The sequence below is a fragment of the Aquila chrysaetos genome, chromosome 1 (assembly GCF_900496995.4).
Source record: "Aquila chrysaetos chrysaetos chromosome 1, bAquChr1.4, whole genome shotgun sequence".
NCBI lineage: Eukaryota > Metazoa > Chordata > Aves > Accipitriformes > Accipitridae > Aquila > Aquila chrysaetos.
Window position 1 is genome coordinate 18,469,775 of NC_044004.1, and position 1,153,433 is coordinate 19,623,207.

General features: G+C 37.8%; 4 protein-coding genes, 1 long non-coding RNA gene and 1 pseudogene across 45 annotated transcripts in view; 3 read left to right on the forward strand and 3 right to left on the reverse strand.

Annotated features, from left to right (window-relative positions):
* The first annotated feature begins 777 nt into the window (after window positions 1–777).
* On the forward strand, window positions 778–275,308 carry SLIT2 (slit guidance ligand 2). 21 transcript variants are annotated; one of them, XM_030013996.2, is made up of 42 exons: window positions 778–964; window positions 2,853–2,924; window positions 4,140–4,211; window positions 22,896–22,967; window positions 158,962–159,033; window positions 169,988–170,059; window positions 173,990–174,061; window positions 176,814–176,977; window positions 177,511–177,522; window positions 179,323–179,461; window positions 198,200–198,271; window positions 198,927–198,998; window positions 199,529–199,600; window positions 201,384–201,527; window positions 201,656–201,819; window positions 202,569–202,592; window positions 204,969–204,986; window positions 206,076–206,226; window positions 211,971–212,045; window positions 216,315–216,458; window positions 217,921–218,064; window positions 219,169–219,335; window positions 220,160–220,292; window positions 224,207–224,275; window positions 226,755–226,826; window positions 227,049–227,120; window positions 228,493–228,564; window positions 231,066–231,229; window positions 233,490–233,522; window positions 236,804–236,928; window positions 237,062–237,159; window positions 238,581–238,720; window positions 242,767–242,793; window positions 251,653–251,746; window positions 253,668–253,805; window positions 253,897–254,137; window positions 254,474–254,604; window positions 262,352–262,506; window positions 267,588–267,876; window positions 272,157–272,368; window positions 272,708–272,799; window positions 273,456–275,308. In XM_030013996.2, the coding sequence occupies exons 1-42, from the start codon at window positions 789–791 to the stop codon at window positions 273,546–273,548; spliced, it is 4,620 nt and encodes a 1,539-aa protein (XP_029869856.1). In that variant the 5' UTR covers window positions 778–788; the 3' UTR covers window positions 273,549–275,308. The 21 variants fall into 21 exon arrangements, with proteins under 21 accessions (XP_029869856.1, XP_029869861.1, XP_029869798.1 ...); XM_030014001.2 differs by having other exon boundaries at window positions 272,711–272,799; XM_030013938.2 differs by lacking the exon at window positions 272,708–272,799.
* Window positions 275,309–298,063: 22,755 nt separating this feature from the next.
* On the forward strand, window positions 298,064–309,337 carry PACRGL (parkin coregulated like). Of its 7 annotated transcripts, none has more exons than XM_030011781.2 (9): window positions 298,129–298,175; window positions 298,761–299,002; window positions 299,984–300,141; window positions 301,683–301,750; window positions 302,793–302,883; window positions 304,046–304,180; window positions 305,877–305,984; window positions 307,005–307,085; window positions 309,280–309,337. In XM_030011781.2, exons 2-9 carry the CDS (start codon window positions 298,951–298,953, stop codon window positions 309,334–309,336), a joined length of 750 nt encoding a protein of 249 aa, XP_029867641.1. In that variant the 5' UTR covers window positions 298,129–298,175; window positions 298,761–298,950; the 3' UTR covers window position 309,337. The 7 variants fall into 7 exon arrangements, with proteins under 7 accessions (XP_029867694.1, XP_029867641.1, XP_029867687.1 ...); XM_030011827.2 differs by having other exon boundaries at window positions 298,130–298,175; window positions 298,761–298,998; XM_030011807.2 differs by having other exon boundaries at window positions 298,156–298,175; window positions 298,900–299,002.
* A 2,862-nt stretch (window positions 309,338–312,199) lies between these two features.
* On the reverse strand, window positions 312,200–784,455 carry KCNIP4 (potassium voltage-gated channel interacting protein 4). 14 transcript variants are annotated; one of them, XM_030011680.2, is made up of 9 exons: window positions 784,298–784,454; window positions 378,304–378,405; window positions 373,033–373,157; window positions 342,662–342,731; window positions 336,832–336,902; window positions 320,018–320,125; window positions 318,827–318,931; window positions 318,441–318,503; window positions 312,200–312,357 (listed from the first exon to the last, which is right to left on the reverse strand). In XM_030011680.2, exons 1-9 carry the CDS (start codon window positions 784,356–784,358, stop codon window positions 312,310–312,312), a joined length of 753 nt encoding a protein of 250 aa, XP_029867540.1. In that variant the 5' UTR covers window positions 784,359–784,454; the 3' UTR covers window positions 312,200–312,309. The 14 variants fall into 14 exon arrangements, with proteins under 14 accessions (XP_029867540.1, XP_029867549.1, XP_029867519.1 ...); XM_030011689.2 differs by lacking the exons at window positions 378,304–378,405; window positions 784,298–784,454 and adding exons at window positions 740,713–740,861; window positions 741,642–741,735; XM_030011659.2 differs by lacking the exons at window positions 378,304–378,405; window positions 784,298–784,454 and adding exons at window positions 740,713–740,861; window positions 741,218–741,330.
* A 99,470-nt stretch (window positions 784,456–883,925) lies between these two features.
* Window positions 883,926–951,736, reverse strand: ADGRA3 (adhesion G protein-coupled receptor A3). Of its 2 annotated transcripts, XM_030018644.2 has the most exons (19): window positions 951,145–951,714; window positions 932,497–932,568; window positions 923,736–923,807; window positions 922,308–922,379; window positions 921,331–921,402; window positions 919,569–919,729; window positions 917,519–917,732; window positions 916,384–916,548; window positions 909,459–909,660; window positions 906,152–906,301; window positions 903,332–903,493; window positions 902,855–903,058; window positions 901,519–901,732; window positions 901,161–901,369; window positions 896,119–896,243; window positions 895,447–895,570; window positions 891,232–891,377; window positions 887,230–887,325; window positions 883,926–887,033 (listed from the first exon to the last, which is right to left on the reverse strand). In XM_030018644.2, exons 1-19 carry the CDS (start codon window positions 951,414–951,416, stop codon window positions 885,791–885,793), a joined length of 3,975 nt encoding a protein of 1,324 aa, XP_029874504.1. In that variant the 5' UTR covers window positions 951,417–951,714; the 3' UTR covers window positions 883,926–885,790. The 2 variants fall into 2 exon arrangements, with proteins under 2 accessions (XP_029874504.1, XP_040980279.1); XM_041124345.1 differs by lacking the exons at window positions 895,447–895,570; window positions 896,119–896,243 and having other exon boundaries at window positions 951,145–951,736.
* A 24,059-nt stretch (window positions 951,737–975,795) lies between these two features.
* LOC115339334 lies at window positions 975,796–991,778 on the forward strand (annotated as a pseudogene).
* A 156,556-nt stretch (window positions 991,779–1,148,334) lies between these two features.
* Window positions 1,148,335–1,153,433, reverse strand: part of LOC115348868 — a 6,588-nt gene continuing 1,489 nt past the window's right edge. The window contains exons 3-4 of the long non-coding RNA XR_003925956.1: window positions 1,150,055–1,150,175; window positions 1,148,335–1,148,533 (exon numbers count right to left, since the gene is read on the reverse strand). This is a non-coding gene — a long non-coding RNA (uncharacterized LOC115348868). The remainder of the gene's footprint in view (window positions 1,148,534–1,150,054; window positions 1,150,176–1,153,433) is intronic.

Below are 1,153,433 nucleotides of genomic sequence, written 5' to 3' on the forward strand. Positions count from 1 at the left end.
CACTTCTCGACTGCTTATTATTATCGTGCTCTAGGACCAGCCCTTTCCTGCTAAACTTGGCTTGGGAGCTTACAGCAGGAGGGGGCGCGGGGGGTGGAAAGCCAAGCCCAACATCATCTTGTGTGTTTGACTTTTTTTTTTTTTTTTTTTTTTTTGCCCCTCCCGCCTCCTTCCGTGAGACAGTTTGATGAATGCCTGCGAGAGGGGTATGATTTGCTGAGGCGCCTCTGGCAGGGCGGTGTGTGCGCGGTGTCAGCCCCGCCGCCGCCCCCCGTGGGGCTGTGAGCGGCCCGCGGCGGGGGACGCGCGTGGGAGCGGCTGCTGCGCTGCGCGGGCCGCCGCGGAGGAAGCGCGCCGCTTGGGCGGACGGGGCTCCGCGGCCTCTTGCCGGGGGCTCGGAGGGGAGTGACGGCTCGGAGGAAGATAAGGAGGTCGCCCAACTCCGCCGTACCCTGAGCCCGCGGGTTTGCTTCGCCTTGCCTTCGCGGGGAGCGTGTGAAGACGAGACCCAACTGCCGCCTCTCCCCGGCACCCGACGGGCTAGCGAGGGAGGGCCCGGGCCCGGCCCCCCTCCCAGCGAAGTTGCCTTCAGCCGCGGATCGGTGCCCACCCGCCTCACTTTGCCGCCGGGGTTGTTTTGTCGCCTTAGCTTTGGATAGAAAGGACTTCGCTTGCTCCGCACCCTGAAAGTTGCCCGAGCGCTCCCCGCGGCGAGGAGGAGGGCGGCGCGCCCCGCGCCTCCCCGGGGCCGAGGCCGGCGGGCCCCGGCCGGGCGGCAGCGGGCGGTGATGATGTGCGGCTGGGGGAAGCTCACCCTGTCCCTGGGGCTGCTGCTGGCGATGGCGGGCGAGGTGGCGCCGCAGCCGTGCCCGGCGCAGTGCTCCTGCTCGGGGAGCACCGTGGACTGTCACGGGCTGGCGCTGCGCGGCGTCCCGAGGAACATCCCCCGCAACACCGAGAGGCTGTAAGTAACCCGGCCGGGGCGGCGGCGAGCGCCCCGCGGCCCCCGGCTCCCGTCCGCGCTCCCGGGGCAGGGGTGGCCCGCGGAGCCGGCCCGCTTTGGGGTCCCGACGCCCTGGGCGGGGGGCGTGGGGTGTGTGTGTGGGGTGGGTCGCGTTCCCTTCCTCTGCTGCTGGCGGTGCCCGTTTCACCGCGATGCGCGGGGACACGGGAGAGGTGGACGCTGCTCCCAGCCGCTGCCTTTCATAGCGGGAAGCCGCGGCGAGGAGCGCGGTTCCCGCTGCCGCGGGGAGCGGGGGCGGCGGGGCGGGCACCACCGCGGCCTGGGGGGCGCCCCGAGGCGGTGGCGGAGCGGCCTCTCCGCCCCCCCCCCCCCCCCTTCCCCCGCCGGCGCCCATTTCCCGGCAAACTTCGCTATTGCGGCTTGCTTTCCCCGAGGCGGTGGGGAAGAGCCGGGCGCGGGCAGGCCGCGGGGCGGGCGGCGGAGCTCCGCGGGCGCGCAGCGCTCGCTCCCGCCCCGCCGGCCGCGGCGGCTCGGCGCGGGGAGGCGGGCGGGGGCGCGCTGCCGCCCGCTGCCCTGGCGCGAAGCGGGAGCCCGGCGGCTCTCTGCCCCGGCGCAAGCCCGCATCTATCTGCCTTTGGGCGAGGGCACGCTGGGGTGTTCCAGCCTCTTCGCCACTCACAGGGCGCGAAGTTGTGCCTTAACTGCGATCCCTCCCCCCATCCGCTTTTTGAGAGCGTTCGAGTACCCTCCGGCTAGGGTGTTTTCTAGTCTAGAGAGAGCGAGCAAGCATGTGGTCGGTTATTTATCGTATCGGGCTGCCTTTCGGAAGGGTCTAAGGAGTGGAAGAGGTGAGCACGTTAAATGACTTGCTGGAGAGTAAGAAGTAAATGCTGGGGTATGAACACACGTCTCGAGTGACGAATTTCACTGAGGAAGAGTATCAGGGACACATTTCTGCTGAGACTTGTGCGGTTTCTGTACAGTGGTGTTTTGGCCACATGTGGTATAAACAGCCAAAAAAAAAAAAAAAGTTGTTTTTTTTTTCCTAACTACGATGGGGATGAACTGTAATTGTTAGGGTAGTTCCCATATAATACCGCTTCCTAATGGCTTACCTCAGGAATTGCGAAGTCTGGTTTTATTTGTAGTGTTTGGAATTGAGGGAAGTTTATATCTTGACTCCAAAATGTTACGAAAAAGAGGGCATATAACTCCAGAAGAGAAAGCAGTGCTGAAGTCTGAACAAAAATGCTAGGGCCTAGAGTTTTCCATTGCTTCTGAGCAGGCTTTGCTTTCTGCAGTCAATATAGCTTCCTGTGCAGCGAGTGAAGTGTTTAGTTTTCATAAAACCGTGTTTCTCATCACTTACCCTCCAACAGTCTCATCCTTGTTTGAAAACTAACATTTGCTATAGGAAGTTAAGCCCTATTCTGCCTTTGTAGCAGTACTATTAAAGCTGAAAGTTGGTTAAAAATGGTGAAAATTGTCTTGATTTCAGCCACTTACTCAGTTTTTGTTAACAGTCAAACAAATACTGTAGCATATATATATAGTAGCTTTAGTGGTTTTCTAAGTGCAGTTCTAACCACGTTCAGACAGGTTTTGACTCTTCTATATTGTTAAGGATAAATATGAGCTTTACAATGGCAGGCAGAACTGAGTTTGTAAGGGTCTCATTACAAAGTTTGAAACTACTACTTTCAAGATAAACCTTCGTTCAGTCACTTGGAAATTAGGAACTCACACAGTCTTAGTTGTAGGAATGGTTTGTTGGGTTCATTTACATCTCCTAATTTCTGAAAATGCTGTGCCCATGAAAACAAACAAAATAATTTAAAAGTAACTTTTGAATGTTTTAATTTTGCTGCTTATAAATTATTCTTCTTAGGGATCTTAATGGAAATAACATCACAAGAATCACCAAGACCGACTTTGCTGGTCTAAGGCACCTTCGAGTTCTGTAAGTTTTCACTTTCTGTCAGTGATACCTTTTAGGACTGATGCTACAGTTTGTTATAAAAACCACTGAACTAGTTATCTTTCAGTTTATAAGCTGGATGGGTTATCACTTTTTAACTACTGTGCTACTGCATCTGAATTTACAGTCCCTCCCCCATGTGTTATAAACTCATATGAATAAGTTAGCAATTGCCTTAAATATAATCTAATATTTTTTAATCTCTCCTTAAGGCTATGAGATAACTTGAGGATTTAATTTGGCATGTAGCTTATGAGTTGCTAGAATTGGTTGAATAACTGTTAGAGTGACTTCAGTTTAAAATTAGGAAATTTATAGTTCACACTCAAAAAGGGTACTCTCAACCTGAAGGGAATTTTTTTAGAAAAAAAGTTATTCCTTTACTGAATTTAAAAGCAAGTCCCAGGTGATGATGATTGCTTTTCTACAGTTTCTGGGCAAAAAGGAAACACTTCAGTGGTGAATTTGAGGAAGTAATGATTTGGTTTGGAGGTTTTTTTTGTAAATGCTTTTGTTCCAAGCATTATGAAGCTTTCAGAATTCTGTGGGGTTTTGGTTTTTCTGGGCGGGGGGGGGGGGAATCTAACTAATACCAAGTTTAAAATACTGCAGAATTTACTTAGCTTATTTGTTAAGGCTATTTAATTTGAGCAAGTAGTCGTATAAAATCCTTTTCTGTTTCCCTTTGAAACAGAATATCATGTTGTAGAGTAATTTTTAACATTTTTACAAAACAAAACTACTGTTACAGTTACAGTCACTGTGCAATCTTTCAGATGTTTTTTCCCCAACACCACAGTTCAGTGTTTTTGTTTTGTTATTCTCATGTGAGACTAATATCGCCTTTGTATTGTTTAACTGGAGTCTTATAACTTGCCGAAAAGGAATGATGTATGTGTGTGTGTGCACACAGCATGTATGCATATGTGTAATTTTTTTAACTTGGGACTCTTAAAGTACATGAGGAAATGTAGTATCTATTCTTCTTTCTTTTACCCAGGATTATTGTTCCCCTTTTGGGTATATGAGCCTGTGTAAAGTGTTGGTGATGGGTCCGGAAGGTTACAGTGGATGTCATTCTAGAGTAACTGTTGTACTGTTTTAATGAATATGTGGTTGCCTTTAAGTGACTACTGTTAACGCAACAAGTTATATTGGAGCTATTAATACTTATGTATAAAAATTTCTATATTTCAGTCAGCTCATGGAAAACAAGATTAGTACTATTGAGAGAGGAGCATTCCAGGATTTAAAAGAACTGGAGCGACTGTAAGTATATTTAGAATTAAAAATACAATATTTTTTTTAATCAAATCAGTTGTGTGTTAGGGTACTAAGGCCTCTTTTTTTTTTTTTTTTTTTTTTTTTTTTTTTTTTAATTTTCTTGAACTTGGGACATCTATTCTTATTGAGACACAAGAGAAGTAAAATTCTCAAGCAGTATGTGTGGGACCCAGGCGGGGGGGGAGCTTTCACGAGCAGTCCAGATTTGGAGTGTAAACTGCAATTATCTTGTAGGAAATAGCTTGAATACTATCAAATATTTTCCCTTGAATACACAAGGACTTTTTCAAACATGAATACGCCTAAAAAAGCTTGTTCTCTGGGGTACAGTGTTAGATGTTAGTCTTGGAGATGTTGGATGTTTTGTACAATGTCTTATTGGAAGTAACTGCTAGTTATAAAGTGTTGTCTTGTTACATAGTATGAAAGCAGTAATTGAATTCTACTCTAGTTTTTATATGATAAACTTTTACAAAGGCTTAGAAAAAAATGTGAACTGTTAACTTTCAAAAATTAATTGGATTTGGACTTTAAAAAAAACAACTGAGTACTGTGGGGAGAGAGGATGGAGTGGGGATGAGAGGATCTTGTCTGGTGAATTGCAAACACCTGCTTGGTTGCAGTAGGACATAGAAAATGCGGGATTCCCAAACTGCTTTAGCTTTTTATAACAGTTGTTTATTTTTCAGTATGTGCCTTCTTATTTTGTTGCATTTCCTCAAATGAAAGTATTTTTTAAAATGTAGTGTACAACTTGGGACATCTGACTCATTAAAGGCAAGATGCTGATTGTTGGATGCAGTTTCAGTTTGGAGCTAGGAGAGTCTAAGAATGCCACTGTATTAATGTATGTTCATGTAGAACTTCAGAGTAGTGTCTTCATTATTACGCATCTTAGTTGCTGCATTTTCATTATATCACCTTTTCTTTAAGCATGCCTCTGAGGTCTTGTTTAGTTTTTCATTTGCTGCTGCTTTAGCTTCATAAAAGTATTTCTACTTTACTCCATTGAAGAGCAGCATTGGCCTAAACATTCTGTTTGTTTTATTATGGTTGTGCTCTGTATCCACAGCTGCTGTGTGTTTAAAACAAAAAAACCCACAAACCATTATGGTTTGGTTGGTCATATAGACTAAGCTATTCAAGAGACTTAGTAACCACCAGTGCAATTATGATATTTCTATAGTAGTTGAAATATCATGTACTTGGGTTAATTACCTCATTTTTTCAAATAAAACAAAGTAACTTTTTGACCTAAGAATTGAAACTGTTGTTATATAGTGCAACCTTTTTGAATAAATTTTAATGAGATTGATTGCTCTTAGAAATGCATAGTCAGATTTTTTCAAAGTCGTATTAAAACACTTAATGCAATGCTTTTTTACAATGTGTTTTAAACTTTGTACAAAGTATAGGGATTTAGTACAGCTTCTCCTGCTGAGGGATATATTGGAATAATATATACACATTCCTAAATTTGGTTTATAGGGCCTAGCTAAAAAATTAAACAGCAGTGTAGTTCATATTGCAAAAGTAAGTACGCATAGATGAAACATGAATAAACATTAAAAGATCCATGCTTTCACTGTGAATGTGGTTTGATGCTGAGATACCAAATACTTTCTAAGTTTTAAAACAGCATATAGTCAACTTTGTTTCTTGATTATATCGAAGCAAGACCCTGCTATGTGATTTGTTAACAATATTTCAGAAATTATTTTAACTTGTGTCATAATTTCGAGGCATTTAATGGTAAGATTTCTGAAGTATAGAATTGCAATACTAGAAAAAAAAAAAAAAGAACTTTAGCGGTTAACTAACTTGTCTGACGTGTTCGTATTTTGCCATTACATTTTCTGTTTTTTCTTTCTTTGGTTGTCTCTTGATAAATCTGTAAAATCTTTGGAAAACAATAGCTATTTTCCAGTCACGTAAGATACTAGTTTTGAGGAGAAATTCTGATAATTGTGGCTACTTTTGTGGGTTATTTTGTTCACCCTTCAGGAGGCAAACTATGACATTTGAAAGTTTAGTCATTTAGACCTGCAAAGTTAGATTCTGTTTTGTCTTCAGAGTTATTTTGTATCTGCTGCAGTAGTTGTCAGAGTTTCTTTAATTTGCTGGAATTCAGTCAGTGTTAGGTGTGTGGGTGACTTGTAATTTGAATATATATGCAGGATGTCTTTAAACCGCCCCAGCTGTTGGCTAAGAGCAAATATTTCATATTTGTGAGGAAAAGCTGAGAAAATTCCTCTTGTTTACAACTGCCAAGTCCATCTGATGAAGGCGCATTGTTATCTGACAGCCAATTCATCTCCCTGAGATTCTGAAATTCAAAACGATTTCTCAGGAAACTTGTGGATCCTTCCTTCAAGTATTTTCTTTTATACATTAAATAGCAAGCCCTTTAAAGCTTTTTAGTTTTTTTTCAATGTGTAAGTGTAGGATGTCACATTTCCACTGTAAGTGTAATGTGCCAAGCTACTGTCAAAGAATACCTGATGCAGTCCTTCTAGCATGCCAATGGAAGGTAATGAACTCAATTTGGTTTATAAGATTGTTTACATGTAATATTTCTTATGTTTTAATATCTTGTGGTAATGTATACAGGCTGAATTTTAAAATGTGTTTCCTGTGGTTCAGTACTCTCTTTAATGTGAAGAACAGACTTTCACAGTAGTTTCCGTTTGGGAAGAAAAATAAATCCATCCCTCTAGGTTAAGTGGTGCTTTTGGGTTTTTTGTTTTTGAACTGGAATTTCAGTTAGAAAATAATTTCTTCTTAGACCAGTTACTCTGATTTCCAAGGAATTGTTTGGTTGATCAGTAAGTTACTTGTCACGGATACTCATTTGTAGATCTGATCATGCAAAATGCTGAATATCCTCAACTCCCTCTAAGGGAAGCGAAGACCTGAAGCACTTTGCAAAATTAATCTCTGAAAGAAGAAACTCTCAACCGTCTCTTCAGAAGAGAGCTACTTAAGATATGATTTGATTAAATCTACGTATACCTTTCTCAGGTGGATAGAAATATTTCTCCTATAGTTTAGTAAAACAACAACAAATCTCTAGTACACTAGATACATGTAGTAGTATGTACACAAAGCTATTTAGACATAATGTGCTCCATAACAGGAATTTGTGTCATACCAGTGTAATTGTAGAATTGCAACGGAAACCAAAACCACAATGAATACTCCCATAGCTAGTGATTGTTACCACAGCAGCCCACCTGTAACTTTAAATTAAAAATGTTCAGTTAACAATAAGTGATCATGTAGTAGTGCCTACCACATAAGAACTGGGAGGGAAAACAAGATGGAAACTAGCAACTTAATCAGGTAAGTTTTAGGTTTGTAGAAACTTTAGTTGCTGGAGAGACCCTGGTAAAGCTGAAGGTGATTTTGCTATAAGCCTTTTAGTTGGATACTTCTCTGAAAAGTCTTCAGTCAAATGTTCACTTAGTTATAATCTCTGGCAGTCTTGTCTGAAGGCTCAGCTCTTAAGGGGGTACTAGCTCCAGTCCAAACCAATTTGGTACAACACTGCCTGAGCTAGGAAGTCTGCCGTGAATGTGGCTTTCTTCACAGCCTGTATCTTGAGTGGCTGAATCGCATGGTCTGTTGTGTTGTGTAGATGCTCCGTCTGCTGAAACAAACTCCTCTGAACTTCAATACGTACAGCCCGTTTTTCAATCAATGGGACAGCTTGTACCTTTGTGTACATCCTGAAGCAGTGTCAAAAACTCTTGGATTAATTATGATCTTGTCTGTCCTGTATTTAACATCTGCAAGACTTTCTATATTAACTAGTAACCTGTATGATGAGCCCATGTTTCTATGAGTAGAGCCTTTAAGGAGTATATGGCCATTCAGTACATGGCAGGTCCCATAAAGAAAGGATTGGGATTGTGACCCGTTATGTTGTCTGAACCTTTCTTATGTAGACCACACTTGTGTATCAGTGGTGGGTTTCAGTGTGTTTTATGGCAGGAAGGCACAAAGGGTCAAGGTATGGAGAATTTCCACAACATTTAAGAATTTCCAGAGACCACTGCTTATTATGGGAGACAAAACCTTTTGAAACGATTCCTTATGAGTATGTGAAATTAAACACTTGTTTCTTATTTCTTTATAAAGCTGTCATCCTGGGTGTGATGTTTATAATAGTTTGAAATAGCCTCTTAAGAAAACAGGATGAAGATAAAGTGAAAAGCTCCACTTTCTGAAAACTAACACTATTATTACACACAGCTTTAAAAATGACTTTTAAAAAGTGTGGTCAATTGTTATCCCCAAGGCCACCTTCTTCTGTGGTGTTGCAGCTACTGTTCAAAGTATCCCAGTGTTTTTACAAGCCATTGTCATCTGAAGGGAAGTATAAAATTTGAAGACAGCTGCTATAGACTGTTGAACCAGTTCTATTATAAGCTACTTAAGTCTAAAATTTCCTTACAGTTCTTCGTACTCCAGAAATACCATGTAGTCAGGTTTTGAGGGCTAAATATACTCTTCACTTATTTACATAGCAGAGCAGTTACCTTTTCATTTAGGAAAACATGTTTTTTGGCTGATAGGAACACTGTTTTTAATCATAAATTTTGCTAATAATTTTTCTATGTCTAGTAGTTGGGATGCCAGCTATGAACATTCTAAGATTATGCTAAACATCCAAAAGATGTCAGCATAGGAAGAGTTTACAGCAATCATTTGAAAACTACCCACATTTTTCTTCCTGTATTTGTGAATAATCCATTGAGGCAGCAGTATGCCCCTAAAATGCTAATTTGGAGTCTGATTCTGCTGACATTTACCACGTGAATAACTTGGTTTGCATGAGTAGTCCCACTGATTACTCTTGTGAGAGAGGTTACTTGTGTGGCCTAAAAAGTTTCCAGGCCAAGCCCCTACACTTTTGATACTTGAATTAATAGAATTTATTTCTAAAATGTCTGTTTAATATCTTAATAGTTCTAAAGAGCTCTCTGTGTAGACTTAAAAAACCAAACTAACAAAAAAACACCACAAACAAAAAAACCCCAAATCCCGCAAAACCTATTTCTGCTGAAAACTAGTGTGGAAGTAAAAATCTTACTCTCTCAGGCTCTAGAACAACTGCAACTTCTGAGTCAGTATCTGAGCTAAATATTTATGCTCCCCATACCTCCCCAGAAACCAGCCCCTCTGAGCTACATGGTGCAAATAAGATGAAATCCTGAGTTCAAGAAAAGAATGCTGTAAGGGTTGAATATCAAGTTGGTACTTGAAATGGCTTTTAAACTGAAAGCTATCTATGTTGTATTTTCATGTTTCTTACAATGTATTACTGAGTGATGGAGAAAGAAATATTTCAAGAATTAAATGTTTTGTTACAGTTCATGCATTTTTCTAAATTTTTACAACACAATTCTAAAATAACAAACTGAGGAATTGTCTGTGCTTGCTGTTTGTTGGGGCTCCATCTCCACAAGTACATTAAATAAGTTATTAAAACTTAAGATGAAGAGAGCATTTACTTAGGAGTGTTTGACTAAGTAGTAGTGAAAATTATTAAAGTTCTGTTCATGCTGTGGATGAACAATTTGAAACTTAAAGATGTGCCACAGCACAGAAGGAAAAGTATATTTCAGTTACATAGTTTCAAGGAAAAGTGGTTTGGTTTTTTTTTTTTTTTTTCCTGCTTAGCAAACACAGTGAAGTACTACTTGAATTTCTTTTCTGGATATAAATCTATATGTGAAACTGCTATGTTTGCAGCTTCTGCAACAAGGGCTTAATTATAACCTCAATATATAGGAGTCAATCTTGTTGAAGATATTAAACGGGATTCAGTATAATAAAGTTTTTTTTAGCTGTATTTCGCATATTACATGGTTAGAGTTAATCTGCTTGGGCTCTAACCTAGTCTGATAAATGCAGTAAACTATTAAGTTGTTTTAGCAGGTTTTGAAATTACAAAACCAAAACTCACTTATGAGTTACCGGGATCTCTGAACGTATGGTGTTTTACAGAGCATCTCATCTTACGAAGGCACGCATAGCAGGATGGACTAAGAAATAAAATGTTCCATCTAGGATAAAAACAAATACAGCTTGTCTTGGGCAGTACTGTCCACCAGGCCTGGGCAATTATCGAGGGAATTAGCAGCTGTTTCAAAATAGACTAGATAAACTAGTACTGTTCTTTTTGTCTAGTCTAGGAAAGGGCTACACTATATTATGTGTATGTTCTTTCTTAGGGTCCAGACTTCCTGTATCACTGATGGGATAAAACATGCTTTCCAGAGATTAAAATAAACCGATGTGCTAACTTTTTATTATGTATTGATGTGTGGCATGAGATTGCAGTTTTATTCCATTTATTTGATGAGCTCTATCCATAAAATGTAAATTCCAAGTAGGAAAATAGTAACTTTTAAAAGAGGAATAGCAGGATTTTCTATGATTCTTTAAATGTGAGCTGTGTCAATAAATTAATCCCAGATTAATTAGTTTTGGTCTGAACTTTTTCTTTCTGGGTTTTGAATCTCTGATAGAATATAGCTCTTTCAGTTGCAGAAAAGAAGTGTTAAAACCCGCAGACTTCACTTCCACAGAGCTACATGATCAAAGTTCAGGAGCAGGGACTTCTGGAAAAAATGCCAAATGTTGTCTGTTTTTATGATGCAGTTTTGCAGTTTTAGCTGAAGCAAAATCTGTTGGTTTTTTCCCCAATTTACAGAGGCTTAGAAGTGAAGTTTAAAGGTTAATATGGAATTTTAGGACCTGTGGTGAAAAATGCTATGTTAGCAGTGGAGTCACCAGTACTGCTCCAGGAATCATTTGTATCACTATCATAGCTAAAAGAACAGCAAATAACTGAATGATACTTCATCTTGTTGTGCTTGACCATACATAGTCTCAATGAAAGCAGCTTTTTTTGGTGGTAAGACCTTGTATTGCATAGTATGGAAGTTGTACTGAGCTCTTGGAATGAGTTCTTAGCTTTTTAGCTAGAAGTTAGTCTCCAGTTTCTTTTCTCACTGAATCTTGGTCTTTATTCTGGTGTGCAAATTCATTACTGAAGCCTGAGAATTAATTTTTCAGCTGGGGTACATTCTGAACAGTTTCTGACTCCTGCAGCCAGGAAGGTCTAGGTTGGACTGCCTACAACCTGAGGTGCTGATGCATGTGCTTTTTTTTTCAGGCTGCTTGATGTTTTGATTTTCTCCCCCTTAAAGCATTGATACTTAATCACCTGTCTGGCTTCAGTCAGCATATATGAGTGTTTGAAGGGTTAATACCTTCACGCATGTGTGATAGGTAGCAGAAGCATAATGAGTTCAGGTAGAGAATATGTTTTTGAACAGCCCTGAAGGGGGTGAACAGTTATTCCTTGTTAATCACTGATGTGAAAAACCCTTCTCTTAGCTAATCCTACATAGTTTAAGGGCAATGTATAGCGCATTCCTGATCTTAGAACAAGGAGGAGACCATGAAGCCTGCGGTGCTAATCACTTACCAAAGGAATGTGAGACCATCTTACACAAATTGTACTGGGGCACCTGTATTTATAGTTTAAAAATAATAAAAAATACTACAGTAATTATTCTGTATTAGTAGACTTTTGTCAAAGCAACTTCAAATACCTTCTCTAAAAATGTCTGTTAAATCAGAAAGAGACAAAGGCTGTCTTTGAATACAGTATTTGAAAAGATGTAGTGTTCTAGTGGAATTTTAAAAATCAAATTATAGCTACATTTTGATTGCAGAATACTACAAAGTGTTGATAAAACTTTAAGTCCAAGAGTGATGTTCTTCTTTTAAAAGTCTTGTAAATATTTGCTATTATTTTTAGTATATTTTATTCATCTGAGTGTCTTTTCTCATGGGACTCCTTTTATAGGTCTAGAAGTCAAATTGCAGTGAGAAGTCCTGTTTGCTCTTTGCAGATCTTTTTACAAATTCCAGGGCAGGAAGGCTGTTTATTTTTCCCACATCTGTTTTGTGCTCATCCTTTGTGACATTGTTTGCTGGATGCTCTTTTTTCTTGCTTCCTCTGAAATGGGTAATTTGCACTGTTGCAAAATGCTGAAACCAGATCTGGTTCTACAGAACTGTTGTGTCAATGTTTTTGTTTCAAATAGTGTTTTGTGTTCAGAAGCTATTTTAAATTGATGCTATAGAGCAGTGATATTAAACTTAAAGCTATACATTTTAGTTTTACTCTATAAAAATAATCTTTGTTGCAGACCCAGTTCAATATTTAAAAAAAAAAAAGGCAGATTTAATGTTAAATGGCCACAGGTGAAAATTGAGTTGTCATTACATTGTAATATAGCATATTTGAAAGATGCTCCTTATTTTAACTGCAGAAGCCACAGTTCTATCTGGAATTTTACAGTTAAACTCCAAAATGTATGAGGGATCTGGCTGCATGGCTGCCACTTCAGTGACTCATGCTGTTACATTACCTCATTTATTCTGAAGAATCTGGTTGAAACTTCATCAGAAGAAATGTTTTATTTTCCTTCATATTATGTAGTGCATTGTGCTGGCTTGTCTTTAATAATAGTCTAGACCGATAATCAAATACAATGTGGTAAAGTCTCCCTTAATTTTTTTTAAGACACACCAGCCTTTCTGAATTTAGTTTGGCAAGATGCCTGTACAGGTGCTACAGAAAAATACTTGAGTGAAGACTTAGTGTGGTAAGTCAGTGCCAGAAAGACAGTTACAAACCTATCTGGACTTTCTGCAGGCCCTTCTTGCCTTTCTAAACAATCTGTCCAAACTCTAGCTAAATTCCATCCAATAGATCAACTTCCCCTCCCCTCTTTCTTTGCCTCTTTTTTTTTTTTTTTTCTTGGAAGTAATCCCAAGTGTTGTCAAAGATCTTCCCTGCTTTGTCTGATACTTGATTCCATATTATTTTATGGAGGTTTTATAACTTCTTTTTCCTTCTTTGTGGTATACTTTATAGAATAAAATCCAATGAATTAGCCTCATAGGATTGTAGACGTTTGAAGGAGACTCTGTAGATTGTCTAGTCCCACGCCACTGATTAATGCAAGGTCGATCAGAGCAGGTGGCTGAGGGCTGTTTCCAGTTGGGTTTTGAATGTCTGCAACAGTGGAGAATCTACAGCCATTTGGGGCAACCTGTTCCAGTGTTTGACCACCCTCACATTCAAAGGTTTTTCTTACGTTTAAATATAATTTCCTGTATTTTGATTTGTGCCCATTGCCTCTTGTCCTTTCACTGTGCACCCCTGAGAAGAGTCTGGCTCAGTCTTCCTTACTTGGGAAGGAAGTGCATCACTTATTTATACACATGATATATTTATACACATTGAGATCCCTCTGAGCCTTCTCCTCCCCAGGCTGAACAGTCCCAGCTCTCAACTTCTCTTGCTCCGACAGGTGCTTCAATCTGTCTGCTTAATCATCTTCATGGCCCTTCTCTGGACTTGCTCCAGTATGTCCATGTCTCTCTTCTAGTGGGGAGTCCAGCACTGGGCAGAGTTCTCCAGATGTCTCACCAGTGCTGAGTAGAGTGGAAGGATTGCCCACCTTGACCTGCCGGCAACACTCTTCCTAGTACAGCTCAGGATGCTGTTGGCCTTTGCTGCAAGGGCACATTGCTGGCACCAGTTTAATTTCTTGTTTACCAGGACCCCAGGCCTTTCTCTGTAAAGCTGATTTCCAACTGGTTGTTCTCCAGTGTGTGCTGGTGCATGGGGTTCTTCCTCCCTGGGTGCAGGACTTTGCATTTCCCTTTTGTTGAGCTTCATGAGGTTCCTTTTTGACCAATTCTCCAGCCTGTCCAGGTTCCTCTGACTGGCAGTGCACACACCTGGTGCATCAGTCATTCACTTCCAGTTTTGTATCATCTGCAAACATGCTGAGGGTGCACTCTCTCCCATCTTCCAGGTTGTGGATGATGATGTTGAACAGTACTGGCTCCAGTACTGACCCCTGGGGTACACCACTAGTGACTGTTCTCCAGCTGGAGATTTGTGCCACTGATCACAGCTCTTTGAACTGGTCACTTAAGACAATTTTCAGTCCACCTCACCATCTGCTATTGTAGCCTGTACTTTATCAGTTTGTCTATGAAGACAACTGTTACGAGGACAGTGTCAGAAGCTTTACTGAAGTCAAGATAAACAACATCCACTGCCTTCCCCTCATCTGCCCAGCTCCTTATTCATTGTAGATTATCAGGCTGGTCAGACATGATTTTCCCAGCTGTAAATCCAGTTGCTGACTACTCCCAGTCATCATCTTGTCCTTACTGTGTCTAGAAATAGCTTCTGGTTTGCTCTATCACCTTCCCAGGCATCGAGGTGAGGCTGCCCAGCCTGTAGTTTCCTGGCTTTTGCTTTGTTTTTCACGCTCTTTTTGATGCCATAGGCAGAATTAATAGGAGTAATGACCAGCTATTTATAGAAATATCCTTTCTGTTGAAAAAGGAATACAGAAGCTTCCAGATAACAACAGTCTTAGTTTGTCTCTTTTCTTCTTAGCAAAAAAAAAAAAAAAAAAAAAGCCCAAGCACAACTAAACAAAGAGCTTGTCCTAGCTCTGCTTATATTGGAAAACCTCTTAAAAGAAGCAAAGTGAGTATAGACTCCTGATTCTCTGTGCAAAATAGTGTTCTGCATAATGTATGGAGAATTGATTGGGGTAGGGGAGAAATGTGATAATTTTGGACTTGACATCAGCCCCGTGTGGGAAGAAAATGAAGGACAGAAAATACGTTAGGGTTCAAGTAGTGTACACTAGTACAATGTAGTACTATAGTTTGCAAAGTAACTTTCACCACTTCCTATGCAAGTAAGAAACTGAGTTTGCAATAGTGTCTATGTCCTGCTTCCTTTCAGAAAATTTTTTTACTAAAACAAATGTCTAATTGGTATTTGATATATTAAATTGAGACTAACTTAGATGTCTGTCTTAGCTAGTCACTGTTTAGCCTGGAAAATGGAGCCCTGATTAAGTGGTTCTTGACCTGGGGAAGATTTTGACTTAGGCATCCAAATGCTGTAGGATCAGCCCTGAACTTCTCAGATTCCAATTTTTATTCATGTGGTCAGTAAACTTGATATTGCTAGGTTTAATGAGATTATGAGTAGTTTGACTAGAGATGCGAAGGTCTTTGCAGAGAATTCTTAATGGAAAACCTGGCACAATCTTTTGCTTAGCTCTTAGTTCTTGGGCCTTCTCACTTGATGACATGTTCATGCAAGTCACATTTACAGACAGCAGTTGCCAGATGTGTTGAAGTTCAGTAGATTGTGGCTTTGGACATGGATGCACAGATGTTCTCTGCCTCTGGCAGATATAGCAACACATTTTTTGTAGAAAAGTAGTAAGGCTTGACTTTCTTGCAGACGTAAGCCTAAGTCAAGCTCTATATGAAGTTCTCTGGTGAGGAAATAGGCATCATTATTCTGATGTCTATTATTCTGACCCTTTTGTGGTTTAACCCCAACTGGCAATGAAGAACCACGTAGCTGCTCACTCACCCGCCCCGCCCCGCCCCGGGATGGGGAGGAGAATCGGAAAAAAAGGTAAAACTTGTGGATTGGTATAAGAACAGTTTAATAATGAAGATAAAATATAATAACAATAGTAATTGCAATGACAAGGTAACAAAAAGAGAGAAATATAACCCTGTAGAGACAAGTGGTGCACAATGCAATTGCCCACCACCTGCTACACCGATGCCCAGCCAGTCCATGAGCAGGGATTGGCCCCTCCCAGCTGTTTTGGGTTTGTGTGGCCGGGTTCTGGTAGCAGGGGAGGGGCCACAGGGGTGGCTCCTGTGAGAAGCTGGAGCAGTCTGTGTCTGCAGATCAGCCTGCAGAAAGGATCCGTGCCAGGGAAGTTCATGAAGGACTGTCTCCTGTGGGAGGGACCCCACGCTGGAGCAGGGGAAGAGTGTGAGGAGTCCTGCCCCTGAGGAGGAAGCTGCGGTGGAGACAAGGTGTGTGATGAACTGACTGCAACCCCCATTCCCGTGCGCTGCTGGAGGGGAGCAGGTAGAGAAAATTGGGAGTGGAGTTGAGCCGGGAAGGAGGGAGGGGTGGGGGGAAGGTGTTTTAAGATTTGGTTTTACTTCTTATTATCCTTGTTTTGATTTGATTGGTAGTAAATTAAATTGATTTTGGCTTTTTTTCCCCCCCAAGTTGCATCTGGTTTTTTTTGCCCATGACCATAATTGGTGAGTGATCCCTCCCTGTCCTTGTCTCGACCCATGAGTGTTTCTTTGTATTTTCTCCTCCCCATCCCACCAGGGTGGGGAGGAGTGAGCGAGTGGCCTCATGGTGCTTTGTTGCCGGCTGGGCTTAAACCATGACACCAGCCAACTACCCCCAGTTTATATACTGAGTCCTATGGTATGGAATATCCCTTCGGTTAGTTCAGGTCAGCTGTCCTGGCCGTGCTCCCTCCCAGCTTCTTGTACCTGCTTGCTTGCAGAGCATGGGAAGCTGAAAAATCTTTGACTTAGGATAAGCATTATAAGGATGAGGATTAGCAACAACTAGAATATTAGTGTGTTGTCAAAATTATTCTCATACTAAATCCAAAATACAGCACTGTACCAGCTACTAGGAAGAAAATTAACTCTGTCCCAGCTGCAACCAGGACTCCCTATATATCTAGGGTGAGGTTTTTAGGACTTAATGGTTAAACCAGTCCATGGAGATGATTTGGGTGCTGTGCACTAGCTTTCAGCTTTAAGATACTTGGATAATTTTGTAGGTTGATTCAGTATTTCCTGAGCTCATAAAGCCTGAACTGGTATTAGACCTTCCCAGCAGATGCATATCCCTGTAACCTGTTGGAAGTGTTTGAGGAGCCTGGTGGGCTGTCATTGTGAGTAGAAAGTGCTGTTGCATGAACACTCAGGGGTTTGTGTACTGATATGTCCTTTCATTTAAAATTGAAACTTAATGAAAAAATGTTTGTATGCTTTTAAATTTTATGCATATTTTGCAAATGAGCTTCAGTGAAAAGATGTTACATGGTATTTTTAAATGGCTGTGGTAGTAATGTCCTCTGCTGACAAACAGTAGGTGTGGATGTGCTCCTTTGAAGAGTACAATTTCTAAGCTATACAGTACTGCGTGTTACTATGTGCAGATAGTATATTTACTTCTCTCAGCTAACTTTGAAGGAGGAATGAAAAATAATGGCTTCTGCTATCATTAACTTTGTGTGAGTTGGGAGCCTTCTATCCTTCTTCCTGAAGCAGTAGTAGTAGAATAAAATGCATCTGTGCCTTGTATTTAGAGTTTCAGAAGGCTCTCAGTCTCTGTGCACCCAATGGGATAGGCTGTTTCTAATTAAAGAGTACAGCTGATTTATAATTTACTTGGAACAGCTCTCTACTTCGGTCAGTTCTCAAGTTATTTTTGAAAGCTTTTGTTATTTTAGGGGGCCTATGGCTAGAATTGTGTCTACTTGAACTAAAACCCACTGGAAGATGACTTGTGGGGGATAAAATAGCAGCCTTCCAGTACCTCTGAGGTCATTATCAAAAAGCTCAAGTCAGGCTCATTGCTGTGATGAGACAACAAGCATAAATTGAAATGAGAGGTTATGACTGGGTATAAAGGCAAAACTTCTTCACTGTAAGGACAGTCAAGCACTGGAACAACTCTGTTGCTCAGAGAGGCTGTGCAGTCTCATACAGCTTCACTGGCTGTATGTAGTTGATTACAATGGGATCAGAAGAAAGTTACAGTGAAGGCTGTAACAAGTCTGGGAAAAAAATACAGAGCTGCTTGTAAATTATACCAATTGCAGGTGATTACATTGCAGACAGTGTAATATTTTTTTTTTTCTCTCCTTTCCTCCCCCATTCATGATTGATACTGGATCAGTTATTGTGGCATGAAAACTTGAGAGAGACATCAGAATGGATTGGTGGCATGGCCAGACTTCAGTGGGTTGGGATATGTGTCACGGGGAGTGTAATGTGCTCTCCCTGCAGTTTACTCTACCTTTAACTCTGTCATCCTCTGCATAATCCTCTGGCTGCATGCAGAAGACAAGTAAAACCCAGATACGCATCCATTTCTGCAAAGCTAGCCTGTTCTCTAGAACCAGTAACTCAAATCAAACTAATTTTTTTGCTTACCTTACTGTTGTCTGTTTCACAGTGTAACCTATTGCTTGTCTGTACCTACTTTTTATCTGCCTATTGGTATTGAGCTTCCCTTAAAGAGTATTTTCACCTGCCCATTTGTCAAAGATTTTCTTTCTTTGTCCTTAAATTGATCCTTCTGTATACTTCTTCCATCAGTTTGCTTTGAAGATGCTTTTCTAGTCTTTACTGTGTTTAAAAAAGACTGAGTTCTGGGAGCTTTAAACTGAAGTATTTAAAATACTTTGCGTACTTCAGGTAGTATGTGGACTTTACTTGAATTCATCATGAAGAGCTTAAAAATCTACCTGTGCCAGTCTGTCAATTTGCCTAATCTCTTCCTAAAGATGCGTTCAGTAACAGAAGAAAAAGAAGTTCTATATATTTTAATTGCAACTGTGCCTCTGTTTTGTTAAATTGAAAGAATTGTGTGATGTTGGACCCTTATCTGTTTATTTCTTGCCACTACGAAGGGAGTTTACAGTCCAATGTTAGAAGAGATTCTCCAGGACGTTTTCTGTTGCTTACACCACTAACACTTCATCTCTTCTGAGCTCTCTGCCTTTGCTTAAGAAATGCAACTTTTTCTAGCTCAGTTGGGAAACTGAATGGTAGCAGTATGGAATATCTCATCACTGTTTCTTCAGTGCTTCACGTTGAACTTCATGCCAGTTCTGGGAGAGCAGTTCAGTTGATGCAACTGAAATTCCTCTTCTCACGTTGTCCCAGGGGAAACGCTGCCTGCTAGCTAGCTGCGGTGAGGTCTCTGCCAACACACATTGAAAGAAAAGGTGGTGGAGTTTTTTCTGGTGGTTTCTACTCTGCAGTAGCTGTAGTTCTTTGCAATCTATAGTCATGGATTCTGTGATCCATCTGTGCTTACCTCAGGTTTCAGCTCCAGGGAGAAAGCAGATCATGCTTGTCTAACTCTTGTTCCATTATGTCTGTGTGTTCTGGATACGTGTTGCTTTTCAGATAAAATTAAGATGAGGTCACCTGAAAAAGTAGAAATATTGGAGAACCATGTATATTAGTGAACCGTTTTAAAATAGGAATCAGTTTTCTGGACTCCTCGTGTGGCTCTGTCTCAAAGAGTGAAAACTCTTCGTAGTGACTGTTGAACTGGAAGCTGTTGTGTACTGTGATACTAGTCTGTGTATTCCAGATTTGCTCTGCATCCTTCTTCACATTCACTTACGTGTAAATTTGTAGCATTTTTTCAAACAGAACTATCTATTATAGTTTTGAAAAATGCATTTGAGTGAAGTCCAGTTCAGAAAATCTCCTTGTAGGAAACTTAAGAACAGCAATTTGACCCCTTTGAAAGCATCTGTTTTAATTGTTAGAGGTAAAGAATAGCTAAAGCCTCTTTTGGAAGTATGGTAAAGGACATATTTCCCAATGTTGCCTTCATGAAAATTAGTAATGTTTGATATTCTTAGGCACAGACAATAAGGAATGGTCAGATTTTTGGTAGAGACAGCTTAGTTCTGAAAGAAACTCCAGTGAGTGGGTTGAAATTTTTTTGAAGTAGAAGCTACAAAATACAGGATTCCTTAAAGATCAGTAGTTTATTTAACTTGTGTATTCCCTCAACTCACTTAATGCTCAAAGAACAAACATTTTAATTTTGTGAAAGGCAAAGCAAAAATGTAGGTTGAAACACTAAGTGCCAAGCTCACTTGGTAGAAACTGTTGAGTTGTAAGGGTAGTGCTATTTATTGTTAGGTTCGTTCATGAACTAGATTTACTGTCTGTAACTTAGATTTAAAAGCCTGTACAGCAGCACATGCATCAGTATGTTCACAGTATAGTCAGTTGTGTTGGCTGTGTGAACTACACGTAATAACAGAAGCTACTGATCTAAGGTATTGACTGCTTGTGTAGAAAGTTATGTACTAGTACAAGTATTTCACCTGTGAAGTGTCCTCCTAAAGCAATGCTAAGTGTGTCCTTGTAAGACTGTTGTTGCATTTAGTGAAAGGCAGCCTGCCTGAAGAACTTCATCATCCGTTAATGTTACATCATTGTACTGTAGTGCCTCCTTTTGTTTTATATGGTACTTCTACAAAAGCACAGATACTAAATGGTTTCATTGCCTCTGCAGTTACACCTTGCCATTATTGTCTAGCATCTGAACCTAATAGAGTCCTTAAAAAATATCAACAGAAATTTTTGTCCTGAATAGCTTCTGATTAGAGACTAACTTCCCAAAGTCTTTACCCTGCATGTTTTCCCATGTACTTCTTGATCTGTAATCATGGACTTAGAGGTTTAAGTCTGAACTATCTATTTAGCAATGAGAAGGGATGAATGAATTTTATTTCTCTCTTTATTTAACCATTTGTTTAGGTTCAGTATCTAAGAATTCCATTTTCACATTATTCTTTTTTGATCACAAATGTAACTGTTACTTTGAAACAGTTTTCCTCCTACTACTTCAGTTTTGTGGTCTTAGTATATACTTTTATAAATAAATTTACTAAAGGTAGGAAAATATCTATTTTTAAATGACCTTATTTTGAAAATGCAGTAGATCCACAAACACTAAAATATATCACTCTTTTTTTTTATGTAGGTAAGGCTTTCTTTTTAAGCAGTGTTCAAACCAGAAGTCTTCCACTAGTCAAACTTATTTATAGCTTTATCTTTCCTTTATATTGAAAACTTTCCTTCTACTGATTTGGAAATAAAACTTGCAAGATCACAATTCTGTTTTTTTTGCTGCTGCTGGATTAAGCTTTTTTTCCTGTTTCTTACTAAACTGCATCTTCACTCATTTCACTTATCTTGCTACTGTAGTCCTTCCTTTTCAGGATCTCTTTCATTTACTCTAAATTATCTTTTAATCTTCTAAATGTGTGATTTAAATTTCTTCTGCTTAAAGAAATTAGGATTTCTGGTGCTTGACTAACAAAAAGGAACCTGACATTAAAACTGGAGAACTATGGATATCTAGATCTCAAAAAGCTCACTGCTTACTTATGGTTTGAAATGTGGGAGTGAACCTGTGGGTACGTAAGAATATTTTTCAGATTATTTTGCTCTCATCAGTAGCCACATTGAACTCCAAGGGAGCAATAACTAAGTGAACTAGACCATGGAGCTATGTAAAACTGGATATTGAGTGTGTGTGTGTATCTCTATGGGAATTTATAGAAAAACCTTTAAATTGGAAAGACCTTTAAATGGAGCAATGTTTATGAAAAATGAGCCCTTAGAGGCTAAACAGGCTTAACTGTTTGATTTCAGCCCCAGGACTAACAAACAAGAAATTCTGAAGCTTTATGAAATTCTAAGACTTAATTTTGCAAAACTGCTGTCCAATATCTTTATTTACCTTGTGGAATGTCTTGGTAGCAGTATGTTGACATATGTAATGTAACCACTGTAAGGATAAAATAAATATCAGATACTACCATGCAGTCTGGTGTCCAGGAATGCCTTGAATTATTGTATTGAGAAGCACTGTGCATTGCAAACTGAGCCTTGTGATGAGGTTGGTGGGACAAAACAGTTTTTTCAGTATGTTGCTTTGCTTGAATAGCAGGTGACATGTGTGGTGCATTGCTTAAAAACAACCAAAAACCTGTTTTGAGCTTGAATTCTTGACTGGTATGAGTGTATGCTTCAGGGCTGTCACTTAAACTCATTAGAATAATCTGCATTGTATGTTTAAAAAAAGATGATGAAGATAGAATATATTTGTCTTGGCTAGTGGTTTTTCTGTTGCCTATGGCTATAATACAGTGGGTTTTGAACTTGTCACTTCAAACTAAGTAGTTTTGACCCTGGTCAGCATGTTCATTGAGAAACGTCATAGACAAATGGGTATCTTCCAAAGTCTAGTTGTAGTTTTTCTTTTGTACTGTCTTATGTACAATTGATTATGGTGGGGTTTTTTTGATTTAACTTCCTTTGGTGTATCTTTACAGCTGGAGGAAAAAAACCTCTGTGTGCAAAAAACCCCCTGTAATGCCAAATACAAGCTGGGACTTTTTGATTTTTCTGACTTTTGCTTGATCAGGGTTTCTAGAACAGCTTCCTTTGCTTTTTTTATTTAAATTGGTTATATGGATCTTTAGATACATTGTCTGATTACATAACTAAGTGTATGCATTTGATACATGTTCCCTTGAATCTTTTAATGGTCACAAAATGTCTATCTGCTTCATTATACTAAGAGGAACACAGAGTTGGTGGGGAATTGGAAGTTACACTGCTGATTTTGTATTTTTAGTTTTCTGGTTGTTTATGCAGGACAGAGTCCTGACTTAGTGATTGATTCACACTACAGAGCTTCAAAATCTTTCGTAAAATAGGTAATATGGTCTGTTGGGGAAACCAGAAAATGTAATTAGTCCATGGTAAATTTACTGCTGGACCATGTCTCCACTAATGGACCAGCATTGCATAGCCTTTCTGGTCTTTAAAATCAGCTTGTTACAGCACTGAGATGCCTGCTCAAAGTGGTTGCATTGCATTGCTGTAGCATTTGTAATTTAACACAACTTTTTCTTTTTCTTTCTAAAGGCGCCTAAACAGAAATAACCTCCAGTTGCTTTCTGAACTGCTCTTTCTGGGGACGCCGAAGTTATACAGGCTGTAAGTAGGCACGACCCAATAACTTATTCTGGAAAATTTGGAATTGGTCTGGTATTCTGTCTTGCATTAGGTTTTTTGTCTTTTGCCTCAAACAGGCCTAAAATGCATCTAGGAACTTTGATGTTTTGTTTAAGCTGAGTACTTTCTTTGACTGCTTTGCAAAATTCTTTTTTTTTTCAATCTAGGTTATTTACTGATAGTTGTACGAGTCAAAATATTGTTTCATCCATTCCCACTTTGGCAATGAAGTTTTGCTGAAAGAATACTTTGGCTTTCCTTTTCTCCTGTTTGTTATTTGGTTTCTGTGTTAAAAGAAATAAAAAAAGCCTGTGGAGATTCTGACCCCGAGATATAGCACTGTATAAGCACTGCGGTTTGTGATGTTCTGTTTTTGTGGCTGTGCACGCTTGACCAGAAAAATCACAGCATTGGCAAATAGTAGGTCTGTGGAGAAGTCTCTCCTGTGTCCCCTCACAAAGAAAACAAAGGTAGTAACTTAAGCTCTGGGAATAAGAAACTGTGAAATGTTTTACCTTAAATAAAAACTATCAAATTGGGTAATGAGTTTTTGTTTTGATTGTATTCTTTGGTTTGATAATGTTTTACTGTTGGCAATATTTTTAAATTAATGTTTTGAACCATTGGCCCTTCTAAGAATCCACTTACTTCTGTTGCAGTAAAAACGTGGAATGAAGCTCAGATACTGATTTCTGTATTTATCTACATGATCAGTTGTTGTAAAAAAATAAATTTTAAGGTACCTTTCAGTTATAGTATGTTATATGGAAGGGATACAACATGACATGCTTAAGTAGGCTTTGCAAAGGTTGTACAAATTCAGCCCTGTTTTAATTAGATATGTATTTGACACATTTCTTTAGACTTCAGGTGAGATTTCTGCTTGTTGAAATTGCTCATTTTACAGAGCTTCACCCCTTGTGTGCTTGGGAAAAAAAAGACTGAAGGTAGAGGAGGGTGGGGTTCCTCTGATTTGTTTCCACTTTAGTATATAGAAATATTCTTGAGAACAAATGGTATAACGAAGCTTTTATTTTTTAGGAGTTGAATTCTGTTTTAATGTTGTGAAATAATAGTTCTTTTTTCCCCTCTTATAGTAATATGAAATGGTAAACTGAAAATGTCTCTATTATTAGTGTAAACATTTAGTTCTGTGTATTTTTGTTTCTTTCCTTTGCTTTGGATGTATGCTTTGTTTCTAGAACTTCCCTGTAGATGCAATGAGTTGTTAAATTACTAGGCCAGAAAGCTCCTGAAGGCTTTTGTTCTGACAAACAAAAGTATTTTACTCTGCTATAATATGATAATATATTCATATGTGCTTTTATATATTAACAATCGAGTCTTTTATAATTTCCATCAGCCATGATAAAGATATTACCTCCATAAGGAAGGAAAATGAAAGGGATTTATGATCATTTTATTATTCCACCTATAGTGCAATGGTTGTTACCTAAATTCATATAAAATAGAAATGAGCCATAATTTGCAGCCAAAAAATGGATGCACACTTCAGGCAAAATCACACTTGAATATATTTAATTCAGAATTGTGTATTTGATAGATGCTAGTTTTAAATCTATAATGTCCTTTGACATAAAACACACAACTGCTCATAGCGTATATGGTGGAAAGTAAGAGATCGCTGGCTTCACAGTATTAAATTTCCTCTGCCTAAGGGTTATTGTTGATCAGACCATGAAAGTGAATGTCTGGTTGTAATGCATTCATGTTTAAAAGCAAATATGAGCAATACTGAAAATCTACAGTCGCTTAACACTAAATTTGTAATTAAAAAAATGTCAGGCCAATGAAGGGATTGATGCTGGTTAAATGTTGTTCATCAGTTTTCAGATTATATGTAGCTTGATCACTATGAAGAGTATAAAATGATTTGGTTTTTTTACATGTATCACTGTATATGCTTACATGTATTGACATCCAAATAAATATATTTCTAAGCAGAATTAAAGTTCTCTAAACATGATCAATAAAATGTATAATATGCTTTGGTTTTAGTATTTATTTTTGGCATTTAACAGCTAATCAAACAGTGTGTGTACTGCGAGTTTTCAACATACTATTGAGCTTCTGTGAATAATAATTACCATTTGACCCTTGGCTGTAAATGAGATGCCAGGTGAAGAAGCACATATGCTTGTTGTGTAGCCTAAATGCAATATAAAAGAAAGAGGGTACACTGTATATGAATTATGATTAGACACAGTTGGTTGCCGCCAGCGGCCGGCTATGCTTTCCCTTTGCTGTCTGCTCCAATTTCTCTTTGGACGGGTTGAGAGAGCACTGCGTGTTCAGGTCAAGATGTTTGCCTAGAAATAGTAGTACAGTTGCAGCTGTGTTTGCTGGAGCAGGAGACTAGTTTAAATAGCATTACCATTTATCCAGTCCATTAACAGAACTCTGTAAAATAATACCAACTCTGCATAAACTACAGGACAGTGTAATAAAATTACAAGCACTTGTTGACAGATGGGAAGTGTAAGTAAAGGAAAGCGATAGGTTGAGAGTTTAAAAGAGACAGTGCATTATTTTCTGTGTCTAAAGACACTTGATTTTTCAAAGGTAGTCAAACGAATTATTTTTTCAGGTTACTTTCTTCCACATTTAGCACCCTTCCAAGAAATCTCCTGGAACTAGTTAAAATGGATAATTTTAGTCAAAGCAGAAACTGATTTTCCCATTACTAGTTATCTGCAAAGGTGTTTTGACAAAAATATTTCAGTAGGAAGTAGTTAATGCTAAAAATAGGATGAATAATGCTGTAGGGTATATTAATCTTACCTTGCAAGGTATCTCTCAAAGCACAATGTACATGAACCTCTGTTTTGATCCAGTAAAGGTGCTGTTGTAAATCCCCTGAGGTAATATTAGTCCATGTTCAACAAGTACTTTTCCTGCAAGAAGGGGATGCATTGTTTTCAGTGACCCATGTGCCCACTCACGCTAACTTGTCTAGCATCGGCGATGGTACGTTAGTACAGAGCACTCCTCCAGCCTAGTGAGTGCTTATCTGAGACAAATAGATTTTGACTGCTTACTTTGGCTGGTTAGATCACAGTTCATTGATTGCCGTTTGCTGCAGGATACCAAGTGCTGGACCCAAAGCTGTTTGAAAATTCAGTTTTAAAAGATACCTTTATTAATCAGGAGCATGTAAAGGTTATTGAATTCCATGTACAACGCTTGTCCCTTTTGATTTACATTTCTTGTGCTTGGAATGAGGTTAGGTTTCCTTACTGACCAATATTTGCTGTAAAAGTTAAGCAGTACTGGCTTTGAAAAAACAATCTTTCTAGTGGATGTGCTCTGATACTAGATATGTTTTCCTTCTAATACCTACTTGAGAAGATGCATACTGTGAATAAGATGTTTCTCCTCTAGAGGAAAAAAAAATCTTAGTATAGTCTGATTAATAAACACTCAGTTTTGAGATGTCTGTTAGTCACTTTAAAAAAAATTCCTCACAGCTAATAATTAAAGGAAAAACATACTAAACATCAAGAAAACCTTTTAAAAAAAAAAATCTTAGGGCAGAACAACAACAACAACAGCAGCAGCAGCAACAACAACAAAACATGCTGCATGGGGGGCCCTTGCAAAAATTCCTCCTGAATTAATTTCTGCCAGCTATGATTAAAGTGTGTGGTACTAGATGTGTCAGACACCATAGTTCTCTGCTTCATTTTACTCTTGGCCTCTTTGGCCCCTGCCACAATAAATCCCACAATGGTTAGGCAGGAATTGCAGGTTACAGTTGCCAGGGTTACCGTTGTCCGGTCGGACCGACATCATTACTCATCCAGCCCGCTAGCCCGAGCGCCGCTGCCCGCTCCCGGTGCGGGGAGGAAGGCTGCGGGCGGCTGGCGCAGAGCGGAGGAAAGTTCTCCGATCGTGTCTGGTTTTCGAGCTGGTGCGGGAGAACCTGTGATTTGCATAATTTGCTGACTGTTGTTTTGTTTTTACCTTTGCCAAGAGGAAAAAAAAAAAAAAAAAAAACAAAAACCAAAACATCAGATAGGAACAAAAAAAAGATAAAAGGGCGGTGTATGTAAGTTGCTAAAACAGCGACTTTTAAAATATTTAAGTGCTGGTCTCCTTATTGTTAAGGAGGCTGCATTTGTGGCTTAATTGATGTTTTTGTCATATCTCTTTTAACAGTAATCATGGCAAGTGAGACTATAGTCACAATTTTATAGAGAAGATATTTATCTTCGGTCTGGATCTGTTTTAACAACTCGATAGAGAAATCACTCATTAGAAAAATGCTTGTTATTCCAAAGCCTCTGAAATCTTATTCCAACTGCAGACAGGTGGCTCTGGATGTTAAATCCAATGAGAAGCAAGAGTGAGTTTCCCCTTTTCAGAAGGCAGTATCGATGAATCTCTCTCCTTTTGCAAGTAGATTGTTAAAGGAACTGCTGGTGGATAAGCATAATGGGTAGATTTCCACTGTTGTATGGGCTGCAATAACATTACAGTGTGTTCCACCTTACTGCAGAAGGGTGCTGGATGTGCAGCAATTAAACAGATTTATTGGAACATGAATTATGAAGCCTCCTTGTTGCTATATCCTTCCCAGGAAAGTGCATTTAGTTTTTTTAGTCATTTGTTTCAGTTTTTATGATTTATTACGGGGCATTTTAGCAACCTGTGTACAAGGCAACTTGTTGGTTTGTTGTTTTTTTTTTTTTTTTTTAATGATAGATTTGAATCTTATCCTTTTAGGGGTAAATAGAAACAAGTAAGTCTTCCATACATTGTGTCCATCCTGCTAGTGTTTTAACTTCTTGTGTTTTTTCTACCACAGTGGTTTAGTTCAAATACAAGAGTGTTTAAATTGTTTCATCTAAACAATTATTAGGTTAATGAACAAGTAAAGTTGGTAAGAACATATTAATACTGCATATAGCGTACGTATAAAATGAGTATGCAGTTTTGGCTTTGTGGTATTGTAAGCCAGTAATTAAAAAGAAATCTCTGATTTAATATATGAGTAATTACTACTTTTTCTTGCAGTGTGGAAGCACCATTATCATAGCTTTGGTATGTCGGTGCATTGTTACTAATACCAGGTCTTATTGCCCCAGTCTAGAATGTTTTCAGGGTGAATTTGGTCCCGTGTGCTGCAAGTCTACTGCTAGTAACAGTTATGAGAGTCTTATCTTTGCTATAATTGCAATCCATAGATAGACAGGACTATCTAAAAATAATAGAATTAATAGGTATTAAAAATATGCTTGTTAAGGTTCGTCACCCGTAAGAAGAAACTAAAGTAGCTAAAAACATGTTGCCTCTGTCCTAGGTTTGTAGTACCTCTTCTCTGGCATTCATTTCTGGTATGGAGGATCTAAGAGAGAAACTTTTGTAAGACATTATAAAGACTGATTGTTGCTTCTGTCACCTGCTCTTTTTTAATCCAGGGAGAAAAGTGAATTAGGAGCTTGAATACTTTATGCAACTTAGCTTCTATGTGCATCTTTTCTCTTGTCCTACCATCACTGCTTTCTACCTTCAGTTCTCTGTTCTCTACTATAAAGTTTCAAAATTGAAGACCAGGTCATCCTTTACAATGTAATGAGCAAAACAAATAACACTGTAGCTTTGCTTCAGACATAAGCCCTACTTATGTAGGGCTAGAGATGGCAAGATGACTTTTTAGAGGTTTTGGAAGTGCTGCAAAAACTTGTACACTTCATCAGGTGATTTATTTTTTGAGCACAGAAACAAGAATTATATATATGCATTTGGTGTACGACTTGCAGTAGTTATATCCTAGCAACAGCAAACATTCAGTCTTAGGTTTAGCTGAGTGGAAGTGTTGCTGAAACCAGAATGAACTTTTGAAATGTAGTCAGAAAAAAGAAAAGTAAAATGTATTATTGCTTTGTGCAATTATTGGACTTCAAACGTCACTACATTACTCTTCCTGCCCTTTCTTTTAGAATTTTTTAATCTGTAGGTTTTTCCTGAGCTACGCTTTCTTTTGTATTTTCACAGTACCTGCCATGATGCTGTGCGGGGAAAAAAAATGGTATACCAAATATACAGAAATCAGGTTAAATGTTGTTACTTGAAGTAATAGTATGGGATTTTTAAAATTGGAAGCAAACTTTTTTCTTGTGAAATGGCGCTCTCAAGATGGATGTTTCTATTTTTAATTTTGAGATAATTAGGAGGTGTCTGTAAATTGCAGTTAAATTTGCCTTTATTTCTTTAATTATAAACCCATAATTTCATGCATTTTTTACAAGCAATATTTCCTTTGCTATGGGGTAAAATGGCAAATTGGATGGACTTCTGGGTCTGTAAGCTAATTCTGCTACTGAGCAGATTACTAAATCTTTACGTAATCTACATTACCAAGTGATATTGTTGACTAATTTCAGCGAAAGACGCTTGTAGGGATACTTATAACTATTGATTTTTCATTAGAACAGACACTCCAAGACTGTTTATTGTTTCTTTTAACCTTAATTGGAAAATCATGTTAAACACCAAGCAAACAAAAATATGGCTTAAGGTGATTCTTCTGGACGAACATAAATATCTGTGGTATTCAAAAATTTTTATGCTATTAACTGTTGATATTTAAATATGTCTAATGTGAAAGCATGAATCGTATTAATAATTACTCAAGCCATAGCTCTTTTAAAATAATGTGGTGGTATTCAGAATAATCAAGGGATCTACTTTAGCTATTATGGCTTTGTTATCTTGACCTGTTCGGCCCCAAGCATAAATAATGATCTTCCATATTTTTGTTGACATGATAGCGGTAAAAGCAGAGAACTAAGATAATTGCCTTTTAATACGAAAATTAAAGTAGCTGGTTTTGGGTCACCTGTAACCATATTCATGTCCAGTCTGAATCAGTCCCTGGGTTGTTCCTGGAGGGTTAACCTTGAAAGCTTTGGTAAATTGTGATATAGGAAACCTTTCAGGCAGGAGTTAAGTAGGAAACTGAATCTCGGTGAAGGAAGCAATGAAAAGTAAAAAGGCATGTCAGAGGAAATGCCATTATTATGTGGTACAGAAACATGGTGTGAAATGTTATAAAGAGGACATCTGTGAGTCTCGCCTTGCACAGAGTGGACATTTAAGTGCAGCCGTGTCATCTTGATTAAAAAAAGAACAGAAAAGAGGAATAAATCAGGCCAAGTGAAAATGTGAAAGTACAGAGGCTTGTCCCTATGATGGTAGGTTTCTTCTGCGAGTGGAAGATTAAAGCCTGAAGTAACTGAATAGCTGAGAAAAGTCCAAAGAAAGGTTGATTGCTTCCCCTCCAACAGTTCCAATTGATTGAAAAAAGCCTAATTTAAAGTTCTGTTTGTTCTGTGTCTTAAACCATCAGAATTTTCTTTTAGAACTGGGGGAATTCTCTGGAAGAGAAAGAATCCAAGGATAAAAAGTCATTGCAGGCCAACAATTGTTCCTAATCCTCACAAAATGCTGGAGAAATTAAATTTATTCTTTATTGCTCAAAGTGTTACCTAGGTCACTGGGCGATGGGAAAATTGAACTGGAAGTCGAGTAGGCACAATCTTTGTTTTGTGTCTAGATGCTTAACCTTAGACACGACAAGGCATCTTAGTGTGTTGTGGGAACTTGGTTCAGAGTATTAACACCAGGACGTTTATTACCCTGGATTTATAATAGGCTGTGCTGTCACTAGATGAAAATGTTGTGTTTACATTTCAGTGTTAAATGATCATTTAATTAACACCTAAGGAAAAAAAAACCTTGTGAAATTCTTAGCAGCTTTTATTGTTGGTTTCCTTGGAGGTTTTAATATCCAAGTTACGCTGCAGTTGCTTCTATAAGTACAGCTAGAAAAGACATTTATGAATGTAGTCAAGAAGGACAGACAGTTTAACCCCTGTTGACCCTTCATCCTGAATGTTGATTTATATAGCATTTTGAATGCATTGAATTTGTTTTAAAGCTTCTCTAAAGTTACTCACACAGCATTCAAACAACACATGTATTTTTCCTTTTAAAAATATTTCGCAAAGTCTGCTTTCTTACAAAGACCATAGTCTTTTCCTAGAAAATTACTAATATATGGAGAAGGTATCAACAAAAAATTTACTGTAGTAGAAAAAAATTAAAGATTGTTGTTTTGCCAGATTTGTCTGTCTGTTTTTGGTAAGAATATACAAGCTTTTATAAGAAAAAAAAGGAGGTTTGAAACAGACAACATATCGTGCACTGGTTGTAGTAGCTCCTGTCTGAATTCTTCAAAAGGAATAGGAAATTGGCAAGGGAAACAACATTACTACAAAAATGCATATCCACTTTAGCCAGCACGGATCTACTTTCATATGTTCCATTGTATCAAAGAAAGTCAAGGCTATCTAAAAAGCTTTAATTTGCCCTTGGTCCTTCATAATGCTTTTTGTTGTAACGTTGATCTACAAATGCTTTTTGCAATAATGTTGCCCTACAAAGCATGTTTGAATAGTTTTTTGCATCCTAGAGCTAAAGCGAGATGAAATGCTCTTTGTTAAAGAGCAGCTGCTCTTCAACTGATGTGTTTTTATAAACACGCTGTAGTGAAAACTGAAATTACAGCTAGGTTTAGAGATTGGGGTTTGTTGTTGTTTTTCTTTTTTTAGGGGTGCATTTTTAATCAGTCTCTGCTTAGGGGATAAAACCCCCAACTTTAAAGCATGTTAATAGATTAATAATAAAAAAGCCCAGCACAGCTTAACTCAATTATTGACGACCCACAAATTTTTTGGTATACTTTTTGTTTTTACTGATGATCATATCCTTTACACATGTCAATAACTGAGCTGGAAAACTTAGGAATCTGCTGATACAGTAAAATGTTCCTTTTCTCCACACGAATGACATAAACCATCCAACACTTGATGAAATATTACAGCTGCAGTGAGAGTCCTATCTGCCAATGGGATCTCAATGTTTTTCAAACTTCTCTGAATATATTTATTAAGTTGAAATTTAATATTCAGATGGAGACTTGTCAGAGGTACTCGCATTTGCTTTTGTCTGAAATATTTGACCATTTACAGTTAAAGCAGTGTATCACAATTTGAGTACATTTGTTAGTGTTTTTAATTGAAAAAAATTTCTGCAATATCCATTTCTTGAATTGACATGTCAGATGGAGTACTTAGGACATGCTTAGGATAGATAAGAGAGGCTTACCCTGTACCACGCTTAGATTACTCTCTTCACTTTGCAGTCCTGGTAGAGATTTTAGGTTTGCTGAACTGGCGAGTGATTAAGACGAGCAGTGCGTGCAGGAAGACATAGGCTAAACTTCCCACACGCAGACCGATAGACTTCAGCTGAAACTATGTTGAACGGTGTGGGACTCAGAGTCCTGGTAGGCAGGTCACATCAATTATCTAAGTACCAATTAAAGGGGGCTCTCATTACGGTAAGGAAAAGTGCCAATATATGAAGTGCAATATTGGGTCTCAGAGGAGAGCTGAAGCGAGGGCCGCAGCGATGAACAGCCCAGACTGTTGTCCTGATCCTTGTAGCTGTTGTAAGGATACCGGAGCCAGGGCTGGCGGTTTTATTTGGGAAAGGCTGCTTATGAATACTGAGCGGAGTTTATTCTCTCCCTCAGACACTCGAGGGGCCTGCTCTGCTAATGGCTGTTCAGACCCACCTCATGGGGAATAAAGCTGGGACTTGCTGAACTCTTTTCATCTTTACAGCCAAGCCCAGGTGCAGGCCCTCCCTGGCTCAAGGGTGTTTAAAGGACCATGCTCTGAAGGCTTCTTTCCATGGCCCTTAATCTTTAGGGGGAAGAAAAAAGGGGCTGAAATGGGGGGGTAAATCTTTTGGTTAAGTACTCCTTGAGGATTTGCAGGGTAATACGTACAAGAGACAAAATCCTTGCCTCTTTCTTTTCATTTCCCCTTCTGTCCAGACAGTTCAATGACATTTTTATTTTTACTGTGAATGTGTATTCCATACAGTTGTAAGGAAGGGCTGCTCATGCTTTATAAGGTAGCATGTATGAGGTGAGGTTTGACGGTGGCTGTTCAGTGCTTTTAGTACTTTTAATACAGGGGAGATAGAAGAAACATCCACTCTTTTTTCCCCTTCTGTGGATTTTTGTAGGAGTGGTGGATAGCTGGAAGGGATTTAGATAGTTGATTGACCTCAAAACTGAAAAGGTTGCATCTCAAGTTTGATAAGGCCCACAGGGAAGGGTTGCAAAGATAGGATAACAGCTAATGTAATGAAGGGGTATTTGTAGTAGCTGCTTCTCAGAGTATAAAGATATGGAAGGCTAAATGGAGAGAAAGAGTGTAAATGTGCATCTTAAAGTGGGAGGAAGAAAAAAATCTGAAAAGCTTAGCCAAACTAAAGAAAATCATTTACGTGAACTAAAAAAAAGAGACACTCAAACACATACACATACATACACTGCAGGAAAGCAGGGATCATTTCTGAGACTGGAGAAAATTCCTGTCTGGTCCTTACTACTTCTGCTTTAGTGTTAAATCTAGTCCATGATTAATTGGTTCTGTCATACTCTGGTTTTTTAATGAGTTGTGCATTCTTTGTAAAAGGCAAGAGACTGACTTCCCTCCTTGATTTTAGTAATGTGTCCGTAGATTCAATAGAGAAAATACTTTTGTGTAACTCTCCTAATGGTACTTCCCTCATCATTTATGCCCCTACAACACAAGAACAAAATAAAAGTGCCACTCAAAAAAAAAAAATCTCATTTTTTAGATCAGAGTGTTTTTTTAAAAGTGAAAAACCAGAACTACGAAGTGGAGAAATACCACACCTAAAGAGGACTGCTTTGCTGCTTGATCTCCAGTACAGCATTCACCCAGAGGTGCAGAAGCCAAAACTTCTAATTTGACACAGGGTGCAGAGATGTTGTCTTGGGGCTAGGTTTTAGTTTTGTATGTAGGTTTGGCAGATGTCAATTTAAATTTCATCTAGAAAAAAGAATCATAACTGTAGTCTTGCTCTTCCTTTGGCTCACCAATGAGGGTAGCCAGACATGTTCAGATTTGAGGGTCTAACTGGCAAAGCAAGTCATCTTCACTGTTCTGGCTGATAACAGTGGCTTTATCTGTGCAAAAGAAGAGAATCTTTCACCATGTTATAAGACTTCTCGGGCTAGGAAATAATTAGAAAATTCTACAGCTGTTTTAGAATCTAAAACTAGGAAGAAAATTAACTCTATCCCAGCTGAAACAGGACAATCACTGTTAGCAAAGCTTGTTCAGCTAGCATGCCATATTAAGATGAAAGAATTTTACAATATCCAGTGTACAGCTACCTTTACTTTGAAACCTCACACACATACAAATTTAGGTTCAAAGCTGCTGGGGTATGGCCCGTTGTGCCACATACTGTTAAAGTTTTAGATAAGGCACTGGGGTGAAGTATTTATTATTGGTCCATTGTTTTGTAGCCTGTTGATTACTGATCTAAACTGTGTAAACAGCACACCAGTAAATTTTGTTAGAGGAAATAATACTAAGGGATTTAAATAAAAAATAAAGTATGCCAGAATTGTTTTTTCCTGTGGATATGGACTGGAGAACGTCGGAAATGCAAAATACTTATGGCAAATTCAAGATTGTGATCACTGGGGAGAAAACTGTTGTAAGGGACTTAATAGCCATAAATGTACAGTGCAGCATGGAACAATAAGATCATGCAATTTTGTGCGTATGTATCAAAGACACTGCAGGAAATGGAAAAGAAAATATTTTTAACTACACTGCCGTTTTGCAAAACCACTGGCAAGGTGGGTTGCTGTTCTAGCTAATGTTGTGGGATGTTTACTTCAAATGCATTTTTCCCATTTTGTTGCAACATTAAAAACATTTCACTAGGATTTTGACTAAACTGAGGTTTTTTTGTCTGTTCTTGTAATCAGGTTGCAAAATGTATTGTGGTTTTTTTTTTTTTTCCTCAGTCAAATGACAGAAAACTGAACTGGATTTGAGTTACAGGGAAGGCTTTAAAATGAGTATGTGCTGTTAGCTTAGTTGTGTAAGAGTGAAATTGCAAAAGAATGGCAGTATTGTGGGTGTGCATATACGGGGGGGGGGAACAAAGAGCAAAACTGGGAGAAATGTAATTGAATTAAGAGGTTGATTGGTCAAGAAAAGATTCTTGCAGCAAGTTGCAAGTCTTTGAGATGGGTGACCTGAGAATGATCATTTGGCATCTATTCAGTACTCTAGTTAAAATACTAATAATGCTTCCAGATATATGAATTCTTATTAAAAAAATGGAACTTGACAGTCTGCTGGAATTATAAATTCACAAGATTTAATATTTAGGAGTAACAGTGGATGTTGGATTTTCACTGTAGTAGCAGAAAATCAAAGCCTTTTCTGCCATTAATTTTATTCACTGCTGGTCTCCTAACCACTCCGTTACAAGCTGTCTTCATAGTGATTTTATCTACAAAGGTGCCAAGTGGGGGAGAACAGCCTAATTCTGTTTTGCAGTATGACAGCTTGCACTATTGTGTTACATGTAATTTATTTGACTAGGATGGTGAAATGGAGGCAGATGAAGCAAGCATTGCTGACAAGCGATAGTTCTCATACCTAGATAGACCCTAGACAGTGAGTTGGTAATAGGGAGAAAATTCAGAAATATGAAAAACCTAACATTTACCTGGAAGTGGCAAATACTGTATTAGGAATCTGCTGATTGCTGATTTGTCTTTTCCTCCAGGGAACACTTATTTGTCTTACAAGAGCTCCAGATCACCATGATCGTTTGTAATGTAGAATTCAGTCTAGAAAGCCTTTCAGCACTGGCAGAAAAGTGTTGAAGTGTTATCAGTGTATTATTTCACAGGCTAACTCTAAAGAAATTTAGATTAAGGTGCACAAGGATTGTTGCACATTTTAATAAACAAAAGTAGAAAGCATTTTGTATTGAAAAAAAACATACGGTTATGTTACTGTTGCTGTAAAAGACTTCAAAGTTTGTTTCCTGAAGGAAAGCACTGTTAGCGTAACTACTCAGTTTTGTGTATTCCCTGGAATGGGAATTTGAGTCTTCCTAACTCTGCCTTTCATGCATACAGCAAGGCCTTAGTGTGTGATGTGTGGGTATGCAAATGCATTAGCACTGGTAATTCTTTGGGCCTTCATTATTGATGTTTAAGATGTTAACATATTAAAACAAATGAACAAAAAACCTAACCCCCCAAACCAAAAAGAAACCCCAGTCTTTGAGAAGTAGTCAAAGGGAAAATGCAATAAAGCTGGCTATGCCTGTCTTTGAGTTTGTCCAAAAGAAAGTAGTTAGAAAAATATTATCTGTATCCATGAAATGTTGCATTATTATTTGATGAATTAGCGGTATGCATTTGGAACTTAATATCTTCATATAGAGAGTAAGAATGTGATGCTATAGTTCCAGTTTATGGTTCCATAGAAATGTAAAGCTATTTGACTACATACTTTGTTGAAAATGGAACTTAAACTAGATTCCTGTAACAGTATTCAGTGCCTCCTTTTTTGCATGATCTAGCTGTGGGTGGGATTGTTTTGTAAGACAGTCTGCTGTTACTAATCTGTCTTTTTTGTTCACTTTACTTGTATTTTTTAATTATGGTTGTATGACTGTATTTGTCCATTGTGTTTTATTTTGGCTTCTGAACTCGGGATGACTTTCTAATTTGGTTGCTAAATGTGAATGTTGCAGAAAACTCTTTTTAATGGTGTAACATCTCGTTCTGCACAATAATAGTGCAGGTCCCATGTGAATTTGGCAAGTATTTAAACAAAAAGGGAGAGTAGTTTTGGTACGCCCAAAGGAAGATACAGACAGAAGATAATCAATGTTATCCATACTGCTACAGTGTTTGCTCATCATCATTTTGGTATGCCATGGTTAATGAATTTACCTGGATCTGCTAGGAATCTCTTTCCTTCTAAATCAAGATATGGAAAACCCTGGGTCTATTTTTTGTGAATATAGATAAGAGAAGAAACAGCATACACAGAAAGCTATGACCAGCAATTTAAAAAAAAAAAAAAAAAAGGAAAAAACTTGGAAAATGTTTCAGTTTAAGTTGGGTGGTCCAGAAGAAGATTGAAAGGATGTTCTGAATTTGGTTTCAGTTCCTTACCAGAGGAAAACATTGTATAACCAGAAATCACATTCTAATTGATGCTTTGTTTTGCTTTATCCTTAATTACAATATCCTGCTGGGTGTAGTTTTATCAGTAGTGCTTTTGAGATTGTGTAATGTTTAGAGAGGATTACGCTACGTAAAACTTTCCAAATATGAGACTTCTTTTAAAAAATGAAATGTGGTGTGAATTAACTGTAGTTTTGAAAAGGAACACAGTCAGCTTTTGGGGGGGGTTAAATCATGTATGATAAATATGGGGTTTTGGCCCATTTTATGCTTTTTGTTTTGTTCTTGGATGTTGGGTTGGAGATGTGAATCTGCAGAAACTGCTCCAGAAGGTATGAACTGTAAAGGGAAAGTAAGGAAATATCTATTTGTGCTGAAGTTTTATGTAGAATTGATACTCTGAAATAAGCCTAGGTAGTGTTTGAACACATGAGAATTTCTTAAAATAAACACAGCCATGAAGGGAAAATGTGATAATGACTTGATGATGATGAGTGTCTGCTGTTACGGGTCCAGTGAGATGCAAGTGCCAACACCCCAGCCTCTACACCATGATCCAAATTGTAACGAAGGAATTTGGCAGCTCCGATGCCTTTATGTGAATGTATTACCATGGCTATGAAGATAAATAGTTCCAAAGTGGAAATACTAACAAATATTTAGTCATTTCCAAGCAGATTAGAAGTGAAAATAGGCATGCTATAGGAACCAAGATAAATAGGAAATATATCTTCTGAGTACGTGTGTTCCATTCCTTTTTCCCTAGGCTGGTTCTTCCTTTTAAAAATCAGTGTATTTAGACAGATTGTATGTATTCCCTTTGTAAAGGTCACATCCCAGTTTCTAAATTTCTTTCAACTTCCTTCCTGCTCTTCCTTTCCTGTGACTCTCCTCTTATGCAAACATCAGCCCTGATTAAAGCCTAAAGCTTGCTGAAAATTTTCTGTACTGAATTGTAAACTGGTGGGCTGTCCGATAACCATAAACTGTCTAATGAAGTGCAAGAGTTCATATTTATTCTCAAGGGCAGGCTCCCCCTTGTGGGTGCTGAGACTGTTACTTCCCAGCTTTCCATGAGCTTCCTAGCACTGCGCTAACTTCACCTATAATTCCACACTTTTTAGTTAATATCTGTATATGATTCCAAAGTAATTTTTTGTATCCTCAAGTAGTTTTCAAGCCAGACTGGCCTGAAAACTCTTAACTCAGAAAGCAGATTTGTAGAGTGGAAAAAATATCGCCAGAACACAAAGGTCTTAACTATTTTGCTGTTCCTGTTTTTGATGCAACCCCATCTGCTGCTTTTGGATATAAACAATTCCCATATAAACTTGATATATCAGCTTTTCTAAATGTACTGCTTAGCTTCTCTGCTAAATAAGTTCATGTCCTGTAGTAGATGTCTACCATATGGTACAGATACCTGTAGTGAGTATCAGCACTGGTGGCTGGCAGATTATTTTCCATCAGTTTCCCCAGGTTCCTCTGCCAAAGATTAGGGAGAGCTGTATTGCTTGGGTGGAATGAGGGGTCTTTTGTTTTGAATGATGATGCAGGATTTTGCAATGGAATGTGGGCCTTGGCAGATTTTAGAATTTCAGAATTTAAAATTCACAATTTCAAGGTTAGAATTTCAAACTGTGGTAAAGACAATTTTTTTCTACTCTCTTCAGTTGGCTGACTGTTTCTTGCAAGGTGTTTAATGCAGCTCACTGAGTTGACTTATTTACACAGCCTTAAGAGGCTTTTCTCCTTGCTCGCTAGCCCAAGCTGAATGACTCATCTGAGATCAAGCTGTTGACAGAGGAGATGCTTTTGGAGCTGCAGATGGCACTGCCAGCATCTTAATGAAATCTGGTGCCAAGGGAAGCATATGAAAAATGTAGGAAACAATACTGTAAATTGCATGTGAATCTTGAAAAATAGCGATGTGTCTGTAGATGAAAGATGTTGTGCATTTTTCATAATGATGAGGAAATCAATCTTCCCCACTTTTCCACTTCCATCAGTGCCAGCTCTAGCCCTGAAGATTTCTTTATGGCCTACAATTAATTGGTCTGATAAATCGATCAGTGCGATGTCCTAGTATTTGGACATTGTCTCTGAAGTGAATGACAGTCTGGTGGTAATATGCTTACCTTTTGAAATTCAGAATCCTTCTGGTCCGTCCAGATTCCTTTTTTCCTATCACAGTACTAGCCAGTACTGTTATAATGTACATATATGGGATCCTGGCTGAGGGAGCTAATTGTTCTTTGTCCTCAGATTGTTTTCATTACCTAAGTTGTTGTTTGCTGTTTTCATGCATTTTTCAGTGTGAAATGGGTAAGATGACTCTTTAAGAAGGAAGCAGCAGACTATACCACCAAACAGTGTAGCCTGCATCGTGAACCAGGACCAAGAAATTTGGTGAATTATGTAACTTGCTTTGTTGTAGACGGTCACTTCAAAATGCAGATTATAATTGCCAGGAATGTTGTTTAGATATAAAATATTTGTAAAACATTCCAGAGATAAAGAATTCACCTTGCATGTCTGAATTATGATGGGTCTTACTTACAAAGTCATCATTGGATTTATAGTTGGACAAAGATGCTATGATTTCTCCTGTTTTCGTGGACAGATATTTTGTTTGGCCAGTTGTTAGAGTTGCAGGGGTTTTTGTTTCTTCAGGAAATGCAAGCTTGCCAAACCTGAGCCCAGAGTCACAGGACGGGGAATATTCCAGTACAGAAATTTGTATTTCCTCACCAATACAAACTCTGACTGCATATTGCAATCAAACCCATAATTTGACAGTGTTCCAGGTGAAGTTTCCTAGGCAGTCAAGAGGAACTTTATGCTAGTCAAATCCACTTTTTAATCGTCATGGATCAATGAAAGAAAAAATTGTGTGCAAAGAAATAGAGGATCATTTAATGGATAAGATAGCAGCAATAATTTCTGATGACACTTGTTCTTCTGGTATAACTTGTCAGAGCTCAGGGGATATCATGTTTAGTCATGCTTCTTCCATTCTTCAGTTATCAACTTCATCAAATTCTTGGGCACAGTGAAAGCTTTTTGTCTTCTCACATTATTCAGCATAATATTTTTCATCACTGTCATGAACTTTGGTGTGACCTTACTTGTTGGTGACTTTCACTGTGAGCTCAGCTGATAGACATTGTGATGTCTAGATTTCTGTCTTTTCTGGAGAAGATGACTTTATCTCCTGAACAATTCTCTTCTGCATTCTTAATGGAAAATCTGGTTAGTCCAGCTTTCTTTACCATAAAAGATTCCAAGATGCTTTGTGTAGAAGAAAGTATTATTTTTTCTAAGGGATGCATGCAGTGGTGGAGTAAAACAAAAATTACCTGCTGACTTTGAAGACACACACACATACGCTTATTAATACAACTTTTTTTTTTTTTTTAAACAAATGGAAATAATACCTGAAAAATAAACAAATATTTTAAATAACTATAGGAGATTTTTACATGTAACTTTCCTAATTGCAGAAAGGTAACCATGACATTACTTTTTGTTTCTTGTGCATGTTAGTGGCTTTAATTTAGTAGATTTGCTAAATGTGTCTATCATTGTGTTAAAAATTTTAATTACTGAGGTTTGTGAAACTGCTCCCAAATACAAGGGCTATTTGTAGAAAGCTGGATAGATTGACAAGTGATTGACAGGGTAAACAGTCCCACTGTGTTCTGATATCCCATGCTGTGGTGCAATGCTACAGATGCCACATAAGCCTCAGGAAGTAGCTGCAATCCAGTTTTTATTAAACTCTTACTGCCAATGTATGATGACGTTATTGTTAATTAGGAAACTAAATATACCACTGTTGTCTTTTTATTCCTTTCTTTAGAAAGCTTCACTGTTATGTTGCTTTCCTATAAGGCCTTAGTATGATATAACCTAATAGTGATATATTTGTTTGTATTAATAAAAGCAGTGTTGGCAAGAGGAAGTTCAGACATTGCACTTTCCCATATTTGTGTCTGATAACTTCATTCTCCTATTATTGTAATGTGAAAAATTGTTAAATGACAAAAGCCTTGTTTAGTTTAATAACTGTAGAGTAACACCTATTGTCCTAATCTACCTCCAAAACAAGACCCACCTAGAAAATAGCTATCAAGTCTATGTAGCTCTTAACGTTCCCTAACCAGAGCCAGGCACAGTTTAACCTTCCTCTCACCCTCTCCTTCTCCCTGCCTCTCCTCTTTGCCATACACAAACTAAAAAACAAACCAAAAAACCCTCTGGAAAGACAGATAGCTTCATTGGTTCAACCTTGAAGATCTTTGCTTTGTATCCTGAAGACAAGATTGGTAAATTCCAGGATCCAAGGATCATGATGACAAATACTTTGTTTTGCAGCTGAAGATGATTATTGACGCTTGAGTAAAGAAAGATAACTTGCATATTTTGAAGGCTTTGCAGCTTTAACTTAATACCTATATTTCTTCTAGGGAGCCAGAAGGCAGCTAGTGTAAATTTTGGGGCAATGCTGCAACTTAATCTTGAGGTGTCACATGAGGATCACATAGTCGCACATCTGTCACGTCGTTGACATCTCAGGTTAAGGGGGCTGGTGATGTTATCTTGCTAACTGGATCTTTTTCTGTGAACCAGGTTCATTATCTGTTCTTAAACAGGCTCTCATTTCAAACAAGTAGCCCTCTTTTCCATGATGCCTGGGGATTTCTTCCAGTTTGACAACTTACTTTCCTTTTCCAACTGAATCTGAACTGAATGGGCGATGGCCAACTGAGTTAAACTATGTTAAGACTATGATAAGAGGTATTGTAGTTGGGGTGGAAACTTCTCTTCACCTTTTTTTTAGTGCAGAGAAGTCCAAAATGTCAAGTGACTAGAACCTCCTCAGAGTGCTACTGTTTTTGAAAAAAAGCAATATCTTTAGGTTTTTACCCTTAAGCATCTGTCTGTTAAATATAATGAGTATTTTCACTTTGCTTCTTCATAAAATGTCAGTGTCCTGCTGTAACCTTGCCATACAACTTAAGGTATTTCCACCTGCATAGTGGACTTTGCCCTAAAAGTATAGCTTTTGTGACTGTGTTAAATGAACCAGCATAGACTGGGGAACTCTTGAGTATAGTGCAGAACTTATAGCCGCAAAACATGTTATGGCTGAGTTAAAGGGAAAATGGATTTTGGGAATGAAAAAAAATCTTTCTTTACACAGTATACACTACAATCTTCCATTGGAGCTGTCCGTTACCTTCCTGGTGTGCTCTTTGTCAAGTAGCAGCAATGCCTATAGATCTGGTCAGGCTCATTCTGCTGCCTTTTAGGAAACTGCTGAGCAACAATGGAGGTGTCTGGAGCTCTCTGGAGGATAGGGGACCCAAGTAGATGGTGAAAGAGGAGCACAGAAGCATTCAGGCCCTTTCCACTCCTGAAGAACCAAGGATGCTTCTGGTAATGGGTATGAGGAAGGCAAACTCTCCTCTATTCAATTACTTCCCTGCTGCAAATAGTTTACTAGCTCTTAAAGAGTTTTTAGAGAAGACCTTTCTAGAGACAGTTGAGGAGAAATACTAGCTCTCTTCCTGAAGGCCACTGTAGGGGAAAACTACCTTTTTCATTTGTATTGCCTTTTGGACATGTTGGGCCTTGTCTTCGAATGTTTCTGATCCACTGTTCGTACTTCCTCAGATACAAGGTTGTAGTAGTTGTAAACACCAAGAAGAGGGTGACTGAATAAATGAATTGATAATAGGGTAAGGGACTTTTCACAAGAGAGATAAAATAGAAGAGACCAATAAAACCGCGTCTAGGAATTACTAAATTGAGAATTGACTAACTTAGGTGTGGCAGTTAAGTTCTGGGTGTGTTTTTTATGCTTTGGCAAGAGTCTCAGCATCTTGAGTACTTTTTAATTTGGCAGTAGATAGGAGGAGAATTTTTATTCAAGCATTGTTTATTTGAATCTTTCATAACAGAACCCAAGTATTTTAATGACAAAAGTACTATGCTTCCTCTAATAACCTGACTTGCAAAGGTAAATGTTCCTTTTCCAGAATCTAAAAATCCCGCATTAAGAAAATTCCAAACTAAGAGGAAACTCCAGAAGCAGTTTTTTGTAACTTTTTCCAGCTTTATGTACGTTAGTGCCTCTGCCATCCAAACATGCAACTTAATATGAAAATAACTGAATTTTCAAAAGGTTTTAGGCCAAGTACTCAAAGTTGTCTGTAACTTGCAATAATAGGATATTAATATATATATATCAATAATAGGAACTAGCAACATTTTAAAAACTGTATGTGAATGCAGAAGATAGAATTAGTATGGGTAATTTCTTGCACTTCAGAACAATGCTGAAAATACTACTAATTCTTGACACCAGTTGATTCTGATTGCATTGGTTAAGTTGAGCATCTATCTAATTGGTAAATGAATTCAGAATTCACAAACTGGATGAAATTTAAAAATACTTTCAGAAACTGTTCTATTTGAGTTAGTAGAATCATGTTGCCTGATACATTGTCACCACAAGCTGTTTTCTGAGTGAAATAATTTACTTTATTTCTTTTAGATTACAGAATGTTTTAGCTCTAAAATTTGTAAGCTAAAAAGTGTTCTTGTAGTCTGTATTTTTGCCTGTGGAAAAGGTCTAATAGGTAGTAACTGGTGTTCTGTTCTAAAATAATTAAATTGTCCTACCGTATCACCAGTCCTGTTAATTGCATGCATTAATGTAAAATTATATTGTCTCTTAATGTTCAGGTAAATACCTTCCTGATTTCTAATGAAAGTATTTTTGTTGTGCAATAGTTATCTTAGGTGTTTTGTGGGAACGTAGCTGTAATTACAGTAGTATTTAATCTTCTGATGACTTTGTGCTGTAAAAATACTTTTAATAAAACATGACTTTAAAACCGCATTTTTTTTTTTTTTTTTTCCAGTGGAGCATTCTAAAAGTCATATGTAGGTCACAGGTTTGGGGAAAAAGGTCCTGAATTCTAAAGACAGGTGGATAATAAAGCAGATTATTGTAATTGCCACTGAAGGAATAGCTTGGGTCGAAGGGAAAAAAGGTAAAAGAACCCCCAACTCATTGCATCTGCTTCTGCCTTCAGGGTTCCCCATTTCCTCTTGCCTATTCCAGAGGCTAATATACCTGCCACCTTTCTGGAAGTCTAGGGGTTTCCTGGCAGCAAAATATCTCTTTGCAGGCCTCGCTCTAAATTTAGTTTCCCTCACCCCTGTCTCCTGATCCACTACTGGTATCTTCTGCCAGTCTGTGCTCTGAGTTAGCTAACTAACTTAAACTATTTTCTCTATGTATCTGTGAAATCTGGTCCTATCTGGGAGCAATCTGTTCTCAGAGATCCAGATGAAAAGGGCAAGGCTGGAAGGGTCATGTCATAAAAGCTTCTTTCTGCCTCCTTAAATGGATTTAAGGAGATGGAAGCAGAGACAAATGGGCTATCCCCTATGGTACATTACTTTGATCAAGCTGTCTTTGCCAGCATCTATCTAAATGATGGTGACATATTTTTAAAATAAATCGTGGAGCTCAAATACTTCAAGTGAATTTGGTAGCTCTAGTCCGTGAATGTTTATAGGTAAGTGTGCGTTTCTGCTTGAAGCTCAGTAGTGCAGTCAGGATGAGGGTAAGGCTGCTGAGAACATATGTTACTGCTAAGTTTTTCTCTCCAGTGAGATGCAGCGTAATGTTTTTCACATGTTTATGTCTTAATAGTGTAAGGCCATGTTGCACTCCGGTAATCTGATGTACAGTCATTGGCATCAGTAGTTTATGCCCTAGTTTTAAGTGTGTGTGTTGTGTGGGAATGGGACAGGGAAACTGGCCTTCTGGATAAAGGTAGGGCAATGGATGTGACCTATGTACCATTTGTTATTTGTTCTGTTTCCCATGGCATTCTCATAAATGATAAAAGGAAATAGGATTAGATAAATCATTATCAGCTATCTTCCTAGTTGAAACTTCTCTCTCGGGAACGTTATCAACCATTCATTGTTAGTCTGAGAGGGCAACTCAGGTGCAGTCCTAGATTCACTTATGTTTTAACTATGTGGGGGATGGAGTTAGCCTGCCTTTGTAACGTACAAGGGTGAGGCCATGTGGGTGGTGAGTGGATGCTACAAATACCTTGTTTGAAATTGGAGTTCATGATGTCTGTGGTATATCGGATAGATGATCCGAAATCAACTCGTAAAATACAGCAAGGACTAGTGTTGAGAAGGAGAAATGAAATGCAGAAAGTGTAGATAGGTACCATGGCAAAATACAACTTGTGAGTGGTCTGGGAGTCACAGGATAAATTGAGAGTCATAGTTCTGTTGCAAAAAAGTCATATACTGTCTATGACCTACTAAAGGGCCTGCTGTACATAAGACACTGGATGTGATTTATCCTCTTCTGTTTGGTGCTCATCTGTGTCTACTTTGGGGAACTGTTTTTAAGATTGTAGAAAAATGAGTTTTAAAAATACTATAAATGAGTACTACAATGTTTAGGAAAAGTAGCTTGTGAGGAAAATCTTGCAATAGTTGGGTTTGCTTATCCTAGAGGAGAGAAGACTGGACAGTAAGAGAAGGACATTACAGTTATTAGCAACTAATTGTTTTTTTCATTTCTTTCCAGCAACTTCATTTGGAGTGATGAATTTAGGTTGAAAACTAGGAAACGCTTTCTAATGTCTGAAGTAGTGAAAGGCTACCAGGGATCTTGGACAATATACTTCAGTGGGTATTTTAAAGAACAGGTTGATAAGCATCTAGTAGTGGATGGTTTAGCTATAAACTGATTCTGAGGCAGAGTGATGCCTTCCGAAGATGAGCATTAGGAGAGTTCTTTTCAATATATTTTTCTGTAATTGTAAGAAAACTGTAGTAATTTTAATAATTATTGATGATGTTACCATATTTAATATGAAATGATATTTAATCATACTTAATATGAAATACTTTCTTATAAAAACTTGGTTAATTCACAGATTAAATCTTTTAGATGATAAACAGTTTCTTCTTCTTTCTTTATAGCATCATCTTGCTAAGCCACAAACTAGGTTATAGAAAAAACTAAATTATTTATACTATTGTGACTTCATTCCTATTGCTCTTGTTAATAATGTAACAGAAGAACACAAATTTTTGTCTTGAGCTGTTAACAGGTCTTAACCAACCTTTTTTTTCCCCCTGAATGGACTATTCTTTTTTTGATCTGCATATAAGTTACAGCATCACTATATTGGGTGCTGTGATCTGTCATATTTTAATTCTGTTGTTGAATACATGAACTACTACCCTCCTGAAGTAGTAATTGGTTTAGTAGGTAGAACATTTCTTTCACTGAATATAACTATGAAAACCTGTAGAATGGCTTTTGACAAAGCTAAAGGTAGTGTTCTAGCAGCAACAGTGAAGTTATGTGGCCTTTCAACCCATTCATAAAGCTCCTGCTTTTGACAGAGAAAACATTATTAACAAAGAAGAATGGATTTTATTCAAAGTAGTGCAGAAATGCAAACCTTCTGAAATACTGTAATAGTGAAAAAGAGGGTGAAAGTGGAAAAAAAGGCTTTATTAATATTAAAAAATGGGTTGAATTTTTCCTGAAATTCCTCACCTATTCCTTATTTAAAAATTTCTACTAAAGTTTATATTTTTCTGTTATGCCTTTTACATTTTATTATGACTGGAAAAAAAGGGATCATTTAAATTGGCATTAGAACCATAAAAAAAAAGTATCCAGTTGTTTTCATATCTACTGGCCTCTTATTTTTAAAGTCTTACTCCCAAACAGTGCAGTGTGTGCCACTGAAGATTTTCAGATAGTTTTCAGGCTGTTTGTTAGCTTGAGGATCTGGCAGTTTCTGTAATGGGAAAAAAAAATCCTGAACCACAAAACCCAACACATCCCCCCCTGTTCATTTATGTCTAGAGCATTCTATTTCCATTCTTCATTATATTTTGTTGTGAGACATGCAAATGTATTATGTTCTTCCCCAAGTGGTTTTGAACTGTGATGTATTTCATATCACTGGTTATCTGTTTCAGATTACTTATGGATTAACATGTAGGACTATTTTCAGAAAAGCAGAGAACTCCATGTTCCCCCATTAATTTCTTCTGTTTTCTTACAAGTTCATTAATTTCCTTTTCTTTCTATAGCACTTTTACAACTTTTTTTTCTCTTTTCTGATTGCTTTCCTTGTCCAAGCCTTGATTTTAAGCTTCTTAGCATGTACCTGTCTCTTGGACTTCAAGTAACATCTTTTTTACAGCAACCATGGCATAACTCGAAGCTTTACTTGTGGAGGTTTTATTGCATTGTGATTCTGATATCTTCTCTACTATAATCCTGTTTTCAATTCTTATTAAATATTTTGTGTTATGATCTCATCTTTTCATTTAGTCGACAGAATACCTGAAAAGATAATCTCCCTGGCACCTTGTTTTAACAAGAATGTTTTTATTTTTTTGTGAGAGAGTTGTTATGATCGGAGGGATTATTTGTGTTTTAATCAAGTAATTGGCTGTTGCTTGAACATATTTACAGTATACTTCTGGGATTTTAATTCTATTTTTCTGAAGCATAGAGGTGAGGGAGAATTTGTGGTCATCTGTGATATGGAGTAAATAGACCAGAGGTGATGTAGCAGAACTGAAACAGAATACACTGATTTAGGATCAGGTGTTTCTAGTCTTAAATGGCAAAAGAGGAGGTCGCTGTTTACATGCTGCACTGTAGGATTTTCTTAGAAGTAGAGTATCTTCAGGTGTTTCCTAAGGCAAGGAGACTAAATGTTTCTTAACTTCTTGGAGCCTGTCTGTAACGGTCAAGATGCAGGGTTTTCTGAGATGTTTCACTACTTAAAGAATCTAAAGCAAATTGAGTCAAAGAATGTAACACAATGTTTTAGTGTGTAGTCTAAAAGACTGGGTCCGTGCTCCTCAGCTTTTTCAAGACTGGGATGCTTCTTGGCATGAATAAAGGCAGGAGTGTTGTTGCACAATATATTAAAGGTAGTGTGGTGCCTACAAAGTTGAAGTGCCAACTGAGAATGATTTAGGTTTGCAGTTCGCACTTACATGCCTAAATTTTTCTTGAAATCCTATATTTTTATGGATTTAACTTCTTGAAAGCCTTGAGTTGGTGCCCAGGTCTCTGTGTTTCTTAGGAACTTGCAAGCTGGCAGGGAGTGATTTAAGCAAAACAGTAGGAAATGCTGAGGGCAGCAGCATGGCTTAAGCTTTCTCCCTCCAAACCAACTGCATGACTCTCTCTTCTCTGCTTTCTTGCCAGTGTACTTTCTCTTGATGTTGGGATAGCCAGGCTTTTCTCACAAGAAACAAGAGAAAGCTAAACAAAAGTTATCTTAGCAGGAGAGATAGCTTCTTAGATTCACTCGCTAGACAAACAGGACATTCCCATTGAAGGCTTATCTTCAGATGCCCCTGAATCTTGAAGTATCCTGTGTGCCAGGATATGGTTCTACTCGCGTACTCAATGGTTTGGAACTAAGTTCTCTTAATGTTTGGTTTTGAAAAAGGTTCACTTCACAGCAAAAATGTAGCTGTGGCTGCAGCATGGTTTTAATCCTGCTTTCTACATTGCAATACCATCGGTAACTCCCCTCTCCTCCTCTTCTCCATTCTTCTCCTGAGTATTTGGTTGCTCTTGCAGAGTGAAGTAGTTTGTACAAGAGGACTGAAATTTAGCTCAGAAGCAGCCTGGTGGTTAGGGCAACCTCCTGGGATGAAGACCATCTAAGTTTAAATAACTTCTCGAAAATGGTGATGTGAGAATGACTGCATGGCCTCTCCAGATACTAAAATCAGCCTGGATACTGATCTGTTCCTTGAAACAGAGTGATCTTCTTCTGTCTAGCTATATTTTGCACAAAATTGATAGTTTGGGGAGGGAGTTGCTTCATTTTGTCAGGCATTATTATGGGTGCAAGTGTCTAAATGTTAGAACTTAGGTAGTCTTGTACATAAATGCCCTACTGTAGAAGTTTTAGTTGTGTAAAGGGTTAGGTTGCAGTTGAGCAGGAAATTTGAGGATATCAGTGACATCTGAATATTGGTACCTGGAACGAATTTTGTGGATTTAGCTCTAAGTGTTTCTTACTAATTAATGTTATTCTTTAAAGCCCAGCAGTTGAAGTCCTTTTGTACCTAGGAATCTTCATTATTAACATTAAAAGAGCTTTTGCAGTTTGTCATGTTAGAAGCTTTAAATGGCTAGTCTGAAAGATGATTCCATCTTAATATATCATAGCTTTAAGATACCCAGATTCCTGTCATACTCATGTTCATTTATTGAGATGGAATGGCATTGGTATCTATGGAGTTCATGACTTATTAAAATGTTATCATACGTTCATCAGCTCTTGGAAGAATATATTTAAAAAGAAAAATCTCATGATCTAATAATTTAGACCTAGATTTGTTGTACAGGAATAAGTTTTTTTTTTTTTCCCATATTTAATAAGAACATTTCTCAAAGAAAATACACAGAACTTATTTATAATAACAGTTCACTCTGCATTTTTAAACTACTAATAAAATGCTGGTATTTGACAGAGAGCTTTCAGGTGCTAGATTTATTAAGAGCTTTTTTCTTTTTTCTTTTTTTTTTTTTTTTTTTTTGAAGGCTAGTTTTGGAAGAAGGCCATCTTGAATTTTATGAGGAGAAATTTGTTACAGCTGAGCCAAGATGTAGTATCTGTGATGCAGTGTTAGAAATAGAACCACTAGCAAAAGTGTCTTAGAGTATTTTTTAGGAATTGAAAGGTTTTTTTAAAACCTATATTAGAAGTAACTTTAAGTTTTTGTATGAAATTAAGTGTCTGAAGTTTTTTATAATGTCTGAGAACTTACAGAAAAGGCAAAGGGTTTCCCTCCCTCCTTCCCCCATCACAACTTTTTAGTGCTTTTCAAATAGCATCACTAAAAAAGTCATTGGAAAAACAGGGACCTGTCCTGACACTTGATTTGTGCATTTCATAGGTAGCCTAACCTGGAGGGACTTCAAAAGTAGGCAGCAACTCCCATCCTCACTCAGCACCAACTATTTGCTTGGTGTAGCTTTCCATTAAGTTTTGTGTTTAAGTTGCAGTTCTTTCTGCTTATGTGAGTGAGGTGGTCCATATGTGAACACCTTCGTACATAAAAACTCTCTTTATTAATGCAAGCAGTCCTATTCAATGTTGTATCAATGTAATTTTTCTTCCCAAAATCGGAAATACCATTCTCTTGACAAAGGATAATGTTTCTGAATGTAAGTACTGTATCATGTCTGGAATTTTTATGGCAGTGTGGGATAACTGTGCAGAGCCAGTTAATCCAGAAATGGGTTGATATTCAAACGTTTCAAAGCAAAAGATAGCTTTTCAAAGCCCAAGGTAGATTTTACACTGAACAGTTAATTATGCTACTACTACTTTGGACTTATGCTGTGCCTTTCATCCTGGGATTTTCAAGCATAGAAGCAACATTAGCCTCACAGCATCCATGTCATTGATGTAGGTAACAGTAATTAATCACTTTGAGGCTTGGTTTACTTTTTTTGTAAAGTAGGTAAATGGACTTGTCCAAAGTATAAAGACTTAAGCATCTGATTAAACACTGCATACAGTCCTGATTCTCAGCTTCCATCTGTATAACTTCATGAAATATATGTTCTCAAAGAAAGATTTTGACACTTTCAGAGGCTGTCTGAATTGATCTCCTTTTATGTTCCCAGACAAACTTTGGGATATCTCTTCTTCTTAGATATTGAAAGTGCAGCTTCTAGCACTTCAGCTTGCAGCAGTGGGAAAACTGTATTAGACTACACACAGATGACTTGATTTTGTCTGCTTTTTTGTTAGTGGAAGTGTTTGTTAAAAAACAGCAACCAATTTAAGAAGTAAGCTAGTTGACATGTTGCCTGCTTAGACCACCAGAGTTGCCATGGTTAACAAGCAGTCCCAGTGGGTTCATGCCTGGAAAATGGATACATCTCTTAGCAGGACTTGACAAATGGTAGCTTGTCATAATATTGATTTTCTGGATTGGTCCCACTAAAAAGGAGGTTTCCTATGAATAGATGGTGGTTAGTGCCACACCTGAAAATTAAGAATTAATTTAGTTCAGTGATTTATTCAGCTTTCTAGGTTAAATTGCAGTTTTTTGCAGTAGATATTTCTGGACATGTTGCATTGACTTGAACTGAATGTATTTTGATATCTTAATAGGAATTTTTTAGGTGTTATATAAATAATGTGGGTGTATATTCTGGTACTATTTGGATATCCCTATGCCAGCAGAGATGTGATGTAAATGTCGCTTCTACTGACATCCCCCTCTCAGTGCCACTAGAATGTATGTTAGTTGTACATTTTAAGAGATTTGAGTTGATAAGAAGGTAGAGGACAGTGCCTTTTCAGCATTTTGCTGGTTCCAGGTAGGTAGGTATCTTAAGGTATTAGCTGATGATGTTTTCTTGTGAAGTTGTGGTAATTTGGCTTAAATAATGTGCTTGTTCTCTTTAGAATTGCATTGCAAATTCACCTTTTGCCAGAAAAAAAAAAAAAAAAAAAAAAGAAAAAAAAAAGGCAGGCAGTTTTTTCAGTAGCAACACACTGGAATGATATGACGATAGGATACTGTTATTTTGGTTTTTTCTCTGGAGCATAACATTAAAAAAGAGTTGTCCTCTGCAAGACTCCCCCTCAGAAAAAGTAACACAATACCCAGAGCATTTGGGGGCAAAATGAGTGGCTTAAGTGTAGAAGTACAGTAGGTGTGCTTGAAATCCAGTATCATGTACAAAGACAACCATATGAGAAAATGTCTCTGTCTGGTTCTAGTCAAAGATGAGTGTTTTCGGTCTGAAAGCTCGTCTGTCTTTCTCTTCCTACAAAACAATTAACTCAGAATTTTTAATCGATACTATTTACTTTATTCAAAAATGCTATCAAAATTATTTTCAGGTATTTGTAACTTTTCCACATTGACATGATGGAACCTAGTTTAAAGGTAGTATTGTAAGAGATGCATTTACTTTTCAGAGATCCCCTTCACTTGTATTTGCCAATGAAAAAACATACGTACTGGAGTCTTTGCTATAAAGTCTTGGTTTAGGTTAAGAAAAAATACATGGAAGTCTGAGAAATGAAAGAAATACTAACTTGCATAATACTTAGTAGTCTTAATATAACTACTTTCTTATAGCTAAATGTGTGTCCCCCTGTCAGATTATTTCAGATCGTTCAATTAGCAGGAAGCTGTGCAAGTAGATGAATATTTGTAGATCTCAGTGAATACTTGCCATTTCTTTGGCAGGGGAATCTTTGATCTGGATCTATTTCAGGATGAGCAAGATCAGTAATACCAAAGTCTAGAGGTTTGCTGAGGGCAGGTTAAATGTCTGGTCTGGCTTCTAGTCTTCTGTTCTGCTACATGCTAGAGATTCAGTATATCTCTCTGCAGAAATTTGCATGCTTTTTGCATTTTTAATTAAAAACTTTTTAGCAGTGCTGCCTTCAAATTATTTTGATTCAAAATCCTCACTTCAGTAGTGTTGTCGAGAGCACAATACAAATTAGGACATACATGAAGAGTAATATGAATTTTAAAAAGGTTTTAAGGGAATGGAAAAAGAAATTGTCATTCTGTCAATCTTATTCTTAAATTTTAGTTTTTTCCTGTTTTACGTGGGAATGCATTATTTCTGTGTGTCTGAGCACAGCTGTGGATGTTTTATCATTTTAGTGTTGAAACTTGTAAATGGATATGTATCTTTGTGCAGTGTAGATCTGTGTGTCAAATCAACGAGACTGTTGAAGTTCTTTAAAAAAAGAAAAAGGAAAAAATGTAAATACTGCCTAGATAAACATCATGTGATTCATGTCGTCTTTTATTCCAGTGTTTTTCTTCAACAGATTATTCCTGGGATTACAGTTACTTACAGTGGTTTTGATTGTATGGTCGTAAATATTGAAGATCTGTCTGGACACGAGGTACCCCAGACCAGAAGAAGGATGCCTTTCTCTGTATTCGTAACTGACAAATTCAGTTTATCTGGTGGAATTCTTGTGGAGTTGTAATGCAGAAATTTCCTTTTGACCATTTGTAGGCTGCACTAATTTGCATACACAGAACATGAACGCAGTTTGTCATTGGTGTATTCAGGGTCAGGTTCTTGCTGGATGTATGTGGCTTGAATCTTTCCTTTCGGTTCTGGCCGTTGTAGAATCATAGAATAATTTGGGTCGGAAGGCACCTTTAAAGGTCATCTAGTCCAATCCCCCTGCAATGAGCAGGGACATCTTCAACTAGATCAGGTTGCTCAGAGCCCCGTCCAGCCTGACCTTGAATGTTTCCAGGGATGGGGCATCTACCACCTCTCTGGGCAACCTGTTGCAGTGCCTCACCACCCTCATCGTAAAAAATTTCTTCCTTGGATCTAGTCTGAATCTGCTCTCTTTTAGTTTAGAACCATTACCCCGCAACAGACCCTACTAAAAAGTCTGTCCCCACCTTTCTTATAAGCCCCCTTTAAGTACTGAAAGGCTGTGATAAGGTCTCCCCGGAGCCTTCTCTTCTCCCGGCTGAACAGCCGAAACTCTCTCAGCCTGTCTTCATAGGAGAGGTGCTCCAGTCCGCTGGTCGTTTTTGTGGCCCTCCTTGGGACCCGCTCCAACAGGTCCACGTCTTTCCTGTGCTGAGGACCACATAGCTGAACGCAGTGCTGCAGGTGGGGTCTCACCAGAGTGGAGTAGAGGGGCAGAATCGCCTCCCTCGACCTTCTGGCCACGCTGCTTTTGATACAGCCCAGGATAGGGTTGGCTTTCTGGGCTGCGATTGCACATTGCTGGCTCATGTCCAGCTTTTCATCCACCAGTACCCCTAAGTCCTTCTCCGCAGGGCTGCTCGCAATCCTTTCATCCCTCAGCCTGTATTGATACTGAGGGTTTCCCTGACCCAGGTGCAGGACCTTGCGCTGTGTGCAGACCTGTACGCTCTGTGCATATGCAGATGCACTGGAAGATCAACAGATGTGTAGTAAATACTGTAACTTTGGGACAAGAATCTTTCTCTTGGCCTCTGTGGCCAGCAGCCAGGTAACGCTTTGACTCAGTCGTAGTGCATAATTACTTGGAAGAGTCAGATAATTTTTCTTACTAAGTTGAGAACTTAAAAGATAATTGTAGTGTTCATTGCATGACTAAAATCACTATTATAATCAAAATAATGCCTGCACAATTGTATGCATATATGTGTGTATATCCACACACAACATTCATTGTATTCCAGGAAACATAGCGTCTCTTAACAGCAAGTGTGTTTTTACGTGCCTTTTTCACATTAGAGTCAGTTCATGTGTGACCAAAATTTTCAGGAGTACTAGTCACTTGGATATATTGCGATAAGTCAATTTATATTCAGTCAATAAAGCATAAAACTGAAGAACATACAAATGGGAAGCAGGGAGTTTATGACAACAGGCTTCAAGTTCAGAGGCTAAGCAGCTCAAAAACAATTAGGGGGAAAAAAATAAAGGATGAGAAGAAAAGTAAAAAAATGGTTAATCCTACTATATACATACGAAAAAATTCACATTTTCAGTCTGATGTGAGCATTTTGGTTAAAATTGTCTAAGGAGTGCTCTAGAAACACATACTTGAAGGTGGTTTGGTCTTTTAAACACTATCAGATTTTTTTGGCAGATGCCTTCATTTGAAGTTCAGAGATTCTTTTATATTAAATAGTAGGTGCCTAATTAGAATGGTTTAGAATTGGAGGGGTTTCAGTGTAAGCAAAGAAGAAACTTTAAAACGTTAAGCTATTCATTTTACTTTGTGTAATGTCTTAAAGCAGTAAATGTTGAAGATGGAACAATTTCAATTTTTTATTGAATCGGTCCTAGCGCATGAACATGAAAATGGAAATCACTGAGAATGAAACGTGTGTGAATTCATGCACATTTATTTATAATGATTTACTTTCTTTTTTCCATTACATGATAAGCAATCTTGTTTTGTGATTAACTCATTATCTATTTTAATTAAATGTTTACCTTTTTATCAAGCTAAACCACATTTCATTTGTGGCTTATACAATGCTAATATAAAGTATGTTTGTAATAAAGACTTGCTTTATGAAGGCAGACTAACAAGCCGAGTAACTATTTCTTCACTGTCACTGCAGAGTGCTCCGAGTACCATTAGTTATTCAGACAAGAACCGTATTTCAGGAGTAATACTTTGCGTTACTTCAGTGGAAAATTGTTTTCTGTAAGTATTTTATCATTGAATGAAAGGAAATAAAACCTTATTTTGATATTATACCAATTTAGGAAGGAAGTAAACAGCATAATTAGAATAAAGATAGCATTTTAGTGAAGTAAATTGGAATTTACTCATTTCTTTTGTAATCAATTACATTTTTTTCTTTTCAATCTGTTTGTGCATAATCTCTGTATTATACATTGTGCTGCTCTTCAAAAAGAAGTTCCAAGTAATATTTAAGGCTAATAGCTGAATATAAAATCAAACCAAACCAAGCGAGTTCAGGTTTATTAACTGTTGTGTGAATCCTGCCTACAAGTGATAAAGTAATCACAGAATTTATAGGATAAACCAGGTGGGCTTTTAGCCCAAAGCAGAGCAAACACTGAATTTGGAGCAGGTTGCTCAGGGCTTTGTCCAGGCAGGCCCTGAGGACCTTCACAGCTGGCCATCCTGCAGCCTCCTGGGGCAGCCTGGGCCAGTGCTTCACCGGCCTCATCCCCAGAGGTTTTGCCTTAAAGAAACTACTTTTTCATTGAAAGTCATAGTGCATGAATGACATACCCTATTTAAGATTTACCCTAATTTCATCTGCCTAGCTATTAATGGCTGTGTTTCATTTCACTTCATAATAATTCAGTAAAATGAATTGCTACACCATGATCAGGGAACCTGCTTCCTCTCCTGCAGCAGCAGTACATCTCTATTCATGAATTTTACATTTATTGATCAATATATCACTCAGTTTGAAGTACTGTAGAGTTTAATAAACCTGAACTGAGGAGGATGAAATCAATTCCAAAATTTCTCTCCTGCTATTTTTCTCCTCCTTGGTATGGAACTATATGACTTGAGTCTTTTGTTCATTTAACACTTTGGACTGCTACTTGAGTCCTGATACAAAGTTCAAAGTTGTTAGGAACTGAGAAAACTTTGTATCTTTACTGTCATATTTTTCTTTGCTTTAAACTGCATATTGAAATAAAATCATTCAAATTTACCGCAGGCATGGCTGGATTCCTTATCAGTCATTAAATGTGCTGGCATTGCTTTTATTTTATTCATTTCTTCCTTGTCAATTGCATTTATTGCATCTTTTGCTATGGTGCATGTAAAACATTATTTCGACATGAGTGCACTATGAACCAAAATCCTAAACTCATGTGCGAGATGAGGCAGTAAGGAAAGCCTCTACTTTATAAATGCTGTCTTTAGATTTTTGGCCAGGACACACCAGCCAGCGTGGGGCTGGGGTCTTCATTTAACAAAATTTTTTGAGTGGAGAATTTCTCCTTTGACTTGGTGATGGCTTCCTGATTCCCCTTCATCCAAGAGGGCAGTGCATGTTCCTGCTCGTACTCGTGGTCAGGTGCCAGTTGGCATCAACAGGTCAAACTCCTCAGACTTTGGAATACTGTGGTTATTTCCATCTTATTCTTTCTACTACCAACTTGTCACTTTGCTTCGTGGGTACCAGGAAGAGTCATGCAGTAGTTGTTTCCATTCTGTATCTTTACTGAGCTAGTTTGGTGGCTTGTGCCAAGTGATATATCAGTGCTACAAGGATTTTTTTTCTCTTCTGCCCTGCAATGTGTCTTGACTGATTTGTGCCTTTTTTGTTTATTCTCTTCACAATTCAGTTTTTCACTTCAAAGACAGTTTTGTCATATAAAACTTCTTGTATTTCTCTATGCCAAGGCCTATGGAGGAGCTTGTTGTTCTTTCTCCTCTTGTCAGGAATAGATTATTGTGCTGAGCATTTAACAAAGCCCAGTAGGTTCCTTTTCATACTCTTGCCAGTTCAGTGGACAGAACTTTCTCCAGTTCCAAGAATTAATATCAGGTATTTGATAACTACCTAAATTAACAGGCAGTTACGTTATATGCATTTACCAACAGAAGCATCTTTCCTATATCTCTTTCTAGTATGTAAGTTCAGTGTACTCTCCCTCACCTCCTTCAGAGGTCAGCATACTAAAATGAGGGCACGGTTCCCTAAATGCTAACAAGAATAAAAGTTTAACTTTCCTTCCTCTTGCTATTGTTGAAAATGTTTTAGTTTTGGCCTTTCTTCTTGCCTTCTAAGCAATTAATGATTCTGTTGAGGTGCAAAAGAGGGGTTTGTACAACTGCTGCATCCCAGTTTTATTTCTGATTGAAGGAGATTGGGAAAGAGAAGTACTTTTATTGACACAAGTATTGAAGAAAATATTTTGAAAGGATGATAGGAACACTTGAAGGAAAAAATGCATCTTATTGTGTTTTGAAGTCAGATGAGTGAAAATTGCTCTAGTATAGAATTCCCTTTTTAATATTTACTTTTATTTTTAAACAACTTGATTTTTTTTTTTTCCTGTTAACAAATAACCAAATGATTAGTGAATACAATGGAATTGAGGCAAGGAGGTAGAGAGTTAGTAAATCTAAAGATAATTACAGAAATTTCCTAGAAAGACTTTTATCAGTTCATGTATTTTAGCCCTTTTCCTTGTTACTTTGAGAAAGTTAATATGCTGCTTAAAGACAAAAGAACAGGACTCCTTAGGTAGATTGAAGAGGAACAGTATAAAGGGGAATATCGATGAGGCAGGCAGTGTCTCTTTACAAAGCATTTCACTGTCTCTTACCATCAGTCCTGGCTCATTCTGTTCATAGGGACACTGCAGCAAAAGCCTGGGGATAGCTGAAGATCTCTGGGTGTAAGCTCGTAAGCCTCATAAGTTACCTGTGAAAAATGTTGTTGTTGTGGTAATTGTTGTTTATGAATATGTTAACTCTGAAAAATACAAAATAATTGTATTGTCTCTTATCTGTGATGCACGATTGTATCTAAAAGTGTCCTTGAAACCCAAGTTTAAGTGTTATCCTTTTAAAGCAATATTGCATTTCTGCTCCTCAGCTCCTACTTACTGGAATACAGTCACCTTATGATTTCTGTTTCCTTGTTACTCTTCTGAGTTGCTTGCCTGCAAAAACTAGCTCCACAACGGAGAGTGGGTCTGCAAGCAGAAAAATGAGGGTATTAGGTCAGTGCCAGTGACATATCTTGGCCTATTTATGTGTGTACTGCATATGAGATGTCAAAGAGGTCCACAGGGCAAAGAATTGATTACATGACAGAAAAAATGCTTTTGGCTACTGCAACCAGTTTGCTCTATTCTGATAAGCTTTTTAGAAAATGTAGCAAGAATAAAGGGAGGAGAATACAGTGTAAACAAAGTTTTTCATATTGTTTGTCAAAAACTTACTGGCTTTTAAGAAATGCCAATTTTTTCTCTTTTGAAAAAAAAAAAAGTTTTTTAATTTGTCTTCCATGTTGCTTAATTTATACTCGAAGTCCTAGCAAAAAATGTTCTGAGCCATGACATTTACGCCAATGAGATGAAGTCAAATCAAAGAGGTAATATTCTGACTTTCCAGTTTTCTTAAGTAGATTATTCTCACAGTTAATATTTATCTCATCAGTAGATGATAGGGTAGCCAAACATGTAATTTATTTGTCACATGTGGATGCAATTTTAAAGAAATTTAATTGCATATAATCTTTCTGCAAAACTTTTTTTTTTTTTACTGTTCTGATAAATACATTTTAAAAATAAGGGAAGAGCTAACATATTTTAAGAAAATACTGGAACATCCTTATGAGAAAAAGGTAGGCTTATAAATGCAATTGTATCCCTTCCCCTCCCTTAAGAAAGAAAAAAAACTCAGGCAGGATAAGGGGAAACGTTGTTATGTATCTTGGAAAAAAAAAAACCTTTAGAAACTTGTATCTGTTCTGACTTGCTAAAATGTATGAGTAGGGGGACAGTGTGGAAGGAGGTAACCTGTTCTGCCTTCTCCTATCCATCCTCCAGAGGATCCAAAGTCTGAGATGCAAAAAGGTCATCCTAACTTTAAAAGTTTCAGAATCAAAGTTGGTATAAAGATCTTCTACCCATGTTTTAATTAATTGCCCAGTTTGCAAAACTGCTGTGAGTTCTTACTATTCAGTCTGCGTCTTGCAAAACCAACCTCTAAAAACTAACAAAATTCACTGAATTCATTTTTCCTGTGCTAGGAAAATTACTGTTCCATGTGTGAACTTCATTACTTCTGCAGTCATAAAAAGCATCATTTAAATAATGATGCTCTTTTTAAAGTAAACACAGAAGACAAATGTCTTAAAGCCTGTTCCTGTTAACAGTTTAAAAATGCTTCAGAAAAACAGAACCTGTCTGCAGTAGTCTGCTTCAGCTATGATTAACGTTAACTCTTAGACTTGCACAACTTTTCAGTAGCTGATCCAATTTCAATTCATCAATACAGAATTAAAACAAAAGAAAGTTATATTTAGAAACCTGTATTGTAGAAGTGTTGAATGATGCTTTCCTGTCTAATTGCGTCTTTGTCTAGAAGCTTAGCATGGTGCTTAAAATAAGCTGGTTTGTGCTATTAACATAAAATAATCACTGCTGAAGAATAGGATTTCTGAAGAAGGTTAGGATGTTTTCTGTAATTTAGCTAGCATGTGCAGTGATTTACTCATGTGCAATGATTTACTCATGAGTTGGTACTAGATTGAATATGTTATATTAATTTATTTTCATAGCTCAGAATTTTCTACTGTGCCAAGTACTTTGTCAGAAAACTTGAACTTTTATATTTGCAACTGGAAAGAGTAATAAGCATTTTCATCTATAGGAGAGCGTTTGGGAAGAGGTACTTACAAACAATGTGTGATAGCATTCCAAATCACAAAGCATGCGCAGCCTGGGGTTTCTTCATTTATTTTTTTCATTTGTCGGTTTTTAATTTTCTACAAGATGACAAGTTTTAGTGATGGGTTCAGGGAGCATAAGAGGAAGTGTTGAAGCAATCCCAAAGGATTCTGTTAATATTGAATTAATGAGGTTTGAGTTCTGACTGGACAGATAAACGGATATGTGTTGAGAAACCTCAGATTCCACTGACTTCCATAGACATTTGCAGCATTTAGCGCCTTAGAACATCAAGCACTTCACTGAGGATATAAAACCCTAGCTATTTACAAGCATGTTTGATTCTTCCAGTCTTCATTCCTAAACTCAAGATAATTAAATTGTTTGTGTCTAGAATAAAAGACAAGACTTCCTTTATACAATTTGATCACTTACAGTTATCTGTTTTGTCCTTTTTTCCAAGTTTGCTGTTCTTGTCAGGAGTTCATGATGAGCTTTTTGGGGAGACTATTTGTCCATTTTCCTGTGTTCTGTATGGCTGAAAATGTGAGTCTGTATGAAAAGCATGTAGTGTTTGCCTTGTTCTTACATCAGAAGAATTTTTTCTTTTGTCCATTTTATGCTTGTTTCCAAAGGCTTAAAATGCAAGCTTTGTTTCTGCAATAATGGCTTAGTGTAGGCTTACATTGTTGATCCCCTCAGTAGATGCAATGTAATCCACTTTGGTAATGTGAATTTTTAAACAATCATCAGCCTTTACTATTAACCCTTCTATACTAATGGTAATACCCTCGAAGAACTACAAAGGAATTTGGTGCTCAAGCTTAGCATAAGACTTGAAGGACACTTAGCGGCATTTACATTCCTTAGTCTAGTCACAATGAATTGCAGAACTGATGTTGAACTTGATTGGTACTGTATTCAATATAAAATAGTTGATTGTGAAGTTGATGCTGAAATACAACTTTGCAGGGGATTTCTTTGGGAAAATATGAAAAATTCCTTGAAAGGTCTTTTGCAATTAAATGCTACTTGAGGACTCTTCTGTCCCTTGCTTTTGCTTGCTATTTAAGTAGGTCAGTAGTGTACTTTTCTCAGAATGCTTGTTTTTTCTTTAAACTAGATACAAATACCTGCTGAAAAAGGAGGTATTCAGTCATGTTTTTATTTGTCAAGCTATTTGACAACAATTTTTGTATAAAAATAGGAAAAATACTTCAGGCATTCTTTTTCCTTTTAATTAGTCCTGTTCCATCTTAGTAGCACATCAAACAATTTTTCTCAATGCCTAATAATGCGATTTTTTTAATGCCATTTCTCTCCTTTTTTTTTTTAATTATTTCTTTCCTTTTTTTTTAATTATTATTCTTACCTAGTGACTATTCTCCCTACCTACCTCTGTTCTTGTTTGAGAAAGCTGATCAGCCAAATAAAAACTGACTTGATTACAGTGTGTATGACCTTTACTATGAAAAGAACATGGATGATTGGATTTTGTGTCTCAGCAATCAGAAGTACTGTCCTGGGTATCAGTAGTCCCACTGCAAAGACTTATCAAAGTTAATCTGTGCTTACTGTCTCCCCTTAGAGTATTTTGGGTATCTCTTGTGATGCAGTAAAATAAAGAGCTCTCTTCTGTTTCAGTACAATGTGGGAAAACTACTCCATGTTTATTGAGACCCAGGTTTTATGAGGAATCACTGAAGGACTATTAACAGTGTTAGTAACTTAGTTAACATCCTCACTGCAAAATTAGTAGCTCAGTTTTGTGAGCTGAACTAACTCACAATCAAAAAAAGCCACCTGGCTTTGAACATCTCAGTTTAGTATGTTTTTTGTGTTTTGGAAGGTAAGAACAAGAGGTTAGGACCACTGTAAGAGGGAAGACTAATTCATCAAGAACCATAAACTCATGTAGTGCAGATTTTCACTATAGTCTTACAGTGTAGAGAGTAACTCAAAACAACATACACCTTCAAAGACTTTAAGAAAAAACATTATCATAGTGTTTTTAGAAATGAGCATAGATCCTTAGCAAGGACAATGCCAGCCCAAGCAGCTCCAGTCTTACAGTACCTGAAAACAGCTAGACAATTGAGAAGATACACAAGGTATGCTAGAAATAAAGCTGCTTCCTCCCCCTCGCCTCCAGACTGCACCAAAACGGACAGTCATCATGGGATAATCAAACAATCAAGGAGTCTGCAATAGAGTTAACTACTAGGCTTCATTTTACAGCCTATGTGAGGGGAATAGCTGAAGGCAGAAAGAGGGAGGTCTGTAAAACTGTACCTCGTAATACAGGAGTTCTCACCAGTTGGAGATTACTGCCTGGGTGACCAAGAAATTTTTGTCCTCCCATAACTATGTCTACATGAAGCAAGTTGATTATTTACTACTTTCAGTTATAGAAAACTCAAGTTCCCTTACTGTTTAGCCTTTAATAAAAAAACAAAACAAAACAAAAAAAACCCCACAGCTATCAGGAGAAAACACATAGTGGAAATTAGTTGGTTGCAAGTTCTGGTGGTGGTAGTTGGTCTACAGATAAGTTTGAGGACCAGTGTAAAATATTAATTCTAAAAGGAAATATTTTCTCCCCGAGTATATTGAATGGTTGGGGGCGGGGGGGGTTGGTTTTTTTTAGCCTTGCTTAAATGTTTCAAAATTTTTGGTTTATAGTGAGAAATTAAACATTGCAAAAGCATTTTGCCTCATAAATCCAAAGGTATCACATTGTTTAGGTCTTAGACCCTGTGAAAATGTTGTACACAATATTTAGTAATATACTGTCACTCAATTTCAGGAAATAATAAAATGGTGAGCTGAGGAATTCTCAAAACAAAAAATAGAATTAAGTGTAGGTACCAAAGCATAGGGTATTTTGAAAAGTTGTTCCCTACACTTCTATTATTTCATAATGAGTAATGTAATTTTTTCTAAACTGAAAAAGAAAAATGACTTCTTTAAAAGGCATAAATCAAAATACAAGAAATTCCATTTAGAGTTTTAAAAGTTCTTTACAATAAGGGTGATAAGCACTGGAACAGGTTACCCAGGGAAGTACTAGAGTCTCCATCCTTGGGCATATTCAATACCTCACTGGACCCAGTCCTAAGCAATCTGCTCTAGTTGACCCTGTTTTGAGGTGGGTTGACTAGATGATCTCCAGAGGTCCCTTCTAACTTCAGCCTCAATCCTGTGATCATAAACAAACACAAATACTTAAATTTGTAACTAAGCAAACAAGTAGGGTTCTATTTCAGCTCTAAGAAAAGGCACGATTGCATGTGCTGATTGCAGGCTGTTACGTGCGGATTGGTTTGAGGCAATCATTGAACTGCGGAATAAACATCATTGCAGTAACTGTCTCTTTCTGAAATGTGTTCATTTTGTCTGTTAGATTAGCAAGTACTTAGCTTTTTATTAATATAATCAAAATAAAAATAACTTCTGAAAAAAACAGCAAATGTTTTAGATTAAGGTACTAAAAGACCCTGATTACTAAGGTAGACTGTATAGGATTAATACAGCTGAGGGATCTTAGAGGAAATGTGCAATAATCAGCCAAGTGCACAATTAGCAATTACTGTCTGCTAACACATCCAGATGTTGGCTTCTGACTTCAGTGAGTAGGTTTTGGAAGGTATTGGAAGAATAGAGAATTATTTTGCAAAAAGAAGCAACAGTGGCCCATTGCTTTGGAGCAGCATCTTCAGAATCCAGTTGCGAAAGCAAAAACTGTCTGATAAATATATGCGTTACATTTAAACAGCTTTTAAAACTAGTTCCACAACATACTAAAACTTAAAACATGTCAAGATGGAATTCATGTCTCAGATACACAGGCAGGATAATTTTACAGCTACTGTCTTAAATTGTAGAAGCTGAAAAGCTATTAAAAAAAAAAAGTGCTTCTGTGTGTGCTTAACAAGGTTCTGCTGCATTAGATGGTTCTGTGTGGTGGTTATGCCCATGGCAAATGATTTTTAAAAAAATAAACATAATGGAAACCAATGAGGATTTAATGAAGGATTCCACCCCCTACTCCAAAGTCAGCTCTGTTTAGGACCACCACACTTGGGTGAAACTTGAGCACTCTGATGATTATGGAAAAGGAAGACTCTTTACAGTGTAAGTCTCGGTAAATAATTTTGTTTCTATTTATTCTTTAGAAGTTGTTAGTTCTAAGAAGACATATAAAACAGTCAAAGCAAGCATCACTGGATTAATTGTATGAGTTTTATGCTCTTAGCCAAATACAGTAATTAATGTTGACGGACAGCTCTGAGTTATTTGAATCTCATTATTTAACTTCAGAAAACAGAGTATTTTAAGCATTTTTCTAGTGTTCATTTTTTATGCTTTTTCATAAAAGGCTTATTTCTGAAAGGTGTAATTTTAATGCCAGTTAAGGTAAAAGGTGCTAAGCCTGTTTTACAATGCAAACTGAAAGGACATAGGTTATGGAAACCTGCTCAGGAGTTGGAAGTACTGAAGAACTTAGATCTGGGTGGCACTGGTCCGGAGCAGCTTCAATATGAGAAAGATTAAACCTTAGAATTTGTGGATCTGTGTGAATATGTATGATAGTATTTCTGATTTTACTGTCTCTCTAAATGTGGGTGTTGTGCATGTTTTGTCTCTTGATGATCCATCCTGTGTCTGAAGTCTGTATGAATTCTGTATAAAGATTTATGGAGTGCCTCTCCCAATGGATTTCAGTCCTGTAAAGTCTCACAAGCTGTTAGTACCTTTGGTGAAGGATGGAGATGATGGAGATGTTTCTGAAAATTATAGCCAAGGGCTAATAAGCTGTGAATTTTTTCTGGTTTTGTATGTATGTTTGTCAGAAACTCTGTGTGTAAGGGAGACTACAAAAGAATATGGTACTTTTCTGCTTTTTAATGTCCATTCTATACTGTAATTCCTAAGAGCAGTTATCCAGAGATAATAATAGAAATATTTAAAACTTTATGAGCTTAGTTACATGGATTCAGCATTGTATGATTTACTAGTTACTGCCTAGACAGATTACTCTGCTTAGTTGTGATCCCACAAAAACAAAGGCTTACCCATTAGAGAAAATCTGATTACCTGAAAGTGATGATCTGGGGTTGCATCATGTCAAAAATTATTGGAGGTTTTAAAAGAAAGGGATAATCGCTGGCTGTTTTAGGAGAAGAGGACAGAGAGGGAATCTAGGTGCAAGAGATCCTAAGTTTTGCGTTGAATCCAAGTATAGGAGGGGTAAAATAAGAAACAAAATTCTGGACTTTGGGAAATTCATCTCAAAGCGTCAAGAAAAGAGTGAGACTTGATAGGAGTCAGAGAACCACAAAATTGCTATGCTGCTTGGTAAAGACCTTTGTTTCTTCTGCTGCCTAAAATTCTTCAGGAGACAATACTTATGTACAAAATGATCTCATTAAACTGAAGCTATCAATAATGTTTACAAATGGAGGAAAAATACTATTAAGAAGTACATTGAATGAATAATGCTACGTTAAAGAGGGAGATGTTAAATACACTTAAAATAAGATATAATAGTCTATGCAGCAACAGTATCCAGGATATTAGCGTGTTGCTGGATATTTGCTCAGTATTCAGCCAGGATGTTATTTGGAGGTGCTTTTTTTTTTTCCTATAAATTGCATTTTAAGACTATAGCGTACAGTATGTGTGTTTCAGACATAGAGTAGACACAGTAGGCTGTTTATTCTGGTCAAGTTGATATTGGAGGGATCTCAATCAGACCGCTGTAGCAAGTTTCAGCGCACCTCTTGCAGAAAGATGTGGATGAATTAAAAGAGGGGTCTGGTCAAAAACACAATAAGTTGGAGGCTTAGTAAAAGCAGTGAATGAGGTAAATTTGAAAAAAATAGTTTAGTTTAGAAGAGAGAAGATTCAATGGTAATACAGCAGCTTTCAAACATGAAAGCTTGAGGGAATGCTGGTACTTGGATCAGGACAGGAAGCAGGAAGGATATTTGAGTTAAATATAAGAGCAAAGACAGTTGATTGCTGAGATAAGCTGCTTGCAAGGAGTGCCTACTCAAGACTACTGAAGGTGGACTCCTCTCAGTAGAGCCAAGCTTAGAAGAGAAATTAGGAAAACAGGAATTCTCTAGAATGAGTAAGATATACTGGGATGCTCTTGAGTTCTTTCCAAATCCTTTATTTGCATATTTTTTCATATTGTATTATAACTTAGAGTTATACAGCAGGATGCTGTTAGAGTAATGATTTCAGATTATGAATTTTAATTTTATGAATATATATTATGTGCCTGCATAGGAAAGAAGGAATTTTAAAGATATTACACAGGAAGAATATGAAAGTTTGTAGAGAAAATTGGAAAGAGGCCCTCTTACCTACCACTGAAGGAGAATTATAGTATTAGAAACATTTGCAAAGCTCTCCGCTACAGAACATATGGATTCAACGTGCCTAGTGTTTGTCCAGCTGGGAGCTTGGCATACTGTGAACTGTTCCTGCCTGCATGATCCAGAGGTCTACAGACTGATTGGAATTGACGGCTGATCCACAGTGCCCTTTTCTTTTTTGCTGAATGAAGCACTAGCAACAAGCAGCAGCGGAATACTGTCACCTTGAAGAATAGATAAAGTTCAAAAGATTGTGAGCCCATGTGATGATGTTGAATCTATTTGAGGGAATAGGAATCATGAGGACAAGTAGTGGGCTGGATGTTTCAGCCTTAGATTTAGAACTTTCTCATTCATTTTCCTCTCAAACTACATTTGTTCTCTTCAGTTTTTTAATCTTCCTCCTCTTCCTGTTGTTGCTTCAGTCTGTTTGGCTACAGTGAGATCCTATCTGCTATCATTGCTTCTTTTCAAGTTTTACTTTGGAGTACAGATGCTGTAAATTTAGTTAAATCCTGTGTATTCTGTGGTGCTACTCTGTTCGTTAACTAAGTATATTTTTTTCGTCACATGCCGTAGAAATCAATATTGCAGTAGAAAGCATAGAGAACTGTACAGTTCAAAATAGGTGCCCATCATAGTACACCATTGATAGGAATTTAGCTTGGTTGGGAGTATTGATGTGCCACTGGTATTGCATAGTATATCTACCATCTTCATACAGAGTTAAATAACAAATGGACCAGATATGATTGCATTAGATAAAAAAATACATAAAAATAAGCTACATAGCTTACTCAGTACTATATGGTCTTTGTCAAAAGCTGGCAAGTTCCCGTTTTGTTTCACTTGCCATTCTTTATCTTGGGGTAGGTTTGAGTGGCATGGAATGGACATGGGTGAGGTTGTTGATTTTTGGTAAGGCATTATAGTGAGAACTCCTGCTTATGGTCATCCTTAGCTTAGGTTGAAGAAAGTGTCAATACATTGAAGAGTCTTGTCTTTTTTGTGCACTTGGGTTTTTTATACACTGTACAGATTGTCAAAGCTTAAAAAAAATATATACTTTTCAGTGTATTTCCTGTGCTAAAGTATTGTGTGTTAGCAATATTAATACATTGAGACATGATAAATGTAATTAAATTGTTAAAATGGACTTCCCATACCTGTAAACCAGAAGCCTGTTAGGAAGGATGATCATCACTTCATATTTTCTGAATGAAAAGTATCACAGCAAACTTCTAGTAAAGTTGAAAAGGTCTTTTTTATGATAGCATGATAGAGTAGTTCCTTCAGGTGGCATAAACTCAACAGAGGAATATGGCATCTCACTGATTTATACTTTAAAATGTTAAATTAATTACTGCCCTTTCTTCTGGATCAGTGTGATTGTTTCCAGTAATGTCATGTGCCTACTCAACACTTCTTGTTTATTGGAAATTGAACAATTTTGGACAAGTCCCAAATTGTTTGGTATTCATTTTTCATCCAACAGGAACAGTTTTTGATCACTTCTCTAATCTCTGTCCAAACCAAACCAGCTAATTTTAGACAAAGAAGCAGTGCAGCTGATGAAGCAGTGGTCTAATATAGCAGAAACAGACAACGCGATGAATGACCATATCAGCACTAGTTATTCAGTCTATGAACACATAAAAGAGAGTTAAGTGTTCACTAAGAAATACAATACTATGAGAAATTCAGTATCAGATGATGTATGTTATGATTTTTCTTAAAGAAGAAATAAATACTAGTAAACTACAGAACAGCAATGTTACTACAGTTTCTCCTAGCATCCCCTATTAATTAATCATTTTCATGTCAGAAGTGTCAAGCAGATTTTCTGGGCACGCAAATTAGGAAAAGCCTTATCAGATGGGTGGCATATGTACCTCATACACAGTGACGAGACAGGCACAAGCATCAAAGGCCTGCCAAAGCTGACTTCCCTGTTAATGTTTTTAAACAGAAATTTGACTATGTCTACCAAAAATGTTTCAGAAAAATAGAAGAGAGAATGAATCTCTTAAATGTTCATGAGTAGTTGTATCTGCCAGGGATGAGAGTTCATTTACAGGGGTAATTCTATATGTGGGCCTGAAAAAGAACCATTATTTATTTAGGACATTTTGCTCTTTTAGAAATCTTAAAAAACACTGAAGCTACATTGTGACAGTTTATTAGAAAGTATAGACCTGTGAGAAAACCTGTTTAGTGTGCTTTATTCCTCTGATACAGTTCTCTGGTCTACATTTGTCAGTAAACATAACCATGAGATGAAAAAAGTGCTAAATAAAAAGTTTTCATAATACATTTTCAGAATAATGTTGTGATGTTCTTTTGATAATATAGGTCAGTTTGCTAGGAAGTTATTGCATATTTATATGAAATTCAGAAGAGTTTCAGCTATGAATTGCTGGAGAGTGTGTATAATCTTCACTTTTACACTCTACTTTCTCAAGAAGTAGGATTGAAACTGTAGAGCTGGTGACTTTTCACGCTAGCCAGCAGACTTCCCAAAGAAAGAAATTCAACTGTGACACCACCACAACTGTAATAGCTGGATGATTTGGACACCACCCAAAAATGTTTCTGTCTTAGTGGCATACCAGAAGAGACTATGTCTTGATGACTTGTATTTGCATGAGTACTGCTTTGTCAGATGTCATTTATCTGGAGATACTGGGAATAACTCTCTCTTGCATTGCAAGAATGCAATCCAGGGTTTTTCCCCCTCTTTAAAGCACAAGTCATTACTATACTATTTGTATTTTGCTAGAGATGCCAGTGGGTTTTCAGGGAAATCCACTTTTCTGAGCACTTGGCAAACATACAGCGACACAGTCCACGATCTCAAGAGTATGTATAGATGATACGGGAAGTAAGAGCCCAGGGAGACATGTTGATTTGTTCAGTGTCATGCCACTCATTCGTGCTGGTCAGAAGTACTCATGTTCTTCACGGTTTACTACCTTGACAGTCTACTGTGTTGTCAGAGTTTTCAGCTGAAAACAATTTATTTGAACTTAAATAATGCAGCTCTGCTGACATGATGAAACTTAAGGATCTGAAAAAAAAAAAGTGCAAATGGAAACAGTAAAGCTATATAGTTTAAATGTGTACATTTTGTAAAGTTGAAGGACTATATTCTCTTCAAGAAGGTGCCTTGGAGGTGGGAATTTGTAGTTTTTCAAGACCCCTGGATGGTATTGAGCTTATGCTCCATAGAGACTAAGATGCTTTCTAAGATTTTGTTGTTGTTGTTGTTGTTATAGTCGTAATTTTAATCTTTCTTTGGAAATGCAGCTTGGAATATGGCTGTGTTCTGAGGTTTTAATCTCTGTCCTGCATGCTTTGTGTTTTGACATGTTTTGTGAACCAGTAGTGACAGCAGCATCTGTTGGAGGTGGTCTTCATTGCACCTTGAAGAAAAGTCATTGACTTGCAGCAGATTGGTCAAGTTGGTCTGACATTTGTCAAAAATATATTTAGGACCATGTCTTCAGCTAACAGTAATAAAAATCTGGATGTAGCAAATATGTAGGTTAAGGAGAAATAAGTAAAGTAAAAGTAACGAGCCAAAACCACCCAGCTCAGTGGGACTTTCTAGATGTTTTGCATGCTTGAGATCATTGCGTTCTAATTGCACAATTTTATAGGGGCCTGATTTTAGGCTCCAACAACTGATAAAATCTCAGTGACTGAGTTTGTGGAGTGCAGATATTGTTAACACTAAGTACGTGTAATGAATTTACTTTTCTTTCCTTCTCTTTCCTTTGTGATCACAGGGTTTTTTTTTTTATCCCAGCTGTACAGGTTAGGGATGTGGCTCTGAATCCTCAACTCCATTATTATTTTTACTCTTTTTATTCTGATTCACTGGTCTCTTTTTCGTCATCTTTTCTTTTGTGATACATATTGGCCATCTACTCTTTCTTCTCTGTGTTAGTGCTTCTTTTCTTGTATGGAGGAAGGAAACTCCTTCCGATTTGCTGTCTTCTTCCTGATTATCTTCTTGGATCTAGCTCCTAGCAAATTTATTCAGGAAATAATTTAACCTAACCTAATCTCCCACTGTGCTTACTTTCAGGACAAAAAATTTTGCAGGATTTTCTGAGGAACTCGGGAACAGACCTGGTTATACCAGTGGTCTCATCAGTGCAAGAATTAGAATTACTATAATTCAATGTGTTACTGAAACAGTCATATTTTCCTGTCACTTAAAGCATGTTAGCCTTTAACAATCAATTAAGGCTAAAGTTCACATTGGCTATTACAAAAATGCAAGGAACTTTCGATTTACTTAGGTGAAATATGCTTTCAGTGCTACGGGTGGACTATCTTATTGCCTTAGATTTGTTTTTATAGGTCTTGATTGTGACAGGTATGTCAAAATTCCCTCAATTTAAAATCAGTGAAGCAACCAGGGCATGAATAAAGCTAGCCTATGTAAAACTATGCTTTCACTTTTAGAGCAGTAAGCATTTCATCTGGTACAAACCAGAGTTGTTTTTAACAAATACTTTGTAATTTATTAATTCTGAAAGTGAAGAAATTTCTTGACTATGTTTCTTTCCTTTTTGAAAGACAATTCATGAAACTTTCAATGTGTTACACAGATAAAGCCTCATGGTTACAACTGAGGTTTGGTATCTAATTTTTGAATTTTGACTAAACTCTGTATTTGGGTAATGTTTTTTCTAGCACATCCTTTTTCTTGAGAAAACATACTTGAACCGTGTACCTCTCGACAAGGCTTTTATATTTGATATGTTTGCTGTGAAGTTTCATGAAAAAACTGGTTGTAATCAGTGTTTATTACAAGAAGAAAAAAAATACATGTTGGAAAAAAGTCATGTTTTTTTCCAGTAAGGGAGTGTTAAATAAGCAGGCTTTGATTGAAAGGCACTATGTGGCAGAATTTACCCACTTTTAAATTATCAGATTAAAGAAAATTTATAATTGCCTTTTAAGTGATTTTGTATTCATCTCTGCAGTTAGCATTGCTGTGCTTAACGGATAGGTTTGCCATTCTTAATGGATCTAATCGTTTGCATTTTTTGAAGGATGAAAAATGGCTAGGAGGTGGAAGTAATAGTGAATGTATCTCAGGATTTGAATTATTTTTTAAGGTACCCTCTTCAAGTTGTTGTCCAGAGACAAACAAAAAACTTATCACTGCTGTTTAAATAAGTGCTAATAGTGGCATTACTGCTTTTAGACTGCTCTTGTTTAGGGAGCAACAAATCAAACTATAAATATTTTGTCTAGTCAATTGACAGTAATTGGTCAGAATGACCCAGCCAATGCTGTCTTCCTGCAGAATTTAGGGGATTTGGAGACTGCCAGCAGCAGGTGTTAAGTTTATAACTTTCCCTATGGCCTTCTTACTCTTAGCCAAACTGTGTCAATTTTGTACCCAGCTGGTTTTACTTGTTTTCTGTTAACAACCTTCATTTGCACTCTTACTTTATAATATCATCTAACTTGAAAGGGTGAGGTTCTCCTGGTGAGGTTAATATTTCTCTTGATTTGGTCTGCACTACATTAGGTTTTTTTCTTTGATGAAATGTTCCTTATTCTACCCCCATAATAGGGTAGAAAAACTTCTGACAACAAAACATTCAGGCACGGCCTTTTTCAATAAATCAATGTTTTTTTGCTTTTTTTTTTAGCAAAGTAAGTATCTTCTGGTAAATTGGCTTAGAGCCTTTGTATGACAGATCACAGAGGTGGTGCGCAAGTATCCTTGGTATTGGCCATGGGGCAAGGAATTAAATGATCTGTCTGAAAACTGGTGGCTACCCTCAGGTTTTCCATCATCATAGCCTATGGCTTAGAAAAGACGGCATGGAAAATGGGCAAAATTATTAGCTCATTCAGCTGAGCCAACAGACTCTTTTCTTGTATTGATCACACACTAATGCTTTCAGACATTCATCAGCTTCTGGCATGGCTGCCTAGTAGCCCAATTCAGAGGTTAGCAGAGCTATTTCTACAAGATGAGTCCTTGGGAATTGCATGGGGTAATTCTTTCTGGGGTTCCTGGTTCCAACACATTTTTACCTTATAAAGCAAATCTGTGCTTTTAAAATACAATTAAATCATAAAGGTATAAAACTGTGATAAATAAACAACATGAATAAATCTTAAACAATTGCATGTAGTGATTTGGTGGTGTACCTGGGATGAGAATAGCTGATTTTAGCATCTACGCCTACCTCACTAATTCTGAATGTTCTTGATTGATTGCTTTCAAAAGTTTCCATTTTCCAAACATTGGTGGATACCTTCTGAAAGGCTACCATCCAACTTATTCTCTCTGCTTTCTGTGGAAACTATTGACTTTTATAAGTTAATACTGCTGTGTTTTGGTTTCTCCAAAACCGTTGAAGTCCATAGGTGGACTTCAATGCTGTATTTCGTAGAACATTTGAAAAAAATGCATTCAGTGAAGGTTTTCTCTGTCAGCCAATTGTACTCACATAGCAGGTTCTAGCATCGCTGGTCTCGGAACTGTTGTAGTTTGATACTAACTCCTGTAGAGAAGTAGGACCTGAAGTAGATACCTACTATCAGTCTAGTTTGCCAGGTATAAATAATATAAAAGTTATAAATACAAATTTATATAGATAAATATTTATATAGGTATAAATAAAGGGTAAGGACACATCCATCTAAACCCTTCTCACCATCTCCCTACAAATAACATTATTTTAAAATTAATTTAAAATTAATTTTAATACCATATTTGTAGTTTATACTCATAAAGCAACACATTCAAAATCTGGGTAATAAATGTATCTTCATGGTTCATGATCTTGTATCTTTTTTCCTACTTCCAAGTCTTTAACTCGCCCCTATCCCCATCAATATATTACCAGCTAAAATTCATTATTCACCTTCAGATTTAACATTGTGAACTTTTGTCCAATTGATTATTACCGTTCCTTGTTTGGATTTCTTTGTATTTTAATGTACTTCTTTGTATGAGTTTGGAAAATAAGAAGTGGTCTCAGTATTTGTCATTCTTTATTTAGATAGGAATTGACTTCAGTAGAGTATGAAGTGGATAAAATGAGCTGTTTTCATCCAGCCGAAAGTTTAATCTAGCAGAACACTACTGATTGTATTAACTTGACAGGGTTACTAATTATATTTAGGGAAGGCATATTGTTTTTCTGCCATGCTGCCATAAGATAAAGGTTTGTTGACTGTTGTTGCAAAAATTGGGCCCTCTTTGTATTGTAATAGTCTAAAAATAAAAGTGAAGTTCCTAGTGGAATCTGGTACTCTCTGGGCAGCCATTATGGTTTATAGCAACTGATGTCACAGAGATTTCTGAAATTATGCCTGTGTGTTGAACACCCAGAATTTTCAGGCTTTTTTCCATTTTAATCAAAACCAACTGTGTCATTTTTCTGTTCTCTCTCCCTTTTCCAACCAATATTTGGTTTCTGTTGCATGATTTATGAGTACCTGTTGTAGTCTTTTGTGTTGATAATGTTTACCCATCTGGGCTGTCTTAATTTTAGCCCAGCATAATGTGTCTTTTGGCCGGTTCGCTCTGTGCTGTTGGTCTCTGTTTCCTGAAATCAAAATGCGCAAGGAATTTAGCACCTGTGAAGTGATTCCAGAAGGAGGTAACATCAGTGAATCCATTACTTAACTCTTGTTGTTGTTGCAATAAAGTAATGCTTAAGATCAAGAAAAAGCTCAAACCCAACAATTTAACAGTCAGTAGGAGTAATTTAAAAGAATCAGGATTCACTTCTTGTTTAACATACCTAAAGAAACAAAGCTCCTTTCTTCTCATGAAGTTAAAACCATTTTCTCTATACATTTTTGTATTTTCCTCTTTGTAGTCTATGAGGAAGAATATTTACATTGAAGGGTGTTTTTCTGTTCTGTGAAAGTTCTGACTATACTAGAAAATAGAAGAAATTTATACAAAGATGGGGTGCACTCTAGAATACAAAAGAAGCTTTTTGCACTGAGATGTGAGTTCAGTGAGCTAAATTGCATTTAGAAGAAAAGAGCTTTATATATATCCCTTAATTCACAAATTTATCACAGGCTCAAAAATCATAAGATAAAGCACCCCTTCTTCTGTTTGAGTGCCATTGTGCGTCAGAAGTAATCGCTGATGATCTGGTTAAATGATGATGGATAAGTACCATCTGGAATTGTTTCTCAGATGGCAATTTTGCCTGTCTATATTGGGTTTGCATGGCAAGGTTTTGGTAGCGGGCGGGCTACAGGGGTGGCTTCAGTGCGAAGCTGCCAGAAGCTGCCCCTATGTCCGACAGAGCCAATGCCAGCCGGCTCCAAGACGGACCCGCCGCTGGCCAAGGCTGAGCCAGTCGGCAACAGTGGTAGTGCCTCTGGGATAACAGATGTAAGAACAGAAAAAAAAAAGTTGCTGGGGCACAGAAACTGCAACAAGAGAGGAGTGAGAACATGTAAGAGAAACAACCCTGCAGACCCACAGGTCAGTGAAGCAGGAGGGGGAGAGGTGCTGCAGGCACCGGAGCAGAGATTCCCCTGCAGCCCGTGGTGAAGACCATGGTGAGGCAGGCTGTCCCCCTGCAGCCCAGGGAGGTCCACGGTGGAGCAGATATCCACCTGCAGCCCGTGGAGGACCTTGGAGCGGGTGGATGCCCCCAAAGGAGGCTGTGACCCCGTGGGAAGCTGGTCCTGCAGACCTGTGGAGAGAGGAGCCCACGCTGGAGCAGGTTTTCTGGCAGGACTTGTGACCCCATGGGGGACCCATGCTGGAGCAGTCTGTGCCTGAAGGACTGCAGCCTGTGTAAGGGACCCACGCTGGAGCAGTTTGTGAAGAACTGCAGCCCATGGGAAGGACCCAGGTTGGAGAAGTTCGTGGAGGACTGTATCCCATGGGGTGGACCCCATGCTGGAGCAGGGGAAGAGAGCAAGGAGGAAGGAGCAGCAGGGACAGCGTGTGATAAACTGACCGCAACGCCCATTCCTGATACCCCTGCGCTGCTCAGCAGAAAGAGGTAGAGAAAATCTGGAGTGAAGCTGTGCCTGGGAGGAAGGGAGGTGTGGGGGGAAGGTGTTTTAAGATTTGGTTTTATTTCTCGTTATCCTACTCTGATTTGATTGGTAATAAATGAAATTAATTTCCCCAAATTGAGTCTCTTTTGCCTGTGACTATAATTGCTGAGTGATCTCCCTGTCCTTATCTCGACCCACAAGCCCTTCGTTGTATTTTCTCTCCCCTGTCCAGCTGAGGAGGGAGAGTGATAGAGTGGCTTTGGTGGGCACCTGCCGTCCAGACAGGGTCAACCCACTATACTGCCTTTCCTAGACTGTAAGGATTTTCTTCCCCACATTTGAAAGCTTTGATAGATGAAAAATGTACCTATAAATAATGTGAATTAGATTACACTAAAAAGTTGTATAAATAAAGAAAACTTACATAAGCACTTCCTTTACTCTTTACCTGTCATTCAGTTTAAATATGTAGAGCAGACTGACAACGCAGTTAGTGGAGAGCAGACGACTCTTTCTGGGAGAAACTCGAGGGAATGTGTTTTTTCTCCAGAGTTGCCCCCAGGTGACATCTCTTCAGTGGCTGAGCAAGGAGCCTTGAATCCCTTTGCTTGGTGTTCTTGCCCAGTTTTTAAAAAATAAACCAACCTCTTTTTGTAAGCATTTTAATGCTTCTTTAAAAAAAATCCCTGTATAAATTTTACATACTCTACATGTTCATTATATGTATAAATGGGATGGAAATAGGAAATATCTACAGAACTTATTGTGAGAGGACTCTCAGTATCTCTTCATTTTATCAGAGAAACAAACAGTAAGTCTGTGCTAGCAACTTTTTTGTCATTGTACTGTGGAAAAGATCTAAGAATTTTTGAATCCTAAATTGCTTTCTTTGAGGAGTTGGTTGCAGTACATAGTACTTGGTGTGTTAGCATATTTGGACACTATGTTTGTTTTATTTCTGGATTCATATAGATTATAAGTATGCTTATCCTTATTTGCCTTGTCTAATTTTTTACATCTTTGCTGTCTTCTAATAGACATCTGTAGAAATATCTTCACACTGATACGTTGTTTGGTTTTTTATTTAAAATGCCTTCTATTTATATAAGGTTAGACAGCTGGAAGGGAGTGCTGCGTGTTACTGGGGCTAACATGACTGAGTGTTTTATTGTATACCTAAAGAAGCAGATAGGTTGTATGATGAAACTGGTGACTAAACAGATTTAAAAATATTCTTGCTGTAATGATCTGAACCTGATTGATGATATGAACCTGATTGTTGATCTGTGCCTTTCCCAGAGATTTATAAAAATTCTAATTATACCATTCATATGAAAATATTCCATTTAAGACTCATCGTCATTTATATCAGATGCGCATTATCAAAAGATAAACATCTAGGATTACTTCTTTTTCAAAGCCAACAGGATGCATTAGCAAAACGTTTGATCATTTCTGACACTAAGTATTTTTAAAAAATGTAGTTCAATATTATGCATTAATTATCTTAAATATTAAGATGTGTGCACTGTTTTGTGCTTTTATCATCTGCTTTCAGTGTATGAAGCAGTAATAGCTTAATCATATCATAGTTACAGTTTATTCTTAAGAAATTAAGCAAATAATTCAAAACCAACTGTTAAAGTTGAGAAATTCAATAATTTTACAGTAGAAGCATCTTGGTTTACCCAGGATATGCAGGTAGATTTCAAAAGTCAAATTATATTAGCATAAAGTACGGTAGGAACAGTACATGCCTCCCAGTCCACTGTTCAAGGAAATACTACAAATCTTCCTAAATTTTATCGAGTAATTCAAATTGAGTCCCCTCTCCCTGTACCCAGCAAGTGTGTCTTGAGGATTCAGTACATGTCTTTTTCTCTAAATTTCTTCACTGCTTTGTCTTTCTCTATTCAGGTCATGGAGGTTGTGGGCAGTGATCCTCTTTACTGCTGTTGGTACATGTTTGGGGAATGCACATTCCTTATGAGCATAGCATGTAGAAAGAACCTTCGTTAGTGTCGGTCCTAAACATGAAACGTGCTACTTCATCCTCTTGTATCTTCTAATTTTTGTACAAAATCACAAGGACATAACATCTGCTCTTGTTTGTTGAACGGTCTCCCAGATGCTACTGGCACAACATAGGCATATAGGAATGATATCTGTGTGAGATTTTTGTTTGCTTGTTCTCTATCAATTTCCTTCCAGCTTTTGGTGCTTGATTGAACCGGTGTGTCATAGTGATTGGTACTTAGTGTCAGTTCACAGATCTGAAAAATACATTGCTGTAGCTCATTTTGTTCTTGCTCTGCTGAACCTGTCCAGTTCCTGCTCAGAATGGAGCAGAAAGGTTTTTTTCATATTGCTTTTACTTTTTCAGTGGATTAAGGGTTATTTAATACATATTTCTTCTCTGATGACATTTTTAAACTTTCCTATAGATAGTCACAACTTTGCTAGGTAAAAGTTTAAAGAGGTTGTGTGATTTTGTTAGTATGTAGAATGAGTTGTAGCTATTGTGCCTAAAGATTATGGCTATACAAATGTGCCAAATTAGAAAATTTATTCTTCCTAAAATAAATTATTCCCATGAATGCTAAGCTTAGACCACTTCTGTGTTTTAATAATGTTTAAGAGCTTGCTGATAACATCTAATATCTTTACTGAATTCTGAGAAATGTGTCTTGTCACAGTACGTATTCAATTTCAGAAAGTAAATTTGTTTGAGGACAGATATGGGCAAGTATCAGTTAGTTCTCATTAAGTAATTCTGACTGGGCTCAACTACCCTCTGCCAACCCATGTCACATGCAGGTGCAAGAAGCACGGTAGCAGGAGAGTCATCACAACAAAAACTGTTTTCTCTTTTATAAACAATTAGGAGAAAATACATTTGGTACATTTGTAGAGCTTTAGATTTTGGAATGATTTTGATGACTTCGCGTGTCTTACTTCTCAGGTTGATTTGGCTGCCTAACGTTTGGTAGGTGGGTATAAGGCAAGGGAGTGAAGACTGCACTTCTTTCCTGAGGAAAGAATAAGGAATATAAATAAAACAGACTTTTGCAAGATAGGATTTAAAACTCAAAGTAAACCTCTGTTTTATTTATTTTGAAGGATCTGAGGATAGAGTTGTCGTCTTCCCGTATTCAGTTCAAAGAAAAGTATTGAAAACATTAGCCTGTTTTTTCTTGTGTTTTGAATTCAGCTGACATTTTCATATTTCTTACAACAAAACATTTTTCGGCTTTAATGATTAATTCAAATTCAGTTCTGAAGGTAGTACTTCCTTATGAGTAAATAAAATAATATAGTATGGACAAGAATGAAAATGTTGTGTTTTATTTTATAATGAAAACTGAACATGTCATGTATCTGTGAGGAAAGAAATCATGCTTTCTGCCCTACACAGCACATAACGACTGTTCAGCATGAAGTATCAGAAATGAATTTCAAGTAGTGCTTACAGCTTATGAAGCAAAAGCAGATACAAAATCGGTAAGACTCAGTTGTCATTATTTCTGAAATGAGAGTTATTTTCATCTAACTTTTGCTGTGGTACTTACAACCTCATGAATGTAAATACTGGAGATCAAGGATTCCACTTAGGAGAATAAAAGCTTAGATGACTAAATGAGCATACTGCAAATAGGTATACAATTTCGCTGAAATTTTGCTAAATAGATATATTAATAGCAAACAAGGGCACTCCATTGCAATTCCAAGTAATCCAGTGACACCTTGAGTAATCAACCCTAATGTTTAGCTAGTCAGTTCTGGAGTTGAACCAATACCATGGCATCTAAATGAGCAAACATGAAAGTGACCTTACAGAAAATGAATGGTCAAGGATGTTGACATACACTTTGTAAGCAGTAAAGCATTTACTTCTGAAAATGTTTGTTGGGTTTTTTTGTTTGTTTGGTTGGGGTTTTTTGTTTTTTTTTTCTTTTTTAGAAGTAACTTATTAGGCTGAAAAGGCAAAATTTGGACAGTGACTTGTTAACTGGAGAAAAGCTCTTCCAGTTCTGGTGATGACCATGGGAAGCTTTCCACTTCTGTTATGTGTTTTCACACTCGCTTAACTTTTAAACCATGAAATACTGTGCAGAGAAGAAGCAGGAACTAATGGCAGGAATGCCAGACATTTTGACAAGTATAGCGAAAGCGGAGCAAAAGTGCCTACAATACCTATTTCTTTCCTTATTTTTCTTAGTTTTTAAAATGGACGATTAACACTAAACACAGGTAAGCACTTCTAAGTGGTACATAGAATGTAAGTACAGCTGCAGATGCAGTTATTTAAAGAATGGGATGGAGCTGGCTTCCCAGTCTCGTCCATGCCAGATTAGGAAGTGGCCTTCCTTGGAGAAGAGAATTAGGAATGTATCTTCTAAAAGAGAAAGGAAAACTAAATCCAGATTTCTTTCTTATAGACAGCAAGAGCTTGCAGTGGGTGTAACCCCCCCCCCCCCCCCCCCCGCTCTGAAGTAAAAGCGATGAGCAAAGATGTAATGACATAGATTTTTATTCTTTGCCAGATTTTGACTTTCTACTAAAAGCTGTGGTAAAGCTGCCAGTATATTATTGTAATTTGATTAAGACAATATGAGCTCCCTGTTACTTAACATATATTTATGTCATTTTAGGTTTGTCCCAGTGATTTTTATGAGTATCTCTGAGTTACAAAGGAATAAAAAGTCTGGAGTAAAGAATCTATAATTTTCTCCAAACATGGAACATAACTTTAGGGTGTTTGACAAAGAACACAATATAATGGGTCTCTAGTCCAAACAAGATGTTTATGTATTGTAAAAATAATTACAAACACGTAGGTTGAGTTTTCATTGAAGTATTCTCAATATATTGCATTATGTGCTCTTCTGTGCCTGTGATCACAAAAATGAACTTACACATCTAATAAGTTTGAGTAGTTAGAGTGAAATCGTGAAGTTGTTCCTGATTTTGTTCATGATATCAAAAGTAGTTCTGTGGGTGTGTTTTGGTGTGTTTGAGTGGGAGGGGAGAAAATATTTAGCATTTTTCTTTCTGTCTTTTTTTTTCTCCTTACAAATAATTTGTGGTCAGTGGAACCCAGCAAGCAGTCTCTTTTTCCTCCAGATGGTTGTGACATTTGAGTAAACCTTGGAGGATTAAAGGCACTCTAGTGAGCACTCACTGTAAACTCCTGACGCAACATGACAGTCCTAATCTGGGTTCTGGGCTGATTAGATGGTAAGAGCTCAAAGGGTGGGGTGGGGGGTGGTGAGAGGAAATCCAACTGTGCAATAACCATTTATGCTGATGAAAGACACTAAAAAAAGCCCTGTATCCTAAATTTAGACTAAAGATTCAGTATAGGTACAAACTTATGCAAGCTAAGTTTTCAAGTATAATAATTAAATGACTGGCTGTAAAATAACTTCAGTTTGTGTAAAGCTTTTCTGTGTGTGCCTGAATGAGCACAGCTTGATGCAAATGTCTTTTCTGTATATTAAAGACGGTTTGCAAACAATCTAAATAGTTAAATGATGGTAGAAAATACAGAAATTGATCTGAATGAAACTCTTAAATCTGATCATGCTTCATCACCATCTGCTGTAATAGGATAATAGAAAGGTAGAGAAAGATGTATTCTACCTTTATTTGGAATAAAGCAAAAAAATGAATATTTTACATTTGTTATGCAAGGAGAACTTGTTTGCATAATGGGAAACTCATCAGAAATTATGCTCTTTATTGCTCAGTATGATTCTAAAGGGCTAAGACAAATATTTGATAAATTATTATTTTGATTTGATTAAAATAAGAAAATAGGGTTTAAAATTACTTGACTTTTTTTTTCCCTCCTGAAATTTTAAAAGAACTATATTGAACTTTGAAAAAATTGTATGGCAACAGGTGTAATTATTCAGCATTACACATGTCTTAATTTATTTGTTTTGGCTGAATAAATGTTAAATTGTCCTGCTCAACACCTCTCCTGGTACAAGAACAATGCTTCAACCGTGGCTTGTAAATTGGCCTCACTTATCTATAGATTATTTTTACTGCACGGCAACTGAGTAATTTGTTCCTTTATGCTTTTTCTAAGTCTATCAGAGCATGACAGACAGTCCAGTATTTTGTTTTCAAAGGGGAATCAGTGATATTTTTAGTTTTACAATCTCTACCTTTCCCAACTCTTTTTTTTTTTTTTTTTTTGTCTGTCGTCTTCTTCTTTCAAGGTATTTTAGCACTCTGGAAAAAGGTACCACAAAAATACCTGCTGAAAACAGGAAATATACTTGATGATTCATTCTTGCAAATGTAATTCCATTGGCATTGTAGAAAGTAAACTATGCTGTTTAATGCCAAGTATGAAACTAATGGTAGTACCAAACATATTGCAAATTTTCAGTTATTTGTTTGGTATTGCAATATTCTGTGTTCCTGCAAAGCTCAAAAAATCCTTAATTATGGTTGGGTATTTGCTAAAAAGGAAATCAGTTGTATAGAACCTGCGAGAGTTCAAAGGAAGTCAGGTCAGATTAATTTATTTAATGAAATCTTCTAAATTATTTCTCTACATACTGAATTCCTTTTACAAACTTTTCAATTAAAACATCAGGCTGCTTTTAGAAAGAAAGAAACAAGCTTTAAGGCTTATGCAAATTGATCATAAATGCTAACGGTAGAAAACTGTAGGATTTCCTATCAGGTTGCTCCACGTAACATAAACAATTTGAATGCAGTGTTTAAAAGGAAATGCTTTCTAGCAGTTTCGTTAAAAACATGACTGTAAGAAATAATAGTAATTTAAAAAAAATTCACCATACTCTTAATTCTTCTACCTATCTTGCAACTTCAGCACCACTGAGTAGCTGTCTGGCATCCAGGTTGCATCTCTTCAGAACCACCACCAATTCACACAGATGTGTGGGCTGTATTTCTTAGATTTTGAGAAATCCTCTGTAAGCATGAGATAAGAATGTGAAAAAGACCAAGCCTGACCTACCTTAAAATGTCCCAGCAAGGATCTAAATTAGAGCTTTAAGGGGTTGAACTGGTAATGCGTTGTGAGACTGGCAATTTCACAACACCTAGTTATCTTTGCTGTATGTCAGGGCTGCGCACAGATCAAAACTCCAAATGTATTAGAAATATTACAGTACGAAGTTTTGTGCTTTTAAGCAATGCTTTTTAATCCTTTTCCTATATTCTGCAAGAATTGGAGTTAAAACAGTGCCAAAAATTAGTCAATGTGCACAGCCCTCTGCTCACCCCATTCCCAGGTTTGTTTTTCTTTTATTTTTTATCCTATTTAACGTAGCCTGTATTTATAGCCGCTGGTGGTGGGAATACAATGGTGTTGCTGCAGGCTTCCCTTTAATGGATCCTTGCCAAAGATACCCATTGTTCTCCTTGCTTGAGGCTGCTCAACTGTGCAAGGTTGCTTGGAAACCCTCTACTGAGTAAAACCTTCCAGTCACTTTCCTTTACCTCCCAAGTCATACCAGTGCTTAGGGATTCAGAGGAGGATCACAGTCAATGTGGTTGCTTTTTATGACCTTTTTGATGCTAAACCAATGACCTCTTAAATGCAGCAGTGTAGCTGCATACTGTAGCTTGCACAACTACCTAGCTAAAAAACAAACACCGCACCAGCCAGGAGGTAGCGTCATCGCATGCCCACAAAGGCAGTTAGCTGATGATTTGAAAAATCCTGGAATAAGGAAGAAGCCTAACTAGAAGGTTCTGCTTTAGGTAATACCATTGGGAAAAGCGTTACCTTTAGGTTGTGCTGTGGTGGTTTGTCTTGCATGGTGTGTAATTAATACTAAAACAACATAGCCTGGCTCCAGTGCTCAATATACCTAGGTTTTCCCTAACATGCACTTCCTTTTATCTTGCTGTTTCCTTTTCTCACATTGCAGAAATCAATTGTATTTGATACAGCATTTCAGAGCGAATCAGTCATTATTATCTTGAGCAAGCTGGTCAACAGGACAAATCAAATCCCATGCTTATTTATAACATTTAATTTGACCCACCTTTCTAAATAAGTCATCCAAATAATCTCACTTGCTCTTTGTCTGTTATGTTAAACCAATGACTGTTTTCAGCAACTAGTACACTAAATCTTTTCAGTTGGTTTATAAGCATGTCATTTGTATACATGATAAATGCTGAGGCATGCCATCTGAGCATGGATGGCTTCTTGGTAGTAGGTATCCCCTTAATATGAAGAATACAAATAGTCTGTTGTAATATTATTAGGTGAAACATTGGCTGGTATTGTATTTTCTTGCTGGGGAATTGAATATTGCCATCGCTGTTCTCCAAGTCGCACGAGCTGAAGACCTGTAGAAAAAAAAGATTGCTGTTCCTACATGATAATTTAATCTGTTTTCTATTCTGATGGTTTTCAGTTCTCTCTCTGCCACTATTTTGAGTTAGTGATTTAAGTATTAGATTATAAATATACAAGTATACATTGTCCTGTGTATCAGGATGTCACTTCTGACTCGGCTCCATGAGGTTTCAGGAATAATTCCGTGCTGGCACAGAGCTCAGGATATTTCAGTTTCTTTGGAATCTATTTGCCCTGTGCCTTTCTCTTCTTCCTGACACCCAACCTTCTCCTTTCCTCTTAAGGCTAAACCTTTACTGATCTAAGTGGCAAATATATATTTGTTATGCATCCCTAATCTTAATATTTTAGGAACACTATATGATGCTGTGCCTTGAGTTCTGAAATTACAAAAAGATGAGTAACACTTGAAGGATTGCAACTAAAGGATAAATTACATGTATTGCCTCTTTTCACATGCACCCAACCTTTTAATTAGTTCACAGAAGCAAAGGGATTGCTCTAAGAAATTAAGTCCAGTTGTAAAGATACAATAGCAAGTTGGACTGAAACAGTAAGACTTCTCCAGGATCTGAAAGAAGAGAGAGCAGAGTGACTGAGACTTCCTAGCCTGGTTATAAGCACTGCATGAAATGAGAGAGATAACCAGACTTAGGATGTGCTTGTTTCTTTCCATCATCCCTAACAGAATAATGCTTGTGACTTGGGGTTGCTAACCCCCAAGTTTACACAGTTACATGTAAGGTCTAGTTATATGTAAGCCAATAACTATATAACAGAGAAACAAAAGATTTTTTAAAATGTTAGAATAAAAAAAAAGATACAGCATAGCTACCTGTCCAACTGCTCATCTGCTGGAAACTTTGTCCTGCAGTTCCTCTTTGATGCAATTTAATAAAATATATGGGGGTCCATAAGGAGAGCAGCTTCAGCCTTGCTACAGAATGAGATTCACAGCTGTTGTATCAAATACTTCTAACTTCTCAAATCAAAAGGCTGTCTTGTAAGAATATCTTTTGTGTCAGTAAGAATCCCAAAGTGATTTTGTTATCTACTGCCTGGGAGATTGCCTGGAGCATAGCTCCAGGTTACCAGGATAACCAGCAATTTCTGTAAATGTGTATGGATAAAATGCCATTCTCTGTTTTTTCTTCTTCTTCTTTTTTAATTCTGCTAAATTTGAATGTAGTTTTTAGTGTCATTAGTCTATAACTGTAGTAGCAGCTTAGTATTTTGTTTTGCTATAGATAAAACCATATTTACAAAATCTTTACACAAGTCCTTTAACTGTTCTTTTAGGCACTGTGAAAATAATAACTTATCATTGTAGTGTATTAGACAACTCTGTGAATAGAGCAGGTTGTTCTCAGCTGGAGCAACTATGACATTGTAAAACTTGGGTCCTCTTTGTTCTTATGTGGAGCCTGTTAGAGTCCTAAAAGGTCACCTATTTCTCTCTGCTTGTTTTGTATATTTATAGGATGTAACCCTGTTTAGTTCAATATCTAAATGAGCCTCTTAATAATTTTTTTTTTTTCCTGAATTAGTTGGATAATATGGAGTGCAGGAAAACAGTGTGAGCAAACTCAGTTTTGGATTTGGTCACTCCAGCTGCATGCACCCACAGATGCTAAATGCAGCTTAATACAGAAAATGTATAACTAGTTCTCGGACCCAGAAACCATCGTGGAGAAGCTGGGCTAAATGGGGCAAGATCCACTCTGTTACTGGAAATGAAGGGCTTACTCTTGCGGGGGAAAAAAGAAAACTACACCTGAAATGCAGACACAGCAGGGTTTATTGGGAGTGGGAAATATGAACTGCAGGCACCGTGTGGAAGCTCCATTTGCTGTACTTCTATTGCTGCTTTGGAGGCTGTGCAGAGAAGAACTGTAGTGAATACAGTATAGGACAAAGACTGTAGTATATTTCTATCAGTCCAATAGGATTAGTTGTTCAACAAAGTTATGGAGGTTGGACCATTAGTTGCCTTGAAAATAGAAAATTTAGTGGAGAATGGGCAAGGAATTTTGAAAGATTGTCAAGGAGCAGTGAGGTTAATGTATGTGTACTGTTTGCACTAGTTTGCACAAGGGAGATAATGCTGTTAACATAAATTACACAGAAGACATGAAATTAGGGGAAATAATTGTTGCAGAGGATTATATGATTCAACAAGGAAACTTGAAGAATTCTTGATCTCAAAACATAGCTAAATATGCCTCTAAATTTGAGGGAGTTAAGAAATATTTATGGAAAATCGGAAATAGAAAATAAATTTCTTGCAGTAGATAATTAAGGTGTTATAGATTATTGCTTTGCAAAACAGTTTTTTTTCTCAAAAAAGTATTCTTGCATTAAATCTACTTCTGTTAAAATGAAATTTGTTTTCACAAATATTTGTTGCCTTAATACCATTTTATTTAAAAGTCTTTGGAAAGCTAAATAAAAGAATATAGTTGCAGTTTTTTGCAGCAACTTTTTCTATCTTAGTGTTTGGTTGGCTTTTTAGCTTTTCTTAGTGTTTTTCCCACCCCCGAAAAACCAGTCTGTGAGAAGAGTTGAGCTGTACACCTGATTTTTCCCAAAAAACCTAACTTCCAGAATAAATACAATACAGGAAACTAGCTGTATTTGGACTTTTGTATAAACCCAACAATTGTGATATTCTGTATCAAAATGGCATATCTTCCTGCCAGAGTCACTCAAAACATTATAGACTATGTGCATACATAAAGTATCTTTGTTCAAGAGAATTCACTCTTAGAGACAAGCAAGAACTGAAAGAGGGGGAGAAGATGTCCAGACCTTTAATCAACCCGACCCATTGTATACGTTGTCAGTCTTGAACTAACTGTCAGGGTTCAGGATCTATTTTTGTTATTATGAATTACTAAAAGAGTATCTGGAAGGACTTGATAGTATAAGCAGCTTAGACTAATACATTCAGTATCAAAGACTTCACCCCAGAATTTAGTGATGCCCCATGTGAGAAGAGGAGAACGTTTCTTGTGCATCTACAAGAGAGGCGAGATGGTGCATTGAGACCAAGGTACAACTGAGAGAGGACTGGTACAGGAGGAAAGCTGAGAAGGACCTTTACATGTGAGAGTATAGGAGAACACAATGAAAGAAGTCTGAGAGTCAGAAAGAATGACAGTATATATAAGAGGAACAATATTAAGGAACTAGGGATTAGAAAAAGGAGGTAATAGAGCCAACCCCGTGAGTACTGGGAGGGGAAGTACTATTTTGTGTTGAGAGTTGAGTCACTCCTTGTGACTTCCAAAAAGGAAACTATAGTTTCCAATGCCCAGACTCACACTTTGAACATTGTTTCTCTTTATTGCTTTGTACGCATACGTGTAAACACATAAGAATAAAAGCAGCACGTCTGTGTAAAAATACAAGAAAATCTCTCTTCTTGCCCTGCTGTGTGGCATAGGAATGAAGGCCTGTTTACAAGATAAAACAGTATTTTAAGGTGGTCTTTTTCAGTCATAACTTAGTCATTACCCTAAAAATATCTTGGCATTGCGTGATTGTTTTCAGCTATGATCTCATACACCTTAGGTCTTTTATTTTAAAAACTTGCTTCTATAATTCTCATGGTAATGGGTAATATATTATATGATCACATATATGTGTTCCTGAGTTTCCTTAAGAATTTCCTGTCATAACGGTTTTTTAGTTCTCTGGCATTAGGTCTTAAATGACATATAGTCCCTAGATGAATTTACTTTTATTGTCAAATACAACCTTTAAGCAGTACTGTATATATTTATACAAGCCAACTTTGTTTCTGATTCTCTATCAAGACATAGTAGTTTTAACAATGTGCAAGGAGGCTTCAATCACACTTTATTAACACTTGTGAAATTCTCACATGGTATGTGCTTCATGGCATCCACAGACAAGCTCGGAGTCCAGCAGGAATAGGTATGTAATGATCTTCAGTTGAAGAAGTACAAGTAGACATGAGCAGATTTCAGTCCTTCAGCAAAGATTGGAACAAGCATCAGGGTCATTGCCCTGAGCACAGAGAGGTCTGTCAGTAGGAGTCTAATGTTTCAGTAAATGTCCTGTTGCACTGATGTTACACAAGGTCTTATTCCATTGACTCCAATGGGATTACCAGAGCGTGCCAAGGTATCACCCAGAACAAAAAAAAAGTAAAATCTGGCAACAATAAATACAGCAATACTTTGAACAAAACATTTAATAATTTTCTTACGTAGAGCAAAAAATCTGCCCAAAACAAATCCACTGTAGTTTTGTAAACAGAAGTGAAATCACTGATAGTTCATTCAAAAAAAAAAAAAATTGCTCATTTTTTTGTCAGTTAAGAAGGAAAAGCTGGAATATTTTAGCACTGAAAACAGAAAACTGCAGTTAGTGTATTTTTTTTCTTCCCATACACATATCCTTGCCAACATTAAGTAATTCCACCCAGTCTACCTCTGTTTTCCTTGCTGTTGAATTTACTAGTGAGCTTGACCTGCACTACTAGTTTGAATTCTAAATGGATACGTCTCACATCCTTGTGTGATAGAATAGGATTAGTATGAACGCTATGGGGGAAAAAAATGACATATGAAAGTATCAAACTATCACCAAAAAAAATCAGATGGAATAATGTATGGATTTCATTTCAGAAATACAGTCTTCTAAACCATAGGTTATTCATTATGAATTTGAAATCTTTGTGCAAAAAAAATGAGTCACTCTGCACCCAAAACCATAAGAGTTTCTAAACTGTTATGTGAGAAGAAGAGTTTAAAGGAAGGCAATAATAACTCTGTATAGTTATGAATTAAGTTACATTAAAGCTCTGTTTTTAAAATACAACTGCAGTTACAGAGTCATTGTGTGCCAAATTAAAAGGTTCATTTTTAACTGGAGTAATAGATGTCGAAGGCCAGATCAAAGAATTGTCATTAAGTATAACTGTATTCAGAGACCAGAATTTATGAAGTGATTCCTGAATTAAACTGTATTTTCTACTTAAGTGAGATAAAGCAGTAGAAATGGGCCAAGATAAGAGTTTTCGATTAGCCTCCTTGTCTTTTTGTCCAAACGAAGAGAAAAGCCAGTGTGTGCTTTTAGGGCTGGGAAGTAGTAGTTAAATGTGCACCACTCCTTGAAACTGTTTCTGCTCTCTAAGCCTCCATTGTCTGAAACAGTGGGAAGCAACATTCTCAGCAATCAAAAGATGCAAGGGGAAAAAAGTAATCTACATTAATATAGATTCCAAACGGCACTGAATAAAAACTGAGCTATGATTTTGCTCTTGGATTTAGCCTCCATTAGCTTGAGCCTATTTGGATTTTTTAATCTTGTACTTCTGTTTTTAATGTCAGCTTTGGTATGGTGTAGAAGCTTTCTGATGGAGATTTGTTGGAAAAAATGTCTTTAAATGCATGTGAATGTAAAACAACTAGACAATGGATATTATGAGCACTGAAATGAAGTGAAACTTTGTGGATAGCTGTTGCTCAGATGTCTCATATGAGTATGAAATGTTCCGCTTAAAAATAAAAGGAAATCTTTAGGATTAAGTTTTTTATTAAGTGTGAGAGAAATATTAGAGAACTATTAGCTGTACAGACTAAACAACTGTGATACTATAAAACAGAATCCAATATGTGTGGTAATTTTTTTATATTGTAAAACACTTGCATAATGTGTAACATACTCTGTAGGTTTAAAAAAAATGGAAAAAATATGTAATCTGCCAGTCTGCACAAAGAAAATGAGGAAAGAATTGGGGTCCTATATGTACCACCATTGCTTAGATTTTATGCTAGCAAAGAAAATAAACTTGGAAGAATTTGTGTCTGCTTTTCTTAATTTTGTTTTGTTTTTCTCTTGAGTTTTAGTTGTGTCCCAGAGTGATGAGTAAAATTGGGGCCACCTGTTTTCCACTGGGCCCTTTTTAGTTTCTGTAAGTTCGTAATACAACATGCAAGTATTCCTGTCAGAGTTATTTGGGAAAGCTGTTGTGAGTTAATAAAAATTAAATAAATGGAATAACAAACCGCTGTTCTTTCTAGGTGGCAAGGAACTACAAAAATGGCTGCTTTGTGGTGGAAACCAGTGGTGTTTCAGGAAGAAACTTGTTCAGTGGCATACAAAAGATTCAGGGTGTTTTAAAAATTCTATCAAAGTATGTTGTTTTACTGACCTGGATTCGTTTGCTCTTATGTTGCCAAGGGTGTAATGTGAAGTTCTCAGCCTCTGTAACTTGCTGCCGAAGCGTCAAGATTTGAGAATTAGGGTATTGCCTGGGGGGGAGGTTTGGAATCCCCCATCCAGAATCTCACACTGGGTGTTTGAGTGGCTGAAGACAATGGGGTATATTTTGGGGTGATGTCGGGGAGAAACAGTTGGCTGTTTGCGAATGCTGTTGGACTGGACAGATAACATTCAAAGGACTCCTGGTATGTCATGTGGCAGTTTGTGTTTCCTGGCTATTTGAGCTGCAAGTGGGTGCAGGAAAACGCTTTCCTTGGCACTCTGCGGCATGGGTTGTAGGCTTCTCCTGCTCGACCTAGTGAAGAAACAACTTTCTCATCTCCTGAAGCCTCCATAAAAAAGGCAGTCTACTACAAAATCACTCATGAAAAGGAAGAACTCGGTCTGCTTCCAGGAAGTTTAAATGACCTATGCAAGAATTCATGTAGGACCATATCTTTATTGAAAAATTAAGGGTATGTAAATCAAAATTGTTGAAAAGAGTTTTTGGTAGTCTGAAACACAAACCTTTCTCTTGAGGAAATAAAAAGGAGGAAGAGTCATGTGCATATAATGTTTATGTGAGGAACACCAAGTCAGCCGCATGCATGTCTTTTGCTTTACATTTTGCAGGGTATTTCTATTCCCTGGGCATCACTTTCAAATGAAAGAAAGAAACTCGAGTCAGGTAGTGCTACTCTGTCACAAACATGGGGAGGAGAGGGGAGGGGAAGAAGATTAAAGGTAGAAAAAAGATAACTTACTGTGAGTTGAGAGAATATATTTTTCCTAAAGTTACGAATAACATCACCATCAGTGGTATGATACAAAACTTTCCTGAAATTTCAATGAAAGTTTGAGTTACCCATTGTCATGGTTTAACCCCAGCCACCAACTAAGCACCACACAGCCGCTTGCTCACTTCTCCCCCACCCAGTGGGATGGGAGAGAGAATCAGAAGGAAAAAGGTAAAACTCGTTGGTTGAGATAAGAACAGTTTAATAGAACAGAAAGGAAGAATCTAATAATGATAATAACAACAATAATAAAATGACAATACTAATAAAAGGATTGGAATATACAAAACAAGTGGTGCACAGTGCAATTGGTCACCATTTGCTGACCTATGCCCAGTTAGTTCCCAAGTAGCGATCCCTGCCAGCCCCACTCCCCCCAGTTTATATACTAGACGTGATGTCACAATGTATGGAATATCCCTTTGGCCAGTTGGGGTCAGCTGCCCTGGCTGTGTCCCCTCATAACTTCTTGTGCCCGTCCAGCCTTCTTGCTGGCTGGGCATGAGAAGCTGAAAAATCCTTGACTTTAGTCTAAACATTACTTAGCAACAACTGAAAACATCAGTGTGTTATCAGCATTCTTCTCATACTGAATCCAAACCACAACATTATACCAGCTACTAGGAAGAAAATTAACTCTATCCCAGCCAAAACCAGGACACCCATCAAAACCACTCAAATATTATTTTAAATAAAGCTGGGTTTAGTTTAAAGTAATACTTTTGAAAATTATTTTTAAATTCAAACTTTACCTTATGGGGTTTCTTGCAGTTTTTGTTGCTATTCTGTCCTACAGTTGTCATTCCTTGGAGGATCATAGTTTCTGTAATGCTGTAGAATCACAGAATGGTTTGGGTTGGAAGGGACCTTTAAAGTTCATCTAGTCCAACCCCCCTGCCATGGGCAGGGACATCTTTCACTAGACCAGGTTGCTCAAAGGCCCATCCAACCTGACTTTGAATACTTCCAATGACAAGGCATCTGCAACTTCTCTGGGCAACCTGTTCCAGTGCCTCACCACGCTCCTCATAAAAAAATTTCTTCCTTATATCCAATCTAAATCTACCCTTTTTCAGTTTAAAACCGTTACCCCTTGTCCTGTCACTACAGGCCTTTGTAAAAAGTGTCTTCTCCATCTTTCTTATAAACCCCCTTTTGATTAGTCTTTGCATCAGATGAGATATGGGACATTGTGGCAGCTGCAGCCTAACTAATAGAAATTGCTGAGGTACCAGCTTCAGCCAGTTGGTGTATTTCACTCATTTCTGTTCATGACACCATTTTCTGTCCATGAGTAATGGCAAGTAGATAGTTGAAGGAAATTATCTTGGCCTCAGCATTGGATGTTGCAATTAGCCATTCATGAAAAAAATCACAGATTGGAAAGAAATTAATTTCTGCATGTTGAAATAAAGGACTTGGCAAATGTTCAATAACTGGGAACATTAGAATACTTCTGAAGCGTTTTCAGATTTTTTTCAATTCTGAAGTTCTACCTAAACATGAATGTGAAGATGTAAAAAGTGTTGAAATGTCAAAATTTTCTGTAACATGGAAAACTTCCATTTTGTTCTCTTTCGTACATCACTGTTCAATTTGCTTTTCTTTCAGGTACATTTTTGCACTTACAAATTACAGTGAAACATTTCAAAAAAGCCAATGGTCATCTTTAAAATTCATACTAATTCTCATTTTGGTGATAAATGGTATTTTAAAAATAGCATCTTCAGTTAATGCTAAAATATAAAAATCTGTTTTCATTGATACTTATGATCACACCCTATTTCACTGAAAATTTTGGTTCCATTTTTACTTAAGTTTTAATTAGGCATACAGGCTTTTTGTTGCCTTTTTTTTTTTTGATGGGGAGAAGAATTGGTCAACTAATGTTTTATTCAATGGATTAATCTGGGGATTGCAAGAAATATGACTAGCATTGGTGAAGAGTGATTTTTAGTTTCACAAATCCTTACAGACGTGTATCTATGTATGGCTGGTGACTAAAAATTCTTCGCTTTCTCAGTGAAGTATTGTCACTTCCCACAATTTTCCTCCCATCTTTTCTGGTGAATTTACAGAGGGGTTTTATGGAAGTAGCTGAGGTAACAGTTACAGGGTGAGATCCAGTTGCCTGTGCCATACTGTATTTAGACAATAAGACATCTTTATCTGCTGTTAGGCAGTAAGTAATTATTTGTACTGAAAGTTGTGCATGACAAGGGACATTGTACCTCCTGCGAAGGTAATAAGGGAAGTATCAGTTATACTTATTTATATGAGCTGAAGCTGACTTTAAGCAAGAAATTGCTTAGACTGTCTCCCTCTACTCTTGAAATCTTCCAAGCTTTTATATTTTTATATTTAAGTATTTGTGGTTTATTTTTTCATATTATAGATAATAGAAAACACCTCTTGAGAGAATTTTAGGGCACTTTTAAAATTTTCTGGTTCCTTCTCAAATTTGGCTGCTGCTAAATCAGCTGTGAGAATTCGTTGCATTAAGACCTAACTTTCTTTACTGATTTAAAAAAATAATAGCAATAAATATCCATGATCTTAAATGTGTTAAACTTATTACACAATTCAGTAGGATTAGTGCATCAGAACTCAAATATTTAAGGAAATGCTGTTCCTGCGGGTTATAAACAAGACCCTCTGGTCATTAATGCACTCTAGGTATATTCTTTCATCTGCCTTTAAAAGTAGATGTAAAACTTCTGTTTAGTCTAGATGAGCGGTAGGTAACACCTGATATAAAGGTGTGGTTGTTGGTTTTTTTTCTTCTTACCACTTTTCTCTAGTTGAATAGTACTGTCTTTGTTTCTATATGTGCAGGGCCCTGAACAGCTCTGGGAACCAGTAAAATTAGTGGTCTTCAAGTGTGGTTGCATGAAGACCCATAGATGTCAAAGTCCTAGTGAAATCAAATAAAAGTTTCATAACTAAGTGGTTTTGTACTTTGCAACCGAATTTAATTGCTGGATTGGAAAAGCAAGGTCCCATGAAGCCTAAGGAACAGAGTTGTTCTCTGCAATGAAGGTATCTGATTTAGAGCTATTGATGTAAGCTCCCTTTAAGTCAATTGAGAGAAAAAGGACTCAAAGATATACATGAGTAATGGGTATAATTTGTCTGATACTGAGAAAACCTGAAATTGTTTTGATCATTTGCATCCCATAAATTTTTGTTGCTCTCTGACTATAGAAGAAGCACAGATTAATTACCCTGTGGAAGTCCACATTACATACACTGGAAGCTCAGTGAGATACCTTTGCTGCTCCCTTGTTTTCATAACTAAACATCCTATTGAACTTAGATGTCATATTTCCCTCTATAAATATTTGTAGGAGTTTTTTTTCTGTTCTGACATGCAACTCAGTTTCTGTATAAACGTGATTTTTTTTGTTTGTTTTAAACTTTTCTCTTTGGAATGTATAAAAAGTGCACAGTCTTAATACTTCCTTGTTTTGCTTCCTGAAGAGAATAAAAACCACTTCAGAAAAAGAAGGTTTATAGATGAATCAGTATTGAGTGCAGAAAATTAGAGTCCACCTAGGAAGAGAAAAAGAGGGATGATACACAGTTGTTGATGTCATGGTAAAAATACCATCTAGTATAGCACACACAAAGAGCTCACTGGAGCATTCAGGTATAAAGAGCTAGTCTGAATGCCTGTTAGAGGACTAAGTACTGCTGCCTTTGGGATATTTAATACATGCCTTGCATTTTCTCATTTCAGCAGTTCATATGAGCTATATCTAACCCTTAGGGTTTAAAGAGGGGAGGTTCATTCTAACTATCAAGTTTGAAGATTAACAGTCTTTTGAATTAGTGGATATCCTGAATGCCTTTGCCTTTATATGAGGTGTTTTTATTGCTCCATAGTTAAAGTTCCACTTGGTTGCATAAGTGATTAATTTACTTAATCAGCTCTTAGTTCAGTGCTCTATACATTGTGCCAACAAAATCCAGTTTTCTTTAACCCTAATGTTTTTTCTGTTCCATTTCATGGCTATTGTATGTTAATTTTTCTTATTGATATTTTCCAAAACATTTTTTTTTTGTTAAGGGATTCATACCTGTTAACTAGCAAACGCCTTCGCCAGCAATTCTGAGAAGGGAGGAAGGTTTGGGAGTGGTGATTGACTTTTTGTTACATCTTTACCTAGTCATCATCGAGCTGCTCAACAGTGAGTGGGTCGATGCTGTTGATAAAGAGCTTACTGAGGCTAGACACATTCATTTCATCCTTTTGCGCTTCTGAACACTGTAATGGGGCCAGGAGGCTATTTCATGGGAGCTTGCTCTGCAAGAGGTTTAGGCTGCTTCTGCTTTTGAAGACTGGTTTCGGGAGAAACAAAAAGAGATAACTACTTTTTTTTTTTTTTTTTTTTTTCCTCGCATCCCAGCTCCTTTGTAAGTGATCTTTCTGTCCTGGCAAAACTTAATGCTCATGATTCACAGAGACCCAGAATAGAATCAGCAAAAGAGACAGCAAGTGGCCTTCTAAATCTAAAATGACATTGCATGTTTGCAATTCACAGACGGTTCAGAAGCAAATAATCTTAGAAGTATAATAACCTGTGCTTTAAACAGTTACAAGTCATATTAGACAGTGGTCAGTGGTGGGTACTACCTACCAAATCCTAGCTGAGAACGTCTTACCTTGTTCATTAAACACCAAAAAATCAGTGATGATCACAACCTGATTTTCATTTCATTGATAACTGAGGATGGTGATAAGCTACAGCTGCTAAAAATAGGCATTTTTACTCTGCAAGTACAGATTACTTGCATCTAAGGTTTTTAGTACTTTGCTGAGGAGCTGTGTTGCTTTTGGGTACATCATGAAACACTAGGGAATTGCAGTAAGCAAGCTAATTTTTAGAAGGATAAATGGATTTTCACTTAAAATCAAGATTGTAAGTGGCATTTCTCCTTAGGGTTATGCAGTTTGCAAGTAAATCCTGAGGATAGTGATGGAAAGGAGGGAGAGATGAGAACAGTGGTCCTTTTGGCTTTATACTCTGTGAGGCTGTGTTTCAGGATCATAGAACATGGAAGACTTGTTTTTTTTAATAAAGGTACTTAAACTAATTATTAACTTCTTTCATTCTGATGAAGAGTGAACAGGAGAATTAAAAAGGGTCTGATACCTGAAACTATCCTGCTAATAATTTGCAGATCTTTGCCCTATGGTTATCTCAAAGTCAATTTAATTTATTTAATAGTATTTCAAAGAATGCTTAATTGTCTGAGGGTTGTCTGATCTTCATCTCTGTGTGGATCTGGCAGCCTTACAAAACATTATAACAATGTGATGAAAAGTTTGGCAGAAGAGATAAGCTCTACCCCAAAAATATAATTTGGGGTTAAAAGCAGTTTTGTATCTGAAAACTCTTTCACCACAGGAAAAAAAGAAAAAAAAAAGGTCAATGAAAAAAACCCAGATCATTAGATTGGATGAATTGACATAGTTCCAGCAAAGTCTGAGATGAAGATAAGTCTTCTTATAGGACTTGAGCTTCTTGCCTGGCCTGAGGAAAAAAACCCAATGCATTTTCACCAGTGAAAATTTCATTATTTGCAATACTCCTAGAGAAGCATCAGTTAAATTGTTTAAAACATAATACAGGTCCTTTCACCAAGCATCTACTGCCTTTATGTTATCAGCAAACTGTATTGACAAAACATCCTCAAATATAATAACGTGCAGAATGCCTCAGATAGCCAAGAGGCCTCTTCAGCATCATAGTAACGTGAGATGCAATTTGGTTTTTTCCTGCTTTGTGCTTTGTTTTAGCTGTTCTCAGATCATCTACTCAGATCTTAAATACATCGTTTATGTATTCATGAATGCTTTGGAGCATTGTGAGACACCCATAAGCTACTTTATAAGTGTTCAAGGGAGATCTTGCAAAGAAATGAGGAAAAACTACTAATTTTTTCTACAAGACTGCTCCATTACATAAGTCACTTTGACGTCTATGACAATTTTCAAACCCATGACATCACAATTTCAGGAAAGAGGACAGAAGGAAAATAGAAATGCTTAATCAAAAGACCTTGCATTTATATAATTTAAGATAGTGTCGTGGTTTAACCCCAGCCAGCAGCTAAGCACCACGCAGCTGCTCACTCACTCTCCCCCTCCCAGTGGGATGGGAGAGAGAATCAGGAAAGAAAAAAGGAAAACTCATGGGTTGAGATAAGAACAGTTTAATAGGACAGAAAAGAAGAAAAAAAAATAATGATAATAATAACAATAATAATAATAAAAGGAATGGAATATTCAAAACAAGTGACGCACAATGCAGTTGCTCACCACTTGCTGACTGATGCCCAGTTAGTTCCCGAGCAGCGATCCACCCCCCCCAACCTACTCCCCCCCAGTTTATATACTAGACGTGATGTCACAATGTATGGAATATCCCTTTGGCCAGATGGGGTCAGCTGTCCTGGCTGCATCCCCTCCCAACTTCTTTTGCCCCTCCAGCCTTCTTGCTGGCTGGGCATGAGAAGCTGAAAAATCCTTGATTTAGTCTAAACATTACTTAGCAACAACTGAAAACATCAGCGTGTTTATCAACATTATTCTCATACTAAATCCAAAACAACACTGTACCAGCTACTAGGAAGAAAATTAACTCTATCCCAGCCAAAATGAGGACAGATGAGGTTTTTTGTCTTTTCTCCTGTCTTTTTCTCATGTGCTATATAAACAGATATACCACTTCTTGCCGAAGGTTTTTAAACCTGTACTAAATTCTCTGCTCTATGATAATGATACTTTTTTCTTCAAGAAAGCAATCTCCTTTTGGTCTCTAAAGAGGGTTCCTTTAGGTACAGTCATTCATGAGTCAGTCAGTAGGAGTCCCAGGCATATAATAGGCAGCTCATGTTTTACTCATCGTCTATCTATATCCTTTACTAGGAGAAGATTGCAGAGGGGAAGCATTTCAGTTAGCAAATTGAAAACTTTATTCAAATACATACTTCTAAATAAAATAATGCAATTTTTTCAATATGAAAGTGATTTCCAACCCCAAATTTAGGTATCTTTTAGTGATTTATTTTTTAAGCACTGAATTCTTGCTGCTGGCAGAGGAATTTGTTGGTGCTATGGGAAAAAAAACCCTCTAGCTGCTTATATTTAGACACCTATAAATATGCTGATGGGCATGCATAAAAAATCTTCCACCGCTATAAGCTAAATTTCCATATTAATAAAGGTAAAAGGTTAAGATACTAAAACAGGTTTTTGTGTAGCTTTCGGATTTGAATCAGAGACGGTTAATATAATCATGGCTAAGACAAGGCGAAGCATTTCTAATTTATGGCAACACATATAAAGAAAAAAACAGATTGTAATTATTAGACACTTTTGCATATTTACAAGAAGATACATTTTTTTTTGGCAATTTATGCCAAGTAAGTTATTTCACTACTTGCGTCTTGTTTCTCATGTCACGTCTTCTATGACTGCATTCATTGCACACACATACACAACACAACTCAGAGTCAAGTAGTATAGATGCAAAAATTTATGTTTACCGACATGCTCATTCTGGCTGTCTGTAAGTGTACTACAAACGCATTTATATGGTTGCTTAATACCCCACCCATGGGCATTTCGTATAAAAATGTCTCAGATCGCCAACTTTATATGTTTTTTCTGGGGATCTTGCATTTTCAGGGTATCAGCTTGCAGAGAAAACACTCACTCTTTGGAAATCAGAATCAATTGACTGCTTTTTCCATTCCACTTTTTGCTTAAAAAAGCAGTCAGGCAGAGCTTCTACAAATGCTGATGTGTCATCAGGACTCCAAAAGTATGTAGAAGGCAGAATCCTATGCTTCTGCTGCAAGCTGCTAGTCTCCAGCATAATAATGTTTAAGTACAAATTGCTCCTAAGTTGCTGTTGACAATGATGAAACCTGTTGTGTGTTAGTACAGCAGCGATCTCTTAATTTGGATGGAGATATTAGAAATTTTTTGACTTACATTTCAAAAAAATCAGAAAATGCAAAGGCTAGTAAAGCCATTGGGCATATCTACCTTTTTTTGCTCCAGCTTTCAAGTGGAGGCTTGAAAATACCATTTCCACTTGGATTAAATAAATGAAGAAATAAAAATTATTTGTAGAGTATGCTATATTCGTATTCCCTGTAGACTGAGCATTTGAACTCAGCTACCATTGTTATGATAGCTGTGTCCCTCATCTGATTTCTAAAGGTTAGTTTGTGTTATCTTTATCTCTGCAGAGATTTCCTAGGAAGGATCATGACATGGTTCAATGATCACAGTGGGGTTTTTCCTTCTACAATTTGTAATATTAAAAAATACCAGAAGATTACTGTATAGACTTTATCTAGGTCCTTTAGTAGGTACAAAGAATAGCACAATTGTGGTTGTGCATTGGTGTGCAGTGATATGAAACATGAGCAGGATTTGAAAAGGTAGCACTGCCACAAGGAATCTATAAAAAAAACGATGCATATGCATCAGATATAGTATTCTGGTAATGTCCTGTGGCACTAGTTTTCATCTCTGAATACAATGATTAATTAACAAATAACTGTGAAAAACTCCGTTAATAATTTCATTTTGTTTGTTCATTGTACTGGGACCTCAAATCATTGAAATACAGTTTGTTAAATCCTTACTTGAGTGATGATTACATTTGAGTACTGGGTATTTCCATTGTACCTCCTCAGGAGTTGAGATCTTTAAATGACAAAAATTGGTAATGATTGTTTAAACATATGGTCGAAATCAGAGAAGTAAGTATTGTGGTTTTTTTCTAATTCACCCGTCTTGTGTAGGTGTTGCATGCTTTGAAAGCTTAACTCTGGAGAAATTTTGTTAAAGTATACATGGACTGCAATGTCTTGATATTATGTTTATTTTTAGAATTGGGTTCTCCTTGAATAATTTATGATGTATGTTTAAATCCTGCAGAATATTTTCAATATGTAAGACTTCAATATTTTAAAAAATTCATAGGAAGATTATCATTGTTTGTATGCAGAAAGTTTATGGATCTTTTTAAAGACTTCTGAAGTGGAGTACAGCTTGAACAGTAGATGTATTTACATAGAAATTGTCCCTGAAAAATTAGTTTCTGTGGGGAGAAGGGCTTCTGGGATTAGTGGGCACCAGCTTTTCGCTTCAAGGAAAGCAACTGAGTTCTGATTTGGGTCAATGGTGACAGAAACTCTTACTGGGATCCCACCCTGAGCCCATTAAAATCGATGTTGCTGTAAGGATGAGGCCTCCGATGCAGCACTCCCGTGCCTCTGTGCTGGTAGGTTCTGACAGCTCATCATGGCTTTCCTTTTTTCAGCTCTGCAAGTGCAAAACAGACTAAGCTTGCTACAGTATGTGTTAACAAGCCTAACGTTTTTGGAGTTAGTTATTTCACTGCAATGTGATCCTCTATATTTAGAAGTCTTTAATGACTCTTACCATACTTGTGTATTTCTGTAATCAGAATAACTTGATAAGTTTTTGTGTCATTTCACAGATTTGTTGTGTGTGCGCGTTATATGAATAACGTTCATGACCTGTTTTTGAGAGGTAGGGCAGTAGCGGTAATGAAATTGTGTTTGTGTGTGCACATTGTCAGTGCCTTGGGTGTGGGCAGGGGTTAGAGCTGGGAGCAGCTCCGTTAAGAATAACGTGATGTGCAAGACAGAAAGCTTAAGGATTCCTGTTGAATTGGTTAAGAGGGGGAAAAGACGTTCTGCTCTTACGGGCTAACCTGCCTAGCTGAGGAATAGGACATGCTGGTTATTCCTTCAGCAGAACAGGCTGATCATGTTGCAGGTCATTGGATACTTGGTTACTATTCACCTGGTCTATCTTGGATTATTTTGAACAGCTATGTTTGTTCTGTAGCTAGCTGATGCGGAGCGCTAAGCACTTAGAGAAAGCTTGTTACGGCATCTCAGCTGGATACCAAAAATGAGACTTTGTGGATTTGTCTTCTACTCCGCTGGGAGCTCTGTTGAGAGGATGTGTTTTGGGTTTCCTTTTCCACTTTAGTTTTTCCTTTCTAGTAATTGGCATGGTTTTTAAATTGCTGTGTGCCCTCTGTTTTCTCCTCTGGAGGAGATGCTGTGTTGTCTTTTACTCCTTTATTGATTATTCCATAAAGTCTTTCCCGTGAGTGTACTGGCTTAAATCCAGACACTCAGGGGTCGAAGATAATGTAGTATTTTGTTTTAGCTTATTGATATTAACAGTTCACAACATACGTTGTAGGTACTCACGCAAAAACCCTAAAACCTGTTAGACGTTCTGACAGTAAGGCATAAGCAGGGTAAAAGCTGGATCAAGTTAGGCACTCACGGGAGAATTAGGTCTGCTAGTATTACCTGAATAATGTGGTTTATAGTTGATTTCAGAAAGGAGAGGATGTAAGTCTGTGTGGTCCTGAAGCACAGTGGATGACGTTGTTCCAATGTGTGTTTTTATGAATAGCATTTCAGTGGATAACATTATGAGCACAGTGTGCATTAGCACATCATTGTAGTTGATCCTGTGTTCATGTGATTTACTAGCACATATTCCTGTGGCCAGATTTGGTCTGCTGTTTGGTTCACTTTTGCTGGGGATATAATTTCCCATGGTGGTGAATCCGAAATAAAGGCATTTTGCTTCTAAAAGGTGCCGTTCCTCTCGTTTCTCGAGCCTGTGGCTGTGCTCCTGGTGCACAGAAGATGGCACACATTGAGCTGGATCTGCAGACAATCCAAAAGAAAACATGATTAGTTTTTCTCTGGATCAGCAGTCTGATCAGACTGACGACATATTTGCTAGATCTGATGCAGGGGAGATGGCTGTACGTAGTTGGGTGGGCACTGCAGGGAGCAGTCCACAGTGAGACTGGATTAAGCATAGCATGAAACTTTGCTCTCTGTTTGTTATTAAACAAAAGCTGCAAATAATTAGATCCAGGTGTAACAATTGCTATCTTCATTAGCATTCTGTAAACATGCAGATAAGCTATTGTTGTGCATCCATGTGTCTGTTTCTGCAGTTTTGCATTACTGATGTAAAACCTGAACTGATGGTGATTGTGGATATCTGTATGTAGAGCTGTACATACAGACTGCATACATCTCTATATACTTCTAATGATTTAGGTAAGAATAGAGTTTCAAGACATACTGGAAAAAATTGCATAGCTGTGAATTTCATCCAATGCAGAGAGCTCAAATAAGCATGACTTTTTAAATTTTTTTTTTTTTTTTTTTATTGTGCTATATAAATAAGACTGAAATGGATCTTCGGGTCTTTTGCGTTCTCTGAACAGAGGTTAATATTCTGTCAGTATTATTTTGCATACTCCCATTTCTATGGTAGGTGTATGTGCGTTTCTACAGTCTTTTGTGGCATAAAAGTGAAACACACAAATATTGAAAGATTGTTTGTCAACAACTTGCTTTTTATACTGAGAATTTTTATTGTGCCTGCTTCATTCTTCAGACTGCCTAAAGAGCAAGGTAAAGGATATTACACATTTGAAAGGAGATGATCCTGAGCCACTTCTAAATGGTTCTGAATTGCAGGTTAATTAGTGTTGCATATTTAGAGGTATTCAGTTGTTGTATCAGCAAAAAAGGGAGAGTGGGATACATAATTTTCCACCTCTAGTTTTACAACGTGTGTTTGAAGTATGTACCTGTGTGCTGCCTTTTGTGTTATTTTTTAAAATTTTTGTGGGTTGGTTTCAGAGCATATGTTACACAGTATGCCATAATACTTGAACTAAACAACTCCTTGTGGAATTACTCATCAGCATTGGTGTTAAGCTAGGGGGAGCTGTAAAGTGGACAGGCTGCTAACAATTAAGAAAAAAAATGTCCTGCTTCTGTCCCATTATAAATTGAAATTAACTACTCAAATTTCTGACTTAATCCTCCTTGAGCTTTTTTGCTAGACTAATGTACTTTTATACTTCAAGATACTTAATTGTCCAAACAGTCTTGCACACAACTTTCAATTTTGTATTTCTTCCTACACTTCCCTATAAGCCTGCAGAGTACTTTCTGCTAACGATAGTTAGATTTTTCTGTCTTAAGAATTGCATTAATCATGGTTTGCATTAGATTGTTCCATTTTCCTGTTCCATGATGCTTTGTAAGCCACAATGATCGCACACAGGTAAGAGAACTGGGAGGAGGCTTAATGATGGTTGGTTTTTGCATCTAATTACTCAGCCAGGCTCTGGACCAGGCTCTGGTCCTCATGGACCTGAAAGTATTATCTGTCAAGAAATCATTACTCTTACACCAAGTATGGCCTCCAAACTGCCTTCTGGCTTCGCAGCTCTTAAGAGCTGACTGCAGGCAAAAAAACTGTTGATAGCGGAAAGTGGATTTCTTTACGTGCTAGAAGTGGAGATTCCCCTATGTCAACCAAGTATACCTGCACCAACCTCAAGCCAGTTTTCATGAACACTTTGTCATTAGTCTAAAATGACAATGTATCTTACAGTGGTGGAAGAAAATACTTGGAGACAATTAGTGAACTTTGGCAAGAGGCAGAACTCGTATGGGCAATTGCCCAAAACAACAGAAGGCATGGTTGGCAGGTAAATGGGATTGAGCGGCGTATTTGCAGTTACAGGTGGAGGCTTTATTCTCTAGTCTGTGGTTTTTGTCTGTCTCCCTTGAAGCTACTTAATAGTAATAGTTCAAACCTGTTGATATGAAATGCAGTATTCAATTTAATCTTTGCAGTTTTACACATCTTGCCAAAAATGATACATTAACTCTGCACACATTAAGTAATAGATAATACCTGAATGTAATATATTTGATAAAAGTTTATTTGTATTAAAATGCAGACAACTAGCTTTTAAAAATTGTATTTATTAGTAGAATCTTTATGCTGGCTCTACAAAGAAAAATCAACATTAAAAAAAAAAAAAAAAGGTGTTTTATTCATAGTGGTTTGGATACTGAGTACTGTGTCCTGTCAGCTTTTAGAGCTAGTAAGTGCTATGCTCTAGCATCTCAAATTTATGCAGCTTTGGAAGTGAAGAAGCATTTTCTAGTTGTCCAGCTTTAGTTGAGCTGGTCATTGAACTAAATTACTTGAATAAATTAAAATGAAGGATTTTTATATCAACGGGTGAAACTGCAAAGACACAGTTGGCATACAGTGATATAGGGGTGCTTCAGTAAATTTTGATCCCAGGTGGTTAGCCCTAGTTTTCAGCAGTTAAAACTTCAAGTGCAAACACACAGGTATTATAGTGTATCTTCACTGAGAGCTGATTTCTAAGAAATTGAAGGAGCTGAGTTTACCTTTGTTGGAGAAAGACTTCCCAGAAAGCTGCCTGGTCTAGTTGCTGTTGCTTGTAGAGGTCCTGTATTCTGTACCACAGGTTGCAGTATTACGGAATTTACCCAGTTTTTCAGTTTCTTGAATCTGTGGAGGGTGACCAACAAGAAGCTTTACAACATGCACTGCCCTTGATGTGGCATCATGGAGCTCTCCCCAGTCCCCATTCCTATTTAGGTTGAACTTGAGGAGAGTAAGATATTTCTTGTATGAGATTTGATTGTTGTTTGTAACTAGATACTACAACCTATTACAAGTTGGTTGTAATAATTACTTTCTGTAACTTGATCAGTATCCAGTGATAGACCATAGAGACCAAGGTTTCCTTTAGTGACATTAATGTTTTAATGCCTGTAAATACACTTATTGGAAGCTCAGGTAACTACATGAACTCAAGAATAAAATACTAGACTACTTGATGTTTTTCTTTTAATAATTTAAATAAGGATACACTTAACCCTTAGTTAATAGTAACATGCTCTTAATGTATGTTGTAACCTGGTTTAGAGTAATTATAGATTTTGCTGATAAGTATATTCACTTTTGGATTTGGCTGAAATTTCTATTTGGGGATTCCCACTAAGGACAGGTTAGGCCTGTTCTTCTTTGGGTGTCAGGGCATCATCTCATGGGGAGTTCTGGTTTGGCTCTCGTACTGCCCTTCTGTGATTGTACGTAATGACCACCTGATTCAAATGAGTAATAGGATTTCTTCTCTTAAAGGAAGGGCACTGAGTTGCCATTTGCTACAAAGACTACTTCAGGTACAGAGAAAGAAAAGATCAAACTTTTTTTCTGTTTAAGAACAGACTATCTGAAACTAGAGGGCAGAGATGGTCTTCCAGCCACCTCCCATACTGGAGGAAAAGCAGTTTAGGATTTTTTCTCTCTCCCTTTTCCATTTCTTGATAGAAAGAAAGGCCGGACAGAGTTAGAGAATCTCCTGTAATTTCTGTACACAAATGCTGATGTCTGCTGGCACTTTCTCAATATATGACATAACTGAAGTAAATAAATATTTAACTTAGTCAAACTTCCCATAGTGTGGAAGTAGAAACCTGAGACGATTATTCTGTTTACCTACATGCACTGATTGTTTTAGAGTTAAACCAAACTTTACATCTCTTTTGGAAAAAGCATTATTAGACCAGTAGAAACAGAAAAGCCTGCTTTTCAAACCACTTTGATGAATTGAGTTAATGTTTTTCCTTGAAAAGCTTCAGTTAGTGAGACACTGCTATGTACATAAATGTAGTAAAATGCTACACCATTGCATTTGCAGTGTCACAAGATTTGGACCATGAATATGGAAATAGACATACATATGCACATAAATATAGAAACAGCCTGATCGCACAGTAAGAATATTAGGATGCATGCCACGCATTCTTTGATAACTGCTGGCACACAGCTTCAGCACATGAATCTGAGTTCCTAAAACCACCTGGTAGGTTGAGTTGAAAACCTTTTGAAAAATACATCAAAAAGTTGCTATGGCACTGCAGGGGATACTTATGCATAGAATAAAAGAACTAGTGTAGTGTTCTGTTCAGCAGTTCTTCACCCACAAACATTTCTGAATTCTAAAAGTATTTTGACACTTCTGTGTTAAAACACTACTTAGTATTAGTGCTTAGCATTTTGCTCTAACTCTTTTAAAGTAAAATCAAAGTCAAACACTTAGTATTAGGTTTCTTTCCTTTTTCTTCTGCATCTTTAAAAATATCTTGCAAAAAGTTTTGGATAAATGCACTGGTTCCTTTCCTGAAAGGCAGTGTGGGTGCCTCTGAAAAGTAGTAATCTTCTGCATTCTTTTAATAGAATTCTGATTATATTGAAGGGAAAAGGAAAATACAAGTAGGTGTATGAAAACCAAGGAGAAGGGTGGTTTTACCAATTCCATACCGTAAAACTATCTGGAGATGGCACGGGACCAAATTACATGGCTGTGTGTTTCTGTCATTGACTGCAGGTACACTGCGTAAATCCAGTTTGAGATGGGTATGAGGAAGACCTGTGAAATTTACCTGTGGCATATCCAGTGGCCCAGATTACTTGCATTGATATCATAAAAAGGACATCAGTTGTTACTCTGCTTCCTTGATAGGTGCAGAAAGTGTAGATGATACTGAGTTTTTACATTGTTTTTTGCTTCTTTTCTGCTTCTACTCTGACATACCTAATTTTGTGGAGGTACTTTTAGCTCAAAATTGGAAATACCATTATAAATTAAAAAAAAAAAATATTTCTAATTCTGGGTCTTCTGTTGAAATTTATTTTGCAAACGTAAGTAGGATGATAATCATGTAACAAAGGCAGACATTTTCTATATTATATTATGAAATCATATCTGTATTTCAAGCTGGTATTTATGTCAATGTTTCAGTGCTTTCTTAAGGAAAATCACTGTAATGTACTGACTCGTCTAAGAACCATCACAGTATTCTTGATGCATGAAATGACTTGCGTGAACAATAGCAACACTGTGTGATGTGGACATGTAGCAGACAGGAAAACAAGAGAAGACCTGAGACCACCAAGTGAAATCCCACTAGCCTCATTGCTCCAAAAATTAATAAACATGTCAAATAATACATTTTGGCATAATGCGTAGATTTTTTTGAAGAAGTTGATTGCATTTTTCATTATATGTCCACTGCTGGTTGTTTATACAAGGCAATTTTACTGGACATTTTAGGCAAGGAGCATAAAATCTCAGAATCAGCTAGTAGAGTGTTCTTAAGTACCTAAGTGCTTCTCAGAATGTTTTCAAAAGGGATGTTAAAAAGAAAATTTTATAAAAAGAGAAGCTTTGTTCATGTAAAGACTTCATGAAAAGCTGCTTTTTCCCCAGTAGGTTTTCCAATTTCTATTTATTGTTTACTGTTAAAAATGTACCTTGCTTTCTATGGGTTATCTATCTTCAGATTCTAATTATAGGATCTTCTTTTAAATTTTTCATAGTGTCAATTAACCTTCAAAACTTCTGCTGAGTACACAATTTGAACATCTGAAGTATTGTCATTACAGAGACTGCTTTCTAGATCTCATTTCATTTAGTTTTCTCTTTTCCATTTTTTCAACACAATATTTAGAAATGTTGGAACCAGAAATAGTGTATTTGCAGAAGAGTTTCTTTAATGCTGCAGGTCAAAGTAATATCACTGCCTGCATTTCACAGAGTTTACAGAAGTCTCTTGTATTAATGCTGTTATCTTTGTCAACTGATCTGATGAGTCCATCAGACAGGATGTTTTGACAAGAAGTTTTTTCCAGAGAAGCCCATTGATGGGGGCATTCATCATGTTTGCATTCTTTATACACAATTTCTCTGTATGTTAGACTGAATTTGAAGTCCACAATCAGGTGAAGTTGTGGTCATTGTTAAACAGCAGAGAATCTAGGACCTAAAGCATTTTCTAATTAAGTAGCCAACATCCTATGATTATCTCGTTATTTAGAGCAACTATCTACTTGCATGGTTTAACTGTCATTTAAAATGATGCCAAATGCAATTGAATGATGGTCTGAAATTTATGAGAGATGTTTTCAAACCATTGTTTAAGTCATTCTTAGACCAGGCTTTTGAGTGTGGAATCCATTGTAGATAGAAATAAAGTGATCATTTGAAGTCCGGTGAGCTAATAATTGTTAATAGGCACACAAATGTGATGACTATAGGGCAATAATTAGTGCCCCTGGCAGCTGTCATATGGAAGTATCATCAGTTGTAAAGGACACTTGCATGTTCTTACAAGGGCAGCAGCCTTTTTATAGTTTCTGGACTCTCTCCTTCTTCTCGTAAGAAAATTCAAGAGAATTACTATAGAAGAGAACTTGTGGTTTTGTGTACTGAATTTTTTTAGGTGAAGAGAAGAACTGGATTTATCAGGATGAATGTAATTGACCTAAGGTTACTACTCCACTTTCCGTCCTTTCTACTGCGGTATATGAAAAAAGATCAGATATCAATATTTACACATGTAAACAAAGCCATCATCTGATATGAATTATCGGTATAACCTGCTATTAGCAACATGTTTCACACAAATTTCTGTGGCATTATTTCTGCTTCTTTGCTGCCATCTGGAAAACTTCAGGACCGTGATTATGATGTTTGTATTATATTTACATACTCTCTGTTGATCCACATGAGGCACTCCAGGCTTGTATTCTTGGTCCCATCTGACACAGTCTCTTAGAGTCGACAGCAGAGCATTGTGCCTAGGAATGTAAAAGAAATTGTTACAGCATGTAAGTTTAGGAGCTAACCTTGTAGTCTAGCTCAGGTTTACCTTCTGCTCATCGTCTTGCATGCACTGTCACAGCAGTCCTCCTGCCAGAGCATCCTACAAAGGGATTGAAGTCAGCATCGTTTCCTCTTTGAAAGGTAAGAGTTGTTCTAAACAGCAAATGTCTTCACGGAGACTGGGTTTTCATGGAATATGATCATTAGCGGTTGCTCCCATTAGGTTATCTTATTTTCTAGTTTCAGTTTTGTATCAGAACAGCTGTATACTTGGCCAAATCTGTGTGGTGATATTCTGGTTGTGTTTGGATCAAAATACAGATTTCTGAGAGATCTGACATGAGAAAATGAGACAATTGTGTCCAAAGGTGCTGCTTTGTTATCTTCTATATGATGATCTTACCGGCAACAGCATTGCCATTAATACTGTAACTGCTAGTGCTAAGTTTAAGATGCATCATCTTCTGTGACTTTGCTTAAACATTCACATATATTTGCTCTGCAGAAACACTCAAATTTTTTCAAGATGCTGCGAGTAAATAATGGCTTTTAAAATTATAATAAGCTAATTAAGTAAAAGAGAAATTCTAAAACCTCTACAGGACTGATAAACAAAGTGTTATTTCTAGACAGACAGCACAAAGAGTCTTCACTTAAACATTTCAGTGCATGTTTTTAAATTAAAATTAACTTAAATCTATTCTTAACGTCATAAAATTAAATATAGTAACCTAAAGATAGTTTTCTGTGAATAGAAATCGTAGCGGTAATCATTCTTTTGAAAGAAGCAAGAATGCATTCTCTCATAAATAGGCTGTATTATTGTTCCATCCTATTTCAACCCACATGGCCAGAGAGAGAGAGTGCATGATCAGAGTTTCATAAAAAGGTAAAGCTTAAATTTTCTTCCGTCTCTCTCTTTTAGTGCTCTTCGGGACTGAATCCATTAGGAGCCAAACAAAGCACATCTGTGTTGTTGTCCCTACTGACTGTCAGCATACCATACATTCAAATATTGCAGCCAGAAGGCGTTTTACAAAAACAGCTTTCAAGATGTGCACTTGAAATGCGTTTGTGTACTCATTATGCAGCGCTATCTTTTGTCAGTGGGGAGTTCTGTAAATAAAGCATCAAGGTCTAATATTGCAGTAGCTGATAGCAATAAAGTAAACTAGAACTGAATAATCTGCTTTTCTTTACGCAACTTCCTTTTTTACAACTGTGACCAGTGTATAGGGAAGTATAAAAGTCATTTTTCTGTTATTTTTGCAAACCCTTGGAATATCTGAAGTTGCTTTGCAGGAGGAAATGCAGTAGTTGTTTATAAACATAATAGGATTGGCAACAATCTGCTACTTTAACTACTACATCATGTTTGACCTGTTAGAGTAAAACAACTATTTTGCATCAGTATATGCAGATGGAAAGAGTACAGCTGCCTGGAATTTATAGTCCTTTTTGTTCCCAAACTCAGAAGAATTGTTAATCCCAGAGTCCCACTGCGAGGTTGGTAAAAATGAGTTCTGTAATTCAGATTCTGTAGGTTAAGAAAACAAAATGGGTGCTTGAATATTTTGGGGGCATTCACAGGACTATAGGTGAAAGTTTGGTGTTTAAACAGCCTCTTAGACCATCTTTTCTTTTGAAACATACACTTCTGGCATCAAAACCAGTGCTTGCAATTTATAAAATTAGCATTGAAGTATCACGTTCTTATTCAAAATATAAAGGAAAAAAACTTAGCACAGGTGCATATATTTTCTCTAAGGGCTGCTTTAAAAAAGCAATTTAAATGCTGTCTGTTACATTACAGTATTATTGGATGGCATTGTAAGAAAAAAGTCCTGCTAATTATTTTTGCCACATATTTGTAAAACGATACTATGCAGTAAGCACAGAAGATGAACTAATACTAAGGCTTCAGAATATCGAAATGCTTTTAAAGAAAAAACCCAACAGGTGCAGCACTGCACTTCAACTTTCCGGAGAAATGCTTGCTTAAAGGTACTTACCTCTTCAATAACCGATTTAAGAAGGAAACATTTCGATGAGATGAACTTCTTTTGTACAAGGAACGTTCATTAGAGATCTTACAAAGGTGGACGGCTTCTGCTGCATTCACATGAATGAATCTAGCAGTACGGGAATATCCCCCTGGCTTTTCAGTACTGCTGCCCTATTTTTATACTCAGTAAATGTGCTTTTGCTGAACCTAACAATAATATCTACTGGAGACTGCCTTACAACTGGGCATTGAACTTCACTTTTTCAAACCTTTGTTGGTGGGACACTGGTTTCTGGATTGCTATTCTGTTAGCATGATGAACTAATTGACCTAGCAGGACTCCCCGCGGAATTGCAGCTTCTGCTTAGATCATCAGGAGTACAATTTGTTGTTTCATTTCCTCTTCGAGTCCCATCAGGGAAATTGAATTGTGAAAAGACTACCTACTGGGAGCATTCAGCCCTCATGACTGAATAAGTAACTTTATTTTTTTGGTACTGTCTTAATTAACAACAAAAAAGAGACTTTGTTATGAGGGAGTCTGCTGTGATTCTGATACAGATGACTAACCCCAGTTATAGGAGCACTTGATCCACATGGCCTCCTGGAGGCTGGGGGCCCCGTGCAGGTGCAAAGTTAACACAAAGCTTCAACAAGCTCTAAGTGCTGTATTCAGGGTAACTTGTCAAGTGTTACTAGACCATCACCGAGACTGAAGTCTGCAGGTATTAACTGTTTGGCAAAAACATTCCAGGGTGAGAGGGCTGGCTTGTCTAGACTTTTAATTAGTAACATTAATTAACGTTAATTGCTCGGAGCAGTTTGTGCTTATCTGTGAAAAGATACGGCCCTTAGAGTTTTCTGTGCTCTGACATCATCAGACAGTGATGTGATCTTATTGTTAAAAAGGCTGCCTGGTGCTTTTTATGAACAGGACACACGCATTTGCACATCTCATACTTTTCCTGGCCCTGAGCTATAGTCTCTTAAAACATGCTGAAAATAAACCTGTTTAAATTTTTATCTTTGCACCATTAGGCTTATTAGCCTATTAGTCTTTTCAAATTCACTTTTGTGTACAGGTGAAAAGAGTGATTTTGAAGCTGTTCACTAACAGGAAAAATCCCTAGGTTTTTCTTAAGGAAACAGGTGAATAAATTCTCCCTTTTGAAAGTTTAATGCTGTCAAGCCTTTTCAGGGTGCCAAGTTCCAAAGCAAAAAGCATAGGAAAAATAATAATGCAGAAGGCTATTTTGGTGTGGAGGCAGTTTCTCCAGCATAAATGTTCTGTGTATTCTCAGATGTGAAATTTAGCATTTTGAAGTAATAACAACTTCGAAATAGTAATAGCTGTAGATTTACTGTAGGAAGCTGAAGGCCAAGGAAAGATGGCATTAGAGAGACCATATCCATGATATACAAATCTGTCTTCATAATAAAATGAAACTCACAGGGAGGAATCAAATTTTATGTTAGTTTGACACAAGTTCATATTACTAAGCTTATGAAGTAAAAATAATCTACGACGTTGTGTGATTTTGACTTCAGTGCTGCTTTTTAGAGATACTGAGACTAGTATGAATAGCAAGATGTTCCCTGCAGCTCATTGAGGGAAGGCTTTGACGCCATGGAAGAGGGCAGATCCTGCCTCCATCAGTAGAAAGACACTAGCAGCCCTCTTAATTTTGTTTGCTCCTGTGCCTGAATTTGGTCTTTGCTAAGGTGATCTTGAGTTCCAAAGTGAAATAATGCTTTCCTTTTTCTCAGAAAACTATAAAACACAGCATCTCTGAATTCACCTTTCTTTTCCCGTTTATGCTCACTATGCTTTTTTGTAATCTTTCTACATTGTTTCTGAATGTTAGATGTGAACATACATGGAAAATACTGAAATGACTCCAGAGGGCACTTAACTGACTTGTCCATCACCATAAAGGTGATATGCAGAGTGCCAGCTGCTGTGCTGGGGGAAGGAGCAGGACAGTGGGGCTGGGAGGTGGGAAATGGGGCAATGCAGCAGGGTGCGTCCAGGAAGGCAAAAGGGAAGGAAGAGGTAGGATGGTGAGCAAGGCCAACCTCATCTTCGTGTCTGAAAGGATCGTATTTTTTGATTATTCCTGGAGAAGACAGCGCACGACTTTCTTCAAAGGCAAAGAATAAAGATAGGGGTTAGCTTCTGGAACACAACATTATTTTGCCATGCTTATTGGTCATGGCTCAAAAGCAAATGTGGTTTTTTGGCTGTTATAGCTTAAGGAGTACGATTTCCAGAAATTTGTAGATAGCCATTCTGTGGGTTTCATGTTCATTCTCTTTCCCTTGGATTCCTGGGTTGCATCCATAAAATATACAGATACTTCAAAGAGGGGGTATATCAGAAAAATTTCTTTGGTTGAAAAGGCTCGAAAACTGCCTGTAGTGCAGAAGATGGGATTAGAATTTTGTTGAGTGTAATTTAGTGATGGCTGTGGTGTATGGTGTTCGGTTTTTTTTCTTGTTTATTATTCCAAATGGACGTGTCTGTGCTGCTGAGTTTCAGTGCCTACCAAAAGACTCTGTATTTGGACCTTTTGGCTAAATATATTTTCATTACAATTTGTGGTGTATACAAAGATCCACAAATGAAACACACAGCAAACATTCTTTTCAAAGGAGACAAACACCTGAAGAAGGTAATCTTTGGCCACAGTGAAAGAGTTATTCCCTGCCTGAGTTACACAGAATTATATGTGGACCACTAATCATGTTCTTTACTTAGAAAAAATTTCCTATCATTTTCTTCAGGTTTGAACGGAAATTACATAAAATATGACATTTCTTTGGCTTCCTTGTGAGGAATAGGTGTTGCAGAAATGATGCATGTAGAAAATGACCTGATAAGTGCAATCTTACTGAAACCAGTGGATCTCTTGTAGGAGGACATTCACTTCAGTTTTGTAAATATTAGCAGGGGGTTTCACTCTTATAAATTGGTACCTTGTCATCATCCCCTTCTCATGCAGCTTCAAAACTGAGTAAGTCCCCTGTTTGATCAACTCATTGAATGTCTTTTAAGATTTTAATTTCAGGAAAGTTGAGCAAACGTGTCTAGAAACTTATTAAACAGATCTGTCCTAGACTGAGAATGCATTTATATCAGAGAATTCCCTTTTTAGGAAGGTTGGTAATCTAGACTTTTTGCAGAGGAGAACATATGTGTGTATCTCTGTGTGTGTGTATATACACATATATCTAAATATATATATATAAACACACATATAATGCACACCATTTTTACCATGTGGAGCAAGACTTTTTGCCTATATCAAGTTATTTATTAGTTTCATAAAAATCTTCATTATCTCTAGGTTTTGTGTTGCCAAATAAAACAAATTATCCCAGTTTGCAGGCAAATAGATTAGCAGTCCAAAACACCCCTTTGAGATCTGCAGATCCTTAGGCTTAGTCTGTGGGTGAACCGTTACACATTTGAATGAGGAATGATGTCTTTAAAACTTATTTACTTGTCCTTGATGGTGGATACTCAGAGGCATGACTGGTCTTGGTGAAAGTTAGGGAAGCCATTGTGTTCCTTAGCGTTACGTTGGCTGTGCTTCTGTCCCACGTAGTTGTATTCCTAATACATCTGTCTCTGTGTGCTGGAAAATCTTAAATGAGATTGAGAATCTGTCTAGCACTACTGCGCTGTTTCCAATTAAAATCTCGTACGTCACTTCTATGATACCCGGATTGAGCCACAGAGGCACTTTCCTTTTTGATAATTAGCTCGGTCTATATGCTGCATTCAGTATCGCTGGTTTATAGAGGTGCAAAATAAACATATGCTAAACAAGAAATCTCCATGTCAGGAGTTTTGAGAAGTACTAATATTGTTTGCATATGTGATGGAATTTTCCAAAGTGTCTCTTTTTGCTGCTGTTGTTGTTGCTTTTTGTTTTCCCTGGCTTGGAAGAAATCTGCAGTTGAAATTCTGATGTAATTGTGTTTTAATTTATGCCAGTAATTTTCGGGTGCCAGGATAAGAGGTGCTTAAAAAATTACAAAGGAAAAGTAAAGGCAAATACTTGCTATTGTATAAGAACAGACATTAATGTAAATAATGCTATTAAGAAATTCAATATGTTTATGCACACAGGAGGTTTTGTTGCCAAAGAATTTCATATTCAATTTTCATTTTCTTTTTCTCTTACATCAGATACTTTGATCAAAGCAGGCGGCTTGCCAAATAGCTTTTTATCTTGTAACAGAAAAAATAATGTAAAATATGAAGTAATTAAATTTGAAGCACCTCATAATGAGGTGAAGAACTGTATTCAAGAAGTGCTGTGAAACAATTAATTATTCATGTTCATGTATTGCCTTCTGTGGCAGGTATTTGTGTTCCTGTAAGGTCAATGTCAGTAATAGTAAAAGTTGCCAACCCCTTTGTGTTTCAGATGTTTAATGTTTTCTTTCTCTGTAACAGTATTGTTGAGGATTGGTACGCTGCTGGTTTGAAAAAGAGAAGTCAAATGGGAGAGGATCCTCTATAACGCATATAAAACTGTATTAAAATTGCAACTGCCTTTCTTATAAAGTCTTTTCAATATAATTTTACATTCCTCACCAACTCATCTGTAAAACAGGATTGTATTCCTGCTAAAAGAAAGCTATGATATAATTTTAAAAAAAAAATTAAATTTGTGTGAGTGGTAGTGTCTCTGAGAGGACTTTTAAGATGCTACATAACCATCTGTACAATGTAGTTGTCATTATTGGGCTCTGTTTTTTACAGCTTTCTGCCTCAGGAAATTCTTAAATATTTGCATAGAGAGCATTAATAGTAACTCACATCCTAATGCCATAGTTGTGTGATTCTGAAGTGAGCCATCTGTATGCAGAGCTAGCAGAGTTCCTATAATTGTTTCTTCCTGTATTTGATAGAGGAGATAAGAGAATCTTTCAAGCCAGGGGAATTCCCAAATAATTGCCCTTCCCTTATTAATTACAAGTTATTGCTCAGTTCAGAATTTCCTTTCCCTCTTCCACCTCAATCTTGTTTGGTTTTGTTTCCTTGAACCTTCCCTCCTGCCTCACTGGCCAAAGAAGATTAGCAACATTGTGATTAGTTTATATTTAATAAAACAACTGTGTTGTGAAGTTACACTACTTATGAGAGTTGTGAAGTTTTTTGAGACTGGTCAGAATAATTCCACCACAGCCATGTTGTCTCCATTCAGATACAGTCCTTCTGTAGTGTGACCATTTTTTTCCTTGAGGTGTTGTCACTGGCTCTGCTTGGAATGATTTGGACCCACAGAAGCAGCCTCACACCACAGTGGGCAATCTCCATAATCTACAGGTTCTTCTTTAATCTTACTTCATTGTCAAGTTGAGTGGACAGCTTTGAACCTTTAGGATGTAATGATCTGCTAATTTTTGTTCACTTCTATGAACACTGTAAGTATTTAGTCAAACCTCATATACCAGACCCCAAAGTTATTTATTGTGTTGTATTACCGCTTAGATGCTTAATGTACAGACATTTTGGCTAACCTTTCATAAACAAATAAAAACAAAGAATCTAAGTGGCATTATTGATGTAAAGATGATGAGAGAACAGTTTCTTACAGTAACAGTTTCTTAGAGTACTTATTCTTACATATTTAGTTATTTATATTAAGTTGGTTTCTATTGATTTTTGGCAGGTTTGAAAAAGAATAGCTTTAGAAGTGGAGGAGAGATACAAAGGCAAAAGCAGCTTAAATCCATGTTTTACGAAATTAGCAGCAGCTATTGGTTTAAATTGCTTTGTTGTAACTATAAATAGATATTACTGCTGTCATTACTTAAGAGGTTGTGGTGTGTAAGAAGGCATAGTGCTTAAGCAGAAAATATTCCTGAGTTCATGCAAAGTAGCCTGGACAATCTTTAAATTGTAGGAAAGAAATTTGTGACTCAGCGTGTGTGTTCTTTTGTTTGAGACTTTTTTTGTCGTGATTTTCTTGCATGTTTTGGCTTGAACTGAACACGTTTCTTTGCTGTCTCTTCCTTCAGCCTCCCTTAAACAACTCCTGTTTTCCTTCCGTTCTCTCACAGCTATTCAGTACTGAGAAGATCCTCCTTAGTTGATCTGCAGGAATATATTGCATGTCATGTGCAGTATCTCCTGTAGTGAGACCAAGTTCCTGCAGATACATACATCGTTCATACTGAAGTAGGTAGTGCCCACAGATTGTTCTGTCTTGTACTTTCTGTACTTTTGGTAGGTTGTTCTATACTTCTAGAACAGTGCTATCACTATTTCATTGATTAACTGGTATTTCAAGCTGTTTCAGATAAGCATTTTAACAAGATTTAATTTAAACGCCAAATTACATTTTCATACACCATTAAGTGCCAGTTGCTATGTGAAATAATTCTATGTTGGAGATTAATTTAAGAATGTGTTTAAGGGAGGTATTACAAGCATAATGCAGTGAAGTATATTTAATCTTAGACATAGCAATCTGTGCTACCTCTTTCTGTACTGATAGAATTTTGTTGGCTCCTTTGCATCTTTACCTGGATTTGCATTTTTTGCAGTTGTTGATAAAGTTCTTGCTGCCTGATTTTCGTTACACGTGTTAAACTGCACATACACTTCAGGCCAGCGCTAGAGAGTTATCCAGGCACAGCTTGGACAGAGACAACTGCATTTTGAACTTTTGCATGTTACCCTATAGAGAGCATCATCCTAGGTTGAAAGGAAAATTTGGAGAAGCATACATGCCAGTTGAGGGGCAAAGCTGTCTATTAAGCAGTGGTAGCAGCAATAGAAAGTAGGGTTGAATTCCTGACCGTCTTTGAGACTTCTGGCATGAACAACTTCAATTTTCTTTGTTCTTGCTTCCTCTTTACTTTTTTTCTCTCATCTACCTGAATCCCTTTCTTGCTGTGCATGTTAAGTGCTGCCAGACAGTTCTGCCTTCCTTTCAGTTGTGGCCTCCAGATACTACTGGATCCAGGTGAAAAAATACCAACATTATTTATAAATAGGAATATTGATTCTAAGTGGAAGTGAGCTACCTTAGGGTTACTTTTGAAATATACAGTATATGTATAGCTGCATTAGGAATCAAGACCAGCCAGTGCAGCAATTTTCAAATGCCAGTGATTGTCACTGGACCTCATTCAGCTAAGGGGGGGAAGGAGCTTTAAGGCAAGGCAAATGATTAGCAGAACACTAATTTGGCCTAAAACACATAATTGTAAAGCTGTAATGCAGTAGCCAAACCAGTATGTCTATCTGTCTACCAACTGACCTAACAGCAAAGGACTATAAACCATTAACGCATATTTTTACTAATCCAATTCCAGGTGCACACTGCATATTTTTATAGTAATAAATATTAAATAGTATATATTTTAAAAAGCAGTGTGTATCTTAGCATTCTTGGTAGGAAATAGGAACTCATAAATTTTAGTCCTGGCACTGATGTTGATTCACAGCATTGCTATGGGCAAGTCACTTAACTTCTGTCTGTGTTTCTTTAGCCATAAAATAGAAATAACAGTGCTTATTTTCTTGCTTCCCATAGGAATTGAAAAAAAATTTAACATTTGTGTAACTCTTCATAGAATGTTAATTTAATGTCCCTTTAAGCTTTTAGCTGTATCCAAGATAAACATATCCAATGTTTATTTTTAGAGAAATTATTTACAACACTTTTACAGATCTTTTCTCTTTGATATTTTACCCAAGTAACAATCTTTTCATGGTAATAGAACATGGTGTTTCCTTGTAAATAAGAAAGCTAATTAACTTGAGGGAAAAAATGAACATATTCATATTCTATGAAAAAAAATTACAAAAAATGAAAAATTCAAATTTTTGACATTTCAATATTTATATGCATCTACTCCTGTAAATTATAGTACTGTGATTTCAGAAGCTTGTGACCATGCAGATCATTATGTATGCAAGAAAGTGGAACACTACCAATGCATTTTAGAAATTTCTTTTCAGTTGTTCAGCTGAAAATAGATGAAAATAACATTCCTATTATTCATGCAGATTTTCAAAGGATTGCTTACTGCTTAATTCTTTCCTGAAACATATATTAGTAGTGAAGAGATTAATTTAACCTGCAGCTGGAGGTGGAGACAGGATCAGGAGGAAGAGTCTGGAAAGTTCATGTGGGTTTTGGCATATGTGAGTAGAGTAGCAGTTCGAGGTGTACGTACATATGTAGAGGGTAAAGGAAAGTATCAGTAAGATGTTGCAGATGGTTGTATTAGTAGAGTGAAAAATTTGGCCCTGGAAATGATACTGGATAGAATGAGAGCTGCAAACACTTGAGGGAACATGAAAGAATATGTTGAGCAAGCAAAGTTACATTTTGAGTGGGAAGCCCTCAGGATGATACCAAATGAGATTACCACAAATGTTGGCCCAAGAATAGCCCACCTGTGTCAAGATTAATAGCTTTATAATTAAAATAATACTTAGAGTCTGTATTCTGCAAGTCAAAAAGTTCAGTAGTGTTGCCCACTGACAGGTTGATTTAAGCATAAACTTGGTGAGATGATCTACAGTAACTTAAAGTTAGTTTTTAGTTCTGCATACTACTAAAATTTGAGAATGTGAGAATAGGAGAGTGTGGGTCTAGTAGCTGAAAATTGGCATTCCAAGAAATTGGCTAGGAGAATACTAACATAAGCTTATTAAATTTCAGGAAATAAAATTTTTGCAAATCTTAAAATATGCACTGAACAGCAGTCACTGGAGAGACTGAAAATCACCTTTGTAAAAGAAATACTTGCATTTTAATATTTACTAAGCTGAGCACATTAGCAAATATAGTTCTACGAGACAGTAACTTTATTCTGGGAGAAAAAAGGGAAAAGGTAGTCAACATGAGTTGACAAAAAAAGCTCAGTTGACTGCAAAGGCAATCTACTCCATTAGTTTTGAAAGCAAAAAGGGGGCGGGGGAAGGAAAAGTATTGTGTGCTTATGTTTTTATTTATTAGACCAGTTTCCAAACCCATAAGGATTAGAAAATTTAAATTAGGTTTCAAAAGAGAGGATGTAAATTTTCTTCTCTCATCCTTTCCTGTCATAGAGGTTTGGCAAGTCACGTCCTGTTACACCTGCACAGATCCAGTCACACAAGTATTGCTAAAAACAATTTATTTATGTGACTGAAACTAAACGAGCAACAGAATGAGGAAGCAAGAGAGTGAATGCTTTTTTCCCCTCATTCTGTTGCTGTTTTAAAAAAAAAAAAAAGTTTGAACAATTTTCTAGAAAATCTTGCATTAATAAATACTAATGAGTATATTGTTCTTGCAAAGTTATATGTAGATGCCTGAAATTAGCTGCAGTGATTAATCCAGTGTAGATGCTGTGAATCAGAGGATGAAATCTTGGTTCTATCAAATTCAGTAATAGAAGTCCTGTTGAGTGCATACAATTAAATGCTTCCAGGATTAGGACACTCAGAAAATATTTAGAAAATTTGAATAACTATCTGTAAGGTTTCATTTGATGACACACTTGTGGAATGTCAAAATTAGCATGTATTTGAATGTTTTACTGTACCAAGGTCTACTTCATCTGCTGTAGCTTATATTCAGCATAGTATCATAAGGAAGTTAACAACTTTCTGTAGCTCTGAGAGTTGCATATGGAAGTCACTGGTTTACTGGGCAAGGGTATAGGATGATGGGGGTGAGGGAGAGCAAAAAAGTAGCACTGCTAAAAAAACCAAGAGGGTGGTTGGCCAGAAGATGCTATGTATCATCTTATGTGTCTGTCATCTAGCTAACATTTTTAAAGCTACCAAACAATAAGGAGAAACGCCTGACCTGATTCTCAGAGCACTGAGCACTCACTGTTCCTATTGACTTCAGAGAAAGATGCAGGTCTCAGATTCTTAGTGAGTGATTGACTGCCATAAGTGGGCATCTGTATGTCCAGCAATCTTTAGAGTAAACATTTATAAAGAAGTAATCCAGTTAACAAAATCTAAATAGAGGTTAACATTTCTTTTTCCACAACACTTTTTCCCCCCCAAAAAAACCAAAATCCTTTTAACTACTGAAGATACTGGAGTTAAAAGAAACACTTTCATAATTTTCAACTTTATAATTTTCTGTAGAACTTCTACAGTACTTCATTGAAATCTTAGATGATGCTTGGACATCAGTGTTAAAACAATTCTGTTAAGAGCAGAAGCAAAGATTTTCCTATTTACCAAAGTTAAATGCAAACACATTGTCCTGGTTTCAGCTGGGATAGAGTTAACGGTCTTCCTAGTAGCTGGTAGGGTGCTATGTTTTGAGTTCAGTATGTGAAGAATGTTGATAACACTGATGTTTTCAGTTGTTGCTAAGTAGTGTTTAGACTAAAGTCAAGGATTTTTCAGCTTCTCATGCCCAGCCAGCGAGAAAGCTGGAGGGGCACAAGAAGTTGGCACAGGACACAGCCAGGGCACCTGACCCAAACTGGCCAACAGGGTATTCCATACCGTGTGACATCACATCTAGAGTGTAAGCTGGGGGGAGTGGGGGCGGGGGATCGCCGCTTGGGGAGTAGCTGGGTGTCACTTGGCGGGTGGTGAGCAATTGCACTGCTCATCATTTGTACATTCCAATCCTTTCATTATTGCTGTTGTCATTTTATTAGTGTTATCATTATCGTTATTAGTTTCTTCTTTTCTGTTCTGTTAAACTGTTCTTATCTCAACCCGTGGGTTTTGCTTCTTTTCCCGATTTTCTCCCCAATCCCACTGGGTGGGGGGGAGTGAGTGAGCGGCTGCGTGGTGTTTAGTTGCTGGCTGGGGTTAAACCACGACACGCATTTAAGTATCACATGGAAAATTTATCACTTTTCAGACAAGCCTAGCTGTAGGCAAGCAGATCTGGCTTCTTCACCAGTCTCTTTACCAGACCCACTGGAAACGCCTAGTTCTTCTCTTCTGCTCTTAGAAAAATTGTGTACTTTATACTGCTGCAAACAGGAAACATTTTGATCCAGCGACAATCGCCACTGAAGGTGGAAGGAGCTAATTGTTTTTAATTTATCCTTGTCTGGCCTAACTGAAGTTGTGTAAAACTTTTATGACCTTAAAAGTTAAGTCCTCATCAAGTTCCAGGTGCATGGGAGAAATGCATCATTTGGGGTGAAAGACATCTGAAAATCTGCAAAATTTGACAATTCTTGCTGAAAGTTCTTGGTGTAAATTCATGTAAAGTAATGTTGTCAAAGATCAGTCTTGATTTTCTTCAGGGGAGCACTAAAGAAAAGTGGAAATGTACTGAAAGGCCTTGCAAGTCCCACAAGCTTTCAGTTTTTCCATCTTGTTTCGTGTCTATATGCAGTTCTGAGAAGTTACTTCTGTTTAAGTTGACCCATGGTGAGTAATAGATAGAGGAAACAGTTTAAAAACAAATCCCAAAATGCACAAATAATGAGGCTTGAGCATTACTTTGTTCTTCTTTTAATGGGATGACAGTAATTTGTAATTGGTAATAAGTAATTTGTAATTAAATAAGTTTAATTTATTTTCTGTTAATATGTAAGCTGACTTCCAAGGAAGAGACAGCTCAGATGCGTTGCTTTCACTATTCACTTTAAAGTCAATTCATCACGGTTGTGAAACTGGATATAGCAAGGAAAAAAAAAAAAAAGGCAGAGAAATTCAAAATAGACCTGATTCTGCAATTTTTGTTCTTAGACAAAATAACAGGTTACATCAAGGGAAGTTTTGTATGTACCAGGATTAAAGATCATGTCCTAAGTCTGGGTGAGATAAAAGTGCATAGAAATGCTCTATCAGTCCTTTTTAGCTAACCTTTAATGTCTATCAGTGTTAATTTTGTAAAATCAAAAGAAAAATTAAAATCTGTTTAAATAACATTTTTTTTCACTCATAGAAAATGGAAAACAATTGCTCATAGATCTGTAATGGAACTTAGTTGTTCATGGTAACAGTACCACATATGAAAGACCCACGCAGAACATAATTTAAACTTGATTTTATGGATGCAGGAAACTGGCCTTTGAAGTGATCGCCATAGAGATTCTATTTGGCATTCATAGTATCTTGTGGAATGGTCGTCTTAAATGTCTTACTTATCTAGTACCTAAAAGATGTATAATGGGGATTTATTTAAATTTTGCCGGCATGTTACCATCCATAGCATTGTTTGGAACTGTATTCTTTATGACCATACATAATAGTTTATTGAAAGGTTATTATCAATATTTTATTTTTCTTTAGATTAATTTTGAATCTTTAAAATACTTAATTATGAAAATGCAATCTGAAAGATGATACAGGTTTTAAAAAAGTTTGTAGGATACTAATGCTGTCTTCCTTTTAGGGTATGTTTTAAAGCTGTACTTCAGTCAGCAGTCTTTTCAAATGTGTATTCTCAAATAATCCGAAAAACATGCCAGTTTTGGGCTGCTCATTAGAAAAAGATCACACTGCAGTGGTTGGAAGCTGGAGCGCAGGAGGCAGAGGGAACTGTGTCTATTTAGCCTGGAGAAGAGCAAGTGAAGGCAGACCTTATTGCTATCTGCAACAGCCTGATCAGAGGATGCAGAGAAGATGGAGCCATGCTCTTCTGAGAGGTGCGCAGGGATAGAACAAGAGGCAATAGAGAAGTTGAATATGTGCAATTCTGCTTATATATTAGGGGGCGAAAATTCACCGTGAAGGATGGCTGAACACTGGAGCAGGTGCCCAGACTGATTGTGGGATCTCTTTCCTTGGAGGAGTTGAAGACCCAGCTGGGTGTGGTCCTGAGCAACCTGATCTGGTTAGACCTGCTTTGAGCAGGGAGTTGGACTAGAGACCTCTGAATATGCCTTCCTGCCCAAATCGTTCATATTTCTGTAAGCTAAAATAATAGAAAACACCAGTGGAGAATATGTGTTAAGTCATCTAACTCATTTCGCTGCCAGGTGAGGACTTCTCTTTGCTGAAACTGATTTAAAATAACAAATTCTAGGGTAAAATATATTTATGTTATTTCAGGACTATTTTCTCTGTATGTCTCACAAGACACTTAGGTCATCAGTGTTTCCAAAACTCCTCTCTTTCTGTAGATAATTGCCAGAAACCCATATGGTCACATCCTTCCTGTGTTTTTCATTTTTAAAGGGATATTTTTCAGTGTCTTCAGAATATACAGATTCTGCATTTGTTATGACTTTGGCTGGTAAATCTTCTGCAGGATAACACTGACAGGCTATATAATGAAGAAAACATTATGTAGGTATTGCTTGACCATTTTCCCCCACACTCAAATACTTAAGCATCTTAGTCGCTTAAGATACAAATTACATACATTAAATAGCTTCCTAAAGATTACAAATGCTTTCAAAGTAGTTTCTGTATACAAACAAATTCTGCCTTCAGAGCCTCTGCTTTAACTCTTTTAGAGGATTCTTCAACTCTTCTTCCACAGAAATTGATTTTATAGACAGTTTTCTTTTATTCCTACCTAATTCAATCTGTGGGCAGTTGCAAAGGCTTTACTAAACCCCCTCTGTGCAACCGTGTTGATAGATAAGCAGTTATATGGATTACATAAATTATTTGTTATGTAGCACCTGAAGCCAAGAACAAGCTTGAAGAAAGTTGGAACAAATGGACTCATGGCTGAAGACTGACTTAGCAAGAACTGTAAAAGATTCATTTGATTAAATAATTCTTAAAGTACAATTCTGTCTGGGCAGATTTGAAATAGAAAACAGAAGAATAAGAACTGTAAATTTTCAAGTGTGTTTTCAGGAGGTTTTGGAGCAAGTTATCTTAGAGCTATTGCAAGCATATCCATTTGCTTTGACATGCTGAATACAAACGTACTAATGCATCTGCATATACAGCAAAATATTGTATATGATTAAGTGATATAGTTGGTCATGGGTCTACTTCTGCAGTCAGCAAGTGCAGCACTTCAGTCTTTTTCCTTCCACATTAACTTAGAAAGCCTGTGTGCTGCTTTGGGGAAAAACATACCATAATGATTCACGGTCTGTGAACTGTTGTCAGTATGGGCTATTGGGTATCTTATATAAAGTGTGAACTTTAAAACTGTATTTTACAGCTCAGAATAATTATTCTTAAATAATGAGTTTCTGGATTATTTGTTGTTTTGGGTTTTTTTTTCTCCAAAGTCACTTCCTTGTCTCCTGATACCACTTGGTCAATTTATGATAAGTGTCACCTCCTTGGAGCTTACAGCAATGCTCTTCCCTACATTAGCTCACACTAATTACGTATTCAGTGCCTCAGCAAGGAAGGGTCTTTGGAATCTCGTTGAATGACCATGGTTTGAGAAGTGCAAGTTTGTGTCTTAGAAACTGGTGAAGCTTATAGCAAAAGGAACATAATCTGGTTAAAATCTGTCAAAATATGTACTACTGGAATTAATATAGTGAGTCAATAGAGTAGGAGATGAGAGAGAAATTTTGAAACCAAAAGTGCAGGCTTCTTTCATTCAATGCAGTAATTGATATGGAAGCAAAAAGAAAATACACAGTCCAGGCATTAGAAAGTATTAAGAATTTTCTCTTTAGAAGTTGTTTACCTCATCTTTAATGGATAAGATGGAGAAGTTCATAGAATCATAGAATCATCTAGGTTGGAAAAGACCTTCAAGATCATCAAGTCCAACCATCAACCATGCCCACTAAACCATGTCCTGAAGTGCCTTGTCTACGCGCTTTTGAACACCTCCAGGGATGGTGACTCCACCACTTCCCTGGGCAGCCTGTTCCAATGCCTGACAACACTTTCAGTAAAGAAGTTTTTCCTAATATCCAACCTAAACCTCCCCTGCCGCAACTTGAGGCCATTTCCTCTCGTCCTATCTCCAGCCACCTGACAGAAGAGACCAGCACCCATCTCACTACAACCCCCCTTCAGGTAGTTGTAGAGAGTGATAAGGTCTCCCCTCAGCCTCCTTTTCTCTGGACTAAACAGCCCCAGTTCCCTCAGCCGCTCCTCATAAGACTTGTGCTCCAGGCCCCTCACCAGCTTTGTTGCCCTTCTCTGGACACGCTCCAGCACCTCATTGTCTTTCCTGTAGTGAGGGGCCCAAAACCGAACCCAGTGCTCGAGGTGTGGCCTCACCAGTGCCGAATACAAGGGAACTATGTTATTCCTTACTTCCAATAAATGCTCATGTGCCCACTCGCAAATTTAAATAACATAATGAGCACTACTCCAGTTAATTCACATATGTCTATAAGTGGTGTAAGTTTGCTGAGCCAGAGAAATAACTCCGCTGTAGCTTCCAGGGACTGGCAGTGAAATATTCGCTTTGAATACTTGGCAAACTACTATTTTCTGTTCTTTGAAGGCATAGCAATGCTCATGGTAACTGTGGTAATGCAAACCTTTTATAATCTGAGGATTCTCAGCCTTCTAGTTTTGGACATCCGGATTCAGATGATGAACGCTCTGACTCTGGAAGTGAAGGATGAAGGCTTATGTTACAAAGCCTGACCAGAGCTGCTGCTGAACCAAAGCCTCCCAAGCCCTGCTTGAAATCATTTATGTCCAGTTTCCAAGAAGTGCACTGAAAGCCAAATGTAAGATAACCTCCTAGATATTGACATTTTGGGGGGATAAGATAGCTGTTTATCTTCTTTTGGTGTATGCATTGGTAGACACAAAGACGGGAACATCTTCAAATACAAAATGACATCAAACCTCATGTGACCTTTTTTCTCAGGTAGCTGAAGGACTGAAGTCTTTACAGCTACTTAGAAATCTGTTTTTATAAGTAATACATGAAATATTTCACTAGAGTTGTCTAATGAGATGAGAATCCTGTCTTAACATATAGAAAAGATCTACAAATAGCATCTTAAAAGTGGATTTTTATTTATTTAGATCTCAAAGCATGTAAGTCACTGATGATAAAGGAGAGACAGCTCTTTTGTGAGTTCACCAATATATACATCCATAGGCAAAATTTTCTTCAGTCTAAGAGGAGCATGAATCCTGTCTCAGTTGGCATTTTAACTTCTGACAGTCCAGGGTTTTTTAAGAAATACTGTGTTCATCAATTCCAACTTTTCCAGTGTCTTCTACCTATGTAGATATCCCATGAGCAGTAATGCAAATTTTAAATATACTAATAATTTATAGAAAAGCCTTATTTAAATGCTGGGAAACTGTAATGCTTTTAATATTTAAAACCCTTTTCTAGTCTATATAATGCTTATATAAATAGACCATATATAATTAAACAATTTATGTAATCCCAAAGCATGTTTTTTCTGTCAAAAAGAGAGGGGTTTATTATCCTGTTCAAGGTCCCCTTTGTTAGTCAGCCATTTGGGGCAAGTTAAGTAGCTTTTGCACATAACTGGTATTTGTAAGAGGGGAGGAAGAGAACTTGCCGGTGTCTTAATAGCTTTAATTATAAAAACCACTAACCTGCGGCTTTATAATCACATTATGTTTTGTCTTCCTTCTCTTGCCTACTCTTTTTGCTTTAAATTCATCCATAAATTCTCTGAAATAGTGACCATATTCCTTTGATTGTTAGTTTTTGTGTGGTGTGTAACACAGTAGAAACAGCTTTGGTATAGGTTTATGAAGGGTTCGAAGTAGATAGAAATAGGAATAGGGTATAGTTTTATAATACCTGTGTCATATAAGTAATTTCTGGGTGCATACACAGTGTGCAATTTCAGTGTTCCAGGGTGACTTACTAATTCTTGTGAATTTGCTAATGATGGTTTCTCCACGGTATTGATAGACACTGTCCAGACAGATACAATGCAGTAGTGTGTGCCCAGAGAGCTCACATGAGGGAAATAAAATCAACAGGAAAATATTTCCAACATAGTAGAGCTTCTGTGAGGATAAAGTCATTAATGTTTTAAACACATTTGAGGATTATCAGATAAGGGGCACGATGTAAGTGTGAAGTAATAACATATGTATGTGTATTCATAATGTAAAATACATTAGTGCAGTTCTGTTTCCATTAACTATCTTATGTATGTTAAGTATTTTCCATGGGGAAATTAATCCTCATTTCCATTCTGCACTGGCATGAAATTTTTTAATTTTATTTAAGTTAAGGTAGGATCTGATGAGTATTCTCTTCCTGAATTAGAAACTTTGCTTTTAAATAGTAAAATAAATCCATGTGGAATATTATTTTTGGAGAATAACTGTGAAGACTGTTAATAATGGCCAAGAAAGGACTTTAAAAGTCTTACAGTTATTTTTAGGGACAACTCATTGTAAGAGGGAAAAGAATACTAAAAATGTTGTGTAATTTAGTATGGAAATTTATAGTTTGACTCAGTAGGAATTCGTTACAGATTTCCTTGCTACCTGCTTTCATTCCCACTTTGATATATGAGGAGGCATTCCGACATCTCGGAGAGCCACTCTGACAGCTACACTTAAGTGATTTCCATGGAAATTTTTGCAAGGGGATGCATGTCCTTTTCCCCATTTTCCTTTCTTCCTCATTCACCCTTGGGAAAGGGAGAAGGGAAATCTCAACAGCATGGTGAAATCTGACATTGTGGCTTGGTTTAGGGAACAATGTGAATTTGGTGAGACTTTCTTCACTTACAAGATCTTCAGCTTTTTGAAGAGACTGCTGAGGGCTTGTAAGCATCCTCCAAAGAGCTGTTACTTCTCAGGACCTAGTATCCATGGTCCTGGCATTTTCCATCTCTTGCCCAAGAAGTTCCCTGGGAGCTTAAACACTACAGTCCTGCTCAAAGACTCCTTTTTCTCTGTGTTTTGTGGTCCACAGCAGCCTCTCAGCGGCCCTTCCAGGATAAGTCTATGCCTGTCTCCCTTGGACACGTTTTGTTTGTGAATTTGTTTCCCGTGCTTCCCTTTTAGGTTCCTTTAAACAAATACAGGAAACGTGAATTTACTCTCAGTCAATTACTTTCAGTCAGGCACTTCCAGGAGATGTAATCTAGGCTTCAAGGAGAAAATACTGAAATGTGGTATGCTTGCCTCTTCCTAGCAATCTTTGGGCTCCTGGAGAAAATGTCAATGGATTCCTAATGCTCTGCTGAATTGGCATTTTGATGAATGACCTTGATTACATCCTCATAAAAATATTGGAGTTGGATTGTTTCAGGTTTATTGGGCAGTCATCTGATGTCTTGATGCTTTGAGTAACTCCTACGGGTTACTAGAAATACATCAGCATCTCCTAAGAGCTCAAGTTTGGACAGGTCTCTGTTTTATAGTTGATGCAAATAAGATGTGTAAGGTCCCTGCTGGTTACATGTGTAGGCAGTTTAACTATGGTCGCGTGTTGACACGTAATCATACTTTGTTCAGTGTTTTTCTCAGACTCTCCGAGCTGGTCAATAATTGTCTAATCTCTTTGCCATTTTGAGTGCCAGATTCAGGCACGGCTTAGTTTCAGTTCAACAGTGAGAGCCCATATGATCCTGATTTAGGTACTCAGTGCTTTCAAGAGTTATGTGGTGGCTGGCGGTTCAGATGTTTTCCATTCAAGATCATTTCCCAGGTAGAAGAGACTTTAACCACTAGAACTACTAGACTCGAAGGTTGGGGGACAGATCTGCTTCTAAATTTTTGGTAGGAGCAGGCTTTCATTAACAATACATGCTGAAAAGATAGTTCTCTTGAGTCTTCTGGTTTTCCTTCCAAGGTTTTTCCTCAGCCCTTTTTATAGCCTGTGAGAGGGAGGGGATCTCCCCTATTTGAGGCTTTATACAAGTTACTAAAACACTAAAAACTTTTGAAAACACTATTCAATTCTGTTTTCTTCTGCATCATCTTAATAGTTAGAGCTGGTAGACTATCTCATATTGATTTGAAATAACGTATTTTACAGTCTAACTTTGTATTTTCTGTCTCTGAGCCAGTTTTTATGAAATCGAGGAAAACAGTTCAGTCAATATTAAGCAAATCCATATACTGCCATAACCCATGATTATAATTCAAGCGAATAAGGGTACTACATAAGTAATTAGGCTAATTATCAATGCCTTTTCATGCAGTAGAAGTTTGGCTTGATTTTTTTTAAGTTATTGTTCAGTAAAATAGTACCTCATGTCTAGAAATCAAGGACAAAATTGTATGATGAAAAATTCCCATGTGACTCATACTCTCACCATGTTACACTTCAGAGACTCAAGAATTAAATTCTTGAATGGAAATTCCTTTTTCAGAGAAGCAGATACATGCTATTCCTTCCTCTCCTCCACCCTCAACTACAACTTCAAAACCTCCGTTTTTCTTGGTGTTATAGTGCTCTTTAAAATAGATTAGAGTCACAGGGTGAATTTTAACACTTCCCAAATTTGTGAAGTAGAGAAGCGTATCACAATCATCTGGAATATATTTGCATGGAATTTTTTAATAATATGTCATCTCATAATATTCTTTAAACTCTCTTTAAATAAATGAGAATAAAGCTGAGAGATCAGTTGCTGAAGCATTATATAGTTTTCTAGATTGCAAATATTTAAAGAGTTTTATATTAACGTTTGGAAACTACTTTTATTTAGTATTTCAAAAACTTTTCTTCTCTACATATGCTTACATGCTGTCCTTGGAATCACTATCAAACCTCAAACCTAACTTAAAGGTTTTTTCTTAATGTGTAGGAGTTTAAACTGTATTTAACTTATTACAAATTGAATCCTTTAGGTCAGTGCTGGCCAGGCTGGCTGCTGCTGCTCAACTCTGGACTAAATTTTAAGTTGAAAATGTTTTAGCAGAAATACTCTTGGGTTGAAGTATGTGGGAAACAGGGTTGTAACTGAGTAGATAGAAAGGTGAGATGAGAAACCTTGGTACTGATTACAGTTTGTCTCTAGGTCCCTGCATGTGAAAAGGTTATAATTAAGTTAATCTAAAGGAATGTTTGTGAATATACTCTTTGTTGGAAAGAGAGGTGCTGAGTACAGAAATAAGAAATATTCATTTTCAGTTTATCATTTAGCTTTCCATTTGTTTCAGGTTGTGTAATTTTTTCTGAAAATTTCAAAAATAAAAAGGATAGATTATTTTTTTCTATTTTGGACAGGAAGGAGAAAACCTGATTTAAGCTGGTAAGCATCTTGTGATTCAGTAATGCGGTATATCAAATCTGCCACTGACAAAAATTGATATGAAGTGATCTGAAATTCCCCTTGGCATAGTTTCCTCCTTCTTTTGCTGTTTTTGTAGAACTTGCACATGCCCTCATGGCATGTATGACACATCTTTGCTCTCATTTCAAAACTCATGACTGCTTTGCTTTTCAGATGCAGGACAGATCACTCTTATCAGAATCCAGCAGAAATTTTTAGTCTTTTGCTGCTGGCATCCCATCAAAGCTTGTGGCTGTCAAAGGAACATGTTAAAGGATAAAGTCAGAATTTAGAGTTTCATTATTTTCATTTGTGCATCTTTGTCATTTGTACTTCTCTGATGACTTCAGAATTATGACTTCTCTAAAAATTCTGTTGTTTTCCTCTAGAAATAACTCTGTGGACATACATGTTGAAATTAGACCTGTTTTATTATGAAGTAGAATATCCCTGACAGTTGTTGAAGGTGTTAGCATGACTGTGGTTGTTGCTTTCTTTTTTCCTTCTCTCTCATAAATAGTCAATCAACATGCTTCAGTATGGAGCTATGAAAACAAGTTTCAAGGAATAAGACATATGCACACTGTTGCCAACCTCTTGGGATAGAGCTCTGGTCACAAGGCAGAGCTCAGTTTAAACCATCACATGGCTTCTGATACTGCATTTGAAATGTGAGGGCAATTAGTTTAACATTGTGCAGATACAAGGGATAATTACGCCTTGCAGTACTGCTGAAATCTCCAAAGAGCTTTCATGCCAGGATCCCTGAAAAGTTGATTGCTAACATGTAATAAGTAACAAAAGAATTATATATAGGAAAACAATAATTATTTGAAAAAAAAACCCTTGTAAATTTTCTTAATGATATTTACTCATCACCTCTCTGTGAAATCACTTCCTATTGCTTGTTGGAACAGGAAATTGGGCTGCATTTACTCTGAAAAGCTGTTGGTTACCCATAAAGTATATTCGCACGATTGTTAGAATATCTGTGGCATGAAACATAATACTTGTGCAAGTGACCATGAAGACATGATTGTTGAATAACGGATTTTCAATCTTTGCTTAGTCAGTTGTGTGACACTGTACGATGCTATTGACATTCGGATAAATAGGCTAAGCCTGCATGGTGGTTAGCTGCATGAGATGGAATTAGCATCCCCCAGTAATGGAGGTGCCTGCTGTAATAGTTGCCCTGATTTCAGCCTAAGCCCAGGAAACAACACAGGGGAATAATCCATTAAAGAATGCCTGTTCTTTAAAGAACTATATTTTCTCCTCTCATTCAAGAATTGCTCATATTGGCAAATTTGTACTGATGTTAAATCATGCATGAATTAAAGAATTAAAGCGTTTTTCATATGTTCATTAGAAATGGTACTAGTACTTCAAAACATGAATGGAAAGGTAGTTTAAACAAATTGCCGTATGTTGACAGCCCTGTTGGTCCGAGGACATTTTGTTCATTATCTTTTTATTCAGCTTAATCAAGACTGATGCTTTCCAGGAGCTCGTGAATTGGGCCCTTCAACCAGATTATGAGAGTTAGTAGATACAGCCAAAATAACTTCTTAAAATGTAACATGCTTGCTTTTGTAAAGGTTACTGTATTTTAAGGTAATGGAATGGGTTCATTAAATTCATTGAATTTACAATAACTGGACTTCAACTTACTGTGGCTTTCACTGATGAAAACAGAGCTGTACCCAGGCCATGGTGTCTTTATTAACTTCTGATAAAACAAATGTTCCTCCTAAATCACATGTTTCTCCTATATTTAGTTCTGTTACTATTCAGATATGCATTTTACTGTCATATATAGGAAATATGTCATATTTCACATTGCAATAGAAAAGGTTTGTTCACTAAAGAAGCCGACTATTTGCTTATTGCATCTTACATTTGATGTACAGTGTAATTATTAAATGCTCTGTTTCATGCCAGCAAGGATGTTTAAGACCTAGAATACTTTTATCATTGAAACTTCCATTATAGAGTTAAAACTTACATTTAGTTAAAATAGCAAAATATTACAAAACTAGTCAAGATGTTGTTTCGCCCTTCTTTGGCTCTCCCACTCTCATTACTGGTGGCAAAATGCTTTGAATTTTAAGTAAAGAGTTGTGGCCTATTTTTACCAAGCTTAATTAAAATCCTTGGGTTACTTATACTGAAGAAATTGTAAAGGACTTACTGTAAATACTGACCACTTTTTATACTAGAATAATTGTGAGTCACTCAATGGTGTCACATAGAGAAACATATGAAGACAGTAGTATAGAAAGGAAATTTTTTTTTTTTTTGGCTTTTGTTAAAACAAAGGCCCCTATTCCAAAAGCGGTAAACATCCAATACCAATTAAGTGTTTAAGAAAAGTAAAGGGAGATAACTTACACCACGTACTACTGGCTAAATCCTCATAGTATATGGGGAGGGATGCCAATCAGAATGTCCATCCTATTTTTACTGATAATGTAGCCTGCATACATCAGTATGGGAGAGTAGATAAATTTTATTGGTTGGTTTAGTTGACTGATACTGCTTTTGGAAAAATGACATGAGATTTATTGAAAGGTTTGAAAAGTATCTTTTTTTCTGTTAGGGTCGCCTACACATGTTTGAAATACTTTTAATATTTTAAATACAAATGCATCTTTTTCTTTCTTGATTATGTGTTTTTAATTTTTAAATGGTCTGATGGTATATAGAACCAAAATAAGGGGAAAAGTGTGTTAAAAATAGAGTATTATCTAGTGGATGTTGTGGAAGTTCACTTCAGGACTTTTACACTAATGGATCTTCTTCTATCTTGTATTTTGAAAGATTTTAATTTATTTTTTGCTCAAAGGGAAAACATAAGCTAGAGGTTTTTAAATTACTCCTGGAAGGTCCCCCCTGAACATTTTTCCAAACTGCAAAAATTCCAACTTTTGTGTTTCACTTTTTGGCAGGAGAGCGGAGGCTCCCACGGCTGCCCCGCTCCCAGCAGGTTTCCTGGGCTGTGCCGGCGTGGCTGGGGCAGCCGGAGGCAGGGAGGGCTCCGGCGGAGCATCCCCAGAGCTGCCCGGGGCTGAGGCTGTCAGGCTCCGGGCTGTGTGCCAGGGAACGTAGCGTTCGCGGAGATGGAGCGCTTCCATGAACCTCCTGCGTTACGTCTCGGTGCGGTTAGTGGAGAGTGGGGATCCCTCCCTTCAAGGGGGTGCCTATGTGGTAAAGCCGTGTAATCCTGGAAGACATGGGCTGTCTAAGGATTTGTCCAAAAGCCAGATTAAAAGAACCCCACGACTAAACAAGCACAGAGAAGCAACCAAATGCCCCCCCCCGCCCCATATTTTTGTGCAATTTCATCAGAAGGAAATGTTGACAAATGCTGCAATATAATATAAATAGTAGATAACAGGATCTCTTTATTAAGAAGTCCTTTTGGCCAGCTTCAGGTCAAAGTTTACATGGACATTCAATAGCATTGCATTTCCTAAGTCTTAGCAATTTCTTCTCATACTATAAAAGGAATGTTTTTGAGCCTGAAGTGGTAAGCAGATTTGCAAGTTCAAGCGCTAACTGTTGATCCAGCTATTAATTTAAATGAAAAACTTGGCTGTATTGGTGACTAAAGAGCAGGTCTGAGTGGTAAATAGTATCAAATGCTACAGGATGCTAATCCAGCCACCTTTTGGGAAACGGGTAGGTCGTGTTGCTTGCATTTAACATTAAGATACATAGAGCTGGTTGTCGTTTAAAAGTTCTCAATTAAATCTCTTAGAGGAAGGGGGAATAAGACTTTGTGGTAATTGATGAGGCCTCTAGCTTTGAGCAGTTGTGGGTTTTCTAATACAGGCTGTCCTTCTGTCATATTTTAGAGCAGTTTGTGGAGTTCAGGAGACATCCATAGTTTGGTTAGAGAAGGGCAGAGTGCTGGTTTGTTTCCACTACTCAGAAAAATCCTGGCTAAACCAGCATCATTAGAGAATGCCATATCATAATGTCCAAATACTTAGGGAACTATCCTGGTATTTGGGAGACATCAGGTCAGTACCTGACTGACATGGGCTGCTTTCGTGACCTTGGCTAGGCAGTGTGCCAGGGTCAGTCTGTGTAGATTTCTAGCGTGACCTTCCTTAAATTGAAGTGCTGAGTCCACGCTCACTTTCAAAACTTCTTGTATTCTCAAATGCGGAGATAGAGACGAAGCTACCCTTCTTCTAAAGGTGCCTTCACCTTTCTGTAGACACCTAACTTAAGACTAGATTTCCAATTTTCAGCTGGCTGAAGACAGGTGAGATGACTCCCACTGTTAGCCCCTTGGCACAGATCCCTTTTTTCCCCATCTTAAAATAAAATTATTATACTGTATTTATGGACTTTACAGGATGAATGCTTATTTTATTTTTTTTTTATAAAAGTATTAAATATATATAGTATTTAGGCAACTTGATAATGGGATTCTGCAGGTACTCAAGATAGCAAATTATCCTTTAGTGGCTGCATTTCTTCTAGATCTACAGTTTGCTTGGGTGGGACAGAAATGCTGTATTTCTGCCTATCGATCTATATGTAATTCTCGGTAGCTCTAATAGTATTCCTAATGCAGATTCTGTTATCTGAGAAATGACATATCAGACACGCTGAGTATCCTTGGATTTTGGGAGAAGTGGCCTGGATTTAAATACATGAAGGTAAAGCTCATTATGGTAGAAGAGAAATTAAGTCTCCTGGGCTTTTCTCGTCATCCGCTAGAACAGTAGCTTGGATTTGTAAACATATTTCTGGTTTATTGTTGATCACTGCTTAGAATATTTGGCTACAACATGAATGGGAAAGCCGTCTTGCATAAGGTGGTTGATTACATGGTAATATTTTTTTAATCTACCAGTCTGGATAGGCATTTTAACCCACTGATAACTTCAACTTAAAAACTAAACTTCTGTTGACATTCAGTGGTATTCCTCCAGTAACTAAGGAAATCTGGACAGTAGCTATAGAATCTGAACTCTGTGAACTCAACTCTGATGTATGCTGAACTGAGACTCACTAAGATCTTCACTAAACACTGTTAAGGTGTTTTTAGAGAATCACGTGGGAATCTATAGAACACAGACATAAAAGAATTCGGCAAATAACTGGTTTGGGGTTTTTGTTTCATTTTGACAAGGTTAAAAATATTGAATATCCATTTCAGGCTATGTATGGTACAAGGACTGGTACAAGTTCTTCAATGAGTCAGAAAGGTTCTCTGGGCAGTGTTACTCGTGTGATGAGGCTGTGCTTGTCCAGAGAGCTAATATCTTTCAGTAAACCAGCTGATCTATCTGGAAAAAAGAGACAGGGAGTTGGGCATACAGATCCTCCTTCAGATCTGAACTGGGTCACATAATTGAAAACTAATGTAAAGTATATGCACGTAAGGCCAAAGTAAAGGTGTAATAAACAGTGCTAGCTTTAGCTTTCATTAAGGAGAGAATGCTTTTCTGTGCAATAGAAATGTTCTCGTGACACAGATTTTTATTGTTATTTAATGCTGGTTTTAAGAGTGTGGTGGTTTTTAATTTGTGTCCAGTAATAAAGCCTGTTGAGATCTTTACACCTATAACCAGTTGTTCCTTTCATTGAAATCAGCTCCTGCCTTTGGAACACTACAGTACCACTGTAAAAATGAAATACATATTTCATAATGGTAAGGCAGTATAAGATAGAAAGAAGTGTTGGTTTATGTGTAAATTGATTTGTATTTTTAAAGTAGTGAAAGGGGGTTTTGCTGCGCCTTTTTTTTTTTTTTTTTTTTTTTTTTGAGCCTTTACATTGTAGGTTAAAAAAGCTGAAAGCATATGGTAGCAATTTTTTAACCTCTCTACATGAGGTGCTTGTCAACGGAGGTCCATACGTCCAAAGCTAGTTAATAACAGCTGCAGGCCAAAGTTCCTTTAAGAGCTATTGCCGTGTTCCAAGATTCTCAAAGACTTTGAACAAGTGAAGTTGGCCACAAGGGAAAGCAGCAGGTCTGCATTCTGCTTGTTAAGTGAACCCTGTTTGAACAGAAAAAAATGTGGCAGAAAGTCAGAATTTTCATGCTATAAAACTTGACCATAAAATATCAGATAGGATTGGCTAGTAGGCTGCTGTAGTTTAGCCTAAATGAACCATTTGCTTCAATCTAACACTTTATTTTGCTGATTGCTTCAATGAACATACTTAAGGGTTTTTTTGAGGAAAATTTGCAAGACTAATTACACCAAGTACTTTTTTTGAAAGAATTCAGAGAATCCCAAAACATAGGAATACAGTTCTGTTTGTGTTTACATTTTGTATATATAAAATATGAAGTAGAAAAGGAAGAATATATGTGAAGAAGAAGAAATTGCAATTATCTTGACCTTGTGCTGCTTTCTCAGTTTTGTATTCATTTCCATTTTTGCCATGTTCTTTTCAAAGCTGTAGTGAATTATAATTAAGAGAATTCCCTCCAGACAGCTTTCCATGCAGTTTGTAGTTGCTTTGCAGTTTGGAAGAAGTCCAGACTTAAAATGTGAAATCACATTCTCAAAAGATACGGTCTGTGTATTTTTGCCTATTGGTTGAAAACCTTCATGGTATATTAAAGCTTTTATCAGAAAAAGCTCTTTAGAAGCATTTAGAGGGAACAAGGCTGTCTGGTTGGTTATCTGCCAGTAATAAAGTATCAATAAACAATACTCATCATTGTTGTTCTAGTAGAATATAAGGGAGGATGCTTGACAGAGAATATGTTTTGTGCTCTACACCAGAATGGTGCTGGATCAAAATCTGAGATTTGAAATACATTTCTAGGACTCTGAGTGCCCCTAGGTGGTCACAACTAAAAGTACAGCAGGAACAGTTTCCCCCTGCTCATCTCCTTCCTGCTGATGGACAGCTAACCTCTGCTGGGCACTGGGCGCTGCTCTCAGCCTCTGTGGCACATTTTTGGGAGGCGTTACTGTTAAAGAAGCGCTTCTCTTCCTTTGATAAGGCTCTGCTTTACAGAAGAGCGTTTGTGTGGTATTAATTTTAATGTGGAAATTGCTGACATACTGAAGTGGCAGTCTATCATTACTCCCACTTATGGCTCCAATTTAGCCCTTGTCATTGCAGTTGTCAGTATCAATTGGGGATTAGAGGGGGTTATGGCATGCAGAGCGGATGGTCCGTGGATCAGTACCACTTTTCATTCCTTTTTAACACAATCTTTTCATTATCAAGCCCATTGATACAATTTTGTTACGGCTTTTCAGTTTTTTATATACATAAAATGTGTGGGGGATAAATTGCTTCCGGGGTTATTTTTGGGTTCTTTGCATTCCATTTCTCTACTGTATTTGAAATATGCAAGTGGTACCACTTCTAAAATACGCATTTCTAAAGTCACACAGTCAGTTGGTTTGAAAATGCTCATTTATAATGCATTGATCCTTAGAAAAGATATGCATTTTAAGACTTATCCTTCTAACTTCAACACAAATGTGTCATTGATTTGCCATTGTAAGGGAAGCAAGCACTGTACAAATAATGGAAATATGATTTCCAAAGATTGTAGAGCCAATTCCAAACGCTAAGGTTTTGAAACTGAATAATGGAATGCTATGTAATAATACAATTTATTTTCATCTTCGTCAGATAAACAGTGTCTCAGATCTCTAAGTGCAGTGTGTGAGAAGACAAACTTTGTATTTTATCCTAAGAGTAGGTTTTCACTGACATAGACATTTCTGCAGGGAAGGAGGTGAAAAAAAGGTAAATCTTTCTCTTGCTCTCTGAGAATTCTGGTGAATTTGCTTCTATGGTAACCAATTAGCCAGAGCTTATTACTCATGTAAAACAGGAACCGATTGCAATTTTAAAACCTTCATTTGCAAAACAGCATGTCTAAATGATAAAGTTAAATTTCTTTCCCAAGACCACAAGTCTTCTTTGTAGGTGGAAACAACTAAGTTTACAGTTTAAAAAGCAAGGGAAAAGGCGCTCCTAGGCAGCAGCATCCATCCACGCTAAAAGCAAATATTTGTTTTTGGAGGAGAGAATGGCTGTCCCCGGAGCAGCCAGCTTAGCAAAAGCAGGAATGGAAGGGCAGAGCTCATCTTTTATGGAAGTCAGATAAATTTCATGCTCTTTAACATCGACTGTGACTGCAGGCTTTTCACTGAAGCCTGGCTCCTTCCCCAGTGCGAACAGAATAGGAAAAGTGATTAAAGTTCACTCAGTACTGGACAGCAGGAGGCAACCGCTCTGGTATCTTCAGCTGAGGGAGAGGGCGAGAGGGCTCTTTAATAAGACTTGTGAGGCTTCTTTGAAGAAAAGAAATGGGACTCGTAGGGCCTACGAATGCCTACACTAACATTCATTCATTTCCTGTACTTCATATGGCTTCTTTGACACATTGTAATATTGTCATCCCCTTCATTAAAATGTTCATTATGAAAGGGGAAAGAGAGAAAATGTAACTGTTAAGTGGAGTCAGGGGTCAGCAAGTTCTGCTGTGAGCAAAGGGCTCAGAGCTGCCTCAGATAATAGCGGCAGCTCTGGGGCAGATAAGACAGACGGACAGAAAATGGAAATATGGACCTTACAAACTGTCCCGTTTAGTGTCCCGTCTTGTGATGGACGGGAGTCTTGGGCGCCCTGACAAGTCGCGAAAGGCTGAAGTGGCTAGCAGATACTCCTAGATCCTGCCTTTTGGCTTTTTCCCTCTGTCTCTGTCTCTTTTTTTGTTTCTCCCTTTTTTAAGTTGTGCAATCAGTATTCACACATTCTTATAACTAATAGGATTAGAGGCGTTGCAAAGGGATTTGAACAAGATAATTAGTTTACTGCTTAGCCCACAATATAACAGGCAACCCCCCCCCTGAGAAAAGGCAGACAAAATGGGTCAGAAAATGTGTGGGAAATGAGGTGAGGCCTCTCAAACAGGGCCTCAATCAGCTATACCATTATGAAAGGGTCCTGGAGTATTCATTCATTACTGCAGACTGTTGACTTTTTTGGCTTGGCCACCAGAGGTGTCAAGGAAAGAGACTGAGCTGAGCAGTGGGAAGTGTTGCTGGACACCAAGGAGTCCGTTTCAAGCGCTTAAATGCAGTTTCATGTTCTTTGACACCACTCCACGTAGAGCAAGGCTGGTAAATCGAAGCACACAGCCTCAAGCACTTTACAAAGTGGAGGCTGTAAAAGCAAAGCTTCTTGTAAACCTTGGGCTGGATCGCATGCTCAGAAAGAGACAGGCGACTGAAGTAGCAAATCAGGAAACTTACTTTATGTTTAATACTGTGTTTGAACCTCTATCTAACAGAGTTATTTAAAACATAAATTTTCTAGCAGTGGGTTGAAGCATTCCATGTAAATATATATTTTCTTATGTTAAGATGTGCCACACAGAAAAAGCCCTCAAATCCAGTCCCCTACTGTCCCTCCTCAGTGATACCAGTATGGTGCTTGAATTACTAAGTGATGGTACTCGGTTTCCAAAGGAGCAGCAGGAAATGCTTCAAAGTTCCTGCCCCCCCCCTCCCCTTTTTTTACACCCCCCCCTCCGTGCAACTTGTATGAACCACCAGTCTGATCAAAGCTGCCAGAATTTGTTAGGAGACATGTTGACCCGGGCTTGCCTGTGTATGGTAACTTAGAGGTGCCTCCTCTTCGGTGGAAGAAACAGCAGGAGCTGCTCTAATGAACTGTCCAGCAGCTCCATCTTGCAGTGTATATACAACCAGAGGTGAGAAGAGGTTAATCCATAGGGGAACAAGTTAGGAAAGCAAAGCGAAAAATACCATGGAGTTGTATGACCAAAATTCAGCTTGAAGTCAAAGATGGTTGCTGACATTTTCTGGGGTTTTGTTAAATGAAACTCTCCTTTCAATCTGTTGCTTTTTGTGTCAGCTCGTGAGTTTTAAATACTTCAGCTGCAGTGCAGGAGTATGCGTGATGTACAATACAGAATGTCATGTTGCCTATAGCAAATTGACCTCCCATTCATTTTAAATACCTATATCTCATTTCTGATGGAGATTAGATTCCTAATCTTAAGATTAGGCTCGCTTTTATTTCAGCATAGGGATGTAGTACTGTAATCTTTGTCTGCTCATAAACGTAAAGAAGACAAAGACGTTCACTATTAGACATGTACATACCTGGTAGTAATATGAAATCCTTATAGTGTAATCCTAGCTGTTGCAATTTTCATCATTAAGCGCATTTACCCCAGAGTTTTATCGTGGTTTTATTTTTTAAAAAATCTGGCAGTTTCCCTTTATTATTTAAATGTTTTTTCTGCATTTCCCTGTTCAACTGCAAGCTGAGATGTCATCTCTGCCTCAGCTGGGAATCTCTGTTTTGCGTTCCTTATTATTGTATGTATGGAAAAGGGAATCATGAATATTGAAAATACTGTGGAAAACAGACCCTGTGAGATATTTGCTCGTTCTTCAGGTCAGGCATTGTACCATACATATGTTTACATACGTGGAGGGTAATTTCCCACTGGAAGTGAAGTGTGTCCCTAATTAAAAACAAAACAAAACAAAACAAGAAAACCCCACAGGCAGAAGTTGGTATAGGTATGCAGGAGAAGTCTATATAAGACTCTTCTTCCTATTCTATATAAAAAAAGGTGTTAATCAGTATTATAAATAATATGTATCTATAGTGAAATTTCAGCTAGGTTAAAGGAAAATGAAAGTTAAAACAAATTCAGGAGAATAAAATATATATCTTAAAATTTATCAAAGCATTTCTTTTTAAGCATAGACTTAACACCTGCATAAAATCAATATCACTGACACACAAACTTGCAGTTTATTTTGTATGGCCGTGCTGTTTTGAATGCTGGCTTTGAATCTGGTAAGTCCTTTTCCTTGGGGTACCAGGATTTTAAGTTCTATTTAGGACAGGGTTATCTCTTTTCAAGTCTGTATTTCTATATGATTGTTTATGTTTGGTTAAACTGTTCAATTAGTACAGCTCATCAAAACATTTCTGGACATATTTTCCCTTCAGATATCTGTGTAATACATGATATCAGTGAGGAAAATTTGGCTTGTTTTCATTATTTATAGATGTGGATGGGAAGATGGTTAACAGAGGGCAAAAGAGATATGGAAGATGAAACTGCAAAAAAAAAATTATTCTGCAGATCCAGGGCTTAATTAGACATTCTGTATCCCTACTGAATGCTCAATTTGATCTTTTCGTTTTCACAGATTGCAGACCTTTCGTTCTCACCCACGGTCTAGTTAAAATTGATACTAAGGGAAAATATTTGAATATTTTTATCCCTGTTTGGAGCAAACATTTGTATACATATCGTTATGACTCCCTGGTTCCTTTGGTGGTTTTAGTATATTTTTAGTTTGAATAGCTGAAACACCCAGTACCACTGCAGTCCAGCTCTCAGACTTACTCAGTTGTGAGTCAGGGATGAATCCTTATCTGCGTTTTCTGTAGCTCTTCCAGTGTATATTTTAACTGGTTTTGATTCTTCCCAGAAGACCTACCATCTACCATGCTGTCCATGGTAGTACAGTTCCTGTTATTCTGCAGGGATGCAGACCTGACACAAAATTTTGAAGTACAGTATTATCTTGAATGGTCAGTCCTCCTGAAATACTGACCTTCTGCCCCAAAGCTTTCCTCTACCTGGCCAGGAGCTGGAGGAGATTCCCCTTTCTGAGAAAAATCCTTTAAATGTTATCATAAGGAACGCTAGGGAGAAGCATGTCAGGACTTTGCAATTTCAAAATCAAAATCCCGATTTTTTTTATAGGGGGTAACTGAGAACTTGGCAAGACAACCCCCACCCCCCAAAGAAAACCCCAAAAGCAGCACCAAAACCCCGAGTTAAGTATGAAAGATAATTTTCTTAAGGACTCGTATATGGTCCAGTTGCCTTAAATATTATTTGTGGTGTCACAATGATAGTTCATTATGGGGTAATATAGAGTGATTACTGAAAAGAAAACATTTTCTTACTTTCTTGTTCTGTCTCTCCATCTGAGGAGGATATTGTCTTTGTTCATACATGCTTAAATTAGGAAGACCTATAATTAAAATGTATTTACTGCTGTTTTTCAGTAAGTAGTTTGTGATTCAAAGATATATTTGATCACATGTTTAACACTAAGCTTGTGAGTAGTTACAATGCATTCAATGGGATTTAAGCACATACTTTAAATTGTACATGCTTCAGTGCTTTCCTGAATTGGGATAAGATTATTTGTATGTTTGCGGTTTAATAACAGTTATGTTTAGCTGAGTTAGTGTAATTTTCCATCCTGCATCTCTGGTGCTGTACCATAACCTATACACTTAATGTTGTCACAATCCATCTTACGAGAGTGTAATAGATTTTCATTTAGTTGATAATTAAGAGCTTTGAAGAGTAATGCTTTTGTTTGTTTTCAGAATTGGTGGGGATGAGAAGCATTCCCTTAAATATACTCCATTCCTAACCTATCAAATTTAGGGCTATTTATTAGTTTAAAAACAAAATAAAACAAAATGAAAACCAAACCAAACCAAAATACGCTAGAAATTTTCATTAGGGAGTTTGGGATGGTTTGTTTTTTTTTTTAGTTTGAAGTTTGTTGTGTTTCTTTTAAGGTCAAAAACCAGTAGCACTGTTTAACTGCTCCCTGTTTTTGTGAGTGAGGAATGAGAGGTAAAGGATTGGCTCAGGCATGTCTGGGGGTGGGGGAGAAGATGTGCAATAAGTGGTTTTGCTCACACTGTTGGAACATGTGTTCACTGAAAACAATTTTTCACTCTGTAAGAGGCACAGCAGAAGCTGAACTCAAACTTTTCTGACTGCTTTCAAGACAGACACTTTCTGTCTTGAAAAAGTTTCTTCAAAGGAGGCATAAATAATGGTAAATAGTAGTTGTATATAGAAACTACTTACTATGTCCATCTCTCTTCCAAATCACCTTAAACATGTAGAATAGATAATTCAAACAAAGTTGTGACTGACCTGAATTTACTATAAACATCTTGGTTTTAAATTAGGCAAACCAAGTTGTGTGTTTCTCATGCACTGGTTAAGAATTAAAGCAGGAAATCATGCTAACAAATTAAGTGAAAGGGAATGGGAGTGGGATACAGAGTTACTCTGTGATTTAATACATTGTCCTAAATATGTTAGATGTGTAACTCTATAGAAATGTTAGCTCTTTACTGCCATAAAGCTGTGACTTTCTTAAGTGATATATCTTCAATAATTCTACACTATTTTGATTCATAAAAGTTGAGTAGATTGGAAGGGGCTTAAAAAATGCATTTCAGGAGGCCTTTTGACAGATGTGATTTAAAAGCTTAGAGAAAGCAATGCACCTGTCACTTTTAATTGCAGAAAGCTTTCCATCTATTAACTTTATTTTGCCAGAGCCTTCTAATGAAAAAGTTCCAGTATCTAATTTAATTTAATTTTCTTTGGGTTTGCCAGAAGAGCAATTAATTTTTAGAACTTCCAACTATTAAGTTGTGCTTCAGAAAGCAGTCTCTCTATCTTATATACCATTAAGTTTCATCATATGCTTGTCATACCTTAGGAACATCTTGATATCCTTGAAGAAATGTGGCACTGAAATGTAGACATATTGTCTGTAGCACTAGGTAGGGTTTACAAATACAAATGTTCATATGATTGGGTTATTCCTATCCATCATTAGATTGCATCTCTCTGGAGCTATAAGTACATCTGTGCCTGGCAGGCTTGTGTTATCACCAGTGCATATGGGGACCATGTGTCTGTCTTCCAACAAAGATATATAGCCATGTGTAGAAGCAGGATTGTGTATGCTTGTATTTCAGCCTCTAAATCAATTTCTGGGACCTTTGCTACAGATGTTGGAAGCTGCAGGTCTGTAAAACGGTATACTGTAATATGAACTGCAATAGAAGAATAAGCATGAGAGGGAATTAGCCATATGGCAATAGATAGCAAGTGCAGTGGAGCCTGTGTAGAAGCAAATCCTCACACCTTCTCAGCTATCTGTGTAAATATCATTTAAATTCAATCACCTCTGAGCTCTGAACTGGTCCCATTCTCAGAGGAGATCTGTTCTTACTCAGCTAAAAGAGTGAGTACACATACATGCACTTGCTGTTGTAAGATACATGTCCTAGGATTTCTGAGCTGGTGAAACTCTTACTGAATTCTTTAGAAGTATGAATGGATTTACACAGACTGTTTTAGCAGAAAGCCTGGCTGTGTAGTGCCGAGATGTTGGTTTTCCTCTTAATGACTATTATTGATATGAGTGCAATGTCATGTTTTCTTATATTTAGGCTTATTTCATAAATCCCAATTTTTTAAATGTATACTTTAAACAAAATGCAATCAGTTTAAGTCTTTAAATGTTTCATGGTATATTTCAGAATTAGTCCTCAAGCAATAGGGAAGCTTATGCATTGTTTGTTGGGGATTGGTTTTAGTACATTTAATAGCTCTTTCTTCCCGTTACTGTAACTGTCCTCAGTCTCTGTATGGTTACCTAGACTTCTCTGTCCTGAAGTCATCTGCTGACTTAGTACAAGAGTGTATAATAGCTTGTGAATGGAGACATCAGTGTCACCCTTATTCATCCTAGGTATGCTGCACTCCCATTCGGCTGCAATTACTTAACTGATATCCATCCCATCCACCTGCCTTTGTGCCCCCAAAGAGCAAACGAAAACAATCCTCCTCCTAAATTAAAAAAACCCTCATACAACAAAAAGATCCCACCACACCACAGACACAATCACTTTTAATCCTAATTGTTAGGGTTTCTCAGTAGGATTTTCTGGATATTTACTTGAGCAGAAGCTCCATCAGCTACTTAGAAGAGTCTGGAAAATGGCCGAAGGGAAAGAATTTTGCACGAAAGCAATTTGGAAAAAAGACTTGAAAACCTACAGATAGAGGAAAAAAGTCTGAAGGAAAGAGGGGAGATGAGTTTTTAAAGTGCAATTAAAAGCAGCCACTCTTTGATGGTGTCAGTGGAAAAGTGCACTTCTGGAACAGAAAATCTGAGATTTGTGGACTTGAAGCTTAAAAAATGTCTGAATGAAAATTATTACTAGTGCAAGCAGCTGAACTTTTTTGTAACTTTGAGGGGAAAAAAAAAAAGAGAAATATGGCAGAAGTAGAAACACAATTTAAGCTTTTCTTTAAATAATACTAAATTCAGGTTTGCATGGGGTATTTTATGGATGAGTTTCCGTAGAACATTTAAATGTAATTTGCGTACTGGTATTGTGGCAATAGCATACAGCCAGGGCTACAATACGCAATGGGATTTTGCACATTCTTACACTTGGGAGCACTCTGATCCAGGTTTTTGTCCTGGGTTGTTCTTTTTAGATTGCTATTAATGAGGAAATTGGTTGTGATCAGTTCATTCTGGAATTAGCAGTTTCCTTTTCATTGCTTATGTACGTTCTTGTTCTTACCATTTTTACAAGGGTTTTCAATTCTAAATGGCCCCTGTGTTCAGCTAGGGTACACCGTTCTTGTTTTATAGAACAACTGTAGTGCCTCTGCCATATTCTCAGCTCCTTTTGCAAAAGGAATCCATCTCTTGAAATTCTGATTCTTTGCATGGCATTGAGAGCAAATAGATTGTGGTGAAAGGAGTTTGGGGGCAGTGGCTTGAAAAGCCACAGAAAGAGGAGCCAGGTTCAAGAAGAAAGAGAAGCCTGGAGCCCTTGAACAGAAACCAGAATGCTGGGAGACTTCAGACTTCTGAGATGCTCAGCTCTAGAGTATTAAATTCATTTAATCCTGATCAATGAGAAGTTTTAGTTCCAGAATACTTGAATATTCATCTCAGTAATTGCCCTGAAGTTTCCCAACAATTTCTTCTCCCTTTTCTCCTAAGAACTTTTAATTGACTTTTATTGACCGTCACATATACAACACACAAGAAAGAATAAACAAAAAATCCAGTCCAAAAAACCTGTCCAGTTACTCAACCTAAATAACTGAGCTTGTTCTTACTATTTTCTATTTCATTATCAGAGAAGTGGAGGATGATACGAATACATGTGTTTCTGTCATCCTTTCCGTTATTAGTTTACTCATACAACAGCTGAAAGTCCTAGTTCTTTGGGACAGAAACCCAACGGTGGTAGGCACTGTACAAACACAAAGTGGGGAAAAAAAATCAACACAGCATAAAACAAAACAAAGAGTTTCTGTGAAAAATATTACAGTATAAGAAATGACAGATGGTTACAAGCAGATGGGTGAAGCCCAGGAAAACAATGATATAATATTGGTCATCTCGATAAGCAGTAATTAGGATGGTAGCTTAGCTGTTGTCAATTTTTTTTAATCATCCATGGTAATCCTTTTATAATTTGCTTTGGTTTCTTTCGCTGTTCTTAGTGCACTTTTTGGCACGGACTGGCAACAGCCTCAAAGCCTGAAGCGTCAGTGCTTCATATATTATGTGACTACACACATATTGTATAAAGCTAAGACTGTACAATAAATCTGTCTTGTTAAGCAATCAGCCCATCTCAAGAGACAATCCCCAAATTGCATCATTCAACTCAAGTGAAGGAAGAGTGAGCACAGTGCCATTCAACATTAATGATCTGCAAGATCATTTCTAGTTTACTCTCCAAATTTTGGCTGTCCCTTGACAAACTGTTCAAGGTTAGTTTCACTGTTAGGAAACACTTGGAGTACTCAGCTTATTATTAGACTAACAGTTTGGGCCTATACTTGATGAAAAATGTCTGTGTCCAGGGATCTAATTATTACTTGCCCATATTGGAATAGCAGCTATGCATAATGGGGCTGGATCAGGAATCCACTCTGCTCCATTTTGAACAAAGAGAGAAATTGCCATGGGTTGCTGAGTGATATTTCAGAAGTGAGTATACAGGGTTATAGACTGTGTAGTGAAACTAGACAACATACCAGACAACTTTTCAATCAGTTCCTAAAAGTGCTTACGGTTTCAATTCCAAAGCAGGTGAAACAATATTAAATATTAAAGACATGTTGACAGCTGCAAACTCCCGCTAAAAATGAAGTTTTGTTACAGGGAAAAGTAGCGATAGATTTTTCAGATACTGTTGAAGAGGTCTTTCGGAAAATTAAGTATGCCATCTCATCTATTCTTAATGTGAGCAGATCTCCAAATCAAGCCAAATGGATGTTTCAGCCATGCATATGCTGAGTGTGTAACGTACCAGAAGAAGTGAAAGTTACCTGGCAGCATCTTGCTTTATCCTTTTTAAGTCCTTAACTTGTAGTGCATTTTCAAGTCTATCAAGTGTAATAGTTGATTAAAAATTAATCACCAAATCACCTTTCAGGGACTGGTGGAATTAAAATAGCAGAATCTTCACTCTTTCCTTCCAAAGAAATGGTCTTTTGTGGCCTTGTATGAAATAATAACACATAATGGTTAAAGTTATTTTCTATTTTGCCTTCAATTCTAACCTGGTTAAATAAAAAGGAGGGGAAAATGCATGAACAAAAACCATATATGCTTTACAAGGTAATGGCTAGACTAAATTATCATTTTTGAAGCATTAAATGCAAGATATACATCCATATGGCTTAAAGTCAGCTCCCACTCTGCAAGCTCCAAGTAGGGTTGTAGGTCAGTGATACCCTCACACTTCACAGCTGTGCTGCTGTCTCGGGCACTGTTAGGGGAACGGTACTGCCATTAGAAATGCATGACAAGCAGTAGTCAGTAAATGTTGCTCAGTACCTTCCTTCAGCTTGACCAATTTGAGACTCTATGGAGGATAAAGAATTGGCGAGTTTTTCTTTGGGGGGGCATGGGTGTTCTTAAGAGCTTCAAGTTTTTCTTTCAAGGATCTCTTTCTATCAAAAGGATTACATTGAAGCCAAATTTGAAGTAGTATTGCAATTCTCTCTCTTTGAAATTGTGGGTGGTCCTTTCTTTAGAAGCTACAACGTGTAATTATTTCTTTTTTTTTTTTTTTAATAGTCCTAAACAAAAGAGAATTACATATTAATTTAGTGGAACAGACTAATAAAGACTGCTTTCTTTTTCAAAAATAATTTCTAAGACTCCAGTAAAATGCTTGTGTGGTCCTAATACTCCTATTTTATTTTACAATTAGCATTTGCCACACTAGGACACTCTAGCACAATAAAGAATAAATGGTGACTCCCCTTAAGCAATTATTTTCAACTGGTACCAGAGTGTACAAATTGACTTGAGTGCACTTTTGGAGACATTGTAGAGTAGAATTGATTTTGCAGCCCATGATGAACTTTCATGCCAAGACTGAGATTGGAGGTTTTGGCTTATTCCAAACCCAGAATGTGATCCTATTAAAAAGTAAGAAGGCCTAGTACTTGCACTCTGTGCTATTTGCATTCTGCAGAAATTACCAATTACTAATACTCAAATTTATAGACAAGTCAATATCATATTATACTGGATAGGTATGAGGAGTCAGGCTTTCTCAAACAAAAAAAGATTATCACTTATTGTCATCGTTTAAATATTTGATGACTTACCCTAAAGGTTAAGGTTGAAGGTACTGATAAACTCTGGAGATCACCAGGCTACCAGTACTCCTATTGTGTAGTGCATTCTGTATATGTTCTATACTGTATGCATAAATGATCTCCACTTCTGCTTTAATAAATAAATAAATAAATAAATAAAAATATCTGCTGCTTAAATAATACAAATACTAATATACCAAAAGCTATAGTAAGAAGTACATTTTGATTCAATTACAGATGTATAAATGGATAACATTTAAAAAACCTGAAGCATTAAGAATGAAAGAAAGTTCAGTGATATATCATTAGAAGTGGTATCATTAAAAAGTGAGAGATGAAAGTGAGCAAGGAACTTCAGTCTGAATGTTCTTAGAGAAGTGGAAGATTCATTCCTTAAAATAGAAATTGCTGTGACTCACATAAGTCTGTCCATATTGCAATGATGATTGCCCTATGTTGTGAAATATGAAATATTCACTTGGGCAATGTAGAACACCATGGCATAGGGAGTGATCCTGGTTTAGCATGAGAATAGATTATGTGTCTACTGAGCACAGCATCTGAATCTCTAGGGAGTCAACAGAGCAAATGGAAATTAGTGATGCAGAGGGAACCTGCAATTCTGTGATCTAAATTTTTCTCATCTGCTTTGTGCTCCTCAGCATGGTGCTGATACATACTACTACTGAGATACACTACCTTGGTTTCTCCATCTGTAAAAGGAGGCTAATAGTACCTTTCTCAGACATGAAATTTTATTCCTCTTATGGGAAGCAGGTTGGAATGATTGCATGACCAGCGATAATGATTTACAGAGCTAATTCTAGAATTTATAATTCATATTTTTGATCTTCACAAGGAGATAAATACGTTCCTAGAGACATATCGGCTACTGCTGATAGTGTTGGACTCCTTTTGTATCTTCATTATGAAGAGGAATAGCTGCATTGGATGTTTTACTGAAGAACAGAAAAAAAATCATTGAAATTAATAGGAGGCTAAATTGTTTATTTCATAGTTAAAGAATAACGGTACAGCAGAGTTCTTGGTTTTGTTTTGTTTGGGTTTTTTTTCCAGGACAAGAGTTTAGACTGAATTGTTAAGTATACATTTTTTAAAACATTTCCTTATTCTGTCTGTCTTAATTGATCTGTAGTCCTGCCAAAACGCTACGCTTTGCTAAAAGGACATGAGTAGCCATTTGGGTATAAGACTGTCTTCATAAATAAATGATGCAGTACTGTAACTTGTTATACAGTAACTCTATAAAGCCAAACATATGTCAGTATTGTAACAATTAACTGGCTAATCCTCATTTGACTGATGGGAAAGGTACTTACTTGTTTGTATATATTAATGTATTTGCTGAACCTGGGATAAAAACCTGTTGTGTTATAGATTAAAACATTCATGTTCGTTTAGTAAGCTCATGCTACAATATGATATATTTCTACCATGATGGAATTCCAAATATGCTTCAATAGGTTCAGTTCACCTGAACTATTAATTTTGGAGGAACTGTCTCTCCAGGATATTCTCCCTGCATTTACACCATAATGTAGTAGTTCAGTAACATCTGTATTCTTGAAGACTTTGTACTTTGTTTGGTTCTCGTTACATAGTTCTGAAAATAATTTTCATGCTTACATACCTTATCCTAATACAATAAAACTAGTGGTTGACAAAGTGTGCCTCTGTAGCATTCAGAAAAGGTCTTGGATTAAAATCCTAGTCATACTGGAACTTTGCATTTAAGAGTATGGTTGTGTGATGATAACTGAAGGTTCATGAGCAATAAAAAAAATCTGATCAAAAGTTTTCTGTGATAATGCAAACCACGTAATACAGAGTAGAAATACATATTTATTATTCAAATTTAGAAAGTGGAAAACTGGCATTTTAGGAGTGAAATCCAAATCAGAGATCCAGCGAAACACCAAAAAACCTACTTTGCCATTTCATTCTGTCCTCTGCGCGTTGGAAAGCCTGCTGCTGCAGAAGCTTTTGCAAATAGAGGCAGCTGCCAGTGTTAACGATAACATGAAATAATCGTTTTCCAACCTTCTCTCAATACATATCAAGACACAGCTGAAACGTGGGGCCATTGCGCACTTCTCTTACGCTGTCACGTCGCAGCATTTACTGCTGGTGTCTTCAGTGCCGCCCAGTGAGGCAGAGTACTTCATTTTCTGTAACACCAAAGCCAGGGGAATAAATAATAGCTCTTGCAAACCTGGGTCTTGCTCTGGAATAGGTTCGAGGTTTTAGATGGCATGCCTCATTAAGGTGACTGTGGCTGGAGAAGTGTCTCGGGCCATGCAGGACCTCACAGATATCTTAATGAAGTCCAGAATCTGGCGAGTATCCTGTGCCGGAGCACGTTTCGCAGGTTCTCTCTGCAAGGAGCTCCTTAATGAACAAATAGTGTTTGTCTTCTCCCTGCCACCTAAATTTCTGTACTTTTTAAGGCGTACTCAGATACAGATGTGTTGTAGGAACACTGAATAGTACTGAGGAAAAAGCAAATCATAGTGAAAACAGCAGAAAAGGAAAGGACCATTTGATATTCATAAATGAATTGTTTAGTTGTATTATTTTGGGATAAATATCTAATTAATACTCTACGTTCATAAAAAGAAGCTGTTACTTGTTCCACCAAAATCATCTGGTTGGACTAGATGATCATTGTAGGTCTCTTCCAACTGAACTATCCTATCCTATTCTAAAATATGTATATATTTTTTTCACCACCTTCATATTCCAAGTGAAAATCCCCATGTCCAAATTCATATATTTGATTTTCAGAGAAATTATTTAAAGAAATTCTCATTCTGTTTATTTTTTTGAATGCTCTGTGGTCTCATTATCTATGATAGTTTGCCACCTTATATGGGGATGGGGGATTTCATGCAGAATATAGTTAGCTAATGTTAAAACTATTTTTTTTCCAGTAAGAGACAAGTAATAAGCAAGGCTTACTTTATTCATGTCAGATATATTTAAATAATTATTAAGGTTGCTGATCATGGAATAGCTACCTTCTGAGCTGTTTTTATGAACTGGCGTAAATAAACTGGTAAGTAAGTATTCAGTACTTAGTTTGACTCAGTATTTCTGCTTTTTCCTTTAAAAATCAGGACACATTACTCATTCCCAGTACTCACTATTTTACAAAGTAGAGAATGGCAGTATAGATTTATGATATCGCTGGTCAGACACAGAGGGAGGTTAAACCATAGAGGAAAATAAAATTACAAGTAATTAAATTTACAAGCAGGTTTGCCATCTTCAAAAGATTTATTGTTTCAGAACGAACAATGGTTTTAGCCACACAAGAAAACTGTGATACAGCCTTAACAGCGTATGATATAGATATTATATGTGGTGTTTCAATTTATATAATTAAAAATTTAGCATTCCTTTTAAGGGTAAATGGGATATTCAACTGGGAACCATACATGGTGAGTAATAAAATAGCTGCAATGCAGTACTGTCTGCATTTTTTAAGAGCTGAAGCACTCTGTCAGGCTCATTAATATCAGGTTATCTGAGGGCTTTATCCTCAGATAAAAAAGCAACAGCATATATAAGTTTTTGAGGTTTTCTGTGGGAATAGGTTATTATATTCTATTGCTATGAATTTCAAATGTTAGCATGTTTCTAGGTTGGGTTTGGTTTTCCTGATACACTTCTATCTACTAACCAGTAAATACAATAAATAGAAATGTACCATTTCCATCCTGTTCTTAAGAAGGATTCAGTAGTAGCAAGGTTTTGGCAAGGTCTTTCTGCTATTTCCACAAAGCATAATGCACTATGATTACTAATGTATTCTGGAGCAAAAAAAATAATTAACTGAATACATAAAATGAAGCTGATTGGGGGGGGTGGGGAGGAGGTTTGATGTTTGGTTTTTGGTTTTGGTTTTTTTATTATTTTTATTTTTTTCCTATTTCATTGGTTTGTGAAATACAGAAATCTACATTCTTTCAGGCATAATTTCAAATTAGACAAGTTCTACTGTAGTGTCATTGAAAATATCAGAATTAAATCCTTAATCTTTGGAAATCGGTTTAAAAGCTGAGGCATAGGTGATTATCAGTATACATTGCATGTAAATTGCCTTGACCCGGTTTGTTTAAAAAGAAATTATATTTTATGTAAGCACAATAATTCCAGGACTTACTTGATCACAGATCTTAGAGAGGCTATAGTATTTCTCTGTTTTTATTGCGGAGCTTGAATACTTAGAGTATGTTAATTTAAAAAGAAAAGTTATTTAGGCGCAACATATTTAGTCTCTGATTTAGAAACACCTTCTGTGGGGGGGAAGAAAAAGTATGCAAGTTTTTCAAAGAATCACTATAGTTGGGCAAAAATTCAGAAATCTTTGTGCGTTCTCCTCTGTGTATCTTCATGTAGAGTGGGATTCGGCTTTGTTTGGTATATGGATTTGGTTTTCTTGTTTTGCTTTTGAGAAAATAGGGTTGCAGCCAGAATGTTACAACTGGGAAGAATGCTTCACATATACACAGCTTAAACATATCTGAAACAAACCACTGTAAACAGGATGGTGCAGTCGCATCTAGAGCAGCACAGGTGCTCATCTGGGCCTTCTCGGAGAAGAGCCTCTTCAGCTGCTGCCAGCCTAACTTGCCCAGATGGCTTTTTGTGTGCAAATGTGCTATTTAACCCCGCCTTTTGGCTTGAGGAAACGAGCCTGAGAGCTCTCCTTGAGGACATCTCACCCTATGAGAGACTGAAGTGATATATGGCAGTTCTGGCCCCGAGCACTGGTTAGGTCATGTATGAGCGGGGAGGTGCCAGCGGTAGAGGCTGGGTGGCTGGAGGTGCTCTGCTGGCCAGTGAATGAAATGAATGAAGCCCACAAAGTTGCACTAAGGAATTTTCTTGAAGGGTCAGTGTCTAAGGTACTCCACTTCAGACTTAGTAATTTGGAATATATCTCTCTAGGAATGATGTAATAGACTCAAGAACAATTTAGCTGGAAGAGGCCTGTAGGACAACTAGAATCTGCATAAAGATGAATTCATCAAGCCATCTTACTAGACTATTGTGCTTTATTTAAAAAATAAATGTGTAGGATAGCCTTGGTTTTTTTCACTCTAGCTGTATATAAAGCATTTTTTAATCAATTCTGCTGTTCCGGAGGTATGCTGGATTTTGATGTAAGGTCTTGGGCTGTAATAATGATGGAGAATAATTTGTTCCAATGAAAGTATCTCGGTGTGATCAGTTAACCCTGGCTGGATGCCAGGTACCCACCAAAGCCGTTCTATCACTCCCCCTCCTCAGCTGGACAGGGGAGAGAAAATATAACAAAGAGCTTGTGGGTCGAGATGAGGACAGGAGAGGGATCACTCACCAATTACCGTCACAGGCAAAACAGACTCAGCTTGGGGAAAATTAACTCAATTTATTACAAATCAACCAGAGTAGGGTAATGAGAAATAAAACCAAATCTCAGAACAACTTCCCTCTACCCCTCCCTTCTTCCCAGGCACAACTTCACTCCCGGATTCTCTACCAACCCCCGCAGCGGCACAGGGGGACGGGGAATGGGGTTTACGGTCAGTTCATCACACGTTATTTTCTGCTGCTTCATCCTCCTCAGGGGGAGGACTCATCACACTCTTCCCCTGCTCCAGTGTGGGGTCCCTCCCACGGGAGACAGTCCTCCACGAACTTCTCCAACATGGGTCCTTCCCATGGGCTGCAGTTCTTCACGAACTGCTCCAGCATGGGTCCTTTCCATGGTGTGCAGTCCTTCAGGAGCACACTGCTCCAGCGTGGGTCCCCCACGGGGTCACAAGTCCTGCCAGAAAATCTGCTCCGTGCGCTCCTCTCTCCACAGATCCGCAGGTCCTGCCAGGAGCCTGCTCCAGCGCGGGGTTCCCACGGCATCACAGCCTCCTTCAGGCACATCCACCTGCTCCAGCATGGGGTCCTCCACGGGCTGCAGGTGGATATCTGCTCCACCATGGACCTCCATGGACTGCAGGGGGACAGCCTGCCTCACCATGGTCTTCCCCACGGGCTGCAGGAGAATCTCTGTTCCGGCTCCTGGAGCACCTCTCCCCCTCCTTCTTCACTGACCTGTGGGTCTGCAGGGTTGTTTCTCTTACATGTTCTCACTCCTCTCTCCGGCTGCCGTTTCCGTCTGTCCCAACTTTTTTTCCTTCTTAAAAATGTTATCACAAAGGCGTTACCACTATTGCTGATTGGCTCGGCCTTGGCTGGCGGTGGGTCTGTTTTAGAGCCGGCTGGTATGGGCTCTCTCAAACACAGGGGAAGCTTCCAGCAACTTCTTACAGAAGCCACCCCTGTAACCCCCCCCGCTACCAAAACCTTGCCACACAAAGCCAATACACTCGGTCAGATTGCTGGTTTCAAATGTGAAGGCAGGTTCATGCCTTTTCTTTCAAAAATACAGATTTGTTCTTGTACAAGTAGGATGTTCTGTTGTTTAGTGGCTTAAATTTTATTGCAATGCTTAGAGCCTTTTTCATTTTAGGGGTACCAAGTGCTATCATAAATTACGCTCGGTATTCAAATGCTGCCTCTTTTTGAAATGGGAGGCGAAGTTCACATAGTTATTAGTGTAGGAAAACAATGACCATCAGGCTGAAAAGGAGGTTTGCACCTTTCTTCACTGCAGAATATAAGCTGCAAAATCAAATCAATGTAACATAATGGCCTGCAAAATTGTCTGGTTTTGTCTACAAAATAGATTTTTGCCCCATTTCCCCAGAAAGTCACAGTGCACCCTGTGCTGCTTATGACCTTTTTTGTAAGCAATCTAAGAATTGTAGTGGAATGACTTAAAACATCATAAAAAAAGACCACACAGCAACGTCTTACTGAGTCCTAGGTCTGCAGTGTGAAATGTAGGTGTAATTTATGCAAGAAGAAAAAGTTGAATGTTTGTTTAAGCCCCTCAAGGTTTTTATAAGGAAACCTTTTTAGACTGAGCAGATGAAAGCTTGAAGCAATCAATAAATAATTACTAAAAACTTTCCTGCTATAAGTAGGTATAAATTGTGCGTTGAAAATCATATTTTTTATAAGGTAGAATTTTGCAGTGAAGAAATGAATGAATAACTTACACTTTTGTTACACAGTTCCAAGAAAGTTTCACAAACCAGCAGATGCATTGCAAAATGACATTTGCCAACCTTACGTAGCTCTCCATATCTAGAGGGATGCTTTAAACAGTGCCTTGCACAGCAAGGTTGGGAACCTTTGCCATCAAGTAGTTTACATTTCAAATGTGCTAAAATGAGCAGGGAACACTGTACTTCAGTCTACATAAGCCTGTGCTACATGAAGTGGTGTTGAACATGTGGACCCAGCAGTAAGCCTAACATGCCATTAGTTAGTCTGCTGTCTTTTGCACATGCATACACACACATACACGTGCACACATACAGCCTCAGTGTATTGTTTATTGAGGAACCTGGCTGAATAGCTGTTACTTGTAAGTCCTTGCATTTGTGCTAAGATTTGCATTTAGTCAAGGAAAGAAAGATTTTGACCGTTGATATTTTTTATTAGATTTTAAAAAATAATTTACATATTGTCTCAATCTTGTTTGTCTTCCACTTTTTTTAATTATATAAAATGGTGAATGATGATACTCTATTAACTCTCATAAAAAGCTTAATGCACCATTACCCATTACTTCCTGCAGTATATATTTATGAATATGGCAGTGGTTTACATAGGTATTTACATGTATCTGTATTATAAACTAATCATTGATCACGATATAAATCACTACTGCTAACTTAACCACTTTATGCACAATTTTTATATAGGTAAAATGTATTAGTCAATTAAACAGAAGTGTAAATATAGATATTTGCTGTTTATACTTATAATGGAATTTTTTTTAAAGGAAGTAGGCTGTTAAATCATGTTACCGTAACAAATGCTGAAGGCTGCTTTTTCATTCATTGCCATTGAATTTATTGTCAGAGCAGTGCAGTCATATCCCATTTCAAGATTACTTAGGTGGCTTGAAAATTAAATCACAGCTCACAGATTCTCTTTTTTCACACACGGTTAATAATAGTAAAATTGAATCTAGTTTTAAATATGCTTTGCAAGATGTTGCAGTGCAGTTAGATGCACAAACTATGAAAGATTTAGTAAATAGAATCTGATTTTCCATAAATTAACAGTGAATTGGAAAAAACAAAGTTGCTGTCAATCCATGTAGAATTATCTTCAAAATAATAATATTGATGTAAATTTTGTTAAAGTCAGGCAGTGTGGCGTTTTATAAAGTCCTCATGTTATTTTTTTGAAGTTCATAAATCTGAAAGAAATCTTCAGGAGTGATTACTAATTACTGGAAATATGAGCTCATGCTAGGTTACGTTTTAGGGAAAGAATATCTCAAACATGACTGTTTATGTCTAATCAACTAAATTATTTTTGCTTATTCACTTCACCTGAGCTAGATCCCTTATTTCTATGCACCATTTTGCAATGTTTCTCCTAAAAGCTGTCTCTGAAAAGGTAATCTAACGATGTCTCTAAAAAGCAAGACACTGCAAAACTTTACTTCTCCTGTTAGGGGTTGGATTGCATTTGATGTGCGTTCAGAGTGAAGCTCCCAATTTGGTTTTAGCCAAATGAAATCTAGTTAGCCACAACAAAACTGCTTTGCAAACGGGCTGAAAATCCTGGTATAGAGACAGCCTGTATGTGTCTGATTTGCTTCTAAATTCTGTTCAGACGCTCGAGAAAGCCTATTCATGTAATTTCTTGTGTTCCCTATATTGTCTATAAATAGATACATCTCTGAAGGCCTCCAAAAGAAGGTCTAATTTCATAATTTTAAGCCACTGAGGTAGATGGGTCCCTTTGAAGGCCTTCAGGCGTTTGTGAACCACGTGTGTGGTAGGTATGTTTGGTGCAGAGTACCAAACTACTGTCTGAAGTGAAACCTCCAAACTGCACATGGTGTAGATGTAGCAATAACGACTTTAATATATTGTGGTGCGTTACATGTTATGTATGGTGTACATGTATGGCATATAGCATAAATAAAAAGCCCTGGATTTGTTTTCTTTTTTTTTTTTGCTGTCTACTCTGTTCCTGTCTTTACTTCAGTTCTCTAGATTTTATTTCCAATATGGAACTGTGAAGGCCAAAAATATTTCTAAATTTCAGAAAAAGGGCTGTTTGTTTATACTGGTAGCAAAAAATACTAGAATTTTGTAAGAATTTTAATAAAATTTCTCTTTTGGAAAAGATACTAGTTTCAGATAGTGAGGTACAGCTGGTCATGCAGGGATTTGGGGTAGGGGCATTAGATGTCTGCTGCAGGATGGTTTTTAACGCCTTCTTTTAAAATATATAGTGCTTGCCACTCTGATACAAAATTCAGAAATATTTTGATCTCAGACATTACACAGCTTGATAGTTGTTTCTCAACAGCTTGCTACTTGTTCTTTTTGCTGGTTTTCAGTCTTCGTTGCATAAGGCTGAACATACTATCAAACATTCGATGTCTTGGGTTTGGAATGAGTTGAAAAGTGAAATCACTCAGTTAAAAATAAAATCAGTTTGGCCTTCATTGTTAAATTATGTACTGCTTCTGCTTTTTATTTGTCATATATATTCTTGTTTTGTAAAGGAGCTACTTAGTGCAACACAGATAAACTAATTTGACTATTATTGCTGCTTCTTTTTCTTCAATTACAGCTCAGTTAAGGTAATAAAATAAGCTTCATTGAAAACATTGACTGAACTGTAATGGCTGAAATTATTTTCCTATATGTTCTTTTTGTTATACACAGAAAGAAATATATATGGCAGATTTTAAGTTTAATTTAATTTTTTTTTTTTCTTAGTGATCTTAGTGAAAATCAGATTCAAGCAATACCAAGGAAGGCATTCCGAGGAGCAGTAGATATAAAAAACCTGTAAGTATTTTCTTCCTTCATGTATATATTCTGATGATAATGCTTTGTCAATACAGTGTCCTTTTGTTGTATCTGGTATCTTTTTCCTAAGGACTTTTGTAGCTGCTTAAGGAATCTCTGGATAAAACCAACACTTACCATTTGTTTTGGCAAAATACTTTAATGTATCTTAAGCATCCTAAAATTGCCCTATATGAAATCTAAAACATTGAAATGGAGTTGAATACAAGGCATTATAACTATTTTTTTGTGGTACTCTGAGTTTAATATTTGAATGTCAGGCTATTTTAAACATTTCATTGTTTCATGTGAAAAAAATCATGTTGCCTTCGTTCTAAGAGTTTGCCTTTTGTTTGCTTGTATAAAAGAAAGAAAGAAAAATCACGCTGTTATGTAGTTTTGCTAGCATATATTTTTGTACTTGTGTGACTACTTTTCTTACACGGTTTTCTTCTGTGGTAAAATAAGGCTTTTCTTAAAGACAGATACTCACTTTCCTGGAGATAGTGACCCTGAAGTTCATGGGCAGGTTTTGAATTCTTATGGCTTCTAAATGTGGAAATATGTGAGTTTCAAGACAAACGAAAGCAGTGACTTTTCGACTTTCTGTTCAGAGTGGTAGATCAGCTTAGTGGACTGAAAGAGCTGAACGACCTGAAGACTGTGATGAACTTGTATAGTAGGAAATGTAAGGTCATGCACTGAAAAGCTATAACCCCTGCTGTAAGCTGAGGACTCATCACTTATAAACAACCAACAAAGACAGAGGACACACACTAGTGGGTTCCAGAAAGACTATGGAGCTGCCAGTGTGATGCAGCTGTGAAAAAATGTAATTGCTATCTTGTGTGGCATCAATAAAAATAGGGAAGTATTAGGCCATTATATGAGGTTTTCATGTAATTGCCATTGAAATACTTTTTATTAACTGAAGCTGCCAGTGTTAAAAGAAAGGTGAACTTTCTAGTTGTACTACTTTGAAAATGGAGTGCTCTGTGATTACAAAGGGGACAATGTGATGTTGTATCCCCAGTAAGAGGGGACTGGACAGGAAGCCCTTTGCATTTCTGTCTTCCTGTGATGGACTCCACTTCATTCTGCTGCCCACAACACTGCACACAAATCAGTTAGGACGACGTTTTTTCAAAGATTTAGCAGAATGCCCAAGAGTTTGGCCTACTTGATATGATATTTAGAAATTTTGTTTGGTTTTTTTTTTTATTTAACCATGTTTGCGATACTGTTCCTCCCTGCAATGAAATCCTGTTCAAACCTGTTATGTTCAAAAACATGCAAGCGCTTCTCAAAGTAGCTTTGTTACTTTGTTTAATTGATGTTTTATGAGTTTCCATTCAGAACTGGTCCCATCATTATTCATGGTCTAAAAGAGGCTTGGCTACAAGGAGAAGCCTGTATTTTTCTGCATGATCTTTCATGTTTGAAAATTGATACAGCTACAGAAAGGAACTTTGGTAGTAAAAATAACAACATCATTGTGAATTTTCTAGTGTCAGGGCAGTATTTTAGAATGTAATAATTATATATTGTGAGATAGCTCCAGTCAGAAACTGAATTAGGATGCTAATCTTTATCTAAGCTAATATTTATGTCTTGGTGTGTATTTTCAAGGTAAGGATCCTGAATTATGTCTAAAATGCATAAAATAGTAGATCCGCCCTTTAAAGCCTTTCTCTTTTGGGAGATAATAAAAAAAAAAAAAATCATAAAGGCCATAGCATTGCCACAAAGTCCAAATCATATCTGTGACATATAGTTTATTGTGATAGCATAAATACTACAGAGACCTCCTTTAGTGGTGGTCCCAGGGAAAAAAAACCCACCAACCCCTAATCTGAAATCCTTATGATCCCACTACAGTTGAAAGTACTGAAAAATACATTTCTCTGTCTTGTAAATGCTACCTACTTTCCTAGAAGGAAGAGCACTTTATATTGTGTGAGGTATATATGTGAGTATCAGAATGACAAGTGAGTTCGCAGGGTGAGTTGGGTGCATTCTAGCACAGCATTTATGTAACTAGATCAGGCCACTGTGCCTTTCCAGAAGCTTAGGCAAGAAGGAGATCGGAACCGTAGCCTTCCATCTAGCCTTGGACATTACACTTAGAGTAGGATGATGGCAAGAATTTTACCATTTTTATTTCATTGTTCAAGAAAATGAAGGAGGCAGTTGATAAGTGATAGGTATAGGAAGCATCACTTTGCAGACAAAAGAAACTATGAAGTGAAACACCTGAAAGGAGGTTGTAGTGAGGTGGGTGTCAGTCTCTTTTCCCAAGTAACAAGTGATAGGAAGAGAGGAAATGGCCTGAAGTTGCACCAGGGGAGGTTTAGGTTGGACATTAGGAAAAATTTCTTCACTGATGGGGTTGTCAAGCACTGGAACAGGCTGCCCAGGGAAGTGGTGGAGTCACCATCCCTGGAGGTATTTAAGACATGTAGATGTGGCACTTAGGGACATGGTTTAGTGGTGGACTTGGCAGTGTTACGTTTACGGTTGGACTCGATGATCTTAAACGTCTTTCCCAACTTAAATGATTCTATGATTCTATGAAGGAATTTAGCATCTATTGGGAGATTAGCCTAAGGTCCAGGAACCAAAAATTTGTATATACTTATGGAAAATTGTCATAAACAGAATTCAATATTTGTTCTAATTTCATCATTTTTTCTGTAATTGCCCAGTAATTGAGCATAATGTTAAAGATGTTAACCAAACTTATGGAAGAGATAGGTGAAGGTACAAAGAGTAAAGAAACCTGTATTAGAACATGTTGTAAATTCAAGATTTGCTTTGTGTAACAAGATTAATTACATCAATTTCAATATAAATTACAAAGACTTTTTTTTTTAAATGCAATGATTGATAACCATCCCATACAGTAGTTCTAGTAAGCTGTTTCAAAGGCAGTTAACAAATCTCACAGAACATGACCCGATTACATATTTTATGTTCCTGAATGGAGACTCACCATTCTCTCACTCGCCCTAAATACTTCCCTATCCGAGGAGGTGGAATATTTTGGAAAACATCTTATTGTATGTTCTTCTAGTCTTTGCAAAGCAAAGGGAATTAGATGTTACCTCAGATTATCTGAAGCAAATTGCTTCATTTAAGGTTGATGATACCACTGTGATCTTCTGATTTCCTGCTAATATGTTAGCTCTAGAGTCCTCTTGATGTTTCTGAGAAGAAACTCTCATTTCCATAAAATGTGGCTGTGATATTTCCTTTCTGGACATCTTCTTAATAACGTTCACAGCATAGATTCTGTAGTAGATGAAAGAAAATGGGCAAGGCATTATGAGAATTGACAACCCAGGCAACCTGCCACAACCTCATAGTAAAAAGAACAAAAAACCTGAAAAACCATCAGGCCCCACGAACCTACTTTATATCTAATTGGAATTTCCCATTTTCTAACTTGTTTGTTGCATCTGAACTTATAACTGAGAAGAGTCTCGCTCTGTCTATACACTCCCTTTAGGCAGTTGTAGGCAGCAATAAGATCCCCCCTTTGCCCTCTCTTCTGAAGGCTGAACAAACGCAGTTCTTGCAGACTCTCCCCAGATGTTACCTACTCCAGCCCTCCCATCTTGGTGGCCCTGGGTGGACTCAGCACAGCATGTCGGTGTCTGTCTTCTACTGGTGAGGCTGAAACTGGGTGCAGTACTCAGATGTCACCTCACAAATGCCAGACAGAGCATCCTGGCTTCACTCTCACCAACACAGCCCAATTGTCAGTGATGAATCAAGTTCTTCAGAAAAAGTGACAAAAAATGAGGGACGTGTACTTTGTACGGGTTCCCCATACTGGAAGCCCAGTATCCAGTATTTTGGCAGTTCAGGTGTAGGAGAAGAACTAGCTGCTCTGTCTCGAAGTCTTGATTTTCCTGTTCAAGGGCAATGACTTGAAGAATAATCCACTTTTAGTATAGCTGCTGATCTGGGACTTGACAGAAATTAGGGTGCAAATTCTGGAAATGTAGTTCTGAGAGTTACTCCTAACTTACTACTTTTTCAGGGAAAAAAAATACACACCAAGAAGTTAGCTTCTTTAGAGAACACTGTGGCAGCCACTGTTTTTTAAAAATAAATAGGAATTATCATATAAATTGGACATTAAACACAGATTTTTTAATATACATGTTAATGGTGGTTTCATAACCCTCCCTGGTGATACAGTACTCACACTGGATGTGAAAGATGTTTAAAATCTCCCCAACCTCAGGAATTTTATTTGTATTTAAGATGGTAAGAAAATGCTTTAGCTGCCCAGATTGTAAATTTGGATGGGTTGTTTTTTGAATCTGGTTATTAGGAAGAAAAATAACTGGGCTTGAAAAGCAAACAAATGTGAAACACCACTGAAAGAACAATAGTGCTATGCTCAGTTTTTGAGAATTAGATTTTGGCCCCGGTCTGATGATTTTAATAAAATTATATTGTGACATTTCCGTTTGAAGTAAAATTTTCTAAGATTCCAACTTTCTCTTCCGCTGTGTAATTGATATTTGGCAGAGGATGGCTAGGAATATACCAACATCATGGCAGAATTGTGATGCTAAACGTATGAAACATCAAATGATGCCAAAAATACTAAGGAACATTTTCATCATATGCCCTGCAATTATCTTATGCCCTGTTTTTCTTGTCACAGTCTAACCTTCTTTTGACTACTCTTTTCTTTGGTGCCTTTGTGTTCATTTGGCTCCATTTTTTCCCAGCAAGTGGGGGACACTGTAGCTGTCACCCCAAGGATAAAGGCTGCAGGGCAATGTAGTAGTTTCACAGATGAAATTGGCTGGGCAAATGGAGACATAGTAAAGAGAGAGGCAGACAGCAGCATCCAGTCGAAGTCCTTCCCATTACACTAACCTGTGTCCAAAACCTTGATTAATATTACTTGGTGTTGCCCTGATGCCTCTTTGTTGCTGATTGTGAAAGTTTTAAAACTGGCATTGTCACTAAAGGCATAGCTAAATTTTGTATTAATCTTTGTTGGCAATGATTGGACTTCTTTTTTGAAGTTCAATTTTATTAGCAGCTGAAAAACAGAGTCCTGCTGAAGATGTTCTAGTTACTGATTTCTTCTCGGATCATGCACAAAATTCCACTGCAGCTGGAAGTATATTTGTCTGCTCCTCTGCACAAGTGCTGATCCAAATGCATTGCTTGTCTAAGACATGCTTTAATAATTTAGAATTGGCGTATTTCTCATGCTTATTCTTACTGAGAATCTTAATTCAACTACTAGTCTGTTCAGCCACCTGCATTTCAGGTATACCTCAAGAGGTATTTTCACAGGGTATTAGTGAAACATATTCAGTGTATACTTAAGATTTTTATTAAAGTCAAAAATAGCTCTGAAGGAATGAAGAAAAGAATAGGTACACTTTTCTAGTGCCTCCTAAAACTCTTGTTGCCAAACAGATCAGTGACCTTGTGGCCTTCTGGAAGAAAAAGTTGTTCCTTCTGACTGTTTAAATAAATAGCATTTCAATACTATTTTTAAAGTTGTTATTTTCATTAAAGACTACTCTCCTAAAATTTGGCCTGATGAAAACAGTTTGTTTTTTTACCAACCAACTCATTTATGAAATGTTAAAGTCAATTATGTTTTTAAATCAAGCGGTGTATTTGGCTTTGAAGATGAGTTTCAAATCAGAAATCTCTGCATGTGAATTCAGAGCTTCCTTGCAAGTCTTTTTTTGGCACTTGAACCATTGGGGAAAAGTCTAAAAAAGGTAGAATGTAAAAATCTATCCAGAATAGGTATGTATTTGAGTGACAATAAATGTTAGGTGAATAAAACCTAGGCTGCTGAATTAGGTGTGGTTTCATCTGCTAAGTCAAGTGCCAATACTTATGCAAAATTTTACATGGTATCTGAATTTACCCTAATGAAAACTGTGGCCTATGCTTTTACTAGGAAAAGTACCGAATGTCGCTGTTTTATGCAGTTTCTTGTAGACTTTCCTGTGATAATACAGAGGAAATTGAGGTAGAAGATCATTTTGAACTGAGTTGATAAACTATTGCAGGAAGGCTTAGCTTCAATTTTATCTTTAAATTTTATTTGGCTATGTCAAGTACTGAGAATAATGCAAATCATTTTTGAGGATTTGAATTTTAAGGAAAATCACTTTATGCTTCTGTTCAGTGTTGAAGTCTTATGGAAAACTTACTTGGACTCTCAGAAGCCTTTAGGCCCTTTTGTATCTACACTACTTTGCAAAGTGAGAATGGGGAGACATAATGATGTCGTGAAGACTTGCAGGGAGGTTTGTTGATATGTAGAGTAACTAAGTAGAAGTGGTTCTACAGATAAATATTTTCTAATTAATATATAAATAAACCACTCTAACAGAACTTGCATGGGATATGTGCTTAATATGGCTTACATGCTAGAACAGGAATATATTTGCTCCCCACATTATAATAGTCTTGATACTGTTTGTCATCTAATTGCTAAATTGCTTTATTTCTGGGAATTCATACCGATGTGATAGTATCTTTGCATCACATAACTTGCAGATTGTTCATTCTGTGTTCATCCTCCTTTTCATGGCATTCTTCTGTTTAATTTTGATATTTTTTTTCTTTTTTTTTTATTTTGCTCCTGGAAGATACTTGTGGGTTTAGCTAGGTAGAGTGCTGGACAATTTTGAGGGTATGGAGCAATTGAACTATAGATCTGTTCTCCCTTTTCTTCTAGTTTATTCAGCAAGTATGCCTTACTTGGAAGTATTGCAAGTCTTGCTTTTTAATTTTAGGGTAAAAGAAAAAGGTTAATCATTTGCTGTATTATGTATACGAGGAAAAAAAATTAATTCAAAATGTTTTACAAGGAAAATTTAGCAAAGAACAAAATCAACTACATTAGCAAAATAAACAGCAAGTAGGAAAAAAGCACTTGACTTCAAAATGAAAGAAGAATCCCGATAAATAGTAACAGTCATGGGAAACAAGCAGTTATCTGAAGTTTGATAAAAACTTAGAATAAATTCTTACATGATTTTGTTACATATTTCTCAACTAATTCCTCTGAAGTTATTGATTCCCCTTGAAATTGAAATTGAGAAAGAATTGAGAAATAGGAAACGTAACTCAGTTCTGCTGTAAAAAATATAAGGAGACATTAAAAACAATGACTGTTTCCAAAAGTTGTGTTGCAGTGATAAATACTGGGCACTCTGTTCTTTTCCCAAGGAAAAATTTTAATCATATGAAATCCAGTGTACAATGTGCTAAAACTAGAAACATTTTCTAAATGTTTTAATGGGGAGGAAGCTACTGTAGGAATCTAGAAAGGCTTCTGACTTTTTCTGATGACTTCTTAAACAATGTTTACCATTAAACAATGTTTACCATTAAGTTGATACACAAAGGGAATGTAATCATTTCTGAACAAAGCAGAAGAAGGTAAAGCTGCATGGTACCTCTCTTGCATGGGACCACAAAGTGTCCTCAAGTCATGAAGAACAGGAGAGTAAAGCAGACATACCAACTGAAATAGTCCCGACTTTTAACACAGCCTCTAGGAATGAGTAAAGAAGGTTTTCTCTGTCAGAGTCAGATAACAGTTTTTTCTGTGTGAGGGTAGTAGTTTCAAATGTATGCAACATCTTCTGTTAGTCTTGTGGGATAACAAGGTTTATTTTTATATATTTATTTATCATTATCTGGTAGACAACATATGCTAAAAGGGAAGAAAATATAAGCAACATGTTTCTACAGTCTAAGTTGTATCAGCAAAAGCAATAAATAAAAAACATTTTAAAGCACACATTTTCTTATTAGTTGAATGCTTTTTATTTAGTTCTTACTAGTTCTTATATCTGAACTCACATAAACCTTAACATTTTAAATAGCAGTAGATCAGTAAATATATGAAATACCCAGGTAATGCTGCAGATAGGGGTGCAAAACCTAATTAATTCTCTGCGACAATGGAAAGATTTTGAATGTGACAGCTGTTGTTTCGCATTTTATGAGCTTCACAGGAATGGCACTGCTGAAGGTAATCAGCTGCTTTGTGGAAGTGGGGTCAGAAAGGAATAGCAACTTTCCAAAGGGATGGAGAGATCCCACATAGAAAAGACCCAACATGGAGATGGGACAGGGGGGAAGATGATGAAGAGAGACCGGGGGGAGGGCAAGGATGAGGATGGGCCAGAGTTGCTGGTCCATGTCTGATCAGCTTCCGTGCTCAGGGTGTTTTAATAATTCAAAAAGAAGAAAAGAAACTCTTAGGGGAAAAAAAGTTTTCTAAAATGGAGCTAGGATTATTGGTATGCTCAATAACTTAGTGGTGAGAAAAGTTTAATTATAGTATTGTAGATCTTTATGTGTGGTTTTGAAAGACATTATGCTAAAACCAAATTATAAAACATAACTTAAAATCAGAGAAATATGTGCTTTTTTCTCTAGTATTCTTGCTTGTGTCTTAAGCACTCACACAACTTGCTATCAGGAACTGGTTTTATCCAAAAAAATTCAGACTGCTTCAGTATATCCGTTAGAGGGACATCATAAGTTAATGACATACTGATTGTGATGTATTGTCTACTTTCTTTTTGGATTATATATGCGGTGGATATCTTTACCTTAACACAAATACGATAATTGGTATTCAAGCCAGGCACACAGTCTTCAAAGTCGTGTAACTTTCATAGCTTAAAAAATATATATCATGCCAATTGTTCTTCATGGTGTGTGTCTGATCATTTTATATCATGGTCATAACTGATGGAAGATCATCTAAAACATAAAGATGGTAGTATCTTTCAAAGGCAATAATTTATAAAACTAGGAAGTATTTCTCTGCTCCCATCTACAACATACCCTTCCCCCAAACCGAAACCAACTAATTAGTTCAGTGCAAACAAAGTAATCTTTCTGGTAAGAAGATTTGAATGAAAACAACTCACCCTTCACTAAGGTAGTGGTCATGGTGACTCATTAAAGGAAGAAGTCCAAAAGTTTTCGGGTGCACCACAACTGCTGCCAGTCTAGTGGAAGAAATCTGCCTTTCAGTTTGTGTAGGACAAGATTTGCTCAAGTGCTTTCTCTACTGTTAAAAGATTTTCCTTTGTGTATAATATGGATGATTTAGAAGAAGCTGTGTCAGCACTGATTTATACATTGACAGCTAAGGATAATAAGATATGGGCAAACATACAGCTCACCCTTTTACAGATTAACCTGCAGACTGCATTAGGCAAATTTGATGGCATTAAAAGATTTTTCCAATTTGTCTGGAAACAATTTCTCTTTTGTATTGTGTCAAGGGTAACATTTCATGCCATTGTACTAATTTAAATAGCTTTGATGAATTGTTCAAGAGGTTAGAGAATTGTACTGTGTATATATTTTACCTCTTTAAAATAAAAAGGCTATTAACTTAATTGTTAAATGAAATTCATTAGTAAAAATTGAAGGAGCCTGAGAAAGTAGGCTTAAATATTCCAACACTGCAGCACTGGTGCTGTAACATTGCACCAAAATGATTAAAGATCATATTCAGGAAATGATAGTTTGCATTTAGCGTTCAGTACACAGAAACACAGACACTGTTACAGTTATGAAAATATTTTATTCCTGGGTAGTAGTAATTCAGATGAAAAATATGGATGAAACTAGAAGAACTTTATAGAAGTTGGTACATTACATTCAACAGTGGGTGTGATGATTTACTGATAAAGTAAAACATTATCATAGATTCAGAAGAATCACGGAAAATGCTTTAGTAAAAGCCTCATTAGTCCTGCTAGCTAATACATAATTGAAGACGGAAGGGCAGAGTTCATTTGTATTTTGTTCATTTTCTTACTATTGTTCACACACATTTACTCATATATATTATCTGACACTGACAAGTTACCGGCTTGGAGAAGATCTTCTGGTTGTTTAAAGTGAGGTTGTATCATCTTTGCTTTGCAAGTCATGCCCTGAAATGCCTAAGACGTGTGGCAGTATTTATAGGAAAAGCTTTTATCAGCGGAGAAACCGTGACTTTGTATTTGCATGGTTGTTAATTTCAGCAGACTTTTTTAACTGGGCAGTATGTACTGTGTCAATGTTTTGAATTGAAAAGGTAATAATATCCTTCAGAGAAATGAATGTAAATTTTTCATAACTTAATACTCAACGATTAATAATGTATAGGATAGATTGCTGAGTTTTATGTCCAGAATTCAAGTGCTCCGTTACAACATCCTATCTGCATGTATTTGCAGAGAGCACAAAGTACGTAGAAAACCACACACTGAAGGTTACAGCAGAAATACTCGTTCCATTTGGAGCAGAGTTAAAGGAGATAAGTAACCAAGTATGTAAATACCTTGGACACTATTATTTCTACATACAGAAATATTCTAGAAGGTAATTATTCTAATTCCCCCCTGCACCCCCCACCCGGGCCAGGCGTGCACGCACGCAGAGAGACCCCTAAAAGCGGTGTCTCTCACCGGTCCCTGCCGCGGCGGCTGGAATTAACATGCAGCTGGGCTGCTCTGATAAATGGATTCTGTTAGGTCACCGAGGGGATGCGTGTGACATTAAGTGATTTACCGTCCTTTACCTTAATGAAATTGTTTCAGCAAGATGACGCTGAGAGCTTTTAATGGATAGCTTTTCTTGATGTAATGAAATTGCATTCCTTTGGCATTTAATATAAGGTGCAGTTATTATTTACTGGAGCTTTCCCAGCGCTGCTGTTTTGCGCAGACAGTTCAGAACAAAAAGGGATTTCTGTGGCAGCGTGCAGGCCAGCATGCTGTGTGACGGTCTCACGCGTACTGTTCGCGTATTCGCAAGAGCCTTTCAGTTAGCGCGGCCTAGCTCCGCCGGCCCTTCGGGAGGCTTCCTTTGCACCCAACGCTGCCAGCCCTCGTCTCCCTTACAAATACCTTCCTAATCTGTTTAACAGGCAACTGGATTACAACCAGATCAGCTGTATTGAAGATGGGGCATTTAGGGCTCTGCGCGACCTGGAAGTGCTGTAAGTATTCCTTGTATCTCTGACTTGTAGCAAGAGCTCAGTATCTGGGGAGTACTAATGTAAAAGCTTATCTACGAGCTGCAGCCTGGTGTCAGGATGGTCTAGAGAAAAGATGTCTTAAAATAATCCACTGCAATGTGCTATAAAATGGTAAAAAGATGTGGAGAGGCAGAGATAGTCCTTTACTCTGCAAGACAGCCATTAAACACAATTTAAAAAAAAAAAACAACAGTTGGCAGATACTGTAAGAAAATAATATATTTCCTTTTAAAATGGGGGGGGGAGTATTAATGAATGCAATTAATTGTGTAAATTATCCATCACTGCTGAAGTGCTGAACATTTTCAGGATTGCCTTTGTTGTATACTCTGACATCAATTTGATCTTTCAGACTCTGTTTAAGGAAAAATATACTACATATATTTGACAATCTGGATGTTTTTAAAGAGGCACTTTTCTATCAAACACTCCTGTTATGTGTTAAGGTGTTTAGCATGTCCATGTTAATTGCGGGGTTTTTTAACCTTTTAAATTTCATGTGTATAAATATATATATGTGTAGGAAAATATCTTTTTCATGTCACTGAAGGTTAGTATTGCAATACTCTTTTGAATACTTTTTCTCACTGTCTCAAAGTGGCCATCAGTGAGGTTAAAGGTAACAAAATTATCATCAGTGACCCCTGACCTGAAAATAGTTACTGTAATGAGCAAAGTGCCTCAGTTCCCAAAGAATCTGAGGCACAGGACACATTCCTGAAATATTTGCTCTGTCAGTCAAAATGTCACATTTTTTCTGGGCTTTCTGCATTAAGAGAAGTGAAAGACTGTGTATCAGTGAGTTACTTCATGTTAGTTTGAATTGCGCTTGGTAAATCACAACAACTTGAGGAGGGTGAGGGAGGGTTTTTTTGCTGTGGTGTTTGGTTTTTATTTTTTAAGATTCTGAAGTAAAGAAGCTTCTCTGGCAATAGATAGTGTCTATATGTCCAAGAAACTAAAGAATATGTGAGCTGCTCGTGGTAAAGTTTTTTATTATCGAGCAATAGTTGGTCTTACGAGTGAATGAATCTGACAGCTAATTTTTTTTTTTTTTTAACTTTGTAATCATAGAATAACAAGTCTATTGTTAACTTTCTGGTATAAAGCCATGTAAAATGTACTGTGGGTTCAATATTACATCTAATTGTGACGTTGATGAATTGTTGGTTGTCTGTCAGTAAACCCAATGTTGTGTAAGATTTTTATCTTTGGAACTCATATATATGACAGAATCACTTTTCCAGTAATGTCTTAATTTAGTTATTAAGTTTTTTAATACAAGCCTTTCTTTATAATTGGAAGTGTTAAATGTGTATTTTAAAAAACCAATCAACTATTTTCTGCATTTTTTAGTGCTTGCAATTTTTAGTGTTCTAAAAAGGTCATCCTTGCCAGTTGAAGTCAGTGGTAAAATTTTCACATCAATTTCAATGAATGCAAAAAAGAAAAAAAAACTCTTAAAATAATAGTCTGCTGAATAAGTAGGTAGGTAGAATTTTGTGAATGAATATACATAGAATATTAGGATTGTTCAAATATACAACTAAATGTTTACTATCTTGAATTATATCATAAGCAATGATGTAAAGATTAAGTTTTTTAAAAATTGACATAGATATTTCAAACACTACTGAAGATTTTGTATCTAATTCAGCTTCCTTTCCAATATGGCTTAAAGAATGAAAGATAGTAGATCAGACCATACTGTATATGCACTGAGGAGCGAATAAGACTACATATGTTGTTTCCATTTGGAGTTAATTATTCTATCTAAGCACAGAATGTGTGTATTAGTTCAAACTGCAAGTATACGATAAAGCTTTTAAATAGGTTGTAATCCTGTTCAGTGACAGTTTGAAATGTTTACAAAAGTAACAGGTCTTATATATTGGTTAAATAATTGCAGAATCTTACAGGCTGTTAGTGTTAAAGATACAAAATCAACCTGAAATCTGGACAATTCTGGAAGATGAAAACGATTATAGGTATAATCCTCCCTATGAATTTCTGTGAAATTTTATTTTTCCTTTTTCTATTTCTTTCTTTCTTTTTTTTTTTTTTTCAATAAGACAAAATCAGACTATGGGAAAATATATAGTGCTGTCATATTAAAAAAATTAAAGTATCTAAGAAATGAAAAAAATGTCTTTCAGTCATCATACTTTGCAATAGTATGTAACACTTAGGTAAAGGTATTGAGCCAACTTTTTTTTTAATTACATCTCTGTAATGAAATCAAGCATTTTCATCATTAGGTAGAAATAGTTATGAAAATTATTTAATTCCTTATGTGTGTATCCCTTACATCTACTCCTGATATTTTTCTTCACCCTTGCAAAAATAAATTAATAGCTCATGTATACAAAATAGCAAGGCAAACATCAAACATCTGAAATTGAAAATTAAAACATTTGTAGGTACACCTTCTTTAAACAGCTAACAGCTATGGAAATAAGTACTGATTTCCATTCCCTTCATTGAAAAGATACGATTTCAAAACCTTGTAAGAAGTTATGCAGGAAGAACTATGGGAGCTGGACATTGTAAGAAAATCCTGCTAAGATTTACTGGTTGTCATTTATTCATTAAGACACCTTTTCTGGATATACCCACTTGGCCATTTTTTGTTGTTTCATTTTTGTTCTGTTTTGAAAAGGGGCATGATTCTCCCTTTTTCTTCTTTTGATTATTCTCCTCTTTGTTTATGTAGCCCTAAGAGCACACAGGGGAGATTCCTTATGCACAGTGAAGTAAACATTTAGGACACGGAATGAGTAAGCACACAAAGGTAAAATGCAGCACATTGCACCAGTAATTAATTGCTTGGTTATTGTGGAGGTGTATAGCCTGATCCTGTTCAGGGTGCTGTGGATTTATCTTTCTGTGTTTAAGGATCAGAGAGGACTTAAAAATTTATTCAAAATGAGCACAAATTATACTTTGTGCTTTAAAAAAGAAAAAAGGAAAAAGTAAAACACTTTTTGTTTCAAAATGGCAAAAAGGTTTGGTTAGTGGAAATTATTATTTATTAGTGCCATAGTTATATGTTTAAAATCTCAGAGCACATTCTCCATTCTGCTCAAGTGAGTAATCTCTAAGTCAAAACTGTAAATTCTATCGCTTGTTTCCTTGTTCTGGAGTCAAGCTTGTTTGCATTTTATTTGCAGCCTAAAGACAATATTTAACTGCAGGATCGTTCATAAAGTTTCATTATCTTTACAAACTACACTTACCGAGTATGATGGCTCTGTGCTAGCCAATAATTGGCTAAGATTTTTCCTAGTTCCTATCTCAAGTTCCAGGCACCTTGTCTAAAATTTATTAGTTTGCTGAAGTATTAAAATTCCTGACTCCTTCCATTGTATAGCAGAAACTCCCCTTTTGTTCATGCAGCTCTGGATCATCTATAGCAACTCTGTTCCATATAAAAACTAATTGCAGCCCAGAGTTAATATTTTCCTAAAATTCTTGAAAAAACAGGCAGTTCTTGTATCCTCTGTCAAAAAATGTGGACTCTCAGAAGCTAGAAAGAGAAACCAGAATCCTAGAATCAAGGCATTTTCTCCAAGAACTCTCTTTTTTACATCAGGATGACAAGCTTAGCTTGAATGCCATAGATGTTCTCAACCTTGGTGGAAGCTCCATTTGAGTGAATCATAGGTTACTGGGACCTCAGATTACTTAGGACTATTAATGGAATTGTCAAACCATAGTGTTTTACCAGGGATTGAACAAGGAGGAAAAGTATATCTAAAGGCCTGCGTTTTTTTCCTGGTACCCATCCCTAAAAACAGTACACCATGATCTTCATTAGCTATGCCTTTTTAAAAAGTGTATTAAACGTGACATAACTGTAACATGTTAATATGCCTCTTCTTGACTTTGCAGCACTCTCAACAATAACAACATCACTCGACTGTCTGTGGCAAGTTTCAACCATATGCCCAAACTCAGAACATTGTAAGTAGTCCCACTGAAACTGGCTGCCATTTTTATCAGTCCAGTGTATCATTTTTACCTCTGCCAAGTTTTGTCAGTGGTCTATAAATACGTATACAGGCAAAGAAAGCATAAGCTCAATGAAGAAAAAGAGGTATCATGAGGTTGATGAGTGTGAAGTCTGTGTATGTGTGTATGGCAGCTAATTCTGAATGGTAAGGCTAACAGGTGACCCCAAAGCTGATACTTGGAGCTCAGGAGATAAAGAAGCAGTTGCTTCCTTTTCCGTCAGCTTTTTTAGGATGTGGGATGAGTAAGTCTATGAAAATGGTTTCATGGCCTTTTCCGAACTGGGTTTTCCATAGTGCAGTATTCAGTCACAGAAAAGCTTCACCTTCTAACAAAAAAGATGAGGGCAGGAGGGATTCTCTTTTACATGTTACAGCTGTGTAGAGAAAGAAATTGATGTTTTCTGAAAGTCAAAAATTTGTTTTACTTTGAGCTATTGAATGGGTCACTTTTCATTTAGGAACATGGAAGAATCTTTGATTGGCTGTCAGATTTGATAAATGGGAAATCTTTATGCTTTTATTACTGTACTGCTAGCAGACCTAATTAAACTAAACTGGCTCTCCAACATTTTTTGTAACATAAAATTATAGCATCATCCGGTAGTGCTATTATAATTAAAGTTGTGTCAGCATTTACAATAAGGTCCCCATTTTTAGAGGTTATGACTTTCACAGAAGAACACTTCAGGCTTCTAAAACAAAACACAGTGAAAAGAGTGTGTATGCAAGTAATACAATTTGGGGTTCTTTCTTTTGTATGTTTATACTGAACCAAGAATAAATGTATATATTGTGTTGAGTGGCAAAAGCAGAATATATCAAGGTTTAGTCCTGAGACTCTCTTTCAAACAGATTTTCCAGTGATGTGGGAATCAAAAATGAATGGGATGTTTCTATCAGAGTTCAAGAGTAGCTCTTACTGTTAAAGAACTACTTTTACAAAGAGCCTGTCCATTTTCTTTGTGCATGTTGGGTTGCACAACTGTTTTGAAATCAGTAGGGCTATTCACTGGAGTTAACATACCATTCGTAACTGAAGAAACTTCATGCAGGTGAGGAGTTCTGTTGATTTCATAACAGAATTGTAACTATTCTTGCTTGGACAAATACAAGAGTACTTAAATAGTGCTGACCATGGGCTTTTGGTGGCCTCAGTTATATTTTGAGGCTAGAATCTCATTCCATTCTTTCGGGTCTGAGACTTGAAAACATGAATGTCTGTACCTCTTTCAAATCCTCAAATACAGTTTATATTCTGAACCACAAATTACGGTGAACCAAATTAGCAACATTTACACTTTTTTGGTGGGATATTTCATCTTTTGAAAATTTATTTTAGAAACCAAAGAAAATGGACACACAGAGTCCTAGATTATAGCTGTAACATCCCATTTGCAGTCAGAATATGCTTGTATAACCATATTGATTTCAGCGGCATTAGTTCTGATTTGCAATGGTGTTCTTGCCTACAGCTGGCCACAGATTGTACTGAATGAGTGTGCTGTATTGTGAGCTATGTTTGCAAAGCACCCACCCAAGAATTAGTACAGAAAAACACATTGCCTTTAATTTCTAGTCATTTGGGAGGGGGCAAGTTAAAATCTTTTGTTTATGTTGGTTACACATTTCATGTTGCTTTACAGTTGTTGGGGTTTTTTTAATGGATTAATTAGTCCCCTTGTCTAAATTCTGATTTTCTTGCACTTCCTTTCCAGTTACTTAGTTAGGATTGAGCACATCAGCTAAAAAGGACCAAAATGACATTACTCTGTTATGGATGATTCTGAGTAACGATTTGATTTATAGCTGTGGGCATCCTTTTCTGTAGTTTGACAAAATGTAAGAGCCGGAGAAAAGTAAGAGCCAGAGAAAAGTAATTTACCTAATTTAGTGAATACATTTGTCTGATATTTTATCAATGGCAAAGTGCTTTTTGCCACTTGGCAAGGAGCCACGGTCTTACGTTGGACCCTGCCAACACAGGCGACTTACTTAATTCCATTGCTTGCTGCCATTTGGTCTTTTAATTTCAGGCATTGCTTAGAACGTAGGTCCCTAGGAGCCAAAAGCAGCTAATCCCCCTTTCTGTGATTAAACAAAAAGAGAGGAAATCAGAAAAGGGATGTGAAAGAAGGTGGTTTATATTGAGTTATTACTCTGTCTTGTTCAGCAGAAAATGAATATGACCTGTTAAAGAGATTTTGCAGGCTGTTTCTATAGAGACTAATAATGGCCAGACTTACAGATATATCTAATTGGAAACCAAATCTTTTATTAAGTCTTTTTTCTGACAGTATATTAGTACTATAGGGCAATTTACTTGAGACATTTTTGTCTTATTCACTATTTGTACAGATCTGGACTAAAGAGTCCCACGGCAGCTTTCAAGCTCTTGAATATTTACTTCTTTCTTTTAGACAATAGAAAAGAAACTACAGATAGGTTACTGTATTAGGAAGCCTTCTTTTTTCTTCCAATTAAATAGACCACAAATAAAAAGTAATTTTGCTGCTTGTATAGTTCTGTTTATTAGCATTTATCTCCCAGACTTCCAATGAAAGATGTGAAAAATTGATTCCTCATTAACAATTTTTATTAATAAATTGGCATAGTTGCTTGCTGAAGGTGGGGCTGAGCAAATTGGTTGCTTTTCTGTTTGTTCTTCCTAATTTAAAGGTATTGACATGTTTCTTTCCATGCAGTCGTCTTCACTCCAACAACCTCTACTGTGATTGCCACCTGGCCTGGCTGTCTGACTGGCTGCGGCAGCGGCCACGGGTCGGTCTCTACACCCAGTGCATGGGGCCGTCCCACCTCCGGGGACATAACGTAGCCGAGGTCCAAAAACGGGAATTTGTCTGCAGTGGTAAGGGAAACATTCGCTCACCGAGTCCTGTTTTAAAACGCACCTACTGACAGCTCAGCAGTGATTGCTAGGGCTGCATGTTGACTTTTGCTAGCTTTTGCATAATCCAAGCATTAATGTTTATTAAAAAATAAACTAATCATTTTTATTGCTGTTTGTTTCTTGTTTGTGGGTGCTTCTGTCCTTACAAATTTTGTGTAAATGCTGCATTCACATAGATTATATAGCCTTCTAAAAGTGTAATTATGGGGGAGAGATGCGGAAAATGAAATAAAAGGTGCACTGACTGAGAACATAAGGCCTTTAGTAATAAGGAATTATTCTTTTTTAACTAAACAGCTTGTTGCTTTTTCTTGTTGTTATTTTCTGCAGTTTAAATAATACTCTGAATCCCTAAGTAACTTTCTGAATGTAATTAGTGTGCTTTAGTACATCAGGTTATTTTCTGATATGAAATAATGAAATGACTAACAGTTCATTACTAATCACATTTTCTCTATTCAATTTTTTTTTCCTTTATTCATATCTTCTAGATGAGGAAGAAGGCAAGTTTATCTTTCTTATTTAAATATTTTTAGACTCAGATTGAAAATTTTCTGTAAACTTTGTCTACTGTTTCAAGTTTCCTCAAAAACATTAAAAACCAGCTGGAATAGAGCTATCTGTCTTTTCAGTGATTCAGCAGGGTTGTTTCTACTGGTTGATTTTCTGCAGACCCCCAGAAACCTATTGCCAAAAATGCCAAAATTTGCACAGATCTATGCTTTTAAAAGAGTTTTATGGAGAGCACAATGTTTTGTCCTTATTATACAGCCTCTGACATCAAAGCGTAAGGCACTGCCACCTTCGCATGGCAAATGCTAACAGTATTCTTACTATTAATTCTGCCTTTATGTACACTTAAAAGGGTTCCTAACAAGATCACTTCATGTATCTTATTTGTAAATGGTATGGATGCAGAGCCCAAGTGTCAAGACCAGTTTTATTACTTGGTTCTTATAATGCAGATTTTGAGGAAGGGGAATAACCATGTTTTGTTTAAAAAATGCAGGTGAAATATTTCCTGCCTGTTAGTATAAAAAGACTAGTATGTGTTACTAGTTTTGGCAGCTGCTTGTACTTTTGTAACATGTGCATAAATGTGAAATCAAATTATTATATTGTAAACTACTATCTCAAAAGACTAACCTTTTAGTAATTTAAAACTCAAGAAGTTGTTATTTGAAGTTGTAAGTAGGAACACCACTGGCTGCAACTTACATTATCAATGTACCCTTCCTATGTTAATATATGACATTAAATATAGTGAGAGAGATCTTAGATTAAGTTGTGGTTTCATAGTTAAGAAGGTTTTTTTCCCTGAGAATTTCAAAACAGTCTCTAGCTTTTTCTACCTTAATAAAAAAAGAAAGAAAAAGAGGGCTTCATGCCTTTCTCATCCCTTTGTGCCTTTCTGTATCATTACAAAACAGCAATTCTGTATCATTAAATCGATACAAGAATGAATGCATTAATATCTTATAAAATGTGCAATCTATCTATTTGCAGGAAAATATAATAAGTTGTTTACTTTCTAAAACATACCTAAATATGAAGTGATTATGTTTCAATGCAATTATAAATGCTGAGTTTAACATATAGCACAAGAATTTGGCGGGGAGAGGAGGGGGTTGGAAGTTATGTAAATTAGCCACCTGAGTTAGTAAGAATATTAGATTGTGGGAGGAAGAAGTCTGCTGAGCTAACACAAAGAGTGATAGTATGAGCTCTGAAGTCAAAGCTTTTATTTTAAATTTTTGAGTGACTGAATGAAAACATCATAACTCCAAAATTCTCTGTAAGCAATGTGTAACTGAAGGACTATACTCAAATAAGTATTTGCAGAACAGAACATAACTAGCAGGACACCTTCACTTTTTGTAACAAAGTTCATTCATTTCTGTTGACATGCATTTTTAATATTACACAAAATTCTGAAAACTGAATAAATCAGTAATTAGTTTTTTTAAACCACCGAATAAATAAAGTATACCTGAAGAATGGATCACACTTAGTCTTCTTTAACAAGATGATTTTGAATGTGAGTTGCTAAAGAAGTTGAAAAATGATGTGATGCCTACACAGTAGTTGAGCATTTGTCTTTCATCTCTCAGTATCGTATCAACTTGTTGCTATTAAGTGGGTATTTAAATTCAGGCAATTCAAAAGTATTGATAGGTTACAATGTTTATCTTTGAAGTTCTGCATTAATTGTTTCAAGAAAGTGTAAAATGTGATGTTGAGGTAAACTGGACTACTGTTTGACAGTATTGTGCAACTTTAGGAGAAACTCTTTTCCTTTGCAGGTCACCAATCCTTCATGGCTCCGTCCTGCAGTGTCTTGCATTGCCCTACTGCATGCACCTGTAGTAACAACATTGTGGACTGTCGTGGGAAAGGCCTTACTGAGATCCCAACGAACCTTCCAGAAACCATTACTGAAATGTGCGTAATCTGACTTTTTTTTGATGAACTTGCAGAAAACGTTTTTTTCCTATGTATTCATTTTTGTTATTTGTATAAATTCATGCATTATATAGGGTAGGAATTTTGGAATACACATTCAAATTCAGATCTAAAAGGAATATGCAGGTATATGAAAATATTGAAGACCTTTATGTTCTGAGTTAGCTTTGTATGTACTATTCACAATCTGTAGTTAAAAAACTGCATTCTGAGTTGGTTTTAAAGAGTTCAGGAATGTTGCTTTTCTGCAAGTGAGTGGCTTTTCACTGCAGGCTATAAACCTTGTTGCCTTCAGGGTTGCTCGCTGTGCTGGTTTTGGCTGGGATAGAATTAATTTTCTTCATAGTAGCTGGTATGGGACTATGTTTTGGATTTGTGCTGGAAACAGTGTTTGTCAACAGGGATGTTTTCCTTACTGCTGAGCAGTGCTCACACAGAGTCCAGGCCTTTTCTGCTTCTCACCCCACCCCACCAGGGAGCAGGCTGGGGGTGCACAAGGAGTTGGGAGGGGACACAGCCGGGACAGCTGAGCCCAACTGACCAAAGGGATATCCCACACCATATGACGTCATGCTCAGCAACAAAAAGCTGGGGGAAGAAGAAGGAAGGGGGGGGATGTTCATAGGTATGGTGTTTTGTCTTCCCAAGTCACCATTACGCGTGATGGAGTCCTGCTTTCCTGGACATGGCTGAACACCTGCCTGCTGATGGGAAGTAGTGATTGAATTCCTTGTTTTGCTTTGCTTGCGTGCATGGCTTTTGCTTTACCTATTAAACTAGCTTTATTTCACCCCAGGAGTTTTCTCACTTTTACTCTTCTGATTCTTTCCCCCATCCCTCTGTGTGGGGAGTGAGTGAGCGGCTGCGTGGGGCTGAGCTGCCTACAGGGGTTAAACCATGAAAGTTGCCTTCAGTCACTTAATTCATCAGACTCCCTATTAGAGAAGCATATCTTTGCATGACAAATCAGCAACCTATACCACCCATAATAAATATTCTGCTAAAGCAATATCCTTGGAGGGTAATCTGCAAAGGCAAAAGTAAGGTGGCTGAATGGAATCTGTGGTATGGTTGTCATGTGAATACCATATACCTGTGGATAAAAGAGCATGTATGCTGATAAGGTTGTGTGACAGGCCATATATAGCAGAAACATTTACAAAAAGTACAAGCATGTCCTGACCGTAGAGCAGAGTTGTAGCACAGGTGCTATAGGGCCTGCAGGCTTCAAGAGCGATGTGGCTGAGAAGTTGTGTGGGCCCAGAAAGAAAGTTACTGCTACATTATCTTCTGTGCAGGGGAAGAACAAAAGCAAAAGGTGAGCTTGCTGACAAGATGGGCAGGGACTCGGCAACATGAGCATCTTTCTACACTGGGGATGGCGAAGGCAGGGTTTTGGAAGGGAAGCTGGGAGTTCCCTTTAGGGAAATAGTGGGAAAGTAGCTGTGCCAGCAGCCTGGTAAGGATGGTCTGGCTAGAAGTGAGTTGGAAAGAGTATTCAGAATAAAAAGCTTGTAAGCACCTTGATGATATAAGATGATGTTAAGAATTTCAGATAAGGGAGGCGAGGGGAACAGCTGCTTGAAGTGAAAGGGAAGAGGTCTCCTGAACATACATCCTGTTGTACGTAAGATCTTCTTGAAAGTTTAAAAACAGGCCTCCACAATGACATTTTAAAAGGTAAAGTAGAATTTAACAATTTTAAGGCAATCTCATGGCTTGTTGATATCTGACCTGTGTTTTTGAACTCCACAGAATTGGAATTACTGTGGTTTCTTTTTAGGATGTGAATAATAATCACATCTGTCAGTTCATTATTACTGCTGTTAAGACTGACATGGCTGACCCTACCTGACCCAATTCAGTCATTCAGCTATATAATACAAACACTTCTTCTACCTTTCACCCCTCTCAGAAAAATTTCTTTGCTTGCAAGTAAAGTGGCTACTTCAGAAATTCCATGCACAGTGCCTGAGAAGGCTGCACAGACTGTTTTCATTATTTAATGAGTTGTATACTGGCTTTTTTACTTGCATATGTACAGCTGTGTGCGTAGAGAAAGAGGAAAAATATTGCAGGAAAGAAGTAGGGAATATGTCTCAAACATTCCCCACTATATTTCTGCTGCTAGCCACTGGAGCTAACCACTGAATGGTGATTACAGACACTGGACGACTGACTTTTTCATCACTGTCTGCTAGACCTACATAGGTTAGTGGGGGTATGTGATGTTAACATCTATACTTCCTTGAGAAATTCAGTACTAGAGATTGTAAGGGTGTTCCTGAATCTTTATTTTAAGTACCATCACTCCCAAAGAAATGACAGGATGTGGGAGCTACTAGTTGACTCTGAATCCACTGTTAAAAGAAATGAGCATAAGGTAAAAGCAAATGGGAATTTACAGAATGGAAAGGTGCTTTCCACTAATTTGTTCACTATACTTTCTATGTAAGAAATGCTGGTGAGTTTTAAGCATGGACTGGTATGATCTTCAGCAGTTTATTGGCCTGGAGAGTAAAAGCAACCGCATAACAACACCTCCAGCATTTGGCTAAGCATTTAACAGATTGCAGACTGAGGCTCAATGTTTCCTGCTAGGCTAGGCAGTGTTCAAATCCCGGAGTGCGGCCTTTTCACAATCCAAGATCCATAACCCATTGATGTAGATAAATATGTATGTGTGTGCTCAAATAAATATGTACGGTATATATACTATACTGTGCTATAGTGTTTATAATTTATAGTGATACAGTGTAAACTATCTGTTATCTCTCTGTATTGTATCTAGTTTGTAAGTGCTGGCTAAATAAAATGCAGATCACAGTATTTTGCATAGTTAAATAACACAATTCATGCCATAAGACGTGAACATACATTTATTCAAAAGCTGGTGCAAGAAGAGATAGAACATTAGAAAGCCAAACTTTAGTAATTATTTTATATTAAGCAGATACATACCAGTGAATGCCAGTGTGATGAGAAAACTGAACTTCAGTGATTGACTTAGATTTTGAGTAAAGCAGACAGAAGGAGTGAGATATGATTTGGGCCAGTGGTCGGCTGCGCTTACCGTACAGTGAGAACAAAACTTTCCAGTTGAGTGGAAGCTAAGGAGAGAAATGTACAGGAAAAGAAAGAAATAAAGTAAGACCCATGAAAGGCTCTGAAACTGAGGGATAAACTGAATGGAAGAATTAGAGTAGAGGATCTCATGAGTATTTGATGACAATCACATGATCTTTGCTGCTTCCTTGTCAATAAGTTGAAGAGAAGTTGGAATTTTGACAAATAAGTATATTTCAATGGTTGTATGGGGAAAGCTTTACATGATACTGGTTGCTTTAATGTGAGGAGAATAATTGGTGATAGTTCTTTTATGATTGTCATGGGTGGCAGTTATATTTACCATCTTAGCATTGAAGAGAATGGGAGAGAGAAAAGAGGTTGGAGAATGAGTGGTTTATAGACTAAAAAAGGTTTTATCGGTAATGAAGTGAGGGAATTCTACAAGACTGGGTCAAACCAGCACTCCACCCTGGCCAGTAGCCTGTATCAGCTGAAGAATGTTTTGGAAACAGCAATATACAGCTTCAGAAGTAAAACACCAATAGGACAAATATTTTCCTTGCTCCCAATGTGTGTTGGGATTCTTTTTCTGAAACTTGAAAAGGAAAACTTTCAGGAAAGAAAGGTTTTCTTTGAAACATCCAATCTGCTTTAAACCCTATTATGTTCTTAATCTTCATGTTATTTTAAGCCAATAAATTTGGGGGGAAGCGGTTGGACTAAAAATCTCCCAGTTTAAAATATAGTCTTTTAAAATTGCACTAATTTTCCTTTGTCCTTTTAGAGGGAGGGAAGATGCATTCAGGTTCATAATTTGTCCTGCCACCTTCTATTTTGCATGCCACCCTTATGCATCTCTTCTCTAAACTAACTGTTCCAAGTCTGTTCAATCTTTTTGGATGCCAAAACCTTCCATGTCTTAATCTCCTCCTTTTTCTCTGAACTCTTTGTTTTCCAAAATTTTTTGACCTGCAGTGACCAGAGTTGAATACAATATTCCAGATCATAGTGAACCATCACTTTATATTAATGGAATTCTAGTTTTCTTTCATTTGCCTTTTGCAACCTAATACTCGCTTGGTTTCTTTAACTGCCAGTACACATTGCACCATATTTTCCGTTGAACTACCCATGAAGAGTCCTAGGCCTTTTATCTTAGCTTTTACAGTTTTGTCAGGAACCAGAATTGTGTAGATGTAATCCTTTTATTCCATCCGCAAACATTTCTGAGCGTTGAATCCAGTTGTATGTTACTTTTTAAAGCTGATCTATGAAAGACTTCAGTCCTCTCTGCTTTTAAATAACTTCAACATGCAGAAGGATTGTGACATTCCTATATTGTTATCATACAATAAAAAGTGTTTTAAAGCTTCATTTTTAAAGAAGTACTTTGCAACTGTTGCTTATAGCAACTCCTTGAGATTAGATTAGAAAGAATGATTGTATCCCATAAAATAATCTTGTTTTTCATTTATTCTTTATGTGACAATGTTGTCAGTATGCCAAAATGGTAGCAGACAGCATTTGAAGAGAGGAGACCATGCTGTCAGAGTAGCGTTGAGAAAGCTGAGGAACTGCTGAACGCAAAGCAGAAGGGTATAGTGAGTACTGTATTTCCACCACCATTATACAGTTCACACACACACGGCTTTATTATCTTAATCACCATTTTAAGTACATGCTTTGGCAGGACCTCTCCAGTTCTTGGGGAGAAAGAGAAATGAGCTGGTTCCCTGTTGTTTTCGGAAGGATGTACAAGCTTTAACAGCCAAATTATTATTAATTCACTGATTTTTATAATACCACCATCACCAGATTCGCACACACACCACAAGAAAATTGGCATTATACTTCTATTTTACACATGCCAGATGTTGTCCAGTCTTTTCAGTAGTTTTTCATATTTGTCAATCTTTTTCTGCATTTTCAACTGAACATTGTCATCTGATTTTCTAAACATACTTCATTGCCAGGAACATTTGAAAAATCCATAATACTTCCAAATTCCCTTACTCTGGACAAATTTCTCTGCCCCACAATGTTGTCACCTGTTTGAAGGCTGTATTTGCAGAAGCCGGTGCTGTGTACTACCGACTTGTCATGTTATGCTTCAGCTGACTTCATGGTCCGCAAACACCTCTGGTGCTTACATCTTTCCTGCCTTTTGTCTTTGCTTTATTACATGTGATGTGAATAACCTTTTCCTGTGAGGCTGATACTAAACTTTGTCAGCTCTCCTTTATAGAGATGCTTAAAATTTGACAAATTATTTTTGTGACATTTCATTTTTCCATCTATTTCTGCCTCTTATGTCTTTGTTCTTATGTGTATAGCAGGTTACTCTTAATAAGAATATTTAGGTTTTTAAGGCCCATAATCCCATTATTTTTTTTCTTGAGGTTCTTGTGAAGTTTGCCTTCAACAGATGCTCATGGCTTTGTGATGTTTTGCTATGTTCTCTGTCCATTTCTTCCATCCTTTCTCTCAGTGGGAAGCTTGACCTCATTCAACTCCTCAGTACACTATGAAGCACTGATTTCTTCCTCTTTGCCCAACACAGACTTCCTTTAGATAAAAAGTTGTCTGATCTGTTTCTGCATGAAAATACTTTGTATTCGTTACATTGTCAGTCCATCTGGACAATGCTGCTTAAAATCTAAGTGGTGTTAATAATGTTGTTATTCTCTGTCCTTCTGGTGTATATCATTAAACTGCAGGTTTAAAGTGTACATTCCGTGTTGAAAATTATATGCTTTTTTTTTTCAGGGGGTTGATAAATTAACCTGTATCTAAATAATGTGCTAAAAAACCCTTTAAATGGAATATTGAATTTCTTAAGTATTAAACATTGGCAGTTTCAATTGAGTAAGATCTCGCATGATGAAGCTCTGAGTTAGCGCTTCCAGGAAAAGTAAAAGAAAAGGCTTTCTGTTTAGAGTCTAATGCTGATGTCATGACTTTGCATTGCCTTGATAGTTCTGCTGAACAACTGTTTTGGGATGACATTTTAAGACAGTAGGAGCTGTCAGCTCTGCTGATGGCTACTGCTTCTGTAGCAGAGCTGGCAAGGAGACTATATGCTTGCACTGCACTGCAGCCTCCCTGTCTCTGAGTTTGGTGTAATAGCCTAAACCACTGGGGAGAATGAGTTTGCATTGGAAGCTGAAGTGGTTAAGGAACGAGCAGGCGTTCTGTGATGGTGGGAGCAGGAGGAGGCAGAGCCAGTTGCCAAAATGCTGTTTCATTCCAGTACAGTTGGATTTACTGGCGAGCATCAGGGTATTGCTGAGAGGGTCTTGTCGTACTGCTCTGTCTGACTTCTCAATTGGTGCAGAAGTCAGTTGGATAAAACTAGCAATTCCTATTGTGTGAAGTCAATTAGTAGGCAATGCATTGTCTGCCAAGTGCCTCTTGGGAAGATGCCTTCAGTAACAGGACTGCTTATCTCCAAATAGCTGCCAGTGAAAATGGAAGGAGAATAAAGCCTGTGGTGGTCCTCTCTTTTTCCCTTCTGGCGTGATAAAGCTCAAAGCAAAATTAAGTAGTCAGCAGCTCAGTAAAGGTACTTCTTAATCTTTATTTACTTAGTACAATTGTATCTGTACTAGTTACACCCTTTCTGAAAAATTAATTCTCCTCTTTATTATCTAAATAAACTCACACACAGCTAAATAAGAATACCTAAGCTTTTCTTTTCAGGGTCTGTCTGATCAATGTGGTATTACTTGAGAAAAAAATACTTCATATATATTTTAAAAAACAAAGCGATTGGTTGAGCACCGAGACTCCCCCAGTTTTAGTGCACCTACTAATCCTGCAGGAAGCACAGAATTAAAAAGGTGCACAGATGCACCTTTGCCATTGGGCCAAATGAAAAGGTTTCATACAATGAGTGACCTGCAGGAAACATTTACTGGCTGGAAGAATGAGCCCAGAGGGTTGTGGTGAATGGAGTTAAATCCAGTTGGTGGCAGGTCACAAGTGGTGTTCCCCAGGGCTCAGTATTGGGGCCGGTTCTGTTTAATATCTTTATCAATGATCTGGATGAGGGGATCGAGTGCACCCTCAGCAAGTTTGCCGATGACACCAAGTTGGGAGGCAGGGTTGTTCCGCTCGAGGGTAGGAAGGCTCTACAAGAGGGGTCTGGTCAGGCTGGATCGATGGGCTGAGGCTAATTGTATGAAGTTCAACAAGGCCAAGTGCCGGGTCCTGCACTTGGGTCACAGCAACCCCATGCAGTGCTACAGGCTTGGGGAAGAGTGGCTGGAAAGCTGCCCGGCACAAAAAGACCTGGGGGTGCTGGTGGACAGCCGGCTGAATATGAGCCGGCAGTGTGCCCAGGTGGCCAAGGCGGCCAACGGCATCCTGGCCTGCATCAGAAATAGTGTGGCCAGCAGGAGCAGGGGGGTGGTTGTTCCCCTGTACTCGGGACTGGTGAGGCCGCACCTCGAGTACTGTGTTCAGTTTTGGGCCCCTCACTACAGGAAAGACATGGAGGTGCTGGACCATGTCCAGAGGAGGGCAGCAAAGCTGGTGAGGGGCCTGGAGCACAAGTCTTATGAGGAGCAGCTGAGGGAGCTGGGGCTGTTTAGCCTGGAGAAAAGGAGGCTGAGGGGAACAGGCTGCCCAGGGAAGTGGTTGAGTCACTATCCCTGGAGGTATTCAAAAAATGTGTAGACAAGGCACTTCAGGACATGGTTTAGTGGACTTGATGATCTTAAAGGTCTTTTCCAACCCAAATGATTCTATTATTCTATGATCTTGGGAACTTTAAAAAAATTCCCATATCCCTATTATTTTAATGCCTGTATTGCAAATGTTGTGAGGCAAAATACCTTGCCCATAAATGTTACATGCTAATAGTCTTCAAACTTTTGTTGTTTAGTGTGCCTTACTTTATCCTTTTTGCATTGGCTTAAGCAAAGCATGATACATTATTCATTCATTAGAAACATCATGATTCAAGTTGATTTAGATTTTGTTGTTTAAACCTCTCCCCTTTTCCAGAAATTTTTATGGGATGCTCTTTCATTGGCATGTTCAGTCTATTGAGCTTAACCAACTCCAGTAGTCTAATGCACCTAGCGCTCTCCTCCTTTGTCATACAGCTCATATATTAAAGGCGTTAAAGGTCATTCTTAAGTTTCAAAACTATTACTTTAATTGGTTTTAGAAAGTATAGCCTTTCTAATGGTGATAGCATTTATCAGCCTCTATGCAGGCATTCCTTCCACATTTTAGTTTTTCTGCACCGTTAATCTCTTTTCACTTGGTTGCATTTTAGAATTCACCTTCTGCGTGAAAATTCTTTGAATGATCGGCAGAAATAACTCTGGTTCCCTTCAAATAGAGACTTTTTGGCATGTGTTCAAACAGACTATCAGAAACCTTACAAACAGTGACCCAGCAGCAATTCTATTAATTGTACTGGTACCTTCTCTCAGAATGGTGCGAGTAAGTGACAGGCTCTTATTTCAAAAGAAGAGGCCAAGAAGCCATTAATGAGCTAGACTTCCTTGTGAAAATGCTGGTCTTACATTCTTCTGATTTTTCTCTTCTCTTCTATGTCTTGAATTACCAATCAAAGTGGTTCTAAAACCTCTTTCCTTACTGTAGTATTATGAATAAAAGAAAATAAATGCAATAAGTGTTTCGGGGGGGCAGAATTACCTGCTCTGATGACCACAGCTTTGTATAAATTATTATTTAAGCAAACAAGCATGGAATTAAGTTGATTTTTGTTTATATTAATACCATTTAAGTAATCAAAGCAAGGACTTAATTAAATTTGCTTCTTTTTTAGAAGGATAGCAGTCACTACAATGGTGTTTTGGTGAGGAGGAAGGTTTGCTGGAGGGGCAACAGTTGTATAAATAATTTTAGTCATTGTAAGGGGCAGAAAAGACCCTATACCCCACAATATATGAAATGAAAAAAACATATAGGAGTCAGGAATTTTAACAGTTCATCTTCATAATCCAGTGTAGTGAAAAGTCACTGACTTCCTAATTACTATGGCCTTCAATATAAAGTTGTCCTTTCTTATGAATGGAACTTTCTAATGTTTGATTGCCAAAACTAGAAGCTGTACAGTTGTTTCATGATAACTTTATTTACATTTCCCATGAGTTTCCTGATCTGTCTCCTCAGTATTGTCTCATCATACCTTCCTGATTTCTACTATTTTTCTTCATGTTTTCATCTTCCTCCATCTAATTCTCCCTTATACTTTGTTTTGATAAGTCTGTTGATTAATGATTGTGTCTTATGCCAAGCACTCAACTACATCTTTGTGAGCTGTGTGATACTAAGCAGGATTAAAAGCTCCTGAGATTGCTTCTCACAGTAACACTCAAATTATATTAAAGGAGAAGGGGGAAAAAAATGAAAGGGAAAGGAGAGAAAGGGGAAAAAGAAGAAGGAAAAGAGGGGAAAGGAAATGAGATCTGACAGAATTGAACTTGACAGATGGAATTAACCAAGACAGAGTGACGAGCGACCTGATCACACTGCAGACACTGGGGAAGTGCTCTGCGTAAATGCAGAATTCTGTTTGAGAACTGGGAGCTCTGTGTATGTATCATTTCCAAGCTAAGTTTGGCATGTGTACAGTTTCACCATTTTTGTTGTCTTTTAAAATTCATCCTTACGTAAAAGTCCAAAGTATAGCCTTAAATAAATAGCTATTGAACAGAGACACTCTTACATTGAGATGCAAAGATGCTTCTAAGGATCTTTTCTTTACAGAGAAAAGTCACTTGGAAAGGGTTTAGCCACATTTATTGAAGACAGTTCAAAGACTCACATAGAAGGAAAACTGAAACGTTGGAGATAAGGCAGCTTTCTCTATTTTTAGCAGCTCAAAGTGTGATTCAGCTATCTACAGTAGCCTGACAGAAATGAGAGCAAACCCTGCATCTTTGCAGCTTGAAAGGAATGGGTCCGAATGCTGAGGGGAGGATGCAATAGGTTACGAGACATTAAATCGATGATTGCTTTCCAGTGTCTGCATTTGTTTCAGCTTTCTAGTTTAACTCAAAACATTGGTCTTTTTAGGACTTATACAGAATGTTAGCTCATAAATATAATTTACTTCTGAAACAGTTATGCTGTCAGCTGGAAGTCTTGCACATCCAGTGAAGTTCTGGAAAGGTTTTGCTAAGTTGGTTTCTATATATACATATGTATACATAGTCATTGGTCTTGTTTCACTATGTATTGTTAAGATTTTTAGTAGGTTGCAAGAATCCTCTATAACAGTATCTGTCTTTTTCCAGAAAATATACTGACCTTCCAATGCTAAATAGATACATCTCTTTGGTCTCACTATAAAATGTTTCACAGTCATTTAATTATTCTTATGGCTCTTTTTGAAACTTTTCTGATTTATCAAAATCTTTTCTTAATTCCTGACGTAACAAATGCATACAATACTGCCAGTGTATGCAGGTATCAAGTGAAAAGATGATGTCTACTTATGGATAAAAAAATTAATTATTATAGTATTCAGTTGCTTCTGAATACTGATACTTACTTTGGTCAGTAGGAAGCCAGAAAAATGTGCCAGTTTTTGAATTTTCAGAAATTGCTAGATTGAGATAAATTGCATTAAAAGATACATAAGTACCTTGTGGAGACATTACTATCTTCTAAATGCCCCTTTGACAAAGTCACATGATCTGACTAACATGTTCTCAGCTCTTAATCTAACATTCTAAACTTTTGAGCGACTTCATATAGCTGCCAGGTTTTTAAAATGAACTTTTCTCATACTTGCTTCTCTTCAACTGTACTTCATGTGTACTTTTCTTCAAATCTTTTCTTATCTTCTTCCCTTCCCAAAGGTTTTTAAGACCAATGTGTTTTTAAGACCAATCCTGACTAATGGATTGGACTTGATATTCAAAATTTTACCACTGGACTGGGGAGGCGTTCAGATTTTTCAGTGAAATATAGCGCTTAGGCTTCTGTTTTGCTTAAAATTTACTGCATCTTAATGTCCAGAAGCTTATATCAAATAAGAGTACCTGATTTTTAGGTGCATTATTATTAGTTATAATGTATTAGTTATAAGCTTACCTTTTCCCTAGAAGTTTGTTCAAAAGAATTCACAGGAGTATGGCTTTACATATGGAGGAGGACCAAAAAAAGTTTCCTAATGAAATGGAAATATCTGGTGCAAAACATCTGACATGAAACTAAAATTTAATATCAATATACACTGTGACTGAATTTTTCCACATTCTGCAGCACCTAATTTTAAAGGCAATCCCTGGTCATGTTTAGGCTGTTAATACAAATATGGCTATTAAAATTATTTGAAAGTCTTTGCATGAAAATAAACGTAATACTACTCCACATTTTTACTAGAAAGGTTTTATGACTTGCCACTCCCTGTCATAAGTGACACTCGCTTTAGACTGTCATCTGTGGCACCAGTGATGTGAATACAGTTCTCTCTATATACTTTTCTTTGATTGTGGGAAGGTCATTATTTCTTAGCAAAACCAGTTTTTATGCCCATTGCAATATAAAACAAAATGGTTTGTTTGCTTTATCAAAAATGTAGAAATTGCTGAAGTCTTAACATCTTTCATATGATATATGCATGTAAGCACACAATAATTACATGTGAATAACGAAAAATGCATTGAATAAATGTGAATCAAATTATAATTGGGTAAAGGAATCTATTGAGGTATTAATTTCTTTACCTTAATATATTTAATTTGCCGATACAGATTTCACTGAATTACATTTAACTTATCTTGGGGATTCCTGCCTTAATATTTCTCAGGCAAAACTTAAAATATATTCCATTTGACTGCCTCAAAAATAGATGGTTTTACTAGTTTGATAGCTAATCCTGTCTGCTTAGCACACACGAGAGAAATGATTTGTCATGCTTTTACTCAAATATCTTCCTAATCTGAAAATTACTGGTAAATCATGTGGCTTTACGCTTTTAAAAAAAAAAAAACACAACAACTTTCTTATTTAGTTGTCAGACATTTTTGTAGTTATAATATTTAATCTGTTCTTTATTAGCATGTGTTCTATGCTGCCATTGTTCACATCTTTGACTTTCTTCATACCCTCGTGTCCTATCTTAAAAACTAATTAAATTCAGAGGGCAGAGGATAATTTCAACAGTCAAGAGGACATAGAGACACAAAACACAACTGATCAAGAAACATGTGAAAACGGTGCTGGTTTCCAGAGACACTGGAAGTGGGTGCTGGCCAGAATGAACACCATTCCACTTCTGGGGGTTTTGTGCAAGTTTCTGGTGGGTATTGAAGTAGAGGCGACACCTTGAGGCACCTCTCTGACTCTGCCAAGGGAAAGAAAATAACTCAAGAATGGAATAAATGAAAATTATGGGGACAAGCATGAAGGGAAGCTGGAGAAGGCCCATCTAGCTCTTCCAGAAAAACCCTCATAGATCTCTGACAGCTGTGCCACACTCCAAAGGTGTTGTTACTCTTAGATTTTATTTTCACATATGGCTCTTCACTACTGATAACTTTTTCTCAGCAATAATGTGTGACTTTACTGTAAAGAAACTATGGATCCTGACTTTTCACTATTTTGTGTTTCATCATCAATGGAATGCTTTCTTCATTATTTACATGTTGTTAAATACATAGTCCAGTAAGCAGCAACCACTTGTGAAAAGTATTCTCAGTTAAAAAACTTCATTTAGATTTTTATGGCAAGTTTATGGTCTAAGTCCGTGTATTGTTTAACAGGTAGCAAGGACTCCTGCCACACTGCCGGTCTTGCACAACACTGGGATGCTCAAGCTAGTGTTTCTGCTCAGTGAGAACAGGTTGACAAGTCACTGCTTGTGATAAGCCAAGAGTATAGCAGGATTACATCTATTTTTTTGTGAATTTAATACAGTTGCTCTGAACAGCTCAAGTAGTTTTTGTAGTATAACAACCCTCATCAAAAATGGGCTAATTAGAGTGGCTTTAACTTGACTCTAGGTAACTCGGGCTAATTGCACTGGTGCTGCACTCTGACAGATGCCAAAGTACTGAGCAAATAATTCTTTAAGCAGTGGTGCATTTTGCCTACACCCTGAATCTGTAATAATTAAGGAACGTAAAGCCTATCATCATTAATGGTGCTGTAAGGTTCAGAGCATGAGATGGCCCTTTCTGTGATGAAAAATTAAACAAATGCAGGTTTGGGACTTGCTTTTGAGTAAATGCGATGAATTGTTTAATAGCTTTAGAATGACAATTCTTCTTACTTTTTTGATGTAGTGCAGACTAAGGAGTCGTCTGTCATTTACAATCAATCCCCTGAGGAAATATTTGATAGAACAATTAGACTGGGTGTTAACAGTTTGGCAAGCTTTAGGGCAACATTGACAGTGATTCTTTATATGCAAATATTTAGGAAACTGTCAACCAGATTTATTAATACACAGAATCAGAGCCTGAAATTCTAAAGTGCAAGTAATACAGTTGTTCAAAATACATCTTTTGTTTTGTTAGACATGGATGATATCACAGATTTCAACAGAATTCTGCTGCCGAAGTTAGAAGCGACATTTAGTGGATATAAGCACTCTGGAGGTGCAATTGTTGAGAAAGAAAAAAAGGTACTTTGTTTAATAGCCTCAAGGATTCCTGTAGCAAAGGGAGACCATTACTGTTTCCTGATTTTAAAAACAAACAAACAAAAAAACCCAAACCTGGCAGATGTTGCATATGATGAGACATGTGTTGGCTGTGTATTGCAGTTCTTCAGATTCAGGAGCTGCGCTGAATCCCATCACTGAAATCTATTTTCTGTTTTCTGACAGCTGTTTTTGCCATTTACTTTAAAAGCAGATGGGGAAAATGCAAAGAAGAGCTGTCAATTTTATTACCATGTATAATCAGCATCTGTGCAATACATCAGACTCATTGCACAGCTTACACTTTCTTCTCTGTAGTAAAAATTCTTTGGGGATTTCTTGACAACCTTCTTGCAGACTTTTTGTAAATGAGTAGATGCTGGAATTGAAAGTATAGATTAATTAACTTCTAAAGCCACTATTGTATTGACCAAATTTACTTAATCAAGATGTTATGTTCTGATTGGTTTAATTATAAAATATATGGCTAATTTGCAGCTCCGTATTCAAATTCTTGTTTTCTTACTTTTTTTTAGATACATCTCTGACCCCTTAACATGCATTTAGGTGCAGCACATCTCTGTGCAGTATTTTTTACCTTTCTCTACTGAGCAGGCTTAGTATATTGTACCCCATCTGCATGATTTAAAATAAAAATGACTCTGTAGAGAACAGGGTGTTCTTCATTCCCACTCTGCCCTCTTTCCTGGTGCAGGAGTCTTTCATAGAAATGACTTTTTATAGTGGAAAAATAAGCTAGTTTAAAAGTGTCAGTATAAATAAGCATGTTGTCTGTCTCTGTAAGTGCGGAAGTAGTAATCAGTAATGGTGTGCTGCAGGCTTATAGTAGAGAACAGCATCCTCCTGGAAAGTGTCAAGTGATTTACATGTCACAGGGCTCTCTGGGGACCGGGTGGGAAGAATCTGTCTACTGGCTGGGGACCTACTTTGATTTGATTTCATTAGGTTGGAAGTCACAACTGCAGAAGCACCTTTGTTTCTTAGAATAGTAGATGGTTGTACACTACAGTGTCTGCAGTGATAAGCAGTGGGGAAAGATTTAGAAAAAGAAATGTTCACAGTACATTTCCGAGATAGGAGAGATTAGGGAACAGTCTTCAAAAAAGGTTTCAACCGGTTTGGCAGTGTTAAAAGACAGTAAAACACTTATGTATTGATGCAGGACTTCTTTGAAGTGAAACACTAAAAGGAGCAGGAGACTTAATACTAAGAGCATTAATTAGCGTTTATGTGGTGATGGGCAGAGCACTTCTTATACATGAGGCAGTGCAAGCTTTGATGAAGCATGTACTTAACTGTCTTCCTCCATTATCTTATCTTATTAAATATGCTACTAAAATTGACTGTGGCTTTTGAAAAAGAAACCACCAAGGCACTGTTTATGATACATAGATGATCATTTATAAAAAAGAATGACTTCTGGGATGACTTTGAAGGGAGATGTTGTGCACAAAATTTAATACAAGTTCCATGGAAAAATACTGATATTAGCTTTTTGTTCTTCTGTAATATAATGGTACTTCTGGCCATGTCATTTGCGAGCACCTAATAGCTGATTTTTTCAGTAATAGATAACTACAACCCGTCCTATTCCAGAATTAAAAATGTTTCATTTAATATGAGGAATTAATATAAAAGAGCTTTTAATTACTATGGGTTTTATCAGTAGAATGCAAATTTCCTTTAGATATTAGTCTATCTGTGCTTTGTGACCCTGGAATATATCTAATTAGATTTTCTCTGGAATAGTGGATGCAAATTTGCACTCTGTGAAATTCAGCTGATTCTGGGAAGATAAAGCAGAAGATTACAGGATAACAAAGCTTGAAAATGTGATTTTGATTTACTTTCTTTACAGACAAAGTGGGGTATAAAAGATTTGTCTTCTTTATTTATATAATCTTATTTTTCCTGATTTTATACTAATCTCATTTTCTAAAATGTGATGTGCTTTAGCGCATACACTTTGGCATGAGTTAAGAAAGCACATACATAGATGATCCTACTATAAAAAAATCCTTTATCTAGAAGAGCTTGTAAATTTATCCCAGCACTGCACTGTCTGTCTATTAGACTATAAATTTCTCACTAAAAGGAAATGTTAGGTAAACTTGATGTGGAGTTCATTTTATATATCCACCAGTGAATTGGTAGTTCGCTCTATTAGAACTGCTAGAAAATTAGCTTTCAGAAATATACTGTAGTAGGACTTCTTCAGGTTTTGGATCCATATAATTTGTAGACAAATTGGACAGCAGTAAAGTAAATCTGCTACTCTATCTTCTCATAAAGAATGACATACATGTATCCTGTAAGGTACTTCAGTTTATAGAACTAATATATATTTAAATTAAAAGAGGAAAATGGAAAATACTTTGTGTCTTAATTTAATGCTAAACCTTGTCTTTCTCAAGTTACATTCCATATTGTGTCTAGTTAAGAGCATTCTGTGTTTAAAGATAGGTGAGCGTAGACTGGAGCGCCTCCAGCCCTAGGTTACAAATCTCTACATCATGGGCTAATAGGCAGCATTTATATATGAGGCTTGTGGCAGCCTCATGTGGGAGCTTTGCCACTGCAATATCTGTCTTTCCCATACACACAGAGGCATTTTCACACAGAGGCATTTTCCCCCAGTCTCTCTCTCTCCAGCAATTCGAGTCTTCCTCTGTAATATGGCCTAATCCTTCCCTATCCTTTTTACCCTCCTCCCCTTTCCAGTCCTCTGCATATGCCCTATGTGTTTCCCTGTGCAAGATATTCTTTGGCTGGTTTTCAAAGCTACACATCTGATAAATGTCTGGTCATGCTATCCCTGGTGGTTAGGCAGTCGGTTGCTGCCAAATAGAGTGTGTAACAGGAATGGATGGATGGCTACCATTCCCATCATGGCTGGGTTAATTTGGTTTCTCATCTCCTTCCCATTGCTAAAATAAGGAAATTTTTAGAAATTTATTATCTGAAGGTTTTACCTCGCTTTGACCTAGCCAGCTGAGTAGAAAAGTATCTAGATGATAAGCATGCATAATCTTTATTTTCTGGGGAAACTAAGCTAAAAATGTAGTGTAAGAACAGAAAATACTTGGGTTTGGTTTAACTTGGTGTTGACCTTTAACTTAAGCAAGTTTTTACGTATTCGATGTTTGCCTTCTGCATCTACTCAAGTGTATTGGAGAAGAGTGACCTTGTTCCTTTATAGCCTAGTCAGTACTCCTTGTCTAATGCAAAATGTGTTTCATGGGTCCAAAAGGCTCAGCCAAGGTGAAGAAAGCGTGTGAAAGAATATCATGTTTATGGAAAAAGTTAACAGTCTTGTGCCATGGAATTCCCTGCAGTGTTTAAAATATACCTGAAAACTGTAGCAAGGTGGCAACATTTTCCTAGTTAAGGACTTTTTTAAAACATGGACCCTGTCTAACACAGCTCCAATGGAGATTTCTGTGTGTCAAGAAGATTTTTTTAAGGCTTTTTTTTTTCTTGGCTTCTTTATAAGCCATTCAAGAACAAATTCTGCTAAGGTAAAGCATAGTAAGACTTAAGAGATTTTGAGTATTAAATTTATAAATATCTTCATCTGAACAAAACTTCACAAAGGCAACAAAAAATCCTTCTTCAGTTCAGCTATACAGTGATCTCTGGAGAAACTTTACAAAAACAGGCAATTGTTGTAAGAATAGTTTCTTGGAAAGGCTTACTCAAAGTGAATATATGAGCTCATTAGTCACGTTGCACACACAGAGACTCATATGTCTCTTTATCAGAGTAAAAGTGAAACAGAAGAGAGTTAATAGGACAAGGGTAAAAGGGAAAAAATAGCTAATATTCCTGCATCTAGATTTAAGAAGGCTTTCTGACCTTAGATTCTGAATCAATGTCCAAGTAATTTAAAGTAGTGCAGTAAATTCTACAGAATTTTGATTCCTTATACAAAATAGATTTTTGGCATTGTCTTTACATACATAGATCATAGTAAGAGTTAATACCTGTGCTTGAAAGAGGGAAATAGAAAGCTTATTAGATAAGCATGGTATGTAGTTTGAATAATACTGCCTTTTCCTGTTGTACTTTTTAGTATAAATACTTTCATTCCTTATGTCTACCATAACCATGAAATACACTGGTGTGTGAAGAAGTAGTTTCTATTTTAAATGTGCTTATTGCTGAATCTGTTTTGGCTTGTTGGCAAGTGGGCCATAGGTCTTTATCAGCATAGATTTCCCATATGCAAAGCTCTGGAAGTTAAAAAAATTCTTGGAAAACGGTTTCCATCAGCAAATTCACACTTTGTAGTGTGGCAAGTTTCAGTCACAGTCACTGTACACACAAAGCAAATGTGGCCAGTAACATAAACGACAATTTTAGATTAAAATACTTGTTTAAAGAATTTAGAGGTGTAGCTGTGCAATCCTAGTATTATATCTTAAAGAAAATGTGTTATGTACTGTATCCAAAGAAATCATGTGTGCGTGTCTAAAAATCTGGTATTTACCTTACTGCAGGTAGCAACATATGTTATTTGTTCTGTAGGAACATTCCTCTCTCCTTTCCTATGGTTTGCATATTTCAGTGATTAACTCACAGAAGTCTTTAGACATTTCTAAATAAAATTTATTATAAAAATTGCTGTATGTGAATAATACATAGGGAGTCAATTAACACTAACTCAAGTTTGAATTTTTTAATGACAATTCTAGCTTAAATTTTACAAAAATCTTGTGTGCTCTGAAAATAAGTTTTCTTTAGATACAAAATCAAGATTGGGATTTAATTTCAACATTGTACTCTCTAGGTTAAAAGGTTTGGTTTTATAGACAAAAACTGATTTTTTTGTAATGAAAACTGAAATGACCTTGTTTCTCAAGATAAAAATTATACTGAAAAAGAAAGCAAAAGCAGCCTTCTTTGTTACAGTCTACCCCCTCTAGTTTGTTATGGCTTTAGATTGCCTTTTGGCTTGGGTTTTGTATTTTCATGTTGTTGCTATTCTTTTGCAGACGGTTAGAACAAAATTCAATCAAGGTCATACCTCCTGGAGCTTTCTCACCATATAAAAAGCTTCGAAGAATGTACGTACCCAATAATTTAGATATAATTTTTTATTTTCTCATATATATATACATACACATATACATATATATCTATATATAAAAATAAAAAACAAGTCAAGGTCATACAGAGGAACTGTAGTCGATGTGTGAGCATTTAAGAAAGTTTGACTGCTGGGAGATTAACTGATATGGTAGCCTGGTTATTAACACCATATAGCACCTTTGTCACATTAATAATAACTGTTTTTTACCAAGTATTGAAATTATTTAATATGGTTCTGCATAGAAGCAATATGTTACTGTAGTGAACATTCTATAAAAAAAATAAATTAATGGGGATAAGCCACTGTTATTTCAGAATATCTTTGACGCTGTATAGTCCTATGGCCATAGCAAACAGAGAATTCTTTATAAAATGTACTTAAGCAATTGGGAAAAGTAAATCTTTTTGTCATTTTTTTTCAAGCATTTGAAAGTTCTATTTTTAACCATGCATTTTGTTTCAGTGTACTGACAATTTTAGTGGTTTTATATTAAAATTCTTTGGCTACGTCTCACATAAATATTTTAATTTCTCTCTCCCTTCCATGCCTAATTCTAATTACTTATTATTTTAACGTTTGCTATTTTGAAAATAGCTTGAATTAATTGAATCAAATTTAATTTATTTCAGTGACCTGAGCAATAACCAGATCTCTGAAGCAGCTCCAGATGCTTTCCAGGGCTTACGTTCACTCAATTCACTGTAGGTATCTGTTTGACCTGTAAAAACAGAAGCAAATTTCTCATATTCTTATAGTGAAACTATTTTGGATTTTTGGCTCCCTCCAGAATTTTCATACAAATTCAATCAATTCTGAAAGTTGTAAAAATAATTTCAGAGTGTTAGAGTGATGATTGAATATTGTATCACAACTGGATATTAAAAATGTATGTCTTTTTTATAAATATGTTCATGGCAAAGAGTTGAACAAAATCAAACATTTCTTTTATTCCCCAGTTAGTTGTTCTTAGAAACAGCAAATTCACTTACCAAGGTCCCTTGGTAAGGCTGTTAACAGTGAGGTGCTGATTCTGCTGAGAGCTCTTTGGGCAACACACCTTTTGGGAAAATGTGTGATCCTGCTACCTCACAGGACCACAAGGATCTTGCAAGTATCAAGTTGCTGCTGTTAAATTCTCTTCAGGAAAATGGAAACTTCTTAAAAGTCAAAATCACATAGTATATGCCTTTCATAATGGCGGCTTTGTTTGCTTTATTATTTCCTGGTACAGTGTCCTCTATGGCAATAAAATTACAGAACTTCCAAAGGGCCTATTTGAAGGACTCTTTTCTCTGCAATTGCTGTGAGTATTTTTATAATATTTATTCTATTTTGGAGTAACTCAGAGGGTAAACATGATGAGAGATTTATGCCTGGAGAAGAACTGGCTGGAAATCCCATCTGTAAGATCAGAGTATAATGAAAATAAACTATGTTAAAGCCAAAGGAGTCAAGACTGTTGTAGGCCAGCTTGCCGTTCATCCACAAATTTGATCATATCTCAGCTAATGTCTCAGCCTAAAATGATTAAAATGAAACTATTCTGTTGTGTGGAATTTATAAAGATAAAACACATAAGATATGATACTGTCTTGCCCTGTAAACAGCATATAGTATATATGAAGTTGTGTGGAACCATAGAAGGGATATTTGTATGTTTTATAAAGAGAAAATATGTAGTGGAAATGCTATGTAATTTTATTTCTAGTTGTACCCATGGAAGAACAGAGTTGCAGTACAGTTTCATTGATGACTTTTAATGTTTTCTGACATGGTGATATGTTTATCAAATATTGTCCATATTTAGCATAAGAGGCTGTGCACTAGTTGTACTGTGTAAAAGAATTTTGTAAAATAGGCCATAAAACAACAGTGGTGATTTTGGAAGAAATTGTCCCAGAATAACTGACTTGATTTAAAGCTTCCTCTTAAAGAATTTAAAACTTCTTCCCACGTGATTAGAAGTATTTAATGTCCAGACTTCATAGTGTAGTGATTGGGAAAATGTCTATTGTTAAACAACTCATTGAAGAAAGTGAAACAGTAAGTAAAATCAAAGAAGATGCAAGTTCTAGCACCACCTAGAGGTTTACATTTTGATTTATTTTAGTCACAAACTAGTATAAGGGGGTGGGGGGTGCATTCCTATTTTCCCTTAAAGAGATAGTTATAAATAGTAGATAGTTTTAGTTATAAAAACATATTTCAGATTTTGTAAAAAAAAAGGAAGTGTCTTTTCTCTGAACTTCAGTTTATTCTGTATTAAAAATATGTCCATAGCTTGATATACTTTGCATAGACAATACATTTCAGTCTAAGTAAATTTCTACTTGTGTGGTGAAACTTTTTATCAGGGCGTTGGTTTTCAAATCCACCATTCCATTCCATTTCTGGCTGGAAATGGGAAAAAATAAAAACTTTCGTTATAAAAATGCATCTAGTTGAATGACGTTTTTATTTTTTTCTCTTCAAAAGCATGAAGAAGTTGGTTTAGATTGGCTTGTTTGCTTTAACTTTAGAAGTCTGGGTGGTACAGGGAAGAAAAGTTTCCCTTTGAAGATGGAGAGGAAAAAAGATCCAAGACAGATTTGGATATATTCCATGCCACCGGTTTTTACTACAACTCTGTTAATGCGGCAGCATGCTGATTAGTAACATATAATTAAAAGTGCCACTGCACATCTCTTCCAGCTAATGAACACAGTGTTCAGTTCCTTTTTTTGTTTGTTTATTTATTTGGCAAAAGGAACTGGTTTTCCTTGCAGATACTTGATTTTTTAAACTTGTTTCTTTGCACAGACAAATACCACACACACGTTCTACTAGCACATACAAGAAATGTGATTTTAGCTGAATAAACCCACACATTTCAACTCCAAGGTGCAAATATTTAGGAATGATTTCAGATCACCTAAATAAGATATTTCAAGTCACTGAAATGCCTTATGTCACTGTCAATTAATATTTGTTTCTACAGCTCTTGTTCAGATTACAAATGCACACAAAGAATTATCTGTGAAAAACACTGAAGCTGCAGTGACACTGAGCGAATTTTTTCAATTTTGTAATTGTCTTCTATTAAACAGATTATTGAATGCCAACAAGATCAATTGCCTGCGAGTTGATGCCTTTCAAGATCTGCACAACTTGAATCTTCTTTCTTTGTATGACAACAAGCTTCAGACCATTGCAAAAGGCACCTTCTCACCCCTACGTGCAATTCAGACCTTGTATGTATGCTCTTGTTTATGGTTGTCTTTAGTATGACTTCATATCCTACAGTGTACTAAAAATATCAGGAACTGCTGAGACCAAAGGGAAATAATGTGTGAAATTATCATTTTTTTCTTCATGAAAGGCATTTGGCTCAGAACCCATTTATCTGTGACTGCCATCTGAAGTGGCTGGCGGATTATCTTCATACAAACCCCATTGAGACCAGTGGTGCCCGTTGCACCAGCCCCCGCCGTCTGGCAAACAAAAGGATTGGCCAGATCAAAAGCAAGAAATTCCGCTGCTCAGGTAATTTTCTTAGTTCAGCTGCTATTTTTCTTTTGTTGGCAAAAACAGTGGTTATAGAAGTTCTAATGAAGGCAGCTGGCTCTAAGGAATTGCTAAACATTGCAGAATCTTTTTTAGTTCTTTGACTGAAGGGGGGGAAATCATGAAAGTCATAGACTATTGGATCACGGAACATTACTATAGTTAACACATTTGGCACTATTTCTGAGTAGCATTGAATCTAACAGAAGAAATGCAATATATAATACTTAAGAATGAAATGCTAAAGTTATTCACTACAAGTATCACCAACATAAATCATTTTGTAAAATTTCCACAAGGCTCTGGAGTATGTGAAAGATCTAAAAATTTCTAGCGAAATATGGAAACATGACATATTCATTCTATACAGGGAGCTTACCTCATACTGAAATTTACTGTTTTCTTTTTTCTAATCTTACTCCATTTCCTACTTACATTTCTCTAAAACCTAACTTTTGTCATATGGTATCCAGCTGTTCCAGGTGCATTTCACATTCTACAGTTTATTCAGTCTCAAGTGCAAATACCAGATGCGAACTGTTTGTTATCCATGTTCCGGCTACATTTATGACTATTCACACTTTGTTGTTTATCAGCTCTCGTTGTGAATACACATTTTTTTCACTTAATTATCTGTAGTTAACTGTAGTCCATACGTAATCTAATAAAACTCATTCTTTGCTTGCTGACATTCAGGTGCATCTTCTATTTTTTTTCTCTTTATTTAGCTAAAGAACAGTATTTCATTCCAGGTAGGTTTGGCTCTGCAGTAAGATTGACTAACTGCAGATACTCTCTCCCTTTCCCCCAAAAAGCAAAGTTTGTTAGAGCTTTTAGGAAACTGATGCATGTGTATTAACATTAGTCAATACCTGTAGCTAGACATAGTTTTCCTTTGTAGATTACTAGTAGTTCTGTTTTCTGAATATGAGAGCTTAGCATGCAGCTCCATTTACTTTTTTTTTGTCTCACAAATTTGCACACAACCTACCAAAATTATACCTCTACTTAAATTATTTAGAAGGTTGCACCTGCTAGTTCATATTTCAATTGACACCTTTACTTACCTCGTACGTTGCCTTTCTGCCACTACTGTTTTTAAAATGTAGCTCCTGAGCTGCTTTTAAACACAGGAAACCATACTACCATCAAAGAGCTAGTACAACTTTAAAAAAAATAAATGTTTTACAAATGAACATTTTCTTCCTTTGCTTTCATGCTCTACACTGGCTGCTGCTACTGCTTGCTCACCCTCCTTGAGTTTACAAAATCACAGTGGAATGCTTGGAAAAGAAAGCTGATATTCTTCATTAAAGGCATTCTGTGGTCACACACATACAATGAATCAGAAATGCTTTCCATTAAAGAAAATACAACTTTAGAGTTGGGGTGAAACAGCAATTTACACACTGCTTTAAGCTACAATACATCTATGATATTTTCACAAAAGAATTACTGATGTTGGCCCTAGCTCTTTGAAATACGTTTCTTTCTTTATTTTACCTTGCTTGTCAGGTGTGTGCACTGATTTCTTAATAGAAAAAAAAAATGATGCATTTGCATTATGTTCCTAACAGATTATAAATGATTGATTGGCACAATAAACAAGGGAATAACAAATCTATTGCTGAATTACAGTATGTGATTTGCAAGCAGGGTTTTCTACCATAGTTTATCACCTAGAAAAATATCTACAATAATTTATTATGACACCAGTGCACTTGTTCTTTCAAGTACTACAGGAATATTGTCATTCCGCAGTGATCTTAGTCTTTGTCTTTTAAGCTGATGTGTTTAACAGCTCTTCTCCTAATGCTGTGTGATGTATCACTTAAATTTGGAGCAATCATGTGAAGTTCTTCATGCCCTCATACTAATATGCTGGTTTGAATATGAAGAAAAGACAAAATGAAATACAAAATAAGGCAGCAATTTGTCAGCATTGGCAGCCGCAAAAATGTGTTTTAAAGCAGCATAAAACAGAGGGGGATTCAATTTCTCAAACCTGTAGTACCACTCAATTCCTTAATGAGTAGAACAGCTGTATTCCTGCCACAGAGTGACTTCTACTCAACCTTGCCAGCACAACTTTTGTCTCTGAGTTAGAAGTGTTTTCTTGCCAGCAAATGTCTTCACAGCCTGTTTATAATATGGCCACACATGCAGTTTAGGTTTGTTTATGTACCCTTAAAAAAATGCTATTCCTGGGAAAAAAAGAAGAAAAAGAATTAAATTAATCACAAAGTGCTACAGACTTGCTTCTTGAAATACAGCTTCTGTGCTTTCTCCTTCTGTCATGCTGCATAGAAGCTGAGAGATGCTGCATAAAATTATTTTAGCTGTTGAAGACCTTGTCCCTGAATAGTTTAGTTGTTTACGTTAAACTGCTAACAGTGATTTACCTGGATGCAGAAAAAAAAATAATGTATTTGTAGCCTTGCTTATTGGGTATTTAAAAGTGCTAAAACCACTTCTTTACACTTCAATAAATACTGTAAAAATGTTAACGTTTCTTTAAAAACTTAAACATTTTTATATTTAAATATGTCATTGGGAGATCTTGCTCTGCAGACACTAGGAAGTCTTAGTAGAATTTCATTATAGTCATTTGAAGACTAAAGGTTATAGAAGTATTAAATCATTACTCTGAAAAAATATCGTTTGTCTGCTAGCTTATAGAAATATTCCATGTAGTTATACCATACGTGTTACTTAGACATTTACAAACACTAGATAACATAATACATGATGACTGCTGGGGTTTTTTTTTTCCTCCCCTGAGAAAACTTTCTCCTATGTCTCTTTGGTTTATTAAGGTTTTAAGTGGCATAGCATGTATATATGTTCAAGGGAGCAACTTTTAAAGCATACTTTCAAAATAGTGAAGAATAATGCATGGGAGGCATTATCATCCCATATGAAATCTGTAACTAACCCCAATCTGTTCTTCATTCTTTAATGCCACTTAAAATGAATTATTCTTTCTCTCTGCTGAAGACAGTATCCCTTAGCAGCATCTTCTAATCAAACTAAAGTTGAGTAGAGAACATGAGAGCTTAGTTCATGTTTTTGTCTTAATTGGGATTACTCTGTCTTTCTTTCCTTCTTGGCTATCTTTACTTTTGCAGGAGTTCACCATTTTGGCTGTAAGTAAAGTTCAGTGTCTGAGCTAAATCACAATGTACCTCCCAGCCCTGATGCACCTTCTACTAGTCTCAGTCTTTTCACCTTTGTCCAAGAAGAACCCACAGGTCCTTTCAGCTTCTCTTTGTTTTCTTTGTCACCCACCCTTGGTTCCTTATTGGATGTTTTCTCCTGATATGTTTAGGACGTTTTCTTTGACTGCCTCTGGGAAATGGTGGACAAAACTTTCAATGTGGTTCATTTTTATTGTACTTTTTATTTAATCTGTGACAGTAATACTGTTACTGTGGCACTGGACATTCAGTAATAAGAATGCCATGTCATGTAAGCAAGTATTAAACTTCAAATGCTTCTGTAACTTATACCTACTCCTTCCTCTTTTCCCTTGCTCTTATCCTTGGCCTAATGGATGCAGTTTTGATAATGTAGCGAGATTTTCTGTTGTGCTTGATCTAACCATGTGGTTGTGAGGTATGAGTAAAACATGGTTCTGTCAAGCACCATGGAACGTCACGCAGCTTTCTACAGCATGGCAAGCTGCTGAGGCTTAAGTCAGGATCACACATATTTTAAATTAAAGCTGAAAACAGGGCTTTCAATCTTATGTGTTTGAGATGATGTGGAGTATCGAGACTATAAAAAAAAAAATCACAGAGGTTAATGAAGTCCAGTGAACAATACAAATTTGTAACAAGAGAAAGAGAAAAGGTGGCATTCAGGATCTATTTATTCTTGATATAGAGAAAGAAAATAAATTCTAAAAGAATCAGTGGCATTTGTGTGATTAGCTATAACAAGGCTAGATTGGCTGACAACATAATCAGCAGAAAGTACAGCTGTGAAAAGCTCAAGTTAATGTTATCCTGTTATGTGAAGTTGGTCACAGTTTCTTTTTCCAGCATATCTTAAGCCCCTATATTTAACCCTCTCTTGAAGTCCTTGTGTCTGTACAGTATCACAAAGTTTATCATACATTTCCCAAGTTGCCCACCCGTTATCTGCATCGCAGACATCTTTTCAACCTTCTCACAAGAAGCAAATCTTATACTTTATTGACTCAGTATCTGTCTTTTGACTTGACTCTTCCACAGGCACTGAAGATTACAGATCCAAATTAAGTGGAGACTGCTTTGCAGATTTGGCTTGCCCTGAGAAATGCCGCTGTGAAGGGACCACAGTGGACTGCTCCAATCAGAAACTCAACAAAATTCCTGATCACATCCCCCAGTACACAGCAGAGTTGTAAGTTGAACCAATAATAAAGCATTATTTTCGTATGGAAAAACTAACTAAAATTTTCAAATATAAACCCACAGCTTTACTTTTTTGAACAACAAAAATTAAATGTAACCTCTGTGGTGCACTTCAAAGGACGAGTTATTAATAAAAATTATTTATGCATCATTTTAGTACCATGTGGCCTTAAAAACTTACAATAAATAAATAAGGTAACTATTCTAGGTTTCTAGTTCTCCAGTACATGAGCTACCCACTTGGATATTTTTGAAAGGTAGTGGGGTTTATTTTGCTTTTATCTTAACTACAAGAGCAAGTAGGACATCCAGTAACCAGAGGTCTGTCTTAAAAAGTGCTACCTAGGTGTTTAATAAAACAGAGCTGATTCTTCTTATGCAAAGCACACATTATGTGTGTCAGGCAGGAGACCAGAGGAAGATAAAGCAGGCAAACAAGACAGACTTGGGTTAAGAAGATGAGATAATAATATAATGAACAGAGATGAGCAGAAAAGAAGTCACAGTTTATTACTTGCTTAATAAGTGCCATATGGGAATGATTTGTAGGTATTACAACTGAAGTGGTCTTCAAGGAGGGGTTGAAAGATAAAATTAAGACAGCTTTACAAGGTTTTCCCATGCGCAAAGCATAGTATGAAAGGGAATGCAGAGATGCTTGAAGGATCAGCAGAAAGGCAGGAGATGAAAGTGACCATCATTGGCAGAGCAAAGGCAGGAGGAAATAGCTGTTTTTCCTAGGAGATTCAGTTTAAAGAACAAGGCAGAATGCTGAGGGACAAAAGAGAGGGACTTTGATTTGATGTAGTAAAGCGGGGACAGAGATGTGGAGACAGAAGTACTGTGATCAAGTTGTGACCCACAGGGGCGAGATGAGCAACAGTATGGCACATCTCTTAAAAGATAATCAGTCCACAGCTGGCATCAAAGCAACAGTACAGCAGTGAAGGTATGAAATAATGAGACCATGGTTAAGAATTTTGAATATCTGCACAGGAAAAGGAATTTGAAACAGAAATATTGTGTAAATAGAGATGGAGATTTTTGTCTGTCTCTGAGCTGGGAGAAGGAGTTGAACTTATTGATGTTTTAATTACAAATCTGAGTGGTAATTCTAGTTGTGCCCAGAATGGTGGCAAACTTAACTGAAAAAGTAGCATATGTGGGAAAAGCAAAGCTCAGCTTTTGGCCATGTTTGCACTGTTGATGTATTGTTAATAAAGTAATGCCAGAGAAGGAAAAATTGATACACAGTCTTGGGTAAAGGGAGATAGATTTCAGTGGAGAAATGCATTTTATGTTATGCTATAATATCTTGAGATAAAATTACTTGACTTGAAGAATAAAAACTGATAGAATGGGTAACGGGTTAAAGTATAGGAGGAGATCATAAGGTAATGGTTGTAAAAATCATAGCTACTGAACCAAGAGATGAGAAATGGAGTTGTTGAAGTGACAAGCATGTATTGTCTTGATTCTTAGCAGGATTCATGTTTAATTCTCTTTGCTCTGAAGAAATAATAATTTAGTATTTTAATTGTTGTTTTTCATATTCATTTATTTACATGTGGAAGATAAACTGTCAAGTGTTTTCTTTCTATAATTATGATTCATACATATTAAATTCAGAAGAAACAATTAAATCATCAAGGCTCATCTGCTGTTTATCCTAAACTCTCAAATTTCAGTCAACAAAAAAATTGTTTGACGAAAACATAATTCATGTTTCGTTACAGCAATTCTTTCAGAAAACATCCAGTCTTGTTTGAAGATATCAGTGGACTAAAAATCTACCATTTCTCTGAGAGTATTACAAAAGTTAATGGATTATCTCCCTTCACTTCTGTTAAAATCTTTTAAAATGGGAACTTTTACTTCCAGATGGAATCTGCTTCTCTTCAGTTTCCATCATTGCTTCTTTTATATCTTTTGCCATTAAAGAACCCTTTTCTATCCAATACTTTATCCAAGTAAGATGGTCTTAAACTGTAGCAAAGTTGCTATTCAACCTTCTTCTTGATAAGCTGTACAGATTGTTCTTCAAGTCTTTTGATGTAATAAAAATTTCAACAGCATTGCAAGTATTCTAGAGGGGATAAAGGAATTATTTCTGCATTTTTTTTACTTCCTCTAAAAATCCAATTGCTGTAGCTAAATATGCTCTTCTGGTATTTGCCTCACTGATACAAAAGTTACAGCTCTTTCTCTAGATTCCTCCTGTTATTCCTGGTCTTTGATGCACTACCTTTGTTGTTCCTCTTGGGACTTCGCACTCTAGTTCTAGGGCCGCTCTGTAATTTCCAGTTCACAACGTTTACTGGCATATATGAGAAGAGCAGCTAGTTAGCCTTTCTTTTCTTTTACCCACCAAATTTGAGATAAGGATACTTGTTAGCATCAAATGACGCTGATGCTTCTGTAACAGTGATGAGGAAGGCTAGATTATTTTCTGCAGGGTGTTGTTTGGAGCTGAGACTCAGCTTGGAAACAAAGATCAAAAGTGAGGAAAAGAGTGTTGATTTTGTGGATTGCGCAGTAATAATATCACATCAAAAAACCTATTTCTTCAGAGTAGTTGTTTTTAAAAAATCTGAAAATAATAATACAGTTCAAGACAGATACTTAATTGTAAAAGGTGAAAAAATTTATAAATGAGCCAAGTGATGTTCTAAATGTTTCTATTTTGTCGCTTGCTCATGGTCTTCCAGAAAACCAGCAAAAGATCTGTCTAATCTGCCACTGAAGTATTTGAGATAAAGTACAAGCCTGTAAATGCACCCCAGAAATAAAATATTTTTCAGGTAGCATTCTAATATATAGGAAAATTCAGGAAGCATTTGATAAATCACTCAAACCAGAGTCCCCAGGAGGAACACTAAATAAAAATTATTTCAGTCTTGTATGTTCAATTTATGTGATGATTTGGCAATAGCTGATATAATACCAGATCCTAACAAGATAGTTTTTGAAAGCATGAATATCACTGCAGTACATAGCCTTCCAGGAAGGTTCAGCTATTGTACCAAAACATGCAAATATTTTACCCGTTGTGTTAATAAAACAGGAAAAAGCATCAAATAAAACAGAGAAATATTTAGACATCCTCATCAAATGCTTCTTTGTTTACTTTTTTGTTTGAAGAATGACATTTCAGTACTTTTCTTTGAATAAACCAGATACAAGTCTTTTTACAATAATTTTCATGATACAGTGATTGACTGATTGTCTTTACCAATAAAGAGCACTGGGCTCAAAAAATAATGATATTAAGATCCAGAAGGAAGATATCACCACATCTGTTAATTTTCCAGTCATCTTCAATAATTTTGATTCCTCTGTATGTGGTATCACATACCACGATAGTAGAATGACAACTTCTTGCACAAGTATTTAACAATTCAAAATCTAAAGCCAGCAATCTCCAGCCATAGAAATGCCATGTGATCCATGTGGTCATTCTTCTGACCACAAACCCATAATTTGTAACTCTTGATGTCCCTTTATTTGTGGATATACCCTCAGTGATGATGTATGATTTGTGATATCACCGTATACACAAAGTTGGAGAGAAGATATGACTTGTGCTACATTTTTAACCAAACATAGTACAGTGATTCAACCCATGCTTCTTTTGCATCACAGAGAAGTATGGAGAAACTTCTCAAACACTGAAAATCTTCAAAACACATGGAAAATTCTTAAAATTGTTCTGTAATATTGATAGTAGACTAAGACTAGTTTAAATAAAATAAAAATTCAAATTCTACATATGACATTAGGTAGAACTAATTTGTGGTAGCACCACAAATACAAGATTGAGGAATAACCAGCAAGTAGTTCAAGATAAAAGGCTATGGTGGTGTTACCATACATATTAAAGATGAAGGAGTGCCATTGGGCACTGCTACAAATTTCATTTTGGGATGTATGTATAGGAGTATAGTATGTAAGTTATATGAAATAATTGTTTTACTGTACATAACAATAGTAAAATATCAGCTGGAATACTGTGTCAAGGACTTCACTTTTCAAAATGGATATGGATCACTTGGAAAAAATTTCAAGGAGAACAAGAATCATCTAGAAAATAAGATTTCTGAGGAAAATCTGAAAAGTTTGGATGCATTTGTGTGAAAGAAACTTGAGGGAGAGACAAAGTAAATTATTTTTAATATGTAAAAGGTTGTTGCAACGACGGAAAGATCAAATTGTTTGCCTTTTTCAATGGGGGTAGAAATGTTTGCAGTAGAGCACAGCAAGGAAGTATTATTAGAATCAATAAATGTTTTCACAAACAAGTCATTCTACTAGATGATATAGCACTAGAAAATTATTTGAAAATGTCAGCATTTATAGAATGCTTGGTGCTTCTGTTGTTGATGGACAGGGGAAAAAAGGCTGTTTACAATGATGAAGTAACTTTGTATATTGACACTGTGCAAAAATTTGTTTGATAAGGTCCCACTAAAAATCACATTAAGTCATTCAGCTGATTTCAGAGGTGGTAATTTTTGAAATTCATGTTCCTTGTACTTCAGTGTGGTGTACAAATGTTCTGTGTATATCCAAAAAACTCTTCCTGTCTTCTCTCAGTTTGGTTCCATGCTGAAACCATTGTACAGCCATACCTTCAGATTTACAACCTTCATTTCCCTTCTGGCTATCATTGAGAATCAGCAGGAAGGAGGGATGAACGAGCAGCTTGCTTTTATTTTCTAGGGTTTTTTTTAATCTTGTCTTGCAATAAGGCAATTCTGAAGAGCGTTCTGGGTTTAGAATTATGCTGAATTTCATTTCACAGTGATGTTGTCAGTCATCTCTTTTCCTTCCTATTTAAGATCTCTAAATAAAAGCTGGACAGACTCCCTTTCTTAATAAGATGACCCCATTAAAACATATAAAGAATCTAAGACTCATAATTTCCATTTTCTTTTCAAGAGAGGAAATAGGGAATACTGGGTCAGTGCAGATATTTTTTGCAATATAGATGGTCCCCTAACCTAGCAGCTGCTAAAGGTATACTATGCTGGAACAGCCTTGATACCTGAGCAGGAAAGATCAGTATCCAACTAGTATTTGTTGCTTATCGTATACCTTCTTGTAGTGTTAGAAAGCAGCATTTAATGCTTCCTTACGCAATATACGTGTGTTAGGTGTAGTGGTCTGAAGATAAACCATGGTCAGAGAAGTGTTTTTAACGTCTTGGGAAGACCTATGCAGTGTGTTTCAGTCCCTATGCAAAAGAAGCATTGAGCATAAAGTAATTAGTTCATTCTGTAAATAGTGTTCTGTGAGCACCTCCAGATGTCTGGCAGACCCCACCTGATATTCTTTAAAGAACAGTAAACTAATCTTCAGTGGTTTATACATAATTCTTTAAGATTTTTATTTATAAGTTGCCATGGAATCCTTCCTTAGTTACATTTTTGTTTTTCTTCCCTTAATAGAAAAATCAAAAACTACTTCTTATATTTCTCTGCAGTTTTAGTTGTATGATGTTTTGTGATCTGGTTTTGATTATGTATGTCTTATGTATGTCTAAGTTTAACTAATGAGAATGTTCATTCACAGGAATTATCAGAATTACAAATGTCAATATATATGGAATTGTTCTTCAGCTACCAGTTAAACACCAGCTATTCAGTTAAACCACTCTGAAAGTTTCACTTAGTGTGGAATATTCTGTACCAATGCCCGAATATGTTTTTCTGAAATTGATGTCATTTCTTGTAGGCGACTAAATAACAATGAATTTTCAGTCCTGGAAGCTACTGGAATCTTTAAGAAACTTCCTCAGCTGCGTAAAATGTAAGTGCAACTTCAGTGACCTTGTCTATTCAGATAGCACGTTAGCTCCTTGCTGTGTTTCTCCATCTTTCTTAGTTCTTATCTATAAAAGATTCAGAATATTTTAATCAAAAATCAAGAATGGGTTTAAATTAGTAACTGATGTAGGTTAGATTTGGCAGCTCTTCTCTATGGGACTAGGCACTGCCAGGAACTTCTCATGGTGTGTAGCTCCAGCACCTTCACTGCAACGTCCAGCCAGCTGGTCTGTTATGCAGCCACAGCAGGGAGCTCACAGTATATGCTGCTCAAAAAAGGTTCCAGTAATGTTTTGTAACTTCCTGTACTACTCCCTAACCAGGCAATTTTGCCTCTTTCAGCACATTCAAGACATGCCTTTGATTCTGTGCTTCATTAAACTGTCATTAGACAAGGGGAATATCAAAATTAAATGACTGAAAAAAAAAATGGTTTGATAGCTCATCCATGTAAGTCCATGTTCATGTTCTAAGAGGAGTTTATAAACTTACCAGTTACAGTTGTTACTAAAAATAAATTATGACAAGCTTTCTTTCACTTATTTAAAAGATGTATTTGAGGGTAGATCATTTAGTTAGACTTAGTGACTCTGTGCTCAATCTTTTCAGGATTAAATCCAAACATAAATAGTAAGTGAAGAAAAATGCAAATAAAAATAGATCTGATTAATGAAAATGATGCACTGCTTTGTAGCCACCAAGTTACTACCATTTGTAAAAGATCAGTCTACATTACTGGTGACCAAAATCTCAAGGGGAGCAATAGTATTACTCAAACTGTTGTTAGCCTTATCCAGATCCTTGCTGGCAGCTGTCATGATCACAATTAGTTAAATACTTATTACTGATTTTTTTAGTTAGTAGACAAAGATTTAAAAAAAAAAAAAAAACCACAACCAAAAATCAACTTTGCTTTTGACCTATCCACTTGAGTACACCTTGCCACTTCAGATTGGGCTAAGAGAATGTAGGAATGTCTGGCAGAGCAGTGTTCTGGTGCTATACACTACATACCTAGTTTTCTTCATTCCTCAAGGAGGTTTTCTTCATTCCTCAAGGAAGCTTTTTCATTCCTCAAGGATCTCAGGTTAGCACCCTTTGCAACTACAGAGTGCCTTTGAAATAAATAAAATACTTGATATGGCATACTTACACATGCACACATATATCAGCTCTTCATATTTAAGAAAAATGGGGAAAACGGAATATACTGTCAGTAATTACATATTTTCAGCCTATAAAGGTAGCTTAGTAAACATTTTGTGTCATCTAAAGCTAGTTTGCTGCTTTTTAGTTAAGGAGGTGTTCAAGATGAAAGAAAGAAAAGGAAGACTATTCATCAGTTTCAGTGTAGCTGTCTACTGGAACTCCCAAGAGCTTTGAAATCTGGATAATTAAGGAGGGACAAAATTGAGAAAATGTTAATGAAAAGTTAAAATTTTTAATAATACTGCTCTGTAACTTCCTAATATGGTTATCAGTTGTTGCAGCATTCTTCAGTTCAGAGTGTAATACAGTGAGTGGTTAAGGGTGACCGGAAAGCAGTGAGGTAGTGATGTTATAGAGACACCCATATGAGTGAATTCTGTATTTTTATGGAGCTCATATTTCTTCTGGAGGTTCAAATAGGTGCAAAGGTCTTTCTGCACAGTTGACATTGAAAAATTGGGGCCTAAATGTTAAATTGATTTGATGGTTCATCAGTAATAAAGCATGTGTATGCCCCGCATCATTGATTAGCTATGCAACATTAATCCTTAACATATCCCTGTGAAGTGGGAGAAGTAGTATCCATGTTACACAAGGAACAAATAAGATATTAGGAAACTTAGGGCTTGACACGGATAAGCTAGCTAAGAGAAGAAATAATGAGTTTCTTGATTCCAGTCTTGAGCAGCACCTTACAGGAGGCTGAACAGCTCCACTGTGAAACTAAATGAAAGCAGTGATGGTGGATGTCTACCTACACTTTCGTAAAGCTTTTGACACCGTTTCACACAGCATTCTCCTGGAGAAACTGGCTGCTCATGGCTTGGACGGGTGTACGCTTCGCTGGGTAAAAAACTGGCTGGCTGGATGAGCCCAAAGAGTGGGGGAGAATGAAGTTAAATCCAGTCGGCAGCCTGTCACAAGTGGTGTTCCCCAGGGCTCTGTACTGGGGCCAGTTCTGTTTAATATCTTTATCAACAATCTGGACGAGGGGATCGAGTGCACCCTCAGTAAGTTTGTAGATGACACCAAGTTGGGAGGGAGCGTTGATCTGCTTGAAGGCAGAAAGGCTTTACAGAGGGATCTGGACAGGCTGGATCGATGGGCCGAGGCTAATTGTATGAAGTTCAACAAGGCCAAGTGCCGGGTCCTGCACTTGGGTCACAGCAACCCCATGCAGTGCTACAGGCTTGGGGAAGAGTGGCTGGAAAGCTGCCCAGCAGAGAAAGACCTAGGGGTGCTGGTGGACAGCCGACTGAATATGAGCCGGCAGTGTGCCCAGGTGGCCAAGGCGGCCAACGGCATCCTGGCCTGCATCAGAAATAGTGTGGCCAGCAGGAGCAGGGAGGTGGTTGTTCCCCTGTACTCGGGACTGGTGAGGCCGCACCTTGAGTACTGTGTTCAGTTTTGGGCCCCTCACTACAGGAAAGACATGGAGGTGCTGGAGCGTGTCCAGAGGAGGGCAGCAAAACTGGTGAGGGGCCTGGAGCACAAGTCTTATGAGGAGCAACTGAGGGAGCTGGGGCTGTTTAGCCTGGAGAAGAGGAGGCTGAGGGGAGATCTTATCGCTCTCTACAGCTACCTGAAAGGAGGTTGTAGTGAGGTGGGTGTTGGTCTCTTCTCCCAAGTAATGAGCGATAGGATGAGAGGGAACGGCCTCAAGTTGCACTGGGGGAGGTTTAGATTGGACATTAGGAAAAATTTCTTCACTGAAAGGGTTGTCAAGCACTGGAACAGGCTGCCCAGGGAAGTGGTGGAGTCACCATCCCTGGAGGTATTTAAGACATGTAGATGTGGCACTTAGGGACATGGTTTAGTGGTGGACTTGGCAGTGTTAGGTTAACGGCTGGACTCAGATGATCTTAAAGGTCCTTTCCAACCTAAATGATTCTATGATCCTATGATTGTATCCTTCACCACAGGCAAGGTGTACATTAAATTACAGCTAGGCTAGAGATGAGTAGTCAGCACTTAAGATTAAGCCACAACTCCTTGTTTTCTATGTCTTAGATAATGGCACCAGTTAATTCTGGCAAGTGTGTGAATTTTTGTTCTAACAAATAGTATTGTTCGTGATTTGAACAATTAAAATACTGTTCTAGAAATTGCATCAAATAAAGTTTGATTTTCTTCCCAACACCATTAATTCCATCAAATAAAAAGTTTTTAGCTTCAGTTCATTTTACGTTGTCTCAGAGCATTTTTAAGAGCTTTTTAAAAATCACTAGTGTATTATAACACTCTTTAGTGTGTAAATATGTACTTCTATAATATGTGTAAATAGTTATATGAAACAAAACAAAAGGAGGCAAGAATAACATGAAAAATCTTTAAGAAAATGTGTGTTGTTGAGTATGAATGCTTTTGTATATATAGTACAGATACTACCCATTTGGGATGTAATTTCCATATTTCAACTAAAAACCATAAACACTAAATATTTTGGCAGTATCTTAGGTCATTTTCCCACATCTTGATCTGCTTTGCATGCGAATTGCAGATAAATGAACTATCTTGCTTATAAGCCCTCCTTTTTAACTAATGTCATAAATGATTAACATTTCATGTACTGTTTACATTCACACATTTCATTTACATATGTTGCTGTTTATACTGTTTTCTTATATTTGTGTTTACCAAGATGAAATAAAGAAATCGGAGTGGTTAGTTGTGCTGGTACTCATACAGTATCATTCTGTTATTAATTCATCTAATAATGCTACAAGGACTGGAGACATGAAAAAATACAGTCACTGACAAGATTCAAAATTATGAAAAGATGTTGTTGTGTGGCAGCAGCATGGACTGGGTAATTGCCATTATTTAAGAACATCTTCCAAAGATTGCGTTAAAAATCCTTACTTCTTCAGTTAGCAGGGCATTGAATTATGCTTTTATTGGTTCAAAGTTGAACAATATATTCATTGCTTTTACACAATAACTCAGTATCTTGAAATCTATGCGGACTGCAGCATTTAACAGTTAACTTGGGGTATTTAAAAAAGAAAACATATTTTTCTCTGTTTCTTTTAATGTGTAATAGAAACCTGAGCAATAACAAGATTACAGATATTGAAGAAGGAGCATTTGACGGAGCCTCTGGTGTGAATGAGCTATTGCTCACTAGCAACCGCTTGGAAAGTGTTCGACACAAAATGTTTAAAGGACTAGAAAGTCTCAAAACACTGTAAGTGTAATTATTTGCATGTTTTCATTCTTCCTTTCTGCCAGGTACTTTTTAAAGTAATGTTCTATCTGTCCTAAAAAAATTGATTTTGGAGGATTAGCTCTGGATTATTCAAGCATATCTTGGTTTTTATTCCTATTTTACAAAAAGTTATCATACGTTATATGAATTCATTAATTACTAATTATGGATATAATGTAGCTGAAATTTTTTGTTGTGGTTACTTGACTACAGAAATTTTGAGTCCTCTGAAATGATGAAGCGGTTGAGAATGGGTAGACATCCAACTGCAGAAACGGAAATAGGGATAATCATCTGCTTCAAAGTAACAGAATTTTGCACGGGAATTACACATTTTACGTAATGGAGTCTGATTCAATTCAGCTCAACCATTACTGGGAATTTTGCTAGAGGAAAAAATGATTCTGGTGGATACTGAAATGTGGGAAATTATTCTCTCCTAAGTAATTTTAATGTCATTTCAACAGTGAAGGGAGGAATAAAAGCACTATAGCTTGAACTCATTTCATTCTTTCCATGAAGGCAGTTTAGCTCTTTCCACTTAAAAAAAGATGTTTATACAATCCACAGCTTCTTGGCCTTCTTCAGAGAGCCTGTCCTGATCAGCAGAGCAGAGCCAAGATTAAATGATCTCTGGAGCTTCAGCTGTCCATAGACCTTAGGTATTTTTAATAAATCAGGCCTTTCATTTCTAACTTTGCATTTAAAGCTGCTAAAATTGTTAGAAGCAGCTATTCTTAGACAAGAACATGGGGAAAAATAGTCATTTATTGATGGACAGATAGGAGAACAGCAAACTTCAAAGCTCATATGTTTTACAGAAATATGAGAGATTTTAGAATAGGTGTTTCTTGCTTAGTATTCTTAAATTTTTACTAAATATTAGAATAATGCTAAGGAGGACTCAGGGTAGCCTGATTTCATTTAATTGAAACGCTTAAGAATGAAGTAGAAGTGGTTTCTAGAATTTATCTTAAGAAAATGCAGGTCAAAGGGGCCTCAGGAAGACGTCAGCTGGTACTACCTTCTGCTCCATCTAAATAGCAGTTCTGGAGTCATTAGGCTTGGAAACATGAAGAGGGGGCTGCTGTGTGTCTCTGATTTGGGGAATTTCAATCAGTTTAATTTATAGTCATATAACACACTCATAATTACCGATTCCGGTATTGAAAGAAAAAAACCCACAGAAATGCTTAGGGGAAACACCCCTTGCCTCTGTGAAACCTACCCGCCCATCTTTCTGTTTTCCAGTCCCCTCAGAGCACACTGTCCTCTGTCCCTTCAGTGAGGTGACAGGCAGCACAGGGGTCACGGCGCTTGTGGTTCCTCCACTGGTAGCAGTCCCTTTGGAGTCACACCTCTTGGCCCTTGCTTGGGCCACCACTTCAGCTCTGGCCTCTGCTCGGGCTAAGCTAAGAAATGCTGATCCTTCCTTCCTCAGGATGCTGAGGAGCAACCGCGTGAGCTGTGTGGGAAACGACAGCTTCACGGGCCTGAGCTCAGTCCGCCTGCTCTCGCTGTATGACAACCAGATCACCACCGTGGCACCCGGCTCCTTCGATACGCTGCATTCGCTCTCTACGTTGTAAGTCACGTTTGTGTTTTACCTTACCCAAGTTTAAACATCTAATGTTTTGGGGACATTTCTGTTAATGGTTTACTGTATAATTCCACAGCGTGAGGTAAAGTTAAGGGAAAAAAAGAGTTCATAGAGGGATTTTGAGAAAGGTTATTTTCTGAACCGTCTTGGACACATGAAGAGTGCAGTGTTAGACTGGTTTCCAGAAGTGCCTGAGAAGGCAGGAAAAATGTACTGCTTGCCCCCCTCACTGATCCGAGCCCAGGTAGAGAGCCACATTTTGGGTAGGCATTGCACAGTCGCAGCTGTTCACATCACCGTGTTGTCTGTCTTTCTGCACTGTGCCATCCAATTATTATCTTAATTTCCTCGGCCTACTGAGCATCTTAATTCATATATGTTTTATAATGAAGCTTCAGTCTCATTTTCTATGAAAAAAAGCATCTCTTTTTTATTTAAATATGACGTAATTTAAGGGAGGGGAAAATGCTGAGCAAAGCTGCCACCCAGTTTACCGAAGAAATGCTTTTTGTAGGTAGCATCATTCAGGAAAGCACTTAATCCCCTTTTTACATAAAAAGTGACACTTTGCACCAAGTGACTAATTTGTGCCTATTAGGGATGACATGTTTATAAATAATGGAATTGTCAATAGGTTTGTGCTGAAGTAAGGAGATGCCAAAAGTACTGAGACTTCTAGAAGTAAATTCATTTTTATAACTGGCATGTAATCAACTTAGCTGTCACTTCAGATAGGAAACTTATTCTCTAGAGCAAATAAAAGATGGAAATCTTGAGATGACAAATTAATGGAATAGCTGTTGTCAGGTTAAAGCTAATAATGTAAAGTAATCAGCCTTCATCTCTGTATGAAATTACTGCATTATCAGTACAGAGTGGCTTGACAACAAGTCAGGTCTTTGACAGTTTTAAATTATTTCTAAATGAGTTATATCAAGATTCACCATACAGAGCCTAAATTGTAGCTTTCACCTATGGTTTGTACATAGTATTGTTTGAAGAACAGTATTTAAGCTTAGCTTTTTGAAAATAGAACACTTAGGATGAAAAAATGGTGTCATCCGAAGTAAACTTTCCTGTGGTTCTCAGAAACCTCTTGGCCAATCCCTTCAACTGCAACTGCCATCTTGCATGGCTTGGAGACTGGCTAAGGAAGAAACGCATTGTGACGGGGAACCCTCGTTGCCAAAAACCCTACTTCCTCAAAGAGATTCCCATCCAGGATGTAGCAATTCAGGATTTTACATGCGATGATGGTAAGAAAATTAATATTTGAACTTTTTATAATTACAGCTTTCATATGTATAGCTGCATGATTCCCATAGATCCCAAAGTGTTATGCTTTAAGTAACTTCATCTGCGCTTCATGCTCCATTTCTACATCAGTTTAAAAATCTTCCACCCATTTTTGGATGATCAGCAAGCACACGGCTATTGTATATATGCTTTCAAAAGTTCTTCTTGCCTATGTTCAGTACTGCAAATCATAATTTAGAGATAATATAAAAATTAAATAAATTGATCAAATGTAGTTCAGATGAGAATATTTTCAAATGCTGATGCTTGAATCAAGCACTCTTTCAGGTTACTTGATCAAATAACATGCCATTTTGCTTAGTTTGTGACTTCCTCAATGCTTAATAAAAAAAAAAGGCTGCTATCTTGCATCTCTCTCACACATGCTTCCATTTATTGCATTATTAGTTTGTCAATTTTAAAGGCTGTAACTTTTCTCTAAATAGATTCTGTTTATTTTTAATAATTTTTTAATTTTGAAAATCAACATATATTTTGTTTTATTATCTTTCATTTTAAGTTTTGTTCTTTCTTTAATGATCTTTCTCTCCATATAGTAGCATTTTTACCTAGTAAAACAGTATTGTACTAAATAAAGCATCACTTTAAATGTAAATTCTTGGAGCAATGGTTTACAGAGATGACTTAATGTTTTCCCTACCTAGAGATATCATAATGTAGAAATAACATGTTTGCTTATAGGAATTCCAGGTGCGATATTATTGCTAATACCAAAGTGACATTTCTATAGCAAGCTTAGCATTTGTTTGTTTTTATTAACCAGGAAATGATGACAATAGCTGCTCTCCACTGTCCCGCTGTCCTGCAGAATGTACTTGTCTAGACACAGTTGTTCGCTGCAGCAACAAAGGCCTAAAAGCTTTGCCTAAGGGCATCCCAAAAGATGTAACGGAACTGTAAGTGGCACACTTCCCTTTTATGAAAATCAATGTCAGATTTATATTGTCAGGTTCAAGAATGAGGGGAGGAGAAAATGAAGAATTGGATTCAGTAGATCAGCTGACATTTATTAATATACCACTTCATAGATATAAAGACTTGCACAGTATCTTGAGAAATTTGAGGTTAAGTTTGAATTAGCAAGGCTCTGTAAGTCCCAAAACACTCTAAGAACTATCTGTTACTGAAAAGCTTTAAAAATATATGTATATGAAATCGTAATCACTCTCAGAATTTATATCCTCAACACTGAACCGTCCCGTAACTGAACATGGATATCATGTTGCAATGGGTTAAATTATGGGCAACAGTGAATCTGATTAATCTATGGTCGCTGTTTAGAAAGGAATGAAGAAGTTCAATTACATGAAAAAGCAAAAAGAAAACAATCTATTAATGTGTTTGCATATTTTCATAATAAATGTGGTTTTGTGATATTTCAAAAAGACTGGTTTTAATAGAAAGTCTTACTTTTCGTATGGGCAGTCTTATACAATCTGGGATATTTTATTAATCTCTTGATAAATTTTTATATGAGAAAAATGGTTAAGATTGCATTTTATGAGAAAATATAATTTGAATATGCAGATGGACAGTAACATTGATATAAAAAAGAGCTTGCTACCTCACATATTGTTTGAAGGTAATAACTGAATAAGCTACTCGTAAGACTGGATGAGTCAATTTTTATGCATTATGAAGGGGAAAATATAAACCTAAAAATTGGGTTATTCATCTGTTTTGAATTTTGATCAGATAGGTCACAAGACTGAAAGAAATAGAAATTATTTACAAGAAAAAAAGTTGGGTTTGTGTTAGCTATGGCAAGTATTTAATATTAAATTACTAATGCTTCATAGTGACTGATTATTGTAGTGCTTTTTCAGAAGACATCATAACTGTGTATCTTAAGTCACTAAGACAGTGACTTTATTGTTTTACCATGTGGTATTATACAGAAGATTCTGAAATGTCCACCACTAGTTCGGTGCTTAATACCATCCAAAAGGCTTTAGTCATTAATGAAGAGAAATTGTTAAGAACTCAGACTAGCACACAGCTATATAAACCTATAACTTACTTCATTAGGTTTTGTTGTTGGTTTTTTCTCTTGAATAGAAGGTAACTTAATTAAATATAGTCTGGCCTAATAAATAAAATTTGACAATGTAAGGGCATCAATGTAATGTAAAATTAAGCAGCTAAAGAGAGATACTTTTGGAATTGCAAGTGGAACCCTGAGTGTGACTGAAAACTCATTTGTGCACAATTTTGTATGCTTTAATTAGTGTCTAAGCATGCAATTTAGCATATTTTTCAAAAGGATAATGGAGGTGTTTCCTGTTAGCAGTTGCATACTGATTGATTCTTCTTGTTCATTAGCATGCATAACCCTTCCAAGATGTACTCTTTATGTGTTTTATAAAATATCTTAATAGTTGCTTCATTTGAACAAGGAGGAATTTTTATCAGCCAAGTGGATATTTCTAGGACTTCAGTTCTGATGAAACTAAAGCAATATATTCTAATATATCACAGAATGATAGAATCATAGAATGGTTTGGGTTGGAGGTGACCTTAAAGATCACTTAGTTCCAATTCCCCTGCCATGGGCAGGGACACCTTCCACCAGACCAGGTTGCTCAAAGCCCCATCCAACCCGGCCTTGAACACTTCCAGGGATGAGGCATCCACAGCCTCTCTGGGCGACCTGTTCCAGTGCCTCACCACCCTCACAGGGAAGAACTTCTTCCTTACGTCTAATCTAAATCTACCCTCTTTCAGTTTAAAGCCATTACCCCTTGTCCTATCACTACATGCCCTTGTAAAAAGTCCCTCTCCAGCTTTCTTGTAGGCCCCCTTTAGGTGTACTGGAAGGCTGCTATAAGGTCTCCCTGAAGCCTTCTCTTCTCCAGGCTGAACAACCCCAACTCTCTCAGCCTGTCTTCATAGGAGAGGTGCTCCAGCTCTCTGATTATCTTCGTGGCCCTCCTCTGGACTCGCTCCAACAGGTCCATGTTGTTCTTATGTTGGGGGCCCCAGAGCTGAATGCAGTACTCCAGGTGGGGTCTCACCAGAGTGGAGTAGAGGGGGGCAATCACCTCCCTCAACCTGCTGGTCACGCTTCTTTTGATGCAGCCCAGGATATAGTTGGCTTTCTGGGCTGCAAACGCACATTGCTGGCTCATATTCAGTTTTTCATCCATTAATACCCTCAAGTCCTTCTCCTCAGGGCTGCTCTCAATCCACTCATCACCCAGCCTGTATTTGTACTTGGGATTGCCCCGACCCATGTGCAGGACCTTGCACTTGGACTTGGCCTTGTTGAACTCCACGAGGTTTGCATGGGCCCACCTCTCAAGCCTGTCAAGGTGACTCTGGATGACATTCTTTTATCTGTCAATAAAAGAATTTTCTCGGAATACTTAGTCCTTCAAAAAGTTTAAATGTTGTTCATTTCTTTCTTAGTAATTAAGTATATGAGCCCATGCTCCATTCGCCACCATTTATGTAATGCCATTAACATAGTGTAAGCTTAAAACTTGTTGAGACACGTATTTTGGATTTGGCAAGCAGCCCTAAGGAAGGCATAGTCCAAGGGAAAAAAAAAAAAAAAACGAAAGAAAAAGCTTTTTCATTAGATGTAGATAGTTATTTCATTAAGTTTAACTGTGTTTCAGCCCATCCTTTTAGTCAAGACAAAAGTTTCCAAAGATGCTGCAGCATACTTAAAGACATTAAGCTCAAAATTAATCTAAGAATGTCTCTATCAGAGGCTGCTCTTAATTCAAGTGTGTTCCAAGTATTTGGATGGCTAAAACATATTCTTTATGTAGGGATAATGAGGGTGTAGTTTTTACTTGGGTTCCAGGAGACACAAGTAATACCACCATCAGGAAGTCATTTGCCCCAGTTGAGAAACTAAAGATGTTTAATCTTCCTGCTACTGTCTGCTTCATTTCAGAGAATCAGGTAAATTCAGCACTTCTTATAATCTCTAAACTATTTGCCCTGGTTACATGAAGAGCCCCTCCACTTGCACTTTGTAATGACTGGCTGTACACTGGAAGCTTTTTAGGCAAGGCTTGTTACCTTCCTTTGCCTGTAACTCGGGTGCCGATACAGTTTGATGGCTCTGTACCTGTTAACTCTAAGGATGAACAAGTCTGTTTTCGAGAATTATGAGCATGGAAGAAGAGCAAGGAATATAATACAGGAGCTGTAACCCTACAAAGAGGAGAAAAAAAAAAAAATCTAACTTTCTAGTGAAGGATAATTGATTACTGTCTTTAGTCCCTAACATACTCCATAGGAACAGGCTTGTGGTATGTCATGCCTGATATATCATGAAATATACAGGGAGAAATTAGGGAAGGTGACCTGAACCGCCGGCATGACAAATGAATTTGCTGTTAGAGCTGGGACCAGCCCTTGCTGTTTCTACTGTAAAGGACTACCTCTGCAATGTCAGGGTCTGTTTCTATTTACAATAGCTCAAAATCCACACTTAATGCGAGTTGCAGAAGTCAGATTTACTTTTCACCTGTAGGTGTGTGTGAAATGGAGATGATAAAGACCTAATTTTGCAGAGTCTTTATGAAATAACAGAAAATACTATGTAAGAGTTGGTTGTTATTACTGTTACTTCATAATACTCATAATATCTGATACAATGGCATTTGGATCTTAGGCTACAGGTCCTCAGTTGTGTCTCTAAAAACCAAAATTTGTAGGCAAGTTTTTGTATGAAACGGAAATAGTATGTATTCATTTGTTATTAACTTTACTGTTGGATTCTAAGATTAGTAGATGAAGATGCTACTGTTTTAACAAAAACCATAATGCTCTATGTTTTATTTTTCTATTTTAGTTATTTGGATGGAAATCAGTTTACCCTTGTTCCAAAAGAGCTTTCCAACTACAAGCATTTAACACTTATGTAAGTAGTTTTAGAGCAACATCCTCTACTACAATGAAAAAATACAAACCAAAACAAAATACCCTACTACATTATACCTGGGTTTAGTTGTAAGAAAAAAACCATAAAATGTATCTTATCTTTTAGCAAATATGATGCGCAACCACTTTTTACAACAGAGGATATTTTGTTCGGCTTAACACATCCTACATATTATATACTCTGTCACATTTTATAAGCAGGGGTATTTCATTCCAGTGATTACACCACAAAGTAAATAAGCAGGAATTATAGGTAGCCTGAAAAGGGATGTAAAATCTTACAAAGTTAGGGTAATTAGGGTAAGGCGTTAGGGTAATACAGCATTTTGTTACGAAGCTCCATAAAGGCACTAGAATTATTTCATTTACAAAAGAAACATTCTGTCCTATGCTTCATTCTGTGGTATGCTTTGCATAGGAATAGCACATACTGCTGTTGTAACACTTGAGTGTAACCCCTTCTGTTTCTCCCACAAGATATGGTTTAATGACTCAAGAAGAGAGCTTGTCTAGAACGCCTTACTCCCGACTCTATTGCTGACTCACTCTCTGATTTGAGGCAAATCACTAGCTGCTCTAAAATTTATTACCTCTACTTCATGAATGATTTGAATGTGATTTCTGTACCTTGTAAGAGTACAGTGAGAGGAACAGGAAGACTGTCAATGTAAATGGCTGTAATTCCATGGCCTTTGTTAGGACTATAAAAATTTATACCAGCTGAGGTTGAACTGTGTAACATTCTGAAAGCAGTTTGTGGTTTCATTTTAATCAGAATAAAAAGTGGAGGGGAGTAACAAAATCCCTTAAATTTCTTTTTGACTGGGTTTAGAGCTTTGCTGCAAAAATTGAAAATGGTTTGACATTCAAAAACAAGAACTCGGTTTCCTTTATTTACCTCATGCTAGACAAAAGTGGTCACGGTCACAAATTTAGAAAAAAAAATGTTTCTAAAACTTTTTGTATTTTGCAAATAATGTCAGGAAAAAACTCTTGCAACATTCTCAGATGTATACAGCATAGAACCTATAGGAAATCTTTGTGGATTGTTTAGGGAAGTAATACAAGAACTAACTTGCAGCACACAGAAAATACAAACTTTAGAACCTCAGTACCAGAAGAAAGCGTATAGATTGGACTGTGTGCAGTAACAGTATCAGTGGAGACTGGATATATGGCTGGAGATGAGGTTAATTAGAGGCATAGTGACAAGGCTTCCATCACAGAGATTAATTACTTGTGGTGTATTTTTGACAAACACAGACAGAAATTGTATAACTTTACCTCCTAATCAGAAAATACACACAAACAATTTAGCAGACATGTAATACAATAAATTATAGTTGAACAGTAAATAAAATGCAAATAAGATGAGTATTAACAGTCTCTATTTATCAGACCTGTGGGGCACGTTACTGTAATCTTTTCTGAATATATCCTCATACTGCTGTTACGAAGTTGAGAATGTTCCTCAGCTGTGTTTGGAAAACCAAAACACTATGCTTAGTTCTTCTGTGGCCAAACAAGGAATTGCATACGAGTCTGCTGAGTTCCAGATTAACAAGGAAAATTGTTTATTTCTAACTTTTTCTTTCTCTTTTGAATAGATTGCTCTGTTATACTTGCCTAATATGTTTATTATTATGAGTCAGTTGTCTTACATGCTTTCATGAAATTTGAGACGGAGAAATATGCATATTGCATAGCTATTCAATGGTACTCAAGTTAAAATATCAAGGGCCCCTCAGAAACAAATGCTGTATTATTTCACCACAAAATACAGTAAACCATAGTGAAATAGTGAAAATAAAATGAAGACTGAAGCACAATATCAGAATAAAGAACAAGCAGTATTCACATTTAATACAGCTTCTTCAAAGCTTCTTTGAAGCTACCATCTTTGAAGCTACCAGCATACCACTCCAGCTTCCATCATACTTATGCTTAAGATTTTATTCATTAGAATATTGAACAACAAGAAAGATGTTAAGGCTTTCTCTATAAATCTTGGACAGTGTTCTTTATAATAATAGCTTTGGGCTTTGATGTCTTCAGTATGTAAGTGTTAAGTAGAGTATTAGATGATATTTACTCAGGTGTCATTAGGGACATGACTAGAATGATTTCCATTTAAAACATTCCTTTCATTTCTATACTTGGGTTCATGTGGGATTGCATTATTAACTCAGTAGCATGATGGACATTGCTGTTGTATAAGAATGCATTGCGCTGCTTTTTCATCTGTGTTGAAATGAAAATGCTTTTCATTGATCAAGCTAAACACTTGCTGGGCTTGTATATGGCATGTGAAAATAAAAATATGTGCTGCTTTAAATATTGATACCAATGATGATACTACTTCTACTAATAAAAATAATGTATCTGTCAGTTTAACTTACAGTGTTTCAGGACTGGGGCAGTCATTTTAAGGTCTGAATTTCTGAATTTATTTTTTATAGAGATTTAAGTAACAACAGAATCAGCACTCTTTCTAATCAGAGCTTCAGCAACATGACTCAGCTGCTCACCTTGTAAGTTTAAACATGTAACAGTGACTCTTTGGAAGCATTACAGTGTTGTTTTTGTCTTGGAAAGAAAGGACATTCAGTTGATATTAAAGCTTGCTTGTTGTGGAGGCTGTAAAATAACTTGTTTTCTAACTAGCTATGTGTGCAAAAGCTGGTTTTGCTCATGCTCTGCATTGTTTACTGAATGGCTGATATACTTGCTGACAGTATTTTATATATTTTCAGAATTCTTAGTTACAACCGCCTGAGGTGTATCCCTGCTCGGACTTTTGATGGGTTGAAATCACTTAGGTTGTTGTAAGTATTATTTTTTAACCATTGCTATTTTCCAGAATTTTTATTTGTGTACAGTAGATAGCAAATCTGTAGGAAGTTACTAGATTTTAAAACCTATCAAATATTTGAGAAGTGATAATTACATAGCCTTAAAAATCTAAGTGGCTTCATTCTGGGGAAGTATACTCTCAAAATGCTGCACAAGAAGTTATGTGACCCTGGATAACATTATATATACAGACATACACTTTTTACTTTTCTGCTTTTTAATCTTGGCTGTATTTCTTTTTTGTGTTAAGTTCTTCCTTGTTATAAGCATTAAAGTCTAACAAAAATGCCATATGCATAAATTCCTCAGTATATATGAGGGAGTTTTGCAGTTGAATTTTGAATATTTTTATTCCAACAATAAATTTATTTTTTCTTGTTTCATTTAATATGGGAATATTTCCGAACCCATTACATCATGGTTAACTATTGAAAATCAATAAAATTGGTTTTTGGTTCCAAGAAAACTTTCCATTTTACCACTAGGAAAAACATGGTTGAAAGGGAACATAAAGAGACAAAGGAAAATAAAGAACAGTCAGTCTAGTTTACAGCTTCAGTTTGTCATTAAAAAAAAACCTGCAAAAATTCTTTCTCAAAATTCCCCAGCAGAACAAGTAATTTTTGCCTCTATTTGGGTAGTTTATAACCATTTAATAGCCTAGTTGGATTAAACGTCTCAATCGTGGCATTATTTAAGTGTGCTCACATAGCTTCAATTATTTTATATAAATATGGATAATTTCAAGAACCATAATTCTATTTGTGTTAGATATATGTGTAACTGAATGAATTTATAGAAAAGGAGAGATATTTTTGTGCAGGTTTGCTACAGGAGACATAACACTGGTCCTGGTATTGATGCTTAATAAGGTCTTTAGTTCTTTAACTTTACTATCGAATTAGGGCAACAACCATAATACTTACACTAATGAACAGTCAATGCTTGTATTTTCTATGAATCCATGAAAGATTAAAAAAAAAATATGAACATAATTAATGGGAATTTCAGGGAATTGCTGAAAAAGTCAGAAATAAGAACTCTTCTCCTGTCCCTAAATCCAGTCAGTACTTTGCAGAAGTGTGCCTACTTTTACCAACCTTTATTCTTTCAGTTTTAATAGAATCATGTTATTAACATTTCGTATGAAATTCAGGATGAAAAAAATCAAATGACAAGTAGGCTGCCAGTTAGAGCTTAAAAAAAACTAAACAGCTGGAAACACTGAGGAACTGGAAGAAAAAAATTGTGAAAAGCTGAAAACTGTTTACAGAAGATGAAATTTGCAAAGTTAACCTGCTGATTTTTATGCATATATATTATTCTGTTTATTTTCTTTTTAAGGTCTTTACATGGCAATGATATTTCTGTTGTTCCTGAAGGAGCTTTTAATGATCTTTCAGCATTATCACACCTGTGAGTATTCAAATGATAACTGTATTTTTTATGTTACGTTTAGCAAATTTCATATAGTTGAACAAAGCCAAAATGCAAAGTCCTGCTCTGGAACAAACTCATGGCATCAGTACAGGCTGGGGACAGGCCAGAGAGCTAGCAGCTCAGCAGAAAAATCCTGGGCCTCCTGGTGGGCAGCAAATTGAAAGTCTGCCATGTGCCCTTATGGCAATGAAGGCTAAAGATGCTCCGGGCTGAACTAGAAAGCGAGCAGCCAGGTGACTGAGGATAGTGGCCACATCTGGAATATGTGTTCAGCTTCTCCGGTACAAAGCAGATGTGTATGAGCAAATCCAGGATAGGGGCAAGCAAACTGGGGAGGTGGCTGGATCGTAGGAGCTGTGAGGAGAGGCTAAAGGAACTGGGCTTACTTAGCCTGGAGGAGGAGATACCAAGGAGGGACCTAATAGTCTTTAAGCCGCTAAGGGGATTACAGCAATGAGGGAGACAGATTTTTCTCAGAGGTGCACAGTGAAGAGTAAGAGTCAACAGTCACAAGCTGCAACAAGGGAAGTTTGATCGAACATAATGAAAAAATCTTCACTGTGAGGATGATTCAGCTTTGGAACAGGTTGCCCAAAGAAGCAGAAGAATCTCCATCCCTGGAGATATTCAGAGCTCAGCTGGACACAACCCTGAGCAACCCTGCTCTGACTTTGAAGTGAGCCCTGCTTTGTGCGGGAGGTGAGACTAGATAACCGGCAGAGTGCCCTAAATTATTCTGTGATTCTGTGTCGGTGTCTGTTGACATAGAATACATGGCATCTGATGTCAGAACATAATTTGAGGCAATACTTTTCCTATTTTTAATTTTCAATGGGAAACTAGATTAGAACAATTTATCTATCTGTAAACCTTGTTGTGTTCATGGATAGTTATTAAATCTTTGCTTGCAGTTGAGGAGTGAGTTGACTAGTGCCTTTAGATATATCTGGGTTTTATGTTTCTGAACAGCTGCAGTTGTTAAAAACTTAATTATCTGTTTCTAGTTCAGTATTGGACATTTACATTTAATTTGCCATTTCTCAGAAATGTGATGATACTGATTAAGCTTTAAGTCATTGATAATTCATTCAAATGCTACTATTAAACTAGCTTATTTGCATGAAATATCAGTAAAACTTACATAGATTTGATTGTTGTTGCTGTTATTTTTTTCTTAATGGCTGCCAGTTATCCTTGCTAACATTCTGATTTTAGCAGAGCAATCGTGTTATCTCAGTTCAGGCTGACATTCACTCTTGCCAATATGGAGTGGACAAATTCTAGGTGTTTTTTCTTGCATGGGAGGTTCCCTATCACTAGGTATGATTTTTGTTACTGCTCTGACTTCAGCCTGACTGAACAAGTATATATATTTTTTCTTATGTTCAGCTGGAAGTATGTAGTAATAATTAAGAGAGGGCTTCCTGCTCAGTGTGGCAGAAAAGAGTGTTTCAGCAGTGGTAGTTTCTACTGCCTTTGCTTGCCAAAGATTTTCTTGTATCTCTAGAAGACCCACTGATGCAAAGTTGTGGAACAATCTGAAAAAAAGTACTGAAACATCTGGAGAAGTAGGATGTTCTAATACTGCCATTTGACAGTGTGTGCACATGTCAAGATTATCTGTTGAAAGTTCTATGATTATTGTATTCCTTAAAAGGAATATGAGTACATCTTTGTAGAATGGCATAATGCTTCTATCCTCCAAATTAACTACACAACATATCATTGTTCTCGGAGTTTGAAGAGTATTTATAGTTTCTAGCAGAGAAAATAGAGACTTAAAAAGCCCTTACAGAAATTAATTCTGAAAATCTTTAGCTGAATTATTTTTTAATTAAAAAAAAAAGATTTATTTAAAGAAATGGATTTGCTTTCATAACAAGGCAATTCTTATGTAGCTACCACAAAGCTAGGATAATGTAGTTTTATTTACTTATGCAGCAGAGACCTCTTACAGAATTCTGCACATAGCTGTGAGTTCAGTGGGAGAGCTCCAAAGAGGAAATAATTAAATCAAATTTGGAAGCTTAGAAACAGATGGTTTGTACCAGCCTGGGAGCCATAAACTGAAAAGGAAAAATATCAGGGTGGAACTCTCTGGGGTTGCCTTGGCTGCTTCGGAAGAAATACTTTATTCTTGCTAACTTAATTTTCCAGTATCAGTTTCATTCTGCTGATGCAGCTGATCTTGGCCATTACATAGCAACGGTGAAACAGAGCTAGCTAGTATTAGCTCTCCAAAGTTCACACATAATGCAGCTAAGAATAGCTAGGTTTCTGGACCAAGTTTACTGCTAAAACTATCACTTCTTGATTTAGAACCCAAATCCAGACACTTCATGTGCTTATGGTCAATTTGGTGGAGGGAGGGCAGGTTTGTGGTTTGAAGGTTTTTTTGCCAACCTGTTCTCTGGCTTGTCTTTTTAAAAGCAACCATTTAAAACTTTATTGCCTTTCTGTTTGTCTGCTTTCCATAGGGCTATTGGAGCAAATCCTCTTTATTGTGATTGTAACATGCAATGGCTATCTGACTGGGTAAAATCAGAATACAAAGAACCTGGTATTGCACGTTGTGCTGGTCCTGGAGAAATGGCAGATAAACTTCTTCTCACAACTCCTTCTAAAAAATTTACTTGCCAAGGTACTGGTTTTGTTTTTTTCTCTTTGAAGTGTCAATTTTGAATTTTTACAAATAGTTGAGCTATGAAATAGTCCTCTGTGCTCTAAATACATTTATTACAGCATCTTCACTCAGCCTTGTCATCATTCCTCTTCGTATTTAGGGATGTAGACATTGATTCCATTCAGGAACTGTATTTATTTTAAAAACTTCAATGCCTATTTCTTTTCAAATAGATGGAGGAGAAAAAAAGTCTTTGAACTTGCAGTACGGTATTCCTCAGTACATGGATGTACATAGGTACTTGGTACTTGTCTGAGTCATGAACTGCAGTTTAAACATCTACACTTCCCTTAGCCGAAGAACATCCTTTTCCTTCAGACTGTTTACTGTAAAATCTTTAAATACATCCATAAACCTTGCAGTCTGCAACTGTTTGCATCAATACATTCAGAATGCTTCCTCTGATATTTCAGAAGAAAGGAACCAAAAACCCCAAAACACATAGACAGAGAGATGTGATTACCTCTCTAGAGGTCTCATCCTAAAATGTTAACTGGGGAGGTTTCTCAGGGTTTGGACCAAGAGTGTTTATCTCTGTGTTGGTACCAATGTTGCTGGCATTTATATCACGACTTACATTATTGTCTGTTAATTCCTAGGTTCTTTTTCTGAACCTTACTATTTTTTTGGTTAGAAAAACATGGTTCTCTCACATGGAGAGAGAACATTGGTTTACTGTTCAATTGTCCTCTATTCCATCCATTTCTTGTTCTTAAATATTTTGAAAACATAGAAAACTTCTACCATAGCTTCATTTCTCATGGCCCTGATTTAGAAACATAGAAATTGCCAACTGAAAAAAAAAAAAAAAAAAAAAAAAAAATTTATGTGTGCTTATACTTGTAAGCCATTACTAAGCTTGTAGTTATTTCTAAGGCGTCAGATAAATACGATCTTTAGTCTTGTAGAAGTAACTTATTCTCACAGTCTAGGTAATCTTCAAGCTACTTTGATTTATTCATCTGTTAATGTATCTTCAAAGGTGAGCTTAATCGCTTTGTAATTTCTTCCTTAAAAAAGCAATGGGACTTTGTTGGAGTTTGTCTCATCCGAAGTTGTTCTTTACTGCATGTTCATCCTATTTAGTCTTCTCTCCTTCGGCTTTCTGTCAAAAAAACTTTTTTGTAAACAAAAACCACTGGAACCCATTTTGTTGCTTGCAATGCCAATGAATTGTCTCTCCCTACAAATTCTTCTTGCAGTTTTTCAACAGTACCTCTCTGAGGTCATGCCAGCGTTCATTGCATATGACATTCATCTGTTGCAAAGTCTCTTAGTCTGATTTTAGATAGGACATTTGCTGGCCAGTCTGATCATTTTCTCTACAAGTATCCACTGAACATTATTGCAGATATGCTCTTATTGCACACTGTTTTAGGGATGTAAGTGAAAGAATATTTGCATGGACATGAAGGACCTGTTTGGTTATTTTCCAGCTCTGTCAGTTTTAAAAACTGTATCACCCCTGCCTACAATCATTGTTATGTTTCTGTCAGACAATCCAGAAAGTATAACTTACACCCTCTTGCCCATCAGACAATATCCTTTATATTATTATGCAGGGTAAGAACTGTATTTGTTTCACTTCCAAGAGTGGAGATCTGGTATTATGGATACCTTTGAGAGAAAATAATTTTCCTGCCACTGTCCTGTGAAGATGCTCATAATTACAGATTGCAAATCAGCAGCTTTTCAATGACATGATGGCCCTGTAAGACATTATGTGTCTGTTACTCAAAGATAAGTAATTTTATCTTTTGCTTAAAAATGAACTGCTGAATAGAAATTAGGAAGATGCTATATTCCTATTAGAACCAAAATTTTAGGCTATGAATGAGAGGACTGTTTTCAAAATATTTGTTGGTAGTCTGCTGTTGTATATATACAGGAAGAGAGTAGTGTGTAATTCCCTCTTTTCAATATCTCTGGATTCAACTGAAAGTGAAATGGGTGCTTGAATTTTACTTACATAACAAATAGTTCCCAGTGAAAATGTGCATTTTAAATTGAAGTCCTATCTCAGTTGTAAAGCTCCATAAAATCACTGTACCTTACTCTAATTTTATGAATTCTTTTACTCCAGGAATCATCCCTTAGTATTTTCTTCTTTCAGTTGTTTTTTCTACGTTTATGGGTGTTTTTTTCTTTTTTTATGTGGCCTCTAACAGATTCTCAATCTTTTACTTTTACCCCTTTACCATCCATGCCCTGCTTCTAGAGATTCCAGGGCCTTGTGGTTTTCTGATACCAGGTAAGGGTTATAAGTAGATCTGAAATGGGTGATCTGATTAAGAATGGACCTTCTGACCTTCCTTTTGTGTACCTCAAGCATACTTCTTTCCTAAGACACGCATGTTTACTGTTTGTTTTCCCCTTTGATGAATTTAAAACTGACTCTTCATGATGTGTCATTCAACATATTGTATGAACAGTTCTATTATTTTAAAAGCCAGGGTTTCAGGTCTGAAAATTACCTAACTGAAACAATTGTTTCCACTGCATTGTACTAATATCAGTGATTTCATTAGCTGCTTTAGTGTAAGTGAATCAGTGTAGATACTGATTTTCAGACCATATGCAAGAGAGAATAGGAGTCATAAAATGACAGAGCTCAAAGTTTTTCTTGCAACAGGTTTCTCTAGAAGATGGTTTTGAGAGGGTATGTGTCATGTTTTTCTTTAAAATTGTTAGATAGCTACATGTGTGTGTCTATGTTTGTCAATAAAATACGGTTAGTTTTTCACTGTTTACAAAAGAATACTGCTTATTTTTTCTTTTATTTTAAGGATTTTTTCCAGTTAGGGCTTATTAAAGAATATGTATGTCTACAATATGAAAAACTAAACAATAGGTTATGAACCCAATTCTTTTTCATATACAAGTCTTTTGTGGGTGCTGGTCTCTTCTGTGTGGGTGTTGGTCTCTTCTCTTCTGTCAGGTGGCTGGAGATAGGACAAGAGGAAATGGCCTCAAGTTGAGGCAAGGGAGATTTAGGTTAGATATTAGGAAAAATTTTTTTACTGAGAGGTTTGTCAAACATTGGAACAGGCTGCCCAGGGAAGTGGTTGAGTCACCATCCCTGGAGGTATTAAAAAAGCGAGTGGACAGGGTACTTCAGGACATGGTTTAGTGGGCATGGTTGATGGTTGGACTCGATGATCTTGAAGGTCTTTTCCAACCTTAATGATTCTATGATTCTAAGCAGAAAGAGGAAGGCAACAGTATACTGGAAATGAAAATAGGTTCCAGAACTGCCTTTCCATTAGACTTCAGTAAAAATACCTGAAACATTTCCATTTTTTGATCTTACAACTGAAGAATGATAAATCAAAATGTTAATTTTTATTGGATACTACACATATAATAGTTAGAAATAAATGCTTACAGCACAAAATCAGATACAGTTTTGTTTACTATCTTGTTGAGACTTAGGTTCCATTTTCTGGCTCTGTTTTGGAAGTGAAATTTAGATTGCTAATCTGTTTGGGTAAATAACCTTGGTTACTGAATGTTTTTTAATTCATGCCAAATAATTAGCATTTTATTGCATGAGAAATAGAAAAGAGGATGTGATGTTCAGAATAAACAGTTGAGGCAAGGAAGCATAGACCTTGAGGCTACAGCACAGTGTTACAATTTTTATTTTTTTTTTCAGTATGTGCCTCTTGCACCTTACTTTTTTCACAGAACCTCTTAATGTACTCTAGCAATAATCAGCAGTAGTCTAGAGTACACAGGCAGGACTTTCTAGATGTTAATTCTATGGTTTTTGTTTCAACTCTTCTACCTCTGCTGTTTGCTGGTCTAAGAGAAACTTTCATCAGGTGTAGATTTCTCTTTCAAAGTAAGGTAATGAAGACAAGAATAGTCAATGATCCATATAGATTGTGGCTTTGGCAATAAGCGTCTTATCACAGATTACCGTGTTCATCCATTTGGATTTGCTTGCAAGCTGTGACACAGAAGGATACCAGGAACTGCAGATTTAAAAAAATAATTAAAAAAAAGTGTCAACCTCTTCTTGTCTAACACCCCCTACTGAATTCTTATAATCACACAGCTTCCTTCCAAGCCAGCTCCTTTACAGTGACTTACCTGAGACTAATTTTGCAAAGAAAAATAAGTAAAGAAAGTTAAGAAATTGAAGTTTAAAAAAAACCTAAAACCCCATATCTCAGTAAAAGTGCCCTGCTAGCTTGGAAAACTTTGCAGTCTGGCTCATTTTGAGTAAAACCTGTTATGGAGCAATCAGGCAGTTCCACCAGTAGGTCTTAGGAGTTTGGGGTTTGTGTCTAGTTAGAAGAAATCACTGGTTATTCCTTAAAATGTACGAATCACCTGTGGATAACTGAAGGGTTTTTTCATAGGTGAAATCTGAAATCAAGCTGGAGGCAGTAATGTCATCAGGCAATAGAGCTGGAGATAGTAGAGAATGTATGTTCATTCTCTTAATAGGCATTTGGCCAAGTCACCTGTTTTCTCTTACAGTAATCAAACTTTTTTCTACCACAAAGTGTATGAAAATGAATCATTATTTATACACAGGTGATTTCTAGTTTTTAACAAATAAGCAGTGATTTCTTCGATTGTTTGACAAAAAAAAAAAAAATTAAAAAATCGATGGTTCCTAACTTGAAAATTTACTGTGAAAAGGCTGTATTAAAATTGTAAAACAACAGAAAAATAAATAAATATCTAAAAAATATTTATATAATAGGGATAAGATTTATGTAGGACAAGGCTTTAAGCCTGGCTTCTGAAACTTAAGATTTTGTCAGTATTAATTTCTGAATTCTGTTGTTATAATCATTAATATAAGAAACTAGACTGCAAACATGGATTGAAGCCTTCATTTGCACATAGATTCATGGTACAGTTTGCATTATTTGTGGGCTTAACTAAGGCAGTAATGCACAGAACTGTGGCTGACTCCGTAAGGGAGCAAGGTGCAATATAGAGCTATTTACGATAAGATAGCTTGGATAATGCAATTTACATTACAGTTCACAGATATTCAACGATTTTACAAGTAATTTTACCAGTTCATTTTGCCATCTCTGTGATCCTGCAGATAAAAAAATAAATTAAAACAACAATACATTAAAAATACTTTTCTCAGTAACACCATCAAGGGAAGGATTGCAAACTGTGATAGCCCTTTTTCTCATAGGCAATTTTTACCCCCTAGAGAGACAAAAGCTGAAATTGTATTTTTCATTTTGTTAATACCAAGGGAAGGTAATTATCATGGATCAGAACTGTACAGATTTCAGAGAATAGGGATATGGGAATCACTTTGGCGTCAGCTTCTTTTTTAAAAAAAAAAGTGATAATTAAGCCAAAAATCCAACCCCAAATTTATTTGGTCATGTCAAAAGAATTAAAGACAGTCCAGCATTTCATTCATGTAGAAACACCACAAAGTCTAAAATACAAATTTCATTTTAAAATTTAAAGCAATGTGGCAGATATATCCTGTCAAATATAAATTAGTAGTTGTTTGTTTCTGACTATCCAATTTGTATTTTTAAGGGCCCGTGGATGTTAATATTCTTGCTAAGTGTAACCCCTGTTTATCAAATCCATGTAAAAATGATGGAACCTGCAACAATGATCCAGTTGACTTCTATAGATGTACTTGCCCATATGGTTTCAAGGTAGGTAATGAATGAAGAGGAAAAAGCTTATTGAAATGTAAGCTTCTCCTTAACAATCTTTAATTTTTATTTGGCTCCCTTCCACTACTGTCTGTATTTTCTTCTTAAATTATAATTGTTGTTCCCTGCATAGGGTCAAGACTGTGATATTCCCATTCATGCTTGCATTAGTAACCCATGCCACCATGGCGGAACTTGTCATTTGAAAGAAGGAGAAAAAGATGGTTTCTGGTAGGTTGTTTTTAATTGTAATAACAGGATGGAAAACTACTGAGTTTTATATGCTGAAATAATTTTGATGTTAATCTTGAGGTTCTCTGTGTTTGCTGGTAAGTGCACCACAAAGGCAGATTTTCAGTGCTTCTGAAATTTTCAGAACACGTCGCCATCCTTGGAAAGCTTCTAAAGCTTTGAAACTGTTAAAAACAATAACAAATGACTGTGATTAGTTGAGGCATATCAGGTCAAGACAACATAGTATTGACTCCATTATGCTAATTAATAGCTAGCTAGATCCCTGCTGAAAAAATCTCACAATTCATCTGTTGTCGTGTGTATTACTTCAACAGACAGCATGTAAATGATAAAATGTAAATCCCAGTGAAACAGAAAATTAATGATTCATTTGAAACTCACTATGCCAGCAGATAAACATGCTGTGAGCATTTTTAATCTTGAGTTATTTAATCACACAGTACAATTACTCCAGATGTACTTCATGAATTATGAAATAAAGTTCTTTAGCATTCTTATGTGAAATTATTAGTCATTTAATAATCTACACCTCAAGCTTGTTAGAAATGACACTTCAAAAAGATACAATTCATTATCTTGCAATTCATTATGACATTTTCTTATTTTTTAATCCAAATTCTGTCCAAAGATTAAATAGTTTTCTATTAAAAATTAAGCATATACATCTTAATACTATGCCTTTAGAATTTAGTGACAGTCATGTCTCAGAATTTGACCTTTTTCATTTATTTGTTTAAACACTACATATTTTGAAAATCAAAGCGATCTTATAATGAAAGCTGCAGAAATTATAGATAATGCGTATTACATGAAAATGTATTTGTAGTCATGTTTGAGTGATCTTTTACATTTACTGCATATTTTGATGTTTTGTATAAACATACTTAAAAGCAAAAAAAAATTACTGCTTTGAAGAGTTTATACAGGCTTTGTTTTTATATGTTAATGCTTGTATTGTGCATGGAATGTTAAACAGAGCTTTATATTGGTGCATTTAACTGAATGATAGTGGGATACTACATTACATACTAATCTCTGATTCCACTGTCCTTTCCATGTGTTTAACTTTAAAAAAACAAAAGGATCACTTTCCATAAGAAATATAATCTAATCATGTAATATAAAGGTAGCACACTTTTCAAAAAGAATGTTCAGTGATTTAATTTAAGAAGCTCCTAAAACTAAAGATTAGGGCACGAATTTAGAAGCCTTTTTTCTGTAATTTAAAAAATGAAAAATATTTTGGAAATGTTTATTGTATGGGTTTTTACATTATATCAACCATGCTCCTTTATGGGATAGTGATTATGAGTCATTGTACTTATTAATTACAGAACTTCTTGTCTGGTCTCCCTACCTAAATGTCCATGTAGTTAGTTTTGTTTTCTGTATCACAGGTGCACTTGCGCAGATGGATTTGAAGGTGAAAACTGTGAAGTAAATGTTGATGACTGTGAAGACAATGACTGTGAAAATAATTCTACTTGCGTGGATGGAATTAATAACTATACTTGCCTTTGTCCACCTGAATACACAGGTAAGAGTATAAGAGAAAGTACAGGTAATTCAAGAATTCCTAGCAGAACAGTAATATTTTGCAGTTTGTAGGTGAATTAGTAGTTACTCTACAATTGCCTTAAAGCCAGGTTTCCCTCCATATTTTCCTCCTATATGGTTTGTAGTCAAAAGTAGACTTAATGCCTGCTCATTAAATCCTTTGTTAGTTTTAAAATTACAGCATTTTGTTATTTAAAAGATCATTCAAAATGTGTCTCTCCCTACTGTTTACCTAACCCAGACACCCCAATGAAAAACCTCTGCAGCTGTAGAAATCTGAAAAATATTCTGCTTTTATCCTGTATACCTCATGTTACTAACAGGGCAGAAAAGGATCTGTCTGTGACAGTAGGGAACTGAATTTGGCATTCTTGGATGCTTCCACTCCATTAGAAACATTAACGCAGAGTGTGATGCTTTCTGTTCTAGCACAAAAGAAAAAAAAAAATCATTAGAGAGTTTCTAATTATTTGTTTCTGGCAGCTGGCAACAGGCCAAAGCATTCCCCTCTCTTTGAGACAGAGGGTCTCTTGGTTGCTGTCATCTTTGTGGGAATGGAGGAGAGTTAGAACAGCAGCACTGGAGAACAAGAAGTAGGATCTATTGTTTACATTGATCTGTTTTATAGTTTTTTCTAACTAGACGGATCTATTTTCGGTCAGCTAGTTGACCACTAGGAGAACACAGAGCTTAAAATCACAAAACCATGATTTGAAATGCATAAAAAAGAAATGTAAAATCCACCATAACTTGGGAATTAACTCTACTTGGTCATCCTATATCTTTACTTTAATCAATCAATCAAATTTGAGGTCTGGAAAACTGGGACGAGAGGTAAACTCCTGAATTAATTTAATTTATTGAAAACACAGCTAACTCCTTTTTAATCCAAGGTATTTCCATCATTATTCCTACAACCTATTGGATTGATCAGATGGTTTAGGGTATTCAGATTTAAAGTCAATATTTAAATCTTGGAAACCCACTGTGAGTGAAGATGATAGAACACAAGTATAAGAAATACAACTTCATAATCTAATATATGTATTCATTCAGTAGTTATGCTGGGTAAATGTTTGATAGAAATTTCCCCATACAGAATAAGCTACAATACCTACAGCAATACAGCTTAAAAGTATAAGTAGCCAGAATAAGGTATTTAATAATAAGTGGACGGCTCACATCTGAAAGAACAATCTTCTGCTTAGACAAAATACTGTTTTGCCAAGTACTGATACCTTAACACCTAAGAGCAATTTACAATTCAAGATTTAGAAACAAATAAGAGGTAACAGCATCAATAAGTATAGACAGGTGTTTGCTATTTCTCCTATAACTAATATTTCAGGTATAAGTGAGTCAAGCTTCAGCTCCCCTGGGATCAATTGCTATCTCCTTTAAAAATGGGATCAGATATTCTACTGAGTAGGCTGGAAGAAAGCAAACCAAAGTCATATCAGTTCAGTATACCTGTTCAGTGGCTTCATGCTAAGAGTTTTCATATATCTATTAGATAGTAGACAATTCATTTTGCAAGTGCATTCCTCCTCTGCAGCTTTGCAGGTGTTTTTACCTGTGGTGTTCATTCCTTCATTTTCAACATTGCTTGAGGTGCATTTAACTGCTAGAGTCAATCGCTTGGTGTACTCGCACTGTGCCATAGGAAGGACTGTTTTGTATTAAATCTCTATGGAGTGGATACAAAGGCTTGTTTATATGTGCTACCCTAAAACTTTGATTAAGTGTGCCTGTAGCACTTCTCTGGTATTGTAATTGAAAGATACGTTTTACATTTACAAAAAATGGCAATTGTAGCATTTCTCTATACATCTATGTGGTTAGAGCAAAAAGGAGAGCATAAACATTGGTATCATTTGTGATGTTTGTATTGCAGTTGTGCTTCTTTAGTCAAAATACAAGAAAGTGTATTTTTTAATTTGATCCATAATTGTGTATAATTCTAAAAGGAAAATACTATGAGTTTACATGGCAGGTGCTTTTGTTTGCTAACTGTAATTCTTTCAGAAAAGGGGATTTGCTTTCACGATGCAATGCCTACTTATAATTGCTACTGAAGTCAGTAGGTCATGTGAGTAGGTGAGAATCTTCCCACCAGCTCTAAAGTAAATCAGAACAATTTACTTGTAATTGTTAAGGTTAGATGTTCTGGTTTTTAAAAAAATGTTGAGAATTTACACTATGTCATCAGATTTTTTTCAACACCTTACCAAAAGCAAGACACCTGTATTTTTTTAAACATACAACACCAGAGCCTCAACTCATATTATAGTTAAGTTGGGCAAAAATTGTAGGAAAAGTTCAGGTTTTCCATTCCGCGGGATACGGTACAGAATTCTACAATATACTATCTATCTTACAAAGCATCTGAGGATAGGACACAATGTGTGAGACCCTAAGTCATTTTTGAGATTAATTTTAAGGAGAAAATATAAAACATTGAGCTACTCAAGGGGTCTTCACACCTGTCATCCTTGATCTTGCATAATAATTAAGTAACCTTCAGTGTTAAGAATTAGGCTGACAGTAGTCTGGACACGTGAGGATCTAGAAATGTTAGTGTTCAGAATATAAAGTAATCTTAAAATTGCCTCAAGTGTGTATGAGGTACCAAATTATTTATAGGATTTTTTTTTTTTAACTCTGGCCTGTAGCCTGATTTGAAAGATAAATAACAGAATCCCTGTCCACTATGGAGACAGTGATTTTCATGAGGAACTTTGTAAACATTTGGATTTGGTATCTGTTCTAACAGGTTAAAATCAGATATGCATATTGCTAATGTGGGTTTTTTATGAAAGGTATTTTTCGCTAAATGAATTCATGTACTAGCTGGGCAAAAGTAGGTTAACAATCAGGAAAACAGGCTATATATTCAGTAGGTTAAAAGATTTTGAAATTCAGAGATACTTACCTCTAGCTCAGAAAGTCCCTGAGCTGTAAGTTGCTGGAGTCTGGGACAGTATACATACCAGGAAAATACCACCATAGGCTTGTCCTGTTCTCTTTTAATTCTGTTGGCAATACTTCAAATTGTCTGTGTTCAAGATGTCACGGCATATATGTACTGAATGTGGAAGTGCACTAGCCCAGAATGTTTTTCTGGGTGAATGGTTATCTGCAAGTATGCTTGACATTTCAGTAGCACAGTACAAGGAAGAAGTCAGCTGAAATCTGCTGGTATGAAATGTAAATCATTCTTCTTTAAAGTTTTATTTTCATGTGGAGGGCTTGTTAGAATCTCAAGTTAACTGTGAAAATACATACAAAAACTACAAAAAATGTTGTAAAGAATGTTGCAGTGCAAAACCAAACAGTCACTTTTTGACTTTTCTAACAATCCCTTGAAAATTGATGTTTCTCAAGTATGCAGTGTCGATTTTAAAACAAACAATTAAAAAAGCTTATTATGTTGTTGCTTAAGAATAAGGAATCCATTTTTCTCTGCCTTAGTTAAGTTTTACACTTACCTCCACAGTTACAGGTGGAAAGACAAAGAATAGTATTTGGACTACACTATGAGCTTTCTTAAGATCACAGACTGTAACTGTGAAAAACAGTAAGCAAATGGAATCAGCAGACACTCAGTGTGTCTGATGAAACCTTGAGAAATAAAACATTTAAAATACCTTACTATGTCCTGCACTCTTTAACCTCACTATTCTCTTAACATTATCATCTCCTTTATTTTAACCTCAGTCTAGTAAACTTCAGGTCATTTTATGTACATTCTCTAGATTATAGGTGATCATTTCTCTTGCTCATTATCATCAGTCATTAGATCACAGATCTAATTGATCCAGAAGTAAAACCTTTCTTATGCCACCAGTGGCATGCACTTCTTACCTTTTCTGTTTGTTTTGCTCTGCTGTAGGTGAGACTCTGAAGCTTGCTTCATTTTGCTATATCAACCTCTCTGCTGCTATAGTTGTGCATTAGCTTAATGTGCTATGCTGTTGTATTACAATGTAAAAAGTCTCTTGTCTCTTCTGTCTTTGTCACTGCAAGCTGCTAATCTGAATGAAGTGGAAAAAGGTCAGTTGTCTTTTAAGCCTATTTTCACTTACTTTGGTTTCTCACTTTCCTTAAAGGTGCATGGATTTCAGTTCTTACAAATGATCAAATAAATCGTATATAATTTAGAAAGCTCATTGCAAATCCTCAAATTAGGCTCTTGGCTCTTGCTGTGAATACATATCAAAAGAATGTCACTGAAGATGCAGATCGCTGTGCAGGAGTACTTTAATACTACCTTCATTGTCTTTTTTTCAGATGTATTAAAACTAGGATTAACAAAAAAGTTTACATGGTGATCTTCTGAAATCTTTATTCTCATCACCTTAAAGACATACCTTGGGTCCATTCTAATGTATTCTCTGTTTTATAGCACTGTTTTGCTTTAATTTCTTCATTAGATTATGATACTAGAAAATATGCTGGAGTATAAAATGGCATCATTTCTGCTCATCAGTTCTTGCTCATCATTTCTGTGGCCTTTTTTTTGCTGTAAATATCTAAAGAAACTGAAATGCCCACATTAAGCTGAGGCTATGGCGTAAGAAAGGTAATAGTGGAGAGATTTATGACGCTAACTTTGGGTGTTTCTGATTTTTTTTTTTTTTTTTAAGTTTCTGCTTAACACCTATTTCTCTACCAGAGATAAAGCATCTTCTGTACAATCTTCATCTATACAATCTGAGAGCTAATACAATCAGTGACTACATATTTATGAAGTTACATATTTAGTTTTAAAAGCAAGTTAATCATCTTGTAGTGTATTGGCCATTAATTTAATTTGAGAAATATGTTGTGCAGTCTATGAAGCAATATAATATTTCACTAGTAATAAAAATATGTTCATTATCCATGAAGTGACATGTTGAGCAAGGCTGCAATCATACCATCTATGTTGATTAATTTAGACACCTGATGAATAGTTCTTACAACTTAAACTCAGAGCCTAAATTCTCTCTGTAACTGATGGAGAGAACAAGACATTTCCAGCAAGTGATTCCAACCACAGGTGTTCCATGCTTAAAGCTGTATTCCGTTCAGACATGTTGCCATATTTGCATTTTATTATTACTTATCTGGACAGCAAAGATAGCCTCCTGTTTTTCTTTTCCCCTTGTCACTTCCTAAGTTACTTTTTCTACATTGTTCTGTTGCTATCCCAGTATGAAAATGGTTCATTTTGTAAAAGAGTACTAGTCTCTAGAAAAACTAGGAAAAGTGCAAGCAAGTATAAATAAATATAAAAGTTGAGTTCTTTGTTATTCTTGTTTTTAATTAAAAAACACAAACAAACAAACAAACAAAACCAAGCAGGTTACAATAACTAGTTCGACATCTGTGATTCATGGATAAAATTTTGCTCTGTCACTGTTTTCCAGTAGTGTAAAATAAAGAATTTTAGGATTTACTCCCAGAAATTAAAAGAAAAACTTAATTTCTATGTTCATGAAAAATAGCTTTTCAAATAGAATGTAAAGGGAAGACGCTACTGTGAAGAGACCCAAGTCTCCATTTCAAGTTGAAGCAGCTGTTACCTGTGCATAATTAGTCTTACGGATAGTTTGAATGTCTTTAAATGTGATTAAAGGCAATGAATCCTAAACAGAACTGTAGTCACTGTAAATGTATTACACAAGTGTGAACTATAACATATTAAAATTACTGATTATATCAAGAACAAATTCCTCACAAAGAAATTATCAAACACCCAGGGGATATGAACTAAGTTCAGCACCAAAATTAAGCAGATGTGTATGTGATACATACTTGTATTAGCTTGCCAGCTGAACATGAAAGTTATTATGGTCTATAACTTGCTTGGAGGATCAGTCAGTTCTGTCATGCCAGACATCTTTTGAATTGTGACAGCAGTAAGACAAAAAAAAAGGAATAATTTAAAGTAATTATCTCAGTTTAGGCAAATCATAGACACATAGATATGTCTGTTTGTTTGTTTCAAAACTTCATTACATGGCCTCCTTGCTACTACAATAAAGGAGTTGAGTTAATACTTTCAATTCACTTGGTAATCAAATAAGTACCTGCCTAAAATTTAAGCATGCAGGTCATCAAATGCAAATCATGTCATATCAAACTTGATAAAAAGTTTAATTATTTCATTAAATCAGGATCATAATCCTCATTTTTTTAAGAACTACACATACGTGTTACAGCTTCTTAGAACAGATACCTTTGCTACTCTTCCTTTTCATCACTCATTGTAAAATTTTCTGTTTAATCTAGCTTAATATACTTCAAATGACTGTTTTGTATTAATAGCTCAAGTGTTAAAGTAATTTTACTGCATTTTCATAAAGGGGGAATATAAATTATATCCTTGGCAAGCTGAGCTACCTGCTGCTAGTTTGATCACTGTCATGAATGATTCTGGTCTATGATCCATCCTTTTGTTTTCCTTAGTTGTCTTACAGCTTACCTGCCTTAAAGTTACTTTTTCTTTGGTGTTGCCAAACAGCATATGTAAAACAACTAGAAATGTTAAATAAGCTCCATCTTACATTTTGATCCACAAGCATGGTGGATAGATGAACAGACCTAAGCAGTGGTGAAAGATAGGAACAATCCAGCAATGAATCAGATCTAGAATTTGACTTCAAAATTAAATTTCAACAAAATGTTCAGATTTGTGGTTACAAACTGCATCCTACTGTGACTGTGAACTTTTTTTAATTATAAGCAACTTTGTCCCTCATATAGTAGATATTTTTATTTGTCTTTTCTGAATAATGAGCTCAAGATTTGAAATAAATTATGTTGTCTACTGTTCATCAAACTCAAGACTTCATAAAAATGCAGCACTTTTCTTTATATAGTTTGTTAAATGGCACTGACATTTTCCAACCACTCTTACAATATATTGGCTATTTGAATCAGAAGTAATTAAAGAGCCCTCCAGTCAAAGACTCAGATAATAATACTTAAATGATAAAACATAAATACTGTAGAAGTTGACTCACAATATGTCACAACCAAGCTCAGAAGCTGGAATGGACATATATGTACACATAGAAAATCCTGCTATTCTAGCGATTACCAGTAAGACTGTAATATATATTTGTTATTTTAGCTTTGGGACAGCAAATAAGTCTTCTAGCAAAAACCTGATTTTGGTAATTAAAACTGACCATTCCTTCTTTTGCATTCTGTCTCTAGTTTGTATTCTAGTATCATACTCAGCTTTGCTAATACGGTAGTGATTTTAACCTTGTTTCTTCAGTAAGCTTGCCTGTAATTAGCAATGTGCTATTATATTCAGAAGCCCATGTCCATTTGTGTTAGAGCTCTCCTCTTCACTCAGAAATATAGTGGCTGACATTGCTTTATTTGACTGTATTTTTAATTTATTGCCCAATTATTCAAAATAACAATGATGTAAATCTTTTTTTACCTCAATTCATTGTTCCTCATTATTTGTTGTACTACATGTCTTTATATATTGGAAAATCCAGAGCTAAGGGTCTGTTCGGCCTTGAGAAAAGAAGGCTTAAGGGAAAACTTATCCCCATGTTCCAGTATTTAAAGGGTAGCTACAAAAAAGATGGAGACTCCTTTTTTACAAGGAGTGACATGGGAAAGACAAGGGGTAATGGGTACAAGTTACCCCTGGGGACATTCCAATTGGACACAAGAGGAAAATTTTTCACAATGAGAACAATCAGCCATTGGAATAGTCTCCCCAGGGAAGTGGTGGATTCCCCAACATTGGACACTTTTAAGATTCAGCTGGACAGGGTGCTGGGCCATCTCATCTAGACGGTGCTTTTGCTAAGAAAGGTTGGACCAGGTGATCCTTGAGCTCCCTTCCAACCTGGTATTCTATGATTCTATGATAAAGTTTTTCTGTGATTTATAACCTCATCAAGTCATAAGAGTGAATTAACATACACAGAGGAAACACAAACTGACGTGTGAATCTAGCAAACTTGTAATTTTGGTTAGTTAATCAAGGATGACATACAATTCATCATCCATATTTAATAGTGTTGTCTGGATGTTTAAGTCTGCATCATCCTCTATATCTAGCTGCAAAATCTCAGTAAATATTCCAGTCTTGACCTTGGAGGGTTGTGTTCATTTGGACTGTGCTGACCACAGAGTTCCACTGGTTGCAGTGCTACTCCATACCAGAATCCAGATTTCCTAGATTAATTAAGCAAGGTGTCTTGTGAAAAGAGTTACTGCTGGTTCTAATTAAACTTTGGAAGCTTTTCATAGGACTTTTGACACTTTATCCACTGCTTATTTTTAAACAAACTATTTGTTTCTTATTTTGCTACATACAGAAACGTTCCCATCTTTCAAAAACATAATTACTTAGCCAAGCTCCTACAAAAGCCTCAATTACAATACTATTAGATGAATAAAAGAATGTGCACACACATTGGTGTCAAGCTTCCTTGAATTGAGACACTGTTTCACAATCTTTTTCATTTTTTTGAAGTATGTTTTTTTTAAAACATTGTATTATGCTTCCCAAATCAGGGAACTCTAAGATTTCCTTCCAGTAAAGCCAAGGAACCTAACTTGGTAAATCAGATATTTCCTTCAATAAGTGTTTCACTTTCATCACTGTCTTTTGATTTCAACAAAATTACTTTCTCCCCTTCACCTTGTCTCAGTTAAATTCTGAATAACGCACTGGTTATTCAGTACACTAGAAGAGATGTTGCTTTACCAGGAAACTATTCTTCAGTGGTTCAGATTCCATGTCACATATTTTTACTTACCTTTTTTATTAACTTTTTCACAAACAGATATATTTTGGTTATGGGAACGCTCCATTCAGAATATAAGTCCGTTAACAGTACAAGTGAAGATCTCGCACTTGTGTTATTTTGGTTTGTTCTCCTGGTATTTATATTTTCATTCAGAAGTTCAGTATCTGATGTACATATTTTATTCCATTTTGAATTTTTCGTGTTTTTCTTTTTACTGGTCCTGTGTGCAAGTCTGTCATGAATGCTACTCTCTTCATAATGAAAGTTTGTACTTTATGTAAAACTGACTTTTTTGTTCATAGGGTTTTTTACATTATTATTTCTCTACATGGACCACCAAGTTTACCATGTCCTTTCCTTGATTCCTGTTTCCTTCCTTAGGCTAGTTGCTAATGGACTGTTTAACCGAAAGCTCCCTCCAGTAATACGATTCTGACTTATTTCACAGTGCATACAGTTTGCAAATGCAAGAGGAAACTTCCCTTCCTTTTATGCTGTCACAGCGCAAAAAGTCCTGTCTTTTAAAGACAAGTGGGTTTTTGAATCATTGTTTCTCTTCTTTTTCAGTCTGTGCACTTTTCTACAGAGTGCTTAGATCAAAGTCTGACCATAATCTCAAAAACACCTGATGATGTTTGCAAGCCATTTGGCTGCAGTAAGCCTGGTAGTGTAACATTGATCTTACGATTTGAAATGGACATTTTTCAAAACTGTAAGCCTGTTTCAAACTTAAACTTCCAGTTTGACCCTCAGTCTCTATGCAGGATTTACAGCTATGACTTGGGAATTAAGATTTTTCAAATGTCCCTGAGCTTTTCCTGAGGTGATTCAGCTTTCAGTGTAGTTCAGGGCCTTCAACTTATGACTCCTAAAATGCAGTGTACTCTAACTAAGAAATCATGTATTTTACAAGTACCTTGATGGGGGGAAAAAAATTAAAAATTAAAAAATAGACAGGCTTAGACACTACTCAATAAAGCTCTTTGCCACACAAGTAATTTTGTAGGTCTGTGCCAATAATAATCTAAGCCATGGCCCAATTACTATCCTGTAGCAAAATTGATGCCAGTTTAGTAAAATTGACAGCAATGGTGAGATTGCTTGCTCCTATTATGCCAGTCCTAATTTGCCTTTTTCTTGGTATTTTGAGGGGTTTCCACTGAACTTTTACTGTGAATCTATCTAGAGATAGCAAACCTTCAGCCCTGCTTGAAAGATAGGCTCAATATGTCACTTTCAGAAAGTGTCTGGTATACTGTTAGAATCTTGGGAATGTTTAGAGGTTTAGAGGTGGTTTTGTCCAAGTCTTGTAAGTACTGAACAGCCATATTTTCATTATTTGTAATTGCGGTGTCATATATTTTTCAGTTCTGCATGTAATCTAATATAGAATATATGCTATAATAAGATATTTGTATGGGGGTGTCTGTGTGCATATATATATATATGCATATATACACATATATGTAGGCCACAGGAATGTGTATAAACTAGGTTAAAAAACAAGTGGTTTTTTGCTTATTCTGCTCCATGTTCCTGAAAATCTGAATTCTCTGTTCCCATATTTATATCTCACTCTTAAATCTTGCCTGGCCTTTAAACAGATTTCAGCTATTACAACAGGTTCTGCAAATTGGCTAAATGCTATGTGAAGAAGTACTTCCTCTTATATATGTATCTGTTTGAACAAAACCCTTTGAAAAGAGAAAGGGAACTGGGTTTTGGTTGATATATCGTGGGATGCAAAGAATCCCTGGTATTTCAGGATTCTTTGTGCACTGACCTAGTCATAACAGTTGCACATTTCCAGACTAATAAGTCCATTGAGAGTTTGAAACGGCTTTGAGGATAGAATTAAAATCCTTTGTGTTAGTCATCTTCAGTGGCCTGCATTTGATCTTTATTCAGTTTCCTACATATATTGACTAAGTCACATTGTTACTGACAGTTTTCCTGAGGACTGTTAAGTAGCCTGTGCTTGAAGGCCATTTACTTGTGTTAACTCAAAGCTTTATTTGGTTTTTGTAGGGAAAATGCACTACTTGCAAATTGGTAATGTGCTATCAATTTTTTATTTTTTTTTTTTCTAAATCTTTGTGTAGAACCAGTCTGTATCTTTTGGATGGTTGCAAAGTACTTGTCTAGCTGGTTTTGGCTTCTCTCATTTTTGAAGATGTAGAGGTCCTGTGTCTTATCACACTTAGCATACATGTTTCAGATGTGGTTTTATCCAGCATAACCATCTTTGGCTCTGATTCAGTTTTGCCTTTTTCTCTATTCTTGCCTTTAACGTAGACTGTTCCTCAACTCTTTTAAGTTCTCATTTATTTGTCCATCAGTTGAAATAAGTTCTACATACCCTAAGAGATAAGTCCTGGAAATAAAGTTTCAAGTCCTGGGTAGTCAGTATTCATATTTATGATAAGCAGTTTTAAACACTAGTATGTAAGCACACTTGCTGTGGAAAGGACAAATTTCTCTGGAGGATCTATTGAACCTGTAAAAAAAAAAGGACAAATAGACCTTTAACCATCTACTGTTGCTTTCACTTTATTATGATGTGTGCTTCTACAATTCCAGAGAAGCCCATGTAAGCAAGAAGACAGCTTCTGTGTGGTGCTAGGTGCTTGGCAAGGAGCAGTGTAAAATGTCTGAAACCTTAGTGCTTAATGACAGTAGTAGCTGATGAACTGCTACACATACACACACATGCATATGTATTCTGGAAGATATCATCATTTGTATACTCTCTCCAAAATTTCCATTCCAATGTTATTATCCTATACCTTCCTCCCTTTTTCCAATCTACCTGTTCCTGATTCCACCCAAATTGTGTCCCTAAATGGTCTGTCCTTCTTTCCCCATACCATATTCATGGTGGTGCTGTGCTCATCCTCAGTACTGTGTTAGTTACAGGAAAGAGGTGAAGCCCTTATACGCAATTTTAATCTCAGGCTGCCCTCCAGCAGATACTGATTCTTCAGCTAACTACACTGCATGCCACTACCACACCCAGATAAGTAAAACTGAGGGACATTAAATATTGTGTGTCTTTGAAGGAAAGTTCAACTTGAGCAGTGAAAGTGTCTGCTCATCCACTGCTATCTTCTGCTCTTCCTCATTTTGGTGTCCAGTTCTACTTCTCTTTGCTCACTAGCTCATGTTTTATTACTTGACAAATGAAAAGGGCCAACCCTACTCCTTCCATAGTTTCAGGGCCTGATAGACCTGGGAGTCCCTGAATTCAGCAGGCACAGGGTTTATACCTGTTGATTATATGTATATTCTTCATATGGATGCTGGAGTATATCTATCTTACAAACCAGTGATAAATTTTTCGAGTGCACTATTCATGGTATCTTCTGATTAGTTAGTCAGGAAACAAGACATTGTTGATCTCTTTACACACCTGTAAGTGTTTCCTTGTCATAAAGTTGCAAATAAAATCATATTTTAACCATATTAAAGTATTTTCTAGATTATACAGCCCATGCTGGAAATTAGAGCCACTGCTTCTAGCAGCAGGGAAGGGTAGACATTTGACATAGATCTTTTTTTTCTTTTCTTTTCACAGAACAGATTCTAGATAATTATGGTACATTAACAAATGCAAAAATTGGAGTCATATTTAAGAAAAACTAGAAAGCAAGTTTTCATTTGGGGATAATTGGAATTGTATTGACATGCAGTGATATTAACAGGGGTTTTTCGGGTAATTACTTATAGTGCAAATCTGGGTATTTCTGTGTGTAATGTGCTTAGAAATAAGTAAGAGAAGAGCATATTGATGGCTTGCTTGTTCTAGAGAGAAGAGATTCAATCACTAGTGTTTTGCTATACAGCAGAGCTAGATAAATACTGTAAACGAAAAAATATTTATTTCACAAAATTATCATTTATATCCATGGCTAGAAGATTGACATTGAACTAATTTTTTTTTTAATAAAGAAGTTATCAGAAAGATTAGTATTTATCGTTATTATTTATTTATTAATATTTATTATAAAGGTAGTAGTTATTATGAAATATGCATTCTTCAGTGTCAATAAAGAAGTTGTAGCCGTTACTTTTAAAAAACAAACAGCTATTTTCAGGTCACTGTGATATTTTCACTGAATTGACAGCATACATTGTATTTCAGGTGAGCTCTGTGAGGAGAAACTAGATTTCTGTGCTCAAAACCTGAACCCTTGCCAGCATGACTCAAAGTGTATCTTGACACCCAAAGGATACAAGTAAGTCTAAAATATTGTCACAGTCCAATTGAATCTAAATTTCTTTTTTTTTTTATCCTGCTTAACTTATTTTCCTTTTCTTTTAGTGGAAGCAAGTTCTATTCTCAAAATACTAATTTCAGTTATTATCAAGCATTACAGCAGAATAGGCCATTATTTTCATTTAGATCTACATTATTATCTTAAATATGTTTTACTAAATTTTACTGATCCTTAACAGTTCTAATTCCAGTCAGATTTTAAATAGAAATGCAGAGTGGAGCAGTTAGTCTATGTGACAGTCTATACAAAACCCTTTCATTACTTTGGACAGTAGGAAAATAATTGCATTTAATTGAAGTGGAATAATTATACTGCTTTCTGAGAAGTAATTGTGAAAGAGATTATTAGGAAGGCACACTGGAAGGTATAAACTAAAGAAGTCCATCCCCAGGAAAACTAATCTTTAATTACACCATATCCTTATCATAATTAATTAGTATGCACAATTTAAAGTGTTTTTAATAGGCTTTAGGTTAATAAATACAGGAAACCTGCAGCTTTCAATTGTTGTCATAAGCACCTGTTTTATGCACAGTATGCTCTTGTGCTAAAAGCAGATTATTTATTATCATTCCTACTACTTATGAAATGACATTTTATTTAAAATATGGCAGAAAATATTCAAATATATTAAATATTCAAATGAACATGAAATTAAGTTGATAGTTTTCAACTGGAAAATAGAAAACTTGTTGGATTTCAATTGTTGTGTGTTATGTTTATTTTCTTCATGCCACTTCAGTAAACCTAGTTTGGTATCTTATACTTTGCTGCCTAGTTCATTAATCTTCCATGTTACCTTCTGAGATTTTAAATCAGAAAATAGCACATGCAGTAACTTCAAGAACGTATCTCACTTAGCTTTTTAATAACATGCTTTATAATGTTTTTTCACTTATTTGCATATGTTTAAATAAAAATTGAGACATATTTGATTGAAGTACTTAATTTAAAGTTACACAGCTATTTAAAATCACTCTTGCCACTTCAGAGCAAATTTTAGATACTAAAAGAAACACCACCAAGGAGGGAATCACAGGATCTAATGAAATCAGTTACATACATCTTAATTTAAAAAAAAAAAAAAAAAAGTAAAATCATGTGAATGCATGAATTTGTAATTTTTCCATTCATTTTTGACAGAGTTCTGGGCATTCACTCAGTCTAATATATGAGAATTCTCTGAAGAAATGACCCTAGCATTAACAATGACAGTTGCATGGGGAAAAAAGAAAAAACAAAACCAGAAAAGGGTTACATACTGTCTTGAGGATATGCTGTTTCTAGTTCAGTGGGGGCTCATGGAGGACGGAGGATGTATTTTGAGACTTCTGTTAGTTCACTAACCGTGGAGCTATTTGTAGTAAATCAGGCCGGTGGAACTTCAAGGGGAAAAAATTTATGCATAACCTCTAAACTGTATAAATGGACCATTGGTCCATTCATAGCTGTTCAGTTGACAAAGAAAATACCCATCCGTATAATACAAGCCTTGGATTATTTGTCTCAGTTGCAGCAACTAAGCATATTGATTATTTTTAGTGTTCGCAGCCACTTACAACATCCTGTAACGTTCTGCATTACTCATAAATCCCAAGAACTGTCAAAATGATTCATGAGAGCTCTCTAGATTTAAACCACAATTCTTCAATATAATGGCAGATGAGTAAGCATATGTAACTAGCAAACCTGTATTCATTACATATGTAGATTTCCCATATAACAACATGATTATGCTACATAGTCTTTACACGCAAAGTCACAGTAATGCATTCTTTTTCTTGAGTTTTAAACAATTCAGTAGTTCCTTAATTTTGCCATAAGCACACTGTATTGTTAAAAGGCACTGTGCTACCCCACTTTCTTTCCTGTTTCACAGATGTGATTGCACACCTGGATATGTAGGTGAGCATTGTGATATTGACTTTGATGACTGCCAGGACAACAAATGTAAAAATGGAGCACAGTGTACCGATGCAGTTAATGGATATACATGTATTTGCCCAGAAGGATACAGGTGAGAAAGATCTGAAGACAATACAAACATACATGTCTTCTGTCAAAGTTGCTTTTTATTGGAAATGCTAATTTTTTCTGTTTGTATTTAGCGGCTTGTTTTGTGAGTTTTCACCACCAATGGTTCTACCTCGCACCAGCCCTTGTGATAATTATGAATGTCAAAATGGAGCCCAGTGTATCATAAAAGAGAGTGAACCAATCTGTCAGTGTTTATCAGGCTACCAGGGTGAGAAATGTGAAAAGCTGATCAGTATAAATTTTGTCAACAAAGAATCCTATCTACAAATCCCTTCAGCTAAGATACGCCCCCAAACCAATATCACTCTACAGGTAAGATTGCTTGTGTTGTAGATTCTGATCTGGGAAAGAGTGTAAATGACTTTTTATGGTGTGGAAAATTAGCTAAAGTTGTCATTGGCTCACTTAAAGAGCTTTTCACAGTTTGAGCTAAAAATCTAGAAGAGTCACTAGAATAACTCTATATTCATATTGAAGTAGATGGCCTTACTGATAGGAAGAGAAGGAATTTTATCAGGTTGTCCTTCAAGGAAGAATTTTATAGTGAAGTAATAGACTATGGCAGTAAATTCAGAGATTCACTTAATACAGCATTTTGATTTAATATTTATTTTTAGTTCTTTCTAAGTGTTTCTTTCTTTTAACTAGATTGCTACAGATGAAGACAGTGGGATCCTGCTCTACAAAGGCGATAAAGATCATATAGCGGTAGAGCTGTACCGGGGTAGAGTGAGGGTCAGTTATGACACAGGATCTTATCCAGCCTCTGCTATTTACAGGTGAACCCAGATAAAACAAATTTCTAACTGACACAAAACATGTATTAATTCCTTATATCAAAGTAACATTTTTTAATAGATGCTTAAAAGAAATATATGCAAATGAATGTATTGTCAGACATGTAAAACCTATTGCCAAAAGACATGATTTGGCTTGGAAAATAATGCAGATACATCAGAAAGATAATATATTATTTGATGCATTAAAACTGAGTAAGGATTAGCTTTCAGCAGAATACTTATACCTTTGTGTAAAGCTCACATGTGGAAGTGGAGTTTTTTCCATGATGTTACTCCCAAATAATTTCCTAGTGTGCAGGTTAAAGTGCAGAACTATACTGAATAAGCAGAAATTAAATGGAAGTTTCTCTTCTCTTCTGTGTTAGGCAGTCATATAACGTGGGACTTTTCCCTGACAAGTTAAGAGAAAGCTAAAAACTTGGTTCTGAAAAAAGGCACTACCCTTGAAAAAGAAATGGGTTTTGCTTCCAAAGTCATTAAGAGACAGAATCCAAATCTGCTGCTGGAGCATAATTTTTCAGGTTTCTTTAAGTCAAACTTCTCTGGTTCTCTGAAAAATTACCACCTGAGCTTCCAGGGAGGTTTTATGTAACTTCTCAAGAATTTGCAGACAGACATTTCAAGAGTGAGCAAAAAGACAACAGGCATCACTTCTTGGCTTTGATTGCCCTATTGTTGCTAAAAAAACATTCAGAAATACAGGGGAAGTGTTAAATGAGTTTTCCTTGAATCTTCTTTTTGCTGTATTTACACCTTTTGTGTTGTAGAATTTTTTCTAGTGTATATTTATTTGCTGGAGTTTGTAGCAGCTGACATTGTTCTGCATTCTATTAGGGACATTTCATTGAAAAGAAATTATTTTTAGAAATGATTGTACTCAAATGGCAATATAAAATCAAAAGCTTAAGTTTATATAGCAGGGAAACAATGCTAAACTTTGTTAGGTAATAACACCAAGAGAACTGTGGTTTTAGTAGATTACTAAAAGCATTCCACAGAAAAAAAATCATTCCTATAAAATACAATATAAAGTTGTTTAGTAAAAACACAGCCTTTTACAATAAGCATCTTAAGGTTGCTTTTATTTTCTGATGCAATATGTATTTCATAAGGGTTTTATACAATTCCATGAAATGGTTAACATGTGGAAATAGTATATGTATTTTAATTGTATAAATTTTCATACACTAAAAATAGGATTTGACTTTACAGGAGATTGAAGTATATAACACAAATTTAAAATTGCACGAAACATTCACTTTTCTCAACGACTACAATTCAAAATAAGATTATTTTTCTTTTCTATCTGGGATAGTGCTAATGAAGAAGTTTAGATTGTTTTGTCAGGAGTTTAATTATTTTTGTTGATTTTTATTTTGATAGGTACAGCTGTCTGAGAATAGGAAGCAATAGAAATCAGGATCATATGTAACTTGAAGTTATTTTTGTTCCCATTTGTTTAATCTATCGAGAATACTTCTTCCCATTCAAAACATATATATTTCCTTCTTATCAATTTAACACTTTTTTCAGTATTATTGGAATGTAATAAACTCTGGTAATTCACACTTGTCCATTTTAGTTTTCTAGAAAAAGATTGGAAAACAGTACTTACACAGGTAAAATTAAAAACCATAAATGTAGAAGGGATTAATAACAAAGTAATCAATTAACAAACAGTCCCAATTAGGTTAGTCTTACAGAACAATTAGAAGCATCTCCCCTACATAGTTGATCAGGTCTTTTGAATTATGTGACAAGTGGAGAATGCAGGCACAGTGAAGAAAGGGATGGGAAATGTAGTGAAGTGTTACAGGGTGACATGGTTGTTTAGTGAAGGAGATACACACCTGTAGTATTATTACTATCATTATTATTATTATTATTATCCTCCCTTTCATTTCAAATTAGCATGATGGTGAGTTTCTAGAAGATATTTGAAAACGGTCATGCAGTGGTACTGAGATCAACTGTAATGAAGTCTTTTGCCCTTGAGGGAAGTGCATATGTTGGAAGCCACGTATACATTACCACATTTGTATATATATTTCTACATCTAGTGATCACTGTAACAAGTTAGATATTATTTCTTTTCTATTTCACGTTCTAGAAAGGAGTATGTTGTAGCACAGAGTCTTTTACACATTATACTCTAATCCCTTCATCCTTTCCAACCTATTACTATTTTTCTAACTTTTGTTTCCAGCCATCCCTGTTTCCAGTTCTTACTGTTTTACCTTCCTAGGATCTCTGTGACTTTTCCTGCCCTTTTTCAGCTCTTTACCTTCTTTTCACCCTTTCATTGCATGTTGTCTTTCTGTACCTTTGTTACCTATTAAAGCTGTCTCCTGTCATGTTTCCTGTCCTTCTTTCAGTCCCTCCCTTTGGTTTCTTTCCTCCCTTCCCTCCCTTCATTTTTTTCTAAGCCAGCTAGCTCTGATCGTCTTTGCTTAAAAACTGCTCACAGATATAATCTACATTAACCTACTGATTCACTTTTCCTCTTCTCTATTTCATCCTTCTCAGTCTCCTCCTTGACTGAATTTCCAGTCCTGTTTTTCTTACAATCCACTACCATCCATTACTCTGATTCTTGCTTTATTCTATTTCTTGCCCAGTCCTACCTCTTTCTCTTCTTTCTCTATAGGCCTAATTTTTGCTTCTTCTGAATGAGAACCACAGAGTTTCTTTGTCCTTGTAACCTTGATCTAGCTAAGGCAATACCTTCTCTTTGAATGGGTTGGCAGGCCCAGATCCAGCAAGTACTACCGCAGCCCAGCAGTACAGCTGGAGGGAGGGTGCTAGTCATGAAATATAGCCAGCATGAACAAAGAATTGGGGTTCTAGCCCTCCAGTTTCTGCAGACTTCGATGTTGTCAAGATTTTAACACCTTGCCTCAATGGATTTTCAGAAAGGTGACAAATGGATAGACATGATGCCAGCCCACTGCCAAATGTCATGACCTGCAAAGCAGGGTTAATAGAAGCATAAGAGGTAGGAGTGTGTTCCCTTCAGTTTGGGAAACTATATCTGGGTTGTTTAGGAAAAAAAAAATCTGTTTCAGGCACCATTCAGTATGGAAAATTTTAGAAGAAACAGTTTATAAAAGTTATAAATAGCTAAAGTAATATTATGAAATAGTGTTGTGCGTTCATCCTGGTAGGCAGCTAAGCACCACACAGCTGCTCACTCATCTCCCCTTTCACCCCCAGTGGGACAGGGAAAGAGAAAAGGAAGAGTAAAAGTCAGAAAAATCAAAGGTTGAGATAAAAATAGTTTAATAACCAAAGGAAAAGTGGAGGAGGAAAGAAAGAAAACAAGTACTGCAATTGCAGTCACTCACCATCTCCCATGGGTAGACCGATGCTTAGCCAGTTCCCAAGCAGAAGATGGCTAACCTACCTAAACCACCCCCTCCTCTCCATTTCACTGCTGAGCATGACATTATATGGCATGGAGTATCTCTTTGGTTAGTTCAGGTCATCTGCCTGGTTGAGTCCCTTCCTAACATCACGCGCACCCCTAATCTATTCACTGGGGAGCAGAGTGAGAAACAGAGAAGGCCTTGACACTGTCCAAACATTATTCAGAAATAGCTAAAACATCAGTGTGTTATCAGCATTGTTTCGGTCACAAATCTAAAACACAGCACCATATCGGCTATTATGAAGAATATTAACTCCATCCAGCCAGATTCAGTACCAATAGGTGATGAATTATAAAAGCAAAAAAGTTAATGTATTCTGTTTATCAGAGAGATATGAAGAAGACAAAAGAGCATTTTAACTCATAAAGTTTAAGAACGGTGAGGTTTAAGAACAATTTGGTAACAGGGTAGACAGTTTGCAAAGTAAGATGGTAAGTTGCCTACACTGAGAAGGACAGAAAGGAAATTACAAAAACTGAGAAGTTTATCAAAAGAGTTAACAGATTTCATTAAGGAAGTGAAGTTTCATGGATAGTATAGAAAAAAGAGTAAGACAAGTCGTACTCCACTGAACAATGATGAGATGCCTGAAACAGAGGCCAAAATAAAAACACAGCCAATAGAGCGATTGAAATGGAAGATTTATAATATAAATGGCAGTCAAGAAATTGTGTGTTGAAAAGGAGTCAAATGGGAGCTATAAAGCCTACAGAGGTGCTTGCAGTAGCAACAAAACAAAGTTACAAACAGATGATTTAATCATGATAAATATGGAGAATCAGCAATAACAGCAGTCTAGCTGTGTAGAATGAATGAGAACTACTTTACCAATGGGAATTGACTGCAGAAAGAGCCATCATCCCAAAAGTACTCATCAGTCAATCTGAGTAACAAGATGAGATATGGCAGTGCCAAGACCAATAAAGAAAATTAATTCATTGGAGGTGGTTATTTGGGAAAAGTTGATCCACTTGCATTTTGTTCTGTCTGGACGTCCATTTTTAAATGTTAAATGTTTTTTACACAAAAAAAACCCCAAAGTTTTCATTCTTTAAACTAGTTTTCATCATATATTTATTGGAAATATGGGAATATTTCTTCCCAAATCATTATTCTACAGAGTTCTAGAAGCTTTAAATCAGTTTTTCTTATAGCTTTTCATTAGGATCTATGCATTTGGCTCTCATTTCTCCAATGGGAAATGGGCTAGAAGTGCATTGGCAGGAAATATTGCACAGATATGCCTTGTGTTTATTTCCCCTTTAATTTAAACCACCCTTACCTAGGAGGGCTCCTCTTTCTGCAGTAAATTTTTACCAGTAAAACAGTTTGAACTAGAAGCTTTTAATAATCATTCTTAACAGAGACACATTCCCTTTACACATTATGTTTTATACATCCCTGGAATGACCTCTTGCTATAAAAATGCATGTTCTGTGTTGCTCTCATCCTTTTAAATACTATTGTGTGAAAGGTTGGTAAGCTGTAAAATAACATAAATTTCCTTGGAACAAGAACATTATATTAGGGTTTCTTGCTTATTTAAGAAGTCATATGCATTTTGATTTCTTAGCACAACTTTTTTCCTGGATTCATTGCCATGTGTTAAATAAATTAATCCTGGCACTTTGCTTACTGCTTGATCACAGCAAACAAACCTCAATACCTTGAATAGACCTCACTCTTTAGGAATGATGAACCCTGACCTTTTCCTTCCCCCCATGGAACCTGGCAGTCCCCCTCCTGCCCACTCCCAAAAAGTGTTTATTCTGCTAGTGTCTGCTCTGTTGTGTGTTTGCACTTTCACATAGAGCTGAGTTTATGTAAAGCATGCATGCTACCATGCAGATCTTTTATCCATATTGAGCTGAGCCAGTCCACAGAGTTAGAGTTGGTAATAAATCGCTAAGAAGCTATTTAATGTGTCACAGCTGTAAACGACCATGTGAGTGCTTCTGATCTGTTCCAGGACAAAAGCAGTTAGGTTAATTAAAACATCACTAAGGATGTTATAAGGTAATTTGGTTGATTTTTGCCTTGAGATTTAGGAAGCTAATCCCTTTCTGCTATACTGCTTTCCTAATGAGAAGAGCTAACTGACTGTGTGACTGTTCAGTCCATCTCAGGCTATCATACAATTGGTTCATTTAAATAACTTTTTTCAAAGGCTTAAGCTCACTTATTTGATGGTGCCCTGAAGCAAATAAAGGCTCTCATGGGAGTGGTTATAATGTCTGGTCTCTGGACTACAGCTCATTGTCATAACTCCCATGCAGCCATACAATCAGCTCTTAATTCTCCAGTGGAAAATGGGTTAAAGTAATGTAAGTGCAGTAATATATTCAGTCCCAGAATTGAGTAATAATATTCTTCCTTCTCTGATGTACTTAAACATTTGCTGTGTAGATATTGAGGCTGGTAAGCATAGGCAGCCATTTCTTGTACCTAGTAACATGTGTAGGCTTGTCCTTACACAGCATAAGCACCATGCTTGAAACAAGCCTTTTCTGCATGACAGCCTGTCCTGGTTTCAGCTGGGATAGAGTTAACTGTCTTCCTAGTAGCTGGTATGGTGCTATGTTTTGAGTTCAGTATGTGAAGAATGTTGATAACACTGATGTTTTCAGTTGTTGCTAAGTAATGTTTAGTCTAAAGTCAAGGATTTTTCAGCTTCTCATGCCCAGCCAGCGAGAAAGCTGGAGGGGCACAAGAAGTTGGCACAGGACACAGCCAGGGCACCTGACCCAAACTGGCCAACAGGGTATTCCATACCATGTGACGTCCCATTTAGTATAGGAACTGGGAAGTGGGGGTCGGGGAATCGCCGCTGGGGGACTAGCTGGGTGTCAGTCAGCAGGTGGTGAGCAATTGCACTGCACATCATTTGTACATTCCAATCCTTTCATTATTGCTGTTGTCATTCTATTAGTGTTATCATTATCATTATTAGTTTCTTCTTTTCTGTTCTATTAAACCGTTCTTATCTCAACCCACGAGTTTTACTTCTTTTCCTGATTTTCTCCCCCATCCCACTGGGTGGCGGGGAGTGAGTGAGTGGCTGCGTGGTGCTTAGTTGCTGGCTGGGGTTAAACCACGACACAGCCTTTGGGCATTCTCCTACTAGTGGAGAATATCATGTCTTCATATCAGGAGGAAATGGTATATGTAGGCAAGGAAAAAAAAAGAATACAGTATTCACTGCATTAGCTAGAAGCTGTACACACAGAAATAACCATGCCTAATAAAGAAAACAAATTACTTTATTGCTAGCATCAGTGGAGCTGTCTGGACCAGTGATGTGATTTTGTCTGGCAGGACTAAGGTTAGATGCAGTTCCGTATTCCCTGAAATAGTAGGTTTATATATCACTGGAGTCAACTAAGGCCTTCATACTTGCAAAATACATAAACCCAATACTATGCAACATGTAGGATACACACGCATGCACGCGCACAACTAAGATCTTGAAATAACATTCGATTCATGGAATGGTTTAGGTTGGAAGGGACCTTTAATGATGATCTAGTTCCACCCCCCTGCTGTGGGCAGGGACACCTTCCACTAAATCAGGTTGCTCAAAGCCCCATCCAACCTGGCCTTGAACACTTCCAGGGATGGGGCATCCACAGCTTCTCTGGCTACCTGTCCCAGTGTTTCACCACCCTCATATTAAAGAACTTCTTTATGTCATCTTCTTTTACTTTATAGATTCTATCTAATCTAAATCTACCCTCTTTTAGTTTAAAACAGTTACCTCTTGTCTGATCACTACAGGCCCAGGTAAAAAGTCTCTCTCCATCTTTCTTATGAGCCCCCTTTAAATATTGAAAGGCTGTCTCCCCGGAGCCTTCTCTTCTCCAGGGTAAACAACCCCAAGTGTCTCAGCCTGTCTTCATAGAAGAGGTGTTCCAGCCCTCTGATTATTGTTGCAGAAGAACTACAAATTTTTTTTGTGTTCAGCTTCCTGCCTAGCAAATGTATTTCAGCTAGTGTTTAGAATATCATCTATGATTACACAGTTCATCATTTGATGAGGACAGGAATAACTCTGAATGAAAAAGGGCTATTCATTTACAATATATATAATTAATAGAGTGTTATTGAAGGGTTATTGTATTATATTGTGTTAGCTCTTAAGCATACATACATGTCCTTGCTTAAAATCTAGTTTTCACAAGACTGCACTCCTGGAGAAGTTCTGTTCTGAAGCTGTATTAACTCTTAAAGGGGAAAAAGATCAAAAACTGTTCTAACCAGACCATCACTGTTTAAAATTAATATTAATGTTTATTTTGCAGTGTGGAAACTATTAATGATGGCAATTTCCACATTGTGGAGCTGCTAGCTATGGATCAGATTCTGTCTTTATCTATTGATGGAGGAAGCCCCAAGATAATTACCAATTTGTCCAAGCAATCCACTCTGAATTTTGATTCTCCACTGTATGTAGGAGGTAAGAGGATCTTACTGCTTCTTACTAACGGTATCCTAGTTAATTTACTCTGGTAACACGCATTAATAAACACATGGTAAGAGACTCATTCATTGAGATAACACCTTAAGATGAAACTTCAGCAGTTAATATCAATACTTTCAATTTTAACAGATGGTATGTCCTCAAACTGCACCTGTTGCTTTTTTATCACTATAGATATTTGATACCCACTGTAAAATTCTGTAATTTTCTACTGTTACGTAGCTTTTTGTTATACTGAAGAAGTGTGTTTAACATTGTTCAGCTACCTGAAGATTCAGTAATGCCTATTCAGAAAGCGTAGAATGGTAGCATCCTGTTTCGGTCATGTTTTACATTTTTATTCACTGTACAGGTATCTGCAGGAAATGATAGCAAGGTATAAAGCCATGAAGTATAATTTATGTCTGGAGATCTTATTGCTTAGGGCTTATAGGAGTTAGGACATTAGGTAAGAAGGGAACCAACTGGACAGTTGCCTCAGTATGTGGCAGGGTTTGTTGTTGTTTGGTTTTGTTTTGAGAAGAAAGAATTGTTTGTTTCAGTAAAACTGGTAGTAGGTGATTGTGGAGATAAACCATTTGAAACATTTTTGATCATTTGCCACAATTTACTCTGTAGAACTATGGATTTAAGCTCATTGTTTTAACCAGCAGTTTCTGTTGAATTTCTGATGAGCCTGCATAATCTAGGTAAAAGAGTCAGAAACTTCAGCCACCACTTTGTGCCTTCTTACTGTCCTCGGTAGCAAGTCTAAGTTCTTCATCATCAGAGATTCAGCATGGTTTTTAAATACTGATGATCTTCTACCAGTCTTCATCTTCTACTTAGTTTAACCTTACACTCTTATAGGAGACATGTAAGGAGTCTCCTTCTGATGTTCTTTCTGTAAAAAGAATACCTACTTTCTTTTTCATTTTGTCTAATTCTTAAGAACTGTTTTGTGACTGAGAATAAGATTTTAGACTTGAGCATCTTGCCTCCTTGCAAAAAATTATGCTACCAGTAGTACATTCATGAGATGCCTATTTTCTCTAGAAAAGGTGGTGTTTATCCTCTTTCTAAATATACTGAAAAGCTCAGAGTAGTTGCTTAGATTTCTGTCTAATGGAAGAGCAAAACAGGAAGCTGCTTTGATACCCATCAAGAGTAGTCTATTTCTCCTATAAAACTGGTATAACAAGTGCCTCAGTTACAAGTGGTGAGGGGAAGGTTGACTTTTGTCTCTGAAAATCCCCATTCTTCCCTTGAAACACTTCAGCTTTTTTGTCAAATCTTTTCAGATTTTATCATTGCCTCCTTCCATCTAAGATGGGAAGAAGTACAAGATAGAATTCAATATTAGTCATCGGTCCCCATACCATCAGAGAGAAGAATTAAAATTATCAAATGTATGAGCTGCCTTTAAAATTGCTTCATGTCATGAATCTTCAAAGGAGGATTGCCTTGTGGAAGCACATCTGCATTTTTTCATGTGTATCACTTCTGTTGTTTACATAGTGTCCTATGCCACATTTTTTGGAAGGAGAGATGGTCCTAGATTCTAGTAAGACACTGTGTGCTTGCTTACTTGTATTATCAACATCAGTTTGTTATTTAATGACTGCTAAGACCAATTTTACTACTTCTTGAAAACCAAGCTTAGTGCAGAATGGTCCCCCTGTCTGTTATGGGCACCTTTTGATAAAATGAGGCTAGGCTGCCAACTATAAACATTTATTCTGTGCAGTGCTAACACTTACTTGTTGATTTGTGACATATGGTTCTCCTTGCTTCTTCACCTTGCAGATCTGTGTCTCCACTAGAAGAATCATACTAATCTGCATCACCATTCTGAAGTATCAGAAGAAACAATTTTTGGAAATAATCTTTTCCTTCAGTGGTTTGATTCCTAAGAGAAGGAGTCTTTTTAATCTTAGTTACATATTCTTTAGAGAGGTCCTGTGTTCCTTCTATTTCTGTTCTTCACATTCAGGCTCCAAGCAGACAATTATTTCCACTGTCATAGAAAATGTTGGTCCAAAACAGAATGAAAACCATTACCAGAAGCACATTATTACAAAATAAAGCAAAAAAACCCTGTAGGTCGATATTCAGCTCTTAAACTTTTCTGTTCCTTATCTATGTTTATCTATTTATGATCTTTAAAATTCTTGAGACAGTTAACTTCCACTCTTGTATCTTTATATTACCCACCTTTTTGAGATTCATTCAATTTTTTCTTATCCAACTATATCTAGAATTTTTAGAGAATTTGATCACACATTTCCATCAGTTAAGAACTCAAATTCTCACTAGGATTTTATGCAGTATTTTTATCTTTGCCAAAGTCTTGGTTTGACACCTATATCATCATGTAGCTTACACTTACTCTTATCACCTTCCTGCTAAAATGGCATTTCTGGTAAGCATCACCTCAGCTGGCAGGATGAAATTCAGACTTGACAGCAAGCCCTTGTATGGTGTGTGCTCTCTCTCTCCCCCCCGCCTCTTTCTGCCCCCTCTTCCCCCCCTCTCATTTTCCCCTCCCCCCCTTTTTTTTTCACAAAGTTATTCTTAGGTCACAAAATTTGGGTTGGTTTGGAAGGGGTAATTTAACTTCATTTTTACAGAAACTGGGCTAACCAATTTATACTCTTTTTTTACCTTTTTCCAACTGTATGGCTGTCTTGTGTGGTCAGAATACACATGCTAGATATTTTTTGGTCTTTCTATAACAGATTTCAGTAAATCATATGGCTTTTTGTAAGAAATCTTAAGGGACAATCTGTTTCTTCTCAAAAACTCTTCAAAGGGGTCACAGACTTCACTGATACTTCACATTCTTCTCTCAGAAATTAGAGCGTATTTTACTAGTTGAGAGTGGCACCTTGTTTCACAGAAGTTCCTATTTCTGAGACAGGTAGGGCATCAGCTGCTTTTCACTTGTGCCTGCTCTGTTCTAGCAGGTTCTAGAATGAGATACTCCTTTTGACAGTGTAATTGTATGACTGTTATTTAATAGGCATTTTACCGTTTGCCTCCTCGAGCAGTAATTTGGTAATTTACCTGCAGTGATGTTCAGTGACCAAAACCTTCAAGGGGAGCCGGAACTGCTTCCTTACCTTTCTGAAAATCGAGGTGAAATACTTGTCTGCATCGTCTCTATGGCAGTTCTTTTCTAACTGATAAAGAACCTTTATCTAAAAATTATCTAAGAAATATTGCTAAAGATTATGACCAGCTTTTGCACACACTTTGGCCTTCTAACACTTGGTAACTTGCTAGAAGCAGCAAAACATGTATAGGCTAAAAGCTTGTGTATATGCTTGCATTGTGTTTCCAAATGTCTTCCAATCACATGTGACATACCTCAATTATCTGGTGTCATACATGCTTATATGGTTCCCAGAAATCATATCTAAATTTCCTGACACTTACAAGTTCAGTATTGCATTGGCTTACTTAGAATTATACAGCTTTTATTTTTATAATGCATAAATTCAGTGCATCTATCCTGTTATTAGATACCTCAAGCCATATGCCTAAGCATTTGCTGATTGCTGCTTTCAGGGGAGACATCAGGGTGAAGAGGGCTTGATGGCTCTGCCTTGTCCCTGGATTTTGAGAACATGGCAAATAGTTTTGAAGAAATGGAAACTAATGATTGTTTGCAGTCTGAGTCCTTTAATGTAATAGTCCCAAGCCTATTTTACTTAACTGATAAGATCAAAGAAGGTTGGGCTTTTCAGCAGTATGGATGCAATATTGTTTGTTTCTATAATCACTGAAGTTCAGCACAAATAACCTCTAAATGAAAGGCAGGTCTACTTCATTAGGTTGCATAGCACTTCTGCATTACTCTTTAACTGTTCAGAGTGACTGTATAAAACCATTAGGAGTATCAGTTTATATGGCTAAGGAGCAACTATGCAAAACATTACCTCTTTCTGTGGTTGTTATCTAACTAAGTACCAGAATGAAAATTGTTAATTTTGCCTAGGAGTAAACCTGTGCAGCTAATTAGCATATTTATTTTCAGGTAAACATACTTTTCTAATGCTCAGTACACTTTGATTTGCTTTACTTACCAGTCTCAGGAGGTGTTTAGGCATTTGTGTATTCATTATTTGAATGTAATATCTTAAGGACTAACTAATAGAGGCCAATATGTTGGAAATAAGTTTAAAAAAAAAAAAAGCAGGGAGTAGGAGTAAAAGAAACTTCATTTTTACAAGGAAACAATGTTTAATAGTAATGTTCCATCTGAATTAGTCTTAAACGATTAATTGATCACAACAGGATAAATGCATCATATACCTACTGCTCTAATTACACTTCTAACAATTATAGACTACAACAGAAGAATTGTTCTGAAAATGGTCAACATCAGGATCATTTGCATTATCTAGACATTGACACATAAGTATTTTGATGTTGAATTATTGTTATTACTTACTATCTTTGTTTTAAACTGTAATGGCAAACTATGAGTGGCTTTTTTATTAATCTGTTTTTCAGACAAGCTAAACAAAAATATTTTTGAAAGTAATGGAACCTCATCCTGTTGAGCTTTTCTTTCCAAGAATTTTCACTAGCAAAATTCCACATTTGAAATGTGTACGCCAGCTCCAAATTGATGAGCTGGTCCTACTAAACTCTTCTAGATTTGAGTGTCTTAGCAGCTTACAAAAAAATCATGTATCAGCTGCTAAATTTCAACAACTTTTGTTTTTCCAAGATTCAGAAACTATGTACTATTCTGGACTTAATTGCACTAGGTCAAAAACAGGCATGTATCTGAACCTTTTGACAGTTGTGAGCTTCTGGTATGAAGTCCTATACACATCTCTTCAGTTAGACCTAGAGACTTACAGGTTTGGAGCTGGCTTACATGCATGCTTGATAATTTCCAGGACAATTTCCAAATACTAGATCATTGCCCATGGTTTTAGGCTGAATACCTAAGAATAATTAATTAGGAAGAAATATTTCTTTTAAAATGTTTAAAAAATAGAGAAAGTTGTACAGAAAATTGTACCAAAGATTACATTGATTATTTGCTATTATTAATTTCCTAGGCATGCCTGTGAAAAACAACATAGCAGCTTTACGCCAGTCTCCAGGACAGAACGGCACCAGCTTCCATGGTTGCATCCGTAATCTATATATCAACAGCGAACTCCAGGACTTCAGAAATGTGCCACTGCAAGTGGGAATTCTGCCAGGTTGCGAGCCCTGTCATAAGAAAGTTTGTGTGCATGGAACATGCCATGCTACCAGCCAGTCAGGCTTTTCCTGTGAATGCGAAGGAGGATGGACTGGACCCCTCTGTGACCAACAAACTAATGACCCATGTCTTGGAAATAAGTATGTCCTTCCTCAAGACAGAACAGTAGTATAATATGCATATAAGTCTCCTGTCGTGTATTTTTTTCATAAAAGTTCACACTTTTTTCAGCAAGAAACAAAATACCCTGGGCATGTAAAAGTGAAAACAGTGTCCAGGTTATAGTATATTCTTTCTATAAACTTAATGAGGAAGAGTCCCCAGTTTAGGGGAGCAGAGACACACATCTCACTGAAGCGCTGCCTAAAACCTGGGAAGTGCTCTTACATACTTCTGTATGGGCTTCTTCTGTAATGAGTTACACTGATGCAAGTGTTAGTATGACACTTGGTACAAAAATCATTTAGAAGAAATTGCAAATGGAAAAAAAAGTCTATTTGCTTATTTATAATTGTACAGAATGAGGAAATACAATTATTTTAATTCTCTAATGTTTTTTAAAAACTTGATACAATAGATATATCTAATATTTTTATATTTTCACAGTAACCCAGGTTTTAGCAGGAAAAAAGATTTCTACCTTTATGGTAAACTTCTGTTTAAGTCCATGTGTGCTAATTCTTTTTGCTGATTTGACTAGAACATTTTAGGTTAGACATTTTGTGTATGTTTATAAAGAGGGTTGTGTATATACATGTGTAGCGGGTGAGCGAAAGATGTTTATATGTGTATATGAGAGTATTGATATCTATGCATATTCATCTTTTACATTTACTATAGAGACACATTCAATTTTTTGGCTCATGGTCTCCCAGCACAAGAAGATCAGAAACTTAAGAAGTTCAAAGTTCTTCAGGATTTATTGGTCATGGGCAACCAGATGTCATTCTGTTTGCCCTTACCACTGTCCTTACTACAGCTTCCCAAACATCTTTTTTCTTTTCTTTTCTTTTCTTTTCTTTTCTTTTTTTTTTTTAGAGTAAATTAAGCATACTTGGATCTTTTGGCTGCTACTTTTTCAGTGCTCTGGCCTATATAACTTTTGACTTTTGAGGACCAGTGGCCTTAGTTTGCTAAGAGATTCTAATAAGATGATTTTCCAACTCCCATATAAAATGATGTTTAAGTGATCTTTTCACATAGTGTGTGTGGCAAGTCTGACCCTTTAAAGCTTTACACACCAGTTAGCATGCTTTATAATGCAGTCAGCATTGTTTACATTGGTTATGGACTCTTTCAGTACTATTAAGTTTTGAACTCTTCCCAAAGCTACAGCAGTGAATTTTTGAGGCATATCATAGCATTTCATTGTTTATGGGTCTTTTTCTTACCCTGTCCTCTTTCACAGTAACTTAAGAGATAAAGAAAGGAAGTCACAGCAGGTTAAAAAACACAAATGTGATCTCTATCACATCCATTTTATACTTTAGGAGTCAAAAATAGCATGGAACTGTAACCACCAAGTTCTATAATAAGAAAAGCCAAAGAATTTCTTTCAACTGTCCTTGAAAAATTAGATTCTATATAGGTTCTTATAATTATACACATCAGCACCCAAACTGAGTGCTTTTTGCAGTAAATTACAAAACTTGGCAAGTATCAGATACAGGCAGCATCAAAGATAGAATTAAGTGAGCACAACATTAATATTTTGTTAGCTCTTGAAAGTATTTGTTTTGTTTCAGCTGTATACAGTGCTGTAAGCTTTTAGGAGAGAAAGCCAAACCAAAATTGTTTATTTGGAGTGAAGGAGGGGTTTGTTGTTCTTTAGTTCCTGGGGATTTTGATTCTGTATTTCTTGATTCATCTCTAAATCCTGTCTATTGAACAGATGCATTTTGTCCGTCTAATACAGTATAACATTCCACTTCATCTGAGAAACAGACTTGTCACTGTGATCTCTGTTTTGAAAATGTAGGGGATCTTTTAGAGAACCCTGCACACCATGAAAAGCCTTAAAGCTTAGATGTATTTTACCTAAATCTAGGCGCTTGACTTAGGAGCATAGTGACCGAAATTTGTTCTGTAGTCAGTAAAGGAATAACACATTTCTAAAGAGTAAATTAGACCTCAAGTGGTCTAATCACCTTCTGGATAAGCTTTTTTTTTCTCCATGACTGCAGAGCTTATGGCAATTACACATCTAACTTCAGTGTCTGACATAGGTACCTAAAATTAGATAAGATGAAACTGTGCCCAAGAGTTTGCACTTAGCTTGATGTTCCTTTCAGTACAGTCTGAAGATGAAATTTAGGGCTTCAAAGAACAGGTGGAAGCAAAAGTATGAGAGTTGGCATTAGCTAAGGTTTAATCATCTTCTAAGTCAAGCAGAACTTAACCAAAGATCCTGACACAGATTGCTTTGATATCTAAACCAGCCTGTATAGAATATGACATGATGTCAGCGTCACCTGAGTAACTTCATAGATCCGATGTCCTAAAAGTGGTTGTTTTGTAAATGGTGAACAGATCAAATGCTGAACATAATGAAAACTAAACAAAAGCTATCTGCCCTGTGATACTGTCTAAGCCTTCAATTTTGAGTTCCTTAATCTAACAGTCTTGGAATATCAGACTTCAACCACAGGAACAATTTGGAATTTTTTAGGGAACATAGTTGCTTCAAAAGTACAGACTCTTGCATAATAGGGAAGTTGGAGGTGCTTAAGCTATTAGTTAAGTTTTATATTTGCAGTATTTAATCCCAAACTGGGTATGTGAATGGAGGCTATGTGTTGTGCCTTCCATTTAAATATCCTGTGATGAGACTGACTTGCACAGAATCAATGGTACAGATGGAGAACTGTTATGTAGATTTCGTTGATGAGTGGAACTTGTTGATGTTTATAAACTGAAACAGTTTTAATAATTAATGCAAGTTTGTCAAAGTTAAAGTGTGTTGTGCATTCAATTTTACCAAATTTCTTACTGTACTGAAAGAGTAGAGTACAAAGCAAAAAGTTTCCAGAAATACACTGTTATCTAAAAAATTTCAAAATGAGATGTTGTTCTTAACAGAACTTTTCTTTTACTACAAAATGCAATTTTATATGAATTTTTGCCATCTTCAAATTGAAACAAAGGATTTTATTTTACATCGAATGGGATTTTTTTTTTTTTAATCTAAAACTTTTCATTTATTTATTTATATATTTATTTAGGTGGCTGCCACGACCTACTAAGGAGGTTGTGGCCTCAGGGATCTTGCAATACAGAGAGGAGAAACATTAGGGAGGGCGACTGTGACCTTGAATATCAGGATTGCATTCCTCCCTACAGAGGAATCTTCACTGTGGTCGCCCTAGGAAACAGTATGTAGATAGAAAACTTGTGTATCAAGACAACAGATAAAGAAAATAACTTTATTTATAGGTAGAAAGTTATTGACCCTGTGCCACCAAATGAACAAAAGAAGTGATTTTATTCCAAGTCATTGGTGATGTTTTCAGAAGATGAACTCCCCTAATCTTCAGCTTACACCTAGGAACAGGTAATTAAACATCCTCCTTTTGGGAAACACCACCTGTCTCTCAAGGGAAGACCAGCTATGTGTTCCCATACTACTCTGTATCGGAACTTAGTAGATGGAGCTTAACTCACAGCCTGTTTTTGTCTAACAACAAGATTTGAGCCTGCCACAAATGTTTACCAAAGCTCAACTGAGAGTAGCTAGTTTAATCACTTGGGTGAGATGTGATAATATGCAACCTCATCTGGTGTGAGTTTCTGTATGAGTACTAGATGAGTGCTATTGGCTTTCAGTGAAGTAAAGACCTGCCTCACACATTATATGACCACACTACTGGCAGTTGGCAATGCAGACTAATATATTTGAAAGGGGAGCACGTGTTCAGCTTTGAAACTGCCGCTGCTTGGGTCAGAAGAGATTCAGACAGGAAATGCCTGACCTATCTTTGTGCTGGGAGCCCCATAGTTCATGAGTGACAATGTGGTTTTTTTAAAATGATACAACAATCAGAATTTCAGGTAAGTATCCTTTTTCTCTACTTAATTCTAGTGGATTACATTTGGGCTTGATTTTGCTGTGTTCTTCTCAAAAGCATGCTGAAAATTTAGGTAGACAGGAAATGTTGGTTTTAATAACTGTGGCCTGTAAAAGTCTTCCATAACACATCTACAGTGGCTGTTTTCTGGTGAGATAGAGTTCTGTACTGCAGCTTGTTTCATGTAAACCTGCATACCAATTATAAACCACTTCACTGCATCTCACTGAAAAAGTCCATTAGAAACAAAAGCAATTTCTTCTGAGTACAGTCCAAAGTATTTGTAGTTAATGTTGCTTAGCCTGAACTTTGATGAATAATTTATTTTTATTCTCTTGGGCTTGTTTCCCCTGTAGATGTGTGCATGGTACCTGCTTGCCGATCAATGCGTTTTCATACAGTTGTAAATGCCTGCAGGGACATGGGGGAGTCCTCTGTGATGAAGACGAAATGCTGTTTAACCCCTGCCAATCCATCAGGTGTAAACATGGCAAATGCAGGCTTTCAGGACTTGGGAAACCATATTGCGAATGCAGCAGCGGATACACGGGGGACAGCTGTGATAAAGGTAAAAAAATTTAAAATCATGTTGATTTGGTCTTAGAAAAGAGGTTTTTTTATTAAAACATAAACAGCCAAAAACATTACCAACTTTTTTTTCCCACAATACACACATTTGTTGCCTTTTTTTTTTTTTTACCATACGAATTGATCTCGGTGAGAGAAAAATCAAACTTTTCCCATGAATTCGTTTACATTTTGAGGATTTTTTCATCAAATGTTTCTCTGTGAAAACATTTATCTTTTTTTGCCTTTATTCAGAAATACATTTTTACTATATTTAACTATTACCTTTTACCTGCTGTATCTTTCTGTATTTATTGTTTCTCTGCCTTCTGCAACTGAGAAGCCAAATCCAATGATTCTGCTCCTAGTTTTATCACAAACTCTACTTTTGACCTCTCAGCTTCAACTGATTTATCACAGCGAATTATGCAGGTGAGATGGATGAAAACAGGATGACTTTTCCCCCTACCTTTTTCTTTTTCCTTTGTCTATCAAAGCTCTCCCTCTCCCTCTCCTTCCCTTACCCCAGATGGCATTTATTTTGTATTGTACATAGATGTGAATAGAATAGAAGAATATGGTTGTAGAACTTTTAACAGATGTCTCATTTTTAGCTGGTTTTATACCTCAGTAATTTATGAAGTTAGTGGAATGTAACTTGTATTAAATAACAGTTTGAATAATATTAAACTCCAGGTCTAATAAATTAAATTGCATGCTCTCTGAAACATTTCCCTACGGTAAATAGAACCAGCTGCAAGCAATGTAGGAACAGAAGATGTGTATTTTTATAAAAGAGGAAAAGATTTAAGCTTCCAATTTTCTTGTCATTGTAATAGCTTTGTATTTATGGTTTACATACACATAATATAAGCTTTACTGAAAATAGGAGGTATAGGAAATAAAACTCAGCATTAATCAAATTATGTTTGGTAGAACCACTAGTTTCCAATATACAGTCTGGGTCAAACTTTAAAATACCAATCCCAACTGCAAGTAGAAACACAGCATCTTCCTTAGCAATGTCAACCATTCTTTGACCTGTGTTTCCAAAGTGTATCTCCTATTTTAAATGTTGTTTTCTACAGAAATCTCTTGTCGAGGGGAACGAATCCGAGATTACTACCAAAAGCAGCAAGGGTATGCTGCGTGCCAGACGACCAAGAAGGTATCGAGACTAGAATGTAAAGGAGGATGTTCAACCGGGCAGTGCTGTGGACCACTAAGGAGCAAGAGACGGAAATACTCTTTTGAATGCACTGACGGGTCGTCATTTGTGGACGAGGTTGAAAAAGTGGTGAAGTGTGGCTGTACAAATTGTCCCTCCTAAGTGTCCCTGTCACACTTGTCTTTTGAAAATGTTGTATACTTATTGACCGTGTCGGACTAATTAATGCTTCATAGTGGAAATATTTGAAATATATTGTAAAATACAGAACAGACTTATTTTTATTATGAGAATAAAGACTTTTTCTTCATTTGAAAAAAGATTCAAGTGCTTGAACTGAGACTTCTCATAACCAAGAGGAGCTTTGAAGAAAAAAAAAAAGACCTGGTAACATTGCAACAGAGATGGGAAACTTTAACTGCTTTTAACATGGATTCTTCTTTATAACACGCTGAAGATACACTGACAATATATACATGTGACTTTCTACTTAACAGCTCAGAGATGAAACATTGACCAGAACATGAGCCTTGTTTTTTTTCACTTTCGTATCAGTATATTTTATTGTCTTGACAGACCATACCAATCACTTACCTATGGATGAGGAAGCATTATGAGTGGAAAGAATCAGATTATACAGAAATAACAATTGTATGAAATACATTTTATCTTTTGGAATTATTAAGCATCTTGAGAAGATGGGGTCCCATTTAATGGATGGGAAATGGGAGATACGAGAATATACTATAATCCTGAAATCTCCTGATGATGTATACTTTTATGTCAGCATGTTAGCAAAAGAAGCATAAAAAAGTGTTTATCTGCCCTTTTCCAGTATTAATTTTTTGTAATATAAATGTTTTGGGGATGATAAAAATAGATTATTGATGGATAAATTAGTAATAATATGGATTTCTGTTTCTATGAGTTCTAAACAACTCTATACAGTATTCGGTTTCATTGAGAAATATTTATTGTATCAAAGTACATTGTACTTAACCCTTTTAGGCCATCCCTTTTACTGTTTTTCAATGCTTTAATATATATTAATTTATATTTGTCCCAGTATTTTTGTAATTTTTTTTTTTTAAAGGACTTAAAAATCAGGATTTTTTGCAATAGAACTAACGTAGCATGTCGTCTTGGGGTAAATGTTTTCAGTCTGTTTTTTCCTCTCCTTCCCCTTCCCTTTTTCTTTTCCTTAGAATCTGACCACTTGGTGTCACTGAATCTGAAAGTGATGACAATCTGCAGTTTTCACATACAGCAGATATTCAGGACACCTTCCAAGAACCCGTAATGTATGACAGAAAATGTCTTTACACTAGGTGGCAATTGTAGAGAAGTTAATTTTCCCTATATACAGTACTTACAGAAAATAAGATGGCGTGTAGAAAATGACATTAGAAGGTAGATCTTTATAAATTAATATTCCCATGGAGCTCTTTACCTTTTTTATAAAAAAGAAGAAAAGGCTGTGCTATCAAGAACTGTGACTTTCCCCAAATAATAAAACTACTTTACTGCCCTAATGTTCCCCATGTTAACATGTTGCTGCTAAATTATAATGTAGAATTGGTAATCAATAGTGGGTTGTGTTCTTTCAGTAAAACCCAGGGTACCCTGTAAAAATGCAGATGTTTTTCAATTTTATTTTATTATTTTTTTTACAAAAAAGTTAGATGTACATGTGTAATGCAGTGTGTTTTGTCTTATTTGGACTGATATCAGTAATGCTACTGATGTTTGTAAATTAAACAGATATTTACTTCATTAACAGCTTTTATTTGTATTCTTCTGAGAAGTTTAAATTGTCTGACAGCCTTTAATTAAGCATCTGTAGTTGCAAAGAATATTTGGTAAAAAACAGAATAAACCCCAACCCTAGATCTAGTGTATTCATTGCTGAAAATCTGAAGAAGGAATTAACTTGGGATTATTACACCTACAGGCAGTGACATCTGAAAATGTGGGTACATTACAAGCACAGCTGAACACATACCAAAATTAACAAAAGACTTCTAAATAAAGGACACTAGATGAAAAGGCAAATTGAGTCTATCCTAATATTTTAATGGTTATACAAATGGCAATTTGGCAGTTGTTTTAGCAAGTAATTTGGTTCTTCAGAGGGATTCATTTTCACTAATCTTGGACTAAATATTTTAAACTCAAGTAATTGGATGGGATGATACTTAACCAGGTTTCTCTTCTGTGATACAATTTTTACAGATACTTCTGTATTTATTTTACTTAGTCTACTTTAGAGTTTGTCTAAATATCCAATGAAACAGCCTTTGGCATGAGGCCTTCTTTGCAGTTTCTATGAGTTCTAAATAACCTTCTGTAAATAGGGGTAGCTTTGAGGAAAAAGAAGCCATTTTTGCATAACAGTACTTATATAGTATTCTTGGATAAACAGTATTATTTTTCTGTGTATGATCAAAATCCCTGTACCAAGTATCTGGAGTTGGACAGCTTTCTGTCCTCATACTGATAGAGAAAGAGGAACTTTGCACTGGTATGCAAGCAATGCTAGCAGCTACTGGTGATCCTGAGGCCATCAAGAGAGGGTCTTTTTGTGGTCTCTAAGCAGAACCAAACAAAACCTCAAGAATTAAAAAAAAAAACCCAACCAACAAACAACTTTGGCACCTACCCCTCTGGAGGAATATAAGGCACCTAACATCAAACAGTGACTCAGCTCACCTTGGAAACCCGAGCAGCCCTGTATTCTCACCACTGAAAGTCCTTAAGCATCGACAAGGTGTGCCGCTGTGCGTGACAAGAGATAACTTTCTCAGTGGGATGGGTCACCCTGACACCTTTCTCATGCCTAAATCAAGTTCCTTGTAATATTGCTACAATAGACTGCCTTGTAGCTGTATTCCCCGAAAGGGAAATGGGGGTCTGAGGGTACTGTAGCTTTAGGCATAGCTAACACAGTGGAGAATTTAGTTCAGTACAGAACACTCGGACACATAGGTTTTCATTCAAAAACATAAGTTATGCAGCTTTTAACACAGTGCTCAGGGATTAGTTTTCTCTCCTAGGGTCTGGTGCCTGCGGTAGTAATCGCTGTCATACAGTCTGCTTTTAATGCATTGAATAAAATGCATAAACAGCATTGGGTCTGAAGGATATGACTCAGTACGGTGACCAAGTTCCTACCTTTGAGTTAACACTGCATGCAATTCAAATTCTTTTTTCATTAGAAACCAAGAAAACTGAAAATTGCAGGTTCCATGTTTTTCTGCCAGTATTCTTAAAAGCTATAAAAGAGAAAGCACATGAATACTGCTTAATTTGTACTGGCTTATGCACAGCTCCTACTGTCATCTCACAGATGATAAAAATGTGAAAGAGCATTGAAAAAAGACCATTCTTCTTGAATGAAACAGTAACAAAAGTCATTGCTTTTTTGTTAACATTGAAAGTCAATTCAGAACAGGAACTATCACACATGGAACCAGATTCTGCAGCCTGTATTAAAGTTTCTGGGGAAGATGGATATGTGAGTGATAGAAATACTGTTCTAAGCAAACCAATGGTGGGCTTTAAGCTTTGAGAGATAGAGTTTGTTTTCTAAGCTCTGTTGTAACAACAATTTTGTCTTGTATTCAGAATGCTTTTTATTGCCATACGGGGATACCATGAGGCTTAGTATTACAAGAATCATCGTAATATGATGATGCTCTGTGTAGGTGCCAATATGATATGAATATGATGTTGTGAAGGCATTTGCCTGGAAAGACCAGAATGCAGAGGTTTTGTAGATAACAAATCTGGCAGACCTGATGATCCACAGTGTACTTGCAGGGATAGTAGCAAGGCAATAGAGAAAGTGGATGTCACCATGTTCGTTTTGATGAGATGAGTGATGATTAAGAGATGAGGGGGAGGGTGGTACCTTTTGGAAAGGAGCTTGTTGCTGGGAGGAAAATGCCCAGAAGTTTTGGAAAAGCGTCAGGAATGTTGGAGGCTGTTTGCATTGAAGCTCTGTATTTTGGGAGCTTTATCTGTTATTGCTTGAAACTTGGGTATTTAAAAGAAACCTCTTTACAGTTCTCAAAAATGCACACTTGATCTTTCTATCTTGAGTTAACCCTATTGTTTGAGGAAAAGTTTATCTTTTCGAAGCAATTCAAAATCCCATCTTTTGGTTCTTTTTCTTCTCCTTTAGAAGCAAGTGTTATTCTCACGGTAGCTCATTAGGCATGCAAGTGTCTGTGCTTCAGCTATCCCACCTTACAGTGGAGAGCCTGGCACATAATTTCAGTTCCCATAAAGTGCAATTCCCCAGCTGAGCCATTCAGGATTCTTGGCTTTTAGAAGAAATATTTATACACTGAGCTGGTATCTCCAATCTATTTAAGATTCCTGGAGTGGAAATCAGAAAATCGTTGGTAGTTGTGACTATGTAGGGGCTGTCAGGAGTAAAGTAAAACTGAAGTGTTTGCCTGCATGCCTGGAGAGCCTGGCTCATTCTGGAGAGCCTACTGTTTTACTGTGTTCTTTATGTATTGTGTTCCTGGGAGAGTGGGAAGTCGTCGTGCTCATCCTTACAGAAATGTCTGAGAGCAGGGGGATTTTGTGTCCTTTTGCAAATAAATTGTCTAGGCTGGAAATCATAGGCCTCTTTGGACCTCGGCCAGGTTAAACTGTGTATTGTATACCTTAACATCAACCACCATCTTGGACACCAACAGCTCCTGATGTTAAAAAAGTGAATAAATCTTGCTCTCAGTTTAATAAAACACAGATGGGAAAAGCAAACCAAACAGAGAGTTAACAGCTCTATTCACTAGTCTCCTGGGCTCCATGTGATTAAATCAGAGTTGGAGGGTATGTTCCTGCTGCTGCTGTTCTGGCCAGTGTCCGTAGGGGTGATGGCCAGCAAAGGAGAAGTATTCTGTCAGTGCTGCATGTCATTTGTCAAGCTGAGAAAAAACAGTCATCTCACTGAACAGCAAGACTTCTGGCTATCCACAATCCTAGCAAATATGCTCCAGCTCTACAGCATGACACCCATGCTGCAGGAATTTTGCTCAGCCATGGGAACAGACTTCAAAACTGCCTCCCAGATCCACAGCTTAATTTCAAAATGTTGATCTTAGTAACGCTTTCTGGTCTTTACACTCCATCCTTTTCCTTCACTCCAGTTCAGAGGTAAACTCCTTTAGTTCTAAACATCGAGCTTCAGTACTCTCAATAGCTGCCCTATACTACATACAGGAGATTAAGACTTGGGTTTTGTTCCTTTTTTAGGTATTCGTTAACATTTATAGAGGGATCAGAAGACCTGCCTTAAAGGAGGAGAGAGACAGGTTACACATCCAGCTACAGAGATCAGACATTTTCATGTCCTTTATAATTTGGAAAATATTACATTACCTCCTGTGGAACAGTCTGACATCCACAGACTGATATGAACTTACATATTTTATGGATTTATAGACCCAGACCAGGGGAATTGTTATCTGGTTTTGTCTGCTAGAACTTTTTTTTTAATTCCTTTTAAGATACTTCCCATATCACAAGAGACAAGTAAAGATAGAATTAATGTGCCTGGGTTGCTTACTCTGTCATTAAAGTTCCTTAAAAAGATCCAGTAGCCTTTTTCCACGACGTTTTTCTTCTTTCTCATAGTTTTTCACATTCTGGGCTTCAATCTGTTGTTTCTGTATGATGGCCCGTTTGTCCACTCTAGTTAATTTCCAGGACAGATTTAATCCTTCTAAAAAGAGGGAAGGGATACCTTTTTTTTCCTGCAGCTGTGCCTAAAATCTCTCCCAGCACATCTTTAGAAGTATGTTTTCTTTCAAAGTCCTCTGAGAATAGGTTAACTTGAGCTGTTTTTACTGCAAACTTGTTTTTTTGCTTCTGATTAGCTTTATTTATTTAATCACATTTCTCAGTTTCTGCTATGGTAACAGCAATTAAAGCTGTACCAGCTGACCTGTGCTTCAGAAGTTGCTTGCTGTTTTGAAATAGCAAGTTTAAAGAGTTTGAAGCTTGCCTGTTCTCTCTCCTTTTTTTTTTTTTTTTTTTTTTTGATTGGATCTCCTTCCTTATCAGTTCACCCATTTTTGTGCAGTTTTATGATTATTCTCTAGGGGACAGGTAAGGACATGAGTCAATGCCAACAGTAAGTAAAACTGACCACAGAAGACACATAGATCTACCAAAAAAAAAGTTGTTTCTAAACTCTCAGAAAAATCAGAAGTAATTATTCATTAGTTGTTGCCTTCTTTTTTGCTGAACAAACTTTTACATGATGAGCAAACAAAGCTGTTAAGCAGCCTCCAAGTACACCCCTAGAAATAATTAATGTGGTGTGCACAGGGCTAGAGAAGGAAGAAAAAGGGGCCTAACAGTTACCTAATTCTAGTACACCTTTTGTGGACAGGAAGGTTTGGGCGCGTTTCTGTCTCCGAATATCCACAGCAAGACCATGTGGCACTGCACAGACTCCACGGCAGAAAAAAGGTCACTGTTATCCTAAATAAAAAAAAAAAAGCAAACCTAATGCAAAACTCTGCAAAGCAGCTTAAAAATGAGAAGCAAAAGGGTCGTTAAGTCCCACTTGATCAAAACAGTGCTCATCATCCACTATCACAAACCACAGACCAGCCTTTGGCATCCACCCCGTCCCTCCAGCTCCAGGCACTCCAGACACTACCCACTTCCCCCGCTTCCCACCCACCCGGCTCCGGACCTGCCTGCCGTTCCCACAGCCCTCCCACATGAGACGCTTCTTCCTTCCCTTTGCCCTAAGTCACAGCACTCCCCTTCCTGCGTGTGCGTTCTCCAAGATAACTGGAGGCATCTGGTGGGGGCACACCACCACGCTGGTCATGGAAAGAATGCTCTGCCGCTAATTAATATTTAAGCATTTAAAAAAAAAAAAGTATTATTTATTAAGCTGTTACAGCAAAGTGCTTGCACCAATCGGCAGGAATGGCGGCTGACAAAATGTTTGAGTAATAAAATCCCCACTCTGTGTGTGATGGGGAGAATGAGGCCTCTTCCTTGTCATTCTGAAAAGCGTGCGTAGCTGCAAGTTAATTGAAAGGAAGGTAAAGACACTTAGCCCTAACTGAAAATCTGCTCAGCAATCGCATTCAAAAGCCAGAAACAAACAAACAAACAAAGATGCCCCAGTTTGTTGTTTGGGTATGTTTTTTACTAAAAGAACAAAGAATAAACAATCAAATAGGTAAGGTACGAGTGCCTGGGAGGTAAGAATGATAAAAATGAGCCAGCTCTGGCTATAACAAAATGCTGGGCAGTGAACACACAAGGGAAGTAACTGCTGCAATTCCTCATGGATAACAAATACAGCCGTATATTTTCAAAATTTTTTAGAAAGGACACTTACAGACCAGAAAGTAGTGACCAGCCACAGAAGTCATCCTACAGTTACTTCAAGCTGACATGAAAGAACTCTTTGGGAATAACTTCTTTTAGCAAAAGTGACCACAGTCTATTTGAATTTCACATGGTAATGAACAGGCTTGTAAAATGTAGAAAAATAACGGTATTAGCCCACAGAGAAAAAAATACTACAGATTTAAGGCATCTAGGGCCAGATTCACTGTAAGCTCAAGCTGCTTCATGCTGTTTCAGTGATGCAAAGCAGCTGTAAACCCAACTGAGCTGGCCTGGAGCCACTACAACTTCTATCTGCTAGAAAAAGGAGTTAATGGTTTCAGTGCCCAAAACCTGGGTTTGGAACTGTGGTCCGTCCTCCACCGTGTTGGCTAAAGGAGCTGTCACTTGTGTTACTTCAGAAAAACCTCTGTGCCCCTCTTGCTCAGCTCTGCCCCTCTTCCCCGTGTAAGCGCTGCCGAGGATTTGTGGGAAAGGAGCTCGCTTTTCAGTGCTGCTCTCCAAACTCCAGAGGAGCGAAGAGAATTGGCAATGCCTCTTCAGCAACAGCAATCAGAAATGAAAGACAGGAGGTCTTTAACCAAAAAAATAAAATGAAGTGAGTACTATTGTAGTAAAACTGCTTCTAGTGAAGTCATTTCTTTAATACTCGCTTTTAAAGACTCACTTAATTGTGGCTCCATAAGAAAGCATTATGGAAAACAGATTCTTCTTGTAAAATCTTTTCTTTAGTGTGTGTGTATATATATATACACACACACATATATAAGGGTAGAAAGTACATGCTGGGTTTTTTTGTTTTTCAGGATGTGAACTTATTTATGCTTTTTGAGTCCCCTGAGCCGCTCTGAACAACAGCAGGTATGATTAAGAATTCAAGGTAGCTGGCAGTGAGGAAGTTTGACCTAATCTATCTTGACTTTGCACTCCGTGCATTTAAATGCAGCATGTCTGTGTGGAACACGCTGTAGTTCACTGGGGTACAGCATATCTATTTTAGTCACATGCATGCTCTGAAATAGCTGTGTGCACATGGAGATCACGTCTTTTTTGTTGTTGTTTTTAGCCAAATTAGGGGATCAAAGCCATGTAAAACCTTTTGTAATGAAACTTGAAGCCACATGTAATGAAACCAGATAGTTTTTCCTTTCTGATCTAAAGTCTTTCCTGTTTTCAGGCATTACTATAAACCTACATCTTGGTCCAGTCTGTAACTTGGTCCAGCTTGGATTAGATTTGCAACAGTTTGATGAATCTGAGATGATTTATAGCTTGAGGTAGAAAGAAAACAAACAACAGAATCTAAAGTTTGGCCTGCTTTAGGCTCAAAATCAAGCGTAACCTCCTACTGACTCCTTTTGGATTTTTGTGTCTTTTCAAATCCCAAAAGGAAAGCACCCCACTGAATCCTAAATCCAGCACGAAAAAGATACTGCAGTGGTAAATGTAAAAGTTTCACAAATATCCTTTCCTTTTCTGGGAAATTTCCATTTAGACTTAAATGAGGAATTTGTACAGAGGGAGATTAGAGTAAATATTTCTTCCTTCGTACCAAGAGCTGAATGTACTCTGCTTTGTTCAGAAGACAAGAAGTTTATCTATCAAAGAGCACTTTATTCATGCCATCCACAAACTTCTTCATTCTCTTTTAATTCAGCTTAAAAGGAAGATGACAAACATCAGCAGGGAGCTGTTTAGCTAAAGGAAGTGTAACATTCAGAAAAATCAATACAGATTTGCAAAGAGAGCATGGCTTAAACTTAGCATGAAAATAATGTGAGTTATAGCAGCTCTAAGGGTTCCTATTTCCCATCTACTTTTAAGTATAGCAACTCTAGATACAAGATATGTCTACAGAGGGGATGTCTATGAAGAATATCCTATACCATCGTTTCACAAAGTGGATTCTTTCAAAAATGCTTCTTTACTGGTTTCAAGAAATCCATAGGGCCAGGTTTTTCTTCAGAAATTGTGCTGGTTCTTGGTATTTCTACCTGCTGCAAATGCACATGCACCAGGTGACACTCTTATCTGGGCCAGGCCATCTTTGCTTTCGGCATCAGCAAGCAGAAGGAGAACAAACCAATCCCACAAGAAAAAGCTGTGCAAAATACGCCCTAAGCAAAATCCGAGTGAGCAGATGCTTTGCTCCGTTGGACTGGTGTGGGTGACACACCGTCCCACTTACGGGACAAGCTCAAATGAGGAACTGATTGAAGGAAGCTGTTTGCGTATTCCAGTATTTGGCCAGAAGGAATGGAGTATATACTTTGAGACACCTTAATTCCCATATAACTAGAAAATAATTTTATCAACAATCATGTCAGATCTTTAATAGCATAATACCGAAGGTATCTCTGATTCTTGATAAAAAAAGCATTTTGTGCACACAAATAAGATCACAAAAGTGTGGCCCTACAAGCCTGAAACCACAACTCTTTCCATTATCAAAATTTAATTCCTGGGCTAAAAGGATTTCAATCCGTATCACATTACAATACATTCAATATTTAAATTCTTTTTCTTATTTAAAGGCACCCTAAACAAGAGATCAGTGTTTATGTTCCAACAGGTCATGTTTCCTATTGCTATCAATAATGGGTACTCTCAAAGGACAGAAGGACAGTTGAGGCTCAGTACCCTAGCCATGAAATCTATCCACACCTTGTGGAAGGTCAATCATGCACAAACCCATTTAGCCACCCTTTAAAATTCAATCTAGATCAAAATGTTGTTTTCTTCCATCTGAGGCATGAAAATGTATAAAACAGATTCAGAAAAATTCCACATAATTATCCTGGTTGGATGTGAAGTTTCCTTCGATCTTTGATCTATAATGTAGCAATGTGTCAGCTCGACCAAAGTAGTTTTATGTGCAGGAAATAAGACAAGCTGAGTAGCTTCATGGTTAATTGATTAAAAGGTTCTAAAGAAGGTGCAAGATCAAAGAGTAACTTAATGGTTTTATGTTACTCTAGAGAACTGTTGGTCCACTTGTCTGACAAGACTGACCTTGGGCAATGAAGTAACAGGCAATTAAAAAAAAATGCAAAACTAAAACACAGATCATATTTATCTAGTTCAGCATCCTTATTTCCTTTAGCAAGTAATAGGTGGCACACCCCAGCGCTCTAAGACAAGTTGCATTTTGTTAGCCTTTTACGCTATACAGCCTAAATATTGAGTACACAAAATTGGCTGTTGCCTATGCTTGCCCTGAAGAGGGGGAAAAAAAAAAAAAAAAAGGCACAGAAACTCAGAATCACGGGATGCCGTGCCATTGGTTAAAAACCTATGAAAGCAAACAAATGTCAAACTGTAGCTGAAGGACAGTTCCTTGTAGAGTCCTTGGTCTGTGGAATCACTGAGCTCCCTCGGCCATCTTCACTGGCATTAGGAAATGATGACACCTCGTAGCTTACAAGATTGGCTCATCTTGAGAACTATATTAGGAAATGGGAGCTGCTCTGAAGTAATATAACTGCTTGCAAGAAGGAAAGAAAAAAATACTAATGCATTGACTCTTAAAGAAAAATTTAATAGGCCCATTCTCTAAATGACACTTTAAAACACCAATACTTTCTGGTTAGGCTGCCATCACTAGGCTATTCAAGACTCTCATGAGCACAGTTTGGTTTATGTCTTCTGAATATGAGCATTATACTTACACAGAGGTAAAAGAGAAATACTGGGAGTATTAGGGAAAGGAAGGCAAGAACTGCACACAGTAAGTTTTCTGCAAGCTGCACCATGACCTGAATTCAAATTTTTCTGACTCCTGATCCAGTGTGGTATTTTGTACCCACAACAGGATAATATTTTTGCTTTACTTGAACAATTAGGACAATCAGTTAAGGCATCAACACTAACGACTGGAGTTAGACTCAGTCTGGCACTTGATTCTACCAATAACTCAGTCTTCAGTGCCTGGGCTTCTGGAAAACAGTATTCCAGGTGTTTACAAGTCAGATGCAGCCTGCCCTTTGTGCAGCAATGGCTTCACGCGTCAAATGCAGAGTTACATTACAAGAAAAACAAATCATGTTCTTCCTGTTCTGCATTAATCCTGTTCTCATCAAAACCGGGGGGGGGCGTTATATGTTTTTCCATGTACTTTCTAATGCTTATATAGATACTCTTACTCCTCGCCAGCAAATTCTCACCTCATTACTGTGAAGTAAGGCCCCTTCCTCAGGCAGTCCTGCCACTGTTTCCAGTTTAGCAAAGAAGAGCACTCTTTCTCTAGGTATTTATCTCCCCTCCAATATCATCAGGAGACCTTGGCCATGTGACAAGAGGTATCACAAGATGCTCATCACTTAGAGCGAAAATATGAAGGCATCATTGAGTCTGAGAACAACTTCCTTCGAAGGAAAGCTATTCTGTTAGAGGCATCTAGCAAATGACTTGAATAGTCTGAGCTATTGTAAACAGGGATAGATGGTCACAGAAAATGTCACAAGACACAGCAGCTTGGGAAGACTCCTCTCATCTGTTGATTATAAATTAATTAACACATCTGACCACTGTGTTAATGACACCGTAGTATGCTCTACCATTAATGTCTTCTATTTACACGAACAAGACTTTCAGGTCAAGGATGTAAAAGTTCCCTGTTGTTCTATTTACTTAAAATAAACAAACAAACCCCTACTACTGCTCCTGCTGGCCTGCTTCACTTCACAAAGAAGAATACCCCACTTGAGCTGACCAGCTGACAGCTCTGCTAAATGCCTGATAAGCTGCCTTTCCTGGGTCACCACTGAGTGGGAACTTCTGAGCTGTGTAATGGGATTAGCTTTCCCACACCATTCCCGGAGAGCCCATTGTCGAAGGAGGAATAGTTTTATTCATGGCAACAAGTCAAACACAAACCCTTGGCAAGTCAAATCAAGAAAAAATAAACAAACAAATGGAGTTTTGGCAGAATCTGGGATTTGCCCTATTGGCAGTTTCTTTGTAAGCTGATGGAGAAGTTGACTGATCTGGAATGGACCACTACATTTACAACAGAGCTCAAGAGTAACTCGTTAAAGACTCTTCTTTTGTTTTGATAAAAGATCTTTCATTCCCTCAAAGCCCTTTCCTTCACAAAGGTCCTAAAAAGACAATCCGGACCCAGCAGCACATCTTTGGGATAAGGGGGAAAAATACTAACAGTTAGACTTTCTTAGGAGGAGTCTTGAATTAGTCATTTTATAGTTTCACAAATACAAAAGCCAGGGAATTGTTGTGATTTAAGGATATAATAATTTTCAATGCGCAAAGTCCCTTTATTGGAGTATAAATGGTGCCTTGAAGGCACATAACAGCACTGAACTGGGCCTGGCAGAATCAGTTTTATTGTATTCTACAGTGCAGAAACAATTACTTTAGTACAAATTGTCATATGCCATTTTTTCAGCCTGATCAAGTTCAGTCTTATGATTGTAAATTACTCTGTAGTTGAGAGGTATGTCCAAACATCTGTGGTTAATACTGTCTCGAACCTTTTCTTTTACAATCTAAAGTTCTTCTCTTTTTGTTTTGCTTTATCTATGAACACTTTTGTTCCCATGTAAAATTTTACAGTCGTACTTCCGATCTGAGCACTTTTCACAATTCTTTGCTAAATCTCAATTCTAGTCTCCAAATGGTTCCGATTCAGTGCTTAACAGTACTTCAAAGAAACCCACTGGAACTGTTACTTCCTATTTTGTTTTTCTAAATCTTTGGTGGACCTGAAGTGTTTCCAATGTGTTATTATCAACAGACTGTCACTGAGGACTTGATTGTCACCTCTGCTTTTTGGTGCTTCTATTGTTCATAATGAACCTGTGGCCACATATATAGTTCAAATGCATATGCATTTGGACCTTAGGCTTCTTCAGCGTGGTGAACCTCTCACAATTTAGTTATCGATTATAATATCTTCATATATCACTTTTTTTTGTTTATGCATCCACCAAGCACCTGGGGAAATAGGGCATCATACAGTCTCACAAACTTCACAAACTAAGCACAACTGAGAGGCGGGGTGAATTGTGCTGGGGCAGGCTCACATAAATGCAGATGTACCGCTGCATGGATTAGCACAAAGCTCTCTGAAAGGAGCTAGGTTATGCTGTGTAGACATATCAGCTCAGCTGGAACTAATTTGGGAAACCCTCATCACTACATAGTGTGATTTTAAGTCTGAAATATCTCAGGGTCTTGCAAAAATAAGAATTTTCTCTTATTAAAATAACTATTGAGCTTTCAGATTGCAGAGAGGATTTCTCATACCTACAGCCACCACACCAGGAACTGGATAAATGCGGTGCTGAGCTGGAGTTAATAAGCCCAGTCAGACCTTGATGAGAGCTAATGAACTCTTATGGCTTCTTGCTGACCCTGTGGCACCATGCAGTTTTCTTGCCATCCTTTTCCTCATCATTTCAGGTCCAGGGGTGCAGTGTTGGGTAGGTGCTGGCATGAGTCCATAGGCTTGTTAACACCACAGCCCCTTTTCTGTGTGGTAGGCACACCATGCTTCTGGACCCACATTGGCTCTGGAAGCAGTACTATGTTTATACCTGTTCTACACCCAGTTTTACAGGCTCCCTGGCACAGCTGATGCTCAACATCCAGCTCCCAGGATCTGCTCTGTTTAGTAGTCAGGGAACAGCACTCCAGAAAATTGTATTTGTACCTGTAAAACTGAAAGGAAGAATAATATAAGCCAATTTTTAAAAGCACACACATCAAAACTAGAATACCTAGATATGTTTGGGTCTAACTATCGGATTCAGCTAAAGATGTTTGTCTCACCAATAAAATACCTGGAGCTTGTCAAAGCAGTGGACTAATCTTTTTGTTTTTCCTTTCAACAAGGTCCAGTGTCCGAAAGTACAAAGAAACAGAATATTCATTGCTGAGATGCGAAATGTTGCTGTAAGTAAAAGACCAGTTAAACAACAGAAATCAGAGTAGGTCAAAATGGTCATTGCCTCTTCAATTTAAGAACAAACTATTAAATAAATTCCTAACTACTACTGTCACTATTCAAAGTCATATCATAAAACCAACTGAGTGCAAATTTGCACTTTGGTGGAAAAGGATGGTGTAAATAATATTATTATTACTTATTTAGAGTCAAAGAAATAATGTAAATGATAAAAATCCACTCATGCAGCACTCCTTGACCTTGATGGATAATTGGTACTCAGCAAAAATCACAAAGCATTAAAATACTTATTTAAACACGAATATAGCTAGTCAGAATAAACAAAACCAAACAAACAAACAAACACAGCCCCCCCAACCAGTGACCTAACCTCCCCCTGCAACTCACTGCTTTTCTTCACTGCTTGGGAAGTGCGCACGATATCTGTCCTAACAGATGCAGTCCTTTTGTGACTGTGCAAGGACACCAGTGTATTTACTACTATTCATCCCCCATTGATTTCTTTAATTTCCACATGAATAGCAACACTATGAATTATTTGCTGAAGTCATCTTTAGAACACTGTACCTGTTTGCAAGACTGAATTCCACAGTATAACTTACAGGATCATTTTAGAACTGCATTCATGGTATATATGCTAAATAAAATGGATGGATGCACAGAACGGAATAATACTGCAGGACTGAGTCCACATTGCTCTCAAGAATATGTTTTACCAATATTTTCAGTGGGACACTGTGATTATTAGATTGGGCTTGTAATGAAAATGGTGCCATTTTCAGTTTTGTGAATAGAAATTTACACAAACAGTGGCTGATACAAACATGTGAGAGGTGAAGCTGGAACAGGGAACAGACTGGGGTGGCCTGTCCAAAAATTGTGTCTATTTCCAGAGTAGCAAAAGAAGTAAATAAGCAAAAGAAATAGCAAGGGAAGGATGATAACAGGAGAAAACACTTTGGGGTCTTTTGTGTGTAGTAAAATTTCTATATATAGTGTGAGCCATCTGACAGTTATGAAGCACACTCCGGCCCGTTACAGACTGAATTGCTTTACATTACTGATTAGGAAAACTGTCATAATTTAAACAAATTGTATTTTTACAGAATGTCTAGAAAAGTTAAAACCTAAAGAAGTTTGGGACTTTAGGAATGAAGAGATGGTGTTGAGATTCTGAGAAGTGACACCATATTTTTCATTATCCAGTCCAAAAAATAACTGCAGGATGACATCATAAACTTGTCCTACTCTTGCTTCAACCTCGAAAGAGCCTGAGCAGAACTATTTGATAAGAAATAAAGCCAGCGGGTAGCAAATTCACAACCCACATAAAAAGGTGAGGGTGAGCTGCCAGATTCCTTGTCACAGGCTACTGTGACTACTAATAGTCTCTTGGGGTTCAACAGGAGAAATCCATGAGAGCAATCCATTGAAGACCACTGAATATGCAGCAGCCATCCCTGGCTCAGGGTGTTCCTGAATGGCAGATGGCTGAAGGCTGGGAGAATACTCATGGGAAATGTTATGTACAGTTGCCCTGGTTCACATAGTCTTCCCTAGGCACCCTCTTTGGGTGTCTCAGATGGGACGCTCAATGACAGGACACTGTGATATATTAATCTTTGATCTGACCCAGTGTTCAACAAAATTCTTTCTGTTAGACAGAACTTGAAATTCTGTTAAAATTATTTTTTTGTGAGATGGCAAGTTCATAGAATTTTTTAAAAACATAGTTCTCTTGTGAACTGAATTACTTTTCAAAACTCAAAGCCGACAGCAAATGTTATACTGACCACTTGTCTGTACCTTGCCTCATGGTATATACCTGGTCCTGGCAGGCTCTCAGTTAAGTTTCCTCTTTTTTCATCTCCATACTGTATAACTATTAGTGTTTATCCTACAGACACTAGCAAGTTTCCAAGCTCTTGCATCTCCAGCCTTTCTGACACCACCATTCTTTTCAACCTACTTGAGAGACCTGCTTACAGTCTTAAGCCTTTGAGCTCCCTCTATTGCCAGAATCTGCTCAGCCCATGAGATTCGCCAGCCACCCAGAACGTGTATTCTTTATTTGAAATAGTACAATATGAGCATGTGTATTTTTGAGGAAGGAAAAGGAAAGGATGGGGAGAGTAAGGGTGGGGAATGCGTACCTCACTGCACTACCCAGCAGTACACATTCCCCACCTTTACTCTCCCCATCCTTTCCTTTTCCTTCCTCAAAAATACACATGGTCATATTGTACTATTTTTCAAAGAAAGAATACAGGAGTGTACTATGATGAGGAATATAGCAAAAGCTTGTCTCCCACATCTCATTCTCTGTGATTCACTATGTAGTTCCCCCTTCAAATCTTTCCCATCCTCTAGTTTCTCTTTCTAGGTCTCTTCTCATATCAGAAAGTAGAACTGTGGAAAAGCAAAATGATGTCTGAATTACAGGAGCTCCAATCCATGAATAGAGGAAGTCTAAAAGTCATGAACCTGCAGCCTTTGCTGTGCTCTGCTTGCGGTTCCTCTCCAATATCCTAATTTTTAATTTTTCCTTCCCTCTCGTCCACACCCATTCATGCATCCTTTCTCACTGCTTTCAGTTGGAACCCTGGTGCACTGCCCCCTCACCTCCCCCATCTCCCACCACCTTTGCTGGAAAGATCTTTTTTTTTTTTTTTTTTCTGTTTTGTTTAGTTGGGTTTTTTACAGAGGCTTTAATTCATCCTCCTCTAAAATCCAGTAGAGCAAGTAACAGCAGGGCAGCCTTACTCCCCCACTTGCTACTCCTGTGTGGGCAGGGACAGAGGGGCTGTGGGCTGTTGCTACACCACTTTCTGAAAAGAGAAAAGATTAAGAGAAAGCTATTACTATTACCACCACCTTTGATTCTATCATCTATATCATTTAATCATGACTTACCACAGCTCACATCCTCACCACCATCACTACAGCCAATACTCCTGGGCTGTTACTAGTTCTCAGCCACCAACTTGAATTGAGTCCTGCGGACCTTAAGTAAGTATTTCAAACTTTCTCTATATCATAAACAAAGAAATTGTTCTTATCATCCCTGGACTTGTTATCTCAAGTGCCAGCTGTGGTTGGTGTGTAGAAGACATTAAATGCTTTTGTGAAGCAGTACATCCAAGCTGTGTGTGCCTCGGAGCACAGCCCAATGCTCTTACTGCAGCTCTCCCCTATGTCTGATCCAGCAAAGGAACCTCATGGACTCAGGAAAAAGCTGAAAGCTCTGTTAATGTTAGGAAAGACAACGTTGTACCCAGCTACAGCTTCTGCAGACATATGGTTCCTTAGCCAGAGCAACAACACATCTGCCCCAGCACGTTCTCTGCAAACCAAGAAGTCCTAACCTAACTACATGGATTTATACCCATTGTTGGCAAAAAAAAAAAGTACAAATACTGTCATGATGTCTTGTGAATTTGTGGAGGACTTTTTCATATTTATTATTATTTAGCTCATTCTGTGCAGGGCTATAAAGTCTAGTAAACTTGCTCTTAATCAATGCTTTATATACCACTACCGATCTGTGCCCCACAGTGGGAAGAAAATTGGTAAAAGGTTTCCTAACAAAGAACACAATTTCTCTGACAACTGAACTATGAAATACTTCCATTTCTTCTTAACAATATCTCTTCTATTTTGCCACCTTTGATATTTGAAGTAACAGAAAAATTTTTGATTTTTTTTCCTTGTTTCCTTCCCCAAACCGAGAGAGGCTGCAGAATGCAGAGCAGCAGTTTTCTCGGAGAAGGCGCAGAAGTGGGAAGGAAAGACAGTGAATGATTGCCACCAAGAGGGAAAATACAAAAATGCAGCGTCTGCCTCTGAATTGGTTCTTTCCCTATGCAATCCTGCTAGGGAAAATGTCAGTCAGCTCTCACAGCAGCACCTAACAATCAGCTGCAAGTTTTCAACTTTTGCTTAATTACTTCCCTAAGCAGAATTTAAATTATATTTATCCTGCCTCAGAAAGTTATTAGTGTGTTTTGATTTTCAAATAATTATAGAGGAATCACTTGGTGAGCACAGTTAAAGCCTGTGCATGTCTGTCTGCCATTTAAAGAACATTACCCTGTGACAACTTTTTTGTATGTCTAAAAGGAAATTCCAACTCCACAGAAATTAGCAGGAAGAGAATAATGGCATTCTCTGCAGGAGAAAGAGAGAGGACAATCCCACTTCTCTTTTTTTATTTGCATGATGTGACATTCATGATATTATATAAAACAACTTGCAATATAAAATAGTGGGGAACATTTCTGAATGCACCCAAAGATGCGATAAAGTAGCCATCTTTTTGAATATCCTGTCTATTTTTTTTTTTAAAGGTAGATTCTGGTTTATAGAGAGAATGTGTTGTTTCTAGTTCTGGCACTATTTTCTGTGACACTGAGTACCACTTCATCTTTCAGGATCGCTATGCTTACAGATACATTCTCTCACTATGTTTCTACTTACAGGTACCTGCACCTGTTTGGTGAAAAGCAAAATTAATAAAAATTGGTAATATGGGACAGTTCAGAATATCATTGGGATATTCTGAAGCAGCTGAGAATAACACTTAGACATATCACCATGTGTTTGTCAGGTTTGAGAGGCTGGAGAGCCTGGGTTCAAGTCTATGCTCCAAATCAGGCAAAAGCACATTTTTTTAATCTGAATTTTCCATAACCCGGTGAGTCTTCTAGCACTGCTTCCAAAACCTTTTGCTAGCTTTGTACACTTTGAGTATTGTGAATTCTAGAAAAGAACTCACAGATATATACCCAACTCCCTCTTTTCTTTCCCACAAGTGTTTGGCACCTACTTTTCTCTGAAACCACATCTTTCTTTCTCATTAACATTTTCCATGAGCTAGTGCTGGCCACTGCCTGCTCAACCTTGGTACTTTCTCTGAATCTTGTTCTTAGGTGTTTAACAATTGACATGCTGTGGTAAGGACTCCTGACAAAAATTAGGAATGAAGATTCCAGTGAACAGCAGTGAGGCAGGAAATCAAGTATGACAAACCTCAGATTTAGGTCCAGTGACTCAAAGAAATATACGTTCCTAACTCTTACTTTTTTGACTGTACTAGTGGGTATGGATCTCTCTCCATAAATAAGCAAAGCATGTTTACAGACGCAGCTGTGATTGTGCCACCATCTGAGAGATGGCAATGGAATGAATTGTCCTTCCTGAGCAATTAGCATCACCAGAATAAAGAACAAATTCAAACTGCTATTATTGATGGCAATATGAAAATTCAGAAGAATCAGAAAAGAAAACCAAATCCTGACATCTCATTTGAATCCTAATTTCATTTTTGAGTTAGTATAGTTCACTGATGGGTGGGTATAACTGGTCTCTTTTGGCTCCTGCTAGTACTAACTAACTACAGGAGAGAGGAACATTGTTTTTGCATGGCCATGGGTACAAGATGAATACAAGTATAACCAAACCATGGTAGAGCTGCTCTAAACACTTCAATAAGTAATGAAAAGTGGAGCAGTGATGAGTTAGTATCTCTGTATCTGTTTTGGCATAACTTTCTCTGACTCACTCGGGTACTTGTGAAAAACCTGAATTTCCTATTTATTTCAGATCAGCAGGATATCCTTGAGAGCAATCAAAAAGCCTAGTGTGGAATTTAGCTGCAGTTGTCCATGCAACTACCTGATTTTGCTCTGCCTTGCACTTTAGTTCAAGAATCATACCCAAAGCACCATGTCTGCACACTAATGGTAGAGACCTATGTACTCCATGATACCCATTAAGAGTCTCAATCAGTTCCTAAATTTGATGTCATACCTGTATGCATTTTTGTTACTCTGCAACATCAAAACCTGAAAGTATTCCTGGGGGTCAGTCTGCTGCTTGTGAGTTTGCCTCTGAGTTTTACACAGGACTTTGATCTGCTAATCCAAAATCCTTACAGCAATTTAGCACTTAACAATAGGCAATCAAGTAATTTCTGGTGTATTACAGAAACAATTAAGCAATCCAGTAGTATCTATGGACCGTTATCTACAATTGTTCAGCTGAAATGGCACTGTTTCACACCAATTTTCACTGAAGATATGAGGGAATATTCACAGGTCCATCAACTTCTGACAGGCACTGAACTAATCATCTGATACAGCACTTGTCAATGAAAGCACCTGGAGCGTCTAAATCTTTGCAGAGGAACCCGAAAACTATAATTAGGTGTCTACAGTCTGTTCTGTAGCTCACACTTATTGCCAAACCCTGTAAATTAACTTCTCTTTTATGGAGTACTATTTATAAAGCATGTTGAATGGTTAAGTCAGGATAAAATCTCTGGGGAACAATATTTGAAGACCATCTAAGGAAAACGCTCCTAGAGACTACAGTTTTACATGTGCACTTTCTGAAAGACCAGTGAGAATTTCTAATTTTTCAGAGTTACTGGAGAAATAAAAAGAATTACCAAATATGTTGAGTTGAGAAAACACGTTTTGTCTTTTACTGTTCTTACTAGGTTTTATGAGTTGTTAGCCCCCAACTGGGGTTAAAATTGCACTTGGTTTAGAAACTTGTAAAATAATCTCAAACGAAAATATATCAGCTTGTATATTAGTAGATGAATATTAAAGAATATAGTAAGATGTAAGAGGAATCAATATTTAAGTCTGTTGGTAATCCCTTTCTTGTATTTAGCAAAATATAGCAAACAAATCAGTGTAAAACACCTGTTGTCTAACAAAAAGGCTGCTACAAATAGAGAGGGAAATGTTGACAATGTAAATTAATGAAATTATGACAAAAATTCAAGCACCAGCTCCCTTCCTTCCACATTCAAAGGTCTGTACTTGTGAAGAAATACTCTTCCCACCATTTCCCAACTGGCACTGGCCAAAAGACAAGCCTAAACCATACCAAACGAATTAGCGTAACAAAGGTATAAATATGGTCAGACAAAAAGATCTAACACGTGACTGTTTTATGTGATGTTCTTTTAATTAGCTGTATTCCAATAAGCCTCAGTTTTAATTTCATAACCCTCAGAATCCATTTCGCTTTGGTGAATTCTCCTCCCCGTCAGTAATTAACTATTTAACTGTGACTAATGAAAAAAGAAGTCAAATTGCATATTGGTTTTATCAGTAGTGAAAATTAATTAATCATTGGTTTTATTTAAATTGGTTGAGTATTGTTATTCTGAAAACATAAGTAATCAGTCCAGAATTAGCTTTCATTTTCAGATTTCTGTATGCTCTCCTAAACACGCTCACATACATATAAGTGACCGCATTTCTTTTCATGATAAAAACTCCCAGCAAATTATTCATATTTTTGTCTTTTAGTTATTTTCAAGCATTTAGAAAGGTTTATGGCAGTTAAATTAAAAAAAACCCTAAAAAAAAAATAATGGAGAAACTCATAACTGGAGCTAATGCTATACAAGTATACAGTAATAATAGTAGCTCATGACACCATATTTAAGACTACAAAGTCATAACATCACGATGGAGAAAAATGCTAAAATTTGTCATGTTTTGTTGATCTATACACAGTATAAATCTTACAGTATTTTTCCTTCTAAATTGTCCATCCACTAATATGTTTAAAATGTCACAGACTAGTTCCTATTACAACTATCAAAAATAGCAGGACACAGCATGAAAAGTATTTTGTTTTAAACAAACACATTTTATTACAAGTATTTTGACCCATATTCCCCATATCAATATTCAGCAAGATCTTAGAAAATCCAAGGCCATGTATAATAAAGAGGAAGCTACTCAAGGAGAAGGGGATCTGCAAATTCATAGGAAAAGTGTAACAAAAACCATTTTAACATTGTACTGTAGTAATCAGAAGGGACTGAACATGTGTTTAACCTTAGGACTTCTCTTTTCCTAACTCTTAAAATATCATGCAAGTTAGAAAAAGATATCTACAAGGGTATAGTTTCATCCTACCCTATTCTAGAAATTAAGGATGATTTTAATCTGTATTCCTCCCACAGGGGTGGGAGAGTCAAGCTCCCACATGAGAGGGTCGAGCCCACCCAAGACCGGCACGTTCCCAGCACTCAGATGCTTAAGCCTTGCAGCCGTGGGCGCAGGGCCAGGGTGTATCTCTGCATGCACGCAGTGATGCCTTGTGCTGAGTGCCCTCATATGGGGAGGGATGCACTGGTGCTGGGACTGCACCAAAGCCAGGCCAGCACACCTGGGTAGGACCTCATGGCTGAAAGAACCTTGCATGAAGGCAACTTCCTGAGAGCCATACGTAGAGATTTCTCTCAATTCAAGAGATGAAATGCCCCAAGACATGCAATGGAGGGACACACGTCTATCAGGCATCCACAATTCAGCGGGTATCTCTCAGACCCTGATTTCACACATCACATCTGACTGCAAGGCAAGCAGCGCAGTCCGTATAGTCAATGTTCAAAGTACAGCAGGACTCCTGTTGTACCATATACACCACCGTACCGTAACACTCTTTTATTTTGCATTTTTCAGGAAACTGATTGAACTCTGAACTAAGCCCTGCTCCTGCACAGAGACTGGAGTCTTACTTGTCCTTTTATAACCCAGTCGTTTCTGTGCCTCCAGGAACTCAGTGGGAGCTGCTGACTCCACAGAGCTGATCAGTGGTATTTTGCTTCATGCAATGCAGCAGTTCATACCTCCTACTGACTTAGGAATTGTACTACTACTTTCTTCCATGCCTGAATGTAGCTGTAGTCTGTTCTGTACTCACAAAGCAACTATAGCAGATATATGTATAAAATGATACTAAAACACTGAACTAAAAATAAACCTTGCTCAGAAAAGCAGTTCTTTTTTTCTCATTCTGGAGATGATCATGCTGGCTTGCATTTTGTAGTGTGGTTTTCAAAGACTTGCGTGGTCTGCTTTACAAATATTGGATTTTTCTGAGATCATTTACCAGCCTCTAAAATTTATGGATAAAAAGACATCCATTCCTCTATTGCCTTCAGTATTGTGGCACAGGAAAATAATTTTGTGAAAATACTCGTAATGTCTGTTGGGTTTAGTTAAAAACACTTAGAAATAAAACACAAATCTTCCCTTCTCCAGCATAATTTTTATCATTTTTTCCTTCTGTATTTCCAAAAGGTCTCTTGCACTAATGCATTTCAAAGGCATTCAGTTATGCAGCCCTATTTTAACTTTGCAAATGTCCTCACTTACAACCTCCCATTATTGGCAGATACAAACTATTTATCTTGGATAAAACTAATTATGAAATGCCAGCAAAAAATCTAATGGTAGTTTTCAAATAGTCGACAACTACTATTCAGCACAGTCAGTGCATTTTCCTGTGGTTTTTTGTTTGTTTGGTTGGTTGGTTGGGGTTTTTTTGTGGAAAACCAACAGAACAGTCTTTCTTGTCCACTTCTAAAGTCCCATTCAGTTCCTTGTTAAAAATTACAGAAGTGAGAAAGAATGCAACGGTGGAAAGATTGTATCCCACACAATTTAAGCAAACCAAAAAAACATCTTGCTTGGAGATTCATCGTTGAGTTCATGAAAGAATAAACACATCTCTTGAAGAAAGCACTCTCGTGATCAATAGAGTCCACAGAGGGGAAAAAAATGTAACCTCTTACCCAAAAGGTCGTTTACCATGTTCAGATATGATGGTGTATGAATAAATAGTGTACTTGTGACAGAGATTTCAGTATTGTGCGAGTGGGTTATCTGAAAAAAAGAGACTAAAAATTAACTTCCTATCATTGTATTTGAAACAAAAATGATCACAAATGGGAATGCGGCCCCGTCCCTGCAAGCCAAACTTTTGTCACAGAAAAAAATGAAAGCAAAATAAAGTGTTCCCCAAATCCTGTTTTCCCCGGGAAGCTCTTAAGAAAGTGGATGAAAATGAGCGGCAACGTCACCTGAAAGTTTACCACCTCCATTCTAATCGCAAACACACAGGTTGAGAAAAAATCAGCCTTTTAATCTCATTTTCGCTCTTTCTTCAGCAAGCACTGAACTCTGATTAGCTGAAGACGGTGCCTCAGCTCCGCGGCACTTCCCAGCGGCCAAGCCGGCCCGGCAGACCCGCCACCTCAGCTTCCAGCACGGCAGGACGATGCTGAGGAAAATCCCCACGGCCCCAGGCCGCGCGCGCAGCCACCTTACCGGCGCGGACACCGCTGCTGGGCGCCGCTGAGGGGCCCCGCGCCCCGCCCCCCGCTCCCTCCGCGCATGCTCCCCCCGCCTCGGGCTCGGCCTGCCGAAGAAGATTGGGCTCTCGGCGGCCCGTAGTTTCCCCGGCAACCGGCAGGAAGCGTCGCCGGGCGCGCAGCTGCCCGCCCGCCAGGTGAGGGGGTGCCGGCGCGGCCGGCCGGTAGCGCTGGGTCGGGTCGGGTCGGGCCGGGCCGGGCCCCGTGTGTCGCCGCCGGGCCCACTCCTGCAGCCCCGCGGGGAGCCCTCAGGGCACTGAGCGGCCGCCCTTCCCGAGGGGCCCGTAAGAAGGGGGATGCCGCTGCCCGCCGGCCCGGCGCTCCCCTCTGGCCGCCTTGAACTGGGCTTCCCCGCGAGAGAGTGGGAGCCGTGGGGAGGGGAGAGGGGCCCGAGGAGGGGCGCGCGTCTCCCTCCTCGTCGCCTCGCTGGGTCTTTTGACGTCCCACGGTGTTCGGCGGCTCTGTGGTAACTTGCCAGAGCTTTGCTGTTCGAGCCTCTTGGCGGTTACGGTGCTCGATGCCCCTCATCTCGTTCTTTCTCTGCCCTAGCTGCACTCCAGGGGAGTTGACACTCACCAGGGTAAGGGAGCAGCCTCGCCTTAAAAATCCTACTTACTTTCATTCCACCTTTCTTAAGTGACTTGTAGAACCCAAACTCCGGGCCGCACTTTTCCTCCTTTGAAAGATGTCTTTTAAAGGGGCTTTTTCTATTTCTATTTAAGGATTTCTGTCCTTTGCTTGAAGTCTGTCATCTGCCAGTAGGATGGTTCACTTCTGTACCAAACCTTGTATGTCACTTGTTTGATTCACAACTATACTTCTGCTGTCTGATCTCTCTACAAATGCGTGTGACTCTCCCAGCTCTTGACTACACAAGAACTTTCATCTCGCTCTGAAGCCTGAGACCTCCTTATGAAAAGTCCTTTTTCCACTCTCTGCCATCTCCTCCTCTGCCAACACGTAGGCATGTTATCTCAGTTGCATTTTTACAAAACTGTTATCACTGTCCTTTACGCCTATCTTTACTTTTGTCCCAAAGGGCTAACATGGTTCCTGCCTGTTGTCACACTTTTTATTGTTAACTTTCTCTGATGGTACAGCCCGTGACTTTTCAAATGCATCTAGATTTTGTTGTTAGTTAAAACCTTAGTAAAGTCCTTGGCATGTATCTTGATTACTTCTTGGAAAAGAAAATAATTTGAATACATCTGTGTTAACTTCTGAATATTTTTCCGAGAAAAATATTTATGTTGTTACATTTACGTTAGCAAGATGACTGTTCGCATTATGAGCAATTGTACATTTCAAAGGTTGACACTGATAGCACTATTTTGTGCTATATAATGCTAATGTCGAGAACTTATCTGGTGTTTTTATAGTATAAAACCATTTTGAGTCTTATTTTTCTGGTAGTTAAAAATGTGTTTTATAACTAATGTGATTAGAGTTTTGTGATAGTAAGCTGGCACTTACAAAATCAGTAAATTTACTTTCTATGTTATTGTTTGTCTTTTAGGGCTTCCAATTACTTCTGGTTTTAATGATTGGCATTTTACAAACAGAATAGTTCCCAAGTTACAGTGCTCAGCAGAGCAGCCCATAGTGAAATCTGAGCACTGTAATGCTGCTCAGATTTTTGTAGGCTACTCCAGAGGCAGACTGTAGCTAATTTCACTTTTGCTCAGGGTCTCAAAGTACAGAAGTAAAGGGGAGCAGTGCAGGATTAGGAAATGTGTGCATTTGAAAGGCGGAGTGACAAAACTGTCAAAATTATCCCATGCACTGTGTAGGATATATAAGAATAAGCATTTCTTTTCTGGTACACTTACTCAGATTTTCTTGATTGATTGTTCATGTCAGTCTTTGGACCTGGGGATTCTAACCCTTGATATTCTGCATATAGGAATGAAAATTATTTTATGTTTTTAATCTTTTTATATTCTAGGAAGCAATGTTCTAAAAATGTCATCAGGCATCCAAATAAAACCAAAGACTGCAGTACAGAAAAACAAGACATCTTCTCCTTTGTCGTGTTCTCCAGAACCTGCAATTAAACCACAGCGAAAGCCTAGTGACAAGCTGAATCCTAAAACTATTGATCCGGTATGTATAGGTGGTGGGTTTTCTGTTTGTTTCTTTAAAACAGGTCTCTTGTTGGAAGAAATTTCCTTACTTTATGAAATACATGCAGGGCATGCTTCTTCTAGTCCTGTTTTGTAAATTTAAACTTTTGTTATTAATCATACGTTCCCTAATTTCTAAGCTCAAATGCCTGAGGCGTAACATGTTTATTGCTTTTCTAAAAAAGGGGGTTTGGTACAATTGTGGCTTGGATGGTAACTTTTTTTATTTTCTATGTATTTTTGCCCTAAAAAGAGATCTAGAGTGAAGAGTTAAAAAGACTTGGGGGGGGGGGGGGTGTATAGTTATAAATTTTGGCACCTGCTGCTTTAGAGGAACTGATCTCAGTTATGCAATGAAACCAAGAATCAGGTAGCATCTTGAAGATCATCAAGACCTCATAAAATCTAGCAAGTTAATTGCTAGTGAGCATTACTTGAAACTCCCAAGTACTGTGAATATGTAATACTTTGGGAAGAATTCGGGCTCTCGGGAGAAGACTGATGAAAGGAGTTGTTTATTTCATGGAAGTCCTGTGCCTGGAGAACTAGCTTTGGGTGGGTGAATTATAGCTCACCACTGGGCCTTATCAGCCAAACAATTAGTAATGTCACAGCCTTTTTGGAAAATGAACTAAATGCGGGAGTACTTTGGTGAGGTACAAAGGCTGAATATTTTCACGTGGGCATTTTTTTCTTGAAACCTTTCTGCAAGTAGTACAATGACTAAGCCAAGAAGTCATCAAATCATGCACACAATTTTAACAATATTAATGTAGGGTCAAACACTCAAAAGATAAAAATTAAGATTTCATGGCATTTCCTGCTATATGCTTTGTGATAAGGTGTTTAATCTGGGAAGTATTATTGAATGGTCATGCTAATAAATAATATCATAGTTCGTATGTGTAAGAAGCATGTATATGATAAAAAACAACTTTGTGCAGGCTTTCCTCCTGTGAAGCTCCTAGTTTCCTTCTCCAGTGAGTCCTTCCTAGATTCTCACTCAGTATGAACCTCCCCGCTGATTTCCAGTGCCCTCATACCATTTGTCCAACATCTGGTGTTTCTCCCACATCTTGCCACCTTGTACTTTTGTCTGTACTCCGATCAAGATGGAATTGGAGTAAATCTGCCTTCTGTATGTTACTAGTAAAACAACAATAAGACCATCAAGAAAGTGAGAGGTCCTTAATCTGTTGAGGAGAGAACCCATAAGACTTCAGTGTTAAGATTTGCACGAGGAAATAGAAAAATTAGGGTATTCCATCAGGAGAGCATTGATTCTACATTATTTATTAATTTTCACAACTTCCTAGTCAGACAATTCCGAAAAGTAGTTTTCTGATAAATGTACCAAATACATGTTTTTCACCCCATAGCTGCAGTTCTTTTTTTGATTAGTTTTAGAATCATATGACTGAGTTCCTTTTTTGGTAACCTGCAGTTTTAACATATTCATAATAGTTATCAAACATTACTTTTATGAATAAATAATGTTTTGGGTTTTTTCTGTCCTCACAGTTTGGTGCTTATTCTCGACCACCTTCTGCATTTGCTGCTATATACGCTAAAGGTGGCATTCCATGCAGGTGTGTTGGTTTTGTTTATTTTTTTACTAAGTATATATTATGGTTAGGTAGAATTACACAGATTGAAATACATTTATCCATGTTTGATCTTTTAGTTAGGCTGTTTGATTCCATTCATTTCTGAAAAGATTTCTGATACTTAACTCTTTTCAAAGCAGAAAGCAATTCTACATGTTTTTGAAATTGTCTTATTTTGGTTCTTTTTTTATGGTGTGTTAATACTGAAGCTGCATTTTTAAAGAATAGCTAGATATTTGCAGATTTGGTTTGCTAAATCTCTTTCATGAAAGAAGTTGATTTCTTCAGGTAATGGTGTTTACTCCTCCCCACTAATAAGGGACAAAGATAATAAAATTAGTGCCATTTTAGTAAGTAGACATCTTGCAGTCTTTTTTTGTCTGATGTAAGTAGTATGGCGACATTTTCTTGAATATTCCAATTCTGTAGTTGTCAGCAATATCAGCTATTATCAAAACTACTTGTAAGTAATAATTTGTGGTATTTTAAGTTACTTTTGTCTATTATATATTTGCCTAGATAATAAGCACTTTAGTGTTTTGTCAAGTGAATGCAGAATTACTTAGCACAAATTTAAGTAATCATTATACATGCATATACATGTATAAAATAATCATTAATACATGGCCTTTATTTATATCTTAGGAGTAACTGATGAATTCCAGTATGATTTTCTTTCAGTTTCAACTGATTTCCCTTACCAATTGTTATTTGAGGAAAATGTTTCTTGATATTTATCAAAATAAGTAACTTTGCAAAGGGAGCATCTTCTGTGTTGGTATGAGAGGCATCTACAATTTTTATAACTTTTATTTTCTGATTTCTATGTGATTGGGAATTATAATAATTACACTGTTAAATACCATTAGACATTTCACTAAGGAGAGCGGTATGTATTGAGATTGTGTATATAATATCATAGTAATATTGCAAACCAATTGGTGATATATTTAAGGTTAATAGTGGTAGCAATAAATTATGTATTATTATATATTAATTTATTAAAACTTTATTCTTTATATAGGTTAGTGCATGGCTCAGTAAAGCACAGACTGCAATGGGAATGCCTTCCTGAAACTGTTCCTTTTGATCCTCTTCTTGTAACATTGGCAGAGGTAAACTCAATTTTCTTGCAAAGTTAAGAATACAGAATTTCCTAATTGCAAATGGTATTTTGTAACAAGCTAAGCTGCCTAACTTAGATTCACCTACTAGGGAAATATGAAAAAAACATTTGTGAGGATCTTGTAAGAATGAAGATGGTCAAGAACATTGCCATTTGTAGTTCTTTAGTTAGAGCATTCTGGGAGAGCTAGGTAGAGCTATTTAATCTTTGACATACTGGCCAAATACGAGACTGCATCTCAGATTCCCAGCTGTCAAATGAAATACTTAAACCATTTGTGGCTTTGCAGGTTCTTTTGTAAACAAAATTGTTTTGATTCTTTTTGTGTATAAAGCCTACCTATTGAAGTAAGAGTGCTCTCCTCAATAGACTGAGCTAATACAGTGGAAATAAGATCCTGTAAATAAGTGAAAGAAATACTATACATTATGTTCAGGCTTCTGTTTTCTCAGCATCATCTGTGACATTTATCACCAAATATGTTTCAGGAGTCTAAATAAATGTTGAATCCAGTGTGGTAGATGGAATAAAGTGCATAGTTTAGAGGTGGCCTTTTTTTTTTTTTTTTTTTTTTTTTTAAGATTGAACAAAGCTGTCATTTCCTAAAGTAACCTAGAGCTCCCATTAGGGAAAGAAGAAAGACTTCAGCCATAGGGCTTTAAATCTTCGAGTTCTGCCAGTCAGGTCTTCACTAGAAGTGCATATTTGTACCATCTACAAGTTTTTGGTGTTGCTGAGGGGCATGTGTGGTGGTGGGTGTATTTCCTTCCATAGTTCACCTTCTATTTTTATTTGTTTTTCCTTCAGGGTACAAAAGCCATTTACAGATATAGCCTATTCTTGTTCATGGTCTTGTTGAAAAATTATCTTGGGTAGTTAGATTAAAGGTAATGAAATACAAATATTGATTGAACTGGCAGTATTCATAATGCGAGTTTTAATATTCAATGTTCCAAAAGAAAAATAAATAAGAATATTCTGTGAGCAGAGTTGTACTCAATGACTCCACATGGTGGAGTTAGTGTATTTTATGTTTTGAACTAATGTAACAAAATCTAAACATTATCTTGCTGCTATGTGGAACTTTCTTAATGTGTTTCTGTTTAAAACAAGGCTCACTATTAAGCAAACACGTTTTACATTTGCAACAGGGTCTAAGAGAGACAAAACATCCCTATACATTTGTTTCAAAGGAGGGTTTTAAAGAATTACTTATGGTTGAAGGTGCTACTGAAAAAGCAATTCCCTTGTTGCCTCGTCTGGTTCCAGTGTTAAAGGCTGCATTGGTATGTCTTACTCTTCATGCAGAGATTTTAATGGGTTTGATTTTTTTTTTTTTTTCTTGTGCTGGTGAAGAATACGTGGAAAATATTGTGATAAATCTATTGCATGGGCTTTTGGTTTGGGGCTTGGGGGGTGGGAAGAGTTTCTTTTTCTCATGTTAACCCTGCCTTGGTTTTATTAGCTAAATATGTCTTTAACTGTAAATTCAGATGGGCAACTCCTTGTATAGCTGTATATGTCAGTAGCTATGGGCAAATTCTGTGGAAATATTCTATTAAAGATCTGAATATAAGCAGAAATAAATATATGTATTGGTGGTGGTTTTATGTATCCACATAATAACATGCAAAAAAAAAAAATTGAGGTGAAGTAAAATGGAGATGCGGGAATAAATGCTCATCTATTACATTTAAAAATTCAAAACATGCTACAAAGATAAAACAGAATATGCCAATGAGGGAAAGGGAAGAATACAGTTAAAATGTTTGAGGTCATATTCTTAATTTTTAAAATGTTTTTAACTTTTTTACTCCCTCAGAGAATAAAGTGAGGTAAAAGTATTGGCCTCAAATGTAATCTCTTTTGGATCTTTTTCATATCGTTCAGAGCCCTTTTCTGGTTCAGCTACTTGCTGTCCTTTAATCTAGCTGTGTTCCAGTTCTGGTTTTATACAGATGGCTGACAGTTTGAAAATTCTTTGTGATCTCAGATCAGAGGTGTAATAGAAGATCAGAATTGTGCATTATCAGTATCTTTGGTTTAGTTTGGAAGACAAAATTAGAAAAAATTATTGTTGTCTGTTCTTCCAATTACTGTTATTCATCTGATAATTTTTATTGTTGCACTATTTTGGTATAAAGTCTTGTGAAACCTACTACACAAGCAGTGGATGACTTCTAGTTAAAAAAAAAACCAAACAAAACAGTTCAGGGCCCAAACGTCAGAGTGCAAAAATAACTGTTTAAATAAAGGTCAGTATTAATACAAGAACAAAATTAATTGTTCTGAATCAATTTGTCTGCTAAAGCAAGAGTGAGATAACTAAACCATTAGAGAACTCAGGTATAGAAGAACCTTCCCATGGGGGTAATAAAGATGACAAAGCACCCTAGAAGCAGATAAGAGCCTGATAATTGCTGGCAGATGACAAAGCTGTAGTTGGCAGGGGACTAAATTAATTGAGTCAAAAAGTCATTGGCTCCTGTGTTTCTCCAACAATGACAATTATTGTTATGAATTACATAGAAATTACCCTGAATTCATTACATTTGTAACTAAAATGTTGTCTCCCAGTTTCAACATGTCCGCATTTGAAGGGTTCTTTCTAATATGCTGTGAAGCACTGAAATTGTTGGTGTAGTAAACTGTTTGTTTTGCGTGCCGAATTTTTTATTTAATCAATAATAAATTATTAGTTTCCTTGTCTCAGAAAAAATGCAAGAGTTTCACTGACATTTTGTGGATATTTTTGTTTTCTACTTTAAAAATATACTTCTGTTTTTAAATGTTACCTCTGGATACTAATATTCAGCCATATTGTACTTCTAAACTTGTAACATTATAACAATTAACAGTTGCACAGTGGTTTTAATTTTTAAAAATACTTTATACAATCATAGTGTAGAGATTGCCGTTTTGGAGAGCTTGTGCATTTATCTGAGTATTACTGACAGGATTTTCTTTTTTCCCTCTCTGAAGGCCCATTCAGATGATGAAGTATTCGGAAGGGGATTGGATGCTTTAGTTCAACTGAGTGCTGTTGTTGGCCCATCTCTTAATGATCATCTCAAGCATCTACTCACAAATGTAAGTTTTGAATGCTGTAGTAAAAAATCATCTGTATTTTTATGGTACTTCTGTTGAGATGTTTACTATAATATCTGCACAGATACAGTGGAGGACTCAGCAGTTCCATGAAAAGCATTACTTCATATATTCCTCTGTGTAAGTCCATCATTCTTTAATGATATGGTGACTTCCAAAGTTCTAGCAAGGTCCAAAAACTGTTGTTCATGTAAATTGGAGAATAATGGAAGTGTTGTCTCTACTATTTAAAAAAGATCTAGCTTCAAGCCTGAGGTGAAATAGATGCTATGTTTTGAAGGGAAGTTTATATTTATTGCAAAATGAGGTTTGCATTTTAAGTGTGAATATTTTAAAAAATCTGTGAAAGTTTCAATAAATTAACATAAGCAAATGTTTCCACTTCTTTCAGATGGGAATTCTTCACAAGGAAATTTTCATTAAATAAACTTAGAGTGGGATTATGGAAAGTGTTTTTATACTGGGTCCTTCTGTAGACATCCTTCCTCTGTTAGACCAGCTTTTCATGGTTTCGTTTAGCTGGCTTCCAACGTACAGGTTTAGAGCAAAATAAAAGGACATTTTAGACATACAATGCAGAAGAGAGAAATTGCAGTAGGTTTTTTTAAAAGTCTTTCCACTATAATAAATCTCTTTCAGTGCATGTGAAAAATGTGTTAACCTTTCATATGGACAACACTTTAAGAATGACTGTTTTTTAAGGTTGATACCTCTTTAAAATTTGTTTGCTAAAAGACAAAAAAAATTAAAATAAGTATTTTTTTGGCTAACAGTTGAGCTTTCTTTGAATTTATGTTTCTCAGCAGTTAACATTTTATTCATTTTGCCTTGACTGAGTTCCATACTTTGACATCAGTCACAAGCTATAAAGTGATGTTTCTTTTTGGCTTTAATTTTCCAAAGATAAGATCAAATAAACTAATAAAATAGAATTATATTGGCCTCTTTGCATATATTGTACTATATTGTGCAACAAACCTTTTTATTTTACTTTTCCAATAGCTTTCAAGGAGATTAATGGACAAGAAATTTAGAGAAAAAATTACCGTTGCTTTACAAAAGTTGGAACAATATGGTGGAAAGGTGAGTTGATCAGATGATTATTCTGTAATCTGCACATTTGAATGCAACTTTGCCAAAACAACTTCCATCTCTGGCTTTCAGATTAAGAACCCCATTGTGAAAACTGTTTATTTTTACGTGTCATAACTATTCATATTGCATAAAACATAGGATTTTGCACTGTGGCAATCAGCAGAGTTGTGTTCCAGTCCATAGTAAAATAGTTGGTTTAGTCTGTTTGATATATTGAGTGGTAATAGAAATGACATTAAATCCACTCTGGGTAATCCATATTCTGCCAGTTAGGTTTTGTTGTCTCCCATTTTTTTATCATCTCCCACTTTTCATTTGTATTCTCTATTGTTTTAATCTCTGAGCAGGAAATACAGGAGTATGTCTCAAGTAAAATATTGCAAGGGATCCATACCTGCATAAGAAGCTGCATGGATGGACTCTTACAGCACAGCACACCAAGCCCTGTTCAGGAGAACTCTTTTTGGGGAGCAAGTGTGCATCCTTGTGGTTCCCTGCCCTTGATATTTGCTTGGAACATTTTATTGTCCTTGGTGGGAAGCTTATGCAGACTTAGTGGTTAAATGAGATGCTGTTCTTGGAAATTCTCCATTTCTGTAGAAAGTCTAAATTTTTTTTCCGGGGTTTGAACTGGTGTGACAGATGGGTTACTTGCATGGGGTAGGATCCAGGATGCCTAACATAAGTCCTTACGTCAAGTTAGACGTTGCAGGAAAAGTAGATGCTTATGCTGAGTAAAGCTTGTGAGCTTCTTGTGCAAACCATAGGGTAGGCTAGATGCCTATGAAGAGTGATCCAGGAATTCACCACATGTCAACTAGTAAATAGCTTCTGGCCCCTTCTGGAGTATTGACACCTGACTCAGACTGAATATTTGTCTTGCTTCAATATGCCCGGGATGCAGGCTTTGTGTTCCTTTTTCTGAGCCTAAATACTTTTCTCAACAGGATTTACCCTTGCTAAAAGATACTTTTTGCTGTTATTGATGATGCCTGCCCATTCCCACTAATGGCTTATTAAGTTGCTTACTGAGGAAATCAGATATTCACATTCCAGCCCACCCTGTTAACACAGAGGTTAGATCTGCAATTGCTATAAATCAAAAACTGCTTTAAGTAATAGATGGCAGAGTATTCTTCTGCTGAACATTCTGTTGCTATTTTCTGTTGTGTTGTATATTGTGCAGAAAGGAGGAGAGAAGAAAAAGTGAGAGAGTATTGGCTTGGATATTCATCTAGAAGAGAAAATGTTTGCTTTCTTGACCCTATGAACACTTGCATGTATTATATTAAATGGTCATTGGTAAAGAATAGGAGTAACCTAAAGAGTAGGGACCATAAATATAGGTCTACCAGTTCTGAACTTGTGTGCCTTAATCAGTAGGCACCCAAGTAATCAGTAGACACCACTTCATTGTTTTTTGTGTGTCACTCATATTCATTTAAGGGCAGTAGCAGTGTTTGTAGTACAGACTTGAAAAACAACATGACAAATAAAGAAGCATGAGAGTTTTTTATTTATATGTAGCGAGACAAGAAAAGGAAAATTACTTTTCATGTCTTACTTGATGTTCTGAAAATTTCAGTCTAGATAATGTAACTAATCCAGTGAATCATTAACCTCTAATTCTTCTGTCTGTCCCCTGATTTCTTGTAGTCTTACCAGTTTTGTGAGTAGGTCTTTCTGTGTGTCTTTTAAAAATACTGTAATAAGATAAAGCAGAAAACTGGAAACAAACTCCTAAATTGTGATTACAAGCAATATTATATAATCCAACTAATGAATTTATCAAGTTTCTATTCTAAATGAGTTATAATGTATATGATTCTTACTTTTATTGGAAGTCCCTTCCAGAATATCACTCCTCTATCTAAAAATCATTATTTCATGTCTACATTTACACCCAGTTTTAGGTTTTAGTTATAGTTTACATATCTCTTGGATATTTACTCTCCAGCATTAGTTATCACACTGCTCCATTTTTTCAGTTCATTATTTTCAGCCCTTTTGACAGTAAATTTCTCAGCAAATACTAACTTTTTAGTTTTCTACTTTTTGATAATAACAAAGATAACTACATAAAAGTTGTGAATTATACAATCTATAGAGACTATATGAATACTCTCATATGTAGTGCTAGTGCTCCTTATTTTGTTTAAATTTGTTTTATTTTCGTCAACAGGCAACTGTGGCTATCATCAAATCTAAAATTCCAACCTATTGTTCTATCTCCTCTTGAACAAGAAAACTCTAGTGAATTGTACTGTAAGGTGAAGTTTGGAAAGAAACTGCCTGTGAACATCACTGACACTTATGTGGGGTATGATATATTCTCTTAAAATAATCACAATTCTTCAGTATGATGGAGAGTGGGAAAAGTCCTATCAGTTTGTGAATATGTAATTATGGAAGACTATTTAAAATAATTCTCTCTGTATTGGCTGCTATTTCCATACGCATTGTGCTTACAATGACATTGACTAACTGGCTATTATTTCAAAAGCAGAATAAATATTGATTCTTATGTTGTAAATTACAATTTTCTTTAATATATCTGCAGTGCTTAATGTGTTTTGTACATTTGTGTGATGCAAAATAATTTGGCTGTAATTACTTAAATAGTAACTAACTTGGTGTTAAATTACATATGTATACCCGCTTTTGAAACACACAACTTATTTTGTGCCACAGGCACAGATGGGTGCAGTTTGGGTTCATCAGGACTTAGTGGGTTAGACGTAGAACTATGAGAACTCATCTAGACTTCTTGACAGTCAGCTTTTAAATGTTTGAAGCTGAATGCACTAAACAGGTGGCATGTGGTGCAAAACTGAACTTGCTCAGTCCATTCTCAGCACATTGTTTTGAGAAGCTGGAGAGGCTCTGCAGAATACAGTGCAGAGACATCAGGTTGCTCCACAGAGCCACAGCCAAGGTTTTGCTCAACTAATTAGTTCCAGTTAGCTTTGGTCCTACTGAATGTGAGCTAGGTGGAAGAGGCAACTTTGGAGTATTTACACCATGCTCCCTTTGCATTGAGTTCTGTAATGCCACAGATATGCTTGGGACTAGCTTGTGAATTCAGCTCCAGGCAAGTTAATAAACATCTGAACACGGAAGCTATGAAAAAAATATGAGTTAATGACAATAAAAAGATTGCAGAAGCCAGCTTGTAGGGTACAGCATTTCTCCATGAACATATTTGAACGTCACTGCAAAATAATCCCTAACAGGTCTTGTAATAAATACTGTTCTGGGTTCATGTTGTTATGGGTATTTGTGTTACTCTGAGGGAGAGCTGACTGAAGTAACAAAATTTGCCATAGAACATTTTCCCCAGAGGAAAATTCAATTCTGGAATTTAAAGTTGTTGGAAGGGGTGGGTTTTTTTGTCATCAGAAGATGCGGTTGCATAGGGTATTAAAAAAATCTATGTGAAAGCAATATTAGAATTGTTTGAAAATTACCACTGCTTAGCTAAATTAAATTTACTTCAGGACTGTGCTAAGATCTCTGCTGAGATCAGAACTGTGCTAAGTCAAGATCTATGTATTTAAGCTTTTTAAAAAAAACACAATTTTGTTGGCAAAAATGTTTAACTTGAAGAAATACAAGTATTTGTTTAACAAAAAAAATTGATCATGCTCCTTGTTTTTCTTCATGTTTACTTTATTTTTTTTTTTTTTTTTTTTACAAAATGTGCACATTTAGTTTACACAAACACGCTACAGCAGATTTCAGGTGTACATGTATTGTACTACTCTTATCCTACACTGGTGATAGCAGAGCAGCCTTCAACATGCTTCTAACATCCCATCTCTACACCAGAATAGATACCTGATTTATTTTCGCAAAAGAATGCTTGCAACATACTTTCTACTTCATTAATCCCCTTTCTCAATTTCTGCAGCAATGTCACAATGAAGATTGGCCTATCTCTGAAAGCATTTCACCTAGTTTGAAGTATTGGCATAAACTCTGTGGACAATATACCTTAAAAATTACATGGATGGGGGGGCAGGGGGGGCAGTATTATATTGTAGGTACATACTTTTTTAGAAAAATCTTTCTAGGTTCAGAATTGATGTAGCTCCAATCTTAATGAAGAAATGATCCTAAAAAAAAGTAATGCATATCTCATATATAGATGATATTATATAGCTGAAGTTTCTAATTTTTTCCTGATTCTGTCTCATAATTAAAGATATTACAAAAAGCTGAAAGATGTTAACCTGTCTAGCAGTCACTATTAGTAGATGTTACTACGTAGTGATATTAATTGTGATCACTGAAGTGGGATGGAAGTTTCAAAACAAGTTCATGCCTTTTTCTTTATTAAAGGCAGAAAGACACTCATGAAAACAGCGTTAGGATCCAGTTAAGGTATCTTCATGAAAAATTGAAAGTCAGAAGATCCTTAATTTTAAGTACAGAACTTTGCAGACACATCCAAGAAGAATTAGAAATACAGTATGTAGGACTCCTGATATTAATGTCATGATACATTAAATGCAGATTTACTAGATAAGTGTGATTGATAGAAGCTTACTCATATTTGTTAGGGAGTAAATCTACCTATAAGCAATTCTTTTTTTGTTCTACAACAGTTCTTCCTCTCAAGTTATCTATTTTCTTAGGTTTGGGGATTTTTTTGAAGAGAAAAGCAAGTCAAAGGTGGAAGGCAATTGCAGCAAGATGTGCTTTGCACATTGATTATAGCACTTTAACTCAAAGTGTTACTCAAAAAATGAGGACTACACTGTACAAATGTGAAAAGAAAATACATGGTAATGCCTCTGTATAAATTAGAAGCTAAGATTTAAGAAATACACTTGAACACCTGGAGCTTAATCCAGTACAAATGAGTAGCAAAACTAAGAGTATTTAATCTCCTTGTGATAGTATCTATTTTATCTAGGGGTTGGAATGATAATAAAGCTGCATAATGTCAGGTCTTACTTTGGGTTTGGAGTAAAAACCTGACTTTTCAGAACAATCTTGTTAACTAAGTAGCCACTCTTGAAGTGCTAAATTATGTAATTTAGAAAGTTTTTTTTGTTGGGAAAAGTTTATAATAAAAAATTATTTGCATAATACATGTCTCAGTGTAAAGCTGAGTAATTTTATTTATGATAAAGTGGGAAATCCATCTTTTAGATAAAGTTGCAGAATAGCTCATATTTGTCCATTAGTTGTAGATCTAATGTCTTCATTAAATCACATTTTCAAAGAGCTGCATGGATCGCATTATATTCTCATCCTGTAAAAAACACAACAAAAAAACCAAAAATCATACACCATTACAAATGTAGCTGGCCAATATCTATAGTGAAACTGGGTAGAACTAACTGTATTTTAGTTAATGACAACATTGTTTTTCAGCTTGTTTGGAGAAATTGTTAGCAGAAAAAGGCTGTTAATGGATCTATGCTGAAATAGGTTTTTGTATATATTAATTAAATCAAAACTATTCTGTCAAGAATACAGTAGCATGTTAAGAAAATTAAATCTGCAATATTTTGGAGGTTATAAGTTTATATCCAGTACAACAAAATACATATAGACAATAAATACTCAAGGAATAGTTATTGTATCTGAAGTGTGAATCCGTACGTGAAATTGCTAGTCCTGTGTATCATACACAGGAGCTTTTTTGCAATTCTAGGGCATCCTTTGGCATAACTAGGGGTGACTCAAAACAGATTTAAGTGTGCATCTTTGCATGAACCGAAGAGTCTGTCAGTTCTGCAAATATCACTGCAACACTCTGACTCTTCCGCTCAGATTTTCTGTGTGTTCACACTGAAAAATGTTGACTGCTTTCCAGTGCTACTTCTGCTTTCTAATTCCTTTGCATTAGGTAGGTAACAAAGCCTTCAACTTCCAAGTTCTGCCTAATGTTTACTGATGCATCACTCTGTATTCCAGTTTTTATCAGTAAACAACTCTCAGCCCAGCAGTCAGGAAAAAATAATTTTTTTTGTAAAATTTACCTTTCAGTGTATTGAAGAAAGAGTTTACTTGTAGTGGCCTATATTTGGTGGCACTTCTGGATCAAAAGTTGCTTGCACAATACAATATATATACAATATAAGAGTATATTACATGCTCATTGAGCATTTGCTGGTCTCCACTGTAATGATCCTCTTTTTTAATCTGAATGCACATCCTTTAGTACTTTCTTGAGGGATAATCTAGCCATCTTTAATTCTAGTGAATAAAATGACTGCATTTGAGAGAATATTTTAGGAAGTTTCATGAAAGAGGTGCATAAAAACACCACTTCTTAGACAGGTTATCTCAGTATTCTCCACTACTGATGGGTATGTAGGCCTTCTGTACATTAATGTTCCAATAACACATGTTCAGTATCAATTTCCAGTTAAATTACTCACTGTTCAGACTACTGGGTGATTTGCTTTGTAGAAAATGACAAGTCTGAGTAACTTTCTTAATTTATGTTACAAAACACACACAGTGGGGTTTTTCATCTCTGATTCCGTATGTCATCTCAAGTGATGTTGCTGTAAAAAGTGATCTGCGCACTATTTTATGCTGATAAACTAACTTATGAAAGCAGTGATATTTAATTTCAAAAAAATGTTTAGATTAATGTTTAAAAGTTTGTTTAGGAAATTTACTATATTAAATTACTGGAAATTAAAATAAACTAGCTTTTTACCACTGCATTGTTTTGAAACATCAATATACTATTGAAGATCACAGATTAATGTAAGGTTAAAGTTTGGTTTAACTGGAATCATTTGTCATTTAATTATTTACAAATGTTTTTGTATATACATTGGCAACTAAGCTCAGCAAATGTGCAAAGCAAACAACATGCTCTTAATTTAGAAAGTGTTTTGACACTTGCTATGAATTTTATAATAAATATATCATCACTAATGAAACTAGTAGTTTTCTGAAATCAGCTGCATATTTCTGAAGTTTGCTGTTTCTATACAGAAGACTTCCAATGCCTCTCCTTTAGTCAGTCAAATGGGAAGAGTCTTCACAGAAAATATAGGCTTGTCATAATATTTGGAACATGGTGACTTTTAGTAGCTTTTTTTTTTTTCTTCCATCTTCAAAAAAAAGAAAGAAAAAAGCAGCTGCTTGCCTTAGAATTCTTTGGCAAGGGTGTCTTTCTCATTTGCCTCTTTTTTTCAGTACATTTTTCTAAACAATTTTTCGAGATAGATTTGGTTAATGATTCCTTACTCAAGACAGTAGGAGGTGTTAGTGCTATATGAAGCACAGTCTATATGAAGCACAAAACACGGATGAACAACCTTTGCCAGATCTGACCTAACTTCAAGCCCACTTTGACCTTTTTCTTACTGAAGTTTGAGATGGCTCCTTTGTTGTTTTCAGGCTAGCCCAGACCATCAGCACTGTGTATGGTCTGGGTTACTCCTCCAGAAAATATCTATCCATCCCAGAAGCCTTTTTATCATTATGAGAAGGACCTTTAGGGCCTTCACCCTGACATTCACCTATGCACCATGCATGCCTTAGTCCTTTGCCTCTGTTGGTGGTAGCACCTCTTCATGGTGCTGCTGTAGATAGGAAGCAATGCCCAAGTCAGACCATTTTCCACCAGCACCAAGCAGTGCAAGGAGGCAGGTGAGGAACTGGTTAGCACCTAGCCCTCGAGTTAGCCACACTACTGTTTCCCAAGACCTATCTCTGCTATTTGGTAACTTCTACGAAGCAGGACAGACAGCAGTCGCTTTCTGGGACTCAGTCCGGCATACCTAGGGCAGGATAGTCATGTGGGAGCAGGGAGAATCCTGAGTCTGGATGACAGACTGGCATTTCAGCACATGGGTATGTGGGGTAGGGAGGGCAGGGAAATCAGGTCATACACATTCCCTCTCCCAGACAGAGGGAGGATGAGGGGAAACACCTTTGCTGTCCTCACTTAAACGTGGGCAAAGATAGGTCCTTGTACCCAGTGACCAGAGAAGATCACACTCAAAGCCTGGATGCTCTGTAGTTCCCTGCATAACTGCTTAACACTTTGTGAACGGACAGGCCATTCTTTGCATTGGGACCATGAATTAAGAGTCTTGAACTTGCTGTCTACCTCAGGCTGTACAGTGCTACTGCATTGATAGGTGTGCCAAACCAGTAATCATCACAGAGAGGCGATTTTTAAAAAGGCCCACGTGTATATAATGAGTGTTTAAAAACACAGCAGAGGTTCTTGATGCTACAAAAAAATCTCAGGAACCCATCCCAGGAACCTGAAGTGGAGTCTCTATATTCAAGTATGCTCTGCTGTGTTCCTTCTTACTCTTAAAGTAAGCATGCCACGCTTTCCTTACTTACAAAACACCAGTGAAAGGTGTTTCTAAGACCCACTAATTTGGCTTCCAACTCAAAACAGAGGAATGACAGTTCTCAGAGGCTGGCAACTCTTGCCCGAGATCCTATTCAAATAAAAGGCTCCTGCAGCCTTTCCCTGGCAGAACAGGCTTCCAGTCCATTTTAAGATTCAGACTGGATGGGATCCGAGCTTTAGAGTTTGGTTGAGGGTTTCTTGTTGTGCTTGTCTCCTGGCACTGTTCTGACTCTAGTCCCACTGCTTGAGCTAGAACTGGCAAGCACATCCTCTGTATGCCTTTAGCATATTTTCACATGCACGAGATGCAGCTCTGGCTGCCATATTCATCAATGGGCATTCCCATTCCAAAGTCTGAGGTACAGTCATGCGTTAGGTAAACTGGCAGGGAAGGTTTTGAGCAGATGTGCTCTTAACATCAGTCTTCGTGCCAAAGGAGGAAGCCACCATAGCTGTCAAAGCCTAGGGAGCAGCAGGTGTGCTGTGCCCCTGTCCTGAACGTCCTGGTTTTGGTAAGCAAAAGGTAATAGTAGAACTAGCAGTGGTCTAGAGAGAGGGCCAAGTGTGATTAAAGGTCTGGACTGGTTTCCCTAGGAGGAAAAATTGAATAAATGAGTACTTTACAGCTTGGAAAAGAGATACTGAATGAAAGGCAATGACGATAACCACCGTTTTTCCATAACACCAGAACATATGGAAAACATAAAAATATTGCATGGCAGGTCTAAAACACAGGCAGATTTACTACAAGAGGGATCACAAGATCATTTAATTTTGCTTTTGGCATTGTTAAATGCTCATGAAAGATGACACACCTCGCTCCTGGAGTGGTGTGACTTGCTGCATGCTGAGGAAAGAGGAGCCTGAATGTTACCTTTTTAGATCAGTCTTGTACCTATTATGATATCAAAAAAAAGATTTTCCTAGAGCTTCCTAAAGGAAGCAGCCACTACTGTCCTTTGTGAAAAATGTAATCCTGAACAGGCTGAAGCCACGTTAACCCCTGAATCAATTTCTTGAAGGACTTGGATTGGATCCTTAACCCAAATCTCATTTGGGAAACCAACTCTTGATATAAACATGCATTACACACTTTGCAGCTTAGAGGAATAGAACAGGTCTTGGTAGGTAGAGAGACAAAAATTTAGGCAGCGAGATACCTTCTGTATCAAAAAACATTGCCACCTTTGAAGTTAAAAGCAAGTGAAGGTAAGTGGCATGATGAGAACAGTGTGTCTGTCATATAGCAGTTTAGAGAGCATCTCTCACATGTATTCTGAATATTCAGAAGAGGTAAATAAGAAATCTCCTAACAACAGATGTGAGAAACTGTGAATCACATTGGAAAAGGAGAGCAGGCAATTCCTTACTGAAGGCACTAATTTTCTTCATAAATGAATCACTCAGCCCATCACTATAATTGCTGTCATATCCAGATTAATCTGTCATTTAACTTCCAGAACTCTGCAGACCTCAGCTGGGAAATTAATCTCATGTCTGTTTCTGATGATCACTCAGCTTTAGCAGAGCAAATGCCTTTCATTTGCACTGAACAAGACTGATAAGCTAGAACCACGGTCAAAGCCATAGAGCGCTGCTGACAGATAAGACACTACCCAGTACCCATTGCTAAGGATATACAGAACAGGCAGTTAGAAGAGCTGTTGTCTGCCTTTCATCCCCCAAAATCAGCAGATTAAAATCAAAGAGAGAATCACTTACAAGGTAACTGTACTCATGAAAGCAACCCCAAGGAAAAACTACAGAGGCATATAAAAATAGACCAATTCTAGAGCATCTTTGCTATTTCCTGTTCAGCTTTCCCTGTTCCAAATGGTTAAAAATCTATCACTCACTAACTGCATTTATCTTGCTAGTCTTGTTCTCTCCTGTCTCTTGTCTACTGCTCTCTTCTTGGTATAGGAGATAAACAATACACACAGGCTATGTTGCAGGTCTGTGTCAGCTTCATCTGAATCAGAGACAGCCTGGACAAGGTATCAGTAGAACACCACTATGACTCCTTATGTTTCTCACTGTAACAAATAGCATTGGGTTTATTTGCCACATCAGTATGCATAATGTAATCAAGCCTATCTTAGCACTAGGTCTAATGTGACACTTTACAGTACATAACAACCTCTTACCACACCAAAGTCTTGTCATCATTATTTTGTACTCTATCATGTTTCTTTTTCTTGCATCTCTCAAGTGACAAATTAACAGTAGTTCCTTAAATTTCTGAAAATGCAACTTATCTTTCCTCATATCGTCTCCTGGTCCAAAAGCAAGCCAGTTGCTGAAGGGCAGAGGAGTGAAAATGGGCTGTAATTCCTGTTGCAGAAGTTTATTCTCATTCCTGGCTCTAGAGGCAACAAGCTGCTTTCAGCAGTTGAAGGAAATTAACAGCCACCTGGGTAGTGTAAACACTTGCAACTGATTATCACAATCAGTTCTCATTCCCTTGCCTTGAGAAAACTTGCCTGCTGTTAACTCCTGCCATCCAACACTTTGCAAGCTCCTTGCACTCTCCCTTTTTAAGGCCTCCAGCAGGTCATGATTCGTTGTTCGAGAAACACTCTGATAGGTGATATATTTTCAAGCAATATTATTATTATTGCTGTGACTATATGCCAATCGTAACAGGAATGTGTTCCCTAGCATGGGCAGAAAATAGAAATAAGTACGTAGCTGAATGTGAGGAAACTTTTTGCTATCAAGTACAAACAAAACACTGTTGAAGAGAGAAGGGATGTGGTCACAGTTGTCTAATAAGCGATGACAGCTTGTATATAACATCTCTTCTACGGATTCAGGTCACAAAATTATTTACATTGTTTAGTGTTTTTGTGTAATGGTGTACATGCATACTCTACCTTGGGAAAATACTGTCTCTGGTATTCGGATTACCATCACTATCACTCCAGAAGCCTGTGTAGCACTATGATAGCATTGGCCAACAGATTCAGGTTCCGTATTTATCACTGGGTACTTACTTTCTGGCAGCTCTCGATGAATTCATCAATGGTAACTACTCCATCTTTGTTTTTGTCCATTTTCTGTTCAGAAAGAATAAGAATATATGTTTATCCTCCTGAAATCCAGTGTAAAACAAGTCCTTTTTATTATTCATTTCAATTATATGTCAGCCTAGGAACAACCAGGCCAAAATGCTGTAAAGGTGTAGGAAGTGAATACGCTTAAGGAGCTTATTGTTGAAAAAGCACGGTGTAATGAGTAGATCTGAGAAACTTGGGATGGAACCACAGAAAAGAAAAAGGATTACAAAATTGGTAGGATATGCAAAACTGTTACAGCAATGAAAATCTTTCCATACCTGCTAACAGAGCAGTCTTTTTGGCTCCTATGTTACCAGACCCACCTGGAAAAATGTTTCCACATGTTGTCTAGGCGCATCCTCCTTGAGAACAGGATAGGTGCATTTTCCCATCATATCATATATTGCTTTCATGATATCAAGCATTTCCTGAGGAGGAAAAAATATGTCTGTGTAATGTAAGGTGTGTTGTAGACACTGCTTGAACGCAGAACACAGAAATTATTTTTAGGATTTACATTTTAGAATAAAATTCTGAGATCGTGGCTGTTATTTTATGACTGAACAGCTTCAAGAAAGAACTACTATGGTCCTAGAAATTCTAGCATGTTAGTTCAGCTTTCACAGATAAACTTTTTAAATAGATGCAGATGTATGGTTTTATTTTAAATAATTTAGAATATGTGCAAGTTCATGGATTGTGGGAAGAATCTCCTGAGGTCTTGTGAATAAAACTAAACAGGAAAAGAAGTTGTGTAACAGCAAGTGAATAGTCAAAGCACATCAGCTTCTTACAACTAAGTTTTCCATAGAGAAAATAGAAACACCCATGCACACAACTGCAGATAGGCAGAGTCCTTTTATATCAAAAGCTTTTAATTTTGTTAATAGAGTGACTTGTGAAAACTAAGAATTATAAAAACAAGTCATCTGCCAGTATGCTGAGAAATTATTCTGTAGATCACTCTTTTATAATAATCATGAAATGTTTTTTCTAAAGGCATAAAATTATAAGTGTAATATATATATATATATTTTTACATAAAGACCCGGTTTTGAAAAAAACTGTAATTTAAGTATGTGTTTGAATCCTTGCAGAATAAAAGATGTAGGAATCTTTTTATATAAATTCTGTTTCAAGTAAAAATTTTTAGAAGTAGATTCCTAAAATAAGTAACAATTTTGGCCCATGTACTTAACTCTTTTTTGTCCAGATATCCTACCAAACTACTTTTTATTTTAGTGGCTGTATGTGCAAATACATAGGCATAAGTTGAAGCCAAACATTTCTGTACCTGAAGAATTCTGACCTTTTACAATTTCTGTGAAGATTTTATCTTTCTAACTTTTATATATGCCTTTAAAATGAGAAAATTATTTTTAGCATATCTAGTTTCATAATATATGTTTATTTGTTAATATGTCTAATTTGACAATGAAGCCATTCTTCTTTGAAAGCAGGACTCACTTATACAACTTTTAGTTTCAGTGATTAGTGTAAAAAGTAAACCTTACCTCTTTAGTTATATATCCATCCTTATTTATATCATACAAATTGAAAGCCCAGTTCAGTTTCTCCTGTACTGTCCCTCGGAGTAAAATTGAGAGACCCATAACAAAATCCTAAATAGACAAAAGGTCTTGGTCATTTTGGAATTGAGCAGTTTTCCACAAACACTCAGAAATCCAGAATAATGCATTTGTCAGAAGCACAGAAGTCCGGAAAGATGTGTTGTTTCTATTTTTTTTGCTTCACAGTAAGTGTTAAGGATTGCTTTTTTTTAAAAAATAAGTAACAATCTAGGCACTGTTGCCAGACTTATAATTAATAAGTAAATTAAGTAATTTTCTATAAAATAAGCCATAATTTTCTGTTAGTGGATTTATCCTCTGAAATGCCTCACATAAGCAGTTCCTGTTGAGCTTAATACCACAGAAAAACAATCCCCATGGTTTAATGGTCCAAAAAAAAAGCTTAAGTGGGAGTTAGATTAATCTAAGCACAGGAGACCAATTTTGGAAGAACTATCTACTAAGGAACATTAAATTCTTGTTAAATCTATACCTTGTTGGAAGTGGAATATATGGTTCCCAGACCTCTTAGAACAATCTGCTGCAGTCAACATTTGAAACTTTGTGTATGCTCCAGTACACCTCAATACTTAAACCCCTTATTGGAAATATGATAGGGAATAATATTGTATGTCCATGTACCATCTTAATGCTTTTGTGACCCACCAATGTTCTATTGCTGTAGAGCTATTCCACAGAAATAAATCAGAAGACTTTTGAGATTATTTATATGTAGTATTTGGTTATAGAATTTTGTTTCATAATTAATACTCTTTTGACAGCAGAATCCCCATTTACATTTAGTGATCATCTTCCAGATTGAAGAAGATATCAACTGGGATGTGTCATCACCTGTCTTCTGTATTTCTTAGCATGATAACTTTGTTTAAACAATGGCTTTTTTTCCTAACCGTCTCCTCTACTTTTTTCTATTTGATATGCTTGTAAACCCATAAATCTGTGAAATTGTCTCCATAATAGGTTGAGCAGAATATGTCAAGAGCTTATATTTAAATGTGCATTTCTATGTCATTGGCAAAGACATACAGGACGTCTTAGAGTACCATTAAAGCAGAGACAATAAAAGCTGAAAAATTTCTTATCAGCACCAGCAAAGTTTATGCATTTCCTTAGAACAGGAACAGTGGAAAAGACTGCACTGCGGTTAGACATAAATCACAAAGGTCTGATGTACCACACAGTCTGTATTGGGTCTGGCTGAGATGGAGTTAATAGTCCCCATAGCAGCCCTCATAGAACTGTGCTCTGCATTAGTAGCTAGAGAGGTGTTGATAACACACCAGTGTTTTGGCTACTGCTGAGCAGCGCTGGCACAGCATCAAGGCTGTCTCCCCAACATTTTTGCCCCCCTCCCTCAATGGCAGGCTGGGGCAGGGCAAGATCTTGGGAGGGGACATAACCAGGACAGCTGACCTAAACTAACCAAACAGATATTCCATACCATATGACGTCAGCCCAGATATAAAAGCTAAGTAAAGGGAGGCGGAAGGGAAGGCATTTTTTGTCTTCCCGAGCAACCACCACGCGTACTGAAGCCCTGCTTCCCAGGAAGTGGCCAGACATCGCCTGCTGATGGGAAGTAGAGAATAATATCATTTGTTTTTCTTTGCTTTCGCGCGCGACCTTTGCTTTCATTTTATTAAACTGTCCTTATCTTGACCCATGAGCCTTTTGTTATATTTTCTCCCCCCTGTCCAGCTAAGAAGGGGGAGTGATAGAGCGGCTTTGGTGGGCACCTGGCACCCAGCCAGGGTCAACCCACCACAGTCCTTTTTGGCGCCCAACGTGGGGCAAGACAACGGCAGTTTTGCATTAAGCGTGCCTTAGCTAGTTATTAAGTGGCAAGCTCCTGTGCAGGTCACGGAGCTTGTTGGCTGCTTGCTTATCTCTATCTTGCTGAGTTTGGGAACATGGTAATGCAAATAATGGCTGTGTGCTTTGCCTTGGCACTGATGGTTTTTTTGTGCTGCGGGAGCTATCTTGTGGGGAGAATGAAGGAACTTGGGAACATGCTAATACAAATAATATCTATGTGCTTTGTCCTGGCACTGATGGCTTTGCTGTATTGTGGAAGCTATCTTGTGGAGGAGATGAGGGAACACATCTCCCTCTCCCTACCAGGCATTGATGTGAATGGTTTTATTATGCAGGCTCCTGAGGTCCTTGTTCACCCTTATGTGAGTTGTTCAATACTAATAATTAATACTGGTGGTGTATTATGGGTATTGTGGAATCTGGTCTCATCCTGGTATAAGAGAAGACAAGTTTCGGGTGAGGCAATACTGAAATGTGCCCTCAAGCGACCGGTCCCTGGGTGGCAGGGTATATGGAAGGATTTGGGCAGATTCCTAGGACGGTTATCACCTCCCATAATCTGGGACTTTACACCTGAACAGGCAAGTAACCCTGGCAAACTGGCGCGCCACCTGATAGAAGGGTGCCTTGCCTATCCCAATGAAAACCAGCAGCTTCTCGCACTGTACTGGGGCTTGGCCTATGCCTACCGAGCCATAGTTCAACACTCTCAGAGGACCATGGTTGAGGCAGGGACCCAGACTGCATCTGAGGACACCATGCTTGAGATAGGGACCCAAACAACAACAACCACCACAGTAATTGCCCCAGTAGTGAAAAGGAAACAATGGATAAGGAGATCAACAGGTCCATACCATCGATTAGTAAGGGAAGAAAAAGAAGAGGAAAGCCTTAATTTAGAACCTGGTCCTTCAATAAAGAAATTGGAGGAAGGAGTGAAGGAACTTAAACAGGAAGCGTAAACTACCCGGTCCCTGACATCCTCAGAACTTCGGTACTTGCGGAAAGACTACAGCCGCCAGCCAGGTGAGCGGATCCCTGCTTGGCTGCTCCGATGCTGGGATAATGGGGCCGACAGTCAGCTACTGGAAGGCAAGGAAGCCCAACAGCTGGGATCCCTCGCTAGAAACCAGGGAATTGAAAGAGGAATTGGAAAAGAAGGAGCAATTTGCAGTCTCTGGAGCCGGCTCCTCTCAAGTGTGAGGGCAAGATATCCATTCAAGGAAGATCTTGTGAATTCCTCAGAAAAGTGGACTACTGCAGATGAAGGCATCCAGTACCTGAGAGAGTTAGCAGTGGTGGAAGTCATCTACAGTGATCTAGATGATGAGGAAGTCTCAAAAGATCCAGAGGATGTCCTGTGCACACGGGCCATGTGGAGAAAGGTGATTCAAGGTGCCCCAGCATCGTATTCTAACAGCTTGGCAGCAATGTATTGCCCAGATATGGAAACACCAACTGTGGAGAAAGTGTCATCTTGGCTCCAAAACTTTGAAGAAAATCTCTGTGTCTCCTCATCCCTACAGGACAGTGCCTTGGCTGTTAGGGATGCTCCAAGAAATCAGTCCTCTCCTGCTCCGGTCAGAGGGAAAGGGAGCCCAGGGCGTATGCCACGTGGTATGCTCTGGTTCTTCCTGCGTGACCAAGGGGAGGACATGAGGAAGTGGGATGGTGAACCCACCTTTAAGTTGGAAGCCCGCGTACGTGAACTGAGAGGGAAGACAGCTGTTAAGAAGGGGTCACCCAAGAAGAAGGCTGTCAGTGTTGTTGCTGTAGAGGCCCAAGAAAGCAATCAGCGATCCTCCAGGCATAAAAGAACTGAAACCACCTCCCTTGATTCTGGTGAGGGGACTTCTGGTCTGGCACCGCAAGGGTCAGACAGTGAATACTCTGATGAGGAACAGCAATAGAGGGTCCCTGCCTTCGGCCAGGAGGAGGAAAGGGATGACCGGATATACTGGACTGTGTGGATTCGATGGCCTGGCACATCAGACCCACAGAAGTATAAGGCTTTGGTAGACACTGGTGCACAGTGTACGCTGGTGCCATCAGGGTACAGGGGCACAGAACCCATCTGGATCTCTGGAGTGACAGGGGGATGCCAAGAATTGACTGTATTGGAGGCTGAAGTGAGCTTGACAGGGGACAAGTGGGAAAAGCACCCCATTGTGACCGGCCCAGAGGCCCCTTGTATCCTTGGCATAGACTACCTCAAGAGAGGGTACTTCAAGGACCCAAAGGGGTACCGATGGGCTTTTGGTGTAGCCACTGTAAACACAGAGAAGATCAAACAGCTATCTACCCTGCCTGGCCTCTCGGAAGATCCCTTCATTGTGGGATTGCTGCGAGTTGAAGAACAGCAGGTGCCAATCGCTACCAGGACGGTGCACCGCCGGCAATATCGGACAAACCGAGACTCCCTGGCTCCCATCCATGAGCTGATTCATCAACTAGAGAGCCAAGGAGTCATCAGCAAGACTCATTCACCTTTTAATAGTCCTATATGGCCAGTGCAAAAGTCTGATGGAGGGTGGAGGTTAACAGTAGATTATCGCGGCCTGAATGAAGTGACACCGCCACTGAGTGCTGCTGTACCAGACATGTTAGAGCTCCAATATGAACTGGCATCAAAGGCAGCCACGTGGTATGCTACAATTGATATTGCCAATGCATTTTTCTCCATTCCTTTGGCAGCAGAGTGCAGGCCACAGTTTGCTTTCACGTGGAGAGGTGTCCAATACACCTGGAATCGACTGCCCCAGGGGTGGAAGCACAGCCCTACCATTTGTCACGGACTAATCCAAACGGCACTGGAACAAGGCGATGCCCCTGAACATTTACAATACATAGATGACATCATCGTGTGGGGCAACGAGGCAGAAGAAGTGTTTGAGAAGGGAAAAAGAATAATTCAGATTCTTCTGAAAGCTGGTTTCGCCATAAAGAAAAGCAAGGTCAAGGGACCTGCACAGGAGATTCAGTTCTTGGGAATAAAATGGCAGGATGGACGCCGTCATGTCCCTATGGATGTGGTCAACAAGATAGCAACTATGTCTCCACCAGCTAACAAGAAGGAAACACAAGCTTTCCTAGGCCTTGTGGGGTTCTGGAGAATGCATATTCCAGGTTATAGTCAGCTTGTGAGCCCTCTCTATCAAGTAACGCGGAAAAAGAACTATTTTGAATGGGGCCCTGAACAACAACAAGCCTTTGAGCATATCAGACAGGAAATAGCTCGTGCAGTAGCTCTTGGGCCTGTCCGGACAGGACCAGATGTACAAAATGTACTCTACACTGCAGCTGGGGAGCATGGTCTCAACTGGAGCCTCTGGCAGAAAACTCCAGGAGAAACCCGAGGTCGACCATTAGGGTTTTGGAGCCGGGGGTACCGAGGATCAGAAGCCCACTACACCCCGACTGAAAAAGAAATACTAGCAGCATACGAGGGGGTTCGAGCCGCTTCCGAAGTTGTTGGTACAGAAGCATATCTCCTCTTGGCACCACGATTGCCTGTGCTACACTGGATGTTCAAAGGAAACATCCCCTCTGCACATCATGCAACCAGCGCTACATGGAGTAAGTGGATAGCATTGATTACGCAACGGGCTCGACTGGGAAAATCTAACCGCCCAGGAATTCTGGAAGAGATCATGGACTGGCCAGAAGGCAGAGATTTTGGAGCAATGCCTGAGGAGGTACCTCGTGCCCAAGAGGCACCACCATATAATGAGTTATCAGAAAACGAAAGGCGTTATGCTTTGTTTACTGATGGATCCTGTCGTGTGGTAGGGAACCATCGAAAGTGGAAAGCTGCTGTGTGGAGTCCCACACGACAAGTCGTTGAGGCCACTGAAGGAGAAGGCGAGTCAAGTCAGTTTGCAGAAGTGAAAGCCATCCAACTAGCCCTAGACATTGCTGAACGAGAAAAGTGGCCAGTACTCTACCTCTATACCGACTCTTGGATGGTGGCTAATGCCCTATGGGGGTGGCTACAGCAATGGAAGAAGACCAATTGGCAATGCAGGGGTAAACCCATCTGGGCAGCAGCATTGTGGCAGGACATTGCTGCCCGTGTAGAACACATGACTTTAAAGGTACGTCATGTAGATGCTCACATGCCCAAAAGCCGTGCCACTGAAGAACATCGAAATAATGAACAGGTAGACAAGGCTGCCAAAATAGAAGTAGCTCAGGTGGACCTGGACTGGGAGCGTAAGGGTGAGCTATTTGTAGCTCGATGGGCCCATGAGACATCGGGACATCTAGGGAGAGATGCAACATATAGGTGGGCTCGTGATCGAGGGGTGGACCTGACCATGGAAGCCATCACACAGGTCACTCATGAATGTGAAACATGTGCTGCAATCAAACGAGCCACCAGAGTAAAGTCTCCCTGGAACAGAGGGCGCTGGCTGGGTTTTCGATATGGCGAGGCCTGGCAAATTGACTACATTGGACCACTGCCACGAACACGCCAAGGCAAGCGCTACATACTCACGATGGTGGAAGCAACTACTGGTTGGCTAGAAACGTACCCTGTAAACCATGCCACTGCCCGAAACACCATCTTAGACCTCGAAAGGCAAATTTTATGGCGACATGGTACCCCAGAAAGAATTGAATCAGACAATGGGACTCATTTCCGAAATAACCTCATAAGCTCCTGGGCAAAGAAACATGGCATTGAGTGGGTGTACCACATACCCTATCACCCGCAAGCATCTGGAAAAATTGAGAGATATAATGGACTGTTGAAGACTATGTTGAGAGCGCTAGGCAATGGGACATGGAAGCATTGGGATACAAATTTAGCAGAAGCCACTTGGCTAGTTAACACCAGAGGATCTGCTAACCATCCTGGTCCTGCCCAAACAAAACCCCTACATACTGTGGGAGGAGATAACGTCCCTGTAGTGCACATGGGGAAGTGGCTGGGGAAGGCAGTGTGGATTTCTCCTCCCATGGGAAAAGGCAAACCCATTCGTGGGATTGTCTTTGCTCATGGACCTGGGTGTACTTGGTGGGTAATGCGGAAGGATGGGGAGACCCAATGTGTGCCTCAAGGACATTTAACCTTGAGGGAAAAATAATCTGTGATGTGAGTTGTATGTTATAGGAAGTAATGTAGCAGGAATGACCTGAACTGCAAAGGAGTGAACTTCGCAAGGAACCAGACAAGTGCATCGGTGACCCAAACCAAGCCGGTGTTGGTGCCCAACGATCGAACATACTGCTTCTCCTGCCCTGACCACTCATCTTGATGGATGGGGCCCAAGTCATAACCTGTGTGTGAACATCTGGAGGAGTGGAAGATCTATCTCTTAAAGGACAGGGGATAGTAATTAATAAGAATGTATAAATCTGTATGTTGGGTATAAAAGTGGTTTAAGTATGTAGTTACAGTTGTAAGTGTTGGTAAGAAGGGATTTCAGTAATGAGAATTAAATACAATGGCATGGTTAGAAGACATCTGTATTAAATTATGTGGGACCTGAGCATGACGCAAATGGTATGGAATAAGGGGTGGAGATTGTATTGGGTCTGGCTGAGATGGAGTTAATAGTCCCCATAGCAGCCCTCATAGAACTGTGCTCTCCATTAGTAGCTAGAGAGGTGTTGATAACACACCAGTGTTTTGGCTACTGCTGAGCAGCACTGGCACAGCATCAAGGCTGTCTCCCCAACATTTTTGCCCCCTCCCTCAATGGCAGGCTGGGGCGGGGCAAGATCTCGGGAGGGGACATAACCAGGACAGCTGACCTAAACTAACCAAACAGATATTCCATACCATATGACATCAGCTCAGATATAAAAGCTAAGTAAAGGGAGGCGGAAGGGAAGGCATTTTTTGTCTTCCCGAGCAACCACCACGCGTACTGAAGCCCTGCTTCCCAGGAAGTGGCCAGACATTGCCTGCTGACGGGAAGTAGAGAATAATATCATTTGTTTTTCTTTGCTTTCGCGCGCGACCTTTGCTTTCATTTTATTAAACTGTCCTTATCTTGACCCACGAGCCTTTTGTTATATTTTCTCCCCCCTGTCCAGCTAAGAAGGGGGAGTGATAGAGCGGCTTTGGTGGGCACCTGGCACCCAGCCAGGGTCAACCCACCACACAGTCAAATAAGGATGCCCGATACAGTGAAGCATACACAGATATCATGGCCTCAGATGGTCTAGTAGGCACAGACAGCTCTTTTGACAGCTTCAGTCTTTTTAACTATTGAAGTGGTATGCTCTGCGTTTTCTTAGTCTGTCCTAAGTTTATGTCTTATTGGTATATGTGCCCTTTGGTGTAAATGGATCCATGAATCTTGAAAGAGTTTTGCTCAACTTGTCTTGTCTACATCTCAGTGACTAATTGAGGGGTCACAGGGTTAAATCTCCAAACAGCTCTTTAACAATGTACTATTAAGTATTAAAATGTTCAAGAAATTCAGAACAGATTTGATCACATTACAGCATTAGTAATTAACCTTTTTAATTCACTACCACGTCTTCAAATCTTTTCGACACTGTTTTACATTCTTGATGCAGCTTTTCCTGAAGTCCCTTGCAAAGGTCTCCAATAACCTTATTTTCTTGGAGCATTATATTTCAGAACTCTGAATTTATTTTTAATTTGGCACCAGCAACAGTTTTGCATTTATTCTATCTAAACCATATGTATTTTTCTTTTCCTGATTATTTCTCTTTCTTCCTTTCTGTGATGCACCACCTGTATCTTAGCTGGCTTCCTGGCATCATTTGTATCCCCATTTGCAAAGCTGCCCTTCTACCATGGGTTTTAAAAGCCATGCATAAGAAAAATTGACTTTATGCTGTTTTGCATGGGACTGAATGTCCTTATAAAAGCTGAGACAACTCAAAAACCTTTCAGGTGTATGCTCTAAACTTTGCAAGAGTGGATTATGTCCTTCCATATTGCATCCACATGTTTGGGAATCATACATAGTTCAGTTCAGGTGCATTGCCTTTGTCTGAGTGTTGTGCAGGAGTCCATCTCAGGAACAATAGAAAGGACTTTTAAGAGGAAGTTGTGATGAGCTGAAGAAGGACCAGTTAGGATGGGGTATCTTTTCTACATACTTAGTTTCATGCAACTGAAGAATACAGCAATAAAATCCTACAGAAATATAAAATGTGATTCAATGGACATAGGCTAAAACCACAGGGTATTTTGGGCTAGATCCTCAAAGAGAAAAATGCTCTGTATGGTGGAAGGCAATGTGTGTGTCAGAAGCAGGATAGCTATGCTAGCTGTTAAGCTAATAATCCAGTGCAGAATGCCATAGTAAAGCAACAGCACTGAGGGTAGCAGCTAAGCTCAGGGAGCATCTGTCTGTATGCTTGGTACCAACAACTCAGTGACAACACATGAATCAGGCACACCATTTAGCAAGGAGCATGAACCCAAGTCCCCATGATAGTATTAGAGTACCCAGATGTGTTTTTAGTCCTGGTTTAGACACCTGATTTCCGGGGAGAGAGGAATTCTACTTTTAGAGCCTATTTGTTTTTGAAGATTCACAGTACTGCTTGGACACTTACATCCCCACTGGCCACTGAGAGGGACGGTCCTGCTCAGCTGAGCACCTAATGAGGAGAGGTGCATCTGACTTAGGGTCACAAAGGAGCCTAACACTCCAGAGGAGATCTGGGCTGAGACACAACTCTAGGTCAGGTTTCTCTTCAGTCTGTGCCAGCGAAGTTAGAAGCACAGAAGTCTGTGCTTTGGTACTTGCCTTTACTCCTTTCCACAGTCTCCTATTTCTAACTTGCTAGCTTCCTGCTAAGCATGCTAATACCTGTGAAGATGTCCATTAAATGCCAAACTCTCCCATGCCTAACTTTGATTCTGCAAGAAAGGGGGATGTCTCACTGAAGGGTTGCAAAATGGAGCATCATTGCACCTGTATTGGAGCCTCTGTGCACTCAGTATCACAGCCTGCTCACATTTCAGTCCTGCACCACAGCTGTATAAAACCTCTGGTTGTGATCTGGGATTAACTTGCATTTGGGTTTTTTTCCAGCAGTGATTAATTATCTCTTAGCAAGGTTGTTGATGACTTTCTGATTGCTTTATCCCTCAGTAAATCTTTGGGGAGAACTAGTTCATTAATAAATTAATTAACAACCTTAATAGTGTGCTGTCTCAAATCCATAGGAAAGCTTAAAATTATTCTACCTGATCATGTGTTCCTATATGTCTTGTTCAAGGCCAGAATTAGGTAGACAGGCACCTAAATCCATTTTTGGATTTAGACCTTAGGATTTTGGAAAGGAATCAAGTGATGAATGTGAGTCACAGAAGTGGTGGAGCCTTGGTGCATATAAAACAGAGATCACCGAGGAGGAGCTGCTCTTAAGAGGAAATATATTTCTTTGTAGCTACTTTACACCAGCTGGTACTAAAATGCTTGAGAGATCACCACTGTCCTGAGAAAAATTAGCTCATTTCCTACATGATATGAACAAGGCTTTTTGTGTTGAACACTGAGATTCAGAACCCAAACCATTCTATGATTCTATGATTCATTAAACAGCTACCCTCATATTACTGCCTTGGAGACAATGACTGTTTGTCACTGTTATTATTAGAGAAATACCAAAGTTGTGTTTGATCTTAAGATCTAGACTCCTATGTAACTGAGTTAACATGCTTGTTAATTTATTAATTAATGAAAAATTCTCAGGTAACAATTGAGGAATAAAGCAATCAGGAAATCACCAATGGCTTTGCTAAGTATTATTAATCATTTTTTTGAGAAACAAATACAAGTTTGGTTTTGATTAAAAAAAAATCTTTAAACATCCCCATTGCATTTGGGCACAGCTTTGTACTCTAAGGCACTAAGAATTAGTGGGATTACTGAGTGACTTCCCTCTCGTTAAGATCACATTTAGAATAGCCTTAATCTGCATGTATAACAAACTCAGGATACTGATTTGGATATTTGCATGTGGGTGCAATGTGCTTTACTTTTGACTATAGGTCTGAAGTTAATTAGCCTCAATTTTCCTGGCTGTGTAAATACCCTTGAGGCCCAGATCTTCATTTTGGTTCATTTACAATATTCATGCAGCAAGTGGAAACCTTGCTTTCACATCTGTTTCTGTCTGATGGAAAAAAGAACTTCAGTTCACTAATATGCCAAAAGAGCCCTTCAATAGCTGGGTCACTAGGTTTTCTGAAAATCTGTTTGTTCCTCATGTTAAAGCAAAACTAGTTGGTGTAACTTATGAAATAAGTTAGTCTCAAAATTGATACAATCATGGGATAAGAAGAGGTAGGTTCAAGCAGCTAGTTTCATGAGTTTGTTTTTCATGCTACATAAAATGCTTCAGTTGGAGAGCCTGACTCCTATCAGAGAGTATACAGATTTAGGGCTGACCAAACTCTAAGGACATAGCAATCTCACCAAGCAACCTCATCCAATGAAGGTGTGCGTTTAAGTTGTGCTAAAGTCTAACACTTCATTTTTGATGGTTGAAAATTTGAGGAAAAAAGAGCAAAAAGCTAGGACAAATTCTCTTTCTTCTTCCCCACAACTCCAGCTACCACTGCTTCATTAGAAAAAGGGGAGTGCAACACAAAAAAATACCATTCTTACCTACATTCTTTCAGTACCATTTCAGATTTTCATATCCTTTTTACATAGAAGAGAGCCAAAGAGTGTTTTTCATCATAGGTCATTATATTAAATTGTATTTACTCCTACACTTCGATTTAGAAAGTAAACTGGGATGAATGATTATTTATTCTCCAAATTTTTGAAACACTCTGTTTTTCTCTATCTTTTGTACTGTTTGTTTGGGGTTTTTTTCTAATGGAAATTAGAAAACTAGAGTGCGTATTGGTATAGAAAGAATAGGGCACAGTTGCACCTAGGATAAGAAGGAGCAGGAAAAAAAATGACGTGATTGTATTTTTCACATTTCACAATATCTATTTTCACATTTTGCAGCTACTTTCACAGCATTAGAAAAAAAACTAAACATCTTTAACATAAGGAGGATGCTTTTAAAATGGCTATCATACAATTTGTAAGTATAATGCTGCTGCATGGTACAAGGACACAGAAGCAAGAGTCCTTTGACAGCAGTAGAGTTATGCTGAATTCAAAATTATTGCAAATAATATCAAAGTCTGGATCACTCTGAGTTAATATTGAACAAAAGTAAGCTGGAAATGTCTGTTTTGGCAATGAAAAAAAAAAAACACTGCTGCTTTTATTTTCGTGATTTATTTTATTCCAAAGCCTTTTTTATACACAGACCTGCACTTTGAGATATTAAAATCCCTTAAAAAGGGCTTCATATCTACTGCATTTCTTAAGGCTTTCTGTCTGAGATACAAATGTCAACAAATTGTCCAGGAAAGATACAAAAACTTCTTTTGTTCTCAGTATTCTTAATGCTAACAGCAGAAATACTTCTCAAATACTAATGCTAAAAAAGTTTTCTCTCATCGCCTCTGCTGTTGCTGATTTGACCAGAAGGATTCCTTGTAGAAATAGCCTATGTACAGAAGATGTGAATAAAACCTCCAATCCTACTTCTAGTTTCACATGGAGCCCATTGATTTCAGCTGCCTGGAAAAAGGTAGATGGGGTTAATGTTTTTTTAAATAAATGCAAATAATCACAGAATTATAGAATAATTTGTGTTGGAAGGGACCTTAAAGATCATCTAGTTCCAACCCCCCTGCCATGGGCAAGGACACCTTCCACTAGACCAGGTTGCTCAAAGCCCCATCCAACCTGGCCTTGAACACTTCCAGGGATGGGGCATCCACAAATTCTCTGGGCAACCTGTTCCAGTGCCTCACCACCCTCACAGTAAAGAACTTCTTCCTTACATCTAATCTAAATCTACTATCTTTCTGTTTAAAGCCATTAACCCTTGTCCTATCACTACATGCCCTTGTAGAAAGTCCCTCTCCAGCTTTCCTGCAGGCCTCCTTTAGGTGTACTGGAAGGCTGCTATAAGGTCTCCCTGGAGCCTTCTCTTCTCCAGGCTGAACAACCCCAACTCTCTCAGCCTGTCTTCATAGGAGAGGTGCTCCAGCCCTCTGATCATCTTTGTGGCCCTCCTCTGGACTCCAACAGGTCCATGTCGTTCTTATGTTGGGGGCCCCAGAGCTGAACGCAGTACTCCAGGTGGGGTCTCACGAGAGCAGAGTAGAGGGGGAGAATCACCTTCCTTGACCTGCTGGTCACGCTCCTTTTGATGCAGACCAGGATATGGTTGGCTTTCTGGGCTGCAAACACACATTGCCATGTCATGCTGAGCTTCTCATCAACCAACTCCCCCAAGTCCTTCTCCACAGGGCTGCTCTCAATCCACTCATTGCCCAGCCTGTATTTGTGCTTGGGATTGCCCAGACCCATGTGCAGGGCCTTGCACTTGGCCTTGTTGAACTTCATGAGGTTCGCACAGGCCCACCTCTCAAGCCTGTCAAGGTCCCTCTGGGTGGCATCCCTTCCCTCCAGCGTGTTGACCACACCACACAGCCTGGTGTCATCAGCAAACTTGCTGAGGGTGCACTCAATCCCATTCTCCATGTCACCGACAAAGATGTTAAACAGTGCCAGTCCCAATACCGACCCCTGAGGAACACCACTCATCACTGGTCTCCACTCGGATATCGAGCCGTTGACCACAACTCTTTGACTGCGACCATCCGGTCAATTCCTTATCTACCGAGTGGTCCATCCATCAAATCCATGTCTCTCCAATTCAGAGACAAGGATGTTGTGTGAGACAGTGTCAAATGCTTTGCACAAGTCCAGGTAGATGACATCTGTTGCTCTTCCCCTATTCACCAACTGTGTAACCCTGTCCTAGAAAGCCACCGGATTTGTCAGGCACGATTTGCCCTTATTGAAGCCATGTTGGCTGTAACCAATCACCTCCTTATTTTCCATGTGCCTTAGCATAGTTTCCAGGAGGATCTGCTCCATGATCTTGTCAGGTGCAGAGGTGAGACTGACTGGCCTGTAGTTCCCCAGGTCTTCCTTTTTTCCCTTTCTAAAAATGGGGGTTAAGTTTCCCCTTTGCCAGTCAGTGGGAACTTTCCCGGACTGCCACAACTTCTCAAATATGATGGATAGTGGCTTAGCCACTTCATTTGCCACATCTCTCAGGACCCACAGATGCGTCTCATCAGGTCCCATGGACTTGTGCACCTTCAGGTTCCTTAGATGGTCTCGAACCTGATCTTCTCCTACAGTGGGCAGTTCTGCATTCTCCCAGTCCCTGCCTTTGCCTTCTGCAATTTGGGTGTTGTGGCTGGAGCACTTGCCCGTGAAGGCTGAGGCAAAAAAGTTACTGAGTACCTCAGCATTCTCCATGTCCCAGGTGACCAGGTCTCCCATTTCCTTCTGGAGAAGGCCCACATTCTCTCTAGTCTTCCTTTTATCACCAATGTACCTATAGAAGCTTTTCTTGTTGCCCTTGACATCCCTGGCCATATTAAATTCTATCAATCAGGGCTCTAGCTTTCCTAACCTGATCCCTGGCTCCTCAGAGAATTCCACTGTATTCCTCCCAGGCTACCTGTCCTTGCTTCCACCCTCTGTAGGCTTCCTTTTTGTGTTTGAGTTTGTCCAGGAGCTCCTTGTTCATCCATGCAGGCCTCCTGGAGTTTTTGGCTGACTTCCTCTTTGTTGGGATGCATCGCTCCTGAGCTTGGGGGAGGTGATCCTTGAATATTAACCAGCTTTCTTGGGCCTCTCTTCCCTCCAGAGCTTTATCCCATGGTACTCTACCAAGCAGATCCCTCAAGAGGCCAAAGTCTGCTCTCCTGAAGTCCAGGGTAGTGAGCTTGCTGTGCGCCCTCCTTGCTTCCTTAAGGATCTTGAACTCCACCATTTCATGGTCACGGCAGCCAAGGCTGCCCTTGAGCTTCACATTCCCCACCAGTCCCTCCTTGTTGGCGAGAACAAAGTCCAGCATAGCACCTTTCCTCATTGGCTCCTCCATCAGTTGGGGGAATAAGTTGTCATCAATGCATTCCAGGAACCTCCCGGATTGCTTATGCCCTGCTGTGTTGTCCCTTGAACAGACATCGAGGTGGTTGAAGTTCCCCATGAGGACCAGGCCTTGTGAACGTGAGGCTGCTCCTAGCTGTCCGTACAGGGCCTCATCCTCCTGGTCTTCCTGGTCGAATGGCCTGTAGCAGACCTGCACTATAACGTCACCTGTCCCTGCTCTCCCTTTAATCCTGACCCATAAGCTCTGGGTCAGCTCCTCATCCATCCCCAGGCAGAGCTCCATGCACTCCAGCTGGTCATTGACATAGAGGGTGACACCCCCTCCTTGTCTCCCCTGCCTGTCCTTCCTAAAGAGCCTGTAACCTTCCATTCCAACACTCCAGTCACAGGAGCCATCCCACCACGTCTCCGTGATGCCAATAAGATCATAGCCCTGCAAGCGTGCACACGCCTCTAACTCCTCTTGTTTATTCCCCGTGCTACGTGCGTTTGCATAGAATCATTTAAACTGGGCCCCTGATGAAGCTGACTTACTGGCTGGAATTCCTCTGTGCTGCTCTTCAGGTGCTCTCCCGCTGACCTGTGACCCCTCTCCAGGCTCTGGGCATCTATTGCCGGCACTCGCATCCAACTGGTAGGATTGGGATGAACTGAGGTTCCCCACCCCCAGCAACTTTAGTTTAAAGCCCTCTTCACCAGCTTGGAAAGCCTATGACCAAAGATACTCTTCCCCTTCTCTGACAGATGAACCTGGTCAGCCCCCAGTAGACCAGGTTTCTCAAAGCGAGTCCTGTGGTCTAAGCAGCGGAACCCCTGGCTGGGCACCAGTCCTGTAACCATTTGTTTATTCACCAGACTCGACTGGCCCTTTCAAACCCCTTCCCTTTGACTGGGATGACTGATGAAAAAACTACCTGTGCTCCAGAGTCCCTTACCTTGCTAATCACTGATATCTGAACAAATCTGGTGATCTGGTTATAGTCCCAGTTGAGGTATAGATTTCTGATCACAGTGCACCTGCTTGGTGAGGCTTCTCCTTCCATATTACATCAATAATAAAGCAATGAAAATGCTTTCAAAAAAATTTCTGTCAGAACTCACAGCATCTTTCACTCAAGTAAATCATAAAAACATGTGTAGGACATTTAAACAAATTTAAAGTGGGTGTGTTTATCCCAGTCCAATCTCAAGTTGTAAGGATATCATTCATCCATTATAAACAAAAAAACCCAAAGCAAACATATCCTTTTGCAAATGAACTGAGAGATTATTTTTTTAATTTTATATCTTAAAATAACAGCTCCTTTGCAGTATTTTGTACACCCTGTTTTCATGTAAACTATTGAAGTGAATTGCCCTCTATACCATGTTATTGCATTGATGACATCAGCCTTTGCAAGTGATGACATCAGCCTTAGCAGGGAAAGGCAGAATTCTGAAAACAGATTGGGCAGTTAAATGGAGGAAGAATGAGTTTCAAACTGTTCTGCTTTGAAATACATTTGCTTTCAAGCCTTTTTTTGTGGAGCCTTCTCTTGGAAACTAATAGAGTGTGTGAGCAATCCTATTTTGGCTGAGTCATCCCCATAACATTAGCTGTAGTTCAGAGTCCTTCTCACCTTGCAGAGGCAGGGAGGAAGATAAGGATTATTTTATGTAACTTGCATATAAATTGAGTTACCTTTTAAATGAACAGATTTATAAAAATACTACCTAGCAGCACAGTCTGAGTTACCATTTTGGGATATGCAAGTGTAAAATAATAATAATTACTTTTGTTAATACATTGGAAGATATTGATACTTGAGTCACATAAGCTAAATTTCTCATAATGTGAGCCATATAATAAAAGCCACCAAACTGGACTTAATTACAAGGAATAGCAAAATATTCAATTGCAGTGAATGAAGTAACAGCATCACTTACCTCAAAACTTACAGATCCATTGTGATCAGTGTCAAATGCATTAAACAGAAAATGTGCATAAGTTGTGGAATCTACAATTTAAAACAGTAAAAATAATTCATAGTAAGCACACCTTATTTCATTTAATTTCATGAAAAAAATTGATACCAAGATACATTTTGATACCAAAATTTGACAGCAAGACTAAATTTTCAATTCAGTTTAAACTTCTTTTTTGGCAGGGGAGGAGGGATAAATTATAAGTGCAAGTATGTGGGTAGCTACACTGTTAGGAACAGAAAATCTAAAATTCTGGTCTAGAATATTAATTTTCATTTGCATTTCTGCTAATCACTGATATCTGAATGAATAGCAAAGAAGTCATGTTACTGTACTCTGAAACAACCTGTGTTAATGGGAATGCTACTTTATCAGTTAAATGACCACGATAGGGGATCTATCTCATATGTTAAAGAAGAAAAATGCATTCATTTGTTCACTTTACATGGGGGAAGCAGATAGTACCATCTGTGCATCTGGTATATCGTTTTTACTCTGAAGACAGGCCAGTTACCCAGGTTGAAGCTGAGCTTATCAGAAAGCTGCTGCTGTACTTGGGTCATGTGCTCATCCACAAGTGAGATAAAATCCTGTCCGGAGAAGCAGATTCTTAAAGCTGGGTTGCTGCTTTATTCCCATGAACATCGTATGAGGACTATGTGCTTAGAAACCTTGGAAAAACTGGTTGTGACTAACTGAAGTGGTCAATAAGACTCTGAAAGATGACAAATAAGTGATCCCTTTACTAATTGTGTGCTTTTCAAACCTACTGACTAGTGCATATCTACTCATTTTAGAAACACAATAAATATAAATCTGTCAAGCCTCTCAGTTTTTGTAAAGATCCATCTTTCCATTTCCACTGAATGCCTTCTGAGAGGCACAACCTGCTTCAGGAGTAATATATTGCGAAGAGAACTTCTCCAGAGACTGCCCTGTTGATGTGAGGTACAAGCTGCTGGCATTACAGGAAGTCAGTTTTCCTTGGTGTCTTTTCCCTCCCTCAAAATCATGCAAATTAATGTAGGCTCATGTTTACTTTTAATATTCATTGCTTTGCTCTTTCTACTTCATGTATTTACATTAATTTTAGGTTAATTAACATTAACCTTACAAACTTCTAGTAAAGTGAGAAGTGTTATGAAATCTGTGTCCCCCTTGCAGGACAAAATCCTTCCTATCATGGAAAAACCTTATCAGTGCTGAGATGTCTTTTTCCGATTTCTTGGCACTAAATCATTTTACCTTTCATATTAATCCTGAAAACCATTTTTTGTCATAGCCCAAAACATCGTTTTGAATTAAACTGAGTGATAGTCTTGGGTCACTCACCTGAAATGCCACCTTGACTCCAAGGAAACAAATATACCAAAACTCAAAATCTGTAGTTCACAGATTCAGACCTGATATTAGTAAGTGAAGTCTCTGGTCTTACTTCAATATGTTAATTTCATGTGATGTGAAATAATTGTAACAAGACAAAACTCTGCAACCTTTAAACCCTGTGTCTGTTAATGCATTTTCAGAGAATTAAAAAAAAAAAACAAACAACCACTATTGAGACATTCATTCATTCATCCATGTATCCAGTCATCAGCATAATTGCTTAAGCACAGCAGAGAAATTCCCACTTTAACTGAAAAATGTACATTTGTTGACTTCAGTTTATATTTAGGATTTTAATAGTCATATTTTCTATAATCTACTGAGACTTCTGTTGTGCAACAGAATATATTATGCAAACCATCTTCAGGGAAAAAATGTATTATAGAGGTATAATTACTGTAAACTGAATTTTAAACAGCTTCCCATTTTCTTGGCATTCATTTCTTAAAAACATGTGAAATATTCCTAATTATTTTCTGTAGATTTACAGAAAACACAAAGGTTAACACAAAGGTTTTTTATTGTTTGTTGCCCATACGTGATACAATATACTACTTTTTGTATGATGGGGTATGAAAAAAAATCTCTAGTTGAAGAATCTTTTCTTTCTAGTAACCGCTTCTGAAAAAAGAAAAAATTCAGAGGTCTTTTCCAGGGTTGCTTGTTCAGGCAATTCTGGCCTGAAATGTTGCCTTCAAAAACACGGAAGGATGAGGTACACTATTCTTTTAATTAGAGCTACTTAATGTGATTCCCCCCTGCCCCTGCCCCACCTAAATCTCGAACATTAATCCTGTTAGACAAACGCTTAACTTTTCAAATAAAACATGTTTTCTTTTCAGGGATCTGATATCATAACTAGTAGGCTAAATTGATATTTTGACAGGTTGAGACAGGAATAGATATTAAATCAGAATTCCTTTGAAATACACCATTAAAGCATTTTAAACATCAGAGACAAAAAATGGTAGTTATTATACATCCGAGAGTATGCCTTATCAAACCATGAACATAAGCTGTTCTGTTCATAATGGAGGAGGAGAGTAATAATTATTCAGTGTGTGGATTCTTATCTGACCTGCCCAGCTGAAGAACAAATCCCAAGTTATATTTCAGGCAATCCATTACATGAACACAGCGGGCCGATTCATTCACCTGTATGGCAGTGGTTTTCTAAAAAGAAGTTACTGGAGTGCCTTTTTGACATGGAAAGCTTTTTACAGAGCTACTTCTGCCTTTTAAAATACATTGCTTTTACTGCAATCCAGCGTTATCTCCTTTGTTACTCTTGCAGCCCCCTTGTCCTCTTTCTACTCCTCCTGTACCTTGTCCTGGATAGTCTTGAAAGTTGCTTGATGAAGTGACTTGCTGGATGACATTGGAAAATGACTTTCTGGTGATTGCTTGGTCACCCTGAAGCTTAAAATCTTACACAACATCATTCTGTTTGCTCGGATATGAATCGTTATGAAGATACATCATGTTGTATCTGGTTTTGCATTACATGGAAAGTTGGGGCACAGATCTACATCTATGACACACATTTTAATTTGGGGACAACTTTCAAACTTTTGTTTTCCTCTTTAATATTCAGCCATACATAAAACCAATATTTTAAGCACAACTGAAATTTAAAGGCCTTAGCTGCACACAATACTTTGGCAATACATTCAAAGATTTAAGTCTCCAGTCTGGCTGTTTAAATAGACACTTAAATATGATGATCTGACCCTGTTGTTAGCGTGCAGGGCTATGCAAATACAGACAACTAATTGGGCTTTGAAGATACCTTGGCTAATGTGAGGAGCAAAGAATAGACTTTGGCTCCCATATGTCTCAGAAAATGGCAAAAGTCAACACAGGCACCTACAAACCAGCACGAAACCTACACAAAACAGTTCAAGTCTCAGTGGGCCCACAGAAATTAAAGGATTAATGGTGTGAGCGGTTACTCTTTGAAGGAGATTCAGCTCTTCTGCCTTTTCCACTAAATATTTTTCCTGAAATTTTGACGAAACTACATAAAGCTTTCACATTTGTTTGTACTGTCTTTATGTACCACTACGGCTGCACGCCATTGCGTGGAGGCCACGGAGGATAGGGAGAGGAAAGGGATAGCTTCTGATGCTCACTTCTTGGTGCTCTTTGCCGAGAAGTCTGAAACAGCTTTATTAAGAAAGCTAAAAATGCTGTTACTAGTGCGCAACAACATCTGTTACTGTTGGGTGAATTATCTGGATTCAATACTTTTCTACCCTGCTAAAAATCTTTTTATTCTATTTTACTGAAGTTAAATGAAGCAAGAAGAAAAAGCATATTTTTTTTTTTCAGAAAAGTGTAGCTCCTTTGTTGCAGATAGAGTAATGGCATTGTTGGAATTGCAGCGAACAGTATAACCGTGTGCCCCAGTAATGCAGTATTGCCCCTGCTGATAAGAAGGCACAAGTGTTACAGGGAGCTCATCCAAGGACAGAGGCTCGTCAGCTTGCAGCTTTGTTTCCCAAGGTTTAGCTGTGACAGCAGTCTCTCAAATTGATCAGGTTTCTAAGGCTCACTGGTTTTACTTGTGTGGTGCAACTATAGCTTTATACAGGTAGCAAAACCAGGCAGTTATTCTATGTAGAAGTAGGTATTTACGACTCTAAAGTAATGATGCAGTGGAGAGAAGAACTTTCTGCCTCATACTGCAGCAGAGGCCTTAAGCAGCAGAGAGACGGGATGCGGTGCAGAGGAGAGCAGGTGTGGGATGAGAAGGGACAGGGCGCAGGCTGACACTGCTGTAAACAACTCACCCATGATCAGCTAAAGAAATTCAGGCATGGAGCTGGACAAAACTGGTTTTATGGGTAGCAAAGAGAACAAAGAAATAGTATCTAACACATATAAAAGTCACCACCTATAATAGATTTGGGTGTAATGTGGAGCTGCAAACCAATGAAGAAAAAGAAAGGTGTAAAAACTTGTTAGCAAACATGCAGAAAAGACCCCAGGTGAATCCTAGAGTGAGGAAAAAGGAAGCACCCACATGAACATCCTGATCCTCCCAGGGAAGGACTCCAGATGCCAACAGTCCACTGCAGTCCCCACGTCCTCCCCCAAATGATGCTACTGCCCTAAAGGCCCAGAGGACCAGCAGAAGGGTAAGCATTAGCACCAGGAAAAGGGGTAGAAACTGAGAATTGAATATATATCAATTTTAACTACATTAATCTTCTTTCCTTTCTGTAACAATTAGGTCTGGAATAATAAAGATAAGGCTTTTAAGGTTACATGTATTCTCACAACATATTTTAGCTTTACTTTTAGAAAAGGTATGCTTTCTCTTTGCCCACAAACAATTTTGAGTGTAGCAATACGAAATATAATTTTTTAAATTATTATTTTAAGTGTAGTAAAGGTGTAGTAAATCACAGGCAGAGAATTATTTTCACTAGCCAGGGCAACTAAAAAATATAGTATCTGAAACTGTAATTGTTAGCCTGGTTTAAAAGCTTAGATATAGAAATAATCAGTAGGCAGGTCAACTCTTTTAGCCTTTTGTTCTTCCCTATTGAGTGTGCCTACTTGTTAAGGATTTCAGTGATGGTAATCCACACTGAATGCTGCTCTTTACTTTCTAGGTCTTTATTCAAAATAAAACTGATTGAGAGACATTTTGTTCCTACCAATTAAGTGTGGGGTTTTTTTTAATACAAGTGAAAAGAAAGAGCTATGAACAGTCCCAGGGAAACATGCAAATCTCAAGAGCTGTGGGAGAAGATGAAGAGGCAGGATTGAATGGTAAAAGCAAAAGGAAGAAAAGAGAGGAAAACCAATTCAAATTAAAAGAAAATCCGAGGTTCAAGGCAAAAAACTGTTTTGTGTTATCTTCATTGCACTAACAGGTAATGAAGATAAATGAAATTTATGAATTAATGAAATTCATGAAACCCATGGAAATTAATTAATTGAAATTAAAGTTAGCAAAAAAAGCCCTCATTCAAGTAGAGAAAGCCCACAGAAGTCAAGGGGGTTCTGCCATCACTATTAGAGAGTACCTGTAGTGCCTCCTATGGTTTTCATTCCTACTGTGAAAGGTTTTGTGGAATAAAAGAGAATGGTGAAGACTATGTAGAAAGTTTAAAAAGAAATATCCTACTCAGAGAAACCTGGTTTTCAAAGGTACCCAAACACAGGTAGTAACTTCATAATAGAAGACTGATTTCTTGTAGGTATCATTGCAATTCATTCAGAAAGATATACTTTAAAATGTGTCCAGCCATCAAAGAAGTACCCATGAGTTCAGACAAGAGCTTGAGACAACAATCTCGTTCATTTGAACAACAGGCTCTTTTGTCAGACTTAGGAACTGACAAACATAACTCTTTGTTCACCATAGTACTAATTACATCTGCCCTGTACTCACCTCCCTGTGGAAAGAACTGAGAGTAAATCTCTTTAAAGGTTTCTTCATTGACAACGCCACTGGGGCATTCCTGAAAAAAAGTGAAAGACAAGAAATTAATACCATCCAATCTGGTCCACTCAAATTATCTGTTTATGAGACCATACAGAATATGTATTTGACTCTGAGAGCTTACCATGTCCGATTTTTCACTTTCAACCAAATATTAATGCATTAAATGTTTATCACGTTGAAGTACCTTCCTAAAGAGTTCCCATGGGACAAAAATTTCTTCTGTGCCATATATCTCAACTTCAGTCTTGAGACCTGAGTGACAGACGTGAGCAGCAACCACTGTGCTGCAGTGCGTGGAGCTACCGGTGTCGCTGTGGGCCATGGGTAGTTGGTCCCGCAGCTGCAAGCAGCATTTGTATGGTATGGAAACAAAGCAGGAACGTAAACTGCATTTGCAGTTAGGTATTACTGATATAACATGCAGAACATTCTACCGGAAGAGTTATATTCAATGAATCCGAAAGATCCTGCCACAGAAGATCTTATTCAAACCCTGCAGATCCTTCTGCCTCTTACAACTTTTTCATAAACTGAAATATGTAAGAAAGAAAGAGCAGAAAGTGTCAGAGCAGAGCAATTACAAAGAAAATAAAAGGAAGTGAAGGAGAAGAAAAAAGAGGATTAGAGCAGTGACTTCACAAAAAAATGACTTGGGTAAAGAGGTAGGAAAAGCAGAAGGAATACTGTATTGTTTACTAAGTCACACATAAACATCAAAGACCAGACAGCCAACTTCTAGTCCTGAATTTGTCAGACTGAGCAGATGACTTCAGGCAATGCACTTAATTTTTTTTTGCCTTAATTCCTTTTTGCCTTAATTCCTTCTTTAACACAGAGGGTGAAAAAAGCCTGGCAAGCTCTTTAAAAGGAAAGTATTTCTAGAAACAAAGGTAAGTAAGAAAAGACAAATTAAGTGTTAAGGTTCATACATTTATTTTTGTCTATTGCTATGCTATTTGGACTGATGGCCCAACCTGTGTGCTCCTAGTCCTAAACTGGGGAAAGGAAATAGCTTTAAATGAAGATAAAGAATAGTGTAACATCATTTACCAGTGTAATAACAGCTTTTCCTGTGACAGCAAATGATACTTCTATTAGATCAAATAAGGAACACTGAGATATTCATAGTTGTGACAATTTCTGCTAAGAAACAAATAGTGTAATCTTGCTAATTGAGAGATGAATGCACTGCCTGGAAAAAACATCAGATCTGTAGATCTAGGATTTTGATTTATGTCACTTATCCTCAGCCGAAATCAGCTCTTCACCATAACTAAGCATGTGCAAACACGTAGTAAGAAAAAATCCTGTTTGATCAGAACAGACAGACAAACAGCGGTCACGGAGACAGAAGTACAAAATTACTTGTTCCTGGTCACAGAGGCTGTCACTGATGGAGGCAGAACTAGAGCACAGTTCTCTGTAAGACCAGATAAGTACTGACTGCTGGGCCACACTGCTTTTCAAACCAAAGCCTTTGGGGAATGGGAGGAAGAGTGAAATGAATCTAGCATCTCTACCCTTCATCCAGTAAGGAGCAAACTGTTAATTGATGTGGCATCTCCTGTCACGTATTTGGGTGTGAAGGCATTCTAAAACAGCTCTCTCTGCTTTACCAGCTCCCAAAAAGACTGTAGTCAGATGGTCTCATGTCTCTGTGGTCCCTAGCAGGTTTACTACGCTGCCTGTCTTTTTATCTGAAGCCTTCTGGAGTTGTATAAGTGCATGCAAAAAAGCAGTATTTTTACTTGTATTTGAAGCACAATAAAGAAAACATCAGTGAAGTGTTCAGATACTCACTGATGTAACATTATAGTTATTCAATGTAGAAAATGTAACAAAGGCATTTCACAAGCTCCTCTTCCAAGCATACATCGGTATATACTCTACATCATTCCCAGACCTGCCCAAGGAGGAAGAGTGCAGCCTTCTCCCTGAAACGGATGGGAGTGTGAAAGGACAATGCAGTATTTTAGAATTCAGAAAAAGAAGCCGTGGCTTCTTTCTGTTTTGCGGGTAATTTCTTTTCAGACAAAAAGCTAGGCATATTTTGAGTGAACTAAAAAGAAAACGTGTCTATTTGAATTCATACAACTCTGATTTTGGTGGTTTTTTTTAATTTTTCTGAGACGCTTAATAAATAATGAGTGACTGAATGTGCATTTAAGTTCATCTAACTCTATAGCTTATTAACATGTAGTGATTCTCCTGCCTTTCCCTTGGATGAGAAAGACATTCACGCTATGCTCATTTTGCAAAGAGTGCTCTCCCCTTTTTTACAGGAAATGCCAGCAACTCCAACTGTGTCAGTCCTTAGTCTGAAGCTGCGAAGAGTACGACTCCCATTTCCTGACTCCATTTAAATGTCGTGATGTTAGAGGGGAATTAAAGGTACTCTGGAAAAAATTGTCTGATTTATGCTTTGCAAGTTCAAAATAAGTTAGCAGCCTGTTTTTAGAGAAATACATGATCTGAACACCTAATTTAAAGGTAATACCTTTTTCTATCACTTAATGAACTCCAGTTTCACCATACTGTTTGAAAGAAACATTGCTTGAAAAAGGCAACCTACTTTCACAGAATTACATATTAGAAGAGCCAGGAATGACCTCTTGAGTTTATCTAGATTGACCATCTGTATTTTCCTCTGCTCTTTACCACAGCATTTTTCCATCCTTGGTGGTCTGTAGTAATGGTATCTTAATGACATTAATTAAAAATCTGTAATGCTGGCCAATTACTCTTATCAGAAATATCAGTTCAAACTTTTCTTTCTTTAGCTTGGATCTTTCCTCTGAGACTCTACAAGACAGTGAACACTTCTGTTCTTAATAATTTTAGTCTAAATATATATGTAGTCAACATCATTTATCTCCAAGACTGCTCTTTTCTTGACTCATAAATCTGGATTTATTGTGTTTATCAGGAGATTTCTCTAGCTCAGTGAAAGAGATTTAATATTGTAATTGTTAAGTATGCCCCATGGCTTTACGTCAAGTTATTGCTGACTTCTTCCATTGTATCAACTATAATTAAAAAAATCTTTCTAACCTTTCATTAAACTCTTATAAAAGAGAGCAAAATAATTAAATAGTTTGAAAGAAAAATGTGAGGCTTATTTAAACCATTTCCTATATTCTTTTTTCCTCCAGCTGTATATAATTTATTTTGTTACAGAAAAATTCTGTTTGACAGTCTTTTAAAATTGCATTAATGATGTATTATATTTTCCTTCTGGAGAATAAAAGGAGGAAAAGTTAATCTTGAACGGTTTTTCCCGAGTCCAGTGCTCCCTCCTTTAAAGAGAAAATAATATAAACCGACAGAAAAATGAGGCAGGGAATAATAAATATGATTCTGCCTTTTGATGATCTCTCTTGCTTGCAATTTTACTGCTGGGAAATTACACCTCCAGCACATGGTCTTATGAACCACTCCAAAACTTGTAAATTATTTACAAGCTTCATGCTGTCTAAGCTGTCTTTTCTTCAGTATTTCTAAGAATACTGCAATAGGTGGGTTCTTCTTTACTACCTAATCAATGCCCCTTTTAGACAAGAGGCAAACCCCAAAAGACACAAAAAAGGAGAAATAGTGAAAAGTAGGAAAGGGAATGAAGGAGAAACAAACTCAAAGCTCAGACAGTTGTCTGCATAACAAACAATTTTGTATGATGGATAAAGCTGTATTAGGAGCTTTGGCAATTTTAAATATGTTTTAATTATAGGCTTTTGCATGACAGGTTCTCCATCCCATGCTTTATACGCTGTCAGTTTTCATTCTGCTTCAATTTAGATATATGTTCATGTCCATTGACTTAATTATCTCCAACTGACAATATTTTCTCTTTTTGCATGTACTTTTATTCTGACTGAAAATTTAAAATTTCCATAAACATAGAACTTAATAGAAGAACACATACATAATTTTGAAATAGCATGCATATACTTTAAAGCTAAGTCTACCAAAAATCCCACAAATTAAACCCACAGTGGCTTTTCATAGCCCAGTCCAGTTCCTAATTTTTCATTTGAGTATAATAGGGCTTTGATCAAAACAGTAGGAGAATTTAACAAATGGCCTTCATTTAATAACATAATCTAGGCCAGATTAATGATGAAATCTGGGCCAACAGACACCTCACGAAGCTCAACAAGAATTGCAATGTTCTGCATCTGGGAAGAAATCATCCCTTGTCCCAGTACCAGCTGGGAAGTGACTGGCTGAATTGCAGCACTGCTGAAAAGGGTGTGGGGTTACAGTGGATGTCAATCTGAGTATGAGCCAACAAAGAATTCTTACTGTGTATAAGATAAACCGCCTACTGGGCCAAGGCCAGCAAGCTAAGGGAGTTACTCTCTCTATCTACGCGGGACAGTCTTGGGGCCCTCCCAGGGATGTGGAGGAACTGACGAGGGTTCAGCAGAAGACCATGAAGACTGCTAGGGATGAGAGCACATGGCCAACAAGGAGAGCTGGGCTTGTTTAGTCTAGGCCATCGCTAAGGGATGAGCTAATGGCAGCCCACCTGAAGGGCAGTAACAGAGATAAAGGAACCAAACTCTTAGTAGGGGCAGACAATTTAACAAAGTTCAGTGGCCCCAGTTTGAGGTTTGTGAGCTCACATTAGACACTAGGAAAAACTTTTTCACTCTTCTTGGTACCCTGAAGTGTGGTGATGCTTGAGACAGCCCTTAATTTCAGTGAAAATTTGTGCTGTTGAAGAGCCTTGGAAAGTTGTCTGTGTATGTGGCAGAGCTTTTCTAAGGGATGAGAGGCTTTGTTTGGTAGGTGGACCTTGATAATTTGCCATTATGAACAGAAATGTACTGACCAGGACAGAAGGGTGCGGGTTACAGACTTGAGACAATAGGTTCTGAAGCTTGTGGTTTTTCAGTCTTTAATGCTTTTAAGGTTTATGAAAATTAACTTGTAATTTTTTGCACTCCCTTCTTCCAAAGCTGCATACCTAAGGTTGATTTAAATTTGCTATATCTAATGTTTGTTCTGATGTATGTGATTGAAACATAGGCCTTCTTATGACTTGCATATTTGCAGAAAACTAAGCCAAATGATAATTATGCAATTCACATGGTTTGCAATACCAAATTAATTTCTCCCACTACGAAGTAAAATTAGTGATTTTGGACTAAACATCTAGTTCTATTCAGAAAAAAACACATGTATTTGGTGTTTAATCAATGCACATTGATGTGTATTTAGCCTATATTGGCCTCCCATGGCAAGACATCAGTGGCTATGTAGTAAAAGTACTCAGTAAAATTATCAGCAAACCATTAGTCAATGTTTTATCAGATAGAAGCATTTTTTAGTGTGGCTACAGGAATGTATTATATCAGCAAAGTTTATACTTGAAATGTACAGTGTTTTTTCTAGGCTTATAGAAAATTTAACCACAAGGCAACTCAGGTGATCTGAAAATTCATTCATTAAGGTATTTAAGAACTATATAAATTATCTGGAACAAGCCCAGTGATACTCAGTTCACAAACTATTCCTATCTTGATCCTCCTCCAAAATAAAACGTGTCAAAAGTAGCGCCCATAAGAAACTGTGACAGACTGAAAGAGTTAATGTCTCAAACACTGTGGTGGGGCAAGTTCTGCGTAACAATGAACCCTGCATAACAATGAACTGTAGGTGAGAAGCCAATCAGCAACAGGACAGGGAGGCCTGTGCCGGAGGATGCACAGTTCCCTGTTCTGATATGCTGAGCAGGGCAGCTCACCATGCATGGCCAAAGATCAAACAATGGCCATGTCTGCAGGGAGGGAGAAGTTACTCCCCAAATGACCCCCAAGCCCACCAACCTTCATTTCCTGAAGGTTCTGAAAGCACAAACCGTGCATGGCACCTAATTAGCCTAATGAGTTCAAGTGCCCGCCTGAAGGAGGGGCAAGGAGATGATAAAAGAATTGAAGGCCCATGTGTGCACGCCCTCCAGAAGTGGACCTCTAGACTGGCTGTACCAATGCTGGACCCAGGACTGGTGAAATCTGTCTCTTTCCTTTTTCTCTTTCTCCTTTTTCATAATCCCTACACCTCATCCCTTTAGACATAAAACTGTTGATCAAGTCTGGGACTAGGAGTGGATCCAGCTGCCCCTGGGCCTTTCTCTGAGAAGGAGTCTAGGAAGCAAGGGGGTCTGCTCTGAACCTCATCACTCAACAGGAGGGCTCTCCTTATTCCCTAATTGATGTATATGGTCACCACGGGTTACATGGTTTACTGAGGTAGGTTCATGCCAATTCCTGTCATGAGAGACCCCACCACCTACTGTTACACCTTCCAAGTTCAGGCTGCTTCAGCAATGAATAAAACAATCAACTGATTTTTGGTGTCGTTTCATCTTAATTTAACCCAAGGGAATTCTGAACTCACCATGACTCCTCCATGGTCTGTCCAGCATGGGTTGTGACAGAAACTAAGGTACAAACAGTCTTTCTGAGGATAGAAAAGGTAAAGGCTTTGGTAAAACATGCCTAACATGATCTCACTATGCCTTGGAAGAAGGAGAAACACCAGATAAATCTCACTCTAAAAGGGCCCTTTTGTACCCTGACACAAGCTAACACGTTGACATCAGCATGACATCCACCCTGAAGACTTTTGCCGGAGCAGCGTTGATCAGGCATTGTACCACAGCAGCTGAGCCAATTAGATATTTGTTGTACAGATGCGACACTAGATCCAAAACCAACTAGATTTATAAATATTACCAACTGCCACTTTCAAAACCTAAATCTAGATCTCTGGCCCTCAATAGCCTCTACATGTTTTGCCAATTCACTTCGCATAACAGTGTTTAGCTTCCCAGTGGTGGTGTTCAGGCAATGGCTCTGTAGCCATAGGCTGATTGCAGCCAGGAGGGTAAGTAGTTACAAAAGCAGAAGGGTGTGGGTGGGAGGATCAGAGGCAAACAGAAAAAGTTCTCTCAAATAAGCAGTGTCACGTTAAAAGAATGGTTTGAGTTTGTTGAAATGACAAATATGATTCTAAGTGCTCTTATGATTAAGCTGCTGGGTCATTAAAAACGCATCTATCTCATGTTTAGATGGGATAATTGGCTGAACAGGGATGGTAAAGTTATACTGCACAAAGTTAAAGTTGCAAAATGAAAACAAAAAACGGAAGTGACATAAAAGCCGAAGAGCAACAATGGCGTGGCGATGGTAATTTCAATGTCAAGGTTTCTGAGGTGTTTAATTTTCCTTCCTACAGCTGCAAACCCGCAAAAGCTTCTTTCAAATGCCTCCTTTGAGTGCCTGCTGTTTAACATAATATCCCAGTTTGCCTCCAACACAGGGTAGCCCAAGCTCTTTTTCCCAGATCTGCCAATCCATTGGGCTCCTCCGGAGCTTCTTGGTTCTGCTGAAGGACGGATCTTGTTTACGGACATTTCTGTGCTCATTTCCGAGCTCATCTCCCTCCACTCCACAGGGAGAGCTCTCCCCAGAGCCTCTTCTCAGGTCCTCTGGCTACTGCCCTACTCCTGCTTGTCTCTTTTCTCTTTATCCTTGCAATAGGGCACCACGTCCTATTTCACATAGTCTCTGTTTCCTAGTTCTTGGAAGAACAGGTCTATCAACCCCACTCTGAATCCCCACATCTCAAAATCTTCTCTTTCCTTTCAGAGGCTCCTTCACAGATTACCTTTAATCAAGCTATCACCAAATATTACCCCATTTGTCAGACGTAACAGTCCAAGATCAAACCAAGAACGCATCAGATAGATGCAAATTTCCAGTCAGATCCAAAATCCCAGCTCACTTTTAAGAACTGGCACATTCTGTGAAAAGCGTGAAAGAATATCTTTCCTAATATTCTTATGCATTCTCACTTTGTGTCAGATCTTGCCTTGTGCTGTTTCTGGAGCATAAGCCAGAGAAAGGACGCAGAGAGAGAACCCTTTCCTGGAAAAAAAGCAGGTGCAATTCAGGATTGCCAGCATGAGGGAGCGTAAGCGATAGCATCATGTTACATCGATATGGTAAATTCTCCTGGCAAACAGGAAAATCCAGTGCTCTCTCAGCAACTGCACCACTTGTGGGCCATGAGAAAAGGGTGATCTTAATTTGGGATGCAGAAGCAATATTGAAAAATTACTTATTTGGACATTAAAGAAAACTATTCAAAGATGATATATGTAAGTTTGTATGCCATTGATGAACAGAAGTTTTATTTTGACTAGGTGTTTTATTTAATTGTAAATAATTAATCGTAGTGTATAATGTCCTGATGTGGACCTGCACATGCGAAATGTTAGTTAGGAGAAGTTTCTACACTAAATATGTCTAAAAACCTCATAGCCTGCAGACACAGGAAGAAGAGAATCCAATGGCTGCTGCACCTTATTCCTCTAGGGCCAATGCAGGAACTGGCTTTTTACAGTTTTACTATGCCTTACGGCTTTGGAATTCAGCTAATATCCAGCTGACACGGTATGAAACGATTTAGTCGTGTCTGCAGACCACTGAATGTACTTCAAGCAGAGTAGAAAACAAAACCACAAGCTAATACACTTCTAGACTAAACTTGTTTATATTTTATTTATACTTAATAAAATTGTTTATATTTTATAAGCATGCTGCTCCTGGCTGTATGCTAGATTTTGTTAGGTTATGTGGTAAAAGCTTGTCTGCCCACCCGCAGAGGAGCACAAAGAGACAATGGCAGGTTGGGGAGCCCAACTAATGCCCTGCCCTGGCTGCTCCCAGGACACCCCAGGAGCCATCAGCCCATCAAAGGCCCAGCTCCACAAGCCCAGAGGAGCACAGAGGCACAAAGGTACCCGGGAACCCCAATTAAGGACAGAGAGGGAGGGACACACTGTCCTGGCCCCTCCCGGGGCTGTCCCAGGAGAGCCTCAGCCCCATGTCAGGGCATCAAGATGAGAGAATGCTTGAACTGAAGGGGGTTGCCGCCCCAGGGTAGGGGACACATTACGGGATGCAGGGGAAGAGCATTTGGGAATTGCACAGGACTTATTATGGGACGTTTAGCGGGGAACCAAAGGTGGGGAAAGGGAGGGATTTAGGTGATTTGGGGAGGAACAAGTGTGGGAAAATAGCGGGGTGAGGGGATAAAAAGTCCCAGTCACATGTATATAGTTAGCTGGTCAGTTTGCTTGGCTGGCCATGCCCTGTGCCTGACCAGGGCAGTCTGTCTTGTCTTCTTAAGCTCCTTTCCAGCTCTTCCCTGGGTGATGGCTCTCCATTCTGTGTGTGCTCAGGTGTATACAGAGGCACGAGTGCTGCAGCTGGGGTCAGACGATGGGTTGGAGGGCCTGCGGCAGTGTGACTGAGTGTGTGAGTGCTCGCAAAGATCAAGCTGGATGAGCTGGTGAGCAGGTGACATGATCTGGGAGCCAGGATACGAGTGGGTCTCTACAGGTTAACACCATGGTGGGGTTGGCTAGTGGGGACCAAGGGAGTCCTGGCCAGCTGTGTGTGTGCATGAGATGGTCTGTACCAGCAACTGGAGTGGGGCTGCAGCCTTGAGGGGTCTCATGCCCAGGTGCCAGCAACTGGGGAAACTGGTATCCAGGAGCAGCTACTGGGCATCTGAGCCCAATGCCTGAGCCCAGCGTCTGAGCCCAGCTGCTGGAGGGATCCACACTGCACATATATGTGTGGGTATATACATACATATTCTCATTAGTGGACCTCCATCCTGCTCAGCCACAGAGGGGAGCAGGATAAGGCTGTTGGTGCTGTCTGTGAACTGTGTGGCTGACCATGTATATAGGTATATATGTGATGTATATGTGTGCTCTATGTGCGTATGCCTAGTGGGAATACATCTTCAGCCTCTCTGCTGGATGGATATGGGGACACGGCAACAGACTCTTCTCTCTCATGCTGTGAATCTGGCCTGATGTTTTCCCCTAAGAAATGTAATTATTTCATTTTTTTTACTTAATACATTTATATAATTCATACATTAATTCATCAGTATTGTATTGATTTTACTTGGGAATACCTTTAGCATTAAAGATGTATTTACCAAATACCAACAGGGCTAAGCTCAAGTTTTGACTAATCTTGGAGCTGCATGCTGAGAATAAATAAGTTTGTAATTTTGTAACTCATTTCTCTGTAGTAAATATAAACCTACTTGTCCTTGATATTTTCATCAGGAATAGATTTCATTGCCTATTTCTTTTGAAGTGAGTGCTAGTGTGATTAACTTTATGTCCTGAAAGTACTTCTAGAATACAGGGTTCTCTTCTGATATTGGGTTTTTTTTCAGTAAAAAAGCAGAACACATATCAGAAGTGATCTTCGTGAAAAAGGGCTCGGTGGCATTGCTGGAGTTCAGATCACATTATTGGCCAACGCAGGAGAAACACCAAAAGCAGGGAAAAAAACCTGCAGCAGCTAATAAAAGTGAAATTATTTTAGTGGGACTTCAAAGTAGATGATATAAACAAAATTAGGTTTCTGAGGGAAAGAAAGTTTCGATGTCATTAAAGGAAAAGCAAATGCAGTCTGAAAAATATCTCAAAAGATATGCTTAAAAGAGCCATGCACTAGACTGGGAAGCAGCCTCAAAAAACTAATTCAGAGAAACCCTCTCTCTTGAAATATTTGAAATGTGGCGGAATAAAGCTCTAGAAATTAAGACTGGAAAAACTAACCTGGGAATAGTTAGATAGTTCAAAAGATCTTTTTCTTTTCTCATTAATACAGATTTTTAAAAATCCCAGACAAACATATCTATGCTTCTTTTCTTTTTTCTTCTCCTTTGCTCTAAATACTTCTAGAAGAAGAAATAACAGAAGAAGATGTGGGGAGAGGAGAGCTGCTGTTTTCCTGCCAAAGTTAGATTCCTCCCAAGAGGGCAATGCATTCACAGAGATTAAACTATAAGCAAAGTATTATCCATTAGGTGTTGGTAAAATTTGAAGGGGTTGTTTCTCCTATGAATTATAAGAAAAAACCCCCATGTCTTTGTAATCTATTATAGACAGTCATTTCTCTGAACAGCTTCTTTGAACTGGCGTCTTCTGGACTGCTGCATTGTCAGTATTTGGGCTCCTGCTTTTTAACACCTCTTTTTGAAGCTAGATGAATGACAGAAACATTTAATTTCCTTTGTATAGATTTGTCATTCAACACCTCAAGACATCAAATGGGAGCTCTGAGGAAGTTTTTAGGAAATCGGTGCATGTATGAGATAATTGCAATGACTACAGAAGAGATGATACCTACTTTGGCTGTTTTGATCAGGCAATTACATTATTCCCCCACCTCTGTGTTCCTCTTGAGCTTTGCTGTTTGCCTACTATAAAAGCCAGTTTGTCAAAGGACTGGGAGGATGATTGGCAGGACAGTGTCTCAAACTCCTCATAAAGGATGACAATTGGTTTTATTCTATCTTTACACCTATCATTTTGGGGTCTGGCCAGGCCTACGATATAATAGCACAAGTCCAGACCTTACCTGCCTTTCTTCTGAAAAGCTGTTGAAGGAGCTGCTGCTAATTACCAAGAATGTGCAGAGATGGGAAGATAAGCAGGGGCAGGCTGCAGTGGAAGAGATGGGGAAAAGAAAGTTTTGAACACGTGTGCATTGGATGCCTGGTCATCAGTAGTGGCAACCAAAAGGTCTCAAAGGAAAAGTGTTTGTTCTGGGGGTGGTCTGTGCAGATGAAATCATGAAAGTGAGGCTTCATAACATCATAACATCTCACATTAAAAACATAAACCACACTCAGTATAAATAAGAAAGTGTCATTTCTTTCCCTCTGCTAGACAGGGGAGCTCCCTCCAGTTTTACAACCTTATATGCTGGCTTAGTAGCCAGGTTACCAGCTACTCTAGCCAACAAACAAAACTGCCTTCTTCTTCATGCTACTTACCCATTAATAGAATAGCAGTTAATTTTCTCAGAGAGAGAAGACAATTCTTCAAACAACTCAGAAACATGAATTTTTTACTCAAATCAATTTTCATATTCCCTTAAGTAATTGAAATCTTTTGCTAACTTTCCTAACATTTTAAAATTATATTCTGTATTTATTTTAATTAATTAATTATTAATGCTGTACTGATAAACAAAGAACTTTCAAGCTTATGTGGATCTGGGTATACCAGAGAAACCAGAAATGGGCTAAATCAGGGTTTTTTTTCTCTGTTTGAGCATAATTCATGCTCCATAATTATGCTATATCTATTTAAAGTAGAACACATACAAAGTATAGGACAAAGTGTACTTAAAACATAGTTATAGCTAAAAGAATTTAATATAAATTTTGTCCTAAAAAAGCTTCCTGGAGTAACAAGAAGATTAATTAGTACATTAGTGAAGCTTTTCTTACTTTGTAGGAGAGTTGAGAGTCCCAGTACATTAATATGTGTAAGACACATGAAGATACTCAGAGAGTAGGGATTTTAAAAGCTCAAAATACAAGGTGGTGTGGGTTTTTAAAATTTTTATTTATTACACTGCTTGAAATTACTCTTATGAAAAATTTAATTTTAAGGCCAGCATTAATATTCTTTTCATCTGTGGGATATTATCCCCACTATGTACAACAATATACATTATATATATGAATGAGTATGCTTATAATGACCTATTTCTAGCTTGATGGATTTTCACTCATTTTCTCTAATGAATAACCTGTGTTCAATTCAATTACATTGAAAACTGCTGGTGTTTTTAATTTCAATTATGATTTCTACTTTTTGTGCTATCAGGAAAGGGACAGCTATTAATTTAACCTCCTGTATTGAAACTGAATTAGTTCTCGGGGTTTTTTTTCTGATTTGGTTTCTCATCTTAGTTTTCTCAGGAGTAGGCTATAAAAAAAAAGCTTTCACAGCACCTTTTCTTTATTGAAACAGTTCTTGGTTTACATTTTTAAAAATAACTTCTGTGCATTCATATAGAAAGATGTTGTAACCAAACAGTGATGAATGATGAAATATGTTGATCACAGTTATAACTCAGATCAGACTTATCTGATGACTTCAAGAGGGCCAAAATTTCCTCCTAAACCATCTTGCTATTGGTTTCAATTATTGCAGAATTAAGCCTTATAGAACACAGGAGGCATCCCCAAATGGAGTGCACTAATTACTGGGTCTAAAGGGACATCTTCCTTTCGATCTTTCCTCCCTGATCTACAGTATAGTAGAATTACTTCAGTCAAAGGCTCACAGGGCAACATCTCAGGTTGTTGCATTATCATTTCTGTCACAGAAGCTGTTGACTCATTTTATAGCTCAGTGGCAACAGTCTACATTCCTAGGAACATCGTAGAAGTCAGTGGATTTGATAGGATCAGTCTCCATTGACATCCATTGGTGAAATACATGTAAAAACTCCTTTCAAGCCTTGTCTCATCACGTAAAAGACAAAACTTCTTGCTTCTATTTAGCCATGTGTAGAAGAGTTACAATAATACTGCCCAATGGCACAGCAAAGATGTACAAGACTTTGAGCCTCCCACTGGAAGATACTCTAATGAACAAAAGCCTCTTCCCACCCCCTACTTGCTATGGCAGTTTCAGAAGAAAACAAGCAGATATAAAGGAATTGGCTCACATCCAGCATGTGTGGCTTCACACAGTAAATAACAATCAACACTTTGGCTGCTTCCACGATGCAGCAGGCGAGATGCCAGAAACGCTTTTAATCAGCGACGTTCTTTGCTTAGCAATGCCCACTAACTAGTGTAATTTTTATTTTCCTATTATTAGCACTGGCAGTAAAACAACAGTAAACAACATGACTAAAGATTTGAACTTAAAAGCTCACCCCAAAGCTTGAAACACCAAACTTTATGAGTGAGTCCTTGGCATCTGAAAGGTAATTACTGTTTCTGCCCTTACTTGTCACTACAGGAGGGCATTTTACAATCCGGACTTCACAAATAGGCAGGAGCTATAATCAAACTAAATGTAGCAGAACCCATGCTTCAGATACTGAGTGGTGCAGTTTGCTGTAAATACTTTGGCAAAGACAAGGTATTCTGCTTCTTGGGAGAAGCTGTATTTAGGTGAGCATTTCTTTGCAACTTGCCCTTCACACGTTCCCATGTGAGTGCTTTTGATCAAGTCCCTTCAAATTGGCTGAAATCCTAGGTGAGAGGAGGAGGAATAGCTCCTTGCTGGCAAGTGCTGGTCGCTCAGGTGCACTCCCTTAGACCTGCTCAAGTGATTCACTTGAGCAAAATGAAGGACATCACCAGTCCCTAACAGCAATATTTGAGTATAGGTCAATTCGCTACTTCAAAACCATGGAGGCCTTTATTTTGTTTTTCTTACGCAAGGGAGTTAGAATTCAGAAGCTCAGTTGGGGCTTTTGTTTTCCCTAGAATCTCCTTGTACCTTTAAAGAGTGGATGGTTCACTAAGGAGGAAACTGTACCAACAACCTTCTGCTAAAGGTTAGCAGACTTACACCCTCATGATTACTAATATTTTATAGCCATATGTCGTGATTTAACCCCAGCCGGTAACTAAGCACCATGCAGCCACTCACCCAGTCCCCCCAACCCAGTGGGATGGGGGAGAGAATCAGGGAAAAAAAGAAAAACTTGTAGGTTGAGATAAGAATCGCTTAACAGAACAGAAAGGAAGAAAATAAGAATGATAATAACAATAATAAAATAACAATAATAATAAAAGGATTGGAATATACAAAACAAGTGGTGCACAATGCAATTGCTCACCACTCACCGACCAATGCCCAGTTAGTTCCTGAGGAGCGATTGCCCCCCTCAGGCCAACTCCCCCCAGTTTATATACTAGGCGTGACGTCACATGGTATGGAATATCCCTTTGGCCAGTTTGGGTCAGGTGCCCTGGCTGTGTCCTGTGCCAACTTCTTTGTGCCCCTCCAGCTTTCTTGCTGGCTGGGCATGAGAAGCTGAAAAATCCTTGACTTTAGACTAAACATTATTTAGCAACAACTGAAAATGTCGGTGTGTTATCAACATTCTTCTGATACTGAACCCAAAACATAACACTATATCAGCTACTAGAAAGAAAATTAACTCTGTCCCAGCTGAACCCAGGTCACCATATCTGAAAATGAGAAAGCCTGAATTCAGCACAATGTATTTATGAAGCAACCTCAGTGTCAGGGGTGAAAAAAAAGAACTATAGTCTATCTAAAATGCTCATCTGATTTTTTTGTGTTTGTCAGTCAACTGGATGCTGATACTAAGTACTGACACCAAATCAAATTTTCATTTTAATCATAAACTAAGAACACTGCGAGTTTTGCATTCCTGGGACACACATTTGCATGAAAAACACTCAGTCTTAAAGTGTTTCCTAACTCATGTTATTTCAGTATTTTTCAGAGTAGTTGTTCTTTGTTTCAAAGACGTGCAATGGTAAAGGCAGACAGATCAATATTTGGTTAGTGCTAACTACAATGAAAAGCACCGAGGAATTTCAGCTCCTAAAGAATCCTGTCAGCTCACAGAAATGGCGAAGAACATAAAAGTCAAAGGTGAGCAAGTCAGAAACTGGAAATCAAACATTGTACTCATTATTTATATTTTATGTAGTAATGCATTTATCCTTTAACAAACGTTTTTGCTTTCTCCACTACTAACAACACTTTCTTTGAGAAGGGCCCCAGCCCTGCAAACGTAAGAACAAAAGTGCTTACCTGCATAAATATTTATAAAACTGAGCCTGACGCTAGCATAAGTAGGACCTGATTCACCAAGTACAGTGGTGAAAATCAGAGGCAATTGAAGCAATGACGTATATGAAGCTGCTGTGAGTGAGAGCACAATGTGATTCATGGGAAGAAATGTTTCTTCCTGGTTCACAGAGTGAGGCCAACGTGCCTCATCTTGGAGGCTCTCTGGCATTCAATGTCTGTCACAGGCTCCCCTCCCTGTGTACCAAAACCTCACTGTCACATCTGCGCTTGTCCAGCCTGCCAGCCCAGCACACCAACGTCTCCTTTATTCTGTTGCCCAAAGGGCTCCACAGACCATGGGTCCACGATATGGAGAAGATACTTCACCACTAGAGCTCTACTGTTTATGGTGATCATGGAAGGGCCAGAGTGGGCTTCGTGGCAATACTTTGGGCCATAAATATAAATGCCTTTGAGAAGCAGGAATGAACGGTTCCATAAGACAGGGGAGGATGTACCATTGCTATTTACAAATGAGATATTGTTTCTATAATTCAGTAAAAGATGTGAGAAAAGCATCAGAACAGAATTTGAAGTTCAGTCAGGAAGATGAACTGATAACGTTTTTTAGCACAGCAAAAAATCTAAATAAACTGCATAAATCTCCTTTAGACTGTTCTGAAGCTTTCCTTGTCTCATACGTGGATACTCGATACATTGCCTTTAGCAGCATATCTAAAATTTGTAGCATAAGTCAAATCGTTGGAACTGAATACTGAGATAAACCTAAATAAATGGTGATTGGTATTTGCTGGCATATTTTTTGTGAAAACATGAACAGCATAGAGAAACAAAAAAGAAACAGAAGACATTTTCCAGTTAAAATGGAGAAGAAGAAGGGAAAAAGATAACTAGAGAATCAGACACATCTGAAAAAGAGTTATCTATCATAGAGGGTAGGCCTAAGAAAGAGATTTCATTTCTCATAGTTGTATCATTCCTTATGGAGATCCATTGAGGTTGAAATTGCTGGCCCCAAAAACATCTTGCAAAGCCTGCTAAGTTTATGGCACATAAAATTTGTCTTTGTTCCATAACTGCAGCTTCTGACAACAGAGTAAGAAAATAAGGCTGTTATAACTTGGGCTCCATTACAGGGGATGGTACTACATCTCTTGTTCAGTGAAGCATATGCTATATGACTTGATTTATTTATTTTCAACACTACTGGAAGTGAAGTGGATTTTTTGGAAATCAGATTCAGTGTGGTTATTTGATCAAGTCTGAGGGATGATGTGAGACCCAAATCTGGAGAATTATACTAGAGATAAGAAACAGAAAAATAATTGAACCCTGTGCATAAGCTTCTAGCCTGTTCATGGACTCTTTACTGTTGAGACAGTTACACTAATAGAAAAGGGATGGGCTTCAATCTTAGGATCCTAATTAGGTCTTCATTGGGAAATGAAGCAGAAAACTTCTTAGAGTGCCCTGAGATTTCCCAAAAGATGCTGCTCCCAGGAACTCTGAATGCAGAAGGCAACGACCAAATGGAGAAAGGCATTTTGTTTACAGAGCAAAACTTAGGACCTCGAGTTTCAGGTCCTCTGTTGAACAACTGAGAGCTCTGAAGAGGCCTTGCATGCTCCCAGTTGAATGGTGGGAATACCTTGACTGGGATGCATACTCTTTCATGGCTTATTAATGTAGGAGGAAAGAAAAAATATTCTGAAGAAACCAGAAAAAGGATCAGATTTTTCCAGCACAGGGCAACAGGGACAGGTACTTGCTTACCTACTGGTAAAAAAATAATAATTAGAATACATTTTGGTATTGCCTCATGGGAATATCTTCCTCTGGGACTGGACTGGAAGATTTTAGAGCCAATTACCATGAAATTACAGTTGTCTGACAGACTGAAGGAATGTGTGGTTCTTTTCATCACAGACAGTTAATGTGGTGGGGGACAAATCAGCTGAACTAAACTCTAATTGCCACGTTTCTATCCAGATCTCCAGAATCCTTGAGAAGCCATTCTTATAGTGAAAAACACATGAAGAGGGTCAAAAAATCTTCATGACATTTGGGCATGTTCCATTAAAATCAATGAAGTCCTGCAGCTGACTTTAAGAGATGCACGATTTTTAGCCTAGAAGAATAACAATATAAATTCAGGAGCTAAATGTTACAAGTATCCAGAATTGGTGAATCTGTAGTGGTAGTTAAAAACTGATAAACAAATTTTCCATTACTCTCTGGTGTCAAGTTGAATCTAATTTTGCATCTGCTTTCACATTCAAGTTCTCTGTTGTTTTATGTTGTGTCACTCTTCTTTCTCATCTTGCTCTGGAGGAAGGTAACAAACATTGCCTGTTTTAAAACTTTGTTAATAGTAATGAATCACCCATTGTACTGTGATTTTTACTGGGGACTCATTATTCAGAACATGGAGAAACACTGACAAAGAGCTTATGCCCTAAAAACTTAGAAAAGAGGTGAAAAAAGAATGTGAGATGAATTGGGCTGTTCAGCAGGACAATATGGCAGTTAGTTATTAAACCTGGATTTCCTGCCTATTAATCCAAATTTCATAGCCTGTACAATACGCTTCCTGTGCACCTAGATCCAGTGCTTAGTGCTGACATTTTTAATCACAAGCACAATCATGTGTCTGTTGCCCTGATGCCTATAATTGGTGGTAGATAGCATGCCAGAGACAAATAGTGCTATATGCAGCTACTGGGGGTTTACTTGTAAAAATTATTCTTGACACTTCTTTTTGTGAGGCCACAGTGAAGCCGGTCACAGTGTCAGAGATGTGTAAATGGAACAAGTAAATAATTGTTAGAAATACCACATAAAGTGCTTCCCAGATCAGTGTTTTCTGAGGCATGAGGTTACTGTCATTTCCCCTTGACTGATACGGAGCTTAGTCATTGAGGGGTAAACAGTCCAACTCAAATACATTGCTCACAGAACACACATTTCACTCATAACGCTGAGGAATTCAGCATTCATTTTTCTCTCCTGTAAGGATGAACTTTGCTATCTCCAGCTCCTGGGAAAGTTCAGTTTCCCACAGCCACCAGCCCCCCTACTGCTGCTCCCCACTTAGTTCCCAGAGCGTGTTGGAGGAGGCTTTGATCAAAGGCTGAGAAGCAATCTCTCAGATAGCCAGGGACACTCTAAAAGGTTTTGGCTGTCAGACCAGAGACATTAAATTAGGCAGTTGTCAATGTGGTAGCCTGTGCAGGCAGTGAAGCACTGGTATAATACTCTCTTGCAACCCAGAAGGCTTTTTAGTGTGATAGTTAAGGCTTTTAAAGGTGTATGGCAGTTAATAAGCCAGCCAGAGAGCCAAAAGGCTAGAGTCTTTAGGCTCCTAGTTTCATGCTGTGTTTACTGAATCATGCTGTCTTCTGAGTTACTGGCTCCTATTTCTTCTGTTATACTCACTGTATCTAAGGTCCTTTAAGTATATTTCCCAATGGAATTGATTGGGTTGAATAAATTCCCTTACTTGAAAGTTAACATGAGAATCATTCACATAATCAGAGTGAAGAGCAACTGCGCAAATGTCCACTGATCTAAAGAATATGGGCTCTGTTAGATACTGGATTTTAGACTTTCACTCAAAGGTAAACACAGGTTGGCCCAAGGCTTGTAATAAACATCCGTGACACTGAAAGACTTGACCTTGATGCTTTGTCACTTGTGATTTGCTGCTTTATTTGCAGATTTGCCAGTGTTTATTTTTAGCACATATCTAGATCTAAAGATATTTTTAATCAGAAATTAGTTTTGTTGAAATCAAGAACGGACCTTTGATGGTTACACTGCTTTCTGATAAAACCTACACATGGCTGATTTTGTTTAAATTGATCAGGAATTTAAACAAGAAAAAATTATAAAGATCCCAAATTACTTGGAAATTCCTGGGATCCAGAACAGATCCCTGAGTCCAGCAAAAATAAGATTTTGTCTTTAAAGTTTTGAAGTAATCAGGACCCAAATGGTTGAACTGCACCATCCAGAAGTATCACCAGAAGATGTATTTATTCCCTCTTCTCTCATTTTGCAGGCTTAGGATGCCCACCTGAAAATATGTGTGTCCACTTTGTGTCCCTGAATTGCAGTGTAACAGGGAGACAACTTAGTACAGGATTTAATATGGAATTATTCACCTCATGAAGAAAAGTGGACAGGTGGGAGAAAGAAGAATAAGAGGTGTCTAAAGGTCACTAAATTTTTAAATGACAACATCATCAGTGGTGCATTGCACCAAATTTTACTTCTGCAATGTTAGTGATTACCCAGAAACCAAAATCCAACAATTTCACATAGCTCAAGTACCAAGATTTGTAATGCTTAGTCCAGATGCAGCAAAAAAGTAACTGCAGTGAGCTGTAGCCAGACGGTCTTTTGCTGCTCATATTCTAGTACATAAACATTTATATTCCTCTGATATCACATACTGATGCACGTGAAAGCTCTGTGGTAGAAAACAGCTCTACTAGCAGATGAGTTACACTGAGCAGCTGGCTGGCAGGGCAGAAGGTATGTACCGTGCATCAAGTGTCAGGCTGGCATGACTGATGGCACGCCTTACCACGAGCCCCACGGAGAGCACACCAGAGCACAGGACAGGGTGCTGCCAGTTTCAGACAGGAGGGACTGACAAGCACACAGAGCAATGCAATTCCACCAAAATATAATACTGACTTTTTTAGAGTAAAGAACTCCAGAGGTATTTGGTGCTCTGCACTATTATTGATGCTGGGTGGTTAAAGTCACGCTCTTTTTATATACTGCTTAATTAGCAACTTAGCATATACATTTTTCAGAGATAATTCAGAAATAAGCAATCACTATTGTGAAGACAGTCCTTGGTATGTCAGATGACAGTTCTTCCCTAGTGAACACGACGTGAAGTATCCCCATGAACAGCAGTAAGTCATGAGATGAATAGAAGTGTAGGGACTGAGTTCATTATTAACTTTCAAAAAGAAGATTTCAATCTCTGCCAGCAGCTGTGAGACTAATTGAAACGAGTATCTCTGCTGAATGCATTAAGGTCTGTAAATTTGTGACGACTGACAACTATACACTAGGTCTGTCAAACTGTACCTCCAAATTATTTTTACTCTTATATTTGAAAAGGTTCAAGTTTCTTGACTCACTCCTGAAGGAAATACATAATGAATATAAGCATTATTTATTCCTCAGTTTGTTAAAAGATTTTCACATAGCCTTGTTTGAAATATGGAAAAGTTCTCTCTAAGTCCCTAGTAAATGAATGCCAGTGCTTTTGAAACATAATAACAAAATTCCGCCTTGGCAAGGTTGTTTTTTTTTTTTTTTAAGTTTTTCTTCAGTGATCTAAAATTGAGAAAACAATTGATCTGAAGCACAACTGGTAAATAATAACTCTATTTTAAAAAATGGAGGTTTGAGCTATGGGCATTACACACGTGTTCAGAAACTCTCTCTAGATAGAAAAAGATGATTTACAGAAATCTGTTGACAGCAGACATGATATCCAGCTTCTAGGTTTACTTGCTTGGAGTTTCATTATGCAGTTGTCTATTGTTTAGTTTATTAAGGCTAAGCAAGTCACAGGAGTCTTCTAACACGGGGAGATGTTAATTTCCAGTTTGAATTATTAATATCTGACTTTCTAGTAAGATTCAGAAAGTCCTTTATTTTTTTCTATTTTATTGGTGTTGCTATGGTACAAATTGAACAGGTTTATATGCATGAGGCACAACCTGTTCAGGTGTCATCACTGCGTCTATTTGAAAAGACAAGTTGTTGGTGCTTCTTTGTACCTACATCCTTTTCGTGTCCACAACACTGCTGTTCAGATACCGTTGGTGCAGAGGGTTCAGCCCCTCTGTAAAAACTTTCAGTACAATGGGCATGTTTCATGCACTGTTACCCAGTAGAACAACCCATCCCCTATTTGATATTCAGAGTCACAGAGGGATATAGGTCAAATGGTTTTAGTGTTGTTTCATGTTAACCAGGAGAACTAGGTGGGAACCTTTAACTGACCTATATTTTTCTTCCAGGCTCTCTTCTGTTTGGTCAGAAAGAACGTCTGCATCTGGAAAGATCCTGTTCTTGCTAAGATAACATGCTGTGTAACCCAAGGACTTCTACAGACAGTCGTCACATCTTGAGGGAAAAGCAACTGCACTGACTGCTAGTGAAATTAAATCTTCCTTGCTGTCCTAGGACTTGGGGCTGGGCGGGGCGGGTGAAAAGCATATTTAAGCTCTAAGCTACCTCATCTGCAAGAACAAGCTTTGGAGGACAGATGTGAAGGGCAAAATACTCTTGCACTAGTGCCATTGTCACTCGTGCTCAATTTTGGTTTTTTCTCTCTCTGCTGGTCTGTATTAATCTTGAATCTGCCTTTATTCGTTACAATACAAACACAGGGATTCAGCATAGAACTGAATGGGTCACAATGAACTGAAGACATCCTACTGATTCTGTGAGATGGGGGACACTGATGACTCAGAGATAGCCGGTCCAAGCTAAAGTGTTATTTCTCGTAGTGTGAAACCTTCTGTTTCATAATACATGGTGTTCCAGAGATACAACTAAGAGGATTATGTTGTCTTTGCCCCTTGTCATGCTTTAGAACAGGTGGGAAAAGTTAAGTAAGGAAGCAAACAAAATGGAACGGACTTTCAATATCTCTGTTTGGATCATCACAGAGGTATTCAAACTCTCTGCATCACCCACTTTTTAAATCTCTTTTATAGTCAAATGCCTATGTCCCTTGTCAGCTTTCAGTGTCTCACAAATAAAATGCAAGAAGACATGTTCTCCATTTGTACTAAATAAATTCCAATCAAGACATTGATTATCTTAGAAACTACATTTAAAAGACAGAGGTGAAAGACACAACTATACATCTCTATTAGTCATAGATCAGAGGCTGCGCAAACAGAATAGCCGTAAAGGTAAAAGTCATCCATGCGTAGGAAACTGAGATACATTTCTCATACCTCCTTTCTTACCAAGTAAGTTCCAATTACAACAAGCAAAACAAACGTATTTAGTGTTCCTAGAATATCATGCATACAAATATGTAAGAAAAGTTAAACCAGTCTGAAAACTTTAACTTCAGTACCCTCAAAATTACATTGAGATGTTTCAGGTTTTGCACAACATAGTGCATATACTGCAAAATGCACAGTATATACCTACCTTCATCTTCATCACTAAACAAAAAATCGTAGGAGTAGAGAAATGATTTATATAGTGAAAATTATTTTAATTCAGTGCACCAACTCAATTTTCCTCTCCTAAGTCCCAATTACTTTTATCCAATTTATAATTTTTCTTTCACTTTTTAAAACTCTCATTACATGGGAAAATGCTCTAACTACCAGGCTGTTATACCAAATGTGGATAAAGCTACCTTGTTCTTTCAGGCACCTGTTCTCAGCAGATCACTGTAGCTCATGAAGGTGCCTAATATTTAGACCCACAGGCTTTGGAGAGGGATATAAATTCAGATGAATATTTGTACCTGGTGTTTTATATTAGCCAGCCTGAGTGGCTTCCTTGCCATCCTGAAGGCTTGCAGTTTGTAGGCTCTATCTCTGAATAAACTGACTTAATGAGAGCTGGTGCTAAACTTAAGTTTGCTACATCATACCACTGGGTCTAGCACAGATAATTTTAGAGGACTTTTAATACATAATACGAGCATTTATCATATGAGGTCTAGAACTGGTGTTTGAAGATCAGCATCAAAACTTTGAATTTGACTTCCCTGTCAGCTAATGTTAACGACATAAGATTCTGTGTCTCTCTGATCCCAAATTCTTTTTTAATGTCAGAGTGCCAACATTACCTAGATACAAAGCCATACTGAACATCAACCTGGTTTCCACGATAAGTATTTATGCAGATTTTATTTATTTCTTGAGATTTTTTTACAGCTAAGAATGTGAAAATTCACACTGTAAGTATACTGAGGTTTTGAGGGGATTGGGCTGCTGTGCACAATACAGAAACAGCAATTAGTTTCAAACCATTAGCTAATCCTGTATATTAAATTACTTATCTAATCTGAATTGGGGGCAGTTCAGATCACAAACTGATGGAACTGTTCACTGGAAGAGACCTCTGGAGGTAATCTAGTCCAATTTATCAAAAATATCCTATGAATATTCTTACAGTTGGGCATGTAGGTATACCCTTAGACAAATAAACCCACGTGACATGAACCATATGTTTTTATTTCCCACTCATTAGATTGGAAATACAGTCAAATAGATAAAACAAGCACTTTCTCCTCACTTATCTTTTTCTGTAAGAGACTAGCAGGAGAACAAACAAAAGGGAATGAATTTTCCAGAAAAGAAAAATGAGAATAGTTGTATTTTATCATGCAAAACTTGAATGCTCTAGACAATCAATAAATGAGCTTTATAACCTATAAAATGAGCTTTCATTAAACTTTCTGTGAGACTCACAAATGCAACATACAGTAATACAATGCTTCCATCAAACCATAATTGAAATGGAAAAATTTGTGACTAAATTAGCATATTTTGAGTTATGCACTAACATATTCTTACATGGATGGGTAGTGTGATGGGGGAACCTATCTTTGAGCTGCAATATTATCAGTTATTATCTTACTGTCATTGTTTGTCTCATTTGCTGACAGCAATAGAGAAGAAAGGTATCTTAGAAATGTTATTTTCCCAATAAATGTCACAAGTATGGAGCTGCATATTTAAAGCTACAGTATGTATCCAGGGATATTTTTATGCATGCATGACTTCAATTTACAGTTTCTCTGATATACAGCTGGGTAAGATCAATATTCATCAAAAATCCTTTCACTTTTCCAGGAAAGTCTAGTAGTTTCCCAACACAGAGTTTGACGGAGTTTTTGATGAGAATAATCAACCAAAATTAAAAGATTATTAACATTTACGTTTAGCACAGGAGCGTCTTTAGTGCAGCAAAAGCATTATCTAAGTATTTTTAAAATGGAAATGTGCCATAGCTCAGGGACATTTTTAAAACTGTGAGAGACCTATCAATGGACAAAAGAGAAAGAAAGACCACATGTTGAGTGCATGCTTGATAGTCTGTGCAATTTATTGTGAAGTACCACTTGTACTAGGCCTGCCACAGAGCCATTGGCTTGAAAGGTTAATGACTGCAGCAATCACAATTTCAATTTACAAGAAACGGGATGACAGGAAGCCAAATACAAAATAGAGAGGTCCCACTGTGATGGCAGCTGAGCAACAATTCATCAACAAGAGCTCAGGAACACTGTAAAACCAGAGTGCTGTGGACAACCTTTTGAGCCTGGGGAGGGCTTAGGACTTCCATTAAGCTCATTTCTGAAGGATAGTACAGAAGCTTTAAAATGGCTAAATCAGCGAATATAGGCATAAGTTTTCCCTTGGTGCTTTTCCTTGTAATAATTGTTAGGTCATTTAAAGGTGCTTATCCCACCTCCTTATGTTTGCTTTAGTGTACCTCCTCTTGTATTTTAAATGTTGACCTTGCCTACTACCAAAACAGCCATTGCCAAGACAGGCGTTTCAGTACTCTTTGGGCCCTTCCTGCAGTTATCCTCTACTTCTTGCTTCCTAGAGCATCAGCTATACTACAGTGTGACCTGAGGCTCTCTGAAGCTTTCAGGTGTGTACATGCACATGAGACCCTATGCACCTTCTGCTTGAATTACTTTTTGCTGGATTTGGCGTGTAATTAGCCTACACTGGAAAATCAAGTTCATGAAAATATCTTTAAAGGTTTACCTTTTCATTTTGTATAAGTAAAAACCACATAATAAATCAAACTTTGTAATCACCAGCACTACAGAAATACAGGAGTATATACAGAAATACAGGACTTGCTGCTTTCTCATCTGAATTCAGTCACAACTATATGCAAGTAATTTGTAGTCATAAATAATAAAAAACTGGACATAAGCTGTGAGAAGTTCTGGTCATCTCTATCTCAGAACAGACATCCTAGAACTAGACAGGATTCAGGGGTATCATCAGGCTGGAGTGAGATTATATAGACAAAAACTCTTCAGTTAGGAAAAGAAAGGACTAAGTAGGAAATGTGTTAGAGGTGTGTAAAACAGTGAATATCTTAGAGAAGTAATGGTAATGTTTACTCATTTTCTCATAGCAGAAATACTATAGATACCTTATTAAAATAAAAGGCAGCAGGTTTGACACAGAAATGAATTATTTTTCACAGAAGGCATAAATAGGTATGGAGCTAATTTCCCACAGGATGCTGTAGATGTCAAAATACCCTCATAGGTTCAAAAAGCAATTACCACAGTTCATGGAAGAGACTTTGGTCAAAGTATGTAAAACACAAAGATGCAGTTACAACTTTCAGTGACAGAACAGTATGTTAGGGGAATTATCACTCTATATTCCCCTTATTCTTATGTTCTTCCCTTTATCTGGCCACTCTTGAAAACAGGATACTGAGGTAAAGGGACTGAGTATCGCTTTTCTTCTGTTTCATCATTTGTTTTTTCGTTATTATGTCTGGGACCTATTTCTTCCTGCCATGCTTGCACAAAGACAGAGGGGAAAATGTGCGTACTAGAAAGGTTGTTGAAAATATACAGAAAAAAATTCCACTTCACTTATTCATTACTTTCTGACACACCTAAAGCATTATTATAATATAGAGATATCCAAGTTCTTCAGAAAGAAATGTCACTTTTGAACTTATATCTACTATCACCATAGTAGGTATGAAGTCTTCTAAAGCTTAAAGTTTTGTGTTCATTAAGGTTATTAATACTTACACTATTACAGATATTTATCTTCTGGTAGTATTACAGTTTAACTATTTAAAATCTCCCATTTTTTTTAGGCTCTATATAAGGATAGAGTTGCTGTCTGTTCCTTCTGTGAAGAGATAGGCGATCTGTGGATTTATAGATGGGAAAACACTGCACGAAACCAACATTCACTCCTAGACTAGCAAGCAGTAACTAGTTTAACTGATATGGTTGAACTAGCTTAACTACTGCAAGTTGATTCCAAAAATCAAGTAATCACATAGCAATGGTTATTCTATAGTTCACTGGTGATACAAATACAGCAAAAATCCATGTATAAGGCATAATTCTGTTGAATTCACCAGAGCATATATAGTGACTATGACAGCTGACTATTGCCTTTAGGACCACAGTCTGCACTACAGCTCTTTTGAACTGCTGCCAGTGCACAGGGCAATGCTGATGCTACTGTACTGCGGGATGTTGTAAATTTAGTCTAACAGGAGCATAACGTCAGCAGAGCTACAGCAACTTAAATTCATGCCTTAACATATCTTGCTTCCTATAGTTAAATTGTTGAAGAGATAGTAAGACAGGCAAACATGTGAAAAGCATAAAGCACAGAGGTAGGATCTGCACAAGTTTTGATGGTGTCATATTAAAGATGTGTGCCTGTGTGTTTCATTAAATATTTTCAGTGGAGTTTCCTTCCTAGTGGAAAGATTAAACAGAATATGCCAGAATCACAGAATGGTTGAGGTTGGCAGGGACCTCTGGAGGTCATCGGGTCCCACAACCCCGCTCAAGCCAGGCCACCTAGACCAGGTTGCCCAGGACCATGTCCAGACAGCTTTTGGATATCTCCAAGGATGGAGACTCCACAACCGCCCTGGGCAACCTGTGCCAGTGTTCGGTCACCCTCACACTAAAGAAGTGTTTCCTGCTGTTCAGAGGGAACCTTCTGTGTTTCAGTTTGTGCCCACTGCCTCTGGTCCTGTCACTGGGCATCACTGTAAAGAGCCTGTCTCTGTGTTCTTTACACCCTCCCTTCAGGTATTGATATACACAGTAACATACACGTTGATGAAATCCCCCCTGAGCCTTCTCTTCTCCAGGCTGATCAGTTCCAGCTCTCTCAGCCTTCCCTCACAGAAGAGACGCTCCAGTCCCCTTAGTCATCTTTGTGACCCTTCATTGGACTCTCTCCACTATGTCCGTGTCCCTCCTGTACCGTGGAGCCCAGAACTGGACCCAGCACTCCAGGTGTGTCCTCACCAGTGCTGAGCAGAGGGGAAGGACCACCTCGCTTGACCTGCTGGCAATACTTTGCCTAATGCAGCCCAGGATACCGTTTGCCTTCTTTGTCGCAGAGCACATTGCTGCTCATGTTCAACTTGGTGTCCACCAGGACTCCCCAGGTCCTTTTCTGCAAACCTGCTGTCCAGCTGGGTGGCTCCCAATATATATATATATTGGCGCATGAAGCACACGCATGAAGCACACAGGCAGGATAGTATTAAGCCGGATCAGAAAGAAGGGGAGCGAGAAGGGAGGTGGCCTGTGGCAGATAGAAGCGGATGGCTGAGCACTGTCAGGGGGAGATCATCTAAGCGCAGACCATGGGAGGCACTTTAATGCCATCCTGTATCAGCACCCACCAACACCGCTCAAACTGTATTTGGTAAAAGGTAGCGATGTGACAGGAAAGATGAACTAATCCACATAGGCAAGCTACTCATAGAGCTGTAGAGCATTTTGCAGTAGAAACTGATAAATATGAGAAACAAAACAAAGCCCAACTCAATTGAAAGTTTTGAAATCCTTCATTTCTGAAGTCTAATGCTTGGGCTAAAGACTACTGCTTTAAATTGTTTTACTTTTATAACAGTCACCAGCCCTAGGCATGTATTACAGCATTTTTGAAAGTAATTGATAATTTTGCAATTATATTAAACACAAAACCCCTGAAGTTCATGCTCATTAGCTCTAAACATTCGAAGATATTTATACACGCATGTTTTGAATTGTACTTGCATGTAGTGATAGGGAAATGAAACACCTGAATAAAGATCTATTACCATGTATTACCATCGACGCTCCTTTGATGTAAGTAGAACTTACATCTTAGAACACAAAAGCATATGAAAAGCTGCAATTCCTCTTTTCAAAAAATGGTAAAACAGTAATCAATTAAAATACTTCCTTATAACCTATTCTCTTTTTCCATACCTCATTTTATGCAGAAAATTACCAAGGTCTTTAATTTCTGAGACTCTAAAAATAATCATTCTTAGAGAAAAAGACAGAAGGCTTATTTTATACACTATACTTTGTACCTTTTTGCCTTTAGATAATTAGGGACATTAGTTCATGATTTGCAATACCTAGGGAATACTGGCATTAGCAGGGGAATGTTCTCTGGTACCCTGAGGAAATGAAAAGCTTTTAAGAGCAATCACTTTTAATCACTAACATGCCAACATTATATGCCTTCTGGAACTGAGGATGATATATAGACAGGACACATTAAGTGACTCTGTATTTTACCTGCATTGTAGGCTTTTGATTAAAATGTAGTTTTAAAATATCCATTTGCATGGCTTGCTTTTATTACAAAATACATGATATCTAAGAATTCTGTAAGATTTACACTTCTTCTTGTACAAGCTATTGAAAATATTCTCTCTGATTCTGTAGTTGAGCTTCATTGTGCTTTTAGCATTATTATACTTTATTACACAATTTCACTCGAGTGGTAAATGCCAAGGGCAAGAAGAAGGCCCTTTTGTAAGGGTGAAAGAAAAACTAAATCAAAAGGTGAAAAATGTAATTAAATTTGTCTTTACCTCCAGCTCAGCAGGAGACTTAGCACCTGCACAACTGCAGTACTCACAACTGAGTACATAGATGAACAATACACATTCATGATTTGCAAGCAATTGCTATTATTCCAGTTTTTTTAATATGAAGTATTTTCAATCCAATGTTAATGGCATATAATATCCTATAGAAGTGTTAATCACATGAAAGATAGTAGAACAAAACAGAGAGAAAAAGAGCTATTTTTTTAAGAAAGCAGCTTTTTTTTTTTTTTTTTTTTTTTTTTTTTTGTACAGTATTAACAGAATCAGGGACAGCTCTTACTTTTGGTTTAGAGCCAGAATTTAATTATACTTAGTAAAATCTTTTTGTGTCTTATTTCTCTGCTGTACTAACCATGGATACCTTAGATGCCAGCACCAAGCCCAGCACCACAGGACAGCAAGTACACACTGGAAAAGGAGGTAGACTGCACTCATGCACTGGGGTCCTCAGTGGGGATCCCCGCCAACTAAAAACATTGGACCTGCCAATAGAACGCATATAACAGCAAAAAAAGATCACAAATAATGACCCCCAGTAAAGGAATCTGTCAAGTTTATATACTTGGCGAGCTAGGAAGGACTGAAGAAGTCATCTACTGCTGTCCACCTAACCAAAAATGCCTCTAGTGCAATTTATACCAATTACTTCTTGTGATAGCTAATGTGAACACAAAAATCAAAATCTTTCTTCTCACTGACCAAGTTCTTCAGGACTTACGTTCTCTCCCATTATTTCATCTTTAGACAAACAACTCCAACACAATTTTCAATCTGTCCTTGAACAAACTCCTACTATATTACGTAACAATTCTCTTCTGGATGTTTTCTAATTTGTCTGCATCTTTGGGTCTTTAAACAGCCCAACTGTTGCAGAGTGATTGTTTCATCACCTGACCAGACATGCTGTATTTAGCTACTGAATCCCATGAGCTTCATTGCCAGTCATTCTTATACTGCTGAGATTGCAGTGGCCTATCCTGTAAATGGATGATAAATTCAAAAAGGAAGTGCTTACGTTCTTGAAACCTCTATATAAGATCTGAAGTTCCTTCTTTGTGAATTTACTCTGTGCTTCCAGCAGTTCAAGAGCTTCAGGTCTGTGTCGTACTGTGGCCATTTCCATTTCATCTTCTACAGTGTCTGCAGAATATGAGAGACAGAGAAGCAAAGCTCAAAAAGAAGTATAGGATCTAGAAATATCTAACTCTTGCAGAAAAAAAAAGAAAGTTAAATGACATTCTTTTAAAGAACAGCTTTTGCAGCTTTAAAGACAAATAGTGTGTTCATTTTGAACTCCTAGGGAAAGGGTATCTGTCTGCTTCAGTGGCTGCACAGAACATGGAACAGCAGTGATGATCCAGCAGTCTGGATATTATCACATCAGTACAAATAGCAAAAAACTGGAAAGCCAACATTCTGCAAAGGCATGCATGACACATTCAGAACGACTTTTCTGTTTCTATGACTCTCTGGGCAAAGAAAACAATTTTATGAAACCTTAGTGGCTCCAGAATACTGGAAATTTTCCCCTAGTTAATGGATGTGAATTCACTATTATCAGACGGGATTCTCGGTGTTCTCCTTTTACCATGAAGTTGTGCTTTGGAAAGTGTGTGAGATTGATGTTGCATATTCAACAGTACACCTTACTTTGAGTACTGTATAACAAACCCTTCAGGGCAACATGATTATTCACGGTGAGCAGCCTAAGTGGGGAACATGAGTATTTTAGTGACCTCATCATTAGGTGAATAAGAATGTGGATATACACGTTCAAGGCTTACAGCTGAGTGCAGCCCTAAAAGAATGTGAGATAGCAAAGCATTTTTTTCCAGGTAGAGTTTTAAATGTAAAAGTTAAATAAAATAGCTAAAGAAACTTACAGTATGTATTTTTTATATGAGGTGCTAGCCATATACCTGATGAAAAATATGAATCTGTTTCAGGTACTGTTTTCAGGTACTCCCAGCATTAAACATAGCTTATGTAGTACTCCAGACTAATTTAATGAAATCACTGCCTTATTCTAGTTTAAGATTTATACCAGCTATGGAAATGTAACTTGAGAGAAAATAAACACGTATAATTGTCGCTTCTACAATGCTGAAGTTATATATTTTATTTCATCAGTGTGGGACTCTGCATTCTTAAAAAACAGTTTTATTCAGTTCAGTTTTCATAACAGCACAATATTAGAATACTCCATTAAAACCATATTATGCTTACATCTTCACATATTTTTTTTCTGGTACAATGCAGTAATAATAACTTTCAGCTGCTTGTAAGAAATCTGGCATCAGAAGATATAGTTCAGCTAAACAAAAAATGAACAATCTTTAAATAGATATAATCAAAATATGTAAACTATTTGGATAAATCTTCACAAAATTGTAGGTTTGTGAAAGAAAGGTTGCTGTTGGCACTTATCTCAGGAAGATGATCTCAGTGTCACCCACAGTCTTATCTCAGAAAGTCCATTGTGTGTTGGCTTGTGGACAAGCTATAACAAGTTTCTCTTTCATTTTTCTTTATAGGTTATCTCAGATGACTCATAGACCACTACCATCTTTGTGAAAACTTCCATTCTAAATGCTATTGACAAAAACCCCAACTGACAGAACTTTACATTGGATATTTGATAATAGTTTTAAAGGGCCAGTATCTGAACTCACAATATTATAAGAACATTTCAGTTCTCTTCTTAAAAAAGAGTTTCTGACATGCTGAGGTGCAAAGGGGGAGTCTTGAAAATCCTGCCCTTATAGATGAAACTGGAATAAAGCTGGTCCAGATTTAAGAGCTGTCTTCCTAATCTAGGGAAGGGGTAGCAAAGTTCTTGAGTCTCATTTTAATTCTGCATAAGAACATCCAGGGCTTATTTTGCAGGTTTCTTAAAGCCTTTCCATCATGTTTTAAGAGATTTATCTTTCATGTTCTTTATATAGTCATTAAAGTCCCTATAACAATGTTATGCTGTAGATATGCAGCTGAATGGTTTTTTGTCAACTGCAAGTCAACACTAGGTTCCTATACTAAATTGTCAAAAGAGTCAACCTGAGAATAGATATTTTTGAAAAGTCACTTGTGTTTTATATGCCAGGAGTTATATTGGATTTAAATGGGCTATTGTTTAGACAGAAAGGGACTCAACTGGAAATGAGCTCTCTAAGCATCTATTTGTGAAACATCTGGCTGCCTAGAGAGACATCCACAAGCTGTTCTAGAAGCTAAATTAATACACATAATAAATGTGAGGCTAGAGATAAAGGCCAGACAATGTTATGCTGAGCACAATGTTTGGTATATCCTTAGTAATAAACATTTTTATTGTGTTTTAATGATTTGGTGAGAATATAGAAGACTGCAGTGTGGTGATGTCTTTCTGTTAATGAAAAGTTTCAATATAACAATCTTTTCACACTCTATTTCTGTAGTCTTTTATAGATATAAATAATCCAAAAATAAGATCACCATAAACTTCCTTATAACGTGCCAACTATGCTGATTAAAATACTATAGCATTTGTGAGTCGCAGATTTTTAATTTTTTTCTTCACACTTATGGTTACCATTATCCAGGCTGGAAAAAACATCTATACTTTTAAAAATGTGTGAAAATATTTCTAAACATTAATTATTTCTATGGCATTAATGAAAAATCAGTTGTTTCAGTTCTCCAGTTTCTTCAGCCTAAGAAAGTTAAGTGTTCTTTTTTTTTTTCCATAAAAGGCTAACATATGTCAACTGAAAAACAGGAACGTGTTCATATTTACTCATTAATATATTAAACAAAATATTCTTATGGATTTCATTAATAAGTAGCTTTCTTCCAGGTAAATAGTAAAGACAGTTTTTAATGTATTTGCCACAGGAGTTACGCTTTGAACCTTTCATTGTTCATTAAAGAACAAAATGGTAAAAGCAATGCAAAAAGCAGACATACTGTTCAAATAATGGCAGTTGGAGAAGCATGTCCAAAGTTAGGGCTCAGTTGATATCTGTAAAAGTTATGCACATGCATTTGCCTGCACAAACCCCAAATTATAGCTCCCCTATCTATTTAATAACTGCATGCACACACACTTTTATTTTCCAAAACCATTCTGGAGTCTAGTCCTATCTCTAGCACATGCATTTAAAAATGTAGCTGAGGAAGGATGGATTTAAGTTTAGGCTTACTACGCTAAAGTACACAAATAAGAAAAAGCATTCTTTGACATGCTTTGTTGAATGGGAATGCTGAAATAATATTTTGTTTATTAAAGTAATCTTTTTCTGCATATATTCATAGAATTAAAGCACAGAAATGCAAATTAAGGCTAAGTATATTTCAACAAATTACTTGTTTTAAAAATATTCCCCTTAACATTTCTAAGGCATTCACATTATGTGGTTGTTATTGTAGGTAGCGCTGGCTTTGTTCCTAGCACATTACAATGTTGCTTCTTTCATGCTAGCATAAATCAAATAGCACATTATGTCAAAATGGGATAATAATAATATGCCTACAATGATATTCTTATTTAATATCATATTTTCATTTAATATAACATTCTTAAATTTCATTATTGACGAGAGTACAGGGAAAAATGCTGAATGCATCTTTTTTCACTACTTGGTTCTCAAATATGAAATATTTAATGCAAGTTTTATTTTTACTTCTTTTCTGGTTTATAAAACACTTTCAGCATGAAAATACAAGTTTTGCATGGTCAAGGTTATTAAGACTGACTCTAAATATTTTTTATTACCTGTGCAGACAAAAAGCTCCCACAGAAATGTGCAAGGGATAAGATTGTGTTGCTCTCTGACCAACTTCAAACAAACAGATCAAACCTATCCCTTCTATTTTATTTCCTTTTTCTATTTTATGCCCCATCCCTGGAATTGTTGAAGGCCAGGCTCGATGGGGCTTTGAGCAACCTGGTCTAGTGGAAGGTGTCCCTGCCCATGGCAGGGGGGTTGGACTAGATGATCTTTAAAGGTCCCTTTCAACCAAAACCGTTCTGTGATTCTGCGATTCCATGGTTCTATGATTCCTTTTATAGGCTAAGGCCATATTACTCAGGCCACGTAGCTGAAAGCAGCTTCTACATAACGAATTACTAGCAGGTGTCACGACAGTAACTGACCTTTTTAAGCTACCCTATTTTCAAGTAAAACACATCAGCTGAAGCAACCATGAAAGAGTCACTGTGCGTCCACATCTTTAGTGCTTTTCGTCTTTGAGATCTCAAATAGTTAGAAAGGAAACCAAGTACCACAGTCTTCTCTATAGAGGAGCATATGAAAGACAGTGAAGTGGGGTAGCAAAAAGAAAGCCTAGATCCATACCACTGAAGTCTAGGCACTTAACAGGGGTCTGTTTTTGTAGCCACATTGCCTCAGGACACAAGGAACTGCTCTTGGAGGTATTTTTTTTACCTCAGATTGATTGATATGCTTTATCAGAAGGGTATACAGGGACCGTCTGCTTGCAATTTTAGATGTTCAGGTTAGCGCCTAGAATTATGCCAAATTAATCTAGACTGAATTGGGTCCCCAGGGGTATTTTAAAAACAGTTATAGAAGCCAATTTATATAGGAAGACATTAGTGTTATTACTATAATTTATCTCTCTGTAGGTATATGTATATATATGTGTTTGTGTGTATCTATGTATGGATCTCCCCTCCCTCTCTCCCCCTATTTTTATCTGTTAGCTACCCTCGAGAGATTTTATTTTCTCACAGTATATCAAGACATCAAAGGTAGTATCAGTGTGCTTTTTCCTTTATCTCTACATTCCCACTTTGTTTTCAATTTCATTTTTATTTTTCTTTCAGGCACATACTTTAGATCTCGTTGCCTAAATAGTTTGATGTTACATAGTCAAAACCTGCAGAGCCAAGCCGTTCCTCCCAGACCAATGCTGCTGATACTATCCCGTCTATTGGATAGCAAGCACACACAGACACGTGCACACATGTACTCAAAAAGATACCGCTTTTCAAATACATTGAGAGCAGCTATTTAATTTAACCAGTGAATCTCAGGTAGCTTGTGGAGCATAAGTGCCAACCCAGCAGCTCCTATGCAGCAGACCCTGGTACTGGTATCTTGCCATCCTGCTCTGCCCAGACAAATCTGTTACCAGCCCACCAATCTCTTTGTCACTTCCTTTTAAACCTCAATAGAGCATACTGTTGCTTCAGTAGATACCTTGTCTCTCAAATGAGCAGTTAATGAAAGTATAACTTCTGATGCATGCAAACCTAAAACAAAATCAAATGAAAAATAAAACTTGCTTTGAGTAACAGGAGATGTCGTTTTGGCAGCCGAGCAGGGCAAGAGTTTCATAAGTCGCTCTTTAATGCTGCGTTTGGTACTGTTCTGAGCGTAGAGGAAACCTAAAAAATATATTATCAGGACTGTTAACATAGGCTTGAGAACAATTTCTGTACATGCTGCAGAGTTCATCATTATAGCAGAATCCTGATGGGAAAAGGCCAAACAGATGGCAACCATCCTGAATTGCAAAGGGCAACCAGAATTTTTGAAGAGGACAACAAAATCGTTTTGTCTTTGTATCTTTCCAAAAAAGGGGATTTTTCTGTATGGGTGCATCTCTTAAAAAGTTCTTATAACCCACTTAAGTTCTTGTAACCCACTTTAAAACATCTAACAGAGAAGTATCAGAATATTTATTTGAAACAACACAAGGTAAGAGTGTTTGTAAAATTTTAATGCTAAAATATTTTAAATACTTTTAAGTCTATTTGATTTCAAAGTTTAATATGGAAAACAAAACCAAACCCAAATAAAATCTCAAAGATATCTTTTGTTGTCCTTTCTGGCAGTCTTCTAGTTCCATGGCTGAGCTTTCCCATATAATTCATTCAGCAATAACCAACCTGGTACTTTTGCCTTTTCTGGATATTAAAATATCAACCATGATGTGTAGCCAGTCTCCCTTTTCTTTAATATTTGACATTCTACATATATATAAAAATAACTAATATTTATATTTTCATCTTTAAATACTGACATGGCTGAATGGTTAATGTTCATGTGCCATAAAGCAGGTGAACAGCATTATACCCTTATTTACAGTGAAGGAAAGTGTCAGAGTAACTGTCTTTGAGGTCTAACTAACCATTTTATACAAAATGGTGATACAAGCAAGCAACTCCTGGGTGGATATTTGCTGCAAATGACAGACTTAACATCCATAAAACAGTTGAGTAAATGATTTATGTTCCTGAGAAAGGTAGAGCTCAGTTTGGACATTATGCAACTCCTGCACTTTTCATCGTGACTGCGTGTGCTCATACACAAAGGCTGCTCTGGGATGGCTCCTGCTACAACAGCAAGAATGCAAAACAGATGGGGCAAGAAATGAAAGACATGACTGACAGTTCCTGTGCTAGCAGTACAGTCACCAGAATAATCCTGGGTTACCCCTGCTACTGCACTTGTGCTGAACACTGGTGTTAGTGACACGATGAAGAATAGTTTCCTCCCTGACACCAAACCAGAGTGGGAACCTCCCACTTGTAACACTAAATGGAGGTTCTAGGCAATCTTGAGAAAGTATGTACTTAAATTTGGGAACAGAAGGAGAAAGTGACAAAGCTTTAAGGATATTAAACTTTGTAAATGAAAGAAAAAATATTTCTCAGTTTGTATATGAGTAAAACATTGAAGGAAATAGAATTAAAGAAATGGGGAAAAACAGGAAAGACTCAACCACAGCCTTAAAAAAAATCAACCAACTATTACCAGGCAAATTCTGCCTCTGTGAGAACAGCAGCTCTGGTGAATGGACGAAACAATCCAGTTTCAGCACAAGGTCAGATGGACCTAAATGATCATCTCTGGAAATGTCAAAAGCTTTTAATACAAATAATAAGAATGAATACACTTATTATCTCTAGCACTTAACCATCAGCTCAACTCGGAAACACTGTGCAGATTAATGCATAAAATAAAAGACAATCTGTGATCTGATGGGAATCTCAAACTCCATATTTTTGAGTACAAAAACTGAGCCTTTAAATGGATACCTTGTGGTCTCAGCTGGCAGTGTCTGCAGTATCACACTATTCCTGTACTGTAAATATCTGAACACAAAGGAAATCTGTTTACCTTAAAGGTTTTTTTCTTTATTAGGAATTCCTCTAGCATAGATGTGATCTAGAAATATCTACTTCTAGCTTGTTAATTTGAGTTAAGGTTTGCAAAGGTTTACTGTCTATGTATTACCTACATTATTACATAGGTCCGCAACCTATGTAGTTACTGAAGAGGTATACAGTGCTTTGCAAAACCGAAAGGGACATATTCTTTCCAAAGGGTTTGAAGCCTAAAGCCTTGAGTAAGCAAACAATTTTGCTACTTTTACGCTCACAAAAAAGCTCATGGAATTCAATGTAAACCATATGGGCTTTACAGTGGTATGGTCAAGGTCAAAAATAAGATGAAATACATAGGAGAATGTAATATCAGAGGAGTAAGTTAGGAGGACAGTATAATTTTTGTACTCCTTTCTGGCAGCTAATTTAAAATACTGACACTTAAGATCAGGGCAGAGATGAAGGAATTGGTTTATCTTCTCACAGTATGAGGAAGCAGCACAGAAGGTTTTCGCTCTCGGTGGCTGCAGTCAGTTTATTCTGCAGCTATTGCAGTTCACTGTCATGACCTCCTGATCAGTACTACAGTTTTCAATGTGATTTTTCATGAGTAAAGGACTACTTAATACAGAGAAAACATGTTGCACACTGGGTCTATGCTGAGTCAGTGTTTAATACCCAATGAAACACTAGAAGTGTTAATTAAGATGAAATATTGTAATAATTTCTGTGAATTAAGTAGCTATTTGCCCAGTTTGAAACAGGTTGAGAAAAAAGATGTAGCCATTAAGAAGCTAATTAATCTAAGATAGATTAAAATTTATTTATTATATAGTAAGAGATTCTTATCATATTACCAGTCTTCAAAATGGCTGTTCATGAAAAGGTGAAGAGCCATGAAGCACCAACACACCGAGAATGATGGACTGATGCTGCTTCCTTCAAACTTCTAAATAATAATAACTCTTAGCCTTGTCGTGGTTTAAACCCAGCGGTCAACTAAGCACCACGCAGCTGCTCGCTCACTCCTCCCCTGCCCCGGTGGGATGGGGAAGGGAATTGGAAAAAAGTAAAACTCGTGGGCTGAGATAAGAACAGTTTAATAACCGAAATAAAATATAATAATAATAATAATAATAACAACAATAACAACAACAACAACAATAATAATAATAATAATGGAAGATAAAAAAAGGAGAGAGAAATAAAACCCAGTAAAGACAAGTGATGCACAATGCAATTGCTCACCACCTGCTGACTGACGCCCAGTCAGTCCCTGAGCAGCGATCCACCCCCCTGGTCAACTCCCCCGTTTATATACTCAGCATGACGTTGTATGGTATGGAATATCCCTTTGGCTGGTTCGGGTCAGCTGTCCTGGCCATGCTCCCTCCCAGTTTCTTGTGCACTTCCTTGCTGGCAGAGCATGGGAAACTGAAAAATCCTTGACTTAGGATAAGCACTACTTAGCAACACCTAAAACCTCAGTGTGTTATCAACATTATTCTCATACTAAATCCAAAACACAGCACTGTACCAGCTAGCAGGAAGAAAATAAACTACATCCCAGCTGAAACCAGGACAAGCCTGCAAAGAGATATTCAGAAGCAGCTGAATTTTCCAAACTTTTCTTGATTTTTTTTTTTTTAAATAATTGGTTGATTAGAGATTTCATAGCTGTTATTCCTAACCCAATCAGCCACAAACTCCTCTGGGCTAAGTGTGAAGGTTCTTCAAATTCAGGTTAGTTAACTGGTGCTGCTTGCTCTTGGTTTTGATAATTTGTTCCTCTGCAATGAAAATTAAACTGTGAGACACACTTTTCCACAGAATTCACTGTGGGGGTGTCCTAGAACTCATCTCCATACGACACCACCTGGAATTGTGGGCAATTTTCCCAAGAGGTGCTCACGCTTCACAAAACGCTCTGTAACTGGAGCATGGCTTACGTATTATCATATCTAGGTACTGCTGTACTGATACATATGCTGCATATAGCTGTTGGGCATACTAGACATCCTTTAGAAGTGACTGCTATTTAGCATGATTTATATCTGTAGTTGCAACTGATAAATGCACCAATGGCTTAAACCTCTGATTTACAGATATTTAAACTAGAGAACTGTAACTCTACAGTTTTATTAATAAAAGTTTAATATGGAGAGTACCATGCATACACGTGGTCAGAACAACTGTTTTCTGAATTGCTACTTCTAAAAATTGTATTTGGCCAAAAGCATCCAGATCATTGTTATGTGTGTGACCTAGTCACTCCAATATCACAATGTTCACAGGCTGATGTAGATCTGACACTGCTCTTACAAAAAAATACATAATGAAGCACAAAAATTTTTTCTCATTAAATAAAAAAAATAATATAGTCATAACAGACTTTAAAAGATAAGGAAAAAGGATGCATTAGAATATAAAAGTTATTATTTACAAATTACAAGTGACTTATAAATGACCATACATTCCTGATCATATACATCTATACCCAGACTATCTTAACTCTTTATGTATTTACTTTTTTCAGACATACGATTCCTGCTTTGGAAAGACAGTACATATATATTGCCCTGTTGTTACATAGGTAGGTGAGACTACCCCAGGTAAGGCTATCAAGGCAAGGGATTTTTGAAGGAGTTTTCAGAGGCAAAATATCCCTAAGTGTGATTGTTTTCTTTGCAAATTCTTTGTAGTCAGCATGAAAGTGAGGGCAGGTAGGCCACTTTTTGCTGGTGTAGGAGATAAATCAGATAGTCTGCCTTGCATCCCCACTAAGTGCATGAGATAGACTGTGCTGTGGCTGCTCTTCCCCCAAAGTCTTGCCTACCTTTCCTGCCTGCATCAAATGCCCTCTCTTCAAAGCAGCACTCTCCTGCCTTGCCTTCTGCCACATTGTTGCCTTTTTGTAATGGGATTTGGGTGATAAATGTCAAGGTAGATGGCAGAGTCATCTGAGTACTTGAAAGAGCTTTTGGGGCAGGTAATCATCCTATTCGATAGGAAGTTCAAAAACTAGAAACAATTCTCCCAACAAATTCTTCCTTTGCTGTCAGTGAAAGAGAAAAGTCACCTGTAAAACTACCTCTTTCCCCCCCACTCTTTTTCCCTCCATGTTTTTTTCTATTTTTGTTTAATTTTTTTTCTTTCTCAATGTCTCCGTCTATTTGGCAAAGACAGCAGATGAGCTTCCACTGTTTAAGCCTCACTCCACTTTTTAGTCAGCAGTATTTACAATCCACTGCCCACATCCAATGCCTTGGCAATACAGCTAAGCTCCCAGGAAGCAGTGCTGGAATTTGGATTTTGTTCACCTACAGGATCTTAAGTCTTCCATGAAAATGGGAAAAATGCCTAGGTTGTATTAGTTCTGACTGTGATCTTTTTGGAAGAGGGTTAGTATAAAACCTGAAAGCCAAGCTGCACAGGTCATTTTCCTAAACCTAAAATTTTGGTAGGAAGTGACAAAGATTCTGAAAACCAAAAAACGAAATGCATGAAGTGTTTTCTTGGCATAACGGTTTACGCTCAGTTTCAGCCGTACGATGGAATTTCTCCCAGGGCCTTAAGGGCTGGCAGCCCAACTAAACTGTTAATGGTTCCGCACAGATGGAGAGGCAAGGGAGACAAAATGAAGTGCCGATTTCATATTCACAGGTCAGGACTTGTGGAAGAGAGCCAAATCAGAGTACATATTCCTTCTGTGTAGTGAGTCTGGGAATGAAATAAAATGATGTACAACATAAATATTTATAAGTCTCAGCCTCAGTTCTTTGGAAACACCTGCCGAGGAACTGTGTGAGTCGTCAGTAGGCTACTCCACAGATCATCAGGATTTTTGCCAAGCCAGGAGAACATTCTTGCTAATCTCCTTTGTCTGTACGTATGTATTTTTAGTGACTGGCCCTAACTTTCTGTTTTTCATTGCAAAATATACGTATCAGCTTCATGGACTACTAAAGCCCTATAAACCACACCAGATCTGCTACAGGGAGAAGCCATGAAGCTACTGAGCTGAAAAAATGGATGGCAGCATTTAAGGAACTACCTTGAAACACTCATTCAAGAGTCAGATTGCTCTCCTTCACTTTAAATTCTCTTGTATCTACTGTTTTAAACCAGCCTCCCAATGGGAGATTCAAATTAGGAGCTGGTAGCCACACTTCTCTACCAATAAATTAGAGGTCAGAGTCAATCGGGAAGTCTGGAGGCCAAGGTACTTGAACATGGATTGAAAATGAAGGACAAAGAACAAGTGATCCTGTCAAAAACAGTAACTACAGTAGGGCATTTGTGGGATTGGCAAATGGAAAAGGATGAAAGAAGAGAGGAAAAAGCTAATATCAAAGGAGAGAAGAAATGGAGTAGAGAAGTGTCAAAATATAAAAAATATAAAACAGAGAAACGGCCACGCTTTTGTCCTTACAGTCTTCATTAAATTTCCCAAATACAGCTTTATTATTCAGACCATGCCTTCCCATGACATACATGCAGCTTTTCAACCTGAAAAACTACTTATGTTATGAACAGTTTCTATGCAAATGTTTAATGCAAACATTATTTAAAACTGTTATAAACATCTCCAGGAACATAAACACTGAAAATTACACAGAGTTTCTTCAGTGCAAAGCTTGAAAATGTACTAATTTTTCCACAGCACTTTGTTCATTTAATACCACTTAACAGACTTGCACACACACTCCCAGAGCATGTGTAAAACTAAGCTGGTCCCCTATGACAGGAAACATATTTATACCAGATCACTTGCTTGCTTTAGAAAAATCTCACTTGAAGTGGACCATGTGAGCAAATGAGAGAATGCACAATGAACCAGATTTGTTTGATTGCTACTCGGAACTATGCAGTTTCCTTCACCTTTTTGCCTTCTGTTGTTTATGAGTATAGAAGTTTTTAACTAACTGTAATATATACAAATGATCACACAATAAATCACATCAACAGAAAGTTAGTTACTTTGTGGGGATCTAGGAAGGAGACAGATTAGGAGGAATAGGTTTTTAATTTAGAGGAGAGAGCAGTGGAAAGGAAAATAATACTTGAAGAAGAATGTAGTAGATAGTGCAGAGAAATTAAAAAAAAATATATATATAAAAATCTGTCCAGCACAATAGTTTTAAGTCAGGCTCTCACTATCCTAAGCAATAAAACAGTTGTACATTTTTCTTAATGAAATTCCTAATTTACTATTGCTCAAAGGGATTTTAGAACTGAAATAAAAATGCTACACTACAGAATTTAACAGCTAACTGCTTTTGTATGTAATATTTTCTAACAGACTCAAGACCCAGTGTGTAAGTAGGAATCAAAAGAGATAAAAGAACTATTTTTTTTTTTTTTTCATTGGGCTTTGATTCAAACATGTTTGTATAGCTTTAATGGAATTACAGCTTCTTTCAAAGAAACAAGCAAACAAACTCTGGGCCAAAGAAAATCTCTATGTGGCTCAAGAATGCTTTATTTCATATTCAGGAAGGACACTCAACTTAGGAAAAGTCATACTGGCTATGTCTATTCACAAGCAATTTGGCGCAACAGAAATAGATTGGCAGATGAAAGTGAGTGATGCTGAGGAACCTGAGATCTTGCAGGTGGCTTATGGATACAGAGACTGAAGAATAAGTGTGCTTTATCACAGCCTAAGCAAGGTGGATACTTCAGTAGCAGTGAAATGGGCCCTAACACTGGGCAGACTAGTCTGGACATCTCAACAGTGGTGTCCCAGGTCAGTGAAGAGCCTGAAGGGCTGGCACCAGTGACGGGTGAGAGACCCTCTGAGCAGTCCCTCGCTTACAGGGCTGGTAGGCCCAGTGTGGCAGGCATGGCAGCATGAAGCTGTAAAGAAAACCTGTTTAAAGAGGTTGAATTACTAATTGTGATTGAATAGTGATAACAAACTGAGTTTATCTGGTTTGGCGGAGATTCACTGATTTTTGCAATGGAGGAAAACTAAATGATGCTTCAGTCAAAATGAAGGATCAGTTCTAACCAGGGGACTAAAAACCAGCGATATGCAGTACCTGTGCTGTGGAATATGAAAGCAGAGAGAGAAAAATACTGTTGTAAAAAGGCTAGAGAGAGCAACTGAAGACAAAAAGATGAGTCTATTAAAAGTGAGTGGCAGATGATGGAAAGAAATCAAATGAGTGATATGAGATGAGCTAGAATGAAAAAGAAGGGTTCAGCAGAGAAAGGAAAGAGAGAGCAAAAGTAAAAATGTTAAAGAGGAGTTAAGAATTAGAATGAAAAAGTAAATAGGGAGATACTAAAAATGTTGAGAGACCTTTCAAATATTTATTACCTCCATATTTAGCTCCTTAACGGTGTGTATGGTGTATGTGAACAGGTACAGTGGTGGACTCGGGTGTGCTTACGTTTGCCAAAGGGCCAGCAGCTGGAGTCAGACTAGGGGTGTGGGCACCCCTGGCCTGCGGAGTCAGCTACTGGAGCCACTGGGGTCTCTGTGCCACCCACTGGAGCAGGTGAGGGTCTCGGCTCCAGCCACTGGGCTGGGAATGGTGTGTGTCCTGAAAACCAGCTACTGGGGGGTCCAATGTGAGTGAGGGGCTCAGCGCTGGGGACTGGAGTGGGACCACAGGTCATAGCCCATGTGCCTGGTTCCGGCTGCTGGGGGGCGAGTGTCCGGGTCTGCCCCAAATCATGTGTGAGGGGTGTGTTATAACATCCTTTAACAAGCATGTCTGTACTTTATAGAGAAAAGTCTTTTCATACTCATTAGGACAATTAGAGAAGACCAGAAAGAGATGCTTTTAAGGAATAATTTGTGAAGTATACCTTCATAGTGTTCACACTATTATCCAATTATTCTGAGTGGAAATAATTAACCTGCAGTGCTCTAGGCTGTCACTGTAATGTGGTTTTTAAATTCTTTATACGAGTTTAGTTTTTAGGAGAGATGTCTCACTGAGAGCTCACAGAACTTTGACAAAACGGTGAAACGAAACCAGTGCACTTTTCAATTCTGCTGACGTAGCCCCTAGGGAGTCAGCTCTGACCTAGATCGTTCAGGAGTAGGTCACTTCCAAATCCACTTTCAAAGTCAACAGCAAATTTTCCAGAGTTCAGTAGGATTTGTCTGGAGCTTAAGTTCTATATTCCATACTTTGATTCCTAACATTTTTCTGCAAATTTTAGTCGTTTGCATAAAGCTCATTTTGATTTGGGGTGATGGTGACATTACACCACCTCTGTACAGAAGGCACCAAGTCTTTTTTAAATGCTGATGGTTTTCAGTTGTTAAGCTGCCAGTCTTGACATAAAGTACTCTACTTTCCATTGATAATCTGTATCCTGCTCCATAAAAATAACCTTTTTGAACAAGATGGAAAAGGGGCACAACAAAGTAATGAAGAATACACTTTTCTTTTTTGCAAAGAGATTTGAAGAAACAAAAAATAGTGCCATTCATTAAATGCTTCATTAAAAATATTATAAAGAAATAGAAGAAAAGAGTATCAGCCCTTCCTGTTGATCAACTACCCTTAAAACCAAGTGTAACATGATGTTTACATTTACATTTCCTCGGTGCAGAGTTGAGTTATTATAAATTACTTAATGTAGCTAGATGCAGTGCAGTATTCCTACTAACAAAGTAGTAAGAGTAGTGTTTTATTTCAAAAGTGTTCTGGTTTCCTTAAGAGTGATGCAGCTACTCTTGTAGCTTTTACAACTGTGTGTACAGTTCCAGCCTGAATGCCACTTCTAAGCACACAGCAGATGACAGTCTTAACAAGCACCAAGGTAATTAAAAATACATAGTATGTGCATATGATGAATTTTAGAGGCTGGGTAAGTGTGACGGATTTGCGATTAGGCTGGCTAGAAATAACAAATACATTCTTGTAAATCCCATCCTTTGTAAGGATCAGTGTGTAATTTGTTACACAAATTTTGTGCCAAAATGCAGAACTTCTACTCAATCTTCTAGTCCATCTTGACTACAGTTGCATTCTGAGACTATAATTAATCTCAGATAGGTTTAAGAATTAATGATCTGGATAGCACTGTTGAAATACTGTCAATTTTTCACTAGTGTTCTAAAAGTTACAATTAAAGAAGCCACTTTGAAGCAACAGATTCTCCTCAGCAGTGGTGAATATGAGAACTTAACTGATAAAAATTTCATGTACAGTTTAAAGGCTTATTAAAATTCAGGAATCACATGTTTGTAAATATGTAAAATACTAGGATACATTTGCACCATTTTGAAAGAATGTTTAAATGATTTATAAAGTACAAAAAATGCAAAATTTCTTCCTCTTAGTAAAACTAAGTCTGTGATTCAATGGCAGACCTCAGCTCCTTGTGCTGAGGGTCCCTGACCAGTCCTAGCTTCCGTGACACCAATTCTCATCACAGCATCATGCTGCTTAAGAACAAACAGCCCTTTCCTTTGCAAACCTGGTTCTATTTCCTGATGCAGCTGACAGCACATCTCTGCAAATAATTTTGTCTGCATGCCTGGAACAGTGATGTATTTGGGTGGGATGCGAATGAATGGTTAACCTGGGAAAGTGGGAGCTTCTTAGGCCTACGTTGCTGCTGAGGTACACATAGTGCTGAACCATGATCTTATTTTCTACATCACAGAGCTGGGGAGAAGGTGCAGAGTAATATTCAATATTGAAGGAAGACAAAAAATGTTTTCCTGCTAATCCTTGCAAAAGAAAGAAGTTGAGATATTCCAGGCTATTTTCTGAGATTATAAATGGCATTTATTGTCAGCTTTGCTCATGAGTGTTTTGAAAGCCATCTATTCTATTTCAGCTGAAGGATATCATGTATAGCAAACCCACGAAATTATTAACTAACAGCAGCCTGAAAAATGTTAGATGATTATACACTGTCATGAGACTTATCTAACACAAGCTATATGTATGAAAAAAAAAAATAATCCAAAAATCTATTTCTGATAGTTTTTCTATGAGTTACAACATTTAAAAGGCTGGTTAATTCACAGAGCATTATGAAGACAATTGGAGCAAAGTCCTTTTGTTTTCATCAGCCAAAAACCCCAATAAAATTAGTTGCTTGAACAAGGAGATAGGAAATCTGGCTCACAAAGGAACTTTGAAACCTTTGCACAAAAACATTAGGAAAAAGGTTTCAACCAATCACTGGCTTTCCATCCTGATGCTTTGCTAACTGTTGCAAAGGTCCTAAGGAAGGAATAACACTGAAACATTGAAGAAAGGTCACTTACTGAATAGGAGTTTAAACCTTTTTTTTTTGGTCAGATTTTTAAAGATGCTTTTCTCTATGAACCAACACTTGCACGCACAGGCACACACACAAACACTGACTGCAGCATGCTAATTACAAGTCTTCCCTGCGGCAATTCAGGCTGCAAGATAAAATAAATAAACTGCTGCAACAGGTGGAGATGTTTGATTACATCCTCCTGGTTTTGTAACTATTAAAACATGTAGTTTTCTGTGGTTGCAGGGCTTTTCAGTTGCTAGTGCTCAATTTCTTCTCTTTTGCCTGCAGCTTCCATTTCTCCTTATAACTGTCATATTACAGTTCTCACTCGCTGTACATTTATTATGTTCCTAATATAGTGAGTACTTCCTGCAGTCTGTTCAAAATCTGCAACTAAGATTTTCTTACCTTGACATAAATGTATCGCCCTGACATAAACTTATGGCTTGCTGCTCTGTAGCCTGTATAAACATCTCTCTTAAACGTCCCTCTCCATGTCCCTCTTCCAGCAGCAATATTCCCTTCTTGCCTTATGGAAACTCCACAATCGACGGTATCAAATTCATTTAGTCTAGTTACCTTAATATAAGGTTGATGTCTGTCTTTGTTCCCCTGGTGATCTCAGCTTCTCATCAGCCAGTTCTCTGAATTTCTAGCTAAGACTTTCACTCTTTCTACTCGTATCACCGCATGCACAAGGAAATGAGAACTGGACTATGTTCTTCTTTAGCCATCCCTTTAAACTCTTCTATTTGTCTACTGATCTACAACTAGATTGAATTTTTACATAGAAACATGGAGAACTGTGAATGGCATGAATAAAGGCATTTAAAGAATGCATTGCTTTGTATTTTATTTGTCTTTTATTTCTGCTTTCATCAGTGGCACCTCATCTATCTACTGGTCGCTTAGGTCCCACTATGTGTGGAAGGACAAAGACATTAATTTATCTTCACACAATACCTACTGCAATAAATCCAGACTGGCTCTGATCCTTAGGCAATAATCTCACACAGAATGTTTATAAATAACAAAATATATTTAAAAAACTCAAAACAATTACTTGAAAGAACAAATGAAAGACTAGTGGCAGCTACTGAACAGGAAGAAGTGCTTGATTTTAACTTCAGCCAAAGAGCCTTTGCAGTGCTCTGTCATGAGCTACATGGAGCAAACTCTTATATTGAGCCTGACAGAGCTTTCAACTGTGAAGGAAGAACATGTGCTGCGACCGGTCCTAATCCTTGTGCTTTGAGTCAGTTGTTTCCAAACAAGTCATAATTTGTTGAAGAGGATGCTGTATCTCATTTTTCTCCTGCTTACTTCGTGTCTATCAGAAGAAATACATCTGACTTTTGAACTTGAGAGACCCTGGTATAAATCAGTTGTAACTTATTTGCAATACAAAATCCCCAAGTCTTTTTCATTCCCTATTACTAAATGTTTTTCCATTTAGTATTGAAAATTTTGAGTTAAACCAGAGTAAAGTAACCATGTGCAATATAACACATATCAGCTTGTATTAAAAGGAGCAGCCAAAAGAACGCCAATTTACAAGTGAATAAATGTGGGGGAGAGAGAGTAGGTAGGAAGATTACTGGGTATTGTAATGCTAGCACACAGGAAACAACAAGAAACAAGCTTCCAGTAGAGAAACCCCCTGCCCTGAAAGGTCCTATCACTAATGTGTTGCAAACTCCTATTAGAGCAAGCGTTATTGATTTGGGAGTTCTTGCCAGGGCAAATCTGTTCAGTTCAGAGATTCCCCAAGGATCCTGACAAACCACACTCTTGCCATACTACAATAAATTGTCCTACTGGGTACTGGTTTTAGCAGGCCTAAAAGCAAGCAAATCCACTTGCTGTTTTCTTTTACAGAAGGCTCTGATAGGTTTTTTTTTTTTAGTTTTTGTTTCCAGACCACTTCCACTGTTGGCTGCAATTAAATAAAATACCTTGGACTTTTTTATTATTCTAGTTTGACTATTGTCCTCATGCTGCTCTATTCTCTTCTGATAGCCCATTCACACATGGATCTGGGGCACAGCTGGAAATGGTTGCCAAGGATAAACTGAAATTCCTTTTGAGTTCCTCAAGACTTCTTCAAATTCTTCGTTTCCCAGTGGAACACAAAGAAGCCACATTTTAAAGAAAGTAGTAATTTCAGGTTGTTTCTTCATAGTGCTCACAACATGTCACTTCAGACTAGAAGCCACAGTTAACTCTTTGAAGTGTGAAATATAGCGAGTCAGCAATAACTCCCAGACAATGTAAGTAAGGCAGACACAATAAAGTAGGGAAACAACAAAACTCATTATGGATTCTTACACATACATGCACAAACCCAAATAGCACATCTGCCTAATGTCAGCTGCTAGAGAGAGGAGCCTTATGGTCTAAAATGCTTTCTGCAAAACTAAATGGGTTTTGATGCTCAGTTTAAAACCAAATGAGCAGATAGAGATATAACCATAGTCATACATGGATAAATATATGTAGTTACATAAATTCTCATAAAAATACTTATGTTACACTAAAAAATCCAGAATGAATAAATTTATTTTTTATTTTTACATTTTTAAGCAGTAGACTTTCTAATTAAGACACAAATAAATATTATATTTAGATATGCAAATCTGTAGTAATTTCTTAAAAAGAACCAAATAAAAAGAAAAGTTTATACAGCCCTTGGAATATAATTCTCACTTTATGTTTGAATAAAGCACTCAATTCTTCTGGTCTAAAGTAAATCCAAGCAGGAGAAGTAGTACCGCGTTTCTTACTATGTCCCTTAGCTGTTCATGCACAAAATAAAAAGTAATTTATTTCTAAGAAGGTTACGAGATGCTTAATAGCTAGGTGGAGAAAACCTCCTGATTGTTGTTTAAAACTATGGAAGCAAGATGTGAGTAACAGTAAGCTGTTCAATTTGGAGTCCTTTTTGCTTGTGGAATTTAACTCCAAGAAATATCTGAACATAATAAATAGTTCATTGTAGGTCTTGTTTTACATAGAATATGGGATGATTTTAACTCAATGGAACAAATCCTTAATTCTGTTGAACAAAATCCACATTCAAGAAGATTTATACATGATTATAAGCCATTTGCTTTGGTGTTCTGTAGTGATAGACAGTCATCAAACTGATTAATTACTATTACTGTAGAGCGCGGAATATGTGAATGCCAATTCTTGTGTGAAAGTTCTGTAACTAGAAAAGCACATAAGCAAATGCTTAACAATCCAAAGCCAAATCAGTAATATAAGCTTTTCTACTTTGTGACCCAACACAGAAAACGATAAAATAACAGGTATTATGGATCTATGTAAAGTAAAATGGATGAGATGTGTTTTTTAGAAATGAGTTAAAAGAAAAAGCAATGGTTTGGCAAACAAGAGCACAGGAACTGTACTATGGATAGCGTATGTAGGTTCTGAAAAGATACAGAGACAGCTTTGGAAGAGAAACACTAGAGCTAGTGTCAATTGTTAAAGATTGGGAAGCAGAATTAAAGCAATAAGATAACAGAGTGGGAAATTATTTGCATAGAATGTATCTTTCATTTATAGTCTTGAACATGTATTGCCAAAATTATATAGATCAGAATTTTTAATACAGGGCACTACTGATACTTACATGAGGACCAATAATTCTCACTTTGTCTAATAGGAATTAAAAGAGTAATGATAGCAACTTGGTGACGTAGTATCTACTGAAAGAAGTAGTAGCAAGGGAAGGGTCCAATTTTAATTCCTTCTAAAAAGCCTATGCACATCCACTTAATTTAATTTTATTCACAGACAGTACAAATTTAAAAGAGAAATCCAGAATTAATCAGAAGTCCTTGCCACTAATATGGAAGAATGCTCTTGATTCAGCCAGTAATTTCCCAACTACAGCATTTCTGCAAAAGTTTCCATATCTTTTTGTAACAGGCTGCAACAGAACAGCTTTTCTATCTGGCTGGCTTTATTCACTTTTAAAGAAAAGAACCCTCCTAAGTATTTCTTTTGAATGAAAAAAAAAATTATATTAAAATGGGCATAAAAACACCAGCTGGTATTTTCTAAAGAATGCATAATTCAACAGTTTTCAAAGGTCTACTAGGAGACAGCGAACAAAGTGTTGCTGGTGACCTATAGAACTAGGACACAGGGGAAACTGACAGAAATTAGATTTGTTTTAAAAGGAGCAGGAATTGTCTCAGAGATTATTTCTGATACGCGTTTCTAATGATGATTTTTGTGATTTACATGTACTTTTATTAAGAAAAAAAATCATTTCTCCCCTGGTTCTGGTGTCCTCAGAAATAAGAAAAAAACAATAAAAATAGCAATACAAACCACAGAGTAAACATTCTGAAATAGTTAAAATATTATTTTCAACAAAACAAGCAGGACTTTTTATACATAAGTGTGATTTTTTAATTGATGCTGCTACTCTAAACGTAGGGTGTTACACCAGGAGTGTTTGCATGAAAGTCTGATCCTGTGAGTAGGACACAAACCTCCCAGAAAATGTCTGTTTTGCTGACTTGTGTCACAAGGAGGCTTATTACCCAGCTCAGAAAAGTAGAGTAGCACTCTCTTTCTTTCGTTTTTTCCCCAGATCACTTCAGATTAGGGAAAACACATTTGGGGGAATTGGCACTCTGGACAGTCAAACCCATTTGAGTGGCTGCACTCCACTGGACAAGTCAGGCTTGTATCATTCTGTCTGCAATTACCTGTAAAGGAAATCTGAGTCCTGAAAGTTCAGGAAATTACTGAGCTTCAGGAAGTGGGCCATCTGTAAGAATTTCCTTTGAGATACCTTCTCCTAATAAAAGAGCTTAAACTGACTGAGAAAAAAAGATACCTAATAAACATCTTATGGCAATCTTTTTGGTAGCTGTTTGGAATAAATAATTAATGATAGCTACATCAGTGATAGCTAATTAAGTTTTGGGTTTTTTTAAAATTCTGTAGATATTTGATATTACTTTCCCCTGAGTGATTTAACAAGGGTTTGGGTTTTTTTCAGTGCCACTCCTACTTAAAATTACTGATTTTTTTTTTTTTTTTTACACTCTTTAATCCTTGTAACTAAAAACTGTAATGCTTTTGCCATATATAGCACTAGTATTGGACAACTTCACATACTTGTGAGCTAAATTAAAAAAAAAAAAAAAAGGAGAGAACAGGATAAAGAGCATTGAGAAAGCAGCCTCATCACTGATCGGTCAGTGTTTCAGAATCAATAACCAATTTACTACAGCACTTTATTACGGTATAGATTAATGAGCTCTTGAGATCAAACCTGGTTATTTTTCAAGGTGCAATATACCCCAAATTAACATCTACTATTTTTCTTTCTTTCCTTGAGTAACCAGTGACACAGCCGTTACGGCAGTTAATTCAGAAATAAAATCTCATTACTCAAGGATATATATAAGGATATATATCCTTAGACATGTTAGCAAAATAATATTGAAACTGTTTACACTAATGTGGTTTATTATTGAGACTGAGCTAATAGATCTGGGAGGACAATAATCTCCCCAGAGTGACAAATGGCTGTGAGAAATCTGTGGATAATAATCTCTCCTGCTGGCAAAGCAGTAGCTGGAAGTGATTAAGCCTTTAGGGTCCTACTGATGTCAGGGTTGTTACAGTTTCTTTTGTCAGGCAGGAAAGCTATCTGATAAAATTAAAATAAATACGTAACATTAGCAGATGGAATACATGCACCAAAATAAACAAGTGTTTACATGTATATACAGAAAATTCATTCCTAATTGCTCTTCCATTCTGAGTCAGGCATTGTTTGAAACCACCCTGTTCAAAAGAGTTTTATCTCTTAATCATGGTTGCAGGGAAGACACATCCAAGAAAAGAAAGCATATTTTCAAACGAAACCTTTGTTCCTATGGTGTTTCTAAGTTGGAATGTTATTTTTCTGCATGTGATTTTTATTATATTCTTCAAAATATTATGAAGAATACACACCCAGGGAATTAATCATCACAGACTTGTCCAAACTTTATTTATTATTGTTGTTAAACATTCCTTACACAAATTTGTGGGACTAACATATTTCATTTGATATTTTCAGCTTGTCCCCTCAGACAATGATGCTACTAAACAAGATGCTGCACCACTTTTATCAAAACCCCTCCTAAACTGTCTTTAGCATACAGTACCCACTAAGTGAATTCATAATAATAGCAAAAGAAACATGTTATTTTCTTCCCTCAAATTCCTAGTTAATACCTTCTAGACTATGAGCTTTTTCAGATTTGCAGAAACTTTATCTTTCTGCCTTATATACTGCAGGGCACGTTAGAGCTGAATAAATGAAATCCTAACAACTGCTTAGTTAAAATGATCTTCACAGGAAAATGTGTGTTTAAAAGGGCTCCTCCATTCTTAAAGGGCTTCTTTAAGAGATGATTCCAACCGACAATATTGTATTTCAAAGCAATGTCAGTAATTCTTTCAAAACAATAATGTGAGAAAGAAAATTCTGTCCAAGCTTAGCCTAACGATCAGGATTACACCTCTTGGGTGACACATTTGAGACCTGTTACAGCAGAAGCCCAAGCTTCTTAAGATAATCTTCTGAAATATTGTTAGAATTTGTTGAAACCTCATCTAGTGTGAAGTTTGTAAGACTAGTTCAGCAATGTTCTGACCTTACCGAAGAACCATGCAAGAGTAAATCAAAGCCTGCAAGAAGCACACACAGCTCCTACCCCAACGATGTTCTCACACAAAAGCAGTAATTCCAGGAGCATAAAGCCAACAGCAACAACAGCAGGAGAACAAATAAAAGAATTCAGCAGTTACTGCCAATATGAAAAAAAGATAAACCAGGGAGTTCAGAGTTTCTCTTTAGCATTAGGGTTCTGCAGAGCACATTCACATTCTTCACAAAAATAGCCCAATATTCTTCTCCAGGTTGTTGTGATTCTACTCTATCAAAACAACTGGGCTGTCCTAGGACACTTCAGGATAAATCTGTTTGAAAAGTTCAGATTTGGACAGAACTGGGCCTAAGCAAGACAGAAAGTAAAGGAGCAGCAGCCTTATGCCTTCATGGAAGTGCCTTGAATTAAAAAAAATTCAGTTCCAAATTAAACCTTCTGAGGATGTTCATCATTTTGTGTACTAGAATTGTTTCACTGAGGAACGTTTCTGCAGATTAAATGGAACTAGCAATCTAATGATATTTTAAAAGTCAAAGAAGATGTGGCTTTATAGGCTAAAAGCTATGCTGAATTATTAGCTGGACCTTTCATGAAGAACTTAGGGAAATTAATTAACTTAGGGAAAATGATGTCAAGGATGCAGAGAATGGGATCATACTTTCTCCATCAAGAAGTAAACAAATCCTTGAATTTTATAAATTCAATCTTATACAAGACAGAATTATTATCTAGCGTGACTCCCTGCTACAATTATTAGTAGAAAGAGTGGCAATGTCAGAAGTTTACAACATGTTTAATTGCAAGCACAATGACATTCTCACAGCTAATATGCTGAATGACAAAAGCATGATTTATTTATAATGATAAAATCATATTATAAAGTCTGACCAAAGTAAGACTTTAAGGACTGTTAATTTACTGGGGTGGTGAGTATTCTGGGCATTAAATCACTAAAGCCTGGAAGGATATAGGTTTTGCTGGACTGGGGGCAGAATGCACATCCCCTTTCAGGATTAAGTCATGGGTTGATGATGAGATCTCACCTTCCTTTTGACCTTAAGAACAAAAAGTCATCAGGAAAAATATTCTGGAAACTTAGACCAGTTAGTCATTTTATTCTCTGCTCCTGATCAACTGAGCCTTACTCTTTATCTGTCCATGTTTCTACAGAAAGACAGTGAAATCCACTGCTAGAGATTCTGGTCTTATTCAAATTCTTATTTCTTTACTATATCTTAAATGTTAAAAACCCCAAACAGGTCAGAGGACCTGTTGTAAGAAATTCTGTCAGTTCTCATGAAAGAAATACAAGTAGCATAGTAGAGTAGCTACTAGAGCTGTTACTTGTTTCCAGATCCCGAATCCAGATGCAGATTTGTTGAGATATCTGGAAGGCTAGCCACCTCCTCATTTTTTGCTGGCTACTTGGAATATACACTGTGTTGTGATGACAGAGAAATTTCCAATCTAACTTCTCCCTTATGAAAGCTGCAGTCCAATATTCAAAACTGCCTGCAGCTGTGTTTTGTTCAGTAACACCTACTGTGCAAAAAGAAACACAGGAAGAAAAGTTTTTTACCTTTTTTTCACTTTACTAACAGTTACAGCCAAAAGCAAGAGAAGAAAAAACCTATACGCTGTATGATATATGCATACATTTGAAGCACTGGACTGCTTAAACTGGAAATACTCATGCACTCTTGGAAGATCTTCTGTGACTACCTAAAACACAGCTTCTTTGCACAGAGTGAATATCAAATTAGCCTAAATTATTTCATTAAAAATGTCAAAAATGGGATTCTAATAGACTTCGAATCCTCTATAAAAATTTTTGCCTTTTAGATCCCTGTTGGGTGTTTTCGATTACATTTCTTTCTGTACTCCAATAAGAATCACACTAATGATCTGAAATGAAAATGTGCCCCAGGGAACATTTGATTAAAAGGTATAATATTGAGGAACAATGACTCATTGGTAATCATAAATTTATAATACTGATGGCAGATGAAATTGTATCATTTTCGAGCAAGAAATATACTCTCCAAGATCAGGTGATTTTGAAGTCATTCCTAACATTGAATTATGTAGGCAGAAAGTATATTGAAGTGCACATGGAAGTGACCTTTAGTCTGATTGACTATCACATCCTATTACGCATAGGTGTTCATAGAGACTGAGGCATCTTCACTGAATTAATAGATTAACATCACTTGGGTATCACTATTGCATATCATTGTCTGTGTAACACAAATGAGTGGAATTACTCATAGCAATTAGAAGTTGCATATAATGTGAGAGGCATACACTGGGCAGATATAAACCACTGTAGTTACAATGAAGTCACTAAGGCTATGTAGGTTTGGATTTGGTTGCTAAAATGCAATTATATTACAGAACTGGACCTGTATTATAGCACTCGTGAGCAGGGGGTAAAAAGGGGAGTAAAAAGAACATTCCAAGATGCATAAAATAACATTTGCATATTAGAATTTGGCTTTAGCTGTTAAAATATGCAAACAAAAAAGATTTTTTTTGCAAGTCATTTAATATTACTTATAAGATAAAACATTTGCATTTTTGTGCAAATAATAATGCAGGCATTTTGTTTCAGTACTTCAGCTGAAAAATACTGATGGAGCAAAACTGCAAAAAAAAAGACAGATATTCACATCAAGTCATTAATATTGTAAATACTTTGAGCTGAGCTTAATGATGATATGAAAAGCAGGGAAAAAACCATGTAACTGCCTATATGGCATAAACGGCTGATCTTGCTATGATTAGAAGGCTTTGCTGCCCAAAACTTACATCTACTCCAGGTGACCACATCCCAACATGAGTAAGTTACATGAAATAACTGCACAGATAGTAAAACTAAAATAACTGTTCTAACAATTGTTTGGGAAGAACTGGAAGCACTGGAGACAGGATTAGAATACAAAGAGATTTGCACAAATCAGAAAAAATAACTTTAAACCCTCAAGAATACAATGCAGTCAAGACAAGTGCAAAGTGCTCCCTGAAGAAAGAATGACTTGGCAAAATTAGAAAAGCTTCAGATACAGGTTTATGTCAGTGTCAGGGAACCATTTTTCAAGGACACAGACCTGTAGAAGTGAGTTCACAGATGAGTATCAGGAAAAGTTCATGAAGTTCAATGAGTCCAAGTGCAAGGTCCTACACAAGGGTCTGGGCAATCCCAAGCACAAATACAGGCTGGGTGATGAGTGGATTGAGAGCAGCCCTGCGAAGAAGGACTGGGGGGTATTAATGGATGAAAAACTGAGTATGAGCCAGCAATGTGCACTCACAGCCCAGAAAGCCAACCATATCCTGGTCTACATCAAAAGGAGCGTGACCAGGAGCTCAAGGAAGGTGATTCTCCCCCTCTACTCTGCTCTCGTGAGACCCCACCTGGAGTACTGCGTTCAGCTCTGGGGCCCCCAACATAAGAACGACATGGACCTGTTGGAGCGAGTCCACAGGAGGGCCACGAAGATGATCAGAGGGCTGGAGCACCTCTCCTATGAAGACAGGCTGAGAGAGTTGGGGTTGTTCAGCCTGGAGAAGAGAAGGCTCCAGGGAGACCTTATAGCACCCTTCCAGTACACCTAAAGGAGGCCTGCAAGAAAGCTGGAGAGGGACTTTTTACAAGGGCATGCAGTGATAGGACAAGGGTTAATGGCTTTAAACAGAAAGATAGTAGATTTAGATTAGATGTAAGGAAGAAGTTCTTTACTGTGAGGGTGGTGAGGCACTGGAACAGCTTGCCCAGAGAAGCTGTGGATGCCCCATCCCTGGAAGTGTTCAAGGCCGGGTTGGATGGGGCTTTGAGCAACCTGGTCTGCTGGAAGGTGTCCCTGCCCATGGCAGGGGGGTTGGAACTAGATGATCTTTAAGGTCCCTTCCAACCCAAGCCATTCTACGATTCTAATGAAAAGGACTCTAACAGAAACAACTTCAAAAAGCAGGGGGGTTTGATCTAAGGAGGGTAAGACTGAAGGGAAACAATATGACAGTCTTCACTCACTGCAAAGTTGTCAAAAAAGGGGAAAAAAATCTTCTAATGTTTCTTGGGTAACAGAAAGTAATAAGCTTAAGTTTCAGAAAAGATTTATTATAAGGTGTTTTTTTTTAAATCATCCTAATATAATCACTCAGTTTTCATAGGCGTGTTGTGGGCTTATCATTGCTTTAGTTGTTTCAAAACATTTGTCAGAAACGGCTCAAGCCTTTGAGCTAGGCAACAGACTAAATGACAACCTTAACAGCTTTGTTTTTATGTTTCTGTGAAAAATGATAATGCCCTAAGAGGAGCAAATGACCCCTCAAAAATTATAAATCTCTTTCTCCAAGTACAGCCTATCAAGGATCTTCAGTTAGGTCAAATGTGGCTTTGGATTGTTAAATATTTCAGGCAGGCATTGTGCATCTACCTCAGTCTGTGACACATTAGCATAGCCGTTGATAAAAACAAACTAACAAATCATACCAGTAACCCTGGTTCTGAAGAGGCTGGTATAGTGCTGGTATAGTGCGAGTGAGCTCCCAACAAAACACGTACACAAGTTCCCGATGATGGGCTCTGTCCACCTTCTTCCCCTCCAGATATTTGGATAACGGGTGATTCTGACTATTTAGTACTCCAGTAAGTTTGTCATTAGTAAACATTTATCAAAAATATTTTATCAAGTGAAGAAAGGAATATAATGGTATATAACGTAGATTTAAAGAACATACCAAGATTTCTAATTTTACAAAGAAACAGAACTAATGAATCATGGCAACCTTCACCTACACCAGATACTTTATTACCTGAACCTAATCTGACTAACACTTGCTTAAAGATCCTGTCACTAACAGCTGCCTATGAAATCAAAGTCTTTCTGGTTTTCTTTGTCATATGGTGGTCTTTCTAACCAGCATCAGAAAAAAAAACCACTAATGACCCAAATAAAGACAAAAAAAGATGCATTTCAGTAAATATATTTTAAAAGTCTGTATACTGTTTTCTTCAATATGTATTTCTGTGTCTCTGTGAAGAATAACCACTTAGGAAACAGAAATGCCTTTAAGTCTAATGAAACGAAAGATCTGTATGCAAGATCAAGTGCACAGTTTCAATTATTAAAACAACATTCCTTCTGGCTTGTAGGAACATTAGTGCTGCCTCCTCCAGGGTAAAAGATGGAGAAAGCAGTTATTTACTGGTGTTTGAGTTTTGTAATGTTTCTCTTCAGCACTTAGAAAATCTAATTTCCTGTGAATGGGGCTTGTGTTATCATCCATCACAACCCTTTTGTGCTGGCTCCTTACTGATACTGCTCATAGCAGCTTGGACTGATAAGATGACGGTGGTCTTTTCCAAGTACAGATGCTTGGACCCAAATCAAAACAGATAGTAGTCAAACAATATGTGTTAGGGCAGTACCAGCAACACACAGCAAGCTTTCTCTTCTCAGTTCTTTAATGAAAGATCTTCTATATCTAATTTGTAGTGTTCCTGGAGTATAACCCTACTGCTGTCACCAGACTGTATTATTAGTAATTTAACAGAACTGAAAGCTGAATGAAAGCAGCTGTCAATCGAATTCTAAAATTACCCTGTTATTTGATTTTTTGGTGCCATATAGTGGGAAGCATGTACAAGTAATTTTGTGTATATAGGAGGGAGACATAGTATTTTTGCACGTCTTCCTATATATCTCTTGCAACTCAATACCATTTTTTTTGATACTGACATCTGTGCCCTGAATAATTAGTAGCACACAAGCAAAACTGAGATATATGAAAAGTTTAAGTACAAAATGTATGCAAACCCAGTCAATTCCGCTTAGTTTTGAAAGATGAGCCAAATTACACAGCAAGTTAATTGCATCAAAAAGCTATTCAAACAAATTTTAGGTACTGCTATTGCTTGTTTACAAGTTGGCAGAACAATACGCTGCTTTCAGAGAGCAGAAGATAATATGCAAGTTTGCTTTTGTTTTGGGTTTTTTTCGCAGCTCTTTGAAAACATTATTACAGTAAAAGTTACAAAATGCTTTTTAAGACCGATTAGGTACAAAATGCAAATCGTATTAGTAAAGAATTATTGATTGAAGTTTTCAGCAAGAGTCTCTGAAAGCTGGACAACTACCATGTTGTTAGCCAGAGAAGGTTTTTCAGAACCTGGGATAATTTTTTTTATACAGGTAAGAGACTTACATTCCTCAAACTGATGATCTTAGAGGTTTGAGTTCTGAGCAAAGAGCTACTTGGAGATGGCTAATAACAAAGCTCCCGGCAGGCTATTTGCATAGATACTTCTGGCTTGTCTGGAATATAAGTACTTTATGTCCCATTAAATCATTGGTATAATACACTTAATGTTCTTTGTACTTGAAAAGCAATCATTGTCATAGTAATTGATAGAAGACAATATGTTTGAGATGTTCAAAAGAAATAAGTTTATCAAGATTCTCAAGCACAAGACAAGGAGACAACCAGACTCGTGAGGGCAGAATACAATACTTCTCACTGCATTCAGCCTTCTGTGCGTTTAAGTCAGGCCCCTACCAACAGATTATAGATGGGGCTTCATATAATATCTGCAGTGATTTCAGCAAAGCTCTAGATCTGATTGCTGGGTCCTTAAAACTTTTGAAGTGTCTTCTTAGTCTTCTTTTATGCAGCTCACCTTTGCAAATGTTCATGTCAGCCTTGTGAGTGGCACTGGTTCCTTCTCAAATGTCTGAAGCAATAGTGGCTTCAGATGGCGAGATGGAGTGGTACAGAGGTCACACTCACAGAGGAAATTTTACTGTGGTATCAAAGTTAAGAAATTGAGCATGGGAATGGTATCAGGGAGGAAAACCTTAGCAAAGCTTATCCTGTCACAGAAAAATGGTATTTGCATATCTTCATTATCATAAGTTCCCTTATGCACTTTTACAGCAAAGATGATATCTAAATCCATTTATTATATTTAATTTCTTCAATTTATTATAATACTTATTATATATAACTGAAATCAAAATAGCCAGATATGCCACACTCTTTCCTACACCAGAAGTTTCCTTTTACTTAAAACATAATGTCATAAAATTGTCCCATCAAAGTGAAAAGCAAATATCTATTGTATTCTTCCATCTCAAGTTGACAAGGAAACAAAATTATTTTCTTCTCAGTCTGTCAAACTGTATAGCACAAATGTAATACAATGGGTGATCACCATTAGGTGTGCTTTCAAGCAATACAGCTGTATTCAAACCTTCTTTTTTTAACTCTGGGAAGAGCCAGAATTGCCTATCTTGTGTGATATATAGGCTTGCGCTGGTGGCTATTAACAGAAAATGGCATTTGTTCTAGTCTTCAGTGGCACTGTAAAAATTGATGTGAATTATAAAACAAGATGAATGGTTTAACAGAGGGCTAACTTTAGAGAAGATTCTTTCCATTTTATTGTTATTTTCTAGACTTTACTCCAGAATTTCATGTCTCTGGATGGATTCTCATACTCACAAAAAAGCCTGATGAACTGAAACCCAACAATGTTTATATAATTTCTTCCCAAAGATGACTTTCCAGGAGTCCTAACTGGTATCCTGTGGGAAGCTGTTGGCTGTTAAAATGAGGTATAGCATCAACCAATGTTGATTAGCAGGGACAGAGTTCAGAACAGAAATTTCTTATTCATAGAAATAAGTGGCTTGTACTCCCCTCATAATATAAAAGATTTGAAGACCTTGAAAATCTTTGATTCATGGTGTCCATGAACTGACTAATGTACCATTGTCAGAGTTGCAGGCAGCTTTTAAAACTAACGCAGATGAGTAGAAATACAATGGGAAAACAACACAGAAAATTAATTTATCTCTTTTCATTTTTGTCAACATATTTGTTGTATGTGTTTCATTTTCTGAGGAAAATATCTGGTAAATTACAAATTGACCAACAAAAGCAAACATAGTGAGAATTAAAAAATTCTTTAAAATTTGACTGTAGCATTTTTAGGGGGCTGCTTTCCAAGTAATGTTCACTTCTTTGTTCAGTTCAGTTTTTAGTATTTCACTTTTTTTCTTACTTTCACTTGATTTAAGCAACAAAATGCAGTTTCACAGGTGGGGAATATGTGAAGAAACCAGAAGTCCCCCAGAAACCATAAGCCTAAGCAGCACATTCCATTAAAGGCAGTAGGATTTGTGCTCTGAGGCAATCTGTCTCAAATTTGGGGTGACTAAGGAGAGAAGAACAATTCCCTGAAGTGGGGTGATGGCACATGTCTGTGGAGTAAGAAAGGAAAAAGAAATGAGAAATCCAAGGAAATTCTGATTTACTGGGGTAAGGAGGAAGGGGGTGCAATTCCTCCATGATGTATCAGAAAACATAGTATTAGACACTGGGGAGAGGGGTTGTAAAGCTCTGTTGTCGCTGCCAGGGTACGCCCAGCAGTACTGGTGTGTTGGATGTGTCAAGGCACCGGAGTTGTGCCAAAGGGACCCTCAGGAGCATCGTGCACAGCACAACACGGCAGCCTGCCACAGCCCCTCCCTTCCCACGCTAGTGAACCCCACTGCTCTGCAGACCTTTCCAAGGGCCTATTGATCATGGAGACCCCTTACAATTACTGAAAGTGGTTGCTGTGTTGAGAATATTTGTTTGTTCCTGCTCCCTTGATACTTGGGCTGAGGCTGGGGAGTCTCTGCCTTGTAAGACAACCTGTACTTCATTCTCCTGACAGAGCCGAAAGACAAACTGTCGTAGTAAAATAATAAAATAAAATAATAAAAAAGGACAACCACAATCTAAAACATTTGCAGACCAAGTTTGCTCCCTTCTCTCATCACTTAGAGTTAGAAAAATACCATTGGGGATGCTTGTGCTTTTCCCAAGAACCAGAAGATGTGCTTGTTAAAGGCATTTTCTTATCCCCAAGCGTATTCAGAATGTTTCTGATTATATACTCTCTGAAGGAGCTCTTCTGCTCTCTCTGCTACTTCTTTTGTACTGACTTTTGTATTCGTTTGATTATAATGACTGAGACTGATTATTTTGCTGAGTTACTGTTTAGCTAGATCAGTGAGCTGAACTTATCGTGAGCTCACACAATACCTACTTTCAACATGAGGAAGATAGAAAAATGCGTGGCAAGATACATGCTTGTGGTTGGACATCTTGATGGGATCTTTGCTTTGGTATATGTAGTTCAGTTAGATCAGATGTAGCATATTGTGAAATGGCACCCTAATGATCCTTTTAAAGGCATTAATGACCATTTAGTACTAAAGACAAAGTTACAGGCTATATTAGGTGTGAATAGTATGCTTATATTCATATTCTAGTGGTATCTATTCTACACTAGAACGAGACTGATTCTTCACCTTATTCTGCAGGACAGACTGTTCCCTACAATATCTAGCTGAGAATTAAAAGAAATAAAGGTATCTGAGCTAACACTACCAGAAGTCACATACCGAGATGAACATTATCATGGTGGGATAATCACTATTTCTGTTAATAAGTTCTTCTTAGTCGGTATATGTCAGACAGAGCCCTAAAGTGATAAATTTCTTGAATCAACATGTCTCTGCAACTTCAAGCTTTTCAGAGCTCTGAGATAATTACAACTCTCTGTTCCTTTAGAAGGAATAATATTTATTGAGAAAAAACTAATTTCACCCACAATGTGGCCCTTGCGATCTAAGAAATCGTAAATCATCTGGGCAGTAAATATGCAGAAACAAAGCAAAACAAAACAAACCAAAATATTGAAAACCAGCCTCTGTGGGAGCTGTATGATGTGCATTAAAATTTTACTATCAAAAATCACTCCTGGTGTGTTACACAAAATGGACACCCAAAGAAGATGAGGCATTCAGAATTGAAAAGCACTAAAACCATTCACCCCTAAGCCTCTGCTTTTCTGCATACAAAGCAAATTACTATACTTATCAACAACCAAAGCTGAAAATGCACAGGGCTTGAGCCATTTTCAGGCAGAGGTTACATAAATTATTGTCATCCTTATTTTACAATTTTGAGAACTAAACAACAGAAATTATAAATCTCAATTTTAAAGGAAAACTTAACTGAATGGAAGAAATTTGTGTATTTCATGAGTTTCATACTATATCCAGTCCATGAATTCTCGTAACTTTAAATAGCTAATAGACACATTGTTCAGGCATAGTCAGGTGCATTGAGATTTGGGTGGCAGCCCATGTATTTGCTTCGAATATCAAATCAATTGCATGGGTTTTTTCCAGCAGGCTAGAAAATACAAATAACTTAAGTGTTAATGAAAAAGCTACAGGTGCATGGATTTGGTCAACTAACAGTCCTAAGAAGTTCTGGCATAAAAAACACCTGCGGCACTGTCACTAATGGCTGTTGCCATGGAAACATGAAAAAGAAAGGGGAGCAAATTTGGAGGATAAAAATAGATGAAAGACATATATGTGACTGCCACGCTGTCGTTATCACCTTGGTAGTTTATAGCCACTTTTTTAACAATAACAACATGCCAGGATGTTTCTGAGATCTGCAGGTGGAAGCAATCCTCTCTTTCTTTGTTCTTAAGGTTGCTTTCTTGTCAGGCACGAAAGATGAACACATCAGTTTTACTGGAGCCCACAAAGGTCATCCAAGAAAAGAACAACTCGGTGTGTGAGGAAGGGGGTATGTGATGCTTTGCTTTATTTGTTTTTATTAGCAGTATTAAGACATTTAACCAGTAAAAAAATACTTCTTTACAGTTTACTTAGAAATACTGCACTCACTCAACAACTAGCTTATTCAACTGAGTTTCTCCAACTTCCTTCTTACCTAGAAATTATCACAGTTTAACAGAGAGCCCTGTCTATCAGGGATGTTTAGTTACATTTATTTCTCTTATCTGCCCATCACAAATTTTTGCTACAGTAATTCTTTCACCTCTTTTAATGGCCAAATTTCTCTCTTTCACAGATATTCACATCAGTACCAAATATTGCTACTGGTACAAGGTACCTTGTACCAAATATTAATACCAAAATAACATGGGTTTCATAGAAGACTTTGGCACAATAAGCAGGAATGGGCTCAATATCTTAGTAGCAGGAAAGGTGAACTGGACAAAGGATCTCCTTATTTTGAAATGACAGAGAAAGTAAAGATCCACATGTCTTATTTGAGTATACAATAGCCATCAACTACCAAACCAAAGTGGCCACGACAAAGATGCCTAAAATGGTTCAAAGAAAGTTTTTCCATTACTGTCAGGAAACACTGAGTCTTTGGCATTAGGGAGACACACTCAGTAATACCATGCAAGATTCTGCTCAATCATGTTTGTGAAAGATGAACTGAAGTTGGAATAGATGAAGACAAAAATTCCCAGGATGACTTGAAGCTTGTTTAGCTTAGTGAATACAATGCCAAGAAAGGATATGGCTCTTGCCTGCAAATATAACAAAAATGCAAACTTAAGAACTGGAAATAACACTATTTAATCCAAAGAATAATTTTGGCACAAATGGGTATGAAATGACTGCAAATACTGTTAAGCTGGAAACTAACATAAGATTTTCAGCTACCATGAACCTGGAGTCCTTCAATAGCACTAGTAGGGGCAAGAACATACCTAGCTTCAAGGCAATGCTTGATTAAACAGCAGAAAAGATTATATGGCTGTTACCTTTGAGTCTATGGGATTCAGTGACAAAGAATATATCCAGTTTTTTATTCCTACTTGTATTTGGTTTAAGTGGCAAGGTTTTTGTAGCAGCAGGGGGGCTGCAGGGCCCCCTCTGCAGTGCAGAGAACCCCACGCCAGAGCAGGAGGATATTTCCTTCAGTAAGCTGCAGCTGGTGGAGAGACCAAGCTGGAGCTGCAGATCATGGGAAGGACCCACGCTGGTGCAGGGCAAAAGTGTGAGGAGGAAGGAGCGACAAAATCTCTCATCTACTATCCCTCTCTGCAAAACACCAGATCAGAAAATACCTTTTACAACTTGCGTACATGTTCATCAGATGATGTCTGATACCTTTCTCAGATGATCAAAGATCACCTGTGGCAACACTCAAAATTGTTCAAAAATACTTTCATGTAAATAAGGATAATTGAAGCTTGACTGCCCTTTGTTAGCTCTTTTTCCAAAATGGAGGTAGAAAATGGAGTGGAAATGGAGTTTTCAGTCTGACACAGATACAAGTACAGAGTTTGTATTCTCAAAGTGAGCTCAGAAATTATACATAGGCATATTCCCTAAATCACCATGGTAATTATTGTGACCTAGAACAAGTACCTTCATTTTAAAATCATTTTAAATTATGAACTTTGGTGAATTGCAGTGGTTTGGGAGAGAAACTGGGGCAAGGCTTTACCATATCTCTGGTGCAATGCAGGTGCTCCAGAAGAGTTCTGGGAAGGAAGCCTCTGTGAGAATGTGTCAGGACTGAAGTCCTACTTCAGTCTTGGTTCCTTGGGGTTTATTGTCCAGTTAGCACCTCGCAACACTCACAAATCCTTTAGCACTTTTCAGTGAACTTCACTAGATTGCAGGGTTAGGTTATGGTTTGGCCAAAAAATACACTTTGGCAAAATAATCTACTAATTGTAAAAATCTTTAACTAAGAGTTTTATGGGTTAAAATACTCGTGTGAAGTGATACCATTTAAATATCTTTGCGGGTATATAGAGTTCTGAGGAAATACCAGAAAAAGTGAACAGCAAACAACAAATGATTTGAGCTTTTTTGTGACTGTTCTTATTTATATTTAATAAATTTGCATACCTTTTTTCCACTAGCTGTTTTTGACAGCTGTATGTACACTGCGGCTACATTTCAGTCAAAAATGCATATGCTATACTCAGCCTTTAGCCTTTTGATTGCTTGTTAGCTGAACTGACAGTTTAAGAGGAACTCTTCGGCTATTTCTTTGGACAGAAATTAGACTTTGAAGCTGTAGCTTTCCTGTTATAATTGACAATTTGTTCATCTAAACAGTTCTTCCTTTTAGCTAGGGAAAATACTTCAAATGCCTGTTAGGAGAAGGCATATGATGTAAACCTGTTGAAAAGATAATAAAGACTGTGTCCCTTACACACATCCCACATTATGTTTAACTAACATTGAGTTTATTTTTCTGCAATTAATATGAACAGTTTAGCTTAGTAGTTTTGTTAGTAATGAATGAACTCCTTAGTAAAAGGAGTCCTCAAGAGTTACAGTTCAGTTCTCACACTTTTTTGGAGTTCAGCACCCCACTCTATTTCTTGCATTAGCGGTAATATGAAGCATGTCTATCTACCAAAGACAGATGTGCTCCTATCTGTCCTTATTAGGGGAGGCTTTCTGTTCAAATCCTTACACTATTAAAAAAGAGATAACCATGTCATATTTCCTTGAACATATAATGTAGTAAAACATGCACATGCATATTTACCAAAGAACCAGTGACTCACAGTAACACATTACACATTACTCCTATGTCCCTAATCTCAGCTTCATACAGCAAGCATAAGATACTGCTTAATTACACAGCTCAACTTCCCAACCTCTCTTCCCATTGTCATTACTTCCTATTCCAGCTTGACATAGGTTTTCTCCCAGTTCTTATTGTACCATCTACTTTGATGTTTCAGAGATTCAGTGTGCTTCAGGCATTGACTGAAAAGCTTCTGTCCCAATAAACCATACACTCAGAGTAATTCTGCTCTTTACCAGTCAGATGTAAATGGAGCATGATACAAACTACAGGGAATCTGCTCTGCTCTGGCATCAGGACATAAGCCACGGAAACACGTAAAACAGACATAAAGAAAAATCTACAAAGCATAACAGATGTGCCAGAAATGACACTAATACAGAATACTCTTGATTGCTTCTGTGACCAGTAGGAACTGGTATCCCAAGCACTGGGAAATAAAGGTTAAATTCCTTACATTGTCATGGACTTTGAAAATGGTCCTGGTGAATCGTAACTTATTGTGTCTTATAATATATATACATAAGAATAATAAACCACACTCCATTTGTCTGCTGTACCTATCTTTTTAAAGCAAGGATTGCAGAGATGAACACATTGGAAAATCAAGTCAGTAGGCACCTGCCAGTCAATAGAAATACCAATAAAGCCAATGAGGATCTCAGAATGAAAGACAGCAGGAGGAGAAAAAAATATAAGCAAAGAAAACCTCCATAACTACATTTTACTGAGGAATGCAGTTAACTTGGTAGATGTATTTTAAAGTCCCAAATGGTGCACACAATTGCACGCACAGCTCAGTAAAGAAGTCAAGAGAGACAATATTTGCAATTTTCTTCTTGGAAGGAGGGTATAGAACTGGCAGTAGAAATCTGCCTCATGTTTTGTTCCTACCACACCCTAGAACCTGATGTATATCCTCAGCAGTTTAACAGGGTATTAGAATTTATGTGAGCCCTATCTATCTTTACCACTATACTAGCAGAAAAAATTCCCAAACAAAAAAAACCCCAAATCCCCCCCATCATCTAAAGCCAGTGAAAAACTAGAATATTGCTGATCTGACAGTAGACAACAAAGTTGGCATGAGATAAAGAAGAGAAATTCGAAATGACAATTCCTATTAGACTAAGATAGAACAAAAATGAAATTGCTCACAGACTTAAAATGAAATGACTGAGATAATTTAAAGCAAGAGTTCAGAGATGTCTGAAGAAATTAAAACACAGCTGCTGAAGGTTTCTCAGTGGCCACAGATAAAATCCTTATTAATACAGCAATATCTGAGAAGGCTGTCAATCTATAAAACTCTCCAACACAACTACCAGAGATCAAAAGAAGGACCAGTAACATGGACCACAGTTTCCACTGTATTGAGGGATGTCAAGAAGACTTCAGACACCTTCAAGTTTAAAAGAGATGACCTGAAGGAAGAGCCTTGGGAAAATATTTTTAGATGGAAACAGAAAGTTGAAGTTTATGGTAGAAGAGGGAAGGCATTTCTGTGCCAGAAATGGAGAACATACTAGGCTTTACCAATAACTTTATCTCTAATTTTAACTCACAGAGGTTCAGAGGGGGAGTAGAGTGTTCATCTCATGTTACAGAACAGGGGGAGAGAGGAAGCTTTATGTCAATGTTTTAGTACAAAGGTTTGTTTAAATTTATGGATAAATGTATGAATAAACAATAAAATCAGCCCAACAGGAAAAGTGACACAACCTATGCAAGTAGAGATGATAAATTCCATATTATTGCATCATTACATATGGTAGTATCAAGAAGTCCTGAACCTAACAGATATTAAGATTAATAGAATATTCTGTAATAAACTGTTAAAGAAACTGTGTTTTCCAGAGAACCAGGCAAAATATTGAAAATACTTTACATTGTCAGTTATTTTACTTTTAAATAGAACAAGAAATATAATTGATGCTCAGTGAAAGATAGATTGAACAAGTCTGAAAAGTAGATGTGACCTGGAAATCCTTATGGTGAACAATCTGAAATTTTGTGAGAATATAGTACCGTGATATCTCTGATAGGCAGCTGAACAGGGAGTATTGCAAAAGGCCAAGGCTACTAACTAAATACTGATATCAAAGCACATTTTTATGTTCTTAAAAATACATATTGCCATGTGGAAGAGGACCTGTGTAAATGATAGGAAACACATGATAAGATCTGATACAATTTTAGTAATGGCTTTTGGAATATGTAATCAATTTGCCAGAGTAATGGGATACAATTTTAGCATGTTGTGCTGAAAAATGGTAAAAAAAGAAGAAGAAAAAAAAGCTTAGGAATAAACACTAGATAGACTAGATTGTCTGTGATAAGTTTGGGATGGAATCTTAGGAAAAGACAGTTGTTCAGAGGAGTTTCCCATAAAAAAGTCAAGTGTATGTAAAATGCCAGCCAGCCTGGCACTTACAGCAGAGCTTTGTAGGGTTCTGCTTCCATTGCAGAAGGGTTATTTGTCTATCCAGAACACAAGTGCCTTTGTAGGAAAGAGAACCCCTTTCAGGGGTTTGAATGTAATCTTCAGATTTTCTAAATCTGAGAAACGATTATGTCATTCCCATATCTGTATTTTCTTCTTAAAAAAAATTTTAACAGAAGCAAATATCAATATAGTGACACAAAAATACAAAGCCATGGGGGATGACTAATTACAGCAAGTTTACATTTTCTTTGGGTGTTTTTTTTGCCTTTTATCTACAATTCAGAAAATAATGTTTCATTTATATACTCCTGCCTCATAAAATTCCAAGTTAATTTGGATTATTCCATTTTAATAATGAAATGAAAGGGGTTTTATCTGTGATTTGTAAAATTAAGGTTATAAGGAGTAGTTCATAAGATGAATAAAACAACAGAAGTAAAAAAGTGGGTGATTTACAATTTACACTATTAAAGGAAAAATTATTGGAAAGCTAAGCCTTCAAGCTGCCTATAGCAATTCTGATGCAATTAAAGGAAAAAAAAATAAAACCAAATGTGGTAAGACAGATTCATGTCCTTGAAGACTCGGTTGTTGAAGATTCCAGAGCTGCTTAAGGTTCTGCCAAATATGAGATTATCAGCATCTGATTCCAACAATTGTGCTTAGCTGCTGAGAACTAAGAAATGGTGTGCACATGGCCTTTCCCACTCCCACCAGATGGAACTGTGTTTAGTCAAGTTTTAAGAAAAAAGGATTTTTGGTCTGCCAAGAACATGAAATGGAGTAAAACCTTATCTAGACAGAGGGTCCCTTTGGCACAGACTGACGTGACGTTGTCACGAAGTTCTGAGGTTGTGAAAAGTGTTAGTGACAATACCACAAATACCAGAGTGATATTTTTGATAGAGTAGAATGAAAAATATCTATTATTTTCAGTGAACTTCCATTAAACTGGAATATATATATTTGTACACATTCTTTTATTTATCCCTGTATTTATGAAACCATGATTATTGTCATTAAGCCTTTTAGTGCAACCAAATGCTGCAAGTAATTTTTGTGGTGAGGGATTTCCAAGAACCTTCCAGAAGTAACAACTGGTTGCACTGAGAGGGAAAGTTTAGAAGCAGAAAAAAAGTACAGTAGAAGAAAATCTTCAGAGCTCATGACACAATAGCACTTCGGAAACATCTAGTAATTGCTCATGCCTTTTCCACAGGTGAAAATACTTCTTTCTAAGCACTTAGGCTATCAGAGCAGCTCACAAAACACCCAGGAACTACTCTGGAAGTATTTCTTCCTCTTCTCTCGAGCCCCACAGAACGCAGCTGTACAGGGCCTGAATATTTTAGTACATTCTCTAATAGGAGGAATCCTCTATGAGTTAGATACCATTTCTGTACCAGCAACAGCACAATACTAACTCACAATAATACCATTGCCTAATTTGATTTTTACTGTGGCAGAGCAACTCTGACTCTGCATATTAATATAGTACACTTTTAACACGGTTTGTTGGAGACTCATAAATTTCCAGAGCAATCCAGCCGCTACCTCATCTCTAGCACAGCCAAGTGCTCAGAGGTCTGCAGGATTTATCTGTATTTTCCAACTCAGCAACAGAATGTATGGTTTGCAGAGCAAAGGCTTTTGTGCGTCCATGAAACAACTGCAGTATCCACGTATCACTCTGTGGTAATTGTTGGGAAAGGTTGATTTTATAATGATGACTAATGTACATTTCTGGGTACACTGGAGGCAACATCAGACCTAGTTTAAATAAGAGGATTTTTTATAATTAAAGTGTCTTGCAATTTTCCCTAATTTTTTGTGCCATAATACAGTGACACTACATGCGAATAACAAGTCGTCTCCGAGTTGTTGATTTTCACTCTTCACTTTATATCTGTCATCTTTATCACTGATAGTTTTCAAGATAAACCCAAGACAACACCATAAATTAGGTCTAATGACTAACCATATATTTGACCCTGCTGAGCTCTAATTACTGTGATGCTATTCTAACTTTTTGTCTAAGTTTAAGCACAGTTCATTCAATGGATTTGTAAGTGTACAGACTTTAATGGAAATAATTGTCTTTCAATTTACACATTTCTGTAATTGTTTTCCCAGAGAGAAGAAATGTGTCTAGCACCCTGCAGCACCAAATTCTTTGTAAGTAATCTCTTTAGAAAGGTAAGGGTCAGCTGAAGAGTTTCAAGCCCCTACAAAGGGTCTAAGTCACATTTGAGGCATGTTATTACCAACACTTGCACCACAGGAAAGCCTGTGTTACAGTTTTGAGGACAAAGCTACAGTCTTATTTGGAAGTAAAAGTTCAAGCACAATATTTTTATTAATACTGATCAGAAAATCGCATGTATTTTCTTGTTTGGTTTACTGTGGTCTCAACTGAAAATGTCAGTCTGACATCCAGCCTTTCTCCCTGACCAACATTTTTTTACATAGACAGGAATAACGAAACTGGAAAATAAGGCAATATCTCTCTCTACATCCCTCTCTTTCTAACACTTTCTCAATGTTTAATGCCTGCCATTGAAACTGTAAAAGACATTTACAGAACAGACCGAGTTCACAAAGATAAGAGGTTAACATAAACCCTAGTCATGGTGATAATTCTCATTTAGACTGATTCCTGTAATGTATGGAAATATATTTAGAAATAACTAAGGTACAAATTTTTCACTGTAAGCAGGAACCTCATGAGCAGAAAAGTTAGAATTTACTGTCATTGGAAAGCTGGACAGAGGTGAACATCTACTTGTTTACCATAAAGGATCTAAATACAAGAAGTTATTATGGCCTTATACTCCAAAGCTTGATAAAAAGCTTTCAGTAAATTAAGTTTGGACCTTCAGCTGCAGGCAAATTCCAAAGTTTAGTTGACCCTGAGTGAGGGTAACTGATTTCTCTCTCAAACAGATGAGCCTTCTCTGGCTCACTGACAAATATTACTGATAAAATCTTCTTTTTGGAAAAGAACTGAAAGCCTGACAGTCAAGATAACTTCTACCTTGGCAGCTGTAGCTAGAGTAACCTCCAAGCTTGAAAAATGTAGTTGTAAACTGCTTCAGGAGAATAGTTCATATCCCTTTTCCTCTCAGCACTTTGTACAGCATTTTCACCATTTATCTTATAAAAAACCAGGAATTGATTCTAAAGAAAAAGTTTGCTTCTTGCTAAATCAATCCATTTTTTCTGGCCTTTCTCAAAGAGGAACTTGTAAAATATATTACTTTCTAATTTGTTGGTGTCTGTGTTATAAGTGTTCGTATAAAATAGCTTGTATAATATATTCAATTATCTGTGTTATTTATGGAGATGGTCAATGTGGCACCACATATAATCATCACAATATTGTAAATTTTCTTGAATAATTTTTTCAATAAGCAACACTTATAAATAAATTAGAAAATTTAGTTTTATCTTTCCCATTACCAGTACCTCCATCTCCATCAGTACTTAAATGAAGCTGGATATTTGTGCTTTGGACAGCAACTTTAATTATTCATTTTTCAAATGAGCACAAAGTCCAACGTGACCTTACAGTAGAAGACTGTGCAGTTTCCTAATAAAAAAATAAAGTATTGAATAAATTAAAAGGGTTACAGCTCAACAAACTCTTAGATAACCTTGAAAAACACATTTATATGTGCATTCAATGCAGCATACTTAAATCATTTCCTTTGGACAGTAGTACATGGGGAGGTTTGGAAACAGTGCTGTGACAAACAGTAGATAACAGTCCAAGTACTACATGAGGTCTCTTCCATGGGAAGGGTAGGAGATGGGTGAGAAAGGGAAAGAAGTCATTTTTCTGATATTGCCCCTGTGCACACAAGTTAGTTGTTGTGTTATACATAAAAGCAGACCAGTTAACTTGCACATTCATGTATGACAAAGCTACAGTTGTTATTATTCCCATTCTGATATCCTGGTTTTGGTTATGACTCTAATTTTACAAATCCAGAGGTGTTTGAACTAAGATTTTTCCATCATTTCCCCTGCTCTGTGGAGAAGCATTGCTGTTATTCCCATTGCTAGGAAAATACACTTTGTTCTCCTTTGTTCTCCTTAAAATGTTCCTGAAGACCTTTGTCAGGCTATGTCATCTTTGAAACCGCGACTTGAAATTTAGCAGGTAGTTGCCCATTACTTGAACGGACCTTTGGACTCCCCTTTAAAATCTACTAAAATTTGGCCACAATTGTAAATCTTTGAAACTGTAGTTCACAAAAACACAGTAGAAATTGTCACAATTTTATTGTTAAATTCCCTTTGTTCAAAGGTTTGGAATGCAAGGAAGCCAAGGATGCACAGGATTTTGTCAGCAGTAGGCTGCACACAGGCAACCGAACTGAGAGTAGGGAATAAAATCTAGGTAACATGAAGGAAAGTTCTTCCCAAATTAAATGCTCCAGGGACAAGAGCCGGACTGGTTGAAGTAGTAATTTGAGAATCTGAAGTTAGAAGACAATAGGAAGACATTGAAAAAATTAATCAACAGTGAAAAGAACCTGGATTAGAAAATGTTAAATAGAAACCCTGCAGGAAAGCTTAGAAATAGGTTTTTAAAATAGGATCTAAATTAGATTCCAGCTCCAGAACAGTTTTGGCCTGTGAACTGAAAAGAAATCCTGTGAAAATTGACTTTATGTCCTGATTATACCAATCATTCAAGTATTTCAGTCATTATATATTAAGCCAGGTTTTATGCATTTATGCTTATCTGTATCTCTGTTGAGAGAAGAAAAATTTTGGCTATGAAAAAAAATCTTCCTTCAAGTCCTTTAACACAAATAGGCTATATTGTGAGGTTGTACTGACTTCCTGATTCCAGATGGACTGAACAAAAAGGGAACTAAACTACACAGACTTTTCAGTCCCTAGTCCAGTATAAGTAAACAGTCAAAAGTACATAAGTAATAAATAATCAGTTTTAAATTAGATCTTACTTTTTTCTGTGGTAGGTTTCTTGTTCTTTGTATTAGGAAATATTACAGAGGATGTAAGAGCAATCTAATATTTCATATTCTACTCAAATAGTGAAAATTTGATGCGGACTAAATTTGTCAGAGAGCCAAACCTCATTTTTCACCATTGTTATCTGTATTCTCAGGCTGTTAGAAATCCCCAACAGAGACAACTCTGAATAACAGACCAGCTGACAGAACACTGCTTCCCTATGAGTGCTATATTCCATATAGAACACCTTCCTTCACAGAAAAAAGTTCACATTTTGCTTTTTTTTCATTTTTCAGCCACAGTAAGAAACATATATTTAAAATTTTAAATGTGGATCTAAATTTAAGAATTTAAAGAATTAACTTGCTTAGAGTATACCTGTCAAACCAAAATCTATGCAGAAGCACTAAGAAAAAAATTTAACATGAAAGAATTTACAAGTGCATGAAAAGTAAAACTGAAAATAGTTGCCCCTCCAAATCTTGCCCAAGTGATTATCCATTGCAAGTTCTTTTATTAATAAGTAGTTATTTACATTGAAAAAATATCTTTTTTTTTTTTTTTAAGGAAAGAGGTAGTTTGAAACTAATTTTTAAAGAATGGGTGGGGGTTTTTTTCCCCAATAAGGAAAAATAAGGAAAAATGATCCCACATCTGGCTTACTCTCTACTTGGTTTTGTAGATATTGTGGGATGTTCCCCACAACATGTAAAAAGACAAAAATGTGCATTTTTCCTTGAAGAGCTTGAGTTTCATGGCCTTTCAAGGGTTTTGGTCCATCAAACTGGGAATGTCAGGAGAAAGCTTAGCATCCCAAATGATCATTTGCTTGGCTGGAAGAATTCCACTGTTCCAGGGACAGGTGGGTTCCGTGGAGGTTTTGCCGTCCAGAGTTACTAACACTGGTTAATCTCATCATTTACTTTGGTAAACCAAAACCATAAAGATGGCTGGGCATTTAGCAGCAGGGCAGCAAATATAACAGCAGAGCAATTTTTGCTTAGCATTTGAACTACTACAGACTGAACGCATAGATGAAGAATTGTAGTCAGCAAACCCAGGGAACACAAATCAATAGTTAGAGTTACGACATGCAGAAATTTTTGGAGCCTTCTCCAAATAGCCTGGTGCTGTGTCATGCAGAAACTATAAGCAAATTCCTTCAAAAATGATTGATGCTGCTGAAGAGGAGCAGAAGTGCTTCACTTTCCTTATATGTTAACCTTCATGGAATATATCTTTGCTACACGCAATAACCAATTAATTTATACAACACATTAGTCAAGTATGAGAAACATCCATTTTGGGAGGACCACTGCAGAGAAATCAGCACAGCAAGAATTTACTTTTCTAAAAATCTGTAAAAGCGTAAGAGATCCAAAATGATTCCTGAAAGTCTTTACCTGATGTTTCTAGCATTTTTTTTTTTTTTTGCCTCTACACATATTTCAGACTATATTAAGGTTTAGCTCTCCAGTAGTCTGAAATGGGAACTGCTTTATACTGCCTTGCAGCGCTGCATTCAGTGGCACTTGACACTCACTTTCCACCTTTAGGCCTCATTTTTAAAAGTATGAAGCCAAGTGTGAAAATATTAACATTAATTAAGGTGCATTTTAGGGGGATGATGGAGAAGGAATTGTAAAAGTAGAAATTCTGTTTACATTACTGGAGACGACTGACAAGGGAATAGAAAACGATTAAAAGAGCTAAGCGGACAATGGGAGTCAAGTCAGTTGAAAGAGGTCAAATTTGTAACAAAGCCTGATGGAAAAATGAGTAATGTCTTCCACAGAGAGGCAGGGAGTAAGATTCAGTTATTTGCCAGACTGGCTGTCTGCTTCCAGGACACACGTAAGGCAGCTCTCCAGGCTATTCCTCCCCTGGGAATGGAACTGCAGAAGAGAGCGTCCCGCGGCGGGTGCGGTAGGGCTGTGCCCTCCCCAGGTGGCCCAGCTCTGACAGCCTGCCACTGTCTCCTGCGAAAGACCTAGAGCCGATTTGCTCACCTTGCTCTCTGCAAACTTTCACTCTGGCAATTTAGGGGGAGGATGATGTCCAACCTGTCCCCGTCAAGGGGAACTGACAGCTGTTGCTCTTGGACCGCGGCGCTCGGTGGCCCATACTCTGCATGGCCGACAGTCTGCGTGACAGCCTCCGTGTTCCAGCTGGCAGTCTAGCAAAACCAATTACCTTTGCTGAGCTATTTTTCTCTGCTAGCCTGTGACCCAGGAAAGATTAAAGGTTGCAGCAGAAGCCAAGAGGTGATTTTACTACAAATGAATTGCCCAGAAAGGTAGATTTCTTCACAGCTATTATAATAGTCAGCCACTGTGACACAGCAGTCTGCCTAAGGGATCTGCTTAAACCAAAGATGTCTTTCAATTACTATACATGTGCTAGTAAAAAACAAAACAAAATGAAAACCAAAATCAAAACCAAAAGGCAATTAATATTTTACAGCAATAAATGTCTCATTTTCAGAATCCAATTTTGTGCATCGTCTGAAAAGGAGACTGAAAATCCTTTGACATTTCATTTTTTTTTCTCCTCACAAAAAAGTTTTTCATTATTAATAGGTCTTATTAAACTAACAGTAGCAAGTGGACACTTTCACTCTGTAAAAAACTGACAGGTAGAAGCTGACCTTTATACTCTTTGAAAAACAGTCATTTATTCATATTATCTGAAGATTATTGTTTTGCTGATAACAAGAAGAAGGACTCATTCTGCATTTCTTCTATATTCTAAACTCCTGGTGACTTTAACAATGAAAATTATCATCAAAGGTTCTTCATGGGGAAATGGGAATTGGCAGAAAATGCAGGACAGGCCCCAAGTAGCTATACATCATGAATGTACGCTGTGAACTATCACAACTGTGCTTTTTTGTTGAAAATAGCTTTTACATGAAATAGCTATTCAGAAAAATAACTAGCATATGGTTCACTGCCTTCATTTGAATGTGACAGGTAAAATGTCTCAGTGTGTTTAACCTAATTTAAAATAATGTTGCAGAAGGAATAATAAGCGCTAGGTTTTTTAACCTAAAGTTCATTTTGATTACACTGAAAATATTATTCCTAACAGTCTGTGCTGTCTGAAATTTGCTTTGGTGCTGAAGTGTTACATGGCGTTGAATATATTTTATTTTAAATGCATATAGGAAAAGGGGAGTAAAGAGGTTATCTGTCTCCAGAGCAACATATCCCGCACACCTCCCAGGCACTGTTGTACCCCCAGGTCACTGGTCGGTGGCCTGGTTGGCTGTTTGTCATATGGAGCCAGTATTAGACTAAAGGTTAAAGTGTGGTAAGATACAGCTTAAAATGGGTACAAAGATGCCTTGCAGATCCAGCCAGTGTATAGCTGTAGGAAGATGAGCCAGCAGCACTCTGCAGTACCCAATGCTTAGAGAAAACAGAAACAACTAATCCAAAAAATATTGACAGAAGTTGTACCTTTTCCGTTAGCTTTGACAATGACCTTTATTCTTCAACTAATTAAATCAACTTAGTTCTGGAGATTAATAATTAGTCATAGTTTCCATTCTCCTTTTTATGTGATACTTTTTAATTAGAGTCCCTATTGGCATTTCAGGAATTTGTGGACAAATATTGCCTTGGTGGCTAACATTTACGTTACTTAGATCATTTTTGCTCCAGGAAGCATTTGTTATTCTTTATTACAATGTACAACAACAAAATAAATCACCATTAAAGGGTTCTGCAAGCAATCTTCAGATCGTTTCGACTCAACTTCTACATTTTAAATAGATCATTGAAGTACGGTCATAAACTATGGGACTGTCGTGTGATGTCTTTGACATACATGCACTTACTGAGTCCTGCTTTCCCCCCTTTAAGCCTATTACACTTTCACTGCATACCACACCTTCATACCTTCATAATCCAGTATCTTATCATATAGGCATAATAATTTTGAAGGAGAATCACTTCAGTTAATCCCAGCCGAGCCTTTCTCAAGAATCTGTCCCTTCCAGGAACAGTTGTAAATCACAAACCTTTGAATTCATTTTTGCTATTTATTTTTTAATGTCCTACTACTTTTAAGGAGAGTAAGGAAACACATTAAAATATGTAGCATCAGAAAATGCTACTTCTATTTATTGATTAAATTAAAACACCATCTTCTACCATGACATCAAGAAATGCATTTTTTTGAAATTAATTTCAGCTCTCACTTTAGTATAACAATGTAGCCTTTAATGTGTTGCTTTACATAGAGGACAAGAAATAAGTTATCACCAAGCTACTCAGAGGTTGTTCGCACCCGCCTCTTGTTTGCAATTGACTAACATGGCATTTCTGAGAATCGCAGGATGACAGCTGTAGTGACTGAAGAAAAATGTCTAAGCTTTCAATTCTAATTTAAAATAGCACTTTCAAAGATACTTTCTATCTTCTATCCTTCTGTTGAATGACAAACACCTGATTGGTGTCAAACATATAAAGAACTGACAGACATTAAATGGAATATAGTTATTGAGCATTTGCTGTCAGCTGATCCTCCACAAAACAAGCTAAAGCAGCTGATTGCTAGCTGAAACTATGATCACATACTAGCATTTTGGGGGGTAGCAGAAATTTGCAACTAAAATAAAACATTATCTTCAGAAATAGATAGCTTCTTAGAAAATCCCAACATCTATTGCAAGAACATAATCATAGTACTACAGAAAATAAATACGCAGTACATTTGCATTCTTCATTACTTATAGAATATGCCCCCCTTAATTTGTTAAAAATATCATGTTACATGATTCATTTCATGTACCTGATGGACATTTACACGTTTAAACATATGGTAATTCAAGGAATATTAATGAATTCCCCAAAGCATACCAGCCAGGAACTCATTTTAATTGTCATGAAATTACTATACATACAAATTACTCGGGTTGCTCTCTGTTGTCATCATAAAGCAATGTTTCAGAAATGGGAAGTTTATTCATTAGAAGAAAAATGTGTGAGGAGTCATACACATATAGAGCTATAGGAAAAATCAGAGTGCAATTCCGGTCTTTATAGAAGAACGTGAAGTTCAGGCACTACAGATATCTAATTTTTTATTTACTTTGAGGTCTTAAACAGTTATCTGTGGCTTAACTTCTGTACAAGCTTAGTATAATGATTTTCAAAGAGCTTTCCTCCCTACTATTATATTTAGGCAGACAGATATGGGTGAAAATTTCAGAAGAGGTGAGTTCTCACATAAATGTTCTCCATTAGGAACTGCCCACTATTGAGTTTTTTTGGAACGCAGCTTAAAGAGAGTTTGGTACTTCTGTCTGCTTTTAAGTGTCCGTAGTCTCGTCTTGAAAAGTGCTAACTACTTAGGATGACTAGAGGATAAATTTATATTAAAGGAATACATTTGGGATAGGAATCTAGAGATTTGAAATTAATTCCTTTCATTTCCTCCTTTTTTTTCTTCTGCTATTCTTGCAAGGTTTGAGAATGAAAAACATGATTTAAATATAAAGTATTTATCAAATATTAAAACAGATATTAAATAAGATAATCAGAAAACATTAAATATGGTGAAACTACCATATTCTGTCAATACACATTCCTACCACCTCCATGAATTCCTGAGTTTTAGTTCTGTGAAAAGCTTGCATTTTCAGTTTCTCTCCATAACTGCTAAAGAAAAATAAACAAAACCTCAGTTCTAACTTACTAACTTACTCTTCCTTTCTCCTTTTCATAATGAGCCAGAAAGACTTATAGCAAAAATCCTCTATATAATTTTTTTTAGGAACTAAGCTTTCAACTCAGGAAATATTTCGCAAGACCACCACAACTGCAAAGAAAGCGATAGAAAATATGAATGATATTATTTATCTTTTAAAATATCCAAGTAGAGACAACATGGGAGTTTTTTCCATTCATTTTTAGAATTAGACTCTCTTAACCATTCTCAAATGCATTCCACAGCAGAAGCAATGCTCTAATTTATGAATTCAATTATAATAGGATTAAAGTAATAAAACTACTATTAAGTTCATTTTTTCTCAGAAATGTGCAACTGTGTAGTACAGCAGTAATACATTGTGAATCACTTGGTGTTAAACAACGCTTCTTACTGCCTGCAGGGTAAGACTAGTCTTTATTGAAATAAAAATGAGGGAGATTATTCAAAAAACAAGTCTATAAAAAGTGTTTTCTCAGTGTGAAGTAGTTTAATGAACTTTCCAGGCAGCGTCCTGGCCATCCGAGCCTGCTGCACTGCACACCAAACCACCAAAACCTGGATAAATTAAGTACCAGGGCATGCTTTAGACCTGCCTGGATTCATCTCACTGAAGATACATACAACTTAGAAGTTCTAAAAACCATCAAAAAAGAAAAAGATTTTCTGCTGAGGGTAAATAGCATGTGAAGAACCACCAGTGCTTAAACCGCATTTTCAAATGAAGGCGTCTAAACTAAATATCTAGGAATTTGAATTGAGGTGGCCTGATTTGCAGAAAAGTTTCTTCTGTAATCTGCCACAATTCTCATAGCTCAACACTTCTAAAAACAAGAGCATCTTTCTTTATACTCCCGCACTGCCAACTATAGGCTGCTTTGTTTGAAAGCAGTTGTTTTCCAAATGTTCACTTATCATCCAATACAGTAAATTAGAGTAACTATAATTCTCTGGGAAAATGGCAACAACAGAAAATCCTAAATAGTTTAAATTTTTTTGGTGTTGTTCTGCTCCCCCCTGCCAAGTTCCTTCTGGTTTTTGTCTGCGTGGCCATATATACTTGTGCACAGGTACATATACAGACATTTAGTAGAAGAGCAAAAATGAACAAGAGCTACAGCTTGCTTGCCCTGAGCCAGTGAAGTCTGCTGTAATTTTCCTTCAATCTTATCTACTCTTAAAAGACTGCTAACATCATCAGGTCCTTAATAAACCCTGCTGTGATTCCTTCTTTGCAGTTCCTTAGGTGTTTAACTCTCTTAATAAATTAACCCATGATAGTTCTAAGTCCTCCTTAAACACTGCATTCAAAATGTGCTTCCATTGCAATGTCTCTGGGTCTGTCTGTGACCTATCTATATAGCACACACAAAATCTCCACTTGCCTTTGCATGTTGTTGCATGCAAATGTCAGGTCGTTTGCCACCTCCTCAACTCTGGAGAAGAGGTGGGGACCCACTCTGTCCTGCTTTCAATTCATGTAAGCATTGTGTTGAATCTCCTCTCTCTCTCTCCCATCAGATGTCCCTGATTAGGATGCCATGCAGAGTGAAGAAAAGGTGAGCTGCCATAAATATTGACCTACTGCTACTTGTTCCTTCACAGCAGCAGAGAACTGGAAATGAGATTGTTGCTCCCTGAGTCTTCTGAAGCAGTACAAATAGAAACAGTCCTTGAACTGTAAAGCCTTTGGGCAGAAACTCTCTTATTTTTAAAATAATAACAAATAGAATGGATGTGACTACTGTCTCTGGTTATACAAATAATAGAAAATTGCACAATTTAGTAAAATTCATAAAAGCAAGAATTTGTTACTAAGGATTTTACTTAATTATGACTTCTCAGATGCTTCTATTCAAGCATTTGTCCATGAGATATGTGTTTAACCTAGCACAGATAAGAGAGATCTGAATAAAAGCTTTTAATAACACTATTTTCAGCAATTTCATCTCCATTTGGAAAAAAGCTACAAGCACAAATTCATGGTAATACAGGGTACACAGTGAAGCAGCCATTTACTGGTATTACTTTGAAGTTCTCTACTTTTATCAAAACAGTCTATACTTTTGTGTTGATGGCTATGTTTGGAATGTGCTATTTTATGCACAGTATTCTGCTGAGAGAATAAAGTGATGGACACATATAACCTCTGTTATATAGTATAACCTCTGTATATAGTACAATGCATTAGACTTGTTCATCTGAGAAAAACAAGTAGAAAAGTTAGTTTTCTGATATACCTGAGGATCAGGGGCTGAATCCAATCCCAAAATAATTAATGTGAGTTAATTGAATGGGCTTCATTTAGTGACTTCAGTAATGAGGATGAAAAATTGCCCAGAGGGAGAAAGAACTGAAAACAATTTTTTTTTCCAGCAATGTAAATCATCTTACTTATTATTGAAATATAACAAAGAAACATTTATTTGCAGTGCATCATTATTGAAATATAACAAGGAGGAGTCTATCTGCAATGTTAAACTACAAAAAATTTCCTTTGAGTTATTATTTATAATTTATTTTACAAGTTTAAAAGAAAATGAATTATATTTCTTACGTTTGGGAAAACAGAATCCTCTAGAAAATCTCCACACTTTAATAACAAGATAGCATCTTGTGCTGAAATTAAAAGTGTATTCATATTACAAATATGTTGTATTAAAAGACTATTCATGTGAATAAGAGGTTGAGAAATAAGGCCTGTATTTTGAAATATTTCAAAGGAAATACAAATCAGCAAAGAATTTTTTTAATTTGCAGTCCGTGCAATACCATAAATCCATCTACTTGCACTTAGTACACCACAAATTGAAATCTAAAACTATTTTCCATATATATTTCATTGCGTATGTGTATATATGTATTCTATGTACTATATGTCTCACAAAGGAGTGTATGCCTCTCTATACATACATACATGAGTTCAAATATATAACATTGCTCATAATAAAGAAGAAACAGCAAGGTTTGTCTTAAAAAGACTAGGTAATATGAAGCATTTATAACTGAAGAAAGTATATAGGAGTACAGCAAAATATACTTGCTATGCTACAGTAAAAATCCTACTGTAATTCATTTTACAACAGCTTTTTATTGGAATCTGAGATGAGACTAGCTGCTTTCTCAACCAGAAAGTATATACTATTCGTAATAAAATATAAAGTCGTGAGTATTGACTGATGCCAACACATTTCTGGTTGGATTCAGAGCGCCTTTTTTGTTTAAAAAGTCTCAACAGGTTGAAGCTATTTATAACTCTATTGCTCACCATGATCAAGTTTTAAACTTGGGCTCCTAGTTTTGACAGTGAGATTAAGAGATCTGTCGATGTGTGTCTCGCAATACTCAAACGGCTTCACTACTCTAGCAGCTGATGCAACTTTTAATCTACTTACTCTCACAATAGCCAGTGAGTTAACTAGTACAATTTTCACTGTTTTCTAGATTTCCTAAGGTCACAAAGTAAAGGAATCATAATGAGGGTTCCTGAATGCCAACCCAGCTTTCCTACTATTTAACTGTGATTCTTTTAATTATGTAATTGTAGTTGCTGATAATTGGTACCCATCTGACATTGACAGAGAAATAATGAAGTACCTTATAAACAACTCAAACTACAGAAGAAATACAGGGAGAGGCTGAATGCAGGTTAGCTGATAGTCTAAAGATAATAATCACACATATTCTTGTAAAAAATAACTAACACTACGTATTTCAATGTAAACAATAGCACTGCTCTACTGCTTATTGAAGGTGATATCTTTCACCAGAAGTGGTATTTCACAATAAGTGGAATACTCTTCTGTTGCCATCTCAGAGGGAGGAATTCAGATTATTGCTTCCTAAGTATAACTTTGCAGGACAGATGCTGACCAACCCAGTTTGCCTTAGCTCAAATTTCATGATGATGTGTAGAATCTAGAACTCCATCTTTTATTGAGAAACAAAGGAATCTAAAGAATTTACAGTGCAAGAAGAATATAGATAAAACTGCTGGTACGTAAGTTAAACATTATGGCTGCATTTTTCAGATATAGCTAGGCTGAAACCAGTCCTTCTGTTACTGCGGGTATCTGGAGAATCACAACTCAGTAAGGTGTCCCACCTTCCCCATTAGATTACAGGGAAATATAATATTCTCTTTTTGAGCATGGAATGCTACATTTACTCTCCTTATGCAGAAGTACATGCTCAAATATAACGTGATTAACACAACGTATAAAAATCTAATTCACTGAAACTCATAAGCCTTTCTATTTACTTTTCTAATTATGCTATTTTATTTTGAAAAATTTTGAGGACCTCCTTACCTTGCTACTTATTCATTTGGTCATAGATCACTAAGCAAACTAGACTTCTTTTTCCCCATGCTTCTCAACCATCTCTCCCTCTAGTTCCTCTAATTTCACTTTCCCACTCCAAACCCAGCAGTTCTATCAGCAAGGAACAAACGACCTTTGGGAGTATCATGAAACAGTCAATGAACTGTTGCACTTCATCTTGGTTTGACTCATTCAGTGAACTTTGGTCGATATCCCTCCTTCTAACTTTCAAAAGCCCTGTTGTCTGAACAATTATTTGATTTATATGACCTAACTCATTCTTTCTTAAGTGATTAGTGGAAGGCTGAAAATGCACCCAAACTATGGACAGATATCTATCAGAAATATTCAAGGTCTGTTTATCTATGTACATATCCAAAAATGAGGTAAAATGCACATATGGAATCCATCCATCTACTTACAAGCAAATATAAAATAATTAAACTGCACAATAGCCTGCCATTTTAATATGGAAATACAGACTATTCAGCAGTAACATATTTTACAGACAAATAATGAATTGATCAGTAATGACAACTTTTTTTTTTAAACATTAAAAGTGACCTACTGGCCCCTATGTCAGGCCTTCCATTATACAGTTGTCCCCTTGGGATACCATAACCATTAAAAGTTACTTCGTTTTAAAATTTGGTACACAAATTCTTAATTTTAGATTATTTCTCTCTCTTAAACAAATGTACACACATGCATACACACATGCACTCAATCTACTGTTAGGCTTTTTCTAAAAGTTCATGGACTACATACTTTGGAAGGGTGTACTACATTTCTGTAAAAGGAACAGTCCGTTTTGTGCTTCTTTTTATACTGCTATAGTAACACGAAGCAGTTATACAGCATTAAGTGTCCAAATGAGACTGCAAAACTAGCTTTATGGCTGCTTTTGCAATTTTTCCCAAAGGTAATTACATAAGAATTTTTATTATGAGTTAAAATGCATACTAGACAATGAAATTATAGCATAATGTCTTTAAATTATGTTATTATCTTCACATTACATGGAACAGATTCAACTGCTTTGTAAGTCTTGATGTTCCATATAGGTCTGCATGTAATAAGATACATAAATCCCTACAAAATTCACTGTGTATCTCCCATGTCTCATTACTATCAAAGGTCAAAGAATTCTGCTCAAAAACTGCATCAACCATGGAACAAATAATTTAAGAAGTCGAGACCAAAGGTGACTATGTTATTTCTACATCAGTGCACTATTGTGGATAGGTTTATTCCATCATTGTGCATATTTAATCTTGTTCTATAATGTCACTTTAGGCAATGATTATTTATGTCTTTTCAAATATCATATTCTAACAGTAAAGCCTTCCAGATTATCACCCCTAGAGTACATTAATGATTAGGCAATGCTCTTCTCTCCTCACCTATACTCAGCTGACCAAGTGCAGTTATTTTTCAGAAGCACACTTTGTCATACCAAATCTCTGTCATCTTAGAATGAATTATTTTATGTGGAAGTACATTTTAAAAACAGCCTGAGCCTGAAGCAGTGGCAGAGTGCAGAAAGAAAACACTTAAGCAGGGTATTCTGTAGGAAGCTCCCGGTATCCACGTCCTGGGATGCACATTGGCTAGATGCAGGCTTTGCTACGGGTATCAAATATATGTTATCTACCTTTATTTTGGGTGGTTGTCTCCATATTCTGTGAGAAAATACCTCCCTCCCTTTCAAAAGATATGTAATTTTGGCCAGCAATGGCTGTTATGATTGAGTACTGACTGTTTTCTGTGTGATTTTTCCTTTATCTTCTGATCCCCTTTGTTGATAAAGAATCCATTCATTTTAGTATCCTGTAACAGTCAGATGGAGCGTTGGTCGCGGTTCATACATGTAGTACCTCCTGATAAAACCTAGTACTCTGTTTTTATTCTCTGAGTGCTAATTCAAATATATTTTACTCTGTTTGCTTTTCAAATGTGTTTGTAGTCAACACAGGTATTTATAATGTACTTGAACAATGACAATAAAATGATCCTGAGAAAGGGCCATCTGATCTAGTATGGAGGCAAAAGTGGTAAAAACCTAGATATCTTCAGATGAATGATCTGCTTAAGATGAATACTCACCATCTCTTGAAATTTCAAATGATGCTCAAAAGTAACTATATCTTTGCAAAGACGAATAGAAGGAGAAGCTACCCTACCTGCTTGCAAATAGTCAATCCCTCAGACTAAAATGACTATCACTAAGAACGTTTTCTTGGGGGGGGGGGGGGAATCAAGACTAGGAAGATAAAAGTCCAAGTGGAATATCCAATGACTAAAGGGAAGGGGTCTCTCAGAGGAACGTGGCCAAAAGGAGCCCTCCCCAAGATAGGATGCAAATATACGGTGTGATCCTGAGCCAGAGAGTAAAGTTTTAGTACAGTGGGTGAGTGCATACTAAAAGGAAATGTTTTATCTAAGCAGTCCAGAAAATTCATGCCTGATCCTTCTGTGAACTCTCAGGTGAAAAGACAGCACGAAAGTTGTCCTTACGGAAGTCATCCTGTTTCTATCAGTATTTTCAAATCTCTTAAATATTTCTCTCTACTTTTCACACAGCCAGGACTAAACTTTGAATTCAGACTGGTATGGATCTAAAATTACCTATTCCTCAGTGGTTCAGATGTTCTGGATGTTAAAAAACATCTGGAGAAGTCCACGGGAAGTAGTTGATGAAAAGATCTCAATAAATCAATAAGACCTTCCTTGAAACTTTTAAGTAAATTGTCCCATTTAATTCATAGTTTGGTAAAAGCAATTCTTTAGGCTGACGCATGATTTCCCTGATTTTGACATGAAAGAATGATTTTTGCTCTTCTTTATCGAGCACATTACTTTACACTTGTATGTCACTTGTGCATCTTATCATTAGGTCCAGGTAGGAAAGCCACTAAAGTAAAAAAGCAAACCAAAACAAAATCTTCAGTTTCAATAAAATTGTGTTAAGATTACAGTCTTCTTATGTAAGAAAGTTAGTCAAGATGGTGCTTCCCAAACAAAATCACGCTCCCAAGCCTGGAAGAGCCTAGTTTTTGAGGGAAGGTGAAGAGTAAATAGAACATCTTCAACAACCCTGAGCTAGATGCAACAGACAGTTACAAGTTTCAGCAAGTTTCAGCCTGTCTTGCACCCAACATAAGCATACAGAAAGATACACGTCCAAGAAGACAAATGCTTATAAATGAGCATATTGAAATTCACACCTCAATTTTTACATCAATCTGAGATTGGATTTCAAGCAGCAACTTGATGCAGTTTTGCATTTGGTCTGAAGTAACTGCTCTCTGTTGTGTAATCTATAGATGCTTCTATAGACCGACTTCCCTATAGTGACCTTGAGTCCAGAATGTCTGTCAAGATTTACAAAGAGAATTGGGGAAATGCCCAAAGAAAAATGGCAATTCACCTCTGAGGGGAAGAATTATGCTTCTGAAAAGGTAATGTTTGAACCTTTACACCTTTCATCTAGCCACATCCAGCAAATAAAGAGTCTATGTGCACAGCTGCTAATATATTTGATGCTGAAGGAATCATTGGTTGTCATTTCTGGTGTGAAAGATTCACTGATGATCATAGGAAGCCTAACACTACTATGTACCTTGATGCCATGAATTGGCACTGGGATATCAGCATCCATGAACAGAATTTTTTGAGGCAGGTGATATTGGCTTACTCAGAAGAAAGTACTTCCCTTGATCCTACAAGTGTCTCCAGAAAAGAAAAAAAGACAAGCAGAAAGTGGACATTTCACCACGTGAAAACTGAACAGCTTACTGATAGCAGATCCTAATCGGGTGCTATAAGCAGCTGCTGAGAAGAAGCAAGGGAACATGTACTGCTGTGTGGTATATTCCTTATCTTTCTGTTTATCGTGGAGTTATGCTACACTGCATCCCATTTGGTTGAGAGAGGTGATACAGGAGAGGGAGCACTACAGGAGAGTCTGCTGGAAGCTGGACTTGTAGCACAGCCACCAGTGCACAGGTAGGACATCCAAATTCAGGTAATTCTTATCAGCCACATGTAGACAAGGAGAAAACTCCCTTGCTTTTGGGGGTTCTTTTTCTCAGAAAAGTATGAAACAATAGAGAATTTGTCAGCATTTGTCTTTCCCCATATCATTCATTTTCTAAGAGGAAGACTCATACTGCACTTGAGGCAGTATTTTAAACCTTGCTGGTTTTGTTAAGCCGTAAGGGTAACTAACAACATGTTAATGCAGATGGCTGCAGACAGACCTAACCTTATCCTCTCTGTGCTTTTAAGTATCCGAGCTACAAAAAAGGCCACATTTTAGCATGTTAGCATGACAGAACAAATCAACTCAAATGCACTAACATGACTTCTGGACTGGAGGTGGCTTCTGCCCATCCAAATTAGGTTAGAAAGAAAAAAAAATGGTCTTTGTGTACCTGCACAGAGCAAATACATCCTGAGACAGAAAACTACCTCTATTTAAAGAAAATACCCCCCTTCCTCAATTTCCAAATTCTAGCTTGTCGTGGTTTAACCCCAGCCAGCAACTAAGCACCACGCAGCCGCTCACTCACTCCCCCCCCACCCAGTGGGATGGGGGAGAAAATCGGGAAAAAGAAGCAAAACCCACGGGTTGAGATAAGAACAGTTTAACAGAACAGAAAAGAAGAAACTAATAATGATAATGATAACACTAATAAAATGACAACAGCAATAATGAAAGGATTGTAATGTACAAATGATGCGCAGTGCAATTGCTCACCACCCGCTGATTGACACCCAGCTAGTCCCCGAGTGGTGATTCCCCGCCCCCACTCTCCCCAGTTCCTATACTAGATGTGACATCCCATGGTATGGAATACCCCATTGGCCAGTTTGGGTCAGCTGCCCTGGCTGTGTCCTGTGCCAACTTCTTGTGCCCCTCCAGCTTTCTCGCTGGCTGGGCATAAGAAGCTGAAAAATCCTTGACTTTAGTCTAAACACTACTTAGCAACAACTGAAAACATCAGTGTTATCAACATTCTTCACATACTGAACTCAAAACATAGCACCTTACCAGCTACTAGGAAGACAGTTAACTCTATCCCAGCTGAAACCAGGACATAGCTAAAGCAACAAATTACTCTATTTACTCTCAAGTCTGACTTTACAGCTAAATATGTTTATTGATAACTGTAAGTGAACTGCTCTTTGCTTTGCATCACGGTAAGAGAAATTAAGGACCAAATATTCCTACAATAGCCTTGATGGCCTATAGAGTTGAAAGACATGGAGGAACCAGTGGGTCCTACTAGCCAAAAGATTTTGAGTTTGTGGGACATTCACGTATCAGACATTAAATTTACATCTGAATAAGCATTTGAAAGGTAATAGCAAGTTCTTGAAACTATCAGAAATTAGTGGAAGGAAAAGGGGAGCAATAGGAGGGTCTAGAATAGGTTGCAACACTGGTTGATTATATTCACAAGCAAAAGAAAAACACTTCTGTATGAGATGTTATACTTCAAAACATAATCAATGCATGATGAAGGAAGAGGCACGAAGTTTGTCCTTTTAAAGACTTTGATTTATGCAAGTCCCCCGACGTTTACAAAATTGCTTACACATATTTACATAATGTCTCCATATAGCTACCACTTGACAGATGTTCTGGAGACACAAATGCAAAGTGTATCTTTAATTTCCCCAGTCTCTCCCCTCCAAGTTTCTGGTGGATGAATTCCCTCTAAGCCTGGTGTTGCTACTTTGCTGCTCTGATCCGTTGCTTCAGTTCTGATCACCCTCCTCTCCTCCCCTTCCAGCTGAGTAACAAAAGAAAAGCTTTGGAGAGAAGCTGTCCAGCAGCAAAAGTTTCAGGCAAGGAAGCTGGAGGGAAGATATTGATCAGCTTCAAACCACTTTCAAAGTAATGGAAGAGAGGGAAAGGAGACTTTCATTCTCTTCTAGTAAAAGTGGTATTGATTCAATTCTGTCCTTATAACTGAAATAGCTCGCTGGCTCCAGTGGAGCCAGCTTTCTCCTCGTTCTGGTCTCTCTTTCCTGCTTATTGGAAAATGGAGGATGGATGAAGTAGAAGAACGTAGCCCCTAGTCTGGGACACAGGATCAAATCACATTGTCTGTCCTGCCAAATGTTGAACACTGTAATAAAACTAAGCAGATTGCATGGATTCTCCTACTTTCCCATGGAGGAGTGAGGGCAAGTCAAGCTCTTCTTCACCGTAACTCCTTTGCTATGTAAAGTAAAGGAGGGCAGTTGTCCATCATAGCACAGTGACTCATCTTTTTGCTTGTTCAACTGAAAGTCCATTTTTGCACGAAAAATGACTGCGCGTGGCAAAAGAGCTGTACTGGGTAGAACACGTCCAGTAGGTAGGTTAAAGAAGAAATTTTTCTGTAAGTGTACTATTGTTTTATCTTTGTTCTTTTTAAAAATAATACTGAAAGTGCCTGGAATACAAGATACAGAGTATTTTATAGCTCATTATAAATAACTATAAAAATAAACAATAAACAAGCTGTTGCATTTTCACAGTACAAACAGATTAACGAGTAGTGAAGCTGAAGCTACCTCTACACTTCTCTGGACAGAGAGGAAAAGTGAACTGGAAGGATGGAAACACTCCAGTTACTCAGTCCATGATGCTTTTGTGGATCACTTTAATTCTGCCCCCATTATCTGCTGGTGACTCTTGGTTTGGGCTTAGACAAGTCACTCTGCTGACAGAAACTGCCATGGCGCATTGCCATAACCTCACTAAAATCAGTGGAGTTGTAACAAGTTTGCAACTGAGGATTTGTCATTTAGCTGTCTTCTCTGTCCTGTAATGGCAAACATCGGGACAAGCATGCTGCCTTATCTTTCAGTGATATTTTCAAAATAAGTCAATATATTGGGGATATTAAGACAAACATGTTACGGCATCAGAAAGCCTAATTACGGGAACAGATTTGTTTCAGCATATGACTCATGCCCTGCCTCCATGGGGTAGATGGGGAGGGTTGATTGCTCATTTTGGTTTCAGGATCAACACTGGCCATTCAAATATGGTCCTCCTTGTATATCAACAGAAAACCTGTCCTTGCATTCAGTAGGAGAACAAAAACCCATTAGTTCTGAATACCCTATAAAATATTCCTTAATCCTTTGGGGCAGAATTCTTGTTTAATAGTAATGGCAGTACCCAAACATGGAAGAGTTAAATAGCACAGATCAGCCTTAGGGGAACTGGAAATCCCCCAAGTCACTGGAGGTATTCACACTGCAGATGTTATAAACATAGCCACTATATTTTATAATGTTTAATCTTCTTACATTTAGAGATCAGTTTTATGTTGCTAGGTACTTTTGAGTGAATTATTACATTATCATGTAAGGAAATGCCATGGCACTAACAGGTGCATTGAAACAAAATATTACACTTCAACTGAAATATCGTCTTGAACTTATTATTTATATTAAAATCAGTATAATTTCTACCAGGGGGATTTTTTTTAAAAGGTGATTTAATATAGTTGAAATTATATGAAACATTTTCGCACAGATGTAATGGCAGTATCATACTGTGAGAAATCAAGAAAGGGATGTAACTGTACCTCTGTTAAAACACCAATATTGCATTTAAATCTTTTTTTTCTATCTGTTACCATGTGTTATAAAGTTGAAACTAACACATACCTATCTAGTAAGAGAATTTTTTAGATGTTAAAAATGCTACACCTCCAGAGCATAAAAAAAACCAAAAAGTGAGCACTGTTATGAGAGAAAAATTACTCATTTGTTTAGAATTCAAAAAGTAATTTTACAATTCCATAACCAATACATTATATAGTAACACGGCACATATTATACATTCTCACCACATACGGTTTTAAGGATGATGTATTTCAATAGTTCAGTAACTATAAAAGCGCTGTGTTAAAGATTTCACATTTTATCAGCTGAACAATTTTATGAGGTTACTATGTGAATCTGCCTCCATCAAAGATCCTATTCCATGACGAGAAGTTAATGTTTCAGAAAACTGGAGTGCTCTCCTTGGCTGTGTGATTCTGACTGAAAGCAGTTAGAGAGCAAAAAGCATTGGTTTGGGCTCACACGTACAAACATACTGACAAAAGCAATATTTTTTGAGCAAGGGCTTCAATGAGTGAATAGCTTTTGTTTACTACAGCACTCCACAGAAGACATTTTGTTAAAAAGTTGAAAAGTTGACAGCAAAAGATCTCGTTAATAATTGAAATAGCCTATTTCTATAAAATGTGAAAAAACCCCCTCACTTTGTATAGAAATAAAAATCCTATTAAAATTGATGTGAAGCCCTCTCAGAGTAGATGAAATGATATGACCCATATAGTAGACAGGACAGTAGAGCAGACAGGAATCTGAGCAAGCAAACAGGAATTTTAAAACATATATTCATTATATATATTTAAAATACCCACATTTAATGTTGGCATCTATGCCTTTTTTGAAAGGTGTCAAGCAAACTCGATCCTAAAGCTTATACCTGTAGTAACAGTGTTTTGCATTTATGTATGAAATGGATTTTTAACACGCAAATACTAATACAGAACAAAACTATAAATGCATCATATATCAGAAGAGCAAAGTGTGTTATGAACATGAACTGAACTAAGATCCACTTAATCTATCAAGTTTTGTAGCAGTGAACAGCTTTCAAAGGCAACTGACAGGTGTTATGTTCACAGTTTTCAGTCTTTCTAATAAACATCCACTCACAGACACTTGGCAATTCATTGTAAAATACAAATCTTATGCTAGCATCTACTTCTGTTTTCAATAACAAACTAAAACCAGCAGAAGCAAACTGGGATTTTTAGTCTGAATGTTATTTTCACTTTTCAAGCCTTTTCGTTTCACAGCTTTTATACCTGATGCTCTCTAAGTCTATTTTAGCAGATCAGACACCACACCTACAAACAGCGCAAAGTGCAAGTGACCACTTTACCTTCTGAAAAATCAATCAGTCCCAGCAAATGAAGCAGCTTCAGAGATGCAAATATAATCACAACAATACCCACTGTTTGCAGTCCCTCCGACTCCCACTCGAGAGTCAACATTCTTCCAACAGGCAAATCATTCCAGTCTTCACACCAGTTTGCAATCAGAGGGAAATTAGAGGATTTTACCAAGAGTTTGCTTTGAAGAAAGTTGCAGTGGTGTAAAGCAGTGCTGTACGGAGCTGTAGCGATTCACCAGCCACTCTGGCTGAGACAAAATATCAGACAAAGCCCTGCATCTTATGCTTCTTTAAGGATTCGATTTCATCAGTACCGAGTCCTCTTAGAAGGCTGAGGTGGACCATGAACCCCTGGGTATGACATTGTATCCGGTGATCAGCCTTACTTCAGAGCTGCTGGAGGAACATCTGTCTCGGAGCCGGAGACTTGGCTGTGTCAGTGCCAAGAAGAAACGCTCCCTGGAAACTTGCACGAGGGAGCACACTGCTGTCGGCACTCTGCGCTCCAGCCCTTCCAGACCCAGGCTTTGCGAATCTCCCCCAGCTTCGCAGCCCTTCCCCAGCTTCTCTTAGCGCAATTTTTGTTAAGTTTGATAAAAGACAGTTTGCTACAGCCAGACATCTGTTTTCACATGTGCTAAATGCTGCACATCAGAAAACTACTGCCCTCTGCATTAGAAAGAATAATGTTCAGAGAAACACTGTCCCTTCCTCTTCTTAAGCATCACCAGAATCTAATTAGAATCTTCAGTGGAAATGAGAATGGAAATTAAAGAAATACACATCAGCATGATCGGTGCCTCCAGCTAGCAAATTATAGGGCTGTCAAGGAGACATGCACTGCCCAAACCCCCGTTCCGTAGCCAGGAAGAATGTATTATTTATTGACTGAGAAACAAAACAGTGCTTTTCTGTCTAAGGATGTGAAGCTAGAAGTGCTGAACCCCAAACTCCGATATATATGAATGGGAATTAGGCATTTTCCACGGCTCCTGGGAAGATCTTGCCCAAGCTATGCATCAGGGGCAAAAAAAAAAAAAAAAAAAAAAAAAAGAGGCTTATGATCCCAGCTGATTTATTGGATAGTCTGTATAAACTAATTGGCCTGTGTTTATTAATGTGATTACCAAGAGGATACTCAGTGTGAAGAATAGGCTCTGAACAACATTTATGCAGCACATGCATAAATATTATAAGGTTAGGCCTAAATGCTTATTCTTGTGCCCATCCTAATAATTTAACTAAATCCTGTCCACTGGTATACAAGGCACTAGAACAAAGTGAGGTATCAGATAAATAATTTTAGACACCCTTATTACTAAAGAAACACATATGATCTAACACTAAAAACAATCTCATAAATGATGTCCGGTATCAACCACTCATCTTAGGTAGCTTAACTCTTTCCATTAGAAACAACTTTGACTAACTTTTGAGAAGCTCAGAAACTTTTAGTTTTGTTCAGAAAGCCGTTATAATTTTATATCAGCATAATATCAAATTGTAACGTTAACAATCTATTGTTTATGGACTGCCAGGTAGAGAAAGAAAAAAGGTAATCTCCATCTTACTATCAGCTTTTTTTGTTCTTCTTTGAATTGTATTCAGCCTGTATTGAATTAAAATAACTAATCGGAGTCACAGAGTTTTCCATATAGGCAGGACTCTAGAATCTGCATATTTTTGTTCATTTGAAAAATCACATGTATACTTCAGTTAGTTTTCACTATATCCAGGCAATAGATAAGCAACAATATTCTTTGATTTTGCTCTTCTGGGTATTTAATACTAGAATATCATGAGTTCTGTATTATTTATATATGCTCTCACTCTGATCAGTTCCTTTCCCTATTAACCTGTAGAGCTAAAATGGTGTTTAAGAGGAAAGCACAATGAAAATAAATCAAACCAAATCAAACCTTACAAAAGAAAATGCCATCCTTTACATGAAGCACTGAAACCAGGGGCCAACAGCTTGTAAGATACAAGCATTGCTCTGGCTCGTTGTCTTTCCCTAATTCCTGCTTTCATTTTTGACATTGCAATGCATTCAGGAGGTGATTTAGTAATGTATTTAAGTTTGGATAAACTTTCTTATGATTCTTCAGTAGGTTGCATGGGGAAAAAAAAGCGGCAGCATTGTTAGGAAGGTATCCCATCTAAACTGTGCACCTTCCACTGGCCATAAATTCCTCTCCACAAAGATGTGAAGCAGAACCTTTACTGTTTGCTGGAAACTCAGGTGCTATCATGCTGTGGGTTTGCTGAACCGTTAATTATGGGAGAGCATAACCACGTTAGTACTAAACCCCAATACAGAGCACTCCTGAATTAGCAATAAACATGCACACAAAAAAACAGCATTAGGCTGAACTGCCCCTCCGCAACGAAAGGGGAGTACATAGTGCATGCAGCACAAGGCTGCAGCGGGTGGGGATGCAAGGCAAGGCATGGCATTCCTCAAAGGATGGAGTGGAGGAGTTCACGGCCATGGACTTCTTCCTGCTAATTCCTTCCCCCTGGTGATTAGCTGTGCAAGCATAAAAAGAAGTACAAGTTTTTCTCTCCTAAGTAAACAGACAACAGAAACCTGTGTTGAAGTACTGTAGTAGATACATCTTATCTCTAGAAGCACAGATCCTAAGTGAGTTCTGAACTAGACAGAGCAGATATGCCAAAAATCAGAGGACTCTATAAGAACAAACCCACTCTGGAGTCCTTAATTTTTTCCACAAACAATCCCAAGTAATTACTGGCTACTCTAACCATTGTAAATAGAATGATTTATGTATGGAATGCAATTAATATAAAAAAAGACACCTTAAATACGACAGTGTATTATGTATAAAGTAAATATTAAGATCTGATTGCTGTATGCTTGTAGAATACCTACAATTTTCCCCTACTTCTTGGAAGAAGAAAAAAACACTCAGAAATATTATTTGTAAAGTTTAGATATGGGAAATTGAATTTTAATAATTTCAAAGTTGACTAAAAGCAGAGAAGATCTGTCATTTCAAACCAAACAATATTCCGCCTAATTTAACACATCACAAGTAGCAGCAAATACTTGAGAGTAACATGCAGGATGCTACGAATTGAACAATTAAGGAATAAACAGTTCTGAAATCCTAAAAATAGCTAAATAATAATTCTGTGATTAGTGTATTAGGATATAAAATTTCCCTATAATTTTATATGATTACACAGTTCTTTCAAAATTATCTGGTATTACCATACTTTTTATATACATTGGTAAACTAGTTTAATTCCAGTAAAATCTTAGTTTTTACCTATAACCTGTCACTGTAATTAGCACAATAAAATGAAGTATGTATCTTTCTTTTGCTTTGTTTTCATAAAGAATTTTTATTTTACTTATTTAATTTTTATTTTAATGCTTACAAGAAGTTTTCACTGTAATTTATAAACTCTTCCCCTTTTCAATTTCTTCTGACTTTTGTACATGAGAGTAGAGAAATATGAATGCCCACCTGATCCCAAATACATTGAAGTGTTTTATGTCTTTCCACTATATTTTGTTTTTACCATCTGCTTGTAAACAGTATCGGTCTTTTCAGGCTTTTCTCAAAGAGAAATCTCTTCATATTTATAATGATTTTCATTTCTCTTCTGTGCAGACGTTCTGGATTTGCTGTTGGCTAATGTGGAATGGGGCTGATGAAAATTGAACAGTTTTCAAGGCAAGGATGTATTATTATTCATTAATTGACTTGAATTATACTGCTTTCCTAAGTGATGAAATCTGCCCAGTGTTGTAACTAATTTATGGGGGGGGTGGGGGAGTCTTAATTGGCTAGAAGTAATCGTTCATTAGACTCTATTTGATATTTTCCCCCAATGTAGCTGAAAAGGGAAACTGCTGATGAGTTAGAAATAGAAACAAAATTTGGAAGTATTAATTAGCTGCCCTTCTTTCTGTACTCTCTTTTTCCAGAGGGAAATGCCAGTCAGCCAGAATAAAAAGACACTGTCAAACACACACAGAAAGGGCACGTATGTACAGGTCAGATGAACTACCAAGCTTCAGCTTCTTGTTCATGCCAGATCCAAGCTTATTAGAAAAGTTACCTGACGGATAATGAACTTAATTCTCCTATTAGTTAGCCAGTAAGAAATCTGTTCACAGGCAATAATCTACAGTTTTCTACACAGAAAAGTTTCTATCTTGGATCTGCAGAAGAAAACTATGTCCACTAGAAAGCATTTAGAGAACCAGGAGAAGCAATTAATTTTCACACATCCTTTCCAGAATTATTCTCAGGGTAGAAGAATTGTTATTTTCTGAATGCAACATCTCCTGTGTAGGTTGCTACAGCTAGCCACAGAACATCGTGTAATTTTCATGAAATGCTTAGAAAAATGATACTAACGTATCGAATCACTTTGTTCGTCTCGTCAGTGCTGCAGCTACTGAAGAGCACAATATTGCACTAGCAGATTTTTTATCCAACCGAAATTGCAGGGAAACTTTTGCTAGTGAGAAGAGCTAGGTAGAGTGTAATTACCCAAGATTAAATTTGTCAGGCTTCATATATCATCTTTAATATTTACACTAAGTGCCCTAGATCTTTAATGACTGTAAGTGAATATAGGCTGAAAAAGAAAAAATTCAATACCTGTACAGGCAAGGTAAGATTCACTGGTTTGTAATCAAGGGAGAAAATGTGATATCCAAGCTTCTGAAAGTTTGGTCTCAGAAGTAAATTACACTAAAATAATATTGTAGCTATAGCTGTATAAAGTTGGTTTCTTCATTTTAGTATTCTGGTTCTAGGCTATGGTATGGGGTTTTATTACTTTTTTTCCTCTTCATTTCACCTTCTGACTCTCACTTGCTCCTAAGGTGCTTTTGTTCTTGCTTTGATCTAAATCAAAGGACTGCTGCCATTACTGATCTGAAAACAAGAGTTGAAAAGAATCCCAGAAGACAACCATTACCAACGCCCCCCCATGACATAACAGCTACAGGTAGTTTCATTTTTCTATAAAATCAACTGATATAGCATGTTATACAATTAATTAATATAGCACGCTATACAATTATGCTTAAAATAGCTAGTGTGGAAGTGGATTGTAAATTAAATGGCATGGCCATGGGAGTAACAGTAGCATTTCAATTTATTTAGCTCTAGCAAAGCATTAGAGAGAGGCTATCTCTTTCCTAAACAATGTTATGTTACATTTAGTAATAGTAAGTAATCAAATTCTGGTTTGTTTTACTGCAAAGCCCACTGGCTTGTTTGACAAATGCGATTATCTCTAAATTATGTGACTATGTCTTCAGCCTACAGACTTGTTTTTCTTTTTGTATTAAATCATACTTGATCTTGCAGCAGCAGGAATTGCCACTACCAAGCCTATAAGCATAAACGTATGTCTATACAGGAGAAGTGCAGTATAATGGAACTACTAGGGGCCAATCAAACCCAACTACTTTATTAGCTCTAATACAGCTGTGTTATCATAAAGCTCAGACTGGGTTAACCGAAACAGCAGAGAATCATCAGTAGAAGTAAACTTGCCCCAAAAAAGCTTGCTGTAGATTGGTTCTAAAATTAAACGATTGTTGTTTCTCTGGCCATTGAACTACTTGAATGAGAGTATTTTTCAGAAAGCTCAAGCCCAAAGCATGCCTCACCTGTACATCTTTAATTCCCACCCCTTCTTTTGAAGTATAGTCTGAGTAAATCTTTGACCTACCTTCCTCTGACTAACATTACGAGACATGTTTTCCTGCTTATAACAAAACATAATTTTTTTCCTGCACGACCCTCCTCTTCTTCAGTCTTTTCACATTTCCAAAGAACACAGTAATAGCAGTGTCTGATCTGATTTTCTTCTTTCACTACTATTTTTTAATTATACATTGAAGCAAAAGGAAGCCCTTACCATTTTATTTATGCAAACAAGGAACTACTGGGAGGCCTACAGATCAAAATGGTAGAAATGATGGGACAGAGTAGCAGCATTCACAGTTCCACATTCAGTCATTTTCTGTTAGCCAAATTATGCATATAGCACCTTACGCTTGCCCATATATCTAGGAATCTATTTTTTTATGGACTGTGCAGTTAGATGACCTCAGATGAGTTCCTAGAGAAAGGGACGGGTGTTTTCTGCTGTGATGAATAAGAAAACAAACAAACTGTGTATGCTAGTAATAAAAGCTAACATTCTAGTAAACAACAGGAATATTCACCATCCCAACTCCAAACCAACCATCAATTTAAAATCCTCAACCTATCCTGTGCAACACCTCTGTTTCAAAAACTGGTGTGTCTGGCTCCCTATGGTTCAATGAATGGTTAGCAAGTAAACTAAAGAAAAAAAATGTATTATTAAACATGATCATAAGAACATCACCACCATGCAGCTCTTTTCTTGTGATGCACCTATCTTTCTCTGATATAAAATAACCCATGTACAATATTTCTTTCCTTGCTGCTTAGAAAGGTGAAGCACTGTCTTTTTCCATAGCAACAAGAAAATATTATAAATCAGTCTGAAGTGGCTGACATATTTCTACATTTGATGTACTTGTTAAAAGATGAGTATATCTGTCCTATAAAGATGAGCTACAATAAATTAACTTATATTACATGGCTGCAGCACATTCAAGAAAGATAACTAAAAAACCCCTGTAATCATGATCTTGTCCCTTAGGTGAATATAACAAGACTTCAACTATATATAACATATTCACAGATTTGACTACAGATCTGCAACATGTGGTTACCATTCAGAATTATGCAATATTCAGAATTAGTCCATAGCATCTGCTTATGTATTATTGTTTGATTTATTAACAGCTTTTGAAGCATGTCATTATTTTTTTTATCACTGACAAAAAAAGATGCTTCATCAGATGAGGCCACACCTGGATTACTGTGCCCAGTTCCCAGTACAAAGGAGACATGGGCATACTGGACAGAGTCCAGCAAAGGGCCCCAAAGATGTCTAAGGGACTGGAGCACCTCTCCTCTGAGGAAAGGCTGAGAGAGCTGGGACTGTTCAGCATGGAGAAGAGAAGGCTCAGGGGGGATTTCATCACTGTATATCAATACCTGAAGGGGAGTTGCAAAGAAGATGGAGCCAGGCTCTTTTCAGCGGTGCCCAGTGATAGGACCAGAGGCAGTGGGCACAAACTGAAACACAGAAGGTTCCCTCTGAACAGCAGGAAACACTTCTTTACTGTGAGGGTGACCGAACACTGGCACAGGTTGACCAGGGAGGCTGTGGAGTCTCCATCCTTGGAGATATTCAAAAGCCATCTGGACATAGTGCTGGGGAACTTGCTCTAGGCGGCCTGGCTTGAGCAGGGTTGTGGGACCCGATGACCTCCAGAGGTCCCTGCCACCTCAACCATTCTGTGATTCTAGGATTTACATGCCTTCCAATAATATTTTAGAACTTCCTCTCCTGAGCAGAACATTTTTCAGGTGATCTAGGTTTTTTGTATTATACAACTTGATTAATTTTTATGGGCAGTAATTTTGGGGCTAAACCTAATTCCAAGTACACTTGAAAATAAACTTTTAGGGCCAGATCTCTTCTTGCTTCTGGACACTGAAAACTGGTTTTTTTTTTTTTCTTTTTTTCTGTATAGGGCCTGAAATTCACTCAGGGTGAATGGGTTTACTGCTGAGAGTAGCAACAAAGGAGTAGGTAGGAGTAGCAATGAAAGAAAATGAACAAGGATACAGGGATATAAATGCATATAATCCCTACACTGAAAGGAAAAGGAGCTTTTTTCTCTTTTTGTTTTTTCTTTTTTTTTTTTTTTTTCTTCATTCAGAGCTTTCATTCTATTGGGAATCTAAGAGGCTTCTAAAGCCTTCTAATTCCACCATCAAAATTATAAGTTAGGTAGAGTACTAATAGTTCAGGAAATTTAAAGGTTTTGTGAGCTAGACTCCCATTCTTCCACAAAAGAAAGAGAGGGAAAAAAAATTATGGGGAAGGGATTGGAAGAAATAGCATAACTTGATGTTTCTCAGCTCCTAATGCAGTTTTCTTCTTGGCTTACAGCCCTATCCCAATCTAGGAACCTACAGTGATATTTGAGGATCCATGCAACACAATGAAAAATTTTCTGCTCCAGCAATTTTGCTGTTCTAGCACTCTGGAAAGCAGCAGCAGTGTAAAACCAAACCCTGAAGGGAGCAATGAGCTTACAATGCCTTATCACTTAAGTAAGTAAAAGCAAGGTTATAGCTCTTCCCTGAGGAAGCATTATAATGTCCAACTAACTGCAGCATCATGAGGCTCTTGTAGATGCTGAAATGAGGGAAGGAACAAAATACAGAAGCACACTATCTTGAAACTTCAACAAAACTTTAGATACCACTTTTGATTGTGTTATGCTACTGCAGAGATCAAATCTTTTCTTCTTTAGTAGCTTTGCAGGGTTTACCACAGCCTCTGTAGTATCCATGCTTAAAGCTTAGATAAGCAGATATTCCCTGAGGCACAGCAGGTTTGTGGGTCATGAGAAGGTCATTTTCACATGCTTCTTGACATACATATGGCCCATACCCAAATTCCATAAATGAGACACCTGCATGCCTTTCTCCTGTGAAGCAGGGAGCCGACTGGAGACGTGAGCCGAGTAACAACTGGACACCAATACGGTTAAGGTTGTTCTCCTCTTTAATTGTACAACACTCAGTTATATATTGTTTCTATTTCCTATCACGTATAAGCCATTTGTTCATTGGTTAGCATGTGTCATTCACGCGCCTAAACAATAATCTAATTGGATAAGTTCTTCTGATCACGCGAATGGTTCCTCCACTTGCATCTTGTTGCCAGTCATGTATACTCGACCTTGTTCTACTTTTTATGCTTGCTTTGCAGTTTCATTTCTTCCCCATGTCGTATTATCTTGAACAGTTTCGATTCCTCGCCTTGAACAGTTTTGGTGCAGTTTCGTTTTCCCATATTCTTTTCATCACTTAGAGTCTGTTCTCTGTTATCAGTCCTGGATTGCCCAAACCCTGCAGTATTTATTCCATGACTGTTTTCTGCAAGAAATTCCTCCACACTCCTGTTAAACCAACATGATTTGGAGCTGGCTAGGTTTTTAAGCCATTTTAAAGCCATTTTCAGCCATTTTTAAGACCAAGAATATTTTTGCTGCCATTTAGTACTTCAGGAATCATTTCCCCCCAATAATCTATGAATTTTAATTTCTCTAATCTTCTCAGAAGCAATTTCCCTAGCTTTCCAATCATGCTGCTCTTTTCTGAACTCGCTCTAATTAGGCAAAACAGTTATATGGAAAAAATTTAGTAACTAGTTTTTAGGTAGAGTTCAATTAGTCATGAGCAAGATTGTATGATGAGACAGCCAGTCATAGCCTTAGCATTTCATTAACATCCTCCTCTCATAAAAATAACATCAAATATTTAATAAAATTGTCTTGTTTATTACTCAAAAGCAAATAAATTTCAGCACCCCTTTCCCCCCAGCATTAGATGCCAATGTATGCCCTTAGTTTCTAGGAACTTGTATTTCAGCTGAGGTACCCCAAAAGTGTGCCAAGACTTCAGCTCATTCCCTCACTGCAACTGATGTTCGTTTTGCTAATGTGTTTTTTTTTTTTTAAACTTATTCTTAGAGATCTTTCTTTGCTAATACTGACAATAACACACGCTGTCTTTCACTGAAGCGAGTTTGTGGTACACTGGAGAATAATTAGGCTGTTCCAAGGATGCCTGAACAGGTCTGACAGTTTGTTGCTCTGTCCCTAGCATGTTGTCCTTTTGCGCTTGCTTTGGTGCTTGTCTGATACTGTGTAAGCTTTCACAGATTGCTAAGTCAGCCAAAAAAAATAATTTGACAAAAACAAAACAAACAAACAAAAACAAAAGTAGAGCCTTTGTCCTCAAGATACTTTGCAGACAGTGCGCATTTCACTTTAGAGTACTGAACCCATGCTTGTAGTCCAAGACTAGCAATCCTGTGCAGGCTCAGGAGAAGGACAAAAGCCAGACTCTAACGGTGAAAGAGCAGGCAAGCAAGGAAACAAATGCTGGGTGGGTTTTAACTGACATAGCCAGCACAAAGATATTGCAAGACAAAGTCAAAACTTGCTGTCATACCAGACGTATGCAAAGAAAAGCAGTAGCCAAGCAGCAACAGCAATCCTTACTGTGTGGGATTCAATGAGATATACAGCTCGTATGCTCGTGTGCAGTAGCAGAAAAACAGAGTTCAGTCCAACTATGTATTTTTACAATGTTTTATGATTAAACCTGATTTACACTTCTTAATGTAAGTATACAGGACACATTTATAGAACTAGCACCTCTGAAAGGTATTCCTTACATTTTCTGATTTGGATCCTGGCTGTAGGAAGAAGTTAAGTTTATATTACATGGTGTTCAGCCAGCTGGTAAATTCTCTTGGTAAATTCAAGACTAATACATTTTTTTCTTCCTAATGAATTACACTGTCTAGCATACCAAAAGAGACACATATGATATCTGTTCTGAGTCGCAAGTTAGCAGAACGCAGTGTCTGTCTTGTTCCTTCACTGCCAGAAGGTTGTTTTCTTTCACTTCTAATTGTTTGGGGGGAAAGGGAATGCAACTGCAGTAAAGGTTAAGCAATACCTGCTGCCTTATTTGTTGAACTGAGGTTCACATTTAGCAGAGTGAGGGAATTTCTGATCCCCAAAGAAGCTTCTCAGTGGTATTAATGAATGAATAACCATAAAGCTTTTTAGTGTAGATGGAGAAAAACGCAAAAATAGTTAAACAATTTGAACAAATATAATAATTTCTCCCCATCCCAAACCCCAGTACGTACTAGATTATTTGGAAAGACATTCTCTGTGGATCACTAAGTTTAAAAAACATGTATCTATCAAGATTTTTCTTAAAAATTTAATTTCTCAAAAAATAAATCATTCAAGATATTGTTTTTTTTCCAAGGTACTACTTACACAGGATGTCTCTGAAGGAGGTTAGGAATAAAAGGATGGGTTGACATAAAACTAAGGTGGTTTTATAACTCTTCAGAAACACATATCAGCAAAAGGCAAGTTTCAAAAAACTAGACACAAAAGTGAAGGAATAGTCTGAACAATCTCACCCTCTCTGCAACTGTCAATCTCCAGTGAAAACAAAATCAATATACTCTAGGCATGGAGGAGCAGCGTTCAGCTCACTTAGGGATTTCCAAGCTTTCTGGTGGTTAAATCAGTATTTTGCAGAGTATGCCCTGTGCTGTCAAGCAGTAAGGGTGAGTAGTTCTCAGACTGTATTTGACAAAAGGGGAAATTTTAGCCCACTATGGGAAGAAGAAAAACTTGGTGGACACCCTCGGAGTACCAGATCCAGATGCCAGACACCAGCTGCAGCCCTATCCACAGTCTTAATGATTCATTCAATGACCTGTGCAATACAGCTTTCCTGAAGCAAAAGAAGAAAAAGCAGGTACCACCACACACTACAGGGGATAATTGTCTCATGTTTTAGGGGTATCTGCAGCATTTTGAAATACATCAAGAGCTGGTTTGCAAAGACTAAAGAGATTGAAACTAGACACATGGTCCCAGGCATAGCTGCACATTGCTCTATGAAGCAATTTTGGCCAGTGACCCTAGTGATTTGGTACAGTATACTCTTTTGAGTTCAAAAGTGACTCACACTTTGAGTGAGAGTTTAGCTTTCACCTTATTCACCTTATCATTATTTTCATTTTGTGCCCTGAGCTAGCTACTGCCCAGCAGTAAAATAAATGCTGGAGATCATTTTTCAGCCAGAATCATGACCTGATGTACAAAAGGACATAAAACCAGCAGCGAGAACGATTAATACTAAGAAAAGCTTTTCAAGTTCGTGTGTTTTGGTTTTTTTTTTTTTTTTAAAGGAGACTTTGTCTGAGGAATTTCTTGGTTCAAATTTGGAGGTTCTTTATTGTTTATCCTTTTCTCACCCTGTACAACTCAAATAACATTTCTGGGCAAGTGTTTGAATTTTAACATGTAGAAAAGTCAATCTTTAAACAGACACTGCTCCTATACATAAATATAGCATGAAATATACTTCAGAAAACTCAGACACTGCATATACCAACATATATCAACATATATGAATCCCTATCCTATATAGTTCACTGGTAAAGTTGGTGATTTCTGTTAGAAGATACAGGATTTTAATATTTTTAAGACTTACTTTGTTAAAACCAGCATTTTGCCCTAGGGCAAAATTACTAATACCCTTAAATCATAACACTGTAATCTACTATTAGAATTCAGAAGTTTAAAGTTTGCAAACATCATTGTTAGGATGATGAAAGAGGGAAAGATTGTGTAGATTTTGGTTTTGTATAAGAAAAACAACAAAAAGTAACATATGTTAAAAGACTGCTAAGTCCATTAGACTCAAGACATAGAAAAAACCCAAACCATTAATGAATCATAAATTTTTACTCCTTTTAGACAAGGATGAATTGGATAACCTGTGTAGACCCTTTACACTTCTTTCTCTACTTCTGTACTTCAACCAAACCCCTCTAGGATATTTATAAGCAATACTTTATTTCACCAGTGGAAGTACACATTAAAGATGTAGACTGACAGTAAGTAAGTACGTATCTGGCATCTAAAGCCTACTTTTAGAGGCTCAGGAAGAGCATGTATAAAAAAATGCATCCACCTATACTGACGTACTTTTTAAAAAGTTGTAGAATAAACTGACTGGATCACAATATCATAGCAAACAGACAAACAGTTAGGAGACAAACCAGTTAGGAAAGCTAGAAAAAAAACATGTGTCAAGGTGAACACTTAAAAATTTGTGGAAGAAAACATCAGGTCCTTAACGTGGTACTTCTGATTCAAGGATACACATGTCAGAGTGCCTCCCCCAGCCCAGGAGTTTAGCTGCCCATGCTCAAGGCCAGCACCTTGGGGAGCAAGAGCTGCTTGAGGAGCTGCAGCTGGCCATGAAGCTGTTCGAGAAAGAGCTGGAAGAAATCACACTCCTTCTCTCAAGACCTGCATTTACATGGAAGCTGTTGCTCTTGCTCCCTTCCAAAGCTACGTTACAGTCATACCCCTAAGTAAAAAAAAAAATACATCTTCTACATCAGCAAAGTTTGCACATGGACTACAGATAAATTTAATAGGAGAGTCAAGGAAAATATTTTCTATTTCACAATAACCTTTAATATACAAGTAAATATGCTATGAATGCTTGAGAAAAGAGATCTAAGCCTTATTAACCAGCAACTATGCTTATAAGATGAACACAAAATACTTGTGCATCACTGGCAATCTGTTTGTGCACACTATAACAGAGAGAAGTTAATAAATTTTTGCTTTTTTGGAATGTTAGCCAATTGCAGAATAACTGCTAAAGAAGATTTATATTGTTATTGCACTGAAATATTTCAGGAACCTAGGTCCATAAAATATTATGCCACTTTCATCCATCTGCCATCTTTTATCTGTTGTTTTCATTTTCCTTGGGAACTAAGAGCAGCCTTTCTCACACAGCTGTAATCATTCTAGCTGTGCCTCCAGCACTCTATAAAAGACTGACTATCTACAACTGTTAAGTGTCTTTATCCCCCCCCAAGTTGCAAACCAATTTATAATAGCAAGTACCAATCTGCTTCTATAATTTAATAGAAGAGATATCTTCATTGTGCTTGCTGATCAGCTGCTTCTTGCTTCCACCACCACTGTATTTTTATCTGTTAGCAGATCATGATCCCCCCAGTTAAAGCCTTTTTCTGCTAACAGATAAAACCACTTCAGTTTCCAATTTTGTACATTTTTGGACACATCAGACTCACCAGATACCACTGCTGACATATCAACCGTTCTGCTTGTGCTTTGTTTAATTCTGTGGTCCACTTCTGTTGCTTAGCAAAGACAAACTAGTTATGCTTTACAAAACTGGACTGAAGGAAAGGAAAAGAAAAACAACGGAAGTGAGGTAGAAAACCAGATTCAAGCAGTTTATCTGTAAAAATCTCTGGAAGATTAGCTCAAACCAAGGAAGACCATACCACTTTATCCTATTTGGTGATCCTACCTTTATTTTTAAAAAGGCTGGTGGTGCTCACCCTTCTGGAATTACTAGGTACCACTGAAGTAAACCCCTCCCTTTCCAATAGTCACCGCTCCTTTGTCGGTAGCTGCAGTGATGGACAGTTGACTAAAATCTTGAAGTAAAAAACCAAAATTGAAATAGAAAGTCCTTGCTTCTAAGTTACCAAAGTTACTAAGTTTCTGCTCCACACAACTAGCTCACCAAGCCCCCAAATCTAATACTTAATCAGTCTAATTAAATTCCAGGTGTATATATGTGACCATATATACAGTCAACAATGAGTCAACCATGTTTACTAGCAGTGCAGATGTAGGGGCAAAGAAGCCCTTGGTGAAATTCAGGATCCACCTTTATAAGGAGAATTATCTCCATCCCCCACATCCCTCCCCCAGTAATGTGCTACCATTTTTCTTCTGAATAAACACTGACTCCAGAATGTACCATTTGCCAGTGAGGACAAGCACTGACCCTCCTATAACATTAAGTCTGTTTTTTTCTTAAGGTGTCTTTGCAACAAAGAACCACCAATCTCCCTAAAAAGACAGACAAAAATCTGTTACTCAGCCATATTTTATCTGTCACTGCTTTGGTTTGTGTCCATAGCTCTGTACGGAGGAGACAGCAGTACAGAGCTTGAAAATCTTACTTCAAATGGAAACATTCCTATATGAAATAGAAGAAAGCAAGGTTTTCTCTTTGCTTGGAAGCTGGAACATCTTTAATGAAGTTACAAAATTCTAAGAAGCTTTATCCTAGCCTAGTTTATTTCACATTAATAAAGCAAACTAAGCGAAACTAAAGCGCAGTTTTACATCTTATTCTGTACATGTTAATCTCTACTAAGGTAGCTGCAGTGCAGTTATGTCATAGTATTATGCCATTTCCATTTCGTATGTTCTGCTAGATAAGTACTGCAACTGTAAATTAGTTTTGATCAGTACTGCCACCTGCTAATAAGGAAAGCTACTTTTGCACGTAGCAAGCTGTTGTGCTGAATACTAGTGCTGAGAATGGTATTTCTGCTAATAATCACTAAGATAACTGATAGGAAAAAGAAATGCTTTTTTTTTTTTTTCTCTGTTATTCTTACATACAGAATATCATAATGAGGTTATATCCAATGGATCCTTTGAGGCTATCCTGTTTCAAGCATTAAATACAAATTAGGAAATACTAGCTTCAGGTTTGCAACTGTATTGCTAATATATGGGGAGTGAATCAGGCAGTCAGTAATAGATGACTGAAGGCATGTAGTTCAAAAATGCAAAAAATAAATGAGAAAAGAAAAAATGAGCTCATAGGAAGGAAAAGGGAAAATACAGCAGCAGTAAGAGCTATTATCTAGCTTCTGGCATGACTTGGGCATTTCAAACTTTTATTTAAATAGCATAAATAGAATATAAAAGTTAATTATTTCTCATTCAGTATAACAATTGAAGTATATGCCCTCAATAAAGGCAATAAACAATGTTATATGAATGAGCCAAGAGCAATGCATGGTAGAGGAAGATAGCACCAATGGATAGAACATTCACAGAGAGAAAACATTTGTAGCACTCCTGAATGTAAAGAAAGGCACCAAGTGATGTCTGGGGTCAAAGTCATTCATATTGGAATAACAAATCCAGGCTCATGTTCTAGTTACTATTCATAAAAATGAGCAAGTCCAATAGTGCTATAGCCTTGTTGAGTATTTTGAAACAGGTACTTTCTAATAATGTATTCAACCTATTCTCTCAAATGTTTTTTTTCTGTTTTCCAAGTGAATATGAAATATAATCCAAAATATATTAAGAAAACCTATGAAGAAATATATATGTAAAAATCTCTTTTGGTGATACATTGCACTTCCTACTTATAATTTTTGAAACTTTGTAGATTTAAATACCAAAGTAACAGATTTCTATTGATGCTAAAAGGGGCATCTATCCATAAGACTTTAATGTCTTTGTTAAGATTTTAAAAACTAGCACAAATTAGACTCATTCTAGATCAAGAACACTAAAAGGTACAATGACTCAGTCTCATGCACTGAAATTCACTTATGCTATCTCTGCCTTGAAGTAAATACTGAAATATAATTTATTGGAATGCCCTGACAGTAAATCAGGTAGGTAGAACATACTGATGCCTACCCATTTCTAGTGCTTTCCTCAATTCAAAGTGCTACATTGTATCAGCTAAAATAAGCAAATTTGCAGTTAATCCAAAAAATTGGAAAAAAAAATAAATTGCTGTGTGACAGAAGTTCCTCTACTTCTCATGCTAGGAAATATGTCTTTGGGTGTTTAATTTGTTTTAGGATTTTGATTTTTTTTTAGATATTATGTGACCAAACGACCATGGACTTTACTACTTCTGACAGTCCATTGTGTGATATTGCTGTGTCTTAATAGTAGAACTGCAAAGGCAAGTTGAACCACCACTGATTAATACGTACTCTACATAATCCTCGTCCCCACTGATTTACTATTATACTAGATAAATGGAATTACTGAGTATTTTAACACTACAAGAACCTAAAGATTCACATACTGGTTTTAAATTAGAGTATTTATATTCATCACTCTACTGATAATAATGAGACTAACTCTGCTTCAGGACATCATATTTAGCCAGGATAACACTGAAGCAGCATGTCCTCAAGATGTACTAAAGGCAGTGAAACTTGAACATATACATAAAATTACCAGAAGGAATTACATTTCTGTATTCGCTGCTTGCATAAGCAATGTGTGGCACTTCATTTTACAGAAGGAAGTAGAATTAAAGGGCATTACTAAATGTTTTGGAAAAGAGTTTCATCCCTCTGAAGTTCAAGAGCAGGGTTACTTTGAATCAAGTAAATCAACAGCAAGCCTCATCAGTGTGACATTAACTTGATAGATATTTTCTGCATATTTTAAGAATTGCATTGAAAGTTTTAAAGAGAAAAAAAAAAGTGGAAGAAAAGCCACATGCATTGGCGTAAGTGACATGACAAACAGACAAGAGCGGAACCTAAGCTGAGCTACATCCACTAGGAGATACTGCTAATAAAAAGAAAGAAGCTTCACACCCTGATAGGAATTCTGTTATTTGCAAATACTATTCTATTTAGATATATTAACAATAATAATTTCACATCAGTATTGAAAATAAGAATAGTTGAAGAATACTCCTATATTGACAGGTTGTAATGGCTGTGAACGTGGTACAAAATTAAAATGACACAGCCTCCTTATACGTGGGATAATGCCTTTATTTTGCTATGAACATTCCAAAATAAAGGATGTAAAGTACGGAAAGATAAATGTTGTAAAACTAGTTTCAAATGCTACATCCTTCTCTCCTTTGCAGCTTTTTTGACTTGGCCATGCTCAATCAGCAGTACACTGGGGATGACATGAGTATGCAAATATCTATGCATTTGAAGTAATATTTCCCACTTACAGAGATTTCACATGCAGTAAAAATCTGCAGTAAGTTCTTGTTCAAATGCTGCATGGTCCAGGAGTAAGAGCAGGAGCTCTTGTGCTACCTTCAGAAAACTAAACCCCACCTTTGCCAAAATACCATTACGGTGGTGGTGAACTGTTTCAGGGGTTGGTTTTTTTAGTTATCTTCTTTCTCTCACAAAAATACTCAATTGTAAGGCTTACTTTATTAATATTTGAAAAATTATTTCAGATCCTATTATGATAGCCATTGAAATGTGAGTTATTGTTATTTTGTCATCCCCATCACTACCTGCTAATGCTTACAGTTCCATCACCAACATCCAACACCATTTTTACTTTGAATTTTGCTTGTTGAGCTTTTTTTCATCTCCACTTATATTTTTGTCATCTTATTAGCTCAACCCATTGTTCTACGCAGAAATTAAACAAAAGGGTGAAAGGTATGCTACTTGTAAAAGATTTCATTCCATATGTTTAATCATATTAAATAGATTGTCAAGTTAGTGATTAAAGCAAGTGGAGAAAAATCTGTACAATAAAGAGATTTTTCTTTTTGTATAGTATTCATTCACAATAGAAAATGAATTTGTTTTACTTGTTACATAGCTGTTGAGGATAAAATTAAACATAAATAAATTTGTTCTATAAAATGAATGAAAAATATAATGAATGAATGTATTTAATATTTCTTAAACCCCTTATTGTTTAAAATATTGAGTAACACAATTATTCTACAACTTCATAACATGAAACTGTAATCAAACTATCACTTCATTATGTTACATTTATCATAGTTAAGACAAGCCAAATGCAGGTTTCCTACACTTGCTTAAATTTTGAGTTCCCTTGCCTGTGTTTCAGATCATCCTTATCCAGTTCATTTGAGTAATCTTAAACGGAAAATGTGTAGCAAGCACTAAAGAATAGCAGAAATGTCGGACTTCACACTACTGGCAAGTAACCTTTTTTTCTAGGCTACAGAATCAGGCTGCACTTGCTTATTCTTTCTGATCCCACAAGCCTGGCTTTTACTGCTAGGCTGCTGTGCAAAAAAAAAAATGTACCACTACCTCTTCTCTTCTGTTACAGATCACCCTTATAATGGAGATTAGTGTTTTGAATCCCAAATGGATGGACTACTTCTCAGAAGTCCTAAATCAGACATTTATTCAGATACGTCTTTGTGCCTACTAGAGAGCTGAGAAAACTCCCTTCTACTTGCATAGTGATAGGTCTACTGTGTTTCAGAAATAAATGGAGGGGAGGGTGGAGAACACAGGCAGAATGAAATAGTTTTCTCTGTAGGCTCTCTTGCCCAAAGGGGAGTTCCAGACAGTGATTTCATGGTTTCCTTGACATCTCTCTGTCCTCGTAGACCTGTTTCCCCTTCTCCTCCCTGACCACAACCACCCCTCACCTGCCACCACCCCAAACGCCCAGCCATTTGAGAGATGACAGTGATCTTCTCCTTGAGATTTTTCACTTTTCCAAGGTCATTCACTCATCCACTGGGAATGGGAATTGCTTTTCTCCCTCAAAAGGAGCAGTAGGAAATGAGGGGGGTCTGGACATGGGGCACTTTCACCCTCTCATCAGTTGTCTTTTTGGTGGGACACTGATTTCTTCCTGGCCCTCCCAGTAGGAAAAAAAATGCTTAAATTTACCAAGCTATTTCTGATTACATTAGTTATTAATATTGATATAGTCTCTACCTTTTACTCTGATTCAAATAAAGTTGGATTCAACTTTATACTAATGAAAGGCTGCTGACTTCCAACCGACAGCATTCTTGCAGAGGTCTGGGCACAGCTGCTAATAAATACAAAAGCACATTCAAGAGACAATTGTCTAATCAGCTGGAATTTTGAGTCATTAAGATTCAATCTCCAAGCACATTTAGTGTGCATCCTGGCATGTTTTATTAGCCTATTTTTTTTTTCTTTTCTCTAGTGCAGTTATTTAAGCACAGAATCCAGCGTGATCAATATAGTGGGAGAGATTATTTGCTGTAATGGTTTGGGGGCTTTTTTTCCAGCCCTTCCATGCATTCCAACAAGCATATTGCCAAACTGCCTTAAATTTCATGAAGCATTTAATCGAACAAATGTAGAACAGAAACTTGATCACAGTGTTGTGGAGAAAAATCCTTCCCTGACCACCCACTGTACAAATACGGAACTGACTTGGAACTGTGCAAAGTTTCAAATATTCTTTTCCATTTCTCTAGATTCTTACTACTATTATATTACAGTGCACATTCAAATGTTATTAACTCACATACATTACAGTGTAGTAACCCCAGCTGTTTTAGCAGCAGCATCTCCTTACATACACAATTGCAGGCTTTCCTGCTGCTGCATTGTATTAATGGTTTTCATAAATAATAATACACTTTTAAATAGCTTTCTTTCACTGTCTTATACAGTATAAAAAGCAGTTTAAGAAAGATGAATAAATATATTTTTAAGAATGTATTAGTTCCATACATTCCCATTGCATCTTCTATATCAAAAACAATTACTAATGAATGAAACATCCCTGAGAATAGATAAAACATTTTATCAAGAGAAAAATCACAGGGATTAATAAATTAAATTTGAAAACTTTTTGCAGCTGTTTCACTGCATTTTATCATTAAATTGCTATGTTACAAGAGAGTCGATTGGTATCTCACAGTAAGCTGAATGCACACATTCATAAATCTTTTCCATTCCCACCTCAGACACATCCTGCTTGTGTAGATCATCCTTGTTGTGCTAAGTTTCATGCTGGGTACTAAAGGCAAAGAAGCATGACCACTGTTAGCGGAGCTGTTTTGAAAGCAGGTATAGCAGGATTGCCACTCTGTTCTTTAGAACAATCAAAGTTTTCAAACATGGCTTTTTGCTCAAACACTGTTCCAGTGTTTTCATCATGAACACTTCATTTAGAGCCTTCATGACTCATCTGCTCAGATTCCTCAAAACTGAAGAGAGCACTAAGATATGTTTAGGATGATAAAAATTTCATTAAATGAGACAAGACAGAAAAGACTGAAAAGTTATTTTAACTTGAAGTGTAAAAAGGGTGAGTGATCCAACTCCGAGAGCATTTGTTTCCTTACTTCATTTTTCTGAATTATCTCAAAAATCTCAAAGTGGATGAATGCCTAGCCACAGAGACATCAGTGATAACTTTGCTATTGTTTCAACTAAATTCACATTCTCACCTGCTGCAGTTAAAGATTGTGCCCATCAACACATACCATAAAAACAAACAAACAAAATGTTTTTTATTGCATGCTTACATGGGCTGTGTGAATTAGCTTTTGATTATTAATGGGAGTTTGGTGTCTAATTTATTTAAATACTATGAATTTGTAAACCAATTTATATCTCCAGATATGGACAAACCTGAAATAAGTGATAATTACAGTACCATCTATATTAATACCTTCCAACATGGTATTAATGAATTAAATGACAATGCAGAAGTGCATCAGCTGTCTCTTGAATGATCTTTTACCTGTTACAATGTGGATAGTTAAATAGAGTTAATACTCTATTTAAAGAATATAAATTTTACTATTATTAATCAATTACATTATTTGTTAGTTCTACTTCCTAACTCAACTTTATTTTCACCCTGCAGTTTTGCTGTGCATGCTGTGGTATGCATCTTAAACACAGGTTTTCACGTTAAGTAAGAATAGTTTCTTCCTGGTGTAGTGCATAATTTATGTACTTAGTAAAAACAGTTATAAACAGAAATTACCTGGCTGACCAGAACATCTATAACAGATGTGGTGATATCTTAGTAGCAAGAAATACAAGATTTACGAAACACAGACAGAATTAGTAGAGAGGACTGTCAGCTTTGTAAAGAAGCGGAAGCTATCTTTCTCTCCACTAGAACAAGAGAAAAACCTGCACAAATCTCTGTTCTGGGCTATGATTTGGTTCAGCAATCAATTCAATTACAATGTTTCCTGATAGCACATCTTTGGTTATATATTACATAAGAGTTATGTGTGTAGTCATCTGAAACAGTAATTCTTATTTAAACAAAAAGATGAACTTTTTTTCATCAAAGAAAACATTTCTGAAATGCTGTCAAGATTCTCTTGTGATCCAGTAGCACACTCTCAGTGTTATCTTAGATGAGATGTATTTAATTTCATGCCAGCATTTTGCTGACAGATGGCTGGAAAAGAAAACTTTCTGTTGGAGAGGACTGCGGGCAGAGCACTGCAGCTTGGGACAGTGCTTTGTCACACAGGTTGGTGTGGTGGGAACGGTCCAAAAGGTCCATGGAGGAAAAAGCAATGTGCTGGTTTTGGCTAGGATAGAGTTAATTTTCTTCACAGTAGCTGGTATGGGGCTATGTTTTGGATTTGTGCTGAAAACAGTGTTGATGATAATACAGGGATGTTTTTGTTACTGCTGAGCAGTGCTTACACAGTCCAGGCCTTTTCTGCTTCTCACCCCACCCCACCAGGGAGCAGGCTGGGGGTGCACAAGGAGTTGGGAGGGGACACAGCCGGGACAGCTGACCCCAACTGACCAAAGGGATATTCCACACCATATGAAGTCATGCTCAGCATATACAGCTGGGGGAAGAAGGAGGGAAGTGGGGGGATGTTCAGAGTTATGGCGTTTTGTCTTCCCAAGTCACTGTTACACATGATGGAGCCCTGCTTTCCTGCAGATGGCTGAACACCTGCTTGCCCATAGGAAGTGGTGAGTGAATTCCTTATTTTGCTTTGCTTGCGTGCACAGCTTTTGCTTTACCTGTTAAACTGTCGTTATCTCAACCCACGAGTTTTCTCACTTTTACTCTTCTGATTCTTTCCCCGATCCCACCTGAGGAGGAGCGAGCAAATGGCTCTGTCGTGCTTAGCTGTCGGCTGGGGTTAAACCACATCAAGCAGTATCCAAAAAGATTATATGGTTTCCTCCAATTTTGATAAGTCAAAAAGAAAAAAAGTAGTGGTCAGTGATACCAAAAGTTGCAGATAAATATGAATTGATTAGTACACTTGAGTTTTATTACCTATATAAACTAATTTGACTTAAAGGAAGAGCATAACATATCAGGCTGAAACAAGAGTGGAAACGATTTTAAGAAATTGCAAGTGATGTGCTAGTTGCTGTCACAACTGACTTAATATTGTGTGAAGAGAAAGGAGACAGCTTTAGTGGTTGCCTCCTGTCAATAAGGTCTTATAACTGATGTGAAAGAAATACCTAACCTTTACCATGACAAGGTGTTAATGATGACAACAAATCTCTCTTGATCGTTATGACTTACCAGGAGACTCATAAATCCATGTCAAAACCCTAGACTGTCTCATCAGTGAACCTCAATGACAAGCCAGGTACTAAAAAAATAAAGTAATCCTCACAACTCCACTTCTGAGATTTACTGTGATAAAAAAAGGCAGTCAGGATCCAATTAGCTCTAATATATTTGCAAAATAATTGAAAAGAGTCAATTCTGAGAACTTTCTGGCAGGAAGAAGCCACACACTGTGTAAGAGTTATCCAGACACAGGCAATAGTTAAAGTATTGCTTCCATGACTGAAAATGTGGGTAGCAGCTTTGAGCCACTCTAATAATCCATAAGGTCTCAGGAGTATCTTTGTCTTCATAGAGAATATGGCTGTTGATAAGTATATTGCTATAAAGCTTCAGACAAAGAAACAATGCTTGGCTATACTGAATTCACTTTTCTCTTCAATAATCATTTCATGAAAACATGGAAATAAAAAATTACTCAAGCATATCCAGTGATAGAGGAGGCTGATTTCGAGATCATATTAGCAATATGGACTTAATCACTCTTTATGCTGACATTACAGATTCCAAAACATAGTACAGAACTTGATAATTTTCTTGCAGTTTTTCCCTTATAGAAAATACATAGAATAGAATAGAATTTTTCAGTTGAAAGAGATCTACAACAATCATCCAGTCCAACCACCTGACCACTTCAGGGCTGACCAAAAGCTAAAGCATGTTATTAAGGGCATTGTCCAAATACCTCTTAAACACTGACAGGCTTTGGGCATTGACCACCTCTCTAGGAAGCCTCTTCCAGTGTTTAACTACCCGCTTGGTAAAGAAATACTTCCTAATGTCAAGTCTGAACCTCACTTGGCACAGCTTTGAACTATTCCCATGTGTCCTGTCACTGGATCCCAGGGAGAAGAGCTCAGCACCTCCCTCTCCACTTCGCCTCCTCAGGAAGCTGTAGAGAGCAAGGAGGTCACCCCTCAGCCTCCTTTTCTCCAAACTAGACAAACCCAGAGTCCTCAGCCACTCCTCATAGGACATGCCGTCCAGGCCTTTCACCAGCTTTGTTGCCCTCCTCTGGACACATTCAGGGACCTGAACATCCTTCTTAAATTGTGGGGCCCAGAACTGCACACAGTACTCAAGGTGAGGCCGCACCAACGCTGAATACAGCAGGATCATCACCCCTCTTGACGAGCTGGTTGTACTGTGTTTGAGGCACCCCAGGGTGGGGTTTGCCCTCTGGGCTGCCAGAGCACACTGCTGACCTGTATTGAGCCGGCTGTCAACCACCACCCCCAGATCCCCTTCTGCAGGGCTGCTCTCCAGCCACTCCTCTCCAAATTTATACTGGTGCCTGGCATTACTCTGTCCAGGTCCAGAATCTGGCACTTGGACTCGTTAAATTTCATGCCACCGACGACTGCCCAATGCTCCCCCCTATCTAGATCCCTCTGCAGGGTCTCTCATCCCTCAAGAGAGTCAGCAGGACCTCCCAGTTTGGTATCATCATCAAACTTGCTAATGGTGCTTTCAACTCCTGCATCCAGATCATTGATAAAAACATTGAGCAGAACTGGCTGCAGGATTGAGCCCTGAGGAACACCGCTGGTGACTGGTTGCCAGCCAGATGTAGCCCCATTCACGACAATTCACTACTGAATTTTTAGGCGTTAAAAAATGTGTGCCCTTAGGAAAGAAGAATAATGAAGACAGGGCAGGCTTTAGTTACTTAATGAGGGGAGTGCTTAAAATGTGCTCAAAGACTCAGGCTCTTATCCACATTTGTGCTCCAGGATTTCTGGCTATCTTTGAGCAAGGTATTTCACTTTTTGCCTTAGTTTGCTGGTCTGTGTATCAAAGCTATGCTGCTTTACAGAAAAAGGTAACTTTCTGAAATGTAGTTTGATCACGAAATGAAAGAAGTTTGAATTACTGAGATTATTATCTTTCTCCCACTGATCTAACTTATGATCTCAGAGAGGTCACTTTATCCTCTTCAGTCTTCCACATTTATCACTGCAGGGCCTGAGGAAGACACAGTGAAGAAAAAAAAAAAAAAAAAAAAAAAAAAAAGAGAAAGTGGATTTTGATCAGATCTCAAAAGTACTTTTAGAAATGTTTACACAGCCTACTATAATAAAGCTTTCTTATTAGTACCCTTGTGTGTTAACAGGCAAAACAAAAACAACAAAATACCAATATATTAACTTTTGAATTATTACTAGACTGTCAGAAAAAGAACACACCTTGTTTTCCCACACTCAAATGTACACATCCAAAACATTACAGTGAAATTAGTGGAAATGTTGGCAATGAGGTAGTAATGATATCCTTAGGACCAAATATCTAGTTCTGGTAAATGACTGCAGGTTTTGTTCTACCAAGTTTGTATACAATTTTTCAAACACAATGGGTTATAGCTACGACAGCCATGAGTAAAACTCATATTGAAAAAATTCTGCATGAACTGTTTCATGCCAGCTTTTTTAATAAATCTCTTGAACAGTAAAGATGCAGAGGTCATAGCGAGACAGTATTCTGCAGATACAGATCTTTGGAAAAAGTAAATCAATAGAATTTTCCTTTTACTGGGTATCACAGTAGTCAAACAGTCTAGCTGAAAATGATGAAAATACACTATATATGTTGCTTAGAGTTTTTAAAAAGCATCTATTAACTAATCAATGAACAAAAAAAGTTGCTGGTGTAGTTTTAGACTTATTTTGTCTTAATCTCAAAGATTTTTTTTATTGCATTTCCCTTGGGAAAGGGAAAGTGCAATACACTTCTACTGGCATAACTTCATATATAGAAAAAACATGAAAAATGGGGTCTGACTGTACTCACAATAATTGTGGGACCTCTGAAAAACAGGAATACATTCCATTGGTAATATTCTGTACATAAGAAATTATGAATTGCACATCATGTTGTACAGCATGTTAAATATTGGCTTCTCTGTGAAAATCATCTTCCAAGTTTTCAATACTTGGATCTTAGGAGGCATTCACAGGATATTTCATAGCAGGTTTGAACATATATGGTCTGTTTACATTGTGTTTTCAGGTTATGGATTAAGTTAAGGACTGAGTTCAACCAGCAGAAAGTAGAAATGAGAGGTTACCCTGAAGCCTCAGAGTTATTGTGAGGCAGATACCATAGGTGTAAACACAGGCTCAGAAACATTTGGATCACAAAATCAAATAACAGGAAAGCCTTAAGTAGAGGCCAGATCTGCTTTCCATTCTTGGGTTTTAATCATAAATTTATTTTTGTGTTCCTAGTGACTTACTGGATTTCCAGAATAGTGAAGCATTTGCAGGACCCAGTTCATGAGAAAAAAGCAAGCAGTATTTAGGTGACTACTCAAGACTTTCTTCTTCCAGTAAATGAGGAGAAAATATTGCTCCTTTGGGGTTTTTTTCAGTGAAATCTCTCAGGTGAAGTCACTTTCAAAATGGGAACCATTTGAACGATTAATACCTTTTGTTCTTCTTCCTAAGTATTCCCACATCACAATGCACCAGGAGATTAATTTTTACTTAAATAAGTCAAGCTTTCAAAGTAGAAAGCAGCAGGTATTTTTCTACCTACATTTTCCAACACCAGCAAGAAAGAACTGACCCAAAAGAACCTATCTTTCTATAAAGGATTCTGTCCAACTAAAGCTGGGCAAGGCATAGGTTATAATGTTCATTTGACAACAAAGACTATGCAGGAAGGAAATTAATCTGAGAATTAACCCAAGTCTGTTTTTTTCATTAATTCTCTTGTTCAAGCCTCTACGATGTATTCTAAACCAGCTATCAGAGCCTGAAAAGCAAAACTGAACCAAAATTTGCTAAAATTTCATTTATTCATTGCATTAATAAATACACTAATATAGCACTGTATAATGTCACGTATTTAAAGACTTTTTAATCCTTACACACATCAAGCCAAGAGGAGGATGACTTAAGTTAGTGAGCAATCTAATGTGCAGATATATAACATTAAAAATGAAGTGCCTGATTTCAGAGCAGTTATCATGGATTATGTGCCTACATGCCACCATTCAGTGCAGAGTATTTAATGGGTCATAAATCTCCCTAGCTTGTCTGTGTTCATTTACAAGTGCAGCATAAGCAGTATATGCTGCTCACAAAGGGCCAGATAAAGCATTGTCAAGTGCCTCACCCGAGACAACGTCACAAGTCACAGGCTGAGCAGAACATCCCGGTTCCTCATCTGTACTCCTCCACCCAACATAACACAACTCGTACCAACACATTTCACGCAAACCAGGATGGATGTAGTATTTATACTGCCAAGGAAGTAGGCGGCTAGGAACTAATGAGAGATTTTTTTAGTTAATCTTTCAAAATAGTTTATTTTGAATTTACCCATTATACCTAATCTGGACTTGGAATTATTCTTAACATATTTTATTAGAAGTATTGACTACTACTGTTGCCTTTTTCCTCAAAAAAATAAACTGTGAGGTAATATTTACCAAAACCATTTAAAATTAACTTAAGAAACACACTTATTCTTTCCATCTGACACTGCAGACAAGAACATTTATTGAAACAAGAAAGTGGTTTTGACTAAACTTCACAAAGGGGAAGGTGTTCAATGCAGTTTTGAGGATCTATTTGAGAAAAGATTTTCAAGGAGTCTGAAACATGATTTCTTATTACTACAGGCTACCACAAATAATCACTGCTCTGTTATATTATACCACAATGCTTATCAAAGATTTATTCATTTTTGTAAATCTTTGTGAGTAAAAAGAAAGTGTTTTTGAAAAATCCTGAAAAATTGGTGTTACAGATTTTCAGAACTTTGATATGGTTCATTTACAGAATACTGTAAAGTACATATAAAACATAACAGAGAATAATGCCTAGAAGTACAGTACCACTGATGTGACAGGGACAGTGCATTAAAAACACACAAAAAACCCCACCCACAAGCGGGGAAACAAGTCAATGTGCATTGTCATAGATTTTTGTATGTCAAAACCATAGCTAATAAGTTAATTACAGCCAACAGAAAAAATGAAGAGAATCAGTGGTGATATACTGTTCCTGTTCTTATAAGAAAAGCCATATCCCCTGGATTATACAACACTGAGAAAAAAAAAATCTCTTGAGAAGCTTAGGAGAATAAACAAATTGCATTCTACAAATACTTTTCAAAGGACTGCTACCTAACTTAATAAAACATATTGCTGATTTGGCATTAAAATGCTCCTTTGACATTGCTTCACCAGTGTCCTTGCAAAAACAGAATTTGAAGAGAGTCCTTGAACATCCACCATTTTAAAAATGAATAGAAATAGAATAGAAATTAATAATGCTATAATCTCACAGATATCGAAGGGCAATTACTGGACTAAAAACTAATAACTGTAGCATTTTACATAGAAATTGGATTATTTTAAAATTCAGATTCCAGATGCTCATTTGCAACATTAATTGCAAATTTATTATCTTTTGAATAAGCTCCTTCACACTCACCTATAGACTATAATTTGATGCATCCTCCACACCCATTATTGCATCAAACCTACTACAAGATTCCTGTTTTCACATAGTTTTAATATAGTAGGAAAAAATACAAACCCACAGAATTCACCTCCACCCATAGTAGTGTCTTCAGAATAGTCCTGAATAATTATGCTTGTTGGGAAGCAGGAAGTTCTCTAGCTCTGATGAAATGTTACATTTTAGAAGCTCTTTTGAACCTGTTCCTTTGGGGTTCACGGGCCCACATTCCCACACCTGAAAGGTATTCCCATTTACCTCTGTGAAGCAGATGACAGCCATTTATACTTTTAATGGTATATGGAAAAATTAATGCTAATTCTCTGCGATCAAGTCAAAATGGAGCACAGCATGTTGGTTTCAGCGGGTGACAGAATCACTCACAGCTTAAAGCAGGCCTGCTCTGATGTTTTAAAAAAAGATAAAAACTTTGCAAGAAGCTTTTCACTTGCTAACATGACTTTAAATATGCTTTTGAATCTCTCTGCTCTGAGGTTACTCGGATTTCTTTTGCTTCAGTCCTTTCTGCAGCTATTTCTAGGTTTACTAGTTCTGTTAATGAGGGGTTACGTACCACCAAATCACATCTAATACGCTAATAGGGAGCTGAAAACATACAGCCAACTGTGCCTCTGAGGAAAAAAAAAAAATACAGCAAAGATGCTGAGAAAAAGAAAGGCCCTTGACAATTTACATACAATGTGAAGAGTTTCATCTGAGAAAAAACAGGGAGATTTTTCTTGAAAATTGCACGTGAGGAAGGAAAAGGTTAGGAAACACTACCAAGGCCCAGAAGTAGAAACTAGAGTGGGTGCAATTCCTCCTCTGATGCACACCTTGCTGAGAGACAATTTTTCTTTCGTTTTTAATTCAAGTCACAAATCTCTGTGGAAAAATTTAAAACAATGACTTAATCACCCAATGAAAACATCAGACACGATCAAGTGGAAACCTACCGAGACCATGGAGTAGCAGAACTCCTCAGCCAATTTTATTTGTTATTTGTAAATTCTACCTGATCTGCATTACAAGAACTAAGACACACTCAGCAAAGACATCAGTGGTTAGTGAAGCCACCACCAAAATCATTTACATATACATTTTCTACACAATGCAGGGGGGGACAGGACCAAACAAAAAAAAACCCAAACCAAATCTGTCATCCAAGAGAAGGTGTCATAGCAGAAATAAGATAACTACTAGTGGTGCAAAAATACTTAATTTTACTACATGTATCTGATGATTACTTGGTAGTTATTAATAGTCGTATTTGAAAGTTACTTACAAATGCAATTTCTCATGAACATTTGTTCCTTCCCAATAGAATTGAAAATTACCACAATATCCATCTCCAGAGAACAATTAAAATTTTTACTCTAACTTGTTTTAGAAGTAGTCACTTTTAGTCTAAGAATGTGCAATTCATACATGTTCAATTTTCCTTTTACATTAAGGGATGAGTAATTGTATCTTAGGATAGAGTTGGGAAATCACATCTTTTGTGAAGATGATGACCACAAGAATTGCAAATGTTTCCTCTAACAGTTCAGTTATTAAATAATTTGGTATCACCCAAGAGTAAGTTTCCACTTCTAAGAACTATGTTGTTTTAGTAACACAAACTTTTACTTCTGATATACCTGAATTCTTAATCATTGTGTATCTTGAACAACAAACACGGGATTGTTTTCTGCAGAGACATGCAAACTCTTACTTTTGTGATCTGCTTATCAATAAAACCAATTGACAATATTATGCTCCAGTTTGTTACTATTACATTTACCAGTAAGCAAATGTAACTGGTGAATCAACACATAAATGTCCATCAAAAACCTCCATTATACCTATACTTGTAATACAAGTTTTCCACATTAGTAGCATTTATTTCTACATTGGTTTTCTTTCACCAAGATTAAGGGCAAGTGCAGGGATGTCTTGCTGAGAAGCCAAGTCAAATTATCTAATGATCAAAATGTAAAATTCAGTTTGTAAAAGTACATTATACTCCTCTGTGTTCAATATTCGTTCATAAATAAAATAGCCTTAGTCTGAGTTACCTTAATGGAGCGCATCATGCCTTAATTTCTTCAAGGCAATGGCTGTGTTTGCTACGTATCCAGTTACTGAACCTTTCCACCGTATTGTAAACGAAAACAAGTCCTTCAAAACAAAAAAGTAACGTAATGATAGGGAGGGCTATAAGATAATTTTTTTGAAAGTCCAAGGTGGTTCTCTGAAATGATCCCAAGAGAAAAAACACTGCAGGCCAATTTATGGCCACCCTGTGTTGATGATCAGTTTTCTGCACCTAAGCATGCCCAATAAATTAAAATGACAATCAAAGTTCACACAAATGATATATTTAATTAAAAAATATCTTTTCCTGTCGCTAAGAATTATGACTAGCGTTCAAAAAGTTTTCAAACCTGCAGTCCGTGCTTTGGCCTTAGAAACTGCCCCGTTAACACGCGTTCCTTGTTGAACCTTATCGGGTCCCTTCAAAGGTGCAGCCGCGGGAGCCCCAGCAGGACAGGGGAGCATCGCCCACCTGAGGCCCCTCCTGCCAACCACCCCCGCCATTTGCTCAGGTAACGGTGTGAAACCGGCACCCTACAGAGCTCTGCGCGTACGGCACAGCGCGCCCAAAATTCCCAGTTTTACAAAAGTAAATAGCCCAAACACGTGAACTAATCGGGGTGATATTAACAGCACACAGGCAGGACCCTGAGCGCACTGTTAGGCCTTGATGGCCTTGAACAGCCTCACCTGGGATCTCCCACCCACCTCCTCTGTCCATGGGCCCAGGGGCTCCAGTTCAGCCCAGGCCGCCCTGCCTCAGCTCTGTCACGACGGTACCCATTTCCGGCCCCGTTTCCTTGGTGAGCATCGAACCTGCGTTAGAATTGTCTGCGGCTGTCTCCCCTCTGTTCCTGACTGGACTTTCTGGATTGACCTCCCAGACCTGACTTGTTACATCACATTCTCTGATGATGTCTGGATGGTTGACAGCGACTCTTTCCATCAGCACCCAGGCCCTGGCCCGGGAGGGCACTGCCTGTGCTGGGAACAGCATCAGCTCCTGGCTTATCTCCTTTATGGAAGCAGCCCCTCCCTTTTGATACCTGATGCTTGTTTCATCTTCCTTTTCCTCTTCATAATTCCACAACTTCCCCCCCCCCCCCTTTTTTTTAAGGGGGGGGGCAGTATCCACCTACAAAAAGACCCAGACCTCTCTGGCAAGCCAGTGGGCTCAAAACCAGAGAATGATGAAGCCTCAAAAACTTAAGGAAAGGCCATTAATGAAAAGAAGTAGTGCAAAGGCAATACTTCCTACAGTCATGAAGCAGTTAAGTAAACCTTTTTTTCTGTAGGGGATATGAGATATGGCGATACGTGCCCTGAAAATTTGCAGGAAAAAGGGAGGCTTAAAAGCACACCATGTAGTTTCTTGCTGTTATGATACAGAGCCGAGACACAGCAGCATTAATCCTACATCAAATCTCTTTATACTGTGATTTTATTTTAGGCCACAAAAAATTTACACTTGCATGGTCAGGATCATTAACTGCCCTCAGGAGATGCCATCTCATTTATAAATAGATGGCTGTCAGATAACACAATCCTTTCCTCTCTTCAGTTCACCGGTATTCTCTGCCACCCACACTCTACTCTTTCTGCTCAGGCAAAGCTGCGTCTGCCTATTCCTGCTCTCATACACAGCTCTTCAACTTGCACTCAATCAAACGAAAGCACATTAACAGCTGTGTACACTCAGGTTGCAGGAATACACATTCACATGCTTCGAAACAATGTACTACGTTGCCCGAGAGAAGGAAGGGGATTTTGAATATGGTTTCTGCACAATCTCTCTCCACACTAGGCTTTTGGCTATGAAAGACCCCTCAGTGCTGTGGGTGGTATGAAGACAGTGGGGCTGTTAAGAACAACTCTGATCTAGCTGAAGAAACATCTACTTTCTCCTAGCAGAGAGAATATAGGTAACATTAGGAAGTAATAGTAATGGTTGGAGGTCAGCTTCTGCTACAGAATTAATGGCAGTTTCCAGTGCTGTTGATGTTAGAAGCTCAAAAAGTAGCTGTTAAATGAGCTGCCAAACTGGTACAAGCATCAGATCAAACTTAAAACATAACCGCTCTAGTTGTTACTTTCCTACAGCCACAGAGAAAATAATCATCTAAACTAATAGAAGAGAATTAATTAATGATGGAATTAATTTTATCCAGTGAAAAGCAGAATCTTCTCTCATGTTTACAGCATAAATGTAATTAAGTTTAAACAGAACTTTCAAAATTAATTCTTATGAAACTAGACACTAAGAGTGATGTTGGCTGTTGTGAAGAACGGGGATATATGTGTTCCCGTTTTGTTCTAGCAAAATGAGTCTAGATTGTACCAGAAGTTTGCATGGCAAGTGCAAATATTAAGAAACAAAACATTCTCAGCAGTTGCATTTTATACTTTTGACAAAAGTCCCAGGATAAGTAAGGTTGTAAGGGACCTCAGGAATTGTCCAGTCCAACCTCCTGCTCAGAGCTGAGCCACCCATGAGATTAGGCCAGGGTGCTCAGGGATTGACCCACTCACGTTGTGAAAACCTCCAAAGATGGAGACTGCACTTCTCTGGGCAGCCAGTCCCACTGCTTGACTGTGTTTTCACAAAGTCAGAACCTCTCTTATTTCAATTTGTGACCATTATTTCTTGTCCTTCTGCCATGGAGCCCTACGAAGAGGCTGGCTGTCTTCTCCATGACCTCCTTTTAGGTGCTGGGGCGCTGCTGTTAAGCCCCCCTGAAGCTGTCTCTTCTCAAGTCTGAAGAAGCTCAGCTCCCTCAGCCCCTCGTCAGTGGGCACATGCTCCAGCCTCCACCAGTTTCAGGGTCTCCACTGAACTCACTTCTGTTTATCAGTACTTTGTATTAGAGGACCCAAAACTGGATGCAACACTCTAGATGCAGTCTAATGAGGGTAATAATCACTCTTCTCAAACTACTGGCTGTGATCCTTCGTTTTAATACAGCCTGGGATGCTCCTAGCCCAGCCTTGCTCAAGACAGCAACATGCCAGGCAGCACATTCAGCTTGCTGTCTACCAGGTCCCCCAGATGCCTTCCAGCAGAGCTGCTCCCCAGCACGTATTCCTTCCCAAGTGCGGGATTTGGCATTTGTCCTTACTGTATTTTATGAGATTCCTGCTGACCGTTCCTCCAATCTGTCTAGGTCTCGCTGACTAGTGGCTCAGCCAGTTTTGGCATCACCTGCAAACCTGTTGACAGCGCACTTCTTAGCACTTTCCAGGTCATTGATAAAGCTGTGAAACAGGACAGATCTCAGGCTAGATCCTTGTGGTACTCCACTTGTTATTAGCCTCCAGACAGAGTATGACCCACTATCCACTAAGCCTAGTCATCCAAACAGGGCTTTTGTTTGTTTTTTTTTTTTATCCACCTCATTGTCCACCAATCCAAAGTGTAATTTCCTCGGTATAATATTTCAAGTGCATGCACGCTTCCAGGTGCCTTTAACCATAGACAGAAAAGAACACAAGTACAGAGCTGCAGGCTGATTCCTATGCATGGCTGCATTGCTAGACCTTTCAGTGCAGCTTGAAGAATACAACAGAGATGTATTGCTGCCTGAACCAGAGAGCTGCAGGATCAAGGGTCTATCCAAATAATTTGACAGAATACTTCAGTCCAAAGCGTGGCCTTCTAAAGTTTCTAAGACCCATTCCCCATCTGCATTTCTGCAGTCTACAAAAGAGGATAGCTCATAGTCCAAGATGTACATTTTGTTAAAGAGAACTTCTAATTTTCAAAGAAAATCACAATCACTGTTTTGTTTTTATTACAGTGGTCTTATCAACATGTTTTACAATGATCTTTAGAGATCATCTAGATTACCGGACTATAACAGAGTATAGCAGGACCAAATGTTTGATTATATTTAAAGTACTTGTTGACGCTCAAGATGGACATGCAAGATAATTTTCATTCCAGAAAGTAGCAAGATGAAGTAATTTGTTGCTGAGTAAATTAAGTATGTGACTGAAAACCCCAAGTATTAAAAAGGAGTCCTGATCAAAACAGACCAGAATCAAAAGCACATATTCATGAGACATTTATATATTTGGAAACACTACAAAGGGTGCTAGCTAATTATGTTTATTACAAAATCTTAAAGTGAATTACAAAAGCAAAGAAGTTCTTTTCAATGCATGTAAAGATGACTCTCTAATTGCCACTCCCTCAAATCATCAATAGTTGACAGAAAAATAATTAAATCAAGGTTAGAAAATGAAAACAACTATAGGAAAGCATATATTTTTTACTTGTTAAAGGTACAAAACCTAAACTTAATTTTGTTGTTCTAACTTGTTTTGAACAGTGTTTGCCATCCAGTGGGGGGGAAAAAGGAAGAATGGGAGCTCTCCTGTTCACTACCTTCAAAGGCTCTGTTGGTACCTCATTGTGATGGGTTAACCCTGGCTGGTTGCCAGGTGCCCACCAAAGCCGTCCTATCACGCCCCCTCCGCCCTCCTCAGCTGGACAGGGGAGAGAAAATATAACAAAGAGCTTGTGGGTCGAGATAAGGACAGGAGAGAGATCATTCAACCAATTACCGTCACGGGCAAAACAGACTCAACTTGGGGAAAATTAACTCAATTTATTACAAATCAACCAGAGTAGGGTAATGAGAAAGAAAACCAAATCTCAGAACACCTTCCCTCCACCCCTCCCTTCTTCCCGGGCACAACTTCACTCCCGGATTCTCTACCTACCCCCCCCAGCGGCACAGGGGGACAGGGAATGGGGTTTACGGTCAGTTCATCACACGTTATTTTCTGCCGCTTCATCCTCCTCAGGGGGAGGACTCATCACACTCTTCCCCTGCTCCAGTGTGGGGTCCCACCCACGGGAGACAGTCCTCCACGAACTTCTCCAACGTGGGTCCTTCCCACAGGCTGCAGTTCTTCACGAACTGCTCCAGCATGGGTCCTTTCCATAGTGTGCAGTCCTTCAGGCGCACACTGCTCCAGCGTGGGTCCCCCACGGGGTCACAAGTCCTGCCAGAAAACCTGCTCCGTGGGCTCCTCTCACAGATCCGCAGTCCTGCCATGGGGGGGGGGGGGTGGGGGGGGGGGGGGGGGGGGGGGGGGGGGGGGGGGGGGGGGTGGTGGGGGGGGAGCCTGCTCCAGCGCGGGGTTCCCACAGGGTCACAGCCTCCTTCGGGAAACCCACCTGCTCTGGCGTGGGGTCCTCCACAGGCTGCAGGTGGATATCTGCTCCACCATGGACCTCCATGGACTGCAGGGGGACAGCCTGCCTCACCATGGTCTTCACCACAGGCTGCAGGGGAATCTCTGCTCCAGCGCCTGGAGCATCTCCTCCTCCTCCTTCTTCCCTGACCTGGGGGTCTGCAGGGTTGTTTCTCTTACATGTTCTCACTCCTCTCTCTGGCTGCTGTTTTCTGCCTGTCCCAACTTTTTCCTTCTTAAAAATGTTATCACAGAGGCGTTACCACTATCGCTGATTGGCTCGGCCTTGGCCGGCAGCGGGTCTGTCTTAGAGCCGGCTGGTATTGGCTCTCTCTCTCGAACACAGGGGAAGCTTCCAGCAGCTTCTTACAGAAGCCACCCCTGTAACCCCCCCCCCCGCTACCAAAACCTTGCCACACAAAACCAATACACTCATAGACTCTTGCTTTTGCCTCTCTAGTTTAATAAAAATAAAATTTAAAAAAGAGTCTGTTTCTTCCAGTTGTTTTCTCAATCTTAGTCCCTTCTCTGCACTCAAAAGTACTAACATACTCTATGTCTAAAATTTTTAACACAAGAATCTGCTTTTCTCCAGTAGCATTTCTTCTGTCTGCTCTTGCTTTGTTTGTTGACTCTTTTCAGAATCTCCAGAACAGTATGTTGAAGACCTATGGTCTTGGACTGGTAGCTTCCTGTTCCACTTCCCCCCCCGCAAATTTCCACATTATTTTTATATAGCCTGCTTAACACTATATTGCTTATCTATTAATCGCAGGATGTGTGAGTACATATGCCATTTCTAAACAGCAATGCAGAAGCACTTGTTTTTGCTATTGTTAAGCAAAAAGTAAGAGTACCATGCATGATAATTTACTCTGTATTAGGTTCCTCCAAAAACATGTGCCTTCAGAAAAATAATCAAGTCTACTTTTAGACTCTACCAGGGTTTCTGCCAAGATTGTCCCCTGGGAAAAAAAAACCAAAAAAACAAACAAAAAAAACCCCAAAAAACCCCCAAAACCTCCAAACATCTTAGTTGTGTTACTCTGAATTCTTAGTGCATTCGTAATGTCACATAAATAAGAAAAATGGACACACATTGTATAAAACTGATGAATTGAATAAATCAATCAAGTCCTTTATTGATACAGTAGATTTATTGATTTTCACTGTGTTAACCAAAAGAAGGATTGTGGATCAGTCTTTTCCTCATTCTTACCTTTTCTGATGAACACATAGCGAAACAGAGGCAAGCATGGGGTACAGACTCAAATTCAAAAGTATGATTTGCTTTTCTAAGTAGCTCAGCTGGTCATAGTTTTAGAAGCTATAAATAATACCACAAGAGGATCAAATCTATTGATCCCAGAAGGCCATTTACATGTGAGCATTACTCATACAATGGGACACTCACACTCTATTTAAGTGGCTTTTTTCCCTTAAGTCTGCAAGATATACGATGCAAGACTGCAATTAAGACTAAAAAAAGAAACAAAACCATTTTATATTTCAACATTGCAACATCTTAATGCAATTGATCTAAACTTTGATCTAAGAATAAAATTGCAGAAGACAAGACAAACACACATATATAAAAATTCTTTTCATCTTGCAATGGTTGAAGAGTTTTTAAATAGCAGTATCAGATAACTGCATTCCTCGCTTGCTTGTTTTACATTGCCAGTAAAAATAGACATTGTCTTACTCAAAAGATCATCCAAAGGACATAAGAATAGTAATATTTCGCATTCACTGTTTCAGAACATACTCCAGTACACTTCCATTCAGATCCATGGAATATTACCTATAGCATCTATTTTTAAAATCCTATTCCTAGCTCTACTACAAAAAAAGTGAGTTTTCCCTTAATGCCAGGAAACTTTTACTATTTACAGGCTTAGAAAAATAATATAGCTGATGCTGCAGCTTTATCATTTACCTCAAGTGCTGAATTAACTGTACAGTAAATAAATAGTAAGAAATACATCGAGGAAAACATGGTCCCAACTGACTCAAACCCCACAGTACACTGAAAAATGAATTCAAGTACAATCTTAGCCTTTCAACATAAAAGTCTCCAATTTCTTTATCAATTTATTTTAGCTAAAGCTAGGGTTCCACTTCAGTACATTGTTGGATCAGGAACAGATTATTTAGAAGCTTTCAGAATTAGATTCCAAGCTACTTTGTATTTATAAGCCCATGCATATGTCTAAAATTGTGTGTTCTTTATTCAGCTGTGTTGTGGTTTAACCCCAGCCAGCAACTAAGCCCCACGCAGCCACTTGCTCACTCCCCCTCCCCAGTGGGATGGGGGAAGAGAATCAGAAGAGTAAAAGTGAGAAAACTCACTGGGTTGAGATATAGACAGTTTAACAGGTAAAGCAAAAGCTGTGCACGGAAGCAAAGCAAAATAAGGAATTCATTCACTGCTTCCCATTGGCAGACAGGCATTCAGCCATCTCCAGGAAAGCAGGGCTCCATCACTCATAACAGTTACTTGGGAAGACAAAACGCCATAACTCTGAACATCCCCCCACTTCCCTCCTTCTTCCCCCAGCTGTATATGCTGAGCATGACTTCATATGGTGTGGAATATCCCTTTGGTCAGTTGGGGTCAGCTGTCCCGGCTGTGTCCCCTCCCAACTCCTTGTGCACCCCCAGCCTGCTCCCTGGTGGGGTGGGGTGAGAAGCAGAAAAGGCCTGGACTCTGTGTAAGCACTGCTCAGCAGTAACAAAAACATCCCTGTATTATCATCAACACTGTTTTCAGCACAAATCCAAAACATAGCCCCATATTAGCCACTATGAAGAAAATTAACTGTATCCCAGCCAAAACCAACACAACATGTAAAACTGGAAGTAGTTCATGATCAAACATTGTAAAATACACTTTTTTTTTAGGTTAGATCTTGTGTATAGAAAGAACAAGAAAAAGAACCTACAGAAAAAAAGGAAAAAACCATAAAGCACTTCACATATTGAGTTTGGAATGGAGGGGGTTTGTCTGTGTTTTTTGTCAAAAGTGTCCGTGAACTGAAAACTAGTTAAAGTATCAACTGACGAACTACTGACAAATTTCTCTATTCAAATACCACTGCAGGAAATAAGCTGTGGAAAAATCATTGACTTATATGATTGGATTTTATACCACGGCACAACAAATCACTACTGTCTCCTCTAAGATCCAAACTCCTTAAAAAAAGTGCCCGATCAAAAAAATAATCTCAGTCCCTCTGTAGCTGCCAAAGTTTTGACTTTCTTGGCCACCACAGTTCGGTCCAAGGATTGATTCATAATGATTAAGATGAAGGATCATTATTTTACAAATGAGTTAACTACGTAACACTTCACTCAGATTTCCTTCATTTCTGGAGCTAAAATAACACTAAAAAGACAGCTAATAATTCTTCCTTTTTCTACTTTATACATGAGAAAATGGAGGCAAGAATAAAGAGATCTTCTCATCTTCAGGTATGCAGACAATGGTCCCAGAGGACATGCCTAGAGACTGTAATCTGTTACTAGCTAGTCTTATATAAAATTGAACTTAAGGTTTGCAAACTATCAGACTACTAGGTTTTTTGCAAACAAGTAAGTCCTGAACTTAAGATTATTTTTTTTAAAAGACAGTAAAAATTAATTGAATCATCATACTGAGTATGAAGTTTATTAATACTGAAAATTAGATTGAATCCCACTCTTCAAGTGTCCTTGCTTTATTGTATCAGTGTTCAGAGAAACCAAGTTTACAGAGCCTAATAGCAGCCTGGGTGGCATCACACTACACCATGTGGGCTGCTGGAGCAGCACTGAAGGTAGTGAATACAATCTAACTACAGATTTTTAGCCCACAAATATCATCACACTGTTTAAACTCCCTTCTGTGGCCTCAAGGAAGTAGCATGTGGCACCACTAGAGTGCTGGTTGCCAACTTTTCCTGTGGTGCAACTTTTCCTTTTAATCATTGTTAGATTAACTTTTTTTCCAACTTAACAATATGATATGCACAAAGAAATAATTGTTTGAGCCAGGAGGCTTTTTTCTTATTCTATTAATTATCACATTTGTACATAGGCAGACAACCACTAAAGATCAACTTTATCTAAAGTAAAATCATTTAGTACTACTGTATATCCTCTTCACTTTGGACAACCAGAGAATAAAGAAGAGCATGCCTAAAGTAGGGGAGTTATAAAATTAAACGGAAAATTTCAAAGTATTCTGCAAAGCATTTCTTCTAAGAGAGAAGTGATGTTCAAACGAAAATGAAGAGATCATCAGAATGGGAGTCCTGGGCTCTCCATCAGGAAGGATTACTCGAGGAGCTAAATACCACTTTTATACTCTTAAATCCCCCAGCATCAAAAGATTCAAAGCTAGTTACAGAAAGACTGACTTCAGTTTTCACAGAAATACAGCACTAAAAGTAAGCATTGTTCATTACCACTGCGCATTCAACAATCCTTTTAATGATTTGATGAAACTCCTCCTTAAAACTTCAGGATATTTTTTTCCTCTTCCTGCTCCTGTTGGAAAGTTGTCTCAGAGCTTCATCAATTTCCAGCATAAGCTGACTCACAGAGAGTTTAACCTATTACTTGTGCCAAGTTAATCATTTACCTTGGATACAATTTTTTCTGCCCCTGGATCATATCTCACTCCTGCTTTCTGTTTTGATGTGCTAAATGAGTCAGCTTCTTTCATCTTCATCCCATAAGAGAGGTTCTCCATCTCCCTGGTTGGCTGAGTACATTCATTACACCTCTGCCACTTTGAATTAATCTCTCAACCTCTAACCTGACGAGCAGAGTGTCATAAACCAAAGCGAGCTGTCACAGGCTCTGATCCCTGTATGAAAGAGGCCGATTACCCAACAGTCACAGCCCCAGATCTAACGGGGCAGGAGCTATGTCCATCAGTCTTACAAATCCAGCAGGAACACCAATCCTTCAAAGCTTTCCTCATCCTTCACCTCAGCCACTCGCTTTAAGACTCGCCCCTGCGACAGCTCAGCCTCCGAGGGGAGCTGGCACAGGGCTTGCGCGGCCCCGAAGAGGAGGAGAAGCTGCAGTAACGTGCACAAGCCCACGTGCCGTGGCACACATCGGGCACCGGGGCTTCCTTCTCTCAGGATAGCAGGGAGAGGAGCAGCCGTGCTCCACGTGCCAGCGCTCGCTGCCGCACGGCCATCCGCACCGCAGCTACGCTGGCCACGTCACCAACGCGCTTCAGCCAAATTCGCCTCAATTTGAGTACTAAGTGTAAAACCAAACAATAATTGTACGTATTATATTTATTATTTAAGTGCCTCATGGTGCTTTTCAACTTTTGCAAAATAATCCATTCTCATAGAGTTTGTGGTGCTACATTTCTGAAACTAGGGTGGACCCTATCTCTCTCTTGTCTCTACCGCTGCAGCCTAAGATACTCACCTTGGAAGGAGAGACCTGCATCCGAACCCCTCCTATACTCAAGGCAAAGGAAAGATCTTTTTTAGAGCACCCACCACACTGACATACGAATTTTTAGGATGCCCGGTTGATGTTTGTCTTCCTTTCTGCACTTAAAAAAAATACTTAAAAATCCAAGGTACACAACCCCCCTCAAAATCTACTAGGTGAGAGAAAAAGAAAGTGTGAGCATAAATTCATAGGCACTAAGTTGCTCAAGTTATCATATGTCACTCTGGATTGGATGTGAAACTGAATTCTGTCCTGGACTGTGAACAAAGGTAATTTCAAAGGGGGTGGGTGGGAACCAAAAACAAAAACAAACCACATTTTGGAAACTGTTAAAGAAAAGCAAAATGATTTTGAGATGCCTGTCAGACACATACATAGAGTTTGGCAAACACAGGAGAACTAAAATGTTTTTGCCTTTTCAATCCAATGTTCAATTCAGTGTTTTTGAGCATGACTGCAATAGGCAGGATACATCTGCTCACTATCATCTGTAGTATTTCCTATTCATGGCAAGAACAGATGGAGCCTCAGTACTCCTCAGCAGTTCTTACTGAACTATGTTTTGGAATAACATCAAAACTGGAATACACAATATTTCATTGATGGATAAAACCTCAGTTACTGGCAAAAACGACAAACCACAAAAGAAGCCAGTGTTAAAAGAACTTCTTTTCTGTAGCAATTTATCCCACTGAGGTCTAAGATTTTATTGAAAGAACTTTTTTTTTTTTTTTATTATGAACAGTTATTTGAATTGAAGGTTTTGGTCCTCAGATGTTTTATGTTATAGCAGTAAAACAGGAGGGCAAGGAACTAACCACGTTTAGAGTATATTACTATTTTTAAACTGCTGGTTAACCAAAGCAGAGGATAATCACCTTTGGTATTTGTAGGTTTACGTATTTCAGTTTCTGTCACCTACTAGTGACATCAGCAAATAATTTTTTTCAAGCAGCTTAGCTATAAGGTACAACACACAGTTATCCCATTCAAAGAGCAGTTCAGGGAATGAAATGCAATCCAGCCTATCTGAACTCTTCTCTCTCCCTTCTTGGTCTTAGCACAAGGAATTTTGCTATGAGGCATGACTGGACACATCTGCCCAGCCTCCCCCCCCCTTTTTTTTTTTTAAATCACCTACTCCCAGCAGTTTCATCTCCTGCATAAAACAGCAATTTAATAATTTAATGAGCTGTGCAAACAAGAACCCACTTCTACCCTCAAGTCCTCTACACAGGTGCACCAGGTTGCCAACTTACCATCTGGCCCAATGCAAGTTCTATGTTTCCCAGGTAAGAGAAACATACAGCCTATGTGTGGCATTTAGACATAGAGCCTAGATAAATAAATTAGCATTCTGCCAGTGCATAATAGCAAACCTTCAAGCAGAGCTTACTGACTGTGTCTGATTACATGTTCCTAAGAGCCTTGTTACAGTCAATAAAAGGCATGTGAAGTATGATGACAGTGTTAGGTGAAGAACACATTTCCACAGAGAGAAACTTATAAATTACGGTCACTAAAATTTCAACATAGCATTTATGGTAATTTTTTAAGATAGTCTAGGATATCACTTTCCTATATAGCCACAAATCTGAAGGTAAGCACTTATACTAGATGAAGTATTTAAGCAAATCCCACTTCTTTTCAAGTTTTCTATTTTGTGAAGCTACATAGGATAAACAGCACATATTTTAAAAAGCATAAATTAGAATAACAGTTGTCATTTCTGGCTGCTGTTCTGTAACTGTTCCTGTTGCAGCAGACTAAATAACAAATATGGCTTGCCTATGGAAAACACCTTAGTGCAGCAATAAGGTCCTTAAAAAAGAAAGGGCTAAGAAGTAGTATCTTGAAAGGAGATTATCGCTTTAGAGAAGCATGAAAAAGAAACCTTTTCTTTTAGAATAGAGTTCATATTTTAAGATTCTGCACTCAGAGGAGTTCATGATTAGGTTTTTCATGTACAGTATAAACATGGATGTCATTTCACACGAATACAGAAGTACAGTCCAAGACTGTATTCCTTAGAGCTGAAAATTTTGGAAATCCAAAGCAAGAGTGGCTGTAATAGCTGCCCATCTCTTTTTATTCTTTACTGAAAGTGTTGGAGAGGCATATACTGACAGAATATCATCTATTTGCCCAAGGTTTTTCCCCAGTCCTTTACTTTATTCCTATTTCAAGGCTGAAAGATCTAAAGCTTGCAACATGTCTTACCCAATGTCCTGGTTTCAGCTAGGATAGAGTTAATTTTCTTTCTTTCTAGTAGCTGGTATAGCCTTATGTTTTGGGTTCAGTATGAGAAGAATGTTGACAACACACTGACATTTTCAGTTGTTGCTCAGTAGTGTTTATACCAAGGCAAGGATTTTTCAGCTTCTCATGCTCAGCCAGCAAGAAGGCTGGAGGGGCACAAGAAGGTGGGAGGGGACACAGCCAGGGCAGCTGACCCAAAGTGGCCAATGGGGTATTCCATACCATGTGACATCATGCCCAGTTTGTAAACTGGGGGGAGTTGGCCTGGGGGGTGCAGATCACTGCTCGGGAACCAACTGGGCATCAGTCGGCGAGTGGTAAGCAATTGCATTGTGCATCACCTGTTTTGTATATTCCAATTCTTTTATTATTAATATTGTCATTTTATTATGCTTCCTTTCTGTCCTATTAAACTGTCTTTATCTCAACCCATGAGTTTTACTTTTTTTCCCTGATTCTCTCCCCCATCCCACTGAGTGGGGGGGAAGTAAGTAAGCAGCTGCGTGCTGCTTAGCTGGCTGGGGTTAAACCACAACACCCTATAAAACTATCCTAAACAACTTAGAACCCTTTCTCTAAAAGTTGAGCAGGATTTGCTACCCATAGTGTTGTGTCCCCTTCAAGACAACCTCTCCCTTTTGTTCATGAGCAATCGTAACTGCATAGGTACTATGAATCTTCATCCAGTGCACTTCTCAAGTCTTCCTCCACTCCTCTATTTTGCTCACGTCCTGTTACTGGGTTTTGGGAAAACGTATTTAGTAATAGCAAGTAAGTTTAACAGCAAGAAACTGTTACAAGCATAAGAATTGTTGGTTGTAACCCAGTTAATACTTCCCATTTTATCACAAAACAATTAAAATGGATTTTGTAATTTTCAGAGTTCCCTGTCTGTTTGAATGCATAGAAACCATTTTAGCACTAGCCTTGGGTTGTACTAAATAACTTTTTATTAACTCATAAACCATGATAATTCCTTGAAAAGCTCGAGTACTATCAAGCTTCTCCTTTTGAGTCTTAAAGCAACTTCAAATATGGGAATAAGTTTACAGAAAAAGGTGTTAGCTAACTATTTAAGAAAATATTAGGCTCTGAAGTTTAAATGCAAGTTTTATTTTCAAAATGCTTACTGGTTGCTTCATGATATGTTCCAGTTTGATTCATCTTGGAGGACATGAACAAACACCACCACCAAATCAGGTATACATGCGGTATTCAGAATTATGACCATTTCTAGAAAGATTCTTGATGTACAGCGAGATGAGTCTTTCTAGTACTGCAGTAGCAGTAAGCTAAGAATTTAGCATTTAAGTAAACAATATCTGCAGGAATTTACACAGACTTTCAGACTACTGGACTAATCCAAGTAGCAACTAATAGGTACAGTTAGCAATAGTTGCTGTAACAACTGTTCACAGAAGCATGACAAATATCATTTTATAGAAATTTATTCAGAAAGCAAGAAGTGTATTTTGGTTTGCCACTGCCTTCATTATTATAAGACAACATAGCTTAACAATTATTACTCTCCAATGGCTTTTCAACAATCTTTGTGAAGCTAGCTGATCTAAGTCTAGTTATTAATTAACAAATAACCATCCAGTTTAAAAAAAAAAAAACACAAATCACTAATCAAATCAGAATTAATGAGTTTGGAGACTTAATTGCCACTTCATTCCAAACCCAGTCCAGGGTCTATTAAACTGACGAGTATCTCTCCTTTGTCCTCAACAGATTTTGAATCAGAACATCTATCATTGTTCCTTTGTATCATAGCTTGCCTGCTTTAGCAAGGTCTGAGAAAAGAAGCTTAGGCTGTTTGCTTCTGCTCTTCAATTTTTCAGAAAATGAACAGGTTTCAGTTCAATCTTATTCATGAGGATTTCCTCACAGGTAATGTGGAATATGTAAACACCCAGGACCCTTCCTTCCATTTTAGTGGCACGTTCACTAGACTAGAACCATGTCTTCGTTGATATTCTTTTTTCTTGTCTAGCGAGTCTGGCAATTTGGGCTGCACAGACCTACTGCTTTACTGGCAGCCCTTGACTTTAAAATTTCTCTCTAAGCTAGATTATACAGTTTTTAATTCTCTCAAATCAGGGATGGAATTACAGAGCTGCCAACATCTGTGGAATCCAGGAGACTTCACGGCATACACAGTACAACTGGGCAGTATATTATTTGTATGGATTTATCTATAACCTGAAATAATAAGAATGCCTGGTCTTAATTTGAACTGTCTCCTGTTTTTCAGCTGACACTCCAAAGCATCTGATGGGTAGCATTACAGATATAAAAATGACGTCCATGAACATTCTGCATGTCAACTTAAAAAAATAAAAAACAAAAAAAATTGTGTATGTGTGTGTCTGTGTGCTTATCCACATGTATCCGGTCTCCTTGTCTGAGAAGCCATGTAAAGCCCACACATAAGACATGTTTAGAAGTTGAGTTTTGCACAGACTAACCTGTATATGCCCAGGTCTCTTGTTGGATTAGAATTACTACTATCTTGTTATTTCCCCACCCCTACATTTTCAGTTAAGTTAGACAACTGTCTAAATACCACATCGTGTAGCTACAATTTTACAAAAAGAAATACCTAAAAGGAAAGTTATTATCATTAGCAAGCTCACTGAAATCTTTTGTAAGAGAGTATGAAATTAGAGAAAAGAAAATTAAGTATTTCTTACTTCAAGTGTCTAAGCTGCAATGAGAAATTAACCTTGTTTCTGCCAACATTCATTGTGCTTCTTTCACATACTGGCATTTGTTTAAAACCTGTGACTGTTGGGTATATCAACAGTGCAATCTGGTTTTTTAGAGCTATTCCTAAGCATATCCAGAAATCTCGTGGTTAGCATACAAAAGCACAAAATAATTACAGTAAATTCACTTAGAAAAAGATAGACTTCCTATCTCCCCCAAAGTCTACCATGTAGTACAGATTTGCACACTATTGTGATTTGAAACGTCATTTCTGGAAGTTATTTGGAGTCCCACAAATTTCTTCTTCTCCAGATATAAACAGCATTAAGGAGTTGGTTTTCAGAAGTGCTCAGCATTCAGGTCTGAACAATCAGACTTCTTTAAAAAGGATTCATGTTTAGAACAAGAAAAGACAAAGCACTTCCTTTTTTTGTTGCTAGGCCTTCATTTGCATGTGTGCAGAATACCTAGTATTCCTCATTAGTATCAGTTACAAGTCATGTGAGTCCATGAATATTCAGAGGACTTAAACAACAACAAAAGAATCACTCTGAGTTATCCAGAGAGCTCAGTATGAAATTAAAGACTGAACATCTTAAACCAACTTAAAATACACAATTACAAAGATGAAATTGCAATTTCCTCACTTTCAGTGCCATTTAGAAACCGAACATTGGCTTTGTCCAATAAGCATGCCCTTGCCTTATTTCTTTTTAACTTAAGAAAGAGCTTTAATAAAAAGATAAAACACTAAAGAAAATGTTTTAATTTAAAATTATGTTCAGTGGGGTGTCATACCGATTTAAAAAAAAAAAAAAAAATCCTCAGATGGCTAACTTAATATTTGGGAAACAATACCTACAGAAACTGAGTCCAGGCTTTCAGCTTAGAAGAGCTGAATGAAGGCATTTGCAGAAGTTGTTTGATTCCCCCCTACTACACTTTCAAGTGGACACTTTTTATTTTTTTGTTGGTTTTGTTTCTAATCCTAGAAAAGAAAAAGAATTCTGGATGGAAACCCAATTCCCCTCCCAGCCTTTAGCTCCTTCTTATTTTGCAACCGGAAAAATACAATTTTTCCACATTTTTTTGTTACCTCCCTCAAATGAAAAATGTGATGTTGGAGCCCTCCTGCCTCCCATTTCTCATCAGAATACTCCTCCTCTTTCCAGTTGGCTGTAGCATTCCCTGCAGTAGCCAGCATCTTCTATTGATAGCTATAAATTTTAACTGGAAATATTTAGTTCTAAACAAAGTCATATCAAATGGCTTTTGCATAATTAAACTTCTTAAGGCACACATCCAAATACGGAAATGGGAATAAGTCAAATCATTCAGTGTTCCCCAAACTGAAATAGAATCAACTTTTTCATAAACTGAAGTTATTACACCCCTCCCTGGATCTTAATGCAACAATATAAAATTTAATTTTAGTCATGTGCAATTGTTGCAAGTGTATATTATCTCTTTACTACTACAGAATGAATGAGATCCATTTAATCTTCATTGTTATAATCAGAAGTCATTAACCTAAACTAGGAAGCTGTGAAATTAATGTTGCAACAGCTTCAAACTTCTGCATGTTTGCTGAGGGATATTTTTTTAATTTTTTTAAAAGCAGCAGAGCATAGGTTAATTGCTTCAAGAGAGCTGAAGAATAATATATTTTCTCCAGATTACTCAACAATCTTTTAATTCATTGCTTTTAAACAAGGGTGTAATTTAATCCAGCTATTCAACTTTTGCCAGCAATTTCAGTTTAGCATAACATTTGCAATTTAATTAAATGCTAATAAAATACATCACTCATATCACCTGCAGACCAGGGTGTGGATAGCTCAATTACTTCGGTGTTTACAGCTCACTGAGTTGTGAAGGGCAAATGGAAACTTTTTTACATTACTAAACAGCAGTTATTTGAGAACTAGCACTGGAGGAAGTTATGAATATTTTGTCTCAGATTCCAAAAATAGAATAATAAACAGAGGTAGAATGGATGTATCAGTGTTCCCTTATGATAAAGGGAAAGAAAAAACAGAACAACTCAACTCTGATTAATAATTAGGTCATCTTTTTTAAAAGAGAGAGGTAACATTTCAAGAAAAAGGAAACCTGATTTTTGTTGTGCTATTAATCAGTCCATGTCTGTACAGATCTTAGTCTCCTATTTCTTCTGATTTTTATATATATTTGTAAGGTAACCTTTAGGTGGCTTGGTAGAATTATTAATCACTTATTTTTTCCCACCATGTTAATTATTGCCTCTTTTTTTTAGTCATTAAAATATACAATAGCTCATCACGGCCTGGTGAAGTTCACAGGTATCCTTGGCATTTTCCTCCAAGTTCTGAGCAGGTATGAGAAAAGTCTGTTCTACCCCAAAACATGTTTAGTGTCCACTAAGCTAAGGAAAAAAGCAGGAAAGCTTCAGTGCAAGGTTCACACTTTCCTATGTAATCTTCCTTCTCTTGGACTGACGCTAATATAGATACTATAGCGACAGATACCAAAATCCGCATTCAACTGTAGTCATTTGGGAAAATATTTCATTCAGTCCACGTTCATCATGCATATCCTGGGCATCACTTTTCTTTACTCTCCATCTCCTCCAAAAGACAACTACTTTTCTTAAACAGCTACCACTTCAGAAAACTGAGTTTAAGCATTCTTGTTCTCCAGCTGCAAGGACCAGATGTTGGCCATTGGTGTGGTAAGCACAGGGCAGCAGGACCCCACAGGAAGGGTCTGAGACTGCTGCCAGGCAGTCTCTGCTGTCCCGCTGCCCCTCTGACAGGGCACAAGCACAGCTGAAGGAGACCAAGAACACGAGGTGACTCAGCAGAAGATGACTGGCATCATCCTCATTCGCAGCTGCTATTCAAGCAGTCAACAGCGTGAAGTAACTTAAACAAGTATGCTTTGAAGAGTTATCCCTGCTTCCCTGGTACATAGGACGTGCTATAACAACAGGCAAGCTTAGTCCTTCGCACAGTGTCTAGAGAAGAGGAGGTCTCTGGGTTATTCGGAGGAGTCAATGGGTTGCGGGCAAATAGGCACCGGAACTGTGGGACAGTTTTGACAGGAATGATAGAAAATGCCCTAGCATACTGCTGATCGTCAACATGGGGCAGGGGAGCAGTTTCAGAGGAAGTTATGAATAAAGAAATCATAAACCAGAAAGACAACAATAACATTGTAGGTATTTCTGGATGTTCTTCCAAAGTGTTAGGACAACGTGGGGGGAAAACACTGATATGCTCATGTGGAAAAAAAAAACCAGAGAAGTAAAATGAGCATCACTCATTTGAAAAAACAAGCAAGCAAAACCCACTGATCTCTCTTCAAAAGGAAGAAAAAGATCTTTGTTTTCAAGTAAGCATAAGTGAGGTGTTATTTGTGTGTCTGTCTGATTTGCATCAAGCCTGGGACCCAAGATGTGACCAAAGTCAAAGTGGCTTAGCCTCCAGTTCTTTGTACCAGTGACCAGTGTACTTTAGTTCATGGTTGAAGAGCAGCTGTTGGCAAGCCTTCAGAACGGAGATTTGAGCTTTTATCTAGAAAAATCCTTAAACATCAGCTTCTTTGTGTACACTTTGGGATCTACCTAAAACTTATCAGTTACCTTCTGTTGTTGACTCGTTATCCAAGAAATTTGCACTTACTTGAAACAGTGCTGTCTATCACATAGTTAATGCTCTATCTAACAGTCTATCATCTCAGCTGCTATCTTCACTCAATTTTGAAGCCCATCTTGACCAATAAACCGCTTTTCTCTCTTTGGTATTTTTCTCCCTGCTACACTTTCTCCATCTATATATTCCCTACTTGAACAAACTCATCAACCTCTCTTCTGATAAAGGCCCATTCTCAAGACCCGCATCTATTGTAGTATCTATAACGAATTGACCAGTAGATCAGAATTGCACGTACCGGATTATGGCACAAGGAAATCCTAGGAAATAAAGCTATTATTTTTTCATTCTTAATATGGTAAGAGGTTAAAACTTCATCTGATCCGGATCCAATAATCTCAGTGGAATTAAATAATACTCTAAACTAAGCAAGAGGTGAAAATGAGAACTACAAAATTTTAGAACTGCATCTTCAGAATGGAAGTTTCTGAAACAATTAGGCAGAAAAAGACCCCACCCCATTGTTCTGGAAAGGAGCTCCTTTTTTGAAATTTTGCTACAATCTTTAGTTATAATGCATTTTTACCCAATAATGGGAAAAAAAAAAATCAACAAACCATCATTAGGTAAGGCAAAAAAATAACATATTTATGGATTTTTTTTTTTTTTTTTAAAGACAGTGATATAAAAATGACTGTTTAACAGTAATCAACCAACAAATATCACTTTGCAATATCTACTGCTCCTCCAACTGATCTGGGTGCTAAGTACTCTTCAGATTTATGGCAAAGCAACTAGTTAGATTTTCAGTATACGATGGCTCACAGAAGGCTTAAGTTAAAACTTTTTCCCCGAGAAAGAAAACAGTCCCGTATGTGAACATCAGTCAGATCATTGAAAGAAGAGACTAAGGAAATGGCCACTGAGAAATTTACACAAAAACAGGGAAAAAATATTTTATGTATGATCACAGCTTAAACCACATATGCTGGACAGAGAAAGAGCAAGCACTTTGATTAGCAGATTAAGCATTCAGAAACAGGAAGTGTTATATTAAGAGAATGGAGACTAGAACAGGACATTGTAGGCAAAGCATTAAAGGAGAAACATAGAAACAAAAGCAGAAGAAATACACTAAAGAGAGTAAACTAGCAAGATTTCATACAAGAAAATACAGAATAAATAGCTCTAAAACAAGTTCTAAATTTGTTCTCAAAACCTGATAGTATTGATTTTGATTTTATATTGTATTTTTACCTAGTCTAGTTAGTCATAAGCAGGTTGGGGTTTTTTTTTATTCTTTTCCTTTTCTATTCTTTCCCTTTCCCCTTGTTTTGTAATCAAACAAGTGCATGAACAAAATCTGATGTGGCTACATACTTTTAATTTTGTGGAAAATGAGGGGGAAAAAAAAAAAAAAGTATTTTCCTTACAGGTTTTCATATGATTTGTCAAAACTGGGAAGCATGGACTAGAAGAATCGGATCCATTGTTAATGGAGACTATCACTTTACACATAGAAAAGAAGAATCAGAAAACATATGTCATTATTAAAGGTTGAAGTATGGCATCACCCCCCCCCCCTTTTTTTTTTTTCACTGCATTTTTCAGCTTCCAGGTTAAACTGTATTTGGAGGCACTGTATTGTCATGCTGCACAAGTTTTGTCACCATACATACACAGTCTATGACATCCCATAATACAGATATTCATCCTACCATACTACATGAGAATGGATGACAAAGAATGGATGACAAAGGAGAAAGCCAAACATGTTGGAGGGTGATGCTTCCCACTCTGGAGCAAGTTCCAATAAGTAAACACATCAATCTGTAACAACTGCAACATTAGGAACAATGGATTGTGATAAACAGGTTGATTTTATTCCTTGCATCATTATTAATATAAACCACAATTCAGACAGCTTTTGAATAAATAGTTGTAAAATAAATTATTTTCAAGGGCTTAGCCTTCTAAGCTTTTTGGAATGATACAATCAGAATATCAATATTGCATGAGCTTGACAGTGACTCATAAGGTGCTCATACATATGTTTTCATTAGTTAATTGAGCTTATCACCACGGAGAAATTATTAAAATTTGGTAGAAACTACAGCATGGGAAAGTCAAGGAAGAGTAGAAAGTGTTATGGGTACCTATTCAAACGTTTTCAGAATGACTGGGTTTTTACCTACCAAAAAAAAAAAAAAAAAAAACCAAAACAAAAACCCAAAAAACCCAAAAAAACCCAAGGAAATGAAAAGCAATCTGTAAGCTTTAAAAAAATTAAGACAAGGAGAAATCTTTTACCTTGAGAAGTTCTTACTGTAGTAGAGTCAATAAGCCTGAAGATAAAGCATGCAAGACTTGCAAGGGAAATTTTATGGACTATGCTGTATAGAGGTAGGAAGACATAATAATCTCTGAATAAGGTCAAACCAGGATATTTCTGTGATGTAAAAAATTATGCCCCACTAATCTCTTGAATACTTCAAATGAGTCAATAAAACAGTGGCACAGGGACAGAAAAGAGACAATTAAACTAAAATCACAGCCTTAGGGAATCTTTAATATTTCAGATTAATCAGACAAGGATCAACTATTTAAATAATTGAGAAGAATTATTTATCAATTCCAAGATTTTCACATATAACATTACAGTACTTATGATTGGGAGTATATCTGATGTTACTATATCCTTAACATCAGTTAAGTTAAAATGTCCTATTTAGAAGTGGGAAGAGGCTAAAGTGAGACGTGGGGGATTTTTTCCCTTGTTAAAATCTCCAGGCACAAAGCCTTTTGAGGTCAATTAGAATTTTCTTGAATTTATTGTTTTAAATTTTTGAAGTTACTGACCTATTTTGCAATCAGCAATAATAAATCAGTTTTGTCTTAATGGATTTTCTGAAAATTAATGAGCAAGCAAATATCAACATTAAAAAAGCTACTATAAAAATTATTATAAACTAATTAAAATTGAATAATAAAGGTCACAATAGGAGAATTACTTGATAAATCAACGTATTAATAAAGTATTATTTTACATCCTAAATTAACACAACACATTATAAATCAATCTTGGGGTCGACAGACAAATTAATTACATAATGTTAATTCAGTATCAGAAAATTGAGGCACTGTTTTCCTTTAATCTAAAACCCCAGATGGTACTCTAGCCAGAACAGTAATCCTGACCTAAGTGGTAAAGAACCCAAATAGCCCTTCTGATTCTTTTGCTCAAGAGAGGTTTCCCAGAGCAAGCAGTGAAATCAATTTAGCTGGTCTTAAAGCACCAAAAATAGCTATTCCAGATCAGCACTTCAGCACTCTCTCCTCAAATATCTGCTCAGGAGTGAGTATTCTTGCTTCCCCTCGTACACTGCAACACTAAGCACGTGCAAGGACCTTGCCTGGGGTGACAAATAAACTACTCTTGCAGTCTAATATGTCAGATTCCAGTAATCCTTCTTTAACCTTGATGGCAATTAATGACTTCCCGATGTCAGTTTTGAGGTTTCGGAGAGGTATTCAAGGTGCAACATAAACTGTGTGCCTACATTTCCATAGTTGGTTGTAACACTGAAGACACTCTTGCCCATAAAAACAACCCCAAACCCTAAATGAACCAGGTGATACCCTTGATGGACCCCTGCCCTGACACACTCAAGTTATAGGAGTTCTGAAGTAACCTCAAGGGTTAACCAGGTAGCAGCACTATTTATTTCTTCTCAGTAGCTTCATGAATGTTGCAATAAATGCATGCAGTGGCTATTGAGGGCTGCCTTGGTTTTGTACAGAATTAAAAAAAAAAAATTAAAAAAGAATCCAGGGAAATAGCCACAGGACATCATCTACATTTAAGTTTGTTGTAACGTAAGACATATTATTCTGGGGTCTTGAATTCTACCATCCATTGCCAGTAAAAGTAGTATTTCACTAAGCAGACTGTGTTGTAAGATGCCATTTCCTTTGGTTCACGTTCTCAGCTTTTTCAGTAGGGATTCCTCGGTCTCACTAACATTAGTGGCAGCAGTAGGTAACTCAAAGGTTTACAGGGACTATTGAGGAAAAAAAAGTGTATGTTTAGGCAAGAAGAGGAAGGAGGGAGGTGGGCATGATTTCTGGTCCAAAGAGTTTACAATTTAGATGTTATACTTGACCTACCAAAACGGTTTCACTCATGCAGCTGTGCAATGCACAGCATGGACAAAGCGCTGCTAAACCAGCCGCAGCGGGGCAGTTGCAGTGCTTCAGTTCTGCTAGAATGGGCAATCCCAGTCACAGTTCACTTCCCAAGTGAAACAGCACAAAAACAATTTTTCCAGCATAACAGATTCCATGGTAACGACTTATGGCAGCACAGCTGTGTAGGTCAAACTCACCTACCTCTAACTTTGCCACACATAACCCTGGAAAATTCAGTCATGGTGAGAAATGTATGCAGATTAAAAAACTTGTAGAAAACAGAAGGAAACAGTGAAAGGATTATAAAAGCAGAATAATACAGTAGAGGTCACATTAGACTTGCTCCCCAGTCACTCAAACGTTATATGGTCATGACACAAAAGATAAGCCTTCCTTCCTGAAGGATAGCTCTGAAGATATTTTGCAGAGTGTCTTCAAAGCAGGAGTTGGAATATTCAGCAAAATAAAAAATACATAGGAAATCAACTCCTAGACTCTTTTACTTCAGTTTTCAATAAAAGTTGCAGTATATCTAGTTGTTTTAGCTATTGTGTGCTTGCACAGTCTGTAATGCTTCTGACTTTGCAAGAAAGCAAACAAAAACCACTCTAGACATTTCTCAGAACATGAAATAGATTCATTTCTTTCTGATCTAAAAAACATCTAAGCTATGGAAAACATTTGGAGACTCAAAAGGCAGTATTTGAAACCGTTAGCTTTTCCTTAAAATCTTGTTTGTTTGTTAAAAAGAAATAAAGAACTGTCAGAACAAAGACTTCTAAACACAGTTTTGAAGGTATAAGGTCTTTGGCAGTCTGCAACCCCCTAGTGAGCAAGCTTAGTTTTCAGTGTTAACAGATTGTTCATACATCTTTCAAAGGAGTAATATATGCCTAAAACTTAGATTTCATTATGGCGATTACAATACTTGTCAGACCCAAGAACCAGAGTTCTCAACAGAAATTGACAGTGGACTTACACTCCCGATGGTTGTAGAGAGAACGTTTTGTTAGAAAGTACTCATTAGCACAAGTTTGAAGTGTAGCGCTTCTAGGTATTTTCCATATGAACATCCTTCCCACTGGAAAAATGGGTTGAATTGGAAACTTAAGATTCACTGGCAGCAATATTTAGGTTTTTAAAACAAAAAAAAACAAATGAAAAGAGCAGTGAAGCCCATGAAACTGGTTATGAAGCTTTGTGTGCTAAACTGGTAAAAAGTTCAAAACAAACAGAACATTGTACTTCGTCACGCATTAGTTAGTTATGTTGTGGAACTCCTTGCCAAGAGACAGTCATACAGATAGAAAGTTACAAGACAAAGAACATAAGAAAAAAAAAAATCCCTGCAGACATATTAAATGCAGAGAGGTGATATCTTCTGACTTTAGAAGTCCCCAAGATACACATTGTTTGGGACTGGAATACTGGGTAAGTGCCAGTAACGTGATTTTTATGTTCTTTCACACCTTCCTTAAACATTGTCAAGGCCACTCACAAAGAGTGGATTCAAAGCAAGATGAATCTTTGACATTAACCCCTATAATAGCCCCTATATTCCTAAATCAAAACAAAGTTAAAACCAGGACTGAAAGACATATTTAATCATCCATTTCTACTAATTATGTGTTCAATGTTAAAGAAACAGAGGGGGGAAAATTGTGAAATTTCCTTTACTAACCTCGTAATGGGTTGCCCCAAGAAATAAGTGAGCATAACATTGAGAGATTATGTTCAATCGGAAATTTGAGAATTATTGACAGAAATTTGATCTATTCATCCTTCTGCTGAATATAGTAATAATGCACATTAAAAAGCCAATGCAGCTACTTTCAAAGTATAGACCCTTTTCGAATAGCTTAATAAAAGGTAGCACAAGAAGAAATAACTTGCATAATCTAGGTAAATCCTGAACTGCTGACAGACAATTTATTGAGATTATATTTTTTAGCTTTATTTGTTGTAAGTTATTTTCTTTGAAGTTTTCTCTCTCTACAAATTTATTACCTGTGCTAAATCGACAGAAATGAGGTGGCATCTCATTTATTGCTATGTGGGAACTCTTGATAATGTAAGCACTTTTATAACACCGCATTATGTATCATATAATAGGAGGCGAGAATGATTTTATTCATACTATCCTTAAATGAAAAAATAAGAAAGCAGTAAGAAACAGGTTTCTTTTGAAATCCTTATAATAAATAGCTTTTTTGTTCATGTTACTAGTACAGAATAATTCAAAAAAGTAATTTCAGAGATACTTGCAAGTCTAATTTCAAGAAGCAGAAAAGATACATTTTAGTTACCTGAGAAAACTAGCATCCACTTGTGGAAAAGACAGATAACACTCGCAGTTAGGCAATATTTATAATGTCAGTCTAACTTTTTTAACTATGTCCTTGTGCTTCCCCCCAAATTTGCGTATTTTTAGACAAACTCACTATTAGCTCCAAATTTCTTACAGAGCAGAACAGTGCGAAAACAGCCAGCTTCCACTTGGTTTATGACTTCATCTTTCTAATCTGATCTTCTCCTTTGGCATTGTCCTTTGAAAAAGCATTCTGAAGGTTTAAGCAATTTTCAAAATACAAAACCTCTCTCCTTATATTTGGAAATAGATGTGCCGAGTCAAAATTAAGACAGAATTAAAATACACTAGTGATCTGTAGGATAGTATTAAGACTGCCTAGCTTCATTGTCACAACAAATTTGACATCTAAATTCAAGATGCTAATTAGAGTCTCTACACTGCAAAAGTGCTGATTAAGTGGTTCAATGCTGCAAAAAGGGTAATACCATTCCTCCCCCTCTTCTCACTGTGTGACCCTGCCTGCTCTCCGTTATTAGCTCTAGTACTTGCCTGATTGCACAGTAAACTTATTCAACACAAAGCAGGGGGTGGGGGATAAAAAAAATCACTTTCTATGCTGAGGTAGTTTTCTGCAGGTTACTGAACTGGTTTAGCACATGAACAGATAAGGAATAGAACTAGCACAGAACAAGTGATGTGATTATACAGCCAGAAACAGAGAGAACAGTAGGGACTGCTGAATGGTGAGCTGACGGATTGGGCCCTTATCCATACATAGGGCCTGGATACGCTAGCTCCTTGCAGCACAAACAAAAAAACCAATTCTTGTGACGTTTAAGTCACTCTATGCATTTTATATATTGCAGCATAATAAAGATAACAGACTTATCTCTGCTAAAATAAGAAAGAGTTGATTATTAAAAAAAAAAATCTTACATTTTTGACTGTTTAAAAAGACTACATTGAAGAGTCTAGAGGACTTATTTTAGAGACGTTTGAGCAGTACATCTAGTAGAGAAGGCAAATTCTTCAGAGTTGCTTGAGTTCGGATCAGACGGCTTATATAAGCACATGACTGACAGAGAGAGGAGTTTTGGTATATATATAGTGAAATAAATCAGTACAGTCACTGAGAATACCTAAATAACCCCCTGAAAACAAGTGCAATAAAACCTATAAATTAAAGTATGCTATGATACATTGAAACATATTCTTACTTGAATTGCTTGCAAATACATATAACAGAATGACTATCAAAATAAGTGAAAATAAAAACTAACCATTAACTTATTAACTTGGTGGATTTATTGCTATTATTTGGGATGATCTTTTTCCTCAGAATATTTTTAGTATTGGCATGTAATGTTGATTCTTAGTTTTCTAACCTGTTTTTATTTTTACTTTTATAGCTATATCTATATCTATCTATCTATATATATAAAATGAAATGTTTAATAGTGTCTTGGAATGTTCCATAGTTTTGGAAACAAAAATATTCTTAAAAATCTGTTACTTCCCAGTCCTTAGTGTTTTACTGGAAGATCTTCTACAAGGCAGTTTTATACTTAACATATTAATTGAAGAGTGTCAATAAAAATCCTGCAAAACCAGATCACACATTTAGGGAAAAAAAGACTAGGAAATAAATGGCTGAGCAGCAGTACTGCAGATAAGGTTCTGATAACTAGATTGAACTATACATTGTACTAACTGTCCCTGCTCTCTTGACTGTGATGAGCTGCAGGAGAATCCTCCACTGGATTATGCTGACAAGTTTTAGCCAAATAAAGACACACATAGAATTAGACCAAGCTGAGAGTATAACAAGAAAATTAATAAGCTTAGAAACTCTGATCTGTGAGAAAGGGCTGGGTTTAGGGAGAGAAAAAGGGCAAAGGTATATGGAACAGTATTCAAATGTTTGAAATGATATTCCAAAAAGAATGAACAATTACAAGGTTTCCACGTCTAAGGCAGTATAAGAAGTAACTGGCTTACCTTTTATTAAAGGGGACTTGGCTTAGGTACTGAGAACCCACCCACAGTGTAAACTATTAAATTAATCTAGCATAACAAAACCCACGTAAACCAGGGAAAATGGTGAACTGTGAGCAAGGAAGACTCTGAAAAACAGATATTGTTCTTGATGCTCATCTGTGTAAGCACTGCCCATCAGCCTTGAAACTAAGCAAGAAAGGCATATAGGACTCTTAACACTGACTCCAGCCACACACTTCTGATGTTCCAAGGTCAAAGTATGGTTATACCAAAGAGTTATGGCAAGAAAGTTGAAAGAATTGGGAGGGGGAATCTCAGCTTTTTCATACAGAAAAATTTACATTATAAAAAGGAGAGAAGAATATAAAGTATATATTGCTCTCTACATGAAAGAAATCATATTCCTAGCTGAGTAGTCAAAGAGAAAGTCGAGATTCTTCTGGTCTCACATGGAATCTAAGCTTTGTCTCCAATATACTGGAGAGAAATATTTTGCAATATATTACATTTTCCAATATACATATCTTTGCTCTCTTAAAAGAGAATCAATGAGCCATAGCCATTTTAATTTATTCTTTATCATGCTGCTCTTCACAGGGACTGCTACTCTCCTCTTTTCAATTTCAGTGGCAAAGTAGACTTCAAGTTAAATTTGATGAAAAAAACCACAAAACTGTAACTTTACATATATTTGTTCATAATAATAAAATATGTATGTGTGTATATACATATTCTACGGTCATGCTGAGAACAAGTTTCAGCTATGAACTCTAACTTAAAATAGAGTAACAGTTTTAATGACAGATGATAAGCAGCAGCCTGTTTTCTCCAGAGATACACACACTTCTCACCCTGGGAGAGAATGAGGGGTCACAAAGTCAGTTCCTCCATCGTAGCCACAGGCTTTGCACTTGGGAATGATGAACGTAAGCAACAAGTGATTAGGTTAAATATTGGACAAAAAAGAAATCATGGCGGTAATAAACTCCCACTTCTAATGAACGTTTGCATCTTGTTATAGGTTTTGCATTATTTCTATAGAACTCAGTAAAAACTTTGTAGGACTCCATTTGTTTCACCCCGAGCCAATCTGTAATTCTTCATTAAAAGGTAAAATAAGAATTTAGTTTTAAAATCTCTGCAACTGTAACAACTACTTATTTTTACTCTTCTTTATTTACCCATTCTTAAAGTTTAAAACACTATTGTTTCTGTAGACATTAATTTTTAATAATGACGGATATGTGTGTATTTGACCAAAAAAAGTCAAATCTAAAGAGCAAGATTATTCTTAGCCCTCTGTGGCTGTCCAAGAAGATTAAGTGGATTTATTCAGAAGAAAGGCACAGCTGTAGCTCTGATACCAGCTGAACCAGGGGAAGACAGGGAGCCCAGAAGAAAGTGCACCATTGCCCTCATATAAGAGTCTACCAGTGGGTATGTGCCCTTCCAACTTCTGACATAACATCTGTCTTTTTCTAAGCCTTAGGTAGCAGGACTGCTATCTGATTTTTCCTAAGGGCACTATGTAGCTCCAAAACTAACATTAAGTTGTGATGTTGCACAATGTTTACTTCTCTATTAGGGGATTTTTATTACATGAAAGAAGAGTGAAACTTGCTCAAAATAGACAATGAACTAGTACAAATTAACATCCCAGCCTGAGTTGTCAAATCCTATATGATTTAGCATATTCCATAACACACTATCATTCTTCTTTCTTTTTGCTATGAATGTGCCACATCTCTGCAGGTTTTCAGAGAGCTAGATGCACTTTGCCACTAGGCAAGACCTTTTTATGGGATTCTAAAACTCCACATGCAATAAATAGCATAGCATGTGATGTGTGAGCACCGTCCCTGACATTCTCACTGCAAATAGTCTCTTTTTTTAAAATCTGAGCTAGAAGTCTTTTCTTTGTTCCTCACAATCCATACTTCTTCGTTAGCAAAAACTTTTCCATATATAATTAAACAGCCAAAATTAGGAATTCTGAAGCTACTTCTCTCTGTCAGATGGTGTCTATCTCAGAACCACTGCCAACTTTTTGGTACACTCTTGATAGTCAACCTTGCACATCTTCTTCACAAGAACAGAAAAAAAACATATACTTTCTTTTAGCCCTTTGATCTGATAACTCTTCTAGCAAAACAAGTTTTAACTCTTCATTTGACACAAGGTATAAGATCTCTAAGAACTTGTTCATTGTGTAAATCCAGCTTTGTATCCATGATTGAAACAGTTTTAACATAAATTATGTCAATGCCAGCACATGAGAAATTCTTAAAATCCAGTGTATAATGACTTCTCCCAGCTGACCAGTCACATATAGTACTTATGGAACTGATAATACCATTAGATGTATTTAAAACGCTTCTGAAACAACATCTTTACTTAATCTACTTTTTACTTGGCAATTACAATATAATGAGAGGATACACACTGCCAGATAACATCTCGGCTGAAAATGACAACTTAAAAAACCATAATCTGTTTATAGCTTAAGTATAAACTTATGTACTAACCAAAGCAATATAGCCAATTTAAACAGATATTAAAATGTCTGCAAAAGGCTTGCTCTACTCTAATTAAATCTTTTTTAAGCAGATTTAAATTTAATTATAGCAGCCTGAGCATGTAAACAAATTTTCTGACACTTTAACACATTGAAGCAGCACATTTAAGTTTGCGTATACCATTAGGAAGACTAGCGTTTTCACCCTCAGAACTAGTAAATAGTAGGACAAATTTCTTGCAAAAGTCAGGTAAAGACACAAATTCCTGAAGTATTTCTAGTTCACACATACACAGCTGCAGCACTGTAAATTATTCCTTCTCCCTCCCACAGCTCCATCATCAATACACTATACAGCCTTGTTTCTTAATCGCTAGCTTTGCTTCCTTTTCACCAAACAGTTTCTCTGCCACAATAACCCAATTTATTTCCCTAGATTAAGCTTCTGAGACTATTTCTTTTAAAGCCCGAGTCCCAAATCCCATGTTTCTCTTGTATTCAGCATCTGCTGCACTTTGAGACCAGGGGAAGTTTTTTAAACCTTTCTAAGGGAAATTCAGTTGCCTTTGCATCCACCAAGACACCTCACAGAGAATCACTGAACATTTAGATAGGTCCACTAAGCTGAGCCAGGGTTACCTGAACAGTCCAACATCAAGCACTGAAGAGAAAAATACTTCCAATCCTGCCTTTCCTCAGGGCTCAAGGCCCTAGAGGAATCCCATACTGATGGCTGCAGTCTCAACAGCTGAACCACATACAGGTAAACTTCTCTTTTAGAAGGTAACACAGAGATTACTTCTTTTCTTTCCCACAGGAGATTTAGTCTCTCCCAGTCTCATGTAATACATATTAGCTAAGCAACTAGATTTGAGAGACGTACAGTCTCATCTTTTCCTCTGTTAGTGAAAATTCAGGCCTATTTCACCCATTTTCCAGATAACTGACTGCTACCCATGCCACTCAGCCAGCCTCAGGTCCAGCCACCTCATCAGCTACAGCCTGAAAAATCCAGCAGTTTCACTCACCTCTGATACTGAAAGACTCTTTCCTTTCTTGTTTGAACAAATTTTCTGCTTCTGGATACCATTCTGCCTCGCTGAAGCCAACCTTTCCCCTGCAGAAAGGGCCAGGGTCACTGAAGACACTAAACCAAAACCCTGCAAGCTACAACCTGCAGGTCAGGTGCAGCTCAGAAGAAGCCTTAATTAATTAGGAAGCAGGTGCCCCTGATCTGTCCACTAATACACCTGTTGGCTCTCCACGCTGTCTGCTTTGTATAGCACAAAGGAAAATATTTTTTCAGAGCAACACTTGCATTTTTTCCTGTAAATTATCACCCATAAAATAAGAGTCATTAGATTGTAAGAGTAATAGAGGGAAAAAAATCTTTTCTTTCTTTCATTGTGTGGAAGTTTCTTGTAACATTGTTATTCTTAAATTTCTTTAAAATTGCTTTCAGCATTTTTTTCCCAGAAATATTCAACATTGGCCTAATGGATTCCCACTGATGTCTCTGACTTTAAGAAATAAATAGTTGGGCCAAGAATGTTTTTTTCTTAACTTATATGTGGTAAAGTTTAGCAAACTTAATTTTGGCTTACTCCCTCTTGGAAAACATATTCCTAGATACTTATACTAGAAATGTTTAAAAGCTTTTCAAAGACTTCTCTGAACTTTTCTGTATTCTTTCTTCCCATATCCTATCTTTAAGATAGAAATTGCTTTAAGAAGCATTATTGTTTTAAGGGTTTTTTTCACAGTTTTATAATCAAAAAGATCACTTATTCTGTGGTTTGTTTTAACACATAATACAGGCCACCTAATCGCATCCGATTCTTTTTTATTAAACTTTAAATTCCCATTCAGTTTTTCTAGAAAGGAATAAAATCTTGATTTAAAAAGTTAAATCTGGCAATGTTTCCCTTTTTGAAATTTAGTTAGAGCAACCAATAGGTTTCTTCTCATCTTGCTTGACACTGAAAGCTTCCCCATATTGCTAATAATTTCTGTTACCCTTCACTGACTTTTTATTTTCCTGCTATGAGCTCATAGTTTTACTATTTTTACCAGGTATCTTTTTGTAACATTCTAACAAAACCATATGAAAATGATGCCTGTACTCTGGGGAAGAAGTAACTTCAGATTCTCATTATTCTCCCTTCATCCAATATTTACCAGATGAAGAAGAAAGAAATTCTAAAATGAAATCCTACTACAATTTAGTTTCAATCACATTTTATTTGTAGAATTAAAGTTTATTAAATAAGCATAGATTTGCCTCTGCTTAAATTTGACCTTCAAGTGCAAGATTTAATAGGCTAAAGATTAAAGTAAATCAGGGTGGTTTGCTCATTCTTTTGCGTTATGAAGAGCTGCAAGGAGGAACTAAAACATGAAATAAAAACAGAAGTCACAGTTAGCTTGTGAAGGCAGATTAAGAAAAAGTATGAGCCTTAGAAAGAGTAAGTTATAAGCTATTCAAAAGGAAAATACTTATAGTATTCTTTTATATATTGCTCATCAGATATATGCAAAAGGTAATCTACAAAGAACAGTATTTATTTGTGGGCAATCCCATGGAGAGTACGAAAGTTCCAAACAGTTTACTTACAATATTATAGCTATATTTATTAACAAATATATAATTAATAACAAACATATAATCCACCATTAATTTTAGCTAACATAATTGCGTACAGGAAAAGGTAATATAGATATGAATTATAATAAGCAACTTGTTTCAGCAAGTAGATACATAATATTATCGTGGTTATTCTCAGTTCTCTTTCTATTAATGCCTTTGAAAAAGATGTTAATTAATATTAGAGAAACTCCGTTTGTAATGCACTGTCCCTGCACGGACAGTGAAGATACTGATGTTAATATCACTTTGAATAAAACAGAGACAAACCAACCAAGAATGTCTTTCAAAAAAAATCCAACTACAAAATGGCATATTGATCCTTGACCCAAAATAACAGAATTTCTGACTTTCAGGGCAGTCTTCATAGACTTCATTTATCAGAACCTAGATTTGGACATCACATATTTTTTTAAACCAAGCTCAAATATGTCTTCAGACCACAAGGACCTCTCAGGTCAGGGAAAAAAAAAGTTACGAGTAGAGTAGAGAAGTCTGCGAGATGTTTCAATTGCTTCAGAGTATCTGCAAGCAGAGACAAAGCACACACCTTCTTATTGTAGGCTGACATTTCTATTTCTGGCTAAACCTCAAAAGTGTCCAACTGGGTGAAAAAGCAAACAAACAAGTAAAAGATGGGGGTGTCCGTGGCAGTCAGGGCCTTGACACTGGCTGTGGAGAAGGTTCATTTTAGTCCTATACCATCTAGTATTTCATCCATACTGAGTAACGCACCGCATAAAGTGCTGAAGTAATCTCTGTTTATGCCCACTGATTTCTCCCTGCCTAACACCTCCTCATTTGGTCAAAATAATAATCAACAAAAATAATCAACAAAATTGCTCCATCTGAAAGGTGTGGGGGGGTTCAAAGCGGCTTGAAGAAGACACTGGTGAGGTCTCCACAAGACAGTTATCAGGTGGGGAACGTACAGGGTAGCAAGGTCTGTGTATGGAACCGGTCCAAGGCAGAGGTAGGAGCAGTCAACCCTGGTGCTCGGACATCCTGGCAAAGCAGAAACCAAAATGAAACAGGCAAAAGCCCTATTTGTTTAAACAATGCCTGAGAAACAAGATAATTGAGAAATAAGGTGAAAATGTGTGCTTTCATGTTTGATCCTCCCTTCATTTCTATTGTTATTTATATCACACTGGGTGTATGCATAAAAACATTTACATGCAGAATCTGGCACTAATGGCTGACTGTAGCAAACATGGAGATTTTAATTTAATCTTTCCTTCTAAGTGAAATTTATTTTTACACTCTGTATTAATGAATTTGAAATCAAATGTTAATCAAAGCTTGAAGGATCAAGAAAGTAATGCTGAAACCATACAGAAAGTTAAGTTTACAAAAGAGGCTGAAGAATAACCTCTTCCCTGTTAAATTAATTCTCTTTGTGTTTAGGGCTATCTGCTCCCATTCCTTCATTCATTCTCTGTCTGGTGGCCCACCATACTCTTCTCCCCTTATACAACATTTATTTTTCACATACTTGTTCAGGTTTTTTTCTTCTTTACATTCTATATAGCTGTCTTTCTGCACAAAACTCCACCTAGAAATACAATTACTTAAATAAAAGGAAATCCATAGTCAGAATCAACGTGACATTTGCACACACCCCATATTTTCATTTAGCCTCCATTTTAAATGTCTCCTTTTCTACAGTTTGCCCTTGCTACTTGTAAAGGCAGTAATCTCTCCCCACTCGGGACTGTATCTCATTCTATCAGTGTATTATACCTAGCAAAGTAAGAATCTAATATTGGTTCAATACAAATACTGCTGTGACAATAATTATGGAAATGACAGTTAGTTATAACTTTAATTTAATAAAATGATAAGATCAATTAACAACTGATACATGAAGTGGTTCTTGTAATTTTTTAAATAATCCTCCAAATAATTAAATCAAATTAAATAATTAAAGGGTGAGAATTATAATTTAATCAAAATTAAACCTGTTCCATTCCTAATTTGAGTTCATTCCAGTAAAGCAATTTGTTAAAAGAATATTACTCAGGTTACAGTATCATGCATTCATGTGATGAAACGCCAGAACTAAATTTCCCATAGAACTCTAAGCCAGGTGCTTTGGGCATACGAACACTGATATGATCTTTAATTACATGATTTCATTATTTTCCTTCAAGACCTTTTTTCACTATATTTACAGAAAGGATGGTACTCATTTAACGAAGAGCTATTTAATATTTTCTTTCCTCCTGTTTATCCACTCTGTGGTCTCACAACTAATTTGTTGCACACTATTCAAGACCTGCTCTGAAGGAAGAGAGTAATATTTTCCTCATCAGCTTTTTTACAGAGCTCATCATGATAGGGCCTAAATGTTTCATAAACATGACCGAATTTACTTTCATAAAATCTCTGTGACACAACTGCTCCTAGTTTGCAATAGAAACACCGAAGCAAAGGGAACTAAATACAAGTTAGGTTAACACTCAAAAAAGGGGAGAGCTAGTGCAATTCACATTGGATTCAGAATACGAGAAATTTGTAATGCTTGCTCTCCAGTACTGCCCAAACCTGGTGCAACCTAAATTCAAATAGCATTTCTGGTTTGGACCTCAGAGTTTCTGGCACACCAGTATTCAGGCAGTAACACAGAAGTGATGCGGTGTAAGCTAGCTGCCACGCAAGCTTTGACATTTGTAAGCATGAAGCAGCCTGAACTCCCTTACCCAGAGCGGCCTCGGCCTGGTGCAGTATGGGTGGATCTGAATGGCAGAATACTTGGTGCCAAGGGGATGTTGCTCCTACATACACCTATATTCATATGTTTCACAAGGTTTTTACTCTGTTGGAACATATATTCTAGTTTGTCACGGTTTAACCCCAGCCACCAACTAAGCACCATGCAGCTGCTCACTCACTCCCCCCCCACCCAGTGGGATGAGAGAGAGAATCGGAAGGAAAAAGGTAAAACTCGTGGGTTGAGATAAGAACAGTTTAATAGAACAGAAAAGGAAGAAACTAATAATGATAATAGTAACAATAATAAAATGACAATAATAATAAAAGGATTGTAGTATACAAGTGATGCACAATGCAATTGCGCACCACTCACTGACCGATGCCCAGTTAGCTCCCGAACAGCGATCCCCCCAGGCCAACTCCCCCCAGTTTATATACTGGACATGATGTCACATGGTATGGAATATCCCTTTGGCCACTTTGGGTCAGGTGCCCTGGCTGTGTCCTGTGCCAACTTCTTGTGCCCCTCCAGCCTTCTTGCTGGCTGGGCATCAGAAGCTGAAAAATCCTTGACTTAGTACGAACACTACTGAGCAACAACTGAAAACATCAGTGCGTTATCAACATTCTTCTCATACTGAATCCAAGACACAACACTATACCAGCTACTAGAAAGGAAATTATCTCTATCCCAGCCGAAAACAGGACATAGTTATATGTCCTCTGAAAGTAATACTGCTCTGAAAGTAAGAGTGCTCCATGTGGTAGCAGGAACAGAAGATTCACTCCTGAGCCACAGTCCTGATTTGAACTAAAATGCTAATATATTCACAATGTATAGACAACATTGGGTCAACCAACAGTAATCTCACTTTCTTTCCAGAAGTGACAGCACAGGGGATTGTTAATGCTGCTTCTTTGCTACTTTGCAAAATAGTCCCACTAGGAAGTGGGATGTAAAAGTGTACTTTTTTTTTTTTTTTTTTTTAATTTTCAAGGTTAGCCAAAAAACTTGAGAACAAAGAATGGCTGTCATCTATTCTAGAGTACCACTACATAACCAAGCATGCAAGAGCCACAGAGCCAGAACAGGGAATACAAATCTCTAGCGGCATTGTTAGGATACTATAGAACAGGAAAAACTGAGGTTCTCATCCTTCCTATGCAGAGCCTGTAAAACTGCACAAGTATCCTTGTGATCAGAGAGCAGGAAAACCAAAATAAGCACTGTTACAATTTTTTTAACCCTGTGTTATTAATCTTTTTATAATGAACTATTAATATATATGTCACAACAATGGTGAAATCCTGACTTCACGTAAGTCAGTGGAAAAAACTATTGACCTTTATGGGGCTAAAATCTTACTGTAAGAATTAAAATATAGACACTGTCCAACAAAAGCAGAGAAACTCCACAGCAAATTTTCAGATTAATGTGAACACAACCATCTAACTACTAAGAATAAGGGTGACTTAAAAATAGATCAGGCTAAGTAATAAATCTCTGTAACTTTCATATAGACAAAGAAGAAATTAAACAGAAAGTATTTTAGGTTAAAAGGTTCTATAAATGAATGCAATTAAAAGGGGTCATATTTTGCCAGTTGTTGATTTCATTTTAATAGAATTTTTCCCATAAATACTTGTTCATGATAATCATACACAGTATTATCCACCTCTTACGCCAGTTTAGAACTGAAATAGGATTTTGTGAGGGCAGACTCACAGTTAGGTCCTTATAAAGTATATCATTGCTGCTCTCTGCTGGTCAAAGGAATTATTCCTTTATTTAAAACCTTGTAGAGGAAATTCAGAAAATTTTGTAGGAAGCACAGTAAATATCACATGAATAGGAAGATCTTTTATGGCATTTAAATCACCATCTCAGTCATCACAATGATTTGGTTTCATTGGTATGTCTGTATTCCTGAGACCATCAAAATTAGTAACAAATACTGGAATTACACAAACAAAACTCCACCTTCACAGACCATGACATTCCAATTCATAGATGTATACATCTAAAATCACTTTTTCTTGAATACTCAAATTGTGAAATCACAAAGCAGAGCCTAAAATTCCTTAGAAATCAAAAACGATGAAAATGTAATGCTATGAGGTTCACCAGACATGATGGGACAGTGCAATGTTAGAACTGAAGAACATTTCACAGCTCAAAGACAATAATTTCCATCGCCATTTCACGGTATTCATCACAGTGAGCAGTGTGACAATATTAGTGTGTAGATCCTATTTTTTTAACTGTAATTTGTTAACAGAGGCTGCTGACTGAAATTATACTGGCATCAAAGAGGTTTTACTTCATTTTCATATTATTAAAACAACCATTACTAATTTTATTTTGGGATCCTATAGAGTTTCTGCTGTCAGAATTTGTGGTATACCTGACTTGTATTTCAGAGTGTTGCTTTTTTTTCCAGGTTGCCAAGTAGCACTGTAAAATTTTCTTTTCATTCTGTAATGTAATGTGGCCCAGTTCTAAACTCAGAACTGTAAAGGTCCAGAAATACAGAATTTAAAGTTGTAAGTCACAGTTCTGCAGAAGTGTTAAAAAACAGAGGACAACTGTCAGATTCATTCTTGATGGATAAACCATATGGCACAGAAGGAGTTAGAATGAGAGGAGAAAAGTGAGGTACCTAGTGCAGTTGTAGAGAAGCCTGACTAAGAAACAAGACATTTGCACTTAACAGAAGGCAAAGCAAGATAAATGCAATGGTGTAGAGGGTTTGTGGTGCAAGAGTCAAATGTAAAGAAAGAGAGTAAGGAAAACATTTAAGTAGTTAAAATGTAAAGCAACAGGGTTTCTGTTGTGCCATGATCTGACTTCAAGGAACGAAGATTTGCACAAGATTGAAATATCTACATTTTCTGAAATATAAAGGCGTTGTGTCCAGACTAGATCAACTACCTAGTTACTAAGGAGGATAGATACACAAAGGAAGCTACAACAATTATGAGTCAGAATCTGAACAAAACCTCCAATTGTATGGACTATCTGCAAAAGGGGTAGTTTTAGATAAAGTCATTAAGGAGCAAGAGCAAATTTTGGTTCAGTTCAGGTTTTCTAACTTCACCTTAAAGGATCTCATTGAATCTGTATATTAGTACTATGACAACCAGTACGAACTTTAATAGATCTCATTTACAACATTCCTAATGTTAGCATTCAGACCTTCGTAAGTATGAATTACCTGGCAAAAGTACCCTCTGAGCCAGAAAGATGGCTTATGTGTGAACATCCTTTTTTCCTCTACCTGTGTATACTTGTTACTCTTGGAAGTTCACGCACATCTAACAGAATATATTACCCAGCATGTACTTAAGACATGAGCAACTGTCTGATCAGTGTTATCTTGTGAAAACCTGCTTTGATTCTTTGCCTCACCTAACGTGGCAAAGAATTTTGCCAAAAAAGAACAAACAAATATAAGTTTCCTACCATTTCTAGTTTCAAGCATCTTTAAGATCTTACTGGACTGCTTAATTTCTATTTGAATTCTGATATAAATACAAGCCTCACTTTTGGAGCTCTGAGCCAGGCAGTCCTCAGTTAAGTGGTGGCACTGGGTAACTATTGCTCATTATGAATTGAGATTTCAAAAGCGGCTCCAAAATAAACAACATCAAATTACCATAGTGTGAAAATCATTTCCTCTTTTCATAGAGAAGTATTTTATGGTAGATTAAGCTAATTTTAAAATTTGCTCAACTATGAGATGAAAATTATACCAAATCAGTATATAAAAAAGTAAGACTCCTTCCACAAATCATATCAAATAATATAATATCTGTACCTAGCAAGAAACACAACTCAGTTTGTTCAGTTAATCAAACAATTTATTTAGCAAAGTACGGAAATATGAATAATTTATTTGTTTTGACTGCAAACTCATGTTTTTCTTAATGAAATATCTCAGCACTTGTACGTGGACACATTTAGCCATAGTCTGGGATTACAAAAATTGATTTGGCTTTGAGCATAGAACATTAAAAGAAATTGCTAGCTAAAGAATATATTCCCAAATGGCTTAGCTTTACTTGAGGTCAATGCACTTCACTTTATGACAACATAAATAAGATGCAGAAAAACATTTTGTGATCTCTGTGACTGTTTTCTAAAACTCTACTTTGGATTAAGTAGCTTACAAAACATACTGAAGCGATTGTCCAATATATTGCTACAGACAGAAATCTCCAGGCTTTCTTGTACAAATATATATCCATAACATATACACTTAATTATTCCAAAACCATCATTAATGGCGAAAAAAGTACATGATTAGAACAAACACAAAATTACATTTTACTTCCTTTTTTTCTTTATTTTCATTTTTATGTTGTCATTCCAAGTTATCAAGATATCGATTTCAAATTGTTCATTTTTAATTGTTAATATTAAAATTTAATCAAACATCCATATACCAACATTCTTTAATGACAACTGCGAGATTTCAAAATCTAAGCCTTGTAAGTATCTAAACTCTGCAGCCAATTTAATTTCCTAGTGCAAAGAGCTAGGACTTCAAATCCAAGCATGAAAAAGCATTAGACCATTCATTACCTTTATCAAAACCACAAAGATTTGTCATGTCCATCTCTATTAAGCAAGAATGGTTTTTAAACTGTTTCCCATGAAATTTCAGATAATTTTCGCTTGGCCCATGCAATGTAGCCAAAACCTTTTTTCACATCATCTGAGAAAAAAGAAGATAATTCGAAACCAAGTCAACATGTAAAGCTTGTTTGTCACTCAAGCCCTTTACCTCCCTTCTCGGAGAACAGCTTCTTATAAAGCCACTTTTTTTGGTGGTTTTGTGGTGGGTGATTGACATATTGTGATTGGGATCACAATCACTTGCTTCACCTCTCTCCCACTGTCTGAATAAAGTATGGATTTAGATTAAGAACTCAGGTTCAGTCTAGGGGAAATTCTGAGCAATTTAGGCTGTTACATGAAATTCAGAGAATTGTTCTTTCTGAATGCATCTCTTTACTGGATTCCCAAACACAGCAGTAGCAACTCTGCCTCAACTCTGCTTCACCACCTCTGCATCACTGTGGTCAATGAGATTGCACCTCCTCTCCACAGCTTTTTTGACTGTTGGTTTCTTTATCACCATGTGCTCATTCAAAGCAACAGCACAAGGGCAGGTGTCTGGATGTGGTAGAAGCAGTACACTATGGTATACTATAAAAAGTATATTACACATCTTACAATGTAATTTTTACCTGTTCGCCAGCAGAGAGTGAAGAAACCAAGACTTCCTAATGAAGTCTCTAAAGATATAAACAATCTGGGACCCACATCCAAAGAGATGGTAACCCTCTCTATAACCTCATGGCTAAAAGCAACCACAGATAGGTTAATTCAGCTACCTCTCTCACCATCTACCTATACATAAAGTTAACTTAACATCCAACTAATAAGCACATGAAAATATTGCCTTACCAAGCTTTTCTCCTCATGGCATTTACCATTTTACCTTTCACCTCAAGCTGATAAACCATTTTGTGTCACTGAAGTCTGAGCTCAGCATGAAACGGGAGGAGGCATGAATTGCACTGTGCTCTGTGTTAGACTCAGTGGTTTTAAATGAGTACCCCAGGAGACATAATGAAAGAACTCAAATGAATGCTTTTCCCATTATCATTTTCTGTAATGATTTTTGTCGTGACTGATAAGCTCCATCTTATTAAGAGATACGGTAACCATTTCAAATTTCTGTGTGGAGAGAATGAAAGTATGCTGAGACCAGAGAAATGTAACTAAAGGAAACTGAAAAAAGAAGAGAGAAAGCTTGCTGTCATACTGTTAAGTGTTATTTATCATATATGTTCAGGGTGTCTTTGGGATAAAAGCACAAACTTTACAGTGGAATTCAGTTCCTACAAACATAACAAAAACTTAAAACTTCCTGGGGGTCTGGGGGAAACAGTGAGGAGCTGAGGCTCCAGCAGGGATCCTAGACACCTTCAAGAACCTGCCTGCTCCTTCACACTTTGGCCAATGCTCAAGGGGAAAGCAAAGTGACACTGACTGACGATGGGCTTTTCTCAGGTCTTTCTAGGAGCCAAGCACTTGCCCAGGGTAATCATAGAATCACAGAATGGTTTGGGTTGGAAGGGACCTTAAAGATCATCTAGTTCCACCCCCACTGCCATGGGCAGGGACACCTTCCACCAGACCAGGTTGCTCAAAGCCCCATCCAAACTGGCATTGAACACTTCCAGGGATGGGGCATCCACAAATTGTCTGGGCAACATGTTCCAGTGCCTCACCATCCCCATAGTGGAGAACATCTGCCTTACATCTAATCTAAATCTACCCTCTTTCTGTTTAAAGCCATTACCCCTTGCCCTATCACTGCATGCCCTTGGAAAAAGTCCCTCTCCAGCTTTCTTGTAAGTCCCCTTTAGGTACTGGAAGGCTGCTATAAGGTCTTCCTGGAGCATTCTCTTCTCCAGGCTGAAAAACCCCAACTCTCTCAGCCTGTCTTCATAGGAGAGGTGCTCCAGCCCTCTGACCATCTTTGTGGCCCTCCTCTGGACTCGCTCCAAGAGGTCCATGTCCTTCTCATCTTAGGGGCCCTGGAGCTGAATGCAGTATTCCAGGTGGGGTCTCACGAGAGCAGAGTAGAGGGGGACAATCACCTCCCTCGATCTGCTGGTCACGCTTCTTTTGATGCAGCCCAGGATACGGTTGGCTTTCTGGGCTGCAAACACACATTGCCATGTCATGCTGATATTCTTGTCAACCAACTCCCCCAAGTCCTTCTCCACAGGGCTGCTCTCAATCCATTCTCAGCCCAGCCTGTATTTGTGCTTGGGATTGCCCAGACCCATGTGCAAGACCTTGCACTTGGCCTTGTTGAACTTCATGAGGTTCGCACAGGCCCACCTCTCAAGCCTGTCAAGGTCCCTCTGGGTGGCATCCCTTCCCTCCAGCGTGTTGACCGCACCACACAGCCTGGTGTCATCAGCAAACTTGCTGAGGGTGCACTCAATCCCATTGTCCATGTCACCGACAAAGATGTTAAACAGTGCCAGTCCCAATACCGACCCCTGAGGAACACCACTCATCACTGGTCTCCACTCGGATATCGAGCTGTTGACCACAACTCTTTGACTGTGACCATCCAGCCAATTCCTTATCTACCGAGTGGTCCATCCATCAAATCCATGTCTCTCCAATTCAGAGACAAGGATGTTGTGTGAGACAGTGTCAAATGCTTTGCACAAGTCCAGGTAGATGACATCTGTTGCTCTTCCCCTATTCACCAACTGTGTAACCCTGTCCTAGAAAGCCACCGGATTTGTCAGGCACGATTTGCCCTTATTGAAGCCATGTTGGCTGTAACCAATCACCTCCTTATTTTCCATGTGCCTTAGCATAGTTTCCAGGAGGATCTGCTCCATGATCTTGTCAGGTGCAGAGGTGAGACTGACTGGCCTGTAGTTCCCCAGGTCTTCCTTTTTTCCCTTTCTAAAAATGGGGGTTAAGTTTCCCCTTTGCCAGTCAGTGGGAACTTTCCCGGACTGCCACAACTTCTCAAATATGATGGATAGTGGCTTAGCCACTTCATTCGCTACATCTCTCAGGACCCACAGATGCATCTCATCAGGTCCCATGGACTTGTGCACCTTCAGGTTCCTTAGATGGTCTCGAACCTGATCTTCTCCTACAGTGGGCAGTTCTGCATTCTCCCAGTCCCTGCCTTTGCCTTCTGCAATTTGGGTGTTGTGGCTGGAGCACTTGCCTGTGAAGACTGAGGCAAAAAAGTTACTGAGTACCTCAGCATTCTCCATGTCCCAGGTAACCAGGTCTCCCGTTTCCTTCTGGAGAGGGCCCACATCTGCCCTAGTCTTTCTTTTATCACCAATGTACCTATAGAAGCTTTTCTTGTTGCCCTTGACATCCCTGGCCAGATTTAATTCTATCCAGGCTTTAGCTTTCCTAACCTGATCCCTGACTGCTCAGACAATTTCTCTGTATTCTTCCCAAGCAACCTGTCCTTGCTTCCACCTTCTGTAGGCTTCTTTTTTGTGTTTGATTTTGTCCAGGAGCTCCTTATTCATCCATGCAGGTCTTCTGGCGTTTTTGCCCAACATCCTTTGTTGGGATGCATCGCTCCTGAGCTTGGGGGAGGTGATCCTTGAATATTAACCAGCTTTCTTGGGCCTCTCTTCCCTCCAGGGCTTTATCCCATGGTACTCTACCAAGCAGATCCCTCAAGAGGCCAAAGTCTGCTCTCCTGAAGTCCAGGGTAGTGAGCTTGCTGTGCGCCCTCCTTGCTTCCTTAAGGATCTTGAACTCCACCATTTCATGGTCACGGCAGCCAAGGCTGCCCTTGAGCTTCACATTCCCCACCAGCCCCTCCTTGTTGGTGAGAACAAAGTCCAGCATAGCACCTTTCCTCATTGGCTCCTCCATCAGTTGGGGGAATAAGTTGTTATCAATGCATTCCAGGAACCTCCCGGATTGCTTATGCCCTGCTGTGTTGTCCCTTAAACAGACATCGAGGTGGTTGAAGATCCCCATGAGGACCAGGCCTTGTGAACGTGAGGCTGCTCCTAGCTGTCTGTAGAGGGCCTCATCCTCCTGGTCTTCCTGGTTGGGTGGCCTGTAGCAGACCTCCACTATAATGTATGTCACCTGTCCCTGCTCTCCCTTTAATCCTGACCCATAAGCTCTGGGTCAGCTCCTCATCCATCCCCAGGCAGAGCTCCATGCACTCCAGCTGGTCATTGACATAGAGGGTGACACCCCCTCCTTGTCTCCCCTGCCTGTCCTTCCTAAAGAGCCTGTAACCTTCCATTCCAACACTCCAGTCACAGGAGCCATCCCACCACGTCTCCGTGATGCCAATAAGATCATAGCCCTGCAAGCGTGCGCACGCCTCTAACTCCTCTTGTTTATTCCCCGTGCTACGTGCGTTTGCACAGAGGCAAGTTGGGCCCCTGATGAAGCTGACTTACTGGCTGGAATTCCTCTGTGTTGCTCTTGAGGTGCTCTCCTGCTGACCTGTGATCCCTCTCCGGTCTCTGGGCATCTATTGCTGGCACTGGCATCCAACTGGTAGGAGTAGGATGGACTGAGGTTTCCTTCCCCCAGCAACTTTAGTTTAAAGCCCTCTTCACCAGCTTGGAAAGCCTATGACCAAAGATGCTCTTCCCCTTCTCTGACAGATGGACCCGCTGTAACACTGCGTAAAGGGGACACCCTGGCATTTCCTATCCCTCAGCACCCACTAGTGATATAAGGCTCATTTTAGGTTTTGCACAAGTTTTGAAGGGCTCAGCAGACCACAGTGAGAGTCTGTGAACTTGTGGTCAGCTTATTAAATGTGTACTCATCATCTGTCATGAAGGAAACCACTGCCAGCAGCCATGGGCTCTGTGTAGATTGCCTCCTGACCAAGCATGAACATAAGTATCAAGGGCTTACAAGCACAATGATCTCACCAGTGCCTCTGACCCTTGGGCAGGAAAGCAGTTTCCTTGGAGGAAAGCAGGTAAGGTGCAAAAGTAATCAAACAGATTGTATACATGGCAATCCTGTGACTATGATAGATATTATGGATGTAAATTGCCTCTTACAACCTGTAAAAATATGAGCAAGAGCCATTCCATACCACTTGACCTCACTGGTGAGGCCATCAGGATGGTCTAGACACAGCCTGAAATTTCTGAACTGTTTTATTGTCTATTGCCATTATTGGCAAGATGTGCTACCTTGACTACCTTACCAGACTAACATTTTAGTAAGTTAAGTGTCAAGCGTTCTGCTTAAAGAAACTGAAGAGGAGAAAGTAGAAAAGCTCGCAATACATAATGTGAGCCTTATAATACGGTGGCAGGTAAAAAGCATCACGTCACTCAAGACACTCACAGGGTAAAGCTTACTTTATCTTACGCGCTGGCACTGCAAAGAAAAAAAATTAAATGCCATTTTATTCATGTCTGCATTTGTTCCTGGCTTCTTATCTGCAAGATAACAAACAGAACTGTGCAACCACTGCAGGTCTGGGCTGAAAAGCCTAGAAGTGCTCTAACACCCTGTAACTCCACAGCAAATTTTCTTTAACAGGTGTTATCAAAAGTGAAGAGATTACATGCTGCAAATTTGCTCTCCACCTCTGCCCTCACTACAACGCAGACATTAAGTTTTCTCTGACATCTCCCATCTTTCAACACTAGTTGGATTTAACACTTTCAAAAATTTTAACTAGGGAACACCTCGAGCTAAGAATGGGAGCTTTTCTCTGGTTTATCTTTGAAGACAAACCAGCAGGGTTCTTTGCTTAATATCCTGATAAACATGGATTACTACCATTACAGCTCAGAAAAAACATTTGGAAACAATGGCTCTTTCTACCACGGCATTATTTAAGCCAAGAAAGCAAATTACATATCATCTCTTCCATTAAGAAAAAAACCTTTGACAGTGGCCTCTAACAAAAGTTCCTCATTCTGCTGGTGATGAATGAACCACCAGAGAAGCCCTGAAGACTAAAGGGCAGGAAAGTGAATATCTGCTTCCTAGAGGGTGACAGAAAACTCTTTTCCCTTTGACAGAAAAAGGCCAAGAAACAAAAAGCAGACTAAGAAATTTAAGAGCTGTTGGATAAGTACATGGCAGTCAGTGGGTTACCCTGATGCACTAAAAGTTCACTGGAGGTGGGCTCAATTTCACCAAGAAAAGCAGTGCTCAGAAGCTGAAGTTAATGAGAATATTTTGCAACAGCTGTATGTATAATAACCTGAAAAGCTATCAAAATATATTCATGTAAAAGTCATGTAGAGATGGATTATACTAAGGTTAGTAACTACATAGTTCTTGAATTACATGCATTTATTCCGATACACAAACAGATGCTTAAACAAATTTGCCATTGAACTGACTACTTATTCATTTATTTATTAATGATGTTTTTTATAGTGGGCTTTTTAAGATTCAGTGAAGCAAGTGAAGCCTTTTTCCCTTATCTGTTCTCTGAGACTTCTTAGCATATCACAGATAATAAGGAGGTTATTTGTATTGTTTCTTGCTAGTATTACATGTACCTCAGTTTGTTTCCTTGATTTTAGCTTCTTTGATTGTGTAACATTAAAGCAAAAACATCACAGAGAAAAGAAACAAACAGAAAAACAAAGAATTAAGGAGATATCTGGATAAATAACTTGAAGGTTTTGGTACTACTGGCAGAGGTTGGGGCTTTTTGCAGCTCAGATATGATGGGATGAAGCTGTGCATTCGCACAACATTATGTGATGTAGGCCCCAGCTGGTGTTAATGGAAGAACTAAAGCTGCCTTATCCTTCTCTGGCTCAATAAATCAGTGCCTGAGTTAGACTAATAAGAAGGAAAAAGCTGTTTTCCAGGCAGCAGGCATAGTTGCACAGCAGGTTTGCCAAGTCTTCAAGTCTAAAAGGCGTAAACAATGAGGAACTCTTCCCCAGGAGCATTGGTTTTAAGCCTTTTTATCTGATTGTATAGCAATACAGCACTTAAAACACATTCAATCTGGTCCTTTTATTCCTCAGCATTCATGTCAGTGGACACACTTGTAAACTGAGCAAACTGTGTTTTAAGAAATACGGACTTCTGCGGTATATCAGATTCTCAAAATTCTGCTTAAAAAATAATAGTGTATTAAAACATGGATAATCACTTCCACACCACTCTCCAGTGCTCCACATGATTTGAAACCAAAAGAAAACCTGATGGCCCATCCATTTATAAACAGGCCTGCTTTTATATAATTAGGTGTGAATATCTATTGTTTTGGTTTGCGCATACGCTTTCAGCACCGATTACTTTTCATCTCTTTCTCTTTTAATTTTTTCAAGCAATAACCGTAGTAGTTTTCCTGTAAAAATGTTTAGCTGTACAGTAGTTTAGCTGTAAAAAATGGACACGCGAAACAAACATGATTCCTGAGAAATACTAAAATTATTACCTCAGAAAGAGAGTCCTGAGTTTATTTCACAGAACAGATAAAAATTAAGCTATTTCCTCAGACAGTGGTATACACAGAGTAACAGTAAAAGAGTTCTGCTTTCATCTCTATCCAGCTCTTGGCTTCTGTGCCGAAGATGACAAGATTTCTAGTTAGGGACGGGTGCCCATTTAAAGTTGGGCTGACAACGCCAACTACTTTCACACGGGCAATTGCAAGTGTTTCATGTACTTTTAGTCAAACACTTCTAAAATGAAGGCTTACAACTAATCAGCTCCCGTCGCAAGCCCTTCTGTCTTTCATTGCTGTTAGCATCACGATCTTGTGTATTTTGAGAGGCATTTAGCAGCTGAAGGCTGGAGATCAAGAGCTTGCTCTTGCTGTTCGCAGCTGCCTTGAGACAGACAGACGCGCCCCTCGGTGCCTGCAGGGGCTGTACCTGTGCTGGTTCCCAGCCTCCCCCCCGCCTGGGACGGGAGCCAGGCTGCGGGACAGCCCAGGACCCATGCACGCAGCCAGAGCTCAGGCAACCTTCTCTCCTCAGACCTAGGAGCTGGGAAGCATCCCTTCAGGTGGAAACAACGAGGTTGGTTTTACGCAAATCCTTTGTATTGCGTTCACCTGAGCAAAGCAAGAGCAGGATCAGATCCACTTGCTCTGCTGTAAAACGATTACCGAGAGCAGCGGTTCTCTCCCTCAAGCTTGGCGAGGGGCTCATTTTCATTCAAACCTTATGTGGTGCTTTAATTGTTCTTAAACTAACTGTGAAAGTCAGTAGAAAATGTGTACTATCGTAACTAAATATAAAATCTTTTCAAAATGAGCACCTACCAAACTACATATTGTAAGGTATATCACTTTCTGTAATATTCTTTGGCTCCATATGTTTAGCTTAGGGCAATATGAACATTTTCTTATGTTTCAGCTTCCTCTCTGCAAGATGGCAAAGAGTAACTCATTCATTTTTTTAAAGCTCCAAGGGATGGCTCTGCCAAGACCAATAAAAAGCATACTTACGGTTTATATGTTTGTTTCTATGTTATCTGTAAATGTTGTCTATATTACAGCATTTGCAGTGCCATAAATTAACGATTCTATATTAAAATCATGTTCTGCCAGATCTTGAAAGTTTCCTTTTAATTAGAAGAAAGGCAAATCTAAGAAAATCCTAAGACCTCTGACTCTGAACACATGGCTATACAGAGAAAACGGGCCCAATATTTGCTAGCTAACTTTTTCTTCCCTAAAGAAAAAGAATTAAAAATACAGTGTGACAAAATTGCCATGGTTACAAAGTCTTCACCCTACTGAAGAGTGATATGAATTAATATATAGCCTAAAGAATAAATATTTTACTGCTCTAATTGAACAGAAATGAGTAAGATTAATTTAAAAATGTGCTTTGAGGTTCCTTTAAGTCATCATCTCATAAAATGAACCTTAACACAAAACCAGAAATTTCAGTAACATCTTGCTCTCCATCAAAACACTGAAGTTGTATGAAAAGATGTAACAATTTATTATCATACAGTGCTTTCAAATTCAAGTCAACTTCAGGAAGGAAATACACTACAGAAAAGTTAGACTACAAAATCACCGGAGAGCTTAAAAGGATATGAAGAGTAATGTTCTAGAGAAATCACTCTTCAAGCTTTTTAATTGCTATGGAAAACCTACACTTATCCAAGGCCATTAACTTCAAGGTCAGTTTTAACTGAATTGTATCCCTGTCTTGAAATCAGTGATGAACTGTGTACCCTTTTCTTGCCATGAACTATTCCTTAGAACTGTTACAAAAGTGATACCTCATTCAGGTTACCTGTATGGATACTTAACATATTTATTATTCTGCTGTTCAGCAGCAGGGCTGAATATCAGAAGGACATTCCTCAGAAAGAATGGGCGCAATCTGGAAAGGCACATATCATTCTAGTACAATAGAAAAATATGTTGCCTCTAGGAAAGAGAAACCAAATAATTTCCTTTAGAATCTTTATTAAGGATGAATTTGGTATTTAAGGTTATTAAAATTTTTTATCATTCAAAGGTATTTTCTCATTATTTTGTTTGGCAACATTAGGCAGGTCCACATAGTGGACTCTGAAAATAAAACAGAGGAAGGAAACTTTTTTTATAAAGTGTGGATAAGCCTTTTAAGATCAGAAGCTCAACGGCTTTTAGCAAGGGAGATACTTATTTATGTTCTTTTCCACCCACACTAATTCTATGCAAATTAAAAATGTAATTATAGGGCTGTTTTTTCTACCAAATTCAGCTTCATTTGAAATTCATTATATAAGATCCGTGTAGGAAAAACTAAACATTTGGAAAGACAATGTTGGGGTTTTCTCACCAGAAAACCTTCCCTAGACAGAAAAAAGTTAAATATTGGTATATAAGAGAATTATTGTTTATGAATGTAACAAAATATACAGTCATTCAATCTTCAAAGATTGCCAATGCAAGTCATCCCTGCGTGCATTCCTTTCTTTGTCATTTAGTACACTCAGAAGCAAAACTGCTCTACAGGAAACATTACAAAACAAGTGGAAAGGCTTAATATAAAGAGAAATTTATGACACAGCGTGCTGATATGGGAGTAGAACATTGACGAGTTACTTATTCTTCAGCTTAATTTTAGGGGCTTGTGTCACTGTGACTTCAAATCAATTCTACCTGGCTTTGTAAGGCACAGGAACAACCGCTTTTTTTTTTTTAATTGAAATTTATTTTAAACATTCTGAATTGACAAACCTTTTATTCACTCCTCACTCAATCCCATCTATTCCTCAGCTTCAACAGAGATCACGGACAAATATATGACAGGAAAAGTGGGCCCTGTTAAAGATGGAGGTGGTTAGGATTAGGTACTTAAGATTTTACACCTGTGTAAAACACAGTGAGTGCAGTCAGACTTATGGTCTGACTGGACTTGTTTCCCTCTTATCTTATTTTTCTTGTCAGATGTCATTCAAGGAATGGCAGGTCACTGATGATGAACTTGGTATTTGATTTCAAGCATAGAAGTGTATGAACATCAGAAAGACAGTTCTTGATATTTAAAAGATTCCAGTTAATCGCCGCAGATGACTTGTGCTTCACAAGAAACATCTGATTCAAACACAAGAATGCAAATGTGGGTCTGGCACTTCAGGAATGTGGAAGGGTATGGAAAATACTCATAGCTACCACTTCATTCTCCTTTCTGACACAGTGCTCGGAGAAGGAAATCAGCTTAATAGATCAAGGTGGCAAATTCTTCATTTATTTTGACTCCATTGATCTTTTATTTAATGTCCCCACACATACTATTAACATGAAAAACAATTTTCAATACACTTCTTAATTACAGACTGTACACAATAAATGCTACAGTTACTGTGATACCCTTTGTGTAATCATGGTTAATGGAAGTACAAAATATGTTCACAGAATCATAGAAAATACAGCTGAAAGATAATTCGATGGGTCAGAAACCCTTTCCCTTAATGAAGGAAAAAAAATCAATTTATACTTTGGTAATTCCTGATAAATATTTGTCTCATTTTTTTTCTTTAAAATCCCCTATAAGCAGCAGGGTGGATTGTCTATGTTTAAGATACATGAATTGATCCTTCTATTAAGCTTGAATAAGGTTTTAGTTGGAAAGAAAGTTTATTCCAAGAAAGTTGTGGACAACTTGGAGAAAGATTGGAAGACAGCAAGAAGATTTAAGACTAGAAGAAGATTTAAGGTCTAGGAACCTTGACCTAGCAGGAAAGACTGAAAGTACTGGGGTTATTTAACCTAGAAAAGAGATTGAAGGGACAATGGGTGGGTATGATAAAAAATTTGCCATAGGAACCAGGGGCAATCTTTAAATCCATAGCACCAAGGAAAGGAAATACCTGCATTAAAACTGAAGGTATAAATGCTCAGTTTTCATATTAGGGAAATCTTTCTGTAGCCAGAGATAGTGAGGTACTAGGACTGTTGAATCTCTACCCAAAACATCTCCCTGGAAAGTGGCAAGAACAGTTGACTATTTTAGGGCAAACAGGACAGACTAAATGGCTTCTTGATGTTCTCTCCTATTCTGTTTTTCTAAGACTTTATCCTTCTGCTAAGAAGTTGCTTTTAATACCTAACTTACATCTATCTTTATCACATTTTCTACTCCATCCTGCCCTGGTGGCAATTAGAACAGTTTCTCTTTTTCCACATTTCAGCAACATTTCACTTGTTTGAAACTATAACTGTGTTTCTCCTCAGCCTGCCTGCTTTCAATTTTTCCTAATAACATCTAAACCTGAAAAAATATTATGTCTACTCCGCTGCTATTCCCTTTATTCTCACCCTTCCCTTTATTCTTTACTGTAACTTGTTCTGTTACATAATATTTAGTAGTACAATTGCAACTACAGCCACAGTTGTATTAAACTATTTACTAAGGAAATTCTGGTATTTTGCAGATACAGATGAACATGTAGTCAAATTTTCAAAAATTGTCAATAGAAGTCTGCAAAAGAAGGATGCTCGTGAAAAACTTGTATGCCCATACTTGCCTTAAAAAAAATTTCTAAGGCTGTCACTGTCATGGATCTTTAGATTAACAAATAGCAGATTTAGATGTTTATTCTAAAATGATACACTAGTGCAATCCAATTATTTTATAAATCCATTTGCTATTAGATAGTTTTAAAGATCTTCCCCCCCCCTTTTCTTTCTTTTTTTTTCTTTTTCTTTTTTTTTTTTTTTTAATGTAGTACAGCTGGAATCCTAAGCCAAGAAAGATTGCTCTGAAATTCCAAAACAATGTAATATGAAGTATCTAATGACCTTGTCAGCGGCATGATTTGAATGATGCTTTCTCTAAGTAATATTTATATGCAGCTAGATAAAGGCTACTAAAGAAGTCACAGAAGCCATCACAATTCCTGTAGATGATTACACTTTGACAGGTGTAATCATTCAATGTTGGTTGTTCCCTTCTCAGGCTAAGCTAATTACCACTGCATAGTTTTCCTGCTACCAGTATGCACGCAAAAATCCTCACACAACACTGTCCTGTGCATTGCAGGTACAATAGCGTGTTCAAAAGTATATTGGGTATCTTTAATACTGTGAAAAGTCTTATGATACTAAGTAGCACTTAAGGAAACCTGGGGGAGGAAAATGTTTAAATAGCTTCATGCTTTTTCCCCATGCTCTTTTTCCCACTTTAGATTCACATTGGTTTTGATAGCAGACATGTCAAAAAGAGAAGAAAAGCTCTACGTGCAATAACTGCTAAAGATTTGACTGGTAACACAAGATAGCTCTCTAAAATGTCAGGTTTTGCATAGTTTCACCTGTGTTATTGTATAGATAAGAGCTTCAGTCAGTGTAAAGAATCATAAAAATTTTAGTAAGCAACTCAGTAAGCAGCAATGCAACCTGAGCTTTGGATTTACTGGACATTTTTACTAATATCAACCAAGGTTTCATTGGTCCAAAGCATATTACCATAGTTCAGAGCATGCTGTTGAATAGCTGCATTACGTCTAGTTCGAGTAATTAACAGAAAACTGTTTAGAGCAGTGTATAACGAATGGTGTTGCAGAGTAATAACATAGGCAGGAGTAAGAAATAAAGACGCAGTGAGAAGGCCAGGTAGAATTGAGAAAGGCAGGGAAAAGAGATGCTTTCAAATCACAGATTAACTGTGAGACTGCAAATTTATTATTAGAGAATTTTGACATAGTCAGTGGGTCTGAAATAGCATTTATCAAAGAAATTTTTAAGTGGTGGTTAGGTTTGGAAACCGTCGTTTGGTCTGACAGCAGTAACGGAGAAATAGGTAACCTCCAACCTAAGAAAACAGCTGAGAAACAGGACAATGTGAACAGTCCTGGGGATTGCTAAGAACATTTATATCACAGTTTCTAACTAGTTTGTATGCAATAATTTGTACCAAGGTACAACTGTATTTCAAATAATGACCAGATTTTTGAAATGCCATTTTCTTTTGTGCCATCAGTGTCAGCATTTACCCTCAAAGTAGAAATTTCATGCCTGTGTAGTTCAAGATATTCATACCTGTGCATACAAATGTGTGATGTGCAGCTTAGTAAACATATAGTGGTGTGATTTCACACAGCAGATGCAACTTTGTAAACACATAGTAAAGTCACTCTTGAAAATCTCTCAGGTAACATTTTCCTACAAGATACAGACACATTAGAAGGCATCTTTAAGACAGGGGTTAAAGTATTTTTTAAATGGTTGGAAAATGGACTGTGTTCTGGGAAATATATTTAATCAAACAGAAAGATGTAAGCATTTCTTAACTGTCAAAATCACCTCTCTTCAGGATGTCTTTCTCATTTCTCCAATTATTTTTCTTGAACAATAGGAGCGTGCAAGATTTAAGAGAGACCCTTAATGCTGCAGATTGAACTTTGTAGAACCTGAACAACTTGTGACTACTCTTATTTTGTCCTGCTGAGCCTTTAGGCAAGGAACTGAAAATTCCAGTTCTCAGTGTCTTCCTCCCTGAGGCCAGTAGTTGACACACACGAAAAACTTTCCAGAAACACAAAGACAACAGATGCCAGACAATGGCAGAGCGGGGATCAAATGCTAGAGGATTTAGACATCATTACCTATCAGGAAACTATTCAATTATCCACTGTGACAATACCTGTTGCAGCTTGAGTTTTTACATGAATTATAATATCTGTAGAAAGAATGGGGTGCAAGTGAGATTAGGGAGTTTTGTCAAAAAGCATCAGTTCCTAAAACAATTCCTTTTGAAATAAAAATCCTCTTAAGTTTTGTGAGAGTCAGACTCTTAGGTGGCACAAATCAGCGCAGCTGTACGTTAGCAAAGCTATGGTAGAACAACTAACTGAGGACTTCCTGATATAGAAGAGTCCCCACAAATACAAATACGTTGAAAACATGACATTTAAGGCCAATGTTGTAAGGGGGAACTGATTATGCAGTGCAGGTTTACCCTTTCAACATTGGCTTTAACAAACCCATTTGCAAAATTCTGCTATTTGTGGGAACTCCCCTCTTTCTGCAGTGCAGATCTAAGTGAACAACGCTTGGGGGCAAATACACACAAAAATATGCTAGGTTTTTTACTGATGTCAGAATTCATAAATCTTCACGTTAGAAACAGATTTAAGTATTGATTCTTCCTCAAACTAAATGGAAATTTATTGATGAACACAACTGTTTATAAAATAAGAGGGCTGGCTTTCTAAATACTATCTTCATTTGGGGAACTTGATTCAAACTATTTCATTTCTCTGTGCTTTCTGTGTTCAGATCGAAGTCAATAATCCTGCTTCCACTTCACAAGAGTATTGTAAAGAATAATTAATGTCCATAAAGTAAATTGACAACATCTTTATCAATTTCTAACCATAAAATTGATCTTTGTGGTAAACCCGAAACCTTGTGAGATGATCCATATGACTGAAAACTTGCTGGCCTTTCCTTCCTATGGATGAACTTAGATGTCAGCAAGGAGAGCTGGAGAAGCATCACCTACCTCAAAGTTACTGGCAGCTTGGAAGGCAAAGACTTTGGATGCTCTGAACTAGTCTTCCGTAAGACATACAAGCACAGAGGGAGTCTTAGTCCGGTACAAACTACCATGACTTCTCATGTGTCACATGGAAGCAAAACACAAGCAAAGCTAGTAACATTTATCTTTCGTGCATTGAAGTGTCACAACCTCACAAAGCTGAAGGCAATAATGCTCCTAAACAGTTAGGAGAACTGAATTAAAAAGTGAAAATGATGCTGGGAACTGACAACACACATCTCAGCGCTGGAAAAGCCGCAGCTTCACAATTGTGAAAGGACACTACCGAAACAATTTGGATAAAGGCAAAGCCAAAACAACTCTACATACACAGCAGATGAAATATAAACTAGAAGATGAGGATGAAAGCTTCACTGGCGATATCAGTAACACAGCCTTGAAGCTATGCTAAGCAAGACCTGCATGCAGAATTTTTAAAGGAATCCCTGTCAAAGACCAAATTCCTATTTCCAACTGCAGTCCAAATTCTAAGCATCGAGTTGTCAGTTAGTAAACATGGAAGTGAAATAAATACAGGGTCAGTATTGTGAATTATGGCTGAACAGTACATCAGGCTGAAATGGTTCTAAGCTGGTTTTCTACTGTTTGGCCACTTCCACTCATTATAGGAGTGGAATAATTCATATTTGCTTCACTAGTTTTGGTCAAAAGGTAGTCCCAGTATATCCAAGGCTAAGAACTCATCCTGTCCCTCAGTACCTGTAAGAATCAGTGCCCAAAATGGATTGCTTGAGCCAAGTAGAAGGGATTTTTTTTAATCATTACTTGACTTACTAAAATAGTGCTACAAGTTTTACAAGAGTTAAGTCATAGTGTAAAGTGCCTCAAGGCTTTTTTGTTGTGCTCATAATGTGGAAAAAAAAGTAGTGGAACAAATTACCTTACCATAAATTCTTTTTTCACTCGCTACTTTAAAAATGTTTTCACTTTCTAGGAACAGTGCCCTGTCCCACAGGTTTTGTCCCTCTCCTTTTCCAAATCTGACTTCTTTTTCAGCTTTTCAGTTTTCTACAGCTGCTTTTTATTTTAACTTAAGAGCAACAAAAGCTTTCCCCGTGTTTCTTTGCTTTTTAGGGGTTTACATAAACATGTAAGTCTTCTCCCACAAAATTTTCTGGTTTTAAAAAACACTTTTTTCAAAGCCAAACTGCATTGCTTGGGACCTTACACAGACAGATACTTGTTCTTGGATCCATTCTGAGTACACAGAAAAAACAGCAGAACCCCTTGCCTCACTTCTTTGAGAGACACCACCGGTCTTTTTTAACCTGCTTTCCCCCTCCAGTGCTCTAAGAGGCAAAAGCACCTCCTTTCCAATCAACAGGAGGCCAGGATCATCAGCAGTACCCATTGCTCCTCACTCCCTACCTCAGCCCCTTGCTTTTCTTACATATTGCCATTAAAACAGCAGTTCACAAATTAAAAACCTGCTATGGTATAGCACAGGAGAGAGCTTAGGCATGAAATGGGGTGGGGAAATTAGTGACAAAGAACTTGGAAAGGCTGAGATACTCAATACCTTCTCTGTCTTGGTCTTTCCTGACCACATCTGCTCAATGGCCTCTCTGGTCCCTGGTGCCAGTGCCAAAGTGAAGTACAGCTCATGGCAGAAGATGGGTAGTCCTGTGGGCAGCTAGGGACGACTGAATGCAAACTGGACGTACACCAGTCCATGGAACTGGGTGGGATGTTTCCAAAGCTGAGCTACGGAGAAGCTGAGAGCACTGCTTTTTTTCAGCCCGAGGCGAAAAAGGTAAAAGAGAGTGTAACGGATGCCCTCCATCACCCATTGGGTGGCTGGCGAGAAGGTGAAGGCAGACTCTTCTTGGAAGCATGCAGAGAAAGGAGAAGAGACAACAGACAAGGTCCACACAGGAAATTCTGATCACATGTAAAAATTGTCCACTGTAAGGCTGGTCAGATGCTGAGACAGGCTGCCCAGAGGGGTTTGGAGATACTCAGACCTTCACTGAACAAGGCCCTGTTTAAGAAGTTGGCCCAGTTTTGAGCAGCAGGTTGGACAGTGATCTCCAGAGGCTCCTTCCATCCAAAATTGTACTATGATTCTCTGATTTTATGAAATGCGAGCCTAGCTACAGCCCCATTTTTCTGGGACAAAAGGTTATATAAAAATTCAGTAGTTTTTTCTATGATATATTGGTTTCAGTTGAATAACAGTTGTGCCTTCTGTGTAAAAATTCATATGCAAATTTTCAGTTTGTGAAGCTTTTAATTCATCTGGGAGAGAGCTTCTATTCTAAAGCTGTAGGTCAGGAAGTTCTGCTCCTGAAGCATTGCACATATGGCCAGCTGCTGCAACATTCGAAGAAATGTGATCTCTTTCAGCACATGTTTTTATTATTTGCACTGCCTTTACCCAGAGTATACATATATAAGTAAACAGAAGAAAACAAGGTCTGGTAGGGGCAAGCAAAAGATCTGATGAAAACAAGAAACAGTCAATAAATAAAAAAAATCTGAAAGAGCAAGCTGTCGCAATGCGCTCATTCATAATGGGAAGAGGAAAATAACATCTGGTAACTGTAGAGCATATCTAATTAAAGCCTTGGATAGTTCAGTTGGCAGCTGAAGTGGGCCCTGACATCTTAAGGACCAAAAAAAGGTGCAGCAGTGTAAATGGATCATGCGTGTAATTATCTCAAAGGGCTAAAATAATGCTGCAGTTCCATTACTTCAGAGGTGATCTCAAAGTCACTCATTTTTACATTCTGTTGAACTGACCATACCAGTTTGGCATCTCTGTGCTTTGGTAGGGACAGTCCTAAATTTATTTACTCTGAAACCTGTAGGAAATCAAACTAAATATCTATGGTTGTATTCTGATTAGTGGCACAAAAAGGGCACAAGGGCCTGGACTGTACTTCAATGTAAAAACCACACTGCCAAGCCTTTTGCTTTACTTCCTAAGGACAAAAGGAAAAGCTTTTAGTGACTGGTAATGAAACCATTTTAACACCATAAAGTTACCTTTACAGCTTCTTGGTGGAAGACATCTCTGGTTGTTTTTTCCACTCCCTGAGAACATAAAACATAAAACATCTTGAACTCGTTCTTCCATGTGCTATTTGCATGGTTCCCTTTTACTAGAGCTGCATATATTTGGGTTCCTCAAGATATTGTCTTTTTGCTCTGACTAGAATTTTTATCTTTGCACATATTTAGGATACTGTTCCTATGTTCTGGAAAGACTGGTGGGCCAGCTGGAGAAGGAAAAGTGGCTCTGACCATGCAGGACTGTTGGATACCTTACAGTCCTGCATACTGTCACTGTATGGGCTTGGGTCACCTTGGCAGACCACTCACAGCAGGTTCAGTGCTTTATAAAAATGCAGATGATACAGAAAATGCATGTAAAGTTCTTTCTGGAAGAGCTCAGAAAGAAATACAGACATTACAGCTTCACTTAGCTAGCAGTTTTCTACTTACTTTTTTTATGAGGTACTATATCAGGTCATATGACTAGCAAGAGGGTGGAAACATACTTTGAACTGATGAATCAATGTAATAATGAAAAGCATGAAAAACACGATAGAACTTAAAGAACTAGTTAGTAGCAATAAAATGATTGGGAATGGTCTGAAGAGGAAGCTGAATCAATCCAGGATGCTGTTTACAAAATTAAGTCCTGATCTCTTAGGTCAAATAATTACACCAAAGCTTAAGTACAAAGAAGCTCTGTGAAAGGAGAATGATACAGACTAACAGTATCTGATATAATTTAAAAATCTCTGGCTTCCTCATCCATGAGAAATTCCATCAGTAACTATGAATAATTTTAGCAAGAATATTAAAATCTAATTTCAGGCCTATTCTACTGATGTTGCACAAACAAGTCACAAATCAATCATTAATGGCAATACTATTAAAATAGCACTTCCCTTTTCGGTTTTAAAGTACTAACAACCACACATGTGTGTGAAAAGGGAATTAATCAATGCTCAGAAATACCTTCTTGGAGTTTGAACTGCAAAATAAAAGTGCCAGAACACCATAAAATCCCTTAAGGACTTTGCAATTAGTATATGCTGTTAGGGTTGGACATTATGGTGCCCCATTTGAACACTGTGAGGTGAGTACAATGTGAAGGGGTCTCAAAGCACTCAGATATTCCACTGGTGTCTACATACACTTCAGCTCAATAGATCATAAAAGTATATGTGTGTTTTTCACTTGTCCGTAGATGAATGGGACATTTTATCTCAAATCTACCAGAATCGAATGAATTCTTTAACAGTATAAAGAAGGATAAATGAATGTTAAGTTGTAACTAAGGTCCAGGAAACAAAAAATAAGACAAAGTACGTGTCAATGTCAGAATAGACAGAGCAATATCCTTGATTTAGACTCTTTATTGGAAAGACCCCCAGTCACAAATGACTTTAATTGATTAACAGTATTTCATCGAATGGAGGTCAGCCACCTAGCTAGCTAATTTTATTTATCTATTTTTGCCACTAAGATAAAGTGTTTACAACATCTAACATGCTTTAAGCGAAAGTCTGTGTATGCCAACTGTAAGACAATCTGGACAATTGAAAGGCCAAGTGATACAGATAAACTATTGTGGGTGGAGGGACTGTATGGAACGAAAATCTTACTGCAGTAAGACTAGACATTCTAAATGCTAGAGCTGGATATAAATAATGTGAATATAATAAATAAGACCAATGTGATATCCAGTTATACATAACAGGAGGGATTTAAAAGTTTGAACATTCACCTCTGAACTAAAGAAAATGCTTGGTGTGAAAACACTTGATGTTGCAAACACATGAGTGATTTTAAAGTTTGGAGAATGAAACAAAAGAAGTGGTGAGGAGTAACAGCAACGTAGAATAGAACAAATATAGGAAGAAATAAGACAAGTAAAGCAGGTAGCTGCAATATGAGTAGATGTTACAGAACAGAGAGATGACTTTAAGAGAACAAAGCAAAAAAATTTGATAATATCTGAAAAAGTCAAGTAAACTTCTTTTAAGAAGAGTACAAATAATAACTTCCTTAGAGTAACTGAGGAAAGACAGTTATCCATAGAGATGTCACAGCTAAAATTTCAAGAATGAAGTGAGGAACAAGAGAAACAAATCACATTGTTCTGTTTTCAGTTGTGTCCCAGAATACAGACACATTCAGGGATGGATTCCCATACTAATGCCTTCAGGGAAAGCAAGCTGTGGAAATAGTTCAGATGAAGCAGTAGAAACTCAGAGTTTCAGTTTATGATTTCTTGCTTCAGAATATACACATGAGAGGATGACACTTGCCATGGCAGTTAAACAACAGCACAAAACCCTGGTGCATTCAGCTAACCTGTCCCACCAAGACTACATCTCCTTTATTTATGTACAGTCAATTGATACTGCTCCATGTGATTTTCTTTCTTCTGACTGACTCATCAGAAGTGAGTCACACGCTTGTCAGGTGTGTGACTTTTCACCAGCTCTGAAGAGGCAGGCGAGTCTCCTGTGAGCACTGGTATATCTGCTTCTCCAATTTAATGATCAGTGTGTCTAGAGTTACTTACAGAAGGAAAGCCATGGGCAAGAAAACTACTCAGCCTTATATTCCTTACCTGGACCCACAAAATCCAGGGTATTTAACAAATAAATAAGGACCAGGGATGGGTCAAGGAAGGAAATTATATTCTTAACTCAAACACTTTTAGAAGTTTTACTATTTGTGCTTAATCCTCATCTTCAATTCAGTATCATGCTATATTGTAACTAAAGAATAAAAAAAAAAAAAAACAAACCACCAAAACTTCTATTAAAAACAATAACCAAGAAAATACTATGGACTTTCAATAGAATTATCTCCCTCTTACAAACTATATTAATGGAAGAAGTTTCACATTTAAACACATTTCACAATTAAAAACATGAGACTGCAGGATGGTAGAATTTGGCCCTATTCCTCGAGGCTTTCTGTGCTGCAATTTCTGACTTCAAAATGGAATACTGAGGTTGTCATGATTTACTAATAACTGGCTTTTGGTTGGCATGATCAGCCACAGAAAAAAATTACAAATTAATGGCTAATATGGGCCATGTGCCTACAGAGAAGGAGCAAAACGTTAAACACTAACTAAAACTTATGGGTCCTAACTCTTTGTAATGTCTCCCCCCCCAAAACTGATGCAATTATCAGTTTATAATCTCCACATTGATTTCTTGATTTTTTTATTCAGTATGCCTAACTGATATATTGAAAAACTACAGTGACCTAAAAATTACCTGTAAGGGTTTATGGTTTTGTTTCAATTCCATAAACTGTTAATCTACTTTAGTTATAAAATCTCCAGATTAGCTGGAATTAAGTTTAGGTTTTAAATGTCACATGGACTTCTGTCATACATTTTGGTATTTGACTCTTCAGCTTTAGTTCCTGTACACTGTAAGGCACACACTGTCTAAACATTAACTGCTGTGAGTGCCAAACCCCTTATATTTCAAAATCAAAGTAGAAGGTGAAGTGCAAGTCATGAATATGTGCATTTTTTATCTTCTTCCTGACAGTCAATAAGCACACTTCAAATATGTGCTTTAAGACAGCAGTCAGATGTTCATAAAGGATTTTGCACTTTGCTTGTTTTCTTCTTTTACTCATATGAGCTTCTTCAGCTGTTGCCCATGGAAACACATGCTGCACAGCTGACCACTTGTCTCAGTGCATGTGTCAGATCAACAGCTGGGAAGGCAGTATTATGTATTAATATATTCACCAGAATTAAAACTGTTTTAAAATTTAACTACACTAGCTCAAAATTAAGGCTTAGAGTTATAACCACATTTCTAAAAGCAGATCAAACCTCTGAATGTCCTCCTTACACTGACTAGGTAGAGCAAGTCCCAACAGAGGCAAATTTTCCTTAGCTTTGAGAAAGTTTGGCTCAGATCAAATCTGAATGACATGATGCCCTATAAGATACTGTGCATAGAAATAAATTGTTCACAGTGATGCAGATATAGCCTACATATTTCTTTAGAATTTAACCCAGATACACTAAAAAGTTATTAGGTACACAGCTGCAGAGACTGATCATTTCAGTTCCATGGATTTTCTGTAAAGAGACTTTCTGGCTAATAGATCTGTCTAATTAACCACTGCCAAATCTGCTATGGGTCAAGGACACAGTTGTAAAAACTTCCTAGGCTAGAACCATATGGATTCATCTATTCATTTATTCTAATGCACATTAGGTCAGTACCATTTTGTTAACATATTTAAAAATCATCTCTGAAACAAGTATAACCACAGGATGTGAAAAAGATTTAAACAGATGGTTAACGATGAATTTCTGGTCACCAAATGCAATAGCTTGACAGATGACAGATTGTATATGTCCTGCCAACTTGGCAATATTACCTGGACTGGTGCTGAAACTGTTCATGGCTCGGGATTTTTTATTTGTTTTGATTTGCTTTCTCCTTTCTTTTCACCTGGAAGCTGACTGAAATTATTGATGTAGACCAAACACAAGCACAAGTAAAATAGATATACAGCATATCTCCAGTGCAAAATCATTATACTGTCAACAATACTCTACCATTTACAAGAACTTTACAAAAAAAACTTTACAAAGTTCTTTTAGAGGAAACACATCATGAGGAATAGTTTCATGGTGAAAGATGATACAGTCTGAATTTAAGGGGTACATAAAACAAGAGCCACTAGTAAGTTAAGATACTGATTTCTGAAAATCAAAAAGAGTTTTCTCCTCTTTTTTTTCTGATTACTATTTTTTAATTTAGTTATTGATGTTAAAGAGCAGCAGGAAACATTATTTCAGTCTACTCTCCCAGAGAATATTTTTCTTGCACAGCTCTCAATTTGCTGTTCAACCTAGAAAAGTTTAGACTGCATTTCAGGTACATAGGCACAAAATATGGCTTTTCCAGTTACACACTGTTCGAATTTTGTTAGTGAAAACCACCACACAATACAGTGACAATTATCACTTTCACAATTACCACAGAAGTGAAATAAAAGTATATCTGCCTGTCAGTTTTAAGGGAAATTGGGTGAGATCCAGATTCAGTTTACAAAAGAGCAAAAGGAAATCCTATTCATCCACGCAATTTCTGCCAGATTTAGAAAGTAATCAGTTTTTCCATCACAGTACTGTATATTTGGCTACATTTTCCCCAATCTCATACTAGACACTTCATGGAGTCTGTTATGAGTAAAGATAAAAGAACAGAAAAATTAAAACCTAGCTGTTTGTTACTGACTGCAAAATGATGCTCTCTATAAACAGCAAAATCTCAATCCTGTACAAGCAAAAGTATTTTTCCAGTTCAGCTTTCTAGCAGCTCATCTCTGGAATTTCAATTCTACCTTAACGTTAACTGTCTCTGAACCTAAAAATAGCCCTTTTCACGTGCCATGTGATACTCAGGTTCAGGTTTATTTGAGCTGATTAACAGATAATCAACGTTTGGCACAAATGCTTGATTAAAACCCACATCCAAAGCTGGATGTGCAGAGCGGAATGTTCACTCCTGTCAACAGATTCCAGATAATACAAACCAAATACTGTGGTTCATAAATAACGCATACGTATGCACTTGATATTGTCTCTGTAAAATGAGTTCAACATTCAAATGAGAGGGGCTAGTGTAAAAACCTTTAATGGAAAAATGTGCATCAGAAATTAGTATACCATAGAAAAAACACACCAAAATAAACCTAAATAAGTCATGTGGAACATGCCATATCTATTGCTAAACTTAAAGAGAGACAAAACCTTACTGGTTCTCTTCCAAATCTTTCAAGAAATTCTCTCTCTTTCTTTCCCCCATGCATGTTATGATTTCACACACTTTTCAATGAGGAGGGAAAAAAAGATAAAGCAATACATCAATTTCTTAATAAACTGAATTCTAAACCATTTATAGTTAGGATGTTATTTTAAAGCCTTAATTATTAACCTATGCAGGAAACTGAACAGCATATGTTCTTCCTTCAATATCTCACTGCATTTTCTTTCTTTTCTATTACCCCCATTTTACGATATTAATGTAAAGTTGACTTCACCACTAAGTTAAAATCTTCAATTCCATACTTAAATCTTCAAAAAAAAAAAGAGCAAAAGCTAACAACAAATAATCATGCATTCTGCTAGTGCACTGTATTGCAGATCCCATATTTGGATGACTAGACCCAGATTTTATTAATAATAAAATTATCAAGTATTGACCTTTGGCCAGCTTGCTCTCATTTCTCTTTTCTCCAAAAACTAATCTAACTTAGAAGAAAACTCAGGAAAACATAATAAACATAATAAAACCTCACCTTCTGAGGGAATATTTAGTGTTCTCGGAACATTCTTGAAAATAGTTCAATAAGGGTTGTGTTTGTTGGGACCATCTACGTACATATTCATAGAGAGCTCCCTGCTAAACTAGCTAAAAATAGCAAAGCAGATAGCCTGTCAGCAAGGCATTATTAACTCTTGCTCACTTCTTTCTAAAATTTGTAACCTTTGAACTGAAAAGGACACAACAAAAATTGTGTTCCTGTAGTCACCGTTTCCTTTCCTCCTTTTCCCTCCATGTGAGTGTTGACATTCCTTTCTGAACCAGCAACTTCATTCAAATGAAAGAAGCAACTTCCTTCAATTTCTTTGCATGTTTCCAATTTTCAGTAATTTCCTTCAGCTTTATCCAAACCCATATGAAAGAAACACTGAGTTAAGCCTTAAGCTGCATTTTCTGAATTATTTCTGGAATAAATGTTGTATTCAATATCCCACATAAAAGACCCACGGAGAACTGCATAACAGCAATTAATGATACAGCTTTGTCTTGATGTGACTCAGCAGCCCCCGGGACTTAGTATTTTTTCTAGACTCAGTATAATAGTTTCTGCTTCAGACTACAGCTCCAAAATAGTAACCTGCATTATTTCAGTAATAAATCATGAAATGTCAAACTGACATGAACTATAATCATGCTTCACTCTGTCTTTTAATGAAATATATTTCATTTAGCAAATACAGACACTACAGTAGTAAATACACATCTTAAACATATTAGGAGTCAATGATGTATGAAGATCTCAGTTTGACAAGTACTTTGTTGAAGAGCTTTAACAGCCAGAAATATGCAGCTCCTACCAAATAACTGTTAAATGGCTATAATATTTAGAAAATAATTTTTTTTCTCATCTGAATATTGAAAAGCTTTGTAAACAAAGCTTTCTCTGAAGGAATTCTGTAGGGTCATAAGTAGAAATTGTTCTTCTATTTGCACTGAAATATATGTTATTCTGTAAGTCACTATTGAATGTGTAAGATTAAGAAACAAAAGGAAAATATTATCTATAACATCTAGAAATTTTGCTGTGCTGAAAAAAGTAACCTACTATGTAAAGAATTAACATGTATTCATTCAAACTATGGGACTGTTATATGTAATTTCTTTTATATGATCAGGTCTCTTTTTTCTAGCTTTCTTCTGTTCTGACAACACAGGTACAAACACTTATGCTTACCAATGCAAGACGTTCCTCAGTATGCATTTTGCCACTCCAGTGTATCATGTTGTCATGTTAAATCACATGCCTTTCTCCTTTCAGATTAGATCTCAAACTGCTTATATTGCTTTTTGTTTTAAACTTCGAGTCACTATTAAAGCACAGTAGGGAAATAATCGCAGGACATACTGAGTATCAGACTAAATTTACCAAAGGATTTTGCCTGACTTTGCTTTTTACTTTAGAAAATATGCACTTAGTCACAGAAAATTCAAGATGGTGAAATGTCTGCTTTTCTGCCTCCCAGTTTTTTCTTACTTTCCTCTTTCTATCCTGTCTTCTTTAAATATGCAAAGTAATTCCAGGTTGACAAGAACAAATACTGAAGGAATTCCCAATTTCAGAATGGTGCTATTACTGCTACTGAGAATCTAGAGACTTTTCCTATAGCCTAGAATGGAAACACTCAAGAAGGAAAAATGCTGTGCTTGTTTTAATTACATATAATAAGGCCAAAATATACATTTTATCTGAAGATACTAATTAATGTATTATTTAGAACCAAAATTGTGCTGCACTTCAGAAATCAATTTTGGAAGGGTCTGATCTGCATGATACATGCAACAGAAGAAACTTGCTAGAAAGCCAGAGATGTCTTTTCACAGTTACAATGACCATGAAAATAAAAGACAGATTACAACCTGTTTTGCTGTACAAGCTTGCTGAATCTTCATAAAGCTATATAAAAGAGAAAGATGCTAATTATCAGTTACACTAAGCTGCTGAAAAAAATTATATGTGCTTTAAGGTAGGAAACAGCCCAAAATGGGATTATGAGAACAAGAAATATAATGGTTGTGCCAAGAGAAGACAGAAGAAAATTACCAATTAAAAACCAAATGTGATTGTTGGGTAACAGAGGAGGACTGAAATATGCGGTCCAGAAATTGCATTTCAATTTCTGTAATGGATAATTACATGTTAGACTCTAATGTGGAGGAGATTCCTTTATAAAGCAATCCCTTTATCATGCATTATACATCACTTGCAAGGCATACCAGGAAAAAATTCTCCTTTTTCTTGCAAACACTGAACAATTACTTCTATATAGATATACTGGAAACAAAGTACTGCTGCGCACAGTGGAGCCCTTACAGGTTTTTATTGCAAAAAATCAACTTACTACGAATCTATGAAACCTTCATGAGCTTTACATAACAATCACATGTGTTGAGATTTTAATTAGAATGCTGCATTTTGGAGTCAAACTAGTAACTCCAAAGGTATAACTAGTTTCTGCGTAATTTTTGGTAGCCTTTTCATATTTTCAGCATACATTCCCTCTTCTAGAAATAGAACTGCCAGCAATAGAACATCAGTGGAGATCTTTTTGTTTGTCAGAAAGACTGACATTGAAATTATAGAGGAGGTCCTGGTTTTATCTTTTTATGGATGGTAGTAAATCAAAGCTGCTGGAGAGCCGCTGCTCTTAAGACCACTCTATTCCACAGACACTCTTCCTAGGATCTCCAGTTGTGCTCTATTCATTTGCTTAATGCAAAGCCCTGCTTTTGAGCACCTGTAAAGAAACTGCCTAACTAGCTAAAGGGTTGTAATCAGACAGAGGCATAAAAAGGAAGTTTTCTAAAGAGTGTGCTTACGTCTGTTACTTCCAAGAGCACCAGATCCTGTTACGGTGTGTAACAATTTATTGGGAAAACACAATGTCAGAATTTGCTCATACAAATTCCTCAGGGGACAAACCTACCATTATTTACTCCTGTCATAGAGAAAATGCTTCCTATCAGAAATAATTGACTATTGCAACTGGTTTAGTCCCACTGTCCCAGGTGATCTATTAAAGACCCCAAAAAGCCGGTATCAAAACTGCATACATTTCTACACCAGAAGAGAGTGGGCAGTTATAAATTCCTCTCAGATTCTGCTTTGGAGAATAGTTCTGAGCTGCTCCAACAAAAATTAATTAATCCCAGTGATTAATACTGAGAACAAACAACACTAGTGCTGCTGTTGTAAAATACTGTCCAAAAACATAACTAAAGAAGATCTAAAACAGAGATGGGAGTAAAAGATACTTGCTAGCCACGTGTAGGTGAACTGAATGTGGTATTGCAGCCTTGTTGCTGGACGGCGGAGGGTCATCTGTGAGAAATGGAAAGCGGAGACCCCATGGCATGGATTGACTTGTCAGGATGTTTGGTCTGCACTTTTGGTTTGCCAGATCAGCAGCCTTGCTTTCCTGGTATTACTACCTGTTCTTTGTTCTTTTCTCTATTCCTACTGTTGCTTTGTATAGATGGAAAAAACATTCCACACAGGACACATTTAAGAGAACATTATTACAAGGGGTTACAATAATTCAGAACAGAAGAGGTTAAGAAATATCCTATGCTGAAGTTTCTGCTTAAAAAGGATGCATCTGAGAGACTGCATACTCAAGGGAGGCACAGTCTGAATTCAGATGAAGCATCAGTAAAAAAGGTACTATTACAATACAATGAATGAGTAGTAGCAAGTTGTAGCAAGCAGGATTATATCCCTTTAGTTGGGGATATAGTGGGAACTCTAGTACAAAATTACAAAATCTATACTGTCTATAGCATGTTTCTTATGCCAGACAAATGGAAGGCAGCAAATGTAACACCAAGACTTAAGACGAGCCTGGAGAATTAGTAAGACTAGTATACACTGCTTCTCTGAATTCTGTACACCATTGTCAGAGACAGGCTCCCAGCCGAGATGGTCCTTTGCAGTGACCCAGATATCTATTAATTTTGAGTATAATTGTTTTGCTCATTGAAAGCGCAACCTAATACTTGCTTGGGGTAGCTTGAAAGTTATGTTTTCTCCAGTGAATTCTGATAAACAGTCTGTGGAAAGGAAACCCGTTCTGCCATGTACTCCATCGCTGGTTTGTGTTCTACACACATTTTCTCCCAGATGATGAACTGTGGGCTATATTCCTGTTGTTAAGCAATTATTGACAAATTGTTGGCAATTATTGCCCATAATAAATGTTATAGGTAAACACAAGGTGAATCAAACAAAAAGGCCATTACCTCTCTAAGATGTTTAGTGACCATATTCATGTGACTATGGCTGCAAAAGTACAGCAGATAATACCATCCGAGGTCATCTCAGAATAAAACTAATTAAACCCTGTATTAGAGAATGATTTGTGTTTTATCATATGTGGTGCTGCAAAAGGCTGTAGCCATTGTGAGTTGGACTGGGTCAGCTGCAGGATATGAAAACTGCTAAGTCAGGTTACAGAAGTGTTGTTGAAACTGGGCAGCCAGTACAGACGTGATGGAAGGTACAAACCATCAAGATTTATACTACAGCAAACACAAAGCTAGGATCTCAATGGAAAGCACAGGAAAAATATCAGCGCCCATAGATCTAAACAAAACAACTGCAAATTGAAGTAGATAAACCACAAAAGAGGCTCAGAGGAGACTGGATTTTGCAAAGGCATATCTCAACTCTAAGTTACTTAGTTACTCTAAGCAGTAAGTATACAAAGCCACTACACCAAATGTAACTATTTTGGACGTAGATAAAAGCATTCCCAAATGCATTATGGATGTCATTACCTATATTAATGTCTTTGCCACATCAAGCTGACAGCCATAGGCTAATGGATTAATGCTGGACAGTGATTTAGCAAGCTGTGTTCCCTAAATCCATCTACTTGTTACACTTTGGAAGATTTCTAGCTGAACCTCAATTACCCCTTCAGATGTCCGAGGGACAAAAATTTCTTACTTGCTTACTTGTACTTTCCATTTACTTGAACTTCCCACTCATGACCTCCCTGTTTGATATGAGTTCGACTGCCTAAGAACACACTTAAGGCTCCTGGAAGGTTAACACGTGAATGTCATATATCCAATATTCTCAAGACTGGTTGATTCCCAGACCTACAGAAGGGACCTCATACTTCCATGTTGTTGGTGCTACCTGACAGAAAATGAAGTTTACACATGCTGAAGTCCTGCAAAAAGTAGGCAGAATTTCTGAAGGGAATGCCAGATTAAGTTTCTTAGTCCAAAGAAAAGAGTGTAGGATTGGAAGTAAATGACTGAATTTGAAAGAAAATTGCCCCTCAAATCATTCCAAGTGCTGACATTCTGCCAGCGTATAAATTAAATAATAGATAAGTGGAGCAGTTATATGCAGACTCCCAAAATTTTTGTGATGCAACAAAGCTGGAGTCACAATTACATGCAGTGCACATAAAATACGGTGTAGAGCATAACCTTAGAATATGCTGCAGTACAAACCCATAAAGCTAGTTAAGCCATTACAACCTTGATACCCCTAGATGTTTCGGGATCTTTCAGCATTTGAAAACTGTCCCAAGACAGATGGGATCCCACTGTAGGAAAGTTCATGAAGCAATCTTACTAGTAATAGTAATGACGTAATCTTACTAGTAATATTGTACTAATAATAGTACAGAGAGCTCCTGTTACCTTGAGTTCTTTTTGCCCTTCACCTTTCCATATGAGTCATCCTACCAGGACACTGGTGAAGGTGCTTGAAGACATGCAAGACTCAAATGATAAGGCACTTCATAAACTGAAGATATTTCCTAAGCTTTATTATATTAAAAGGTATAGTATATGAGAAAAGAAGTTCATATATTAAAACCAGTTATTTCCTCAAGCAATGACTTGTAACTGTCAGTACCGTCATCTCAGACTTGAATTTCAAAATAAAAATATTGATCCTCTTTATGCCCAAGGTGGATCCTGTTTGTCACCTGTAAGTGTCTGCTGTTAATGTCCTTCCTCCTGAAGTGAGAGGGGATTTGGTTCCTAGGACCGGAATATTAACTACTTCCTGCTTGAGGAAGCATCCCTGGAGAGAGATATGATAAGTGGTGGAGAAGAAAAAGAAAAGAATAATCACATACACCCAAGGGCACAGATATTCATTTTCCTAGAGTCTGACATTATTCCCACCCTTTTGTACAGAGACATGAAAGCCAGCTGCCAAAAGGTGAGAGCATCCAATCTTTCTATTTCACAGATGTCTTCAATTTCCCAAAGAAATCGATCTTTAATAGAAAAAGAAAAAAAAAAGATTAAAAAGAAAAAAAAAAAACTGGTGGGTTTGTTTACTGGATAGTATCAATACAACCCTTTTCTGCTGCTCTTGAGACCAGTGGGTATCCGTACAGAGGTAGCAAAAATGAAATTCAGAGGACTTGACTCCTGAACGCAACTGCAAACGCATTTTCATTCTGAAATTCAAATGAGAATTACAGGTGGATGTAAAGTGGCCCTGGAGTCATTAGGGGTGCTCAAGATGTCAGGACACTGGGGGGGGGGGGGGGGGGGGGGGGGGAACCCAACAGAGAGAGGTTTGATTCTTGAGCATTAAGAGTGAAATGGACAAGAGCGGAAGGTAGGACTGAATCGATCTTTGCATTACCAATGTTAAGTGATGTCTGATGGTACAATCTTTATGAAGGCCTTTTTCAATTAGAGAGGAACACTCTCACAGCTTCTATTGAGTCAGGAAAATCCCATCATTTCTATAGATGCTGAAGAAGTTTGTGGGTATAACCAGCACTTAACTCCTAGTGGGTCACGGCATGAAGGAATGCCAAAGCATACGCTTTTATTTCTGTGGCACTATTGCACACGCTTCCCTTAACCTTAAAGCAAGATGTCACAGGACTAGAAAAGAAACGTGTTTCTTCCATGAGCATGAGGACTCAATAACACAATCTATCCTTAAGATTATGGCACTACAAAACACAGTTGCAAACCAGACTGATTCACCACCTGTTGAATTTTGCCATTCACTAGGATAGCCACTCACACCTATGTCCGCTGTCAAAAAATAGATATCTGAGAGTCCAAACCAGGTCAGGCTGAACCTGTGGTTGACTCAGAGAGAGGTAATCATTCCCTTCAGTGATTATTTGAGAAAAGACCTTGTACTGACAAGCTATCTGATGGATGAGAGGGGATGTTTTTCACCTTGTATCTGCCTGGCAAGGGCAGTGCTCGAGGTCTTGAATTACTTGCCAATTACAGCTCACTTCCAAGAAACAGGCTGAGGTCAAGGCTGTAATCAGCTTCAACTAGATCCAAATAAGCGTGTACTGGGTTACTGAGACCATCATATTTTAAACAATGGAAAACATTTAATACTATGATAACAAAAAGTTATAGTTTCACTACTGTTCTTCAATTATAATAGAAAAAGCTCCGCCCCCCCCCCCCCCGCAAGAAAAAAAGAAATCTGCTTTAATCTGAGTAGTGATACTGATCGCACAAAGTGTTAAACATGGTACTTGGAACTATACTTCTGTAATTCCTGATTCTATACATCCACATAAGACAGTGATGTCTAAAAATGTCAGTGAACATAGAAGATATACCAATATTGAATTTGTTACTTCACCACTGCAATAAATATTCACTACAGAACTTTAGAAAAATAAAAATCTGTGCATGAAAAGTTTACATTTTATATCTCTCTAAAAATTAAGAGTAGTGATACTGCAGGTTTATAATCAGGAGGAAAATTCCCAGAGTAAAAAATCTTTAAGAAGAAAAAAAAGGTAAAAATAGGAGGAATGGGGATCTTCCAAAGAGGAAAAAAATACATCCTTACACTCACCTATATTCATAAAGATAAATAACTGCAGATTAATTTTTTCTAAAAGTTAGTTTGATAACCGAGTAACAAATGGAACAGTTCTGAAGCAGCACTCCGAATTCAACATGTTATTTCATTCTTTATGGTAGGCTAATTTAAGACGAACAAAACCACAGGAAGTGGTACACTTGTTGTACTCCATATCAGGCCTCACAAGAGAAAGTCAGACCTTTAATATGGTTATTTCAAAGGAAAAAAATAAAATTACCAAAGATTTTCTAATAAGCTCTTCTAATGAAAAAGATAGGAATGCACCCTTGTCTTTAGTTCTGTGTAGAATCACTTATGTGAATATCTCTATTTTACATGAAAGTATAAGATGAGCTCATTATTGCTCACATGCATTAGTGGTAAATTATGAACTATGGGCAAGGCAGGTATATTACCTCTTGCCTCTGACCCATCTTGAGACCAGTTTTGAATCCTGTGTCCAGTTAGAATATCAGTCCCCTAAGAAGTTTATCAAAAACTAAAAAAGGTTCAGAAAAGAACCACAAAACTTATTTTGAATTTGGAAAGCAAATGTTACAAGTGCTAAAGCAGTTTTACTTAGTTTCTAAGAGAAAAAGGTGAAGAAGTTCCTAAACACAGATTAAAAAATAATCTACAAAGATTAAAGATATCTGATGCTACATAGTATTTTACATCTAGCAAAGAACAGGCAAAGGAATTACATAGGTAGATCTTGAGCTAAACAGCAACAAAAGCCAAAAGCAGATACACATTTCTAGCACTGAAAGTAATTAAATGCTGGGCCAGCTTGTCAAAACATGTCGTGATAAATCTTTAACTTGGGTTTTTACAGTAAGATTACTTTTTAAATAGGAATATTTTAGGTCTATTAATTATTGGCTCAGTCAACAAATTCTAACATTCAGAAAGCAACCGCTTCCTAAAATAATCCTGTAAAAGAATGGGAAGGAAGCAAAGAGAAGGGCAACCAAGTTGGTGAGGGGCCTGGAGCACAAGTCTTATGAGGAGCAGCTGAGGGAACTGGGGTTGTTTAGCCTGGAGGAGAGGAGGCTGAGGGGAGATCTTATCGCGCTCTACAACTCCCTGAAAGGAGGTTGTAGCGAGGTGGGTGCTGGTCTCTTCTGTCAGGTGGCTGGAGATCGGATGAGAGGAAATGGCCTCAAGTCGCACCAGGGGAGGTTTAGATTGGATATTAGGAAAAATTTCTTTACTGAAAGTGTTGTCAGGCATTGGAACAGGCTGCCCAGGGAAGTGGTTGAGTCACCATCCCTGGAGGTATTCAAAAAGTGCGTAGACAAGGCACTTCAGGACATGGTTTAGTGGGCATGGTTAATGGTTGGACTCGATGATCTTGAAGGTCTTTTCCAACCTAAATGATTCTACGATTCTATGAGAAAAATAAGTAACATTTAAAGTATGACTTAGCAGATTATTATGATTTTTGCAGTGATAATTCAAAGGTGATGTCTTCTCACTGAATGGATCAGCATCTGAGCTGATTGAGAATTCCTTCCTGTCTTAATGACATTTTTATTATTACTGAACTATTAAAGATATTTTGATTGTGGGTAAATGAAATACATTTCAATATATCTCAATAGCGAACTTGCTAAACAACAATTTCAGCAACATATTCTGCCTTCAGTTATACCTCTTTACTTCTGAAAACAATTACTCATGTTCTGGTAACCTGATTCATCTCAGATTACTTATCCAGCCTTAAAATTGGCCAGAATGTGAACTCTTGAGCTTTGTGATGATGACTAAGAGGGAGAGAGCTCTAACTTCTCTTCAAATACCAAATGGTTTTCAAGCATGGCATTTACATTGCCACAGTTGTGTAAGAGCAGGACTTTTATTTGTAGAATAAGCCTTAGAAGTCTTAAATTCAAAGTTAATTTAAGACAATCTAGATTGATGTTGTATAAAATATACATAATGAACACATTAAGGTAATTTTTGTTCAAATATATTAAAAATTTAGAAAACTCAAACTGTGTAAAATTCCTTTTATCACCAGCTGCAAGTTACAAATGAAGCAAGGCAGACTTCCAATGCACCTCCTATCCTTAGGATTTTGCTAGGTGTTCAGTGGCAAACATTTTTTTGAGGGTACAGGTACTTTTGCTGTCTTGCAAATATAAATTTAAATCTCAGACTTCAAAGGAGGTAACTCAGATGGCATGTTAATGTATTTTAAATATTTAACACGTATATCCTAAGGCTAAATAAAATTTGAGTCAGTGTGAAAAAAAGTTCTTTCTAATGAAAAAATAGTCAAGGACTTCACTCAGATGATAGATTACTTTCCAAGTGGACAGACTACACCCTCCTATAGCGGCAGAATATTGTCTCATCCTCCCACGGAAGAGTTACTGCACATGAGCATTATGGATTATCTGAACAAATCTGGGCTTTCCAGAAATACCAGGTTCACTATAGACGCACTACAAGACAAATCTCTGCCTGCGTTTTAGGCACAACAGATGAGCAGGGGCTGCCACCATCAGAGAAACTTATGCAGGCTGTGTCTTGTTTCTGTTGTTCCTGAAAAGCTCCTCAGAAACAGGCAAGGGATGGCTGTATATAGATGATTTTTCCACCAGGAGCGATTGACTTTCCTGGTGACCTACAGCCACCCCATCACTTGTCAGAGGCACAGTTAGAAAAAACGCTGATTGGGTATGAGCTTCTGCTACCAAAGGAACAGATCAACTTCTAGATGGCTTGTTTGCTGCATTTGAAATCCTCAACCAGGTATTTTCCAAGAAAATGGGTCAGGTAAGCAACAAATAACATGCGAGCTGCAAGATGACTGTCTGATCTTCTGAAAAGACTTTTTAAAACCAGGGTGGGAGGGGAGAATAGTTAATTTCTGGGCCTCACTGATGTGACATGCTGTCTCACCTTATCAGTCAAGGTGTTAAAGAAAGTTTTGGATAAAATTACTCCAATACTCCTTATGTATACAGCAGATATACACACATACTTGCATAATATTTTATCTTTAATACAAGAGAGGGCATAAGGTTTTCTAAATGGAGGTAACAGTAGCAATTAACCTTGAAATGTATTACATGAGCTTTGAAATATTTGTAAACTCGGTAATAAGCTTGTTTTAATATGCATCCTCATAATGCATTAGTGGACTCAGACTCTTTTTCAAGAAAATGCTAATCTTGGTAACAACAGGGTTTTGACGATACTGTAATATAGGCACAACATTAACCTATGGGTTGAAGTATTCAAAAGTATAGGTACTGCTTAAAACTACTTATGTATATTGGATAGCTTAGGTAGAAAAATGGCATTCTTGAGGACTCAGCTAGAAGAGTAGTTTCTACAAGACGAAGTCTCTTATCAGTTATTCATTTGTGCTAAGCCAGAGAGACAGTGAGTATGGATAATGTAAGGGGTCCAAAAGGCATCTCTTTTTATAGGTGTCCCAGCAAATATTCATGCAACTGTGAGGTGTGACACTCCTTACATACTGCACATAGCTCATCTTCTTCTTCACCCTGAAAGTAAGATATCTTACAGTTTTGGGTTGTAGGTCATTAGGACTTTCTCCAGAACTTTTTCTCTCCCCTCTCATCACATGCATGCACAGAAACTCATATCTTTATATTTGGACAATCCCATCAATGATTTCAACACAAGATTATATAACTTCTTAGCTGTGTATGTAATGCCATGATTGCCTTTGCAACAGCAAGCCATCACTGAACACAAAACGTTGTCAGCCTGACGGAAAAGGGTAATAGGGGGACCAAAAAAAACAGTGTCAGGTGGATTTCATGTAACTCAATCTGCTCCCCTCCAACAGGGATATTTAAATAAAGCTATTTATACAAAATGTAATTTGGAAACTAAGTTTGTCATAAAAGGTGAAACCAAATGAGATTTACTAAAGTATAGGGAAAGAGAAGGTGAATCAGGTCTGTGCCTCCCTGTCAAACCTTCCTGATGTAGGGGTAGACCCTGGGGTACAAGAGTCTATTCTGATGTACGTACAACATTTGCTGAGTGTTATGCATTACCAAAATGCATATGTCCAGTGAAGATATCTTCCTTCATGTCTTAAACAATTCACTTCTCTAATAACCCTTTCTGTTTTCTGTTTCAGGTGTACAGATTTACTTTGTTGGAGTTTTCTGTATTAGAATTTGTCGTTAGTAATGAGTGTTAAACTTACAATCATATTTCTTCTACATAAAAGTACACAGCATTTCCTACAATAACTTTGAAATAACTACTGGGAAATAAATATCTGATTAATAAGCAGGTATTCACCTGATTTAATCTCTTTTTCTTTCATTATCTCACATTATCAACAATGAGAAGATAGCTGTTGTAGCCTGCTTTGGATGATCCAAGATTTTCTGTGTTTGAAGAAGAATAATTTCTGGACTACTGATCCAAAAAAGAGAATGTGCCTGGAGAAGTGTATATATTAATGCTTCTGTAGTGTTATCCGAAAATGACAATAAGGGCTATCAGAAATAAAGATTGGACAACTACAATCAGAAATTACTTCTAGAGATACCACTGGTGAAAATGGCTGCAGAAAGTAAAAATAGAGATGTTGTATCAGATTAAATCATCTGCCTCACTAGATTTAGGCAGCATTCAGTCTGGCTGGACTGAATTTTCTACCACGTGCTGAACAATTCATCAATAGCTACCAGAGAAATAGATCAGACAACTAAAGGAAGAACTCTCCTATAAAAAAAACCAAAACCAAACAATAGCTAGAACACAAGACCTTCTTTAAAAACCAATAGCTAGAACATAAGATCTTCTTTATAACTTAAAGAAGATATACAATAATTTGTAACTGTATGTGAAGGAATTTGGGCAGAGAATTCAGGAAGGGGTCACAGGGCAACGTGAAAATACAAACTATAATACTAAATAATAAGGCCGTCTAGCACACTCAGTGATGCAGCTTAATCCTTCACCTTTGATACTAGAACACATAGGACTAAAATGATTTAGCAAATTTAACTGACCTAATCAGGCAACAGAAAAAAAAATGGAAAATTCAGCTAATTTTTCTTACTCCATGAGCAAGGGCATGAGAAGTAAAATAACTGGAAATAAGCCATTTTTAATGTGATTATTGTGATGTTGATCCACATGGGTCTACCTGAATCGGATCATGGAATCTTACAGTGGGATGCAGAAGATAGTATATTGGTCAGATATTAGCCAAAGCAACTAGCAGACTGAGTTAATCATAATGCAAAGCTCATAATCATGACAATGCAAGGACATACCAAAACCTAGCAAGGGTTTTCACAGGGATCGTATCAAACCACAGAATGCAATGATATATGTAATCTGTGATACTAGGGAGACACCAGCTTGAAACCACATGAAATAAAGTTCCTAAAGTTTGGAGTTACTATTTTCTAACAAAAGAGACCTTGAGCTAACTATTATATAAGTTATATGTTAAATATCCTTTAATATATCCTGTTATACATATTCTTTAATATACCCTGTTAAATATCCTAGAAAGGCATGAGCTCAAAAGTGGACTAGAAGTTAACATGGGGCATAAGGGCCAAAGCTGAGCATCTCTTTGCATTGTATGTGAGCAAAATAAATGCAGTCTGAACTCAAAGTGTGTGTATCTAATACATCTAAATCCATGTATCCTTGGTGTGTCAAAAAGCCTGACTTTCTGAAGCCGAGGAATATTTTGAGTGAAGGTGACTGATGGGAAAATCAGACAGCAAAATATAATAAAAAATAGGAATTCTATAGGAAGATGCATTAGATGATAGACAAAATGTTGCAATCCTGCAATAAAGAGAGAAACTTTGGTTAAAAACTCATTTTCCTTCTGTGGTATAGTACCTACATTAGTTATAAATGTGAGAGTAATAGTGAACACATGGAAAAAAGGGAAATAACAATCTGAATGAATTATGATGTATAGAAAACTTACATAGGAAACTAAAGACAAAGGAGAAAATCCATTACTGAATAAAGCTTTAGACTTTATATTTGGGTTGGTTATTTCTAAAATGCATGAGGAACGAAAGGAAGCATATCAACAAGGATAGCATCATAGATAATATAACAAGTGCAGTTGATCTTCCTGATTTCTGAGACATATACCAAATGACTGACACTGAGCTCATGGCCAGAAAACATATAGTGCCTACTTAAAAGGGAGAGTGAATCTGGGAGTGATGCAGAGAAACAAACATGACTCACTAGGTAAAGATAAGGGGAAAAAACTAGTTTTCAACAATAGCAAAAAGGAAGAAATTGTGAACTGAAGTGACCACTCTTTCTTCCCTTGTCATCTCCAGAACATGTCAAGGTTTTGGATTCACCCCACCTAACTTTAGAAAGCCTGTAACTCTCACAATTTGAGAATATCACTGACCTTAACAGATAGATCCCAAATAAAAAAGATCACTTATGCTCACTTGGTCTCTCCTTTCATCAAATGCATTTCATGGTTTAGTCAAAACATGCTATGGGGTTCATCAAAAAAGCCAATGGATGAAAGGTATTGCCCTGTGGCATACAGGACTTTAAAGCACATGATCTGACAACTCCTTTTTACTTCATGTATCAGCTTGAGAAACTTAGGACTCTCTGGCTTTGTTTCCCTGATATATTTGGATAGATCAGGAGATAATTCTATTTAGTAAAGCATTTTTAATTCTACAGAAGAAAAAAGTGCAGAAAGTATTCTTAGCACTAATATATTTCTAGACAGAATGGGTACACCTGATTTCACTATTCAGGTTATTTTCTTCTGCCTACCAAGTTCAGTACGCCATTTTTCCCCTAATCATTGACAAAACCATGTTCTTAGAAAATGTTTACTTTTCTACTTGGTAGAACATGAAACTAATTAGCTTTAAATATCTCGCTTAAAAAATCCATAACATCAATTTAAGTTTTATTGGGTTTTTGATGATTAAAAGACATAGTTTATTTTTTTGCTATTCCAGCCTTAAGTAAAGTAATAAATGTTCTCAAAACTTGGTAGAAATTGTGCGTATTTCAGTTTATACTACCCACATGTACTGATAGCTAAGATAATGAAAAAGTGAAAAAAGAGAGTGAATAAATGTAACTAGAGGACATTTATAGATTTGCATTAAAAGGGAATTCAGGCCTTGTGGAGAAGATGTAAAAGTAAAGGTATTTACAGTGATAGGCAAACACTGTGCAATATATAATTTTCCTTTGCTTATGGTGGCTCTTTGACAGTAGGAATGTAGCATGTACTTATTCCAAGTAAATAAATGAGATACTTTGAAAATATAAATTCTATCTTGAGTAGCCAGTAGTAAGTAGGGGAAGTAAATATCAGAAGTTGTCTCCTTGGGGGAGATGAAACAGACCAGAACCCCATCTCTTTCTCATACCCAGGTTATTCTCATAAAATCCTCTAGGTTATCACCTAAAATTACAAGAGTAAAACTGAGCAATAAGATTCTAGTATTCTTCCATTTCATAGTAGATGAGACAATTTCCTTTTATTCAAAGTCCCATTCTATATGTGATGCCTAATAACCAAACCGCAACAGGAAGGAGACCCTTGTGTTCATGAACTGCATCACTGCTATTCACCACAGAGGAAAGCTGAGAGTTCTCTGATCAACTCTCTGCTTACTCCGGTCTAATATTTTTGTTCTCCTTTCCAAAAAAGGTTAATTATAAACTAGTAAGTTTGCAAAAGGTATTGTATTGATAACTTGGAGTGTAGTGCTCTTTATCCATCTATTTCTTTGACATCTCTTCATTTGCAATTACAGTATTTACCACTTTGATCTCTGTGGATGTAAAGCACTAGACAAGCAGATTATCATCAGGAGTGACAATTAGTCTTGAGAAAAGAAGCTCTTCAGCAGACACTGACCTGGGAACACGAGAAGGTTTTTCAGCAACAATGGACCAGCCTTCAGAAGATGATTCAGAGATGTCAAGACTGCTTAAAGCAGGCAACTAAGGGCTGAAGGCACCTATTACAAATTCCCTTGGCTAGCAAGTTTCCTTTCTTACCTACCTATTTCTGTTTTTTAAAACTGTATACAGAACTTGAGGCTTCTAGGATGAAAAAAAACAGAAGGGGAAGAGTTTTCCTCTTATTTATTCTGCCCAGTAGTGGCTTGCCGACCAGTCATGCAGGATGCACAACCTGGTCAGGTGCTCACATGCGCACAGCTTCAAATCAACTACAATAACATGCTGCTGCCTACAAATGACTTGCTAGTGCTGTTAGAGCAGAAATATTTAATCAAGGAAAACTTCACTGGAGTTCTGTGTTAAAGATTTCTATCTACTGCTCACTCGCCTGAATACGAGTAGTTGTTTAAACAGCTGTTTTAATTCAATTTATCTTGTTATATATGAAGACATAATTGAACAAATTACTTCTAAGGAATGCCTGAAATTGCTAATATTAAAATTTCTATCATCTCTTTTTCTTTTGCACACTGTCAGCTCTGGCTAATCATTTCACATATGGGTCCATGATTGCTTTCGTACTTCATAATTCTGTGCATAACTCTCTTTGACATCAAGACTGATCTTAAGAAAAGAAAAATTGCAGAAAAGCCCCTATGTTTATTACAAGCTATATCTAGTATGAAGTGCTAGTGATTATGAATCCTCTGAAATGAATATTCCTCTGTTTCCATACACAAACACCACTGTGAAGAGGGACATCACTGTGGAAATGCAGAAATTCCCAGCAGATCGTAGCCTGGATGACAAAACAGCTTCAGTGGCTGCTCATTTCAGAGCAACCACAAGTAACTTCCACTGCGTTTTCAATCATATCCAGTCCTTCTCAAAAAAGGTTGTAAACATCACAAGCAACTCCCTATGTGCCTGTGGTTTTGCTCTGTTTTCTAGCTTATGAATGGAAAGTTGTCAATAGCCAGAATTATTAAAATGGGATTAGAAGCTGCTTTGACATTTTAGAGGAATCAAGTGTTCCAGTAATTTAACTCAATTATTACAATTTTAGATGTAAAGTTCTACTACTGCTACTCTCAGGGCTCCTAAACAAGGAGATTAGATACGATATCAATAACATAGAAACATGGAATCCACATTTCACAGTAACATATATGATTACTTCTATGCCTTCTTTTTTCTTCCTGCTAGTGGTACTAACTGCTGTAAGAGTATTTCCTAAAAAACAGGGTATTCTTATGTAAATCTTTTTGATCACTCACAACCTTCACAATTCTTCTCTGAACCTTATCCCTAATGGTGTAGGTTTCAATGCTTGCACTGATGAAGAGGAGTTTATTTTGCTGTTGGATTAATAAGTGATTTAGCTTTGGAAAATCAATCACAATCTTTTCAGAAAAGTACTAGAAGTATACTGAAATCATATAAACTGATATCCTGAATATTGCATAATCTTAAGATGCTAACATACTTACATTCAACGCGCTCAGTTCTTGTATCTCATTTCAATTGTGAATGACTTTTGGAAAAACTTGCCATACAAGAAGAAATATGATTGATTTTAAATTTATATCTAGATATATCTAGGAACAAGCTTTCCTGATTAGGTATCAATACACTACTCCTTACACCTTACATATTACCGTTTTAAAAAAATCAGTAAAGTTTATTTAAGAGGATATAACCCAATTTACGAAGAGTTAAATATTTAACCTAGAGACAAAGTCTGTGCAATCCACAACCCATGAGAGTGAATAAATCTGTTCTGCTACTTATCACTTCAGGAGCTGTCATACAGTATTAAAAACCTCTATTTGAAAATACTTTTATAACAACAGTAAACCCACTCAGCAGTTAAAGGCAACTAGGCAAAACCACAGAAAGCATACTGTGATCTAAGTGAGTGCAATACATCATAAAATAATATTTAACCTAGAGATAAAGTCTCTGCAACCCACAACCTACAAAAGTGTATAAATCTATGCTGCTACTTATCACTTCAAGAGCTGTCATACAATATTAAAAACATCTATTTGAAAATACTTCTCCTACAACAACAACAGAATCACTCAGCAGTTGAAGGCAACTGGGCAAAACCACAGAAAGCATACTTTTATCTAAGTGAGTGCAGTACATCATAAAATAAGTATAAGCAAGTATATACAATTTTAATTCTGAAAATATTTTATTATTTTCATCGATACTGAAAGTAATTGCATACTATTATTATTATACAGATAATTTGTATTGAAGAGTCTGAAGAAAGCAGAATTTTACTTACACTTATGATAGTTATTATGACACTGAAAAGAGGAAAATGAGATTTTGCTATTGATTTACATAAAATGCACCCGATTCTTCCGAATTAATGTGGAAATGGTTCACAAAGTTCAGAATCATGACAACCCAGTGTAGGAAGGAAGATACTTTAGCTTCAAGCTTTTGTTACCATGACAGGGACTAATTCTGAAACCTAGATCTCTACCAAAGCTTCAGTATGATTTAGAGAGTTCAGATTTATTGTCCTGTGTTGGGTGGACTGTGTTACAGATTATTACTGACTCTGTGGATGACTTCCTCATAGATGCAGGATGTGTTTTATATGCCATAACCTATTCATTTGTATGAAACACGCAAAAAGATTTCATTGGGACATATTAACCTTTGAGGAAAAAAAAAGAAAAAAGAAAGGATATAACCTATCCAAAACCAGAAAACTGCAAATGTCCTTGTAACGAACAACATTTTCAGAAAACTGCAACTGACTTCTTCACTGATTTTTGGAAAAGCACAGGGAGAGTCTGAGTACACTTCTAAAATTCATTTTTTCTTAACATTCTACCTAAAAACATCTCTAACATTTGCACAATTTTATAATGCGTGTACTTTTCATTCATGGGGGAAAATGAATAGCCTTGATGCTTATTAAAATCATGACAATTTCTTCAACTCCCTAGTAGAAGTGTATAAATCTTTTTTTGTATTGTCTGTCATCAGTTCAGATCTTTAATTCTCAAGTTTAAGAAAAAAATGGGGAATAAGGCTGCACTGTTCCTGAACTATGAGGAAACAAATTCATAAATCTGTGCAATTTAGCTAAGCCCCATTTTCATACATCATTGTTTGTATCTATTACTTGATTCCCACGTAACGTGCCTTTTATCTCATTCACATCAGTTGAACACCACAGAGGAATGGGGCATATATGTCTTCCTGTGGTTTCATCTAGCTGGCATGCTGGAAACCTGTCCTGCACTAGGTAAGAAGAAACTTCAAGACTCCGTGCACATGCAGACTCCCCGTTTTTTCACCAGTGAGGCAGACAAAACAGGCAGCTGCACGAGAAACTTATTTCTTACAGAAATCTTACAACCACTTACAGGCAGCTTCACTATATTTCTAACTGTCTTCCCATTATCAGCTTCCCCAGCCATAAAAACAAGTACAAAGTGCTAAATTTTGCCAGGGAACCTGACCAGACGCGGCAATCGGACTCGACAGAGCACACACCAACCTGCCAACCAACCTAAGAAGTAAATATGGCTTTTTTTTTCCCCAATCTCTGCAGCCTCTAATGCCGGAGATAACTTTTATCATAACGTTTCTCAAGTTGATTGACATTTCTATTTACAACTGAACACAAAAGAAAAAGAAAAGCAGAAGTTCATAGCTCTGAAGGGAATCTCTCCGTTGTCATTTAAAATCAATATAATGCACTCTAATGGATACATAAATTCTTTACAAAAATGCACTCGATAACACATTTTTATGAGTCCCTGCGGGGTTTTCAGATTCTGTAATCAATACTAGCAAGTCTACACAAGACAGCAACAGACAGAGAAACAGCTGAGTGAACTTCCTTATTTAAAATCACTTGAACAGAAGACTGCGTTTCTTGAAAGGGTTACATAAACAGGATTACTTTAGACCTTTTCATAGGAGCAAATTTTGCTTATATTCTTACTCGTTAACACAGGAAACCACAATCTCTCAGTCAACAAAGTTCCCCTTTTCACAGGCATAAGTTTATACACTGTATTCAAATGCTAGCTTACAGGAAGATTTGAGAATACAATATTTCTTCAATGTTTGAGAAACAGACTGTTTCAGTCTGAACCCTAATAAAACCCTGGGATGCAATAAATATCACTACATCATTACATCAACCATGCTGCAATCAGTGTTTTTTTAGACTAACTCCTCATATGGCAAGAATAACAGCGCTTTTAGAAATAAGGTAAAAACAATCTATATTCCACTAACTTTTACATACAAAAAGCACATTTTAAATAAAGTAAGCTTCTTATTTTTCACTTTTACTGCTTTATACAGAAGCAACATTGTTAAGAAGAAAGGAGATGATCTAAGATAAACAAAGCATCGAGCAATAAAACTTGCACTTGATTGCCCTAAGTGAATGTTAAAGTTGCTTATTTTGAATCCGAGTATTGTGGTTCTTCTTCCTCGAGCACATTTTAAAATCTTCACAGTAAATTAAACATTCAACAGGTTTTTAAACTGGATAAAAATATGTATCTTGGTATTATAACAAACCCAGTAGAGATGATGTTAACATGCATAGACTACAAAACAATTTTGAACAGATTACAAGACAATTTTAAGGCACTGCAACTGTATTTGCACGTTAACGTCCTGAAACCTGCTTTGACCCCTACTACTTTAAATTCACAGATTTAAAACAGGAGTAAGAGATTCAGACTTTAAGGCATTTATCTCTGCTTAACATCTAAGTTTACGCGTGCAGTATTCAGGATACGTTTGTTTTTCCTGCGAAAGAAAATCACCGCAACTTTAACGTCAACAACAGCCACCCACCGACGCGCACACCGCTCTGGAGGCGACTCGGGTAGCGTCTCACAGCCAGTTCACAGGTGTCCCCCGCCTCGCTGCGAGAGAGTAACCGGATCAGAAAAACGACAAGCCACTGAAAAGCACTCCCTTACCTTCTAAACCTGCTTCAATCAGCCCAAACTGTTCCAACACTTTAACGAAAAGCACAATCACGATCAAAACCGCTATCATTTCCAGCCCTTCCAAGTTCATGATGAGTTAGGTCATGGTCTGACCACCGCCACCGAGGAAAGCGCTCTTTGCAAAGCCATTAAACTAGGCGCAGAAGGCTCCTGCGAGGGAAGGGGGCGAGCGGGAGGGGAGCGGCGGGGAATACGTCCATCCCGTCTACCCGAGCGGAGGCCGGCAGCGGCAGGCGGATCGACTCCGGCCTGCCGCCACTACCCGGGGCTCCGCCGCAGCCAGGCAGCCATGCGGACAGCGAGGGGCCCCCCGCCCCCCGCCCCGAGGTGACCCGGGAACCGGCCCCGGCAAAAGGGCCGCGCCGGCGGCGGCGGCGGCACGGCTGGGCGCGAGCCGCTCCCGCTCCCCGGGAGGCAGCGTCGGTGCGGGGAGCCCGTTGCCGGGGAAACGCGGGGACCGGCACGCGCCCCGCGGGCACCGAGGGACAGCACACGGGCCCGGCCGCCACAGCGCGGGGGGGGGGGGACACGGGACGGGACGGGACGTGGGGGGACGTGGGCTGGTCAGCGGCCGGAGGAGGATCCGGGGTGAAACCGGTGCCCGGGGGGAGGAAGGTGTGCTCACAGGGGAGCCGCGGCGGGAGTCGCCCCTCGCCGCGCCTCGCCCTGGCTCTCCGCAACCGGGCCGGCCGTCAGGGGTTTGCCAGGGTGTGACTCGCCAACTTCTCGGTTCGTTTCTCCCGGCAAAAAAGCGGCCTCGGTACTGCGGGATACAGACCGTTGCGTGTGGCGCGTGCTTCGCGGCACTTTATACACCGCGGCGCGCTCAGAATCCTTCTTTTGGAATTGAAACAAAAACCCAACCGGGCCGTCTCAAGTTCTTATTCGGTACGCGGGCTTATTGGGAAAAGAACAATCGAAAAGAACAGATTGAGAAGGAGAAGGAGAAGCAAGCTCGTTAGTTTTGAGAGCTTCTCACTCCTGTAATATTTCATAAACAAAGTATTTTCCGTGGAAAACGCTCGCGGTGAAGGACGTGAATACTAACCACAGGACCAGACTGGTATCTTACACCAGTAACACCGGCCTATCTACAACAGTTTGCAACTCTGGCATTGTCACATGCAGCGCACAACGCTGTTCGTGGCTAAGGATTTGCTCTTTAAATCCCTTAATAATTTAGTATCTAAGAAGGAATTTACATTAGAAAAACAGCGCCTCTATTGCAGCAAAAATGAGCAGGGGAACAATTGCAATAAATTTAATCCTGTCTGGCAGAGTACTGTCCTCCACATAGTTGGAATCAATTACTACCAAGGGCTCGGTTTTCTTTCTTTCCTTGGATAAGATTAAAAAAAAATCATTGCATCATGTGAGAACTGGCAGCAACTTCTAAATCCCCCAGGTATACTTGCATTATGATGGGTGTTACCATTATTGAAAACAGTAGAATGAAGTGGGAGTAAAGGGGCTAACAGATACAATATAGGTACCCTTTTTTCTACAGTGGATAAATAAATCCATACAGCGTAATGTTCACATGTCGCTATTCTGTGCTTTTTTGCTCAGGGTTGGACTCCCTGAAGCTGCTTAGACTTTCTGTCAGAAAACCTAAGGTTTAACACTCCATCCTAAATACTGTATTTGTTTCATTTCTGCAGGCTGCTTTTCCTTGGGTATCTTTAAAGGCCTTTGTTTGCTGCAGACTTTCTTCTTACATTCTTCTTCTTTCTCTCATTTAATCTTTGTTCCAAACAAGGCTAAATATCTTTCTCCTCTAAGCCATCTTATCAATGGCTTTAAGGACAGTAGGTCCAGCTCTCTTTCGATGTGGGACTAAAATGGGCTAATTTATCAGCCGCAGCAACATAACCTCTGCAATCTGTATGCCTTTACGCAAAAGGTTGATAGAAGTTGTGTTTGGGTACATGCAACATTGCCACCTGAACTGGCATATTCATTTTCATTAATACCTTTCATTAATATTTGTCTGCTGAAAATGTTAACATGAAAAAGCTTTTTTAAAAGACCCAATATTTACTACTTTTGTGACAGTCGCACCTACTCAGAGCCGACAGCAGAAAGCGGGAAAGCAGAGCTTGTGGTGGCGGTGCTGCGAAGAAGGCGGCTGTCATTGCCCCCCCAAACCTGGACCCCACGGCTGGCAGTGACTAGACAAATAAGCACGTGGGAATCCACTGTCTGTGATCTGCCTCCTCAAGTACGGGCAAAGTAAACAGTTTTTCCCAGAGGTGTAGATCTACTGCACCTGTGGCTAATCCTGACCCTTTTTCCAAGGCACAGCAGGGAGGTACAGAAGAAAGGAAGGAATTAGTATTACTCCAGGTTTACAGATGGATGCCAAAGCACAGTAAGAATAATCATCTCCAGGGAAGGCAAGGACTTTGCAAGAAAGCTGTGACTAAACTCGGGTTTCTCAAGTGCTGTGAAACAGCCATGAGAGTTGTTTTTTTTTTTTTTTTCCCCCTCCTTTTGATATACATACAGGTAATCTAATATGTACTTAAATATACCTTCCCTCATTAGGTGATCACTCTTTAGCAAAACTTTATAAAACCTTACAAAAGATATTTCTTCTGTAGGAACGCAAAATAGCACAAACCTCTCTCTGATCCTCACACTCCTACCTGCTTAAAAATGGAGTTGACTCTATTGACAGGTAGGGTTACAAACTGCATAACATAAATATTTCTCTCCCCAAGTACCTTGCCAAAACCAGTGAAGTGGCCTGTGGGTTTCTTCTTTGCCTTCCATTAAGAAAAAAAAAAGTTATCTTCATTTACCTATACAGTTTTATCAAAACATGACAGGAAGAATGTAGCTAACATACTCGCAAATACTGAAACACTATTTTCTCTCTTGTCTAACTACCCAAGCCTTAATATATTGTGGAATTAAACTTGGAAAAGGTCTACAAGTAGGAAGGCAGGAAATAGGAATGGGAGGAAAGATATTAATGCATAAATTACCATGCCATATAGGTGTTTTATACACAACAGCACGTAGCTGTGTTTTTCTTATGTGTAACTGCAGATAAAAGGTTTCAGCCTAAAAAGTGTTATAGATGCTGTCTCCTTTTCATCAAAGCATTTTGCAGGTTCTTAGTTTTTATCGTGAGAGTAAATATATTAAACTGAAGTCACTGGTTATATTTTGAGCTAGGGACATATATAAATGGTCACTTCCCATCCTGTGATGGAGCTCTAAACCACAATACACTGACTCTATTTACATTCCTATGACTAAGATCCTTGATACCATTAATCTTACTGCTATTGCTCAATGCTATATATCATGAAATGTTAATGTTAAAAAAAGACCAAATCAATTTAGACTGAAAATTGATGAGTGGGTCTACAGATGGAGTCCCAGCAATGGTTATACTTCTTCCTTACACTTCCTTTTCTTATGCGTTCATATTCATCTGGATGCCATTAAGCCACTCTCAGGTTTTCATCATGGCATCCATGAGGATGATTACTATCCTCTGATATTCCTTACCACCTAGTGAAATAGTTTATGGGAGCCTGGCCTGCATAAGTCAAAATCAGTTGGATTTGTTTAAAAAGTTCAGATTAGTGATCTGAGCTAACATTGATGACTTTCCATAAAGCAAACCAGGATGCACACATGTACTGCTGCACTAACGGATTTTGGGGAAGGCAATCATTGGCAGGGGGGTGGTTAGTGGGAGAGCTAACTGGCAGAGCTGGGTGCAAACAGGACGTCTATGTACAGCAAGAGAAAGCTGAAATGGAATAGCACCAGTGGGAATCCCATGTCATAAAATCTGAGAACAGAACCTCTACTAGAAGCTACAATTTCTTGATTTTTGACTGAGAACAACCTAAATAATATTTTTAAGCATGCGTATGATGAGGGTAAAAATCATGCTGTAAAGCTAGAGCAATCTAATTGTTGCTTTACAAGTGATGGTCCTGCAACTTATTACAAAGATAAATAATATTTCTCCTATCTTTAATAAGAACAGCTTTGAATAAATATTCCAACATCCAATAAAATCATTACAATATTTATTCTGTGTAACTATTTAAAAGACATTTATATTTTTTAATCTTAAAAGGGTGTAAACCACTCTTTCTTTCTAAAGGAGAAAATGGGCCAGAAAATCTTGATGTATCATAAGTGCAAATACTTTATTATCTCAGCAGCTAACTGTTATTACACTTTAGTCTCCCTTTTTCTCTCTCTTAAATTTACTACTAGCATAAGAAATTAAGAGAATAAAATAAAACATTAATATATTTTTTTAATATAAAACCTAGTAAATCTTCTAGCTCATCGAATCACTGAGCAAAACCAGCAAAAAGATAGAAACTTTTCTCTTTTAGTTTTAATGTAACCGTCTTTCTTAGTAAATATTTAATGATCCAAAGAAAAGATACAAAATGCTATGATGCATTCAGCCATTATAAATGTTAAATCTTATAATGGCCCACACCTTGCAACTTTCCTCTAGGCACTGAGCCAACGTGGCTTGACTTTGGTAGGATCTTTCCCAGATTAAGCACTGGTAAAAAAACAAAGAATACAGCAATCTGACCTCACAGTGCCTTATTTCTACCTTTTCACAACTTTTATTTCAGTTTGCATCCTGAACTGGGTCCAATGTTTTTCACTTGTCACAACTGAAGGAGTTGCCACAGTTCAGACATGATGATGCTTAAGTCATGTCAGAAGAAGACTACTTCCCAGTCCCACCCAAAAGGCCATACTACTGATATGCGTGATAACTCCCTAAACAGGCATTCCAGCCCCATGTCAGCAGGCAGCAATAATTTTATGGGCTGCCATGGAGGTTGTATCTCACCCAAATTGACTCTGGTCGTGGAAGGGGGGGGGCAAGATGTCGTCATGAAGCAGAAGTTCTAGCCCTTCACACCTGGCATATATTTAGATGGCAATGCATAAATCCTGTGCTTTTACAGAACTGATTAAAATAGAAAATGTACTACAATATTCATAAGCAGGCTTTTCAAAGACTCTGACGTAAAACATCCTCACCAGCCAACTGAAACATAGTCCCAGTTGAAAAGTATACCTGAAGATCTGGATAATATCATAACATTGCTCTTCAGAAGTTTTGTGTTGCTATAAATGTCAGAAACAGCACAAAATCTGTCAATATGTCAGTTATTTTAAATAGTCTTCTGAATAGTACGTGGATATTCTGGAGCCCTTAAAATGGAATTATACATACAGTGAAAATATGGCTCCCTGAATCTGGTAGTGTGTATTTCTGGAAAGTGATGCAGTTATCATATTAACTGTGACCATGAACTATATGTCACTAGAAGACAGGAATTTTCTCATCACATGGAAAAACACCATTCAGATAACTCCATCTTTACTGGAGGTCCTTAAATATCATTAAAAAGAAAAAAATCTTCAAAAAAGTTCAATGTCTGAAAAATGTCAGACAACTATATTTTAAAACTCTCTATGGAAACTGAAGCTGAAAAATACTTGGCTGTTGTAATTCCACAGACTAAGCTCAACTGTTCCCATGATTTGTTTGAGCCACCTATTTATTAGCAAGGATTTCTCTCCTGAGAAAGTTAATGACTTTTCAAGTGTTTGCACTTGAGGGAACATATTGATCATTTTCCAAACTACAGAGAAAATCTGGTCACATAGTATTTCACGAGAGTTATTAACTGTCATTTGTAAAACTCCTATGCATCTTCAGCAATGAAGAGCTAATGCAGCAAGCTTCACTTCAAATTTTGAGATAGTCAGAATGTGTCAAGGGATGGTGTTTTATGATACTTGCTTTAATTTGCTCTGACGGACACATGGCCTCAAATAGTTCATGTCAATGCCTCACACAACTGTGGGATGCCACAGGTGGTACCACGTGTCCAGCAGCTTATCTCACAATGCCTCATCAGGCCTATTAGTACAATGTGACCCACACCTCCATGCAGTCAGTATTGGTCAAGAGAATGTGTTAGTCTGCCAAAGTGTAAGTAGGTGAGCTAATGTTTGGGGCACAAGTAGTTTCACTGAAACTTTCCTAGCCGTGTCAGTCCTGCAGCCCTTTAACCTGGATATCACCTCTTATTTATTTCTCCCATTATGCTCTCAAATCCAGGGTGGATCCAGTGCATTCAGTGCAACAGCTCTAAGAGTCAATGTTTTTTCCCTGTCAGACAACTACAGTTTTATTTTAGACTTCCATGGTTTTGCTCCTCAACTATCATGACCTTCTCTTTTCTGTCCTTGTCAAGTGCAATCTTGCTCCTCTTTTTATCCACTCAGGATACTGCTGCAAAGATCATCATTCTAGCTTACCACTCCAACTGTCTCAGCCCTCCTTTTACATTTATAATGAATCCACTTCATCATATGCAAAATATTTGCCATCACCTTCAAGGCCAGTCCTAACATACTACTGCCACACTTAGTCACTGCTGACTTTTAGAGAATATTGAGCTGTTAACCCACTCAAGAATAATGCTAGCTTTACTTATTCATAAATTAGACTTTATTCATAAGAAATGTTACTGGCTCCAATACAGCCTCTTAATATTCTGAAATATTACTACATCTGTTCTCTCTGTGCTACAAAGTTTCTGTGATACACAGCATGTGGATGCTGACATTCTGAACACATAGCTATGGACAGAGTGAGAATTTTATGACACAACGTGGTAAAATTTTCATCCAGATAGCAAAGGGAGAAGATATATCATTAATAATTAGAAATAACATTAATAATTAGAAATACAGTCTGGGTTTTGCTACATTTTTTGCTGCATATTATTGGAAAACTGTCAAGCTTCCTGCAGACTTTAGCTGTGAACATTGTATTAAGTAACTTTATCATAAATATGATTAGGAAACTTATCTACAGCCTCAAAATAAGAGAGTGACAGAAGAGTTCCTCCAGTTCAGCCGATGCAGCATGTGGATGTTCGCCAGACTTTCCCTCCTAATCCCTTGTTGGTTCATTAGTAGCTCACTGCAGACAACAAGAGACTGTTATGCCAATCAACAGTAAAAAGTCACGGGAAAGCCTAGCTCATATGCCTATGGAAAGCAGCTTGAAAGACTGGAGCAAGACAGCATCTTTCATAGCTCTGCTTAAATCAACCACAAAATAAAACAGAACCAAAAAGCTAGGGAAATCTGAAGCCAGTGTCTACTGAACCTTACAGTCTGACTTAAGCTCAAGTGTGCTGTTAGGGTGTGTTTCTAGTCCAAAGGGTGAGCTTCTACTTTGCCCATAAGTTTTTATTAAGACAAATGACAGAACAAAAGAGTGACAAGTTCAATGGTTTTTTTCAGACTGGTTATACAAAGCTAACCAACATATATGAAGGAAATAAAGCAAGCTGACAGATATACTCAGTTTCCAACTCTGCCCAATTAACCTTCTTGGAGCACTATGAAGGAGCCCAACAAGTTTCTTCGTAACAATTTGACAATGTCTCTTAATTTCTTTCCTACAGACCTCTACCATGTATGAACCCGAAACAAAGAAATCCATGTGCCTAAGCAAAGCTCTTTGTAGGTTCAAACATCAGCGTCTTAGTTTTGCTAGGAGTTTTGTTCTGGTAGGGTGATGCTAAGCTATCTTATTACAGAAACTGTAATGCACTGAAGGGTGCATTAAGGTGCCTGAAGATTCAAGGGGGATGGTACCATTTTGCTCATGGTGAAAAAACACCTTACAAATAACTTATACCATATATTCAATAGTAATATTTATCTCATTGATAGTCAATGATTGTTAATGGTTGTTTTAAACCAGCTGACAAGGACAGATGGCCCTTTTATGTGAACAACTGTACAGAAACAAACACTTGGGTTAGCAGTCTCGGCAGACAGTCCTAACTAGTTCAGTTGCATGTGTGGCCTTTACAGCATAGGTTTGAAGAACATGAGTGTAGTAACAGTCCAGAGAGACATAAAGCACTGACATTTGCTATTTAAATGAACAGAAGATTTCTGTGCGTTGAGCACCAAGACTTGGAGACTTTCAACATTGCTAAACTCAGCAGAGCTACTCTTATATTAACACACGGGAAATTCTTCTTGTTATCTAAATTCTCTCTCCCTCTCCTGTCTTTATGCAATATAAATGCCTGTATTACCACTTCTTTCCTCTATTATTACACTCTTTGGTGTCTGGTGAATATTTTTCTTTATAAAGTGGGCATTTGCATACCAAAAATATGACTTCTTTTTAAACAGATTAGTAATTCTATTGGTTCTTTAGTCCTCACCACTCTATGCTTTTTGAAAGCTGCTTTTATTTAAATTCAGTTTTGCTGCACTGGAAAGATCAGGTCTTGATTTATACCTTCTCCACTTGGGTCTGTAAGGTGAAAATGTTTCTGTGTGAGCTGGTAACCTTCCAAAATTGTGTGGAAATTTCAGGAGCAAAGGCAAACACAAAGAACAAACAAGACACTGAAATTCATTTACATATTAATCTTTAAATGTGTCAAAAGTGTTGCTCTTTCATTTTAATATCTTATAAGAATTTCTTCGAGAGGCCAGATAATATTTGCTTTGCTTTTATATTCACTGACAATATATGATGAAGAGAGCTCTGAATGTTCCAGGGAGTTCAGAAATGTAAACCAATATGAAATATGGCATTTAATGTACCTCACCTGTTGAAACAAACAAAAAAACAAGTGGGATGCCTGAAAAGCCTCACTACAGTTAGGTATTTGTTTATTTTGTGTTTCCTGTTGCTTTCTCTGAACACCTCGTCAGTTTTTTGATTGATGGTCAATCCCCACATTCTCTTCCACCACAAAAATGATACTAGGATCTGTGCAAATCCTTTACTTTATTGTGGATAAACTAGTCCAGGAGGCAACCATCGCTCTGTTTTGTGCAATTTACATGAGAAAGTAGAGTTAAGGGGCAGATGACTGTCAGAATGTGTCTGTTCCTCAGGAATAAAAAAGAACAAAGAATGAAAACACTACACTAGACTTACAGTAATTAAAAGGGAGACAGCAGTAAAAGAGAGCAGGCACCCATAGATACGGTATGGTCACTTCAGGGCTCTGAATGGCCCAGGTCTGCCAGGATTGAAGGATAGACTGTCATGAGACAAAGAAAGATCAAGCTTTTTCCATGAGACTTGTTGCTACCACTATTAGCACCTCTAGCTTCACAGATATAATCGAGTAAGAGAGCCCATATTTTCTCCTCATCTGTTGAAAACATAAAAGGGCCTACTCAAGTAGCAAGGTTGAGCACTGTAAGGACAGGCATCAGAGGATGCACATGGTGCATGATGGCCCAGTATAACTTTTTCACCCAGCTGTCTGTCAGTTTACATGACAGAGAAAGGATTAATTTCCACAGGCTGTCAGGTCATTAAAATATTCTGCAGAGTAAAACAAACAAAAAAAATTGAATGCTTCCTTTCACATGGAAGGACTTAAAAATATATTTGAAGCAAGTAGATTGTGTCTGTGCTCTGTCTAGAAAAGCACTAATGCTGGAATTGTGCTAGATAGGTTAAAAAGAAAGTCATTTAAAGAGCTCCAGACCAATATTTTGAGATTGCCTGCGAAAACAGTAAAGTCTAAGACTCAACAGAGCTAAAGACAGACCAGTATGGAAGAAGGAAAAGAGGTTCTGAAACACTTTCTTTTCCCCAAGCTGGGAACCAGATAGGGTTCACATGTCATCCTAAGACTGCTACCTAGAAATTAATTTTAGAATGTAATTTAGATTCAGCCATGAATATAGCCTTATCAGAGGACAGCAGAACTGTGAAATTAAAAATATACATACCTATATAGACAACATGGGAGTGGCTGGAGGTAACAGTGATTCACACCTTACATTCTTTAGCACTATCAATATGCTTCAAATGCAAAATTCCTCCTTTGTACCTTCAGCCATTCTTTGGGTTCTCTTCCCTCTGAGGAATATCCCTCTGACACATTTGCAGTGTTTTGCATCCAAAGAGAAAACCTGAGCTCCGTATGCAAAGTAAACAGCAGGGTCTAGCAGAAGGAGCCCACGGGAGCAGAGGTCATTGCCAGTAGAGAGCTCTTCCACAGAATTGTAATGCAGCAGTACGGATGGCTGGAGCAGAGTCCACCACGTCTTTTCAGTCTTGCTGTATATGAGGAAGGCAGCCCACAGGAAGATGACAAGATGAGTTTGCTTCTGTTTCCCAATATTCACCTTCTCCACAACATAGGCTCCACTGCTTCTGCAGTGAAAGGATCCTGCACAGCTGAGCTGTGGTACACATCCATCCAAACCCTACGTAGGATCACCACAGTATCCCATTGCATGTCTTCCACCTCCCAGCAATAGAAATAGGCTCAGGATTTTTTCCATGGTTATACCTCTAGAAACCCTACAAACCTAAAGCTGTGACTTTCTGATGCCTGTTTTGCAATCAGCCTGCCATGGCCTGTGGGCTGTGGAGTTTTGTGTGGCTTTAGTTTTGAAGCACTATTTTCATCTCATGCTTGCAGCACTTCTCAGTATAATTTTTCTTCATCTTCTCTGGCTGTTTTGTATCTTCGCACTATTTCCTGCTGACACTGCCAATCACTAACAGCATGTGTCGTTCTGTGGCGTCTTCTTTTGGATGAAGTTCTCATCTTTGTCCCCAGCGCTAATCACTTGAAATATGAACATCAAATTACAAGGAGAAAGTTTGCCTCTGCTTTTTCCAGGTCCTATTCTGAACTGTTATTGCAGTTGAGCCACAGAGTACTGTATTTTGACAATTTAGTTGTGTGTCAAGTGACAGTGATCTCAGACCAGTTCTTTATTGATATGACACATTAACCATCTCTTCCTATCCGGTATCTCACTGTCAAAGGGAAACATCAATGTGATCTCTTCTACGCTGCCAAGCAATGGGTGGATCAGAAATACTGGTACAGTAAGACAAAGCATCCTCCTTGAATTCATCAAAATACAGAAACATACGTTCACTCCTCAGTGAATAACATATTAGTATAAACTGCATGTGATGTTCTACCCATTCAGTATTAGGATTCTATTCCGTCTATGCTCAACTATGGCTGTGTGTACCATCTTCAATACATTATGAATGACGCCCCAACAAACATCTTTGCTGTGGCTTTTCACCATGATCTTTTTGATAGTTCTGTCATTTCTATATTGGGGGTTTCTCCCAATTTTCAAAAAAACACATCTGCAGATACAGTATGCTGATTTTGACTACAGGAAGAATGGAACTTCCATCACATGTTTTTTCAGAGATCCATTTATGTTGTATCCTTGCTAGGTGGTCTTACAACCTGTTAGTTAAGTAACACTCCAGTAAGCACAAGATAAAATGCTACAAAAGAAAGCCCAGGATATAGCTCTTTGGCTTATTAATAGATTTAACCAAAGTGCTAGCCTCTGTAAAAATAATGGAGTACCTTGTTCTGGTAAATATAGGGAAAATACCAAAGAACTATTTGATGCAATATTCAGGAAGTACCCAGAATGCCTTTTAAAACTATGCTACAGTCCCTGTAACTGGTAAGCTGTGAATCGTAGGAACAAAAGTCTATGGAATCCTGGAGTATGACGATAGGCTCCTAAGCTAAATATTTATGTGCTAGCTCTGACAATATTAAGTTTGTGATGTCAGAATAATGCTGATCCTTCTTCTCAATGAGACGTTAATTACTGTGCTTAGCAGTTGCTTAGTAATAACGGCTTTGAAAAGTCATCAATATTAGGCATTTCACAGCTTCTCATTAAAAAAAAATAAAATCAAGTGGACAGTAAAAGAACCAAACATTTGGCATACTACAGCCTGATAATTAACTAGGTATGAGAGCTTTTGAGGTATTCCTATAATCAAAGTTCTGCGCACAGGGAAGGTTAGCAGACAGTTTTTTTTCCTTTCACATGGGGACAATTTTCAATGATCCAGAATAAATTCAGAGACATTTTGAAAAACTGCACAATTTGCAGGGAGTCATTCCTCATTCTGATGACTTACATTGGCAAAACTTGTTCTGTGCATGAAGCTTTGACATCTGTCCTATTCCCAAATTACTACTTCATATTGTTGCAAAAGTAGCAGAAGTGTCAAGTTAAAAATTTAATATAATAATTATCTGAAACCAGAGCAATATTTTCGTGATAACCATCAGAGATGCACGTAGCTCTGCTGAGAGTTAAATACATATAGACCTTACGCTTCAAGTTTCAAAACCAGGTTCACTGAAGTTGAATGAACCCTTAGAAACATGGCCTATTCAAGACAACAATAACAAACCAAAAATGTTCCTTTGGGAAAGTAGACTTAAAATACAGCTTGCAAAAAATAGTGCTGAGAGAAGCATCAACTAAAAATATTTTTCAAAGAAGTCTGCAGACTCAGAATTACAAAGTTGTAGAATTTTAAGGGCTCTCAGGAATTCACCTGGTCCAGACTCTTGCACTGTACTTTCCTGACAGACATTAAAAAAAAACCATAAAAAGAATTAGAGCATAACCCCCCTAAGAACTCTAGTACTTTATCACTCTCTGGAAAAATTGATCCCTGACCCCAAATCTGTATTTCCCCCAGTCTCTTTTGCTGCTATTTGAGCCAATTTATTCTTGTCTTATTCATACATCTCTGTAAATCTGTCTCTCACAGACGCGGATCTGGTCTAAAAAATTTAAACTGAAGCTACTAGAATTCTTTGAAGCGGTCAATTAGTTTTCATATGTCCTTTCATATACATCCTACTTATGATCCTCTGGTGCATTTTTTTAAATCAGAAAACTGAATATCTAAAATGTTCTGGCTATTTTTAAAACACTTTTTCAAAAAAGGGAAAAAAGAAGTTTTGGGAAATGCATTTTTCCTAACATACAAATGTAGAAATTTCAGAATCATCCAGAATAGATTCTAAATTATTCCACAGCTGTGGAAAACATAACTCATATTAAAACTGACTACTGACTACTTTGCTTTTACATTGTACTCTTTCCTCCATCTTTCCTTGTTTTGGTTAAAAGCTTCCCTAGGCATTGACTGTGTTGTATACATTCAGAAAACCATCCCAGGTGTATCATAATCTAAATGATAAATGTTAATAAAATGAAGCAAAGCATCTAAGCTTTCTATTTAAGTGGAACATGACTGAACTGAAAAGTCTGGTGGGGATACGCTTTCTATTTTGTTTGGAAACCCCTGAATACCACTGTTTCCATAAGCTCATTTGGCCTCTCAAATTCAGATCAACTGCAGCCAGCAAAATTATCTGAGGTATACAGTGTTTAATGGAGGTCAGCATGTATCCCTGACTCATACGAGTATGTACTATGATCATGTTCACTGAAAAAAAAATCACATGGAGACTTGCAGTCTGTTTGTCCATTGCACTGGAAAAGAAAGTCCTGCCAGAAATCCTGCAAATACAGAGAATGTGTGTGCACAGTGATTTTGCATTTTGAGCACTGCATTATTTGAAAGACAAATGAAGTTAGGGGTAGTCATAGAGTTCCTGACTTGCTAAAGCAATTACATATATTGTTTACATTATTTATTCAAGAAAAGCCAGTGTCTGTTCTATGAAATAAATTTAGCATTGATATCGTAGTTTTGGCTGAAGAGACCACTTAATCTGAAATATATATTTAAGCCAGGACCCATTTCAGGGAATTTTGATCAGAAATACATATTTCTGACCTCATGAACTCTTTTGGAGGAATTCAGTATCCCAGCAGCAAAACTGCTTTTTACTGAGGGAGCTGCTGCCAAATATTCAATGTATAAATTATTGTATTCTTGAATGTGTTGATCTCTTGGCAGAGGTGAGCCCTAAATAACTATCTCATTGAATGTTAACAGTTTATGTGGCTGGATTTCAATTCCGTGTAATTTACTGAACACTAGAGAGCTTTATTACAAGGTTCAGGATAAATTAAATGAAAATCAAGTACAAATGAAGTATGGGTCATCCATGAGCAGAATTCAAAGAGATGCTGGAAAGCAGAACAGCATCTGTTACAGCATCCAAAAAGACAGATGGATTTCCAGTGCATTTGTTATCAGAAAATAAAATGGTTTGGCTGAGGTTGGACCGTGTCTTGTTAGACAAGAAGAAAGACGCCCAAAGAAATTGAGCTAAGAATCATCTGCACACACTTTTGCCTCTCCTTTAGCGTAGACCCAATCCCATTTTGAGTACAGAGAAAGAACAGCATGAGATTTCACAGAGATCAGGGGAATAATATGTGAGATAATGTCTCTCTTTCTTCTCCCAATTGAAGGAGCTCAGCTAAAAACAAACAAAAAACCAACCAAACAAACCCCCTATGCAAGGTGTAACACAACCTGTGAGCAACAAGACCTACATAAGCCAGTGGTTCCAAAGGTACCGGACTTAATTTGCTATTGGTTTGCAATACAAGGTCCTCTCCAAAAGTAGAAAATGGGTGCAAAATTTTACCAGTTTAAAATTATACATGTCAGCTATTTATCACTGGAGTACTAAATGGCATGCTGGCATGCTCTTATTTGGTATTTAATACAAGCATGCCAGCATGAGAAAGAAGATGACCAGGGTCAGCTGAAAACTGCAGAGCAAGACTTCTCTCTTGTTGAAGTTGATGCTTACAGTTTTAACCTCATGATTTATGTTTGACTTTACTAACTGAAAATGAAAAGGAAAAGACAGACTGAAGTATTCTATACTTTTTCTCTCCAGCTGTATTCTGGCCTTGCAGCATGTTGGCTGTGCTTTGGGGGAGCATATGGTCACAAGGAACTTTTTCCTGTGGAGCAGTCTTGTATTGCTGGAGCCTGAAGGCAGGGCACTGATCAGTCTTGTTACAACTACTACATATTCCTATGCAAATAGTTATTAACTTAGGCAGGGGACAGCTATGACTTCAAGTTTTCTCTCCCAGACAGGGCAAGAAGCAGTTATGTCACTACACACACCAAAGAGAACAGAGCTGTATGCAAGCTGGCACCACAAGGAACCTGGCAGGACCATGTCCTGCAGGGAGGGGATCTGCTCCTCCCGTGGGCAGCACCGCTGACTACCCCAGCTGTGGCTCATGGGTGTACACCGGAGTCCCTCATGCAGAATTACCAGAGCTGCATTGCCTTGCGACCAATATAATCATTCGCACTTGTATCAAATGCAAGTAAAATGCTGCTTGTCAGAATTCTCTGCTCATATGGACAGGTAGTCTCGTCTTTAATTTGGAGACCTGGGCCCGGCTTGTGCAATGAAGAGAGGAATAGGACCATTCCTCGCTGCTAGCACCTGCATGGGGCAGCCTCAAGCCTAATGGAAAGCCTGCTTGCCATAACTCATTTTTCTGCAGAGACAGAGAAGCAAGGGACATAAGCCTTTAGTCACTCTGAAAACAGTCACCTTGTATTTTGGATAACGGTAGTCAAATAAAAAGTTTATCTTATTAAAGTATGATTCAGTTCTTAAAAAAAAAAAAACAACCCAAACCACCCATCCTAAACCCCCTCCAAAAAACCCCGAAAAAACAACTTTGATTGAAACCCAGTGCCTTATTTAGGCTGGGCTTTTTAAATGTGGCAGATAATACCAAATAAAGGATATTCACAAACAGAATTCAGCTCTGTATTTCTGCTTGAACACAGGCTGATGGAGTGCCTTAGAGTGCCGTTACATTTTTAAAAATAGAAGGTACATGAATAGGCATGCACCTCTGTTTTTAAAAGAAATGAGTCACAGCTCTTCAATTATGTTTCTTTTCTTTGCTCCTTTATTTTAAATTTAAGAAAAGACCTTATTTGTACATCCTATTGCATCCTTATCAAAATCCTGTGAACATAGTTAATTCCAATTCATGTGATCAGGATAACAGCAATAATAACACTTTGAAAAGCAATAGACCTCATTGTTAATGTGGTTTATTGAAGCAGATAATGAGATCTGGTATTTTACCTTGAGAGGAATATTGACAAGTAGCACTTTACTGGGTAAATTTTCTTGTCTACAACTTGGATTCTATGCAAAGAAAAATTCAATTTCTGCTATGAATTCAACTTTAGCAACGTATTCTTAGTGTATTCTGGAAATTGCTTCATTTCTGCATATACCTACTCTTCACCTATTGTAACCAAATAGTACATAAGAGTTGACACCTACCCCAAAATCCTGAAAGTATTTCTCAAAAGTGTTTTGCAGAAGTATCTGTTGCTCACCTTTAGAAAGGGAAGCAAACTAAAAGGTAATGAGCTGCTTTTTATAACACAGTTATAGAGTCGACAGTATAACCTTCATATCCTGTTGTCCATCCTGGTATTCAGTTGGTCTGCTATAATAAAGCTTAAAGTATCTATGACAACACTCTAATTTTGTTGTTGCAATTTCTGTAATTGCTTTAAGTGTATTAGTCTGCTGTGAAAGATTGAAAAAGAGAAGGTAGAGTACAGCTCTTGCTGTGAAAAACATGTAATTTCAAAAAGGCAGAAGCAGACTTTTACTTTATAGAATAACAGCTGACTATGGGGTTAAGATTAAAGAGTCTCCAAAACTCTTCAAAATTTGTCATCTTAAACAGTTTCTTCATAAGGAGTCTCAACTATAATGGCTTAATCAACTGTTGAAACTCACAAACTGTTTAAAATCAAATGTGTGAAAAAACTCACTACATAGATTTACGATTGTGCATTTATTTCTACCTACTGTGTTCTCTAGCATAGGATCAATTAGGTAAAGAATTTAACATTTCATTTTTTTAAAAAAACAATTCTTCCCTGAATTCTTTTCAGTCTCAAAATGAGATCTTCACCCTCACTTGAATCCTTTCATATCAAATAAAAAGGACAGAAAAGAACAAAACATTCTTAAATTCCCAGTTCATGCTGAAGAACCATTCTCCCTTTTACATTAAAGGAAATATTCTGGCTGAAATGGCATAGGATAACATAAAGGCTTATGTCATAGGATGACATAAAGGCTTCTGGTAATCCTGCAGCTAAAAATAATCAAGAAGGCAAGAACTCAGCTTAGCACTGCCTTAGTTCCAGCCTATTTCCAAAGTGATATGAAGTCTTGATCCAAGCATTGTGAGGTACAACTGGAAGACATCCCAGAATGACGGAGCAGAATTCACTGTCTGATTGTTATTAACCATCTCTCCTCATTTTTGACTGCATTAGTTGGGCTAGATAAAGCATTGGAGTTGACAAACTTTAGATTTTAATATTCCGGGAATGAAAAATGGACATTTTAGTAAGACAATTTCTGAATTCATATTAACAGCAGAATCCAAAACTCTTAGTTCATAGCTCTCTGCTGTTGCTGGATGTGGGAAAGGAAAGCCTGGAAGCACTTCGAAATAACAGGCTGATAAGCTTTTGAAGTCATGTACACAATCTATAGCTAGGATGAGTTTTGATTGGAATCACATATGCTACTGGAACACCTTCTGGCAAATGCATAATATAAATGCGTATATTTAATATACTAATAAAACTAATAAAAACCTAATGGATTAGTTTAACTAATAAAAACTAATAAAAACCCCTGGATTTTGCCATCCCCTAACGCTGACCCATTACTACACATACAGTGAGACCAGTGAGCTGGGACAAGTCCTACCTGCCAGGCCTGTACAATCACATGGGGCCTAGTGAGGACCAGCTGCCAAAAAACTGACCTGAGCATGGTCTGGTGCCCATATATCCAGATGTCAGCTTGACTGGAGCTACATCTTTAAATGAGCTTTCTAATGCTTAGGAGGTTCCAACAAATTGCTGTATCCCTCTTTTTCCATCCTCGCTGAAACTGTCAGATTATCCATGGCACTCTGTCAAGTCTGGCAGCTCCAAACAAATCCCAGATTTGTGAAATTGTATTCAGGCAAGGACATACCCCTCAAGCCATGGAAGAAACAGATCTTGTGACAATGCATTCAACTCAGAGAAAGACAAGACCATTCTAGCTGGATCTGGTAGTCATATTTCAGTTAAAATTATGGTACTGCTTGCCCTGAGGGGCAGTTATAACCACTACAAATGTGAAACATTCAGACAGAATGCATATTTATTTTGTAGGTCCAAATCAAAATGGAGCAGATATTTCTGAGACTGAAGCTAGTGAAAAATTAAATACATTTGCTTTTCTCACCCTAAGCATTTACTTGAAAACCTCTAGTGATTGTGTGTGAGAGAGCAAGAGGCTGAAATATGGCAGAAGAAAATTCCAAGGCAGAGAGAGAGACTGTGATGGATTTATCTGTGTATTATCAGAGATGTCAAAGGGAATCTGACTGAAAGTTATTCGAGTTGTAGTCAACAGAAGTAAAGAGAAAAGGAATATTCCTTTGGGGCTTTAGTACTGAGAAAAGGAGGAAAATTATTTGTCCCAGAAATGAGACACTAAATACTGCCATTTACCTACCTGCTGATATGCAAAATTGTTTTTATCTTTAATCTGAAGCTAGTGGAGTAAAAGAACTGGAAAGAGGGCAGGCTCACTACAGTCCTTGTCAGACTTCTCTGTTACTCGGTTAAGAAAATAGGAAGTTAAAAAGGAAAAAGGTTCCTGTCACTACATCTACTCTGGGTATCAACAGGTGGGAAAGCGCAGTATTTTAAGGGAGTCTTAAAAGCCATTATTTCCTCCACACACTCTCTGTGAAGATGAAAAGACAGAACACAATGTTTGTGTTTGGATGAAATTGAGGAGTGGTTCGTGGAAGGACCTGTGGGATGCTTGCATTAAACAAGGAGGTACTTAAATTAAACAGTGTATGTGGCCGAGGGAGAAAAATATGTTGAAATGACAGAAAAGGAAAAAAAGTTCAGAGTTGTAAGGATACTATGAGGACAGGTTGAACTGAAGGGTGGGTGAGAAATGGAATGCTTATAGACCACAAAGAAACTGGCTGAAGAGATTTGAGTAAGAGATTTCACTTTTCCTTATTATCTCTGCCTTTACTTTTGCCTTCCTTTTTCCTTCCTCACTGGGGATCTTTTTGTTAAATTCTCAGTATGTAAATATATTTACATTTACACAAATGAGCATTTATTTACATTTCGACTTTGGACGCCTACTGCTTTTTTGCCTCAAATACCTTGGCAGAGGTACCTCCATTTTCCTATGAGAATTTACGGAATACACATAGCTACCTAAATCATGTCTGACAGCTTCAGTTAATGTGGGCAGGTAGATTTTACACTATGAAATACACTTCATCCATAACAATTAAAGTGTACTGCACAAGTTACGTGAGCAAGTGAGACGAACGGAGTGTAAAGCGTTAAAGCTTCCATGGTAACCTCGGCAGTGAGGATGCAATTGGCTCGCCCTGTCACATCTTGATTCCATGCCAACAAATCATGAACTGTCCATCATTTCACGTATCTATTTTTAGCGCATCCTCAGCTGCTTCCAATAAAATGATAAATGATACATGTTCACAGAGGGCTAATACTGGTCATAGAAAGGGCTGTTTCCATCTGAAATGCAAGCTGGAGCTTTGGAGCAAAACAACGTGACAAAGGTACTGACCTTCAGTAAAAGCAGATTAGAGGTTTCGGTCAAACTGCCCTTTTCTTTTCTTAGCAGCAACCTGTTCCTAACTAAAGGCAAACAAAATCTATGCCAAAAATGACCAAATATGCTGGGAGCTATTAAGGGAGTTGTTCCAAAGGGCTAGTATATCTGCAGAGCCACTCTCAAGTGAAAGACATTTAGGTATTGCCTCATCTATACTGCAGTAGCTCCTCTTTTGTGCTTTGAACAGGAAGATATGCTAAACACGTTTAAATAATGATATATGACCACTACAAACACGGAATCTTTAATAATGCATTTCTCTGGGAGACAGCTCTACTCATACAGGATGCCCAATGAATGCCCAAAACAATGAACAGAAATTGCTTATGTTGTACAAGCAATTCATAGCAGTGTCTGCACTACGACAAAAAAAGGCAAAATATATGTAGACGAATGGGGGAGACACACTTTGTGGAAGGAGAAACCTGAAAATAAGTCCTTGGGTTGTCAGATCTACACCAGCAGAAGTCATATCATACCATGGCACAGAAACTCAACACAAAACTTTCCACCTAAAGTGCCCTCAGTGCTTACAGATGATAATGCCTTAAAGAAGTCAGGCAATACCTCAGTGTCAGCACTCTTCGTAATTCTGCCTCTCTCTTTTTGTTTGACCTTTATCACTTTCGCCTTACTCTGAATGCCCTGCACTTAGTTTGCCTTGCTCCAGCATCACTTGCTAGACTTATAAAATATCTCCTAGACTTCCAAGCCAACTTTTATACACAAACTCAGCTTTCTGTATTATTTCATAATATATCCTGAAGACACACAGCTCCTTAATTCCTAAGCACAGAGTATTAACTCAATATTTTACAGGTTACAGATACTGATCAGCAAATACCTTTGAACTACTGTTTATTCCCATTAACTTTATATAATTTAAAATATGGACTGAAAGGTCTTTGGAGAAGAGACTGTAGATTCTTAAAACTGTAATCAGTCCCCAAACCACTGAAATTTCAGTCTTAAAGGTTTTTTCAAAATTAAGTTAATTTGCTTTTAGTATTCAAACATTTTTGTACACAATGCACTTCTTATTACCCCCAGGATAGCAAACTGCAGTTTTCAGACAGTTTTCGTGACAGATAGAATACATTCTGAAAAATGAGAACAGTAACATTATTTCAATTCCTCTATTTCATTTGCTAATCTGCCTGTTTATGTGACAGCTGAGAGCTTTTTCATACAAACAGGTAAATTCTTATTTTAATGCATTATATTTGCTTCAGAAGCAGAAAATCTCATTTCTAATATTCCCTTTTCTATATATTCCTTGTCTGAAAGCAATAAAAATATTGATAATTAAGGTATTATATACTTTTTAAATTACAGATTTTTTTTACAAAAGGATAGATGAAACTCTACAGTACTTATTTTGTCTGAAGTGCCAAAGAAAACTTTAGAAGTGTTGCTTCATCAATGTCACTCTCCTGTTCTTCTACAAAAGAAGAAGTCTTCCTCAGCTAGGAACAGGGCTCATTTTAGCATTTAATTAAAGATTTCTTTTTGTTTCCATGCTACTGGGAAGCGCTGGAATTAGACATGCTAGAGACTTTTCATTAGAATGGTTCACTTGCAGCTATCTTAATCAAGAGATGTTGCATGTACTTAGTAATGAAAATAATTTATAAACTTCTCATTAACTGTTTAAAAACAAATTAAAAAAAAAACAATTCCACAAAAAAAATCAGAGAATACCTTTCAAAAAACAGCCAAATGATTTATAAAATCAGCTTTGTTACAAAGCTAATTATAACTGTGTTCAAATGCAATATTCTGTTAGTTCATAAATGAGGAGAATTATGTCAAATTACTTTTCTCTCAGTCATTCCACATACTGTTTTGGCACCAGTAAGAATTAATTTTCAAAGCTCATTAAAAAGTTTGTATTTTATAAGTCTTGCAAAGCCACTCAGGCCCTTAGTATTAAGCTGACATAACGGCATAGCAAAATAAGCGTCCCGCTCATTTGTAAGATCAACAAGGACAGAGGCGCTTTCACTGTACTTATAAACACAAGGTTTATACATCAGAGAGTCACCTCCATTGGGGAAACCGCAGAACCCAGATAGGCATAAAAGGGCCATCTCCCGGGAAATGCCATGGCATGAGGCAGAAAAAAATGCACCCCTGTAACTCCTTGTTAGAGTATGTTGAATTACACTGAGTGGATGCTTTGATTGCATGACATCTTCCTTCACAAAATTTTAGTTAGCTGTTCTCACCGTCACTGCCAAAGCTATAAACAAAAACAAGTGAAATAAAGGAGGAAGGAGGAAAACAGAGAGTTGTCCTGCTGTTCACAGGTGTCGTGGTTTAAGCCCAGCCAGCAACTAAGCACCACGCAGCCACTCGTTCACTCCCCCGCTCCCAGTGGGATGGGGAGGAGAATTGAAAAAAAGAAGTAAAACTCGTGGGTTGAGATAAGAACAGTTTAATAACTAAAGTAAAATAAAACATAATAATAACAATAATAATAATAGAATATAATAATAATAGTAATTAAAAGGAATATAGCCAAAAAAAGAGAGAAAAATAAAACCCAAGAAAAGACAAGTGATGCACAATGCAATTGCTACCACCCGCTGACCGATGCCCAAGCAGCGATCCGCCCCTCCTGGCCAACTCCCCCCAGTTTATATACTGAGCATGACGTTGTATGGTATGGAATATCCCTTTGGCTAGCTCGGGCCATGCTCCCTCCCAGCTTCTTGTACACCTGCCTGCTGGCAGAGCGTGGAAAACTGAAAAATCCTTGACCTAGGATAAGCGCTACTCAGCAACAACTAAACTATCCGTGTGTTATCAACATTATTCTCACACTAAATCCAAAACACACTGTACCAGCTACTAAGAAGAAAATTAAGTCTATCCCAGCCAAACCCAGGACAACAGGTCAGGGAATAGTCATCTGGCTCTGCTCAGCTCTGTCTGCTTGCTCCTGCCCTCCACTCCTGTACCTCCTTCTCCAGGAGGAGGGGAAGGGCCTTCTGACCACTTTCCAGTCCCTCATGGATCACCAGTGAACACAGACACCACTGAAGGGAAATTAGCAGTCAGTCCTTAGAAAATAGATATTCTATAGATTTAGAAATTTTTTTTCTACTGTTTTCTCTGATACTCCTTTTTCATTCACTGCAAATAAAAGCGTTTGTGATTTTAAAAAAAATTAAATCCACTTAGTTGCATGCTGGCCATTCTGTCAGCACTGCTTATTTTGTGTGCCACTCCATAGTATTCTGTGAAAATACTGATGTAGCATTGATGGAAGCATTCATTCATGTATTATTGATACAGCCCATATGTATAATTTAAATTCACAGGCAGTAATTCTTTGCTCCTCAAAATAGCTAGATTTATTAACAGAATAAGTTTCTGTTCCATGTGAACAAGAGTGGCAAAATGAGGCTTTTAGAAAAATATTTTCTTGGAAAAAAATGGATAAACATGACCCTATTGACGCTATCATTAATAATTTGGAATATTTGCATAAATGTGAGCAAAGATGGATGACTTTAAACAACGGTCACTAATTAAGAGACCGAAAGAAACAAAAGACTAACAAAACCTTATAAACCAAGATAGGCATATTAGCATACTGTATCTCATATCATTGTGGTAATGTCAGAAACACAAATAATCCCGATTACACCTGAAGCAATACTATAACTAACGCAGTCAGTCACAGCAAGGGACTTTTGCTTGCTGTTCATTTCTTACATAAACTCTGATTTTTAGATTAGGTATGTTGCTGAAATGTGTGTATGTATGAAAATGAATAAAATTTGTTGCAATAACATGGAAGCTGAAGGATCTCCCTACAACTGAATTATTAGTTGCCATTTCCTAAAAGTAGCTAATCATTATGCAGACTTCAATCTAAGCCATATTGTTGGAAGAGACCAGCTAGAAAATACTATTTTTCAGATTTCTTGCCAGAAAAGCTGTTTGCTTTTTACACAACAACAAAATCTTTTATGACTGAACATTTGTGAGATTTTTTTTGAATTAGCCAAAGGCTGAAAAATTACTCACAAAGAAGTAATAAAAAGTCATTTAACTTCAGTTAGCACTGCTCGCTGCTACTCAATGTGTTACTATTTTGCATTACATACTTTGGGACATGTGCTTTGTTAAGTCCTGAAAACTAGCAGAGAGGCACAGGTGATACTTAAATAATTTTTCTTTGGATGAGCCTCTGAAAAGCAGTGGTCCCACTTTTCAAGGACTTCTCAAAACTAAGGCTCTGCATTCTTGTATATGATGTGAGCCAGCTGACAAGGTAACTGGGAACTGAGAAATTATTACCATATTTTCTACAGGGGATGAGACCTTTGAGGGGATGGATGTATTCTGACTCCTAACTTAACCCTGAAGTTAGTGAACAGCACTGTCACCACATTTCCCATGCACAAATGGAAGGGCAGTCCATCAATTAATAATGTCAGCTATTGTTATTAATAACAATCTACAATAACCTAGTCCCTTCTGAGCATGGTTCTTGTAGTACTTAAAGGATTAATTAATTTTGCTTTCCAGTAAAATATAAGCTTCAATGTTGTATCTCCTATACATAAATGGGCGTAAAGCAGGGGGGGAATGAGATCAGCATTCAAAAAAGTCTTTTCTTTCTGGATCTCTCAGTTTTTCAGCAGCCATTCAGGATACCTTTGTAAGTACCTTGGCGTTTTCTCTGTACATTCATACCCTTGTCCCAGGAATTTGGCTAGGCACTGAAAATCGCTGCAGCTTTGGTTCTGGTCTGCATGCAGTAAAACCAAACAAAAGTGCATACATTAATTGCTGCTGTCTCCTACCCAAGACAGAAGGTGGGGGCATCTATTATTTCTCAGGGTTTTTAGACTGTGCTTTGCCCAGACTCCTTGACCCATCTACTGACAGCACTCCTCTTTTTCCTTGTTGGGCAGAGAACATGATGATAGTTTTTCTGCAGCAAAGTGGTGTTAATCACAAATTGTTCCTTCCCTTATAGTTACATGGAAGTAAAAAAGACAAGTAAAGCTCTTAAGGTAAATTCTACTTAGAAATCTGGGGAAAATATGTGCCACTAATGTGACAATAAGACAGGAAGCCTTCAGGGACACTGTTTATTGTTATCTTGGACAATCTCAATACCGAAATTTAAGGCTACTCTGATTTCTTCCTACTTCTTCAAAACATTCTCTATCAAACAAATGTGACCTGTGCTGCATATTTAGGTAGGTAGGTTAATACTAGTGATAGCAGAAACCTAGTTATTGAATTCTTTGTACTATTATCTGTGGTTAGACAGATTTTTTTTTTTTTAATGAAAATTTTTAGAGTAGGTTAAACATGGAAGCATGACAATAATCAAATATGGAATAAGAAATTATTAATTTTCCTATGTGATAACAACTTAATTTCATACTGTTTCACTATGGAGAAAAAATATTAGTTTGATTTCAAGTTGAACCGTCAGTGACAGATTCAAGTTTCAAAATCAGTTGTTCCATTTTATGAGCCCGCTAGCTCCAAATTCAACGAGAAGCCATTGGAAGACAACACAGCATAATTTGTGTTTTTTGCAGGCCAGAGAAAAAGTGCTGTGTTTTGTGGGTGCTCAGTGAGAAATGCTCCCAGAATGACATCACAGGCTTATAACCTTGATGTGAGTGGAGATTTGCACTGCAGGTTCTGCCTGGAAAGTACAGAAATAAAAAACACTACCATTTCAGTTCTTAGTTTACCTGTCCGTAGCCATGAAAAGAAAAAAAAAAGAAAAAAAAGAAAGGAAAAAAAGAGAACAGAATAGTTAATACAGAGAGACCATAAGAAACCACCGCCTGGAAGGCCCAGGAATGTTCTCTTGCTTCTGAAAGACTGGCATTACACAGCTGTTAAGCTGTTCAGCAAAAAACTGGAGACAGGAGTTGAAGTCAATACATCACTACTGTTTCCTTGCACTGACTCTGGCTAGGAAAAAATGAACTGTAAATGACAGCTCCATCATATATTTGACAACAGTGACTAGCAGTGGCATCTGGCACATTTGCGGTGGTTCTGAGCAATACCAGCTCTCACTGAGTACGCTTATAGAAAGCAAGAACCAAACTGACTTTAAATCAAAGGAATTTTTGGCTAGCTGATAGACTCACAAAACAGAATTATCTCTGGGTGAGCTGCAATATCAGAATTCATACAGAGCATGATCACAACCAAGAAGAAATCACCTCCCTCTCAAGTATTTCTGTTCAGTCTCTGCACTTCAGCGCGAGAGCGTGCAATTACCCATGCTGCTAGCGCTCCCGGGGCTCTCCGCAGGCTTGTTAGCACCAGCATTTGGAAAAGCAGGGACCCGAGCGAAAAGCTGATCCTTTCCTCTCTCTTAGATCAAAGATTTGAAGGAAATTAGGAATTGAGTGCCCTGCTTCCTCTCCACTTTCTCCGTAGATGTAGTTACCACTATCTCTGACAGAAAAAATGATGTAGGGCTGCATCTCCTGCTGCCTTCTATTACTGTCTGAATTGAAAGAAGGAAAGAGCCCTTCAGCTCAGCATCCTGTTTCTTCACATCTATGTGGCTTGTGCTGTGCTGGGTAAAGAAAGGCTGATACTCTGTTCTCTTCCATTACTTTTTTAACAATTCCCATAGAAACAAATGTAGTAGAGAAAAAGTGTCCTGCTTCTAAGATGGTCTTCCTTCTCAAAAATGTAATTATAAAACTTGCTTCTTCACATATGGCGAGTGAAGTTCAAAGACGGCAAAGCCTTAGCTTTCCTCTCCAACACTGAAATCAGTTTAAACAAGAAAAAAGTCTGTGCCTGCTGTTTTGGGAGTAGGAAGGAAAACTCTTTTGAGAAAAGTCGTGATAATTAATCCATCCCTGCTTCGAATCAGTTTTCTTCTTCAGCCCTCTATCATTTCTGCCTCTGTTTCATCTTTGCTCTTTCTTCAGTTGTTGGCACTCTTTGCTTTCATCACTCCCAGGCCACATCAAAAGTCTAGGAAACTCTGGGAAGCTAAAGGTTTATTGGTTCAATAAACATTAATTGACAAACTCTAGTGTGGGCAATTGTGTTACGAGAAGATGGATACATGCTTTTTTTCTCCTTCAATACTGATCTGGTGCTTTGGTTTGGACTCCTCTTAGTTAGAGAGAGATAATTTTATTTTTACTATGTTAAACTGAGCAACTCTGTACAGAACAAAGATCAAAAAGGCTATCAATAACCAAAGAGTTATAACACTACTTTCAACCTCTTCTCTCTGACATTTGTATTTCAGCTAACTTTGTCCATAAAACATAGATAGCAGTTCTTTTTCTTTCAGGATCTCTCAGAATTTCAGCCATGATGTTCTTTTCTCTGAAGTGCTCTTCTCAGTCAAAAACCATTTCACTTTCCTTCTACAATGGCAGGGACTGTTTTAAACCAGGAAATTCAGACTGAGAACACTGTAAGCAACCTTGTAACTATCCATTAGGGACCAAAGAAAAACCGGAATGGCAGAAATAATGACACAGTAATCTTCCCAATTTACATGTAATAGTAGAAGTGAACTTCTTACGCAGTTTGCTATATTTCATAGATTTAAAGAGCAGTCCCTTAAATCCTATTCTGCAAGAGATACTTTCCACTAGAGGGTAGAAAATGTTCAAGTAACACCTGAGATAGTTAAGACACTACTGTACTCTTGCAGACCTGATAACTCATTATTGTTTTCTGACTTGTTCAATTTAATTGTCAGAAGCCGCTCTAGATTTTATTAGCTTTTTATGGATGAATTATTCCTGATTATGTCTGTTGTGGTTTAACCCCAGCCAGCAACTAAGCACCACGCAGCCGCTCACTCACTTCCCCCACCACCACCCAGTGGGATGGGGGAGAGAATCAGGAAAAGAAGAAAAACTTGTGGGTTGAGATAAGAACAGTTTAATAGAACAGAAAAGATGAAACCAATAATGATAATGATAACACTAATAAAATGACAATAGTAATAATAAAAGGATTTGAATATACAAGTGATGCACAATGCAATTGCTCACCACCCGTCAACCGACACCCAGCTACTCCCTGAGCGGCAAACCCCCACTCCCACTCCCCCCAGTTTATATACTATACATGACGTCACACAGTATGGAATACCCCGTTGGCCACTTTGGATCAGCTGCCCTGGCTCTGTCCTGTGCCAACTTCTTGTGCTCCTCCAGCCTTCTTGCTGGCTGGGCATGAGAAGCTGAAAAATCCTTGACTTTAGTCTAAACATTACTTAGCAACAAGTGAAAACATTAGCGTTACCAACATTCTTATACCTAGCTCAAAAACATAGCACTGTACCAGCTACTAGGAAGACAATTAACTCTATCCCAGCTGAAACCAGGACAATCTCATAAGTACTTAGAATTTAAGTTTCAACTGAAGCCTACAAGATTTATTAATGAATTAGCAATGCAGGTGAGATGCATTCAGATATTTTTTGCTTGCAAGTTGAATCTTAAGGTTGACAGCCATGCAAGAATAAATCTCCTCAGAGCATTTCCCAACCTCTATCTATAGCATATGCAAGATTAAGCATATATACAGAAATAATACAAAAGTCAGTGTTTTAAATGAATTACTAAAATCAACATATACAGAGTAAAATGATAGTAAGCACCATGAGTACTACAGTAAGAAAAGTGTATGAATTGCATGGTATTTCCTTTGGGACAAACCTCTTTTTTCATTTTATTTGCATAGGATTCTTAGCTGAGGACAGCAAAGTTGATGGAGCTGTGAGGCCTTTTCAAATTTTTAGTGATGATCAGCTAATAATACCGTACAAGGATTCTCAGAACATTCTAAATTTGTTTCCAATGATATTTCTGAAGATGAAGGGTTCAGGAGCTATGACAGTATACTTCCCATTAGAGAAAACGTGTAAAAGTAACACTTCTGCAAAAAATAGTGAAAGAAGAGATATTAGATGTGTTTACTGAATATGCAAGGAGAGTAAGTCCCAGGCAAGAAGGAAGTATAAACACCACGGAATGAGAAGCTACCAGGTTATCATATAAAAGCAAGTCCACATCTCTGGCTATCCAAGTCCAAGAAAAATTAACTTGAACTGGGTCAGAATAGGTGAAAAGAAGAGGACTTCACTCTTCTTTAAAATATCCTTCTCTTCCATGAAGAGACAGACATTGCAGACTTCCTTTGTGAGAGGTCAGGAAAGGTTGGCTTGCTTGTTATAGCAAAACAATGGGTAAAGATACTAACTGGCAATAGTCGAATGAAAAAGATAAATACAAGGAAGAGAGACAAGCTATTTAAAATGAAGGAAGCATCAGTGATTAAACTGCCTATGAACAAGTTTTGACAGGAAATCAGAAGATTTTCTTATGTTCCTGAAGACTCACAGTCTTAGCCATACTGCTTTTATTTTTTTGTGGTTCTTTTTGTCTGTTTTTCCCTTCAGTAGATTTGAGCCTGAACTCCAGTCTTTCTTGCAAGCTTCCTACCTTTGATTGATAGCTATTAAATTAGGTTTTACCCCTTTGGTTCTGTCCAGATTAAATACATTTGTAGCACAGCATGACACAATGAGACAAAGGAACAAGTGGCAATTACTTTTGTCTATTTTTGTCTCCTACATGGTTAACCAACATTTAAACACTGAAAAGGGGGTAAAGAGATCCGTGTGAGTTTGAAAAATAGCAAATTGAGAGAATAGGATCAGGCAACCTGACACTGTTTAATCTATAATAGTTTGCAAATTAACTTCTTAGAAAGGATTTTTTTTCTAAATCCCAGGGATGGTTTTTCAATGAAGAGCCGAAGAAAGAGGTACTAAACAAGACCTTGCCAAGCTAAAACATATTGATATCAAAAGAGTAATAAAGAGGATGAAAACAAATTGTTGTACATGACTTGCAGAATGTTTTTTATTTAAAGCACATGGGTTTAATACTGATAGGAGTTCACAGTTCCTTCATGTGGTAACAGAATAGTGAATAAACATAAAAATGGTTTAAATAACATTTCCACTGCCATGCTCCTGCAAAGCACAGAAATCTCTTCGCTCTTTGTTAGTAACAGTATCCCTTGTTGGCAAGTACCCAGTAGGACATATATGAGAAGACCACAAGACCTTTAGGCAGAAGTCTTTGGAGGACACAGCCAATTCCCATGCAGTAGATGTTTTCAGGAGCTTGTACAGAGGTTTTAATTAATGCACTTGCCAGATGACTGAAAGGGCATATGAAGAGACAGAGGAACATACATCTCTTTCCAGATGTAAAACCTAAACCACTGGACAGAAACCTTATGTCCACATCCATCCTGACAGAGTCATGGCACTCATACAAATAAGCCAAAAAGAGATATACAGGCTTTGAAAATATGGCAGTATATATACATGCTACTTTATGGTATTTGTGTTATAAAACCGATTAGATAAATGGAAAACCTAGCTTTTCTTCTCTCAGACAGCAGAAGGATGAATATATGTATGGACAGAAATGGTTATCTGAGGTGATGATGGGAAACATTTAAAAAGTACAACAGACCTGTAATCTCATTCCTTCCCTTGCTCTTCTGTTGGGATCTTCCCTCGCTCTTCTGTTGGGATCTTCCCTCTTGTGAAGAGATCCAAAGCCTCACTTTGTCAGAAAGTTTAAATGAGACGCTTTTATTAGTGTGATTTGTGGCACTAATGGTAGACTGTATGGAGCTAACTCTCTGACTTGTTTCTCTCTACTGAATGACATACACACACAAAAACTTCAAAAGCCATTTAAAATGCTTTCCTGATAATTGTCCCATGTACATTGTTAGACCCAGATTTGCTTGCATGGCAGTGCTTTTATGGATCTAGGACTTACTGTCAGTTAGTTAACTTTTTGACATAGGCACCAAGAGGGCATTCTTCTCTCACAATAAAGCTGTGGTGATTTTAGGTATTTGCTGTGGACAAGTCAGAATTGCTTTTATTTTCAATCCCGAAGACATTGTTCACTTGAGAGAAAAATCACAGGGCAAGTCAAATTTTGATAGGGAGCATGTCGTGAGTTGCTGTTGACAGTGTGTCACAAATACATCTCTACTCTGTAATTTTTAAGTTTGTTATTTTCCCACTAGTTCCACTGGCTTTCATAGTTAACTGCTTTTAACAACTAAGGCAGCTACTGAACAGCTGGGAGGCTATAGGAGTGTGCATTGAATCACAGCAGGGTGTTCAAGCAAATTGGTTATACGGGTGTTCGCTGAAAGTGGGAATCATCTCTTCAAAAGTTTAGGTGTGATGTGCATTATTTTGAGAGGAACCATCATAACAATGTGCAATTCCTACCTTAGTGGCACAAGAGATGATTTAAAGAAACAATGGGTGGTTTTTATTTCGCTGGGAGTTTTGCCAGTCTTCCTCCTGCCAGCTAAAATCACAGGCTGCTTGCTGAGGCTATCTGCCAGGCAATTTCACCCAAAAGAAAGGAGAAACATTTTACCTTATCCTGCACCTCGGTGTGCCACTGATATTGATGCCGGTGTCCACCACTCCTGTGCCTGTTAGGTCCATGTATTAGAAGGTGTGCTAAGTGGCCCAGAAACCATACCTATCCTCAGTTACCTCTACTTCATAGCTGAATTTCTCTGTGGTTGAAACCCTTTGGTAAGAAGCCAGGAGTGTGCACCCTCTGCAGGAGCTTTTAACTCTTTCTGTTATGTCCCAGCACTGAATGCCCTAGTGATGCTACAGAAGCAGGAGGAAGAACCTGAGGTTTAGCTCTCCAAATTTGAAAGTTACATTTTCTGCATGCCAGGCATACATATTGTAAGACCCCTTCAGCACTGAGCACAGACCTTCAGTCGTGCCTGATGGCATTCAGTACAAAATGCATTTGGTAAACAAGGCCAAAATAAAGACTCCCTGTCCCTTTTTTTAAAGCTGCTTTTAAACTCAAAATCTGACTTCTAATGAAAAATAATGAGACACATAGTGTACCACTTCCCTTTTTCTAATTCCTAAATTATTCCTAAACTATTGCTTTGAATGGCAATATTTCTGGTAGCTCACATGCAGGAAGAGAAAGCACATGCCAATAAGCCAGATTTTCAGGTAATATAAATAAGAAGTCCAGTAGGTTGACTATTAAACAAGAGTCAAGTTCCCCTGCAATACTCCCATTCAAAATGCAGTAGTTTAGAATTTGAGCTCCCTCCCATTTTTCTTCAGGTATATTTAGACAGATACATGAATCAATACATTAACGCTGAAACAATTTCAGAGTATCAAAAGCTGCTAATTGATAGTTAAATGTAAGCTTATTTTTCATGTGAAACCGCTGTACTATATTCATTGTTGAAATAATGGTAATCATTTTCTTTGTGACATTCTCTTGAGGAATTTTAAACAAAGCCTTCAGTAATTGCTTAGTTATTTCAGACCTGCCTGGTAATTTTCCACTGTATTAAAAGGCATTTGTTACTGAGAGTGATGGAAAAAATGTACATGTCTACTGGATGGAGCTTTTACTTATTTTCAGTCAACATAATTACCTTTTATTAACGCACCTGGTATCTGAACAATAGCCTACTTTTTATTTATTCAACTAATACTTTCCTAGGTTCATATCTGTAGGATTGCCTTAGTTTAACCCCAGCCAGCAACTGAGCACCACGCGGCCGCTCACTCACTCCCCCCCACCCAGTGGGATGGGGGAGAAAATCGGGAAAAGAAGCAAAACCCACGGGTTGAGATAAGAACGGTTTAATAGAACAGAAAAGAAGAAACTAATAATGATAACACTAATAAAATGACAACGGCAATAATAAAAGGGTTGGAATGTACAAATGATGCGCAGTGCAATTGCTCACCACCCGCCGATCAACACCCAGCTAGTCCCTGCACGGCGATTCCCCGCCCCCGCTTCCCAGTTCCTATACTAGATGTGACGTCCCATGGTATGGAATACCCTGTTGGCCAGTTTGGGTCAGCTGACCTGGCTGCGTCCTGTGCCAACTTCTTGTGCCCCTCCAGCTTTCTCGCTGGCTGGGCATGAGAAGCTGAAAAATTCTTGACATTAGTCTAAACACTACTTAGCAACAGCGGAAAACATCAGTGTTATCAACATTCTTCACATACTGAACTCAAAACATAGCACCGTACCAGCTACTAGGAAGACAGTTAACTCTATTCCAGCTGAAACTAGGACAAGGATATCTATACACTTCAAACTGTAATGAACAAACAAGATTGGTTATGTTTTCAGGTTTTTTGGAAAAAAAAAAGTTTAACTGTACTCACAATAAAACAATTTCGATTATATCCAGTTTTAGAGGAAAACCTAATCCAACAAACTGAACTTTCAAGCAACATTTAGAAGAACAAAAATAATAGTATTAGTACTAGAAAAGCAATTTTTATAGAATATGTATTATACTGTGGTGACTTTGTAAGGTAAACAATATTATGAAAGGTATTTACTATCCAGATATTTGAGTATTAAACAAGAGATATTATCTACCTAAAGGTCATCTAGATCACTAAATATTATGTGATGTAATTTATTCTGTTTATCAAACTGATTTTGTTACTAGATCCAACACTGCGCTGAAAAATAATACCCCTTCAATACTGTCAGTAACCTGCACCCCGTGTAGGAATTAGAGCGAGGTCCGACGGGAGACCTCAGAGCAGTGGCCGTGACCCAGGACCCCACCAGCGTAAGCTCTGACGAACGTAAAGCGGGCCCTTGTACTTTCAGCCACCCATGGCTTCGTTAAGTCTATAAAATAAGTCCTGTTCTGAGGCTTCACAACAGTAGAGAGCTTTTATTATTTGTGACCAGCTTTAAAAGCAGCTGCTATGCTGACATAGATCGAAGATGCCCCGAGCACCACATCCTCCTCCCTTCTGCCTCCAATACAGACCCGGGCCCACACCTACAAGAACACACTGTAGTGTTTCCTGCTTTTCTCTCTGCTTCTCATCTGCTTTTGTGCAATGGGATAAGCTTTGTTTGCAAAGGACTCAGGGTCTCCTGTAAGGCACCCATTCCCCCAACTGGGAGGAGTGCGTAAAGCTGCCAGACTGCCTGCTAGCAGGTATGTGGAGTAGGTGGTGGGTCTGTAAACATCTTCTTCAACAAGTTTTTAGGCATCGTAAGTATGAACACTACTCTCACATAGGTTTAGGTAAGAGCGTATATTCCAGCTCTAGCAGCCTAGCTCCAGCTGTTTCAACCTTACCACTGTTCCTTCAGCATCTTGCTGTGGTCTGGACCAAAAAACCAATCTTATCTCCCTCAGTCAGTGGATATGCTCTAGCTGGAACAATGTAAGGAGCAGAATGCCATTTAATTACATTTATTGAATGCTCAAACACTGTTCCCTTGACACATTACTTATTTAGGAATATTATAGCACATTTTAAAATTAGTTATTTAGGAACATTACAACACATTTTCAGATGACAAACAGTACTATTACAGCAGGAACATTAAAAAATGGATTCAAATTAATGTCAGATGATTTCTTTTTCTTGGTAATTTAACTGAAGAAAATACAGTCAGTCATTTTATTCCTGAATTTTAATGCAACCTATATAGGCTCATTTATCATTTTCCTCATAACTTTGGAGTTATAGATAACTTTGGTTTTTTATATTATTAAAAAAATATACAACAACAACAACAACAACAAAGAACTGAACCAACAGCGAACAAAGAGGATTTTTCAGTCAATATGACCAGAAGCAATTATTTACCATAGGGTGCATTTGTGTAATTGATGTGTGACACTTCTCATATTCAACATCTCATTTACAGTACATGCATTTTTTGAAGAGATGCAAAACATATTCCAGAAAAGTTGACTCCTTACTTCTCAACATAAATATCTTTTGTTCTCCACCTGTGAGTTCAAATTTTAGAATTCCCATGCTTTTTTACTTTGTACAAGAAAAACCTGAATTTGTGGTTGAAGACCAGAAGTTAGTGAACAGAATTCTAGTCTAGTCTAGTCTAGTCTAACTATTTTTGGGGTCAGTGTCTCTTCCTCTAGACTCTTTGTCTTTTTTCCTCCTTACTGTTATTTAATATGAACAAAAGTTTCCAGAAGCTGCACTGAAAAGTAAGGTCCCTTTTACTGTACAGCTATTCTAAAGAGAACAGCATCAAGACAGTTCATGGTACATGAGCAGCATCAGAAGAGAAAGCAGAGATAAATTTTCACCAAACATTAAAGTGTGGCCTAAAGTTGGAAATAGTTTAACAATTTTAGAAATAGTTAAAAAGTTTAAAAAAAAAAAATCTTTCAGGTGCTAATTTGCCACAGGTGTCTCTCAGTCAAATCAATGATAGTAAGTTGAATCTACTTGGTGACTTTAAGAATACATTCAATGGTTGAAGAAAGATAGAGCAAGAAGTTCTGAGCTACTGCGATAAAACACTGAAGCAAGGGTGTGTTGTTAAGGTTGGCGCCGAAGGAGATGGGAAGCAGAGGGAGCACTTCATTGAGCCAACTCAAGTCTGACAGGTTGCTCTCCTATGGTGCAGCATTTTATAGGGCTACGGTCTCTAAAGGCTCTTTCCTAATAGTAAAACAACATCTTAGAGTACCTTCTCTTGTTTTAAAATATACTAACATGTCAATCTTGGTAATCATAAAGTTTCATTCATCTACATTCTGGGCATGGCACAGATACCAGACAAACAAGCTTTCCTATATATAATTTTCACAGAGAAATATGTGGCCTAACTCTCTCCAGAGAGAGAGCTGTGTTCAAACCCTGCTTAGCCACAAATACTTCCACGACTCAGAGTCATACAGAGACTCATACTCAAAGTATCAAAATCCCAGTTTAGATAGGAGATGCTCCTGTTTCCAAAAAGCAATTTGATTGCCCCAGCCAAGAGGCACTTTAAACCCACTGGATTCCTCATTTGGGACCGCAGGGGACCCAGTGGGCTCAGCTGCGGTTCGGAGGGGTGTGGGGAAAGCCTCACCCACTTGTACTTGGGGACAGCATCCAGCACTGTACTCCACTTTCATTTCACTTTCCAAAAACAGGATGGAGGGAGAAGAAAAGGAGGCAGCGATCCAAGAAAAGACGGCGCTGAAAAACGTTTCCAGCTCGTAGCTCCTTTACCATGGGACCCTAATTGCCAGGCTAAGGATGGGACTGTGGCAGAGCACTCCTCACCCACCTGTTGAATCGGACCCCAATTTAGGACAGCAAGAGCCACCCTGTCAAAGAGCAGAGAGCATGATGTCCAAAAGAGCCGGGCAGACTTCCTGGGACTGGGGACTTGGGGGGTCAGGTCTCTCTTCACAGTATTACTTACACATTTTATTCAACGAAGTCTTCAGTGATGCTGCAAGCCGTATGATTTTTCATTCAGCATGACTATAAGGCAAACAGTATTATTTGACTGTATTCCAATAATCCTATTAGTGGTCATATAAATATGCAGCAGGAAGATGACTCTGGCTGTAGAAAAACAGATTTTCAGGAATGTTCTATCTATTAGCTTCACAATCATTATTTCTCAGTCACTTTATAATTTCAGTCTTTCCACTGAAAATGGTTATTAGTTTATATTTCTTTCCTAATAAAAGCATTTTTAGTTCTAGGAGCTTCTTTGCTGCCCTCTTAAGCACTTTGCTAGAACAGCAGAGCTGAATGAAAAAAAATTTATTATGTTCAGCAACAAGGTGTTTGAAGTAGTTTCTGCTTTGACTCTAACTACTTCCGATAACATAAATATTTTCTGATTTCATAACAAAAATACCCAACCAGAAGTTCCTTAGCTTTTCAAATCATATTGCAAATCAGTATTATATCAGTATTATATTAGATATCTATTATTATATATCAGTATTATAATCTTTCTAGTATTAACTATCACAAAGTACAATAGAGTTAGAAAATGAGGAAATTAATAATATGGACAAAAAGACAATTTTTTGTGGGCCTATTTTGTTATTTTTGTAATACCCTCTTCATATATATACCAAGATTGTGTGTCAATTTTAATTTTTGTCCTCTTTTTTAATTTCTTCCACATATTTCTCTCTTAATATGTCTTCCTGCAGTAAAACAGATTCACATAACTTTTTAAATCTCAGGAAAGACAAAAATTATGGATCCACTGATCTGCCATTTTTTAATGCCATGAAAACCTATACTTGCTCCTAGCACAGAGGAAAAGAATATTGTAAATACTGGCAAAAAGTGTAAAAGCTGGTTTTGTCCTAAAATTGAAAAAAATGTCAATTGATTCATATCCATTGTTTTTTATATTAACTAGACATTATTATTAATTTGCCATAACCTGAAGCCTTTTAGAAGAAAAAATAAAACTACTTATTTTAACATGCAACTTTCCTTGCTTGCTTTCAAATATTCACTTTGGATGACAAACCAAAGATCAATGGGAGAGGGAACAGAAAGGAAAATTCATATCTTCTTTTTCCTCATACCTCTTCCAGCTGAATACTGTCAGGTCTTATGACCAATGGTATACTTTCTGCCAAAATCGTTTATCACCCTAACCTCTTCTACAAGCAGTCTTTATTTACAGCTACACTTGTTGCTGCTGAGAAATCTTAAACTGCCCAGTGTACTTCACCATGCATGCAGGTAGAGGGAGATATCAAGGCAGATTTGTACAAATACAAATATCGCCTTAAACTGAGACAGCAAGTAAGTCACTGCAATCCAATTCTCCAAAGGCCTTATCTCTGGCACCCTGACTGCTGAAGAAATTACCCCTGAGGAAATTACCAGGGAGTGAAACAGTGGAGATATAATTCTTTATTCTTAAGTTATGCTTTCAAGCTATCTATCTCCCTGCAGGCAGAGAAACAGAAAAAGCAGGCGCTGAATAGCAGAGTAACACAATCAAGATCGTGGAGCAGCCCAGGCTTCTAATACCTGCTTTTGAGGTTTAGACTGAGAAAGCAGCAGCTGATGCACCAGGATGAAACCCACAACTTCTTGAATTGCTCCAGGCTAACTCACGGGACAAACACCACAACAGCAGGTCTGATCCATGTTTCCCTCAAAACATAAAACAAATGCATCCCAATACAAAGCAAGTTTAGCTTTCTCATCCCCCTTTTCACAGATATTGTATCATGGTGTAGGGAATTCCCAACACAAAAAAATAAGTTTTGTCACTTACTTACAAGTGTACTGTTGCACCCGAAATCTCTTTTTATTAAGAAAGTACATGCTATGCAGTTTAAAACTAAGATACAAAAAGTAATACAGGAATGCTTAATGAAGCTATGGAAGACTCTTATTTAAGAACAAATATTGCCCAAAACATCAGATGTTTCAGAATACTAGGTATTTTTGAAGGAAGTGTTTTATTCAATTCATATCTGTGCATCCAAAAGGCGGATACAATGGTATGTGATCATATCCAGTCTGAGGAGATTTCAAAATTCAGTTTCGAAAACCTAAAATCTTCTTGTTAACAGTGCATTTTTATTGATGCTAACTTTCTGTTTGGTGGCACAGGTACTATAGGATGCTAGGTAAATACGCCATGAGCCCATAGGATAATTCTGAATTTCACTTACCGTGTTTTGCTTGAATGACTGAATCAAGTAAGCATTGTGTATCAGCCAAAAGAAATCCACTTTGCATGATAGAATGTGTCTTTTGAAAAGTTAAACAGTTGACACATTAGAAAGTTAGAGAAACAAAAGGAAGAACTGTGTTTATACAATCAAAGGGATAGGAAAAGATGGGCCTTATTGACATGTCAGTAAGTCTATTACCATGGGGTAAACAGAATTCAATCTGGATCAAGGTAAGAAACACTAACGATCTGTTCTAGGAAGAGAAGCTAAAGCACATGTGCAAGGAGCATCAGCTGTGGAGGAAAGCCTGTTTCCTAGAGGGAATACAAATGAAGAATTTCAAATGTGAGTTGCCTTAAATGCTGCTGGTTTCCTTCATTATTGGAATGATTAATAGGAGAGTGATTGTTATCCCCTATCTCTGTAGACATAATTATTCACTGGAACATAAGGGATCTCCGTCACACTGATAGGAAAAAAAAGAAAAGCCCTTCAAGGAAAAGTTGTGTGGAAGTAAAGCTTTTAAAATGAGAACAGTGAAAGAGTGAGCATGATGTGGCCATCTTTCTGGACCTCTGGCAAAATTTCTGGAGATCCTAGTTACTAGTTAGAGCTTTCCTGAACAAGAGAAATGGAAAGTGGCAGTCTTAAGAGCACTCCTTTAGGGCCATCCGGAAACCCTGAAAATGTATGTTAGTTATATATTTAAGTCTAAATGGTAGTTGACTTTCTCTGCTATTCTACTATATAATCACTGTTTGTTATGATTTTATGCTTTTGGTGTTCAGTCAAAAATTTAAGAAAGAGATGGAACAAAACCTCCTGAAGTCACAGATGCAATGAATTTAATTTATCACTTACTAATTTTTATGAAACTCAGGGTAATTTATGATGCTTATACTTAATCAAAGCTTTAGTTATATATTTTTGGTGACACAGTAAGAGCAAAATCATAAAGATTCAGGAAGTCATATGTTTCAGAGAGTATAGTAGTTATGCTATAACAATGTGGTATATATTGGATTAATTTAAAGTAAATAAATTTAAAGTTCTTAATTAAAATACAGCAATTATTAAATAAACTGGAAAATAATAAACGTAAATTGATTATATCTTTAATGCTATACAATAGATTAAATCCAGTGTTTTAAAATCACATTAGAGAGGATGTGAAAATTATGTTCCCTTTTCCAGGCTTTAATATCCCTCACTTAAGCACTTTAATTAGAATGCAAATTCATCTATAGAGCAGATGTAAAGACAAAAGCTTTGGTGAATATGGAATATCTGAGAAATCATTAGCCAACATCATAGCACATTAGATTACTGCTACTGAATTGGAAATATAATGTTCACCGTGATGAAAAGATTATAAATTAAATCAGATGGCTGTACCACCTAGTGTTTTAATTTCCGCAGACTTCATTCTGAAACACTTTCTTCTCTGAATAATAACTTTAATCATCATCAAAGGACTATTAAATCCTTAGCTTAAAACACTGACTGCTCTTTGTATGATTTTTTCACCAAAAGAGACTTCCTTATGTCATGTGCTGTCATCTGGCAAGCAGTGTAATATAATGCAGTTGATGTGTTATACATATATGCTTATATAAATAAATTAACGACAGAAAAGTAAAACTACTTCCTGGGAATGTGAGAGCTCAGCGAGGGGACAAAGTGATGCACTCAGGGATGCATTGGCTTTCAACAGATTTCATTAACTGAATAGTTTGTAGCCATGAATAAGAGGTCCATACACCAAATGCATGCATGTTATTTCTGTACAGACATGCAGACAGATCAGCATCCATTGCTACCCACAGCTGCTGAAGCACCCGTAGCTGTGTTCACGCTGCTCAGACGGCACTCCTCAGCTGACAAGGTGCTGAGATGCTTACAGCGATTGGCACTTTGCCACATTGCTTTGTTTTGTTCTCTAAACAGGCACCTGAAACGTTAGTTAGATACGAATATTCCTGTGCTTTTCCCCATATTTGTGAAGCCAATGTAACCAGGTGACATGGCTGTGCTTCCACAGATGTCATCCACGTAACACCTCCTACCTCTCGCCCACCCACCTGTATCTGCCCACCAATACATCTCTCTCATTTATGCGTGTCCTAGTTTCAGCTGGGATAGAGTTAACTGTCTTCCTAGTAGCTGGTACGGTGCTATGTTTTGAGTTCAGTATGTGAAGAATGTTGATAACACTGATGTTTTCAGTTGTTGCTAAGTAGTGTTTAGACTAATGTCAAGAATTTTTCAGCTTCGAGAAAGCTGGAGGGCCACAAGAAGTTGGCACAGGACACAGCCAGGGCAGCTGACCCAAACTGGCCAACAGGGTATTCCATACCGTGTGACGTCCCATTTAGTATAGGAACTGGGAAGTGGGGGTGGGGAATCGCTCGCTGGGGCACTAGCTGGGTGTCTGTCGGTGGGTGGTGAGCAATTGCACTGCGCATGATTTGTACATTCCAATCCTTTCATTATTGCTGTTGTCATTTTATTAGTGTTATCATTATCATTATTAGTTTCTTCTTTTCTGTTCTATTAAACCGTTCTTATCTCAACCCGTGGGTTTTGCTTCTTTTTCCCGATTTTCTCCCCCATCCCACTGGGTGGGGGGGAAGTGAGTGAGTGGCTGCGTGGTGCTTATTTGCTGGCTGGGGTTAAACCACGACAGTGCAAGCACAGCTGCTTAGGAGCTGCAGTTAACCAAGCTGTGAACTGATCCAGCTTAAAATACAAACTGCTGTTCTGGGAAAAGTGAGGGGACAGCCCAGGCTGGAAGTCAAGGTGTGATTCCCGAGGCACCTGAGCCTGGTTAATAGTCCTCCCCATGGAGGGGGGGCACAAGGCTCACTCCCCCTCCAGTCTGTGGAACACCCCCTGCTGCTCATTTTGACTTTGAAGCTCCATGCAATAACAAGTGTAGCCAGACTTTCCAGGTTATTTGCAAAGCTTAGGCATTTTGCTGTGGAAATTCTTATTAATGCAGTATCAAAGCCTGTAATAACTTCGCTAAATGTGTGACCACAAGCACAGGCATGATTTTTTAGTGTTTGGGTCATGCTGAGTGTTGACTGCATTTAGTTCTTATTATCGAACTCTTGAGTGCTGAGTAATTCACAGCATCCTTTAGAGCTTAGCCATGCAACATAACACATGGTCTGGTGTAGGCAAACACAGACATGTGGTACATCCCACACATGGGATGTGCAATTTAAGTGTAAATGCCAAGATCCCCTGGGTTTCTTCTCACGAATGAGCATGCCAATCTCAATTAACCCCACAGTGCTTATTTAGAAAGTTGAGATCTTAATTCCTGATGGCAGCTTAGGATGTGAGCCACTTTCTTCAAATACAGACAACTGCAGTTCAAATTCCCTTATATCACTTTTCCAGACTCAAAACTGATAAGTGAAAATACATCTAAAGGGAGTGGTCCTAGTTCTCGTGGCCCACTCTGTCTTTGCTGACGAGGGCAGATCATGGCATCGTTTGTGACGATTCCAGCTGCGTACTGCAGTAGGATTTCAAAGGGTTCTCTTTAGTCATATTAAATGGTCTAATAAAATATTTGATACACTACTGACATCAGCTGGATGGAAGGAGACTTTATGCTTATAAACTATTGTAGAGTAGAATTAATTCCTTAATTCAACAGCCTAGGTTGTTGTCCCCACTATAATCTAAACACAGCTGCCATGCCCACACAAATTTGACCTATCCTAAAGCAATCAACCATCGCCTTTTTACTCCTAAAGCTCTACTGGTGTAAGCACCTTTTGATTCCCTACCTTCCTGTCCTGGATCTCTCCCCAGCCTTTCCTCCTCCCTGTCCACTCTGCTGGCACAACAGTTCATGCAGCTGGATGGCTCAGAGAGGGTCCAGATGAAAAACAACTTTTTTTTTTCCCCTTCCTTATTTTTCAGAAGGATTAGTTGTCTGATCTAGACCACCATGTGTGCTGCACAATCATCACTTTGCATGTGGTAGTGCAATAGAGTACGAGTGCAGAAAAGCTGGGGGCTTGCTGCTGTTGGAGAAATTGAAGAGCCTAGTCTGAAGTTCCTTTGGCTGTCTGGATTTCACCCCTTCAGCTCTAAAGCAGCCTGGGCTGCTGCGTACATATTCCCTCCCATCTGCTGTGCAGCAACAGTGGCTGCCGTGGCTGCATGATGAAGCAGAACAGAGGACTGATTCAGCCAAAAAAATAATGGCTGTGGAAAAGAGCTGTAAGAAACTTTGATATCTTTTATGGATGCAGTAAAGCCAACCACAGCCAGGTAAAACAAAGACTCAAAAGGAAAAAAAAAAAAAAGACATTAAAATTGTAGGAAAGCATCTTCTCTGCCATAAACATGGGTAACAAGACTACTACTTAGAAGCTTATCATTTTCTAAAAGAGACTCTGTGAAGAACCAAATATAGTATGTTAAATATATAAAAGGAATATAAAAGAATACAGTTACCAATGGAAAAAAAAGGATAGCTGCTTTATTTTCCAAGTAATTATCCTCTATTTGTACAGATAAGATTGGATTATTATCATTACCTTACAAAGAGAAAAGATGTTGAAAAACATCACCCTGCTATTGTGTACCAACAATGTTAAACAAAAAAGGAAAGAAAATCTTAAAAGCCTTAATTCATCCAAAATCTTTAGTGAAATGCTTAGAATTTTCTAACAGTGACTGAGCACTGACAATTATTTTACTGACTACTTGGATGATTTATACTTTGTTAATTCTTGTATGTCTGTTGTAAAGCAATTGTATATTGCAGTAAAGTCATGGACTCTATACCAGTTATTGACTTGGCTATGTAAAAATTCCCAGTTAAACGTGCTAAACTGTGTTCAGCTGGAATGTAAATAAATGTGTACTCATCAAGACAAATACAGCTCTACATACTTAGCAAAACATTAACAAATACGAGACTCTTGCTTGAGTTGCTATTTGCAGCTGTCTGGATGCTCCTAGGTGATATTTTATCGATCCTCTCTTTCTCACGGCTTTTCCCTCTGTAGAGCCATTAACAAGCTTCTTTCCTCTCCCAGTCATGAGTTTTCATGAAGCAGGGGGAAATGTAGTACCTTTGAGGAACCCACCCTCTGCCAAATCTGAAGGAAATTTGATTTTTTCAAATGCTATCAAGTCAAAGACAGGCCCCACACAATGCATGCACGCACCCAATTAAACACACAGCGTAATAATATTAGATACTTAATTTCCACAGGAAACAAAGTTAACTGGATTTCACTTAAAAGCTGGACCAGAGCTGGTGAGCACCATCACATAAGGTATGACCAGAACATGACAACTGCAAATTTCAAAATCACCTACCCCTTATTTTATTTTTTTTTCAATTTGAAGTGTGAAGCCTGTTAAAATTTCCCTTTGTGGGTGTGCTAACTATTCCAGGACATCTTTCTTTTCATTTGTGCACAGTCCCTGTGAACTTTGCTGAATTATTATGCCTTATAAACTTACTATTTCTCTCTAAACTGACAAGCAGATGATAGAAAACATACTGATGCTCCATATGGCTTGAAAGCTCATAAGAAATCTTGTTCCTAAAATTGGCATATTTCAATGCTTTTAGAGCTGTGAAAAGCTTTTATGTCTGCCAGTTTTCTATACCATTACTATAGTCCTGAAGCAGTGTTTATCACTGGAGGATACCACCTGGATCCAGGATCCTGTATGCTATTCTTCCACATTTCCCTCCATGGATCACCTGCCAATGAATCACCAAGGAAACTCATTACCAAAAGCACAAACTACGCTGAATGGTACAGCTGACTGCCAGCAGATAGTGTTATTCGCTGGACCACTCAAGCATGTTATTTCTTCAAATGCTGCACTTCTGTCATGTTGAATGGCTGTGCTATGCTGTTTCTCATTCTCATTTGTTACTTAATTTTAATCTCATCTGACTCACTGGTGTGGGTACAATGTCTGAGCTGCTGTCAGAAAGTCTGTGTGAGGCTATTTTAACAGCTATGAAAAGACAAAATGTGGTTCTAGTTCTTTTCATTTGTCATTTATATTGAAGAATTTGCTTTTTCATTAGCTCAGCTTAGGCATATCATGTTCTGGATGAATGAATAAGAAAGTGAATCCTTCTTTCCCACTGTTTGATGTTTACCTCCAGTTCATGTCAGGCTGCGATTTTCCTATTTCTGCACTGCCAGTCTCCAGAAAGGTTCAGGGACTACTACACATAAAACACAAAGATCGTGACTCATCTAGACCTCATTCTAAGGTTTAAGCTGTGACCTGAATGCTTCATACCCTTTTCAGCATGCCTGCCAACACCAGGTAAATATTTTCAGTGGCAGTTTGAAGACTACCAGAATACAACCTTTTAATGCTTGGGTCAACTTCTGCCTTTCCCACCTACTGTCTGTAAATTCCAGTTTTCAGTTCCTGTGTTTTGGACACCCATTTGTGTGGATTTTCCCAGGGACTCTGCTGGCACTGCAGCAGTTGGTCAGGTGTCCTGGCCAGCCATCTGCACTGTCCCACTGTGGCTCATTTCTTTTTATTTAACTTGAGGAATGAGGAATATCTCATTTGCTCCTGGACACCCACTCACAGATTTAAGGCAGAGGCTTCTTCTCATTAAAGGCACTGTACCCATTAGCCAGTGTTCCCTCACTCACCGCAGCTCACAGTTCATCAGTTCAAAGCTGATCCCACCAGATATTTTAAACCACCAAATGTCACTGCTCCCTAACTTTACTGAGCACAGAGTCCTCTACAGACAGCTTGGTTACCTTTCATCCTGATGAAGCTCCAAACGGTTTTATGAACTCTTTTCCTACTTAAGTGAATCTGTCATATTAGTGCAATAACTTAATACTGGTTACAGTTTCAAGATTCCAAAATCTAAATTAAAGAGATTTTCTTTTTTTGTTATAGCTACCTTTCTATTAGTCCAAACCCATCCACTACTTTTTATTTGAAAACCTCAGACTTAGATATTAATGGTACTTGCTATTTGTCACATTTTGCCTTTCTCCACTTCTACACTTATGTAGGGCAATTTACTACATCTTTGCTTAATGATGCCACTTTATCATTTTTTGCAAAAATCCAGCAGTTGTGGACAGTGATGGAAACAATTTAAATGACGATAAAATTGGAGTGAAAAATGGGGGCTAAAATGGCTCAGGGATACTTTGACTAATCTGAGATATTCACTGACCTGAAAAGCATGGCAGAGTTACAGAGAGAAAAATCTATTTAATCTATTGATAGATTAAAAACTTAGATGATAGTTCTCATCTAACCCAACACCACAGATTTTTAATAACTGTGAAGAAATGAAGGGTGATTTTAGATTATGATGACATTAAAAATAACAGTATTCCTATTTGGGGTGTGCATTGTATGCCAGCAGTAATCTTACAAGATACAGAGATTCTGATGAAAGTCATGTCACCATTTCAAAATGTCATCATTTTATTCAGAGACTGTCCTTGATGAATACTTAAATTCAGGATAAAATTAAACAACTGTTTGTTATTCTTCCTATTATTGATAATAAAAGTAGTTAAGAAGTGTATTTAAATCTATTGTGAATCAGGCATCACTATAACAATATGTAAGGCTTAGATTCTTTCCCAGTACAAGATTTGGTGGTAAATGTACTGCTTCCAGTAAAAAAAATGAGAAAATAGTTGTTTTCACTCTTTGATCAGGCACTGAGTTTAAGAAGTTGGGAAGAATGGTCCTTAGGACTAAGGTCTTAAGGATTGCTTAGGACATTCTGGCTGGTAAAGGATATAATAGGGCCTTATTAAAGCAAACCGCAAAACTTCTGCTGACTTCTCTGTAGCCACAGAGCTCACAAAATACTGCCTTCCCACACGTGTAGCCCCATTCATTTCTGTAGGTCTGTTTAGGTGTATAAATTTTGACTCGGCTGTCTGGTTAACAGAAATAATAATAATGACAAATGAGCAGTGTGGCAGTGTCCCTGCTGAAGGCCAGATCTAAAGCACTTATTTTGAGTGGAACATCCTCACAGGATTGAAAGTTTTAAATTGCATGTGAGAGGAGTAAGAATTGACACATGCTCAAGAAATAGACTGAAGTCCTGGCACAAATTGCTTGTTTGGAACAAAGAGGAAAACTATGATTATAAGGCTGGGAACTTCTTATGAGAGCTTACTTCAAGTTGGAGGAGTTTGGGAAAAATTTTGAATAGTTCGGAAGTATCATGAGTTACTTCAAAGATAATGAGTGTTGAGCAGAAGCAGCATTAACTTTTAATCTTTGCCATCTTTTTTTTTTTCCCTAGGGAAAAAAGATCCTTACACTTACCTTTTTTCCCAGTGATCTACTTTCCTTCCTCATAGATGTTTCAATGGGTTTTCATTGACTTGACTGTATTTTAAGACAATAAGACTGATGCAAAACATGGTATAATGTTGACAATCTCTTGACAATTCTCAAGACTGTCTCTCCTGATAATCCATTTTTTGAAAAAAAAGAAAAAAAGAAAAAGCTGGTGGATTGATTTTTACACTAACAGCTGTAATGTTGGATCGTATGCCCCCATCACTCTAGGGTTTCATCACAACTGACATTGTTCGTCCTCCCATGTAGCACAAAGGTGATTAAGAAAACAGTACCCATCTAAATCCAGATTGTGCCTCTGGCTAAACTGATAGTATGGTTATGAACCCAAGTTTGATCAAGATCAACCTGGAACTGCTGAGTAACGCAGGAGGGCTGATACTGCTATCATAGAACCATGCCTGTCAGCAGCTGAGCTTAGATGCCATTAAAGTCTTAAAAGTATAACATCCAAAATCCTTTGGAAGTTATATTTAATGTTGTAGTCACAGGCAAAGTTTAATTTTTAATACAAAGTTTGTATTGCTATATATTATAAAGCAAGGAAATGCTCCTTTCTTACCCTTTCTTCCCTTTTGCTTTTAGCCATGCATTTACAAGATGTGGTATTTACAGAGAATTGAATGTCGGCTATTTTAGGATTCATTCCTTCAGTGCCCATACCACTATTCAGTGAACATGTTCTCCTGTACTTCAATTATTTGAGCCAAAGCTGCCTGTATTTAATTATTATTAAGAAACCTAACTTAGATTCCTATTCATTTTAATGGGATTTATGTCACTGTGACAGCTTTCTGCTAACAAGTCATTAGTGATCATTTCTGAAACACCAAGCTCTAAACGGCAGCAATGTTGCTTAGACAAGAAAAGCGAACATTCTGACAGTTTGTCTTTCACTTAACCTAAATTTTCCAGGAGCGCATGATACTGAAACCTAATTTATCACATCACAACCTTCTCATCTCTTAAGTAAGAAATTCCCGAAATGCTTTAGTAGTTTTTGATCCACTTAGCTGCACAGTAGCAAAGATTTTAAATGCGAAAACAACTGTTAGAAGAAACAATACTGGGCTAAAAGTACTAACAAGGACAGAAATCTTTAAAGTCTTTCTACTTTGACAAAGACTCTGAGAGCAAGGGGAAGACAACACCTGCTCTCAGCAATCACTAGAAGGCACCAGAGGCATCTGAGCACCCTCTTCAATAGACTGGACACTATTGAAGGTGACCTTAATGCAGTTGTTGTTGCACATCTTTTGAAAACTAAGGTTTTATTTACTCTTTAAAAAATAAATGTCTTTTGGAAGGCGTGCCTTTGGGGGGAAAAGTCCTAAAGCACAACAGAGTCTTTCCTTTTACACACAGTAATTATTTTCTCATTCTGTGATAGCTGCTGAGCTACTTACTATAAATCAGAAAAATAACAAATGTACTACATACTCTCCTCACACTCTCTCAAGTTTTTCTTCCTGAATCATCCCCTCCTTGGCTGCATACATATATGCTCATGTACATCCACATTTACGTATATATCTATGAGATTCATGTACATCCACATTTGCATATATATCTATGAGATACACTTGGAAACATTTCAGTGTCTGGCCTGGAAAACTCTCTTGAATGACTTCATTTTAAAGTTTTCCTTTCTTCTTTGCTTTACCTTGTGTTTTTTTAATGAAAGCTTTGCCATCTTTCTGTGCTATTACAGTTAACATTTACTGCTGCTGGCATGATGAATAGTCCAACCCAAACTGCTGGTCATCAAGCACAGGATGTGACAAGGACATCTGATTGCCTGCAACCAGAGCCCTGGCAGCCGTGACTGTGCCTGTAATACCCTGCTAGAGTGTCCTTGCTGAAGTCAGTTTTGCTGTTATTTCCTATTAGTTATGACTTTATAAATGGTAAAGTCAAAACTGAAGAAATCTTTTTACTCAGTTAGAAACCCTAAACCCATAATCATAGCTTCCTAAAACTACAAGCAAAATCTAAACAGCATCATGGAGTTAACTTTCACTATGCTGGAACTTGACTGATAGGAGGAAAATTATTGTGAATAATTTACTTAAGATAATGGAGTCTTTTAGTCTAAGTAGCTGGCATTTCAATTTCCTCTGTAGATACTTAGTTCTTTTCCCATCCTCAAAAAAACCCACGATAAAACTGAAACAATAATTTCATTTAAAATAATGCTTAATACGGCTCATTCTATGTCACAGACAATTTCAAAGTCTAACTTGATTTAGAAATCACGTATTTACACACATGTACATATATTAAAATAATCAGCAGACTTGTAGACAATGCTTATATGCTTCCATATGTGAAGTGGAAACAGGTCAACACCACTACATCTTCCCTATTTTATAAACAAGAAAAAGTCATCATCGTAATACCCGCCTTCACCTTCTGTCCCACATCTCTATTTTGTGATGCTGATTTGCCGCATTTGGGATCCTCTAAGGCACAGTGTATGGAAAATGAGCTAGGATTGAGAAAACGAAAACAAAGAAGGTAACACTTGTTACCACCTGCCTTCTCATGAGCGTACATCTCTTTACAATCTAAGTATTAATACGCTTGGCTCTCCAGATTTTCTATCTTGATATTCACAGTCAGAAATCAGAGACACATTTTAGTGGGAGAGCTTGAATATGACACAATATAGCATCCTCGGTATCTGTATTAATTGACCTTCCTGCTGCTCATGCACCATTACAGTATTTAGTTGCATACCTCTTCAAATACGAGTTCAAGTGCTCCTAAGATATCAATAGAAAAAGTTTTTTATATTGTAGTAGCCTGGATAGAGTGTAGCACGTGGTAAAATTAAAGTACTGGACAGATAAATGTAGAATCAGTTTCTTCTTGTTAAAAGTTTCTAGGAAAAAAATAAAGTTTAAAAAAAGTAATATTTTCTAACCTTTACTCAGAAATTTTTCTGAATGTCATATGGGCCCACAAAGACTGATATTTCACCCAGATACGATCATCAAATCCTTGTCCTTTGATGCTTCTTAAAAAGAAAATCCAACAACTGTCAGATTTCTTTGCTGTAACCTCAGTGGGACTAAGCACTCATAACTCCCAGGAAAACTAACAGAGCTCCATCATTTCTAAGAAGTAAACCCATTAGAAATACTAAAACTTGATCAAATACTTAATAAAAGGAGTCAGCAGATGTTAAATCCACAGGTCCCATCACTGTTGCAGAAACAAATACTTTATCTCCAACTAGCCGAATTTGCTGTAGTTATCACTGATGTAGTGTGTTTTTTTCAGGTGAGTGTGAGAATCACAACAGAAGAATTAAGAAAAAAAAGTCAGAAAATTTCCTCATCAGGACCCTATTTTCAAATACAGTAGAGCAAGGCAAGGTCTAAGCATTTCTGGCTGTAATCTTTAATAGTATTACTCCATAATGCACATAATGGTTACAATTACTCCACAGAAAAATATTTCCACCCTCAAATCATAGACCAGAGGAGAGAAATGCTTGACGATTTCTAACTGCCTTAGAGCATCATAGAAAACCAGCTATTTTTACAACAAAATTAATTACACTCCACGACTTTGAAGCTGCACCTTTACCTTACTCCCAATGATTTTAAAGCTCTTGATTTAGAGGCAGAGAGTAGATCAACATGCTTGCTCCACAGAGCTGATGTACGAGTAGGCTTTGTATAACTCTTTGTTCTGCTGAAGAAACTTCAGTGTGAGGCTGGCCATGCATTGCAATTATATGAAATGCAAACAGAGGCATGGAGAAACAGCTGTTTTCCCAATATAGCAAATTCTTTTGGGAAATTTGTGCAGAAGGAAGCAATAAATGCATCAGCAACCACTGACACACTCTGATAATTACTGCAAAGCAAAAGAACATCTGCATGCAAGAAAGAGTAAAAACAACACTACAGCTAATGAAAAGAAAAATGAAAGAAAAAAAGAAAAACAACCCTATGATGGGGAGTAGAAGAAAAACATCCTCTTTTTCCTGAAGAGATCACTAGCATACTACTCAAGAACATAATTCTGACACATACTTTTGTTGCTTGATAGCTTGTGCTTTTTTTTTGACTGAAATAATTTGTGCTTCATTCAGAAACAGAAGCTTCCTTATTCCTTAAAAAAAAAACTATCCAGGACCTGAGAAAGCCAGCTGTGATACACAGTGGAGTTATTTACTACCCAGCACCCATTCTTGGGCAAGCCCACAGCATGTCAAATTCACCTTACTCTTTATTTAAATCAAATGAGCATTCTACATTCATCCTAAGACAGGACATGAAAATATTATGCAAAACAGCAAGTCAAGATATACTACCATGTCATATTATCTGCCTGCATAACTTCGCAAAAGTTCACAGGAGAAGGCAAAGCAGTATGTTAAAGTCCATGTTGGAAGGTTTGAATAAACCAGCTGGTTGGAAATCTTACAATGTTTTTCTGAGAACAATAATTAAACTTTCCAGTTGTAGGCTGGTTAAGGGAAAAAATGTCCAACTAACTTCTCTGATATGTTTCTGTTTTGTCTTTCCCAAAGAAAAGGGAGCCAAGGGACACAAAATGGATTATTCTGGATGTGAGCTTCTGTTGTGGCAACTCTCTGTTTTTTTCATCATATCCAACTGTCCTTAGCCACCCAACCCACCACAAAATAGTTATTCTTAGTTTTTCTAAGCTATTTCTACCTATATATTTTTTTTAAATCCATAAACAGGAATTAAGTACTTTTGGAGGAGGGTTGAAAATCATCAGTACTTTTTCATATTTTACGTCACTGTGAACTTTACAGAATCAGACTGTGCCTTGAACTCACCCTACATCTACTTTGGGCTTTCTAGGATTCTATTCCCTGCATATGTTTTTTTCCACTTTTAAAACAGTTGTAAAATCAAAATGTTATACTGGACATATTTTAGAAAGTAGATATAGCTAATGTTTATGATCCAGATAAAATTAACCATTACTACTAATCTGTGAAGTGAAGAAATAAGTCACACAATGAGAAAAAGAACAGAAAAAGAAGAAACAATCATGTTCATAGCTATAACATAAATTCCATGTTCTGCAAATCTGATTCAGAGTGAATGATAATGATAGTACTAATTTTACCAGTGAATTAAATGCTAATACTTCAGAAGTGTCACCCTCTATGTGCTGGTTTTGGCTGGGATAGAATTAATTTTCTTCACAGTAGCTGGTATGGGGCTGTGTTTTGGATTTGTGCTGAAAACAGTGTTGATGATAATACAGGGATGTTTTTGTTACTGCTGAGCAGTGCTCACACAGAGTCCAGGCCTTTTCTGCTTCTCACCCCACCCCACCAGGGAGCAGGCTGGGGGGGCACAAGGAGTTGGGAGGGGACACAGCCGGGACAGCTGACCCCAGCTGACCAAAGGGATATCCCACACCGTATGACGTCGTGCTCAGCAATAAAAGCTGGGCGAAGAAGAAGGAAGGGGGGAACGTTCGGAGTGATGGCGTTTGTCTTCCCAAGTCACCGTTACACGTGATGGAGTCCTGCTTTCCTGGAGATGGCTGAACACCTGCCTGCCGACGGCAAGTAAGGAATGAATTCCTTGTTTTGCTTTGCTTGCGTGCATGGCTTTTGCTTTACCTATTAAACTGTCATTATCTCAGCCCACAAGTTTTCTCACTTTTACCCTTCTGATTCTCTCCCCCATCCCACTGTGAGGGAGGTGAGTGAGCGGCTGCGTGGGGCTTAGTTGCCAGCTGGGGTTAAACCATGACACCCTCTATCTCAGTGACCAGCTGGAGTGCATGGAGCTCTGCCTGGGGATGGATGAGGAGCTGACCCAGAGCTTATGGGTCAGGATTAAAGGGAAGGCAGGGACAGGTGACATACATTATAGTGGAGGTCTGCTACAGGCCACCCAACCAGGAAGACCAGGAGGATGAGGCCCTCTACAGACAGCTAGGAGCAGCCTCACGTTCACAAGGCCTGGTCCTCATGGGGAACTTCAACCACCTCGATGTCTGTTCAAGGGACAACACAGCAGGGCATAAGCAATCCAGGAGGTTCCTGGAATGTGTTGATAACAACTTATTTCCCCGACTGATAGAGGAGCCAATGAGGAAAGGTGCTATGCTGGACTTTGTTCTCACCAACAAGGAGGGGCTGGTGGGGAATGTGAAGCTCAAGGGCAGCCTTGGCTGCCGTGACCATGAAATGGTGGAGTTCAAGATCCTTAAGGAAGCAAGGAGGGCGCACAGCAAGCTCACTACCCTGGACTTCAGGAGAGCAGACTTTGGCTGCGTCAGGGATCTGCTTGGAGGAGTACCATGGGATAAAGCCCTGGAGGGAAGAGGGGCCCAAGAAAGCTGGTTAATATTCAAGGATCACCTCCCCCAAGCTCAGGAGCGATGCATCCCAACAAAGGATGTTGGGCAAAAACGCCAGAAGACCTGCATGGATGAATAAGGAGCTCCTGGACAAAATCAAACACAAAAAAGAAGCCTACAGAGGGTGGAAGCAAGGACAGGTTGCTTGGGAAGAATACAGAGGAATTGTCTGAGCAGTCAGGGATCAGGTTAGGAAAGCTAAAGCCTGGATAGAATTAAATCTGGCCAGGGATGTCAAGGGCAACAAGAAAAGCTTCTATAGGTACACTGGTGATAAAAGAAAGACTAGGGCAGATGTGGGCCCTCTCCAGAAGGAAACAGGAGACCTGGTTACCTGGGACATAGAGAAGGCTGAGATACTCAATGACATTTTTGCCTCAGTCTTCACCAGCAAGTGCTCCAGCCACACTGCCTGTTGTGGTTTAACTCCAGCCATCAACTAAGCACCACACAGCCACTCGCACACTTCCCCCCCACCCAGTAGGATGGGGGAGAAAATAAAGAGCAAAACTCTTGGGTTGAGATAAGAACAGTTTAATAGCACAGAAAGGAAGAAAATAATAATAATGACGACAATACTACTAATAATAAAGGAATTGGAATACAAAACAAGTGATGCACAATGCAGTGGCTCACCACTCGCCGACCGATGCCCAGCCAGTCCCTGAGCAGTGATCTGTGCCCCCCGGCCAACTCCCCCCAGTTTATATACTAGACGTGACATCATAAGGTACAGAATATTCTTTCAGCCAGTTTGGGTCAGCTGTCCTGGCTGCGTCCCCTCCCAAATTCTTGTGCCCCTCCAGCCTTCTTGCTGGCTGGGCATGAGAAGCTGAAAAATCCTTGACTTGGTATAAATATTACTTAGCAACAACTGAAAACATCAGTGTGTTATCAACATTCTTCTCATACTGAATCCAAAACATAATATTATACCAGCTACTAGAAAGAAAATTAACTCTATCCCAGCTGAAACGAGGACACCACCCCAGTTGCAGAAGGCAAAGGCAGGGACTGGGAGAATGCAGAACTGCCCACTGTAGGAGAAGATCAGGTTCAAGACCATCTAGGGAACCTGAAGGTGCACAAGTCCATGGGGCCTGATGAGATACATCTGCGGGTCCTGAGGGAACTGGAGGATGAAGTGGCTAAGCCACTATCCATCATATTTGAGAAGTCGTAGCAGGCCGGGAAAGTTCCCACTGACTGGAAAAGGGGAAACATAACCCCTTTATTTGCAAAGGGAAAAAAGAAGACCTGGGGAACTACAGGCCAGTCAGTCTCACCTCTGTGCCTGGCAAGATCATGGAGCAGATCCTCCTGGAAACTATGCTAAGGCACATGGAAAATAAGGAGGTGATTGCTGATAGCCAACATGGCTTCAATAAGGGAAAATTGTGCCTGACAAATCTGGTGGCCTTCTAACAACAGGGTTACAGTGTTGGTGGATGAAGGAAGAGCAACAGACGTCATTGTCATGGTTTAACCCCAGCCAGCAACTAAGCACCACGCAGCCACTCACTCACTCCCCTCCCACCCAGTGGGATGGGGGAAAAAATCGGGAAAAAGAAGCAAAACCCACGGGTTGAGATAAGAACAGTTTAACAGAACAGAAAAGAAGAAACTAATAATGATAATGATAACACTAATAAAATGACAACAGCAATAATGAAAGGATTGGAATGTACAAACAATGCGCAGTGCAATTGCTCACCACCTGCCGATCGACACCCAGCTAGTGCCCCAGCGAGCGATTCCCCACCCCCACTTCCCAGTTCCTATACTAAATGGGACGTCACATGGTATGGAATACCCTGTTGGCCAGTTTGGGTCAGCTGACCTGGCTGTGTCCTGTGCCAACTTCTTGTGGCCCTCCAGCTTTCTCGCTGGCTGGGCATGAGAAGCTGAAAAATCCTTGACATTAGTCTAAACACTACTTAGCAACAACTGAAAACATCAGTGTTATCAACATTCTTCACATACTGAACTCAAAACATAGCACCGTACCAGCTACTAGGAAGACAATTAACTCTATCCCAGCTGAAACTAGGACAGTCATCTACCTGGACTTGTGCAAAGCATTTGACACTGTCCCACACAATGTCCTTGTCTCTAAATTGGACAGACATAGATTTGACAGATGGACCACTTGGTGGATAAGGAATTGGCTGGGTGGTTACACTCAAAGAGTTGCAGTCAAAGGCTCAATGTCCAAACAGAGAGCAGTGACAAGTGGTGTTCCTCAGGGGTTGGTATTGGGACTGGTGCTGTTTAAAATCTTTGTCAGTGACATGGACAGTGGGATTGAGTGCAGCCTCAGCAAGTTTACCAAGAACACCAAGCTGTGTGGTGCAGTCAACACGCTGGAGGGAAGGGATGGCATCCAGCGGGACGCTGACAGGCTTGAGAGGTGGGCCTGTGCGAACCTCATGAAGTTCAACAAGGCCAAGAGCAAGGTCCTGCACATGGGTCTGGGCAATCCCAAGCACAAATACAGGCTGGGCTGAGAATGGATTAAGAGCAGCCCTGTGGAGAAGGACTTGGGGGACTTGGTTGATGAGAAGCTCAACTTGACATGGCAATGTGCATTTGCAGCCCAGAAAACCAACCGTATCCTGGGCTGCATCAAAAGAAGCGTGACCAGCAGGTCAAGGGAGGTGATTCTGCCCCTCTACTCCATTCTCGTGAGACCCCACCTGGAGTACTCCATTCAGCTCTGGAGCCCCCAATGTAAGAATGACATGGACCTGTTGGAGTGAGTCCAGAGGAGGGCCACGAAGATATCAGAGGGCTGGAGCACCTCTCCTATGAAGACAGGCTGAGAGAGTTGGGGTTGTTCAGCCTGGAGAAGAGAAGGCTCTGGGGAGACCTTATAGCAGCCTTCCAGTACCTAAAGGGGACTTACAAGAAAGCTGGAGAGGGACTTTTTCCAAGGGCATGCAGTGATAGGACAAGGGGTAATGGCTTTAAACAGAAAGAGGGTAGATTTAGATTAGATGTAAGGCAGATGTTCTTCATTATGGGGATGGTGAGGCACTGGAACATGTTGCCCAGACAATTTGTGGATGCCCCATCCCTGGAAGTGTTCAATGCCAGTTTGGATGGGGCTTTGAGCAACCTGGTCTGGTGGAAGGTGTCCCTGCCCATGGCAGGGGGGGTGGAACTAGATGATCTTTAAGGTCCCTTCCAACCCAAACAATTCTATACTTCTATGACAAATGCTTTTTGTTTTAATCAGGGGGCATTTTCCTTCCTTGAGAAAAATATTATGCATAATTTTCATTTTAGGCTGCCCTTAGAATCTTACATGTTTAAGATTATTTGCACCTCTTTTACACAGACAACGCTGTCAGTTTGGAATTTTAATTTCCATGAGCCAGAGATGGGACAAAGATATCACCTCCAGAGCCCTGACAACAAAGGAAAAAACGTGACATTTTCTGCCAGCCAACTGATTGTTTTTCTTGTCTGCTTTGCATGTTTATATTGGTAGCTCTTCTACTGGTTTCTCTATACTTAGAGAGTACCTGCAAAAATGGAATCCTGATCTTACTTCCTAGGCACTGCTGAAAAAAGCATGGTTATCACTCTTGCAAACATCAACTCACTTCTTTTAAGCTGTAACAACTCAGCAACATGCTCCAGGATCACGAGTGCTAACACAGGTGATCATGCTGATCTTCACCTCATGACCCACAAATTTTCTTATCACACTACCTCATACAAATGCGTACAAGCTCAAGGAAAGACAAAGCTGCAATACTGATGGGGAAAGCAGTAGGAGGGAATGCATATGTTTTATAAAACATGCAAAAACATGTTAAGAAATTTGTCACTAATTTGCATGAGTGGGAAAGTTAAATTCTAATAAACGAACTAATGTGGATTTTTTTCCAATACAATTTTAGGATGAAGTTCTGTTTATTTCAATTTCCTTGGAACATTTTTTATCCACTGTTGAATTTTCATCCACTCTCCCATCCTTTTCACAGCCCCTTACTACTGTCCAGAAACTGCACCAACATTAAGTTTTTGAACAGAGAATTAAAGTGTACATGGCATTTTTGGTATTGTATGCATTTAATCATTTGTGTTAAATATGATTTGGTTTAATCAGTTCTTTAATGGCAATTTGTTTAATATACTCAGCACAGATTACTTTCAAGAAAGTGGAATGAGAAATTGAGCACTGTATTGATCATGTTGATTAATAGAGCTGGTGATTAATACCTTTTTTGCCACTCTGAAGGTCAGTCCAGATGTACCTCAGATGCAAATATTCTCAGTCAGGCTCTTCCACACAATTGACAACTTCGGCATTTTATTTGGTGGGGTGGGAATCAGTCAAGGAACTTTAAAAAAAAGCTGAACTAAGCAAAATGTACAGCTAAAATATGCAACCATACAAACACTCCCAGATAACCTGCATTGATTACTGGGATTATGTAGGCTGCTCTAAGTACTAAGAGCTTTAGGAAATGAAAACTAATCCTGTTCTTGAAATCGTTTTCAGACCAATGTGTTTGGACTGAAGGACAGAGCTTCTGCGGTGCTTCTTTTGTTTCTTATTTGTCCAATGTTAATTAGAGGGTCTCAGGGAGACTCTGTAACGGCATATTGCACAAACTGCTAATGGGGCCTTTGAGTGGGATTCCTGCTGAGAGGCTAAGTGATCTTCTCTCTACTTGTTCCACAATTGTACAAACATTTAAATAGCTGACTCTAGATGCTAGCATGGACAATACATGTATATTACACATATACACAGTGCACTTCCAAATAAAAAATGAATGCTCAGACAAGACACCTGCAACTTAGGAGGACCTTTTTTTTTATTATGTACTGTCATCTGAAATTGAAAATTATCAAAAGTTAAACCAGGAAAAAACACACATGTTGGACATGTATTTTTGAAAATTTAAAAGAGGTAACACAGAAAACAAGAGTAGAAAGTGAATTAGATTACTGGAGTATTTAAAGGACAGCAAGAGGAGGTGTTTCTACACAATCTCTTGGTGTTCTTTTCAGTGAAAGGATGCAATCCCAGATCCAAAAGCACCTGATGAGGCCCTGAAGCTAAGATCAAACCCCAGTGGAATAAGATAAATTATGTGCAGCAAACTGAACAAGTGCACAAGCAAGGAAACCAAGGGAAAGGAACTGAGGGAATACCCCTTGCTAGAAGAGAGTAGCAGAACATGATCTCATACAATCACAGAAACAGTGACTATCTCAATTCCATGATGCTTATTCTTCCAACAATAGACAACAGTTTATTTTACGGAATACCATCCTTTTTTTCACTAGCTAGGCAGCACATTTGTTTACTATATACCAAGACTTCATCAGAAAGTTACGTGAAGGTACATGAGAAAGCTTAAGAGCATTTTACCGTCTCACCTCAGTAGGGAATCTCCTTTAGTCCTGGACAAGTATCAAAGAGGTTCATTAGAAACATTCAGCAGAGATTTACCAAGATTTACCAACCATTCCTGACCCACTGGATTGCCAGATTACGATGACCCTAGCAAGGTTTTTCAGACAGTCTCCAACAGCATCCTACCAGCCAAACTGAAAAGGCTACAAGACGAGTGGAAACCCCAAGCAGTGGCACTGGCCAGGAGCCAGCTGGCTGCAGAAAGCAGCTTTGCAGGAAGGGACCCAGGGCCTGGCAGACGCTAAGCTGACCATGAGTCATTGTTGTTCTCTCACAGGGATGAAAGCTATCCAAACCTTCAGCTGCATCAGGGAGAGAGCAAGCAACAGGGAAGTGCTTCTTCCCCTCTTTTTGGTACCTGTGAAACCTCACACGGAGGACTATGTCCAGTTTGGGGCTCTGCAGTACAAGAAAGACTCACAGCCAAGGCCAGTGAGATCGTCAAGGGGCTGGATAATATAACATTGAGGAGCTGCTGAGAACGCTGGGATTTTTCAGACTGGAAGAAAGAATACTAAGGGTCTCCCTTGCTAGTGACCTAAGAGCTGCCTTCCACCACCTAAGGGTGCTTATAGAGAAGATGGAGCCAAATCTTTCTTGGATGCACACAGTGAAAGGACAAGAGGCAAAGAACAATCTACGGCAAGGAAAATTCTGAGTGGGCATGGGAAATTCCTTAGACATATAGTTTTAAATTAAAGTTCAGCATGAGAGAGGTTAAGCACTGGAGCAGTGTGCCCAGAGAGACTGTGAAAGTCCATCCTTGGGGATTTTCACAACTTTACTGGACAAGGTCCTCTGCAACTAGATCTAATTTCTTAGTTAGCTCTGATTTCAGCAGGAGCAGATGATCCGCAGAGTTCCCTTCCAACCTCGAATGTTTGATGATTCTGGTTCTAAGACTTGAAAGCGCTCAGAAGTTCAGCCTTAACAAGGCTGTTATTTATTTGTTTGGTAAAGAGGAAAACATGTAGATTCAGGACTGCTATCATTCCTTTCCGTAGTTCTGAGAAATTTCAGCAATTTTCATTACAGAAAGTGTACATTGGAGAAGGTTGGTGAAGAAGAACATTGTCATTGTTCTCATACTGGAGATTAATCCCAGACTGATTGCCTAAAATTCTTCTTAAGGTTTTGGAAATCACCTTGTACCCCCACATTACAGTATGTACATTACTATTTCTGGAATGAGATACTAAGACAACTAAAACAACAAATAAATACAATACATTCTAATTACAAGGTTACAATTTCTCCAACCATATACTTTTATTTTTATGATTTACTGCAGTAATGTTACCTAGTAATTGAGCAATTGATAATTTTTTCCTTCCATGGTATTAGAAAGAAGATTTGAATTCACGGAGGAAGGTTATGTTTTCCCAGAAAATCCCACCAGATTTCTAGTTGTTTTTTTCCATGTAAAATTTGTCTTGTTTCCAAAACTAATATTACCCATGTCTTTGCAGTTAGGACAATCTGTTTTTCTATACCTTACAACTATGATTACCATAGGAACTAGTCATGAGACAGAGAACCAGAAAATTTCATCAAAACACCAGCTGATTAACTGACAAATACCTTCTGCTGTAAACCTCTTTCCAAACAAATCTAACCTTGAGGGAAGTATGTGAAAAGTGCACTTATTGCATCCTACTGTCTCACACATGCTCACAATAAAGATTAATGTTATTTTTAGCTTTTTTAACTACAGAGAATTGAGTTGAATCCCTTTGGTAGCTAAATTACCAACGCTTTCATTTTTTTGCTTTTTGATTTTTAATGAGCATGCATACTGAGATACACAAATTACCTCTCCAAATGTTTCCCTTAGCTTTTGCCTTTCTCTTAAAAAATCTGCATTTAAAAATTTTTCTCCTGACCTTTTTCTCTATCCTTAACGTTATCACGTAACATTATACTAGATAGTAAAGTTGATTTTACGTTTAGTGATACAGTGAATAATTTTTCAGTATAATAAATTTTTCTTAAGTTCATTTCCATAAGGAGAGAGTTAAACATATTCTATTTTTAGACATGGATACCAAGGAGCTTTGTGAAAATTCTAGCTAAAAAAAAAAAAGAAAGAAAGAAAGAAAAATGAGGTAAGATGGATATTTTTACAAGCATCATTTTCAATAGCTGTGAGAATTTTGTTATTTAAGTGGTTAAATCTGGTTCTAATATTTCCAATTTTGGAAATAGATTACATTATTATTTAACGGTATGCAAACCCAGCTATTTTAATTGATTGGTTACCTGTTTCTATACTGAGGTGTTTACAACGTGCCTAGATTTACCAGGTTTGAGAAGCTAGAAATTTATTTCATTTTTTAGAATCCCCAAACACATCATAGTTTTGTGTTATTCTTCTGTGCTTTCATGTATTTAATGCCTTTATTAAGAACTCTTAGGGCAGGTAGATGCCAATGTCTTGAACGTGTTACAAATTAATACAACTCAACTGTGTCATCTTCAGCTTCACTTTCACCTGTTTATTGTGGCTCAGCCTATGATTAATGGAGCCAATCCTTGCCTGAAGGCTGAAAGCTACTCTTTATTAATTTCCACTTTCATGCCATGCACTGAAGAATTTCATATAGCCTGGAGTGCACTCCTCCTCTCCTCTTTAGCTTAGCCAGAAAGTTCAATTTAAAGAATAACTATAAAAGAAACTAGGAGAAGGACAGAAAATAAAATAGTAACTGTAGAAAGCAAAGAAATAACGACATCTGAAATGAAAGATGTGAGAAGGGTAACAAGAAAAATTGAGTATTTGGGTATTGAGAAAAATCTTTTTTCCTAAGTTTAAAGTCTAGTAGTTATTCATGGCAGGAGGTGCTGCACTGCCCGAGTCCTGTCACATAACTTTGCTTCATCAACGTCCCATGTAAGATGCAAATAATACTTTTAAATTAGGAACACAGAGAACATCTTACCGGCCCAGTAAGAAAGATTTAGTGCCTACGTTGCAGCTCCCAGGTGTAGGTGTGCTAGTGGGAGGACACTGCCCATGGAGAAGACAACGACCCCTCTGCCAGGTGCCCTGAGCGCGCACGGCGCAGGGCTGTGCCATCCCGCACTCAGCACGGGCCACAGCACAAACTCCACCAGCTCTTCATACCTGGGGAGCCCGCAGGCAGCTCCCACTTGGCACCAGCGATTACACAGCCTGGGTGTGCTTATCTTTTATCTCGATGTGAAGCAGCGTGTTCTCATATGAACATTTGCTTGGCAGTAGAACTGGTGCATAGAATTGCTCACTGCTAGGAAAATCCTATACGAGTGCTAAAGGTGGGATCTGCACAGTGTGTTTTGCCCATCAGTCCATCTGAAGGGTTGTAAGAATATCTACACTATGCTCCTTTCCCTTCTCGTGTTAGCGCCAATAAATGGTATTTTTGTTCAATACTTTACGGAGTCTGAGTGCCTTTTGTACTGAAATCCGTAACAAGCACTAGTCCTGGTGCATTGTACCAGGCTAGCATTCTGGTCATCGAACTAATGTTTTGAAAATGAAAACGAAAACGAAGAAAGTAAAACACAAAACAAAACAAATTAAAACAACAACAGAAAAAGGAAAAAAAGCATGGTGAATTCCTGCCTTTCAGACACAGCTTCCATTGCTCATACAGAAATCAGTGTCTTGGCTCCCTGAAAGCAGAAATCAATCTAGACTGAAAAAAAATGAAAATATGAATTCAAAAAAGTCATATCTGAAAATATCTTTTGGTTCTACTTTTTTTTTTTAAACTTATTTCCAATTTCTTCTTAATATCTGCAATGACAGTGCCTTTGGATATCGCTTCTATATAATTGTTTTCCTGGACCTGCCACTTATAAATAGAAGGAATCCAACTGATTTCTATCAGTCCTCTTAAAATCATGTTATTCATATTATTGCCATTATTTTCCTTCCTTAGGGTATATAACTAAGGTCAAAGCTGAAAATGAAACAAGATTGTTAGCTTTCCCAACATTGTATTTTTAGTTTACAGTTCTTTGGCTGTCTTTTTGAGGGTGGGATGGATGCTGCAGAGAGATAGGAACTGAGCTTGTGTGTTATTTAATAACAGTAGTTTAAATGGAATAAATATTTTTTTCCACAGTGTGGCAGCAAAGCCTTTTAAGAGGAAGAACTGACTCATATCAAGAACTTTTTGCTATGTCAGCTGAACATTCTGAATAGCTAAAATCAGAGTCCATAGACTCCTTGTCCCCAGTGAACTGGATTCTGTTCAGAAGACTAATTTTCTGCTCTAGAATTCCAAATCATTGCAGGGTCCTTTTTCTTACTTTACCACAGTTATTTATTTTTCAATGCTCCTTTTTTTCCATAAAAAAAGACTTGAAATACAAAACAGTTCACAAAAATGCTGAATGATGTTTTGCTGCGTTATACAACTATGCTGCAGACCCACAGGCAAAAATGTGAAAGAAACCTTCTTCTGTAATGCCTGATATAAAGAACTTAGGAACACGCAGGCAGGCAGTAAGTGTCCTGCAGTTCAGCAAATGAATAAGATACAGAAATGGCACAGAGCATTCAAAGGCAAATTATTTTGTTTTTTTTAATTCCCAATGTTTTGCGAGCCTGTGTGTGTGCAAATGAGCAAAAAAGAAGGCAAACGTGATCAAATCTAACTCCTGGAGAATTATATGAGACAAAAACATTTACAGCCCCACTCTGTAATCCTCCAGATTCAGAAACACTACTTAAAAAAGCAAAAATCATGACCACAGTTCTGCGACCTATGGCTAAATCCCTCCTGATTGCAGCAACGTTCCAGCCCAGTTTTCCACCTCATTTGAAACCAATTAAGGGACTGAGCACTTTTCATTCCTTCCACTCTCAACCCCTACTTACTAGGTACTACTTTTCTGCTAAGCAGCTTAAGGTTCTCTAATTTTGAACACAACATGTCCATTTTATCATCAGTTGACTTTTTACCTTCTCACAACACTATTTATTCCTTCATGCTCAAAGTCAAAGGGTGAAATTCTTTCTTAGACATAGTGATCTCAGTTTCTTAAAGGCTTAACAGAAAATTGTTGCTATTTTGGAAAAGGTAAGAATTATTTTTTCCAGGAAAATTAGTTTTTTGTTTCACTATGTTTCAAAGCAATCCATCAAGGAAAAGACTTTGTATAGTCATGAAAATAATAAAATATTTAATTATGGCTATACCAACTCAGCAAAGCTAAGCAGCATGGTTGATTTATTTTCAGCAACAGACAATAGAAAAATTACTACATTTTAGGAAATAATGTCTAATGTGAAAATGACTTAAAACATAGTAGTCTGCATTATAATCAGTTAATTAAAAGTACTATTTTAGATGTAGATTATTCTGTGTGACATCTAGGATATGGATTATTTAGGCATCTGGCTAAACCAATGTCTAAAGTGTACCTGAATAATGAAATTACTGGAGGATCTCTCTTAAAATCTGTGTGCTCATTATGAACACACATGTATGTACTTTCATATGCATCAGATGGTCTTCCTAAGTGTGACTCTAAATCTTATTATGCTAAATTTGGATTTATAGAAATTCAGAGAGGCCAAAATGGATATGATGTGTGACATTAAAGAGGTTCATTTCTCATCTGGGACTTGCTGACTCATGGTTAAAATATACAGTGATAAATTACTTCTGGGAAAGAGTCTAATGGTGTGTATCAAACAGAAGAAGCTATTAAATTCTAGTATTTAAAATTGTGAAAGGAAATAAATATTTGGCTACACTCAAAACAGTCTTGAAAAAATGGGGAGGATTTTTTTTTTAATTAAAAAAATAACAATTTCCTTCAACTTTTAATCTCAGCAATGCATGTAAACAGCAGATGACCCACAACATAAATCTTTTAGAAATTATTCTATTGTTATTGTCATATTCTGGTAAATCAATACTGACTTCCTGTCTTGTCACCCTCCTTTATCTTTGATAATGGAACAAGGTTGTTTTATCAGCATAAATTAAATTTATCCATGCTTTGCTATGGATGACTTTAAGTCCATTTACTATGAAACTCCTGCTACAAGGTCATCCATAATCAGCTCTTAACTTCAATATATTATAAAACATTTCAAATTAATTTCAGAAATGTTTAGTGAAGGTGGTTAAAGGAACAGAGCATGGTAGCTGCCTGTGTGCTGCCTGCAGCTATGATATGACCTGTTGATTTTAGAGCAAGGTATTACCTATGTTCAAAGGCTCATTATTAAATGTCAGAAGTTCACAGTCATTTGGCATAATCTGAAACAGACTTTTTAGCTAACACTTTTTAGGTTTAGTGTAGGTTAAATGCTCTACTCTATTAAATCTCTGAATTTAACAGGAATGAGGAAGAATATATAGCCAATGTTTTACAGGGATACCACTGATAGCTCCTACTGCTTACTGAAGAGAGTTGTAATGATGCATACAAACACACAAATATACCTGCTAGCTAGTTACATATATTTTACAAACAGAATCTGGATTGTCTGATTACTTCCCAAGCCTACTAAATCCCATTGCATTTTGCTGAATTAAAGGAGACTGTAATCTTTTTATGAACTCCTAGAAGTACAAGGAGTGCTCCTAAAAGTATGCAAAAGGAAACTTATAAGAGAAAATTTATTATTGTGATGCCTAAGTTCTCTATGCAGTTGTCTATTCCACTGCAAAAGATATCCACAGAAAGAAAAAAAACCCAAAATCACTGCTTCAGTAGGATTAACTAGCTCGGTCACTTGGCTGGTTATCAAGTAGTCACCACGTACGGCCACTGAAATAGAAACTGCTTGAACTTGATGAGAAGCTGGAATAGGCTGGAGTCAAAATTGGACTTCTGTTTGGCTTAAAACCATGTAACAGTATCTCTTCTTGCTACTGCTTTCAGCATCCACTCTCCAGCAAGGCAAACTAAAGCTAGGATTCAAATAAACCAAGGCAGGTACCCACAACAATGCAACCACATTAGGAAAGTGAGCTAATTTACATCATAGAGCTCCATGCTGCTGTGACTGGTTGAAGTTTAGCCAGCTATTTTTACACTGTAACGCAGTCATCAGGATAAACATTCATATCCCTGCATTGTCTTTAACCAACTTGTCCCTATCATGCTTCAAATGAGTACCAGTGAACCTGTCCACCACAACCAACTGCATGATCTGGTGAGTCCTTCCTTGTCACATTGTGAAACATCACCACAGCGTTCTCTTACGAGATTATCTTCACTTCAAAACCACTAACACTCATTTTAAAAATACACACACAAATATACGAATCAGGTTTGAGGATTTAAAGGAGGGCTAGATTTCTACTTTCCTTCCCATCCTCTCACAGTTTGGTGATTACTTAGCATCAGGATAGGGAAGGTCACTGAAAAAAAAATTATTTCAGTTTGAAATTTATAAATTAAGGTCACTTCATGAAAAATAGGTTTAGCTTGCATGAGTGTATTGAGTTGCATGGCAAGGTTTTGTTAGCGGGTGGGGTTACGGGGTGGCTTCAGTGAGAAGGAGCTGGAAGCTTCCCCTATGTCCGACAGAGCCAATGCCAGCCAGCTCTAAGATGGACCGGCCGCTGGCCAAGGCCGATCCCATCAGCAACAGTGGTAGCGCCTCTGTGATAACATATTTAAGAAGGGAAAAAAGTTTCGGCAGGCACAGAAACTGCAGCCCGAGAGAGGAGTGAGAACATGTAAGAGAAACAGCCCTGCAGACCCCCAGGTCAGTGAAGCAGGAGGGGGAGGAGATGCTCCAGGGGCCAGAGCAGAGATTCCCCTGCAGCCCATGGTGAAGACCATGGTGAGGCAGGCTGTCCCCCTGCAGTCCATGGAGGTGCACGGTGGAGTAGATATCCACCTGCAGCCCGGGGAGGACCCCACGCCAGAGCAGGTGGATGTGCCCAAAGGAGGCTGTGACCCCGTGGGAAGCCCGCGCTGGAGCAGGCTCCTGGCAGGACCTGTGGCCCCGTGGAGAGAGGAGCCCCCACTGGAGCAGGTTTTCTGGCAGGACTTGTGACCCCATGGGGCACCCACGCTGGAGCAGTGTGCTCCTGAAGGACTGCACACTATGGAAAGGACCCATGCTGGAGCAGTTTGTGAAAAACTGCAGCCCGTGGGAAGGACCCAGGTTGGAGAAGTTCATGGAGGACTGTCTCCCGTGGGAAGGACCCCACGCTGGAGCAGGGGAAGAGTGTGATGAGTCCTGCCCCTGAGGAAGATGAAGCAGCAGAGACAACGTGTGATGAACTGACCGCAACCCCCACTCCCCACCCCCCTGCGCTGCTGGGGGGGGTTGGTAGAGAATCCGGGAGTGAAGTTGTTCCAGGAAGAAGGGAGGGGTGGAGGGAAGGTGTTCTGAGATTTGGTTTTATTTCTCATCACCCTACTCTGGTTGATTGGTAATAAATTGAGTTAATTTTCCCCAAGTTGAGTCTGTTTTGCCCATGACGGTAATTGGTTGAATGATCTCTCCTGTCCTTATCTCGACCCATGAGCCCTTTGTTATATTTTCTCTCCCCTGTCCAGCTGAGGAGGGGGAGTGATAGAACAGCTTTGGTGGGCACCTGGCACCCAGTCAGGGTCAACCTACCACAATGAGAAAGAATTAAAGTCTACCTCAGAGAAAAGCAATTAACAGAATTCCAGGATCTTGGGAAAGACTATAATTCCTCTAGAGAGGAACAAATGTTCCACAAAGGGGATGTGTGGCTTAATGAAATGAAAATTCTTTTTTTATATACATGCATATATATAACTTGTGTGTGTGTTTGCACACAAACACAGAATACAATTTTCTTTTATTGGCTGATGCTGCCTCCACAAACAAGTATTCAATAAAACTACACAGCTATGATTTAGAGAGTTATTACAATTGTCTAACCAGTTTCACAACATGCAAAATAAACTAAAGAATGGCATAGAGAGAAAAAGAAAGACAAAACATTTTGAGAGAGAGTATTACAGACATTTTTAAACACAAAGCTAGAGTTCATTAGGTAATATTGCCCTATTAGTCTATGAATTTACATTATTATACATATATATATGCACTCTATATAGTTTAACATTACAATAATATTCGTATATTACGTGGGTTTAGAAGATACTGTGAAGCCATAATTTTGATTTCATAGGTAGTGTCTCTGCTTACTTGTCCCTAAGTGCATAGTTAGACCATCTTCACAAAAGGAATGAGGCCGTGTTATTTTAACAATATTTAGTTAGTCGTCCTTGCCTTATTTTCTATACACCCTCAAGGTATACAATGGATCCAAAACTGTCATTCCATGTGGCCTTTCTGACAGTTCTCCTCACCACCATGTTCAAGTGTTTCACAGACACTGCTGAACATATCTTTATACATTTAGCTCATGGAAGAAATGGTGACTTCCTCTGTCAATACAGTGTATCAGGGTTTAAAAACAAATTAGGCATCAGGATCTGTAAGTTATAAGAAGACTAAACGTGCATGAGTCAAACATTTAGCCATACTTAACCACAACTGAGGGAGCAGTGAGTAGTGAAACTTTTTTAAAAAATAAAATATTTTCTTTCTATTTCTCCGTAACTGAAGTAAGGGGAGGGTACTTTACTAGATTTTGCAAAACATTACTTGGAGTTTACCCCTGATCTCTTCAGTTTGCTAATTAAGTCATCCTCTTTAATTAATCCTGGTTTAGCATATTTTATATTAATTTACTCCAAAAGGACTGCAGCAAAAATACAAAAACCAATCAGGATCAGATGTGCAGAAAGAAAGGTATTTCTGGAGCCTAAACTTCCCCTTTGCCAGCCATGGTAAGGCAGTTGTTCTGAAGAAGCACCTTTTAAATTCAAAAGAAATAGGGGGTCCTGAAGAAAATAAAGGAAAGACGACTGAGCTGGCAGAGGCATTTGTAAGATCCAACATTTTTAGCTCCAGCTCCCTGCTCTGGGTGCTTCTGCTACCTGCCACTTTGGAAAAATAGGTCTAACAAGGCAAATCTGAGCATTACTTGACATGAAAATAGAGCATTTTTATGTGTGTTAATCGCATTTTATTCACTGAAAAGTTAAAAAGTTCTGGCTAAGTAATCACCCAGAATGAAGTAATTCAAAATTAGGAGACATTTTTAGAAATGCAGGGCCAAAAATGCACTTAAGCTTATACAGCAAAATTAATGCTATTACTCCTGAATAACAAAATATTTATGTACATCTGTAGTTACAGAGATGCTACTGTGTAGTAAACTAGAACATGACCTTCAAATGCATCAGTTTATTCATGGAAGCACCTTTTTCCTATGTGGTTAAAAACTTTCCACTTTCTTATGGATGTTTAAACTACTTCACATTTATCAAGGGGCTAAGAGCATACAAATGGGAAATTACTATGTTTACTAATTTTATGGTATCTTATCTCTTAGTAAAATCAAATAAGCCCTGCCTTTGTCTCTGCAACAGCAAATGAACAGCGAACACTTCAAAAAATGAAGGTGTATGTTCATCTTTAATTAATAGAACAATTAAGTTCATGGAAGCCAGGAATATGCATGGGTTTTCCAAATTTGGAGGGAAAGAAGATCCTACTAGTACACTGGAAAACAAAAGAATGAGTGCATGCCAAGCATTAGTGCCTTCATGCTCAAAGAGGAAATAAAGTATAGAAGAAATTAAGTAGCGTGCTACAGCTTTGCCAAGGCTTTTGAAGGATTCACAGGACCTCTGATGTTTGGAAAAAACGTCCAGTTTTGGCAGAAGACAATTTGGGGCTGAAATGTGATCCCTAGCTGAGGCGAAGTGATGCTTATCCCTTGGCACAGACGTGCCATGTGGCCAGGACGAACCACACAGGGCAGACACTACAATTTCTCCATGTCACGTTACAGGACAGTTACAGACTTCCAGGGTTTTATTATAAAACCGGTATTCATCCCAACGTGGGCTGTGACACACACACACCCACTGGGACATCACCATGACGAAAGTGCCTGTGTTTTGATCCCATGGCAGATGTGCCTCCAGCCACGTGAAGAAAGCCCCCGGAAAAAGGGCAGCTGGGAGGGATCTGCAGGTCATTAGAGTGACTCGTCCAGCCCTGTCCCTCGTCTCCGTCTTCTCCAATGCTGCGCAAACCTGACCTGGACAACCCCATCTGTCTCCTCTCAAGTGTAACAGGCAAGCTACTTTTATTCTGTGTTAAGAAAGAATACCAAAGGGGACGCATATTTATAAAGTATTTGCAGCTCCAATAACAGAAGTGTTTCACCAAAAGTGGCGTATTCACCTATTCCATTTTTTTTCTAGTTTAAGAGGGTTTAGCTCCCAGATACCTGTATTCCTTTATGAATACTACTGCATATTTGTGAAAATAACTAAGCAGCTGTTGTCCTTAAAATTTCTCTCTTGGAGAATCATGCTTTTTTTCTGCAGAAAATTATAGCTAACCCACATTTACTTTCTTCTTCCCAACTTCTTCTGACACTCAGAGCAGAAGACCATTTGACACAGGCTCCTGAAAGCACAGACCCAGTCACGCTGCCTTCGTTTGAGGCAAGGAGTGCAGAGCACTCCATTCCTTCACTGCGTTGTTGTCTACTGCTGTCTACAGATCACAGTGCTGTCAAAAAAGTGCTTTATTTATAGCAGGCTGCTGAGTCTGTCTGAAATTATTTGTATCTCACAAATTATGCTCCATGACTGGCTTTGTTATGGGAAAACACGTCTGCATAATTGATAGCAGAATACAGGAAAGTGCTAACAACTATCAATTTCTGTTGCCAAAAAGCAGCTGAGCCTGAAATGTCCTGCTTAATGTACTGGCAAGATTATCTGATACATATATAAAATTGTCTAAAATCCTATCATTTCGAACCAATTTTATACTTTTTTTTTCTTTTTAAAGTATGGAATAAAACCAAATCTACAATACATACCAGACTTACCCCCAAAGTTTCAGAATTTTATTCTAATTCTCTGTGTATTAAGAGGGAAGTTAAAAGACACTTCAAATGTAAAACATTTACCAAATAAAGGATAGAGTTAGAAATGCAATTCCCTATTATAGGTGGTAGAATAAATTAAAATAAAACTATTTGTTACTTTGCTCCAATGAAGGTTTAAATACTGGATATTTCAAAGTCAGTCTTTGACATACTGAAAACTTCTTTAATAGTAGGGACTAACCAGTCACTTCATCTTTTGCTGCAAAGACACAGGAAACTTCCTTTTTGAATTATTAAACACTCTTTGAATGCAGCTAGGGTTCACAAACCTGACAGTCTGATGAATATCATGACTATGTTGCATTACCAGAAGACTAAAGATCCTTGGCAGCTTGATAAAAAATGAATTGGTCTCTCTACCAAGCAGAAGGGTAAAATCTGGCAAAAATTAGATAAATTAGTATTTGTTAATGTTCCCATTTTTTCACATGGCTTTTTACTGTTTTGCAACAATTAGCAACCTCTAAAATCTAAGCTAAAATCTGGCTTTTCCTCTGGATTATCAATTTAGAACCTAATCCACATTAATAACTGTAAATTATCTCTAAACTCATATAAAAGAAAAGCATATGATAAAAAAGCCCTAATTTCATAATTCCAACAACTTAAAAAAATGTTTTGACAGTTAATACTAGAGAGGATTTTTCTGACAATTTTTACTGAGAGAATTACTGTTCTTCCCAAAATAACAATAATTTATTTTAGTGGAAGTATGGTAAATAGTTTCTACACTGCAGATAGACATGCTAGTATGGCTAGATACTGCTCAAAACATTCCGATGTGGAATTCGGAATTGTCCTTAAACGTGTACTTTCTCTGTTTTGAAATAAAATCCTGTTTAATGGGCTTAAGAAACTTCTGTGATATGTGTGTCTGTGACTGAAACAACATGTAGGTCTTTCTGTGATTACGTAGCATTGTCCAAGCCCCACTCACTATAATCTTGCCACCTATGGTACAAGGGGTTCTCTGGCAGAGGGCTCAGGCCTCATTTCTCCAGTCTCTTCAGGGTTTCTTTTCTGCTATGAGATGGAGAAGAGTTTCTGATTCCTCTGCCTCTCCATGCAGGATTGCAGTTGCTGCTGTTCACTTCATTTTTCACTTGCCAGGTAAAGTTTTTTATTTACCGGGAAAGTTCTTTGTTCATTTAGTTAATCTTAACAGAATAAAAAGCCTTATTTATCGAAACTAGGGTGCTTCAAGGGGCAAAGACAACATTATAGTGGATGATAAGTGGATCAGCAGCCCAGAAAAATATGGGCACTTGCCTCTTTTAAATTGGATGCGAGGACACAAGTCAGGGTAGTATAAGAGTCAATGACAGTATCATTGAAAAAAAAACTAAAGAAAAGAAAAAAAAGGAAAAAAAGTAAAATTAAAGAAACATAAAATCAAGAAAACTCAGTGTTTGAAATGCAGAGCTTACTGTCCAGGTTTTATTTGCATTGAGTATTGGACACATTTTTACCAATATGTGATAGAAGTTCATGGTATTAGTATCACACTAAATTTTTGGTCTTACCCAAAGCATGTACTCATTAGGAAAGGACAAAACAGCTGAGGAAACATTTGTAGATGCCTTATAGCTTTGGAAGGAGCTTTTGTACAGAGCTGAGGTGAAGGCACCCAACCATTTTACAGCTGACACTCCTAGAAACATTGCTGCCACCTTAAGGAAATACCAAAATAACTGAGAAGGTCAGGTGTTTACACGTGCAAGACACAGAAGAGAAGAAGAAAGGAAGAAAGAACACAAAAAAGAATAAACCAACCAGTCAACTGGCCATTTGGTCATGTAGAGACCCAAAAGATTTAAACAAGCAGATAAGAACTAAGAAATTTCTTCCTCTGCAAGGGGAAACCTTGTTGGGAGGACAGCTGAGGAACCGTGCCTGATGCATTAAAGGAGATCTGGCAGCTTTCTTTAGCTGAACAACATGTTTGTGTACATTTGATGTTCCCTTCGGGAGAGCATTTCTTCAGATTACCAGCTAGGTTCTATTCAGTTTTCAGACTGAAAATTTGCAGGAAACTGTAAGTTTTTGATAGATGAAAGGGTACAAAGATCTACAAAAATTACTTTTTGGTCTGGAAAGGAAAGTTGAAAAGCACAACCAGAGGCTGTGATCAGAAGGCCAGAGCTCTTGGGCTACAGCTAAATGCACACAATAACACATTGCATTCAAAAGAAAAAGCTACTCTGCGAAAAGTTAACCACGCACCCTATGGCCAAGTAACAGCTAGGCTGACACTACCACAGACAGGAATAGCAGAACAAAGATCCTAATTTAGCTAAGTTAGATGCCCCCACCTGTTACCTGACAGCAGTACAGGGATGTCCTAATGGCTGCAAAGGTTACTGAAGACTCAGAATTGGTCAAAGTTTTAAACCAGAACTAAGTTTCCTTGGGCATGCAGAAAGAATGGCATGACAGCCTGGTGAACATAAGAGAGGAAAAAAGCAAAAAGAATGAGACCTTAATTCACAAGTGAAGACATAACCACCATGGCAGAGCTTTGTGAGGCAAATCACAGGACTGGAATATTGGTGTGGAACAGTTCAAAAGCAAGCTCTCTCAATAGAAAAAAAGTGAAGATGTTGTCTTTAGTTTCAAAAACACATATAAATGCTATAAAATCGAGAAGCAGATTTAAAAAAAATGAGTTTGTTGGAAATCTTGGAGAGTGGGTGCAAAGAAAAAAAGGAAAAGAGCAGACATGTTAAACTGAGCCAGAAAGTGAGGACTACATCTTTATCTTTGGGGGCAGAGGGTGTTGGATTTTGTCAATGAGAAACTTTAAAAGCATCTAAAGGAGATGTGACAGAGACTTAGAATACTTAGGTACCACGTGCAAAAACTAAGGCTCAACTTGTCAGGACGCTACATTGGGAGGCAAATTGTCATTTCAGAGTAAGATGCTACCATGGGAGTGTTTTGTTTGTCTGTTTTGGTGCTATCTAATAGGAAAGAATGGATTAACAATATGAAGAGAGGTCTTGTGGGGAAAGCAGTCACAAACTGATTTGTTAGGAAAAATGAGATATGACAACTACAGAAATAAAACAGGAACACCCTCCCATTGCACCACGACCATCAAAACCAACAGATTTCAGGAAACTCTGGAAACTGGTTAAAGCTGTTTTTGAAAGATGACTTGAGGATAAACATGTGCAGGTATGCTGGCAGTTTATGCAGGAAGGTTACATTAAATGCACAAATTGTCCCCAAGAAAGGAAAGAATAGGCCATTGCACTTGGAAATCTTCAATGATTGGCTGTCAAAGAGTACCACACAAAAAAGGAAAGCAAGGTCATATAACAAAGGAAGAATATAAAGAAAAAGTACATACAACAGAAAAATCTGAAGTATAAAATGAGTTTCAAATTGCAAGAGACAAAAGCAACAAAAAGAAGAATTTTAAAATAACTGATAAATAAAAAAGAAAACAAGCAAGTCACTGGTAACAGAAAAGGAGAGAAAACAATGGAGGGAAGGGTGAAACTTAAAATACCTAATACCTCCTTCACTCCAGCCTTTGAAAATGGTAAATCTTGACAAGACATTTGAGACCACTTGACGAAAAAAACTGGATTGCAAGCCAAAGTATGCAAAGAATACATTAATGAATATTTAGATAAGATAGATATGTCCAAATTGGCTGGGCCTTATTAAATTCACCTTAGAGAAACTAGACAGTGATTTCTGAATCATTAACAATTATTTTTATGAGCTTCTGGAGGACAGGGGAGGTCCCAGAGGACTGGAGAAGGGCAAATACAGCATTTGTCTCTTAAGGAGGAGAAAAGAGAAGACTGATGGAATGACAGACCAATCAGCCTACTTTTGATTCCTGGAAAGATCCTGCAATAAACTACTAGACAAATCTTTTGCCAGCCAGCGTCCACATAATTTTCAGAATAGACCCCTCTTATTGCAAACTGTAATCCTAAAAAAGAAAAAAAAAATCCACACAAACCAGAAATACCCCAAACGTGTTTGTCTGTCAAACCACTACAAAAGAAAAAATTTTTTTTATAGGGCAGGTGGCCTGGTGGAGTACAGAAGGTATGGCAGCTCACAAAATACACAAGTAAAACAAGTATTTCTGGCATTTATGTGCCAAGAGAGATAAACAGGGTCAATATTCTTCAACAGGCAATAAATCCACAAGAATACAGTAATAACTTATGGGAAGCCACTTCTAAAACTGACCCAAGCAAATTACTGTAATTGCCAGGGAGAGGCAGAACTTACAGAATAACGGGGTTTTCCCCAATAATAAACAAAGTTTTGTAAACTGATTTCCAGTCAAAGAGTAATATGGCAATTGCATATTCTCTGCAGGCCATGCAGGACTAGATTACACAGGCTCAGGCACTCACACAGTTGTAAAGGTTGGACAGAAACCTTTGGAAACGAACTGGTCCAGCCTCCTGCTGGAAGCAGGGCCAACTTCAAAGATGGATCCATCTTCAAAGTTAGGTCAGGCTGCTCAGGGCTTGTCCTGCCAAGTTCTGAAAATCTCTCAGGATGGAGATTTCAATCTCTCTGGGCAACCTGCTCCAGCATTTGATCACCCTCAGAGCTGAGAAGTTTTCCTTATGATCACACAGAATTTCCCTTGCTGCAGCTTGGTCGCATGCGCAAGTCTTGCTCCATCTTCTCTATAACCAGCCCTTAGGTGGCGCAAGTTCCCCTTTAGCCTTCTCTTGGTCAGGCTGAAAAAGGCCAGCTCTCTCAGCTGCTCCTCAGTATCATATAATCCAGCCCCTTAAACATCTGGTTGGTCTCAGCTGGACTTGTTCCAGTTTGCCAACCTCCCTGTTGTACTGCAAAACCCAAAGCTGGGCACAGTCATCTGCAGCACTCGTCCTCTGCTCTCACAGAGCAGAGCGGAAGAAGCTCTGCTACAGGACAAAGAACCTCAAACACAGAAAAAGCCGAGTGCTTCTCTTATTAAACCTGACTGCAAGTGCTCTAGAGACGAACTTGCTTCTTACCCCATATTCACTGATAGGCTACAAGGCGGGAAATCACTCTTAGTCCTACTATAAGTTCCCCTGAGGGGAATTATAGCTGAAGGGCCAACATCACAAATGTTTATCAATTCAACAAATGTATTTTTAACTGGTGAAGGAAATCAATATGAGTTTTAATCACCTTATTGTCCCATATGTTTCTCTAGACGAGTATAGGAGAAGCCATCTCAGGTAAACTGCTGATTCTATTTTTTTTCCTCTTTTTCATGTTCAGAAAAATAAAAATAACTCAAAATAAAAATAGCCTCTCACTTGTACTGCCTCAAACAACGCTCAGACAAAACAGTGCAGAAAAAATCTAGGAAATTCCCAGGTCGGTGCAAAGAAGTCAAGCAAGACAAGTTCCACTTGCAAAGTTTCTCCCACAGTAGGTCTGCTGAGAGGCAATGAGCCTTCAGTTGCCAAAGGACAGAATTCACAGTAGCCTTTATACATATATGGTTGAAGTATTAAAGCTCACGGTGCATGACTAAAGAAAAACCAACTAGTCCTTATTTTTAGACTCTCTCTCAGAGGTTCTGTCTATATTCTTCCATCTACATTTTAAACTCTTTTGGCTCTAAAATGCATGATTTTTGGCACAGAAACAAGCCAAGGTGAAAACACTTCTAAACGTTAGCTAATCATGCATCTTCACAAGTCATGATCCATGTAAGCACTCCTAATACTGCACAAACCGTGGGCACAAGCTATTTGCAATCCCTTTGTAAAAGCCAAGAAAAAATGCAGGAAAAGCTGTAGGGATTTGGAACCTGCATGGTCTGAAAAATGCACAAAAAAAAAAAAAAAGCAGTCACCTCTGCCGATTCTCTAAAGTAGTTTCAAGCTGGAGCATTCAGCGCAATGGCATTTTATAGTGGAACAGAAAATTAGTTAAATTTTTGTGTTCACCTCCTAGCACAGACTGTAGGAGTTGTATTCAGGTTTATATCCAAAGTTTCTAAGGAGGATATTCCTCCTCCACTCACATGACTTCAGAGCCAGCACAGGCCAACTCCATAAGTTAAAAACTTTTTGTACTGGTGCAGGGCAAATACACCTTCAACTTAGTATCCTGTCTCCATCAGTAGCCAGTAGATGTGTGGAGAAGACTAGAAAAGTGGTATTTCCTTCAAGATATCCTTGACATTCTTGGCCACGGCTTTCTGAGCCAAAGGTAAATTTCCTGCATAGTTACCTTGTTGGATTTCTCTTCCATGAATTTATAAACTTGCTTTTTTGAATCCTTCTAAGCTTTGGCCAAAATCAGTATAATTTACAAGTTGACTACGTGCACTGTGATAGGTACCTCCCTGGTATGTTTTGAATCTGCCACCTGATAATTTCAATCCTCATACTTTAATTATGAGAAACAATGAACCTCTTTATGTCCCTTCATGCTGCTCACTTTTTATAACCTCCTATCTCATCTCCCACCTTCCCCCTCATTAATCATTTTTTTCAAGGCTGAAGTGCCCTGATCTACTTAGACATGTCCTTGTACTAAACCCCTTCCATACCTTTGATCATCTATGCTGCCTTTCTCTGTACTCCTTCTAGCTTTGTTTTGTCCTTTTTGAGACACCAGAACAAGATACAGGATTCAAGATAAAGGCAATAGATTCATACAGTGATATAATGATATTTGCTTTTGTTCTTTTTTCCTTTCCTAATAATTCTTAATGTCATATTTGCTTTTTTGATAGCTACTCAACACTGAGGTGACATTTTCAGAGCACAAGCTATTATAATTCACAGATCTCATTCTTGAGCGATAAAACCAAGAACACAGCACACCATTGTGGATGTAATGGGAGGACTGTTTTTAACATGTACATTACATTTATGAGTATTGACATTTTATCACCCATTCATTCCACATGCCTCTGCAATTCTTCAGTTTTGGCCTTTTGCTGAAGAGGAAGTTCTCCCTTCCCTGCTGTCCCCTTTTGCTGGGACTGTGATAGCAGCAATGAGGATGAGATTTAGATTTAAGGAGGCCACTGTGAAAAAAAAATAGTGCTTATAATCTTTATGTATAAAGCCTGGAAACTACTTTAGTGTTTTCTGGTAATGTAAGCTATTTTTCACCATTTGCAATTATGAATCAAAGGGTTAAAAACTAGTATTTTTTTTATTAAAAGCAAAAAGAAATCTCTGAAAAGGTAGATAAACAGGGTAACAGAGACATCTGTAAGTATAACTACAGCACAGGCTTTTCCTTTGAAGAGTCAATTCTATGCGAACTGTTTTCTACTATTGTAGAATATTTTAATCAATGTTTAAGTCATACTGGGTAGCAAAGCGCTTTAAAGATCATTTGATCCATTAGTTTAACTTTGTATGAGCTAGTCCCCTCTGCCTGCCACTCCTGTTAGCCCTACCTTGCACCTCTCCCTCCTCTAACAATTCCTCCTGCTAGTCATGTTTTGAGCTGTGATTTGCTTTGATAATCTCTTCCATTTAGTTAATTCCAGCACCTTTGCCAAGTGTTGCCATTTCAGTTCTTTGAATATAGTGTGTAATCTAAAGAATCAAAGTTTCTTATTTCACAGGAAGCATTAAGATGGTTTTACTGTTCTTCTGGAGAAGACTATGCTGCAGGTCTTCTTTTCAGCCTTTTCACTACCATGCTAGATGATACTGCCTAGGTTTAGGGAGACTTAAGGTGTATTGATATATTTTTTTCCATCCTATTTTAAGTACAAAATTTCCTGATGATATAACTTCATTTAAAAAAAACAAAAAACCAACCAAACCCATCTCTCTGTGTTGAGACTACATACACAATACAAAAGTGTTTGAGGCCTGTCATTAACAATCTCCATTTATTTTCTTTTTTACTTCAGAAAAATCAAATAATTTGAGGCATGATTTCCCCTTAGAAAAGCTCTGTAAACTCTGCTCAGTCATGTACCTACAGACCTAACAGTCTATCCACTTTACAAATTGTTATGATTCATATGATTGGTTTGTTCTTCTCCTTGCTCTGTAATTTGAAACATTATCTTCTAACACACAGCCTATAGTAAGAGTGTCCTTGAATGGGGAGATACCCTAAGCCTTTCCCTTGTGCTCCACATGAATGTGGAGACATGGATTCATTTAGTCTTTCCACTTACTCATATATAAGTACTCTGTGATTATCTATTGGTCCTGTAGACCCTCTGTAAGGCTTTCTGTTGTTTATACATGGTGAACAATATTTTTGATAGTTTTTTATGCCTTTAGCAAGTTATTTTTCAAGATTTTATTGGAATGTCATAATATTTGTATAGTTAAGCACAGTGTGTAGATTTTTCTAGTTTCCCTTCTCGGACCTCCTGAATATCAATTTCCTAGTTAGTAATTTCTATGACCCTTCTATTTAATGACACCTTTTATTTCCCCACTAAAATCTGTTTTGATATGGTAGTGTGGATTTTTACTGAGCCTCTAGTTTGATATTTTAAAATTAAAATTATCCCCATTACATCTGAATGTACTTTATCCTTGTGAACGGTCCTTTCAATTTCCTTTCAATGAGTTCCTCATTTTAACATAGATTTTTTTTTTTTAAGTTAGGCAGTAATATAATGAATTGTGCTGTTCCTGCCAGAATAGTGAATCTAATTACATTACAGTGACCTAAAGAACTGGAGAGTAGCTCTTTGACAGTAACATTTTGAACTGGATCCCGTGAACTCTCTCAGATCAACTCAAAAATTTCTTCTTTTCTTGTTGTTCCCTGAGTAGCTGTTACATGGGACAGTCATTTGTGGGTTTTAAAAATTTACATTTGGAATGACATTTAACCTATCTTCAAAAGGGATAATGGAATTTTTCCATTATAATTGTATTTTTTAAGTGGCATGTTCTATGGCATACTTCACTGAATACGTTTCTTAGATTCAAATACTGAATTCTTACATCTATGGCAGAATACTAAAAATAAAAAATGACCCTTAATTACTATTTAAAATTATTCTTCAATATGGAACATATCCCTCAAAAGTGGATGGAAGGGGGAAAAGGCATAATGAAACAGTAGCAACATGTTTTCCTTAAAGTTAAAAAAATCTCATTTGCAACTTTGACAGTACAGTTGTATGTTTTTACTCCTCCTATCTTTTCTTTCTTTGTCCCATTCTGTTTCTGCCTTTTTCAGCTGCCATTGTACTTTAAATTCTGTAGTTAGTCTTGAAGTTTGATTTTCATATTCCCATTGATTGAATCAGGAGTAAAGAAAGACAATTCATAGAAGTCCGAAGCACTAAGCAGCCTATATCCACAAACAGCTAGCACCACTAGGGGTGGCCGTAATGATTTACAAAAGAAATTCTATAAAAAGACTAAGTTTGAAAGATTTGAGTGATACACTGTAGTGGTCTGTTTAAGAATGTTCTTTGAGAGACTGCCACTTTCCTATAAAAAAAACATACCCAGAGGACAAAACTCAAATTTTTAAAAGAACACGGAGGACCTCTTTTCTCTTGCTTAGTTCTTCATCCTTCCTTAGGGCAAAAGTCATGATTTTACCCAAGTGGGTCATTATCCTATACATTGAGAGCCATGGCATCAGAAAAACATCTATACAAAATCATCCCAGAGTCTGATTCCTGTTTGTCACTTTTTATGCACACAGAAAGGGAAGTTTTGATTTAGCAATTACATTATTTATTAAAAATTATTTTATCTATATGAAAGACTTTAACGTTTAGTAACTTAAGAAATTTTTCATTAAAAGCCCCACGACACAAATTGTTTTGTAAACAAGGAAAGGTACAGAGTATTGAAAGTTATCTGAACACTGTTAAAATGTGGCAAACCGGAATACAATTTTGCTTAAAGTATGGTTTGCATACTTCAAGAACACAAAATCTCAAAAATTATTACAGAAAGGTAAAAATATTGACTCCTAGTTGTAGTGGTCTCATATTCTCGCATAAAATTTCATTCAAATAGTTTTATATAGGGTGGTGAATGAAGGGTTAGTTTTACCTGTCAGCGGGACTGGGTAATATACCCAGGGATAGGAGAAGTAGAAGTTCAGATCTCCATTCTCCTGAGATTTCAGCCCCTGCCATTCTGAGGCAAGTCGTTTCCACCTCCTGTTATGCAAGGGTTAAGAAACTGATGCCAGTGATTTGCAGTTAAATCTCTTTTGCAGATAAAAATAGTGAATGCACATTCCTCATTCTGGGATATGGTTCAGTCACTGTTGGGGAAAAATGACCCCAAAAGCAGCTCCTCATTCTCCAAAAGGTTTGTGAATTTAGGCCAGAGTTTTTACTGAATGTATAAAAGAGAAGCCTTGCTATTTGAACACACATACTCATTCCTTGAAAAGTCTAAAACATTTTTACTTTTGCTTGATTTGATTCAGTTGCTGACCAAACTAAAAATATACTTAAAAAAATATTATTTATATCCCCAAACTCTTTTATCACAGCAATGAAGACTGGAGATGTGGCTGTAAATGATGTAATGGATTTATATAACCTTAGAAGACTATTCTGTCAATGCTCACCTGGTATATTGATGACCAATGCCTTAAAAGAACAAAGCATAGTCCTTCATTAAACTCCAAAAAGCCATAGACCCATGTGCCTATGTGACCCCACAGGAAGGAAGAAGGCAAAAATAAACAAATACCATTTTAGTTTAATAAAAATGTTAAAATATTCAGTTTAATAAAAAAAGATTTAAAAGCTGTGTCTGTGGTCTTATGTGCATACCCTCAGAAAATATGTAAATAATCTCTATGGCAGCCAAAAACTACATAAAACATTACAGTTTAGCCCACAAAGGATAATAAATCTCAATTTTTTTGTGTGTCAGAGAACCCTTATGTGTAATGAAAATCTATACTTCTGTTCCATCTCAACATGTCTCTGAACATTTATTGAAAAGGTAAAACAGTCTAAGCTCATTCAAAATAAATAAATAGATCACACTGCTTAAATGCCTTCAAGGGATAAAGCATTCAATAACATCATTGAAGAGTCAACTAAACACTAAACCAAATCAAGTTACAAACAGGACTTATTCTTTACCCTTAATAATAACTGAAAAAAAGAGGAAATCTTTATGAAGATATCGGCTCTTCGGCACACCTTTTTCTTGCAAAAGATACCTATACTACACAAAAAATAAGAATATTTATTTTAAAAGTATAGAAGGAGAGTTTCAAATTCAAACAGCCATTTCTCTTTTACAACGGAAATGAGTTTGAGAAACGTAAAAACAGCTACGAAACAAATTTTTCAAAGGATGGTCCTAAGTTCCAGATATCCTGAAATAAGTAAAAAAAACCCAAGGCAAATCGTTTGTTCAGTTTCAATTTATAGCAGAAATATAAGAGGGACAGAGAAGGGCAAGGAGCATGATGAAAGGTAAGGAATGGACTTCTGTAAGAAATATGACAAAATATAAAAATAAAGAACGTTTGCTCAGTAGCTGAAAAACTAGATGACACCCCATGAAACTAGCAGCTGGAGAAATATCTTCACATACTGCACAGTTAAGGTACAAAACTCTTTTTCACAGAATGCTGCAGATTCTAAATAGACTAATCAAAAAACAGCTTTAAAAATTCATGGATTAAAAAAATGTCAAGAACTATTAAATACAGTGACATTATCTCCTGATCGGGAAGTCCCTGAATTATAAATTGCTGGGAATGAGAGAGCGTGCCTAGGACATCTCAATATGTTTTTCTTATTTTTTACCTTCTCTAAACATCTTGACCCTTGACAAAGCTAACATATAGAGCTAAATGAACTTCAGTCTGATCGACATGAGATTTTTGTATTCTCTATTGTAATTTATATGCCAAACTGGAATCTTATTTATATGCCTGTAAACCCTCATGAACTCTTAAAAGAGTATAATAACTCTCATTGCAGATAAAACAGCTATGTAAAGCTATATTGCCTAACAAAATTAATAATACTTGACAGGAAAAGTTTGGAACCAACTATAACCTACTTTAGGGTGAAGTTATGCACATTTATCATATTTTACAACCCGTACTGTGTCAATACCATGCAAGACTACACAGACGTGTATTACAATTTAATTTTAAGTATCTATATAACATATAATGTATTATGCATTATAAAAAGTTCACACTACTATGCACAATATTGATATCTCTGCAAACACAGCACAGGTTGACATGAAACTGGAAGAGGGCCTTACTGTTTCTGGAGGCATTTTCTATCAGCAACCAAGCAGGCAGCAGAAATAAAGAATCCTCTCACCTTCTTAGAGCTGCTGAATTGAAATGTTTATTTGACTAGTAAGTCACAGTGTAGACTGTGAAGCCCAACAAACAAATAAATTTAACACGGCCTCCCAGAGAAGGAGGTCACCTCATTTTCAAGGAAGTAATGTAAATAAAAGGAGAAACCACCTAAGATACAGATAGACATCCTTGCAATCTGGGTAAGAATAGAGGCTGAAAGACTGTGGATAACTCATAGTCTCTCTCCAACACTTATTGAAAATATCTTGTATAGTTTACAATTGGGTTGCTCTTGCTTGCTTGTAAAAAGAGTTTATGCATTCCACAGTACTCAATAATAAATTGTGGTGCAATTATCAACCTTATTTCTTTATCTACTGCTAGTAAGTTATGTCTTTAACACTTCTCACCCATGTTGCGTCTCAAATGTGCCAACACAGCAAGAGACAGTTCCTTTGTCACCGCCTCAGAGAGCTTATTCTCAAAAAGCATTCACCAGTGTTTGCTGGATTTGTTAAGAGAAACTTATTCAACACAGTAGAAAAATCCCTGTCATAATATAAGTAATCAATAAAATTAAAGCATTTTCATCCATTACTAACATACTGAGCACAAAAAGAAATGGTTATTCACAGTGATCTACTTGCATCCATTCAGAAGAGATTCAGAGGTCAGTTATCAGAAAGTATCATCACAGTGATTGACAGTAATAAAAAAGCAAATACAACATTAGGAATTGTTAGGAAAGGACAGAAAAAGAGAACAACATCATTGTGACTTTATATACTGCACTCATCTCTTGAATGTTGTGCACAGTGCTGATTTTCCAGTCTTTGAATATAAAGCAACAAGAAACTCTCAGAGGAAAGGACAGCAAGGACAGTCAGGTATGCAGAGTGATTTCTGTGTAACAACAGTTTATCCTGGAAAAGAGCTGTCTATGGAGAAATGGACCAAAACCATAGTACACTCCATGAAAATGTCAAGTAGCAAGTTTAAAACAAAGGGAAGAGAGTCCTTTTCCTACCTACCATATAACTAACTGTGCAATTCATAACCACAGGATGTTGTGAAGTCAAAAGTCTACTCGGGGGGGGGGATCATTAAAATGAAAAGTGCTGAAAAAGTTAGACAAAAGAATAGAATATTCACTGTGATTACTATTGTAAATTAAGAGAAAATCTACAGCTCGAGAAGTTCTTAAATGTCTGCTTGCTGAAGCCTAAAAAGCAATGCCAAGGAAGAATCGTATTAAATTTGCCCTCAGTTTCTCCTACACTTTCCATGACTAGTCAGTGTATGAATTTCACTGAACACTTAGTCTGACACAGTATAACTGTTGTTATGTTTTCATTTCATTATTTTATCACCATTATCTTTTTAAATATTTTTTTAATCCTTATCTTCATTGCCATATCATTATATTTATTCTGAAAGTTTGGCTGATGTCCTTAGTATATTCTCCTCTTGGCTAAACAGATTTTCTTTTTCCTGATTCAAAAAGCAAGAATCTCTAAAAAAACACACGACTACAAATGAGTATTTCTGAAATCCTGTTCTGACCTTCATCCCACTCACTGCAAGTCCTCCTTTTCTACTTAACACTTTTTCTCTGACAACCCTTCTTTCCTTGAAAATCATTGATCCACAAAATTTAAGTGACAGCTATCCTCCATTAGAAGATTAACTCTGCTTAAAAATTATTCTTTATTAAGAAGTACCATTTCACACTAGAATGAGATGCTTGGATTAACATTGCAAAATTTAGAAACATGATTATTGTATTATTATCATTTAATGATTTTCATTTTACAGCTAACTTTTTTGTAAGAAAGCCATTTCTCCATTTTACACTCACACTGTGCCTACTGACTTAGAACTATACATCTAACTACTGTGGAACAGAAATAGCATAAAAAAGAGTCTGCTCAGAAAGAGAAATTACCATATTCATGACTTTCTAGATCAACTTTTCAGAAAGCCATAGAAGATAGAATTTGAACCAGAAAAAGTTATTGTCGACTTTTCCTGATTAAACAGACAGCAAAACTTGTTAAAAAAATATAAAGGAACATATTTTTTTTTAAAGCAATAGAAACAAATTACAGATCCAATAGGTCTAAAGTCCACATACAAGAATATTAGATAATAGATAGATGTATTTTGTATGTTCAAATCTAATTCATTAAAACCTGTAAGAAAGGAATAAAAGATAAATATGTATATTAGAAAAGCAAAGTAGATAATGAAAAGCAATTTTCCAAAGACACAAACCTAATCATTAAAAAGATTATTTAAACACAAGTCTCTTGAAGTAACAGGGTATAAAGCAAGCAGCTGAGGAATACAGACTACCTGGTGTTTTGAAGCACCACCTCATTGCCCTTCTTTATGTATCTCTTTGAAAGTGTCTCTATCATAAGAGCTAAAGAAAAAAGTATCCTAGAGCTATGTCACAAGAGGCTGAGAAATTTAAATTTATTTTATGGTTTAAACATCTATTTAGAGTCTGAGCTACTAAGTTCCTGTACAGTGAGGTAATTGCAAGAACATCTTTGTGTATTCAGATCACATTTTCTAAAATCGCTTGGTCAATACCTTTCAGAAAAGAGGTTGAGTGAGAAAGCTTGTCCTTTTTTAGTCTGAAATCTTTTTCATAATGAAAGCAATCCAAGGAGTAAAAGCACAAAATAATCCTCTAATAACAATTACAGCAGAGATTTTAAAACCCATTGACAAAATTACTTTTATTTTAACAGCCTAAGTTGCATGATGCACATCTCCAGATTTGTTTAGCTAACTATGGATAAGAAACAGACTGAATAGAAAGTTTGTTTTCCTTGGGCTATAAGCACTGTTACCTATATGAAACAAAACAGCTTTGGTGATTAGGAGACAAAAGAAGGGGTCTGCACCAGAGCACTGTCAGTGTGGCACAGGTTCTCACCTGTGGGTACAAGAGCCTCATTTCCTCACAACAAACATCTGATGTTTGGGTGCATTTATTCCTGCCAGGCTGGCAACTCATGAGTGTTTCTCAACATCTTAAAAATTAAAACATTTCAGTATTATTTTCTTTTTGTTAAGTTTCTTGAACTCTCTTGATTCCCAGTTTATGTCTGCAGTCCAACGACTGAAAGAGGGAGTGTTTAGACATTTAAGATGGAACAGCATTTTTGAACAAAGACCCTCGTGCCTTCCTTCAGTATCTAATGGACCATGACTTACTTGCTTAACAGGGAAAGAAAAAAAGAATATGATCATCCCTATGGAATAAGATCAATTGAAACAGGACCAGGTAGACAGACAACTACGGAATAGACTATTTCTGGAAAGCCTGTGCTTATCCTTAAATCCTTACACAGCAGTTTGATGTACATGGGCAGCAGACCCTCATTACTTCAGTACAAAAGTGTCAGTGAACATTGCTTTACTTATCCATTCCACACTAGACTCGCTCTTTTTGCGACTGAGAACATCAACATCGAATGAACAGAAAAGTCAACTGCAACGTATCAGTGTCTCAATTTTGGTATTTTATAAAAACTGAAACTGATAAACCACCTTTTAAAAGGGTGCCAGTCATCTCAGAGAATGACTCAATTCACTGAACAAGGTTATTAGTTTAACAACTAAAGCTGACATTCTCCCAGGTTGAATTTATGTACTATGTCTACAATACATTTTCAATTTATTTTTTTATCTGGCACATTACACTCTGTCACCATACTTGCAGACATATAATATAGACCTATGGAGTGAATCAAGTTTTATAAATATCTTTTTCCAGGCCAGGATTCCAGGCAAAAACTGAAGCCTTTAAATAAAGTGGAAATATTTATTTTTGCAAAAACTTCACATTAGAATCTATTTCCTAAGCCAACATAGTTCCCTCAGATTTTCAGAATGTATGATTACATACATTGTCAGAATACTTCACTGCAACAATGTAATAACTGCTCTACCAGGCTTATGACCTCTCAAGATTCACAAGAAATAAATACGACTGTGGCTGTTGTCTTCACAGTATCACAGCTGAACCTAAAGACTGATAAATACCTTAATTATTTTCCTACTGGCACTATTTATTTTCCTCAGCAAACTCAGTAACTAGTGAAGCACACCTTAAACTAAAGGCAATATAAATATCAGAATGTCAAAAATCAGAATAACAGAAGTGAGTTTTAGCAACATAGAACTATTACTGGGACGCTGATGAGCTGCTGACAGAATCTAAATCCCTCTCCTTCCACAATTTGCAGCCATCTGTCCACAATATCTCATTCCTTCCTGTGGAGCCACTTGTGCAATGGTCTGGTGCCTTGAGGTATAAAAGTACTCAGACCTTCCTACGAAATCCTGTCTGTACACCTGGGAACAGAGATATCACCTGTCAAACAGTAGGGCATGTAACGTCAAAGATTTCCTGAACTAAGTGCATTAGCATCCTTTGACTGATAAGGGAGAAGGTTGGCGGGACTTGGGTGGAAAGACACTGACAGCTACCATATGGGAAAGTGTTCTACAGAAGCATAGGTACAGTACCTAACGGGGTATTCATGGCATACCCTAATAGAGTTATTAATTTTCTCTTCCCCTCAGCTTGTTCCAGAACACTGTAGTCACCCAAGGAACTGTCCTCAAACCTTCATACACCCTTGCAAAAATTTGCCCACATGTTAACCAATGACAGGAAAACCCATTTCACTTACATGAGCATTTACTATGAATTGTACTTGCTATTCAGAAGTGATCTTAAACATCTATAAATGATCATGCTGGCATTAAAAACCAATAAATATAGCATGCTTAGAGTAGAAAGTGTCCATACCATTAGCTAATTCTGTGCATCTTCCATGAAATAATACTTTCGGCTCTTGCATTTCCCTGGTTAAAGCCTGGGGAGGAAAGTGCAGGAAACAACTCCTAGTCAAATAAGATGACACTTTCAGAGGAATGTAAGTGAAACACTCTTCTAATTAAGAAAGGCCAGACTGTCTTCCACTATAGAGCAGTGAGAGGGGTTTCAGGGTGAAAAATAAAGCAAGCCTACAACAGCTGGGAACGGAGAGCAGCTACTCTCCTAACAGAGAAATGAAAATTCACACAAGGTCTAAAATAGAATTACACCTTGTCTTGAGAGAAGTAGCAAGTCATACGAACAAGGGCAACAGATACCTTGTTTGCTACAGCTGTAGTGCAATTTAAGCGTAGTTGTTCTGCTATACTCGTTTGTAACTGTGTTGTCTGCTCGTACTTTACCGCCAGTTGAAATAGCTCACTGTGGGTTTAACAAGTCCTACGTGTGTCTCTAACTGGGATTCTGTGGCACCTTTACAAATACTTCACTCCCAGCACATGCTGTGCAGCGACTGAAATGGTATCAGAGGGGGGTTTCATGAGAACAGCAGGCCAGGCAGAAAGCCACACAGTAGGAACAGGACAGGCAGGAGCATCACATTACTTTTGGGGGGTACTGTCATGCGGCAAGGTTTCCAGGTATGCATACAAACACCAAGACCACAGAGAAAATACCAGCAGTGTTTGTTAAGAATAAAAGATATTTAGTTGCTGTGAAACTTTTTCTTAGACTGTTATACAGTGAATACCGATAAAGAACCTACTTAACAACTGAGATGCAATACCAGGCAAATATTTACATGACCAGAATGTGAAAGATAGATAAAATCCTGCAGATTGGCTACTTTTGCATTATTCTAAGCTGTTAGGATATTTTTTCCTTGACATACTGAATTGGAAACTAAGAATCAGGCTAAGTATAGTTTAACCAATACATAATTACCAATGATGACTTGTTTGCACAGTGAGGTGATGGAAGTCTCTTTGGTTATAATAAAAAGTAAAATTTTTCATTGAAATTTTTAAGGAATATACTTAGTGGTTAGTGAATAGGACTTAGTAAAATATTACATGCATTCACTGATTTATCCTGCCTCATTTATTACTGGCTCCATTCAGAAGGAATCCTCTTTATTCTTTAATAATAACTGTTAACATAGTACTATACATTTTGAAATACTATATAAACACTTAAGACTGATTCCTTTGACGAAAGCCCCGAAGGGGGAGAAAAAGGGCTTTTCTTTCTGCTCTTTCATCTACATTTCAACATTTTCAAACATAAATATGCTAAACAAAAAGCCACGTGCAGAACTAGAAGAGCTGTGGTGGCAAATTTTTAAATGCATATAGTTTGTACAATGAACCTTACAGTAATTCAAGCTCTGCTGGCCTAAACAAAAAAAAAGTAGGCCTTTTCTGGTGTACATATATAGAAGATTTGTTTTAGTAGGCTTTTCTCAATACGTATTACCCTTCACTGCACACTCACTGGGGAGAGAACAGAAAAACAAACAACAGTTGACAGATGTTAGTCACACCGCCCAATGCACCAGCAGCAGGCAGGCAGATAAGGCAGCGCAGACATGAGCACAATACGACACCCTTTGTATACTAAAACACTGTGTTAATTCACTTACTTCTAAATATGGAGTTGGGTCACTCTTAAGTAATTATATACAATGACAACCTCACTGATGAAATATATTAGTTCTCCCCTGTTAGTTTGTATTCCCTCTCTATCATACCATAGGAGTCAGAAGAAGTACATTTATGCTAATAACTGCAATGTGCTTGGGAACGCCTCCGAGTACTGACACGCTAGCATGGAACAATTCATGGCTCTGTTAGCAAAATCTCTTATCCTCCAAGACAGCACAGCTGTGCGTAAACTGCCATTTGGGAATGATCTTTAAAAAGTTTTAACTCCTGAATGATGTCCAAGAATTGCTGGGGAGAAAACCAGATAGCAGGAAGCCAGAAGCTTCCCAGGGACCACAATACCAGTACAGATGATTAAGTCCCAGTGTCTGGGACATTCCTGGACAATGTGTAATATATTAATACAGTAGCAGAAAAGTAATAAAGGCGAAGCCTTGTACTTTGAAGCAGTCTTTTTATTTCATTGTGTCACAGTGCCTACACATTCTGCTTGGGCTATGTCCGTGCACCAAACCATGGCTTCTGGGAGGCGAGTGTCCTTCAGCCAGCGGAAACGTCTAAATGCTGGGAGCCACGTGAGAATCATTTCAGTGACAGCATTACAAAGCTGTGAAAGATGCTAGGAAGACCTTCTAAAATATAACCATCCTGGAACAAAAAAGCTGCAAGAACGCTAGTGGTGAGCGCCTGAGGTTGTGCACACCACTCTTTATTGCATATAATGGTGGAACAACAGTGAGCACTTCTGTCTATATTAATACTTATAAATCTAGGCGAGCAAACAACCTTTAGCTAGGATAATGTGAGCAAGGACATGTGAAAGATGGATGATTTATTATGTCAAACAGACGCAAGAGACTCACTACTAAAAGCAATAGGCCCAGTGAGGATAGACACTTAACAGCTGCAATTCATTGAGTACAGATCCAATAAAGGAAGCAATGTGACATTTTTATTCGTATCCCACTAATGCCAGATTCAAAAGGAGTAATTTAGTTTAAGCAACAGCTTTAGTTTAAGCAAATAATCTTTGTGGTAACTCAGTCACGAGCCTGGCAAGTTACATAGCACTTCAGCAGAAAAGGATGCTTCTTTGATACTATTCTTAACAACATCCTTTTTGGTATTCCAAGTTCTTTATTTCAGCCTGTAATCTGAAAGTAAAAGTTTCTCAGAATCTTCTGAAAATCAAAGCAATTGCCATCCACTGAGTTTCTCTTTGTCCCACCAGTGATACCTTCGAAGTATTACAGAAGCTTAGTTAGACATGACCTCCCTTGATTGAATTCATACATTTTCCTTGAAAAATCCTTTATTTCCATATGACTTAAATGACCATCAATTTCCAGTAATCATTACTAGCTCAAAACCAGCTCAATTGAACAGTAACATAAAATTGTTGTGATTTTAGATAGCTAATGGACCATTCTAATGTTGTTTGATGGTATCAGTCCAATTACTAATGGAGAGCAGAAAAATCAACACCATCCCTCTCCCTTTGACACCATGCATATCAGGCAACCAAGAAATAAAAAGGTGTGACATAATTAATCCAGCTTCTTAGTGTATATGTGATTGAAATAATGCCATTATTCATTCCTGTTTTCAAATCCACAGCCTCAAAGCTGTAGCAGATCATGGATTGGTATGGATTTGTACCTGCCTTGTGTATACTGATTTTTTCCCAGGAAATGTCATGTTTCTTTCTGGTACTGATCTTCAGTACCAGCTGATAAAGTCACTTAAATGAGATCTTCTGGTGCTAACCAATGTAAAGCATCTCCGAAGTTTTGGTGTAACCAGGAGATCTTAATCCATTTTATTGTGGTTCACATAAATGAAATTATTCTGCCTCTCACTCCCTTTTACAGCCTGCAATGTTGTTCAGGTAATCACAGGGTATCAACACTACCAAACTGCTAAACTTTCATACAAACTTTTTGGGCCTCATCTAATTTCACTGTATCCTGTAGAGCTGCATAAAATGTTATCTTGCATACAAAAACTAAGGACATTGAAACTATAAATACCTGCTTGTCAAAAAAACAGTGCAAAAGAACATGGTTATACTGCAGTTGCTAACACCTGTTTCTTTTTCACATTGTAAATAAGATCCAACATTAGCTTGTGTCTTGCAAATCTTGGTTCAGTTTAATATGTTTCAAAGTGCAAATAAAACAGTGTTATCTTCAAACCACACTTAGGTTCTTTCTAAAAATAGGAAAGTGCTGCAGGTCACTGTGTAGTGAAGGGAACACAGAGTAGAAGAGCATAAGTCATTTCAAAGGCTACTTGGAGTCTAGTCTTACCATTAAATTTGCTTCAGTTTAGTGATTTCCATCTGCTTCTTTGCCTCTGTCCTTTAAAACATTCTAAAGGATATTTGAGAAACTGAATCTGTTTAAGAAATAAGCCAAAACATTTTCTGAAGAGAAGGAGATTTATTAGTCCTTGTAAACAATTTTTACAAAGCAAAACTTTAAAATTATTTTTACAAAGCAGAACTGGCACTAGTGTTATGTTATACACATTGCTACACAAATCTGAAAGATCTGCAAGAAAATGGAGTGAGGAAAGAGGTACAGTGTATACACTATTAGGCTAAGTGAAAATGAATTACAGAGGTTTTATTATTTCCTTTTTATACATATACTTCAGTAAAAGTGGTAGAGCTCCTAGAGGAGAAAAAAATGAGGGCAGATTAATTGCGCCTAGACAACTACTACCCAACATTCACACACACACATTTTTCTCTCTGTAGAAAGGTACGTGCAAGGTCAGATCCACACCCATGGCCAATTTTGTCAGTGGGTTCTTGTCTTTACCATTGATTTACCATTCAGACCTTAATTAAATTGTATTCCTTCTCTTCAGTAAGTGCTATTATCTAATCCAGTTTGTCTGAATTGATTTTGTAAGTTGAAAATGTCAGTATGAATCACAGAACATTTGGCATGTTGGAAAATAAATATAATGAAAAATGAAACATTTGAAAACTAAAGAGCTGGCTGGTGGGTAAATACAAACCAAAGTAGGGTTATATTCATGACGCAGGCTTTTGCTCCTCAGAGGATGGTCCTTCTCTGAATGCAAGACGTTTGATATCCCTGAAGGACGTTACCCTCCAGTTTACTGCCGTCTGTTTTGTTAGAACGAATGTGCCTCTGGGGAAGCCATTCACTTGCATCTACATTTGGGGTGGTTTGCTGTTATGATAGCAGCTGGCTTAGAAAAGCTGACAAAGACTGCTGTGGCATGAGAAAATACGTCCTGGAGCATATAACATCCTCCAAAAGCCAAAACCAGGTCCGATTGCAAAATTATATCACAATTTTTGTAATTCATCATTTCTTACAACACACGATTAGTTTGCAAAAGTTGAGTAACTTCAATATGTTTAGCTCCTTTTTTCCTTTGCCTTAAGGAATTATGACTCTCCCACGGCAAAACATTTTCTCTTCATGATACTTTCGAACCATGAAGATTAATCTGGATTTAGAAACAAAAATTGAGGGGGGATGAGGCATGTTGTGAGGGGGTTGCACAGAAAGGAGTCTTAGGGGGAAAAAAAACCCCAAAATAAAATTACTCTAGTGGCAGCTAAAATCCAACACCTATGAAGTACGGAAGGTCCTATCTCCCCACCCACCCACTTCGTGTGATGCCAGGATTCTGAAATACCACCAGTACTACAAATAAAACTGCCTGGGTCCTGTGAAACGCACCCTGGGGGAACCAAAGTTATTCAGCTGGGAAGGTAGTATGTAATATCAAGATGGCATCACTGTGAATGGGGAGTTTGAGCAACTAAAACACTTTCCCTTACTTCTGAGTAAAATACTAGAGCCCTCCTACTCTCCTTACTTCCTGTAAGTGACTGGTGACTGCACTCTTCTTATTAAGCCATTTAGAGTCTCTCCACATTTCAACCCCTGCCTTCTCCTTCAGGAAATTCAGCCAATTCCACTGACTACGGAGCCCAAACCTGCACCCTTCACTTGCTATAACAGCAATGAATGAATTCCAGAACACTGCTAGATTCACTTTCACATCTAGACAGCTTCATAAACAATTTCAAATGGCAAGGTTATACTCTAGTTTCCATTTAGCATCATTGGCCTTGTAAACTAATTACTGATCTCTTTTTAAAGTGGCAAAATATAAATATGTCCTCGGAACTGTATTCTATTCTAGGTTAAGAGTCATGCTGAATTCATTGCTCACTAGTTTCAGTATTTGCTACAATCATTTCATTTAAGCTGTTCTGCTTTCATCAAGATAGTTATTTCTTATGTCAGACAAACAGTTATAAGCAGATACTTAGTAAAATACAGCCATCAGATTAAGTGCAGAGAATGAAATACATGACTGTATTCATGGAATCCCTCATGCAGTCAAAACAGGATTTTTGCATACAAAAGTCTCAGGTGGACCAAGGGTGTAGAATTACATTAAATTCAAATATACTTGGAAAGTTACAGATAAAAAACTAAATTCTCCCTCCATAACAAAGAGATATGATTGTATTGTGCTGTCCAAGAGCTAAACCCCACAAGGAAAAATAATCCAATGTTTTCACAAAGAAAGAACTTGAACTCATTCACTAGCCATGTAAATTCCTCTACTAGTACAAATCCCAACAGAATGAAAGAATAAAATAAAATCAAATCAGAATTATCCAACAAAATGTACTGTTGCCATTACTGTTTCTGAAGGTACTAGTGTGAACTATCCTAAATCCAGACCCATACTTTGTGTTTTGGTACCTGCAAACCATCAACTAATTGATCAACTTAATAAAAAACGCCATCTGACCAAACACACTAACATTTAAACCAAAATTACTTTGACAATCTGTAGATTTACTGTGGGAGCACCCCTAGGACTGTAACACACTGAAGGTATCAACTTCTAAGCAGTTAACACAGTATTTTGGAAACACATCCTTCAAGGGCATTCACTATCCTTTCTTAGACATCTTGGACACTGAAAAAGATTTTCTTCATCACATACAAAATATGAGATGCCTCCTACATGATTCGTATTGGCAGAAAGCATAACGTCTTTTAAAGTAGGACAATATATACACTGACATCTCCTATATCAATAAGAAAAGCTTAGTTTACCATAGTGAAAAGGCTGAACCAGATGCATTCAAAACGAAAGACTAGGACAATTATACAAAAATGTAATACAAACTGACAGATGAAGTGTTTCTAAATCTTGGTTGCAGATGATCTTGCTACCATAATTCTAAATGTGATCAAGACTTTCCCACAAAGGGAAAAATGAAAGAGAGGCATTTTTTTTGTGGTGGATCTAGGAATACTATTTTCTATCTACCTACATTCACAAGGTGCACGTCAGTGAGGAAACTGATCCTTGAAGTAAGATTCACTTACTTCTGAATCTCTAATAGCTTGAAATTGTGCACCAGCAGACACTGCTGTGTGATGAAACAGTTTATCAGTAGGAGAAACTATTTTTATCTCTAATCAAGCAGATGTAAGTGTATGTAATCTAATATTTCAACTCACACACATGCAACCCCCCCGCCAAAAGCCCATCCAAAGCACATTACCATAATTGCAAATTATTTTTCAACTTTGCAGGAAAAAAAAAAAAAAAACCCAAGAGCTTTTTCAATGCATCCTACATCTAACTCTAAGGCTTAAAAGGAAAAGCCTCATATTTTTATGCTTTAAAAAAATAAAAATGGATTAATCTCAACAGGCAGTTGTCTCCCATGGATTATTAGGTCTCTCAAGAAAGCTTATATAACCCACATAGGTCTTATGATTAGCTTCAAAACTCAAGGAGACATATTATCCTCTTAAAAGTAAAGGGCCATCTTTGCAACAGGGGTTTGAAGATAAAAGTTATTCCAAGTTTTTCTTATTTCAACATTGATTTTTACTTAAAAAAAATATTTTGACTTTTAACTCTAACATGTGCAGGAAGATATTAATGGGGGCACAGACAGCACACCCTGCAGTACTAGATAGAAGAGGCTGCTCTAACTGTGTAGGAAGTTCTGCTATGATAAGCCTTTACAGAAAAGTGAAAACCAGCGAAAATTTCAACTCATGAGCCCAGGTCAATTACCAAATAACTAATCTGTTCACCTGCACTACTTATTAAAATAGACATAATAGTTCAAATGGAAGAGACCATTCTTCAATATGAAGGGCCAAGTCTCTAAAAGTGTGGATTTCTGGGCACAGTCATACAACACCACCGAAAGCTTGAGATTTTTTTATCTGAAAAGACTGGATCCCCCTTTTCTACATTGTTTGCTTTCTCCACTTTTACTTCTTTCTACATTTTTTTTTTCTTGTATATTTTTGTCCTTACGAGTTTCAGCATCTGGTGCTGTTTTGCTGCTGTTGCTTTACCCATCTCTTTCCACCCCGAGCTGCTTTACACTTTGAAAGGTCTCTAACCCTCTCAACTTCTTCCATTGCTGGAAAATCAGCTCAGTTAAATCACCCATAACATATCTGACACTGGGAAGTATGTGTGGACCAGCTATATGTGAAGATGGAAGGGCATTCTAAAGATATATAGGAGATGCCAAGAACAGGAGAAACCAGGGGAATTTGAGTCTCCTTTCTCAGTACCCTCTGAGAAGTTGCCCTGAGTCCTACCAGATCTTCACAGGACACAGCAAATGCAGTAGGTGTCATGCTGAAATTACTAACTGCAGCAAAAAGGACATTTTCTGGTTTAGACCATGCTGATCACTAGATGGACAAGGAAGAAAAATGTCTTCAAGTCAAGATGGTGAACAAATGCTGTTTCAGCTAAGTAAGGAAAAGAAAAAAAAAACTAAGAGCAAAGCTGAGAGTCAAGTGGAGAGCAGCGAGGAGAGTATCCCCTGTGCTTGTAACACCAGGACAGAGCTGCGACAGCACACTTTCCGCCCCAGAGAGGCAGAGCGGCATCACTGGATCCTCCTCATTGCAGAATGGCATCGGGGCTGATTCCTTCCCAGTAGGCTGAATTGTTCTTTTGACCAGCTCAGCAGCAGTCTGTAGGTCTTGAATACTAGTTTGTGTCTGAGATAGCACCAAAACTTTCTATACAAAGACTACTCAAATTTATACCTGGAATGGAATAACCTAAAGCAACCAAGCAGCCTACTTTGCTGAATATTTTCAAGTGTTAACAGGACATACGTGTATCAAAAACTCCTGGATATCTCCAGCCTCCTAGATAGCAGGTATAAAGTTTGCCCCTTGTGTAAGTCACACGACATCAGTGGAGTGATTAGGGATGACACAGTTTTGAAATCTTGAGGGAAAGAGTATGCCCATAATGAAAAGAGATGCAAAGTGACCCATTTGTGGAAATCAACTCTCTCATTGGAGGTGAAAACTTGGCCACAGTGAAAACAGTGAAATTGCCTCATTCCTGTAGATGTAGCCTTTAATATTACTCAGAAGCATGCATTGCAAAGTCTATGAAATGTTAAATGCTCTTGAGAAGTGACTGAAATTATGAGAGGATTTAAAAATGTAATCATTAATACTATTATCTTAGACTTGCTAGACTTGGATAATCCTCAGTGACACTTGCAACTTCCATAAACAAAAAATATCCTTCTAGTTTGAAAAGTAAGTCCATTCATGCAAAACTAATCTATGTTTCCCAATCAAAATTGGCTCAAGGGGGTTCTGCAGTTTTCTTCTTCTGCAGGCATTCATCTAGCAGATGCTGTCATTTTAACTCCTGTGAAGTGATTCTTATCCTAACTTGGGTATTGCACATTGTTTCTGTTCCTCTTAACAGAGCTTTCTGGGAGTTCTAGTGAGGAAAAATCAGTATTGCTGCCAAACCAGCAGTTAAATGTGAGAAAACAATTCAGGAAGTCATTTCAAAGGATGTTTTCTATTACAGCATCTGTGCTTGATTATCTTACCAGCAAGTTTTACAGATGTAAAGTGTTCAATGTATAAAATCTTGTATCTGTCTGTATGGCTATAGATACACACACACACATTCCCTAGTGCAGCATGACTGAGATTCAGAAATAATGCTACTAAAGGATAAATAAGACAGAATTTTTTATATTAAGTCAGAGAAGAATAATGTGCTTTTTGAAAACTGACTGCTGAGTAATTAATAGACCCGATCTGTTAATAAAACCTAATCAGTTTATGCGAGGATTCACCATGGACAAAGTGGCTGCTAAAACAGGACTCAGGAAAAGTTATGTTACAAGTCACTGATATAAAAAAAAAAAATTGCGGCTTCTAAATTTTTAAGTCACATTTTCTGCTCCAAGGAACACAGTAATCTTACCTCAAAAGCTCCAAAGAGGAGATGAATTCTGTAGGTCTTTATCTGCTAAGCAACTAAACATCAGAAAGGCCAAAATATTGCCTCAGCTGATGCTCAAGTTTCTTCTTCCTTATCAATTAAAACAAACTTCCTAGAGGAGTGTCATGACTTAACCCCTGTCAGCAACTAAGCACCACGCAGCCACTCACTCAGTCACTCCCCCCTGCTCTAGTAGGATGGGGAAGAGAATCAAAAACAAGTGAAACTCATGGGTTGAGAGATAAGAACATTTAATAAATGAAATAAAAATATAATAATAGTAATAAAAAGGAAGATAACAAAAAGAGAATGAAATATAACCCAGGAAAGACATGTGATGCACAACGCAATTGCTCACCACTCACCGACCAATGCCTAGCCAGTCCTTGAGCAGCAATCCGCCCCTCCTGGCCAACTCCCCCCAGTTTATATACTGGACATGATGTCACATGGTATGGAATACCCCATTGGCCACTGTGGGTCAGCTGTCCTGGCTGTGTCCCCTCCCAACTTCTTGTGCCCCTCCAGCCTTCTTGCCAGCTGGGCATCAGAAGCTGAAAAATCCTTGAGTCAGTATGAACACTACTTAGCAACAACTGAAAATGTCAGTGTGTTATCAACATTCTTCTCATACTGAATCCAAACCACAACAGTATACCAGCTACTAGGAAGAAAATTAACTCAATCCCAGCCAAAACAAGGACAAGTAGAAAATGAGAAGGATAGTTCCTCATGATTTTCTAGGAAAAGTCTAGAAAGGACAAAGTGCTGCAGTGCCTTTTAAAAAAAAAAAAAAAAAAAAAAAAAAGTAAAAAACCCAAACCAACCAACCAAACCCTAACAGAAGGTTCCTTGGGTTAATGGAAATTATTGGTTTTGTGAGGCATGCTCTTCTGGAACTCTTTCTCCAATCTCAGCAGACCAAAGGTGGAAGGGAGTGCATTTATAAGAATTATATAGTCAGCAGTTAGCAGTTCAAACCATAATCGATTCAAGGGGAGAAAAAAAAAAAAAAAACATGAAAGCATAGAGCAGCATTTTTCAATACTTTTCAAACAGAGATCAAGAAAAATCTACTGAAATTGTTCTGGCCTTTTCTATAAGGAAAAAAAGGGTAGTTCGTCTTTTATAGACTCAAAATGCTCATATATATTCTTCTGAGATTTGTGTTAGTGTGTGTGTGCATATCCATCTGTATGTGTATTTTGGTCTTACATACTATGAGAGTAAAAAGCCTGCCATGACAAATCTGCTAGAACAACTGTTATGAACCACATAACTCCAGCCACAAAAGCACAAGCTGGCCACAAACTGTGAATCTGCCACCAATGTGCTGCAAGTTGATCACCCTCCTTTCTCAAGCAGAGAAAAGTAAAGTTGCCTACAGAACAACTGCATGTAAAAATGCAAAGCTGTTTCTAGTTTTCTTATGCCAAGCAGCAGCCATACACGCAAGGAAGAGAAAAAAATTTAAAAGGCCAGAATATACAGCCTCTGTTGCACTACTATACCTGATGCATGTAAGTTTGAAACAGATAGTTGAATTCAAGAGGAGAACAACACTTTAAATAATTCACTCCAAAAGAAATTGCTGGACAATATAAATATACATACTACCTGATATTTACATCCTATTATTTAACTTCTTTAAGTGTAAAGAAGTGAAGACAGTTACTTGACTGTACTGTGCCATATACTCATAGAGGGCAATACAAGGTCCAAGAAAATGAAAAGTTGAGCTGCTACTGTCTGACATTACTCCATTTCACCGCTAAAAGAGTAAAACTAGAATCCTTAAAGGGGAAAAAAAAACCAACCCAAAAAACCCTTAATTACAAAAATACCCTACATACAAGCTACAGCTATACAGAAATAGTCTAAATACAGATAAACTCGGCCTGACAATTACAGCAATTTCTGTAAAACCACTTTACAGTGCTTTGTATATCTATTACTTTAATAGCAGGGTGGCAGGGGGTGTCCTAAAAGGATCTTTGAGTTGCTCTGACAGGTTTATCTTCATGATATATGTTCCCCCTGCCCTATTTTGCATAGTACAAATGAGACTATAGAGGAAAATTTAAATGAGTGAAAATAGTATTATCCTGTATTACTGAGCCGTTCCTTCACTGTGCTTTATGGTATATATTTTAAAATAAAGGCTCTGCAGAGAAGAATGTAGGCACGTAAGAAGTAAAGTTAATTTTCCATTAAAGATTAATTAAGAGAAAATCAGATGAGGCTGAAAATTGAAGACTATATTTATATAACTGCAGTTAGAAAGAGTGAACCATGTTCTCCACATCCCTCATCAAAACAACCATGGGTAGTTATTAGGGGAAAGAAAACTCTGCAAGTAAAGCAACAGTCTTCTTTCAAGAAGCTTCTTTCCCCAGCACCTGAGGAGCACAGGATTTTAATCCAACTGAACTCAGCACTGAGGAGATCAACTAATAGCAGCAAGCATCTCCATGGAGGCTGGGTCTCTCTGAACCTGCTCTTATCTACAGGCTCCAGCAGAACTCACCCAGACTCCTGGCTGGCAACCAAAGCCATGCACCCATGCCCTAAGATCCCCTCCGGAAAGTTACTGCATAGATTCACATCCATCATAACTGTACCCTCTGCTGAAGGGGAAAAAAGAAACAGCAGTATATGGAGAGCGCCCTAGAGTATTCAAAGATTATGAACGCTGGAAAAGTAGATGATGTTGAGCAATTCTTGACTTTAAAAACAAACTTTACTTTTAAACCAACCTGGAATTGGGACATGGAGGTAAAATAATCTTCTACCCCTTACAGACCTGAGATCTGCCCCAGGAAACCTTGCCAGTTTTTGCAATTTCTCTCAGTATTTACTTGATTTTTCCTGTTCGTAGAGTCATGGCATTAATTGCTTACTGACTTCAACTAGGACGTATTAGGATGCTTAATTTATGAGGAAAGTTTAAATGCTCTATCTATTCTTCATACACAATATTTAATATGGGAAGGATACAGAGAGAAAATATGGGGAGGATACAGAGAGAAAATTTTTGCTTATGAAAATGCAAGTTAATATTTCACTCAGGAGCAATGAAGACGAATTATTTTGCTTGTTAATTAATAGTATATACAACACCCACGGAGCAGTCAGAACCTGGACAGAAACCTGAAAACACAGCAGTGCAAGCAGCAGTAACAAAACAGAACACCTGAGAATCTGTTCCTACGTGGTTTTTACATTCTCAGAGATCAGTTCACAAGCAATGGGGCTCACTGTAAATCATCTGCTGCAGCTGACCAAAGCAGTCTTTCAAAAAAGGAAAAAAAAAAAAAAAAAAAAAAAAAGCAATGCACAAGTTTGGCCATCCTTCAGTCCAAAGCCTTACTTAATATTCTTTTCTAGCCTGCAAAGTAACCTTCAACCACAGGGTTACAATTTGCTCCAGAAATTTATTAGCATTTAGTTCTTACTTCCCCATTCAACACAGCAAGCCTTTGCATGTACTTTCTGACTTCATTCTTGAATGGCCCTTTTCCTCAGATAAGATCCACTTATATAACTTCAGGGCAGGAACAAAATTTTCTGTTTTCCTTCATCTTAATAAAACCTTGTTCTCCTGGATGTTCCTTCAGTGCAGTCTAATGAAAATTCATAGGACATCCATTCATTCATAACTAGAACAACTTCTACCTTGGAATTTTCTTTCTGCTTAAAAAATAGTGCAACAAGCCCATTATATCTAGAGATTCTCCCAGGGATTATACTCAATCGTCCACTTGCTTCTGCTTTTTGCTATCAGACCTTATTAGCCTCATTTGTTTCCCACGCTTCTGAGAATCTGTTGCCCTTTTCGGTCTCTCCAAAACAAGCCATAGATTTTCCTTTCACAGTTCCCTGACATTTTTCAGGTCAACATGAAGAGCCATCTGTTCTCCTTGGCATATAATTCCTATTCTTTCACTTTAAAATTAATACTATTTACTTACGAGCCTTGAGCTTCAGGACCTTCTTCATATTTTTCCTTCAAACTTTTTTATGATGTCCCATTCATCATCTTTGTCAGACCTACAAGTTTTACCTTATGACATATTATAACTTACTTGGATTAGTCTTGTATTCACAGATTGTGGTTGAAATAATCTGTGATTCATTTTGTAATGTATGCTCAAACTGAATATTATTGTATAGGATACTCAAAAGTCTATTTCACAAAGAAAGCCTTTTTTTCTTTTCTTAAAATACATAAGAAATTGTGTTTTCTGGCTAGTTTCCAGACATTTTCCTGCCAGCCTTACTCTCTCTTTCTCTATATCTCAAGTGAGAAATAAGGAAACATCACTGGAAAACTTTTATGGGAAAAAAACCCCACGGGAATAAACAGGTAAGTTTACTGTCAAAAATAATCGTAACTTTTTTCAGCCCCTTCTTAAAGACACCTTAATATCCCTTACTAAGTAGTTCAACATTCCTGAGAAAAAGGGGAGAATGATAGTCACACTTTCAAGAAATGAAATAATACAGACTTGTATTTTTTCTGTACTAGCTAAACATGAAGTTACACTTGAACTGAGTACCACTAGCTGTCTCAAATCTTTATCCTATGCTTGTTTCTACACAACTGTGTTTTGATGGCCCAGACAGAACAAATTAATCCTGTGCCAATCCATTCAAAATATGCTATGTGGAAGTACCAAGCACGGGCTTTACAGCATCAATGGTCAAAGTTTGAGTTATCCTTAAACTATACTGTACAACCAGAACCAATGTCATCACTTTTAGATGCAATTAAGTTCCCTGGCAGCACTGTTGATTAATGTATATGTTAGCTCAGAAGGCTAAGCAGGCAAATAGCATAGGTCCAAAGGGCATAAGGGAAGCAAAGATTTAGGGGGGAAAAAGTATGTAAGTGAACCAAAAGTTATAAAAAGCAACAGTAACTTCAAAGTGAAAGGATATGCTAATTCAGGTTACTCTTATAATGACATATTGCTAGCATTTTGGGAACAGATGTACAGTTCACCATATAGAAATGACCACAACATCTACTCAATTAATTGAATGCCCTCATTAACCATAACATCCTCTGTGGACTTCATGGAGTGCGGAAGACACCTTGACAAATTAAGGCATCCGTTTTCTAAAAAATGTAAATTTGGGTTAAAGTAAGTAGCATTAGGACTACTTAAAGTTCTGATTTAGCAGAGATTGTGAAACATTGTGAAAAAAAAAAATTGAGAATTATTCTGGATTTTCCCCAGGATTTCCCTCATCCAGGAAGCTCTGTTTAAACACCAGGCAATTAGAAATTTTGTAGTTTATTGTAGATTTCTCATTTGGATTGTTTGCTCATTTAGATTTCAGATCTGTTAAAAGAAAATTCCATGCAAAAATTAGTATCTTAGTAATAATATGCTAATTACATACTGAGACAATTAATGAAATAGCACCATTAGACAGTACTAACCATGAGCAGGTCACACAAACTTCGGTAACTTTTCTGTGGATTTACTTACTCTGCCTTATTACACAAAATTGCTTGGAAATATTTTGTTCCCAGTTTTAATTTTTTCCCTTAAATCCCCCAGTCTTACATGTTTGTAAAACTACTATTGCCGAGTCCCATATTCAATTTTATATGACAATCATTGTCTTGATATGACATGATTCTGCATAGGGTTAGTTAATTTAAGAAAAGTGTATTTTCCTGATAAAATTATTGTATTAATACTGGGGATCTCAACAGCAAGGACACTAAGAGTCATCAAGACAGAAGAACCAGAATTTTCTTGTTGCTGAACTAAGCTACAGACAACAATTTCTTGACACAGGCAGGAGTAACTCTCAGAAGACAACCTGACACCTTTCCTGAGATGCTGTTAAACGTAAAAGGGTTTCTTTATACCCAGGAGCCTGTAGCAACACCCTGTCTACGAAGCTAGAAGCGCACTTCGTTTTCTAGAACAAAGGGTAGGCAGCATTTATTCTCTGAAATTTTCAAACAGAAATATGATGCCAAAAGAAGCTCCTGTTTCAGGTGGCAGCAGGAATGAGACTCCGTATTCTATTTTACTTACATTTACTTAAAACCTTCAGAGCTGTTTCCCATCCAGTATACTTTTTTATTCTCTTCTGCCTTCATGCCTTTCATGTAGATTTCCTTCCACACTTGCATGACAGGATGGCCACTGCCAAAGCACTTTTATCGACCCTTCTGCTTTGAAAGCTGCTAGAAGCCCTAATGCATTCTCTCTATCTTGCTTTTTATCATCAGAGAAGCAAGTTCCTTTACCCAAAACTCAGAGGAGTAATTGGTCTCAATTAAAAACTGGCAAAAAGCCCAAGCCTGTTGACTTTCAAAGCGTTCACAAAGAGACCAGTTGTTTACACCAGGCTTTTCAGAAAGGTAAATGAGGGTGGCTTGTAAATTAAGGGATAGAAAAAAGCAGGGCAACCAATCTTTGAGAAATTTGACCTAACCACCTGGAAGCATCTTCTACAGCGGTTCCAATCACCCAGTGCATATTACTCAAAAGGCAGAATAGAGGAGGCTATTGTAAGGCTGCTTGGCTCAGAATGATTTCCAAATAGCATTTAGTATCAAAAACAAAATTTATGAAGCAACAAAAATAATTCTCATAAATGAAATAATAAAGTGCAATTTCCATAGAGACAGGGAAGAGAGGTGCAGAGTGCTCAGAAACTTTTTTTTTCCCCCTACAAACACACAATGGGAACAAAGCAGCATACTGACAACAGCTGATCCCAAAACTACGTGGCTCCTATAGTGTCAAGTTAGCTTAGCACGAGAGGGCCATAAGATTTTATCAAAGAAAAGCGTATAAGAACTAAACAAGACCATAAATAACCAACTTGTCTATCTGTGCCTCTTCCAAGTTCAGAGTTAATTTCATAAAATTGAGGACTTAAATTCTGACGACAAACCAGACTGCGATTTAAGACAAAACAAAGACCAGTAGAAGACCCCAAATAAACTTTTGTAAAGGAAAAAGCATCCCTTAGCTCACAATCAAGCTGTCAGAATGAAAACGCTCTTTGTACTGAATATGAAAAAATAGAAACCACGTCCTGAAGCAGAAATGCATGCTTACCATTAACTCAAAAAGCCTGTAAGCCAAAACTCAACAGCAATAGGCAAAAAATAGCAATTTTTGCAACCCCTTTACAATAAAACACCATGCTTTCACCTAGCTAATGCTTCATACACACCATCTTTCATCACTGTTACGTCCAAATTACTACATTTAGAAGGATCATTCTGCAAGATTCTAACAAGAGGGTCACTGCATGATTGTCATTCCACCCCAGACTATTGAACAGTACTGCTTGGGACATCAACCTGAAAGCAAAGAAGATATTTTAAGTGGTCAGAGTTGTACAAGCCCATAGGAGCAAGAGAAAAGGTAAAAGCAGTGGAGTCAGGAGATTAAACTCATGGTTTGCAGGCACCAGCTAAGGAATATGTGAACTTAACATATGACTAATAACAAACTGGAAAGACACAAAAATAGCCATTGCTCTGTTACAAAGCAAAGCAAACCTTTTATTCAGTCAAGTAACTGCTTGCATTGCAGGGGCAAGAGAACAAAAGGCTAAGAAATGTGAAGAGCTTTTCAGGTAACAGAGCTCTCGAATACGGCAGAGAGCTGCTAAAGTTAAACCACCCAGAAGCAAAGGGCAGAAGGGTGAAGGACTGAATTCTTCATTTCTATTTGAACATCAAAAAACCCAACCAAACAAACAATGCAGAAACTGAACAGTCTCTTTAAGAAAAGATATTTTTGGGTGAAAGTAGATTAGTATCTTTCTACAATACTCAATACCTCAGCAGAGTCCTTCAAGTCCATTCTGAAAACAGGCTGCTTGTATACACTCTGAAACTTTTCTTGCAATTTTTTTTTTTTTTTAATTTCCTAGTTCAGTTCTATTTCTTAACTGAGTGGTAACCATGAACTGGAGATCTAGCACAGGGAAATAAGCTTTCAAGGATATAGATAGCACTACACAGGACCTGCAGAAATTAAATATATACTTAAGATATTTATTACATATTTATTAGATATCTCCAGAAAATAAAGAGCCAGCTACAAAATGCTTGCAATTTGAGTACAGGGAAATCCAAAGAGAGAGTACTTTGCATCTAATTTTTCTCCTGCCATTGACTTAGAGCAGTATTACACAAGAAAATCCAATATATACTGGAATAAAACCAAAAAGAATTTGAGAAATTGATGAGATACTCAAAGAAACCCCAGCCCTAGAGTTTCCTATCGGTAAATAACACAACAAATTCCATGGCCTATAACACGCTAGAGACATTTCTAATGCAATATTCTAAGTATGCCTTAAAATACAGTCTTTATTTTTTCTAGTCTGAACTTTATTAAACTCCTTGCATTTTTTCCTAATACAGATTTACCTAATAAAGGCAGAAATAAATTAGCACAGAAGAAAATAAACTTTTAATTCAGTAAGTTGAGAAAAAAATGAAAGCCAAGTTACACCATTAGCTATCGCTGAAGCATTTTTTTCTATAACATAAAGAAGCTGAGTTTCTGGGAGCAAACCCTTGTACATCATAGGAGATACCACACAGAAAAATGATCACCAGCTTTGACAGCTTAAATATCTTGTGTATTAGTAACTGACATCCATTTGGGGGCCTATTCTTTGGGTTTTGGAAACATTTCTCTTACTTGGTGCTTGCTAATTAGATGTTTGAGAGCAAGAGCAACCTGTCATCTTAATGTCATTCCATGGCTTGACACAGGAAAAAAAAAAAAACAAACAACAGAAACCAAGGCCATAATCATACATTCCTAAGAATGCCAAGAAATAAACAAAAAAAAGGGAATATATGGCCTTTGTGGGTAAATATATCCCCCTGGAATTTTTTCCCACTGCAGTTTTGTATGGCATATCTATAGAAATGGAAATGCCAAAATGCAGATCTTGAGTTAGGGCCCATACATTTCACCTTTTCCCCTGTACCTATAGTGTCAAAGCACCTTTGCCTTCTGGAATCCCAATCTGCAGTGTAACAGTTACAGCAATATGAAGCACATTTGTGACCCACTGAAAACCAAAGGAGCATGCACAGGCATTAGTGTGACAGGTAGATACCCTTTTGTCAGCAGCACTGTAAAATTGAAAAAAAACCAAACAAACCTTAGTTTACCGTCAGTTCTACAGTTGACTAGTTAAAGTCTTAAGGGAGGGGCAGAATTCTTCACACTTTCTTACATTTGAAAAATAAATTGCGAGAAAAGGTGATGCAGGATAATGGAATTGTTCAAAAGACAATTTTAAAAGAAAAATAGAAACCCCAGTAAAAATTATCATCTTCTAAAAACAATGACCTAAATGTAAGTTTAAAAAGAAAACTCACTTTTAGGACATATAATTCCTTTTTTTTTTAATAGTACAGAGTGAAACAAATTAAATTTTATAAGCATCCATCTGGGATTCAGAATGTTTGATTGCATTTTTACAACAGACTGAAATGAAAATAAGTAGTTTACTTTAGCAGTTGGTACAGTTCTATGCCTGGAAATTTATCATAGTTTGCCATGTAATTTAAGCACTTAATTTCCAATAGCTACTGCTCTCAGCCTAGGGAGGCAGTGAGGAGGAAAAAAAAAACAACCTACAACAAATTACACATGATGAATTTTTAGTAGCCTCAATATGGTTTTCTGTGTCATTAGGAGACAGGATACCGTGCAACAGACTGCCTGAAAGAAGAGAAGGTTAACAAACTGGGTAGTAAAAAGAAGAGGCTATGTGAAAGGTGACCTTCTGAGAAGAGGTATTCCAGCCTCTGGCTGGGATGAGGAAAGGCTTTGACTCCTACAGAATTATATTAAAAGTAGCTTATCATTCACTCTGAAAGAGAGTTGTCCTGGCAACTTTGCTTTGTATTGAGCCATGTGATATTGCACTTATGCATTTGTATGCCTTTGACATAGCTTCTTGATTGGACTTTTCAGGAATCCAGTGCTGGGATGCTAAGTCTTTAATCCTACATCATAAGACAGATACCAAGCTACTTAATTCTACCAGAATTACTTCTGCTCCAGGACTGCAAAGGATCAAAGCACAGGCAGCAGTTTTATCAGTGTTTTCTTGGACTTCAGCAGAATGTAGGCACCAGAGTCCCAATGTACTTACCCATGGGCTGAAATAACTTGTCCTTGTCGGGAACTGCTGGTGGAACAAAAATCTCAAACAATAGTTTTGCATTCTAGCTAGTCAACCGTGCCTTGTTTTAGAATGACAGATCTTTAGGATTGCCAGTAGCATCCGTGGAAGAATCTTTGCAAGACAATATTGTGTCTCCCAAAGCATTGGACCAAGAGTTTCATATTTTCCTCATACTGTGTTTAGAAGAAATTCACAGCAGCTTACATAAATATACTCTGCTTTTTTAATGTGTTTTAAATACCATGTTATTCCAGTAGAAAGCAAAAAGAAAATTTTAAAAATAGCATTAAATTCATTTAAACAAATGAGTGGCATGCAGCAGACTGGATGTAAGAACACTGATCTCTCGAGGCAGGTCTTGTGGCATCAGTTCCCTTCAGGATGTGTATGACCTCTTGATTTGGATACAGTACTTTAAGACAGCCAATCTTTAATATGTGCATTTCACTCTGCTCTCTCTTAGCTGCAACTCTTGACAAGGTAACAGCAAAACAAACAGATGACTTAAGTAGGATTTACAGATAGGTTAAAAAAAAAAAAAGGACAAAGGCAGGAAATGCAGTAGAAGTAAGTGATCATACATCACAGCAGAGGAAGGTTACAATGGAGTAGGCTTACGGGGTCAATGCTGAAGCTGCTCATGTTCAACACGTTCCTAAGTGTTCAGAAAAAGAGGACAAATAATGAAGCTATCAAAAGCTGTTTATGATATTCAGTGAAGGGTTAGTGCAAGAACTGCAGAAGTACCACATGCAACTGAGGGACTGAGGGATGAAGAGATGAAAGACAGCAGGTAGATGAAACCACGTAGCCAATTTAACATGAGGCAGGTAGGAAAACCAACTTTATTTCACACCACAGGGGGATGAACTCAGTACAGACTACAAGGACTGAAAAATGGAAACATATCCTCATAATTCATACTTCTAAGAAAACATTAGCTTAGCAGCACTTCAAAAAAACCCAACACACACAACGTCTGGAATGATTACAAAAATATTAAAGAATTGAAAAGCAAGCATAAACAACTGTTAAAACAGGGGTTTTGTACATTTTTAACTACTACAAGACACCCTAGATTCTCTAGGCTAAAAAGGAGTTGATAGAAAGTAGCAAAAGACAAAGCACTTAACTGTATGTAAACAGCTGCCTGCACCACCTGAAGAAAGCACTGTGAACTCCAAGAATATGAAATCTTAGTATATCAAACTTATCCCACTGGCAAGAGCCAAAAATAAGTGGTGCTTAAATGGATAGAGATAATACAGCCAATTCAGAAACTCTAAGCTGAGCACTACTTGGCTTCTTAACTACTGACCTTCAGGAGTGCTTCCTATACCACATTCAATCTGCAGGGAGCTGTAAGTGCAGTGAGGGTCTTCCATACTGCTTCAGCACGTAAGTGGGCAGAAGCATGAAACAGAATATATTAATGATATATTCCACCAGTCATCACCTTTCCCATGCCCTCTAGACACAATTATATGTGTTTGAAGGCTTTTTCCTTCAAATTCAGCTCCTCTACGGCCCAGCTTGCTAAGGCCCCAGCATTGCACATCCCCTCTCTCACAGCTCCCAGACCCATAGGCACTCCATGACCTGTATTTCATGTTTGTGATTCACTGTGGTGCAACCATTTCTGCCCCTTATCCTTTGCCCTGTCAGACTTTAAAGTTGGTCAGCGCACCTCCAGGTAGATAGACAGGTAGTTACAGTGTCCCAGTACCTTACTCAATCTATTTAAGTGTGGAATGCCTCATCTCCAGGTATACACTTTGGTGATATTTTTTAAGCAGTTGTGTTGCAATACTTTGCAATACTACTTTGGGACTCCAGATCTGGTATTTGATGCAGATTAACTAAATGTAAAAAGCTAGTAGTACAGAATATAAGCTAAAAGATTGCATTACTTGGAAAGGATAGTGTTGTAAAAAAAAAGTCTAGAACAAATTTATTTTTTGTTTGTACACTCATACATACAGTGAGACAGTACCTATTTATCTTCCAGGTAAGCTGTAATAGAAAGAAAATCTAAATTTCCTCAAGTGTAAATTTGCTCACTTTGATCAGTAGCAATACAGCTAAAATTGCATGCTTAAATACATGTATTTAAATAAATGTCCATCTTGTATTGAAGTAAACAGTCAACATAAAAGCACTGAAAATTTTAGATACTCTATTATCTGTTATTACATGGTATTTTCCTTCTCTCTTTACTGATGAGTTCTGCCTGGTAAGACAAGAGATACATTATTATTCATACTCTTAGAAAGAAAAGGAGGGGGGGGGGGGGGGACAGGCACATAGCAAAATGCCTATTTACAGTGTCAAGATGATAAAATTCTTCTAAACATTCACTTTTTGGCAGGCAGTTTTCTCCCTGATGAAAATTAACATATTTTGCTATATGGTATGACTTGATTGATAAAAACATTTCACCAGACTAGTCGTGAATGAACTGTCCTTATTTCTACACTGTCTCAACAGGATGACATTTCAATTACTGACACAGTATGATACTGTACAGACAAGAGGTAAGTAATTTAATAGATCGGTCCAGAACTTCCTGTAAGCAATACATACAATTCAATTAGTTTCTCACAATAGACTACAGCGGTTATTTGAGGAGCTTCAAGCACTTCATCTGGTAAGTCTTCACAGGGGCAGGAATGCCCTGCTGTTTCCATTCACATCTGTCACTCAGCATTAAAGTTTCAGAGCGCTGCGAACATGGACACAGGGTATGTAGCGGCACTTGGATTCACCTGTGTGCGGCAAGAGGGAGAGGGCCTGAATGACAATGAAATTTCCAAACCCAGCAGGCAGGGTAGCAGATGCGTGAAACTGAAGGGGAGCAGTGACTGTCAGCCACCGCCAGCATTTCAGTCTTCCCCGACCTGGATTTTAGTTACTGCTGTAACTCTGTGAACTGAAGAAACGGTCTGTTTTTGAAGGAATAAATATTTCTACACTGTATTTTAGAAAAATCACGAGTTTGATAATTTTGCCTTCAATCTTACAGCTTCAGAGGACTGAGAGTTAAGATATGACACTATGCTGTCCCCTATTTCTCTTGGTCCAAACTCTTCATTGGTACAGATTTGCCCGTGGCTTTATACCAAGGATGAATCTGGTACACAATAACGCAGATGTATCAGTGTCTGTGCATATAGGCACATATTTGTATACTACTGTCACTCGCACTCTTCCTTCCCCTCCATCTTCTCTCCTCACCCTCACTCTCCAGGGTATGTGCAACTGTTTTACTTTAGGTAGGTTTTTCTTAAAGTCTTATTTTATATTTTCCCTTCTCTTTGGCATTACTTTGCATCTGGTTTTCTTTGGTTGGTTGCATTTTTAGAAGCTATTAGCTGATTGAAGAAATTAAAAAACTTCTTGTCCTCACTAAAGAGTCCTGCTGCCTCTTCAGGGATCCTGAGGAGCTATGCACAGAGGCTACTCAGGAAAGTTAAATATTAATTAATAAGTAAGGTAGAATAGTTAAAATTAATTCAGTCTCTGTTGGGACCCTCTCATTCAGAATTAAAATAGACTTTGGTTTAATCTCCTTGAGAAATGAATTATGCTAAATTAAAATAAGGCCACTTCAGTTCTGATACTTCTGAAATGTAGTAGTTCTACTTGATTTGAATTAAAACTGCACATGAAGACAATTCTTTAGATTTGTCTTATGTTATAATTCCTTTCCTGAACTGATAATGGAAGTTTACAAAAGTTGTGTTAGGCTGCAGTACAGCAATTCAAGAGCAGCTTATCACCGGTGTTTAATACCTGTTTGTCTGGAAAAAAACTTATGGTATTTTGGGGTAACTGACTAAACGCATATAATCATTAGACTCACATTTACAGTAATTAAGTAATTTCATATGTATTTTCTACAGAAAGTTCTACAGATTTTACTGTCACGGATTCCAGAGGCATCATTGCTAGTGAATTAGATGGTTAGAGTACTAACCGTACCTGACATGAGATGCCTGAATATGAGCACATTTAAAACTTGTAAGTGAAAACAAAGAAAGATTGTTTAAAAGGGGGCCTGTTTAAAAATTAGTATACTTACACATTTTGAATACATATTTTTAGAAATGTAAAAATCATAACTTTTCCATAATCCCGTATAATCTAAATCTTCAACATTAGCAGTTACTATACATACTCTACTTGATTAAAAACAAACTTGAATTTTTTCGCTCCAAGCTGGACGCATCTGAGTGCGTGTGTTGGTATCACATCTGACCAGCAACTCTGCTCTCTCAAGTGCTGCAGAAACCAGAGCCCCCACCTCACATTATGTCCTCGTGCCAAGGGACTCATCTGAGGAGAAAATCTGACCTGGGATTTTTAAGAAATTCTTCTCCACCTAACGTAACGTAGTGTAGCCATTAGACTGAAAAATCTACAGACAAACTTTAGAGGAGCAAGTGACATAAAAGCCTGATTCCTATTTTCAGAGTTGACTAAGGAATCTATCTTCTGCTGACCTTTACAAATATTACGATAAATCAAATATAAATTATCACCTGCCACTTATTTTTCCTGAAATTAACTGAAGTTTACCATGGCTGTACACAGAAAGGGCTGCACATCACAAATGCTAAATGCTGTTTGATTTTAATCACATCCCTCACAAAAGGGACTTAAAAACCAACAAATCTGCCAATAAAAAGCAGACTAACAGAGACACAAAATTTAGTACCTTATTTCAGATTTATTCAATTTCCTAAATTAATGAAGTATGGGTGCTGATGAAACAGACTTCCCCCCCCCATCCCAGACTCTTTTAATTTATATTTAAATTTAATTACACTGCCTAGATGGGCACTCTATAAAAAGTTCAAGAGGGTAAATCAAATTATTACCAGTTTTAAAAGCTAAAGAGCCTATTTGACACCACCCTACCACCAATAATACTGTACATGCTTATTTTCAGATGACATAGTCTGAAGACACAGTAATGACAAAACTTCATTTGTAAAATTATGGTATCAATATTATTTGGAATAGAACTTCAATTGCAGAATTAATGACACGTTAGAGTTCAATACCAAAGGGTAGTAACAGGAACACAGGGTCCCTAAGAATATCTGCTGTAGCTTTAAAAAGATGTTTGGAAAATAAAATCTTTAATTTTTGCAGTATTTTGGTGAAGTGATCCCTGTATAAAGGTCAAAGTGTAAGCATACTTGCACCATGCTATGGACTTTAGTTAAAAATACAAAGATGTAAATTAGCACTCAAAAAACAGAATCTAAAGGTAACATCTTAGTCAATGTGTAGAGAACCAGCTGATCGAATTTGGACAGCTTTTTGCAGTGGAAAGTTCAGGTGTTCAATTCCAGAGCTCTTGGTTTGTTTATTTGGAAGTAATTTTTTAAAAAAAACAAGTATTTCAGTTTTGGAACTGAGAGAGATATTAAAGTGAATTGCGTGCTCTTCCCTGACAGACTGTCATTATGAAGACACAAGAGGCAAATTAAGAGTTCAGTGTCAAACTAAGTGTGTCACTCCAGTCAACATCTAAACAAATTCAGAGACACAAAAATCTGCAGGTTGAATTTAAATGAATCAGGCTATACATGGAAATGATAAATGTTAAAAATACATATAGTCTGAAAACACCTTAAAGCAAGTAAAGGCCACCACACCATACTGGGAAAGAGAATAGTGGTCTGTTGACAACCGGTGTCACTATGTTATTGCACATGAACAGGTGACTGCCAGTGTAATAGGGCATAAGGTTGGCTTTTGCCATGGCCACGAAGCGGTGTTAAGTTTTATCAGTTCTATCATTTCTACTGGCTGTATCAGAGCCAGTCACATAAAACAACCAGTTAAAGACTGAAGTGCTGTTAGCACATAGTTCAGTGCCCACATACTTCCAAGGCAACATATTACTGCCATTTTCCAGATTGTCCATTTACTTTATATCCAAACACAATATTGAATTGGCCATCACCTATCTCTAATGTTCTTAAAGAATTCAAAAAATAAACTATTAAATGGGCAAAATATTTTTTGTCAATGCAGGTTCACATTCAAGATAGCTCTTGCAGACTCTTTGTTAAATATGAACAAGTGGTTATCCCAGTTTTTGAAGAGACCACCATTCATTAAACTAAAAGTTAAATTACATACTATTACTGCAGTCATCTAAAAGCATATGCATATATTGTCATATTTGGGTGAATGAGATTGTCAGGGTTTCTCATTTTTATTCCTTGCTTGCATCTTTCACTTAACAGCCACAAATGAAACTATGAAGCAGATCCAAAAATACAGGGGTTTTCATTATATGTTTTAATACCTTCATTTGAAGGATCTTCTATTGACACTGCTACTGATAGGATGAGTTCATCTGCCCTAGTTATCCCTGTTTTAGCTGTTACATACTCATCTTCTTCCATCAGTAAGTTTCTAATCCCTTCTCAGGACATTAAAGAGTACAATTGCCTGAGGGGGTAGGAAAGTATTCAGACACAAGGCTAGTCTTGTGGATTTGCATTAGGTCTTCAAGCATAATCATTTGTATTCTCATTCATAGCCAACAGTATGACAACAGAACAATAGCATTATTTTCACTCCAGGGTAAAATATATGTATATATTAGGTCCTAGAACTTATGCTAAGGCTATTCCATATGCGAAGCCTAACAAACCCAAGATATTAAAAAAAGCACATGCAATGATTTTTATAATTAGGCTGTAAAACACTATCTGAAAAAAAAATGTTTCAGTTGACTTCATATTGGTTTATAACTCCATGCAAACTACCAGTTTTAAACTTCTGGTGATTGGAGGAAGGGACTCAGGAGAGATGATTTAGTTGAGAACACTTTTTAGGAAGAGGTAGGCATTAGAACTGTTAAACTGTGATACTCTACCACCTTTTGAAGCAGTGATATTATTCTAATTGCAGAGAAGTTTATTTCAACATAAAAACATAAGAATGATTGTATTGGTTCAGACTATGGATCCAACTAGCACAATATCCTGTCTTCAGCAGCAGCTATTAGTGTATGCCCAGAGAAGAGGAGAAGCAGGACAAGCATATTCAATATTTTCCCCTAACACTTTCCTAGCCACAGACTATTTTAATTTTGGGGGATTTCTTACATGTACTACAGTTAATCTAGTTAGTGGCTCCCAACAGATTCGTTTTTGAAGTGCTTTCCCAGCTTGTCCCTCTGAGCTCATGCATAACTTTTTGCACTTACAACACCCTTTAGTAAGGAGTTTCACATGTTTATCAGCCCCAGGGTTTCATTCCTGACTGGTAATGGTAAGGTCACCACCCATCCATTTAGACATAAAGCTTATTTTGCGCAGCATGCAACACTTCACGTTAATCTACATTGAATTTTATCCACCATTTTACTGTCTCAGAGAATCATTGCACAAAAACTGTCTACAATAGAAAGTCCCTGTAAAATGAACAAAAACTCAACAACAACAAAACAGCCTGTATACTCTAAGGTAGTACTTATTACCGTTTGCACCCAAATTTCTGCTCTAAGTATACTCTATTCCTTACTGCTTCTATACTCCCAAGTTACTCCGTACAATGGTTCAAGGAAAAGTACACACACAGTTAAGAACTGCATTATATCGCATAAGGCTGAGATAGTCTTAATGCTGCCATTTCCTAACATTTTGCGTGCATAATTTGGTAACTTTCTAAGAGTTCCTTTAAGAATATTTTTAAACATAATGTCAAGTGCTGTGTCCTATATACAGATGAAGTTTTAATATTAACTTTACAAATTATGTCAGTAGTTTGGACTCTTTCAAGAATGTTACAGAACGTAGGACTTCCAAAGGGAGATCATTAAGGATGGCTATGGGATGCTTTTCAATATGTCATTTGTAAGAGAAGCTGAACTGCATCTTTCATTATAATTAAGATTCAGATTCGGAATGAGAGAATAAAAACTCAAACAATCTTTTCAAAAGAAATGGTATGCAGCATGGTAACTTTATCTGTCCTTTTCCCATTAACATACCACAAGAAACCTTAAGACTTCAAAGAAGACTCTTTTGGAATGATCTAGAAAAAAAAAAAAACTGTTTGAAATAGCTGATATGATGAAGTTAATGTGTTAAAAATATGGGAGGTTTGAGTGAAATATTTAAACATATTCAGGAGAATATGTTTAAAGATTAGGGTATTGCATTTAGATCCCCTACTTCAAGATATCCTTCTACCCACAGAAATTTTTCACTACTGCTTCAGTCTTCTGTGATGTTCAGTCAATCTGCCATATGCAGGATTATAAAATGTGAAGTTGAAACATTTTGTACAACACTGAGTTTTGAAGATACTGCTTAAAGGAAGAGAGAGGTATGCAAATTGGGGGAAGCAAAGGCAGTCTATCTAGACCCTTTTCTGAAGAGGGGAAAATTTATAATCTGTGAGTGCTTAGCAGTGATTTATTAACATACATTTTCTAATTACTTACATTACTTAAAATCTGAGTGATCTTCTACAAAATCGCTAGAAGTTCACAGCAGGTCTGCAGCTGCAGCATATGAGAGGTATATAGCTAGGATTGATGTTTTTGGTGAACAAAAGATATTTATAATCTGCTCGAGCTTGAAGCAGAATGTAGCATAAGTGCACTAAGTTATGGCATTCTCAGCATTTCCCAAAATTTCTTTTAACCTAAATGCTGCTAATTTCAATACATCTTGCTCTTTTGTCTCAGAGTACTGTCTATAGTATAGCCTTCTTCTAAACAACAAGCCTGTAGGAGGGGTCCTATTTCTTTATGATTACATAAAAAAAAGGTGCTTTCAAAAGCCAGGTACTCAACCATGCAATAAACCAAAAATCCTAGCAACATTATAAGAGGACTCGGGCAAAATTCAACTCATATTTGCCAACAGGACTTAAAAAATAAATTTAAGTTGGGGGGGGGGGGGGGGGGGTGTTTGATTGGTTGGGTTTTTTAAGGTATTCTTCTCTCAGTATCTGATATTTTACATTTAGGTGTCTCAGTCAACTACTAGTACAAAACCTACTCAAAATCCAACTTTGTAACATTCCTGCATCCACCACACCCTTCCACAAAAGTGATTTCTCTGAGGTAGCCTAATAGCAAGACCACACTGGTGAATGTTATCAATGCTAATCAGGAAATTGAGAAAGCACAGAAGTACAACGCAGAACTTCAAATGAAATCTTGATTGGTTTCTTTGAAATTAATGAGGCTTCTTTCCCTAAACAGGACATGACAAACATGCACATTAGAACTTGTGCAATTTTATGTAAGAGAGCAAACGCTGCACCTCTGTATATGAAAAATATCTGAAACTGTAGAGGTTCAAACTACCTCACAGGCAACAGACAAGAGATGCAGACCTTAAACCTGGAATTCTTTTCAGTTTAAAAAAAAAAAAAGAAAAAGAAAGAAAAAAGCCTAATCAGGTTGAGGAACAATACTAATTTGGTATCAGAAGAACAATTTCTTCAGCGACACAAACCAAAAAAGCATTTGGAAACATATGAAGCCCATGTCTTCCCATGAATGTTGACATTTTAGCTTTTTCATGATTTCTTCAAGCTACAAGCTCCTTTTTAAATAATTTTTATGCAAATAGGATCTAAAATAAAAGGGGAACATCCTTTTCACGTGCTCTCTTTGCCTCATGTTGTTTAGGATTATTTTGATGTTTTGCATTATTGCTTTCTTTTAATTTCTATTTTTTTTACATGTATTTTCAATAGAAGTTAATGGAACATTATTAACCTGCATTCAGAAATGGTAATTCATCTTGGAATTACCTAGAAGCAGCCTTGGAAAGCATTCATAATAAACCGCTGTCTCAGACTCAGACTTTAGGCACTGGTAGGCAGGTGAACTACAACTGTTGTGAGCCCCTGGATGCCTCTGCGTTAGTGCCTCCCACACCTTCAGGTCTATGCTCAGATGGTATCTTCCTCTTGGCAGTAGGCTACAAAATATTTCTGTGCACAAACAGGCAAAATTTAAGACTAAGGACTACCTTCTGGTAATCTGGTTTCTCAAAGAAAGTGCCATCAGAAAGTACATCCTGCATTCACAAATAATTTTATTTTTTTTAAACTAAGAAAAATCTCGAGCCTGTGATCAGTGTTATTTTACACCAATGGCATCAATCTCTAGATTAAAATAATAATAATTAAAAAAAATTCAATCAATAGCTTAATCTACATAAGCCTGGAAGAGTGAGATTATTTCAGTTTGTTGGATAGAGTACAATTCCACAGCCAGAGCTGTTCTCCTCTTCCTTCTTTCCTTGTAAACACATATGCTAACTGGGAATTTGAATCTGTCCTGGAAAACCTAGCGTCCTTTATGGAATTTAATATGAATACTTGTGAAAATTTTCCACTGAAGTCAATGAAAGTTTTATTTCTATCATCTCTTTAATGCCCATACTTTATCAGTTGTGACAGTTAAGAAAAGTTTCCTAACCATTGCTCTGAAACTATGTTTTCTCCATTTTAAAATAATTTGCCATCTATTTCTTGATCTCGCAGTGATTTATCATGTTATTTGTAATATACAAATTCATGTTGCATCCAAAAACTGAAACATTCTCAAGGGCAGTGCTAAGTTCTTCACAACAACGTTTCAAAGACCAGGCCCTTCCAACACACCTCAAGAGGCAGCAGGCAATAAAGTAGGAATTGGTATGACATTTGAAAAATACTGTCTTCAAGTATTTGAGGAAGTCTGTTTCACTTGTGGAAACACATCAACTTAATATATAGCAGAAATTACGGAAAATGAAAAACTTTGTTTAAAAGACTATTTCTTTTCACTACATTTTGCTGTCAATCATACTAACTTGCTGTAAAAAAAAAAAAAAAAAGTGGAAGAGATCCGGATGTATTCAGGCAGAGATTGCCACTTAAAACCCATTGTAAAGATTTATGCAGCATTTACCTTCTTGCAAGGGGGTAGTTTCATTAATATTGGTTACAGCTTAGTTGAATATTTAGCACAAGTCCATGTTTATGTAATATCACAGACAGCTAGCTATAAGAGATAAAAATTATTTTAAATATTGAGATTCACCACAGAACAGGCCTCTAGTGCTGTAAATGATTATGAAATGCAAGCAGTAAAACCAATATCCAACAGAGACTTCTTACCTGGGCCTATAGCCAGCAAATCGTCTCCCTCCTAGCTCATTTTCTCTTGTTTTCTAAATCAGTGTAATCACACCAACTACAGCAGAGCGTGTACCAATCTATGCTGATGAATATATACTTAATCTACAACATGCCTACCCATATAGAAAGGAGGAATGGATTAGATTCAGTGCATATGCTTTCAACAATGTGTAGTTCCAACTTACTAAGTATAAATTAAACATTAAAGAACACCTGAAAAAGAAACAGGGCAAATCATATCAACAAGGAAGTTAAACTGTGTTCACTATTGTGCTCCTTAGTAAACATGTACATTTTGAAAATAATTGGTCACTTGAGTGAGCAGATTGCCTGCTTGTAACAAGCTAAATAAGCATACTTTTTTGTTTCTAGTAGCTATCCTACATTTTCTGAATGCTCAAGATAGAAACAGCAATACCTTTAATATACAAATTAAGGTATAAAACTTTCTAACACTTTCAACTAGGCTTCCTCATTCATCTTCGTAAATTATCAACTAATTATCAATATAATGAATTATGCATTAGATTTTGCAGGGGGAACAGTAACTGGTATTGCAACAGTTGAGGTTAATGAGTAGACTGGGCTATGCAAGAACTGAAGAGTGGAGCTCTACCTCTCTTAACAGTTCAATAATTATCACATTATATTGATCTCACTTGCTACATCATTTGAACACAACAAAGTCTATTAACCTAGTAATAGTAGTAAGATACTGTCCCCCGTACTGAAAACAAACTGAAAATTTCCTAGGAAGTGTCTCAGTTCTTAACAGTTCCCAAGAGCGGGGGTTTTTTCTTGCTTGTTTCCTTTAAGGAAACTGTTTCATACCACTCTACTTGGCTTTCCAGTAATTCAGCATTGAAAATCTGCTGCTTAATTATAAATTAAAGAACTTCTTTTAGTAGAAACAGAAGAATCAGCATCCACACCAATTCCTGAAAATAGTTTTGAATTGTGAGCTTAGAAAGCTTGCAGTACAAACGTCAGTCTGAAAAACAACGTAGTGTGCATCGTTTGCTAGATCGGAAGGGAAGAGCTTGGACGACTTTGTGAAAAAGGAGTATTGGTGTTCATTTCTAACATAGCTTGCTTCTTGCATTGTATGTTGTTTAATTTCCATAGCAACCCACAGGAGCAAGAAGCCAGCATTTTCAGAGAAATCTGAATTGATAAAATTCACAAAAGAGAAACCACGATAGACTAGGAATAGTACAGAAAATAAAGTCAGGGAAATTCTATGTCACCAGACACTTAAAGTTACTAAAAAGCTGTATCACATTTCCACAAGTTACAAGCATCCTGTGAAGTACTGATTGCCAATGTTTAGGCCATGATCTTTATAGCATTATAACCCCAAATCTGATAAATAGCACGCATCAATACTCTAAATGATTACTGAAAAGTCAACTTTGCTCTCAAATCTTTCCATCAGTACCTAAACCCGAGGAAAAAAAATAAACAAAACCCAAAAACCAACTCACCATCAGCAGAAACTTTCAGAATACTTGTAGTAAAATGAATGGCTTTTAATTCTCAATAATGATGTTAGCATAATTAGTTATTATCTGCTGATGCTGGACTTGCACCTCTGCTTGATGATTTTTCCAAGGGGGGGGGGGGGAATTAAGTCTAGAAAGAACGACAATTATATTTTATAAATACAGATGACATCACGTGAGCCATCATATTTGTCAGCTGTTGGGAACAGCCATAGAAAATGCTGATTTATGAGAAAAGTATATTTTCCAAAGTGCTAAGAAGGAAACTATACCATTTGTTCAGTCTGGCTTAGAAACCTTATCTGGTACTGTACAATTTGTCCAAGGTTACAGGAAAAAAAATTACCTAAATAAAGTTGACAGCCGTTTATGTTTCAAATTCTTTTAAGGGCAAAAACCACCAGTGTTACTTAAAGTTTGGAACAAGATGCTATAACATCATATTGACGGTTCGCGGCAGATTTACACCTTAAGCAAAAACAAGCCTCTGAGAAAAAGAACGTAGTCTCCTTGTCAAAGTAAATCACTTCTAGAAACACTGAAAATAAAAAGCGTGAGATGCATCCTTTATGACCACACGTGGATACTCCGCATTACCTTTGATGTGCACAGGTGGACAGGTGAAAGCACGTACACTCACAGCCCAGTTTGGATTCAGGTGCGTAAATGCTGTCTAAAAGCTGTACCAGAAAGCTATATACGCGGATTTTATTATGTTCAGCCACAAAACAGTTCACAGATGTCCCCTTTTTTTGCTATTACTCGCAAGATGAAAGGAATTACAATAAAAGCAATGCCATCACCACCTTAACCCTTCGGCAGTTTTCTCGTTATCACGCAGCACAGCTCGACTACGAAGAAAAAACCAGCCGTTACCTGTGTGAAGAGACCCCGTGATTAGCCTGAGAAGGTACTGGGCGAATTTCAGTATTTCACGCTTACACCGCTTCCTGCAGCCGCTCATCGTAGGCAGGACGGTATTGCTCCGAGAGGGGCCAGAAGACTTCGCCAATCCAGAGAGCGGGCTCCGCCAGCAAACTTCTGGGGCAGTTCGGAGCCTCCTGGCAGCCGAGCCAGCCCCCTCCGATCCACCCCGGCGCCGGGTCAGCGGCGCGGGGCGCGGGCGCAGCGGCGCGGGGCGCAGCCACACGGCGCAGCCACCGCCGCGGCCGGACCCGCCGGCAGGCGCTGCCCCGCGCGCGGCTCCGCGGGCGCGCAGCCGGCGGGTGGTGGGGTGGGGCGGGGCGGGGCCGCGCAGCCCGCCCCGCGCGGGCAGGCGCCGGCGCGCACCACGCGCGGGGGGCTCCGGCTCCGTCCTCCCCCGTGAATCAGCAGGCAAGCGGGGCGGGGGGGCGGGGCCGCCGGGGCGCAGCACCCCTCCATCTCCGCGTTACCGAGGGGAGCGGGCGGAAAAAACCCCCCACCGGACGGCAGAGGCCCGAGCCGTGAGGCAGCATCCCGGTGCCAGCCGTTGCACCAAGCTGCTCAAGGTCGGAGTAGGGGACTGCCTCGCCCGCGCCTCACCTGCGGGAATGACATCAGGCGCTGAGCTGGGCTGGGGGGGGGGGGGGGGTCCCCACCACCTTAACTTTGCCCGTCGGCCGCAGGACGCGTAGCCTGCTGAAGGTCAGGGACACCCCGGGCCGCTGCACAACTGCACAGAAGGAGTAGAGTAAGGGGACCCCGAGAGCTCGCCCTGCCCTCCAGCCCACGGACCTGGGACAGCCGGGAAGCTGGCTCCGGCACAGCTAACGTTGTGTGGGTAGGATCGCTCCAAGAAAGTCTCTTTAGGAAGCTACGTGCATTCCTCACTATTCGCTTACAAATTCATTATTTTCCATCTTGCGCGAGAAGTGTTTCTTATTAATAAAAAGGATCTGCTGAAGTCTTTATCCATGACCAAAGAACCCAAAGAGTCTGTTTTCATTTCCCTTGGAGTACTTCCCTGTACTACATAAACACAGAGAACAAATCTATTGCATTAGATGGTGATGCAATATGTAATGCCTAATACAGTTAAAAGAAGACAAAGAACCCATTAAGGAAAAGCTTAACAGAGGAAAATCACTGTCTGATCTAATTTTAATGACAGCATTGACCATAAAACATTTTGGTGAATGCCTTTAAAAAATTATAATAAACACAAATACACATCTTCAAGCTATGCTTTGTATTACACACTGAGTGGAGATAAACCCGTTACAGACACAATACATCAAAGCGTTACCAAAGTTGCAGTCAGATGACATGGTTTCTGGGTCTGCTATCTAAAACACAAGCATGCTGTCATATGCTTCCAGTGAGGCTACACAGTTAATGGAAAGAACCAAAATGAAATAGCTCCCAGAACCCCCCTGTTTAGCCCCGTGAAGGGTTTAGCCTGAGAAGGAACTGGGCAAGTTTCAGTATTTCATGTTTACATCCCTCCCTACAGCCACTCATCTTAAGCAGTAACTATTTTCTGTGTCTTTTCAGAAAAACTCTGGCAAGAAGAGTTTGACAAAAAAACCCACCACAACAAAATCATCAAGTTTTGAGGCATTAGAGATTGCAGTATGCCTTACCAGTTTCTAAACGCCTCTGGTCTCTGAAAAGGAAATTGCTTAAATAGCTGGTAGAGGTAAAGAGATACTGAAAACAGAAGTATGTATCTCTTCTTTATGAGAGGACAGAAGAGGCCAATGCAAATGGTTCTTAGCTGGAGTCCTTGACCTTCTTAATCTTTTGACACTTTTAATTGCTTTATACAAGTTTCACTAGCAGTGTTACTTCAAAATAAAGAACTGAAATGCTGGTTTTCTAAAGCCATACATAAGCATGTATCACTAATACCATGTTTTGTTGTTGGTTCCCCCCCCCCCAAGACAAAGCTACATCAGCTCTGACACTTGTTCCTAAACCTTTTACATTTCAACACAGCAATAACAGTTATTGCTACCTAAGAAAGAGTTCATGAAAGGTTTCTGACCATTTTCAATACATGGCTCTTAACAAACAGTGGAGTATTTGGATAGAATTGGATCTGAATCTAGCTCCCAATATTTCTCTGCTCAACAGAAAAGGCTGACTAATCTTTGGACTAAAGCTGCTTACCCCAAATCAAAAGAACAGATCAGGGAAAACAGGACAGGAAAATTAGAATGGAAAACTGTAATAAAACCATCATGGTTTTGTTGACAAATATATTATAGTGAAACAATACGAAGGACAGTTGGAGAGTATCAACTTCTATATAACAGTAATGTACATTTTGGGGGTTTTTTTTTAATTGATGGGACACACTGAAGTCCTCAGTCAGAACCAGTCTCTTTGCACTGAAGTATATAAATACTTTTTATATCTATAAGCTACGTCCACCCCTAATAATTCATAATCTATGAATTAAATCTGAACTAAAACCTATTAAAAAAAAAAAAAAAGAAAATTCTTATTAATGTCAGAGGGATCTGGATCAATTCCTGTAAGTTCTGACTTCGGAATCGGGTACTTAGAAATCAGGGTTTAAAAGCCACTATTTAAGTACAATGGAGAAGGAATAAAATGCACACACACAAAACAAAAGAGTTTTTCAGACATTAGGAAAAGTAAATGGAAGGAAAAGTAAACATTGTTTGTAAACTCCTGGATTTTCAAATTGTTTTACCCAGTCCGGCTGACAGGCTCCTAGAATAATATGAAGCACAAAATTATTTTGTTTTGAAGTACTTGGAAGGCATGAAATGACTGTGGAGGAAACATATGCTTTTTTTTAAAAAAGACTGTCCATAATAGCAGTCCAGTTTACATGCAAAATGGAAAAGCTTCCCTGAATGTACAAAGTGTACTATAGAGCTGTTAAGACAAATTAATTGATAATAATAAAATATTTTCTTCCTTTGAGGATTTCTAAACAAATCTACAAGAAAAATCTTAAAAATCTTTGTCACCATGGCAAGAAAACCATCAATTTATGAAATTCAGTTCTATTCCATCCATAGATGTAATTCCACATGCATTTTTAGAGCTTCAGTTAGGGTCTCAGCATCACTGGGCTATGCCCCAGGCCCATGTGTTGGCAACTGAAGCGCACCCTAACCATATACAGGAGGGGGGTATACACTGATGTAGCTTTAGTCTCACACTACAAAAGACAAAACTACACAAATCTTGTAGTTCAGAGCTGGTCAGTATTAGCAGGTATGTAATCAGTATTTCTTTTCTTGTTCCTGTGTAGGAATAGTATTTCACTATAAAACAAACCAAAACAATCAAAACCAAAGCAGAAATCGATTAACAGCAATATGAAAACATGTCTTAAAATAAGTAAAGAAAAAAAAAACCCTGAGTTTTATATTGCATAGGCTGCTGGGACAAGCTAGTCTAATCTTCCTTCAAAAAAAATCTTAAGCCCAAATGCACTGCCTGTCTCAGAACACAACATTGTGATAGCCTGTGTGAGAGACTGAAAGAGTTAATGTCCCAAACATTGTGTGGGGCAAGTTCTGCTTAAAGACAAACCCTGCACAGCAAGGAACCAAGGTGAAAAGCCCACCAGCTCAGACATCAGCAACAGGAGGGGGAGGGCGTGCTGGAGGGTGCGCAGCTCCCTGTTCTGATAAGCTCTTCTGATACAAAGATCAAACAATGGCCACGTCTGCAGGGAAGGAGAAGTTACTCCACAAAGGACCCCCAAGCCCAAAGGCTCACACACTGCTCATTAGCCTGATAAGTTTGGGTGCCCACCCAAAGGAGGGGCAAGGATGATAAAAGGGCACAAAACTGAAGCCCCAGGTGCGCAAGCCCACTGGAACTGGACCCCTCAGCTGACTGGACCAATGCTGGACCCAGGACCGGTGAGATCTTTCTCTCTTCCTTTTTCTCTCTCTGTCATCTTCTCTCTTCCTTTTCCACAATCCCTACACCTCATCTGTTTCAAGACATAAAGCGTTGACTGAGTCTGGGACTAGGAGTGGATCCAGCCACCCCTGGGGCCTTCTCTGAGGAGGAGTCTAGAAAGCAAGGGAACCTGAACCTGAACCTCATGACTCAATGGGAGGGATCTCCTTATTCCCTGAACTGATGTATATGGTTACCCTGGGTTACAGGGTTTACAGAAGTAGTCTCATGCCAACTCCTGTTGTGAGAAACCCTGCCACATACTATCACGCCTCCCCAGTTCAGTTTGCTTCTGTCATGAATAAAATCTTTAACTGATCATTTGGTGTCTTTTAGCCCGAGGGAATTCTGAATTAAACATGACTCTCTGGTCTGTCCAGCCCAGGTCGTGACAGCCTGGCATAAAATTATAAATAATAATGAATTAGCTAGCATTATAATTTCTTTCTGAGAGAGAAAGAGTTACTACATACAGTTTATATTTAATAACAAAACAAAGCAAAACCATCTCTTAAATACTCAAGAAGAAATTAAATTTGGCTGTCATCATATTAAGTAACAACAGCAAAGACTTAACTTGCAAAAAAGCACAGTATAACGGTTTAAGGAGAAAAAAGCCATCACAAATATTTGATGAGAAGAAGCAGCCCGTGCAATAAGGATGACAGTGCACGCCAGATATAAACTTGCTAGTCTGGTAACAAAAAAGCAACAGCGCAAGCTGAAGTGACATATACAGGGCACAAGTTGATTGGCTTCTTGGAGACGATTTGCCTTGTATACCTCTTTCATTTGCACTTGTTATTGAAGCTCTCTTCCAACTTCAAAGAGCAAAATTTCCTCCTGAACTAGCCTGCGCTGTTGACTAAGAGCAAATTGAAATCTTATAACAATTACAAAATCAACTCAATTAGATGCTTCAGCCTCATCAGAAAGGGTGACTGCAGGAAGTCAAGCAGGAGCACTGAAAACCTGTACACACAGTTTCCTCACTGTTGACTTCAGCAAGGGCTTTTGTTCTTAATGCAAATGCTGAATTCCACAACTGAACAATTTTATCAGAGGATTTCTAACCTCCTTATTTCAAAGAACAGAGATAACATTTACAACCTAAGCACATGGCAAGAAATAACAGATGGGTAGAAACAAACAGATGGGTGAACACAAGGTAACAGCGAGATGTTTACAATCAGCATAATAAACAGCTGCCACAAGTAGATGACCATCATCGGATCTCCTTTCAGTTGCTCCCTGTCTGTCATAAAAGTAAGGGTCTTCCTAAATCACAATCCCTAATGTGTTTATTTTAATAGCTCTTCTCTGGACTTTTACTTCTCGACTCGACAGTATTGTGTACCAAGGTGTCCAAAGCTGGCCACCATTACTCTAAAGCGGATGCAGCAGGATTAGAGTCCTTCATCATAGAAGTCACTGGAAACTACAGAACTAATCCCAAATTATTCACCACGTCTATGAAAATATCAGCCACCACTTTTAGCCATAGCCAGTGAATAGCAACAAAAATTCTCCTGCACCTCGTTTCCCAAATTTAGTCTTGGATATTAACACAAACCAGAGATGGTTATATGCTAGCATGTGAGCTGGGGAAGTAGAGATGCAGATATGTGTTCCCTTCCTAACTGATTAATAGTAACGTGCTAGCTAAATTTACTTAGTTCAAAATGGTTATTGCTCATTGCTGTCTGTCCTGAATGTTATAGCGACAACAAGGGACACAAAACTATTTCTGCTTCGTCCATTCCATATTAAAATGGATGCCTACCTGGGACATGGACGTGATCTTGTTCTGTCTTATGTGGGAATAGTAACCTCCCCAGAGCCCAGAACAGATAGTGAGGGGACTGCCAAGGTCCCTGGTTATGAAGACAGACTTTTTTTTTTTTTTTTTTTTTTAAACCCTTCGTAGCACAATTAAACACTTCCTAGTAGCCCAACTATTATTTATCCAAATGGCATGCAATGTTTCTTAATGTGGAACAAAAGATAATAAGAAATCTTTATCGTGGACTATGCCACTGAAAATTAGTACAGTCTTCCTGCTTTTGTCTATAGTTTTTAACTTCTCCTGAAAGCTTGCTAAGAATAATATCCTCAAAATCAAATAGTCCTATTGCTGTGCTTAAAATAGGACTACAGAGAAATGACTGCTACCTCATGCTGTTTGCATATTATCAACAATTTATACATGTGCTCCATTCTAATAGCTAATACCTGCATAAAATAAATTACTTTCATCGCTGTTACAGTTCCAGACTCCATAGGTTCTAACTTAATTTTCTATTGCATTTACGGAGCTTAATAAAACATGGTGGCTTAGCCCACCAGAACATAAAACCTTTGACCAGTGTAACAAAAACACTTAAAACATTTGTCTCTATTATTTCTAACTTCCCTGTAACTACCTGCTCTGTCAGAATGCCTTTTTTACCTACTCAGTGTCCTTGAAGCTTACCCCAAGGATTCATTTTCACATAACACTAAGATGATACTGCAGACGGTCAACTAGGAGCTACGGCTGCTTCAACCTCCCACACTTGCCTAATTAAATATTCATCACTCCAGAATGTTGCAGTGTCAAACAAGCAACTTCCCAGCCTGACCTTCCACAGCCAGCCTGCAGTTTGTGCTGGAGAATAAACAAGACTGGGACTTACCTGCTGAAACATAAAATGGGATAATGCAGTTTTCATGTTGCACATTAAGTTCTGTGCATGCACTGTAAAATTCTCACTGCAGAAGCTAGAGTACTATCTTTTAATGTTCAATATAAATTGAATATCTGTATGCAAAGCTAACTATAAAGCCTGCACGGGCAGTGTTATCAATAATCTTTCTACAGAACACTAAAATCTTTTCTTCCTTATTATACAGATGCTGTTTTGTATGTATGGTCATATCTTCCAACTTAAAAAACAAACCAATGCTGAGTATTCTCAAATAAATCAAAAAAGATTGAGGCATACTACTACCAACAAGTATGTGAGGGGTTTTTTTTGTGGCTTTGGACTCCTATCTTAGTTTCACATACCCCACTCAGAAGAAATTTGCATTTTGCCTCCAAGACAAAAGAATTTGTTAATTCCAAATCTCTCTCCTCTGTGGAAAGAATATATGGAGTTATTATAACTCATTTTAGTTGTACTAGATTCTGCACATATTTACATCTGTATTTAATGAAAGAGAAAGCTGAACTGAAAAAATCAGAAGGAATCAACTTCCCTGCTATAGAAACCATAGCTTTAATAGTGTATAGGTTCCATAGATCTTTCAAGATTTGATAAAACTAAAACATATCCATATGCAATAAGAATATTGAAAGCTTGCATTTTGACCCCAACTACATTAACCTGTTAAAGAAGAAAAATATATCAGAAATTGGGTGTAAACATCTTCTATTTATGCATACTAGGTGCGCAGTGTTCTTAAGACCATGAAATAATCATTGCACCAAATCTATGAGAATTCTGTAAGCATAGTAAATGTGTACATACAGCTTAGGCCAATAAGTAAAAATATTCATGAGAAGTATGCTTTTGCTACATATATATATGTAGTGACACATATGTATGTATATATATTTATATAAAATACACATATGGTTTAAAAAAGTGTGATTTCATAGCTTCAATAATTTACTCAGTCATCTGAGAGAACCTTTTTCCTTCTAGGTTTTCCCATAAATAGTCAAAAGTTACATTTCATCTTCTCAGTCAAGGGCTTCCTTACAGTTTTCAGTGATTTTCTTTCCCCTGGCATTGTTTGCTAGCCCAAAACAATTGTGGATGCTGTAGAGGTTGCAGATGTGTCTTGATGCCCTAATTAAACTAAAGATTTAAAGGTGCAAATCCTTAAGTCTTCACATCCTTAATCTGGCATGAATTGCAATGCATTTGGGTGAATATACTGCAGCTACTACATCAGGGAGGAGAAAGATAGAAGACAGATGCTACAGCCCAAACAGTCCTTCAGAGCCTACATCTTGGTTGAAGTGATTTTGAAACAGCTGTCCTTCATCCAAAATTTCTGTTAATTATTTCATATGAAGTACCACTGTTGAGAGCAAGTTAAATTACTACACTGCTAGGCCTGTAGTATCTGTCTTTTCCCTCTGAGCAGGGTCCTGCAGATACTGAGAAGAAAAACAGTCTGTCAGCATTCCTTTGGGATCCTTCAGTAAAACCCTTTGGGGAACACGAGCAGTTACTTGTCTGCTCCAGATTTTCCAGAACTGGTGTGATTGTAATACTGACCCATAGATCTTCCTCCCACATAATACAGGTGATTAGCTCTCCCAAAGTATGCAAAATTTAACTCTGACAAATAAGAAAGTAATTTTAAATAGACTTAGAATTGATCTTACATCTATGGTCTGATAAACCTGAGCTTAACCTTGCTCATGGGAAATAAGAAAGGTTTATACTTGCTCAAAACTCTACCACTGTAAACTAAATAACAAATTTTTTTTACTCTGCACACTTATTTTCATTCCAGGCAAATTAAAAACACATTCCAAAAATTATGTTATGATCATATCCGGTCAACTAGAAATTCATCTAGGTTTCACAGTACAGATAAAGCCTGAAGAAGCTACCCACTCTGTGCTTCAGATAGGAAACAGTGATCAAGGATATAAATCGGAGAGTAAGCATACCCCTTTAGCATTGCTGGCCCTGTAAAGGAAACATTTGAGTCTGCATTACGGTCTTCAAGTTGCATCTACATACAGCTGGTAGATCTTGATGGCCTTATTCAATACCTGTCCTGTGCAGTACCATCATTTGTCTTCCTACCTCTTACCACACATTCTTTTGCAACCATATATACCACCACTTCTCCAAGAAGTATGGCCACAAGTACTTGTGGCTGCAGGCAAGCCTCCCTCATCTGTCCTTCTAATGCTACTTTAAATCAGTCCCTAAGGACCAGAGATGGAAAGAGGCAGAATCAAAGTAAATCTTAAAGATTAAAAGCAGGGGAATGGAGCAACCAGGGAATTCAGTCTCACATGTGACTCACTGGCATTAGTGAAAGACAGAATTTTTGGTTCCCAGCTGGGAACACTCAATGGCATGGCAAGTACTTGGGACCACGTGCTTAAGACCTCAAGAAACTGTAGAAGTTGAGTATGAAATCACTGCAGTCTCTTAGTGACAACAGAGTCTAAGATCTGATCAAGGTCCTGAAGCATAAATCCAAATCATGTTCCAACTCATAGCCTGAGAAAGTGAAGTAGTTTTTATTATGAACTCTGCTGTTATAAAGTTACAAGTCAGTGATAATGATGATAACCTGTGTATGGTCTAGGCAAACAAAGGAAAATTTCATTAGTTGGCTGTAAATAAAATTCCAACTCTGAAGCCTAGAACAGGAAGTTAACTGCAAGGCTAGTAACGAGCATTTCTCTCATCTCTGTAGGTCAGTACAAAGAACAGTAATTTTTATATAATACACACACATTTTATATAATCAGCACTGCTGCTCAGGAACAGCAAGATACAGGGAAATACCACTACTTGTTTCTCTCATTGTGAGAAGAAGAAATACTACTAGAAGAAAACAACTCCTAAACACTAGAATAATGATGGTAAACTTTTAAGGTCTTATACAGGAAGGGGTGCATATGAATACTATTTCTATTTAAGCCCTGCAGAAATTTCTTGGTTCATACCAGCTGCTCTGTGTGCCTGGGTATAGAACTTCAGTCACCAAGTAGAAATCATGTTTTATATTACATAAATTATGATTTCAAACTTTTTCCCATCAGAACAGGGCAGCTACCTCTACTGCAGAAACTGTATTAAAAATGGAAGAGATAAGCTCTTCAGCAAAAAAAAAAAAAAAAAAAAAAAAATTGTATTAGAGTTATCTTATGTCCAAAGAACTAGATTGAAAAAAAAACAACCCACCCTCTACAATTTCCAATACACAGGTAACTTGTCAGGTATAAGCATCTTAATTGCAAAGATGCCCTTACCAGTTTTGGTCAATAAAGAATTTATGGCATGTTGTACAGTCTTCATTCTTGTCTCTTGATTGAACTAGGTAATTCCACTCTCCTTAACCAAGTTGCTTTTGATTCAGTAATCACATTTTATCCTACATTATTTTATATTATCATTAGCCAGATGCCCCCATATGATGTCTTTAGAGATGATTCAGGTTGGTCACATTTTAATAGCTTATCTCTTTTGTTTTCCACCCAAGGAAAGAGAAAAAAAAAAAAAGGAGGTGGAGATAAATGCATTACAGACGTTTTAACCAGTTGATTTTCTCTGAAGGCAAAATGTTTATTGGAAAACACCCTGTCCTAGTTTCAGCTGGGATAGAGTTAACTGTCTTCCTAGTAGCTGGTACGGTGCTATGTTTTGAGTTCAGTATGTGAAGAATGTTGATAACACTGATGTTTTCAGTTGTTGCTAAGTAGTGTTTAGACTAATGTCAAGGATTTTTCAGCTTCTCATGCCCAGCCAGCGAGAAAGCTGGAGGGCCACAAGAAGTTGGCACAGGACACAGCCAGGGCAGCTGACCCAAACTGGCCAACAGGGTATTCCATAACATGGGACGTCCCATTTAGTATAGGAACTGGGAAGGGGGGTCGGGGAATCGCCGCTCGGGGACTAGCTGGGTGTCGGTCGGCGGGTGGTGAGCAATTGCACTGCGCATTGTTTGTACATTCCAATCCTTTCATTATTGCTGTTGTCATTTTATTAGTGTTATCATTATTAGTTTCTTCTTTTCTATTCTATTAAACCGTTCTTATCTCAACCCGTGGGTTTTGCTTCTTCCCAATTTTCTCCCCTACCCCACTGGGTGGGGGGGGAGTGAGTGAGCGGCTGCGTGGTGCTTAGTTGCTGGCTGGGGTTAAACCACGACACACCCATATGATTTCCTCACTTTTTTAATATTAATTTTTCCAACTAAAATATTGCTTTGGCTTCCCCAGGAACTTTCCATCTTTTGAGACACAAACCAAGGGGGGGAAAAAAACCACAAAAAAACATAAAAGTGGTTTGTGTGGCGCTCTGCCTTGAAAATGATTTATGAAAGTAGAATAGTACCAATGGGAGAACACCTTATGTCAAAGCATCCTACAGTCTCAGGGAAGATTATGATACTATGTAGAGAAGGTTGATACCCAAGGAAAACTACTTCTGAAGGTCTCTAGTCAGGAATCTCTTGCTCTATGAGATCTCATATCAACACAAACTGTTAATATTGCGATTGGAGTAACAACTTTTTTGTATTCTATTTATACTATTAATATTTTTAATAAGCTAAAAATAAACTCATGGATCTGTAAATACATGGATCAGTTATAGATACATGGCATGTTACCCCTCTTGTCCGTAGCAAGATTTCATGTGGTAAGAGAAGGTGCTATGCAAGAAGGTGTTTGCAGTTTGCTTTCCTTCCAGTGGCTTTTTACAGATATGTGTCCTCATGGTCTAACCACTTTCATCATTTAGGGGCAGTGCCAATTTCTGAACTTGCTCAGCAGTATAAAAACAACTTCCCAGAACTGCACCCACTCTGAACTTGCAGTTCACACTGGTCACCAGAGTACACATACTTGCCCACAGACAACAAAGACTGCAAGAAGCGAATGAATTTTTACTTTAGATCATGCAAGACATTCCTACGTCTGAAGTAGTTAAGGTATCTGAATGATACCTTAAATGTCATGTTTCTACACGACCCCTTTGTTCTTTAAGGTAAATAGGGCTGGGCTCTTCCTCTGCCTCATCCTGAACCTCCTGCCCTGGTTTCTGTTCCAGAACACAGACTTTCAGAACCATTCCCACTCCTTGCAACACAGAGCTAGTTTACTTCAGTTGACATGTCCAGGCTTCATTTACTTTTCTGAAGAGAAGTTAAAAAAGAAAGCATCTTTATCTGGTCCTTTACTGGATAATCTATCACTTAATTATTACCATCCAATATTTAAACTAATAAAATCTGGTTTGCCAAGAGCAATTGTGTTTCCTTTTCCAGCAGTGCTTTATTTAAAAAGGTGATCAAATTTTAATGACCCTCTTTTGTTAGCTTAAGCCAAGTGCAAAAATTCCTCTTGTCACTTCCCTTGGTTTTGAAGGGTATCAGCAATGTTATCCATTTTAAATGGCACAAAGCTTTTGGTGGTGAAAATTAAGGTATTTTACTTTTAAAAGAGAAGATAAAAGTTGTAATAAAAATGCTACAGAAAGCAAAAGTATAAGCAATTAAATAATTAAGGCCAAGACATTTTTCCAACAAAAAAGTTAAGGACCCTTTGGAAAGCAACACTGAACCCTCGGTGTTTTCCTAGAGATTTTATCTTGTTCTATATGAGAAAAACTTACTCTAATCTGCATTTAAGGCTGGGGAGGAAGGTCAAAGCCTAGCCATTATTATTAGTTTTTGTAAACATGCGCAGAATCTGGGAACTCTAATTCTAACAAAAAACACTTTGTGAACCCCAGGATTGCATGAATAATCCACATTGCATAAAATGTTATTTTTAAAATGGCTGGGACTATATGTCTGAGGCTAGTAAAAGAACCTACCTTGAAATAATATGTACACTGTCTCAGCTATCAGAAAGCACACATCAGGATAATGCTTTAAAAATTCAATAAAACTACAGCTGATGTCCTTCGCGTAAAAGAAAACAACTTTTTTTCCTGAATGTCAGAGACAAAAGTTGCCAAAGTTGCCCTATACAATTTTTGCTTTCCAAAAATTCCTTGGCAAGACAAATTTTTATTGTCATTCTTGCAATTTGTGAAAGGCCCATCAAATCTGTAAAACTAAAATGCATATTTATTTATTTCCTTTATGCACGGTATAGCCAGATTTGCCTTCCGTTCTAGGTTTTAAATAGCTTCTCATCTTTTAAAATTATAACAACCTTAAAAAGATGCAATATAAGTACTGCTCTTACTGGTACTTTGAGAATTGGCTTCCTCTATCACTTTGAAGAAGAGACTGTAAGTTACCTCCTGCTTTTTTTTTTTTTTCTTTTTTGATAACTCAGTGGGCAAGTTTAATGGGAGAATGACATGCAAAAGGTAATCATTAAAAAAAAAAAAATGGTGTTACTCTATCTGTAGAGCTGCATATAGAAGCAAGTTATGGAACAAAAAAAAAAAAACTTGACAAGTTTTGGGGGGGGGTTCATGGTTTGGGTTTGTTTTGGGTTTTTTTCCCCCCTTTGCCTGTAGGAGACTGGAAGTGACATCCTACTAACCAGGAAACATGATGTGATAGGTTTCTAAATTTGAGGGCAAAGTGGCAGAGCTTCAGGATTACAGAGAACAGAAATGCCAACCAGAAAAGCATGGCTGGAACATTTAACAGAGCTTCATAAATGTCTGTTTTCTCTGGTAAAGGTTCTCATTGCCATCACAATACAATTCCTTTTCTGGTTGCCAATTATTAGTCTTTATTGTGTTATTTGCCATTAAAAACAGCATCCGCTCAATCTGAGCTTCTGGAGGTCTGAAGCCCTGTTTGTTTGCTGTTGATCTTGACTCAGTCACAAACCACTGCTTCCGTGGCCACTGGTTCCAAGGCATAGAACTGAAATGCTTGTCAACATCTCATACAGAAGCTTGTGGGGAAACAACAAACAAAACAACAAAAAAATCACCTTCTGCTCCTACTGTAACTAGAGAGAAGGGCCCAAACTTTAAGCCTATTACACCAAGAACATAGTTATTATTGAGATTATTTCCTCCAAAATCCCAACAATGATTAGACCATCGGCTCCACAATAATCTATAAACACAAGCAGAGACTGAAGCATTGAGTTGTAGAGATAGAAATCCTGGCATTTGAGTCCAGAAAAGTTAAATTAGAAACACAGGACTGGAAAGGACTGTCCGGGCTATACACTCTTGATTGTGCTGAAAATGACTTGGATCTCTTCAGCCAAACCATTTGGTGTAACTTGTTCCAGACCAATTTCCAATTACTGCCGTACAGTTGAGTCTTGCTCCTTGCTGCTGAATTTAGGTGGAGCACTCCCTACCTCTCTCCCAACCCTTCTTATCACTACCTCCAAGTTCAGCCCCAGACCTGTAGGGAAAAGGAGACAGGGGGAGACCATTCTCTTCTGCACCTCTCCTCCTCATCCAGGTTTTGACTGAAAGCCTGTGGCCAGAAGCAAAAGCACCTAGATCTGCAGCAGAGTACTTTATCCATGATACAGATATACAAGGCAAACATGTCAGCTTTTCTCCCTCCTCCCCCCCATTTATTTTTAAGAGGATTTCTAAGAAGAAAAATTGCACATTAAGAGCATGGAAGGGTCTGTAAGAGAGGAGTTGGTGTTTCCCATTACATGACAGTACGGTCGCAAGCTACTGGAGCAGAGTATCATAATTGACAATATATCATGAGTGATCCCAGAATTACTTCCCAAGTGTGTTACGCAAGAACTTATGCCAGCTTCAAAAGAACAGAATTGAAGTTCAGAGTAGACATCATTTATTGAAATTGCATAAAACAGATATGTAAAGATAACTGTGAAGCAGGGACAGGAGGGAGTGGGAACCAAAACAAAACAAAAAACCTCAGCAGTGATTACAAGACTGTGAGCAATACAGAAATGCAATTCCAAGTCTCGCGAGACAGCCATGGAGACATGGAAGTGCTCACTTCACCTATACTAGTTATAGCATTTAAAAATTGGGTGCAAAGGAGAGTAAGAATTCCATCAGATAAGACAAGACAGAGAGGACTGCTTTGAAAGGAACGACTTCATCTTATATCTTATTGTGCTTTATCTTGTTCTGTCTAGCCTGCGGAGAACGAAAGACACTTATGCTGTTCAAAGCATTCCGATTTTAGTTTCATTTTTCTAAACTGCAATAAATGCAATTTTATTTAAGCCTATAGTAGTCTAGCAAATCTTATATGTACTTCAAAAATTGAGGAGAACCTGAGAAATAAGCATGAATGCTGATGTGTAAACTTTGCAAAATTACATTCCAGCCTATGACGAACACAAGGAAGGAAACCAAGGAGTAGGAAGAAGGTGACAAGTGAAGACATACTGGACACACTCCGAAGCCAAGTCTCTGAACACAATGTTACAAGAAACAGCTGATGTAAAGAGAAGACGAGATAAAAATTCATGCAACTCAGTTTAACATTGCAGGTCCAAGACTTTTTTTCCTGAGCATTTTAAGTTAGAATCCCATTTCAGATTTCTTTTAAATGAATCTGTCATAGTTCACAATTTATATTAGCTCAATTAGATCATCCTATTCCCTCAGGATCCTATTCCTACTGAGAACAACAGATGCCTTCAATATTCAGCCTTGTTCTTTTATGTTTGTGTCTCTCATAGTGCAAATATTCCCATATTTTAGGGGAAGTATGTAAAGCGAGAAAATTAAATTATGTCTCAAGAGACATTCCAAGTATTAAACTATGCAGTTAATTCCAAATTAGAGTGAAACATTTTACAGCTGAAAGGAAAATTCCCATTTGGTAAAGCCTCAGGGACTTGCTACCTGTCCTTGATTTTACTGTTCCCCAGAGCTACTATGGGATGTGAAAAATGTTTATAATGATAACCTGTCAAAGTATTCTTTTTTTGGTCACCATAAGTAAAAATCAGTATCAACAGGTTCTTGAGAAACATTTGACAAAGTACCATATTCTGATATAACAATCCCCTCTACAATTTCCATATGTTCTTAGCGACAGATTGAATTGTTACTCATCATTCCACCCGAGTTTGATATTCCTTTCCACCTCTGTAACATAACACGGAAGAAACTTGCTGTAAGAGACATCTGGCAATCTGATTCATCCTGTCTACTTACCCAGATTTCCACTTATCACCAATTTAATCCAAAACTCCAGCCTTTCTTCAGCACTGCAGACTTTCCTCAGCTCCTCTGACCTCTCTCCAGCATATTGAACCTCACTGATTTTCAGTTCTCACCACCTAACCATTTCACTGCCTCTCCCCAAGCAATATTCAAAGCCTTTCCAGAACGTTTTCTTCTCAGATAAGTATCCCGATGCAGTCTATTACTCTTTAATACATGCATAGTTTTTTTTGGTAGTGACCAAAAAAATGTTGGTAATTTGATAATCTGCTTTGATCAATTTGTATAAAACACTAAAGAATACACACAATTTGTGGAGTAGCTAGAACAACCTCCTATACTTAAGGACATGGGCACAATTAAGAGATTGTTATCCTTGTATATTCCTGTATCTATAACACCTGTGTAGATCCCTTAAGCATATGGATGAAGGAAGCAGAAGGGTATGTCTGTAGGCTTCATTGGGACAGAGAATGATCAAAAAAGCATGTTCATGAAAAACTGAGTTTGTAATTAGAGACTCAAGCTAAGGCTAGAAAGTGAAGCTCACAGGGAAAACAAGTTTCAGTTCCTTCATAGACATAAAGAAATTCATTAGTGCAAGGAAAAACTAAGTAACTTAAATCAGATATAACCTTCCACAAACCTCAGCATGCATCAGATCTTAAAGATCAGTTCTTGAATCAGCATGAGTATCTACGCATTATCAGTGCTCTTTGCAAGGTTCTTACCCTCTGGGGAATTTTCTGGTAGAAATATTAAATTCAGAGATAATTTTTACCTCCATCCTTCCTTTGACATTTACAACACTTTAGGAATGCATTTGCTCTTCAAGGATATTTTCATCTATTAAAGAATATTTATGAGTGCTGCTTCAAAGAAAACCACTGGAATGAGAAGTCAAGCAAAAACAGAGACTGAAGATTTGCATTTGCAACTATTTATACATTAGCTCCTAGCAAGACAAAAAGCAACTAAAATGTATTAAAAACTTGAGTTAAAAAAAAAAAAATATATATATATCAGTTCATGAATTGTATTCTCTTACCTGTTCAGTGTTTCAAAGTTTGATACCAAAGTACACCTAGAGAACACATAAAAAGCTTAAGATACTACTACAATTTTAGTGGAAGTTAATTCACAAATCAATTAAATTGAAGGCAATTAAAAAGAGGTTAAAAAAAAAAAGAGTTACAAGTTAAAAAGCTTGGGTTTGTTCTGCTGAAATTCAGTGCTGTTCTGTGTAAATCTGTGACTAATGATTTTGAGAAGCAAAGATATTATGTGATTTCACAAAAGCCTCAGAACTAATTGAGAGGGTTTATAAATGTTGCCATTCATATGGATCACTAGCATACACCTCCAGAGTAGAACTGCCCTTTAAAATGCTAAATTCAAAAAAGGGTTCGTACTCTGGAAGTCAGGGCAGCATCTGAAGTTTCGGTTTAGAGGGCATTGCACAGTTGCATGCAGACCCCCAAGCCTCGGAAACCAGATGGATCGTCTGATGATAGTGTCCAAAAATTCTACTTCATTCACTCCAATTCTTGTCACAAAAGTTTGATATCCCTGTACCGTTGATAGGCTGACATTGGGGCTCTGAGGTGTTTGCCTCACCTGTTGGTCCCAGGCAAGTGAACATTAAGTACTAAAGAGACAGGTGGTGTTTTCAAGAAAGAATAGGGGAATTACTTTTATTTAAAACCCAAAGCCCAATCTTGCCATTGTTAGCAGTACCATACTGCACTTACTTTTTTTCCAAAAAAAATAATTGCACGAAAGAGAGCTGCTTTCCATGCAAGACTGCACTCGTTAAAAGTTTGGGCAGAAAAATCGGGCTTCTAAAAACACCATCTGTGCATATATGCACATACCTCCTTTGAAGACAATCAGAAATTTCAAATGTTCAGCTTTTTTTGGAAAGGGAGGGGAAATCAAGCAAATGCTTCTGTGCACTTGTAGATATTTATATAAGGGTTTAAGAGTTGAATACAAAGCACTCATTTTGAAAGCTTTCATGAAGAGTATCCTAGAGAGTAACAAGATAAATACATAAATTACTAAAATGGGAGTCACATTTATCTAACTATTTCTGGTGAAGCTTAGAAGCCAATGGGGATGAAAAGAGCATATTTGGCTTACTTAATTGACTTGGAAGATGGCAATATTTGTATCATGAAACTCAGCAGCTTTCTGAACAGTTGGTGCACTGACATTTTAATGCCAACCCTAAGAACACTGTTTCCAGCGATGACATTTCTAGGGAAATTGTTACAACTTCACACATTCAGAGGCAGGTACAGTCAGTTGTTCCCCAAGTACAGAATTCCCTTATAAAAACCAAATAAAATTGAAAAAGTGATATATTATAAAAGCCTTTGTCAAAAACCTCTAGTGAATGATTATTCATAGCAGTCTTTACTACAGCTCAGAAGGCAACACTATTTTCAGTCAACCTAGACTTTGACATCATCCGATTAAAACAGCATTATATATCACAAGTCTTCTTATTAATGATATCCTTTATTTATCAACAACATCAAAACTGCACTGTCCCCAAAGAAAGGTCTGTTCTCACTATTTTTATTTAGATAATATTTGCTTTGCTAAGATTTGAATTTAAGAAATTGCTGAAATGTCCTTAGTTTTTATAAAATGTGTTGTGCTTTTATTTTGATAAAAAGCATTTTTGGAATTTTGCAGTCATAAATCTGTAAGTATTCTAGGTACTTTTATGCAATAGGAAGCCTTTGATTTCCTTATCTAGCACAATTATTTTCTTTGTAGCAATCAGAAGTCCACTAAGTACTTTGCAAGTATAATGGCTTTTAACGAATCTCACAGAAATGAAAAAACATACAGAACTCAGGCACTGAAGACAAAGATGCATGAGGAGACTAATATATCTGTTTATTTTGTTGTATTTTTATTCAAGATGTAGTGGCTTACTTATATCTGAATCAATTTTCCAATATAGTCAAAATGATGTGGAAAGTCCTGCTAGTGCCAACTACAATGAGGATTTAACCCCGTTTATTACCAGGGGAGATTAAACAGTACATTTCAGGTTACAGATGGCAAGGACCTGAACAACTTCTGGCATCTTTGAGCAAACATCTATCAGTCTTATTAATTAGTTACATTTTCTGGAGGTAGTCTAGTGCACCGTGTATTTTTCAAACATAAAAACAAGGGGAGAATTACCCAGTCTGAAGAATTTATATTCTTGGAGTGTCAAAACAGACAAATTTGACTTAAGAGAAAGCAAATAAGCACATAAGACCAAGTGAATTTAGGTATTTTGTGTGATAAAATGAGGTCATGTGTATGGTATTGTAAAAGCAAAAGACCTTTGCTATCCCAGACAGCCAAGCAGCCAGTAGTCCCAAATTGCTATCATGCCATTACCTGTACCAATAATGACAGGTATTTGACCTATGAATCATTTTTAACAAGCATTATACTCTCTGCAGCATCACAAGACATTTTATAGAAAGCCAGATAAAGCCAAGGTAGAAAACACTTAGTAAAGCCACAGAAACACTCCTGTATTCTAGAAAGAGGGAACTACAGACAGAATCCAATCCAAAAGATATATATGAAAGATTGATGAGGAATAAAAATAAACAATTAGATCTCAGGGTAGTGCTATTGTCTGAATTTACAAAGAGAAAGGAGTTAACATGAAAAGTATTTTTGAGAATGTTTCAGCAAACTAAAGTTTTATGCCTCTAAAAATTTGTGTGTGTGAGAGTTTAAAAGATTTTACTCAAATACTAGTAATCTCTTAGTAAGCCAAAAAATCAAGAGTTCAAACAATATGGATGACATATTAGAAGATTTGGTTTCTTTGGGTGATATCCGTTCTTGAAATGTTTTTCATTTTCTTCTGCAAGACACAGGTATGACCAGACTGTTTTAAAGGTTAGATTTTGAATTCTTCTAGCTGTACCAGTCAGAGAGAATCAGGGAAAGTAATTTCATTAAAGAAATGAATTAGCTATAATTTACAATTTGCTCTCCATTTCTATGTTTCTATATTACACAATATTTGCATTTTAAAGGCCAAATCTCAAATTCTTAGGTCAGCAAAAATCCCAGTATTGATAGAGGTGATTTTAGTCCCATATGAGCTTCAGACAACATATGCATAGCTATAGAAGTTGTGTAGTTCTCGTGGAAATAATCCAGAATTAACTTCCCTTATGCCAGTAAAGTTAAATTACTGACAATTAAATTAATTGGTATCTCAGTATATAAATATTAGGAAACCAAATTTCTAACAACCACCTTAGTTTTTGAGAATATATTTTGAAGAAAATTCTTTGCCTGTAAAATTTTCTACTACTACTACTAAAAAAAAAATCAGTTTGATTTTACCACTGTACAATTCACTTAAAGGAGAAAGTATGATTTTAGACACAACCTCAGCAAAGCCACAGTTTTTAAGGAAATATGACTTTAGTAATAAGTGTCATCAACTATCAGAGGTAGACACTGTGACAAGCTCCAGGAAAGGGCACTGCTAAAGGCTTGTGTTACTTTTTATGTACCATCACCCAACTGTTGTTAAGGAAATTCAATTACAAATTGAAGGGTCATTTATCCAAATTATTCAGTGCTACAAAGGAAATCTGACACACAAACAATTTAGATAAGGAATCCTAGTGATCTAGTACCCCAAATTATCTGCAATTTGTCACTTGGATTCTACTTTTAAAGGTAAGCCTTCACTGCCCTTAGAAAAAATAATCCCATTCAATGCACACTAACAACTACAGTAGCTGATGAAAAACATATAAGTTTTTATATGTCTTGGTATCTGTCAGAATGCTTCCCCATGTAAATACTGTAAAAAAAATTTTTTTTGAAAGGTGAATACTGTACCTTGCACTAATACTATATATTGGGTGTTCGCTCATACTTTGACAAATACTCTTTCCACTGTAAGTACGTATATTTGTATATATAGTTCTCTCTATATACACACAGAGACACATAAAACCCCTCAACAGAGCACAAAGTCCCCTCAACAATTTTATGCCACCACAGGGATCACCCTGGGCAGGTTGGGCTCAGCAATAATCTCTCCAGAGGAAGGGAGCAGAGAAGGGCTAGCAAATGCTTTGAGCAGGCAAGTTAGAGGAGATGACACCAAACATACTTCCCAGCCTAAATTATGTGTTGGCTTTTGGATGCTGATGAAGTGATAACAGGGAACAACATCGGCTAATGACCCAAGCAGCACGTGGAAAGCTAAGTGCTGCACAGCATGTCATCTCTTGTCTTTTTTTTCCTACTAATTTCTGTTGTGTTATTAATGCAAACAATAATTAAGACATCAGTTTCCTGTGACCTTTATTTCCGTTGAGGGTCCTCACATGTTCACATTCAAGCATATTCTTAAGTGAACAGAAAAAAAATTCCAAGTCCTAAATCTGAGGAACTGACCATATTTGCAAGGAGGACCGTGTGGATTGTCCAGCTCACAATTAACAAACGAGTTTCACCGTGTCTAGTGCACCCAGGCGACTCATGGCGGGTTACAAGAGTGACCCAGGCTTGGATTGCCGTGAGGGCCCGTCTCTCTGCAGAGACGACTCATGGGGAGCTGTGTAGACAGCTTAGTCGCGGGTTGCCTGATAAACCCTAAACTAAACAGGGCGGTGGCTGCACCATGCAAAGAACCAAAACCTGAACTGAGCCTTGAAATCCCTTAACAAATAGTATGCCCTGAGTCTCAATCCAACCACTATTCAGTTGCCTGAGGAAGCAAGGTAAAAAAGAAACAAACGAACAAAAAAAAAAAGAACTGGAGGGTTTCAGCTTCAGTTTCAAATGACAACCTTGTGTATTCAAACAATCACAGACCAGCAAAGGAAAGATAAGGGGAAACTCCACGCAGATATACATAATCCATTTAGGCATACATCATAATCCACTCATAGTCATATGCACACCATTCCACAAGTCAGGGGATAAAAACCCTAAGATTCAGGTTGGAAATGGGGGAGTCACTTCTCCAACTATAGAGTTGGCTTGTGAAGGAGACCCTTCCCCTCCTTGATTGGGACGCCAGTCGAGGTAGCTTCCCTGGGATTGAGAGCCCTTACCTGGAGGGGTAAGTGAATATTGTTTATGCTTTAAGTTTGTAAACACGTGTGTGCTTGTGGTTGTCTCTGAATCGCTTGTGGTTGTAATAGTGTACTACTCTTGCTTTAAAAATTGCAATAGTGCATTCCTCCATTGTATCTGTAAAACCTGTAACAGTGGCATGTTAAGTCCGTAAGAGAAGTTCAAATAAATAATTTGCTTGAACCTTGCAGTTAAGTCTTTTTCTGCCACATTAAGGACATAATTTACTATGACAGTTTATTGGTGAAAATAAGCTGAATATCTAAAGAAAGTCAAGTTTAGTTTTCAAGAATACTTGAAGCCACTTTCACAGTAAAATAAGTATAAAGTACAGTTTTTCTTTTGCAAAAAACTTATATTATGAAAGCATTGAAAATAAAGAATGTTAAAGCATAAAATTTTAACTCTTAATTATGTAAGCTTAAGATACCCTGGGTATGCCATTACTTTTCAGGAGCAAATGGTGGAGAAAAACCATTAAGTAAAATCCAAATAATTTTAACAAAGCCTCATCTTGACTCACAAGTAGGATGTTTATTCATGGATTTTTTTTTTCTGGCATTTCTCAGTATTAGAACACAAATAAGAAATTATCAGTGGTCCTCAGGAGTCAAAAGAAACTGTAGGAAAGTGATAACCAGTCTTAAAAAGAACTATACTTAATAGTAAATTCTGAAGAGCAAATTTAGTAAGTTATAAAGAATCTGTATTTGCTTACATGTCACTGCTAGCATTCTAATTCAGAAATTAATAGATCTTGTAAGGGGAAATATTGTAATCTCAAAAAAGTATTGGCAAAACATTAGACAGAGATGGCTGCTTTCAGAAATAGGCATTTAATACTAAAATATGCAATGCTAAATACAGTTGCATATTTTAGTTATATTAATACCTAAAGATAAAAGCTTCTGCCAAGATGAGGAGAAAACCTGGGAGAGACTTCTTGTTCAAAAGTTATTTTCAATTTTATCAAAAAATGCATGTATGTGCAAAGAATTGCATGGATATCTACAGCACAGTGCTTGCAATGTATTTGCTAAGCTGAAGGACACAGAGGTTTCAGTTTGACAGGAGCTGTCTGCATGTTTGTGTTGAAAGGGTGAATTGGTTCAGCCAGAGAAAACACAGGGGATGAGGGACTGAAGAGTTGCGTATTACTACGACATTTGGAAAATGATGGTCAAACAAGTCTCACCGGTGCCAATTTCTCATGTTTTGTCAGTGAACTGACACGGTAGCTATGCCACTTTACTCAGGGTGGACACAGCAAACATTGATGGAGAAAAAGCTCAGCATCTCCACAGCCACTTCCTTACTATGTGAGCCAAAGCATATAGCCTACTAAAATTTATCTGTCTGTAACATAGGTATTAATTCAATCTTGTCTCACAGAGATGTTGTGAGTATTAGTCATCCCATAACATGTCTTAGGTCATTCCAGAAGGACCACTAGTTTAAAATTTTACAGGCAATTAGTAATCTTATACATCAGTAAGATGAAGAAGGGCAATGGATAGTCAAAACCTATTTAAACCACTTCCTTTATAATATCGAAATAAGTCTTTTCAGAAGAAAATAAGATCCATCTCTATTTCAAAATGTCACAGGAATTTATCCTTTCATTATAACAAACGACAAACTTAACTTCTTTTCCAATTTTAAATTGGAAAAGAAGATCACTGAACATCACTGTTTTGTAAATTTTTACATCTACACTCACAGCAATCTCTGCTTTTGACAACATAACGCATACAGAATTTGTTCTGGTAGCAAATACCTTATATCTTTAGTAGTTAAACTTACTTTATAGTATTCTATGGATAAAGATGGCTGAAGAACTTGTACTTTTTATTTTTTCTTTTCTAAATAGACTACATCCCTAGTCATTTATTCCTGCTTTCTAAAGACAACATAACATTGGTTTACATGTTGATTCATTCTATTCAATACCTTAAACTCATTCCTTCCTCCTTATGTTTTCTCTCTTTTTAGATACAAAGTGCTTTAAATTAAACCCAAATCCCACAGATGATTACACATAAGCATCTCTTATGGATTTTATTGTGGTTCCAGATAAATTCAGCATATATCAGCATCAAATGTCCTGTCCTGCATGTGATAGTATCATAAGCATCTCTTCTACACCACAGAATCTACGGCAGCTGTCTGAGTAGGTAAGAAGTCTGTTGGTCCAGGGTATGACCAGGGGCGACAGTGTCAGCATTCTGCACACCTCAACTTCTACTAGAAAACACAGCTTTTTTTCATCACTTTTATTGTATCACTTTAGTTTCACATGACACCAGCACACAAACCACTCTGGGGAAGATCTTTCAAAGTGATGGTCAATGACCAAAACAGCTATCATCAGCGTGGTGCCTCTGGAGAGCATGAGACAGGAGCATGTCTCTGCCTGCATATGGAAAACAGGGACCATGTTTGTTTTAGGAACATCCCAGAGAAAGCAATGCTGGAAGAGAATGATGCTTTTACTCTAGAAATGCACTTTTGAAAAATCTGAAGAAACTTGTAGAATTTCCTAGAAGCTGAGATCCAGTTGAGAGATTAATGATAAATCCATACAGCATAGTACATTATAAACAAAAATAATTAAATCGGGAACAGAAGTCGGGGGGGGGGGGGGGGGGGGGGGAAGTATGTGGCCTGTCAACTTTAAACAACAGCTTCTCATGGAGCTGGCAGAGAAGTAAAGAAAACCTACCACCTGATCTCAGAAGGACTAAGCTATATATCAAAAGACAAGAAGATGAGGACCATGAATTCTGTTTATTAGCACCTGACACCACAACCAAACAGAACAACAAACCAATGTAAACAGCAGCACAAGTCTTAGATGCACCTGAGAAAACAGTCTGCCGGGACATCAGTTCTGTAATAGTGGGATGCATTTTCCTGTTAAACCAAGGATGCATTAGCAGTATATTGCACAAACAAAGGAGACCACAGAGCTAATAACATCCTAAGAACAACAATTTCCTCATACATTTAAAAGGCATGGAATACTGACCCTTACATACCCATGTTTGCCATCTTTGCTCATTGTCTTATAAAAGGAGAAGGATGATGTGACAGGGGAGGGGCAACTGAAACAATCTTGAAGATATCCAAGAGTGCTATTGATTTGCTTTTTTATTCCAATGCATGCTCAATGAGAAAATTAGATTAAATCAGTCAGCTAAATATATTCTTGGAACTGAGTTGATGGTTTTAGCTAATAAAGTAATAGGAAGGGAAACAAAACAGAAAAAACAGGTTGCAGTTTAAAACATCATTCTTACTTCAGACAGTGCATGAAATCTAATTTTTACTTTAAAAGTAGTGAAGATCCACTGCTTTTGCAGTGAAGTTGTGTTGGTTTCATCTAATGTTATTGTAATAACATCGAAGATTGCTGGTTTTCATTAACCATAAAAAACAACCACAAAAAACAACAGAAAAATATACAAAAAAGCAAAAAGTAAAAATATATTTTGTTAAGGTAAATGATGGGATTATTTCCTGCAGACCATTAGAGAAAGTTGTCACTGATTAAGAAAATCTCTCAAGTTACCCGAGGATAGAACAATTCTACACTCAATTCATATGCAAATAGACAAGTACATTTCAGAAAGCAAATACAGAAAGCTAAAAAGCTGCTTGGTAATCAATGGTGACAGATATCACAAATTCCATTTAACTAGCCGTTACCCTATCCATAATCTCTCTTTTAAATGCAAAAGAGCAATGAGCAAAAAAGTAAACAAACCTCAAATCCTCCCCTATCTGTCTTGGTCTACAGGCCCTGGCACACTTGCAAATCAGATTCTGGAAAACCCATCTCACTTGCCTGTCCAGAATTTGGTGGATTACTACTTTGGCAACACTGAATACTTCTGAATGGGTTTAATATTCCAGCTGATGCTCATAAAACAGATTTTCTTTATCCTCTAATAAAAAAAAAAAAACTTTCTATGGAAGACTTTTTAGAAAGAATTCAAGGTGAAATCCTTCTGATTATGTAGGATATTCATTAAACTGAAACTTTTTTGCATGCATCTTAAATTTTTCTTTCATGATTTTTTTCAGGTCCCAAAGGATTCAATTAAAGTATGGTTCTAGTAGATTAGTAACAATACTTTTTCTTTTTTTACCTTTTTTTTTTTAAACTGTGAAACTTTTTTCCAATCAGAAAAAGCCAGTTCATTCAAACTCAGACATCTTGTAGAAAAATATACTCCTTTAGATGGAAATCTGCGTAACTACCTGCTTGTCTGACCAGCTCTCTAGAAGCTCACCCTGCAAACTTCTGTGCCTTTCCAGGGCTGTGTTTCCAAGCAGTTTGCAGGTTTCCCATGAGCAGCTCAGCACCTCCCAGGACTCGCGGGATGCCAGGATTCACTGCAGTTCCCATTGAACCCACCATCTTCTGGCCACCCAGAGCTGCCAGGGTGCAAGATTCTGGCTTCCACTGGCCCTCTCCACAGATGAGCAAAGCAGGCCCATTGCACACAGTTAGCACGGATTCCTTCACAGAACTCACAGCTCAGTACGCAACAGCCACAATATGACAGGATTCACTGTTGCTACATGGCTGCTTTTGACGCCTGTAAATCTGCGTTTGCAGGAGGCTTCTGCAGAGGGAGAAACACTGGCAAGTGCAAGCTGGTATACTTTCATCTCCCTGCAAATGCAACATAATTTCTCAGTACCTTGCCAAGGGTTTTGTCAAGTCTAATTTTAAGCCTTGCAAATAACCTGGCTTTTACCACTTCCTTTGGGAAATGAGTCAACAGCCTATTATGTTTCACTGACAGGCACCCAGCGTGAGGGTAGGACACTATCACACCCCAGAAGTCAGTCAGCTCAGAGAAGATGAAACCCAAGGACTTTCCTGAATAATTTCCCTATAGCAGATATGCAGTTTCCTCACCTCTCAAAGAAGCTGCAGGCTTCATCCATTTGCTCACCCCCTCCACACATGCACCCCATTTATGCCCAACCCTTCTGTGTGCCTCCAGCGTTGCGAGCTGTACTGCAACTACTATAGGTTGTATAGGAGATCTGCTTCCAGCCATGATTTCCCAGGCAACTTAACCCCAAGGATACTACAGCATCCTAAAAAAGTTGGCTCATTGCAAGTTTTGTATGCAGAAAAGGGCACTCGTATACTGAAGAGACTTGTGCTTTGCCGCTACATGTTTGGGGATGGGCAAGAATCCAAGTGAGCTGTGGCATCCAAATCCAAATGAACTGTTTCTCTCTGCTACATCCCAGTGGTCAGAGATGCAGAAAAAAAAGACTTCTGCAGAGTTTAAAGAAAGGACAGCCCTTCCTCTGTGCATGGAGCCATAAAACAGGTCATGTAACTGCACCACCATAAATGAATTTAATGTTGTTTGGCACAGATTTAGGAATCGTGGTACTGTAGATTTACAAGCTATTCCATTAGGAACAGACACTTAAATTCACAAACAACAGATGAACATTAAACATATTTACAATACTATATACAATGTCCCCTACAGGACAAAGCTGGAGAAACCACTGTAACTCGCCTCCATATTGGTATATCTTTCAGGGTACTTATATCATATGGATACAATTACATTTCCATATTGTTAACATAATGCAACTTCTTTTTTTTGGTGGGGAGAACACCCAGGTAAGAAAATTGCAGGTGTGTCTTACCAAAACATAAAAGCATTTCAGTGATACTCTGAACACAGACAAGATGTAGTTTTGTTTTGGGTTTTTTTTTTTTTGGTTTTGGTTTTTTTTCTGTTAAAGTTTTAGTAGAACTTGGAAACTCTACGATCAGCATTTTGGAAATTAACATTGGATCCCCTTCAGATAGCAGTAATGAGCCTTTTTTGTTATTTCATGGTTGGATTATTAAACTAGATTGGTGTTTTGCCAGATTTTTAGACTTTTACTTGAAGCTGCAAGGACATGCTTAATGGCTTCAAAACCAAAACTAAATAAGATACTGAGAAATATGCACAGTTTGTTGAGACAATGGAACCGAGTCTCAGATGACAGTCATGTTTGTTTTATAATTATTTCTGCAATTTATTATTATAAGCCTTGGGCAATGTATTAGTAAGTAAAAGTATTAATTATTTCCAAAATAAGTCAAGCATAATTTATCACCCTGGACTATGTTTTGAGACATTATGTTTTTCCTTGGAAATATAAAGAAGAGGTTTTAAAGACGGTAAGTAAGTTTCAAAATTACCTTTTTGAAATGCAAATGAGTATTTTGAGGAAACATTTAATGTTGGCTGATTTAAAGCATTAAAATACTGGTATGGAACAACATAATGACAATTTTTTATATTTATTAGGGCACAGTTTCAGAGGATCCTATTTACTGGCATGAACGAAGCAATTTCAAATATACTGTGCCAGTCTTCCACCACGGCCACTTAAAAATTCACTAAACTGTATTAGCATTTCTGAATGATCTCTGGGAGAGCAGCCAAGGCCTTTAGAAGACGAGCTCAACTTCTGGATCTGGTCAGCAAAAGCTGGCAATGTATTTCAAACAGGAAACAAAACACCACTTAATTGAATGATATTTATTTAGCTGAAAACGTTCAATGGGCAATACCACTTTTTCTTAGAGGATAGTGTCTGATGCAACCAGAAATGCTTCTGAAATTCAGCTCTGTACCTGTGCTCTTTTCCCTTTGGGGAAAACTCTGTTCAGAGGCATCTAAGAGGTCCCACAGCCTGGGCAGGTTATTCGCTTGGGGAGCCGCACCAGTGATGCGCACAGTCTCTGGAGAAGAGGGGCAGACGTGTCTGTGCCAGCACTTCTCTTACGCCCCACTGCAGCGACTAGACTGCAAAAAGCTTTCACCAGCAGTACTCTCCTCAACATCTCTGCTGCCCTGAGCACATAAACCTTGGTGCAAAAACAACTGTCTGTACTCCAGACAGTTATACACAGCATTGAGCAACAGCTGTTGTTTATGCTGCGGAAGCTGGCAGAGCGGGAAGGACAGTGTTATTCTGGCACCTGAATAATCATTGTACTTTTTCTGAACTCTAGCATTTGACGTTGAGGCACTATGCACAGCAGCAAAGTCGTGATGGCGTTATGACACATGAAACTGCACTGCATGACCTATACAAGGGTAATTTTCTAATGCAAGAACTTAAAATGCATCATTTATACCCAGTTGAGCACATTTGCACTGCAATGTGACATCTAAAAAACTAAAGATAGTCCCTGAATGCATAAGCAGGGAGGAATGGTGTGCATCTACCACAGCTCTGTAAACAGCTGTGCTAGCACAGAGTCCAGATAAGATATACAGAGTATGAAAGCACAGCCTGCATTTAACTTGAATATGTGTCGATTTATTAGCCAATATAAGAATCTGATATTTTGGTTAAATTATGTAAGGTATAAATGATAAAAAATTTGTTTGCAAAGACTTGCAAATACATAAAGCTCTAATCTGACTCTACTTCTCAATTCCTTTATTCCCAGGTAGAATTCTGTCCTCTGCACCTGTCTGCCTGTCTTTCTGCTTCTATCATCCTTTCTAAAATGGTGAAGGAAAAGCAAGAGAGATAAAAAGATTCAATAATGAACTTTAAGATGGAACAGGAGAGGGCGAGCAGAGCAATCTCCCTAGATAACAGTTCTGTTTTGAATATCTGCTTACTGGCTAGATTCTGGAATTGCCAATACCATGTACTAAAATGTTATGAATCAGACCTTAAAAGAAAGAATAAAAGAAGGTTCTGTATGCCTCCGTATACTTTAATCCTTAAGAATTCACAGTTTGTTTTTAATTTAGAGACGTTTTAGCAATTTAAAACAATAATAATAAAAAAAGAAAATCCTAGACTTACCAGAATTCAGTGGTTCATTTTAAAACTATAGTCTTATGTTGATAGGATCTTCTTTTGTTTTACCTAATTCAAGTCAGCTAGCAGAAGTTGAGACTAAGCTCAGTCTACCAAACAAGCTTCTAATTTATAAAGATCTAAATTAAAATTCCACACAAAGGCCAAAAGGAGCTGAAAGCAAGTTTAGGTGGTGCTGAGCAGCTCTTTTTCCTGCCCATCCCATTCTCCTTCAAGCACTTGCTTCCTACTTTCAGTATTATGATAGGTAGCAGTTAGAGAACATTTAACAGATAACGAGAGTTCTGAGTGGTCTGAATACTAAACCATACGAAAGCTCACAGAAATCAATAAAATCTGACAGCTTCTCTCCTGTGCTGCATTTCTCAAGGAAGGGTTAGAGAGAGGGATTTATACCGATTTTATTTTGGAATACCTTTCCCAGCATCATTCAATTTAACATAAAATGAGCAACTTGGGTAGTCTTAATTTTATCGTGTCACCTTCAGGTAGCATTTAGTTATATTTTTCTGATTCATAAAACTGCATGGTTTTTCACAGAGCTGTTTTGGCATGAATGCATTCAGTACATTTAATACCATTTCCCATACTCCTCTTATGTTAAAGTTAGATAAGCAATTAAAGTGGAGGGGAACTTTTCTACTTTCCTGTACCTTTTAAACATAGCAAAGCACTTCATAAGCAACGAACATTATTTCCATAGATTTTGTTCTTGCCTCAGTTTCTCCATCCTAATAGGAAGCAGGTGATTGACGTATCCTACCTTGAATTGTGACAAGCGAAGATAGAAAACTTTCATATGCTTTGTTGTAAAAAGCACAAAGAATTTTATCCCTAGTGGGTATACCCATGAAGATTATGAAATGGAGGACAGCCTTCAATTATATCCTTACAGGAAGGAAGGGGGGAAAGCTAGCAGCTGCCAGGACAACAGAAGTAGCCACTGTCAGAACGTCCCTGGTTCTGCTTGCTACTGCCAGGGAGGGCCTGGGGCTTAACCTGACTGCACTTCAGAAATACAGGTGGGGGGTGTGAGGTGGGATCAAGATGAGAGTTGCTGCCTTCAAAGCTGGGTGCAGGTACTCTGGCAGGGCTAGGAAGAGGGATCTTATGGCCTCCACAGGATGATGCGTTGGCCATACAGTCACCAAAAAGACACAAGCTAACTTTCTAAGTTGCACTTAAATGACAACCTTTGGAAACTAGCAAAGCTGTCTCTACCAGCTTCTCCTGTGCATTCTTTAAATAAGCATGGCACTTTAATGCCCAGTTATTCAAAACATACCATTTCTTAGGTTCAATACAGTTACTTCATGAATAGCTGACTGTTCTTTAAAAATTCCTTTTTCTAGTACCTGTTCTTAAAGAATCCTGTTTTCCAAAAGTTGCTTGAATAAAATAATCCTCCAAACCAACCCAAAAACTTCTAACAACATCTTGAACAAACACTAAATAAAAGTATAAAGCCCATGTCATAGAAGCCTTGAGATTTTTGACATTATGTACCTGCTAAACACTTCTGAATTAACCATGTATGCATTTAGGATAGCTACCTCTTTCTGTAAGATACGTGACATGAGACTAATGTATTTTCTCCTAGCTTTGCTGCAGAATAGGATGTCCATAATTAAATCACCTAGGCATCGTGGTATGTCAGTATTAGTACTCCTCTCTGGAAACAGCATGCAGTTAGGTGCATCATCCTGCAGTCATAGCAAAACATAACAAGCAAAGGACTATACTACAAGAAACTACTAGCCCTGCATTTATAGTAGCTATTTTTTTTTTTTTTTATATTCAGATAGCTAATGTCTCTTTACTTCATATGGTACCATAAAAATTTTAAGAACTTTGGGGTGTGGGGTGGGGAGAAGTCAGTGAGATGCACTGGGCTCATTTAGTACTATCCAAAAATGAGCCAGTATTCATTGCTCATTTTATGGACAGGCTAAATTTGGGGATGGGGAGTAATCTAACTTTTCTAATGGATTTCAAGGGAACTAAAATTATGTGTCAGCTAAGGGTTTGCTCAAGGTCAGTGAAAAGCTAGCTAGCATATATGCATCTATAACAAAATGCATGTTCTCTTAACAGTCTTTATAATCAAGGAATTAAAATGATTCTCAAGGTTCATGCAATAAAATGCCATTATGAATAACAGTTATAAGCGGGCCTAGTTATTTTGAGAGTGGCAATAAAGACTTCATTTTTAATATTGTATTTTGTATTCCAGTCTTCAGTTGCAGTAGAGCCTGAAAAGTCAGGCATCACCAAAAAAAAAAAAAAAAAAAAAAAAAAGAAAAAAATCACAACATGCCATCTTCTGATTATCATTTGAAAACATAGGGGCCTTCTGCAGGTCTTGTATCTTAAACCACTGAAGTCTTAAGATAAAAAGAAGTCAATATTTGCAAATAATGGGGTTTGGTTTGTTTGGTTTTTTTTATGGAAAAATAAAGAAAAGTTGTACCAAAAAGAGAAAGCTGGGAGGGGAAGAGGCCGGGAGCCATGGCTGCAGCTTTGGGCTGTGCTCCACAAGCTGCAGGGGCCCACAGGCACTCCCACCTGCCAGCCACAGGTGAGGTGCTTGGCTGTGTTAAAAGGAGTTTAAAACCAAATATTCAAACTCATGTCCTTTCTAGCAAGCTGTAGTCGCACCCATATTTATTTTAGTGCTCCATAAACCGATCAAAATCAGAACTGTCATACGGTAGCCGAAGTCAGTCATCTGATCTATTTTTTTCCCCTCTAGCGATTTTGGGCAGACAACGCTGGAGGAAGCAAAACTCAAAGCTGAGAAGTATCCTCAGGACAGGGAGCATCAAGAGCTTACAGAGTGTATGGCAATTCCTGCGTAATGCTGCCAAAACAGCAGAAAGCACTAATTTAGGCCAATGTCAGCAGAAATGTAAAATATACAGTTTGAGGCCCCATAGTTGCCAGCTACTCTACATGACAGGCTTTTGAGGACTTGATGAATATGGACATCCATCTGTGGAGACGCTGGTAAGATCACAACCCTTAACTCTGCAGCTAAATCTGTGGAAGGCTAGGTGCTATAATGATATTTTGGGGCCACGATCTCCAGCTGAGAGCAGATATCCAAACATATCTAGATATGCAACATGGAGGGGACCAAGAAACTGCAAGTTATTCAAGTGTATGGCTTGAGACCTTCAACTGGGACCCCTTTCCTAAACCTGGATGAATCAATAAGTAAACAGAAACCACAAACAAAAGCTCACATACAAGAGAGAAAGAGAGCAAGCACACCTATGATGAAAATATTAAGAATGATAGAAATTATGTACTTGATCAAAGATTTCCACGTAAGATTTCAAAAGAGAAATCAGGGCAAACAAAGAGCATTACTTCTCCTGTGTAGCATTCCATCATCAGTTATCTGTGGCTTAATGGTAAACAGGCTTTATCAAAACACTGTTTTCAATAGCGCTTAATGCATTTTTCTTACTTGAACTTGTCTAATGGCTTTTGAAGCTATTAATAAGTGGTTAGCAGAAGTGAACTCCCCTACTTAATTATGCATTGTGTGGAAAACTATTTATGTCTGGCACTTAATACTTTCACTAGGTATTCCCTGACTTGCCTATCATGAGGAAGACTGGACAATCTTCTCTATTGCTTTTCTTGCTCCATTTATATGCCAGTGTCCATTATCTTGACATTTGTTTTCCAAGCAGTGTTCTAAACTTTTTAAGTTCTCCTCACATGGAAGTAGTCCCATTCAAAAAAAAAAAAAAAAAAAAACCAAAAAAAAAACCACAAAACAAAAAACCCCACAAAGAAAAAAATCAATGTGCCCTTTCTCTTTCCCTTCTGATTTACCATGTCCTTTCTGAAATGAGTGGATATAGAATTTATGAAGAGCAACAGTGGTATTTTGTTACATGCTTCCTTTCCATCAAGGTTCCCAAGGGCATGCATGCTTCCAGAACTCAGAGTGCCTAATTCTGAATACATATATTCTCCATTTGCATAATCTACATTTATTAATGTTTTATTATTTTTCTTCCTACTTTTTCTTTTTTTTTTTTTTTTTAAACTGGCTAGTCATTAAGATTTTTAATCTTCTGCCAGTACCTCTACTGAGTTTTAGATTTAAGTATGCTAATTAACTTGGGGAACTTCCATGAATTTGTCATTTTACCATTTACCTTCTCTCCCAGATAATTTATTAATATGGAAAAGCATAAATCCCTTTCCATTAATTCTTATCCCTTTGGTTCTTATATTTAGTCTCTTACTAATCTAGAAGAGCACCTTCCCTGTTATCCCATTAAAAGTATTTGGTGAGAAAACTTATCTAGAAGTTTTTCAAATCCTTATCATACTTCAATCAGTTATATCAATTTTACCCAAAAGCCTACCCTAAATTCTACCCTAATTGATGCCCTAGTGTGCAATTTCTCTCTATAAAAGTAATATTTATTCTTCCCATTTGCAACATATTTCTACTAGTCTAATCACTTCCACTTTTTTTGTTCTATACATCAGATTTATTAGTCTGTAATTTCTGAAATGTTGTTAAAGGCCATTTTTACTTTCTCTCATCCTTCTGGTACTGGAGTCAGTTTAAGCAAGAAGTTATGCACCGTACTGAGCAGTTTGGCAACTTCACGTTTGAAATTGAAAAGCAACTGTGTGACTGGCAATTTGTTACTATTCATTTTACCAATTTGTCTTACATTCTTTAGTGATATTGCATTTTGATACAGGCATGCATTGGAAGAATTAAAGATTTGTGGGAACATCAAGGAGCAAAGAATACCAATGGCTATATGGAAAGTAGCCTTAAAACATCACTTCTCTGCCTCCTTTTGACAAACAATTTAATTCCACATTTCTTCCATGCAAGCAAAACCTCTAGCCATAAAGTTACCAGACTGGTTGGGAGAGTCATTTATTCTCTCCCATTCAAATAATTCCACTTTTCACAGTTAAATATTAGATTGGGGCTGAGCACAACAGAGATCAGTACTGATCTCAGAGTGGATGGATTATTGGTCTCCAATATACTAATCTCTGATATCCTGTGTACAAAAAGGGAAACCTGCTGGTACTTCCTTTAGAAATACTGATTAAAAGCACTCTAAACTTTTGGTATTTTATACATTTTAATATTTTAAGTGCAAGATAAGCAGCTCGATGCTATCAATTCAATTTTCTCTATTTAACATTTTTGTTTCCCATTTTTCTTAGAAAATAAGGTAGCAAAGTTACCTTGCTTTTATTTGTGTGCATTGTCACATTACAAACGCTACAACAAAAATAAGAATAAAATTAATGTAGCTCAACTCCACAAGCTTTCCACATTCCAGTTAGTGTTAGGCTGCATCTTTTGAAAGCTTTTGTTTTGCTCCAACATGCCTATGAACTTCTTGTGCGTTTGTTACATCTTACCTATGACTTAGGTTTCACATCATTTTTTAGTCTTACTGTACAGTTTTACATAAGGAAGAGATATGACTTCAGGATAAAATGAAAGCGGAACTACATCCACTTTTCTGTACTAAGACCATTATGACGCCTGTCAGTGACTATGGAGGGACTCCATTATACATGGATCATTAACACATTAAAGCATTAATGATTCCTTTGAAACTATTCCTATCCGACTTGTCGATTTCTACTGAAGAAGCCCATCATGCATATTAACAAGATGACCCAAATCGTTACATCTATGGAGGTATCATTACTCAGACTCTTGATTACACGAGTATATAATTTTTAAAAAAACTCCCAAAGTAATACTTCTGTAGTAAACTATGACTCTGCTGGATGGTAAATGTAGCAGTAGGTAAAAACCTCAATACGCAAATGCTCACAGGACATATTAATGCTCAAGATCCCTTTAAAGCACTGCTCATTCAGGCCAAATGAACAATAATGATACCGAGATCAAAGAGGTTGAGGCTCAATGTTATTGGTCTCATGGGTTGAGCAAGTAGTAAGGACAGAAGTTATGATTGCCTGGGACTAGTCCTGCCATATACCTATTCCTCCCTTGCCCCCATCTAATCTGAGTCATCTAACTCCCAAATCACGTCCCGTCAGTATGTGACATATGCAGCTTACCCCAGACCTTTCAAAATTCTCCCCAGAAGCAGGACAAGAAGCCAGTTTTTCACCCCAGAAAGTGAGGGACCCAAGCTCAGTCAGCATGACAGGAAGGGAGCCAAGGAGAAAGAGGAGGAAGTTTTGGGGACTTGCTTTGGTTCATGTGAATGAGGTTCTGGAGTAGGACACAGTTGGGAGGATAAGAGACTTCAGGATGAGTTGAGGAGAGGGGAAAAGACAGATTCCTTCAATTGAAATGGGCTGTACTCTACCTCCAAGGCTTTTTGAGCACTACTTGGATTGACTGCAGAAGACAAGGCTACAGAATCATTTATCAAAGTGTACATGCAATAAATTAATAGTAGGATAGTTTTGTTTGTCTGCACTGCACGTTTTAAAGCTCTAATTGGTGAATATACTCAGTCTGCAAGAGAGGTGTGAGGCTGAATCCTTCACTTGAGTACCCACTCAAGAAAATTATGATAAAAATATGCAGAAGGAAGTTTTTCCTCCTCAATTTGAAATGATGGGTTTCTCTGTTCTGGAAAAATGATGACTGCTTAATCAAACACGTCAGCCACTTAGCACCAGGTACTCGCAAGAGCACAGGACACTAGGTTCATATTTGGATGCCTCCTTGGAAGCCATCGCTTGCTGTTTGGATTGTACCATAAAACAGCTCTATGCCAATCAACTGATTTTTGGTGTCTTAAAAGGTACTATAAATGAGCCTTTGTTTTGGAATGGGAGGAGAACAACAGAAGAGTTCCCAGAGGGTGGGGAACCTTGGCAGTGGTTGGAATTTTGCAGTAGAAAAAACAAGCAAAACCAAAAAAACCCTCACAAAACAGAATAACAGCTAACTGCCAAACCATCCCACAACTGTTGAATAAAAATAACTTAAAGCCAAACAGCTGGTGAGGCATATAATGTCTGGTCTTGAGGCTTTTATTCAGAAATATCTGCTGTTGTGCATAGTTTAGTGTACATTAGTTTAAGCAAAAGGCAGGCTTATTTGGTTAGTACGTCACTGTCTCCAGCAAGACAGTGGAAGATACCATGAAAATAATAAAGCTTTATATATAAAGGACCTGTATCTGACTCTGATCCATTCTTCATGCTGCTGAATGGCAAGAGGCTAGCAATGAAAACAACACCTGAAAGCTTAGCAAAAACAAAACAAAACAAAAAAACAAACAAAAAAAACAACAAAAAGAAACACAGGCAAAATAAAAATAAATTCAGTATTGGATACTGAAGTCAACTTTATTGGGAAAAAATCAGAAAAAAATTAATATAAAAATAAGTGTGATTTGGGGCTCAAGGAACTACTGCAATCTCATGCAATCCTTTGACACTGCTTAGGAGTTAATATTATTATATAGCTTCATAAATTAAGTCATCATTATCCTTATAAGATTTACCTATGTTCTGAATAAAGATTGATTTTTTTTTTAATTTTTTCTTTTTAATCCACTCACAAAGGCAGTAAGGATAATATAAAAATGCAGTGTTTGCATGGTGCTGTATGAAGAATAACATTAAAGTCTCCATGCAAATTTAGAGAACAAAAGAATGTAGAGGTCAGAGACCAGTGGAATGCAACAAAATGAAAATAACTAAAACACTATGCAGCAGCTTTCACTTACTGCAATTACCTCAGATTTACTAAAGATGTCTTGTTGTTTCTTTAAGTAAATGCAACATAAGCTGCCTGGGTGTGAAGGATGCACTCGACCCCTTAACCAAACTCACAGTAGTTTGGTACAGGCTCCAAAGGAGGTAAAGGCCTGAGCCATAGCCAGGACAAGAAATCCTCTAGACAACCCACAAAGGAGCAGAGTGACCCAGTGAGCACCGAGGCGTATGAGCTTGGGTCACAGGTCACGTGATTAACTCATGAAAAGCAGGTGGTTTTTCCAAGACTCATTTATCATCAAGGAACAAAGGTAGTTGTGGGTACAAGGAGTCTCGTGCATACCTCTCCCACTGCATGCGATTAGACTACGAGCCAACCACTTTATCCCATAAATATGACAGCCTAAGTGAGCCTTCTCTGAGCTCTGCCTGCTAGGCAGTGTGGCTGCATGGCGGTGATCTCCCCTTGAGCTGGGACACCTCTGAAGCTTGCTCCTTGAAGCAGAGAGACATTTGACCAATGACAGATTGTTGGATGAGCCCAATTTGAGTTCTCCCTTAACCGCAACTGGACTGCATGCCAGGCAACTCTCCCCTTGAGCAGGGATGCCGCTCAAGGTTTGAGATTCCTTACCAGAAACTAAGAGATCCTTCTCTACCCAAGCTGGAGAGACCCCTTACTCGCAACAGATCCTCAGTAAGTGACTGATAGCATGCTGAATTAATACTAATGAAATCCATCTGATTCCATTAGACATAAACTGTTGACCAAGTCTGGGACTAAGTCTGGATCCAGCTGCACCTAGACCCCTCCCTGAGAAGGAGTTTAGAAAGCAAAGGGGTCCATTCTGAACCTCGTGACTCAACCGGAAGTTTTCCTTACTGTTTGTATTAGTTCCACTAGGCATAAACCATGGACCAAGTCTGAGACTAAGTTTGGATCTAGCCACACCCAAGCTCCATCAGGAGGTTAGAAAGCAAGGAAGTCCACTCTAAACCTCGTGACTCAATGGGATGGTCTCCCTTACCCTTTTGCGTCTCTGGTATCTGTGTGAATCATTCTAACTCAATATTCCTTTGTATGTTTCTTCCATGCAGTAATTAATAGAGTGAACCTTGCAATTCAACCTCATTAAGTCACACTTTTACATCATATTAAAATCACTTCTGCTAATGCCTTTGACAGTGATTCTTTAAGTGATCCAAATCACTCATCTGCAACACTGGGAAAGCTATCCTACTGGATATACAGAGCATTTTCATTTTTCTTGCTGTGGCAATGATTAAAGCAATATATGGCTATCTAGAAGAAAATGAGGTGGTATGTAAATTGCATCCCTAAGTTAGCAATTTTAATTTACTGCCAAATAATAATATTAAAGAACTACAGACAACTACAAAACTGTAGAGAGACAGTACTTCAGTTCTAAGCGCAAGACCCAGCAGTGTGGTTTTATCTACAGCTTTCTTCTGGGAAAGAAAGCTCAAACATTTTTTCACTTTAAAGTTCACACACATTTTCAGTTACATTGGTATATGATTGAGGTAAAACTGTTTCAAGTGAATATCTAGATGCAATTTTACTACATTAAATCCTATTCCAAAGTTATCTTCTAGTCAGATATACTTTTGATTGTTTTAAGACATTCTAGGAAACAACGATTATTTTCCTTGGATGGCCAAGGAAATCCATGTAGATTCCTTTAATAGAAGTCTTTCAGAGACATCTTAAGTGCTCTTACCTAGGCAAAATAATAATACCCCCCCCCCTAAGATCTCTAACTGATCACAGAATAAAATGATGCAAAGAAGTTTGTTGGGTTAGATCAGCTGTTGTTGCCACTTTGTTTACATTTAGGTTTTCTGAAAGGATTGAGATCTATCATCCTGCAACAGCAGAGAATAACTTCAGTTTTCCATTCTATACTGATACTTTCTGGAACAATAACTATCAACTACCATCCTCTCTTAATCAAACAATACCAAAAATCTAACAGAAAAAGGCATGCCTTACTATAAAGTAAACATTATTTTTAATTGAAAGCTTATGCTGCTGTATTTAACATTTGACTAATATTATCTTTTTCCATTGCTATCCAAGGTGAAAACTGCAATTCTGTCAAACATTCCATGCAGGTTGACAGATTATGCTGGAGTTTTACATTTCAGTATCAATTATTCTCCATAATCCTCTGCAGACAGGTACATTGTTATCATACATTGCCAAAAGTCCCATTATACTATTGCATTTTGCTTATCAGAAAATTAACAATAGGCTTTTAATCAATGCAATTTATTACATATTTCTGCACACACATTTACGTAGCCTGTTCCTGCAGACTACCATATTTTCTGGTGTTTATTGGAGGTTTTTTTGTTTTAAATATATGAGGGTTATATATCAGAACTATGTACCTATAAGGGCACATGCTATTAGGTCTCAAGTTGCTTATTTAGTTATCCCAACTCTGCATGGAGTCTAGTCAACAGACCCTAAAAAGGGATGACTGTGTACATTCCTAGTTCAGACGTTTTCCCAACAACACTCTGTATTTCAAAAGAAAGGTGTCACTCTAAACATTCACTGGCCCAAGACATCTCAACAATCTCTCCATTAAGAGCACTGTCTAAACTGTAAGAAATCTTAGCTTTCTTTTCAGGAAAATGCAACACCTGACAAGCACAGATGTATTAAAATAATTAGCTCCTTGAGGAGCAAAACTCCAGAGCGTTGAAAGCATCAAGAGCTCCAAGATAGGCCTTGTTAATGGTCACCAATGCAGAACATTTTGGGCTGGGTAGAATACTACTATAGCTTTCTTTGTCCTGAAAGACTCTGAAAATGCTTCTTTCTCACTCTTAATGCTTAACCTTTTCAAGGGATATTCTACCCTTCTACCAGTCGCACAAGTACCACTCTCAGACCCTGCTGACCTCAGAAAACCTTGTCCCAAGCTGGAGGTGGGTAGAGAGGGGGGATTGGTAGTAAAGTAAAATAAAACTGCAAGAATAATTTCTCATGGATAGGGTCTCAAAGTGCCAAGCATCTTTCAATAATAAGGCATTGTCTGGACAAAAATCAGACTAAGTTTGGGCTCAACAGATAACAACACAAAACGTCTCAACTTGATACCAGCAAACCCTTTTCTGTCAATAAGCCTGAAGTACTTTCATCCTATAGAAGGCTATTAAAAAAAAAAGTTTTAACTGCTTTGTACTCAAAATTTGGATTCAGTTTAAAAAACAAACACACTTTCTCTCTCTGTAGAAAGCAAGGCAATAGAGCAGACTGGGTTGTCCTCTCCCTCATAACAGCTCAGCAACACTAGAAATAAAAAGCATTGGAGAGAACATGATGCTTTCTAGGCAAAAGCTAGATTTGCTCTAGCAGTCTCAAGGATTCCTGCAGCTTGGATCTTGTTTCTCACACAGACTTGGGTAGACAGACCACACAGACAAAAGTTGTTATGAAAACTCATATAATCACTAAGAGTATCAAAAAATGAGAGCAGTAGGCCAGACAATTACCCTTACAGACAAATTTTCACTCAAGATATCAGATGAAATTATAGCAACTTCAAATAGAAGTACAGTTTACCAGATGGTACACAGTGCTAGGGGGTGCCACCTAAAGGGCTTTCATTTATTGTACACTGACCTAAATTTGTGCTCTGTTTCCAGAGCAAAGAACATTTACTTGCTCACAAATGTTTTGAGAAAGTATGTTCCTGTAAACAAATCTATTAATTAAAACAATAATTCTGAGAATTACCATTTAAGTCATGGGATGCTGTTTTAGTGTTTCATTCTCATCCTTTAAACCATAGTCCTTCCACTGAAAACTTGCAGTCTAGTAAAAATAGAACTGTTAAGCTCTCTCCCTTAGGACGCATAACGTTCAGTGACCAGAGCTCCCTGACTGTTATGTTTGATGGCATACAAGTGGGTGCAACTTTGACCAAGAACTTGGGGTACTGCCAGTACAATTTACAGTTTTATTAGCAATTATCATGTGTGGCCTGCTTAAATTCTTACGGTTTGCCACTTGCAAAGGACATATTAATTCATGCCAATGTGATGGAGAGAAGCCCTTCTACTTCACAGATCCTTCTATCATTCCATCAGGTACCTTTTCACTGTTATCAGTGCCATCAAGCAAACTGAGCCCAGGAAATACCAGTAAAGCTACCCCACTTTGCTCCCTGTTGGAAGTTACTGGAGCAGTTTTACAAACACACAACAGTATCTTCCCCAAAGCCTTGAGAGGAATCACAGAAGAGAAGAAAGAAAGATTAGGAGACTATAAAGTTGTGACAAACATGGTGGAATACAGCTGTTAGTTATACCTTTCTTCTATTACTTTGGTTAAAGAAACATGGAAAAATAGAAAAAGGATGCATTTAAGATGAACAAAGGAATTAAAGTGTGTAGTCAAGCACATGACAATGTTGAGGGAGGAAAATTAGGAGTAAGACCAACCTGTAGTATCAAAAAACCCAAACTGTAATGCAATGTTACCACTATCTGGATGCAAATGATAGTCAAAACTTTTCCAGAAATAAGAAAATATAAGTCCCTTCTTCCTGCCTTTCATACAATGCCAGGCCATCACTGGTACCTCCAGTAGACACCAACTTGTCTTGCCTTCATCTGCTACCTGCTGACTTTGTATATCAACATGTCTACTTCAGTCAGAGGGGGAATGCAGTGTAATGTATGTAACTGGTATGAGAAGCACCTATCAGGGTGAGACGCATAAGTCTATGTGCACAGTAAAGTGCTGAAAAACATTTTGCTAATTCTCCAAATTCCCACTTTGTAACATGACAGCAGCTAAAACTCTTAAAAGATGGAAAGTATCATAATTAATTCAATATATTAAGACATTAAAGAACAATGTATCATTTAAAACATTACAATCTCTTCAGACAAAATCAGTACTCTTCTAGGAATCAGTACTAGAAAAAAAATGAAAGCGAGAAGGGCAGAGATAAAGCTAGACCACATTATATCATTTTGCCTAAGCTAGCAGCCTACAACTTGATTTTGGTTGAAAAATGTCATTAGACAGTCACCAGAAATAATTTCAAACATAGCACAGCTTTTATCTTATCCTCATTTTTTTACTTTTCCGAAACACTACTAGATTTGATGAAACCATCACCTGAAGAATACGGGTAATGTTAAATTAAAAAAAAAACGTTTTGGTATTTGTCTTCCTCATTAAAACAAACAAAATTTTAATTTAGAAAAGGAGTCTCAGGTGTTTTGCATTGAAAACTTTAAGAGGTGTCCAACCAAGCAGCTACAGATTTATTCACACTACTGGTAAGTCTAAAATTCAGAGCAAAGTCAGAAGAGGAGAGTTATGAGAGGAAACCTTCCCTGAAAACATAGCCAGAAAGTGTTCAGTCTAACAAGGCAGCGAAACACCTAACACACAGAACCATTTGTGGTCAAAGAAAACAGCTTCTATGCATGGAATATAATTTTATGTTCACATTTATCAAAAAGATAACTAACTATTTCTACTTCAAGAAAGAAAGTTGCCATTTAATCTGAGGTACAGCACATAATTTTTTTGCGCTCAGTCTGTGCACTTGGACAATAATCTGTTCTTCTTCATGTTTCTTATTAGGCAATTTCATATTTACATAACAATTCTCAACAAAACTGAAACAAAGACAACAGACATGGATTTTTGTAAAGCAGTTATGTTTTTAGACTATAAGCAAGTTTAAAGCAACTAATGACTTTTAGCATCATTAATATTTTTCTAAAATAACTTATGAAAAGACATCAGACAGAGATCACATTCCTTTCTGGTTCATAGCAGCCATCCAAGTAATTAAGATAGTAAAAGAAAGCATAACTCTTTTTTCAGAAACAGTCACAGTGTACAGAAAGGGAAGATAAATTGTTCATGTTTTGGCAGGCACCACAAAGAAGCAGAAGCCCTTCCAAGAAGGCACCATGCACACCGTTTGAAGGACAGTGGAGACAAACAGGGTGGCCATAAGCATAGAAAAATTGTCAGTTGGTGCTACACTTTTGGTTTGCTCAGTTCACTAAGACAGTGCTGGAGAAGGCCACTTCTGGGCTGTGAAGTGGAAGGGGTTTTATCTTGCTTATTTTTTAGGCATGTTGGCTTGGCTCAGCGAAGTACCTTGTGAGACTTATCCAATAGCTCAGGTATGTCATTATGGTACAGTACAAAGCTATGTAGATGTAGTGGCTCAATAAACACATCAACATGGCTTTGAAACATGTTAATTTACCCTAAACTATGTAGGCTCAGATTCAAACAAAGACATGAAAGCCATCAGTCATATACACTTCTCTGTGTAGAACTACAGAAGATAACAGATGAACATATGTTCAAAAATTTCAAAAAACCAACCAAATTGTGTGCATGTTTCAGAACAAATTTTCAGAGAAGAGTTCTCAGGATCACTGACTTTAGCACCTACCTACTACTACAGAAAATCATGTCCTGTTTCTTCCATGTACATACCAAACTTCACCTCTGAAGTAATCACCCTTCTTGCCCTGTCACTAGTTAGATGCCCACTTCAGACACTTGTCTCCTTAATAGTCAGAAACCTGGATTTATTGACAGCTAGATTATTCTCAGGTAACTTTGCTCTTCAGCTCGATAACTTTTTCCATGTTACCCTTACAAGGCATTCAGAGGCAGTGTCCCATTATCTCTGCCCCACAACTCAGCTTCTCTAGGTTAGACTAGCTCAGTTCTTTTAGAGAGATCTTTCTTTTTTCCGCTACAGTTATCTCAAGCAAGAAATAATGAAAATAACTGTTTTGGATAGCATTAATGAGGATAACTATTCACATTAGAGGACTGAGAAAAGCCACACCCCAATAGTTGGCTTAATGGAGGTGTGCGCCACAGTCTCCATCCCAGCTGCAATGGGATGGGGGGAAGAATCTACACTGATTGCTCAAGAAGGTATAGAAATGGATGCAGGCAAAACACACACTTTCAAGATGGTGTCAAAATTCCAGGACTCCACCACCAGCCTACCTCCACTGATAAGCTAGTACATTGCTTACTGTCCATTCTACTGAAAGTGATTTTTATTAAAAAAAGTGTTTTTTATTAAAAACATACTATGAAATACATATATATATATCAAGCAATATATATATTCAAACAAGTCTGTACAGAGTAGGTATAAAGTGTAGTTAGCTGTATTTAATAATTTTCATTACAGAAGAAACCTCACCTTCTTTTAAACATCAAAGCTCCATTTACAAACAATCAACAAACAGGCAAGAACAGAAAACTGGTGCCCTCGGTAATTACATCTACAAGTAATATTTTTAAGAGAGAAATTATTAAATAAGTAACTACTCCTTAACAGGTTATCATACAATACAGAAAGAAGAGCCATTAAAAGATGAAGCTAGTAATAGATTACTACCACATTTATTAATTTTTGTTTCTAACAAATTTCATCAGTCCTATTGCTCCTCTGTATTCCACAACACCCTACAAAAGCACAATAGCTAACAAAGTACTCGAAAGAATCTCCATGTTTTTGTTATTGTTATAATTTCTGTTTTACCACTAGGTGGTGATAGCTCCACACAGATCGGCTTCTAGTCTGGTAAAATAAGTGTAAACTGAAACCGGACAGTACAGTTTTACATAAAATTTAAAGGTGCTCTCTGCACTAAAAAGATGAACAGTTAATCCTTTTAACTGTATAAGTCGCTGTAGCAAAGACTTACCTGCTCCAGTTGCATCCTTTCACTCTCTTCTCCATTAAAACACTCATAGCTGCCTTGAAAAAACCTTTTTGCAGATCATTGACTCAAAACAGCCTGTCACCTTGTTTCTGGCTGAGTCACACAGCCCTTGTATGCTCTATAGTCTTGTTGTAGTAGATGCTTCTAAAAGCTCGTGACAGCTCTATCTTTAAATCCTCTTTCCACAGCACTATTTGTAAGGCTGCTTCCACAAGTCTATTAAAGCCCTCAAAGGCGAGGCTGCCACTTTTTATTTGCCTCAAACTCCCCTCTAGATTCCTAGGGCAATTGAAATACATGGCTTTTAAATAATACCCACTTCACTGCACCTTTTATCAGAATAAACTGTCAAGTCACAAGTTTGCCCCAAGACAATTCAGCCACACAACCTAATCGTGAGTCCCACTATCCACAAGTAGCTAAGCAAAGTTCAGGTGGAGTCACGTCTATTGAAAGGCTTGCCGCCCCAGCAGGTACATTGGGCACACCTGTGCCCCATTCTCTTCCCTGGATGCAGCTGTAAAACGCTGCTTGGTTTGTGTGCAGATGGGATGTATTATCTAACTCTTACTGCAAAGAGACCTACCTGCAGGACTTTTCTATCCAGTTTTAAAAATCATCTTTTGCATTTTGGTTACAACAAACATTTTGCATTTGTGTGAAGCTGCTTTTGCTGTTAATATTCCTGCCTGGTACCTTGCTAGTGATGTCTGCACCCAATTCCTACAACACCCCGTGCATGGTGAGGCTACAACCCCATCTTCCAGTGTGCTCCCTGTAGCCCTAAAATGGATCATTTCCTTCAGTACCTGCACCTGTATAAGTCTACACCATACTTGCTCAGTACTAGGTATTTCATAAACCGCATTAGAAGTTGTATCTGGATGTAGTCCAGCTACTGAAACCATAAAAAGCTGAAAATATGGGAGAAAAAAGCATAGCTTCTCTATCTTCATATTGCTTACAACTGTATCCATAATAGATGATGCCTCTGAAATATGATTATGCTTTTTGTATGAGTAGGAACAAGTTACATTAATTTGTTTCTTAGCAGGTTTATACCTGAATAGCTGAAACTGGTTGGTTTTAATTACATTCCCAAATATAATACTATATATATTAAAGGAAAATGAGTAATACAACAAAACCATAAAAAATATAAATCAATATATCTATCTCCAGCATCATCATACTTTACTGCACCAGCGAGAATACTCAAAGCTTTATGAAGGTGAAAGAGCAATGCTAAGACTATCTGGTAGAATTTCGTACAGAAATTTATTAGTGGAGGGGAGTTGCATGGCAAGGGTAAAGACAAAAGAAATCACAGAAGATACATGATAGGGAAAACAAAGAAAAAGGACTGAATGAGTTCGTATTTCCTTTGTATTACATCAACCTTTGCTTGAATGTCTGCATGTAAGTTATTTGTTAACGTAACATCTTTTCTAGCAAACTTGTCTCTCACTCACACCCAATTGCTGCCCTGTAGTTTATAGCTCAGTGCACATAAACAGTTTGGAATGAACTGGGTAAGTATAATTTATGTCAAGGAAATGGGGAAGAAGGATATAACAGGTATATTAGCTAACAGCATGACTTAAATAGGTTTCAAACTGAAGCAGAGAAACTTCTACTTAAACCACAAGCAATCCAACATAAAAAAATCAATAGGAAATCAGAGTTACAAAGCAGTAAAATACATGGGCCATTCCCCAAAAGGGATAAGCTTTCTCACTAGACAGTGAAATATCCCATGCTGTTCTCAAGTCTGCATCAGACCATCACCCTAAAGAGCACATAAGAGAATGATAAACCCATGAAAAAAAAGAGAAAACAAACCCAAATCCTTGATTAAATAACTTCATCTCCTAAAAGCCCACTCTTTCTCAAGTAACCTGTAAAATCATCTGACAGTTCTTAACGCTTTGCTGTCTGTTCCACCTTGCCCCAGGGTCCAAGCTGGTGCCTATTCCATGATCCGAGCTACAGGGCATGAGTTGTACAGTACCAGTGTGCCACAACATGTTCAGCCTCTCAGCCTTTCCACCTGGCTTCAAAAATGGAACAGACATGGACTCTAAGCTAGCAGCAGCTCAAGACCTTGGCCCCAATTCTGTCCTGCAGCAAGGAATTCCATGGATTAATTATGGCTTGTATAAGAACAAAATAAAAAACCAACAGCAGTAAGAAAATCCAACCCACACGTCAGGCTTGTATTAAAAAAAAAAAAGGCACAAAGTCAAATCTGTGCTTAATCTGTTTCCTTTCAATTCACAGTTATTCTTCTTGGCCTTGTATTGGTCTAAAACCCACTAAGTTAATGCAACAAATATTGCTAGTGGCAAAGTTAAACTCTCTAAAGGAGTAAATAGAAACACTCAACACAGGTCTGCACCATTGAGCACCTGGTCCAGTCTCTAGTATCTCTTAGTAATCCTCAGTTGTAGAAGAGCTACTCGATAGTGTTGGGATTCCCAGGCAAGCTTTCCACACAGCTAACCATTTTCACTGGACATGTTTCTGCTGCATTTTTATAGGATCCTGTTTCAGGGAGGAAGTTTATGTTGCTGTCTTTTTTGTTACCACCTGCCATGCTCCCTCACTTCATTTCCAAAGAGAAATACGGGCCAAGTCTCATTCCTTCAGGCTGCAAGAAATATCACCTGGTTTTCTGAGCTGGTACGATACGGATTTTCTTCCACTGAATTAAACTCACAGTACTGTCACTTAGTGTGAATGAGGAGGCAAAAAGGGCATTTTAAAACATTCAAAGCACAAAATAAAGTAAATGTTTGAATAATATTCTCAAATGCTGTTTCAAAAAAAAACAAGACAGAAAATAACAATAACCTCAGGCACTGTCCTCAGTGAACTACAAAGTATAAATAGCTCAGCTGAAAGCAGAACAAAAGTTGGTTTGTGCTATCATGCAGCTGAGCCAAAAATAAAGCTTCTTTGGAATTGCTTTAGAGAATCTCATAATTCTTTCAAATCTTAATACCTTAATCTTTCCTTTAACCTTTCTCCAGCTAGATAAAAGGAACTAAAATAAAGCTTCTGATTCTGAGGAACAGAATGTTTGGTATCTATTGTTGATAAACAGAAGAATACTAAGCCTTTGAACATTGCTTGACCTGTCCCATTGTATCAATCTAAAGATAGCATTTTTGTAGGTATTACATAATTTCAGTTCTAAAGTAGAAAAGTTCTCTAATAAACATTTTCCTTGGGTCATTTTTCCACAGTAAGTCATCTAAAAAAGCCAAGGCTATGAAAGAAAAGATATACTTGAATATTTTAATATTTACTTTGAATTTCAGTGGCTAAACAAGCCAAGTCCAAACCACTCAAGTGACTTAAGACAGTCCCAACTAAAAAAGACTCAAAGAAAATAAAATTATATTCACTTTATTATGACCAACATCAATCATAGAAGTCCAATTTTTTCATGCCAATGAGACCGCAAAATGGCACGAAAGAAGAAACCAACTAGGAGCAGTCATCCCTGTCCATTATATAGCCTTCTTTCCATTTCCCTCAATTTGGGGAAAAAAAAAGTTGTATTCATTAAGTATAGTCTGAGCACTCCCCCACCCAGTGTAGCTTATTCTGAATACTTGTTGATGCTTCCAGAAGCAGAAAAAAAAAGTTTTTCTTTTTCTTCTGTTTCACATGATAAAACTAGAATTATATGGGATATTTAGACTACCTTTCCTTTTGATTCCAGGAATGGTGTGTCCTTTTACCTTAAAGAATACAGTGGGTCTTTTCATTCATTAGCCATGCCTACTTTTGTCTTTATCCTTTTCTGAAACCAGATAGAAGATTCTCACTAATATGATGCCAAGATATACAGGATGTTTGTGATAAAGAATCTGATGTCTCAGAGTAAGATTATGTTAGTCCATCAAGTGCTTCAAAAAGGCACAACCTGGTGGAACATCTGATTGATTCTTAAATCAGTCACTTCCTGAACAATGCAAGGTGGAATTTATTACCAATAACAAAGAACAGTTAAACAAGACTGTCTCCTAAAAAGTCGATGTACTCATTCCTCCTCCAGAAAATGCACAATGACTCAGCTTCAAACAGTGAGAAAAAGTTGATGTTCCTGAAAGGGAATTTTTAAGAGGGGCCAATTCTTATTGCATTTTCAGAGTTGAAAAGATTCTCCTTTACTAAACGGTGACTACTCCATCCTTGCTCAGAAGTAGCATGTGCAAGATTTCCATAAAAACCTCCATTTATCATCCTAAAGCTGTTGCTAAGAGATAAACAGATTGTTTTCTGTGGGAGATGATGACATTGGAGCCACAGAGGACACCACTTACTGACATCACCCAAGATAGACAGGGAGCCTGACCCAAATGACATGGAGAGAGCCTTTGAGGTGGTGGGACCTCCTATAATGACTTGTTGAGTTGTTATAGGCCAAAAAGCACAGTATTTCTTGTTGCATTTTCAGTTTGCAGCATGATTTTTTCCCAAGTGAATAACCTTGTCTATATGTTGTATATACTACTACTTGCTGATTTCATGGTGCTTTGAATATATGCACTGTGATGGTGCTGCTGTAAAAAGAAAAGCAGAATAAATAAGTTATTAATCATAATTTGTATCCATTAATTTCTCCCCAAAGTCTCTGACCAGCTGGAAATCATGCCAGGGCTTTTCTGAAGATGATAAATGAACTACAGCCCAGTAAAAAAAGGTATGGAAAAAGCAATATGTATCTAATTCATTAAGGGAGGCATTAACATCATGATAGACTCCAGTATGAAGGAGAAATATTTTTAATGATATCTTCTGAGCATGGGAGTTCTGGTACTCCCACCACCTACTCATTACAACTGCTCCAAAACAACTTCTAAGAATATTTTTCTCTATTAGAGAAACTGACTCACATATCTGGAAAACAAAAATTTATGCAGAACATTTTTCACCAGAAAATTATGATTTGGTTCAACTGAAAGATTTTGTGGCTCTGTGTTGAAATCAGTCAAGTTTTCTCACTGTAAAGAAACAAACCCAAGTTACTCTATTTAAAGCTTTTTTTCTTTTTAGCACACATTTTGTACCAAACACCAATTTTCCTAGCAGTTCAAACCTGAAAAAAAAAAAAACAACATTATCTTTGGGGTGCATTAAGCAGTTCTCTTAATCTCAAACCGTGCTTTTCCAGTAGTTGTGGAACAACCATCAAAACTAATAGCTGGCTGTTTGCAGAGCTCTACTCACTGGCACTAGCAATGCTGCTACTAATGTCTCAGTAATGGTAATTATATAAAAAAACGGAGAATTCCTTGGACAGTTGTTGTGGCATCTTCCTTCCAAAGCTGTAGGGAGCTAGCCAGTTTTAGAGATGACAGGAAAGAAAACGGCTTGCTCACACTCATTGAGCAAGTGGCAGCCTGGCAGATCTGCCACTGAGGCAGATCTCAGCAGTGATGAGCCTGAAACTCCGCGTGTCCCTCCGGGAGACCCAGCCCATAGGTGAAAGAAACTCAACGCCAGTTATCTCTCTTTTAAGTTCTTCAGTTGTTCGAAGCAGCCTTCCTCCCTCCCTGCGCCGGGGGGAGCTAGATGCATGCAGCTAGCTCTGAATAAGTGGTGAGGAGTTCATAATTCCCCAAAATAGCATTGTGTATAGGCAGTAGCTGTGTCTCAGAAGTAGCACAGCTCTGCTTATGTGGCATAATGCCTGCTATAGTTAGCATTGCTTAGTCAGCTAATTAGCCTAGTGAAGGTCCTACACTAGCACTTGCATATTATTTCCCACTGCAGATTTAGCTCAGCTGTGGTATCTCTGCATAGTACATCACTGTCCAGAAAAACAGCTGGATTCCTGGTATGTCTGTATGGTGATGATCAAGCAGATAAATAACTAATATATACATATATCTTTGTGGTTTGATCCGCATTTCTCTAAAAAAATGTTGCTCCTAAGCTGATCGAGTGAAGGAAGAAATTCTGCCTTTAGATTACATGTCTCAGGGTAACTTACATTTGGTGAATATTTTACCTTACATACATCAGAACATATACTTCTACACACACAAAAAAATAATTACTTATTACAGCTTCAGATAATAAACTGTCGCTTTTCAACATATTTTCATAGTTGAAAACCAAATACTGTGTTGTAAATCAGTCCTCACAGCAGAAGGTATAGCATATTTGAAAGAATATTTGTATTATATGACAGAAAAAAATTGAAGTGGAATGACTGAACCTTTCCAAAATATAATGATCTGATACCTTTAACGTACGTAATTAATTCAAATATGACTGCTTTATTACATGCTTTTGACACTTTATTCACTAAAATAGTAGATGATAATGATCCTAAAATATTACCTGGGGAAATTTCTCATTATCTTACCCATGTAAGTGGACATTTTTCTCCTCTAGCAATGACTACCTTATATGTAATAATTGTAACTAAAGAAACTTATGAACTCATACAGTATTTTGATTACAAATTTTTTACTTGGAAAAAAGACTAGAAACTGCCTAAAATGACAGCATTTATTAAATTAATGAAAAATAAAGATAGCCATCTAGTCACCTGGAACTTGAGAACAGTGATGATGAAATTAAGGTAACTAAAAAATTATTAAAAAAATTCACCCAGAGGATCTCATAAAGCCTTCCTAAGTGTTTAGAAAAGCTGATGGATTCAATGTCTATGAAATGCAGAAGGTCCATTTCTCCACAGTCTTATCCTTAGTGAAGTAATTTATTTCTGGCACAAATAGGGTTTTAAGTGTTATTTCTCATTTGCCAGATTTTTTAATCAATTTGTGGAAGCGCATCTTACTACGAAAAGTGAAAGGCAACAAAAAACTGAGCTCAAGCTCTGCTGCACAGCAGTGAGAGGCAAGAACAAAGGTATCTGCATTCCTCCAGGAAAGGTTAAGAGTATTTCTATAACTGACATTGAGCAAAAAGAATAAATCATTTCCTGTGCACCTCGCCAAGAGCTAATGCAGTGAAAGGCAGCTAACAATCAGACCTTCTGCTCAGACAACAGATGCTACATTCTATAGTTAACTGCAACTTATTTTATGAGCTACTGAAACACACTGATATATGTCCCTGTCATGTGAAAATTCAGTAAGTTTTCAATTGTATTTCTAGTTCAGTTCGAGTTGAAGAAGATCAAACCTAAAAACTATGAGTAAGTAGGATGCAAAAACTAAGTTTGAATTTAGCCTGAAATTGCTCAAAAAAATCCCATATATATCTTGCAATTAGAAACAGGACTATGGTATCCTGCTGCTTACTGTAAACAAAAACTTAACAACTCAGTTTGAGATCTCCTGCAGAAGATGACTCCTTCAGCAACTGCATGCAAGTCTATTGTGTGGACCAGTGGCTCAGAGGACAAAGCCTTGCATCAGTTTTATGTGCAGTTCCCAAATCTTCAGACTCTCCAATCCTGGTGTAAAGTAAACTGTATATTATGCAATCAATATCTGACAGCCAGGGAAAGTACAACTGTAGGACGCTTTTAACAGTCAGTATAGATATTGTGTGGAGAAGAAGCAAGACATATGTTTATCTGAAAAAATGACCCAGAAACCAAGAATTTAATTGCTGTTTAAAAATCAGCCTCTCACTGAACTGTAGTATCTCTCATAATTGTGAAGGAGGTTCATACAAGTTGAAATCATTTATATAATACCAGCTTTACAAAAACAGAAAGTTTATGATAATTTATTCTGAGACATTTAATAAGCTAAAGATTATCATTATTATTATTATTATTATTAAAAAATTACAAGACTGGAAGATAAAACAGCTGGCATTTCAAAAGTCTGATCAAAAACGGATCAATTGGCTTTATGATACTGAAGGAAGGCTCTTCTGAACTCTTTTCAAAGAGGAGATCATAATGCGTAGTTTCTGAGCAGAGAAAGAAAATAGACTAAAAAAAGTAGAAAACAGACAAGATAACTAATAAAATGTTTAAGTTAATCTTTCATTTCCTGTGAATGAAATGGAGAAATTTTACCAACTTTGAATCTACAGCACCCCAGTGAAAGTGAAAAGACAAGTGGCAAAATAATCACGTTATCTTTACTCTTACCCCAAATTCCTTCTTTCCTGTTTTTGCAAATGATAGTGTTGACTAAAGAGAACACTAGGGGAATGGATTGAGAGCAGCCCTGCGAAGAAAGACTTGGGGGCATTGGTTGCTGAGAAGCTCAACTTGACACGGCAATGTGCATTTGCAGCCCACAAAGCCAACTGCATCCTGGGCTGCATCAAAAGAAGCATGACCAGCAGATCGAGGGAGGTGATTCTCCCCCTCTACTCCTCTCTCACGAGACCCCACCTGCAGTACTGTGTTCAGCTCTGGGGCCCCCAACATAAGAAGGACATGGACCTGTTGGGAGTCCAGAGGAGGGCCACACAGATATCAGGGGGCTGGAGCACCTCTCCTATGAAGACAGGCTGAGAGTTGAGGTTGTTCAGCCTGGAGAAGAGAAGGCTCCAGAGAGACCTTATAGCACCCTTCCAGTACCTAAAGGGGGCCTGCAAGAAAGCCAGAGAGGGACTTTTTACAAGGGCATGCAGTGATAGGACAAGGGGTGGTGGCTTTAAACTGAAAGAGGGTAGATTTAGATTAGATGTAAGGAAGAATTTCTTCACTGTGAGGGTGGTGAGGCACTGGAACAGGTTGCCCAGAGAGGCTGTGGATGCCCCATCCCTGGAAGTGTTCAAGGCCAAGCTGGATGGGGCTTTGAGCAACCTGGTCTGGTGGAAACAAGTGCCAGTATGGTTTTGGCCTATCTCAAAGCACTTCAGCCCCTATACAAACAGTAGAGTCAGCAGGATCTTGCTCCTAAAAAAAATCAGAAATGCTGATGCTATTACAGAAACATGTCCTGTGTGGGTGGACCCACCAGAACCCACTAGAGAATGGTGGTTTAATGGGTAACTCCCATTAAACCCTGTCATTGCCAAGGTCCTTACAACTAACGTGGAAAAAGACATGGTAGCAAAACCAGGCTTTGTTTCACAATACATGACTAAAGGTAACTTGCTAACAGGCTATTTTGAAGCGGTTTAAACACATTTCTGAAATACAAATGAAAGTAGAGTTTTATCCCTCACGCTATACACAGAACAATAATAGCAGTTCTTGCAACTTAGTATTAATCATGTGTCATTTCATAATATGTTTGATTATGGAAAAAAGTAGTTGTCATAAAATGAGAGGGAACGGAACAGACACGCTAGCTACATGTGACTGGTACAGTATTTTCAGTAAAGATTTGATATCCTAAAATATTCGAAAACATCATTTACATTTCCTAAGTGTACAAGAAAGCTGGACACCTGTTGTACAATACACATGTTCCGCTGCCTTCTGTAGGACATACTTATTTCTGCTAAGCCATTTGCTTTTTGTGATTTATCAGCTCATTTATTGGATTCTGTCAACTTCTAGATAAAGAACTGATGGTTTGGCATTCCCAAGGCATAATCTCCTCTGTCTAATGTTCAAGGGTTTACTTCACTGCATAAACTCAATGGTCTCTAAGCCAGGATCCAGGACACAGTTTAGATATTGTCTTTATATACATTTACATCCAATGATAAAAGCACAATGGTATTAACAAGGGCAACGATCCTATCTACTTGATAGTTATACAAGGACTATATGACTCTTATGACCTTAAAGAACACAGAATTTCTAATTACAAGTGGGATAGTCACACTCAAAGAAAATAAAATACATAACTCTAGGGTGAAAAAAGCAATAAAATTCTCCTTTTCCATTGCAACTTTTAAGAACTTGTGAGAAGGGCATATTTTAGATATGTCTCCAGTCATGGCCATTCAGAGGAATGTTGCAGCTCCTGATCAGGAAACCAGCAGGGTTTGCCCTATCCTGAGCTGTTGTCTTCCTTCGCAAGTTTTCCCTTGGGGCATTAAGCTATACAGTTCTTCTTCTGAATGCAGCGACTTGTTATCCCAACCAAATACTTTTTGCTAGCTTTGTTTCAATATGTCCTGACAATCACCAGGCTCAGGATCTGCGTGAAATGAATTCCAAATCAAGGTTTCCATCACTAAGCAATCCTAACACCTTTAGTCACATTTCTGTATGATCTGGAAATGGCTGTAAATACTGGAGGAATGAGTCTTTGGGTATAACATTCTATTATATATGCTTAGCAATCTAAGTGTGTCGAACAAAAGCTTAGGTACCTTTGGAGGTTTTGTCTAACCTGAAAAGATAGGACAATCCATTTCTGATTAATAGAGCACTTCTGAATATCAAAGAATATAGAATCTGGGTGCAATTGGCTAGCTATTCAGCAAAGTCCCTGCTGGCAACTTTTGTCAGTGACAGATAGGTTTATTTCAGGCACCAGGGAAAAACCTAATCTTGTCAGCTTCGTGACTCAAAGCACCACTGTAGATATCTGGTCTATAGGATACACTGTAGATAGTTCTTAATGTCTTGTGCAATGTACACAAAATAGACAAGTGACAAAATAAAGTTCTGAATGGGGTACAAGTAAAAATCTTTTGAACTTAACACTATAGGATATCATATGTAAGAAAAGAAATTAAGTCCAGTAAAATCCACACTATCCTGTGAGGCCCCTCTACTACTGTCAAGAAATATCCAGCCACACTGTGGATCTTCAGAGAAAATAATTAGAATGATTTCCTGATCACTTATCATCAAGATTATTCATTACCAATGCTACTATCATACTTTTTGCCATATCTACACCAATATCAAAGTTCATGAGAATAAAACCTTTCTGAGGCATTCAGCTGTTTCCATAAATTTCTCTATTAATCCCCTTTAAAAATGTCAGGTAGACCATTTAAATAATATCAAACTTGCCTTGCAATTCTTTCCTTTAAACTGCAGCGTTAATGTGTTGTCGCCTACTATGGCATATGAGATTTGCCAGAACAAAGTAAGGTTATACTAATGTCACTGACTGCAAAGTATTGATCTTAGTATTTACTCAGATTTGTGGAATACAAATATATCAATTGTGTATCAATTAAAATTACACTGATTAGATAGTTTATAATGGGAAAGAAAAATCGCATGTTCATATACTCAACTCTCTTTGTGCCAACACATTATCTTTATGCCATTAAAGAGCCTTATGCCATCTGTACCATCTGTGATACCAGCTGGTACATTGGTCCAAAAATATCTCTTCAATTATAGTATACTGATTAGGTTTTAGTATAGAATCAATTGTAGCTTAACTGAATTATAAAAATAAATTGGTATTATATTTTTTCTAATTCCTGTGATTTGATTTTGGTAATGAAAATTCAAAAACTTTCTGTTCTTTTCCTAAGATTTGGAGATTTCATAATTTGCTTCACATAAAATGAAGTAAATAAAGAGTTAAAGTGAGGATATGGATTAAATAAGTTAGGTATTGGGACCTTGTTCAAAATGAGACACTAACCATTTCTAGCAAAAATCAAATAAGGAGCTCTTTTTCCCCCACATTCTCCAAAACAAATATGGCATACATTAAAATGTAACTTTACAAAGCCAACAGATGGGTGATATTTTGTTTTCCTACATAAAGATTTATCTTATTCAGTATAGAGTTATTTTTATAAAGCAAATTTAATTAAATTCCTGTCACGATGAAACTTATGGCAAGATTCTCATTCATTTCAGCAAGCTAAGATTTAACATCACACGATTAACTGAAAGGTGTACATCCTTCTGTACCCCTCACACCTCTCACACTTTGTATCTTGGGGCCTGATCCTTTGATCAATCACATTACCCCTACTTTTAAGCAGAACTACAAGCCAAGATCCGAGTTTTATGCTATAAATCCTTCACACTTGGAAATTTTGCTGTATATATTAATTACATAGGAAGCATACATCAGAAGAACTGTACTGTGATCATAAATACTAACAGCATTAGTTCAGCTGCTTTCTACATATGCATTATGGTGCAACCTTTTAATGACATGATCAAGTGCTATAGTTTGAACAGGAGTTTCTTTTGATAAGTTAATTTAATTCATGGATATTACCTATTTCGCAAATTCAAAACTTCACCCTTTCCACATTTTGTGCCCCCATAATTTACTTATCAAGCATTATTTAAAATCTGAGCTGAAAATACAATTTTCTATGATGTTCATCACTACAGTGTCTGAGTGCTTCACAAACATTACTATATTTATATTCACAACATCCCTGTGAGATGAGAGGGTATTATTATATCTACTTTATGCAGAACAGAAGCACAGTAAGATTAAGATCAAAGGTATTGACTAATTTGGGGACTTGGTAGGAAAATCATGGAAGCTCATTTTCACAATGCTTAATACACAGCCTTTCATATATGTTCAAAGCCAAGTTAGAAATGCTGCAAGTGCTCAATATTCTGCAAATCAAAGCCCAAGGATTCACTCAGAAAACAAGAAACACACAGTGTCAGTCCCTAAAGTTTATCTTAACTTGACTCCTCTAACATCACATAGGAACACTGTGGCAGAAGAAATCCAGTTCTCCAGTATAAATTAACCATACGGACCTCTTTTCTTTTCTGTATCCTGTTTTGTTGACTACTTTCTAAACTGTTCAGTCAACAGCTAAGGAATTGCGCTGTTGTCTTCCTTACAAGCATTTCTATAAATCTTTTTATCACTTCAGAGTTTCCACTCTGTTTACTAAAAAGTAGAGGTTTTTTTGGTTTCAGGCAAAATCGACAGCTAAGAAACTGATAGCTGCAGTAGGTTATTGTGCCCCCATATAATTCAAAGCTAGAGGGAGATGGAATAATTTCTGGGTTTACAGACATTTTCTCACAGCAGAAAATATTGAGATTCAGAAACACGAGGATCAATTTTAAGGTATTGTAGGGACATACTGTGATGTTTTCCCTCCTCCATCTAAGTTTGATTTTTCTCACTGGTCATTTTTCATCTCAGTTGCATCAGAAGTGGTATGAACTAAGGGAATTAGTTAAAGCAGTCAAACTATGACAGCTTGAGAAGGCAGCTCTTGTCAACTGAAGGGTCTTAAGTTAAAAAATTTAACTCTCAACCAGCAAAGATAAATACAAACCTGTGCAATGACAAACACAAACCTGTGCAAAAGTAAACACAAACCTGTGCAAAGATAAACATAGAGACATTTGTAACAGCTCAGCTGATAGATGCTACACTCAAAAGCTGTAGTATTTTTATGGTTTTAAATATACATAGACATGAGGTATAACAAGGAAGTCAGGTGAAGTGATGCTAGTTATAGTCAGAGGAACTTGGTGATGTGAATTGACAGAGGTTTAAATACTATGTATTCTTGCTGTCAGTCACTCTTGCTGCAACATTCAAGACAACCTTAACCTATGCATCTGCTTAGGGCAGAAGTAGGTAATGAAACCAGCTTCGCATTTCTGTTGCCCTAGACCTTGTGTTCTTGTGTTGTCAGAAATACGCGGTTTTTTACTGTTGGGAATGATGACCCCAGCTCGCCCAAGTATCTTGCTTTTGCACTCACAGAGCCAAAGAGATCACAAATTAAATGATGTATTAGAAAAGGATTTTTAGTATTATAGGTATCAAACTTTTTCAATTTGTTCACCTATTATAATTCTTCTTTTCCCAGCCTGTATAACAAAGAAATCAGGTTGGCCTCAAAGGTGGAAGGTTACAGAGAACAGTACAAAAAGTGCTTAGGTAGCTCAGTATTTCCAGCATCATTTTCTGTAACATATGTGAAATCAAGTATGCCTTCTGCTTTGCTACACAGTGCAGGTTTGTTGGCATTTGGTTGAGGCAATCCGCAAAATTCAGTTGCAGTGTTGCCACATATGACTAATACAGTCATTGTGCCCACTAAACATTTAGATGGCTCAGTGAAGAACTCCAGCTTCTTATGGACTTTTTCTTAGTCTCTTGCACACAGAAAGGATGAATAAGAAAATTAAAGAATAACTGAGAACACATCTCCTTGCCAAGAAGATAATGCTACTCGAAGGAACAGCAGGGAAGACCCAGCAGAATGGCATCATTGCAGCAATGAAGAGCATGAAGTCCTCCCACTTACCCCTTTTGGGCTGAAAGGAGGGCAAATCTATCCTGTCAGAACTGTCGCCTGCCCGAAGAACTGTCAAGACTACACTGCAGACTCCAATGGAAACAAGCACGCAAGAAAGGTGACAGCAGCAATAAATTAAATGCGGAAAAAAAGGCAAAAAAAGCAACATGTAATTTTGTTGTTCTAGTCATTCTGGTTTATTTGTTTCTTACTGTTTTTCCCTCCCTTCTTCTGCCCTAACTTTCCACTTCTAAAATATGTTGGTTTTCCTTTTAATTTGATCTTCGGTGAAAAGTTATCCAGTCATAATGCTTCACCATGCCAAAAAATAAAAAAAAGGAAAAAAGCTGGCTTCGCATAATTTAAAGAAGCTGTTTCTGACAGTTTACTTGATCTGCAGTAGAAGTGCTCCTTCTAGTTGCAGGATTTTTTCCAGGGACAGATGCTTGCAAACACAGTTGTGTTATACTGCACTAATATTCAGTACACTTCAGTAAACAAAATGCAGATATCGTTAACCACCACAACAAATTCAGTTCTTTATGGGCCATACCATTTATAAAAAGACATTCAGAGCTATCATTTAATCTGGAACACTCTCAATATATTTAGCCATTTAAATTGCTGGAATAATGCCCAGATGGAAAGTGGCAAGATATTTAAAGATTGATTCCATTTTCTAAGTATGCCATGAATATAAAAGTCCTTCCACTTAATCTAATACACTTCTTTGGCCTATTAGTTTTTGATTGATAGAATGTTTTGAAATAAAAAAGCAGCAGTTGGCAGACACAGCAGAAATCAAAGATACTGTAAGTACAGAGACTAAATAGAAGTATATATTGGTTTCATAAAGGATATATCTGAGTTTCCCAAAAGTGGTGATCCTCTACATTTATTATATTCCAAACCTTTGATTGTTAGAATTTGATTTTTAAGTAACAGGTTTTCAATAAATTAGCAACTGTGGTTTGTTTTTTTTTAATGAGGCACTGACCTTTGTACAACAATGAAGGAAAATTTTGGGAAACAAAATTAGACATTAGATTTTCAAATGGAGGGTCAGAACTTCACAGTTTGCTTTCACGTTCAGGGCATATAGTTTCTATATTGTATTGCAATGGATCATTTTTAAATATCTACATGGTATTGAAGCAGTAACTCCAAATCTACTAGAGATATAAGGAGAATTAGGGAAACAATTATATTTCTGTATAACTAGCTGATTAAAGAGCAGTTAATCAGCTATTCCTTTTATTCTTTGGCCAAATTCAAGAAGATGCTAGGATTGTTTTTCCTAACAGTTTAAACTGATTGAAGAATAAGGTGATCATTGGTAAGTAGGATTAACGATCTCAATGGAAAAATAAAATTTCATTATGCAGAGTCCAGAGTGACATCCCTGGAAAGGTTCCAGTCAGCCCGATGGTTCCTCATGCTTTTTATGTGAAAAGAAAACACACATTCACTATGATTAATCAAAAACTAAATGGTTAATAAAAAGGGTCTATTCAAATCTCTTAATTAGAGCTAGTTTAAAACTGTGCACTGTCTCTTAGGAAGCTTATGCAAACTGCTTGGTGCCAACACTGGTCAGTAGGAAAAGAAAGAGAAGAGAAGCAAAGAGCAAAAAAAGCTTGGGAGTTCAACATGCTCTTCTGTAAATGTAGAATTTTTAGGCAGCAATCTGGCATGAGTTAATGCTTCATCCTCCACTATCATGTCCCTCCTAGTAACTGCAACGCTGGGATTACAAAGGTGGCAATTGCAGGAGACCATAAAAATCCATTCTGACAAGAAGGAAACAAACCTCCAAGAGAAAAGGAGAAACACACCTTGTTGTGTAATGTTTATATAGCCAGGGAAGCATAAAGCAGAAACTCCATAAGGTCATACACTCATTTTTCTGGGCCATGTTTCTCAGGGGTTAACTGTGGAGCATATTTAATCCTTTGAATGTCAAACCCCGAGAAAATCTAATTCCCATGAAATATCCTTCTCCTTACAAGCACATTCACCCTAAGGAGAACTGACTTCATAATCTGCACTTTGCAACTTGCTATCTTTGTATTAAGCATCTTTAAAAACTCAGTTATGGATAATACTTTTATAGGCACGAATAACTGTTTCAAGGGCTCTGAAGAGGCAGGGATGAATTCTCCCCAAACTGTAAACTAGTGGTTATTGCAAGATTTGTGCAATTTTATTTTTAAATTTGGAAATGTTTAAAAACCTTATATGTACAGAGTAAAGCAGCAAGGTCTTTTGTCATGTCTGTGGTCTCTAAGTATTAATTCTAAAATTTTAAGTAGCATTAAAAGCTTCAGAAGATATATGCTCATATTTTTTTTCTAAGAGAAATATAGGAGAGTGATTATTAAACCTTCTCGAGCCAAAAATGATGCTAAATAATTTTAAACATACTTACAAAAGTGTGTGTTAGAGCCTCACATTTTCATTAGCTACATGCATTGCTCAATTTAGCAAGTCTGTACACAAATACACAGGAAAAGCCCTTTCCAAAACATTAATCACTCTGGAATAATCACTCTGGAATGATTCTAAGTTGCGAGAATCAATGTTTTTCCAATTCCCCTTTTAATGACGTGAAAGATAACAAACATTCCTGCATAATACACTTTCTTGTTAATTTGTGCCATTAACTATTACTGCTACCCTGAAGAGAGTATTAGAAGTCTTATTGAGATTAGATCACTCCGTGCTACAAATTTAAAAGAAAATTACATTCACCAGGGAGAGCCTCTAATTTTATTGCCATAATTTGTCTTTCAGAGTTAGCATTTCGCAAGAAGGAAACAAACTACAAGGTTCCCCCTTTTGCCAGGTCTCTTAATACAAACTCCTTTGTCTGAGATTATAATCGGTGAATAGGCTTTGGTGGAAAGCAAACAAAAAATATTAAAAATAGATAATTTTCCCTTACTTTTTTCCCTTTTCTTTTCACCATGTTTTATTAGCATTTTTTAAACAGTACCTTCATACCGAGTAAATATGTACAACTACATCTCTATTCTAATTTGGAGAACTATTTAGCTAAGAGTAGAGTCCTATATTGGTTTCAGGGAAAAAATCTGAAATAAATAAAAAAGCTTATTACTGCAACACTTTTACAAATAAATGGAATATATCCACATTTTCCATCTAGTTCAGTGACTTGAAAAGATAAGTATATACAATGTATGCAGTATGTGTTCAGAAGGTGAAATTTTTGTAACCTAAAATGGAACATTTGCACAGTGAGCCAGAAAGTATAAGGCACCACAAAACCTTGACGTATTAGAGACGAATAAGAAAACAGTGTAATTCCATTGTAATAAAAGAAATACCTAAAGCAATACTGAGCAATGTTCATCTTCTCTGAAAAATGTTATTAAAAGAAACAAAGTGAATAAGGTTTTAATCCCATAACTTTTCCTGGGTTTAGTAGCTAGCTTACTTAAGATTAACATGTACACCAAGAGCATCGTCATCAAATTGTAAAACATTTTCATAAATATTTCAAATAGATGAAATGGGCTAAACATTGTTCATTTTGAATTCCCAAGTAAATTTCTCTTCTTGTAGTTTTTACAAAATAAAGATTTCTGTGCTGCCTAAAACCATGAAAGGTTCAGTTTTTAAATGGATTTCTGTGTTTGTCTTCAGAGCATAGAATCTCAGATACGTTAATATGTGTAATAATAGGCTACAAAGCCTGCTTATTGAGCATTCAGGAAAGATTTCATAGTATATGGTATAATTATTTGCAGGTTGACCATCTAGAATGGAAAGGAGAAGGGGGTCTGGCAAGGGACACGGTCCTTGGTCTCTCTCTCTTTCTCCCACCTTTCCTTCCCTTCCTCCATCTCCCTCTCTCTTTTTTCTTCTCTTATAGGCTTTCAGACTCAAAATAGCAGTGTCATGTGAACTTCAGTTCTATGGACACATAAGACAAATTTTTCCTAGTGCCCATATGAAGTTCTGTGAAGTCCTCACATGATGTAAATTTGTAAATTCAATAGAAACCCAACATTGCTCAAAGCATCTGTGAGAAAACTGGGGGAAAAAAATCCTAGGAAAACTACATGAAGTAGTTTGACATGACATGAAGTAAAAAACGACACATCTGACAGGCCATAAAAATTCAATTACTGGACAAGTTAAGATCTGAACAGTATATCAGCAATCCTTTAAGAGAGGACTGTTAGTGAAGAGTAGCTACTGGGACAAGGGAATTAACACAGGAGGATATGCTATTCCTGACACTGAATATCTGTTATTTATTGTTGTTGTCTGTCATTTTTATCTACGCCATTTATTTCATGTTCTTCCTGTAGGGAAGGGTAACTAGGACCAGACAGATTTCAGTAACTGTCACTCCATGCACAAGCAAACAAAAATAAGATGCTTTTGCTTAAGTAATAAAGTTAGGAAACAACTCTTGTCTCCTAATTAGTAGTCATAATAGTTTCTAATTAAAGCAGTTGAGGGCTTTGATAGTGGATTACAAACCCCGTATGTAATCCTGCTGTCATCTCTGTCTACCTTTCAGGTTGTCTTTGCCTCATTGCTTCACTGCTGAATAGAAAAGGGGTACAAACAGGCACACAAGAATTAATGTTGAGAGACATTGGAAGAATGTTTCAGTCCAAAGGATCGGTGTTCAATATTAATAAATGTTCCTGTTAATTTTGAACAACTGGGAGGAAAATTTCTTTTCAGGGTCTGAGAAGTGACTGGATTTCAAAGTAATGCTCAACATATTTGCATAGGAGAAGAAAAGGCAAATGGACCACAGGGGACAAACTATTATCCTATTCACAAGAAGTCCATATTTTAAAAAACAGTACTGACAATCTCCAGCAGGAATTTTTTGAATTATCCAAGGTCTGAGAGTATATGAAGTACCTAGGGAGAGCAGAACGTTTAACAAGTTCTCAAATAACTTGGGTTATTTTTTCTTTAAATATTTTGTCAAATGTACTATTTGACAGGGAAATATACACACATTGATTGACAGCTTGGAATTATTCCTAAATTATTCATATCTCAACTCATAAATACATGGCTTAAGGAAATGCAAACAATGTACAAAGTTTATAAATAAACAGATCATAATCCATAATATTTTTAGCAGCATGTAATGCAGAGTCAGCAGCACATTTCCTCCAAATTTATCTTTGTGACAGACAACTTGTCCGCTTGGTGTCTCTCATTTGCATTTTATAAAATCTGCAGCAGAATGTATATTCATGGCATGGAATGGTCGGGAACAGCTCATAACTGCCCTAGGTTAACTGAGTAGGTTGCCAATTTAGTGAGGAGGTACTTCAGGGCTGCTCATTTTTGAAAGTGAAACCCTCCAGTTTTTCAACACATGCTTTGCACTTGGGTCCAGAGTTTATTGCAGTATCGAGCTCTCACTGTTGTATACCTGGCAATAGTGACAGTCTGTTCCTCTAGCCTTAGTTACAAGATATTTGCTCTCCGAAAATACTGTGTGAGGGAATTAGTCAATTACAGAGCCTTGAGCACTGGCTAAAATAGTGTCTTTAGTGTGGAATAATTTCCCATTGACAACTGTTATTCCATTTACTTTTCTTTGAAATACAATGAGGATTTTTTTTTTTTAATTCTCTTGTTCTTCCTTTGGAGCAATCAGTACTGCATTAAAGTCATGCTGTTTAAATACTGTATGGAAAAAGGTTTAGTGTAATTATCTTTCCAGTATGTATGCTATAACAATCTTCTTATTTCAATGAGAGATGTTGAAGTGGGAAGAACAGGAAGACATCCCCAATGACAAAACATTCTAAGATTTTATAATATGAGTGAAGATTATTCATTCTGAAAATAGAGTTAAATCACCTGAACATTGCAGTAAATCAAATATTTATTTCCCTGCTCCAAATTCATAAATGGAAAGTGTCTCTGAAAGTATAATTAATTCTATAAAGTTAAAACATGTTGACAAACTCAGTTTCAAGATCATACAAATAAACTAAAGTATGAAAAAAATTGTACAGAAATAATCTCTGTTTTAAAAGAAAGATCAAATATGCATTACTTTACAGTATTTACAGCTACAAACTGTTATAATGGCAGTGAATTACCAAATAATTCAGTATTTAGAGTTTTCATTATTTTTTAAAAATATGAACAAGAACATTTCAGTTGTTTTTTAAGTACTAAACTACAAGCTTTAACTGCCTTATGACTATTTTTATACCACTTTACTAGTATAAGGTAGCTTAAGACAACCAATGGGGAATATGATTTGTGTAGAAGAATACCTAAGTGGGAATAAGCCACCACAACATCATTTGCAAGCCCACCTTCATCCTGCCGATAGAAAACAGTAAGTATTGACCAAGTACCTCAGTAGTCAGGTGCTCTGTAGCTACCACAGCACTGCCATGGGTACTAGGAGGAAGGTTAAATTACAGCAGACTTAACTTATTCCAGAGAATGGATGAGCATCTCCATGGCCAAGCCTAGGGGGTTTCAGAAATGCCCCACTTGTTTAGATGTATGAAATCTTACCTAGCTGCAGCTCAGGAACTCAGTGGGATATGCCATATACAACTTGTGCTACAGATGTCAGTAGGCTCTAGTATTGAAGTCCAAGAAAACCTATTCGGCCAGTGAGGTCATCTTGGACAACAGAACAGTGCTGAAGAAAGTACGTCAGGACATCAGTCTTCTTGATCCTGATAAATATTCAAAGGTTCTTGTAAAGGTATCCCTATGGGAATATGCTTTCTATAATTTCGTACTAGATAAAGCAAAATTAATAGCTTCATTTTGAGTTAACTATGTGTTCAATTCTGATTTTGTCTCTGTTGGAGTAACCCAGAGTAACTGAGCCTGATTTTACTGTGATTCATATATCTGCTAATTCAATTTACCAAGACAAAATAAATCCTTAATTCTATCATGACTTATTGACTGTTTAAAGACCCTTTTCACAGGTGCAAATTATTAGCCAGTTTAAAGGTACTGAAGAATCAGACCTATTAACTTCAGTGCAAGTTGCTTTAGATTCACACACCATTTTTAGAGAGCTGATTCCTTAGGCCTACTGAGATGGCTGATAAATAACCCAATGAAAAAAAATTCTAAAATTCCCATGAACAAAAGGATGAAAGTTTTGAAAGGGTTACAGCAAATTCATTCTTGCTTCATTACCTCCAGTAACAATACAAAAAATAAATGAAAGTGCAGAGAATTACAGGTACAAACTTATACAGTAATCAGAAATCAAACATGTATTCAGCAAACCATAATATGTATGGTGATTAAAGCAGCCATTTGTTGGAAACATTACCCTAAAGCTTTAAAAATGAGTGGCCAAGAATAGCTAAATGATTATGTTTAGATTAAAAAGCATACCAAACACTTGTTTACTTGGATAATACAGGGATAAGGGCAGTTTAAAACCAGAGGTAGGTTGTATTTAATGAGCTCATTGTTTCTAAATGCTGAAACTAAGCTACTAGAGCATATCCTTTAAAGTAAATGTGTAAATAAAATAATATATCAGTCAGGATATGGTGACTTAGTTCTTCATGACAAAACAATGTCACGCATTTTCTTCATTCTGTTTGACACAAATTCAATATACTGAGGACCTGGGGTTTTTATTGTCATAAACTGTGTGCAAGGGGATGAAAAATGCTGCCAAAACACAGAAGGATTGTTTGGGGCAGTGTTTCTTGTTTTGTTTTCACATGATGTTGCAAAGTACAAATATGATGGTAAAAAGAGGAATCAGTGCTGAATAAAATCCTTAACTGTGTTTATGTTCCTGAGGAAAATAATGTGAAGCAGATTAACCATCACTTGCAGGATGGTTGTCGTTTAATTTATTATTCATAAAAGAGTTAGACTTTCAATGGGTGAGATATTTCACAGCCAACTTCCAATTTAAAAAGAAGCATTTCTTTCAGTATTTATTAATAAATACAGTACATAGCATCATTATGTATAAAAGTGACAGGATGTTACCTTTCTCCATTTCCTCAAAGACAAAGGGATTGATAATGTAATTTCCATGTAAATATACTCTGACAGTGATCAAAAGAGGTTTTACTCATCAAAACAGATTTTTGGGTTGGGCCCTGATAAATTGATATATTTAATTGCTGGGATTTTACATTTATTCATTTATCTTCTGATTGAAGGATTTATTTTTTTCTGCAGACCTTTCCTGCAGACCATGTATTTTGATGTGCTGCAAAATGAATGCTCATGCAGTACAATTATTTATATCACATTATGATAAAACACCTTCAATCAAAGCTGTACCATTTTTAATCTCTTTGCACAATAGACCCAAGACAGCAGAGACTTTTTGTACCTGTAACTTGACTGATGCTAAATTCAGTAATACCACTGTATCAGAATTCTTGGAAAGACAACAATTTCTCCTACACTAAAAATTTCAATAGGAAAGGTACCTTTAGTGCTCAAACTTTTCCAGGCAAAAATTCGCTTTATCAAGCAGCAATTCCTAAGCAATTTCTGGCAGCTTGCAGGCTTCTGATGATACTGTCGCAAATCTTCATTCTCTTCCTGTGTTTTCTTCTCAGGGGCTAACACTTCCATCCTAAACAAAAACTTAACCTTTAGTTTTCCTGAAGATATAGACACAACTTAAATCCATAGACTGGGTGTAAGGGAGATGGGGGGAGAAGGGAGAACATGGACTGGGGATAAAGGGAAAGGCTTTAGGATCTCATTAACCATTATTCTTAGCTCATACATTCTCGGTATTAATTAACGTAAATGGAATTACTGTATTCATATTCTTTTGAATTATTTATCTGGAACATTAATGTATTTGTAAAAAATACAGATGGGGAAAAATCATATTTTATCTACTATTTTAAAAAACTTTGATTTTACTTAAATGATACAAATTATATAACATCTTTAGATGGTAAATAAATATTTACCTCTTACCTTAGTCGGTTGTTTAGGTAAAGGAAATAATGTAATCCTCTATGCATGAACCTATTATCCTTCCTATCTTAGCTTGCCTTACATCAGTGTCATAGAGCAGAGCTGCATTCCTCTAGCTGTTATTGAAAGACAGCTGCTCTACCCAGAAAAGATGAATAGTTGGGTTTCTGTGCAGCCTTAATGCCACTGTCACTCAAATGCAGAAAAGCAGCTGAGCCACTTAAAGCCAGTTGTACACTGGGGGACCATTTCTCTACACTACCTTCTGATTCACACAGACAGACCAATAAGTTTCTGTATGACATTATTTTTCTTGATAGACTGCCACTTGGAAGGAGTGGGGGGCCATTAGCAACAGCCAACACCGACTAGGACGTAACCAAAGCCCTACTCAGGGGCCACAAACCCAAGAAAAGGCACCTACCCAGTGCTCCAGGACTTTCATGCTACTCCAAGGTCATGCAAGAGTCCTAAACAGCATTCCCGTTTGCTCTTCAGCGAGCTCCAGCCTGAGATGCCAAGGAGATGCTGCTGAGGACAGAACCAAACTGTAATCTGCAGCAGCCCTTTGACAACCAGCCATAGACTGCGCCAGGGGAGCTACTCTAAGTTACAAACAATAACTGCGCCCAGACAGGACCAGGAGACCAAAGTGGCCACTATTTCACTCCCCTGCTTTTCCCTCACGCTGTGCTCTCACCCACAATCTGAATCTAACAACATTAAACACAATTTGAGCTCTAAAGACAAAAGGTAGGAAAGAGTCAAAGAAAAAAAAAATAAATTGGCATTGGTCACAGTATACACCAGAGTTTGAGAAACAAAGCTGACTTTTCAATTGTAAACTTACTGCTTCCTAAAGAAAGCAAGCATGACGTAACACATGACCTCACTGTGTGCATTTGCATCAGGAGTTTCTATTGATTATGCAAAACAATCAAGGAACAAGTTTCCATTTCCTGAAACTTATTTTTTAAAAGATACTAGAACTCCAAGGTTTTTTTAATCAGGCAGCTTTCCTTCTAACTGAATTAATCTTATTGCCGACTATATAACTTTGCAAGTTTCATGTATGTGAAATTTCATACATACATTTGAACCATGGCTTAACTATCTTGCTTTGTGCAAAATGTTACACAAAAACCTACCTATAACAACTGGAGACATCTCAGATCTATCAGCACAGGCTAGGATGGAGTTTTTTAAGCACACTAATTCCACCTCTGGAAACAGCCTATCAATCAGCAGTGAATTCTGTTCATAACAGCAGAGAAGCATGGGCCTTAACAACCAATTTTTAGGCAGCCAAAGTAAAGGGGAGCACTTCCATTCAGATTCACATCAAGGGATATATTTCAGGCCCATCGCTATTTAGAATGGAACGCAGCTTGAATTTGCACTGTTGGAACAGTACTTGCTCGTATCAGGCCCTTAGAGTCCCACGGCATGACACAGCATTCCAGTCATGGCTGTATTCCCATCACAAGCCTCTACCAAAGTGAGCTGAATTTCAATCTGGTAACAGAGTTTCTGAAACTTCTGAAACTTCAGCAGAGAAACACCTTCCAGCTTAAGCATATTTCACAGCTCTCTTATCTTATATCTTTCAAAGGTGCCATTCTGAGAATAAATATTAGTTTTACATTGGCGTTTTACTGTGCTAAGAAATACATTTTCACCACAGAAGAATCAGTCTGGATTTCCAGATGACTCCTGGAACAGAATTTTGAGTTGCAAGAGCAAAGCATGAATGTTAGTTATTGCATAGAAATAATAGCTATTTTTAAAAGATAATGCTCTCAACTATTTCTACATTCCGTCTTCAAATGAAACTAATGTACTGTAGAAATTAGCTCAAATGCTAGTTCTCACAACATATTCTGTCACACCCCTCAGAGTGCCAGTTCAGAGCTCCCTCATCTCAGAGATTTGTTAATCCAAAGGTAGTGTGAATGGGGAAGTAGACACAGGAGCTGAAACAAGCACCTGGGGAAATTATGCCATGATGGGATAGTAAACAGGAGTGCATACTGCCTAGATGTGGAACAACTGTTCACAGGCAATTAGAGAGGGTTGCTGGATACGGCCCCATATTAGCATTTGAATAAGGTCTTCAGGAGGGACAAGAATACAGAGGAGCTTTGCCAGAGATGGGATATATGAAGGCACAAATTCAATGACGCTACTCAAGAGGATATGGAGAGGTAGAACCCCTGCTGAAATCTTTAGGATTTTCTTATGTGCAGCTGAAAACCGTGTCTTATTTGCCATGATGCAAATAGCTTCACTCGAGATTTAACTCTAGAAGGAAGTATTTTTTCTAAAAATGCTTCAGAAGATGTCAAAGGGTTCAGATTACACTGTATCTGCTTCCTTACTTCAAACCTTAATCAACTCCATTGCAATTTTCTTCTACAAAAGAAGTATACATGAATCAGATGTTCTTTGCGGCACTAATCGTTATGCTAGAATTTTGTAGTGAGTTTAAAATAAACTTAAGCTGTAGAATAGTAAAGTTCAAGGCACCATTGAATTTTTTCCAAGCCAATGATACTGGACCTCATATATCCATAATAATCTATAAAGGAATTAATGTCACTATTCTGAAGCAATGCACTTGATTTACCTCTTTCTCCTCTGCAAATCATGCGCTCTGAGAAAAGGAAGTGGATTGATACTGAATTCCACATTTACAAACCCAAGGACTATAAAAAATTCATTACATCTAATACTGGGAAAAACTGGTCATGTTGTAAGTAACATGAGAAAAGTATCATGTGTGGAAAGGATTTCAACCCAGGCTGCATGGGATCCTTCCTTTCCCTAAATACATTCAATCATTGAAGAATTTAGGCGAAATGAAAAAGGGACCTAAAGAGCACCCTGGGAGTACATTAACTGTGGGTGACCAGTGGAAGGCTGAACTCTTCAGCATGTTCAAATGAGCAGCCAGTTTCTGAAATTAAGGCATGTGTGTCACCTATATGGGACTGGTACCTAGAAGTTACTGAGCCTGAGCAACCTCAGGATCTGGGGATGGGGAGATCTTCCAACTGGGAGTAGTGAAACAGGTAAGAAAGAAAACAAACAGAACTATGTACTAGTGGGAATATCAACAACAAGACAAATGTGGAGAAATGATCTGCAAAACCCGTGGAATGTCTCTGCTCTGAACCCTTACTTGTTACCACGGAAGTAATGAGGAACCTGCACTCATCCTGACCATGTGCCTCACGTCAGGAAAGGCAAACTTTTTACTGCAGCAGTAACAGTGCATGGAGATGGGGACTGCCTAAAGAAAGCAGGTTTTCGTTATTTCACATTATCAGATTTCATCTGTAATCAGTTACATCTGAAAATAAAACTGGGTTTCTGTATAAAAAGTTGTTAATTTCCTACTGATTGTTAAATAACTGCTTTTATGAGTGATTTAAATCATGTCAGTTAAAAACTCCAGAAAGTCACAAGCTGATGAATCATATAAGTGCTATGTGATGCCACACAGCTACAGACATTTTGAGCAGTATTTATTGGAGCTACAAGGAAATGTCTTTTAACTGGGTGCACATGAACATGGCTGCAATAACAGCATGTATGCAAGTTGTCTCTTAATATTGCTTGATCAGATTTGAATTTTGGGAATACAGAACTGCACTTTCTGTGGACTTATTGAAAACTATACAATTCTTCACTTGATAATGAAATAACAGTTGGAAAGACCAGAGGCATCATTACAGAGTGAGAAATGGTTCAGGAATATTCCAGATGAAACAGTCAAAACTGACATGGCATCTATATGGGGTTTTTTGGGGGAATCTCTACAGAACTGATTAGTTGCATTAGTTGATTAACACAACTATTTCAAAAACCTTCACTGATGACTAGGTGGTCTTCTAAGAGTCTTGAAGGAAGAAATTGTTTAATGTCAAAGATGAAGCTAGGTTAAACAAGTGATGTCTGCTGAAAATTTTACACTACTAGAGATTGCAGCTATAAGTTAAGAAATGAATATTGAAAAATAGGGCAAGCTTACAGAATCCAGTCATGGATAAATGTGTGGGTGACTGCTGACATATTAGGGAATATTACAATGAGATGCTTCAGAGAAAAAGCAGGGTTTGGTTTGGTTTGGTTTGGTTTTTTCTCAGCAGAAGCAATTTTTCATAGTATTTTATGATATACAATTTTGGCAGATGAAGGAAAGGATTTGTGAGTGGAAAGGAAAATTTCATTCTCTTTCTGTAAAATGAAAGATGGAACAGAAAAAGATTGGAAGCAAAAATATATCAGCTATTTATTTATCCCCATTGTACAGTGCTCTCTAAGGTTTTGCTGTTGCATTAACTTGAGCTCCATTAACATCTTTTTATCCTTTTCAACATGTTTGTTTGCCTATTTATAGGCAAAAAATGGCAATTGGATAAATACCAGGAATCAAAAGCTTCCTGTACACTTCAATATCAATTAAAATTTTGGGTTCTGCTTTTGCCAACAGAAAGCAAACAAGCAAATCTTAACTTGAACATAGTGAAGAGTTGAGCAGTGCCAGTCACTCTGGAAAGTCTGTGGAAAGCATTTGAAAATATCCCACAAATATAGGGAGAACTGCTATCTTTGTTTTTACTCACCTCAAAAAGGTCATCCTCCTTGATGTATAAAATGTCTATAGGTCCTGCCTGTTCATGCATGGTGAATCTCTATATTGTAAATGAGGAGTGAAGAAAAGAAATAGGAATATTTGGGCAGCACTGCACTGGAATTCTTTGGCTTTTCTTTAGCTCTAGACACTTCGGTGGGACAGTGCAGGTTAATAATTGATTTCAGGTTGTATTCAGGTTGCCTGGATTAGAAAGAGAACATCTGTGTTCAGACATGTTATGTCACAGTGCTTGTGGGCAGTGCAGGTGACAGGAACACATTCTGACACCTTCAACAATTATTTGACTGCAGCAAGAACAATGAGCAACATAAGCAAGAGCAAGTATTTGTGGGTGGGAATTTCAGAGAGTTCCTTCGCTGTGCCAGAGGAATTTCACGTCGTAATGAGCCCTCTTGGGGTTATAGATATATTGGGATGAGCTCTCACTGGATGATTCAGTAGCTGAACTAAACCGAGAGAAAGGGTTTACCTCCTGCCAGATTATAGTGATAAGAGAGATGACAGTGACTCTGATATAGGCAGAAAGGATTTTAATGTTAATCCATAGTTAATGGTAGTTAAAACATTCCTGCTTGCTCTTAGTATTTGTCTGGGGTGCATCTATATATTCTACCCCAATTGGTTAAAGTGACAGGGGTTTCTAGATGTTCAGTGGTAATAAATACTTCTCAGCAAAAAGAAATATAGTCTATTTACTGGTGAAAAAAACAGAGTTTTATGGTTGCCAAGAAGCTTTCTTGTCAATACGTCAAAGGCTTAATTCTTACAGGATTTATAATAGGTACAGAGTAATCTTTCATTTTCCCAAATCACAGGAGAAAATTGGACTAATGAGAGGGGGGGGGAAAGGATATGCAAGCCCTAAAAACTTTTTAGTTAGTTCCAAAAGGTTTTTTTTTCCATAGGTAACTTTATATTAGCAAATTTGAACAATCACATATGATTGCTGTGAAAGGCACTACATCATTGATCCTTAGTAAATATTTTTTGAAAAACTACTCAGTAGTATCAGATAGATGAGAAGACTACCTTGGTTGGCTATTCCAAAATTGAAGACGACCATCCTCTGCCACTGAGATGGACACTGGCAGAGGGAGGTCAGAGGGATGGCTTGAGTAAGGCACACGTGCCAAGACTATACTAAGATGATCCATTTCATTTGTGTGAATGGTATGTTCTGATACTAAAAAAGGGTAGCAACATGCCTGGAAGTGTCATCAATGCCGTAGCTCATGAAGAATTAACAAGTGTATTCGACAGTTAACTTCCTAAAAAAAGAATTTTTATCTCATAGTCACAGGACGGATACACCGAAGTCTTAAATGTCTCCATACAAATAGGTACTGATTTGTACATTTGTATATCATCATGCTTTTACAAGAAAAAGACCTATTTAAAAAGTCTGAAAACTCAAACAGATGACAATAAAGGCTTATGAGACTAATTCTGGTAGATTTGTATACAAATTATGGCATGGTTTTGTGCATAATTTGTTAGAAATATTGGTAGATCAAGTTGCTACTTTAGAATTAACAGAATGTGAGACTGGTCCTAAACAGTGTGTGCAATCATGTTATCTGTTTGTATCAAAAGTAGTATCATGAGTCTATGACATTGGGGAGTGTCCTGGTTTCATCTGGGATAGAGTTAATTGTCTTCCTAGTAGCTGGTACGGTGCTATGTTTTGAGTTCAGTATGTGAAGAATGTTGATAACACTGATGTTTTCAGTTGTTGCTAAGTAGTGTTTAGACTAATGTCAAGGATTTTTCAGCTTCTCATGCCCAGCCAGCGAGAAAGCTGGAGGGGCACAAGAAGCTGGCACAGGACACAGCCAGGGCAGCTGATCCAAACTGGCCAACAGGGTATTCCATACCATGGGACGTCACATCTAGTATAGGAACTGGGGGGAGTGGGGGCGGAGAATCGCCACTCAGGGACTAGTGGGGTGTCGATCGGCGGGTGGTGAGCAATTGCACTGCTCATCATTTGTACATTCCAACCCTTTTATTATTGCTGTTGTCATTTTATTAGTGTTATCATTATTAGTTTCTTCTTTTCTTTTCTATTAAACTGTTCTTATCTCAACCCACGAGTTTTACTTCTTTTCCGATTTTCACCCCCATCCCACTGGGTGGGGGGGGCAGTGAGTGAGTGGCTGCGTGGTGCTTAGTTGCTGGCTGGGGTTAAACCATGACAGGGAGGATGAATAAAAAGTAGAGGAAATTAATATAGTGGATTATTTGATTAACTTCTGTAAACATATGGACATGCCAACAAATTCAGAAGAGAAAGTCCATCTACAATTTGCTGTTGGAAATTATCTGCTCTTGGTTTAAGTCATTATTTTTACAGGTAATCTTACTTATCAGTAACAGTATTAATTACATTCTGAGCTTTACAGCAATCAGAACATTGTAAACAATGTTCTGTATAATAAAAGCACATGTGTTTTGCTTCAGAACAGTGAGACATATTAATTTTTAAACTGGTCTTGAGTTTATTATATGGATTGGATACAATCCCTCCCTGCCACTATGACTTCTCTTATAGGCCCTACATATATTGTGCTCAAAAGCATTAACATAAACAGCAGAAGACTCCCAGTTAACTCATAACTATTGGAGCTCCATTTCAGATGATGATCACTACTTTGGAAAGTGCTATATTTTGCTTTTGCTCAGGCTCCTAATTAGCCTGATATTTGTCAAAATATCCCTAGAAGCTATCTGGAATTTCCTTTCTTTGTAGATCTTTATCAATTACATGTAATTTATAACTAAAGAACTATGAAACAAATTGTCGATCCTTGTTTTGTGGCAGGGAGTTTCCAAAATGTAAGAAGAATAAGTTTGGCTAGGACACGTAAACATTTTTTTTTTTCTCCGTACTTATAGATTACTAAGTATAGGGCAGAGAAAAGGTGTTCAGTTCTCACATATCCATTTAATTCACTTTTTACAATGCCACAGAATTAAGATCATACCCAGTAAACCTCATAGGGTCAGTGACTTATCTATGAATATCTAAGTAATCAAATGCATATTAAACTAGCTTGCAAAGCTTTCACAGACAAATTAAATACAAGAGAAATAAGGTACCTTTTCCGCACAATTGAAGGTTCCCTTCTTATCTACTGGATGTTACATCTTTCAGCCACCTTTAGGCAGCAATGAATAACATTTAGTGGTAGCATAGCATAGCACTGGTAACAGAAAGGGCAGACACCTCCAGCTCCAAAAAAACCTGCTTATCAGAGAGTGTGCTGCAGATGGGGCAGCACTAACACAAGTGAAGCTAACTGAACAATAACAAAACGTTTCCATGACCCCTTTTTTCCCCTGCTTGTTTTTATAAACAATTTATTACTAGTATCTGAAATGATTATTTCTAAGGCATGGTCTCCTTCGTCCATGGTATTTTCAGACATAAACAGCTTAGAGTAAGAAAATGCTACAATAAATCATCTACACAATGTGTTCTTAACTGCTACAAAGCAATCATCATTGCTGTCTTTTACTCACTGGAGAACAGGAACAAAATCTGAATGATTTCAGATGCTATCTTGTTGACAAATACAGTCCCTGAAATGGTTAAAAAAGAGGAATACAAAAAAAGAAAGGAAAAAGGGGTGCAGCTAAGCAATTAATTGAATAACTGAAATCAGAAGCTTCTAAAAATTGATTTGACCATGAGAAGTGCTTTTTATCTACAATATGGTTGTTGAAGAAGGAGCTTGAGGAGACAGAGGAATGTTACTGCACAATACGCTTGGGAAAGGAAGCAAAATATGTCTTATATTTCATTTTGGTTTCAAATAATATTGATTATGAACTAGTAGAAAAGAAGTTTTATGATTTCATATTTCAGTAGAACATAACTCATACATTTCCTCAAAAAGACACAGAAGTCTCATTTACCAGGAATATACACACTGCTTGGAGACAGTACACATGAATCAGTCTGAACACATTTGTCACTTGGATCCCTGATGAAGTATCAGCTGAACTCTTAAATGATCTTCCAAATTTTGGAGAAAACAATACAGATTGGATACAAGCTTGCATTTTTAGGCTGCCACATAATGTTGCACTAAATAAAATCATGTTGAAAATTATCGTCTCATTAAACTTCGTGCCTATTGCCTTATGCTCAGCAAAATAATTATAAACATCTCATGGACAATGGAATAGGAGATAAAAACAATAAAGATCTTTTCAGACAGACTTTAAAGCTGTGTGTTTATTTGGATACACATGCAAAGTGAACAAAGTTATAAAGTAGATGAAATAAAAGTAGTAGATATTTCTGAATTTTAATTCAGGCTTTCATACGTTGTTATAAAATTTTACTCTTATGAAACTGTTCTGAAATAATTTATGTTTTCCTAGATAAAAACAGCCTCAAAGATTGAACAGAGGTTGAGAGAATATAAATTCAGAATACAATCAACTGCACTACATTGCAGTCACATAAGAATTGAGGCTTGATTCTGTGATATGCTGGGCACTTCCAGCTCTTACTGTGGATAACAGAAGGATGTAGAGTTCAGCATTTTGCAAGAGCAGGCTCAGGTGATTATCATACACTGACAAATTATCATTTGAATCTATTTTAGCTTTTTTGCATGTATGATTTCTTCCTTAATGGTCCCGAAGTGAGACTAAAAACTATAGTAAGTGGAAGTTCACATTGTGGTAAGCTGGGAGGAACTCAGGAGGCAGAAACAATGCTGGCAAGCAAAAAAGTCATTTATTATTTAAATAGGTAATAGGAGGAGCGTTTTTGTGCAGCTTTGGAGTGACTGCATTTTACATACAGTTTTAATCACATTACTATTTAGTAAGTTCAATTAATAAGTGATGTGTTTTTTGCTGCCTCATGCAAATAAATTTACCAGAACTATTGGATCTGTTAACAGCCAGTTAAAATCGTCTTTTCAGAGACACGTAGCATTCTTACATAGTAGCTTTCTCTGTTTCTAGGGCTGTCCAGCAGTGGTTAGTCTTTACTAAATTAGACAACATGCACAGCAGTCAAAAATAGTTGCATGTGCCATGGATATTAAGAAAAGGGTTCAAGTTGTTTATAAATATCCAGAGGCTGAGCTGATCAATACTTGCAATTTAGGTTCAAGCTGAATCAGCATCTGGTAGGCTGAATGCCACGACCAGTAATCACTTGGGCCACGCATACAATTTAAAATGCTTACTTTACAAAGATTTAGTGTTTGTTGTGAATGTGCCTGACAGCAGCGGGAACAGAAATCTTCTGTTTTGTCACAGAACAGGGAAAACACAAGCACTGTACAAGAGCAATACCTTTAGTCTTCCACTAGAGCAGCTACATCTAATGACAGTGGTTTTTTCCTTCTTCTAAATTCTTGGCTTAATTGGAGAGACTAATAGGGCAGTTAGCAAAAGTGATAGTTTTGGTGTCTTTTGTGGCTGCAATTTCTCAGAGAAAATGAACAGAAAACACACAAAATGGGTTACCAAACAATCAACAACTACAGGTTTACTATCAAAAGAGACACCTTTCCTCAGTAATTAGCACACAGAATATCAGCAACCAAAGAAAAACCCTTTAATAGCCATGTTCTAGCTATTGATTTTCTATAATAGCCTAATGATCCTTATGCAGTACTAAAAGTGTGGATAAGAGTGCCATAGGAGTTAGGAGCTTCTCATCAATTTATTAATCCCTATCTCAGATTCAAACACACATAAGAATAATTATTTTGAAACTGAGGTACAAACCTACTGCCTTACACACTTCTATAAGTGTACACTTATGCAGTTATATAAGGGCACTTACACACTTGCGTAAGACTGTGTTTTCATACTTCTGTCCACCTAAAATTCCCTCTAGAGCATAGTGTAACCAAAGTGTACAGCATAGACTATCTGCAGTGGCCAACACTTTCCAGAATTCCCGTAACTGGAACACCTGGGAGCCTTTTCTTCCTCAAAATACTCTTGAAATATTAAAACAGAACTTTTCATTACAGAAAGAACTTCATTAGCATGGGCTTAATTTAGTGATGCATTTACATGAGATCATGTCAGGGAAAAGCTGATTATAGTCTTACTTGTGGGGAAAAAACATCTTTTTAAAGTGGTTTAGCAGGCCAGCACTATTTAAAACTGAAAGTTTGCAATTTGTGGATACTCAAGGTGTGGTTTTATGTTTGATTATGTACTGTCAACATATGTTAAATGCCTGTCCAGGCAGAGCAGTGACAGGGTATTTACAGTGTTACCGTGAAATCCTCAAAGGGAGCTGTGATACAGGGTACTCAGAAACTACAGAAACAGATTCCATCAACAGCATGCCTTATTCTAACACTTCACAATGACAGAAATCACTCTGCAAACTTCTAACTATTCCACCGCTACCTTCTGGAAAATCAAAGTTGTCACTTCCTAGTGAACAAGTAAGCTCTCAGAAATCTCCATATTGTGCTGTTGCTGCACGATAGCAGTGCAGGAAAGAAACAGAAAAGCTGTAATTTAGTAGTCTCACACTTTTGCAGTCCAGCAGATTTTATATCATTTAGAAGACGTACCTGACAGACAAACAAAAGTCTCATCTTTATCCATATTTATTAAATGAGACAAAACTCAGTTATTTCTCATTGTTAATGAATAAGAATAATAATTTCTCATTTTCCTTTTTGGGTACATACACACATAAAGAATAATTTTCTTTCAAAAAGTGAGACTGGAGTTAGACTGTGCTAATAAGGTAAAATTTTATTTATTTTTCTAGTGCTTATGAAGGCAGCATAGCTGGAGACTGTTCATCTTTGATGAATTATAATAAACTTTAGATTCAGTAACTGCATATTTTGACAGCTGAACAGCAAATAATTAGTTTGTTATGAACCCAAGGAGCCTGAAAAGATACCGGCAAATCACAACTGTTACCTGTCTTAGACATGGGTATTTTTATTTCCCTTTTCTATCAAGTGATATAAAGAGGTCTGACATAGCACCCTAGCTACATGCTCTGTTGTCACTAGTGTGATCATCTCCATCAGCTTTCATGTCTGTCTTTCAGCTATGTCTCTGTTCATTAAGTTTTAGTGTTTCATAGTTAGGATCCTATTAAACATGAATGGTAGGGGTCACTCATTAATGAAAGTACATCTATGAATGGAGAAAGGATTGGCTCTTGGTCCAACTCATCAATGATTTTATCACCAATTTAAAGAACACTGTTAATTCCTTATATGGACAAATGCAAAGGTTGATGGAATAAGTAATCAGGAGGACATTTTACTGTTACAGGATAAACTCAGAAATTTTTTTGCAGTTCAGCAGAATGCAAAACAAAATTTCTAAGAACAAAGACTCTATCTTTGTTCAAACAAACCAATCTAGGACTATACCAGAACAACATTCTGGTTTAGAGTCCACAGTTCCAAAGAGATGAGAAAACAGAGTAACTTCAAAGGATGACTACAAAGTAAAGGAAGTTAAGAGATACTACATCTCTTTGTGAAGATACTCATAAATGGAAAAGAGATCCGATTATGGAAAATTTTTGAGGCTGATGGACATGGACCAAGTATGATGCAAAAGGTGAAAACTGAAGCTAGACAAATAGGGAAAATAAGATGAAATTTTAGGGTAGTTAAATATTAGTGGTGATCTCTTTATTGGTTTGTTTTGTTAAAAACAATAATCATATCTGAAACATAAATTATGATCCAATCTCTGTGAAAAGAAGACCTCTGCCTGGAGAAGGTCAGCTTAGAAGATTACTGTGATCAGCTCTGGATTTAAAAAAATGCTATTTTTTGCAGATGGAAGGAAAGAGCACTATGTTGTTCTCCCCTCATTTCACAGGTTGTTTGCAAGGTTACCTTCATTGTCATCAAAGGTGGAAATATAACTGTAAAAACATGAATATAAAACACTGTTCTGTAGCAATTCTGTCAGATTTTCTGGCAAATTCCAGAGGTTCTAACAATGCTTCTAACACCACTTAAATTCTAGCAAATTAATTAAAGATTATTCAATTTTTCAAGATTAAGTCACTTGTCTGCATTTCCCTATGTTGTCCTTCAGCAAAGAGTGTCAAAGCTCCATACAAATCTGTATTTAATCAGATGATCATCATTTAACACTATGTTAAATGCCCAAGTGATTAAAACACCTGAATAATTGAAGGGATTCCTAATGGAATAATTACAATAATGTTCTTTAGTATATCCCTATTTTCATAGCTTTGGGCAATACCAAGTGGTTCAAATTAATAAACCATCGCATAGATCAGATGGCTTTCCAGCACCTACAGTTCAGTACTTGAAGCTATTGGTTAGGAAGGCAGTCATAAACACTGCAAATAATAATGAGATTTTTGACCTTCCAGTGTCATGTAAATTGATGTGTGCCTGACATAGGCAGACTTTGCTGCTAAATTCAAAAGCTTTCAGCTTTGTCATTGTCCCCATCTTGTAATTGGATGTGCTAACTCTAAAGGAGACTAAAATAGAGGAGTAAAACCAGAGAAGAGAGTTAGGAAGAAATGAATATTCCTTTTCAAAAATATACATATTTTTAGTTCTTGTAAAAGAAAAATGATTGTGATTTCTCAGTTAAATACTTTATCCCAAATGAGGTTGTATACCACATGCTGGCAATTAATGTATATAGATCTATAATAAAGCTTATTCTCCAGTGCCTAGCATTTCAGACTGTAAAAGTCAAGTCCAATTAATGAGAAGTAGGCATTTATACTACTCATTTGACTTTTTTTCCCATGCTTTGCTCCTGATATGCTGATTTTCTTTCTTTTTCATTCTGACTTCTATTCATTTTTCATTCATTTATGGCAGTTCCTAGTTCTGAGTAACTGGGGTCCACCAGCTGAAATATTGCGATTCTCACACTTTGGTATAGCCACTTTCTGTCATATACTGTATAATGGTCAAGCAAAACAATTCTATTTTGTGTTTTGCAATGATAACTGAGCAAATTTTAACTGCACAGTTTGGCAAGCTAAACAGAGTTGGTTAAACGCCATTATTATGCCATATTACAGATGGAAAAAATAAGAGACTAAATTAAGCGACTAGCTTAGAAAGATTCACAGATTGGAGGGACATCAGCAAGCAAAGAAAAATACTAAGTATGTGCATTGGTAGTAATAAAAAAGACCCAGATATTCAGGACAATATGCAGGTACTGTAAGGTGTGACCCATGCTCCTGATACAGAGCACAACAGCAGTACCCAGTGTGTTCATGACATGACACCCGGTGCTGTGACCAGAAGAACGATGCCACACACTGATACCAATAGACTACGTTGATACTGCTACATACTGCAGTACAATGAAGCAATATATCAACATCTGTATATATTAAACAATAACACAAAAATTATTTCGATAGACTTAAAGAAACTCCCAACTGTGATTCTGTAATGAGGGAGGGAGATTGAAACAGGGACAGGAGCAGGGAGACTGTGAAGGAAGGGGAAAGGAGAAGAAATGTTGCTGCAACTAGGATTCTCCCTACCATACCTTTCTTTTTTAATTGAAAATTCAATTTGTGATGCAAAATAAATACTGAGAATGAGCGCTAAAGATTGAGGACACGTGGCATTATCAAATTTCTTTTTTAATTCCCCTATATTAAAATATTCATAAGCGGAAACACTACCAGCCCATGTAATTAATACGACAGTTGTCCCACAGCTCCCCAAACTCTTCTGTCATTGTTGTTCGTCTAAAAAGAGAAATACGAAGAGTTCAGCCCATATTTTGAGAAAGTAACTCTTTGCAGAAGGATGAGAAAGTGATTTAGCATCCAGATACTTCTCCCAGACCTAATTCTGTACCATGTTAGCATAGCTAAGGATCCTCTGGGGTTCTGATAACTTACGGTAGTTAAGTACTGTGGCATTTACTACAACGACTAGGTCATTATCATGAACAAATTCTAATTTAGGCGACTGTATTTTGCTTTCCTACATTTCTTTGACAATTCATGGAAAACCATATTATAGCACTGCAAGAGGTTCTTTTCATATAACCATTACACATCCATGGGGACAGTTTGTTATTTAATAACTGTATAATGATCCCAGAAAGCAAGATTTTATGACGTATGAAGTTTTAGTACAAGGATGAAAAACACGGTAACTCAGTCCATCTTCATGAGACACCACATTAATTTTCACCTTACCACACTAATACATACTACTTTCTAATTCAAAATGGCCAAATCAATCTAAGAAGAGGAAACACTTGCACTACTGAATCATCTCCAACCTTGCTACACGCCTGTCAAAATACTTCATGTTCTCATTTCCATTTTAAGTGATATATTAAAATATGAGTATATACAGACTTTTACACCATGACAAATTACTTCTTTCCAGATACTAATTTTGGACAAAAAAAGTACTTATTGTATTAACAACTCTGTGTTAAAGGATCATGTCAGAAGATTTTCAGAGGGTGTTTTCCTGTAAAAAATATGAAGCTAAAAACATCACTACATACCCTAACTCATCTGCAGGCATTTATATATTGCACGGTTTTTCATAGTGGTAGCAAAATGAAGTTTTTGTGTTGGAAAGAAATACCCATCTGAATAAGATAAAAAAAATTCAAAAACTGCTGTGTTAGAGGGGAGTAAAGAGTAGAGAAGCCATCTGACTTCTAGCACTCAACTTCCATTGTTAAATTGAGTTGCGTAAATTCCCTCAATTAAATCTATAGTCGTGCAGAGAGATGTCCCATCAGAGGGTGATGCAGAATCCCTGCGTGTTCTGCCCTGAACTGCCCTCTCTTGGCTACATTTTTGACCTGATTAAGTGCTTAAAGTTAGGCAGTGTGAACACGTTTTGTTATGTCCATTCAATTTCTATCAAGACCTAGCACTCATAGGCACTGTGGGATCATGAAATGCAAAAGAGCCATAAAAGTGAAAGTTCTATTACTAGCAATGCAATGGAAGCCATTAAAAAGCCATTATCTATCAATAGTTGATGTATGCTAGTTACTTATAATGCCCTATTATAAGGTTGTTTGTGTGTGGAGAGGGCAGGCAGGGTGGGGGAACTCAAACAATAATACCTCAGGGTGGTAAGTACTGACAGTACTAACTCTTTATGACAACCACAATATGGTAACCAAACAATAACATTTATAAACTGCCAAAAAGACTAGGAGAAAGTTCTACACTATTTTGGGACTGGTCTGAAGTGGATTGCAAATCCATTTTGCAGAATGCACATTAAAAATGCTCCTGCCTAGAGGCTGTCATCCCTTACTGTATTATGGAAGTACCTAATGGCTTCAGCATATTAGGTACTATACAAACACATTTTAAGAAACGTTTCTTTTTCCTCTGAACCGCAATGTAAATAGGCAAGATGAAGGCCAGGCAGAAGGATGCATCCATTGTCTCCATTTGACAGATGGGGAATGGAAGCCCAGCGAGACCGAGTGATTTGCCTGAGGCGGCTGTGCAGCAGAGCCAGGAATTTGACCTAGACAGCTTGAGTTCCAGACCAGTGCCTTCTCTCATTAATACCTGCTTCTTTATGCATTTTTTTGCCATAATCTAGTAAGTAAAGGAGCGCTGCTTTGTCTCCGGTTTAATAGGATAACAGTCTTAAAATTATATACAGGAGTCAGTAACTTCAAAAAATCAGATGATAAATTTTAGGCTGTATTGATTTTAGTTTCTTCCCTCAGCTCCTACGTTCTTTAAAACATCTCCAGTAATTTGATTCCAGCTTTGGAAGGAAGTCCTTTGGGAGCACATGAAACAGCGTTTCAGTTAAACCTCTAATGTGATTTTTCATCAGTCAAATATTAAATACTTGAAGAGAAAATAAACTTGAACTATGAGAAATGCTTCTGATGCCAGTTCAGAAGATGCACATCTGTGCAGTTCTGCAAATCGACAATAGATTCACTTCTGTGTCGCAATACTGAGTGATTAGGTTTCGTGCCTCATACATCCATCTTCGGAAGTGTGAGAAATGAAAACAACTGTAAATATGGATAAAACAAAAGTGCTGTCTTATCTAAGATAGCTGGATTTGTACAAGAGATTTCTTTACCATTTGTTGCAAGGCAAAAATCACATATATAAACAGTAATGGCCAAATTTCAAAGAGTTCAGAGAATCATTACTTTCCTAAGTCCTAAGCCTATAAAATGTAATGAATTACATATCTGTGAGCTTTGTTTGATAGAAAGAGAGAGAGATTAAAAAAAAACAACTAAAAAAATCAATGTGCCAAATGTTCAGTTGATAGTAATCGGTAGAATTGGGAGAGTGAGGAAAAACTCCCTAAATAAACACTAGACTAGTTCATGATTTAACATTATGTAAAATGCACAAGAAATTAACGTTATGAGATGTACTAAAATGAGATTTATCCGGTTTTTGTTTTAAGAATAATATTGTTTCTCTGAGTCTTGGGAAATTCACAGTACACTCTGAAGTCCTACTTCTAGGCTAACTGCAAAATGATATCCACAAAAAGTAATGATGGAAGAAGCAGGGCAAATGAGGCTGCAAAAAATAGAGAGGTTACACAATCACCCAGGTGCCTATTGATTTTCATAAGCAAGTCCTCAAAATGTGATCCTATTTACTGCAAGTTAATTATCCACACTACTCAGTGTACAGAAAGGTAAATGATTACCATTGCAAAAGGAATCAAGACCCTTTGAAAAGAATATAATAAATGCAGGTTCTGCACATATACTACAAATGATGAGCAAATTTATACTGGAAATAAAAAATGTGAGAGAAAGCAACCTGATAATAAAACCCCCCAAATATGAGGAAAAAGTAATAATCCTCTGCCTTCTAATTTTATCACAGCCAAAAGAGGCCTTGTGGCAAAAAATGTCAATTCCAAAGCCATAGCTTTGTCACTCTGACATTTCTTAGAAAAACGAAAAATTAATTTTGAGGCTAGTTCATGCAACAGACTAGGGCACTTGAGTGAGAAACTGAATGAAAAGAAATGCTGGTACAATATTTGGTTCAAGTAATAGTTATCAAAACTTTTGGACAATTTGCAGAGAATAATTATCCATTAGTAAAAGTACCTCCTGCCTAAGCAGCTCAAAAATAGGAAAATAATTGCCATCAGAATATTATTCACTGCTTTGTTTGGGCTTTTTTCTTCTAACAATGAATGCATTAAGAACCATGCAACCTTCCAGGGAAAATGTAAGGAACTATCAGTCACTGGTGTGGGAGGAAATCAACATATATATTCCAGTCTCCTAAATAACTCTTATTGCTGTCATTCTTTTGACTTGCTTGAGAAGATTAGTTGTTTCCTGGTGTACTTGCATACTCAAAGTTAGGCAAACGAAACAGTTTCAGTTCTAGGCTTCCTGTATGGTTGGAGGGGAGTCTACACGAGTAGTTTGGAGTAAATAATTGATCCTTCCAGCCTAATAACAATAAGAACTCTTGGTTCTTTCTTCAAAATTGTGGGGCTTATAGTTGGAGACTTTTAAGCAGAGCACTAGTTGGTTCTGTGCTGGACAACCAGGTTCATATGTGCTTAAAGCAGCTGAGAGCCTACACTGACGTCAACGAGACCATGCAGAATCAAACCTTCTCTGCGCATCTAAGAAATGTACTTCAACCCAACCTAGACCTGTTTTCACTGTGAAACTCAAGGATTCTTAACCGTAGAGACTTTTTTTCTAGACAAATCTCAACTTTGTCTTAATTACATTGCAAAGCTTTCTTTTTACTAATAAGAAGGTCTCTCCCTCTCCATGCTTTATAAGGAAGACTGAACATTTCTCCCCTTCATAAAGACCTGTAAAGTTTCATCCTAACGCAATCAGGATTTAAGAAAGTTGTAAGTAGAAATGAAACATCTGCAGATAAGCATTATAGTTCATCAGTTGCAGCAGATATAGTTGATTACTGGAATTTGAAAATAGAAAATGTAATTGCAAAATTTTAGATTAAAGTAATTACACTGGAATAATTATATGGGACTGAGTTCATTATATTACAAGGTAGTTTTAACATCTGAACCATTTAAAAATATATGCTGACTAGTACTGAAGCTGAAGTCTTCCTCAGAAAAGCATATGAAACTAATATTCTGAAAGTATCCGTGAATACACAGTCTACTTTGTAATCTGGTTAAACACAAAGTTAACGCATAAGAAAAAAATAATGGTTTATTCTATTGCACTCATAAGGTCACAAAGAAATTTAAAGCAGAAAGTATTAAACAAATCAAAATACATTTAGGAAACTAATGACATTTTGGACTAACAGCAAAATGTTAAAGAATTATTACTTCAATTAACGGAAAAAGATAACAGTCTTTTCTTGTGTTATCAATTCTGACAACATGCAAGTTTAGTAACGATTATATTAGAAAGACATAACTTGTAGTACAAATGCTTTTGGAAGGTATTGAATTCAAGTGTTATACTCCTGTGAAGACTTCTGATTCTTAATATTTATTTAACTCAATCACCAGTTTGGAGCTGGGGAGGAGCAATCAGTTTTACACAACTGCTTAAATCTTGATGATGTCAACAACTTTTGAGATGTTGTATGTTTTGCACATTTTACAACAGTATGTAAAGAATGTTTAATCCTTGTCTGGTAAGTGTAAGACCATCCCAGAATCAGACCCAAATGAATCCTCTCCATCCTCTGGATCTTATAGCTGTTCCTCTCCTCCGAGGCTTCATGGGAAATCCTTCCACACCTTCACTGTTCAGAGGTTATAACGGCTTTGATTCAATAAAATACTTGTATGTAGAAAGCCCCCTTGATTCCAGGATTTAGCAAATACTTAATCCCCACAGAAGACAGTCTAACAGAAGCACTTTTCTAATTGCGACCCTAGGTAAAATGAAATGAAGAGTGAACATTCTCTTCGTGACTCTTCAACAGGTATTAAATAAAATGGGTTAATTTAAAAATTGATTGATTTGACGTACTTGAATGCTTGAGGAACTGCAGTCCTAAGGCACCTGGAAAACCTGTAAAGATGGGAACCAAGCAGGAGGACACTTTTTGGCTTTGTGTATAATCAGTTCTGATCACAGAAAATTTCTGAACTGTAATTAGCACTCAGTTAACTTTGTGCCAGCTGCCTGATGTTGGCACATAAAAATCTCTCCTTTTAAGTTACTGATAAAGGGACAGAGGTGGGTTTAATGCTGCAGAGCATTAGAATACTTATAAAAAGAAGAAAGTAAAGTTCAAAGAAAAATCATTTGTATAAGCTCCAGCAGTGCACATTATTAAAAGCTATTCATATACTGTGCACCGGACGGCTACTGAATTCTCTCGCTTAATTTGCACTCAAATTACCACAGCAGTGAGCCTCAAAATAAGAAGGTAGAAGATATATAGCAATCTATTGCTTTAAAACAATCCAGTACATTGATATGGCCAGATGGTAATAGGAAATCTAAGAACGAAGCAGCAAACTGAGACACAGCAGTCTCTTCATTTGTGGTCTGAAGTGGCTTTTCTGTTTTTTCAGAAGTCACCTGCAGCAGTTCTCCCACTGTCTTTAAATAGTTCTGAGAATCAGATCTTTGGTTCTAATGGAGCTCTGGAAACTAAATGTCTTTCAGCATTTAAAAGAATTTTTTCTCCTTTTGTTTGCATGGCATAACACCAGCCAAGTCTTCCTTCTTTTCTAAGAAAGTAAGCAGTTTTTGTTCTCCTTCATCTAGACCATATTTTACATTTTTGCCACATTTGCATGTAAAAGAACACAGATATTTTATTCTACATACATTGTAGAATGAAACAACCATTTCTGTGATAGTAAATTCCACAGTTTTGATTTTACTTGCACAGGAAATAAAAACACATTTCTTTATCCCAGGTATCAATTCAAATACCTATGTATTCAACGATATTTTTCCAATAATATTGGGGAAAAACTCCAATAATATTGGAAAAATTTCCAGTATTTGCATATTTGCTATGCCTATTTTTATTATAGTACATTAACCATCTATAAAAATAAACTGGACACAGTTCTGAATACAAGTACTTGCTCCATTTAAAAAGAGTGTATCTAGGGTGTCAAATCTAATTTGCTGCACATATTTGATCAACACTTCTTAGAATGAAAAAAGAGTGACGTTTGTGCAGCAACTATGTATTCATTTATTAGCTTGTTAATTCCCCAGATTATTAGAAAGTCTTTGAACTCTTTTAATATTTTGATCATAAAATTACCAAGATTTTTGTACGTCCATTTTAATTTCTGGGTTAACTAAAAAAATATATAGTTGGAAACAAATGCACAAATGCACCACTGTGTCTTCTGATGTTAGCAGTTCTGCTAAATTTAACAGCCATAAAATATGCAACACCAGATTTTTTATATGTGAAAACTATGTATTACCTTCTTTAACCAATCCTGAACTTCTTTCATAAACTCACCTGATATTTTAAATAATAAGCAGGATAAAAATACGCAAAACTATTAAATAAATTTCCAAGGCCCCCAAATCCACTAAAATCTCCATTAATAGATTTCCGATAAGCTGTTCAAGAAGGCATTCTCATCTATTGAAAGGAAGATAAGTCAGTAAATACTGGTGCTCTTCAAAAATCATTACTAAAAGACAGCACCAGGGTTATCACACTTTTCTAAACAATGGACATGTCCCAGAAGTGCCCAGATCCTTGCCAAAGCCACTTAATACAAAGAAATTACTGAAAAATCCAACAAAGGGGTTATTTCAGTCTTTTTGCAAGACATCTGGTACTACCCATTTATCACTTGGCTAGAAAAATGTAGAAGAAACTTCTCTTGAATTCAGCATTTTTGCTTCCTTGAGGCATCCATCTGATGAAAGCCAGAACAGGCAGGCACCAATGATAACAAGGTAATCACCTTTTTTAAAAACTGGAAGATTAAGATTGTTACCAATGCTCTCAGTGATATGAAACTGAGCACCGTAAAATATTCTTGGTCATCTGAGGAGGAACCGAGCTGCAGTTCTGGTGCTTTGCCATAGTTCCCCGCCCAGCCTTGGCATGAGGCTTGGGAATGGGAGAGGAGTGCAAGCAGCAGGTGACTGCATGTAGCAGCATGATTGCGGGGAAGGTCAGTGCTGTGCAAATCACCAGGGCCCTTGAGGGGTCCACAGCAGCTGGAATAAAATGGCTGCAGGTATGGCTGAATACCTGCTAAAGCTTTCGGTCCCCCGGGCTGCAGCTTTTAGCTTCCTCCCCACAGGCTCTCAGCCCTAAATTTTGCGTAAACTTTAAAGTGTATGCTTGACTGAAAAAAAGGTTCAGATGAATTCTGCTGTGAACAGTGAATTTCTTATTAGTATATTTAGCATCACTTCAAAAAACACTACATTGTCAGGGTTCGGTTAACACATTTACAGTTCTCTTAAGCTGTGGCGTTTCCCAGTGAACTGTATGAACTGGGCAGAATATTTTTTCTTTGTTGCATCCAAAAAGCATCCAAAGCAGAGGGAAAGCATCAGATTATTTTAGTATTTGAGCCAAACCAGTGTATTGCAGTTTAATCACAAAATGATGTCAATTATGGTCTTTCTTTAATTCTGTGAAATTTCAGCATAGACCTTTCTTGCTGTAAAGTACATATTTAATATTCTTCTCCTGAGTCTTCAAAAGAATCAGGCCAAGCAATGACAGTAGTTGCAGATATAGAGGTTGACATTACTAATAACTTTCTATTCCCCCCAAAAGTCAAAGCAAACCCCAGTTCCTTTACACAGAAGGCTGAACTTGCCATAACTATAAAAATAATACTGGGTCCAATACACATAAAACAATGCGTGTGAATGAATGGTTTTCAAATGGCCACAAGAGTTTCCTAAGAGGCAAAATGAGAAAGTAAGTGAAAGATTTTTTTCATTCCATTAAAAATAACCAGATGGGACTAGAGGTAAGTAAACTTGTCACAAAGCTATGATTTGACCAGTAAAAAAATGGTAATTCATTTCTTCCTTATTTTAAGTCTTTACCCAGTCTGAAAACCGTTAGTATTCATGGCAAAGAACAGACATTTCTCTGTTTGCCACACTTGCCAAAACCCTATATACTTGTATGAGGTACTGCTGAATGTCTGAAATCATCCAACAAAACATACTTCTGTTGCTTTTGCCAGGATGATCTTTACTTTATTTGAAATTCATCTTACAAAATAGTTAATAATCTCAGAATTTAGTCTCAATCTTCTTTTTATAGAGGGAAAACTTGCAGGAGAATTTAGGGCCCTGTAGTGCACTTTGAACAGTACAATTTTATTTTAGAACAACTGCTACTCTCTGCAGAACCCTTGAAATTTGATGTCAGCGAAAAAGAGTCATTATACTTGAAGATTTCCACAGAGAGAAGCAAAGGATTCGGAATACTACTCTCCCTACCAATGCCTACATTTTATTTCTTTTTGCTGTTTAAGTAAACTACTGACATTAAGAATAGGAAGAAAAATGTCTCTAAAAATGGAATTAATCATCAAGGGAAGTGCCGTAATGCTATTGAGAGTGAGTCAACCTTATCTAAGTTATCCCATTAGAGGTTTGCTGAACTGCATCTGGCTTTAGTAAGTCTAAGTTTGCAAGTCCTCAAGGGTGCAGAACTCTTATAGGAATCTATAAGAGCTCTATGAATAGAGAATGTGTGAGGGGAGGACCTAACATCAACATTTGATTGGTTTTGTTGAAGGTTGAATTATAATTTGAATAGAACAGCAATGCATCTGGGTTATTCCATCTAACATGCCACACAGCAGTGTTTATTATCTATATGATGCCCTAAACTTTGAGAAATAAAGATCTTGTGCTAACTGAGCAGAAGAACGAATCAGGCAGCTAGGTAACTATTACACATAGACTGTGCAGCATCAGACCTATTGTCTTTCTGCCTGGTTTCTCCTTTCCTGTTAAAGGGAGTTAAATGTACACCACAAATAAACCGATGGATCAACATTTTAAAGACTAAGTCACAAAGATATCTGGTCATGTAAGAAAGTACTTATGATCAAAAAGCAGTGGTGAAGACAGGAAGCTAGACAGGCTCTCTGCCTCTTTTTCTTCTCCACCATTCAATTATTTTTTTTCTATTTTCCCTTTTAAATAGAGATTTAGTAAGGCCTGGTGCAATGTATCTTCATATCAGACATATTTAAGTGTACAGAAAGGGAAAGAAAAGACATGAAAATTATCCCTTGTTTCAAAAGTTTAAAATATCAAATGTGCTTTAAGCAAGTGTTTATAGCACTCAAAAGATAGAAGAGCTATTATAAAATAATCACATAAAACCACAAGAAGTGGCTCTTCAGTAAAAACAATTTAAAACATAAGTGCTTCCCCTATTACTAGTTATCAGAATCCTTTCCTAGCTGAACTGCAAATTAATCACAGGATAGTATCCAAGCCTGCTGTCATCCACTTTAAAGTAATTTCTGGCTCATTAGCAAAAAACTTCAATTTTAATAAAGAAGACATTAAAAAAAAAAAAAAAAGAAAAAGAAAAAAGCATGCTATCAACTTTCAGTACAAATTATGTCCCAACCTGAAAAACTAGACTTGTTTGCAAGACAGAAGAAACAATATAAAAAGAATAAATTACTTCAATAGTTCTCTGCTCAAAACCACTGTCAGTTCACTACTTCTGGAGTTTTATAACTGCATTTAAGTGGTTTTAGTTCCTAAAGGTGATGCCCACATACAACACTTAGCACTAGCTTTAATTAAGGTTTCATGTATCCCCAGATTGCCCCAAGCTAGTATTAACAGTCATCTTATTTAACGAATGCAGAAACCATGGTCTTGAACAGGCTCTACATTAATTTGGTAAAAGGTAGAAAACTAATGTACCAGACTTTTTTGAATGTTCTTTTTCTTGCAGTCTGGAGAAAGGATTTCCATATTCAGTAGTGATGATCATGTCTTGGAGCTTGAAGGAGCTGAGCAAGGGTGCAGGCTCTCTCCTGATCAAAAATACCTTTAATTCCTGACTATTTTCAAGCATAAATTCAGACAGATTTTACGGCTTATGTCTTCTGTGGATGACTCTACATCTTCAAACAAAAGTATTAATAGCAAAGGGCTTCCAAAGGTCCGCATCTCCACTTTGAGATGTGTCAGTCAGTAGGATTTTCAGAAACAAATAATTATACACAACTTGGGTCTCTCTAATTCCATGTACACTGTTCTATGCAGTTATGACTTCATGAGTTTGAATATGACACCTGTCCCAGGCAATTGTATTACTCCCCACAATATCCTAACACCATTTCCTCCATCCCTGGCCATACATTGCTTGGGACTTTACCAAGCAGCACCACAGAGCTCTCTGTTGCAAATACAGCATGTTCCAACAAGCTGGGGCTTGTCAGCCTGGGGAGAAGCTATTTTTCTGATAGTCTGTTGTCCATGGGAGGTTTGGCCAGTAAATGCCAATTTCCTTTACTAGTGTGGAAGGGTATGAACATTCATAATATAGCTATACAGCTCTCACGATCAAAATAAGAAATCAGTGAAAAGGTTGAAGCATTCTGAGCATTGTTCATATCTACAAAAAAAAATGGATACTTATGGTGCTCAATTTACTTTAGCAGGTCTAGTACAGGTAGGTGGCATGTACTAAAAAGCTTAGCATAGTAGTTGCAATATTTCCCGAAACTCCTTTCTGTGGTTTTAATTCTTATAATATTTGGTAGTTTATTTGAGGCACAGCTGTAGCCATGTTTTATTAAATGGAAATCCTAATTTTCATTTTTGAAAATTAAGGATCTTGTTCTTATTTGCACTTTGAAAAACATGAATTTTTTTAATATGCAAACTGCTAATTGAAGTGACTGAATGTATATCTCCTCTCTACTAAAATAACTGGTATAGTATTGACAAGTTCTAACAGAACATTTTTTCAGCATGGAAAGATTCTTTGACCAAATGTCCCACTGAAGTCTTTAGTATAGGAATGGACGATCATCAGGACGATCTCAGAGTACTAAACTCTTTTTAAACTCCCATGACTTTGTAAAACCTAATGGATAATTTTCTAATGTGTGCTTTCAACACAAAATATAAATTGATAATCAAAATTTGAAATTTAAACTCTTTGGAAAGATTTAAGAGTTTGGGTTTTTGTGGGTTGGGGCTTTTTTCCCTAATTTTTAGCCATGTAACAAATGCTTGCAAACAAGGTTAAGTTGATACTATGTTTTAAGAATGAACAAGCCTCTATGCAATACTGTTCTTTACAAGAAAAGAGAGTTCTGAAAAGGACAAGTATTTCAGCTCATGCTCTTGCCTCAAATATTTTAATGTGTTTTTTATTAACACAGTAGTTTTTAGTAAGAAAATTTAAAAACTAAAGGTTCCCTTTTTCATCAGTATGAAAAAAGAAAAAGGAACAAAACCATAATTGTGATATCAGTATCCTATCTAGGATTAAAGCAAGCCCTATGAGAGACAGAACTTCAGGTTAGGTGAAAATTTCCCATATTTTCAAATAAAGATGAAGAGAAAAATGTACTACCATAAATCTAAAGTAATAGTTCTGGCTTATATTATGATACAATGACCAAATATTTTCCTTTAAAAAATAGGCTAATATTAACCTGAGCTCAGCTGTACAGCTCCCTGTGTTCAACTATTAACTGCAAAAGTCTTTGACTTGACTGGAGACATCTTCTCTATGCAAGTTAATACACAATCTTAAAGCCTCTGTTCTGACTGCCTTTCTTAAGTGGGTCATTATGTAATATCTAGAGGCTGCTGCTGTGGGCTGTAACACATTAAGAAACTTGCAAAATCACTTAAAATTGAAAAATGTGAAAGAGCTCCAGAACCCCTAATCTGGTTTACGTTTCCCTGGGAAAAGACGACAGCTTAGTACATATCCCAGACTCAGGTTTTGAAAACTTCTGTAAAACCCAGTATGAACAGATATGTTTATTTTACCCCACTTGACTTAGTTCCTTTAGAAATACTATAGAAGTACAACACAATCAAGTAAGTACCATACACACAGACACAGTGAAACAGGAAACAAAAATAATTTCATTTTCTTGCACACTATACATGCATATGCATACAGATCCAACATTTCCACACTGTGGCTCAAATCTCCAGCTATTGGTGCTCTCCTAGGGCACTGAAGGCTCTTCACAAAAACAGGAGACCAACAAGGTTGAACAGACAGATCAAGAGCTCTAGAGAAATGGCAAAAAGGACAGATGCCATTCTACAAGGGTTCTATATACAAAACTAATAACAGTCCTAACAGATAAGGAAATTATTCTCACACAAGAGTTTATTCTCAAATTTAGTTTCACATAGATCGTGGCAATAATATGTAATGCTTGACCGCCTTCATCTTTGAGTACCTATTAAACTGTTCTTCTTTGTTTGTCTATGCATTGCTCTAATTGAGAACTGAGTTACTTAACACTGAACACCTAAAATAATTCATTTCCAATCCATGAACTATTAGTTACATAGTGCACCTTACACTGCAGAAACACTCTTCCAATTTAATATGTAACTACGGTCTTCCCTGCCATTTGCTTAAAAATATTCATCCAGTTTTCTCTTCTCCTCAGTGAGGACCATCCCTGGAATAACTTCTAAATACAAAACTATGCATAGAAATGTAAACAAAGGTGAAAAATGCAATATTTGGGGGGCCACAAACCCATAAGTATCCCTAGAAATTTAATTACAATTAATGTACTACAGTCACAGCATCACAGAAGGGCTGAGGTAGGAGGGACCTCCAGAGGTCATCTGGTCCAACCCCCCCTGTTTAACCAGGGCTACCTACAGCAGGTTGCTCAGGACCATGTCAAGGTGGCTTTTTAATATCTCCAAGGAGGGAGATTGCACAACCTCCCTGGGCAACCTGTGCCAGTGCTCGGTCACCCTCACACTAAGAAAGTGTTTCCTGATGTTCAGAAGGAACCGCCTGTGTTTCAGTTTGTGCCCATTGCCTCTGGTCCTGTCACTGGGTACCCCTGAAAAGAGCCTGGCTCCGTCCTCTAAGCACTGTCCCTTCAGGTATTGATCTACATTGATGAGATCCCCCCTGAGCCTTCTCATCACCGGGTCAAACAGTCCCAGCTCTCTCAGCCTTTCCTCATAGGAGAGATGCTCCAGTCCATTCGTCATCTTCGTGGACCTTTGCTGGACTCTCTCTAGTATGTCCATGTCTCCTTTGTACTGGGGAGCCCAGAACTGGACACAGTACTCCCTCCAGGTGTGGCCTCACCAGTGCTGAGTAGAAACTTTCAGTCACTTTCAAGCTTCAAGAAAATACCATTAAGAATTTCCATTTTTAGCTTCCATAACGGAAGAGCTTTCTGCTTATACACTTCTGGGAGAAGCAAACCTGTGTGGTTTTCTTATTTTTAAGTTAACTGAAAGTGGGAGACAAGGAATGAAGTCTTCATATATTCAAGATTTTAAAACATTTTTCATAGTAGGCTGAGGTGGTACTTACATGAGCTAAGAATAAATCTGGTAGCTGTGTCATCTCTGAAATAATTGGATTTAGAAGCAATTTAGCAATGTTTAAAAGAAGTATAATCACTCTGAACATAAATTTGATTCTTTAACATAGAAAGACATTGCAAGGTGTAGTTTTTGAGCTTGAAAATATAACAAAGATGAAATAAGTTAATTTGGCTTCGTGGCCATTTCTATAGCAAGCAGAGGTAATATTAGACTTCATAGTCACAGTGTGCAAGGAAAACCCTGCCCAATTGCTATGGTCAAACTCTAAGCGTACTTACGAACTTTCTTGAAATATCCAGCGAGCTGTGCTTTGGCACAGTATTTTAAAAGTTCCAATTCTAGTGCCATAACAAACTAAAGTAATTTATAAAATTACTCAATCTTCACACAGATTTATACTCTTTGCAGTGCTATTGACTTAATTTTCTCTCTGGGTTTTTACTGACTTTGTATATTCTCTCTGGATAAGTAATTGCATCCTGAAACACAGAAATTAGAAAAAAGGTTACCAGGGTGTGTCTGCAGTATGCTGCAGAACGCAGTCTGTGATACAGCCAATCTAAGATGGTGTATTTACTGAGTCCAGCACTGAAATTCTAGCACACATGTATTCGACTTTTAAAACCTGTGATGTTTATTTTTGCCACAGATATACATTTTCCTATTCAAAAAGGCATTTAGCTGATGGGAGTTCTGCACTATGTTCTGTACATGTGTCATTCCACAGTCACAATTAAACCAGAAGCCTGAATACACACAATGAGAATTAATTGCAAATTGTCAATCAGGAAAGTGATAGCAGCTATCAAATAGTGAGGAACAGCTTCTGCTCAATGATGCTGATGCTTGGTGATGGTGATTAGATGTTAGGAAAATCTCTGACAGAAAATTTGGCTTTATCAAGACACAATGTTGGTGATATTAATATAGTAAATCCTAAACTACATAGGCCTAATTGTTAAGAAACATCCCTAAAATATTAGGACAGTCCCTAAGCATGCCTCCATAAATTCCCTGAACTAGGAAGGATCAGATTTGGATTCTGCAAGAGGTGAAACTGTAATTCAACAAACTCACCCAATTTCTGGGCCCCTGGAGAATGGGAAAGCTCCCACAGTGCTGTCTGATGTGGACATACTAGCATTTCCATTCAGATCAGGAATGTGCTTTCAGAAGTCACCTAATAGTCCCCAGTTACCATGTTTTAGTTCACATCACAGAATGCACTTGGAATGCACAAATTAGATTTTTTTAGATGAAATTAAGTGGGAAGATGTGCTCCAAAAGCTCACTTAATGCACTCCAACTATTAGCAGGCATTTAGTCAATCGAACTAGACTAGAGCTAGTCTGAAGTAAAACCCTGTAAAAATTCGTATTCATTATTACTCTACAACCCCATTTCACACTGCAAGTCTGAGCTACTATTTCCCAAATTTAGGCATAGCCCAAATGCCTAGACTGAGAAAGCCATGATCTTCCTACCAAGACTTCTCAATTTCTTTTCTCCATCACTTATGAATTATTCTTCAAGAATTCAGAAAGTGTCCAGTAATTTTATTTTAAGATGGTGAGAATTCTGATTAAAAAGCATTGTGAACCTACCATCCAAGAAGAATATAGTTCTCCTCCTCACAGTACTATCAAAGATACATGATTACTGGCTTAATAGCTTAATAAATGAATGGTATAAAGTCAGAGCGCCAGCTCTGTGCCTCTTGAGAACTGCCTGATAAAATCCTCTGCCTGGGCTCATTAAAATAGCTTTACCACATCTCACCACTGAATTCAAACACACAGTTTAATTTATTAACATCCACCCACAGACAAGCTATCACAGAACTCTCCTGGAACTACAAGCTTAAAGAACCATACGCCTAAACTATCAAACTATAAAAATGAATTTGCATGATGAATGAAACGGCAATGTGCATTTGCAGCCCACAAAGGCAACTGTGTCCTGAGCTGCATCAAAAGAAGTGTGACGAGCAGATCGAGGGAGGTGATTGTTCCCCTCTACTCAACTCTCACGAGACCCCACCTGGAGTACTGCGTTCAGCTCTGAGGCCCCCAACATAAGAAGGACATGGACCTGTTGGAGCGAGTCCAGAGGAGGGCCACGAAGATATCAGGGGGCTGGAGCACCTCTCCTATGAAGACAGGCTGAGAGAGTTGGGGTTGTTCAGCCTGGAGAAGAGAAGGCTCCAGGAAGACCTTATAGCAGCCTTCCAGTACACCTAAAGGAGGCCTGCAGGAAAGCTGGAGAGGGACTTTCTACAAGGGCATGTAGTGATAGGACAAGGGTTAATGGCTTTAAACAGAAAGATAGTAGATTTAGATTAGATGTAAGGAAGAAGTTCTTCCCTGTGAGTGTGGTGAGGCACTGGAACAGGTTGCCCAGAGAGGCTGTGGATGCCCCATCCCTGGAAGTGTTCAAGGCCAGGTTGGATGGGGCTTTGAGCAACCTGGTCTGGTGGAAGGTGTCCTTGCCCATGGCAGGGGGGTTGGAACTAGATGATCTTTAAGGTCCCTTCCAATCCAAACCATTCTATGATTCTATGAATTTGGAAAAGATAGATAATAAAACCTCTATGGTCATTTGTATGCAAATGCCATTCTAATGGTGGTTTTAATCAGGCACTGGACAAAAGTTAAGTATCTTTGGAGTACATACACCAAAAATTACAACTAGAAAGGCTTAAGCTGGTATAAAAGTTAAAATATATGACATCTTTCTTGATTAAAGCCTCCTAGATACATCAGCCTTAAAAAATGAGAGAGGAATGAGCACACCCTATTTTATCATAATAGCAGCATTTGGTAAATACACTCATATAAAGCAGAGGCACATCTTTTCAACTGTAAGATGGTACAGCACTGATAAAAATAATCTGAATAAGAAGTGTTTGAAACTTCAAAAGCTTCGCTATTGCCTGTGACATTGACTTTTCATGTTAAAAAATTGTTTAAAGTAACTGTCTTCAGTTTTTATTTATGGAAGAGAGAACTAAGATGTTCATGCTACATATCAAATGTTCAAGAGCTAAAATATCCTTAGAAAAGATAGAGTTCATAAAAAGGTCACTGACAAAGTTTCCTTTCTGAAGATCCAGATCCAATAGCTGGAAAGCTGTGCAAGTTGAAGCTGTACTTATCTATTGTATTTATTTGGAGTAACTGTTCAGATCATAAAAGAGGCAAGTTCTGGAGACCCTTGAGGATCCCTGCAGTCTTTCCATAGAAATGAGGTAAAATTGATGGTTGTTATTGCTTGTAAGACAATGACTCCTACCTCATCCCAAATTCTTGAGAGCTGCTTCATACAAAGGTAAAAGATTTGCTGCACTGCAAGGATATAACTTACTCTACAGTGATTGCTCCTCAGACCCAACAGGAACTGGGAGCTGCTGATCACACCTCCGTGGAAGCAATAACTCCTACAGAGCTCTTCTAGGATTGGAAGAATTACCATCAACAGGGGCAAGCTGGAATCTCTCTTTGTGCGAGGCAGAAAGTATTAACAAGACAAAAGTCTGTAAGATATGCCAAATAATGTTTTTGTCCTATTCAATACTGTAAAATCTTGGCTATGTATTTCATCCATTTTGTGTACCAGGTTTTAAATGTAAGAAGATTTACTTTAGAACTAGGAAAAAGTTTGTACCAGGAAAGATAAATTCTGGAGAAGATTACCTAGTGATGTTATGAAGCACCCAGTACTTTTTAAGTACATTAGACAAAAAGCTGTCTGAACTACCATATAAATATTTAATCCTGCCTTGGGCCATCAGGATAAATAATAAGACTTCTAAACTTCTCTTCCAAACCATTTCTCTGTGATTCCAAGTTTTTTATTGCTTTTATCTGAAAAGTACAAATGAAATCCAATGTAACAGAAATTGAGTTGGATTTTGCATCAGCCTTCTGCCCTGAGTAGGCTGTATGGATTACATACAGCTGTATGTAATCAGCCTGGTTAGTCACTGTCTGCCTAGCGTTCAGAGATAAATATAAACCTAGAAACTTGACTGAGTATATGCCTTTTTATTTTATCCTCAGCCAGAAAATCCACAACTTTGTCGTGGTGGTGGGATTTTTTTTCTCAAAATACAAGTTTCTCATGTCATGATATTACACAAAAATCTCAGCATTCCTTGAAGAAGTTTTGTTTCCCAGAAAGCAAATAATTAACTGACTCCTAAAAAGAAAATATTGCAAGTTTGGTGGTTTGAATTGGAAATACTCTCCAGTGTTCTGAGCAGGGAAACAGACTCTTTTTCAATATCTCTTTTTGTTTCTCATATTCTTTCACATTATATTAGCATTACAAGATTACATTAGCATTACAAGTTGTATTGTCAATGTAATTGGGTACCCTCTAAAGCCATAGCCTATATTTTTGGTTTACAAAATTACGGACAATGCAAGAAGAGAGAAAAGCTTTATTTCCTCCTTTCTCTCTAAGACGTTTCAGAATCTGAAGGACTAAAGACAACTGTTCAAACACTTATGACCAAGTATATTTCTTAAGTATAACAGGATGATTCTCAGTTGTAAATGCTGCACTATATTGCAACTGTTCTAAGATCAAGCCTTCCAATCATAATGAAACAGGCACTGATGGATCAAGAAGATCTATATTAATTGCTTCAGTGCAAGGTGCATTTAATCAATACGCACTCTTCTTGGAACACATACCATTATTTGTTTTAGTGTTACTGCAACAAGAAACTGTTATCAGTTTATCTAATTAACAGTGTGTTTACTATTGAATACACATTTGTTCTAACACTACACCTGCAAAATGGACAATATATTATCTACATGATCAGCGTTGTAAGTTGCCAGTTACCAAATAGTGGTTTGATAATGCCATCAACTTTTTCTTGTTTGTTTTCAATGAGGAATTAAGTCTTTTAACTGACAGTGTTTCTGTACATATTCGTTGTGATGCAGCATATGTGAAAACACACCATTAATGTTTTGGGTTCTTGAAAGGAAAAACACACACAAAAAAAGCCTACTTTCCTCTGAATTCATTGAAAATGTCCTAACAGATTGTCAGTCTAGTAGTAATTTAAAGTGCTGTTGATTAAAATGACTGTTGATAAAACACTGCTTAATAAGATGTTAGAAATTTACTGACACCTTTCAGATAGCTTTACATTCCATTTTGAACAGGTCAAAATGTTCCTGCTTTTGCATTTCTAAGTATAGGCAGTTGGTTTTGAACCCTGGTGAAGTAAAACATACAGTTAAATTGCGAGTAGAGTTGTTTTGTTTTTTTTTAATACAACATGGGGTTTTAGCTGAACACCCCCGCTATCTTCAGGAAGGAAAAAAGTTACTGATTCTCAAGAAGTCTGGGATGACTCAAATACTTTAGAAATTAGAAGTGATCTTTATAAGTCTACATTGAAATATAGGATTGCTTTATTCTAGTATCAGAAAATTAGCTGAATGCAAACAAAAGGTGCAACTGAAGCAAAGATTTTTATGAGTCTAAATAATGTCTAAATGCTGTACAACCCTGCAGGCTAAGTAATTAAGCAAGGTATTCAAGTATGAATCTGTGTAATTTTAAGTCCTGCTATCTCATATATTTAATAAAGATTTAAAGTACTAGGGGGAAACTTGACAGCAGGTGTGCCATGTAAAGAGCTGTATCACTGTATACCCTTAGTCATGTCTGTTCCCTTCTCACCTTAACCTCAACATACTATTTTTCCTCCAGGCTATTGGAATTCAGTTTTATAAAACATGAGTTAGGGACCCACCAGTTCCACTGGAAGCATCACACACTCGCCTCTCCTTTCACTGACAATCAACCGACCTAGAAAGAAGTGCATAACCTCAAAACAACATTGCTCTGAGGTAAAAGATTACACAACAAAGGTGAGAAAGTGCTCATTTATCTGCGGGGTTCATGTGCGCCTTCCAAGTGGCAAGTAGAGGCGGAAGAGGGGAGCCATTGCTTGAAAAAGTTGGAGGTTTCAACCTCCTCCTGCAAAGATGATCTTCACCACCATGTAATGGAAGGCAGAAAGGGCAAAGCCTATCACCTATTTACCAAACCCATCCTGCTATTTGACCTCCTCTTTCCCCTGTTTCCCAAGTAGGGAAACAAATACGTAGTCCCAGAGAGAGAGACTGAAAGCAATGACTTTGAAGCAGACAATTAAGCGGGTTGATAGGTCCCAGCCACAGAGGTAGTACTCTCATTTTCCCAATTCTGGACAGTAGGCTGGGAAGATGATTGCACAACGTGGCATATTCCAAAAAGCAAAAGAGGAAAACCCTACCTCATCACCAACACAAAGACTGAAGAATGACATAGTATATAAAGCAGACCTAGTTACTGAAACAATAGCATGAAATTCTCTGTATCTTAATCATACTGCACATTCACAACTTGCAGGTATATCTGCTTTGTTTTATTATATTTTTTCTTAGGCATCTTAGATTTGGTAGACTGCAGACCCTGGCTGTGCAGAGATCAGGGCAGCACCTAAGAGTCAGCGTGCGTATGTATTCAACTACAGCATCTTTTTAAAAATAAGAATGAACTTTATTTGTACTCGTTTCAGTTACCAGCAGGTGGATGCTGCCAGCACACAATGCTCTGGAGAAACAGTCTAGATTTATCTTTCTCTCTAGATAGCTTACAACATGTGATACATTTTTTAATGTTGCATCTCAAAACACAACAAAATAACCTCAAATGTTCATAAATCAACATGGAAAAGGATACATAGAAGAGAAAGAGTGAATCAATAGATTTGCAGGGTACCGTTCACTAACTAAGCAGTGGAATATAAGTCAGTAGTCAGAATGATTAAGGACATGTGGGTACCACCTGTTTAAAACCAGCTACATTGTCAAAACTCAAGACCAATGGTGATGTGAGGAAACACCTATCATACCGTCACCAGCATGCAATGAAGCAAAACATGATTCTATGGCTGGATCTTCTTGATATACATCTTTCATATGGCTTCAAAAGAGTATTTTTTAAGGATTTTTCTCCTACTTGTTTTAAGATAAACAGGATTCGTTTATCTCCAGCTAAAGTAAACAGAACAGCAGATCCCAGAGTCTGCTTACTCAAGTACCACTGAAGCCATACACACAGGAAGGCATTTCTTGACCTTTTCCCTCTCCTTTCTTTTAACTGCTCAGGCAGGGATTGCAATCCCACAGCCTACTTTTCCGACACCTATCCGCACTGGGAAACCGCATGCACGTACACAGCATGTCCCTCCCAGCGCTGGTGCTAACTGTGTGTGTGCGCGGGGCCTTTCCCTGGCCCACCTCAGCGCCCGGACGGGGAAGGGGCACCAGCTGCTGCAAAACACCCAGGAGTGGTTGGTACCACACGCTTTGGCACACTCTAAAACAAACTGTCGCAAAAAAAGGTCAGTCCTTGCTAGGGTGTTCTTTGAAACTATGAGCAGCAACTTTCATGCAAAAAAGCATTACAGTAGTACTGGTTCAGGTATTTTGAAAATGGGATCGTAGATTGTTAATTTGTGGTACTTAGCTTGTACATAGGTAATTCTACATACTACAAAATTCCAGATCTCCATGTTCAGTTCCTATAATGCTTGTATCTAGCATGTTATATAGAGTGTGACTTTCAGATCATCATTTCAAATTGCATCAGGTAAGCATGTTAAAATTAAAAAAAACCCCAAACCTGTTTTTGCCCGCATTCCAACTTACTGCATGCATTTAGGACATTCTCCATTTAGAATAGTTCCTTTCATCATATTATGTTTATCTTTTGTTTGGCACAATGTTATCTTTCAATATGTTTTTATTATAACATATGCTGTAATGTCCTTAAAAGTTCTAAGTCAAATAACTATATTTAATTTTAAAAGTGAGAATTATGTAAATTTTGTAAATTTTTTCATGGGTTCTTCAACACTGAGTAAACCACACTCTATTGATAAATATTTGTGATGTAGAATACAACGTAATTTCTTTGTTTAGATACCGTTACCTTAAATTAAAACACGAAGCAAATACGAGCAAATAAGAATATATACAGCAACTCGTAAGTAATTAAGGACTGTTTTGGAGCACAATCAACAAAATATATTTTTTAAAAAAATCAATATTTTGCTTTCTATACACAAACAGGAATATTTGTCAATATCACAGACTCCATGTCTGCAGTGACTCAATGATTTCATCTGAATCATGTTGTTTCTCCTCTATTTAATAAAACTGTTCAAAGATTTGGAAATAAATTGGTACAGATTACCAGAAACATTTGTGTGAGAGTGTACAGAAAGCAGAATTTCTTACCAAAAAACCTTTTAATTACTGCTAAGTATTTCCAGCACAGTGGTTTTCTTCCTTTACATGGAATCACATAAACTTGATCTGTGTTTCAGTTCCAGGTTTAGCGTTCTCCTGATTTTCACAAATACTAGGGCCCAAATCCTTATTCATTGCAATTATTCCCATAGGTATCAAAGGGCTTATAGGAATAGTCATGATAGTCAAATGACTCACTGTGAAGAAGTGCTGTTCTCGTTGTTCCCACTTTGGGCAAGGATTAAAAAAAATCTGCCCTGTGAAAAATCTGACCCATCATCACGTTTTACGGCTACTGCTTGCCTTTCTAACAAATCCTAAATGTTTCTTCTGGATTATTAACAAAAGTAAACTTTGATTCAAAAATAAGAAAAAGATTTGTTATACTAAAGCCTAATGACTATATTGATAGTCATAAAAATTTCCTCTGCTGGAAAGATAACTGAAAATTGTGAGAACAAGACAATGTATCCGTAAAATTGATCTTTTTTCCTATTATTAAAATAGCTAACCCTTTCTTACTGGGCTTACGCTTTATTTGGTGGAAATATCTGGCATATGAATGCAGATATTTGCTCCTATAATAAAATCCAAATGTTTAAACATGAATCATTGTTCTTATCAGGGCAAAATGTTTATATTTAAAAATTCCCTATTATCATGCCTTCCATCTGTAGTTTGTTCCTCCACTGGACACATAAGCATCTATGACTTTCATACCACTGTTTGTGTCACTGCAGCATAAATTATAAACATACAACAGGGGATCACAACTATAAACTGTACCTCTAAAGAAATCTGTTTCATAGGTGAAAAAGAATATCAGAGCAACACTATTTTCAGACCTTTGACAGAAAGCTCCTTTTAATATTATATTAAGTCTCTGCTAGGCTGCCAGGAATAAAACACAGTATGTGTTCAGATCTACAGCTTTTATTCTGTGTTTGGGTTTATTCTTAGAGGTGAATGGATTCAATATACTTTCAGTCCAACCACGTATTTTAAACTGCTGCCAGTTCACAGTTGTCTACAGACCTCCCAAATTCATAGCAGCAAGTCTAGAGACCAACCTCCTCTGCTGCTGCATCCATGAAGGTGATAATACAGAAATTATCTCTCTTGTAGAGTGTGAGAATGGAAAATGAAGAGAAAAAACCCAAACTATGATCTATATTATCCCAAGACTCCTGTAATATAATAACAAAATAATAATGAACCTCACAAAATAATTGGATTCCATGCTTTCCATAGTTCTATATACTCCAAAAAATATACTTTCCATACATTTTCACTTCTCTTCCACATTCCACCTGGTGTACTCCTTGGGGAATTTGGGCCAAATTCTGCCTAGCCATCAAAGCAATGGCAACCAGAGATCTTGCCAGAGAAAACAGGATTCTGAAAGGACAACTACTATCAAAAAACTAGTGTCTATGTAAACCTTTTGTCCATTTACTTTTGACACAACCACACATTACAGTTCAGGCCAAACATTATGGAGACAAACTAGCCCATTAACCTCGCTATTAACTATGTCCAGCTGTGCTGCCACACTGTGCTCCAAAGAAAGAAGATTTTTATATCTGTACTCCTTACACCCCAGAATGGGCCCAAGCCTATTAATTAAAGTGTGTGCTAATAAATAAGGGAATCCTACTTGGTTCAGATCACATTGACTATAACTACTGAAAAAATGATTTGCCTCCTGGACCAGTCCACAACCTTGTGCCAATGTTTTCTCTCTCATCTCAAGTAGGAGTAATGGCTTCTGCTAATAGGAGACAATAAATGGCCAGTGTTGGTTTGGCAAGCAAGATTTTGAATGCAGTCTATTGAAAGAATGAGAGGACAAGCAGAATTGTGGGGGAAAGGATAGTACGACAGCCTGGCAAGAACGCGCATATCTATGAAATAGTGAAGCAATCAGGCCTTGTTGTATTTTTAGATACTTTCTTTTTCAAGTGCCAAAGATTCCGAATAAATCACAATGGCAAACTGAGTGGCTGAGATGGGATAGATTACAGATGAATGCTGCACGGATCAAATATTCAGCTCCAACCCAAAGCATGAGTCCTAAGTGCTTATCTGATACACTGTAAAAGCTTTCCATGACACACGCTAGCTACTTCTCTTATGGCTACACTAACTGCTAGATACCATATCTGCCTCTATATACTTCATAATGTCTAAAAACACCTGGAAAAAGTGAGTCAATTCTCTAAGCCCAATATACTCGAAACTTGTCCAGATGTTCAGTTATTTATGTATCAACTCTCTAAGCATGGATAGCAACCTTGAAACACAGAATAATGAAAAAGAAAGCTGTATTTTGTGCAAATTGATATTTATATTTATATTGATATAAAATTGATATTAATGGAAAGCCAAGGCATATTTCAAATATGACTCTGTATACTAGAATTTTGCTTATAATTACTGCTTCACATGCACACTGAATACAGGAATTGGAGATGGAAGCAGAGATCACATTTTACACAGAGGCTTATGCCGCAGTCAGTTCTCTCAAAACGTCAATTATTTCCTCCATCCTGCAGGAGCAGGTTGTATATTTTACACTTAAAATATTTGCATCTATTTGTATGTGCATTATAAAGATACCTCCTTTATTAGTTCACAAGTCCATTTAATTTATCCCTTCCCTTGTGTATTTGCAGCTTTTGCAGAAACGTGGCATTTGGAAGCAGCATTTCTAGCTGACTGTAGCTCCTCAAGGAGAACATATCTGTGTTACAGAAGGCTCAAGGCAGAGATTGAGGATCCACTGGGACACAGGTGCGCAAGATAAAATGGCCAGAAGGTCTCTCATATCTAAGAAGACAGGAAGAGTGTTTAGGGACAACAGATCATTAGTAAAAAAAGTGACACTGACTCTTGACAGCATGTCCTATGGGTGGAGCTCCTAGACAAACCAAAGATTTCACACTGATAGGGGTATTGGTGGAAATCACTTGGGGAGTCACTGCCTGCTTTTCATCATGTCAGATGAATCCCAACTGGGTTATAAAGGAATTGGTCCAATACATACCACCAATACATAATAGGATTCCAGTATTCCTCAATAGGACACACTTTCATTTAGTATCAATTGTATCTCAAGGTGTGTAAGAAGCTCCTTCCTCATTTCCCTCCTCCCATCTCTTCTTTTTTCCTGCAATTGTTTTACAGTGCATTTTTTTCCTCACTTTCATAATTTTTCTTAGCATCCCTTTTCCTAAATTCCTATTTTCAGCTTTTCCCATATGTAGTTTCTTGTCCTCCTAGCACTGCTTCCTTTGTCTTCTAAGAATGCCTCAAGCTACAAGAGCAAGCCGTTCATTAAAAGCAAAAGTGAACACTGTTGCACAAGGATCTCTCAGAGGTATGGCAGAGAATACCAAACTCTCAGTAAACTTAAAGTTGGATAAGCACTTCTTAACAGTACTATTTGGTCCATCTTCTGCACATGACATAGAAATGACAGCCTCTTTCCTGACACGCAGAATTTGCAGCTGCCCTGTCTAGTCAGAGAAAATCTTCAAAACTTCAAAATTACTCCATGGCTTTTGTAAATATATCTATTGTTTGAATAAGGAAGAGTATACTGGTCAGCACAATCCCCATTCTGAATTCATTATACCCTAAAGCAAAGCAACCAGTTGCTGTGATAGTGTCTTACTCATATCAGTATTCCCAACAGCTTAAGTTTGTCCTAGATATTGAACCCACAGGACACATTGTGGTTACTTATTCTTACCCACACAAACTTTTTCTGATAATCTCCCTCTGCTCTTCTCATTTTGCCAAGATGCTTCATGCCTTTACCCAGTAGCAAATGAGTTTTGGCTATCACTAGCACAAATACAACTTCCTCACAGATAAGACATTGATAAAGACTGTTTCATGGGCAGAAGGATGAAACAGTTCATCCTTACAATGGCTCAATATTTAAGAGAGGAAGCATTCTGTTTCTTCGGTTTGACTCTCGGTGGTTCTCCAACTGACATTAACTTGAATGTAAAAGATGCTCTGCAAGTTGCAATAGAGTAAGAGGAAGAGCAGCTGAAGGGAGTCATTACTTGTTAAAATGTACAAAATGTTTCCTTTGTCAGTAATAATTTTCATAATTTAAGCTGCTTGTGTGTTACTTGGGCTTTATTTCACTTGGAAAAATGAAATGGAGGAACAGTGACACTTCCGTTGGTTTCATTTTCTGAGTCTCATGCACTAATCCCTGTAACAACTCTACTGCAGGCATTACCATTTAAAAATAACTAATGTTTTAAGCATTGTTTCTATTTGAGGAGAAATAATAAGAAAAAATCCACCGAATGCTTCCTCGTTAAGTAACCAACAGACAGGTACATTCAGAAATGCCGATGGCACTGAAAATGAGTTGAAAGTTTAGGAGCTAGAGAAAAGAAGGATGGAAAGGGAAGTTTAGATGAAAAAGGGCCAAAATCTGGGGAAGATGAACATACATTTGCTCTCTCACATAAGGAGGAAGCCCAGAGCACTGAAGCTAGACACTTGTTAGCTTCACATCATATCAAGCTAGTGACGAGATACAAGTTGAGAGGTGATCTAACATATGACGATCTCCAAAAGAAAGGAGTTATTTTCTTTTAGCTGTCATTTTTATCTTTCCATGTTCTGTTTCTGGCATAAGAACTTATTTTTGAGAAATGCTTTTCCTACAGTAACTCATGTTTCAGTTAGATTTTGATTTTTATTCTAAAACAGTGCAAAAGTGTATCTTACTACTTCTCACCATTACAAACTTAAAACAAATTAAAGCTGTCATTAATTTCTAAAAGCTACAAGGCATGCATATCATGAGAGCCAAAATGGAAAATACATCTAATATACAGTTCAACTGAAAACATTTTCTGTAAAAATATCATCTTGATATTTCGTATTATTTGCATAACATGGATTCAGATCGTATTTCCCCAGTTTTCGTATAGACACTTTTCTGTTACTGCTAACTATACCTATAGATAAAACATTAAGCTGCAAACTCTCTTTATGCTTCAACACCTACAGTAATGATCCAGGAACCAAATTATTCCTCAAGAGCACCTGTGCAAATCCACTGTGTCTAAATTATGACCTTAGTTTTGTTTAGCCCGAACAGTCCTACATGGTGGTTGCACAGGTGTAGCTAAGAGCCTGCCTGGTGTTTGTCACTGATGATGTATGTGTTACGGAAAAAACAGTGTGACTTTCAGGTCTCTAACAGACTAGAGCTGTAAGGCTGACAGTGGTATGTGGAGGGAAAAGTCTTAATTATAACTTGGAGGGGTTGGATCTGGAAAACAGTGAGAAGCATTACAACATCACTCCGGTGGCCGAGTCCCTTGTTGGACAACCATAATGACTAAGTATGCATTTTTCTTCTGAAGCTTTTAAGAAATGCAAAGATGGATTAACAATTGAGCTGACAGCCTAAAACTAATTGCACAGTCAATTACAAAAGTTCCCTATCACCAAAGCAAATGACCTAGTATCCTATCTGAAGGACTACAAGCCCTAACACATGAGAAAAGGTGGGACATTAAGAAAAGAGAAAAACCAAGTACAATCCAACAGAGGACATGTGGCCGTGAGCCTCTTCTAGCAAGCAAAAGACTATTCTGAAGCATCAGAAATCAAGCAAAGGGTGGAACTCCCCTGTGTCTTTCAAGCAACTTGATGGTTAGGCTGCTATTCTACACTGGCATCACACAGTTTATGAGAAATCTCGCAACACAGCAGGAAACACGAAATAATTTTCCATCTTTTCTCAGAAAACAAGTTTCCCCTGTTTTTGATTGGCTGTTTTGCAAAGTTTTTCATTAACTGTCCAACCATCCTCTGCTTAACCAGCCACCTCGAACTGGGCACCTTCCTCAGCAACATCATGTTACCCACTTTGCACCCAAGCAGCTTCATTTCTACATAACTCTGTTTCCTACCCATGCTAGGAAAAAACTCTAAGACTCCAGGAGTCACAGTCACCCTGGAGGACTGCAAAGCATGCTTTCCTCCTCCCTAAAATGCAAGTTATTTTGTAACCTTTCTCAGGTGAAAGAGCAACTGCAGTTTGCAATACAGAGAAAGAGAAGGGCACCAGATAGCCTTCGGCTTACCAGAAGCAGCTGGTCTCCATCGAATAGTTGTTTCTTAGGCATCAGGAAGGTACAAAGGAGACCAAAGCAGGGAGGTGTAAGTGGGACTGGTCAAAATTACCTCCTGGGAGCTGGTAACTAGAGAGGGTGTGCATGGTTCGCCCGGGAGGTTCGTACCCAGCCCCAGGTCATTTCAGCGAAGGCAAAAGTACCAGTTAGGTCACAGCAGGCATCTTACGGCGGGCTTCGCAAAGCCTTGAACGTTTCTTAGCGCGAGACCCCAGGCATTAAGCGCTTACTTGCTGTTCCCATAGACACACGCACATTTTTCCAAGACAGCACAGATGCGTTTACCCCATGCGAGCAGGCAGCTCCCCCCCTCCCCGCCCCACGCCAAGTTCCAAGACTTGCTGCTTGAAGGTGGGGGGCGAGACCCCATAATAACTAAGAAGAAAAACCTCGCGCCCCCACGCTGCTCGCGTCCTACCGCCTGTGGAGCTGGCCTCCTCCAGCTGCGCCGAGATGCTCTCCACCCTCCTCACATTCATGCTGGGAGGCGGGAGGCGCCCGGAGCCGCGGCGAGGCGGGACGCGGCGGGGGAGCGCGGCAGCACCGCCGCGCCGGGGCCGCGGGAGCCGGAGCGGGGCCGAAGCGGAACGGAACAGAGCGGAGCGGAGCGGAGCGGAGCGGGGCCAGGCGCGGCGCGGCGGAGCGGAGCGGAGCGGGGCCCCGCCTCGGCGGCGGCGGCGCCTCCCCCGCCACCCGCGGCGGCGCGGGGTGGGCCGCGGCGCGGGGCTCCGGGGCGCCCGCCGGCAGGGGCGCCACCTCGACCCCTTCCCCGCCGGGCGGGGGGGGGCTCAGCCCCGGCTCCCTGCCCTGCCGGCCGGCCGGCCGCCCGCAGCGGCGGGGCCGCCTGCCTCCGCGGGGCTGAGCCGGCACCCGCGCCCCGCGCCGACTTGGGAGCGGGGGCAGCCGCGGGGAAAGCCCCCAGCGGGAGCGCGGCAGGGCCGGGCCGTACTCCCCGCTCTGCTCTGCGGCTGCACACAGGTGGTTCCCGCATCACCTGTTAGCCAGCGGGCTGCCCGGGACACAGACCGTGAGTGAGCCCTTGCACAGGGGAGCTCCCATCTCGGCTGCGCTCCAGGAGCACCGCTGTCAGGTTAGCGCGGGCTGGGGAGCTGGGAGCGCTCCCAAAGCCCCGGGCTACTCTTCGGAATTGCTTGCCAGCCCTGCGAACACCAGCACCGACACGGCCAGCAGCTCAGGTCTGAAAGAACGAGCCGGTAGTGTATCAAACCCTTTCCTTTTAGTACAAAGCACTACATTTGACCAAATGATGGTAAATTGTACTGTAGGACGTGAAATTCTAGGAGCACAGAAATAATACCAGACAGAAATTACTTAGGCACTTTGAACAGCTCTGGAGGGAATTCCTATAATTCCACTGATACCAATGAGGTACCCTGTGACATCAGGACTGGTTTGGCCGTTGTGCTTAAAGAAAAAGGGAAAGGGCATTTTAAGACCACTTCGTAACTCCTCTAATTTATAAAGGCCTACTGTGACGTACCATTAGAAAATGCTTCCATTATGGCAGCTCTCCCAGTTCAATTTTATACAGATAACTTTTTATTCTTCTTTACTATTTCTTTTATTCCTACACGAATAATGACTTGTTTCAGAAATCCCAGTTATTATTCTCTTTGTGTACATCCCGCCAAAATGGTAGTAATTTTTTTTCAAGGCACATAAAGGTTATAGGCTTAGCTACCTAAAACCTTACATATTATTTTTGATGTCTTATTTCATATTAGTCCTTGAACCATGTATTGTAAAGATTCTTATGAGCTGAAAGATAAAGGAGTAATTCCTTCACCACACTGACAAGTAATGCTTTAGGAAAAGACTTCTGTCTTCTTCTATTCCATGGGACAAACCTATATCTGTTTTCACTCCAAAATGATGGAATGATTGACGACTTGAATGGGCAGAGATACTACAGTGTAGTATAACACTGGCCAAGAACAACTCAACGTTGACTAGCTTTTGCCAAGTGTTCTTTTTTGACAAAAATACATTCACTGCTGGAGGTTTAGGAAAGACTGTGAAGAGACAGGATTCAGAGAACTGTATTTGTTATAGGCCCTCAAAAGATTTCCCTTCTATAAGGTGAATCCTCAGGTAGCCAGGATATGGCTCTTCCTCATCAGAGAAATTCAAAGTAGTCAGAAGAGAGATCAGGATTTGGTTTCATTATCAGGATTTGAGCTTACCTATTATCAACAAGCTAACCTTACAGAAAACTGTAATTTATCACAGTTTTGCAGGAGTCCTTGTTGTCACACGTATATAGTTTTCAGAGTGAGGCAATTCTGATTTATGGCTGTCACTTCCCCTTGCTGTCTTTGCTCTACCACAACATTGTATCAGAACTCCGTGAGCTATGAAAACACTCTAAATATACGTGAGCAGCTGGTCATAACAGGGTGAGCTAAGGCAGGAATGGTAGTAATATATCAAAAATACCTTTGCAGTTGCCAGTTAAGCTAGACATTCATCTTGTGTCTTAGAAAGAATTACAGGTATGCAGCACAGCGCAGAACATAAGCTCCAGAACTGTCTACCAAGTTTGTACAGGTAAGGTAGCATGTGTCACCTCTATGATCAATTGTGTCTGAGGCAAAAAAAAAGAAAGTGACCCAAATAAACTGAACTGTCTCCATAAGTCTGCATGTTTCTCTCAAGCTCATCTTCTTTATTTTTCTGCTTGCTGTCTTTGTTTCCATCCACCTGCTGTTTGTCTCCTGTTCTTCTTGATGGGCCTTGCTTGAAATAATTTGATCAGTTCCCTCCACATACTCTTTCCATTTTGTTCTCTTGGGATTTAAATACTTGTCTTGGAAAAAGCCATAGTCTTTCCCAAACTTCCTTTTGAACTTTTCCATTTCCTGGCTGTTTAGACCTATTAGTTTTCTCTTACCTTGTAGATACTTATTTTCCTTTTTCACCACCACTGCCAGGGAGATCTAAATGTTAGATATTATTTACCATTCAGTTACACGTTAGGGGTGCAGTATGTAAAATGGAAGCCTATTTAAAAATCACTGGAAAAATGCTCAGTTAATACAGATATATATAATCTTCTGACTTCATAAGAACTATAGCAATAATAAAACTGTGCAGATTTTCGATCATTGAGCATCTGGTTTACTTTTATCTAACTCTAGATTATGACAATTATTGGCAGTAATTGACAGACATAAAGATTAAATATGTATCATTTTGATGCTCTGTGTAAAACAAAATATACGTCAGAATGTGGGGTTTTTCCAAATTTGCTTTAAAGGGCAAATTCCTTATTGTTTACCAAACCTGATTCAGTTTCCTCCAATTAGCATGTCAAGCCCATGTATCTGCTCTATATAACATTCACTAAAAATTGACATCAACTGTGATTTCATCCCTTCTATATAATTATATTTGAACATATAATTATATTTCTATGAATATAGAGTTTCATTCTAGTTTCTACTTTACAAAATATAGAACTCTTTCCTTTCTTCCTCATTTATTTCAAATATTTATTTTGGAGCTAAATGCTAACAATACCTTAAGCATATATTTAAAAGGTACATGTATGGCCGAAGATTTCTTCCAGTCGCCTGTGATAAAAGTTTAATTTCTTCTTCTTCAAATAGTTGATGTACTTTCCATCTGATTTCTTTAATTAGAATCTGAATCAGCATATTTCTGTTAGCCTCAAATGTAAACTAATTGGAAAGATTTAAAATAATTATGATTCAGTGTGTCCAAATCAAGCTCAGATTTCCACAGCTGTTTAAAATATATAATATATAAAATTGTTAAATTGTGAAGCTAGACTAATGATCAAGGATGCATTTTCATCCAAAAGAGAAAATCAAATCACCTTTGGTGAATAAAAAATATTCATCATGACTTCTAGTGGTAGCACCTTCCTATGAGGAAGGACCTGTTTTTTTCCTATTTGTGTGGATGAGAAAAGGCTTAGACACAGAAAGCATATAGCAATACCCAAAGATTCAGTCCTTCCAGTCTCTTCTGCTCCCCCACTGGTCTTGGGACATCTGCAAAGGGCTAAAACAGTAGTTCAGCTACCCAAATTGTATTTGCACTAAAGAACTGAATAATTTATAATTAAGCAGTTGAATAGAATAAATATAGGCCAAAAAGATTCAGCATTTCCATGTTACTTTCTAGGCCTCCAGAGAAGCCATTTATTTTTGCAGTGCTTCCTCTGCTGGAGAATGGCCCTCCAGGTGGGAGATGCTTGATTCCTGGAAGAATTTGTCATTAAGCTTATATTGCATGTCACTTACTTACAATGTTTTTCACATAGAAAAAAACCCAGCTAAATCAGTGTGTCACTTACTTCTAGGACAAATATTCTTCCTCCTCCAAAAAGTAATAAAATTCCATTTTGCTATTTTTTATTCAGGCATGAGGAAGAAACTGCTCTTCACGCTACAATACATTTCTAAGAGTATTTTTGTTCTCAGAATTGTGTTTTATTTATTTTTCTAAGTAAGTCATACTGCATAAGAATGTGTCCTAGAAAAACATTTTATGTGTACTCTAAATCACAAAACATTAACAGTAATTTGGCCGTACTCAAATATTTAGTGTCTGCGATAAAAGTACTTGATCTAAACGAGAAGTCTCCTATACATTTGAGAGTCCTCTGGCACGCTGTTGTAGGGTGTGCATTGGGTGTCAGTGACAAGGTATTGTTAGTGGGGTGGCTGCAGTGTGGCCTCTGTGAAGAGAGGCTGGAGTTGCCCTGTGCAGTCGGTTCCAGACAGCTCTGTAACAGACCCACGGCAGGGCACAGCTGAGGCCATGAGCCAACTTGGTGGCACTTCAAGGAGAACGTATTTAGGAAGGGCACAAAATGCTGAGGAGGGGGGAATGACAGAGGGAACACCAAGTTCAGAGGAGAGGGAGGTGCTCCATGGCAGAGCATGTACACTCTGAAAGGGACTGAGGCCCACAGAGGACCCATGCTGAAGGACGTACACCACAAAAGGACTGTGGCCTGTGAAGAAGTCCATGCCAGAACTGAGGAAACAAGTAAGAATGAAGGAGCAGCTCTAGAAAGGAGTGAGAAACAAGGAGCAGTAGAGAGAAACCACTAAGCACTGACCCCAACCACCTGCACTGCCCATCATCTCACTGAGTGTAACCTGCACTGTGCAAGAAGGCGAAAGAAGTGTCTGAAGTGAATTTGAGCCTGGAAAAGGGGGAGAAAATGTGCTTTTCTTAAGTGTTTAAATGTTTTCCTTCTTTATTTCCCAATACCCAAGTCAGTAATTAAATATTTATGTTGATTGTCAATAAATTAAGTTAAACCCTCCAAGTCTGTTTTGCCCGTGACAGTAACTGCTGAGTGATTCCTCTGTCTTTATTTTGACGCCCAAGTTTTCACCCTCTTGTTCTTCCCATTTTCTGCCTTGTCCCAGCGGGGTTGGGGGGTAAGCAAGCAGGTGTGTGGGTGCTTGGCTGCCAGCTGGGACCGACCCACCACAGGGTTGATATGGGAAAATTCAAAATACAAAATGAGATTGTAGGTGTCAGAAAGGTATCGCAGACTACTAACAAACTACATCTCCCTGAAACAGTGGAGCTCCAATATTCAAGATTTCCTGATAGCACACAAAGTTTTAGAGAGTATCAGTGCTTTCAGAAAGAGTAATCTTGAATATTCTGATTTTTGTGCCTATTAAACCTTAACCAGGACACTTCTTCAAAAGAACATTATGCACTGTGTATTCTTACCCTTGCACAGAAATAAATAGCAAGAAAAAATGATGGCCAGGCCTGGAACTTGGCAAAAATTGGTTGTTAGTACTACTATACCTTGTTACTAAAAAGGCGAAAGGAAAGGGTGAGAGCCTACTTTCCTTGAATCTCAATTTGTTATTTAAATTAGCATTTGGCAACTTGACCTACCATAAATAAGTAAACAAGTCAGAATTTATATGTGGTAACCAAAAAGAGAAGAGAAAACAATTATTTAACAACCTTCCAATTTAAATGTTGTCTCCAGATGTAAATCATCCAAGATATGGATTGGCTTCTTTGTTGGGGCTTTTAAAACAAAACTCGGGGAAGTAGGGGCTTACGCTTCACTCAGTGTCAATGGGAAATAAGTACTCAGTTCCTTCAGACCTAAAATCCAGCATGTTTTTTTCTGCTGTTGTATCTGTGTTTGTTGGCTTCACTTCAGTATGCTGCAGGTGACTGGAGTGGCTTGATTGTTGAGTGGCAGTATTTAGACATTTGAGTTTTGAGTTGTGAGAGTCTTGTGGTTTTATATCTCATTTTAACTGTGATTCATGGTTTATAATAGCCACACTGCAGATATTTTAGAAGAAAGTCATTACAAACTAATGCGAGGTTATATTTTTAAAAAACACATGGAATATTCAACACAACTTTGATGTGCTGCTTAGAGACTTCCTTGGCATAATCTGTATCACTTAATCTAAATTGCTGTTGAATTGTTTGTTGTCATTATTAGACTGCCACTGAAGTTATTCATTAGTAAATCTGAGTCAATATATGGTTTCATATTTACATAAACTTCATGTAAAATAATAACACTGTAGTTTTTAAGTACCTCATTCTTAGCCTGGCGATCACAAAACATTTTGAAAAAAAAGCATACTGGAAGCAAATTCACCTGCTGCTGAAATGTAGCCAACTTCAGAGGACACAGAGCTGAAAAACAGTGCATGAGACAGGTGTAGGTTGAAGAAAAATATTGGTTAATTATACTGTAGCTAACCTATGTTCTTGGGGGAAAAATCTATAGTTTTTTAATATAAAATAGATCATAGGCTCTAAGATCGTATGTGAAATACCTGCTCATAGTGATCTGTACTATGCTCACAAGAGACAGAAAAAAGAAAAACCTAAACAGAAAACAGCAACAAAAACCCCTGAGCTGGCCCTGGTGTAGGACAGTGCCCAGACTGAACCAGTTTATGGCAGCATGATTTCTCAACTCTTTTTCTGTCAGTTTTATATTCAGCTGTATGTTGGCTTCCCGTTGCTTTACATCCTCCATTCTCATCAGGTAATTCTGCACTCTGCTCCACTAAACCCTTGTCCCACTCTTCTTCTCTGTCTCCCTTCCCTCCATTTCCTTTTCCCTTTCCTATTTACCTCACACATCATTTCACATGAAAAACTGAATAACAGCGGAAAGGATAATAGCTTTTATGCTCAGCTAGTGGAGATCAGAGAGCAGTAGTGCTCTGTACAGCCAACGACAGGATGTAACTGAATGCAGTGCTTCATATTTTCCATTTTTAAATCCACATCCACAGAGTTGCCAGATGATAGGGTTTTAAGAATGAAAGTCTAGGGAGTCCTAGCTAACTCAAAAGCCAGTTCATAGTATATCAAACAATCATTAATATACAAAGTTAACAACTTTCAGAACGTTTTAAAGCATTTTGGTTTCTACGATATTTCCTCCAGGGAATAAGATTACTAGATTTATGGCGCTAATGATTCATTTAGGGAAATATGGAAAAACAGTAATCTCATCTTTTGTTTGTGCATCTAAATAGAGAGACATGAGGCCAAATTCTCTTTTCTATGTCAACAATACTCTTTTTTGAATGAGTCCGGTCTATATGGGGAGACTAAAAGACCTTGTTCATCCTCATATAAAAAAGTCTAAGAGGGGATATAGTTGCTATATAAATAGATCAGACAGGTAAAAAACAGTGAGAGAAAAAAAATCTATTTCAGCTAAAGGTCAATGCTGGCACCAGAACAAATGGTATAATCTATAAATTTAGGTTGTATATTAAACAAAAGTTGCTAAGTGTTAAAGAATTCAAGTACTGGAATGCCCTTCCAAAATGAATGGGAGGAAAGGCAAAATAAATGTTTTAAGGCAGAGCTTGATAACTCTGAATTATGTGAAATGATGTCTATGAAAACAGAGAGCTGTATGATCATAAATCATATATATTTTTTCTTTTCCTTAACAAGCAAAGCTCTTGAACATAATACCAAATTCACAATACAGCATGAGTCATAGGAAAAGGGCTACAATACTTACTGCAGCGATTACATAACATAGTATATATAATAACAAGAGCCTCTATAATAAACATTAATCCCTGTATATAATATCCTGAAAACTCACAGGTCATGATAACAGTCTTTCACATTTAAATGGTTGCTCCAAGGAAGACAGTAATCAATTGTTCTCCATGGTCAATGGCAGTGTCACAGGAGAAAGGGACTTAGGTTGCAGCAAAGAAGTAGTTAAAATTTAGGGGAAAATTTCTAACTTCTACAGTAGTCAAATATTAGAGCAGTTTTATGAAGAGGTTAGTGGAATCTGCATTGTTAAAGAGTTTAGTTTAGCTGCTATATAGATGACCTGCTGAAGACAGTCTAGAGCTTTTGATCTTGTCACAGCAGAGCATTACTATTAATCTTGAGTTATTTTCTGTCTATATATATCTTTATGGTTGTATGATTAAAAGAATAGTACTGATTTAAGTCAGAAGGGAATTTGGCCAGCAGTGGCCCTACTTTCTCAGCTCCCCATACCCATTTCTCCCACAGAGCTAGCGCTCCTAAATTGTACAATCAGGTTTTATTCTATGAAACAGGTGTATTTCCTGATTATTTTTTAAGATGCTTTGTTTCTTAATTTGCATACCTAAGTATTCTGTTGTCATGGAAATCTCTTCTCTGAAGCCCTTGAAGACCAGCTCTCTTGCTTCAATTCTGTTTCAAATTTTCTGCATCAACTAATTGTAATTCTTACTCCAAGTTTTCCATATATTGTCTTGCTACATCTAAGTGACACAGTCTTACCATCTCTTGAGCCAAAACCTTACCCTGCCCATCTGTAAGAATACAAGCTTCACTTCAAACAAGCGTACTAAGTCTAGTATAATGCAATTTGTTGACTAAAATGAATCCAGATTTTTAATTCTTTCACTGAAGGAGCATCCATGTTGATAGATGTTTAGCTGTCAGCAAACAAGCAAGAAATTATAAAAAAGGATATAGCTATAATGAAATTCAATGAGAATTGCTTGAATAATCACAGTATAAATGTCTTGTCTGTGCCTGTCTTTTTACATTGGTTGGAGGGAGTCTCACAGTCTGTCCTGAAAGCTGAAATACTTGATTAAGGACAAAAATTAAACACATCAGCTTTCCTTTCATGTAAAAACCTACCAGTCTCTTACTTTTCACCAGTTGCAGCCAAAGTAGGTTCAGGTGTCTTCAGTGATCACAGATAAAAGTATTGAAGAGATTAAGGAAGGTCAGGTTAGGACTTTCATGGTTGGTAACGACATTAGTCCATTGGATATTACTGGAAGCTTGGAAATAAATAGTATCTTTCACAAAAGAAACATATGCTTGATATGCCTATAGGAAAAAGACAACTGTGTGAAGAAGCAGGCCACCAAACTAACAAGCTTTAGTTTCTGGAGGGATTTTAGAACTTGATTCACGCTGAGTTCATCATATGGTCAATGAGAGTTCTACATCAAAAAGAAATAATCTTAGTTTCTGAGCATCAGACAAAAGGTGCACTTTCAGCTTAATGTTCAAGAAGCTGCTAAGGTGTCGTGGTTTAACTGCAGCCAGCAACTAAGCACCACGCAGCCACTCACTCCCCCCCCACCCAGTGGGATGGGGGAGAAAATCGGGAAAAGAAGCAAAACCCATGGGTTGAGATAAGAACAGTTTAATAGAACAGAAAAGAAGAAACTAATAATGATAATGATAACACTAATAAAATGACAACAGCAATAATGAAAGGATTGGAATGTACAAATGATGCGCAGTGCAATTGCTCACCACCCGCCGATCGACACTCAGCTAGTCCCTGAGTGGCGGCTCCCCCCCACACTTCCCAGTTCCTATACTAGATGTGACGTCCCATGGTATGGAATACCCCGTTGGCCAGTTTGGGTCAGCTGCCCTGGCTCTGTCCTGTGCCAACTTCTTGTGCCCCTCCAGCTTTCTCGCTGGCTGGGCATGAGAAGCTGAAAAATCCTTGACATTAGTCTGAACACTACTTAGCAACAACTGAAAACATCAGTGTTATCAACATTCTTCACATACTGAACTCAAAACACAGCACTGTACCAGCTACTAGGAAGACAGTTAACTCTATCCCAGCTGAAACTAGGACAAAAGGTCAACCTTACAGCCAATGACCTAAGTCATCTACGGGCAAATATACATTCTTGATGAAAGATTCAGGAATATATCTATCTTACTGTCCAGTTGTTTCAGCAGTTAGCTGACCCAATGTCATCTTGATTTTCAGCCAAATTGCATTTATTTGTGCCACAGCTCCCACAGAAAGAGAACAATGTAATCTTCTTTCATCAGGAGTTGGAAACACAGATATAATGCTGTGTGTTATCTGCATGCTGAAGCAGAACCTGCTTGCTTATTTTTTTCAACAGCCTCCCATATGTGCATATAACTTGATTAATTAATGACTGAAGTAGAGTATAAAGTAGTGTCACTGAGCATATTTTTATTTATTAGTAAATCTATAAGGCAGGCTTTGGTCTTTTAACTGCTGTCATAAGCTTTCCCATCCACCTGATTTGATCCACTAGACTAGGCTAAAAGCCAGAATTCTCTCTGTTAATTACTTTGTTCCTTTACTGTAGAATTCTAACTGCTGCAGATCAAGTCAATTCAATGGTAGTAGATATTTATTTTTGTTTCCATAATAAAAAAAAGTAATATCAGCACAGTGAAATTTGACTTAAGATTGTGTGTTCTAAAGTTGAAGTTATCATGACAAGACACTGTAGTGAATAAGTATAAATTATTGTACTTAGAAAGCTGTACTTCTTAGTCTTCCAGTTTTAAACACTTTACTCCTCTATTATATATATTACAGGTTATCATTGGTTTGCTTACCCTGTTGCATCAAATTCTTGTTCAAATTACCCTTTCTGGCTTTCAAATTTTATATATGCATTTTATTTTTACATCTTTCGGAAGAGTATTAGGATCTTAAAAATAAAAAGGTAAATTCTCAAATATGCCATTCCTGCCCTAATGTGCTCATTTATAAATGAATGCTGAATGTCAAGTAACTAATGCTATGCATTAAAAGCTTAGTACTAAGTATTGCCATGCTAACCAAACAAAACTATGAGGTTAATTCCTCCCTCCCATCAACAATGCGTGGCATTGTCTGAAATACTGTAAGCCTGAAACTCATTTTTGTTTCCACTTGCACATGCTTAGTGTACACAGAAACCACGTTTTCACACTTTTGTGCTCTTCTCAACAACTGTAACAGATAGAAACCTTCATTTTAACTAAGTTAAAGACAAAATTGATCTGAATCTCAAGGATGTTCCTGTAAGAAGAAAGGGTATCATGACCTGTATGATACAGTTTGTGAGAATACTAAATGTGGCCCTACTTGCTGCTTTTGAGATTTGAGAAATGCAGTTTGTTGGCATCTATGAATGTTTTTGTTTCCAAAAGAGATGGAAAAGAGAAGCAATTACCAGGTCACAGGCTAGATTAATATGTAGGGGCATCCTAGTTATTCTTCACACAACGTTGAGCTCGCTGAATTTAATGTACAAGGTACAGATAAAGGCAGTGCAGAAGAAAATGGATTTATTGTCAAGAGTTAGTCTGGAAGATCTAATAAAGGTAGACTTCCCTTGTTGCTTCTCATTTTGGGGGTTCACTAGGAAGAAGCTTCATAGGCACAATTCTCTATCAGTTAGATGATTTAGATCAGCTCCCCCAACTCCAGTTTCACTGCTCTTTTGACATAAGAATCAAACTTGATCCTAAATTGCCAGTTTTAACTCTTAGGCTTCCTTTGCTCTTGGAGGTACAAGGGCTTGATTATCTAAGATTCATGCCACTTCATATGAGGTCTGTCTTTACAGCAGTCACACAGAATAAATACATCTTCATTTTCCTACATGATAATATTGGGGTTGGGGGCAGATTGCACAGCAACGGGTTTGCTTTTGCAGATTTTATTTGCTCATTTGCTTACCTCTTCTATTTTCCTCCCCTTTCTGCAATACAATTCATATTTAATTATTATAGAGGCAGAGTTGTACAGTAAATGATTTTTGCGTTACTTGAGTGACCAAGTACTATCAGCTTAGGCTAGTTCCAGCAAAATAAAGGCTCATATAAACTCAAGAAATGCAAAGGATCCATATCAATAATTCCCAGAGGTGACACAGACCCCAGTAGGAGCAAGGGGCAGGAAGCCAGGAAACCATAGGAAAACTTTAGAAACCAGAGCTAGGAAGGGACTACAGCAATTTTTCAATTCCTGAAAGCATTTTTAAAGGATAAAATAGGTTATGTGAAGAATATAATTAACCAATAAGAATTATTCAAGAAGAATTAATTCTTTGCCACTTTGAACAGGTAGCACAAAAGAAGACAGCCTTAGCTACTGACAAGTTTCCAACATTTCTACACCACACTATTCCCAGCTTTAAAGGGAAGCTAACATGGAAAGGGAATCCCTACTTCCAGCTTCAGTCTGGCTTTGAGGTATGTCAGCAACAGAGGTGGACCACAAAGACCATTCATTTCTGTTGCGCTTCCCTCCCACTAAGGTTAAAACACTTTAGAAAGCATTTCAGGGCTTTCACATTCTTTACATTCAGAGGAACCAGCAAAAAAAAAAAAAAAAAAAAGCAAAACAGAAAGTGAGGGTCAAGAGGAAGTATGCAGAACCTTTTCCCAGCTTATACCAAGCAATCCTTAGTAGGATTTGATCCACACAGTTTGGGCTACTGTAGGGTATAGTGAAAATATTAACTGGTTTATTAGCATAAAAGTTAACATTGTTAACTTCCGTGTTATTCCTTTTTCATGTAAGCCTGAAGGCACATGATTAGTCACCACATTGCCTTGTCACATCAGGTACCTCCGCTCTGTCACAAAACAACAAGTCTCTAGCAAAAGGAATTATTTCTCCATAAAGTAGACTTTGGGGCTTGTTCTGAATACCACCTGACAAAGCCTGGTTTAGGAGTGAAAACTATGTAAAGAAAATACTGCCACTCACTCAATAGGGATGACCTGACCTAAACTACCTACTGCATGTAACTTTTTTTTTTTTTTAGTGGAGAGAGGTTATGACTGAACTGTTGAATCAGAAATGAAATTACAGGTTTGTATTCTTTAAAATCTGTTAGATCATTTCATCTTCTCAATCCTACTTTAACAGGAGAAAAAAAAGGACAGTTTATAGAATAAATTACTTTTTAAATGGCACATGTACACATTTAATACTATTAGAGCACAAATTGTCAGACAAAATGGCATCAGAAATGGAGATGGGAAGTTGCTACCATGGCCAGGGCAAGTAAGGTCAGGAAATGGGGAAGAAATTGATTCCACAAAGTCAAAGGTCTATGCAGCAAATATTGCCAGGAACTGTGCCAAAGTCTAGAAAAGCGAAGATTAGATGGGGAGATCAGAACAAGCACTAGGCAACAGAATTGAGCAAGCAGGACATAAATTTAGCTAGGAAACAAGTTTAATAAACAAAAGCAACCTATGCAATAGCCTTGAAAATCTGGCAAGTTTGTGGTAAACCAGCAATCAGGCTCACAAGCCCAGCTTCAGCTGCCAGGATTTATCAAGCCTTCATTCTCCTGTGGCACTGTCTGACTGGCAAAGATAAAAACGCTGTCTAGCCACATGGATCCTGATATATTGACAAAGATGATCAGCAAACCAGTAGAAGAAGAGACCACAAGCTCATGTTGGCTATATAGCACCACACCTTTTAAAATTAAAAGCCTACTCAAAGCATAACTTAAACTCTACTATGGTGCCTACCCTGCCACTGATACTTCAGCTGGCAATATGGCTATTGCAAGTCTTTCTGCATGGCACCATACTGTATCATATAAAGCTCAGACTATCATTTCTTGCATTCTGATTACTAAACCATTATAAAACATGTATTATAATGCTCAGAGGAAAACTAAGAATTTATGGATATGAGGAAATGTCTACTTAACTTAGACACCTAACAACAAAGACAACAATTTACGTAGTTAACTCCTATGTCAGGATTTATAATTCAAAATAGCCACTTTCTACCATAAATAATTGGAAGACTATATGGACTTTGTACATGTGATATGATGGAAGCAATATTTTATAAACTGTCATTATCATAAGTTCCTGATATTTTATTCTATAACCTTTGTTGTGTATTACAGTGTAAGTTCTTATGATTAACTATGTACAGTCTTCACATGGTAGTAACACCCTTGGTATTACTGGGCTTTTTATGATAGCTGAGTGATAGCTATGAAACTCTGCTAGTGACAGTAAAGAATTATAGAACATGCTGGAAGTTTGTTTTTTGTTTGGTTGGGGTTTTTTTACTCACATTCAGGAGACCTGTTCTCAGTAGACTTTCATGTTGTGATTACAACAGAGGAAACATGGAGCATCATCTGCCACAGTACTCTCATTAGACTAAAGTCACCAAACATGAAAATCACAGGGAAAATAGTCTAGACTAGACAATGCCAAAAATGCAATGGTTGAAAAGAAGTGTATTTGCTAATACCATTTCCTGAACATCAAACAGCAGTGAAGTAGTTAGTATAAATTCCAAGCTTTTTACCCGAGTAGAAAATAATGCATGCATTTTCTTGCTCAGGAAACTTCTCCTAGTCCTTCAGCTGCTTCCAACCAGTTGATGAACACTCATCTACTAATTAGCTGTCTTCCAATGCCCAGCTTTAGCCAAACATTTCATAATTCAACTGCATCTTAGGTGGCAGATTGTGGCTGTATTTCACTAATCACTACGAAATATAGTGATAACGTATTTCTTGAACAGAATTGATGACAAACTAGTAACTATACAAAAATAACCTTCTGGAGCAACCTGTCCAACATCAGGTAGCTGGATTCATGACCTTGAGAAACAGTTTAAAAAAATCAGAATGAACTCTAACTCAAAGTAATTCCATCTCCAAAAGACTGCCAACATTTCAAAAATGCATGAGACAGACAACAGATCTTGAGAAATAGCATGAAATTTGTTATTTGTTGTTTTGCAAGACTGTCAAACATAAAAGCACAGGTGTCAGAATACTGCTTGAGGGGGAAGTTTTGATGTAGCCTCCTGAAGGGAAGACCTAATAGTGTCCATCAATTACTGAGCCAGAGATCCACGCTACACTTTCTAGTCAGTTCAGAGAAGGCTATATGAACTCTTTGAAAACTTATTTAATGCTGAGAGCAGATTCAGCATTTGTTTCTTTAAGATACGCCACTGTACCACAGAAACATACAGCATTAGCTAAGTCCATGGACATAAATCCACTATCCAGCAAGAAAAATCCTCATTACCGTCGTATCTGATTACCTTCTGAGAGTTAAAACATGATCGGAAAATAAGTCATAAGCTCAATATGAAAGAAGACATTTCCTTTTAAACAGCTTATTGCTATGGGAATAAATTCTCTAACAGTTAATAGAGCTAATAAAAATAGAGGCATTATTGTTTCTATAGCATGAATGACATGCAGTGAAACTTGTAATCTTCATACTAATCTTACAGGCCCCAAGACTAACTACATCTGTTTTTTTTAAAAAGATATGCATGCAAATGTGGGGTTTTTTAGCTTTAAGTTGTATAGGACTGTCTCTGAAAAGGGAGCTAAAAAACCCTTTTGATTTCAGTGCTCAAATGCTCTTTCAGGCATTTTACATAGTAATAAGAAAAAGAAGCATAGGTATTAATCTCAACTCAGCTTCAGTGACAGGCAATGTGTTGCCATAACTGCCTGCAACATGCTGATTCAAACTGAGAACATCATTATAATTGTGCATTATCATGTATTTTTGAAGAAATTGAATTCTGGAATAGGTGTAAAATTTTAACAACCCACGAAGTCATGTATACAGTAACACATAACAGAGGATGCAGTAAAATCTCCATTTATGTCAGATGTACCAGTAACAGCTATTGGAATGACAAGTAATTTTTAGGTCTAAATACATTAGGAAATTACATCTCCAGAACAGTAATATCTAAATCACCAAAATTATTGCTTCTTTTCCCTCTGAATATTACTTTTCACCTGGATTACTCACTATCAAAATATTTTTTATTAATGTATCAGAAGTAAACAGATACCTTACTTATTATTTGCATACCTTACTAATTAAGTCTTCTGACTTACTAAAGGATCATCTAACAGTACTACAGTTTGAATCTGGACTCATTTAACCAGTTTTCTTAGTGAACCCTGACAAATCTTACCTCCTGTGTTTCCTTATCTGTAAAATGAAGCTAGTCTGAGTCTAAGCAGAAAAAGACCTCTAAATTCTTATTGGAACATTCCTGTTGGATATTTTTGAATATATAGAGAGCTACATAAGACAAAAAAGATTGTTAGGCTTCTGAAGCACAGCACAGAGGATACTGTAACAAAACGACAGCAAGACAAAGCCAGCTATATGGTTTTAAAATAAATTTAACACTGTTTTGTTATTCAAATCATGCAATAAGGACCAATTATTTGTTTCATATGAAAGGAGAAGTCCTTCTGATTCAAGTAGATGAATGGGCTTGCCTAAAGTCTGTAAGTTTTGACTCAGTATTGAGGAAAAAATTAAACCAAAATGAAGCCATCATTTTTACTTTTAGTACTCTGGCTCAGGCCAAACAAAAAGAAAATGAATGAAAGCAACTTGTCATACTGAAAACACATCTTGGATGGAAAACATGATCCAGCTGCTTATCACCATACAGAAAATTTTAAGGCATTTTTATTAACTTGAATGTTTTTTGAGCTAACCAGAAGATAATGCAAAAACCATCATAATAACTATGTATTCATTTGTTCCGGGTTTGGAGAAAGAATACTAAATTTATGTAATATCTCAAATTATGCAGGGGGGAGAAAAATAATTTTCCAGAGGGACCCTAAGGTGTAAATGACAATTTCCATCCACAAGGAACTTTGTAACAGTGGTGAGGAGAGTGGAAATTCTGAATTGTTGCAGTATGATTGACTGTGTTCCTGCATAGCAATACACAGGGAGTGAGATCAAAGATAAACAGCATAGACTGATGACTCTGTCACGGCATGGAATACTGTTCAATAAAGGAAAATCAGAATAAAAGCAGAGACTTCTGTACACACAAGGCAGCAATAACTAAGTTCCTTCTCCATGAATGAGCTAGAACTCTCTACCTAACTTCAGGTGTGACTGTCTGCCAAGATATATGCAAATTCCAAATGCAAGTACAGATACACCAGTTCCTTTTGCAGCTCTGCTCATGAAATAGGTGATTTGCTATTATGCCACTGCTTCAAGGACTTAGGCTATTTTTTTTAATACAACAAATACACTCTTTAAGGTTGCACAATAGTATTTAGAATGGACTGAAATTAAGATGTCAAACTGAATGTTCTATTCTATTAGCATATTAGTATAGGCTATTATGCATTAGTCAATGTATTTTTATTAGATTTATAAGGTATATACTGCTAAAACTGTAGTCCTAAATCAGGTTAAGTTACACATTTGCCTAGAAGTTTTGCTTGAGAAGGGACTGCACAACTGCCTATTCTTTCCCCTACTATGGTTTTGTAGAAGTGTCTTGGTCAGCAGTAGACTGTTTAAGGGTAATTCATATGTTCCACAGGCTGACTTTTATGATCACAGCATACTTACCCAAAATAGAAGCATTTTTTGTGTGAGTATAATATGGGAAAATGGATTACCTTTATCCAGATATCAGGTGAGAATTCAATAATTTTCAACTGCTGGCCTTGTGCAGTAGTTGTCTAGACATTTGTTGAGAATTTTAGCTAACCTGCCTATTAATATACAACAGGGAATTCCTGGGAAACACTGAAAATGGAGTAATGAATTAATTATTTAAAGCATGTGGAAAACTTTGAAGAGTAACCTCTATAGCATAATCTATAGCTATACAGAACATAATTTCTCAAGCATTTCATTCTTGTTTCTTCCTTTGCTGACACCAGTGGGATTTCTGTAGGTAATTGACAGTGTTTATATGACATCAGAATTCAAATCACTGTTCTCCATTAGAAGGAATCTTGGGGTAAAATGAAAATAAGGCTCATTTCACGTGACAGTACAGCAGAGCAGAGCTGTTGACCAACTAGGCTTTAATGTAATAGACATACATAGCAGTCAGCACTTGTTCTTCTTTCAGTTCTAGCAATTCAAAAGAAAATATTACTTGGAAACTATGTTTACCTAAATAGTATTGCTTCAGAAGAAAAATTTTAATCAGAACTTTATAATAAATTTGCTAAAAATCTAAATCTAGAACAAGATAATTGGAGAGATATCGCTCTGTCGCTTCTGCATGTCCCTCAAATGAGTTAGTCTGTTTGACACATTTTCCATGACAACATGTTGCAGATGGAGTGACGCATTTCACTCATAAGAGAGAAGTAGCAATATGTTTATTGATATAAAGCAGCAATTTAACAAAGTTTGATAATAAATGGGACAGTGGCTTAACAAGATTCAATCGCAATGTACACTTGATTATTTACTGCATAGAGAACAGGGTCAGACAAAACTGTCAAGGAGACCCTCCCTTTGAGTCATGAGGTTCAGAAAGGACCCCCTTGCGTTCTAAACTCCTTCTCAGAGGGGAGTTTAGGTGCAGCTGGATCCAGACTTAGTCCCAGACTTGGTCAATGGTTTATGTCTAAAGGATTATATGTGCGCAATCAATCCTTTATATCACTTAGCTAAGATTTCAAAGTTTAGCATGCTATTAATCACCGAGAATCTGTTGTGGCAAGAACTCTCTCAACCTCAAGAAGTAACCTTGAGAGGTGTCCCTGCTCAAGGGGAGATCCTGGCATGCAGCCCACTGCCGTGCAGGAGAGATCAACGGGCCCTGGGCTGTCCACTATTTATGGAGTAAGAGAATTGACTTGTATTTACATACCGACTACAGATGTTAGTTTCTTCCAAATTTGTCTTGAGTCAGACATTGACTAGCACTGTGGTTAGGTGGGCACATTGTTTAAATTAGCCCTTGGCTATTGTGTTGTTTGTTATCTGTCTCCCCTGAATCCACTCTGAGCTGGATGCAGCCATCAGGACCACATGTATCCACTACAACTGCCAGTGGTGGTTATTCACTTGAGCAGGGTTACAGGGAAATAAAGGTCAGGTTGGGGGCAGTGAAGGGGAGCACATCACCACACAACAGTGTCTCGAGAAGGTGACCTGTTTTGAATTCTTTAGGGTAATTTCCGATGTTTATCACACATTTATACATTTATCATCAAACCAAAAAATAACACTGATCATGATCCAAAATCAGCTTTTATTGAATGAGTTTTCAATGAGTATTCAACAGAAATTCATTCCACAAAGAGTTCAATTTCACAATAAAATTTGAGGAGCTTATACTGGAGCTCATGCAAAGGGTGTTACCTGAATTGTCTTTCTGTAAATCAGGAATTTTGCTTCTTTTTATTGAAAAAACTGAAACTATCTGAGAATAGCAGCAATTAGCATTTCCATACAGAATCTTTCTGGTCTTATTGGGGGGTTGTTGTTGGGTTTTTTTGCTTTGTTTCAATGAAAAGGGGCAAGATGATGACCTTGTACAATATATACTGAAGAATGAAACCCTGGGAACATTTTCAAGAGAGTATTTTAATATATTATCAAGTATGCGATAGGCATATAGAACTTGGCCATTTAATGAATGGCCATATTAACTCCACTATTTTTTCATTAAATTTGTAAATTAAAGATGATCAAAGCTGGACTGTTATTTGGAAGGGAATTCTATGCAGAAAGTCTCGTTTGGTGGAAACCCTGTTCATTCAGTAAGTCTCACTCTTTTCTAAGTGACTGCACGTCTGTCTTCTCAGGTTTCTTCTACTGTAGTTCCTTGGAAAACTGTCCAGTTTAGTACTTCAGGTGCAGATATCTCATCACTTTCATTTTAAATATTACCAAATAAAGATTCCCTATCACTAACACAAAGTAAGGTTAAGGAATAGAGAGGGGAAAAGTACTGTATTAATCTATTTGATTTTTATGATTAAGACATAAAAGCAAAGTCTGGTCTAATATGAAATCTAGTTTTCATACTACAGGCAGACAGTGGCACATAATATTTCAGTGTATTTAATTTTTATGTGTGCAAGTGGTGTAGTTCACAGAGGCAAATGTTGTTAATGTGCAAATGGACCTGTGTAAATGCCTATATATAGGCATAGATTCAGGCAAGACATTCATCACTAGATTTTATAAAATAAAAAATGCAAAATAAATTAACTGGCAGGAAAGCAAGTCTCACAGGGTAATGCTAAATGCAAACTTATTACAGCTTTTAATTTGCTGAAGCCTTAAAAATATGAAAATAATTTTAACTGTAGCAGATATAATAAAACCATGAACTTGTTCAGTGCTTTGCATCTGCATGGAAAACCTATTTTAAAACCTCTTTTTACAGGAACACTAAAATTGCTTTTCTCCTTTTCGAATCCATGTTTAGACTTTGCTTCTGGAAATATCTAGATTCCGGTTAGTCTCAACTGTAGTTTCAAGGACTGACCTGTGCAGTGACTGAGGTTTTCAAAGAAGTGCCTTGATATAGAGATTCACAAGAATCAGAAAATAAAGAATGATTTGCACGAGGTGTAGGAAATGATTTTGACATAGTGAATAGCTAGTGAGATTTTCCTAAACACAGGTGTTATATATCTGGAAAAAATCTTTATCTTAGGATCCTATTAATATCATTTCAGTGCAGATTCCTGAATCCTGAATTCCTTTCCCTTCTGAAAATGGCAATTAGGTTTTTATGTAAATATTACAATGACTTCAAGGAGGTTTCCAAAGCAGGCATACAACTCCATCAGAATCCCTCAAATACTCCCAAGATCTGCTTAGAGACTTAATTTCAGAGCTATCCTACACTTAAGAAAACAACACAATAAACTGAACTTTGTACTTTTTCTTGCAAAACTACTTTCATTGTTTCTAACCCTTTGCTCCAATAAAAAAAACAGCAGTTCACTTACTCCACTTGTGGGAAACAATCCATGTTACCATATTCTATTTGTGAGAAATAGATACTTAATGTGAAATTAGAATTATTTTAGAAAATTACGTGGGTTTTTTGGAAGCTCTGCAGCAACTACAGTACATTTACATGACTCAGGAAGCCTGTAATTAGTTTCACTAAGAAAGCATTGTTTTTTAGTGAGAAGGACAAAATATAACAGGTAAAGAGACAGTGTTGTCTCTTATTTTCAGCAAGACATCTTAGTGCTTCACTGTGCTACAAACTTTCTTGGGTGTGGACTGAAGTACTTGTTATGAAAGTGCTTCCTTTTTTTGCTGTCAACTATTTTTAGGTTATATATTACAGTAATTCACATTTGAAAAACAGGTTTTATGTCTGAAACCTCTTAAGAACAGAAAAAAAATTGTTCCAACTCTTCAGTCCCTCCCCAATCCCTATTCCCATTCTGTCTCACTTGTCTCAGTGTTGTCTGTGGAATAAAGGGTTAAAGTCTAATAGCCAGTGTAGCAGAATAACAAAAACTGCATGGGGGTGTAATGAGCTGCTTGACAGCTCAAAGTAATAATCTTCTTGTCAGTCTTGTACCAGCCAATATTTTTTTGCATGGTTTTAAGCAACAACACAGAAAAGAAACATTTCTGTGCCATGTATTTTTGAAAGAAAAACCTGAGATGAAGCACAGGTACTTCACCTTTGGCTGAGTCACAAAAGGTTTAGGCTGCTCTGCTACTCAGATGAAAAGCCCAGCATGCATACACTGCTTTAGCTGGCAGGCTGGGAAAGACAGGGAGGCATATTTGGATGACTGTGTCAGGCAGCTGCAAGGATGAGTCCACAGGTGTGCTTCACAAGGAGAAAAACTTTTAAAATCTCAGGTTTTTGATGGAACATTGAGGGGGAGCAGTTTCTAAAACAGAAGTAGAGCTCTTATCCAAAGGGGAAAGGGGAACCCCTGTGGAAGAGGGGTCATAGCTCTTTTTTATGCATAAAAACTCAGGAATGGATTGCAACGCTGTGGCTATGGCAACAGATAAAGTACAATAAACAAACAAAACCAACTAACACAGGGTAAAATTAAGATATTATTTTATGGTTAAACTTCCATTCTACCCTGCTTGTAAGTTTAGTGATCATCACCCCAGAGGAATTATGTTATAACCTTACTGTAAGCAGTTTTAAAGTACTCATTTTTATTTTGTTTAACGAACAAAGGCCTTAGTGTCAAAACAAATTGTCCTTTACCATAAATATCAAAAGTATTACAGGATTTTCTAAGAATGAGGATTGTGACACTAGAACACAATCAAAGGGTTCCACAACTGTGGACAGTGAATGTTTTTGTAGCCTTAGTGTTTTAAGTTTCCGTTAATTTACATTTTAATGGTGTCACTGACAGCGTCCATCTCTATCATCTCTAAGAAACTCAAAACAGAAAAATAGAGGACCAGATTAGGTTATTTTTATACCACTTTTATTACATCATGAGGATTTCTTTCCTTAAAAAGTTATGAAATTATGAAAATAAGAAATTAGCAATCAAGCTTTTTACAATCCTTGTTTCAGTTACATATTGCTCTAGTTGTCATAGCTGTAACAATTTACAACCAAGTTGTAATTCATTGATTTTCAGTAGGTTGGAGATGGGGGAAAGACTTCTTGGCCAATGCTAACAAGTTTCTTTCATACCATGAGGTCATGTTAAGAGACAATGTGATTTTGTAAAGCATAAATCCAAAAGATGAAGGTATATAGTATAATATCATTTAACCAAAACTCTCTTTTAGTAATATTTTAGGCCAGCTGTCAAAGCCAAGTTGCTTTGGTGTTCTTCCTGAAACCTAGATGAAGAATTACGAGACACTGCTTATCCCTAATGATTGTTATTATTAGAAACATAGTACCAAGAGTGTCTGTAAGACACCAAGAGTGTCATTAAAACCTTCTTTATCATAAGTACGTAGTAATACCATAGGCTTAAAATGTCTTTTTCCCTTTTCACATGTAGCTTAGGGTCTGGATATTTTTTCTTCCTGCATTTGCTTGGCATACAGTATTTTTTTGCTTGTTGTTTCCTCTTGGAGCTAGGGCTTCCCTAAACTTTTGTCTCTCTTCTTTTCTTTTTCTTCTGGGGGTTTGTAAGACTGCTCCTTGATTTGGTTTTAGGAAGCTGTATAGTTCTGACTTACGATTAATGTAAGGGTCTAGAGTCTTCCTAATTAGAATGTGACTTAGTAGACTCAGGTAGACACCTTTCACAAGACTCAGCTCAAACTCAAGGGAGCAGAGCAACTCAGTAAATCACCACTCAAAGGCATCCAGCAGCTCTTGCTGAGGCTTTATATGTATTTCAAAGTGGCTGAATGGAATCAGTCATGTGCAGAAAAAGAGCAGCACTTTTTTTTTTTTTTTTTTTTCATAAGAGAGAAAGAGGGCAACATGGGAATGGTCAAGAGTCTAGTCTTCCATTTAGTTGTAGTCCTTTTTGCAGGCATCCAAGGAGCATAGAGCAGAACAGTAAGAGTTAGGAAACTCCAAAGATAATTATGTACATTTAATTTAATTATTCTCATTAATTCAAAATACATATTTCTATTGCTTTGCAACAGAAAAGTGATATCATGACTACAGTCCACGACATGATATGTGCAAGGTTGTTCTTCCTGGAGGACTGTGGTATTTTGTATATAATATCTATATATGTAAATATATTTTATATATGCATACACATATATATGCCTATGCATATATGCATACATATGATACTGGAACTCTTGACAATGATTATAGGGGAAAAAACTGAGATAGATCTTGGACAAGCCTTTTCAGCACAGAGAAGTGGAAGAAATTGGATGTTACAAAAGAATGAGAGGAAAGATTAAGTAACTGAATGAAATTATTTAAGCAGTTCCATTGTTTAATAGAAAGTCTAATGCCAATCTTTGTATATTACACTAAACAGCAAACAGTGCAATACGGAAAGAGATATTATTGGGCATGTAATATATGTATACATGGCAAGCATGTATAAACCAGCTATATACTAATGCTATGTAATCATATATAAACAGTTTTGATAAAATAGTCTACAGAGAAATACAGAATTTAAAAGACCTTGAAAAGGCCAGACTGATTGGGACATCATCTAGGACAAAGAGAATGATTTGATATGGATCCTGTACATCACTGACAATAAGAATTCTGAAGATGGCTGCACATCTCTAACTCCCTTGGAGACACAAAAAATATCCTGAAATGGAATAAAATAGTGAACTATCAGGAAGGCAATCAGCAGATAATTAGAAACCACTTAGCAATATTAGCAGTGTAACTGAGTTGAAAGAACTTGATCTCTTGATATTGATAAATACAATAATGAAGTTAATGATAATGGTAAAAAATCTAATATGATAAAAAAGGAAAATAACAAAATAAATCCAAATAAATGCATGGACATTTAAATGCTTAAAGTTGTTGTGCGATTAGGTAATTTTGCATAACGGGTTTACTACTCACAGAAGAAAACTGATCATAAAATAAGGTTAGTTAATGAGCTAACAAAGAATCAGCAGTGGATTGCAGAAGCACAGTTTTGATACTGTCCTCTGTTAATCAACAGACTAATTGACTGGATTGAACAGTTAATGAAGAGCTATAGAAATTAAGAGCAAAAAGATCATTTCGTTCATCTTAGCTTTTAAGACAGCCTACAGTGATGTCTGCCAGGCACACCCACTTCAAACTGGTCCTAAAGTGTTCCAAAATACTGAGGAGAACCTGAAAATCATACTGGGAGCACTGCCTATATATTACACTCTGGTATCTGATTAGTCAAGGGTTTTGCCCCCAACCTGGGCAATTTAATACCAACCAAGAAGATGTCTGTCCTTCAACTCCAACATCTTTTTTTAAATTTCAGTCTATATACAGATGGATTCATCAGCCAACAAATAATACACATTTGAATAGGCACTTGTGACCTTTTCTGTATCAGAATACAGAATAAACAATTGTTACTTATTTTTAATACTGCTTTCAGAGGCTCCCATTGCCTTGAAGTCACAGATCCAAGCCTATATCTTGATCAGGATGGAATTATGGAAAACTAAGACCTGTCCCTCCAGTTAGATAGAAATTAAAGCCTTGGTTCCCTGTAATCACCATGATAGAAAAGTTAGTTTATACTGTTTCTTGAAGTGATTCCTACCTTATTCAAATTAATCTGAATTAATTCTTATTTGTGGAGGACCAGTCAAATAAGTGTTAAACAGTAAGGTTATAAGTTTCAGCCTTTTCTAAATTCAGGTTAGTGGATGAGATGAGAGGATGACCTACAGACTGAAAATCAAAGACAACTAAAAGCAAAACTATACCATAGAGAGAACCCAGAAAACTATGTAAGCAATAACTGAATTAGAGTAGCTGACAAAGTATCACTCTCAGGAAATGTAAGTACAAGGCAGCTAAGATAGTTCATTTGATATGCAAAAATTTCATTTGACTAAATGAAAGAGATGAGGAGAGGAAAGTTGATTAATTCAGTAGAAATCAAATAATGCTGGAAAAAAATAATTTTCATTAATTTACAAATGTTAAGTGGAAAAGAATAAAAACTTAAGAGCCCTAAGGTACTAAAAGAAATCTTCATGAAAAAAACAAACAATCCCTGGGATTAGCAACATGAAAGCACAGCTTGCAGCAGCTGCTACCAAAGTATTTCAATCACCCTGCAAAGATGAGCACCTTCTAAACCAGCAGGGCTCAGTTTTTATCCATGCGAGAGACAGAAAGCAATTCTGAAGTCTTGGCAGATGTAGTACTCTACTCATGCAAAAGGGGGCAAATTGTTATTACCTGCCAACTTTTTAGCCTGTCTTCACACAGCTCCATTATGATACATAAAGTTGACAGAAAATATGTAATATTTGTTTCAACTTGTAAATATTCAAGTTGGTATATAACTAAGAGAATAGTCCAAATCACTGAAAATGCATTACTTTTCTGAATTTGGATACCAGTAATGCAAACAATGCACAGTTACCAAAGTGTCAAAAGTTATTATTTTTTCCATGAATAGCTTAGGAGTGTTGCTGCAGAACTTAACCACAAATATATCTCACTCTTATTCAGCTCCAGCTACCTTCCTAATCACATTTTGTAGGTGCTTTAAATAACTCCTTTGGCGATTATGGCATGAAGTCTACTTCAGAACTGTAGCTTTAGTAATTGGGCCAGTGACATTTTGTATGAACTGAAACACATAATTGACAAATTCTTAGCAGCATCTGTGACAAAAGATAACTTTTGAACTGCTTCATACTATTTATAATGTTATAGGTTTTCCTATATTTAATGTACATATTAAACTCAACGCTCTTGAATATTCATCATTTTGTAATAGTTTACCAGTTGTGCACAAGTGGAAATAATATTGTAGAGAAAAAGAAACCATACTAGTAGAGAGTCTCTACTCATTACATCCTGTCCACCAAAAATAAGAAACTGTACTAACTTCCTAAAGAAAATTCAATATTTAGTACTTTCAGAAATTGTTAGGTCTGTGTAATATTGTTTCTGAAGAATTATATCATGAAAGTGGACAAAGACTCCAGCCATCCTTAACACTGGTGAAAAAACCCACACAGGATGAAAGTGCAAATTAATTCCCTTATTATTTTTCATATAAATAGGTCACAAGTTCTACCTCTTGAAGTCATAATACTTCTTAAAGAGTGACAAAATGTACATTGAATGGCTTTTCTTCAGCAATATTAAATCAGTGCAAGTTTAACCTCCCCCCCCCCCCCTTTTTTTTTAGTGAAAGAAGATGTGGGTAAGCCTTTATTTATCATATCTTTTTAGGAAAAAAATGCAGTTATGTCAAACTTTTTCACCCACTTGCCTGGGAAGACATCCTGCATGACACGGCCACTGCCATGTCACAGCACTGTTGCTGGGAATGGCAATACCTATCACATCTACCAGTTTTGCCAAAGTCCAGACTCTACAGACTACAGTTGGACATCTTTGCTATAAAAATCAGTGTGAATAGGTTACAGGCCTTTACTGTCAGAAAAAATTGATTGTGCTAAAGTAACAGATCTGCATGTATGTGAAAATTCAAGATGAGTATTGTCTGCTTTCAAAGTACACAAACATTTTCACTGACAGATATTATTAACATTCACTCAAATAAAAAATGTTTTTCCTCAATAGTTAACCCCCTCCCCCCAAAAATCTAAAAGAATAACAGCAGCTGTGGAAATGTTATTAGAGATTACTGTACTAGAGTCATAAGTGTAATATCTTTCTGCCAGCTAATAGCTTTGTTAAAGGAGACGAAGAAATGGATTGAAATGAAATTGCCCATATTATCCACTTTCTTGTTCTAGGGAATTTGAATTCCTACTGCAGAAAGTAATGACATTTTTGACACTTTTCTTGAGTAATATCTATATTTAGAGTGTTGAAACAGTATCTGGCAAAATCTAATAATCTAATTAGAGTTAGGATCACAGTAATTTTGGGCCCATTTTTCATTCTCCTCTTACATAATCTGTGCAATTTGGATTTTTTTTTTAGATTTTTTTCTTTTAATATAATAGTGCTTCTGTACTCTTATAATGTACTTCTTTACCATAGAAAATTGTCCATTATCTTTAATAATGAGTTGCATTCTGAAAGCTGAAGTTCTTACCAGTGTCTAGAAAATCACTCATTTGAGCACCAATTAATGGACAAAATTTGAAGCAGATTACAAGAACTACTAAATTAAAGTTATGTTAGAAAATGCTGTGAACAGATTTCTTTGGATAACTCAGTAGCTTCAGTCTTGGGCAGTGTTCTATTATCTACATTAAAAACCTCTATGTTTCCTCTATCTGTTTATCCAGTAAAGCAGCGTTCTACTTATTACTATTGCTTGTTTTAAACTGAATCCATAAATACAACTGAAGATTATTAAGGTGAATGACAAGGTAAAAATGGGTAGTTGTTTGAAATGCTTGGACTGAAATGGAATTATATGCTACCCATTTGTCCCGGAGATGGTAGTTGACTCTATACTTGTGTAATAATGATAAATCATAACTTACAAATATTTCTACTCCTTAATCTCATGACTGCTAATATAAATGTAAAAGCAATTCTGAGAGGATGGAGTGAAATCCTGGCCTCTCTTTTTGTAGACAAATGTTTACTAGCAGCTGTATAGAGACACCCAGTTCTTTGAACTCCATGCCTCTTGGCTTCTTGCTGTAGTATGCCTTGACTTTAGTGATAGGAGTGGAGAGTTTCTCATTACAATAGTCGTTTTATAGCTTGACCATATGTTATGAATTCCTGTGAATCCCCCTAAGCTGTTGGTGAGCTGAGTTGATTATCACAAGAACACTCACAGAAAACACATGGGTTTATGTCCTCTCAGGCAAGGAGGAAATGGAATTCAGTCCTGCTTCCTGAGTACGTGTTCTACCTGGTATGCAATTACTGAAAAGCTCACCTTCTCCTCCAACATTTTAAAATGAAGACTTAACACTGCTTAGGTGTTACAAGAATAGGTGTAGATACATATCCTCATGAAAAGATTGCAGATACCGCCCTTGCTTGGCTGGATCTAAATCCAAGGCTCAAATTTTGCCTTGGGCTCATTTATACACAGTTACTGTAGCTTAACTTGCAGAATCCTAAACTATTTATTAGCTGGAGGCTTTCCATGACTAGAGCAGTCATTTATAGTGACATATTTGTAAGATTCAAGAAGATGCATGATTTCAGAGGGGGTCAACCCATTGAATCAATAGCAAAACAGAGAGCCACATCTATGTGTTGGCACATAGCTCTCCCTGAAATAGTTGGGGTCTTTTGTGAGCCTACAGTTTTCAAATAAAGAGAGCAATGACTTAAACACATCTCAGTATGTATCTCATTAGTCTAATGTAGCATATTTTCTTGTCACTTTTACCTTCATGTTCCTCCTTTCCAGCTCATTACAGCTTGTTTCCATCACTTCAGCTCTGGTCATGATGCTGTTTCTGCAAAGACAGCACTTCTATATTACATTCTGTTGGTTTCAACAGATTTCTCATCAAGAGCAAAATGTTCACTTGTAGCATTACGACTCTAGTTTGTAGAACCTTTTCCTCTCCCATTATGCAGTAACTAAATTCAATAAAAGGATAGTCTCTTGTTCTCAGTTGTGGTTTCTTGATAATATTGCAATGAATATAAACAACGCCATTAACTACAGATCAGTTTAGGAAAAACACAAAACAAAGCTCAATTGACACGACAGTTGAAATATTAGATGAAAATGCATTGGTTCCTCCTCTGACGTTTTTTGACATTATTCATTCCTTACTTGAGTTTTAGATTAACTACCTTGTTCCCTATACTCTTCCCAGAGACAAATGTCAGGTTAGGGTGATGGTCATGTATGTAAGCAAGTTAAATTACTTTTATGTTTATTTAGTTATTGAAAGGACTGTATTACTATTAAACAGGAAAGAAATATCTACATCCTACAACCAAAATCACATAAAAAAATGGATGGAGACAATGCTGGCAATACTAGCTTTCGCTGATACAGGTTGAAGTTGTTAGAAGTTGTTAGAAACATCTTTTCAGCACATGAAACAATGCTGTCTCTTGTCAGATCACGGGAGTAAGGACTACAGCAAGATTTGCCTTTGCCTGTTTCCTGTTCCATCAGGCCACTGTGAATTGCAGCCTAGCAATGCCTGGCAACTTTCCCCAACAGAGCAGAAGACAAGCCCCAATACCAAGCTGCAAAACCATGAGATACAGCCCTATTTGTGAGGAAGTCAGTAGTGCAGCACTCAAGATCAGCGCATGAGGTTTGAGAGCTCTAACATTAATCCTAGCTTCTGTCTTGTTCTGCAGCTTTTCTGTGCTGCACTTCTGACCGCAAAAAAAGAGCCACACTGAATATATTTGGGGGAAAAGAACATGTCTTCTTGTTTAAAGAAAACATACCTGGAAAAATCTTCAATGCTTTTACTATGGTATAGCTAATATCTATTTGGGATAAGTCATAGCTACATATTCAGTTATATATGTGCTCTTCATCATGCAGAATATACTTTTTTGCCTCTTAGTCCCATGTGAGACACCTACCATATCACATTGAGTACCCACATTAATTAATTAATTAATGTGGATTTTTTTTTAGAGACTTCTAATTTATACTTTGTTGGCCTTTAAAATTTTGTTATGTTTGGATAGTTCATGCAGAAATTTATTTAATTTTATCTGCAACGTTAAAGAAAATTTTGAAATTTTACACTACTCGGTTCTTGTTTACACTATATGCCATGCATCTCGTCACTATCAATAAGAGATGGATTTCTAGAAATGAGCAGAAATACTTGTCACCTGAGTCTTGGGTGATAAGAATCAGAAAAAGCTCCTTTGGAGACCATTTAGCTGCACTAATACTAGTGCAGAATTTGATCGAAAAAGCCTTACTTAATTTTACTAAGAGATTTATTTACAAAAAAAATTAATGTATTTGTTGAATTTAGCCTACTTGCTGCAGCTACGATACTTTAATTTATTTTCTGGATTAATTTCATTTCTTATTTCTCAAGCAATACTTGGTGCTGAAAGACAACATGTAAGTAAAATTGATGAAACACTGTACTAATTCTTAATCTCCTGTTTCACTTTCTTCTCCCCAGTTGTTACTGTTTACAGACTCCCTGCTGCCTAAAACAAGATAACATTAGAAGTAATTCGCATCTGAAATTTCTAGTTTTAGCTAGAAGTTAAAGGAACTAGATAGCAAAAAGAAATTGGCATCATTTTGGCTAGCATACCTGAAGGTAATATAGCTTTACTGCTAGCGCAATCTATGATAAACATTCTATAATAAATATTTATGAATAAACATCACATCTCAGACATCAATATTTTACAGATAAATTTCTTTTACAGCTTTCTTTCAATAAAACTTAAGAAAACAAATAAATAGTTGTTTTAAGAGCTGCATGATTAGAAGAGCCTAGACTTCTACAGTGCCTCTCACATAAGCTGTTAAATATGCACTTAGTGCTACACAGGGTATGCAAAGTTATTCTGCTGTGACAGAAGGTTTAACTGCTATTCCATATCCTATCTGGAATTCCCAAAGCCAATAGATAGAAAAGTCTCTTTTTCAAACTCAGAAAGCCTACAGCTTTTGCTGTGCTTCTGTTTCAGTTCCCTTCCTCCTCTCTTTTAATTGCTTAGGGAGATTAGCAAAACTGGCCCAGAACCCATCCTGCAGCGTTTCAGAGTGCTCTCTGTTCTTAGTCATGTAGCTAAATTGATTTTATCAATAATGTCTACTTTTACATGTTCTGATCCTATATAGCCTCCAAATTTATGATTCAGTTTGACTTTATTTGGCTCCTGTTCTTAAAAGGATCATAAATTTGCCATTAATCTTTGATTGTATTCCATCTGCTCTCAAGGTGACTTCTATTGCTTCAGTACATACTATGGAACTACCTGCCAAACAATCTTTCTGCTGCAAGGCTATGTGTTGTTCCAGGAATAGTTTTATCAGGGTATTTCATTCTTGTTTCGTAAGCTGATTATCAGCAGCACTGGATCATAACATTCAATTCATTTGAAGCATTATGTTTCTGCTTTGGAAAGCACCTTTAACTTCCCATTTTCTTTCAGACTGACTTGACCCAGTATCCAACATTACTATCACTGAAGAAACTGTAAGTATTCCCCAGTGTAGTTGAACCTTAGCTTCCCGTTAGTGTAAGGTAAGAACATGTATATTGCATGGCACATTTAAAACCAAAGGCAATGCTTCTGGCACAGGAAACCTCTGAATCACAAATTTCTGGAGCTGAAAGAGTATTCTGGGAAAAGTCACTATAAACTTGCCCTGTTCTTATTCTCTTTCTTAGACAGTATTGTGTTGGCCAGCATAATTAACAGAAAAATAGATGAGATAGACTATGGGTTTAACCTGGCGTAGACATTTTCATGGGTTTGTGTTAGCTACTCCATAGTAACTGCCTCTCTGTGTGCTCATTCATACACCCCAGATAGCATGCTGAGGTGTGAGACCTTCAGTGAGACCATCTTCCTGCAGCTGTAATCTAAACCCTAACCTTAGCAACAGCATTCCACTCAGGCAAGCAACACAGTACCAACAGTGGAGGAAAAAGCACTGACACTGAGGGGTAACAGTTTCTGATTTGCTTATGGAGAATGAAATGAAATTCAGCACTTGGTAAACAGACTGCCTAGACCCTTCACATCCAAGTCTTTATTCTTCCATATGGGCTTTCATAGCCTTCCATATAAGCAAGATACTAATGGTTATCTAAAAACTGAAGATCATGTTCTCATACCACTTGGCAGCAATTTTTTGTTTGTTGGTTTGTTTGTTTTAAAGTATAAACTTAATTCAATACATTGGTCTGGAACACATACCTAATCCTAACTCTAGGCCTACTACTTCAGGTAAGCAAGGACATTGAAAATTGAGACGAAGCTTCTCCTGGAAACAGTTTTATAGTCATCACTGAATTTCTCTGAACAGATTCTATTAGCCTAACTTTCTGAAGCTTTACATGGAAAGAAACTTTGACATCAGTCACAATCTGAACTCCAGCTTTCTAGATAGGCAACGTTCTCAGGACTTCTGTGTCTTGAGAAGAGAAATGGCTCATATGAACCAGCTTTGATCCACCATTTACCTCCTTGAGCTTGACAGTTTTATAAGAGAATTTCTACATGGACCACATTCTCCGTAAACAAAACACTTATTACTAGACTCATCATTAGGAAAAGTTCTGTGAACACCTTGAAAATGGAGACTAAGGCTTTTGTTATTACCCTCTAACAACTCCCTATTCATATGCCTGGCATACTTAAACTCCTATCAAAATCACAGCTCTTAGTCTTCAGGACTTTAACCCCAACTATAACCCTAAATAATAGCTTTTAGGTAGGTAGGAAACCCACGACTACTAGAAAATTAATGGGAAGTGAGTCACAGCTGCAGGTAGCATCTCCCAAATTAATCATCCAGCCCATCTGAATTCATTAAATTCACTTTAGCAGCTACATTAGCTCTGCAGAAGCAATTCTCTGTAACTATATTCCAGCCATAACCCTATTCTTCAAAAGTAGAAAGCTGCCTTCAACTCCTTGAAATTTCAGAAGCAGCTGTTCACAATAACTAGTAATAACCCTGCTTTAAACTCTGTGCCCACATGTGGCTTTGCAGACCCTTTCTGAAACTCTTGGTTGTACTTCAGCAAGATACCCAACATGCTGCAGAGGTTGGGAAAGCAGTCTCATGTAACCTATTGCTTGCTTCTGGCATTATGGTTGTTTAACAACTGAGGTGGCTCTCTACCATAAACCTAGCCTTTCAGATAAGCATGTTAATCAGGAATGGGTGAAAACTTTGGAAAAGCAAATTCCCAGAGACTGAGAGCAGTTATGGGTGATGGATTAGTAATTAAATGGGATCAGAAGGAATCAAAATGGGACAGGATCAAAATCCTGCCCTTCACTTAAGCACAGGGTGTTAGCTGGGCTCAGAGATGCTGCAGGCTGCTACCAGTTCCTCTCATCAACCCTCTCCCAATTCTGAGTTTCAGGGCCTGAATTCATCTACAAAGTCTGTGCTCTCTTCCACACCAGAGGCTCAGGTGCCTGTGTTCAAGTCAGGTCAGGAAAACTAGCCACCATTTCACAGCTGTGTACTCAATCTGACATGCCCTGGTCCTCAAGCTGGGCTTTTGAGGTCCATGCAGTGCTACCTACAGCGGGGCCCAAGGCCTTCCTGAGGCTGCTGTGCCAAAGCTGCCTCACAACAGCAAGCTTTCTCTTCGGTGCTTTTTGCACATGCCTTTGTAGATACAACATTAGAAGAACAACTTACAATACCTTATGGAGAAACAGGGCAAGACTTCTGGGCACAGCACGCACTGCCCTGCCGTTCTCTGCTTGGCTGCTCCCTCCCCCTCAAAGACTGCATCGTCCTGGAGCTGTCCTGTCTGCGTCTGTGCTGGAGGTTAAATTCAGGCTCTTACTGTAATGAAGGGAAATCTTCCTTTTGCTCTCAGCTTAGGGGTTTTCAACTGGAATAGTGCAGGTCGAGTGAAGCAGGACAGGGATCAGGAACACCAAGCGAGGCAGCAGGGCAGGCCTGGAGACTGTGGCCGGGTCCGACCAGGAGCCTGGATCATCAGCAAGTCCTGTGGTGACAACAGGGCCAAGACCAGGCTGGGCTGCCAGCCTGTGGGTAGGGGTCAGGATCAGGCCTGGTGAGGAGAACCAGGGTCAGATACAGCCCTGGGCACTGGGCACCTCCCTGGGGAGGGGAACAGGCCAAGACTAGGCCAGGCCAGGGGCCTGCAGGTGGGCCTGGCTCAGCAGGGCCCACGGCCAGGCCCTGGCTGTGGGGAGCTGGAGACCGGCCCTGCTGAACATGTCACTGGGGCAGGGACTGACAGACCTGGGGGGGCTGGGGGGGGGGGCTGAACTGGGGTCCTGGGCCATGGGCAGGGTGGAGGAGCCCCGGAGGGGCTGGCACAGACAGTCATGGCTGGCTGGGCCCTCAGGGCCCAGACACACAGTTACCTAAGCACCAAATTAAGATAAGAGAATCATTATATTCACTTTTATATTTGCCATCAGGCAGCAGGATGCTCGTAAACATCACCCACATCCTCATTACAAAACTTCTAAATTCCTGACTGTGATCATAATGATCTTACCTTTAATCAGTGGATACTTGGAAGTCATTTGTGGACTGATAAGTCGCCTCCCCTTTCCTCCTCTCTTCTATAACCTCTCTAAACCTATATAAATGTAACCTATATAACGTATCTAAATTCAGCCATCTTTAGGGCAAATTGCATTACTTGCTCAAGTGTCTATTCCAAAGCCCATTTTCTTTAGTGGATAGATTCCCAGAGCTGGGCTCCCTCCATAAAGCAAACAGCTAATCCAAGCTATCACTTGGCCATTCCCTCAAAGGTAACTTTACAGGAAATGTCAGAGTCATTGATGGCTGTCAGTATTCAGAACATTAGTTTTAATTCCCTCCCAAAGGGCAGTACCTCCTACTGAAAACACTAACTATGCATAAATCCTCCTGGAAAGGTGTATGCAATGTAAATTTTTGTTGTGTTAAAATACAGAAATTAAGGTGGATAAGGATCACTTGCTGATTAAAACGTATGATTCCTTCCGAATAGAAGTTAGTTGTAAACACATTTGCCTATTTTCTTTTTATAGATAAGGTCTATGCCATACCCACAGATATAATAAAAGTGGTTTCCTTAGCAACCATCAGATTCTGAAGGAAAACATAAATTCAATATTTCTAAGTAACAATAACAGAGAAAACCAATTCCAGAATATTAATTTCCATCTATCCTAAAATTATTAGCAACTATTCCAAACTGAATTACAGTACACATTATTATCCTTTGGAGAATAAATCTCTCCAAATTAGTTTAGTAAATTTTCCAAATTAGTTTGGAAAATTAAATTAAAATCATTTGCATATAGGTGGTAGTAAACAACTTTCCACTTTCCATCTACCTATTGCAGCATTTTAAATTTCAGTTAGTATTTTAAACTTCATTAAAACCTATTAATGATAACCAAATCATTTGTGTATTGCTAAAACAGCATTTACCAGTGTTTTGCTCATAAAGCACTGAAGCAGACAACAAGCTGGTTTACAGCCTCAGTTTGCCTTTGCTGGATCCACTAATTTAAATTTACAAAAATTCAAAATAACACTGCTGACTCCCATCTATGTGAAGATAAACTTTCAAAAGGGAATTGAACGTGTCCTTTGTAATGAGATTTTCCTAAGTGTGCAAACAAACAGGATGAAAGAATAACTGCTCTAAACTTTCTCAATCCATCTTAACCCACTTCTGACTTTGAAGCCAAGAATAACAGATTGTGTTAACTCTTTAGCTACAGAAGAGTTTAGTAATTTGAGGAATCTACTAAATGTAGTAAACACTTATTCAGTTTCATATTAGCTAAAGGAAATTACAGAGATTTTGTTTACTCTGAGAAGTGCAGGGTGCAGACATTGGTATTCATTTTCTCAGCATTTTGACTTGCCTAATTTAGAAATTAAAAAAATGGCTCTGCTCTAAGTCTCCTGAGGAGACTAATCATGAACATCAAGAAAGGTTTTGCTGGTTTTTTATCATCCATAACCCTCATTTACCCTATTGCTTTTGTAATACCCTATAACTAATCCAACAGATTTTTCTCCACTCCTGTCATTGGAATCAAGTCATTATATCTCACCCTGCAATTTTCAGAAAAAAAAGATGCCAACCCTTAGCATGCACTAAGCTGGTGCCATGCTCAAGGTCTCAGCTTCTATGATCTTGGCCACACCTTTGAGAAACCAGGCCTGTTGACAGCTGATGGGGCTCAACTGACCAATTGGGGCAAGAGTGTCCTGGGCAACAAGCTGGCTATACTTATAAACAGACCTTTAAGCTAGATTTAACAGGGGGAAGAGGATGGAGTTCTAAGCACTTGAGAAGAGCCAGGGGCTGCTGAGGCATTAGGAAGCAACAGGGAAACACCTGTGAATTGCCTCAAGGGAATTAGGGTGAACTCCTCTAAAAGGGGATGTGGCCTATAGCTCAGCCAAAGAGCCTCTATACCAATGTATGCAGCATGGGAAACAAACAGGAGCCGGTAGACGCTGCCCAGATGGAAAACTACGACCTGATTGCTATCACAGAAACTTGGTGGGATGATCACATGACTGGAGTGCTGTGATTCATGGCTATAAATTATTCAGAAGGGACAGACAAGGAAGGAGAGGTGGGGGACTTGCCATCTATGCCAAAAATGGGATTGATTGTACAGAGCTATCTTTGAAGAACAGCAATGTGCAGGTTGAGAGCTTATGGGTGAAAATTAGAGACCAAGCCAACAAAGGAAACTTTGTGGTTGGTGTCTACTACAGGCCACCTGATCAAGAAAAAGAGGTTGATGAAGAGTTCTTTCTTCAACTGCAGGAAGCATCATGCTCACAGGCCCTGATCCTGATAGGGGATTTCAACTGCTTGGACATCCACTGGAAGAGTGGCACAGCGAACTGCAAGCAATCCAGGAAACTACTGGAGTGCATTGAGGACAGCTTCCTAATACAGGTGATGAAGAGCCTGACCAGTGGAGAGGCACTGCTGGACCTGATGATCACTAAAGCAAAAGAACTTCTTGGAGACGTCAAGACTGGAGGTAGCCTGGGCTGCAGTGATCATGCCCTGGTAGAATTCTCATTCTTGAGGGGTACAGAATGGTTAAAAAGTACAGTCAGGACTCTAAACCTCAGAAAGGAAAACTTTTGGCTGTTTAGGGTGCTAATGTGTGGGATCCCTTGGGAAACTGCCCTCAGAGATAAAGGAGCAAACAAGACCTGGGAGATATTTAAGACATTTTTCTTAGGGTGCAAGAGCTCTCAATCCTGACATGCAAGAAGTTGGGCAGGGGAGCCAGGAGGCCAGCTTGGCTAAGTCAGGATCTCTTAGCCAAACTAAAACACAAACGCATAGGCAGTGGAGACAGTGATACACGTTCTGGGGAGACAATAGGGATGTAGCCTGGGAGGGCATCAGGAAAGCCAAGGCACAGCTGGAGCTGAACTTGGCTGGGGATGTAAAAAAATACCAAGGGTTTCTTTCAGGTACATAGGACAACAAAGGAAGATGAGAGAAACTGTACCCTCCCAGTGAACAAAATGGGAGACCTTGTTCTAACCGACATGAAGAAGACTGAGGTACTCAGCTCTTTTGCCTCAGTCTTCACCGGCAAGTGCTCTAGCCATGCCACCCAATTCACAGAATACAGAGGCAGGGACTGGGAGAATAAAGTACTGCCCACTGTAGGAGAAGATCAGGTTCAAGACCATCTAAGGAACCTGAAGGTGCACAAGTCCATGGGACCTGATGAGATGCATCCGTGGGTCCTGAGGGAACTGGCAGATGAAGTGGTTAAGCCACTATCCATCATATTTGAGAAGTCGTGGCTGTCAGGGCAAGTTCCCACTAGCTGGAAAAGGGGAAACATAACCCCCATTTTCAAAAAGGGAAAAAAAGGAAGACCCAGGGAACTACAGGCCAGTCAGTCTCACCTCTGTGCCTGACAAGATCATGGAGCAGATCCTCCTGGAAACTATGCTAAGGTACATGGAAAACACACAGGGGCTCTCATGTAGGACTAGGTTTAATCTAAAATAATTTCCAGTCAGTGGTAATACTTGTTTCAATCCCCCTTGAGTTTCAGTAGGTGTCTTTGGATTTGAAACCTCTGATGCAAAAGCACTGAGATAGCATTCTGTCCCAAGAAACTGCACCAAGTTTGCAGGATTCTCATTTGTTAAATCTGAAACTTTGCTTCCCCCCAGCCCCCAATTCAAACACCAAACTCCGTTCTAAACCTGGACGTTTCCTACAAGAATTTGCTTCATAATTCATTAAAAACAAAATACATAGCTATGGTTTATATGACAGCTAGAGCTTGATGCTCTCAGTTGAAACGTAGCAACATGTTTCAGAACCTGACTTTTTCTATGAGTGAGAAAAACAAGTTTACATTATTTTGATGACAGCTGACAAATGCTGATTCTTCCCTCTGTCTCAAGTCTCAACTATGTGTGGGATGGAAGGAGTGGCCGTGAAACCTGTTGCACAGCCACCCAACTCAATTTTTATGAATTTAATACTGCAGATAAGGCCATACTTCTTGCAATAGCATAAGACATTTCATGAAATTCTTACTGATCGATGATGAAACAAAAGAGTTACTGTCCCATACATGTTTTGTTCAAAAAAACCCTTTCCTACCTTTACATTCAATTGGATATGGCCCATAAATTCAACTTCTGTCTGAAAGTTCATTTGTGTAAGAAGCAAGAAGAATTCGTATGTCTACACAAGAATAATTCTGCAATGACCTTCTCTGAATGTTTTAAGACCAGTTTGCACTGCTAGTAATCCAGCATGAGACCATACTTCACATATTCAGGTAAAGGCCAATGGCTTAGACAGATAATGTTACTTTGTACAAGCTCAGTTGTTGGAAAACTTCCATTTACTTCCTGTGTAGCAGATGATATCTTAGCAATGGAAATATTAGAAGCACCAAAAATTAAAGAAGTCTTAATTTTTGCAGGTATAGAAGTGAACAGTCTTTTCTCAATATAAATTCTGAACAGCTTACACAACAGGACAAGGATTTTTGGTATATGTAATTACAAGGTTTTTCAAACATTATAGAAAACTTCATTCTGACAATCACAGAGCACAGAGTGGGCAAAATGTAATTTATATTAGTACAAACCCCTGTAATTTCTAATCTCTTAACAAAAAGAAGATACCGGGAAAAAAAAGACAGAACTAGGTCACTCTTCACAATGGTGCAGTAAAATGTGATGATGTGGTATATGCTAACAGGTTTAGAATTGGGAAAAAAAAGTTAGTGGCTATTGTTTCCACACCTGGTTACATATGTTGTTTAATACATGTATAGTTCACAAAAAATGGTTATGTTTCTGGCATTAATAAAGGCATATAGCATTTTGAAATATTTTGTGTAAAATAATGGATTGAGCTGTTCACACTCCTGGGTGAGATATTTCAGTAGATCTGTACATTTTCCCCAAGGTACCAGGACTCTATGAAAGAACTAATGCAACAGCTGTAATTAATTTTCCTTTGTTCAAAACCAAATTAAAAACTACTTAATCAATGGATGCCAGAATATAGACCCTCAGAGAACTTTGATATGATACAAATACTTAAAAATTACATAGAAACAGGCAGAAAACTTTCTTTGTAGGATCAAAGTAAGTCAAATGAGTTATATGAGGATGGAAATTAAATTGATCCAATTATTAATTCCTGTCCCCACACATTTGCAAAGAGGTATCAAGTCAAATCTCTGTTCATCCTTTCAATTGAAGAAAAGTATTTTTGGAATCTCTCCTTTCTGGTGCCTTGATATTATTGACTACAGTTTGTCAGAAATCAGAAAGTTTTATTCAACAAAAATAATTTTGACACATTTTCTGCAGAAAATACCAATGCTTTACCTGTTTTTTTTATGAAAAAAGTGCAAGTTTTCAGGTTTTTTTTGTAAAATCTTGCCATTTTCCTGAGAAAGATACATTTTCCAAATAAAGTTCCTTTCTTTAAAATCAGCTCTGTTGTAATTACTGTTAAAGAGGAAAAAAGTTAAAGGATGAGCCATACCTCTATTGTTGTACAGTGTAGATGGCACAGTTTTCAGACCTACCAGAAAATCCAAATGCTCTGCTAATTACTTTGGACACTTTCTGTACTGGGTTTAATAGTCACAACATTCAAACTTTGTATAACTTGCTGCATTCCAAGCTGTGCACCTATTGAATGAATTCAGTCTGTTATTTATTGTGAGAACCAACAGTAGGTATCTCCTAGAACTGAGTAATACCTGTGAATGAGAAACATACATCTGTGTTTTGAGAGTTACCTTATTAACAGAAACAGTGTAGTAAAGTGAGAAAGGATAGACAAGAACAGGATATAAAGAGAAGAGTTGGGGAGAGACACTTGGCAACAACAGCAAGAATATATCCATTCACACCCACAAAAGCCAAATCTTCTCTTACATTTCTCAGAAAGGGACAAGGGATTCATCCTTTCTTGAAATTAAAATTTAAGAGTTAGAAGTAAAAAGCCCAGTAAAGTCAACATTGTACATTACCTATAACCCGGGAGAAGAAAACTCAACATTTTATATCAGCCATAACCTTTGTATGTTTGTGATTCTGAACAGGCACACTGAACTAGTTTCCTGAGCAGTTCAGCTAATGGAACCTGTTTTCCCATGGATCATGTCTCCTGTTTGATTGCAACACCCACCTGCTTTTTCCATAGATGAGGTATGTATAATGACATTTTCCCATGAAGACTCTCTAGTGGCTGATATGATTTGGTGGCTCATCAGTAGTTTTTTCCCTCACTCAAAGCCATTTGTGCGTCTCTTTTATGGACCAGAAAACTCTTTTTTTCATGAAATATGCAGCGTGTTTTAAGAATTTTAGGCCTCTGCCATGTTTGATTGAAATTGCTCAGCAGATTGAAAAGTTATTCAAGAAGGGATAGATAGACAATTAATGTGTAAGGTTTACTTCCTTAGACATCGGTAAAAAAATTTACTAGTCATTCTCTGACATAGTGGCTGTTTCTCAAGAACCCATAAACACACAGAACTCTCAAAGTACCCTTCAAGATCATTGTTACCTTCCAGAGCTACCAAACATGTAGGAAAAAGATGAAACTTTGTGTAAAACCCCTAAAAAATACTTCAGTAACAACCAGCCCTGAGTATTACTGATCATTCAAAGTAGTAAATCTGCTCAAGTTTATCAGGTCCAGTTTTAGCATAAGGATTGCATAAGCATTTACAGTTTCAAAGGTTCTATTGTTTGATTTTTAACTTATAATAAACAGGAAACAAAGGGAGATTAAAAAATTATCAGATTTTAAAACTATTTGTATAAAATCCCAAGCAAACTTACTAATTTTTCTGCAGTGTGTGAGAATGTAAGTAGCAAGTGACAACAAAACAGCAAGAATTAGGGACCCTAATGAAGGAAAACAAAAGGATCAGTGAAATACTATTGTTTTTACTGTGTTCACATCCCATTCATCCACTAGAATAAGAGTAGCATTTTGTTCATCTGCCTCCATTAAAGTTCCTGGTTTATAAGCAAAAGAAAACAGACATAGCAGTATAAAATGTAAACTTCTCATCCCACAGAAGTTCTGGCCTCCCAGCCAAAAGCTGTTCTTCAGGGTCATGGTATCTTAATTTTTTGAATGACTAATATGACAAATATGGGTCAAGAGGAGCTTAGAACATGCCTATGAAAGAGAATTGTCATTAGGTGTGCTTCTCAATACCTGCAACTGCAGCTACAGTAATTGAGTCTCTCAGGTACTTTGATGCTGAGCATAAAAGACTGGCAGACTCCTTTACATGTCTCCTATGTCTCCTTTACATAGTATTTAATAGCTGAAAGATGTATCAGCATTCTCACAAGATCGCTATCATTTTATTTTGCTTAATGAATGATAATATTTCACTCTTTTAAAATTTTCTTTCTTTTTCCCTTATTTTGCTGTATTGGAAAGATTACTTTAGAAGCAGAAGTTCTTTTGCTCTAGAATAAGCATAGCCGAAGACAGGACAGTTTATGGAAATATAGCATCTATTTTTTTCTGCATAAGTGCATAAGTGGGTCCTATTAGGCTGCCATGTTAAAATTACTTCCTGCAGTGCAGGGCAGAAGTTAATAATTTGCCTTAAGATGACTCATTCACAAAGAAAAAATGAAAAAGAATCAGAAATATACAATGCCAAAAAATTAGAAAGGTCTCATCTTTTTTTTTTTAAATTTGCTTACTGCAATAATGCATAAGGGCGAGAATGCTATTTACTGTACAAGCTGTGAATTCAGTCTTGTTTTCCTACAATACTTGATAACACTTTGAGAAAGATTCATTTTATCATGCTGCTTAAGTTAAGTACTAGAAAAGTAATAATTCATCAGCAGATAAAAGAACAAAGAAACAGTATTCATGAAAGTATACAGAAACTAAAAAGGAACTGTAGAAAAGTTTGCTAAGGGTTTAGGTAAGGTTAAAAAGAAATTTAGTATTTCTCTATAGCAAGCAGTTTTGGCAGTAGAATTTTAGAACCAGAGGTACTGATTAAGTATCACCCATGTACGGGTAACAGGACAGTGCTTATAACACAAGTCATGCCTGGAATGCAAGCATCAAAGGAGATATATTATTCAGAAAAGTAGAAAAATGTATGTAAAGGTGGTAATAGTGAAATAAAATGGTGTAAAACACCAGCAGAGGTTTATGGAAGAGACTATTTCAGGCTGCTTCTAAGGTTCTTAAATGTAATAAATGCTAAGGGATGTGATAAGTGGCTGCCTCCTCCAGCAGCGCGGGGCCCAGGGATTGCTCCTCCCAGCTGCTGGACCCTAGCCCAGCGTGCCCGGGGGTCTGTCTCCCAGGCCAAGGGATGCAGCTGCTGCTTTCCTGTTTGCATGTTCAATCAATTTGTATCCCAGAGGCACACATGCACACACACACACACACACACACAGAGGACACTGACACGGCCAGTCACACAGACAAGGTGCTGCCTTCAAGAGCACCTACATACAGGACTCAGATAAAACACAAGCTCAGACAGCCAAATCCCCTCCTCCTCTTTGGCCAGTAAGGGCTGACATCACTGGTGAAAGCACACACACACCACTGTCTAGGTTCAGAAGCACATGCTCATTCACAGATCCCTTGAATACTGGCACATTTGAAGTTACTGAGGTGAGTAATACGGATATTGGTGCAAAATTGTAACACGGATAATGAACTGGCGTTTCAACAGGTTGTGCCAAAAGACTTGTTCTAATACAAAGATGCAAGATACTGTTAAGCCATTATCTGAAACAGTGTGTATCACTCGAGTGACCTTCATACAGGAGAGATGAACAGAATGAAGGCTACTGTTGTATCTGTTGTCTACAAACTGTTTGGGGGATAAAAGTATGAAGCAAGGAGCTAAAGTTGACGTCAGGGATAAAGTGGCACAGGAACACATGGGTATGAACTACCCATTAGTAAATTGGTGGTGAAATAAGAAAGCACTGAAATTATCAAATTTGCTGAAAAACAAAATTTGCTGAAACAGAAATTTGCCGAAACAGGAATTTTGCCTTTTAATAGGCAAAGATCGTAAGCCATTTGAAGATGTACAGAATTATGGAATAAAGTTGCATGTGACAGCAAGTAGATGTGCAGAGCTAATTCCTTTCCCTTTTTACTGTCATCTTATGTACATATAATAAGCAGCTTCATTTTAATGATATCCATACACAAAAGCAGCATTGAATATCACTGCTCCATACTCTATTTCCAAATGGATTCAGTTTATTAACTTGTATTTATAAATATTTATCAGACATATAACATGACTGGCTTGACAGGAACAAAACAGATGGAGCATATCGAGTTGTAAATATAAATACTGAGACACTGAAATCATTAAACTCAACAGCACTTTGCCATTGAATTCAGGCTGAAGTGAGGACAAGGATCAGACTTCAAAGCATGGCAACAGTAGAAGAACTGCATATGTTTTTTAATAGTTCTCAACTGTTTTAAAAGCCCTATCAAGGTGCAGAAAAACAGAACAGTATTGCAATGCTTTCAAAGGTCTGGGGTTCTGCTGGCAATTGGCCAGATGCTATGATGCTGACAGAGCTACACTAAGTGCTGCCTTCTCAGCCTGATACACAGTCTTTCCTATCTGAAAGCCCCCCTGTGTCTAGTTTATTGCCAAGATTTTCTGAGGAATAACTCCTGTCTTTTCATATGGATAGGTGTACTGGGTCTGGGATGGAGTTAATTTTCTTCATAGCAGTGGTGTGGTGCTGTGTTATGGATTTGTAGCTAAACCAGTGTTGATAACACACCAGTGTTTTGGCTATTGCTGAGCAGTGCTTGCACAGCCTGGAGGTTTTCTCTTTTTCACATTCTGCCCCTGCTTCCAGGGAGTGAGCTGGGTTTGGGCAAGGAGCTGGGTGGTGACACAGCTGGGACAGCTGAGCTGAACTGAACAAAGGCATATTCCATACCATATGATGTCATGCTCTGCTATAAAAGCTCAGGGAAAGGAGGAGGAAGGGGGAACATTCGTGGTTGTGGCATTTGCCTTCCTAAGTAATCGTTGCGCATGCTGAGGCCCTGCTTGACAGGAGGTGGCTGGACATTTGCCTGCCTGTGGGAAGCAGTGAATAAATTCCTTATTTTGCTTTGCTTGTGCATGCAGCTTTTGCTTCAACTGTCACTATCTCAATCCATGAGTCTTCTCACCTTCCTCCTACTTTCTCCCCATGCTGCAGAAGACAGAGTAAGCGAGTGGCTGTGTGGGTGCTTGGCTGTTGGCCAACGTCAACCCACCACAGTGGAACACAGCTTATATAGTTGTTCAAGCTAGAACAACAGTAGTTGATGTCTGTGTCAGGGAATCCTCTATAAGGTTGAATGACTCTGCTAAATCACACTATGAATGCCTTACTCTACAGCAGTATACTGATTTCTTTTAAATATTTTTTACACCAAATGATGTGATTGTTCTCTTCAGTTCTGTGGTCCAGTTCCATACTCAGATACTTTCTACTAAAAGCTGCTTTGTAATTCTGCTGCAGGAAACAGAGAGTACTGTTCAAAAGATTACAAAAGGGGGTGCAAAGTGTGACTCATGCTACACGTCTGTGCAGGAGAGATGGTGAAGTAATATTCTACACTCTTGGATATCCTTATTCAAATAGGCCTTTCAAACACCTTTAGTGGGCCACACGTAACTTATCATTTTATTGATTTTATTATTAGATAACATGAAAGTGGCCACAGGTCATAATAACTGAAGTTGTGGGTCATCTCAGCTTCAATCAGACCACATGTTCCCCATCCCTGCACTCACCATTTTCCCCTGATACTTACCATAGGTTTCCAGAGCTGTGTGAATACCCAGCGGTCATGGATGCTTAAGCACAAAGGATGTTGAATAGTCTGGCCAATGCCTTCTTCTTGAGGCAAGTGGGAAGCACAGATATGGTTATCTAAGTCTGTGTGTTCCCTAGCAGTTTCTTCCAGTGTGCTACCCTGTTATTGCTCAGACCTGCCCTAGCTATGTATACAAATATTAAACTGTGTACATGTTCACACTCAGAGTATGCATTGTCATTCCATAGTATCCAAAAATTTGGAAATAAGGCTGAGAAGGATACCCCTCTGATAGACAGCCACAGTTATGAAGCAAACTATTGGATTAATTGCAGAGGTGTTAAAATAAAACTGTGTGATGACTGTGTGATATAGGAGGCTTCTGTCTGGCATTAGAGTCTGTGAGTTTGTGGCTACATGGCAGAAAGTCAGCAAAAGCATGTGTACATTTACTTCATAAAGTAAGGTAAATATCTGTTTAGGAAAAAAATTATTAAAATCTCCTGTAAGCATACACCCTATTCATAATGACCTTTACAGCCTTTTGATTTTAAGATTCATAGTGTCCACATTTTCTGCACTAACCTTACTAAACATATTTTTAATTCCATTAAAATCCTTAGCTTTGAGTTCTGCATAAAATATCAATATTATTGATTCATCCTTTTTCTCTCCTCAGGGCATGGTTTAATTTCACATCAATTTGTGTAATGAAAAAACGAGTGAATCTGCCAGAAATGAATGCTAAGAGAAAATGCTAAAAAATCAATTAAAACACATTATCAGCTACAAAGATAGTCATATACTTTTACTAAGGAAGGAAGATAGAGTGCAATATAGAAAAGCAGAGCTGATCTGATACCTGTTTCCACTAGCAGATTTTGTTCTTCAGTTGGCTACAATGGTTTTATGCTGATGTATTAGAATTTAATTTGCCCACTATCAATATTAAATTCATGGAAGATTAAGTAGACAATTAAGTCCAATGGAATGAAAACTAAATTGTCAAATTAAATAATCAAAAATATTTTTATCCCTTTGTATTTTGTTAGGTATTTATTTTTGTTTCATCAGCATAAACCATTTGTACTGTATGACTTCTACTCACAGCCAGGACAATCAAATATAAAAACAAGTGCATATGTTTTAGATACCCCAGAAGTCCATTTTAACAGTAGTAGATACTTTTTTCTCAGAATGAAATCTTGCTCTTGATTAATCATTGAAAGACTTACCACTGAATTCAGTGGTTACAGGAGTTTACACAATGAAGTATGCATAAAAATATATTCATCTTGTAGAATGCTAGAGATGTAGGCTGGAAGAAACATCTAGCCCAACTTTCCACCTGAAGTAGGACCACTTGTCTAGCCAAGTCTTGAAAACTTCCAAGGTTGAAGTTTTTATAGTCTCCCAGGGTAGCTGTTAGACTGCTGGTGGATCAAAGTGATGCTGTTTAAAGTCTGACCTTCAAAACCCTTAAGACTGGAAATTTACATGGAGTTAAGAGCATCAGGTGCTTAGCTATTCTCAAAATCAGATCCTTCTTCTCCTCAGAGAGTTAAATTCTAAATTTTTCAGTTGCAGTCTCTCTGTTTCTTTAACATGTGGTTTACTGTTATGATTGATTGGCACATATTTTATGATCATGAAGGTCATGCCAATCTTCTGGATAACATGGCCCGATTCCAGGACCCACTGGATTGCCAAATGCCAACACCATAAATGTAAACTAGTATTTCCTTAGGATCCAGGAAAGAGAATCAAAGTGTTAGCTAATATGCCTTCACCAACCTCTGTTACCTAGATGATGGGTAGCTGAGATCTGAAATGATATTCTGTTAGCTGGGACCTTGACAGAATGTTGTTATTAGGAATGAAGTGAAGCCTAATTAGGCTTTCCCTAATGGAAAGTTTTCAGTAGAATTCAAAAAGATAATTTTCATCTCATATAATGCAATGTGTTCTTAAGCTGTCATTGCATTTTACACCAGTGGTAGTTAAAATATAGTAAGTGGGAAAGGATCCCTAAGTATATGTGATGTTCTGATTGTTTGGCATGTTTTGTCTATGTAAGGCCAAGAACATTAATATTTCAGAATAATATGTGATTTTATTAAGTCAATAAACAAAGCCTTTGAGTACTTTTACTTTCTTTTAAAAATAAATGTTGAAGCTTTTGTTCCCTTCTACTGCAGCCTTTATGAACACTAACCCTCCAAATCTTTATTCTTTTAAATGTAAGATGCTAGTGTACCAAAGTGGAGGCCAATAGTGCACAAAAAGATAAGCTTTTACACTGGCAATTCCAGAATTCTATGAAGTAAAATTATTAAGGATTTTAAAATAAATGGGCAATTTATCTTAGGCTAGGATGGTTGTGCCAATTTCATTAAGCAAGAAATTTACTTGGTAGTCCATCCTTATAGGTGCCATAAAATGCTGCATTTTCAAAAGTGTTTTAAATGTTTGAAAGTGCAGATCATTTGCCTGTGATATTTTCAAAATCACTGTAACAGATTTGACATACAATGTTTTTGAAAATCCCAGTGGAAACTGCCTACAACTGTTGAATATCTCATCCCAACAGGCCATCCACCTAACAAACTACAGCAGTGAACTATCACTGAATAACAAAAGCATATGCATGCCTTTTGTCCCTTACTATGTCTTTCTACCTTCCTTTCATTCCCCAGGTGATCTACAACACAAACATCGTCCTAATTCCGAAGTTTATCAGTAAATCATGAATACAAATGAGTTTCAATGTAAGAAAGACAAATATGGAATTTAAAGGTAGATTTCTTTCTCTTTTTTAAATTTCTTTTCAAATTGATATAGCTTCTTCAAGTTTAAAATCAGAGGAAACTTCTACAAATATTTTTAGTGGCCTCTGTATAACACAGTCCATAGGACTTTCCTGTTTTATCCAAAGGTATCCCGAGGGAAGAAAGTAGTTTTCTGTCAAATGGTTGTGTCTTGGTTTTCCTCTTTGTTAAAGAGGAACCAATTTGTTCAAATCTGTCCTGGGGGTAATATTCAGAAATATAGCCAGTATAGAATACAGACACTAGTAAATCGGATTTATGGCCCTAAAAAGTTGGCTGTGAAGGCATGCAAGTTGAAGCTGAAGAATAGCCTAGAATAAAAAGAAATGGTAAGTTGTTTTTTTATGACGAGGTTATCTTCCTGCTTCTTATGTCATGGATGTTAATGTGATCCTCCTTCTCATGGGCATTTACAATTAGATAATGAAATCATAATTGTTACCTGTATTCAGGATGTTTGAACTCATAATGAGGATTGAAAAATCTATTTTGATCTCTGCATCTCTAAAGTCTGACAGTCAGTTAGAAACTGTATGTGATTATACCTTCTTCTGTCATATCTGTGCACACAGTTGGAATTATTTTGATAAGAATCTGAATGCATCTGATATATCTTTGACAAAGCAGTTCAAATGAGTTCACCAAGATGTTTTTATGGAACAGACCATGACAATCCTTATAAGACCCTATTTTTTTAAAAGGGCTTATTGAACTAGATCACATTCTTTGATTTTTCTTTAGGTTTCCCATTTTACAAACAAGACATCCCAAGCTAGGAAACAACATATTTACAAAATACTATATACTATACATTGCTCTTTTTTAATGCTTTTGACATAAAGCCAAGATTTTAAGCTCTTGCTTTTTTCAAGTTTTTTTGTCTAGTTTTGCTTTCAAAGCTTCCACTGAGGCAGGATAGACCTGATTTGTAAGTTATGAACCTGTATTTGCCAATGTGACAGCTTGAGACTACTGAAAAGCAGAATCATTGGGGTTAAAATCATGTGGAAAGAAGCCACTATGAAATAAGTTTCTAAAATGTCCAGAAAATATATTTAAGGTACACAAGTATGGAAGTCTAATTGCCATTTTTATATAAATTACATATGTTTCCAAACAGAAACTGCAAATTAATATGGGGGAGACTAAGCACAGAGCTGAGTTTGTTGTAAATTTACATGATTAAAACCAGCAGCAAACAAGTAAGATTGATAAGATGTTTCTACAAGAAGCTGTTGATTCAGCAAAGACTAAATGTCTTGGGGAAGGAGTCTAAATTTACAAAAACACCCCATCAGTTTTCTGGCAGAGATTCTGCTGATGTATCTGGTAGTATGTCAGAAACCAACCCGGCAGATGAAGGAAGGTCTCTGAGTTTCTAGGCTCCTTGACACCAAGACAGTTCACCATGCGGACAGTACCAGAGTCAGAGCTCCTCTTTCTTAGCATTTTGGCATTTTGGATAGAACAGAATAAGTTTTCCTGGTGCTGTTCTAACTGTTACATATTTAGCCAAAAATAAAGCTCAGGGATTCAAGTGGCAAAATCCTCTTGTGTATACTGAGTGTCTGAGTCCAAGTTGATGTGAATATTGACTGTTGCCTAAATAAAGATGGAAGACAGAAAATGATGGAAAAAAGGTGAAAGTGGTAAATAGTTTTATTAAAATTTATACAATACTAGAGTCACAATGAAGCTAAGTCTTTGTGAACACCATTTTAGGATTATATTCCGTATGTTCATTTTTAGGAATAGGTTTGAATGTTTTCATATCAAAAACACTAGCTAGGCCTAAAAGCATGCTGAAATTAAATCTATCCTGTGTTGGCTTGGCCCTGATTTCCATCAAAATGCTTGAGAAAAATAACACTAGTTTTAATGAAAGATAAACAAGAGTTATTTGTAATTTGTGCTGTTTGATGGTTTACAAGTATTTAATCAACTGGTGCTTTCACACCTTTTTGTTAAAAACAATATAACTAACTAAATATATTTATATTATAACTAAAATATTACATCATAAATGTTTACATTTTAAAATGAGGGTTTTAACCTGTGACAACACCAAGAGAGAATACAGAGGGCTACCCATAGATACCCATAGGATACCCACATGGCTGAGAGACAGAAACTCGGAAAGTGATAGAAAATGGGGCTTTTGTTCAGCATTCAAAATTTAAAAAAATCAACAAATTCAACTTACTTAGCAAGCACTTGCTTACAGTTAGCCAAAATCTCTCTAAAATCTCATCTTTTGCACAGTACATTCAACGTTGCAGAGAAATATATCTATCCAGTCAAGATCCAGATTCTGTAACCCGCATGTGTGCTGGCCACTTTCTTTGGAAAAGCAAAGAATAAGTTACTTTTTAAATGTAGGTTTGTACAGTAAACTAATACAGGAAGCACACATATTAAGGAAGTAGGAAGCTCATGTTTCCATCCTTTGCCTGAGGAGATTGAAAACCATGTCTTGTGTCCTGGAACAACTCAAACCATAGAGTTTTTCTGTTCTTTATACTGAAACTGTGCCAAAGGCAGGAAAACAAAAGATTCATTAAGCACAACTGAGAACCTTTTCGTACCATTAAGCTGCAGCATTTTTCACCTTGAAGAATAGATTCTCCTGTTCTGGTTTCTGAATGAAAAAGTTTGTGTAATTTAAAGCCAGCAGCTCTAACCACTAAACTATTAAGTAAAGGGCATTTTAAGGATTAGATGGCAGGTCAGTGGGGTTTTTTAGGACTTCAGGATTGAATTAAGGCAAAGTACAAAGTCTCCCTGCTTGTGTCTTCTGACAGGTGTGGCCACCAGCAGATACCTTTGAGGGTCTGTCATAATACAAATCAGTAAAATGACTAACAGTTCAGAGATGGTCCCTGTATTTTCTGATGCCACAACAATCTTTTAGTATATAAGAAGAGACCTATTGAGCTAGTTCCTTAGTAGGTATACATTAATTATATCTGAATTAATGGTTGTCTTATTTCATATTTTTGTAATGCAAACTGCAGTGATGTCACCATTTACTAGCAACTTTAATGGATGTACCTAATTAAATTACAATATATTTAATAGATACTTGAATATAGACAGAAGAAAATTACAAATACTGCCTGTTTTCTTCTTTATTAAAATATGGGATGTTTTTGGCATCACTTCCTTTCAATTTTAATTTTAATTGACCAAAGCTTAAGAAGTATTCTTCTGAAAGTGATGAAGGATGGAGGCTTGGGGCTTCTTACTGAATTAAATTGGGAGAGTTCCAAAGTCCTTTTCAGTACCCAGATTTCACTCCAAGATCAGTTGTTCTACAATAATATAACTTACAGACCTCTACTTCTTGCAACTGTCCGAAGTTTCTCTTGGTTTTGTCTTTCAGTTTCAGAAAGTAAAATGTCTTTCATTAATTTCAAGTCTTGCAAACTTCTTAATTAACCATTATAAATAAATAATTAATTCATGCTTTAAAACAAAGCATTTATTAATGCTTAAAAAGAAATTAATAAAAAAAACAAAAACAAACCACAAAACCACACACACTCCCCTCAAGAACAGATAAATCCTAACTCCTAAAAGCTCAGTTTTAGCAGCAGCTGATTTTTGGGTGTCTGACAGAGTGCAAGTTATAAGTCAGATATCTAGAGATAGAAAAAGATTAAATCAAATGTGCCTTCTTCCAGCAGTTGTGGTATTTAAAGTGCCACCATACCTTGAGAATTTTTGTTTAATTTAGATCCTTAAATTGCTGCCTTTTGGAGGTTTTCTGCTCAGAACAGTGGCTAATCCTCTCCTCTCCCTAATCCCTCCTGAAGTGCCTACAGGTCCTCTGTATTGTATAAGGAATTTGCATATGCTTAGGTCCATGAATTTTATTAAGCTTTCTCCCAAACACAGGGGAAGTTTTTAACTCAGTAAACACAATTCACAATGGACATTCAGCTACATGAGAAGTGACCCAAGCTAGCCAGCAGGAAAAAACTGGAAATGAAGACATCCACTAGAGTATTCATTGAAGCCAGTATCCCCTACTTCCAGATGGATATACTAACATTTACTTTCCCCTCTCCTTCTTGTCCAATATTTGATTCTGTATAAGTATCTTGTTTGTTTGTTACAGCATTCTTCTGAAACTTACACTTGTGTTACCACAGACAGAAAAGAAAGTTAAGCATTTATATTCCCACATTTTCTCCCTACCCTTTTGGTAAGAGGATAAAAGTCAGGGCTGAAAGACTGGGGAGAAGATACATCTTTTCTGGAGTTAGGCATACTTTGAAAATATATAACAAATGATGCTCTGCAAGCAAAAATGTGGGGAATGCAAGGCAATCCTGGCAGAGTTAAGTGTAGGCAATGTATTCAGTTTCTACCAAAATTTCCATGCTGCAGCAAAATCTCTTCATCAGTCATTTAGGTGTTATGGGAATTAATTTAGTGGAAGTGTAAGAGTCAAGAGACTTTAGATATCAATATACTGTCATTTCACAGTATGTATGTATTACTCACTAATATCTGGCTGTGTCTGCAGAGCATTTCCCAATGAGCAGTTGAAATGCTGTGTTGGTAACAGACATGACAGTATTTAAGAGATGAAAAATATGTATAAATACGAACCCAGTGATGTACTGATTGAAAGCAGTGAGGAAACTGCTCTCTGGGGTTTAGAAGATCTAAATTTGGAGACTTAAGCATACTGTATTCCTAATGGAATAGCTAGAGCATGCGTATAGTTCAGTGCAGGTTTGAGGTCCCAGAAAACTCATAGAACATTTAATAGATAATTAAATTTCATGCCTGAACATTTGCATTCTCTTTATGTAGTCCCAGCTACAGAAAAAAACCAGTAGAATTTAATAAACACATACTAAAAAATGGAAAAAATAGTTAATAAATATATTTTACTCTAATCAAAATAAGAAAATAAGATTACAGTAGCTTTCATGACATTCATTGATCTTATTTAAGAAAAATATTATGTCACTATAGCTTGTTTACCTCTTAATGGTTTTGACAAGTATAAAATATTCTGCAAGAGGCTAGATGATGGTCTAATTGCTACAAATCAGCCACACACCACTGAATTAATTAATTCAGCTGTATGGTGATATGTGTCTACTGAGGTTCTCACTCCCTAACGGTGTATTTCTCATATCTAAGGTTCCCAGTTTTGCAAAAATTAACTTTCGGTAAGAGGGATCCATAGTATAGCACAAATAAAGATCTCACTTGGGTCTGTGGGGTTTTGTGGTGTGTGAGCTATTTCTAGTTTGAGCTCTCAAAGAAATTTTTCTTTTTGTCTCATGTCACTGATAAGGCGCCAGTGATATATGGGTCAGTCGGTATCTGTTGAGCATTGCCAATCTATTACAAACAGGTTAAATTATGACTTTGGTATAGTGACGATTGTAAATTTTAGCTCAATAGAATTAATATCTCAGACAGAAAGAGCTAGTATCTGTCATTCTATTCTATTCTAAAATGAAAGCCCTAATTCCCATTAATATGAAACATTGTCCAGGTCAGCAAGAATCCCAGCAGAAGGTCCAACAAACCGTTCACTCACTCTGCTATATGGCAGGTTCCCAGCATATATTCATTGTCTGATATGTGTGACAAAGGCAGAAATTTCTGGTCCTTCTTCTTACAGCTCAAGGCAGAAGAGCCCTTTGAATGGTCCCATCCCCCCAAAACCAAAACTCCCCACCTTTCTCTACTAATGGAGCCTTTTCTACTTTGTCTCTGTTTCAAGTGATGACTTACTGTAACCAAACAAAACTGGTAGTATTTGTCAGTCCTCTTAACTCTCATACTGTCCATCAGTGTGAGACTTGAACCTTTTCTTTCCCCCACATCTTGCCCCAGCTACGGCCATACAGCACTTTCACAGTGAAGCAAAGTGGCTTGCCTCCCAGTATGAGCTGCACCCAGTGCATAGAGCCTGAGAACAGGGACAATGGGTGATGCTAAGATGCAGGCAGCACTGTACACCTCCCCGGGTCCGCATGTTCCCATGGGACTCTGGGAGAAACACACTTCCAGTCATTGCAGTCCTGCTATTATCTGTTGGCAAGGACACTCATCACCTAACCTCGGCAACCCAGGCAACCTCCCTCTTGCATGATCTAGCTCCCTGTCTGGATCCATTGAAATGCCTGTTGACAGTCACTTGTGCAGGAGGTAGGATGGCCTGGGGAGTGGCTTATGGACAAGTATGCTCTGGGAGGAACATTTTAGCCTCCTATCCAGATATATCCTGGCTTCCCCTTTAGCAACTAAACCCAGATAAACCTGTTATTCTTCACGTCATTTCCAAGGACTAAGAAGAGTATGTGATCTTAACTCTCGTCAGATTTTGTTAGACTTGGTGCTCCTGCAAAATATGCCAACAGTCTCTTTAACAAGATAATTAAACTAGCGGGGAAAAAAATGCTTAATGTGTTAGCTACTGCAGAAACTGTCCTATCACCCTGCTGCACAAATTTTACATTTTAAAAACCCTGACGTGGCTGTAAATCAATGAGCTATTTTTATTTGTTTACCTGTTCATAAGCTGGTGAAACTTTGAATATATTTATAAATGCTCATATCTCCTGTATTAAGAACGGCAAGTTCAATACGAAGCACACCTGAGCCCACTGAATTTTGTCAGATATTTATGTCATCTCATTATCCATCTCTTCAGACTACTTCACCTCAGTTTCAGTTTCTAAATAAAAAACAGTCATTTCTCCTCCTGGTTTGATTTAGTATCTTACTGAATTTCATAGCTGTTTATATGTGAGATAAATTCCCTGTTCTTCTACATCTCCTCTCTACTCTTTAGAATATTATTGTCAAAAAGCGTTATGCTACTTTTGCTGTCTATACAGCTGAATATTTTATCAAGTAATGGACCTGAACTAGGACATCAAGTTGATGCTTCCTTGTATTTTAAATACATGGAGATACAGTGCAAATTTAGATCAAAACTATGCAAAGTTAAGCATAAATTTTTGTAATGATTACTTAATTTTATGTTATTCTTTCCCTTAGATATAAGTGTAAGCAAAGTCAAAATAATCTATAGTCAAAAAAGTTATTACTGGGGAATCAGCATAGTTCTGATCATATTCTAAGTTCATTTTCAAGAGTGTAGTTGGTGTATAGGGACAATTTTATCCAAGCAGCCTCTCCACCATGAAGTTGTTCATTCTGGGGAAGATTTAAGCCTGGGAGAATGACCTGAACTAGACAACAGCTTCCCCTCGGCATAGCCCAAACCATTTGAGGTATTCAGTAAAGCAGGGAAGTGCTGAATTTCTTCAGCTGCTAGTTGCTGCTGGGAGATCACTTGGATACGAGGCAGGGTGGGCAGTTGCATATATCTGGTACAGAGGCTCCACGACACTTTGCAGTAAAATCCCTGTCTCTTTTGTTCTTTGGGGAAAGTTTAGCACAGGGTAAAGACAATTTGGAAGTAAGGCCCATCCACTCCTTTTCAAGATCTGTTTTTCAGGATCAGCTTCTGTTTTGTCCTGTTTGGTGGCATATACACGCATACTCTCTCCGAACACTGACATGCATGCACTTAAACATACACACAGGTTCATGTGACAGAACTTCCTAAAAGACGATGTTCAAACTGCAGCAAATCTAACTATAAAGGCTTGTAGGAGAGCAATTTTATTTCTTGATCTGGGTTAACTCACTGCCCAAAGCATTATTTTTATTATTTCTTTAAAAACCTGGGCTAGCTCCAAGCCCTGTGTCCCACAAGCTTTGAGGCTTTCCTCTATCTTACCTCAACTTCCTTCTATAAAAAGGGAACCTGCCAGCACCCAGCTACAGCATGTAAGCAGTTCTCAATTGCTCCTTCCGCAGGGTTCCTGCAGATCACAGCTTCTCTGTATCCTGCTCTGAACTCTATTCCAGCCAGCCCATGGTGCACCCAGCATGCCATAAGCTGTTGCAGCAGTCCTCCTGTTTCTCTGCTGTAAAACTTCTTCAACTTTTCTGCTTTCTGACAGTTTGCCCTTGCTATGATTCCTGCCTTCTCAGAGTACAATGTCATAGCCTGCCAAAGATGGTGTGCCAAGAAAGGGGAACACATCTGCTGGTACATCCTGGCTAGGTCAGAAGAAAGAGAATTGATTTACTGAAATTTATTTTTGGAGATTCTACCTTTCCTTCATCCAATATAATCAAATAAACTAGTGAAATAATTCCTAAACTGACTATTTTGTCTCCTGTGCTTGAACCCATAGCACACCTTCTCAGTTCTTCCTGATATATGTTAAAATCACACTAACTAAAAAAATCTAAGACACTTTGGAATTGAATTAGTTTTAACTCGAAATGGTTAACAAAATACAGTTGGATTTTCAAGAGCTAAGTTGGATCTTTAGTTAGGAATAAGACTTAACTAATCTATAGTCAGGAGCAAGACTCAGTGTTTGGAATGGAAAACTTCACCCAAGCAGACTTTTATTTCCACCAACAGTTAGATCAGGTCCTAATACTCTAGAAAATGCCACCCTTTGCCTTTGTAAAGCGTTAAAGACTTGGTGGTTTCTTTATATGGAGCTTATATCAGCTGAATAAGAGGCAGCTGGGGTTTGTATGGTAATAAGAGTTAGAATGCATTGCCAGGGATAGGAAAATGAATGCAATAAATTATAAAACCAAATAAAATTGTCAAGATGCATTTTTGAAAACTCAATGATTTTTCAGAAAGATTTTCTATAGCTTTCACAATGATTAGATGTGACTAAACAACTGGCAGAAAATGAAAGTGCTAATTGTGAGTGTCTGGGCAGCTACACAAATTAACAATAAATTTGTGTTCACTGAATGGGAAAGAAATACAAAGACTGTCTTGATGGGAGAATGAAGTCTCACTGCACAGTACAAAACTGTGGGTTAGGGAGCATGTTCCAAGAGTTAAAGGAAAAACCTTGCTTAAGCAGCAGTAGAGCAGAACCCCAGAAAACCATTGCCAAACTTTATGTCTGAGCCTCATATTTTAGCTAGTTTTTATTTTTATCACTTATTACTTTTTTAAGCACTATCTACAGTTATGCAAAGTGATCACTGTGTGGATAGAACTTTTACAGCCTGTTGTATCTCCAGTTTTGTTTTGAGTGATCCCATTGAGTCAGAAGACACACAGTGCTGCTATCGATTTATTTCTCCTGCATCTGTGCTCCTACAGCTTCTCAGCAAGGCTGGTTACACTGATTCTAGACATGTTCAGCCCCAGAGGCCTCTAAGATGACGTAAGCAGAGAATGTCCAAGAAATTGGTGCCTGGGTACACATCAGCAACAGGAGGGGGAGGGCATGCTGGAGGGTGCGCAGCTCCCTGTTCTGATAAGCTCTTCTGATACAAAGATCAAACAATGGCCACGTCTGCAGGGAAGGAGAAGTTACTCCACAAAGGACCCCCAAGCCCAAAGGCTCACACACTGCTCATTAGCCTGATGAGTTTGGGTGCCCACCCAAAGGAGGGGCAAGGATGATAAAAGGGCACAAACTGAAGCCCCAGGTGCGCAAGCCCACTGGAACTGGACCCCTCAGCTGACTGGACCAATGCTGGACCCAGGACCGGTGAAGTCTTTCTCTCTTCCTTTTTCTCTCTCTGTCTTCTTCTCTCTTCCTTTTCCACAATCCCTACACCTCATCCCTTTAAGACATAAAGCGTTGACCAAGTCTGAGACTAAGAGTGGATCCAGCCACCCCTGGGCCTTTCTCTGAGGAGGAGTCTAGAAAGCAAGGGGGTCTGCTCTGAACCTCATGACTCAACAGGAGGGATCTCCTTATTCCCTGAACTGATGTATATGGTTACCCTGGGTTACAGGGTTTACAGAAGTAGTCTCATGCCAACTCCTGTTGTGAGAAACCCTGCCACATACTATCACGCCTCCCCAGTTCAGTTTGCTTCTGTCATGAATAAAATCTTTAACTGATCGTTTGGTGTCATTTCACCTTAATTTAGCTCGAGGGAATTTCAAATTAAACATGACTCCCTGGTCTGTCCAGTCTGGGTCGTGACAACTATTTTGTAAATTAATGACTATTGTGTCTTAATTCACCTGATACCCAGTATCTTGACTATTGATAGCAATGAGATGAATGGCACCTCTTGAAATATGGCTCCAGGATAGTGAAAAATCATGTAAAATTTCTTAGGAATTATTTTCCACTGAGCTATCGCAGAGGGAGGATATAAGCGAGCATCTAACTAATGAGGGTTTTGTCACAGTGCTTGTGGAGATTCCTAACTACCTACCATTTTTTATTCTATTGTCTGAAGCAGTTACTGATTTCTCAACATATGATACTCAAGCATGTGGCCTTGCTGTATCTATTCCAATTGACTCTGTGACTGATCCCTCACCAAACAATTTTCAGAGGCAGAAACAAATTGACAGTGGAACTACTTACATGGAGTAACATTGCTTTGGGTACATTTTTGAGGATGAATTTTCGAATACATCCACTCCTTCGGATTTCTGCCAGGAAGGTTTAAGACAGCTTTAAGGTGGCCTCCAAGAAAGCAAGCATATAGATAGTTGAAATGGGTAGGATATACTATGTGTGGAATTGCAAGGTATATAAAAAAATGACCTATGCTGAAGGTGGTTATTCTAAAGTCCTTAGAGGGATGCTCTTATAGCTCATGGATGCACATATTCCATTGCCAGTTGATACACATATCTGAGAATCATTAAAATATCCCTTCATGAGTAAGCCAAGGACAAGGTTCATAGGCAAATTCATAAAACACAGACCAAAATTTTCCTAGTTATTTCTAGGAACTTAAATAGTTTTGTTAAGTTCAGATTTTGGTTGAAAGAGTCTCCTTTTCTAGTCAATGGAAACCACCTGAGAAAGATTTGGCTCATAGAAGGGCCAAATCATCTTCTGGAGATACTTGATTCACTTTTCACTGGAGGTGTCTTATTGTGTCAATTATAGAAGAAGTCCAGAGCAGCTAGGTTCCTGGGAACCTCAATTAAATACCTAAAATTTGTCAGAGTAAAATGGCTCCAGGAAAATGGTTCCAAAAACTTCAAATGCACCAGGCTTTGCTGTAATTCAGTTAACGGACTTTCAAATTAGTCAGAAAATGTGATCAAAGCATCACATTAAGGCACTATTAAGAGGAATACACTTTGATCATGACTAATGAGGTGCAAAAGCAGAAAAAAAGACAAAACTTCAGTGGAATAAAAAGATAATTAAATGCAAGGACTAATCTGCCTCCATACCGTCTTATTGACAGGGCAGAGGTTAATATTAGTGCATATTTAGGCAGACATTATTATCTAATTCTCTAACCAGTTCTTTTCTTAAAAGCCGAGGCTACTTTTCCTGAGAGTAAAAAAGATCTAACATCTTTTTTAGGTAGGTTATAAATGGATGGCTTAAATGTATTTTTTTTCCAAACCATTTCAGGACTCAAGTGTCAAGTCTAAATTCCAGGGTTTGGAAAAACTGGTGAGACTTTACTGATTCAAGAAAGGACTAGCACCAACAGAATACTGTACCCATTGATTAAGCTTTGCATCTTTCTGTGAGAGATGAAATAAGTGCCCCATTTATTGACAGAAAACCAGAAAAACATGGGTTAAATGCTTTTCCTTCTGAAAGAAATAATACTTTTAATTTTTAGGTCTATCATTCATTTGCCAGATAACACAGTGCCTCTGGTTTATTGATAAGAAATCTGATATTGGTGTGGTTTGTATTACAAAGGAGTATAGCCATGCTACCGGACATCAAAGATGAGGCCTCTGTGCTCTGATGAACTAGCGCAATAAATATGTGTGATAATAAAGTTAGATTTAAAGGGAATTTAAAAGCTGTTAATCTATCACCATTTATCTTCAGCTTTTATTGATCTGAAAAAGGCTGTGCTACCAAAAAAAACAAATGCCTTATAAATGATGCTGAATCAACAACTCTGAAGTATTGTCACAACTGTTGGTAGTATGAAAAATAATAACTATAACACAAATCATACTCAAGGCCTTAGGTGAAATTTCAGCCCAGCAGAACTTTACCGGCAGAAGCTGGTGGTGATACACATTTTTTGTAAGCAGTATAACAAATTTAGTACTCCATTTCCCTACCATCAGCTACATCTAGCAGCAACAATGATGTATAAATAATATATTATACAATAAATAGTATATAATTATGTAGTATAAGTATAGTATGTACTTGAGTAGGTATAGTATAGTATAGTACACTTTAGTATAATACAGTGTATAGTATAAATATACTATGTAATTATCCTATATTTATACTATATAAGTATACTTATACTATATAGTTATATAGTATATAATTTGTAGTATATACATTATTATATATTATTAATAAGATTTTATTATAACATGTATTATAAAAGCCAGATTCACTAATATTTATGTCACCTTTTAGTAATATGCATGTGGTAATCTAAATGATGTGGAGTCTGTAGCCTGAATATGATACAGGATTTTACTGACCACTTCTTTATTGAATAAGAATATTCATATTTTTAAAATCCAAAGATCTGGAGAAAACCTGTCCCTTTCATCTTGTGAGCATTAAAGCTATGAAAAAAATGTAAATTTTTCAAGTCTGTTGCATAGGTAGAATTCAGTTTATACGTTCTGAGAATGTCATCCATGGCATTATGTTTTTCTACCTTTTCTCATTGATGAATGGTGGATTGTACCATGAAATAAAAGATAACAATCCCGAACATGCTTAATAAATGGAAGCGCTTTTAAAGTGTGAATTAGAACTACCCTGTGGAACTTATTGCCAGAATATCACTGGTCCTAAAAGTTTACCAAGGATTATTTGGGGTTGGACAAGATGGCCTCCAGAGGTCCCTTCCAGCTTCAACCATTCTGTGATCCTGTGGTTTAAATGATTAATAGTTTAAATAGCAAGAAAGGTAGTACAGTCATAAATTCACAAGAATTTGTAAAAGATACACTGGAGGGGAAAAAACCCACCTGCATTAAGCAAATTTCCACAGAAAAAGTAGAAAGAAATATTCCCCAGAGAATTATTATTTTGTTAAGCTTGCACTTTAAATCTTTGTTCAAAGAACACCAAATCCCTGCTTTAATATATACACTAAAATGTATTAAGATAGTAGTCAGTTCTGGTAGGAATTTGCAGGACATAGACTCCAGCTACAGTGGAGAATTTACTTCTGAAATGTTACTGGGTTATGTATTAGATTATTTTAGCTAGGCATTTCCTTTCTTTTCAGTTACCTAGTTTTAATTTCCTATTTTTTTTAACTGTAAGATTTTTAAAATACTAGATATGATAGTGTGTTACTCTACCTCTTCTTGATATTAAATGAAGTTGATGGACTTTCTGATCCAGAAGTTTAATTTTAGTATAGTAAAAACTCAAGATCTATGCTATGTGTTCATTCATTACACCTGTATGTTATCTCATTCAAAGAAATGCCTTATTGTTAGAAACTCAAGGTCATCAAATGTAAAAAGAGGACGTGCTTGTAGATGTAAAGTGGGTACTTTGAAATGCCCAAATCAGTGAATTAAGAATATGGTGACAAGTTCCAAACCATTGAAAGACAGCATTTTTCTTTACTATATGTCCTCAGGGAAGTGTGCAAATTATGCAAATACTGAACAGGAAGGGGAACATTTGTAAAGAGCGAGCAAAGAGTCAGATCTCACTCAACTATCCAAAGTTTTTGCTTAGTGTTTATGTGAATGTATTTACAAGCATACCTATGTAATCGTAATTCTCCACCAGCACAGAAATATTTCAGAAAGAAAAACGGGGACAAAAGTTTGAAAATTTTTTGCTCCTTAACATTCTGACAAAGGAATCACTTCCTAAGTGTTTTGGTATACTTAAGAAGATGCAAGTATTTGATTATAAAGACTGCATTCAATATTTTAAAATTATGACGTACAAAAGCACAATTCAGTTAGTGGTAGGTAATTTTTTGTATCTATTTATATCTGTATGCCTTTAGCATACATTCTTCTCTGAGCATGAGAAAAATTAAAAATTTCCTTCAGAGGCAGCAAGTGTTGGGAAAGTATAAGTGATATTCATGGACAAAGAAATGGGTCCTGGAACACTACCTGTTCTGTGAACCTGAGCAATGTGTTAGTCTTATATAAACTCTTAAAACTAATATCTGGAAAATTTAAGAGTGTTGTAAGCTACTCTATGCTGTGATTAAATATTGATGTTTTGTATATACATGGGTCTTACGGCATAAATTGCAGAGCAGATGTTACTCTTTATACCAGGCAAATGACAGTTTTCAAGCTAAGAAAAGCTTTGGCTGGGAGATACTTTATTAAGCTGCATTTCATTGCCATATTTTAAGCAGAAGAGAAAGTAACAACAATCCAACTATGAGAAGATGATAATGGAAGATTTGATAGCTAGATGCTCCTGTAGGTAACTCTATGGAACCATTAGCATGCTTCTCGGTATTGAGAGAGGCCCATCACATCTTCCACTTCCCTTTTCTCCTGCATCGCAAAGAAAGGGTCATATACCCAGACTTGTGATGCTTTCTGGATTTTGTTAACAAAGAGGTTCTTCAGGCTGGAGGCTGATGGTACCCTTATATTTGTATTCACTCTCTTTGAAGGGTCTTTGTATGTACAGTTATTCTCACTTTTAAGCAGAGATTGGAAACTTTCTGAAATCTTAGTTGGACTATATCTTCTTTTGATTTACCTCTTAATTGCTTCTATACTATAGGAGTTGTATTAGCTTCTCTTCATTCCCCAATATTCCCTTTGGTTACCCTAGGTAGTAAGCTGTTCTCATCCTTTTATATGGGCTCCAGCAGCTTTTACAATTCTAAAATGTACACCTTTAGTCCTGAAACTGTCTCTGTTTTAAGCTGCTTTAATTATCAAATGGAAAAGAAAGATTATTTATTGAAATGCTGGGCTTTTTGGGGGCTTTTTGGTAAGGCAAGAAATAAAACATCAGCAATACTGAATTAAGTGACTAAAGCAGCAGCTTGTTCTTATGCCAAATTATCAATTAATTCCTTACTTCTTATTAAAATCTGTTGTGGAGCAGATTTTTTAAAAAAGCAAACAGGTAGAAATCAATGAATATTTGTTTATAATGCTGATCAACATGTCTAATAACCTTTTTTAGCATTTTCATGAGCAGCTGTGTTTTTCAGTATTTTTAAATTAATAAATTGATCTTTGGCCACAGAGTTTATGATTGACAGATGGTGGCTGTGCAACATATTTTGGAACAAATGCAGCTGACAGACTGTAGGTGGGTAGTACATGTAGCGGGCCAATCTCAGTGCTCTGTCCACATATGAATAGCACAGTGTATAAGGTAATTCATTTGTTTGTTTCCTATAATTGAAAATAAAGTTAAATACTCTCAGTGTGAGTACAGAATTTTTTAAAAGAGGACCAGTTCTTCAGATGGTGCAAACTGTGTTCACGTGACTGATCAATCACGGAGCTAATAGAAACATGTTCATTTAGATCAACTGAGGATGTGACCACTAGTCAGGAGTCACAGAAAGATATAAAGAAACTCCACTGCAATTTGTAAAGGTTTAGCATTTTGTCTTCTCCATACAGAATGAAAAAACTTTGCTATTTTCCATTGGTTTTATCCATCAGCTGGCAAAATGGTATCTCAGTCTCTGACTAGACTCTGCAAGATGCTCTCGTACCATGAATAAATAATCTGTATTTTATTGCAAGAGCACCAGCAGGCCATCAGAAAGGTAAAAATGTTCTGTACAGCATTTAAAGCTTTATTGAAAAGAAAAATAAAAATGGACGTGAAGAGAAGGTGTTTGGGCATAATAGTTATGAAAAGCCTATTGATAAAATCTTAGAGTTAGGTAAACATTACTTAATGAAATGCTTTAAATGGAGTGATTATAAGCACTGCACATCAGAACCTACAGTTAGTATTGTGTGTACTACACTTAGTAGTAGACAGACCTGTTTAATGAGGCTATGGGACAAAAGTTTTCTCCTGCAACAAAAGCAGAGATAAAAATGGCTCTGATGATTTTATTCCTCAGAACACCCAAAGGGTTGCCCCTGAGAGAAATCATTTTTTGGAACACTTCGGTTCTTTGAAAGGTCAAATATAAATCTTGCAAGATCTTAAAAACTTTGTGTCACGTTTAGTTCCAGGATGATGACATTTCATCTTATTAAGGGAATTGCTTTAAAAAAAGAAAATTCTTTGCCTAGAATACTTTCAGACTCTCAGACTTTTTCAGACTGAAAGCTTTCAGACTTTAACAAGACTTTTCTCTGCCTGTGGTCCTGTTTAGCAAAAAAAAAAAAAAAAAAAAAGAAAAAAGTTGCTGAGGACATACTGACAGAGCACCATGAAGAAAGATGCGTTGCCTCTAGCACTCATTGAAATAATTAGGAGAATTAGATGGTTTTCTGTCTACCTGCACAGGTCACAAACTTTTAAAATATTGACACTGTTGCTTGGGGAAACATGAATTTGACAGCTCGAACCAGAGATACTCAAACTAATTAACTATTTCTGTGTAAGAACTGCAAAGGGAGGTCTGTTACAAAACTCTATGTTATAATCATATTATATTTTACCTAATTAATGATTAAGTAGAAGCTCAGGGCCAATTTCGTTTATAGTTATTCATGTGTTTGCTTCTTGAGTTGAACTGCTGGTACTGTTGTATTCAAGGATTTCTCTAGGTATAACCAACAGGATACAGGGTATTCAGGCTAAGCCATTTTCTGTACAAGCAAGTTGTCCTGTTTTAACTCTGTCCAAAATACTACGAGTGTAAAGTGCCTTATAAGAGGAGGAGCTCAAAATTAAATCAGTTTTTAACCAGCTTACATTAAATTTGGATTTTATTTTTTTGTTTCTTTTCTTCCTCAGGTAGACAAGCCAATGTCCTTAACGCTCTCAGTTCACATGAGCATCAATGTTACTGGGAATAATATCTTTCCAAAGCAAGAAAGTTGTTGATCTTTTTTTAAACATATATTGGAGGACAAAAAAGTCCATGGATGCTTTTCCAGATGGCATAAAGTCAGGTGAGAAAATAAAGGTATGGTCCCAGGAATAGTTCCACTTGTAATATATATGTCTTCTTCCCCAGTGTAAGTACAAGAACCACACTAACATATTAACATGGAATTTTTTCCCATAATACACCCTATACTTACAGATCAATGCTCTTCAGCTATCCCTGGCTAGATCTCATCTCACTATCAATAGTGATGTCTACTGTTTGAGCTTGCTGGCTGCTTGCAGCTATTCTCTTTCCATCAGTAGTTAGTTTACAATAGATTACTGGGCAACATATTGGATACAATATCTGGACAAGGAACAGAGTTTCCTAACGGCTAGCAGCAAACAATATTCTGATGGAAGAATAAATTAAAATGTATTGACACTTAGGCAGATTTTTTAAAATTCTGAGAGTTTAGTAACAAAATCTACAGTTAAGAAATACTTGGTAAGACACCATAGTTCTGTTTTATTACATTCTATTGCACGTAACAAAGGGTTTTAAACAGGTTAGAATGAAACTGTTTTTCATGCATTTTCAGAATATATTGTGTGTGCTTTGGGGGGATTGTGAGTTATCTGTACATAAAGCATGTAAATGTAGAAAAGGTCACTCAAAGCTAAGCTAAAATTTATATTAGCAATATGGTGCTTTAAATCTTAGGTTAGCTTGAAAAAAAATGATATATTCAGTTCTGCTTCTGGGCAGGAGCCAAAACCAAAGTATTTTTTCACATATCCCAACAGAAGGCTTCATTGTACTCAAAGATGAGTAAAGTTTTAGAGAAAACAGGGACAGAATTTAAAGGGATTCTAATTTATACAAATTTGATTCCTTAGATACAAACACCAGAAATGTGCTTATTCCCTGATAATTCTCATCCTAATCAAATTACAGACTACCTGTCTGTAACAGGGTTGTCTGCCTCATAAGGTCCAAAAGCTCTAGGTTAATTAGCCCCGTTCAGCTGCCCCATCTAACTAGTGCATGATTTAAGAGGAAGAAGGTAGTTTGCTCCTGTAAGAAACTGGGTGAAATAAGGGCTGGCAGACTATGATTTGAAGATGGAACTGAGGCAGTTGTTTTGAATGCAATGATCAAATGAGTGGTAAATTGCTGAAGATGGTTTTGGTCTTGACTTACAATAGGTTTGGGGTTGTAGATGCTGAAGGGTCAGGGAAAGGTAGCAGCTATGAAGAGAAACTTTGTGAAGAGGTGTTTAAGAATAAGCAGAAGGAAAAATGCTGTTTGGAAGCTGCAAGCAGGAAATGGCTGTGAAAGGGAATGTGGTCACCAAGATACATGCAAGAAAATGTGGTGGATTGATAAGAATAATAGCCAGGCAGAAACTTTGCAGAATGCAGAAATCATAAAATTGGTGGTAACATCAGTGTCTTCAATATTGGGAAAGTGCTAAAAGCTGCTGGCAGAAGGGCAAAGGGCAGAAGAAACACACCTTTTCTAGCACTCAGAGCAGGGTAGGAAGCAGAAGTGGGAAGATGTCTGAGCACTTCTAAATCAGCATGTAGAGAAAATGAAGCAAGGGTGGAAGAGAAGGGTAACAAACTTTCCCTTCATTTAAGAAGTTCATTTTGAAAGCAGACTTGTGCAGTGTGACAGAAAATGCTTGACAGCAAAGGAAGAAATAAAAAAAAAGTCAGTCAGGAATTGGCAGGGAAAATGGGCTCTGAATTTGTAAAGACACCTTTCATGGGTGCCAACTCATTTAACTACAGAAAGAACTTGAGAGGTGTGTTTTGTAATTAACAGGGATGAGATGGAATTGGCTGCTGTAGATGAGAACTGAAGGGAGACCCCAAAGTAAGGTGCTAGCTGGAATTGTTCTTACTGTGCCGGGTGGGTACATTGATAGGTGACTGTTGTTAAACTCTGCCTCTGGTTAGCTGATGTGTGAGATGAACTCTGAGATACAGGCGAAATAAGGGAGCAGCTGAGGGGGCTGAAAACCATCTGGCAAGGAATGAGGGAAGAAATGTGTTTTGTATTACAGGACTTGGCTTTTTTTTGAAAAACACTTTAAGAGGGATGGGTATAATAGCTATCTGGATTCTCTGTGGGTTGTGAGGTCTCAAGACTAGCTGTTCAGTTAATTGTCTTACTTCACTACTGTGGTGAACTTGAGAGAGAGGAAACCAGGCAGTAAATGGCTTGTGGGTGGTTGGAGGAGGAGGATGAAAATCACTAGATGCATTTTGCATACAATCTGTCTGGAACTCATCATATGCCATGAGGTATACTTCTGCCGTATGGTGTTCTGAGAGATGTGGCTGCCCTACACAATGAAAAAATTGAAAAACGCCCCCATTTGAAATCATTTGTAGTGAACAATGTCTCAGTATGCATCTGTATAACCCGGAGCACAATCTAACAGCAGTAAGTAATGGCTACACTATTTACTGTGATGAAGATTAATGTCAACGTTTTATCTTTTTTCTCTAATAATTCATTCCAGATAAAAACTTGTGATTCACTTCTCCTTTGGTACAAATAGGTCAAGGCTATCATGTAATTGGCTGAGTTCATCAAGTTCACCACTTACATAAACCAAATTGGCATGATTTCTTCCTTCTTTCTGTCAAATACAAAATGTCCAAGAAATATGGCTGAAAGCAATTATATTAATGGCAAAATATGTTTAAAATTGCTTAGTTGTTCCAATTTTGAAGGTAATTCAATATTCTTTTAAAAGCACTGAAGTTTTAAAAGATGAAATAATCTTTGGCAAATATCTCTTGACTCTTGACTTGACCACCTGCAACGACCCCAGCATTCAAAAGAACCTTTGTGATGCAGCAGCAAAATATCATGATTGATCCTTTCCTTTGGAGATGTATTGAATAGAAACTAAGGCCTAGAGAACAAGCAGGACACAGCTTGTTTTTGTATTGAGCTTAAAAATGAAATTACCATGGCAATTCTCTGGGATATGATGCAGATAGATATGTGTGACTTGCTACCTTTACAGATATGTGAGCTTAGTTAGTTCTTGAGATGTCTCTCTGTAGAGGCAAGCATGGATGTATCTGTCTCAGTGAATTGGTGTTATGCAAATATTAAGTATTTTCAGTAATGGCTTATTTTGTCTCTAGATAGGATGCTGTTAGGAAGAGAAAAATATTGAGTGGGGCACTGAATGAAAAGGCTGTTATTTGAAAAAGTGCTTGCCTGAAAGTTGATAAAGCTAGAAAGGGGAGAAAAGCCAGGGGCTTGCTGTCACATACATAGATAGCGAGAGGTGAGAGAAGCTACCTGCAAACAGATGGGTCAGAAGAAACTAGAAGGATGAGGTTGGGAGTAATTACGAGCTCTATGATGAAGTTTTTTAAGCACAAATGGGGAAGGGACGCACACTTGCAGAACAGTAAACTACAATGTTGTAACTGTACCTGGTGGGAAGGAGACTGTATCTGTTCAGGAGGACTCAGGTGTTTTTTTTCTTAAAGGAAAGACAATCTTTTTGGACAGTTAAGCAAAGCAAGCCAACAATCATATTAGTTTTAACAATGTGTTTCTAAAAGTGTATGTATTTGAGAATAGCTTAATAGATGGCAATAGGTGAGGTGAATTGTTTGTGAGATTTTGGTAATAACATGCTTCATGTTGAGAAGGGGAGAGGAAATACAAGGGGTTTGGAGCATGTGAAGAAGTTATTAAAGTTCACTTTTATGCTAAAGAAAAAAAAAAGAGATTAAAAGTCTGTATCTAAAATTAATGGCTTTTCAGAGCCAAATCTCTAGCAGAGAACTAATGGTAGTTATACAGCTAGACATGAAAGGAAAGGGCTAGCATTTCACTGAAATATAGACGAAGACCACTGGCATCTGAGGAGTGGTAATTATCCTGAGTTCTGCTGGATAGAGTAGCTGTGGAATGAACCTCTGCTAATGAGTTGAAGTTACCCATTTTACCTGAATACTTCTTCTATGCAACTTTATGCCCTGTTTAGAAGTCTGCCCCTTCTCTATTACACTCCTATATATCTAATATTTGACTTGTAGTGCTATACCTTGGAGTCATCAATAAAGTGAGTAGATAAACAGCTAGCATTTGGAGTAAGGTCATTTATTTATTTTGACCAAATGACTTATGTGAGCTCCGTGCTCATTGTTGCTCTACAAATTCCAGCCCACATTTAGGGGTAAGCTGTTCTGTAACTGCCGATCTGCAGACTCAGCCTGGGATATGGCAATCATGCCATGACTGGTTATTTTCCTTCCCTTCTTCCTTACCAGCTAGCACAAAGAGTCTGCAGGGCAAACTGATCTTATGAATATCTATGCCTGAGGATAACTTGAAAAATATATCTGAAAAGTGTTTCAACAAAATTGATCATTATGAGAGAACTTGCCCTCGACTTGCACTTTTTTTTTACTATAATGACTTCAATGGGAAAAATGGTTGTTTAAAATGTCAAAGAAAAAAACCGTGACTGCACAAAGGGAAGGGGTTTGTTGGGTACAAAAGTACTACTTTACGAAGTTCTATTCAAAATGAAGTTGAATACTAAGGAATGCAAGGAAGATTATATAGAACAGAAGGATTTGGCACTTTGAATACTCACTAGACAACTTCTAAAGAAAAGCGACTTGACGGACAATTTTTAAAAAGAAGAAATAATGCTTGTGTATTAATGAGTAGCATATTAGAATATTTTCTTTCCACTAGAAAACAAGTAGCTGTGAAGTTGAGAAAGAAAACAGCTGGCATGGGAATCAGTAAACTTTTTATCTCAACATACAAATGCATGAAATAAGCATTTAACTAGAGTTCAGCTGGTTAATGGCTCCTTGTATAATGTGTGAATGAATATACCTAAAGGGTCACAGACCCCAGGAAATTCCCCAAATACTGAATAGTGAGAGGGAAAATCATGTCTGTTTTTCAAGAAAACCTGTTTTGTTGTTGTTTCTTAATGTTAGGAAAAGTTCTATCGTATGGGCTGAACAGCTTGGGTATGCTACTCCTGCTTCTGGTCCTGCCAATTGACTGAAGTTCACCATGGTGTCTCAAAAAGACTTTGAGATCAGGGATCCCTGTCCCTTAAATCTTTACAACTGAACATCCCTGTTGGATCCAATAAACAAATGGTAGGGATAAGATGATACTGATCATCAGAACAAGCAACAATGCAAATCATTACTAGTGCAATTTTACTACTTGTTTATCCAGCTAAGTACAAGCACTGGTTGATTGTCACTTACTTACTGTAATTGAATTAATATGACCCATGCAGTACTTTTATAGTTACTGAGTGTTTTCAGATGTGGACACCTCCACTTTTCTTGACAGTCTTTGGGAATTATTACTTCAATAAGAAGTATTGAAAAAGACTTTATGTTCTTGACAGCTATGTTACTGATCAAACGTTAACTGAAGTCTGTGGAAAGATTTCATTAACTTTATGATGTTTTGAACCAGCCCTGAGAGTATCCGTGCTATCCCTTCGCATGTTACTGACTTCTCAAACCAGGAGCCAAACAAGACATTTGTACTGCAGGTACCAACATGTCATGAATGGGCGTATCTGAAATAAATGCCTCCGGCATCACATAACTAAACAGTTAGCTTGATGATCATCTTCTGCTTTGCAGCTCAGCTACCTTTTACAGGTGACAGAGAAGACACCCTATTGGCATACTTAACAAGTGCCCAACTCCTCTCTGTGCTTTACTCCTCCCTGTTCATGATTATCCTTTCCTTAGATATCTTAGCTTGTGGACTGAGCATGAAATCTCAGTGCTAAACTTGACACTGACGCACGACCCTAGACACTGCAAAGGGTAATTACTTCTGAGAATTATCCCAAGTGCCTTGTACAGTGATCAAACAGGAATACTGTGCTAGTACTGTAAATTGAGCAAAGGCCTCCTGAGTCTGAGTCTTAACTGCAAGAATTTTTCTGTTGATGCAGGGAACTTTCTGCCCTTGAACATATAACTGATGGTTTTATGACATTTTTCACTTAATCAAAACCTATCTGTCACTGGAGTTTTTTAATCATAAAGATCAAAAGCTTTTCATATGCCTTCTATCATTATTGCAGGCTCTAACAGTGAATGTATTATTGAATATGTGTAGCTTACAGAATGAAATATGAACCAGAAATAATATTTGACTTAATTCTTTGTATGTTTCTGAATAAAACAACAAATTGTAGATCCGTTATAGAAGGACTACAGAGCAGCCCTAAACATAAAAGCCCCTGGAGAGAGACAAATTAGACAGAGAGAAAGAGGAGAGGGACAAATGCCCTGAAAATATACTCTGGCTCCATTATTAAAATGTTTGCATGTAATTACAGGATGTACTATAGATGCATTTTTACACCTCGTGAGCCAAAGTGGATGGCAGGTACTTAAAATATTTCAAATTAGACACAGGGCACTGTTCTCCCTTCCTTGTGATGTTTGAATGTGTTGACATGAGGTCTAAATTACAGTCTCTGTTCAGGGATGGCTACATTTGAAATATCATACTGGTTTATAAATCTCGAGGTGCAGTAACTTAATTAATCAACTTCTCTCTCTGCTGCTTACTCCTTTTCATCTTATTTTCCTTCTCTATTTATATCCATCTTATATAGCTGTTCTGGTTTGGTATTTGTGAAAACAAGAAGATAATCTGCCTTTTGGAAAATATGCTTAAGATGGGATATAATAGATCACATACCTGAAATGTTATTTTTCATTTCTTTGTGCATCAATGCATTTATTTTTTTATGACAGTAAATCACAGTACAAACTTTCATACAGTGATGCAAATTTTGAAGTAGACTGGAAGGACAGTAAATGAATGGTTTGCATGTTAAAGCACAGGCTCTGTAACATACCAGGAATGATGAAGACTCATACCTCTTAGTTGTGTATTTCCACAATAGGGTTGGGGGTTTGGCTACCTTGATTCAGTGGAGATGTTTCTCTCCTCTCTGCACCTGTAGACTCTCACCTCACATACTAAGCTAATTAGATGTATTACCCATAGTTTCAGAAAAGCTTGATTAGCTTTGGGAACACTGAAAAATGCCTCCCAATACCATCCACCTTGGTTCTGTTCACTGCTGCAGGTTTCTCTTCATGTACTCACAGTTCAGTTATTCAGAGCAGTGTCTGTTCACCATTCAAGAGGAGAGAATAGCTGCACCCCCATTTTCAATTGATTCACCAAGGAATGAAAGACAGAGATTACTGTGGTACTCTAAAGACAGCAGGTGTTTACCAATAGGATGGGAAATGCTGGATGATAGTCCAGGGCTATCATCAGGGTACCAGGGCTGCTGGGCTGGTCAGGGCTACTTTGGCTACCGGAGCTGCAAAATGAAATTTGGGTGAGAAAGCACAGCTTAGAAGAGGCACCAGCATGCCTTGGAAATGTCTCCAGTGTTAGCTGTAGTGTCTCTGCTAAGAGTCCTTTCAATGAAGAGCAGCATGTACAGCCTCCTTTCATGTAATAACCTAACAGATGGCAAATCAAAGACCTGTATGAAGGGGCAGATGGAGTTCTGGAGAGAAGAGGAGGGTCCCACAACACAAGAGATGTGGGAATGAACTGGGAGAAACCAGGCAAGCAGGCAAGTGTCCTCACTGTTAATGGAAATCCAGATTTCAAAGTGCAGTGGAATAGCCAATTTGGTTTAATCAACTGACTTACGTGCTGGGAGATGTGATGTTTTGCAGGCAAGAATGGGGAGCTGCTTTGGCAGATCTGGTTGGCTACTGAGAACCCTTCAACTCTTTGTGAGAACTGTGTGCTCTGGGTTGTGTTTCCAAATATTGTTTTTACCTCTTTGACTCTCTTTATGTACTATGTTACCATAGATGTCTAATTGAGTAGGGGGAGGGAAAGGGAGGGATGTAAGAGTTTGCTGGGCTCTTACGTGCTTTTGATCAAGCAGAACGTAACTTGCTTCTTTGGCAAGTGGTTCTTCTGCAGAATTGCAGATAAATACCAGATGGCTACTTAATTTTTTGGCTCACATTGGTTTTTTTGAAATGTGTTGAAACATTTTTCTGAGAAGGACATGGTGCCATCCAGAACTTCTGTCAGCCTTGCCTCATTGATTTGACTGGATATGTGCCTGCTTCAACATACCTTGGTTAGCTGTAGACTTACCCAGCACAATTTGTGGGTTTAACACCCATTTCTTTTTTCATTGAGAAAGTAAATAAGGAAGAAAATTCACCTTTTTAATGATCCAGGAAGGGCAATGGAAGTTAAGTAAACTGTTATGTAAACTGGAGGATGGAGTGCTGCTTCTTGCTCTTGATGCCATCACTTCATCACTTTTCTGAAGGGTGATAAAGATGTAGATATGGAAAATTGGTAGATGAGACTACTGCCTGAGTCTGAAAATGTCTCTTGGGGCTGTGGATACCTGGGTTAACTTAGGAAATTCTGAGCTTCCTGCTACATCATTACTACCAGAAATTGTCTGAACCATTCCTATTGTGGCTTGTCACAGAAAGTTTGATCAGATGTATAGTATTCTTCCTATACATCATCACAGATACTCAATTTATGCCTCCCTCTAACTATGCAAATCCTAAATTAACACATACAAAAATCATGGGTAAAGGCATCCAGATTAACCAGTTGTGTTTCCACAGTGTATTCCAGGCAAACTTAATGGTCCAGAAGGGATGGCTTCTGAGATAATGAAACTCACATGAGAACAGACTGTTGAAATGCAAAGTCCTTACCAGTGGGCCTTTCTCAAAGTTGTAATAGCTGGCTCTTCTCTTGAGTATCACTGCTGACCTTCCCAACACTGGGCGTGGTAATGGAATTCTGTGGCTTGGCTCATTGGCATTTCCTTAAGAAATTAGTAAATTAAATGCACAGCCAAGAATACTCAGCTATTGTTTGGTGTTTATTTTACAGTCCAGCCTGATCCCTCATCCAGTTTTTGCTTGTTTCCAGATCTATTGACCTTCTTCACCTGTTTTTAAATCACTTGCATTGTTTTCTGGGTGTGGAGGATACAAAAAGGAAGAGATTTTGGAGAAAAGTGGGAAAACAAGTGTAGGAATAAGAAACTTTCCATGTTGCTTCTGAATCCTTTTCTGTTCATTGAAGCTTTCTTGGTATGTTTTGGTCTTTAACACCACTTTTTGTTTTTCCATGCTAAAGGAGTTTGGTAAGTTAAAAAAAAAAAAATTACAACTTTGAGAAAGGTCCACTGATAAGGACTTTGCATTACATGAATCCATTCTTATGTGAGTTTCATTATATTAAAAAAACCCCTTTCCTTCTTCACTGTAGCTTTTCTAGAAACACTTTAGAAACTGGCTGAAAGTAACAATCTGCTCCTTTTGATGAGCTATTGGTCTTTTAAGTAAATGAGTCTTAAAGTAGCATACAGTCACTGTGCCCCATGTCTCTCCCTTCTCAGGCTACTCTCAGCACCTTTGTCAATAGGACATGATAATTAAGCATACTGAAGGAATGATTTTGGTCACTACAGCAATAACAGATTTCTCTGTGCACAAAAGCCTTCTCCCAGAGAGCTTGCAACAAAAACAGACAAGCAACAACAGACAACTGCTATACAGTTGGGCAGAGGATGGGCAAAAAAGATAGACAACTCCAAGCTTCAAGGAGCAAATTAGTAAATTTTGGCAACTTCTGATGTATGGAACTTGAAACGTAAACCTGTCTCTGATTTAGCTCATCAGTGTTTTTGATAGAAACTTGCCTGGAAGGTTTTAGGATGCATTTGCATGAGCCTCAGCTTTCCCACTTGTGACTTACGGGGCTGGGAGCTGGGTACTCCAACAAGAATCAGCTTTAGCCAGAATGTGTTTGTCTCTTTCCCCTTCTCTCCACCTTTCATATTTTAGGCTTTCAAACTCAGAACAGGACACCTAATATAACTTCACTTAAACTTTCAGAGATCCCATGTTCCTAAGCTGGAGTCCTGGGAGCAGTAGTTCCTCCAGAGCTTTGCACCTGGCTTCACCATGGGAAGCCAGTGTCAGATGCTTCCTGTAATTTCCTCAAATACAGATACTGCAAACAGTTTAACAAATGATACCTATTATCCACTAATGCATAACTCTTGGTGGTGTTAGACTCAAATAACAAGAAATCAGTTGCTTATGTCTTGTGCATTTTTCTTTTAGAGAGTTACATCTTTTGTCTTTGTTTCATTAAATGTCTGTATTATAGATGTAGTGTAAAACTGTTCTTTTCAAAACGTTGTTAATAATTCGATATATCTCTAATGTGCCAGCACTGTAAATCTTCTTTTGTCCAAAAATTTTGGAAAAATAGTAGTTTTGCATCAGTTTATAATGACATATTCTGACATCCTTAAGAGAAAATTATTAGTATTAAATTACTGGGGTTAAAGCAAATGTCTGCATCACAGCAAGTGAAATTGGCTTTAATTTTTTTGTTTTGCTTTTGTTTCTGCTACTTAGTGCAAGAGAGAATTGCTGCCCTTATAAGACTGACAAGTCCTATTGCAAAACTTGCTTAAGTAATTTTAATACCATATATCCTCTTATCTACCCAGTTCTTTTCTTGAAGTAGCAAGCTGGGAAATTAATAGGAAACAGCTGGTGTCAAAACCAGCTTAAGTTGTGTCTCTGCCCTCTGAAACTTGTGTCTCTACCCCTGCTGGCTCAAATTAATTACTTTTCCCAGATGACAGTCTCTATTAATGAAGTTTTTCCTCATGTGCAATGTATATGCTGAGCTAATTGCTTTCTAAAGAGGGGAAAATTCTTCTCTATTTTGTAATTGCTAAAATAAGCAATTGTGATCCCAGCCTAAGCCGTGTAGAGAGAGCTTAGTGAAAACTAAACAAAGGAGGGTAAAAGGGATACTCTTCAAGAATAGTGGTCTTCACGTATGGAACTGTTTGACAGTGACAGATATCACTGGAAGCAGTTGAAAAAGCAGGGCTGGATAAAGCACTGATTGCATTATCTGTGTGAAGAAGTGAAGTGTTCCTCATGGGGTTTGCACAGAGTGCATGGGAAGTCTGAGCTTTCTGCCTGTTCAGAAAGCTCCATAGGGAGAAACCGGCGTTGATCTGGGAATGAAGATATGATGTGTATGCTTTGTAAGTAAATAAAATGAACCAAAGAAATATCAGATCCCTATCAGACTAATCTGGTTGATGGAAATAACCTGGTGAAGACTCATCTACCTGTTAGCTCTTAAGGGGCGAAAGGAACAAGGTCTGTCTTCATCTAGATGGCAAAAGCAAAAGGCTTACCAATATAGAGTGAAACAATATTGTAAGGCAGAAATTACTTTTAAACAGAGTTAACATACCTAATTTCAAACATTCAGTTTGGGCGTTTGGATATTTAAGCTTGGCATATATAAGCCCCCAATACAAGTCCCGTCCCCCCCCATTAAAAAGAATTTACTGTAATCAAGACTTGCATCATTATACCTTAAATACCTATCTCACAGTGTACAGCTCTGAGTTGACTTCATGCTTTGCATAAAGTGAACAAATTATCTGAGGACAAGATTTACAACAATCAGCATGTAAAGCAAAAAAAAAAAAATCCACATGGACTATTGTTAAAAAAAACAGTAGCCACTGTTTTTATTGTGTTTGCTGAATCAGAAACTGAAACCTAGGGTACCTTCCCACGTGAAGACACGTTAGCCTTGAGAAAGCCACATCTTTTTTTTTCCTTTTTTCTTAATTTTAGTTTTGCTTTCCAAAGTTTAGTACATTCAGCAGAGGGGAGTTGAGGCACCTGTTAATCCAGTGCACCAGGAAATCAGGAGTTTTGCCTTGCGATGGGCATGAGGGAATGAAAGAGTTTTGCCACGTCTTGTTTTATACAGTCACTCACTGCACAAAAGGAGTCCTTTGTGACCAAGGTCAGTTTTTGAAGGGAAGGAACAGAGTCTGGTGGGATTTGTTCCAGTATGGTAGATTCACGTCTGGAGAATCCTGTAGGATGAGGTAGCTAAGATAGCATGGCAAAATGTCTCATCTAAGTGGATCCCAACAAGGCATGGGAATATCAATACTGAAAAAGGTTTAGGAGCTTTAGTTTTGTACTATATGCAGTGCTACAGCAGTTGCAGAAACTGAAACTGCATTGCTGACAGATTAATTGGTAGAAGTAGTAAAAGTTTCTTAAGTTTTCTTCAAGGAACTAAGTTTATTTTTGGAACTATATTATCAAATACTGCCTCTATAGAAGTGTTAAAAGAGACATATTAAGCAGCAAGCAGGATTAGTACTCATTTCTGCATGGACTTTATCCATTTATAGCTAGCTTACTTTAAATAACATTTCCTGCTCTAGTGTATTCTGCTGGCACATCCACTATAAATTGCAAATAGAGGAGGAATAATGTAGCTTATGGTATCTTTAATAAACTTTAATGGCTAACAAAAGATAATGTTGTAAAACAATCTCATCACTTTCCAAGTGAAACTGATTTTCCCATCCGTGATCTCTAAATAGTATTTGGAATCCATAAAAATGATATAATGTTTAATCAGGTTCCAGTACAGAAATCTCTTGACTCTCCTTTGAGACTTTTTAAAATTACAGCATGTGCTCTGTTAATCAAGCTCCTTGTTGCTGAGAACAGAAATCATTGTCCTCTCAGTAATGGATTTCTGTGCCCATTTAATGCAGGAAGTGACAATGTACACTAATCTTACTATACTGCTAGAGAGCATGTGACTTACTTAATGCTTTTACTGTCTTGAATTCAAATTTTCCAAAAGAAATTGACTGTGTTATTCAGGCTTGTGGAATTTCTGTGCGAGGAATGCGACCAAACCTGCAAATCAACATGATGGATGTCAAAAGCTCTAAAAGATACCTCAAGACTATTCGCTCTTTCAGCCATGGTGAAACTTTCTTCTTCCACTGCAAGCTCATTACATATAATTTAGAGCACCTCTCAAAGTACAGTAACAGTGAACAACGTCTAAAAACAGTTAGTTAGCAACAGTTTGAAAGAGTTTCCCAATTTCGACACAGTAGAGTGTTCAGTTTTCCTTCTGATATTCCAAAATGCATTAAACAGGAAAGATACCTTTCCTAGCCAGGTTATGACTGACTGACAATCACATAGACCCTAAAGCTGTCATCACTTAATTACACCAGCTGAAACATATTTAGGACCTGCCTTCTTATATCCTATTTCTTCTTCCCTCCTCCTCAGAATCCTGTGTCTGGCCACCATCTCGTCAGATTTGTGTGCTAATTGTTTTATACATCCAGCTGGAGAGCTGGTAATTACGAATAACAGGGAAAATACTACTTTTAATCTTTAGATGGAACAACCAATAGAATTTAAACTGTAACAAGAGAAACAGTTACTGAATAAAGGTTTTCTAATATTTCTCTTATTAGACCACATTATTAATAACAATGGCTCATTCCTTTTGTAGGAAAATAACAGTGGCAGGAAAGTGATGCTTTGAAATAAAGATGAAGTCCCATTGCTGCCTGACAGCAAAATAATATGTTTCTCTCCAGCACAGGTGATTTTAAATTTATGAATTATATCTGTGCTCCAACCTTACCATATTAGTATTAACACCTAGCTATAAGCACCACACACACAAATACTGGATACATTTCATCCTATATGAATAGACCACCAAATTTCAAAAGCAAATCTTGTCATGTTGTACGTGTTTGGAGCTGGGATAACAGTATGTGTCAGCCAGCAGGAGAGAAAGCTTTAATAAGTTTTGGAATTAAAACTGAAGCATACAATATAAATTCAGCATTCTGTTCAAGAAAACATTAACATTTTATAGGTCTTTGGTCTTGTTCTCCATTTTCTCAATTTAGGCTCCAAGCAGTTCAGGATGTTCAATTTATACCAATTACATGTGATTGTCTTGTGTACTTTGTAATGCTTGGAACAATCAGGGGATGTAATCATCTCTGTTTCTGAAGCAATAATGGGTTTCATTTCAAATGTGTTCATTATACAGCGTGTACTTCGAAAGCTAGATAAATCTGATTACTTTTTTTGTTTATATCCAACTTACACGCTAGGACATACCTTGCCTGTTAACACTCTGGCTGTGGATTTTTGGCAACATAAAAATCAAAGAAAAATAAAGCGCTGACAGATTTTTCTTTTTTAAACTAACAGAGATATAACCCAAGCAATAAAATACTCCATTTATCTGGGAGTGAATTGTGTTCATCCAACAAAAATCCAACATTAACAATTCTATAAGGATGGGCTACGCACCAGGCTAATGTTGCTTCAGTGCGTTTTCCTTGATTCAGTACGTTGCTGTATTAACCAACAGAGGCCAACAGTCTTTAAATAAGATCTGCCTTTATTGTTAATCTTCTTATTATAAATTAAGGATTTGTATTTTGCTTCTTTAACACCAAATCTGCTCTTGACTAGAGTTTCCTGAAACTGACTTTTTCTGCTCTGTGATAGGAAAAAGCAGGGGGATTTTGAGCTGAATTAGGGAGATCAGACTGCTGTTGCTGGTATCTGTGCCAGTCTTATTCCCACATGTGGTCTCAGAGCTACCCCAACTCAGTCATATTCCTTAAACTATTTCTCCTTCTTCACACTCTGTGCCCATGCACACACTTCCCCCTACTTATTCTGTAAAAAAAATAAAAGAAAAAAACCACGTCAACTCTGTCCTTCCCCTTACTAGTAACGGCTGGTGCATGTGATGGAAGATATGGACATGCCACCTAGCCCCGTGACTCCTCTGCATCGCAAAGCTTCTACAGCCAGAGCTGATAATGTTCACACCAACAAATGCAACACTACAGTGCTTGAACCCGAGCGTCTGGCCCTTGTGAAGACTCCAGGGGAAGTGAAAAGCACCTTGAAATAAGATCCCAAACAGTCAGCTTCTAGAGCTTCCAAAACAGGAAACATGAACCCAGCGATGGCTGAAACTCCTTCTTTTCTCAGAACTGAGGTGCTAGATACAGGTGTCCTGGGGGAGATCTCTGTCCTTGGAAATAATTGCTCCTAGAAACAAGTGAATGCTTGCTTATCTCAGAAAACCTTTCTGGGAGCATATGGAGGCAAGGAAAGGACAGCAGAAGGGAGTGCTTTCTTCTTTTATTATTTCTTAAAGTTTCCCAAGTGCTTCATCTGGTTGGGAGGCATGTGTTAATTTTCCAGGTCTGCGTGGGGGAAGCAGACTCTTGTCCTTCTCCTTCAACAGTGCTGGGAATGCCAGGCTTTGAGTGTGAGCCATTCTCCGCCTCTCTTACATCACTGCGGATTCCCACACTGGCAGAGTGTGTAAGAATGTGGAAGATGAGGCATGGAGACCCCCCTCTTGCTGCTCAGAGCATGCTCATGGAGCAGGGCTGAAGACACCAGCGAGGACTGCGTATGCACCTGACCTCTACAGAGGCCCTGGAAGCAGTAATGGTAGCAAAACCCAGGACGTCTCCTCTCCCGACCAGTATTGCAATTACAAATGCTTGCTATCGTATTGCTCCCTTGTTGCAATGCTATCGTATTGTTTGATCTTAGGTTCCTTTTTCTTCAGCCACAGAGAGGGAGAAAGCTCTTCTCTCCCTGAGCGCGGAAGCTTTCTCTCGCCAAGTGGTGTGGATTTGAACGCCTCAGCCTGAGAGTAGGGGCTGGACATAGCATTCCTGCTTCCTTACACTCTACTGTTAAACAGAACATTGCTGCTTCTATCCCAAATGTGACCGCCAGTACTGTTTTCTGTGTATAATCTGTCTGCTGTGTAAATATTATGCATAGTCTAAGAACACGTACTGTTTGATACCCAGCACAAAAACACCTACTATTTGGATCTTAATGAGTCTTAGGTATGGACTGGTAAAATAGCAAGGCACTTAAGGAACTTTCAAGTAGTGCCATTTGTTATTGAAGCAGTAGCTGAAAAGTAGAGGATCAGAGAAACAGAAGAAGAAGCTAGACTTTATGTGTACCCAAACCCTCGGACACTACAAGGGCAGACCATGGAGTACAGATTGGGGGGGCAGGCAGGGTGTGTGTTGGTGAATTTAAGAGAGCAGATCAGCCACTCGGCAACCTCCTGACTCCTTAATAACTTGAGGACTTGCTTTGGTACAAGGCTTATCATTAAACAAAATCCCCTTTTATCATTCATAACTCTAGGCAACCTGATTTGAAAATATTTAATTTTAACCTGGATCTTTTTTTCCCTTATCAGAGGTATAGGGCCTTTGGGACACATCCTCTTGTATATGACTACCAAGTTTACTCTCTGCGGGAACAAAGATGTTCTGAACAGAATTCACTTTAGGAATTATTAATAGCGACTCACACTCTCTCATAGTCTCAGAGAAAAGGAAATTGACTGAGTTAATGAATACTCAGCATAAGGGTTTACAAGAGCAGGGCCCAGGACAGCAGTCTTTGTCAGTTCACTTCCTTTCAGATAGTTACTTAGCAAAAGGTGCATGGAGACTCTGGCTTGTTTTTCAGAGATTAAGTTAAATACCTTTATGCAATTCATCAAGAGGAATTATCAGAGGTCAGTTGGCAGGTTGGAAAAAAAAGATCTAAATCTTTTTTCTGAGCTGAAAAATACTTCCGTCTAGCTAATCCATTAGTGACTTAAATTCTGCCTTTTGTGTTCCACAGCACTTAGTTGAATTTTATTCAGCCTGTCTTGCTCTTCTGGCCCTCTAAATCTCTGTAAATAGGAAAACAAATTATATTTTTATATAAAGGACAACTTAGTAATACAATCATTCAAATTTACTGAAGTTTATAGGTTCATGGTTCATGATGTTCCCCCTTCTCTTCTCGTTCCCCTCTGTTCCCACAAACCTATTCAATTTTACTTGATTTAAATAACCACTACCGTTTCATCTTAGTAATAAACAAGATTCCCAAAGACTAAATTATCCTTGTTGAAAATATTACAAGCAGGTTAACATCAAAATTTAGAACACTTAAAAGTCAAGTGCCCCAAATGGTGCCTTAGGTGTTGGTGACTGAGTGTCACCAACTTTCTCACACTGCAGATTGAAAGTGCCTGCTACTTCTCTCTGCCTTTCCTTGGTACCAGCTTCAGGTTTGTTTGCTTTTTAAAGTTGATTTCCATTGGCCATTCTCTGTACTGACTACACCACAGGGTTGGCAGTGGAAGGATATCTTCATACCTTCTGCAGGATTCATGTGTGGTGAGATGAATAGTGCTCTGTCACTGTTCCTCAACTATAATTGTGGCTAAGTGAGGCTGGTCTGGTCCTCTCTGATTCCTCTGGACGTGGCAGTTTCTGTTAATCCCATCATAAGTCAGGCGGTTAGGCAGTTGCTGTGGTAAAATAGATGGCATTAGCTTTCAATCTCTCCAGCTACTGATTATGAGGCAGTTCTTAAAGGCTACTCAATGACATATGCTAAAGATGACTTCTTCTCACATACCAAGAATTTATTGCGTAGGAGTCTTGTGAAAGTAATGAACAGAACAAGCACTCATTCCAGATCTTTTTCTGTATTTTTGACATTACATTTTCTGCATTTTTTCTGAAATTAACAGCTGGAGACTGCAGATTTAACCATTACTCAGTGGTTCATCATCATGACAAGTGTCTGAATTCAACAAAATTGACTTAAGGAGAAGTGTTGAAGTGAGTTGCACAACAGAATTTGACTTAGAAGCCTGTCTATCTAAAGCCTAAATTATGAGAAAGAGTTTTCAATACTGAAACATCTTTTTTTGTCTAAAAGTGCATCCTGAAGGTTTAAGCTTGGAGAACTCTGCATACTCAAATGGAGACTAGGAAAAGACAGAGAAAAAAAATGCACTGAATAAGGGAACAGAATATTTTAGTTCACTATATCTATGAAAATGCACTTGAAATCATTGCAGAGAATGATTTAAAGTCAACTTCCACTGAAACAAACCAGGAGAATGCTTGTGATCTGTTTTAGAGGCTCAGCAGAGGAGCGAGAGCACTCACTCGGTTCTGTAACTGCTCTCTCCAGCTCCGCAGTTTCACATCTGCCGGCTCAGTGGAACATCAGCTTTGGTGTGTCTCAGCCCAACTGCTTTGCCCAAAGCAGCAAATTTGTGACTCCTTTCTCCCTCTCTCCACTTCTTGCCAATACATTAGCTGTGGTCATCTTTTCTTCTTCCCTGTGATTTCATATACATTTAAATTAGACAAATGTGGGTGGTACAAGTCTCACTGGATTGTGCAGAAACATTTGCTGGCACAGTCAGTAAACTGTGGGATTTTCTAAGGGTGTATGGGGGAGGTGGTGTTTGGGGTTTTTTGTTTAACTTTGCTTGGAACAGAATTTTTTCACTCAGCTGATGACACTTGATGTATTTACAGTACTTCAACTATACTTCCCCCCCAACCAACCTGTTGGTCTCAATGGATGTTTGCCAGTTCATAAAAAACAAGTGCATGATACTACAGAGGTTTTGCTGTAATCTTGAAACCCAAATGGTTTTCTCAGCAGCAAAGCATAAACACTTCAGAGGCTTTGTGTCTCATTGGACATGTATTAGTCCAATTACAAAATGGAAGTTCTGAACAGGTTTTCAGGTTGTTAGGATACTTCTAGGTTTAGCTAGAGTGATAGAGTGTCCTCAGTATCTGCATTAAGTTGGCTGATTTTGTCTATACTCAGACAACACAAAAACTTACTGTCTCCTTAGATATTTATCCCTTTTTAAGTAGAGCTGAAACAGCCAAGAGTGTCAAGTTTTTGGAAAGGAGAAACACAATGCAATTTTGTAAGATACATTGCCCAAGGAAACCAGGCTAAAGATACCTTTACTTTGTTTTCTGTTGCTTTGTTTTAGGTCTGGCTTACCTATCAACCCAATTTCATTCTGAATTGAGGTCAGGCTTATCTGAAAGGCTCACAAACATTTACAACAAGCCTAGGCTGAAGGCTTCAAATATATAACAATCAGAATTTCATGAGCTTCTACTCAAATTCTGTTTTGCTGTGAATATCTTGCACAGGTCTATTCTCTCTCTTGATAATATGTGCTGTTTGTTCTGGATATGCTTTTAAGTGTGGTCTGCAATTGTTCGAGTGCCACAGATCTGCTTCTACTGAACTGCAGCACTATTGCCTCAAAGCATTCCATTCCTTCTAAAATTCAGCTGGCTTACTGAAACCCTGGCAGCAACCACTATATCCATGTGGGAGGTTTCAAAGTCATTGTGCATCTGCTCATTATTTTTGAGTGTTTTTCAGTTTGTCATCAAATTTTTCTGATGGACAATAGCCTACGGATCATCTACATTGCTGATTCAAGAAATTAAACCTCCTATTTTTAAAGTTACTTACAAGTCTCACTATATCTAGAAAGTGTTTGAGAAAGGTGAATTAAATTGATATAATGGAATATAACTTAACTGTATTTATCATCCAGAACAAAATAAACCCAAAGATTTTTTTTCTCTCTTACGGATTTGAGTCATATTAATTAATTTTTGTGTCCCCCTCAAATGCCTACCACAAATAACAGCACAGTTTATTTTGCCCCTCTCTTTTGTGTAAGGAGAATAAAAATAGACCCCCAAACTCACCAAAGCCAGTATCAGCATGTTGCAGCATTTTCCTCTGTCTCACCCCCTGCAGTTATATGTTGGTGGGAATGATTCCTGGTTTTGATCACCCTGGGAAACAGTTTGGTTCTAATCCACCCAGCTGGATATTTATACCTACGAAAGCATGAAAGTTACATTTGTGATCATTTGTTTATCTGCTCATGTAAATGTGTATGGGAAAACAAGCAAGCAAAAATTACTGTCATTAAATTTAATGCATTGACCTCCTACTTTTCTATGTAAGTGTGATGCAAAAGGAAGAATTGCTCAGTTGGCTCATATAATGGTGCAGACTGCAAAGAGAAGATAATTAGTGCAACCTTAGGGAATTATTGTCTGGTAAAAATGTGTGGGTGTTTTGCATACAAACTTGCCTGAGTATAAGATGAACTTGTCTAGCAAGCACTTGTGTGTGAAAACCTGAAATTACCAGGGTAAGTCAAGAGTGTTCCTTACAAACTGAAATAGGTGAAGGTAGATACTTAGCTGAAAGTAATGTGCCTCAAATGGATCTTTTTTTCTTCTGCTTTTCTAAAAAGATGGGAGGTTTATGATAGAAAAAATTATAAGGGGAGTATAACAGGCAGAAAGGATGAAGGCAGACTTTCTTTATCTCTCTGAATTGAAAAACTGCTTTGGAAGCTTGTATGCAATTTCCCTGATATGAAGGCTTACAGAATATCCACAGGTCATCTCCCTCAAACTACTTCCACACCTCCAGAAAAGGAGAATGCTTTCCCTGATGCTACCCGCTAACTGCAAGCATCATGCTTAGTTAAACACATTATGGCTTTTCTCTGGGCTTGTCAGGCACCTTTAGGAGGAAAGGGAGAAAGACAGAGATATTTTGCCATACCCACAATTAAAGTTCAATCGTTCCAGTGGTTGCAAATACACTTTTTGTGCCTGTTGTGACCCGGTAACCTCTCTGAACATACTACAGCTGACCCTTTGTCATGGAATATTTTGAAGTGCTTTATGAATTTGAGAGAGCTCAGAAAATCATCTAGAAATCTTAAAGTTGGTTTCAAAAGTCATTAACTCACTCTTTAATGAGACTTAGTCTTGAAAAGTGCCTGCCTAACTCAGGTCATTGAAGTAAAAGCATTGAATGTGATATTGCTGCAGGGTAGGACACTGCTAATTGTGGCAAAACAGGGCTGTGTTGGCGCTACTTGGTCTTGCTCAGAGGCAGGACTTGCCAACTCAAGACCAGCATCATGCTGATGTAGCCCTGCTGTGTTGTAGTCCCCAGATAGCATCTCTGTACAGTATCGCCCAGCACATATTATGCGGGTATACCATTGTGGCTGGAACTACCTTGGAAGCCTGACCACTATATCCTACTTTATGATGTGGATGTGCCCCATAAGCGTAACTCCTTGTCTCCCCTTCTTTAAAATGCTACTCCTTGAAGCAGCTGTCTTCTGAGTCAAATATTAGTTGGCAGAACCCATTTAAAATATTTACTAGGAACTTATGATCTACTTTTCTCTTTCATATCTTATCATTTACAGTTCACCACTATCATAAAAGGATGTTTTCATTTTGCAACATTGAAAAAAGTCTATAAAACTATTCAGTATTGCCATTTTTTTACCCTGTCCAGTTTTATGAGAACAGTGCAATTCCAAGTCTTTCCATTTATCTTCCAGACTTCTTCATGTTTCAGTAATTAAATGAAGATATTATATATCCAGCTGGCTTTACAAGACAAAGCCATAATTTTTATCACAAAATAGTTAAAATCACGTTTAGGTATGAGATCAACCCCAAAATATTCTCCTTAAAGTATCATTAAGTGTTAGTTCTGTGCATTTAGTCAGATGATTCATCATCAGCCTTACACTGTTTTGAAGGGGTCACGAAGATGACTTCCAGCAATACAAACCACATACCAAACTCAATCTTCATACATTAATTAGTATGCAATTCACACTTCTTTCTAAGGACACTTTTGGTTAACATTCCAGTGACTGGATTTGAAATGAATCTGACTCTCCCAAGTTTTGAAACAAGGAAAAACTAAAATTGCCTTTAATGCAACTATTTTCTTTAACGGTCCTCAGAAATAAAGAAGTACTAATAACCCAGCTTACAAAAGTAAAGCTGAAGGACAGGAAAATTAAAGGATCAGTGAGGAAAATATTCAATTCTCTGTTCTGGTGCTACTTCCAGAGTGCTACAGGGTCATTACAAGTCAATATCTAGTACAGAGTACGAAGTACTGTGCAACAGAAACCAGCAGGAAAAAGATCCTCACAGAACCAGACAAGGAACGCATGCGAAAAGTGCCAAATTTTGTGAGGATCTTCCTGCACAGACCACCAGTGAACCAGCTCTGCCTCCTGCTAAGGAGAGCTTGGGGAGCAAGGTGAGAGCATTGACAACGGCAGAGAAAGAGATGGAGTATCCTCCTGCTGCTACTCAAATGGGTCTTGTGGAGAGAAAACATGATTTTTATGAGGTGGTGATCTTAACTGTACAAAAGTATTGCTGAATTTCTGTAGAGGACAGTGGTAGTCCCTCTGTTCCAGCAAGCAGGTCCCAATCTCAATCGGATGAGAAGGCTTCAGTCACTACTCTCTAATGGGACAATATTATACCGAATTGGGCACTAGCTGCCTAGGGAGAGGCACCATTGTAACATGCCCATTGCAACAGACGATAGGGAAAATCTCTGAAGGTGTATCTGGTCCTATGTCAGTGTGCTGAACCTTCTCACGCAACTAATAGCCCATTGCCACGTGATTTACAGATAACAAAGAGGGGTTTAGAGTTGTAACTTACTGGTGAACTTGTTTGTGATAAGTTCTAAGAGCTCCTCCCTCAAACAGGAGGAGCATGATATTAATTTTCTTGGAGAATACACTAATCATTAGCCTAGATGCAAAATACTCCTTTTTTTTTTTTTTAATATTATTGCAGAGCAATAAGGTACAAATTCACATTCAAGGAATTTCATGCTGCTTCATATATTTGTAATGCAAACCATTACCACTCTGACTTCCACAACACAAAGTAAAGCTGCAGCAGTTTTAATGAACGAATCCATCACACAGTTTCTTTGAAAACAATTTTTATAATGGTAATAAATCCTAGAATTGCCATTGTCGTTCCTAGGAAAACTAAAATGAACAGGAAATTAAAATGAAAACCCCAGACCCATTAAGAAACCAACAAATTTGAGGCAAAGTTTTGGAAATAGTGAGTTAACTGTTGCTGGTTTACTTCAATTCATGTATTCTCTGACCTAGTATTGTGGTTCAGCTTGCTCAGCGCCAGCTCTTTTCTTGGAGCAATTCAATTTGAGACAATCACAGCATGAGACTGTATTTTTGTCTTCGTGGGCATGGGTTGGAGGTGGGAAAAAATTCAGTTTTGCTAAGGTAAATTAAGTTTCTCTCCTTCTTATTGCCACTTTTGCTTAGGCAAGTGATAGGATTTGCATTTTGTTAATTGTTTACGGATGAGAGGTATAAAAAGATTTTAATTTAACAAAGAATCTAATTTTGGATGGAACTTATCCCTTCTGTCATCAAGATTAATCTGAGGCTTTACAGTATTTTTAAGGATTAGCGCTGACTTGGGAGAGAGAACTCCTCTTTATACCACGTTACAAGTGGTGGGAAGACAAGCTAAGGAAGTGATTCGGGGGAGAGCAGAGCTCCCCTTGCCATGGAGGTTACCCACAAGTTATGCAAAGATTCACTGACTGTGGTTTCTGCAGTAAAGCTACTGGGGCAAAATAAAGAACTGTACTCTAGGAAATATTTGCATATTGGCTGCAAATTCCTCTAGCTCAGCTGCCTGCAATATATCACACATGAAAGGATTTTACACTGCAGTATAGAAAAATGTGCACCTTGCAATATAGCCTTCAGAGCCATCTTCTGGGGAAAAAATGGACATTTGCCAATGTAGTAAATTGTATTTTATAAAAAAGAAAAAAGCAGCAGCAGCAAATAAAACCTAAAACCATAGTGACTTCTTAAAAAAATCTGAAACACAAGAATGTGAGATGGGATTTTACAGTGTGCGTTTTGAGTCAAAGATCTCTGTGATGTCTGTGAAAGTAATTTCTTAGTTCCTAAATCACCTGGGAACTTCTGAAAATATCCGTAGGAAGTTTTACATTCTTTAATTAACTACCAGGGGATATTTGGAAGAGGGTGAAGCTGATGATACATTTTATATACCCACCCACGCACATACAGGCACGCGCACAACCCCTGTTTTGATTTGCAACGAATCCTAAGAAATTAGCAAAAAATCTAGAATGAGTAGAATTACCCAGAGAATTTGGGTTCATTTCTGACATCAACAAACATAGGCTTTTGTTAGACTGGACCCAAATTTCTGTTCTTTGTTCTTATCCTAAATAAAGCCTCTGTTTGGCAAACAACAAAACCAGCAAACATTTCTTTGATATAGGTGGCTGGTTTATTTTTTGCTCTTAGCACTGTGTTTCCTTGCTTATTTTCTATCTTCAGTTTCAGTGACTTTTAAGCATAGATGAATAAGCTTTCACCATTACCATGGGACCCAGGGAACCACTGGAGTCCATCACATGTACAAGTTTGCCGTGACTCACCTGACATGGGTATGGTGAACATATATGTAACTTTTGCATTCATGAGCTAATGTTGCAAAATTGCCGTTTGATGTTATTCATGCAATGAATACTTGAAACTCCTGTTTTCATGCTTTAGGCAACTTAGTACCATTTGCTAGTATATTTCTTGTATCTTGATAGTGAAAGAAGTTTATGTGGTAAAAGTTGCAGTAACTGTCTGACTGCATAGGTTTAGAGATAGCATTATTTGGTTTAACTAGTACCTTCATCAACAAATACTCCCATGAAAATTGGCAGGACAACTCAAGACCTAGGAGATTACTAAAAAGAATTTAAAATTGCCTCTTCTAGCTCATGCAAGATGTATGCATTTAGGTTAAATTTCACTGGTTTCCTGCTATTGTCTATGGAAAGTTTTGATTTCCTGGTGTTTCTTGGTACATTTATGACCATTTCTCTGCCATTTTAGACAAAGAGTCTTAACGAATGATACATTTACGTAAAAATGATCATGAAAAATCCAGAAGACCATGTTTGTTATGGCATGGATATTATGGCGAGGGTTTTGTTATTGTTGTGTCCGCATACTTCTCTTCTGAGATTGAAAGATGAATATTTCAGTACCGTACTCTTTCAGGAGTGCTGGGTTGCGCTGAGATGAGCGTATTCCTGTCCCTAGCTTTGAAACTATTTCAGAATCAGTATCATTATGCCATAGTTAATAACAGAAAAGAATGTCTATCATCTCCAAAAGCAATTTACAGCTTACAATATAAACTGGAACATAAGCTCTTCAGAAGGATCACTTTGTGCATTAACTTCTACTGCAGGTTACAAATCTATTTAGCCATGAGTGTCAAACTGCTTTGCTGAGCGGACATTAGAGCCTGCTGTTCTTTGATTAAACTTCGCACATAATTCAGTGAATGTTAGAATAGCTTCTTAATACAGGCATGGTATACCAAAATGAATTATGGACACTGTGATTTAGAGTGAAAGCTTTGATTTTTGTTACTATCTGATAATACAAAAACAGCGTATGAGGGGTAACTCTCCATTTTGATGGTATTAACATTGGAACCAAACTTAAGCTTTAATACCAAGGCCAGCCATTACCTGTTCCCCTACAGCTTTAACTTCAGTGTTTATGTACGTGTTTAGGGAATGTGGATTTTTATTGATTGTGAATCTCCTTAATTTATTTAATTCTCTGGCTCAATTCTTAACACATAAGATGCACACGCAAGAGCCAGACGTCACTTACCATGAATCAGGTTCCTTAATGCAATGGTTGTATTAGCCAGGGCTGGGCAAGCAAGGTTGTTTTCTGTGTCTGGGTTTCATAACTAGACCTTTTAAGTATTTCAAATTTATTGTTCACACACTTCATAGGAGATCAATGAAAGCATCAGAGCCATTTAATAGATTACGTACAAAATAATGCAATTATTGCTTTGGGAATACATGTACATTGTTGTTGTAATAGGATTTCTATAAAAACCCCAAAGCAAAAACTTCAGGGTTTTGGGTGGGGGACATTCTTTTTATCGAAGCCTTTTTTTTTTTTCCCTTCTATTGCATCAGGTTCAGAATAGGTGTTCAGGGGTTGGTAGTGCAGGATTTTGAAGAGCTTATAACAATATAAGGACCAGAAAATAATTATACACTTCTAATGCACTTTAGAAAAAGTAAATACAACAGAAGTATTTATTTATGAAAGCAGTATTACACGCCAGTTTTCTGCATTTCCCGTTTCTTATCACAGCTGCATTGTGCTCTTTGTTTTTCCTGCCACCACTCTAACTGAAGTAGGCTTTCATTTCTGGAGATGATCTTGAGTGTGGTCTTATTTGGGAACTTTTTCCATTTTAATGTGACTGCAGGCAACTTTAAAAGTCTTCTCTGTGTTGAAATCCATGGTAACGCTCTCTCTGTGACTGAAACTATCTATTGTGACAGGCTTGCACTGCCTTCTTACCATTCTGCTATTACTCACATTGTTACTTCAGATCATTTATTTAAAATTATGTCCCTTCTATATGTTTGTGATGAGTTCCCATTCCTTTAATTTTGCCCAAGACTAGTACAAGTGACATGGCACTAGCAACGCCGCAATATATTTATAACTTTGTCTCAACATTTTTTCTCCTCTGTTCTTTCTTCTAAAATCTTTCTGGGATCTTTCAGGCCCTTGAAGTTATTTCTGCAGTCGTAGCCTCTTAGGAGGCATGGGAGGACTGGAGGGCAGAAGCAGCAGGCAGTGGAGTTCAGGCCTATTAGCACCTACCAGCCCTCAGAGCACGGGCATAAACGTAAAGTCTTTCTATGAACTGCCTTTTCTTTCACATTTTCTTCTTCCATTACAATTCCCATTCTTGCTTCATCTATCCTTTTATGTGCCTTTGCTTCCTGCTCACTTTTGCATTAGTAAGTGGGGTACAGTTCTAGGGAACTTTCGTCTCCCCACCGTCAAATAGATTTGGTTGTAACGTCACTGAGAAGTGTACACATTATTTAAGTCTGAACAAAGGAAATGTCGCAAAACTTGTAAGTTGAAACACACCAACTTTAATTTTGTCCTTGAAGTGAAGAAGGGAATATTTGCATTATTAAAGGCTGGATTTTTTTTTTTTTTTTAATAGCAACCTTCCTTAAAACGAAGGCTGTAGATAGAGAAATAAACAATTTCCCAGTACTCTTGGTTCAATTCTTTGCTTTTCAAAAGTAATGCATGTAGAATAGCAGCTGTCCTGACTTCCTGTATTTTGAGTTGCCCTCCTAGGTCAGAGACTAGCTGTTGTCATTCAAAGCCCACAGAAATTTATGGAAAAAGTCAGTGTTGCTGGCTTCTTCCTTACCAGGCTGCTGGCAGTTCTCTTTGCACGCAGCCACTGAAGCTTATACTTCTGGATGAAAATAGGAGAGTTGAAACAGATGGAGTACAGTACTCTGCATCTTATGCTCACAGTACAAAAAAAAATGCATCAACAATTTTGTTATTGATATCAGATTTCCACTTTCTGTAACTCATTTGGTTGATATCTAACATGCACTGTTTCTTTTTCCTTATATTTATTGCCCACAGGTCAAATAATTTCAAATGAAATCTTTAATTCCTCTGTGGGCCGAGAGCTGCCAGGTGATGTGCTACAGTGACGGCTCTCCAAGGGACAGCCTTTCCAGAGTCAAACCCAGGCTTGTTACCTGCAACTGTCGTATGTGAGGCTGAGGGGGATCAGTGGTGCAGGTTAGGTTTTGTAAAGGAGCATCCATTTTCTTCCTGCCAAATTTTTATGTAGTACGGTATTCTGGGTGAGCAATAACTTACAGTTAGCAGGTAGCTCTGACTGCCAAGGCTGGATTTGACCATGGCTAGCATGAGAGTATCGATTCATTGAGATTCTACATCCATGGAAATGAGGAGTCAGGGCCTTATTATCACAAGGCACATGGTACCAGCAGCTCCCCTCCAAAATGCCCGCCTGACAGCACCCTGGCTTTGATTTCATCTGTACAGAACACGCAATGGAAATGGCAGAGATAGGGGACGACATGTGAGCATTAAGAGGCATTTGCTATAGCTTTGTGGTTCTGGACACCTATTCCGTAATAAATTGAAAAACTTGTCGTAATGTAAAAATACACCCTAACAGTAACTTGGATCTTTTCAGCAGGCAGAGTTTGAGAAGAAAAACTAATTTCCTTAAGGAGGTTTGTATGTGTCTGGTTTTTTTTAATAGAGCTATATTAAACAGCCTTTTTAAAGTTACATTGGCAAGTGGGCATAAATCTAGAATCTCTGTCATGTGCTTTCAGAAATAAAAGGGTTGGGCTTTTTATTTTCTTAAGCATTCTCCTGTGCATTAAGAATGATGATTTAGCATTCTCTTCAGAAGACAAGGCTAAGGTGATAGGTGTTGAAAAGCAGAAAACCTAAGGAAATTAACAGGAATAATACAGCAGCTCTTAGAAACACCTCCAGGCAACCTTTTGCATTTCTGATCCAGACTAATAACAACATCATGCGACCATAGGACTTATCATCTTTACATAGGTGAACAGTTATTGTCTCACAGAAGAAATCCTGTGGCCTTGCAGAAATTTATCGTCTCTGCTTTAATTTCAATAAAGCTTTAAAAAATGCTTCCCAGTTAAATAAAGCCACCCTGCAGCAGAAGCTAGTATTACTGGGGGAAAAGGGAAGGGTGTGCAGGGGCCTTGGGGTGGGCTTTTTGGAGTTGTGCTCATTACAGTACACATCTTTAGGAAAAAAAGTATTTTGGGAAATAAGAAAATTAGATGGATCCTCTTAGGAGAGGAAAGATACCTGACATGTGTTGGACAAGCTCAGCTACCAACTTGCTGAGTTAACAGCTGTTACCTGTTAACTTCATGGGAGGGAGGGAAAACAAACCCCAAACAGGTGCCTGTTTAAGTTGAGTATAAGCTGTTTGACAGCAGGGAGGAAATAATTTTACCCCAGTCCTAGGACTGTGGTAATTACACTGTTGTAAACCAAGACATTTTGGGAACACAGATGACCCCTCGGATAGCTTTGGCCATTAATTGCTGTGGTATTTCTAGCGTGTAACCTCACCACAAGTAATTTTTTCTTGATACTCCTGGGTCTGCCCGCCTGTTTTCAGAAAAAAGCTTCAAACACAGGCTGGAGGGGCTGAATTAGCACCATCAGATCTCAGCAATTAAACTCCAGCATTATCACCATGTCTAGACACTGGGCACTCGAAGGGCACCTCAGTGCAAGGAGCAGCTTCATCTTTACCACAGTGAACACATTTTTACCTATTAAGCAGTATTAAAATTTTGCTCTCATTCCTTTTGGGATCTGCATCAGAAATCTGTTCGGTTTCCTTGCCTGGGAAGGCTTTTTGGTTGTTTGCCAGTATGGGTTTGCTGTTGTTTGTTTGGGATTTTTTTCTCCCCACCCCCCCCCCCCCCCCCCCCAGCATTGGATTAAAACTCTTCCCATCTCCTTTATCAGAAATACTGGACAGGATTAGGAAGTTCTCCTCTGATTCCTCAAACTTTCCTTTAAACATGAGGTTACTTTCTTTCCTGTTCTTGAATCCAGGAACACTAAATATAAAGTGGCAAATATAACAGGGAAGGGGAAATCACACTGGTTGAGCTGGTACCTTTAATGAATGAAACTTGCCGGGTAGCTCAGTATTGAAAGATTTGATGAAAGAAACTTACATAGAAGAAAGACAAGAAAAATCTCCAAGTATAAAACAGTTTGTCAAAAAGATGGAGACAACAGCATTCGCTTCTCTGTTGGCTGCTGAAGGTGACAGGAAAGCTATTGAGCCACGTACTGGAGGGAACAGCTATTTACTCCACATGCAGTTACCACTGTGCAGCTGACTTCGTTTTAGATGGAAAGACGCATTTCTCTGAAACTGGTAACATAAAATTGTTCTAACCCTAGACTAGGCATTTTTAAAGCTCATTTGCACTGTCCACAAGGTTCAGAGAAAACTTCGGCTATGGGATAACCAGATGGCGTTACCACACAACATAGGATAATGTAAGTCATCGTCAGGGGTGTGTCGATATACTGGTGATGGCTCCCACATCCAGATCATCTTTCACTTGAGAGGTGCTGGCCAACTGCGTACATCACTCCAGCATGGTAGCATTTTAGGGCAATCTGCTGGGTTGTTCATCATCCACAGGTGGAAGGAACACGGTACTGCTGATTGCATCCATTTTTGTTTAGCAAATCTTGAGACTGTAATAGCCTGAGAATACGTATTTTTACAGCTGTATTTAATAGATGGCCTTTCAACTACCCTTTTCTGTTTCACACCAAACGCTTCCCCCCTGCAAGCATTATCTGCCTTGTAGATATCAAGCCATCATTAAACTCAAGTACAGTTTTACTTGAAAATTTGTAACAGTAGTACATCTTCAGCCCATCCGAGCTGAAGATTAAGCTGTGGTCTGATCTGCTTAAGTGTTCTGTGTCAACAGAATCGACAAGTTCATATATTACAGCTCCTGTGAGAGCCTGTGGAAGTTGCATGTCTATCACCTTTAGAGATAAGCCTGTTAATGATTAGATGCCCACTACATCTGAGTATTTATTCTGATTTTAAATATCTTGCTTAGCAGCTCTGGATATTACCTCCCCTAGGAGGAAACCTGTCCTTCCTACAAGTTTCCATTTCACCAGTTGCGTCCAACAGAAACATCATCAGCTACCAGATGAAATTACGTCTTTGCATACTGCATCTTTCTGCTGCTCAGATTTGGACTCTGTCTGATAAGAACTTACCCATTTGTGATTTAAAGGGAAATTGCTGCAAACAATTCAGGAAGCTGCTCTACAGCTTAACAATGCAGAAGGGCGTTGGGGACTGCAGCAGACAAATCTAACATTAATTTGTAGCTGCTAAGAGATTAGGGAAAAGGGTGCAGGAGGAACATTTGATGTTGAGAGAAACAAATAATCACAGTCAGCAAACAGAACTTCAAGTGGATGAAGTGAAAATGTCAGGAACGTATTAGAGACATGTCATCATACCAAGAATTAGATAGTGATTCTACAGAGCAGGCCCTTTAGGCCGCCACCACCTCCTCCTCCTCCAAGTGAAAACTGAAATTTAGACTTAGGATTTTCTTTTGCAGAAATGTTTTTGTCTTCTATGTCTTCACTCATTTTATGAAAAGTATGTTCTCTGAAACAATCTCTAGACACTTAAAAATTAATCTGTTTATGTTAACATTTAGTATTCTCTTTCATTCATGCAAGGTAACTATTGGATCTGAGGCTTTTCAGTGATGAGGAGTGGAAGAGGAGTATGAAACTTTTACTATACTCAGCACTTAAGTACCAAGTGCAAAATTTCAAGAATCTTCATCTAAAAATTCAATTTTTCAACTAAAAAGTTCCCCTCAAGATTTTCTCACTAATATCTTAAGTCTTGCCTCATCTATTTCACTACAGAGCTCGAAGAATGTAAGATTTATAAGCACTATCATACTGAGTAAATGCTGGCCAGAGAAAATGCTGTGTTCAGCTAAGCACTTCATTTATATACTTAAATTGTATATTTTGGGATTTAATTTTGATTAATTTTCAAGGACTTCCATCCTCATTTCAGATTGCTGCAGCAATTGCAGGTTGGTTGGTTTTTTTCAACTAAAGTCACATCAGACGTACTCAGCTGGCTGTGAAGCACACTTTGAGAAAGTCAGCAAGCCCCATCTTTGCACTTACCTTGTAGCTGCTGGCTTTCAACTGTGTAGAGCCATCCTCCACTTGATTCAAGATTTGGTCTATGATGACTATACATTGGTGAGCCACAACTGCAGTCAGCAGAGAAGCCTGGTCAGCAGCACCAGTTCTGCAAGGGCTTTAAGAAGTGGCCAGGTTAGTGAATACCAGGCATGCGGCTGCTTTCCTCACCTCTGTACCCAAGGACTGCTGTTTTCTAACTGCTTGCATGGAGGCGAGTTTCAGATGCGACCATGGTGTTGGTGGGCTAGTATTACAGAGGCAGAAGTTTGTCGTACTTATGATCTTACTAACCTAATAGTTTTCAGAAGTGAAGTCTTCCACATAAAACAAATTTTACATCTGTATACGTAGATACCACCACTTCATCTCCTCCTCCATCTCCCCAAATGTCCATATTCAACCAATCTTGCAACCAGAGAAGGTATACCAACCTAATTTAAACTAAAACCGAACTCCCACAAAACAATAGGTCCCCCTGTTTTTGAAAGTGGGGATTAAAAATTCATAGGGTCTTTAAATTAGAAGCTTTCTTCATGTTTTATATATTAATCTTGAACAATAAGGACAATAGTATTTCTCACAGATGTCTGTACTATTAATCTCTGTAAGATCTAGAAACTGTGACCCAAAAAACCCAACCAAAAAACCAAATAAAACTGATCCTTCAGTTTGCTCAGAGATGTGAAAAAGCAGCAATACAATATATAAGACAAACAGCTTCAGCAAGCAGCACAGTCTTAACACAGAACTGGTCAAAATGGAATAAAGTAAAAATAAAAGAACTTAACGAAAAGTAATTGTTTCTTCCTCCCAACACCTGAAGTATTTCTTAACCTACAGAAATGTAAAATAATTAACATTTAAGGTGTTCTGATAACATATTACCTAGGAGCAAATAGTAATATAGGGAGCTCCTTGTTCAGTAAACAGGAAAATACTTGCACCTTTAGGTCTTTATCATACATGCAAGCAATGACTGTTTGCATGTGTGAATTTTGTATGCAGATGTTCATCAAAAGAATGAAAGTTCCTTTTGAGAACTTATCTTTTTGGTTATGAAAGACACTTTCTTCAAAGGTGTCTGTCTAATCAAAAGTGACTTTTTTTTCTACGTTTTTTTAATGCATTCCCTGAGATTACAATTAACGGCACTCTGACACGATGCCCTTCTGCTAAAACCCTATATATGCTGGTATCACTTGTATTATACACCACGAGGGCGTCACAGTTGCTGGAGTTACTTTGCGCATCTGTTCCATTATAAATGCCTGGTTTAGCTCTCAACTTGAGAATTGTCGATCTGGCTGCAAAACTCTTAGTGACTTATCATGTATGCCTCATCTTGATCAACTCCTTCTTCTTACCAACACTTAACTTTTTTCCCACCTAAATCCCTATCCTTGGTATCACCACGAAAACTTTTTTAGCCATAAACCAAGGTGTGCTTATAGTCTTCTTCCTCCAAACCTGACACTTGCTTTTCAAAGTCTGCTTTTGTCACTATTACGAATGGACAAATATACTGACTTTTATCACAGTGACAACCAGCACTAACTACTGCTGTTTCTAGTCTCTCCTGGGTTTTTTTGGTAGATAACACAAACTCACCCCACTTTGTGTTATCTACTTTCCTTTATATATCTGATTAATGATTGCAGCTACTTTCTCACTGTTCCACAAATAGGCAACGATGATTTTTTTTGTGCGGTGTTTTTTTCCATTGGAGCGATTTAGGTGTTTTTTCATGCAAAGTTTAATTAGAACTCTGAAAATAAGCTTGCTTTCCACTATTAGGAAAGAACATATGAAAAAGCTTGAAGATTTTCTGTTTCCAACTTCCTTACAGGATACTACGCTCAGTAACTTCACTTTTTCAGAGTCTAATAACCTGCCTTCCACCTTTCAGTTACCTACATTCTTTAAGAATCTTCATGAGAAACACAGGAGATAAGTGCATTCTTCAGTATTTGTCAAGACTGTATCTAAGAATAATGTCTTAATTTGTCATCATCTGAGCAAAAGCACTTGTTAGATTAAAAGCAAATGTAGCTATGTACACAGCTGCAAGTGAAGTAAGCATGTTTATTAGTGTGATGATTTAAGAAATATTTTTATATTAACAACCCCTGTATGTACCAAGGCTATTCATGATTTATTAGGTACTTAGCAAAGAGTTTATTTTTTTAATCTCATCAAAACTAAAGGCAAGCTATCAATCTATGCAGAAGTATTACATACAGAATTAATTTTAAAGGCATTTTGAAGATCGGCTTCAAGAAAGACTAAACTTATGTTCAATTCCAAACCCGTGCAAAAGATGCCAAGTGCTAAAAGCAAAGGGCAAGCAGATTCTGAAGGATAACTGATCCTATCCCAAGTCTCTATCATACCTTGTTCAGATAATAAGAAATATTCTATGGACTGTTTTGACATTTGTCCATGTTATAAATGGATTATATTTTTCTAGATCTATAATTTTAAAGCAAAGTAGGCATAAATTATTTGCATTAGTACATATATTTGTTACTATTAGAAAACCCATCACAGTGTATATTCCTGATTATATTTAATCTAAAAGTATCTGGGTTTGGGGCTACAACCTATGTATGAAGGAACCCCAATGATTATATTTTTGCTAGTTGTGTAATACACAAATTCAGCTCAGAGAGATGAGTGCTTCTCTTAGCACATGACCTTACTCTTACTCTCTGCAATTCAGTTTTCATTCAATCCATTACTAAATCAAGAGAGACAGACCTGCAGCATTTGGAATGGAATAAGATCAAGTCACCAGTTTTGACGGTCCCAAATATATTTCTGCCACCAAAAGGAACCCCCCCCTACACCAAGTAACAGCCCACATACAGCTTTTTTTCCTGCAATCACAAAGCAGTGAATTGTCCAAGATGCTTAAATACCTTGTCAAATAGCTTAAAATGTAAATATTTTACACATTTGGACATTTAGTTTAAATTCTTTCCTTTAGTAATACCTATGAATTCCTTTTTTTTTTTTGAGCGCCTATCCATAGGGTAGTTGTAAGGTCAGTTACAAGCTAAAAGCTACCTCTCGAAGCCAGTAAAATAGAACAGCAATCACAACTGAGTCATGCACTTGTCAAAATGTTGCTTTAAGAGTTCTTAAATACCAACTACTCACAACAAGCAGCAAAAATAGAACCCAAATTCTAACAACACTGTCCAACTGGAGAGGCTTGTACAATGCATCCAAGATTATTTCAGACTATCAAACTGATTCATAGAAGGTGCAGTAAACATTGCAAGCAATAATTAAACATACCTGAATGAGTCCTCACATTATAAATTATTTAACACATCTGAGTACTGAGAATGTTAGACTTGTACCTGTATTCAACCGATACACTTAACTAAAATACCCGAGTGACAAGTCTGAATTAGGTAACCAAGTAGCCAAGTATGTACAATCTAATTCCATTTGTTGCTTAAATTTAAGTTGTGATATCAGTACTAGATTATACAGAAGCATTTTTTGCTATTTAATACACGTGGTTTTAGCAAAACAGGTATCAGTACTGGAAACTGGTAAAACCCCAAGCATTACTCTGCAACTACAACCTCAAATTTGTCACAGCAGCAGCCGTGACACAGCCCAAAATATGACCTTGTTTACATTGAGGTGTCAGCAGTTTAAGCATAAAAGCTATACTCATAAATGACAAATAATCTATTCCATAATATTTCATTTTACATACATACATTTTGATCTTGACACTAATTTTTGTAATTATATTGCAGTTAAATTTAAATTAGTTTACTTTATCTATAACTTTTATTTTTCAAGGTTTACATTACTGTAAAAGATTGCATGTTTTAGCTATATCTACTGCAAGAATTTACATGCTTTTTAAAATTGATAACCTTATTAATATAGTTCTGCTACTGAAACTTTTTTTTTTAAAAACACAAATGCTGTATAGTATTGGAGAAGATTATTCTGCAAATTGTCACATACGGGTAAGTAAAAGTGAACTTACAACTCCAAATGCTCTCTCAGGAGTCAGCTTGTACAGTGACATTGAACCTGAAGACCCCAATTTTGCATACTGATCATACTCTTAACAGATTATCCCATTACCACCTATCAAAACACCTGCGCTATTATTATTTCACGCTGTTACAACTGAATGAGTTTTCACTGGTATGTACTGATGAACTTTGCAAATTGGCACGCACTGTCTGTGAACATTCATAACCTTCTCAATTACAAATGATTAAAAAAAATTAAAACACCATCCCAGTCAGGTAATGCTGAGGGCAAAATAGAGTATTATCAAAAAACATTACCAAGTAAACTAAAACTCTGTGCAAGTGCATTAAAATAAGCCACAGACATCTAAAAATATAACTTATGCAGCAAGTACAAGACAATGATCTTGGAGTAAACAAGTTGCCTGTATACTAAAAATCTCATTACAATGTAGCTGCTTTATTTCAAAGAAATTATAGGCCTTATGCAATTAATTGAGCTATTTGCATTGTCTATTTTGGACACCAAATATTTTCTTTAGTAACTGAAACTCACAAGCTTCAGATACCAAAGTAGTAAAATCAAGATGACATTCAGTGCAGTAATCTTTAAAAAACCCAACAAATAAGTGCAACATTGGGCTGCTGGGGAAAATACTATTTATTATACATTTAAATACAAATTTGAAATGTGTTGTGGACACATCTGCAGGGTTACTGTTAAAAAATAAAAATGTACAGAGTTATGGTCTGCATTTCTCAAGACTGATGCTTCAAAAAAATTTTCACAAAATAGCAAGAGTTCATCTTTGTAAGAATAGCAAAGATAATAAGGCGTACAATCTTTTGCTTGGCAGATTATCTTTGTTCCCTCCCTGCATAAAGTACCTAGAGTTTGTAAACAGTCTTTAAAATTGTTAATAGCTTTAAGGAATGTGTAATCACAGTTCACGTGGATTCATCCAGCAATGAATTATAATGCTACACAGTAGTTTCGTGTTTCCATAACCCAGTTCTAATATTACCAGTACTGTCTGCAGTGAGCAAGGGTCCATCCTGTCCGCTGCTTTTAAGCGGTCCATTCTGAATGGCTAAATTTAAGCCGTAAGATTTTTGCTGGTTTTCAAGTTCAACTGCTATTGGTTTCCTTAGAATATCTTTTTTGTTGTTGGTAGCTACTGTTTTTTCAGTATTTCTGCTACTTTTTGGAAGCGTACTGCAAGCATCACTGCTGTCTTGTTGGGATTGGTTATACTGACGTTCTCTATATGCCAAATAGGCTCTTCGGCTCCTTGAATGCCCTTCGCTGTTGCTTTGTCGACTTTTAGGTAAGCCATTTTGCACACTTCCTTCCACACTTGTGGGAACATCATATGCATATTCCCTCAATACTGCAAGCCTGCTAGCACGATGTCCCTTGCTTCTGTTCTTATGATGCCGACTTGGGTGTCCGTTTGTCCGAAACTGTACCTCTAAGGGAGCTACATGCATTTTGATATCATTATCCACTGAATGTTCAGTGAGACTGTTATCAAGCTGAGGACCTGTGTTCAATGGCAGAGAGGTAGGGTGGCACTGAGCTGCTGCAGCTTGTAAATTAGTTAGTTTACAACCTTGAGAAGAATTTTTTAGGCTTGATGCACTTTTATTTGTGCATGAAGATTCCGCGCTACTGTTGGTGCACTTAGGGGTCTCTCCATTGGTTCCACTGGAACTGGAGGGCTGAACATTTACTTGCACTGAATATGTACTCCTTCCAGGGCAGCAAGTTGTTATCCAAGCATGCCTGACATCTTCCCTGTTAACGCAATGGTGCACCATAAGAAAGGCACTGAGGCTTAAACATGTTGCCCCAAAAAAACAGCTGAAGATCAGGTCCATGGGATAATACAGGGAAACTGATAGAGCTCCAAAGATCCACAGAGCAACATACAAAAGCAAAGTAAGGCCCACTCCCAGCAGCTGTGCTTGAAAACTGTGCTCGTTCTCCAAAGCAGATGTGGAAACCAGTGACACCGACAATGAATCTTGATGAGCCAGTTCCCCGTGTTCATTGGTGGCCAGACGCTGCTGTTCCTCAACAGGTTCCTTAAGTTCGTATTTACGTTCAGGGTGACGTTTTAGTTGTATGAATATGCTGAGAAAATACATACAGTTTATGAAAATTATAAAGCTAGCTGGTCCATAAAATGCTCCTAAGCTAGGTTCCCAAGTCATCCAGCAACTGGAAAAAAAAACAAACCAAAGAATCAAAATTAACATCTCACAAGTCACTTATGCTTTATCAGTTCATAATGATACTTCCAAATGATCTCGGCTATGTTACATTTTCTGGAAGAATAAGAATAAATTGCAATGAGTACTTAGAAAAGCAAATCCATGAAACCTTATGACAAAGCTCTAAGTTACGTGGTACTTACTAAGGAGCATTAGGTCTGCTGCCATAATTTCGGATGTTTGCTGCTGCTGTTATTCCACAAACTATGATAGGGATCCCTCCACCAATAAGGTAGAACCTAAAAAGTAAAGCCAGTATATCAGTGGTTGCTTAATGGCAATGGATTTTATTCAGTCACCATGAAGGAAATGCAAACTTTCCAGGATTTATTCAAGTTTTTTAAGAAAATAAATAGGGTGAATCAGGTTTGGGCTTTGGCAATATCATTTTTTTCTAAGTCTTCCTCGCTACCATTTCCCCCTCCCCTGTTGTAAACCACCTCTCTCTCACAGTGGCTCACCTCCCTCGCAGGCACTGAATGAAGGTATACACAGTTAGACGGAAGAAGCAAAAGCTGACAGTCAAAAGTTGTAAACTGCTGGAAGAGAATATGGAAACTTACTATTTTCCTTCTAAGTGGTATGTTTCTTGTTCCAGAGATGAGCTTGCCTAATATTATGGACACTGTGTTCAGAAGATCAGCCATAAGAACCCTTGTTACATGGGGGCTTTTTGTGTGGAGGGGTTTGGGGGCTGGTGTTGGTGGTGTTTTTATTTATTCATTTTTAATGGACTCTGTAACCTCATAGTATATACCTCCTGCTTCCCTGTGGTGGTGTTAATGAAAACTGCACGCCTTCACAAGGACAAGGGATATGTTGTTGGAATATCTAACTTTTCATTCCAAATTCTATGAATTCACATTGAATTCATATTGAATTCATTAGTGGCAGATCAATAATTACTGACAATTGTTCCAATTAATGGCACTCTGTCCTGCATCTTATGCTAGTCCAGTCCAAATTCAGATCAGAACACACAGTGAAAACTACTACTGTGACATACAGATGGGTAGTTATTGTCAACAGGAGACACCTATTCTGATGGTCCTGGACCTTTCCACTGCATTTCAGATTATTTACCAGAAGGTACTGCTGTCTCACTTGAGACACAAAACAACAGTCTCAAATAAATTCTTTCTTGGAAGTCTAGGTACACTAAATATATTACTTAGTTGCTGAATTCTACAAAGATCAAATTTGGTCATTGGTTTATTCTGTACATTTATGCAGCAATCAGGAACTGGCCAGACGAAACAGATCTTTGTGGCAGATTTTACTCTATTTATCTTTAACTACAAATTACTAAATCGCTGCCTCAAAGACGCACCACTACTCAAACATGAACAGATGGGTGAAGGTGGTTCTACACAAGGCAAATTGCTACTGGTGGCAGAGTGAAGCAATATGCATTGTTTGCAGCCATAGTTCACTTTGCTGTATTGAAGGAACATGTTTACAACTGGCCTTGAACGATACCAAGATATCAAGTACCAACACACACAAAAAAAAGCACGCACTTGGGTGTCGCTGTGTCTAAGTCTTCAGCGATTCCTAAGAATCAAAATTACAAACCAAAACTATCATGCAACAAGAAGCTGTATGAACAGAACAGTAACTAAAAAACATATACAAAGCATGCTGAAGGAGATGCAGTAATATTAAGATTTTGGGGCAGAATGCTGTACGAGCTAAAACTTTTCCAGAAGTTCGATCATAAAGAGAAAAACAAATCTAATGACATAGGTACGCAAGAGATGTTACAGTAGTAACAGAAAAAAATTTAAATAGTGAAATGTTGTGGTTTTAAGTAGAACATTCACTCAGTAGTTGTATTATAGAAATACAAATATTTGTATTTATTTTAAATAAAATTACAAGATACAAATATTTGTATTTTTATTTCATGGTTTACACGAAGTATCCCATTATTAAGGTATTCAGCAAGGTTCTTTGTAAAGCAGTTATTTTATGTAAAAAAAAAAAAATTGTCTTGTTTGGAGTCTGCTGAACAAAATACCATTTCTGCAAGACAAACTCCATTTCCTTGTTGTGATTGGCAGCTGAGGACCTCGGTTATTTTTACACTCTCTTGCCTGGCATGGCAATGCAATATACTTGGCATAAAGTTTTTCACAGTTAAGAAATTCCAACCAGTGCCAAGTGTTGCATTATCTTCTCAATATGGCTACTGTGAGCCACAGCAAACCTCCCCTCTAAAGTCTATAGCGGCCTTCTGAAGAACACCAGATCCATTTCAAAGTCTTTTTCCACCTTGTTCATGATTTGTGACACGGTCCCATTAACACACTAAATGAATATCATCATCACCAACAAAATTCTCTCACATGCACTGACTTTCCTAAAATAAAGAATAAAGCTTATCTACGGTAGAGGGGAAGGAAGCTTAACAGGTATGAAGTCCACCTCCAGAAAATACCTACAGGAACTGAAGATCAGCGTAAATGTCATGTCTACTTATCATCTGCAAGGTGGACTTCTTTAAACCCAAAGAACACAAAGCAGAATAATTTACATACGGCAAATAAGGAGAAAAATGAGTACCTACATACATTTATCAGGGCTTTTTTTTCTGTTGCAAAAGGCCCTTTTTAATTCTGAAAAGGCATATGGAGGAGGAATATAAACAGCATGGAGGCAAACAGAGAATGAATTGTTTTGTCTCTCTAAATTCAAGAAACAGGGAGCCTGATAACAGTAGATCACTTGTTCCAAACAAGCAAGAAACTCTTCTGTAAAACTCTTTGCCCTATGCCACTATGGGTAGTTCTGTTTTGAACATAAGTTTAAAAGACAAGTGAATTAAAAAAAAAAAAAAAAAAAAGTCCTTCTATGGCTGTTCCATGCAAAAACATCACACATCTATCTGACTGAGGAAATCCCTGATCTGCAAGAAGTTGGACACCGAGAAAATCTGAAAAATATGAAGCATGTTTCCTCTGTTCTGATACTTGTCTCCAGAGTTACTGCCATTGTCACAGATGAGGTGTCCAGGTTTGAAATGGCATGTACATGTTTATATCTATGCAGAGCTGAGCCTATGAGGCTGGTAATTTTACTGTAACATTTTCCAAAGCAAGTACTCTATGACAAATGTAAAGGAATAAAGAAAAAAGAAAAAAAAAAAAAAAAAAAAAAAAGAAAAATCACAATAGACGTTAAAAGGGCTATTCAGTACCCTGCTGGAAGGCACACAGGTGGTGATGGGTATGATATACTACAGTTAATACAACAGATTTACTTATTCTTAAAAGAAAAATAATGAAAGCTAAGGAAAGCAGAGACAGCCCTTAAGTGGTATAAATATTAACCTTCTACCTTACCAATTAAATATTTCTATATGCTTGTATGTAATACTGCAAATTTTAGTTGATGATATTCAGAAAAGCATTTCTGATTTTCTGCAGTCTCTGTATTTAAAAATCAAGCTTTCTAAATATTGGCCTATAACTAATCAAAGTTAATCAACTTCTGCCACCTTGTGGAGAATTTCAGCATAGCAGTTTTTAATTAATATTCAGAGGCTCAGTAAGCTACACGAACAATGTTACTGTTCTCTGTTAAAAATATTTCACATAGAGTGAATTTCACAGATAATTAGTTTGTCCCATTTCAGTGATTTAAGAAATAAAAATTCCAAGAGGAATGCTTCACAAAGAACGCTATTTTCCTTTCATAATGAAATGATACCTATTTTTCAAATTATTTGCAAGCAATCTTTGGAAAACATATTCAACTTTATTTACTTAAACTGCAGTGTTTTTTAATTGTGTGATAACACAGTTCTCCAAATTCTTTCTTCTATGATAACTTAATGGGAAGTGTTGCTATCTAAAGTCCTAATCAAAGCACCAGGGGCGATGCTGAAACACTACCAATTTCTTAATTTACAAATCAGGAACTGCAACAGTAAAATGCTAAGATCAATCGTCCTTCACCTCATCCTCCTTAACATAATGCTGAGGAACAGAAAAATCTGGAAGGAACTTTACAGACCTGGAAAGAAAATCTTGTATGAAAGGCACTTGCAAAAAACCAGCAGTGACCAGGTACATTTTTCTGGTCAGAATATAAGCATAGCAACCTGGGAAATAATGAGTTGCAGAAACAAACAATAGGCTCACCTCAGCATTGGTCTGGGTGGAGGAGGTGGCTCATCAGGATCTTGACATCTTTTTGCTTTTTTGGTTACTTGCTTGTAAATATTACGAGATGTCACCCCCAGCCACAGTACTGTCGCAAGAGTGGAATAATGGAGAATTATCCCAACCTTAAAAAAAAATTAAAAAAATGAACCCCCAAACATTTCCATTCTACCAAGTTAAAAAATTAATCATTTAACACGCAACTTGCATAAAGCCTGAATTTTCAAAACCTCTCTCCAAGAAAAGAAAAAACTCTCTTATTTTACTATGACAGCTCTAAATGCCAAGTCATTGTTGTTTTCAAAAAAGTGAAGTATATTATGCAAACCCATCTTCCCATCAGTTGAGTCTGGAAAGGCTACATAGCTGCAGTTGCCTCTGCTGGAAGGAAAACTCAATAATGGAGGAAGAACTTTGCTTTTAAGTTTACATATCAATGATACACTTCAGGAAACTCTGTATTTTGCAAAACACTTAACTCTTGAATATCTGTAATACAAGACATTTTAATTGAAACAAGTAAGGGAACAGCAAGCTAAACATTGTGGTAACTACACAGCAGCTAATATAGACAGCTAAGACTCATCAGTGATTTTAACACAATGGAAGGAAAAAAAAAAAAAAAAAAAGGAAGTGTCATACTTTAGATATTTAACCAGCCCAAACATTAATGCAAAGTCAGCCTCACAGACTGACTGGGCACTACTGTTAAGAAAATGGTTCTCTGTCAGATCCTTTTGCATCTGCACTATTTTATAAACTGAACATTGTTTTCTTAAAAGAAGTTCCAGGAATTCCCAAGTCCCTGGGGTTTTGTCAAGGAAAGGCATGATCTGGTTGTCCTGTATTTCCTTACTTATAAGCCAACACTGAGATGAAGTGACTGCAAGAAGTAGGTTTCATATATCCCTTAAATGACAGCACACGTGCATGGAAGAGGTGACACTTCAGTTTCTGTTAAGATGACTGGGGGTGGGTTTTTTGCAAGTTTCAATCACCAGTAAAAGCACAACTGTTAAACAATCCAACCATACCACAGAATTTCTCTTGGAGGATTGCTGTCTCCAAGGCAAGAAAAAAGATTACAGTTTCTTAAACTATCTCTTCATCTCCATATTGCATGTTTGTGTGTGCACATGCATATGCATGCACACAGACTAGCATTCTCTCTATATTTGTAGGAGAAAGATCAGGGACATATTTTATTGCAACACTTTGAGCCGTCAGCATAATAACTACTGTAAACCAACAATGAGGGGCTGGTGGGGAATGTGAAGCTCAAGGGCAGCCTTGGCTGCCGTGACCATGAAATGGTAGAGAGTTCAAGATCCTTAGGGCAGCAAGAAGGGTGCACCGCCAGCTCGCTACACTGAACTTCAGGGGAGCAGACTTTGGCTGCTTCAGGGATCTGCTTGGAAGAGTACCATGGGATAAAGCTCTGGAGGGAAGAGGGGCCCAAGAAAGCTGGTTAATATTCAAGGATCACCTTCCCCAAGCTCAGGAGCGATGCATCCCAACAAAGAGGAAGTCAGGCAAAAACTCCAGGAGCCCTGCATGGATGAACAAGGAGCTCCTGGACAAACTCAAACACAAAAAGGAAGCCTACAGAAGACAGAAGCAAAGACAGGTTGCCTGGGAAGAATACAGAGAAACTGTCTGAGCAGCCAGAGATCAGATTAGGAAACCTAAAGCCCTGAGAGAATTAAATCTGGCCAGGGACATCAAGGGCAACAAGAAAAGCTTCTATAGGTACGTCGGTGATAAAAGACAACTAGGGAAAATGTGGGCCCTCTGGAGAAGGAAACAGGAGACCTGGTTACCTGGGACATGGAGAAGGCTGAAGTACTGAATGACTTTTTTTGCCTCAGTCTTCACTGGCAAGTGCTCCAGCCACAACACTTAATTCCAAAAGCAGGGACTGGGAGAATGAAGAACTGCCCACTGTAGAAGAAGATCAGGTTCAAGACCATCTAAGGAATCTGAAGGTGCACAAGTCCATGGGGCCTGATGAGATACATCTGCGGGTCCTGAGGGAACTGGAGGATGAAGTGGCTAAGCCACTATCCATCATATTTGAGAAGTCATAGTAGTCCGGGAAAGTTCCCACTGACTGGAAAAGGGGAAACATACCCCCCATTTTTAAAAAGGGAAAAAAGGAAGACCTGGGTAACTACAGGCCAGTCAGTCTCACCTCTGTGCCCGGCGAGATCATGGAGCAGATCCTCCTGGAAACTACGCTAGGGCACATGGAGAAAAACAAGGTGATTGGTGACAGCCCTTCAGTAAGGGCAAATCATGCCTGACAAATTTGGTGGCCTTCTACAATGGCATTACAGTGTTGGTGGATAAGGGAAGAGCAATGGACATCATCTACCTGGACTTGTGCAAAGCATTTGACACTGTCCCGCACAACGTCCTTGCCTCTAAATTGGAGAGACATGGATTTGACAGATGGACCACTCGGTAGATAAGGAATTGGCTGGATGGTCACACTCAAAGAGTTGCGGTCAATGCCTCGATGTCCAAGTGGAGACCAGTGAGAAGTGGCATTCCTCGGGGGTCGGTATTGGGACTGGGTGCTGTTTAACATCTTTGCTGGTAACATGGACAGTGGGATTGAGTGCACCCTCAGCAAGTTTGCCGACAACACCAAACTGTGTGGTGCGGTCAACAACGCTGGAAGGAAAGGATGCCATCCAGAGGGACCTTTGCAGGCTTGAGAGGTGGGCCCATGCAAACCTCACAAAGTTCAACAAGGCTGAGTGGAAGGTCCTGCACATGGGTCGGGGCAACCCCAAGCACAAATACAGGCTGGGCTGAGAATGGATTGAGAGCAGCCCTGTGAAGAAGGACTTGGGGGAGTTGGTTGATGAGAATCTCAACATGACATGGCAGTGTGCATTTGCAGCCCACAAAGCCAACCATATCCTGGGCTGCATCAAAAGAAGCGTGATGAGCAGGTCGAGGGAGGTGATTGTTCCCCTCTACTCCGCTCTCACGAGACCCCACCTGCAGTACTGCATTCAGCTCTGGGGCCCCCAACATAAGGACATAGACCTGTTGGAGCGAGTCCAGAGGAGGGCCACAAAGATGATCAGGAACACCTCCCCTGTGAAGACAGGCTGAGAGAGTTGGGGTTGTTCAGCTTGGAGAAGAGAAGGCTCCAGGGAGACCTTATAGCAGCCTTCCAGTACCTAAAGGGGGCCTGCAGGAAAGCCAGGGAGGGAATTTTTCCAAGGGCATGTAGTGACAGGACAAGGGGTAATGGCTTTAAACTGAAAGAGGTTAGACTTAGATTAGATAAAAGGAAGAAGTTCTTCACTGTGAGAGTGGTGAGGCACTGGAACAGGTTGCCCAGAGAGGTGGTGGCTGGCCCATCCCTGGAAGTGTTCAAGGCCAGGTTAGATGTGGCTTTGAGCAACCTGGTCTGGTGGAAGGTGTCCCTGCCCATGGATGATGGGAACTAGATGATCTTTAAGGTCCCTTCAAACCCAAGCTACTCTATGATTCTACGTAAACTCAAACAAAAAGCATTATGGAATATTATGGTGAGGGATTAGAAACTATTATAAGTCACTGGATGAAAAAAGAAAACATCTAAAAAATTTCACTGATACTATTCCAAAGTGACAACTGTTATTATACTGAACCACTGCAACAGAATTAGAGATGGCCAAATCTTAGAAGAACAAATCGTTATAAAAGAGGAGTCTCAATAGTGATGTTTGTTTAGAGAAAGCATGGGTTTTTGACTTGAAACACTTCTCTCTCCTCCCTTTACATTATACTGAGCAAATGGAAAGAAATATTTTAATACCTGTGGAAATGAGTTCTCACACGGTCTGTAAAGGCCACATACAGCCTTATAAAACAATACAATAAGTCTCAAAAATAAAACAAACAGGTAAAACTTATTCTTTTGTGATAGCATTTTGGGCAAAAAAATTCGTTGCACTTCTGAAATACTTTTCCAATTTTCAAGTAATGAACTAGTTTTATCTTCATGGCTGGATGAAAACACAACAGAAATTTTTAAGGTAAAAAAAGAAAGATTGATTTTTTTGTCTAAATTTTACATTCTGATGAAAATGCCTGTACAGTACTACTGTTCTGTAGGAGGCAAGGGCAGCCTATACATATACAGGAGTATGAAACTGGTAACTGATTTTTTCAAGTGTTTGCATGCTTACTTACTGCTTGGCAAATGCTGGCATTCCTGGTCTGAGTTATGCCTCCAATAAACATCACACATGTCAGGAAAATATGAAAGCTCAGGTTAACTAGCATATGCCAGCTTTTTACACTGATCCTGATCACACTGTTAAAAGAAACAAATCAGACAACATAAAACACTGCTGCATTATTGTCTTTCAGAAACTAGCAAGATACACTTGTGATAAATGAGATACAATTACTGTTAATGATTGTTTGACTACCACGTACTTTGTAATCAAATATAATCTCTGGTCTTCATCACAAGAAATTAAAACACCCTCCTATTAACTAGCTTTACACAACTATTTGGGGCCTGATTCAAAAATTTTAGGCTTCAAGCTTTCACATCAATAGAAATGTAAAAGCCTGAACAGTTTGTTAAATTCTACCATCATCCTTGAGTGGTCTCTTCTTTCATCATGAAGCAAAAGTGAAGAATCAAAGAGATACGTGGTTATGAGAGCTAAGTTGTCATCCTCAAGAACAGATGAAATAGCTACTTGCTTAACTGTTAGTTTGCATCAACAAATTTTATAGAAAGAAAACCCCAAACCAAATGCAGATTACTATATCATGTTCCTATCAAAAAATAAAAAGTAGTCCTAAGCACTATGAAACTAATTTTTTTAGTCTAGTAATTTTGATTCATACCTGTGATGGTATATGTAACTGACTATGATCATCAACAGGCACATTAGCAAAACCATGGCAGTGGCATAAATTACTGGATGCAAAAGATCAGCTGGCTGTGTATATAATTCAGCTCCTGTCAAGTCCTGACAACAAAAACAAAATTAACATTAGTCCACCTTATGTCTTCATTTTGTGGGGGCAGGGGAAAGAGGAAACACGAAATAAAGAAGTAACAGCAACCTTCTGGAAAAAAAAAAAAAATCCCTTTCCCCCACCACAACCCCGACTCTCCAATTATTTATCTCATGTTCCAGGCTTTCTTCCACAATTACCTGCTATTCTAGCTCACCTTTATAAATGCAGTCACACATCTTATAGAACACTTAAACTTCATATATGCTGAATATACAGAGAAGTTAGCAGCTTATAGACACACACCATTTTCTTTTTCTTAAAATACTTATATAGCATGTAGAACAACTGTGTGTTTCAGTTATGATTATTATCTTCTGCAGCAACCCCTAGAACATTACAGAAAGTGGCCTCAGCAAGTTTGCAGATGATGCTATAGACTGAAGAAACTGATCAATAGATTGGAGGATATTCAGAGGGATGTTGGTGAGCTAGAGAAACGGGCTGATAAAACATCATGAAATTTAGCAAAGAAAACGTGAAAAGATCTGCATCTGGGATAGAACCACCCCATGTGTGCAACAATACAGGCTGGGCAAAGGACTGAATAGAAAGCAACCAAAGAACCCACTTGAGGGTACTGGTAGACAAAAGTTGACCACAAGTCAGCAGTGTAGCCTGCAGCCCAAGGCCACATTTTGCTGTACTAACAAAAACCACAGCAAGCAGGTGACCTGATTATTCCCTTCTGTTCAGCACTGTAAGACCACCTCTGCAGAAATGCCTTCAATTTGAGGCTCCCCAGTACAAGAAAGGCACTGACATACTGGATGAAGCAAGTCTAACAGATCACTGGGATGATTAGCAGGCTGAAGCACACACTGTCTGAGACTGAAAAAGCTGGGTTTGTTCATCTTTAAGAAGAAAAGGAAGATGGGAGAAATCTCATTATTATATTGAGCTATACCTTCTGGGACAGTATAAAGAAGACTGAGTCAAACTCTTCTTGGAGATAAGCCGTGAAATGATGAGAGGCAATGGACATTATCAGCAGCATGGAAAATTCTGGTTAGATACAGGAAAAAATTTCTGATGAAAGTGGTCACATACTGCCCAGAGAGACTGTGTAATCTTGGTCCTTGGAGATACTCAAAGCTTGACTGAGTATGACCTGGAGCAGTATGATCTGACTTGTGAGGCTGATCAAACTTCGAGCAGGTAGTTGGACCAAATGACACCCAGATGTTCCTACCAGACTGTTATTCTATGATTACTGCTTCACTGGAATAGATAGTTGATAACTCAAATAGAATTCAACAGCTCTTTAGCATCATTCTAGTTTTCTGAATCCACCCGTCAAAACGTTACTCAAGGAGTAAGCATGAAATAGAACCTTGGACTGTTAAAGCATGGCAGTATTTCAAATAACATCTGAGGAGCAACATTTTCATTTATTAATAAGAATAGCAAGAAAATGTAGTTCTGTTTGGATGCCGTTACAATTTACTAGGGTTCTATTTCCATAATGGTAACAAATGGAACTGCAAAAAAAAACCAACCAAAAACCAAAAAACCCCCACACTTCAGTACCTTCCAGCACAAAATAAAACAAATTTGCTTAACTAAGATTAGTTGAAAAATCTATTAAAAAGAATTTTTCAGAACAGACAAGATACAGAAAATTCTCTCACCTATGATTCTGAGTGAGAGTCACTCTTAAACCTCTAGAGTTGGCAAAGTTCCAAAGTGTGCTGGGAGAAAGGAGAACAAATTTGGCATTCACAAAGAACAGTAGAACATTAGGAGGGAGCTTCAGTTTGTTTTGAGAAAAATCACAGTGATATACAATCTGTTTTTAAGGTTAAGACGGGTAATCTGATTTCATGGACAGGAGAGAAGTTCTTGAATTGAGGCTTACAATTAAATTAGAGTCAGCAGTCTCTTCACTCCTTCAACTGTTCTTTCATCAGAATATAAATTTGTTATTCTGAACTAACTCACCAAGCTCATTTCAAACTAATTTAATCAGATTGCCAGTTTGATTTTTATGTATTTCGTTTTCTTTGGCACCTGGAAAAAATACTTTGAGAAAGATCATAAGATATTATGCCTCAGGCAGCCAGTGTCATCTGATTTCAACACTACCTGTGGCCTGGTTGATATCCAGCTGGAGATCCCTAGGAACTCATTGCTGTTACAAGCATAAGCAAATGTGTCGTCACACATATCCCGTGAGTATCAGAGAACAGAAACTGTAGGAAAATTCCTGTTGCTGCTTCCAGATTTGTGACAGGTAACAAGATGTTCTCTAAAGTTCACACCAATACATGCATGACAAGTGCTACAAAATCACAAGATTTACAATAAACTTCTAAGATATCTGAGAAAACTCAGCATGCCTAGCCTAGCTAGCAAAGGCCTTGACCCAATACCCACTAAGTCAATGGAATTCCTACCGATTGCACCAACATTTTTATCAGACCTACTAAAAGGAGTGAGGGGAGCTAATAATGTTATTTCTAAGCTAAACTAATCCTAAATGATAATTTAATAAAAAAGACTGACAGTAAAACAGCAGAGATGACATTAAGAACTACACTGGGGCATTTATAGCCAACTAGCAGAAGTCTGTTTCTTCTCAACTACCGTTGCTGGTTTTTTTCCCTTTGCTGTAGGCCTATAATAATGAGATTTCAGCTGAGTCTCCTGGTTATCTCTTCTATTATTAAACAGTGGTTAAAATGATTTCCAAATAAATACAAAGTTTTATAACTGTATCTTCCTAAATCACTAGATTAGAAAACTAGGCACTCAGTTTTGCGTTTCCTTATCAGAGGGGACTTTACATTACGTTCTGAAACATACAAAGACAGGTCAGTACATTACAACCTGATTTCTTCTACGCACATACGTACTAAAGTAGACTAAAGAGGAGTGAAGTAACTCTGGTTAAGTCATTCACGATCCAGCCAGGATGATGGAATATTGCATTCAGGTCCCTCCTGCCACTACTGTTCATGCACTGTTCATGTTAATGACAACTGCTGAATTAAAAGCCAAACATCTAAAACTGAACCCAAAATAATTTCCTGTGAGCCTGGGACCAGGAGCCAGACTTTCACAACACTATGACAGTCTACAAATGAAATAGGCTATTATGGCTTTTTTACTTAACATATGGATAGGCATTATGAAAACCTTTTCCAGCAGCTACTTGGACATCCAGAGCTTTTGCAGTGTATTAACTGCGTGCAAGGAACATCTAACAGATGTACATTACTCTGTTCTCCCCCACTTCTCCACTCCTCTGCAGTCCCTACAGCCTAACATTTCGGGAAGTACCTAAATACTTAAAGAATACCAGTTTTGAGCAAGCATAGAATGAGAGCCACTGGCAGAAAAGGAAGCAAGCTGCCCCTTCCTCAAACTTTTTTGATTGTCAACAGTTCTCTACATAACTCACAATAAGATATTGATATAATCTTACCATGTATTAATTTAGAAATAGTCATTTACAGCAGCAGATTGAATATGCTCTTCATTTTTCTTCCTCCAGATGGCAGAAATGTGACCAATTTAAGCATATTCTCTCTTTAAACCCATACTACACATACAAATGAATTAAAGAACGCTGTTATGTTTTAGGAAAGGATTATATATTTTTAAAATATCAAAGAAGGGAACTACAGGATTATAACAGTTTGAAGTAATTTAAAACAGTACCTTCAGAGGTAAAGTGAAAAGTTGCTCTCTTTCAGCTCTTTTAAGAAGCTTGGCATGTAAGTCTTAATTTTATTTATGTTTAGCTTTTCAGTATTCTACTATTTAATTCTCTTAAGAGAAAGATTTTTCAAAATTTGAGTTGCAAAACAAAAATTGCAACTTCTCATACACTGATCATCATAAAGGAATCCTCTTTCTTCCACATATGATTACATAAAATATATATTTAATTCTACGCAGATCACATTAAGTAGAACAAAACCCATACCAAATTTACACTTATGTTAATAATATTTCCTAAACCTCTTACAATTTCACTCAGCTTCCTACTAGCCTACCATTTTCATGTATCACATTTTATCATTTAGCATCTGTATTGATGACTGATGAGAAATGTAGCAGTCACCATCGGTAAAAAGGGAAGCCTCCCAGGCCAAACTTTGAAATGAAGAGCTCCGGGAACAGACAAAGAAGAAATCCTACTTCATAACTGTAGAGCACTAAAATAAGGTGTCTTGCTCCCTTCTTCAACTATCACTGTATTTTAGAACTGGTTAACCATTTTATTGACATTAATATGCTAAGACTAGAGTTCAGATACTATTCTTTAAGCAATATTTCAAAAATATTTTGGATAGTAACTGTTTGATTTTTTTTTTCCTTTTTCAATTGATATTTTCTGGTAACAGACCTACATATCAGAGAATGAATGAATAGCTAATTTGCAGTGAAATAACTATCTCTGGTTATGGATTTCAGTGAAAAAAAACCAACCTAGGAAAACACTCCTGTCAACAGACAAAGCTAACAAATTTAATCTAACACAGAAAAGATAGGTTTTTTCAACTGTTACCATTCATTATTTTAAACTGTCATTATTAGACTAAAGTTCATAAAAGCCCTTTTGATTAAGTAGCTCATTAAAATGGCTTCCTATAATATAGTACTTTTCATATGAAAATTCTTTTGTATCTAGTATATTCAGCAATTAATTCTGCTTTGACACATTTCCACTTAAACATCATCTTACATCAACATTTACATCAACACAAGCAAAAACTGAAGATTTATTTCATGTGTCTAGTTTTATGTGAAATGGAACACGGGAATGCTCATTTTATTTAATGCAAGAAAAAACCCCAACAGAATCGCATTCTGAATATTTTTAAGTTCCAGAAAGAGACATGTAATTCCAAGTGTCATACCATTAAAACGGCATAGTTGCTGAGGGTGTAGCACTGAATGGTAGTAATATTTTCATCAGACAGAAGAATACGACAGTCATCAGATTTCCATCCCCCTTGTCCGTTCAGGAGATCAAAGTCCCACTGAGCTGCAACAGCATCTGCTCCATGTGCAATGCGCCGCAGTGTCACATTTATAGGAACGTGGTGCCTGGCTAGGTTTAAACCATCTGTTACAAAAGAAATGTATTTGCACATAAATTTCTCAACATGTAACACATGAGATGTTAAAAACCTTTTATTAGATATACACTAGTCGAAACAAAGGAGTCAAAAATGTGTCTTAAAGATCATGAAAAAGTAATAATAAAAAACAAACCTATCTTCGCAAGAATAACTGGTGTTACAACTGTACGACGTTTCCCGTCATCAGCCAGATTTGTTGAATTTCCTGTTGCTGGAAAAAGCTTTCCATTGCGAAATGCAATAAGCTGAAGCTTGTAGACAGATTCATCTGCTGGTCTGATTTCTCTTTTTTGCTTTTGGGTGAAAAGGGAAGCTGGCAACTGGATAGAAGCCTCTACAATTGTGTTCTAGAAAGAAATAGATTTTTAAAGTTTTAAAGAGAAAATGAAATTCTTTACACAGATTAAATTAGCAACTCCTCCAACTGAACAGTGTCAGAGATGAATGCATTTAGCAGACTATGTATTGCAACAAACCTATTTGACAGTGTTTCCAAGTAATCCATGATAATATAGTTGAACTGGGTTACTAAAGCCTTAACAGTTTTTGAAAAAGAAAAAAGACAAAAAAAAGTTAAGATTCTGTAGTTACCTTACTTGTTACAGAGAGTAAAACTGAAGTTAGTATCAGTAAACTATTACAAGAGTTTTCCAGATTAGACTATTGGCAACTAGAAGCAGCAACCAAGACAAGCAGACAAAGAAATGTTGTAATTGTGCATTAGTACCATTCAAAAGGAAACGCTGTATACAAACAGGTTTTTATAACTTGTATATAAATTATACATGGGTAGGGAAGCATGCATGCAATTTCATAGAATTACATAAATATAATTTCAAATATACACCCTAAAGTAACGTTCAAGCACATTAAGGGATAAAAGCAAACTGGCATGTTGGGCAATGTATCTGAAAAAATACTTTTACAGAATATGAGAAAGTGTTTCCATTCTATACACAGCCACAAATATATATATCTATATGTGTGTATGTATGCCTGTGTACGGGCACACACGTACACAAATAAAATTAATCTTTCAGGTCTATTTTCTACTTCATGCTTAATTACAGTATCATTCTAAGCAGAATATTTCAGATATTTAAGGAGACTGTTAATATCTGATTTAGTATGTAATGAAGGTGAAAATACAGCAAAATAAAGCCAAGTATTATTATGAACTAGGGAGCATTTCGATTTCCATACTTATGAAAAGGTCTGAACACATCTTTCAACTTAAGATGTTTTAATGAAGAAAACCACACCTACTCATTAGAAACTGTGTCCATTAAGAAATTATTCTATAATCAAACTCTATTATCATTTGTCACTTTAATTATCTTGTCACAGTCATTCTGGATTACATAAAAATACTACGTTAACATTAGAAATAATAATATTAAGCATTTGGAGAGCAAGCTTATATTTAAGACACTATTACAAAGTCAGTAGGGAAACAATGAATATCTGACCTTTAAAGCCAGACTTGACAGTGTATTCGAAACATTGCACTTAAAGCTTAATTGTTTATCTAGATTTCCATCTGGATCTCTTCTCCCATAATCACTGAGTCCTGTACGGTCTGATGTAGCCACTTTCTGAAATACGGTGCACGTCATCCCAGTGAAACCAGCAGCCTTTATTACATAAGCCTCAAGAGCAATATTTGGAGAGTACTGTGATGACAAAAATCAAACATTAAATAATTTTACACACCACAGGAAGAATAATAAATAATCTTAAAGGGATTCTCTGCCATAACAGAAAAAAAACACACAGAAAACTGCTTCTGTTTATCTGGCAAGGATAAATCTGTTCAGATTATTTCTCTTCTCCCTACAGAAATAGTAGGCATTTCAGATAATGCCAATATCTATTAAGAAAAATAAAAAGCTATTGAAACTCAAGAGCCAGCAAAATGTCTTCTAAATAAATAAATTTATACTTACAGTAGAATAAACTTGAGCTCCATTAGCAAGCCGATACATAGCAATTTTCTGCAGACACTGTACAATTCTAGTGCAAGCCTTGGCTTCCCTTTGTGCCATCCACAAAACACGTTCATCTGCTAACATAATGTTACTTGCTATGTCCACCATCACGTCTCCAAGCTAACAGGGAAGAGAAATAAGACATTTTTTATCTTTGAAAGTGGTCATCAAGTAGGATCATTACCAGAAAATACAACGTGACTTGTCAGCACGAAAAGCAAAAGGAAATTCGTTGTTCCTATTTCAATCACTGCGTATCATGTTGCGATACTGAAATACTTTGACTCGGACATTTACCTCCATCCAAGAAAACTGTAGTGCCAATGTAATTTATCTGTTTACATTACACTTAGAAATTAAAAACATGAGAAATACAGGTATTTCATTAAAAGCAAAGAGTGTAATACTCCATGTTTTATTGTACTAATTATTTAAAAGGACTATTTATAATCAACTTCAAACCTAGAATCAATAAACTAAACTATAAATCAACAACAATACAGTTTGTGTATATGGGGGAAGATAATAAGAAAAGAGTAATACAAGCAAAAATTAGCATGCAGCCTTTCTGCTTCTCTTCCTTTTGCTATGTCTACCTTTTTCTTTGATGCTTTCCTTGCTTACCTTCAATTTTGCATGAACTGTTTTAGGTCGCAGGTTATACATGAGACAGCAACTACCCATAGGTACCAGAGCTGCTTTCAAATCACCAATTACATTGTTGTTAAGTTTAAGCTCACACTCCCTACCCTGTCTTCTGTATGACAGACAAATACAACTGTAAAGGGAATTCATTTATTTAGGCCACAACTCCGCCAAAATTAATGGACCAAAAGTGAAGGTGCATGTATTTTCTAGTTGAATTGACTGAACTCCAACTCACAGTGCCTAAATTTAGGGACGGGAATTTTCTGCTTAAATAGAGACAGGATGGGGTAGGGAAGACATCTCCTTTACCATCCAGGCTTCCCAATTTCTTTTCACAATATTACTAATACGGAGAGAACACAGTAGTTTGTTGTTCTTTTTTTAAATATTTAAAAATAAATGCAAGAATGGGAATATAAAAATATTAACTGTTTTAAGAACTATCACTTAGGGACAGAAGCCACAGCCAATAAACATTCTCAACAGCTAACAGAGCCTCAAGAAGCATTTGCAGGCTGTAGCCCTCTTCATTAAATTCTCAAGAACAAATGAAAGTTAAATTACTTAAGATGGTTATTATGACTTATTCCTACTTGAAAACTGGTAACGTTTTACACCTTAACAAATGGTGGTTTTACAATAAGGTATCAGTATTAAGATCCTGAAGTCACAGGACTGAAGTTGTTTCACGTTTCATACTTTTAAAAAATACTACACATTATTCTTTTGCCTGCTTATCAAGGTACGCACAAGTTTTTTCAACTGCATTCTAACTTAAGACAATCTGCTAAAAACTTTCTGAACATTTGTCTTCAGTTTGTTTCTTCTTCTGACATGAAAAAGCTATTACATGAAGCTTTTAATAATTTATAGTATTTATCTTTCAGAATAGCCACTGTAGCAAAAACTAAAGAACTGACAATAAGATGGTATAAGTGCATACAGTATCAAGAAGTTTGTCAAGTAATACCCTAATAAGAAATAACTAAGTCTTATTAATAGCGACTAAAAGTAATTAAATTGCAGTCCTGTTCCTTGAATATATAAGCAAATCAAAGGTTGACTTCAAATCAAACCAATTAAGATAAAAAAATACATTGCCTAAGACCAAAACTACCTATGAAATTAACTTAGATTTTTTCATATCATCTATTACCTTCAAACATGACAAAGTAAGGCCAGATTGTGTCACTCTACAGACAATAAAACACAGCTGAGAAAAGAATATCTTTATAATGTAACAAATCATGCAGCAATCTAAAACACAGTCCTACTTTTGTCTGGCTACAAAATCAGTCATTTAATGAACTGCTTGTATAATTCCAAAATACACCAAAAAACCCAAAAAACCCAAGCTGTGATTGTAAAAAGGAGATTTAGCCTGAAACTTCTCCAAGGCATTCTGCAAATTACAACCAGCATTTATGGTTTTCTGAGGGTGGATGGGGAAATTTGCCTTTTTTTTGCGCAAGGTTAAAATTGAGGCATTGTGGTCTCCAACTTCCCAACATGCACTGTACAGTGAGATCAATATAACCTCTGTTCAGCAGTGAAACAGAGAGTTCCTACCCACTGGTGGGACTATTCAACCACTTGCATTTTTCTCCCCTCTTAGAGCGTTCTCTAAGATTTTATTTTAATGTCTTATCTTATATCCTGCAAGATATAGGAATACAGAAAACCTTAGAGATACAGCTCAATACTGAATAAAGACAGCCTACCATGGTGGGAGGGGAGAAGATAAGTCTTGTTTTATTCATTATTGAGAGGATCTCTGAGGCTTTCATTATTTGTCTTTTTACATAAGAACATACCAATGAAAACCTGTGTGACCCACTCCATATTAAATAAAAACAGACTTACTGTACCTATCTCCCTGCTCCAGTGCTGACCAGAGGTGTTACTCACATTACAGGTCCAGTGAATGCTGGATCATCTCAGCGCGAATGCAAAGTCTGTGACCATGGGTCAGCACTTCAGGGACCTACTAAACAAACAAAAACATGGAATAGAATCTGATAATCCACTAACTCAGTGCCTGTATCTAATGCTGAGAAGGTTTCACCGCTCAGAATACTTAAGGACAAACACTTTGATTATCTTTAAAGTGATGGCAAATTATCCAGTTACCTCTTTATATTTTTCAGCAAATCTTCCAAATTTCTCTATCATTTCAGCCACAAAAATAACATCCATCTTATCAGAAAAATTTGCTGCTTCAACGGTGTAAGCCAAGAGCTGTCTTGCTGTTGCCACTGCATTAGTAAGGTTGAGCGGCATCTACATAGAGAAACATAAGCATTTTGAAGAAGTGAAAATTAAGTACAAGATACAGGAAACACTTCAGCAATTAACAAATAAGCATTTTGTCAAAGAGGATAGAAATCTCCATAGGGATCACAGTGTTTTAGGTAGCCAGGGACTACCAGCTTATCTGTTAGCAAAAACACTTCCTACAAGCCAGAGAACCAGCATTTGTACCTGCAGCCAGAAACTGGTTTTTGTCCTGTTGCCCTAGAAGGGAAAGAGGTGCTGCACCAAGAAGGGGGGGGGGGGGGGGGGAGAAGAAAGTACTGTCAAATGCCTGTTTTCCTTTGCACCAGAGCCTAGGCATGACAACACAAAGCTCCTAAAGTATGGTATTTTATAGCATGATAAGCCAAATAAATTCAAAACACACCACTGCTGTAGCATTCAGTCTTGATTCTGTAATTACAGAAAGCATTTGGAATGAAACACACACAAAAAACCCACCAAGATAGATCCTCTCTCTGACAAAGCTCATGATTTCATTCCTGAAACAAGTACCATGCTGAAAAATTCTTCACTAAACAGTATGCAAAATCAACATGCCTGAGCTAGCAGGGACCAAAAATGGGAAATTTCACTTAGTACAGTGGAACACTGTGCAAATGTTATCAGCTTATGTTCAGATGCTGTTTATCCATGATAATCCAAAATGTCCCATCTCTCCGGTTTTTGGTGTACAGATATCCAGTCTGCCCTACTGAATTTGCAATGTGCCACATAAGCACAACTACATGTTTGTCCCTGCTGCTCTTAGCACTTCTACACAGGTTTAAATGCAATTAATGGAAGATTTTTCTTCCCGAAACACTGGAAGTCATGTATTTAAAGTGTAAATAAAGTTCAAAGTCATAACACACACTGAACAAAGTCAACTTTCAAATTCAGATATTCTGTATAATTTCTTTAAACTTTTTCTTTAAACATGAATTCCTTTTCACCTAAAACTATACCTGTACTATACACAAACAAGAACAGTGAAATATAAATGTTCTTGTATAAACGTCACAAAAGTTTCACTCCATTTTAAACTTAGACCTCTACTTGATTTAAATTGCTTGGCACAGTTCTAATGTTCAAAACAGTTCTACTACCTTAGCATTCAAAGGCTCTAAAGATGCTTATAATATTATAACATTCAATATTAGTCTCAAAGAGACAATAAATTTCTGCGCAGAATACTGCTATAAATTCCAGACCTAATACACATAAAAAGAGGAAGGCTCTAATGAGTAAAAACAACTCCTAAAACAAAAACATGCCACTTCTCCCTTTAAAGAAAAAATAAATTTGAAACTTCTATTTCAGCATAGCATACCTGCGTGCGTGTATTTTTAAGCAGATAATTGCAAGTTATCTACTTCATACATGGAAATTATACTTCTGCTTTTCTGAAGATACTAATCTGACCCTCACATTTTAAACTTCCTAACACAAAGCTGGCAACATGATTCCACAACCTGGTAAACGTTGGCTAACTAAAAGCTATTCTAACAGGCTGAAGCAATCGAGGCTCCTGAGCAGTTGCAACTCTAAAGTTGGGCTACACTACATGGGCAGGAGTAGCATTGAGATGTTACAGGCCTTGCAGGAAAACATGAATTCCCAGGTGAGGAAAAAGCAAACCAGAGCATCAAAGCTCTCAATAAGCAATCAACCTTGCTGTGTCCCACAAAGGGACAACAAAGGGATCCCTGGCATCATCTCCCACCTGCTAACCAGTCATTAAGCACCACCAGCCCTCAAACATGCTTGTGACCAAGCCACAGCACGCACCTCTAGTGCTCAGAATGTAAAACAGCAGAACACAAATAGTTACGTTAACCGCTGAGTTCATCTTGGGCCAGAACAGGCAGTCCTTTCCCTTTCTGTCCCTCCCACTCTTTCCGCCTTTTTTTACACCAGTGCCCACTGGTCCTCAGGGAACCTGAGCAGCAAAATAAAAAGCTATGTCTGTATTAGTAAGTAATTGAACACAGAGGGAGCAAGTCAGCAATATGCAGTTCAGTGCTTTTGCCTCAAACTAGACTTAGCCCAAGCCACTGGACGTCAAGACTTCACTATGTATATAATCCGAGACATCCAAAGGGCAAAGATCACTTTAGATCCTGATTGTGCCAGTCAGGGGCTGTGGTGCTTCTGATACACAGTGTGAAGTTTCCTCTAAAATAATGTGAGCTTGCACATTGAAACACTCCAAACACAGGCAACACACAGTAATCCTACCCAGAGGTCAGACAAGCATCACGGCCCATGTTAAACATAGGTGGCACTACCAACATCAACTCAAGTGGCATTGCTGTATTATTGAAAAAAACAAACAAAAAACCCCCAAAACACTGACAACCCAAACCACTGCACCAAAAAAACATTCTCGTACCACCATAGTTTCACCTGTTGCATTGATGCTAGTGATCTGACAGTACATATTGGAAAACATCAAGCTTACACCAGAGGTTCAAAGCTTTATGGGGTATTTTACAATACAGTGCCTCTACATACGAGGTTGGGTACATCCCTGCAGAACAGTGTTTGTGAAAGTATGTGTTAATTAGAGATAAGACTCAAAAGGAGTTTGGAGCTGAAAAATTCTGTTTCATAGCTACATTTAAAATCTAGAATAATCTCTTGTATCCTGGTAAGTACTACCAGATTAGAGAAGCCTAGTTAATACTCACTACTTTCACTAGTTAACTCTCATTGGCCACATATCGGTCTATTAGAAGTTTACAGCAACAGAGGCAGAGCAGAGTTTGACTACTCTCTATTATTTTAATGGAAATAGCTGTTCTCCATTACAACTTCAGCCTGCCTTGTTTCTTTCTAGCATGTGGGCAGGACAGTGCACCCAGTTGACAAGAACTATCATGACAAGTACTGTTTTCTTACGCTTTACGCAAGTACACCAAAGAATTAAATATTCCTTACACTTTCAATCTGGGGGCACTCAAAATAGATATTAAACCAAACTCTTAACATAAACCTACAAGTTCTGTTGTTGTACTCAAGAGGCATGTGTTCATAATAATTCATCTAGACGACCAGTACTACCAGCTTAAAAAAACGGAGAAAGACTTTTGAGTTTTTATTTTCATTAAAGAATTTGATTTTATAGAAATGTACAACTTACCTGATTGAACATATAAAGAACTCGAGTGACATCATTTGCATATTGGCACCTGGAGTAGTCCTCTTCTGCCCAGTACCCTCCTCTGTCGCATCTGCGCCAGGCTCTTCTCTCATCTTGTGAGTTGCCAGGATATATCCCACTGCCAGCAGAGTAACGTGTACACAGCAGGTATGCTGTGATGCCTGCCAGTGTTCTAGGCCACCTGGGGAGTCAAAGGCAAAAAAAAAAAAAAATTAGACAAATTTACATGACAAGTAAATAAAAGGATTAAATGCTACAACATAAAATAAAGAGACACTCAAAACTAAGCATCTCTAAACTATTTCAAGGGCCACCTTGGCTCGCCTTCAGTATTTTCAAGCTGTTCATATTTGTGTACTATTAACAAAATGAGTTCCAATGCTAGCATGCTTTTTTTTGAATTCTTTCATGAGGTTGCAGGTAGAAAGAAAAAAGTGCTTATAAAATTACTAAAAATAGTTTACCTTTTTTTAATAAAAAAAACTTGCCTTCTTCATGAAAAATTCCATATTAACACTATAAAAAGTTAAATACATAGTAGAAAGCCCTGCAAGCTTTCTACTTGTCCATTCACATGCATCAATGTAACTTTCAAATGACTGCATACATATCAATACTAAACTGCAGATATGAACAGAAAACTACAGATACAGTAATTAAGAAACAGTAGCAGTAGTACAACCACTTTGACAGATTTTGCAACCAAACATAACATTAAATAGAAATTAATGGGAAAAGAAAGTGTTCATAAAGTTAAGTAGAAAAGAATTCCTTTCACTCAAGGTACATGGAACTAAGCACTTTTTAAGAAAACTTCTAACATTCTCTTAACTTCCTCCTCCATAATTTTAGTGCATATTTTGTCTGTATACACTTATACACAGATAAAAATGAAATAAAGAATAAATACATACAGAAAATTAAATTGCAATACACCTTTAGTGCACTGATCATTCATGAGATTCAAAGGAAACTTAAGAATAGAAAGAAACCACGCCTGAATTAAGCTGCAATGCCGAGAAGAGAGGAGGACAGGGACAAGAAATACTGGCCAGTGTGCCTGCCCCTGCTTCTGGCCCTCTCCCCTGTTAAGATATGTATAAGCAGTATTTTATCACTCAGAATACTAACACTTAAAGTTTAAAAGCAAAAAACTTACATACCTAAACTGCAGAATGCTAAGTATCTCAAATCCAATAACCCAACATGTAAGGTTTAACTAAAACTGAGAGCAAAAGAGAGCTTCATTTGATCATCCCAGGCTTTCTGTACCATAATTAAGTTAAGCTCCTTGAACAGCCTTAAGAGCTAATACACTTTCTCAGTTTTAAGTATTTCAAAAGGCCTTGCACTAAGCAGTTGTCTCCAAAAATCAAAATGGTCGAAGAAAAAATTCCGTTAGATTACACTGTGTTTGCTTTTACATCTGGACTGCATTTCAATAAGTGGCCATTTAGTCACTACTGTCATCTAAATTAAGAGATGCTCAGAACATATATATATTTGAAAAAAAAAAAAAAATTCTGTGTTTGCAGTGAACACCTTGAAGAATGTTCCATTTCAGGAAATTATAATTTAAGTAATATTGCCAAAACAGAGAAACTGAACAAGTCAACTGCATTCTTCTTCCTTATTCATCAGTTAAGTAACTTCTCTTACTGAAGACGCTGGGACTTATCACAGTTCTTTCGCAAAGAGAATAACTCCAGGGATGGACCAAGGCAAAAGGCTACACTTCTCAATTACATTAAATGATGCACAAAATTAACCTTTTGGTATACTGAAAGTCTTCTCCATCTCAAATTCCTATTTATTCCTAATCAGCTCCAACAGAACATATTCAGTAATGGAAGAAAGACTCTTACTTCAGGCCATTTTGACAAACATTACTTTGAGCTGCTTGTTGCCCAAACCTAAGATAGCTGCTGGTGGCATCCTTAAAATGCACAGGTCATGGCAACAACCATAAAAGAATTCAAAGTCAGTAAGGAATCTAATAGAAAAGACTAGATAATAATTACAACAAACCAAAATAGAAAATAAAGGCTTAAATTTTACTACCTTTTAGAACAGCTTTGGCATTACAAATCAGTTCTCCATGTTGTAGTGACTTCATTTAATTAAGAAATGGAGACTTATTATTATGAACATCACCATAGTATCTGAATACTAGAAGAGACTGAAGATTATTTAAGTATCATAGCAGAGCTTCATCCAGCCTAGAAAATGCATACACTTAAATTCAGAGCCTCAGCAGCCACTTCAAGAAATTAACAGAATTGTCACCATTCAACCTTTATCAGAAAGGAAAACTTATACCAGAATTGGTGGCAATGGAGGTAGTTAAAAGAAAGAAGAAAAAAAAAAATAAAATAATTAGCACAGTTTTTAAATGCCAGGAATTATATACAGGTATTTTAGAGAATGTAAATTAATTCAAAGAACAGGTATAGATTCTGCAATGGGAATGTAAATTATTTACCATCTTTTCTCCTGTATAGAAGAAAAGCCAGCAGAAAGGACAAAAATCTTCCTTAGAAAAATCACAGCAGCCTTTGTAAATTGCTGCAATCCCAGTAGTGACCTTAGTGCAATGTTACATGCACTCCAGCAAGCTAACAAAAACATCACTTTGGATCATGTCTTGCCAACTCTGACCATGGACGGCAAGTTATGGATCTGCTGGGAAGGGAGGAAGGGATAAGGGGATACAATAGATGTAAACTTATTTAAGTCTCTGAAATTTCTGGATGGACAAATTAAAATAAAGTCTAATCAACATGGACTGGAAAAACAAGTACGAAGATGAGCTACTTCTATGCTCCCACTTCTTATGGATACATAATGAGCCTTCAGAGAATGAAGCCAAAAAGTAAACAGGCAGATGAAGACAACTAATAAATCAACTAGTACAGCTGTTAGAAGACATACAGGCTCACAAACACCTTGCATAACACACCCAAACCTCAGCTTCCAGCATGCAGAGTCAGGTTTCTAGAAACACTGAAAACAGAGTGCCAAAACATCACTTCCAAAACAATTTTATCAGCACTGAAATTCTAGTATTAAGTTTCCACATCAAAGATACCACTTTGAAAGAGATATCTGTCTCTGTCTTTAGACTTTTATGAAAGTTGTGTTTTTCCAAAGCATTTTAAGTTAAAGCATGGTTGGCTCAGTTTTGACTGAATGTATCACCTTACAGACTTAGGATAATTTAAACTCTGCAGTCCTGACAGAAGTTGTATGACACAATCTCCAAGATAAGTACTTTCACTGAAAAATGGCATGTGCCATTCCTTTCCTCGCTATTTACACCTAGTGCTAAAGAATTAGAAAAAGAAAAACCAGAATGAGACACTAAGACTTAAACGAAAAGCAAGTTTTTCAAGAGAGCTTTAATTACTATATTTTTAAACAAGTATAATTTCTAAGCTATACGTATCTTCTGGAACTTCTGTAGCCATCAAATGGAAAAAAGTGAGAGTTCCAGTGTTTAACACTACTTGAAGGGTTATTAGATTATCACAAGATTATTTGCCTTCTCTCCCTGTTCTCTGCACTTCCCCTATTTTTTTAATCCATCTCTTTCCCTTTCGCTACTGTCCTTTTATTCCTACTACATTTACTTTTCATTCATCTCCCTACACAGCATTTTATCATCTTTTACCATGATCTTCTCAAAAGAATACTAGCAATGCCAGACAGTCATACAGTCTGTGCTACCTTTATAACAAATTTAGATATCTACAGAAACGTTTTACTAATAAAACTAATATATTATTCATCTAATGATTTAGAAAGGTTTCCACTAAACTAGACATAAAAGGTGAGCAATTTAAAACTCCCAGCTTTCTACCACAGTATTACACAAAAACAACACAAATGCGCAGCATCGCTAAGAGAAGTGCTTCATGGGGAACAGTGTCCCTTATCCTCTTTCCTCTCCTATTCACAATACCCGTTGTGTGGGTACAAGTTTCTTTGCAGCCCAGTGGCAAATGAGATAGGGGAACTAATTCCAGTTGTAACTACACTTCCCTTATTGCCTATTTTTGCTAAGCGAATGCTAACCTAGACCATTCTCAGCAATGAACAGTTTCTTCCCAATACCTGTATGAGATGAGCTGATGAGGCATTCTCCACTTTCCACGAAGCCAGAGAGGACATCCCTCCAGCAGGGCTCAAAAGGTGACTAATGACATGAAATTCTCATCATGCAAACAAAGGCTACATAAGTGTGGCTGCATTCTTAACTTCTTGTGAGCCTAAGCTTGAATATCTTTCACAGTTTACCCAACTGCTAGCAGAAGTGCAAATTTGGACTGTATTAACACTCTTATTTCATCACTGTTTATAATTAGGTGCTCAAAATTAATCACATATACATGAGAGTAGACAGCTGTGGGGGAAAAGATGGTTCATTTACATTTAAGTACTGTAATTTCATTTCAGGAAAAAAAGGCAGACCATGAGATTATAAAAGAATCCTTTCCTTCGTGCATATTAATTCTGTTTTGAAAGCATTTATTTCTTTAAACCAACAATAACTTTCAGTTACAGTAAGTTTTTATATCATAATTTCATTAGCTTACAGGTAGTCTAATATTTTTTTTCTTATTGCATCTTAGGTAATTCTCTAAATTCAGCATGACAGTTACAGTTTTAAGATTAATTACACCCAGTGAGTAATAGTTTTCAAAAGGATAATTCTTATATTTAAGAAAGAATTCTATCAACTACCAGCATAAAATTATTCTAAACACAACAGTTGAAGGATTTACTGAAGCAGAAGCACTAGGTTACATTTTAACATGTTAACTGTATTTTCAATTTAATCATGTATTGTAACATATTCAAGGATATTATCTGAGTAAGACTTAAAAGAATATCTAAATTAAAAAAAAAATAGATTTCATGATGAAGACAGTTTTTGCCTAATCTTTATAAACTCATGCTAAACTACTATTACTGAGCCAAAGACACTGAAGACAAAACATCCTCCTTCACTACGCTTTGCTATCCCATCTCTGAAGGGATAAAAATCTAGATGCCAGTTTTGAAACAGCTTCCAAGCTAAAATGACTAACCAGTTCCAACTAAAAGACTATAAAAACAAATTCACCTAGGATCATTTACAGCCATCTGCTCAGAACCATTTTCTCACTAGTCAAAGCCTTATTTCCATATGGTCTCAAAGGTGAAAAATTACTCTTTATTATTACTCTACCTAAACTACAAATGGAAGTCTGTTATAGTAAACCCAGACATAGTGAACTTTTTGATAAGCTGAACATTTCCTGAAATCTTATTTCTTTCTACTGAATTCCAGAGGGGGTAAATCCTATTACACTGAACAGCCACTGAACAGCACAGGTTAATTTAATGGAAAACACTTTGAAATAAGCCTTTACCATCTGTTTTCACCTCTAATGGCAAATCAAAGAAGAACGATTCACACTTGTATCATAAAAAAAAAAGCGTAAGTGATTTAAATAGATGTGTTCTTTGATGAATACAGCATGCATCTGTTTGACTTTCTTCACCTTTTATCTTAAGAAGGAAGTTCTCATTTTGTAATCTAACACTCATCCCTGCAGTTGAAACCACCACAGTGTAAAAAGAGGATATGCACAAAGTTTCTCATATAAATAATTCCTTACAATGTGAAAGTGAAGCTCTTCAGTAGTTCCAAATTGCCTCTGTGCAGCAAGTGATCTTAACACTACTTCCCTTACTAATATTTCCTCATAGTTGGGTACCCTTCTTCTCAAATTGTCCAACGGATGAACATAAAGATGAACTCAGAACAAATGCTCTCAGCCAGGACTTTACCTGAATTTTTGCTACAACTGGAGAAGGTCTTCTGTACTTGAAAGCTTGTTTTTTCTCCCCCAAAAAACTATGTCCCAGCAACATGTATTAACTTACTTTTCATTTCTTAAAATAAAAGATTTATGGTCTTAGATTTGCTGTATAGAAGGAAGATGACTTTAAAGAACTCTAATGTACACAGGGAAAGGAAGAAAAGTTTAGAAATGTAAACAAAAGATCAAGCAGAAGATCAACATAGCCAAGCAGCATAAGTGAAAATAAATGAGTGGGTAAAAGCAGTTATTACAACATTAAGAAACCCTACAAACCATAGTGAAAACATATGCTATGACATACACTAATTCTCAGTAGGAGCTACTGCAGGGAGGTACAACACAGAGTAGTTATAAAGGGAATTACCTTACATATAGAGAATCTATACAGAAGCTATCTGTTACAGCTGGCACCTCCAGGAGTAACGTGTTGTTAGAGTGAACCAGCAGCAGAAAGATCAGAAAAGGGAAAACAGGTGAAGAGGTAAGAACAAAAGATAAAATACTCTACAATACCCAACACAATGGAACATCAGAGCTACCACTACAGTCCCAACAGTCATTAAAAGGAAGCACCATTCATATTATTTACTCTAATACTCACAGGGGAAAAAAATGAACCTATATTACATATTTCTTATATAGTGATTTTGTCATACAGAAGCAGGAGGGTTTTGAAAAGAGAATGATAACCTGGTGGAACATCCCCCCCCCCAATCAGTATGCAATCCAACTCTAACTTACAGATCATCTAAAAAGTTTTACTCTATTCCAATAATTTCATTTATATAGTTCAAATATCATAGCTTAATTTCCATCTCCTCCAAAGATGTGAGTTAACAGGCTCAAACTTTAACACTTCATGGTATAGTTGTGCATACTTCTTTCAACACATACTAATTTAGAACAGTTAAAAATCTATTACACACCATTTACAAACAAACATCCACATAGGTGTCTTTAAAGCATAATACTGTAGTTAAATACAAAATTAAATGGACTTTTCTTTTCTCTGAAAAAAAATTGAAGTTACCAACCTGAAATCCCCTTTATTGTTCACAACCCTCTCTGGAGGGCAGTACTGTGCAGAACTTTCTAACACCACAATATCTACTGTCCTTGTGTTATTCCCACGTCTGGTTTGCACATGGCAACCCCAGTTTCCTGTGGAGCCAGCCTGAATGTTTGAGATTGTCAGTGCACTGGGAAGATAAAATAAAAAATAAAATAAACAAATAAAACTCAACAATCTTGCAATAAAATTTATATAAGCTTTTACCAAAAGATGAATAAAGTGGAGAAAGACAATGGAAGAAACAACCAATTACATACAACTGTGTGATCTTACAAAACCAGAGCTATCTATGAATCAGTGTACTGTAATTAACAGGGAAATATTTACTATTCTTTTAGCTCTCAATTTTGCCAGAGTAGGAAAGAAAAAGAACAGCCAAGGGAAAAAGTTCCTTGACTTCAGAGAGAAGAGATGAGAAATCCCAATTCCCCAAGTGTTATCATTGATCTTCAACACAAAATTTTTATAGTTTTTCCAGAAAGGCCAAACTAAAATAACTTCCCAAATGCATAATTTGTGATAAAGTTAGAAGCCCTAATTTACTAATACAATTACAGGATATATAACCACTCTGTAGATGCTGAATGAGTCAAAAATCTGCTGCAGGCAGAATAAATTATAGATGTCTGCTGGCAATCTTCAATATTACCAACTGTGGTGTGCTCAAAAGAAAGAGGAAAGAATCCATGAGTAGTTCACTTAAATGCCTTGGTTTTGCAATTTTAATGTTCCAGTAGAACAAATGCATCCTACCACAAACATATATTACATGAACTGCATTGGGTAATCCTTGGAGATAATTAAAACCCAACTGCAACAGTCCTGGACAACCTGCTCTAACTAACCCTGTTTTAAGCAGGTGGGTTTGACTCATCAAATTTCTAGACATACCTCCTCAACCTTGATAGTTAGCAACAGTGACCAAACCCAGGTAATTTAAGAGATGTGTGAAGTTACAGACTACTTCCCTAGTTGGGATGTTTCTGTCTATGTATGTTCACTCAGCGAGGATATGAGGGGGCCTTACTGATTATGGAAATAGTCACTAAATCAGAGCAGAAAATAAGAAGAAATACATTTTCTCTTCATGAATTCACCTTGCAATCAGTGAGCAGTTATGAATCATGTTTTTTTCAACAAAAATACCCTGGGACTCATCAGTTTCCACTATCTTTCCATCCTGATACCACAAGACTTGCATGTCTTGATCAATATACGAAGCCATGCATTGGAAGGGTAGACTATCTCCTTCAAAGACAACTTGACGGTGAGATGGAGTCATATAGAAAGATGGTAGTTCAAGTGGTGGTTCTAGAATTCAAGAAGTAAAAGCACAATTAACAGCAAGAATCTGCTATACAAATAATTTTCAAAAGAGGATAAAAATACACTGAGTATCAATTGTTGATAAAACTCCTTGTAAGCTGCATCTTGCAAGATTTATACAAAAACTACATTGGATGCATCAGATATTGAAAAATACAAATTCTCATCAAATTCTTTTTCAAAACGTGTATTCCTTTAACACATTTAAAAAATAATTTGCTAGCCCACTAAAAGAGTGAAAAATATAAACTTGAATGAAAAAATATATTTATGCATTTTATTTCTTCACAATTTCTCACTAGATTTCAAAATCACAAACAGATATGTTTTATTACTCTGTGAGATGGAATAACTCTAATACAACAAAAGTTAAGCAAGTTGTTCATGGTTTCATCACAACAAGAAGGCTAATCAACAAAAGAATCAACATGTAGGAAAGTAAGTCATAAAATGAAGGCCTTCAGAAATTTGGGCTTGGAATAATTTGCACATCTGAAGTCACATAGCTAGCCTTTGGAAAAAAATTGTCAGTTTCTGATTCCTCTTGTGAAGTTTAGGTAAAAATCTCTGAAAAACATGGATTAGCAGGAAAAAGTACTTTATCTCCAGAGAGCACATCTCACCCTTAGTTTCTACACACTAACATCCACAATCACCAATTTATTTATTATTTATTTCCAGAAGCAAACACCACCGAATCATGACTAAAGAACAGCCTTTGAAAAAGAATCATTATTGCCACTTGCACTGGGTTTGCACGGCAAGGTTTTGTTAGAGGGGGGAGTTACAGGGGTGGCTTCTGTGAGAAGCTGCTGGAAGCTTCCCCTATGTCCGACAGAGACAATACCAGCCAGCTCCAAAACGGACCCATTGCCAGCCAAGGCTGAGTCCATCAGCAACAATGGTGGTAGCGCCTCTGGGATAACGTATTTAAGAAGGGGGGGAAAAAAACTGTGTGGCAGCAGTCCGAAGAGGGGAGTGAGAATATGTGAAAGAAACAAGCCTGCAGACCCCCAGGTCAGTGAAGCAGGAGGGGGAGGAGGAGCTGCAGGCACCAGAGCAGAGATTCCCCTGCAGCCCGTGGAGGACCCCACACCAGAGCAGGCTCCTGGCAGGACTTGTGACCCCGTGGAGAGAGAAACCCACGCTGGAGCAGGCTTGCTGGCAGGACTTGTGACCCCGTGGGGGAGCCACGCTGGAGCAGTTCATGAAGAACTGTAGCCCACTGGAAAGAGTCACGTTGGAGAAGTTCATTGGAGGACTGTCTCCTGTGGGAAGGACCCCACGCTGGAGCAGGGGAAGAGAGTGAGGAGTCCTCCCCCTGAAGAGGAAGGAGCAGCAGAAACGTGTGATGAACCGACCACAACCCCCATTCCCTGTCCCTCTGCACTGCTGGGGGCAAGGAGGTAGAGAAAATCAGGAGTAAAGTTAAGCCCAGGAAGAAGGAGGGGTGGGGGGAAGGTCTTTTTAAGATTTGGTTTTATTTCTCATTATCCTACTCTGATCTGATTGGTAATAAATGAAATTAATTTCCCCAAGTTGAGTCTGTTTTGCCTGTGACGCTAATTGCTGAGTGATCTCTTCCTGTCCTTATCTCCACCCACAAGCCTTTTTGTTGTATTTTCTCTCCCTTGTCCAGCTGAGGAGGGGAGGGATAGAACGGCTTTGGTGGGTACCTGACATCCAGCCAGGGTCAACCCACCACTATCATGTATGTGCTGAATTTCAGGGAAACAAAACAAAGCAAACAAGTCTGTTCACTAATATTAACAGAATATGGAATGCATTAGAAAATAAGTATCAGTTGTCAGGAGAGCTTACCGCATGTTAGAAGTTCCTGCTTAACACCAGTCACTGTCTGTGACTGAAGTGACTTGGGATAGGCACATTTAGTTTCACGTACAGTTATATTTCTTTCTTTTAACCACTGATGCATCCACAGTATGTTGCAATCACAAAGAAGATAATCAGTTTGAAATTCTCTGCAACACAAAATAGGTATTCACAGTGATAAAAGGCAACACTCAAAGGTCTGAAAGCTTGACATCAACAGCTGTGCAATGCCTCTCATTGTCACAGACATACGGACAACAAGCAAACCCCAGAATACAGCAGAGTTGCCTACCACTACATATTGGAAGATACTCTAATCCTCTGCAGGCTGTGGTCTGAAAACAAAAGCATGCGCTCCCCGAGAAAAGGAATCCTCTCCATAAATATGGGGAATATTTAATACCTGCACATGAAAAAATTTCTAGTAATTTCCTTCATGGAGGGAGTTCACATTATTTAAGTGAGCAATAACAAGGAATTGCTTGAATATGCATCAGCATAACTTAAGAACACAACTGATTGCTTCATTTTAGCAATCAAATGCTTTAACAGTAATATCAACAGAAATATAAAAATAGCCTCTCACCTATTTCTCTTTTCAGAACCACTATTCACACAATTTTAGTGATAGTTTTATTCTGCTTTATATGAAAATCATATAAGGCTTTTCATTGATTCATAAAGTCTTCTTGGTATAATTTAATACTTTCTACTAAAAAGACATACCAAATCCCCCCATCGGTGTGTGTTGTATTCAGCTAAATTAAAAAGAGAACACAAATATTTTACCTGTTTAGAAGCAGTTAAAAAAAAAAGTATCAAAATGTATCACTGTGTCTACACTGTTTTTACCTCTAGTGCAAACATGTTTTGGTTTTTTTTTTTTTTTCTTTTTGCAAATGTCTAGAGGATAACACAGCATCACAGGCAGAACACTTCAAACACTAAATCAACATGCCTGTGAAATTCCATTTGGTCTTTGTTCACAGGAATTCCTCCAGACACACACATTTTTAATAGCAACGGTTATATGCAGGTTCTCTTGTCAGTCCTGTGATGTTCTTGGACAGCAACCTTTATGTACACAATTAAAATACTAGGAATAACAACTTATGAACAATTAAAAGAAGCCAGAGGAGGGAAAGAAACATTTGTCTTTATAAACAAGAAATTAACTCTGTGTCAAAGCCAGAGCTTTTGAGAAAGTCCCAGTACAGTAAGCCAACTGTCATGACTACCAGGGAAAAATGCAAGCTAGTCATCAGCACTGATAATTTTTTTCATTTGCTTTCTTCCTTACACAAGATTACAACTCTCATGAAATTTAAAGAGAGAAAAATAACATGAGGTTGAGATGTACCCACTGTTACATGTAACAAAACTATACTGTTCTTCAAGGACTAAAATCTTCCTTAAAAGTATTTGTTCCCTTTCTTAAAAAACGTTTAAAACACTATTTATTTAATATAAAGTAATAAATGATGCATACAGAATGAAACTTTCAGAAGCCCAGATGCCAGTATAGCTTTGTTCTCTGAGAACTATGTAACAAATACCAAGCATCTTTTGAAGGAGTTAAACACCCAAATATCTGTACACGTCCCATGCACTTATTCAGATAAAGAAACCACTGTTATGAGTTTTAAAACTAAAACCACAAGACTGTAGTACAAGCAAGCGTATACACAATTATTTTTGTTAAGAACACAAATGATGATGCAAATTAAGATTAGATGCAATAAATACTTACAGAGACTTTAGTGAACCAAGATGATCAAATGTTCCCTGTGTAAGTGTAGAAAACAGATTTCCAGAAAGATTCCTAACAAATAGAAATATCATGATTTGAACTCATGCTCAAGCAACTGACATTTGAAATAAAAAAATCCCTCTTCAAGATAACATTATTTTAAAACCTACAAGATACTATTATGACACTGTCATAGTTCACAAGACTGAAAGAAAAATAATCAGGTCTACCCCGCAAAAATCCCCAAATAAACTGTTCCCTAACACTTCTTTTTTAGCTGAAGAATTTTAAGATTGGCAACAAGGATTGAATGCAAATAGTTTAGTTTTATGTAAAGCAACAACTAGCATATGTTGAGCGCACATTTCAAGAAGTTTAAAATTAACTTTGTTGTTCACAGCGAACTGATGTGTTGCTATTAACATGCTATAAGAAGCATGTTAGATCTAGCAGAATATTTTTTTAAAAAAATTATACATCCCAGTTTCTCTGTATCAGTGAAAGCACTGCATAAGAAGCTAACAATCGGGACAAAGAAACATTCCATAATCTTACATGTTATTTTCTTAAAGTAAATGAAGAACTACAAAATATGCAAGAAAGCCAGCAAAACACAACCATGCTGATGCCGTGGTAAAAGGCAGGATATTAAAAGATTCTGTAACCCTGAAATATTTTTCTCAGGAAAATATTTTGTACAGTCTGCTACTCCCCCCCCCCCCCCCCCCGCAAGAAACTGGAAAGTGGTTGCAAAGTAGGCAGGGCACCCAGTACTGTAGTTCTGGTTGCCCCTGCTGCCCCCCCCCCCCCTTTTTTTTTTTTAAGCTTGCTACTGAGTAACAAACCACAATCATAGCCACACTGCATGTCTTTCAAGCACACACTTAAAACAAACTACTCCCATTGAAACAAATAATGTTAACTTATATAAGACTAAAACTTAAAAAGTGAAATTATATACAACAAATTATACTTACAATCTAATAAGATTTACAAGTCCTCTAAATATATCTGCATTCAGGCAGCCTATTCTGTTATTAGTTAAGTCTCTATAAATAGGAAAAAGCAAAAATCAGAATAAACTGGTTTATTTCCAAGTGACATACAGTCTGCAAACAAAAGTATTTCAACTAAAATTCATAAGTAACAGATTGCACCATATATACATTTAGTCTTTTTCAGCAAAACCCAAAGATACTGCTATATGGGTGGACACACATGCACGTAAGAGTCCTTATTCCATTTCTAGAGTAATAATGGTTTGCCCATATACTGCTAAATGAGCCTAGCCTTACCAGTAAATCCCCTTAGAACAGGCTTGGCTTATATCACTACAAAGTAAATTTTCATATTTGTACAGTATATTCATCACATGTGCTACATCACTTCATTTTCTGACGTGCCAGAGACCTATACTAGTGCATTTATTGTACATAAACAGGACCATTTCTATATTCATACTTACATAAATATTTAAATATTATATATTTTACAATGTAGGTCTTAAATTGAATTGCCAAAAATTCTTAAAAGAATAAAAATTAAGCTTGCAGTTAGTAATGGTCCAGAATTAGTCCTTCAGCTTTATTAAGGTTTTCAAAAGTGCAATTACCAACAAAATTTCCTTTTAAGTCAGCCAGATCATCTGATCAGTGAAAACAAACATATACACTACAAAAATTTAAGAAGGAAAGCTGTATGCTGACTAAGGGGGGGGGGGGGGGGGGGGGGGGGGGGTGCAGATGACATCACTACGACTTAAAAGCTGTCCCAGATATTCCAAAAATCTGAAGAGTGTTTTAAAAAAAGAAAAAGGAAAAAAGGGGGGGGGGGGGGGGGGGGGTAAAGAAAAAGGGGCCATCATGCTGAGGTCTTGTTTTTCAAGTTTGAGCTGGGACAGAATTTTTACAGCCAAGGTATAAATCCCCCAAAAATGTGTTAATGGGAATGCTGGCACAACCTTCAGCATTAACAGCGCTGTAACTTCAGTGTAGTATTAATAGCAAGGGACTCTTGTGTTCCACTATGACCTTCGTGGGGGGGAAATCATAAGGAGTTTAACATTTAAAGCCAGACTTGATGGCATCAAAGCTCTGAATGAATGTTCACGCAGTGATGTTTCAAGTCACTGAAATACAAAAAAGGAGGAATAATACAAGAGACTGTCAGTAAAAATAAGTGAGACTGCAAAGCCACAAGCAGTGGATGTTCTTCAGTCATAAAAGTGAAAGCAGACTTTGTTTTATACATATGTATGTGTGTGTATAAATTTAGACAGCATACACATATTCAACTTTTAATATATAATAGCTTTGCTGTCTAAATTTGCAGAACCTAAGACTTATCTACTCTCAGGGGTTTTTTGTTTGTTTTGTTTAAACTGACTAGATAGATATACTACTTACAGTCTTTTCAGAGATGAAAGCCCCAGAAAAGCTCCTGGATCTATAGTACTAATAAGGTTGTTCTTAAGGTCCCTGTAGAGAAAAATTAAGACATTACATTTGCCACAAACTACCCTTTAAAACAGATACACATGCATGAAGATACACTTGCCTCAACTTGTTCGAAAACTGCCCAAAAAAACCTATACAACACATTTCTGCTTTCTCTAACATAGTCTCTCTCAAAATTTGAAACTCTGCATTTTAAATAGAAAGAAGAATATAAAGCATGTGTATTCCTTTAAATATTCTATCAGTTCCTATCACATGAAAGGGTATAGAGTCAAAGATACTTTGCCACAGTGTCCAAATAGATTACAGCTGCTCAGGGTGTAACATTTGCTTATTATACCATACAATACTGTTTAGCACAGTGTTGTCTTCTTCAGCCTACTGAATTTTAAATACTTTAGTAGTGCCCAACACCTACCAAAAGAAGCAAAACAAGATCCTAAAAATACACCAAAGACACAACATGGAAAGTTTCCACCAATGTTACTGGCACAAAAGCAAAGCCCTGGCTGAGAATCCCAAATAAAGCTGGTGAAAAAACTCAAGAGCACATATTTTTAAATCTTAAGTTTCCAGAATAGGAGATTATAAGGAGAAATATAAAATAACTATGCCATTTAACTGCTTTATTAATTGTACAAGTGATATAGGAGTTTTAACTCCTAACTTGAGATATTTTGCAGATACAGCTTAATTCGAAAGGTCACAGAAAGCATCTGCCAGCATCTACACAGTTTTGAACAAACTTTATCACTGCATGAATGCTAAAATTATTTCTACCTCCTTATTCATCCAAGATTTTTACTATAATACTATCTGAAACTTCGCAGACACTTATTACTATGAGAAAAATTTGTCATTCCTTGGTAAGATGTGAACATTTTGCTTTTGAAAAGAAAATTGGTAATTTCAATTAAAAGCAATGTTTTAGTAAGCAAGGGTAAAAAAAAACATCCCCTAAATCTACCACAACATTAATAATTCTGCCTGAAAGAGAACAGTACAAGAGGATTACATCTACCATCACACAGATATGCATGAGCAAAAATATAAATTCATCCCAAGATTTCACAACAGCATTTCCTGCAGCCAGATTAACAAATCATGGTACAACAGACAGTATCATGGCACACGGATCACACTTCAATGCTGTACCTAATAAACATTTAAAATACTGTAAATACTTTAATTTTACCTTGCAGTAAAGTAATTTTCATTAAAACTATGACATATACACACTTCTCTTATCTCAATTTGAGTTTCTTGCCCTGTATGGTGGCAGGGACTGTCAACTACTTCCAAAGCAGTATCGGAAGCCTGAAGGACTGTAATGTTTTTAAGCCTCTTTCAGCAGGCTTATAAACTCAGTACCAAGACCATGACAAGCCTGAGAATACTAAATGTTATTCATCACTTATTTACCATCAGTCTTTGGGACAGGGAAGAAAAATTATATTTACTGTTCATATTTTAAATTTCAGTTTAAAATCACGTAACTCCCACTTGAACTTAAAATCTCACTGTGGAAAACACTCAGGGAAAAAAACCTTGACAGCATGCGTTGGAAATCCGCTAGTCTAGATTATCAGTGATCTTTAATTTCACTACTTAAATTCAAAGCGTACTCCCTGATACACCTCTTTCTTAAATCCACAGCTTCAGTGGAAAAAAAACAGTATAGTTTTAAAATTAAAAGCAAGAGTTTTACTACTTCCACAACCTATTTATACATTTTGTCAGATTATTTGATAAAAACTGACTAGTCTATTCTTTATGCAATTTTTTGCTTTTTTTCCTCCTCCACTTAGTAGGACTTAACACCAGTTCCAGAAGGATAATTACACTAGAATTAATAAAATCTTTTCAAAAAGAAATGCCAACAATTTTCATGTTTTCATAAAACTCTTTCAATGTATATTGTGTATTTAGTAAATAAGATACCAAAGCATTAATGAACCACTATACTAACGTAATTTTTAAAAAACACCCTTAATGCCCAAAGTGTTAGCATTTTCTCAATGTGCAACTACAACAGTTGGGGAGTGTCTGGGGGTTTTCCCCCCCCTCCCAGTGGCAGTCATTAGTAAGCACTAGCAATGTATTCATCTATCAAAAAGTATTAGCAGATGAAAACTGTGAAATATAAAGAGATATTTAAAGATCTCAAAATTAACACAGTGCTGACATGTCTGGCAGCTCTTCAGAAACAGTAAAAGATGTTGATACACAGGCTGCTGCAACTGCCAGGACTCCAGGATCTAGGACAGTTTCTAAATGAAGAAATGACAGTTGTGGTTAAACCAACAGACTGATAGGATTCTCACATAAAAGGGAGGTGCGGGAGACAATCTCATTAGAAAGTTGTGTTTGGCTTTAAAATTGCTGTTGTTTTTAACACTTATAAATACATTTATAAAAACTGCTGATTTTTAGCAACAGAAATTTGCTCATCTCAGCGGATGATTTTAATCATTTGTCCTTGGCAAAGCTCAACTGACAGAATATAGTTATAGATATTTATTTGTCCAAACAAAAGAAAATCTGTCCAAAAGAATCCATTAGAGGAGAGTTTCAGTTAGGGTAATATTACAACTTCCCCAAGCTCTAGCTTATCAATTCATCGTTTATCTTACAGTAACTGCATCTTTCATCTAGCAACTAAAAATACTGCTACAAAAAAACCCCACAATCCAGGCAGTGGAGCCATCTTACACTGAGAACCTATAAAAAAAAAATTCATTTTCTCTTAAATCTAAATAGCAGTGTGGATAAGCATGGCCCTGTATTTATCAGAGAAGGTGACTGAGATTAGGATCATAGAAAAACTTAGGTTTTAAGGCATGTGTTGAAGTCACATAGTCCAACTTCTGGCTCAAAGCATAACTAAAATCAGATCAACTGCCCTACTGCTATGTCCAGTGCAGTCCTGAAAACCACAAAGGACGTAGATTTCACCACCTCACCACCCAGCTCTCTGAGTGTTTAACCATTCTCATTATGAAGAATTTTCTTATGTCCAATTGGAACGCCCTTTTTCAAATCTGTGATTAAGTGGGCAAATAGCAACTTAGCAACAAGCAAAAATATTTTTAAGAGCCTGACAACCACACCTAATGCTATCTTGTTAAGATATTTTTCTTATCTTAATGAAAGAGTACTTAAATGTAACTATATTTTGCCACGTAAAAAACAAAATCCTTTCATTTCATTAGAATTTATAATGAAATGTTTCAGTGGCCAGTTGTCTATGACTTAAAAGTGCACATATACATACTTAAAAATTACTTATGTATAAATACATATTACTTATAATTTACTGCTTTCTGTCTCAGCACAGTAAAGATTGTCTTAATTATTACTAAGGCATCCTGCAGGCACAAACAAACAATGCATATATATACATACTGACATGTATAAATTATTTAGTCTTTTCTTCCTGAACAGAACTTGAAAATGAACATCCAACAAGAAACCCATTACCTACAATGGACTCTTACTATATGAAATGCCTTTTCAAAAAGGAAATGGGGGAAGAGGACAAAGAAATTACAAAAATAGGTTAAACATTACATAAAGTCAGCCTATCCCTCCCACAGCTCTATGGGGCGTAGATTTTTTTAGGCAGGCAGATCCAATAAATGCTTATGACTGATTAAACAATTTTTTTGTTTCCTCATCATTCACTGCGTATGACTTAAATTCTACCCTATACATACATAGGCTTTCTCCCTAAAATATAGCAGGCTATATTTATTTTGAGTTTTCACCATCAGTGTACCAAATCTTTAGAGTACCACCAAAACTGTTGGTAACTGAAAGCCCAATACTTTACTGCATGTGGGTCTCAGATGTAGAATTCGGCTTTCAGGTCAACATATTCAAATTTTATGTGAGGATCAAGTGCTGCTGGATCTGTTTCACCAGGTTCAAGCAACTCTCTCTAGGAAAGGTAAACTGGCTCAAATCTATCACTGATTTTGATGATATTAGAGTAATACAAGAATAGAAAGCAACTTGAGAGTCCAGGTTCGTAAGGAAGCACGAAAGAGACACTTCTGAGACTTGGACATTTTTCAAATGAAAATTAAAAAGTTGTTACTGAAAAACATTTTTTGACTTTTTGAAAAGTTCTGACATATCCTTTTGACATCCCCTTGCATCTAAAGAAATCGACAGCAACTTAGATCACTTTGTTTTTCTTACCCCATCACAATGATGAACTACAATAGTCAAAATTTCTTGAAGAATACAAAAGTTTAAAAAAAAAAAATGCTTGGGAATACCACACTTCTGCAAACTAAACAAAAGCTAGAACCTAGACCAGAAAACCTTTTTGCTTCCTTCAAGTAATTTCTGTACTTCCAACAGTTCAGGATACTCCATTCAATTTCACAGCACAGATTTTTCAGCAGAGATTAGAAGCACATTTCCCCCACCATTCATCTTTCAGAAATTACCTGAGAAGCAGGTTAGGATGGGGAAAACAAATATTTTGTTAGCCTAGCGCTCTCAGTCTTCTCCTGAAAGAGCCACAGCTAACAGAGAGATGGAGCTTCCAGAACCAAAACCAGAACTAAAGTTAGAGCAGAAAACAAGTTCCTGAATATTCATAAAACCATTTCTCTGCTCAGTAATATTCAAACAAGAAATACTGACACTTTCCAATCACTTTTAAAGACTTCAAAAAAAAAAGTTTAAAGTCTACCACTAGGAGAACTCAGGTCCATCTTTTCACATGCTCTGCTGCACTATCACAAGAATTAAAATCAGAAATTGTTACTGTCTGAAAAAGTATTAGAAGCTCCTATTTTTATTTCAGGCATCCATATACCTGTAGATTGGTGCTGTAAAAACAGGAGGAAAAAAAATTTAGACTGTCTACAAATAACACTCCCTTCACACTGCATATCTTCCCTTTTCAAAGGTATATCCAAAAAATACATTGGTAAACCCTTGTCACTATTTACAGTTCAATAAATATCAAACCCTTCTCTTGCTATCTAAATATCTTACTGAATTCTGTGCCTGTCTCTTCCTCCTCTCTCCCTCACGTACAATGAAAAATAGTACTTTATAAATACATAAAGTAATCTTCCTTATCCTCGCAAAAATCAACAGGCAGCATTAGCTAGCTTCCAGATGGAAGACAGCAGTTTGCTTCTAAGTTGCTGGACTTTGAACAATGCTATATAAAGTCAAGTATCTACTAGGTGAAAAATTATCCATCACAAATTAGTTGTGCAAGAAGTTACTTCAACATTTAAACTGCAAGAAACTCATAGCAAAACATAGCATTAACAAAGTCAGTGGAGATTAAAATATTTAACATCTTTTTGTACAGACACTTTAATTACCACTTATGGCAGTAAAAATCTTTTACCTGCTTACAGTTATTCAGCTATTATTTGCATGAATTTTTTCCTACGAGTAGATGTAGATATAGCATAGTCATTTTCTACTATAATTAACAAACATTTCACCCTCCAGCAAGACAAAACTCTTATTTTGGCAATCTTATCACCCTGTTTAGAAAATGATGCATTACCAAATTCTACATTTTCATAAATTAACATACATGCACAAAATTATTAACAAAGAAATTTTAAATTCCTATTTGGGCCAGCATTTTTAATGTACTTCCCCATAGTTTTGGGGCACACAAGCAACAAATAAAACAATCTCTCCCTTTCAGTAGTAACAGTGAAGAACTGTCAGATGGGGATGAGGTCAAGAGATAACATGTTTAGGCAAAATGATAACCTACAATGCAACAATTTGCCAGCTGCAGACACCATATGCCCAAGTTTATTTGACGAACTGAAAAAATAACAGAAACCATTTAAGTATGTAAATTTTCATTAAGATGTCCAAGAACTAACAGGAGAAAACAAGTTTAGTAAATTAATACATCAACTATGAAGTTGTGAATCTGTATTTCAGGGTTCAAAATATTGATTAAAATGCAATTAAAAACAATTATTATGCAGGTACATGTGTCTGACATATTAGTTGATTTTTTTTTTTTTTTTTTAAAAAGGCTGTGGTTAAATATATCTAAACTCTATCCAAAAACCATTAAGGAGAAATAGCAAAAATATTTGCTATGAAGTATAACATTACAAGGAATGAACAAAACAAGCATTAAATGTATACAGAATCTCTCCCTTGGTAAGCAGTAATGTTAAGTGACAATGCTAATGCCTGAATTAACTATTTAAATGCTGACTGAATGTATTTATCTCTGTTTCATCTCTTAAATTAAAGTGGGGAAAAGGGCGTGTCTACAAAGAAAGAAAACACTCATAAGGAAACAAGGGGGAGTATGAGTAGTAAGAGAAACTAAAAATAAGCAAGAAACTGTCAAAAATGTGCAATTTTAAAGCCATGCAAATTATCAAAGTGAACATTAAGGAATATAATTTGAAACTGCTGAAGATAATGTTAATGGTTAAAATAGTTTCCATGGCTTTCAAATTTTTTCCATTGACTATTCATTTAACTTTGAAAAAATATTTTACTTAGAAGAGTAGCTTCTGTCCAAGGTCACAAGAGCATCTAAAGTGGAGAAGTTTACTTTTGCTGTGGTTAAATAATTTTTTTTTTTGTCCCGGTTTCAGCTGGGATAGAGTTAATTGTCTTCCCAATAGCTGGTATAGTGCTGCGTTTTGGGTTCAGTATGAGAAGAAGGTTGATAACACACTGATGTTTTCAGTTGTTGCTAAGTAATGTTTAGACTAAGTCAAGGATTTTTCAGGTTCTGATGCCCAGCCAGCAAGAAAGCTGTAGGGGCACAAGAAGTTGGGAGGGGACACAGCCAGGGCAGCTGACCTCAACTGGCCAATGGGGTATTCCATACCATGTGATGTCATGCCCAGTATATAAACTGGGGGGAGTTGGCCTGGGGGGGGAAATCGCTGCTCAGGAACTAACTGGGCATTGGCTGGTGAGTGGTAAGCAATTGCACTGTGCATCACTTGTTTTGTATATTCCAATTTTTTAATTATTGTTATAGTAATTTTATTATTAATATTATCATCATTCTTGTTTTCTTCCTTTCTGTCCCATTAAACTGTTCTTATCTCAACCCACGAGTTTTACTTCCCCCCCCCCAATTCTCTCCCCCATCCCACTGGGCTGGGGGCAGAGTGAGCAAGCAGTGCTTAGTTGCTGGCTGGGGTTAAACCACGGCATTTTTTTAAATAAGTCTTGCACATACACACACACACAAAAAGAGAGATGGTCATTAATAACTAGTGTATCATGCTACTTATCCCTTCCTTTATGATGAAGACACCTGGCCATTAATAGTAATTTGTTGATATATTAACTCCTATACCAGTGCACATAAAGTGTGTTATCGCATTCAGATGAGACCACCATGCCATCTAAAATACTGCTATCCCAGATCACTTTAAACGCTCAAATGTGATGCCTTTCTTACTGCTTTCTTTCCATGAAAGAAGATACCAAAATAACCTAAAAAAAATCCTTAAAAGTGACAGGAGTTAAATGGAAGAAAGCTGGGTTCTTATTGTTTTAAAGAAAATTAAGATCTGGATTCATAGAGCAAATGTAAATGATCATCTCAAACTAATTAGAGTTTCAAGTATTTCCTGTCTGAAAATTGTAACGAGTTACAACAAATAACAACTGTCAGCAGATGCCTTTATTAGTTAAGCAAGGATGCCAAAATAATGTGTAAAAATCTAGAATGCCATCACTGCTGATAACCTTGCTTCTTTGGCACAATGGCTTATTTCTACAATAAAGCTCATCTGCCAGTGCAGAAGACAAATCTTTCTTCTGGCATGTGGGGGATGGAATGGTGGAAGTGTTTGAATTTATTTAGGCCAGGTGACCAGGATTGCAGCCTTCAAGTTTTAGAGGAAGAGTAAAATACTCTTAATCCCCTGAAGCCAAAAGTCATTTGGAACTCTTCCTAGATGTTGCGAGATGATTATGAAACTGGCTACTTTCCCAGTCAAATGGCCTAGAAAAATCCTTATCTCTAAAGTTTCTGCTTGCTCCCGAGTAGATCAACCTGCCAATCCTGACCTTCTACCAGCTGGAAAAAAGCTGACTGTAACAGAAGCTACAATGCTGCTTATTATCCCATAGGCAATAGATCATCTGAAAGGGAAAGTGAAAACAGGAAGCAAAAGGTGTCCAAGAAGTTATTCCCATCAGACTCACTCCCATTTTTCCCCCCTATACATTCAGTATGTACCGAAGTTACAAAGCAAGCAGCAAAACTGTTAAAATAAATGTCAACAACAAACTTACAATGAATCTAGCCTCTTTCAGAGGCTCCAATACATCCGCTTCCCCTACAAATATACTTTACAATTGTTTGATAAAGGTTTTGACACTTCATAAGAAATTAAAGAAATAATTTTCTTTACAACATGAGTTTTTGTATTATGAGACCAACAACAAAGCAAAACCAGTCATTACAGCATTCCAGTGAACTTCCCAATGAAGCTGCCCTAATCTCACCCACAAGTGAGATTATCCCTTTATGCTGTTACATGACATTCATATTCATGAAGAGAATGCCTAACTATTTTAACTCCTCAATCAAAAAAAACCTACATCAAAATAAAGTAAAACCACATCTCTTAAATAAGACACTGTTCTTAGAAATATTAAGGAAACAAACACTATATCACTTAATTTTTAAAGTCAAAATAGCTTTTTAAGAAGTGCTTACAATCTTTCAAGAAGGTGCAATCCAGAGAAGGAACCATTCTTCAACTCTGTTATTTTATTGTTACTCAGAATCCTGTAAACAAAACCAGACAAGAATAATATATTAAAAGTTTGGTAACAAAATTATTTGCTGCATCTTACACTTGAGGTATAAATCTTTTTAACAGCCTTTATATCAAACTACAATGCCTAGCTCATTGTCTGAGGCATATATAACAGCACTACTTAAATATTATGGAGAAAGGATTTTCTATGTTATGTGCCCTAAGTACCATGCAAGCTTACGTAATTAACATACGAAAGAAAGTACACCCATATAGGATTATCATAATAAACCCCAGAATTGACATAATAGAAAAATGAAGTATTAAACAACCAATCTACACATTCAACACTCTGTTCTTCCATACCCATTTTGGTTTTCAAAACCACGCAGCATATTGCCTGTTTCCCCATTTCCTCTGCTGCCACCCTCAGCCACTCACACACACTCACTTCTCCCATGTTGTGTCACCCTTCCCAGCCATCCTTCACACATTCATCCTTCTCCTCAATGCAATCTTTTTAAGACATCTGCACATAAACTCAGCAAGCACTCCTTTACTTCTATCTATCCTTTCTTCTCTTAAAGGACCATACAACCGCAAATTCCCTCTTCCACACAACTGGATCAGGCCCATCTAGCCAAGTACCCTATTCTCCAATCACAGCTGTCTGCAGATGCAAACTATCCTCAAGTTAGGAAATCACTTCTATCACTGGATGCTTCCTTAGAAAGACCTGCTTTCTATACATCTACACATTTCTCTGTCACAAAAAAGACTATTTTCCTTTTGAACCACATAACACAACCACAACACTCCTTACGAAAGGTTTTGCATTACAAAGCTCTGTTCCATAAAGAACCCCTTATTTCATTTGTTTTGAACACAGCTCCTGCTAGCTCCATTTGATGCTCCCCATTTCTTATACTGAAACAAGCAGTAATCCATGCCTGTCTATCCTCTTTACCACATGTAATGATGTAGAAACCTAGATGGTCTCTCGCCAGATGGAAGATTCATATTTTACTTAATTGCTCTTCACAAGGAAGTAATTTTGTGCCGCCTTAGTAATTCCTGAGCTCTTTCCAGCTTTATTACACTCAAAAAATTGTGAGATAAGACCACCAGAACTGAAATAGTATTCATCACACAGACAAGTCACAAATCTACATAGTGGGATAATGATGTTCTGTTTTGTTTCCTATTGTTTTCCCAGCAATTCCTAACATCTGATCTGCCTTTACTACTTGTACTAAGAATTGAAAGTTTCTGGTCAGCTCAGTGCCCATCATCTTGTATATGAAGACAGAATTGTTGTCATCCCCAGTACAATTTTCATTTTTCTACAACGTGCTGCTTCTGCCATTTTATTGCCCAGTTATTAGTTTCATAAACTTCTTCCAAAATTCTTCACTTTACCCTCATCCTTATTATATCAAGCAACTCACCAAACTCTGTCAACCCCCTGCTCACACCGTTTTACAAGTCATTAAGAAATACATTGTGCATTACAGGTCTCTAAGACTCCACTCCACTGCGAGGGCTAACTATTTACTTCCACATCCACTTATCCTTCAGCAGGTTAGCTGTTCATACAATGATTTTCCATTTTAGGCTGACATACTATTTTCATCAAATGCCTTTGGTGAGGGACTGAGGGATGCCTTTTGGAAAAGCATCTATGTCTCATTACATCAACTGGATCATCCTTGTAAATATTTTGCTGATTCTGAAGAACTCTAAAGGTTTGTAGTGAAGAGCTTCCCATTACAGGAGATGTAAATTTTCCAGAGTACATCTCTCTCTTTATCCAGGTATCCAAAGTATTTATTACAAATTCTACTGATTTGTTCAACTCAAACATCAGACTTGGAACCACGTAGTTCCCCTAAACTCCTGATGCACTTAAAAATCAGCATTTGCCATTCCTCCAGTCCTCAAAAATCAAGTTCATTCTAAATGAGACTTCAGACATTCATCATCTGACTTTTTCATCCCTAAGTTCTTCTAAAAGCTCTCCAGTGCACACCATCTTGTCCTGGAAATTTATTTACTCTGTCAGTTTGTTCCACAACTTCTGCTACAGTCACTTCAATTTCAGACAGGTCCTCTATCAAATGCATCCTGCAGATCCCAACATGTCTGTGCACTTCTTCAGTTACACCAATTACATCTTCAGGCTGCATAACTACTTCCGCACTTAAAACCGCCACTAGATTTCTTTCCAGTCTACTACATCTTTCAGATATCCTTTACAATAGCCATAAACCAAATACACACACACACACCCTCTTTCCTCTGATGCATAACATTTATTATCTAATGACAAGGATTAGTACTTCAAAACATCATGAATAAGATAAAACTAAAATACAGAAATACCAGTCTATGAAAACAGCATCATTTTGACACAACCATATATTTCATTAAGTAGTTTTCTTCTCCAGGTTTCTCAAAGATTGCCTCAAGCCTCTGTGGTTTAGACAAACACAGGGCAGGCAATTTTTTGTCTCAGAGCTCTGGCTTTGAGTCAATCTCTCTCTCTCTCTCAATCTCACACACACAGAATCAAGACAGCTGACCAAATTATTTTAAAATCTTTCCATTTCCAGTCTGACAGATGGAAGGTTTGAAAATTCTTAAGTTAAGATTAAATCATTCAATCAAGGTAACAGTTCTGATGCTAAAAAGAGGAGATCCCATTCCTTCTCCTCCCCTTACAGTCATACCATGTATTTATGCAGCTTATCTCAAGTAACCCCTGGTGCTCACTGCTCCACGAGCAACTAATGTTAAACTACACATTTACCCAAGGCATCTTCCAAGGGATTAATTCATATGTCAACCACAAAAGTGTGATAAACATAGTATGCTACAGAGTCAGCTAATCCCCGGTGAAGACTGATCACATGAATGGTGGAAAGGATGAGAAAAAAAATACTTAAAAGTATACTGAGAATTTGCTGTTATATGTGCCTATAATGCCTGTAACATCCACTAGAGTGTCAGCTAAGAAAAATTGCTCTTGTGAAAATACAGTTCTAGAGTCAAATACATTAAGGATTACAAGAAGGAAAGAAGTACAATTGCCCCTTGGCTGCAGCTGTGATAACCTAGATGACCAAACAAAGGAAACAGAGAGTATTCTTTAAAAACAGATGCACAAATCAAAGCAGCCCAGGTACTCTTCAGAAATCTACATGTATTTGAAGAAATCCTTGCATCAAGGAAGGCCCAACATGTAACAGAAAACCTGAATACACATTTGCACACTGCAAGTTTGGTGATAACAATAATAATAACAGCAACATACAACTTGGAATGCCTGCAAAACTAGTAAAATTTAACTGAAGCATTAAAATCACACATCCTAAAGTCTTTGAAATGACTTTCACTTCTACTCAAAGAAAAAAGGGTTTCAAGCTAAATAGTAAGTGTTATTTGTAGAAATGGTAGGTACAGGATTCATTCTGCAAACCAAATCTATTCAGAGCAAAGTACACCTTTATTTCAACATCTTTCCTGGTTTCAGAAATGTATGCGGGAAGAAAGATAATAATTTATAAAGAAATGAATGAAGGGGCTTATAAAAAACCTCATTAATAGTTAATGCAAACTGAAAATAATGCATAACAGCAGCAGCAAGAAAAAACACAGACCAATTTCAGACTTATGGATAAAATAAGAAGAAAAAAATGTGAGGTTCAGAAAACATCCAAGTCAACACAAGCAGGCAAGCGAACTACAATCTTTGGTAGCAAAGAAATAATTTGTATTTTAGCTATAATTGACTTCATCTTAAGATTTATTGATTTTACCTGTACTTTTTCCAGAAAAAAGAGCTATTCAAAATGGAGCAGAAACCACTTCAAAAGTAGCTATAACTGACTGAACTAAATTTAAATTAAATAAAAATTACAGTTCAGTAAAAAAACAACAAAAAACCCAACACCAACACCCCAAACACCCCCCCCCCCCCCCCCCCCCCCAGTTTTCTGACATTGCCTGTAAAATAATAGGCCTAAAGTAGAAGCCTTTGAATATCTGTGCACTAGGTAAATTTCTCTCTGGAGTGTGATGTACAAATTATAGTCAGGCTGATTTAGTATTTTCTCTGCAGAGGCTGTTAGTTGCTCAACCATAAAGGTTTAGTACAATAAATGATAGATTTTACAACACTCCATATAACCTAAGACATTTCATCACACTTAAAAATGTTGTAAGTGTAATCTTTAAAAAAAATGCAGTTTAGAACTTGCTATTAATATGTTTAGTCTATACATTATTAGAAGTGTTAAGGGATGTGGCATAAGAAGACAAAACACGATAAAGCATTCACCTCACAGTAGATGTTTTATAGTCACTTTCACAATTTCTGTGCATTAATGTACAGTGAAATGATGGACTATTATGTACCACTTAGACACAGAAAATTATTTGTGATCAATAATAATTCTAAGTTACCAGTTTAAGACCATAATTTTTCCTAAGAGGCAAGTAATGCTGAAAATACATGAACTTTTCTGTCATTATGAAGTTTAAAGGGAAAATAGTAGAGAGCTACAGATCTCCACTCATTCCCATCTTGTTCAACTCTTCTTTAACAAGTGACTTTGCAACATAAATCACATACCTGGAGATTTCATGAAGGCGTTTCCATAGCCTAACATCATTGCTGCTCCGTATGTCTTACAAGCTCCAGATCAGTTTGTTTGTTTGTTTTTTTTTAATGATCAACAATACCTGCTTGGAACAAAGGCATTTTGCTTGTCTAACCCTTACATAACTGAAAATAAAATGTGGAACTACCACATGCAAACACACAGCCACAGGAATTAACACAAAAAACTTGGAGGAAAAGGCAGCTGAAAAGTAGGTTCTAGAAAGCATTATGGACAATGTCTCAAGTCACCTTAAAGCAATGCATTTCCCTCTCCTTTGACTGAGCAGAATGGTTGTAGAGACAAAGAGGTGATCTGTAGCTCAAGAAAAAAAAAGATACCACCACCCCCCAAAAAAACCTAAAACCTACCCCAGCTGGGCTAAAACCCACCCAATGGGCTTCACCCATTCCAAGAACATTGCTGAAATGTTACTATGTTGAACATAATTTGGATCTGAAAGCCCTGTTTGCATTTTGCGCCATGAAGTGGCAGAAGAATTTGGCAAAACTCTGCAAAGAAACTCAACTCTGGCTCTAACTTATTGGCAAGCCCTTTAGCAATAGATGCCCAGTTGCTAGCATGCAAAACATAACTATGCAGTCAAACCCAAAGTCTGTCTTTTCCACTACAAAGAGTTTTAGCAACAGATTATAAAGGTGATGTAATCATCCTTTTCTTTTTGATACAGCGGGGGGGGTGGGGGGGGGGGAATGAAGGCTTGATTTCTTTTTACCATTAGAATAAGGTGATAAGCACCAAGTGAAAAAAGTTTTGTTCTATGAAACAATTTTGGTTTGTCAGCTATAAAACAACCATCACTAAGACAGCAGTCAACTAGACAGGAATTTAGAATGCATCTCCAAACTTCACAAATGAAACTTTTCATAGGATACTATTAAAACACACGCACATCCATTAACACTATTACAAAATAGTCAAAATGGCCTCCAGGAAGCCTGTGTAAAGACTGGGACACAGCGTAACTTCTAGGTGAATGCTGAAGTAGCTTCCAGAACATGTTTTAACAGACCCAAATAGAGAGCCAGGAAATAGAAAATAAATCAGATCATTTCATGATGATGGCAGTATACTCTAAGGACTGGGAAAGCGGCCACCAGCAAAAATTGGACTAAAATAACCATCTGTACAAGTAAGAAAAATGCTTTCTGCTGAAAGCCGTGAACATGCAAAAAAAAAAACCAAACCATTTTTTGAAGTTTATCTTGTAGAAGCTGTGATTTAACAAGGATATAAAACCCAGTATTTTTCAACAGTCAGTATTTTGCCTTCTAGTGAGTTACTGGTGTCAAAGGGAAAGAAGTAATGGACTGAGCAGAACATGAACAGTAGTACTTCCTTAAAAGTAACCCTGAAATGAAAACACTCCCCAAGCTATATAGAGAAAGAATTATGAATCTTTTCAAAGCCCCTAACAAAAGGAGACTATTTTCCAATTTAACAATAACATTATAATTGAGGAAGCTTAGCAATGAAACATTTGCAAAATATAAGTTTGCAACAGATAAAAGACTTCCTGTGCTATTTCATTATTATGCATATTAAACAATATTAAGACTGTAAACTAAAACACTCAGAAGTAATGAAATTACAGAATTAAAACTGTGTCTATATCACTTCATTTTTAACTGGGAATGTGCTAACTTCATATGCTATAATGACAGACTTTTGTTTCTATACAATCTCTGCAGCATTCAAGCAACAATGCTCACTTCGCGCACTGCTATTTAAAGATATTTTTTTTCTTTATATTCAGTATGTGGCCACATGCTTTATTTCTTGCCTTTCTTTAAGGATAAACTGTTCTTTAAGGACAGAAATTCTTTATTTCTAGTGAAATACAGTGCCAATCACTGAAGTACCTCAGTGAATTTCCTATGTAAAAGCACTAAATAAAAATCATCCCAGAAAAAGGACAGAACTGAGAGGCAAAACAGAATGCAAGAATGAGTAGCAATGCTGCTGAAAATGATACTACTATCAAAAGAAATTCTTGTGAAATTATGGCCTTACCAACCAAACCTCTCTTTCTAGCACCTATCCTGGGTTGGAAAGCCTACCTAAGAGAAAATTAAGAGGACACAGCAACATCCAATTTCTTCCAGCACTAACTCTGAGTTGCTGTTTCTAAAGCTAACCAAAAGCATTGGTAACCTAACCCTTCTGACCATTACATTCTGGGAAGCTTCCTCCAAGTTGTCTCTCCCCACCTCTTCCTATCTGTAGCATCTGCATTAGTTTAAGAGATGATGATTGACTTTTTCTGTAGTAACCCTCCTGTCTTCCTCCTCTTCCTTCTGCTCCCTCCTGAGTTTCCCACTTCTTATCCACCACATGTACACTTTTTAGGATTCTCACTGACTTGTGGTTCAGTCCAAGTTTACCCTACCCCTCCAACCTCCATACATACACATAAAAGAGTAACTCCCTTCACAAGAAATACTGCACACACACAGATGGCTAGCCAGACTCGCCTAACTTAAGCTGATATAGCCAATACATTCTATGTGTCATATCACAGTGGTATTAATTATAGTATATACTGCCACGCCCAGTCTCACATGTATTTATATTTCCTATCAGGTGTCTGTGCTCTCTAGAAAGTGCTTTGTCTAGACACGTTAGCAAGCACCTCCCGTCAACTGCTGGCACACGAAGATACATTTTCACAAAAATTTATAGCCTAATCCTACAGAAGTCAACAGTTTTTGGATAGTTTAGCTCCCTGAACTGACCAGGCACGAAGCCAGACAAATGCTAGTACAGCAGCAAGGGACAGGAAAAAACAGCTCCAATTCAGGGTACAGTTTTACAGGCAGCTGGATCTGGATGTAACTCTCAGCAGGGGAGATCTCCTCTCCCCTGCCCTTGCTCTTGATCATCCCTGTGTCAGAAGCACCGAGAGAGGGTGGAAGGGGATCTCCCTTCTCCAGCACAGAGCTGTAAGGTCAGCTCACTGCAACCTATGGAAACTAATGAGCCCATCAACACACAATTTTGAGAATTGGTTTAAATTCCTGTTAACACCAGAGGCTGTTATCATAAAACAACAGTTTGAGGTATTAGAATCAGTCATTTGGGATGTCTTACAGGATGCTTTTAGAAATCTGAGCATAACTTGCAAACTCTGCCTGATCCTAAGTTTCAAGGTAAAACCTATTCTATAACAACATGGGCTAATAACGAGTTCTTGTATCTGACAGAAAGAAGCCTGTATGTTCGTCTCCTCAGATGGAAATAGCACACCATGTGGACCGTACCAGAAGAGTCTTCACAGACTGTGTTACACCACTACCATTTCCTTGTATGATCCATCTTCTCCTACTGGCATCCGGTCACTAATCCTGCCTTTACTGATTTTGTGGGTAGCTGCTGAATTTCTGAGAATTCTTGCCCATCTCGCACTAAGCCAGTTACACTCACCCTTCAGCACCTTATCTGTGCTGCCTCCATTCCCTCTGAAGTCCTTCTGATCTCCCACCTCCGTAACAAACACATCCATTCAAAGAAACACACACTCCCATCTCAACTCCTCCCCGACTCCCAGTAGTAGTTTCTACCATTTAATCCATTCTCCCTGCCCTTCTTCACTCTGTGTCTAGACCCTAACCTCCCTCCCTCTACCTCAAAGACTCTTTTTTTCCCTAGATTGAACTGACCTAGCACAGCACACACATTGTACTCTTGGACAAAGCACCTGAAGATGGCACAGCCCACAGCCACCTAGAGCTGTAATGCTGGAGACTTGTCTGGATGAATCCTAGAATACACTGTCCAGTGCAGACAGAATTGTGGAATTAAGCTGCCTATTTCTTAAACATCTTTAATCAATCTGCATTTATTATGTTTGGTTTGTTTGGGTTTTTTCCCCCAAAAAAGCTCTTAGTTGGTCTGCCTTGCCAAAAAGGTCAAGGACAACTCTGCAGCCCTGCCAAAACTGGCTGACTAGCTTGGACCACACATACCACCAAGGCAACTATGCTACTTTGGGACCTAGCTGCTCTGTACTGCAGTGCACTGGCATCCCATTCACTCTAAGGCAGCTTGGAGATCTGCAGGACAGTACTGTACTGCACCACTGGACATGCCCTGTGTCATTACCAAAGGAGGAGTCACCACACAGTAATGCACATAAACTAATTAAAAGATACGATCTGTCCCACTGTAGTGTTCTAAAGGCAACAAGACATTGCAGTTTTCACTGCTAAACAGTCCAACAGTGAAATCCAAAGGTGCAAATAAAATTCTCACCTATTTACTGTGTTAAAAGACTAAAGATATTTAATAGAGTATTTAAGATTTTACAAATTAATATTTAAAATTCATTAATTATCTCACTGCAGAAAGGAAAACTCACTAAAACATAGTTATCTGAAGTTCTTAAATTTAAAACAATTTATTATTACTAATGAAAAGAAATGCTCAACTGTTTTGAATCTTAATGGATTAACTACTGGTACAAAGAAAGCATTTAAACTGTAGAGAGTCAAGAGTTATAGATACTATTACAGTGAAGATACAGACTAAAGGAAGTAATGACAAATGTTCATGGACCTGTGTGATGGGTTGATCCTGGCTGGATGCCAGGTGCCCACCAAAGCCGTTCTATCACTCCCCCTCCTCAGCTGGACAGGGGAGAGAAAATATAACAAAGAGCTTGTGGGTCAAGATAAGGACAGAAGAGATCACTCACCAATTACCGTCACGGGCAAAACAGACTCAGCTTGGGGAAAAATAACTCACTTTATTACAAATCAACCAGACCAGACTAATGAGAAATAAAACCAAATCTCAGAACACCTTCCCTCCACCCCTCCCTTCTTCCCGGGCACAACTTCACTCCTGGATTCTCTACCTACCCCCCGCAGCGGCACAGGGGGACGGGGATGGGGTTTACGGTCAGTTCATCACACATTATTTTCTGCCGCTTCATCCTCCTCAGGGGCAGGACTCATCACACTCTTCCCCTGCTCCAACGTGGGGTCCCACCCACGGGAGACAGTCCTCCACGAACTTCTCCAATGTGGGTCCTTCCCACGGGCTGCAGTTCTTCACGAACTGCTCCAGCATGGGTCCTTTCCACGGTGTGCAGTCCTTGGAGCACAGACTGCTCCAGCATGGGTCCCCCACGGGGTCACAAGTCCTGCCAGAAAACCTGCTCTGTGGGCTCCTCTCTCCACAGATCCGCAGGTCCTGCCAGGAGCCTGCTCCAGCGCAGGGTTCCTATGGGGTCACAGCCTCCTTCGGGAAACCCACCTGCTCTGGCATGGGGTCCTCCATGGGCTACAGGTGGATATCTGCTCCACCATGGACCTCCATGGACTGCAGGGGGACAGCCTGCCTCACCATGGTCTTCACCACAGGCTGCAGGGGAATCTCTGCTCCGGCGCCTGGAGCATCTCCTCCCCCTCCTTCTTCACTGACCTTGGTGTCCGCAGGGTTGTTTCTCTTACATGTTCTCACTCCTCTCTCCGGCTGCTGTTTTCTGCCTGTCCCAACTTTTTCCTTCTTAAAAATGTTATCACAGAGGCGTTACCACTATCGCTGATTGGCTCGGCCTTGGCCGGCAGCGGGTCTGTCTTAGAGCCGGCTGGTATTGGCTCTCTCTCTCGAACACAGGGGAAGCTTCCAGCAGCTTCTTACAGAAGCCACCCCTGTAACCCCCCCCCCACTACCAAAACCTTGCCACACAAAACCAATACAACCTGCAACATATCTGGCCCATGCAAAGTACATATGGGAACAATTAAATTCTGAAAAATCTAACCTTGCAGCTCCATACTTGTTTTAAATTACAAAAATAACCTCTGAAACATGAACAAACTGCAAGCAGAAATGAATGAGACACATGTAGTTACTCATTTTTCATCACTGCAACACAAATTCTAGTTCTATTTCTTTAACTCTTGGCATTAACTTTCAAATTTCAATACTTTGCTGGACTGAAACAAAAACAGGAGTACTACTGATCAATAAAAGACAACAATAGAAGAAAAAAGAATTAGTCCTGAAGATGAAAATCTCTCTTCTTAAGGCTACCTAAAGCATAACGCATTGAACATTTAATACTCGCTTAATGAACACATAAAGGGCACTGCTTATATGGATATCTTCATGGGAATAAAGGTATTGGGCAATTCTACATTAATATTGTGGCTCAGAGAATTACAAAAATTAATTTGTACTCATTATAAAAATTTTAATTTGCTCTCCAGAATTTTGCAGAACTTATTGCTGTCCTCCTCCCTTATTTTCAACTCAGCAGTAATCAATACATAGCTCTCATTCAAAATCTAAGCCCCAGGCTTGTAACAACTGCCTACAGTTTTATCTATGGTACAGAAGCCATATTTCTAATTACTTCATGTATTTAATCAAAACTACAATAATCTCATTGTGAAAGGCACCTAAAACAATTTAAAAAAATGCTTATATAGAAGAATAATCTTTAGGAAAAAAATCAGCATGCATTGATACAATCATTATTGCATGAAGGCTACTACCAATTACAACGCACCATGTATGTATGTTAAAGCCATTACTGCAACACGAAAAGAAACAAGAGAACACTATTCAAACCTGACTGGGTATCCCACTGGATACGCATTAACAACGTAACACGAGGTCTTCCAAAGCTGAATAGTTACTTGGGTAGTACAAAATACTGCAATTTAGAAGAAAACACTGTTCAAATTGTGACCTCAGAATTTTCTTGCAATACTCATATACACACAAAAGTGTACACAATCATAAAAGATGAATGTATGTATTCAATATGCTATAATAATAACCCCACAATAATGAATCAGTGTTGGAACAGGGCATACTGCAAAGCATGAATCTGATTTCGAGTGTGGATTGCTGTCTTCTCAACAAGGTAAAAGACGTGCACAAAATCTGACAGATTTATACTGAATAGGTCTACCAGAATAGAAGCCTATCAGAAAATGAAACTTCACTAATGATTTTAGGAGTCAGATGCCACTGGTAAAAAGGCATGTACAAATACTTGTGAATTACTAAATTGTGGATATGACAATTCTCAAGTACTGTCTCTGTACTGCCATGTGTTCATGAGTAAAATATATTTTGCATAGTCCATGTATCCACGACTGAAGAAAATTTTAAGGTAAGTTTTAATGGGAGTTATTAGCCCTTTGTGTCTTCAAAAAAATATTAACACTGCCCAAGTTATTAGTACTGAATACTTAAAATTGTCTATTTTAGACTGTTTTAACTAAAAAGGGATTAGCTGTCAAGAGCACCCTCCAGTTAATAATGGAAATGTACTTTAAAAGAAGAGGCAAATTTCCACAGAAGACATTTACTATGCCTATACTTTCTGTTTGTCAATGTTTTGGTAAACACTTTTTTCCAAACGTGTAATAAAGAAAGGCCCAACTAAATAAAACAAAGGTGTATTGGGTTTGCATGGCAAGGTTTTGGTAGCGGGGAGGCTACGGGGGTGGATTCTGTGCGAAGCTGCCAGAAGCTTCCCCTATGTCTGACAGAGCCAATACCAGCCGGCTCCAAGATGGACCCATCGCCGGCCAAGGCCAAGCCCATCAGTAACAGTGGTAGCGCCTCTGCGATAACATATGTAAGAATGGGGAATAAAAAGCCAAAACTGGCAACTTCAGCTGGACAGATAAGTGAGAATACATGAGAGAAACAAACCTGCAGACCCCCAGGTCAATGAAGAAGGAGGGGGAAGAGGTGCTCCAGGCGCTGGAGCAGAGATTCCCCTGCAGCCTGTGGGGAAGACCATGGTGAGGCAGGCTGTCCCCCTGCAGCCCATGGAGGTCCCCGGTGGAGCAGATATCCACCTGCAGCCCAGGGAGGACCCCACGCCAGAGCAGGTGGGTGCCCAAAGGAGGCTGTGACCCCGTGGGAAGCCCGTGCTGGAGCAGGCTCCTGGCAGGACTTGTGACCCCATGGGGGACCCATGCTGGAGCAGTCTGTGCCTGAAGGACTGCAGACCGTGGGAAGGACCCCACACTGGAACAGGGGAAAAGTGTGAGGAGTCCTCCCCCTGAGGAGGAAGGAATGGCAGAAACAACGTCTGATGTGACCACAACACCCATTCCCCATTCCCCTGGGCTGCTGCAGGGGAGGAGGTAGAGAAAACCAGGAGTAAAGTTAAGACCGGGAAGAAGGGAGGGGTGGGGGGAAGGTGTTTTGAGATTTGGTTTTATTTCTCATTACCCTACTCTGATTTGATTGGTAATAAATTAAACTAATTTTGCCAAGTTGAGTCTGTTTTGCCCGCGACACTAACTGCTGAGTGATCTCACCCAGTCCTTAACTCAACCCACAAGCCTTTTTGTTGTATTTTCTCTCCCCTGTCCAGTTGAGGAGAGGGAGTGATAAAGCAGCTTTGGTGGGCACCTGGCATCCAGACAGGGTCAGCCCACCAAAGGAAATGAAAAAAATTTAGCAAAGCATCAGATCACGCCTCAAAAAAAGAAAATAATATTAAAAATAAATCAATACATAAAATGAAAACAAATATTAAAACTTGAAGTCCTTTTTCTGTAAGAAGGAAAAAATTACTCATATAATTACGGTAATTACAATGTAATCACACATTGTAATACAAGTGACTACTTGTATTGAGTAGTCACTTGAGTGAGGTTTTGCTTTGAAACTTTTGGAATTTAGGAATTTGTGTTACAAACGGAGAGGCTGTGCAGGTATCTGGAAGGCCAAGTATGCCTTTCAGCTGCTTAGCTAAAACTACTGATGGACTACTCATGGATGTAGTTTGACATGATTATATTTAGAAGCTGGACAAAAACTGTGACATTTTAAGACGTTTCTCAACAGCAACCCAGTTAAGCATATCTTTGAACAGTTCTGAACACAAATCCAGGCTAATGCTCTGGCTTGTAAATTCTAACACTTGTAAGTGCAAACACTGATACTCATATGTTCCTATCAGGATATGTGGGTAAGCAAAGTTGTTTGCAGTAAGGCTCGTGATTCAGAAACATGATTCTTTACTGAGTATATATGCTTTTCCTCCATTTATTTAGATTCTTATTCCTATAGAATAACCTATGCGTAACGGGTAACCAAAATTTTCAATAAATAACAAGGACTACAACTTCACGGGATTGTCTTCAGTAGGATTACACATTATCTTCTGAAGAACGAAGTAATGGCTAATACCCACCAAGTTATGACATCATTTGAGCTTGCATCAAAGAAACACAACACCAATGGATATCTTATCTCAGACTTCTATTACAAGAGTATAGTGCATTCCTCACTTAAATGTAAATCGCGGCCACAGCTTCAGTATCTACTGAAATACAGAGCATGTCAGACAAAGCACCGAGTCACATTCACCCAGTAACGTTATCTTCACACCAAAAGCATCTCATCTGGCTGGTTAAACTACAAAGGTCAAAGCCATCTATGGTGTTCATGTAGATACATCCTTCATTTGTATCCCAATCAGGTTTTATTATATAAGGCTACAAAAAAGTCCCTTCCTTAGCTATAACTAAACTTGAATTCACCTTGGAATTTGACCTAACTGCTCAGTAAAGCACCAGCTAATGCCACCTGGATTCTAAAGGAATCTCAATTTACAGTACTGCCAGAAATCCCAAATATTACTTATTCTCCCATTAATAGTCCTCCTCCAGTGTTTGCTTCCTTCCTCAATCATGAAACAAACTTATTTTTTCTCTTATCAATTGAAATCAAGTTAGGATATTTTTTCTGAATTGTTACTAAAGGTTCTAAATACTACTGACCTAAATTACTAGGACAATAAAATGTTTTGTGGCAAAAACAGGCCAAGGCATTTTGTAAACTAAGTGACTTTCCCCAACCTATCAATATCATTGTTAACCACTAACTACAATTGTGTGCAAGAATGAAAGAACCTGGCCAGCATCCTCAGATGCTACTAGTTTATCCTAATTTCCACTATTTCCCTTATTTCCTCACTTGTTAGAGATTTTTGTCTTCAAAAGTATCTCATTGGGGAAAAAAAAATTGTAAATGCTAAGTGCACAGCAGCTGATCTACTGAAAGTCTAAGAGTTTAATCAATGATAAGGATGGAATCAGTATTTCTAAAATTGATATAATCACTTCATTCGAGTCATTCTTAGCTCCCTCAAAACCCCCAAAGTTATATAAAACTATATAGGTACTCATATTTAAAATCAGTTTGCGCAAAGAGTCAACATAAAAGAAAATTAACTGAATTAAAATGCAGCTGACCTACACAACAGTGATCTATATTCAGCTACTTATCTCTGCAGTGATCCACTAATCCACAAAGATATAACAGAACTAGTACTTATCTTAATAGAAGAATCCCACAAGAATCAAGATTCAAGATAACTCAGGGCAGTTTGACTCTAATCAGACAACCTTCCACTATCCACCAAGTGCTGCAATTCTATGTATCAGCTTGGAAAAGAAAGTAATTTTTGGCAAAAGATTAGATAACAATTAACCCAGCCACTACTAATCAACATGTTAATGAAGTGGCACTTGGCAACACACCCCATAAATCACCAAAAATTTCTAACCAGGTTAAAATGGATTCAAATTAAAAAAAAAAAAAAAAACAACCATAACACCACACACACACCCCCCCAAAAAAACCCCAACCACAAAACCAAACTGTCTCAGAGATATGAAAGTCATGCCTCAAGAGTCAAAAAACTTGAAAGATCCTGAACCACAACAGTTATTGTGCCCACTCTGTTAGAAAAAGCAGCATTGGTTTAATAATCTTTGCCTCATATTTAAGTAAAATTTCAAAGTGTGTGTTCATATTAATTGTATCAACACAGTTATGATAGTTACTACACGTAACAATGAAAAAAATCACATTGTTTCTTGCTACGTTTATTAAAAGGGAAAAACAAATGTTTCGGAAGTTATCATTAACTTCAAAGGCCAGTTAAAACTGAAAGCAACTGATTAGTGTATGTAGATATGCTCTAGATACACTCTAGATAATGAAGGAGTATGAAAACAAAGATGAAAGATGAACCATTCTTCCAAATTCTTCTGTCACTACAATTATGAACAAAGGTCCATTCACAGCAAGGCTGCTGTGTTTGATATCTGCTTGTCTTTCACAGCAGAGCTGTGACTCCAAGTTTTTTGAACTAAAAGACCCCCACAGTCAACTTCAGCGTATCAACTGTACTAACATCTACTTTTATCAAAATTTTAATGGATAATACTCTATTTTTAAGTTAATCAGCTGTAAAGCATTGGAGGCTAAAAAAAGACTAAAATGGATTTGTTGATCAAGCAGCAGTCACCTTCTACTTTTAGCTTTCTTTTCTACTTCAGAAACTTCACATATGAATATTTCTGGTCACTTCTCACAGGTAATTTAGAAATACTCTCTGAACCCTTGCAGACTGCCAAGCAAGAACAACTACTTTAGCCTTAATCACCTCCCTTTTTTTGGCTTTCCCTTTTCTCATAGGTCGACATCCATGTATCTGCTGCTGTCCGGGTCCACACCACACTAGGACTTCCTGAAGGAAGCCCTTCCTTGGTGTTTCAGTACTGTCAATGTTCGCAAAAGCAGCAGTCAGATTGTTGTTCTCATGACAGAACTATATACATTCTGTGCTTATTAAACTTGGATTATTGGTAGATCTTTCAAACCTGTGATTTCCAGTTAAGTAGATAAATATCTTAAGCTGGACCCCATAATTCAGTTTCTTTTAACCAATTTTCTTGCACACTACTTGGTTGCACTTGTGTCTTCCCATGGTAGCACAGGCACTTTAAGGGTCTCTGTATTGGTTTTGTTGGCAAGGTTTTGGTAGCGGGGGGGGGTTACAGGGGTGGCTTCTGTAAGAAGCTGCTAGAAGCTTCCCCTGTGTTCAAGAGAAAGCCAATACCAGCTCTGAGACGGACCCGCCGCCGGCCAAGGCCGAGCCAATTAGTGATAGCGGTAACGCCTCTGTGATAACATTTTTAAGAAGGAAAAAAAGTTGGGACAGGCAGATTCGGCAGCTGGAGAGAGGAGTGAGAACATGTAAGAGAAACAACTCTGCGGACACCAAGGTCAGTGAAGAAGGAGGGGGAGGAGATGCTCCAGGCGCCAGAGCAGAGATTCCCCTGCGGCCCGTGGTGAAGACCATGGTGAGGCAGGCTGTCCCCCTGCAGTCCATGGAGGTCCACGGTGGAGCAGATATCCACCTGTAGCCCGTGGAGGACCCCACGCCGGAGCAGGTGGGTTTCCCGAAGGAGGCTGTGACCCCGTGGGAACCCTGCGCTGGAGCAGGTTCCTGGCAGGACCTGCGGATCTGTGGAGAGAGGAGCCCACAGAGCAGGTTTTCTGGCAGGACTTGTGACCCCGTGGGGGACCCACGCTGGAGCAGTGTGCTCCTGAAGGACTGCACACCTTGGAAAGGACCCATGCTGGAGCAGTTCGTGAAGAACTGCAGCCCGTGGGAAGGGCCCACGTTGGAGAAGTTCGTGGAGGACTGTCTCCCGTGGGTGGGACCCCACGTTGGAGCAGGGAAGAGTGTGATGAGTCCTCCCCCTGAGGAGGATGAAGCGGCAGAAAACAACGTGTGATGAACTGACCGTAAACCCCATCCCCGTCCCCCTGTGCCGCTGCGGGGGGTAGGTAGAGAAGCCGGGAGTGAAGTTGAGCCCGGGAAGAAGGGAGGGGTGGAGGGAAGGTGTTCTGAGATTCGGGTTTTTTTTCTCATTACCCTACTCTGGTTGATTTGTAATAAAGCAAGTTAATTTCCCCAAGTTGAGTCTGTTTTGCCCGTGACGGTAAGTGATGAGTGATATCTCCCCTGTCCTTATCTTGACCCACAAGCTCTTTGTTATATTTTCTCTCCCCTGTCCAGCTGAGGAGGGGGAGTGATAGAACGGCTTTGGTGGGCACCTGGCAACCAGCCAGGGTCAACCCATCACAGTCTCTAAAGAGGGGACAGGTTTCCCCTTCTAGGGCCATCAACGGATGAAATCCAGTGCTGCAAACGTCCTTGCCCATGTCAGGGGGGTTGGACTAGGTGATCTTTAAAGCTCACTTCCAACCCAAACTATTCTACAAACTTCTTTGCTAGAGTGACCGATTAATGTCTCGGGAAGAAAAACAACTTGCAAATCTTTTCTTTACATGTGCACACTCACGTCTAAGTAAATAGCAACATATTTCTTACTTTAGAGTAAGTTGCACATCCTGTTTGAAACTTGTTATTCAAATAGATGAGCTAGGATTGCCTCCACTTAAAAAGAGCACGCCTACTGCTACATGGAAGTAAACTGACCTTTTTTCCAAAGAAGAAACAAAATAAATCCCTTTGGCTGGTTTTATCATGACCTGCAACAAACAACTTGCTGTTTGCTACCGCAAAACTTCAGGCCCACCTAGCATACTGCATGCTGAGCGGCTCACGCTCTCTATTTGCGTTTGGTTGTTAGAACTACCTCAAAGCGCGACACTCCAAAGCTGAGCTTCTCCTGAGATTAAAATAAATAAATTTAGGGAAGTTAAAACAAAACAACAAAAAAAAGCGGAATTACTTTTAATAAAGGAACACCTAAGCTTTCCGACCAGGGTGAACCCTTTGATGGAGAGCAGCCCCAAGGGGGAGGAAGGAGCAAGGGGAGGTGTGGGGATGCTGCTCCGTGGGGCGGGCGGCGGCGCGGGGGGGCTGCGCGGGCAGCCCGCCCCACCGGTGAGTAACGGGACCCCCGCCACCCCCCCCAAATCACCACCCCGGGAAGCTAAGGGAAAACATGAAAAGCACAGCCCCCCAAAAAATCCGCCTCTGGGGCCTCCCCCAGCAGCAGAGTCAACCACGCTTCCCCCCCCGCCCCTGACCCCATTTTACCTCAGGCCGGCGCTCCCCCCACCCCGTCCACGTCGCACCAAGGCCGCCCACCCCCCACCGGGTCCGGTACTCACAGGGTGACCGTCCGGTTAGGCAGCGCCTCGGGAGGCAGGACCTGAACGAGCTCCAGGTTGCTGCAAACTACCTTCACCTCCACCGGGCCGCCGGTGGCCGCCGACGCTTTGCCGGCGCTCTTGGGGCGACCGTCGTACTTACAGCCCGGGGGTAGCGCGGCGCCGCCGCCCCCCAGCGCCGTCAGGAGCAGGAGAGCGGGCAGGAGCCCCGCCGGCCGACGACGGCGGCGGCGCGGTGGGCGGCAGGCAGCGCGGCGGCCGGGGGACAGCATGGCGGGGCTGTGCAGGGCCCTGCTCCGCTCCTCCCGCAGACGGCGGGGACGGACGGGGCCGGGCGGGAGACGAACGAGCGGGGCCGGGGAGGGGAGGGGGGAAGGGGGCGCGGTTCGGCCCTGGCCTAGCTCCGCGGGGGCGGCGCCAGGCGCGGCCGCAGCGCTGCCGCCATGTGGTGCCGCGGGGGCGGTGGGCTGCGGGCGGGCAGGAGCCGCGGCCGTCCTCGTCTTTGTGTCGGGGCCGGGCGGGCTTCGCGCAGCGACGGCAGCAGCGCCGCCTTCCGCCGGTGCCGGAGCCCCGCGGCAGCGAGGGTGCCCGCCGGGCCTAGGCCCCACTGCGCAAGCGCCGCGGTGGCGGCGGCCGCCACCGCGCATGCGCGTCGCCCGGTGGGGGTCGCGGCGGGGAGGTGCTGCTCCCCGGCGAGGGGGGGGAAAGCGCCTTCCCGACGGGGAAACCCTGGCCCGTTCCGCCGCCGCGCCCTCGGCAAGGCCGTAGGCAGCGCTGGGCCTGCCCTCGGTCCTGCCGCTCCCCGCGGCGGCGGCACTGCGAGCGGTCGGGGCCTTCCTCCCGCGGCCTCCTCCAGCGGGCGCTCTTTGCCCGGGCCGTAGCCTGATCCCCGATGGCCGGTGTCTTTGCCCCCCCCCCCAGCATCCTGTAGAGCCGAGCGTCCCTTTGACACTTCGTGGGCCCTGTCCCCCTCGCAGTAGCAGGGTGGAGCGGTTTGGTTCCCGCTCCTCTACAAAAGTGCCTTTCCCCTTGCCCCCAGCTCCAAATCGTTGGTCGTGCAGGAGGGACTGTCGCCGTTCCCCTGCCTAGGTGCTGAGTGGGTTTCAGTACTCCTAACGCCAAGCATCTTGTGCCTGTAAGACATTTGCCCTCAAATCCTCCCTGTAAAATGAGGTAACCCTGTTATTCCCACTTGACAGCCAAAGAGCCAAAGGATGGTTAAAGTTATTTCAATAACCTCATATGTGAAAAAAAACCCATCTGCCTACAATGTGTCTTTTCATTGCATACTTGGGACTGCTTTTCTGGGTGTAGTTAGGTCATGTTCTCACATTTCTCTGCAGCCAGGACAGCCAGGCATAAATGCCTTTGTGCCAATGACAGCTGAAATTCTCGGTATGTTCTTTCCCTCTGGTAGGTGTAAGGATAATAAAATAACTCTTAGCCTAACTCGCAATCAAATTACAAGAACTGGCAGCACCTACTTTAAAAACGTTAAGAGAGACTTTGCAGAACCCATAGGAAGTTCTGATCCCTAACCAAGAATTCACAATGCCCCATCCTTACAGAAGAGCACTGGCAAATAACACCCTGCAAAATACCTGTTATTATGCAGAAATGCAATTTTAGGCATTGGCAAGAACAGCTGCCAAAATGAGTCTTACAAAGTCTTTAACCTAAGGAGTCCTTGAATAATGCTGAAGACTCAGGTTGCAACCCAGTTTTAAATGTAACCTAAGGAAAGATACAGGCAAACCATAGGAATTGTGGATTGGGGGAAATAGAACAAGGTTACAGTAATAACATCACAATTACCTGGGCATGTTGTAGATACCCTTTACCCACCATCATGTTTTCTCTCCTTGATTGTATGGCCTCTTACAAATGAAGATAGAACATGTCCCACTTATTGAAATTGTTGACAAGAATGCAAAGAGGACACAGGTCCTTGAACTTTAATATTAGGTTTGCATGCCACTGAGTCATTCAGCAGGACCAACCCGATCTGGGTGAGATGCAAGGCCACTATTACACTTGAACTAAATTAGGTCAGGACACAAAATACAAAGTTGACAATGCCTTTGTACTCTTACACTGCTGTTGTGCCAACTGTAAGAGAAGAGAGATCTAATTAGCATAAAACTCACTAGTGTAAAGTTAATTCTTCCGTTTTGGGCTTTGTTTGAAACAAATTCAAACTGCAGAGTGAATTTGTATTGGATCAGTGCTTTGTATCATGGAGCCCCATCATTTTTGATCTAGCACCAGGATTTTTAAAGCTGGATTGACTATATCAAACCAGGGCCCAAGATACTTTTTCCCTCAGAAGTAGTACTGGGTTAAACAGTTCTTCCCTTTGGCTACTTCCTTCCCATAACCTTCAGCTACGTCAATAACACATTCTGATTCACTGCACAGCTACATAAAAAGTTTGTGCTGTGTTAGGATCAACATGGAGATAGGGCATACAGCTGCCTCTTCTGGCAGGTCTTCCCTTCCCTTTACTGAAGGGAACATTCCCATGTTTTTTCTGAAGCTACTTGCTCCTCTCCCTTGTCTTGCATTTGTGACAATGCATATGTTTTGACCCCATTAGTCTCCAGTTGTATCAGTGAGATAACCCAGATGGTCACATAATCAAAAGATGATGATGGAAGTGGTGAACTGTTGCTTCTGGTGACTGTGATCACAGATCATCTTAACTCTCGATTTTCCCATAATCCTGGAGAGACAAATTTCTTGCCACTCCTTTTCATCTTAATGTCATACCCAATTCCTTTCCTTCGAATTTATAGATTCAAGCATGTTACTTGCCCTTGATGTTTCTGAACTATCATCTGCTCTGTTCTTTCCACGACACTGAGACCACCCCTACTAAGATCTCTAACTATGGATCCCAGTTGCAAAGCTCCTACAATTTTAAATGATGCCTCTGTTTAAACTGCTACTATTGAAACCTTGAAGTGTTGTTGTCTGTTGATTTATATTCTCTTAGTTTGTCTGCTTCTGCAGTGAATGTAGTTCCAGGGCGTATTGTTCCTCACCTGTTTTCAAAAAGCTTGAAGTCTCCAAGCAAAAGGCTCTTCTCAAAGGCCTCATCTCTCTTCTTTCATGCAAGTTACTGCAACTTTCATTCCATGCCAAAGATTTAAAAATGTATTTTCTTACATTGATTCAGGAAAGCTCTTAATCCAAAACATATGTCCCACAGGAGTCACTTAACAAATTTCATGTGTGTTTTTTTTGAACTGCGATATACCATTGTCAAGTTTATTAGATCACTACTTTTATTGTAGTTGTAGTGGTCTAAGGATATAAGGACAAAGTTACATTGTACATCTGCTTCAAAAACCAGAAAGTCCTGTTCCTCCTAGCTTTCCGACAACCGCTCTACCTTTAGGTTATATGCCCTTTCTCTTGCTTCACCTGTGGTAGTCACCTGATTGTTCAGTAAACCGATTCAACTCAACAACTAAGCTAACCTTTTTTTGAGTTTAGTTTTCTGCCAGGTTATTGAGTTGAATCAACTCAGGGAAGGGTTAAAAGAGTGCCAGATCTGGAGGAAGGCGAGGGCACTAGGGAAGAGAGTGGAACCTCCCACCAGGGCAGCAAAGTAAGCCATCCTATGTAATTTCAAGAAAGATAAGATTTGTAGAGGGAGGCAATATCTTTTATTATAGTAGATATAGCTGCAAAAAAGGGAGCAAGCTGTTCCCAAAACTTACTTGCTATAGCTGGGGTAGCAGCTACTGTAAATATTACCTCTTTCTGCAATTCTTCCTTCTTTTTCTGAATTGAAAAACAATGAACTTTCTTTCCCTCAATCCCCTCATTCTCCATCAGTGTTGGTAATCTTGTTGGTGCTGGTAATGCTTTACTTGAGGTGAGGCAGTAACTTGAACTTTATTGAATGCGCTTTGCTTCCAGATTGCAAACAATTATACTTTGTCCTTTTCTGTTGTTTCCCTTCCCTTCATAAAATTTGCTACTAGTACATTCAATTTTGAAAATTAATTTTTCTACTATTCTTTCTAGTCTACTCATTACTAACTTTTTGTGTCCGAGATATTAAGAAGAAGAGTGTGGGAAAGAGGGGAAGGCAAAGAAATTCTTATCAGTGTTTATGTGTAAACAAAGGTAGCTTTGGCAGCACTTCAAATCCTTCATTTGTCCTCAGGTCAGAGAGATAAATAGGAGCTTTTAAGCGATTTTTGTCTGTCTTTCATTCTGATTCTTTTCTTTGCTTACTCTTGTCCTTTGCTTTTGTCAGTTCAGGTTTCACATCTCTGCACATTCTTCTGGGCTATCATCACCTTCACTGAAATGATTGCTCCCTAATTCTGTCAAGGGACTCCCATGCTGCCACTACCTTTATATCTTCTCTTTTTTTCTTCTCACTGCCACGGAGTCTTCTACCTACCACATTTCATCTCCTTCCTTAATGGATTGGGACATCATCAGTTATGTTTTGTTTGCTATAGCAGTTGTCAAGGAAGAGGAAGCATTTGGTTGCCCTCAGCTATGTCTGCAATACTGTGGTTATTTGCCATTCCAAGTACAGGGAGGTGATGATAACTGCTGGCACATGCTGGCTTGCTGTTGGTAACCACTAAATCCAAGCAGGCACAGAGTCACCTTACTACAACAACACAGCTGCAGGTTGTAGTATTATATCCCTGCCTCTGTCAGACAGTTCATTGAGTTACCCCAAGCTCTGCTGTTGCGTGTGACAAACACAGGTATTCACAGATGCTTGGCTGATGTTTATCATGTTGGACATCCCCCATTTGTTCTCATACACAGAGATGTTCTCTGCAAGCCCCTCTCCCCAGTCTACTGCAGTCCAGGGTCAGAGCTCTTCAGTGTCAGTAGTATAACTGGGGAAAATACAGTTTGTAGACTCAGTTCGGAGTCTGAGGAGAAACACTATTTCCCTTTACCTGGTTGTTCCTTTAAGTAGACATACTTCAAGAATGCTTTGGCAGAATACCAAACATTAGTTAGCTTAGTTTGTATACCTATTATGGAAAACTTTTTGGAAGTGCTTAAAAGGAGAATGCTCTCAAAGCTCTTTATTTAGAAGTCTCTGGGTTTGGTTATCAATAAATCCCAAATTAAGCCAGAATTAGACACTGAAATTTTTTATATTAAAACTTGAAATATCACCAGTTGTACTTCTGCAGAAAGAACAGTCAGGCCCTGAAGATTTTCATGCTTGATTTTCATTATTTTCTTTGCCTTGAGTGAAGGAAAAAAAACCCCATACTGTGTGGATTTAGCAGACTCATACAGGGATCTCACTCCTCTTCTGCTCTTCTAGTATATAATTGCAGACGGAACACTGACTTTGAAATACACTCCCATCACTAAATTTTAGAAAGTAATGTAAGCAGCTCAAAAATATGTAAAATATGTTGTGCAAGGTTTCTTTTTGACATGTATTTCCATCACTACTTTTTCAGTGTTTGGCCTCCAAATAAATGTTTCATATAATTTTTAAACCTCTTGACTTTCTATATATCTGATGTCAGTTTTCAATAAAATAAAGGTAAAGCTATAGAAATATGTATTTGCATGGAAGTTTTCATACAACCTTGCATTAAAAATTTTGCTAAAATGTGTAACTGTCATTTCACCCCCCTTCTGAAAAGACTGTCATCAGTTAGGCGCATTACTCAGCATTAATAAGCTTACAGGCTTCAAAGCAATAATCTGCTAATAAAAATGAAAATAAAATAGTTTCCCTTCTACTCCTTGTTAAACGTTGTTAAATATTGAATAGATGCTATAATGTAAGTAGGATCCAAACCCACAGAGTTGTGGGGAAAAATTAGTAGGGAAAACAAAAGCTGAACTACTTCATTACTAACACATCAGTGCTTATGGCTGAAAAGAAGGCTATGGTACTCCAAGATGGTAGTGATTATGTCTAGCTAGATAGATGGGGATTTGCACTGTTGTGTGAACAATGCATATGAAAGAAAAGCTGTCTGATGCTTAAGCAATTCAAATGGTTCAGAAGTTAAACTTCCTTAACATGAATACTTTGAAGAATTTCCTTCACTCCCAAATCTTATCACCTTAGATTTTACAGAACATTAACTCTAGAAAAGTCCCAATTTTATTGGCTGCATAATGGCGCCTGAAGCAAGAGATTCTCTTTCTCTTCCCTGCGCAGTACCTCAAACTCAGGCAGAAAATTCAGAAGGAAAAACAGAAGGGAAAAGGCTAATGTGATAGTTAAAGAATATCAAAAAGCTACACTGGCCAGAGGCAAGCGGCAGCTGAGTCCCACAATGGCATGGGACTGTAGCTCAGCCAATATCCTACAGGACTGAGCCAAGCCTGGGCGATAGTCAAAAAAGCAAAAGGGGAGGATGACAAGAAGCACATCTGGGCTCAGAGGTGTACCTGCAGCTGATGAAGCAGGAATTACAGACACATTGATGACAACAAGTAACATGTTGCCCTTGAGACAGAGGCTGGGGTCCTTGCTGTCAAGTAACCAGGATGCATCTGCACCCTATATGGCTTAAAGGCACATGACACAGCCAGTAGCATGCAGAGATGCAAAAAAAGCAGTAAGTGGGTAGGAGAAGCGATGTGTCTTGCCGTGGTACGCCTTCCGAACTCAAACCCATACCTTTCAGCAGGTGGAGCCACAGCAGTAGGTTATAGCATGCCTATCTGGTTGCAGAGCTAGCACTCCTGTCGTTAGAGAAGTGATCTTTGTGGCACCCTCAATTACTAAATAGAAACACGGTCCAAACAATCTGCAGTAAGGCTCATACTGGTCTTTTCTCCAGTACATTTTATCCATAGGATTACTTTTAGTTCTGGTAAGCGACCACAAGCCATGAAAAATGAAGCAATAGGAAGCATGATAATAAATAGCAATTAATACATCATTATAGGTTTGCTTCACAAGGCGGAAGGAAATGGGGAAAACAATGCATTCTGATGTCAACATCAGCAAAATTTCTGGATCCTGCTTTTGGGTACTTAATCATCCTGACATCTAGGCATTTTCATGGGAGTTTCGGCAGTGAAACTATCCAGGGAAAACTTTTTGTTCAAGCAGGCCCCACAGACTACTCACTCTTTGTTTTTTTCAAAACAACGTGATTTTGTCTTGATAAACACAGCATGGTAAACATATTCCACATTGTGTTTTGTTCTTCCTAGACATTTTTTCAATTGAGATTTAAGTATTTAATTTAGACTTCATTAAACAGTTATATATTAAACAAATAGCAACTACATACCAAAGCATATTTGCAGAGTATTATGGCTATGCAATAGGTCCGTATCAATTTCACTGTTATGAATCTATTACATAACATTTAATCCTTGCTGAATGTTTAATAATCAGTATTCAAATAACATACATTAACTGTCCTATTAAATCTAAATTAATTGTGGCTCAGGGAACATTAATTTAAAAGGTTACCTATTTTCCCAGCAGATCTGATCTTTGTTTCGTATTTTTCCATTAAAATTAGTGTTAAAGACAGAGTAAATTTGTTTCATTTAGAATATAGTTACTAGGTACTCTGAAAACCTGTGAATCACGTTCTGCCAAGCTTCTCTGCTAATAGCGATATTAAAGATTGTCTCTCATTTTCTTGCAGTGTAATTAGCATTACCTGGAGATAATAAAATATCACATATTTGTTTAGGAAAGTAATCCCTATGGACTGAAGGAACTGACATTCAGCAGTTCATTAAAATCACTGAGTCAAAATTTGTCTGTGGATTTGCATATTCTGAGTTTACAAAATGACCAGCTCTCAGGAAGGGATGTAAGATTGAAAATTTTTGAAATACTTTCTTCTTTAAATGAATCAGGATCACCACAGAATTGATCTAAAAGTGACTGTATCCCTTGCAGTCCTCTGCATAACAAATGTGAGAAGCTGCAATAATGCTGGATTTAGACCTTAGAGCAATAACTGGCATCAGCATGTTTTGATCTGAGAACTGAGATGTTTCATTGGAGAAAGGGACAAGATTCCTTGAAATTAATGTCAGAAGAAACTGTTGAATCATATAGTCTAACATATACTATAAGAAGCCATCAAAAGCCAGTATTGACCTCAGTAAATTCTGATTCAGGCTCTCTAGAAAGATATTTCTGAGAACATTCAGAGCTAGAGAATTCATTGCTTCTTTTAGTAATCTATTCTGAATGACTGTTCACCTTCAGTTTTAAAAATAAATATACCATTTTGAACTTTTCTGCCTTCGGTTATGCTATTTTTAAAAGCTAGTATAAAGGCATTATTCAGCACCCTGTATCTAATTCTCAGTATTGTATCCATACACCCTCATCATATCACCTCTCAGTCTTTTAAAGCCAAACAATCTCTGTCATACAGAAGTCTTCTCTTCTGTGGATCTTTTCTTCACTCTTTCCAGTTTCTGAACACCCCTAAAAAATGCAGTCACCAGAACTGTATACAGTATTCTAGTATACTAGTCTCATCAATGCCATATAACTTCTTGGTTCCTACTTATCATTATTTCCAATGATTGTGTTTTGTTTTTCTGCCACTGCACATTGAGAATCAGTGTTCAGGAGCCCACTGAACAGTCTGTTGTTTAGTAGATCTACCTTGAGTTCTTTGTCCTATCTAGATACCATGCCTAGATATATCTGTGTATGTGGCAATATGAAGATGCATATAAAATTTTAAATACAAACAGTATAGCAGGCTGCTCCGTGTATTGCATGTTGTTTTTGCATGAAAGACTCCATGTTTCTGAAATCAAACCTTTGATGTTCTACTGATAGACCTATTACATTGATGCTATAATAACATCTAACATCCAAACCGCAAGCACAGCAGAACAGTGTTCCGGCTCTTTTTACCCAAACCATTCTCACTGAAACCTGCAATTTTCAAATTAGAATCATAGTGTAATTTAGATTGGAAGGGACTTCTTTATGTCATCTTGTTCAGCTCCAGCTCTGAGCAGGGCCAACTTCTATGTTAGATCAGCTTGCTCTGGGCCTTACCTAGTTCTGTAGAAGTTCTTATCCAAGTTCCATGCAATTTGCCATGCTACAATTCTAAGGGATCAGTATGATTACCCTGTACATATTATCCATCACTGTCATGTGGCATTATTTATTTCCAGAATTGAAATGAAAATGTTGGATAGTACCAGAACTGAGTCTCTCATGAGACACACTAGAAACCTCTCAGTGTAAGGAATCTTTAAATGTATTATTTATTGAAGGCTTAACCTGAAGAACATGTATCCTATTGTTAACATATAGCATGGATTTCTTTTAAACGTGAATGCTGTTTAGTATGGTGTTATAGCACTCAGAGAAATCATATCTATGAAGTTACCTCAATCATTCAAAGTTTGTGTCAAGAAAGAATGAGCTCAAATATATTTAAGAGATGTACTTAAAAAACTGACAAATATTAATTTATAATTTTTTCCTGTTGATCAGTTCAGTCCTGTGTTGACTTTTGCCATACTTTTCCAGATTGAAAGTTCACACAGGTCATTATGCTTTGAACACTGGAACAACAGTAATACTGCTTCTGTTCTCTGGAATTCATTCAGCTTTACAAGACATATTAAATTGAACATCTCTGAGTAAGAGAGATGCTTAGCAGACTCTCCTTGGAGTCTCAGCCACAAGCTAATTCAGCACTGAAAAAAAAAAGTATTCTTTATAGATGTTGTGTGACATTCTCCATGGCCACAGCAAAGAGACAAAATCAAATGTGTTATTTTTACAAGACAGAAGACTTCCAAATATGAAATATGTAGTTTTCAACTGTATTTTGTCCACTTCTGTGCAGACCTGTTAAGTTTGTCCAGTAGTTCCTATTTTGCAGCATCCTGCAGCTGGGCTTTTTTCGCATAAGTTTGCAATGCCATGTTGTAGTTTTTCTCCCACTCTATAGCACTGCATGCCAGATGTGTCAACTACCTACCTGTCACTGGCAGGCAAAGTCACAGAACAGGATGGAGGCTAGCGTGCTATGCCGCATCAGGTGAGTGGTCACAGGATTGCTGTTAAAAAGCACATTCCTGAAGTGCAGGCTAGCATTGAGCCTCTCTGGCTAGCTTTACATTAGGTGCATAGAATCTTATTAGAATTTGAGTCTCTATTTGCTGCAGAGATAAAACAGTGTTGGTGAGGACTCTTCCACAGCTCCTTCTAGGGTCTTGATCATCTGGTGCTCTCTCTCCCGTGAAGTTGAATATTGAGGGAGCTGATGGCACTAACTGCCATGAAAGAGAGCAAACCTCATAATCTTGTCCAGCGTGAGAAAATAGGGAGTGTTCAAAAAGAGTTAAGTTGTGTTAGCTAACAAAATAATATAGACAGATTTACTACCCTTTACATTGTTTAGCTGTTTGTGGCTGACCATTGAGTTTAAGGCCAAGATCCAAAAAGCTGATGAGATTTGAGTAATAAATGTCTTTGCGGGTTAGTTCTCAGCTGCTTAAGAACCAGATATTTTATGTTTCTCTCCACTTCTCAGATAGGGCTCATTTTCTTTGTCTTGATAGCACTCAGTTTCTGTTTCTCATATAGAGCCAGAGATTACATCATTTCTGGCTCTTGCCATCTATTTCTTACTGTAGTGCTTTAACACTGATGTTGTAGCCCTAGCTCTACTTTGACTGGAGCAGCGATCTTTAATCTCAGCTGATTCATGATCCAAAAATACTAAGCAAACAACAGTGCCACAGTTTTACTTTACTGTCCCTCTCACCCTGAAGAAATATGCACTTACGGAAAACAAGAAGTACAGGCAACAAGAGAGGGCATGGTCTTGTAAGCCAAAGATAGAAGCCACTTCTCTAGTCCGGTTTAAGCAGAACTTTGTTCTTTGCCCACAAAAGTAATTTGTTGATCAAACTAGATTTTATTAGTCAAGTGTTACTGTTTACTGCTTAGTTTAATATCCATCTCCATTTCTTTGCCTCTGGAAACCAAGGGGAGCCTAAAATTATATTACAAATTAAAAGAAGAGAATAAGTGAGGGTTGAGGAAAGATGAAGAAGAATTATAGGCCACTAAATTTAACTTCAATACCTGCCAAATAACTAGAACAATTAGTAAAGCAAGAGCAATCAGTATGTAAACACCTTGAAGAAAATGCAGTGATAAATCGGTAACACATTTGTAAAAAGCACAAATCAAGTGAAACCAAACTAATTGGTTTCTTTGGTGGAATAATGAATGCATAAAGCAAAAGTGGTAGACACAGAATTTCTTAATATTAGTAAGACACTGATACTGGTTGCACATGGCATTCTCAGAAATAAGCTAAATAAACTTGGATTAAATGAAACCAGCTTAAAATGAATACACAGGTAAATAAATCAAACACTGAGAAACTTTATGAACAGTTGAGCTGGTAGCTGGGAGGAGATCAAAAGCACTTTAGATGAGCAAACATCTTACATAGCTCAATTTAGACATGAAGGGGTTTTATTTATTTTATTTTTTTTAAAGACCAAAAACCACCATAAAACAGCGTCTAGTGTAAGACACACCTAAATAAAGAAACTGAGCAGACCAGCAAAAATGACAGCCATTTTGGTTGTATGCCAGCACCAGAATAGCTTACATCAGCATTGTTTTTCTGCTACACAGCTGAGTTTCTTTATTTAGATGTATTAAATAGTCCAAAGCATATCTAAATAGAGCTTTGATTACTGCAGGATTATCTCAAATTTATTTATTGACATTGCTTCTGTTGACTGATATTTCTGTCCATTCATCTAAAAGTCGCATGATTCATAAAATGTTTATGCCTTTTTGTTGTGACTGAGTGAGAAAAGATGTCTAGTGGCATCACATGTCTCTGGGAACTTTTGCTCTTTTTTTTCTATATAAAAGCTAATAAAGATCCTTATGATTATCTGTTTGTATTTGCCACCACAAATAGGCATGCTATTGACAGCTTTGGCCACCTATGCATTTTGACACCTAAGAGAATATTTTGGATTTTAAGAATACAAAACAAAAACTTATTCTTGTCCCAAAAGCTGATGTGACAAGAGACAACAGGTGATAGAGATATGAGAGCCCAAGATAACAATGAGAGGGTTTTTTGACAGCAATGGTAGGAAGAACATCAGCTGCCTCATCATTGTCAAGATTTTTCATAGCTATTAGAGGGAAGGAACATTTTTTAGAAGTCTTAAAGGAGGATTATCAGGTTAGTTTAGCAGATTCTTATGAGACAACCTTCCCAAGTAAGAAAGGCATCGCACACCTGAACACAGAGTGAGCTAATCAAATCTGACAATAAAACACAATAAATGTATTTTAGATATTAGAATAAAAATATAGTGTTGAAAGGAGACATCAGTTGTAGAAAAAGATTGAAATGCAGAGCACAGAGAATAAGCAGATGCAATTAACGAAGTGTTTTACACAAGAAAAAGCAAATACCATTATTTGTTAAACAGTTGATTTTGTCTGCCCATACAGAGTGCAGTAGTGTTTCTTTTAAAGTATAATGAAGAGAACCAGTAAGATATAGGTGACAAATAAAATCCTAGTCAGTAAAACTTTTGCCATAGTCATTTCTGCACCCTTAATATAATCCAGATTGCATTGAGTTGAAATAAATGCAAAATTGCTTCTGACTTCCCCAGGAATGGCTTTGCACTCATAAGCGGTGTGCCTACTAATTTCAGCCAAGTACCACATGACTTGAATAGTTAATTTTAAAAAGGGCAAGGATAAAATATCATTAGATAGTTTGGGGTTACAAAATTGGGAGTTTATATTTAAAATAATAAAAAAATACTACATTGAGTTTTTTCAGGGGAAGTATCATATGTAAAGATGCAAAGAATAAGAAGGTAACTGTTCTCCTCCATAACAAATGGTACCTCAAATGCGCATACTAGTACAATCACAATATTATCTTAAGATAAATTTAAGAGTTGAAAACATATAATAAAAATGAATGGACTTAGGTTCTTTCCCTTTGTGCTGGTTTTGGCTGGGATAGAGTTAATTTTCTTCACAGTAGCTGGTATAGAGCTATGTTCTGGATTTGTGCTGAAAACAGTGTTGATAACACAGGGATGTTTTCGTTACTGCTGAGCAGTGCTCACACAGAGTCCAGGCCTTTTCTGCTTCTCACCCCACCCCACCAGGGAGCAGGCTGGGGGGGGCACAAGGAGTTGGGAGGGGACACAGCCGGGACAGCTGACCCAAGCTGACCAAAGGGATTATTCCAGACCATATGACGTGATGCTCAGCATATACAGCTGGGGGAAGAAGAAGAAGGAAGGGGGGAACGTTCAGAGTGATGGCGTTTGTCTTCCCAAGTCACTGTTAGACGTGATGGAGCCCTGCTTTCCTGGAGATGGCTGAACACCTGCCTGCCGATGGGAAGTAGTGAATGAATTCCTTGTTTTGCTTTACTTGCATGTGTGGCTTTTGCTTTAGTTATTAAACTGTCTTTATTCCAACCCACGAGTGTTCTCTCTTTTTACTCTTCCAATTCTCTCCCCTATCCCACTGGGGAGGAGTGAGTGAGTGGCTGTATGGGGCCAAGCTGCTGGCTAGGGTTAAACCATGACACCCTTACAACTCAGGTTGTAGGTAGGCTTGCTCACTTCATAGAAAAGAATGACAGCAATGTTTAATAGCCTACAAATACAAATATATATTAGATTGCAAATACTGCTTGCAAAGAACAAAATAAAAGATACAGTCAAATTACAAAGGGGAAATTTTGTTTACAATGAGCAGACTAGATAGTAAATAAGAGTGACTGTGGAGTTGCTGCTACTGGAGACCAACATAGCTAGAATTGATGCTGCAGTGTCAAAACAGAAGACCTGAGATATGTTAAATTCGTCTCACCAAGCAGTAAGAGCATTGAAAAACTTCAACTTCCAATTCAGAGGTTACCACGATTTTTTAATATTCTGCCACTTAGGAAGTCCACATGCACCAGTACCTCTTTCTGAGGAAGTAATGTGCGAGGCACTTTTTACAAAAGTTGCTGGGAATAGTGCACCCTATCTAATGTCCCAATTTTTACATTCCAGCTAATTGCCAGCCTGTTTTAGACATTGGTGTTTTCAAGCAACATGGTGAAGAGTACAGAGCATTACATGGGCCCTAAAATTTACCATTCTTCCTTGTAAGTTATAATGGATTTAAACACTTAACTTTCTACTCAAGAACTAAAACCATTTGCTGTAGCATACCTAAACAGATTTGTTCATAAGTAACAATACTTTCACTTAAAAAAACACCTTACAACATCTGATTTAGAGAGGTCTGGTCAGAGCTTATAGCTCAAAATACCTTTTTAGGAATGTTTCCTAGAAGATACAGTGGGGTGCTTTTTTCCCTTTTTAATTGAGAAGCTGTAGCATAGACATGTATGCACAAACACACACAGATAAATAGTTCTCAAAGACTTTTAAAGTGTTTTTCAGATCTACCCCATAGAAATGCATTTGGGCACATGAACATAAGTAAGAATACAAAACAAGATAACAAATGTTAAGATAATTATACATGTGTCCTTTCCAAATGCCTCCACCAAAAAAAAGCAACTGCATAAGGCAATGGGGGTTGTGTGATACCCTGAAGGTGAAGAAATTTGAATTACAGCTGCATATGAAATTTCAGGCTCAAATGCTTATTGCTCATAATTACTATTCTCCAAGTGCCAGTCTACAATGACAAAGAGAAAAGCCAGAACTTGAAAGATTTCTAAGTGAACTATTAGCATAATTTATTTTCAAAGACATACCTCCCACAAATCTCTACCAACATTTTTTTCCGTCAAAGAGATACAGCTTCTGACATGTAGCAAAGAGTATCATGCAGTGGTCTACTATGCAATGGTCTAAACCAAGAATCAAAAACAATATCTGCATAAGACTAGGTGGCAGGAACAGGAAGATTTTAAACAGACAGAATTGTATTAGTGGATGACATTTAGTCAAGGGAAATAGTACAATATGTATTATCTCAGTTTCATTAAGTCTAGTCAATCTAATTGCCATTTGCAATCTGGAAGAAAGCAGTTCTAACATAGCCATGATTCAATCCTCTTGTGGGACATGTATCCAAGACATGCAAGGCTCTCAAGACATTTATGCTGCACTCAAAAAAAACCCCAGAAAACTATTTCTTGCAGATACTAGCTGTAGCAGAGACAACCTGTAACACAGCTGTGAATAGCCATATGGCCATTGCAGCACCAAGATCAGTGCAAGCTTGCTATCCAAATATTTATGCGAATCTTCAGTAGATTGCTAAGCAAAATTGCTAGCACAATAACAGTGCTAACAGCACTTAAACTAGTTAGCTAGAAGTCTAACCTCTGTAAGTGCACAGAGCTAATCACAACCTTCATTAGAGCATAAATTTACTGCTGGAAGGAAGAGCATCACTCCTGACTTGCTGTTGAGATTCCCTGTTTCCTTAAAGTGGCTTTTTGTTCAGTTACTGACTTTGCCTAGTTTTACACAGAGTGAACAGACCTAATTACATGCAATTGTCAGCTTTGGTCCACAGGGCCTAAGCCTTCTCCAACCATTAGTTTAGACTGAGAGAAAGTTCATTTGCTCCCTGGAGGTTCATGTGCCGCCTTCTACAGCATCTTGTGCTGATCACTGCCACACACAAAATACTCACATAGGTGGATGCACTGAATCCAATCCAGTATATCACCCCTTATGATCCTAGCTGATAAACAGGTTCCACTGAAAAAGTACTAGTATTGAAAATCCTAAGAGAAATGGGAAGTTGGGATGACCTTCTCAGGCCATGATAGCCAGCATAGGGAGGCAAATCTGCATGAACTACAATTAATTTATTCATGACACAGGAAAAAAATAGTATTGAAGCTGAAGACTTCAGCTTATGATAAATTAAATTATCCTATACTAGCATGCTAGGATCCAGACATACATTTTAACATAACATTACCTTGTTTGTATGAATAATAGCAGTGTGCTAACATAGGTACGCTCATCTGAATTTCTTTGGGGCCTCCAACTGCAATAACATCATTGTAAATCAAGTCTAACTTTACCAGGGTTACCCACTTTTCCCACTAGAAGCAGCCCTTTATAATCCACTATTGAATGATGACCATGGCTCTTAATTTTTGTAATGTAAAGGGTAGCTTCTCCCACAAGATTTTCACAGCCTTGTGAAAGCTGAGTTCACCAAATGCCCACCCTGTTGCTTTCTCCACACCTTACCCCACCAGTCTGAGATGCAGTCAGATTTTATCTGGCTCTCACTGGACAGGAAACTTAGTGTTCATATCATTTCGTTTTAACTCAGAGCATAACCGTATCTAATCCACTTCACATTGAATGATCTAATCCTTTGTGATTTTGGAGCTGGGTAAAAGAGCTGTTAAGTATTAGCAAGTTTATATTTCTGGCTTAAAATGCCTGGGGTGCTTGAGCTGACACTCTGTACGTCTGCCTTGCTTCGGTAGCATTTGTCAAGGAAAGACCCTCATCCTCAGCATTTGTGCCCAGATAGTCTGGCAAGTCATTGTGTTCATATCTTCAGAGTATGCTCCAATTTTCCTAGGCCCTTTTCTGAATAGGGTATGTACTGTCAGGAGAACGATTCTTGCTTCATAAACAATTCCCATGTTGATGACTGTATTGTTTATAAAACTCACCTGGTTTATAGTCAAGCAGTATATTATATAAACGTGAAAATAAAATGCTTATTTTAGGGTCTTAAAGATGCGCAGCTGAAGACCTCCTTCCTCTCCTAAATGTAAATGCTATTAAAATCACTTTTTCAGCAATTAAAGAGCATTAGGTAGACTCTCAGTTAAGATAAATTTACCTCAAAAATGTATTCATCACTCTCTTCAAAAGTAAAGCCCCAAAGCAAAATGCACATAGTTGCCAGCAGCTTTAGTTAAAGCTAAAATTAGCCATGCTGATTAAGTGGATTTTGCATAACCTTAACTATTAATCCTTCATATTGGTCTTCTTTTCTTTGAAAAATCTTGAAGTACCAATAACCTAAAGGTTTATAGAGTCACTTTTTAATACTACTTAGTTAAAATTTAATCCTTTGTATAATAGTTAACATTGGCACCATCTTTTAATAGCCCAAGATTTCTAACATGCACTTCCTGAACAAAACAGACATTTTCAATTCCAGGGAAATAATGGCAACACGCATAGAGCAGAAGAACTTTGATTTAAAGAATTAAAAAATGTACTTACAAGAGATAAAGTGGAACTAACAGTAAATTAATCTCTCAGTTTTCACCCTTTCTTTAAATAGTGTTCTTTTCACGCTTAATTCTCTCCCCTTCCATTTCCTTTAATTCAGGTCCGTATTTTCTAATGGCTAGATTGCCTCCCATCTTACCTGGCTAAGCAAGGCATAAATTACATTTTCCAGCGAGACCAATATGGAATTTGACTCCAAGTCTCTTTTCAAAAGCGGCCCTTGTTTTATAGATACTTCCTCTGAAAAGGCGCAGTACTACTGAGCCTTGGATCATTTCGTTTCTGTCAGAGGGAAATTAAATTGCCACCTTTAGAAGTTGAAATTGTTCCTATTCTCAGATCAGGACAAGGAGGAATGAGGTAGATTGTTCTTCACGAAGTGATGCGTCGCTGCAAACTTGGCTCTTGTTTAGGGCTGATCCTGCTAGCAGAGGGTGCTCTCCCTGAAGATTTATCTAACACATTTTGCTTCAGATTTGGTTGAGGCTAAGAGTGCAAATATTGTTAGTTACCCAAGCTCAGCCGACACCTGGAAGCTCATTAGTTTACCGTAATTCCTTTGTGTGCCCCTGCCCTGCCTCAGCATTTCATAGCATTTGCTCATCTGCCTTTTTTTACAAAAAGTAATCAACCTTCACATTTTGTAATAATTGGCATTTTCTGATATTTATTTTTTTAGCACCAATAATTTGAAGAGAGTTTGGCAGCCTCAGTGATCCTGCTTCTTTCACTTTAGAAATAATTAACTGAAATCCAAAAAATGAGCTATTATAGGTAGCTGGTAATTATAGTTCACACCTCTGTTTTGCCAGTCAAACAATTCAAAAAATCAATTATAAGGCAAATTATTAAATAATTGAGCACTAAGCATTTTTACGATTTCATATCAGTTAGGCTTTTTTCTTCTGTATTCAAGCATTATGTCATTAATTGTTTTAAACATCACTTCATCAGCGGTAAACTCAGAGCAGCTGACAGTTGTGTTTTGTTTATATATTTGATCAATACAAGCAGCTGAAAACTTTCAGATCATTGATCATGTCATGTTCTGCTGAGTAATTGGCCAGTTAAACTGGGTATTTGGAAACTGATGACTTAGTGGTTCAAGGGTCAGTCCAGTAAGAAACTGAAGCTGGCTAAAACAGACTTTCTTTTCCTCTTTGTCTTTTTTTTCAGTAGGTGGTCTTCTGGATGATCCATGATCTCATCTCCCGTCTTCATGATGTTTTTCCTCTTTATTAATGACAGATTGTTGTTCCATAGATCACCTTACTCTGCTGTCTGTACTGCATTGTAAAAGTACTAGCAATGGTATTCCAGATGGAGAGCATAGTGACATTTATAGTTTTCTTAATGCTTTCTTTCTGTCCTTTTCAGTTATTTATGATTTTGTCAAACTTTCACCTTCATAGCTGAATTTTCTCAGATATGATCACTGACCAAAGGTCAATTTTATCCTAGGTCACTTATTAAGTTTTAGGAAAAAAAAAAAAATCATCTAGCTTTGTGATCTTAAGTCTTGTAACATTTTGCTTTTTCTTACATGAAAGGTTATGGATATTTTCTTACAGAGCTTTAAACAACACTCATATCTGAAGACTTTGAAATTTATTTCGGAGAACACAGTATAGACATATTCTTTTCAGTGATCTATTACCAGTCTATTCCTATTTGATAGAATTATACATGTTATCCAAGCTATGTTTCTTTTTCAATGGTATGGGCCATGTGTGGAAAGAAACAGAACTTTAAGAAACAAATGAAGTTATGAGATTGCCAATAATTGGAATCTTGTATTATTTCTTCTCCTTTTGATGAGGTTCCTGTCTTAGAATAAGTGCACTCAAACTTTTATCTCACTAAATGATGCAGCGACTTCACATGGGAAACTAGCACCGAGGAGGGACTCCACAATAGTCAAAGAATCATAAAGAAATAGTGCCTGAAGAAGTGAGTGAGATGAATGAACTCATGGGAGGTTACAGGTATCAGATGCTGTGAGTAGGATAATTGCGTTACTCCATAGATTTCCCTGAATTAGGCTCAAATAGCCAAATAATTTTTTTGGCTATTTCCAGCTTTTAAAAAAACTTTCCTTCATTTATTATAGTGATGAATATCTACACTATATATACACAAACATAGTTTGAGAAGAGTTTGTATTTGAGCTTTAATGATTGCTAAGAGGATAAATTTTAAAGCGCTAGGTGAGCAATGACAGAGATAAACCACAATGGAAAAGCGTAGAGGTTTTTTGATGCTGTCCAATGAAAAAGCTATTGTTTGCAGATAGATTTGCCACATCTGTTAAAATTCTAGTCCTACAGTCAAATACTTATCCACCCTCTTAGTAGATTGTGATCACAACTCACTTCAAAGGCAGTTATAATTATGTCTTTTATAAAATCACCTCTTTCCCTTACAGATTCACAGGAGAAATTTGAATGATAAAAAGGTAATCTCTAATGTCATTACAGCTTTCGTATTTGAATTGGTTGTATACTGAACACAAGCCTTTAAGATTTCCTTCTCCACAGGAGCTGAGAGTCTGTAGTATTGACTTTAATAGGCAATCATTCAACTTTTAAACTTTTAAAATACAAAGTAAATTTAGTACAGAAAACTTGCTATTGTAAAGTTATGGATGAAAAGATACGTTTCAGCATCCACTCAGCAGTACATACAGGTTAATGCATACAAAATGTTCAGAAGGGCAGAGCTGGGATACGTGATTTTGAGTTTCAGGTCTTCTTTCTGACATTTTAACATTTGAGTTATAAAGCTCTGTTAATGTCAGTTTTTGAAGGAATATACAAAGTTTCATATTCTGTTGAGCATTCCTACAGACATGGTTTCCAGAACAAAGCAGCACTGCAAACTTAATTCCAGTATGTACATAAATATAAAAGACAATTAAAACTAACAAAAAGCTTCTAGCTTTCCATTTTTATAATTACATATTGTAAAGCAAAACATCTATCTGCATGTTTTCCTAACTCTTCAGAAATATGCTTAGTGCCAGATAATTCTACAGTATATGTGAGAAGGTACAGATAGGTATTGTCCTCTGAAAAGGACATTTGCTTGATGAAAGTTCTAAATGTTTTTCTAATCCTGATATTGATCTTTTGTATGGCTTTTGAGAAATCATTGCCCTTTTCTCTAGGGACTCTGTTCTCCTGTACAGTGTCTTTTCAGAGACAGAGAAAGATCTCTGCATAGCAGCACTGGAGTCTTTTTGCACTGGAATGCATACTGTACTGTGGCAGGAAACAATTGGTATCAGTTGATTTTTTTAAGGATTCTTTGTCTTTTGACAGTGTCATTTCCTACTTATTGTCTTCTCTTTCCATTGTTCCACCTGTGAACTCTTCTCATTTGAAAACTCAGCACATTCAACGGAAAAAAAAAATTTTAAAAAGTTCAAAAAATTATCATCACCTTTTTTTTTTAAACATGGGAGAGAATAAACCTATGCCTGGAGAAATTAATGTCTGTAAAATATTCCATGCAAATAAACAGGTATTGCCAGAAACAAGAGTTATACTAATCACAAGATCTTCTCTTAAGAAAATATTCCCAGTTAACTTCGTCATGCTGATATTCTCATTGAACTTTCCTAGGAGAACAAACGTTTTGTTTTGTTTAAACCTTCTCCTTGAATGGCAAAGGTATGCTTAAGGCACTAATCCAGCTGTTTAACAATTGCAAGCTTTATAACCAATAGCACATGACAGACCATGCTGAGAGATACACATCTTGGGTCTGTTCTAGGCACCAATCCAAGACTCTGTGCTGTAACTGCAAGAGAACTACAGAACCTGCAGTCTTTAGAAAACCCTTAGAAATTTTATATACACATATGTTAATGAGGAGTTGGCTAATCTTGATTGAGAGGGAGAGTGAAAGAAAAAAATCCCAATCCCTTTTGCAATTCCCATTTAACATCCCATTGCCATAGTGGAAGTTCAGCCATGTTGAAAGAAGACTGAGAAAATAGCTTTTAGACTATCAGTTACAGTTATATAAAAAAAGACATTTTGTCGGAGATAAAAATTTGGGTACCATTCATGTGTTATGTTTTCTTCTCCTTTTATTCATGTTGAGTAAATGGTTTATTTTGGTGAAAGCTGAGACCTGATCCAGCTTCCAATGACTTTAATGGAAAGCTTGTGTTGATTTTGTTTGTAGAGGCTGTGTCTATATAGAGTCCAAAATGGGAATCTTTTTGTATTCTACTTGTTGGAAGTGTGATAGAATTTGCATTTTTCCACTGCACCCTGAGGAATTTTGCACTAACATGTTTAAAAGGAAGAAAACAGTGAATATGGGAAGATGGGGTTTAAAAAGCAGAGATTATTATGACTTTTTTTCTTTTTTTACTGTTGAAAACTGACAGATCCGTTAGAACCAATATATTTTGTCAGAATGCAGCACTGTGATACGCTTTTTATCAATAAGACACCCAGAATGCCAAAAAAAGGAGAGGAATTTGTAAGTTCAGTGCAGGTTAGCCAATACGTGCTGCCTAGGACACTCACCTGGTTAGTGAGAAATGCACGTTCTAACCTGACTCAGGCAAAGTAAGAACCGGACTCTTCTCTTGCAAATATTTCAGCTAGCACCTCTAATAACTATTGCATCTATTCCTCATTGTTTTGGACCACAAGTCTGACTGTGTTTTTCTTTTCAGTCTCAAATTTGTCTTGGTATGGATCAGAGGTGTCTGAAACATGAGATTTTTGCAGGAAGAAAACAAGACAGCTTTAGCATCTCCAGGCACTGAAGGAGCAAATCAAAATTGGGACACCAATGAGACATGTTTCTCAGCATACCTCTCTTGCCCTATCTGTTAAGATTCATTAAAATTTGGACCCGGTATAAGCCTTGGAAGAAATAGACTTTACATAAACTTGGGGGAGAGCTTGTTAGGAGTTTAGTTGTGTAATCTGCCAAAGAGTCAGCCCACTTTGAGAATGCTTCAGCCCCTCTCAGCTTCTTTGCATTAACTGGATTGAGCTGTTCCTACAGAGATTGAGCAGGCTCCATGCTAGAGTTCAGAGGCCAAACAAAACTTTCCCTGCCATTTTCCTACTGCTGCCAAAGGTTGTTTTAAAAAAAACAACAGACGCTAAGATCAGGAATGCAGGCAAGAAGCAGAGTATAAAAATAATTGATAATCAGTAGAGCACACTCCACTGCAGAACTTGGAACTCAACATAAAGTTACTCAGTCTTTGGCAAGGAAACAAATAACTGAAACCAATGACAGGCTGTAGTAATAGTCCACATACGAGGTTACAGCTTTCTATTGCTACAACTTCTTGCCTTGGCTCAGACCGAGAGGAAAGTGTTGTGGGTAGCAGCACCACCAGTGGACAGTTTTTAAATACATTTAATAAGCCGCTATATGTATTCTGCTAAAATAATGGTAATTTACAAAATCTACTTTTCAAAGGCTAGAGAATAAAAGGTTGACTTTGTGTCCCCAGTCCCAATCTATGTCATAGATAGTGATGTAGTCTTTTAATAACATAAACACCCACTGTTCTTCTGCAGGCCTCCATGGGAATGTAAGGAACCAGTATGTTTGTTCACCCAGCCTTCACATCCTCACAGCTTTACCTATTGCCTCCTACTGGATATTGATCACTCAGCAGCCACAAGCTTTAATACAACAACCATTACTAGGTCTATTCACCGGTTTAGTTTGAAAGAGGCAATTAAGAGAGAGACATACAAAGGAGCTGGATCCAAAAATAGGCCTGCTTACCCATAAACTCCACTTTTTTTGTTGTGTGCTTATAAAATTCTTTAGTATTTCATCAGAAGGGGAAAAATGTGTATGGTTCCATCTACACTACGTGACTGTTCCGTTTTCTCTGTGCCAAGCTAAAACATGAGGAAAGGTCTGAAGAGCTTAAATTGAATGAGATACTGTATTCATCTGTGTGGCTTCTTTGTTAAGTAGACAACCTCTGTGATGATAAAAAGGTCAGTGCTGCACCGTTACACCTACCGTATCCTTTAATCTTTTTTTTATTTATGTGTTTAAATCAAGCAACAGAGAGCTATGTTAAACAGTTGTATTGATTTTTTTTCTTTTGATTCTATTAGTTAGCGTCAGGGTCAGGTCAGGTACGTGTTTTGTGATATTCCCAGAATAACGTAATCCTGAGACATCACTGCACATCTGTAATACTGTTTGGAAGACCAAAAATTTATATATAAAGCACAAGTTGTTTGAAAAATAACCTGTATTTACTGAATTCCAAATAGGTATTTGGATTACTTTGTCAAATTAAAGTACTGCTGTACTACTTATCTCGCTTTCCAGGTGCAAGCAGTAGTGTTCACTAATATTTTGCAGGATAAAAATGAAGAGTACAATGGATAGTATTTCTTGCAAAAGGAAAAAATATTTACAGCATAATGGCGTAGCACAAATCTTTTGAAAAGTAATATCAACTACTGTCTCTCATAGTGTGCTGCTGCTTAATAGTAGATAGTTCCATATTGCTGATATAGGGAAGTGAATTTTATGTAAATGCACTAATATAATGGGATTTCTTAATCCTGACTGGTGGAAGAAGCTTTTCAAGCATATTTGCTAAAGTCATAGTCAATGTCATTAGTCATAGTCAGTGACATTAGAAACAGCATTTCTGTAAGAAAAGAAAATGAAAGATACAGTTTCACTGCTATAAAAACTAGTCGCACTATGTCTACCTAATTCTGAAAACAAAATGTGGGACTTTACAGGACTTAATACATATTATAAATGTTTAAATTATTTGGTTTAGTCAATATATCCCCAGTATAAAATTGGTCTGAGCAGAATCCTTTCCTAGTTTATTCTATGTATGTATTAAAATAAAGAATAAAAAAAAACCTCGAAAGGAAAAAAAAAACCCCAGTAAAATGTGTTAAGAATTTTTCTAGGTTATTAGTGTTTTGGTGAGAAAACCTGCATAGAATTGAAAAAAAAAAAAGTGCTTCTATGATCATTCAGTTTTAAAACCAGATTTATCTGAGGGTTTTAATTTTTGCTTTTTTGTGGTTTTATGCATCTTGCTTGAAGCATTTCCTGTGGTATTGGCATCTGTAATGTGTCTCCTTTGAGTATATTCTCTGGTGCCTAATATTATAGTTGCACCTACTTTTCAGGCTTTCCATCAGTTGCAACACCAATATCAGTCTATCCATTTATTCAGCCGTGTTTTCTCACAAATGTTAGCTTTCTGTCAAATTTGGTTGGCACTGGCTAGTCATTTCCACTGATATTCATGGAGGGTTGATAGACTGAGGACAAAGCTTCATCATCCCTGCAAGCGTTCAAACTTCTCAACCATGATTTACCCCCTGTGTGATGTGACAGGAGCACACACCTCTGCCTCCTGGGAACGCGATGGCAGCAGGGGCTGCGGGTCGATGTGTGCATGGGGTGGGGGCTACACTCTCCGGAGGCTCTGCCCTGCTTTGGCTTCTTCTTGTTGATGGCATGTGGGGTCAGGAGCAAGTAAAAGAAAAAAAAAAAAAAAAAAGAGATCTGCGCTGTGCTGGGAAATATGTAAGTTTTGAGTGTTAGAGTAAGAGAATAATACAGACATCACATATATAATCTCCCAGGAATAAAACCCAAGTGATATGACATGTTTCTAAGGGTAAATATGATTTAGCTGTTAACAAGGGAGAAGTTTCAGAAGCATCAAAACAACCAGATACTGGGCCCCCATTTTCAGAAGAGTCAGATTTGACCTCTAGATTCATATGGACACTTAAATGGTGTTCCAGAGTGAGGTAACCCTTGGATAAGGTGCTGGGATTTTGAAGTGTACATAGTGTAAAAAAATGGGGCATACTGGTTTTAAAATAGAACTTGTTATGTGCAGCAAAGGTTATATGTACAAGGTTTTGAAAATTCAGCTGTGTAGTGAAATAGCCTACAGATTCATGACTTAAATAGGGAAACTGCTGCTTTCACACACATGTAAGACTTCTTTGCCTTCTATTTTAAAAATGTTAGCAAGTTTAGCTTAAAATCATTCAGATGTGTCATTCTAACCAGTTGCAGCCAATCTGATTAGGTACAGCAGATATTTTCCTGGCAAAATCACATCAAGCAAGTTTGCCATGAGGTAGCTCTACAAATGTCTCGAAACTCTCAATTTCTGGAAAATGTAGGCAGCTCTCCCTGAAACAGAGTGAAGGGTTGCTGTCTCAGCAAACAAGTTGCATTCACAAGGGACCAGGGGGTCTGTCTATGCTTCTGGTATTTTTTATGTTGTTTTTTCCTTTTTTTATGCTGACATTTTTGCACGGTGGCTCATTGTTTTTAAGCTCGTTCACCTAGAAGGTGAACAATCCAGAAGCGTGGAACGGCAGGATGTGCAGAGATACAAATGAATAGAGCATGGTTTTACATGAAAGGGCTTTTGCCAGGTTTTCTACTGAAGTGTGCAAATTTAAAGCTGTGGATCAACGCCCTGCTTTCTGCACACTCAGTGTTGGGTCACGACATAGTGACAGTGACAAACTCCTGAGCGGCCAAGCCCACTTAAAAATACCATTTGGAGGCACTCAGCAATAAAGGACGACGCCTTCAACAGCCAAGAACTACTAAGGACTTTTGAAGACTGATGACCAATCTGGAATATCACTTTACATATGTACTATGCATCCTAATGCTGTGCCATGCAGAATTGCCGAAACTGTCTCTGGTACAGGGAGTGATGTAACACTAGTTTGGCACTCCGCTGTAGCTTGTGTAGAGTTATTCGCAGCAAGATTAATTTGTGTGAGCTTCTCAACTGGAATTAACTTGCTCACAACTAGCTTTAGCTCTCCAAGATATTGTGCACATATATCTGGTATTGGAAAGCTCATAGCAGCTGGCATTACATCGGTAGTTTCCTCAGCAATATCAAAAAATTCAAGCTGCATGATGCAATTACCAGAAGCAGTGGGAGAATATTTTATTTGTTCAGTCTCATGCTCTTTTATGGTCTTTTAGCCAGTGGCTCACTGTTATGTCATTCACTTCATGAAGGACAACACTCTGTTAAATGGATGGCTTACTTTCAAGGTTTCTTCCAGGAAAAAATTCCATAGCTGCAAAATCTCTAACCATCTGACTGATAGTCTGTTTTTCCAGTGCCCAGACTAAATACAGAAGAGAGCTGATGGTTGTAGAGCTGCTTTAAGATAAGTCATTACTTCTTTGCTTATTCTATGATAGTTTTGCCCAAATTTCACTGTTTTTCTCTGCTGCTCAGTTACAGATTCTTGCCTAGTTTTCCTGATGTTCTTAATTTTAAATCTCTTCCAGCATTACAGCTCTCCAGATTTTTACCTGTTACCATCTGTTGATTTTTTTAACCCAAATATTATTCTTCTGTTTTCTAAACGGAATCTCATTGCAATATTCTGCCTGTTTCTAATCTTCCCGCGACCTCTTGTATTATTTCTCCATTTTCAGCAGTGTGCTCAGCTCCTCCTAGTTTAATAGATCTGCAGAGTTCATTAATGTACCATTTACTCCCTCTTCTAGCTCATTATTGAAGCTATTAAATGAGATCAGAAGTAATACTAATCTTTGTGTACTGCACTAAATGCCTCCCTTCAAAGTTATTGTTTATCATTACCCTTCATTGTTTGTCATCACCCTTCATTTCACTCAACATGATAGTTCATTTCCAATTTGATTTAAGTTTGGGAACAGAATTTTGACACATTGGAGATGGGAGAAGAAAGGCTAATCAACAATCCAGCAGAGGCTTCTAATTAAGGCTCAATTTAGAGGATCAAAGTTAGCAATCCTCTACTGTAGCCACAGTATAAAGTGGAAACTGCCTCCATAACTTAATTGAGAACACCTTAAGCTCAGTGCTAAAATATCCTAAAGAAAACAGTATACTGCTAAAATTCAGACATGTGACAGTATAGCTTCTGCTCTCTATTCATTAATATTGTATTACTATTAAAAAATCAAGTTTGTCTGGCAGACTTCAAAGTGTTTTAGTAAATTTGTTTTCTCAATAGCTCTTCCATTATGTTGCCAGGGAGGGAAGCTAAATTTATGAGTAGCAATTACAAAGACAACTCACAGAATATGTGAACTTCTATCTTTGGCTGTTTCAGAGACTTGCAGTCTTGCTTCCAAAGCAGCTATATCCTTCTGTTCCTGCACAGTGTAAAATTTCTGGAAAGAGATTTTAATTTTCACAACCCCTTCAAAGTTTAATTTCTAAATTCCGCAGTAAATACCATTAAACATATTTATAATGTGGCATTAGGAAACATCAATTCAGTCAGGAAAAACTCATTTTGACAAGACACAATTCCTCTGATAATAATTAATCCCACATGACTTAAGGGCCCAACACCAAAGCCCGTCCATCCTTCACCTTAATATAATACCTAGCATTTTATAGAGTTAGATTGCCAACCCTTAGCATCAGGGCCAATTACTCTTGGTCTTTATTGACTTGCCAAAAATATCTTTGTCCAAATACATTTGGATATCCAAGAACTGCTTGATTTTTCCTAGGAATATTTGGCTTACGCTCATTTAGTTACATATAGTCTGTGTCAGTGCAAATGTAAAAACCCTAAACCTAGTCTGGAAAAAATTTGCCTCTAGGTAGAACTGAGATCTCTTATAGTTTTGTACTTACATGTGTTGAACAAAACAATGGGACAGTGAAATACTGAAATTCAGGTTGGGGTCAAGTTACTTGTTAGATGTAGGGAAAATTATCAGAGTAAGAAGGCGGGTGCATCCTAGGGGCCATGACATGCAGTGGGTCTAATGGAAATATAATTGCAAGTCGCACTACTGCAAGAAGGAGCAGTTCATGAGTCCAGAAATACAACCAGAAGTGGGGTCACAAATCTAGAAATTGGGTTGCTGGAGGAGTTTGAGATTAGTTGCTATAAATGCAGCTTCTCTGAATTTTGAAGCTCTGCATCTTTCAGTATCTGCCTACTTATCTGGCATAGCCTGCTACCTCATTACTGTGAATCTGCCTTAACCTCTGAGGCAAATTTTGTTCACTCTTCCCCAGACTGCTTATGGAATATTTTCCTCCCACTCAATCTTTCCTAAAACCCATCTCTGTCTCTGTTGATTCCTGCTAGGGAATCAGCAGTGACACTTTTTAGCCTTGTTTTTATGGTTACACATTTTTAGAAAACTTTTTATTGGGTTTTTATTGCTACTATCTCCTGTCTGCCCCGCTTGCCCTATTATTGAGTTACATATTTATTATATCTCTTGTGAAATTGAATTGTATCATTTTCTGGGAAAAGATTTAATGTCACTTACATTTTCAAAGGTACCTACCAATAACATTTAATGATGTAAAAAATATGCATTATTACTCTGGTTCATTAATACCTATTAATCATTATTTAAGGTATCCCTGGTGAGTTTTACTGTTAACTGTCCAATGCTTACCTTCTTGCAAATGAAAGCCTGAGGAGGCTGCTTCAACCAGAGAACATTAACTAGTTCATTGCAGCAGTTTTTGGTCATCTGTATAAAACACGTAAAGGGTATGTATGTTTGCCTAGACCATGTGTCAGCTTGTGTTTTGGGAACAAGTTGGTATGTTGTGCCTCATTTCGCCCTTTGTTCCTTTGTATTCAAGGGGCTTTTACCTTTCTTTTGAAAGCCACTTGAGGAAATGCTTGCCTGCTGTGAAAGCCTGATTTATTTTGCATTGCATCTGCACTGTCTGGTTCTGCAATGTGCACTTTGGAATTAAATCAGCTTCTCTGCATCTCTACAAAGGATTTTTTCTCCTAAGAAGTTGACTCTTTCATTGTGTGTATTTCTGGCAAAACGATGTGCATTAACTGTTTTAGTGGCTCTTTGTGTATGTTAAGGTTTGTCTTATTTTTGTTATCAAAGAAAATATCACTTACATGTATAATGCTTTGCAGGAGTAGGTGCACCTCACCCAAAAAGATTTCAAAATCAAAGGGGTGCAAGAAGAGTAAAGAAGAAATAAAAATAGTAGTGGTCATCCGTTATTGTCTAGCAGTCCAATATGTGCAGATACTGACCTTGGCAAAAGCGGTGTGGATATACTATTATAATAAATGGGGAAAAAACTCCTGTAAGTCAAAAAAAAAAATTGCAGTGGTGCCATCTAGCGTGCCAGGTGTTGCAGTTTTCTGAGAAGGGACAGTAAACTACTTTCAGCCCATCCCACTTGTTACAGCCATACGTACCCTGACTCGTCCTCCTGCTGCTGCTCCCCTCTCAGCCTGCTGACAGGAGAGCAGTAACAACATTGACAGAAGGTAGAGGAAGAGACCTGAGGGCTGTTTTTGCAGATGCTGATTCTGGCAAACGTGCCATAAGGTTGTCATTGCTGCTCTAGAAAAAATGAGCATCCATGGGATTTTAAAGAAGGAGAAAGATAGCTGTTCTGTCTGTACTCCCATACAAATCTTCCTCTTCTACTCATTGCTTTCCACTGCTAAACATGCAATGGCTAAAACATCCTTTCTCACCTACTGCAGGCAAGTTGTTTTGGTGTTGGGAGAGAAAAAAATGTAAATTTGATGCCAGAAAAGAAGAGGTGCTGCTGGGTTTTGAAGCTGAAAGGAGTGGAAAGGACTTTTTGCCTGGTGACTAAAGGATTTTTGTTGAGTAGAGGGTCCACAAAGTCCTTTGCCTGGCAGGTGGGAGGTGAGAGGGAAGTGAGGGGAACAGGGATCTGTTCTGTGTACTAATGCTCTGTAGTAGGTGGAGTCCTTTTACCGTGACGACCCTAGGCTTTTCCACTGCTGCCTTTTCCACTTTCACTGTTAGCTGACTGAACCTCTCCGCTTTAATCCTGAGATATGCAAAGTGCGTGGCTTGCCCTTCAGTGTGTGAAGCTGCGCAGGGTTTATTTTTGTCTTCAATATAAAATCTGCTTGTAACAAGTGGAAGAGTGATCGAGCCAGAAACCGTTGTCTGCAAATGAAGCCGGCATCTCCATAGCATCGCATAATGCTGTGTATTCTCCTGTCCTCTGCAGCCGGTGCCAGAGGATATTGCTTTTCCAGTTGGATTTGCTTGGGGTGCAGCTACAGCAGTGTATCAAATTGAAGGTGTCAGTTTTTAGCTGCCAAAGTGTTAAGGAAGTTTTAAGTGAAGGAAAGTCTGGATCCGTGTAGGAGAGTTTGATCTTTGCCTTGTTATGTAGATGCTACATCTGATGCAAATCCATGTAGGACTTGTGGTTAAACACTTCTGGCCTGAGCAGTAAGAGGGTAAAAGATGTTTCAAATCTCAGAAATATGGAGGAGGAACCTTTCACTAGCTATTGAGAGTGGGTGAAGAAAAGGAGATGTAAGTAATTTTCCGACTAGTTCTTGAGTATTCCCTTTCTCTAGAGCTAATTTAAGTAGATTACTATCGACTATTCCAAGAGCAGATGGGAGAACTACCTCATCAGACATTGGTACTCACAAAGGGTCCTCAGTTAGGAATTCATCTCCAAAGAATATGAAAGACAGTGAACTGAGAGGTTAACAGTTGGACTTGTGGAGGCCCTCCCATGGGGACATGTATCATGTTACCAACTGAATGGAGGTGCTGATAAAGTGATTTGCCCAGCTTGATATGAAAATATGTGGCAGATTAGGGAATCTAAACCCATAAGGTACAGGGAGACCTACAACCATATCCCCCCCAAACTTTATCCTTTCATAAATGTGTGTTTAGAGACCTTTAAAATACATATAGATCTGATTTTCTCATATTATACCCTGCAGCATACAGGCACTTAACTCCCATTGATTTCAGTACCTAAATGGGAGTTGTAGATCTAAAATTGTCTTTGAGGATGTAGCCTTTAGTTCTTGGTTATTGCTGAAAGCGATAGTACTTGCCCATGCTTGGTACCTTTTAACGAGCTCAGTTAGCTTCACCTAATAGACTGAACAGCTCACTGTTCCTGGGGAATCAATATTCTGGGCCATATTCTAACTTGAGTCCTGCAATGCGCTTAGCTCTACTAACTAATTTTTAAAATGTGAATTGTGTGTGCATATAGAATGACATTATAATTTCCTGCCTTTTGAGTGGCTAGATGCGCAACTTTAATGTTCTCTTAATGTATTTTTAATGAGCTTTCCTAGAGGCTTCTGAGTGGGAGCAATGTTAAAAAAAAATAAATCTATAATGTGGTCTAGACACTACTCAAATGACCCTTTTCCCACAGAAGTAAGAAACTCAACAGGGAATTCCTCCTCCTGAAAGCTTTGGAAGCTGTGCAGCTTCCGACTTAGAGGCAGCATGATTGAAGCAATAGTTCTTGTAGAGTCCAAACTCAGTTGCTGCACATATCACAAGATACACAGTGGATGAGGCAAGGGCTGACAGGCTACTTTATTTTTCACTGTCAGCTATGTATTTATGCACAGCACAACCTTCTCCACTCTGTATATTTCAAAGTGCTAAAAAATCATACCAATTGTACTCTGCATGCTCAAAGTGCAGATTTCAAAGGTTCATGACTCAGTCAAATCAAAATCAATTTGCACCAGAACACTCAAAAGCACTTCTTCTTACTGAAGGGCATTTCTATGCTAAATTTCAACCCTCTGCTTGATTTTTTTTTTTTTTTTTGAGAGAGAGAGGGAAAAGTTGCAAAAAATTCTCGTAATGGTAAAAGTGGTTTTCTTCATTTCTTTCATATGCCAAATAGTCGAACTGCATTAATTCAAACAAAATTTCACCTTTTGGGCAGAGACCAGGCCGAGAAAATTTCGCTCCAAGAAGTGAAAGCATAGCTGAATTAGAAGAAAAGCTAAGTTGGAAAAGCACGTGAAAACTTAAATACTCTGATCACTAATATTCCTGCTTCAGTGGCTTCACTTGAATGGAAAAGCATTCTATCTTATTCCATTGTAATAATTACAGAGAATGGGGAACATGTATCACATTTCATGATAATTTATATTAATCATTTGATGACATGCTGTGTGATGATTTGGTAGCTAAGTCTCACCTATGTGTTTGAAATGTAAAATTAGTTCCTCATCACTGTTTTTTCCTGGCCCAAAGCTCACTAAAACTCAGAGTATGTCTACACTATGAAGTGCTGTGTAGCGTGGAGGTTTCTGAGCAAGCTTAGAGGTGCACGCTCGGTTCATTGAAGCAGAGCAGAGCTCTCTGCAGACTAATTGTGGCTCAGCAGGATATGTTAGTGTATGTGGAGCTTTCTGTTGCCTGGGCTAGATTGCTTCCTACACTTCATTTAGCTAGCTCAGATACTCTACACTGTACAGAGAGGCTCTTCGAACAGCATGAGGAATGCTTGAAAGTGGATCTGTTTGCTACAGCCCCAGTCAGGGCTTCATAGTGGCTAATGACCACTGGAGTAGTAGTGTCATACTCTGCTGAAAATCAAATGCTTCTCCTCCTCCCTCCCACCTCCTTTGCTGGAGGAAGGCAGGCAAAAAAGTAATCGTTCAGCATGTGCTCTAGCTGCTGATTCTTAAATGAAGGTGTGTTAGCTGCCCATTATGGCAGCTTTTGGCCTCCCTTCACTCCCACTGTAGTGAAAAAAGACCGATATCATATAGATATGGTGCAGGAAGCCTGCTCTTAAAGGCTTCTAAATTCTAGGTACCACCAAAGAATTACTGTTATTTGTTATTTGCTGCACTTATCCAAAATGTCTATTTATTTCAGCAGGCATATTTGAAATCAGAAGCAGGATATAGAAAAATTTTAGTACTGTATTTTTCCAAGGAGCATAGAGACAGAACACAAAGTCTGTGATAAAATCTGAGATTAAGAGAAATTCAGCTGTCTGGATCTAAAATTTGACCTACTTTGAAGGTTGTCCCATGTAAGAGTTTAATTTACTGACCAACCAAATGTAGATGTATCGGTGTTCGTGTGCTGCAATAAAATTCTGTAAAGAACATGAAATGTGACAATGATCTTTGAAAAGCTAGGTTAAGAAGTGATATTACAGATTTTAGTAATGCTTTAAATTAAGTGTCTTCAATATGCTTAACCTTGCATTAAACTTAGATTTAATAAGACAGATGTGTATTAAGTACTGAATATACTTAAGGGAGCAATCTTGTGTTGGCAGGGGATGGACTCAATGACCTCCTAATAGTTCTCCTCCATCTCTAATTTCTATGATACTAATTGATTATTAAAACACTTTTATTGAGGATTGATATGTAGCTATTATATAGTTATTAATCTTACAACCCAGCTGATATTTAATTTATACATGATTTTAACACGCAATGTCATTTTAGTTTTTAAAGAGTAACCCTGTAACAGTGCATTCACTGGGGCTCTGAAAAATCTTGCTGGTAAATGAGGTTGGCCATTTTGGAGTTATCTGAAATTTTATGATAAAATCACACTTTGCAGGGGTGTAAGTTTACAGAGCTCTCCACATTAAAAATGAATTTTTTGCCTCAGCTACAGCATTGCTCTGGAAAGACAAAGAAGCTTGTCATGAAAAAAGGTGCATTTATTTGTTTTAAATACTATGTGGTGTTAGTACTGTGTAATCTCAAAGAGCAGCTAAATTTTGAATATTTTAAAGGTAATCTGTCTACCTCAATTTTGGAATTGCAAAGAAATTTCCCAAAACTATGAAAGTGAAGAAAATGGTGTGGGGGTTTTGAGCACTCAAAATTCATTTCTGTGAACGTTTGGCTAAGCAAAAAGCAGAAGTTTTGCAGAGCTATGTTATTAATTCAGCTTGTATATGCCTAGGGCCATGGCTCATAATGGCATTCCTTTCTTTTTAACAGACTGTCAGGATTTTCAAAGGACATCCAGAAAGCCGTAAGTGCCTATTTGTTGGATGTATTTCTCATACCCTAAAGGCTTTCTTTGATATGGACTGATCTTTTACATTTATGGATGGAAGTTGCATTAGAAAATGGCCTTTGTGAAAACCTGTAATATCTCAAGAGTTGCAACATCTGATTTTTGGCTAAGGAAGTATGAAGAGTGTCAGAACTCTGAATTCTTTTTAAAACAGGATTTTCAAATAATTAGCAGTAAGCAAAAATATGAATAAATGCAAAACCTAATGCAAATACATACTAATGCTTGAAAGTTTCTAGTTACTTTAAATGATATGAGAAGCAGGGAGGGAATACTGCTTATTTTGCTTGTAGGATTTTGAGGGGTTTGTGCCTACCTTGTGATAAATATTTACATTCAACGTATGTCTTTTGATGTCAAAATTGTCACGACCAAGTTTTGTTTTTCAAGCAGAAGACTGGAATGCAGATGGAAAGGACCCTAATGTCTGGGACACATTCACCCATCAGGGAGGAGATCGAGTTTTCAAGAACCAGACTGGTGATGTAGCTTGTGGCAGCTACACTCTGTGGGAGGAAGATTTGAAATGTATCAAACAGCTTGGATTGACTCATTATCGCTTTTCTCTTTCCTGGTCACGTCTGTTACCTGATGGGACGACAGGTTTCATCAACCAGAAAGGCAATTGTTTCTTAAAAATAGAAGGTTGCAGCTTTAATTCAAGGTTATTGCTGCAGTCTGGCATAATTAATCCAGTATGTTATTCTGCAGTGTAGCTTTGAAATTGCAACTTTTTTCAGAGTAATTATGGGATGATTTTTTATAGGTTTGCAACAACTTACTAATTAATATTCTAGATCCCCTTGGATAGCACAATCTTTTGGGATAGGATTAGTATTATGTTTCCTATGTATCTTTTTGCTTACTCCAGTTTTTTTAGTTGTAACTCTAAATCATTTTGCTTCATCAGAATGTTTATACTTACAGGGATCCTAGCCATGAGGATATTTTTGGATGGCTTACAGTAGACAAGTATCTTATTTGGCAACTGCATTTAGATAGTTTATCAGTATACTCTGATGTACTGAACTTCACATCGACTGTTTTGCACTAAGAAGGACATACTTTTCCCAGATACTGTCTTTAGCAAATTAGAAAGGATTCTTCAGACTCAGCTAGGAACTGTGCTTAGTTCTGTGACAAACACAAGACAGTCCCTGCTCTGAAGAGAAGAGTTTTCACGGTCTCAGCAGACAGTGTAAAAGTGAAAAGGGGTACAGCACATAAACAAGCTGGTCAGATTGCTAGAAGTCACGTATAAAATTTGTTACGCTTCTGATTTGTTTATTTTAAGTCCATTGGTATGGACTGGGGGAGAGATTAAGGTCACTCACTAGGCAAAGATAGGAAATGGCACCTTCGCCTGCAGAAGGTAGGGAATGGGAGAAAGAAGAAATAAAGAGAATTGTGAAGAATAAAAGCAACTGAAGCTGAACCAGAAAGGATGGGAGAATCAAAGTAGTTGGCTGAGGTCTCTTGTATGCTGGCAGGAAAATGTTCCAAGGAGAAAAAAGCAAAGTAGATTTGGATGAACTTCTGAATCTCAGCTCTGCCTCCTACTCTTCTGAATCTCAGTTCTACCAAGAAGATATATATCTTTGTACTTCTGGGGCAGTGTTTGCCTTGGCAATTCTTTTCTTCCCCTGGTTTGAAGATTGCAAAGATGGAAGGCTACGAAGCGAAAGCATTTCTTAGAAAATGCTCTTCAGGTTATCCTTATCTGTACTAGGAAGATACCAGCAGAAGCAATATTTTTCTGCAGAATTTTGGTCATGTAGAGTTTGGCTGTTCAATAGGCAGCAGCCTGTCCTCTGCATCCTGCAGATTACGGTTTTCATCAGAGAGTGGAGGAGCCTTTGTTTCAAGAATTCAGAAAGGGGGGCTGGTGAATCTACTGTAAACAGACCAACCAGCCATTTTCCCCTGCAGAGCATGACTGCAAAAACCGTGCCAGCATCCCAGAGAGGCTTCAATGGGAGCCTTTCCTTTGCCACCAAAATTTACAATATGTGGCCCACTTTCACTGGCACAACTTGCATTTCCCTAGGAATGCTTTTTGTGGTCTGTTGAATTTAAATTTGGCTGAGTCCTTGTGGTTTCTTTCCTGTACTGATATTCCTTCAGCTGGGACTGCAGGCACTGTACAACCCCACAGAGCTGCCTACTGAATGGGCTTTGTTATATAGACGTCAGAGTAGGAGATAGCAAGCATTCTGAATGTACTTGGTAAGGAAAGCTAACATTTTGACAAAACTCAGCTGTAATTTCAGAAAATGTTCACTTGATCTCCAGTATAAGCAGTTGCCTGATTAATATTATGAACTTTACATTTAACGAAAGGGCATTGGAGGAACTCCAAGTAGGCCAGCTTTCATTAGGCAGGAGTTCACTTCTCTTGTGCAGTGATCTGTTGAAGCAATTGTAGCTGCATAGCATGGAAAGGCCATCATCTTCTATATAAACATTTTTACAAAGAGCATGTGAAGAATTAGAAAGCTTAGAGCAATGTCCTTTCAAATAAAATCATTCACACCAACTGATTCACTACCAATTTCACACCTAAGATGTAGGACATTTGAAAACCTTTAAAACCATTCTGTTTCTGACTCAGTGGGGGTAGGGTCTTTTAAAGCAGCGATGTTGTAGGTGTATTGTTCCTAAGATGTGTCAGGTTTTAGGTTAAAACTTACACCAAGTTTGTTTTTAAAGTATTTTCGTACAGTTATTTTTACCCTAGAAGGTGCCCTGAGCAGAACAAGTTAGCTGTTTAAACACTAGGTGTCAGTGTGGAGGGAGACAGAAGTAGTAGTCAGGGGAGTATTGAGTCTGGGAGAGTTTGGTGTTATGCCTCACTTCAGCATGAAGAGAGGGCATCAGGAAGGGGAGAGAAGATGACAGAAAGGAGAAAAGAACAGTCCTTCACCTTCCAGTGAGAAAATGCTCCTTAATGTCTCTAATCCCCAGATTTTGGGGTGTCTCCACAAAAGCCTTATATACACAGTTTCTTGGAAGAACGTTTTCTTCTGTATTTCTGCTTCTAGCTGACCCACAGACACAGCCATAGAACTAAATCAGGCTACTCTGGAAGGTATGAGACAATCTGGAAACTTGACTTGACATTTACATTTTTCAGGTATGCAGTTCTATTTCTCTTCATTTCCTAACACAAAGCATAAATCTTTTCCAGTATTGGTGTTTAATTGAGATGTAAAAAATGAATGATAGCTGGTTGCACTTAAATGTTATAAAGTGTACTAAGTAATTTATGATCTGAAAATTAGAATGAGAAATGCTAGTGTCTTCTAGGCAAGCATTACTCTCAATATGGTAGAACCGGATCCTGTACCAGCAAAGGATTTCTTTTTTCCCAGTTTAAGCTTAGATTAAGCTTGTAGTCCCACCAGCAAACAGTTAACGCACACCCAGTCCCACTGAAGTCAATAAAAGTAACAGTAACAAACTGTATTTGCTCCTAATTGCTCTTGCAAATTACAAGAATTTGCCTTTCAAAATTTAGAATTCTCGTGTATTCCTTCCTCTTTTATGTGGGCGCATTCTCAGGCACAGGCACGTATCTCCTCAGAATTTAATGTGTTTTTCTGGTGCTGCATTTGGAAGGAAAAGGAAACTACCTGTGAGATTTATTGTGAATTACTTTGTAAACAAACTTATTGAGTCTTGCTGTGCTAAAGGATGTGTATGCACCTGTTTGTTTAGGAGAAGGCACTGTCTAAATCTGGGGTTCATAATTGATTGCTGCAGTAAATGTTGTCTTAAAAGAGCCATTTGATGGAAATCCTTATGATCAGTCATCTGAAGTTAGGATAATTTGAAGTCTAATGCTGTCCTTTTAAGAAGGTGGCAGTATGGGGTTCTGTGTTGGCATTTTTAAATATCAATACAGAGTAAGCTGAACCTGAAAATACAGGGGAATACATAGTACAATATAGTACAGACATATTTACTAATGAACAAGTTTCCTGCTTTGGATTAAACAAAATCTCTGGTTCAGAAACTGTTAAGAGTAATAATCTAAACCATATGTAACGTCCTAAGCATACATTTTGTTAACCCTTGCAATTTAGTGTTGTTCCTCCTCCTTTCTGCTGTGTTTTCAACTTCTTTAGACCTTCCTCAGTTCTGGGTTTCAATACAGCAAGGCCTTGGGATAAACATTTCATAAGCACCTATGTCTTATTAGGATATGTGGTAGTCTAAGATCCACAAAATTTTTATGAATTTTAGGTTTCTAAGGTTCTTAAATACTTTGGTATATTTAGCCCAAGTCTCTGAAGCAAAGGCTGACTGATTTCTACATTCCACCAGCATGATGGAGACCTATTCCTGGCTGGAGCCTCTTAGCTTAACAAATAATAATTCAAGGCCACTCTTGGCCTTTTCCAATTACCTCACTAAACCAGACAGTTCAAGTAAAAGAGCAAGATAACTGATACTCTTTGAACCAGAGCTTATGATGTGTTTTGCAATATCTAGTGTTTTCAGGAGGCTTAAAAGCAATGTAGTTGTGTTTGGATGTAAGCAAAATTAAAAGAGCCTGTACGAGAGCTTAAGGTATCCTGATATTTAAACTTACAGTGACCTCTCAGCAGCATAAAAATAGTCCCTTAAGAAACATATTCATGTCAACCACTGCTAAATACGAACAGAAGGTGAATTCCTTTTAAGCCTGTAGAACTGCATCCCCAGTACTGCCCTGCTTTAACAACACATCCAGGAAATTAAAGTTGATCTCTGTCTTATCAAGGGGGGACAAGAAAGGTTGGAAGTCATGAGCTTTTAGAGAGGTGAGCTAATTCCTGCTTGCAGTTAGAGGGACTGAGCAGTCTGCAGCAGTGGCAGCATAAAAGGAAGAGAGTTGGTTTCTTGCATAAACTATTGCCAAGCCATTCAAGTTGGTGGCTAAAGAGACCAGTGCCCTAAACTCCATCTAAAATCTAGTAGACCCCAATGAAAAGCCTTAAATGTCATATAGATCTAATGAGGGAACCATTGAATTCACACCATTGCAAAATATTGAATGCATTGACAGTGTCTTCTTTGTCTTGATGCTGGCACAGACAGTGATGGAGAATGGAACGGTCTAGAGGAAACAGCTCACCCAGCTAACCAAGTTCAAATCATAAAAGATCAGCTTAGTTACCTTGCTAAGTGTGGCACTAAACTTTTTAAAAGACAGAGTTCTCAAGGAGAGAAATGCTTTCATTAGAATGAATCTACCTGTCAGGCTCTCGAGTGTCAGGATTTTTCCAACACGCTTGTGCCTTGTACATGAAGCCAGGCTGCCATTCAGGCATTTAAATGAAAGGATTATATTTTCATGTGACCAGCACCCATCAGAATTATGTTTCTCCTGGGGAGTTGCTGTCCACTGATCTATTTTGAAAATTTGCATCCTCATTTCGTTTTATGTGCCTGGTTGGAAGATTTTGTGTGCTGAGCATTTTTGCCAACTCTGGGGTCTTGTAACAGTAGTCAGCATGCAGTTGAGAGGAAATATTTGCATCTCATAACAGAGAAAATGTGCAGTTAGGTTTCCTCATGTGTTAAAATGTAAAAAAGTTATTAAGTTAACCCTTTTTTGTTTCTTTTAGTATTTTCAGGAGTCAATTATTACAGCAAAATCAGTAGTAACCCGGGAAATAGCATCCTGCTCTGTATCACTTTGGCTTACCTCAGTCCTTAGAAGATGAAGGTGGCTGGAGATCTGAAAAGATCATCAAGACCTTTGATATTCATGCAAGGTATTGCTTCAGAACATTTGGAGACTGAGTGATGACTATTAATGAGCCTTATGTTGTTGCTATAGGTGGTTGTGAAAAAGCTGTAGCCCCAGCATTGGTACCAGAGCTTACAAGGCAGCTTATAATGTGATAAAAGCTCATGCTAAAGCCTGACACAGTTGCGGTAAGGTATTTGAAGAAAACAACATGGACTTGTGCCTATAGCTCTTAACTCAGATTGGTAGAACCTCTGTGAATTCCGTAGCAGATCAAAAAGCAACTAAAGGGTACCTGTCCTTTACCTTAGATGGGTTTGTCAGGACCATATTTACTGCTGGTGAATATCCAGCCATCATGAAGTCCCGGATTTCTGCAATGCATTCAAAGCAAGGTTACTTATCGTCAAGGCTTCTGGAAATCACTAAAGAGGAAAAAATGATGATCATGGGTACTGCTGACTTCTTTGCTCTGAACTGTTAAACTTAAGACCAAGAAAATGCAGACTAAGTGTTTCAATGGACTGTGAAGCTGAGCAAATAATGGATCCTTCTTGGCCTGTTGCAACTGGGAGTTTATGACTGGCTGTAGTACCATGGAGTTTGCAGTGACTTCTGTGTTATATCAAGGAATGACCTGAGGGTCACAAGACAATTTTACCACTATTAGCTGGCCAATGAGGGGATCTGAGAATCCAATGAGTAATACTGGTGATTTGGGTTTTTTTGAGGAGCCCATCTGGATGGCATAAGACACTGTACAAGATATAAATAAACAAGTCACCTTGGGATTCTTAATTTGATTTTTGCATGCTATAAAGAGTAGAAGCCTTAGTGTTTTCCTGTTGCCTTTGTACTTGATAGCTATTTTACAGTTTGAAATGACACACCAGTGTTATATCATCTTTTGAACTCCAGAAATGATCTTTCTGATGCCAGCAGTAAGGCTTTCCTGGCATGCATCTACTCCTGGCAATGGGACGTGTGGTAACTGCCAGTACCAAGGGGTTAAGGAGCAGTGACAATAAGCAGATGCTAATGCTGGAAAGATATTTTAGTCTTCTCATTAAAATAAGTCATTTCACTGTCTTCATGGATATTTGCACAGTTTTGCTTTTCCATTGTTAGTCATAAAAGGTCAGCTCATGGAAAATTAAGTTAATAGGGTCAGTGCAATTTGATGAAAACTAGTTTTAGTTTGTAGCTCAGAAAAGATAGAGGGTAATGCATCTGATTTTATGGGCTTTCTTACATCTGTTCTGAATAAAACTTCTGCTCTCTTGTTCTAGGATACATATAATAACCCTATAATTTACATCACTGAGAATGGGTTTTCCCAAAGTGACCCTGCTCTACTTGATGACAGTCAACGATGGGAGTATTTCAGGCTGATTTTACAGGAAATTTTAAAAGGTACCATTTAAAATGATGAAAGATCAATTGTGCAAACTTAATATAATTTTACTTTGTGCTTATTTGCATTCAGCAATGACCAGTGATTCTTGAAGCTAAAACTCATGTAAATCAGAGTAAAGTGATGGGATTAGACAAAAAAAATGTTTAGCTGAAAGGAAAGCAAGTAGTTTTAATCCCACTCTCCCATCTTGGGGTGGAAACAGATGAAAAGGTTCTGCATAAATGCATTATTTCTAAACTCAGTTTTGTAGGGCCATAGTTCTTTGCTGAGCAAAGCAACCACATTGATCTTCAAAAGTGCTTATCATTCATACTTCTCATTGTGAAGGATGTGAAGTTGAGTGCACCTGAAAACCTGACCATTGCATCTCATAATATCCTTACAGAATACAACCTCCCATAAACAATGAGATCTGTGTAATAATTCATTCCTGTACCGGGCCATTAAGTCATTATAGCTCAGCTTCTGCCTTTAAATCAGGATGGCCCAAAGTGTTCAGCACTGGTAAAGCTCTTTTTTTTGAAACATGCTTTACCATTAGTTTTGATAGGAACAAAGTTGGTCCAATTTCCAATATTCTGGAAATTCCTTCCTTATCTTCCTTCTGTTGGTAGTATTCTCTGAGGTAATTTACAGGGAGTAGATCTTCTCACTATGTATCAAGTGAACTGTATTTTAAAATGCCGGTTCATTTAAATAACAGCTACTCTCCCTGTTATATTTGTCCAAAGTGATCACAATCATGAATGTCATATCATAGTTCAATGGTTTTTTGTAGCCATTTTTCCATCTTCATGCTTCTTTTTTACTTTTGCTGTTTATATTCTTTATTTTATCCTTACTTTCATTACAATGTTCATTTAAAAGCTACCTTTCTATCTTCTTCCTTTCCATTTGAAGTTGCAGTTTAGACTTGTCATCCATGCCAATTAACTTTTTTTCTTCAACTAAGTAGAAGATGCAGAGGACCATTTTCTGGCACTGAAACCAACTGGTAGGGCCTGCCTTTCTCTGAAGCCGGCAGACCGTCTTCTAGCTGCCTTTGGAGTGCACTTCCTGGGCCGTGCCATATCTGGTCCCAAGCCATGTCTGGAGAGTAATAGTTGACATTGGACAGCAGTTTTGGCAAGGAGTTTTGTTTACTTACAAGGTTGTAGACAGGATATCTGGAATTGACTTTCTCTGAAGATGTAAAGAAATGAATAAACATTAGCTTCTCACTGTTTGATGAAATGGGATTCATTTACCAAATCTAGTTGTCTTACAGTGTACAATGGCTTATGCTGAAGTAAATATTTAGGGTAGGTCTGATGAATCACACCTTAGTGCATTCATTGACACAGTTCTCTTCATGCATAATAAGGAAATTAAGTGGACTAGCTCTGAGGTAGATGCTTATATGGGAGACATCAGAGTTGGGTAAAATGAACCTTTTGCCATTTGTTCAGTCCAACAAAGCTTTTAAACATCTATGTGGTCTGACTGTAATCAGTGCAACCTTACACAGGTTTAGTTATAGGTGCAGTTTGATGTTAAGTTGCATTGATGTTTATCATTTTATCCAGTAAAAAGCATGGTGGAACACTGGTCGATACAGGTCCCTGTATGCAAAGATAATATAAATATTAAATCCATCAGCTGTAACGCACTGTATGAAGAAATGCCAGTACCATTATCTCCAGGTAACTTCTCTCCTGCTACTCTGAGTAAACAGTTTGTTAAGGCCACTCTGTATGTACTGACCCACAAATGAGCAACCCATTTCAAGTTTTCAGCTCAGATATCCTCCAAAGCAGGATATTTGAAGATGTTCACTTTTTTCAATGCTTAAATGCTTAACCATTTATTAAGTGCTATGTGAAGCAGAACAGTATAATTGCTCTGCATACAGTGTCCACTCTACAATAATTCCTTATCTTTTGAGCTAACTTTTGAAATCATTAGTACAGGCTCATTCATGCAATGAGCTCTGGGTCATGACAGGGACCTGTGTACATTCTGCTGTGGGATTTGGGCATGCCTACTTACTTTTTTGTTTAACCAAGAAATAAATGTGCTTGACTGCAAAGGAGAGTGTATCTATAGCCCATTACTGCACTTGTTAATAGAAATATTTTAATATGTTGTAATTGGATTGATAGTATCCTCATTTTATCTTTTTGCATTAAAAATCATCCTAGCTTTTAGAATATGCTTGCACTAATTATGTTAATTTTGTTAGCCAAAATTTTCAAAATAATGAGTTTCCCTTTTCAAGACCTCCTGTTTTAGAAAGAGCTGTGCTTTAGTACTCTGAAAATCAGATACCTTAATGACTCTCAAGCTACGTAGCAAGAATGCTGGTGTCCAAAATTCCTAAAATTTATACTATCATCGGGACTATTTAAATTACAAGGTTTTGGAGGGCAGGAGCAGTCCTGAGTTGGTACAGCAACCTTCACCCACTAAGACTGTGATCACGCAGTATGGATAAGTAATAAAACCACTATATGTTACCCCTATGCTTTATTTTTAGAAAAAGATTTTGATGCTGTCAGAGAAAATTGAGATTTTTATTTTTTGGGCAGTGTTAGTTAATAAGACCAGAAAGAGCAATGTAAATATGAACTAGGAAATAGAGAGTGAACAGCATGCAGCTACTATAAATATATCACATTATAGCTATTATAGATGGAAAATAGTTTTTAAATGGGTACAACTGCTGCCATGTTGCTTCTGCACTATATGAATAGATAAAAGCATCAATATTTTAATAAATGTGGATATACATATTTAGCATCTCTACAGAGCCATAAGCATGCATGGTGCTTTACAGATAAATGAAAATGATGTCTTCTTACCCCAAGGAAGTGAAAATCTAATTTAGATACAATGCATGAAGAGGCGACGAACAGAAAGCTGGATGAGACGTAAAAAGAGAACATGGATCAGAGTAGTGAAATACTTTTTACTACGGTTGCTTTTCCGTAATTTTATGTAATGTATGTTAAGGATGACACCTAGACCAAAGATCAAGGCTGCCAATAACAAGGTAATTGAAACCACTTAGTTTTAAAAAGTAGAACTTTCTAAAAGAGACAATAGAGTTTCATAAAGTCTATGGAGGAGAGCAGTGCAAATAATGGGTAAACTCTTGCCAGAGGCAGCTGATGGAGAAGAGCAATGAAGTTATTCCGTAATCTGGCTGGTAGAAGATTATTAATAATGCTGATGGGGAGGAAAGAATGAATTAAATGAATTTTAGGTTGCAGAGGGCTGCAAGATGTAGGCACTGGAAAGAGAGTTGAAGTTAGTACAAACAGAAAATAGGGTTGAGGATGATGTGATGTGATAGGGGCAGAGGCAAGTAAGAGGGAGATGAGCAAGAATAAATGTGAACAAGCAGGACTAGATTTGGGAGTAAATAGAAAACATATGAACATTGAATTTGGAGTCAGCTAGAAGGTCAACAGTAAAAAATGCAGGGCAAACAGAAGAAATTATTGTGAGGAGAAAGGGATGGATAAAGCTTAAGATCAGGTGGTGTTAATTTTCTCCTTAAATATGCTTGAATGAAGCAGAAGAGAAAATGAGATACAGAGAATGCTGACTGCAATGGGAAGTGCAGAGCAGAACTAAAACTGACAGTAAACAAGGGCTGCAGTTAAGAGGATTTTAAAAAAATGCACCTTAAGTTAAATGCAGTCCGTTCTGGACAGCTTTTTTTGTCCTTTTTTTTCCCTCAGACTTCTAAGAGTTGTTGTAAAACCTTTTATATATTGTCATCACTGTACACTTTGACCTTGCTCTTATGAACTAACCATTTAGTCTGTGTTGTAGATACGTACAAGCCTGCTTTTGCTGCATTCCCATGCACATAAAACAGTGAGGTTATAATGCAATTCTGTAGTCCATGAAAATATGATTTATTGTTAAATTAAATATGGATGTCATAATGTGAGCCCCTCGGGTCAACTATAAGCTTGAATGTTATTGAAAGAGCTGCAGCAGCAGCTCTGTTTCTTCATTGCCGCTGACAAAAATGCCTCTACAAATAGAATACAACAATGCAGACATATTAAAGAGTCTCTGAGATGTGCTGTCCCTGGCATAACATTGCCATGTGACATTTTCAAGAACTATAAATACATTGACTGCATTATAGTGTAAAAGTTAAGAAGCTTTGCAGTAGTCACTGCAGAAGTGTTAAAATCAAGATGAATTTGTTGCGAATACTATGAGAGATTCAAAGCTTTAAAAAAAACCCAACCCAACCAACAAAAAAACCTAGAAACCCCTAAAATCATGAAGATACAGCTAGCATAGAACAATGTCTTTATCGGATTTTTGATATAGTTTTAAAAGGTCCAAAATACATAAGTATGATTCCATAAAGTTCCAGTTAAATGTCAGTTTTATAACTTCACATTATGACAAGAACAGCCCCACATAATTTCTTAGGAAAGATGTCTGAGACCACCTTTCAATCGCTTTGTAGCAGTATTTTCTCGTTACTGAAAGTTCGTACCTCATTTTTTTTACATTAATCCTTTAATCTGAATGTTTTAATCTGCAAAAGTGACCACTTTTTTTTTTTTTCAACTCTTAACCAGCAGTATTCCAATGCAAAATTATGAAAGAACATTTTCTTTCTCCAAAATGCTCTGTAATCTGCCTTCAAAAGTATCTTCAGTGAAGGTAACAAAACACAGTTGTGTGCTTGTGTTGGGAAAATTTCTACGGGAACCAGGGTGATAGGAGCCTGGTCAGTACGCCAACAGAAGATGATCATGTCACTGAAACAAAGATATGTGAGTGGATTTCTTGCTTGCCAGTGTCTTGATTTTGATTGAAAAGATTAAATTAAAAGCAATGGCTGCTAGGTGTCTATGGGCCGATCAGATGGTCCCTGGGGAAAGGGCTGCAGAAGACACGGGAGCTTTATGTGCAGTGTTCGAAAGAGGGTAGCTAGACTGAGTGGTGCAGCAGTTTGTTCAAGTTGTTGGGAATCTGGATGTACCCAGTATTTCACATCCTCACGCAGTACCTGGGATGTGCTTTGATTCAAAAGTAACTAGACCCCAGCCCCCAGTGAACTGTTAGTTTTCAAAAGCGTTAGCGACTGCAGCACAAGAATAGTTCCTGCTCTGTAGAGAAGAGGTACTGTGGGGGAGTTTTTATGACTACTAGGTACCCCAGAGAGGATAACCTAAATATTTAGGCACTGTGGATGTTGGACTGTTGCTGGATAGCTACTAGAACCCCTTTGGGGTATTACTTTTGTACTTTTGACAGAGGATTTGCTTTGCTTAGATAGAAGTACTACGGCATTGTTAAAGCAAATTTCAGGAGTCTTCAGCTTTGCTGCTGGTTGCCTCAGTTGTGCAAGCAAAGATTGGGGATCTCAACAACTAACCAGTCTCTAATCTCCAAATCATACCTATGTGGCCAGACAGCTAGAGGCAACTATTACTCATCTGCACGTTAAAGATTTCCCTCAGCAATGATTTGTACATATACAACATAATCCCCACATCAGAAGTAGCTACTGTAGTTTTTTGATTCTGTTTTTTTATTGTCCAAGTTGAAAGATAATGGCAACTCCACTGAAAAAAAACCTCACAAATAAAAAGGAGGGATTTGGGCCTTTATGATGAATAAACAGACTTTTATGAAAATTGTGAGTTTAAATTAGTCAGATGTGGATTGCACGTAACATCACTGGGTTTGATATCAGTTCTAAGCCACATGCTTCATTTGGAGTTACCTTTCGGGAGAAAATGTACTGAATCCACAGAGGCACATCATAAAGAAATACTGTGCTAGTGTTGTGTCTTTGAGACAGTTTTTAATTTAAATCTCCCCTTTTTCAAGATAATTCAGTTTTAAATAACTCAGGCCCATTATGTGCATTCTAAGTGCCTTTCCTAGGATTATATACAGGATTGCTCATAACCGAAACTAAGTTAATATATCATACAGTTTGGCTAAGCTTTTCCACATGGGCATACATCTTTCCTGGAGTTGAGAGACAAGTCCAGTTTATTGGAATAAACATCTTTGTTTAGATACCTATCACTTCTTAGTCACAGATTTCTATTCTAGAAAATGAGATTTTGCATTTTTATACATACAACAGGAAACATATTTCTTCTTAGGGCAGAGCTTGTTACCAAAAATATTATGAAAATTTGTTCAAAAGGTATTAGAAAATTATTGAGAAAGCTATTAAATGTAGTAGTGCTGGTACAACTTTCATCTCAGGATGTTCGTAAGTGATGATTCCTGAGTATTTTCCATGGGATATATTCATGCCCTGCTTCTCATCTTTCTGTCTAAATAACTGCTGTTGACCATTTAAGTAGATGGATCTATGACATGACCGTCCTTATGTTCATTTGACAATTACTGAAAAATGGATCTTTTCCAAGACACATTTTTAGCAGTGCAAATAGGAGAATGAATGAGAAGAGAACCTTAGTTAAGGTCTACTATATTAAAAAAATAATAATAAAAAAAAAATCTGTGTTTTGAAGTGCTTGGATAGCTAATATATTGCATCCAGCTTCCAAACTAGTTATTTTTCATGATGTTTCTGGGGTAATAATAGCTGATCATTTGATTTCATGGGAGTTATTGTCATTCTAAAGGGCTGAAAACGATGTAAATGCAGCTGTACAGGGAATATTACAATGTCAAATGAAGCAGTGTCATTGCAGTTCTACGTATATGCTGCTACAATGTCAAAATAAAAGGAAAGAAACCATATTGATCAATAGAGCAGAGTATCAGAAATGATTGGATAAAATGCAAACAATGCATTATCTGTTATAAAGTCTTCTTAAATGAAAATGCAACTTTCAGGCTATAACAGTGCATTGAATTTGAACTCACATATGTCTGGGTGTTTAAAGCCACTGCAATTTTTACTAAGCAAGTATATGTTCCTTCAATGCATTAACACATACATTCAATATGACCTACTTTATAATTGCTGTGGGAGTTTGCCTTTGCATTTTTTTGATAGCTCTCTGTTCAGATTCTCAACCATAACATTGCGTTAGTTTATTTGCATTGAATCAATTTTGCTAAGGGATCTCCCATTTTTATATAAAGAAATACTTAGCTTCATTACACAGGGAGTGAGGTGTCTCGTTCTCAATTTTAAACTAGGGAAATTGAGGTAGCACAAGTTCAGTGTAATTTAGCTAAGGTCAAAAAGCAGATGGGGTAATAATAGGAATAGTACCTGGATTTTTCTGCTCTCCTGTTCTGACTCTGTATGTGCAATGTCACATTTCTGCTGCTAACAAACACATTTTGAAATAAACATTCATATCAGAGAATATGAATGGAATATGAATGGAATATGAAGCTATACATGAATGCATGGTATACATAGTAGCTGGAAATTAAATACAAAATGTTACTATTTCAAATATATTAAAGACACTTATCCTTAGTGAGGCAAGTCTGATGTTTGAACAGAAGATTTTTGAGGAGTTAATAATTCTATTACATGGTGGAATAGTTTGTGCAGAAAAAAAGGTGGACGATTGTATTTCTGGGAAGTGAAAAATCAAACCATCAAATGGTAAAATAAGTACAAGGCATTATTCCTCTATAAGAATGCTGCATCTATCTGGATACAACACAATTTAGAATACATACATTGGAAAAAAACCATTGCTTTTACTTCTTCATGCTAGAGTAAAAAAAGACCAGATACCTGAAGTTTTCTAAACTTCCCTAACAATTTATCTTCTGAAAGAAGTAAATGTAAGAAAATGCGGTTCTCAAAAGGAGAATTAATGTTATCATGTTCATGAATGCTTGAAAAGAATTTACTTTTGCATTTAATTTTCTTACAATAATGTAACAGTTAAATGTATTTTCCTTGTTATTCCCTGAGAGAAGGAACCCTCTATTGGTGTCACTGTTTTATTTTGGAAACTTAGCACCTGGAAGGAAAGACCTGCCTAATATTTATACCAATTTTGTGTGCTACTGTCAAATTGTGCATCCTGGCACATTTACACAGTGTAAAAGTGACTTGGGAGCATCAGAATATAGGGCTTTTTTAACCGTCTTGCATGGGCGATAAAATCTGGAGTGAATTGGACTTATATGACAAGTATTTGCTGCTGTTGAGCTCAAGGGGTTAATTGCCAATTAAAGGAAAGAAGAAAAAGCCCCTGCAATGGCTGTTTGCAAAACAAGGGAAGAATGTCTGGAAAATTTCCTTCTCCTGCATCCCACACCATATCTTCTCTGTGTTTCAGTTATCAAGAAGCCTTTGAGATACTTCCATGTGAGCCTTCCTTTGTTTGTATCCCCTTGGTAACACCAATGGGTTAGGCATAGCAAAGACTTTTGAATTCCTGTCTCCTCAGCTAAAGTGTAATTTTTGCTGTTGATGTTCTTTGTGTTGTCTAATTTATTGGAATTCAGGCAACGTTGGTATGGAATGGTAAAGTTTATATGGATATTAGCAGGGGCTATGGGAGCTTTAGTAAAGGGCTTAAGCAACAAAGAAAAGCTTCGATTTTTCAGAAAGGATCAACTGTAGTCCATATGTGCCTTAGGTATTTGAATGTTTCTAAAAAAAAAAGTCAGATGGTCAAAACCTAACAACAGTACTTCACACTGTCCTTTCTTGGAAGTGTAAAAAACTATATGAAGCAGAAGTTTACAAAGAGTGTTCAAAATCACATGTTTTTAAATACTGTGTGTCCTTTATAATGAATTCTTATTGATTACTTGGATGATTAAAAAAAAAGGCAAAACAATGCTCATGCTACTGTGAATACAGGGTCAGCACTTACTTACAGTGAAGAGCTCATGCAGTATATTTTCTGCTTGGGCTAATACCTTCACAGTAGTAAGTAGCCTCCTGCTGTAACAACTGAAGCTGCCATGCACTTTTCAAGTTTATTCCTCAGTCACCGTGCATTGTAGAAATCCAATCTAAAGATCATAAAGGAATGAATAAGCATGGCGTAATGCAGAGCCAGAGACAAATGCTTTAGTCCTTGCAGAAGGGGGGAAGAGAGTGCTTTTAGCTTCCACAGCTTCTGAAAGTCATTCGAAAGCTGTCTTGGACTTGCATGCCTTTTATATCTGCAACTCAGACTGTCGCCTCTGATCTCAGCAACCAGCTTTATGCTTGTCTGGCAGTCTTTTTCTCATGAGCTGCCCCAGCAGTTATGATCAGCTGGGTGCATAAGTAAACAGTTCCGAGGTTCTGCATCCTGCCCTTTACTTAATATCTTTATAAGCTTCTAAAAAAGGATCTTTCACTAAGAAATACAATTTGCAGAGCCAGAGTGGGGCAAAATCATCAGTGTCCTCTCTCAGGTGTTGGCTCTGCAGGGTGGGCATTGGCTTGAATACTGGACTTGCATCCTGAGACTTCAGTAATTCCATGTTTTTTCAATATAGGTTACAACATCAGTTAGGGTCATGAAATCCCCTTTCCATTTGTATTCTTTTGACTGTTGTGGATTTTTTCTTTTCTTATTTGACTATCACGACATTTCTCTTCTTTTTTATTCCCTGCATGCCTTACCCCCGTTAGTCCTGTGTTTTCCAGCAGGCAGATGCAGATTCTCCTCATCCATGTGTAATCCCAATGAAATTTTCATTTTCCATATTTTATAGTCTGCTGCTATTCACCTTTCTAAACACAGGCAATAGGAGTCCAAGGGAGAAGAATTCACTAACCTCCTGGGGAAACTAAAAATGATCATAGTCTAGCAAGTCAGTCTTTAAACGTCCTCTGCCCATTCCACCCTCCCCTCTGCTACTCTTTAAGTATTTAAATCTGCCCCCTACCAGTCAGACTTCCTCACCAGATGGTGCCTTCTGACTAGCTCTGCCTTTCTTCAGAGGATGAATAAGTACAGCGAAGAGCATAAGGAACTGGTGAGACAGCTACTGGAATATTTCATCAGTGCTAGTGTCCACTTTTTTAAAAGGACAGTGAAAAATGGGAGAGGGTTCAGGACAGAGCCGCAAAAATGATTTGAGGGCTGGAGAAAACGCCTTACTGTGGGACTCTAAAAGAGCTCAATCTGTCTAGCTTATCAAAGAGAAGATTGAGAGGTGACTTGATTACAGTGTACAGTTACCTTCATGGGGAAAATATACTAGGTACTAAAGGGCTCTTTAGTCTGGTGGAGAAAAGCATAAAAAGAGCCAATGGCTGGACGCCAGACAAATTCAGATGAGGAATCAGAGACATTTTTTAACAGTGGAAGCGATTAAATTTTGGCACAAATTATCAGAAGGACTGGATTCTGCACCTCCTGCCTTCATATCAGTGCTGAGTGTAGTTTGGAAGATATGCCTTAGCCAAACACGAGTTTCAGACACATTCCAGGGAAACTAGTGAAATTTAAGAACCTGTGATTCACTGAGGATAAATCTAGATGATCTTATGATCTCTCGGGTTTTAATTCTATAAATTTAAAAGTGCTGACTACAATAACTGTCCACACATCATGAAAAGCAAGCTGGTGTTAGGTGTACCCTTGGAATATTAGTCACTGCTTTTGTGGAAGTAGATCTATATAAATAATTATTTTATTGGCCTAAAGACAAATCTAAAACAAACAAACAAACAAAGGAATGGATCGGTCCAGAGTATATAATTTTAGTATTTAGAGTATTTTAAATTATTATCATTTTTGAAGTCAGGACAATTTGAAAATACATACCTCATTCTGTAAAGAAAAGTCAAGCTGTTTCTTCGGGGAGATTTTTAATTTGAATATTTATACTTTCCCCACTTTCATCTTTTCATACTGTTTTTTTTCTGGCTGAAAGAATTCTACCCTTCTCGCACCATAATTGCATTTACAGTATGCTTATTTTCAATGAGAAAACCACCCAAGATTTGTCCAGAAAAACAGGGAAACACGTTCCATACTAATGCTCATTGGTTGTTCTCACTTGTTCTCCTCTCAGAATCATTATCATTTATGCAGGCAGTGATAGGTTTTTAAATGATGTAATCATATATAGGTGTGAAATGGTAATGGCTTTATCTTTAAAGACAAAGATTTTTTTAAAAGGTTAATTATATTCCACAAATTGTTTTAAAAGTGGAATGTTAATGTTATTGGAAGACTCAGACTTGGAAAGCAATTCCCCTGTCTAATATATGTCATTTAATCCCAATATGCTTCCTTCTTTTCTTCCCATTATTGCTACTGTTTCCCAGTGCCCTGCTAGATAATGTCTTTCTTTTGTGTTTATTCATACAACTGTCGGTAACCGTGTTTCCTGTCCTCCAGCCATAGACATTACTTAGCCAGGCCATGCATATTTATCTTTTCTCTTGGTCTTAACTCGTAATTCATTTTTTCCCTCTCAATTGCTTTTGTTTTTCTTTCAGCTTCAGTCAATTTCTCACTGTCTCTCCAAACAAATCATACCCAGAACATGAGACCATACTAATAACAAGTGTTACACAGTTGTGATTGCTGATCTGACAGGCAATACATGTTTCAAGTAAACTCCAATGCAATTTCAGCCAAGGAAAAGACAAGGAGCAGTCTCAGGTCTAAGGCTGGGGAAGGGACAGAGGAAAAACATACCAGTCCTATGTGGAAAGCAAAGTTGTATGTAGCATGGCTTAGTGGCTGAAGCAGGAAGACAAAGGTCTCAGGAGTGTGGTCAAGGCAGGTTAGACAGAAAGGAGAGGTAAGGAGAAGGAGAGTGTGGCAGCAATTAACCTCGGCTACATAAAAGTTGTAAACTCTGCTCTAGCCATAATGAAATATTAGGTACAGGAGCTTTATGGGATTTTAGTCCCCTGGATCTCAGGAGATGAATTCTCACCCTTCTGCACGTTGTACTGGTATTATCTCATCTCTTTTCACCACCCATACAGTGGTAGCAGCAGCTATAGTCATCCTCTTTATCTCACCAGCTGCAACTCTGCCTCCTTGTTTTATATGTGTTTGGATAACACTTATCTCTTCACACTGGCAAAAAAGTGCCCCACATCAGTGCAGTCTTTCAGTCTAAACCACCACCTATATTTTGTGTGGGTCAGGGACCTATCCCCCAGAATTTTGTAAGTATTCAAGAAGTAGTTCATCCTAGACAACTAGACAGCAAGGACATACTGAAAATGGGAAGGTAGATTCCCTTTCCTTATACTGAATGTAAGCTGAGTAGGGAAAGCATTGAAGTTAGAGATTAGAGTCCTTAATTGAACAGTCCCTAGTCATAAGAACTTTGCTAACACGGCAGCATGCTGTTACTAGTGCGTGGGGAGTGATGGTTTATTTGTTTCTGTGGTATCAGGTTTTGTTATTATTTTTTTAAAAGACAGCTGTGATCAAAGGCTCAAATGTGTATGTGCCTCTTCACTGGCAGTCAGTTGGAGCCTGTTGCCAGAGCTCATGCCTGTTTTTCATTTACTCTGAGTAAATGTCTGAATAATATAGACAGTATATTCCGTGCATGATCTGTAACTGGAGGTGGCAGTGTTCTGCTACATCCTTTCCATAGTCAGTTTTAGTCATGGAAAAGTCCATATTAATTCTCTCAGTCTTAATCTATTGCTTTTAAATAAGAAAAGCGTGTGCGTGTGCACCTGTTCGAAAGTTGTAACAGAGAAGATTAATATGATATGAAAAATGTCTTTACTTAAACAAAAAGGTTTTCCACAACCTTAGTTTTATTAATTTATAAGCAATGTTTATAAATTACATACAAAATATACTGTAGGATAGCATCAGTTCTGCGTGCAACAAAGGCAAACCGTGTTCTAACACAGGAGACATCCCTCTTTGTCATGGATAGCTGGAAGTATGAATATGCTGCATGGTTGCTATAGTTATGTAAAAGATTTCAGAAAAGAAAGCAAGCTAGACATGGTGAAACCAAACCTTTTGCCCCCTACCAGTAATAACCACAGCCCTGGTCCAGAGGTGACCTTTTTTTCTTTCCAGGGGTAGGAAGTGGTTCACTTTGTGGAGCAGTGAACACTTTGCTAGTCCTGCAGAATTTGACGAACTGCAGGAGATTTTAGAGGAGCAGAGGACTGGCTGGAGATGAGCTGAGGGAGACTCTGCTACAGCATCCTGCTCCCTTGCACTGGTCCCAGCTGCAAAAATGACACTGTATCTGTGTATTGATTTTTTTACCAGCCAAACCACTGTGTGTACCTGAATCTGTAAAACAACAGAATATTGATCTATTAAAGAAAATGATCTATTTAAAGTATCTATTCTCTTTACTAGTCCAGGGTGCAGAGACATCTATTTGCTAGTGTGGCCTGGCATATCTGCACTGCAGCCACCAGTTTGCACCATCTGGGTGTAAATTTAGCCCACGCCTCCTCTTTAAAAATACCTAAATACTGGTTAAATCTTCTACTCTCAGTTTCCAGGTATGCTGAGTGGGTTGCGTGGAGCCATTTAAAACAGAAGAGCTATTAACAGGCAGAGTTGGCTTTTTTTCCTAGCTAGCAATTTGTTTAACAGGTTTCCACTGCAACTCCTAAATGATTTCACTTAAAAGGACACTGTGAATGTTAATTAAAAACATTCATTAGGGTTTTAATAATTCCTTAGAGGCTTTAAACACAAATCTGTTTCTGTACCAAAAATGTTTTTCTTCTTGTCTTCATCCATCTCTTCTGGGGAAGCCAGTGTGTGTTGCCGGACTGTTAACACTGCTTCTCCTCCTCCTGCCCCTACCTTGCTTTAAGAAAGAAAGTGTACGTTTGAGTGGTGATGAGGAAAGATCACACTCAAATTTAAATTGTTTCTTTTACAATGAGAAATTGGAAATAGGATCTGAAACCCAGCTTTTATGTCAGTTCAGACATACTTGATTAGAGTGTGGTTTGTGTAATGTCGGTTAGGTATGTAAGCATGATGTGGTAAGTCTGTCCTTCTGTTACACCAATACAACCTTGAAGTCTCCATTAGGATGGTATCAGTATAGCTGGGACAAGATTTTCTAATTTACCTGAGTGTGTATTGATCATTTTTGTGAGTAGTATTGTTAGGCATGAATTGTGGTCTGAAGATGTCTGAACATGCCACGTAGGTGAAATTCAGGATTCCAGAGTCAGTGGGAGGTTTGCTGTTAACATCAATGTGACCAAAATGTAATTATACATGAATATACACTCCATTTAGTAGGACGTCCTAAGTCCTTTCATCGTTCACCAAAGGGAATGGATATCTTTTGAATCGCCTTAGACGTACAGATTTTGAAATCTTCTTTAGGTATTTTTTGACAGTATTTCCTGATTCTTTCTGCATATTTCCATACAGAGAAACATAATTCAAATATTAAGAGTTCTGTAAAGTGTGACAATCGTGATGCCATATAGCTGTCTTTATGTCATACTTCTGTGCTAGCAACCCAGATTGTCACTTATATTGCTGGAATTTTTATTTCCTTTTTTGGTCTTTCTCTTGTGCTTTTTTAGTTTATGCTGTTGAAATCTAAGCCTCACTCTAATCTCATTCCATTGTTCAAGTCAATTTTTTTCCCTTTGTGTTTCTGTCACATTTGCTAACTCTGTCGAGGTATGAGGCATAGTAATACACATGGTATTAAATTAATGTTCTTTTTTATTCTCTTGATTATTAAACATCTATTGAAATCCATATATATAATTTACCTGTACATTTCATTTGCATCATTGAATGCTTTTCAGTAGTGAGACAGATTCTGCATACTGTAATATGTCAATTCCAGAACTTTTCAGAGATGTGTATTTCATAGTTTTCACTTTGTGGTCTATGAGGAATCTCATTTTTTGAATAAGTATTGATTGCATAGTACAAATGTACAAGTCTTCCTTTTATTCAGAAAAAATGAGCTTGGTTGATGATGAACAAGAGCATTCATGGCAATCCAATAGGAAAAAAATACCTTGACGCCTGCGACTTAGTAACTGTACTCACTGTAGAATTAGGTAAGTGCAAATGTTGATGTGCAATGACTTCTGTAAAATCAGTATGAAAAGCAAGACTCGACATTTTCATTTTATGTATAGGACACTGTCTATGGGTTTCTTGTTCTCACAAATCTGGGTGAAATAATCTGGTATTGCCAGCTGTATTGGTAAGGAATAGCCCATCTCTCCTTAAAAGGAGCCCAAAGGGACAAGAAGAGATTAGCAGTGAACAAACATTTTCATAGCAAATACCATATACTACCATTTTTGTTAGTATACTGAGGGCAGAGTAAGCAAGGGAGATATAACCATCTCTCAGATTAGATAGTTAATGCAGATGAACTCAGGTTGGGCTAGGTCCAATGTTTGTTAATAGTAGCATCTTAAAAAGCCAGGTGCATTTCTAAAGACACTCTAAGGCAGGGAGAGCAGAAGGTGCTTTATACAGAAAAATGACAGTCAGGTTGTCATGGAGGGACACAGTTCAACTTCCCCTATAAATTAGCACTCCATGCTGGTACTCATTGATGGAAATTTCAAGGTGTTTTTTCTTTTACAGTTGTAAGCTCTACTACGGATTCCTGCACAGTCAGAGCTTGAGGTCAGTCTCTTTATCCATGCCTGGACAAAGGGCTGCTACTCATCTCTTCTGAATATTCATGGTCCTGGCTGTCAGTAGCCATGCCTGGAACACTTTCCAGTTAAGACTCTAAGCAGATAAAACTGCAGAGTTGTAATAAACTGGTTCATTACATTACATCCAGGGTTTCCCCCTATTCTTTCTCTTATTAATATGCCAAGTAGTTCATCGATAATGTTTGCTTTGATACTTACAAATCTGCTTGTCCTGCAGACATTAGGTGCTATAAAGTTGTCATTCTCAGAACAACAATTTGAAAACGTTGTTCTCAGGAAATTTTCACTATTTCTCATTACCCCTCTTGACTGATCTTCAGTGTTTAACTTTGCAGTGCAGCTTGTAATATGAAAGCAAAACCAGAGGAAAGTGGAAAATACACAGCAGTACCACTGTTTAAAATCTCTGAGCAGTCACCGGTAGACTTTCAGTATTTCACACCTGCAAAGCAGGTCAGCTGGTTGCTGAATGAACTGCTAGGATGATGATTCAAATCCGACTCAATGTGCTTAAAATGACCTAACATTTACTCAGCATCACCAATTACAAAACTCCCTCTTACATGACTAGATGCCCTTGTTGTTTGTCAGATAAGTCATTTATTCAACTGTTTCCATTCCTGTGCAGCTATGTACTTGCATAAGAGAGGATTAAAAAGTTTTCTCTGCCTATCTTATGTCATGACTGTTGCCATTTGCAAAATAAAATGTTCCCCTATATCTACCATCACAGAGGCTGAAAGAGTAGTCAGATGTGGCCTATGAGAACATTTGTCTACAGTATGCGACACAGGTTCAAAATTCATCTCTGCTCTCTCATCAGTTTTGGGGGACTAAATAGAAGTATCAGCTTTGCTGAAACTTCAGACTGGAAGATGACATTCCCAAATTACTTGGTTGCTAGAGCTGTAAGTTCCAGATGAAAAGAATTAGAAATTACTGTAAAACACATTGCAGTAGAAAATCTGATATCATGTTCATGAAGATATGAACAGTACTATCACAGAGAAACAGTTTACCACCATGGTATAAAGGAAATATTTTTGGTAGTGTTACAAGTATTCATTGTGTCAAATGTTTTGACCATAACGGCTTAAAAGTATACTATATTCTGAACAAATAAACTCTTCTACATTTTTTCAGATTTAGTCTCAAAAGACTTTAGCATACACATTTGCTGATTTTGAAAGGAGATAAGGAATAGCCTTGATGAACAAGTTTTATAACAAATAGAACAGGAGGCAATGCCAAAGGAGAATAAAGTTCAGAGAAAGTTCAATTCAGTCCATTGAGAAAGAACTTGGGTAAAATTTAGGCAGAGGAATGGGAGAACAGTGATGGGAGGTAACAATGTTTTAGAAGGAAATGATTGCAAGGAGGTAGAACTGAAGGACTAGTCAAAATAACTATGAGATGTGCATAAGCTGGTGGTAAGGAGAACAGCTGCCATGGATACAGCTGCACATTCATCCTTAGGCATGCAACATCTAAGGAAGCCATGGGGAGTCCAGCACAAGATACCACAGAAGCAAGGCTGGACAGTCAGAAGAGCAGATTTAAGAGTCATGAACGCTGGGAAGTAAGCGGGTCCAGGACAGCTGGCAAAGACACCCAGGCAGTGACTGGGAAGAGGGAAAAGGGAATGATGACAGAGCCTTGAGAGGTGCCAGCAGAGTCGGGGCAGAAATAGACGATCTATCAGCACTAACTCTCTAATGCTGTCAGCCAGCTGAAGAAACAATAAGTTGGTGTCACATAAACCTAAGGGTGGGAGTTTCTTGTGGAGTAGTAAGTGGCCTATGGTGTCAAAGGTAACAGAGCTATCAAGGAAGAATGAGCACAGAGAAATGACCCTACAAGAAATAGGCACTTAATGTGAAGGATGACAAGACAAATTAGATATTTGGCAGTATACCTAAAGCAACTCCTTCAGCTACTGTGACCACCTACATTGGCAGAGTAATTAGAAGATCTTCCAAACACAGTGATAAATGGCGTGATAGGGGCAGGGAGATCTATGCCTATTTATAAAGTCCCTGTCATCATAGTATCCAGCTATCACAGCAGCCAGTTAAAGAAAGATAGTCTCTATCCGGTAGTGGAATATTTTCTTCAGTTATGGTTAGATGTGTTTGGTATAAAAAGATATCCCAAATAAACAATATTTTGTCAAGCATGACAAAAGCAGGGAAGGCCTCTCTACGGTGATGTACTGTGTACATCTTCAGGAATAGGAAGTATTCATGCTTTGAAGCTGAAATTAAAATATTTTTTATAGAATTTTGTAATGGTGACCCTCTTCCTGAAGGGAAAAAAAAAAAAAAAAAAGTCTTGACTAGCCTATGCAGAAAAGAGCTGGTGCACAATTTAACTAGCAGTGCTAAAAAATCGTGCTTAGGGCTTAGAAATAATGAGCTCCTAATGTGTTTTTCTAATCAAAGTATCAGCATGAAATTCACTGTATTTGGAGACCATCTTATTACCAAGGCAGTGGTGTATTAAAAGTTCACTGTGGATATTATTTTTGTGTCTCATCTTTGAATTAGATTTGCTTTTGCCCCTCCCTTTTAATAGTTTTAAGTCAAAAGCAGTAGAAACAAGAGAAGAACAGTGCTTATCACATCTGTTCCAGCTTTCTTGGACCAACAGACGTCCCTGTCAGTCTCAGTTATCTTTCCATGCAACACTGTTTTGAACAGAGGTTTGATACGCAGAAGTTTTTTCCCTCAAGATTTAGGCACATCATAAATCAGACAACATGATGGGACTTCTTTCCCTATTTAGTCTATTGGACGCAGAAAGGTGTGTAGTGTAGGTTCCTCAATGACTTATTTCCTAACAAAAGCATAATGTTGTGCAGTTCACATATTACAGCAGGCTTTTCGTGGGTTTTACCCAGGCAATATTTTCCTGTCACAAAAACAGAGCCGTATTTCCATTACTGAATCCACATAATTGTAGCAGCCGTGGAACCAGTGGTGTTTTTAAGGACTTATTTTTTCTGTTTCTCCCTTTGCCTTACAGTAGCAATATCTTTTATTCTTGAGAGGTCTATTTTCTGTGTTACATTTTGTTAAAAAATTATGCATATGTGTAATTAGTGACATGCATCATTATGATTCCAGGAATATAGAAGAGAGAAGCAGATCAGGTTTGGTTTATCTTCTTAGTTAAACCAGTGAAAGGAATTCAGGTTTTCGTCACTTAATTTTTGCCTGGTTTTGATTATCCAGGTTATATGAGCATTGTAAAGTTTCATGCAATTTCTCTTGATACTTTTTCCAAGAAAATCTCCAAACAGTTATCCAGGCAATTGTTGCTTGATCATTTTTGTTAGCCTTGTCTCACATCCACCCTCATATTTATGTAGACAGACAAATACAGATATGGCCAAGTCTCTGACATATGATACGGGGGAGTGCAATACAATCTGGTATTAATGAAAGAACAAAGATCTGGAGGGTTGCTGGAAGCTCTTTAAACCCTGTCTTAGTTATCTAACAAAATCTGCACCAAAACATATGTAAGCGCAGAGAATTCAAGCAATAATGTGGTTATACTAATTTGCTTCATGGCATATGTGTATTACTTAAACAGCAGTTTGATAGTTAGAGGTTGTATGGAGGCTAAATCATACACGCTGCTTGTCTACTGTGCTGCAGAATGTAACTAGGAATTGGTGCGTAGCCTTGTCCATAATATACACAGTGCACTTCAGACAAGGATCCCATAAAAGCTGTCATGTTGAGAGGAAGTTGCGAAAAGTTCCATTGAAAAAAATCTTAAATTATGTGCTTTACTCAACTTGAATTTCACAACACTAAACCATCACCCAAATTAGGCCCCCAAACTAACCCTTCCTTGAAAAAAATGTAGTTGGGAGGAGGAGGAAACGCTGCCTTGTACTCATTAGCTGACAGGACAGAGGTAGAAGGATGCTGTATGTATTGGTTTTAATAGACAAAGGTGAAGGAAAGGGAGAGAAGTTTAATGCCCTACTATAGTCCTCCAACCACCCTATGCCAGAGCATGTGTAATTGTAGAGAAGGGAAGTTAAACAACCTCCATGAGTTATGTTCAGGTCTGCCAGTCTTACTGGAACTCTTTATGAACAGCAGGGAAAGTCTAATCTTCTGGATTAGATTCATGGAAAGACAGGTTATAAATAGTAAATGTTGCGTTTTGGGTCATCGACTCATTTAAAAGTGGAATATAAAAACATGAATCCATATATGCTCCACATTTGCAATTATGTTTTGCATTTTAATTCCAACCATTTCTTTTGATGTTGTCTAACATAGTATGTTTTTTGTGATTCCTGTGATAACTTTGATAACATGCTTCCCCTTCCCCAGAGAAATCCTGTGAGAAAGAGCAGCAGAAAACTGGAACAAAACCCCACCTCTTTGAAATGCCAGTGTGGTACTGACATGGGGTCTCATAACACCAGCAGCAAGTCACTGCCCTGGCTCCTCACTTTCTTTGAAGAAGAGGGGAGAAACAAGGTAAATTTCTCTCAGATGAGTATCTCAGGAGCATTTAATTTCATGGAGCACCAGCCTAGTTTAGGGCCAGTCCAAATTAACCTGAATTTAGAAAAGCACAATCTAAGCTGGGGTAGGCAAAAAGTTTTCAGGCAGAAGCAATGCAGAAAATGTTGATGTTCCATCCCTGTAAAATATTTTAACATAGACCCAAATTTTCTGTTAGTGACCCCTTGCTTTATTACACTTTCATGGTAAGAGGTTCACTGCACTAGCTAAGCAGCTGCCGCCTTCTGACAATGGAGAGGAAAAAAGTGAACCTTTTTTTTAATGAAAAGAATTTACAATAAGAAAAAGTAATGTGAAAAGACTGTAACTTCCTAGAAAAAAAAAATAATCACACAGCTCTGATGCTTAGATTAAAAACAAGTTGTTTTACCCTTATACACAATGCTTGCAATCTGCAGCTGTTCACAAAAGACCAGAAGACTTAATATCTAAGCAGGTAAGGTTGTTGGCTTTGTTCTGTTCTTTTCTTGTAAAGGACACGTGTACTTTACCTGTTCCAGTGTTACATCAAGGTGCTCTTCTTGAATCAAGACTTTCTTTTTCTCCTTTTGACATTTGGGAGGGAGGGGAAGAGGAAAAAGTAGTAATATTTTGCTTTTACTTTGAGAAGAATCTTTCATGCTTCATCTTTAAAGTGCTTTTCTAAGACTCAGAGTGCTAAGTATCCTGCATTTTACAGATGGGGAAGGAACTAGATGAAAAATAAGTGCTTTACATTCAGATCTTACACTGATGGTTAATCTTACAATTGCTCTTTCTTTTCCAGTAGCTGGCACGTCACCTCAGGATCTCGGAATCAAATGAGCTACGAGCTGCAACAGTATTTCAGTATTTGGCCAGCCTCTGTCATAATGTCACCTTTCTGACCTTTGATACAACCGATGGCAGAGTTGATTTTACCACCTACAGGTGAGGTTCCTTAGCAACAATTACTTTAGAGTGGTGCTGGGATCAAGATTAGACTACAGGACTGTGGTTTCCTCATCTCATCGTAAAATCTTCGCTTTTTTCCCCTACATTTTTGTCTTGTTCTTTGCTTCCCCACCTCCCACACACCTTCTTAAGGCACATCACTTCCAAGAATGTCATCAACACTATACATTTTTCTGTTTAATTTTATGCCATTGTTTAAGTTTGGCTCTCTTGGTGATTTCAGCATTAGGAGACCTACAGTGGACCGTGTAGCCCATGCTGGCAATGGTATTGCCTCTGTGTACAGTAGACTGAGTGTGTGCTAAAAGCACAATCCCTGTTAATGTGGAATTACCCAGTATCACTAATGTGCAGCTATATTGATCCCTTCAGGCCACCATCATCCTGCACTTCAGAGAAGCTCCACAACATTATTCTCTGGGTACTTCAGCTTCAGCCAAAGAACCAGATTATAAACTTGCAGGCAGCATCAGATTTTCACTGTGGTTATTTACACACAAGTTTGTCTGGAACAAAGCAGGACAGGAGAGGATCCTAAGAAATACTCTTCAGGAACAGGATAGAAACCATTAAAATAAAGGTTACCTGAAACAACATTTATTAGTAACTAATCATTACCTTATCTGTCTTTACTATCCTATTTTCCTACTGCTTAAGCAGTGAAATCCCAGTAAAGGCCTAAAAATCTACTTTCATATTCTTTTTCAAAGTCTGCCTGCTTTATTGGTAGTTTCACACCCAGAGCCCTAAGCGTGGTATATGTTTCAAATGGGGGTCACCCCATATGTATGTTCTGCTTGTGAGGGGTGACATTATTGGCAGGAAGCCAATCATACCAATTACTTCTCCTGGTGGCAATTAGGACCCAACATGGTTTTCTATTGTAAGAGGAATATTTGCATTTCTGCAAGGTCAGAGCTTCAATAGCAACCCCTTTATATCATACACAAACCCTCGGGGATTGACTACACTTATGACACCTTACTGTTGTTATCTACCTTCACTTCACCTCTCATCTTAATGTTTCAAACAATAACTTTTCTCACCCTTCCATTGTTATAGCCCAGTGTATATACATGGTATAATAGCAGGTATTCGGCTTGCACAGGTAATGACTTCCCTGGAAAATTCAATGTGATGTACTTCCATTCCCCTGCTACTAAAATGCTAAAAGTTCTTATCAGATTTCCAAAACTCGCAACAGTAATACATGAAAATAACATGCAAAATCAGCCTACATGACTATAGAGGGAGCTAAGTGTACTTTCCTGTCTACGTTTTATAATGATACTATAATGGTAGTTCCAAGGAGAATCGGGATTCTTATTTGTGGAGATTATAGTGTGATCACTAAAGACTCCCAACCTTGCTCCTAAATCAAAGTCACCTTGAGCCTTTGGTAATTTTCTGGCAAAGAAACTACTCTAAAAGTGTCTTGTTTTAGAGAGTAAAAACGGCCATACCAACATGTTCAACTGGATCTTCTGGAAAAATTGGTTAAGGTAAGTAGTTATATTTTTTAACTGTTACTTGATAGTTTTTAATTTTGCTTTTTTACAACAAAAAAGAAATTTACAGCAAAAAGTTTTCAATTATGTTTGTTTAAAAACAATGTGTTATATATTTTTTGTCTGTGTCTTGTAGGTTGTCTTGTTCAGTTTTATAACATAGTGCCCATTTACCTTTCCCTCCTGTGTTTCGTATGAGGCAGTTGTACTTTCTTCTAATTAAGACAACTGGGCAGAGTATCATCTATCCTATAAAGGATATTTGCATGTTTTACAACAGGACAAATGGGCAATGCATTTTTCCTTGCAGAAGTGAATATTCTTCATTGTAAACAATACAATCCATCATGTTTGGTCTATGTGGTGAAGTGAATATCCTGATAGTTAACATGAAAGCTTACTGAAAGTACAGTGACCATCTGCATCTCTCTGTTGGGCTTTAAAGGCCAGTTCTCCCTTCTAAAGATTTATAATACAAAGGGCAATTCACTAATTAGTACTGTAAATTAGTGTTGCCATGAGGTTAAAAAAAAAAAAAAAACTAACATCCCCTGCAGTATTTCAATTAATGTTATTTTTAATTGCTTGTATTAGCATTTGAGAACAAGATTGATTAGCTTTTGACTGTCAAAGAAACAGAACTTGAAGCTCTTAAATACTGAAATGGAAGTTGTTAATTATACTTAAAAATCCATAGATACTGTACATGGAAATCTGGAAGGTCATCTGGGTACTAAAGAGGGTATGTTGCATTTCTGTTCTGTTTAAATAAAAATTAAAAATGTTTGCATAGAGCCACATGTATTTCTCATGCTCTCTACTAATTGATCACGCAAATTAACATCTCCAAAATCACTCTAAAAACAAAACAGCTTTAATAGTGCATCTGTTTATAGAAAGTAATTTTAGAAGTTGTTTAACTTTAAAGTGATTAGTTAATTCTCAATTTGTGATTGAAGTGGCAAGACCTGAAATTTCTCCTAAAGCTGTCATGAGTTTTCCTCTGTAGACCCCCATTCAACAAATAGCAGCTGTTTGCTAGGACTCGAAGGCTAGCTCCGAGACAAGACTTGTGCTCCTTTATCCCCAAGATCAAGTCCCTACCTGAGATAGATTTAGAGACCTCGGAATGGAACACAGAAAAGCCAGTGAGCACAGCAGAGGTCTTCCTGTAGCAAGCTGATAAGGATCCTGAGGCTAGCTGTGCTTTGTAGCACCTGACAGAGCTGCTTGTGTCCAACAAGGTAACCAGAGGCTGATAATCTTTCCATCTGTAGTCATTGTTTAAAAGAAACAACCAGTATCAGTATTTTCTCCATTATTTAATAGGACCTGTTAGAGCAGTAACCTGGGAAGCAGAACACCTGGATTCATGAACTTCCTCAGCTTGGAAGGATTTAAATACATCACCCATCTTACAGGGATATATATGAACAACCAGACCATTAAGGAGAGGGGATAGAAGAAAAGACAAAAGTTTTTTCTTCTAACCAGGTCACTGAAGCTGTGCTGTTTTGCAACAAAACATGAGTCATCCACTAAGCCTAGTTAGCCTTATTTAGTTCTGTAGCTCCTGAGTCCTGACTGGATTTGGGAAGAAGAGAGGTATCTTTTCAAACTATGTAATTTTTGGCTGTAGCCCTTAAGCACTTGCTTAAGTCCTCTGTAGTTAATGGGGCAGAATCTCAGTTGATGTACAATGTTAGCTCTTCATCAAGTGCACGCAGAGGTCTGCTTCCTTAATGACTCTTGGATGTGTGCTTAAGTGCTTTGCTGAACTGGAGCTTTCAGCCCAGATCACAAGTGGAGTGGAGCCTGTAGTTCCACACATGGTTTGTTGGCAGCTGGGCTGGTCTAAGCAGCTGCTCTGTCTTCAGTGCCTTCTCCCCACTGCTCACTTGACTCCTCAGGCACATACTTTGTTGGATAGGATTGTGGAACTAATGTGACTAAGAAAACTTTTTCCCCCAGCCCAATTAGTTTTCAGCCAGATTATCATGGGTGGAGGCTTGTAATCATCAAACTATGGATATAGCAGGCATACTACTTCAGCTTCTGCTTTGAAAAGCAGTGGAACTTGGTACTCTGACCTTGGTCCCTTTGCTGCATTTAGGCTCTGAAAGAAGTTTGCTGGAAGAACATCTAACTGTAGATTCTTGTTGGCCTTAAGCATAGGGCAGGTACCAGAGAGAACTGGCGAACACACAGAGTACAGCTGTCAATGCACGAGAAACTTCAATGACTATCAAAAATTGTGGCACTTCGGAAATTCATGTTTCTAGCTTAGGTAGCAGCCAAGTGTCAAACTTGAAGGCTGGCTGGTACTTCAGATCTCTCTAAGTCCCTTTTTTTATATATCTTAAATATAACACATGGAGGACCTGGCTCCTACCGCTACAGAAGCGAAGAATATGGATATTACCTTGGTAGCAAAGACCGCAGTACTAACTGACAACATTGTCCTGAATTCCATGTTCTCCCTCTCTCTCTTGCCATTTGATTCACATCCCCTTACCAACCTCATTCTTCATCTCATACACTTATAGCAAAAAATTACTGCAGATTGTAAGTAATCATATACTAGCTATTCTACAATAATTGTAATGTGAGGGAGCTGCTGCCTAGCTTCTTACTGCTTTACATCTTCTAACTAGATAATAGTGAAAAGTGAGGAGCGCAGAAGTAAGGGAGACTAGGATAAATGAAAATGCAATTTAAAAATGAGATAAGATAAATAAAAATGAAATCTGATATTTTTCACTGTCAGGAAAGCAAACCAAAACCACATTTTAAGTGAAAATTTTCATTTTGGAAAAGGATTTTTCAGCTGAAAAAGCTTTCATACAAAAAAATTTCAGCTACATATGTCAAAACAGTATGTCAACTCATCAGAGGACCAGGATTTTTTTAGAGGCAATTAGAAGGTATATTTTAGAGCTAATTTGACTATCTAATGAGAATATCGCAAATGAAGTGATTCAAGATAGCTCAAGTACTAGTGATCAGAGTTTGTCAAGGTCAAAAGTTTCAGTTATTAATATTTATATATATATAAGTGGGCGAATAGTTTATTCACAGTTAATACTTTAAAAAAATCTGCAATGTAGTGACCAGCAAGGAATTATCATACCAATCTCTTTTAACATGCTGTTGAATTCCTAACTGCAGTACACATGTCAAATAGAACACTACATTTAATTCCTGGAGAAACAGATGATAAATCAAACCAAATAGAATTAATAGTGCCTAATTACTAGTTATATACTTCACTTGGAGTATCATATTCAGTAGTGATCACCATACTTTAGGATATAATTGCCCTTCGTGGCTTATTATACAGAGCCTGAAGTACAATAAACCTCATAGAAAAACATTAAAAAGAGAGAGGATAAAACCAGCATTTTCTTTTTAATATTTGAATAAAAATCTTGGGGTTCAAGGATATCACCATACATGGCATTTTTAGTAAGTCATAAGACAATGAATTGTGTGGCTGGTGCAAATGCATACTGCTGATCTATGAAAAGCATAAGTAGCCTTAAAATGTTTTAATTTCTTTTTCCCTACAGGGCTGTGTCATTCTGGGAATATGGTACTAAGTCTGCTTGAAGAATCAGTTTCTTTTTTTAAAAAATACTTCACACTATGGCATCTTTAACTTGACTTATTTGTGTTGTAACAGTGTTGTGACACGATTTTTGGCTGAAAAGGAAGAAATATAGACGCTTTCCTTTCATACAAAACTGCTCTAGGTGTACACAATCTGTTTCTTCTTAACCTGTCATATAAATCAGCTTAGAACAATCTAATGTTGAGGAATTCTACAAATTTGCAAATGGACATTGCCAATTGCTGGATAATTGGTACATTATATTTGAAGTCTTGAAACAGAGTTGGAGACACCAGGCTCCTGAAGACTTTACAAAATGCACATGTTACTTAGTTTTAAACATTTTTTCTCAAAGAGTGCCTCTTGAGGGTTTAATAAGTTATTTCCTAATTTATTGTGTTAGTGAGGAGAGACAGTTAATATCTGTGTCTTATTTTATCTATTTGTATAGTGGGAAATTGTCTACCTACTTATATGTGTAATCAAGATCTATTTCTCTATGGCCTTCACTTAATACATAAGTACCAACTTATTGTTTTACAAGTGGACAAAATGAGAGAGAGGACATTAGTTATAATGCTAAACATTTTTCTGCTTTCTCTTCATTAGAATTAAGGATATAAAAATACTTCCTCAGGCTAGACTTACAGATTAATTTCTAACGGGCTTTCTAAAAGCATTGCTAAGTTAGGGAGAGATGGTCTGGCAGTTAAGGATGTGATTAGCTTTCTGATCACTGAAATTTTGATATGTGTGCAGCCTTAATTTTTTGCAGACGTCTACTTCTTTTTGGCTGGTGAGTAAGAGGTGATCTTCTCTTTGTTGGCTGCCCCACTAAGTACAGTGATCCCAATATGGCTATGTGGGTTCTTTTAGCTTCAGAAAGAATGACAACCACCCAAAGAAGGAGAGGAAGCTTACCTCATCCTCTGTGAAACTACAGAAGGAAGGTGACAGAGAAAGAGGGAACTCTTACTTCTTTTACAAATGAAACAAAAGTCAGACCCGTCCTGTAGGATAATTCTGCTGACGTTTTTTCTCCAACAGTGTTTGAACAGCATGGCATTTCTCTGCTGAGAAGCTGTTACTTCCAGATTTTGCCTTGCCAACTGGAAAAATCCTGTTCTAAAGAATGACCATCTCACAAGTTCTACTGTACATATAGAGAGTCAGACATGAGGACAACCTCTGCTGAATATTACTGCTAGCAGAATTAGGAGCTAGGAGCTCACTCTAGGGATCCAGCCTCAGGTCTTTTCATGCAGCAGGTTTTACATGCCTTTGTATATTAAGCTAGTGTCAGACAGAACTGAAAACATGTTTTTTTACCACTACACCAGAAATAAATGGGTCTGTGATGGGAACTCTACATTATATTTCCAGTTTTCTTGTAAGTGTATTTTATGATATAGAGTTCTTATTACTTTAATGGAATGTGAATTGATTTGCTTGCACTATAGAAATAGTGAGAGTACAGCTCTGAGAATGACGTTTCTTGCAATTTCATTTTTTACAATACAATAGGTTACTGAAACACTCTGAAATCATACAAGTTTTGATAAACCATTCTCCTATAATCCTTCCTCATGTCAATCTTTACCTTATTGTCCATAAATTTCATTTAACCCTGTTAGGACTGTCTTTATTGAAAGACAAAGGTGCACTTATCTGAAAACACTGAAAGCCTTCATGCACCAAGATATCACACTCAGCAAAATATGACTCCATTTTTAAACTTTTTCACACAAGAAGTTTGCTACCTTATCATGCTGTGCGGGACCTGGTTGGCAGTACTGGTTTGTTCTGTACAACTAATTCCTGTTGCACCATAAGCACGTTTTGTACCATGTAGGATGAGACTTGATAAGTCCAATGAGAACCTATCCATGAGCCATTCTTCCAGAAACAGTGTGATTCTGTTAGAAAGGATACCTCATGGAGGGGAAAAGACTATTAGATCCAATGCACACATTAAAATAGCACGGACACAGGAAAAGTATCTATATAGAAGATTTCATGGCAAGAATGCGTGATAATAGCCTTGTTTGGGCAACGGAAGAAACAGGAGTCTTTTATGGAAGTTTGCAGAGCTTCCTTAGTAAACCTTTGTGTTAGCAGTAAATTCTGGTTTAGGTACTAATTTGATGCACTGGAAAACTATGCCAAAGCGCACTTTTGTTCTTGTCATGAAAATATGGAGAATAAGGTCTACATATCACTGCTGTGGCAAGTTGACATCCAACAAGATTTATGCTTTTTGAAAACCCTATTCTTGCTAAATGCATTGCATATGTAAGTTCAGTGTAATTTACTCAGAACTTTGCTGCTACAAATAATGTTAATATCTCTGTTTTGATATGACATGAAATTTATTTAATCTGGTACCTCATTTTGAAATATATTCGTTAAAAATGTTGAACGGAGAAAAAATCTGTCAGCACAAATGGTGTTCATTTTCACTGTGACAGTATTCACAAGTCCCAAGAAATAGAACAGTTGAATGGATAATGTCACATATCATAGCATTATTCGGATGGTGTGATCTTCTTATTGATTGGACAGCAGTTGCAAATTTAGAGCTTATGCTACATTTCACTAATACCGTGACAATGAAGAACATGAGCAATGGTCTGTCAAATGTGTGAAAATTGTGCCATGCAAGTAAATAAAGACACAGTTTATAATTCTCTGAAAGGAAGAGGATAACATTTGTTCTGGAATTAAGCAATAATGAAACAGAGGCTCTGCTTTGTGCTTAAAACATAAAATGGGGTTATAATGGAAGAGCAATTCTTTCATTACTGATATTATGAAATAGCTGAAATGGTTAGCTTCCCTATAGTGTAAAAAGGCCACTTCTCAAGCAGACAGAGACAACTCTATTGAAACTGCAGTTTGTAATCTCAGTGCCATTATCAGCCTTTAAGACAGCAGGCATTTTATCCTGTTTTTACTGTTGTAAATAATACTGAAAGCTTTTTTAATAGAGTTCTTTCCTAGTAAAAAAATAAAATTGAACTTGGATCATTTGCAAGACACTCATTGTAGCTTGAGTCCAAAGGGCCAAACTAACAGTTTGACTAGAATTCTTAAACTGCCTTTCACCAAATTGTCTGGAAAGTCCCAAGATGTAGAACAATTAAATGAGTAATATCTCATAGCATAGCATTATTTGGATGGTGTGAATAGTGACGTGTCAAGCAACATAACTAGAATTTGTTGCATGTTTGTATTCCATCCCTCCTGCTGAAAGGGGCAGACAAGGGAGCAATTCAGTTGTTTGAATACAGATGCTCAGTGGCTTTTAAAATGCTATAGGGTATCCCACCAGGCCCCCAGCTGTCACTCTAGAAAGGCACAGGTCTTTCAAAGGTCCCCTTTAATTTTTGCCAGCTCCATGGAGATGCCTAGAACACTCTAGATCATGTCAGTGGCACTGTGTTAAGGCTGTTGAATCTCCCTGGGAGTGTTTCTGGGCTTTATTGTGTGTTTAAACAGTAAGGAGAAAGCAGTAATGGAGAAAGCAAAACAATGTAATCTGACCTTCAGCCAGAGAGTCAAGGACTTGGTGCGTGGCTTACATTATGCCCTGTTACTGAGGGAGCATCTATATGTCCCAAGTGAGACAGGTCCTTGAATCCTTGTGTTTAGGGCATAGAGAATTCAACACAGTCTTTGCTTCAGTGTTCAGTTTCATTTGCAAAGGTAAAGCTTAGAAGAGGAGACAGAGCTGAAGAGGACTACATCTCTTGGGTTCCCAGGAGCAGAGTGAGAGGTATGTCCTCATCCACCTCACGGCTGTATATTAAGAGCAGTTTCCCAGTCCCTGTTTACCCTCTGGAGGGCACTCTGGAACAAAATTAGAGCAAACCAACTGATAAACTTCAGGAAGGGGATAGAGAGTTGCCTTTCAGTGTGCCTTCAGTTTAGGTTGTGTAACCACACACTTACTGCACATTGCACCTAGCTTGGCTGTCCCCTTGTATTTCTTCGTCCTTGTGGAGATACTGCTTGATCAGCATTGGCTATATAGAACAGACTAGTGGCAAAGAGTCTTAAAAGCGTTTTGATATTGCCTTCCACAGAAACAAATATTTACAGCCTACAGGCTGGCTGTGAAGATAGTGTACACATGAATAGTGAAATCTCAGAAGAACCAGCACACTCAGGTACGTATAGGCTTAATTATTCTCCTAGTCTAGTGCCCTATCCGCTAGCCTGGATGTGCATTGTTTGGGACAGAGATTTTGTTTATTTTCACTTGTTGAATTATTTGCTAAACTGAGTTTTTCACAGCAAGCAGACAGAAATCTCCATATGCATCTTTTCCAAGCAGGACTGTGCACAAGAGATACCTGCTGTTTGGCCAGGTATTGTGGGTATGACTGCCATCATTGACGCAGCATCCTCATTGGAGCTGGCAGGGCAAGGGAAAGATTTCATAGTTGTCTGTTGGGTTTTCTTTCTCCTGAATATTGCTACCTTTTCATTTTCATTTATTTGGACAATTCTGCTGAAAATCTCCACCTATCAGCCAGGTTTGCATTTCTTTTTGGCATGCTGCTGGTCTCTTACCCATATTTTTCTTTATTGCTATGCACTTTGGAAAGGTGGGAGGAGAGGTGCCAAAATGGATTGATTTCTTCAAAGGTCAGCTCGGGGAAAGGGTAGGCCTACAGGCCTGATCCCAGTCACACTGACAAATGTCAGGTATATCTCTAGACCTTTTCAGCCTGGCAGGCTACATACCCTTGTTTCAGCCCCAGGGGAAGCCATGTCCTGGAATGTTCCCCATCACTTACTGTGCTGTTTGCAAACAACATGTCCTGTGAATGCCTTATCTGCATCAAAGTACTGTGCAATAAAGTCTGGCCTTACTTGCAGTGAATCTCTAGCTCCCAGGAAGCACTAGATTCTCATAAATGATGATGAATTTGCATCATCAAAGTGCACTTATCCACTCATTCTTTGCATGCACAGAATTCACAGAATCACAGAATGGTTGAGGTTGGAAGGGACATCTGGAAGTCATCTGGTCTAACTCTCCCTCAAGAAGGGACTCCTAGAGCCAGTCGCCTAGGACCATGTCCAGACGGCTTTTGAGTGTCGTCAAAGATGGAGACTCCGCAACAACCCTGGGCAACCTGTGCCAGTGCTCAGTCACCCTCACAGTGAAAAAGTTTTTTCTAATGTTTAAGTGGAATTTCCTGTGTTTAAGTTCATGCCCATTGTCTCTTGTTCTGCACCACTGAAAAAAGCCTGGCTCTGCTGTCTTTCCACTCTCTCTTCAGGTATTTATACACATTGATAAGATCCCCTGCCCTGAGCCTTCTCTTCTCCGGGCTGAACAGTCCCAGCTCTCTCAGCCTCTTCTCATAGCAGAGATGCTCCAGTCCCTTCATCAACTTTGTGGCCCTTCACTGGACTGTCTCCAGTATGTCCATGCCTCTGCTATATTGAAGAAAGAGTAATGCCCACTGCTCTCTCCTCATCTACCGGGCAAAATGCGGGAGGCATGGTGGATGCGATGCTCCTGAACAAATTTCTGTTAATGCTAGATAATGTGTCTGCCCATAACACAGAGTTGCCTGCAAGAGAGAGTAGCTTTGGGGGTAGACTTTGGGTGAGCTAGGTGCCTTGGGAGAATAAATGTGGTTTATGGATCCCAGCTGCAGTGATTAACAATATGAAGTTAATGGATAGGGAGGATCAAGTTTCATCAGAAACAGTCCTTTATTCTCTCTAAACATTTAAAACTCTATCTATCTCAGTCATTCCAGCACAAGAAATAAGGCTGAAAAAAGTTTTTATATATATATAATTTCAGGGCCTGTGCTTCCTTGTAGAATGACAAACTGCTGCACAAGGAAAACAGATGAAATAATATGACATAAATTTGTGGTTTACAGAAAACCAAAATAAGCAATTTCAGTCAATTAGGTATGTGCTACAAGTCATTCTACTGTGTGTTTTACAAGTGAAATTTTCCGGCTCCTGACACAGTCTATATATTCTGCTACAACTGTTCAAATGGGTTATGACTTTCTTTTCTAAAACAGTAAAATAAGAATCCCTCAGTCTCTGGCAGCAGCCCAGCATTTCTGCTGCTGTCTGCCACCCCACGTGATCTGTCCTTAGTGCAAAAAGTGCACCAGCGATGCTGAGCAGTAGCTTCACAAGAAGCAGAAGACTCCAAACATCAGCAAAACCATTCAGCTGTGTGCACCCTGGAGTCACAGCCGTGGAACATGTCAGGAGAGCAGCAAAACATTGCAATTCCTCTACGGGATATCAAGGGAACCTTTATCTTGCTACAACCGTTCATAGGCCCCTATCACTTTCAGATGATGGCAGAAAATCATTGGCACTAAAGTCCCTACTGTCCAGCAATGACAAAGAAAACGTCACCATGTATCAATTGTCTTGTAGCAATTGTCACTGAGCACTGACAGCATGCAAAGTGCACTGCCATTCCAATTATTAAAAGGTCTTTTAGTCCAACCTGGTTTTCCCAAAGGTAATTGATATCAATTTATTTATCTAGTTTTTCCTAATTACAAGAAGAAGAAAAAATGGCTTAGTGAGATGCATTGGCATTTCATAGTGTTTTCAGGGGAAAAAAATCCCCAGCAAAGTAGACAAAATATGTTTCTGTAGGAGAATGTGATAAGTCATTCTCTATTGATTTAAAAACTTCGCATGAGGAAAGTTTTGCAGTGTTTAAAATGAGATTGAAAAGTGAATGCATTGGATTTTTTTTTTTATCTGTATTATCAAAGTCTGGAGTTGGTTTTGATTCAGTCTTTTTTTTTTCCTGATGAAATGTTTCATGTTGTAATGTAATAGAATTAATAAGATCTGATACACTGACTTTTAATGAAATTTCATTTTTCAAAAATAGGCACATAAAAATGTCTCCATAATAAACTTAATTAGAGAAAATAGAAGATTGTATTATTTCATCATTAATACAAAGAGATGGATAATTAGGAGGATGCAATATGCATATTGAGTGAAATCAACCCTCCTGCAGGAGGCTGGAGTATACGGGCCCTGTGTGAGAAGTTATTTAAGCCAAGGAATGGGACTCCAAGCTCGTCACTAGAAGGCTTGCTAAGGATATAGGACTCAATACTCTTCAAAAGTACTTTTAAAACTCAATGTTCTACTGCCTCTCTCCTTTGCTTTTCTTTTTTTTCTTCTTCTTTTGGGTGATCTGGCGCCATTTCTCTGCAGCCTAAATATCTTCATATTAGCCATTTTGTTCCAGTTCCTACCTAAAAAAGCCTCAAACATCCTGCATTTTTCATATTCATTCAGTCTCCCTTCCTGTTCCTTAGCCTTTCACTAAAGCTCTGCTTTCTTGGTTTCAGTAATTTTCCTGACATTTTTCTTCATTTTCTTCTGTACTGGTATATCTTCATGTGCCTCAGCAATGTTATTGTCAAGGTCTTATTTCATTATATAACTCCTACTTACATCAGTTGATACACTGTACATGTCAATATTTTTATTAACCAGATTTTACCAAGGAAACAGTAAAAATTCTCTACTTAGCCTGAAAGCAGATTATTTGTGAATGTAGTATAAACTGTGTTATTCAAAAGACTGTGTTGATGACTAAACCAGTTTCAGTTTTGCTGGAGCATGGAGCGAATTAATTTTCTGATGCAATCAGAATGAGAGGTAGTTTTTCAACTGTTGAAATTCACTCCTGTTCACAGGGTCTGTACAAGGACCTCGTTTAAGTTTAGCTGATGCATGAGACCTTGTATGGGTACTCTACATTGACAGAAATTTATAGACCTGATTTGTTCAGTCTATTATATTAGTACTGTTCTGAATAGGCTAAAGCTCTCATTGGTGGATTTCCTCCTGTAATTCCATTCTTTTTACCCTGTTACCAATTTTACGATCGGTATTAAATTAGTCTTGTCAAGGATGGTAGCTTCCCAAACTGTCCTAAAATATTGCCAACTTGTTTAAAACAGTACAGCCAATATATTTTAAAATAAACATTTTAAATGATGCTTATATTGAAAATAAAGATTCTCAGTGACCAACATTTATAAGAAACTAATATAATAATAAAGTAGTGTAACAGGATTTGGAGGAAAAGTGGCTAATAAAACATTTGCATTTCAATTTGCATTACCTGTTTGCATTACAAACAACAATGATATTTTGGGAAGTATTACTCACTGTTCTTCCAAATTAAGGTGTCTAAGGTGATATCTAAAATCACTTGAAATCAGTTTTTCTGTTTGGTCTTCCACTCTGAAGTAAGTCTATCATGTAGTGGGATTTTTTGTGTGTGTTTTGGGTGAGGTGATGTTTCTTTTGTTTTTAGACAATAGTTTCCATTCCAGGCAGCTGCAGTAAAGCAGCAGGCTGCACCCCCTTCTTACAAAACCTGGGCCGAGAACGATTGTTCAAGGAAGCACAAGGAACCAAAGCTAACTTCAAATGTCAGTGAAGCACATTCCTGACTATGCATTCCCAGGGTTAGGATTTTAAAAATGAGCCTCTCAGTTTCATCCTGCTACCTGCATTTTCTGTAGATGTGCCTGTGCCTTTACTCCCCAAACCAACCGTATCAGTGCAGTTCCACCAGCTCACTGGAGCCTTCCACAGGCTGTGTCAAAAGAATATCAGTGTTTTAAGATCAGATTAATATTTCCCCGTTTAAAATTTTGACACTGTGAAAAGGCCATTTTTCCAACTGAAGATTACTGCTGTGAGTTCTTTGTTACCCCTTCTAACAAATAATTTATTTTGTCATTGCTACTGACCAGATACCTCATAACAGTGCGTCTGGCATCCGTGTTCAGACAAAGACTGGTCATACCTGACTAGCAGTCCTGATGATTAAATGTTTGTAAAGAAACTTCTGCAGGGAAGGTGCCTGCCCCTTGGTCTGTGGGTTCATTTCATGCTAACCTGGTCTTGCTGTATTTTGGTAGTGGCCTGAAGATCTTGCCAGTTCGCACTTCAGAACTGCGCACAGCTCGGTGTGCTGCTGGGTGTTCCCATCACCTCCTTCACAGTCTGCAGAAACGTACCGCTAATCCTGCTTCTCCACAGGGAAATATGACCCTCATATACTCCCAGAGGCCTAATTCCTGCAGTAGGATCTGCCGTGAGGAATCACAGGTGCAGGCAAGCTCTGAGCTCTCTGATGACCTGCGTGGGGCTCCCAGTAGCCTCCCTCCCCAAATGACACGCTCTCTTGCAGATCCCCCTCTTTCCGTGGGTGCTGTGCAGGGTAAGCCAGGCATCTTGCTCCAGGCTCTGAATGCTACTGCAGAGGTCAGATATCTGGAAAGCGGGCATCGCAGCAAGTATTCAGACCTCCCAGATGTAGGCACTTTAATTATCAGCTACCTCTGCAGTCAGTGTTAATGGCTGACCTCCTACAGGAGGAGAGGCAGGCGTGAGATGGCTCCTGGGCTGCATCAGCTAACCCACTCTAACCACTCTCCGGGGCAGAGCGGCAGCCAGCGTGGGTGAGCGGCCTGAGTTAGGGGCCTGAACTGCAGTGGTAGCAGGACCCTCTTCTTAATTTCAAAGCGTGCCAGTCATTTCTGAAACGTGGTCCCTGGTTCCTCCACTGATGTGGTGCTTGGTTTCTACCTCAACAGAAATAGCAGCCTGCAGGCTGTATCCATCCCAAGACAGAAACAAAAGATGGAAAGGCTAAATAGTGCTTTGGAAGTGTCCCCAAATCTCTCCTTTAACCTTAGAGGGAGTCTAGCTGAATAGCTTTGATTAGATGTCTGATTTTAGATGACGAGATTTAGATGAGTCACACACTAAGAAAAGGCAACATTTTCTCTCTCCACGTGTGGTAGTTTCCTCCACTTTTGGAGTGGGTGTCATATGATTTCCCACTCTGAACTTGGTCTAATTCCCCATCTTTTTAGAGACCCGTTTGTAGCTCCCTTGCATCCAAAGAGGAATAAGCAGGCCCCAATTGCCACCAATAAAACAGCTGTTAACAGCTCGTTTTAGGCAGATTTTGAACTCCTGGGGAAAGACTGGGGCAATGGAGGCTACCGGTGCAGGCCAAGATGCCTCAGCTTTTTTTTAGCATTTAGAAACATCTATCTATCCTACCTGGCTACAATGCATAATTCAATTAGCATTATGCCTAAATGGTTGTCTGCTGTTTTCCAGACTTACTCCCTGTTTACTCCTGTGATCCCCTTTATAGATGCATTTCCTATTGCCATCAGTCTGTATCTTTTTATGTCATTTTACTTCTCTGTTAGAAGCCGTATAATTCTTATCAGCTCCCATAGTACATCATCCAATCCTCCTTTACTTTGTATTGTATGTTGCTATCAATATTCCATTCTTATATATTTTTTAATCTCAGACAAGAATATTGTACCATCTTTACTTTGCTCTGATAAAAGAAATGTAATATTTTGGTATGGAAACTACTCTGTAATCCACATGAATATACAAGAGATTTGTTTTCTGTATTGAAAAGAGGTCTTTTTTTACAGTATCTTTAAATCAGAAAAGACATAACTTTTTTTTAACATGTTTTCTCCTTAAAGGATGAATTTAGTGCTCATGAAAGCTGCCACACTGACAGCTCTGAGAAAAGAAGGCAATTTAATTGGCCATGGAAAAGATAAGTAGCAGCAGTGTAAGCTTCCTAGACTTCTTATGCATTCACCTGGAAAAATCTATGATCCTGCTACCATTCAAGTCAATGGTAAAATTCCCTCAAACCTGGTACTTCATTTGGCTTCTGAGTCTGCCCATGGAAATAATCCTTATGGTAATGGTAGATGTGCTGTGTTCTTAAAATTCTTCTCCAGCTGGAGATACTGTGAATTTGCTCTGAGAGCTGAACGCCTTTCATACGGCCACATCTCTGGCTGCTTTTGGTCTATGCCAGATTCATGTCAGTGACATAGAGAAGAGAGGGGGTATAGCTCTTCACTGCTCTCTCAAGCCTCCCTGATGATATTAAAATTGTGATTGTATTAACCGTGTGTGATATATTACAAATCTCCTTCAAAGTCACATTTTAGCTCTAAAAGGAGTGAGAGACTTCATCAATAAATAGGTGGTATGGTGTCTACCACTGTGGTTTGTAAATGTTATGCCCAGAAGAAATCTTATTTTATAAACAGATGGATCCTTTTTACTTGATTCACTAATGCTTTACAATTAACTAATTAACAGGTTTATTGCCAAAATTAGCAATAAAAAAGTGTTCAGGAGTTTTGACCAAAGCAGTCTTTGGCAATTACATAGATATAAAACAATCTGCGTGATAGTTTGAGGCTAAACATTCCTCAGATCAGAATTTAACCTGCTGTTTTCACATAAAAGTTGACAAATAGGAAACCAAACCCTGCAGATTTTCTCAACCATTTCATATTTGAGAGCCTCATCCTTAATTAGTATTAATTACAGGTAACACACCAAAAGTTTGAAGGGCTGATTATGCATTTTCTAGACAAACAAACCAGTTTAATATCCTACACTTTGATGGACTAACTTCTTTCAGGCTTCTCTAATGATATAGTTCTGGGTCAGGAATCATTGTGCTTTCTGTGCTATAAATATTTTGTTTTAAAGGGCACCATATCATATAGAAATATATAACACAAAGGACACTTAAAATCTAATTATTTAATATTACTGCAGGTCAGGAAGAGAAGGGGGAATTCTCATAAAAGTAGACTATTTACTTTTGAGTAATCAGCTGCACAATTCCTATGTAAAAATCTGTCCCTTTCCACTGGACACCAGAAAAATGCAAATGAACAAAACCCATATGATCAGCGTTTTAAAAAATCTTATTCATTTGATAGATTTATCTCGAGAATTGATTAACAGATGGTGGTGACCAGTGATTCACTGGCACCTGACAATGAAGTTTTCAAAGGAAAACATATACAAAAATACAAGATATAGTCAAGGCAAGTCATAGTCAAGTCAGGAAGAGAGTAGTTTGCAAGTATATCGAGTTGGTGTGTGTGTCTATCCATATATACCAATTCAGTAATGATTTATTATACTATCCATTGTGACCCATTATGCTTTCTTCTTGACATTGCATCTTGCAAACTGTTTATATTTTTCTTTTTGGACAAGATCTATCTGCTGCAGGTAACACTTAAACTGACATTGTATTTTACAGAGCACTCAATTTTTAGTAGAATGGACAGAGAATTAAGTGCGTAACTCTATTAACAAGAAAGGAAGTTTTAAAATTCCATTTTCTAAAGACTACAAAAATATATATTATTATTTCCTCCCAGTTTCTCACTAAGATTTACTGGACTGTTTAAATTGCTGGTGAGGAAAACTGTCCTGTAAGTCACCAGAAGAATAAAATAGTAATTTTATTTTTGTATAATGATATAAAGCCTGTATAATATGGGTTTAATAAGACATGACTGGTTGTTTATTTGAATAAGAGATCAATACTGGAAAGTTTGTTTGGACTGGGGAGATTGTTAAACTTAGCTATTGTCTTAAATGAAAGTTAAGGTCATTTTTTCTGACGACTGCATTTCATTTCATTGTTATGCTAATTTTTATTCATTTCGAAAGGACTGCTCCTTCTCTGAGTCATAGTTATGTCAATGAAATATAGACATACGTTCAGACTGGTTTTGAAGGTAGTCCTTAATTTTCTATTTAACACTGTTAAAATATTTGTTTATCTTACTGTGCATGGTAGATTGCACTTTTTAAGAAGTACATTGCATTATGGATTCATTTAATGAACTGAAGCATATTTGCAGTAATTTATTCACAATGGGCCTCTTGTGTTTGTGTGTATTTGAGAAGGACTCCGCATGAGAGGTCATAAAGATTGGGGAAGTTTGGAATTGCTTTAGATTGCTGGAAGTTTGCTTCTTTAATGTTCCTAGCATATACACTGTCCAGAATATTTTGCGAAGAGCATATGCACTAAAAGGCAAAATTTCAATTTATATCAGTTTTCTTTTAACTGGTGGATGTTATCATTCCCTTAGAAAGGGTGTTATAATAATAGAAACACTGAAAGATTTAAATATAGCAGAGCTAGTGGACAGTGCTATAATATACAATTTATCCTATTTGATACTTGTTAACAAGTGCAGTGATCCATGAAGAAGATTCTTCTTTGAGTTTTTGTGTCTGAGTTTAAATTAATGGTTTGGGAGTAGAGTCTATTACTGTGTGCTATATAGCTAGCAATCGTTTAAATTCAACACAAACTACACACAGACTGGGGTTCTCAAGGTGCCTAGTTATGGTTGTGATTGGCAACCAATCATTTCTTTCTCATTTTCATTACAATATGTCATCAAAAACACAAGTTTGTAAGGTACTTCTTCTGTTTACCATATGTTTGATATTCATGTCCCCAGCTGCGGGGGCGGGGGGTGGGGCAGAAAGAGTAACTTAGCAATATTACTACCTTTTTCAAATATGAAGTAAGAACATACATTAGTTTTCAATCTGTCTGACCTTTAAGGATTAGCAAAGGAGAAACAGACATCAGCAAACAGCATCTGAACCTTAGGGACAGTTGATGTAATCATATGCTGGCATGGCCTACACAGCAGTACAGTGATTCCCAAGAACAGTAGAGATATTATGCCAGTGAAACAGAAATCATGGAATGATGATCTGAGGATCAGCAAGAGGAAGGTTTTGACCTTGAAGAGGTTTAAGAGTGCGTTCTGAACAGCTATCTGGGACATAATTAAAGGCACTTTAACATGATAAGCCCTGAAGAATGCAAACCATCATCTGTGCACATTGAAGAGTAAAAGATATTGCTTTTATAGCTGTGCAGCTTATGGTCAGAAGTGATATGAAATATTAGAAATGTGACAGTTTTATAATAATTTTATAATCATTGTAATAATTTTCATTTGCAGCTTTTTGCCAGTGAATCTCTGGAATGGCATTAAGTATTTCTCACTTCAGCTTACCCTGTAATATTGGAGTGTCTCTGTGGTCTTTCTTTTTTCACGTAACTGTGTGCGTACAAGTTGCAAGCAAACAGGCGTTAAGATGATATCTGTTATTCAAGCTAACAACAGACTAAAGAGCGAGAGTTCCCAAACTCTTTTTGTTAAGTTCTTATGTGAAGAATACACCCCCCAGATCTCCTGAAGTCTCTTATAAAAATGCAGGTGTAGTATTTCAAGCAGGAAAATAAATAGGTCTTGTTGACTTCTGCAAACTAATTATTGCCAGAAAATGGGAAGATGAAAAGAAAATATGTAGATAAGGAGACTCAGTACATTTTCTTTTGTCGTCTTCTTCGAACTCTGAAGCGGTCTAATCAATATCCCCTGGACCACATAGAGGGCACGGTGTAATTTAGCTCTTCTGTAAAACACAGGATGGACTATGTAATCCACCTTGTGGGTTCATCACAATGAAATTGAAAACCAGTGATACATTACATGTGAATTTATCTTCTCCTGAGAAGTATGCATGGGTCCAGAGCGAAGAGAAGTCCATGTAGTCGAAACACAGGTAAGTGCTTTTATGATTACCGGGGAAGTGCCGTAGTTTGCCTGCCTGTTTATGACTGATAGCTTTGGCTCTTAAGGTGACTCCCTGAATGCCTCTTTTCCTTTAGTCAGGGGATTAATTCTCACAAGCTATAGTAGTATCTGGTTCCTGTATTTAAATTTTGCTGATCTGTCTGATATCTGACTGTAGCGCTAAACCTTAGGCAAAACCCAGTACACTATGCAATTAAAGCATTTGCATTGTCTCCTTAGATAGTTGCCTCTACCTTAACTTGACAGAAAATTCATCCTCCACATACTCTAACTCTCCATCTCATAATCATTCTGATTATTTATCTTAATAATCATTATAGCACATTTAGTCTATATCTGTTCTTCAGTGAGGTTTGGGAAAGATTACATTTATAAATGTCACATACTTTTCATTTTGGAGTATATATGGCAAAGGTGGCCTAAAGTCTGCCTACAGCACAATAAATATATTATCACCATCACTGATCTCGCACCTGATGAGTGGGTTTTATTTAAACTTTTAGGGACACCGAGTTTTGGGCTAAGAGCAAACATGGTAAAGTTAATCTCAAAAGTTTCTTAGAGAGAGGTACAAACAGCTGGACTTCTGTGTTTCAGCTGAACTATGGTGTTTGCAGCACATGGTGCCTTAAAAGGACTTATTCTGGATTGGAGAGTGGAAGCGATGGGAGCCATGTGTAAGATGAACTCATACGGTTGTGTTCAGAAATTTGCCAAGGGCTCTACCACAGAGGAGCCCAGTTCTGTCTGGAGCAGGAAAGCCTTGCTTTCTCAGCCTCTCAGGAGCTTCTGCCTCACCCGGATCGGATACAACCAGTGCAGCCTGCGCCACAGTATTCAAAGGCCATGGGACGGAACCCCATCTGAGGTGCAAAGTGGGCTCCCTGTGCCTGGGTCTGTGGCGACGGGAGCTGTGTAAACAGCTTAGAGTAAACAGAGAGATATTCTCAATGCTTCATTTCCCCAAATATTGAAATTCAACCCTTTTATGTTTTTAATATTTTTTTTATCAAAATCGTATTGGAGATTTATGCAGCTGCTGCTGTCGAATATTTGTAAAAGCCTCACAACTGCATCACATCATTCAAATATTTACTGCATGCAGGCTGTTCTGAAATGAAAGCTACTGCCTTCATTTACACCCACTAGGAATCTCCAAATTCAGTCACTTCCCCAAAAGGTATAATGGATTCCTAAGATGCTAAATTAATCTGAAAGATACTGTAGAGTCTTGCATATAGATAAACTGCAACGAGTGTAATGTAACAACTATAGTAGTCCCTCTGAGATGAGAAAGATTACTTCTCTCCATCAGTTTTTTATTGTTCTCTGCTGATAAGGCCCTTTACTACCCTTAGGGTACTTCTCGTCTGTTTAACCAAGAATGAAGAAAGCTATTTTTATCACTGAACAATATTTAGTTCTGTATAAAAATCTTTCATTTTTTGACATGTTTGTAATGCTTTGAGCTTAATGCCTCAGCGAAAGACTAGCTGTTCTCAGTGTATCCGTTTGTGGCACTCAACAGAAACTTTTTGATTTCCTTAGTTTATTAATATCTTTACATCTATGCTCTGCTTTATACTGAGTGTGTAGCAGCATTCATAGCTTTTATTTATGTCTGTATTAGCCTCAACACTGATATACATTGCTAATTAAATATGTACAGCATTTATCTGATGCCATGAAAAATGCACTGACAGTTTCCTGCCTTGTAAACTGGAAGGCTAGAAAATGTTTAATCACATTAAGGGCGACAGCAAGAGTTTGCCTCCTTCACATGGGTTTCCAGTAGCCACAGAGAAATAGGGGAAAAGTGCAGTATTTATCTTCTGCATAAATGTTTTTCAGAATTTAAACTCCATTCAGAATGAGAAATTTTCAGAGAAAAAAAAATTCAACTAACAGCGCTGTTTTATGATTTCAATTCACTCACCTCCTTCAGAAAAAGGCTAACAGTTTCAGACTGCCTACTGACACTATTAAACAAAATTAAATAAATATTAGTTCAAACGTTGTGCAACTAAAGGAGAAAAGTAGATTTTGTGCCTGTATAGTGCTGCTTACATAAGCACAATGCTAACTACCTCGCAGGCATTGATTTGCATGGTATCTGTACAAGACGCTCCAGACACAGACAGATTAATGAGCTCCTCTGCATTTAACCACCTTCGCCATTAATTCTGAGACTCAGAGGAAAGGAGAGGAGTATCCTCTGATACAAATCTACGTATTCTCTCAACTCTCTCAAAACTTCAGGTTTTTATATTAACATCATTAGGTACCAATGGCAAGCAAACAACAATGGCCTCGCTTTACTGAATTTTATTGTGCATTCCATTTATTTTTACTATACTACATCTCTATTGAGGCTCTTAGTAAAATGGAGTCTGAGGCTTGCTAGGTCCTGGCTACTGCAGTGAAAAGATGGCAGACAGTGTTATAGGTTACAATAAAAATAATGTTTCTATTATTTTTGCTCCCTTCTACCAATTTCCAGGGTTTTGCAGATTTGTGGTTTTCTGGTTTATTTTTGCTGTACTAAGAAATCAGTGCTAAAACTCAGATATATTCTTTGTATAATCTGGTTTATTAAGCCCCATGCACATCCCATCTGTTTTCTGAGACTGGAATGAAGAGAAACCACAAGCAGTTTCCTTGATCCTTGAAGCCTGTGGCTTCCCCTCACTTTGTACCCAATAAGCTCAGTCTCTTTTCTTCAAACTCACAACTTTTTTTCTTAGGTTTTTACATGCAGTAGGCTCAACTTAGTTTCCAGGTCTCTTCCTTTGCTTCCAGGGTGGACCCTTGTAGCTTTGCTTGAGCTACTTGTATATCCACCACTTTCGGTCGCTAGGTCAACAACTTTATTTATAAAGCAAGTTGACTGCTCTCTCTGTGGGTAGGAGGACAAGCATTGATGAAGTCACAGTTAAAAATAGCAAAGACGAACTATGTGGGGAAAAGGTGTTTTGAGTTATTGTGACTTAGTGACAAAGTAGTATCCTTTTTGGTATCCACTGAAGCTGAAAAATACACCTTAAAAAAATAAAAAATTCCAGATAACTTACTTCCAGAAGAAAATCCTAAGTGTGGCAGGAAAAAAAAGAAATCACAGTCAATCCATCAGTGGTATTCAGTAGATGATCTCATCTGATCTGGCATCCCCAGGTCATTCAGACAAAAAGAATATCTGAATACTTGAAATTTTTAGCTCATGTCTTTTAAATGGTGTTACAGTAAGTTACAAGCATGGTAACAGTCAACTTTCACTTTTGAACACTAAAGAAAGAGCTCCTAAATCATTTAGACATGAAAATTAAAGTGGGATCCAGAAAATAATGTGGGAAACTAAGTACAGGAAAGCTTTCTGGTTTTCTACACAAAAAGGCTTTGGGAGATGCAGATAATGATATTTAACTAAATGCCTGCCTAAATCTTCTCGACAGAGAAAACTATCAGTCTTTTGGAAAGTAGATGCCTCATAGATATCGACTGCATTTCTGGTCTGATTTCTTGGCTGAACATTTTGTGCAGATAAAATGAAGAAACAGCACTGTTCTTAAGCTCTTTGTAACACTTTACACAGGGCTAGACACTTCACAGACCAGTCTGGAACTATGCAGCCTAATGAAAAGGGTTTGACTTTCACTTTGTTAACCAAGTATCTCTTCATTGGTATATGTGAATAATAACTCCTCCATCCTTGAATTAACATTATTCACTAATTTGGAAAAATGTAAGTAGCACAGAATTGAAGAAAGGAATGTAGAAAATGCAACTTTTTAATAATATAATTAAAACATTGAGGGGTTGTTTATATTTGTTTTATTTTTATTTATCTTTATTAGGAGTATTAGGAGTAACACCACCACCCCAAACCTTGCAAGAGCAGAATCCATGAAAGGATTTCGTGCAATCAGTAAGGTAATGACTTAAAACTAGCTTGAAAGGGTGTTGTAGAATCATAATCAAGGTTTTAAGAAGCATGTCAGACTGAGGGTGGAAAGGACTTCCTTCTTCTGAAATGAAATGGGAAAGAAATTGGCCTTCTATTTTACAGAGAAGATGGAAGGTAAAATAAAATATCATTCTTTATTCTTAAATTGTGGTGCAAGACTGAGATATTGTTCTTGATGTTCCGCCCCACTCAATGAACCTTCTGGGCAGCATTTGTTATGCTTAGTAATGTCAAGGAACAAGGAAATTTTAGCTGTAGTAACGATAATAATGTCTTATGTTCCTTCAAGAATAGTCTTTTGGCTTGGGGTTTGCAATCCTCCTGCTGTCTGCATCTGTCTGATCTGAACTTTTTGGGCCAAATTACCCCGAACAGAGCTTTTTGACAAATGGAATGAACCTGGTATTCCTGGTCTCATGGATAAGTGAGGGAAGTGGGAAGGCTTCATGACTACAGCCATCACACTGAAAGGAGAAAAGAAGAGAACAGGGATTGAGTTAAGCAAATTAAGGTAGTTGGATCTGACTGAATTATGCAAACTGCAGATCAGTGCTATTATTCAATTGTCTTTTAACTCCTCCCTTTGATTATTTGCTGCTAAACTGATGGCCTGGAGGGAGTGGGAGGGAAGTCTGTAAACACTTCAAATGTCCTCCTAAATGTGCAACTCTGCCAAATAGCGACGGCAGCTACAAAGGTCAAGTGCAACACATCTAGCTGCAAGAAAATAACAGGAAGCCTCCCTTCTCCCCCCTTTACATGTCATGCTCTTATTTAAGATCTGGCAAAATAAAATAACTGCCCTGGCACCCTTAGCATCTGGTTCCCACCCATAATGGCTCTAAAGTCTGTTTTGAGAATGAACAGATGATAGATTTTTCTTTCAATGAAGGGATTGTGAGGGGCAAAGAAGAAAGAAAGGCATAAAAGCCATTCAGGGACAGATCAGAATAAGTATAACTGCAGCATTGCCAAATCTACAGAAAAGGGAGTAGTTTTCTCCCTCTTCTCCACTAGCAGTTGCAGTAAGCATATCTACACCTTGTGTGTGACTGGGTCTAAGCCATGGGCTTTGGCCCTGTGAGCCTCCTGCTATATCCAAATTAGGACAGAGGCATTCACACCCCTCAGCTCAGAGAGGGGAGCTGGTGCTTCCCAGCTGAGGGCAGTGTCTGCCACGGGAGGCTTTCCCCTTGAGGAGGAGAATCACAGTTTCACGGCTGAAACTGGCTGGTGTTAAGGGGTTACTTTTCCTAGCTCCTATCCCGTGGAGCCAGCCAGGGGAGAAGCAGTCATGCAAGTAGTGGTCTCAGTGGGATGCCCTCTGTTCACGTTCAGTTGCGTGAGTTGGCTTGGGTGGGATCGTGTGCTTTATTTCCCACTGGAGCATAGCATAAGAGAATTACTCTTGCAGACAGCACTATCATCTCACCTGGGATGTGGCATCTTGTAGCCATATCCTATAGAGACGTGTTCACAAATAAAGACCTTAGCCTCTACTTTCTCCAGAAAGCTGGAATTTCTTTAACCTATGAGCCACAGGGGCCTAATTAGACAATACATATGGCAAGACATAACTTAGGCTTATGACTTCTATTGTGTGAAGTTGTGACAAATTCAAGCACAAGCTCAGCCCCAGAGTATGCAGCACAGATTTTTTGCTGACCAGTGGTACAGTTCTGCTCAGAGCCACTCATCTAGGTTGCCTACCTCTTCTCTGAGTTGGTGTGGTAGGTTGACCCTGGCTGGATGCCAGGTGTCCACCAAACCCACTCTATCACTCCCCCCTCCTCAGCTGGACAGGGGAGAGAAAATATAACAAAGGACTCATGGGTCGAGATAAGGACAGGAGAGATCACTCAACCAATTACCGTCACAGGCAAAACAGACTCAGCTTGAGGAAAATTAACTCAATTTATTACCAATCAACCAGAGTAGGGTAATGAGAAATAAAACCAAATCTCAGAACACCTTCCCTCCACCCCTCCCTTCTTCCCAGGCACAACTTCACTCCTGGATTCTCTACCTACACCCCGCCAGCGGCGCAGTGGGACAGGGAATGGGGTTTACGGTCAGTTCGTCACACATTATTTTCTGCCGCTTCATCCTCCTCAGGGGGAGGACTCATCACACTCTTCCCCTGCTCCAGTGCGGGGTCCCACCCATGGGAGACAGTCCTCCATGAACTTCTCCAATGTGGGTCCTTCCCACGGGCTGCAGTTCTTCACGAACTGCTCCAGCACGGGTCCTTTCCACGGTGTGCAGTCCTTGGAGCACAGACTGCTCCAGCGTGGGTCCCCCACGGGGTCACAAGTCCTGCCAGAAAACCCGCTCCAGCGTGGGCTCCTCTCTCCATGGGGCCACAGGTCCTGCCAGGAGCCTGCTCCAGCGCGGGCCTCCCACGGGGTCACAGCCTCCTTCGGGAACCCACCTGCTCCGGCGTGGGGTCCTCCACGGGCTGCAGGTGGATATCTGCTCCAGCGTGGACCTCCACAGGCTGCAGGGGGACAGCCTGCCTCACCATGGTCTTCCCCACAGGCTGCAGGGGAATCTCTGCTCCAGCGCCTGGAGCACCTCTTCCCCCTCCTGCTTCACTGACCTGGGGGTCTGCAGGGTTGTTTCTCTTACATGTTCTCACTCTCTCTCCATCTGCCATTTCTCTGTGCCCTGCAACTTTTTTTTCCTTCTTAAAATGTTATCACAGAGGCGTTACCACTATTGCTGATGGGCTCAGCCTTGGCCAGCAGTGGGTCCATCTTGGAGCCGGCTGGCATTGTCTCTGTTGGACATAGGGGAAGCTTCTAGCAGCTCCTCACAGAAGCCGCCCCTGTAATCCCCCCGCTACCAAAACCTTGCCACACAAACCTAATACAGTCGGTTATCCAAAGCTGATCAGGTAGGAATCCAAAAATATAAACATGCACTGCCTCTTCTTATTTCAGAGAAGCTCATTCCAGTATTAAAGAACAGGCATCCTCATGTTGTGGCTAAAGTGGTACTTGTCAGATTCCTGCTTTCCACTGCCGGTGCTAGCCCGGAGTAGTCCTGGCAGTCCTTGCAGGAATCTCACTGCTGTGGATCCAGTTCTCTCAGACTCCATTTCAGACACTGAAAGTGAACCACTTCTCAGATTCCTGCTTCTCTACCAGGAGAGACATATTTCCCTCATTCTTCTTGCTGTGTCCAAGCTCCATTAGCTAGCCATAACATCCACCTCCCTTCAGAGATCCCTTCACCTGGGAGAAATGTACTGCTTTTCTTACGCTTAGTTCCCATCAGGACTACAGTATTTTTTTCATCATCACACTGCACTTAAAATTTGAATAAAAACCAAATAAATGTAAATGATACTGACCAAGCTGGTTTTGCCCCAGAACTCTGTGCCTGACTCTCTGTAACAGAGAGTGCAGTGGGATCAGTCCTTCTCAGCCCTCTGATCCTCTGGCAGTGGGGTGCACTAGAGTAATAAGGTGGAGACATCAAAATACAGGGAACTGGAATGCTACAGGAGAGAGGATACAAAAACAGTGGGAAAGAAATGAAAGCTGACAAACTAGATTGTGAGGCCTCTTGGACTTGCTATGTGTCTGTGCAGTGTCTAATAGTATTGGGGCACTCAGGATATGAACAATAATAATGAGAGATTAGTTGATGAGTTGCACAATGGTTAGCTGAAGTAGTACCTTTATTGATTCTTCAAACTATCTAATTCTTTCTTTCTAGCTTACTCAGATATCTATTTAGTTGGCATCTGTCTTAACTTCATATATCATTGTAACTGTTTTCTTCCCAGACTGACTGCTACTTAAGGGATAATAGGAGGGATGCTCTGTTTTACTAGACAATAATATGGTTCCTGCTTGAATCAATTACAAGGCTGAAGGGAACCTGATTATTGCCAGAGAAAATGGGGCATCCCTCCTATTGTGTTTAATATACTAGAAGTGAACCAATAAAGTTGATTTTTGGATACAGAGTTAATTACATTGAAAAATCAGCTGTAATCCAGCTGATGAATACTGCTTTTAAACACCCAGAAGTATACTCATTTAGACCTATTATTTCCTATTTGTAGGAATTAGGGTCTCTATAAAGTTAGCTGATCAATTTCATTTTAATTGTTCCCTTATTATGGAAAGAAGTATGGAATGAAGATAATACTCGTATGCCCACCTCTTAAGGGTGTCCTGAGAATTAACCAGTTAATGCTTTTACAGCACTTTTAACATTTACAAGAAAATATAACTGCTATGCATTATTAAGTAATAATTACTATTAAGCAGGAATACCTAAACAGAGGTTACAGATTGCTTTCTCATGGCCTTTCCAATCCCTGCTACTTATTGGGAGGAATCCCACCTAGGGTGCAGAGAATGCACTGCCTTAGGAAGACAATTTACATCTGCCTCCATTTGTTTCAGTAAATCAAGCCTTCTGGCTCTCCCTTTTTCCACTCACAAGTGAGAAGGACGGGTTTACAGGCAATGCAAAATTGCACCTTTAAGCAAGGCTGTGCGTAGGCAAAACATATGCCTATAAGCCACTAAAGGAGATGGAATATGTCGGAAAATAGGCCAGATAGCTGTTCCTTTTATCTTTATGGACTTTATTCCTTCCAGAATTGGGCCCTTGATAATGTTGAGATTATCTGTGATAGCCCCAGCCAATAAAAGAAGAAAGGATGACATTTGTGCTGAAAATCTGCCAGTGACAGGAAGGACACTTGCAATACCTGACCTACCCATCTCTGGGGTTCTTCATGTAATGTGAAAGAAAAACATCAAAGAAAAAAGAATTGGATGTGCTCTAGGTATTTATGTGCTCATAAACTTGCACCTCTGAGTGATGGTGAGGCTCCTGAACTCCACTCAGGGAAAAACTAGTACCCATTGCAGGTAACGTGGAGATGTACGTCAGTCCTGCTTAACAGCCACCCGTATGGGTTTGCATGAAAGGATAAAGATGGACTCACAGGAATTTCATTGCCAATACTCAGATTGTTAAACTGTACACATGTGAAATAGGGAGGTTGTAGGGTGATAAGGATTAACAAGGAGAAAGCCGTGATGGTACTATTGTATCATTTTACCCACAGAAATCCTCACTTTGAGTAAGACTGTGTGACAATAACTCCATGTTGTTTTCCCTGCCTGAGAGTCTGCCTTTTTACCATAATTTTATATAATCTTCCCAAGAATTCAAAGGAAAATACAGCAGACTCTTATGTGCTCCTGCCACATTTATTTACATCACAGGAACCAGTCACTTAAGCTTTCAATTTGAAGTTAATAAATTCTGTAAGCAGTTACACAATGCTAGAATTGGCAGATAAGGCCATCTCACCCACAGAAAAAACCCACTGTCCCCTTCCAGGGAAGACTTGTCCTGTTTCAAGGCCTTGTGTAAATTAACATGTAGGTTTGCATTATTCAGCACGCCAAGGGCCAAATTCCATCCCTAATGAACAGCTAGCAGAGAGCTCCTGCTGCAGCTATGGAGGAAGGATGGTCCTTTCCAGGCTATGAAACACCCGTGCTTCGCTCACTGGTGAGACCTTCCTGTTATCAGGACAGACCTTATCAGACTTGTTCTGCACAGAGGTGGAAGAGTTCAGGGTTGCTGTGCTGCATAGCCAAACCCTACCTGGCTATTTGACTGGCAGAGGAATGAGATGATACTTTCATGCAGGTTATTTTTAACATGATCTGGTTTCCTTGAAAAAATGGAAAAACTCTTGTATGCTTAACTGTGGGTTAATTATATCTTCATTTTTAACCAGGGTTTATTCCATCCACATTATATTTCTGTAACATATTTTATATGAGTTTTCAATCCTGCCACATCAAGTGCTCCTTTAATGCAATTCTTCTGTTAGTCAGAATTATTAGTAATTAAATTCTCTCAAATACGCTAGTGTAAAGCAGAGGGAGAACATTCCAATTCTATCAGCACTGGTGTTAATTATTTTAGGCAAGCTGTCATTTATGTTTTCTAAAGTGGATTTTGTTCTTGCAGTCAGGAACATTGCTTAGTGCAGAATTAATTAATCATTATAAATATAAAACCTGCAGTATCAGCTTCTGCGTTCAGTAAGGTTTCAAGAGGCAAGGTTGAAGGAGTCAATAGGCTGCTGTGGGGAATCATGGTTTTTTCATCTGATACAAGGACAATTAAATTATACACTTAATCTTTACAGGAATATGTATTTAAAGCATCATTGCAAAATAATGAAAAAGAAAAATTGATAATTTATTGTTACTGGCAGTTTTACTAATGCAATATTGTTTAAAAAATGCTGCATAAAATAAGTTTAGTGAGGAGGAAACTGAAAAGCTAAGTTTACTATAAATCTGAAGAGTTGTTTTTAAAGGTGTCTTTCTCATTTTACCTCTTTGGAAAATGGTCGGGTCACTAATTTACTCACCATAGTACAAATGCCAGCACAAAGCACTACAAGCCCACAAGAATAAACAGATAATAATCCAACCTTGCCTAGAGCACGCTGTGTAAGAACTGAGTGCCAGCAGTGAAACTGTGGGGGTGGCTTTGCTAGAAGAGGCCAAGCAAGGCTGACAGCTCAGGAAAACCGGAATTAATGACGAAATAATCTAAAAATTTAATCTTACTATTTGGCACAAGTGAAGTTGGCTTTTTTTTTACCTGCACCCTTATTTTCCCATCAAAAAACAATTAAAGCACATTCATTCTCAACATAAAGGGACACAATTTCATTTCCTAAGACATGCACTGACTTTACACCAGCAGAAAATTGGTGATGATTTTCTCATCCAGGGATCAAAAATGTGATGGATGGCCACTAACCGCTTTACTGAATTGACTGCCACCATAATGTTGCATGTCTCATTGTTTTACAATCTGGATTTGCTGGCATTTAATCTCCAAAAGCAATGTATGATCTGGGGCTTTGAGGAGGGGAGGAAAAGCAAAGCTATCTAAAGAAACACACTCTGAATCCTATGCCATACATGTTGACCTCCTGTTGAAATTGCACTCTCTACTTTTCAAAGGCATTCTCTTGACATGTAGCTTGTACGTGATTGAAAGGTATGGGTCTATCTGCAATAGATAGTATTAATTATGTAAGCTTCCTCACTTTTATAGTTTATTGTAAAAGATATTATTTTATGATTTGTATCAGTACAATTATGTTTCTAATGGGATTTTAATTGATTTTGAATCCAATTTTAAAAATCCTTATTTTTAAAGCACACCTTAGCTGCTGCTACTTTGAATCTGTGCCAAGCTGGCAGACTGTAACTCATTGTGTCATCATTTAAATGTCTTGCTGCAGTGCCGGCTTTAGGGATTCGGAAGTGACCTGCATTTAATAGAGTCTCTTAACTTACAGCAGTTTCGGAACTCAGGGATGCTGAGATCTTCAATAAGCATGCTACTGACAGTCAGTAGGCATCTGGTAGGATTGTGTTATTTTACTTACTCTTGACACTTGTTGAGCTGATAATCTTTTAAAGATGCTTTTATTAAGTAGTGCCATTACTTTCCCAATACATGTTTGGAGTTTGGTCTTACCCCAAAACCTTATTTACCCAGACAAACCCAGGATTTAGTAGGCATGCAATTAATCAAATACAACTCACAAACATCTTTCTTTATCTTGGACACATCTGACATCCACATCCAAATATACACAAGGTTTGAGGTGAGTAGAAATATGGATCACCATTTCTTCATTTGGGCTCCTTCTTGTCCCTCTAGATATCTCTCATGTAGCAATTTCCCAACCCTTTTATACCCATGTTGATTGAAAACGTAGAATTTGAGCTGAGGCAGTTTTAGATAATTATCAGTTATAAGAGAAACAATGGTTATTTTATACATGCAAAAACCTTTCTTAGTAGTTGAGATAACTTCACATAAGCTCATTCGACTATAAATAGGGCATATTACTGCCCTCAGGCTGAAGCAACAGCCTAATAACCATTGAAAACAGTGGTTCATCTACCAATGTCATGTATATTCTGCTATTGCTAATGATGATCTCAGTTCATGTTTCAATCTGTGGAGCTTTCCAGTGCAAACTTTCCATTAACCCAGAAGATTCTAAAAGGTTAATTAATCACTGACTGGGTCTGAGGGAAATTGCAGTAAACTATTGCCCAAAGGTATTAAAGCGCTCCTTTTGATTGGCTTCAGGCGATATTACCTAATCCTAGGAATGGCTTTAACCCTCAGGCAGTAGTTCATTGCGGTTGGCCTCAAGTGCAGTCAATAATCTGTATTTGCTATTAAGCCTCTGCTGGTAATTGAATTTTGGTTTAGTGGAAGAACCAAGAATTTTAAAGAACAAAAAACCCCCCCACAACTGTCTTTATTTTAGGTTCTATAAAAGATATCCTTTGAGAGCATTCTTGTTAAGTGTGGAAAAACGAACTTAGAATCAGAAGGGAGTGTTACCTACACCTGTTTCTGAAAACAAGAATTTGACCTGCTTTCCTCCCTCTTTCTAGATGAGTGCTCTAACCACTAAGCTTTGGGACATTGATTTTTTTCCTCTTGAAATTGTTCCACATTTTATAAAATGTTCAGATACTAATTAGTGCAGAAGCTAGTACCTCACTACCAGGACACACTTTTCTTCAGAGCTGTGCAAGTATCCACGTTAGTGAATGAAGAGGATATCAAGCCAGGTAATGAGTCAGCTCCAGGACTGGTATGGTTGTGTCAGTGCAGGGCTGTGCTCAGGCTAATTAGCTCATTTGAAGAGAAGGGCTAATTAACTCTGGAAGAGCAGTGAGCAGCTGCTTCTCATGTGCAGCTACTATTCCTGCCATGCACCTCTGCAATACTTGTGTAGCTCTGACTCTGCTGTGTAGACCTCTGGATGCAGCATTCCTCAGTGCAGACCTCCCCTACACTCTGAAAACACAATATGTGGATGGGCTTAACTCCAGTAATCTTGTGGTTGGTCTTTTTTTCGTTCATCCCTTTCACCATTTTATCTCTGCCTTCTTTCATCATACATACTATACTACTGAAAATTGTTTAGCAGCACAGTTTCTTGCTGTAAAAGAAATAAAAAATATTTGGGGTGTCAGAAATGGGTGACAGAAGCTGTATAACTACACAGACAAGCACAATTTTTAATGGCCCTTCTGTTTTGAATCAATGATTCTAGGAACTGCTTAGCTGACATACCCCAACTATATGGCCAGGCAGACAGGCACATGGACAAATGTAGATGTGACTTTTCTAGCAGATGCTGCTTAGAATTTCCCATTTAAAACTTGTCCTTCTGTTTTCAAATAGCAGCACTAGTATAAAAGATGCAATTCTATTACCCTGCAGTTTCATTTTTTTATACAAACTCTGAATACAGGCTAATACATCTCCTCTCCCCATGATACACTAGAGTGTAACCCACTGAATAAAGAACAGCTCCCTATGCAGCTGAGCATTATATTATAATGAAGAGACTCAGTTATCAGCTTATTAATATTTCTAAATGAAACAATCGTTCTAATACAACAAAAATAAAGAAATATTTCTTTCTCTTTTGTATTTGAATTAGGGTGTTTTCAGTCCCATTACTGTAAATTAGTTCAACAGAGCTGGCACAAAGTAGTTCCGCATAATAAAAAAATGTTGAATTATTACACACGTTAAGTTTCTGGGTACCATTGTTTGCCATAACTCAACTAAACAGGCAAGTGAGACATTTAGACACCTGATGGCAATCTTTCATTAAATTTGATTAAATATGATTTGTGCTTCTTTCTGTATGAGAATGTCTCAGGCATAACAATACAAAACCCATGAAAAGTCTTACAATGAGATGCAGAAGGGAGAGAGGGCACTTCTTGGATGTGGGTTCAGTTCCCAGAAAGGCAGCATAGGAGAAAAATTACATGAGCTGAAGAAGTTAGAGGGGAAAAAAGCAGGAATTTTAAAGCAGCAAAGACACTTAAGCATTTTTTAAGCCAGTTAAAGTGAGAAGAAACTGGAAGAAAGTAGCAATAGAAGGGAGGAAAAGGTGAGTGAGGTTTATGTTGTGTTAAATGATGCAACATAACCTAATGCCATGCATGGATTGTGTTACTTCAGAGACTTAAACAGATGCTGCTCACTTTTTCTTAGGGCTGACTGGCCAGCTACCCAAGCTTTCTTATTGCTATGCCATGTACAATAAACTTATTTTCGCAAAATGAATGTGATCATCTGTGACAAATTCTACCCTTCCTCACTATCTATACTCATCTTAAATGTACTGAACTTTGCAGCAGCTCCATATTTGAGGCTGAGAGGAAGGCATGCTGAAGGAAATGTGCATTCAAACTCATTTGGTAGCTGATGTAATAAATAGCAGTCCTGGTGTTTGTCAGTCTGTCCGTGCCAAAGACTGTGAAATACAGTTCTATAGAGCTTGGCAAGAACCCAGAAGAGGGAATCGTAGTTGTCAGACCCCTTTGGCTCCTGATAAAGTTTTGTGGGAGCCAAAGAGGGGCCCAGGGTATGGACTTTCTGGCTTTTCCTTCTTCTACATCTGAGGAGCTTTTCCACTCTTCCCATTCACAGGGGCCTCGATGGGGGATAGCCGAATAGCGCATCCATCTTCCTTCTCTGTCTCCTGGAGAACCCAAACACAATGATTTGCATTGGTCACACTGAAGAGATACTTTACCTGCATCCAGTTCTTCTGTCCCTGCCTGAGGGGCTCAAGCACAGCTGGTGAGCAGGGACAGATGGAGGACAGGTAAATCCTGAGACAGCCACAGTTCGCTCACCAGGCAGTGGTTTCATCTTGCCAATTGCTTAACAGTGGAAGCATACTGTGAGTGCCAGGGGCTGTGGTCACTGAGAAAGAGACTTTGATTAGTTTTCAGGAGGTACAGCAAGAACCTGGCACTCTTTTATTCCTGAAAATATAGTGCTGTCCTAGAAACAGCTTAAAGGAGAGATCTATGTGGTATTATAAATAACTGTAAGCACAAATGGGTGCTTGGTCCTGGACAAAGCTTAGAGTAACTCCTTTACACTAGAGGAGTCACTCTAGTGTGTTACTTGATGTGAGAGAGATTCAGTCAGAAGTGTTACTTTCTGAAACATCTCTTGGTTTTAAGAAACAATGTGCTGCTTGGATTGAGCTAAAACCTGTAATTCTGGAAACCTTAAAAAACAAACACCCTGACAGACAGAGGCAAAGGCATGTACCAGCAATTGGCATTTTTTTCATGATATACAAATCCCTATTGGAATGAACAAAGCACGTCTCATATCTTTTTGTACATCTCCCTGAGGAGGAGCAATGGCAGTCCATTTAAAACCAAAGTAAATTTTACCCTTGCTTCCCAGTTCACCTGGCCACAGAGCATTACCTAGCTGTTCAGCCATAAGGAGATACCTGGTCATTTGGGAAGTGGAGAGAGGATGCGGGGTGCCACCTTCTCTTCAGTGGTAGAAGTTGGTATTCTTCATCCCTGACAGCTGGTGGGCAGTCAAGACTCAGGCAGCCAGCCTTGTGTTTGCATTTTCTTTGAGTGTTTATCTCTCAGATGTAACATATACATCAATCTTACCTTTCCAAGATCTCTTTTTTTTCAGCATACTACTTCTTCATGAAATAGTAATTTTGTTTTATAGAAGATGAATGAACTGTGTTGAAGAGACAAGCAAACAAACAAGTCAGATACTGATTTTTGCTTTCACACTTTGCCTCAGCAAAAAGGCTTCCTGCCAGTGTCACATTAATGGCTATACATTCACATTTTATTTAGCTCTAGAAAAATCAAAAAGAGGCCATACAACTTCTAAAACTGTATTACTAATTGAAATAGGACATTCAGCTTCTGCTGCTAGAAGGGTTCCTTGAGCTGTGCATACATTGTGATCTGAGGATAAGGGCTGGAACATATAAATTTAACCCTTAAAAGAACAGAGTTTAAAAGGCTAGGGTTTATCTGATGTTTCATAAACACTACCTTGAGCTCCCACATAGAACCCTGTAGAAATGAAATGAAATAAAACTGTGGGTATCCACGCAAGTAATACTTCCCCTCACAAGTAGTGAGTATATTAACCCTGCCCCCCTGCCCTCCAAAAGGTTATAAACAGCCCTTACCCCAAATAAATTTGAAAACTCAGGATGGACGTCAAAGGAGATGATATAGCTTAGACTTGGCAAAGTAATAATAATGAGTGAGTAATCACCTCATGTGCACATTTTAGTCTCCCAACCCCACTGTGTTTTGGAAGTAGACCTCTAAAACTTTTACTGCATAGGCCACTTTCCCACTCACCTGCTCGTGATATTTACCGGCTCTGAATCAGCCACTTTTCTTGTAAGCATGTCAGCTGCAGTTGCTTTATTGCAGCAAAAGAGACAACGTTTGTTTAACTACAAGCCTAACTTTTAATGGAAAGGCAAAATTTTCAAATATTAGAAATGCAAATAAGACCTGGCCTATTTGGTCTTTTCTCTTGTTCCCCATTAATACGATCCCCCATTTCATTTTGGTACTGTCAGAAATCTTCCTCACCTTTGTTTATCTGGAGTTTTAAAGCAGCTCTGGACCAGTCTTCTCCTTGCTTACACCAGGTGTCGATAGGGAACACCTTCTTTTCACCACTGTAAGCTACAGGGATTAGATAAGCAACAAACAGAGTCATTAGAAGCATTATGTAATTGCATATACCAGTTATGGGTCTATGGATGGATGACTATTATATTAAAATACTCTTGGCAGACCGCCTGAGCAGACATATGCAGTGGAGGCTGTAGCAGAGATCTAATTTAATTTGCTTTTTTAAACCTTGCTTTGTTTTTTTGGCTTGTTGTTGTTTTTATCCCAACAGATTTAGTTTGTATGAAGCTGAAAAGCTGTTGTAAAGATTTGGAAACCCAGACCCACCTCTTTCAGGAAAATTTCTTTTCTTGCAGAGTTTTGAAGGATAAGATGATTGAGTTGCCATTTCTGTGATGTTTGATAGGGTTTTGAAACCTGGGCTAAAGTGACCCATATAAAATGAAAGAAAATAGGGACACTGCATTTCTGCTAGAAAAACTGGGACATCTGGTCACCTCATTTATTACCAAAAGAATACCTTCAGAGTATGATATCTATAGATACAGGGGATTTGATTCTTTCCAACAATTTCTTTACAATGAGAGGAAAACAGAGATTCTGTTAGTTAAAAGTTGATCTAAATCCCTTGTTACAGTTACGAATTTTGAATTTTTAAACCAGAAACAATGATTTTATTTGTTAAATTTACAGTAATAAGAGATTCCTATGCCTAAGGCTGTAAGCACATTCGTATAATTAACATCATAATAAATACAGTTAGACTGAGTCTCTCCAACATTAATATGATCTGTTTCCCAGCTAACTATGTACCTTGTTCAAACCTGTTCAAAAACCTACATAAGAGGTTTATTTTGTAGTCTGCTAGAATGGAGTGTTTCACAGGCAGAGAGGAAATGCTTTGGATAGGCTATACATAATAAGGCAGAGATATGTTAATGATGAGAACATGAAACATATAAACTCTGATGGAGATTGTCATTACAATCAAATATATCAGTGAACAAGATTCACAAGTACTACAGATGCTTGAAAGATAAAGCTCAAATCTGAACTCTGAATTTCAGTGTATAGGAAGAGAAGATTCTTTTGCACTCTATCATTGAAAAATTTTGGAACATGTGTATTTAAAATCATGTTGTTTTGAGCTGAGTTTATTACTGTTGGGGAAGATTCCAAATTTAGGTGGTCTTTAAGCATTTTCACTGTGACATCAGAAGTAATGTAAGCCCTCATCCCTGCATCACCAAATGCTTGACTGCTAGGGGAATGGTCCACATAACATTGTTTCACAGCTTCAACACTACGTGGCACAACTGCTTAACAAGCTCCATAATGTTGGGTTGGAGCCCCAACCTTTATTCCTTCTGAAGTTCTGTTTTAGTGAGGTCACCTCAGATTCAGTCTACTATAGATGTTACTGAACCTCTTGAATGGCCAGCCTTACGGTTCCTTGATCAGTTTGTTGCTCCAGAGAAACCAACACCATTTCGCATCTTGTCAGTGAAACAGCAATAGTATCCATGCTACCTTGCCTCCTTCGCCACCTTCTACATCCCTTGCAGGACTGCAGCATATACATCCAGATGCCCAGAGGACCTTCCTTTGTCATCTTAGCGGTTCCTAGCATCACTCTCCCCTTTCCTCCACCCTTTTCTTAGCATTCAAAGCAGCATCCAGCTCATCCTTCACAATCTCTAGCCATTTCTGTGTTTCCTTTGCATCTGTAAGGTAGAACATAAGTGATCCTTAACTGCAGAGGGCTCTGAAGGGCATCCTCAGCAGCATGCTATCTGTAAGCCTGGAGTTCTCAGTGAGGATGTGAATTTTGTTAATGTAAAATTAGGCAATCCTGTATAGTCAAGACGCAATGATTTCAAGTGATAGTTGCTCCAATCTTCGATTAACTGTGATAGATGTATCATATAGTTTAGCTAACCAGCTTACTAAGCCTCTTTTTTTTATGTTTTGTTTTCAGAAGTTTCTTTGGGGATCTGCTAGTGCGTGACATATGCTGTCCATGGTTTGACTGCTATGTCTTCTCCCTCTACTGCTAATTTAGTTTTTGATCAGTTTGTTCTATGTGTTCTTTTTCATATTCGTACTGATTGTGTTACTAATGTTGCAGGCCATGGGGATGAAAGTCAATAACCAGTTACCAAAGTGGTCTTTAGAAGGAAAACTTAATTTTATTAGCTCAGGAGGAATATGGAATTTGAGCCATGCTGAGATAACATCACACGGTAGGTCACACCCAAGGGCTGACATTATCTCTCAGGAACACACACTCCTGGGGTGTCTTATTAATTATATTTAATTGCATGAAAATTAATGATCTTTTTCAGTGACTACAGGGCTACTCTACAGCTGCAAGACAAACTATATTAACTTTGATTTTTATGTTTCTTGGTCTTTGAGCAGTTAGATGCTTTCACTTTATCTTAATTCACTCGCTACTCTTCTAGCGTATAACTAATTTAATATTTTTTATTGTTTCCCAGCACCATTGCTTTATGCTTTCAATAAGAAATTTTCTCTGCTATTTTTATTGTGTTTATCATCTGTGCCTAAGACAGCAAATTTACCTCATTTACCTTAAAATTCCCCTTAATTTGAGAAAGGTTTAAAAGCCATTTGCCAATATAAATATTGAAGGGACACAATCCATGATTCTATTAGTGTCCTGTTCGGTTTATATTTAGACAATATTAAGATAACCAAGATGTCTATAATCAAAAAATGAACCAGACTAATAATGTTGCTGGAAAACAATCTTCAGAACTTGTGTTAAATGGCTGCATTAAAAACCTAATACCTCCCCCAAACTAAAGTACTAATATTAGACAACATGGGCTACTGAAATGCCAGAAGTGAAAAACCCAAACAAGAATCAGTATATGACAGATATTTTGGTTTTCCATTTGACTTGACAGATCTTGGTCCCTTTTAGGTATTTCTACACTCTGTACGATAAACTCCTGTACTCCATATTCATAGACCTGTGATACTTCCTAAACAAATTTAACATTCAAGACATTTCTATTTTTGATAACCTTTTTGTCGAATATGGAGTGTGGCTGATTTTATGGAGTAACTGTAAAAAGCTGGAAGAAATGATGAATGAACTGAGAAAAACTTGCTCTGAAGGAATAAGGATGATGCTGTGCTATCACTGCTGAGTGTTATTCATTATACACTATAAGCACTGCTGCAGAATATTTAGTGATGAACACTTACAAAGCTCAGTATATCTTAAAAGCCCAGAAGAAATAATTTGGGCCTTAAATAACCTTCTGTTAATTTTTAGCACATATTAGACATCTTTCCACTGACAATCAAGCCTTTACGTAAATACCCTTTTCTCAAGTCTTCCAAATATTTCCAACATCATAATGAACCCCACTTTTAAAATCAGTATCTCTTCATGGTAAACACATGCTGAACACTTGAAAGATCCAATGCAACCTACATACCCATAAAATTTATTCTTTGTAATAATATGGTCTTAAAGTTCTGACTCATAAGAGCATCATTTTATTGAAAATATAAAAAGTAAGATTTTAAATGAGTGTAGAAAAATGAATTTAAGACATTAAATGCTTATTCTTTGCTCTATAACATTTGATATGCTGTTTAAAAACAGTTACAGGCTTGGTACAGAAGAAGGAAAGAAAAAAGCATGTTAAATAGAAAAAGTTATAACAAAGTTCAGGTCACTTTTTAGTTAATGTTGGTGATTACATGTACAGCTGTATTTGATGGCACGTTTAACTTTTCCAGTTTGAAACAACATAAAAATATCAAGAGCAAATATTTGCACAAAACTTTCAGTTTATTACTCATTCACTTCAAACTAGCTGTTTAAAACTCATCTCTTCAGTTGTTTAAGAGGTGACTTAATCAAGTACCTACATGAAGCAGACCTATTTGATAGCAGACAGTACTTTAATCTAGCAGACAAAGGCATAAAACAATCAAATGGTTGCAAGCTGAATTTTGACAAAAATAAGTCTGGCACACTTTCTTATGAATGAGAATAATTAACTACTGCAAAAACTTACTAGATGATGTAGCACATTCTCCACTCTACAAGTCTTTAAATCAGTATAGAATATCTGAACTCCAGTAGTCAAAGCAATTGCTGACTAAATGCAAGAATTTTGATGCTCTTTAGCCTAAGATACCTACAAAATCAGACTAGATTATCATAATAGCCCCTCCTGGGCTTAGAATCTCGTAATTCATGAATCTTGGCCTACTGCAGAGGAAAGTTTTATTAAATAGAGATTTTCTCTGTTAATTTTTAATATTTAATTAGAACTCCATAATTCTAGGCCACTGGATACCAGTGAACTGGCTAGCGATAAGTTACTTCCTGCTGACTAAGAAGGCACACTCTTCTGGAAGTCAATAAATTTACCATGGGTCAAAAATGTCTCATCAAAGACTCCTTTCACAAAACAGCAGCATGTCTATCTTCTTTGTGCAGGTCTAGAACAGATGGACTTGAATTCTTTTATCTCAGTACCTAACTGTAGCACCTAAATTATTTGTAAGTGTTGTGGTGGGTTGACCCTGGCTGATGCCAGGTGTCCACCAAACCCACTCTATCACTCCCCCCTCCTCAGCTGGACAGGGGAGAGAAAATATAACAAAGGACTCATGGGTCGAGATAAGGACAGGAGAGATCACTCAACCAATTACCGTCACAGGCAAAACAGACTCAGCTTGGGGAAAATTAACTCAATTTATTACCAATCAACCAGAGTAGGGTAATGAGAAATAAAACCAAATCTCAGAACACCTTCCCTCCACCCCTCCCTTCTTCCCAGGCACAACTTCACTCCTGGATTCTCTACCTACACCCCGCCAGCGGCGCAGTGGGACAGGGAATGGGGTTTACGGTCAGTTCATCACACATTATTTTCTGCCGCTTCATCCTCCTCAGGGGCAGGACTCATCACACTCTTCCCCTGCTCCAGTGTGGGGTCCCACCCATGGGAGACAGTCCTCCATGAACTTCTCCAACATGGGTCCTTCCCACAGGCTGCAGTTCTTCACGAACTGCTCCAGCACGGGTCCTTTCCACGGTGTGCAGTCCTTGGAGCACAGACTGCTCCAGCGTGGGTCCCCCACGGGGTCACAAGTCCTGCCAGAAAACCCGCTCCAGCGTGGGCTCCTCTCTCCATGGGGCCACAGGTCCTGCCAGGAGCCTGCTCCAGCGCGGGCCTCCCACGGGGTCACAGCCTCCTTCGGGAACCCACCTGCTCCGGCGTGGGGTCCTCCACGGGCTGCAGGTGGATATCTGCTCCAGCGTGGACCTCCACAGGCTGCAGGGGGACAGCCTGCCTCACCATGGTCTTCCCCACAGGCTGCAGGGGAATCTCTGCTCCAGCGCCTGGAGCACCTCTTCCCCCTCCTGCTTCACTGACCTGGGGGTCTGCAGGGTTGTTTCTCTTACATGTTCTCACTCTCTCTCCATCTGCCATTTCTCTGTGCCCTGCAACTTTTTTTTCCTTCTTAAAATGTTATCACAGAGGCGTTACTACTATCACTGATTGGCTCAGCCTTGGCCAGGGCCGGGTCTGTCTTAGAGCCGGCTGGCATTGTCTCTGTTGGACATAGGGGAAGCTTCTAGCAGCTTCTCACAGAAGCCACCCCTGTACCCCCCCTGCTACCAAAACCTTGCCACACAAACTTAATACAGTGTGTATTTCTGTAGTCAGTGGTGGAAGATAAGATTTGAATGAACTTCCCTTTCTCTCTCTCTATGGGCTTAGAGCAATTTTAGCTATGCTTCTTATTGGATATATGAATTGGATTTAAATTAAGACTTGAAGACAAGCTACATCACTAGCTATGGAACGGGAATCAAGGAGGTAATAGATAAAGTGCTCCATCAAACATTTTCTTAATTATACAGAACTAGTCTTCCTTGTGCTTTTTTCTCTAACAAAATATAATCTGTAAATTGAGGGCGATGTTGCTTTCACATTCATTACACAATAATCTCTTAGCTAAAATGCTCATCAGGTCAAGCTGATGGTAAAGAAAGGTTCTTGATCTTTCCAAAACATGCGTGCTTAAAGATAAATATGATGACCACATTTTCAAACTAGGACTTTCAGTAGGAGAAAGAGATTCTCACAGTTTTATACAGTCATCTCCAAAATTTTGGCTGACATTTCTATAGCTTTACTCCTTGAAAAGCTTTAGAACTATCTGTTTGAAAACATCAAAATAGAACTCTGTCTGGCTCAGAAACAAATCTGAAAAAATGATGCATAAAGAGGATCTTTGGGTCTTTTAGAAATAATGGGGAATGGAAACTGGACACAACCTCCTGGTTCATCAAAAGCTTTCTACTGCAGGTAAAGCAGTCATACACTGCATTCCAAAGACATGTTCCTTTAGTTTATTGCCGGTTTCTGTCCACATCTACTCCTTAGTAGCTTGATTTTTTCAGCCCTCCTGGCTGATACATTCTCTCTGGTTACATCTTTAGGAGCTACTGTGCGTGTGTTCTACCATAACTTTCCCTCAGCAGCTGAAGAGACATGAACTGTTTTCCATTTTTACACAGAAAAGCTCTCTTGAAGGTTATGAATCTCATAATCTTTTCCATCTCATGTCCAGGGATCTTTTCTAAACACTTCTTTACTCTCCTGTGCAATTTGGCTTTTCTCTCAGAGCATTACCTTTCTGAGCAGCTAATGCTTGTGTCTGCAGAGAAGGTGAGCTCTTCACTACAAGGAATATACCCGGTTTCACATCCTAAATCTGAATTCGTTATACTCTGTCAGAATTCACAAAAGTCCCAGGTGAAGCTCTGCCACCTTAACTATTTTCCAGAAAGCTGTGTTGTACTTCTAGAGTTCATTTTTATCTCTTCCCTTTGATCAGTTTGAGTCCCATGTTTCAGAGTCATTGAAGTACCATGTGACATGTTGGTCCATGAAGACCATACCTTACACATCACATGAGCTTGTGGCCTATTACAGAAGCATGGATCTTTTTTAATATGGTCTATAATAAAAGGCAATATTTGAGTCATTTTCTTGGGAACAGTTAGATCTACTGGAGAGTGGTAATACTCATATCCCATCCCTTACAAAAGGCTGTAATTCCCCAGCCATGTGCTCTTTACCAGGCCCCTCTTTGGAATGTCTTAGATATGTCCTGGCTGCCAGGGTGTGGTGGACAGTGCTGGAGTTAGTGAAATCTTTCCCACTGGGCAAAAAAATGGTTCTTCACTGCATAAAATAGATTTTTCTGATTGCCAAAACCTATGATCAAATGAGCTCCCTACCCTGAGTGTGTTGCAGAACAGAGCAGTGTTCTGAATGCTCTTATACCGTCAGGCATAAAACTTGGTTGAAGATGTTTTATTTTCTCCTTTTTACTCTCATTATAAAACATTCTATTTCTGTTTTGAAATGGACACAAATAATTTGTCACATAATATGCCAGAAAGGGCATCTTCAGTGCAAGATGCAAGATGTATCTTGAATTACTGCTGGACTAAAGTACCCAGCATTCCATCCTTAAGAAGAGGTTAATTAGGCTGGTTATTTTTGAAAATTCATCTGTTAAGTGAAAACGTACACAGACACGGAAAGAACCTTCAAGAGAAGTTTTGCCTCGTTACAGGACTTTTAGATTAAAAGGTATAATTGAAAAAATATTTTTAGGTAATATGAAAGATAAACCCTAAAACCATTCTTCACAAATCATTTTCAAGTATTACTGATCCCATTGGTACATGATAGAAAGACCCCTTTATGGAGAAGTAACTCTTATTGGAGATAGTATTTATAACTGCCTATTGATGACATTCAGTGTTCTATAATGACAGTGCTAAAATTGGCTTTTACTTCCTTAAACCATCATTGTATTGAACCATGTAACCAGAAAATCACAATGCAGTGATCTTTCTGTATGTTAATCCTTCTATGAGACCTTAATGACTTGTCTGCTCATCTTGGAGATAATAAACTCCACAATGGAAGCAATAGCTGTCTTGGTGACTTTGCATAAATCATTATTTGTAAAAGTGAAAGAAAACCTATACATAGAAGGTAAGCAATGAGATTGCTCACCTTATTGGTATTAACTCTGATAATTGGCTTTAAAGCATCTGTAATGCAGTGAATAAATAGATACAGAGCAAAAAATATAAGTATTATCCCAAGGTATAATCAATAAGATCTCCTACGTAGTCAGTAAAATCATTTAATATGTCAGAATGATTGACCTTTCATAAGCAAAACCTTACTATGTTCTTGTAAATCCCAGCATCTCATTCAAGGACCTAAGACAATACAAGACATGGAAGAAAGGAATGGGGTTTAATAGTTCAATAATTGAAAACTGAGGTACTTGTTAAACTTCATTTTTACAGGAAAACCTAAGAGATCTGAGCCTTTTTAAGTAGGAGACTCGAACACTGTGGGTTATAGGTTTGTGATTTACAAACTGTCTGCAGAAAATAGTACTTAGGATATCTCCCAGAGAAAACACATCCGTAATTAATTGAACAAATGCAGCAGAAAGAGTACCTACTCTTTCTGTTAGTAGGAAAGCACAGCCTGTAGGAAAAATTACTCTGGCATGTATGAGTTGTGAGTGCTTGAACACCCATCCAGCCTCAATTTGAATAGCAGCATAAATAAAATCAGCCTGTAACTTTATTTCCAAATCCAAGAATGAGAAGAAGAGAGTGAAGGGCTCTATTCTTTTTCTTGTGGTACTGGCTGATCTACTTTTGCATTCCTGTCATTGAAGAAAGAGATCCCAATTTTGGTCCTGTGTACCTTTACTCTTTAAAAGGGGAGACGGAGGTATCCATCAAACTGTGATATCCATCAAACTGTGCACAGAGATAGTAACACACATGTGTGTTTAGACGGGGTCTTACCTTAGCCTTTGTTTCCTTCATGCTGTCTGTTATTCTCTTGTTGGAGTTTATTTAAATTAGAATGTAAGCTCTTCAGGACAGGAGCTGTATCGTTACTAGTGATAACACAGAGCTGAGGATTTAACCAGAAGATGAAGAAATAGAAAAAGCAGACAGGAATAGAAAGAGACAGGCTGAAAGAATGGAAAATGGGCCCTTTTAGTGCTCTACTGGTTAGTGCTTTACATAACTAAACAGCAAATTTGATTTGTATTGGCATATTTACAACTCTTGTGTCCTCTGTCAACGATATCAAGATGTCAAAGAAGATAGGTGGAGGAAATATTAATACAATTCTACATTATGCAATGAATTTACTTTGGATTCCTTTGAGAAACAGCTTCTTTTCCTAACCATCCCCACACATCCTTCTCTTGTGTAAAAATAATTAGGAAATATTTTTTTCTCAGGCACTGTAGGTGATTTGCTTCACTTCATATAAATGTATAACTTACAGGCTGCTCCTTGTTAATAGCTTGAGTAAACTTACTTTTTATTCAAAATGGTGATGTAATCTTAAACAGAGTCACTTGACTGATGATGTAAAAATGATGCAGAGAAGCTCAGCTTCTGGAGCCAAAGCAGTTCCCTGGACGGCTGACTGCTTTAGCCTGCATGGGAGAGCAGATAGCCCTGAGCAGGGTGAGCCAGCTCAGGTGAAGCACTTTGGACAGGTAGATCACCTTACCCACATCTTTAAGCTGCTACTCTGCTTTGAGCCACTAGTGGACCATAAGGAAGCTACTCTTTTCAGCTAGAAGCTTCCACAAATAGTTTGGGTTTTAGTATTCTATACACAGCACACTAACACACCCATATTCTGAGCAATGTTAAATATGCTCCAACAAAGAGAAATACCCTATCTCCAAATGGATAGTGTGTATCGTGACATGAAGACCTGAAATTTTCTTTCTTTTGTAACTGGCTGTGCATGAAGCACCATAGGTTTAGTGGCAGAAGGGAAAAGCCTTACTGATGGATATTTTTACAAGAGAGAGGATCTCATCTGAATTTTGAAATAATGAATAAACAGTCTTTATTTTCCTCTCAATATATCTGCATAGTTCCAATTTATGTTAATATACTTTACACACAGACTGAACGAACTCCTTAGTGTACAAAGCACTTGCTCTCCTCTTCAATAATGAGTTGTAATGCACTCTATGAGTATTTTTTGAGAACATGCTTAAAAAGGTGCATATCACACTGGACATTCTGTATTTCCCTCGAGATTATTAAAGGTTATTTTACACTGTGAGTACTGGTGAAAAAAATGTTTGTTGCTTAATTAATTGCTGCGTGCAATGAATAATTTAAAGGTTGAATACTTCCTGTGGATACTCACCCCGCACTTCTGGCATCCATTTTAGTTTCATGCGTTTATAATATCCAAAGGCAAAATTTATACCCAAAGAATTTAGTTTCCCAAAATGCCTTTGATTTATTTTGCTCATTTATATTACCATAGCATTTGAAGTGAGCCAGGCTGTTATCCAAGTGCTATGGAGGAAATACCCTCTCTATAAAATGCACAATCAAAAGCATCTATCCTGCAAGCTGCTCTTCATGGGAGGACCTTTGTCCCTGAGTGGAGCTCTTTTGAAACACATCCCAGGAATAAGGAACCATCCCTCCAGGACATTTTTTTTAAAAAAAAGAAGGCGGCTGGGGAAGCAGGGAACATAAATAAGAAAGATTTTATAATTCAGTGATCCTCTACAATTCATCACTACACTATGAAATGCAAGACAGATGATAAATATCTTCAAATATTTGATAAATGCATAAAAATACAACCACCTAAGTTATCTGTGGTGCAAAATGAAGCAGTCAGACAATGCCAGACATGTAATCATCCATACGATCTTAATTCTGCTCACCTCTGTGCATTCACAGGGCTGAAAGAGACAGTTCTCTGCATATGGTTTTGCATATCATAACACACATATAAGGCCTGCATCAAGGACACTTGGCAACCATAAATTTGGCATTCCTAACCCTTCTAGGGCTTCACTTCTATAAACAAATAACCATCTTTTAACATAGGTTTTTCATTTAACTGCTAAAAGATGGGTTTTTTATTTTCCTTAGGTAAAATTACAATGTCTTCCCCATAGCTCCTTAACCATTGCAACAAAGATTTGAAGTATGGGAGCTAGTATGGGAAAAAGTGACTTCTAGCACAATGGTGTCAGATAAAGCAAGTGATCAGAAAAAAAAAAAAAACCCTAGCCAAATTTCCTGTGCATTCCACTCATTCCTAAGCATTTTAAGTACCACACCTACTATTTTACCTACTGTTGTGTTGGTAACAGTCTGGGTCTAGACCCTTAAAATGTTCACTCTCAAATAGCACTTTTGCAAAATGCTAGATTTTCCCTTAAAAAACAAGTGATGAAAAAATGGAAATTGATACTTCAGCTAAACATGAATGGAATTTTAAGAGACAAAGAAAAGGCAATTCCATAGCTCAAGAACTTTTTTATTGCTGTATTTCAAATACTTGCTACAAACAACACAGGTGATAACTTTCTTAAGAAAGCTTCTTTTTCTTAGCAAAAATCTTTTATAATAAAATGCTGAGAAATAAATATGAGTTACTACTATCTTTCAAAGCTACTGGACTTTGCAACTCAAGTAACACTTTTCTCAATATAGAGGTTTTGTGGTAACCTTAATAAGCAGTCACATAAGGATTTGTAAAAATGTAGGCAATTCACGTGTTTCTTAGCTATCTGAAGATACTTAACCTTTAGGTTTGTGTTTTACAACATAGTCACAACATCTGTCTATTAACACATGAATTCTAGAAGCTTACTGATTTATACAATAATAGAAAACCAGTTGGTTTTATTTCCAGCTGCAATCATAATTCAGGGCTTGCTCTAGCTGCTTTTCTCTAAGCCTCATTTTTTTCCAAAATGCAAAGTGACATACTAACCTTGCTTTACAGATCCCTATAATGGGGAACTGTATGGGTGAGAATTTTCCTGATGCAATTTTCAGTTTCCTAGTTTTTAGTGCACATCATCCTCTCCTTACTCATAGCTGCACCAAGCAATCCTCACACCACACTGCTGACACGAGCAGACCACAGCCTCATTTCAGCTTCCTTTTTTTTTTTAAGGTCTAAAATAAGAAGATAAATATTTCTTTAGGAAAGTGCCTTGCCCTTTCACATAGCATTTTTTTGTTCCCCTGGCAAATTTCAGTTACTACAAGACCTCAAGTGGGAGCTATTCAAGATTTTTCAAGTTAATATTTGGGGGGAAAAAAAAAAAAGTTAATTCAGACTGACCACTGGTCACAAAGTGCTGCTCCACCACTGCACTGCAAGTAATTCAGGGACACCTTGTAGGCAGTAGTGTGCAGAGCAACTGATGTTTAATAAACTCAGCATAGACACCTTTTCAGCAACCATTTCTAGGAACCACATCGTCAGCTGCATTTACCTGCATTTGTTTTAATACTAACAATTCCTCAAAACATTACTAAGGAGGATTAAGAAATTGTATGTAAGTAGAATGACTTATTTTCTTGGGCATTATTAGATCAATTTCAGAAACAATTTGTGAAATATTTAGTACCTAAACTTACTGAGGCTTGTTGTTTCCAAGCTATAATCAAGCGTCTCTTCACAAGCTTCTGAGAGAGGCAAAATGCATTGCTGAAGCTGGACTAAAGTGGCCTGGGGACTAAGATGTTTTATGGCATTGTTCAGGGTCCCTCAGCCAGGAAAGGAAAGTGGTGGAGGCAGCTGAGGATATATTCATTCCCAGTGTAGCTAGTTACATTTTCAAGGACTTTAGGTTGTGGTGCCTAGCAACTATTCTCTAAAACTTTACGAATTACAGTAAAGGATGAGTACGTTGTGCCTCTTCCAAAAATAAGCTGAAAAGAGGTCTTAAAGTGTACACTAAATGCCCTTTTCGACTCACCCCTGCTAGAAAGGTTTGCATTTAAGTTTCACACATTCAGTTCCACATCCTGAAATGCCAATATATTACCCTGAAAACTTCAGTTCGAACCAATTATTTTTGGTGTTTTGATCACTGAATTTAATTTTTTCCTAATGCCAAAGAATATCTACATATGATTATTTAGAAATCTAAAAGAAAGCGTAAGTTACAGCAAGCCTGAATTAGGTCCATTTTTTCCAAGATGAGCTTAAAACATAAGATTAATGGCTGTACAAATCTGTTAAATTGTCCTTTGCATTTCTATATAGATCCCATTATTCCTAGAAAATTTTTCAGGACATTTCAGTTTTTGTTGGAACCAGCACAACTTCTCTTATCTACGAAGCTGGGGTTCCCAGCTGTTGGATAGAGGACATGCTTTTCTTATTACTCTCATCTGGTACTAAATGATAAGAAGGACAACAACACTCCATTTTAAAACTAGCTGTTGCAAAGAAAAGCTCCTATTGTTACATGGGTTGCTGTCAGTTGTTAATATTAATCTCTAAGAATCTAATAACCTAATGAAATCATTTGCATCATGGCTTATTTTGTATGCTGCTGCTTGCAGTACATTGCCAGTAACATGAAGAAAGGGCTTATTTTTCACAATTTAAGCATCTTGTAGCATGGGAGTATTCAGCACATGCAAATGAATTGCTTTAAACAATGAGGAATACCGCACCTCCTGCAAATGAATTGATTCAAACAATGAGAAATACAGCACTTCTTGAATGAATCAATTTGCAGAGTACTGCAAAATTCTCAAGTGCTAGTATTTTTAATGAGTCTCACATTGTTTGTATAGGAATGTCTAGAAGATGAAGCAAACCAATCCTCATGGCATTCTTTTCCTTTGTTTTTTTTTCCTCACCCTTTAATAAATACTCAACACTTCTTGTCAACCAAACTCTCAGATCATGAAAATCCAGTCCAACATCTTTAAGGCTGGTTTAGAAATGTGATGGTTTTGATAAACCCAGACACTCACAAAAATGTGTTGACTCTAATGCTGACTTTACTGCTGTCCTCACTTCTGTCCATAAACAGTCCACCGTCCCTGTAATCCAAACTTCCACCTGAGGCAAGTGTGGCCATTTGCTAACCAGATGTGGTTAGTGCACAGTTCTTCTACAGACTTGCATGGATGTATCCTACTCTCCAATTTGTTTGTGCCGCAGTCCAGCCACCCCAATCTTTCACTTAAAGTCCTGCTACTTTAACTATTTAAAAGCATTTTTAAATCAATCGTTTAATCACAATAAAAAGAACAGTATCGGAAAAAATATGAGAAACTATCAGACATTGAAATACCAGTTTGTGATCAGATGTTGAAGTAAAACAACATGTTAGAAAGCAATAGATTCTCATATCTAGTAATTAAAAATGTGTTTCTGGAAAAAAATAGAAGTGGAAATTGTGGTTCCAGGAACCATCTTATGAAACCTTTCGCAACTGTTGGGGTTACTGGAAGGTACAGCCCTTGGGTTTATTCCAGAAAGGCAGTTCCTGCATCCCCATATTCAGCAGTTAATGATGTCTGACTGAGAATCACACAGTTATATTTTTGCTGCTTCTTCTATAGTCCAAGACTCTTAAAAATGTTACTGCTTCTTTCCATCTGATCTCACTGTTGGTCAGGAAATCCAGTGTCTCTCAGTTGTACTCATCAGCTAGTGAGTCACCACCAGTCACTTCAAGTACAGGTCTTGATTTTGAAAGAAATTAAGCCCTGTCTTAATCTTATCTGATGGAGTAAAATCCTACATACTGCCAGAAAAAGGAGGATTCTGTGTCCCTCAAAATACATAGGTATCTTAAGGATTTCTATATAAGCATATATATATGTGTACATATATAATATGTAAGTAAATCTGGTAAGATGGATGTCCGTTTAAAACCTGTGAAAGCCTATAGTTCCATTTCTTAAAAGATATGGCTTGATTCTGTTGTATTGAAATAGTGCAGTAAGTCTTTGGTAACTCCACTGGAATGTCTCTGAAAGCAACAGCTGGCACCAGTGCTGTAACTGGGTAGCTTGGTGAGCATTGCAAGTACAGAACCTTAAAGGACTGGGATCATATTCTGGCCATGGAGAAACATAGGCCTCAAGGTTTTTTAGTTTCACAGTTACCTGTAGTGTGGATATCCAGCTTGTTTGACCCAGCAATTGCTTAGAAATTATTTGTTACTGGTTTCATCAAGGACTGTGCTGAAAACACAGAATTGAGGCATGTGGTACTAGATTCCCTTGGATCCGCTATGGAATGGTGCTATAATGCTATAATATGAATAACAGAAATATAGATATATACTTTGTTTAGGATACAGAAAATTTCCTGCCCACAGTTTTACCTCTTCTTTTAGTTATCATTGTCATTCCTCATTGCTACTGTGGTAAAATCTATAGTCTGTGTTTATGACTTGAATTTCCATTTTGTTTTGCATTGTAACTATGTAATCAAGCAACAAAAGATTCAGAGGGAAACTAGTGGGGAGGGAGAGGTAAAATGTGGGGGAAGACCTGATAACAGGAAAAGTTCATGATCAGTACTGTACTCAGTTATCAGCAACAAATGTCTGTTATTCTTAGCAATCTATTTCCTATGGCAAAACCAAGAGTTTGCATTTAGTTAATGGAATATAGAGGAAAGCCAAAGTAAGATTTACAGAATCACAGAACTGCTGAGGTTGGCAGGCATCTCTGGAGATCACCTAGTCCTACTCTCCTGCTGCAAGCACCATCACCTAGAGAAAATTGTTCAGGACAGTGTCCAGTTGGGTTTTAAATGCCTCCAGGGACAAAGACTCCACGATCTCTCTGGGCAGCCTATTCCAGTGTCTGACCACCATCACAGTAAAAAAAGTTTTTATGTTTAAATAAGATTTCCTGTATTTCAGTTTGTGCCCATTTCCCTTTGATCCTTCACTGCACACCACTAAGACTCTCTCTCTGTCTTCTTTACTCTCCCCCCCATCAGGTATTGACAAGATGCCCCTGCGCCATCTCTTCTCAAGGCTGAGCCATTCCAGCTCTTTCAGCCTCTCCACGTATGTCAGATTCTCCAATCCCTTAGTCATCTCTGTGACCCTTCACAGAACTAGCTCCAGTAAACTCCTGTCTTTATTTTAGTGGGGATCCCAGAAGTGGACCCAGCCTTCCAGATGTGTCTCACCAATGCTGAGCAGAGGGGAAGGATCATCTCCCTTGGCCTGCTAGCAATGCTCTTCCTAATGCAGCCCAGGAGGCTGTTGGCCGCCTTGCCACAAGGGCAGATTGCTGGCTCAAGTTTCTGGGTGGTTTTATTCTCTGTATCCATGAAGGTGCTTGCAAAAACTGGAACCCAAATGTTGTAATAAGAAGTTTATCTATAAAAACTGTTCGTTAGAACCAGCTACTATACAGAGGGAGCTGGAGGGTTTCAGGACACATGTTTTTCTCTAGATAGTGAGAAACTGTCCCATTGATTGAACTGATCCACTTGAACATTGATGCTCAGTAGTTCCACAGTGAGCATTCCTCATCGATGGTGAAATGTTTGGGTGATAGTGCACACGCTTGGGTGCAAGTACTAGATTTCAAGGGCTATCCTCAGAGGCTCTGTTTTGGAGGTTACCTTACTGGCTTAGCTCTTTGGTCGGGTCTCAGATCTGCTCTCCTTGACATCAGGATCAGGTGTTACGCTTCTGTTGATGTTGATAGATAATTTGTAAATTGTGTTGTCAACACAACATTTAATCTGCTCCAAACAGCTCATAAACAAACCTTTGATTAATTCTTCCAGTCTGTGTCTTCTGGACAGGATTTACAGCGTTCTACTTGTTTGGATGAAAAATAGAGAGAGACAAGCTGTCACCACTGAGAAAAAGAGTATTTTTTTTCCTTCACTTTGTAGCTTAAGAATCATTTTATCATGACTTTACTGTATGAAAATGGCAGAAGATTTAAATTTGTGACTGATGATGCAGAAGCTGTAAAACTTGATGGACTCAAGAGCGTTCATACCAAATTACCACAAGCTACACGCATTTTAGGCTGGGAACATCCAGTTCACAATGCAATAGAAAGTTGGAAGCGTTATTCCATGATCAATGCGTAGGACGATGTTAGCCAATGACATTTGAAAGAGCTGTTTATTTATAGCCTCAGCTGAACATTGCAACACAGCTGGAGGAAAAAAATGAGTAATTTCAAAGACAAATAATTCAGAAGGAGATCTGTTGGGGGTGGGGACACTGAGTTTACTGTGTCTGGGCACTTAACAGCATTAAAACAAAGAACCTGAAGGAGTAAGGCTTACTTTACTGACCTTGTCTTTTGTTATCACATTAAGTTTAACTCACAGCTCAGAGGATCGTGTTAGTTTGGCTTTGAAATATTTTTCATTTATGTGTGCCTTTGAATCAGCACACTACTACCTTGGTTGATTTAGTCCAGTCAAGATGTATGTATAGTTCTGAAGCACTATTTACGTAAGGTTCTTATATCACCCTCAAGCACAGCTACCACCCAACAACTTGGGCTTGAAAATTAGAAACTGAATGCTACTAGAATAAAATTCAATTCCTATCAAAATGATTATGATACAACGTATACAAGCAGTTTGTGGCTGATATGAAAAGATTAAAGCAAATAGCTATCTATTAATTGCAGGAGTATCAGAAATGTAAATAAGAACCTGACAAACCAATTACTTTTGAATGCTAGCTAGTTTCTGCCATCCAGTACCATCTTGGATAAAATACATTTTTGCAATCTGCATTTCTGAGTTTGCATATTTAAAGCCAACTTTTCTCTGCTTTTTTCTTTTTCTTTATTTTTTACACTGCACCTTCTGGGTTTAAAAACCAAAAAAAATACAACAACTTTTTCTCTTTTTAATTCTTATTTTGGCACATGCATTAAAGTTCATAATGTAAAGTGAAAAATCTGTTCCTAAGGAAGGACAGCAATGGATTGATGTTTGTAGATAGTTTGTATATAACACCCAGGGTAATACTAATCCAAATATAGAAAGTAATTACACTGACCTTGATATCTGTCATCATTATCTTGCTTATAGCACAAATGTTTTGCTATGAATGTCACCAAAACCATAGTTTTAGATCTATTTCCAGTGAGAAACTCCTTCTAATCATTGCTCTACAAATATTGTGGTTCTAAGGATACAAAAGTATCAGTGTATCTAATTGCCATAATTGTTCCAAGAGAGAATTAAAATAAATCTCCTTCATAGACCATTCCAATGGCTTTCATGTACTTCTTGCGGTGTCAAAGCATTTCAAAACACTGTTTTGTAGAAGATTATCTTGTACCTGGGGAAAAAGAAAGGAGAACAAACCCAATGGTTTTAGGGAGTTAAAACACCTGAAGTACACTTGATTCTTTCATAGGAAAAGGTGTCAGAAATTGACAAAACACCCTGATGTTTCCCAGCTTGGAAACATTTCTGGCATACAAGGTACATAGCAGCAGCATGGCTAAATGTAATGCTAGCCCCTGAGAAACAAGAGGCTCATACATCCACACAAAGAGAATAAGACACAGTGATTTTCAATCTTCTGAGAACAGCAGTGGACTATTGGGCTTATTTCATGATTATAAAAGCCTCATAATCTATGATTGCTGTAAGCAGAAGTGATTTATTGGAGTACTCTCACATATATGAGATAAACCTATAACTTGCTGGCAGCTATTTTTTTTTTAAAGGAGGGTATTAAAGGAAAGGCCAACAGCTTGCTTACTTTGTAGCCTCAGAAAGCGATGATTTGCAGCTCCAAAATATCGGTTTTGATGAATAGTTGTGGTGAAATTATAACTGCTGTTGTACAATGAGATAAACTTTCACCTCCATGAGGAAAATATAGATTACAAAAACTGATTGTAAACAATCGATGCTTTATATTCTTCTTCCCTAACTGAGCAATTTTTGAATTTATGCCAGTCCAACAAATGCATTAATAATGTTTAGCCACTAGGTATTTGTGAAAGAAATTGAAAATTGTTTTTAATTTGTTAGCCTGGTGAAGCGATAACACACCGATTCAAGAAGGAGGAAGAAGTGGTAGTGTGTGTTTGCTATTTTCATATGTAAATATAGAAACACACATGTAGGTGTGTGTCCTTTTACATATATACACACCCTCCCACACAAAGAAAGATAAGTATAGTGAATATAGAGGAGAAACCATAATCAGTTGCTAAACAATAAGGAAGGAAAGTAACTCAAAAACAGGAGAGACTCCAATGAGTTATGAAGCTTATTTCCTAAGTATCAGACATTTTAAACATTCCTTTTATACTTGTTATATAATTTAAATTAGTCTTATTTTATGTTCTTATTGAGTTTTCTTCAGTTATCTCATCTGTAAAATACAGTGTAAACCACACAGTCTATTTGCTCTGTGTAATCCATGGGATGAGGTCTGGGAGGGAAATTTATTATATATAATGTAGTGAGCTGCATTTTAAAAGCCTTGTCCTATTCACCTGAGGTCATTCGCTTTGATTTCAAAATCAGTGGAAGGTTCACATGCTACAGGAATAAGGAAGTGAGTAATAAAGAAAAGAAAATCAGAAGAACTACAGATAACGGCTTGAACACGATGCAGTTTTGCCAAACCTAAACACAAGAAGCGATGTGTTACACTACTCAGATGAAAGCCACAAAAATTCTTCATGCAGAAAATTTAAAATGCTTTGAGATGCCTTCTTTTAGTGTAAATAAGTCTATGGCCTCACATGCATGAGTTCTTATTGCCAATTTAAATAGCCCCATTAAAAAGAGGGGATACCATATAGTTGTGGAGTATAGGTAATCTGGGGACTGACATTAAATAAGGCATATCTGAGACCTAAGTCCCCAAAGATAGTCTCTTTGAGAGAAAGAGTGGTGAGTAGTGAAAAAAAACAACAAAAAGCCAAGCAAGAGCCCTAGATTGGGTTTATGTATTGGGATGTAGTACTTAAATAATCATATATATGAAGCAGAAGAGTTATATACATGGAAAAATTAATCTGCGTTAAAGAAGGATGTGAGCTGGCAACAAATTCTCTGTGTGGAAACACTCAGTGCTCGTTAGGCGTATGACAGGTTTCACCAGTGCCAAGGCTGGGCAAGTTTTGCTATTCTTTCTCTCATTTTCTTTCTCTCCCTTTCCCCTTCACCACGGTCCTTCAAAATTTTTGTACCTTACAGAGCATATGCTCATTTGATATAAGATCTGTCACAGTTCCTCTGTAGACAAATATAATGCAGAACAGCTATTTATTCTTAGATGCTGTATTCCAAGCCTATAGTGTTTGGAAGTGATTCAAGTGCCTGAACAGAGGTGTCTAGTACTATTTGACACATCCTGGGTTACCTGCGATATGTTCATGGAGCTGGCAGATGTGACCCCAGACTCATGGCAGACCTTTCTAGACTGGCAGTTAGAAACCATCTTAAATGTCACTGTATGCCTATGTTTACACAAACAGATTGTGGCCCTAATTCTGAATTGAATTAATTTAATTTAAAAGAATAAACCTTTTTTTCAAGAGTGTTCAAGTTGACCTGGATTCACTATCATTTTTTTTTTAATTGAACAAGATCTTGGTTCTAACTCTTTTATGTAGACTGATTGAGTGATTTCAATATTTACCAAGGAAATTTGAAAGCCCAGTTGTCCCTGCCACACGATACATTTCAAATTCACCTCGTCTGTCTCAGAGGAGACCTTCTCAGAGGCAAACAATAAGGTATTTAGGATAGGAGACTCACAAGGCTTCCTCCTCTTCTGCACACAGAAACTTTGAGATTCAAAGTTTTATGTTGTAAGAGACCAGGGAGAGGGTGGCTGAGGGGGTCAAGTGGAGTCCTTCCTGCCAGTGCAAAACCTGCAAAATAAAGAAATGGTTCCAGGAGCAAAAGCCTCATCCATAGAGCTTCAGCTCCTTTCAGCATTTCTGCTTCCCCTAGATATAGCTCTCCAACTGCTTCAACTTGCACAGTGGCTATGTCCCCAGGAGGAGAAAGCAGAACAGAAGCAGCAATTTTAAAAGGTGCTTTTATCACCTTTTTGTGAAGCTTCTGATTAATATTTTGTGTCAGAAAGGTCTAGTTCAGCAAAAATGCAACTTTTGCATGAATGTATTGGTTTCAGTGAAACATTCTTTGCGAAAGATTTCCTCAGACAAAATTTCTGGTGCGAGATATTGTATCTAGAACAGGCCATTACTTACTGCAGACATAATTAACTCTTCATTTCTATTAATTGCAGGATGGATTGGAATCTCTGCATTACCATATCCAGGAAAGTACCTTACCACAAAGCTAGTAATTCTTCTCATATTGGCATTTTCAGCTTCTTCCAGTTGGTGCTGTTCCACTTGTTATGAGATTGAGTTTTCATTGTGAAGGAAGGACTAACTCTAGGTTTGAGTGTACAACACTGGGACTGTGGCAAATTAGATCAGGAGGACTGGAGAATCACCTCAAACTTAAATGTCCCATGAATGATCCAGTAGGTTATTCCAGGGCATCTTGGACTTTGACTTTTTGACAGACATTTGAAATGTCTTTGTCTTGTCTGAATGGAGAATTTGACTACTTTTTAATTCTCGTTGATTTTTGGTAAAAAAAAAAAATAAATCTGGTACATCTCAAATTATTGGTATAAATGAAAATTATTATCTTTCACACATGTACTAAAACCTTCAGTTTATTCCACAAAAGAATTTATAGAGTTCTGCCTAAAACAAAATAACAATAAGGAAAACAGAAAGTTGGAATCCTACATAATTTGATTAAAAGGTGAAAACTAAACAATTTTAAATCATTGAAGGTCTACTTTGTGCATAAACCAAAAGAAAGTAACCCATTTTACTAATAGGTCTGATCAAGCAAAGCATTAAAGAGAAAAACAAGGTGAAAACTGAATGAAAAGTGGAGAATGACTGAATTATGTGTTTTCTAAAGATGCCATCCATTTTTATCTTCACCTTGATTTGCTATTTGATGTAATTTAAATTTTTTTGTAACTTTGTTTCTCACTGTAAATTGCACTGTTCTGTCATTTAATTTCAAAGCTTTTATGACTTCCAAATAAATTATTTTGGAATAATTTAAATCACAGGCAAGTTAAAACATTTGTTAATTCTTTCTTTTTTTGTGCTCAAATGTTTTGGCTGGATTTTTATCAAAGCACAGGATCATATCCTATGAATAGACTATTCCTCACAGCCATGAACTCCCCCTTTTTTTGGTCACAAACCAAAAATAAGATTAATTTTGTAATCTTCCAAAGAGAGATTCCCAGTTACACTTTAAATGAAATGCTCCCCCCTTGAAAGGATTTAACTCATACTTAATGAGAAAGTTATTGTATGTTAATTAAATACACACTGATTACTATGAATATTTATCGAAGTGTAACAATAATTTGCATGAAGATAGATGTTGAACAACTGAATTTCAGTAAATATGTTCCTAATAATTATTTAACATTCACTAAATTATGCAACTAAATGATTTTTTGGCAAAGATATTGAGTATTTATTATATTTTATAGGCCCAATTGTATCATTACCTACACAGGTGCAATCCCATTTAATTAGAGGGGAAGTTGTTGTCACATAACTGAGGGCAAGATGCAATCATATATACCAACTGATTACTAAGCATATTTAATGACACCGAACAGTAGTTCTGAGATCTAAAGAAGCCATTCTATTCCCTTCTTTCACAAACTAGTTGAAAACTAAGCTGGATGATCCAGCCAGAGTCTTTCCTTTGTAATACACCAGGCAGCTTTCAAGCAGTTCCAGTCTTAGGATCCTCATTGTCCATGGAGTTTCTTGCCTGCTTACATTTTTATCCTGGTTTTTGAAGTTTTGACAGCCTGTTCAGTTGTGCATGTATCCTAGCTGTACTCCAGCACAAAGCCCTGCTAAAAAGTATAAGGGAAAATCACCTTAACTCAGTTCTTTTCTACAGCTGCTCCTCTATGAAGGAGTCCCTGTGTCCAAAGCTAATCTAATTTACCTATGGAAATATTCAAAGCTTAATTTGGATATTATTAGTCTTGCCACTTCTAGATGCAGTATAGATTAGTAAAAATATTATGTGTGGCATCCTTAGTTTCGCTTAGTCTAGCATTTGGTATCCTACTTAGCTGAAGGAGTTTTGAGACAATTTCTACAATTTCTTAGGAGAAAGCAACAATCTTCAGGCTACTGTCAGGACTGGCACTTTCTGTGCCTCTTGTTCAAGTCAGTCTAGTCAATAGTTCAGGAACTAAACGTAAGGAAAGATTAAGCGTAAGAGACAACCTGTTTCTGTAGGTCAGTGATGACAATATCCATTTGGGACTGGAGAGCATCCTGCCCTCAATCTATTTTTGAAATTCTCTCTAGTGTCCCTTAAACGCTTATTCAGTCCTTGAATCAATTATCAGAACAGAGATTCTCCATCCTTAGGCTTGCTTGTAAACAACAGAGAGAGGAAATGTCACAGATTTTGTTCTAGGAATAGCTGAATTTAGAGCAATTTGGGAGCTTGCTGCATACCACTAATACTAAAAGTCTCAAAGAGAATCAAACAGGACAGAGAAAATAGAGCCTGCAGTTATGCCTTTTGCACTTATTTGTCAGTCCACTTCTATATTTACTTCTCATGCCACATCTTTTGAATCAGCACAATGTCACAAATTCTCTCCCTTACATGTGACAGTGAAGCATTGGAATGGGTATTGGGATTTGCATGCTCACTGCACATCCAGTGCACTTCAGCTAGTGGTGGGAAGGATACTGAAAGGGAAGATGTACTTCTAAAAGAAAAATCTGTCAGTCATGGTGCAATGGTCGTCCATCTCCTTCCTTTCTATCTGTCAGTACTACAAGATATGTGGAAATAGATTGTGTCTTTGAAATCTCAAGGTCTTTCTAAGAGCTATTGGAACACAAAAGGTTCCTATCCTTAGCTGGAAAGTCCATCTGGAATCTTCTCCATCCACTAACAAATTCTTCAAATGACTTATCTTAAGTGTAAGAAATTCAATACCATCATGCAATCTTATTTTAGTGTTTATATATCTCATGAAACTGCCTTGCTTTCTGGCCTTATTCTTAGCCTGATTTTTAGAAAGCTAAAAATGGAAAATGTAGGTGTAAGAAGTTTTCTTAGTACATCACTGAATTGTGGACATGTATAGGAATGACCCCATTATTTAGAAAAGCTAATGGCACTATCAACTGGATAGAAAGGAAAATAGAACTATGAAAAGGGTTGCATAAGAATATTACCTATGTTTAATAAGCCTTCTACAAGGTTAAGATTTAATTGTAATACCAACGTAGGTGACGAATGCTGATATAGCTGATGTATATTTAATGAGTGGTTTTTGTAAGCAATCAAAACTAGAAATACTGAAGTTAACCAAATCTGAGTTAGGACTGCTTGGGAAAAAATTAGTATCTAAGGCAAATAAGATAGAGCAAAAAAAGTATACTTAAAAGATTATTTCTTTGGAGTCTTCTTATTTTTTGTTACTACCACTAGGCTACTTTATTCTTCGTGGTAGTAATAAAGGCATAAACAAAATTTTTAGTATAAACACAGATAACTAGCTAAAGTAGGCCTTGTCTCCCACTGGGCTTTAATGAAAGATTTTAATAATAAAGAATGGTAACCGTAAGCTGATGTCAGTGGCTGACTGCTTTTCACTTTCTAAAATTAAATGGTTAGTGATAAAACTAGCAAAAGTAACTAGTTTTTTAGTCAGATACTACCTGATCTGGCAGTCAACAGCTTTCATCAGAGCTATGCAGTGAATATGAGGAAGGCACAAGAAACTAGAAGCTCTGTCAGTCTCCTTGCTGTTACCACCTCAACAGTATTTTCCACACACCATATCCTAACTCCAGGCATCATTGACAGCCTCTCACTCTTCAGATTTTACATGAATCTTAGTCCTTTTTATGACACAAAGCAAAACCTTTCAAGCAAAACGCTTGATTGCTTGCTTCCTGGCCCAGGAGATTAAAGGTGTCATAGTTTCCAGCCAAGAGTTCCCAGAAGGGTTATTAGTTAATGTCCATCTCTATTATAACCTCCAGCACTCCAAATCCTGCAAGTGTGAAACTTCTTTCAAACTGAGATCATGCAGCCTCTGTAGTCCTCAAGAGAATATCCCTATTATTTATATATGCTAGAGTAAGGTGTTTTCAGCTATACCTTTTCTAAGCAGTCATACAGGACAGGCTTCTGTTGCAGATGTTATTTGGGGAGGCAAGTATTACCGCCAGTGCTCCAGCAAGGCATTTGCCTCCTGCAATCTTTATGCGGGGAATGCAGAGGGAAAACAGAAAAGAGGAAAGAAAGGTATCAGTCAAGAACAGAAGAGTTTTGAGCTTGCTACCATCCTGCATATCTTACCCTCTTTTTCTTTTTGCTTAGGATTCATAGACATAGTAGTGTCTTTGTACAACCTCTGCATGGTGACTGGAAAAAACTGTCTTCTTGGGAACAGGTAGTCTTCTCAGAGAAAAATGAAGCCCCAGTGTGAAGCAGTGTGACCATGTATCTTCTGCAGTGGGGCTTAGGATGAGGTTGGGCCTTCAAGCAGAGTTGCAGCAAAGGGCAGACACACATTCCTGATTTTGCTAGTTTGGGGAGACACACAACTTTACAAGTATTAAGAGGTGTATTGGCTAGCTACTAAATGGATGCAAATGCAGCGGTCTTAAATGGCGTTGTATCATATTGTACAGTATCCATTGGGGATGAAGGAATGGAGATATTAAGGACTTCTTAGGACTCGTTAGCAACAATTTTGCCACTTCAGGCAAAAGAAAACAAGGAAAAAATAATGAAAAATTACTGGTGATGAATACAAGAGAGATTTAAACCTGTAGATCCTGTTTCCTTCTCCCCATCTCCACCCCCCCTTTTTTAAAATCTTCTTGATCTATTAGAATGTGGAGAGGGAATGGGGAGAATATTTCTCTGTCAACACCAATTCTTGTGTTTTCATTCAGAAAAGAGCACCAGGCTTTGAATCCCAGTGGGGGGATACGATTCTCTGTGGCTCTAAGCAAGCATTTTGTGTCAAGAGCTGACTCTCTCCCCCGTGTACTGGAGTCTACTGAAGAGGATCCAGACACATAAATCCTTTTATGGGTTTGTCCTTAACCTTGTCAAGTTCTGCATCTTGTTTTTTGTCAGCTCCCAGACAAAGAAGACATGTTTAGATGTGCTTATTCTCTTAATATCTGTTTTCTCTGTAAGGTTTCTCTTCTAAATCAGACTGTTTCAGAGATCATTATTTTATGCTGTCATTTCCTGGAAGAAAAAGTGTAGGTGCTTACCTGACACTGGACTTGCCGAGTTGTCAAGCTGAATAGAAAGATCCCAAATACTTAGCAATTTTTGTCACTAGTCTGCAGAGAGGAGACCAGAGATGTCTAGGGCAAGAGAGCCGGTCCCAGAAGGTGGATGGCTGGCCATCTAAGACTGATTGGAAAACCCTTACTGCAGTCAAAAATTAGTCCAAAGGTGCAATTAACTCAGAAGCTGCTGTAATTTGTATTTCATCATTAGTTGTAAATCAATACAAATAGTCTTGCCAGACACAGTCAATTGCTTTTTTAATAAAAGAAAATTAGTAATGAAAGAGAATGCAGTATGCGTGACAAATATATATGTTATAAAAACTTTTCACATTGTATACATTGTATCGCATGAAATCTTAGCCTAACATGATTTACAGAAAAACAAACAAACAAACAAACAAACAACAACAACAAAAAAAAAACAAAACAAACCAAAAGAAAAGGCTTCCTTTACCTTTTCTATATTTAGATAGTGTGGAGCTCCCATACCAAGTCACTGATGTGTGTACTGAATAGTATGGTTTAATTGTAACTAGATATTCCTAGTGTGCATCAGACTTCATGAACATCTGGAGCAGAAAAGAGTCTGTACTGAGAACAGCAATTAATAAAAGACCCCAGAAGAGTCAGATCATTGCAGGGATCTCCCAATCTCATAAACTACACACTGGGAAAGAAGGAAGAAAAGGTAAGCAGCTGGAGGGACCATCCATTTAGACTCTGTTGGACTTCCCCGAACAGAACCTCAGTGCACAGGAATCAGGGTGCACTTTTTCTTATGCACCGCGATCAATTATTTTAGCCAAAAAGTTGCTGCTAATCAACCAAGAAGACACTCATAACATTAGATTTTAAATTTCCATGTTTATGAAGTAGTGTTACACAAAGTATTTCTTCTCATAAAACATTCTGGGGTTTTATTCTTTTAAAATAGCTTTTAAAAAATTAAATGAAAGAGATAAGCATTTTAGTCACTTGCCATTTTAAGTCCTTTTGACATCAATCTCCATTGCTACCATAGTGCATTGTTTCAAAATGCTGCCCTGGCTGTTACATAGCCCACAGCAGAACTGAGGTAAGAGTGTCCCTCTGCTGAAGTGCCTGCACATAGGATTTGTGTCACAGAGGGAGAACTCTCCCATTGACTGGGAGGAACCTTGATGTGGGCCCTGGATAAGCTGTCATATGTGAGTACTAGAAAGCCCCAGGACAGGGAACAAATAAGTACTATGGATGACAAAAAAAGAAGTTAGGGATGAGACAGTGGCAGAACCTGAGCAATGAAGCAGATCTGGGTGCTCTGTAAGGAGCCCAAGCAGTGCTAAAGCAATTTAGCAGCTCTCCTTTGTCTTCAAAAATTACAGAAGACATTTTGTGTTACTCTATCCCTTGAGGTCTCCATGCATAAAAGTAATTAAAAACCACATTTGCCTTCTCTTTATCCTGCTCTACCTTAGTCATTCCAAGAGATTTCTTTTTTTCTTTTTTAGTGTAGAAGGGATACATTTCTGGGATGTTGAAATAAGTTTGTGAGTACAGTGTTGATGTTTATAAACATTGAAAAACCACCCAGAGTTTGTTACTGCCACTGTGAAAGATGTCTCACTCTACTATTATCTTAGCTTTATGATATCATGTTTTGTGTGGAATGAGACTTTGTGCATATATTAAAAGAAACAAAGACAATAATTATTGAATCGGCACACCAAGAGCAAGAGTGGTTCTTTAATCACACTCTATTCCATGAATACTGAGTAGAATACTACAGTAAAAAACCCTGATATTTTGACTGAGACATAGCAGAGCTTTAGTGCTCATAATACTCTACTTTTATGGGGTCATATTTCTGTCTAAGATATATTAGTAGATTGTGCCAAGATTTAGGCTGCGCAGCTGCAGGAACTTGAAAAGTTGCCTCTAGTGTATCAGATACAAAACACGCAACATTAAATTTTGTGAACTATAACAGTTAGCTAAGTGTATGATGTCTCTTTAAAGAAAGAGATTCAAATCAGATTTCATCTAGGGCCCATTGAAACAAATGTGGATTTTGCTTGTAAAATGACCGGAGCTCCAGGTCTTTACAGGAAAAATGAGAAGTTAGATCATTTGATCTCAGTTCCCAGCTGCTCCTTGGAGGAAGACAGTGCCACAGAAAAGCTGACCTCTATCCAAAGGGAATTAACAGGATAGAAACCTATTAAGGTTCTAGATATCAGCTGTTGATATAAATTCCGTGCCATATAGTAAAAAGGATTATTAAGAAGGAAAGAAAGAAAAGGATTATGTGGAGTTTTAATGGGATATTCTAAAAAGCTGATTTAACTCAACTTTGCATTTTGTAGTTTTATTCCCATATCTGTTGATAGCTAATATGAGATCACAACAGGCAGAGATGTGCTATGATGCAGAATTTAAAATGCCAATACACTTACTGAACTTGTTTGCTTATGAATTGAGATCAAGGGGTTTAGAAATTATCTGGGTGTGCTATAGACAGTCATAGAATCATAGAATCATCTAGGTTGGAAAAGACCTTTAAGAGCATCAAGTCTAACCGTAAACCTAACACTGCCAAGTCCACCACTAAGCCATGTCCCTGAGTGTCACATCTACAGGTCTTTTAAATAACTCGAGGGATGGTGACTCAACCACTTCCCTGGGCAGCCTGTTGCAATGCTTGATAACCCTTTCAGTGAAGAATTTTTTCCTAATATCCAATCTAAACCTCCCCTGGTGCAACTTGAGGCTGTTTCTTCTTGTTCTATCTTGTTCTATCACTTGTTATTTGGGAAAAGAGTCATTCCACTATTTTAAGGTTTTACTAATAGCATGCATTACTATTTTTTGTAATGATGCCAGCTGTATGCTTGGACAGTAACACATAGAAAAGGAATTTTCATTTTCAAAAAAGTGTACAGAAGATAAGTAACCAGGTCCCAGTGGTATTTGAGGACCACATCTCCTTAAACTGTTTTAAAGGTAGGCACCTAGCATCTTGTAGAAAATCTGATATAATTATTACTGACATAATGTGCTCCAATAGCTAGGGCCAAATGTGTTCGGTCTAGAGGGCTATATAATTTTGCTTTCCTAATGCAGGTTGTAGAGTATATTAATTCCTTTTGCCTAGAATCACTTAGATGAAGCCTTCCTCTTGCACCCATAGTGTGCAGAGGATATGAGCACATAGGATTTTGCTATCCATGGTTTTGCTAAGTGTGATTCCCAAGAAATCACTGGAGCCAGAAAATCCTGAAAAGTGGAGTAAAAACCTAAGAAAGAGGACAAGATATAAAATGGTTGATCAGTTAATAAGAAGATACATTGGGGGGAATAATAAATAATTTGATCTAGATGCAACTCCATTCTCTGGAAAGTTTATGTTAAATTACTCAATAGAAGTCATTATCTGAAAAACAGATCATAGGTGAAGATTGCCTTGTTGTGCTGTTAGTTGGATGGATTGTAACTGAAGCTGAAGATTGTAGAAGACACTATTTATTCAGGATAAATTCAAAAAGCAGTTAATATCATTTGTGAAGGAGCCAAAACCCAGAGCACAGATCTTATGCAAAACTAGAAGCTGAGAAATGAAGATGGATGAAATTTTCAGTGGACTAGATAAACACACGACAAAGCAGAGTTTTATTTTGTATTTTGTAGCCAATGAGTGGCAGCACCTGGCTGCAGCTGTAGATATCAGAAGAAAGCTCTAGAGACAGGAGCGTTAGGAGCCATGAAGCTTGAGGTGACCCATCTGGCAGGGTCCTGATGGAAAGTGATCTGGAGAATCCTGAGGAAGGAACTAGCTTTGCTTCATTCTTGCTGTCTTTAGGGAAATCAGTAGGAACATACCTTGCTTATAAATAACAGGATCAATTTTTTAAAAGTCCTGATTCTTCAATCCAATTTCAATTCTTCTACTACAAACAGTTCATACACTTCCAAATTTTGGCTAACTATTCCGGGCACAAGCGGATAAAATGGTTGAGAACATACTGCACAATCACATTATGCTCCAGAGAGCAATGGTATCTCTGAATATTGTAAATAATGCAGAAAGGGCATAAGATGCAGAGAGGAGGTAAATATTTAGTCTGAGATTGTCAAAGAAGCATGAGGGAATTAGACTCCTAAATCCTAATAAAATTCAACAGTAGTTGGAAACCTTGATTCCCTTAGGCTCCTTTGAAAATCCGATTCGTAATTTCTTATTAAGGTAGAACATTCTACATAATATCAATTTCCCTAAGAAGACACCAGTCTATTTTCCACACTTTTCATTTCAAAAGGATTGATTTTCAGCATTGTAAACATACCAAATCCAACTGGTCAGTGAGTCAAAATTAGACTCGAAGTGTGGGGTTGCTTTCTGTACTGATTTATACGGTGAATACCCATACAATTTTTCATTTTGCTTTTGTTAACTAACAGCTATATTACAGTATTTAGACTATTCCCCTGGTATTTCCTACTCAAGCACTTTAATTATGAGATAAGGACTTACTTTTTCCTCCTTTGACAGGAATTGCTCACCTCTCAAGCAAGTTGGAGTTAACGGTATTTTTCTATTTTTTCACATTAAACTTCCCTTATTAGTTCTTTGTTTTAGTGCATTTCAGTGCGTTGGAGAAACTAAAATGAAATAACATAAAATGAAATAAACTAAAATTAACTATACTAAACTAAACTAAAACCAAAAATCTCCAGTGTTAGGTAGCATGTCCATGATTATTTTCAATCCCTGAAATCTATTTATTTGTTTAGTGTAGTATTTGCTGTATTTTCCTCTTTGAATCCTTCACTTTTCTGATTTATCAAGCAAGTAGTTTTATTTGTGTTAGTTAAAAATTTTAAGAAATATCAATTCTTGTATAAAGGAGAACTAGGTCTTTTCTCTCCCACCTTCCATGTTTGCTTTCATTTTAGTTTTCTGGGTTGTTTCACTCAACAGTGTGTACCAAATTGGGAAAGTAGTAGTTTATACTTATTTGGCCCTGGTGTACATGAATATAACGTGTGAGTCTGTGGAGAATCAAGCCCTCAGGCTCTTAGCTTCTCTATATATGTTTTTACACATCACTGCAAGGCAAAACCCAGTTCTATTAGACAATACTTTTGGGGATGCAGCTGTGTTCTAATTACCTTTCCAGCTTACCAGCACAAAAATGAAAGCAATATAGTGTAGTCCATTAATTTTACAAACATTGGGGCAGATCTTCAACTGATGTAAGCGGATGTAGCTGCAATGACTTTATCTGATGGATTTAGTCCTGCTGGGGATAAGGCCTCCTTTACTGACTTTTCAAAGCATTTCCAGATTTCAGGCCAAGCTTTGCAGTACAGTTTGATTAATTTCTCTTAGCCCATGTAGATCTTGCGCATCTTGTCTGCTGGGCAGATTATACTCATCCTGTATCTGAAGTGTAAGGTTACTATTGTATTTTATTTGCTGTGTTCTGTAAAGCTCCTCACTGATTTTTAATCCATGGATCATTCTTATTCAACATTACAAGCAGATTTACAGGATCTTAACACAATAACTCCAAAAAAATGAACTGCTGTCGGCTGCAAGCTTTTCAGTTTAATAGTAAAATAATTCTATATTATTTGTATTTCAAACAATACTGAATAACCTTAGATTTTGTTATGATGAAAATCATGCTATTGTTTTTAATGTCATTTTGGGGACCGCTGAGAATACCGAACAGTTATTGGATACATTCAAACCATTTCTTTTTCCTTTTCTCTTTCTCTTGGCTGTAATGAGCTAATCTACCTACATTAAGGGCTGAATACAAAGTATGAGGAGGAAGGTCCATGGAAAGAAAAGGACCAATATCCATTGCTGATGTTTGCTAATTTGGAGTTGAATGAAATCCATAACTTGAAAGTACCTTTTAAAGAATGTTAAATTAAATGTGCTTCTCAGAAAGAAACTGAAATTAAAAGGGTCCTGGACCAGCAGGATAAGCCCATCCTGAAAAGACTCTGTGGTGAAACCCAAGGCCAACATGTCTTACCTACATGGTGCCACGTAAGCACCTGAATTCAGTCTGAGTTCTGAACAGAGGGATGGGGGCTTTTGTGCCAGGCCACATCAAGGATAATCTAGAAAGGACTCTTCAGGCCCTGTCACCAGAAAAGGCAGTGGCACAGCTGGAGGTGACACACAATGGCAATCTGTAGCCATGGCTGTCCATAAATGTTCTCTGCTCTGAAATGGAGGTGATCCAAAATGAAGAGCATTCACTTGAAGAAGTCCCAGGAAAATCATGTGAATCCTTCCAAAACTGGCCCCAAAGTAATTTCTTTAAGTAAGTAAGCAGCATGGACAAGTATCTCATCTGGCCTAAAGAGCAGTCTGGAAAAAAGTTAGTAGAAAAATTCTTGATGAAGGAAGATAAGAACCACCAAAAGAAGTATAAAGTAACTGCTTCATTATAATAAATTCTCCTATTTCATGTCCCAAGAAGTGGAGAACAGGAGAATTTATGCCTAGTACAGATATTGTTGCATTTGTACCTGTAAGTGCCATAGAAACGGCAAAAATTATTTCTTAGATTGTCCTTTAAAAAAAAAAAAGAGAGATTCATTCACACAGATAACATTCATTAAATATCCATGGAAATCCAAAACAAATACATTGCCTAATCAAGATGAAAGAACAAGAATACTTCTGATGTTTTAATCTCAAAAATAAACAGTTCAGTATATTGATAGGGCTTAATTACGTCCTTTCTTACTTAAATGACTTTGTGTATTAAAACTGTAGAAATTAAATTATGCTAAAGTAAAATATTCTTTATCATTATTTAACATCTATTTTATACTTGTGAAACTTTTGTGAGGTTAGTCCATAAATCCACATGAAGCATTTTAATACAAAGGATGTTGACTTAAATTCATCATCTGCTTAATCAACAGTTTTAGTTTATTATCAGAAAGCATCAGTAACCTTGATGCACCTTACCTTAATTTATGCTTTCATCAAACAGAGAGAGAACTAAATAATAAGTGATCGCATTAGAAATGCACTGCAAAACGTACACCAGGAAAATAATTCAACAACATTTGGAAGCAAAAATTATCTTCACACTACTAAACACGACAATATAGTAACACAATCAGAGCATATTTCTGTTGCGGAGCTAGAAACATCTACTCCATCTCAAATTACGACTATAGTTGTACCTACAGTACCACTAGGTTATATTTGACTCCCGAAGTCAGTATTATCATCCCGAGGCATCTTTTCTTGAAGATATCCTTTCCAGATTCTTCCCTGAGTCCTTGTATATAATGACTATGAGGCAGTCCTTGAGGTGTTCCCAAGCATTTCAATCAGATGAACTTGAGGGCAAACTCAAGTTTATATTGACATGTCTGAAGAAACTCCTGTGCCAGCAGTGGGCAGGTGCTGAATGCAAAAAATGAGGGCTCCCCTACTACCATGCTTTCATGTAATAAAGAAGTACTGAACACTCACATGGGGGGGTTGTTTGGGGGTTTTTTTAGCTTCACTCTTCTCAAACACTCCTGAAGGCTTTGGAAGGGGAAAACAGCAACAAGTATTCACATAACTTCTTCTTAAAGATGCCTTCTTTAGAGTTAAAAAAATCCAAACCACTGAATTAACTGTGAGAGGTGTGGACTTTTTTCCCCCACATACTTACATATGACAGAAACATAGTGGACCATTAGCTTATATGATAACTTGTTTGTCTAGTTTAAACCCATTATTCATCCAAATTAAATACTGACTATACCACAAACCCAAAGGATGTCATGACCAAGCACCACCCTGGCTTTCTGCTCTCTCTCAGCCACTGGGGTTGGGACAGGAACAAGTCCTGGGGGCATGGATTATATTTGAGGTCTCTCAGCCACTTCACATGTTTTGAAAGCCAGTTCTCATAAATGTGGTTCAAACACTCATGTACTTCAAACAAAGCATTAAAAACTTACATACTTATTGCATCTTCAGAGTAATCCATGATCATGAATGCATCATGGAACCAGGTGGTAAATTATTTCCAATGAAACAATTTAAAGAAATATATGGAGAAAGGGTGTATTTTTCCAAAAGCATCAGACATTATTAAGTCTTCCAAGGCTGGACATTTTCTAGAACTCATGACTTTTTTTATGGTATTCTTTAGTTGCCTAGGCTTCTTTACCACAGATAAATGTCCTTAGTTTTGTCTATCATACTTCTTTCTGCTTTCTTTTTCCCTATTGTATTTGTATTTTCCCTTATCAGATTCTATGATGAAAAGCAGAGAGTTATTTACTACAAATAAAGTTTAAAAAATCATTAATATGATTGCAGAAAAAGGGTATAAATTCATGGAGGGATTAAACTAAAGAAGGTAGATGTACCAAATCTCAGAGTAGGAAGAAAGATCAGACCTTGTGCTGGACTCAAGGAAGATAGACTACTAGTTTGTGTGAGTCATATGTGACGTTTGCTTTGAGTAAAATCAATTTCCAGACACAGAAACATAGCGTAGCCCTAATCTTTTCAGCTAGAAGTGGGCTTCTCAAGGTTTGTTTGGTAAAACTCCTTTTTGGGGACCATAGAATTTCCTACTACTCATCTAAGCCAAAGTAGTTTGTATGTAATATAAATTCATACTACCATTACATGGAGATAAATAATTAGATGCTTTCATGAGCCTTCTACAAAGACTGCTTGTGCTTTTTACAGAACAAAAGCCAAATGAAGAATTCAGCCAAAAATAAGCAGTAGATTTCAATTTACCCATACGTAAGCCTTACAAAATCACAGCCGAGGACTGGAAGAAACAAATGGAAACAAACATGTAGGCTGAGCATTCAGATGTCCAGATCTTTTAGAAGCAGGATGCTTCTGAAGTTAAACTCAAATGAGAAAGCCGATTATCTTCTGCTGTGAAGTGAATTGTATGGCCTCTTCATGTCTGTGATATTTGCATAATGTAGTCTTTGCCTTTACAGTACCTTTTTCGTTCTTGGATAGTGAACTCCATGACTATGAACAGATTATTAACTTTTTTTGTGTCTTTCCCAGAAGAATAACATGAGGTCTTGGTTTTGTGCGCTGTACTTGATGAATGTGTTTTTCTCCACGTTATTATCTCTCTGCACTGAGAACATTTTCAGTAAAAATCTTGTTTAGGAACCACATGAAACTGACACAAAGCATATGCATCCCCAGATTTATTTGTCTTTTTGCAAAGTGAGTTTCTATTACCATGTGTACCCTTTTAAAAGCTGCTGAAGTATAAAAGCTTTTACCATTTGGTGAGTAGCTATTTTGCATTACTGCTTTATGGAGTCACATCATAATCTGTCAAACTCCCCTTTATAATTATTAGTGAATCCTAAATGACAGAGTTCATTCCTTGACACCTTGTATGACAGTGAAAAATAAGATTTTTCATGTAAGTTGCTTGCAATATAGACTAATTGGCATACTAATTGACTTTTACTATAATTTAAGTTTATTGTTTATTGCTTTTAGATTGTTAGCTGACATTCATTTTTCTACTAGAACACAGTAGATATTGTTTTTGTAAAGACAAATGTGCTTTAATTGTACTATACCAGTGAGATGTCTGGGTCTTCCATTTGAACAACCTGTGTACCTAAGGTGAATTTTTTTAACACAGGTTTTGTCTCCAGTAAAGATCAAATTGTATTTTAACCTGGTATGTGAACAACAGAGTTTATTGTCATTATATAGGTAAAGAAATTAGTATAGACCAGATCTTACACATTCTGCTGAAAGTCCAGTCTAACCTGAACCAGCATTATTTAAGTGTCAGGAGCCTTTACCTTCCAACTATTTTAGGTCAGCAAATTGTATGTATGTGTGCTAAGATGGTTTATTGTCCCTCAGATCATACCTACTAGGTTGCTTAGATCCAGTAAATATAGAAGTGAGTTTAAGTAACATTAAGGATCTGTTCTAGGCCAAGAAATGGAAAAAAATTCTAAATCAAGTTTGGAGAAGTCCTTTGTACACACATGCAGGAGAGAAAGAGTCTTGATAGCATGACTTAGAAACACAGTCTCAGGTTTACATCTATATGTCTAGATTTTGTAATGCTGATGTCAATCACTGGCTGCATTTTATTAAAATCAACTTAATAGTTGTGATTTATGCATATACTATGTCAAGGGATCTAGCTGATACATTCAAATTCCTAAAAAGAGTAGCACAGATTTTTGCATGACATATTAAATTTCAGGATACACTGCTGACCATTGCCTGGGCTCTATTCAGATTTTTCATCAAGAAAGACATTCATTTCTTTGACACCATCAATAAAATTAGTCTATTTCATTTAAAGCATGTTTTATTCTATAGTGTATACGAATATTACATCATCTTTATTTTTAAACATCTATTTTACAGTAATGTTATTACCCATAATAAGTTTCATACTGATAGTGCTGACAGCACTGAAAATTGTCCTCTCTTCATGTACACAGGCAAGTGAAGTTAATTTTCTCTTACTGCAGTCCAATTTTACTGCCATACAGATATGCACCATGATCTCTATCACATTTATACATACATGTCTAGGTATCTGACACAGTAAATTACAGTGATGACCATTATCTGGTACAAGTAGCTCTCATTCTAAAGCTCTGCTACAGCTGTTCTTCAACTTTGCTTAGGAAATTGGTTTGTCCTTATTATTGACTGAGGAGATGGATACAGGTTCATTTTTCCTCAGGATTAACTGAGGAGCACAAAATGACCTGCCAGAACTTGCACAAGTATGGCAGAGCTGGGAGTAGACTCTAATTCTTCCAGAAATAAAACTTCACCACTTCTTGTGGACAACAGGTGTTTTTCATAAATAATTTCACAACTTGTGGAGGATTTAAGTATGACAAATGAAAATGCATATGTAGATTAAGAGCATGACAAATAAAAAACCCGCATGTAACTTCTCTGTTTAGATTTTGAATATGGAACCAAGAGACGGTCATTCCCACTTGGGGACATTTATCTTGTTATGCATTTTTTTAAGCACTAATATTAAAAGTTTTTAAAATGGAAAAAGACTCAAGGCATTGACGGGCAGAGTACTTTTTAGAGATGTTAAATGGACCGTCACTTCAAGAAACGATTGACATTGACAAAGAAATTAGATGCTCAGAACTAGACATTTTGTCTTCCATTTAAAGCCTGGGAAAGCAGCAGACAAAGACCGAGTCGCCAAGGAAATGTTGAAAACTAGTTATGATAAGACTTCCAATAAAATTCCCCAAATTTTCAGTAAAGGAAGGAACCAGAAGAAAACTCAGAACAAGGTGAATGCCTGGCCACAGTGGCTGCTGAGGTATTACATGTCTTTCAATGACAGGCAAAGTCTTCTGTTGTGTCACATTGAGCAGAATGAAAGACATGACTGGGGAAAACTACAGGAGAACTAGAACAAAGAGATGAACAATTCATTCAATAAAACGAAGTCATAACAAATGCCAAGATTTGCAGAGGCTGTGCAAAACAGAAGATAGAAATATGTCTGGCAAGTGTCAAGTATCTGCCACAACAAGCATGCCATCAGACAGCTGGTGAAACAGGGACCAGCTTACTAAAAGAGTCAACCCACTGAACTGTTTTGAGAGGGAAGATGTGAGTGTAGTTTCTTAAGTACTCCTGTTGGGAAGAGACATACACAGAAATCATTACCGTAACAGTATCATTAATAATTCCATTCAACATCATTATTAAGTGTCCACACATATGATTTCTTTATGGCACTCAAGATGTTTTATGAGCCTTATAAGCTCAAGAGGGATGAAGATGTCCCATTGTGGTTGAGTTCAGCGGACTGTCTTTCAAGAAGACCTTTTGCATTATGGTGAAGTTAGTAGGACAAAGCAACCTTTTAACTTAACTGATTAATCAATGAGTTGGGGTCACTTTTAAAACTGCACAGACCAGAAACAAATATTTTGCTCTGTGCTACCTCAAACTAGGAAAAAAAAAGGTGCATTCTTGTAATCAAAGATATGCAGAACTTCAAAAATTCCAAATACAGTGAGTTATTAACTATAATGTTTTCTGTTCTGTCAAAACAAATACAGTATCAGAGAAAGTAATAGTTTGGTAAAACATATATTTTATGCTATCTATGTTTATGAGTCACTATTTTCCCCTCTACAGTTTGATATTTCACTGTGAAAACCTTAACTGACCCAGGATGAATAGTTTTCCCAGGAAGCAGCCTGGCCTAGGAGGTAGGGTGCAGATTTGTTGGGGAGCAGAAAGATGCTGGCACACAGAAACTGCTCCTGGTTCTCCATGATACGTGACAGCTCCTGGGAGTCCCAGTGAGTGTGAGAGGCAGCAACAAACAGCACAGATGAAGCACTCCTGACAGTGGAAAAACCAAAGCGAGCAGAGGGGTGGCTGATGCGTCCTGTCAGATGTCGTCAGGATGAGGCAGACCTAATGTGGAAGACAACTCCAAGCAGGAGGTGACAGGCAGGGAGGTCCCATTGCAGGGGACGCAGTGGGGCCAGGAAGCAGAAAGAGAAAGAGGGGACTTCCCAAAGAGGAGAGGGGAAGAAGTTCAGAGCCCTGGAAGACAAAGCTACAGAAATGGACAGAAGGCACTGGGGTGGGAGGGCAGAGGAAGAGATGAGAAGCAGTTTCTTAGGACAGTAGGGTACATGGCACACAGGGGCATCAGAAGGATTAAAATGAAAGCCAGAAATGCTGAACAGCAGGATGGGAGTATAGCCTGAGTGAGGCTGGGGTTGATGATGACTTTCTAGGACGAAGCTAAGATATCTGAACAGGAAGAAAAGATTGTCTGCCTTTTGGGAGGAAGGATGAGACCATAGGATAGGAGGCCAGAGGGGACCCAAATAGACAGATAAAATTCTGAGGAAGAAAAGAATGTTGAATGTATGGAAAAGAGAACGAGTGATGCATGAGGGACTTCTGAGAATGGAAATCTCCAGGGCAAAAGGGTAAGGCATAAGTGAGTGAAGAAAGGTGTTGATAGGGATGATAAATCTTGTCTCTTCAGATATCACAGACTACATAAATGTTGCTTTTCTATTCAAATAAACAGAAAATTACCCATTGGTTTCATTGAGGAGATCAGTTCAGCTGTAAGGATGTGGATTCTCAGTAAAGTGTCAACCTGGGGTGCATGGAGAGGGGATAGGTACTTGTCCAGCAATTATATGCCGCGTTTGGAAAATATTTATTGTGGATGTATTGTAAGTTTAAAAAAGGTAATTCTTTTAAGCATGTTTTGGGGATGGGGAGTGAAATTCCCCATTTGTCTGTGGCCCTAACAAAATGAGAGCTGGACCCTCATGAGAGCTCATTCCTTCCAAACTTAACACCTTAGTTAATCACTTAAACTGATTATTCTTTACACTCTTAGTTTGTCCAGTTGCAGAAGCCTGTGTCAGGATTTAAAATTCACCTTTTAAAACTGCATCTTGGTTTAACGACATAGGTCTTGTTAACGTTAATTGAAATTTGCTATCTGAGTCCTTGGAAAACCATTTCAAATTTTACTCTCAGCTTTCGGTCTGTATCCTGACTTATCTTTAAACTCACTGTGAAAGATACTTCTGGTTGTCAGGCAAATACTGTTTCTAATTAATTAAACTTTAAAAATTCTCTTTCCTTATATAAGTAGAGGAATATTTAGTTAGTGTAATGCCCCACTTTGTCTATAGGATATATGAATCATTAAGTATCACCTACAGAATAACTCCACTCTGAGATAAAATTCATGAATGGTCAGTGTGTCAACTTACCTTTATTAATCCTTCATTAACCTTTTAACATTCAGCTTCCCATTTCCAGTATCACAGAGCAGACATCAGCTATGTGGACTAATCAATAGTTCCTCCTGTAACAGGACACTAATACAAAACAAGAATACATGGTATTTTTTTCCTTCCTTTTAGACCACACACATTTGCTTATGATGACAACTGAAATTCTTTGAGAACTGCTATGTTTTTTTGAAATTAATTCTTCCCCCAAGCATAACATGTGAATACTTTGTTGAGTATTTTTGATGCTAACTCTAGTTTCCTCAAGCACAAACTATATGCCTACAACTTTTCAGCACTTGCAGTGTGCAACATTTTAAAATTCTTGTGACTTTGGATAATTTTTTGCTATCATTTTTCATCTAGCTTGTACAATTTCCCTTATATCACTCTCTTCAATCCTGCTCTTGCTATCTTGAATTTTAGATTTTTCAGTCTTTTTTACCCTCACCATCCTTGGCATCGAATGAACTTCTTACAGGCTTTATGGAGGACTCTATTGTCAGCTGAAAGACTTCTCTGAACTGCCAGGTACTGACTACTTTCAAAAATTGGTTTTAAATTTATTTTTGCTGCATTTATGTTTTCCCTCATTAGTCATAGCTCAGGATTTTCATGTTCTCTCTTTTGAGCTGCAACCTCCTCTCTGACATGCTCTCTCTGATTTCTGAATCATCTCTGTTGGTCTTAATTTTTTTGCACTTTTGTCCTAATCATGCTTCTTAAAAAAACAATTACTTAGCTGGGTCAGCTCCTGTTGCAGAGGTAACACACTTTTATAATATACTAAATTGATCACCTTTTGGATGTCATGTTTTAGTACCACACACTGAGTGGCTTATATTAACTGTATAAACGGTATGCTCTCTCTCAGAAATTTCACTTGACTGCCAGGCTAGCCATGGCAGCATTTTAGTCGTCTCAAAAATGTATCAGAGTGTTCTAACAGAGTCTCTAATTTTACTAAAAATACTTACAAATTTGACTCAGTACAAATGTCTTCTAATTTTCGCTGTCTAAAAATGGTGAGCCATGTGTCACAAATGCCTATCCAGGCATTCTGTAATCTGCTCACATAACATGGTATGTAAAGCAAGCATTTCAAATACCTGGCATACATAGTCCAAAAGCATAAGGCTAAAGAAAATAATAATACTATGATATCTAGCATAATACTCTTTTCTCATTGGTTCCATTATGTTCTTAATCTTTCTAGCTGTTATTCATGGCATATGTTCTTCTTTATTGCCTTCTATGCATTTCTTTATAGTCCACCTCAATGATATCCAGTTCTTATAATACCCAAAGTCTTGAATATGCCAGATTCAAAATGTCTGCTCTTAGTTTTCAGGGTCCTCCCAACAAAATAATTTAACCTACTCATTCATTTCACACTGCTGAGCCCTGGGTTTGCAGCTTCATTTGCAGTCACTCTTCTGTCTGAACACATCTCCTCAGTTCCACCATTTCACCATTTTCTTCTCCCTGTCCCACTTCATTTGTGTTCATTTCATGAGGCGTAGCATATCTTGTAATGCAGTATATATTCTTCTGCCCTGACCTGTTTTGTGGTAAGCATGCAAATACACTGGTTTTGGTGAGCCTTCTTGCTATCTTTTCTGAAGTAATGATTGTAATCCTAGTCATTTTATATTTGCAGAAATTAAAATGTTAAAGAATCCAAAGCTGCTTCTTATTTTGCAATTTAATCAAAACCAGTAATTTTACAGAAACAGGCAAGTGATGTGTATCCACACTAACACAAGCTCCCTTTTATTTCCTTAACAGAGGCAGTCATTTCTCACTAGGACATATTTTGCAGTTGTGATTATTTTGGCATACAAAGACTTTCCTAATGCCACAGAGAGTATTTATAGTAAACCTTTTTTAAACATCTGTGAAATATATACATATTTCAGTACATTTGGATAAAAATCACCTATTTTTTTGTCAGTGATAGGAAGGTGTGTGCATTTTCTTAATCTTAAGAATGTGAGTCCTTTAATCCTGCTGGTGTGATTTAGACTTACAGAGGCTCAATTATTAGCTGAGCACTGCCATTTGACTAAGGTATGGTAAGTGTTACATACAGAAGAAATGGGGTTTTTTTTCTCTTCCTTCAATTAATATATGCATTCTTCCATGCTATTGTTTCTTTTTGTTTTAAGAGCTTTTTTGAGGTGCTATTTCTAGTCCCAGTTGCAGCATACCAACCATCTTCCTTTCTGCCCAGATTCTGTTCTATTTCCTTGTCTCCCTAAGCTACAAACTTCCAAACCCACCTGTAACAAACTTTCCTAAAGGTTTACTTGTCCCACAGGAATTTAGCTTTCATTTTACTTTCTCTAATACACATTGCATACCTTGTCACTTCAGTTCCATTATGTCCTGTCATTTATATTATAATAAGTCACTCCTGAGTTAATCAACATCCCTACTTACAATGCTTATTAATGTGACACATTGTGGTGTTCCTTCTTCTGTGACCACTAAATTTTAAAAGCATGTTCCTACTCCTCTCGTACCTCTCCCTCTTTGAAAGTGATTTTTATATTTTACTCTCTGTTTTCTCATTATTTTCCCCACGCTCCATGCCATCTTAATTTCCTTTATCTTACATACCCTTGTCAAATGAGTTTAATATTATGGCACTTGTTTTCTATTTTTCTTTTTTTTTTTTTTTATTTGGAAATAATTTTCTCAGATGCCTAAAAGATCATTTATCCTAATAGTACCAATAATTATTTGTATGAAGGTAAAGCCTGTGGGACCCAGTCAGGTGAGTTCCTATTATCCTGAGTGCTGTACAAACACAGTCGTTGCCAGAGGTCAGCAGGACACAAAGTTATGGTTTTGGTTGCACATTTAATTTAAGAAAAGATGCAACAAAGGATCACAACAAAGAGCAAGATAAGGAGAGTGAAGGATACCACTCCAGAGCAGCAGATACACTTTGGCCTAAACTCATATTAATTTTCAACACCTATCTAGGATGTTTAGTTAAGCCTAGTTACTCCAAGTCTCTGCAGAGTCTACAGGGAAAGGCAGCTGGAATGAAGCACTGTGGGAGCTAGCAGCCTCCACACTAGGCTTCTATTGGCAATGTGACTTGACACCTTACTTCTGTCCCTCAGAAGACCCGGAAATCCTGGAAGTTTACGCTTGGACTTGACATAACTTGGTGTCTCGGTATAGACAAATACTTGCATCAAGCTAGTATCAAAATTTCCTTCCTATAGCTAGTGCCCATTGCCATTTGTAAAGCCTCTTTGTCAGTACAGATGCAACAAAACTGTCATGAGGATAGGAAACACCAGTTACTCAGCACTCCCATACTCTTGACTGAGATATGTGGTGAGAAAAGTGGAGTTTGTCATGTTTTCCTCATCCTTACAACACAGGCTTGCATTCAAGTTCCAGTTTAGGCTTAGTTTTAAAGGCAAATCATGGGTCTTTTTATCATTTCTTGTGGAGGCTCATTGTCAGGAATATTGCCCAATACTGAGATGAAACATTTGCCTGAATTATCTTGTGAACAATTGTAACTATGGAGTCTACCACTTAAAATAAACCTTCCACCCTTTTCTTCTACCAACGTTCTTCAAATATTGGCAGAAGGTCAACACATCTTCTCCTCTCTACACTTTACTGCTGTATCTGAGTATACAAACAGTACTTAGCAAACTTGGTGGTTATAGTACTGCATGCATTTTTACCTTCTTCCCACATAAGTGGCAAAAAGAAGAAATGTCTTTGTTTCAGTTTCCATTCAACCTACCTCTTTCAAACCACACCAAAATACCAACTTCCAAACCCCATTAGCTGGGGAGTAAAGTACCATTACCATACCTACTTCTTTCTTCACAGGTCAGCCCATCCATGTTACTGGTATCTTGTTACTTATCTCTGAACTGCCAGCAACTTAATGACATCATTTTTATAATGCAGTGCTTACAAATAAATATCATATTTCAGGGGCTATTGCATCAGAATCCAACTCACAAAGACTACAGCTGCATTTACCTTTTCACTGACATATACTGTAGGCTTGTATCTACAGGTCAGGTCTATACTTGAAAGTTATATTGCTACAATTTGGATGATGATCTTGTTATTTAAAAATAATGTGCACCTTAATGCAAAGATATAAGTATAGATGTGCTTTAGATAGAGGTTGCTTAACTCAATTCCTGTGTGGAATATCTATACCATTATATAGTACCTTTATATCTGTATGATCGTGAGCACTCCAAGAAGATTGTACAACTTTACATATATATCTTATAGTTAAAGTAGGAGAACTTGCTGTTTAAGATGAGGTTCTTTGGTTCCTCTAATCAGTCAGACTTTTTCAACCCTAAAAACTTCCAAGTTTTCCCTCCTAGTTAAATATTTGAGCTGCAGATCATTTTTTCCTGAGGTGTATTAGCTTTCATTTTTCCCATGTTAAATCTCATGGGCAGTTAGCCAGCTTCTTTATTACTCCTCCTATAATCTTTTAACCCTCCCTTCGTTTTCTGCTTTCTGAACCCTTTGTGCAACAACCAAAGTGAAGTCTGGAACATACGTACGCACAGCTACGTACATTTTAAATTGCTAAATGCACCTTTTTTCCTGAAGACTGGGAATAGATTTACTTTCTTCGTAGCTTTACACTGATGTAATGTCACTATTTTCTATAGCATTGCTTAATGTGAGAAAAGAGTCAGGCAGCAAGGTCCTGATTTGAAGTCTACTGTTGAAAAGACCCTTATTGACTTCAGTAGGCTTGGGATTCGGCCATAAATCTGTAAAACCAAATGATAGGGTCAATGGTTTAGTACTCTATAAATTTCGTTTAATAAATGAATGCAAAATTTGATCCAAAATGTCCCTATAAATTTATAACTCTCTTTTCTCATTCTTTAAATCAATATAGATGCAACACAAGGAATGTATCAGTGTCAAGCTATCAATAGCTCTGCCACTGTTGTCTTTTGTTTTATATGCTTTTCCCTTTAAAGCTAGGAATACAAATATCTCTACATTGTTCATTTTTTATAACTATATAAATTCAAATTCAGAATTATTTCTCTGGTTTTATTTCAATTATAGCCTTAAAAAAAATACAAATTCAAAATCACACACTGAGAGAAAAAGAATCTGTCTGCAAAATTTTAACCCCATGTGATGTGTCTTAATGAAACTACTGTGTTAGAAACCCAGAGAAAGAAGGCTCCGTAACAGCAGCAATGACAGTGTTAATGGTGCTACTGCATCATCCAGAGCCTGCAAAGGGCATATAGGCCTTCTTCAGAAAGATATGGAAGGACGTTGATGGATCTCATAAAGCTGACAGGTTGTTGCTATCCATTGTCTTGCAGAACAGATTAATAGATTCATTGGTTCTTACTAGACAAAACTGTTCACAGCAGATAGAATTTATCCTGAAACATTGCTGCATTCTGCTTGCTGGTACAAAATGCTCTTCAGCTTTCCATCTTTCAGTTGTTGGCAGGTGCTTAAATAAGAAACACAGAGAACCCGTTTACAGTTATGGGTCTCTGTCCTTACTCATAATTATAGTTATTAGATAGATTTTAAAAGCTCTTTTTGTCCAGAATAGAACATTACATAGACCCCAGGGGCACAATTAATCACTCTCTAGATATGTCAGCAGTGTGATACAAGAGTTGGTAAATTTCATACTATTTTTTTTTTTTTTTGTTGGATGGAAATCAAAAAGGAACTATTTGGCAATACGCCTCAGATCATTACAAAGTTGTCTACTGTGGCACTCCAACCTTGACAGCAACAGATCAGCTCTGGAGGAAACTTACAGAGTCAAAGGGGACCTGTAAAACCAAACCAATCCACGTTCTGTTATCCTGAATATTTTCACCTGAGGAACTCTGATGTATTTGTTATAATAAAGAGGTGGGAAAAGGAGGAAAAAAATCTAATGCCTTTTACATCAGTGAAGCAAATAGAGCAGTAGTACTGACATTGGTGAACAGTTAGCATTTGTGTGAGCATTCCCATTGACGGGAATGAGTGATTGCTCATCAAGGGCACATGTAGGGTTCATAACCTGGCTCTGTATCGTCTTGGAACTGATCTAACAACTGTGTCATGGTTTAACCCCAGCTGGCAACTAAGGCCCACACAGCCGCTCACTCACCTCCCTCACAGTGGGATGGGGGAGAGAATCAGAAGGGTAAAAGTGAGAAAACTCATGGGCTGAGATAAAGACAGTTTAATAGATAAAGCAAAAGCCACACATGTAAGCAAAGCAAAACATGGAATTCATTCACTACTTGCCATCAGCAGGCAGGTTTTCAACCATCTCCAGGAAAGCAGGGCTCCGTCACATGTAACGGTGATGTGGGAAGACAAACGCCATCACTCCCAACGTTCCCCAGTTTATATACTGGGCATGACATCACACGGTATGGAATACCCCATTGGCTATTTTGGGTCAGCTGCCCTGGCTGCATCCCCTCCCAACTTCTTGTGTCCCTCCAGTCTTCTTGCTGGCTGGGCATCAGAAGCTGAAAAATCCTTGACTTTAGACTGAACATTACTTAGCAAAAACTGAAAACATCAGTGTCTTATCAACATTCTTCTCATACTGAACCCAAACCATAACACTGTACCAGCTACTAGGAAGAAAATTAACTCTATCCCAGCTGAAACCAGGACAAACTGTTTCATCATACTCTCTGTGTCCACTACCTTTCAAACTGTGTGCAAAAGAATTACAAAATCTGAAAAGATGATAGCAAACATTCATAGTTTATACCCTGCTGTTACAAAACAGGAGAATATATGTGGGCTCACAAGTTAATGCTTTTTACAACTGTGATTTTGTATTATATCACTCATTCCAGAATACTGGGAAATGTTTTGCAATAACTCTCACATGATATTACCGGTCTCACAGTGTTATTTGAGATAATGGCTCAAGTAGGCTTGATTACTATGATTGCTTCTTGTTTTTCTCTGTACTGTATCTCCATCTCCTTTCATTTAACTGAAGTGTGTTTGCAAGTTGAAGTCTGAAACTGCTTCACCATATAGTTTTTTTGATCCTTGACTAGCAGGGGCACTAGTGTTGGCTTAAACCTCCTCTTTTCAAGTCCATAGGGGAATCCCACTGAGCCATGAAAACAGAATTTCCTTGGTTAAAGAGAAACCAAAACAGTGCCAGCCATATTTCATTGTCTTTCCCAAGCTGAAGGAGAAACAAGCACATATTTGCAAAAGCAAAATAGTAATCTGGTTGCTGGACTTTATTGCCTACACAAATGACATCCATGAACATCAAATGAGAAAGCTAGATCTTGTATAGATTACAGCAAATGGAAAGGCTTTGTGACAAAAGTATTGCTTGAAAAACTGATGAGTCTATGGATCTTCTAAAAAAAGAGCATTCATCTTAAACTCTTCTAGGGCTATTGGCAGGTGACTAGCTAAGTGGTGGTAAACCGGGGTAAAAAATGGCTTCTGTGGAGGTAGAAGGTACTTTTGATGTACTTTGTCTCTCTTGAACAGTTCCAATTTGATGCTTGAGAATGACACAGCAATTTTTAAATGCTCTTTCTGTTTTGGTGAGAGATCATGGTCAAACTAAGACCATGCATCAATGAATTGGAATATAGGCTACTAAATTTATGAAGACAGAAAATCTTCAGGCTGCCTTTTGCTATTATTCTCCTGGGTGGTGGGTGTGAAGAAAATAAGATGTCCTCAGTTGTAAGGGGTTGGGGTAGAGTTTAGAGTATCACAGTTGTTTACCTGCATGTCATCTATATTGTGTCATATAGGCCTGCATATCCAGTATGAAAACTGGGATGAGAGTATCCCTCTGATGCATAGCTGTATATCAAGACTAAATTATGATACTCTAATGCACTGAAATGCCCTAGATAGGGGCCAAATTAATGGTAATAAGGTGCATGGGTGGGGTGAAATTTCTGACTGAGAGATTTTGATGCTGATTTAAGTTTTAGGTCAGGCAGGCTCCAGTAAATACATACTTATTCTCCAATCTGCCTGTTCTGACTCGTGTGCATTCTCCCCATCAAAACATACAGCGCCACGGCTAGTCAGAGCTTCTGGGGCTTACCTTAGGCTCTAGTGTTATTTTTTACTCCCAGTGCCGCATCTTGCTCTCTGCCTTTAGGAAAAGTGAATATATGATAATCAGTTTGCTCTTTCAGAATTACAGGAAAAAAGGGGAGGGACAACTATACCTTAGGGCTTCTCTAGCTCCTTCTCCTACCCAGAAACAATCTAATCTTTTAAACAAATACAAAAATCTCAGTTTCTAATCATTGAGGGCAGCAGCTCTCAAAAGGTCTTTCACTGTCCAAAACCAGTTTTAGACCAAAAGTCTACAATTTGAAAAGAAATATAAAATCTCCTTCTTCCTTCACTCTAGCCTTCAAATTACTGTACAATAGCTCAATTCCATGTAAGTGTTCCAGGTTGTTTATAGGAGTCTAAGTGCTCTTTGGAGTAGCCTGTCCATCAGCAGGGCTACATACCTCAACCTCAGTAAATCCAGGTTCAGGGAATGCAGAATAGCTCATTCTTCAGATTCATTCTAGGTTTCTGGCTCTTCAGTCTGTACCTGATGATGTGTCTAAAAGGTGTAGGCAGAGGCATACTCTGTAAAATATCTGCTAGGGGAAGGCTTTTAGTGATCCCAGCTTGTCCATCATAAATCTTCTGCCAGAAAATATTCCCCTTGGATCCACTGCTTATGGCATTCTTCCTCACCCATTTCAGTTACAGCAAGTCAGATAAGCGAGCCCTGTGATTTAAATAGTGTGAGCCAACCTGGCTCATCTTCGCAGAAACATGTCAGGGAGTGATTATATGAGCAATGGAGTCAGGAGACACAAGGCTGAGTTAGAGGGAAGGAAGGAGGTGGAATAATCTCTGGGAGCAGGTCAGTAGCAAGCAGCAGTGGACACACTGGGGAAGGGAATGGGTTGCACTGGTACAGCTGGAGCTGGGCAGCAACAGCCATCCAGCCCTCAGAGGCCACTGTGCTGGGGACTGAGGCAAAAGATGTAGAATAGGTACCAGGGGGTACCAAAAAGATTAACAACATCCCTAGTTTTGATGCCAGGTAATTCAGGAAAGGTCCTGAACTATACTTCAACATGGCTGTAAGACCACACTGTGAGAGCAGGCGGTGCCTGCTGTGGAGCAAGGCGAGGCGGTTTTAGCTGCTCTCTTCGCTGTCCTGTTTCCTCCATTGCCTGCTCTTGGTACGCTGGCAGAAAGTCCACTACACTCACAATACACCGGAGGGAAGGGCGTTTATGCATATTACTGATACACTTTGCCAAAAAAGGACATTTAAGCCAAATTGGTTGACTTTGCACTGAAGCACATAAGAACTGCTCATGCAGCCACGTCTGCTGTCTCTGTTATGGGGGTTGTGTTCTCCTGTAGGGATGTAATAACAGGAGGTGACATTTTAAATGCCCTGGCTGTTTTTTTTCAGTGAGCAGCTGACTAAAGCTTGACCCATTTATTTCTAAACTGCTTCCCTGCCACTGATGCGGTTACAAAGAGATCAGCTCTTTGGTGCAGACAAAACCCGAACTGATCTTTAGGGCTTTTACTGCTGCACTTCAAAGTAGACTCTTTCTAGAAAGAATTGGAAGGCAACTGGGATGCTGGCAGATTTGCCAATGTCATGCAAAATGTGCTTTTGTAGAGGGGGATGTGAAATGAAAACATTTGCTCAGAGAAGTTGTATTTCAGTTTTCTGTGTTTCCTAGTGCCAAAAGGTGAGCAAACATATTGCAGGCCTTTGCCTGGGTCTAATCCCAGGCAGGTGGAGTCTGTGAGATGATTCTCTGGTTGAGTCACAACATTCTTGCATTGTGAACAAGGTATTGCAATGCCAGGAGGCTAGCTACAGAGTGCCAATGTTTGAGATTTTATCTTCTTTAAAGATGGAATTAAAGGAAGTATAAGGTCTTTCATTCTCTCTGTGTCTCTCACCTTTTTTTTTTTTTAAGAATAGAACAAAATAGAAGCATTGCAATGTCACAGTATTAAAATATTTGCATTTTTTATCTCATTTTCTTCAAACTTTCCCTTTGCCATATCTGTGCCCTCTTATTAGTGTCCCCTTTGCTTCCTAATTTTGTTTCATAAGTCCTTCTTTCCCTTTTCTTCCCGCCTTCTTTGCTTGTCTCTGACACATAACATTTCTATCTTACTTTTCCTTGCAATTTATGAAATTCTAGTTTTCCATAAGATTTCTCATATTACAGGAGTACTGTCTAAATGCAAATATTTAAGGAAAAACACAAGAAGATGAAGTGAAGTACTTTATCACTGAATTGTGCATTCAGATGCCTTCAACATTAAGACAGTAGCAGCTAACAAAACACCTAATAGTAATCCTTAGTAAAAATTTTTTAAAATTACTGAATTTTCATCAAAAAGAAAATTTTCCTTTGTATATCTCTTATGAATTGTCTTTTTCTTATTGCTTATGGGAATATACTTGAAAATAATATTATATATATTCAAAAAGTGCCCAACGAGACAACAGTAAAATACAAATCATGCATCTGTGAAGCCTCGTTCAATCAGTATGTTTAGAGTGCCAAAACTACCATTGTGTACTCCTCTACAGAACCCTCTGTTCAGGAATTTATTCGTATCACCTGTTTATGAAATGCATTCAAAACAAAAACATCATAATTAGGCCTTTATACCAGAATTCCAAGAGAATTAAAATTCAGCTCTTCCCTATAATTTTAATCTGGCTAAAATCAGAAGTAATTGCAGAGCTGAAGGAGCTTTTTTTGCTCCTAGGATCTGGTTTAGATGAACCCTTTGATAATACCATGTGAGATGAGTTGATATAAAGAGATTTCCAGTACAGGATTGGTAGTGACAGTGATAGGCACCTGGAATCACCTATGATAGATGGACAGATAGGTAGGATAAGCAGTTTTAAATCAGTTTTTCTAGGAAAGTAAGTCTTCCACTCCTAAGATCTCCAGAGTAGTTTTGTGTAGTTTCCACTGGGCAACTCATCTATAACAGCACCCTTTACTCCATGAGCTGTGATTTAGGCAGCCAGCATTTTCAGGGGAAGGAGTGACTCCCTTACCACTTGCGTTTGCAGAAGCCCTCTGACACCCCGGGTTGGCAACCTTTGGCTCTCACTCCATGCCCACCCCAGCAGTCACGACCCCCGAGGCTCAGAAGAGCACTGCTCCTGCTGCCCTGTGGCACCCTCCCACCGTGCTGCCACATCTGATCTCTAACCCTGTGCAGTTCCCCTTCAGGCAAAGCCATCCCTTTCAGGTATCGGCCGGTGCTGCTGAGTGGCTTCCCAGGCTGCAGCAGGACTACCGGAGCGTCTCTGCCAGTGTAAATGTCACGCTGTGCTAGGAAAGGCACAACCTGACCCAAGGGCTTTCTGCACTATAACTCTATAGCTGGCTCCAAAAGTTCAGTGGGTAAATTGGAGATGATTGTCCCTAAAGAGACAAATCTCCCATCTCTTACTCCACCTTTGTCTGGAGGACTTACTTGCTTTCACATGAGTACTTCACAGTGTTTGCATTCCTACCTTCCTGTGAGTTCAGAAACTGTGAAGCTCCCATTTCAAAGATAATGATCCAAGGCAATGGTGCACCTTGTCAGAGACTGCACCTACCCTGCTAAAGTTATCTGTCTTGGCCAATGGTCGCTTAGACTATGGCCAAGCGACAGACTGATTGTATATTTCACATTGCTCCCTCTAGAAGAGACTGGATGCATCCACACTGACTAGCCAATGACCCTGTGTATGCTTTTGGTTCCAACTGGTAGCCTTAATGCATATGTCTTTTCGTGTGTGTTTTACACTTAAAAGTGCCTAAACCTGAGAACTGTCACAGCTCACTAGAGTGATGCTTCTGGCATGCCCCCAAGGGTTCTGTTCTCAGGCATGAAATAAAAGCTTAATATGGCCTTAGATTTATTGCCTTGGATATTTTACACAGATATATTTGAAGGAGTTTATAAAAAAGGATGAGCAAACTTGATAGTCTTGTCTACACTGCCTGCAGTGAACTGCCACTTGAGGGAAGCTCCCCCACATTTCACCCAAATTAGATCTTGGAGAAAGCAAATTGAATTAGTCCCAAGGAGTAATCCAAGGGCAAAACAACATGCATGCAGCGTTGATGATCAGTGGACCAGGACCTGCGAGTGAACTGGAAAGCCAAGTTATTTGAAAGTGTAGCTGCACTGCAGGTATTAAGACACTTTATTTCTATCATTCTCAGTGGAGACCTAAATCCCCATAAGGATATTGGTCTACCTTGTCTGAAGCAGTGGACAAGTTAACCTACTCTCAGTCTGCAAAATATGACTTAAAGTCACTAGCAAGCTGATAATCAGTTTTATGCTTGTACTCTATTTCATTGGAAATACTGGGTCAAAGCTCAAGATCAGAGTCCTGGTGTTTCACATGATGCTTTGCAATCCTAAAGCTAGCTAGAACTTGAGGCTTGAGCCAAAACACCATCTGAGCACACTGTACTCATATGAAAGACTGAAAATAACAGTCTCACTTCCATTTCTCATGGACAATAAGTGCTTGCAAGGAGCTTACTCTTTGCCCTTCCTCTTTTTCTCTTCTTATTCTGTCTATCTGAAGTGGAGACAGACCAGGACAAAGCAAGCAGGATAACACTGGAGTACTGCCTGCCATCTTCCCAGACTGACATACTATGAGGAAGACCATCTTAGACCTTCCACTTGTGATGCTTAGTCCCACACCAAGGTAGGCTTTAAGTTCATTCTCTGAAAGAAATATTCTCAAAAAGCAATTTTTCTTCAGTTGAAACAGGGAGCCTGCGATAGAGCTAAGACTTGGTGTGCCCCAAGCTACCATTAGAGCTCCTGACTTTAAAGGGCAGTAGAGGGGAAAAGAAGCTTCCAGTGTAGTCTTACTTTGCCTGTTAGTCACTCCAAGAATATATTATCAACACATGTGTTTGAATTATGGTCACAAAGTGTTGGAGTATTTTACTCAGCTATGGGCAGAGTGGAAGCTAACAAATCTGTATTTTAAGCATATCCTAAATCAATAAAAAGTGCCAGAAAAAGTACACGCATAACTGAAAAACTAAGCATAAGTGGGCTGGCCTCAGGATATCATTATTTATTGAAACAAATTTTTCTTTTCCTTATGGTTTTAGAAACAAATGGCAGGTGCAAACAAAGAATAAAATTAGTCATAATTAGTTCTGCAGACTGTTTTGAATCACACAGCTGAGGTCTGGATAAATAATTCAAATTTCACTCAGTAAATCTAAAACCAAAATCCATTTATAAACTGAGAATGCTTATTAATCTGTAGCTCTCAGGTTAACAGTTTGTGTCAATTATCCAAGTAGTCTTGCATCACTGGCAACCTTAATCATATGCTGTGTTTCTGTTCTTCAGTACAACAGTAAGGGTAAGAATTCACAATTTGTCTGCTTCATGCCAGTCAACTTCTTTATTAGAATATTTGTGAAAATGAGAAGCTGTGGCTGAGTTGACACAAGCTTCTTTTTAAGGTCAGCAAATTTTTTGAATTTGCCACCATGTCTTTCCTGATATCTGTGCTGCTCTTGCAGCTAACCAACAGCTTCCCAAATGCTGCCTCAGAAATCAGGACCCAGTTTTCAACATTTCAACAAACTTGTAATTGTATTGTAATTTTTGGCAAGTTCTCAAGGTTTAGATCCTCAGAACACTTGGAGGTGTGGGGAATTAAGTGTGCTGTGTAGTCTCTGCTGAGTCAACCCGAAGGTCTTTGGAGACCATTGTGAGTATCTAGTACAGGTATTCTTGACTGGGGAGGCATACCTTAATAGTGAAATGATGTATTAGGAGTGGGACACCCTGTGCTGGGCTCAGCAGCAATTTCCTCCTCATTGTAATATATTCCTCCTTCAGAGGTGATGAGGGTATGGGATGGGAATATGTATAGGTCAAGTAGAATAAACAACAGCAGCAGATACACAGCCACATCCAAAGCTGCTCATGATTGTCCCCACACAGGTTTGGTGAGGACCACACCTTCAGAGCAGGAGGCTTGATCCCACTATCTCCTCTCAGCACTTGAAAGCCTCTCCTCTTCCCAGCTGCATGTCCAGGGACTTTCTCCAACTCCTGATGCCTTGACATAGATCAAGTTAAGCCTCACAGACAGGTTCCACTTTCCCAGCATAACTCATCTCTTCAGCTACCTGGCAAACCAAGTGAGTATACGAGCTACATTGTTCCCAGGCACCTTAACAAACCAGCTCTCTTTCATCACCTTTCAGTCTCTAGCCAGAAGTTGCCGCTTGACTCAACCACATTTTCTTACCATGCTAGGAAGGTAATGGGAACTATCCTATTAAGCCATGCCTCATGAAGAAACATGGAATGGGAAAGGCATTGCTTAAGGTTACTCAGAATATTATATTTCCATCTAAAAGCAGAGTTAGTCATGCTGGTTTACCTAAATGCAATTAGGTGATTTGCTGAGCTATTTAAAGGAACCAAAATGATTTGCTGAGCTGCTTAGAAAGAGCAAGCCAGTGACAGCTTAGGCCACTGGCAGAACCAATCAGCTATATGCTGCATACAATAAGTAGTAACTAACAATCATTAGTGATAATAAATAGATTTACATGCAAACAATTTTTCTTGGTAACTTCTGTGTGGAACCTGTAACTTCTTTTTCAACATATCTTTTAGCAGAAAATTTACTCTTGGCTTTAAGACTTCAAGTAAGTGAAATTCCACCAATTGCCAAATTATTTCACAGCCCAATAAGCCTTGTGGTTAAAAAAGCATGCAGTAACTCTACTTTGAATCCCTTTTGCTGCCAGCCGTAATCAGTGCCTCTTTGCACGACATTTTCTGCTACATTTCCAAAGAGCAAAAAAACCTTTTCTCCTCTTCAATATTTGTGGAACACAATTGAGTCACCTGTTCATCTGAATGTAGAAAACGGACCAAAATTCCTTAATGCCCTGCTAGATATTTTGCATTTCAGATCTTGGAGTGCTTTTTTTTGAACCTTATGAAATGTATCAGCCTCTGCCTCAGCCTCTTTGTTCTCTCTGAAGTCTGGGCTCAGGTACCAAAGTATTCACAGTAACAGGATGAGTAAGGAATGATACATTTCAGTAGCAAGAGCACTTCATGTTATGAGCTGCCTTCACCCTCCTCATCTACCCAAACCCCGCATCCTTAGGTGCTTGCAACTCACCTCATCAGTTTTACTTTCACCACCAAACCACCACCTGGAAATTGCACCATTAAAGATATAGTACTAGCTGCAGGTAATTGATAAATATAGAGAAGAGCACTAGAATGAATATGGGAACGGCCTTTAAATATATGTGTCTTTAAATACCTATATATTTAAAGAGGTTCTGGGTGTTTGGGGGAATAATAGACAGGGAAGCCTTATGCGTAAAGGAAAATAATTAGTTGAAATAATAATTTAAAACAAAGTAGCAAAACACTTGGGAGACGATGGCCAAATAGGGGCAAATCAGCACAGTTCCTGCAGAGGGAAATATTGTTGTGTTAATCTCCTAGAACTCCTTGAATATGTTAATAAAGAAGAGCAGCTGGCATAATTTATTCTAACCTCTCTGGGCCACTGACAAAATTCTTTGCGAGAAGCTACGAAGGAAGCTAAGTAGTGATGGATCAAGAAGTGGTGGAGGGAAAGGAGGTGAAGGGCAGGATTAAATGGTCAATTTCATCATGTCAAAGGATAACAGCGGTGGGCCCCAAGGTTCCTGCTCGTCTACTTATTTATTAATCATCTAGGAAACGGGAATTGCTGTGAGGCAGCAAAATTTGCCAGGGATAAAAAACAGTTCAGTCTAAGTTCAGAGATGATTGTGTGCAACTTCTGAAACAAACAAAACTCTGTGACCTGCTCACTCTGACAAATGAATTATCAACAAAAGCAAAGTAAGGTACACCGGGTGGAAAAAATATGAATTACTCAACACCTCACAGAGCTCTAAATTAGCGTACCGACTTTAGAAAGGGACCTAGTTATCCTTGTAAATTACTTCAGTAAAGACTTCTGCTTAATGTGCAGCTGTACCAGATAAGCAAACATATTAAGATGCATAAAGAATGGGAACTAATAGAGAAAGGATTAAACTGCCAATGCTATAGTCTGATCTGAAATACTGTGTGCAGTACCAGTGGCTCCATCTTATAAACAATAATGCTGATTTAGAGAGGGTTCAGTGAAGGACAGTGGAAATGATCAAGAGCATTAAAAAGTTCTCTTATGAAAAAGATCGAAGACACTGGGGCTGTTGACCATGAAAAAAGGGATGTCAAATTTACAAACTGTAATGAAGGCTAAAGTGAAGGTATGTCTTAAACACACACATGCAAAGGGAGAGGCAAAGCAATTAGAAAGAGTAAAATGGAAAAAGAAGTACTTTTTCATATAATTTGCAGTTAGATTCTGAAACTGAGGAAATCATTGGGGCCAAGAATTGAAAAGGATTCACAAAGAGACTGCTAGACAGACATAGGGGTACCCAGAATTTTCAAGGGTAACAACTGATAGAAACAGCTCTTATTTGAGTCAAACTGAGTTAGGGAGGGCTACCGTGTCACAGATTATCCCACATCCCTACGCTTAGGTTTCTCTGAGCATCTCCCTCTGAATCATCCTAAGTGCTGTAGAAGACAACGTATTAAATAAGACTGATTTGAGAGGATTCCTACAGTTCCTATGGCTCAGTTACAAATGCTTTCATTTTATATTGGATCCCACCTGCAATTCTTAATTGTACTTTATTCATTTGCAGATTTTTAACCTATTTCATTAATTTTTACACTGGTCTGCACTGAGTCTGCACAGTGCTATTTTTTAAAATTGTAACATAGAAGTGGTACAATTCATCACAGAAATCTAAGTATATAATGTCAACACTTTAATCTTTATCACCAAGACTTAGAAGATCTTATGAAATAATGATAACAAATTTTCTTGATAAGACCTGTTTTCCATAAAACCGTATTAACTGGCATGATTTATGCTAAAATCTTAATTTTTTTTACTGATTGTGTCCCATACAAGCCCTTCCATGGTTTTAAGAGAAGCTGATATCAGACTAAGTAGCCTGTAGCTCCTCATATCATCTCATTTCACTCTTTTTAAAATAGTAACACTCTTTACTAGTCCTCTGGAACTTTTTCCCCCACAAATCAAGATTTGCTCAAAATCAACATTAATATTCAGAGACCTCCTAAGCCAATTCTTTAATACTACTGGGTGCAAGTTATTGGGCACAGTAGATTCTAAAATCCTTAATAGTTTTTGTTTCACATTCTCCCCATTTACTAATGGAATAGAAAGTATTTAATTAATGACTGTAAGAGATGAATACATCATGCTAATGATGAATACTTCTGTTTTTCCTGCATAGTGATTGACAATTTTGCAATCTTGGTCAAGTTCTGGATCTATGCCATCTGAAGGATTTCATTTGTTTCTGATTTAGTTAAAACATTCCGTCTCAACCCTAGCAGTCAGAAATTCTTCTTACATGCCTTTTAGCTTTCCTTGTTAATTGTCTGCTTTTTCTGACTGCTGGCTTGGGCTTACTGTGAGGAGCTTCCCTGTGTTCTCTTTCTTCTGCATGTGTTACTGTTCTTGTAGCAGCTGCTTTCACCTTTCCTGTAATGAAATACTTTTCTTCATTATATTCACAAAGAGTTCTTCTGGCTACATCAAGGGTAACAAGTAAAGCGATGCAATTGGAGCAGACCTATGAAGAGAAGCGGCAGGCACTGAACGTCTGTTATTTGCACCATGTTTCTCAGGGGTCTTTCCTTAGGACTAGCTCCAGACAGGACTCCTGTGCCAAATGGGACACATCTAGGCTTAGTGAATGGGGACCACCAAAAGATTCACTTCAGGAGCACTTTACTGACCTGAGCTGATCTACTAATGCAGATGCACCTTATAATAAATAAAATCCTGACTGGATTTTTACAGGATTTGCCTGATTCTCATTTACCAAATAACCTTAAAAAAATTTAGAGATTTTTTTTCTTCTTTTTTTAATTGCATGTGTGGTGGAAATATCTTGCTGATTATTTCTTCTTGAGAACCATACTTATTCTTGCACTTTTTCTACTGAATCCAACAGAAATCAAAGGCATCTACTGAAATAAAGGGACAAGAATATGGGCAAAGACTATCTGCAGAAAAAACATCTAATACTCTTTCAAAATTGCAGGTTTGGGGTTTGGTTTTTTTCTTTTTTGGTTAAGATGGCTGAGAATTAACAAATGGATCTAAGTACAGAAAAAGTTTGAAGAGGTTATAATAAGCAGCTTTTGAGTTAGAGGTAGCAAAATATTAAATGAGTAAATTTCCAATCAGGGTAATTTTTAAATGACCTCTAAATCAAAAATAGTTTGATTATACACTGTTTGAAGAAAATTAATTACCCTTCTTTTCCTTCAAAGTATGGAAATTTTTAGGCCAAACCAATTTCCATGCCAAAGTTAAAGAAGGGCAAAAATAGGACTTTAAAAGCTGGTTGCAACCTTAACAATAGGGAGAATATTGCTTTTCCATAATAAAGAGAAGGTATACGTGACAAAACTGCCTGAGAGTGCTACAGATTTGCTAATAAGTGGGGGGGGAGCCAAATCTTTCAAAAAATCCAGGACTTAAACAGAGTTTAGCTGAAACTTCCGTCATGTGTGAAGTTGAATCGAGTCTGAAATGGGACTAGCACAGGGAGCTGCTCCTGGGATACGCTGTGTCTCCAGAAGGAAACTGCAATGTGCAAATGTTAGCTAGGAAAATGGACACCCCAGAATGGGGCACTGCATTTCTTTCTCTCTGAGACATTACTCTGTAAGTAGAACAGAAAACCGAATGTTTTCTGTTCTTATAAATTCCGCAATGCAAAGCTTGTTTCACACATGGAGCCACTGCTTCTCAGTCCAGCATCTTAACTTCTTCTGTCAGTTGGTGGTGGACCTGTTGGATAAAGATAAGATGATGAAGATTCAGCCAAGGTGAAATAGCATGTTACAGCTTAACTCAGACTTCCCTGATATGATCAGGGCTGAACTTGACTGTTGGTTGCACTTTACTTTCTGGATGTAGTGATGAAATACAGTCATTGAATTACCTTGAGTCACCCATTTGCTGGGCAGTTCAGGTTTCTAAAAAACTTGATTATATAGCTGAAATACTGGAGAAAGTCATATATCAGCAACAGAGCTAGATGAATGGCAATTCATTTGTGATGAGGGGCCTTTTGCTTCATTTTCTATTTGTCACTGTCACAGGCAATTATTTGAATTTTTTTTTGTTGAATAATTTCTATAAATATTTTTCATATGCAGGTTATTGGAAGGCAGTTTAATCAAAGTATCTGATATTAGAAATTCAAAAGGGAGTCCTTCAATTGGACATATCAGTCACATGGGTTTTTTCTAATTGGTTGAGGATATCTCTCAGTATCTGCCTGCTAGTAAAAATAATAATAATTACAAATGCAAAGTCATTGCTGCATTGATGATTCCTGCCAATAAACTGATATGCTGGAATATTTGTGGAAAGCAAACACAAAAAGGATGTGAATAGTTAATTACAGCTCATTCATTTGAGCAACTATTTGCAAAAAATGCTTGGGACTGTTCCACCAAACGGTAGTTACTGTTATCTTCTTCCCTCTCCTGTCTTTGAGCCTCTTTGTCCGTTGAAGGACAGATGCTGGCATTCAGTTGTCTTTTCAGGACTTGTCAAAAAGCCATACGCAATGTGAAACCTCAGGTTATAATATTTAAACAGACACTTTTAATTTAGGATTCCCTGTCCCCAGTACCATCCAGTGTAGAGTACAGAATAATGGTTTACATTGCCCTGCATATACTATCTGCTTATAAAAAATATTTTAAAGGAATGTGAAATATCTCCTAGCTAACTTTTACAAGCTATAGATATTTAACTCTGGATGGATTTTCCCCAAAGTACATCCCTGGTGACTCCTTATATGAATCACAAAAATTGAAGTGTGATTTATAAAAACCCTCTCATAGTTTGGAATTCCCAGCAGAAGACATATATCCCTTTATTCCAATGCATAGATACATGGCTCCTCTGATCCTCTTTATAGATGACTTCCAGTTAGCACATGGCCTAATTCAGAGAGTTATTCACTCTGCTTCAGTTATTAAAGTAGAACTGGAAGAAAAACTACTTGATCTCCATCCATACCCAAATGCTTCTGCCTCGCCAGCAAGAATTCACTGATTCCTTCTGGATAACTATATTATAGACCTGACTACATTGGGCATCAAAAAAGCTGAAGATACAATCTGCATAAAATTTACATATATTTGCATACATATGCCTGGCCAGAAAATATAGCAATTCACATTTCCACATCATAAGAGGGCTAATGGAAGTATTCGCTGTTCCTTTGGTGTGCCTTTCACTTTTTTTTTTCTCTTTTTCAGGCATCTGTTTTACTTACAAACTTTCCAAGTTGTCCCTGTGCCCCAGCTTTGCTTTTGCTCAACCATGTTCAGAGATAACACTTTTTCAATTTTTGTCCTTGCTCTGACTCTACGCACTCTACACAACTTTCTCATCCCAGAAGGATTCTTTAAAAATGTCTTCGTCATTATTCATCTATTTGAGGCATTTCCACCACTAACTTGTGATAGAGTCCTGCAACTTTGTCCTTCACCATCCTAGATGTCCTCTCCCATTCTTCCTCCACAGCTCCTCATGTGTTTTACCATCACTGTGGAAGCAGAACAGCAGAGCAGGATGAGAAGAATGGTGCTGTACTCCCTGGACTTAGGTTGGTGTCATTTAGATAATTTCAGCAGCTTCTCCGTTTTCTGTTGGGCTAACACAGCTATCACAGACAGTGTGCTCAATGATATTCAGCTACCATCCCAGGTTTATTGGGCTGAGCGCAAAAGCTACAGAACTTATGAGAGAGATGCTGGAGAATGGAGATAGAGCTTCCAAGTCTATCTATGTAGTCAAATACATTTGGTGCAATTTTCACCTCTTAAATTTCCTAGTTACATTCTGGTCAGATGAAGAGATTGCTTCAAGAGAAGCAACCATCAGGACTACCATATTAAAGGGGAAAAAATAGGGAAAGGTTCCTTCTTAAAAATAAACTCAGAAAAAAGTCAGGATTTAGATATCACTGAAGTCTACCTCGTGTAGTCTATGCTAAAATAAGGAGAAAGTTGTTAATAAGTGACTGTGATTATTGTAACCTTCATAGGAACAGAAAGGCAAAAAATAACCTCTGAGCCTTTTCCCCTGGACTCAAAATTACACTGCAAAAGAGTCAGTGATTTCTGTAAGGACATCCATACCACATTTAGAGGTGTGCTCTGAGTTAGGCCAACAGCAGCAACATTCTTTAAGGCAATCTGTTTTCTTATTCAGACTTTCAGCTGAGCCTAACTGCCAAAGCTAATCATGTTGTTTTTCCCCTAGAGCCCTGATTCAGTCAATTCTGGGGCAAAGATTTTGTATAGAATTTCTTCCCCAATTAGAGATTTCCACAGACTGGTTTCAAGTGGCTAATGAGAATGTACAGGGATTATAAACACACTTTCTTCTGGGTATTTTGGGTATGATTAATCCTGTTTCCTGACTTCAGAACACTAATATGTATATAATGAATTCTTTCTACTGTTGTCCTCATTTTCTTTGGACTTCAGGTATGAAAAAAGGGGTAAAAAAGGAAGTTGATTAGAACTGCTTTTGGCATTAAACAATTGGGTTGGAGTTAGGAAAATGCTTTTGAAGGGATTTTTCTGCCACTGTTCACAAACTGCTTGAACTTACAAAATAGCCAATGAAGGCTTAAGAACCTTGTGGCAAATTCTCTGCTAAAAGCAGGTTTATATATTCAATTTCTCATACTGTCGCCAAAAGCGAATATATGTATTCTTGCATTAACAGTTTAAAGGTAGACTGAAGCACAGTTGCAGGAGAAGCACTTATCGAAGTTATAGTTAAGTAGTTCATTGCTGCTAGCTGTGCAAAAGAAGTTGTGTATAGTGTTTGTTCTGTTTTTATTTAAAAAATATTTCTTAATGAATTTAGAATATGGACAGTCCTGGGGAAATCTAACAAAAGAATCCTGCACATAACCTTCATATAAAGAAGTCAAACCTTGTAAACTTGTTACTATTACTAGAGCAGAATCTCTGAGGGAAGAATTATTGCCAAATAGCTGAACAGTGTATAATGGGTTAACAAAGTCAACAGAACTGTTGGATGAGTGTCATAGATTCTGCTACGAGTGGCTGTATCACCAAAGCATATACCTGCCTACGAAAAGATTAAAAGATAGATTTTTAAGTGCCTATATACAGGCACTTCCTTCTTCGGGGTGATTGGCTTCCTTAAGGATAATGTAGGAAGAAGTGCGTAGGATTAAAAAAGATGTTTTCCTTTGAAGAAATGCATTGGGACCCTTCCTTATATTCTTTTTGCTTTGGAAAAAAACCCACATATTTTGTTTGTATGGATATGCTGCATATTGAGCCAAAATAAGAGAAGATTTTCTGCCATCTATTCTACCTGATGTTTTTTCTACCCAGATATAACATCAATTAGTATCTTCTCCCAGTCTCTAGTCAGGACTAAGTGAGGGAGGAAGAGGTTGTAAAATGCCTTACTAGCTCTAGCTGTTAACTTTTGTTCAAGGCAACTGCTTTAACAGATCTAAGCCTTCAAGAACAACTGTTCTGTTTCTGTGCACATATGCTTCTATTTTTCTCTGTATACTCAATGCTACAATTACAATCCTCAATTACTGTCACTTTAAAAAGTTAAACTGAATCCATGGATGTACTGCAATTTTTCCAAGTCTAAAACTGTCATCCAGTGCTTAAATTGTAATCTCTACCTTAAATGAGTGCCCTTTTGAGTTACATTACACAGTGGTTCACATACATCTTTAGAGAAACAGAGTGAGAGAATTTAACTGATTGCAGAGGTTAATTTGGTCCATATACTTTGTCAATAGCAGGTCTGAGGAAAATTAGCACCAATAATTATAATACTGGTGTAAGTCATGAATCTTATTAGAGTGATTTTTAGCAATTTAAGGACTGAAGGATCACAAATGTCAGGACTTTGGTAATATCCTTGGCTTTTAATAAATGGCAAATGTTGATAGAATTTAGGCTCCTTTTGCTTGCAAGCTTAATCACTATCCAAGAACACAGAAGACACAATGATAATTTTTAAACCAGTGTTACAAAATTAAGACATTCAAGCCAAATTGGACATGGATATTATTAGACTGTATTTATTATAAAAGGCAAACACTTACTGATGTTCTCTACTACATCAATCAGAAATAATTTTCCTTTATTTTCCTTTTGAATGACTGTATATGTATATTGGGCCTGGCTGAGATGGAGTTAATATTCCCCGTAGCAGCCCTCATAGTGCTGTGCTCTGTATTGGTAGCTAGAAAGGTGTAGATAACAGACAAGCGTTTTGGCTACTGCTGAGCAGTACTCGCACAGCATCAAGGCTGTCCAACATTCCGCCCTCACCAGCAGGCTGGGGGTGGGCAAGCTCTTGGGAGGAGACATAGCCAGGACAGCAGACCCAGACTGACCAAAGGGATATTCCATACCATATGATGTCTGCTCAGCAATAAAAGCTAAGAGAAAGGAGAAGGGGGGCATTCATTATTATGACATTTGTCTTCCGGAGCAACCACTACGTGTACTGAAGCCTTATTTCCCAGGAAGTGGCTGGACATCGCCTGCTGATAGGAAGTAGAGAATAAATCCTTTGTTTTCCTTTGCTTCCACATGTGGCCTTTGCTTTTGCTCTATTAAACCACATTTATCTTGACACACAAGGGTTTTTTCCATCTTATTTTCTCCCCCCGATCCTGCTCAGGAGGGGGTGATAGTGCGGCTTGGTGGGCACCTGGCATCCAGCCAAGGTCAATCCACCACCATATGCTAACAAGGTGCAGGGATTGCTGCTTCTCATGCAGGGCCGTAGGCAGAAGAGTTCTGTTTTATTATACCATAACGCACAAGCGGTAGGTGATTTAACTACCCAAGTATCTATTGCAAAAGTGGTGTGTCAGAACACAAGCTGTCCAGCAAGTCCATGAATGTATTGGTGAGACAATATTTTACATGGAAGAATAGGAAAACAATGGGAGGCATGAGCTTTCTGAAAACGCTTCTAACCAACAGAGAATTAAAAGATAAGCATTAGCAGGGAATAATAGAGTTTAAAATCTTGGGGTGGGATAGCACAAATAAAATTAATAGATTTCAAAAAAGACACGGTGAGGTGTCCAGTGATGCTAGTCTCAGGGAACGATGCTCAAGGAGAACCAGCAGATGCTTCAGACATAATATTACAGCACAAGCACAAAGGAAAGCTAGCAAGCACACTAGGACACCAATTTGACTGAAACATGAATTTGAACATGAGATTTCAAACTTAATCTACAGAAAGAGAATTCAGTTAGAAAGTAAGCATAAGTATAAAAGTGCAGCACAAGTTTAGGGCCAAAAATGAGAAAAGCATGGAAACAAGCTGAAATGCACTTAATAAGGGACATGTGGTTTAAGAAGATAGAATTCTTTAAGGACCTGAGTATTCAAAGGCAAACCAGGGAAAAAAACTTGTATCCCACTGAGCATAATAGAAAAGCTACTTGTTGGAGATGCCAAGAAGACTGAACACAGTTTTTCAGCCTTCTTAGGTGGTTCTTCTACTTATTTCCAGAGATAAAGGTATTCACAGAATCTAGGTAAGATGGATATTTTCAAGGAAATCTCAATAGCTTATTGCCATATTTGTGTTATACTTCCACAAGGGTTTGTCCTCAATCTAGTACTAGTCAGTATTTCTACTACTAGTGACTGGAAGTCTAGAAAAATGATTATTATATTTATATGGCACCAAGTGGGGAAGGACTTCCAGCATGCTGATGACCTGTTTAGAATCCAAAATAGACTAGACTAGACTAGACTAGAATAGAAATGTTCTAAAATAAAGTGTTCTAATAAATATAATGTTCTAGATAAATCTGAAACTTTTTATGATCTGCCCAAAACAACAGATAGGTACCACCGATCCTCCCATCCAGTGGCAAATTAGGCTCATGAAGTCTTTTTCAGGTGTGTAATTTGTTTTAGTTTTAGTCATGGATTTATGAATACATGAATGGAGGAAAGATGCTGAGTTCCTCCTCTTCTGCCAGCAGAATCCTTACAGGCTTTGTAGAGTTCTGCTAAACATAATAAACAACTTTAACTTTTCCAACATCAGTCCTTCAGGCACAAATGGTTCATTAGTATACTAGCATTTACCTTCATCAGATATCTATGGAGCCTGCCTCAGTCTCACAGCAGGGCCCTTGCATTTCTTCTACCCTGCCAGGATTTCAATCTGTTAGAAGCTAACAAAACTGATTTATTTTTATTCTGAGTTTCAAGCTTCTATCTTACTGGCTTCTCTAGCTTACTGTTCCAATTTATAGTTGAATTTGCTGCTTCTAAACACACAAACAACACTATTGTAGACACATATGACTAAAATTTACAGCTACATATGATGTCAAACATTAGCTTTGATTTGTCCACAACAGATGGATCTTCTAGTTTCATTTTCACATACAAGATTTACAATAGTACCTTGCCCTACCTATAATTTCTATATTCCTACTATTTTAAGTTTGATTTAGTGTTATGCTTGAATTCTTCTTGCTTTTCTTTTTTAAATACATCAACTCTTTGACTACACACTGAAGTCAATCTTTCTGCCTAATGTTGTCTCACATGTGGTTATGATATATAATATAATACTTTTCTGGTATACAGAACCCTAAATTTTGGCTCTTGCCTTTGAATACCTCTTGCATTCTCTTAGTCTTATAGGATTTGGGCTTGTCCAATTTACATCTGCCCTTCAGGGATTTGTATTTCTTTTATTTCCTGATAGAAATTTGATGTTATCTCTAATTTGATCTTGGACTGATGTCGGATCTTTTCTCGACAGCTGTAGAATATATATACAGTCGTTACAGTTCAGAACTATCTTTAATAGATAAGACATCGAATTCTTTAGGTCTGTGATTTGACTGGACTCAGGAGTGTTTCAATAACTACTAATATTAAGCTTTAGTGTGATTTCTTGAAACAAAAATCATTCCTTAGAGAGGCAATGCCTTTTATGCGTATAAAACCAGAATACAGTGGTGTTCAGACATTTGGTGCAGTAGTGGGAATTACAGAGGCAAAAATGGAGACAATGAATCATCTGGCTGGAATCCACAATATAGCCAGTATCAGACAAACATATTTTAAACCCTCTCTTTTTCTATTTATTTCTATTTTTCTTCCAAATAACATGGTTTGCCCCAGACTTACAGATCTTCATTTAAAGGGTTCCCTATCAGACACCTGCACCTGTACTGGGAAGTCACCCTGCACTGAAATTTTTTATGAGTATTAATGCTCTGGTTTGGCAGGTGTTACTGCAGGAACAAAAGTTATATGGGAATAACTGCAGTCCTAGGTTTATGACTTAATGAAGAAGGTAAGAAGGAAAGAGACAAAGGAAGGAAAGGAAAGGAAAGGAAAGGAAAGGAAAGGAAAGGAAAGGAAAGGAAAGGAAACGGAAAAAAAGGAAAAGGAAAGGAAAAAAAGGAAGGAAAAGGAAGGAAAAGGAAAGGAAAGGGGAAAGGAAAAAAGGAAAAAGGAAAGGAAAGGAAAGGAAAGGAAAGAAAAGGAGGAAAGGAAAGGAAAGGAAAGGAAAGGAAAGGAAAGGAAAGGAAAGGAAAGGAAAGGAAAGGAAAGGAAAGGAGGAAGAAAGAAAGAAAAAGAGAGAGAAAGACATAAAGACATGATCCTTTGACAGTATAGGGCTGCTGTTCTGGAGTATCCTGTCAATGACACTGCCATTTAGATTTCCCAAGATACTTGTTAACATCTCATCCCATGACATCTTAAAAGGCATCATTACAGTTTATCATGTTGTGATTTGTAGAAAAATAGTATGTGACAGACATTTCTATGGAGATCATAATGACCTTAGTGTCAATGGGAAAATCACAGACCTTTCATGTGTATATTCTCTGGCTTAAACAAAACTTAAGGACAAAACAAGATGGGGAAATATAAACAGTTAAGTGGACTAAGTTATAAACCTGCATTCAGATTTGAATTTTTTCATAACAGCCTTCTTGTTAGAGGATTCTTTCATATGTGTGTGTGTGTTCTCAAACATCTGGGATAGACACAGCAAAATGGATCACTGAAGTCTGGGTTGAACCAGACCTATTGGATCACTGAACTTGTGCCATTCCCCTGTCAAGATGTTTACTCATCTGTTCATCAAACCACATCCCTTTCCGCATTCAAGCCACTTGGAAATTCTCTTTATTCTTATTTCACATTCATTGTCCTGCAACCCAAAAGTTTTCTAAGGGTAATTTGACAAGTAACTGGCTTTAGTATTCCCTTTTCCAGGTTTTCCCCCTTAAGAAGGCTCCTGTGTATAGAGCCAGCTATGACATGTGCTTTTACTCCTGTAGAGGTGCTCCACTAGCATGCATCCTAACAGGATTGTAGGCACTTGTGTGCCTGTGTTGATGCAAGTTTCTCTGGTGTGAGTGAAGTTATCTCTCTTTTTTTACCTTTTTTTAGCTAGTCTGTTACTGTCTCCAGCTTTACTAAATGCCAAAGAAGATGTTGCAAGAAGACAGAATGAAAAGCATGAGGCAGCAGTACAAATGCTGAAGGATGTGGGCAAAGCCAGTGGTGATAGATAAACAAAGGAAGAGTTCCAGGAAGGAACCGAATGAAAGAGCTTTTTGAAAACTAGGCAAGGGTGTGTGTGCACTCTGCATGTGATTTGCACTTCCTTACTTCATTCTATTCATTTTTATATTTTCCATTTCTTCTATGGAAAAGTACTCCAAACCCATTGCCTCAGACAATAACCTTTGTAAAAACTTTCACGCAAAATTATCCTTTATTATTGTTAAATTCCATTAAATACTTTTTAATTACTTCTCAGTAATTAACTGTCTGAATCCAAACAATCTATGTGGTAAAGTGTAAATAAGGGACTTTCAACCCACAGACTGCTTCTAAGGGGACTCAGAAAAGCTAACTGAAAAAGGCAAGCTTGTTGCCAAAGGGTTCAAATTTGTCATACAGCAACATCCACCTGAAAATATTTAGGGATCTGCGTGCAGAAGAAAAGATGAAAATCATTGATGTAAATGATACCAGAAGAAGCATTAGTCTTTTTGCATGGTTAGGGGCATATCCTTTTCACTTATTATTCCAGGTTCTTTGTGAAGTGCCAATAGCTGTACTTGGCATTGTACAATATTCATACAGCCTCTAGAGAAAAGAACATGCATTGAAAAGGAGACAGTTGCAAAATAGACACTGTGCCTTGAGTAGCACAAAGGAAGTTATAAGTAGGAGGGTTGATTTTTTTTCTCTTCTTTTATCATTTCTGGACATTATCAAAAGAGGAGGCCTTCATTTTGAAGATTTACAATAGGGTATTTTAAAAAGATTGCTTCATGTTGTGACACTGTGCAAGCGAGGCATCATGTTACGGATCTTGCAAAAAAACGGTGACAATTTGCATTGCTAATTATAAGTAACCATAAACATACAATTGCAGTACATTGTTGGTTCCACTAGAGGGGTCAATTGTTCCTGCATGATAAATGCTTAGCCAGAGGACCGGAAAGTGAATAGCCTCTTAGTATTACCTGATAGGTGCCACTTTTCCTATCTCTAACAAACAAACAAAAATTTATTAGCCTTAGTAGCAAATGAAAAGACAGCTACTGGACTTGCATACACTGCTTGTTTTATAAAGCCCATAGGAAGGTTCTAAGGCTGATGGCTTGTGCTGCCATTCGGAGGTGGCAACTACAGCTTGACTTTGGGATATGCCATAAGGTTAGACTCTCTTCCTCCTTTGGAGCCAAATTACTTATTATTGGGATAAATTGAAAGATCTGCTGAAAGAACTGTGATATTACAGGCAGGCTTTGGAGGATGCTACTCTCAAGGGGATTTACCTGGCTCTAGAAACAGCCCTGCAGAAATCAAGGTGAATGAAGTGAGCGCAGTCTGGCTGAAAATCTGCACGTGCAATAGCTACCCAGGATATCACAGTTGGAAAACACTTCTGATCATTTTTAACTTACAGGATTTTAAGTGGTATTTGCCTTCACAAAGCTATCAAATAACCCTTAGTTTATAGCTATAGCTTTGCTTTGAGAAGCAGTCAGTTATAAAGCAGCCTGGTAGACAGAGTCATGCTAAGACTCCCTGTCTTTGTATTTGGGGAAGAGGTGGGATATACGCCCAGATTTCCTTTATTTATTCCCTCTGCTTTTCCTAATCTGTTCTTAACTGGGCACCTGCTGCAGCAAATGAGAAAGCATTGGAGGAAGAGGAAATGGAAATGCTGCAGTACAAAGTATGCTTAATAATATTTATTAATGCATGCAGAGAACTATTAAATTAAAAAAATTAATGGAGGTCAAAAGCCAGCTTCTAATTCTCTTCAGGCAAAAGAAAGAATTTATTAAAAAGCAGAAGAGGTATCCACAGAGAAACTTTCCCCATTTGCTTTATGTGCATGAAATATAGACATCATCTTGACATTCAGTTGATGAAAGAGAAGAAAAGAAACTAAAATTAACACTCGGGCAGTTAACATTAGCCACATTATGGGAGGGGGGACAAAAACTCAGCACACTGTGTTTGACACAGGCTGCTCTAGAGATCTGTTAAAGTTTGCAGAGTGCCATTTCCTAAGAAACCTTTTTACAGAACCAGCTTTCATCATACCATATCTTCAGTACAGATAATCTTGGCATGGCATTATTTTACACACTGCAGCAAGCTGAAAATCTGAAGAAAGGATATCCAGATCTTCTGGCTGTGTGAATCTGACACAAAAAATTGGAGCATAGAGGAAAAGAGTCAGAAGCATGCATCAAACATGCTTTTTGTTACCGGAGGCATTCTTCTCTGCTGACAAAAATATTTGTTTAAATTTTCACATCAAGAAAAGATTCAGGTGTAGTTGATCAAATAACCTAAAGCTGCCTGATAACTAAAATAAATTCCCAGAAAGCACCTCAAGTATTTTTTAATTTTCTGTGTGCTGGAAACATGATTCTCAGTATGGTTCCCCTGCACAGTCTGTATGAGGGCAGAAAAAGGAAGATGATTTGCTACATTTTACAGAAAGAGTTTGCGGGGAGGGGGCGGGGGGGGGGGAGAGTGGAGATGTTTAAAAAATGTTACTGTTCTGCTGTCACTGAAGCCAATTGCAAACCTCCACAGTTTTCTCACAGAAATGTGCATAAGGAAAACATAAAGGCTGGGCGCTGCTTGGATCTTGCGTAAGCTTTTGAAAGAAGGGATTTGTAGAGGTTTTGGGCAGGACCCTCTGTACAGAGATGAATTTCACCCTGGCAACAAATCAGGACCCTTGTCTCAAACACAGGATTTTTTTTTTTTTTTTCTTTTTACATGTAGCCTTCCTGGATTAAACTGTTTGTGCTTCACCAGTCTTGTTAAAATCTGACATTATTTCCCCTGATATTAACCCCCAATTTGTCATTTACTCAAGACTGCACAAGGTTTCATCCTGGGAGTAGGTTTTTTCCTTTATCCGTTTCCTTAAAAACGTAATTATCCTTTTGTAGGAGTTTGCTGTGATCAGATGTGTTCCTGGGTTCATGAACACACAGAAAGATGAGGATCTTTCTTACATTTTAATTATAATTACAAACAATTAAATGTGAGACCTGAGACTACGAACAGACCTTTAAGAGGCAAGAAACAGCACTGGCGAGAAATAGAAGGAACTGCAAGTAGCGCTCCAAGTTCAGTCATGTATAAAATTTACAACACGACTGAAGGGCAGGTCTATCATTTTCACTTTCTACTTTGGCTTGTATTATTTAAAAAGTGATGTTTTAAATCCAGAAGGATAAAGTCTGCATTCATTACCGTACAACATCCTTAGTAGGACCTTTTGTCTCAAGCTCAGCACTGTGCTAGCACAGTTACGTAGCTCCTGCCCTGGAGCTGGCTTCTGCCTTGGCACTTCAGAGAGTAGAAGGAATATTCCCCCACGCAGACATCTCCTGTAGGTATATGAATTCACCCAACCTTTTCAGTCTCTGAATAACCTCACCCAAAACCAGTGAACTGAAGGCTATTATCTAGCTAATCATCAAACAGAAGTTTTTCCACAAAAATTATCTGAAGAGGTATTCATAACAGGCTCCCTGCAAATGTTCTAATCCAATCTGTTGTGTAAATATTACAGCTGGGGCTGGGAGGAGATGTGTGTATATTGTATGCAATGATAAAGCCAGAGCGTCAGCCTGGATGTGCACAGCTGTTCATGCAATGGAAGCCTTGTCACCACTGATGTCACGGGCATTTTAGGGCATGAGGAAGTGAATTGAAATCATGCCTCTGTGGCATTCATTAGAAAATCAGTAACTTTGGGGGCTTTTCTGCTTCTGTGGCATTGTGCATCACAAAACATCTAGATTATACTTAATTTTTATGAATCGAGTGCTGTTTCACAAATGAAGCATTTTTGCACTCCCATGTCTTATCAGTATTTAGAGACGTAACATCAGGAAATTAACCATCCCAGTAAAGTTGTCTTTATTTCATGTCTGTTTTCCAACCTCTGATAATGGCCAGTGTCAGACAATGAGATGAGTATCATTTATCCAAACAATGCAATTCATTAATATTTTGTGAATATTTTGCTTGGCTTCTGTGTAGTTCCAGAAAGCAATGGCAAAGTCCTGCCACCTGCTTTCTAGATAGACCCTCCTTGCAGGCAGCCCTACGTGGCGGGGAAAAATGGTCCAGGAACAAGAAGTCAAACCACAAAAACACTGTGGCAGGGGAATATACTTTGCAAAGAGACTGCTTTCCTCGTTAAGAGATACTCTTCCTAGGTGCAGTCCAGAGACAGACTGCTCCTGCTCTAAGACCCAAAATATTAAGTCTATCTGACATTTTGCATGTGGCACTGAAAGCAAGAGGGGCAGTTGTGTTGTACTCCCAGTGACACAGAGAAAGATATGGAGAAAGGAGCTACTGAATGGGTCACCCCAGGGCCTGATGGTGCTGTTGACTTGAGGAGTCCCAGTTGTCTCAATAGGCCCCTGTGCACAGAGCTAGTGCCAAAAGCAAAAAGCACATTCTAGCTTTGGGACCTATGAGAATATGAAACCCGACTTTCATTTCTGAAGGAGGCAAGGATGTCCCTAGTCTGGACAATGTGACACTGACAATACAGAGAGGAGAGAGACAGAGTAAAACATAGTTACAAAATAATTATGATTGCATGTACATTGATTTTGTACGTGTGTGAGCGTTTGTACAAGCTGCCGTGTTGGACTGTAGGCTATTAAATCACCCCATTTCATTACATTGGGATATTATTTTAAAATAGTCTTGCTCCAATTTTAAATTGTATAACTCTACCAACCAAATAAAGACAAGGAAGGCATTAACTGTAGAAAGCATAAATATAAGGAGGAAGCATATTTAGTTATTTAACCCACGATCTGCAAGTACAGTGTTGCTGAGGGGGTGGTTGTTACTGATCCTTTCCCTCCTGTTTACGTGGGGGTTTTCCATTACTGTGCAGGAGAAGACATGTGGGACACTGTGTCTGGCCTCAGAGCTGCCACCACAGTTCGTCGTCTCCTGCTTCAGTCCTGCACCCTCTCAGCTGGGGGGGTTGTTTCTTTGACAGTCCCCCAACGAGATCCCAAAAGTGATTAGTATGGGAACAGTCCTACAGATCAGTACTGCACCTAAACAGGGATTATTCCAGTGCAAAGCACCTTGTGACAAAACAGAGGACCCATTTCAAACCTTTTAACGTACAAATGCATTAACAGGTCACAAAAAAAAAAACGCACCAAAACTGTAGTTTTGCATATTTGCTTTGTATTTAAGTTTACCAAAGATTAAACCACTGTAGCCTAGCTGCAGAGTGGGTGGTTTTGTTGCTGTTTTGGTTTGGTTTGGTTTTTTATACAGACTGCTTTAGATCTTTGTCATTTCCTTCCATGCTAAAACTGCATTCTCAGTAAGGTAAAATGTAAATCACATAATTTTTTAAATATTTTTCATTATATTCTTGAGCAAAATGCCTTGAAACTATTAAGTGTTCCAATAGTGCTAAAGCTTTTCCTCTGTAAAACTGTGTGGAAAAAAAAAAATTATTCCAAACTTAATGTAAGGTGTCCAAATTATTTTCCTATTTCATAAATACGTTCCTTTTGTTTTGAGGTTATGCTTGTGAAATATTCCAAGTTACCTCTCAGGAATTTCCCATTTTTTCCTTCCAAAACCCCCAGACTGTAGTTTCATTCTTTCCTCAGCAGAAGCAGCTGCCCATAATATTTCCTGGGAAGTGCCTTCCACCCTGGAGGGCAGGTTCCTCCTGCGGGCACCTCTCAGCAGCCCTTGGTGCCGGGAGGGGTCACATCAACAGCTCCCTTCAAGGTTTTAGTTAAAGACCTCTAAAACACCTATACACACCCCGGTCTGTCCTTGCTGAGCTTTTTTTTATTTGTCTAGCACTGGCCAGACTAGGAAGAGTTTCCCAATCAGAGTAAAAAGTCCTTACATTTTGTCTTTAATTCTCTACCTCCCCTATAGTTTCTCATTTGATTGTATTTGTCTATGTAGTTTTGTAATCTTATATTCTTAAAAATTATGTTTACCATCTAATACATACAAGGAATTCCAGCATTTTTTAATTATTTCCAAGTATTCCCTGGCTTTCTTTGGCATAGCCATTTATGTGGGGTTCTAAGCTACGCTCACTTTTTGACTATATGTCTTCCCACTTCGTAATTAATCCCATCTCTCTGAACCCACTGCCCACACACATGCACACAAACACACCCCCTTACCTTCGATCATTTCTTCATGTCTTAAGTTCCTAGGTGGTTTATTTTGCTTTGGTTTTTTTCCCATCAGCTACTGGTAAATGAATGTTATTAATGTCAGATCAAATACCTTCCTCTCTGTTTCTAAATTGGATTGGCTATGACAATAGGCTCATGGAAATTTCATCTGTTTCATTTCTTTTTCATGGTAGAGTCCTTTATCACATTAGCACCTCTCCATATACAGGGAATGAGTTACAGGTTAATTAGATATTTTTGTTGTGACAGTTTAGTTGTCTGCATCTGGGCTTTGGCATCACCTAATAAATGGTATGAATATCCTCCTTTCCTTCTCCAGACTTCTACATTTTTCATCTGTGTCAATTTGCTTTTCGTGAACTTGGCAGGTAAGCAGCACCTGAGAAGGGCAAGTGTCCAAAAATAAAGTGGTTTTGTGATATTCTTTACACCCTTTTGCAAAAATGGCTGCTTTGAGTCACCCGCCAGCTCTGCACCCTGCTACTTACATAAATGGCCTAATTTAAAAATAGTAATTATTATTGTTGAAAATCTAACATCTCCCACTAAATGGAATGAACTTAAATTCTCAGATCAAACAGAATTACATAAAAACTCCAAGGTAAATGCTAGAATATATAACTGAATCTAAGCAGAAATCTCAGATATATCTATTACTTAGCATCACTATACTGAGTTCTGTTATTTTTACTTCATGCAAAATCCTATTTAGTGAGCAGATTTAAACACTTGCACCTCCAACAATGGCATGTTAATGTAAAATATTGCTAAATAAAAGTCACCAAAATATGCATGTCCATCCCAAGTGAATTATATGATGTAGCTTCAACCTTTGTCTGTATCCCTTTGGAATGATTTGTAATTGCACTCAGCACATTAAGATCTGTTAAACAAAATTGAAATTATTTCCATTTATAAGAAATAACAAAAGTGTTTCAATTTGCTTCTTTTTTTATTTATTAGAACTGTTTATAATGGGTAATTTTTCAATTATATTCCCAGCTCTGCTTCAGATTTGAAAAAATACTCTTAATCAGGAACACAGCTTGCCTGATGAACCATAGCAAAACAAGTGATGGTAAAAAATAAACTATAGGGTGTTTTCCCTATATACCTGTTTGATGAAACATTTGTTGAATTATGTTTATTTAGCCTGTTGGATTTGTTTATACTTTTTTTTTTCCCATAGAAAATGGCTAAAATTTCAGCAGGAAAAATAAGAACAGAGATTTTAATAAATTGCATTGTTCAAATGTAATCTTACAGGCAAAGTCCTCTAAGGTATTTAATAAAGTAGGCCAGAGAACTCTCCTTTGTGGATAAAACTCTGTTGCAAGTTCCAAGTTGTTGGTGAGATAGATCTATTACATTATTAGCTCTGGGGTAAGGTTTCCCAGTGCTGCTAAAATATGCTCAATTTAAATTCTATATTATATCACCCAGTCTGAATAATTTTATATCTATATTTTACTTTTAAATGCTTAGCTGACTCATGTATTTTAAAGAATTATAAACATCTTTAAAAAAAAGAATATACATCTTTATGTTACCTTTCTTTTTTATTACATTTAACTAGAATAAAAGGAGGATCAAGGCCAAGGTTAAAATCAGAGGTTGCACTATATTTACATTTTGTTCAATACCAGCACTTAAGAACAGAGGCCAAGCATTTAAAAATAGGCTGAAGGGGATGAAGAGATTTAGAGGGGAATGCCTGACTGTCTCAGAAACTACCAGGTGAGTCATAGCTCTGCCACTGCAATGAGCTTTGGCCAGGGAAATCGGTACAATTTAGCTCAGGGAAGGGAGACAGCAAAATAGAGAGGCAGAGCAGGGCTGTATTTCGATTGTGGGAAGAAATCCTCCCCTCTCTGAGCTGCATCTACAGAGCCTCCCAGGACTTCTGTAGATCAATACAGGACGCTGGCACCAGCGTGCAGGTTTCCGTGGCAGCACTCTAGGACTATCAAGGGCAGAACTGGTCAGTAGCTCAGGACACTGCCTCCAGGTCATCCATCTGCACCTCTTCTGCACCAGAGGATAGGGACAAGGCAAACTGCTCTGTACGACCATGTTCCCATACTCATGCAGACCACTTAATGCTAGTATGTACTCTGAAAAACCACGCAGTAAGCGATTTATGTTACTTGACCTCAAAAAGACAACAGGGAAAGGCACATATAGTAGTTGTGCCAAAGAGCCCTGAATCTAAGGCCATCTCATAAATTCATAGGGTTGGATTTAGGAAATTTTAAAAAGTGAAATATTTTTCTTTGCTTTTCAGTAAAGATTGATTTGATGTTGATGGAAGTGGCATTGATTCTGACAGAGGAAGCTTTCTTCCTTCAATACTTTCAATGTGAAGTATTACCACAGAGACTATTTTCTTCAGGTAAAACTCCAATCTGTGTAGAGTAAACTAAACAAACCATAATACTTCTCGTAAGAAAAGGCTATATATAAATTTACCATCCTGGCTAAAGCTGAGCTCAGGTAAGGATGCTGCTTTCTTACCCAAGCTAACTCTCATTCTCAAAGAATACACTTCATCTCTTGTTCTGTACTAAATTATCCCAGATTAAGGCCCAAAGACGACTGCATTTTTGCTTAAAACAAACAAAAAATCAAAAGGCTAACAGATAAAATACATGTTCAGACTGGGCCAGGTAAAATGGCATCTGAAAAAAAAAAAAAAAACCAAACAAAAAACAAACCACAAAAAAACCAAGAAACAAAACCCACCACCCCTCACAAAATCCCACCCAAATTTCAGCAGCTTGTTAAACAGCTGCCTACATCCAGGCTCTTGACTCATGACAAATGTGAGTTCCTTCAGGATGGCCACCAACCTTCAAGTCCAAAATGACCCCTGCTTTCTAGGTCTATATGAAATGGAATAAAGGGCATCTTATACTTGAGTAGAAATGATATGACTTCTCTCTGTGCCTTATACTTCATGTTGTTATCACATAATAATTTTTCACTTCCTGGGGCTACTAGTGGCTAATTCCAATTTTTTTCCATCTCTTTGTCTTTTTTCTCTTTGTTTCAATGGGCTCATTCTCCACAGGCAATGCCAGTGTTGAGTCAAAGTGTCATTCAAGCCCACAAAGTCACACATTTTCAGTTAGGAGGTGGGTCTGATTATCTAATTACCTTTTGACACTTCCATTGTCTCCTTTGGCACCTAGGTACAATAAGTTGGGCATTTCAATATCTGCTCATCCTCAATTTAGACCTGTTTTGAAAATACAAAAGAACCTTAAGTGATCTGTCCACAGCATTGAAATACCAACTTTAGTGGATACTTTGAAAACTCAAAGGCTTTACAAGATGAATAGCAAACTGTGGATGACAGCTCCTGTGGAGCCATTATTGAATTGCAGCAGTGATGACTGCATTGCTTTGGATTTAGATAAAAGACTCCATACAAGACAAATGGTAGGAGGACATCAAACAAGACTGTGTCCATGCAGTGACAGAAGCAATCCAATTGAAGAAGCTGTTGATTTCCCTAAGGTAACTTACTATTTCTTCTTGAGTAATTTATATTAAGGAACTAAAGATTCTATATTCATCTTCTATTTACACTTTTCTCTAAAAATACTGCTTCTAGTTGTCAAATATAAGACTCGCTTAAAGTATTTGCTGGAAAGGAAATACCAGTATCGGAACTTGTTAATTATTTTGCATCTGTGTTTTATTTAGCCACAATATCACTATGTCCAAAGGTTATAGACTGAGAGTTGCAATCAATACTGATCAGATAAAGAGATTAGTCAGCAAATCAATAACATACATACCAACAGGAAGCACTGTGCACTCAAGACAACAATGAATACAACAGGTACAGATAAACATCGTCACTTTTATTTAGATGAAAGCTGATTCTAGAGCACTTCCACTATCTCATTAATAATGCACAAACCTCTTGGAGTCTTAGTTTGCTATACAAGCATAATGTTGATCTTGAATAAGTTTCAAGATGTGACATAAAATAGCTTTGTACAAAACCATCAGATTTGGGGTTTACTGACAGCTATACAAGCTGTACCATGGAAAGGATACAGAATGTTTATTTAACTTCTTGCAGAAAGTCTACATCAGCATTTGACTCTTCCTGTCATTCCCACTTGCTGTGCCTTACCGGTTTACAACATTCAACGGACCTGGATCACTCAAACCAGCTAGCTTCATAACAAGCTCAAGAGGGAGATATACCCTGTAAGCACACACCATGTGCTTCAGCTGGGAATGGCTATTCAGCCCACAGGGTTAGACTGCAACTTTTCCTGAGCAGAACTGCCTGAAATGTGTATAGTGCTGTCAATGGGTCTTTAATACACATAGGTTCGCTCTACAGATCCATTTTTATTTGTCCAGCATAATTGCTAACAAAGACTTACTCTCTTAGAGCACAAGCACAGATTAAGGCTAGAATTTAGTTTACTGAAGCTTCTTAAAAGTCTATATTTGCATTTTTGAGATAAACAAGGGCATTTTATGGATGTGACGAGATTAAACATATACACACACATAGGTATGCAAAGAAGCATATAAAATTTCAGGTAATTCAGATTTTTTTTCTATCTGCCCTCCTCGTATCTTATTTTGTACCACTTCACAACTTACTATGTTTGCTTTCTATTTTGGATCAGATCTAGTTGCCATCCTCATATTTTCTGCTCTTCTCCAACTTGTTCCAGCACATTTTTCTCTCTGCCTGCCTTCTTCTTCTCCCTTTCTAACACCTTTTCTTTCGCAAGCCCTTCTTATTAAACCTAGAGTAGGCTAAATTGAGAATAAAACACATAACCTTCAAAGACTATGTCCCTCTTTTTCTGATCCTTCTACTTCTTCCTCCCACACAAACTGCCTGACAGACAGACCATGGTCAGCTGTCATGAAAAATTTTACCTGGGATGCCACCTTGCCAGAAGGCACAGTCCAAAATCCCTCCTCACCCTGATGCAGCATTTGCCATTCTTGATGAAAATTTAATCTAAATGCCCAGGGATGTAATTCCCTAAAACCACACCCAGTTTCAAATGACATTAGAGCAGAAGGAGCCTTTAGCCTGTCATCCCCTCACAATGAGAAAAGGACTCCCAAATCCAAAGAGTCTGGGGAAAAAACCCTGAGCACAAATTTTTTGCACAATCAAGAAACAGATCCCCTCCACCCCACCTTCAAATGCTTGACAAATTTAATGTGTGCATGTGAGTCTCTGAACTCCTTGCAATGATCTTGGTCCCAGGAGGAATTATCCGCATCTGCTCCTTTCTTTTCAGGATACTATGAGCAATATACCAGAGAATCTAAAAGCTAAGATCGTTCTGAGCAGCTTCATTGAAAAGAACAGGTTTCAATAAGCTAAACTTAAAAATAGCTTCAATAGTGTCTAATCTGTGATTCCTGCTTGGCACTGGTAATTAGGACTAAAAAAAAAAAAAAAAAAAAAATTCAGAAAACTAACATGATTGATCTCCGTGAAAACAGTTTTGTTTTGTTCTCTTGAAGCTACCCTCAGAATTCTACTTTGCATGATCACTTGCAGTATTTTTCCATCTTCATTTTTACTTTTCAGAATTGGTGAGTTTGTCCAAGACCCAAATAACAAGCAAGGGCAATTGCCAGCCTAGGGATAAGATCCAAATGAAATTATTCTCACTTTCTGTTTTTCACCCAGGTCCTAATGGGAGCAAGGCTACCTTTCTCATTACTGAGTTTTTACTTTTAATTAGCTCCTTCCTCTTGCTGACATGGGCAATACTTTGCTCCTGGTTGGGAGGGTGGAGCACTCAACACCTTCGTGGCTCTTCCCTTGGAGAGCCAGTTGGAGAATGAAGACCTGAACCATCTCCCTCTCTGAAAACATAGCATTAGTACATATGGCTCCCCTGACTTTGTCTGTATTTATGGCTGCTCAGCATCTCAAGAAAGCAGACCACAACAGCAAGCTTTATGCCTTGTAGTCGAAAACGAGAGACCTTCAGGCTCAAGCTGTTTCCTCCCCTGTTGGAAATTACACATGCAGAACATCATCTGTGGGGAACTGCATGGTTTTCCTTAACATCCACACATGTAGTGCTCCTTGAACATGAGGAACTGTAAAGAGAATAAAAACAGGTACCCTCTGAATCCTTTTTCAAATAATCATTTGGAAGGCAAAAATTTGTTTTATTTCCTACTGCAGAGGAATCCAGTTCTTTGCCCTACCCTTTTTATGGCTCATGTTGTTGGCAAAATTAGTTTTCCTCTTAAAGTAAATTTCTGATGTGGATTTTGTCTTTTGGATTCTTCCTTCCCACAGACCCTTACCTGATTAAGTTATTCTGATCCAAAGAACTGAATAGAAACTCCCTGGTGGTGATAGGCTGCAATTCCTCTGCAGCTTCCTTTCTGGGGAAAAAAAAAAAAAAGAAGAAGAAGAAAAACCCCAACACCCCCCCCCCCCCCATAAAAAAAAGGAGAAGAAACAAACCACCTCAAAGCCAGTGTCAAATGCAGGTCTCAAAAGCATGTGTTGATTCCACAGTACAAAGTCACTTTAAATCCCCTAGTCCCTCGTTTCCACTCCCCAAGAGGAATCAAACCAAACAGAGAACAGCTTACATTGTCAAGACCTGGGAGCTTGTTGTAAGAATAACTAGTTCTTGACATTTGAAATTACTCTGGTTCAAACATTTTTTGATCTTTCTTATTAGCCCCGTGTCTTGAGAAATAAAAATATGATAATCAGAAAGTACATAATTGGGTTCAGGGTATTCTGTGGTCACCCTCGCTGGCTCTGGAGATAAAGGCACTTTGAAAGATTACGCACGGATATCTGGAATTTATTCTGCACAGTCTGTGAAATGACAGATCTTTCTTCTTAATTATACCGGCTATCAGTCTAATACCTGTAGTTAACCATTCTGTCCCGAGGAATCTCTTCTGATACATTTTATTCTTCCTCCAGACAAGCGGCAGCAAAATGGCACGTGGATGCCGAGACGTTTATTACTGCAGACGCGGAGGCCACCTCCAATCCCCACGATGGCTGTTTTACACCACCGCCTCCAGCCTCGGAGGGGCGGTCTGCAGAAGGTGCCGCCACACTTTCCCAGGCATTACGGACTGGAAGCTACAGTTTTACAAGGTGTTTGGACAGAAATACGTGTGCGTTAGCCAACTCGTGCAACTTCTAATTAGAGGTTTTCGGGAGCAGCGCTTTGTGGCCGGGCCAGCCCTGTGCATCCCCGGAGCAGCGCTGGCACGCTGACAGCATTCCCCGCTCCCTGCTGCCCGGCCCACCGCCCGCTCTTCTTTAAACCTCCAGCAGGACCCTTGCTGCAGCAACAAATCACGTGCAGAGGGCTTTCCACAAGCTGGGTTTATTGAGCTGTATTATAGGAAAATATGGCTCAGACAGCCCCACTGCAGCCAAAACAATCTGTCATTTTTAATTCTTTCTGTCACCTCATTAGGTGTATAGCTAGAGTGACAGTAAAAAAACCCAAACAACAAAAAAACACCACCAGTGAAACCCAGAACACAATGTTTCCCCGACGCCTGCTCAGACTTTAATGTAAATATCAAGGCACCAAAAGATTCATTGACCAAACATATGTCACTCGGTGCTGTATATAACAAAGTGACATGCAGAATGGTCTCAATAGGCTTATAAAGCAATTAAAAATAACTGTGCTTCAAAGCATTGTACTATAACATAAAAGGTCATCCCTATAAACATGAAGAAGATGACTGTATCTTTTTTCCTACAAACAGACACAAAAATACTCAGTTAGAAGTTCCATTCTCAAAAGGTAAACTTTAAAAATCTCTGAAAATATGCCATGTCCCGTATCCCTTTCCCTCAGACTGTGACTTTTCATCAACGATTAATATATTAAGTGAACACAATAGGAAACATTATCAAGGCCAATTATATGTCAGAAGACAATACCGTACTAAATATAAAATATTTACCCCATGCATACACATGATAGCGAAGGAAACCCTGGCTAACCTGTGAAAATGAAAAACCTATTTTTTTTCCTTCTAAAGCTTGCTTGTTTTCACATTAACACATTAAAGTTGTATTGAAATGGAAGCTGCAAAAGGTACATTTTGAGGAGTCTGATAATTTTTGTGGTAACATTCTGAGTTTGTGATAATAATGTTTATGCACAGATGTAAAGAATGTGCTGACAGATTAAAAAGGAGTCAGCCAGTGTTTGCACAGTGTTCATTTTTATTTAAGGGGAGGAAAAAAAAAAAATAATACTACACCTGGCTATGAACAAACAGCTTTTACAGAAGTGGAAGTAGTTCGGTGTATTGCAACTCCCTAAGCCTCCCCTGGATTAATTCAAAAATTCAAGTTACGGGCATATCAGAGAATCACAACCTTTTATTTTTACTGCAAGTAGAGAGTTCACTTTAAATGATTGTCCTACCAATAGTAAAAGGAATCTTAGCCTAGACAGCAGTATTAAGTAAGGATGTGTTCAAAAAAATGTTCATTTATTGCAGAGATGATCCTCACTATGGAGACCCTTCTTCCTTACGTATTTAGGTTATACTCACATTCCAACTGTACTTGGAATGCTGTAATGCCCCCAGGGGTGTCTTGAAAAATAGTGAAGGTACAAATGTAGCACATGGCAATAGGTATCTGCTGTTTCTTAATAAACAGTTACGGTATTTTAAAGCTAACTGATGTACTGAAACCTCATATTTTACAATGCCATAGCATGGGAAGAGATTACAGGTAGTGTAATTTGCTCTCCAACTGATCAGAGAGGCTGCCCTGATCAATATCTGCACAAGTATGCTGCAGCTACAGTTGGAGGAAACATACTGATTCAAGTAGAAAAAAAGAAAACACTCATGAAGAGAAAAAGAGAAGCAGCAGAATATTCAGTGGGAAGAAACATTAATCTGGAAAGCTGAAGCATGCAGAAACCTGCAACTTCATGACAGACTCCACAACTGCAACAGGCAACCTCAAGCCATGCCTCCCTTTTTTAAAGGAATTGCCTTTCAACCTAAATAAAACAGGGGCAGAGAGATCAGATGTTCCTTGCTCCTTTTGAAGAGTGACTGGGAAAACTCCATGTAATCAGGAGGTATTTATGATTTCCATTGACTTTCAATTTTCTTGGTTCATCTGTTCCCTTTCAGAACATTTGATGCTAGTCTGTTCTAAACTGTATGTTGAATTTGCTTTAATCAGGTGTCTTTGTAACAGGCATTAGGTCATTTACTGTTTGATTTTTTCTACAAAAATACAGGTTTTCTTAGTTTCAAAAGTGTCCTTTGAAGAAGCCTGCCATGTTCCATACAGGAAAAAAAAAGAAAAAGAAAAAAAAAAGAGAAGAGGACCAGGGAGGGGAGCAGGCAGCAACCCTGTAAATCTGTTCTTTCCCCACAACAATGGTGGGGAATTGTGCACAGTTGTAAGTGGGGCCCTTTGTACTCATCATTGCCCCCCCCCTCCAAGCTCCTTTCTCCTGTGATCTGGGCTCAGTCACTGAAGCCAATTAGCATAAGCAGAGCTTAATATTCAAGTAGACAATTACATACACTGACAAGTGCTAGCTCAACAAAATGCTGTTCCTAGTTTGACACCTCCTCTCTCTGGAGCCTCCTCGTACCTTTGCTGCTCTGGGACTCTAAAGTCCCCTTTCCCCTGTGCAGTACCTGTTCCTGGGTTTAGAGACCAAACCTTAATGACACCTTACTTCCACCCCCAAATTTCAGCTCTTCATCCAACCCCACCTTTCTGCTGGCCATTGTAGTCACCTGAAACTCCCCTCTCTTGAGCTCTCTCCATAAAACAAAAAGCTCTGCTTCTCCCAAGGATATTCTAAGTGCTGCATTTAATGAAAAGCCACTTCATTGAGGCTCTGTGGTGAGGAGCAGAGTCACACAGTCAGTGGCTATAGGTCAGCTCGGGTAGGCTGAATTTCCCTTTGGAAGGGCAAGTCTTTGTCCACTGCCTGTAGAAGGAGTCCAGGATAAATATACTACTTAGCTCCTAGCCTAGCAAGCCTTAATGAAGTGACTAAAGTTAAGTCTCTATTTAGCTTTAAAGTTTAGCTTAAAAAAGTATGTTAAAATAGAAAAGTTAGCTACTATACTTGGCAATGAGAACTTCTCTGGAAAGTCTTTGTCAAAGAAAAATATAGTCACCTCTAATAGACATAAGTCTGCTTTTTAGAGGGAGCGCTCTCATGTATTTGAGATTCAACTATAGTCGTAGGTGCTGAACACCATTGAAAAACAAGCCATAAACCATCTTGAAAATCTATTTTAATTGTTCCTAATATACATTTTTAAGATTAATTTCTCCTTACTTGCATTATGAAGGGGGCTCCTAAGATGGTACTGTTTGGGACATGGAAAGAATAAATTGTGTAATGCCAACAGAAAAGGTGCTGAGGTAGCTGGTAATTGACAGAGTTAATGAAGTATGTTAAGCAGGTACAATATAGATGAAGTTGTCCCCTACAGGGTGATTGGCCACTGGGGAAATAATGTGACAGTTGTCTTTGTGTTAAAATAATGTGGTACTCCTTCCTGGCCAGATCCTATCTGCAATGAGAGATGAAAGAGATCTTGGAAGGATACCTAGGTCCTCCTATAGCAAATACCGTGCTTGAAGCTAGCAGGTAAAGGACAAGATAAAGGGAGGGTAAGGAGTGTAATGGCTATCTGTAAAGCAGTTAGGCTATTTCCTACAACACACACATGAATTATCCACTATTGAAAAGTAATAATTTGACCCTGTTTTCTATAATCCGCTGTCATACACCACAATACACTGTGGTGCTGCCTGGGAATGAATGAGAACAGAATTTGGCCTGCCAATTTTTCTGAAAGTTGATTATTTTTAGATATTGTTTTAATAATTAACTAACTAGCTCCCAAGTAGTACAATGGATTTAGACAGCAAAGGATGTTTTTGAGAGTAATATAGGTTTTGTATTATTATCTCAGTCTATTGTATGTGAATATTACCATTGAAACAGCAGGGAAAATATCAAATGGAAATAGAGCTCAGCCTCTCAATTATACCAAGCTGTGTGGTCAGCATTGGTTCCAAAAGAGGCGTGTAGAGCGTTGAGTAATGAAAAATCATTGATAGCATCAGTTTGGTGTCTAAATAGTCTAATTTGCTATTCCAGCATTGTTCTTAATAAAAAAAAAAAAATCTCAGAAGAGATGTTAGCCTTCCTTGGCCATCAGATCTCAAAATACCCTGAAGCTTTCTTGACTCTTTCAGGTGCTGACAGTATTTTCATGTCATGGACACATGAAAATTACACATTTTAATTGTTGAAGTTGTGGCTATTGACATTTTCTGGGTTGATATTTATCTGTTCATAATGACAGTGAGTTAGTTGTTATTGGACCTTTGAGCTTTTCAATGTGGTTTTACCCTCATCAACACCTTATAAATCCAAGACAAAAAAAAAAAAAAAAAAAAAAAGAAAGAAAAGAGCTTTACCAACAAATATCCTTTAAAAGGTGTCCTTCAAATAGAGGCACCAAAGAAGATTAACCAAAAGTTCTTGTCAGGGTTCTTAAAGGTAGTGACATTTAGGGAGATAAGTGATTCTTAACAAACATCCGAGAACAGAAACTTAGAAAATATTTCTAAGCATCACATGGCAAACAGTCTTAATTTTCAAAATATATTAAGTGGGAAAGATTAAATGGAAACACTTGCTCATTGTAGGATTTAGGCTTACAAGAATCATGATGTCTTTCCCCAATCTTTCTTATGGCTGTAAGATTAGTATAGTCATTTGTTATTATGTTGTCAAGAGCAACAACCTGGACATGAGGACATTTTCAGCAGAGCTTCTTACTATGGGAATTTGAAAATCACTCCCTTACAATTTATTACAGACCACAGTTTAAAATATTTTTGTGCCCAAAGAATCTCAGGTGATGCCATTAAGACAGCATAAAATATCACAAAATACCAGGAGATCAAACCAACTAGCAATTATCTAAAGCATTTTTCTGGTATGTACCCAGATTTGCCTTTTGGGAGTGCTAACTCAGTAAATAATCACTATACATAAACAAAGTATCGGCTATAACTCTCAAAAGAACTTAAAATCGTCTTCAAAGTGTTTTGCTTCATTTGACAAAATACTCTTTGGGGATGTACTAATGGACAAAGCTAAGGATCCAAAGAAAGGGAACTTGATCCATTTGAAAGAGAATAGAAGGCTGAAGGAAGCAAATGTAAAAATATGCTGGTACTCACTCAAAAAGTGCTGACTTCCTCCTGTAGGTCATCTCACCAGCCCAGCTTGTACCACAAAATAGTGTAATTAAAAAGTGCTGATGCTCTGTGCTAGCAAGACTTTTCTCTTTTCAACCCTTGTTTAGGACTAACCAACAAGACAGAATATGTTATATGTGGGGTTGTGAGCTAGTATCTTATAGACTGGCTTAAAAATAAAAGATACCATAAAACCCCACAAAATCAGATCAACCAGAGCACTCCTGATGTATTAGTAATAATTAATAAACTCTGAAATTATATTTTATGTCTCAAGGCTTTGTACAAATATTCACATGATACCACTGTAATTAACTACAACTGACACAACTGCAAATTGCATGTGCATGAAGGAGATACCCACATGCTCAGACAGAGAATGTATCCTCTACAATGTAATGCATAAAATTGTCCAGTATAATGGGCATTTTACAAAGTCTAGCCTCTTTACAAAGAGACTAGTCATCTCTCCCTCCCCTTCATGTTCACACTAAATATACTACCTTTTCTAAATCTCTGTGCAGGTATTTGAAGGGCAGCAAGTCTGGGCCAGTCGTGAGGAATTAGTTGAGCATACAAGGGGATTGTGCTGTGTGTAACATCTCAATTAACTTACTTGTTAAATAGGTAATGGCACTTGACTGTTAAATTGTGAAGGAACCTGTTTGTTAAATGGAAATTGCTACTTATTAAAGGATACGGTCTAAGGTCTGGCTAAATAATGAGGACTCCAAAGTGTGCAGAAATCTAAACAGTATAACAGGAGAGGCTAGATGGCAAAAGACTGCCCTTCCTCCTGGTTCAGATACTTCCATCTATTTCACAGTATTTGAATGAGAAGACACTTTTTCTCAGATTTGAAGCACTGCTGGCCACAGATATGCAGAGAAGGAACCAACCACATTCAGATGAAAATCTGCAGCTGTGATATCCTACAAAATCTGGGAAAGGCTAGTTTGGGTTTGAGATTTGTTTGGTTGCTTTTGGGGTGTGTTTTTTTGTTTGGTTTTTTTTCTTCTTCTTCTCTCTCTCCAGTTAATAACCTTTCAGATCTCTGCTGAACCAAGAACAGAGCTGAGATATCAAATATATTTCTCAAAACAATCAACAGCTCCTCCAAAAAGGTACACTTTTGTTTGTTCTTCCATTCCAAAAGTTTCCCTTACATGAGTAGCTTCCTTAACAACAGGGATAACTGAGCTTGAAAGGGTTTTGCTCTGAAATGTCAATGTTGTTTACTTCCTCTGCTCTTCATTTCAGCATTTTGGCCTGAATTTTCAGATCTTGGTCTGTGGGAATCATAAATCATGGGGAATAGATACATAGAAAATGAAATAGTATGGTCCATCTACTTAGTTTTCAAGGAACTTTGATTCTATAGCTCCCCACTTGTCAGCTCCAAGCTTTTGTCCAATCAATTTTTTATTTTCTAAAGGAAGCTGGGGGGGGTGGGGGGGGGATCACTGCGTTATCTGGTTTTCCCCAAAGTTTGAAGAGAGTATGTTCTGATCTGGAGTTCTGCTTGGGAACACATCTAATTTTAATTAAAGCAAACTATTACAGAATATAAAGGCTGCATGTTTCAGTTTGATTCTCCCTTGGTACAGACCGTCTTATAAATACAGTGGCATCTCTCTGAAAGTGAGACAGACTCTCTAACCTCTTGCAGGATTCATAAAATCCTGCCCATATGTCATGTGGCTGCCACCTTATCTTCTCATGGGACAGAAAGTCCTGGCAACCACTTCAGAACTTCAAGGAGTGGGTTTTTTTTAAGAAGGTTTATCAAATCAAAACAAAGCTTTACATTGTTTAAAGCATCATCTGAGATTCTTCTTCAAGGATAAATCCTTTCCTTAGCACTTAGCTCACGCTTCTCAGCTGGATACTGGGAAACTAAGTGGAAGAAAAGGAAGAAGCATTTTCTCTGTAAATTGTAAGACATTGGTTCTGCTTAAGAAATGACATTGGTTTAGTGGTTTCTGCTCACTCTCTACATGTGAAAAAGATCAGAGAGCAGTTTTGCGAAGTTATTGGGGCAGTTGCAGAAGTTTCTTCATCTGGAACTGGAAAATGCCTTTGCAGAAGATGGAGCCTGCTTTTTGAAAGGCCATTTCCAACAGGTGTTACATTAGCAGGAGGTCTGCATCCCATAACGCAATTCTGTAAGTGAGGGTGGCCCTTGGCACTGCACAGATTTCACTGAAGCCATCAGAGCTGCACCCAAGGCCAGGAACTCCCTTAGATCTGGTTGTAGGACTGATGGTTACAGTTTGGCTGCTATTTTTGCAATGGTCTGACATACTTGCCTGTATGGGTTATGGTCATCTTTTACATTTCTGCATGTGCAATCAACACAAGAGGAGTGGAAAAAGAAAATTTCTCTGTCACATGGAAACAGAGGCAAGCATTGCAAACGCAGTGCATTTCAATAAGCCATAATTACACATATAAATTCATCAACTAAACTTGGGCACGCAATTAGTAGGCTAATTATGCTGTAATTGTAACTGAATACCAAAACAGATGACCATGTGCCAGCCTCCACCCCACCCAGTTGTCTTTGTGCTGTAGCTCCTACGCACAGTGGTGTCTCTGCTTTTGCGTATCTCCTGCTGAAAATATGAAAATACCAGATGGGTAAATGCCATCAGTTTCTCGCTTAAGCCACCAATTTTTCCAATTCTATACTTGCAATCAGCTTGCCATTATAGTAGCTGTGACTGAGGCCCTGTTGTGATGTGTTGTCTCAATAAATAGTCAGGGACAGTCCCCAGCCCAAAAGCTTACAAAGATGACAAGCTTTGGAGAAGTGCTGTTGTCCTTGTTCCGCATACAAGAACCTGAGCTATGGATAGATAAGAGGTGTGCTGATTTCCACAGATATCGAGGTGCTTAATTCTCTCTTACATTGACAGACTTTGGAACAACAGCTGCTAATGACAGGTTTCACCAAACTGGAGATACCTTGTTGAAATGGCCACATTGGTTGTAAGCTCCCAGAATAATCAATGTATAGAGAGTCACCTCCACCAGGTGATTGCACGGAGAGCACGACTGAGCAGAGGGGTGCCACACTTACCTTGCTGGTGTCAGCTAGGAGCAGTCCAGTCCTAAATTAGTCCTCTAAGTGCTTTACCCAAGATCAGATGAACAGTTTGCAGCAGAGAGAAAGAATCAACCCACACCCTTCTTTCTTCACTTTCAGCAAATTAGCGCCTTGTGTTATATGGCTTCTTTGTGTAAGTTTGCCTAGCGTATTCTAAGTGTACTGATGCCATCAGCAGTGTCTAAATATCAGTATTTTGATTACTGTTAATATGCATATGTTTCAATAAAATTAATTTAGCTAAGAATATAAATACCTTTTATACAAGATATAGCAATTTTTAGCAATGTATTGATTTAATGTACTTAGTTCAGTGAAAAATCTGTTGGTTTAAGCTATCTGCCATTAGTTTCAATTAAAATATATTGATCTGAGTAAATGTTGGTTAGATTAAGTGTTGCCTGACTGTGAAAAAAATATTTGCTTAAGCAAAAATTGTATGAGTATTTAGACATGTATTTTAGGTTGGGGACTCTTCTAGCATCTGTAGAACTGTTTAGGTATCAATAAATTTCTTTAAACATAAATGAAAATATCCTTTCTGAAATTAAAAAAGCTGACTACAGTAATATTAGCTGATTACAGTAATATTGGGACTAGCATGCATATTAGTTCAAGTAAATTTTTTTTTGAAAGAGTAAGCATTCAGGCATGAATATCGTAACTTGAAAACACTGGAAATTCAAGCCGTCTGTGAGGGAAACCAGACTTTCCCATGGAAAGGCTTTCTTCTTTAACCACAAAGGTAAGATTTCCTGGTATCCTCTGAAATGAATTTTTTTGAATAATAAAATAATCTTGGTAGCCTTAGATAATAGGACAACACCAATGCAGGCTAGGACATGCAGCTATTTTGAAGTACCATATGTACATTATTCATGGGATTAATTTTAATTCAAAGCATCAAAAAAATATATATAGAAATAAAAAGCATGAAAGCAATAAGGCTGATACACCAGTCCTTTATTAGTTCTATAGAGACTGGAGGCCCTTGGGACACTGATCCACAAGCAGCAGAGTACCCTCATGTTGTGATAAAAGATGGACTTGCCTGCCTGACTCTGTCCTCAGCTACCTGCACTTGCACCCAGATGATAACTCCCTGGCACGGCCAGCCAGAGAGCAGGCTGACTCTATCCCACAGTGGTTTGCTTACAGCCATGCAGCAATTCAGCTCTAGGGTTCAGATTAAAAAACTCAGGACATCTGGAATGGCAGTTGGACATTTATTCTTCAAAGACATACATGCTGTCCATTTGTACTATTTGCACTAGAGCAGATTATTTTAAACACATGTTGTTTATTTTAATTTCATGTATTCAGTTAAAAAAAAAAATTAAAAAAAAATCTCCAGGTAGAAAGTGTGTGGGAGGGTATCCTCACAGGTTTGTCTGGGGGGAAGGTACAGCCCAGTCTCTCTTTTTCTATGTGTGGATGCGTACAGAGAAGAAATCTTGCATTCATAGGTTTTCGTACCTGCCACCTGTCCTGTATCACAATGGCACACTTTGTCTGGTAGAACTGCAGTGACTGTGACAGTGCATCTGTATATATACTCCATTCACAAGCTCCAGGAGACTGACAATTAGGAGCACCAGCACAGCAGTAAAGCAGTTTCTGGATGGCAAGGGGAGTAGCCAGCGCCACAACAGCACAAAGCTGCGGTACGCTGTTCAGGGGGATCGCAGTTCAGGCAGGCACGCACCGTACAGTTTTGGGGAGTCCACAAGGAACAGACATGTACACAAAGAACATTTGGGGGCACATTTTCAGTGCAGTGTAGGGGAAACATACAACCTCCACTAGCTTTAGTATGATTCAAAAAGCCACATCCCCGCATCTTATACTGCAAATGTCCCCCTGACTGTCAAAAATGCACAGCAATTAGACTATCAATAGACAGGTATTGAATTTTGAGTTAAAGAAGCAACAAGTAATGACTGAAGTTACAAAATGGTTCCCAAAACAGGAAGGACTACTAAACTCGATGTTTGAAACTCTTGAGGGGGGAATAAAAAAAAAGGATGGGTACTTTCTTTTCTCTATTTTCTGAATCCCAAATTTTTGAACTACCCTTATATCATAGCTTTCCATGATTACCTCTAGAACTGCTAAGGATAGAAATATATTGAATTTTGTAGTAGAAACTGAGATTTCATGTTTCCCAGGTCTGTGACTGTAAAAAAAGGCAGCAAATCTTGAAGTCTCATGATCATTTTGTGAATACTAATGGTGATGCATACCTGAAGTATCTATCTATCCTGTTAATGACCCAGGCAGATATCAAATTTTTACATTTAGCAGCATATAATTTCCACTAGAGAAGAAATACATGAAGGGGCAAGATGTTGTTGGGTCTTTTTTAAGATGATCCTAGGTGCAGAGAAGCTAGAAAGTCCTTTCTCTGAACACAGTAGATTTTAAGCAACCATGGGTAATTTATTTGATAATAGCTCTACTTTCAGACAGGGCTTTACTGAGCAGCTCTTTCCTTTTAGCCATTACCCGTTTCACGGTGCCATTGGGTCTACCAGTTATATGTAAATAGTCCCTGGTTTCGTTGTTTCCTTTGCTTATAAAGGCAAATACAGTTACCATTCTCATTTCCCCAATCTTTTTGACTGTTAATTGGCAAAGTGAAAAAAAATCTCTTTAGCTGTGTGGGCCACAGTTGTTCTGTGGGCAGAGGTTCCTATAGTTTTGGCTAGGTGTTTCCATAAAGACATGGGTTTAGACTTCTTTTAAATGAAGAACTCCTACTCACTGCTTTCAACAAGGTTTTGTTTAAATCCTGTAGTAACAATAGTTAAACCCCGTTACTATGTCCTTGCATAGCAGAAATAGAAATTCATACCTGAAAAAGTGATGTGTATGAACTTTCACATTGGGACAGACCTCGCAGACTGTATGTCACATAGCAATTATAACAGCCATTATCATCCAAAAGGAAAAACTATGCAAGTGTGAAAATGAGAGATGAAATCCAGGTGCATTCCTACATATGAATGTATGGATCAGTGAGCAAGTCTTGGGGCAAGACAGGGCATGAAAATCAGCCACAGCACTGAGCAGTCAGCATCATACATAGTACTCGATTATCAACTGTTAAGCAAAAGTAAGCTGTGAGCTTCATAAACAAAGAAAAGCATAGATAAAAGGCTGATCCAAGGCACCTTACGATCCAACACCTTTTCTAGGGCTGGGACATTAATTCAGCTCTAATTTGGAAGAATCAGCACAGCGCAGAAAAGAGAAGGAAGAATCAATTCTCTTCCTTGATGTTCATGTTTGCTTTTATTTATTAATGTTCTTACACATTGCCAGTCTTGCTAAACTGGCAGAGGGATTTACAGCACCAGAACAAATCTCTGCTGGCTTTTTAACCCAAGAATGTTAAGAGACTGCTTCTTTCCCATCCAAAGTACGTATTTACCCAGAGTGAGTTAACACTGCAAAACCAGAAAACTATCTACCAAACAGGCATTTCTGATTTAAAATATACAGGGACCTTTCCCCCTCCTCCCCGCCATTCACCTCAGTGGGAGTTTCCAACTGAATAATTAAAGACAAAGTTATCCTTAGAGGTCAAAGAATTAAGTCTGCTTTTGAAGCAATGAGATAATGGGTACCCAAGAACTCGGAGAACAAAGCTGCTTACAGCATGATCCCAGTCACTTAGGGGGTAAGTCTCAGAGACACAGAAGCTCCCTTAACCAAAGCCAGCCCCAGTAACCAAAATCCCAGCAAAACACAGATGACAGGGCAGAATACAGAAAAGCAAGGATACTTACATTATAGGATTTACTTTAATCCATAGCATAAAACTAGGTCAGATGACTATCTAAGCAGGTAAGGATTAAATGAAGAACAATAAGCACAACAAATAAGAAAGAAAGGAATCAGTAAAAGATAAGGTGAAAGAGCAAGGCAAACAAAATATTGTATTAGGTCTAAGCAGCAAAACATGTGGACAGAGCTGCTGGAAGTTTAATATGCAGTACTACATATATGAGCATAAACTCAAGGAAAGGATCCCAGAAGGTGATAGAGATATTTTTTATGTGACGAATTTATTGTATTTATCTTTTTAATGTTCACAGTAATAATACTTTGATGCCATCTATACCAGTTTCAGACCAGGAATACGATATTCCCTGACACTATTCCAAGTATTTAATGGATTGTGTTTCACCCAGCAAGCTGAAGTGGTGTAGAGTAGCCTAATGTCACACTGCTGAGCCAAGGTTAGGGCACCGGAGGCCTGCCAGGTAAATCAACTGTCGGATCTTCCTGCCTGTGTTCATGAAAGATATGTATTTTACCAGAAAGCCAGACTTTATTCATTTGCACACATTCTTTTATCTTTCCTATAATTTCAAATTCCGGGAAAGTTTTTCCAAAGATAAAGAAACCAGAAGGTGGGCAAACATTCATGAGAAAGGAGAAAAGTTATTTACAGTGAAGCTGAACTCGGTCAGATAAGTGACTATTCTAATAAATGTTTGACTTTTCTCCCCCACTTCCTGGAGAGAGAGTCAGGCTTAAGAAATAAAGTGTCTAAATTAAGAAGCTTAATAATTTCTGCGTTTAAGCCGACTCGGTGGCTTGTGGGAGCGCTTAAGGTTTATGCTAGAAATTCCCTTGCATCCCAGGGATCAGGAGCAGAAGCTGATAAGATAACTTGAGGCACGGGAGCAGCATGTCTCACTCCACTGGCTCTGCCTTCAGAGAACATTAATAGCTGGCATGAGGATGAGTCTAGCTCTCTTTCAAAAGCATAAAAGAAGCAAAGGCAGATAGCTACAGTATACCACCTATAGTTACTACCACACACTCCCCTAAGTGCAGGAACTCATTTCCATTGCTTCAGTGGCCTTTTTCAGGTTTCTTCACCACAGTAGGCTTGTTGTCAGGCAAAAGAAAAGGAAAAAACCTTTGCCTTAATTAGTATCAAGCATCAAATAGCAACATACCTGTGATGGAATCACAGACCCCACACTGACAACAGGAAAAGTCCTGAAGGCTTGCTAGCGGGGGTGTAAGTACACGTTTGGTCTTCCTGGCCTTCTCTGCTTACTCTCACCAACCAGGTGGCAGTGACCAGGAGGCAGTAGTTGCTTCAAAGCAGCCTTGCTGTGATTGAAGGAAGGAAGTGGGATCATGCTTTTGCTGTACAAACCCCAGCCCCAACCTAAGAACCAACCCTACTGAAAAGACCTTTTCTGAGGGCAAGGTTCAACTGTTCTGTGATGATATCTCGGTATGACACTCTTTCATTTATGTAATATAACAACATTGACTTGTATTATTCTTGTCATCCATTATAACCCCTAAATTCTTTCTAAAAAGGCAAACAAACAAGAAACTCCCAAAAGAGTATCCCTTCTTTTTTAGGATTTCTGCTGAAGATGGGGAAAAGAAGAGGGGCAGGAGATTTCAGAAGCTCCTTGCAACTGTTAGGCCACCCCGCATTGCACCTGTGAAGCTGCTTTTCACACAGCCCCTCTGCGCACATGCGGAAGCAATATGGTAAGTGCAAAACTGCAATGTGTATTGTACCGCTCAGTGACTTAGATATTGGATTTAACTGAAGACACTTAGTCCCATCAGTGAACGGCTAGCTAGTGTGACTGAACACCACAAAATGCTCTCTGTGGACGTTTGTTTCAATTCCTAGTCAAATTTGCCTGCAATCACATTCCTTCTGCCTACACTTCTCACAAATGGGCTATTCATTAGTTTTATGCTAGGCCAGGAATATCTCCTGAAAATGGAGCTGCTCAAAACAATTTCCAGTTCAACATAAGAAAAAAGGGAAAGGGGGATGGAAATTTTGCCTGTGTTCTCAAGTATGAAAAAAGAAGTGAGAAATAAAAATTGAAAGTGAGTTTTGAATTTGTAACTATGTGATGGCAAGTCTCTAATGGGCAGAGAACACTGTCCTATGTGTTCCACTGAAGTAGGGGCATCATTGCAGATATTTAGCAAACTGGCCCCAAAAGTTGTCTGAGGCCATCCAAGATGTTCCGGGTTTAAGGCAAAGTTCTAGGGTGAAAACAGGCATGGCAAAAAGGAAGGACAGAAATTATGTTTCCTATTGTCTTCCATCCTCTTCTGTCTTCAGACTGTAAGTGCTTCAGGGCGTGACTGTACATATGCACATTTCCAGATAAAAGCAGCAGAGGCAGGCAAAAATTATAGTGTGGGTGAAAAGAGTTGATAAAAATGGTTGAAAAATACAATTATGCGTGTATTTTTATCTTCGAATTACTCATAAAGGAGTTCTAAGCATTGTTCCACAGGTTTTTGCAACCAAAATTTGTCTTAAGAGTTGGGAGGATATGTCAAGAAGAAGAGCTGAAGGAAGAACATGGCAGCAGCCTAAGGGTTAAGGCTGCTGGAAAAAAATAGCCAGGAAGATGGTGACAAAGCAAACACCTACTCAGCAGAGTGTTTAATGCCAAAGATCAAGTTATGGCATGTAGCTGGTAATATTGCTGAGGTCAAGAGGCTGCAAACCCTTTTATGATGGTTATCTCTGTCTCTCAGCTTCCCATATTTTGACTTTATGTTCCATTTTTCTTTCACCAGCCCTCATGGTAAGTGCCTAGTTGATGGCTGTTCTACTTACCCTTTAAGAAAGAAGGGTAAGGCCCAGCCAGCATTTCTGTGGTTACTGTTTTCTGTGTCAGCAAATAACTCTGAGTAACAAATGCATTCAGGAAAATCAGGGTCTGTTCATGGACAATTTGCAAACATAAGAAGATTCAAAAATTCAATTAATAACTGACTTGTTATGAATTATTATCTCCGCCTCTTCTGCTTGCAGCTCAGCAACTGTGTGTGGCCAGTCAAGCCAACACACACCCCCAAAAACATGAGACGAATCACTTCTGACCTTGTTCTTCCTGTGACCTTATAGCACTGGCTTGCAGAAAGAATATGCATATACAGATATCTTGGCATAACTTCAAGAGCGGTTCAGTAAGTAGTTCACAACTGCTGACCATCTGGCTGTTAGATCTAAGAGGGATCTATTAATGTTAGAGCTACAATATTGCCAAGCTGCAGCAGAAACTGCATGACAGAAATGCATAGAGGCTCTCTTTAAAACCCGATATAAATCATTGCAATTGTTTTATCCAACCATTTACTCAAGTAATGTCACGTTATTTCTGGTGCCATCACATCCAGAGGCACTATCCAGGAAGGAGCTCCATTATTTGATAGTACGATGATATGCAGCCCCAAACAGCTTTAAATTTGAGTTTATGTCTCAATATGCTGGAAAATACAATTTTTTGTACATCCTCTTGGTCCTTCCTGCCCTTTGAGATGATTGAAAGCAATGGAATAGGTAGATGTAGGTGCTGTTAACACAGTGCCAAGCCTCGCTTAGAGGCAACGTACATTAAATGGGCCTCTGCATTGTAGTATGGTTTTACACTGCTCTTGCTCACCTTAAAGCCTGGTAGAATAAGTTTGCATCATCCAGCAGTTTAGTGCATTGACAGAATATACAATAAGTAAAGAACAAAGAGCAGGGAGGGGGAGATACATGAATGTATACAGTTTCTGGGTCAATTTATGTAGTATCATGGGGGCTGATGTACAAAATCTATACTTGGACTTCTCTCCACACCTTTATTTTGTTGGTGTCACAGAAGAAATGATCCTGAGGGATTTAGCGGTATCACTGTGCATGTCACCTTAGGAAGATCTTTTCATTCAGTGGGAGCAACAAGAAGTAAAAGCTATGAGAAGAATAAAAAAACCTGTATAGCATTGAAATTGTTACTAATTTTACAAAACACTAAGCCATTTTGGAAACAATAAAATGTGATAAAGAATTTCGCATTTTCCCTTGAATAATATTTTGAAAACTGTCTAAACAGCCCTGCTTTCTCTTATAGATTCATTTAAATGTATTCAGAATGTGTATTGACTCTCAGGCCCCAGATTAAAATGCATTTTCTAACCATTTTCTCTTTTTTTCCCACTGGGCTGATTGGTCTAACTTAAAATATTGCCACAAAGTATTTTTCCCTCTTATGTATCCTTCCAATGATCAGATCAGTCTATGAAATTTAGGGAGTTGATCTGAACTGAATTCACTATAAAAACCATTTGAGGTTTGCCCATCACTGCATACAATGCTGTTTTGAAAAATAACCTCAAGGCTACTTAATTAATCGTTCATTCCTTTAGTCTCCCTACCCAGGTAGATTAATACCTACGCTGCCCACAGATCAATGAGTTCTGGAGTCTCCTACAGATTAGCACATCTGTAGTTTAAGGCCATTTTACCTTAGAAGGAAAGAAAGCAGGAAAGAAAGAAAGAACAAACATATTCCCGGGAGGAACCTTTCAGGGATCAATTCATAAGCAAAGGAAAACATGCTATTCTCAGCAAGGAAACAATGGGGTTTTTGTCTGCTACAGTGATTAATAACGTGCTATAGCTACAGCCTATTTAAAGGGCTCCATCAATCCATGCAGGCCAAAAGCTGACCCACTTTAAATTCTTAAAATATGGTGAGAATTGTCCTCAACAGTTTTGGTTTGGTTTTTTTTTTTTTAATTTATAGAAGCAAATAGAAGCTGTAGAATTGCCACCAACAATTTCCTCCACCAAGAAAAATGAATAACACTGTTAAGAGTACCCAGAAATGCTGGTAGAAGTTTAGCAGTACAGCACGATGGATAAAATCCTAGGGCTCCAGAGAAACAGCTTAAAAATTTCCAAAACTCAGGGTAGATGGGAACCACAAAGTACATGCTGCTGGTTTTTTATGCATACAACAATTCAGAAGAGGAAGGATTTTTTTCCCAGCCAAAATTTCAAAATCCTGAGTGAGGTTCTGCCTGTCTTCTGGCTTCAAGGACCATAAATACAGACCAAAAAGCAAAGTTTTGTCTGCCTGTTTCTGTCTAACAGAGGTGGTAATGTTTTTCTGGAACTGATGAGATAAGATTGATCTCTATAAGCATTCAGGAGCTCAGAGATTACATCTTAGGTTACAGTTAGTAGAATCAATCCTCAGCCTTGAACCTTCCCTCCTCCACGTTAGCTGGAGATTAGTATTTGCTGGGCTTCTTGCACCATGACTCTGAAAAAGACCAAATCCTTGCAGGTGGTGTTTAGTCAGTAACCCAAACAGTGCTTGTTATCTTCAAGGATCAGACCCTGGAGGTCTCCTCCAGCAAAGTACGCATATAGCTACTCAGATGGTGAGTAATCTTGATGATGTTGGTAGGACCACTCAGATACACTAAGTCACATTGGGATTCTAGTAGGCAGGAGACCTTCTGAATAAATAAATTCATAAATCCCCAAAGCACGAGAAGGCTGAAAAAATAAATTTTTAAGAATCATCAAAATCTTCAGTCAAAATAGATAAAAATCTCATTTTTCTTATCTAGTGAAAAAGTACATTTTATTGAAGACAAAAACTGAATTATTAATATACAGCCAATAGCTAAACTAAGATAGAGTGTATGCTAATTTCAGAGTTCAAATAGGCATTTATGATCCTAAATTTAGCCTCCCATTAAAAAAAATACCTTGGCCAAGCTGTTTAAAAACACATCAAACCCATTAAGAGTGAAGCACAGAAAGCTAGGGCAGTGTCTTCAGTCTCAGACACCAGGCAGCAAAAGGGCTAGCAAGCAATACCTCCATCCATACCATTAAACGGATAGCATGCAGCAGGAACAGTCAATTGTCAATCCCACCAGATGCGATAAAAAAAAAAAAAAAGCTAACCAATAAAGTTAGCAGGACTGATGACAAAATAAAATCCTTGATATAAGATGGAATGGATAAATAATAACACAAATTCTTGGAGCCCCAAACTGGAGAACTGGCTTAAAAATATCCTGCCATGAAAAAGGCTGTGAACTAATGGGTGGGGAAGTGCACCCTAATTCTGCAGCCTGAGTGTGCATCTGGGCTATAGCTCTTTTTGTCAGGCTGGGACTGAGGGAGAGCAGCAAGTGAGGCAGCAAACAAGGGCTGCTTCTTTCTATGCTCCAACATGTGTCGGTCTGGTCCCTTTGATTCATGAGTGTCTCAGATTTGTCCTTTCCACCATCTTGTGAACAAAGAGTTCATGCTCCCTTTGCTCTCTTTTTCATGGGAAACACATGCAGTGCTGTAGGACTGTAGCTGTCTTCAAAGGATTTAGGGCAGTTTACAGCATCTCTGTATCAGCCCTGCAGCACTTCAAAAATTGGGGAGCTTAGGCCTATATGACCTTAAAGTGCTCCCCAGAACTGGTCCTACGTTGGCAAAACGCACCGGGTTAACATTATCTGCCTGTAGTACATAATGAAATTCGTACTTGAATGGCAAGTACTCTAAGTGCTTTTTCGTAGTGTATCACCAATGTATTTTCTCACTCTAGTTATCACTTATTTCTAAAACCTTCATTACAGAAGCTGTTAAAAAATAACTTTCTCCTTTTAAAATGTCGATTTGTTTTTCTTGCAGAGAATGTGCTGCAAAATGTCGAGGTAAGCATTAGTTAAAGGGCTACTTCAACATGCCAGCAGGAGCAATTTACTTCTTATGCATATATTCCTGAACATTATTTTGTTCCCTTTCTCTTTGTGAATGGGAACCACTTCCTTACAGCAGCCGAGTGCTTTTCTCCCCCCTCTCCAGCCCTTTCTTCACCTGCTCAACAGTAGGGGCATGTTGAGGGCATGGGCAGTGGAGGTACACGTAGCAGGTCTGTGCATTAATACATAGAGTTGCCCCAAATAAATGCAGTCTACAGACATCATTTCAGGCTGAAAACTCAACATTTTCTGTGTGTTAAAACTGTGTTAAGCTGTTTAATTGTTTTGTGATTACCAGCGCACTTACCTTGTGAGGATATTAATTATCCAGGCATAAAGAGACCAAGTTTTCTGTAAGGAGAGCGCCATTCTTATTTTTTTTAAGTTATTCAAGTTTCTTTTACTCATTCCAGCTAAATAGATCTTGCCTGGGAAAGAGGAAAAAAATGGGTCTAAATGCAAATTAACATTACTGTTTAAATATCACAGACCATTTTCTCTGAGCCCAGTTACAATAACTAGTAATTATAAAAATTGCTTGCCTTGGGCTTCTGGCTAAGCCAATGCTAAACTTGTCCTTTTATTAGATCTGTCAGACTGAGTTAATTATCTTTATGATAATAGATGTGCCTTACCTCAAACAAAACAAATACCCTTATAATTAGCTTTTTAGTTAGAATTTTAATTTATTTATAAAGACTGTTTGTTTTGTTTCTTTTTCTGCTTTACAAAGAAGTTTTGGGTTTAACAGGTTACTAGTCAGCTTAGTCATGTTTAAAAGAAAACAGGCTCATTAAGTTGACCAAAAGGTTTTGTGGTTAACATTGTATCTCGTCTAGCCACTGTGAAATCTGTTGGGCTCTGTGAATGTGCTGGTGTGTATTTGTGAGAAAGACAAGGGAGAGGGAGAGAGGAAGAAACAAGGCATGTTCTTTTATTCCAGAAAGTTCTCTCTGAGCTGACTTGAAACAGCACATTAACTGAATTTAATACTGAAGCGTGCTAGCAAACACTAATCCTGGCTGCATGTTTTCTTTTGAATCCTTTTTCTGAAGTCAGAGCTAACTTTCCTTAGACTACTGAAAATAGAAAGCATAGTCTGTTTTAATATATCTCTGTCTCCACAAAATCCCTTTCAATCTCTCTCTCCTCTCCTCTTTTTTTCCTTCTTATCTTCCTCACATATTCTCTGAAGCGATCCTGCAAGCCCTCCAAGCAGAGCTCCCAGTAAGAATTGAGGGCTTGCAAAATGGGGTCTGTACTTCATTCAGGATTTCATATGTGTTTCTTCCACTAAATAAATGCCTTGCGCATTAGGACCACCTCTTATTTTCCAAACAGAAAAAAATATTAAATAAAATAAATAAAAGGGTTTCAGATTTGGGGTTGGTAGAAAATGCAATCTACAGATTAATAAACTAAAGAACATGGTTAGGAAACAAGCGCCTTGTGTATTATTTTAGTTCTGTCACAGTGATGGGATCCAGATTGGATTTGTCAGATGAAGCCTGTTTAAATCAGAGTGATGGTGCAACTTTTCTAAATATGAGTGTCCCCATGTGAGTAAAGTGGTCCTATTTGAAAACATTGTCAGGGTCTCAGTTCATTAATATTTCCATCAGCATTTGAGATCCAAGGATTAGATGAGGCTAACTAATGCTGGTTTATCATCTTATTCCCTCTTTATCATATCTTATTCCCTCTCCTCGAAGTAGTTGAACAGGCTTGATATGCAACAAATGTAAGGGCAATGTGGATAAAAATGTGGTAGCAATTACAGTAGGAGGAGACATTACCAATATTTACAAGTTTTTCAATTAATAAAGTAATTTCAAAAGTAAACAGCTTTGCAACCAAATGAACACAAATGCAGCTGTTTGGTAATGAAAAAAAAAATACCCATTGCTATGCACCTTGTGTAAGCATGCAAAAGGAAAAAAGCACCCAGCTGAAATCAAGAGAGATATATCTTTCTACTCTCTATATACACAACAACTAAACTTATAAGCTCCTCAGAAGTACAGGACATAATACTTAACAATGAAAATGTAGTATTAAATAAAAGTCATAGTGATAGCTAACATTGAAACCAACCCAATACAGACATATTTCTGTTTGCAATTAAAAATGTCTTCATTTATTTTTCATAAGTCAAAGCTCTTTGGTGAAAACAAATATTTCTGTGGCCAATAACTAAAATTAATGCGATAGAAGGTTATATTTTCCTAACTTTGTACAGTCTATTTGACTGCTCTAAGTCACAATTAAAGACTGGCTGTTTATTCTATATTTCTGAGAGATGGGAGGAGAAATGGAAAGAGAAGGAGAGAGGAAATCAAAATAGAAGTAGAAATGTTTTAAATGTGAGAAAGAGTGAATGAAGTATAATGGCCCTCCAAGACTCCCTCTTAGAAGGAAGGTTTCGTTGCCAGCCATATTTGCTTGCGATTCTATAAATGGTGTAAAATCTTTTAATTAGGAACACCAAGTTTATAACTTTTGGGGTCCTTCTGTAGTCTTCCAGTAGGTCCCTTGTAATTAACAGGGCTGTGTCTCCACTCCTTTTTCTGGATGGGGAGAGAGGCGAGGAGACACCCGTGACACAGTCAGGGTTTTGGTGAAGCCGGAGCCCCTGGAGCTGTGCCGAGTGCCCTTGCTAGCTGACAGCCCTGTGGGCAGGGTCCCTGCACGCACAAAGTCCTAGCGATCGCTGAGGCGCAGTGGTCCTCCTCAAAACTGAGGGTGAGTTGTTTGCCAGCACATGTACTGCAGCTAGAAAAAGATACTTAGAACAATAGATAACGTCTCCCCTGACCCGCCGATCATACCTAAACTTGGCGTTTTGCTCTTGCCCATAGAGGAAAAGGACTCTAATTTGGTGCGTCTCCTGCAGCCCCAGAAACCCTTTGCTGCTGAAAACAGAAAGCTGATCTCCATTTGTCTTAACAAGTAAAGGCGCAATACCACAACATCATTAGCCAAATGAAGCTGTTGTTTCTTCAGTCGCCCCTCATTCCCAGCTCAGAGTTTCCTGGTCCTTTGCATCAGCCCCGGTGCCTGCCTGAACCTGTGCCCAGCTGGTTCAGGGACCTGAACTAGCAGTAACTTTTTTTGCTGGGTTACTTTTCTGCTAGCGTCACTCTCTGACCCACCTCACTGTGGTCTCAGATGAATGCTGGTGCCAGTACACGTGGGAATATGAGGCTAGAGGTGAGCTTTTAATTGCTTTTGCGCACAGGACTGCAATGCCAGGCACTGCTGCTACACAGCTACACACCGCCTGGGCGTTTTTCAGTGATTGCTGGGATTCTTTTTACCCAAGCCAATACTTTAACTTCCCTGAGTAGTTTCTTAAACAAAACATTTTGTTCTATTTCCTTGTCAAGCAACATAACAGAAAAAAAACCCACAAAATACTCTAAATAGGTCCCATCTTCCTATACCTTTTTTTTTTTCAGATGCACTGGTTAGATGGGGAGAATGTAATGTGTAAAGGTAAGGAAACTGGGGTTAAATCACACTGTTGCCATTACCATTTATGCTTGTATGAGAGTAAGATTCTGAATTTGCTGTAGTGATATTTGTTCTTTCTTGTACAGAAGCATAAAATAACAGTTCCTGCTCTAGAAATTGATATTTTACACAGAGATGCAATATTTCAGTACTATATAAACATACCAAGGATG

What these genes read in the sequence shown, in the direction of transcription:
- SLIT2 (XM_030013938.2), top strand. Translation starts at nt 789, where the DNA reads ATGATGTGCGGCTGGGGGAAGCTCACCCTGTCCCTGGGGCTGCTGCTG. An exon ending in ATGCCCAAACTCAGAACATT is followed by an intron (nt 174,062 to 176,813) that starts GTAAGTAGTCCC and finishes CTTTCCATGCAG; the next exon opens with TCGTCTTCACTCCAACAACC. An exon ending in TACAAGCATTTAACACTTAT is followed by an intron (nt 224,276 to 226,754) that starts GTAAGTAGTTTT and finishes TATTTTTTATAG; the next exon opens with AGATTTAAGTAACAACAGAA.
- PACRGL (XM_030011781.2), top strand. Translation starts at nt 298,951, where the DNA reads ATGAAAAGTCCTTTTTCCACTCTCTGCCATCTCCTCCTCTGCCAACAC. An exon ending in CCTCCTCTGCCAACACGTAG is followed by an intron (nt 299,003 to 299,983) that starts GCATGTTATCTC and finishes TTTATATTCTAG; the next exon opens with GAAGCAATGTTCTAAAAATG. An exon ending in AAAGGTGGCATTCCATGCAG is followed by an intron (nt 301,751 to 302,792) that starts GTGTGTTGGTTT and finishes TTCTTTATATAG; the next exon opens with GTTAGTGCATGGCTCAGTAA.
- KCNIP4 (XM_030011650.2), bottom strand. Translation starts at nt 551,774, where the DNA reads ATGAACTTGGAAGGGCTGGAAATGATAGCGGTTTTGATCGTGATTGTG. An exon ending in TATATAGAGGTTTCAAGAAC is followed by an intron (nt 342,732 to 373,032) that starts GTAAGCACTTCC and finishes ACTTTTTTTCAG; the next exon opens with GAATGCCCCAGTGGCGTTGT. An exon ending in ATGGATCTGTAAGTTTTGAG is followed by an intron (nt 320,126 to 336,831) that starts GTAAGTGATGCT and finishes TTGTCTATTTAG; the next exon opens with GATTTTGTTATGGGTCTCTC.
- ADGRA3 (XM_030018644.2), bottom strand. Translation starts at nt 951,416, where the DNA reads ATGCTGTCCCCCGGCCGCCGCGCTGCCTGCCGCCCACCGCGCCGCCGC. An exon ending in CTTGGTTCACTAAAGTCTCT is followed by an intron (nt 919,730 to 921,330) that starts GTAAGTATTTAT and finishes TTTGTGTTGCAG; the next exon opens with AGAATTTCAAACTGATTATC. An exon ending in AGCAGACCTAATGCTCCTTA is followed by an intron (nt 887,034 to 887,229) that starts GTAAGTACCACG and finishes TTTTTTTTCCAG; the next exon opens with TTGCTGGATGACTTGGGAAC.